A 1,153,433-nucleotide genomic window follows, 5' to 3' on the forward strand; every position below is an offset into this window, starting at 1 on the left:
ACAAAATAAGGAATCTCTTCATAAAAGCCCCATAATGCATAATAATATCAACTATGTTCAAATTAATATATTTTTTTTAAAAAAAATAAATTATATGAGTACTACTGCTCCCCATCCCCAAATATGCATTTTTAGGATTTTTTAAAATCTAATAAGTTTGGTTCGAAATATAATTCTGGTGGGAGATGATTTAAAAAAAAAACAGTTTCATCACCTACTAACAACAAAGCAAGCAGATGATACCACAGCTGATTGGCAACAATAGTGCAGACTAAATGAGTGATTGGGCTGGTGACAATTGGTTATCATGTTAGTTAGTTAGTTAGTTAGTTTATTAAATTTCTATACTGCCCTTCTCCCGAAGGACTCAGGGCGATGTACAGCCATGTTGAAACACACATAAACTCACAAAATTTAAAAACAATTTAAAACAAATATATTAAATTTGGCCCACAAAGTTAAAAATTGACAAACAACCCAATTTAAAATTCATATTCTAAGCCAGCCCGGCCTGTTGGAACAACAGGGTCTTAAGGGCACGGCGAAAGGTACGAAGGTCGGGGATCATACGAACCTCCAGGGGCAGGTCATTTCAGAGAGCAGGTGCCCCACAGAGAAGGCTCTCCCACTGGGTGTCGTCAGTCGGCATTGTTTGGCCGACGGCACCCTGAGGAGTCCCTCTCTGTGGGAGCGTATTGGCCGGTGGGAGGCTACCAGTGGCAGAAGGCGATCTCGTACATACCCAGGTCCTAAGCCATGGAGCGATTGGATGTGATCCAATCCTAAGGATAACAGTGTCCAGTTATTACAGTAGAAGAAACCGTAACCATTCCCTACAAGAAAACAGTTTATTGATGCATATTGTATGTCCTTGTGATCCCTACATTTTAGAAGTCCTTCTACTTTTTCATTCAGTTCCTATTATGTATTTCATTAACAATAAAGAAAAGATAACCATGGTTATCTTTATCTGAGAACACAGTTGGTTTGTGTTCTCATGAAGTTGGTAATATGATAAATGTCTTGAAAGTGGCATCAACCTTTGACTGGTTTCAATTTAGTATAACATGAATTTAACAGCTATAGTTGGGATTAAGGCTTCAGGTTATCTTTGAATTTAGTAACCATGGGTGATTCAATAATCCGCAGCTTTGCATGCTGTAGGCATCCAATCTTAGTTGTCTCTGAGCAACATATGAACATAACAACACAATTGTAAATTGTATCTTTAAAAGATCTACTGATGTTTTTTTAACTTGGGCAGCATTAAATACAAAATACCAGCACAAAAGGCAGACAACCTTTAGAAAATAGAAACTATTTGTTTTTCTCGTTTTTTTACTTTTTTAAATTTAGATTTATCTTTTATTATATGAAAATTCTTAATAAATATAAATAATAATTAAAAAGAAAAATTAAATGATTAAACCCAGTTTGATGGAGAGAAGTTTAAATAACATTGGCCATAATTATAACTGAAATTTATGATGTTATTACTTTTTCATGTGTAACAATTAGATTGCTTCCATTGATAGACACATAGTGAATAATATTAAGAATTAGTACTATCATGATAATTATGAATTCTGTCACCAAATCCAGAGCTATTTACTGGTATGATTATGTAACAGCTGTTACAACAGGCTTCATGAAAGTTCTATTGTGAAAATTTAAATCACAGCTAAAGGTCTATCATTTTTTTTTAAAAAAAAAATCAATATAATGCAGTGACAATCTAGATCTAGGATAGAAATTTCAAATGACACTTTGAAAACAGCAGAACAATAAGTATACATTATAAATAAACATAAGCATAAGCAAAATTCAGTAAAGTACCTCAAGCAAAAATAGCAAAGAGTATGAACTTACTTTTCTAATTTACATCAACAAGATTATGACATGTCTTAAACTTCAGCACTTGCAATCTTATTCACCCAAAGGATTGATCCTTTTCAATATATCAAAATAGTGATTTTGTATCTCATTCTCTAGTACCAACATAGCAATAAATCATTCTTTCTGTCAAATTATTAGATGTTCGACATTTACTTCTTCTCTGACACACAACATTCTGTTCTCTAATTGGATCCTCAAGGCCAGTCATTGACATCTGACATTATTTTACAAAGCTTCTACTCTTTGGAGACCTTCCTTTCCACATCATCTTTACATAATTTGATTTTTTTTAAATAGATGGCCAAAGTTTAGGAGACAAAGAAGTTGATTTGTTACTCTCTCTCTCTCTCCCCCCACTCCCCTGAATTGTTTAAAAAAATATCTAGACTTCATCCAGTTTTTCCTTAAATGAGTGATGTAGAACCTGAAGGTCTAGAGTAGACACTGGGCTTGTTTAAAAATTGGTATTATTTTATTATAGTTAGTGTGAAATCTTTGGGAAGCAATCACATTAACTGTATTTATCTGCAGATGAATTTCTTACTTTAAATTAAATTAAAAATAGGGATCTTTTTCCCAATATTATGACCCCACCTACATTTCAGAGTGCAGACCTTAACACATCCCACAAAGGCCAACTATAGCCCTTCCTCCTTCAAAAGCATCTGAATATCCTTGCCTTAAATCATTGAAGATTTTCTTACGCTTTGCTTTCTTTGTCTTTTCTATTCCCATTGAAGCAATCAATACATATATATTTCAAAATGATCGCTTTCTCTACAAAATATTTTCTTGTTCTCTTTGACTTAGTTAACAATTGCTGTAAGAGAATTTTATTTGTCTAAACCATTGTTCCTACCATTATAAAGACTATGAATACCACAAAAGAAATAGCTTGGTCATTGGAGATTTTACATTTAATTTTTCTCTCTTTATGTATTAATGGGCTTAACTTTCCTTCTCTCTTTTGTGCCTCTAATGATATATAAAATCCTATGATATTATTTCCAAGCCTTAAAAGAAAAGTCTGTCTTTGATATAGCTTTTGCTCCCAATGCCGTTTTCTATGGCTTTCCCGATCATGGAATGTTACATATTAGTAACAAAAAGCTGGGATGCAATTATTATCTTCTGAATATGTTCCAGCTTTGATGATATTCTCAAGATAAAATGATATACAGAGATAACATTCTCTGCCTCCTACAGTCCTACTCCCCCTTTAACCAATGCCCAAGTGACTGAGCATTGACTGGGCATTGACGTGGCTGTGACTTTGTGTCCAAAGGCTAAAGCATAATAAAACAAAGCTTTTTTTTTTTTTGAAGGTCAAAACACACTCCAAATACATTTCAGTCTGGATTTTTATTTCTTTTTGTAATCAGCTATGATCAACAGATTTTTTACTCTAAGTAAAAATGTGTGTGTCTGTGTATGTGAGTGAATATACACATACATACACACATACATATGATTTTATTAGCTGTCAGGTTTCATAGAGGGCCATTTTACTTTCAGATTTCATACACTTATATTTTGCCATTACAATAGCTTATATCAGGGGTGAAATTCAGCAGGTTCTGACAGGTTCTGGAGAACCCATAGCAGAAATTTTGAGTAGTTCAGAGATTCGGCAAATACCACCTCTGGCTGGCCCCAGAGTGGGGTGGGAATGGAGATTTTGCAATATCCTTCCCCCAGGAGTAGGGAGGGAATGGGGACTTTGCAGTATCCTTCCTCTGGAGTGGGGTGGAAATGGAGATTTTGCAGTATCCTTCCCCTGCCACCCCCACCAAGCCAGCCCACCAAGCCACACCATGCCTACCAAGCCATGCTCACAGAACCGATAGTAAAAAAATTTCAATTCCACCACTGGCTTATATATATATATAAGATGTATATCTGGATGATTCCTAGTTATTATGATTATGAGATCCTTTTTGTTTCCAGAGAAGCCATTGCAAAGTATATTCTGATTGATCAAGTGGCACAACCTTTACATTGATCCACCACATGATTGAGTCTTAATTTTGTGATCCTGGCAGAATTTAATGCTAAATATCCAATTACGAGCAGCTTTGAATGTCATGCCTCCCTATTGACTAAATACCTGTTTTAATTTGTATATATGGTCCGACACAATTAGTTGGCCACATGCTAAATATGGATCATATTTGGCCAGACTGGTGCTTGCAAGGTGGCAGAGTTGTGTGTGACTGTTTTCATGAACAGATCACTCTCCAGTTGGCTTTAGATTAGCAGTTCATATAAACACTCATCCAGATATCTGCCTATGGAGATTCTCTGTCATCTGGAATGTTAAACATCTTGGATGAGAAACAAAATGTTTTCAAGCAAAACAAGAAAGTCCAGTTGCCTTTTGAAAGAAAGTTTTGAGAACGTTGACAAACTAGAGAGTAACCAGAGGCAGGGCAACTAAAGTATCCAGAGGCAGGTAGGATGTTGAGGAGCCTGTAGAGAAAAATATATGAGGAAATTTTGGAGGTACTACTGAATATGTTTTTCCTGAGGAAAGAAAGTCTATGGAGAAAGAGTAATATCTGAACAGCTATTATGTAGAAAAACAGACAGAATTATTCAGAGTTGTTAAGGTTATTGTTGTTGTGTTACCAACCAGCAGAGTAGATTGCACAGAGAAACGTTGCTGAGAGCAATGAATAAGAGATAAGCAAACTGGTTTATCAAAAGCTTGCTTTTTAGTGGAAAAACAGTTTCATAGTCTTTAAACAAATTCCAAGTCTTTGCCAGTAAATCAGTCCAGTAGTTACAGAATCTTCTTACCCAACAAACAGTAGTTGGTTAGAATAACAAACTCACTCTGGTTCACAAACCGCGATGGTTGCAGATCCATCCAATGATAATTACAGATAGCACCTCCTCTCAATGATAGCTTATCATCACAGCTTCATCATCTCATCATCTTCATAGCAGCTTCATCATCAACAACAGAAGACAGGGAATGGAACAAGCACGATTAAAATGTTCATGAAGTCTCTAAGAATTGCTTTGTGATAAAGTAGAAACAGGACTGATCAAGGAGCCTGAGATGCTGTAAATGAGAAGAGCAGTTAAGATAACATTTCAGGTGATTATGATGATTCCATCTTTGTGCATCGAAAGAATTCAGATCAATGTAGAGACAAAGAACCCAAAAAAATATATATGAAAAAAGATCCATAGTGTCCAGAGTGCATTTTTTTTCCAGAAAGTACTCAATAAATACCTGAAGATTGGAAGAAATCTAAAACTACATATAAAGGATACCATGTTAACTTTAGAGAGAAAGAAACGAGGGTTGTCTTTTTATAAATTAATTGCCTAGAAGTTACCAAGATCAGGGATATGCAATAAAAATGAAAAAGGAAGTAGATATAAATTTTAAATAAATAAATATTTTTATCTGGTGAAAATGAAACTTGCTTTGAAAGTAGGTAAGAAAGATAAGCAAGACAACCTCCAGCAGAGTTAAAAGCAGTGATGAAATTATTTGAGATGAAACTGAAATGGATGCTGGAAGAAATATTTTAGGATTGAATAAATAATATTAATATTACTGTCCAAGAAAAGATTAATAAAAAGGCATAAATGGTAGGAGAATATTGAAAACAGTTAGATCTACAAAAATAAATGGTGTAATTGGAGAACTATATAAATATAAATGCAGTTTGTCGCAGTGTGGCACAGTGTGAGTACTGTAACTGTGCCCTATTCATCAGAAAAATGTTGCTAATATTCTTCTGTATAAAGGGAGGTTAGTAAGAATAAATACATAAACCACAGAGAATTAATTTGTTAAATATGCAAAGGAAGAAGTTTCTGGAATTCCATGATAATGAGCAAATTTGGGAAGCTATGTTGGAACAGTAAGAAATAGTAAGCACAATGGTTAGAATGCAGTACTGCAGGCTACTTCTGCTGACTGCTAGTAGTCCAACAGTTTGATTATTACCGGCTCAAGGTTGACTCAGCCATCTTTCCAAGGTCAGTAACAGGAAGACTCAGATTGTTGGGGCAATATGCTGACTCTGTAAACTGCATAGAGAGGGCTGTAAAGCACTGTGAAGCGATATATAAGTCTAAGTGCTTTGCTATTGCTTTTCTGTACTTTGCATAAGGGAATAATATCAATGGGGCTAGCATGATGGGTGCATCTTTATGCATGCAGATAAATACCTGCAGTCTTGCCAAAATGAAATAGCAATGCTAAATGGTATGCTGCTATGATAACATCAGAATATTTCATTATAATTAAAAAATTAATACTTCATTAAGAATTAAAAAAGAACTTTTGAATCTAAATCCTAATCCACTGTCTGTTGTTGTCCACCAGCAGCCTGCGGAGCTGGCAGCGGAGTCGGACAGTGAGGAGGCTGGGGAGGACAATGGGCCAGTCCTGGAGTCTGGGGAAGACCCGGATGAGGGCTCTGCATCGGAGGCAGAGATGGGGCCAGGGCTATCTGGGAGTGATGCACGGACTCTGGAGCTTCCAGAGTTGGACAGCAGAGAGACAGAGGAACAGGAGGAGCCTGTTCCTAGTCCACGCATGTGCAGAGCTGCCAGAAGGCAAGAACAGCTAAAGCAAAAGGGATGACTCGGGAGTAAGGCCAGGAGATGATTGGCCCCTCCCATAAGGCTTAAAAGAGCAGCAAAGGCTCTTGGGCTCTTTATAGGAAAGCAACATTGCTAAATCTGTTTCCAGTCAGCGTCTCTTGTTTCTGAACTTTGTGGGGTTTTGCCAAGAAAGGCCTTTGGCAGGGTACCAAAGAAGATAAAGGTTTGTGATAAGCCTGAAGGACTTATTCTGAAAGACTTGGTTTGCAATTAATTTGGACTAAGCTGAGAATGAAGTAATTCTCAGCTGTTATAATAAAATAGGTTTGGGACTAATTGTGTCATTGTGTTGGAGCCTTGGTGACACAGCGGACTAAAGTGCTGTTAAGTAGCACTTAGCTGCCAGCTGCCTGCAATTACTGCGAGTTCAAATCTCACCAGGCTCAAGGTTGACTCAGCCTTCCATCCTTCCGAGGTAGGTAAAATGAGGACCTGGATTGTGGGGGCAATAAGCTGACTTTGTAAAAAAAAAAAAAAGAATACCGCTTGGGGGGGCCGAAAGCCCTACTAAGCAGGTATATACAAAAGTATGAAGGCTATTGCTTAATGCATTGTAAGCTGCCCTGAGTCTCCGGAGAAGGGCGGCATATAAATCAAACCAATAAATAAATAAATAAATAAATTGTAATTTGGTACAATTAAAGTGCAGGTATAGGAAAACACAAATCCATATTTGCATTTACTTCTAATTTCCTATCATGATATGGCAGATGTACATGATATGGCAATGTACACAAACAAAATCTCTCTCTCCCTCTCCCTCCCACTCCCTCTCTCTCTCTCTCTCTCTCTCTCACTCACACACACACACACCTGGTGTCCAAAATACTGGCATTCTGCAAACATTAAAATTCATGACCTATAGCTAAGAAAGGTTTGCCTGAATAATCACATTTTTGGGAGAATTGGTGTATATAATGCATTGCCATCTTCCTAAAGACTAGTCATGTGATACCCAAACAATGGACAATTTGAAGATCACATGACTGTATCACCAGCCCAGCAGTTCAGCAGCCACTAATAGCACTGAAACAGCCACAACTTTCCCAGATTTTGGACATATTTTGTAAGTTAGCCAATTTGAGGTACCATGGTTTAAAAATGATTGTCCTATGATATATCATTTCACCCAGTTAAAGGTCATGACAAGTTAACAGTTTAGTAGTAGGTAGATAACCTCTTCCAACCTCTTCCAAAGCTACTAGAAACATAACTTGCAATATCATTAGGGAAGGGAAATCATGGGAGAGGCTAATATTGGTGTGATGCAGGTCAAGGATTTGGATCAAGAGTATCCCTACTGTATTATCAAAAAGGACAAAATGGTAGCCTCAATGATAGAATGAAAGATCCAGCGAATTTAATGTGTATTACATTCTCTCTCTCTCCCTCCCTCCCTCCCTCCCTCCCTCCCTCCCTCCCTCTCTCTCTCTCTCCCCCTCCCTCCCTCCGTGTGAATGAGCAAGAGAAACAGAAAGAAAGAGACAGAGAACCCTAAACATGCTTAGACATTTTAAAGAGAATTCCAGGCATGTGACAGGCTAAATAAAAGCAGCTGATTCCTTCAATGAATGTCATGTGGAATGGAAATTATTATAATTCACAATACTTTTTTAGAAAAGAAAAGGAAATAATATAATTCTCCAAATTAGCAGTGTAATGTTATCCACAGGTGCTGGCTGTAGCCTCTATCTGCAAATATCCAGGCTTTTAAATGCATAGGATTTCCATGCATTCTGGGACCCTACATTACATATCGGGGTCAGGACCATAAGTAAGGCATCACAATCCCATTCTGTATGCTTCAGTTCACACAACGTACACAAGGTGAAGACCAAAGACAACATGTTTGTAGCAAATCAATGTTTGAAGAGTTAAAGTATGTAAGAGTTTATTTGATTTTTTTTAAAAAAAATACTGGTATATATATGCAGTGACAGGTAGATTAAAAAGAGAAAAGTGGAAAAAAGAATATTCTATGCATTCTACCATAAAGCTGAGCAGACTTCAGGAGCAGCAATATCAGTGGGAAACCTATGGTTCTTCTGGGGTTTGATACCTTTGTTCTAGTGAGGCAAAAGAATTTTCCTGAACTCATGATAATAATAAAAAAATACAACAGATTCAGCATGCAGGGATGGGAAGAGCAGTCGGTCACAGGAAATCACAGGCTTTTCCAGAAATAAAAGATCTCCAGTACAATAAGGAATAACAACCCTATTCTTCTCTGATTCTATCAGAAATGACTCCAACATTCACACCACCAAATGAAATTTCTGTTTCTTCCATGTCTCTGACTTCAAGTGGTCATAGTCCAACTGGGCCAGGTGGGAACTGGATCAGAGCAGTGGTGGAATTCAAATTTTCTAACTACTGGTTCTGTGGAGGTGGCTTGGTGGGCATGGTGTGGCTTGGTGGGCATGGCTTGGTGGGCATGGCAGGGGAAGGATACTGCAAAATCTCCATTCCCATCCTACTCCAGGGGAATCTCCATTCCCACCCCACTCTGAGGCCAGCCAGAGGTGGTATTTGCTGGTTCTCCAAACTACTCAAAATTTCCACTACCGGTTCTCCAGAATCTGTCAGAACCTGCTGAATAGAACCTCCTGGATCAGAGACATGGTATCTTGTTAGGTTTCTCCAGCAGATATCATGGAGAGTCTTCGGCACATCAAAAGCTGTTATAACAAGGGTCTTTATAATTCATTCAGATGACTGGGCTTCTGGATGGCAGCAAATGTGAGAATGGCAGGGAAGGTCAACATGAGACTGGGCAGTTTCTGCAGCTTGTGCAATTATGGAAAGTGAAGCTTAGAGCCAATTATCTTCTCCTACCAGTGTAATATTTATTTGGAGAAGCAAAAGTCATGCCAGTCACTTCCTCAACGGCAAACTTTCCTGGTAGTGCTTATGCTCTTATATTCCCCAGGTTGAGGCTGTAAGTACTTTATAGATGATTAGCATTGCTTGCAGTTTCCTGGTTTGTTTTTGTGCCTTGCAGAAGCCTGTAACCAGTCCATGAGGGTATAAGAAGAGCTGTTAAGCAGAAGGGAAACAAAGCAGAAATTGGCCAATTAGCTAACCTGCTAAACTGACATGTAGTCTCCTTTGCTGTCTTGGGGACCTACTCATTCAACTGATTAGGAAAACTGGAGTAAGGATCTTACCTTGTAACTACATAGGAGGATTGCGATAGCAACAATGTCAATAAAGTAGAATACAAAATTTCTCAGTTCAGAAAGTCACTCGGCACAGAGCTCTTCAGATGCAGGTTCAGCTACAACAGTAAATTCTCTTGTCATAGTAAAATATAAATTATGCCCTTTTCTGTTTTCTCATGCAACCAAGCTAGAAGTGATATCCAAACAAGGGTTATGGCTTTACAAATAACTGCTACACTGGTCAACTAATTTCAATCAAGGACACTTTTTTCATTTTTTATCCCTCCCTCTCCGATATACTGAGTCACCATTGTGAATACTTTAAATGTATTTTCATACCAGTCCTTTTCATATGAAACCTTATAGACCTCTTTCAACGCAGTTGCTAATAGAGACTGATCAAGGCACTTCAGCTGTCTCATTTTTAATTTAACTACAGGTAGTTTCTCGACTTATGACCACAATTGAGCCCAAAATTTATGTTGTTAAGTGTGACATTTGTTAGGTGAGTTTTGCCCCATTTTATGACTTTTCTTACCACAGTTGTTAAGTGAATTACTGCACTCGCTAAGTTAGTAACCTGGTTATTAAGTGAATATGGCTTCCCCATTGATTTTGCTTGTCAGAAGGTCGCAAAAGAGATCATATGATCTTTGGAAACAGCACTGGTCATAAATATATGACCATCATAAGACACCAGTTGCCAAGTGTCTAAATTTTGATCATATGATTATGGAGATGCTACGAAGGTCGTAAGTGTGAAAAATTGTTGCAAGTCACTTTTTCCAGTGCTGTTATAACTTTGAACAGTCACTAAATGTACTGTTGTAAGTTGAAGACTACCTGTATTTTAATATTTGCTTAGAAAGTTACAGAAAAATCCTACGCATAAAAAAATAAACATAGCATCTGCTTGTGTCTGAATAACTGAACAGTATATAAATTGGATTACATATTTTGTTTTTTATTTTCTTAACTTTTTTAAAAAAGACTTCTTTCCTAAGAAATTTAAGTTAGGAATATATTGGAAGATTAATGTCTGGGGTCTTTTGGTATTATTTTATTATTTTGCAGGGTATTTTAAATGAAGCATGTGGTGGATATTTATGATCCTAGTATCAGGAGAGGTGCATAAGATATTAAATTGGAATAATGCCAGAGTGCAAGAGAAGGTCTGAAAATGCAATATACTGAGTATTGACTCAGAAATAAGAGAAATTTCTTTTCCATGCAGTGTTGTGAAAGGACCATTTACTCTTGCTCAAATTCCTTTTTTCAATCTACATAATAAGGATATCAACAAAATTCAGTATTGTATTAGAATAAATGCTGCAGGAGGCCTCATCTGAGGCTCATAGGACTGTAGCCTTAATAAACCTAGCTGGTTTGGGTATGCTTTGGCTTTTTAACTTATGGAAGACAAACAAAATATGAGTGCCCTAAGTACCTTATACCAGTGAAATTCAATTTTTTTTACTACTGGTTCTGTGGGCGTGGCTTGGTGGGCGTGGTGTGGCTTGGTGGGCGTGGCTTGGTGGGCATGGCAGGGGAAGAATACTGCAAAATCTCCATTCCCTCCCCACTCCAGGGGGAAGGATATTGCAAAATCTCCATTCCCACCCCACTCTGGGGCCAGCCAGAGGTGGTATTTGCTGGTTCTCTGAACTACTCAAAATTTCCGCTACCGGTTCTCCAGAACCTGTCAGAATCTGCTGGATTTCACCCCTGCCTTATACTGAATGAATGACCCTGAGTTGGGAGTTGCTAAGGTTTTGTCCTACAAAACATGCTGTACTACAGGGGTGTCACACTGGTGGCCCACGGGCCAGATGCATCACACACAAGCCACGCCCACCCCAGCTCCACAAAGGGAAAAAACATCATGAAACATCATGTGAAGGCAATGTGACACCGCAAGTTTGACACCCATGCTATAGAAATATACTTGCGGTAGTATGGAGTCTTCCATTTCAGTTTGTAAAATCTATTTGGCAGCAATGTGCAATATTGTAAGAAAAAAAAAACATATCTTTTCCTATCATTGGTTTTTTTTCATAGTAGACATTTGAGAAAGCTGAGTAGGCAGGCATCAAGTTTGACCTCTGTATAACCTCTGCTTTTACTATTTACATAAAGTATTTATTTATATTTATTGATATATCACATTTAGAAACATCCCATTTTTTTCACCTTTTAAATTATTCCTTTGTAATTAATCCCAATATACAAGAGATCCCTAACATGGCATTCGTGGCATTCCAATACAGCTGTGGATATCGCCCCCTTTTGCCTGAATGATCCTAACTCATTCACTGTTATCATTTCCTTTTGATTTAAAGGAGGTAAATGAAAAATAAATCTGCTGCAGTGCAATGTTACCAAGCTCCATGCAGGACATTTTTAGTAGATGTAGCTATAAACATATCTTAAATATGACAGATAAATAAGAGAAAAAGAAAAAAGAAAAAAGAAAGGCATTTTGAGAGAATAGGTCTGCTCACAGTCATGCCTTAGTCACTTCCCATTTAGATTGTTGTAATAAAGCTCTGGAGCTGTCTTTGAAAAGGATTTGGAAGCTTCAGGTAGTACAAAATGCAGCACTGTGGCAAGTTACAGGTGCAGGTCATTTGGCACATGTGACAACACTGCTCTGGGAGCTGCAATGGCTTTAGTATGCTTCCAGGTGCAATTCAGGGTGCTGGTAATTACCTTTAAAACCTTTCATGGCTTCAGTCCAAGTTACTTAGGGGACTGTCGTTAGATCCAGCAGGAGAGCATGCTCCGAGTCCTGTCCACTAGAGAATTCCATGTACTGGGACCCAGGAAGGTGATCTTTTCTAGCATGGTAGTTGCCCTCTGGAATAGCATCCCTCCTGAGATTAAATCTATATTGCCCCTGCTGGGCTTTCACCAGGCATTTGAAAACCTGGCTTTGCTTTCCATCCAGAGCAGAGGTGACTTTCACCAGGTTCTGACCAGTTCTGGAGAACCGGAAGTGGAAATTTTGAGTAGTTCGGAGAACTGGTAGTAAAAATTCTGACTGGCCCCGTCCCCATCTATTCTCTGCCTCCCGGGTCCCAGCTGATCGGGAGGAAATGGGGATTTTGCAGTAACCTTCCCCTGGAGTGGGAAGGGAATGGAGTTTTTACAGTATCCTTCCCCTGTCACACCCACCAAGCCAAGCCATGCCCACAAAGCCATGCCACGCCCACCAAGCCACACCCACAGAACCGGTAGTAGAAAAATTTGAAACCTACCACTGATCCAGAGGCCGTGGCAGTATTGGAGAGCCTGCTTTATGGCTGATTTGGATTAAGATATGAATGTGCTTGGCAGGTATTCTATGTCATTGATATTGTTCCCCCCTAAATTTATTAGTTTTATCCCAATTTTATTTTGTTTGCAGTTGTTAGCCTTCTAGACCCATGCATATGGGATGGGCAGCCATATAAATTTACTAAATAAATATTTATTACTTTTTGAATTGAAGCATCTAAAGCCTGGGAACATCTATGTAATATATCAGTGGCCCCTACCTTTTGGGCACCAGGAACCGGTTCCATGGAGGGCAGTTTTTCTGCAGGCCTCTGTGTGTGTGTGTGGTTTTGCATGCTTCTCTGGATCCTGTGGAGTTGGGGGGAGGGGCTTTGTTCACTTGCACAGCCTGGTTCCAGGCAAGCTGCAGACCAGGGATTGGGGTTATCATGTACATATCAGCAAAACAACTTGAATTCCTGTCCCTGTTCCTAGCATATTTTTGTTTGTCACTCAGCAGTGAGGGTCCAGGGTCTTCTGGGAAGGGGAAGCTGCCTCAGTTATCCTGACATATGGGGTGTGAAAATAGTTACTTAATTTCTGATATTGTTCATAATAATACTCATTATATCTATCCAAACCTAAAATCGAGACTGACTTTATGTGTTTCTTCACTTGAACAGTTCTTGGTTTTTCATTTAAAATCTCAGTGTTGTTTACAATGTGAACTCAAAACAATACAAATTAAAGTCACTGCCAAGAAACCAAGAAGCAAACCAATAAAAGCAGCAGAAATTGAATTAAACAAACAAAATGAGTAACCAGACAGTTTTCTGCAAAAAAAAATTCAACCAGGGGTATGTGCAGAGTGCTTTCAGTTGACTGTTAAGTCCTTACCATAGCCAGTCCTTATTTTGTAAGGCAAGGGTTTTCCAAATCAGAAAGCATATTTATTTAGTAGGCTTGAAGGCTCCCTTTTAAGAACAAAATAAACAGTAAAAAATTGAATGCTGTATATTGAGTGGAATGTACCATATATTTCAGCTGATGTCTTAAGTCCTTTGACCATAGCTTGCTTGGAATGGAAATAAAATTGAAGTATCAGTTTGCATTGTGCCTTCTACACTGGGAAAGTGAGATGTATCATTGTATTATTTATTGTGCTGGAAAAAATACATGTTAATACAGAAGTCACTCCAGTGCATAGCTTATTAATCATGTGTGTGTGTGTGGGGGGGGGTTGCATGGTTGTGGCCTTTTATGAAAACTTTTACCAAAGGCAGAGGAAAATTACACTTCAGCATTTAAGTCGATTGAGAGACAAAATAAATTCCACAAATTTTAATACTGATGCCATGATTTATACGTTGATATTACCCATTTGATAGGTTGGGCTGATTTCAGCTACAGGAAAGAAATCATAATGAGGACAATGAAAGAAGTCATTTTTCTCTTGGGAAAATTACTAATTCCAGTTGTGGAGTGTCAAGCCATCATTTTTAAATTATGAGTGGGGGGGTGAACCCACTATTCCTTGATGATGGCCAAAAATTATTTTCAGGCTCAGATACTTAAGCTTCAAATACTTGTAATGTTTATTCCAGATTTAAAGCTAACCAAAAACTTTTCTACTTCTGTCCAAATTTACTATGTTATTTATCTATTAAAGATCTCTTAAAGTTACCCTTTCTTTCTCAGCATTGCTAAGGGGCAGGTTCTCCAAGAAAAAATACAAGAGGAAGGAATTTATCTTGCAATGACCTACCGCTTTCAGTATTAGAGGATGACTAGCACTAAAGTTACAGTAGTGATGGTGAACTATTGGGAGAGCTAAAAAATCGGGTTAAGGATAGGTCGGCAGGGAGAAAATCTGATCTATTACTACTGATCTATTACTATTAAGTCTACTAAGAGTTGACTTAATTGCACATAATCGGTCAATGAAGAAAGCAGATGGATTAGAAAAATTGTGTTTTCCTAAGGGCTATTGTGGATGTCATTTACCACATTTTCCAATATAAATAGTTGCTGACTAGTTGCTGGGGAAGAGTTAAACCACTTCCCTTCTTCTTTCTTCTTTCTGACTCTCCTGTTATAATTGTTAGAGAAATTCAAATGAGAGGGAAAGACTTGGGCAAGGACTTAGAGTTGCATAAAAAGGAAAAAAGGCCAAAGCTGGTCACAACTCCTCCCAGGCAGGTAGGGCAGCTGTTTGCCTTCAGATAAAGCATTTCAGCTGGAGAATTTCACTTCCATTGCCATTTAGCAACAGTGAGCAAGCATACTCAGTGTGCCTTGGGCTTTTATAGCATTTATCCTTTGCTGCTATAATAGTCTTCCTTATGCCTCTCCTATGTTCAGTATGAATCACCTTATTTCTCCTGGCCGGTGATTTATAACATTTTACAGTTCCAGCAGTCAGAGAAGGTGAAATTAAAGGCCTAAGCACGTTTTATGGTATTTTCATAGCGGCTTTTGTTCCAACCGCCTAATATTTTAAATACAACAAAATTAAGGAAAGTAGAAGAACGGCAAATTCCTCTTCAAGGGAGATTTCATTCATCTCAAACAGCCAGCCGGTTACCGCCACCAGTAAAATTGAAGATATATATATTTTTTTTCTCAATGGCCGGCTCTTCTCCAGCTCAAGCCTTCCCGATCGATCTTTTGCTCATTTGCATAATGAATTCTTCCGAGGCGGCCATTGGCTGCCGCGAGCCGCGCTCGTGCGTGATGTCAGCACTCGCAGGGTATTGCTCGGGTTGTGGCGGGTAGTTGGAGCCTGTCAAAAATCTTCGCGCAGCGGCGGTCGCGGCCGAAGAGGGAGAAGAAGCGAGGCTGAATCGCCCAGCAAAACCCGCCTGTAGAGCGGCAAGAAGGGAAGGGAGGGGGGGAAGAGTCGCGCCTAGCTGGCCGAGACTCCTCGCTTATGGCTTGTGGGTCACCTAAAAGAGCTTCTCCGTCACCTGCTCCAAGCGAAGGAGAAAGCCCGGCGCAGAAGGAGAAGCAACACGGCTAAAGAAGTCACCTCGCTAGCCGGAGTTGGTTCCCGCTAAAACAAGGTCGCCAGAGGCCGCCTCAGACCACCCTCTCTTTGGGGGCTACCTTCGTTTCAGTCCCCCTAGTAGAAGCCCCGAGAGCGCCCGCTTCGCTTAGGACAGATACGGAGCCAAACGTGAAAAGGGGGCAGCCCGCGGCTTCCTGAGCCGGCTCGCCTGGAGACCAGAGGACGCCGGACGTTAAGGGACGATCCGATAAACGCCCCTCGCCCCTCTTTTCTACAACTCTCATTTCTGGGCAGGGGCTGGAAGATCCCGGAGGAAAAGCTTTAGCCTGCCCCCCGTGGACCCGGCCAAAGGTTCTTTCCGAGGTGGAAAAAGGCCGAACGGGGTTGCTGGCTGCCCCTCTTCCCGAGCATCTGGCCAGCCGGCGTGCAGGAGTTCTTCGGTCCGCTGAAAGAGGCTGGGGCGAGATCGAAGCGAAGAGAGACCCCGCTTCCCCTCCGAGTCCGCTCCTTCCAAGGCAGAGCGCGTCTCGGGGAATAGGACGAGACCTTTAGACGCGCGGCTTGCGAAAGGGGTCCCCGAGTGGCTCTACCGGCGAACCTGGCTTAAAAGGAGGACTGAACTCGGGGGATCGCTGGGACAGGCTGGGGCGGGCGGAAGATCATTTTTTTTTGGTCACCTAGCCCCCCCGCCCCCCCCCCAGTAGCCGCCTGATAATATGAAAGGCGCTGGTTTCCCGCCGTTCCTTCTGGCTCCTCTCCTTATCTTTGCCACGCAAGTGGGGACTGTGGATGCGGGCAGCCCCTTCTCAGGCTCTCGCGCTGGCGGCCAGCCCCGAGATGCCCCGAGTTTCTCCCGGCAGCAGAGAAAGAGCTTAGCGATGGATTTCATCGTGCCGTCGCTGTTCCGGACCTACCTGAGGGAGCTGGTGCTGGGCGACGGGGGCAGAGGCGAAGCCTTGGGCGGGTTCAAGGCGCACTGCAGCCTGGTGCTGGACTGCCCGCCGCTTTTGCGCGCCGCCAGCTCTTGGCAGCCGAGGAGCGGAGCCTCGGAGCCCGCCGGCCGCGCCAGAGCCCAGTCCAAGGTGCTGAAAGGCGGTGCGGTGCGAAAGCTGCGCCGCGCCAAGCAGCTGGTGCTGGAAGTGGGCGAAGCCAACCTAAGGGACGACTGTGCGTGGCGTTCCGAGGAAGGAGTCGTGGCGACGGCGAGCCGGCTCGAGTTTACCCTCACCGAGGAATTCAGCTGGTGGATCCGCTCCGGGGAAGGCAGGCTGAGAGTTCGGTTGATGCCCGAAAAGAAGGCATCGTTCTTGGGCAGGGAAGGCAGCTTATCAGCGGCCATCAGGGCATCCCGGCCCCGCCTATTTTTCCAGATGGCCACCAGAGGTGAGAGAATAGTTGGCGACTTCCGCAACCTAGATAAAGTCAGCTTCCTTGAGGTTTGGATAAGGGGGTTGCCTACTCTGTCTCTGAGGAAAGTTTGGGAAACCTAGCGGGAGTGAAAATAACAGAGTGGGATTTATCCTCTTTTATGTTAGGAGGATTTCTAGGGTGGATTTCTTAATCTCTGCTCTCATTTATCCCAGATAAAGCGAGCCTTTCCAAATTACTCTAGTTCTTGTAGTATTATTTCAGAAACATCCTTTGGAAAGAGTTTGTGATTTGCTGACATTTTCAAATAGAATCTATTTTTTTTATTTAAAAAAAATCCATTATACTTTTAATTTTCTGCATCCTACATAGTGATGCTTATCCTGAAAGGGAATTACATAATGAGTATGTAAACTAAATAAAAATTAATTTTCCCGTCCCAGTTCAGAGTGTTTAAATGCCTCTTCCTCTCCGGTATGTAGCTCTTAGGGGTTTGTTGGAGAGTAATGCAAGAAGTTAATGTGCTGGTTAATGACTGCAATAAAGTTATTGTAAATTTTAACATGTCAAACAGTACACTATCAATAAACTTTTGTGTTGAGTTAATTGTAAAAAATTGACCACATATAACATTTCTTTCTTCTCTATCATGAAGGAGATTTTCTCCAAGAAGGAACAATAATCTGGAGAAATTCAGTGGAGTTTGGTGGGATTCCTGTAATGTAAATTAAGACATGAATAATGTTACTTCTAAGTCAACCTTGGTAACACTCTGATGACCTTTAGATGTGGACTAATCCCCATGTTTCCCAGCCATCACCCATAGGCCATCTTACACATTTGGAGAACATAAGTCTGTTCTAGATGCAGAAACATGCCACACTGAATTCAGTGAAGCTTATACCCAACTTACTGTCCATAATAAAAATAAATTATTTAAACAGAATACTCATATAGAGACTGGTAAGGTCTTGAATGCATTTAGCCTGGAAAATGAGATGTGCAGGTTGAGAAAAAAAAAACTTATTAACATCCCCTTGAAAAATTATATGTACTTTTCATTTTTTTTAAAAAATACCCAAGAACTATTTTAGACAATGACTCATTAGTAGCAAGTATCATTTCTTTTTAACTGAAATGTAAAAGTTATTCATTCAGAATAATATAACTGAGATTCATAATTGCAAAAGCCACCCACTGATTAAATTAAAATTAAGATTTGTCATTGGTCATAAACTGTTCCCATTAATTAACCGATCATAATTAGTATCTTAATATTTTAGTGCAAATAGCTTAAACACATTGCCTACATCAGGAGATTTCTGCAGACTAATAGCCCATTTTTTTTAAAAAAATTACAATATGGTTCACTGGAATAGACTTCAGTTTTCAAAACTGATATTATAAAATATTATATTTCAAATTTATGTAATTCTGTGAATTACAAACTAAACTGCTAAAAAAGTACAAGCACTGAGACATAACTAGACTTCATGTAGCATAGCCAGATTTCATTCCTCAGTCTACCATAGTGAGGTTTTTTAGAACCATACTATTCAATATTGTTTTTCCTTTCTACATATTGCCAGTGTTTTACCACCTCACCCCAAAGCATTTATATTACCTAATGCTAGGCTGTAAATCTGTTGTGGAGCATGTGATCTTCAGTAATTAGTATTAGGATGGGTACCTCTTGAGGCGTTTGATTAAGGAGAAGGAAACTCGTTGGATAAAGTTTTGCTGGCGAGAGTTAGAATTTACCTGCAGTATACTAGCTTCCAATATACTAGCCATGCAACCTGTGAATAAACTTAAATCATAGGGAATTGACCTTTCTGGATGGAACTTCACTCCTCTTTTAAGGAATTGACAAACCGTCTCATATAAAGATTCAGTCTCATTACACTTCAGCAATATTAGACTAATACAAACAACTATTAAACTGGGTATCTTCTTGCTGTAATTTTTTTAGATGGACTTCCTAATCTCCACTTCTTCAGCACTGATATTATCTGCATTATCTCTATAATTTTATGTACTCTTTATAATATCCCATAGGTATATAAACTAGTCATTAGAAAACAAACTCTGATTCTATGAAAGTTCCAAAATAGAGTGCTAGAATCTTTATGTTTATAGCTGCTAATTTTTGTAAATATTTCAAAAGAAATCTAGTTTGAAATTATAGAGTGAAATCTGAAGCATTCAGATTCAATCTTATGTAGGGATGAACAGGTCAGAAGTTTAATATTACTGAAATTACTTGTAGCTGAAACTACACTTGGACAAAGAGAACTCCTACTCATGATTGGTGACCTCCAAGTAGATTCCTTAATAATATGCCATTGATTCTCTGACCTCAATTCCAGGAACATCAAGAATAGGATTTTAAGAAAGTACAGTTCAGACCTGGATATTTTTCTCCTTATTACTTATAGCAGATATAAATAATATTCTGATTTTGGGCCATCCACTATTGGTCCTAAATAACAAACTATGGCTACATATGTATACATGTGTGTGAGTATATGTGTATCATTGTATATATTTCTATGTTTTCTATCACTATCATCCACAGCAAACCAAGCCATTATGTTAACAACTCTATTTAATTTATTATTATGTACAGCCATGCATTCTAATGCTGCCAGATCTAGGCTGCAAAATATGGATGATCACTCGGTGGTAGAGAAGTGTTAAGGTGTTCTGTACTTCTTTGCTGCCATCTAGGAATTGCCTGACATTTTGCAGCCAGTTCTATACATTGTCAGTGTGTTTCTTCAATGTACTGCCAACACCACTATCCACAGGTAGAAACCTATCTATATATGGACTTTCAATATTGCTAGTACCAGCCAAGCTGTTGCAAGAATAGCAAAGCAACATCTTTCTCTAAAGTGAGCTTCACAATTGTTCTATTGCTAAAATTGATTGGAAACATGCTGCAAACAATGAGATCGGCACTGCAAAGCTTTTACATGGTGTTTGACAAGATTTCCCTCACTTTCTTTGTAGTGAGTAGTTCATGACTGCCACCAACATGTTATTTTATTTATTTAGTAAGCAAAGTTATTGTTGGTCTAAGACAATATTAAAATATTGTGTAAGGAATGAAGAATTCATCTGAACTATGCTTAGGTTTCAAATGAACAAGTAAATGTCCTTGCTGCTATATCCTACCACACATAGAAGCTCATAAAAAATGCTTAACTGAAGTTGTCTGTTCAATAAATCACTGTTCTATGAAGGGTGACCCTCAGTGTGTAAGCGCTGTATTTTTAAACAGACAGTGAAATATTGTAAGAAAAGTAATCTTAAAGGATGATGAGCAATGCTCTATGAAACATGGCAGTAGAATATTATTTCTTCAGAAATTGATGGTAGAAAGCTAAGCAAGCACAATTTACACTAATATTTTTAACATGTTTTTCATGGCAAATATAAGTTTTACACAATTTAAAATCATGTGAAGCAAGGACACACATAATTTAAAGTAGAAACATGGCTGTTATTTATCAAGGTTTAAAGTACCAGCATAAAGTGCTGTTCTTTAATGACAGAGGAGTGGGCTATCTTGAACCCTCCAACATGCAAATAATAGATTGTGCAGGCAACATATTCCATAGGCCATTCATTTATATGGATATTGGATTAACCTTTTCCCCCCTTTTGAGGGAAGCAAAATGTTTAAAAGAGACCTTTGTGTTTATTATTTATGTGAGAAGAAATCTAATTTGAAGGTGGATATAGAAGACATTCCACAGCTCAATAAAAGTATGAACTTGGGTCAAGATCTATAAATCAATGGTCCATGGATTTCAGCTCTTAGTAGATCTTCTGACATAGTGCTAAAAACAATGCCATTTGCTAATTCACGCACATAATTTGGCAAGAAATCTATAGGTAGTAATCTATGGATAGTAATAAAGCTTTAACTCCTATACCAGTAAATTCTCATATATATAAAAGTGTATGGGTTTGGAGATACCTGATAAAGGTTATGCATATGGAGTGTGTGTTAATATAGTATAGGTATCTCCCAGTAGGTGGGACACAGGAAAGTATATATCCTTGCAAGACAAACTTTGTACTAGAGTTCCTAGATTGGGAATGGGAGCAAGTTCAGGGTAAAACTGGATTTTTTAATATATATTTTTTGCTTGTGATATACTGGCTGAAATGAATTTTAAAAGATTGTTTATGATGAAAGGCAAAATTCATGAAAGATACAAGATGACAAGAGATTCTGAATGGGCCATTATTTTGGTAGTGCCAAGATCTTTTCAAAAGTGGATCTTGTGAAAAAATGGTCATGAAAGAAAAAAGGAGAAAAAAACTAATATGAAAGAACAATTGCAGGAAAAGGTGTGAAGAGTTATGCTAATAGAGAATACGAAATAGCATGCTTAGTGGAATGATGAAGTGAAAGAGGCTATGGATGAAAAAAAAATATGTAACACAATGCTGCATAAATTAAGATGATTGAAAGATATTATGGAAACCAGAGAAATAAATCTGTTTTAGTAGAAATTAAAAAAAATGTTTTGGTAGTCAGTGAAACAAACTAAAGAGGAAGCTTCCAGCCGAGTTAATGGAATTAAAAATAAAAGGCATGAAATTATTTCTGCAAAATTAAGCTGAAGGAGTGCTGAAAGGAGTAGAGATTTCTATAAGAATGGTAATGATATCTTGAAGTGTGGAATTAATATAAATACAAATGCTATAAATGTTTGTGTCCATTGTTGAATAAAAAGTCATAAATGCTATGAAAGTATTAATACGTCTGGAGATATGCATGATATAACTGGAGAAATGTTAAGGTATTTATGTGGTTTGCTTATGGAATTGCTCTGTGGCTAGATCTGGTAATTGGAAGAATGCTTTTACGGTGTTCATGGGCCTTTTTTAAACAACCTCCAACTTCTGGCATCTCGTTTCCCATCTGTTTTGGATGATCTTAAACATTATTTTGCTAACATGTGACATTAAGGACATTATGCAATACTTTGCACATTGTGTTAAGTTTCTTCTCCTTGGTATTGGAATGTATATTAACCTTTTTCAGTCATTGGCCATTGTTTTCCTCCTCAGATGTGCAGGTTTAGCTTGATGAGAACTTTTACTGATTTTTCTTCTATTGCTTACCATTTTTCTGTAGAAATTCTATCACTTCCTGTAGCCTTGACAATGACCAAGATGCTGATCTAAATTCATCTTCTAGTTTAGAGATTCTTGTAAGTAGGGAATATTTTCTAAGGGATTATGAATGTTGACACTTCTCCTGTCTCCTCTACAGAATTTCAGAATACTCCTTCCATCTTTGCTTGACCATCACTGAATACTGTATGTTATAATCTGTCAATTCATTTGTCATAACTGCTGGAGGTTAGGCCCTCCTTTTGAGTATCTTTTGGAAGACTGAGGGTGGAGGTTCATTCTCCGAGCTTGTGGGTTGGTAATGTTCCATTACCAGTCTAGGTAACATCTTCAGCAGAGTTTAGGGAATGTCTGTGTCTGTGGGGTTTTTTTTGCTTTTAGTTATGGGAGATAAACTGAATGGTGCTGGTAAAAACTAAATTGAGCTACTTTATTTTATGTTATAGCAATAGCAATAGCACTTAGACTTATTCATCACTCCATAGTGCTTTACAGCACCCTCTGGGTGATTTATAATGTCAGCATATTGCCCCAACAATGTGGGTCCCCATTTTACCACCCTCGGAAGGATGGAAATGGTATGATGGATATTCTTGTATTAAAGCACTGATAAGGCTATATAGTTAGATTATTCGGAAGGTCATGACACTTGGCTTTGTAAGACAAATTGAGATGTCAAAGTCTTCCCAAAAGTAATGAAATGAATGTAACAATTCAATTTTATTCTTCAGAGAGCATTTCCCCCTGATCTATGGCACACTTGTGGACTAATACTAGTTTAACTTGAGGGCTATGGAAGAAGCTATTCAAGTACCATGGGTTTGTCACTGCCTTTTTTTTCTAGATTTATTGTCATGCTGACATCTTAAAACCAGCTGGATGCTTAGTAACAGTTCTGAAAGGTTCCCTCAGCGAAGATTTGGTTTCATTTAAACTCTATATGGACTTAGAGTGGCAAAGACTTCTTTGGTTTTATGCATGCAAAGTTCTGGCCCGCAAATTTGTTAAAAGAGAAATGAGGTATGTGACAGTATGAAAAGGTGTTCATTTGTGTGTAATTTGTAACCTACTTTTGACGATAACATTATCGCAAAACAGAAATTACAAGAAAGAAAACTGAAAATTCACTGGAAACCTTCTATAAATTAGGTTTTCAACTAAAATACAAACTACACATAAGTTGGGATCAAATGTTTTATGAATTAGACATGGGATCTTTTCAAGTCCCTTCACTTCCATAGTTTTGGTCTTTAAAGAGTTTCTGAATGAGATTCAGCAGAGGCTGTTTTTATTCTGGAAAAGTCTGGAAGTTTGAGATATAAAAGAAGTAGTGAAACACTTTACCTGGCTATATTGTCTGGGCATATTTTCTTCTCTGCATGTCTGAAATGGATTGCCAAAGTTATTTGGACAGCAATATGGGTGGCATATAAATTTAATAACATAAATAAGTGTATTTATTGTATTCTAAGGTGGAGACAGGAAATATTTAATATCACTCATTGGCCATGAAGTTGGAAGAAAAATATGTGTTTATTTAGCCTGATATATATGGCAATATGAATATTTCTCATATGAATACATAGGAAAACATATATTTAAACCCTATTAACAAACATTTCTGTACAGAATATCATATTAATTTTAAAATGTATGTTTAATGCAAGTACTTCAAATATACCCTGCGAAATACAAGAATTAGTTGTATGAATGTATGCAGTATTTTCATGATGTATCTATGATAATGTTATAGGACTTTTCATATTTAAGTGCTAAATGAAGAGTAAATGAAGAGTTTACCCTCTGTGCAAAGGCTTTCATAGTGTGCAGGAATATGTAAAAAGGACATTGAATCAAGAAAACAGCTGAATTTTTTAAAGGCTCATGTAGCGGCTTCATTAGATGTTCCCAGTTTTCTGTGCATTGGAGTGTATGCACAGCCCCTTTCATTCATTGAGAAAAAAGAAGGGCAAAATGACCATATATGCACAGGCATGCCCAAATAACTGTGAGTAGCTTCTGAAACAGCTGGGTGAGCCTGGAAAAAGATGTTATTACTTTATTGATTCAAAGAGAGGTGCTTCTTATGTGCTCATGCAAAAAGTGAATCTCTCCTTTGAAAAATTTGCTCAGATTTATTTATTTATTTGAGTTGTATGCTACCCATCTCACTTAGACTGGCCTTCTTACTGATAAGATGTAGAATATGAAAGATAATACTTCTTTACTATCTCTATTTTGTTACTTGGAATCAAAAGAGGAGAAGGTACAGTAATTAGGTTCTATAATTAGAATGCACTGTAGTTCACTGACTTCAAAATATACAAAAATTCCCTTTGGCTGGGTGCTCCCCTAGACAGCTCCAGTCAAAGATATTAATTTTTTTTTTCATATGCCCCATTTAGCTGTGTCAAGGGTGATGTCAAACGTGAAAGCCAAGTGAGGAAGGAATAATTTTAACCTAAACTTGACCTGCTTTGGACGAAATTACCTTTCCGTAATAAGCTGCATTGTGCAAAACTAGGCAAAGAATGCTGGGAGACAAATTATGTCCCTTTCTTCTAGACAAATGTACAAAAGCTTAAAGCAGGCCCACAAATACAGAGCTTGTTGAGGCAGTCCTATCTATTGTTCCTTCTTCTTGGGGAAAAAGGAACAGAAGGAAAGAATTCCTTCAGAATTAATGTTTTTCTATATGAAAGGTTTAGATTCTGGGGAAGTCTCTCTTAAGTCTTTTGATTTTAAATAAGTAAGAGCAAGCTCCCAACAGTGTTACTTTTCATTTCCTACCTGCAAGATATCCAGGAAGCACATCACTGGCAATGGAACTATGGATCTGTTGCTTCAGAAGGTTTATCCAGCCACCAGTCTGGGTAGTTGGAACAGCATGTCTGTCTCTGCCAGCCATAATGCTATTTCCTTAACAGTCCCTCATCTGCTCTTTCGTGCTGTTGCCTTGGTTTTCTAGTGGCCAGTGGGATGCTGGAATTTTTCCCTTGGCTTCTATTGTTCCATATTAGAGACAGCCTCTTAAAACATTCTGCTTAATTGTTCTAGGACTATAGAGCCTTTGATCTTGTTAATGATTTTTATGATACTAAGATTAATTCTCCATATTATGTATGCTGTGATATAAAGGGGCAAATGAGTATAATAACAGAGTATATCTGTTTCCAGAGGGGAATATCTCCTGAGTAGAAAAGTAGGATATAACTAGAATAATAATAAATCAGCATGTTGTTTTTTCTGCAAAGGACTAATTGAATTCAATGGCAAAATAAAGACAATCCATTTAGTATCACATAGAATTTTGTGGCTCACACTCTACCTACTTTGTTAATACAGCGAGTACAGTTCTGAGAAAAGAATGTGATATAGAACCACGGACTCTCAGAGTTAGAAACTTTTGTCCAATCCCTTGCTCAGCATAGGAATCCCAATTAAAGCATCTTTGACAGATGTCTACCCAGCCTTCTCTAACTAAAGAGAACCATATCAATAATTAGTTTGACTGTTGAACTGCTCTGACCACTAAGACATTTCTCCTAATATTCCGACAGAATTTGCCTTGCTGCATCTTCAAATCATTTTGGAAAGTAGAATCAGGTCAAGGCTTTCTTTTAGGTGACCCTTCTTCAAGCATTTGAAGTCTTCCTATCTAAGACATGGCTAACCCAGTGATCCTTTCTAATGTCAGCTGCAAAATTTCAAAGAGGTTTAATTTAATGTGATTTAATTCAATGAAATTCCCATCAAATCACCTCTTTGAAACAAAATTGGAAACCCCCATTCAAATGTGGTGAATTGATTATATGGTTATGAAGTGCTTCACAGATTCAGCCCCCACCCCCATGTTTTTTGGGTTGTTATAGTATTCCAATGACATTCCCAACACCTGGAAAATACTGTGGGAAGGAGGATTGAATTTTGTGATAGAATATTGACATTGTAATTGAATAAAGTCACGGATGATGTTAGCTCCCATTGGTGAGAGAAGCCAGCTTAAATGTAGAGACTCTTATTCTGAAGCTGGAAGTTCCACCTGCCATACACTGGTAGCCAAAGCTGCTTCAGATGCTGCTGATCTGCAAATCCCAGCATCCTTCATCATTGGCCAGGCAATCTTGCTTTGGAAACTTGCAGGAATGGTCTCAGGATAGTGTAGAAAAAAGACAGTATAATCTTGAATGAATGGATGAATTAATAGATGGATGAATGGGTGAATAAAAGTAAGATCCAAATATATATAGTAATGAAAACATGTGTTATGTAACAGTATTTAGTAACTACAGCTTAATTCTGTTAGAGCCTTTTAGTCCCCTACAATTTTCAGTGCTTGGACAGAAGAAATTACTAGAACACAGAACACAGATTAATAGAAATGGAAGGGACCCCAGAGGTCTTCTAGTATAACCCCTTGCTGGTTGTCCAGTCTCTTTTTGAAAGCCTTCAGTGATGGAGCACCCTCATTGATATACAAGAGAGTCCTTGACATACAATTGTAAAGAAGCCTGCCCATTACTCTCATATGTCATAATGGTCATAAAATGAGTAACACATGTGACTAACCCAATTTCATGACCCTTTTTTGCCACTGTCATTAAGTGAACCATGACCCAAAGGTGCTTTTCCAAAAGGCAAAAGGTCTTTCTTGGCTTTTTTCCTTGAAAACATTTCGCTTCTCATCCAAGGAGCGTCTTCATTTCTGATCTGCTTACAACATATGAAAATAATATTTAGTGGCTCCAGTGAAGAATTCATTGTATTTAATGACTTAATACAAAAATCATAATCTTAATAGTAGCAAATAGGGTGTTAGACCGAAAAACAGAAACTTTTTTAGTGAATGTTGGAACAAATCAATTATTTTGTTAGGAATTTTTCAAAAATCAATTTGCAGCAATTATTTGGTAGCCATTTTTATTGTGATTTAATACTGGTACCATGTGTGATATTTCTGTGGTCATATTTTGTGAAATATTTCATCTTTACTATCACCGCTCTGTGTTCTGCCCCATTCCTCATTATGGCGGTGGTATGGAATGTGTTTCCAGAATAAATAAATGAAGAATGTTGGAATTGTATTACAGGTGTATATATTCCCAGCAGGATCTCCCAAGGTTTGAAGGTCTGGTTAAAGAAAACAGGCACCTACATTGGGCACAGCAATATAGGAAGATGCTAGAGGGAGAGGATTACTTTAGTGACAATCACAAGTTACACGGAAAATAAGGAAAATTCTTCAAAAAAATTCTGAACTCAGAAGGAGATTCCAATCTCAAATTGGTATGCTAAAGGATGCCAATCAATTAACTTTTAAGGCTGAAAATTTCCAATTGGGTTAAATAATAGTTACATGCACATACACAGGTGAGTCACTTCAATTCCTCTTAAATCTCATTAATTTTCATGAGAATTTAGAGTACATAAATATGTGTAAGTGCAATATTCTAAACCACACAGGGCAGTTCTGAGGGACCATCCTATTCCACTCAGATTCAAATTTATGATCTTAATTAAAGCTTACCATAATTCCAGTGATCCCCCTGGTTCTGTGTGGAACCAGGGTTCAAAAAACCAATTTAAACACAAAGAAAACATAAACAGCAGTTTCTGCTTATCTTAAATTAATTCAGAATGTCATATTGCAATCTCTTCTCCATTAGCCCTGTTAGTGTGGTTGACAGCTACCTCAACACTGACATAAGCTGTCTACCTGTTTAATACTGTAAATAAATTCAGTTATTTTTTTTCCTTTACTAATGGGGAAAGGTGGCAGAAAATCCTTGAAAGCTTTTCTAGAGACAAATCAGCATGAAAAAGAGGTTCCCTAGAGGGCATCTTGACTATTGAACTATCTCCTATAAACTCAATATTTTTCAGAAGCAGAGCTGCTAATATGTTGTTTCAGATGCTCTAATTTGCTGAAACATCACCAGTTCCACATAATGTTCTGACTTGAAGGTTTCATCAATGATTCATATAGGACTGAACTTTCTTTATACAAAAAGGCTGGCTTCGGAAATCCTAACTCATTTAAATTTTTCTTGTTTGGAAGAGAAGTTCCCGTTGGGAAGCACCGTAAGCGTCTTTCTCCATTTAGTTAAAAGCCCAAATATTTCAGCAGCCAGGAAATGTAGATTCTCTTGGAACTGCCAAGTAAAATATTTTAAATGTTATTAGTTACTTCTCTCTTCCTTTTTATAAACAATTTTCAAGAACAATAATTTATTTGACAATCTGTAGTTTTAAATCATGTTTGTAATCTGTCTATATATAATTTATGAATGGCTCTGACATATTGGAGTTATTTGCCACATAATTTAGAAAATAATTTTTTAAAATCTTTATGGGAAGACCACTGTGTAAATTTATATTCAAAGTTCAAGATTTATAATAGTATGTGTTTGTTTTTGTTTACTGAATCATGTATTTAGAAACATATATCAATGATTCCAAAATTAGCATTCCTGAAATACAATTTTATAGTGGCCCAAATTTAATTCATTGTTAAACTTCCCAGCAACCATCTAATTTGCTATAATTTTGGTAGATAATAACATATTATGCAATATAATAGCCAAGCTGGAGCTATGTTTAATATAAGAAAATTAAGGCATGGTTTCTTTAAAAGTGATTACTTTAGCTTTGGCTATTTTGTACATCTGTTTCTGAAACTTGGCAGGCTCTCTTGAGACTGTTTTATGTAAATATTTAGTAGAAATATAATTATAGATGAACATCAGCAAATGATGTACTGTATACTGAGAAAGTGTTTAGAGAATCGGAAAGTTGGGATCAATTTGTTTTAGTCTAAACTAGTTATCACATTCAGAAATTGAAATCTATGTTCTTTTGTCTAATGCAAGTTGGATACACTCCAGGGGTGGGTTCTAAATTTTTTTACTACTGGTTCTGTGGGCATGACTTATTTTGTGGGTGTGGCTTGGAGATCATGTGACTAGGTGGGCGTGGCTAGCTGGTCAGAGTAATTTCTGGGAGGTCCTCGCACTTACGACCAGTCCTCGCACTTACGACCCGACTCATTTGTTTGCTTTTAACACTGATCAGCTGTAGGACGGTCCTTTGAAGCCCCGCGGCAAGAGTTTAAACAGTTTTTTTCTCTCTAGCCATCATCTGGGACTCAGGAGGCAGCAATAGATTGGGGATGGGACCAAATAAAAGGTAAGAATAACATGGGTGGGGGTGGGGAGAACCGGTTCGGTGACATCATATCATCACCGAACCGGACCGGGAGGAACCCACCACTGATACACTCCAATATAACAATATTCACCAATATGGTGCTTTGTGGAAGTGTGGGACCATTCATTTCATTTGTTATTCTACAATATAATGTGAAGATAGTAAGCTAGACAAGCTACTATATGCAAGCCAAGGTATGTGTATATGTGTGCGTACACATACACCTTTGAATCACAGTTCATTTCTGGTAAATGCTCAGACAAATTCTTGCAAGTTTTTTGCCAAGTTTTTTCAGAAGTGGTTACCATTGCCTGCTTCCTATGACTAAGAGAGAGGGACTAGCCCAAGGTCACCCAGGCTTTGGGCTTAAGGTGAGACTAAAATTCATGGTCTCCCAATTTCGAACATGGTGCACGAACCATTACACCAAACCTAGAAGTATCTTCCCCTAAATTCAGGGTGACTCAAGTTTGACCAGAGATATGTAGAATTACACTAACAAGCAAGTGACAGAACTAGAACTGGAATTGGAACATTCCATTTCCTCAAAGACTCTCTCAGCTTTCTTTTTAATATATTGAAGAGTTTTGTTTTATATAAAGGAAATTCAGGGGGGAAAAGTATTATATCACAGGTAGTCATGCAAAGATGAAAAGGATCCGTTCTGAAATGAGCCACATTTGTCTTTTCTCTGTAATTCAGAGAAATTTGGTGGGAGAAAAATGTCAGGGAAGCATAAATGCAGATTTCATAAGTCTGACCTTTTTTCTTTTCAGAACAATAAATGTCAGAAAACTTAAAATGACAAGGTGGAATAGTGGAGTTATTTATATGTTTTAATAATTTAGGGAGGAAATACATACTGATATGATGCTTTTGCTAAATTTGGTATCTAGAAATACCAGTCTCATAGTCACAATTAAATACAGTTCTATTATAAAACAAAATAATAACACACAGTACTTTAGTATTAATTATAACTTTATGAATGAGCAACATTGTTATGTAACAAATGGAAGGAATCAGTAAAGACATCATAAAAAAGTAGACCTACATACTGTAGATGGCATAATTCTCATCTCCTCCTTCTATCCAGAATGCACAAATACGTTGTCCAGAAATATTCAGGAAGATAGAACTGATAATCAAACATAGCCAATCATAGCTTTCAAAAATGCATTCAACATGGATAACTTGGATATAGATAGGAATGGCTCAGAATAAGATAGGAATTATATGGAAAAATATGTTTCAGTAGAAGGGTCTCATTTTGTGACCTGGGTCCTTATTTCCCCAATATAAACATATTTCTACAATGACTGAATGATGTTAAAATACAGTACCATAAAATTACATTAACAGATTAACAGAGTTGGAAGGGACCTTGTAGGTCATCTAGTCCAACCCCCCACCCCTACACCATTTCTGACAAATGGCAGCCCAGTTTCTTCTTGAAAGTTTCCAGTGACGAACTCCCATGACTTCCAAAGGCAAGTTGTTCTGTTGGTTGATTGTTCTCACTGTCAGAAAATTTCTTCTTATTTCCAAGTTAAATCTCTCCTTAATCAGTTTCCATCCATTATTCCTTCTTTGGCCTTCAGGTGCTTTGGAAAATAGCTTGACCCCTTCCTCTCTGTGGCAGCCCCTCAAATATTGGAACACTGCTATCATGTCTCCCCTGGTCCTTCTCTTCACTAGCCTAGCCATGCCTAGTTTCTGTAATTTAGCTGTAGAATATTATTTGATTTATAAGAGTGGAGGTTCATTTTCTGAGCTTGCAGGTTGATTTCCAAAAGTTTTGGTGCCAGACTAGGTAACATCTTCATTGGAATTCCACTGAAGATTTACCTAGCCTGGTAACGAAATGCTTGGAAACCAACCCACAAGCTTGGAGAACGAACCTCCACCCTCATTTTACATCTGAGCTACAGATATTTGCCACTATCACAAATTGTTTCATTTATATCCAGTCTGTCTTTAATATATTTTAGAGCAACATTTATACATTTCTCAAGAGATTTCCCATTCAGACAATAATACAGAGCCATACTTTGCTGTACTGATTATATCACAGCATACACTTCACAGGAAGCGAATCTTTGCTAAGGAAAGATTCTAATCTAGTTTTAATATAGTTGAAGGATGACAGTATGTAGATGGCTAGCCTATGCATTTTTCACGTGGATGACAACCAATAATTTTATTATTTTTATGGACAAATTAATATTTTGAATGCCCTCATGCATCTTCATAATATGCAGCAGCATGCAATCTTATATGTTTACCATTTTATTTTGTCTGCAGTTGTCAGTGAAATTTTTTTTTTAAGTTTCAAAACAAAATAAGCATCCATTTTTGCTTTGATGCAAAAGGATGTGGGCGCCTGTTTTGTATATGCGTTTTAGAAAGCTTCTTCCTAGAAGTGATGAAGATCCCTTCTTCATTCAAAAGGAATATCTGATTAATGTTAGAAATCATTTTTTAAAATTCAGGTTTGATAATGTAAATAGGTTTGTAAGATGTTATTTATCATTTGTTCTCTTAGCCCTTCGTTAAGTGACCAGTTGATTCCTTATAGTCCTGTATTGCATAACTGTTTTTCTTGCTCCAACAAAGCTTAGCTGTTGCACACTAGTCTTTATTACAACTATTTCCAGCTTAGATCATTAGGAAAGCAGTGGCCTTGCAATTCTGCATCCACATAAAATGCAGTGATTATATTTCAATGGGAATCTTGGTTGAGAATGCTTGATCCTCTTTAGACACTTATACTAAGAATCATCAGCTCCCCTGGTTTTCTTGAATTATTCAACAGGTCCTGATAACTTCACCCATGACACTTTCATGAACTGCCTTTTTAGGTTTTAATCTTAAAGAATCTAGCCAGTAATGTTCTGGGTCCTTTCTGATGAGGAAGGTTAAATAGAACAGGTGCTGGAATGAGTGCTGTAACAACACTTTTACAACACTTTTGAAAGAGCAATTCCATTGCCTGGGAATGCTTTTAAACTGCTTTAGATGCTGGCTGTGGCAAAGGAGCATATTTGTTCAGTTATGTCTAATTTACTAGGTACAACTATGCCTGAGCCACTCAGATTTAGCAATAATTATACCCCAAAGGTGCTTTTTCAAAAGGCAACTGGACTTTCTTTGGTTTTCCTTGAAGAGGTGTTTTTTTTTTTTTTTTTTGCTTCTCATCCAAGAAGCTTCTTCAGTTCTGACTGATTGGCAGAAAATAGAAATATTTATACTCCTTGCAGTCATCTGGCCATTAGCACTCTCTCTGAGAGTTGTTGAGATATGTGCCCTTGAGATCATCTGAATAGTGCAAATGGGTGTGGAACCTTCTTGGAACTGCTGAAAGGATTGTGTTGTAAACAGGAGATAGGTGGTGTAGTATCCTTCCCTCTCTATTGAGAGAGGACTGTTTAATTTTAATGCAGATGTTCTCTTTGAGTCCTCTTTCAAACCAGGAGTCCTTTCTGTTCAGAATGTGGACTTGGCTGTCTTTTGTTGAACTCTTCACTAGTTCAGCATTGTTTTGAACAGAAATGAAGAAATTGATATTAAGCTTTAAAACTTTAGAGGGCATATGGCCAGATAATCAGTGGGATGATTATCTCTCTTGTTGCAGTTATTAAGATCTGCAGAAGAGGCTTTTCTGAAGATAGTCTTACTTTATGAGGCCTTATGAAGCATTCTTCTCTGTTATTCCTAGTCAAGGGAGGAGTTATTTTGAATCCACTTCCCTCTTCCTTTTTGAAACAATTAAGGTACAGTTTTACAACCAGACATATGGTGCTATTTTTAAGAATGATTTTAGTAATTTTGCTTTAGTTTTTAATTATGTTTTTACTAAATTGTTTTTTTTTTCTATTTGTGCTTACTGAACAGGCTTATTCACAGAACATTGAAACTGCAATATCTATTAAAAACAACCCTGAGAGGTGGGTTGGCCTGAGAAAGAGTGGCTGGCCCAAAGTCAGCTTCTAAAGCAGTAGTAGAGAGCACAATCCCCTCCCTTTGACATCTCCATGTTTCCTTCTATTTGACTTTAATTTTCAAATCCTTTCACATATAGAGAAAAGCAACAGAAGCAACAAAAATGGAAAGCTAGCCTATTTAGAAAAAAAAAGACAAATGAAAGCTGGAAGTTGTAGCTGGAATCATTTTTATGCAGCTTGAAGAGATGATGGGGAATTGGGGAGAACTGCTTGTATCCTGGCAAATGTATGTTATGAATTGTCACACTCAAAAAGGCAAGCATCTTTCCCACAGAAGCCATTATGTGACATGCTCATGACATGGTGTCAAAGTTCTAGAAATAACTGCTGGTATTTCAGAGAGGCTTGAAGGCTTGCCTCTTTGCCCAAGCCTTTGGTGAGAGTAAATTGAAGCCCCTTTTGGATAATTTGGTTTGCTTTGCTTGTGGCCCAATTTGTGCTATCTTTTGTTTCTTGTTTTAATCATTGTATTATTTCATTGTTCTCAGTATTTTTTATCAGTGAACTGCCCAGAGTCAGTTTTATTGTAACGTAATGAAATAAATAAATACCCACCAGCCACAAAAAAAGGCTACCACTATATTTGTGAATCAAGTTATTATTGCTATTGGTACAATGCCATTTGTCTAATGGTAATAAAAGTATACTGCCCTAATCTTTGCAGTGACCCAAGTTCATGGATCACAAAATTGCATGTTCCCTCTTCCTCAAATCTGGTGTTTTCCAGATGTATTAGGTCTGCAATTTCTCAGTACATCTGAATGTGCCAGGATGTGCCTGGATGTGCCAGGAAAAGTTATTTAGAAAAAATATATATGAACCTATATTTCAAAGTAAATAACCAAGAGGAATATAATCCCTAAAGTACTTTGGAATGTGTCTTTGTCAGGTAACAGGCATAAGGGATTAAAATTTCCAACTAAAAACACAGATTAGATGATTCAGCTAAAGAGTGATCATCTTCCATTGTCTTCCACTTTCAGCCATGTTTCCTCACTCAGCAGATATGAAAGTGTTAATTGAAGAAAAAAATGCTTACAATGTATATTATTCATTTCTGCAACATTTATGAAAGGCAGGATCATATCCATAATCAGAAGTGCCATGTTTTTCTCTCTGTTGACTCAGGTGTTTGAATTAAATAGCTATTAACACCACGAAATAAACAAGCATCTTACACAGCCTGCATAAAATATTATTCTACAAATTAACCAGATGTTCCTTTGGGGAAAGTAAAAAGCCTTGCAGAGCTTTTTTAAAAATTCAGTGTAATGACTATATCTTTTTTGAAATTTGATGGATGTCTTTTTTTGTTATATCTTAATTACTCAAAAACTTTGATCACAGAATAACAAACAAGTCCATTATTTTTCAGTGGGATATAGCACCAAGTGGTGAAATTAGTTTTTTACATTTGATCGACAATCCAACTAGATTTTAAAACTAGCCCAGAGTTGCTTTTTAGAGTGAGATGAGCAGCATATACATTTAATAAAATAAAATCTATATAAATAAAAATGTAAATGTTCGTTTGTTCAAAATTGTAAATCTCTGAAAGTTCTTGACCGATTGCTTTGAAATTTTGACACGTTGCATTTGAATACGTGCATTCGAATATGTGCATGTTTCTATATTACATAGATGTCACAGCTGTGACAGGTAAAAACATGCTTTTTTGAAAAACAGTGCCATCTGTTGGACCTAAAAGCAACACACGCTATACTATCTTTTTGGACTTTAACGTCGCAGCACCACAATGGCAGGCGCGAGCTGGGACTTTCCCCCTCAGTGCCGCCGCTGCCAAACCCACAAGCAAAATGGCGGGAAATGTCAACTGCCGCCAAGCATCCTCCCGACTAATGGAGTATGCCGTATCTTTGGCAGGGACCCCAATGCTGCCTGTGGTGCGGAGAGCTGCGAAGGTGAAGGCGGTTATACCGGCAAGCTGGGAAACCAGCTCTTACACCCGCGGCAAACTGGGACGGAGGCAAAGTAGGCATGACCTGACCTACAGAGGGACATTATTGGCACTCGGTCAAAAATATTGTATACCCACAAGACTGGGCCACGGCAATGCATGGCCGGGTACAGCTAGTAATAAAAAATAAAATAAAATAAAATAAAATAAAATAAAATAAAATAATAAAATAAAATAAAATAAAATAAAATAAAATAAAATAAAATAAAATAAAATAAAATAAAATAAAATAAAATAAAATAAAATAATAAAATAAATCTGACTCAGTTTTTCCTAATAATTAGTGATCCACTGTCAGGAGAACCATAAGCATTTGTCTGTTTTTTTCACTGACATTATTTTAATTAAGATGAAACAGAGGACAAATCAGGGTTTAATCAGGGTTTTACATCAGTGATATAACCATTTTTTTAAATTTCCAACATTTTTTCTTTCACTGATGTAGTGTTTCAACTTCGTCCCATTTGAGATATCCCATTTCCCCCCTCTTTCTCTTCCTGAAAAATAAGTACTAGCATAAATACTATGGTACACATATTAGTAATAAAAGAAAATACAAGCAGAATAACAAAACTTTTATAGTATGCATCTGTTAACCAAGAGGAAGACATGAAAAGCATGGACATTAAATGTAGCCTTCTCCAAGTCTCTTATGTCTCTCTTTGAGACATAAAAATAAGATCAGAGAAAGTTATAACACAGAAGTGTTGAGGATGTGGGAGACGTTAGGACAAAGAGTACCTCAACATCCAAATTTATATCTATCCTTAAACTGTTTTTTTCCTGTGGATTTTGTTTGTGTGGAATGGATAACTATGGGAGTGATTTACACAATTTTTAAATGATAGTCTTGATTAATGAGCTAGTAATCAATTTAGCACCGATTTTATTGTTATTTTACTGAATGAAAAACAGCTTGAGGAACTATCTGTGCATTTAAGCTTTAATTTAGTCTTCAGTTCTATGTTCCATTATCTTCAATGGAGCTATTGTATTTAGGATTGCAATATTAAAGCAACATGTGTATATTTGTTTGTTTATTCTAAGAGCCTGTATATCATTTGTTTCTCTGAGAGGGACCTCAAGATGGAAAATAAAGAGAATCTCTATATTTAAAACAATAACTTTCAACTTCTTATTTGTACAATTATTTAAAAATTAAAACAATTTTTGATAAAGTAAAAGTTAATTATTAAGGCTTTTCCTTGGATTTGATTCCCCAAAAAATTGCTTTAGAGCACTTGAGGCATAAACACAGAACTTGAACTTGCTTGAAATTCCCTAGAGCAATCACAGGATTTGTGTGGCAATGAAAGTAACCCTATGATCACAGGAAGAGGGAAAAAACTTTTTTTTAAGAAGTTGCAGACAGGTGCTTCTCCCAACTCTATGACCTTTGGAGCATCATTCTGGAACAGAATCCAAAGCATTACATGAACCCATTAACTAAAAATGAGAAAAAGCACATGGGTTACTAAAATATTTAACCAACCCTCCCCCAAAAGAAAATGGTATTACACTTGACAAATTTCTGTCTGAAGAACATTTTATGGTTGTATGCAAAGAGGATGGTAAGTATTGGGCCAAGGCAGCTCATCCTTTAGGGCTCCAGACATCAACACTATGTCAAGCTATTTGTTTAACTGTCAGATTGGGATCAGAATTTTATCTTGCTTTCAAAGTACATCACTACTATATAGTCATTTTAAAAAAATACTATATTTTTCAATGGAATAAGACCTCTACATGCAGACTCATTGATGAATCAGTGTGCATTCCATCAGCTGTTTTGAAGAACACCAATTACCAAGCTGATGCAGCAGAATGTTGACACCCATCCAAGTGTTAGAAGAAATATCCTTCTGGGTTTAGATCCAAGTGGGGAAAAAGACACTGGAAACATGGAGACTGCTTGGAAAGATGGTTTAATGGTGGACAGGATCACATGGTTTGAATTCCTGAACAGAAAAAAGGGCCGAGATGCTGCAAGTCCCTGGGTTTTATGTCCTCTCTGGCTTTGAACTTCCTGGGGCCCCGAAAGAGTATCCTGATTGGTTGTCAGACTCCCAGGGGGTGAGGGTCTTAGCTGGCCTTGCTGTCTGATGTAATCTTCCCAGGTGCCATGTGGTGAGTTTCTATTGCTAGATGGGTCCTATTGTGTTGCATATGATGGTCCTTTGACAAAGGATTGGGTTTCTGCCTCTGGCCCATTGACAAAAGGGAGGGAGGCAGGAAGGTGGGAGCTGCTTTGTCTTTAAAACATGTTTCTCCATTTCTCATCCAGGGAAATATATCTGCCTTTTTAATATTTTCTAAAATATTTCATTCTTCTAGGAAAGGGGTGGGTGCTAACTTCCTACACAAGTTAAACATGTTCTTAAGCACATATAAACATGAGTCTTAAGCACATACAAATACATTATATCTCTCTATTCTTATTTTTTTAAAAGTCCTTGGAATGTATAAAGGTTTGTGACTGCTGTGGAAACTTTTCTACTACCAGTTTAAAATCCTCTCATTTTGAAGTGTAATGAAAATAGCATTAAGTTATAAAATCTGAATCAATAACACTTTATTGATTGTTATGGGCAGATCTGAACCCTGCAAACTGTCTTGTGAATGACTTATAAGTACTGAATTTTGTTACCAATTCAGATAATTTAAGTTTTGTTTTTGGAAGGATTGCAAAACAATAGTTGACATACAGATTCTAAAGAGAATTATCATTAGAAAACATAACCCTAGGAGGGACCTTCAATAAACAAACATGTAGAAAATATTTTATGCCCTGAGGCATAACTGTTATGCCAAGTATGGATGAGATAACTGTCACCCATCAACTCTAGCATGCAACTTTTGTGTTCCTTTGTTTTTGAGAAGTAGTTGTGATTTCTAGCCTATAAAACAATCCTATTTCTGTATCACTTCCCTCTTGTAAACCTGATGGTGCTTTATTTTTATTTTTTTATTTTTTTATTTATTTTTCATATTTGTATACCGCCCTACTCCTGAAGGACTCAGGGCGGTGAACAGCCATAATAAATACAAATACATATAGAAGTTAAAAACTATTAAGAAACAGATTAAGTAATTTAGGCTCAAAGATTAAAAACATCCATTATGACAGAACAATGCAATAAATTAACAGTAGCTTAAAAACAGTATGACAATAGCATAGTTATTTAAAAGGTGTGGGGATTGAAAGACAAAAGCAGAATAAAATCATTTAACTAATATTAATCCTGGAAAGACCTGCCAGAAAGACATTGAAGGACATTAATTGTGGTTGAAGTGTTTTGTGGGTTTGTGTTCTCTCTCTCCTGAGAGCAGGAATCTAACCTGAGCAAGGATTAGTGAAGCAGGTTTCATAACAATAACAGAAAAGGGGATTTATTTCCAGAAAATACGTGCTAGGAATAAGCAGAGACTAACACCAAGCTAACTATATCCTTCCATGAAATATTCAGATAGCATGGGCTCTGTGGTGCATGTGCCTGGAAAGCAAGATTAGTAATGCTTTGGACAAAGAGCAGCCAGAGTGAAAGACCACAATGGGACACAGAGTTAAACCTTAATTCCCCTATCACTAACAATTAGATCACAAGGCACTAAAAAGTTAGTCTTGTTGGATTTGTTACCTCCAATAGAAAAGGAATCTATGCAATTGAAGGAAAATGGGAATAACCCCCTTTCTCCAATACTTCTCAGAGAACCCTGAAAGAAATATTTCACATATGTTTTCCATCAATAAAAAGTATATCAGGATAATGGCTTTGCACAGAACACAATTGATGCTACAGTTTGGATTTAGGCAGCCATTGATTAAAATAAACCTGTGTTTTCAACCTTGGGAACTTTAAGACATATAATTTTCAACTCTGGCTGTCTGGGGAATTATGGCCATTGAAGAACACACCTCTTAAATTTGCCAAGGTTTATTGGAATGAATTGTTCTAGGTGGAAATCTAGCTCCTATTAGCTGGCCCTATCCTAAGGCATCTTAATAAGGAATGGCATTTTTACTGGTATGTTCTGGAATTATAACTAATAAAAAATGTGGTTTCATTTCAAATGTAATGCCTAAAATTCTCTTAATAGTGCTGGGTATGTGTTTTTTTGGGGAGAAGATTTTTTTTTTGGGGGGGGGAGTTTGCATGTCCATCACATATGGCAGATTATTTCCTTAACTTTCATGTTAAGGAACATGAAAGTTCACTATTTTGGCAATTATTATTATTTTTTTATTAAAAAGTTTTAACAAGTATTACAACAATTTTTCCCATCCCTCTTCCCCCACTTCCCTCCTCCACGAAATTATTATCTTCGTTTTCCCTGCATTTATTTTAGATCCAGATACTTGTCCATATTGATTAATTATGTCCATTAAACCTACAACCAACTGTAATGGTTGGGTTAAAGTAACAACCAAGTCGTCTGCAAATGCTCGTAATCTGTAGTCATACTGCCTAATTTTAATTCCATTTATTTTGTCCGACCCACATATCTTACTTAACAAAAATTCCAAGGTCAAGATAAACAATAATGGAGACAAAGGACATCTTTGTCTTGTTCCTTTTTCTATATTAAAAGTATCTGTTAAACTACCATTAATTATTATTTGCACTGTTTGTTTCTGATATATTGCCTTAATAGATTGTGTAAAATATTCTCCAAACTGCATCTTTTCTATTATTTTCAATAAGAATTGCCAATTCAATCGATCAAATGCTTTCTCTGCATCAAGAAATATCAGCACCGCAGGGATTTGGTTGTTCTTCCCCAAATACTCCAATAGGTTAACAACTTGCCTTACATTACTCTTCATTTGTCTACCATTTATAAAACCAGTTTGATCATTATGAATCATTTGTTGCATGACTGTTATTAACCTATTTGCTAGTATTTTAGCAAAAATCTTGTAATCTATATTTAAAAGTGATATAGGCCTATAATTTTTTGGCTGGGTGTGGTCTTGCTCCTCCTTTGGAATCAGAGAGATATAAACTGTCCTCCAGGATGGGGGTACATCTCCTCCAGATTGTATGTTAGTAAATAATTCTTTGAGTGGTCCCACCATTTCTAACTGCAAGTGTTTATAATAAGCAGCTGTCAAACAATCCGTCCCAGGAGCTTTACCCACTTTCAATTGCTTAATTGCAAACATAATCTCCTCGGAAGTTGATTTAAACCCTCCCTTTGCTCTTTTGTAATTGTAGGAATATTCTCTTTCTGTAAGTATCTATCTATATCTATACTTTGAGTTTATATTCCTTTATATTCTATTTTTTCTATGGTCCTTGACTTTTGTTTTTTCCTTAACAAATATGCTAACCATCTCCCTGATTTATTAGCATTGTAAAAAGTATTATGTTTAGCATATTGCAAATTAGTTGCGACCTGATCTGCCATTAACATATTAAATTGCCCTCGCAATATGTTAATTGCCTCTTTTATTTTCTTGTCTGCTGGGTTCAATATCAAAGCCTGTTCTTTTTTTAAAAATTTCCTCTTCTAAGTCCTTCCTTTTTTTCCCCTGTTTACGTCTATGTTTATTATTCAAATATATCAAAATACCTCTCATATATGCTTTACTTGCATTCCAAACCATTTCCATAGATGTACCCTTATGCATATTTATAATGAAAAATTCTTTCATAAATTTTTTACATTCTTTTATATTTTACTCATATCTAAACAGATTTTCATTTAACCTCCAAGACCTCTTAGATCCCATTCCATACTCTAATTCCATCCAAACTGGACTATGATCCGTTAAAACTCTTGGACAGATCTTTATCTTCTTCACCCTAGAAAAAAGATCATTTGTAATTAATATAAAATCAATCCTAGAGAAAGATTGATGTCTATCAGAAAAAAAGGTAAAGTCTTTTTCTTCGGGGTTCCTCTCAACTCCATATCATCCATCATTTCAAAAACGATTTTGGCAATCTGGCACACATTCAAATATTCTGCAAGAGGACCTTCTTATTTTTTTTTAGTGTTATTTTGGCAATTATTGATGACTTTTTACCATCATTATATATTCCTATTTCACAAGGGTGTTTTGGATGGATGGATGGATGGATGGATGGATGGATGGATGGATGGGAGGAAGGAATGAGTTCTATATGGAAGAATAATTAAACCTTTCAGGGAATTCAGAGTTTTGTTTTTCTAAATAAATGCCCTCTCACTGTTCAAAATAACTAGTTATGTAGAATGATATTTGCATATCTGCCATGGAATGCTATAAAAGAATCTGATATTGCATTCTAGAATGTATTCTATATATTACATTCTAGAGTACAAAAAATTATGGCCATTAACCATGTACAAAGAGCTCTCAAAATATAATTCTTTATTGGCCAAGTGTGATTGGACACACAAGGAATGTGTGTCTTAGTGTACATATGAGCAACAAGTGATAAATCATTATCATAATCATAAAATATGATCATCATAAATCATAAGATAAAAACTCAATGATGGTCATAGGATACTAAATAAGCATACAACATAAATCATAATAGGATACTAAATAAAGACAAAACATAAATCATGAGATACAAACAACAAAGTTATAGTCATAAGAAGCTAAGGAAATAGGCAATAGGAAAGATGAAAAGGATAATAGGTAACACAGCCTTACTAGGTAGTTTGACATCCTAGGGCATAAACAGTATTGTGGGAATTAGTTGTTTAGCAGAGCGATAGCATTGGGGGTGGGGGGGAATGGTCTTTGTGTCTGATTGTTTTGGTGTGGAAAACCTTGTAGCATTGTCTTGAGGGAAGAAGTTGAAACAGTTTATATCTAGGATGTGAGGGGTCTGTAGATATTTTCACAGCTTGTGCAGTATACAGGTCCTCAATGGAAGGCGGCTAGTTGCAATTATTTTTTCTGCAGTTCTAACTATCTGTTAAAGTCTGTGTCTGTCTTGTTTGGTTGCAGTGCCAAACCAGACAGTTATAGAGGTGCAAATGACAGATTCAATAATTCATTTGTAGAATTGTATCATCAGCTCCTTGGGCAGTGTGAGCTTTCTGGGTTGGTGCAGGAAGAACATTCTTTGTTATGCATTTTTGATGACATTTTTGATGGTAGGTGTTCATTTTAAGACTTGAGATATTATAGAACATAGAACTTGAAGATCTTGACTGTTGATACTGTGGTGTCTAGTATTGTAAGAGGTGGTAGAATAGGAGGGCTTCTCCTAAAATTTACTATAATTTCTACAGTTTTGAGTGTGTTCAGTTCAAGATTGTTCCAGCCGCACCACAGGCCGATTGTTCGACTTCCCATCTGTACGCAGATTCATTGTTGTGTCTCTGAATCTAAAGTGAGTGAATAAATAATAAAATAGTAAACTCATATCAATTAATATAGATATGTAAATTGGGCATTCTGAATTAAAAAATCTTACTATCATAAGATTATGTTATTTAGACATTCAGGATCAATGATTTATTTACTCATGATTCTAAGTAGCTGCCTGTGAACAAGTTATATCGACTGTATTTAACACAATTGTTCTGTGAATAAATTAGAATGTTCCTGTGCTCTTAGAATAAAAAAGTTAAGTCAAAACATAGCAATTGAAATAAGGATTAAAAATATCATGTACATCAGTCATAAAGGCAATGCTATCATTCAAACGCCATTCTAAGATTGAAGAGGTTTAGTTTTGAAATCTCACTCAGTTATAAAACTCACAGATTTGGGGCTAGTGATGCCCCCCCCAACAGAAAGATGGACAGCAGACATCACCTGTCTATCTATCTGTCTGTCTGTACATGAAAATTAAATCTAGACTACATCAAGCATCAGGTTTAAACTTTTAATTACATTAGAAGTTTGTGTGCATTTTTGTTTCCCTGAAGGCATGTGGAGAAATAATTTACCATTCAAATGGTGAAAACTAAAAAGATTTTTTGCTTCAGTTTCCATCACAATATTGCTTATAATATAAATTATTCTGCACTATTACAGTTCACAGTGCACTAATTTTGAACTGATTGGTAGATAAATAAAGCCCAATTCATTTTGGCTAGACAACACACTTCAGGAATCATAGGATAGGTTCCTATTTTTAATTCTGTGGCAGTGACTGATATAATAGAGTAGTGAAAGCTGTCAGCAAATATGCAAAAAATATTTCAAGATTGTAAGCAGGAGCTTTGCTAGCAAGAAGAAAAGCAGGGTGGTAATCAGATGTGGAATTCCTTATCTTGAAGAAGCACAGCTTAAATGATGGCAGTAGTGGGAGATAAAGCAAAAGAGGCGATGAAGGTAAGGATGAACAGAGAAATATCTTCTAAAGAATTGGAGCAGAAGACCCATGTGAAAAAGCTATTGCTGAGGAAAGATTCCTGCACTGCCAAAAGTGAGTCTCTGCCAGGTTCTGGACAGGAGTGATAGGAAAGATAAATTAAAAAGAATGGCTGTATGCCGACTTCAAGGCTCTTCATCTTAATATGAAAATATACAGTATATTCAGAAGTGCCAAATCCATCCTGGAAAGTTCAGATTTGAAGAGGCAGAGTTTGCCACATTACACTGTTTTGGCAAGTTGAAATTCTTTCCTTTGTTCAAACTGATGAATTTCAAGTTTAATTTGAGAGTTGTACAAGTGATCCAAAAACTAGTTGCAGCTAGAAGCTAATTGAACCTTGGATTTGTTCTCCATGTTTCTCACTCCCCCACCCCAACAGTAGTTCTCAGAATCTGTTTACTGCAATAACTTTTCCTCCAGACTACAATCTCCATAATTCTTAGCCAGCAAAGCTAAAAAGAGGACAGAGACTGGGCAATACTGCTTGAAAGGTTACTAGTGGTATTCATTTTTTAAAACATGTAAATCCATGTATTTACATTAAAAATTTTCAGAAAAGAATGCAAATATGGAAAAAGTAATACAGGCGTCCTTGACTTATGACCAGTCACTTAGGAACTATTTGAAGTTACGACAGATCCCCAAAAGCTCATTATAACCCAGATTTGAAGTTTCAATGTCCACCCATAGTGATGTGATCATTTTTTAGATGCTTGGTCACTGGCCCATATTTATGACTGTTTGCAGCACTCCATGGTCATGTGACTGCAATTTATGATGTTTTCGCCAGAAACTGAATTTTATTTCCAGTTTGGCAAAAACTGCCCCATAATAAACAATGGGCTCACTTAATGACCATAGCATTCACTTAATGGGACTTAATTGTTTACTTAATAACTACCACAAAAGAGATAGTAAAATCAGGTCTGGTCATGTGGTGAGCTGCTGCTTTATGACCATCACAACTTAATTGTGGATTCAGTTATGATCATAAATTAAGGACAATCTGTACAGTACAAACTTGGGCAGCACTGTTAGTGCATCATCTTTACAATTTTAGATTTCCATTACTTCAGTCATCTCCCTTAAGACACCTCAACACATTTTACATGATTTATACTGATTAAAGAGTGTATGGGATTAAATTAAATATTTAAATACTAAATATTAAAGATTGAATGGGATAATAATGTCTGCTATTTGTATTTCATTGCCAATTTTTTTCTTAGCATTAATTGTCCCACTTCAGAGTCTTATCATAGTTACAATAACATGACAAATTGTAAGTTGTGTATCATTTGGATAAACACTTCACTGTTCCTTTAATCCAAGCTATTAGTAACAGTCCAGTTGGTTTCAGTGGTCAGAAGGGCCAGATTGAATTCCCTCAGTGCTTAGTTGAGAGAAAGGGATTGTAAATCCCTGCTGTGGGCACGGCCCACATGAAAATGATCTCTCCCCAGAGCTACTAAAATCCACTGGTGAAATCTTTAATCAGCATTAATCAATCAATCAATTAATTACATTAGATGTTTATTTCACCTTTATTACTTTTAAGTAATTCAAGGTGGAGAACATACTTAATACAAAGGTGGGTTTCAGCAGGATCTGACCAGTTCTGGAGAACCGGTAGCGGAAATTTTGAGTAGTTCAGAGAACCAGTAGTAAAAATTCTGACTGGTCCCACCCCCATCTATTCTCTGCCTCCCAAGTCCCAGCTGATCGGGAGGAAATGGGGATTTTGCACTAACCTTCTCCTGGAGTGGGGTGGGAATGGAGATTTTACAGTATCCTTTCCCTGCCATGCCCACCAAGCCACACCCACAGAACTGGTAATAAAAATTTTTGAAACCCACCACTGACTTAATATTAATTATACTAAACATCCCAAATGCTGATCATAATTTTAATAGAAACTTTAGGAAATCTAGGGTTAACACATCATGTTGAGGAAGGGAATTTTACTGGACAGAATGAGAAAAATGCTTGCTCTAGTTTCTATCATTACAATTCCAGTTCCAAGAAAACATATTTTTGCATATGCTTTTACACATACTGTTTATGACTAGTAATTGTAACCGGATTAACATCTTGCCTTGTTAGTCTGCTCTGTGTTTATGAGCATGGGTATGCCTTTGGCAAAACTCAGTCTATGCATTGATGCAGTTATTCAGTAGTATTTCCATAAAGTCCTTTTTCTGCTTTCTTCTATCCTATTCAGTTCTATCTACATTTTACAGGCATTCTCCTTAGGAGCTTTTCTGTCCAGTTCTTCAGATTTTGAAGAGTGTATAAAAGGACCTCACATTTGACTCTGCATTTCTTTTTGCAACTTCTTATAGCAAATAACATCTGCTCACAATAAATGGGAAGATTAAATGCATTAAGTATATTTTATGGAGACACAAATTATATTTTATTGTATAAATAAATTTAATGTTTTAAATGGAGCAAGCTGGTGCTGCTACAGTGAGAAGTGTCACTATCCAAGATTCATTTCAAGAACATCATTTATAAAATTATACATAATATAAATATGCGATGTAATGAAAATTATACACAAAAAGTGATGTAATGAAGTTCAGGCTAGAAAGAAACCAACTTAGAATTTGTTAAGGAAGAAAAGGTAACTTGGGATTTTTAGCCAACTGGAGACCTTTTCAAGCTGTGCTCTTGACAAGATTGAAAAAAATATTATAGTAGTTTATAAACATTCAACTGAAAGTCAGAGGTGACAGTCAAGGCTCTTGTAAAGGTGAAAAATAAGAGAGACTCATTTATGTCCCAATATACTTCAACAGCCAGACAGTTAGAATGCTAGTTGAGTAAAAGAATCAAAAATGAGTTTGTGAAAAAGGATGAACTTTTGTGAAGTGCAAGTGATAAGGTGCTTGAATAAATGATGTTCGCTTTTTCATTCCAGGCAATACTGGACAAGTATAATCAAATTTGACTTCACTTGACTTTCTCTAACCTTCATTGATTTCCAAAAGCCATTTGTGGATTTGCTGATATAACACTGCTATGCTTTGGATTATCCAAACAAAACTAGAGAGGTACAAGTCCTTTTTATTTTTCTGTAATTGACCCAGATACAATTTATATATTTCTTACTCATGTCCCTTATTAGTTATATGCATCAATCATAGCAAGCAGCAAGTCAGCTTCAAGTTGAAAGAATGAACGGTTCTGAATTGTCTTTGTTTGCCCTGATATATTAGAATGAAAATCTGAAATTAGCAATAGAGTTGAGAGAAATAGAATTATTCCTGTAAAGATATAGCCTGAGTGACTCCATATTTACCCTTCATATAACCTAATCTAACCCTAAACTATTAAGCTGAGTAAGACATTTAGAAAAGGGAAGTGTGTATGATGCCTGTTCCGAGGAAATAATGTGTAAGTACATTCTGAGCTGGGTCAGGCTGACCCAAGCTCAATTGGAAGGAAGGAAGATACCCTATTCCAATTAATTGTCGTAGTTAGGACATATTGAAAGGGTATTTTTGGAGGGGAAATGCCCTTTCAAAGGGGAATTCTAAGGTGGAACAAATGTTGCTGAGAAAGCTAAAATGTTATGTAACATCCAAAAAACAATGACAAGTGGGGGCGTTTTAATTGTTTTGCTGATTGCCTGAAAATGTATTTAAACCATGTATTTGGAGCAGTAAGACGTTCTCTCTCTTTCATGGGAGAACCCTTTTGCAAAAGCTTATCACACACACACACACACACACACACACACACACACACACACACACAAAATCTGCTTTCTACTTATTCATGGTCTCTGCCTTATTTTCTATGTGGTTTGTCATTTTGAATCTCACAAGTGTTAAAGTTAGTAAATAGATAATTAATAAGAAGAACCTGCCCCTAGTATTCAAACTGTGTTACACAACTACTTCCTTTATTTAGAAAGGATTTCTTTATTTTCTGCTCTTATTCTGTAACCTTGTGATGGACAATAGCTAATTGCTCATCCTTCTCAGGAATGGTTCCCAATGAGCCAACATAGTAGGAATTGGGAGAGGGGGAATCTGAAAGGTACCAAGTTATTATTGTTATTGCTATTATTTGAAAAAAAAAATAGAATGAAAAGTTATTCTAAAAATGAAAAAGAAAAAAATAGCCAACAAATCTAAAGAGCATATTTGAAAAATACCTATAATCTTTCAAACATTCTAAAGATACTGTATGTCTGTCCAAACCGAACTGGAAGTAATTTGTTAATCAAACATTATCTACTGTATATAGCTAATAAATAATGGCCCAATTTCATTGTTTTAAAAAACTCTTTGTTATGTTAATTTTGCAACCAGTGCAGCTTCCCAATTTTTTTAAAAATACCATAGAGCCATCAGACAATTTTCTTTAGTTTTCTAATATTTTGCAATAAAAACAGCAGCCAGTACTAAAGCAACGTCATTATTGTCTGTTCATTCAATGAATATCACCATCTGAGTATTTTCAATTTTCCAATGATTTAGGTTCTAATCAAGAGCTAAGAAATCATGGAGGTATCTTTACTGTATGTAGGACGATCCAAACAGGGTGGTTGTTGTTTTTATAAAGTCAGTGGTGTTCATCTACTAAATTTAAAGTGTCCAAATATTTGATGAACACACTTCCAAAATGTTAGTGGTAGCGATTTTTATTTTTTTATTTTTCACTATTATTTTGATGACTTGATTTATATTCATTAGGAAATATAGACAGTAAAGTAACTAAATAATTTGATATTTGTTGGAATGATTTTATTCACAAAGACTTCTTTTACTTTTGACCACAACCAATGGTCAACTAATTCATAGTTGTTGCAAAACCTTAGTTTCAGGAAACAGAACATTAGGGAATACACGACTGTGCCATTTTTTTCTTCAGAATACATCAAAGTACAAATTCAATATGTGATACTTTTCTGGAAAAGTAAATGTTTTTTAGAATGTAAAGTAATTCATCATGTTCTGGCCATGGTAGTTAAGACTTTCAAGAGAGCTTGTCATAGTACAATAGTTTTATATAACTTTAGTAAGATTTTCTATTATTGAATAAAGTAGATATATAGCGTTCTTCAAATATTGTTAGTAGTCTTGACTGCTGTGATCTATATATTTTAGAAAGAAATCATTAAACTTGACTCATTTGAAACATGATCAGCATTTATGTCTCTGCCTTTTGCAAAATGTAAGTTGAAAATGGAAGAAGTCATAAGCACACCCATATCAGTCTGAATTGTGAGGAATATTCAATCCTCATGATTGCCTAAGAATTAACTTTATCCTTTTTGTTTGTCATCTTTTTCTGCCACATCAAATTTGGTCCTGTTTTTTTAGCTTTTGCACATTATCTTATTGATAAATAGATTGACAGATAGATGGAGTCCTAATTCCTTGATTTTTTTCTGTTGGGTTGAAAATAATAAAAATCACTTGCTAATATTTATTTCTCTGTTAAATAATTTGCTTAATCAATTCATTTCTCAATTTTGTTCACTCCAACTGAATCTCAAATTTTATCCTCTTTTGCTACATTCACTGAACAATGTAGAGAATGTCAATATTCATTTTTTCTGCTTCCCTGATTTTCATGGGATTGATCTTCTGAACAAGTATTTATACAATATTCAGTTTAATCTAGATTTAACTATAAATGTCCTGGTCAACCACTGGAGGAAAAGGTTACAAAACCCCCAATGCATGCTTTTGCTAATGCATTTTATTCTTCCGAATGCTTCTATGAAGAGCAATTCAAGCATTTTCGCTGGAGGGAGATGTAAAACTGTGCTGCATGCTTTCTTGTGAGTAATTATGTGAATTCAGTTCTCTGCTTGCACTTCATCTGTAATTACAAAAACAGGTCAGATGTGAGTAGTCCAGCTGTTTATGTAATACTTTATGTAATCTACAATGCCTGGAATAATCTCCATTAAAATTCTTGCTGCTTTCAACAATTTAAACACCAAAATTGGTTTCCTTTGCATCTGTAAGTGATAATTTTATCTATGAGTGGATGAGAGGAGTGGCAGATGTGGTGAGGATTTCAATGTAATTATATATGGTATAATATACTTCTCCTGCTTGGTAGTATTATAATCATTGCTTGTCCAAATAGTACCGAGGTGACAGAAAAATACAATTTTGTATTATTTCATTTTTTATGAAAATACCTGCCTAAGGAAAACTATCATGCTGTGCTTCCTCTTTGATTATAAATGTATGACAAATCATTGAGTGAAAAGAGTACAGCAGTCATGTAACAGGCTGTTAACCTGTGGCTCTCCATAAGGAAATGACAATTCTGGAAGCACTTGATTTCTGTTAGATGAACTTCAGAGCCCCGAAGAAACAAGCCTCAATAGCAGAAAAGAAAAGAAAAAGATTGCTGAAATTGCTGAACTAGTTCAGAGAAATAATTAGCCATTAAAAATATTAGACTAATGCTGATTGTTTTTGATATTTGATATGTTTGCACACTGCAAAGTGTTATTTTTCATTTTCAAAAATCCTGAAGCAGGATCACAGCCATAGAGTTATCAAGCTAGAAAAATACAGAAATGGTTCAGCAACCTTGGTTGGGTCAGAATGCTCCGTGTCCAACCAGCTTAGGTAAACATGACCCAATTATGTGTATTCCACAAATAATTATGATTCATCAGCTACATGTGTCAAAGACTACCTTTGAGAAAGGGAAAGTACAGACTGAGCAATCTCTCCAACCTAGGTTCTATTGAACTACAATAGCTTTAGCCAGAATGATTAATGGGAAAGAATAGCACAAGCTGCAGTTCTATAATATCTATAAAGCAACAGATTTTCTACTCATAGAAAAGAGTTTTGTATTCTCCATGCAATGTATCATTACAAAACCACTATATTCTATCATTGTTAGTCCCCAAATCCCCTTTGCGTCTGCTTTTTCCCTTATGCAAATAGGACTGATCCTTCTAGATAAGATTCATCTTTAATTTTACATTGCAATATTTACTGTAATTTTTCTCTGAGTTTCTTTCAGACAACTAGCACTTATCTCCATGTCCCTTCAATGACTCAAAGAAGGGGGCACTACCACTTCTCCTGGAATAACTGAGTCAGCTATATTGATTCCAGTTGGAAAAATCTGGTTCTGAAAGTATCTAGATGCAAATAATATGAACCTTTATAGTCATAAGCCAGTCCTTTGAATTGTACTCATTACTCATGTATTAAAAAGCTCATGCATGGCCCATACCACAAGAATAATATGCTTCAACTAATAAATATAATGTTGTATTTTTCATAAAGTGAAGTTTCCATATAATCTCCAGAGAAAGCCACATCTAAAGCACATCTTCATTTATCTAGGCTGGTAAAGAGGAGGGCATGAATTATTGTGACTAGGTCATACTTTCCCAGATAGGACCACAAATGGCACAAAAACTGGAATAGAACAAAGCTCCCTCTGCCAGCTGTTTCCTCCACTTGTCCAGGAAACAGTACTTATGAGTCAAGGTGACAAGTCCTGGACTTTCAAAGGTTTGGAGAAGACCTCTATTTAGAGAAAACACAGGAGCAGACAGAAAGATGCACGAACAGCCATACACTTTTGCTAGGGTTCAGTTTTAGCCTGCTTTCTCCCATCCAATCCTTGAAGGTTTCCAGACACCTGGACAAGACTTTAATAGCAACTCTAGCCTTGCCTAGGGTATCAATTGACAACTGTGCATCATAATGAAGAATGAATCCCAAAAAGATTTTTTGCTTTTTTTTTTTTTTTGTTAAAGAGTGTACAGCAATGACTTAAAATTGGTTAGGCATTGAAATGATGCCATATAGAAATGATAGAAGAAAACGATTATCTTTACTTGATATTGAATGTTCACCATATTTAAAGTAAGGAACCATATGTCAGCCCCACTAGATAAATCAGATCAAGGGATCAAGTTCACTGAAAGGTTAAAATACTTTTATTGAGATTGGCTGTAATAATAGAACCTTGCATGTCTGATTGTCTCCAATATTCTTGGGAATTAGGAAGGCATCTGTCTCCCTAATCTGGGCTGTTTACAAACATTATCGGCCTAAGGTATTATTTTTTCCTTCTCCTGGTAATAGAGTACTCATATCTCAATAAAGGACAAAGAAGTGAATATCTTGTGATCAGTGGCATCTTCAAGGGGGTCAAAATTGGCAAGTTGGTAATTGTGGCTGCACAACCCAAGCCCCACTTTTTTTTTGTCAATACACTGATGTTGCACAAACATATACTAAAAGATGGAGTTTTTATCACACTGTTGTAACTGCTATCTTACCCATGTAGGCTGCCCTGAAGATGCTGCTGCTTGTAATAGTTTTATTTTCCTCTTTTTCTTTACTAATTTAATCCCTACAAGCACAAAACGAAATGCAGGGTTGTTCAAAGAGCAGGTTTTTATGTGAATCTTTTTCTGTTTTTCCCTTTTTCTTCCATGGTAAGTTTATATTCCTCAAGCATCAAGTATCATATTCTGTGCACAAAATCACAATGCTGGTAAAATTTTATGCTTCCCACATTCAGTTTAAATTATACTGTAAGGAATTTGGTTTACCATAAAATTGTTTTTATCTATAAGATGATTCATCAAGTTGTAATTTCTTCTACATATTTTAAAACATTTTTGCAAGTAGTATTCCCTAGTAAAATGCTACTTATATGAATGCTTTTCCCAATGTATTAGTATTAAAAAAATTTGCAATGCTTTGCAAAACTAAGGAAATGTGGATATTTTGACATTTTACAGTTTGTGCATAGGTTCAATAAAAATAGGTATCTTTGCATGTGAACCAAATACATGTCTTCTCCATTTCTAATTGGTATCATGCTGGGATGAGTATAGAGGTGTTTCTCCTTAGGAATAAGAATTCAAAGAAATGTTATGGGTTATTAAAATGAAAGGGAGTAGAAAAAGTTATAGATTCATATACCCTTTTGCCTTGCAGTCAAATCTGATGATGGGTTCTTTTTTGTTCTTTTATATGTATTGCTATACTGGATGCATAGCCGTACATTTACTTATTTGCTTTCAAATGTATAATGAAATTTGAATAACTACAATGCAGTCTGAGAGAGAGAGAGCTAGCTTTTGTAATAGTTAAAGGAACCAGGCTGGAAATCAGGAGACCATGAGTTGTAGTCTCACCTTAGGTACAAAACTAGCTGAGTGACTTTAGACCAGACACTTCTCAGCCTAGGAAGGAAGCAAGGGCAAACCACTCCTGAAAAACCTTGCAAGAAAACTGCAGAGATTTTTCCAGGGAATCTCCAAGAATCAACCCTTAGTCGAAGGCAGTAAATAAATGAATAAAAACCAGAGAGAATATTGGAAAACAGCTGTGAGGAATATGGTCGGACAGGGAAAGGGTTACAGAGACTAGCTTGATTGGCCCATCCAGGTGACAGGAAAGAGAAAACCCAACCTCAGGAATACTCAAAATGTTGAGGAACCAATCAGATGTTTGTGTTTCTTCTCTCAGGCATGTTTTTAAAAGGAGAGGGAAGTGCTATTTTGTCTTGGGGAGAGGGTTGTGTTTTCTTTGGCTAAAAGCAAGATAATGGATGTAATTAATTTGGAGAGAAAACTGGGATCAATGAAGCTAGGTTTTGGGAAGATGCCACAGAGCTGCTTCTTCTGGGAAGCAGTGGAATTCAAACCTCTACATCCATTATATGTGCCCATTACATATTAGTAAATGGAGACATGCCCAATTCCAGCATTCCATATTATTATGCAACCAGATTAACCTCAGTCATTGCAATTAATAACCTTGGATAATTGGGTAATGAAGATATTTTCCACTGATTTTTATCAAGCTGCTCCTCAGTAAAGGGAAATGAAATTGTTCCATCCTTAAAATATTTCAAAATGCAAATCATTTGGGATTATAGAATTTTTCTTCTTAAAAGAGGATTGTTTGGTAGTTGGCATAAAGTACTATACATAATTTATATGAACAGCCCCCTGGGTTCCATACTCTTTCCATTAACAATATCTGAATTATTTCAAACTGAGACTTTGGAAAGCGGCTGCCAATCAGAAGAGACAATACTGGCCTGAATGCGCATTGATTCTTCTCAGGAATTTCTCTTCCATGTATTTATGATTAAATTGCAAGAACAAAACAGAAACATTGTACTTTAAGATATTGTGGTGTCATATAATAAGTAGAAACATCCTAGGATTCTTCTGCAACTAAGGCTTCTGCTTTTAATGAATTTTGCTGTGTAGTGGAATTAGAAGTTACACACACATTTCTGCTATTGCATGAAAGGCCCCAATTGCTGCAGGTTACAATGTAATTAAGACCACAGTTCTCCTTTACTGGCTATACTTTTGCAGACCTTGCAATCTGTTCCTTTCAACCTAGAATAAGAAGTATTGTTGTACATTACTGTAATATAATGTCTTCCCACAGAAGGTAAAAAGGACACAATACAATTTCCAGCTCCACTGAAGAGAGTAATAACTCTAGGCTTTGTGGCTTCCCATAAAGTTATTCAGCTTCATTCCCAGGATAGAAAATGTGAAAATCTGCTTCTTGTGGTGCATTCCTATCTTTAATGCCACTGTCCTTCCCCCCCTTTTTTTGTAGCCAATCTCATTCAAAACCCTCTACCATGTGATTGCAATGCTCAGATTCATTGTGCCCTGTACTCACAACTGCTTTTCATGCAGGTCAGCAGGATAAAATGACAATCAAAGCCAAGGACTTGTAAAAGTTAATCGTGGAAGGTTCTTGACAAGATAATTGAACTCTGAGTCACATATGAGCTTTCTTGGAGTTCTTGAAGGATTGTATCAACCGCTGAACAAAAATAAGCAAATTTGCAAAGGGAACAATTTGGGTGCCTTGCTTTCGCTGAGTATTTATTTCAGTTTCTATGGTCGTCCGTCTTTCATGACTAGGCAGATAATAATTAGCAGTAGGTAGTGCTCCCTCTCACTCACTTTTGCCACACACATTCAGTTTTTAATATTTATTATATGTATAAATTGAAAATCAGATTTTCATAATTGAACTGCAAACTTTACAGTGCTGTTTACATATGCCTAAGAGGTAAGCCCCCACATGTTTATACAGTGGGACTTATTTCCAATTGCCATGCCTGAATTCCTTTCTTAACTCATTGGGTTAAATGAATGTAAATTTTTTGATTAATCTAAAAATCAACTGCATTATTGAAAAAAAAATACAAGGGTATTTCAACCGATAATGCTATCATCTCAGACTTAGAAAATAAAGTTCCTCCTTTGTTTCACAGCATGACAATCTTTTAAAAGTATAGCTCATACTTCAGCATGATTGTACGTCAATTAAAAAGAAAAATTATATTCACTTTTTTTCTTTTAGAGTTATTGTTTTTAATTAGTTTGGATTTATCAAAACAAACATAGAATACGTATGTTCTTTCAACAGTTTCCTTTGGCCCTCTTTCTTCTTGGTTATAAAAATGTAAGATCAACCCTGGCTTAGTTTAAGGGTTGATCCAATTCAACACTGACCTTGTCAACAAAACCCAATGCATTTAGAAAGTTCAGAAGTATTCTTCTACTGATGCTTCCTAGAAGTGAGTAGGTCTTTAAAATATACTGCTTGAGCTTCAGGAAATAGGAAATAGGCATCCAGTCAAGCAGCCATTGAATGTAAAGTCTCCTTTTCAAATAATCTAAATTGGTAGCTATTTCTATATAGAAAAAGCAATGAATTCTTCAGGTTAATGATGTGTTTTATAAAGATGTACTTTGCTTTAGTGGTTCTGAATCTCTCCACATTATATTATTTGATCTATACCTTTCTACCCTGGAAAGCACTCAGTTAACAAGCAATACATTTAGCTTCAATGGATTACCAAAAGCTCTAATGTGTGAAAGAAATAAAAGCTTATCTTATACATACAGACACACGTAAACTGTATTTCAGATACAATCTCATATATTTAAAAAAAGGAGATGCCCATCAAATGGTTTTGAGTGCCTTATATTCCTGTATGTTTTCAATTTGTTTAGTCCAGAAAATCAGACCATTTTCATTCAGATTTATTCCCTTCCCTTCCCATGTACTTTTATTTCTTTTATATTCTTTTATATTTGAGTATCAAATATCATGGCTTTGATCCATTGAGGTTTTAACAGAATGCTTTTTAGTGACAGTGAGAAGATTACTATCTTTAGTTACCAGATAGGTTTTTTAAAATTATTTTGACCTGTATCCCATTGTAGAGGAGTTAAGAGATAATCTTGAACAGGGGTATCAAACTGGCGGCCTGTGGACAGGATGCATCGTGTGCAGGCCACATTCACCCCAGCTGCACTAAGGGAAAAATGTCACAAAATATATGATGCAGTGGTGGGTTTCAAAATATTTTACTACTGGTTCTGTGGGTGTGACTTGGTGGGCATGACAGGGGAAGAATCTCCATTTCCTCCCAATCAGCTGGGACTTGGGAGGCAGAGAATAGATGGGGGCTGGGCCAGTCAGAATTTTTTACTACCGGTTCTCCGAACTATTCAAAATTTCCGCTACCGGTTCTCCAGAACTGGTCAGAACCTGCTGAAACCCACCTCTGATGTGATGGCAACGTGATGTCGCAAATTTGACACCTGCAAATTTGAACAACAGATACAGCAATTAGAAAAGCATGAATTGGAATGATAAGGAGTGAGGATGGAATGCCAGATTGTCAAATTTTGACTTTCATTGGTATAATAGGGAAAGAAAGCACAATGCTGTGAGACTTTCAAGATTCTGTTGTTACAGCCTGTATAAATACAGTTCTAGTATTTCATGTGATATCTGTTTCCTGACCTGCTCTACCTCAGAGGGTTGACAACCACAAAGCTTTGTTTTAAACATGTTCACCCTATTTTACTGTACACATCAATTCATATATTGCTAATTACTATTCGAATGTAGCTCAGGATAGTTATGGGGATGAAGATGTAATTTCTTTGCAACCAGTATTAGCGTTGGAAGCCATATTAGGCCGGAAGCTTCCATGCTGCCACCTTCTCATGTGTGGGAAAGTAGGAGGAGGGATTTAGTAGAGGGGTTGTTTGTAGACATAATAGCATTCTTCCTGTCGGTCAAGGTCAGGGCGATCCGGCATCTGGAGAAGGAGTGGTCAGAGTACTGAGTTAAGATGGGATGGACATTGATTGGAGCATGTGATTGACTGAGGAGTGAGGGGATGGAGGGAAAACCTGGACTTTTCAGATTCGGGTTTTCCCAGATGTGCCAGTTTACCTATTCTAGAACTTTGGAAAATGCTTGCTTCCACGTCTTTACTCAGAGTTGGGGTTTTCTGGAACGCTGACAGTCAGGGCATTAGAATATATGCAGAATAGTGACAAACCATTGGTATTCTCCATGCTATGAAGAAAAAGAGTTTAGAAGCCTTTAGAAAATTATGAATTTTCTTGAATCTTTATGATTTCTTATTTTAAAATGTTTTAAACATCAGAGAACACCTTAAACAATGTTTAAGAGTTTAAAAATTCTGAAGTGTAAGTGGTTCAGAATCTACGTGCAGATAAACAGAAATCAACATTGAAGATAAACTAGCATGTCCATGGTTAATAATAATCTCAAGAATATGGGTTGCTAATCCAAAATTTGTTTCTTCTGATTTCTGTGAATCCAGTTATGAATACCAGAATGATTCAACCTATATATCTTTTATTTCAGCTTCTTATTATATGGAAGAGAAATCCAACTTAGAATTAAGGAGAAATTTCCTGTAGGGAGAACAATTCAGTGGAACAACTTGCCTCCAGAAGCTGTGGGTTCTCCATCACTGGAGGTTTTTAAGAAGAGATTGGACAACCATTTGTCTAGAATGGTACAGCATCTCCTGTTTAAGCAGGAGGTTGGACTAGAAGACCTCCAAGATCCCTTCCAAGTCTGTTATTCTAACCTGAAACTGAGATAGATTAGAGCCTTGCAATCATCTTCAGAGAAGCCACTCATAATATATAATATATACTGCTCAAAAAAATAAAGGGAACACAAGCAGAAGACATCCGAGATCTGAATGAATGAAATAGCCTTATTAAATACTTTGTTCTTTACATACAGTAGTTTATACACTGCTCAAACAACTAAAGGGAACACAAAATTACTCTACGTAATGAACAAAGTATTTAATAAGGCTATTTCATTCATTCAGATCTCGGATGTCTTCTGCTTATGTTCCCTTTATTTTTTTGAGCAGTGTATTTAATATAATTTAATTCTTATGCATGTGATAAAAAGTCAACAGGATAGCCTAGAAGAGTGTTCTTTAACTAAAAGTTTTGCTTACAGAGAATTTTCAAATTTAAGGAACTACTGATAAGGAATAGGAACTTCCAGGGAGCTGAATGTCCTCAAGGAAAGTCTGCAAGGACAGTGTTGCAACACAGATTGGTGACCAGACCATCTCTTTGAAAAATGGAGTTTGTCAGGTTACCCAATGCACTCTGGACAGCTGCTCCTCATGAACAGACTGCAGGTATCAAGGTTTTTGCTGACAGCTAATGAGTGAAGTGGCTACAAGTAACTTCCTCCAAGCTCCTAGCCATTAATATAACCTATATTTATGGACAAAAAGCTCAGTTGAGCTTTATTTCTTAATTACTTTTAAAATGGCTTTTTAATTGCTTTTTAACTATTAAGAATCTTTGGATTTGCAAGTTTTATAACATTCACTGGGTGAGTCTCCTTCAATCCTTGGAGAAAGAAGTTTTAAGTATAAGATTAAGAACTTTTTAAAAATGGAGGGGGGGAATAAACAGCAAAAGTGTGAATAGAATCTTGATTTCAGAAAGGTAGAAATAGTTTGAGGATTGAGAGAGATTTGAAATAATTTTGAAATTAACTATAAAAATATTCCCATGGGGAAATGCTGTTGCTTAGAAAAAAGAACAATAAAATAGTTTAGACACTAGAGGGAAAAAAGAAAGAACTTAGATTATATTTAAAGAAAAACACTTAATTTCAATTTATTAACATAGAATGAAGCAAAATACTTTAAATTTGGATGATATTTGGGATCAATGGATTCAGAAGTTAATTATACTGCTTGCTATCATAGATAAATGGGATTTAAAAGAGGTAATAGAAGAGGAACAGGTTTTACTGGTTGAGACTGAAATTCAGGCTGACTTGAATGTGAATTTAAAAATGACAAGTTATAATAATGATATGAAAAAAGATGTAAAACTGGCTGATGACATAATAATTACTTAACAATTAAAATTATAAATCCAAAGAATAGTTTGGATAATTTCCTTACTTTGGATTTGCCAAAGAGGCTTGTTAAAGTTTTAAAGGATTTTCTGAGAAGAGACAAAGAGAAAATGAAAAATCAAATTCATTTAGAATTGTTTTTGTTTTTTTGAGATAAAATAATAAATTACTATGTTAAAGTAAAGAGTAGTAAAGCTGGCTTATTTCATAGAAGATTAAAATATGTATGTTGTTTTCTGGTAACCCCAATGGAATTTTGCTGACTAGAACTGAATGATGAGGCTTTAAGAATTTATTTATAAATAAGAAATGAGATATGGGAAGAAGGTATCTTTTGTTGTATTCTTAGAGAAAGTGATATTAGTGAAATTGTTTGCACTTGTTGGAATGAAGGGGGAAATGGTCTATTTATATATTTCTTTTCTTATTCTTTACTATATACTTATTTTTACTTTTATATTTTTCTTTATATTTTCTTTTCTGCACTTTCTATTCTTTTTTCATTCTTTTATATTTTTTACTTTTTATTGGCCTCTTTGCAGCTACAAATTTTAATTTTATATATAAGCTTTGTGGATGAAACTATTAAATACTGTGGATACTTGAATATAATCAGTTTCCAATATCAAAAGCCACAAAGAACAAATATCCGTCAAAGCATACAATATTTTTTGTTATTTCCAGTATAATCAGAGTTGGAGAAGAGACATAGTTTTATGAAAGTATGCAAAGAACACTAAGCCAAAAAAAAAAAAGGCATTTAAAAATCAGGCAGCACTTCTATCATCAAACAACTTGTCTCTAGAGCAGTTACAGAAATTGGTATTCAGATCAGTTAATAAGCATGTCGCTTTAAAGAGATTTGTGAGTTGGCCCAGCAGTGCAGTGGCATTGTTTTTTATGGCCAGTTGGGAGTCAAGAGCTTAGATCTCATTTCCTTCTATGATATCAGACAACACAAACGTTTGTTCTTTCAGCAAATATTGGCATTGTAGAAGGATTAGAAAGAGCTTTCAGTTTGGAACATTTCCTTCCAGAAATTGCTGAATAGTCCCCTGGGATAGCATAATCTGGGTTAGAGGTTGCTGACTGGCATATTTTAGAATTAGGTCCATTCTCCAAGCTTGTGGGTTGCTTTCCAAACATTCCAAACACAGGCCTAGGTAACATCTTCAGCAGACTTTAGGGGATGTCAGTGTTAGTGTTCTTCTGTTTATAAGGACTTCAGATGTGGGTGTGTCAAGCGAGGATCTTCTGATGGGTCAGCTGTGAATCATCAGTGAGTCTTGTGATGGGTCTTGTGATAAAGAGATTACATCACGTATTCACCACTATTGCAAATATTTTAGAATTCTCCAAAATTGCCTACTTTTAGTTTGGTAAATCTTACATAATATCTATCTAGTGCTCCTACACTGGGATTTAAAATATTGACCAGAAATTCAAACAGAATTGTTTGCAATAACTATTAACATTAATGGAATTATAGGAAAGGGGGAAGGGTAGCATAAAGATACATTGAGTATAACACATTTATGAACAAACCACATTTTGAAAACATTCCTAATTGTATTTATTTAATGCATGAGTTTTCTGTCCTAACTGTTAACTTTAAAATTTTTGCATATATCAGATTTGCTGCCATTGGATCATAGCAGTAGGTTATAAATGCATTAAGAGTGGCAGTTTTAAGTTACATTTTGACTCTCATTCATTTTGATATAAGAATTTCTAGGAAACCTCCTAGTAAATTTGAACTTTGCTTTCATGCAAATGGGTAAACATCTAAATAGATGTTTAAAATTCTGAGAGTACTTGGGAATAAGACCACTGTTTACAGATTTACAGATTAACAGAGTTGGAAGGGACAAAAGGTCATCTAATCCAACTCCCCACCCAAGCAGGAGACCATACACCATTTCAGACAAATGGCTATCCAATCTCTTTTTGAAAGCCTCCAATGATGAAGCTTCCACAACTTCTGATGGCAAGCTGTTCCATTGGTTGATTGCTCTCAATGTCAGAAATTTCTCCTTATTTCTAGGTTGAATCTGTCCTTGATCAGTTTCCATTTATTACTCCTTGTCTGGCCTTCAGATGCCTTTGAAAATAGCTTGAGCCCTTCCTCTCTGTGGCAGCCCCTCAAATATTGGAATACTGCTATCATGTCTCCTGGTCCTTCTCTTCACTAGACTAGCCATGCCCAGTTCGTATAATTGTTCTTCATATGCTTTAGGCTCCAGTCCCCTAATCATCCTGGTTGCTCTTCTCTGCACTTTTTCTAGAGTCTTTAACTACAAGGCAGATTTACATTTTCAGAGCCTTTCTTATATTTAATTCCATCACATTCAATTAAACAAAGTCAAGGCTATTAAATACATTCTTATAAATATTTCAGAAGACACTAGTGAACTCCATATTTTATTTATGACATTAGCATGTCCAACTACCTAACAATGGCCATGTCAAAAAAAGGGACTCCTGCATTTTTCTAGATGCATCTTTTTGTTGCCTTGCTCACCTTTTTTAAGGAGCTTATTTTTCTAATGTAGGGAATAGATCCATTTAAGACATCTTAATTGTGGGTTTCCCTTTTTATAGAACCCTGGACAATCTAAGGTACTGCAGGACAGATACTCATGTATAAGAAGCTTCTGGCAGAGCAGTGCTGGGTTAAGCAAGTGTCGGTTTACTTTCAATTATTTATACCACCTTCCTCTTTTCTTATTTTGTTGCTGTCCATTCTCACCTCTGGGTGAGTTTAAAACAGGCATTACCGGTAAAATAAATAGATAAAATGCCATGTATAGCAAGATTGAGCAATTTGTGTCTCTGGAAGCTCTTCTAAATATTTATTCAGATGAAAATGTATACAGAAAAGGTTATTTGCTGAGCTGATTTACTCCATCATACCAACTCTTCAGATGGCTTAAATAGAAGAAACCGAATCAGCTCTGGAAGTTGAAAGCAATCCATACAAACTACCTTATTACTAAGCTTTGTGGCTTAGAAGTGATCTAGATGGATGATGGTGAATCTTCAAGTATCTACTTTACCTTATGCATTTTTCATAAATGTTCTTGTACTTAAAGTCTCCTTGACTAGTGACCAATTGTGTTAGTAGCTTCTTTCATTTCTGACTGCTCAGGGAATATGATCTCTTTAAAATATATAACTCATGCATTATTGGATGGGAATGTGATGACATATAGGGCAGGGGTGAAATGCTACCAGTTCAGACTGGTTTGGCAGAACCGGTAGCAATGGCAGTGGGTGGTTCAGAGAACCGGTAGCGATGTAGCGCAAGGTTCCGCCCACCTGCCCAGTTGTCGTTACTTCCTGGTTTTAACCAGGAAGTAACCTGTTTTTTACCCTCTGCGTATGCGCAGAGGATCTACACGTGCACTTCTGAACCGGAAGGGAAGGGAAGTAGATTTCACCCCTGATATAGGAGCATGGACATAACATTTATTATAATTTTGATTCATATTGATTCATTAATTCCTAGTCTTTTAAAAGATCCCTAAAGACCTTACAATAAACATTTTATTTATATACATGTTATCCTGCTCTTGCTTCCAAGTCAAAGCAGTAAAATTGGTTTTCTAAATTTTCTATCTAGAATAAACTGAAAGTAAATTATGGTAAATTGAGAAACTGTGACTGGTATAGCCTTGTTAAACCAATTGGTATAGTCATAGCTCAGTGAAATTTCAATTGTCTATATTTTCCAGAAAATATAGAAATTATGATTAACAGACCAAACACAATGCAATAGGTCAAAACCAAGCAAAACCCATTAGTCTCATTGAAACAATATACACAGACAGGGATGTACAACTTTGGGTAGCTCAATGGTCATGCTGTTTTTCTACAACACACCGAGTGCAACATTCCAGAAATTGGGAGGTCAATGTTTGCTTTTGCTCCTTCATTAGTACTATACTTTACGTTAGTAGTATACTTTTAAATTCTCCCATTTTGTAAGTATGATGGCTATAGAAATCCATTAATAAATAAACTATTTTGTTTCCTCATGACAGACTTAGATGTATTTGCTTTAAACAACAGGCATCCACCTAGAAGAGGGGAAATACCAGAGAAGGGGTCATGGGTCTAATTTTTGCAGAATATTTTTGTATTGGGAGGTTTTAAAACCCTGAAATGTTTTTGGTCCAAATTGGTTCATTTTGCCAAAATTCTCAAAAGGGGAAATCATCCCAATGTTTAAGGGACCCCAAAGCTGAATATTTTATACACAACAGTTTAATATGAAATGAACCCAGTCATAGTTGATGGTGTGTGGCATGTGTGGTGTAGCATATCATAAGCATAGCATAGTGTAGCACAGCATGGCACAGCACAGCATAGTCGGGTATTTGAAGTTTAAAGTACAAACTAAGTCAGTAAATGATAAATTTAGCAGGATGAGTGAATCTCATCCTATCTCAAAGGTTTAGTGTAGTGTCTTTCAAACTTAGCAACTTTAAGATTCCTGGACTTCAGCATTCTGGCTGGAGAATTCTGGAAGTTAAAGTCCACACATTAAACTTATCAACTTTGAAAACACTGGATTAGAGCAAAGCATAAATCCACCTAGTAAGTAATTAATAGGCACAAAGCCATCTTGGTAAACTTGGGCCAGTCACACTCTCTCAGCCCTAGGAAGGAGGCAATGGCAAACCACTTCTGAGAAAAAACATGTAAGAAAACTGCAGGGACTTGTCCAAATAGCCACCAGGAGTCTCATTGACTTCAAGGCAATAATAATAGTAATAATAATAATAATAATAATAATAATAATAATAATAATAATAATATAATAATAAAATAGAGGAGAAGTGAAGAAAAATAATTATATAATATTAATACCGAATTAGATCAATCCATCAACTAATATGCATTCTTGTGTCTAGAAGAAACCTTTAGAATGTTCCCATATTTAGCATCTGCACACTGGCTATGTTTGAACCTTTGCAGTTGTGTGTTGTAAACCTTCCCCTTACCTGAAAGCTATAAGGAAAGCGTAAGGATGAATATTGGCATCTAAAGATAAAAATAATTTTGCTAGGTTAAAGTGGTAGAAATAACATAATGAATACTGTGGTAGAAGTAAAAATGTCTTTGTTTGAAGGCATTTTCTGGCATAAAGTTCTAAAATGTGGCTTCCTTTCATCCAGAGCTGCTGGGAATTGTATAGATATTATCTTTGAAATTGAATTCAGTGGAGTTATGTCAGCAGCACATAATATTTTATCACATGGGAACTACAAAACTGTTTTGGGGCCCTGCTGTGACATTATGGCTTCAGTCCTCTCTATGCTTGTTCTATGAATTAGTCCCATTCAAGACAGTGGCAGTAAACATGTGAGTTTGGATGCAATACAATTTTTAAAAAAACTGCCCCCATGGGTCCAGAGATTTGATTTACCACAAAATTTTTCTGCAAGAAGGATATAGTATAAAACTAAATTTTGCTGATGGAGCTGTTCCAGGAACTGTTTATATGGAAAAGGAATTGCAACATAATTTGTTCTGAGATCTTGAGGTTTAGAGGTCCATAATTTTTTTAGCCACATGGAAGTTAAATAAGTCTTGATTTGGATAGTTTATGGAAATACAGATATCCCATACTTTGACCGCTGACATTTTCCAAGATGGCTTTGTCACTTTGTTATGAAATAACAGTAGTCAGCTTTTCCTAAGAGTTTTATTCTTTTTTAATCACATACCAAAAAAAATAAAAAAAATCAAAAAAATCTCTGTTTTTGTTTAGAGATCATAACACTTTCATAAACAATATATTCTCTTTTCATAGGAAGTTTAAGAAATATGGTGTTGTTATGCTTAGCTTCGTATCAGTTAGGGGTAGGAGAAGAAATGGCAGAACTGGGGAGTGGAATTAAAAGAGGGATGAGCCTAGAATCCTTATGTAACATCTGAAAGACTAAGTTGAACACCCCCCCCTTGAATTCTGTTGACCCTTATCTAATTCCAACCAGTAGTTAACTGTTAGTTGAGAAGATTCCTGTGCACAAGGTTTTTAGCAATAAATCAGTTTAATTGGACCTTTTTGTGTAGACTTGGTTTTGCCTGACATTAGGCCAGCTTTTTATTTCTTATCTATGCTATTGATATATTCTTAGAGTTAAATTGCAAGACAGCATCAATGTGTTTCTTAAAATAATAATTTAATTTGCACTAATATGCCTTTTGATCTATACTTTTAAAAACAATAGACCTTTCTCTGAAGGGGCCTAATTTACTTGTACAAAGCCATATTAGGTTGTTTTTTTAAAAGATAAAACTCTTTTTTTTAAAATGGTAACACAAAGACCTAATGTCAACAATAGTCACAAAGTGACAAAAATCTGTGGTTATGCAAAAGATAAATAATAAATTATTTAACTACCTATGTTCTGATAGATCCAGAATATCTAGAATGATAACAAAAGCCGATTATCTAAATAAATTCATCGATAACTTTTTAAATAATATAAATATAGTAAATAATCTATTAAATTGTTTGGAACCCTTTCAATTTCTTACTGAATAATGTTTTCTAAAACAAACAGGTAATAATTTCACTTCTGTAACTTTATAGAACTTTATAGAACCAGTCATGTTTAAAGAGCTACATCTTTCTCACCACTTATCTGCTTAATGATAATGCATGAAGCTTTCAATAAATGTAACATTACAGTTGTAATCTAATCACACTATTTCTTCTATACATACATATTTCTGTACACAGCTTGGAGTTAAAGCCTGTTTTCATCCTGCATTTTTTTCCCAGTTTCCATTCCAGCCAAAGTAACCTGATTTATGCTTTAGGGTTTTTTTTGGCTTGACCTCCTATATCTGAAAAAAGTGCAAAGGGCCCTGCATGTGAATGGCTTTACATTTCTCTTGACATTAAGCCATTTAGTACTGTAATCAATGAGATAGGCTTTCCTAGGACCACAATGGAGTGTTAATTAGCTTCCAATTTAGAAAACAGTGTGAATTCACAGTTGTTGTCACAAGGGAAAAGAGCAAAACTAGAGCAATCTAACAAAATGCTGAAAGATGCCAAGTAGTTAGAAAATGCAGGTCTGACAGTGGAGTGGCAGGTATCCAACGTGTTTGTATTGTAATCTGAATGTCATGACATCTGTCAAACTAATCTTGCTTGCATTCCTAATTAGAAAAGCATAATTGGAGCAAAATTGTGGGGGAAATGTTGTTTTTGTATTCCATATCCTTAAAAGATTGATTTGATTTGAAAATATTAATATATGGTGATGAAGTTATTCAAAAAGTTCCAATCTAAATGCAAGTTCAATAAAAATGCATATATGCAACCTATATTGCTATACTAATGTCAATACAAAATGCAGTTGCATATATATTTGTATGCATGTATATTTAGGCATTAGTTAAACTGATGGCCACCTGATGTTTTTAACTGTAGCTATAAGCACATTTAATGTTGCCCATTCTGGGTTGCCTTATGAGAATTTCAGTCCAAAATATATACTTGGTCCAGGTTCTGTTTTAAAGTTGCATGCTTATGGTTCCATTCTGCCATCATTTTTCATTATTGTAGATGTGATAACCTATGACCTTGTTGCATTATTGCTATTTGGTCTACATGGAACATTGGAAAGCAATTTGGAAACTAGAACTTGCACAAAATACTAAATCAATACTAACACTGGAATCCAGGCAATGAAACTATAATCCTATTTCTTGTCTGACTTTTACAATTGTTTCTAAATAATTTTATATCCATTATCAAAGGATAAGATTTACAAAAGGGCCAGTCGAGCCAGATACATAATGATACATATTTATTCCTCTGGTAGATTTCTTTATAATATTTTAATGAGATGGACCTCATTGATTTGTTTACATGCAAAAACCTGATTATACATTTCTAGGCATATAGATTGTGAAATTCATTTTAATGAAAACAAACCCTATGGGTGTGGTGGTGGTGGGGGAAAGAACCTACTTGCTCTTAATTTTGAACAATACTATTTCTACCCTTTTATTGCTCTGCATAGATACAGTACTTGCACATATATTTTCCAACTAAAACCTCTCATGCTGAAACTCAGAAGACAGCCCACATGCTTTCATTGCAGATCTAGACAATCAATGTAAGGGATCTGAGACAGTTTAATAGGAAATATCCAAACATGGGTGGGGTGACAATATGAAAGGTGCATATTTGCTCAGTGACAGTTGAATTTTTAGTGACAAAGAAAAGCCACTGATTTTTATTTAGTTGTCTCCCTTAATTCTGTTGTACATGAGCAACTGATGCTAAAATGTCTACAGGTGGCTGCACAGCATTCTCTGAAATTAGGCTTGAGGTAATGAGCAATTTCTTGCTTAATTCCTACAATGCAGTTTAGAAATACAGAAACCATATGAAATCACAAAAGGTCAGAACTTCTTCAGAACATGACACTTTAGCTGTAAAGAAAAGCAACGAGATGGTACTTTGTAAGGCACCATCCAGAGTAATACCTTCTATTTATATATTTTTCCCTTTTGCAATATTATTTAACAACACTGATATAATGAAGTATAGTAACAATTATCTAAATTTTCAGCATGCATGTAAACAATTAAATTTCTTCATTTTTTAAATACTATTTCAATTTCAGAAGTTCTATCACAACACATTATGAATTTCTTACCAGTCAACAAAGCAAAACAAGCAAACATTTTTCTATTACTTGTTTTATTGAAACTTCTAGATGTGAGCCTGCAAGACTTAGTCAATACTCTCTATCCAAGCTAATCCAGTAATAATACAATATTGCAGATATTCAATGATATCAGTAATTAATTATGTTACAAAACATAAAATTGTGATACTGCCTCATTAAATCAAATGCCTTTATATCATCATGAAATAGCATGCTAGAATAACATGCTTAAGGGGAAAATCAATTGCAAGCGTCCGAATTCTGATGAACAAAGAAATATTTGTTTGAGTTAGGATGATGATTTATCTACTGACAGAATTGTGACCTTGGAAAGAAGATTTATGAAGATCATTGACTAGAGAATCATTGTAGGATTCATAAAACGAAGGCTTCACAACTCAGTTTCAGGTAGAGGTAAAATCATTTTATTCATTTTTAATAAAGTTCTTAATGTGCCATTCTCTTGGATTTTAATTCTGGTTTTAGTTCTATATTTAATTCTGAACCTCTATTTAAAAATATGTTAATAACCAAATGTGTATTTAATAAATAAAATCATAAAGCTCCACCTAAGCTCACAAAATGAAAAGAAGAAAAAAAGCCCTCCATCTCTCTAGGTCAGGGGTGTCATACTGGCAGCCTACGGGCCAGATGCATCATGTGCTGGCCTATGTCCACACTGGTCCCACAAAGGCAAAAAACATTGCGGTACATCATGATACATCACATGAAGCAATTGAGTTTGACACCCATGCTCTAGTTAAATGGTCCTAGTATATCAGCAGAAGATTCAGGTAGGATGAAAGCATATATATGTGTGTATGTGTGTGTGTGTGTGTGTGTGTGTGTGTGTGTGTGTGTAATGTATGTATATATGTATGTACGTATGTATGAATTTGAATAGAATAGAATAAATACTTTATTAAGGTCATCGACCAGCAAATTGTCAGTGTTTACTTCTATGAACCATAGAGCTATAGAGTTCCTTTCATGGCTTTAAAATAAGGATTTGACCAATGCATGGAAGAGAAGTGTAACCATTATTATTAGTTATATATTTCTTCTAGGTCCGGAGGAACATGCCACCATATACCAGTTGCTAGTAAATACCGAATGCAGAGGTACTAATGTATTTATTTCCTGCTACTTCTTTACTGCTCAATTCATATATTCCCTTTTCCTTATTCAGGGATCAGCAATCTTCCTTCAGGTTAATTTCAGATATCTCTATGATAGACCCATTTACCCAGGTAGAATGGTGTTATATATAATAATAATTGTTTTTGCTCTTGGCTGCCATTTCTTTTTTGAATTATATCTTTTGAACTATATCATTGAATAATATAATTCAATGTTTATTTATACTGTTGTTCTTGTTAAACTCTGTTTACTATCCCAAGTTGCTTTGGTAAGATGGGGGCCATCTAAGTAAATAAATAAAATCAGACAGCCAGTAAAAAAACTATATATATTCCCCCATTTTAGGACCTTTCTTGCCACAATTGTTAATTGAATCATTAAAGTTGTTAAATTAATAACATGGTTGTTAAGTGAATCTGGCTTTCCCATTGACTTTGCTTGTCAGAAGTTGCAAAGGGTGATCCCAGGACACTGTGACCGTCATAAATATGGACCAGTTGCCAACCATCTGAATTTTGATCACATGACAATGGGGATGCTGCAATGGTCATAAGTGTGAAAAATGGTCATAAGTCACTTTTTTTGGTGGTGGTGTAACTTTGAACGGTCACGAAATTAACTGTTTTAAGTCAAGGACTACCTGCACTGAATTACCAAAGATGCCTTAGAACACAAAGTACTGTACGTTCACAAGGTTCACAACTCGGTATTGCAACGAGAATTGAGTTGTATTTATGGCAGGAATCTTCTCTGACAACTGCCTGATAGGAATAAGTGAAAAATTCTGTATCGTCCAAGGGAGCCAAAAAACCAAAGTCCTAACTATGGGATGACAATTTTTTCTTTAAAAGCAGGCTTGAAGTCAAAATAATATAGATCTCAACATTCAGGTAAAACTTGAACAGCACTCAAACCAGTGGTGGGTTGCTCCCGGTTCTGTCCGGTTCTATAGAACCAGTAATAAAACCAGTGGGAAGCTCCGCCCACCCACCACGACATCATCATGGGTGATCTGCGCATGCTCAGAAGCTTCTGCGCATGCGCAGAAGCACGTGTGCGCGCTCCCGCTGCGAACTGGTAGTAAAGGTAAGTAGAACCCACCCCTGAGTCAAACTTGTTAATATTCCTTACTCAGGAGTGGAATGTTAAGTTTTTCATATTATACATCCAGATTAGATTTCTTCAGGAAAGGCCTGTTCATCACCTTTTTAACATAGGCCTTTGAAAATATAGATTTCCAACCATTAATGAACACTTACTTGAGAAATGACTTAAGAAGATAATTTTAAAATCTCATTAGGCCGGAAATTTATCTTCTAGGTTTGCAAAACAACAGTAGATAGTTAATCTGTATTAGTTGTTTGATTAATGTTTGTTCAACTAGTGAAACATTCAGTCACATGCAGAACTATTTTGAATTAGTTTTCATTACCATATATTGACTATAATTAAAATTGTATTTATCTTTTTAAATTTGGCAGCTTAGTTGAGAAGGAGCTTAGTTAAGGTGGTAGATGAGGCAAATATTACTCCTTGTTGTTTTGCTATTATGAACATTTAATTTTTTTTTAGCTGTACAGTACATTCCCTCCTATTCTCTTTTTTCTTGACTGTTTATTAAGTTGCAGCTTTTATTCTCATTTAAAATTTGTTTTTATCTAGATTTGTAGTTTGTTTTGTTCCAATGTCTGACTTAAACACAATAAATCCTACAAGCCCCTGCATCTAAGATACCTCACCATTGTACTTGTAAAGGAGCATTGAAGAAGGAATGCAAGGATGCTTAAATAAACATCAATTTAATTTTGGAGAGGATGAATGGGTAACAAACTCTATCAGGCTTTCAATATTCAACTATTATTCCTTATATCAAGAAAGTAGAGTTCCACTGGCCTTTGTGTTATATGTTTTCTTTTTTAAGTTTTTTCTTTTTATACATCTCATTGCGTGAATGGTTAGATACCTGGGTATTATACATTTCAATACAAATAAACATAACAATATTATTCCTAATACTTACATTTCATTTTCATTTTCAGTTTTACTGACACATACTAACACATGAATTCTACCATCATCCTTCAATTCTAAACCTTCTCATAATTCTTCCTTTCATTGTATCATCTTAATATCTGTTTGTACTATTCTTCCCCTCTTATTTCTACCTCTATTTTAGCACTCTTTTTCCCCCCTTCACCTATCATTCTGGTAATCAAAGACGTGGTGTTAAGACGTGGAGGGGATTGAGGGGTTTTCTAACAAAATTTTTAGTCAAATTTTTAAGGGGTCCTAGGGAGGGGGAGGGTCAGATTGGAATTCGGGCTGTGGGTATGGGGGATAATCCACAAGGGGGAGGGTCGGGTCTGGCAGTGAAGCGTGGCATGGGGGATGGGGGACCCGGGATCGAGGGGGGGGGTTAGAGCTTGTCCGGATAGTTTTTTGAACATCAGTACTGTAGGTGGGAGGGGTAGATATGGCGGGAGCAGGGGGCCATATCGTGTTAGGGGAGTGCGCACTCGCTGTCTACGAGCGGTGGCGTGCTCCGGCCCCCAAGGCTCTACTCGCTCCTCAGGTTGCATAGACCCTCAGGACCCAGGCCTTCGGCTGATGCTGTGCAATGCCAGGTCCGTAGTAAATAAAGCCCCCCTCATCTGTGATCTTGTTCAGGAGGGGAGTGCGGACCTGGCAGGTATTACGGAGACCTGGTTGGGCCAGGAGGGGGGGTTCCCCTCGTTGAAATGTGCCCGCCAGGTTTCCAAGCATTCCATCAGCCGAGGTCACAGGGGAGGGGCGGGGGGGGTAGCGGTTATCATTAAAGAAGGTCTGAGACCGAGGGAGGCCACTGTTCCTCAGACGGTTGGCTGTGAATCCCTTTTTGTGAAATGGGGTCATGGGGTTCAGATGGGTTTGCTGATCACGTACCTGGCTCCCTGCCATGTGGCAACAGCCCTGCCCGAGCTACTCAACGTCATCGCCGCGGTGGCGGTTGATACCCCTAAGCTTATGGTCATGGGGGATTTCAACCTGCCGTCCGTGGGTGAGACATCAGAGATGGCTCGGGAGTTCATGGCTTCCATGACAGCTATGGACCTGACCCAGTTAATTCATGGCCCTACCCACACAGGGGGAAACACGCTGGATCTGGTTTTTGTCTCTGGACAGTGGTTGAGGGATCTTGATATAGGGGATATAGTTACTGAACCCTTGTCATGGTCAGATCACTCTCTCCTTCGTCTCGACTTTCGAACCGCTGCACCCCGCCGCAGGGAGGCGGAGCCGGTCAGATGGTTCCGCCCCAGGCGCCTGATGGAACCTGACAGATTCCAGACGGAGCTTGGGCCATTTCCTGAGGTTCTGGCACACGCCTCGACTGGAGACCTGGTGGCCGCCTGGGATAGGGCGGCTGCTGGTGCTCTGGATCGGGTCGTGCCTTTGCGGCCTCTGACCCGGCGCCGATCTCAATTGGCTCCTTGGTTTACCGAGGAGCTGAGGGAGTTGAAGCGCCGGAAAAGACGCCTAGAGAGTAGTTGGAGGGCCAGTCTTCTTGAATCTGACCGGACACTAGTAAGATCCCACATTAGGAATTACTTAGTGGCGATAAAAGCAGCGAAATGTAGTTATTTTGCTGCTTTTATTGCATCATCAGATAATCGCCCGGCCGCCCTCTTTAGGGTGAACCGCTCCCTGCTCCACCAGGAAGCGCGGGAGGACCCCTTGGAGGGTAGAGCCGAGGATTTTGTTCAGTATCTGTATGACAAAATCACTCAGATTCGGGAAGATTTGGACTCCGACTGGGTAGTCTCGGGGGGAGAGACAGGGGCAGGTCTTGAGAATGTTATCTGGGATGAGTTTGATCCTGTGACCCCTAAGGACGTGGACAGGATTCTGGGTAGACTGAACGCGACCACTTGTTTATTGGACCCGTGTCCTTCCTGGTTAGTACTGGCTTCCCGGGAAGTGACACGAGGCTGGCTCCAGGGGATTATAAACGCTTCGCTGAGTGAGGGTGACTTTCCCACCGCCTTGAAAGAGGCGGTGGTGAGGCCTCTCCTCAAGAAGCCTTCCCTGGACCCGGCAATGTTGGTAAATTATCATCCGGTCTCCAATCTTCGCTTTGTTGCGAAGGTTGTTGAGAGTGTGGTCGCGCAACAGCTCCCCCAGCACCTGGATGAAACGACGTATCTGGATCCGTTCCAGTCGGGCTTCAGGCCCGGGTACAGCACGGAAACGGCATTGGTCGCGTTGGTTGATGATCTCTGGAGGGCTCGGGACAGGGGGTGCTCCTCTGTCCTGGTCCTGTTAGATCTCTCAGCGGCTTTTGATACCATCGACCATGGTATCATGCTGCACCGGTTGGAAGAGTTGGGGGTGGGAGGCACTGTGTTGCGGTGGTTCTCCTCCTTTCTCTCTGACCGGTCACAGTCTGTGTTGACAGGGGGACAGAGGTCGACCCCGAGGCCCCTCATATGTGGGGTGCCGCAAGGGTCGGTCCTCTCGCCTCTCCTGTTCAACATTTATGTGAAGCCGCTGGGTGAGATCATCCGTGGTTTTGGGGTGGAGTACCATCAGTACGCTGACGACACCCAGCTGTACATCTCCACCCCGGATCACCCCAACGATGCCCTTGAAGTGATGTCCCAGTGCCTGGAGGCCGTACGGATCTGGATGGGGAGGAACAGGCTCAGGCTCAACCCATCCAAGACTGAGTGGCTGTGGTTTCCGACGTCCCGATATAGTCAGTTGACGCCATCACTGACTATTGGGGGCGAATCATTGGCCCCCACGGAGAGGGCTCGCAACTTGGGCGTCCTCCTGGATTCACGGCTGTCTTTAGAAGAGCACTTGACGGCCGTGACCGGGAGGATTTTTCATCAGGTTCGCCTGATTCGCCAGTTGCGTCCCTTTCTGGATCGGGACTCTTTACGCACGGTCACTCATGCCCTTGTCACCTCCCGCCTGGACTATTGCAACGCTCTCTACATGGGGCTCCCCTTGAGGAGCACCCGGAGGCTCCAAATGGCGCAGAGTGCAGCCGCGCGGGTGGTAATGGGAGCGACATGGCGTTCCCATGTAACACCTCTCCTGCGCGAGCTGCACTGGCTCCCGGTGGTCTTCCGGGTGCGCTTCAAGGTTTTGGTTACCACCTTTAAAGCGCTCCATGGCTTAGGACCCGGGTACTTGCGGGACCGCCTACTACCACCAATAGCCTCCCACCGGCCGGTACGCTCCCATAGAGAGGGGCTCCTCCGGGTGCCGTCAGCCAAACAATGCCGACTGGCGGCCCCCAGGGGGAGAGCCTTCTCTGTGGGGGCACCTACTATCTGGAACGAGCTCCCCCCAGAGATACGGAGGATCCCGGATCTGCGCACCTTCCGCCGCACCTTAAAGACCTTACTATTTCACCAGGCCGGCCTGGCCTAATTTTCCCCCTCTTTTATAAAAGATTTTTAAAATTTTAAATATCTTTTAGTATTTATATATTCAATTTTAAATTGGTTTTAAAAGTTTGGGGTTTTAAATTTGTCGGGGCCAAAATTATTTAATTTGATTTTATTCTATTTTTTAAATTTTGTATTGTATGTGTTTTTATTGTTTGGCTGTGCACCGCCCTGAGTCCTTCGGGAGTAGGGCGGTATAGAAATCTAATAAATAATAATAATAATAATAATAATAATAATAATAATAATAATAATAATAATAATAATAATAATAATTTTCCAATCCTTCAATCCTAGTAATTCTACTATTAATACACTTGTTTTCATTAAAATATATCCTGCCTTTATCTATTCTCAAATTACTTAGTTCTAGTTTTTCACTATTACTCACATTTTATACATACTTAGAAATTCTATTTATCTAATTTACAAAATAATTTTCCAATCTATATCATTCTGATATTAGTATACATTACATTACTACATTACTGATATATATCCAAAAATAATTTTCATTTCTTACACTACATACAATGTAGTTATCCAACTTATATAGTTCTAATATTCATACACATTATTAAAATACTTTCATGAAATGTTTGCTTTACAATTATTTTCTTTTTCCTTTATCCCACATCTTTCACCCACATCCAATTTTTTAGTCTCCTTTTTTTGGAGGGGGTTGTCTCCCATACCCTTCTTTTAAATCTTTTATTTCATCTACTCTTAAATCTCTGTTTTAACTATACCCTCTAGCTTTCTCTCTCCTCACCATTTTTCTCCACCATCTAGTTCTACAGCTATCTGTTCCATCCCCTTTTCCTCCTCCCCAGCTGTCTCCCTGTTCCCACCCCTTTTTCTTTTCACATCTTTTAAAATATTTTCCTTCTGTTCTGATCTCTTATTCACTATCAATTTTAATTATACCTTCTAGTTGTTGTCTTCCTCTTGTTGATTTCTCAATTTTGCTGTCTCCTCCACTCCTAGTAGTTCCATTCTTCCCTCTTTGTCCTGGTCTTTGCTTGTTGTTCCTTGTATTATACTTTCCAATTTTTGATTTTTACGATCTATGCATCCAAATATTTCCTTCATCTACTTGCGTTGTTCTTTTATGGAATCCTTAATGTCTTGGTATATCAGCTCCATTTCATTATCTCCACTTACTTCCATTTTACAGTCAGTTCAATTTAAGAAAAGGAATCGAGGTTATCTACGCCTTTTCCAGTCACTTTTATTTGCTCAGCAATATTCAGGGGTCACTTGGCTAAGGGTCTTGTTTATTGTATAAATCTCCAATAATTTTAAAGTCCAGCAAATGTGGAAGATCCCAAAGTTGCACACTTTTCCTTTTAGCAGCAGATGGCGCTCAAACTTCAATTTGCTGATAGTCTGATTTTAATTGTTTAAATTATAAATCCAATAAATGTGCAAAATTAATAATAATGAAAAACAAGCTCCAGATTGAATTCCAGTATTTTTAAAATACCTTTTCAATCCCACATCTTCACTTTGAGAGTTCAATTTTCTTTTCCTTAATTTTCTTTAAAAAGTTTCTCTTAGATACTCTGGTTTTATTTTTTTTAAATGTGCTTATTTCACCGCTAGCAAATAGTTCAAAAATGCTTTCCCCTTGAATTTCTTGGGGTCATTTTTCAATGGAAAATATTTTCTTACCCAGATCACACACCACTCACTTTCTCCGCTCCTGCACAGTCTTTTGTATTCAGGATGTATTCGGCTTCATAGCAGCCATATTTGTTGCCGCTGCTCCTTGTCGTCAACTGAGGGGGCTTTCCTAGTCAGGGAAGGGAGATGTGGCTCCCCTCTATTTTCTAGGTGGTCCCCCTTTACTTCGCCACCCCTCCAGGGTGGCTATGATCCCAATTTGGACCCTCCAATAAGGAGAAGTTGGAGCCACGGAGGTCGCGGTCCAGGCTTCCGAAGGTGCCGGAAGTACAACCGGAAGTCCGTGTTATCTGTTTTCTGATCAGGTCTAAGTTAAAGGACTGACAGCCAGACACTGTTCATCTAAACCCCCAAATACATGAATTCAAATATTCAGTAAAAGAATACACAAAATGAATAGGTCTTCTATTTTGCTCTTTATATGCTTATGTTGATGGAATCTGATGATAGAACTTCCCTCTTGTATGGGCCAACAATTCTTCATAAAATGTAAAGACTGGAGGGGCACAAAAGTCCACAAATAATTGGGGGACTTTGCAGTCTTGATGGAGTTGTATCCCAGCAAATGTCTAGATAGTTAAAAGTCTTATCAATTATTATTACATTTCTCTTTCTTGAATATTCTGAAGTCTGGTCCAGGAGTGGATTACCCAATCTTCCTGATTTGGCAATCTGCAGTACAATTCTCATAATTTCCTTATTTTCTTGTTGCCCAAATGTTCTTCACTGAACATTCATGCTAAAAATCCTGAATTTTAATAAATATGCTCATTTCCTTCATGTATTATGTCACTCCTTGCCTTTCATCTGACTTAATCTTTTTGAATATTTTTTAATCTTCAATTCTTGCACTATGCTCAGATTTCCTCCTATCATGTTTCAATAATGACAAATCATATTTGTCTTCCTACATTAAAACTTTTATTTATTTTTTATTTGTTACCCATACTCTGTGCATTATATATAGGCATTGGAATTTTTGGATCACCTTGATCTATTCCTTCCTGTATTTCCATGTTCATTACTGGCACCTTCATATCCTGTGTCTTCTTAGAGCTACTTGGCATTGTGCAATTATTTGGGTTCTCTTCTCTATCCTCCACAGGGTTCGGTGTAAAGCCTCTTCCAATCACATTCTTCCTAGTTCTTATAAGGTGTAATTTCCATCTCTTGGCAGGAAATCTCCATGTCAGAAATATGTCCCATTGTCAAAAAATCCAAACCATTCTCATTGACACTTCAGATAGCCAATTCTTTCCTTCCAGTATTATTATCTCTTCCTGGGAAAAGTGTAACAGGAAGGAGTAAAGAAAACATTATCTGGGTCCCCAGCTCTTTTACCCTTTGATCTAGTGCAGAGGTGTCAAACTCACATCCTCACGTTGTTGTCACATCGACATATCACAACTTTTCCCCCCTTTGCTAAACTGGGTGTGGGCGTGGCCATCATGTGACGCATCTGGCCTATGGGCCACGAGTTTGAGACCATTGATTTTTATTTTATTTATTTATTTATTTCGAATTTATATACTGCCCTTCTCCCGAAGGACTCAGGGCGGTGTACAACCACAAATAAGAAACATAAAATACAAACATTAAAAACAATTAAAAGAATATATATCTATTTGGCCCCATAATTTAAAAATGACAAACCAATTAAAAACATTTAAAAAATTTTTTAAGCCAGCCCGGCTTGCTGGAAAAGGAAAGTTTTAAGGGCACGGAGGAAGGCACCGAGGTCTTGGATTCTCCTTATCTCTGGTGGCAGCTGATTCCAGAGGGTAGGTGCCCCCACAGAGAAGGCCCTCCCCCTGGGGGTCACCAGCCTACATTGTTTGGCTGATGGCATCTGTGGGAGCGCACAGGTCAATGTGAGACCATCGGTAGCAGCAGGTGGTCTCGTAGATAACTAGGTCCTATGCCATGGAGCGCTTTAAAGGTGATAACCAACACCTTGAAGCGCACTCAGAAGACCACTGGGAACCAGTGCAGGTCACGCAGGAGAGGTGTTGTATGGGAGTGCAATGCGGCTCCCGTGACTACTCGCGTGGCCGCATTCTAGACCATTTGGAGCTTCCGGGTGCTCTTCAAGGGGAGCCCCATGTAGAGAGCATTACAGTAGTCCAGGCGAGAGGTGACGAGGGCGTGAGTGACTGTGCACAGGGAATCCCAATCAAGAAAGGGCCGCAACTGGTGGATCAGGTGAACCTGACAAAAGGTCCCCCTGGCTACAGCCGTCAGATGTTCCTCCAAGAACAGCTGTGTATCCAGGAGGACTCCCAGATTGCGCGCCCTCTCCGCGGGGGCCAAAGACTCGCCCCCAATAGTCAGTGATGGAGTCAACTGACTATATCGGGATGCCGGGAACCACAGCCACTCAGTCTTGGAAGGGTTGAGCTTGAGCCTGTTCCTCCCCATCCAGACCCGCACAGCCTCCAGCCACTGGGATATCACTTCAAGGGCATCGTTGGGGTGGCCTGGGGTGGAGATGTACAGCTGGGTGTCATCAGCGTACTGGTGGTACTTCACCCAAAAGCCACGGATGATCTCACCTAGTGGCTTCACATAAATGTTGAACAGAGGAGCGAGAAGATCGACCGCTGAGGCACTCCACAAATGAGAGGCCTTGAGGTCGACCTCTGCCCCCCTGCCAACACGAACTGTGACCGGTCTGAGAGAAAGGAGGAGAACCACGGTAACACGGTGCCCCCCATCCCCAACTCTTCCAACCGGTGCAGCATGATACCATGGTTGATGGTATCAAAAGCCGCTGAGAGGTCTAACAGGGCCAGAACAGAGGAGCAACCCCTGTCCCGAGCCCTCCAGAGATCATCTACCAACGCGACCAATGCCGTTTCTGTGCTGTGCCCAGACCTAGTGCTTCATGGTCCCTTGTAATGATGTCAAGTCTGTCTAGCTACATCATGAATACCTATGTGAATCACTAAGGGCTTAAAGTCCTATGGGAATCTCTATGACACAACCTGAATGTGTGCACCAGGAAAGCCACTTAGCTCATTTAATAAGCTATCCAATTGACAGTATTGCAAACTCAGTCTCTCTCAGTACACTGATTTTCAAGTCAAAAGCATACCATTCCTTTTTACTTACTCTTTTCATGTATTCAAATTATGTTTATACTTTTACCTGTTATCTTATATATGCTTGACAAATAAACTTATCTTATCCTATCCTATCCTTTGTAGGATTTCTAGAATTCACTTAGGATAGAGGCAGTGGTACTTTATCCAGAACTCCAGAAATGTAATCAAAATGAGCCTTTTCTTTTTTCTTTTTACTTTGCTTTACCTTTCCCTAACTAACCCCCCCCCTTTTTTTTTTTTTACTATTTATATCTAGGATAACTGAGTATCACTTTTATTTCTTTTTTGCAAATTTTGTATTCCTGTGAGCCTTTCAGCAGATCTGTGCTTTGTTTATATAGCAGCTATTGTTTTATTATTATTGATTGCTCCCTCAGCCAGATGTTTAGACTGAATTTGGAATTTTGTCTATTAATATTAATAATAATATTAGTAATAGTAGTAGTAGTATTGACAGCAGTAGTGGTAGTTATCAAACAGTACATGCCACTAATTTGTAAATAGTTTCTCCATCACAGATTACTAAATCATTAGGGTCTAATGATACTGCGACAATTTTGTAGAAAAAGGCAAAAAAAGATTTGGCAAGTATTTGCTTTTCAGAAGAATTTGCTTTATGGGAAGCAAAATTATATCTTGGATCAAGATCATTGTCAAATCATTACATTTACTGAGAAACAAATATATTGAATAACGTAACAGAGATGTTAAGGTGTAATAATCTTAAATATTCTTAAATTACTTTCTATGTCTCCTCAGTGGTTTTTTAAAAAAATATTACTGTAATTGTATTTTTAAAAATCATTTTATTTATTCAACTGGAGATTAAACAGCCATCTATTAGGAATGTGTTAATATTTTGCCTGCATTGTGCAAGGATTATGCTCAATGGCCTAAGTAGCTCCTTCAAACTTTGTAATTGTATAATAATGTAACTACTTTGGAACTAAAAGTACTTGTGTTTCATTTACAAAATAGTGTTTGTATTTCAAGTCCTACTTAATGTATGAGTAGTGATTTGCAAAGGATCCAAAAGAGGTATTTTAGAACAAACTAAGCATTTGGGCATTGACTGCTCACAATTTGCTGATTTCCATACATTGGTTAACCAGTGACTCCTCAATTATAGGATGTTACCCAGGAGGTAATATCAAAGGTGGGCTGTGATAATGGATGTACATACAAAATAATAGTAGTAATAATAATAATAATAATAATAATAATAATAATAATAATAATAATAATAAATAATTATATATATATAAGCAGGTATATACAAAAGTATGAAGGCTATTGCTTAATGCATTGTAAGCTGCCCTGAGTCTTTGGAAAAGGGCGGCATATAAATCGAACCAATAAATAAATAATAAATAAATATATACTTTTTTCTACCTGCTTGTTCAAGAATCAGATCGGATCATTAATTTCTATAGTTTACATTATCAACTATTATCATAAGGGAGAATAAAATCATCAATCTCACCTAACATTTTGGCTTGTATGATTTTATTCAAATATTGCATACTCTGCAAATGAGGGCTTTTTTTGTGAGCCATTATTAGTGCATTTCCCATTTCAGATAAAGTGAGCTCTCTGGAGATTCTAAAGGAGCAAATAATCAGTACTATAATTTTTAATTGAGTGACAGTAAAGATGGCTGAGTTTTTTTCACCTTCTCTTCATGACTTTTTCCTATCTGATTTTCACATACATAAATGAATTAGTCCAGTTTGGCAATTTATTTTTTTATTTTAAATACTTATATAGCCACTCGTAACAAGTTCTGGTCAGTCTACCCTTTTGCTTAATGCAGGATAACACCATTGACAGAAGACTCTCTAGCCCAGGCATATCAAACTCAAAGCCTATGGACTGGATCCGCTTGTGGGGTGCTTAGATATGGCCTATGGGACCACCCTGGAAACAGCAAATGATTGGCCCATGGTGCCCCTGTCAGCAAAAACAGAGCTCAGCAGGGCTCCTCTGCTTTCGCTGGCAGAGGGTTGCAGGAAACTGTTGCAGCCAAAAATGGATCTTGGGAGCCCATTTTCGCTGGCAGAGTAGTCAGGCCACCACAGGCGCCCCCAACCTGCATGATGTCAAGCTAGACATGTCCCCTGGCCATACCATGTCTCCCCAAGGTCAAACACAATCCTGATGCGGCCCTCAATGAAATTGAGTTTGACACCCGTACTCTAGCTTATGCTTAAATATCTGTAGTGAAGAAGAATAGTTCAAGTTTTTCCAAACATTAATCCATATTCTATATAATTTTCAGATGTTTGAGGACCCCAAGCAAGTCTTCCCTTAATCTTCTGTTTTGATTAAAATAACAATATATTTCAACCATGGATGTGTTTCCCTAATTTAAAAGAAAAAAAATGCTATTTTAATACTTCCAGATCATATTTCATTTTGCATTTGGAATGCAATTTCAGGAAGACTTTGAAAGACAGCTGTGCTCTCTATCAAGGATTATTCTTGTAGGAGAGGAAAGAAATGATTCCAAGTAGCTTGCCTCTCATCTCAGGCCGCTGGGTATAAAGCAAGAAAATTTCCTTCTAGGTTTTCTGACCCAAAGTATTCTCTTTTGTAAAAACAAATTAAAAGATTCATTAAATCATGATAAAGAAAATAATCTGAAAGTCAGATTTTTGTACTTAATTTACCATAAACGATGGCCCTGTCAGAGAGCAAATGAGTAGCTGTGAGCACAAAACCAGCAAACATGTTTTAAGCAGTAATACTGATTGGACCTCATTGTTGGTAGGGAAGAAGAGGTCAAGCCTTAGGCCCTTGCAATGTGGGTTGCACCAGAGCTCAACCTTTTCACTGCTTCTTTTTAACACCTTTATCAGGGGTGTCAAACTCGCGCCATCACAGCATTGTCACATGATGTATTGGGACTTTTTTCCCCTTCGCCAAACCAGGCATGGGTGTGGTCAGTGCATGACGCATCCGGTCTGCTGGCCGGGGGTTTGACAGCTCTGACCTCTATGAAACTGCTAGGGGAGGTCATCTGTCAGTATGGGATTCAGTATCATCAGTATGTTGATGATACCCAATTATATATCTCTGCCTCTAGCCACAATTTGTTTTCACAAAAGAGAATATTTTTGGTCAGAAAACCTAGAAGGAAATTTTCTTACTTTATACCCAGGGGCCTGAGATAAGATGCAAGCTACTTGGAATCATTTATTTTCCCTCTTACAAGAGTAATCCTTGCTAGGGAGCACAGCAGTCTGGATTAGAATAAAAAAACTGGAGGACAGCTTATTTTATAGATCATTCAGTCTAGCCCTTTGCTTAATGCAGGATAAAGCTACAACATCATTGACAGAAGTCTCTCTTGCCTATGCTTAAATATCTGTAGTGAAGAAGAATAGTCCCAAGTTTTTCCAAAGATTATTTCATACTCTATATAACTTTCAGATGTTTGAGGACTCCTAGCAAGTTTTCCTTTAATCTTCTTTTTGATTAAAATAACGATCTATTTCAACAATGGATGTGTTTCAGTTTTTCTTTCAATGTCTTCCTGAAATTGCACTCCAAATGCAAAATGAAATATGATCTGGAAGTATTAAAATAGCATTTTTTTAAAAAAAAAGATAGGGTTTTCTTTATTAATTGCATTGCAGTTTCGGACCATATATGGTTTACAATCTGTCAAGACACCTGCACTCTTTTAATACATGCCCAAGCCTACTATTTCTCATTTTAAGTTTATCCCCCCCACATATATACATGGCATAGTATATACAGTATATAGATATACTACTTAAATGGAAAGTTTTGATCTCCAGTGAAGTTTATTTTAATTCAGTCCTACATTTCAGTTGTAAATATCATCCAACATACGAGAATATGTGTAGCTCAAGTTTGAGCTGTGCAGTTTCTGGTGTTCTCTGAGCATAGTTATTTCCTTGCAGACATTTCATTACCTGACTAGGTAACATCATCAATGCTAAAGATTATAGGGTTTGGTCCCTGTTTATATACAGTAGCTTGCCCTGTATATTTTTCAAGGGTATGGTTTTCTCCTTGGTAGTTCCTTGATTGGGATAATGTATTCTGCTTGATTGTTTGTCTCGTGTTAATTTTTGCTTATGTGGATGTAGGCTCCTGGAGAAGTGTCCTTTCTTTTGTTTCTTTATTTTTTGTTTCTCTTTTGAATATTGTTTAAAAACAGTTTATGTCTATGCATATATTGATGGTTAATTTTTCTGAATACCATGCTTCCAGGAATTCACTAGCATTTTTTGGATTTAACTAGGATGTTCACAATTTCTCAGTTGGAATCGTGTTCTCTAAGATTAAGGGGGTTTCATCATGTCTTCTGATTGCTAGTTAATGTTTATGGATGTGTTCTGCTCATCTTCTATCTATCTTACATAGTAGCTGTTACAATCCTTACACTGTACTTTCTAAATGACTGCTGTTTTTTTCTTCTTCTTGGGCTACTGGTTCTTGAGTTTACTTAAGATTTTGGATGACTTGTATGTTATGATGATGCCACGTGGCTGTAATAATCTGTGAATTGTTTTTGAAATGTTTTTGATGTGTGGTAATGTTATCTTTTTCATAATTTATGTTGCTTGTGCTTTAGTAGATTGAGTGGTCAAGCACGTTTTGATAAAGCTGTGTGTATAATATGTTTGAAGATGTGTCTTTTTCCTTTTTTCTGGTGTCCTGATTTTCTGCAGTGCATTTGTACTCATAAAGGAAACTATGTATAACTCAGGTTTGAACCGAGGGGGCTTTTTTTTTGTGGGAGGTTGAGCTGTTACTTTGGTCATCGAGTACTGGGTTGTTTTTCAATAGACTTGCATTTCTAATTTGCCATTGTTTCTTCTGCTGATTTGGCTATCTAGGAAGAGTAGTGTGTTGTTTACTTCTTCTCTTGTGAATTTTATTCTTTTGAAGATGTTGATTATTTTGTGTGTTCTTTAGCTGTTTCTTTTTTATTAAAAGTGTCATCTACTGTACATACTGGATCCATACTGTGATTATATGTGTGGGAGGGTAGTCCTCTGACTTATTGGTATATTTGTCCATCAGACTGAAAGTAGGTAGTGAGGTAAGGTCCATGATTCAGGGTGTTTTGATCTCAGAGTATTTAGCTAGGTTGGTTGTGTTGTATAATACTTCTACCATGGATTCTCAACGTTTTTAGGAAATTTAAAAATAATTGCTGCTAAAATTAATTACAGTAATGTGTGTGCATGTGTGCCCATAAATTTTAAGTCAAAAGTAAACTAAATTATATTACTGATAAAGTTCCTGTAGAATTCTTCACTCCAATGACAACATATTTTCCTGAAAGTTTGAATATTCTAGCAAAGACTGGACTAAGTGATAGGATAATATAATTGGAACAAATATTTCCAGAGTTTAATTGTCAGCTTACTAAATTCATCAAGGTCAAATTGAAGGCCAGAAAATAGCTTTAAAATGTTAATATAAAATGAAGTCTCAGCTGCAGCCTCCTTGTATCAATGTTACTTGAAGAGAGCACTGATAATGTCTTGTTCCCTCTTCAAGCTCCACTTCTATCTGCACATACTCTTGTCATGCTTGATTTTGATATATGGTAATTAATTTCTTGGGGCTCTTTATACTAATTCACCCGAAAGTGCAAGGATATTATCTTAGGATATCAGCTAATTAATCAAAGGTTACATGTAGGTAATTAATCAACAATCTCTTGTGGAAAAAACATTTTTATAGTACTTAGGCAGATAAGGATGCATAAGTAAATATATTTGCATGTTAAATAAACATTCTCTTAAGAATACAGGATAATATGTACACAGAGTCTTCGCCTTTGGTAGAAATGTTAAATAAAACATGGGTTCTAAAACACCATGTTACAACTAAAACAATGTATTTGTAATGCTTTGCTTCTTTTCAAATATTTCGATTTTGTATGAGAGCTCACAGACAATACACACAAACATTTTTGATTCTCCCAAGGTAGATCAGAATTTCCTAGCTAAATATGCTACAGTTAAGAAAAGGATAATATTCAGTACATTTTTACTGCATGGGAGATTCTTGTACTTTGAAGTGTCAGATAAACATTACTACTGTATATTGTAACTGTGGATCGATAACCACCCAGAAGTATCCCAACATATTGAGCTAAATTTTTAAGCCACACAGAGTTTAGTAGAGCACAGGTAAACTCCTAGAATAATTTTACAATATTAGTAATTGATGTTAAACTTTTATAATACCAAAACCCTTTGTGACACAGTGCTTAGAATGCAGTATTGCAGGCTTATTCTGACGACTGCCAGCAGTTCGATCCTGACTAGCTAATGAGAAGTGGGATTGTTGGGGGTTATATGCTGACATTGTAAACTGCCCAGAGAGCACTATGGGGCAATATATAAATTTAATTGCTATTGCTATTGTTATAATAGGGATACAAATTTTTAGATAGGCAGACCTACTTCCTAATGTCATCCCTTAGAACACCCAATTATTGTCTCAGCATTGCAGCTATGCACTAGATGCAGTCACAGCATAAAGGAATACAGTATTTTCTATCCACCAATCATTGCATAATGTGATTAGCAAGCACATAAACAGACAGGTCAAGGCAATCTTTCCTACTTTAGTCAAATGTGTTAGTTTATTTAATTTCCCAAACTTATTTAAATAAACTAGATCTCAATTTATACAGGCTTCAGAAGTCTTGAATCTCTATCTATTTATTTCATACCCACTGTATAAAAGTATAGTGTTGCTTTTAACATTTCGTTCAGCAGCAAATTAACTGTCCAAATGATGATTTATGACGAGGATTTGGGGAAACAACTTACATATCAGTTTTTCTGCCACAGATATATAAAACTGCATCCAAATCAAGTTTATATTTTATAACATTCAATTAACTGTAAAAAGTGAAATTTAAAATGATTGATTTGTTGATAGAAAGTAGGATATGATATATTTTTAACATATTAATTCTGCATCAGGACCTGAGTTCCTGAAATTCAGAAAAAGAATAACTTGCTGTATCAGGCCAGACTCCTCTTATCTAGCCTATTTTTAACAATTCTGACTGAACTATCCATAACAGGAGAGGATCTCAGACCATGAGGCCATTGCTATCTTGACTACCTGATGCTTATAAAAAGATGTCAGGGGCTGCCTATAGAAGGGTCAGGTTCAAAATAGGTCCTTATCTTCTGCAAACTGGCTGGCAAGATGAGGAAAATTATTTTTTTAGTTCTGATTATTTTATTACAATTATATGCTGGTGAAACATTCAGACTCCCGATGGCTTACAACAGGACAAAATACAATAAATAGTTCATACTAAAAAAACCCCAAAAACAATACAACATGTTCAAAGTAAGAAAAATAAACCTCAATAATCCTCCAAACACAACACAACTGATAACAATTCAAAACCAAGAATGTTTATTTTCTGTCAGTAGGTTGCTCTCCTGAAATACTAAAGAAGGCAGTCCCCTGGTCTGTAGGTATTTCCATATATTATTACCCACTTATTTTCTATCTAGTTATATTTTATATCATGCTTATTTATAGTGTATAACAGATTTTGTATTTGGCCATAAATAAACTAAACTAAAAATAAAAAAAGCACTTTGAGATACAATCCTCATCCTGTTTCTCTCCAGTCAAGGATTCGGCGGTTTTGGAGCCAATGGACACAACACCAAATGATTGCCATACTAGCGAGCCTTCTTCCTGCTTCTTTTCCATCCTAAAATGGCATCTTCCACCCCTACCCTCTACTGTTCCTTCAAACGCTATCCCTTTCTGGCTGTTATCTTCCTTGTAGTTTCCTGTTCCTCTTCTGAAGGAAATAATCCAAGGGGGGGAGGGAATCTTCCTTTTACTTCCTTCCCCTTTGTGAGATAGCTGATAGTGATTCAAAATGAAGCAACTGCTTCCTACTTCTTATCCCTTTTACTTTTTAGAAATATTTGCCTGCTCATGGGAGCCAATAGCATTAGTCTGAAAGCGCAGCTGAAGGGCTTTACTTTATTTGTCCACAGGAAGAATTTTATTTTTATTTCTTAAAAAAAACCAAAAACCCACCCTGGAGAAGTCAGGTGCCTTGCGCAAGTACTTGAGCATTCAATTACTTTGTGATCATATTAAAAGCAACTGTGTTCTCTTCGCTGATGATGTTAAACTATTCAACACCACCGACAATGCAACTACCCTTCAAAAAGACCTTGACTATGTGTCAGATTGGTCTAAGAGGGTTAAGACCCTCTTATTCCAGCAAGCTGGCCTGGCCTAATTTTTCTCCCCTTTCTTTTAAATTTTAAATTGAAATTTTAATTTGTTTTAAATTTATTGGGATTTTAATTGTCGTGGGCTAAATTATTTAATTTGGTTTTAAATTGTTTTTAACTTTTGTATTTCTGTATTTTATCCTGTGCCTGTTCACTGCCCTGAGTCCTTCGGGAGTAGGGCGGTATACAAATTTAATAAAACTAAAACTAAACTAACAAGTGGCAACTTCAAATATCAACCAACAAATGCTCTGTCTTTCATATTGGCAAAAAAAATCAAAACATAAAATACAAATTAGATGGACATGACCTTGTAGATGACCCTCACTCTGTCAAGGACCTTGGAGTACTCATTTCTAAAGACCTAAGTGCCTGAGCTCACTATAACAACATTGCCAAAAAAGCATTAAGAGTTGTTAACCTAATCTTGCGTAGCTTCTTCTCTGGTAATGTTGTACTACTAACTAGAGCATACAAAACATTTGCTAGTCTAATTCTTGAACATAGCTCATCTGTCTGGAACCCGCACTGCATATCGGACATAAATACAATCGAGAGAGCCCAGAGATATTTTATGAGAAGAGTCCTCCATTCCTCTAACTGCAATAAAATACCTTATGCCACCAGACTTCAAATTTTGGGCTTAGACAACTTAGAACTATGCCGATTTCAGTCTGACCTAAGCATAGTACATAAAATTATCTACCACAATGTCCTTCCTGTCAATGACTACTTCAGCTTCAACCACAACAATACATGAGCAAATAATAGATACAAATTCAAGGTAAACCACTCCAAACTCGATTGCAGAAAATATGACTTCAGTAACAGAGTGCTCAATGCCTGGAATGGACTACCTGACTCTGTAGTTTCTTCCCCAAGCCCCCAAAACTTTAACCTTAAACTGTCTGCTGTTGACCTCACCCCATTCCTAAGAGGTAAGGGCGTGCATAAATGCACCAGCGTGCCTACCATCCCTGTCCTAATATTCCTTTTTACTTACTCTTTTCATGTATTCAAATTATGTTTATACTTTTACCTGTTATCTTATATATGCTTGACAAAAATAAACTTATGACTTATTCAGGGGTGAGAAATTGACATCTCAAGCTACCAAGTTATTTCCCCAGTCTTAGATCATCCTATATTTAGGTGCTGAATCTTTTGCCAATGGTTGATCTCAGATGTCATTCTGGGCCACAGTTTCCTTTGCAAATCTCACCTGTTAAATCCATATTTGTAAAGCTGCAGAACTCTTAAATTCACAATATCTTGGCTATCAATGCTTTGTAGCAGTGAACATTGCAAGCCATGACACAACAAATCAGCTACCTAATTAGGACAAGGGGGAAATATCTAAAGGCCACTTTAAAATTACACAGATAAATGTTTCTGTATTTTTTTGCTAAATTCAAATAACACTACCTGTTTGTATTAATATTAATTTGAAATTCCTGGGTACATTTTCTTTTTCATTGCTTTTCTATAAAATTCTATCTATTGATATAATACTAATTTTTAAATATTATTAATAACATTACTAATACATAATAACTTTATAGATATTTATTTATTTTAAATTAATCAATTTATATAGCCACCCTGCTTATTTTATGAATCAGATAATAAAAGAGAAATAAAAACCAAAACAACAAATGTTCGGGTGTCTAAAAACCACAAATCAACAGGAGGAAATTATAGAAACTGGATTTACAAAGGAAAATACTTAAAGGCACAGGAAACTGTGACTTATTGTAATAATATAACGTCAGAAATTGTAAAGAGAGAAGAAGACAAAGATTGCTTAGAAAATATTGCAGTGGAACTATTTTTTTTCTTTAAAAAAGAAAGAAAAATGAAGGAACAAAGAATTACAATTTCAGAGAAAAAATATTAATTTGGAAGCCTCCATGGATTCTTTCAGTTACTGTAAGTCGTTATAACAGGATCATTTTATTAATAACAGCATTATTAAACAGTTAAGTATCATTATCTCTAGATGAGAAGGAATATTACATATTATTTTACTGACCAAATAATCATCAGAAGGCATGAAGCTCTTTTATGATTATCGTCTTCATCATTTATTTCAATGTATGAACCAATCTTGCATGACTAAATGGAACTTTCCTTGAAAATGAGTGGGAAAATTGAGTCCATGGAAATGAGGTCAGTATTCTGGACTTGTGTTTTGAAACAGCTCTGAAATTTGTCATAAGAATAATTTTATGAAGTATTTTAAAAAGATTTTCTTTCTTTTTTTAAAAAAAAAAGTTAGAGTATTTGGAGTATTTAAAAAAGATTCTGAGTATCTTTTGGAGATTTGGAGTGTTTAAAAGGATTTGGAAAACACTATTTGCGCACCTAAAAATAAAGTAACTGCAAAATGTATGGAATAGAAGAGGAAGAACTACATTAGGCACAATGTCAACTTTCTCCACTAATAAGCAGAATATCTATTCATTTCATAAATGAAAAAGGCTATTGTTATTGCTGTGTTCTTGTCATGTACAGCAAGCAAATATTTATATGAGAACAAACCAGATGGACTATTTGCTGTTTGTGTTGGTCAGCAGCCTATTGGCAACAGCTCTAAATTACCAATACAATTAACTGCAAAACAGAATAACTACAGTCCAAATCTGAAGGTATCATGTCTAAGGTGGGTTATGCTGAAAAAAATATATAAGAAGAATCATTATAAATATTCACAAACAATTAAATATTACTTCTGTTAAGTAATAATTGTGTATAACATACATCTTAGGGGTGGGTTCTAAAATTTTTTACTACCGGTTCTGTGGGCATGGCTTATTTTGTGGGCGTGGCTTGATGGTTATGTGACAATTCTTTAGGATTTAGCAGAGGTTCTGGTCTACCAGGCTTTTAACTGCTTACAGAGCTGTACTGGTCTACCCATTTATTTTTGCAGGCACTGGTCTACTCATGTATTTTTGCAGGCACTGGTCTACCCATTTATTTTTGCAGGCACTGGTCTACTCATGTATTTTTGCAGGCACCGGTCTACTCATTTGTTTTTGGAGGCACCGGTCTACCACCAAACTGCCTTTTACAAGTGATCAGCTGTAGGGCGGCCCTTTGAAGCCCTGTGGAAAGAGTTTAAACAGTTTTTTCCCAGTTTTTTTCCCTTTTTCAGCTGGGACTCAGGAGGCAGCAATAGATTGGGGCCAAATAAAAGGTAAGAATAATGTACAGGGGGCGGGGGGGGCAGAACCGGTCACCGCTACTGGCTCGGTGGAACCGGGCGGAACTGGGAGGAACCCACCACTGATCTTAGAAAACTTATTTTGGGAATAGTGTTTTATATTCATATTAACTAGGTAAATATTTTCTTTGCCAAACATATAAAAAATAAGACAATATATGAGAATAAGACGATTATTTTGAAACATTTAATATCTGGTTTTCTTAACATCATGACAGCTTGCAATACTATTTGCATATTTTTCCATTATTCAACAAAATTAAAGTTGTTGAATAATAATTTTGGATTAATATATCATGTCAATCATTAAAAGACTTTAAAAAGAGGTCAGCACATATAAAAATCCAAAAGTAAGGATAAAACATCAACAAAAGAATGAAAAGATGTGATTAAATTGATGGGGTTGAACAGAATAAAATTGAATCTAAACAAATAATATCTGTTTTGGAGAGTCCTTGATGCTCACCAAGTTTGGTTGTTTGCTTGGATCTATTACTTGGAACCCTGCTTCATTACCTGACTAGGTAACTTCATCAGCTGCTTTGTAGTCAATGGGTTATGAGGAGCTGAAGAGTCAATGGTTTGGATTCATACCTCTGACAAGCATTATATGAATTTTAGAGGAAAGTATTCCAGAGTAAAGGTACTATCCTACAGAAGGCCTATTTATGGTTAAATTATAAATTAATGTGTCATTCTTGATTTGGGGCCTGACATCTTATAACTCTTCATAGCTAATGAAGGTTTTCAGATGGAAATATCAGGTCACTATGGGCTAATTGAACAGAAAATATTTCCAATCTTAAATGCAAATCCCTCAAGCTGGTAATGGAATTAAAAGGTGTCAGAGGCACAGAATACAATATTAATGTCTCAAAACAGCTCCGGTATGGATACAGACCAGGGATATGAAAAGGAGCTATAAACATTTAGAGAACTCTTGAGTTTGCAGTCATAGCAGCTCTCTGAGGTAATCTCTTTTGCACATGAAAACAGTCTTCATCAAAGATGGCTCTGCTAGAGAGTGGGTAAACTGGCAGTGGTTAAAGACCTTCCTTAACATTTTGCAGGCAGTTAAACCAAGAAAGTGGGAAGGGAGCCATCTTTTTTTCTGTGTGCAGGATGTTTATTTTAGTGTTCACTTCAAAATAGTCAGAAAATGCTCTCAATTTTCAGTAGCCATAACTAGAAAGTACTCTGAGAGGTTACAAAAAGGGAAACTTGTGACCACAAGTCACCTATTTCTCCACAAAGCCATAAGTTTGGATTTGACTAATTATAAACTGCAAATTTACCCACTACTTAATTGTATAATTTGTCTGATCCCCAACTGATCATGGTTTATATTCATCAACCATATTTAATCAGGGTATAGCACAATGTGTAAATCTAGCAGCAGTGTGTGTAAGAGGTAAGAAAAAGTCAGGATGATGGTCATGGCAGTGTAACTGAACCTCCACCCCTTTATACAAATATGAAATGTTGATTACATACAAAAGAAATGGAGCTTTTTGCCCATCCCCCATCCCTAATCCCTGGATGCTACTGGAACATAATCTGATAGTGAGAAAGCAGAGCTTTCATGAGCTTTTAAATTAATTATCTTAGTACCAGTCCTGATTTCATCAACCAAGTTGCCTGCAGATATGCTATATTAGTTCACTTATTATGTACCACCTTGTATGATGACAGATCTACCAGGCAACAGATTGGGGAAGAGGGGCTTAACCAATATGGCAGAGAATATGTATTATTTTTTTTTAGAGAGAGTTGGAACTCAAATAACATTGTATGATGTCTTTAAAACCTGATCATGTTCTTTAAAATGTATTTTTATCTTTGCGTTCTCATTCAAATACAAGATAGCCAAAGGGCATCTGCTAATGGGTATAAAATTCATCTTTGTAATGTGTTATTTCCAGGACATGATGAAGTGCACAGTGACAATAACTGAGTATGCTAATCATATTGAATATTCCAAATACATTCTTCCGGCATAATTAAATTGTAGCCTAAATTAATGATGTTTAATTTAAGCGTTAACCAGGAAAAACATTATAAAAATAACTAATGCCCAGACAAATGCTTTATGAGTTCCAGTTTATTTGTTTCTACTTAGTAATTATGTTGTCCAGACTGCTAGTAATACAGATAAACTATGTTGTTATTTAGAAGAGTTATTATTAAATGGGACACTTTAACAGGAAATGCATTACTTTCTGATTGTCTTCAGAGAAAATGCAACCATTAGAATCCAGAATATCTAATGCATCTATATGGGTATATTAAAAATAAAAAAGTACACCTATCCAGTCTGTATATCTACAGTTTGGGAATCGGAACTCCATTTAACTATGATTGAATTTCTTCACTGCTCTAGGCCATAACATGGTCTGCTTGGTGTTAGCTTAGTCCTAAACAACCCGGGACCTATTGGGTTATCCTTTCAAAGATATTTCTTACCTAAACAGAGAAACAGAATGATCATGAGCTAATTGCTATTGTTTTGGTTTTAAAATTAGAAGAAAACATTTTATTAAAGAAAGATGTGTAGCAAGACAAATATAGAAGTTTTTCATTTAACAAAGGACACTTTTAATGACATTTGTGGTTCATCTTTTTTAAAGAATACTCTAATGTTTTCAACTCTTTTGCCTCAGTTCAGAGTGACATATTTGACTAAGCCGGAATACTGGTTTTTTTGGATAAATCAGTGCTTTGTGCTTCATGTATAGTGAGAGCAAAGCAAGACTGCTTTGGGAACTGACTGCTGAAAAGAGATATCATCTTCTGACACATTGAACATAATTTGTGGAATTATGACAATGTCATTTTTGAATACACCAATGTTTATCTTTGATAAAATGAGATTCTTGTGGAGTTTTCCCATGACCATTTGTGTTCCATGAAAAGCCTCAGAAGATCCAAGTTCCTCATTAAAATGATGGGAGATCCTGTGTTCGGTTCTAATTTCTGTGGTGGCAGTCCAGAAAGTTCAACTAGATTGAGGAATTCTGTTGGAGAATAAGTAATGTTAGCTCCTTTACTGACAATATTAAAGGCAACGTTCTTTTATGATTCCAGATAAGTGGCTACTACGTATAGAATTTATTTTATCATTTCATTGAAGCAAACCAAGATAGAGTTCTGTGAAAACAGTTCTGCAGGATTATCATATGTTGGGTAGATGCAATGTATACATTCTTCCTAAACATAGTTCTTGCTGGCAGAACCATACCTTCATATTTAATTCTATTTTATCATTTCATTTTTTCTAGATTTTGTCTTCTCTAACATCCAGTAAGAACTCAGAATATCTTCTTCAACTCAATTAGGACCATTGATAGTTCTCTCAATTTGGAGAAAATCTTCAGACATTGCATTTTTGAACAGGTTCCACAATTGTGGATTGTTGACATCAGTGCTTGTTAGCATGATGACAAATCTTTTATTAATCTGGAGATTCTTGTTCTTTTGGTGTCTTCTATGGTTTGTTGCAAATAATCAGCTTGCAACAATCCTCTCTTTCTATAGACATCTTTTAGTGAGGGAAAAATATGTCCATTATGTATCTTCAATGATTTGAAAAATACTGGCTCCTTTATGTGACAAATAGATGAAATAGTAGATGTTACCTACAGTATACAACAGAATATTGGCTTCAAAATTTTATTATTCTAATTACTATGTGAGATAGGTGAAACTATCTCACAAGAATTGATATTTGGCCCAAGGGCCCAAATTAAATTTTTATGGCTACTAAAGATGTGAATCTGGATTTCCCAAATCATAGGAGACCATTCTAGCTGCTTTGTAGCATTACAATTCCACAGACATTTGGTTTCATTTCATAAAACTGTCAACAATTCTAGGCATTCTTTTGACTGGGAGGACTTTCAGGGAGAGTAAGGGTCCCTCCTCTTCTATTTCAATAATCTTGTTCAGGGACCAGGCTGGTAACTTGTCCAGAATGTGCATGTGCATGTGCGTGCGCACACACACACACACACACACTTCCTGAGCACAAACAACAGAAATTTGGAGGTAATTTCCAAGCTGTCTGGGCTCAAAAGACCCCTTTGTTACCATTGCCAAGTGGGCAGAATATGGGAACAGTACCCTTAGACAAAAAAACAAAAATGACTGACACGCAGGGACAACACTTACTGGGCTGAGTCCACTGGGTTAGGTTAGTCTTATGTCCCATCTGGGGTACCAATTGTTAGAAGAATAATTTGGGAGTTCCATGAGCCAGTATGGCACAAGAGCAGATCAAAAATGAAATCTAGACATATTGTGGAAAAGAAGATTCATTTATTCCCAAGAACAAAGAGATTTACTCTTGAGGGTAGGTTTGAGTAGTATCTCCAAAGTGTCTTTTAATTTTTATTAAGCTCAATATCTGTTTAAGGATTTGCATGTAAACACCACAAATATCATTGGTCATGTTGAAACACTTGTACCTTGCTTTGAAATTCTTCAGTTGCTTTGCCTGAACAAATATCTTAAAAGTCACCTCAAAAATGTTTTTCAGATGAAACAAAGGACAACTCAGTTCTGTTACTCATTAAGCAATGAAATAGATAAGCTTCTTAAGCTTGCTTGGCTGTAATATTTAAATCTCATCAATGAGCAATGAGTTATGAAAAGAAGTGTTTTGGATGATATAACTTGATATATTATGAAACATCTACTACTAAATTCTTTCCACATTAATCTAAGAGGAAGAAACATGAATATTGATGTGTGCTATCGATTCTCCAGTAAGTTTGGTGATTAAAATTAAGTTATTTTTGTGGAAGTTTGTGTTACCAAAGCCATTATGAATTTTGTCATTATGTGGGGGGAAAGATGACTCTGGCTACAATCTTCTAGTTGTTTCTCTCATGTATCAGAATATACATGTGTGAATAGAACCAAATCCATCAGCAGTATCTAGATAGATGTTTAAAGACTCCCCAGTAAAGTTTATTAAGCAAATTACATGCTATGATAGAAATCCTACATTTCTGAACTTTCTGTCCTCACAGTGAGAAGGAGGTACTCCCTTGAAGAGATATGTAAGCTTCAAGCTCAGAAATAGCTTATGTATCTCCCCAGAGGAAAAAGTGACAAGCCCTCTTTTGATGCATGCCAGCAGGAAGAAAAAGAATTCAAGTTTCTTCTGTGCCTGGGAAAAAAAACTGGTGATATGCTAGATCATTTTCAGTGTAGCAACAAATTATATTAAAAGAGAAAACCATTCTTGAAATAAAAGGGTACCCTCTGCCCCGATGGATATACTGACATACTAAAGAAGTTTCAAAATTTAGTGGCAAAAGGCAGTATCGTTACAGCAAAAGCTGAGCTAAATGCTTTGGGATTTATTGCAGTAATTAATCAGGAGCTGGCTTAGAAGCCAACTTCAAATACACTGCAGTAGTTTGATCATGAGGTTCTACTCCTTTCCATTTACTATCATGTTGCTGTTCAGTTCTGTTGCAATTGCAAGCACAGAAAGATTTTACAAAGTATTTTAACATTGCATAAGCTATATTTATCATGAAAACATTAAATCAAAACCTTCGATGGACAAATCAGGATGTTTTTCCTGCCATGTAAGCAGAGGTGGTATTCAGCAGGTTCTGACCAGTTCTGGAGAACCGGTAGCAGAAATTTTGAGTAGTTCGGAGAACTGGTGAATACCACCTCTGACTGGCCCTGCCCTATCTATTCTCTGCCTCCCGAGCCCCAGCAGATGAGGAGGAAATGGGGATTTTGCAGTAAACTTCCCCTGGAGTGGGGAGGGAATGGAGATTTTACAGTATCCTTCCTCTGCCACGCCCACCAAGCCATGCTCACAGAACCTGTCGTAAAAAAATTTGAATCCCACCACTGGATATAAGATTTTGACTGCTACATGTCAATTTCCAATACTAATTTAGGAGAATGTGGTGACTTCTCCATCACAAATCTGTTGAGAAGAAAGAAAAGAGCTTCAAAGTTCTTTAGTCAGAAAACCTTCCCATTTAGGTACAACCATCTTTGGCATTATTAGTGTAAATGCAATTAATACACTTTTAAAATAACATAAACAGCAATCTGGGGATGCCGAACAGTTTGGGGACAAAGTGGACTTGGAAAAGTGTTTGTAATCGTCTTTTACCTCTGACATGAACTAGAAAAGTATTTTGCTTCTGAAGTTATTTCTCCATGTTAATGTGGTCTCCCTTGAAATGAAAATAGCAATATTGGAGGAAAAATGTTCTTTCAGAATGTATTTTCCTGAAATAAATTAGAAGTTCATGTATCCAAAGCCATGGTAGTACTGATGTTTCTCAGGCTTGCTTTTTGCTGCTATTTAAATGAATTTTTAATTCAGATATCTGCCACTTATCATTATTCTTTTCCTGTCTAAATACAGTATGGTTGAAGCAGTAGAATAGAAAAGAGACTGAAAAAGGAAAGTAGATTCTTCCATTTTTGTTTGTGTTGTGTTCCAGGAAAATCTGATCTTGGTCAGGGGGAATGTCAGCTGGGAAAAAAAAACTACAGGAAAAGGTAAAATGCAACCAATATGATGCAGGAAATATGGTGGGAGGGCTATAAGTTCTTTTTCTAATTGTTTTCTCTCCATATTATAACTCATTTGGGGCGGTATTGCTATTTTTGTGTCTGCATCAGGGGTGGGTTCTACTTAGCTTTACTACCGGTTCACAATGGGAGCGCCCGCCCGCGTGCATGCACAGATTGTCAATTATGATGTCCAGGTGGGCAGGCAGAGCCTCCTGCCGCTTTACTACTGGTTCTATAGAACCAGACAGAACCGGGAGCAGCCCACCACTGGTCTGCATTGTCCAAATATTACTGCACTTAGCAAATGCAAGAACAGAGACTTAGTCTAATGGCATTCTAAATTAATCTCACTTTTTAATATTATGTGGTTATTGTCTTTAGAAATTCTGAAGTTCTGCCAATATTTATTTAAATTCATGAATAAAGTTGCATATTTGAAATGCTTGAATTGCCCATATATCTGGCATTGTTCCAGAAGCCCATTCTATACCAGATGTATAGACTATCTGCAGAAACTGCAATGCAGATAATCATAATTATTGGTGCAACTCCAGCATTTTTGTCTAGGGTTGCCAGGTCTGCTTCCAAAAAATAGCGGACAAGCGGGGGGTGGGGTTAAGTAGTAAAAAAATAAAAACAAATTTTTTACAATTAAATTATATATTTTCTTACAAACATTTTAACACGTATTAAAATAATCACTTCAAAACTTTACTTAAAATTCAAAACATCAAATATATTATAATAATATGTAAAATATTAAATTACATTTTACTTTGCTGTTGTGTGTATTTTTTATTTGACTGCGCAGCTTTGATCAATTCTTTGTGTTTAAGGAATAATTCTTTAATTTCAGTACAACGTTGAGAAATATTTAAAAATATACAAAGTTCACTTCGAACTGATGGTACAAGCAGTCGGTTACGTTCGTCAGTCCACAAATTTCCCATGACGCTGAAAATTCGTTCAACATTTGCATTTGATACAGGAATTGATGCACAATACTGGAACAGTTTCAGTAAACTCGGAGCTGGCTCTTTCATTCTAACTTATGAAAAAAAAGACAAAACGCGATTCTCCTATCCTTATTCTCTTAGACTGTACAGCTTTAGATTATGTACCATTTCATCATAAAGTTTTTGAATAAAGAAAATGTCCACTATTTTATGAAAAAAAATAGTGAACATAATGTGAAAAAAGCGGACTGTCCACTCAAATAGTGGACACCTGGCAACTCTATTTTTGTCTGCCATGCCACATCACTGTTACAAGAATTATATTTTGGGTTGGGACATTTCATCTTGTTAGTATACCATCACAGCTGCAGATATAGGCTCACAACATTTCTCCAGGCCTACTGAAATAGTCTCATTGATTATCTTGCGAGGTGAATGAAATTACTGACAAGTCATGTTATTAGCTTCAGGCAAACAGATGGTTTCCCCAGAAAATATGTAGCAATCAGTTAAGTGACACAGCAAAACTCTGGGGCAGAGTATAAATCTTCCATTTCACTCTAAATCTTGGTACTCCTCAAATTCAAAAAAATGGAATATTACTATAAATATGCACCAAGGATACATAAACAGCCTTGTACTACAAAAATGCTCTTTCATTGATCTCATGTATAAGTTCACAAAAACATGCAACTCAGATTTTTTTTTGTCTCCCAGTATGTATTGATACAAAAGAGACTTGTTGCACATTGCTTGGTCTCCATTCACATTCCTAGTCACACAGGGTGAATTGGGAGACTGCATTTTGCCAGTGTTGAGGCTAGGGAGTTAAATTTGTGTATTATTTCTGTGGGGAAACTTAGTTTTATTACCTTAACTGCATGACTGAAGTTTCTCTATTCTTCTCTTCCTTGATTAAGATGTGTATAGTGCAAGAATTGATCTACTAGCCTTGCAGGATGTGGAATAATCTTAAAACCAGTTATTACTCCTTCTCACTCTCCCTGGACAAAGATAAAGCAGCTTTGTCACTTGGTTGCAATTAAAAAAAAAAAGGCAGCCTTTCTTTTTCTTCTTCTTCACAAACTTAGAAAATGTTCAATCACACCTAAGAGGATATTTAGTCCATTCATGCTGTGGCTCAACCAGGCTCATTTAATGATTCCAGAGAATGACATGCAGTTCCCTTTGGAACTAATATGACTATTTTTGTTTCCAACAGAAATGGACATTTCATAATTGCTACTACACTCTCCTTTATCCTTCCCTCCCCCCCATTTTTAAGCACTTGAGTAGCAGGGACTTGACTGCACCACTTAGTGGTAGCAATACTGCAGTGACAGTTGCCTTTGTAACCCCAAGACCTGAGGGCATTAAGCAGGAAGAGACAGGAATCCCAGACAAGGTGGGATTCAGTGGTTTGCAAATGCCATGGGAGGGAGCAGGGATGCATCATGGACAGATGCTACATGGCATAGGCAGATGCACAGGTTCTTCAGGCAGCACTATGGAGAATGAGTGGGTGAAAAACTGATGGAAATGGGATAGACTTCATACTTCCTACCAGCTTCTGCATTGATTTTTGGAAGGCCATTAGGGAACATCAGAATCATGATCACATGACTGCGGCTCACTGCAATGTTGTGGTTATGAACCTGGTACTGTTGTGGCCCGCCAGCAGCCTGCGCGGATCATGGCTGATCCCAACAACGAGGAGGCTGGTGTGGGGTCGCGCCAGCAGCCTGCGCAGCCGGCGCTCGTGTCGGACAGCGAGGACGCTGAAGAGGATGTGGTGTCAGAGGCAGAGACTCAGCCAGGGCCTTCAGAACCTCCAGAGGCTCCTTCAAGTGGAGAAGCGAAGTGGAGGAGCCTCTCCTCAATGCTTGAGCACACAGGGCTGCCAAAAGGCAGGACTGGCTACTCAGGAGGAGAAGGTCTCCTTGAGAGTAAGGTTTGAGGATAATTGGCCACTCCCTTAGCCTATTTAAGTCACACTCAGTAATTTTTTGCTGGAAATTATTACAGAGCATTTTGGAGAGTGAGTGTCTTATCGTATCTTGTTTTCTGGGCTAGTTGCCAACCTTTGCCAGACTTTGTTTATTCTTGGTACGTTATAACTTTGATAAGGACCGTTGGTGTGTGTCACAATCCTTGGGAATCCAAAGCTGGGGCAGAACAGGTACTGAGTGCCTGGATCATAATCATGTGACTTTTTAATACTAGGGACCGGTTTTGTGAAAGACAATTTCCCCACAGATTGGGAAGGGGAAAGGAAGAGCGTGCAACCTAGATCTGTTGGATATGCAATTTACAGTAAGGTTTGCATTCCTTATGAATCTAATGCCTGATGATATGAGTTGGAGCTGAGTGACACTAGCACTAGGGAGTGGTTGCAAATACAAATGAAGTTTCGCTTGCTCGCCCACCCCTCACCTCCATCTATGAAGCCCAGTTCCTAACAGCCACGGACTGGTACCTGTCCATGGCCCAGGGGTTGGGGACCCCTGCTCTACATGGAGCAGAACTAACTTAGGGACAAATTGGTTTATATCAGAAAGTCCAAAGTGCTGCCTTATCGTGGATTTTAAATAATTCATAAAATCAGCTGGGTCTTCTCCTTTTTCTTGCATCCATTTCTGACTTCCATGCCAATCTGTATTAAGGGGATAGATGATCAAAATCTGATTTCAGATAGAATTTCTAAATTCAGCCATGCCATCTGTGCCAGGATTTGCCTTTGGCCAATTTGCCTTTCTGACTAATTGATCTTTGATATCATGGGGCATAATTATTCTGAATAATTGGCTTACATCTTTCCGTATTGGCTCATAGAATTGGAAGACTATGTTTGGTTCTTCTTTGAATGTTCCTAGTCAAAGCAATTAATTTAACAGGATTTCAGGGGTGATGCACACTTATAATATCATGGGATCCTGGAACCTGTCTCATGGAGCATTGCAGTCAATTCCTGTTCCAATTTTGCTTGAGACTTGGTAGATATAATATTTGGCCTTTTAAGTATAAGACTTCCAATTTCCTTTTTTTTTTTTTTTTTGAGTAGGTTTTATTAAAGATTATAATTACAACAGTAAAAAAAGATTAATACAAACTAGAAAAAGAAGACTAGACGGTGAAGGGGGAAAAAGGAAAAAAGAAATAGGAAAGAAAGAAAAGTAAGAATATATAATAGTAATGAAAAAGAAAAGAAATATATAAAGAAGTGACTTCATCATAACCATTAAGGATAGTGCTAGACACAAGGTTTCCATAGGCAGTTAACAAAAACCTTGAGAAACATGAGCAGGAAGAATTTCAAACAATGTATGCTTGTGATCAGATAAAGGTGAGCCTTAGTTGAATTCTATCTAAGAAACTCAATTTCTCTAATGCCAGAGAAGAATCCAGTTAAGTTAGGGGTGCTTTGAAATAACAGTGGAAGAGCAGGGATGAAAATTCAAGAAGGAATAAAGAATAGTAAGGAAGATTTGTGTTTTTCTAAATCTCAGGGTGGCCATAAATACATTAAGGGGAAATGAGCTTCTCTTTTTAATTTTTTTTCTAAATGGGAGCACACTACACTGAAGTAAGCCTTTCCCATTTTGGAACCATATAGTTACGACCACAATTGAGCCCAAAATTTCTGTTGTTAAAAGTGAGTTTTGCCCCATTCTTGCCACAGTTATTAAATGAATCCCTGCAGTTGATAAATGAGTGACCCAGTTGTTAAGTGAATCTGGCTTTCTCATTGACTTTGCTGGTCAGAAGGTCATAAAAAGTGAAGACATGAACTTGGGACATAGCAACCGTAATAAATATGAACCAGCTGCCAAGCATTTTGATTACATGATCATGGAGATACTGCAAAGGTCATAACTGTGAAAAATGGTCATAAGTCACTTTTTTCAGTGCCATTGTAACTTTGAACAGTTACTAAGTGAACTTTTGTAAGTCAAAGACTATTTGTATTACACAAATGCTTCAATGGACAGCATCATATAAGCTGTGTTGTGGTCTATATAGTCAAAAGCTATAAAAAGTATAAAGTAAAAAGATGTATTTTTTTGAATTGCCTTGTCTTTTCCATTATCCATTAAATGTTAGCAATGAGATCTTCAGTACTTTGCCAGTCCTACATTCTGTGTACAGTAATGTTGACATGTGGATTGAAAAATCCTACTTGCATGTGAAATAAGATCAGTTTGACCACTCTCTAGCACTGGTTTATTTTAGTCAGAATAGTCAGAATAACAGAGATGGAAGGGACCTTGGAGATCTTCTAGGCTGGGTGTCGGCAATTCTTGGCTCCAGAGCTGCATGTGGCTCTTTGACCCCTCTCCTGCAGCTCGCTGCCAACCCGGTAACATGACCTGCTCTCTGCCCGAAGACACTGGCCTGGCCCGGTCGCACAACCTGCTCTCTGCCCCAAGAAGGCATGAGCCTCTCTGCAGAGACATGCAGCTGAAGCGCCCCTAGCATTTTTTCCGCCCTGCCCATGACTGGCTGCTTTTTGTGATTCCATGTCCTTCATGGGCAGCTCAGCCCCAGCCGCAGTCCCCTTCATGTTGGCTCAGGAAGGAAGGGAATGTGGAGAAGTAGCCACTGCCACCAGATGCAGGGAGGGAAGAGCTCTGGCTCTCCTGCACAGCGTGGTTGGCTACTCACCATCAATGGGAGAAGTCACCATTGCCACCACCATGATCGTGGCCCAGGAGGGTATCCCACTTATGCATGCGCACAGTGAGAGAGAAAGAGAGATTAGAGAGAGAAAGGGGGAGAAAAAGAGAGAAAGAAAGAGAGAAATGAGAAAATGATGGTGGGAGAGAATTAGAGAGAGGAAAGAGAGAAATGAGAGAGAGAGAAGGGGGAGAGAGGGAGAGGGAGAGAGAAATGAGAGAGAGCTGGAGGGAGAAAAAGAGAGAGGGAAAAGAGAAGGAAACAAATGAGAGAGAAGGGGAGAGAAAGAAAAGAAAGAAAAGAAAGAAAGAGGGAGAGGAAAAAGAGAGAAAAACAAAAATCAGAGGGAGAGAGAGAGAGAGAAATGAGAGAAAAAAGGGGACAATAAGAGAGAGAGAGAAATGGGAAAATGATGGTAGGAGAGAATGAGAGAGAAGAAAAAAGAGAAACAATTGAGAGAGAAGGGGAGAATGAGAGGGAGAGAGAAATGAGAGAGAGCTGGAGGGAGAGAATGAGAGAGAGGGAAAAGAGGAAAGAAATGAGAGAGAAGGAGCAGAGAAAGAAAGAAGAAAGAAAGAAAGAGGAAAAAGAGAAAAATGAGAGAAGAGAAAGAGAAATGAGAGACAGAAAAGGGGAGAGAGAGAGAAATGAGAAAATGATGAAGGCAGAGAAAGAGAGAGGACAAAGAAAGAAACAAATGAAAGATAGAGAAGGGGAAGAGGGAGTTGGGGAGAGAATGAGAGAGAGGGAAACAAATGAGAGAGAGAGAGAGAGAGAGAGAGACAGAGAGACAGAGAGAGAGAGACAGAGACAGAGACAGAGACAGAGAGACAGAGACAGAGAGAGAAAGACCCATTCCCCAAAGAAAACACTGGGAGCCACAAAATCTGGGTAGGTGTGGCTGGGTGGGTCATATGACTTGGTGGCAGTGACATTGAGATGGCCACGTCCACCCAGGTTTTGTGGCTCCTAGTGTTTTCTTTTCTGTGGGAAACAGGTCCAAATAATCCTTTGAGTGTTTAAGGTTGCAGACCCCTGTTCTAGGCCAACCCCCTGCTTAAGCCCCTATACCTTTTCAGACAAGTGATTGTCCAGTCTCTTCTTAAAAGCCTCCATTGATGGAGCATCAACAACTTCTGAAGCAGTGGTGGGTTGCTACCGGTTCACCCCGGTTCGGGCGAACTGGTAGTAGTGGCAGTGGGAGGCTCCACCCACCCAGACATCATCTCCACCCACCCAGACGTCATCAAATGCGTTCTGCGCATGTGAAGAAATGGCGCACGCATGATCAAAGTGAGTGCGCGTGCACGAGCGATCCAGTAGCAAAGGTAAGTGAAACCCACCGCTGTTCTGAAGGCAAGTCAATCCACTGGTTAATTGTTTTCCATGTTACGAAATTCCTCCTTAGTTCTAGGTTGCTTTCTCCTTGATTAGTTTCCAACCATTGTTATTTGTCTTGCCTTCTGGTGCTTTGAAAAATAGGTTGACCCTCTCTTTTTGACCCTTCAAATATTAGAGCACTGCTATCATGTCACCCTTCGTCCTTTTCACTAGACAAATCCAATTCCTGGAACCATTCTTATGTGCTTTAGTCTCCCTAATTACTTCTGTTGCTCTTTTCTGCACTCTTTCTAGAATATTTTGTAGTATTGTTTTCCATTCTGCTGGTCTGTGTTATCTTTTTCATACTCCCTCACAAACTGCAAGGAACATTTTATCTATATAATCTTGTAAGATTTTAAATAGTTATATTGGTATTTCATTAATTTTTTCTTTTGCTATTTCTCCAGGTTCTGTTTTATGTCACTTCCTCAAATGATTGGTTCTACTTCAGTGACCAAAACCTTGCACATAACATTAATTTTCATCTGTATTTTGTTTTTGTGCCATTTCATATATTTGTATCATCTCTCCTTCCCTACACATATATAGCAGATAGCAATCAATTATATGGTAAGTGTATAAATCCTGGACTGAACTAATTTATTGATTTTTAAATTATTCTTAACAGTGAAACATAAACAACTACAATACCAAGAGATTAAAAAAATCAGTGGTGGTTATACAGTGAAAAAAAAATTTTATTACAAAAATTGTAATAAAATAAATTAGACACTATAAGAAAAAAAGGAAAAAATATTTTAAAAAGTAAAAAGTCTAAGTAATATCCATTTAGCATCAATATAGAATTAATTCATTTCTTTGTCTTGTCATGAAATCTTATGCAAATATATCACTTCATCTTCTCATGTTTTGAACACAGAAACATTTCAAAAATAGGTAACAGACTCATGTCCTGCTTCCATTCCTTGGTATCAGGAGAATAACTAAATAACAATTTCTGAACTTTAGGAATATAGTTTAAAATCATGCATATACCTCCAAGTGCCATTGCTTAGTGCTGTTTATCTATTATATTTCTCTCTACAGCATTATTAACATATATTATGATCCAAAATGAAAACAAAGCTCTGCTGTACAAGGTCAAATCCTGTAAATTGAATAATCCTGTAATTTGGTATATTGCTAGTATACATATAAATAAAAAAAAGCTGATATCCAACTGTTTAAAACATTTTCTGAGGCATCCAATGGACATGAAATAATATTTTCTGAAGAACTGTTTTCTTTAAAATTTGGACCCATTGCTTTTCTAAGATTGGGTATATGTATTTTTCATTCTACAGTTCAATAATCAATGTCATCTTTCATTCTGATTTTTTAAAAATTTTCTTATAAAATTGAATGATTGGTTTTATTTCAAGTTTTTCATCTCTTAAGAATACCAATCTTGATGAAATACTATTTTAATTACAATAATCTTACTCCTGAGATTTAGTGGAAGTTTTTGCCATCAAATTATTTCTTTTGAAATTGCATATATAAATTTACATGCATTTAATTCAACATACTGTGATGGATGTCTCCCTTAATATCCAGATGACCCATCCTACTGTTGTTTAGAAGACCTGTGAAGACCTGGATCTTTATCCAGGACTTTGGCAAGGGAGTGTGAGACCCCTTACTTTTATCACACCTACCACCTTTTAGCAGTGGTGAAATGAAAAATTTGTTACTACAGGTTCTGTGGACATGGCTTGGGGGGGGGGGGTAATGTGGGTGGGCGTGGCCAACTTTTTTTTTTTAACTTTTAAAAGCATTTTTTCTACAATCTCTTCAGATGAAGAGGTTGTAAAAAATGCTTTTAAAAGCTTCTGACGATCAGGGAACTCAGCTGGGATCGTTAGATGCTTTTAAAAGCATTTTTTTTCTACAACCTCTTCAGCCGAAGAGGTTGTAGAAAAAATGCTTTTAAAAACCTCTGACGATCCCAGCTGAGCCACACGATCATCAGAGGTTTTTTTTTTTTTTTACTTTTAAAAGCATTCTTTCGGCCAAAGAGGTTGTAGAAAAAATGCTTTTAAAAGTAAAAAAAAACCTCTGATGATCGCATGGCTCAGCTGGGCATTGGGGGGGGCCGCAGGGATTTTTGTTACCATTTCTCTGAACCACTCGCCACCATCGCTACCAGATCGGGCGATTTGGTCCAAACTGGGAGCATTTCACCCCTGCCTTTTAGCCTTTTCTTTTATTGATTTTATTGTAATTTCTTTGTTTGATTGCTGTGAACCACTCAGAGTCCTTCAGAGTCAAATGACATATAAGTAATATTTCCATCTGACTGAGATCCTTCAATGAAATTAAAATTTGCAGCATACATTACATGTTGAAAATGTGCTTTACATAGTTTAAGGAAACACTTATGAAATATTTCAGGAGTATTCTTTGTAGGACTGTAAGAACTAATCAGAGAAAAAGCTAATCATGATATTAGCTAATATTACTATCAATAAAATAAATATCCTTCATTATCTTAATTCTCATGCTTTAAGATTGCTGTTAAACATAATACTACCCCACATACTTTATTTGAGCATCCCCTAATATGAGTTTGTCCAAGCTTGTAGGCATCAAGAAAAGTCTTTAATTAACTAGAATATGTGTTTTTTGCAACATAATTATATATGCTTATAACTTTCCAGGTTATTAAAAAAGGTTCCCATATTTTTTTTTTTAGTTCATTTATATTCCAGCTAATTACTTTAAGAGCCATGCCTTCATATAGATAAAATATTTTTCCAGGGCAGTTTTCAAGCATTACAGCCCTCTCACACTTCATAGATACATAGAGAGAAAACTTTAAAATAATGAATATGGATTTAAGTTTAAAAATAAATTAAAATAAATTAAACATAATACAAACATATGATAAAAAGAGAAATACCATTTCAATTGCACTAATATATATAAAAAAAACCAGCCACCTCCATTTAAACCTCTAGCTTGAGTTAAATTATTACCAATACCCTCTCTGAGTCTAGGAATAAAAAATCAACTTTCTGTACTCATATAGTAACAATGATAGAAGGAGAATGTTGCAACTTATCTGAGGAGTACAGAGTATACTAGAATCTCACCAGCAGATGAGATACCAGTACTTCTTAATATCTCCTTTCCAAGAGAATAAATAGTTTACTTTGTAGATTTGTATGAAGTTATTGTAGGTCTTAATTCTGATTTCATGACAAGTAATAATTCTTTTCAATCCCTCCAAACTTTAGCAAATTTAAATCATTAGTTTTCCTCATTTTAAAGTCTCCATGAATCCCAGATATACCATTGAAATTTCACCATGAATTCAAGACTTGTTTCTTTTTCCTGGAATAGGAAACTATTCCTGGAATAGTGATACATTGTGGGTTAACACACTTCTAAGTATGTTAGGGAGGTAGGAAGTTGGGAAGGGGTAGAGGGTAGGGAGGTAATCATTATCCCTTCTCCTCTTTTCAGGAGACCTGTATAAGCTTACTCTTCCTCTCCATTATCTAGCGTAGAGCTCTTGCTTGAAATTACAGTGAGGAAATCTTATTCTGGATTTTATCAGACATACTGTTATCCAAATTGTTAATGCAAATAGTGAGAGTTTGAACATTGTACCTGCTCTTTAGAACAGCATCCCCTAGAGATCTCCATGTCATTCACCTTGCCTACCTTCAGGCTATCTTTGAAAAATTGGTTGTGTCCCCAGATCTGGGGCTATGTGGTTTGGTCCCCTGTTAATGGTGGGTATTGTGGAGGTATGTTGTGTTTATGGAAGGTTTTCCTCCATATGCTGGTTATGTTTTATGTTTTGTTGCATTTTGTTTTATACCTTAACTGTGTTTTAGACTGTGAAATGCCCAGAGTTGTCTGGGAATATTATTAAAGAAATAAGTAATCAAAGAGAAAGTCCTTTATTTGAATCTTTATATCAAGCGATACAAAATTTCACATTGTTAGGGAGCTCCCACAGTAGGTCTTCCTCCTTATTATATTTCCATCATTGTCTTTCTTCTGCCTAAGAAGACAATAATAGACTATTGTCCATATTGCAAAATGTATCTGGATCCTTCTTTACCTATACTTAGTGTATTTAATGCTTAGGCTGCTCAATTACTAGAACTGCCAGATCCTTGATGTTGTTGTTATTTTATGTTGAACTAAATACAACATCTGAAATTCCAAGCAGAACTGTGCAGTTCCAAGATCACCAATATAGTATAAAATTCAAGTAAGGTAACCTTTTTATTAGAGTAGCTGACAAAAAAATGTCAATCAACAAATTTTGTGAAAATTTTGTGAAAGCAAAATGAGCTTCAAAACCCAGCAATATGAGCTCTGTCTTCTTTATCTACAGAGCAAAAGCCTTTCCTTAAAGATTCTATTGTTACCATTTAGAAAATGTTTAGTAATCTTTCCAGAATTAAGGGAAGAGCTCTGGTTTGCCTGCAGAAGTCTTAGATTTCATTTCAGCTTTCCCTACAGGGATAGCAGAGGCTCCAATTTGTAGCTCTGGAGTACTGCTACAAGAAACAGCAATAGGCTGACATGATATTAGGAAGGTTCCTATTGCTAGAATAGGAGAACATTTTTGAGCAAATCATGTGAAGTGATCAAGCTTATTAAAAAGACTGCCTTGCCAAGAAAATCCAATACATTTAAAGTACTATTTTAATGTTATCAAGCCACCCTTAGCTAGATACTCATTGATATTCTCATTGAAAAACAATGTGCCAAGAATGGTTTGGCAGACCATGTTGCTTGGCATGCAGATTCCCCCCCCTTTATATTCTTTATAGTTTTATCCTCAATAACATGTTCTGTCAAGTTGCAAAGCACAGTCAGTAGGCTAACCAATTAGTAATTTTTGTCCCCACCACTCTCTTTTTTTAAAGGATATTATGTGATTTGTTACTTTTTTTTACAGGACTTAACCTCATGTCATTCTATGTGCCTCAATTTTGCAGAGTCGCTTCATTAAATTATCCGATTTCAAGCATGCTTATCTTCTGAGGTGAAATAATTCAGATAATTAATTCAGGTTTTCTTTTGAGTCACAACTTTTCATTTCAAGATCGTTTTTAACCAGTTCTCTACTTCTTTGGTAGAAATTTCTTTTTTAAAAATCACATGTGATTTTTTCTTTCCTATTTAGATATGTAATAACTCCAGATCAGTTAAACGTTTATTTTTCACATTATATTTTGGGTATATTCTATTTATTTTTAGCATATATCTTCTACAATCTTATAATTATTTTTTAAATTGGGTCTTGAGTGATTTTTCTTGTTTTGATGTATTTAAGTTGTTGAACTTAATATTAGTAATACCAATAGCACTTACTTATATACCACTCGATTAGTGCTTTACAGCACTCTCTGGGCAAATATTGCCCCCAACAATCTGGGTCCTCATTTTACTGACCTCAGAAGGATAGAAGGCTGAGTCAACATTGAGCCGGTAAGGATCGAAATCCTGGCTATGGGCAGAGTTTGCCTGCAATGCTGCATTCTAATGCTTGCACCACCATGGCTCCTAAAAATACATTCTTGTAATAATATTACTGGTCTAGGGAATGATGAAAGTATGATACAAACTTTCTAAATTATCAGTTATGATTTTTGCAATTGAATTTTTCACACAATGATGGATAATCAAGCCAGTTCCATATAGTGACACAAATATCCCCACAGAACGAAGGGATGTTCAACCCTGACACAAATTAAAAATGGATCAGACTGTCAGAGCAAGGCTTGCTAAAGTGCTTTAATAAATAATAGGGATCTTTTAAAAATCCAATTGTGCTTTTTCTATAATTTACACCAGTTCATTTAACAATAGCATTGGATCTGTGACAGGTAGAATAATGTTTCGGTATCCTTTTCCAAGTAATATGAAAATAAGAATAAATTACTTTGTATCATTTTCAATACAGGGGAGGAATAATGGAAACAAATTTGCTTGATGTGTTTGTTTTTTTTTACACTGTTTATTTCCATTAAGTATCTCTCTCCTTTCCAATATATCCCTTTTAATTCATGAGAGGAGTTTGGTACTTCTTTTGAATAGAAGATCTTTGACTGGGGAGTGTGTGTGTGTGTGTGTGTGTGTGTGTGTGAGGAGAGATCTAATAGTAGTTATTGAACTAAGTTTGTGATACTCTACCAGGTCTGGTACATATAAAGTTGTGTTCCTAAACTCGAGGTTGGATATTGGTAATGTCATATTACATTTCCAACCAAAATGTAAGGAAAGCTGAAACTATTTTTCCAAACTCTTGCTGAAGAATTATTAAGGTACCCTATTTTTCGAAGTATGACACACTTTTTTCCCTCCTAAAAGAGGCTGAAAATTTGGGTGCATCTTATACTCAGAATGTAACCCCGCGCGGTGCCCAAAATGGCTACCTGGAACAGCTGCTGCCTTCTCTTACCCCTTCTGAGCTTTGCCTGCTTTAGTCACTGGAGCTCCCTCCGAGGATCAGATGTGCTTTTGAAGCTGTTTTTTAGCCCCAACCAGCCCCAACCTCAAAACCAGCGAGCGAACCAATGTGCTGAAACTGACCAGGCTAAGGACTAGACAGATGAATACCTGGTAGGCAGAATTTTCCCCCCTATTTTCCTCCCCAAAAACTAAAGGTGCTTCTTGTACTCCGGTGCATCTTATACTCCAAAAAATACGGTATTTCTTTCTACAAACAAAGTTTGCAAGATATGTAGACCTGAGCAGCTGCAGTGTGTGTGTGTGTGTGTGTGTGTGTGTGTGTGTGTGTGTGTGCATGCATGTATGTACATATGTTTGTTGTATGCCATCTTACCTACCAAACTGAGGTGACTTTTGGCAGCACAAAGAATAGAAATTGTTCAGTTATTGCACCTTTTGGTACAGTTTTCAGGAGCACAAGCTCCCTATTTGTCACTGTTTTATGAAAACTATTTGGTACAGGCATTTTATATTCAGGCTTTCATTATTGATATGAGTCACCGTTTTTGATGGACTGGATCCAATTTTCTAAAACTATTAGCTTTGGCTATGAATTATAGAGGTGCATCTAAGATTAAGTAGCTTTGGGGGCTGACAAATACTAGCTATTAAAAATAAACTACCAAAGGTTAAATTGCTACCGAAGTGATGAGGTGTCTATATACATAGCTACATGAAGAATAGGAGCACATGCTATGGCTAGTGTTTTTTTATATTATACTCTATTCTGTGAAGAAGCTGTTCTGAAGAAGGTTTATTGAAATATATGAACAGCTAATAAATCCAGGAAATATTAAGCTCAAACTATATATGACATATAGCTGCATAGTACATATTTCCTCTTCATTTTAAGCAACCAGAAACAGCTGTCAAAAACTAGTTTTGAGCAGAGCAGGAATGGAGGTAAGTAACTGCTTAACCCTCTACTTATTTATTCCTATAAAATGTTTCTCCAACTGTTTTTTTTTCTAAAATAAAATTCAGTAGCTTTGGCCTCAGTATTGCTCCTCCATCAGATCCTGCAGCTTTTTTTCTTTTTCTTTTTTGGAACCTGTAATGTTGACACTTCTAGTGATGTCATAATCACTTCTCTAGATATTGGTTTTTAATAGAAACTAATAACTATTATCTATTCACTTGCCTTGGTATATTTTGGTAGTGGCAGAGATGGGAGAAAAACAAAACAACAATAACAATTTCCCTCAAGTTAGTTATTGAGCTAAATATCATGAATCTGGTACAACGTAATTAAAGACTGTACTTTAAGAAAAGAAGATCTTATTACCTAGATTAGTGTCTCAACTTCAGCAACTTAACAATGTGTAGCATTCAACTCTCATGTTGACTGGGGAATTCTGAGAACTGAAATCCATGCATTTTAAAGATTAAGATTGAGAAATACTGGCATACAGGAAGCCAATGGGATGGGAGAGGCGGATTTCTTCCTACTCAAGTTTCTGTGAGTAAAATCACTTTTTTAGGGATTGTGAGATGGTGAAGCCTAATTTATGTTAAAACTGAATTTATTTTAGGCAAAATGTATGGTTTGTGGAGCACAAATAAATAGTTAAGATTAATAGTCAAGATTTATGCCTGAGTAGGTGGCTCAGCAGCTAAGAAACTGAGCTTGTCGATCAGAAAAGTTGGCAGTTTGGCGGTTCGAATCCCTAGTACAGATCTCCTGCCTGAGCAGGAGGTTGGACTAGATGACCTCCAAGGTCCCTTCCAACTGTTACTGTTAGAACCTCTCTTTGTTTTTTCTTATCTGTGAAATATTTCAGTTTTCTCTCTCACTATCTACAGTCCATTATTTTATCCATCCTTTCCCTTTGGTATGTAGACCTAAATTTGTGCTGCCATATAATTATAATCATTTCTTTTGAGTCCTAAATAATTTCATATGTTCAAGCTTTGTATCTGCTTTGGTATGAATATGCATCTATTTGCTCTTAGTAAGGAGAAAATATGAAATATTCTTTCCTCTTTAATGAAATATTGAGATCTGTATGACACATAAGTGGCAGTTTTGTTCTGTGGAGAGATACAAAAGCAGATATACAAATACAAGAGAGAGTTGGAGATACAGGAAACTAATAACTTGTACAAGAAATCAGAAAGAATATTGTGATTCATTTAATATTGTTCACTGTATAGGAACACATTACTTACCATCTCCTTATGTGAGAGGATGGCTATGGAGGCAGAACCACCTAGAACTTTCTCTTTCATCTATGTCACATTCAGATCTTTTTAAAAGGTCTGGATGAAGCTGAAGATAGGCATTAGTGGCAGATGAGCAAGCCCTTAAAAATAGAGGCATGTGGTTGTCTCAGGAAAAGACATTCAGTAATCATCTTGGTGGCAGAGTTGTATCTGAAGAAGAAGAAAAAAAAAGAAGAAAAAGAGTACAGGAAAAAAAGAAAGTATTCAAAATCCAAGGAGAAGGGAAGAGCAATAAGGAGAACAGTTGCAGTGGCTGGTTTAATTGCACTATCTCAATTGCCGTCTTAACTTTTTAATCCAATAAAATCCACCTGCGACTTTAACACAAACAAATGGGAACAGTTTTAATCACTAATAAGTGTGGAAATATAAAGTAGGAGAAAAGTAGAGCAGGTAATGATGGAATAATTGAGAAATAGAGACTTGAGCATAGTTAGAAATGTTATAGAAATTAGAAAAAGTTGTAAGAAATCAACGAATAAAGTATAATTCAGAAGAATAAGTAAAGCACAACTTTATTTTTGTTCAATACATATTTGAAGATAGATAAATTTCTTCTTTTGCCTGAGGTCTGTACCATCCTTCCCAACTTCCCAACTTTAAATTGCACTGGACCAACAACAGACTGATAGTAAACAATACAGGTTAAAAATTCACACAGTTAATATATTGTCAGAGTACTTTGTGACACCCTGAAGACTTACTAAGTTATTATAACATAAGATTTGGAGGGACTGTAATCTATTCCATCAAATTTATTTTACAACCAGTGGGGATAAAAAGACAGAGAGGTTAAAGAGAAATGAAATGCAGAAGGAACAGGCAATTATAATTAATATAATGCTCAGAATTATTTGATCTGGGAATGAATTGTTCCTGAGAACTCCAGAACATTCTGTATCACTTCTGTATCACTGTATCACTGATCAATTATTCAGAGAAATAATTTCTCTGAAACATATGATGTATGGTGTTGTGAGGATAGAACTGCTCTGAAATAGACCTCTTTTGTCCAGAATGTTATGTGTGGAACATTACCCATTTTGAAGACTTACTCTCTAAAAATTGCCAGATCACTCCCTTAAATGTGAGACATGGTTTTCATGGGGGGGAGCAGATGCAAAGTGCTACAGTGAGACAGCAATTTCCCAGGAAGGAAGAAACACATTTTGGGGGTGGGGGCAGGAAAACAACAGGTTTCACAGTTCAGAGATGGGTAGGAGACAGAGAAAGAGAATTCAGATAGCCACTCTCTAGAACAGGAGTCTGCAACCTTAAACACTCAAAGAGCCATTTGGACCCATTTCCGACAGAAAAGAAAACACCAGGAGCCATAAAACCTGGGTGGGCGTGGCCAACTCAATGTCACTCCTACCCAGTCACATGACCTCCCCCCAGTCATGCCTACCCAGGTTTTATGGCTCTCGGTGTTTTCTGTGGGAAATGGGTCTCTCTCTCTCTCTCTCTCCTCCCTCCCTCCCTCCCTCCCTCCCTCCCTCTCTCTCTTTCTCTCTCTCTCTCTCTCTCTCTCTCTCTCTCTCTCTCTCTCATTTGTTTCTCTCTCTTTTTCCTCTCTTTCATTCTCTCCCTCCATCATTTTCTCATCCCTCCCTCTCTCTCTCTCACTGTCTCTTCTCTCTCTCGGAAAGCCAAGGCTGGGCCAACCCGGCAAGCTCTCCTTGGTGCTCTTTGCTACTCCTTTTCTTTCTTCTTGGCAGCTTTTCTGAAGTCCGGGCTGGCTGAGGAGCGAGCATGAGGCACGGTGGCGGCTTCGCCAAAGATGACCCTCCTTCCCATGCAACCCCCTGGCTGGCTCTTGCGGGGCCGGGAGAGTGCACATGAGTGGGGATACACAGCTCAAGAATGTGGACTGGTGCCAATGGTGGCTTGATTGAAAAGCATCCTCTAGGCAGCTTTAAATCTTGCACAGGGGACTTTTACTGCCCAGAGGATGCTTTTCAATCAACGCCACTGACAGCACTGCTCAGCTGGAGAAGTAAAGAAGCTCAGGGCAGCAGGAAAAGGGGGCTGGCCCTACTGAACCTCACATGCCCACCCCAGGGATCAGACTCAGAGAAAGCCAGAGCATCCTTGCCAAAGATGCTCATCTGTCAGCCGGTCAACCCACCCGCTCTGCACTCCTTCGCTGTGCTTTGGCTGAACCCAGCCACTCCCTTGAGAAAGATATCCCCACTCGTGCACGCCCTCCTGGTCCCACAACAGCTGGCCAGGGAGTCACATGAGGAGAAGGAGGAGAGTCATCTTTGGTGAAGCTGCCACTTCAGCTCATGTTCGCTCCTCAGCTGTGGACCTGTCTCCCTTTCCATTGTACCCTTCTCCCAGATCCCATTACCAACTCACCAGTCCTCATGTTAGAGAGGTTGGAATTGGTCAGGGCCGGGTTTGGCCAGTGTCTTGGGTGAAGAGCAGGTTGCAGGACCAGGTTGACAGGGAGCCACAGGAGAGGGGTCAAAGAGCCACATGTGTCTCAGGAGCTGCGGGTTGCCAACACCCTCCCTAGAATCTCCCAGGGTATATTTATTAGATTGTGGGAAGTAAGGGTATAGTCTGGCAGGATTTTGTCTGTTATGTGTAAACAAGGAACTGAATTCTAGCTGAATTGTTCCATGTCATTCTTGGGTTTAACTTGACATGGAATAAAACAATATGAAGGGGGATTGGCATAGTCAGGACATAACAGACCATGTAGGAATTGTTCAGAATGATCTTTCATGGATCAACTAATTTTGTATGCATCTCATAATTAAATATGATTGATGGTTAGTCCAGTAATAATAGGGAAAACTTTTTGGATATTTTTTTTAAATAAAATAGATGACAATAATTCTAGTAAAATATGTGAACGATAGTAAATTCTACTAAAATGTATGGACAATATGTCACATGACTGAATGGAGGAACAGTGATTAACTTTGGGGAGGGAGGTTAATTATTTGAAGGATTCTTACCATAGTTATCACAACAGAGTACTTTGATTAATGCTTTGATTCTAAGCAGAAAAAGGCCACATATATTGAAAAATCGCATAAGCCTTTCAGCCTAATTCACCTGCTAAAAGTAATAACAGAATTCTTCTTTTTACATCATCACAAAAGACTCACTGTTTAATATGCTTTTGCAGAAGGATATGAGGGAATGATTTGAACATATCAGAAATGGTTTTGTATTATTTTGTATTATTAATTAAAGATTGTTCAACCATAGAGCATTGTACAAAATAATGCGAAATAATGATGCTTTTAAGACTTGGTTCAGAAAGGTCATGTGGAGCAAGACAATTTCATTAGTTGTAGACAGGCTGTGTAGCTATAATAATGGAAAACAAAAATATGAAACATGGGAGAAGAATAGAGGTAAAGTAATTGCAGCCACAAGGATAGCTTGCTTGTCATGTGCCTAATAGCATATAGGAATGTGATCAGAGTTAGATTTTAAGGAAAGGAAGAATTATGTTGGTGTAGTAATTAGGATGATAGGGGGATTTAGTAGAAAGACTTATGGCAATAGCATTTTCTTTTACTCATGGGTCAATAGAATCATGTGTATCTCCTGCTATTTTTCTTGGAGTAGAAGCCAAGAAAAAGAATTTAAAAAGAAGAAAGAAAAGAAAGAATTAACAGTTGAGTCCTATTTGGAGGCTTTTACTGATAGATACAGTAAATCAGTAAATAAACATAACATTAGTACTCATAGTTATGCTTCTTGTCTGGGCTACCTCAAAGGGTATTAGAGGCATATTCTTGGCTTCATCTTTGAAAGAAAAATGATGTTGATTTGTTGATCTGTTCACTTCAGGATCTATATCTTTACCCATTTGTATCGGAGTATATGGAATTTTCACACACACACACACAAACACAATTGTTTCAGACAATACCAATTTTCATAACTGATATGCCATTTAAACAGTAGCAAAATAATAAATTTTAGATTTGTATGGCAAGGGAAAAAGCTACAAAGTAAATATCAGGTATTACAAGATGCAAAGGAAAGAGGAGGATTGGGTTTACTGATTTGAAATTGTATTTTGCAGCTTGCTGTTTGGTTTGGTTTGGTTTGGATGAATGAGCGAGTGTTGCCAAGAAATAGAAAAAATTTAGAGTTAGAAGAACATGACCTGAGATTTGGGTAGCATCGATATTTGTAGTACAATAAAATCAAAGTCAATGCAGATTTGAAAAGTCACTAAGTTAGACATACCATATTGAGAATATGGGATAGATACAAATCCAAGTTTTGCCTACAAACACTTTTGTGGCACTCAGCATAAGAAGCATTTTATAGAAAAACAGAAATGGTTAACATACTGTGAGATACTAGAATTCTTTCAAGGGGAATATAAAATAAAATCAGAACAAACTGATGGTGAAGGGTCATAGATTGTCAGTGGTTTTGTTTTTTCTATTTACAGTTATCGGAAAGTTTCAAAGTAGACAAAAATATGATCTTGAATACTCTAAGACTGACTTTGAAACAGAATTGTGTACAAATAGTGAATATGTGATTGCTAAAATGGATAAACCTTTATTAAACTTTGAAAGAAATAAAATAATGTATGATAAAGTGGGCTAAAAATGTATAATATACGGATGGAACAATGAGAAAATATGTGGTTGAAAGGATTTAAATTTACACTATACTCTTAAAGAGAATCTTTATAAAATGATGTACCATTGGTTTATGACACCAGAAGAATTATCTAGAATATATAAAGGCACATCAAATGTATATTACTTGGGCCTTGAAGTGGATCCTGCCATGTCCTGTCAACCTGAGAGAGATTGTCATCTGGCATAATTAATGCCCTTAGTTAACTCTAAGTAGAATGGCTATAAATATAGCTACACAGTTAGAAAGATAAATTTAATTAGAAGTTTTATTTTACCAGTAAAGAAATAGTTTACCTAGTGCTATTTGATCAGGCATGCATAAATGAAGTCTCTGATGTTTTGCCACTGCTTATGAGAATTATTACAGGAAAGTGCGAGAAAGGATATTTTAGCAGAGACAAATGCCTCAGGTATTGCTATTTTACATTAAGAATCTGCATTACTAACAGAAATGCTTCTCATTTTGCTTATGTTGAAATGAAAGAGAAAATTCAAAGGCTGGACTTAGGGTGTCTTTTGTGTTGAATCACTTCCTGTAAATCTACAGACAAGACACTACCACATAAATCCCAATTTATCTTCATTTTAAAGTCTTCTGAGGGTCTTAAAGAAAAAATGATCACATTGTGTTCATTGCCGTGGAAGCAAGTGAAGGAACATTTGCTCAGTTGTTGATCTAACTTACGGATGACACAAAGACCAAAGCTAAAAGATAGGAAAGGAATATATTCAGTTGTTTATTCCAAAAGTCTGAGCTCTGACCTGAAAAAGCTTCTGAACTCTGACCTGAAGAAGCTTCTTGGATGAGAAGCGAAATGCCTTCAAAGAAAAAACAGAAAGTCCAGTTGCCTCTTGAAAATGCACCTTAGGGACAACCATGACCTCAATGACTCAATCTCCATAGATGTTTAGCTATTCAGTAGCTTAATATATTATGTACTCCTTCCTGCCCTTTTCCAATGCTATAATCCACAGCATAGGAAGAAAAAAATGATTGTGGTCACAATGGATGTATATATTCACCCACTGAAGAATTGAAAGAAAGAGAAAAAACTGGATAGAGGAAAAGTCAAACCGTTAATGTGGAAAATATTTTTCCTCCCACAATAACCATCTATCTAAGATAGAGGTGAAATGTCAATCTGTAAAGACTGACTTAATTCAATTTTTTATTTAAGTAGCAAAGCTCCTAATGATGTTGAAATTCTTTTTTAATAGGGCTGTGCGAAGCTTTGAATTGGGTAAGTTGACTTGATGAAGCTTCAATCAAATTACCCCATTAAAGCAAGTTTGCAAAGTGAAGCAGAGACTTGCTTTGAAGTAATGGATTGAATCAGGTGGCTCTGAAGCGCTTCAGAGATTCAATGGCTTTTTTGGTGTTTGGGGATTTTTTTTACAGACAATATATAATGCAAATTTAGTTCCATACATGGACAATGCTGGTGCAGGGAGTTGAGCACTGTGAAAAGCTCTTTGAGATGGATGTGAGCAGCTGGCCTTTATCACCTCATTAAAAGCTGTGCATATCAGAGGGGGTTTTTTGGCTAGCAAAGTTAGCATTACTGGGTATTTTATGCATTTTCTCAGCTCTCAATTTCCTTCATGGGTCAGCTGATATATCTCAGGTAGCACTGTGTGACCTTTTGTTTTAAAATTTGTTTTAAAATAGTACAGGCTTCCATGTGTAAATATATATTAATTATTTAAGATCTTATAGAACATAATTCACAAAAGATCTGAATAAACATTTAGACAGTGCCTTCAACTAGAAGACTTCTCAATTTAACATATTCAAACAGGATTTTCGAATATCTACATATTGTAAAAAAAAAAAAAAAAGAAAGCTGTTTTTTACATTTATCATCATGTCATGTTTAAGTGGTAAACACGCTAGCTTGTTATGTTTGCCTGAGAATTTGATGTATGCACTTACAGAGTGATACAACATGTGTTTCTGATCCCATGATGGCTTTTCCATAGTCATTAGCAAACCACATTTGGTAGCATGCCAAGCAGATAAAATTAGAAAAAAGATATGGAGCATGTAACTGCTAGAAAAAAGTTCCAGCAAAGTTTACTTAAAAAACAAAACATTGATCTCATTCTCGCACTCAAAAGAAGAAATGCTAAAAAAATAAATCACTATCTCATTGAGGATCAGTAATGTGGAGTTTTTGAACTAGTTATTAATGTTAACTGGTCATTTCTGTCATCTGGAAATTTGGAGTGGACCATTTTGATACTTTTTTATGGCCTTTCAGCTATTGAGTTGGGCCTTCCCAACTCTTCCTCTACCATAGAAAACACAGATTATGTGTGATATTTACTGCTAGACTTTGAATCTTCAAACCAAATAAATAAGTAAATAAACCCAGCATTGTTACCCTCTGAAGTACATTATCTATTACAAAAACCGAAAATGGTGAGATGTGATCCTAAATTGTTCCTAAGTTCTAAATTATGTATCAGTGGATGTATGATTGAAAGGATGGCCACTTAATGACTGATTGCTGTGAACCCAACTAAGGCCTTTGACACTGGGATGTGTAGGGTGGTTGTAGAGCAAGGGTGATACAAAAGATGGAACAACTGAAATAGTTTGTTGAGTACATTAGCCCTCAACTGCATGGAGACCTACATATTAATGACCATTATGTAAACTAGGAGAAACAAATCAAAGCATACATTTTTTTTAAGGAATACTGTACTTGACTGCAGCTTTATTACTGTAAAAGTAGGGACATGAAGATACAGGGACCAAAATAAATTCTTCCTATGTTATGAACCAGTTTGAAACGATTGGGTTTCAAATGTTCTCTTGTTTCCTTTGCTCTGTTTCCCTGTATAGCAGTGTTGGCGAACCTTTTAGGCACCAAGTGCCAAAATGGGAGCGCATGCGGGCACGGGGGGGGATGCCGGAAACCAGAAAAACAGTTCTCTGGCGCACCCATGCAGGAGTGCTGGAAACTGGAAGAGCTGAACTTCTGGTTTCCTGCGTGCCTAGTCTTCCGGTTTCTGGTGCTCCTGTGCACATGAAGACACATGGCTGGCATGTATGTGTGCCCCGGAACCCAGAAGAGCAACGGGCAATGACTAACGTGCCCGGAGAGATGGCTCTGCGTGCCACTTCCGGTAGGCATGCCATCATGGCTGTATGCTTTTCATACAAAGCTTTTTTCTTTGGCCCGATGTAAATCTGCTACTGTTAAGTATATACAGTTCTTGTTCTTGCATTTCCATATGGATGAAGCAAGCTTGACAAGGAATGTATGATATGTGTCTGTTAACAGAATGAAGGGCATTAAATCTTTGAATCGTTGTAAATATAAAGAATTCTCAGTCCAAGTGTCTAAACCAAAAGTATTTAAAATTTACTGTTTCAACAATGTTTTTTTTTTTTGCTACTGAACAAATAGGGAAAAAAAGGTATGAATCACCCATCATAGCAGGTTTATCTTAAAATATAAATGCATTTTCATGAGCACTTTTTGCGTTGTAAGGCAAGAATTTCAGGTATATACAATACAACTATAAATCTCATGGAGACAAGAGCATTGTTAAACAATACTTCCAATTGTGAACCATATGAATATCTAGGCTTTCTGATCACAATGTTAATTAGGACATGAAGACAACAAAGAGAAATGAAAGCAGCATCCACATTGTACCTCTCTACTTTCCTTCCCTTGTAACTTTTATCATATATTAATTACTTAAGAAAAAGAAGAGCAAAATTTTTAGATCAAACTTAATTTTTATCTAAACTATGGTTATTAAATAAAAAATAGTTTTTATTAGTGTTACTCTTGATAACACACTTATAACTGAAAACAATATCACTGTACATTTTATTTGAAGGTTTTGATCAGATTCATTATTTCAAGTCCTTCTTATTCAGTTGTAAGTGTGTACAGTACTAAAAAGGTTTGTTAAAAGCATTTGGTTTTTGGTTTCTTGTTTTTATTTCAGAGATGAGCTTTGGAGAAATATTGTTTTGGTGATAAGCTATTAAAATTGTCTTTACTTGTTGGGATAAAGGGGGAAGTTACTTTTTCATTCTTTTTCTCACACTTTTTTCTTCACACTTTTTAATTTTGTATTTTTCTTTTTTAAAATTAGATTTTTATTAAACTTTTCAAAGTATAAAATATAAATGAAAATGAAAGTTGTGGGAAAATGAGGGAGAGAAAAGGGGAAAGAAAAAAGTGTAGGGTACACAGGAAAATAATAAGAAAAGCATTGACTTGTGATTCCTTTTAGTGTAGTAGAATAGTAATAGCACCTAGTCTTATATACCACTTCATAGTGCTTTTACAGCCCTCTCTAAGCAGTTTACAGGGTCAGCATATTGCCCCCAACAATCTGGGTCCGCATTTTACCCACCTCGGAAGGATAGAAGTCTGAGTCAACCTGGAACCAGTGAGAATCAAACTGCCGAACTATAGCTAGCAGTCAGCTGAAGTAGCCTGCAGTGCTGCACTCTAACCACTGCGCCACCTCAGCTCTTTACTACTAGTGTAGGAGAATAAGATAATAACTGAGCCATGGTAGTGCAGTGGTTAGAATGCAGTACTGCAAGCTACTTCTGCTGATCGCTGGCTGCCAGCAGTTTGGCAGATCAAATCTCACCAGGCTCAAGGTTGACTCAGCCTTCCATCCTTCTGAGATTGGTAAAATGAAGATCCAGATTGTTGGGGGCAATATGCTGACTCTGTAAACCGCTTAGAGAGGGCTGTAAAGCACTGTGAAATGGTATATAAGTCTAAGTGCTATAGCTATTGCTGTAATATTATAGACCCAACATTTTACTTTTACATAATTAATATGGGCTAGCCATTTCTACAACAACAATCTTACCTAATCAGAAAAACCCAAAGTTTCATTTTTCCCATCTCAAGCATAAAATCCAAAAGCAGTTTCCAAGCAGAAACAAAGCTGGATGTTCTTTTCTTTGATAAGAGCAGTTAATTTAGTCATCTCTGCTAATTATATTAGTTTTTCTTTTGTATTTTTCTGTTTGTATTATTCATAATCTATATTGGCTTTTGTTCTTTTCATATATAATTCTTAACAAAAATTGCTTTAAAAATAAAAGTTTTATTCTTTGACCTGCCAAATGTCCATTTTTTAATAGTTTCAGTTAAGAAAAATAATTAATTATACCTTTTGTCCATAAAATACTCTCTCTACATCCAAATGAAGAGCTTATCCATTGATGAGAAAGATAAAACTAATGGGAATATTACAGTGGAATACTTCTACTTAAAAAGGGCCCTTGGTAAAGATCCAAAATCCACTCCTTCAGCCAGGGGTGGTATTCAGCCGATTCATACTGGTTCCAGCGAACTGGTAGTTCTCACCCACCATGGCGCTATGCTGTCCTATTTAGCTGCATTTTTAAAGCCGTGTGCATGTGTGCAAACACGCACAAGAAAAGTGCCTGCGCAGAAGGCTGTGCACATGTACGGAAGGTGCACACACGCAAAATGAGCTCCCATTTTCGGTGTTGGGGCAAACCTGTTATTAAACTATGTGAAGCCCACCTCTGGAATCAGCCTCTTTCTATGTGAATATAACTTTATGGTTGGTCACACAGCCAGCCAGATGTTTTGGCACTTTTGTCCACTTATCAACTCCAATGATCTGGAATAGGCAGATGTTGTTTGATGTTGTTAAAATCATTTTTCCTGTTAAAGAATGCAAACTGTTCCATGTAAAGAGGCTTTTGCCATTGACTGATGGTGATTTTGTCATTGCCAATCGTGATCAAGTGGTGCTCCCATGTATTTCTGAATTGCTCTCAATGCACCTGTTACAATTGTTACTCTCATTACTTTCTTTCACTATAGTTCTTATCTATTTCTTGCTGGAATTGATTTAGAATAAGAGATCATCATTTCTTTATTTTTCAGTCTACCTATATTTGTGATGGGTAAACAACTTTTCTTTCTTTTTGCTGACCCTGGTTGCTCAGCAAAGAATCCTGAATCCTTTAGCCCATTTGTCACCAGATGTTCAGGAACTCCAACTTTTCATTAACTCTAGCAATGACCAGTTCAGTATATGGGTTTCTGTAAATTACATCTCATCATATTTTTTATGGGAGAGGCCGTCTTCATCTGGCTTGTCTGATGTATGAAGCACTACTTTGATGTGGTTCTGGGGCTTGCATGCTCTGAGATTACGAGCATTATTAATACTATTTTCTACAATACAATTCAAGCTTTGATTCAATGATTTAGAAAATAACTATCATCGTAGACTGATTTAAAATCTTAACCTCAGTTTTGGCAATCTTAGATGTGATATCTTAATATATCTTAATTATTTTTGCTAATTATTAGGGGGAAAGTAAGAGGCTTTTATTCTGTCTGATAGAATTGAGTGATTTTTTTAAAAAAAAATAGAAACAATACATTATGGGATAATGTAAATTTCACACAGACTTCAGTTTTTTCTCAGCTTCTTGTAATTTTTGGAAAACTTGTAAGTTTTTAGAATTGATCAGTCCAAATGTAGCAAGTTTTTCTCATGAACTGTTCTAATTTTTTTCTATGCTTAACATAACAAGGGTAAAAAGGTATTTGTTTTTTGAAAGATTAATGTTTCCAGTCTGATAACTAAACAAGCAGATTTCAGGTAAATTTTATGCAAATGAATCTATACGTCTCTTTCCCCTCCTGTGTCAGCCTACAAAGCAATAAATTACTTTATTATCTAACAGCTGTATACATTTTGATTCTCACCATCCACTGGAGCACAAAATGGGAGTGATTAGAACCCTACACCACTGGTCTGAAGTTTTGCCTACCAGCAAAGAGGGAAAATAAAAAGAACTAAAACACATCAAGGAAGCCATCAGAACTTGTGGCTATCCCAACTGGGCCTTCATGAAATAAAAAAGATAAATAAATAAATAAATAAATAAATAAATAAATAAATAAATAAATAAAGAAGGAAAGAAAGAAAGAGAGAGAAAAAAGAAAAGTGACCCAGCTGTTCCATAACAGACAAAAAAGAGAACAACAAATGAAGCAACATTGTTATTCCATTCATTGCAGGAATATCTGACAAGCTCAGGAGGATTTTTCAACACAACATGCACGCACATTTTAAACCCAAAAATACACTAAGGCAGAAGCTTGTCCACCCCAAGGGTAAAACACCCAGACACAAACTGAGCAATGTGATATGTGCAGTACAATGCAGTGAGACATGTGCAGATCTAGATCTGTACATTGGAAAAACAAAACAAACACTTCACAAACACATGGCACAACATAGGACAACAAACCCATAAGGACAAGATTCCGCAGTCCATCTGCATTTGAAAGACAAAGAAGATCACTCTTTTTAAGACAGCAAAGTCCACATTCTGTACAGAGAAGACCACTGGCTTGAAAGAGGGGTAAAAGAGGCCATCTACATTAAAATTGATCAGTCCTTTCTCAACAATGGGGGAAAGGATACTACACCTCCTGTGTACAAAACAGTCCTTTTAGCAATTGCAAGAAGATTCCACACCCCTTTGCACTCTGATTCAGGTGATCCTAAAGGTACAGATAAACCCAAAGTGGCCTCAACAACTCTCAGAGAGCCAACAACCAACCTTCAACCAAGTGCTTATGACCAGATGACTACAAAGAATATAAATCCTTTCATTCCCCACCATTCAGTTGTAACTGAAGAAACTTCTTGGATGAAAACTGAAACATCTTCAAGGAAAAAACAAAGTAAGTCCAATTGCCTTTTGGAAAGCACTTTTGAGACAACTATGACCTGGATGACTGAGAATCTCATAAACATCTAACAGCTCTATTGTTCAGAGATTGATTCTCTCTCTAATGGAACTATTATTAGCATCTATTACAATGCTAATTAGAATGACCTAAATGCTACTCAAATGGCTACAAAACTCCTTATAGAGTTAATCAAAGGCTTCAGTTAAACTTAATGACTGCCTCTTATGGTGAGCAACTCTTGACTCTTCTTTCTGAACTTTTCAGTTCTTCTTCTCTCCTTTGGATACATGTAAAGTAGACAGAACCCCAAATGTGTTGTCCCATTTGCAAGTGAAACCAAACTATTAGAAAGTGCAAAAGAAGGTGGATGCATAAAGATTTAGAATCCATAGGGGCTTGAAACAATCTTATAGCGTTATAGAACTCTTATAGGGTTAAGATTTGTGTACTGTTAGACCGACATTGAATTGTACAACTATCATGGACGTATTTTCGTTACAGATGTGTTTCTATTAGTATTTTAATATTTTAAATTTTAATAAAGGTTTTCTGAAAATTAAGAAAAAAAATGAAATAATCTTATAAATCACTTGTTCATACCACTATTCAATGTACACATCTACAGAATCATTCTCATAGGTTACCGTTCAGATGTAAGACTTTACATATCATCTTTTAGAAAGTTCAGGCTTTTAAAAATAATTTTAAATTGTGATTTTTGTTCTCTAAAATTGCAATTCTCTATCATTGCAAATTTGTTTACTAATGTTCCATTAATTAACCAACTTTAATTATTATGTTGAATAAACCTAGGGAATCCCACTCAATATTTCCCTCTAGGATAATGAAGAAGCATTTACAAGCACCCTTTAGGTCCTCTTTCTCAGCCGATTGCAAATCCATTAAATCTAAGACCCATTTAGCTCCTATTTATTAAACTTGTCCATAAGAGATCTTGCAAGATCTTCCCACATTCTTCATTCAATTTAGGGAAATCTACATTCCTACCATCCACTTGTCTACCAAAATGATCACTTCATCATTCAAAGACCTGAATATCCAATGTTTTCTAACCAAACAACCAGGACAATTCCTTTTCTGATCTCATAGACACCTTCAAAATTGTTTCATTTTTAAACTTCTCCAGGATCAGATGAATAAAGGACATTTAACATTGATACAGTTCCACACTATATTATTTCATCATCTTTAGAACTCTGATAAGGAACCCTGGAAATCATTCACTCACTTTACAAAAATACTACTGGCCTCCCTTCTGTCATCCTGGAATTTTCCAGTTTAGAAAGATATATATCAGTTTGTGTGTATATTTCCTATGTCTCTGTTTTTCTCTTCTGGGTTATTAATGAAGTTTGAGGACTGCTTATATTATTAAAATTGTTCCAGTAGAACTTCCTATAATGGTATGCGGAAATGCCCACTGGAGATAAAAGGCAAAACTGCCATGGGACAAGATGTACCGGTAAATGATATCTCAGCTCAAAGAAGAGGGAATGGGATGGGAAATGTTTCAGAAGGGATCCTCTCTAGTTTTCTAAAGAGTAAAAAAAAGGAGAGAAGAATACTTTCGGTCTTACAAGATTTGGCTGATGAAACCTTACAATAAAGATTGAGCTAATATTCCAGGTTACGCTTCTTATCCAACTACCTCTCAGAGCTAACACTTCATTTGATTTGGATATACCTAAAATATCTATGAAGCACTCCAATATGGTTTAAGATTCATAAATCACAAGCATCTGTTGTACATATTTTGTGAAAATTAGTTTCCGGTTCACAAATTAGTTCTAAAAGGCAAATTAGTGCAGTTTATAGAAACATGGGAAGAAAACAAATATTGCTCCAAATTCTATCAGTAGGGTCTTACTACTGGATTTACTTGAGAAGGTTAATTCCACACCTTGTAACTTGACTTCTTTCACTTTTAATTGTCAACAAGTTCCAAACCAATTCAGATAATTCAGATAATATTTAATATATAATATTTATCAATATTTTAATTCCTGATTCCAGCATGGGCAGTATTATGCTCAATCCTATTTAAGCACTGAATCAGAAATCAACATTTTTGGATACCCACATCCTCTCAAATGGGATATTGGTATCAAATTATTGCAATTAAAGTGAATAAGGAGAAGAAACCCCAGTTTACATTCACCATCTTCCATTTGGAAGATTTGGATGATAAAGAAAGGGCAACTGAATGTCAAATTATTCAGTTTTGATTAATATTTGGATATTACCATAGTTTCATAATTATAGAAAAATTCATCCATTGTTAAGCAGAGATGGTGTTATGCAAATACTGTGGAGTTAGCAAACTTCACTCATGTACATAGTACACTAACCCTACTACATTCTATTTTAAGAAAGAAAATCCTTTGAAAATGAACTTTAATTATTGCTTGATTTATCAAACAGGCAAATCCTAAAATTATTATGAAGAAATTACTTTACTTTGGAAATGTTGAGTTTAAAACACCCATCCAACTTACCAGCTTCTGATGCTCAAACTTTAATTTCACCTTGTACATGAAAGGATTTTAGAGAACAAAGCATTGTATTAGAATCACAAATACGGTAGACATCAAGGTCTAATTATAAAATAATGAGATTTGAAAGAACCACAAAAATGAATATTTGCCTAAGAAAGAGAGTATATAGTATTTTATAATAGCTAGGAATGCTTTCTTGTATAGCAGACCATAGAATTCAGGGCATCCATTCTAACTTGATTCCTCATTCATTGTTGAGGAAAAAGCATATCTATCTTTGTTTGATCCAGGACTGATTATTTCCTTTTTGTTGTCCATAAGACACCTAGTAATCATTTCCAAATCTGTAGTTCAAATGTGTTTCTCTGGAGTTAGGTTCCAGTGCCATGCACAAGAAAAAACGTTGCTTTAAATATTCTGATCTTTGTTATTGAAATGTCCTTATTTTTCATGATCAGTTTCTCTTTTTATTTTTACCTTAATAATAAGCTCTTCTGAGAAACAGTTTGATATAGTGATTAAGGTACCAGGATAGAAACTGGGAGTCTATGAGTTTTAGTCATGTCTTAGGCAGAAAGCCAGCTGGGTGACCTTGGGCCATTGGAAGAAAGCAATGGCAAAAATCTCCTGCAATTCTTGCTAAGAAAACTGCAGAGACTATTCAAAAAAGTCACAGCCCCCCTCCAAATTTTCCATCCTTTGAGTTAACAAAGTAGTGTTAACACATCTTTAATTGATAGCCTCCAATTTGGATATTAATTCTTCATCTATTCCTGTCTTTCTTATAAGGTGCATACTATAAAACTAATACAGGGACAACCTGGAATTTTATCTCTTTCCTCTTCTGAACCATTATTTTTTTCCACATTTCTTATTTGCTTCTTGTTTTTATTAAGGTTCTTCAGAAGAATAAGCACATATTTTGGCCTTCCCTAAATGATCTCCAATGTGTCTTCAGTTGTGTGATTATATTTTATAAAGTAAGAAAATCTGAAAAGTCAGATTGCAGCTGGCATTATTTCCTGGGCAGAACTAGCTTAACATCAAATAGGAGTTACCCTATATATCAGAAGAGGCAACCTAGTGTTGGTCAGATTTTTGGATATAGCTTCTATAATTCCAAATAATTAAGCATGGCAGCTGGGCTTTATGAGAAATACAGTCCAAAATTTCTGGAGGGTAATCAGCTTTCTTCCTCTGTGTTACGATATATGATGAGACTTGGGGTGGGAGATGTTTCTTTCTTTCTTAAATTAATACACCAGATGAATCCTATTTATTTAATGTTATAAACAGGTAGTATTATGTACTAATTAATATACCCCCAAACGGGCAAATTATTAATAAGTAATCATAATCATAAAAAATTCTAGAAAGTGGATGGTTTTGGATGTGGGTTGATGTGAGTTTAATATCTCTGGAGATTGCGTGGCAGAGAAAACTGAATATCATAGAGAAGAAGCTGGCAGTACAGTGCTTTAATAATGATTCAAAGATGATATTATGTATTAAAGAAAATGAAGGCAGTAGGAAAGCCTTGCCTAAGGGGGCATTTTATTCTTTAATACTCACTTAATTTGTACTTCTGCTTTTGATTTTCCAGGGTCTCCATCTCTTTCTAGGCTGTGAGCCCTTTTGCATGTTTATCCATTGATTCATTCCATCTTGTTTCTGTATTAAACCACAGGAGTTGTGTGTTTGTTTTTTTGGGGGGATCCCCAGCCCTTGCATTTAAATGAAAGATTTTAAGGTCCAACTCAAACCTCAGACCACTACTGATTTTTACTTTAAAAAACCTTCATAACATGATAGTAGAAAGGATTTATGGGCTATAAGTATGATGGTCTTTCTTCTGTGATGCTTTTTGCAAAAAGATGCCAGCTTCCGAGATAGAATGTGAGTGGTAAAGAGATGGAATTTTCAATAATGGCTTTCTGGCTTTGCAATTTTCCTTGAGAAGATAGTCTGGGGCTTCCCTGATATCTTTCAAGCACTCAGCAATGGACTTTTCTTCTTTCTAGGCTTTTGCACTGAAATCAAACTGTTTTTTTCTTGATTGTTTCAGTATGATTTTTGTGTTGACTATTTCCTATTTTTACTACATGATTTATTATAAATGTAAGGTGCTCTTCATGTTATCACTATTTCAATAATCTTATTTATTTATGTATTTTAATCTCACCATTATAGTTTTAATAAATAATTCAAGGCAGTGAACATATTTAATACTCCTTCTTTCCCTTATTTTTCTGACAACAACCCAGTGAGATGAGTTGTACAGTTGAGATTAATGGGTCCAAAATCACCTGGCTAGCTTTTAATTGAAGAATGGGCATTGTATAACAAGTTTGAAATAATAGAATTTATTAAATATTATTATTTGAATCCCATCATAAGGCTTAGAACCTACCTAAAATCTAAGAGTGTCATCTCTCTCTCTCCCTCCCTCCCTCCTAGAATAAGATATGTAGGTGCTGTTCAGCAGTTCAGCTCAAGAAAAAAGGGGAGATTCTTAGTGCTTTCTGAGTTTAGGTGTTTGCTTGAAGACATTTCATTATCCACCTAGGTAACATCATCAGTGACATTGTGAACATTGGGTAATGAAATGTCTGCAAACAAACAACCAAGCTCGGAAAGTCCAGTCTTTACAGATTTGCTGGGAACTAGACATATTTTTTTCTATAAAAACAAAAAAAACGGTATTTGGATAGTGGGTAGGAAGATTCCTAGGAGGCAGTCAGAATACTGTTAGTAGTGAATGTTGGAGGTATTTTGTCTCCCTCCCCTCTCTCTCCCTCCCTCCCTCCCCCCCCTCCCTCTCATCATTTGGACTCAATGCTTTTTAGCATTGTTCCTTGTGGCAGTAATTTGAATGCATCTATAATATTCTCTCGTGTTCCATAACTCTTTTTCTCTTGAAATATGAACTACATTAGTATTTTTTTTACTATTTTTGCTGTATTACACATTTAGATGTGCACATATGTATTTGCTATTATTTCTATTTAATTCAGTCTAATTTCACCAAGGTTTTCTTTCTCTCTTTTTTCCCCCTTGTGAGATGCCTCTGTGCCATTAATGGAACTCCTGTCAGAATTAAGATAATATATACATAGCAGTTTACAGTCTACATTGTTGAAAAATAATCTTTTAAAAGCTTATTTACATTTCTTTCATTAAATTAAATTATTCAAGAAAGCCCAAACACAATAAATAATGTTATTCCTCTCACCTACACATAGTACTTCTGTTTTATTTAATACTGTTTTTTGCTGTTTATTAAACTGATCTCATGCTCTCTGTTTGGCCTGAGCTCAGAAGTAGCAGCAAAGAAAATTTCCCAAATGGTTTCTAACTTGCTTGCATAGGCAACTGACTAATATTGAAACATCAACCCATAAAACTTATCTAAAAATTGACTGGTCAGTCCCTTACATTTCAAAGCAGGAATTGTCATGAACCCTAACTGAAGATGGTAGAAATAATCATTTAAATCTTTTGCATGCAAAATTTATACTGTCCTATATAAATCTCTGAGGTTCATGGGAAGTTTATTTAGTTTTCTTCAGCATCTTGTTATAATCTGATTCATTGAACAACTACAGTTGGCTGGATCATCCATTTATGTTACATTACAATCAATAGCCTATAAATCACAACAGCTAAGTTTAAGCTATGCTTAACAGCCACTGTGGTGCAGTGGTTAAGTCATCAAGCTAGAAAGTGGGAGATCATGAGTTCTAGTGTCACCCAAAGCTAGCTGGGTGACCTTGGGCCAGTCACTCTCTCTCAGCCCTAGAAAGGAGACAATGGTAAATCATTTTTGAAAAAAACATGCCAAGAAAACTGCAGAGACTTGTCCAGGCAGTTGTCAGCAGTCAACACTTACTTGACCCCCCCCAAAAAAAATAAACAAAAAACAACAACAAACAAACCACATTCTATTTTAGTATGATGTATGAACCAATCAGCAACAGTGATGTATGAAAAACTTTCTTGAATGATTGTTGAACACTCTAGGCTACTCTTCCTCTGCAATGTGCAGCTTCAGAAGAATTTCATGTCTTTTGGTGCACATACAAAAGCAATGAGCTTTTTCTAAGGATTGCATAACTACTTGACCCAATTGTTATATGAGCTCAAGAAAAGATGCAGCTACTTTAAGGTATTGCAAACAGGTGCTAGGATTACTACCTTATGTTCCAAAGCTGATTTTGAAGATTTAACTGCTATATAACTCTGGTATTGACTACATATTTCTTTTTTTTTCCCCTTAACAAACTGAATCAGGAGTTTTATTTGTCAACAAATGTGTTAATTCTACTGAATACTGCAAATAAGGAATTCATTATATACCATATACTTTGGGGAACAATAATAATGCTTTTACTTTGCAGACATCAACTGATTTTTAAAAAGAGCAGCTGAACATTTGCTTAAAAATGCAGGTGCAGGACTTCTTTCTGTCACTTTTGGATTAGCTCAGAAAATTACCTGGCTAGTTTTCAAACACTGAGAAATCATTGGCTTATTTCTGACAGACTTTAAACACAGATTGTCTCCTCCAAGCCCTCTCTAACCTTCTAATATTGTCAAACTCTCATTTCCTATCAAATATACTGACCTTAATTATTGGTAGTGTCAATACCGTAATGGAACTTAAAGGGAAGGAAATAAGGAAAATCTCTGAAGCTACAGCAGGGAAGGAAGTATTCTCCCCTTTAAAGGAATGCCTGGAAAGACTATTATAATGCTAATCGTCTTGGGGGCAAAACCCACACTATTTTCAGGAGCTACTATTACTTCTCTGATGTAACTTACCGTTCAAGCATGATCATTGGGGGCACCGACGATCTGGAATGAGCTCCCCCCAGAGATACGGAGGATTCCGGATCTGCGCACCTTCCGCCGCGAGTTGAAGACGCTTTTATTTCATCAAGCTGGCCTTGCCTAAATCTTCTCCCTTTTAAGTGTAAATTTTAAATTTTTAATGTATTTTAAAATTATGGGTATTTTAAATTATGGGTATTAATTCAGCCAAATTTATTTAATTCATTTTATTCGATTTTAAATTTTGTATATCTATGTGTTTTATTTCATGGCTGTGCACCGCCCTGAGTCCTTCGGGAGTAGGGCGGTATAGAAATTCAATAAATAAATAAATAAATAAATAAATTGATGGCAGAAAGGTGATCTAAAATGATGCTTCCTTCATTCTTGTTCTACTTGCTGCCACTTTCTTGGTAAGATGTTTGGGAAGGAGATATACAATTTGTGTCTGGCTGGGTATGTGAAAAAGGATTTTTTTTCCTGGAACTCCAAGTCATAAAGAACCGAATAGGTGGTTAGCCTAATCATCCAAAAATGTGTTAGTCTAGTCTAGGAGAATGTTTGTTTTGGTGTGGGGAGAGCACCAGGAAATTAACCAACCCTAGAGGAAAGTACAGAATCAGCAGCATAAGGATGGCAATGGATTCAATCAAACCATTTTGATGTGATCTCAAGATTGTTTTATAGCTGCCCATCCCACACTGTGACTCTGGGTAGAATACACAGTAAAAAAAACACACAAATATTAAAAAAAAATTAACAAAGGCATTAAAAATTCAATTCAAACAGTTAAAATACTAAAACACATGGGAGAGGGCATTCTAAATTTCAGCACACTGGAACCATTCAATGGACTCCACATTTTCATGAAACTCTTAGACCAGATATCAAAAGCAAGTTTTAAGAGCCTTCCAAAAGGCCAGCAGCGTAGGAGCACTCTAACTTTGTAGGGAATGATATTCCAAAGGCCAGGTGCCCAGTTGAAAAGGGCTCCTGTCAAATGAAGCTCATAGGACCATAATAGATGTAACTGGAATACTGCCATTGTCTTTCAAGGAGGCAGTGGTTCTCCCAACTCTAAAACTATTCTTACTAGGACTAGAGAATTATATCAGCTATCACACATTTGCAAATATCCCTTTTAGGGACAGGTGTGGTGCTTGAAAAAGTGGTATTTCTGTAGTTTGCACATGTTCTTGAGAAGGCTGCTAATTCTTTTCATCTCATAATTTTTCGGTCTAGATTCACACTTGGTTTTCCAGCCCAGAATCTAAGAGACTGTGATTTCTATTGATAGTCTTATGGGCCATCTCCAAAAGATGGGTTGAGGAGCTGCATGATATTTCATTCCTAACTGCAGTGTCAGAGAGTTGGGGGACTGTGTTTCTATACAGATATCTTGTGAGATGATATAGCACACTGTGGGTGACAGTTTGTCTCCAGGGCTTTTTAAACATCTATATGATGTTGTTGGGAGAAGTTACCAGAAGTCTGGAGATGTGGTGTTATCAATATGCAAATATAGCTCTAATCAAAATCCATTTGAAACTAGGTATAGCTTTCCAACCTTTTTAAAAACTGCAATTGTAAAACCTTTTGGAGAAGATTTGTTTTAAAATACAGAAGGCAAAAGCTGCTGTCCTTGGTACTTAATAGTCTCATCTTAATGCATTAGGGTCTCCCATACTTAAAGAAAGCACAGAGATGTTATTTTGTTATAGATAGTTATGTAAATAATTTATTTTAATAATATGTTTCAACCATTTTGTGCAGTTAACTTTTATAATTTCAGAGTCTTTTGAGCATTTTGGAATATGCTATTTAGAAGGAAGTATTGCAACTCAATTGTTGAGCACATAATTACATTCAGAAGATTATGTATTTCATTACCTGCTTCTTAGGAAATAATAAATAGTACAACAGGAAATATATCTCTGGCTGAGACCATTGAGAATACCTAGCAGATGATACAGGCACAAATAGCCCAGGTTAGAGAATCCTGTCTAAGGCAATTTCATAATGTTCACATACATAAAACTATATAGACAGCTTTGTGAACCATGAAGTTATGCTGAACAACCTGTGAATCCTGAAGTATTCTGACAACATCCTGTTATGTATTTCTGGCCAAGTGATGGCATGTGATGCTGTGAAGGTTCTTCCTTAATATCTGGAGGCTGTGGGGACCTGAAGAAATAAGAAAAGGCTCTGGCTCAATACCAGCAAGACAAAGTTCTTGTGGGGTTTAAGTAAAGGTAAAGGTTCCCCTTGCATGTATGTGCTAGTCGTTCCTGACTGTAGGGGGAAGTGCTCATCTCCATTTCAAAGCTGAAGAGCCAGCGCTGTCTGAAGGCGTCTCCACGGTCATGTGGCCGGCATGACTAAACACCAAAGGCGCATGGAACACTATTACCTTCCCACCAAAGGTGGTCCCTATTTTTCTACTTGCATTTTTTACGTGCTTTCGAACTGCTAGCTTGGCAGAAGCTGGGACAAGTAACGGGAGCTCATCCTGTTACACGGCATTAGGGATTTGAACCGCTAAACTGCCAACCTGTCAATCGACAAGCTCAGCGTCTTAGCCACTGAGCCATCATGTCCCTCTTGTGAGGTTTAGAGGCCCTCAGATCTTGAAGAATTCCAACATTAGTTGTGGATTAATTCCTCCAGATGCAAAACTGATGCAGAATTTGGAGTACTTCTCAGTCCTGCTCAAATGAGAACCTTTACACAAATCCAGCTTAATTGTATTTGTGTTGTATTGTATGCCAATTGCACCCATTCCTGGACTGGAAACTTTCCTTGTGATCATTTATGACTTAGATACCTACCGTTTTTCCTGTGGAGGGAAAAATATCCTAGTCTGAATAATTTAAAGTGGACATTTAAACAAATTAACAGAGGTGAAATGTTTCTCTAACAACGGATATGTCTATGATTCTGAGGTATATAAGTATTGCTTTAATAGCAAGACTAGCTGACATTTAATGAAATTCCTTTTGATTTGTTGGTAACATGTTGAAAGCCATTTGGAGAACATCTTTTTTCTTTTCTGAGCACAATGGTAGAAAAAATTAACTAAGACAATTACTAAAATGGAATAGATATTTAAGAGTAGTTTATTCTGTTTCATTCAGTCTGATATTGACAAAAGTGCATGGCAGGCCCAACATTTGAGAAGGAAATCAATAGAAAAAGTGGAACTGTACTGTCAACATTCATTTTTATGGAGTAAAGCAAATTGCCTGAGTTAATTTTAATGTAGCAGTATCACTTTCCTACTTGAAAGATTAAAAAAAAAGTCTATACATCTCTAAAAGTCACAAGGGCAGCCTCTTAACAAACTTCACAGATGAAAAAAGACTAGTCCAATGTATAGGCCATTCTTTCAAAACAAAAGTGTTTCAAAGCATCTTGCGTAGAAACCTTTGAAAGAAGCTCTTTATTTTGCTTGATTTCTCTTAATTCTGAATGAATTTAATAGCATAGCAACATTAGTTCTGAAATATTGCTCTGTTATGGTGACCTTACAATGAAAAAAAATTCTAAAACACATAAACAAATGCAACAATAGCAGCTATAAATCTTGAATAATATTTAAGACAATCAACATAATATTTAAAGGCATTGTAAAATTCATAAATCTTTTTCTTAAAAAGTCTAACCTAAACTAAAATCTCACAGAGTAAGGTTTTCGTGTTTGCTCATGGCCATCATTGACTATTTTGGGGACCAACTCAACATGTTTCTTCCTCCATTTCCTCCATTTCACTCCATTGAAAGAAAACTTGACATAAATTTGCAGTGCTCAGACTTTTCAGCCTATTTTTATTTGTGATTTATTCTGAGCTCCTAAGAGCAAGCAAGTCCTTGCTTAGCATTTACTACAACATAACTGTGCTAGATTTAAAAAAAATGATGAATCTTAGAATCTACTACTACTATAATCCTTCTAATCAGTTTCTAGTTAGTTTCACAATATCTGATGAGGCAACTACTTTTGCTTCATCCACCGTGCTTCTGGGCTCAAGCCATTGCTTTCTCATGGATCTGAAATTTGTTGTTGTCAAAAGTGCTTAGCTGGAAAGCTTTCTGTTAGAAACTGGAGGAATTTTTCCTTCACTGCTGCAAGGACTTTCCCATGACAATTGTTTTTTTAACTCCTTTTATGCAGACATGTGGGCAAACGCATATAGTGTACTGAAGAAATGGGGGGAAAGCATCAGCAATTTCTCCTCTTTTTCTTCTGCGTGAATTGTCAGCAGAGATTTTTGCTACTCAAGGAGCTATGACAGTTCTGGGGATTAGACTGTTTGCTTTTCTTTGTTTTATTTAACTTTTCTTTCATCACCTGGACATAAAGGAGGATCTGAAATGCTTCTTAACTTTTCTTAGTATTGCAAAGCCAACAAAAGTGAATTATTGGAAAATTATCTTAAAACTCATTTATTAGGGACTGAGAAATTATAAAAAAATAAATAAAATGAACATTTTTGCTTTTAAATGGAAAGAAGAAAACAAGATAAAACCCTACAAAAATTGTAGTTAAAACAAAAATTATCCAGGACACAGGTGAAATGAAAAAGGGAAGGATAAAACTTCAGGAGTATATACACATATAAATGAATACATGTGCAATCTTAAGGAGAAATACAACTTTTTAATCATTTGTATTCAATATTTATATGAACAGTAACATTTGAATTTGCAAACATAACTAGGAAAACATTGTTATTATTAATAAATTGTGACTTTTTTTTGTTAGTTGCGAAGTCATGTCCGACCCATCGTGACCCCATGGACAACATTCCTCCAGGCCTTCCTGTCCTCTACCATACTCTGGAGTCCATTTAAGCTCACACCTACTGCTTCAGTGACTCCATCCAGCCACCTCATTCTTTGTCGTCCCCTTCTTCTTTTGCCCTCAATCTTTCCCAGCATTAGGCTCTTCTCCAGTGAATCCTTCCTTTTCATTAGGTGGCCAACTTATTTGAGTTTCATCTTCAGGACCTGGCCTTCTAAAGAGCAGTCAGGGTTGATCTCCTCAAGGACTCACCGTTTGATCACCTTGCAGTCCAAGGGACTCGTAGGAGTCTTCTCCAGCACCATAGTTCAAAGGCCTCAATTCTTTGGTGCTCAGCCTTTCTTATGGTCCAACTTTCACAGCCATACATTGCAACTGGGAAAACCATAGCCTTGACTATACGCACTTTTGTTGGCAGGGTGATGTCTCTGCTTTTTAGTATGCTGTCTAGATTTGCCATAGCTTTCCTCCCCAGGATCAAGCATCTTTTAATTTCTTGGCTACAGTCTCCATCTTCAGTGATCTTGGAGCCCAGGAAAATAAAACCTGTCACTACCTCCATTTCTTCCCCATCTATTTGCCAGGAATTGAGAAGCCCAGATGCCATGATCTTAGTTTTCTTAATGTTGAGTTTCAAGCCAACTTTTGCACTCTCCTTCTTCACCCGCATCAAGAGGCTCTTTAGTTCCTCTTCACTTTCTGCCATTAGAGTGGTATCATCTGCATATCTGAGGTTGTTGATATTTCTCCCGGCAATCTTAATTCCAACTTTTGATACATCTAACCCCGCCTTTGTCATGATGTGCTATGCATTTAAGTTAAATAGGCAGGGTGATAGTATACAGCCTTGCTGGACTCCTTTCCCAATTTTAAGCCAATCAGTGGTTCCGTGTCCAGTTCTCACTGTTGCCTCTTGACCTGCATATAGGTTTCTCAAGAGACAAATAAGATGGTCTGGTACTCCCGTCTCGTTAAGAACATGCCACAATTTGTTGTGATCTACACAATCAAAGGCTTTAGCATAGTCAATGAAGCAGAAGTAGATGTTTTTCTGGAACTCCCTTGCTTTCTCCATGATCCAGCATATGTTGGCAATTTGATCTCTAGTTCCTCTGCCTCTTCAAAATCCTGCTTGTACTTCTGGTAGTTCTCAATCCACATACTGCTGGAGCCTAGTTTGTAGGATTTTAAGCATAACTTTACTAGCATGTGAAATGAGTGCAATGGTGCTATAGTTTGAACATTCTTTGGCATTGCCTTTCTTTGGAATTGGAATGTAAACTGACCTTTTTCAATCCTGTGGCCACTGTTGAGTTTTCCAAATTTGCTGGCAAATTGAGTGTAGCACTTCTACTGCATCGCTTTTAAGATTTTCAATAGCTCAACTGGAATACTGTCATCTCCACTAGTTTTGTTGTTGCTCAGATTTCATAAGGCCTATTTGACTTCACATTCTAGGATTTCTGGCTCAAGGTCAGTGACTACCTCATTGTGGTTATCAGGGATGTTAAGCTCGTTCTTGTATAGTTCTTCTGTGTAATGTTGCCACCTTTCTGAATGTCCTTTCAGCTTTGGCCCAGTCGCTTCACTCTCTCTGGCACTACTAGTACTAGCCCTCTGCTCTTCCCCAGTAGCATATTGGACACCTTCTGACCTGAGGGGCTCATCTTCCAGTGTCATATCTTTATGCCTTTTGGTACTGTCCATGGGGTTTTCATGGCAAAGATACTGGAGTGGGTTGCCATTTCCTTCTCCAGTGGATCACGTTTTGTCAGAGCTCTCTGCTATGACCTGTCCATCTTGGGTGGCCCTGCATGGCATAGCTCATAGCTTCACTGAGCTACACAAGCCCCTTTGCCATGAGAAGGCAGTAGTGAAGGGAAAACAATGACTAGAGTATAAATATATCCTTCACTGTAGGTTTTTCAGCCTTTTGATATCTTATTTTTTTTTCAGCAAAACAATTTCTGACATTTTGAAATATCACTGATTCAGTGAAAATGTATTTAGTTTTCCAGAATTTGGTGATAATTAATCTAATAGCCAATGAAACTGTTTATATTGCTTAGAAAACCTGGATAATAAATCAATGGCATGATTCATTGTGAAAGAGTATATAGGCAACTTTATTTATTTGTCAAATTTATGTAGTCACTCTTCTCACTAAGGGCAAACCTGGGCAGAGTGATCTTGGAGTCCTAGTGGACAATCAATTAAACATCAGCCAGTAGTGTTTTGAAGCTGTTAAAAAAGCAATACAATCTTAGGCTGCATCAATAGAGGGATAGAATCAAGATCACATGAAGTGTTGGTACCTCTTTATAATGCCTTGGTAAGGCTGCACTTGAAGCATTGCATCCAGTTTTGGTCACCATAATATAAAAAGATGTTGACAGTCTGTCTGGAAAGAGTTGCAGAGAAGAGCAACAAAGATGATTAGGGGGCTGGAGGCTAAAACATATGAAGAACGTTTGCAGGAATTGGGTATGTCTAGTCTAATGAAAAGAAGGAGTAGGGGTGACATTATAGCAGTGTTCCAATATTTAAAGGGCTACCACAAAGAAGAAGGGATCAAGGAGAGAATCAACATGGAACTGTGGAGACATTTCCTGACAGAACAATTAACCAGTGGAATGGGTTGCCTTCAGAAGTTGTGGATGCTTCATCACTTGAGGCTTTTAAGAAGAAATTGGACAACCATTTTTCTGAAATGGTATAGGCATCCTGCTTGAGCAGGAAATTGAATTAGAAGACCTCCAAGGTCCTTCCCAACTCTGTTGTTCTGCTAATAACATTTGCTAATATTTCATGCAATTTCCTTGATTTATTTTTTGACCCCATGTGTACTTTCTAAGCAGAGAAGAAATGTCTTGTATAATGCTGTTAAATCTACCTGCTTGTTGATGGGTTAGAAATTTCAGCAATGGAGCCGTATTGAAGAATGATCAGTGGATAATTGACTGTCAAACAGATGGGCAAAGCTAAGGTCAATTATTGCTGAGAATAGCATGTTCCCAAAGGAACATTACTGCTAATAATAGAACAACAATATCTTCAACTTCTTGGAATTATTCAACATTGCCAGTAGGTAGAGGGAGGAAGATTCAGCTTCAGAAAGTGATATTTTGTTTTCCTCTAGCAAGACATTCTGAGTCATTTTTCCCTTGAGATATCTGAAGTATAAAGTTGTGGAGAAATATTCTTAAGTGCAAGTTTGATAGTGATATGGCTTTATCCCATTCACAATTATTGTCACTGTCAATTGATGTTGAATATCTGATATGATTTTGAATTAATATACTCAAACATAATTTTGACATAAAGAGATGGATTGAGTAGACATTACTAACTTTGCAAAATTGCTTCAGTGGTCATTTTTCAGACACTGTGCTTTCAGAAAACTAGTTTTATATTCTGTTCCAGCAAACCTTAGAAATACAGAGGATTCCAAGTGTTCATTGGAAGCTTTAGCTAAGCTAATGTCTAAAAATGCTTCAAATGAGAATGCTTTCTGAAACACAGCCTGCATTTTCCATACTGCTATATCTTGACCAGAAAAATCAATAATGGTGGGCAAGATTTCTGACTAGAGGACAAATAATGATGGGTGCATCTGATTTACAATGGTTCACTGCCATTGATCATGGCATCTATGTTCCTCATTGATCAAAGCAACTAGATGGCTACTATGCTGTTAAAAGCTGTAGATAAAAATTCAAGAATAGAGAGGCCTTTCATTTCTAAATAAAGTTACATAAAAAGTCAGTGCATTCAATATTGCCAAGTTAGTATCTGAGGCAGTAGAGTTAAGGATGAAGCTTTTATTCTATTAACTTATATTTTATGGTATTATAGAACATGGTTTAATATAAGTATGAATGAAAGGATGCTCATATGCATTCTCCTATACCACAGAATTTACATTTCCAAAATTAATGGCAGAATGGTTTTGACTCATGCTTCTTCAGCTTTAAAAAGGGATTTGTTACCAGGAGGTCCCATGCCCACCCTCACCATTAACAGACACAAAAATAGAGAAGAAAATTGGTTTGAAATTGAAATGATGACATAACAACATAACATAGCAACATAACATAACAGCTTGAAACGTTTAAAACAAACGTGTGAAAATATACCTTTACACCTTTTTCAGATGAGAACTATATTGCAAAATTAAGAAAAGTATATATTCTGAAAAGCAGTCTTCCAGTTCAAATATTAGAAACCTTGGAATTAGAAAAAAAATATTTTGGAAGAAGGCAATAGCAAATAACTTCCATAATATAGTTAGGTAATGAATAGGCATGAGAAGAAACAAATGGTATTTATTTTCATAATTAATATTTGTACGCTATTATTTGATTGTATACGCTATGTTTGGAAACAATAAAATCTCTAGCTATATCATTCAAGAATAAATGAGGACAATGCAACATAGAATATTGGTATGCCAGTTCATATCCATAATAGTTATGTTTCTACTGGGATCTGTAGAGGCATAGTTACTTAACACCATTTCAATTGACTGGAAAATCAGGAGGTTGTCAATTTTAGAGATCACCTCTATATTATATATACACATTTCACAAGCATAGTTTCCCTCAGAGAATCTTTGAGCTGCAGTTCCCTAAGGGAGCTTCAGATTCTCTACTTGCTATGGATAAATATTAGATTATGGATGTTAAAGAAAGTTAAAGAAAAGTTTGGATTAACCAATGTTTAATGGTTAAAGTGCTTTAAAATCAGTTCAAATTTGAAAAGAACTCATCCCCTATGTATTTTCCCAATTTTTATTTGAAATTAAAGTTTCCTTGGCAAATTTTTGAGAGGTTTGTTGTTTGTTTTGCTGGGTTTACCCTCAGGAATCACTGTAGATTTTTATCATTTCTTAATTAATTTTTAATTAATTTTTTTTAACATGACATCTGCCCAGAGTCACACTCACCAGATGAATGGCCATGTAAAATAAATAGTATCTGTGTGGTAATCTAAAGTACTATTTGATAAATGAATTTGACCATTTTATTAACATTTGAAATACATTTTGAAATCAAGTAAAATGATTTAGACTTTCTGTAAAATATATAATCCAGGTGGATATTCAATTTCTGTGTTGTCTGGAAAACCATATCTAGCTATAGTAAAATGTTTATGTGTTCAGTTTCATGGCCACTCATATGTCAAGTGTTAGGTTATTTGGAGAATTTAAGGATCTTGTTCTTATGGTAGTTCAGATCTCCAAGATCTTTTCTTTACGGTAGAAGCACAAGAACATAAAGCTCTTCTCCTACCCACTGGTATCAGAGTCAATAATGTTATGTCATGAGCATAGCGTAACACTGACAGATGTCTGTTTGGAAGCCTTGTTGAATGACTGATGGTGAGCAAGCCTGCTGAGGTATGGAATCAATTAATTTATAGTTGAAAAGTGGATGGATCAATACAGTACATATTGCCCTGTGTACTGCCCTCTAGTTTCTTTTGGGAAGTGACCTAAAACACTTTTGGCTGTGAACCTTCACAGTGTCTAAGGAGAAGTAATAATAGATTGTCAGTAGAGGGGTTTTTAGATTTATTCCACAGTTTTTTAGTTGAAATTGAGTCAAATGCAGATCATTATAAGATAAATATAGTTAATAATAAATAGTAGGACTTGACAGTAACTTTCTCAGCTGAGTGTTGTGGCATAATAGCCAAGGGAGGACAACCTGTCCTGAAGCCTGTTTTTTCTTCCTCCTGGTTAATTTAATACCAATTGAGTAATTTCTCTTCTAGATGTTTGATGTATGTATTTTACTAATTATTCATTTGAGCTGCTTTTTACCAGAGAAGGATTTCAGCAGGTTCTGACCAGTTCTGGAGAACCAGTAGCGGAAATTTTGAGTAGTTCAGAGAACTAGTAAATACCACTTCTGATTGGCCCCGCCCTCATCTATTCTCTGCCTCCCAAGTCCCAGCTGATCAGGAGGAAATGGGGATTTTGCAGTAACCTTCCCCTGGAGTGGGGAGGGAATGGAGATTTTACAGTATCTTTCCCAGGGGTGAAATGCTCCCGGTTCGGACCGGCTCGGGCGAGTAGGTAGCAATGTCGGCGGGTAGTTTGGAGAACTGGTAGCAAAAATCCCTGCCCTGGCCCCCCCATGCCCAGCTGAGCTGCGCGATCATCAGAGCTTTTTTTTCTTTTAAATGGCTCTGACGATCCAAGCTCTGACAATTCCAGCTGAGTTGCCTGCTAATCAGGCAACTCAGTTTGGATTGTCAGACTCATTTAAAAGAAAAAAAGTTTCTTTTTTTCTACTGCCTCCCAGCCTCCAGCTTGCTTACCTTAGCTGCTGCGCTTGCTGTAATACCTGTAATCCATTGCATCAGGAAGCAACTGAATCTCCCTGCCTGCAATCAAGCTCATCGGTGAGCAGCTCTATCTGCACTTGTGGACTTCAACTCCCAGCAAAGCTGGCTGAGGAATTCTAGGAGTTGAAGTCCACAAGTCTTAAAGTTGCCAAGGTTGGAGACCCCTGTTCTATTGGGTAAGTTTTTTTCCCCTTTGGGAGCTTTAAAAAAAATAGTTAATTGGGTTTTTTTTTAGTTGTTCTTTTTTTAGACCTAGCCATTTAAAGTTTAGGAAGTTTTAAATTTAGCTGCTTTTATATAAAAATAAAAATAAATTAAAATAAAATAATATTTGTGCAGCTTTCTGAGATTTAGTGTGTTTCTGTAGTGTTTCACTCTAACTACACAAACACACAAAATCTCACAAAGCTGTATGTGGAATTTTATGTGTGTAAAGTATGAAAGTTGTTGGGTTTTTTTTTGGCTTTTTGTGGCTGTGTGAGGTTCCTGCTTGTTGCAGGGGCCATTTTGAGTCTAGTACAGCTGCTTTTACATTGTGGGCGAGCCAGTTGTGTTGTGTTGTGTTGTGTGTGTGTAAAGTGTGAAAGTTGGTTTTTTTGGCTTTTTGTGGCTGTGTGAGATTCCTGCTTGTTGCAGGGGCCATTTTGAGTCTAGCACAGCTGCTTTTACATTGTGGGTGAGCCAGTTGTGTTGTGTTGTGTTGTGTGTGTGTAAAGTGTAAAAGTTGTTTTTTGGGGCTTTTTGTGGCTGTGTGAGATTCCTGCTTGTTGCAGGGGCCATTTTTGGTCTAGCACAGCTGCTTTTACATTGTGGGTGAGCCAGTTGTGTTGTGTTGTGTTTTGTAGGTTAAAAAAGGGCAAAGAAGTGACATTGACTTGGCCATGCCCACCCAGTCACCTTACCACCAAGCCCCGCCCACTAATTAAGCCCCACCCACAGAACCGGTAGCAAAAAAATTTAGATTTCACCCCTGATCTTTCCCCTGCCACACCCACCAAGCCACACCCACAGAACCGGTAGTAAAAAATTTTGAAACCCACCACTGCTTTTAACCATGTGTGAAAGTATAGCCAAAGCCTTACTGAAAGTATTTGTTACAAATGAACAAAATCTATTAAAAGGAGATTACACTGTTAAACTGTTTTGTGTTCAGAATATTAATAAGCTTTGGTTCATTTTTGTAATCATTTTATTTACAAAAAAGGAAGACAAATATCAATGTGCAAAAACATACTGGACACAGTAAATAAATCTGATAGATTCATGTGGAATGACAAGGAACAATAAAGCTTTCTTAGAGACTAAGAAATTCCCCATTTCTCCTGAATATGAAAGCATCTTGCAAATAAAACTTCCCAGAATTTCCAGCTGGAAAAATACCTATAATGCCCATTATATACACCCACATCTCAATTTCTTAGCATTGTTTAGGCTATTTTTGAATTTCTTACGCTTCATTGGCTTTGAATTATGCAGCTAATCAATCTAGTTTCACTGTCTGATGCCTACTGCCCTACTGGACTAGCTTGAGTGGAAATGCTTGGCTGCATAGAAGGGTAAAACCTGACTATTGACGGTAAGGGGAAAATTCATTCACTCTCTCCCTTAGTAATATATAAAAATGTGTCCATTATCATCACCCTTACTACTATTACAGATTTCTGTTGACTATTTTTCCATTTAAAAAATAATCCTCAAAATAAGCCTTCTTTATTTCTAGCACAGTCGACCTGATTGATCCCTTCCCTCCGTATAGAAAAATTTCTTACACCAGGCCCACTGCAAACTGGAGCTGCACAGAAATAGTCATATATTTTCCATAACAGTCACACAGAAAAGCAACAAATTTAGGTCTATTCTAGCAAAGAAAATAGCTGTGTACAGTCTGGAATATAGCCTGAATATTTTATCAATTATGTAGATTTCAACTTGCATGTAATTCAACTTGCTCACAATATGTATCAGCATATACAGAAATGCTATTTTAAATTTCCTGCAGAGGACTCCTATATCTGCAAGATATCTATAAACTTCATGTATTAATAAGCCACTTCTGCAAATTCCGACAGTGGGATTAGCATGTTAGGGCAAATTATTTATCCTTGTGTTTTGTAATGTTATTTGCTTTTGCTGTATGTTTAAATATATATAAGAAATCAGTGAATTAAAATAAGTTGATTTTACAAGGTGAAAAATGTTCACAAGGACTATCTTTCCTGGTGAGGAATAATAAAAATAGAATAATGCATTTGATAGATGTTTCTAAAACTACTTTTAAGACTAGAGAATACATTGGAGAAACACTCATAAATAATGCATCTGTGAACCAAGGGAGGTAAAAACTATCCAGTTTTCATATTGTTATCTCAGCTGATATTATTAGTGCTGATTTGTGCAGAGGGAGATAGCAGGACATCATCTAAGCATAAATGCAATGATTATTGCAATGGTACTGTTGACTGTTTGGTTGAATACATGCAGTATCTTGGTAACAGAGCAGTAATAAAAAGATAATTCCACATGTTGACTGCACAATCCATCAGACTGTGCACAAGGGGAGGGGGAGTGTAATAATGGAATGTCAGGACCAAATTAAAGAATATGGAACCATACACTGAGCTCCATACCATTTTTCTCTCACTAGCAGCATCTGTATGGAGAAGGTGGAACACTCAATTGCAGATACAAGGTCCTCACAAATACACAAACCCCTTGTTGTGAAATTGTAATGGCTGAGAATCCCAGTATTCCAACACTGAAAATAGCTTGCATAAGGCTACTAGTGAGTTCATAGCAGAAACAAGAGCCTGTATTGGAAATTTCCCAATACAAAACTGAAGTTTCTTTTGTAAATCTAGAAAAGCAACAAATGTACCATCCATAATAGAAGATTAATGAAGGTAACAATGGCCTGTTAGTCATAAGGCAATAAAAAATTATGTTCATTTGTAGAGTTGCTCAAATACTGTATGTAGAACTGTACATCATGTCTTTCAATGTTCTTTTATAGAGCTCCAAACTTTACTGCAGATTGAAAATTTAAAAGCAAAGGAGAGAGAAGAGAGCTTGGCTTCAAATAATTTTTCTAGCAGTATTTTATTAGTAATCTGAAAGAAAATCAAATGGGGTTTCTGTTAGGTAATCAAGATCACCATAAATCATGCATTAACAAATAGTAATCTAGTTATATATGAGGATTAGCACTATGTGCAAATCAAATTGACCTTTGCCAAATAAGTTAAATCAAGTAATAGTTTAGTTCTACCTGTCACTAAAACAAAAATAATTCCTACTTTGGAGAAAGGATACTAATCGTATTATTAACTTATTTACTCTCATTTGCCCCATTATAGTTATTGATGTGAAGTATGTGAAGTTATATGTTAATTATGTGTGATAAAGAGTGAAATTTTCAGCGAACAGCGACGTATCTAAAATGCATGTTGGATTACTGCCTTCCAATTGTTCTTTTTTAAAAAAAAAAAATCTAAGTGTCTTAGTATGGAAAGCCAGTTGGACACTGCATGGTCTATGCCTTATTCAGAAAAAAAAAAATCACATCTGCAGATTAAAGTTTTTCTTAAAAAATCACATCAAATGATGGATGGAGGCTGTGACATATTCTTTAAAACCAATTTTCAGTGTAGATTTCCAGAATTACTTTGAACCATTAAGCCTGTCATTTTGAAGAGCAGATTTTGGTTGTTCTGTATGCCTCTTACATACTTATACTAGCAAACTGATGGCCCTTGAATATTTCTGCCTTTGTTTGTCTGTTTCATATTCTCATATGAAAGTGAATGAATTTAGCCACAGTAGCCTTAATTATTAAACCATTTTCCTTTTTACATTCCATGATTACTCTCTATAATAAGCCTGCACAACTGATGGAGAGGGGAACCGGCCATATTGATAGAATCATTAAAAATAATTACAGGCCATAAAAGAATAGCTGCAGTATCAATCAGCTGTTTAGTGGCTAGTGGGGCATTGTGATGGCAGCAATGGACCTGGAGGTGAGGGCAGGAAGTGCTTGGCAGAATTTCTTTTGAGGCACAGTTGTGAAAAACAATGGATCCTTCTTAGTGGTGATGTTTTTGGTACTGCATTTGTTAACTTTTTAGAAAAATGTTGGTGACTATACAAGGCCTGACAAGACACTGTATGTCTTGGGGTTGTAACTTTGTTATATTAATGAATGGCCTTGGATCCAGGAGTTTTAAATCTCCATGATCTGCAGCATTCTCAAGCATATTTATTTGTTTGTTTGAGAATTTTATATGGCTGTCCCTCTTAAGCAATTCTGGGAAGCTCATAACAACAGTAAAATCAATGACTATCAAACAATCATAAAAATGGTAAAACAATGCACTTGCACCTTAACTGTCATTTTAGGATTCCCCACAGTGGGCTCCAGTTGCCTTCATTCAATACTATCTGTCAATCTAGGCAATCCTATCCCAATTCCTTGATTAAAAAAAAAGCAGATCTTAATGGCCTCCCAGAAAACTGAAAGGCCTGCCAGATTGCTGGGGAAGGGAGTCCACACAAAAGGCATGTTTCTGAAGTGCCACTGGGTGATAGGATTTCAGGGAAAGAAAGTGCCTGCTGCATCCTATTGGTGGGATGGAGAGATATTCTTATGGAGAGGTGATTCTGCAAATAACCAGGTCCCATGTCATGTAGCATTTTAAAGGTGATAACCAGCATTTTGAATTGTACCCAGAAGAAAATTGGGGGACTAGCTGAATGCCAGTTGAATGATTCTATCATTCCTGGAGCTAATAAGAAGCATGAGAAGATGATTTTTTTGTCTCCTCATTAAGAATTCTTATAGAATATGTGGGATGGTGTCAGTGAAAACTTTTGAGTTCTTGTATCCAGGCATTTCTCTGTGTCGCATTATAGGGCAGGGGGAAAGTTTAAAGAGGAGAGAGGTAATAGTTCAATAAGTGATACTCAGAGTTGAAATTCAAGAGTGTGTAAGGAGTGCAGTTGACACATTGTAAATTATCTTAATTTTCTGGTTAGCAGTGAGAAAACCTGAAAAGAGACAAGCAGAATGAAACTACATAATCAAGTACATCATTGATCTAAACTTAATCTGCTCTAGCAGCCTTTGTAAATGCTATGAGGGGTCTTTTCCTTGCAGTCGATAAGTCAAACAAAGGTCTCTGCCAATATCTGTGTAGAGCTATAGGCCTCTGGCCCTGTAGCCTTGTCTAGATCAAATGAAAGCTATTTACTCATTATTGTTTAAAATTAAGCTCCAGTTGGAGAAATAGTCTTGAGGTTTGTTTTTCTCAATTTGGTCTGATAGAAAAGAAAATGAGCCCAGCCAAATCTTTTATTAAGGAAGCTCTCTCAGTTGCTTGTCCTGAAAAATGAACACACTGTATTGTATTTCTCCAAGCTAATCTGGAAACTTTCGAGCCAATATAAAATCATGAAATGTTCATTTAGAAAGAATATCTCGCTTTATTGATAGATATAGAAATTATGTAGAGTAGAATGTTAAGTGATATAGAAAGCCCCTGGAAAGTTGGACAACTTTTAAGAAAAACAATATAAAGTTTTTGTAGTTATTAGTACACAATTCTGAGCCTCATTTACTTACAAAGAAATAGTACATGCAGCCAGATTGATCAAATGCCTGTGCTCACTTTTTGTAATTTGCCTTTTCTTTCCCAACAATGAATGCTTCCAGAATGCTAGCTTAACTTGCATCAAAACTGGCATTATTTTGGATCATGCTGAATATTTTAATTTAGTTGTTTTGCCTGTGCAGATTGAGGGGATGAACTATAGACAACAGTATGAACTGCAGAATAGTCAAGGTGAGATGATAAAAAAGAAATAAAATAAAAGATAGATCTTGCTTTTCAAGCAAGGAATCCAGAAATCTCAGAAAGAGGATTTGATTTAGATAAGTGATCTTGGCAAAGTTGGAAGGGATGAGACTAGATAGAAGGAACCAGTCATTCCCAAGGCTGAAGAGGGATATTTAACCATGTTTCAAGGGCAGGAAGAATTCAAAAGTTTGGAATTTGGGGAATTTATATAACTTTCTTTTCTTGGTTCTGCAGTGGGGAAGCTTTCTTCCTTGTCAGTGATAAAAAAAAATAGAAACCCAAACTCATCTAGCCAAGGGATAAGTATCTGGAAATTTGCAACTTGCTACCAGGCCCAAGGGTGAAGTTGATTTAGACATGTGGATCCAGGTGAACAATTTGACAAAGATCAGCCTAGGGAAGTAGACAAAGGACAGAACTGGAAAGTTACTTTCCAAGGTGGCTTAGTTATGTACCATATTACAGTGTGTACACATTGATGTAAGTGTGCATAGTGCTATAAAATGTTAATTAATACTAGAGAAATCAAAGCCTGCTCTTCCTCCCACTGCTTTGCTACCTGTCAAATTAACAAGGACATCTTTTCTTTTATTGAAGAGAACATGAAACAAGTGTTCCTATTAGATTGGCAAAAACCAGCATAACTGATAACTGGATTTCCAATCTAACCTTAATAACCTTTCAATAAAAATTAATGCCATAAGTTTTAAGTTTTAAAATCAACCAGACTCCCTAGCCTCTGACAGGTGAGAAAATACAGGTGTCAGGGTTCCAAGTAACACTCCCAATGAAATTAAACTCCGAAGCTTGAATTTCCTCAAAGCTAACTTTTATTAGATATGTCATATTGGAATCTGAGAGCTTCCGGGTTTTCGACACTCAAAAAAAAGTTCAAGACCTTCTCTCTCTCCCACATGTCCACCACACATCCAATCAATTACTGTCCAGAACAGGCGATACCTCCTCCTTCTTCTCCACACAGCTGCAGTGCCCCATGGCCTTGACTTTCTATAAATAATTTTATTGTGACTACGTATCTTCTTCTCTCTATGCAATCCCCCCTCCCAATTTCCCACAGTAGGATTTGTGGCAGGCCTGAAGCCTGAAGGCACAAAAGTAGAAATATGGCTTCCACTTTCAGGAACAAAGCACTATCCTAGTGAGTCCAAAAGACTGGTAGTTCTTGTTTAGCAACCACATTTGGAACAGGAAATTCAGTCATTAAGTGATATAGTTGTTCAGTGAAACCTTGACTTATAAGACTTATAAGTTTAGTTTAAGGTCTTATGTCAGCTTTCCACTTTACAGACATGAGAAGGTTGCAAATGCAAGGACTGGTTATAAAGTTTCTTTTCCTCACTGTTGTAACTGTGAAAAATCACTAAACAAAACAGTTGCTAAATGAAGACTACCTGTAGAATAGGACAGGAGGGGAGGGGAGGGGAAGGAGGGAAGGGAGGAGAAGAGAAGAGAAGAGAAGAGAAGAGAAGAGAAGAGAAGAGAAGAGAAGAGAAGAGAAGAGAAGTTGGAAGGGACCTTGGAAGTCTTCTAGTCTAACCCCCTGCTTAGGCAGTAAACCCTATACCATTAAATATAGCAGTTCTGCTTATGTTCCTCTCACCAGATAACGCAAAGAGATGAAAGTTCATTAGAAAGAACCCAATTCAGATCTGATTCTACTGCCTATTATTACCATTCTTAGAATTTGGATTACAGCCAGAATCCTCAAAGAAATCTAAGAGAAGCTAATTTGAAGTACGTGAATAACATTACACTGCAAATGTTTTTTATATTATAATGTAGATTATACTGTATAATGTAAAACTGAATGTGGAATTTGTGCTATACTTAAGGTATTGCAAGAACTCCTATAATATTCCAAAGAGCTGTGATGGTGCAGCGGTTAGAATGCAGTATCACAGGCTAATTCTGCTGACTGCCGGTTGCCAGCAGTTCGGCAGTTCGATTCTTACTGGTTCAAGGTTAATTCAGCCTGCCATCCTTCTGAGGTTGGTAAAATGAGGACCCAGATTGTTGGGGGGGCCAATATGCTGACTCTGTAGATCACTTAGAGGGGGCTGTAAAGCACTGTGAAATGGTATATAAGTCTAAGTGCTATTGCTATTTGTATTATTAATATCCCCTTCCCACTTTATTTCTTTAAAAACACCTAACATTCTGAAGATGATTTGAAAATCACAGTTGTAAGATTACTCTGTGTTGAACCAGCATTATCCTCTTGTTGTTAAATGATGGCAGAGTCAGTCGTGGAATGACAAGACTATGAATTCTTAGACTATTGCTAGCAGAGCAATCATCTTTATTAGTAATACTCCCTAAGCTAATATGAGTGAACATAAGTGCCAAACGTGCGGGATGCCAGATTCCCAGTTGAGTCCTTAGAAAAGAGAACACTGACTATGACTAAAAATTAAATTGGGTATAATGTAGTTTCCTGGAGCTTCTGGCATTTTATTTATACCTGTGCATTAAGCATATTTAATTTACAGCTGCCTAACTACTGTTTGGCTGCACTGCTTATTGGATAATGCTAATGCAGAGACTTAATCAAAAATAAGGGTAAGAGTGTCAAGAGAAACACCTAGCAGCAGCCATGTTAGAAGCTGTCCACCAGTTGAACAATGTATTAATGCTGCAGTACTTGAGTGAATTTTAAGAAGGAAGTTGCTACTAGGAGTGCAAGGCCTGGTTTACATAGCATGGGAATGCTGTAGAGCAAAAGAATGTCCAGTGATAAATAAAACAAACAAACCCTAATTCATTCTCAAATGAACTTCCTACATCTACTCTCATGACAGACAACTGATACTGTGTTGTGTGTGCATGTGCATGCACATTTGAATCAACCTTGACTCCTGGGAGCTTCCTGGACTAGACTCTGCAGTTTTCTTGACAAATTTTTTGAAGGGTTTTTTTTTTTTTTTTTTGCCATTGCCTCTGTCTTTGGATGATTCTGACTTTATGCCCAAGACAGGGTTAGAACACTGCTGGACCATACTTTTCTCCAACCTTTCTCTTCCTTTGCCCATGATATAAAAAAGAATGCCGGTCTGCCTTTACTGGTTATATTACATCTTTTTGTTCTGCAACTGTGAGAAAAGCAGTCTGCTGAAATGACCTGATGAATGTAACACAACCCTTTGGATATTGCAGTCCTATTTCAAACATAAAGTATGTGACATTTTTGAGACCTACAGCAATACCTGTTTTACTTTGTGAGAAGGAAGTTGAGGAACAGTTCTGAGTTTTTCAGTAAGTGAAATTTTAAAGGATGGAGAGCTTTAAGGAATATAAAAATCTGTTTTTTTTTCTTACTGTTGTTAATTTTGTTTAACTTTACTAGATCTAACCAGAACCTGGAGTTTGAAAGTCAATACAGAATATAAAAGCTATCCTTTTGTGAATCAGTTAGGAGATGAAAGTATTGGAATATAACTATGTAATATGATTTTTAATATATTTCATCAATATTGCCTGGAACCCAGCCACTGATATTATGTTGGCAGAAATATGATTTAAATTACTGAAAGTTTTATTTATTTATTTAGCAAAGCATCTTCCTGAAATTTTGCCAAACCATTAAGCCTTTTATTCATTAGAATGACTTCTGGCTTGATTCCTTTTAGTTGCTCTAGCAGTAATTTTGGGTATTATGATTGATTGGTTTAACACAATCAGGAAGGTGGACTCCTTACGCTGTAGCACTTCAAGGTACTTATTGCACATAATGATTTTGTTACCCTGTTTGGTCTGCTCTGCGATTTATTGATGTAGGACCATGATGGCGAACCTATGGCATGCATGCCAGAGGTGGCACGCAGAGCCCTCTCTATGGGCAGCTGCTCTTCGCGGGTGCCAGAGCACTGGAAAACAGCCTGAAAATAGCCCAAAACACAAGCCGTTTTTCAGGCTGTTTTCTGGGCCATTTTCAGGCCATTTTTCAGGCTGTTTTCAGGCCGTTTTCCAGGCCATTTTCAAGCCATTTTTTTGGCCATTTTCAGACCATTTTAGGGCCTTTTTTGGGCCTGAAAACAGTCTGAGAAATTGCCTGAAAAGCAGGCAAAAAACAGGCATGTGCACACCGGCCAGCTGGTCTTCAGGTTTCCGGTGCTCTGACGTACACAAAGATCAGCTGATCAGTGTGCATGCACACTCCAGCGCATGCACATGCATTCACATGCACGCACGTTCCGGTTTGGGAACTCGGTGCCGAAAAGGTTCACCATCACTGATGTAAAATGTAATTTGCTACTCTGGTCTTGATGAAAGAAGAATAGGCTACTTCTTTTCAATTGGAATTATGTCATAAGATAAACATTTTGGGGGTTTTGATCAACCAAATGTGTCCCATCCCATGGAAGGCCAACTGTTAGCCCGAAAGTCGATAATGAATTGGATGACAAGACAGTACCAGAAAAGCTCCACAAGTGCTGGGAATAGATGAAAACAACAACAACAAAAACCTTTGAGGGTACACTTACGGAAGGGAGCCATAGTGCAGTACTACTGACTAACTGCCCACAGCCAGGAGTTCGATCTTGACCAGCTCAAGATTGACTCAGCCTTCTATCCTTCTGAGGTTGGTAAAATGAGGACCCAGATTGTTGAAGGCAATATGCTGACATTTGTAAACTGCTCAGAGAATGTTGTAAAGCAATATATAATTCTAAGTGCTATTGCTATGTAAGGGATCATGGTGTACATTTTCTCATCTCCTCTCATCTGTTAAGCATCACTACAATCTCTTAAAAGATTTCCTGAAAAATCCACAAAGTTACTCAGAGCGGAAATGTTTTGCCTTCACTCATTTTTTTTTTTCATTCAAAAGTTTAGGATCAAGTTTCCTTGGGGTGCATTTTAGAGAATGCCAGAGAAAGAGGTTGTTTCTCTGATTTATGATGCTCTGCCAAGAAAAATCAAGAAAGTAGCCTTATGATGGGAAACTAATCGATGCTACTGCAACGATTGACATGAGGAAGAAATTTTTGATCTGCAAGGAGGAATTAGTAAGAGACACTGATTTCCCATCCCCTGAGTGGGGTCTATTCTTGGTGACTCACCATACCACCCATTGCCCATAATCACATTACCCTCTCTTCCTTGAAGCTCACACCATCTCTACATCAGGAAAGACCCCACTATCACCATCACCCATCTCTAAATTACCTATTCTCCCATTTCCCATCTACACAACCAATCTATTCCTGATTCTGTTCTCACTAGAAATGCAGGGAATTATATGCAAAGTTCCATCCCAGAAGGCACCCCTCCCACACACCCAAGTATTCTCCTACAAGGCTTGTTAATTTTGCATTCCATTCCATTATTGTCTTATTTGAAATCTGTTCATACATGCTGCAGATTTTATTACAATCAATAGATCAGAGCTAAGAGCAAAGTAAATATATTATATGGCCTCAAGAACTAATAATATAGACATAAATACAATACAACCCATGCTGTGAAACCATTTTTCTGTCAAGAAGTTTGTTCTTCATTTTAATAAGCATTGACAAAAATTTAGCCACTAATAAAGCCACCCTTAGAATTTTATCTTCCAATTAATATTTAACTCAAAACTGACTAGCAATGCAGTCAATATATTTGCAATCAGTTATTGGTAGATCCCCTTACAAAGACTGCAGAAGATAAAATGTTTCCCAGATTTACTTCCTATTCATTATATTAACACATTCTCAAAGATAGAGCAGTCCCAGCATCCCTTTCCTGCAGCGTTTATGAGGGGACTATATTCAGTCTTGTCCAACTAGTTTGAAAATGAATTTTACAAAAATTAACAGTATAACCAGCTGGCTAATAAGCATTATTTTTTAAAAAAACAAAATCCTATTAGATGAATAGGATTACCAAACCAGTATGGGAATCATAAAGGGAAATATCCCAGAGGCTTTTCTTTATTAGAGCAATTGCAGAATTGCCTCATTTTATAGAAAAAGGAAGAAGGATAGAAGAGAGTCTGCTTGGGATAGTAATTAAGGCACTGGGCTAGAATCTGAGAGAGTTTCTGTTCTTACCTTAGGCACAAAGCTAGCCGAGTGACCTTGGGCCAGTTATTCTCTCTAACCTAGGCAGGAGCAGAGGTAGGTTTCAGCAGGTTCTGACCAGTTCTGGAGAACTGGTAGTGGATAGTTTGAGTAGTTCGGAGAACTGGTAAATACCACCTCTGGCTGGCCCTGCCCCCATCTATTCTCTGTCTCCCGAGTCCCAGCTGATCGGGAGGAAATGGGGATTTTGCAGTAACCTTCTCCTGGAATGGGGAGAGAATAGAGATTTTACAGTATCCTTCCCCTGCCATGTGCACCAAGCCATGCCCACCAAGTCATGCCATACCCACCAAGCCACACCCACAGAACCGGTAATAAAAAATTATGAAAACCACCACTAGGCAGGAGGTGTTGGAAGGAAAATCCATCTGGTTCATTTCCAAGCTGGGAGAAAGATTCCGGAAACAACATGGAGGCTGATTGGAAAGAAAGTTTATTGATGAACAGAACCACCAGGGTTTGTGGTTCTGGGTCAGCTGAACAATTGGTTTCATGAGAACATGATTTTTTATAAGTTTCAGAGATGCTGCTGGGGGGGTTGTGCAATATCTGAAATGCCTTTAGGAGATTGTGCAATATAGTGAGCTCTGTGTCTTCTGCTAAATGGTAATGGGTTAATTCTATTATGTTCTGTAGGGTCATGTCCTGTTCTTCTTAATCCCATCACTGAAGCTGAAGGTCTTTTGTTTTGTAGATAGGCTGGTCCAATCTTTCTTAATGGGCAAAAATTTCTCGGGGGGGGGGAGCTATTAAGAAAGACTGAGTCTGCTTTCTTCTTTAAGAGCATGTTTCTACATTTCTCCCTTTGGGGAAATATAATATTCTGCCTTTTTAATATTTCCCAAAATATTTCATTCTTCTAGGGGTGGGGTGGCGGGTTTCCCACAGAGGCAAAGGCAAACCCCTTCGGAAAGCTTGCTAAGAAATCTGCAGGAACTTGTCCAGGGCTTAATGCTGACTCAAAAGTAGAAAGCAGGCAGGCAAGAAAATGCAATGACCTCATCAGGCAAATGCTTTTATTATTTACTTGTATCATGACATCAGTTGTAAGTTCATAAGATGTAGTTTTTGTGTGATGACATCATATGCATGTTCTTATTACTCCCGTCTCTCCTCTTACCTATGTTTATGATGTAATGTATACATAGGGAAGCATTGGAGAGGAGTCTTGGCAACATAGAGCTTTCCCAGGGGGCTGAGGGAGGCCCACATTAAAAGCCTGTGTAATTCAGAACTGGATGGGTGGGTTCAGGGTAGCCACACCCTAGAGTGTGGATATATCTAATAGATTAGAAGGTTATAGATCAGTGATGGGTTCTAAACAGTTCGCTTCGCGCACACGCTTTGCGCGCAATTGGCGTTTATGTGCTTGCTTCGCTCTCATGCACACCAAACTTGCGCTTTGCGCAAATGCATTGTATTTCAAAACAGGTGAGGCATGGTAATCCCATCTGCCGTACCTTTTAGCTGGTCTAAAAACAAAGGAATAAAGGTAGGTATAGCGCGGGGGGCAGGCGGGAGGGTCCAGCTGACGTTCGGAGCAAGCCAGTTTGCTCTCACATCAACATTTCTGGCTCTTGCGAACCGGGGAGAACAGGGAGCAGCCCACCACTGTTATAAATTTAGTGTGGCCAAGATTCTGCCTACTAGATAGAAGGTTTGGACTCAGTTGGATTTTGCTGTGTCGTCCTTGGCTTTGGATCTGACAGTGATGTATCCCACTGCTTGGCAGTCGTTTCTTGTAAATCAGCAGAAAACTGTGGACTTTCTAAAACATTTTCAGGAAGATTTTCTACTCTGAGTGGAAAGATTAATGTAAATATGTATTGGTGGCTCTGAGTGTGCAAAAGTCAGGGTACCCTACAGAGAGTAAAATAGTGTTTTGAATGTACAGACATGCTGAGATGCTATTACATCTATTGTAGTCCCTTTAATTCTACTTCTGCTATAGCAGCAGTGTAAAGACAGACACTCTGTCTCTGCCTCCTGTGGTCAGGTGGATTGAGCCTGGAGAACTAGTTCAGGAAATGTGCTAGTGAGAGCAATTTAGCTTTGCTTCATTTTCTATATACTTTCTCATTCCATCTTCATTTGCTGGCAGGCAACTTGGGAAACACATGAAAACAAGTTTAAGATAACACTGGAGTCTGGATTCAGACATAAGGTCAAGGCAAGGATTTAGTTAGTTATGGTTTATAAAATTGTGGGTTATTGTTTAAATAGGGCACAATTAGTTTAGAGTTAGGTGCGAAGATGTTTGATAGCCCTGATTTGTAACATCTTCTTCCAGATGGTCTGACGTTTGTGAAGTGTGAAAGTTTTACTTCGAATTAGAACAAGGTTCCTCAAACCTGTCAGATTAATTTGGAACATTTAGAATTTTTTTTCCTCCAAGGCATTTCTTCATAATTTTGGCATGAAATGTGGGCACAACTATGATGACCACAACTGTATGACCAGTCATAAGTGTACATTTTTAAGAACTATGTTTTTAGACAGTATTAGACTTATTTAATTTTATTATAAATACAGTATTAATTGAGTGTGAAAGCACTATTTTGGATACAGAAGCTTTGGCTTTCTGTCTGACCAGACCAGGTTCATATATGCTATTAAGCAGGAGTGAAATCCAGCAGGTTCTGACAGGTTCTGGAGAACCGGTAGCAGAAATTGTGAGCAGTTCGGAAAACTGGTAGCAGAAACTGGGAAATACCACCTTTGGCTGGCCCCAGATTGGGGAGGGAATGGAGATTTTGCAGTATCATTCCCCTGCCACGGCCACCAAGCCATGCCCACTAAGCCACGTCCACAGAACCGGTAGTAAAAAAAAATTGGATTTCACCACTGCTACTAAGTCATATGTGATTTGCCTTTTTAGCTTAGGTATTGTATTGTACCCAGCCATTGCGGTTTGGAAATTATATAGTTTATGCTTAAATAGGCTGGATGAAACCAGTTATTTGTAATATATTTAAGAACTGTTATTAAGCAAAATGACTTAGGTCAATATATGTTCAGATCAAAATTTTCAGAGCCCTCCTTTCAAGATTCTATTTCCTTCATTTATGTCAAGCTAGAATGATGCCTATATTATGTCTTCCCAAATGGTACACTTTAAACAGATAAACACTATACTGCTACAGTTTCTCTTAGTTAGATTTTTTTTCTGTAAAAATGTTGGGGGGGGCTGTGGACTGTGCCCTTCAGACCACAGATGTGCAAACATATTTTATTTGCTCATTGACATTCTACATTTTATTCATTTTGATTGAGAAGAGGGCTGCACTAAACCTGTCTTGCTGGTATACTAGTTTTCTACATGCACTAAATCTTGCTGTTATTTTGTGGAGAGCTATTCAGAAATGCAGTCATGGTCCTTTAAAAGATGATTGACTGATTTCTTTATTGCCTTCCAGAAGAATGGGTTTCAGGAGGAGATCTGAAAGCAGGGAAGGAAATGGTTTAGAAATAGAATTATAGATTGGAAGGGAGTACGGTAAGATCACTTTCTTAACATGATAGTTGTGCCCTAATAATTTTTCATGGACAGATCTTGTCATCTTGTAAACTAAGAGTTTCGGTATCTATTGAGGTATCTTGAAGTTCACCTTGTGCAACTTTTTGTAAAAGAGTTTTTTTTCCCCAAAGAGATGTTTATATTTCATTTTTATTCAAAACATCTGTATACCTTTCTCATTAATGCATAAAGACATAATAATTAAACCTCAGAGCAGCAGTTTCCAAATGTATTAGATTACAAGTCTCAGAATTCCCAACCATTGATTAAGCTGCTGGGAATTCTAAGAATTATAGTTCTGATATATATATGTAGATTACAAGACTGGAAATGGCTATTATAAAACATTCAATAATGTGCTTCCTGAGATATCAGGAGGCAAAATGCATTGATTTCAGAAAGTACTTTCAATATGTATTTTGGAATTGGACTAGTTGTCATCTAATTTTTTGGACAGGGGTGAGGGGAGAAATGTGATCCTTTGCCTAACACACACAGATTAGAAGAACTAGACAGAAATGGGAAAGCAAATATGAATGACTGTGGGATTAAGTTCTAATTTAATCTAACTTTCAAAACAAGTGGTTAGCAACTGATAATAAGGTATATTCTTAAGACTGCTGAACTGAATTTTTGAGCAAAATATCCCTTGACAGCAGGTGTGTTTCTAAGATAGTAACACATATCTGCACACACACAAACACACACATACACAGGCAATAAGATAAAGGAAGAAATTGGAATAGCCCTCAGTACTGTTGTTGATAGTACTGAAGTTATTCATCCTGGGGTTACATCCAGGGAGAAAGAAAGGTATATTTTTATTCTTTCTCATGAATCAATTTTTTCCTGATTTGCTCACTATTGTACTGTTTGAAATTAAAGGCTTTCATTTCTGAAATGCATCTTTCAACTTCAAATTGAATTTAAAAGACATTTTAAAATGGTGGTTGTTGGAAAGTGTGTGGCAAACTATAATGTATGATGTGATGCCTAAGAAAATGTATATATTGTAGAATAGATGATTGGAAGGAAAGGCTTATATTCTGATGAAATAATTCAGTGTTCCTCTGTCTTTAGTATGGATCAGGAAGAATGGGTAGGTTCAACCCATCTGTCATAGACTTTAAAAAAAATAAAAAAAGCATTCCCAATTAGATAGACCCAGACTGAAGATGAGGAGTAACATTTACAAATATGTCTCAGGACTTCCTATTACTTCTGTCCTATATTCTGTTCTGTTATTATGGCAATTACAATGAACTTTATACTATGAATCTTACAATTACTTCTATACTTTATTACTATTGCTTCTATATTATTACTGTCCTCTATACTATTACTATTATACATCAATGTTTTATTTTTCCACAGCCTGTTCTGTCTTAATTTTTTCCCTGGGGTGTGTACATGTACATGTTTGGTGAAGAAGAGTGAATTTCCTCACTTCATAACAGTTGCCATCACTTTTATGTTGTATTGATTTTATTATAATTTCTTTGATTGTTGTGAGCTTCTAGAGTCCTTGAGAATCTGATAGCATACAAGGTTAATAAATTATACTCCTCTTCCTCCTCATTGATGAGTTTTTCATCCTGAAATTGATTGAAACATTGTACCATCATATGCTACCATAATATAGTGTTAACAACATCTGTAAAGACTATATATGAGCATGACACTAAGTTTTTTTCTGTATTTTCCCCCTTTATTGAAAGACTTCCATCATGCTTCTTTCTGAAAACAAAGTTCATTATAATATATCTCATTATATATTTGATCCAATGATATCTCAGTTAATAAATGCCTTATTTAAGGTATTAAACTTCTTTTCTTTTTCCCACACTTGATCTTAGCCAAAAGGCCGAGAAGCAATCGCTTCTTTTCTTTTTCAGCAGCAAAGTGAATTACAAAAACTTTAAAGAATTTTATTACTTTATATTCATTTATTTTAAGTATAGGTTTTAGATTTTAAACAAATATGTTTAGAGTTTTTATATCTTGTAAGTTATTCAAATTATCCCCTCAGCAGGTATATAATGGCTTCCAATTCCAATATCATGCCATGTAACAAATTGTATTATCTTATTTCATGCCAATATACAAATTAGAATTGACAGAATAAATGCTTATTAACTAGATAATTGGGAGAAAATGTTGACTAGCCCTAGAGGATATAGTCTAAAGAGCAGCGAGAGTAACCACTTGCTAGAACAATGTAAACTAAAAGTTGATCATATGGTTTTGCTACATATTGTAAGATCTTTCTAAGATAGATTGATATATGCAAGAGATGACAGTTGCATAGTAAATTATTAACATTGCATAATGGGTTGGCAATACAGGTTTTGAATACTGACAAAGATACTCTCAAGAATCTTTGGAAATTAAAAAAAAATATTGTGGTGTGGGAATTGGGCTGGGATTTTCACTTTTCAGTTCACAGTGATTTTTCATGAAAGCAAACATTAAATGTTGGTTTATATTTATAGCTTCTTCCTTTTAAAGACTTACAACTCAGGTGAATTTGGGACATATTTGTAATTATGGAGGGGGTAATATGGTTCGAAAATGGTTACAAATGTTATTTATGAAACCATTATAAAAATGATATGCATGTTTTTAATCTTATCTTTTAATACCAGCTATTCCCTGATAGTTTTGTCTACTCTATCAGTTATTGCTCTAGTATACTTACCTTTGAGCAGAAGAAATAACTAATTGAGTATTACATTCAGTTATACTAAATTCTCTATAGAAATTATTATGCCTGCTATTTACTGGACGTCTGGCTACAAGCCAAATTATGACCTATCTTTAACTTTCCCCTATTTTATAAGAGTTAACCACGACAGCATACTAATTAACTAATTAATATGTTTAATAGATTGTCCAATGAGGACAGATTTGATTTGAAGATGTGTGATTTAAAAATGGTGTAATGCAAACTGAGTTTGAGATAGCAAATATTGAGCTGCTTTGATTCTCTTTTTCAAAAAAAATCATTCATAGGCTATACCGAGAAAACATTAAAATGCTATACCGAGAAAACATTAACATCCTCCTCCTCCCAATAAAATCAAAATGGAATGAAAATCTAAACTCTTCATAAATTACTAATCCCTGGCTTGGTCTGTAATAGTTAAATTAGCAGAAGCAGATTGGTTTATTGAAAATTGGTGTTGCAAATAAAGATTGGCCATGTAGGAGAATGGCACAGAACAAGTGGCTTCATAGCCTTGTCCACCCTTGGTTTAAAAACATGAAAACATTTAGGCTTCATTCATTGTGAAGACTTAAATACACCACTCTCATGCAGAATGTGAAATTAAAGTTTGACCCCAAGTAGTAGTGGACCATTCAAATATGAGAGTCCTATTGGGAGTGCTATGAGCTCGCCTGATTGTGTTGACAAGGGTAGCACATAGGTATCTCATTTTATTAAGCAAGTTAAGTTGAGTCTCATACCTGTATACATTAAAAATACGAGAACTGGGATAGTAAATAAAGAGCAAATGATCCTTACCACTCCAAAATAACTCTGATAGGCAGAAAGTTTAATGAGATGATAAAACACTTTGGCCAACTACTCTAGATTAGCGACATAAATTTAGCAACATAAATTTGCTTTAGTAGGGTGATTTGGCTAAAGCTTCATTGACTCAACATACCCTTTCAAAGCATTCTACAGCCCTAATTTTTAATAATATTGTCACAAAATGGAAGTATAAAAAATGGCCTTTGCCATAAATTATGCTCTTTCTTGATTTCTGCTTGACTAAATGCTGCCTACGCCTGTCTGCTTAGGCTCTGAAAAAATAGTGGTTCAGAAGTGTCATGGGAGGAGGAGGAGAAAGGGAAAAGGGCCAGTTATGTGAATAAGCTTCCACATTGCCACCTACACAGCAGCTTAACACAGCAGCCGTATCCATATATATATATATATATATATATATATATATATATATATATATATATATATATATATATATATATATGTATATATATAATTTGATTTATATGCCACCCTTCTCCGGAGACTCAGGGTGGCTTACAATGCGTTAAGCAATAGCCTTCATTGTTTTGTATATTTTATACAAAGTCAGCTTATTGCCCCCACAAACTGGGTCCTCAGTTTACCTACCTTAGAAAGGATGGAAGGCTGAGTCAACCTTGAGCCTTGGAGAGATTCGAACCAGCAGAAATTGCAGGCAGCTGTGTTAATAACAGGGTGCATTAAACCACTGTACTATCAAGGCTCTATTTGAATTTGTGGATAAACCTGGGATTCTTTTTTAAAAAATAAGGTTCTTGAAATTTGGGTAATATTATCTTAGAGGAGTAAGATACTCAAAGGAGTATCCCCTAACTTGTAACACAAAATGAATGGTCACTATGGTATCTTTCAAGTTCTTGCCCCCCCCTCCCCAGGCGCCCCAAAAGGTAACAGCTGGTAAGAAAGAATCCTATATCTATCAGTGTACCATAAATGCAACATCTTTATGGGGTAACATTGAAAGTACCTTCAGTTGTGCAATTGGTGAAAGAAAAGGTGGTAATTTATGATTTAATATAAAAAAAAAGAACAAGAATATTTATTTATTTATTTATTTGTTAGTTCGATTTATATATGCCGCCCTTCTCTGGAGACTCAGGGCGGCTTACAATGGATTAAGCAATAGCCTTCATACTTTTGTATATACCTGCTTAGTAGGGCTTTTTAAACCACCTACCCCCCAGCGGTGTTCTATTTTATACAAAGTCAGCTTATTGCCTCCACAAACCGGGTCCTCATTTTACCTACCTCGAAAAGATGGAAGGCTGAGTCAACCTTGAGCCTGGTGAGAATTGAACTCGCAGTAATTGCAGGCAGCTGGCAGCTAAGTACTACTTTAACAGCAGCAGTTTAGTCCACTGCGCCACCAAGGCTCTAAAATAATAACATATAGTTGCCTAATAATTATACAAATGTCTACACCTATAGATGCATATTTAGAATTTACAAAGATATTTTAATAGAAACATTTACTGAGTACTACTGTATTGTGATTGGGTAGTCTGTGCGTGTGTTAGCATTTTTGTGTTTTAATGACTTTAAAGCAATTTGAAGTTTTCTCCTTTTTTTTTTTATTGTTCTTTATCCTGAAGTTAGTTTTGGTAGGTCATTCAAACCGAGAATGCTTTTAAATGGATGATAATTCTCTAGTCACCTTTAAAATAGAAGACAACCACTAAAATGTAAGGGACATCTAGTCATGTGAAAAATAAATGAATAAAGTATAAGAATTGAATGTCCAACTCAGGCCACTTTTTCTCTTTTGAGGGATGCAACCACAAATTGGGAAAAAGAATGTTATGGATGAAATTCCAGTATATCTAAGAGAGATCTTCTTATCCTTCTAGCTCTTTCCTCTAACCTCTTTTTCAGTCTGTAGACAAAGTGTTGAGGTATCATAATTTTCATATCTACAATTTCTATTTGCAGCCAGTTTGCAGGTGGCTAACTAGGTAAAGATAAGAACTTTTTCTGTGTTACTCAGGTATTTTATGGGATTCATTTCAGGAACATTTACAACACTTTCAGGAGAAATGCTTCTATGTATTTAAATTTCCCACAGCTGGAGTCAGAGAAAGTATCCTTTAAGCAAATCAGAAATATTGCAGTGAAAATAGACAATTTAAATACGCTGGAATCTTTCCCAGTCAAGGGAATTTGAACACAATTTTATTGTTGCTGCCAGGACAGCTGGATTTTAGATAGAAAGAAATCTCATTCTTTTCCTCTTCTTGGGGTAATATAATTTTTCTGCAGAAAAGAAATGGCTAGTATTCCTTCTGCATCTTGTGAGTTCATTATCTTTTTTTGCATAGTATTTCTTAGCTTCAAGGCTACTAATAAATGGTATTAAACACACAAAAGGCATAAAATTCACAAGTACAGTATCCTACAGCCATTATAATTAGTTTCCATTGTGCAAAGGTAATGCTTCAGAGCATTCTGTATTATTAGCTTTAATAGGCTAAACTTTTTCAGTTTCTAGAAATTAAACAGGTCAGAGAGAGCATTGTAGGCATCCTGTCTTAACCAAGTAAAATTTTGGTGGCTATATTTGGTAGCTCAGTCATTCATAGAAAATACAACAAATACTCATTTTGTTGGCTATTAAGCCACCATTTCAGGCTTCTGGCTATATCTCATTCTCATGCCAATATGGGAGGCTTAATAAAACTGCTATGACCAGCAAGGTTGCAGGGGCTGTTGCTGTAATCTGGCCAAAGAAAGCAGATATGTGTTTGGAACTTGCATGAAAAAAGATGTAAGAGGTTGAAGTCTTTATCAAACAGGGAGAGTTGTGATGTAATCCAATAACTGTGCTAATATTTTATTCTGCATAATTATAGTATCCCATTATGGGATAGGCAAATTTCTTAAAATCTATTAGGTTCAATCCCATTTTTGTACTATTTTGTAATTTTTAAAACAAAAGGGTTAGATCACTCATTTACATAGTTGCCAAACTTGTGAAATGTTTTAGATCATGAAATGTACTTTTCTCCCAGAACAACCCTAGAAAACTAGTGCAAAAATCTCCTATTCATATAGCCTGTATTTCAAGATTCAGAATACAATTAAGGATGAATCCTTTTGTTGCTTCTTCTGTACCACGTGCAAATCCATCAACGGTTTCTGACCACCTATCCATCCTGATATAAGAAGTGTCTCATCTTCCCTCATTTTTCTTCCAAGTTTATAGAGCAAAGCAAAACTAATACTTACTTAGGTATGAAACAAAACATATTATGAAATATAATGCACGCTGACATGATTATCTATATTATTTCACTTTAATTCTCATTTAGTTTATATATTTGTTTTCTTTCCTTTTCATAGACTTTATGTGTATTTCTCTTTAGCCAGGTTCTTCCTATGTAAACCAAGATTTTTATGCAGCCCTAGTTCAGTGAAATCACAATCCACTAGTTTCTAGGCATTTAAGTAGCGATTGTGTGTGTTTTTTTCTGGTAGATGGTGTGTCCTAGGGAGCCGTTGGGTTTTTTGTAGATTAGGACGTCCAGAAAGGGGAGTTGGTTGTTAGCTTCTATTTCCATAGTAAATTGTATTTTGGGGTATAGGCTGTTGAGATGTGTGAGGAAGTTGTCCAGTTTTTCCTTTCCGTGTGGCCAAATTCCGAAAGTGTCATCTACATATCTAAGCCAGAGTTTGGGTTTGTGTTCAGATTTATCTAAAGCGCTGGTTTCAAAGTGTTCCATGTATAGGTTTGCAATGACGGGTGAGAGGGGTGATCCCATAGGTGCTCCTTCTATCTGTTTCTATCTTTGTCCATTGTGGATGAAGTATGTGTTGGTTAGGCAGTGGTTGGTCAGATCTAGGATATGCTTAGGGGGGTTGTATTTGTTTCGGATAGCTGTCAAGGCTTCTTTAATAGGTATTTGGGTGAAGAGGGATATGACACCGAAGCTCATGAGTAGGTCGCTGGGTTGTAGGTTTTGTTTCTTTATTGTTTCTATGAAGTGGAATGAGTTTTGTACGTGTGAGGTGATGGATTCTGTGTAAGGCTGAAGTTGTTTGGCGAGAAATTTGGCAAGATTCTGTAGAGGTGAGCCTATGGAGCTGACTATGGGTCTGAGTGGTGTTCCTTCTTTGTGTATCTTGGGGAGGCCATAGAGCTTGGGGCATCTGGATGATTTCTCTCTGGGGATGATTCTTTGCTGGATATCTTCACTGATGGGAGAGGCTTTTATTTTGAATTTGGTGGTTTTTTCCAGGTAGGTGGTGGGGTCTGTGTTTAGAGGTTTGTAAGTGGGGTCTTGGAGTAGGTTGGATGTTCATAAATGATGTCTCTTTTTCTGTTCCTTTGTTTCCATTGAATGCCTGTATGCAAACAATGGTTAAGGCAATTCTGATCTAGTTTCTGATAATCCAGTGGTCAATTTCTTTTCCATCAGTAGCCACCATTTTGTTTAAAAGTATGAATGAATTATTCAGCAATTGTTGCCACAGAATCTGGGGCTGCTAATGTGTGTCTTAAAAAAAAACATGCATGCAATACTTGAAATATTCCATATTGCATGAAACTACATGTTGTTTCAGACTGAACATATTCAATCAATATTATCAGTCATTTTTCCAAAGCATGTTCCATTTAAAAAGTGTCACATCATCTGATTTCAGGTATTAACTGCTATTCATATGGGCTTTCTTTTCAACAACAGTTTAATACAATTTTTCTGACACTCATAAAACCGTTTATTTGGACTCCATGAAGCTTTCTGAATTTGACATAAAATCATTCTAACATACTTTATTTAACATGTTTTCTGGCCAGAAAAAAATGAAAAGGTTTTGTGATGGATAGTAACTAAACATTTTGAGGAAGAAAATGTAAAGAAGGATATTTGAATCAAAGCTGGGCAGTGATGGGTATGGCCAAACTATATGACTTTAAAATTATCAGAAAAATTTGGGCACTTTTCTGCTCATTCATTACAAATGAAAATAAAAATAGGTTTAATTCTGATATCAGTAATGTTTTAGAATATTTAATTTAAGTTTAATTTTATTTGAATAACAAATGTTGGGTTTTTCTTTGTTTTGTCAGTTAATGCCAAATTTATACTGAACCCAACAGGCAGCTAATATGTTTATCAGAGAAGAAACTACAGACAGATACAATAAGTAATGTCAGGAAGCCCTAGGATTTTCTTTCTTTCTTTCTTTTTTACACAGATCATTGCATCAACACAAATCTTGATGAACCATTGTGAGATTCAGGGGTTGGGCAACACAGTACCTACCAAGACCAAAGCCTATTTGACATCCTCAATAGCTGTGGGATTCTAAAATTAAATTATTTTTTTTAAATATTTAAACAATAATATCATATTGCATAATTTCCAAATTCTGCAAGGGTTTTTTGTGTTGTTTTCTCTTGACAATTGAGAAAATAGCATCTTATAAGATTTTAGTCTTTTTTAAAGTATAGTAATTAGGGTCTTGGACTTTGGTTAAAAGCTTTGGAGAAAAATAGTGTTTGCAGAAGACTGATTGCCAGAACATTAGGACTAAACTAGTGGTCTGCTGTGAAGTGAAACCAATTCCAGCCCTTTTCTGTCAACAGTCCCATGATGCTATTACCTAAATGTTCTAGAGCTCTGAAGCATTTATTTTGATTATGAAAGTTCACTTATTCAATTTGTACCTTGCTCAGTCAGACTAGACTCTTGACAGTTCATACAAGCAAAAGTATATTCAACAATATAACTCAAATACCCATGAAAAATAAAATGAGAAAAATAGAAGCATTTATTTATGTTGCAAAATTTATATGGCTACTCATCTTAGTCAAATAGCTCTGGGTGGTTAACAAAACATAGCAATAATATATTAAAAATTAATATAAACTGTAATCTCATCCCTGGGTGGCATGTGCTCACTCTTGGTAAGCTTCTGGAAGAGTTTGATATTTAAGAGCTTTCAGAAAATTAATAACAGTTTCTGTCTCTATCAGTCCCACAAGGTAGTTTTCATAGGGACAAAATGAAGAGATATTTTTGTGAGTCCGCCTGCCTGCCTGCCTGCCTGCCTGCCTGCTATCTATCTATCTATCTATCTATCTATCTATCTATCTATCTATCTATCTATCTATCTACCTATCTATCTCAAATGAAGACAAATATACGTGTCCCAGGATAATGTTACACGAGCCTGGGTTGGTCTGAGTTTACTTATAGACATTTACTTATAGACATATACACATCTAGGTTGAACAGTCTTTTGTCAGTTGTATGAAGAAAGATGCTCAATTGTAGTAATGTGCATTTCCAGAAAGGAAGGACAGAATTAAATTCAATGTAGAGTTTTCCTGAGGCGAAAAAAAGGTGTTCAGAGCAGTCCTGTTCTTCATAACTATCAGAACCACACCTCATTCTTTTAAGCAGGCTGTTCAGCACCTCTCAGCAGCAATGAATCAGGAATCATTTGCACAGTACTTCAGCGAAAAGGTCTCAGCGATGGATTTGTACAGCATACTAAGGAAGTAGATCTGGGTCAGGCAAAATCATAGTGAAACCAAATGAAATATGGCCCATGGATACTATTAAAGATCCATATGGAAATTAGGGGTTTTCATTTCTGTTACACAAGCAAAAAATCTGGATCTCTGACCTAATAAAAAGATACTTGTAATTCAGCTTTTTTTGAAACATATTGTATCTGCAGAAGTTCTACAGTTCTATTTCTACAGCCATTCTTGGAATCATCTATGTGGAAATTGAATATAGAAATACAGAAATATTTCTAATACAGATCTGTGGCTTTTATTTAAACAACTATGTGACAGTAATTTTATTATATATTTTATGGATGGATCAGAATTCCTATAAAGCAACAGCACTTAGACTTAGAATATATATTGCCCCATAGTGCTTCACAGCACTCTCTGGGTAGTTTACAGTGTCAGCATATTGCCTCCCATAATCTGAGTCCTCATTTTACTAACCTACAAACGATAGAAAGCTGACTCAACATTGACCCCATCAGGATTGAACTTCAGGATGTGGGCAGAATTAACCTGCAATACTGAATTCTAACCACTGGGCCACCAGGGCTCCTAAATACCCTATTAATGTGATAAAAAAATTATAGTCCAATACTTTGAAGTATGCCAGACTGGGGAAGATTGATCCAGAACTTTTAGGTCTTCATTCTATTAAGACTGAGGCAAGATGCTAGATCTGATTTGCACATAGTTGATTGACTGTTTAATTGATTATGTGTTATTAATCTGTCCTCCATGATGATCTGTCCCCAACCTTGCCCTTCATATCTTCCAAGGGTGCCACCATCATCACTGTAATTGAATTCAGCTACTTGCTTCTGGTTGTCATCTTTTATTTTTCCTTCCTTCCTTTTGTTCCTTCCCAGATTGTAGACTTCTCAAGGGAATTGGTCTTTGTATAATGTGTCCAAAGTATGATAATTTGAGCTTGCTTATTTTTGCCTTGAGTTGGAATTCTGGATTGCTTTATTTAGTGATTCATTTGCTCATTTTCTTGGTTATCCATCAGTCTTAAACACCAAAATTCAAAAACACCAACTCTCTTTTTATCCTGCTTCTTCTATAGAGTATCATTGGGAAAAATCATTATCTCATAATTCTGATCTTTGTATGTATAGATATATCACTTTATCTGAATATCTTTCCCAAGGCGTTTAGTGCTACCCTGCCAACTACTACACTGTGACATATATTTTACTGCTGTTACCTTTCTTGTTCACAGCCAGGCCTAAAAGGTATATGCTATCCTATAAGACATGATTAATATCCTGATCTATTTTACAGGAAAGTTGTAGAAAGTGCTAAGAAAATCAACCATTACTAAAAGCCAGAAAAATACCATGTGGATCATAGGACAAAGATATGATTGCATATGTCCGTTTTGTATCTTCATAAAGGCTAGAATTCCATTGTCAATGAAAGACATAGCTAATAATTTGTTCATTTATTAGACTTTTTGTCTCACCTTTATTATTTTAAAATAACTCAAAGCACTGAACATACATAATACTCCTTCCTCCTCCTATTTTTCCTCAAAGCAGCAACCTAGTGAGGTACATGGGCTGAAAGTTGCTCAGCTAGCTTGCTGGAAGAAACTAATGGAGGAACCCTCCATATGAGACAAATAGTTTAATCCATTTTCCTCTTTGAGAAATAGAAAATTAATCAAAATTAAAGTAGATATATAAAGATCAGTATAAATCTTGTATATCAATACTCCAAGCTACTTTGTTTTTTAAAATTATTGTTATTTACAAAAATTACAAAAGATGAACATCCATTGAAATCTGCCAAAACAGTTTCAATATCTACCAAAAGATTTAGTAGATGTCACATCACTTTCACAGAAATCGAAAATTTTATTTTACATTCATTGATATCCTTCCTTCTATAAATTACAAAACTCCCATTTTTTATTGATCTGAGAAGCAGTGGGGAGAGCAAAACCAAAACGTTTTCATGCTTGTTTTAGCTCTTCTGGCATTCAAGCCTGGGAGAAGAAGGCACATATCACAGAGAAAAACAGAAACTGTTAATAGTACATGGATACAACCAACCAAAAACTTATAAAGCCTGTAGATTGAATAGTTGAAGTTACATAGCAATTTAATCATGCTAACAAGAAGTTTTCAATGCTTTCCGAAGCTAGTCTTTGAATATTTAAAAACAGGATTGACTCTTATTTTTACTTATAACAAAAATTATATTGCTATACAAAATTAATTTAAATTTATAGAGAATTTACATATTGTCTCCAAGATTTACTATGACTTAGCCAACTCTTGACTGTTAAAAAGTGTGCTCTCATTCTATGGAAATGAAAGCAATTGGCAACTGTTTTTCTGGAACTGAACAGTGAGAGACACCGCAACAGGAGAATAGTCAAATGGAAAGGCACAAGGTAGCTTGCAGCTGAGGGGGAATATTTTGCCAGCTATTGCCAATATTTCTTATGAGTGAAATTTATTTGCATATTCGAAGTATGTTTCTCCTTTAATTTTCAAGCCCATTAGATCTGGGAAGTGGTGTGTGTGTGAGAGAGAGAGTGGGGGGAGGCAGTGTTTAGCTTTCTCTTTGGCCATTGCCATTTGAAGGAATATTTATTTATTTATTTATTGGTTTGATTTATATGCCACCCTTCTCCGGAGACTCAGGGTGGTTTACAATGCGTTAAGCAATAGCCTTCATACTTTTGTATATACCTGCTTAGTAGGGCTTTCGGGCCCCCCAAGTGGTGTTCTTTTTTATACAAAGTCAGCTTATTGCCCCCACAATCCGGATCGTCATTTTACCTACCTCGAAAGGATGGAAGGCTGAGTCAACCTTGAGCCTGGTGAGATTTGAATTTGCAGTAATTTCAGGCAGCTGGTGCTATTTAACAGCACTTTAGTCTGCTGCGCCACCGAGGCTCTTTACATATAAACATGTTCATAGGAAAAATAATTTGTTTTCCGTACTTGCAAGGCTGCTCACAGCTTCTGTTTCCTCTATTTGGTACTACTTGGGAGAAGCACTTCCCTGTTGCAAAGCAATCAAGACTATGATCTCACATACCGGATATATTATGTCAAAAAATGTGCGGGCCTGAAAATAGCATAATGAAAGGATTTTGAATACAAATGTTCCTATTTTTCATTCAATGATAATGGGTTTTAAAATATATACCATACTGTGAGGGAGTGTCAACCTACTTTTCTGACAAGTTGCAGTCCTACCTCTATTTGCCTCTATGCAAGCAGTTTCACCTTTTTTTTCATGAAAGAACATAAAATACTGTCAAAAGCTGTGGATAAAAATTTAGACGAGCATAATCTGGGAAGATGACTGAAGTAGACCTAAACATAAATCTCTCCATAATCTTTTCTATCTAATTGTTCACATTTAGTTCTGGATCATTAATATTTCACTGAGATATCTCACTGCTAGGGCAGCAAATATCAGCATTTTGTCAAGTATCTTTTTCAGTATCACCCTCTTTTGAATACTTTTGAATACTGTTAAAATTAAATAATAAATTGGTTAAGCCACATAAATCTTTGAGTAGATTTTATCCAATTATGAATTGCTCTGTTTATTGTGTTTCTGTAGCAGTGAAACTATTGCTTCGGTTAGCTCCATGAATCCCATTTTATTTATTTATATATTTATACATCAAATATCCATCTCACTGAACAAACTCACTCCACTCAATCTGTTGTTACAGGATATATTGTATAGGACAGTGATGGCTGACCTTTTCCGGACTGAGTGCCCAAAGCGTGCACACCCGAACCCCCAAAATGTGATGTGTGCGCGAGCCCCGTGCATGTGCCCTGCCTCCATGCATGCGCCCTGCCCCCGCACATGCACGCATGGCCCCCCTGCATGCTCCCACCTACCACGCATGCATGCCCTGCCCCCTGCATGTGTCCCACCCCCACCCCCTGTGCATGTGCTGCAGAGACCCGACAACCAGCTGTCCAGCGGGAGGTACGCGCAAATGCATGGCAGAGTTGAATGGGGGTGATGGCTTGCATGCCCACAGAGGGGGCGCTGCGTGCCACCTGTGCCACATGTGCCATAGGTTTGCCATCACCGGTATAGGAGCTCTGAAGACATAAGTCTGAAGAAGTATCTTATATGCAATCTCACGTGGGCCATAAAGTAGTCTTTTTAGAATTTAGCCTTTCTCCACCCACATATGCACTTTACTTTTTTATAAAATTTATTTATTAATTTTCTATTGTTTAAGTTTTTTAGTGCTTAATAAACATCATGTTGTCTGGGTTACTTTATTTGCTTAGCAGTACAGATTACATTCTTAATCTCCACCCCTTTTTTCCACCCACTGGTAATAAGAATAGAAAGGAATAGGGAATAGGGAATAGGGAATAGGGAGTAGAGTAGAGTAGAGTAGAGTAGAGTAGGATAGGATAGGATAGGATAGGATAGGATAGAATAGAATAGAATAGAATAGAATAGAATAGAATAGAATAGAATAGAATAGAATTCTTTATTGGCCAAGTGTGATTGGACACACAAGGAATTTGTCTTTGGTGCATATTATGTACTCTCAGGGTACATAAAAGGAAAAAAAGCATTCATCAAGAATTGGATTGCATGGAAATGATTGGAATATTCATGTTCATATTGATTAATATACAAAATATTAACTATATATTAATATTAATATAACTAATTGATTTATATTAAAATGTTGAATTTGTATTAAACAACTGTAATATTACATAATTAACCAATGTGAGGATGGATATAAAAATAGATGACAATGGGAAGGGGTATAATATAGAATAGAAGGGAAAAATTGAATTTGATTAAGATTAGAGATGAGGATGAAGGATAGTATAAGGAGAAGGGCGGCATATAAGTATAAGGAAAATAAATAAATAATATTGGTTTTTTTAAAAAACAGATGAGGAATAAATATGGCAAAAAGGAAATATAGAAATTGTAAATTTAATTGAAATGGCTAAACACTGTTTAAATTTGTGAACCAGCCAAATACTCTGTTCAAAGAAAATACATTGTATGTTTGTATGTGTGTTTGTCTAAAAAATAAAAAAAAAACTTTTTATAAAAGTTTTTGTTATAAAAAAAACAAAACAAAAAAGGTAGGTGCGTCTTATACTCCAAAAATTATGGTATGTATTTTTGCCCAAAATTTGTTTGCTTTAACACAGGTCCATCACATGGTAATATGTGCCCATTTTTTGGTTACATTTCCAACATTTGCTAGACATATTTTTAAACATTTTAGCTAACCTAGCAGGTGGTAAGTGCCATCTATAAAACATTTTATATAAGTTTTCTTTAAAGAGGTTGCCATTGTTAATTTATAGTTTCTTTCCCATAAGTTTTGCCATTTCTCTAATTCTACATTATATCCAAAGTTTTTTGCCCACTGTATCATTGTGTCTTTTACTTGTTCATCCTCCATTTTCCAAATTAGTAAGAAATTATACATTTTCTTAATTAGTTTTTCATCAGAATTCAACAATATCTGATCAAAGGCTGTTTGTCCTTTATAAAAGCTGTACATTTTCATGTCTTTATCATATTTAGATTGTATTTACAATTGAGGCTACCATGATAATTTAATACCGTGGTCTTCAAGCTCTTGCTTAGATTTTAATCTCCCTTCAGTGTCCAAAATGTCTTTATATGTCACAATTTTTTCAAACTTCACCAGATTTGGATATGTAAATGCTTCCATCATTGAGAGCCATTCTGGGATTCTCAAATAGATCTTAGCTTTTATTTTTTCCCATACAGATAATAGTGAGTTTCTTATGTAGTGATTTTGAAAGTATCTGTAAATTTTATTCTTCTCATACCATAAGAAGGCATGCCATCCCAGTTGTAAATCATGTCCTTCTAAATATAGCAGTCTCTTATGTCTGAGGCAGTGGTGAGTTGCTCCCGGTTCGGTCCAGTTCTATAGAATGGGTAGTAAAACCGGCAGGAAGCTCTGCCCACCCGCCATGACGTCATCATGGGTGATCAGAAGCAAATGCAACAATGGTTGGGCCTACATTGTGATAATAAGGACGGCAAAACTTGTTCATTTTTTCCTCACTGTGTCAGCAGACTATTGTTTAACAGTTTTATTTAAAGTAACTAACTCTCTTTTGTGGACGAAATGACATAAAAGTCTTCCATCTGGCCACTTCCATTCAATAAAGTTGCTCAAATTCACCAAATGCTATTGGGTTACCTGGGATAAACAAACAAACAAATATTGAGCAGATGAATACAGATTCTACAACCAATGAGAGAGCATTGTCAAAGGATAATCTGCTTTTTCTTAACTTGGTGTTCTTCAGCTCTTTTGGGAGTATATAACCTAATCATTTGTAGAGTTGTAGTCTCTACATAGCTGGGAGACACCAAGCTGAGGTATTCCCTAAAGGCTTGTATGGCAAATGTAAGGCACTGAAATGCACTACAGTATGAAGAAATCTGCTTTATGTGCCAGATCTCAAAGAATAACAAGTAAGCAAGAAGTAAAAAATGTTCTGAAGTCAAATTTTATTCCTTGAAGGTACAATTTCAGCTACAGAGATACTGCTCACAGTTTTGTAAACTCCATTAAAAGTAACTTATATTTTGTGCTCTATATTCCTGAATGTGTATGTGGAGAGCAAGAATATTATTTCTGATACTGGCAGTTATATTGCATTCTCCAGATTGATGCATATTTATATCTATTAACTATGCTGACATAAATATATTCGAATTATATCTGGGTTTTGTATATTTCATTAATTGGTATGAATGAAAGTTTCCTACTGAGAATTTTATTTGTCGCTGAATATCTGAACAAATGTTTCTATATGCATGCAAGATTAATTGATGCATCCATCTCATACTCTACACTGGCATGAAACTGGCATTTTAGTATTTTATAGATTTCAATTTTTATCAGATTAAAATGAATAAGATGATTTGCATTGTCTGCAATGCTAATGCTTAAATGATGCTTGAGAACAAAGTTTGTAATATATAATCAATATATTCTGTCAAAATATATAGGGAAAACATTACTGCAGTATATCAACACTAAGACTCAAACTACATAATATGCTAATTGATTTAATATTTAATTAGAATATTATTCTTAACTGAGTTTAATTAGACTAAGGGCACTTCTACCACCCTCAGAACATGCTCTGATGGAAGTGTCTTCTCTATGTCCATTCACACAACATTTAATACTCAGTCAATCAGCATGTCCTTTAACTGAACAATTGGGCAGTACACAAATCAGCCAGCCAGTCCTCTGCCCCCATTCTAATTATTACCTTACTGCCTTTATTTTGAATTATTTAAAACAGAAATAAAGATTACTGGGGGCAAGACCAGGGGTGAAATCCAGCAGGTTGTGACAGGTTCTGAAGAACTGGTAGCGGAAATTTTGAGTAGTTCGGAGAACAGGTAGCGAAAATTTTGAGTAGATCAGAGAACTGGCAAATGCCACTTCTGGCTGGCCCTAGAGTAGGGTGGGAATGGAGATTTTGCAATATCCTTTCCCCAGGAATGAGGAAGGAATGGGGATTTTGTAGTATCCTTCCTCTGGAGTGGGGTGGGAATGGAGATTTTGCAGTATCCTACCCCTGCTACGTCCACTAAGCCACGCCCACAGAACTGGTAATAAAAAAAATTGAATTTCACCACTGGGCAGGACATTAAGAAATCAACCCCCTGCTCAGTTTGATAATGAAGCAAGATTTCTCAGCAAAGGGGAAGATGCCTTCCATGCAACTCCAGCAAAGTGCTGCCGGATTAACTTCACTGCATTTCCTTTTATACTAGAACTGAGCCAAAAATCCATTAGTGTAGTTCTAGGAAGTCTGTGGAAAGGCATCCTAAGAACTCAAGATTATAGCTCAGCACAAACAAGGGAAATGAAAGGGATCTTTTTACCAGCAAGAAAGCATGATGCAGCGATTAAAAATGGGTTTCAAATAAACCATGTGAAAAAAAAACCCCAATGAAACAAAAACAGCTATTTAATTCTACTGATGTTGGCAGTCCTAAAAATGTTTGATTAGTGAATGAAGTCAATGACTTTTTTGGTCGATTTAAGGTGTTTATGACTCTGCATTCATAATGATATAGCATATAGATCTTGTAGAGTTAAATCAGGTATATTCAATCACCATGCCATATACAATATATAGGCATTTCCACTGAGGCCAACTACAGAAACGTGGTTGCTACGTTTTCTGCCTTTCCATAGCTTTGATGTGTGTATAGAAGGAGTTCATCTAAAATGCTTACAATTAATATTATCATATAAGAAAGCTGTGTAGCCAATCAGGCTTAGCTATGTGTTCCTGTTATAAAGGACAATAAGTCAATTTTCCTATTTGGTCTGTTTATATAGATAGTCTTCAGTCGGTTGAAAAGCTGAAGGAAATTAATCTTATTCAGAATAATGCTTGTGAATAGGACACAAAAACAGGAAAGAAAAAAGGCATTTCAGTCCTTATTCCAATTTACTGAGATGATTGTATCATGAAGTCATTAGATGGTAGTGCTTCTAGTTTTGAAGGGTTTTTTCGTTTATCTTTAAGAGCAGTGACTTTAAAAAAACTTGGTTGCTTTTTTTCAAAACTTTCATATATTTGTGGATTGAACCAGTAAATGGACTACAATCACTATGCCTGCTACCTGTTCATTTCTGGAGACCACATCTATATCTTCTTAAGAACTTTGAATGCATAGGAAAATTAGGATTAGGTAATTAATAGCTATCGCTCAATATGCTGAAGATTTTTTGCTTATATATGCACATGCTGATGATCAGTTGAATGTTTTTATTGGTGCTATCACTTCACTGCTTAGCCTTAATGCTGTTCACATGAATAATTTGTTCAAACAAGTAGAAGAGAAACTGTGTTACACAACTGTATATAAGAAATTTTGGATTAAACTACTGAATAATGTCAATTAATCAATATTAATAGTTACTTTAGGTAGATACTTAATCCATAAGGTATATTTACATCCATAAAGCTGAAACAAGCTTTCCCTGTATTATTTTTTGCATCACAATCTTCTGGTTTTACTGGCAGATATCAGCATTCCAGAATCGCCAACAAACAGTCCCCCACATTCTTTGGATTTCACTGCCTGGAACTTGTCCTGGGTAATGAAAGATTCCTCCCCTTCCTTCATTCCAAGAGGGCGGCACTGTAAGTACATCATTCTATTTTCCTATTTATTTATTTGATTGATTGATTGATTGATTGAGTGAGTGATTGATTGGTTCAATTTATATGCCGCCCTTCTCCGGAGACTCAGGGCGGCTTACAATGGGTTAAGCAATAGCCTTCATACTTTTGTATATACCTGCTTAGTAGGGCTTTTGCGCCCCCCCCCCCCCCAGCGGTGTTCTTTTTTATACAAAGTCAGCTTATTGCCCCCACAATCCGGGTCCTCATTTTACCTACCTCAGAAGGATGGAAGGCTGAGTCAACCTTGGGCCTGGTGAGATTCGAACTTGCAGTAATTGCAGGCAGCTGGCAGCTAAGTGCTATTTAACAGCGCTTTAGTCCACTGCTCCACCAGTCTCCTATTTATTCATATGCTACCCATCTCACTTTGCAAAGCTGACTCCTTGAAACTGATATGAATATAATAAATGGCCAGAGGTGAAGAATCCAATGATAAAGGTGATTTTTCCCTCCCAAAAAAGTTTCGCAGAAACATTAATGGTTTTAGGTGAGTATACTTTTTATAGTTTTGGTATATACTTTTTATATACCATTTTATTTGGTTTTAATGGCTTTTTTCAGTCACTTTCTTAAAGCCATGGAAAGATAATGATAGATCAAACATTAAGTTCTGGGAATCCTCAAAGTTCATCATTTGCAAGAAAGTGGCCTATTCTGATAACAACAACAATAAAAATATAGAGCAAAATATCAGTTGGGTTCCATTTACAGTTCTTAATACAGCTGCACAAAGCACTGAAAGCAAAGAAGTTGCCTATGCATATGAGGCAACCTAGCAATTGAACTTGCAGAAGCTACTTGTGATAGCTCTGTAACATCATTTGGAACCTTTCAAAGGGTGTGGCTGCTTCAGGCCTACAAAAAAATATACTTCTCAAACCATCCTTCACCTACTTTGCACAGGCCTAGTTCTTAAGGCCCTGAAAAATGGATATTACACAAGTGTCACTGTTTTTTCATCATGTTGGAAGAAACATCCTTCTGGGTTCTGCTCCAAATGGGGAAACAGACACTGGAAACATGGAGACTGCTTGGAAAGATGGTTTAATGGTGGACAGGATTACATGGCTTGAGTTCCTGAACAGAAAAGGGCAGATACAGAAAATCCTCGGGTTTTTATGCTCTCCCTGGCTCTGCATTTCTTGGGGCCCCAAAAGAGTATCCTGATTGGTTGTCAGACTCCCAGGGGGTGGGGGCCTTGCTGGCTGATGGTCACATGTGCTTCCCAGGTCACATGTGGTGAGTTTCTGCTGCTATTGTGTAGAGGGCTAATCCTATCTTTGGCAATTCCTACTATGGCTCTGCCTGAAGGAGGCAGATCTTTGTTATGTAGAATAGACTGGCCCAGGTCTTAATGGCCCATTGACAAAGGGTGGGGGGCAGGAAGGTGGGAGCTGCTTTGTCTGTAAAATATGCTTCTCATATTTCTCAACCAGGGAAATATAATATTCTGCCTTTTTCATATTTCCTAAAATATTTCACTCTTCCAGGAAAGGGGTGGGTGCTAACTTCCTACAATCATAAAACATGTGAGTTGAGTAAGCTTTTAGTAAGTATTAGCTATTGTCAATGATTCTGGCTACTTTACTTGAATGTATATGTGTCAGGAAAAGTGATAGTAGCAAACTTGTTATAGTTTTCTGACATGCTACCAAATGTATGAGTCATAGAACTACTGAACATAGTGATTCATTTTACTACATTTGCTAGATGCAAACCAGGTGATTTCAGGAGTTATTTCTCTCTTCAAAAAAGGTGGGGGGGAGAGGGAGATACTTGATGGAGACAGGAGATCACCTTATTTTGATTGGTAATGGGGCCAATGCTTGGTATATGGTGTTTTCTTAAAAAAAAAAAAAACCAGCCAATATTTTAAACAGCCTCTTTACTCTTTGGAAAAAGAAAAAATGGAGGAAGGAAAAAACCATCTGCCAGTTAATAATAGAAGTGAAATTGAGGGCAGAGGGCAGAAATTGAAAAAACAGAATCCTAAATTCAAAAAATCAGGAGCGGCTACTTAGGCTTCTGTATCCAATTCAGTCTGACTAAGTCCTGTTCAGTGCAGAAATTCAAATGAAACATCCCAATCACATCTAGCTTGTGTTTGAATACAACCATAAAATCCACACATTCCCCTCAAATTCCGAACAAAATGAAGGAGTCCTGCCCTCATTGGGTCTCCTTTAAAATCACCCTACCTCCATAAACAGGATGAATTTAGAGAAAGGCTAAAAGTAATATATGGCACACTATGACTTTCTACTGGGAAAAGAATATAGCAAAAGGGACCCCTAGTTTTTGCTACATATGAACACAGGTATTTTATTTTTATACTGTAACATATTTACATAGCCACACATCTCACAGATTTATGACTCTGGGTGGCATACAATAAAAAAGAGAATAATAAAAACTAAGTTAAAACACAAAGTTAATAATGGAATAGCAGAGAGAGTTATTGTAATGATAAATAAAGCCATATCATGAATTCATCACCACCTTGAGATGCCCAAGCCTATTGATACAACCACACAAAACCATATTTTAAAAAACTTCCTAAAGTATATTGGGGATGGAACCAGTTCTCCTCAGGAGGAATGATGTGGGGGCATGGGGGGGGCTGCCATAACAGAAAAGATGTCTTCTTGGTCCTCCCAGATTAACTTCTTTAGTGGATGGGACCTGCAGCACACCAAATCTGTTGGGCTTACTAGGATGGGCAGATATAATTGAGTGAAGGTGATCTCTCTCAAATAATTCATGAAGATGTAAAAAGGAAGGTAAAAAGCACTGACCTCTGCAAAACTCACCAAGTAGGGGGCAAGAGTGGATTCTCTGTCCTCTTCAGTTACCACCAAAGGCAGCTGATGCCGGAGAAAGGAAGAGAGCCAGTACAATACACTACACTCCATCCCTAATCCCCAGAGCTAGTCCATCCTGCTCCTACCAGAGATCATCTAAAAGTGCAACTAATGCAATTTTCATCTCACATTCAGGGCTGAATCCTAACTGAAAGAGATCTGGATAATCCACTTCATCCAGAGCTCTCTGAATCTGCTACATGAATACTTTCTCAAACACCTACATCCAAAAAGGGAGCTGAATAGTTGATTAATATTGCCCAATATGGTAGGATCCAATGATTGTTTCCTGAGGAGGGAGGTGAACCAAAAAGCAGAGGAACAATTTCTTCACTCAAGGAAGAATTCACCATCTCTAGAATCCACCCACATGAACCTCCCCCCCCAACCAGCTTTAACCAACCATAAAAAAACCCTCCCTTTTTGCAACCCTGTAATCCCTTAATTTGGGGTAGGGTTGTGATGACTGGATGAAACTGAGCATTTACTGGCCGGTTGCCTTTCCTGATGCCACACAGAGGTTGCAGCAGATATTTTTTCCTTGCACCCTAAGAGAGTAACATCTGCCTCTTGAACTCTCAACTTTCCAGTTGGGAGGTGAGCATTTTCCTACCACACCACTCAATAAGCTTTAAGTAACCATGATCATCTGTACCTGCTTAAGAATTTAGGCGGCTTTGACAGATGCTGAGAAATTTCCTCCACAGAATCCTGTAAGAGGATCTCAAAGTTCCTTCTGACCATTAGGCATATGTGGGGCAGCTATTTGCAGATGTAATAAGGTTGGAGAAGCATTGCCTCTTTGCTGGCCTTATCACCATGAGGTAGGCCTTTAAAATAGCTCTAACTCTATTCACTCAGGTTCTTCTGTCATTGTGTGCTAGACATTTTTTTTTTATTTAATCTCCCTCAATTCATCTGTGAATCACAGAGAATGATAGAATCCATTAAAAGGAAGAGATTGCACAGGCAGGATCTGATCCAATGTCTCTGCAGTCCTCCAAATTCAAGGTTTTAGATGGATTGGGCAGCAGACCAACAGAGGAACAACTCCCAGCTATTGTTCCATCAGTCACTGGGTGGGGTGGGGTGGGGGGCATAAGGCTCGTCATCAGACACCAACAGTCACTGGGAGAGGAATACTCTAATCTGTCTTGCATAACTGCAGAGGTTACTGGCATCAGTTACGGGCCATGATCTGCTTATGACAAGGGAGATTATAAAAGTTCATGTTCCCACTGCTCCAACAGGTAAACCTGGTATGTGGCCATTGTCCCAGGTCAGACCCTGGATAACATGGGATAATCCTATAATCATCATGATAGCTATGAACTCCTGAGCTGTTTCATACCGCATACTTATTGAAAGAAATGTACATATAAAGGGTACGTGCATATGATCAGCCAAGAACGAACTTAATATGATTAGCCAAGTGCAACATGCATTTAACACATTTATATAGAGCTGAATTCACTATCTAGGGAAATAGTTATTTCTTGCTTACTAATTTGGGGAAATTAGCTAAAAGTTGCAATCAAATTCACAAACAATAGGGAATAAAATTAGCTCACTAAGCCCTATTGGACCATAAACAAAAGGAAATAATTCATTTGAGAAAGAACATTAAAGGAGATTTACAAATTTATTTTACTCATAACAAAATAAATATGAAAGCATGTGAAAAGCAAAAGACTTGGTTAGCATGCCCATGTCAAAACATGGGCATAGCACATTTCTTCTAGGATTTAAAAATACAGAGATGGAAGAGGTAGCATTAAATAGGAAAGCACTAAATAAATAGAAGAGTGACATAATTTCATGGGTGCAGAAGTTTAATCCCTGGAAACCTTTTAGAGTATGGGGATAAACTTGAGAGATTTAAAAATCTCTCAAAAAATTAAAACAAGCAAGAAAAAAAAAATTAAACAAGCAAGAACAAATTATAGCATTAATCTTCTCAAAATGATAGAATACAATAATGACTCAACCCGCTGTTCATAAATCTACACTATAGAATTTCAAATTTATTTCAAACTTACATGAGGCGAAATTTCCAATCCCATGTGGGTATAAATCAGAAACTTATTAAGATGTTTTTAATAACTCTGCGGCAGTCATGATGTAGAGTCTAAATGAAGAATTGTAGTAATCCATTATTAGGTACTCTGAAGCTGCAAACTGTATGATTAAAATTAGATTTGAAAATATACAACCATCATAATTAGTCCAAAATTTTAGGTAACAATTTGGCCTGTGATCACTGAAACTAAGATCTGAAAATAATTAAGATCGTTGGACATACTCTCCTTCAGAAACTTCATTGAGTAGAGAGGAAAGTGACATGCTAAAGATAGTACCATTCTACGGATAAAGCAAATGTTATTTTGGGGTGGTGGTGAAGGGGGAAGGAATGATGCTCTGTGTTGGGTAGTAACATAGTTAAACTTTCAAGAAAAAAACAACAACAGAGACTGTTTAGGGAAGTATAGGTTAAGTAATGAAATAAAAAACAGATAGCACTAATGATTTCTTAAGCCAACTCAATGAGTTTTGGCAGAGAATATGTACAAAATTCAAAAATTGACAGCTGAATAGATTTAAGGATAGATGCAGGTTTTCAGATCAAATTAGAAAAGCTTAATAGGTTTAGATAATGTGAAGAAAAGTCCCCAGAAAATAATAATCATGTCTTGACTGGAACTTTTTTGTCATTGCCTGTGTATCTGAATAGACTTGGAGTCTAGAAACAGACTTGGAGTTTAGCACTTTCTGCTAATAGTGTTGTTCTGTCATTAACCTCACTGATAGGAACCATTTAAGTCTGGCTATTTTCTGGCCAAGGATCAAGACTTGACAATGTAAGTGTTCACCTTTTTGCATAATTTTATTCCAGAACTTATTGTTTTGGAAAAAAATTCCTGAATCATAATAGCTGTAGTACTATCAGTGGTGGGTTGCTCCTGGTTCTGTCCGGTTCTACAGAACTGGTAGTAAAACTGGCGGGAGGCTCCGCCCACCTGCCACAATGTCATCATGGGTCATCTGTGCATGCGCAGAAGCGCATGTGTGCATGAGCGAAGTGAGCACACACACACGCTCCCACTGTGAACCGGTAGTAAAGGCAAGTAGAACTCATCCCTGAGTACTACCCCTTAATTATTCTCAAAGCTGTATGGTTAAGAGCAATGACAACTTTTCTTGTTTTTTCCTGACTAGGCTATCTATGACTGGACCAAAATAGAAACTAAACACAAATCCTGAGCAAAATTAGGAAATATCAGCTATTGTAAATATCCAGAAAGCCAGAATATCTGTACTGCATCATCATTGTGAAATATTTTGATAAAAATACTGCAGTGTTATTTGTAATGCTATCTTAAATTCAGCTATATAAAGATGCTCCCCAAATTAAAGACTTAAATAAAATCAAGAGCCAATGCGATTCCGATACTTATTTGATAGCACTGTCTTTAATCTAGATTGAGCTACTACATGGAACTTAATACAGGTACTCCTCGATTTACAACAGTTCATTTAGTGACTGTTCAAAGTTACAATGGCACTGGAAAGAGTGACTTATGATAACTTTTCACACTTACGACCTTTGTAGCTTCCACATGATCATGTGATCAAAATGCAGATGCTTGGCAACTAGTTTTCATTCTTATGAATTCATACTTATGACCCTTGCTGTGTCCCAAGGTCACGTGATCACCTTTCATGACCTTCTGACAAGCAAAGTCAATGGGGAAGCCATATTCATTTAACAACCAGGTTACTAACTTATCAACTGCAGTGATTTTGCTTAACAACTGTGGCAAGAAAAGTCATAAAATGGGGCAAAACTCCTTAACAAATGTCCCACTTAACAACAGAAATGTAGGGGTCAATTATAATTGTAAGTGGAGGACTACCTGTATACCGTTAGTAGTGGTCAATGAGATTTTAATCCTTTTCATGACTTTTTGACTCATTATTTTAAGAATTGTGTTGATTTGCTACATATTAACATTTGGAGTAAATATTTTATTTAGCTGTACACAAAGCCTTATCAATGTCCAGTATCTGAAATATATATATATATATTATTTTGCACTGATTTTCATCCATCTTGATAACCCGATGTCAAGCAGAGAGATAACATTGGATCAACCTGTTATTTCAAAGTAGGCAATGGATATTTCTCATATTTCTCTTGGTACCTGTTCAGCTGCACCTCATTTGAATTCCTTTCAGATCATTAAAAAAATAAATACCATATTTTTTCGGAGTATAAGACGCACCAGAGTATAAGATGCAGTTTAGTTTTTGGGGAGGAAAATAGGAAAAAAAAATCTCCCTACCAGGTATTCATCTGGCTAGTGTCCTTAGTCTGGTCAGCTTCAGCACATTAGTTTGCTGGTTTTGAGTGTGCGAGCATGCTTTTTATGCCCTGCTTGGGGATAAAAAAACAGCTTCTAAAGCACAGCTGATCTTTGGAGAGAGAAGCAATGAGAAAAGCAGGCGAAGCTCAGAAGATTGCTTCACTCACTAGCACCTTGTTAGGGCTGAAAAACAGCTTCTAAAGCACAGCTGAGAGGGAGCAGCAATGAGAAAAGCCAGCAAAGCATGGAGATCATTTCACTTGCTAGCGCCTTGTTAGGTCTGAAAAAAAACTTCTAAAGCACAGCTGAGAGTCGGAGGGAGCAGGCAAAGCACGGAGATCGCTTCATTCACTAGCGCCTAATTAGGGCTGAAAAAAAGCTTCGAAAAAGCAACATTCAGAGTATAAGACACACCCAAATTTTCAGCCTCCTTTAGGGGGAAAAAAGTGCGTCTTATACTCCGAAAAGTACGGTAAGTGAAAAGATGGCATGTGGCAAAGCAAAGCACTGATTTCTAGAAGCTAGACTCTAGAAAGATGTATAAGAACACATGTGGGCTCCACATGGCCTCATAGACATTCACAAAAAACAAAGATGGTGGCTTTTATCCCACCTTTGTTTCCAATGTATCCAACTTTGTGCCTTTAGATCAGTTTTAATTCTTTGCAACTGACTGGAGTAGTTTCCTTGGCAAGTTTTTTTTTTTCAAAAATGGGTTTGCCATTGCCTTCTTCCTAGGGTTGAGAGAAAGTAACTGATCCAAAGTGACTCAGCTGGCTTTGTGCTTAAGGTGGGACTAGAACTCACAATCTCCTGATTTCTAGCTTGGTGTCTCTAACCACTAACAACCCACAAAAAGAGAAAGGTAAAATGGTGGGATTTTGGAGCACATCCTGGAAGGTTTGGGGAGGTGGGGACATGGGAAGCACCACCACAGACTTGCCTTCTGGTAAATGTAGTTTTCTGACAGCCAAATTTTGAATGAGCTTGCCTTATCTCCCGGCAGTCTTCTTCATTCATAACTAGCTCTCCCAATTGCAAATCTGTTCTCTAGCCAAAAGGGTTCCTCATACTTATCTTCCTCCTAGCACTTAACTGATATAACCCCAATGTAAATAACAAAATTGACATGGTTATGTATCTTTTTTCTATTTTTCCCACCTCCTTTGCCTTCTTTCTTCCTCTTCCTCTTCTTCTTTCTTCTTTTTCTTTTCTCTGTTATTGTTCTTTCAGAGTAGCTTTTCCCAACTTGTTGCCATCCAAATGGATTAGGGTAGAGCGGTCAGCAATTTTACCCAGCAAAGTTATTTTGGTTGAGAATTTAGGGAGTTGTTCTTGCAGGATGCCAGATTAGGGAATGTTGTTTTAGATTCGGGACTATTTTATATTTTAAACCTGAGTTTTTATAAATGCCTTTTATAAAGAAGATATTCTGTTGTGTTCTATCAATGCCTAGTGCACTATCTTGTCTTTCGGAGTACAAAGATTTGCTCGTTTAAATACTTGTGTAGTGAAGAGCTTGGCTTCCTGGAGAATTCCTCTTCTTTGGATTGTGTCTATTATCATACCGAAAGCAGGAAGGAAAGTTAGTCATTCCAAATAATAGTATTATATATAATTATTGTATAATTATTGCACTTGTCGTGATGTAGAAAACAGGATCTGTTTCTGACAAAGAGCCACAAAAAGCCAGATGAATCACTGGTGCTATCCTCAGTTCCCCTGCAGTAGCTGAATTCATAAGCGAGATAAAATAAACTATTTCAATATAGATCAGCCATCCTACTGGCTGGGAAATAGACTTTTGTGCAATGGGATTATTTCGGCATTCCTCTTGGAACATCAAGGTAGATGAATCTTCTGCTAGCCTCTTGTGAGAAAAGATAAGGTGAAAAAAAGGCTAATAAGATTTACTCAGCCCAAACCTTTAGTTATCTGCTTGAGGAAAAAAGGTTGACCTATCTATATGGAAGCATCACCTGTTTTTCAAAATTTACGCCTTTTTAAAAAAATATGGTACAATACAGGTTCTTTAAAAGAATGCAAAGTATTTGTTCCTTGCTTTTGTATCTGCTGGAATGATGTAGAAATGTTACTTTAATCCCAAAATAACAGTTTTTCTTCTATTTCTGTCAGCTCTTAAGCTAGTTTTTAATCTCTCTCTCTCTCTCTTTGTTATCTGCCATCAAATGCTTCCTCTTTCTCAAAAGCAGATGGGGGGAAAAACATGAAACATGGCTCAGAAGCTTAGAAGAGAATATCACATACCTTCATTTGAATAATGCAGCATCAACAAGCAGTTTTTTAAGATGAATTGTTTTCTTATTAGCATATGCCTTTATTTGATGCCATTTTATAGAAAGTCTTTCTGAATGTTTATTTGGGATCTATAGTTTTAGTTCTAAAATTATGTTGGTCAGTGACCACAATAAAGGCTATTCATATGGATATTAAAACTGAGGCATATGTGGTTAAAAGATCTGCTCAAGGTCTTGTGAACCAGACTATTTCTCTTATACCAGAGATATATCTTCATTTTCATATGAGACTCAACAAAATTGTTTTCTAACCTATCAGAGCCCTCTTGCCTGATTATATTTATAAGTGAGGGTTTAATAAAACTTTTATTAAAATTTTGTTTACCTAATAATCTGATGGGACTCTTTTTATTAAGTGACTGGATTGCTGAATTAAGGAAATATTAGCCCTTTAATTGCTTTTTTCCCTTGTTCTAGTAATTGATCAATGTCATGGATTGAAAGACAGAGTAAATTTAATTTTTTTTTTTACAAGATCTGTCTCTCCTTAAATTAATTTCTACAAGACAGAGTGTGAATATTCAGTGCGTAAAACCTTGCTCACATTTCTAGAACCACATATTATGGTCCCAGAGAAAGTCATTAGTTTTCATTTAGGCTGCAGAAGGGAATACTTTAATACTATCTCTCATTGTTCATGTTCTCATTGCACTATGACAGTGTCACCCGTTTTATTCTTAGCTATGCCAGTAACAGTTGTACCCTACGTATTCAGAGATAGTGTAAGACCTCCCTAAAGCAAAACCTTAGTGGTCTCTTGCCATCCATTTGTAAATGAAGAAGTGCATTGCAAAAACTTGGACTGCTCTTGAACAGCTAAGCAGAATTGGATCTGGTTAATGCTTGGATGATTGACCAGCAGTAAATCCTAGGACTGGGACCCTGAGAAAACATCCTCAAAAAAGGAAATGCCAAACCATCTCCATATTTTCCCCAACAATCTACAAAGATATGTCCACGTTATCACAGGAGTAAGTCTTGAACTAAGACGGTAGGAGACTGTACTTATCTAGGTCTGTAGAAATACAGTGCATAGATTTGGAAGTTAACAACATGTATCCCAAACAACATCTTAATATTAATTTGGTCTCTAATCATAAATCAATAAGGCAAAGCAAAGCAAATTAATATGAATATATGCTTCATTGTTTTTGGAATATCCTGAATGATCAGTAAAACCTGGGGGAATAAAAGTTCATTGTAGAGAAATTTCAACAGAAAGTATTTTGGAAGAGAGAAGGAACTGATCTATGTGAGTCCCTCATAGTTTTAATTCCCTGGAATGCTGGTTCAGGAAATTACATCCTATATGCATTTTAACAACTAGCCTAGAACTGCAGCTTTTAAATTTTGGAAGTAAGAGATAGGAGGAAGCAGAATAATTTTCAGGAAAAGGAAAAGATAAAGGACAATGTTTGGTTTCCTCATGCCAGAAGGCCCTTCTCCCAGTTGCTTTATAACTCAAGGGCTCAGAATTACAATTGGGAGTCAAAGAAGAGCACCTTTAAGCTACAATCTGACCTCATTCATAGCACAGTAGAAAGATTTCTTAGGGACATGAATCTCAGACTATTCTTGCTTCAAGCAGAGTGGCTGCTTATATACTGTATCAGAGTAATACCGTACTTCATAAAGGCAAGTAAAAATTTCAGAAGAAATACAGTACGGTCATTGTAACTTGTATGTCATCTTAATCAATTGTCCAAGTGTTAATTTTTGATTGGTCAGTCCAAGGCCTGTGCTCCTGCCCTACCTTTTTGATCCCTAATTCAGATGTAGAAAGACAGTTCAATATATTTAGAAAATGGCTTCCAATTCAATTTTGTCTCTTGTAAAATAAAATGCATCAACATTCTTTCTACTTTAAAATTGACAGATCCATAAAGAGATACAGTAGCAGCTTGCATTATTTTTTTTTAAAAAACTAAACTAAACAAGGAATGATAAAAAATCTCTAAAATTTGATCAGGAGTTTCCGAGGAAAACATTACACAGTAGAAGCAGGGCAAGTGAAAAAAGCCCTGTCCTCTAATCAGGTTCATCAAAGGATCTGCAAAAGTAATGCTAATGTTCTGTAGGAGATCCCTAGTTCCTAAACTGTTAAGAAATTAAATATTTATGTATCTATTTACTTATGGTATGTTAATGAATATTCTCCTCCTAAGTACCTTGCATCAATTAAAAGGCAGAAAAGGAAAAAGTTGCCACCAAGCTTACAAACTAAATATAAATGCCTCATGAGAGGAGTATGGGATAAAAAAAAAAATTGGCTCTCCTACACTAGCACAATTTGACATTTTACAAACCATTGAGTAAATAAGGAGAAGGCATGGTAGCCTCATAACTACAATTCTCAATAGGCAGTAATGAGAGATGCTGGGAATCTTTTAATCTTTTAATTTAGGTAATCTTCTCTTGTTTGCATCCTCACTTGAACAGTAATGGGTCCCTCTAGGGCAGAGGTGTCCAACTGAGGCAACTTTAAGACAAGTGGACTTCAACTCCTGCCAGCATGCTTTAGTCTAGTGTAAGGTGACCAGACGTCCCGCTTTTGGCGGGACAGTCCCGCTTTTGAGCAATTTGTCCCGCGTCCCGCGGCGTTTTAAAAAAGTCCCGATTTTTCATTCTGCCTCCTGAGTCCCGGCTGCCTCCTGAATCCCCGCTGATGGCTAGAGGGGAAAAAAACTGTTTAAACTCTTGCCGTGGGGCTTCAAAGGGCCGACCTACAGCTGATCAGTGTTAAAAAAAAATGAGTAGACCCATGCCTGCAAAAATAGAAAAAACAGCCCCTGTTAACAGCTTCCGCTAGGTTAATTAGCTGCAAAAAGCTGCAAAAAGTTCCTGGAGCAGATTTTTTTCCCCCTAGCTATGCTGAAAACAAAGGCGAAAGCAAAAGTAAAGCTGCAACGTGACAAAATGAGGCAGAGAGAGATTTCTTTCTTTTTCTTTTTCTTTTTCCTCACCAAAAAAGGTAGGTACAAAACTGCAAACAATGGGAAATTTTGGGCAAAAGAGGAGAGTTCAAGATTTTAAAACACAAAAGAAAAAAAGCTCTATTTAACTAGGGAATTGTAATAATTGAGATACTATTAATAATTGTATATTGTGTTGAAAGCAGAAATGGTTAAGTTGTGGTTTGGAGGAATATATGGGGGAAATTATTTGGTTTATTATTATTGGTAAATATAATTAATTGATTTGTAAGAAATTGGATTGCATGGAAATAATTGGAATATTCATGTTCATATTGATTAATATACAAAAAAGATAGTTATATAACTAATTGATTTATATTAAAATGTTGAATTTGTATTAAACAACTGTATTACATAATTACATAATTAACCAATGTGAGGATGGATATAAAAATAGATGACAATGGGAAGGGGTATAATATAGAATAGAAGGGAAAAATTGAATTTGATTAAGATTAGAGATGAGGATGAAGGGTAATATTGTTTTTTTTAAAAAATAGATGAGGAATAAATATGGCAAAAAGGAAATATAGAAATTGTAAATTTAATTGAAATGACTAAACGCTGTTTAAATTTGTGAACCAGCCAAATATTCTGTTCAAAGAAAATACATTGTATGTTTGTATGTGTGTTTCTAATTATTGCTATTTATTCATATTTGTTCTTGTTATATTGTTGCAATATATATTGAGGCACTCACGATTGTAACTGTAACTCTTTATTGCTTCACCATGTAACTGTAACTGTAACTGCTCCAGCTAGAAAATGGCAGTTGACAGCTCTTATATATGAATAGCTCAACTGCTCTAGCCAATGGCTAACAAAAGAATCTTCCGTGCTGATGACATCATCGGTTTCATCCAATAACAACACTACAACTATAACTAAACCCTGCTAGACATAACACCCCTCCCCTCCTGGATCACGCAAGTGTAATCGTTAAGGTACGCCAGGCGCCTGCGTGTTCGTCCGGACCGTCGTAGTTCAGGTTCGATAACAGGTGCAGCTGATTCCGACATGGATGGAGAAGAGAACGGTACAATTGACGAATTTTTCCCTGTAACAGACTTCCCAGCCTCGGACTCTACCTCAGGTAAGTTGAGCCACTGCTGGCTCCTCGCGGCGCCCCGCGTTAAGTTTTCATTTGCTTGTGAACTTAACGTTGGACCTGGCATGGAACTTAGCGTTGTTGTAGGTGACGGACTCACAGCCTCTGCCGGGTTTTTTTCTAACACACGTTTCCATAACTGGTCCACATGTCTCCGCCAGGTTCTGCCATCAACGAGCAAGACCCTGTAAGAACAGGGACCCGTTACTTGTATAATTTGTCCTGGCAACCAACGGGAATCACCCCCATAGTTTCGTGCAAAAACCTGGTCCCCCTCTTTAAACACCCTAGGTGGCAAATAGCCTGTTGTAGGCCGGTCTGAGTTGTATAAAGGATGCAGACGGTCAAGTGTTGTTCGTAATTGGCGGCCCATCAGCATCTCAGCAGGACTTCGATTAGTGCTTGAACAAGGTGTTGTGTGCTGAGAAAGCAAATATGTGGAAACCCTTTCTTGCCACCCCCGTGGTCCTAGTCTTGCCAGCGCTTCTTTAGTTGACCTCACAGCCCTTTCTGCCAAACCATTACTGGAGGGACAATAAGGGGCAATCTGGGCATGGCGGATTCCTAAACTGGCCAGGAACATTTGAAATGGGGCGGATGTCAGTTGTGGGCCATTATCGGACACTAGAACATCCGGAAGGCCATGTGTAGCAAATAATTTATTTAAAACACGTATGACGGCCTCTGATGTGATGGATGGCATTATTTCTACCTCGACCCACCTTGAATACGCGTCCACCACAATAAGGAACTGGTGGCCCATAAAGGGGCCAGCAAAATCCAGATGGACCCGCGACCATGGAGCCCTCGGGAATTCCCACTCCCTGGGAGGAACAGATGGTGCTGCTGGCCTCGACAGCTGACAAGTTTGGCATTTGGCTACCCAATCTGTTATATCCTGGTCGATCCCTGGCCACCACACATAACTTCGGCTAAGCCCCTTCATCCTGATTATACCAGGGTGGGCTTCGTGTAAACACTCCAAAATAGAGTTACGCAATTTTGGGGGAATAACAACCCTATGACCCCACAACAGGCAACCCCGGAGGACAGAAAGTTCGTGTTGCCTGAGCCGGAACGGCTTGAACTGCTCGGCCACTTGTCCCAATGGCCACCCCCTTGCCACCCAGTCGAGCACCTGCGCTAACAAAGGGTCAACTGCCGAGTGGGCGGCAACATCGGTTGCAGATAATGGAATGGGCAGCTCCTCTACAAGGAGGACAGAAGAGGTCGGTGCAGGGTCCTCCACGGGCAAGGGCAATGGGCAGCGGCTCAACGCATCAGCATGCGCGATCTCCTTACCCGGGCGGTATCTTAAGGTGTAATTATAAGCCGCTAAAAACTCAGTCCAACGGGACATCCTGGGGGAAAGTATCAAAGGAGTCTGACGGTCCCCAGCTAAGAGCCCCAGAAGAGGCTTATGGTCAGTGACCAAATCAAAATGGCGGCCATAAATATAATCGTGGAACTTCTTTACAGAAGCCACTGTGGCTAGGGCCTCCCTGTCTAATTGACTATACTTGCGTTCCGTGGAGGAAAGAGTACGGGAATAATAGGCAATAGGTGCTTCTATTCCATTTGAAAACCTATGGCTAAGGACGGCACCGATGCCAAAAGGGGATGCATCCGCTGTTATTACCAGAGGAAGGTGAGAACTATATTGTACCAGGACAGCAGAGGATGTTAGTAGGTCTTGGACAGCCCGGAAAGAACGGTTTTCAGCCTCGCCCCAGGACCATGGCGTATTTTTGTCCAATAAACGGTGAAGAGGCTCCGCCAAGGTGGCTTTATGGGGTAAAAATACGCTATAAAAATTGAGGAGCCCCAGAAAAGCTTGCAGGTCAGCTTTGCATGTTGGAACAGCAGCGTTTTTTATAGCTGCCACCTTTGAGGGAGTAGGGTGGATACCTGTGGCATCAATTAAATACCCCAAAAATTCAACCTGTGGCACACCAATAAAACATTTAGATTTCTTCAATTTTAGGCCGGCCTTCCTGAAGCATAGAAGGACGGCCCTAACACGGCCAATGAGCTCATCCCGCGAAGATGCGGAGATGAGCACGTCATCAAAATATGGGACTACCCCGGGAAGTCCTTGTAGGAGGCGCTCCATTAAATTTTGAAATAACCCCGGGGCTATGCTAATACCGAATTGAAGCCGTTTGTACTTAAAAGCTCCCCGGTGGGTTACAATCGTTTGGGCTTCAGCTGAGGCCTCATCCACCGGAAGCTGCTGATACGCTTGAGCTAGATCAAGCTTAGCAAAAATAGAGCCTGAACCCAGGGAGTGGAGCAAGTGTTGGACTACTGGAACAGGATAGGGGTTGGCTTGTAATGCCTGGTTCAACGTACTTTTAAAATCCGCGCAGATGCGGACTGACCCGTCCGGCTTGATAGGAATGACTATTGGGGTTTCCCACCGGGAATGGCCAGTGGGTTCTAAAACTCCCTGGGCAATCAACTTATCTAACTCGGCTTCTACTTTTGGACGGAGGGCCAAAGGTACTCTCCGGGGTTTGAGCCTAATAGGGGCAACGTTCGGGTCTAAGTTCAGTGAAATTGGGGAACCCACATATTTACCCAGAGCATCGTTGAACACATCTTTGAATTCGCTAGCCAACATATCAAAATCGCTTTCTGATGATGTTGAGTGGATGCCTGTGATGGCAAGGCCAAAGGATCCAAACCAATCTAAGCCTAACAGACTAGGAAGGGAGCCATCCACCACGATTAAGGGGAGGCGGCCAGTGAAACTATCATATTCAACTAGGAAACGACCATGCCCAATAATTGGAATCCGGTTTCCCTGATAATCTCTAAGCTTAACAGGGCTGGGGTGAAGCTGATTTTTCTGCAGGCTAGGCATCATTTCTTTGATGGTGGTCCAGGAGACAATGGATTTAGATGAGCCGGTGCCGACTTCCATCCTGCAAGGAACACCTTCGATCTTCACAGTCAGGAAAAGCTTGTTTGAACGTGTAGTGGAGTCATGGTGGGTCGTTATTTCAGTGACCCGCCGGCCGCGGAATATCGCAAAACAGTCTTCACTGATGACTGCAGCACCTTTTGGTCGAAACGTAGATTGCCTCTGGCGACCCGAGCGGCAGACACGTGCGAGGTGGCCAAGTTTGCCGCAACGTCGACATGTCACTGAATGGAACCGGCAAGTTGTTCGGGGGTGCTGATCGCCGCAGCTGAGGCAGGAGGATGGAGGAGGTTTTTTCCCGGTTGTCCGCCCACCTTTTTCAGTAAACGTCTTAATACGACTGACTTCCGGCTCTTCTTCATCGTCTTCAGAAACAACCTCCTCACTATGGACAGCCGTGGCTTGATTAGCAGAGGGATGGCACTTACGGATGTCCGCAGCGGATTTATCTGACATCTCCGCCGCCTGGGCCTCTTCCATGGCCGTTTGAAGATCTAGGGTTTTTTTCGCTAACAAACGCTTCTGTAAGTTTATGTCGCGTACCCCACAAACCAACTGTTCGACCAAAGCGTCCTCTAAATCCCGGAACTTGCAGTCGATGGCGGCTGTACGCAGACGGGCGATATAATGGTTGACAGGCTCCCCTTCCTCTTGTAGTATTTGCCTTAAATTAAACCTACGGGCTATACTAGACAGAGTTGGAGCGTAGTGAGCCCTCAATTTCTGCCTCAAAACTTCCCAGGAAGTAGTATGCACAGGCTGGGGAGCAAGTAACGCTCGGGCAGTAGCAAATACCTCAGGGCCACAAGCATTTAAAAAATGAGCCCTTTTCTTACTGCTTGAGAGGTCAGTAAAATCGTTGGCTTCTAAAAAACATTCAAACCTCTCTTCGTACGCATCCCACGTCTCAGCAGCAGCGTTGTATGGGGCGAAAGTTGGAGAAGCCATTTCGTGGATTGGTGGTTTGTGTATTGGGTGACTCACACTCTTTTAATGCTGATTCTGCTCTCAATTTGCCTCAGGAACATCCCATCCTCGTCGCCAGTGTTATATTGTTGCAATATATATTGAGGCACTCACGATTGTAACTGTAACTCTTTATTGCTTCACCATGTAACTGTAACTGTAACTGCTCCAGCTAGAAAATGGCAGTTGACAGCTCTTATATATGAATAGCTCAACTGCTCTAGCCAATGGCTAACAAAAGAATCTTCCGTGCTGATGACATCATCGGTTTCATCCAATAACAACACTACAACTATAACTAAACCCTGCTAGACATAACAGTTCTCTTTTATTCTTTAAAGTTTAACAATTCATTCTTAATCTTAATATCTTTATATTTGCTTGGGGTTGGCTTTCTTCCCTTTCATCTTTTTTATTGTACAGCAATCTTTCTCCTCAAACCTACCACCACTCTCTTTTCTTTCCTTCTTACTTTCTCTTCCCCCCACCCTCTTTTTCTCCTCCCTACTTCCTCTTCCTTTCTCCTTCTCCTCCTCTCTTCCTCCCTCTCTTACCCTCACTCCTACTCTAATTTCCATTCCTTCATCCCTCTCTATTGCTGTATCCTTTAATGCATATGGACTACTCAGAGGGCTGAAAAAGTTATTTTTGACAGTTCCTCACACTTTTGACCAATCCTCGAACTTACGACTGTCCTCACATTTTACATTTTTGCCCTATCTTGTCATCATGGTGAAGAGAAGCAGTTGTGAAATGAGTGACATGGTTGTTAAGAATGCTGCATGGGCATAAATGTGAGGATGGTCATAAGTGTGAGGACCAGTCAAAAGTGCGAGGACCTATCAGAAATGACTTTTTTCAGCCCTCTGGTTAGTCCTTTTGTGCATATGGACTACTCAGAGGGCTGAAAAAGTTATTTTTGACTGGTCCTCACACTTTTGACCAGTCCTCGAACTTATGACTGTCCTCACATTTTACGTTTTTGCCCTATCTTGTCACCATGGTGAAGAGAAGCAGTTGTGAAATGAGTGACATGGTTGTTAAGAATACTGCACGGGCATAAATGTGAGGATGGTCATAAGTGTGAGGACCAGTCAAAAGTGTGAGGACCTGTCAGAAATGACTTTTCAGCCCTCTGAGTAGTCCCTATACACATAGCCATGGCCACCCGGTCACATGACCAGCTAGCCACGCCCACCCAGTCACGTGACCAGCTAGCCACACCCACCCAGTCACATGACCAGCTAACCACGCCCACAAAATAAGCCACGCCCACAATGTCCCTCTTTACCAATGTTAAAATCTGGTCACCTTAGTCTAGTGCCTTTGGATGAGTTAGTATGTGCCGCTTTCAAGTTTTCAAGTTTTAGGATTATATCAGTAAAGTCTGAATTTTCTGTCTGGAAGGAAGATTAATTCCTTGGGACAGATGCTATATGGCACTATCTTGAGAAAAGTCCTGTAGTATCTTGGCTGGTTCACTCTACAATTAAATTCTGGACAACAGGGACCATTGGATTGAGCCATATGCCAAGATTTTACATTCTAAATATTCTGCTCCTCATTCACACTTTTTTAAGACAGTGGAACAGAACAAATTCCACTTTAGAAAAGATTGGAGAAGAGGTGGAGTTCTATCCAGTACAGTTAAAGAATCTTTAAAGGTTTGATATATAGATGTAGTTAAATAAAATTTGTGGATAATAGCATGACCTATCTGAAACTAGCTCAGGTGATTAAGCTGATTACAGCTGAAAGGCCACATGGATAGAATTTCTAAATAATAGCATATATTGTATGGTATGAGTATACTATAGTAGCATAGGTATAAACAACAGACTTATAGTAATATATTCCCTGACACACTGAGTAAAGAACAGCTTCTTCTAAGTTTAGCTCACTTTGGAATCAGATCCCAGGAACATAATAACTACAAAGAAACGTAGCTGTTTAGCTGCTTTCTGATACCTTTGCTTGTACTGACTGTCATCCATTTACCTCCTGTTGGGAAGAAAACCAGTAGAGCAGCAACAACAATAAACACAATAACAACAACATTAACAAAGCTTAACACATATTGTACTTTTTCTATATTGATTTAATGCAGCATGTCAATACCTAGTTTCCACTGCTGATAGTACTCTAATTTGAGGCTTACATGATACTCAAACCCAGTCATCTATTTTGCTTCTTGGCTCTCTTAAAATAATTATTAGACCACTCTTCTGTGAAGTTTATCATAATATGATAAATGATGTAAGATCATAGTACTGTTCAGTCTAACTAAGACAAATTGCACATTTTATATCGGTAATGTCTACATGTGAACCAATGCCCAATATTTCACAACTTTGTAGACTGAATTTTCTCGTTTTTTTCCCTCTGTGTAACTTCCTCATTTTAAAAAACATTTCCTCATCTTCTCTGTCCATGTTATGCTTGCTTGGTTAACTTTGCATTGTTATGTCACATTCTATCTGATTTGTTTTAAAGTGTATTATTAATAATGTATTATGTTTTTTCTTATGGCTTGTTTACTACTGTTATTCTTATGTCTATCAGTTAGTCAGATACAAGGCTGCCCTTGTATATTTTCCTAAAAAGTAGATTATATTAAAAATCCTGGCAGATCCCAACCCATCTACAAGCTTTTTACTACCTATATAAAGTACATATTTCCTTCCCAAACAGGAATTTCTTATTAATTAGAGCTATTTCATATTTAGGTCATGAGTTCTGTCATTACTAACGGCATCAGTCTATAGACTAAAATAATCAAGTAAATGGAAAGATTCTGGTTTATATGGTGTGAGGTTATTATTCAAGGTTGTATTGATCAAATCACACACAAGGAAATAATAATACATGAGCTGTAATAAGATGGATCAAAAATATTTACTGCTGGTTTTAAAAAACAAAAGATTTGCTTCTACCTTCAAAAATTAATTGAACAACAATTGAATATTTTTTTTCTACATTGACAACAAGACAGTGTTCACCCCTACATTAGAAAGCATCAGGCTAGTTTAAGAGAATAAGAGCATATGCCACACAAGTATTTCTTCCATTACCTTGTTGCCATATTCCAACATTTAGTGCTTTAGACTGTTTTCTTAATCTGTCTGATTAGGATAAACTCTGGTATGTGAATAGGTTCAGTTAGTGTAATAGCAGTTATGTTTATATAGGATTTCTAATGGAAAGTATATGCATCTGGGATCTGTACCATCTGCTAAGTTTGCTTTCTTGGTCCTGCTCATTTCTGAAGGCATGCATGCAGTTATTCCTTTGGAGTCTGAGTCTTAGGCACCCATGCACTCATCTAGCCACAAAAATTAGTAGTCTTTTCTTGTTATTTTTGTCTCTTGTCTGATATACATAAACATAAAAGACCTGCTGGATTAGACCAAAACCCTTTCTAGTTTTCTTCTGTTTTTGTGATGATCTCCAGATGTCTCCTGATAAAGAAAGCATTAGTACAGTAGTATCTCTTGCTCACATTTCCCAGAAGTTGAAATTCAGAGGTAATTTTCCAAACCATGTAACTGAAGTTGTTTTACTATTACAACTTTTCTCATTTCTGGTCATTGGGTGTTACTGTATCATCAATACAAATTATTTTAAGGAATTAGAATTATACCAAGACATCTACACACATATAATTTTTTATAGACATGACTAGATCCTATTTATTTTCTCCATTCCATCATATTTTTATTATGGATCAACTATATTTATATTGTTTTTGATGATTTGTCATGTACCATAACATTACCTTTCTTCAAATGACTTCTTGGCCTATTTTTATAATTTTGATAAGGAAATGATTTCTTGGGTGATTTTTAAAGAAATAACACCAGTTGGAATAATTCATACTATATTACAAATTCTTCAATTTAGAAATATGAGTTTTCTGGAGCATTTGAATCAGAAACTATTACAGGTTTTTTTTTTACTCCAAATAAGTTTTATCTTAATATTCATAATCTGGTTTCATGTAATATTAAAAGATTGATTGCTCCATCAGTCCAAAATTTTCTCAACAATTTTCCATAGCACCTCAGCTCAAAGATCTCTTTTTTTTTCTTTGTTCAGTTTTGCTGATGATCCAGCTTTGAGAGCCATATATTACTACTGGGAAAATAATGTATTGGGCAATATGTATCCTTTTTAGTGCAATGTCTCTGTGTTTTAATATTTCATCTAGATCTGTCATATTTCCCAAGTAGTATCTGCTTATTTCATAGATATAGTTACTATCTCCATGGAATGATAGAGGTATCTAAAATATTTTGGATGCTGAGAATACCAAGGAATATTTTTTTTCCATTCCTTTCTCAAATATCTAAAATTAGATATAAAGGGCCCAATTAAGCTGAAGGACAGTTAATTCAGAAGAGAAAAAAGGAGGTATTTCTTCACAAAATGTATAATTAAAATATGGGATTAACTATCTAAAAATATGTTGATAACCATGAAGCTGGCTGAGTTTTAAGTAAATTAGACAAGAGTATCAATAGAGCTACTGATGACTAATCAGAATTCTACAGATTGTCCCTGTAATGGCAGGTACAAGCCACTTGATAGCAATTGCTTGGAAAACACGAAGGGAGGGTATGATTGACCTCATATCTGGCTTGGGTGCTCCTATTGGCAGCTGATTGGCTGTTCTGGAAAATAATAATATAATATTAAGTATTTTGAACACACAACGCAAAGGCAAGTGTCACTGGAGAAGACCCTGTTGCTTGAAAAAATGTTAGAGATTTGTTTAGCTTCAACTCTTATGATGTTCTACATGTCTGGCTGTTTTTCTGGGATTTGGGATAATATTTGTAGACATCTGGGTGATTAGTTGTTAAGTTAGTCTGCCTGGATGGTTAAGTTCTTCTTTACTTTTTTTTTTTAAATGAAGTGTAGGCCATTGTGAGTGATTTTGTAGATGGGCAGCTTCTAAAGTAAATCAATAAATTAATAACCCAATGCAACAACAACGGCAAAAAAGCTGCCAGAAGGCAAGGTGGCTAGATGCTATCACTGTGGTTACAAGAACTCAAAAGGCAGTTATTAACAGAACTTCCAGTCAAAGTAATGTCCATTGAGTCATAAAAAGTTAGAAGACAATGAGCAACAGCAATCATAAGTTTCTTTGCTCAGCTTTTTTCAAAATTAAAAAAGACCAATCATTGTAACCTTTTCACCAAGTCTTTAATTGTTTTGGATGCTTTCTTCTGCAGCTTCTCAGCTCTACAATATTCTTTTAGGGTGTGATGCACATAACTTTCCATAGTGTGGAGTTGTCACAGTATTGACTTATAGCAGTACATTGCAATATTGACAGTACTGTTTTCAGGTGTGGGTTGTTGTTGTTTTTGGCTAACAATGCTCAAATGGATTTTACCTTTTTTTACTTTGTCATTGGGATTTTTTTTTCATTGAACTATCCAGTGTTTCCTGTCCCATCTCTCCATGGTTCCAGTAGTTTGGGTTTCAATTTCCCAAAGTCTTTAATTTATTTTGAATGTTCAGAGAGCTTAACCTAAAGTTACAGATGCAAAAAGGAAGAATGCAAAATACAAAATCTGTAACATATGGGATTTAATGAAAAGCCTAAAACCAGTGAGAATGCTATTCCCTTCAAACATACAATTTATCGTGCCTAATTTATTTGCCCTGTAAATTCAATAGCACTTAAGTCATCATTAACTTGCTATTTTTGTGTTTCCTAATTGTAATAAACTCCTAGACTGACATTTTTAAAACAATGAGCCAAAGAAGAGACATGTTGTCTCTTTCAGAGATGAGACAGAAAGAAAGAAAGTTGTCATCATCTTTAAAAAAAAAACACCTCTGCAGTAGTCTCTCTGAAAAAGAATGGCACACTTCATAAGATAGGCACGGGAGGATAAGAATTATATATTTTTACTTAATTGATTTTTAAGGCTGCCTAATTGTCAATGACTGAATGGTTTACAGAAGATTAAATCAGGTATTCAGCCGGTTTCGCACTGGTTCGTGCAAACCGTTGGCGGAAATTTGGTAGAACCAGTAGCAAAGGCCGGCTGGCCACACCCCCGAACTGGTCCCCCAGTCGCTGCTCGCTGACTCACCATGCCCGCCATGTTCATCGCCACCTTGTTCATCGCCACCATGTTCTTTGTGCACGCGCATCCCATTGCCTTGCAAGTCCAATGGGATGCACATGTGTGAACATGGTGGTGACGGCAGCAGCTTTTTCTGTGACCCCCGGTACTTTATGGCAGCCTATGGCCAGCTGCTGCAGCTGCAAAGTGGCTCTCAAAGAGGAGGCTTCTTTTTCAGTTGCTTTCCAGCAGCGACGGCTAGCTGGGGGCCACCAAAAACTCTGGTCAACTTGCCTTCTGGACTCTGTACCAGCTGCCATGGAAGGTAAGCAACCCAAACAAAGGCGGTGGTGGGAGAGGAAGCAGGGATAGGGCCAGGGCCACTAAAGGAGGGGAAACGCGGGCGACTGGCAAAGGGAAGGCAGGGGTAGATAGGTGGAAATTCCAAAAATTTTCCTACCTTTTCCTGTGGGTGTGGCTAGGTGGGGGGTGTCATGTGACTGAATGGGTGTGAGTGATGTCAAGTTAGCCACGCCCACTCAGTCACATGCCCCCTCACCTAGCCACACCCACCGAACTGGTACCAAAAATTTTTGAAACGCACTACTGTTCCTATCTATTAGAAAGCTTATGATCCACTTACAAGTGTGGTCAGGCACAACTAGCTGAGTCAGTTTAGTGATTTAGACTTCATTTAATACAACTTCCAACTAAGTGGAGCCCTGGTGGCTCAGCAGACTAAAGCACTGTTATTAACACCAGCTGCCTGCAATTACTGCAAGTTCAAATCTCACCAGGCTCAAGGTTGACTCAGCCTTCCATCCTTTCAAAGGTAGGTAAAATGAGGACCCAGATTGTGGGGGCAATAAGCTGACTTTGTATAAATATATACAAAAAGTATGAAGACTATTGCTTAACGCATTGTAAGCCTCCCTGAGTCTCCGGAGAAGGGCGACATATAAATCAAATAAAAAAAAAAGTGAAGGATCAACATAGAATTTCTCTCATTAATGACAGCCCAACCTCTGTTTAAACACCTCTAGTGAAGAAGAGTTACTATTTCATGTGATGGCCAGTTCCACTGACTGACAGTTTATACAGTCAAAAAGTTTGTTTGAAGGTTAGTCGAAACCTCCTTCCTTGTTGTTTGAACCTGTTGATTCTCTCTGATCCTCTGAGGAAATAGAGAATAAGTCCAGACTTCCTTCTCTTGACAACTTTTCAGATATTTGAAAATTGCTACCATATTTTCCCTCAGCCATGTTTCCCATAGGCATACCCAAATCCTTTAACCATTTCTCATAGCACTTGATTTCTGGAGTTATTCCAGTTTGTCACTGTCCAATTTGAACTATACTGCCCAGAGCTAGACCCAGTACTCTGGACGAGATCTCCCCAGGCAAAGGCGAATGGGACAATTCTTTTTCTTCATCTTCTTCAACCCTGTAAATGCACTGCAAGATAGCATTTGCCTTCAACAACTGCATCATACTGCTTGGCCATATTTAAATTGTCTACAGAGTAGATCTTCCTTTTCATTTATTTTTACCTTCCATTTTTTTTTAATGAAGGTGCAGAACTTCACATTGCTCCTTGGTCAGTTTAACTCAACAGTTTCAACTCAAACCTGTCTAAATGTTTTTGATCCTTTTCTCATATAAAATGTCAACAACTTCTCCCAGCTTTATGTCATTGATAAACCTGATTAAATTCAGCTCATTGATGAAAGAATGTATCACACACTAGGCCCACAACAGACAGCCCCATGACAGGCCTCTCAATGCTTTCTTCTGAAGTGGTGCCATTAATGAAAGTGCATTAAATGTGTGTCATTCAACTAATGATGAATCCACTAACAGGAATGTAAGCAGGTTTATATTCTATCATTTTATTCAGGTATGTATTATGAAGCACTTCCCCCGAAGCTTTAATGAGATTCAGTTATCTGATCAACTATGTTTGTTATGTTACCGTGTTTCCCCAAAAATACAACTTACCCCGAAAACAAGCCCTAGCCTGATTTTTATGCCTGAGCCTAATATAAGCCTTACCTCAAAAATAAACCCTAGGTAAACCCTGCCCACCATCTGGTTATATGAGGTGGGGCGAGGTGCAGGGATAAAAATCAAGCTACAGCAGGGGTGAGGGTTACCCTTGCCAGGTGTCCACTATTTGAGTGGACAGTCCACTTTTTTCACATTATGTTCACAATTTTTTTTCACAAAATAGTGGACATTTTTTTTATTCAAAAGCTTTATGATGAAATGGTACGTAATATAAAGCTGTACAGTCTAAGAGAATAAGGATAGGAGAATCGCGTTTTGTCTTTTTTTTCATAAGTTAGAATGAGACAAAGATCGAATATCCATTGAACTCGATTCTCCCAAAAAATTAATGAGATTAAAAAAATATATATTATAAAATTATGTACAGTTCACATTTTTAAAATGTATTGTAGCTTGTGTCAACTGACCTAAAATGGCGTTGAGTGATGAGAGTGACAGCGGCAAGATTTCGAATTCTTTAAAATGAAAGAGAGGAGTGTGCAAATACACCAAAGACTGGGAAGCTACTTTTGCATGGATTACCAACAACGAAACTGACAGAACAAATACGACGGCCTACTGTAAATTGTGTCAGAAATCATTCACAATTGAATATAATGGTATAAAAGCTGTCACACAGCATGCAAGCACAAAAAATCATTTAGATAAGGAGAAAATAGCTTCCAGCAACAAGTGAATCAATTCGTTTTTCATTGTTAAATGCTCCTCTTTCAGTGAGAAAGTGACTGTAGCTGAAATGGCTGAAACTTACCATGGGATCAAACACCATATTTCTTTCCTGGCTCAAGATTGCGGTATTAAGTTAATGAAGCAAATTTTTGATGATTCAGAAATTGTAAAAAAGATGTCTTGTGGAAGAACCAAATCATCAGCTATTGTCAATGAGGTTTTGTATCCTTTTTCTATTGAGTTGGTTCTCAATGATCTTAAAACTAGAATTCCATTTTCTCTCTCCACTGACGCATCAAACAAGGGAAATCGCAAAATGTATCCCGTTGTTGCACAATATTTTACTTGTGAAGAAGGACTGTGTGTGAAAATTTCAGCTTACTCAGCAGATAATGCATCGGTCAATTATGGAGTGAACAAATCTGTTTACCAAAAATTATTGCTGGAAAATGACAATATTGTAGCTGCTCATTGCAATAATCACATTTTACACAACAGCGCAAAAAATGCATTAAAGCAGTTATCTTTTGATATCAAAAATGTAGTGCTGAAGGTTTTTGCCGAATTTTCGAATTCTGCGAAGAAACGAGAAGAGTTGAAATCATTTTTTGAGTTTTGCAAGTCAGAATTCCATGAAGTTTTGCGCCATGTTCCAACACGTTGGTTAAGTTTGTTTAAAGCGGTCAAAAGACTTCTTTTAAACTGGATACCTCTAAAATCGTATTTTATTTCTCTTGGATCTGATGAGTGCCATAAGGTTATCTGGAACCTTATTTCGGATCAGGAAAATGAACTCGCAAAGGACGATGAACCAACAATTTCAGAATTGTATTTATATTTCATGTCAATAATGCAAGACACCCTACTGAAGCTGGAAAGCAAGAAAATTCTTGCATGTGATCTTCACATTATCATGTGTAAACTGCGTGATTCTTTGCAAAAAAAATATGATGAACAGTTTTTTGGAATGAAAGTTTTATTTGCCTTACGTAAAAAACATTTGCCTGAGAATGCCGTGCAAAAGTTCAAGAAAGAAGCCATCAACGTGTATCAAAGAGCCATTGCGTACCTAGAAAAGTGGTATAATTTCACCGATTCAGTATATGAGACACTAAGTTGTTTCAATCTAATTGATCGCAATAATCCTCCAACTTTAGAAGAAATGACGAACATCTGGTTATTATCACCAGGGCGAGAAGAACTTCCACCCAACACTCTCTTCGATAAAATTACTGCCTTAGAAGAAGTTTATGTTTATCTGCAGGGCGATTCATCCCTTGATAAGTGGACATACTTTTTCAAGAAAGAGCCAGCTCCGAGTTTACTGAAACTGTTCCAGTATTGTGCATCAATTCCGGTATCAAATGCAAATGTTGAACGAATTTTCAGCGTCATGGGAAATTTCTGGACTGACGAACGTAACCGACTGCTTGTACCATCAGTTCGAAGTGAACTTTGTATATTTTTTAATATTTCTCAACGTTGTACTGAAATTAAAGAATTATTCCTTAAACACAAAGAATTGATCAAAGCTACGCAGTCAAATAAAAAATACACGACAGCAAAGTAAAATGTAATTTAATATTTTACATATTATTATAATATATTTGATGTTTTGAATTTTAAGTAAAGTTTTGAAGTGATTATTTTAATACGTGTTAAAATGTTTGTAAGAAAATATATAATTTAATTGTAATTTTTTTTTATTTTTTTACTACTTAACCCCCCCTCCCCCCCGCTTGTCTGCTATTTTTTGGAAGCAGACCTGGCAACCCTAGTGGGGGTGGAGTTGCCCCACGTTCCCTGAACCTGCTTACCTTAGGACCACCACAGCCAGGCCTCCCATGCTCTGACACCTGTTGCACTGACTTCTTCTGCAGCTGCTTGTGGTCACTCACAGCTGGCCATCACATGGAACATTGTGCTGCTGCTGCTGCTCATGGCAGAGCACCAGTGCCACCAGTCACACATACAACAGCACAACACCCCATGCAGCCTTGTGCAGCACCAGCACGACGTGCCATGCAGCATCTGGCCACAAATGGCTGCAGAAGAAGTCGGGCAGTGGCATGACAGGTTTCAGGGCATGGGAGGCATGGCTGTGATGGTCCTAAGGTAAGCTGGTAAGACATTCCCCAAAAATAAGACCTGGTGCTTATTTTTTCTGGAAACACGGTATCAAGGATGGAATGAAGTCTGACACAGGTGGTTTGTGACAAATTCACTCTGGTTCCTGTAATTCAAGCAGGCCTATACAAGTATTTGCTGGCATGATACTGGAAAATCCTTCCAAATCCTTCCAAACATAGATGTCAAGCTGATTGTTCTGGGTTTCTCCTAATCCTTTTCCCATTTGAAGATATTTGCTCTCCTGCAATTTTTCTGAAGGCAATCACTTTTACTTTTAATTTCAGTACTTTGGGATTTAATCCATCTGGCCCAGGAGATTTGGATTAATTTTAATCAGTTAAATTCTCTCTCTCACCCTCTTCTTTTAACAAAATTCACCAGGAGTTTGCAGCCAGTTGTGGCTATTGCAGAATCTCCTTTTCACATGATGATTTACAACACTCCCTGCAAGTTTCCCATAAGCAAAATCAATGGGGAAGCTGGCAGGAATCAGAAGTGGCTCCCACTCCCAGTGCTTTTTTGCCCATATGTGATCTTTCTGTTTATCTGTTTAAGTAAGTCAATACTTTACAGGCATGTCCAGCATTGGAGCAAAAGTAATATATGGTCAGCCTAAAATTTAATGATGGTCCAATTGTCATTGGGTAGCCTAGTATACTCATATAAATAGCACAATTAGTATATCACACACACTGTGGTTATACAAAGTTGTTCAAAACATAAAAGCAGTTATATTTTATGACAGCCTTTATAGGAGCTTTTTTGGAATTGAAGTGGTTTATAAGCCTAAATAGATAGATAAATTAAAATTTTATCATCCTTATCTGTGACATTTCTTCCAAGTTCTCCCTAGATCACAGTTAAATCACACCTAGAGTTGTCAGTTGTAATTGGTAGATTTGTACAATAAAGGAATGTTCAAATCAATGTTTAATTAGTTTCTAAAATGTAACTACTTCTTCAAATATCCAAAGATCAATCCACAACAGTATTATGTTTTTAACGTGTAATCAAAATATACTACGCTGGATCATGGAAAAAGCTAGGGAGTTCCAGAAAAAACATCTACTTCTGCTTCATTGACTATGCTAAAGTGTTTGATTGTGTGGATCACAACAAATAGTGGCAAATTCTTAAAGAGATGGGAGTACCAGACCATCTTATTTGCCTCTTGAGAAACCTATATATGAGTCAAGAAAGACTGGACATGGAACCACTGATTGGTTCAAAATTGGGAAACGAGTCCGGCAAGGCTGTATACTGTCACCCTGCCTGTTTAACTTAAATGTAGAGCACATCATGAGAAAAGCGGGGCTAGATGAATCAAAAGTAGGAATTAAAATTGCCGGGAGACATATCAACAACCTCAGATATGCAGATGATACCACTCTAATGGCCGAAAGTGAAGAGGAACTAAAGAGCCTTCTGATGCAGGTGAAGGAGGAGAGTGCAAAAGTTGGCTTGAAACTCAACATTAAGAAAACTAAGATCATGGCATCTCAATTCTTGGCAAATAGATGGGGAAGAAATGGAGGTAGTGACATATTTTATTTTCCTGGGCTCCAAGATCACCACACATGGGGACTGCAGCCAAGAAATTGCCATACCTTTGCTCCCAGGGAGGAAAGCTATGGCAAATCTAGACAGCATACTAAAAAGCAGAGACATCACCCTGCCAACAAAAGTGCGTATAGTCAAGGCTATGGTTTTCCCAGTTGCAATGTATGGCTGTGAAAGTTGGACTATAAGAAAGGCTGAGTGTCAAAGAATTGAGGCCTTTGAACTATGGTGCTGGAAAAGACTCCTGCGAGTCCCTTGGACTGCAAGGCGATCAAACCGGTCAAGAGGAGATCAACCCTGATTGTTCTTTAGAAGGCCAGATCTGAAAATGAAACTCAAATACTTTGGCAACTTAATGAGAAGGAAGGACTCACTGGAAAAGAGCCTAATGCTGGGAACGATTGAGGGCAAAAAGAAAAAAGGGACGACATAGAATGAGGTAGCTGGATGGAGTCACTGAAGCAGTAGGCGTGAGCTTAAATGGACTCTGGGGGGTGGTAGAGGACAGGAAGGCCTGTAGGAATGTTGTCCATGGGGTCGCAATGGGTCGGACACAACTTCGCAACTAACAACAACAACTCAATATTTTGGCTTTTTCTTTCTGAGAAGATGACGTTGTTCCACCAGGCAATTATGGAGGGAAAGACTGAATACTGAACATGGACAGAGAAGACTTATTTATTTTCAATGAATTTAAAACTGCAAGGCCAGAAGAATTACTTCTTGTGCTACAGAAGGAATTTTCCGATGGTCTCATTTAAACTTTATGTATTCTAGTTTAGAAATACTGAAAAATGAATGAAATACCAAATGATTGGAAGAAGGCAAATGTTTTTACTATTTTCAGAAAGGGAGACAAAAAAGATCCAGGGAATTATACAACAGTCAGCCTGACGCAGGTCATAAAAAGGTTGTAGAACAAATCATGACCTGATCAGTCTGTAAGAATCTTGAACACCTTGTGATGATTATCTGAAGTTGGAATAGTCAAAAACTAATTCTGTTAGACTATTTATTTCAACATACCACTTATTTAGTAGATTTGAGATTGCTGTAAATATAACTTGCTTTCAGCAATGCATTTTCTGAAGTATCACATAAATGTGCAAATTAGAAACTAGTTAGATTTGAATTGGATGGTATGAAAGTTAAGTGGAACCCAACAGTGAATTAAGAAAAACATTATCACTGTACTACATTCCACCTATTTTATCCTGGAACTAGATTAATTTTTTATTTTTCTTTTATCTTATTGATAAGGTTGCAAAACTAATCAATTAATAATTCTGTTCTGTTCTGTTCTGTTCTGTTCTATTCTATTCATACACAAAGGCAGTTTGTGAATGATTCCTTATTAGAAGGAGGGAAATTCAATCCTGGATCCTGATTGTTCAGGATTTTTTGTTAGTGCTTAGATGAGGTTTTTAAATTTGTAAATTTGCTGAATGCTCAAAATTAAGTGGGAGACCTAATACATGAGGCCAGTCTTGCTTAGTTATAAAAATGGACTGCAAGTAACAGAATAAAGGCTTAAAGAGAAATGAATTAATGAAATACATAGGTACAGAATGGGATTTTCTAGATTGGTAACAGTACCTGTCCCAATAGACTAGATAGCTGCAGTAGTACCTGTAACAAGGAAATTGGAATAGTATTTGATTAGAAACATGAGTCAGCAATGTGATGTGACTGCAAAAGGAGTAAATCCAATTTTAAACTGCATCAATAATTTCTAAATATAGGAAGCAACAGTTCACTTTATTCTACCTGACAGTATTCTATATAGATAAACTCTGCTTTGAGTAATATGTAAAGTTTGACACCACACTGGAAATGGAATTCAGAGAAATGAATACAGGCTCAGAGAAAAGCAACAAGAATTATCAGGGGACTAGAAGCTTAAGCCTTATGAGAAGAGATGGAAGGAACTGGAAATGACTAAGATGTTATTTGGTCGCATTCTTCAAGTGCCTGAAGAGATTTCATGTAGATGAATGCAAAGACCTGTTCTTTATCATGTCAAAAGGCTGGGCCCAAATAATGAGTTTGGGTTAAAGAAATGCAAATTCCACTTGAAAGTTGGAAATAAAATGAGCCTTGGTAGTACAAGGGCTTAAGGCACCCTGTTATTAAGCTGCTTAAGACCAGCTGCCTGCAATTACTGCAGGGTTCGAATCTCGCCAAGGCTCAAGGTTGACTCAGCCTTCCATCCTTTCTAAGGTAGGTGAAATGAGGACCCAGTTTGTGGGGGAAATAAGCTGACTTTGTATAAATATACAAAAGGATGAAGGCTATTGCTGAGCACATTGTAAGCCGCCCTGAGTCTTCGGAGAAGGGCGGCATATAAATCAAATTTAAAAAAAAAAAAAAAGTTAGGAAAAATAAGGAAAAGACCTACTGGCGGCTCCTGATGCTGCAGAACACCCTGACCTCCATGCTGCCCCACCATGCTGGCCTCAACCCCCGGGCCTTCAGGATGTTGCATGTGGACTGATGCATCCTGCAGAATGCCGTCCATAACATCCTGGACTGGGAGCTGCTCAACCGCTACCTCTACTTGAGTACTATGGAGCTCAGCAAGCTGGCCAAGAAAATTGGCACCATACCATACTGGAAGATCTCCTGGAGATCGATCATGTGACTGCCCATTTCTGGGGGGGGGGAGAAATCCTCTCTTTGATGCAATGGAGGCAGTTCAACATCCCCCTCCTTCTCCCCAAGTTGCTGTATTGCTTGTATTGGTATTTGTTTTTGATTTAAAAAAAACCCTATAAATGTAAGATTTGTATAAAATGTTCAGGATTTGTAAAGAAATGACAAAGTGAAAAAAAAAAGTTAGGAAAAATGTTCTAATTTCTAACAACAAGAACAATTTGACAATAGACCAGTGGTGAAATCCAAATTTTTTACTACTAGTTCTGTGGGCATGGCGTGATGGGCATGGCGTGGCTTGGTGGGCGTGACTTGGCATGGCAGGGGAAGGATACTGCAAAAATCTCCATTCCCACCCCACTCCAGGGGAAGGATACTGCAAAATCCCCATTCCCTCCCCACTCCTGGGGAAAGGATATTGCAAAATCTCCATTCCCATACCACTATGGGGCCAGCCAGAGGTGGTATTTGCCGGTTCTCTGAACTACTCAAAATTTCCGCTACCAGTTCTCCAGAACCTGTCATAACCTACTGGATTTCACCCCTGCAATAGACCCAATTATCTCCAGAGTTGATTGAGCTATTCATTGTATGTAATCAGACAGAGATTATGATTCGTTGCACAGTCAGCCAGATGTTCAGATTGGATTTGGCATTTTTATTGAGTCCTTCCCATAGAAGTTGATGTTTGATGGTGTTACAGGTACTGTCACAGAATGTAAGCTGTTCCAAGTAAAGCTGCCCTTTGCAATTGACAGATGGTGATTTTTTCAATGCCAATAATGTTTAAGTGGTACTCCAGTTGTTTTGATATTGCACCCAATTACTATTACTATTGGTACTACCTTTGCCTATTACTATTACTATTACTATTACTATTACTATTACTATTACTATTACCTATTATTATTACTATTACTATTGGTACTACCTTTGCTTTCTTTTGCTATCCTATTTGTATTTGCAAGTCTTTGTATTTTGTTATTTTCTCCAGTTCTTTCTCTTTTATGGTCTCACCAGTTCTTGCTTGCAAACAAATAGTACTTCTTGCAGATCTTCCAATGCACCATTGTTGCTACTTTGTCATGCCATTGTTTGTAGCCAGTCCGTGAAACCTTCTTATAGCAAATGACCAGGTAATCCATTTCTTCAGCTTCTTTGCAGAGGAAGCTCTTGCTGTCTGTTGCTGTATTTTGCTCAATTTTGGCTTTGTATGCATTGTTCTTAAGGTTTGATCTTGTGCAGCTAGAATTAGTGCCTCTGTCTTCCTGCACTTAGCTATTATTAGGTCTTGTTATTATCTGCTTTGGCTGCAAAGCAGATGATAATAATAAGACCTAATTTTTTAAAGATATACTGTCCACGTAATATTTTGTCTTTCCTTGTCTCTTTTCTGTTCTTCATTTGATCTTTTTTGTACGCCAAGTTTGATCTCTCCAGTACTCAGCAAGCCTTCCTTGTATACCAGCTTTAGTGCTTTTTCTTCACTGTCATTCACATATTCCTCTAATGCCCTTTTTGCTTCTTCAACCATCATATGAACTTGCAGCATTCCACATCCACCTATTTTCCTTAGTAATTAGAGTTTGTCAATGTCACTGTGATGATGAAGAGCATGATTCATCATTATTTTTCTGGACTTCCTATCTAGGACCTTTAGTTCTGCTTGAGTCCAGTCCACTATTCCAATGCATCTAATGTATTTAATAACTGGAACTGCCCAGGTGTTGATTGCCTTGATGGTATTTCCTCCACTGAATTTGGACTTTAGGATCTTCTTCACTCTCTTGATGTATTCACTTCTAATCTTTTTCTTGACTTCAGTGTACTTGATGTTGTCAGCTTGAAGGATGTCCAGATATTTGTAATGATTTGTAATGATTGTCTTTATCCAGACTCTTTATGTTATTTTCATGGGGCATCTTGATTTTCATGACTTTTCCCTGTTTAATGGTGAGCACAACACAGTCCAATCTCTATTGCAATATCTTGGTTGTATAATATTGATGGTGTTCAGCAGCGATTCTATTTCAGATGGTGCTTTCTCATATAGCTTCAGATCATCCATGTAAAGAAGGTGGGACAGCCTAACAGAAGTTTTTGATGTTTGCTAGCAATGGTGTGAATTATTTAATATTGCTGACAGATTTTTATCCCACTTTTTAAATATATACCTCAAGACAGAAATCTACCTAATATTCCTGTCTCTTATTTCTCCTCAACCACCTTGTGAAATGGATTCATCTGAGTGAGAGTAACTGACCCAAAGTCACCTAGCTGGCTCTCATGCAGACCTAGAACTCACAGTCTCCTGATTTCTAGGCCAGCATCTCAACCACTACACAAAATTGATTGGACAGTCACCTGCAGGGACACTTTAATTTGGATTCCTACATTGAATTGATGACTAGATTCAATGCCCTTGGATACAAAGGAAATTTGGGAGCCAGTTTTCATTTTGGAATTAATAACTAAAAAAATAAATGTCACTTCTCTGTCATGAATTAAAACTTTATAGGCCTTATAAATTAAGTATATAGAGGTTAGACAGGGTTAATAGAGGTCCCAAGGCTGACTGAGCAGAGTTCTTCTCTCAAGAAAGCAATTTAACAGTATCTCCTCCCTAATGCATATCTATGGATATTTATTTAAAAGGTCATAGTTTACAAAAACTGTCTTAACATTGTCTCTCCTGCTTTAGCTATATAAGTGTACAATTCCAAGGACAATGAAAACTGCAAGTCATTGGTCCTTCTTTTAGAAGAAGATATTGGCAAACCATTTTCTTAAATGGTTACAAAACCTGCATGGAAACCCTTTTGTTGCTCCTTGCAGTAGGAACTTTGTGCTATATTTTGGCCAGGAGAATATGAATTTTTCAAGAATGACAGCACAGGCATAATCATGACCTACTAAAATTCTTTTCCTAGCATGCTTCACAAAATCCAATAAAAAAAATATCAGATACTCTATGGAAATTCAATCAGATTTTTTCAACTTTTCCAAAAATGTTGGATTTAAGCTCCTGTGGCCATTCTGACTGAAGGATTACCAGTATATAAATTTAAAACCAAAATATCTGGAAGGTATAGTAGTGGAAAAGCCTGTTTTAGAATCTAGACTTAGATTCTAAAGCATATTAGAACATGAATGTCTAGTTAAATTCAGAGACCCATCCAAAATATTCAAGATCTAGACAGAAGATTGTAATCTTTGCATTGACTTTGATCAGGAAATATGATAATTTGAGATTTCTGGACATATCATTACTGATTTGTATTTCATTTTACATAGACATATTAATTAATTTGATTAGGTGCCATCAAGTTGTTGCTGACTCGTAGTGATAACATAGATAGATGGAATTTCTCCAAGACAATCTATCTGTAACATTCACATCTCCCAATGGCACATTCATTGCCACTGTAAGTAAGACAGAGATTTATAGTACTAATTTTTATGTACTTCAGTTTTAAGAGTCTGGTTTCTAACTGTTATTGAGATATCACCCAGAAATGCTAAAAAAATTAATAATGTTATGTATTAATTTCAACAATTGTCAATAATAATCAGGAATACATTTCAACAGTTGTCAATAATAATCAGGAAGAAATTATAAACTATGGTCAGCTTATAAATTAGATTTCTGGTATATTTATATTTATAAAGTGTTGGATATTGTGATGATTTAGGGGCCCTGAAGTAAGGAAAAGCAGATTTCAGTTAAGAGGTGGGAGAGAATTATCATGGGAGGAACTAGATGGCTATTCTGTGGCTTCCGCCTCATCCCTGTTTCCAGGAAATTAGATGGCTAGTTATCTTGATCTCAAATTCTAATGGTAATCACTAAATCCATTTCTAACAAGACCATATTTATGCACATTTTGGTGATGAAATAGACTGGTTCTTCTACAAAAACATGGCTAGGTGAGGGTGGGGATCAGTGGTGGGTTTCAAAATATTTTACTACCAGTTCTGTGGGTGTGGCTTGATGGGCGCGGCATGGCTTAGTGGGCATGGCTTGGTGGGCGTGGCAGGGGAAGGATACATTAAGCAATGGCTATTGCTTAACACATTGTAAGCCACCCTGAGTCTCCGGAGAAGGGCGGCATATAAATCAAATTAAAAAAAAACAAAAAAAACCCTGTAAAATCTCCATTCCCACTGCACTCCAGTGGAAGGATACTTCAAAATCCCCATTTCCTCCTGATCAGCTGGGACTTGGGAGGCAGAGAATAGATGGGGGCAGGGCCAGTCAGAATTTTTACTACTGGTTCTCCGAACTACTCAAAATTTCCACTACCGGTTCTCCAGAACTGGTCAGAACCTACTGAAACCCACCTCTGGTGGGGATGTAGCCCTCTTAGAATTTTCTCTTTTAGGTTTTCAGTGCTTCAGCAGTCACAACACCAAGATTATAGAGAGGCAATTCAAAAATTATCAGAAGTCCTTCTTTTTGGGTTAACAAGATGTTAATGCTTATAATTGGTATTGGGCTACTACCTGGAAGGATTGTTTCCTGAGTTCCTGGGCCTAAACCTGGCTTAGGAATCTCCATGATGGTTGATGTTGGATAATTTCAAAAAGCATACCCTGCAGAGTTCAGTCGGGAGTTTGTGGACTTTTGAACTGATGTATGAGCTGAAAGTAGATTCTATGCTATTATCAAGTCATTTTCTGGTCCAAATGGGATTTGCCATTGAAAAGTAGTTGAATAATTAAGAGGCTCCACTGTAGGTTCCTGATAGATAATGATGGGTTATTAATACCTCTAGTTTTGGAAGATGAATCATCATTCTGATTATTATCTAATCAAAGAGCTACATGTAATTAATGGAAAACCTATGCAAGTATAGCAAGACATGGGAAAAAAATCTATAAAGGTTCTAGCCAAATAATATCAGCAGATCTAAAGAATGACGCAATAGCCAATGGGAAAAAGCCAATCAACATCCAGGGAATGAAATTTAACAGGTATATTAATTGTTCTATCCCAGATTTGTCATATACCCACACGCACACATACACACACAAAGCAGTGGCAGGCAGGGCATGTATGCAAATGCACATACAGTCTTAAATAGTCCCCAAATTCATTGGAAACATACAAGCAAGACCCTACTAAGAAAAAGTTCCAAGCAGCAGGCATACGCATCATCAAGGCACAATCCCAAAGTCATAAAGTTATCACAGGGTCATCAGATGGTCTTGGTATAAAAGGACAAAGATTTCATAGGCAAGTGATAGGTGCAACAGATGGAGGTTCCAGGTGCAAGCAATAACCAATCTAATTGACTCTGGGCAGTGAACAATATCACAACAATTAAAACCATAAAAACACAGAAACAGTTACAAATAATCCACATAGGCAACTGAGAATTATCATAATAATTACATAAAAATTAACCATGCAAACAGGTAACTGGGCCCCTAACATTTTCAGGACCCTAGGCTCATTCACATAGCCAGGTCTTTAGAGTCTTATGAACATGGTAGGGGTCATGCAGACCTTATTGCCTGTCACTCAACCCTACATGACATAAGACTGGGAGGAGCCTAGATCAGATCTCTCCATTTTCTGCTTCTTCCAAACTGCTCCATAGGTTCTGCAGCCAGATCAATCTGAGGTGTTTTCTTGCTGCTGTCTGAAACAAGTTGTTATTCCACATGGTCCTCTGAAGTAACCTCCTCCTCCTCTTCCTGCTCCTCCTGGTCATTAAATAACTATTGAAAAATATTCATAATTTTTCATGCTAGCTAAAAAATACCTAGGATCATCCAACATAGTTTAGAACCCTAGATGAAGAGGGAAGTGCCAGGTGTCCAAGCTGACTCTAGAACATGAAATATTGCTGATACAGTCTGGATAATTAAAAAGGTCAAAGAATGCCATAAAGGAGTAAGTTTGTCTTTCATTGATTATAGAAAGACTGTTCTTCATATATAGAGGGAAGCCAAATAGAAGAATATGAGGATGGTTTTTAAACTGGAGGAAGAAACATAAATAAGCTAAACCTTGCTGATGATGCTATTCTGATAGCCAAAATATAAAGGATTTGCAAGCTCTAGTAATAAATGTCAAGGAAAAAAATGGAACTAAAGTTAGATCAAACAAATGGCAACAGGTAAAATAATCAGCCTTAGAATTGATAATGATATTAAAATTATATTGAAGGGGTGACTGGCTTTTAGGATCAGCCATCAAAAGGAAGGAACAAGCAATCGAGAAATATGCCACAGACTAGAAGAATAGCCATCAATATTTAGATACTGTGATTATATGTATAAAGATCAGAATCAGGCAAACTATGATATTCTCTAGCCAAGGAAGCAAAAATTGGATCTGAAGAAGCAAATGGATCATTGAACAAATCAATCTAGAATTCTCACTTGAGACACAAATAAGCAGGATTAATTTATTATACTTTGGATACATTCCATGATGATTTAGTCCTCTGGAGTAATCTAGAATGTTGAAGGAAAGAAAAGAAAAAGATGACCAGCAGAAATGTTAATGAACTGGAAGATCTAAGTGCATCATGTGCACTTAGATCTTCCAGCAATGCACATGATGCACTGTTGGAAGATCTGAAGGACAGATAGTTCTGGAGAAAATTTATCTGTGAGGTCACCAAAAGTCAATCCCAATTTTGTAGATTATCAAACAAATTGTGATGCATGATTCTTCATTTGATTTTTTGGGTTATCAATGATGTGTATTTGTTCTCTCTGTTTTTAATCCATGTATTTGGAGAAATGTAAATCACCCAGTTTGATTGGAGCAGTTTATAAGACCTGCAGTCATTCAATCAATAAAATAATGTAATACAATCACACATCATGCTATCTCTCAATATGTTGAATAAATTTCTGATTAGAAAAAAGTAAATGGTGCAAAAAATAAAAAGAACATTGAGGAGTCAAGCTATATTTTGTTATAAATTCACTTTCAAACAGAGAATTAGAACAGAGGCAATGCATAGGAGATACGTAATATTTTTAGAAACTGATTAGAATGAACGTTTGAAGACAAGATTATTCTGCTGTCCTTAACTCTATATTGCAGAAGCTAATGAATTTGGTGGACACAAAGATGATGTTTCAGCAACTAGGGTTTTCATAATTAATTGCAGCCTTTCCCATTTGTACGGAGAAAGAGAGAGAGAGAGAGAGAGAGAGAGAGAGAGAGAGAGAGAGGGAGGGAGGGAGGGAGGGAGGGGGAGGGAGAGAGGGAGAGGGAGAGGGAGAGAGGGAGAGGGAGAGAGAGAGAGAGAGAGAGAGAAAGAGGGAGGGAGGGAGGGAGGGAGGGAGGGGGAGGGAGAGAGGGAGAGGGAGGGAGAGAGAGAGAGAGAGAGAGAGAGAGAGAGAGAGAGAGAGAGCGCATATGCATGTAAATGACATACAGACTTGCTACATGTACATAGCTGATGAACATGTGCACATTGGGAGAGGGAACAAGGTATATTCATCCTAAATAGTTTCTGGAAATGTGAAAGGAACTGATATTTGTCCTTCTAAATATATTTACAGGTTTGTTTTTTGTAGCCACCTGGTATGAAGAAGGAACTATGACACAGTTATGGAAAATAAAAGTATATGGGAAAGAAGAAGGAAAAATGCAAAAGCATTAATTTGCTTCAATTTAGCATTATGCAGGTGTCTTACAGTTATTGGAATTAGATCACAGAAAGGACAGGGTCATTAACTTTAGGATTAAAAGGTATGTTTTCCAAGAGAATGGAGGGAAATCATAAATGTTGACAGCCTGGAAAGAAATTAGATATTTAATAGGGAAAGTAATTGAAGTTTTTAAAATGTATTTTGCTATTGCCAATTTCAGTTTGGGAAGTTAATTTTATTCCAAAACTAGAATAATAGCTGTCAATGAAAACATCAAAGGACACATTTTCTCCTCCTACCTCCAAAACTCTGCATTTTCTGATCTAACTAAAGACTAAAAGAAAACATAAGTGAATCATCAGAGAAAGAGAAGCGAACAAGCCAGAATGTCTTCACCATTTCAAGTAAAAATTACCACAAATCTCTTGAATAAAAGCAGTAGGATGCTGCATTAAAATGACTTTGTCCTATATATTCTTTAATCTCTTCTTATGCTTTTTATTTGTTTGTTACATTAATATGGCAACCCATCTGACACCCATCTCTGAGATGAGTACAATAAAGTCTACCATAAAAATACTATAAAACTTATTAAAAGCAATTACAGCTGTAAACAAAGATTAAAAACAAAATACAAGAAGGAGGGTTTACACATTTTTGTTCTTGTGCTACTCTTTTTATTAGCCATGTCAATGAGGGAGAAGACAAGCACAAAAAGGAATTCATAGAAGTGGGGAATTAAAATTATACCATTATACTATTCACCCAGCACTTACCTTCTGGCCATCTCCTGTTGCACTTAAAAAGCAAGGAAGAGCCTTTTCTATAGTAAATCTTACTTCTAGTTATACTTAAATATTTCCATTCTCAGTAGATACCTAATTGAGATCTTTGGGGCGACACCATTATCTTTGTTTATATATCGTCCCAAAGGTGCTTTTTAAAAGGCAATTGGACTTTCTGATTTTTCTTTGAAGACGTTTCACTTCTCATCCAAGAAGCATCTTCCATTCTGACTAGATGGTGGGGAATGGAAAGATTCCATCCAGTCAGAGCTGAAGAAGCTTCTTGGATGAGAAGCAAAACCTCTTCAAAGAAAAACCAGAAAGTCCAGTTGCCTCTTGAAAAAGCACCTTTGGGAGAACCATGACCTGGATGACTGAGAATCTCCATAGACTTTGTTTATATAGTATTGATTTATTATGAAATAATACCTATACAATGCAGAAATGCAGAATGATTTTTTAAAAAAAGCAAAGAGAAAAAGGGCCATCTAAAGAAAGAAGGAAAGTCTCTTTGCCATTTTCAGATATGACATGTTCTAACTTATTATTTACTAAATCTTAACATGCTCTCTTTCCACTTTCCTTTTTTCCCCTCCAGTTTTTGATTGCAATTTTGAAACACCCTGTGATCTAGAATATTCCCCACCACTGAGGGAGAGCCATAACAGATCCTGGCATAGACTAAATGCAGATGAGCTCTCACAGCTTCATGTTCTGGATGGTCCAGAGAGAGACTACTCTGCAGGTTCTACAAAAGGTAAGAGCAACAGAATAAAATCCATGTAAAATAAAGCAAAATGATGGAAATCTTTTGGTTTTGATGGAATAAGCATTTCAACTGCTTTGGAAGAAAAGACAAAGAGCCGTTGGTGACTTTACATTCTGTTTCTCAACACAAGTTAGTGTCAATGGATTACATTTGCTATGGATAGCTTGCCAGAGACCCCTAGAATTAATTGTAATAGAAGATAGGCTAAACAGTGAAATAAATGAATTAAATTAAAATAAAGACCAATAAGAACAACAGCATGTAGCTTCATCCATAACTTTTTAAATAAGTATGTGATAAACCATCTAAACCAGTAATTTAATTTGAAGTCGGTTTGAACAATCTCTCAACAATCTGATATTATTATACAAAAATATAGTTATTGCTGGGATCTTGCAGACAGAGACGAAGTATGGCAATATTAAGCAAGCAGGATTTCATAGGATAATTACAATAATCAAACAGCATGAAAATTTGAATTTCCTTCAACACTATTTTGCGATCAATCATATATTTTTTTTGTTCTCCTGAAACATCTTAAAAATTTCAGATCATCAGCAGAATATGACATAACAATTCCAATGCTGGGATCATGCATATAGAATAGAATAACAGAGTTGGAAGGGACCTTGGAGGTCCAACCCCCTGCTTATGTAGGAAACCCTACACCAGTGGTCCCCAACCCCCGGTCCGCGGACCGGTGCCGGGCCGTGGAGTACCTGGCACCGGGCCGCGCAGCGGCCGGGGGACATGAACGCTGCAGCGCAAAGGCTCCTGGGCCGTGCGCAAAAGCTCCTGGGCCGTGCGCAATGGGCCGTGCGCAAAAGCTCCTGGGCCGTGCGCAATGGGCCGTGCGCAAAAGCTCCTGGGCCGTGCGCAATGGGCCGTGCGCAAAAGCTCCTGGGCCGTGCCCCCACCCCTGCGCGCGCTCAGCGGGCCGCGGCGATAAAAAGGTTGGGGACCACTGCCCTACACCACTTCAGACAAATGGTTATCCAATCTCTTCTTAAAAATTTCCAGTGTTGGAGCATTTACAACTTCTGGAGGCAAGTTGTTCCACTGATTAATTGTTCTGAGTGTCAGGAAATTTTTCCTTAGTTTTAGGTTGCTTCTCTCCTTGATTAGTTTCCACCCATTGCTTCTTGCCCTATCCTCAGGTGCTTTGGAGAATAGCTTGATTCCCTCTTCTTTGTGACAGCCCCTGAGATATTGGAACACTGCTATTATGTCACCCCCAGTCCTTCTTTTCATCAAACTAGACTACATGTTGAGTGCAGTTGGTCAGTCAGTTACTAATCCATCTGGTGGTGATGCTGTCTAATTCACATTTTTCTATCTTATAGTAGTAGGTTATAACGTAGTAGGTTATAGTCTACTCAAATGTCTTACTGAAGTCCAAGTAAATTGTATCACAGCATTCCTCTGGTCCACTAATTTTGTCACTTTGTCAATGAATGCAATAAGATTTATCTGGCATGATCTGTTTTTGACAAACCCATATTGGCTCTTGGTTATTACTTGGTTTGCTTCTTGGTGTTCACTTCGTTGCTTAATTATTTTTTCCAAAAGATGGTGGATGTGTTCAAAGGTTTTTCTAAATTTAATCATCATCTTAATTGCCAGAGAAGTGCTGCCACCTGGTTGTTGTCATCCCATCCCAGCCCTATATAGATTAGATTTCTTTCTTTTTAAATTTTTTTTTATCTGCCATAAATGCCATCATTTCAGGAATTAAAGGCTGGGAAACAAACAACAAACTCCCTTGCAATAATGTCATGAACCACACTTCCCTCTCTGTGAAATGGGAATAATTAGATTGGATTATTTTGCAGGACTGGCAATGCTTATCTTCCTCAGCCACCATTCTGCTTTTTGTTACAAATATGTAATGATCATGTGTCTAGCATATAAAAACTTAAAATTCATCATTTTCTTTAAAAAACAGAATTAGAAACATCAACCGTAGTCTTTCCTCCTGATTCCTATAATTTATCATAACTAAATCAAAAACTCTTTGTTTTTTCTGAATTGTTTTGTTTTGTTTAAATTTTACTATACGTGAAATATTTATTTCTCTTCAGGAGGAACAAAAATCCTTCTTCAAATTTCTTTGTTACTAAAACTGTTCATTAACTAAAAGCAATGAAAAGCAGAAACCAGGTTTTCTTGTAAAATAGACAAAAAACATAATTTTATCCAGTTCAATTATGGTTAGAGAGTAAGGGTTTTTTCTTCTTTAATGAAAGCTTGGATCTGGAAGATTACATCTCATTGGTAGGGGCTCTAAAAACACCCAAAATCAAAGGTTCTTCTTGTAAACATTCCAGTAGAAATGATAACTTCAAATACTGTCTGAAAAGAGAAACATTATTTGAAATTGCTTTGTGCAATTCAGAGCAAACTGAGAGTTTATGATTAATAATTCTTTCCCAGTGAAGTGAACTTTGACAGGGTTTCTTCAAATGAGCATCAGACTTATGATCCACCATTAGCTGTTTCCTTTTGCACCTTTTAAAGATAACTTGGATTTTTTTGTTCTTTCACCTATGACTTCTTATTCAATTTAAAATCATTTTTATTGCAATTATTCGGCAGAGAACCTTTATGTGTGGTCTGCTTTAATCTGGGATTATTAAAACACTGTAATTTTCACCCCTACTGCTTGCTTCCTGGAAATGTGATTCCAATTAGATGCCTCCTATTTAAATTTTATTCATAGATTGTGAATAAAAGATGTAAGTAAGTAGGGCATGGAGCTACCCTGGGAAAACATTGTAGGTTGCGACTGGGTGACTTTCAAGATAGTCACTGTCAATATATCAAGCAGTATCTATAGTTATTAAGATTCTATTAGAAACGGTTATTTAAATTTCCAGGTTATAATTCCTGTAACATAAAAAAAATAGGAGGACTGTTTCTTTCTTGAGATTTAATATTTTCTCACAAAATGTTATTCTTCTGAACAGTATTTTCTTGGGTCTTAATTTGTACCTGAAGTTCTCAGCTCCGAATGTATATTTGATAAGAGATGCTTCAGACTGCAGAGTGGACTTTTATAATGGCATGAATTAAAAATGTCTAAGTAGGACTCTTCTTAATTAATTGTCAGTAATCTCCAAGAGACTACAATGCCATTAAATAACACATGCACCTAAACTGTTTCTAATGGGTTTCTATATCTCAACTTTCAGCATTTATGCCTAGGAGAACAATCTTTTGTGGTTCTATCAACCATAGTCAGTAAAATATTTCCAGTAACAAGGCCTGCACTGAATTTTGTATCTCTTTCACTTGTCTCAATAAAATTAATGAACTACTTCATCAAAGGCCACTAGAAGGTTGAGGAAAATCAATCGGGAAGTGCTCCTTTGGTCTGCTTCTAGTTAAGATCATTAGGACATGGCAGGTTGCCATGTAAAGAGAGCCAGTGTGTTTGTACACACCTTCCTTGATACTTGCCAGGATCTTTTTCTTATATGAGGTTCACTTATGTAAAAGAAACTAACATGCTATTAATGCCATACTGTATTGTTTGATCATCGAGTGATTCTGGGCCAGTCATTCTCTTTCAGCCCAATTCTCTTCATAGATTTCATGGAACAGGAGAAAAGGAGAATATACTATGCTCAATTTATTACATTCCTTGAAAAAGTTATGTATAAAAATATAAATAAATATGCAACTTCAAAGTGAAAATGAAAAGGCTGAATATCTGGCATTCCAGGAAATGGGGAAATAATGTTTTTAAGTAGATTTGATCCTTATACATACACACACCAATTACTAACTCTACTTATGCCTTGTTTCTCTGGATATTGGTTGCGTATTTACTTCTCCCTTAAATTATTCATCCACTTGTAATGTCACAAATGCACTGGTAGTTTGTTTCTGCAAGCCCCCATATGTAATCCTGGATTAAAAAAAAAAAGAGTCCATGGTCTCAGACAATCTCTTTCCCTCATCAGAGCTTCTTCCCATAAAGAACCACTGTGTGCTAAGATGAGTTGGTTCTACTCTAAATTATTTCCCGAAAGAAATATTTGTTTGCTTATTTTGTTTGGCCTCCTGATGGTTTAGCAGATATTTAATGTACTAGTTTTTCTAACGCCGTCCTTAATCTTGTATTCCCAACTGGTTATCCTGCTTAGCTGTCTTTATTATAGATATTATTTATATCTCCAAGCATTTTATATAGAATTGTTTGAAGATTGGAAATGTCCTGTCTTAACCTAGATAAATGCACACAAATTCCAGAAACTCTTATTATGGTTTCTGTGATTATGAAGCAAATGGTAAAATGTACCTTTAACCATTTTAAATATATTGAGAAAAATTATAGATGATTTCATTTGGTTCCAAAACTGAATTTCAAAAAGAAAAAAAAAATCTTCCTAGGAGCAATTGAGATTATAAACTTAATTTTCACTTAGCTTCTCTTTTTCTGAGCATTAAATTCACTCCAATTTTACATTGGTCAGAATTTTTTTAAAAAAGTAAAGAAAAAGACAAACGTACCAAAGTACTGAAATTAAGCCTTAAACAAGATAGTTTCTATTCATTTGAGAACCATCTGGCTGTCTGCTAGCTGTGGACATGCTGAGAGCCGGTTAGGTCTAGTGCTTAAGGCACCATGCTTGAATGCAGGAGACTGAGTTGGTGGGAAAATTTATTAGAGATAGTCCTCATTAAATGACTGTTTCATTTAATGACTATTCACAGTTAAAAGAGTAACAAAAAAGTAATTTATGAGCAATCTTCAGATTTACTACCTTTACAAATCTATAAAACAAAGGAAAACTGAAGTAAGATCACAAGCACAGTCATGGTTTTTACTTTGCAACCACTTTGCTTAATGACCAAGTTAGCCCTAACTGTGATCACTAAACAAAGACTGTGCATCCATGTAACATCTGTAGAGGACATAGGGAAGGGCCTTGAAGGACAGGAAGAATACCCATTACCAAATAAACAGTCAGTTAAAGGTGGGCCAAGAAAATCAATTGTTAAAACTTCTCATTCGAGCCCCTTCCTGGTTCATGGTGTTAAAATGAGGAGGGGGGAAACATGTTTCCAAATGTTATCTTATAGGTCTGAATTTAAAAAGAACTTAGGCAGCCCCATTTGCCTAAGTACTGGTTCCTGCAATTTTCCATCAAGATCTTTACTTTTTATAGGTACATGCTAGCAGGAAGGCAGGTGGGCGGGCGGGCAGTGGGGTAGGCAGGCAGGCATTTTAGTGTGTTTCTTTAAAATTTTGGAAACAAGATAAAATTTGGAAAAGTGTATTTCATTTTAACTATTGTATTGGGAAATATGAATAATTAAGTAATTAAAATATAAATCAAACTAATTTGTCTAACATCCCACCTCTGTCATGTATGCAGATCAATGTTATCATTTTCACTAATTGAAGTAGTTTCTCAAGGTTTTTCTCCAAACAATGGCTATCCTTTCATTTGAAGGATATGTGTGCCCTATTAACCTTTGGATTGTAAGGATTAGTCGTCTATATCTGAAAATAAAATAAAATATAAAGAATAGCATGGTTTGCTGTTCAAATGTTTCCTTTTTGTTTCTTTTTTAGCTACTGAGATATAAAGGTCACAATGAAATGTACTCAGCAGAGAGAATATTAGCATTCAGAGACAATGACTTATTGGACTGCAAATGCTTACTGACTTTAATTTATGATCCTTTTGACAGAGAGTGATGAGGGAAACCCTACAGGATAATAAAGTGATAATCCTGAACAAAATATTATATATTCACCCAACCAGAGAGAATAAATCAAGCTACGTGCTCACACACACACACATACACACACACACACACACACACACACACACACAAGTAATGAAAAGTATCAAGCTCTCTAACATGAATATAGTGAGAAATAGCCAACTAGATAAAAATATACCTTTCCACTATAATGGAAAGAAACCCTACCAAGGTTTCTCTCTATTGTCACATTTTGGATAATTGTCATACATTTTGATGTAAGAATAGTCTCAAGACTATTCTTTCCTTTCTATGTGGCAAGAGATGTGTGTCATCTAAATAAGTAATAGGTAGCATTGCTACCTACCTACTTAGGTGTATTTACAAACAATATTCATTGTTCAGACTGGAAAGGCCTTTTAGTAATTTTTTTTTCACGGTTCCAAGGGCCATTAAAAGTTAATGACAAAGACAAGGAGGTTCATAAAAATTCAGAACAAATATCATACAGTATACTTACTTCATCAGTATTTTTTTTTCCTTCTGTTCAATTGTATCCAATTCTTGGAGACTGCCTGGACAAGTTCCCACAGTTTTCTTGGCAAGGATTTTCAGAAGTGATTTGCCTTTGTCTCCTTCCTAGGTCTGAGAAAGATTCACTAGGTTATCCAGCTGGCTTTGTGCCCAAGGTGGAACCAGTGGTCTTGGCAATTTCTAGCCTGATGCCTCAACCATTACATCAAACTCACTTTCTCAGTTATTTAAATTTAATTTGTTGATTTACTTGTTTTCCTTTCTTTCTCTAGTAGAACAGTTTTTAAAATTGCTATAAAGGTTGAAGATTTTTTCCCCCCAGTACAATCAGTGTGTGTGTGATTTGATTTTTTATCTCACACAAAAAGTTCAGAAATGCAAAAATGCTTTTCATCCCCTCTGCATTTTATACTCATTCCACAGAAAAGAACAAATCAATTGAATGAAATACATAGAATTAGCATGGCTTTCTGTTCCTTGTCAAAGTTTTCAGAAAGAGAAGAGTTAAATAGATAGTCTGTCAGTTGTTGTAGACATAAGGGACTGGATTCCGCCCCATAATGTCTACCATTCAAAATGAACAATTCTTCTAGCTGTATATCATCATGGATGTATATACTAACTTTTATCAGCAGCACAGCAAAAAAGAAAAAAGAAAGGGAAAAAAAGCTACCCAGAGAGAAATATGGAGATGCAGATTATCTGAAAGAAAGATGAAAGGATATTTGATGTCTCAATGGGGATACAGCAGAAGTGTTAACTTCAGAAGAGTGCATTTGACTTTTTAAAGGAAAGTACTGATGTAATCACAGAGTAGCATAGATAAATATTTGTTGTTGAGAGTTTTTAGGGGCATTAACTTAAATCAGTTAGAACACTTGAAACATTATTAGCGTAGTATTTGTTCTCAATCATTATCCTCCAAAAAGAAAACATTTCTTTATCATAGATTAATGTATTGTAGTGCACAGTGCAGTACGCAAGTATATATTTCATAGGCATCCATGAAGACGACAAGGGGAACAAAAGGTGTTAGCCTTCAAAGTAGACCAGGTCAAGAAAACAGACAACCTCCTCCCAAGACTACAGAAACTATATTTTATAACCCTAGGTCCTTGAATATAATAGAAATTTGAAAGCCAGATAGAGTTTTTTCTTTCTCTCCCTCTCTTTGCTCTTATGCCAAAGAGAATCAAGGCAGGATAACTCTGCCCTGCTTTCTCATTCCTTCCTCCCTTCCTCAACTAAATTCTTTTAAGTCCATCTCTGTACTTTGATATCAAAAGCTGATGTTGTGATGCACGTTTTTTCATTTTTTTCATAATGTTATTGTCTGATAAATGTATTCCTCATGTTGACTAGCTTTCCTTTTGTTATGTTTTGTTGCTTAATTAATTAAGGTAGCATACTCCTGAACTGAACATTTTTTTGTGTGAAATGCATAGTGAAAATAAATGTAGGCTGCTTTAAGAATATAAAATAAAAGCATTTGAGGAGGAGGAGAAAATCATGCAATCAATGGGACAAATAGTTAGAAGCAAAATAATGTTTTATCCCATTTCATCTCATCAGCATCACAAATTGCAGCCTTTTTATTTTCTGATGTAAAAAAGACAGTAATTGCCATAATATTCAGATCACAGTTTTTGTGTAGATAAATTTTATCCAATCTCAACTGTATTTCAAATTGGTAGTCTTCTAAACTTGTCTTGAAGAATTCAGTGGAAACTACTGGAATCTTTTAGGAATGTTAAAAGTTTTGTAAATAAGTGCACATTTGAGATTAAAGCCTAGAGCTGATCCAAGTTGATTAAGGGGAGGAGGAGAAGTTTCATGTCTAATAATTATATGTCCCCTAGTTTAATAAACTACATTTCCATAGAAATTCTTTTCATAAAAACTGAAATACAGTATAAGCGTTGCAGAGTTCCTACTAATACCAGGTTTTAAAAGTTCAGATTCTGTGTCTATTGGTAGAGCAGAGGGATTCTTCTCAGGACAAGTTCAGTGAAATTTTGACAACATTGAAAATACATTGGGAAATGAAAATTTTTGGCTGGACTTGATCCTGAAATCATACTGTCAGGGCTGCCTCTGATCACCCTAGGAAAGAAAACCCTTGACTCCACAGATTCAGAGAAAAGGTACTTTTACTAGGAAATAACTGATTGCAGCAAAAGTCAGACAAAATCTGAAGCAAACACATGCAAAAAGGCAAATTGAAAATAACCCAAAGCCCATCCCTCTCCGTTGCAGTCAGGCAACCAGAATCCAATCATCGGCCAGGAAATTGTTTTGGGAACGTCTCTGGTCCAAGCGCTCTGTGTCACCTCCGTGCATTCCATTCCCAGGATGGTTGGCCTTGAAGATGTTAAACAACCCAAGCTGGCCTCTCTGAGTCCAAGCCTCCCCATAGCTTCTCAGCAATTCTAGTCTCACATCACCTGCCCGCTTCCCCTCCCAAATATACATTGCTTTCCTCCATCCATTTCCATGGCAGCTGGCAACAAACATGAAGGAAAACAATGATGGCCAGGTTGACACATGAATTGCACTACTCTGCAATTACATTTGTACCAAAGTCTCCTCTTGAATAATATATGATGAATCCATAGATCTCATACTAAAAGCTTGATGCTGTGGCTTCTTATGCTTACATCCATTTGTTGATAGAAACATTATTCCTGTAGTTAATAATAATAATAATAATAATAATTTTATTTCTACACCGCCCTTCTCCCGAAGGACTCAGGGCGGTGTACAGCCTATTTAAAAACACAAACAAAACAATGATATAAAATTTAAAATAATTAAATAAATGGCTCAAATTTAAAACCCCAATAAATTTAAATACCCCAATTTAAAACTATTGTATTGATAGTCCGGCCTGGCGGAACAACAGGGTCTTCAATGCGCAGCGAAACACCCGGAGGTCAGATATCTTACGAATTTCCGGGGGCAGTTCATTCCACAGGGCTGGGGCTCCCACAGAGAAGGCCCTCCCCCTGGGCGTCACCAGCCGACATAACTTGGCTGACGGCACCCTGAGGAGACCCTCTCTGTGGGAACGAACTGGTCGGTGGGAGGCTATTGGTGGCAGAAGACGGTCTCGGAGGTACCCGGGTCCTATGCCATGGAGCGCTTTAAAGGTGGTAACCAACACCTTGAATCGCACCCGGAAGACCACCGGGAGCCAGTGCAGCTCGCGCAGGGGGGGTGTCACATGGGCATAACGGGTTGCGCCCATAACCACCCGCGCGGCCGCATTCTGGACCAGTTGGAGCTTCCGAGTGCTCTTCAAGGGGAGCCCCATGTAGAGAGCATTACAATAGTCCAACCGGGAAGTAACAAGGGCATGAGTGACCGTGCGCAGGGCGTCCCGATCCAGAAAGGGCTGCAACTGGCGAATCAGGCGAACCTGATAAAAGGCCCCCCTGGCCACGGCCGTCATATGCTCTTCTAAAGACAGCCGTGCATCCAGGAGGACACCCAGATTGCGAGCCCTCTCCGTGGGGGGCAGAGATTCACCCCCAATAGTCAGCGATGGCACCTGCTGACTATATCGGGGCGCCGGGAGCCACAGCCACTCGGTCTTGGAGGGGTTGAGTCTGAGCCTGTTCCTCCCCATCCAGGCCCGCACGGCCTCCAGGCAGCGGGACATCACATCAAGGGCATAGATGATCCTGTATTGTGGGAATAATCTACTGCTTAATAATCACCACATGACTTCCCAGATTTCATCAAGGTTGGGGAATTGTCAGTCCTTCAATATAGAGCAGAGTTAGGAACCAATGCCATGTACTTCTTTTACTGTAATAGCTATAGTAACAGAATTTACAAGTCTGAATATGCTTGTCCCTCCTTCTCTTTATCTTCATGTGCACTAGGGAAAAACCTTTCTGAAATGCTTTCTTGGATTACTTTTTTGACCAGGCTTAAATCCCTTTTATCTGACCATTGCCTTGGCAGTGTCTCTTCCATATAATACACATCAGAATTGAAATTATATAACCATAAATATCAACCTAGCAATTTGAGCAGAACTTGCATAGACCTACACATACATGCATACAAACACAATCATGGTTCTTATCTTTATCACAGTGCATTATCCTGTATACATTTCAGATTTCATTGAAAACTTTCACATCAACTCATAATATCAAAGTTGGAATAATGGGTATTACAATAATTTCCTACATTCCATGATATATTTTAGTTATGAAAATTGATAAAATTTACAGTGATAAATTTCTTGCAAGGCTGAAATTTCCAAAACAGAATTTATATTCTTTTCAGTTTACTATACTTTGACCCTATTAGACAACTTTCTGCAATATCTCTTCCCTCTATAGACTCCTATGCCATTACTGGACCTGCAACCCACCCCCAAGCAGGGATTTTAATGATGACTGCATTCATTGGCTACTTACCAAACAATTCCATCTCATTTCAATATTCTTCATATACATAATAATACTTTGTTTTAAACCATTAATTGTGTCCGACTCTTGGTGACTATATAGGCAAGTGCTCTCCATGCTACTCTGTCAAGCACAGATTCTTTCAACTGTTGTATGTTCAACTTTGTATCAGATTTGATGTTATCAAGCAAGCATGTTCTTTGCTTGCCCTTCTTCTTTGTCCACCAACCACTGCCTTCTCCAATGAATTTGCACACACAACATGGGCACAATAAATCATATGTAGTCTTATGATTTTAGCTTCTGGTGATTTGGATTTATATGATTTAACACCTTTCTGTTAGTTATTCTGGTTGTCCATGGTACACACAGTAATTTATGCCAGCACCACAGTTCAAAGGCATACATTCGATCAGACATTCTTAGTGTCCAAATACATAAGTAATATTGAACCATTTTGTACCATCTGCAGCCACCCAAAAAGCAATAGAAAATGATCAAATCTTCAAAATGCTTTAAAAAGCTACAAAGTACTTGCAGAAGTCACCTGATATGATTCTTCCTATCAACTCTGCCTCTGTGGGGATATTGAGGTACAATCCTCCTTCAAATCTTTGAACTATACTTCTTAATTATATGAGGTCAAGAATGTAATGTTTACCCCAAAAACGTCTAACCAAAATTGTCCTTCCTTTTGAAACAAAAAAACCCCACTGAAAGCAAATTCTTTTCCATTAATCCCAAGAAAAAAAAGGAATTTTTCTAGCCATAGTCTATGGAACACAAAACAAGGGTTTCTTAATATTCTGATACCTGCATGAAAGTTAGCAAGGAAGTATGCTATTTTTAAAGCCACTATAAAAGATATATGGCTGCTAAGTAATTGTTTACAGCCTGTACAGAAAGATAAATAGGAAATGCATTTTGAAACCATTGTATGGTTATAAAACTCTTACAGTTAAAATATCCTCAGGGGAACTGGGAAGCTTCAAGGGCTGACATCATCAAGCAAGCAGCTTTCTAATTTAAGAAAATAGGAGGCAAAACCATCCCAACATTCAATTTTGGGCTTTAATTTTTTTAAGAGCAGAAAATGATCACATTAGCTTTAATGTAGTTAAAGTGACCCACAAGAGGGTCTGCAGCTAATGACAACAAACTGTTTTAGCATAATCAAGGCATATGCATGGGTCTCTTTGGAAAACTTTATATTATATTTTGCTTTAATTCATGAATTGCATGTGGTGTTCTGCATCATTTTCATGGGATCTTAAGGGCTATAATTATCATGGCAATTATGCTTTAGAAATAGCACTGGCTGGTCTTGTTTAATAAAGCAGGAACTAATTGGAGTTATATTTAGGCAGAGGGCCAAATTCCATTTTTATTCATTTGACATTGTTAAATCAGTCTACTCTGGTGAGTTATTCATTTCATTCACTGGGATTAGATTGTGATGATTGCTCTAAATAACAGAATGTTTCACTGATTAAAAAAAGACATTATGAATTTAGGATCAGAGTAAAGATCAAAATGAACCAAGTAATTAGAAACTAAGGCTGGTACTTTAAGAAGTAGAGTACATGATCAACAATGACATTGTACAATGTCACACAAAAAGCTCTAATGATTTGTAGAACCATAACAATCTCTGAGATTGTTGAGACTTCTGATCTCTGAGACTTCTTTTCCAGTTAGATATGGATCTGAAAATTCAAGAAAAAATGTTGGTGGATGGAGACTCAGCTGTAAGGAAACACAATTTTTAACTTCACATGGTATCATTGCTAATTAGTTTTAACTTTCAATTTCTTACCTTTATAGAACGTGAGCTAAAATGAGATAGGTGTACCTCTGGTCTTAAATAGGCAAATCATTTTGATATTTTGAAAAAAATGGAACTTTATTATATTTATTTTTCCCCAACCTATTATGTTTAAACCCAAATTTTGTGCACAGAAATTTATACAATGAAAGGAAAAAGCAAATATGTTTTGTTCAGCAATATAGTACTAATATACTAAATAAATAAATAGTTGTATGCCACTGAATTAGGCTTGATTCTGGTGAGTTCATGAATAAATGCTCCCCATTTCAAAATGTTGCTGAGCTTCAAGTATAAATCAGTAACTTATTTGATGTCCCCATCTTACCTTATCCTTCTTCTTAATGTTTACCAAGGATAATCATAAACTAGAAATAATGTTTCTAGTTGATCATCTACTCAGATCACATCAAAAATGTAAATTTCTGCTTGATGATCATTGCTTTGAGAGAGAAGTCAGACTTTTTTGCTCCAAGATTGATTACCAAGAGTAAATTCTTTCTCTTAATAACCCATTCTGGTTCCATCTATTTTCTTTCCCCTGGTCTTTTCCCAGCTGTACAACTTTGTGTTAATGATTCTGTCACAGGAATATCAATCATAATTTTGTCTAATTTTGTCATTGCCTTCCTTGCTAGAATAAAACTACTTCTCCAGTATACTCTTCATGTTTTATTTCTTCACAGTGAACTTTTAATGCACTAAAGAATTCTGGCTGACTTTATTTGAGTATTCTTGTTATTTAACATACAACCATATTTTTCACTTTCCATTTTTATTTTCACCATTAACTATTCTAAATCCTTCTAATAGCACTTCTCAAACTGTTAGTATTTTGGCCTCCTATTTTTATTCCAACCGTCATCCATCGCAGTTCTGTCCTTCTTACATTTGTTGTATAAATTGAATAAATATGGGGATCATATTAATTCTTGTTTCATTCTCTTTCTTACTCAGTGACACTCTGTTTCTCCACATTTGGTTCTTATAGTAACATTTTTAAGGCTTCCTCAAAAATGAAATTAGTTCTTTAGTAATCATGCACTTTCATATATGATCTATGTTAGTATTTGTCAACCTTGGCAGCTTTTAGATGCATGGGTTCCAATATCTAGAATTTTCAACTACCACAAATTCATCTGAAAGCTGCCAAATGCTGTTCTACACAATTAAGGCTTGATGTAAGCAAAGTAATACCTCCTTCTTAGATTATTATGGTTAGTCACATAGTCAGCTAGATGTTGGGGCAGGGTTTGACATTTTTGTCCAAGGACCTCAGAGGTGGGTATTGTTTAATAATATTAAAGGTGTCACCGCAGGATGTAAGCTATTCCAAGTAAAGCTGCCATTTATAACTGACTGATGGTGATTTTTCTCAATGCTGATTTTAAGAGTTTTAAGAATGCCCCTAAGGCACCTGTTAGTATTTATACTATGTTTGCTTTCTTTTGCCACAGTCATTCTACTTCTAATTGCAGGTTTCGGTATTTGGTGATATTTCTCCAGTTCTTTCTCTTCCATTCTGCTCTCTCCAGATACTGCAATGTCCCATATTCAGACTTTTTTTTTTGTCTTTCTTATCAACAATTGTCAAGTATTACATGGCAGATGCTTCTCTATTTGAACTTTAAAGTCCCAGAGCACCTTATCATCTTCATTATCTATTACTTTGTTGATTTAGTGATCTTACAGGTGAATGTTATCTCTTGCAGATATTCTAATGCACCAATTGTTGCTACTTTGTCATGCATATTTTTTTTTGTAATCAGTCTATGTGAACTATGTGAGCAGCTAACTGGGTGGTTTACTGTTTATTCAGTTTCTTTGCAGAAGAAGCGTCTATTGTTTTCTTCTCAATTCTGGCTTTGTGTGCATTTGTTCTTAAGACTTGGTGTTGTGGAACCAGAATTAGCCCCTCTTTCTTTTTCTTATAATTTCTTACCCTTTCCAGACTTCCAGTGAAGTCTGGAGGGATTCCAGTGGGTGAGGGTTTTTTTTGGGGGGGGGGTGTGTTTTTTGGGGGGTGTCTCTTTTCTGTTCTTCATTTGGTCTACTTTGTAAGCTAATTTAGTCTTTTTGGTATTAAGTGAGGCTTTTTGGTGTAGTAGCTTCAGTGTCTTCTTTGCTGCTCTTCAGATATTCTTCTAATGCCATTTTTGTTTATTCAATTATCTGGTATACTTGCAACATTCCTACTCACCTACGCTCTTTGGTAAGTGGAGACTCAGTCAGTCTAATGTAGAAGCCCTGAATAGGAAAACAAGAAAAATAATGACTCATGCCCTTAATTTATGCAGTGGCATTGACAGACTCTATTTACTAAGGAGCATAGATGGCTGTAGAATATTGCAAGATGCCCTGAATCTATCTTACCTGAGTTCATTTGCCTTTTCTGAAACCTGACAATGTATTTATTTAATACATAAGTTTATATGCCATATAATTAACTCAATTTATAAGAAGCAAAACCACAGGTAAAAATATGTTGCCCTCCAACTGTCTATAAAAGCCACGATGAGAAAATGTACAAACAGTAGCAGCATAAAAACTAATGAAAAACAAAAAACACTAAGGCATTTATTTCATATCTTTTGCTTACCGCCTGCTTTCATTGATTTGACATAGAATTCTTACTCTTTTCCTTGACTTTGCATAACTCTCTCAACCTGCAGAGTATAGCACAATGAGTAAGTATCAGTGTACATATATGTTTATGTATGAACGGCTCTATTTATTAGAAACTCTTTAAGAAAATGTTGCTTATATGCAGAATCAATGAAGTGGTTTAATAGTTTATTGTTCTACATCTCACTTCTTTAGTATAGGTAGATACTGGTATCTTTTTTAAATTCTAAGACACACAGCCATATATGATAGGTTGAAATATCATTTTAGCTAATTGTTCTCTTGCAGCCTTTAAACAGTGAGTATTTCATCAATGCTTGATGCTTTTCTATTTGAAAGCTGGGTCTATTATATCTTTTGCATCACTTTCTATTGAAATTGGTTCCTGCATGCATTCTCTCTGTGTTAGGCTCAGCGACCACCACAGCGGATAAAAAACAAATGTTTCCATAATTGTTTAGTATTAACCAAAAATTTAAGAAATGTGCATTGTGATGTCATGACACATCTTTTTTATTTCTGTTCCAATGGTGTTTACATGACACACATTTTGCAACTCACGTCTGCCCTAGGGCAGTAGTGAAAGTTTTTATCATCTACAATTTAATTTGTAACGAGCTTCAATATATGCTGAATATATTGAATGTGGAATATATGTTTATCTGTGTAAAGATCAATGCATCAGAGCTGTATAAGGGTAGGGGTGGTTTTTATTAAATCTCTCCCATGGCTTCTCTTCAGATATCTTACCTTAGATAAGTTATTTTTCCTGTGATTTTCTATATTCTTCTAAAATTAAAAGTAATCATGTAAACATTCTGCTCTATGCAGAGAGTACATTAGTGATGTCTCATAAGTTGAGAGGAAGAGAAGATTATTGTATAAGTTTAGTTTCTCCTGTAAACACAACTTCCTGAATATTAATAAGATCAAGTGTAAGGTGGTTGTTTTTGGGAACAAATGGCTGGGCATAACTGAAGTTTGAATAGGGAAGAAACAGACTAGTTTAAGCAGTGGGTATGTGGGGGTGTGGGGTCTCTAACTCCAGTTCTCAAGATATATAATGCCAAAATCTTTTCCTCAGTAGATCCATTTTCACAGTGTGAAATTCAGATCTATGAGATTTAGCACAAGGGACTAATACTCACTCATGTGGGAATGCTAGCTTCCATCAGGCAGGACTTCTATACGTAGCTTCATGTTTTTAATGTCTGAAGAAATATAGATTTCAAGTAATACACATGTATAGATAAATGATACTAACTTCATTGACCCTCGTAGTTTCTGTGATAAGAGATACAGCTATAGCTTTGTTGTTGATGTGAGCTGATGATTCTGGCTTTTAGAGTTTTTGGACTGGGCAGACATGCTGTACCATGTCATTCTTCCAAAAGCATTTTGCCTCAAATTTTATATGCTATGGCATAGGCAATTTTGAATTTTCCATATACAGCCAACATGTTTTGGGTAACAAAGAATAATCTTGTCTGCCTTTGGTTCCAATGTAAACAAAATCACAGTAATTCACAAATTAGTGATCTGTATAATAAACTTAAAATGTCCCACCCAGGCTTGCTTTTAACATTTGTTTCAGGTTTATTTTCTAGTTGTAAAAAATTTAATAGTTTCAGTATTTGTTTATTTTGCTTTTAATGTATTCCTTTGGACTCTATAATCAGGAACGATTTTAGCAAATGAAATATGTTGCCAGATGCTTCCATTTCGAAAGTGAAGCTTCCTTAAAAATTAATTATTTGTCTTTCTGTCTTTTATAATTAAGTAAGCTTCATAAAACAAGGCCAGAATTTCTCTTTAAAAACTGATTAGTAAATGCTCATGATAAATTTATAAATTTGTACTGTCCATAACTAAATGTGAAGATTGCCAGGACAGTGGGGTTGTGTTTAAATGAAAATGAATTAAATCATTAAATCATGCAATTAAATTCATGCAATTAAATTTGCAATGATAGATTGAAATCTCGGTAATTCTAATTCCAAATTGTGTTCCTTAAAATATCTCCTTGTGGATGTTTTCCTGCAACTGGTTCTGTACTTTCCATGGACAAGGAGATCATTAGATCTTTGTGTGATAGCCCAAGAAATTAGCTTTCAATAGTGCTCCATCAAAGTTGCTCTGTAAGCAGGAAGTAGGGCTCTTTTAGATTTTTCTTAAGCTCTCTACAACAAGAAAACCAGTATATAAAAGTCATAAACTATAGTCCAGACATTTCACATTCTACTAAAGAGAGATTTTAATGTTGGAAAAGTGTTGTATGAGTTGTTTTTGTTTACCTGCCATCAGTATAGAATATTGTTAGGGAATTTGAAATGTTGTTATGGAAAACAGGAGAAAACAGGAGAAACTGTGAAGAGGTAAGCAAACATTTTCAATGTTGCCACATGGTAAAAGTGACTTGCTGAGAGCTTTGAAGACAGAAAAGCAATTTTATGCATGAAGCATATATTCATATTCCAAAAGAATATGATATAAAACATAAAGTGAAGAGACTCACAGATTTTTAGATGACAGGATGCAAAGGCATTGCTAGTAACATCCACTAATATCACTTTTGGAGTTCAGGCAGAGTGGGTGCACTTCAGGTCCTCTCAATTAAATGTTGACATCTTGTAGGATCAAAGAAGTGTACCTTCTCTGTTGCCATCCCTTCCTTCTGGAATAACATCCCCCAAATATACATACACCTACCCCTGTCCATGTAGGAAAAGAGCAAGCAGAGCTGGAGGGCAGAGTAAAGCATGTCATCAATTTAGACTTCTTGCATTGCCATAAGAGACCCAAGTCTAGCCCGCCTTGAATTCTATTGATCTTTAGTGCTAATTTAGTGCTGACCATTAGTTGACCAGATAAGTACGAACAATAAATCTTTCTGAGCTACAACTCAACTTATGGTCCTGATCCTTTGCACTTGATACTACAAGCCTTATTGAAAACCTTTAAGACCCACTTTGCTCGTAGGTTTGGGATAGAGAATTTATGTGCTTCAGTGGTATTTTTTTGAATGTTGTTGCTGTCCAGGCAGTTGTGTTTCTTATGTTGTATTTTTAATTATATACAATATTTGATATTTTGTAAGCCACTCACTTTTTGAGATCAGGCATCCTTAATAAATCTAATAAATATCATCCAATTATTATTTTATTTGGTGCATACATGTGCCTTCAATTGAGAAGTAAGCTAGGTGTCTTGTTTCCATTGTCTTTAATGACTAGTATACAGTAGATGGACACCAGAGATTATTGCAGAAATCTGTAACTGTGGTCCAATCTTCCACCCTTGTCAGAAATGCATGCAAAATTCCTTGCTAATTTGCTGAAGCAAGAGAAGGTTATATTTTTGAAGAAAAAAAATGCTATCAAGGTCTGACTTTATTAGAATGTCCATACATTCACCTCCAGCAACCAGTGGAAAGCAATTTGATATTATCTGTTCACAACCCTGCTTATTTCTGAAGTGCTCTTCACAAGCAGAACATTTTTGCCCAAGGTTCTTGTCTAAATTAGGCAAAAACCAATTCCAGTTTCTTTTTTTCCTCTCTCCATTTTGTTTGCAATAGAACTTCAACATTCATCCTAAGCACCTGCCTATTAAACAAAATCCATTTTCTCCCATTCTTTCTCTTCCTTCCATCCCAGAAAACAAACTGCAGTGTATCTTCCCTCCCTTGTCCCCCCCATTCCACACTTAACTTTATGCTTTATAACAAGCATTTGGTAATCCATTATGTATATGATTATGCCAAGCTGCACAACTGGTTTCCAATCATAAAGCATCCCTTTGGAAGCAAAGGACAGCAGGAGGCACAGTGTTTAGGCTACCTGGAGTGGGCACGCACATTCAGAATCAGGCCCCATATGGCACCCCTCCTAGTTTGAATGAATGGGACAAAACTGAATAGATAGCACCTCTACTTTTTCCTCCAAAAATCTGGAAAGTCTAATTATTAGTTATATTTGTATACTCATATCTGTGCATAATCTTTGACATTTTTCCTCATACCTTCTGAAAAATAGCCTCACCTTACTTTTCAGTAACCATTTCATGGGCTCAATATTTGTTTTTACAGTTGTTTGAATTTACAGGTTGCCCTCACTTAATAATCACCCTGTTAAGCAACCATTCAAAGTTAAGACAGTGCTGAAAAAGTGACTTATGATTAGTCCTTGTGATCACATGATCGAGATCCAGACACTTTGCAATCAGTGGGCATTTACAACTGCTATAACATCCTACAGTCACACAATTACCATTTGCATCTTTCACAGATGGTTTCCAATACTTTATTTCCAAGCTGGTAGTAAAATTCCAAATTGTGGTCATAAGATGTCAGCCCTTCCAGGTAAACCAGATAGGAAACATGACCAGATGAGCTAATTCTATTTTATTGTAAGGCTTCATTAACAGAATCTTGCTCCTTCCCCTCTTGTTTGATTGCTTTCTAGGCAGCATCTCTTGTCCCAGGCCAAGCAGACACAAGTGCATGAAGAGGTAGTTGCACACTTTACTAAATGAGGTTTGTAAGTAAGCAAATAAGCAAGTGCAAATCCACACACATGCAGTAAGGAGACAAGTTCCCCCTTAAAGTTTACAGGTTTGCCTTACAAGAGTTCCAGTTCAAAACAGTGAGCAAAAGAGCAGTCGGGCGAAGTCTGAGGGTCAAAGCTTGGTAGAAGATTTGTCAACTGGGCTGGTTTCAAAGTCAGGGTCATGAAATTCATACATCAAGAGTCAGGACACTCAGAGTGGGGATTAACAGGTAGTTGTTATCAGAGGAGGGGCTTGAGTTTGCTGTTCAGTTTTCAAAGAAGCAGCCCTGGTATTGCTAATTTAGAAGGGTGAGATTCCTTCCTCGTGAGCAGTCTTGCAGCATGCCTTTGCTCTACTCTCTTCTCAACATGACAAGCCATTGTGTTGGAAGGGGATGGCGGTTCAGCACTTTCATATTTGGAAAGTGGCGTCAGCTGTGCCTGATGGTGCTGGACAGCTCCCTCTTCTGTGCCAGCTCAGACAGCAGTCCATCTGGTAATTCTGGAGCTGGCTTCTCATTGTCAGTCTCTGAATCTCAGTCCATCATGACACTCTTTCCCTTGTCCCTCAGGGTCATGCCACACATGATGTCTTGCTTAATAACTGTGTCATTTAGTCACAAAGTTGCTGGTCCCAGTTGCAGTTGGGAAGTGTCAAGGTTCCAACTGATGAACCCAACCAAGCCAGCACTCCAACATGATCAGATCTCTATAAGAACTGTTTCATTGAATTCATCATTTCGGCATTCATGAAAGCAAAACCAACTCTAACTATTTCCCACAGTTTTCATATAAATAATAGATATTCTCCTCCCACCTTGTCACAGGTCACATTGTCCAATTAGGTGTTCTGGCATCTCCTGGGTAACTCCTTCAAGACTTTGGTCAGCCCCTGTTGAGATGACCTTGGTTCCCAAAGGATGATGAGCTGTTATTGTCTGGCCGGACATTCCAAACCTCTCCCCCCCCCAAATACTGTGTGGCAAGCTGAGAAAAATAAAAATAGCTGGCTGCGGCCGCATGGATTCATTTCTAAGTTGACAGGAAGATTACCTATACTAGAAAACAGAACTGTTTTAGAAAAAAAAAGTTAGTCCAATTTATATGTATATGAATCAATAGATTATATACACAATTAAAGAGACTATAATAGGCTTCAGAATGTGTTGGGAGTGATGACCATCTTTTAGCCTGAATGTTTTCTACTGGACAATGTCATTGAAGAAACACATTAGCATTATACACTGGATTAAATTCTATTGATTATCAGTCTACTTCTGAATGTAGTTGATTTCACTCCCTGAAGAGCAAAGACTGCAGTCACCTGAGTATATTTTTGTCCTCTCTGCAATGGAAGTAGACTAGCACTCAATTGTGGAGTTGGGTAGCAGAATAACAACAGCAGTGAACTTATTATACATGCTAATGGTATGTCCTCTAAATAATCATGCTTATTGTCCATCCTAAAGATGATCTAAGAAAGAAAGAACTAGAATCTTCTAGTTATTCAGTTAATTAAAAAAAACAAAAAAACAAAACAAAAAACAAATGCACATTATAATGAGAATGACTTGATGAGAGGGATGACTGGCAAAAATTAATTAACTTGTTGGGTAATTGATAGTAAGCCATTTTTATCAACCTAATCCCACATTTTCTTGTGACTGAGCTGAATTATTGAGCTCTGTAACTAAAATAACCTTATTAGTCACAGTATATACTGTTGTAACATAGCAGACAACAAATCACTGCTGTTCTCTTCCCTGGCTGAAACGACCTTAATACTTTCTTTCCTTCCTCTCACAATTATGCTCCCTCTGTCCTTGCAACAGCTTTGATTTCTAATAACTTAAATGTCTACCTACAATCATACAGAGATAAGCAGAAACTATAGCTTGTTAATAAGATAGAACAAAACAAAACAAAAGCCCTGATTGCCCTTTCTATGAATTCTTCAAAGTTCAGAAAAGACCAACAGGAATGAACTCCTCTGTCATCTTCAAATTGGTTGCATATTTCCCCTGATATCTGTTTTTTCAAAACTTAAAAAGCTGTAACTAGACTGGAGAAAAGAGTAGCTGATTTGCTAAAACAATAGTAAGGAGAGCTTTTATCATCTTGGAAAATATTTATTCCTGTGGTCACCATGAGTAGATATTGACTTACCAGCACATAATCAGTCAAAAGAGGGCTTGCTAAAGCTTTAGGCTATGTCTTTAAACATCTGAGTGTATTTATACTTTCTATTGTTACAAAATCAATCAGAATGTAGAAATGTAAATTATGAATACACATTTTATTTTTTCTAGTACATCAGTCACAAAACAACACTGAAAAGACAACACAGATTCTAGGCATGCTGTGATCTTCAAAATATGGAACTATGACAATTTACTTTTTTTAAAAAAATCAGGTCAATAGTAAATAAGAGTATTAAAATTATGCTCAGCAGAGTTCCTCTTCTGTTCATGCATAAGCAATTTAGAAAATACTTTAATGTTAGCCTTTTTTGTTTTTTCCAAACTCTTGGCAAGTTTATGAAAATTTCACATGCAATATATAAGAAGAAAGAGAAGCAAATAACAAAGCAAGGGATGAAGATAACAATCATATCCCAAGAAATACACTTATTCCCTTCTATGTTTTTAATCTCACAAATTCAAAATCTCAATTCCATCAAAATTCTGTTAGATTATAATGACTGAAACATAGATCCTACTGATCTCTGGTCTAAAGCAAAGCTCACTTCCTTTTCAGCTAAAGAATTTTGAAATAAATCCCCCTTCTATTTAAGGAGTCTGCAAACCACTCTTTGTAAATACTCCAAACTGAAATCAATATCTCACATTGACTAATTATGATGATAATATTTAATTTGGAAGTCTTTGCTATTATTTAGTGATTGGCATTTGATAACATTTGATCCTGGCAACTTTCATCCTTTTGTATGCGTTGGATAAATAATCTGCAATGCTTTTTTCAGATAAACCCTTGGCTAATCTTTGGTTAAAAAGATATACAGGTAGTCCTCAATTTACAATAGTACACTTAGTGACCTTTCAAAGTTACAACGGCACTGAAAAAAGTGACTTATGGCTATTTTTCACACTTATGGCTGTTGCAGCATCCTGTTCTGACCTAGATTTCCTGAGACAGTAAACAGCACACAATTAGTCCCAAAAACCCTCTTTTTATTTTAACGGCTGTGAATTATGTTCATTCACAGCCCATAATGAATCACAAATAGTTTGTAAAGAGTCCGACAGACATCTGCCACAGTCCTTCGGGATAAGGCTGATAAGCACCCACCTTTATCTCCCTTGACACTCTGCCAAAGACCTAATTGGCAATTAGCTTTGCAAGGCCACACGGAGCACAGAGTCAAAATGGAGCTTCAGAATTTAAACCGACCAGAACAAAGTTGCTTCCTGCAAAGGCTCATGTGCCTTTGCTCCTCCTTTACTTCTTATGGGAGGTGCCAATCATCTCCAAGCCTTACTCCCAAGTCATCCCTTTTGTTTTAACTGTTCTTGCCTTCTTGCAGCTCTGTGCATGCATGCACTGGGAATAGGCTCCCCTTGTTTCTCTGCCTCATTGATTTCCGGCTCTGGAGGCAGCACATAACTCCAAGATGGGCCTGGACCACTCTCTGCCTCTGATGCAGAGCCCTCATCCAAGCTTTCCCCAGACTCTAGGACTGGCCCACGTTCCTCCCCAACCTCACTGTGCGACTCTGCTGCCAGCTCCTCAGGCTGCCGGCAGACCACATACCCATGGTCACATGATTTACATTTGGATGACAACCACTTCATATTTACGAGAGTTGCACATTTACGTCCTGGGGTCATGTGATCACCCTTTGTGACTTTCTGACAAGAAAAGTCAATGGGGAAACCTGATTCACTTAATAACTGTTACTAATTTAAAAACAGCAGTGATTCATTTAACAAATGTGGCAAAAAGAGTCGTAAAATGGGACAAACTCACTTAACAAATGTTTCAGTTAGCAACATAAATTTTGGACTCAATTGTGGTCGTAACTCAATGACTACCTATATTCTACATTACTTTTATGATTTTTATTGTGCACTTTCTCAGAAAGATCATATGCTGAGCCCAGAATCCACTCTGAGGACACTTCACACTTCATGAAGTCTCAATCACAACTTTGCTGTGATTCTAATTGTGCATTTAATACATTATAATGTTTCATAGTTGACTAGAAATAATACTTCACAGTCATTTTTTTAAAAAAATATAATAGTATTTATAAGCAGACAACATGACATTGGACAAAACAAAATTGTTTCTGGAAATATGTAAAAGATCAGCACAATTCCAAGTTTCAAATCAATATAGTTGCACATTAAAATATTTTGTTTTTCAAATAACATTTTAAATGTTTATTCTTTTTTCTTTAATTATATGACCCCTGTGTATCTAAAATGTAACATGACTAATGCTTACAATAGTGATCTAATTGTAATTCACTCTTATTCATCTTTTTATACAGTAATTCTGTATGAATGCCAGATAGCAGTTTTATAAGCTATAATGTGGTATTAAACTAATTTAAAATGGATTTTGAACATTATTTCTGTGATAAAATTGAATTGATGAATTGTTTATAAAGAAGGGATGCAAGTCCTACAGATTTCAGAAATAGTCCCCTGGAATGTGGAGAAAATGAATATCTTTCCCCCCACTTACCCCAATATTCCCCTTTGGTAATGGTGAATTCCTTGATATGCTTTTATTGATGTGATAGATTTGCTTCATTTTAAGTAGTATTGCCTGAATGTTCTTGGTGATTTTTTCATTACCATAGATATAAGCTAGTATGCTGGGTTTGTTTGTTTTTAAGGTTTGGTACTTCTTTATTTTGACTGTCAACTACCTCCTTGCAATGAGTGAAAATATTCCATAGATTGGTTAGAGTTAGGGTTGGGGTTGGGGTTAACCCTACCCCTAACCCTTCAAGAGAACATGTCTGTAATATGAAGCATTTTGACTGATGCCTTTCCATCTATTGCCTGACCCACCTATCAAGTTTATTCCCTGCTTAGTTGCTCTTCTATTACATCTGATATTCCTCAATAATATTATTTACCCGTTGCTTCTTGTTCTGATAGGTAGGGCCATTAATATTCTCCCTGCCCATGCCCCAAGAGTTTTATAAATATTTTAACCTATAATTACACTCACTTTTATGGTTTATTGCAATAAGATTTAAGTGCTACTGACTGCCTCTAGGAGCCATAATTTCTGTCCATTTTTATCACCCCATCCTTTCTATTTTTATATTAAAATGCACTGAACTGTGCCAAAATACAATTTGATTATTTGACTTGCATTCCAGTCTTAATCATATATATGTGCTGATTTCAGGGGAATTGTTCCAGGAACGGTTGGTATCTTACTGTGTTGAGGTTAATAGGCTGACTAGACTGACAGAAAGATCTGATTAGTTTAAAGGTAGATAAAGCCCAAATCTCCATTGCAAATTTCATAGGCAAATTGTTTTATTGTAAAATACTAGTTTTGAGGTTCTCCAGATGGAAAGTGTTGTAAGTGCAAAGTATTATCATGCTGTGTGCAAGTGATATTGGATTACTGTCTTTCATGCCAATAAAAGGGTAGCAAGCAGAAGTTTGTATTGATGCCATCAAGTACATTTCTAATAACATTAAATCTTTATCTCTATGAAACCAAATGAGATTTCTCCAAACATAGCTACCTATCTATATGCAATGAGGACTGTGCAAAGACCAGGCTATTTTTAAAATAGTGAGCAATCACCACAAGGAGCCTAACAGACTGTGCATTCTCCATAATTACACCCAATTTTCCAATTGAATTAGTTCTTGATTTAATTCCTTTGCTTGCATCTGGAAAGTCTCAGCATCATGCAGCTGTTGCACTTTGAGAGCTAATTGTTGCTGAACAGATTATGAATAACCCAGTTACAATGCACTTCAGAAACTTGTTGAAACCTGGCCCAGTTCTGGGGTCTTAACTTTCACATCTTGTTTCTGTTTTGCTAGCTGCTGAGTAGGGTGGATGCACTTGGTACCTTTCTTGATCATCCAGAGTCATGGTAAATATGTTGATGTGACTAGAATTAAAACTGAGAGAAAGATAGGCATACTGAAGTACAAACGCTAATACAGCAATGTCAGTTAAATCCGATGTTATAAAGATTGTTGACAGGCAAGGTTAGTTGCACTGTAATTATAAATACTTGTAGCAGAGAAAAGAAGAAATGTTCTGTCAGTATCACGTAGTCCTCTGTCATTACTAGGTGATAGATGAAAGCTCATGTACCTGATTTGGATTGTCATATGAACTTTTAGCAGGTGTTTTTGTATAGGATTTATTAGTGCTAGGCAGAGAAATTCTCCTATACTTTTTCTTAACAATTCTCATTTGATTTCATTAACGAAAGTTTGCTTTAAAAAGTATTTCAGTTGAGAAGAGAATGTGCTAGTGTTCATTAGTACAGTGAAGTTACTGCATGTAACAAATGATCAAAAGATACATCCGAATGTCCTGTCTAAGGAGCAGTGGCTGTAGCTTCCCTGCCTTCCCATTTTTCAATTAAATCCCAGGAGAAGGCATCATAATTCCTACTGTTGCACTTTTTTATCACAGCAGTCTTACTATGAACACTATTGGGGATACTGTACTCTGGAGAAATGTCCACCTAAATTTCTTCACAAATTTGCTAGACAATTTTGAAAGGATGTATATGCCCAGTTCTATTGTTAATTGCATTCATATTAGTCACATTCATAATAGTCACATTAGCTCAATATATTAGTAACGCTTTATAAATATAAATATATTTATAATTTAGAAATATTAGTACTTTATAAAGTACCACTTTATAAATCCTTAGTAAGACCAGACCTGGAATACTGCATCCAGTTTTGGTCACACCACATTACAAAACAGATGTTGAAATTTTGGAAAAAATGCAAAGAAGAGCAACTAAGATGATTAAAGGACTTGAGATAAATACATATGAAGAACGGTTGCAGGAATTGGGATGGCCAGTCTAGAGAAAAGAAAGACTGAGGGGGGGGGGATATAATAGCAGTATTCCAGTATTTGAGGGGCTGCCACAAAGAAGAGGGGGTCAACTTATTTTCCAAAGCACCAAAAGGCAAGACAAGAAACACTGGATGGAAACTAATCAAGGAGAGAAGCAACTTGGAATTAAGGAGAAACTCCTAACAGCGAAGACAATTAACCAGTGGAGCAGCTTGCCTTCAGAAGTTGTAGGTGCTTCATCACTAGAGGTTTTTAAGAAGAGACTGGACAGCCACCTATCTGAAATAGTATAGGGTCTCCTGCTTGAGCAGGGGGTTGGATTAGAAGATCTCCAATGTCCCTTCCAGCTCTATTCTGATTCCGATGCTGAATATATCTAAGAAGGATTTTGTATCCAGATGAAACCACAATTGTCAGTTAACTTTTCCAAGATTGCTGTCACATGTCTCTCATTCAAATGTTTATACAAAGCTATTATGCATCGATCAGGGGTGAAATGCTCCCGGTTCGGACCGGCTCGGGCGAGTAGGAAGCGATAGCGGTGGGCAGTTCAGAGAACTGGTAGCAAAAATCCCTGCCCCCGCCGTCCATGCCCAGCTGAGCCGCGCGATCATCAGAGGCTTTTTTTCTTTTACATGCCTCTGACGATCCAAGCTCTGACGATCCCAGCTGAGTTGCCTGATCAGCAGAGGGTTTTTTTAAAACCCTCTGACGATCAGGCAACTCAGCTGGGATCATCAGAGCCTTTTGAAAGTATTTTTTTTTATATGGTTTTACATGTAAAAAATGGTTTTAAAAGTAAAAAAAAAAAATGGCCATGCCCACCCAGTCACATTGCCCCCCTCACCAAGCCATGCCCACAGAACCGGTAGTAACAAATTTTAGATTTCACCACTGGCATCGATTATGTGGAAGCTAACAATACCTTGGGCACAATATCACATACTTATGAAGTCTTATTTTACTGATTGGGAGACTAATTGTTCTAACCTCTAAATAGGAATTCATTATCTAAAAACATTGATTCCAGTTCACAGTGCAGTCTCACAAGCATTAAGGATGATTATTCTAGGTATAACAATTCAAAGCTATAAAAGCAACAAGGAATAACCCCCCAAAAAAGTGCACTCTGAATGTTATAGGATTTCAGGCAAAGATTAAGGTGTTTAACATCCCTAGAGCTGTGATTTGAATAGGGCAGAAGAGCAATAAAAAAGATAGGTATACCTGGCATAATGAAAATAAACCTCAGGGTGCTCTGTAGTTTCTTAATTGTTCTAAAAAAACCCCAGGCTGTTTTACACAAAAGAGGATGCCTGAATAACATTAAGGTACTTCTGGTGCCGCTATAAACTTTTCAAGTAGTAAGAAGAGCGATAATGCTTCAAAACTGAGCTGTTTTTCTCAGTAGGCATAGATTGGTCAATTCAGTGGTTTTCTTTGTGGGTCCACTTGCAGGGTTATAAATCTCATCAGGTCATTACTGTGAAATGCTGAAAAATACACTTCAATCTAATAACTGGAGAAGATGCATGCCTCATTTTTAAATCAGTCAATAGCTTAAGCAATAGAACAGTAATGACAATTCTTGTTACTGGCAGTTCTTCTGCCTTTTTCCTAGCTAACTTCCTTACCTTCAAAACACTGATTGGGGGAGGGGGAGGATAAAGAGTAATTTATTTTAACTATATTAATTTTATTATCATGTTTTGTATTTTTGATTGTTGTAAACCATTTTTAGTGTTTATACATACACATGTATGGGGAGAGAGAGAGAGAATGAGAAAGAGAGAAAGTTGGAGTAGAATTATTTTTTAAACAAGTGAATGAATAAATAAATAAAACACCATGTATACTGGTATATCAGAAAAATGTCTAACTCTACAGGGAAGCAAATGTGAGTACAATCCATATAAATTCTGCTAAAAATACTTTTGCTATTATTTACTCTCCCTAACCTAACTCAGGAAAATCTATGGGTACAGCTAGAGATAATGACTATGAGTTCTCGTAATCAAAAGGATTCCCCAAGTGGCTCATGGCATAAGTCATTGGGGAAGTAATATACAAGCCCCAGAATTTCTAGGGAAAACAGTGAGAAATTGTTGTCACCTTGCACAAAAAGGGATAAAACAAATATGAACTTATATATTGCAGTACAGTTATATGAAAACCTAATCATGATTTTTTATGAGTAGCAATGATTAACTACAGGACTTAGACTTAAAGTATTTCCTTTATTATACATTAATTTATTAGGAGACAAAATAGATTTGCTTGCAGTGTGATGGTAAGGATAGTCCTACTTAGACTCTTTCTAGAAGCATGCGGCTTTAGTTGGATTTAAGGAAAGTTAGATGATCTGATAATTAGCAAGTCAGATAATTATTGATAGGTCTGAAGGAAATTTAGATAGACAGACATACATATATGCATGTCTCTTTTCCTTAGTCCAGTTTTCCTCTAATTTCAATTAATAGTTTCATGAATGGTTACTTCCAATAGATATTTGAGCTATAAATCAGAGTAACATAGTAACATAGATCTTCTTGTTGATTAATCTGTATATAAACATTTACTTTAAAATGATGAAATTTGTATTGCTCCTCAGTAAGTAAATGGTTGACATTTTAACTAGGTGAATTTATGTGACTGTTAATTATGTCTTGCTAATGTTTCATAAAATTGATGGAATATAAATTTATATTTTATATGTGTTTTATGAAGTACTATGATCTTGAATGTGATTTATTTTCTTTGCAGCACCCTGTGTTATATTCCATATCCTGTCTATTACCAAGAGTTACCTTTTTATTATCATGAACTAGAGAAATTTCAGTTCTGCTAAATTAAATATTGTGAAGGATGCAGGGAATTGAATATTCATCAAGCTTGTGGCACATAAAACAGAAATGGAAAAAGAAACATGTTATTCAAAAACATGAGGAATTATATGGCAGAACAAGACAATTACTGCCACATAGCTCTTTGTATTTCAACCAAATTTGACTAAAATACTGACACACTGAAAACTGTGTATTATGGCTTAGTTGATTCACTAGCAAGGAGGAGGAAGAGAAGAAGTTGTTGCTTAAGTTGTTTTTGAAGGCTGTGATTGGCACTAGAATTGCAACATGTGGAAGTGAAGGTAGAAAGACATGTTTATCCCTATAGAAACAGTTGTTGATCAAAGATGGCATCAAAATGTTCAGCTTCATTTGAAATACAGCTGCTCTTACAAGGCAGCCTTCCTAAATTTAGGCACTTTTCAGATGTAATTCCCAAAATTCCCAGAAATAAAACTGATGTCTTTTTTGCACAGTTCTGAGAGCTCCTCTATCCACAGAGCACCAGCTCAAAAATTAACATACCAAATGTGCTTGTGTATGTGGGGGTCAGATACCCATTGCAGCAGGTCATAACAGAAGGCATGACATCCTCTGATGATTCTGACTGGCAACTTCAATTAGGCCATTGTAATAACTGGGAAAAGGAGTCCAGAATTATCCAGGACTACACATACAACCAATTCAGCTCTCATTAGGAGACTTTGTTAGAGAGGTTGGTCATAGTCATTCAAACAATTCAATTCATTCAAAATCATCAAACAATGAGATGGGATCCCTTTATATCTTGTCTGGGCTACATAATTGGCGGAAGGAATAAACCTGAAGAACAGGAGGAAGAGCCATGCTCAAGATAAAAGAATATAAAAGATTTTTATATAAAAGATATCAGATAAAAGAAATCTGAGTCTAAGGCAGAAATGTAATTTAAGAAAGCATCTCAGATATGACCCTCTCTAGTTTGAATGAAGCTAAAGGGAGAGAGGGAAAACACACACACAGATTTGCAAGGTTCTGTTACCATAACCTTATAATAAAAATAATGTTAGCTTGCTGTCTTTACTTTCCAAGTTTGGTCTATCTTGGAGGACTGACACACTACCTGCCCATCCTTCAATATCACACTGTTTTATACAGAGTAGCTGAACAGATACAGCTGGGAGAGATTAATTTCTAGTTTTCAAACTGCATCAACTCCATGGTACATGTCCTGACAATACTTTCATTCAATTTTAAATCCTGGATAATAAATGAGCTGCCAGCTACTGGCAGTGAAGTAGGTGGGGCCTCCATTGCTGTACCTTGCTTTCCTTGCTTAAGCTATACCCTGAAAGAAAAGGCTAGCCATCTCCATGACCTCATTTCCTTATGGCAATTAAGTTGTAGTCTTCCATGATATCCCCCTCTGCTAATCAGGAGCAGTCTACCTTTGGAGTTACAATGCTGATGACAACACCCCCAGAACAAATTTTCTTATATGTTTCAAGCTGAAAAGATTTTTGAAATCCTGAGCAGATTAGCTCTGCTATAAATTCATGGTCAAAGGTCTCATCCCATGAGGATTGCTGCTTTTCAAGGTGGCAAGTAGAAAGAGAGATTGTACAGCACAATCTCAGTATCTATCTGAACCAAATGATTTTTAAAAAATATTCAATCATAGGCTGAGTTGCAGAGCTAATATAGCTCAGACTATAAAGCAAGATTTGCTCCATTGTGTTTCATCCCATGCAACAATAGCTACAAGTAATCGGTCCTGACTGGCAGCTGCCATTTCTGGCAAAAATAATGACCAAAATAGAAATAATTTTGTTGCTAAATCATATAAAAGCTGTTTTTCTTCTAAATGTTGCTTTTTGACTCTAGCTTTTGGTGCTCCAATTACAGAAGCAATCCATTTTGTTAGACTTAAGACACGTTGGACTTTTAATAAATGAGACTGATATTAAAACTGATAGCTAAATTAAAGTGGGCTACAGAATAGCAATTTTTTATATGTAAAGTGAAAATGTGTGATTTGGTCCTGTACACTGAAGTATGTTATACTGAATTTAATGCAATATATGTTTGCAGCCTTAAACTACTATGATTAGAAATAATATAAAGTGGTAAGTAGAGCAAAATAGATAAAATTTGCTCATATGCAAATTGTTCTTGTTTTGCAATTAACACTCTTCCATTTGACAACATTTTTCAGCTCATTGTCTTAATGTGGATTTTGTGAGGATCACCGAATCCTTGTTTAACATATGAATGTATCAAATTTTATATTTGGAAGCATGGTAATGAAACAATTTTCTACAATCATGCAAAGAGTAGATAGAGTTGCTAGACAGAGGTTTCATGAGTGCTCCTGATACTTGATTGTTCTTTTTGAATGACCACTGCTATTGTAAGGATGACACAACATAATTCATATAAACTGTACATCAAATCCAGCAACTCCATCTTTAAATCTTCATCTCAGCCTTTTAGAATTCGGCCATAGATCTTTGATGAATCCACAATTAAAGGTTTGTTTTGCAAAATTATTATCCTCCAGAATGTGGTGGAAGAAAAAAGCATAGTCATTAGTTTTTGAATGTCTAGAACTCTGGTCATGATAGTTAGTGTTAAAGTGATTAAACAGGTCAGCTTATACAAAATGAAAGAAAAAGTTCTTTAGAATGTTAAAACATTTTTTAAATTTATTTATAGCTTTAGTTTATGATGAATGTTTTATGGTACAGTGATCATATATCCTTTAATACCCAAGATCATTTTTAAACTGTTCTTTATTAGAATATGCATTTTTGTAAAGTTTTTCTTGGGTTTGCTCTTGAGTCCCTTCGGGGAGAAGGGGAGGATATAAATTAAATTAAATTAAATTAAATTAAATTAAATTAAATTAAATTAAATTAAATTAAATTAAATTAAATTAAATTAAATTAAATTAAATTAAATTAAATTAAATTAAATTAAATTAAATTAAATTAAATTAAATTAAATTAAATTAAATTAAATAAATAAATTCTTCTTTGTAAAGCAAAGTTTTTATTCTTATGAATAAATTATTTTTCATATTTGCTCCCTTTTCAGGTTCGTCCTTTTATTTTTCAAGAAAATATTGTCACCATACCTATAAAGCACAACAATCCTGACATTCATTCCTCTTCTATGTTATTTAGAATTCAGGATTTCACTTTTTCTCAGATGAATTTCCTGTGAGAGATTTATGATGAGCACAAATTAAGCACTTGCAGCATTGAACAGCAGGGTTTATTTTCTCTTTACATGCTTATTAAAAGCACAAGACTATTATCTTTCCAAAAAATCTCTCCTCTAAATGTTACAGCTATATATCCCTAACAGCAATGTGGAATATGGTTTTTAGCTGGCAGATGATAATCTTTATCACAGTTCTATGAGAAACTTCACCTGCTGTTTTATGTTCACTTAACTTCTCATGAAAAGTATGTTCTTTTTGACCATTTAGCTACTCTATCTAGCACAAGCATGACAATATTGCTTAATATTCTCTATTGTCATTCCATGAGATCTCACCTTAAACTCTAGTAGAAGAAACCTATTTGGACACATATATCATACACGCAATTGCCACTTGTTACACTGAGATTGCTTTCTATTTACTTCATCCCAAAGAAGTCAGCGTCCTGCTGACATTGGTTATATCTAAAAAAAAAAAAAAAACTAAGAAAAGTCAGTCTGGTAAATAGAGCTGTGCAAAGTGTTCAAAAGAAGTGCTTTGAATTATTTGGGAGATAGAGGATGCACCTCTATTATTAAATTATTAAAACAGCTTGTCTGGGACAAGACTCACACAGTTGCTTTCAAGTTGTTCCTAGATGTCTCTGCATGAGAAGCAGCCATTCAAATCTTGCAATCAATGTGATTGGTTTACCTATTCAAAGGGAGGTGTTTTGTTATCATTCCGTCACTTTACAGGCCATACCATTCAAATACCTTGCCCAGCTGTACTTGTCAATATTTGGATGAGAGATCACCAAGAATTACCAGAGTTAAACTAGGTCATAAAAAAATAACCTGGAAGAAAATATTTCTGAAGTGCTTCCGTATTGTTACCAAGAAAACTACATGGTTATGTCTGTGAAGTATATGTCTCAACAGCAACTTGAAAGTAAATAACAGAAAATTGAGTAGGAACTTTTGAAAACAAAGGTAACCTTCTTTCTGTTCCTATCAGAATAGACGGTGATTCAGCATGAAAATGAGACAGAATTCCAGGAACTGCATATGCAGTGTGTGTGCATGTAATGTCATTGAACTTTTGCAAGAGGAGGAGAAAAAGAATAATTACCATATTAATTTAAAGTCTAACACCGGCCAGTTCCATATGATGTAACTTCCACATGATGTTACTCTGTAGTTATTGTTGTTTACATTGTTCTTTCCAGCAAATTGCCTAAGCAAATTATTTTACAAAAAAGACAGTGATCCAGTTTAAGAAATAACTAATATTTGATTTGTTATCTCCTGCTTCTTCTAATTTTATTCCTGAATCATTTCTCACAAAGCATTTTTGGATGTCTAAGGTCCGTTAGAGATCCCTTTCCACTGGTGCTTCTTTTAATGTTAATGTAATCCTCTGTACTGATTTGGAGTTTAGTAGAATAGTACTGGCTTGTATATTTACAGTTTATTTACAGTTTATTTAATATTTACAGTTTTTTATTACATTTACAGTTTATTTAATATTTACAGTTTTGTTTTGTTTTGTTTTTTCTGCTACAACAAAGTTGCTACAGTGGTTGGCAACATGTGGCTCATTTATTTTTCAAATTCTTATGTGAGCATCAAGTCCTTTCAGCACACTGCAACATATATAATGCTGAATAATTCTCAGAGTGTTTTTCCTTAACATAAAAATTAAACGCTGCCTTAAGTTCTGTTAGTTCTAATTATACTGAAATCTGATCTGTTGCATTATTTTTATATATAGTGCAATAAATGTATTAAAATAGACATCATTGGCATTGCCTTTATATTTTTGCCAGTTTTCTCCAGTATTGTCCCTGGTTATTGGGAAAGATATATATATAACAAAATGACTGTTTGTATAAAGTGGATATTAAAAGTGAATTTGGCTAGGGAGAAGCAAATAGAAGCAAAGGTTGCCCTCTGGGTGAGATTCAAGGTGCTGGTGATGACCTATAAAGCCCTACATGGCTTAGGTCCAGGATATTTGTCAGACCATCTGCAACCAGCAACAGCTCCCCATCGCCCGGTGCGTTCTCACAGGGAGGGCCTACTCAGGGTGCCGTCGGCTAGACAGTGTCAACTGGTGACCCCTAGAGGTAGAGCTTTCTCTGTGGGTGCTCCCACCCTCTGGAACCAACTTCCTCTGGGGCTCCGGTTGGCCTCTGACCTCTGCACCTTCCACTGTGACTTAAAGACATGGTTGTTCAGCCTGGACTCGGGGGGGGGGGGGTTAACATGTATTTTAACACGCTTTTATTCGGATATTTTATTGTTGTGAGCTGCCCTGAGTCCTACGGAGATAGGGCAGCATATAAATAAAATAAAATAAAATAAAATAAAATAAAATAAAATAAAATAAAATAAAATAAAATAAAATAAAATAAAATAATAAAATAAAATAAAATAAAATAAAATAAAATAATAAAATAAAATAAAATAAAATAAAATAAAAAATAAAATAATAAAATAAAATATAAAATAAAATAAAATAAAATAATAAAATAAAATAAAATAAAATAAAATAAAATAAAATAATAATAAAATAATAAAATAAAATAAAATAAAATAAAATAAAATAAATAAAAGATGTGTTGAAGGTTTTTTGCTTAAGGTTACAACTATTTATTTCCAAATAATTTTTGGAACTTCATCCAATTGCTTCTTTATTAATTTTATTGGCTTATAATCTTCAATTGTGGATGACTCTGATATATAGCCAAATATAGACAAGTTGAGTTAAAAACCGCAATTCATTAAAAAGCAAAATTTAAGGATATCATAATTGACATACTATATATACAACATTGAGAACATCCATCCATTAAACCAATAACTATAAGAAGAAAAACATAGTCAGTTATGCTAAGGGAATCTATTTCCTCCAATACAGTAGAAGCCAATGTATATAAGGCATAGATTTTTATTTATTAAATAATTTATATGATTGCCCATCTCATGACATTGGATAATGTACAGGGTTAAACAATGCTTAACTAAGTAAACCATGATGCCCAATATCAAAACAACTTATAAAACACAACTAGACAATTCATGACCTCCTACGTCATCTTTTCAGAAATATTTCCCTACCAAATTCTTCAATGTCTTTAACAATGGCAGTTTCTAATGCTCTGCCTTTACTGGAAAAACTGGGATATATTCAGAAATGTATCTGCCTTGGAAACAGACCATGTTAAACTGTATAATATAGTCAAACCTCAGCACAGGAAACATTTTATGACATTTTGTATTATGTCACAAACTGTTTTATGATAATTTTATGTCATTAAATGTTTTATAAAAAATTGTCAAATTTCAATTCCATAGGAGTTATAGGTCCTGGATTTTGGATGCATTTTGTATTTGAAGTACCTTGATTCAAAAAAATTTGCCTATGGTGCACTGTTTCCTCTAGTTAAGGATTACAGGAATCTGAGTTTAAGTAGTATATAGAATTATTTAAAAAATATAATATAAAAATAGCATTACTAGCACACTTAACCTTCTGGCCCAAACCCTTCAGTGTTTTACAAAAAGGTAAGGGATGGGGGCCATCTGAATTTTCAGAGGGATACTGTTTTACAAATAGGTATTGTTATAGAGAAGGCACAACTCTTGGATCCAACAAGTTGGCACAGTTTGATGGAAAAATTCAGAGCATGCCCTCTCTGATAGAGATGGTGAGCCAAGCAGAAAAAATAGGAGACAGATGATTCTACAAATAGGCTGGCATTATGCCATGTAGCACATAAATTTGGTTCATTGCCAGTTTTAAATTATATCAAAATTTTCTTCAGGGATACTAAAATGATAATGTGATGTTCCTTGTGTACTTATATTAATTCTGTTCTGACTACTATTTTTAAAATGTAGTAAATAGTAGTAAGCAAATTAATAAACAATCTAATCATTCTGATACTGATTTGGGAATGTTTTTAGATCATATCATATTACAATCTGTAAGAATTTTGAAAATCATGTCCCCAAACCATGGAAATAGTAGTTCCATCTTATTCTGTATTATTCAGACCCTGGTTTAAATACTATGTCCATTTCTGGCATCAGACTTTCAGAAGGATTCAGAGAAACTTGAGCAAAAAACAGCCATGATGACCCAAGACCAAGAAAGAAGATTGAAGGAAGTGGGGGGGGGGGAAATGACCTTCAGTATGGAGTCTTCAAGAACCTGAACAAATCACCCAGAGAAGAGTGTAAAGGAGGGCAGGATCTAAAGCAATAAATTTAATTATTGAAAGACAAATTCTACTTTGATGTCTCCCCACCACCACCAACAGAGGAGAGGAGAGGAGATTCCTGAAGTCAGAACAGTTAAAAGGAGAACCAGCAACCCAGAGAAGTGACAAGTTCCTCACTGTTGGATGTGTTCAAGCATAAATTAGTCATCTATCTGTATGGGGTACTTTAATATGGATTAAAGCAGGGGCGAAATGCTATCGGTTCTCATTGTTTCAGGCTTTGTGCTTGCGAAGAAGGTCCAAAATTGCATGTCACATGTGCACGCATGCAGAGTGCGCACTTCCGAACCAGTAGGGAATGTAAGTAGATTTCATCCATGGATTAAAGTGTTTGGATTTACATTCTTAAATATAGGAATCTGGATTTTTAAATACCTATCATTTCATTATTTACTTTTCCCTGACTAGATGGGGAATTTTAAAAAATATTTGTTAAGTCCAGGAGTTCAGCATTATGTAATTTTTCCAATCGCTTGAGGTAAAAGCATTACACAAATACTAATATAAAACTATTCATGTCCAGAAAGCTATTTCCAGAGCAAGGAAAGTGATTGGCTATTGCTTTCCTGGATCAGGAGAGTGGGAAAGCATAGCAGCAGAGAACTTGTCCAATAGTAGAATATGTAGCTTGCTATTCAGATTGAACATATGTGTTGCAATTCAGACAAAGATTTTTTAATGAAGTTTAGACTCAAAAGATTATTTAAGCTTTCTTGAACAGAAGATGGAAATAGCTTAAATGATAAGTATGTCCCTTGGAAGGGTATTGGCCTGATGTATCAAGATTTTCTTTTAATATATCTATTTTGCAGTGTTTTTAAATATTGCAACATAAATTACACATACATTGTCAAGCTAGGTATTAGAGATTAATTTTAAGTTGATATATAAATAAGATATGTAAGACCAATGCAAATGGAAATAATTCCTATCTACTCATCCTTCCAAATTTATAATAGTTCTTTTAAAAACTATTCTGTGACTTTTTCACCATCAATTAGGATTATATATTTATAATTGAACTCGGAATGCTAGGAAGAATGTGTGTGTGTGTGTGTGTGTGTGTGTGTGTGTGTATGTATATATCAGTGGTGGGTTTCAAAAATTTTTACTACCGGTTCTGTGGGTGTGGCTTGTGGGCGTGGCATGGCTTGGTGGGCGTGGCAGGGGAAGGATACTGTAAAATCTCCATTCCACCCCACTCCAGGAGAAGGATACTGCAAAATCCCCATTTCCTCCCGATCAGCTGGGTCTTGGGAGGCAGAGAATAGATGGGGGCAGGGCCAATCAGAATTTTTACTACCGGTTCTCCAAACTACTCAAAATTTCCACTACCGGTTCTTCAGAACTGGTCAGAACCTGCTATGACACAAATATACATACTTTTGCATAGATGGGAGTAAGAAAAATGGGATACAAGAGAGTTTGTCACAGTGAAATTTGTTTTTCTCCATACAAAATATCCTACTTATGACCTCAGAGCTCTAGTTTATATCACAAATAAAACACAGACAACTTTTATTCAAAAAAACAACATTTGTTTATTTCTTGTGCTACTACTAAATGATCTATTACCAGATGACAGGAAGATATATAGTTTAGCATTGCTTTTAAACAATTATCCAGATAGGTTGAGTGCTAAATATTAAGAAAACTACAAACTGATGCATTAATCCTTATCTACTGGTTTTGTTCTCTCTTCAGTATCTCTAGCAGCACTTGTTTCCCTATAACAAATAAAGCCAAACTGAATCACATCTTCCTCTCTCTCCCTCTCTCCTTCCCATTTTTGTTATCTCTGTATATTCAGATATCTACAGCAAAGAATTAATAAACTAGAATAAGTTGTACTCCATGTATCCAAAAAAATTAAATGAAATGAGGCATAATAAAGAAATAATCATCACTATTAAGCATATTTTGAAGTGATCCTAGGAAGGCCCTATTATATAACTTTCCCTAATCTGTTTTTAATATAATTTTTACTGAAGAATTTTTAACAAGATAAAAGCAGTATAAATATTAGAAAACAAAGAAAATACAGAACAGTGAATAAGCAAAAAAGAGAATAGAAAAAGAAAAAGGGATTGAAAAAGAAAGGAGTCTGGGTGGAGCAGTGGTTAAAATACAGAATTGCAGGCAAACTCTGCCCACACCCTAGAGTTCAATCCTGATGGGGTTCAAGACTGACTTTCTATCCATCTAAGGTCAGTAAAATAAGGACCGAGGTCGTTGGAGGCAATATGCTGACATTGTAAACTGCCCAGAGAGTGCTGTAAAGCACTTTGGGATGGTATATAAGTGCCATTGCTATTTGACAGTGACTATAAATGCATTTTATTTTCCTCCCTCTCTTTAGAGTTATATCATAATTTCCTTTTTCCATAAGCAATCTTTTCTAATCATCATACCCATAAATCACAAGTTCATAAGAGGTTTCCAGTCACCAACAAATGTAACAGTTGATATTTTTCTAAGCAAAAAGTTAATCTTGCTATCTCTGCTATCTTCATCATCCTCCAATCCTCCATTGTGAGTATATCAGACTCTTTCTATTTTTGTGCATACAATAGTCTTGCAACAGTGATCTTATATAAAAATAGCCTTCCATGGCTCTTTGTAGTCTTTGTATCAAAGTATGTACTTGAACCCAAAATTGTCTGGCTTTTTTTACAGACATGATAAAATGACTCTTCATGTTACCCACATTTCCAATATAAATTTGAAGTAGCCTTATACATAAATTCTGGATAATTTGTTAGAGTCACATGTCAAAGGTACACCATTTTATAAGAAATCTATTTTAGGCTATAACAATGTGGATTTCAATCCTTTTAATCACACTTTTTTCCCACTGTTCCAACAATATGTTGCAGCCAATGTTATTAGCCCATTTTTTTCATATATCCTTTCACTTGTTTGTCCTCCATTTCAAATTTCAGCAGGAGTTTGTACATTTTGGCAATTGCATGTTCAGCATTTGTACATCATTTAGCTTCAAAGTCAGTTTACAAATATGTTATCTACCTTGAATCTTTCTCTTAGTTGTGCATGAAAAACCATTGCAAACTAAATCTCTCTGCAGCCAATTGTTTTCCTGATTTCATCTTATATTCTTGCTCTAACAACTCTTGATAGGTTAACCCTTTTTCTTTCTAAATGTAAATAGATCTTCTGCCATGCCAACTCGAAGTTTATTAGTTCTATGGTTTTGCCACAGTGAGGAAATAGATTTGGACAGACAGAGTAGATGTTCAGCAGTTGCTTCCCTGCATGTCTATATTGTGTTGCCTTGTATTTTCTCAATCCATTTTTCAGCCTACTGTTAAGGAATAATCCTTGAGTATCAAGAGTGTGCACATGAAAGTGGTTGAGAGTAGTTATGAATAAGCACAGTCACCACACAGATACACTGAGTCGTGTTATAGTTTACACAATCCAATAAACAAAGTCTTCATACCAGTCGTATTAATCATACACAGTAAACAGTTCTTCTAGATTAAACAGTAAGACAGTAAGTCAGATAGAGATATCAGAGAGCAAGAACAACAAAGAGAAAAAGCCATGGTTCTAGCTCCCTCTTAAGGATGTTGGCAATAGAGCTAACCAATCAGTACACAGTATGATGCAATACAGCAGTCTTAAAGCTATACAATACAACGCAAACATACATTGATGGTTTATATATTGCCAACCCAACAAGTTAGGTAATAGTCATATTCCTAACACCTACTTTTCAGGTCTATGTAAATTATGTGTTGATGAAGCCAATCCGAAGCTAAAAATCCATTTTTATTTCACCACAGATAAGAAAGGAAATGTTCCTTTTCCAAAAAATTATCTTTTTTCATTAATTTGGCTGCTTGAAGTTATCATATTTTCATATGGAAACTGTAACAGAAACTTTTGTGTGTGTGTGTTGGCTCCTGGTGACTGTCTGGACAAGTCCCTGTAGATTTCTTGACAAGTGGAAGTGTCTTGATTTTTTCCTAGGGCTGACTGGCTCAAGGTTACCTGGCTGGCTTTAGACCTAAGATGAGATCAAAACTAATGGCTTTGGGGTTCTAACCACTACGCAAAACTGGCTCTCAACAGAATAAAAATGGGCAGAATCTTTGGCCACCAAGATTTAGGGTAGCAGGATTTCTTACTCACTCCAGAATGGAAGGGTGCATGGTAATGCAATTGTGGTGGATATTGCCTAAGACATGTTGGTAAACACCTAAGTTACATGTATTTACTGAAACATGATTGCTCCTGAAATTTGCTTCTGGTTAATTGGAGTTCAGGGTAGCCTGTGGAATGTTCAAAAAAGATTCCAAATTATGCATTATAGTATCCCTGATATATCCAGCTAGCCTGTGTTTATATACTTCTAAAATCTCCCCAGGCAACCTATTCCCCAAATGAACAGCTCTTACCATTAGGATTTTTTCCTAATGTCTTCCCCTAGATACTGGGCCACGAAATTCAGATTTTATTTTTTATTTATTTATTTTCATCAAGCATGTATTAGATAACAGATATAAGTATAAACATAATTATGAATACATGAAATGGATATGAATAAAAGAGAACATTAGGACAGGGACGGTAGGCACACTGGTGCCCTTATGCATGCCCCTAAAAGACCTCTTAGGAATGGGGTGAGGTTCACAGTAGACAGCCTAAGAGTAAAGTTTTGGGGGTTTGGGGAAGAAACCACAGAGTCAGGTAGTGCATTCCAGGCATTAACAACTCTGTTACTGAAGTCGTATTTTCTGCAATCAGGTTTGTCACGGTTTACCATAAGTTTGTATCTATTATGTGTATTATGTGTCAATAACAGACATGGAAGTGCTTTGCGAGTTGACACTCGTGTATTGTTGTGGTTGAAGCTGAAATAGTCATTGACAGGTAGGACATTGTAGCAGATAATTTTATGTACTACGCTTAGGTCGGACCAAAGATGGTGAAGTTCTAAATTGTCTAAGCCCAAAATTTCAAGTCTGGTGGCATAAAGTATTCTGTTGCAAGCAGTGGAGTGGAGGATTCTTCTCGTGAAATATCTCTGGACTCATTTGATTGTATTAATGTCTGATATGCAGTGTGGGTTCCAGACAGATGAGCTGTATTCAAGAATTTGTCTAGCAAAAATTTTGTATGCCCTAGTTTGCAGTTCAATATTACCAGAGAAGAAGCTATGCAAGATTAAGTTTACAACTCTTAATGCCTTTTTGGCAATGCTGTTACAGTGAGCTCTTGCACTTAGATCATTTCAGATGAGTACTCCAAGGTCCTTGACAGAGTGAGGGTCATCTACAAGGTTGTATCCACCCAGCTTGTATTTTGTGTTTTGAATTTTTTTTGCCAATGTGTAAAACAGAACATTTGTTGGTTGAGATTTGGAGTTGCCAATTGTTTGACCATTTTGACAGATAGTCAAGGTCTTTTTTGTAGGGTAGCTAGGATGAGCTGTTGCATGATGTGAATTGTATATCATGTCCTAAGTGCAGTATGTTTTGCCTTATTATGCCTTTTTGTTTTTGTTTTTTTGCTATTTTCCTTTGTTATTAGCTGCCCAAAATCATGTCATGACTAAGTGGCCATAAACATTGACTAAATTGCCTGACTGACTGAATGAATAGAATACCATAAGCTTTTATGCCAGTAATAAACCTCTATTTGGTCAAGTGATACTAATGCTATACATGTGATTAATATTTAAACAATGTAACATGCTCTTCCAAGTTTGTTTATTTGTTTATTTGGCCACTGAACTCACACATGGTGACTTTGGCGTGGCTTACAACATTAAAATTCCACTATGTAAAAACCCACACGCCCCTTCCATGAGAGTAACAGACATAATCACACCAGCCCCCTGTCAACCTGGGGTGTCTAGACCCACTGACAGAACCATGCCTTCAGAACCTTCCAGAAAAATATCAAGATGGAGGGGGCAATCTTACAGTTTGGGGAATGATATTCCAAAGTTGGGAAATTACCACAGAGAAGGTCCTTTTTCTGGGTCCCACTAGATATACTTCCCTGATAGAAGGGAAGTGTGATAGAAGGGAAATGTATTTTTCTGGTAGGCTGGGTAGATGTAACAGGAGAGAAGCATATAGTTTAGCTATTTATTATTTTATAACAAGACTAGATGTTTTTCATTTTTAGAAGATTGTTTCCAGTCAATTTTATGAATCATAGTTTTACTTCCTTTCCTGATTACTGTTGTCCTGTCTCATTTTTAAGCATGACCTAGGAGGATGAATGTACTGAAACTATCAAATATAAAATATTTTATAAAGTATGAAATGAATTAATGTTGACCAAAACTCTTTGTGGAGTGTCATCATATCTCTGAGTCACCCTTCCCAATGCATCATTTCATATTTAGTCCTACTGAGAAATATTTCTTTCTCAATATTTTTTTTTTCTGTTGTCCATTTTCATAACCAACTTTTTACTAGTATTTCCTTGTCTGGGTTTGCTTGTGATATATTCCCCCAATAAATTTATCCAATACAATATTTATTTTCAGCACATGGAGATTGTTATGGGAATATTCAAGCTATATGTTAGGAAGGAAGTCATTTTATATATTATGGTAGGGAGATAAATTGCAGATTACCCAACTGTTTTTAACAGTTTTGCTTTAGGACAGAGTAAGTACTTTGAAGGAGGTGATTCTGTCTCTCCCTGACACTCTCAATTTAACAGTTTAAGCTCCTAAAGACTGTAATAGGCACAGAATATCTAAATTAATGCATTTTATACAGAATTGCATCCGGTCAATAGAAAGAGAAGCCGAGTGAAAGGCCAGGCTAACAGAATTAAAACATGAATTCTTTACCCATCAAAAACACCCAATTGATTGTAGTGGACAGCTTCTGGAACCAGAGCTGCTTTCAACTGATAAAAACCTACACGTGATTGGGACCCCAGAGAGAAATGCACAGTTAATAACACAAATCAACCCCTCTTAATTTGGAAATCCCTTTTCATCTACCAAAGTGTCCCCTCTATACAACAGACATTTATTTTATTGAAAAAAGATTTGGGCTGACAATTTTTGCACAAGAAGCTTGTTATTAAAAATGGGATGGTTCCTGAAATGCTATTAATATAACTTCAGTGAGCCATCAGTAATATGAGATAATGTATGACCCTTACTCCCTTTCTGTGGTTCTTCTGAATAATATCTGTTGGAGTCTTTAGCTTTCAGTATGCTGAAATGGAAATTGAGGTAGAAAGAGAAAGGAGAGGGGGTAGAGGAGGAGGAGAAGAGGGAAAGTCAGTCTACAATGTAAGTCTGAGACTTGTTGCAAAGTCATCAAGCAGAACTGTGGGTTGGCTAATGCAGGAAGATTTAGGAGAGATCCAGAATGAACTAGATATGCTCCAAATGCATCTCTATCTGAATCCTCCAATTGTAATTCACAATTCAGAGGCACCCTGAGGCACACACTATGATCTGGGATTTTTATTTTTATTTTTATTATTTTGAAGCTATGAGGTTAGTTTGACACTGCTTAGCTTTTTGGATCAGCCAAGGTCAGCTAAGTGCTTAGCCTGGTCTATCATGTTGTACAAAGCCAGCCACAATGAATTATATTAGCAGAACTTGTCAATTACAGTTATGGTGCTTTGGGGGAAGAAAGTTGAGAAATTCATCACAGAGCTGTTCTATAGGTCAGTTCCCTTTGCTTGTTTTTTTTTTTTTCTCTCCCAGCAGCAGGAATATTAAAAGAATTTTAGTGAAGGCTGTGTGAAAAAAAGAATTTGGTGTTTGTTTGTAAAAAATTAGTTGTCCGTGTATTTTTTTCTTTTTACTGTATATTTTTCCACATCCATTATTCATCCAAATCATCATCTTTTCTTTTTCACTAACTGAGCAGAAAATGACAAAAATCTTTTCTTTCATCATAGCTCATTTTGGAACAATTTGAGGTTGTTGTTTTTGAAATTCTGTTTTGTTATCTAGGTACAAATACCAAAATGCTTCTACTTCACAAAAACACTGCATATATATTTTGGAAATTATACAGCTGTGACCTGATCTATTTTAAATATTCTTTTGATATAAAGTGTCTCACAAAAAGATATATTTTTATTCTTAATTCTTTTGCTTTATATGGCTTCCATCTCAGTGATTCTGAGCAGTTTACAATGGACAAAAAACAATACAAAGCATAATAGAAACCACAACAATATATGCAAGAGCCAAGAGATCAAATCAATCTCAACAATATAGTAAAACACAGGTTCTGACCTGTGCTTGAGAATATAACCATGTTTTAAGGCCTAGCAAAAGACTGACAGGATTGGGGCCAATCTAATCTCAGGGGGAACAGCATTCGTAGGCCACAACAATAACTCAAAAGGTCAGGTTTTTTATTCTTGCAAGACAACATCCTTTGATCAATAGGACCCTCAGTATATTTGGCCTGATAGACCTAATGGGATGGGGGTAGAAACAACTGGGGAGACACATTCCTGCAGGTAACTTCTCCCTATGCAATGAAGGGTAATCAACATTTGAATTGCACCCAGATGCATACTGACAATCAGTGCAGTTCAAGGAGCAGAGGGGTAATATTCACAAATGGAGGTGCATTCTTGATTGCCCATGTTTCTGCATTCTGTGCCAGCTATGGCTTCTGGATATTTATCAAGGGCATCTCCATGTCAAGCACATTGCACATATCCATTATGGAGATGGATAAACAAAGTAGATCTTCCAGATCCAGGAAAGAGTGTAACTGATGCACAAGACAATGTTGTGCAAAAGCCCTCCTGACCACTGTTGCTACTTGTTCCTCCCCATGTTGAAAGACCCAAGGTTATGCACCAATTCAGTTTGAGATAGTATTATCCCAGCCAGACAAGATGGATTTTTCTTGTATTCAGCCAGCTCTGAAACCAAGAGCCACTCAGTTTTGCTGAAGTTAAACTGAAGTTTGTTCATCTCAGTCCAAACCATCAGTATCTTCACACACTGAAACAGAACCTTTACTGTAGAACAGCTCTGTGATGAATTTCTCAACTTTCTTGGTTTTGATCATCCACTGGCATGGGTGAGGTATCATTAGCTGATGCTTTACCTTTATCCCCTGGTTGACCAAGTGACTGTAAGGTGCTATAGTGCTGAAACATATACTCATGACAATAATAACTACAAAGCTACAAGAGGTTGAAAGGGGATTATATTAGGGGATTATATTATTTCTTTCCTCATTGAAAGACCTTCAATGTAAATTTAATGGTACTGTGAATTTAAAGTTGCTCTATCAATTAAAATAGTGTTTGGTATGACATTTACAGTACTTCGTGTAAGTATAGCAACCTTTTCCACATGTATATTTTAATCTGAGGAGTGTAGAGTACATTAGCGAAGAAATAAAAAAAACTTATTTACACATTACATCAGCTACATTGAAAGGCAATCAATTATATAAATGAAAAAACATAACAATAAATCAGTAGAAATAAACACTAGAGTAGACTGTTTGGGCAATTTTTTCCCACATCTTTTTCGGGAAGTTAGAAGATTAAAGCAGAGTATTTATCAAACTGATGGTCTGATCTTCTGATTGTGTATTTAAAATGTCCAATGAATTCAGCCTTTGTGATTTGTTACCCAAAATTATCTGATCTGTAGAACACATAAACTATCCACTTAAGATTACAAACCAGTTAAAATGTTTCAAAAAGCTAGTCTCATCTCTGAATAAATCTTGACTCCTAAAGATTATTGTACAAGTACACATCCTAGTAGTTCTTTTGGCAGCAATAAAAGAGGGGAGCATGTATACATGCACACACACACAATGCACACACAAACACAAGCATAATTAATAATATTAATAATATGTTGAGACTGAATTTTCTAGGGGAAGAATCCAAAAATAATACCAACCAAAGATTTGCAGATTTGCCTGCCTCTACTGTGGCCCGTTTGCTCCTCAGTTTAGTGCACTATAACAATGAATACAGGCTGTTACATCTCATCAAAAGATGACATATCATCAAGAAGGAAATATAACCTGTTCCACCCTGAGATCTTGCAGTTACTTTAAAGTATCACTCTCAACGTTTTCAGGCAGCATGGGAGTAATAGTAGAAAATATTTGAGAAAATATCAAGTTGAAGAAGGAAGAATACTATGAAAGTCAAATGAAAAAGAAGCATCCAAATTTCAAACTAATGAAATTTGAAATTGCTTTATACACTATACCAATTCATATGTAACTAAGTCGTAATAGAATAGTTTATTTTATTTACACTATATATTCTATCTGTTGCTTCAGTTCAAACAGACCATCAGTGGAAACCTAATTTTGATTATAAAATAATAAGATGACAATCAACAATACAGACAGAATCACCATCAGATGGATTCATAATTGGCTGACTGACCACACTCAACATGTAGTCCTTAATAGAACTGCATCTACATGGAGGGAAATATGCAATGGGGGGGGTGTACCCTAAAGCTCTGTCTTAGACCCAATACTCTTCAATATCTTCATCAATGATTTGGATCAGAGGTTGAAGGGGAACTCATCAAATTTGCAGACAACACCAAGCTGGTAGGAATAGCCAACTATCCAGAAGGTAGGCTCAAGAAACAGAAGGATTTTGACAGACTGAAAGATTGGGGCCTATCTAACAAAATGAAATTCAATGGTGAGAAAAGTAAGGTTCTACATTTAGGCAAGAAAGACCAAATGTACAAGTATAGAATAGATGGTACCTGGCTCAATAGTAGTAACTGCAAGAGGCATCTTGGAGTCCTAGTGGACAATCACTTAAATATGAGCCAGCAGTATGTTGCAGCTCCAAAAAAGCCAACACAGTCCTAGGCTGCATTAATAGAGGGATAGAATCAAAATCACATGAAATGATAATACCAATTTATAATGTGTTGATAAGACCAACTTGGAATATTGCATCCAGTTTTGGTCACCATGATATAAAAATATGTTGAGATTCTAGAAAGGGTGCAAAGAGCAACAAAGATGATTAGGGGACTGGAGGCTAAAATATATGAAAATGGTTGCAGAAATAGGGCATATCTGGCTTAATAAAAAGAAGGACTAGAATTACATGATAGTACAGTATTCCAATACTTAGTATTCTAAGGGGCTGATAGATAGAACCCATAATATGCCTTTTCTGCTAGATCTGGTAGGATAGACAGATGAAATCTGGGAGAGGCAAGACCTGGCAGCCTTGAAAGGTCAACATCAAAACCTTGAATTGGACCCAGAAAAGACTGGTAACCAATGAAACTTAAAAAGCAGAGGTGTGTTCTACCAGAGACGAAAATAAGTGCTTGCACAATTGCATTTTGCATCAGCTGAAGTTTCAGAGTATTCCTTAAGGACAGCTCCATGTAGAGTGCGTTACAGTAGTTCAATATGGAGGTGACCAGCGCATAAGTGACCATGAGTACAGTCCTCAATCTAGGAATGGGACAACTGGAGCATAATACAAAAATCCTCCTTTGTACTACAACTGTCACCTGCACATCAAACAGGATTTGTAACTCCAGGAGAATCACTAACTTTGCTCTGGTTCTGTCTGGGGTAGTACAATCCAATCAAGTACCAAAGATGGTATAGTTACAAAACACGAGGGCCTCAATACCCAAAGCTGCTCATTCTGACTAGGATTCAGTTGAACTCTGTTGTTCTCCATCTAGACTTTCACAGCCTTTACCAGGATAAAAATGTCCACAGCACTGCTTAACTCACCAGGAGCAAAGATGTACAACTGGGTATCAGCAGCATATCATGGTGATAGATGAGCTCACCCAGAGGTCTCATGTAGATGTTATATAGGAGAGGAGAGAGCATCAACCCCTGTGGTACTCCCCACAGTAGGGGGCCAAGGGTGGGACCTCTCCTCCCTAATGATCGCCAACTATAATCAATCCCAGAGAAAGGAGGCAAACCAGCACAATACTGTGCCACTTATCCCCAGGCCTCTGACTCTAATTCCATGGTTAATGGAAACAGCAACTGAGAGATCAAGTAAAGCAAGGAAGGCCACATGTCCACCGTCCCATCCATGCCTGAAATCATCCAAAAATGTGACCAATACTGTTTCCATTCGCAAAGGGAAGTAGGCCAGATATAAATCCTCTGTAGAGTATCTGTTTTATAATAATTTTGAGCCAGAGTATCTAATGGCATGGAATTAACAACCTGAACCCACAAGAACCCACATTATCCTAGGCATGTTTTCTTAGACAATACATTATGTTTAATCAATTAAACTTTACATTTATGCATGGGACTAAAGTTTTAATTAAGATGAATATGTGAAAAGAATTCTGTGTTAGCTATGTCAAATATTTAAACACCATACACCAGGAATTACACACACACACACACACACACCCCACATACACAACGAGAGAGAGAGAGAGAGAGAGAGAGAGAGAGAGAGAGAGAGAGAGAGAGAGAGAGAACTCTTCTAGGGGTATTGAGACTCATTAGGTTTAACTCTCAATCAAATAATTCTTTGACCAAAACTTCAGACATTAAGAAATCACTATCTTGAATGCAGATACAATAGAACTTTCTAATACTTTGACCTAAGTTTCCTCAAGGAATAAGCTATAGTTTCCACTAACTACTGCAGCTTCTTCTGATACATGCATCCATGTATCCTATAACTTATAACCAACGCCCCACATTATTCTGCCATTTCTTTCAATGGAATTGAACTGATTTAAATCCAGTTTCTTGTCTAAAATATTTTGTCATTCGTAGAGGAAGGTCACAGAGAATCCCTAGCTGTAAAGCTGGTCCCTATCACCGTTTAACAACAGAGTCATCAAAATGAGTGAAAGTAGGAGCAACTATCTTCCTTTAGGGAATTACTATAATCATTTTTGTCATATAATGTTGGCTATAAGAAATAAATCAAAATCTATATTGGGACAATATTTTTATCAGGTCAGTTCAAATGTCACAAGAATGTCACATTTTCAAGATCTCCAGTTCATCAAACAAAAGATGATGGAAGTGGAAGGGAAGAGTTGATTTAATACTGAAATCTTAAATTGCTTACAGCTACAAAATGGGAATTGGCTGTGTATATATTTTTGAATAAAAATTAAAAAAACAATTTCCTTTGGTATCTGTTCATAAGAAGAAAATGATAATGCCTCTTGGCTTCTTAAAGTCTCATGGGAGCAACTAGCTGTATTATATAAACCTTAAATTGACTCTAGAGTATTATTTTTTTAACAAGGAACAAATTTGGTCTCTTGCAAAAGAACCAAAAAAACCCCCAAAACCAGCATCTTCAACTTTGCCACAGTTTTGCTCGGCGTACAAGTTTAATTGATCCCTGGGATTTGGGGGCATGAGGAAGGGAGAGAGTAAAAAACATGTTCTGTCCTCTTGATTCAGGTGGGGTGTATGAGCAACCAGAAGAGACTTTAAGGCTACAATGAGACCTGGACAGCAAGGTGAGGGTATATTAAAACAGGTAGTTTTTCTTTCTCAACAGTTTTTCCAATTGAAAATGATGGCACAAGGTCATCAACTGGCTATGCAATTGTCATTAAGAAAAATCCAGATTCTAATGGCCTGTACTAAATACTGGGGAGGAAGTCTTTGGCAGGTATTGAACAGGATGGCATTAAACTGCAACAACAACAACAACAACAACAACAACAACAACAACAACAACAACAAAAAGGTGGGGGGAAGAATGGAAAAATAGCAACCAAGGGGCAAAAAAAGCAAAACACAAAGGGAAAATTGTAGGATGAAGACTGAGGGTTTCTGAGCCCACTAAAACAGAGAAACTAATAGGTAGTATCAAAAATATAAAAAGTTTCTACACCAATGCATAGAGTATGGAAAATAAAGAGAATAACTGAACTGAAGGAGATAAATACATGAAGGGATGGAATAATATTCATCATTGACTAAAACCTGATGGGATAATATTCATGATTGGGAAACATCACTGGAAAAAATTATCCAAACAGACTCAGCAGAAAAGTTGGAAGTCTTGCACTGCATATAAAAATATATACTTGTCCAGAAATTTGGGAAATAGAACATGGAAATCCTCTTGAAAGTATTTGGGTAACAATAAAAAGAGAGGAGGAAAACATGATATCACTATGGAAGTATGTTATAGCAAGGGTCCCCAAACCCCAGTCCTTGTATTGGCACTGGTCCACAGTATGCCAGAAACTGGGCTGCACATACAAGTGAAACCCCATTCATGGATGCAGGCAGCATATGAAACTATGCCCTTTCCGGTCCATGGAAAAACCTCTCTCCGTGGAACCAGTACCTGGTGCCCAAAAAGCTAGGGGCCACTGTGTTACAGAACACCTAGATGAGCAGAAGATACAGATAAGGCCTTTGTACATCAAATGAACTTCTAACTCTGCCAATAAGTTTTGGGAGTCAGGGAAGTGCCAGATTGAATCTCTTCCTAATACTTTCTCTTTTCCCTGGATCAAAATATATTTCTGCATATATTAGGAGTTTTTTTTTATAACAGTTTCTGAATAGTTTCATCAAAGACACTTCCATGACTCCCTACATTTGATATGCAGCATAGACCTGTAAAAATACCTGCAGAAGGCAGTTTTAAATTGTAACTTTTCTGGGGAGCCTGAAATGTATTAACTGAAATAATAAATAATATGTTAGATTGATTCAGGGCTGTCCATGCTCCCTTTACTTGGTTTCATCATCCTTCCCTTCTGTAGGTGTGAATGTAATAACTCTATGTCAGACTGGTGAAATACACTTTCTGGAGCTTTCAGAGTTTTAATTAACCACATAGGTGGCCAAAGAGCAATATATATTAACATTTTTATTAAAATCACAGATAAGAAATGGCATTAATCAGCTAGAGAATTCTTGCCTTAGCTGTCCTTAATGGAACATATTAGTCATTAGATCATTTCAATCAGCACTGTGTAAGGAATTCATTCTCTTTAGCTCACTGTTTTGTTAATATAACATCCTCATGAATTATTCCCACTTTTATTTTTATTAGAAAATAAAAAATAGACCCTTCCTTCCTTCCTTCCTTCCTTCCTTCCTTCCTTCCTTCCTTCCTTCCTTCTTTACCTCCCTCCCTCCCTTCCTCCCTCCCTTCTCTTTTTCCATGTCTTCTAAAGAAAAAAGGCCTTGTTAAGTTACTAAGAATATGGAGCAAGACACAACAAAATGAAATAACTAGGCAGAGGGATCAGCTTTGACAGTTTCTATCATGTTTTGATTTATGTTCTTGCAGTTTTGAAGTGCAAAAGAAATACTGGCTTTCAGAATATATATTTTGTCTTGTATATTCACTCCCTCCTGACATAAGCTATTTAGGCGAGGTGTAATTTAGGCATACAACTGAAACCTTCATCCAAATTCACACATTTCTTGCTTTCCAAATAAAAAAACCCCACCATTATCAACAACTGCTGCTGCTGGAAAAGGTCAGATTCAAACATATTTCTGATTATCAGTACCTCAAAAGCCTGAGCCTTTAGGATATACATGATGACATAATTTGTATATTCAAACATGCATTTTGAATTAAAAATAGTAAAGGATAGCTCATGTACTTAAAGAAGGAGGTAGGGGCTTGATTTACTGCTCTTTATCACTGGAATTTCTATAGCAATCTTCAAAAGAAATACTCGGCACCAAACAAAAACGTAAGAGCCATTGAAATACAAATAACCATCAGAAATTGCCTCTGCAAAGTAGATCCCAAACAACATATCAGGTTGGCTATATCCATTAACTATAAATAAGAAATATAAATCTAACAGTAGATAAAGAAATTGACAGTCCTCAAAAATCAAATAGGGCATGGAATTGAAGTTTGGAGGAGAAGACAAACAGACAGGCAGGCAGGCAGGCAGGCAGGCAGACAGACAGACGGACAGACAGACGCTAGAACCAGTTAATATTTTACCTATCTGAGTATCTGGGTTATAGTACTGTAATGGTGTCAGAAAAGGTTTCTTTGCTAACACCACAGATCATGAATGTGACCTGAACTGCAGTTCTTTAATTTTCACCCTGTAATTTAGGAAATTCTCTCCCTTGCTGCCCAAATACATACTTTTCAAATTAGACGGAGGAACCTCTGTTTGCGATAATGTCAGAAAATGAGGTAGATTCTATGAAGACACAGTAAATATCAAGGAAATTACATATCACTATATGCAAGTTAATTTGATTTAATCTGTTGAACTGAATTTAATCTGCTTTCAGAATGGGAAGATGATGAACAAAGAAATCATTCTTTGAAAATATTAAGCCACAATAAAATTAAATCCAACTGAGCCACACTCCAAACCAAATCAATACCACTGCTCCATGCAAAGATCCAAATTAAAGTATTCATGACAGAGGGATATCCAATATCTGCTGGAGAAGTGATATGTAAAGTTGTATTTGTCTTCTTTGCAGCCATATCACATCACTGCTATTCCAATATTTTTTTTTCAGAAATGTTCTTACTAAGCCAAAATCCGCTTTAGACATGCATTTCAATTCTACTTCTTAAATGTGTAAACTTTGTTTTTGTCCCCATTAAGTATCATTCAGTTATTTTCAACCTATTTTTCTAACTTATCAAAATCAGTTTCAATCTTGTCATCTAAGGTATTGGCTGTGACATCCCTTTTAGTGTCAGCTGCAAATTTGATAAGCATTCCTTCCACCTGTCAGTCTTCACAAGGACTGATATTGAAGCCGAAAGCCTTCAACTCCTAATGGCATATTTTTATTACAGAAACTAGAAAAGATGTTAAAGTGGAAAAAACTAGTAACTGTAATACTAAAGATGCCTATACAGCAGATCCAAGATTCAAATCATACATATTCTCCTGATCACAGGAGGTACAAGAGAAAGAAGGGAATTGCAGCCACAAAAGGACAACCATAGAGGCTTTTTCTAGCAGGCAATAAGATTTTTATCTGGCTGTGCAGTGTATCTGGAAGTGTATCCAGAGTACATTCAAAAGGGGCAAGATTTGCATCATGACACGCCATTCACTGTCTTCCTGATTTTGACACACAACCAAGGAGGTACACAAACATACACACACAGAATGCAGCTGCAGTGCTGCTGTCTTAAGCTGAGTTGAAGTCTGGAGCCTAGTCAAGCTGTGCCAAATTGAGTGTTTAGAAATTTCTCAGTAAGCATGACACAAATCAAGCGTTTAATCAGATGTATCTTCTATGTATATATGTATGTATGTATGTATGTATGTATGTATGTATGTATGTATATTGATTTATATGGCCATGTGTATAGTCATATAGTTACAATGGGAAGTCATTATCTCTTCGTTTCCTCTCAAAGAGTACCATTACACTGAAGAATATTATTGATGAGAACGGAATAAATAAATAAATCAACTCCTTAATTAAATTTATATTGTTAAGTAAATAGGTCATCTCATTAACTTAGTAAACAGAATCTGACTGAAGACAGCTTGTTGCCCTGGAGGCAAGCTTAACAATTGGCCTATTAATAATCTGTTTTGCTTCAGCAAGATTCAAAATTTATTTAGCTGTTTATTTATGTGAATGTAATTTAAAAGAAAGCAAAACAAGGTTTCTTGGGGAGAGAAGTCCATGACACGATCACAAAGTCTTGAGTCTTGGTTATTTAAATTCCAGTCATTCTTCTCACTCTTGGAACTTGTGCGAAGAAAAATGCTACTGCTAAAAATGAACTTTAAGTGTTTGAACTAACACATAATACATCATCTTGAAAAAAAGAAACCCAAAAATCAATTCAAATAATCAGGACATTTAGTTCTTATGGTGAGTGCCAGACTGGAGTTTTCTTCTCTATCTGATTGGCTTACTACATTTTCCTTTAAGGAAAAGATGAGGAAGATAATTTCTTGTACTTCTCTCTGTTCTCAATTTATCCATATTCCTTGACATTACCTCTTCAGAGAGTGCAGTGCTAGGAACAACTAAGATACTGCATGAAACCTTCAAACTTCTATGCCTCTGGTAGAGGACACAAGATTGAGGAAGACATATACCACTCATAGGATGAGAAGTGAATTTTATATATGGGATAAAATATAATAATAATAAACGCAATTAATGCATTTTGAGTAAGGTGATGTCATGAGACATTATTGAGAATGCTAATCTGATACTCATTAATACATTTAATACTTGACTACTTCAATGGCAAAGACTGACAAAATAAGCAGAATGTTCTTCTAGTGGAAAATTAAGTTATAGAGGACCCACATAGTACTGCTTTCCAGTAAACAGCTGGAAAGTCGCACCATTCTTTTGCTAGGTAAACTAATAGGATTGAGAAAAGAGATGGGGAAAAAAACTAAGAGAGAGAAAAAATGCTGTGCTTGATGAAGAGAGTCTACTAATTAGAGACTGGCTACATAAGTGTGATTGGCTGGAGGGGATGCTGGGGAATCTCCTCATTAGTCTTTGTTGTTTGGAATCCAAGGTTGTTAACTAGGGTTTGACTAAATAGAAGGCTAGCAGAACTCCAGGCTCATTTTTAAAGGGCTTTATGGAAAGAAACAAGATTAAAATCTCTGAATGCAAAATATTTGAGTAACCAGCATGAAAACCCTTATTTATTTTCCCTCCAGTTGTTCCTCATATGTGTTTTTCTCTTATTAATTCCAAGCTGAAATTCAAATTATTGCAATATGCTTTCCAGCTTTTCAAGTGCAGAAATAGGTGTTAAGGATTCCTCCCCTCCCCACCCCTCACAAAATTGTACAGCATTATTTTACACCAGTGGTGGGTTGCTACCAGTTCGCCCCGGTTTGGTCAAACCGGTAGTAGCGGAGGCGGAATGCTCTGCCCACCCACCCGGATGTCATCAAATACGCTCTGTGTGCACGAGTGAACCGGTAAGTAAAACCCACCCCTGTCTTACACATATCTATATCAAATAAATCCCTTGCTATTTTAAATATATATAGAGTAGCAACCTTAATTTACATTGTACAAGAGCACTGCGAAGGCATAGCATTTCTTTTAATAATTGTTTTATTTATAATTATATAAGCAGAGAAATATAAACATGATCATATACAGAATAGCAATCTTAATTTCTTTTGTATGAGAGCATTGCGAAGGCATAGCATTTCTTTTAATGGCTGTTCTATTTATAATTATATAAGCAGAGAAATATAAACAGGCTTTTGCATGTGTAGTTCCACATAACATTCTCACAAAAACAAATACTTATTTTTTAGACAGTAACTGATGCTTTTTAATATTTTTTTCTTTCATATTTTTTGAATGTGACACCTCCTTCCAGTTGCCAAAAAGAAGCAAATGAATGGATGTAAAAGGTCTAATCCTCTAGAAGAAAGTAAAAAAGTGTCATTTTTAGCCATCAAGTAGTGTGACCCTAGTAAATTTCTGGTGCTCTACAGGTAATTTTTTTTAGTAAAAAGAGTCTTAACTAATGAAAACAGCTCACTCACATTACTAAAATATCACGTTGTCTAGTAGACTATTTTATTCTTAATAAATGATCATTCAGATAGTCAGAATTATTCTTGGTCTACATAGAGTCCTCCAATAGACTGAAAACTAGGCTTAGAATTAAAATGACATGGTAAAGGGCTCCAGAATACAAAAAGTCAATATGACCACCACAACACTACCATGGAAAAACTAGTATCTGTGTTGCGCATTAAACACAGGCAGAACTTTTATCACACCATTGCAGTTGCCATCTTGTTTTTTTTGATCCTGCAGACACTTCTGGCCACCACTAAAATTCATTTGCTAAACAAAAAGCAATAAACAACACAGGAATGGCCAGAGGTATTTGGGGTGGGGGGATCTTGTTCAAAATGACAAAAGAATGTAGTGCCACAGCTACCACCACTTCGTACAGTATGTGCAAATAATGTCAAGAAAAGGAAAGCTTGCATGATGGCACAATCAGTGGTGGGATTCAGCCAATTCGCACCACTTCGGGAGAACCGGTTGTTAACTTTCTGAGCAGTTTGGCAAAGTTGTTGTTGGAAGAAATCATTAGGGCAGAGAACCGGTTGTTAAATTACTTGAATCCCACCACTGGGCACAATGCTGTGTACATCATGTTGCTTCCCTGCCCTGCTGGCACCAGAGAGATGCAGAGGTATGAAAAAGGTAAAGTTACAGGTCAACAAGAGAAAAATTGAAAAACTTCAATCGCTATTGTTGAGTTCTGTCCATCCATCTTTGTATCTGCAGAAAACTGTCCTGAGGAAAAGATTGCTGCCTCTCTTTCCCCTCCCTATCCTGCTTCTGTTCCTTGTGTTCCCAGTTATTGCTAGTCAATTTATTTCCTTTAAAGGTTTTATATACCTTGAGGCTCTTCTAGTGTTGGAATAAGAGGGGACTTGCTTGCATAATCCTGATACAACTAAGAAATATGTAAAGCAGTGTCACACATGGGCTGTAATCCAGATGAAGGCCATCTCATGGGCACTTAGCAGGGGGGAAAAAGATGTAGCTCAGGTATGTTTATGAAGATATAAGCTTATGTGCCTTTGAAGAGCATCACGTATAATAACTTCTGCAGAGCATTTTGTGGCGCTAAATGAATGTTAATGATTGGCAGGAGAATGTGCCTATGAACATTTGCATCCCCTTCCCATTTGCCTATAATAGCAGCCGAACATGCTGAATTATAGTAACTGAAGCTTTTTTTTTTTCCTGTGGTGAAATAAAATGACGAGGACAGCTGGCTGCATCTGCATATTTCACTGCAATGGCAATGTTTCCAAAGTTTCTTTTTTCTTCCTTTAATTTTATTTAGAAATCAGAAATGTTTCGCCATATGCTATCCTTTGTCTCCTAATTCCCAATTAGCATTGCCTAGCGCACAGCTTGCCTTCTTTTTCCTCCCCATAGTGATTATCATAATAGTGTTATAATTCTGCTTACAATCAAAGTTTTAGAAGAACTTATTAGATTTGAGGTGGCTTCTATGGAAAAAAAAAAGAGCAGCATATCCAAGCTGTTAAAAGAGACACTTGTAATTTCTAAGATGGTCTTCATTCTCCTTCTTTCATGCATTAAACAGATACTAGTATGGGTTTAATAACCAAGACTGTGTAGACTTGCTTGGGGACTTCTTATTTTAAGCATTAGCATCTGTGCTTGATTAGATGGAGTCTAATTTTGCAAAAAGATGGTTCTTTTTTCCCCTAGACTTGGATAATCAGCTTGTTATCTAGATAGCACAAAATAATTGCCTGCCGACATTTGTGCAGCAGAAACAATGAGATAATGGGAGCTAGTTGCAAGACAAAAGCTTTTCCTTAATAAACAGAGAGAGAGAGAGAGAGAGAGAGAGAGAGAGAGAGAGAGAGAGAGAGAGAGACTGTAAGAAACAAAAGGAGAGATAAATCTTTGTAATGGTTGATATAGGAGCAGGGGATACACTGGAATGGATCGATGGTTTCTAAAAAACAGCATTCATGTGATTTTTAAAAGAATAAGTGAACAACGGTTTGAGTGTTTGTAATCAGGTCAGTTCATTTATAACATGATTTTATATTATTTTTACTCTGAGGTTTGCACGTACAACAACCACAGAATCCAAATGTAACTTAAACCAATGAAGCATTTCAAAGGCATGTCTTAGACTGAGTCAAATTAATTTCAGAAGGCTTCTAAAAACAATGAATTTTTTGATGCTTTTTGAGCCCATCTATTCTTAGTTTTACATTTGATGAGCTCCTGTAAGTCTATAATGATGAAAGATTACCAGCTCTGCCTGGACTTTGATTATTTCAGTCCATTCATTCTCCAGAGCAACTTGAAGATATGTGCATTAAATTCCCAAAATGCTAGGTGGGGAATTCTGGGAATTGAAGTTCACGTATCTTAAAGATATTGAGGTTAAGAAATGCTGCTCTACAGCCTAGGTACTGTTACTGTTCCATTACCATAAGGCCTGCCAAAAATGTCTTGAATTTAAACAGACTGTATTTTTCTACCTTAATTCTGCAATGTTGTACAGTGAGATCCAATATAAGAATCAACATTTACCTGTATGAATGGAAAACATGGATCAGGAGAAAAACTGCATTCTGATAAGATGAGATGAGAAGAGATGAGATAAGATATAACATTTATTTTTTACTGTAAACACACTGGCACAAATTAAAAATGAAAATCTATTGCCTACTCTCAAAAGAAAATATATAATCTACCCATACATATACACATGCTATATACATATATGTATGTATACCTACACCCCCACCCCCCACTATATATATATGGTTTTCTCAGTTCACAAATGTCTTTAAATTGAGAATGCAGGCACACACAAGCCAAATATTTTATAGATGTCACAAAGGCACTAATAATCTGGCTGCAATCTTAGTGTTCCCCATGCTGAGAAAGTAGCAAAGGCAGAAACTGAAAAACAAGAAGGAGGAGGGGAAGGAGAAGGAGGAGAGGAGGAGGAGGAGAAGAAAGAAAGAAAGAAAGAAAGAAAGAGAGAGAGAGAGAGAGAGAGAGAGAGAGAGAGAGAGAGAGAGAGAGAGAAAGAAAGAAAGAAAGAAAGAAAGAAAGAAAGAAAGAAAGAAAGAAAGAAAGAAAGAAAGAAAGAAAGAAAACGCAAGCAAGCAAACAATTGGAGACAAGCTCTCCTCCATTTAATACAGAAATCATCCAGATTGCAGATGGAAACTGCATCTACAAAGCTGCTTCTAAATAACTAGTAATACCACTATACTATAAGACAAGAAAGGACATTTAAATGGACAGATGATAGTATGAAGTGATACTGCCTTGTGGGCAATACCAGCAGAAAATTGATTAATTGTTCTTACTGCCAGGAAATTCCTCCTCATTTCCAGGTTGAATCTCCCTGTGACAAGCTTCTACCCATTGCTTCTTGTCCTGCCCTAAGGTGCTATGGAAAATAAATCAATGCCCTCTTCCCTGTGATAGTCCTTCAAGTATGGAAAGACTGCTATCATGTATCCCCTGAGCCTTCTCTTCATTAGGCTAAACATACCTAGTTCCCTTATCCATTCATCACATGATTTAGATTTGAGACCCTTTATCACCTTTGTTGCTCTTCTTTGCACTCTCTCTAGGACATCAGCATATTTTTTGAATAAAGGTGACCAGAACGAGACATGGTATTCCAAGTATGATCTCACCAGTGAATATAAAGCAGTATTATCCAGGGGTGGGTTCTACTTACCTTTACTACCAGTTTGCAATGGGAGCATGCACGCGCACTTCTGCGCGTGCACAGAAGCTTCTGTGCATACGCAGGTCGTCAATTATGATGTCTGGTTGGGTAGGTGGAGCCTCCCGCCGCTTTTACTACCGGTTCTAAAGAACCTGACAAAACCGGGAGCAACCCACCATTGGTACTATCCCTTCCCATGAACTTGATGCTATCCCTCTGTTGATGCAGCCTGGAACTGCCTTGGCTCTTTTGGCAGCTGCAGCACACTGCTGGCTCATACTTAAGTGGTTATCCACCAAGAGACTTACATCCCTCTCACATTTAGTACTGTTGAGTTAGGTACCTCCTATTCTATACCTATGCATTTGGTTTTTCCTGCAGGTCCTTACTTTTCTCACCAGAACTTGTTGGATAGGATGCTGATTCCTCAAGGACACAATAGGAAAGACAACATTAGTATGTTTTAGCAGTACACATTCCTGATAAAGTTGTAGCTCACCAGAATAAACATTTGCTGGATATATAAAGTTTCAATTGATTTTTTTAAGAGCTAAGCATCCAAGCCTTCCTGCATGAATGGGTGAATCTGTCAACATTGCTTTCCCCCACATTCAGTTTTTAAATCAAATTATTTTCATTTTGTTTATGAAGAAATATTGTCACAAACAAAATTATCTCCCATTCTCTCACACAGGCAACCTTTACAAAATCGGTTCCCATAATAAACTGTGATGCTGTGGTTGTAATTGAACATAAGGGAAGCTACTAATGGACAATTGAGGTAAACCTCATGAGGCTGAATGTCTCCAGAAATAGGAGAAGCCAATATTTACAATTCATTGCTGCATTATAGTTCAGATCCCTGCTGCTTTTGTTCATTTATTTTTAAAAGAGTTTATTTTCCTCCCATAAATTGTTGCTGTCACTTCAATTTAGTCCCAGAAATTAGGCTTTGTGAAAATGCTGAGGTTTTTCTTTTTTTCTTTTTCTTTCTTTTTTTTTGGTGAATCTGGGGATTCTTTCATTGGAGGACAATTTAAAAAAGGGGGCAGGATAGTCCTAATTATCACATTCTTCCCCAGACTGTGCTAAGATATCCAAATAAGGAAGACAAACATTTGGGAGGAAAACAAATTGCAAAAAGGTGAAATAACAGAAGATGTCATTCTTTGTCACACGCACATTGCATGGGAAACCTGCAAGATAAGCAAAATTGTACCATATCGTCTGTTGGTTTAGGATTCAGCTAGGACTGAAGTCAAAGGAAAATCACGGGCATAGAATAAACACCTGTAAGTCAATGGGGGTATTCACGTGCTAAGATAGATCAGAACTCTGATTTACTGGAACAAGCAATGTACTCTTCAATCAATTTGACTTCTCCTGCTGCTTCTCCTGCCAAGTGGCATGGCTCCAGCTGTAGTTTGTTTATTATGATGTAAAGCTCAGATCTCCAGTTTGATCTTTTCCAGAAGCCAGGATCAGAAGGCGTGAACAAGTCATGACTTCTATGTCAGGAGTAGCCTACATTATGCAGTCTTTCAATCACAATCCTTCCTATAATCCTTTATTTATATTTAGCACAGACTACGTATTAAAAAAAATTAAATAAAAATTTAAAAAATCCAAAACTCCAAAAATAAGAGCCTTGGTAGTACAGGGGTTTAAGGCACCCTGTTATTAAGCTGGTTATTAAGACCAGCTGCCTGCAATTACTGCAGGGTTCGAATCTCGCCAAGGCTCAAGGTTGACTCAGCCTTCCATCCTTTCAAAGGTAGGTGAAATGAGGACCCAGTTTGTGGGGGCAATAAGCTGACTTTGTATAAATATACAAAAGGATGAAGGCTATTGCTGAGCACATTGTAAGCCGCCCTGAGTCTTCGGAGAAGGGCGGCATATAAATCAAATTAAAAAAAAAAAACAGTTGGGGTCAAACAAATTACAGGTTGTATTGGACAATTATTTTCTGTTTTTGAGCAATGGTTAAAAAAATTGTCAGTTTTGGAAAGATTATATTTGTGCTTTGGCATCTTTTAATTTATTTCTCAAGGTTCACAAATGCATTATCTCTAACCACTAAGCTATGATATAATGGATAAAGGACTTTTTTTAACCTGTCCCGATTTATATACATTGGTATTTTCAGGGAGTAATTTCACTCATAACTCCTTCATATCAGTGCCCTGAGTATGTATGTTTATTCAAATAAAAAAAGTCATGTATATTCCATCAAAAATTCTAGCATAGCATTGGTTGCCTAAGTGAATGGTCAGCACCAACTGACAGATAATCTTGCCTCTTTCACAGTAGAAAATATAGTGCACTTATTCATCCCACTATTCATGTATCATTTAAACCAGGGAATCCACAAGGACACTCTACACTTTGAAGCCTCTCTTTCATTTAATTACTTAACATCTGCATAAGGGAGAAGGAGAAAAGATATCAGTAGAACCTCTACATGTTTGTATATTCAAGCTCTGTTTCATGACCCATCTTTTGCCAGTCAGAGAGGGGAGGTAATGTTTTCTCTGGTCATCAAAAGGCTTCAAGTAATGTAGGAAGTGGAGACCCAGCACTTAAAAGTGGACAAATCTACTTAAGCATGTCTAAAAAAACATAGCTGCAAATAGATAGATAGATAGATAGATAGATAGATAACCTTTATTGTTATTTTTTTTTTACTGTGGGCACACTGGCACACATTAAAAATGGAATTCTGTTGCCTGTTCTCAAAAGTGTACACATACATAACACACATATACACATGCTATACACACACACACGCTCATATACTGTACATACATATCTCTATCTCTATATCTCTATCTCTATCTCTGTCTATCATCTATCTATCTATCTATCTATCTATCTATCTATCTATCTATCTATCTATCTATCTATATCTCACTGTCCATCTTGAATACATATTGGAAAGAGGAAGCTTGAGAGTTCACAAGGTCAATACTATATGGAACAAAACTGTGACTGAATCTGGATGTTCTGCTTCGATACCATGAAACCTCCTTCCAGAAGGTAACAAGGAAAAGAGGTCATGAAGAGGATGTGTAGTGTCCTAGACAATACTGCGGACTCTGCCACCGCAGCCCCAATACTCCCATGATTAAACCAGTAGAATATTAAGTCATGTTAAGAAATCCTTTTCCAGATTTTAATTCGACCCTTGCTTTGACCATGGTTTTGGCCTAGTGTTCTGTTTAGACTGTGTTTATCAATCATTGTTTAATAGATTACCCAGCTTCTTTATACTTCCCAATACACTGGAAAAACAAGTTCCAATCCCTTTCTTTTTTCACAGGTGAATCTTTGACAATGTGATTTCCACAGATCTTTTGCACCATTTCTCCCTGTTTATTTCCCCTGGAATCTGACACTTTCCCATCTGATTTGTCCCAAATTATACTGTTAAAACCTTAAAAAAGGAAAACATCATAGGTTTACCTTTACATGTCACTTAGGTTAGTGTAAGCAAATGGCAGAATTCTTTCCGATTATACTTAATATAAAAGCAAAAAGTAAAGAAAGGTCAAGTACATTTTTCCACTGTTCCATCACTGAACTTGCTAAACAGAAAAAAATCACCATATTCATTCACCATATTCATGAAAAGATGCAAACAGTGACCCAAAAGGGAAGAGTAGGCAATTGAAATAAAGGTGTCTGCTTTTAATGAAATAAAATGCAGATGGAGAACTGGACACCAGAACTTGCATTGCCATATGTCAGAAAAGAGCATCCAGCAAGATTCAATAGTTGTATATATCTACAGTATTTTGTTTTGCCACCCGTTATGTTAAATGTTCTCACCCACTGCTGGCAAAACTTTCCATCAAGTTTTTGTCATCTTGGCTATTTTTTGTTCCTTTATTTTATTACTCTATTTTTTCTTGTTTTAATGTTTTGTTAACTTATGAACCACCCAGAGCCATTGGGAGTAATGTGGAAAACAAAGTACATACATACATACATACATCTGGACATAGCATCTGTTATCTTCATAAAGCAAGCAAAGTAGAAGATAATTTCAAATAAACGTGATATATGTTCCTTTTGATTCCATTGTTTTCCTGTTTTCAATTTAGACTTGATTAATATGGTGTAGGAAGAGAGGCTCAGAAAGAAACCTAGAGATGATATTGTTTTACAGTTAGATACTTTTATTGTGTACTTATTGTACCAGTGTGACTGGTATATAATATGTTTGGATATAATAATGATGTGCTGCAGGAGGGTAGCAAAGGCAGCAAAAACAACTACTTGCTTTGTTTTTCATAGGCTCCACCCACATAATCAGTATAGTCCCATTTGGTATTGACTTCAGAATACACGCAGTAGGAAGAAGCTGGAATTTCACACCAGTATAGTTTTCAAGACAAGGGTAGGTAGATTGCACTGTAACTCAGCAGCAAGGAAAAATCTTGAATGTGGTTTCTGAATAACAGGTCATTAGATATCATAGTTCATTTTCATTCCTTTCAGATGTCCAATCAACGCTTTTGTCAGTTTGGATATATATTGCTAGTTACATTAATGGTGTTGGGGAATGCAATACAAATGACTCGCAGCATTGCCTTTAAATAAGATAGCACTTCTTGCTATCATGAAGCAGCTCAGAACAAATTGAATTGTATTTCCTCATTTATGTTATATCGTATGGATGGTTGAAATGGAGGCAAGAATAATTGTAGCCAAGCAAGATAAATATTATAAATCAAAAACTACCTTGTGCAATTCTCTTTCACTCTGGCAAATTACAATGTCAGTGAAGTAAAGATAATTTGCTCAGAGAGCTGGTGGAATGATGAGAAGTCAGAGTATTCCAATCCATCTCTTACGGGGATAATTTAAGGAAGATTGGAAAGTGACTGAAGATTGTTAGAAAAGTTAGTTGCGGTACACCAAGAAAGTGCTGCGCTCTCCTTCTTTATTCATACTGAGAAATGGGAATTTTACTTTGATAATGTAAAGACTTCTAGAATGAGATATTTTAAGATATTTTAAAATCTTTTTTGGATTTTAAAATCACACAGAATTATTACAGTGCTGTTTTTCTAATAGGTTAACCACCTTTTTCTATACTGATTAGCTGTCCATAATTACATTAAATACATTATTTTAAAAACTGAAAATAACCTTGGAATTGCTTTAGAACAGGAATCCAAAGGCCAGAACGAGAGAACACATTGAGAACTAATTTCTGCTATACTTGTCATAAAAATGCAACAACTTTCCTTTGCAACTTGAGGCAAGGAAAAGCCCTTGTCTTCTTTATATCAGTTCAATACAAAGATACACAGGCAGCATTTATTATTCTGTGTTGATGATGAGGTCAGATCTACCAGCAGTTTTTTCACACATAAAAACTGTAGTAGAAATGGACACTTTAGGTGAATGGCTAGAAAAAAACAAATTAACACAGAGGAGGAAAACAAATTTCCCATAGTTTTAAAAGGTTATTAAAAGGAAAGGATTTCAAAATGTGCAGCTTTTTCCATGAACTGCATCTTGTTTATGCAAGTGCTCAACATACCAAACCCTCCTAATAGGGGGAATAAAACTCAAAAGCTGCACATCACTGCCAACAACCAAACCAATCAACCACTTTTTATTCTAGCATGTTGTGGGAAGTCAGCCTCTGTAGGACATCTGTAGATGTTGTTAATGGACAACATCTTACACAAGCCAAGAGCAATGGAGTTGGTAAGTTATAAACTAAGATAAAGTAGATTTCAAGTACAGCTTGATGTCTATTTCATGGATACAGCCATGTAGCATTTTTTGGCAAGAGTATAGAATGTTTTGCCTTTTTTTTTTTTGACCTCCCATTCTAGCCAATAGTCTTTGTTTTCTTTGAAGATCTCTCATCAAAATACTAAGCAGGCTTACCCTGTTTAGTTTCCAAGCCCACACAAGATCAATCTGATGCTGCTGCCTATCATAAATTAACCTTGAGTAAATATGCCGTACAAACATAGCCCAAATGAGTTGGTATAAACTGATTTAGAATTCTAGTAACTCAGCAAGGAATGCTGTGAACTAGTCTAATTTGCTTTTTATCAGAAAATGTTCCTTTTTCAAATAATTCCATTTTCTAATTATAAATGATTCACCATTACCAAGCATAAAAACTAGTGCAGAAGTGAGATTAAAGTTTGACATGCAGGAAATTTGTCCTGGTTGTTATCTTCTATTTGATTTTGGAAATTAATTTTGTGTTTGGCTTGCCTTTAAAAAGACTAAATAAACAACTAGAAATTCTTATTGCTAGCAAGCTTGATACCAGTTGCCACTCATAAAATGTATATTAAATTGTAAAATGCAAGGCAAACATGAAATTAAATCACCAGATCAGATGAATGTACTCTGCAATATCACCAGAAGTCTATAGTGAACTAGAGAAAGAGAGATAAATAAAATATGTAAAAAGAAGATCCAGGGTAAAGGCAATTAGTTAGATTGGTCTTGTAGTGATTATGTATTTTTGAAGGATTGTGGGAATCACTTTGGCAGTAGAGTTTTTAAATTAGAGGTTTGCAAGCCCATCTTCCATTCCAAATCACTTTTCAAGAATTTGAGCAGAGCTAGAGGCATAAAAAGAGGAATGTTCTTACAGAAAGATAAGTAAATATTGGAGAAGTAAATTCTGTAAAATAAATTAGATCAATGCATATTCTACTGTTTCTACTTCATCAGAATTACAAGGACTTTCCTATTAATATCTCTTTTTAAAATCTCCCATTCAGAACTGCTGAAAGTAGGCTATAAAATGGGCAATTTTAAATTGCCCAAAGATGTTTAGACTCTGGGTAAATAAGCTTGTAAACTACACCTAAGAAAAGAGATCTCTCTCCTTCATATCTTGGGGGGGGAGGGTGTCATATAATTAAAAATAATTTCTTGCTCAAGTAGGGATGAGCAATCAATAGGTTAGATTTTAGCATCATAATCTTGCCTTAGAGTCAGGACTTCTTGCTTATCTTTTGACTTTTCCTTTTCTCTCCTTCATGCATTGGCCACTGCACTGCATATATATTTGGTTAACACAAAATGAAAAAATAAGTTTTTTTTTAAAGTCAAATCACTTCCCATTTCTGATGTAAAAGAAAACGGTTATATTAGCACTGTTCTACATTTCTTTTACATTTCTGACGTAAAAGAAAATGGTTAGATTAGCTGAACGGCAAAACTACAGAAGACACTGTGACATCAAAGAGTTAGGCTTCTTTATCTCTTTCCTGCCATCTTATAGCCACTCAGATTCTTTTTCAGACTAGATATTGTGGCCTTAATTTACGCTGAAGGCAACAAAGCACTAAAACCAACCTGCACATTTGATGGCGCCCTTACATGACCCCTTCGGAGAAGGGGGTGGAAGAGCAGAAGATAGTGAAAGAGCGTGACAAGTTTCTCCAAAATCAGGACTTAGCTCACAAACTTTCCCAGAAGCACCTCTTTCTGGTCCTGACTGTAAGCCTGAACCTGATATAGAAACCTAGCCTCCAAGTCTATAGGAATGCATTGCCACTATATTTAGAGTGACAGAGATTTCTGGGGAATAGAAGCTTACATAGTGAAATTACTCATGTAGCAGATTTTGCAACAGCTTTGCTTTGCTCTGACTGTTTTTGGATAGAGTCCGGGAACTTCTGAAATATAAGCTTCTGGTGGAGAAAAGTCACACGTTGGAACAGCTGTAGCTGGTGTGGAAAGCTCAGAACTTCATACATCTGCCTGCTGCGGGGATTTCAATTCCTCCAATTCTCTACCAGAACCTAGTTCAATTTCTTCTGCTTCAACCAGTAAAATCAACTGTCTAAATCTTATGCACTTGGACCCTAGACTTGTTTCTATTGATTATTGTGTTTAATTTCAGTTGTTTGCATCCTCCTCTTCTATGCACACAATATAGGGATGGCACACATGAAAATGTGGAACGAACCCAACATGAAAAAGAGGAAGGCATGCATGCCTGATGCTCCTTCTTAGCTTTTATAATTATAAAAAATTATAAATTCCCCACTAGCAAGCTATAGATGCTGAGGCTCTAGAAAGAGTGCAAAGAAGAGCAACAAAGATGATTAGGGGACTGGAGGCTAAAACGTATAAAAAACAGTTGCTGGAATGGTATATGTCTAGTCTGATGAAAAGAAGAACTAGGGGAAATATGATAGCAGTGTTTCAATATCTGAGGGGCTGCCACAAAGAAGAGGGAGTCAAGCTACAGTATTCTCCAAAGCACCTGAGGGCAAGACAAGAAGCAATGGATGGAAACTAATCAAAGAGATAAACAACTTAGAACTAAGGAGAAATTTCCTGACAGTCAGTCAGAAGTTGTAAATGCTCCAACACTGGAAGTTTTTAAGAAGAGATTGGATAACCATTTGTCTGAAGGGGTGTAGGACTTCCTGCCTAAGAAGGAGGTTGAACTAGAAGACCTCCAAGATTCCTTCCACCCTGATTTCTATTCTATTCTATTCTATTCTATTCTATTCTATTCTATTCTATTCTATTCTATTCTATTCTATTCTATTCCATTCCATTCCATTCCATTCCATTCCATTCCATTCCATTCCATTCCATGTTCTGGTCAGTGGTGGGTTTCAAATTTTTTTACTACCGGTTCTGTGGGCTTGGCTTGGTGGGCGTGGCATGGCATGGCTTGGCGGGTGTAGCTTGGCTTGGCAGGCGTGGCAGGGGAAGGAAAATCCCCATTCCCACCCCACTCCAGGGGAAGGATACTGCAAAATCCCCATTTCCTCCCGATCAGCTGGGACTCGGGAGGCAGAGAATAGATGGAGGCAGGGCCAATCAGAAGTTTTACTACTGGTTCTCTGAACTACTCAAAATTTCCGCTACCGGTTCTCCAGAACTGGTCAGAACCTGCTGAAACCCACCTCTGATTCTGGTGCCATATAGCTATAATTCTGCTAAAAATAAAAGTAATCACTTTGCCAGTAATTGTCTTAATTACCGTTGTTTTGACATAAAATATTATTATTTACCTACAAGTCATGAATGGGGAAATAACCTCTACGTCTCCATTAAACCATACCATTAATATTCTACCGCTACAGTGCTAAAGTAGAGATGATGTACTTGCCAAATTCTCTCCTGTCACAATATAATAGACACCAGAAGATTCCCAGTTGTTTTTTTAACCTGACAACTCTGCCTTGAGGTCTCAACTATTCTCTGTCTCCAGTCAAGCTGCTGCACACATGGTGGATTAATTCTAATACAGTGTTAAGAGGCTATTAACTGGAATCAGAAAATTAATAGAGGACATAGCATGTAAACAGATAGTCAGGATTTCCATAATAGGGGAACTCACTTAAAAAGAAATTAGTGCACACAGCTTTTCTAAATCAAATACTTAACCAGGAAAATGGCATATAGGTTTATATACACTGCTCAAAAAAATAAACGAAACACAAGCAGAAAACATCCGAGATCTGAATGAATGAAATACCCTTATTAAATACTTTGTTCATTACATACAGTAGTTTTGTGCTCCCTTTTTTCTTCATAGCTCAGTGAAATGGCTGCAATTTGAGAAACTTGGTTTACGTAGGAAAATACCCGGTTGAAGAAAAATACATACAAAAACCTACAATAATTACTATATATATAGATAAAAACATATATATATAGTAATTTTATTAAAAATTACAATTAAAAGGGCAAATACTAATACAAACTAAAAAAAAGAAAAGAGAAAAAAATAATGCAGAAAAGAAAAACATAGAAAAAAAATAAGAATATAGTAAAAAGAGAGAAATATATAAATAAATGACTTCTTCCTTCAACACAACTATGAACAATTGTAGAGATTTGTCATCTTTTCTTAAAGTACAATAAATGATCTTTTCTTCCCATATTTCTTATCTATAAACAGATCTTTTAAGCCTGTTGTTCAATCTTACCTAATCAGCAAAAATCTGTTAAGAGTTATCAGGGATAATGTATCTATTTTAGCATTGCTCAAAAGAAACTGACTTTATATTCCTTCCTTTTACTTTTAGGAATTACATTTTTTAATCCCTTCAAATAATGTCTTACAACTTCATTTTTTTTTGTTTTTCTTCATCCTTTCTCACAAAATTATTTAAGGCTTTATTATATCTCTTTTTGTAAATCCAATATAGGAAAGTTATTGAGAGTTGGCTATTTATGTCCCTTTTAATTGTTAAGACATCACCTGGTTTCATTTTTGTGTCTGGTATAGCATTCCCCCCCCCTCCCATATAATTATTGTTGCCTGTCATTTTTTAAACCCATTTGCAAATTAGTCTTGTCTGGTAAAATATATTTTTCTTCCATAATATCTTTTTAAGATTATCTATCTATAGAGGTAGGCACTCTTAAAATTTGAACTTCTAGTTTATAATGGTTCATAAAATACCCTTCAATATATCCAATCTTAAAATATTTTCTCCATTCTGTATTAGTTAGTCAAATTTAAGTACAGTTCTCCTTTAATTTCAATCTTTAGTTCCTTCTGTTTCCCTCCAATGTCCAGTCTTCTAAATCTCCTTCTATCATGTTTTTTAAATTCTTACAATTAATTCCAAAATCTTGTTTCAAATCCAATCAAACCCTTTGTCTGTTTATAACTTTCCAAAATTAAAGTTCTAATCCCCCTTTTGCTGTTTATTTTTTTTTAAAGTACTTCAAAGGATTGAAGAAAACTAATCTGTTGCTGTAAAACCTGTTGATCCAATGGTTCCTGATAGTTGAAAAATAGTTAACAAGCAATTTCCAAAAGTGATTAGAAAAAGAAAGGATAAAATATTGTGTCCTTCTTGAAGGTGCTGACTGCAATCTGAACAAAAGGTGTATATTCCTTCTTCTCCCAGAGCTCTAAACCCACCAGAGACTATTGTCATGTGGTTTCCTCTTAAGGAGCAACTGTGGGTTATCTCAAGTTCTCTCCTTATCTAAAGAGGAATTATGAAGAGCTGAGTCTTCTTGCTGCGTCTTCATGCTGCAGTTGTTGGCTTTGCTTTTAGTCAAGCCATATTCAGTTTGGCATTTCTTCCCTGGAAGTCCATTAGCACATAGGTTGCTAATGAGTTCAAAAACAATTAACAATATGTATTGACAAATGTAAAAATATTTATTTTGGCTTTCAACATGATATGGTAAATTGGGTTTTTATGGTGACTCATATCTGGGTCCCCATTATTTAAACTATGTAGCAAGTCTTTTCTGTATTTATGCTCTCAGAAACTCCCAGGAATTGTTGTGGCACTTAATTTATTATAAGAAAAACTTTGGGGATCATGGTTCTACTTCATCAGATACATAACTCATAGAATCACAGAATTTTGGAGTTGAACAGATCACAATGATCATATAATTTAACCCTTTGCAGTGTGCAGGAAAACCAATCAAACCATCTTTGAGAGAGATAATTGTCCAGTCTCTTCTTAAAACCCACCAGGGATGGAGAACATACAACCTCCATAGCAGTAGTGTTCACAATGTGTGTGTTATAAAGGCCACATGGCAATCGGAGAATTGCACTCAAAGCCCCACCTCTTGCTATATATGTATATCATTAACACCTTTACAACAGGGTTAAGCCTTGAATCACAATGCCACAATAACAATGTTGCCTGTTTTGATCTCCTGAAGATACTCCATGCCCCAGAACACACTAAAAACAAAATTTCTCATTCAAGCAGTCACCTAATTTGAATCTGTAACTGGTTCTTTCTATCTTATTCTTTACTGCTGCCTTTTCTAACTGGGTCCTTGCTGAGAATTCAGGAACCTGCTGTCCATTACATCCATCCCATCTGGAAGGAATTTGGTTTGGTAATTGCTGCATTATTTTTTTTTAATCAATGGAGGACATACAGGTAATGCACAAACCACCAACTAAACAGTGAAGCAGAGATGCTTCCATTTAGTCAGGTTTTTACAGCAGAACAAAATGGTGGTTCCAATAGAAGAGAATATATGTAGTTTAGGGTTGAGTCCCTGATATTCTCTGAGTTTACAGACATTTAATTAGACAACTAGGTAAAATAGCAGTGTGTGTGGGAGGGGAGGTGTGTGCTTCCTTTTTGTTTCCTCCTTAGCTTTATTATCTCTTTTGAATGACATAAAAATATTGTTTCATTCTATGTGTCTATTGATGGCTGATTTGTCTGATGCCAAGCTTCCAGGAGTATCATGAAGGATTCGATATTAGTCAGATTACCAGTCCTGTTTTTATCACTATGCTATTAACTAGAAACCAAGTAGAATTGTGTAGTTACGGAATGACATCAACACCTATTATTTATGAATGTTGAATCCAATTGAAAAAGCAACTGATAAAACCAATAATTAAATACTAGTGGAAGACACAATGTTGTTAAAGTATTTTTTTAAGACACTGACTAATCAACTGTAAAGTTGGATTCTTTAGATTCATAGGGAACATTTTTATTTCACTGGTGAATTTGAAGTTTTAATTAACTGCAGTTCAATGATTATCAACTGGGTTGTAATTCATTAGCAAGTCATTTAGGAATGGAGTTATGAGTAAACTCTCTGAGGCTATGAAAAAATGGGAGTGTTTCAAAATATGACAAAGGGAAAAAGAAGGATGGACTTTTCAGTCTTATCTGGCTAAAGGGCTGTTAGCCCTTCATTTAAGTAATTCTGGGAAAAAGAAGTTCAAATTATTCACAGAGCATCTACTTTAATGAATTCAATAATAAATGAGGGCTGGAGTTTACTTATTATTTAACATCCCTTTTCCTGGCATTAAACATGATTAAGGGAAATGAATCTTGCTTTCTTGAATGCATGCTGTGGTTGGCAACTTTGAAAGAACTTTTTTTTAAAAAAGAGAAAGGTAATAAGTAGTGAGTTAAGAAACACTGGATAAGAAGAGAATACCCGATATTCAGATTTGGTCCATGTAGAAGAGACAGGAGTGAGAAAAACTTGCTTAGAGAAATGTAATTTGCATCTAAAGTGCAATTTTGAAATGGGTATGAGGATTCTACCTAAAGAACATTTATAAGGATTTATGAGGAAAACAAAAAGCTTGACAAATTTATTTCCATCTCCATTTAGAATCTACAAAACCTGTTAATAGTTTGATATTCATGTTGTGCTCTGGATTTTATTCTAATTGCACAAATAGGGGCAACCTCACTGGGTTTAGCTGTAAAGTTATATTTTAAAAATGAGTAATAGACCAATTTGCAGATAAATTGATTTAATTTTTACAAAATAAACAGAATGGAGCCAGACTCTTCCTTTCACTTTGTGAAACAGCACAAACAGGCAGTCCAAAGAAAACAGTGTTAAAAAGTGTATTAAGGAAAACTACATGCTGACAATATAAACACATGTTCATGTCTTTATTCCAGAAAATTTACACACTAATGTGGAAATTGGATAGAATTGTTGAATACAATGTATATCTGAAATGGACCCCCCCCCAAAAAAAGGTTGAAATTTGAGGTGAGGGTAAACCAAGCAGATCCTCAAAAGAGAAAGAACAATTTCGAAGAAATTTTTTTTTTTCAAATATTTTTAGTTATAAAGAGTGACTATCCTTTATATTTCTTATTTATGGATTTGTGGTAGAGATAACTATCCAGTTAGTGTCTTCCCGCAGCCATTTTTTCCCCTGTAGTTTGCTAGATCATGACAAATGTCAAACAAGTGTTTTGCAAAATGGAGGAAGGAAGCTGAGATGTTATCTACCAAAATTAACTGCTATTTTTCTCCACTAAGGCATTATTGTTACACTGCTATATCATGAAGAAATTGTGTTACTCCAGCATACTGGGCAGCATATTACAGCCACCATTTATTAGGAACAAGGTTAATTTTTCCAAAGTTTAGAAAAAAGAAATCTAGATACTTTTTTTAAAAAACCATGCTTCTAAAAGATTAATGAAAAAAACTTCCCAACTGCCAGCCTTTTCACTCGCTTTCATCATGAGCACTGAATTTGAAGTGGGCCATTCCATTGCAGCCTTTATGTCTCAGCTTTCTGGGATTTTAAAGGGCCTACCCAATGGCATTATTCTGGCCTCATTAACAGTTTTGGAATTAGGCATTTTAAGGAGGAATATTGTGGCAGAAGACCTTTTAAAGCTACTCCAACTACAGTTTTGCTGCTGCTTTACATAATTTTAATACTGATAATTTTGTTTTCTTTATTATCGTGACTGTGAATCTCATGCCATTAGCTAACTTGAACTTCTGTGTGAAAGTAAGGCAAGAAACAAAATGTTAAAATAAATATAACAGTAGGGCTTCAGTGGTTAGCAATAGATTGATCAACAATGAAAGATAAACTACACATGGCACTAATTGCATTCTGTTTATTATGCCCTTTGCACAGAGTTAATTTCATTCTTGCCTACTGTCTTTTAAGACAATGAGTATGCTATCAGCTGGGTACTTCTCCTGTGCGCTAGATTAATTAGTTGCTGACATGTTAGCTATCCTTTCCTGCAAACTGTTTACATTATGATAGGGAGTCAGTGGTTGAGTATGATTATAGCAATGCAGTAGTGATTAAGATTATTTATTTATCTGTCGTATTTAGAAACCACCCATCTCCCTCATAGTGCAATTCTGGATGATATACAAATAGATGTAAAAACACAAAAGACTCAGCAGTTTTTTTGTTTGTTTGTTCTTTGTTTTAGCATGTGGCACATGTTAGCCAGGTATCTACCCAGGTGGCTGCCTGCCTCTGTGAAAGGATTTTTTTCAGGGGGTGTTATCTTTTACCTACGGGATGCCTGAATGCCAGTAGGCAATCGGGAGAGGCTCTTTTCTTGTCCCTATGTGGGTTTCTTTTTTTTACAAAAGTTTTTTTTTTTTTTTTTTAGACAAACACACATACAAACATATAATGTATTTTCTTTGAACAGAGTATTTGGCCGGTTCACAAATTTAAACAATATTTAGTCATTTCAATTAAATTTACAATTTCTATATTTCCTTTTTGCCATAGGTATTCCTTATCTATTTTAAAAAAAAAAAAAAACCAATAATATCCTTTATTCTCATCTCTATTTTTTTTTTTTTTTTGCTTTAATTTATATGCCGCCCTTCTCCAGAGACTCAGGGTGTCTTACAATGTGTTAAGCAATAGCCTTCATACTTTTGTATATTTATACAAAGTCAGCTAATTGCCCCCCACAATCTGGGTCCTCATTTAACTACCTTTGAAAAGATGGAAGGCTGAGTCAACCTTGAGCCTGGTGAGATTTGAACTTGCAGTAATTGCAAGAAGCAGATGTTAATAACAGTGCTTTAGTCCATTGTATACAGGCTCTTAATCTTAATCCTAATCAAATTCTATTTTCCGTTCTATCTATATTATACCCCTTCCCATTGTCATCTATTTTTATATCTATCCTCGCATTGATTGGTTATGTAACATTACAATTGTTTAATATAAATCCAACATTTTAGTATAAATCAGTTAATTATATAACTATCTTTTTTTTGTATATTAATCAGTATGAACATAAATCTTCCAATTATTTTCATGCAATCCAATTTCTTACAAGTCAATTAGTTATATTTACCAATAGTAATAAACCAAATAATCCCCTCCCCTATGTTACTCATTAAACTCTCCCAATAAACCCCTATGCAGTTTATGTGCTTACGGGAATTGAGCTGCCGACCTCTGTGGTGTGCAGCTCAGCATCTTACCACCTGAGCCACCGTGCCCCCTACTCAGCAGGTAATCTGAGCCCATGCCCCTGAGGACTTTGAAGGTAATAAGCAACAGCTTGATTTGGACCAGGAAGTGACAGTAATCATGCCTTGTTGCTCTTACCACTACAAGGTAGGCCTTAATAGCACCCGTACATCATATTCAGTCAGATTTGTCCTTTATTTTCCTCCTCTAGATGTCTCTTGATCCTTTTCAACTCCATCAATTCCGATTCCTCTGCAGAACTGTATTTCTCCCAACTCCCTTTAAAACCTAGTTGTGTCCATCAGTCGCTGGGGGCAAATCAATTGAATAGGTCCAGCCTCGCTACAGAAGGGGTAGCATAAGAGAATCCAAAGCCACCAGGGCATCATCTGACTATGACCAAGGGACCAATAAAAGCTCCTCTCTCAGATCACATTGCCACTGCCCTAACAAGAAAACCATAGGAGACATCCATGGCCATCATGGGGGCCATGAACTCTCGAGCTGCTTCAGAGACCCACCCCATGTTGAAATCCCCCAAGACCATGAGTCTGGAGATCTCTGCAGCCAATCCTGAGATGGTATCCAACCCCTCAGGCACGAAGGCTGTTATGCAGCAGGGAGCTGGTATAATAGGAACAATCCCAAATGCTCTGGTGAGCTCAACTTCAGAAACAGATCTCACAACCAACAACTTGTGGAGTAGGATTGCTGACAGCTGCCAGAAAACATATTCCCCACCTTTTCATTTTATAAAAGCTGTAAAACCTTGGTTTTCTAATTCCATTCAGCAAAGTGTCTAGATGTTTATCGTTCTTCAGTGGCAACGGGTTTTTTTTGTAATTTTATTTGCTACTGTTAGAGGGTTTTCCCCCCTGTAATATTACTTTGTTATTTTAATATTCTTACTGAAAGAAGGAAATGTAAGCTGTTCAGAGTCCCCCTGGACTGAGCAACATATAAACCCCAGTAAATCAATCAATCCCTATGTGTATAATAGTGATGCAAGTCAACCAGTATTCATGTACAATAACATACAGTATATGAGTGTTTATGATCCACATAAAACACAGTGTGACATTTAAATTTTGAAATAAGTCCAACTGTCACCATTTAATCAAATAAAAATATTCATGCTGATATGATTGCAATAAAACTTAGAGAATTATTAACATTTCTATTTAGACATGTAGTAGAAGAATAGCATTTTTTGTTGGTTTTGCCTAAAATATCAACCACCTTTGAAATTCTTCAAAGAGTTACATCAGTGGTGGGTTTCAAATTTTTTACTATCGGTTCTGTGGGTGTGGTTTGGTGGGCGGGGCATGGCATGGCTTGGTGGGCGTGGCTTGGTGGGCATGGCAGAGGAAGGATACTGTAAAATCTCCATTCCCCCCCACTCCAGGGGAAGGATACTGTAAAACCTCCATTCCCTCCCCACTCCAGGGGAAGGATACTATAAAATCTCCATTCCGTCCCCAATCCAGGGGAAGGTTACTGCAAAATCCCCATTTCCTCCCAATCAGATGGAACTTGGGAGGCAGAGAATAGATGGGGGCAGGGCCAGTCAGAATTTTTACTACCGGTTCTCCGAACTACTCAAAATTTCTGCTACCGGTTCTCCAGAACTGGTCAGAATCTTCTGAAACCCACCTCTGACTTACATGTATATTATAGCATAGTCCACAAAGATGTATGTCATAAAACATGTGCTAACTTTTAGGTTGCTATTGCACTTTTAATTTTATGTAAAAATATTAAACACACATCACTATTAGTACTTCATACTCATTTGTATTTACCAAATTATATAATGATCCATCCCTTACTTATTTGTAAAAGAATACCACATTCATATAACACATATTTTTACTCCTTGTAGTACATGTTAACAAACGACTATTAAATCTAAAACTGTGGCTTCTCTGTAACTTCCTATTTCATGTTTCTAATGAAAATACTTTTCTATGTTCACTCCAGTTCACCAAAGTCAACAACATAAAATATTTTGCTTTAATTTTCCTTAAGGCTCCCAATGGGTATTGCCTTTTTAAACTCTAATCCATTTATTTTCTAATAAAAAGTATGTTGTTATAACACTTCAAAAAAAGTTTCACTTAATTAGAGGCAAGAAAGCCAAAACAAGAAAAACAGGGATGAATATATGTCTGGGTTTGCCTTGAGGGTTCATTTGATTCAGCCAAATACCATCTCTTGAGGCAGAGTTAGGAATCCAGAGTGAATTTTTATTTCCTCAGGATATAACCAACATACTGAATTTACTTCATTCTCTTTCTGGATTTCAACAAAGCTCTATTACTGTGGTGGCAGTCCTTTGAAGCACCAGGTTTAGCAAAAGATGCCTCCATGCAGCTAGGGAAACAAACCTTTTATCTTTTATATGAAGCACCATGGTACTAGATTCAGGGACTGACAAATCCACTGTCAAATCAGATTGATTCTTGCAAGCAGATCATAACTGATCACCCCGACTGCTGTGCCTTTGCAGAAAGCCACAGAGGTGACCTTGGAGAAATTATGCTGCAGCAGTTACAAAAAAAAAAAAAGGGGGGGGGGGAATGAAGAAAGCATGAAAAAAGATACTTACAGTGGCTGTGCCCAAACTCCTGGAGATATAAGAAAGAAGGAAGGCAAAACACAGTTAAGGTGTCAGGATTTGTGACTATAGCCCACATCAATATTGTTTCAATCAAATTGGTGGAGCCTGTTTCCTGACTTGGACTTCCACAAAGGGCCTACAGTGCTAGGGATTGAAATGTATAGATCTTAGCTTTAAGTTCAGCAGTGTGATTCCATGTAAATCTACTTGTCACTACCAATTTCTCTTCTTGAACTGATATGTTTTGTGAGGTTCCCAATGATGTTTTCCTTACTCCAGTCTTGGAACCACTGTAGTCCAAGTAGTATCTCTACATTCAATTACAACCATTTCAGGCATGGTAGCTGCTTGGTATGGGATTATTTTAGAGATAGCAGCATATACCAATTGTGCATGTTTTTTTTTTATTGCAAAAATATATGAGAAGCAGTCAAAATACTACAATATTGTCTACTGATGGATCTTAAAAAGTCTCAGGAGTTTCTACTGTTTGTGAAAAAGACGGAGGAAACAGAGAACAAACAAAAGAACAGGTGCATAGAACAGAAGAAAGAATATGTCTTGCACTATCAAATCAAATCTGCCTTCTAGTTAATATCAGAGTGGAAACTTCATTGGCTGGTTAGGGTTAAGCTGGTCAATTTTCAATGTTACTTGCTTCCCATTGCCTACTTTGGTATTATCCAAATATACAAGGATTCAGTGCTACCTTGTTGGTGTCTGTTTTTGGCAGTCTCATAAACATAACTTCTACAGAATTATCTGTCCCCAAACTGGTTTTTCATGGTTTCTAACAATGTTGTCCCACTGTTGCAGTTGAATCCAGCCACCTTATTGCTGATTGTCTTAGTTTTCTATTTTCTTCTACCTTTCCCAGCATTATGCACTTGTCAGGAGAGCTAGGGCTTCACATAACGTGTCCAAAATATCATAATTTGTTAGTAGTCATTTGTGCTTCAAGTGAGAACTCTATTGACTTGTTCTATGATCCATTTGTTTGTTTTCTTGGCTGTCTGAGGTATTCTAAAGAGTCTTCTCCAACAACAGAATTCAAATGCATCCATACCCTTTCTATCTTGTTTAGCCCTTTCTAATACAAATTTCAACATCTGACATTTCCTTTCCAAGTAGGACTCTAATCTGTGTTGGATGATTCTAAGCATTAATTTCCTAGCATGTGCAAATGAGTATGATAGTTTGCACTGTTAAATTTCCATTTTTGATACAGGTACACAATCTCTTCCAGTCTGTTAGCCACTATGTCATTCTCCAGATTTACTGGCATAGCTTTTGTTTAAAATCCTTACTGATTCTTTTTTTATTGCTTGCCCCATTTTAATAAATATTCCATCAGGTCACAGCAAACAAATGGGCAGCAAACAAATATTATAATAAATGAAATAAATAAATAAATAATTCCTGTAGCCTTCTGAATAAGTAATGACTGCAGTGATAATCTGACTTCACCCTCTAATACTAAAGCTTCTAATAAGTAGTTAATGTCTTCTAAGATATCTTGGATGTTTAAAATCTTTTTTGCATATCTTTGGAGATCATTTCTCTAATGGCAAGAGGAAAAATATTAAACAGTCTAACCACACAGTAAAGTTGCAGCAGCCAACCTGAACAATGACCAAGAGGTAACAGATTTAGGTAGCTGCAGGATTGCATCTGCCAACTCAGCCTCCTGCCACAACCACAGGTTGCTAACTTCTGCAGCAGTGTGAGGCAAACTCCAGCCAATGTGGGTTCTAAACGACTCTGGTACACAACCAACAAGTCCTTCCCATCAGGAAAATGAAGAAGAGATGTTGTTATCACTGGCTAGAGCCCCGCCCATGATGGCAGTACACTCTTGGGAGGATCAAGGAATTGTCTTACTCTAAGGACCCACCCACCCCCAAAGTACTGGTCTAAGGAGATAGCATGCCAACTCTTCAGCATGATGCCTTCAGTCCCACTGCATCTATCTCTGCTTACTTTCCCAACCAGCATTCTCCTCTCACCATTCCTTGTTGCTGCCAGCAAGCTTCATTATTTTAATGCCTTTCTATTACCTTTCCCAATCAATTTGCTTAATAAAACAATAATGTATTTTTAAAGGCAAATAGCCTAAACAGACTTTGACATAATATGAGTGATCTTGCTTGATCACTCATCTTCTGAAATGTCCATTTCCTATCATAGCAATAATTTTGAAATGCTGCCAACAAGCTGGCAACTCTAAGGGGGGGAAAATGAAAGTGCATTTATCTCCTAGTGAATACTACTGAAATTAGGAACTACTAAGTATATTTTAATGTCAGCTATATTAATTCCTTTGAGCTTTTGATTAAAGATTTCTCTGCATCAGGCTTAAAATGACCACATTAATAAACAACAATGTAGCAAAAAAAAAACCTTATTAATGAAAAAAGCTACTAGGAGCCAGTTGTAATATATTTGGAGGGAAATATTTAAACATTAGGGGCCCAGGAGAAGATTATTTAGGATTTTCATTATTTGTTTAGAGAGAAATTAAGAGCTAGCTTATAGATAAAGGGCACTGTTGTTTAAAACACAAACAAATTAAAATAAACCGCCTACTGTGGAGCGTTGCAAGCAAATATATGCCCTTTTGCTTCAACTCTGTAGGTGGGTGTATTAAAGCAGAACATTAATGATCCAACAATGTGCAAAATCTATACATTCAGTTTAGAATCTGGTTAAGCAAATTAAAAATGCAAGTAGCAATAGAATGAAAAAGTACATGCATACACACACATATACACACAGAGTGGTGGTGCAGTGCTGAAAGACAGAAGGATTTATTCCACTATACTTTCTTGCAGAACTTAATACCAATTTGCCTGAAGTTTTCTACCTTTTGAAGGCACATCAAGGAATATAAAAGAAGTATACCTCTGAAGTAATGCTATCACTCTATATCAAAATGCATATAAGCATTCTCAGCAATGACATAGAATAAGCAAGATATAATACCAATTATCACTTTTACATCTTTATCTTTAATATCGTAACATAGAATCAACACATCATGAAAGACGTGTCAAATAGAGAGAAGTATTAAAATTGATACTTAGTCAAGTAAATATGAACTGACTTGATCTGCGTATGTGTATGAAGTCAAATGTTTACCTATCAGTGTGATCCCTTCCCAAATATTCCTGAACAATTTTGAAGTGTTTATTTTGAGAGTAAAATATATTTAATAATTCATCATGTGAGGAAATACTTTTAAAATTGAATGCAAATTTTCATGAATGTTTTGAAAATGCAGATCAATGCAAAAACTGGATGATTCAAAATGATACTGAGCCTATGTATATGTGTTTTTTTTTAAAAAATATATAGTAAAGGCTACTGTGTAAAAATGCTAAAATATTAATATTTAAAATATTAAAACTACTTAAAAATAAATAAAAACAGATTGTATTTGCTCTCTTACATTATGGGTTTTCCAATCCAATCCAGTCTCCCAGTTATTTCTGCATTAATCTATTCAATACTCAAGTAATGTCTAATTGGCCCTTCTAAAACTACTATTCAGGCATAATGTAGGCACTTGTATTAACACTTTTCTAGAAGTATGCTAGACAGTTTTTAAAACACAAGATTAGCAATCTTTTGAAACAGCCAGACCTGTAAAAAAGGCAAATCAATCAATCAATCAATCAATCAAGTCTGGTGCTCTAATTGATTTAAAGAGAGCCAATTCTGCCAGCTTTTCAGTTTTTTCAATGACTCCATTACACATCTTGTATCGTTTTTGCCAAAAAGGAGTTTGAGGTAGCTGTACTTCATATGATTTCTACAAATGTCATTTTACAACTTCATTGCCATTTTGCATACTCTCTCGGTTACTTCCAATGATGCTGGCTGTGGCCATTTGCAGTCAAACTGTTATTTCTTTGCAGAACTTCTTCATCTGAGTGTTTGGGACCTGGGTTGAACTTGACAAGGGGTCTAACTTTTCACCTAAGTACACAGCACAGCAGAGGGGCATCATGTGAAGTCGGAAAGAGATCATGCATTCTAGAAAAGCATTAATGCTTTGTCCATAAACAGCTTAGCTGATAGGTTGGTGAAACTGAAGAGAGCACAGAATGAAGAGAGATAAAGCTTTTCCAGTGTAGTGGGTGGGTTTCCTTTCTATTTCATCCCTATTCTCCCACTACAGGCCAGTTAGCTACATTTTTTGGAGATCTGTAGAGTACAAAAATAACCTGTAAGGTCATCAGTGTGTAGACATTCAATGCCAGCAACCTAGCCCTTGGGCAAATTGAAAGTTGCCCAAAGCTTTTGCTCTTCATTTATCCAAAGCTATGGCACCACAGGTTAAGCACTCTGATTAGAAGTTTTTTTTTTTCTTCCATTAGGATATGACACCAAGTGGAAACAGAAACAGACAGGAGAATTCTCCAATCACTGTTGTTACATTATCTCATGTTAAAACTACAGTGCCCAAAACTACAGTTTTAATGCGGGATAATTTAACAGCAGGTCAGTGCTAGTTGCCAGCCTAATTAAAATGCAGAATAGATATCAGCCATCAAGTCAGCACAGTTACTCCTGAGTCAAGGGTTAGAAGAATTCATCTGATTCAGCCATGAGGAAGAGCCCTCAGGCTCTCAGTTTAGCCAATTACCAACTCTAACCTTAAAAGAAAAATTTATCGAGGGCTCCTCTTAAACTCATATGTCAAATTCTATTGACAAACTTTTGTTTGCTCTCTTTGTTCATTTGCTTAATGAGTTCATTAGTTGGAACTTGGCTGCCTTATATGCCCCATAAAGTCTCTGCTTACTTAGCAGCAACAGCTCTTCAAGAGATGACCTTTCATGTCTTCACAGCAGGGTGCATACTCTCTCCCAGAAGACATAGCTACTCAGACTTCACCTCCCGTGGGAATACACTGGTAAACTTTTATTTGTTCTTCTATCCAACTGGACACAGTTGACAGAGAATAGAATAAGGGACCTAAATCGATCATAAATTTTATCCCCAATAGCAAATTCTATGTTTTTAAGAATTTTGTTAACTTGGCTTCCAAAAGGTCTGAATAATAACTGCAAAGTACATCGTAATGATATATTTCTTACCATACTGATAGCATAATTTATAATAATTTCTTGCATTCATCTCTTTCACACTGATATGATGGAGGCAGGACCTTTTTTTAATAGCCACTTTAATTAAAGAGGTGATGATGGCAAAAAGAGTGCTTGAGATTGTAAAGGTTCTTTCTGTGATAAATGATTCAATGTGTTAATCAGATTCACCAAGTACATGTTCTGACTTTCTTTGGGATATTTCCCATGGTCCTGCAGGGTCCCAGGACTTGCATTTTATTTAAGCGCATGGCCAAAACATGATGCCAACAACATGCTTGATAAAACATGAGGTGGCTTTCCTCTAAGGTTTAATTCTCAAGGTACTTGAATGCCAGGAGAAAATTTGTTTGAAGCTGCAGTGGTCTTTCTGTTATTCTTTCACCCAGGATCATCCCCCAAGAGCCTCATTAACACAATATTCACTTTAAAAATCTAAGGAAATTAAATAAGACTTGTTAAAAATAAAATATGTATAGGTTTACATGACTATCCCCCAGGTATCTTTTCACAGCAGCTGTATTTCTGGAAGAAAACCAAAAGCTATTGAAGACATTAGGAGCCAGTTTCCAATTTAAACCTATACCCTAGTGAAAAATAAATTAATCATATTTTATATGCTGCTAAATGCTGAAATTCCGTATTGAGCTTTGCAAAACCAATGCATCTAATTTTTGCCTATTCTGGACACATTAAAACAAACTATTCATTGTAAGGTGTTTGATTATTTGATAATTAAGATATGAATGGTAATTTGTATTATTAAGATGCAGATAAAATCACTTGGATTCATTCCCAGTTGGATATCGGCATGGAGGCTGGCCCAATGGAGCTGGTCCAATGGTAGGTTCTTGCACAGTTAATTGGGAATGGTCTAATCCTGCTGCTCTTAAGGAAGCGGACAGGATCCTAGGGAATGTGATCTTGGTCACCTCTGTTTAGATCCATGTCCCCCCAGCTGGTAAAAGCCTCTGGGGAGATGACATTTGGGTGGATACTGGGGTGATCAGTGTATTTTTGGATGAGGGGGTAGTGCCTAAACCTTTTAAGGGGGATATGGTTCACCCCCTTCTTAAGAAGCAATCATTAGATCCCACCCTGATGGACAATTTTCATCCTGTTTCTAATCTTCTGGGGAAGGTTACTAAGAAGGTGGTTGTGCTGCAGGTCCAGAGAATCCTGTATGAAATGGATTATCTGGAGCCTTTTCATTTCTAAAACTTGTTTAATAGATATAGCTTTATTAATTTGTAAACTGCTTTATAAAATATAAAAATAGTATAACAAATAGCTTTAAGAATTCATGTTCCGAATCAGTGGTGGGTTGCTACCGGTTCACCTCGGATTGGGCAAACTGGTAGTGGCGGTGGCAGGAGGCTCTGCCCATCCGCACAGACGTCTCTGTGCATGCGCAGAAGTGTCATGCGCCCATGACCAAACCAGTAGCGGCCGAAATTGAAACCCACTACTGTTCTGAATGTAAAAGTTTCAAGTCCAAATGCTATGATTTAGTTACAAGGCTCCTGGAAAAGTCGCACCTCAGTCTCTCTTGAGATTTGCTGCTGATAGTATGATGTATATTGAGCTGATTCATACAATAAGCTCAATTATAATAGGTGGCTTGGGTTGAGTTTAATGTGCCATTGTCCAATCATTATCTGAGTAAAAGAACTAGTTGTTTCACTCAGTAGCGCTTAGCTGAACTGCTTATACAGATACTTCATTTCCATGCATAAAGACACTATCAACTCCAGACTCAGTGAGACTTCCTAAGAGTAAGCATGCATAAGCTTCTTGATGATTACAACATAGCACAAAGGATTCTTTTGAACTCTTTGCTTTTGACTAAAAAAACAAAAATCAATATCTTAATATGCCAAGGATCTCTTCCACAGTTTCCTCAGTCTATGTATACAGTACTTTTCCAATTATAAGAGTCCTTGACCCCAATAAGACTTACTACAGAATAGGTATGTAGAAGTTTATGTCGAAATCTCTCTGTAGGCTAACACTTATTATTCATGGGAATTGTGGAAGAGTTTTTTGTAAGAGAAAAAAATGTTGGATTGTGCATATGTTGGTGGGGGATCAACTAAGTTTACCAATTGACACCTTATTTTACTGGCAGTTTTAAAAAGTGATCATTCATTAATAATCACCTATTTTGTCTGCTTGTTTTGAAAGGCACATACAGAGAGATTTCTATGCACATATACAAATGTGTTAGTGGCTCACATTTATTATAGGAGAAAAAAAAACCTCCTCAGAATTTATTCCAGTTGAAGTTGGTAATCGTAATCATCAAAGTACAGATGGTGAATAGTGTTCAAGAATTATTTTCTTTGCTGGTAACCCTTTTTCTCTCTAGTATTTTTTGGGGGTGCCTTAAGTTCAGATTCATCTTCCTATGATGTTTAAAATATTAGTTCCACAGGAGAGAAGTCCTGTGTATGATTTCATAATAGTAAATATTTAAAATATATTATTGAAATGATTCATATCCCTGAAATATCTGAAGAGTTTGGATATTTGGGCAAATTCTAATTTCTAGATTCTAGCTCAGAGTTCCCCGACCTTTCTGGCTTTGCGGACTGGTAGGAGGGTAAGATAAGGGATGGTTCTGTGCGAGTGGCATACAAGTATGCAGGTGCAGGGGTGCAGTTCCATTTGCATCAGTGGTGTGCGTGCATGCATATCACTTATGCAAAGGAAGTGCATGCACAAACACTTATCAGCTGCTGACACAAGTGGGGATGCACGCATGCTCACTCGCCACTTCCACGTCCCAGTTCCGAATGGTTCACAGCAGTGATGGGATTCAAAAAATTTTACTACCGGTTCTGTGGGCATGGCTTGGTGGATGTGGCAGGGAAAGGATACTGTAAAATCTCAATTCCCACCCCACTCCAGGAAAAGGTTACTGCAAAATCCCCATTTCCTCCTGATCAGCTGGGACTCAAGAGGCAGAGAATAGATGGGGGTGGGGCCAGTCAGAAGTAGTATTTACCAGTTTTCTGAACTACTCAAAATTTCTAATACCGGTTCTCCAGAACTGGTCAGAGCCTGCTGAATACCACCTCCAGTTCACGGCCTAATAGCCGGCTGCAACCCAGGGGCTGGGGATCCCTGATCTAGTTCATGTGGTGAGGTGGAACTTCTTGAACAGATGAGTTGTTTACCACTGGAACCAACTGCTCAGGAAGCGGTGAATTTATTCACTACAATTTACTAGAATTCAAACAGAGAATGATGAATGAATGATCATCTGTCAGAGATGCTGTAGTGGACCCCCCACTGAGCAGAAAAGATTGCACTAGATGACCTCTAATGGCCTTTTGAACTCTGTGATCCTACAATTCCTTTAGCTTTTGTAGAAACAATTCATATCTTCCCATACTCTTTTCAAACGCAGAAAAGAGAAAGACTATATTAAAATGTTGTTTTCAGCTATATCTTCAGTGACATATTGTTGTTTTCCCAATAAGAACATGAAATTCTGATGTATTAAAGTGTATCTATTTTTAACAGGATCTGCAATTATCTTGAATGAAATATTTTAGAGAAAGACAAGTGTTTTGTTTGCTTTTTAATGTACACCTCCTTTCAGTTAATATTGCAGGAAATAAATTGCATTTGATATGTAAAAAAAATTCCCATGGATTTCTACTGTAGAAAAACAAGGAGAGAATCAACCTAGAAATAAGGAGAAATTTCTTGACAGTTAGAACAATTAATCAATGGGACGACTTGCCTTTAGAAATTGTGGATGCTCTACTATAAAAATCTGAGTCTCTTTTACCCTTGATCAGTTTTGTAAGTCTGTCGGACTCCGCACATTTCATAATTTTATAGATTATTTTTGAGTCCGTTGGTAAGTCCTCATTCTTCCATTCTTGTGCGAATGACAGTCTCCCTGCAGTGATTATGTGCAGCATCAGATACCATTTAGTCAATCCCATATTTGCGGGTCTAACCCCCAACAGAAAGGTTTCAGGTTTCAGGTTGGTATGATTGGATCCAGAAACGATGGAAGAGAGATAAAGGATAAGGTTGGATTATAATTATAGATGATGGTATAATTATGGTAATCAATAAGTATTAGAAATGTAAATTTGTATATAAGAATATGTAAATAATTTCTATTTTTACTTTCTGATTATTGGTGTGTGTATGTATATATATATATGGATACTTTGGTGATGTTACACTGTGATAGGAAAACTATTGCACATTTGTTTTTGTTTTTGTCTTTGTTTTTTTTTAACTATAATAAAAAAAATAAAAAAAGAAAAAAAGAAATTGTGGATGCTCCATTACTGGCGGTTTTTAAAAAGAGATTGGATAACCATTTGTCTGAAATGCTATAGGGTCTCCTGACTGAGCAGGGGGTTGGACTAAATGATCTCCAAAGTCCCTTTCAACTCTTTTATTTTGAAACAGGAATTCCTAATATATATCATCTAAAGTAGTAAGATTCAGAATTGAAATAGAGAATGTTGCCTAAAATATGCACACAAGTCTTTATTCTAATATTGCATTCCATTGATGAAGAGAGATACTACATTATGGTTTTTTTTTTAATTTCCCAGCACACTTGAAAAGGGATGTAAGCTGAAGCATGGCTTAACTGAAATATAGATTTGTGCTGTAAATCTGTGTATTGAATTTCATTATAATGCAGTTATGCCTACTAGAAGAGAATACATGTAGTTCAGTATTGAGCAGCAAGACTCCACAGTATGCCTATTCTGAGCTGCTCTGAGAAAAATGCAACTGCAATGCTATGAAATAAATATTAAAACAGAATGATAAAAATGAATGACTCAAATAAAGAATCTCTCTTAACTCAACAAAATTATTATGCATGTATTCTAGACTCTTTATATGCTTAATTCCTTAATTTTTAGGGGGTTTTTTTTGCACCATTTGTTAACAGAAATATAGCTTCAGATCTAGTAAGAGTAACCTTACTAAAGTCAGGGAATTTAAGTTTGATTGATTGTGTGCCATCAAGCTGATATCAACTCTTACTGACCACATACATTTTCTCCATGACAATTGGTCTCTAACTTGATTCTCAGTTCTTCTGCTGCTACTGTAAACCATCTACTTTGCTACCCTCTTTGTCACTGTCTTCTTCCCTTTCCTCCCAGAATTAAACTTAATCCATTTTATTTTCTCTTTTTTACAATGTGTGTAAATATCCTAATTAGTTGTATTTCTACTAAATAACAGTGGCATATGGTATTCTGCTTCTAATGTCAAGCCAAATCACCATCATACAATATACAATGGAGCTGGACCAGAAGAGGATTATTAAGCAAAACGTAGAATTCAAAAATGATGAGCCAAGTTTCACTCTCCAAATTGGCTCCTAGGTTGGAGTCTACTATCTGGTAATACTGAAACTGTGTGAGTTTGCTGCTGAATAACTAGAACTGATACCATTTACCTATGTACCAGAATTTTAAAAAGAAAATATTAGCTACCTTGGGTAAATAGGATCTTGTGTACACCAAATGATCCAATTCACAATTGAGACCAGCATTTTAGTGGGTCAGATTTATTTTGTGCATTTTCATACATTAACTTGACCTATCCAGAAAACAACTGATAATCAATGCTATCCTACACATTTTTAAAGTGTTCATTATTAGATATCAATGAAGAGGGTTCTATGGTTCAGCAGTTAAAAATGCTGAGCTTGTCAGCTGGACCAGTGCACAATAGGGTGAGCTTCTATTGTTTGCCCCAGCTCTTAGGATGTCAAAAGCATGCAAATGTGAATAGATAAATAGGTACCACTTCAGTGGGAAGGTAACAGCATTCCATGTGCCTTGGTATATAGTCATGCTGATCACATGACCATAGAAATGTATTCAGACAACGCTGGCTCTCTCGGCTAAGATATGGAGATGAGCACCGCCCCCCCTAGAGTCAGATATGACTGAACAGGGTAAAACTTTACCTTTGCCTTTATTAGACACCAATATGATCAAGGAACTTTTGAATCAGGTAACTTATAATCATCAATTATTCCAGCCTTTGGAGTGTATCTGCTAGCAACTGAAGTTAATTTTTTTTTTTTTTGCAATAGCTATTCATCACGTATTTGCTCTTGTGAAAGAAACAGTCAGAAATACTTGTTAGCTAATTATTTCCAAGTGCTAATTGTGTGTCAAGTTCCCTTCATTACTTTTTGACTATCTCTGAAGCAGCATAGTGAGGAACTTCTTTGATGTGAGCTTTTTGATGTGTTGCTTCCTTATCTATAGCTATTTTTGCTTCTTTGTACAAATATGTGTTCCTCACAAAAAGCCACTACTGATTACCTTTTTTCCAGTATTTGAATGTCTTAAAATTTTTCCACCTTTTTTTCCTATTATAGTAAATATTCTATGAAAGCACACAAATGTATCTATTTGCTGTAGCATTTTACAATTCACATACAACTTGCACTTGGTCTAGTGTTCTAGCTTCAAGGTCAATAACAATTAGCAGATTCTAACAGCCAAAAGATTTTCACTAGTTTTGTATTAATTGACTACTGAGTGGAAATCAGATCATCCTGACTACATCTGCTTGCTTGATTAAGCATCTTCAAGTCAATGTCAGCTCTTAGTGACCACCCATATAGATTCACTCGTGAATGATCTTTCTTCAAGGTCTGTCAGTGATGCATTAACTGCTGTCAGAATTGAATCCATCCATCTTGCCACTGGTGGTTCTCCATTTGTTTTTAATTCAACTTTTTCAAGCATCATGGACTTTTGAAAGGAGCAGGATGTCCATGTGATGTATATTTAATAGCGAGGGCCTGGACAGTTGGCTAGAGAGAAGTTCCCTGAAGATGGGCTCCAGCATGAATCCAAAAGCTTGGAAGACAAAACCTCTGGTCCCAATGACTGACCTAGATTGAATCCTAGACAATTGTGTTTACATGAGAATTCTAGTTTGATTTCTTCTCTGATTTCTTTGTTTTCCTGGCTGTCCATGGGATCCTTAAAAATCTTTTCATTTAGGTTTGCTTTTCTGCCGATTTTTCACAGTGATAGTTGTCCATATATTTTCTTTTTATGATTTTCCTGTAATTACATGAATTAAAAACTCTTCTGCATTTTTCTGCATTTTAGCAGTTTTATGGTGAGGTAGGTTTCTGTAGCCAAAAGTGTATTTCATCTAAAAATGCATGAAGAATATCTACCTTTAGTCTCCTTATTTGTTGAATTTGTTTAGAAACTTTCCCCCTAAATTAACGCTGTTTTTATTCCTTCATTCACAGCAACTGATACAGAGAAATATATTGTTTCTGATACTGGAGATAATTAAGCCTTACAAGTAGTAACTATTGATAGCCTTATCCTCTATCGATTTGCTCACAATTTTAATATTCCCAAGAATATTTGAATGCAAATCAAATCAAATCAAATCTTTACTATGGTCATAACTAGTATAAATATTAGGATGAGTAAAATTTCATAGGACCCTATGTTTCTCCATGCTTGTGTATGTCTGAAAGAATAAGTATTTAACTGTGAGTGTGTATGAGAGAAGTAGAGTTGGTGGGGTCTGCCTGTATGAGTAATATATCATGTTGAATTGAAGCGCCAGTCAAAACTAAAACATTTAAATTAGTACAAATAATAGTAAATGCATTTATTTCTACCCCTTTCTATACCTCTCTGTCAACTTATTTAAATAGGACACTGCCAAGAGAATTGGTGTATCAAGTAATAACAAAACTATTTATTGTGGATTAGTTGCATTTAAAAGGAGAATGCCAGAAACTGATATGTCAATAAAAATATTTTTTTTAATCTCAGGTCAGCATTAATTAAAAATAAAATAAATGTTATTGTCAGAGAGAAGGGGAGGGGGGAGAGAGAGGGGGAGGGAGAGGGAGAGAATTCCAGCCCCTTTTAAAGTACATACTGGTAGTTTCTTTCCAATATCCCAATTGATTGTAATGAATAATCCAGGGAGGTGCAGAATAGGGCCACTGGATTTTTTTCCCAGCCACTTAAAAATAACCCTGCTCTATGTCACTTTACTACAAGGGAGGAGAAAAGAGTCTTCAGATTGAACTGTGAACAAATTCTAAGAAGCTATCCAACTGCTCTTCTCACTGCACTGTAGATTTTATTGTCTGGATTCTTTCTCCTACAATCTCTTGTTGGTTCTAATCCAGTGGTGGGTTTCAATTTTTTTTTACTACCAGTTCTGTGGGTGTGGCTTGGTGGGCATGGCAGAGAAAGGATACTCCCCTGCCACATCTGCCATTCCCACCCCACTCCAGGGGAAGGTTAATGCAAAATCCCCATTTCCTCCTGATCAGCTGGGACTCGGGAGGCAGATGGGGGCGGGGCCAGTCAGAAGTGTGGTATTTACTGGTTCTCCGAACTACTCAAAATTTCTGCTACTGGTTCTCCAAAACTGGTCAAAACCTGCTGAAGCCCACCTCTGTTCTAATCCACATTCAATCTCACTCCTTTTTTGCCATTTTGTTTAGTACACAAATTTGGTTCTATCCTGGTCTGTTTTTGGAAAGTTAAAATTATCCCACTGACAGCTAGATAGACAGTACAACTCAAGGCTTATAGGTTTGCCACAGATGAGTGTACTGATGGGAGAATCAGAGTGGATACAATAAAGCTTTAAGAAAACAAAGTCACTGTATGGACTCCTGATGGAAACCAGGAGACTCTGAGTTCTAGGCCTCCCTTAGGCACGAAAACCTGCTGGGTGATTTTAGGCCAGTCACTCTCTCTCAGCCCAACCTAATTTATAGGATTGTTGTGGGGAAATAGGAGGCAGGAGAATTTGGTCTGTTCTCTCTCTCTCTTTCATAAAAATCTAATAATATTACAGTCATCAAGATTCTGGACAGAGAAATATGAATAAGGCTGTCTCAGCAGGATGCAGAAGCATTCTGAGGCCTTCTGAGGGCTCTCCATATTGGTCCTGCTGCCAACTCTCCTCCATCTATTAGCAGCAGTCTGTATGCTGTTCATCCACTGTTGACTTCTGCAATAAATGGGGAAAGACACCTTCAGCACAATGTGATTGCGGGGCCCCTCGACAGACTATCCAACATATAGTGAGGGAATGCCCTAAAGGAAGGTATCCAGGAGATTCTAGGGACTTCCTCTGCATAACAATGGCAGCTACTGACTGGATCTCCAAACTTGACATTAAACTTTGAAATGTTATTTCTGTTTTTCCTTTTAGGTTTTCTTACTGCTTTTTTATTGTTTTAATTGTTTTTAACCTGTAAAAATGAAGTGTTTTAATACTGTGTGTGACCAACCATACGCTAAATAAATAAAATAAATAAATTCTGCAATAAGGAGCCCGTTATTTTGACACAGTGGAGATGCCACTGAAGTTTGAGGAATCTAATGATTTAGCATCTTACAATGTTTTTATGGGAGGTGGGAGTGGGTGAGGGCCTATTAATTGTGAAGAGGCATTGTTTTTTATTGTTTTTTATTGTTTTTTATTTTTTATTTTTTTAATTTGATTTATATGCCGCCCTTCTCCGGAGACTCAGGGCGGCTTACAGTGCATTAAGCAATAGCCTTCATACTTTTGTATATTTATACAAAGTCAGCTTATTGCCCCCACAAACTGGGTCCTCATTTAACCTACCTTAGAAAGGATGGAAGGCTGAGTCAACCTTGAGCCTGGTAAGATTCGAACCTGCAGAAATTGCAGGCAGCTGTGTTAATAACAGGGTGCATTAAACCACTGTACTACCAAGTCTCAGTTTCTCTCTGAGTTCAGGAGAGGGAAGTGACTATTTGGAAACATTGCAGGATCCATGTACAGGCTATTCATAAAAACCAGCAAATATAAAATAATATTGTGAGGTGATAATAAACAAGTCCATGATGTGTGCTTTTTTTTTTTTTTTTTAGTAATTAGACTTTTTGTGTTCTCTTTTTCTGCAGGTTCATTCTTGTATCTTAATACATCAGAAAATATGAACTTCCTCCTTTTGAGTCCATGGCTGAGAAGCAGCAGTGAAAACTGCATGGTGCAAGTGGCTGTCTACAAATACTTCCAACCAAATGGGAAGTATGTTGCTCAGGTCCTCCATGCTAATGAAAGCCACATCAAAGCCCCATTGATTCCTGGCAGAGAAAAATATGGGTAAGTCTCTTTCTTTCTCTCTTCCCTCCACTTTCCAATACTACAATTTTGCTTTGAAGCATTAAAATTGAGCTAAATACTTTTATCTGTAGAGTACTTTCTAGTTTCATCTTTTATCAGGGAACTCTTTTGGTCCAGATTATTTAAGAGAGAAGAGAGAGGCTATTGCATGGATCTGTCACTGGGAGATGTTATTACTATGTCTACTCTCATTAATCTATTTGGATATATTAATACTTGACCATACTAATTCACACACATGCGCGGACACACAAAATGAGTAATTACAGCCCATTCCGCTCTCAGATACACCACTTTGCTTTTTATTCATGAATATACTGCATTTTTTTTTTCCTGATTAGCAGAGTTCTTTCTTCTTTCATGCTGTTCTGCCAACTGGTATGTAATAACTGAACTCAGTATAATTTAATTTCTTAAACCTCAAACATTAGCATAGGAAAAATACAAGTTCTACTTTATAAAGCTAATTCTTGCCTGCATACACCAAGACAAATCAATGTTTGAAAAAGGTAATGCATCATTTGCTAATATACAGGATGAATTCATACCTTGCATTGAACATTATAGATTGATATGCTCCATAAACCCTAAAGTTTGTAAATCTTTGTTTATAGCTTAACATTATTCAGAAACCCAGATACAATGTCTTATTTCACAAACCTTTGTTAAAATAAACCATGGCTTACTGCAGTTTGTGAATTTGGACCTATTAGATATTATAGCGGTGCTTAGTAGGTATTTACATAATCTGGCAGATAAACTAATTCTTTCATATGAAACCACAGGGTTTTTTGTTTGTTTGTTTGTTTTTACATTGACAAAACTGGAAAGTAGCCATTATTTCTTCATCCTCTAAAGCACGGATGTCAAACTCAATCATATCACGTGACATCACGTGACATATCATGACTTTTTTTGCCTTTGTGGAGCCGGGGTGGGCGTGGCCTGCATGTGATGCATATGGCCTATGGGCTGCCAGTTTGATACCCCTGTCAAAGCAATGGCTAGTAATAATCAATGTATTCAGTTTGCAGACTCCATACTGAGGCTAACTTTAAGAACCAAAGGTCCGCAGGATTCACATATACAGCCTGATTTCAGAGTTGTACTATGTTTTCCACATGTTTTTCTTTTAATCTCTTCTTAATATTATTTCAATACTATCTGAAGTATTTTGAAGGTTGAATACACTTCTGTGTCACTTTAGTTGTGCTAATTAAGATGTTCTCCAACTTTGTGAATCAATGGGACTTTGTTTTTTATGGTTTCTATGCTGTAAAAATATGAATGCATTCATAAAATATGTTTTGACTATTACTATTCACTGATCTGCACAGTGTAGTGGATAGTGTGGTGGTGTGGTGCAGTGGTGGGTTGCCCCCCGGTTCGGACTGGTTCTATAGAACCGGTAGTAAAACCGGCAGGAGGTTCCGCCCACTGACCCTGATGTGAGCCGATAAGAGCCGAGGTGGCGCAGTGATTAGAGTGTAGTACTGCAGCTACTTCAGCTGACTGCTAGTTCAGAAAATCAGCGGATCAAATCTCATCGGCTCAAGGTTGACTCAGCCTTCCATCCTTCCGAGGTGGGTAAAATGAGGACCCAGATTGTTGGGGGCAATATGCTATTTAGTATACTGTCTTTGGTGTAAGTTGCCCAGAGTCCTCGGAGAGTGGGCGGCATAGAAATATGAATAATAAAATAAATTGGTAGTACAGTGGTCTAAAGCACTAAAGTTATTAAGACCAGCTGCCTGCAATTACTGCAGGTTCGAATCTCGCCAGGCTCAAGGTTGACTCAGCCTTCCATCCTTTCTAAGGTAGGTAAATTGAGGACCCAGTTGTGGGGGCAATAAGCTGACTTTGTATAAATATACAAAAGGATGAAGGCTATTGCTTAACGCACTGTAAGCCGCCTGAGTCTTCGGAGAAGGGTGGCATATAAATCAAATTAAAAAAAAAATTAAAAATAATTAAAAAAATAATTAAAAAAGTGTCATGAGAAGTGATCTGTGCATGTGCAGAAGCTTCTGCGCATGTGCAGAAGCAAGGTGCGGGCGCAAGCAAAGCAAGAGTGTGCGTGCGATCCCGTTGTGAACTGGTAGTAAAGGTAAGTAGAACCCACTCCTGGTGTGGTGGTGGTAGAGATAGGGATCAATACATATACAGTACAGTAGTACAGTAGTACAATAGTACAGCATGTGCTTCTTTTCACTTCTTTAAGTCTCCACACCTTGTGCAGGGGCCAAGCTAGCTGGAGGCAGTAATTTCAGAAAGTGTTTTTTTGTTTTTTTTTAACCACACAGCCTTTCTTATCTCCTTATACATTCATTCTGTGCAGGAGAAGGTATCTACAAGAAAATTGTAACCTGAAGGTGGTTTCAAAAACAAATCTATTTCCTGGGCTTGGGCTTGTATAAAATTTTGCATTATTTCCAGGTTGGCCAAGCAAAGAAAAGAAGCCAGAATTCTGTCTGGCAGAAGATCAAATTCAACTGTAGGGACAGAGGTCAGCCAAGTGGCTCAGCTGAACAACTTCAGTGTCTTCTGTTGGAGAAAATCTAAAGCACTGTTTCTCAACCTTGTCAACTTTAAGATGTTAAACTCATGCCCTAGTTACCTCCCGTATGGACTACTGTAATGCTCTCTACATGGGGCTCCCCTTGAAAAGCACCCGGAGGCTCCAACTGGTCCAGAACGTAGCCGCGTGGGTGATTATGGGCGCAGCTCATTACGCCCATGTAACACCTCTCCTACGCGAGCTGCACTGGCTCCCGGTGGTCTTCCGGGTGCGATTCAAGGTGTTAGTTATCACCTTTAAAGCGCTCCATGGCTTAGGACCTGGGTACCTACAAGACCGTCTTTTGCCACCAATAGCCTCCCACCGACCAGTTTGTTCTCACAGGGAGGGACTACTCAGGGTACCGTCAGTCAAATTATGTCGACTGGCGACTCCCAGGGGGAGGGCCTTCTCTATGGGGGCTCCAACCTTTTGGAATGAACTGCCCCCGGAGATACGGAATATCCCTGATCTCCGTGCTTTCCGCCGTGCCCTCAAGACCCTGATGTTCCAACAGGCAGGGCTAAACATACAAACATGCAAATGATTTTTTAAATGTTATCTAATTCTGGGTTTTATTTAATTGACCAAACTAAGTAACAATTTTAATTAGCAATTTTATGATGTTTGTGTGTCTATATTTTTCTTGACTGTACACCGCCTTGAGTCCTACGGGAGAAAGGCGGTATAGAAATATAATAAATAAATAAATAAATAAATAAATAAATAAATAAATAAATAAATAAATGTGTGGACTTCAATTCCCAGAATTCGCCAGGCAGCACACTTCTTAAAATTGACAAAGTAGAGAAATGTTGATACTAAAGCAAATATCCTGTTAGTAACTATATAGAGATTGGCCACAAAAGAGTCTTCCTCCCCCTCTTTTTTCACTTCTTAATATTCATATATTTAGAAATGTAGCAAATGGCAATGGCATATTCCATTTAGGGCAGAACTGTTCTTTCAAATTTTGTGGCCAAAAAGATACCCCAAAGGACATTTTTCTTTTTCCCAACTAATGCAGAGATGTTTAAAGTAGCAATTGCTTGCATACAAATGCTTCAGAAGACAGCTGTGATGGAATGAAGCAAGCCTAGAACATTAGTTTATGTCCTTTGCATTAATTTGTTAACCAACTGAGAAATCAAGGTACTATTTGTATCATGCCCCCTTGTCCCAAGGTTGAAAAAGTAGCTTTTTTAAATATAACCTAGTAGTGTAAAAGTTAAATACACGAGAGACCTGTTTGTCAACATAGCTGAACATTTTAACCCCTCTTAATCCATAAATGATTTTGTATGCTTGTAATGTTTAAATAAAGTATTTAGGGTGATGGTATTTTTTTAATTTAATTGAACTCAGGCTTTCTATTAAGTAATTTGCTCTTTCTGGCCTATGGCCAGCTAAAATATCTTATTCCAGTTGTGTAATTAAGATTAATTGCCAGTGATGCCTCAATTTGTCAGCCTTTCTCTCTGTGTGTTTTTTTTTTAGATTGAGGTTGTGGTGGGGGGGGCAAAACAGCAGGAGCCTATTTTGAGGAAGCTGATTTTGGATACTTTGAAGTGATGTTCTTTGTTTAATTTAGAATTTAATTTGAATATATGAATAGTGTGCACCCTTGATATTCTGATTAAAAAGTTTACCTTCATAGTTGCAGAATACCTATTGCAAAGAACAATTTAAAACAACTGTCATAGTTTTGTTTGCTTAGCATGGAAAACTGCTGAGAGAATTATTGTTAGCTTATTCTAGGAAGGAAGGAAGGAAGGAAGGAAGGAAGGAAGGAAGGAAGGAAGGAAGGAAGGAAGGAAGGAAGGAAGGATTTTTAAAAAGTAGTTGATTCATAGAGCAAATTTACCTTGAATTCTAAAAGGTTTATAAAAATTAGGTACAAGGTTTTTTTTTTTTTTTAATTAAAAACATAGATGCTAGTAAGGGGTACCAAGATTGGGATCATAGCATCCTGGATGAGAATCATAATCCTTTGCAAGAATCAAAATAAAACAATTTCCCTGTGCTACTCTTAGTCCAAATTATGAACAACTCTCTCCTATTGGTGTATGCCGACCTTGTTCATTTATCAGCCAGAAGACTCAAATCCAAGAAGCTCCCACTGGTACTTACCCAACTTTAACATTGATTCCCAATGGAAATCCCAATGGTTCATTGAACACCCAGATATAGGAAGACATATAAATGACCCCAAAAAGGGTGCCAGGCTTTGAACTAGCAATGAACTATCCTGAATAATCCGCACCTGACACAGCGTCTGCAGGGACTCTGTATAAATGGGGCATAGTATCCTCAGTGTGATTGTAGATCAAACTGTAGATCACAATTGTGATCAAGTGTAAGCTGAGGGCATATACCAGTCCAGGATCTGATTTTTTAAAATAAAAATGATGCTGCGCTTCAATAGCTAGACATTGGCGTTTGAACATAGATCTTTTTAACATTTATATTGTATTATGTTTTACTAATCTAGGTGAAATCTTAATATATATTGCAAGTCCATGTATGATATGCCATTTGCTAAATAAATAAATAAATTGATTTTAGTTAAGAATTGATTCCAGTTAGAGAATCCAATATTGTTATAATCATACAACCAAACTGACTTGTTAATCAATTCTCCTACAGACTGTTTAGAAATGGAATTGGGGCAGGTTTTCTTCTCTCTTATGAATGTTACAGGTACAGAAAATTTGTACTCGTCAGATTCTGATAATTATGTAACTAATAAGTGCTCAGAAAAATGCTACAGAATTGCAATAAGTCTATGGACTCTAAACAAACTGGCCTCCTGAAAATTCAGGAGGCCAGTGTAGCCCCAGTTTGTACACCATCGTCCTAAAATAGTTTGCATTGTTATAACTATACTTCTTTCATGGTGCAAATCCCTACTTGCTAAAAATAATTGTTTATACCTGGGTTCCTCAGCCTAGTACTCTAGGGCAACTGAATTATCCTCTTAGGAGTGTATGAGATTTATACTCTAACAATATCACTTTTTGATGTGATATTGATGTGTGTTTGAACCACAGGGTAAATGAAGTCAATCTTAACTTGAAATAAAAATCCCATTTCTCCTGTGTTATGGATAAGAATTTATCACACAAGGGAAAGTCCACTCAATTGTCTTCAAATCAACAGAACGCCTAAACTTGTATTAGAACAGAAATGCCTCAATAAGCAGAATAAAAAGATAGTTGGTAAACTTAAATGAAACCCCAGTTAGTAGTGGATGAAGTGAAATGAAATGAGTGAAGACATAGAAAATTTTTCTTCCTTTATTCCAGTCAATTTTAAGTCCCCCAGTCCCCTCCACCAGTCTTTTGGGAACGGAGGATAGTTAAATTACCTTAGTTGCATTATGCTTTGTTGATCATTTTACTTGATGAATCAATTTTTGGCAAACCACTTTGAGTTTCTTAGGAAGTTAGTTTATCTGTAATAACTTTATAAATAAAGATTATCAGGACACAAAGATAAGCTTTCTCTACAGATTTAGTTTACTTTTCTGTGTCTTGAGCTAGTTTTTCTAACAAATCAAAATGAAAAACAAACCAAGAACAGACACCCAGCACACTCTCCCCCCCACCCCCATGTGTGTGTGTGTGTGTGTACACATACACACACATATATACAGAGAGAGGGAGAGAGATGGATCTCTGTTCTTGGTTTGTTTTTTATTTTACAGCATTCCAACTGTAATGAATAATAGGAAATAACCAGTTATCAAGCACATATCTTAAGTTTCTTCAATGTTGAAATGATGTCCTTGCCAGAGAACAGGTGACTGTGATCCTTGCCTGATATTCCAGACATATTTGTATAAATGACCTCCTTTATCCTTGCCTCTTCCCCTTGCCTCTAAACATATTCAGGGACCCTGGTATATATTCAGAGGCAGCGATAACTCTTATTTGCATTGCAGATTTAGGAAAGTAACCAAAGGGAGCAGATGTGGAACATTATTCTCATTCAAAATGACATAAGGTTCGCATCTTTCCTGAGCTTTGAAAAAGGTGATCCACATTTTCCCCTATTTGAGCATTCATTCCGTTTCCTGTATTAGTTTCCTCTCCCCATTGACTGTCCCTACCTGTCAAATCACTGCATGGCTATTTATTTGGAACATCTGACAAATGTCTGCATTTTGGTTCCTATAATAGATGTAAGAAATAGAATTCAAGAGAACGATCCATTGTAAAGCAGGAAATTTAAGTCAATATATTCGGGAAAGAAAATCTCCCAAATCAGAATTGAGCATTGTGTAGGTCACAAAGAAGTTCTCACTGAAATCTTTAGGGCTGCATTTATCTGATTTATCAGATTTCTAGTTGTATAGGTTAGGAACAACAAAATAATCCAACATAATTGCCTTCCTGCTTCCACTGAGTATTAAAAAAGAAATAGACTTGTGTGATTTAAGTGAAGTCAATAACTGATTTAGTAGAGTAACGGGTGGTGGGAAGAAATGTCACTTCTTCTCCTAAAACTCTTATTAAAGTTGAACCAAGCCTTGCATGGATGTTCAATTTGGTAGATTAATGACAGTTTGTCTGACTATACCAGCTGAAGGTATAAGCAGGTATCAAGTATTTATCATGTGTACCTACTGTTATTTATAGGACAGAAAATAGATGGCCTTTTGGCATCCACAGTGAAGAGTTGGTTTCTTTTTTTCAGGAGGATTAATTTTGATTGATGAGCAGATTTGCTGTTATAAAAAGTCTCAGAGCAAATAACAGCTAGTGTGAACCTTGATCCTTTGGAATTAATGTTCATGAGAAACTGTAAATAGTTTAGTGGAGAATAGCGGCTTTGAAAGACTAATTAATTCACCTGTAGAAAAAGACTTGTGGGGCATTACCCTGTATTAGATTTTTTTTTAAAGATTTCTTCAAAAATTCTAGAGGCCATTATTATTTTTTATTTCCATGCCAAAAAGGAAAGGAAAACCATCCTTCCCCAGCTATATTGACTACAAAATTAGTCATTGGTCTGCTATTCTTTTCATGTGTGTAATAGTCAGTGTACATTTGGAATATATTCAGGATTGCCACATTTTAAGAAGAAAAGGAAGAATGAAAGATTAGAGTATGTTTGATAATTGCCAGGTTTGAATATTTTAAGATAAAGCGGACTTGTTGTTTTGGATGGCAGGACAAAAACTAATGACTGGAAATTGCAAGAAAGCAGACTTGTAGCTAAAACATTAGGAGAACCATCCTAACAATAAGAACTGCTCATCCACAAAAAGGAATGCTTTGGAAAGTAATTGGTTGGTTCTCCTTTATTACCGTAGAAGAGGTAAGCGGAGACTGGATAACCATCTGTCAAGATTGCTATTGCTGTATCATGCATTGAACAGGGATGATTTCCAATTAAACTTTCTTTTCATAGATTCTCAGAACATTAGAGGTGGTTCTGCAATGTTCACTGATTCTAAAACAAAAAGGTATCTCAAAAATGGTAGCATTTCCTGATAAATGGAATGAATGGAATAAAGTTATTTGATTGTACAGTATATGTGTGTGTATATATACATATAAAAGGGAGACTAGTATAGATCTATTTCAAGCTATTTAGCTCTTCTGGGATTCGAACCTGGAAAGGAAGCAGTATGCTCCTTATTTGGGTAGACCAGGTTGTTTTGGTAGAAAACCCCTGTGTGTGTGTGTGTACATACATATATCAAATTTATATTTCGCTGATAAAGAAATAAAGGGAGACTAGTATAGATCTATTTCAACCAATTTAGCTCTCATCAGCTAGCCATACCCTTACTTGGATTCAAACTTGGGCTGCCTGCATGCTAGGCAGTTGTATTAACCTCTGAGCCACAAGTTCTCCTCCCTTCATCAGCTTGAGTTGATACATATCTATATCTATATCTATATCTATATCTATATCTATATCTATATCTATATCTATATCTATATCTATATCTATATCTATATCTATATATATCTATCTATAAATATGAGAGAGAGAGAGAGAGAGAGAGAGAGAGAGAGAGAGAGAGAGAATGTGTCTGTCTGTATGTATATGCATATTTATATGTATATATACATACCATTTTAAATAACATTTTGTGTAAATAAAGAGCACAGTAGAGCATCAGCATATGTTGTCAGACTCTTATCCTCAGATAAAAGTTCTCCTGGATTCATTGAAATGTACCTTCTCAATACTCTCTTATCTAGATCCGTTCCAGTCGGGTTTCAGGTCTGGGCACAGCACGGAAACGGCATTGGTCGCGTTGGTTGATGATCTCTGGAGGGCTCGGGACAGGGGTTGCTCCTCTGTTCTGGTCCTGTTAGACCTCTCAGCGGCTTTTGATACCACTGACCATGGTATCATGCTGCACCGGCTGGAAGAGTTGGGGGTGGGAGGCACCGTATTGCGGTGGTTCTCCTCCTTTCTCTCCGACCGGTCGCAGTTTGTGTTGGCAGGGGGGCAGAGGTCGACCTCAAGGCCTCTCGTCTGTGGAGTGCCGCAGGGATCGGTCCTCTCGCCCCTTCTGTTCAACATTTATGTGAAGCCGCTGGGCGAGATCATCTGTGGCTTCGGGGTGAGATACCATCAGTACGCTGATGACACCCAGCTGTACATCTCCACCCCAGGCCACCCCAATGATGCCCTTGAAGTGATGTCTCAGTGCCTGGAGGCTGTGCGGATCTGGATGGGGAGGAACAGGCTCAAGCTCAACCCTTCCAAGACTGAGTGGCTGTGGCTCCCGGCATCCCGATATAGTCAGTTGACTCTATCACTGACTATTGGGGGTGAGTCCTTGGCCCCCACAGAAAGGGCTCGCAATCTGGGAGTCCTCCTGGATATGCAGCTGTCCTTGGAGGAACATCTGACGGCTGTAACCAGGGGGACCTTTTATCAGGTTCGCCTGATTCTCCAGTTGCGGCCCTTTCTTGATCGGGATTCCCTGTGCACAGTCACTCACGCCCTGGTCACCTCTCGCCTTGACTACTGCAATGCTCTCTACATGGGGCTCCCCTTGAGGGGCACCCAGAGGCTCCAGCTGGTCCAGAACGCAGCAGCACGGGTAGTGATGGGAGCAGCATGGCGCTCCCATGTAACACCGCTCCTGCGCGAGCTGCACTGGCTCCCGGTGGTTTTCCGGGTGCGCTTCAAGGTGTTGGTTATCACCTTTAAAGCGCTCCATGGCATAGGGCCTAGCTATCTTCGAGACCGCCTGCTGCTACCGACGACCTCCCAGCGACCCGTGCGCTCCCACAGAGAGGGCCTCCTCAGGGTGCCATCAGCCAAACAATGTAGGCTGGTGACCCCCAGGGGGAGAGCCTTCTCTGTGGGGGCACCTACCCTCTGGAATCAGCTGCCCCCAGAGATAAGGAGAATCCAAGACCTCAGTGCCTTCCGCTGTGCCCTTAAAACCTACTTTTTCCAGCAAGCCGGGCTGGCTTAGGAAGAAATTTTTTAAAATTTTTAAATGTTTAATTGGTTTGTGGTTTTTTTAAATTTTGGGCCAAATTTATATAGATTTTAATTGTTTTTAATATTTGTATTTCATGTTTTTAATTCTGGCTGTGCACCGCCCTGAGTCCTCAGGGAGAAGGGCGGTATATAAATTGAAAATAAATAAATAAATAAAATAAAAATACAGCCTCACCATTAAGCAGACTGAGATAGCTACTTTAATTTCACCCTTCTTTCTTTCTGAGTGCTTTGGCTATTCCTTATTCCTGTTCAGGGAAAACTAAACTTTGTTGGCCAAACTGTCTGAGCTGCATTCATTAAACTAGAGGATATTATCCTAACAGGAACAGTGACATCAATGCAGATGTCACTTGAAGAGGAGTAGGTTCTCATGCTTTGCTTCAAGCAGCTCCGCCTTAAAGATCTAGTTTATACAGTATTTGCTCTTTCAGGGATAGTTAATATGGTAAATGTCAAGATCAGTGTGCCATGGAGATCTCCCTTGGTATTTACTAGGCTCTCACCTCTAGTAACTAAATCTACCTTTATTAACAAAAAAAGTTGCATTAATTTTTAAAAGAGGGTAAGGAATATTGTAGAGTGCAATCCTGTAAGACAACACTTTTGTTTACCAAAATGTTTATGAACCACACGTAACTCAGTCATTTTGTGTAAATAAAAATAAGAAGCAGCTACTGCCCAATGGTTTGTTGGGAATGTGCCAGTGGTGGGTTCCTCCTGGTTCAGCCTGATTCCACCGAGCCGGTAGAGGTGACGATATGATGTCACCAAATCGGTTCTGCCCCCACTGGAGGTTTTTAAGAAGAGATTGGACAACAATTTATGTGAAATGGTATAGGGTCTCCTGCTTGAGTGAGCAGAAGTTGGACTAGATGACCTCCAAAGTCCTTTCCAACTGCGTTATTCTGTTATTGGAATCATGAGCAGCACCGTGAATTAGTGTTTTATGGCTGGCTATATTTATTATGGCAATCATTTTGTAAGCATAACCCCAACACTGCCTAAAATTCAAACAGTATTCACTGATCTGAACAGGATTCCTATACATTTGGTACAGCTCATCTTTCATAAATATAAGCTACACTTGAGATACATTTAACTACTTCTATCATCTTGGGACAGGATGCTCATTTCTTGGCATGAATAAGTTTTCACTCTGTCAAGCTTCCGGAGGCAAGCCCATTCCAACTAAACCAAAAGAAGAGAATAATGGGGTTTATATTGTAGGACTAGTGAAACAGACATCTTGAAAAAGAAGTATATCAAAGGAATGTTTGTTTGTCTCCAATGTGCATTCCAGCAGGGCTATTTTCAGAAGAGAGGAGCAATTTCAGGTTTCCTGATTTCAAAAGGAAGAGGTGACTCCTTGACATCTCTGTCAATCAGGCCCCATAATACAAGGAGAAAATGTGTTTCACTGAAATTAATGCACTTGAAAAGCAGTGTGGCGATAAATTAATTTTAGGTCAGAATTTCTCACAACTCGAGTTGTTCATTGTGTCAGCAAGTGTCTTTTTCTCCCCTGTTAGCCTGAATTACACATTAATATCTGATAAGGTCTTCACAGTTCATATCCATTTACAGGAGGGAGAAAAAGAAGTGTTGTCAGATCTTATTATTTGATTGGGGTTAAGCCAACCAAGCAAAGATTTTTGCAGGGATTTTGTACAGGAGGGATTAAACAGTAATGTGGCAGAGGAAGAAACTGTTTAAAAATAATACTAGGAGGAATTGCTCTCTTTGCTTCATGAATGGCACTCTAAAAATTGTTTGCCGCTCCCATGGAACTGATAAAAACATTCTGCCTACGCACAGATAAAAAATGTTCAAAGTGTGCCTAGTTTTAAAACATCTGATCCCTTTACCAACAGGTATATTCTGCACCTTTGTTTTAAATATTTTTTTTTGGAAAATTAGATGTTATGGAGAAAAAGTGAATGCATTTAACAGCATTACTTTTTCCTCTATATCTGATAATGTCATATTGGAACAGTATTTATGTAAAAGCACAGATAGTCCTCATTTAGTTACTGCCTCATTTAGTGACCTTTCGGTCATGGTGGTGATGAAAAAAGTAACTTTTTGTTACTTTTAATAAGTAATACAACCAATTCTTGTATTAATGACTTTCGCAGATCTGTAAAACAAAGGAAGATGAAGTAAGGTATTATAACCACAATCATGGTGGTTTCAGTAACACCTTAATTTAATAACCAAGTTGTCAATCCCAATTCTGGTTGGTAAAGACAATTGTAGTACATGTAAATGTAGTATGAACTGAAATCTACTCATTAGATGATTTTTGAATTGCTGGAATATTAGGGGGAGAAATTGCAAAAACAATTTGGCAAAATGATTCAGGTGCTGAACTGGGACAACTGAAGCTCAAGTTTATTGTTAGCCATGGAAACAGACTGGAAAACTTTGGGCCAAACATGCTCCCTAAGCCAAATCAACCTGACATAGTTGTTGTAGATAGTAGAATAACAGAAAAGCAGATCTCCATATATGAAGGGCACGGATTTGTGAACATGAAGGATATGGATCCTCATATATGAAGGTTATGAAAGAATTACATAGTTCTGAGAAACAGGACATATGAGAAAGTTACTCAAAAAAACCTGCTCTGACTTGATTTTGTTTGGTATAAGATGGGGCAATGAGAAACTCTGACAATTTTTCAAGCTTTTATATCCCACATTAATAAAAAAGCATTTCTGGAACTTCTGCCATATCTATTCCTTGACCTTGTTCCTTACCTTCAATTTTGAAGTTTCTTTCTCATGCTTCTTTCCTGTACAGAAACTGCTCATCTTTTCTGATGGAGTTTAGTGTAGCAACTCACCTCATAAACCCTTCCCTTTCTCCTCCAAGAGGGAAACAAGCTTTAATTTGCAGCAAATGATGTTTTAGGCATTCTTCAGAGAAAAAGACTCACATTGCAGATCATAGCAATGCTTCTCTCACTGTCCATGTTGCTTAGAGTTTTCCTTATGAACTCTTCTCACTAAAATTCCATGCAAATCATCTATAGCTATTTGCTCTGGTTGTGAACCTCATCTCATCTCCTTTGGGGATGAGGACCAACCCAGACTGAAACAAAAAGATTGGGAGAGGGAGAACAATAGGGGAGGGGTGGGAGAGAGAAGGGAAGGCCTTCCTACTTGCTTTCCATGTTTCTTTTCTCTGAGTAGGAAAAGCTACAGTTGATGATAGGTAGGCCTGTACTCATATTAATGATATATTTGTCACCATTATCATCCCAAATCAACCCATTAAGATAAAGACCTCTTAATTAAAGATTATGGACTATTATCTACCATGATAGTCCATGTAGATTAGTAGAAGGATGTTTCCCTCATTGCTTAACTATTACACAAAGCTGGTTCTCATATTGTAGATAGATAGATAGATTCTGTAGATAGATGATAGATAGATAGATAGATAGATAGATAGATAGATAGATAGATAATAGATAGGTAGATGTAAAACATTAATATGAGTATCTAATACTGTAAAATTATTCCTTATTGCTACCATGTTGTATCTGTATTATCTTTGGTTTTTTTTTTTTGTTATCTTTTATTGTCTTAAAAATACTTTGAGCAGTCTGTTTATACAGACTAAGGAGTTCGAAGGACTTCTTTTTAATAAAGATTGCAGACAAAAAAAAACAATTATATTTTCATAATCTAGGAATGTAACTGCAATTATACAGTAAAAATACTGTCTCGGAGGCAGAAATAAAGGAATAGCACACATATATACTATCCAATTGACATGGATTGCCAAATTGTTTACCAAATTAGTCCAGTTTGCTTCTCTTTCCACAAAGGTAATCATTTTTTGATCTCATGAGAAAAAAGAAGTTCTCTAGACTTCAGTTGAGAACTAGTTTTTTCGTGTTAATTATTGGATACAGATTCTAAAGAGTTTTCCCTGTTGGTAACATTTCTGTATTAACCATTTTTGGAAATTTATACTTTTTGAACATTTATTCAACTAGTCAACATTAGTTTCTCTTTCAGTTTACAAATATGTCCTAGTGCATTTTCCCACTAACTTTGCTCCCCAGACTTTATAATGACACGGATGCTAGTCTTTGTTTTTTCCTGATAAAAAAACTGGGGAAAATATTTGGAAATTAGTTGCATGCATGCGAACATCACAATTAAAAAATCCTGAAATGTACCAATATAAACTTAAAACATGAAATTATTTTTATACAATAGAACTTAATGTTATGTAAACTTGGGATGGGTGGAGACAAAACTTCCATATTTTATAAAAGTTTGTCAAAATAAGCAATTTTAATATTTGTCTCAGGATAATGTTGCAGGATCCAATCTAGGTCAGTCACTGGGACCAGAGATTTTGTCTTCTGAGTTTTTAGATTCCTACTGAAGCCCCTTTCAGGGAACTTCCCTGTAGCCCTAGAGAGAAGTTTCCTAGCTAGAGAAATGTTCCCTGAAGATGGTTTCCAGCACGAGTTTGAAAATTCAGAAGACAAAACTTCTGGTCCCCATGACCAACACAGATTTGATCCTGCAATTTTAATATTTGTATATTTTAAATATATAGGAAAAACGCTGTATGTGAATGCTACCTTACTATTCCAAGAAACAAACTAAATGATTTTTTTTTAGCCATAAACATATCTCTGTTCTTCAGAGATATGCATGCTATTGATTTGCGATATAAAATCTATAGCTTCAAGGAACAAGTAATGTAATTTTCTCCAAGAAAAACTGCATATGTTCAGAGGTGGATATCAGCAGGTTCTGATCAGTTCTGGAGAACCGATTGTGGAAATTTTGAGTAGTTCGGAGAACCAGTAGTAAAAATTCTGACTGACCCCACCCCCATCTATTGTCTGCCTCCCAAGTCCCAGCTGATTGGGAGGAAATGGGGATTTTGCAGTATCCTTCCCCTGGAGTGGGATGGGAATGGAGATTTTACAGTATCCTTCCCTTGCCACACCCACCAAGCCATGCCCACCAAGTCACACCCACCAAGCCATGCCACACCCACCAAGCCACACCCACAGAACCGGTAGTAAAAAGTTTTGAACCCACCACTGATATGTTTGTATTGGAAGTGTAAATTTATAACATAAAACTATTGGAGATACAATAAAGGAAGCTGCTTCTCTTGTCCTCTTTTTCTGATAGCTGTTACTAGCTTAGATGTCTGTTGCGGGGGTGGGTGGAGATTTTGAATATTATATGCAGTTGTGTATGACTTTGGATGGACTGGACAATATATTGTTGTGGTAATGCAGTGGTTAGACTGCTGTATTGAAGGCTAAATATGCCTATAGTCAGGAGTTCAATCCTGACTGGCTCAAAGTTGACTCAGCCTTCCTTCCTTCCAAGGTCAGTAAAATAAGGATCCAGACTGTTGGGGGCAATATGCTGACATTTGTAAACGGCTCAGAGAGTGCTATAAAGCACCATAGAGCAGTATTATAAGTCTAAGTGCTATTGCTATCTTACTTATCAAATTAGCTATGTGATATTTGCATATGTGGTGCACTTGCATCTGCATTAGTGGCCGTCAGAAGTTATTTTCTTACAGGCACATGTTTGGATAGTGAAGTGAAGAAGGCATGCTAGAGGGATGACTGGGACTATTTTTATCTCTTTACCAGATAGGATGGATAAAAGGAAGGATCTGTTCTGATCTAATGTCAAGGATCTTATTTAATTCTGGTCATAATTTGCCCTTAGTGCCAACCAGCCAACTTGCAATTAGATTACTGATCACCAAGACAAGCATGTACCTGTATATGAGCCCAAGAGGTACAGGGATTATACATTCAGGCTACTTGGAAAGAATACACATGTTCAGTAGCAGAGACCAGTGTGATATCCCTCAGCAAGAAGCTCAGGAAGAGCCAATAATAAGAACAATAAAACAGCAGCATCTGGTTCACACCAACTGGATTGAGCCAACTAGATAACATTCTTGCAGTCTTCAAAAGAATTATACTTTACATTCCAAGTTGTAGAATTGACCACTGTTTCATACTAAAACCACTTCCCTTTTTCCAAGTAATTTTATTATTAAATTATATAATCTTTATTAAAGATTATAATTATAGTATTAAATTTAGTTTGTAAAAATGAATACAAACTAAAAGAATGATGGGAAATAGAATGGAGTAAAATGTGCAAAGGGGAAAACTAGGAAAGACGTAAAGAATAGAAAGAAAAATGAAAAAAGAAAATAAGAATATAGTAACTAAAAATAAAAGAAATATATAAAGGAATGACTCCCAACTTTCATCATAACAAATATAAACCCTTTTAATAACTTTTTACCTCCTCTTAAATTATAACAAATTATCTTTCCACATCCCATCTCTTATTTATAAACAAATCCATCAAATATCTTTTAGTCCTGGTGTCAGCAAAAGTCCATTAAAGGTTACCAGAAATAACAACATATTTATTTTAATCTTAATCAAATAAACCAATATTGTTTTCCTTCCTCTTATCTGTAGCAATTCTTATAAGCCTCTTCAAGATAGTAGCAGTACTTTTATTTTTCGCTCAAGGAAGAGAGCTTAGATAGTACTTGGATCTGGTGCCCTAGAGCAGAAAAGTAAGTTCAAAACTCAGAGTACCTGAACAAAAATATGCTAGCTAAAGGGCAGGCTGAAAATGAAATAGAAAATAAAATACCTCCAGGATTCATGTTTATTGGCTACCCAAGCCATTCTGTAGTCAGCATGTTAAACAGCAAAACGGTTGATGAATTTTGAAGGTTAGGGAAAGAGGTGCTTTTAATTTGACTTAACTTGATTGTACTAACAGATGGCAATAAATAAGCAAATGGCCCTCTGCCAGCTAGGATAACATACATGAAGGCTGAAAACTGCTTTCTTAAAATAAGTTTTCTCAATAGTTTTAACTTTAATATTACTGTTAAATGACAGTTCCAAATTAGAAACTAGATGAACCCTTTGTGAGTTCAACTCAAAACCTTGCCTGCTATGATCGTCTATCCTATTTTTAATCCCTTACAAAGTAGGAAATGGACGTAGGGCTGGAAAGAAAAGAGATACACCCTGCATCAAAGGTTTCTTTTGTCTTGAAAGGCTTCTTCCTGTGGTAACAAGGAATTTTCAGTTACTAAGAACATTCAGTGGGTCTAAGGCTGATGGCATTCTTAGAAAGGCTGAGTCCAATTGTTACTAAAGGGTGTGCGTTTCTCTCAAGATATCTCGAGAAAATGGACTACAAACATACTTACCTCTGAAGAACTTGTAGAGATCACATGAAGACATTTGATTAAAATGGAACACACATCACTACATTCTGAGATCCATTCATTCAAGTAACAGAATTAACTAATATTTATATTTCTAGTTTTTTGGCACACTACTATTTGAATGAAAAAATATTGGTTTTGATGCAGTACAGTGAGGTATTCCCAACTGATAAAATTTTTTATGCCTTATTCAAGTATATGTTTAAGTCAAAACTATAAAATGGCTTTCATCTGTAACTGTATGATCTAGTTTCTAAGAAACTGTCTTAAGTAGTTAATGCTTCTGTTCTGATAGAGATAGATGATGAGAGAGAGAGAGAGACAGACAGATAGATGGATGATAGCTAGCTAGCTAGATGATAGCTAGCTAAATGATAGATAGATGATAGATAGATAGATAGATAGATAGATAGATAGATAGATAGATAGATAGATAGATAGATAGATATTTATTTATTTATTGCGATTTATATGCCGCCTTTCTCCCTAGGGACTCAAGGCGGCTTACAAAATGACAGCTTCAATACAAATCACAATACAATACCAAATTAAAATCAGTAACCCAATTAAAAACGATTTAAAATTATACCAGTGTACCCCCAAACGGATCAGTTTAATTGGCGGAAGAGCCACGTCTTCAGCTCGCGACGGAAGGAAAGAAGGTCGGGGGCTGTCCTGAGCTCAGTGGGCAATCCATTCCAGAGGGTCGGGGCTCCCACAGAGAACGCCCTCCCCCTGGGGGTCGTCAGCCGACATTGTTTGGCCGACGGCACCCTGAGGAGGCCGACTCTGTGAGAGCGCACAGGACGATGGGAGAACGGCTGGAGATGGTCCTGCAAGTACCCCGGGCCTAAGCCATGAAGGGCTTTATAGGTGAGCACCAGCACCTTGAAATGTATCCGGAGTGCCACCGCCAGCCAGTGCAGCTCACGCAGGAGAGGTGTTACACGGGAGTATCTAGACGCCCCCGTAACTACCCGCGCGGCTGCATTTTGGACTAGCTGAAGCCTCCGGACACATCCCAAGGGCAGCCCCATGTAGAGGGTGTTACAGTAGTCCAACCTAGAGGTAACAAGGGCGTGAGTGACCGTGGCGAGGGCATCCCGGTCTAGGAACGGGCGCAACTGGCGCACAAGACGGACCTGTGCGAAGGCCCCCCTGGTTACGGCCGTCAGATGGTCATCTAAAGACAGCCGAGAATCCAGGAGGACACCCAAGTTGCGGACCCTGTCGGAGGGAGCAAGGATTTCACCTCCGATCATTAAGGATGGAACCTCCAGATCCCGGGATGCCGGCATCCACAGCCACTCAGTCTTGGAAGGGTTGAGTCTAAGCCTGTTCCTCCCCATCCAAACCCGCACCGCTTCCAGGCAGTGGGACATCACGGAAAGGGCATCCCTAGGGTGGTCAGGGGTGGAGATGTAAAGCTGGGTATCATCAGCATATTGATGATACCTCACCCCAAAACCACGGATGATCTCACCCAGCGGTTTCATATAGATATTAAAGAGCAGAGGGGAGAGAACCGATCCCTGAGGCACCCCACAAGTGAGAGGCCTCCGGGAGGATCCCTGACCCCCCGCCCAAACAGACTGCAGACGGCCCGAGAGATAGGAGGAGAACCACTGTAAAACAGTGCCTCCTAACCCTATCCCCCTGAGCCGCTGCAGCAGGATACCATGGTCGATGGTATCGAATGCCGCTGAGAGGTCAAGAAGGACCAGGATGGAGGAGCAACCCCCATCCCTGGCCCGCCAGAGATCATTTACTAGGGCGACCAATGCCGTTTCCGTGCTGTGGCCACGCCTGAAACCAGATTGGTAAGGATCCAGGTAGTCAGTTTCCTCCAGGAATTGAGGGAATTGCTGTGCCACCACGGACTCAACAACCTTCGCTAAAAAGCGAAGGTTGGAGACTGGACGGTAGTTGTTAAGTACGTCAGGATCCAGGTTAGGCTTCTTAAGGAGGGGTCGAACCACCGCCTCTTTAAGCGCAGCGGGAAAGACCCCTTCCTTTAGTGAAGCGTTGACAATAGCCTGGATCCAGTCTCCAGTCACCTCCCTGGCTGCCGAAACAAGCCAGGAGGGACAAGGGTCCAGTAAACATGTGGAAGACCCCAACCTACCCATAATCCTGTCCACGTCATCCAATGAAACAGGCTCAAACTCAACCCAGATGTCTCCACCGAGACTAGGCCCTGTCACCTCAACGGACTCTGTCCAGTCGGAGTCCAACCCAGTCCGAATCTGAGTGATTTTATCTTGCAGAAACTGTGCAAAATCCTCAGCACGGCCCTGTAAAGGGTCCTCCCTCGCTCCCTGATTAAGGAGGGAGCGGGTCACTCTAAACAGGGCTGCTGGGCGATTTTCTGCAGATGCAATGAGAGTGGCGAAATAGTTACGTTTCGCCACTTCCATCGCCACAAGATAAGACCTAATATGGGTTCTTAGTTGTGTTCGGTCGGACTCGGATCGGGAGGATCTCCAACCACCCTCCAGGCGTCTTTTCCGACGCTTCATTTCCCTGAGCTCCACGGTAAACCAAGGAGCCGCCCGGGATCTGCGTCGGATCAGAGGCCGCAAAGGCGCGATTCGATCCAAGGCCCCCACCGCAGCCTGTTCCCAGGCCGCGACAAGGGACTCAGATGAATCGTGGGCTAAGGAGGCGGGAAATGACCCAAGCTCCATCAGGAAACTTTCAGGTTCCATCAGGCGCCTGGGGCGGAACCATCTTACTGGTTCCACACCCCTGCGACGGGGGGTGGCGGAGGAAAAGTCGAGTCTAAGGAGGGAATGATCGGTCCATGACAGAGGGTCAATAGATAGAGTCCCCTCCCCACGATCATTTATCCACTGTCCAGAGAGAAAAATAAGGTCGAGTGTGTGTCCTCCAATATGAGTTGGGCCCTGTACAATCTGAGTCAGGTCCATGGCCGTCATGGAGGTCATGAACTCCCGCACCAACTCAGATGACTCACCGGCCGATGGCAGATTGAAATCTCCCACAACCAAAAGGTTGGGAAGTTCCACCGTCAATTTGGCTAAGACATCTAGTAGTGCGGGCAGGGCTGAGGCCACGCAGCTGGGGGAGAGGTACATGATCAACAGCCCAGACTGAACTCCAGGGTCCCATTTCAAAAGGAGGGATTCACACCCGCCAACCTGAGGAACAGTGACCTCCCTAGGCCTAAGACTTTCCTTAATAACTACCGCCACTCCTCCGCCCCTCCCCTGGAGTCATGGCTGGTGTAGTATCCGGAAACCTGGGGGACACAAATCCACGAGAGGGACACCGCCCTCCGGCCCCAGCCAGGTCTCAGTGATACAAGCCAGGTCCGCGTCCTCCTCGTCTATCAGATCTCGGACGAGGAGTGTCTTGTTCACCACGGACCTGGCATTTAAGTACACCAGTCGGAGTCCAGGGCTCCGCACTCTGTCGCCGTCGGGGGAGCAGGATGAGCTGAGGGGGCAGGAGGGCACCACCGCTTGAACGAAGCGGCGGCGCCCTCCTAGCCCCCCCCTCTCCCGACCTCTGCGTCTCCCAACTGTCACAAGGATTGGAAGACCCTCTCTCCGCTGAGCCTCTTTGTTCCCTCCTCCTCCCTCCCTCCCCCCACAACCATCCAACGGGCCCAATTGCTGAACCGTAGGAGCCGCCCCCGGCTCAACCCTTACCACCCGCCTCCCGGGTCCCCTTAAAATTTGATTAAAAACATTAATTAAAAACCCCTCAAACCACGCTTAGAAGCATGCCACCACTCGGGGTTCCAAAACCCGTCCTTGAGGTAGGCCTTCGATAAATTCGAAGGCCATGTCTGCGAGAGGGGGGCATCTCGCAGAGCAAGGAGGGTCGCCGAAGTGTAAGCCATAATAAATATGAGAAGTGGATGGAAAATAGCAACAGGAAACCGAGATGAGAAACAAGAGGGATAATGATGGTAAAATAGGAGTCAACCCAGGCCGGCATAACCACCGCTCTCTCACAGCGGTGGAGAATCCAAGGCTGCAATGAATGAGTCCCGCGGAACCAGCCGCAGCCACCCTCTCACGGTGACTAGGTGGGGAACATCCACCGGCGGAGTCATAGAGCAGTTCCTAGGAACATGATGCAGCAGCAGTCCACCAGGATTCATAGTTCATCAGTCTGTAACTCCATAACTCTGACCAATACAACGAGACCAATAAGGCAGTAATAGGGGTGAAAAGATAAGATGTAACACTTTACGGTGTGAGAGGAGCCAGGAGTCAGATAGCAGTTCAAATAGGGGAGATGACAAAAGTCCCAACAGACAGCTGAAGATGAGTAAAACAAACAGGCCGAACCAGGCAGGCAACAGTCTGGGGGGGGGCAAAAAAATGGGGGAGGGAGAGACCCCAGGGAAGAGCAAGATGGATGGATAATTATCACTTCCCCTCCAGCCAACTCCCCGCCCCCCAGATCTTCTTCAGGACCACCCGCCCCGCAGTCATAGTCTGTCCTCGCTGGGCAGTTACAGCCCAGATCTTCCCGGCCTCTCATCTCCAGTGTGACATTCACCGCCATCAACAAGGCTGCCACAGTACCCGCTGCCTTAATCTCAGCAGATTCATCGGGGGGGGGCTAACGATCTTACAGCAGCCTTAGCGCCTGTAGCCTCCCCCAATTAGATGTAAAATCGCCGAGTGTCTGCAGCGTTTAATAGCGCCGATCCAGCCGGTAAAACTCCAACGGCCTCAGCGCGGTTGCAGGGGCCGACACCGCCCTCCCAGCGGCGCCCAGCTGATGCAATCCTCTCATCGCCGTCCCTGGGTCATCCGAGAGCCGTCTTCTGTCGGAGACGGCTCATTTGAACTGTCAAAGGCTCAGCATATCGGGCAGGGGGCCGACGAGTGGAAAAACGGCCTTCCCCCGGTTTCCTGTCGCAACTCCTTCATCCCGATCTCAGCCGGCACTTCGGGGAACCGCCATCTCGCGCATGCGTAGCTAGGCAAAAAAAAAAAAATAGATAGATACCCTGTTTCCCCCAAAATAAGACATCCCTGATAATAAGCCCAATCAGCCTTTTGGGCTTTTGCTTATTTCAGGGTTCAAAAATATAAGACAGGACCTTATTTTCGGGGAAACACGGTAGATAGATGATAGAATAATATTCAAGTATATGACACCTCAGAAAATAAAGGTATTTTTAAAAAATAATAAATTCTATTTTACATTGAAAGATTATCTTGTACTTGTTTGGAAAATAATACTCTAAGTTATTTAATATTATCATGACTGGTATAATCAGTAAAATCATACTGGAGATAAATATTATCATAGAAATTATGATAGATTTAGACCATAAGATATTTAGAAGAAATGTTAATCAATTCAGAACTATGTTAGTTTTACTATATGAGGGGAAATCTAATAATGACTTTCAAATATTTAACAGAGAATAAACTGTTGGCTGGCATTCCTTTTAAATGTACACATTCAAAGAAGGTTGGACCAGAACTTAATAATATTTAGAGTACAGTCATTGAAATAAATTGTTTTATCTGATTAATGTAAGTCTCATTAATTTTACTGAGCTTATCTCTAAACATAATTAAATCAGGATTTATCTCATTATGATATATGGTGCATAGATATATACAATATTCTCAGCTACTTAATTTTAGGTATTTCATAGAGTAATGGTTGGATCTAATGGTTCTGAAAATCATTGACTCAAATATATTTTGTTGAACTGTGAAATAATGAGCCCTGGAATTGAAATAAGCAAGCAGGTATACCTATCAGAAATTTCATTTACTATGGATTCAGTTCTATTCTTGACTGAACACAAGGTCAGAATTTTGATAAGATCAGTGCTTAAAACACATACACTGTGATGAACAATGAGGTTTTCTATTGCAAAAGTGGATAGATCCATCAGCCATGCCCAAGTTGTTCAAATGCTGGGGGGGGGTGTTATATTGTTTTTCAAGTGAGGTTCACTTTCTAACATTTTCTCTCAATGGCTAGTAGTATGAAAAGTGATTCACCTAGTCAGTTTTTAGAAATTCCAAGTTTATAAAATAGTTTTAAACTATTCAATTATAAAGTTTTTAGATATGCTTTGGAAAATTAAAAGGATATTTCAAAGCATTCTGAGTCATTTGCACTGATATAGGATTGATGCTGCATCATGTTTTTTTCACAGTTGCTGAACTCTTCCTTAACCACATTGATTAACCTATTTTTTAAAGCTGTAACACAGGAGGGAAAACTACAAAGGTATCTTGACAGCATCAACAGTGGAACTAAGGCAGAACTTTCACCATATACAAGGGCATTAACAGAAAGGCCAAAAAAATAAACATGTAGTAGGCTATGCCCATGTAGTGGAAGACCCACATGGTCATAAAGGCACATCTTTCTCCCTCCGTCCTGGCCACTTTTTATAGAGGCACGACTGAGATGCATTTAACAAATGCATCACTGTTTGGTTTGGTGGCAGCAGTGCCTCAGATAGAAGGTCCATATAGAGAGTGGTAAGGACAGCTGAGAAGATTATAGGAAGCCCAATTATTCAGGACCCTGCTTATAAGCACTATAGGCATTTAGAGCTCGAAGTATTGTTAGAAACCTCACATAACCCATTTCATGGTCTGTTTTTGTTGCTCCCCTCTGAGGGGGGGAGGTTTCGAAATATCTATAGCAAGACTACTAAATTCTGTAACAGCTTTGTTCCTTATACCATCCATCTCAAGATACAGAAGGATCTTGACAGACTTGAACATTGGCCTATCTAACAAAATGAAATTCAACAGTGAAAAAAGCAAGGTTCTACATTTAGGGAAGAAAAACAAAATGCACAGGTACCGTATATGTGGTACTTTTCTCAATAGTAGTAACTGTGAGAGGGATCTTGGAGTCCTAGTGGACAACCATTTAGATATGAGCCAGCAGTGTGCAGCAGCTGCCAAAAAAGCCAACACAGTTCTGGGCTGCATAAACAGAGGGATAGAATCAAGATCACGTGAAGTGTTAATTTTATTTTTATGCAATTTATAATGCCTTGGTAAGGCCGCACTTGGAATATTGCATTCAGTTTTGGTCGCCACGGTGTAAAAAAGATGTTGAGATTCTAGAAAGAGTGCAGAGAAGAGCAACAAAGATGATTAGGGTACTGGAGGCTAAAGCATATGAAGAACGGTTGCAGGAACTGGGTATGTCTAGTTTAATGAAGAGAAGGACTAGGGGAGACATGATAGCAGTGTTCCAATATCTCAGGGGTTGCCACAAAGAAGAGGGAGTCAACTATTCTTCAAAGCACCTGAGGGTAGAACAAGAAGCAATGGATGGAAACTAATCAAGGAGAGAAGCAATTTAGAACTAAGGAGAAATTTCCTGACAGTTAGAACAATTAATAAGTGAACAACTTGCCTCCAGAAGTTGTGAATGCTCCAACACTGGAAATTTTTAAGATGTTGGATAACCATTTGTCTGAAGTGGTGTAGGGTTTCCTACCTAGGCAGTGGGTTGGACTAGAAGACCTCCAAGGTCCTTTCCAACTCTGTTATTCTCTTCTATCTTGTAAATCACAGGATTCTTTTTATTCTGCCATGTATATGTTTATGTTCAAACTAGACTGTGATGTTTTTCTGTGTCATATATGTGTATGCATGTGGGTATATGCATAATGGTTATCCTTTGAGAGTTGAATGCCACAAAATTTCATTTTAATATATGCTGATTAATGCACATTTTAAGTGACAATACAGTTCTACTCTACTCTACTCTACTCTACTCTACTCTACTCTACTCTACTCTACTCTACTCATCACATAGACATGGACCTCATCGCACCTTCCAATCAAGTCATCATGGTGTCTCATTGCTTTTCTGTTGTAAAATCAGGGCCCCTCCCCTTTTCCTTGCTGATGTCAAGCACTGCAGCACCCTATACCACCATTTCAAGATGTGTTTTAAATAGGATGGTTGAGTTTCCTCCCCACTCCCATTTAAAAACAAGTCCTGAGAAATGACAAGGAAGCCAGGAGGCCAAGCACTGAATAGATGTCCATGTTTGTAATTACTCCTCGGTGATTTGAACAATTTTAAAGAGCATGGTAAGGGCAGCGTGAAAATGTTCTGATGAGTTGGAGCAAGGAACCAGTGTCTTGTGAACATGCCCCCAATCATTCACTGTTCTCTCTATCCATTACTCTTGCTCTCAAATTGCAGCTGTTCTTCTGGAAAATCAGGGGAGGCCTGAAAACAGTTTACCCAGTCTTCCCCTCAAATCTAGCCTGTTGCCTCTTTTTCCATGATGCTTTTCATTCAACAGCTTGCTTAGTGTGTTCTTATAAAACAATGATTAGTCTCACAACTTTTTCCCCCCATTTCATTTGAAGTTATTTTGAAGTTTATTTTATTTTAAAAGGAAAGGAAAAGAACAGACTCATGAACCATTCAAGGTCTCTTATTTCTCTTCTAGCAGCGTGGGAGAATCATTTGTGACCTCTTTTCTATATCATTTAATTCTCTGAGTCACTGAGCATAATACTAATTATTTACAAAAGAAAAATAGGAAAAAAAGCATCTAGTAGCCACAAGATTGTAAAAAACAAAAACTAAACAAAAAGGAGAACAATCAAACAGCCTTTTCCTTGGCCCTTGTTTAATGGATTTACCAAACCTAATTTTCCAGCTGAAATAACAGCAGTAAAGGTTGACTCTGCTAAGAATAAGTAGAATTCTGCCTGGTTTTGCTGGTTTGGAGACTCTCAGTCATGCAAAGGAATGAAAATGCAAGAGAGACACAAAATACAATACGTTACAAATCAGATTTCTTGGTTAGAATGGCTTTTTCTACCCATTCTAAGCAATTGGTACATCTCAATTCCCACCTACATTTTAGGGATGTAGAATAACACTGGTAATAAAACCAATACATTTTATGACTTAAGTGTTTGCTGATATATAAATTATCTGATTAAAATTTTGGTCAACATAGTTTAAATGCTAATCCAAATGCAGTCCTCTCACCTATTGAGGCTTCCTAGGGGTAGTTTTATTTATTTAATTAATTTACTTAATCACTCACAGGCTGCCAGGGAAAACAGGGAAAAGGACTTGGGTCTGAAGTAAAGTGCTATACAGTATATGCCTGTTGTGTTGTGTTAATCTTGGTGGCAGGGCCGGATTTAGATGAAAAGAGGCCCTAGGCTATTCCACTTATGAGGCCCTTTCACCTATAGTGAAAGTGTAATTTTAATTTTGCTAACAATTTGAATGTAGGCCCCTCTTGATCTTGAGGCCCTAGGCTGAAGCCTAGTTAGCCTATAGGAAAATCCGGCCCTGCTTGGTGGTTACAGATTATGGAGACTGGCATTACACAGATCCTTGGTTGAGGACAAATAGAAAAGAAACTAAAACTTGCTGCTACAGAAAGTAACAGATATAGCAGGATCTGTTACAAATCACTTTTTAGATAATTGCCAATGTGGTGGTGGTGGTGGTGGTGGTGGTGGTGGTGTGTGTGTGTGTGTGTGTGTGTGTGTGTGTGTGTGTGTGTGTGTGTGAGAGAGAGAGAGAGAGAGAGAGAGAGAGAGAGAGAGAGAGAGAGATTATGAGTGTTTTGTTTCTTCAAGTCAGTCTTGACTTGTGGCAACTACCCAGACAACTTCCTACAGTTTTTTTCGGCAAGATTTTCGGAAGTGCCTCATTTCTAGGACTGAGAGGAAGTCACTGGCTCAAAGTCACCTAGCTGGCTTCTCTGCCTAAGGTAGTCCTACTACGCAGTTTTTTTTTCCCAGTACAGTACTAATTTAGAGTGTTATGTTCATCAATTAAATTCAGAATGTACCGAGCACAGTTAGCAGCTTTTCTTTATGTAGGAGGAGAGCCATGTTAGTCTGAGGTAGCAATTCTTCTTAAGCTTTTTATATTTTTTATTTATTTATTTGATTTATATCACTGCTTTCCTGCAAAAGTTCAATGAAGCATATATGGAGATTGTTCTTTATGTGATCCCAACAGCAGGTTAGGCTAGGAGAAAATGACTAGCCAAAATCACCCTGCGAATTTACAAGGCTAAGTGTGGATTTGAACCTGTTGGTTCAACCAACATCTTAATCGCTAGATCACACTGGCTGTCCCATGAGCTCTTTAATCATCTTTATATCCTGCAGTACAAACTGCAGCTCTTGTACTAAACTGAAATCATTATGTTTTCTGCATCATATCCAAGTCACTTTGCTGCCTGCATTCACCCCAGCTAAGAGGCATTCATTATTCATTGAATCTCAAAGTGGTAAAGTTATTTTGCTCTTTGAGGCACCACATGCACAAGTCTCTGCTCAACGTGGCAGTAATAAGAATCAGTAATAATATACTGAATAATAATGTTATGCAAATTTAATGAAACCTAAAATCAAATGTCTGAGATAACCACCTATTTCCCTAGGATTAACAGCAGAGCTGACCTGGCCTCATGTTCGCAAAAAACAAAAATTGAGATCTGCAGCAAAAGAATTCTACAATAAAGATTGTAATACTAGCCACCCTAAAGTGAGTGCTGCTAAATATCAGGAATAGCTGGTGAAGTGTTTCGGCAAAAATCTTTCCTCACTACTGTATTAAATTGCTATCTGCTTATCCTTGGTTTGTCAGAAAACAAAAGGAGCATGAAAATTCCTATCCGCTTGTCTGTCCCTGTCCTGCCTTTATTGTATCTGTTCTGGGTGACTTGTAAAGTGGCTCTGTCCTGATTATATGTGCACAGTTCATGATAGGCAAAGCGATTGCTTGAATCTCCTATTTTGCTGGCCTCCATCTTCAGCAGATTCCCAGCCAGGGAGGAATACATCTGCCAATCACTACATCGCAACAAAAGTAGGTATGTTGACAGGAGCCTCAAGGATCCATTATCTGCCCTTCATCCTAGATCCCATTCTGTCATAAGGCAAGTTGATTACAAAGTGTGGAAAATGAAATGAGAATCCCACATGTAGCTTTTTGTACGGAAGCAGTTTTCATTTAGAATCTCTCCCTTCTTCTTTTCCTTTTTGTATACAGTCAGCAACTGCTGACCTGAATTCCTCTTCTGTGTTGAAAAGTGGGACAGGGTGGCTCAAGATATCACTGTTATGCCATTTTACTATTGCTATGTTTCTTTGTTATACTGTTTTTAGCCCTGGGTAATATCATGTGCCATTATCCCCAGGCTGCTTATTAAAGAGCAGGTATAATGGAAATGGAAAAAGCTGACTAGAGCCAGAGGGCCATGCCTACATCAGCCTGAAATATGCAATTTTGTTGTTGTTAGCTGTGAAGTTGTGTCCGATCTATCGCAACCCCATGGACAACATTTCTCCAGGCCTTCCTGTCCTCTACTATCCTCTCGAGTCCATTTAAACTCATGCCTACTGCTTCAGTGACTCCATCCATTCACCTCATTCTCTGTCGTCCCGTTCTTCTTTTGCCCTCAATCTTTCCCAGCATTAGGTTCTTCTCCAGTGAGTCCTTCCTTCTCATTAGGTGGCCAAAGTATTTGACTTTCATCTTCAGGATCTAGCCTTCTAAAGAGCAGTCAGGGTTGATCTCTTCTAGGACTGACAGGTTTGATCACCTTGCAGTGAAATACACAATGCCACTTCTCAATTTACTTCAGCTCCTGTCACCTGACTTCACTCCAACGAGAGGGATGACAAAGAGTAAAATATTGTACTTGCCTTATAACTGCTGCTGTTCAGTTGAAATAAGGTGAAAACCATCACTTTAACAGCAGTACAGCTAAGGGTGATTCAAACCTTACATACTCATGAGCTGGGAAAGAGATAAAGATAATGTTAGCACATTAGGAAATATTGCTGTGCTTAAGTTTGGTAAAACCAATGACATTTGTTGCATAGCACCGAAGAAGAGAAAATTTTATTATTATTTTTTAAGCATCAGGAAAAAATTGCTGATGGGATGGGGAGTTTGCAGTGATTAGCAAGCATACAGCTCCCCCTGGTTATCCGTATCTCATTTCATTGGTTGATTGGGTGGCTAATATATATATATTCCACACTTTTATTGTGATGACAGTGCTCATTGCAGCTTTCAGAAAATTAAAAATAGGTCATAAAAGATAATAAAGCAATAAAAAATTAAACAAAATGGATAAGAGAGACAACAGACCAAAACAATAGCAACTTAAAATCAGGTGTGTTAATTTCCTTCTGCCCAGCAGTTCCAGTTTTTGATAGAATAAGATCTTAGCAAGGAAGTGGAAAATGAGAAGAGAAGGGATGGCAAGACATATCAAGCCTTCCTTCCTTAATAGTATGAAAAGGGGGTCATAGGGGTCTTCTCCCCATAATCCAGTGAGCCAATGCCAATGTTCTACCATAGCAAGCCATTTGATCAGCCATAACAATTCTTCCTTAAATGTAGAACTCAGAATGGTACTGTTTGTCATGCTCATATTCTTTTTACAATGCAAATATTTAGAATTTTATCATGCAGTTATCTGACTATGAAATAGTTTGGGTAAATCCAGAAAATTTTCCTTATGTGTAGGGAAACCCACACATTCATTTTCTCATTGTCTTGATCATTGAGTTGCTTCTCTGTTTTATGTCCATATCCTCGATAATACAATAGCTTTCTTGTAAGTATATCCTACTTCTCTCTCTAAATAAATTCATGTTATGCTCTAATTGAATTATAAACATTTCTGTTTTTAAATGAATCTTTACCCATCCCTCAATTCCTTGTGATGGATGCAGACTTTTGATGTCTGCATTTAATTGGCTTTAAACAGGAAGCTTCACTAAACAAAGAAATTAAAACCTGGTGGCATTTTTTTCCCTAGATCCTTGCCTTAATATATTTAACTGAAATTAAATATTGTATTAATTAATTAAATATTGCTTTAATTAATGATTGGGATAATGGATCTGGGCTGCGGAATGACCACTAAAATATTACTAGTCTGAAAAACATTATTAAGATTTTACAGGGACTTGCCCATGAATCAAACTTGATGTGAAGGCATAAATTAGGTTATGGTAGCCAACTTTGTTTCAGCAACAAGGATAATACGTATTTAAGAAAAAATATAAGCTGACTTTTAAGACTTTAAGCATTTCCTACCTTCCAAAGTTACTGTAAAACTAACGTGGTAATTTTTTCTTATTATATGATTGTTAAATCATAATAATTATTCCAGGAAAAAAACATGGGATCCTATAACTTTTCAGGATAAGATATATTTTTAAAAACAAAAGGACAAGCTCTGGTGCTTTGATGGTAAGGAGAGATTCCGTATGTGTACATATATTTGTATGTATGTATTTTGGGAGGCTTATACATTTAAACTTAAGTTCAACAGTAATACCAATAGTATCATTATTTATTATTAGTTACAAAAAGTTAAAAAAAGAACATTTGGTTAACATTTCTGATTCCTTTGATCTACATAATAATTGTTAAAGAAAATCCCTTTAGCTATGCTTATGTTTGTGATCTCATGGATAAATTAATGTTCTAAAAAATCTGCTAGTGTATTAGTTTTAATGAAATGGAATGGAGAGCGGATTTAGAAAGCCCTTAGGCTTTCACTGTTTTCAATTAGTTACAACTGTGTAACTATTCAAATTGGAAATGATAATTTAATATCAGTGTCTGAATGTAAACATCTAGTTCTTTATAGCATACCATGGAGTTAAAAAATACCTCATGTACAAGAGCTGTAGACAGATGCAAAAAAGTAATCCTGAAATCAGTAGTTGCACATTCAGAAACACATTAGTATATTACGCCAGCAATAATTGACCAGAATTTGTGGTCTCAAGGTTATATGTATGTATCAGTAATTTAAATGGACTATTCCACCAAGCCTGAGTACAGATCCATTCCCATCCTTCTTCACTTACTTGTGTCAGGAAGCAGATTCAGAAGTATAATCTTATTTAAAGTAAACCATAGATCCTTTTTGCATATCTACCATTGGATTGTTTATCAATGAAAGGCAAGTCATAAGTGTATTAATAAATTAACTGTAGTTTAATATAGTTTAAGGCATTATCATATGTAATGAAGATCCATTGTTTGATGTCTATGGAGATTCTCAGTCATCCAGGTCATGTTTGTCCCAAAAGTGCTTTTTCAAGAGGCAACTGGACTTTCTGGTTTTTCTCTGAAGAAGTTTCGCTTCTCAATCAAGAAGCTTCTTCAGTTCTGGATGGTGAAGAAGCTTCTTGGATGAGAAGCAAAACGTCTTCAAAGAAAAACCAGAAAGTCCAGTTGCCTCTTGAAAAAGCACCTTTGGGACATCCATTGTTTGATTTACACAGGATCATAGCACTAAATGGTACATTTAGTAGAGACCTTGTCCAGTGATCTTTTATGGATAACCAATCCTGAGATCATTTCCCCATTATTTGTTTAAATCAAAAAGGTTGTTTTTATATATTTGTTAGCTAGATCATCTACTCTACCATTGCTCTGTGATGCCAAATGGCCCTGTGTCATTGAAGGCTGTATATCTAATTTGATGAAAATCTCTCTCTCTCTCTCTTCCCCTTTCCCTCTCTCCCTCCCTCTCTCTAATTTGTAACCCACCCATCTATCCAGTAAAACTCTGGGTGGTAAACATACCATATAAAACAGCAACAATAAAGCAAACAAACAATAAAAACCAAGTTAAAGTGCTCTCACTAAAAACACCAAATTCTTATGATATACATTCATAATAGAACTGGGTTCTTGGTTCTGCAAAAGCCAGGGTTTTTTCCCTTTCGTGAAAAATATTATTAGCAGCAATATCCTAGAACAGGGGTCGGCAACCTTAAACACTCAAAGAGCCACAAAGGTTCTAACTGGAAGCCCCCCATTCAATTCTGGAGCCAACCGGAAGTCTGGTTCCCCCACCATAGAGTTTCCTCCTAGCGCAGCGTCCTTTTTCTTCTACCTGTCCTAACCAAAAGCCCTATCAATTGTGGAGCTGATTGGCAACAAGGAGCCACAGCAGAGGGATGAAAGAGCCACATGCGGCTCCAGAGCTGCGGGTTGCTGACCCCTGTCCTAGAAAGAGGTGGAAAAATTTTAGGATTCAGGTCTCTAATATAGGAAGACCATGCCATTTATATTTTGTTTGATTCTGCAGTAAAAAAAACAACATTATTAAAAAAAAAAAAAGAAAACAACATTGCTTTCCTATAATGGGCTTAGAAAAAGAAAAGTTCTAACATTATTTAAAACATGTCATTCTTAAATGGAAAATAGTATTTCTCTACATCTGAGATCATTACATGTAATAAATTATAGGTCTTTCAAGCTGTTAAAAGATTTTGCAAATGGTTTAATTGTGTTGTTTTAAGGCACAAGACTATTCAATTAATGGATTAAGAAGCAGAGACAGGATAACATCACAGCACCTTTTCAAAAACTGTTTTATTCAGACCAAGATATCCATCCGGTGGTGGGTTTTGTGTTTTTGTTTCTGTGCATTTGCTTTGAACCTCTAGGTATGGATTCTTTATACATAGAATGGAGCTGACACCATATTATGTCATGCTATTCAGAGAACAATTTTTAAATTAGCTGATGTTGCAACATAATCCTCTGATTCTCTGCTTCAAGTGTGGCTAACTCAAAGCCTGGCCACCATTAACCTCCAGTTACAAAAATGACTCAATTTGGAACAATTTTAGATTTGAAGCAGGGGTGAAATGTAAAATTTGTTACTACCGGTTCTGTGGGCATGGCTTGGTGTGTGTGTGGGGTAATGTGACTGGGTGGGCGTGGCCAACTTTTTTTTTTTTTTTTAACTTTTCAAAGCATTTTTTCTAATGCTTTGAAAAGCCTCTGCCGCTCAGGAAACTCAGCTGGGATCGTCAGAGACTTTTCAAAGCATTTTTTTAACCACCTCACCGCCAAGAGGTTGCAGAAAAAAAATGCTTTGAAAAAAAAAGAAAAGACTCTGACTATCCCAGCTGAGCTGCGCGATCATCAGAGGCTTTTTTTTTTTTTTTACTTTTAAAAGCATTTTTTTGTCGGAAGTGGTTGTAGAAAAAATGCTTTTAAAAGTTTTTTAAAAAAAGCCTCTGATGATCCTGTGGCTCAGCTGGGCATGGTGGGGAGGGGGCAGGGATTTTTGCTACTGGTTCTCCGAACCACCCGCCTCCATCGCTACCGGATCGGGCGATCGAGTCCGAACCAGGAGCATTTCACCCCTGGTTTGAAGAATAGGAATGTTACCAATTTGATTTACAAGGGCTTTCTGCTCTGGTTCCCAGTCTAACCCCACAGTTAAAACTCAGAAATTTAGCCTGATGGGATCATAAGTGGCTGAGGTTAGGAATGCAAATAGTTTACCTACCAGAGATTTCTTGATCTCATTCCAAATTTTAAATTCCTCAAATGGATGATGAAAACAATATGATTGCTTCCATTTAATCTCCTTCGGCACTTGTCTCTTGTAATGGTTGCAAGTTTATCAGAAACTGAACAGACACGGACGTCAACTGTTTCCCAGTTCTGTGGAAAATGCTCAAAAGCCAATGTAATGCTTTATTTTCTTCCTTGTGAAATATCCCAGGCTATTTCCCCCCCAAGATCCATTCCTGATTCTATTAAAAAAAAGAATTGCTCTATATTCTCTCAGTCTTTCTTAATTAATGATCAGATCAAACATGCCTTTAGATGCATTACATTGCCATGTATATATTTGGGTCAGCTTTAGCTTAAACTTTGTACACTAAAGAAACAGTATCTCCACTTCCTGTACTGTTTTATCTCATTGTCATCCTTTTATTCATGTCATCAAATAGTATTACTTTTTTCCATTTGAGTCACATTCATTCACGATGTTGGACAATTTCCCCCCCAACTCATCTTTAATTCTATTATCACCGTTCACTTGAGTATCAGTGCAACTATTTCCAACTCCCTACAGAACTTTGATATGCTGCCAAAATATATTGCTGTTGCTGTGTGGTCATTTCCACTTCTGTGTGACTTAGCTACTTTTTCAAATGCTTTTGATTTTTCTTGGCATCAGGGCTTTCTCTAATAAGACTTTTGATCATGCATTTAAAATATTTAAGATCTAGTTTATTAGCGCTTCCAGTGAAGAGTCAGGTTTTCTTTCCTTTATTGAATTAATATATTTCTTCTTGCAGACCAGTCAACAATTTTCTCCGGGACTACAGTTCAAAGGCAACAATTTTTCTTTGTTCAGCCTTTCTGATGATCTAGTTTTCACAGATATATATATATATTATAACTCAGAAAATGATTGCTTTGACAATGCTGTATATATCTTTGTTGTCAGTATGACATTTCTACAGTTTAGAACTTGCTCATCCAAATAGCAAATATCCCTTTATTCCATCAGGGTGATCACCATCCTTGTGACTTTTTGAGCCTAAGAAGATAACATCAGTTACCACTTCAATTTATTCTCTGCATAGTTTGTATTTGGTTAACTGATTGTGTGCTATCGATTTGGTGCTAATTATTAGTGACAAAACTGGTAAACATACCTTTCCCAGAATTACAGAATTCTCAGGAGAACTGGATCTTCATGTAATATGTAGAATATAAGACAATTTTGTCATATTGGATTGATTTTTTTTTCTAGATACATTTGTATATTTACTTGCCTATCCATGATATTCTCAGGAGTTTTCTCCAACACCAAATTTCAAAAACAATCTTTGATTTCCAAAATCAGCTAGTAGCTTTCACCCTTTAGTATACCAATTCATGGTTGGAACCACCTTCTGAGTTTAGAGATCTTTTGTAAAAAAAATTCCTTATTTTTCAGGTGAGTCATCTGACCATGGCAATGGACTAATAATAGTGTCCTGTAAAATCAGTTCATGTTGTAACTACTCCAAGACAAAAACTAAATCTAAAGAGTAACTCCTGGTACACATCAATAATTTGGGACAGATCCATGATTGCCATGGAAGCCATGAACCCTTGAGATGCCCTGGACTCGGTGTCACCTATTATAAGATGGCAAAGCAAAACTCTTGGCTGTCAAGATTGCTTACTTAATTCTGTGGTCATTCTTGAGAGCTCTGAATTGAAATATCCATCTGACATGCAGTTGATCAACTGTAAACTCTCAGTTTACTTACACTACATTGCCTACAACACACATCTTTGAGGAAAGTTAAGCAGGATGCCTTTGCAAACTCTAAACAACATGATTCATGAGTCACTTTGCTGTCTTTAGATCTGAAGTTAGTAGCATGTATGAAGAAGTATGGCAGTTATATCAAGCAGTTTATGCAAATAATTTTTTACATGAATGCTGTAATCACAGGTAACATTGTGGATTAATTCATGGAAAACTATAGCTATTTTCTTTTTTCAGACTATTCTTCTCATGGAAGAAAAGCTACAAACATGGGCTTATACCACTTAAAGAACTAGGTCCAGGCACATCTAGAGTGTGGAAGTACTAGGACAAATCAATACTACATAAAATGTTGACAAATATTTTCAAGTTGGGCTACAGGATTTAGGGATTTTTCTTTTTCTCAGTGTTACCGTATGACTGTCACTGGGTGTTGTGCCTTGTGATTCTTGATGAGTGTATCTTGTCTTTTTATGTACCCTGAGAGCACATGCACCAAAGACAAATTCCTTGTGTGTCCAATCACACTTAGCCAATAAAGAATTCTATTCTATTCTATTCTATTCTATTCTATTCTATTCTATTCTATTCTATTCTATTCTATTCTATTCTAAAAAAGAATGTTCATTGTTTTGGGGATAAAGATCTTTAATGTCTAACAGAACATGGTTCATATCACCAAACACCAAAAAGAAAGCTTGATGTTGCCACATTGATCTCTTGGACTGATATATGCTATAAGGTAAACTTTGTTGAAGCTTTCTGAAAATAAATTCCTGCCAGGCTCTCCTTTAGAACTACTGTTCTAGCATCTATACTTCTGCCTGACAGTTAGACATGCCAAAAGATTTCTGTCAGTAGACCCTGTTCTGGTATGATGTTCACAGGTGGAATTGAAGAAGTGAACAGTAGTTAGTAGCCCTTTCCTTCTCTAAATTGCCCTTAGAATTACTTAAAAGCTTATTTGGGAAGAATCTTTCACATTTATTCCTTTAGGCTACACAGTGGTATACTTTCCACTCAGACCGTCAACTGAATCAACATCCTCTGGAAGGAAAATGAGTAAAATCTTTCTCAGAATTGGAACACCACAAAACAATTTCTTGTTGTGAACCTTGGATGGGGCACTGAGAAATCAGGCTTTGAAGATTGGAGTTTCAGGTTGCTGAACAATGGAATAATATCTGTTTATTCTGTTTGTTGTTCTTGTTTGACCAAATTGTTCGTTATCATCCACTCCCTGTACTTTACTCAGATTTTTATTTATTTATTTTTTATTTATTTTTCATATTTGTATACCGCCCTACTCCCGAAGGACTCAGGGCGGTGAACAGCCATAATAAATACAAATACATATAGAAGTTAAAAACTATTAAGAAACAGATTAAGTAATTTAGGCTCAAAGATTAAAAAACATCCAAATTTATCTAAAGAGGTTTAAAACCCAATTTAAAAGCCAGTTTAAAAGCCAATTAAAAAGGGAGAGTTAGGCCAGACCAGCTTGTTGGAATAGAAATGTTTTCAGGGCACGGCGGAATATGCGTAAGTCTTGGATGTTTCGTAACTCCGGGGGAAGCCCGTTCCAGATGGTAGGTGCCCCCACAGAAAAGGCTCTCCCCCTGGGAGCCATCAGTCAACATTGTTTGGCCGACGGCACCCTGAGGAGTCCCTCTCTATGGGAGCGAACTGGTCGGTGAGAGGCTATTGGTGGCAGGAGGCGGTCTCGTAAGTACCCTGGTCCTGAGCCATGGAGCGCTCTAAAGATAGTAACCAAAACCTTGAAGCGCACCCGGAAGACCACTGGGAGCCAGTGCAGCTCACGCAGGAGGGGGGTTACATGAGAGCGCCACATTGCTCCCATTACCACCCGTGCGGCCGCATTCTGGACCAGTTGGAGCCTTCGGGTGCTTCTCAAGGGGAGCCCCATGTAGAGAGCATTACAATAATCCAGGCATGAGGTGACAAGGGCGTGAGTGACCGTGCGTAACGAGTCCCGATCCAGAAAGGGATGCAACTGGCGAATCAGGCGAACCTGATAAAAAGTCCTCCTGGCTACGGCCGTCATATGCTCTTCAAAAGACAGCCGTGAGTCCAGGAGGATGCCCAAGTTGCGAACCCCATCTATGGGGGCCAACGACTCGCCCCCAATAGTCAGAGATGGCGCCAACTGACTATATCGGGACGATGGAAACCACAGCCACTCGGTCTTGGATGGGTTGAGTCTGAGTTTGTTCCTCCCCATCCAGATCCGTACGGCCTCCAGGCACCGGGACATCACCTCGAGGGCATCATTGGGGTGGTCTGAGGTGGAGATGTACAGCTGGGTGTCATCAGCGTACTGATGGTACTTCACCCCAAAACCACGGATGATCTCACCCAGCGGCTTCACATAAATGTTGAATAGAAGGGGCGAGAGGACCGATCCTTGTGGCACCCCACATATAAGGGGCCTCGGGGTCGACCTCTGCCCCCCTGTCAACACAGACTGCGACCGGTCAGAGAGAAAGGAGGAGAACCACTGTAGAACAGTGCCCCCCACCCCCAACCCTTCCAACCGGTGCAGCATGATATCATGATCGATGGTATCAAAAGCCGCTGAGAGGTCTAATAGGACAAGGACTGAGGAGCAACCCCTGTCTCGAGCCCTCCAGAGATCATCAACCAATGCGACCAATGCTGTCTCTGTGCTGTACCCGGGCCTGAATCCCAACTGGAACGGATCTAGATAATTCGATTCATCCAGGTACTGAGGCAGTTGTCGTGCAACCACACTCTCAACAACCTTTGCAACAAAGCGAAGGTTGGAGACAGGACGATAATGTCAGATGTAAATGCCTTATTCTCTAATGTGTAAATAGTATATGAATGGGGTATCAGGGGTTAACTTATTCTTCACTTCTTAATGTATTCATAATTCACCACTCCCACTTATAGCTCCACCCATTGTATATATAAGGAGCCACCTACACCCTTTTCCTTGCTTCTATCTGTGAATATTCAGTGAATATAGAATGCCTATTGTAAATAAAAGGAAGTATATTTAAACCTTTAACTCTCACTAATTTTATTGAGTCTGATCCTGAAAATATTGCAACAAGCTGGTAGCAGAGGATGGTTAATTGACTCAATAAAAAAACTTAAAAAATGTCTAAGAAAGATAGGCCCAACACCAGGGCCTACAGCAAAGAAATGGAAACAGAACAAGAAATAATCAACGAATACACAAACGCAATTTCGAGAGAATCCGAAGAATACACCACTGAAGACGAAGAAATAATAGACGAAAATGATGACCAGGAGGAAATCGAAATAGAGAATAACGAACTCAGGTCAAAGATATTAAAACTATTAAAAAGCCAGAAGAATGATGAAAGCCTCATCGCGAACCTCCAAGAAATGCTGAAGAACAGCGGAGCAGCGAGAGAGAAAAACATCACTAATGAGAAGTCTAAAGACCCAAAAATAGTGAGTGATATGACTGCAGAGAAAGTCATTACGAAGAAGAAAAACAGTGATCCCGCGCGAAATTTTGAATGGCAGCCATCTTGGTTTCAACAGGCCTCCAAGGTGAGCGAAGCAGAGCCAATCAAAATGCCCAATTCAAAATTTCTGGAGCGAAAAACGTTATCAGACAACGAAAATGAAAAAGAAGATTCGAACTCCTCAGAAGAATCAGAATCAGAAAGTGAAGATGACTCAACAAAATCCCAAATAAAATCAGCAATGAAAACACTTTTTGCTGCATTTGGGCCAAAACTAAAAATTACCAAAGAGCCACCGAAGAAGCGAGCGAGCAAGCCGATACCTCAAGACCTGCCCGCTCCCATCCTGACTTCGAAAGCGACGACGCCCGAACCCAGAGAGCCTTGTCGATTCCGCCCTACACCACAGACCGAAGCAAGTGCCAACGCCCCCAAAAGAAAAAGAAGAGCAGCCGCCGTCGTCAGAACTCCCAAGGTCGAACCAGAGACCGACTCGTCTGAAGCAGAGCAGAGCGAGCGAGCCGCAATGGAGAGAACCTTCCACGACGACTCCAAAGAAGAAATGGACAACGCGCATGCGCGAAACTACGCAGACGGTCCGGGAAGACATGAACTGGTGAGAGAACCACGCAGACTCGTTGCGAGCATCCCCATGCCGTTTTGCAATTTTCTACACTTGCGAGACCACGGACTACCTCAGGTAGTAAGTAATGGACAAAATAATGTCGGAAATTTACCCAGTGACTTCCCAAAACTAAGGGTTGATGGCATTAATTTGCAAGAATGGTATCAACAGCTCCAGGTTGTCTTTATGAAGGAAAATTTACTATTTTTTATCACTAGTCCCCCAAAAAGACCTTGGACTTTAAAAATAGATTGTTTACACCATAGAGCATTTTTCTTAATAATATCTAGTGTGTCTCCTGCAATGTATCATAGCATCAAACCTAATCTGACTGTTTCAGAAATTATTCAATGCATTATTCAATTTGTTTCACAGCGATAGTGTGGCTACCACCACAAGAATGTCTAAGGATTTCTTTTCATCTAGAGTGAAACCAGGGGTTTCCATAAGTGAGCATTTAATATCTTTAAACAAAATAAGAGCTGAGCTGCATTTGAGGGGGGAGGTGATTTCAGACCAAACAATGAAAAGTGTTATTATCAACTCACTTGATTCATCATGGGACAGTTTTATGTCACATTTAGACACTATCAATCTAGGATATTTATCCATAGAAAGTCTATCCAATAAATTGATAGCAGAAGACAATTCAAGAAGAAATCGTTCTAGCAATCACACAGAACACAAACCTTATAGGAAAGTAGCTTTCCAAGAAAAATATAATGAAACATTCAAATGTCACAATTGTGGATCCAGGGAACACAATAGAAGAGATTGTCCCAAAATTTCAAAGGAAAGACATAGGTCAGAATATAGGAACAAATACAATTATAGACAGTCTTCCATAGATAGACATAGATATAGAAGCCCACCAAATTACAAAGAGAATAGAGGGGGCAGAGATAATTCAAAGGATAGAAAATCTGGTTCACTGAATGGATTAAATAAACAAGACAACACTAAAATACAGCAAAATGAGAACAATAATTGGCTTATTGATTCTGGAGCAACTAATCACACCACTAATAACAAAAATATATTGTCTTCATTTACAGAAGATAAATTTGTAATAAAGGTAGCTAACCAAGAAAAGGTTCAAGTATTAGGCAGAGGAAATGTAACCTTGCCTGGTCTAGGAAAAATAGAGGGGGTATTGTTAATACCTGAAATACCTCATAACATACTAAGTGCCATAAAACTAAGTAGAGATTCTGACATTAATATAGTTTTCTCAAAGGGAAAAGCGACTTTGGAGAAGAATAAAATAAATATAGGCACTGTGATGATTAAAGGAGGCCTACCTTATCTGATAACGAAGGAAAAATGGTTGCATAACATTGATTCAAATATGGAAGATTGTATTGAAGCAGATGATGAAAATATTAGTAACAGTGACAATGATGAATGTAAAATATCTCATGATCACGCAGATGCACACAATGAAAAAAAACCAAAAATAGGTAAACCAATTCATGATGAGTGTGCTCACATCTTACATAGGAAGTTAGGACATGCCAGTTTTCCTGTAGTACAAAAAATGACTGAACACGCAGAAGGTGTCAAAATAAAAAATTGTGAAAACTATTTGGAATGCTCAGTATGTAAATCTACAAAACTAAAAACTAGTCCCAGACCAAGAAAATCTACTAGATCAACTAACAAAATTTTTGACTTAGTACACATGGACTTAGTTGGCCCATTAACTCCATCAATCACCTATAGAAAACGTTACTTCCTGACAATAGTAGACGATTATAGCCGTTATGGGTTTGTTTATACATTAAAACACAAAGATGAAACCTTTCAAAAATTTAAGGAATTTTACAAACGCATAGAAACACAACACAATATCAGAATAAAACAAATTATGACAGATAGGGGATGTGAATTCATGTCTAAAGAATTCTCCCAATGGTTAAAGGATAGAGGAATGCTACATTACACATCTAGTCCATTTTCTGCGTTTCAGAACGGGATTGCAGAGAGAAAGAATTCCACATTACAAACCATGATTAGATGCACATTGGAGGATGCTGGCTTAAGCAAACAATTTTGGTCAGAAGCCTTACATTATTCAAATTACACACAAAATAGAACCTGGTCCAGTATTGTAAATAAGACACCATATGAAGTAATGTATAATAGGAAACCAAAATTAGCACACATGCACATATTTGGAGTCACTGCAGATGTACACATACCTAAGCAGTTGAGAAGAAAGGGAGAAAACGTATCCAGAAGACTCAGATTTATGGGATATGAAACTGGCACCAAAGGGTACAGATTCATTGATAATAATAACAAATTTATAGTTTCCAGAACAGCTGTGTTCCATGAACAGGCCAACTGGTCTAAATTACATCTTAATGAAATATTTCCAAATAAATGTAAAGATACAAAATCTCATGAGAAAGGGACCATAGAAAAACAGGATATCAACAAATATAAAAGCAAAACCAAAACTTGGACAAATAGCCAACACAAAATAAAGACAGACACACTAACAAAAAAAGAAGCAAGATATTTGCATGATAACAATAGCAAACCTGAAAGAGTCATTAGAAACAACAGAAATCAAATGCCAAATAAATACAGAGATTACATAATGCATATGGATGGTGAGCCAATAACACCTAATACTTATGAGGAAGTGTTAAAACTCCCTCGTGAAGAAAAAGAAAAATGGGAATTAGCTATGAAAAAAGAGATGGAAAGTTTACAAGGATTAAATGTATTTACACCTGCAATTGCACCTAAAGATAAAACAATTATTGGTACCAGGTGGATATATAAAATTAAGAACTTAGAAGGAGGCAATACTCTATATAAAGCTAGATTAGTTGCACAAGGTTATGCACAGAAATATCCGGAGGACTATACTGACACGTATTCCCCCACTGTAAGAACAGAGAGTGTCAAAACAGCTCTAGTGGTAGCATCAGCACTCAATCTTGATGTATTTCAATATGACATACAGACTGCGTATCTACACGCAAAACTAGATAAGGAAATATACGTAAGAGCACCTCACAGTCAATACACCAACAAAAATGAAATTTGGCTGTTGAACAAGAGTTTATACGGATTAAAACAATCTGGTAAAAGATGGTATGATTGTCTAGTAAAAGTACTTAAGACCATGGATTTCAACGCTACCACTGCTGATAACTGTTTCTTTGTCAAAAAGGGTGATGATCACATTGAATTTGTGTTGATTTATGTAGATGACATTTTATATATAGGAAAACACAAAGAGAGAAGAGAAACTTTTGTAAATAAGTTAAATGAACATTTCTCGTTGAAATCTCTAGGTAAAGTGAACAAATATCTTGGTGTTCAAATTAATAAGACTAGAAGGGGATTCAAACTTACTCAGAGAGATAAGATTATAGAACTTTTAAATAAATGCAATTTAAACAATGCCAAACCCTGTGATACTCCTATGCAAACTGATTTTCTTAGAAATACTGATGAATCTTCCCCTGAATTCAAGGATAACACGTTTTATAGATCAATCATAGGTTCACTTCTTTATATATCTAATTGGACTAGACCAGATATCGCCTTACCACTCAATTTATTATCCAGACACGTCAGCAAACCAACAATGTATCACTGGGAAGCTGTTAAAAGAATTTTAAGATATCTGAAAAGTACACTAGATTTTTGCTTAGTATTAGAACCTAGTGATAATAAAGAACCAAAGCTTGCATGTTATGCAGATGCGGACTGGGCTGGAGACACATCATGCAGAAAAAGTACATCTGGTTATATTTTTCTCTTAAATGACTGTCCAGTTTACTGGTATACTGGTAAACAAGAACTAGTAGCCACTTCAACGACAGAAGCGGAATATGTTTGTTTATCCAAAGCTGCAAATAACCTTGTATGGTTTAATGATTTAATTTCAGATGTTTGGAAAAAACCTGCTTTGCCTTTTGTTATGGATGAAGACAATAAAGCAGCCATTGAAATATCTAGATCTGATGCCATTGGACAAAGGTCCAGGCATATAGATATAAAATTTAAACATGTGAGGCAATTATCTCAGGATGGATTTATTAAAGCAGTGCATTGTGATACTTCAGAACAATTAGCTGACATATTGACAAAGCCTTTACCTTCTAAGCAACACAAATATTTAACATCTAAATTGTATGTCTTGTATTGTCCTGAATCTGAATGTAATTGGTGTTGTATAACGAATCGGCATTTAGAGGGGGATTTGTCAGATGTAAATGCCTTATTCTCTAATGTGTAAATAGTATATGAATGGGGTATCAGGGGTTAACTTATTCTTCACTTCTTAATGTATTCATAATTCACCACTCCCACTTATAGCTCCACCCATTGTATATATAAGGAGCCACCTACACCCTTTTCCTTGCTTCTATCTGTGAATATTCAGTGAATATAGAATGCCTATTGTAAATAAAAGGAAGTATATTTAAACCTTTAACTCTCACTAATTTTATTGAGTCTGATCCTGAAAATATTGCAACAGATAATTTGCTAATACAGCTGGATCCAGGGAGGGCTTCTTGAGGAGGGGCCTCAGCACCGCCTCTTTCAAGATGGTGGGAAAGACACCCTCACTCAAAGAAGCATTTATAATCTCCTGGAGCCAGCCTCGTGTCACCTCCCGGGAGGCCAGTACCAACCAGGATGGACACGGGTCCAATAAACATGTGGTCGCCTTTAGTCTGTTCAGTATCCTGTCCACGCTTTCGGGAGTCACAGGATCAAACTCTTCCCAAATAATATTCTCAGGACCTGCCCCTGTCATCTCCTCTGGATCAATCCAGTCAGAGTCTAGCTGTTCACGAATCTGAGCAATTTTGTCATACAGATATTGTACAAAATCCTCAGCTCTACCCTCCAAGGGGTCTTCCCGCGTCTCTTGATGGAGCAGAGAGCGGGTCACCCTAAACAGGGCGGCTGGGCGATTATCTGATGATGCAATAAGAGTAGAAAAGTAGTTACTCTTCTCTACTCTTATCGCCACTAGGTAATTCTTAATATGAGATCTTACCAGTGTTTGGTCGGATTCAGAACGACTAGCCCTCCAACTGCTCTCTAGGCGTCTTTTCCGGCGCTTCATCTCCCTCAGCTCCTCAGTATACCAAGGAGCCAGGTGAGACCGGTGCCGGGTCAGAGGCCGCAAAGGCACGACTCGGTCTAAAGCATCAGCCGCCGCCCTATCCCAAGCGGCCACTAAGTCCTCAGCCGAGTCGTGTGCTAGAACCTCAGGAAATGGCCCAAGCTCCATCTGGAATCTCTCAGGAATAAAAATCTCTCTTTTTATGAAGACAAAATAGAGAAGACAAAATGGAGGTGCATGGTGCAAAATAATTGGTGCTTTGTAGTAGGATAGAAATTCAAGAATGTTTTGCCAGGCTGAGAAAAAATTCTAAACACCACATGGTGACTATTGAAAATTTATTTTTCCATTTCAGTGCTTCACTCAGCACGCATAAGGTCTTTTATCCATTTCACTACCCTAATCACACATGCTGATAAGGGGCATCAGTGAAGAAAGTATTATGTAACTTTGATATCCATAGTAAAAAAAAAAAAAAAAATTAGGCAAGCTCATATAATTTCTTTAAAAACAAGATATTCATCATTCTACTTATTTCTCCATTTGATCCAGGACAATATTCCTATAAATATGACTATTGCTAAATTGCATAAAAACTAGAATTAGCCAACCTCTGTATGCAAGAACAGTTACCCAGAAATGAAAACCATAATGTGCAAAGCATGCCAAAAGAATATTGGAGAAGTATGGATCAAAACTGTTTTCATTGGCCTTATTATCATTCTACCAAGTCTTCAAATTTCCTTTGGGGATAGATTTTATTAGCTGTAATGAATCTTATTCAAGCAAGTAGCCCTGTGTATCTAAAATACATGTATATGATCCTTTCTTCCTGGGGTAGGTTGTTCTGATATTGTACATCTGGCTATTTCAGCCTTCATGAGCTAGGGACTCCATATTGCCATGGTATTCTGCCAGTTCCATAGTACTGGTGTAATCTGCATTATTTTAGCAACTGGCTTTCTGCTAGCATCCAGCTGGGTGTAGTGGCAGCTGCCTTGCTGAATGCACTAGCTATATTGAGAGCATGTTAGGAGCTATCAAAGCCATGAAATGAAAGGGGATAAAGGAACTACTAATTTATTTCTTCAATCATCCCAGTCTCTCTCTCTCTCTCTCTCTCTCTCTCTCTCTCTCTCTCTCTCTCTCTCTCTCCCTCCTCCATCTCTCTCTCCCCCCCTCTCTCTCTCTCCCTCCCTCCCTCCCTCCTCCATCTCTCTCCCCCCCTCCTCTCTCTCTCTCTCTCACACACACACACACTTATAATCTGCAGGCCTGCTTCCTTCCTGTTAAAAGCAACAGGAGTCAATAGACATTGGGTCTGGTCCTGAGCTGCCAACCCAAGGGGAAGTCATCCTTTCAGATAGTTCATTTTCCTAATGTGCTGTAAAGCATGTGAAACTAAGGACTGTGTGGGCTGAGAGTTTTCACATCCTGCAGCTTTAATGTGAACAGCATGTGGCAGATGGAGAACTCCATGCTGAAACTGTTGTAGAGCTATTCTATCTAATGCAACTCCCTTTTGTTCCCTTCTTGTCTGAAAGAATGACAATCCTATGATGTCCATCTCCCCAGGCTAAGTGCAATTTCTATTCAGCAAAAAGGACATTTTATCATGTAGAATTTTAGCAGCGTTCCTGAAATTGCTAACTCATAGCAGATGTAATCTTTTAATAGGCCTTCTGGCTTCAAATAGATGGACTAGTAATAAACATACCTATAGCCCATTGCTTTTCATAGGGAATTTGGAGGAAATCCTGGCACATTCAACAGTTTAATCCCATGTAAACAAGGATAATATTGTATCTCTAGCCCTTCAATTCCCTATACTCCCTGATTTTAATTAAGCCCACTGTCAAAACTTCAATAATTTCAATAATAGCAGAATAGCCATTTCAGATATCCAAAATAATATGTTTAACTCAGTGGTGAAATCTAAAATTTGTTACTACCGGTTCTGTGGGCGTGGCTTGGTGGTGGTGGAATATTGTGACTGGGTGGGTGTGGCCAACTTTTTTTTTTACTTTTAAAACCATTTTTTCTACAACCTCTTCAGCGAAGAGGTTGTTAAAAAATGCTTTTAAAAGCCTCTGACAATCCCAGCTGAGTTGCCTGATCAGCAGAGGCTTTTTTTCTTTTAAAAGCCTCTGGCGATCAGGCAACTCAGCTGGGATCGTTAGAGGCTTTTAAAAGCATTTTTCTACAACCTCTTTGGCCAAAGAGGTTGTAGAAAAAATGTTTTTAAAGGAAAAAAGAGCCTCTGCCAATCAGGCAACTCAGCTGGGATCATCAGAGCCTTTTAAAAGCATTTTTCTACAACCTCTTCAGCCAAAGAAATTGTAGAAAAAATCCTTTTAAAAGCCTCTGACGATCCCAGCTAAGCCGCGTGATCATCAAAGGCTTTTTTTTTTACTTTTAAAAGCATTTTTTCTGCCAAAGAGGTTGTAGAAAAAATGCTTTTAAAAATAAAAAAAGCCTCTGATGATCGCGCGGCTCAGCTGGGCATGGGGGGGAAGGGATTTTTGCTACCGGTTCTCCGAACCACCTGCCTCCATCGCTACTGGATCGGGCGATCCGGTCCAAATCGGGAGCATTTCACCCCTGGTTTAACTGGAATACATTCTATTTCAGTTCACACACTGATGTCTTCATTTTAGGAATAACAGAATTGGAAGGGACCCCTTCTCCAAAGCACCTGAAGGCAGGACAAAAAGCAATGGATGGAAACTAATCAAGGAAAAAAGTAACCTAGAACTAAGGAGAAATTTCCTGGCGGAACAATTAATCAGTGGAACAACCTGCCTTCAGAAGTTGTGAATGCTCCAACACTAGAAGTTTTTAAGAAGAGATTGGACAACCATTTGTCTGAAATAGTATAGGGTTTCCTGCCTAAACAGGGGGTTGGACTAGAAAAGTCCTTTCCAACTCTGTTATTCAAGCAGGAGACCCTATACAATTTCTGACAAGTGGCTGTCCAGTCTCTTCTTGAGTGATGAAGCACCCACAACTTCTGAAGGCAAGTTGTTCCATTGGTTAATTGTACTGTCAGAAAACTTCTCCTTATTTCTAGGTTAAATCTCTCCTTGATTAGTTTCCATCCATTATTCCTTGTCTGGTCTTCAAGAACTTTGGAAAATAGGTTGTCCCCCTCCTCTCTGTGACAGTCCCTCAAATATTGGATCATTGCTATCATGTCACCTCTGATCCTTTTCTTCACTAGACTAGCCATGCCCAGTTCTTGCAATTCTTCATATGTCTTAGCTTCCAGGCCACTAATCATCTTTGTTGCTCTTCTCTGCATTCTTTCTAGAGTCTCAACATCTTTTTTTATAGTGGTGACCAAAACTGGGTGCAGTATTCTAGGTGTGGCGTGGCCTACTAAGGTTTTATAAATACTAATACATCACATAATCTTGATACATAGTCTCTCTGTTAATGGAATTTTGGATTGCACTGGCATTTTTGGCAGTGGCTGCACACTGCTGGCTCATATTTAATTGATTGTCCATTAGGAATCCAAGATCCCTCTCACAATTACTGCTATTAAGCCAAATTTCACCGAATTTATCTTAATAGTGGAATGTGAAAAAGTTCATTGGATTCAGAAAATCTCCTTATCCTGACTTAACTTATAGTAGCTAATATTTTGACCAATAAGGCCTAAACTGCCTGTGGCTGAAAGTCTTGATTATCAAAAATGGGTTGAATAAAGTCAAGTGGGAGAAGAGAAGCTTTTATTGCTTCACTGAATTTCAATTTCTGCAAAAATGTACTTTTTATTGCATTTATCTCCAAAGAACTAAATATAGTATTATTTCCTTCTTATATTTTTCATCACACGGTTACCCTGTTGGATAGGTTATTTTTAGAAACAGTTATTGGTCTAAAGTCATGGTGTAACTGTCATAACAGAGTGAGAATTTGAATTCACATTTTGTAATTTATCTGTTGTTTACTTTTTTGAATATTTGTTTACAAAAAACAAAAAAGAGTAAGAAAAAAGAACATTTAAAACATACTATATATAAGAAATAGTTCAGCCTAATTTAAAATAAGTCACTACATGAAATAAACATTCATCTCTCTTATGCCAAAACAAAGCCAATCCAAAAAGTGAGCTCATCTATATTTTAAAATAATATCAAGATAGTTTTGTCTTTCCAATATTAAATAGTAATGTCTTTCACTGCCTGCCATATTCAAAAATCTATTTTATATAATTTTGTAATCTTCATATAATGATATATTCTTATATTTTGCTACTTGGGGGTTTTGGGGGGCAGGGGAATTATAATCTAAAAGTAAATTCTCACTTTTAAACTGTGTTAAATTTTGGAAGACCATATTCACAATTTTATAGATACCAAGCCAAAACACAGTAATAATACGACAACCCCACCAGGGGTGGCTTCTACTTACCTTTACTACCGGTTTGCAACGGATCGTGTGCGCACTATCGCTTTGCTCATGCACACACCTTACTTCTGTGCATGCACAGATAGCTTCTGATGATGTCAGGGACAGAGCTTCCCGCCGGTTTTACTATCGGTTCTATAGAACCGGTCCGAACCAGGGGCAACCCACCACTGAAGCCCACATCATATTATTAAGTACCCCCTCATCTGTTTTACACTTCATATATAATAAAGTTAAAAGCCAGCCTTGTTTAAACATTATCTGTAATGTCCAATACAATGGAAAATAATCCTTAGATCAGGGGTGTCAAACTGGCGGCCCACAGGCCGGATGCGTCATGTGCAGGCCACACCCACCCCAGCGTGAATGGAAAAAAACATCTTGAAATGTCACATGATGGCAATATGATGCCACAAGTTTGATACCCGTGCTTTAGATGAATTAATTCATTTGAGATTTTAGCACACTTAATATTAAGAACATAACCATTTATTTGTTCTGTAGTATTCCAACTCTGTATTCAACAGTTCTTGCAAATAACTAGTTTCCACTATATTCTTTGTTTATAGAAAAGTATGGTGGATTTAACAGCCTCTATGGCTTGTTCCAGTATGGAGACCAATTGGGAAGTTTTTCTGTAAATCAAAACTAACATATTTTAGTGGATTATGCTGCTATTTTGGGTTTTGTGAGGTTTTGGGGCAATCCAAACATTTCTTACAATAAAATGTTTTTAAAAGTTTATTGGCGATAAGTAGACCACAGGTAATAAAAAATTTGTCCATGATAAAACAGTGACAACAATTCAAATTAGGAATATTCCAAACTGTAAATTTGTTATGTGATAATCCTTCACCTGTAACTGATAAACTACATTAGGTTTTACAAGTTAGATTTTTTTCACCAGATCCCAGAACCGAAACAATATTTCACATTGGACAAAATCCATTCATAGGTTTGTAGTTTATATTTATAGCCACTGAAATGAGCCCTAAGAAAAGCAAGTAATGTTTCCTCATGTTTTTCACACCGCTCTCTTCTTTATGTTCATTAGCCCCTTATATTTTTTCCCATAAAAAACATTTTATGAAAATTTGCTAATTAAAAGCATGGTTCTCATTTTGCCAACTTTTAATTTCTTATGTACTTTTTTTAAATCACACATTGATTCAGCTTGCCCTCATCAGGGGTCACCTGATGAGGCCTGGGATCACATCATCGCAATGATTAATGGACAGCTATATCTTCAAAGTCAGCTGGCTTTTAATTGACTGATGTTTTGTTTTACTAATTTAATGTCTCTTCAGGCAGAGACAGGAGAGGATGTCAGATGAATAGTTATGGCCATTGTCACTGATATATGCAAAATGTGTGTGTATAATCTCTGTCATATCTTTCCTGTTCTCTAAATCTGTGAGAAGTACAGATTTTTAATTTTCACACTCTTTTCCTTCAAGTGTTTATCCAGGCTTAATTTACAATGGGTTAAAATCCTTTTTAATTTAAAATATTTTTTCAAGCCGCTTGTTTTTTTCTGCTGTTTCTATATTTTATGCAAGGCACTGTATTTATCTTATTTTTCCAATAAGAAGAGGTTATTGATGTTTCCAGGTAGATTTTTCTGCCCGTTTCAATCAAAGGCATTACATAACTACATCTTCCCTTCTTTTATTGTTTTATCTCTGCGTAAGGAATATATGGGTAATATCATCCTCATTTTAACCATTGTCTATTCACTGCTGAAGGCCTCATCTGTATGTTTCCAACCAATAAGCTCCTGAGCTTTCTTTTGCCAATTGGGCCCACAAAACATGCTAATGTCGTCAATCCATCCTGTTTTAAGTCTCTTTTATGGACGCTTTTTATCAAGTGGGATCCATTCTATGACTGCCTTGGTCCATCTGCCATCAGTTCTTCTTGCTATGTGACCAGCCCATTTCCATTTCAATTCTTTTACTCTCTTGATGATATGGCATACTTTTGTTTGTTCGGGCAGGTCTTTCTATCTAGCCTTGTAATGCTGAGCATGTATCTTTCCATGGCTCTTTGCACCACTCATAGCTTTTATATTGATTGTGAGGTTAGTGTTCATAGTTCATTGGCATATGTTAGAGCAGGTAGCACATACCGATCAAAAAATTTTCAGGCACAGGGGGAGGTTGTGCTTGAAAATTATGCTTAGCTTGCCAAATGCCTGCCAACCACATTTAACATGCTGTTCAATTTCCTTTATTGTATCACCTTCCATTGAAATCCATTGGCTAAGGCAGGGGTCAGCAACCTACGGCTCCGGAGCAGCATTTGGCTCTTTGGGCCCTCTGCTGTGGCTCCCTGTCAGGTGATCCCAACACTGGCTGGCCCCGCCCCTCACCCTCCCCTCCCAGTCACTCGTTGCCTGGCCTGAGAAGGTAAAGGCAATGGAGCGGGATGGAGAAGCGGCCAGGGCAGAGGCAGAGAGATACAGAGAGAGGGGGGAAGAGAGAGACATAGAGAGATACAGAGAGAGAAGGAGAGAGGCGGGCAGAGAGGGAGGGAGGGAGGGGAGAGAGAGATATGTCAAAAGGATTTTGGTTCTCTACCCTAATGAGCGGCTGGGTAAGCATGGCTGGGGGGGGGTTCATGTGACCAGTGGAAATAAGTGACATCAAGTTGGCCCACCCAGATTTTGTGGCCCCCAGTGTTTTCTTTTCTGTGGGAAATGGGTCCAAATGGCTCTTTGAGTATTTAAGGTTACAGACCCCTGGGCTAAGGTATATGTAGTGGTCTACTATGTCTAGTTCTAATTCAGATATTTTTTAAAAAAATCTTTGATGAATTTATTGAACATAACCTGGCTCTTTTTCAGGTTTATTTTAAAACTAAATGGTTCTCTTGCTTTGTGCAGCTATTATATGTGTCTTTGTCTGGGTCTTATGAGAAGAGAACAACATCATCTGCAATTCTTAAGTGATTTAAATAGGAGGCACCATTGATTTTTATTCCATCTAGTTTGCTAAATACTTCTTCATGGCAGGCTGAGAAAAGGATAGGTGATACTGTATTGCCTTGTTGTATACCTCATTCCATGTTGATTTCCACTTTATGATCTTAAGCAAATTGTCGCCATTGCTTTTTCATATATTGATTGTAGTAACTTTAAGTGTAAGGAGTATCTATGCCTTGGTTGAGCAATGCATTAATTATTGCTTGCTGGAATAGTGAGTCAAATGCCTTTTCGTAGTCAATGAAAGCCATGCACAGAGACATAGTGTATTCACTATGCCTTCCAATGACTTGATGAACAACCTGGATGTTATCCAATATGCTGTAGCCACTTCTGAACCCTGCCTGCTCCTTTGGCTGTGCATCATTTAAAGTTCTCACATTCGTTTTGCTTATACCTTTCATATATTACTATTATGGGTAATATATGATCCAGTGGTGAAATCTAAAATTTGTTACTACTGGTTCTGTGGGCGTGGCTTGGTGGGTGGATGGGGTAATGTGACTGGATGGGCGTGGCCAATTTTTTTTTTACTTTTAAAACCATTTAAAAACATTACTTTTACTTTTAAAACCATTTTTTCTACAACCTCTTCAGCGAGGTTCAAAAGGCTCTGACGATCCCAGCTGAGTTGCCTGATCGGCAGAGGCTTTTTTTTCTTTTAAATGCCTCTGACGATCAGGCAACTCAGCTTGGATCATCAGAGGCTTTTAAAAGAAAAAAAGGGTTTTTTTCTTTTAAATGTCTCTGACGATCCAAGCTGAGTTGCCTGATCGGCAGAGGCTTTTTTTTTTTTTTACTTTTAAAAGCATTTTTTCGGCCGAAGAAGTTGTAGAAAAAATGCTTTTAAAAGTAAAATGATTGTGTGGCTCAGCTGGGCATGGGGAGGGGGGGCAGGGATTTTTGTTACTGGTTCTCTGAACCACCCTCTTCCATCGAACCGGGAGCATTTCACCCTTGATATGATTCCATATTAATTTGGTTATTTGATTCAAATAGAAAAATGCTTTCTAGATATATTCTAGATCCTCTAATTGTCTGTCCTCCATTGTTGTTAGAGCCCTTATGTTCATTAACGTTAGCATAACCAAATTCTTCATAATAGCAGTGGTCTCTCTGTGAGGCACTGTCTGTGTCATGATTAATTTGTTAACAGCTGTATCACTTCATATCTCAGGAGGAAATGTTAATTCCCCAAATCTTCATTCTATGTTTTTGTCTGTGCATGTTTTACACATTGGATTATATTCAGCTATATTTTCTACCTTGTTACTAATACTTTATTAGTTGACTGAAAACTTCTAGGCTTTTCTTGCTGTTTACAAACCAGAGAAAAACGACAGCCAATTGTAAACGAATGTCTTCAAGTCCTCTTCTTGGCTACACTATTCTATGGGGCTTTAAGAAACATGTGAACTGATATTAATGGTACCTTTTTTTCTTGATCAGATCTTTCTGGTAAAGCCTATCTCATAGTAATATCCATTTTATTAATAATGAGGGCTGTGTCCTGATGTGACATGAGGACACAGCCCTCATTATTAGCCCTCTGGCAAGAAATGGAGAAAGTCTGAGTAGTGTTTAACTAACTCAGGTAAGGATAAAATAATTGTACTTCTGCCCCAGGATGTTTTTTTTTTTCCTCTAAATGTCAAGGCCGTAATGGCGTGAATCGAAGCTCCACCTGTCTTTCCCCTATCATCATCTTCTTTTACCAACCCCATAATGCCTTGCGGGGGTGGAGTCTGTGCAACTGAATGGAGCTTGCAGAGTATTTACTGGCCAGATGTCCTTCCTGTTGCCAATGTGGAGTTTTGTTCAGCAGATATATTCTCATTCTGCCCAGAGAGCTTGTCTTTCCCCATGTCTTCTGCTTATAAGCAGTATTTGTACCTGATCCCAGCTTGGTTTCTACTGATAATGTGTGAGAGAGAAAGAGAGGAAAATGATGGGACCTCTTCCCTCATGATTTTGCCTTAGTCTGTTGAAATTTTACAGATCCTGTTAGACATTGTAATTCGGGTAATGTTGTACTACTAACTAGAGTACAAAACATTTGCTAGACCAATTCTTGAATACTGCTCATCTGTCTGGAACCCATATTTATTGGACATAAATACAATTGAGAGAGTCCAGAGATATTTTACGAGAAGAGTCCTCCATTCCTCTAACCGCAATAAAATACCTTATGCCACCCGACTTCAAATTTTGGGCTTAGACAACTTAGAACTACGCCGACCTCAGTCTGAACTAAGCATAGTACATAAAATTATCTACCACAATGTCCTTCCTGTCAATGACTACTTCAGCTTCAACCACAACAATACACGAGAAAATAATAGATACAAATTCAAGGTAAACCGTTCCAAACTCGATTGCAGAAAATATGACTTCAGTAACAGAGTGGTCAATGCCTGGAATGCACTAACTGACTCTGTAGTTTCTTCCCCAAACCCCCAAAACTTTAACCTTAAACTATCTACTGTTGACCTCACCCCATTCCTAAGAGGTCTGTAAGGGGCGTGCATAAGTGCACCAGCGTGCCTACTGTCCCTGTCCTAATATTCCTTTTTACTCTTTTCATATATTCAAATTATGTTTATACTGTTACCTGTTATCTTATATATGCTTGATAAATAAACTTATGATTATGATTTTAAGGGTTTCCCGCATTAAATAGCCAGAAGGAAGAACTCTGGTTTTTGAGATTCCCACATGCCAGATCAACACAAGGTGGATTGGGTTTTTCCAAAGCCAAGTTTCTCACTATAAACTATGTTAGTTTGTCTTCACACAAACTAACACAATAATCCTTTTTTGGATGTCCTGGTGTACATTCCTTCCCCCCCAATGTAGCTTAAAGTAGGTGTTGTGCTTATTTGTGGAAAGTGTGTATAAAATAGCTGGCTGGGTAAATGTATATGATGAAACATTCAGCAAAATGCACCATTCAGCAAAATGCACCATGAGCATTTCCCATTCCTGCTCATGGTGAAGCAAATGCAAAATTAAAAGCAGACATCCCTGTGTTTCTCAGGTACTGGCCTGAGGTACTATACTGACTAATTTTTATAGCATACAGATATAATTCTTAGATTAAAATATGATTTACGTTCCCAGTTGACAATTCCTACTATCCTGTATTTTTTTTTTATCTTAATATAAGAAGTATGAGCTGACTATTAAGGCATTCTATAACTGGAACATTGAATGTGTTAGATTTTTGGATAATCCTTCATCATTTAAATGATGCTCATAGATGAAGGCAGTTGTGCATCCAACTAATGCAAGATCCTGGTTTATAAGGAAGGCAATACACATATTTGCCTTGTATGAGAAAGCTTAACTGTGAGACATTTGGATTCAAGTTGTGAGTGTCTGCAGTGTCTGACATCATTAAAATAATGTTAAATTGGGATTACTTGGAGTGCAGTACAGAGGTCTAAATGAATGAAGCCCTCAGTAATCCAGGGTTCCTGCCTATCTCTTATGATGTCAATGGACAATTAATATATAAATTGTGGTTCAGAGTGGCAACCATTCCCATTAATTTCTTCCCACGATGCTGTGATCTATCAAAATTAGGACATTCCTCATAGCTAGCCAGACCCCCCAGGTAATTTAAGCCCCCTGCTCTCCCAACTACCAGCATCACATTGTCCTTCAATGTCCTTGTTTCCAGGCTATCATCATCCCTCTGCATTTGTCACTTTGCATTTGTCTACTATAAATCAATAGCACTGATTATTGTTGTTTATTTTGTTTTTAATTAAAAAGTACAGAAAAAGAAAAAGAAAAGAAAAAGGAACAAGAAAGCAAAATAACAGCATCCATGTACACACGCAAAGGGACTTCTCATCCATGTATGATATATAATTTTCATTGTAAGCAATTCATTCATAATTCACAAGTGACATCAAGTCTTCAATCCACTGAGTAATGGAAGTGACAAATATCTTTCCAGTGTTGAAGGATATCTCTATTAGCAATAATAAGGGTATGGAGAATCCATTTTCATTGTCCAGCTGTCAATACCTCTTACACCAATTGACAACTGGTGTTACTGGCTATCTTTCCTCAGCTTCTTTATTCCCTTTTGCCTTTTTCTGCCACCAATATAGTTTCAACTTTTGCTCCCTCATTTCTCCTTCTCTACATACATTTCCTTCTGATTTTCCTACCCTCCAGCTCTTCCTTTGTGGTAGTCCAAATGTTGTTGTTTTCCTCTACCTCTCATCATTCTAGACATTCACTCTAACTATTTTCCATTTCTTTTTCACATAAACAGTGCTGGGAAAGAGCATCAGGAGGGTCTCCACAGTGACTGGTGAGACAAATGATGCTTCAGGCCACCTTATTTTATGTCAAATTTAACACAGGCCCAGATTTATGTATTTATTTAGAAAATTAGTATTCTACATTTTAAATTATTTTAACTAGACCAAAGTGAGGCTGAAATAAAACTTAAAAAGCACTTAGCAAAAACCATACTTCATTAAAAATCCTTATAATTAAAAATGAATGATTTGTTAAAAATATGCTTTAAACCATGAAATATTTAAAACTCAATTAAGCTAAGATTACAGTACTATCCAGAAACTGTAAATTGAAACACACAGTCTTTCAGGGTTGAAGTGAAGGGTCCTTGGTGCTCTCTTGCTTGGTTGTTTGGCTGCAGATGTTCATTACCCTAATTAGGTAACATCATCTGTGCTAGACCTGCACTGATCTAGCACTGATGATTTTACCTAGTTTGAGCAATCTGCAGGAAAACAATCACGCTTAGAGAGCACCAATGACCCTTCACAATAGTTCCATCCATCAAAAGTACTAAATAAACAGGTATACATGGAAGAAGCTCAAGAGCAAAGCAAGTTAATAAGTGAATTAGTCATTGGTCTTTTGGGACTGTAACAAAGGATAAAATGACATTTTTATATGAAAGAACAGAACAGGATAAAGATGATGTGGTGGAACCACTGACTGGAAGGAGGACACCTCTATGTGGACTAAAGCGACATTCCATCTTAGAATCTATTTGGGGGAGAAAAAGTCTAAAGTTAGATTCTTAGGTCTGTATTTACTGTTTGTCAAGGGAAGGCAGACAAGACAGTTCAGTGTGATTCTTGTAATATAGGTGATCAAGAATAAAGTATCTACTTGGCCTATCTACAAATGGTTCTGGTTGTTTGCACCTGATAGGACTTTGAAATGACTGCAGAGAGTTTTGTGCATTTCTGGAAGATCATAAGGCTAAACACTAGGCCAGTGTAGAATCACTCAGTTTTGCTTCAACAAAGACCTTGATGGAGACGTTATGCTTGTCATTTACAAAAGCCACAAACTGCTTCTGCCCAGATATCTCTTAAAACTTTTGTGAATGCTACTGGAGAAAGTAAGAAGAAAGAATTATTTTACAGCTCCTCTCAGAGTTCCCCATCCTCATTAACAAAAGCCAAAATTGACGTCTGTAGTTCCTGTATTGAAAAGGGTGGGGTGGAACAAAACAAAGCAACTTTATGGAGCAATTAGAAGCAAAAGGATCACTCTTTCACAAAGAAAGAGATTGTTTCATCAAAGTAAAGTGCACCTATAGTACCAGGATTTGCAAATCCCTAGTAATTATATACCATGCTCAATATATTGCATGCAACTACCCTTGAGCTTTTAGGTATACCAGGCATTTGTTACCTTGATTTAGATTAAAACTATTACATGTATGGGAGGAAGTTTAATATACTTGCCCTCTTTGGCTCTTCTTTCAAAAGTGATCATCCAAGTGGATGTGCAAGGATTCTTTTAAAAAATTCCACTGGTATCATAAGACATATGAAAAGAAATACAGAACAATATATGCTATATGATAGCAAATTATTTACACACACACACACACACACACACACAGAGAGAGAGAGAGAGAGAGAGAGAGAGAGAGAGAGAGAGAGAGAGAGAGAGAGAGAGAGAGGCCCCCTTCCAAAAGAGAGGTGAGAATTATCCCTCTCACATCTCTGTTTATATCAATCTGATTATGACCAGGGTATACTATGTTTTAGTCTAAGGCAAACAAACAGAAGGGGAACTTCACTCTACATATTGTGCAATTTTCCCATTGACTGTAATTCTAAAAATGCTTCTGTTTCAATATTCCAATTATTTGAGTAGCAAATTTCAGTACTGAGTGGATTGTTCATTTCCACTCTGTTTCTACTGTAGTTGGAACAAATTGAAGACATATCTTTTCACTTTGGGAGATTAGAAATAAAATTCCAATTTGGTATCATTATCCCTCTCTTAACCTTGCTTAATCATTATATTTTTTATTTCTAGATGTCAGTTCCCCAAGGCAACTTAACAGATGATCTATGTTGTTATTTAAAACATATTTTGAGATGCCTTGCAGATGCAATGCAGGTTTTTGTTCATATTTATTTACTGCATTGTTTGGACTCTTCCATGCATTAAGAGCTGGGATGATGGAAATTAGCGCTCTAAGGTTAGTCAGTGAGCCTATTTTATGTATGCCCATTTTCCTCATAATTTAATAACATTACCTTTCTGAAAAGATATATAACTAGAAATACAAATGTCCTAAATTTAATCTAGGCCTTAATAGTACTTCTATTCCAATTTACCTAAAGTTAAAGCTTTGTTATATGTCAGTTTTATTATTCCACTTTCAGCTGCTGATTTATTTTTTTTTTGATGGAGTTAAAATTATTTCCCTATTTTGATTAAGAATTGTTTTTCTTTTGTGCTACATACTAATAGTTAATCAGATTCAAAAGTTGTAGTCATTTAGATATTATATGTTCTGGTGATTTTTATCCAACTGCAATTTGCAAATATTAGTACTACTGTTATGTAAATGATCCCAGCAAGTAAAAATTCACCTGTATGATAATTAAATTAAAAATGATTAGCTGAGAATGTTAATGAAAGCCCTGTAACACTTAATTCATACTCTCAGCAAATTTTAGAAAATTAGCATTGTGAAATCACATTTCCATTTCTTTTTAACTTTCTTGTTTTCCTCTTTACCTTAGATTATTATTCAATTTCTCTGTGAAGGCATGACCGGGATAAGGGCACATATGTATCAATCAATCAGTTCTGCTTTCTTTCAAAGTCAATTTTGAAATCTCAAGTTCTTTCCATTTTTGGTTGCTAAATAAAATAAATAAGTCTCATGCCTACAGGAACTATTATCCAAATTTCAATAAATGAAGCTATTCCCCACGTGGAGAATAGAGCACCATATTGTCATATGGCTATTGGAACTGACTGTTGTAATTAAAGACATGGCATCCTTAAGTCAGTACCACAAGCATAGTTGAAAACACACATTTACAAGTAGACTAAGCCCTTAATGCTATCTTCTCAGGTTTGACATAATTTAGTTTTCTCCCACATGTTTTTCGTCTCCAGTCACCTAATCCTCTTGGTTGTTCTTCTCTGCACTCTAAAAAGTCTCAACATCTTTTTTTATAGTGTGGTGACCAAAACTGGGTGGAGTATTCTAGGTGTGGTCTTACTAGGGCTTTATATAGTGGAATTAGTACCTCACTTGATCTTGATTGTATCCCTCTGTTAATGCAATTTAGGATTGCACTGGCTATTTTAGCTGCCGCTGCACACTGCTGGCTCATATTTAGCTGGTTGTCCACTAAGACTCCAAGATCCCTCTCACAGTCACTGCTATTAAGCCTGGTTTCCCCCAGTTTATATGTGTGCTTTTGGTTTTTCTTACCTAAGAAAATTTGGAAGCCTGGAATTTATTTTGTTAGATATGGCCCAGTGTTCAAGTCTATCAAGATCCATCTGGATCTTAAGCCTATCTTCTAGGGTGTTAGCTATTCCTGCCAGCTTAGTATCATCTGCAAATTTGATGAGTTCCCCTTCTATTCCCTCAGTTGTTTATGAAGATATTGAAGAGTTCTGGGCCTAAGACGGAACTTTGTGGCATCCCACTGCTTACTTCTCTCCATGTAGACTTAGACCTATTAAGGACTACTCGTTGAGTACGGTTTGTCAGCCAGTTGCAAATCCATCTGGTGGTGAAGCTATCTATTCTACTTTTTTTCTAGTTTACGAAGAAGTAGTTGTGGTCTACTTTGTCAAATGCCTCGCTGAAGTCTAAGTATATTATGTCCACAGTATTTCGTTGGTCTACTAATTTAGTCACTATATTGAAGAATGAAATAAGATTGGTTTGGCATGATCTGTTTTTAACAAACCCGTGCTGACTGCTAGTAGACTTCCTCAATCTTACCAAGAACCCTTCTGTTGTAGGCTTTGGCATATACACAATACATTCATATCTGGGCAAATGAGACCTTATCCATCACTAAGGTCTCTTCATGTCATATCTCATTTAGTTAGTCTTCTTGATCCTAATAAGCTATTAAAGAGAAAGTAGTTCTACATAATTATTTATTCAATTTATATGCCCCTCATCTCACTCTGCAAAGTGACTCTTTATTATATGACAGAAAGCAAACAAGAGATAATTGTTCCTAAAGGTTTTCAGAAGAGGTGGATCCTAATTAAAAACCCTCAAACACAGTAGTTGTTCATTCACGAGATGTGAAGAATATTACATCTCTTTCTTGTTCTACTGAAATCATTTTTATTAACTCAGCGGTTAACTAGGATTTCTAGAAATTCACAACTTTTATGTACTCTAATTTGTATACAAAAGTCTCCTCCAGACTTCTTTATTCTAATGCTGTCATGTCTTTGCTTGAAGTAGCCTTGCACTATTCTACCAATGGCATGATGTCATCCATGAGATGGAAACTAATGGATATCTTTAATGTTCTTGAATTGAGGAGTTAACATTCAAAGAGGTATACAAAAGCAAGGAATCTGAATGACCACTGCCCCGTCTTCTGTGAACTTGTCATAAAACATAGACAAGCAATTAGGCTACTTTTCTAGTCAGATATGGCTCTTGCCTCTTTAATATGAGGAAACTGAGAAGCCAACCCTGAATTAGCATGAAGTACCATGAAGGCAAATTGTATGCCATCTGAAGCCAAGGGTTGCTCAGAGGGGGAAGAATGGATTGTCCTGGCTTTTTCATGATGCTGCTATCTGTTGGGAAAGAAAAGTTCTATACAACTTCAACAGGCACAAAATAAACATAACCAGAATTTTGAAAGTTCGAAAGTTTCCTTAGAAATCCTATTGGGTTCAGTAGGACATGCTCCTAATAAGAACACATGCAATTTCAGGTTGCATTTTAGGTTTTTAATCACAATTCTATGCACATCTATTTAAAAATAAACCCCTTTCTTTTCAAAGGAGTTTGCTTGCAACCCAGATAAGTGATTCCAGGTGATCCAAGTGTTCACAAGATCTTATTAAGTTGCGGGGAACCTGTGGCTTTCGTAATGTTTCCCCCAACATTAGTAGGACCTTAAACTTCTTGATCAAAATTATTAGAAGTTAAATATCACATCCTGGAGACTGCTAGTATAAAAATGTTTCTTCAGATAAGGAATACCAACATGTACTGTATATCCATGCAAAGGTTCAGTGTTTATTTATTAATTGTTGTCTTCCATCCCTTCCTAAATAAAAATTAGCTTTGGTGGCAGGGGAAATGTTGAGAATTTGCCATGTAAGCTATCCTATAGGTTGAAGAAATAAGTTGATCAAAGCAACAGTCTCAAAGATGAGCTATAGAATGGCAAAGCAGATGGAAGGGAAATAAAGACAAGCATGCTATTAATCCTCAAATAATTTCCAAGGGGCACAAAGCATGTTCTAATTTTCGTTGTTAGTTATTGATCTTTACATAATGGCTTTTTTTTTTCTTCCTTCAGTTTTAAATCTGTCCCAGCAGCAGTTACTATTGCTCAATGTGCACATTTGAATCTGAGGTTAATTGGCATTGGGATTTTGTAAAAGGTAATGGGCCTAGGTTGTTTTGCTTTGCTAAAACAATTTTTTAAATAAATTAGTTACTTGTGTTCTGCAGTCAGTGGCAACACCAGTTCCGATAAAGTAAGAGACTTCTCAGTGTCGTGATTCAGAATTGACAGTTGTTTCATGCATTGTGAGAACTTTTGGAAAAAGTTATTTTCTTGTCTCATGCTTCCTTTCTTTCTCTGCCCTCGCATGAGAAGAGGAATGTGAAAAGAAAATCAAAACACTTGAGGGCCAAGAAAACCTCTGCAACTCTTCTATATTTTTTCCAAAACCTTTAATAACTTTTTATCACTTTTAAATGTGTAGAAGACGGAAATACTTATTGGTAGAACTATGAATTGTCCATCTCTGCACAAGCAAATTTAGTTATTATTAAATTTCTTGGATTCAAATAACTTTTCTGGATAGCTGTTTCTAGCAGATGTTTGGATTTGGGTAAGTAAAGCATATCATGTTTCATCATCCTGGGCAGCAAAATGTAATCAACAATCTTTGCAATCAGATGATCTAAGTGCATTTCAAAATTCAGAAATGCCTTGCTGCTTGCAGAAGAATTAAGCTGAACGGTAAAGACTTCTAAGACTTCTTTCTATTCAGAAAATTTCAGTAGCCTGGTTATACTAATACTTTAGTGTCAGATACTAAACTATATAGCTAGTTTCCCAGTTGATGTCAGGTTAGTTAAAGTCCCCCCATTACTACAGTGGTGTGTTTCCTACATATCTCAATTAACTGAATAGCAGAAAACTGGTCTATTTCCTCCGGTTGGTGGGGTGCCTGGTAATACACACCAGTGGTGGGATTAAAAAATTTTTACTACTGGTTCTGCGGGCGTGGCTTGGTGAGCGTGGCATGGCTTGGTGGGCGTGGCTTGGTGGGCATGGCAGGGGAATGATACTTTAAAATCTCCATTCCCTCTCCAGGGGAAGGTTACTGCAAAATCCCTATTTCCTCCCGATCAGCTGAGACTCGGGAGGCAGAGAATAAGTCAGAGGTGGTATTTACTGGTTCTCCGAACTACTCAAAATTTCCGCTATCAGTTCTCCAGAACTGGTCAGAACCTGCTGAATACCACCTTTGATACACACCTATAGCAAAATCATTTCTTTTATCTCTAATGCTTACCCAAATTTCAGGAAGGCTTTCATCCCTAGTATTGTGAATTTCTGTGGAGACGTAGTAATTCTTTATATTCAATGCAACCCCTCACCCTCTTTTGTTGGGTCTAATCCTTTTGAACAATTTATAACCTTCTAGTTGTGTGTTCCAGTCATTGGTTCCATTCCACCAAGTTTCAGTGGTAGCTACAGTATCATACTTTCCCTCATATACTAGACTTTTAAGCTTTTCCTGTTTGTTCCCCATACTATGGACATTGGTATACAGGCATTTGAGTCCTTTATAATTCTCCCTATAGTTTTGTTTCCTGTATCTCCTGATCTGTACTTGTGAGCCCCTTTTTCACCATTCCCCAAATCATCATTTGATTTGTGGTTAAGTCTTATAAATTTGTCATTCACCCCCACTAGTTTTAATTTAAATCCCTTCAGATGATGAGCTAAACTAGACGTTTCCCAAACACATTCCTATCTATCTTCATGAATGCAGCCCATCTCTTACCAGAAGCCCTTCCTCTAGGTAGTGTAATCCATGGTCTAGAAAGCCAAAGTTCTCACATGACACCATTCTTTGAGTGAGTGATTTACTTCTATAATCCTCTGCTCCCTCCATAGTTCTTGATCTTCAATTGGGAGTATAGATGAAATCACCACCTGTGCTCCAACCTCTTGGTAACCTGCCTAGTTGCTCATAATCCATTGACATTACTCTCCTTAAAGTATCTTGCCCTCTGAAGAGGATTTTGTCTTTAAACTTTGTTCTAAAGGAACTGAAGAATATGCAATATGCTTGGAAAGCAACAAATTATTAATGTATAAATAGAATACAGTCCTTCTCCTGGGACCTTGTCTTATCTAGAAGCTGGAATCATTTTTTGCTTCCAACAAATCAGCTATCTATGTCAAAGATCAACATAGCTGTAGTATATAAAATATTTTGCCACAGAAATAGAAAAGAGACATGTCTTATAGAGGACAAATGTGGTTTTCTGTATTGATAGTGCTTGCTCTGCATTTCACAAACAAAATCGAAAGGACACGTACCATATTCCATGTTCAATTGATTTTAAGTTTCATTTCTGTACAGAAATATATGAAGTTTATTGTGTGGTCCTTGAAAAAAAGCTCTTGACTTTCTAATTAAATGACAGAGTCTGTTATGCCTTACTATATCATGCTTTTAATATCTGGAGTATAATTTTGGTCCACAAACTGCTGACCTGTATTATGTTCAGTAAATATTCCTTGCAGTTATAAACATAGTGTTAAATGCATTTATTTGGGTGCATTTATAGATTCTTGCCTAGTAGTTTTAATATGAAATTGGGGTCATTCACCAGTGAAACTATCTAGTATTTTCACATTTCACTATTAAATAGTTTCTGCTATTTCCCTTGAAGCAACATAGATAGCTTGCAATTCTAATAGGTTTATATATAATTGAATTAGAAAAATAGATAAATAATTATTGTAATCTACACCTTTAATATTAACACCCTAAGGGTGGAAAGAATCAGAAAAGCACCTTGTCCCCATCACTATATAAACATTACCTAATCTGGTCCCCTCCAGATCTGGCAGAACCCCCACCAAGACTGGCAGGGCAAGGTATAGAACTGTATAGAAATAGGGAGCAAATCCCATACTCACTAGCACTGATTTTGTAACTTAGTCAAGTAATGAAATGTCTGCAAGCAAACAAACAAACAAGTTCAGCGAGTACCAAAGACTCCAAGTGAATAGTGATTTTAAAACTGAAAGAAATATGAGAGAGGAAAAAGAAGTAAATTAATTTATTAAAAAACATGGATGAGCTTTAAGAAAAAATGTTGTTTTTCTTTGTAAATTCTGTTCTATCCTCATTCACTGTCTTCTCTCCCCTCCACCCAACTAGCACATTGGGGATTAGAGAAGTACATTTATGATGTAGTACAAGAATATGTAATGACTTCTAGAATTAGAGTTAACGTAAGCAGGGCCAGGATGAAAACTAAATGTGATTTAATTTAATTTGAATTACATGTTACATGAATTTCAGTTTAATTAATTACTGATATAATTATTGTTGTGTTGTTTTTAAAGAGTTCTTAACAGAGATTCCTGTAACCCATAAGTTTTACATATAACATTTCCATTGTATTCCCCTTGTCTCCTTCCCCAATCCATTCCCAAGTTGTTCATCTTCCTATCTGTGGCAATGTCTGCTGGGACTTATAGTACTGAATTGCAATTACTCTCCCTGTGTTTAATAATGTTTCTTCTGTGTCACGTTAAAGATTACAATTTCATTTGGAAGAACTGATAGCAATAGCAATAGCAGTCGTATATACCACTTCAAAGGGCTTAGGCCCAGGATATTTGGCAGACCATCTGCAGCCAGCAACAGCTTCCCATCGCCCGGTGCGTTCCCACAGGGAGGGCCTACTCAAGGTGCCGTCAGCCAGACAGGGTCGGCTGTCTACCCCCAGGGAGAGGGCTTTTTCTGTGGGCGCACCTACCCTTTGGAATCAACTCCCTCTGGGGCTCCGGGTGGCCCCTGACTTTCGCTCTTTCCGCCATGGCCTGAAAACATGGCTATTTCACCTGGCCACCCTGGACTGATGGGGGTTTTAATAGAATTTTAACTGGGTTTTTATTGAATTTTTGTTAATTTTAATCTGGATTTTTGTTTTAATGGTTTGTTTGTTTTGTTTTAATTGTTGTGAGCCGCCCTGAGTCCATTGGAGATAGGGCGACATACAAGTTCCATTAATAAATAAATAAATAATAAATAAATTGCTTTACAGCCCTCTCTAAGTGGTTTACAGAGTCAGCATATTGCCCCCAACAATCTGGGTCCTCATTTTACGGACCTTGGAAGGATGGAAGTCTGAGTCAACCTTGAGCTGGTGAGAATCGAACTGCCAAACTGCTGGCAGCCGGCAATCAGCAGAAGTAACCTTCAGTACTGCATTCTAACCACTGCGCCACCTGCGGTTCTTCTGATGGGCTACCATTTAAGTATGAGTCAGCAGTGTGCTGCACCTGCCAAAAAACCCAATACAGTCCCGGTCTGCATCAATAGATGGATAGTATCAAGATTGAGGAACGTGATAATGCCACTCTGTACTGCACTAGTGAGGCCACATTTGGAATATTGTGTCCGATTCTTATTGCCACAATACAAAAAAGAGTGCCTAGAAAGAGTGTAGAGAAGAGTAACCAAGCTGATAAGGGATCTGATACTATCTGGAACGACCTCCCCCCGGAGATACGTTCCTATTTCATCAAGCTGGCCTGACCTAAATTTTCCTCTTTTAAATGGGAATTTTAAATTTGGTTTTAAATTATTGAGGTTTTAAAATTTGGTCAGCCAAATTTATTTAATCAGTTTTATCTTTGTTTTAAATTTTGTATCTATATGTTTTATTTTATGGCTGTTCACTGCCCTGAGTCCTTCGGGAGTAGGGCGGTATACAAATTTAATTAATTAAATAAATAAATAAATAAATCTGGAGGCTAAAACCTTTGAACTATGGCTATAGGAACTAAGTATGTTTAGCTTAATGAAGAGAAGGCTGAAGAGAGCCATAAAAACAGTATTAATAATACTTGAAGGACTGCCCCAAGGAAGAGGGTATCAATTTATTCTCCATAGCACCTAAAGATAGGACAAGAAGCAATAGATGGAACTTCGTCAGAGGGAGACCCAACCAGGAAATTTCCTGACAGTAAGAACTGCTAGGTTGTGGAACAGCTTGCCTTTAGGAGTTGTGTGTGCTCCATCCCATTGATTGTTTCCTAGTATGATTTGATTGTGTATTGTACCATATGACTGTCACTAAGTGTTATGCCATGTGATTCTTGACAAGTGTATCTTGTCTTTTTATGTACACTGAGAGCATATGAACCAAAGACAAATTCCTTGTGTGTCCAATCACACTTGACCAATAAAGAATTCTGTTCTGTTCTGTTCTGTTCTGTTCTGTTCTGTTCTGTTCTATTCGTTTTCAAGATTGCTATGAGGACACACACCTTGGGTAGGTGGTTGAACTAGAAGACCTCAAAGGTCCCTTCCAATGTTATGATTCTATATTCTAACTCTGGGAATGACATCTATTTTTTTAATGTTATAACAGCAGCAGGGGGCTGTGACATTAAGTAATATAGTAAATGTCTGAAAGTGTAATTCTAAACCCACCCCTGTAGCACTTTGAATAGCATCATGATATAATTATTGTCCCCTTTCACAGCCTCTCATTAGGTAATGAGGTGAAATGGGGAGCTTTAATATCACCAACAAGGGGTTTCATTGGAATCTCCTTTCGTCTTAAGTGAATGTGTGAGAGTAGAATTGGATCCTATTGATAGGCTCTGTCCCATCTCCTTAATAAAAATTAACCAGCCAACTAAATATTTGGATATACATAAACCTGAGGGAGTTTCTGATTAAACTTTTCAGTCTTCAACAAGTTATTCATGTCATATTGATCTTTCAGTTTCGGATAGCGGTAGAGAAAATAGGTCCACATTTGGATGAACGTGGTTTATAATGCATTGCACAATTTAACTCTCAGATTTTGCAGACTTCTGAGTCATAGAATTATATTTAGCTAATTACTTCTGCATGCAGATTATAAAGAATTCAGAATGAAAATCATATAAAAATAAATGAAAACACTATGAGCAGTTATTATTAACAAGGCCTACACCAGCTTTAAATTCCTTTAAATGGCTAATCCCAGCTTCTGATAATTTGTTTCTGTGAAACAACTGTTGTGTGTCAATTTCTATTGTAGTACATACAGTACCACTGCAAAGCCAAAGGTAAGGGAAAAGGAAATTGGTGCACAGTTCGATATATGCTCTATATACAGGTGGATTCCAACAACAGAGAATATACCCAGGATTGAACTGCTGGTGTTCTCTCAATTTATTTGTTTTCCTGCAGACTCCCCAGGCTATGTAACTTCATCAGTGCATGGGAGAGCGGAGTCTGCATGTCAACCAAGGATCCAACAATAAATAGATTGCCAGAGTTGATATTGATTGTGCAATAGATATCAGAGAACTCATTATATCTCTGAAATTTCATTACCATTAACCTTACACTTTTAAAAAAATTGCAAATGTAGATAGCTCTGCAGTAATTCTGATAAGGAACATAAAAAGTCCTTGGTCATCTCACAATTGGATTATTATAATGTGCTCTACAAGGGGCTACCCTTGAAGAGCATTCAGAAGCTACATCTAGTGCAGAGTGTGGTGGTACAGGGTGTTTTGGGGACCCCAAAAATAGCCGCTGTAACATCACTGTTCCATGAGCTACATTGGCTGCCAATCTGCTTCCGGGTCAATTCAAAATGTTGGTGATCACCTTTAAAGCCTTTTATGATTGGGGACAATCTCACGCCACTGAAATTGGCCCATACTAGTTGTGTTGGGAGAGACAGCACACTGCAGGACCTGTCAGACCAATTATTCCAGCTGGTGGAGTCCATAAAGAGGTCCTTCTCTGCGGTGGCTCCTGCCCTCTGGAACATCTTGGCTCACGATGTGAAGTTGGCCCTCCTATCCTTTAGTAAGGGCCTAAAAATGTGTCTCTGCCAGTTGACTGGGGTCCCAATGAGGGAACAGCACAGTGGAGGTGGTTGATCAAATAACAACAGATCCCACCTCCCCCTCACTCCATCCCTACCCTCTCCACTTGTCCTTAGATTTTAATTTTTAATTTTAATTTATTTATATTTTAATAGATATGTATAGAGATATTTTAATGACTGTAAGCCTCCCAGAGTTACTCTATGGTAAGATGGATTGTCAATAAATTTTATAAATTAATAGATCAAATTATGAATACATTCATTAAGCAAAAAAGGTATATAATTCTTGAAATTTGAAATGTGATCCATAAATAATTCAGTTTGGATGAATTGGTCAATAGAAACTTGCTCCTTACTTTTCTGTATGTGGGGCTACATTTAGCTATGGTGATGCAGTGGTTAGAATGCAGTACTGCAGGCTAACTCACTGCTCACTCCAGGAGTTCAATTTTGAGTGGCTCAAGATTGACTCAGCTTTCGTTCCTTCTGAGGTCAGTAAAATGAGGACCCAGATTGTTGGGGGCAATATGCTGACTCTGTAAACCACTAAGAGCGGCTGTAAACCACTGTGAAGTGGTATATAAGTCTAAATGCTATTGTTATTCCTATATTTATCTCAAACTTTCTAGTACCAGCAATTGTGGAGCCTGTTAAGTTAGCTCATATGCCTTATTGATTTCCTTGAGCATGCAAAACATTTAAATAGAAATCTCAAATAAACATTATTATTCTTCACAGGGAACAATAATAAGAATGAAATGTGGAACCCACAACATACTGTCTAACTGTACTCTCTCTAGATATCACATTGGCTGAGATGTAGATTGTCACTTATATTCTGCCAGTAACTGGGGGTTTCTTGCCCTGAAGTCACAGGAAATGTGACTTCATTACTGCAAACTAAGTAATACATTACATTGAGAAATAGAATCTCATTTCAGCTCCTTCTTGGTTGTGACTTTCAATTAGTAAATTGAATTTTTTTCCAGCAGTCTAAATATTCATGAACTATTCCAAATATCTGCTGTTGTTAGACCTAATATGTTATTGAAGGGACATGATAAACAAGAGACAGCATGACCCATTGTATCCTGCAAAATGAGAAAACTGGTCTCTTGTCATAATAGGTATCCAAGAAAGAATAGCAATATTTATTATTCTGTTGTATATATTATGTATTTCTATAATCAGACTCAATCAAACTTTTCACCATAGAATCACGAATTTACAGAGTCAGAAGGGGGCATTTAGGTTGCTGAACCCAATCTCTGACTTAGTGTGGGAATCCAAATTAAAGCATGGTTGCCCAGTGATTGCTTTAACTTTTCTGGTGAAGGGTAGCCTACAACCTTGCTAGGTAATTGATTTCATATCAAACTGCTCTTACTTTTAGGATGTTTTTTTCCAGTATTCACATGGAGTCTATAATTTAAAAATATTTTCCATGTCTCAGATTCTTGGTGACAGAAAATAAGTCTTAACTGTCTGTATATGACAACCTTTCAAGTATGTGAATAGCTTTATTGTACCTCTCCTCCTTTCAATCTTCTCTCCTCAAAGCTAAACATACCTAATTTCTTCAGTATCCTTTCATAGGACTGATGAAAAGGAAGCCATCTATGCTACGAGAGTGTTGAACAATGGTAAGACTGCAAGTGTAAACAGTGTAACTGGAGATATGGAAAATATGGTTGTGTTTTGCTTATGGGGTGACTGCAGTTTGTTTCACTGACATGTTGTATCTGTCCCTGATGATTGGAAGAAATCAATTTAATGTTTCCACATATAAAGGAAAAGTTGGCAAGACTGAAAGCAAAATAATAATAATAATAATAATAATAATAATAATAATAATAATAATAATAATAATAATAATAATATTTTTTGTTGGGTAGAATTTTCATTCAAAGGATATAAAAGGTAACAATGAGCAAAATTTGGGAGCTGCAATGTGTCTTTATGCTGGGCAGGATATGTACAAACCAGGATTGTTCCATGCACAAATTAAGATGTTGATGTTAATTTTTAAAGCCTTAACTAACTTTGGACCTCATTACTTGTTGGACACCTTTTCTTGTTTTGAATATGTAAGGATACTCAGATCAGCAGGACAGATGCTTTTGAAAATGCAGTCAGAAGCTTTTTGTTTTTAATTGTTTCAAAATTCTCATTTTTATATACTGTTCTTATTGCTATAAATCATATTGAATTTGGGCATATCCAGAAAGGTGGAGTATCAATTTAATATTTTTTTTTTGAAAAAAATAGTTGCTTTCCTGGATACAATGCACTGGCCAAAGTGATTCATGCAATAGTAAAGGTTGATTTCTGTATTGTATTATACATATATTATACATTATAATTATACATATATCGTTGCGCCCATGTAACACCTCTCCTACATGAGCTGCACTGGCTCCCGGTGGTCTTCTGGGTGCAATTCAAGGTGTTAGTTATCACCTTTAAAGCGCTCCATGGCTTACAACCTGGGTACCTACGAGACCGTATTTTGCCACCAATAGCCTCCCACCGACCAGTTCGTTCTCACAGGGAGGGACTACTCAGGGTACCATCAGTCAAATTATGCCGACTGGCGACTCCCAGGGGGAGGGCCTTCTCTGTGAGGGCTCCAACCCTTTGGAATGAACTGCCCCCTGAGATATGAAATATCCTTGATCTCCGTGCTTTTCACTGTGCCCTCAAAACCCTGATGTTCCAACAGGCAGGGCTAAACATATGAACATGTGAATGTTTTTAAAATGTTATCTAATTTTAGATTCTATTTAATTGGGTCAAACTATTTTATAATAATAATTTTAATTAGCAATTTTATGATATTTTGTGTATCTATATTTTTCTTGACTGTACACCGCCTTGAGTCCTATGGGAGAAAGGCGGTATAGAAATATAATAAATAAATAAATTAATTAAATAAATAAATAAATAAATAAATAAATAAATAAATAAATGTTTAATATATTTGGAGCTGGCTTGGAAGTTTCTAGCAAAGAAATACACAAATCAATAGGCATGGACTACAACTGTTCAACAAAGCAAAACATTGGTGTTTTGCACACTATTATTCAGAACAAATGTAAGAGATTCAGGGACATATGGAGCCAGGCTAAAAGCAATATCTGGAAGACTTTTACTTATGCTATAAAGAAAGGCAATATTTCTTTCTTTCTTTCTTTCTTTCTTTCTTTCTTTCTTTCTTTCTTTCTTTCTTTCTTTCATGTTCATGTTCATGTTCATGTTCATGTTCAAGGGCATGGTCTGATACATAATACAACCATATTTTGCAAGCTAAGATAGTCTGAGTTTAAGTTAGGGTATGGGTAGGGAATATCCTGATTTTATAAAATGAAGGTAGATATAGAACAAAAAAATAAGATGAGTGATTAACCAGAAAAACCAGAAATGCATAGAACATATGATAGATGCAGTTGTATATGTTGGATTTCTGTTCCCATTACAGAACTTGAAATAGAAGATATGAGAGAGCATAAAGTTTAGAGAAAAAAAATGATTCAGCAAATTGTTTGGACTGAAACCAAAGTATTGCTAAACCCCAGCTTGGGCAAATTTCTGTTATTAAGTATATTCATCCGTTATGGATTTGGATTCAGGTTTATGAGAGAATTTGCTTCCTTTATATATAGAGTCCCAACTGGTACCACACTAAACAGTAGAACGTTTTGGCAATGATATTGCAGAATGGAGTTTGAAGCTACTGCTAATTTTGGCTGTGAGAAAGTCCAGGGAAATTCTTTTTTCATTTCTACCATTTCATTTCATTTCATTTTATTAGATTTCTATACCGCCCTACTCCCGAAGGACTCAGGGCGGTGCACAGCCAAACAATAAAAACAACATACAATACAAAATTTAAAAATAGAATAAAATCATACTTGTATGGCTTATACCTCGGCAGATTTGCTCGCGCTGCGAGATGCCCCCCTCTCGCGGCGATGGCCTTCCACTCTATCGAAGGCCTACCTTAAGGACGGGCTTTGGAGCCCCGAGAGGTGGCATGTTTTAAAGCGGGGATTGAGGGGTTTTTTAATTAGGGTTTTTAATAATCTTTTAAGGGGAACTGGGAGGGCGACCAAAGGGGATGGGGGGGGGGTAATCCACCTAGGTCAGGGCCTAGCCTGGCACAGGGTAACGGTCTGGAGGGCGCAGGACGAGGGATTGGGGATGTCATCAGCACGGTGGATGGGAGGGGCAGATATGGCGGGAGCAGAGGACCTTATCTTGTGTCGGGGGTGCGCACTCGCTACTTGAGAGTGATTGCGCGCCCCGGTCCTCAAGGCTCCCCTCGGATACTAGGTGGCTTAGATACTCAGGACCTGGGCCTCCGGCTGATGCTGTGCAACGCCAGGTCCGTGGTAAATAAGGCCCCCCTCATTTACAATCTTATTCAAGAGGGGGGAGCGGACCTGGCGGGTATTACGGAGACCTGGTTGGGCCCGGAGGGAGGGGTCCCTCTGGTTGAGATGTGTCCACCAGGCTTCAGAGCATTCCATCAGCCGAGGGCCCAGGGGAGGGGCGGGGGGGGTGGCGGTTATTATTAACGAAGGTCTGGGTCCGAGGGAGACCACTGTGCCACAGATTGCCGGGTGTGAGTCCCTCTTTGTGAGATGGGGTCATAGGGTTCAGATGGGCTTGCTGCTTACGTACCTGGCTCCCTGCCGCGTGGCAACGGCCCTGCCCGAGCTACTCGACGTGATAGCCACGGTGGCAGTTGATACACCCAGGCTTATGGTCATGGGTGATTTCAATCTGCCGTCCGTTGGTGAAACGTCAGAGATGGCTCGGGAGTTCATGGCTTCCATGACGGCCATGGACCTGACCCAGTTAGTTCATGGCCCCACTCACAGGGGGGGACACACGCTGGACCTGATTTTTGTCTCTGGCCAGTGGTTGAGTGGTCTTATTATAGGGGATATAGACATGAAACCCTTGTCATGGTCAGATCACTCACTCCTTCGTCTGGACCTTCGAACCGCTACACCCCGCCGCAGGGAGGCGGACCCAATTAGATGGATCCGCCCCAGGCGCCTGATGGATCCTGATAGGTTCCAGACGGAGCTTGGGCCAATTCCTGAAGATCTGGCACACGACTCGGCCGAGGACCTGGTAGCTGCCTGGGATCGGGCGGCTGGTGGGGCCTTGGATCGAGTCGTGCCTTTGCGGCCTCTGACCCGGTGTCGATCCCTCGCGGCTCCTTGGTTCACCGCGGAGCTGAGGGAGATGAAACGCCGGAAAAGACGCCTAGAGAGCCGTTGGAGGGCCAGTCTCGCTGAATCTGACCGAACACTGGTAAGGTCGCATATTAAGACCTACCTAGTGGCGATAAAGACGGCAAAGTTTAACTACTTTTCCGCCTCTATTGCGTCATCAGGGAATCGTCCGGCCGCCCTGTTCAGGGTAACCCGCTCCCTGCTCCATCCGGGAGCGCGGGAGGATCCCTTGGAAGGCAGGGCGGAGGATTTCGGACAATACCTGTATGACAAAATCGCTCAGATCCGGGGGGATTTGGACTCTGACTGGGTAGATCAGGGCAGGGTGACGAGGAATAGTCTTGAGAATGTTACCTGGGAGGAGTTTGATGCTGTGACTCCGGATGATGTGGACAGGATTTTGGGGAGACTTAGTGCGGCCACATGTTTACTGGACCCGTGTCCCTCCTGGTTGGTACTGGCCTCCCGGGAGGTTACACGAGGCTGGCTCCAGGGTGTTATCAACGCTTCGTTGAGTGAGGGTCACTTCCCCGCCGCCTTGAAAGAAGCGGTGGTGAGGCCTCTCCTCAAGAAGCCGTCCCTGGATCCGGCAATATTGGCCAACTATTGTCCTGTCTCCAACCTTCGCTTCCTGGCGAAGGTTGTTGAGAGTGTGGTTGCGCGACAGTTTCCACAATTCTTGGAGGAAACATCCTATCTAGATCCGTTCCAGTCGGGTTTCAGGCCTGGACACAGCACGGAAACGGCATTGGTCGCGTTGGTTGATGATCTCTGGAGGGCTCGGGACAGGGGTTGTTCCTCTGTTCTGGTCCTGTTAGACCTCTCAGCAGCTTTTGATACCATCGACCATGGTATCATGCTGCACCGGTTGGAAGAGTTGGGGATGGGGGGCACCGTATTACGGTGGTTCTCCTCCTTTCTCTCCGACCGGTCGCAGTTCGTGTTGGCAGGGGGGCAGAGGTCGACCTCAAGGCCTCTTATATGTGGAGTGCCTCAGGGGTCGGTCCTCTCGCCCCTCCTGTTCAACATTTATGTGAAGCCGCTGGGCGAGATCATCCATGACTTTGGGGTGAGATACCACCAGTACGCTGATGACACCCAGCTGTACATCTCCACCCCAGGCCACCCCAACGATGCCCTTGAAGTGATGTCCCAGTGCCTGGAGGCTGTGCGGATCTGGATGGGGAGGAACAGGCTCAGGCTCAACCCTTCCAAGACTGAGTGGCTGTGGCTCCCGGCATCCCGATATAGTCAGTTGACTCCATCACTGACTATTGGGGGCGAGTCGTTGGCCCCCACAGAGAGGGCTCGCAATCTGGGAGTCCTCCTGGATAGGCAGCTGTCCTTGGAGGAACATCTGACGGCTGTAACCAGGGGGACCTTTTGTCACGTTCGCCTGATCCGCCAGTTGCGGCCCTTTCTTGATCGGGATTCCCTGTGCACAGTCACTCATGCCCTCGTCACCTCTCGCCTTGACTACTGCAACGCTCTCTACATGGGGCTCCCCTTGAGAAGCACCCGGAGGCTCCAACTGGTCCAGAATGCAGCAGCGCGGGTAGTGACGGGAGCAGCCTGGCGCTCCCATGTAACACCGCTCCTGCGCGAGCTGCACTGGCTCCCAGTGGTCTTCCGGGTGCGCTTCAAGGTGTTGGTTATCACCTTTAAAGCGCTCCATGGCATAGGGCCTAGCTATCTTCGAGACCGCCTGCTGCCACCGACGATCTCCCATCGACCTGTGCGCTCCCACAGATAGGGCCTCCTCGGGGTGCCATCAGCCAAACAGTGCAGGCTGGTGACCCCCAGGGGGAGGGCCTTCTCTGTGGGGGCACCTACCCTCTGGAATCAATTGCCTCCAGAGATAAGGAGAATCCAAGACCTCGGTGCCTTCCGCCGTGCCCTTAAAACCTTCCTTTTCCAGCAAGCCGGGCTGGCCTAATTTTTTAAGTGTTTTTAAGTGTTTTGTTTATTGTTTTTAATTAATGGGGCCAAATTTATATAGGTATATTTTAACTGTATTTTAATATTTGTACTTGATGTTTTTACTTGGCTGTTCACCGCCCTGAGTCCTCAGGGAGAAGGGCGGTATACAAATTCAAAATAAAATAAAAATAAATAAAAAATAATAATTTTGGCCCCGACAAATTTAAAACCCCAAACTTTTAAAACCAATTTAAAATTGAATATATAAATACTAAAAAATATTTAAAATTTTAAAAATCTTTTATAAAAGAGGGGGAAATTTAGGCCAGGCCGGCCTGGTGAAATAGTAAGGTCTTTAAGGCGCGGCGGAAGGTGCGCAGATCCGGGATCCTCCGTATCTCTGGGGGGAGCTCGTTCCAGATAGCAGGTGCCCCCACAGAGAAGGCTCTCCCCCTGGGGGCCGCCAGTCAGCATTGTTTGGCTGACGGCACCCGGAGGAGCCCCTCTCTATGGGAGCGTACCGGCCGGTGGGAGGCTATTGGTGGTAGTAGGCGGTCCCGCAAGTACCAAATATACACATCTCAGTGAACAACAAGTGAAAGAGAGGAATAAAAGTTACTGCCTAGTTCAGTGCAGCTTAGGCCCTGATTTCAGTGAAGTGACCTTGAACTACTCATCAATGCTGCTGTATCTAAGATGTCTCCACCTAAGAAATAGGAATAATAATTCTTCCCTCTGAGGGACCCAGCAAGAATTCATTAAGACTGATTAAGCAAATTGCACAGCACAAAGCTTGAGCTGACTCCAGAATTATCTGTCTTTGCCATAATATTCTACAAAACGTGAAGGAGGAATGAATTGAACTGAGCACTTTAGCCAACTTCATTTTTCCCCCACTTTGAGACTCAGGGGACTGAATTGTTTGAGGCAGAGAAATATGCAAGCTGCCTTCTAATTAAGCCAATGCTTAATATACAAAAGCTTTCAATGCTGAAACTTTTGGGTACAATAATTATTCCCAAGGCAAAGCTGATATAATTTTTCAGTGCAAAAACTATATGCTTTACTGAACTGGACCTACTATGTATAAGACTTAGAAGTGCAGTAGTTTTAATTGCTCCATAGAGACTGTGGTCTTAATTTTCAAACATCTTGGCATACAAGAGCCATTAATAAACAAAAGATTGGGCCAAGCTATTTAACTTAGGAATTGGACGAGTTAAGCTCCAAAATTATATGGAACCACTGAATAGAAATTTTCAGAATAGAAGATTTGCATTTCAATATCTATGTTGTTTTCAGATAGCTTTCACAAAGCATTGCACTCCAGGCCCCACCGTCAGTGTATTCAGGATCTACAACAAATCTAGGAATTCACCCAAACTCTGAACTGTTTACTTCTCTCCAAAACAGTCTGGAAGCCTTCCCCAATACTGCCAGATTGCAACTATACATTTGTCATACCTAAATTAGATTTCAATTTGCTCGTTCATTCATTTAGAATTGTAAGTCACCCAGAGTCATTGAGATAGGTTGAGATGGGTGGCTATAGAAATTGAATAAATAAATAATGCCCCCCACTCCCACCAGTTGAAAATTTTCACAGCCTCCTCAGATTTGTTGATGGATAGAAATTATATAAGTCCATAGTCATAGGATAATATAAATCAGTTGTTTTATGATCATTTCACTGAAATGCAGAATATACATTTAAGACAATTGTTATTTCCTGTATATAGCTGATAATTTAAGACAATTATTTCATTTAGTATGTAACTGATAATGTGTTTGGACATGGAGTAGAATTAAACCAATAGTGTGATTGATTGATTGATTGATTGATTGATTGATTGATTGATTGATTATGTGTCATCAGGTTGGTATCAACTCTTAGCAACCACATAGATACACTTTATCATAAGGTAAAATAAGTTTACCTTACTCCAGGATGATCTGTCCCAAATTTGTCCCTACGAGGGCATCCATCACCTTTCTTTGAGTCCATTCATCCTACTGCTGGTTATTCTCTTTTCTTCCACCTTCTACAGCTTTGCAGAATTATAGAGAGAGCTGTGTCTTTGCATAATAGATCTAAAATATGATAATTTAAAGATGGGCATTTGTACTCATAGCAATAGCAATAGCATTTATATACCTCTTCATAGTGCCTTCCTATAGCCCTTTCTAAATGGTTTACAGAGTCAGCATATTCTGCTCAACAATCTGGGTCCTCATTTTACTGACCTCAGAAGGAAGGAAGGCTGAGTCAACCTTGAGCTAGTCAGAATTGAACTCCTGGCAGCGAGCAGTGAGTTACCCTGCAATGCTGCATTCTAACCACTGCGCCACCACAACTCTTACGTATTCATCTGCAAACCCTGTCATGATTTATTTTATAATCCATTTTTGTTTGTTTTATTAGCTATCCATGGTATTCTGAGGAATCTTCTCCAACACCCAAAGCTCAAAAGAGTCAATATGCTTTCTATTCTGCTTCTTCTAAATCTAACTCTTGCTTCCATAGTGTGTCAAAGAGAAAACCATTGCCTATTCAATTCTAAACTTTGAGAAATGTATTCAGATGTTATAATCTGACTTTTCCAAAGCTTTGATTGCTATTCTAACATATGCCATTCTTCAACAGACTTGACTACTGATTCATTGAATGTTGATCGTCAATCTTGATTGCAGACACTATCAGTCATTTCAGTATCTTCTTTGTCATTTCTTAAGTTATTCCACCTGTTGTCAGTAGTTTGGTTTTCTTTATATTAAATCTCAGTATCAAACTTTTCATAGTGTTCACTGATTTTATTATGAAAGTTTACAGATATTTGCATTTTCAGCTTTCAGGATAGTGTCATCAGCATATCAGAGTTTATTGATATTTGCTTCTCCAATTGTAAAACTACACTCCTATTTTTCAATCCAGCCTACCTCAGTATACATCCAGCAAACAGTTTGAATAAATAAGGGGAGATTATATAGTCTTGCTTCTTTGCCAGGGTCAAGCTGTTTCATCATGTTTATTTTGGATTGTGGCTTCCTCACATATGTATAGATTTCACATGAAGATAATGAGATAGTTTGGGATCACTATGAGAAGGCCTTTCTATAATCAATGAAGCACATATTGATTTCTTTGGGATAGTTTTTGGCTTTCTCAGCTATCCAGCATGCATCATCAATAATATTTTTTGGTGTTTTCTAAATCTAACTTGACCATCTGGGATATCCCGTTCCATTTAGGGTCCTCTATAGACTGTTAAGTCTTTGGTGCTGGTATGTAGGTTGATCTCTTTCAATCTGTTGACATTTGTCAGATTTGTTGGTATAGTTTGGTTAATTCTTCCTCTATTGCTTGCCATATTTCTGTAGATGTTTCATATGCTCCTGTAGCCTTCCAATATGGTAATGACTGGAATGCTGATCTAACTTCTGGTGCTAAAAGTTCTTGCAAATAGGGAATATCTTCTAAGCAGGGGTGAAATCCAGCTGGTTCTGACAGGTTCTGCAGAACCAATAGTGGAAATTTTGAGTAGTTCGGAGAACCGGCAAATAACACCTCTGGTACCACCTCTGGTACCAGAGTGGGGTGGGAATGGAGATTTTGCAATATTCTTCCCCTGCCATGCCCACCAAGCGAAGTGAAGCCAAGCCACGCCCACCAAGCCACACCCACAGAACCGGTAGAAAAAAAATTGGATTTCACCACTGCATCTAAGGTATCTTGGATGTTGACATTCTGTATTACATTACTAGCAGAAGTTCTGAATACACCTTCCATCTTTTTTTAATTTTTGTTTTGTCTTCTAGCATACTGATCAAAGGTTGGAACCTCCTGCTCAGTTTTGAGATACTTTTGGAGTACTTTTCTTGTTTTTCCATGAGTTGTTTTTCCATCTTGAACATCTTTGGATATCTTAAATGCCTTCACAGATGTTGTTCAGAGATGTTCTTAGATCAATGCAATTGGAGGGGGTTTCTTCAGATATCATATTATCTTCCAGAAATCCCCACCATAATGTGATTCTGCTCTAAAGAGGGTAGCTTGACCAATCAGCCTTACTTCAGTAATGGTTTATAAGGCTCTTTATGAAAGTCATTTGCATTTAACCTTCAATCCATAATTTATTCAGCTCTGTATCTCTGCAATGAGAATGCAGAAAGTTATCTAAACTCTTACAGCCTCAGTGTGGTTTAGAATTCAGTAAGCCTTGATCTTTACCCATAACCTACAGGACTTCTAAAAAAACAACTTGTTTTTCTATACAAGTTATCATTAATCACAGGTCATACAACATTGAAGTTTCATAATGGAAATAATTGAAGTGATGCTACCTGGCTGAGGTGTGCTTAATGTCAAATCAAATTCAGAGATCTGTGCACTAACAATTACCAGAATACACAAAAGTGGGAGGCTGGAAGGTTGGAAGACTGAGTTTTGTTGATCCCAACAGCATGATGAAAGTCCCTAATTTCTGCAAAGGGGTTAAGACCAACTGAAGGTTATGTAATCCCCTCATGCCCCTCATCTTCACATGAATGCCAGAACTTCTTTCATCTGATGTTTTCAATCCTCCAACTCCACACAGGTACTGCATTAGTAGGTGATGCATCTTTTCCTTCTTCTTTCCTAGAATCTCTTATGGTTGCCAGAAGTTCTGTCCAGTAACTCACAATTTACTGGAAGAGTATATGTCTTCATAGAGATGGTTCCAGGTTACAATGCAAGCATTTCCAGGTAAATTCAAAAGACAGGAAACCTTTCCAGAATCAAGGAGGTCTAGGAAAATGTTGCCAGTCAAAGTAGGCAGAGCTATGATAGATTAACTGGCTTTGTGGTTAATAGCAATGCTAATACTTCTCTTCAAGTAGGAAATAAGCAAAGGAGTGAAGTGACTGAGCTAGAATCTTCCAGCCTGAGAAAAAGAAAATATATCTTACAGCAAGATTTTTCTTTCCATTCTTGTTCATTTATGAGGATGCAATGACACAAAGACGAACTGATAGAATTCATTAAGGTCAGCTTGGACCCAACTCTAACCTGGAACAAAAAGGAACGTAATACATTGCAAAGGATACACAATTACAACCTGTAACATGAGTTGGTTCAATTTTTAGTTTTTTAAAAAAACTTTCTCCCATTCTTTCTAAATAAAATAACTTTTCGGTCAACATTCAACATTGTTCAATTAGTCTGTTTAGCTTCTTAGTTACACATCTGCTCCATGTAGCTTGCATTGTAGCATCTGTGGATACTTTGCTTCTTGCAGAAGGATTATAAAGTTGCAAAATAGGTGCTGTACTTAGAGTATTCTTCATGTAATTTAGGTCCTTGTCACATGCTGAAGCCCACACCAGATGGCATATTTGCAAAGTAAGGTCTTCTAATTTATGATGTGGGCAGCCAGATTAGGAATTAGTTTCAAGACATGATTTATGATTTCCAAAATTCTCTGAATCTCTTTCTGGCATATCAGTTTTGGCATATCTACAATTGTCTTAATGTAGCTAGGTCTGGTTTAATCCCATGCTATTATTAATACATTTGCAAGATTCTACATTTCTTTAACATTAGAACAATATTTGCTTTACTTCACTTTCATATTTTAGGACTGGGCTGTTTCTAGAACCACTTTTAACTGATGATCTTTTTTTTTTTTTTGGTACCCAAATATGTCATTTATATATTCCATGTTTCCTGAAAAGCCTGCAACCAGTTTTTGTGTGATATGACAAAGCACTTCAAGAGCAGAAAAAACCCTGAATGGTGTGTATTTATACTTGTGTTGACCATATGGAGCTACATTATATCTGCCCAAAATTTATTTGACACTTCCAACCTGGAAAATATCTTTGTACCTGCCCAGTTTTGCTAGGGGTTCCACTCGTGATAATGCTTCCTTTGAGCTCCAGGTAACTTCTCAAACATCCATTTTTCTGATGAACTACTCTATATCCGTAGATATAGTTAGTTCTTCAGCAGGATGAATAAGTTCTTCTGGCTCCATTCTGTCCAATTCTTCTTCCAGTTTTGTTCTCAGTGCTACTGATATATTTCTCATAGCTTGTACTAACTGGTTATACATCTTTATTAAGAGTAATGTGTTAAATTGTGACATCCAATTTCATAAAAGGCGTATTCATGTCTGCTTACTCACGGAAATATTTTTCCTGTAATATTTCTATGTTGACTAAATTACCTTGATATTACAACTATTGTATTATTGTACAATTGTATTGTATTAATAGTACTATTAGTACCATTGTATTATTGTGAATAGTATACATTTGTCTAGGTTAGGATGAGTTTTTTATATAAATTTGGTATTATTGAAGTGTTTATATCTTTTCACTTTACTACTTTACCACCACTTAGTAGGGTCATTGGGTCTTCATTATATTACATTATATTACATTAGATGTCTGATTACTAGGTTCAAGCCTGATTTAGCCACATTCATTATTGGACTGACTTGGTACCAGTATTAATATTATAAGCAATGGGGATTCCATCAGTGCAGTGCATATTATTTAATTCTGCCTTCCTTCTAGTGTCTCATTCAGTCCTTAGAGATTGAGCCTATGAAAAATGTCACATTTTTTAGATTAATATTCCTATGGCCATTCTGTGTATACTTCTCATAGTTCTGCATATTTTAGCTATGTTATACTTTACACACTCATGATGCTATTATGCTGGATTCTATCTACAAGCAAAAATCATATTGTACTTGTTGCATTGCTTACATACACTTTGCTCTGTTTTTTTTGGTTGTTGTTGGTTCCTTTGTTAGAGCCAAAGTCACACTCCTGACTTGAAGTTGTTAGTGTCCTTTCATTCTGTACCCTTTTATCCTGAGTGCTAGCCAAACATATTACTGGAATATTGGAATATTATCATTATTTTGTGTTATATTTTCAGTTCTGATGACCAGCTTCTACTACTTAGCATATATGAATAGCATGTACTAGGGACAAGTTGATTTCTTTATGTAAGCATCCTTATCCTTTCTTGTTTCTTATGTTCAGAACAATTTCACCTTCAAAGATTCAACCAATGTACCAAAGTCACAAGACTAACTCTTTAGTTTCAGATAAGTTACAAGTCCTATAACTCTCCTTTTGTAGGCAACAAGTGAAGATATTCCACCACCACCCCAGCAACACACAATAGACTTCAGATTTATGAAGTAAAGTTTTTAATATATTTCTTCCTTCTTCCCTGAATGTAAATATATTTACAAACATCAAAGGCATCTGCTCCAGCCAAGTCATCACTGCATAGGAATTTAGCTTCACTTAGGTGATGTTCATTTTATGATGAGGCAACAACAGAAGAGATGAACAGTCTGGATTTATTACAATCAATTTGGTCTCCGCTCTAACTTGGAATAAAAAGTAGCTTAACATATTTAAATAAACATATTATTACACCCTCATAAGGGTGTAATGTAGTAATACAATCTGTAGTAATACATTTCTTCATTTCAAGAAGGCAGCTACCACTTTTGAGACAACTCAAGACAACTTTTGAGAATCTAATAGTCTACATGACTAAAATAATTCTGGATAAACCATATTAGTTGACTTTACTGTCCAGTTCAGTCCAAAGTGCTGTTTTAAGTTTTGAAATATTTTAAAAATTATGATCTGGTGATTTCAGTTAAGATATTTTTGGGTTGCTGTTTGGTCCTTTCATGGTTCTGTTCTCAGGTCTATTGTTTAGAATAACCCAGTTTGTGGTTCATTGGATTCTCATAATATTTCTTTAGATGCATGATTACTGGGTACAACTCTGACCTTTTTGTGGGTGGCACCACCAGCTTAGATTACATGGATTGGACAATCACACTGAGGTACAATGTCTGCATCCCCAATTCTGTCAGCGACAGCCTAGCTACCATTTATGACAGAGTATCAGAAAACAATGGGCATTCCAAAGAAGTTAAATTTGGAAAGCCAAATTAATGAATTGTTTAAGAAAGAGAAGGAAAGGGCAATAAGAGAAGTTAAAGAGAGAAATAGAGTGATGATGATATTAAGGCAACACTAAAGTTGGAAACCCAATCCCTGTCTTAACAAGTTCTATGAATCAGGCCACCATATGAATCAGCATTATGGTTAATTCTATTTGCATAGAATGTTATATGAATATGGCAGTTCTGATTTGCTCACACAGCATATGTTAGCAGGGCAGAACTGCATTGTTGAAGGCCCCATGACTAAACTCCCAGGCTAAGAGTTAGGTCCCCCAAATTCCCAGCCAGCTTGCATGCTGGATATTCCAGAAGTTATAGCCCAAAAACACTGTGGGTTAGAAAACACTGATCCATATGGCTGCTCAGCCTCTTGCTTCTCTTACAAATGCAACCTTTTCTTTCCATTATTGCCCCAGGTTAGAAAAAGGCTTCCTGACCTGTATCAATTATTGAACTTTTAACATTTTTAGTGTTTTATTTTTAATATATTTTAGCATGCAATTTCATCTCATCTCCTGTCATTTCTATATAGTTAACAAGAGCCCAGGCCAACAATTGTAGCCTATGTAGACTTAGACTTAGAATAACTTTATTGCCACTTTGAATGTACACTAACCGGCGTACATTAAAATGAAATTTCATTGCATACAGCTCTCAAAGTATCATCATCTCCAATATATACTACATTAACAAGACCAATAAATAAATAAATAAGGCTGAATGAAATAAAATGTTCTGGGTTTTGTTTTAAAAGATATATCACACAGTTTTGTTTTTAAAGGAAAGTGACTGAGAAGCAATTGGGGAAGGGGGTGCAACTATTTTTAAGACATAAAGACTACCGGGGAGTATAAAAATACTTTTAGAAATATAATATTTTAAGGCATTGGCCTATTTTTTTTTATATAAATTATGCATAAAACAAACAAGAATATTCACCTTTAAAGATGTTCAATAACGGCAGCACAAACAAAAATACATTAAGCATTTCTTACAACAATTTTTATTTGTTATCTTTCTGACCTGATATCTTTCCACCCAAACATTCAAAGCTGATTTTATTTGCAGCTGAGTTCCATTCAGAATAAAGAACAAACAAATATGCAGAATGGATTGATTCTGGAGTGCATCAGAAACCATAAAACAATTTGGCAGAATTCTCTACTTTGATAGGAATTAGCTTCACTATTGTTATTATTTATCTAAGTCATCAAATGGAGCAAGCCAGTGTTTTTAACAGAGTGTAATGAGTCAGAATGATGCACAGCTGAACAATTGACTTGAGGGTTATACCACCAACATGGTACATTATTCCAGAATAAACAAGAAATATAGTTATTTCAGCCTTGAATGGATGGCAAAATCATTTGTGATGATTTCAAGCTCTTACTCTTTTTTTGTTTTCATTTGGCTGAGGGATTGTTTGAATCCATTTTAGACAAGTAAGGATGCAAACCAATTCGAGCGTTATTCTCACTGCTAGCTTAATGTGTTTTGAACAAAGAACTGTTGTTTCCTTAGAAGAGAAGTTGGAATATTATCCTTATTTGGTTTAGAAATTGGGGAAGGGCCATAGTTCAGTGATAAGCACATGCTTTATATATCAAAAACCCCTAACATAATTCTACATTCAATATTAAGCTGAAAAGAACATGGAAAATCCCTCCCCAAATGATTGTCTTCAAAATGAGAGGGTAGCCTTACATGATAAAAGAAATGGGCAATAAAGATCTGAGGAGAATGTAGAAGCACGCTAATAAAAGCAATTATCTGGCACTGAGGACCAAAAAAGAGAGGGGGGAACCTCAGATTGTTCAAAGCTACCTTGCAAATTAAGCTGAAGCAGCTGTAACTTTGATGTGCAAACTTAGGGGGAAAGTTGTTTCTTCAATACCGCTTTCCACCAACTTCTTGTGGAGTAACATAAACTAAACAGATTGCTCCTCATAGAGTAGCATCTGGTGTCATTGAATTCAATGGGCTCACTATGGAGCAGTGCATCAATTTATGACTGCTGGATTCAATTGTCTTTATAGTCCCTCTTTCTCTCTATTAGTATGTGCATGGACGTATGCGAAAGAGATAATAGTTTCTGAGAGAGACATTATTGTATATATATTTGCTGCTGGGGAAACCGTTTTGCATTAGGAGTGCTCTATTTTAAAAGAAAACAACTTTAATCAAATATAATTATATCAATTTATATCAATTATAAGTGCAGTAAGTATTGGTGGACTTTTTTGCTCTGCCTTTGCCTTGTTTTTGAAAGTGGCTTCTGGCCAGCATGTTTGTGTTTATACAAGAGTATCACACACACACACACACACACACACACACACACACAAAATTTGCTAGGAGGAAAAATGTGACTTTTTTTTAATCATACCCTGAAGACAGTCATGACTAAGGTTATTGATTAGATTAGAAAGTTTTCTTTAAAAAGTCACCAAAGACAGTGGCAAACCATTTTCACAGTATTGCCCCAATAATTGCCAAGATGCATCCATATGGACACCAGGAACCATCCTCAACTTCCAAGCATCTTTAATTTTTCATTCAGCCATTACCTGCCTTTTAAACTAAGGAACCTAATTTTACTCTTCTTTGAGAAATTAATTTGTTGTCTATCTCACTATGGAGTTACTCTAGGCAGCTTACAAAAAAAGAAAATCAAAGGAGCGTAAACAGAACAAAAGCAAAATCAACAATGAGAAAGGAATGCAACGAGAATAATACTTCAATATGATAACCAAAAAGATGGATGGGTGGAGAGCAGGGAGCATGGGGTGGAGGGGGAGTCTGCCATTAGTCTAGCAACCATATGCTAGATTGATTTCTAGCAGAAATTTCAGGATAAATAGAAATTAAAGGTGTAAGGTGATTCTAAGGAAATGTTTACCAAGTCTTCCAGGAGCAACTACATCCCATTTTCAATCCTGTTTTGTTTTTAAATGATGCCTGGGATTAAAATGTTGTCACAATGCTACCTGAGGGTTTTGGTACAATCTAAAAATGTCAGCAATTTGACAATTTTGCATTTGCCTTTTTTTTTTTTTTTTTTTTGCAGAAGGTCATGCAAATAGATTTAACCTTTTATTTCATAAGGTCACAAGCTGGAAGAGTTGTTCCCCAGGATGACCAGAGGGTTATGTTGTTTCGTCTGATTTCTACACAATTTGGCCCAAAACATTGTACTACCCATTAAGACACAACACCTGCTTTTAAACCTATTATGGTAGCTTTCTCACTGTTTCCAGCCTGTGTTCTTCTGAGCAAAACACATGGAGCGTTGGCTTTCTTGTACAATCTAATGAGGGAAATAATTGCATTAATGTTGCTATTAAACTATTTAAAGAGTTTTGAGTGGCACTTATGTGTAAAAGAAAAAAGATATTTTTTTATGATTTATTTTGCAATCTGTGGCCTCGGGGGAAAATGAGCAGAGAAGAACTCTGAACATTAGGTGTGATTCTATATTTATTGGCATATCTGCAATCAGAAACAAATACACTCCATTTGTTTCTGCAAAAAGAATCTGTCATTACCTCCTTGCCCTCTTAATTCAGCAATTTGGAATGAAGACACAAGATACCCCTAAATCAATTTGAATGCCTTATTATATATGATTTGAAATGAACATGATCTACATATATTTGGGGGAGGGGGGGACAAAGGTTCGGTGATGCATTGAACAGTATTTACACAGTAGATCTTGTTAAGAGCAACAATTCAAGCTACTTCAGAAGCCACCAACCCAGGTAATCCTTGATTTACAACCATAATTGAACTCAAAATTTCCGTTGTTAAGCAAGACAGTTCTGAAGTGAGTCGTGCCCCATTTTACGACCTTTCTTGCCACAGTTGTTAATTGAATCACTGAAGTGATTAAGTTAGTAACACAATTGTTAAATGGATCTGGCTTCCCCATTGAGTTTTGCTTGCCAGAAGGTCACAAAAGGGATCACATGACCCCAGGACATTGCAACCGTCATAAATATGAACCAGTTACCAAGCACCTGAATTTTGATCATGTGACCATGGGGTTGCTGTAACAGTCAAAAGTGTGAAAAATGGTCATAAGTCACTTTTTTCGGTGCCATTGTAACTTTGAACAGTCACTAAATAAATTGTTGTAAGTTGAGTATCTGTATACAAATTGCAACCTTAAGCTCAGGACTACTTAACTCTCAGTCAATAATTTATTTTTTAGATCTAGACATGTACCATTATTAGGACATGAATGTGGCCCCTAAATGTACATTTTGTTGGAGGAGAGGCTTGTTAATTCCTGATGGCAAAAAAAAGTCATCTAAGGGACTATCGGTGTTTTTTTTAAAGGGAGTTGATAATTAGGCATGCTGATGTTACACCAGTGAACAGATTAAAATTCAGTGCTGTTGAAAATCAAAACATCAGTGACCTACAGTATGTAGTAGATACTAAAAGATATTTTTCTATTCCTACATTGCCTTAGTTGGAAACTGAAAGTGGTCAGAGCTATTTTTTTAATGATTGCATATGACAGTGATGGCTAACATTGTGTGCCAGGAGGGAGAGGCGGGGGAGGTTCATGGGCGCGTGTGCCCACACCCATAATTCTATGCGCCCCGCCCTGCACATGTGCACGCAACCCCCCTCCCCCCTGCTCATGGCACGCAATGGCCCGGTAGGCCCGTTTTTCTTTCTCACCTGGCTCCAGATCCTCTCTATGTATCTGGGGAGGGCGAAAACAGCCTTCCCCACCCCCTACCCCCATCCAGGCCCTCCGGAGTCAGGAAACAGCCTGTTTTGCTACTTCTGGTGGGCCTAGAAGGCCCGAAAATCAGCTGGTCAGCGCACGCATGTGCGCCAGAGCTGAGCTAGTGTGCCCACTGATATGGCTACACGTGCCACCTGTGGCATGCATGCCATAGGTTTGCCATCACGGGCATATGATTTTCAATTTGCCCTTGCCCTTAAATTTAAGCCTATCCTAATTAAAAGGCTTTTGATTCATTAAGGAAAAGATAAAGTCCCATATCTTCTTTCTCAACTCCAGATTTATTTTTATTACCGTTAATTGATTTTGTTTGTCAGAAGGTCACAAAAGAGGAATCACATGACCCCAGGACATTACAACCATCATAAATATGAACCAGTTGCCAAGGGTCTGAATTTTGATCATGAGGCTGCAACAGTCGTAAGTGTGAAAAATAGTCCTAAATCCTTTTTTTTAGTGCTGTAGTAAGTTTGAATGGCCGCTAAATAAATGGATGTATTATTATTTATTTATTATTTATTATTTATTAATCAAATTTCTATACCGCCCTACTCCCGAAGGACTCAGGGCGGTGAACAGCCAAGATAAAATACAGACAATACAAATATTAAAAATCCCTTAAAATTATTAAATATTTCGGATTAAAACACCCAATTTATAAAATCACGAATTCAAAAATTTAAAATTTAAGAATTTAAAAGAGGGGAGTTAGGCCAGGCCAGCTTGCTGAAATAGAAAAGTTTTGAGTAAGTCAAGGACTAGCTGTATTCACTTCTATATCTTCCCAACAGAATTTAGCCCTACGATTATGTGAAGAGCCAGAGATGGGTCCTCCATAGCCTTTGTTGTCTCTTGGCCATGTAAAGATACCACTTGGCCTTCTTAAAAAGTGGAGTCTGTATGAAGTAACAGCGGAGATGCTGAAGCAATGTAAAGCAATGGCCTCTTCTACCACACTTTTTTCTTTCACAATGATTTAAGGTGTCTTTATCCTTTTTTAATTGTATGGTTTTAGTTGAGCTTCCTAGAAATAGAAGGTCAATGTAAATTTTAGACAGAAAGCAAGAAAATAACATCCCCATAAATTCTTCAGTAGAGTTTCCAAGGTCCAGTTATTTCTTCATTATGTCAAATTTTAGATGCAACATTTTCCATGAATACTGGAGTCATAAGAGTCATTTAGAAAGGCAATAGAGACTTTTTGTAATACACACCCCTTAAAATATTCAACCAAGCCAGGGCACTTCCAACTGTGCAGACTTCTAAATTATTGTTTTCCATTGTATTCGTGTAGCTGCATCATAATATTGAATGTTAATCCTAGAGTTGATAATAATTTCCAACATAGTTTCTAATGGGCTGGTCAAGCTGAAGCTTTTAAGATGATGGAAACCAACTGAAGCATCCCCAACATGAATTTGAGTAAACTTTCCTGCATTCAACCTCTCTCCCATATCCTATACCACTGATGGCTAACCTTTTTGCCATCGCATGCCAGGAAGGGGGGGGTGGGGGAGGTTCACACGCGTGTGTGCCCACACCTAAAATTCTATGCGGGCCATTTTGGGCCTCTGGAGGATCTCTGAGGAGGTGGGGAAGGCTGTTTTCGCCCTCCCCAGATGCATAGAGTAGATCTGGATCCAGGTGAGAAAGAAAAACAGGCTTTCCCCACCCACCCCAGGCCATTCGGAGCCAGGAAACAGCCTGTTTCCCTACTTCTGGTGGACCCAGAAGGCCCAAAAATCAGCTGGCATGTGCGCCGGAGCTGAGCTGGGGTGCCCACTGATATGGCTACGTGTGCCACCTGTGGCATGCGTGCCATAGGTTCGCCATCATGGTCCTATATGGTTTGCCTGCAAGTTAAGATCAATTAGAATGAAGTCCAAAATGTTTTGGAATGACTGTTGATGGCCTATAAGACATTTTCCCTTTGAATGTAGAATGACTTTGCATTTTGTTTGTTCCCCCCTCCCCAAATCCCTTTTCAGCTAAGTTTCTAAGGTTTCTTCACTGTTCATAGAATTTCATTTTAACTGGATGTTTGATCTCTATTTGCAGAAGTAATAACAGTAAGAATTTTATGGTGGTTTTCATGAAACCTTAGGTCTGAAAAAGACATAAAACTGCCTTCATAGTTTTATTACTTTTTTTTCTTAATTCAAGTCCAGTTTACAGAACCTGAAGAAAATCATCCAACATTTCATCACTCATAATTGAATTCGTATGTATAGCTAAATTGAGGAACTCTATTTGAATCAGCACCAATTAGACTGATCTTTATATTTGTCTTTGAAATTAAAGGGAAGACACAATAAACAGGGGAAGTCTGAATTAGTTTAGCTTAAGTCCAGCTAGTGTTCAAAGTCATTCAGTCAGTGTCTGTCTGTCTGTCTGTCTGTCTGTCTGTCTGTCTGTCTGTCTACCTACCTACCTACCTACCTATCTATCTATCTATCTATCTATCATCTCTAGGCTACCTATAAATCCAATTGACTTGTTTCAAAAATAATCTTTCCTCATCTCTTAAAGAAAAAAGATAATGTAACAGATGCCTTGTGTTTCCTATATTGTGTACAGACAAAAATAAATAAATAAATCCCTTAACAGTGCTACATTATTGCTAGCCCACAGAAAGATGAATGCTTGAATTTGCCCTGTATGCATTTTAGTAACACAACTAAAAGAACAAGAAAATCAATACAAGCAGGAGGAAATGCTGAAATAATGAGTGATCTTTTAAATGTAAAGCCTCTCAAAGTGAATCAGAGCTGTCCCTGTTTAAGCATTGTAATCAACACATGGATCGCCTCCTTTTTAAACAAAATGAACTCTCAGTTTGGCTCTCTCCTTTGCTGTCCCGAATGCAATTAGCATTCACGGACCGTCCTGAGGCAGCTGACTGTTAGGTCCTCTAAAGGGGGAGGGCACGCTCTCTTATTTTTATTTTTTTCCCCCAAGGACTTCTGGAAGCACAGCTTAAGGTGCTAATATCATCAGAGAGGAGAAGGAGCATGGGGGCTCATGTGGTTAGGATGTCAGGTTGGAGGTTAACAATGCTGTGTCTTCGAGATCCGAGTGCTGCCATGGAGTGGAATGAGTTCTCATCCTTCATTCCAGCTCCTAGCTGGGACATGAAAGGAGCTCCCAAATAGTGATGTCACTGACTAATCCTTTCAACCTGGAAGCGCCTTGATGTATGATGTGATCAGAGAGGAACATTTTGAGGTCCTTTTTTGAGACATTTTAGATTAAGAGCAGCGGTGAAATCCGGCCGAATCTAACCGGCTCGCGCGAACCAGTAGCGCCAGCGGTGAGAGGCTCTGCCCACCTGCTGGGATGTCATTATGTCCCATTTTTTTACCCTCTACACATGCGCAGAAGCTCTGCACATGTGCAGAAAAGGCGCACGCTCACACTCGCTAACCGGTAGTGAAGGTCAGTGAAGGTTCAATGCTGATTAAGAGCATTTTAAAGAAATGAAATTAATGTAGGACACTCTGTTTTCTTCTTATTATTATTTTTTAAAAGCTTGGGGAAAAAATACACCACTGAATTTTGGTGGTTAGCTGTTTGAATTTGGTGCCATGATCTCAAGAGTTTCTGGTGCCTCATCTGGGAATTACCAGCACAAATGTTCAGACTTCTTCAGTCTCTCATGCAAAACATTACTTATGTTACATGATAGTGCAGAGTATCATTCCATTAATTGAGCTAACTAAGCATTGAATGTCAGCACAATCAGGTTCTGGATGTAGAATGATACGGGCCAGCTGCCCTCTTTCTTTCTCCTGGACAAACTCAAAGAGCTACGTTATCTCAGCAACTATCCCTGTACAGAGGCATCAGGGAAAGGTATAGAATAGCGTTTCTCAATCTTGGCAACTTTAAGTTGTGTGGACTTCAACTTCCAGAATTCCCTAGCCAGCATAGTGGCTGGGAAACGTTGGGAGTTGAAGTCCCCACAGCTTAAAGTTGCCATTGCCAAGGTTGAGAAATAACTGCTGTAGAATTCATGTGAATTTGGGAGAACCAAAATGTTGTGCCAACAGCCAAATGAAATGAGGCAGCAGAGTTGCAGTATTGCCAGACTTAGAGCAGTTAGATCATCATTACCTCTCCCTGCCAGGTTTGGTTTTTAAAAATGTGCTAAAATGATTGATGTGACAAGGCCTGGCAAGATACATTAGAACCATGCAATAATTTCTAGTAAAATAGAAGGCTTTTTATATAGGGAAACACTTGGGAGATTACATAAATAATTTAGACATATGAATTTTAAATACTGGGATTGACAAATTGGTAGGTATTGTGAGTTCTCCTTGTAAGGAACATTTCTTGCAATGAAAACTTCCTCCTTGGAATCTGCTACTTGTTCTGCCTTGGGCTCCATATGATCAGGAACCATTGTCGTGAAGCAAATTTCCATTAACCTGGCTTCTGAATAATCTATTATAGCCAGTCAGGGTCAACCCTGGATAAAACTGAACTTTTTTTCAGTTACTGTATAGGGTCATATAGAAATAATACTGCTTTTTAAAAGATTCAAAGAAGCTGTAAGAAGAGGGAACAGGAATATGCATTAATAGTCTTTTTAGTCTTTTCCTTTACAATTTAGCCCAGCAAAATGCCGCGGCTTTGCCCAATCTTCTATCCAGCTTCCTTTCCAAATCAGATAGCATTGATTTGGAGTGGGGCTAACAGGTAACAGGTCAAAGATTTAAAGTATATCAGCAGAGTGTAGATGGTCATCTGTAGAGATGCTTTAGTGAATTCTGTACTGAGCAGGGTTGGACCAGATGGCCTCTGGGTTATTTTCCAATCTATGATTCAATGAAGTAAATACATCCAACCTCCACAAGAGGAGTTGTGTGAGAACATTATTCAGATGAGTACAAATGTTCTGAAACCCTGAACATCAGAAAAAGGAAACAGACTACTTATGCAACATCTTCCAACAAAAGGGATATTCATACAACTTTATCAGAAAGTGCCCTACCCAATACAGCACAACCAATACAAGCTATAAAAAGGATAACACTACCGTACACCAAAAACATCTCAGAAAGAACAGACTATTGCAACCACAAGACATCACCATAGCACACAACTACCTAAAGCCCTACAAAATATATCAAAAAGAGCCCAAGAAATAAAACAGAAGACACCTACAACATACAATGTAACAAGTATAACATTCACTATGTAGGACAGACAGACAGAAAACTAGCAGAGCACATCTATGAACACCAACAAGTGTCAGAAGGTATGATGAAAACTCCTTAATCTCACTAAACATGGACACACTCAACCATAGTTTCAACTGGAAGACACTGAACGTCCTAGATAAGCTAAATCCAAACATGCTAGCCATTTCCTGGAAGCTTGGCATTCAGACAAATCAGTCATCCATGCACACATAAAGATAAACCAGAATTAAAATCATTCAAAAGAGACAATAGAAAAGCTAAGAAGAAAACAGAGTCCAGAAGACATCCTCTCCAGCAGCCAACATCCAGATTAGCAGGAATTAACATAAATCAAGTAGAAAACAATACCCTAAACAAGGAACCACCAAGGAGAAAACCATATCTCCACCAACATTGGCAGGGCAATCTACTATACATAAATAGGGAGTATTTCCTACACTCATTAGTCTGGTAATGAAAAGTCTGAAAACAAATAGCCAAGCTCAGAGAGCACCAAGGATTCCACAATTCAGTCCTGAGCTACATATATTCTCCTCTATTGTAGTAATACAGCCAAGGCAGAGGTGGCAGACCACAGGGACAAGGCTGAGCTTTCAGTCTTTAAAAGGAAAAAAAATCCTTGCTGTGGTCTTCTGCAGGACCACCAAGTACCAATGGGTAGGAGTAAAAGAGCAGACAAAAGCAGGCTATGACAGATAGCTTCGATAGCTAGTCACTAAAGTGGTCACTAGATGGCAGCAAAGAGATCCAAAAAGTTTTGGTTGCTTTCTCCAATCATCAAAGTTCTAGAAGCCTTATTGAGTGACCCAGTAGTGATACTTGCCCTACTGCATTTCCAAAATCCTGTTATTCTTCTTTGCCAAGAGCAGCTTCTGGGCACAAGCCACAAATTCTGTAATTCGATCTCTTTTACTGATGGCTAATATTATGGTGGTGGTATGGCTATATATTATATATATAGCTTTCCATTACCATGGTCCCCAATCTTTCTGGCTTGGCAGCCTGTTTTTTTGGGGGGGTGGGGAATAGTTCCCTGTGAGTGGAAGCGAAAAGAAAAGATCAGTTCTGAGAGTGTGAAGTCTACTTTTTTTATTCACTGCAAAACTTTTGCTCATGGGTATAATGAATGAGATTTTGGTATGCCAACTGTTCCACAGTTCAAAAGAATCTCTACTTTCCCTTCTTTTCTCCCCTTCCTTTTGTTCCTCTTTTCTAAAGGTCTTTTTTTTCCCTCCCATAGATCAGGGTCATTTGGACAGGAAATGTATTATTGTTAAATTTCATTTCTGCAGATAGTACTTTTTCAGGTACTTTATAACAATTACTTAGTGTTCAATGGTACCTTTGCACTAGCAGATGTGAAAACATGATTTTTTAAAAAATCTCCTATAAACTTCCACACCAAATCCTATCACATCAGTCCACATTTCCAACCTCCAAGAATATCTTTTTTTAAGAACCAAAGAGTGTAATGATTGGTAGAATTATAAAACTATTAGTGTCCCAACCAACATGAGCAAAATTACTATTGATAGAGACCTATAAGACATACCAATACCTTAATCTGCTTCTGTTTTCTCCATTGATGTTTGCCATGATCAAATTCAGAAGGAATGCAGATTTAAACACACCATCCTTTCCATACATTTTACAGGCATAAAATGAGTTAACTTCTCATTTTGATTCAGCCCACCTCTGTTTGAAATAGATACTGTAAGATTAAACATTCTGAGCATCTTTGCAATTTGTAGCTTTTGTAAAAAGATGCTTTTGCCAAGCTGGGACCATTCTGCTGTGAGAAATTGGATACAAGTTTATAGCACAATAAATGATTTTGAGACAATAATAACCACATGTTCTAAATATGCTTGCCATGTGAAAAACAGACATAGATTTAAATTTAACCTGCTGAAAGTGCTGGGAACTGTCATAATTTATGCACAAAAAAATGTCATTCTTTCTACACTATAGGAAAAAACTGTCACACATCAACCTTTCTACTAATAGCATTTTCTAGAGTTTCCATTCCTACCGCCTTCAACTAATATACTTGAAGTTGTGGCTAGATAAGTTTTTTTCTAAACATGTGTAATAGATATACCTCCTTGATGTAATTTTACTCAGCATGTATTCTGATCATCCCTATGTAATCTTTTTATGATTCTCTGCACCTTTGCCTATTTTTTTTTCTTAACACATTAAGGAGGAAAAAAACAGCACAATCTCTATAGAGATATAAATAAAAAAAACCACACAACTCAGCACAGTGCAACAATTTCTCTAGATAAAGGGCTCTGGTATTGGGCTGGCATGGATAATGCATTGAAAATGTCTTCTTTCTATAGCCAATTCAAACCCACCCACCCCCTATGATAAATTATTTAAAGAACATCTCTTCCTTTGTAATATTTTGCCTTGCTTTTTTTATTCCATATTTTTCCAATTTATCCCCGCCCCATAAAAGGGTATTGGAAATTGTTCAGTGTGACCTAAGCAACTCACTCAGGTACCTCTAATTTTCAATAGGTCCTTATTTCTTTATGCTTTGCTCTCCCTTGGAACAGCTAAGTTGTCCTAACACTACGCCCTCTGCAATTATTTAGTTAATTAGGGGGATTCTAGCTGTTCTCATTGTTTCTTACAAATCTAACAAAATGCAAACATTGAATTTTAGTATCTGTAACAATGGTGGCAGACTGCAAAAGAGGCGAGGAAGGAGCTAATGCTATTAGTTGGTGACTCTGCTGAGTACTTTTTTTAGGCAAAAGTCAAGGAAATGTGCTAGCGTAGGGATATTGGCCAACTCTTTCTCTCATTAAACTAGTGGAAGAAAAGACAGAAACACTGCTAAAGGTAGAGTTACCAGACACCGTTAGCAAGCTGCAAACAATTAGATAGTTAATCTAGAATTTTGCAGTAGGTAGTCCTTCAGAGAAGGTACTCAAAATTAAAATGGAAAGCTCTTGTAATAGAAGGTTATGAAGAATGGGTCCTTGGTGGTGAAGAAAGTTCTTCTGGCAACATACATAATATGTACATAACAGGATCATCCAATGAAGCCAGTTGGTGGGAGATTCAAGACAGACAAAAGACAGTTCCATTTTACACAGTGCAGTGCACAATTAAAATATATCAACAGGATACAGAAAGTACCACAAATTAAATAGCTTTAACAGTGACTTACACAAATTCATAAAAGATAAAGCTATCCATGGCTACAAAGCACAATAGCATACTCTAGGATGCCTTGTGTCTGTGCATTTCCCAAAATCATGAGTTAGTCATTATAGGGATAGAATGCTAGAGGAGAGAGGTCTTTGACCTGATCCAACACAGGTGCAAGAACCTCTAGCATGATATTTAGAAGCAACTACTTCAAAATATCAGGAAGAAGTAATCATACATTGGTAGGGAATGCACTACAGCTGAGCTGGAAACACATCAGCACTGCTGACATTTTAAGGACACACAAAATGTCTGGAGTTATTTTCAAAACTGCTACAGAATGGAGGTGCTCTAGATGTTCAATATATGTTGTGGAAAGAAAGATAAAAATTCTGGCATCTCTCTTAAATATTATTTTGTAATTCATTTCCTAAGGAGCTTTTCTATTCAAAGAAAGGAATCCAAGTTCTTTTTTTTTTAAAGGTGTAAAGTTTCAATCCTGAATAAATTTACAAGGTAGTAATGCAGAACAATTTTTTTAAGTAAGCATACAATTGTACTGCATAATATGATAATCCCATAACTGCTGTTATTTTTAATATATGTATTACTAATTAAATATAGAATATGAAGTTCTGGGAAATTCAGAAAATTGCCTTCTTTCTTGAGATTATAATGACCTGATTATTCTAGGGGTGGTTCTGAGTTTTGAGCATTGACCATCTCTGGCCCTTTTTGATGTACCTTTTGACTGGAACACCATGAGCTCTTTCCAGTCTGGAATGTTAACCTCTGGGAAGTTGGAGGACTTCCTTTGGAACAGCCAAATCGGTGTGGTCCAGAAGTGGAATAGAATGTTACATACCCAGAATTGTAGAATTTGGAGACCCCTATTATTCTATGATAAAATACAAAAAGGATCTTGATAAATCAGGAAAACACTTCACTTGGCATTCTATTCCCACTAAATGTCCATTGAAAGGTCATAAAACAGGATATAATGGCATTTGCCTTCTTATGTACTTATTTATCTGATTTACATCAGCCTTTTATCTAGGTGGTTTTATCTAAGCTGGTTTTGTGGGTATAGCCCTCATTCTCACAGCAATCATTCCATGTAATAGGTTGTGTGTAAACTCTAGTCTTCCCATTAAGAAATGAAAATAATTTAGGAACTTAATAATCTTTCTGGTCCAGTTGAATAGGTAACTATATTTTAAGGAAAAATGCTCTTGCCTGAAAATTGTGATTGATTCCACACATTAGATACTAATCTAGGTGGTTACATTTGCTTAGCCTTAATATATTATATCAACCTTAATATAGCCATAATCCATTCTGCTGTAAACATGCCTGAGAAAACTCAGCATTTGACAATTTCATTTTCCATAACATTTCCCCAAAATTGTTGTTCTTAAAATGCAAATTTACACCAAGCTGTTCTTTCCCCCTTCTCTAGTAATTTCATTTTGATGTAAGTATCACTTGAACTTCTCTACAAGCATGCCTAGTCTCCATAGGCCCAGGGGAAGGAAATCAACAAAGGATTTGATAATTTGCATTGATGCTTTGTCGGGCATGGGACTCTGCTACTTGAATCACTCTCCCCAACAGGTGGCCTCCTTCCTGATGTGATAAGAAATTGTTAATTTTTCTTCCACAGGGAATGTTTATATTCATCTACAATTGCAGATGTTGCAGAACCCAAGGCTAGATCTAGAGAACTTTGAAGTGGCTCTTTTACAATGACTTAAATGATTAGAATAATGAGAGTAAACCAGCTTCAGATGAGGAATTGGACATCTGCTGCTCAATTAGACCTAATTTAGTTTGTTTAGATGTGATTTGTGTCAGTGACATGCAGTATTACTCAAGAGTTATTTTGCTGTCTCTTAACTTTTGATTTGCAGCTCAAGGGACCCAACAGATTTAACAGAGGCCCCCATTATAAATGTTATTAGTCAAGCTTGAATATGGTTATGAAAAAATAAGCACATTGCAATCCTTTTAAAAGATCCTAAAATTTAGCCTTTTCTTTCCTGATTTGTTTTATATATGTGTAGAACTTTTAGGTCCCTAAACTCTTAGTTCTCATATGGAGAATTTTGAAAAATGAGTTCCAACTCTGGAAGGTCAAAAAGAAAAAGATAGCACTGACAACGATATGATCAAAACCATGTTCACCGGGGTAGCACTTTTTTTTTTACAAAGTTGGAATGATGCAGAAATTAGTGTGGCCCCTTCACAGGGTTAACTTGCAAATTTGTGAAATGTTCCATTTCAAGAAAAAGAAAAAACCCAATGTGATCAAAGCCCACATCTTTTTATATGTAGTACCTGAATAATGCACATAAAAGAGGGATAAGACCAGGGATGAAATGCTCCCGGTTCGGACCGGATCACTCAATCTGGTAGTGATGGCGGCAGGTGGCTCAGAGAACCGGTAGCAAAAATCCCTCCCCCCACAATGCCCAGCTGAGCTGCGCGATCATCAGAGGCTTTTTTTTTTTTACTTTTAAAAGCATTTTTTTCTGCAACCTCTTCAGCCGAAGAGGTTGTAGGGAAAAAAAATGCCTTTAAAAGCCTCTGGCGATCCCAGCTAAATTGCCTGATCGTCAGAGGCTTCTAAAAGCATTTTTTTCTGCAACCTCTTCAGCCAATGAGGTTGTAGAAAAAATGCTTTTAAAAGTTTTTTTTTAAAAAAAATGGCCACACCCACCCAGTCACATTAACCCCCCCCCCACCAAGCCACGCCTACAGAACGGGTAGTAATAAATTTTAGATTTCACCCCTGGATGGGACTTGACTGCATGGCTGTGGTTGCCATCTTTGTTGTTTTACAGTTCCCCAGGGACACCCCTGATCTAAAATATTTTTTAATCAAATCCATATAGGCAAGTGATTTCATTTACAGTAATAGGGCATTGGCATACTGTATATTTCTTCCTTTCCTGTCTTCCTTCTTAAGGTTGCTGAAAAATAATTCTGTGAATGAGCTTCAGATCTTCCTTTTCTGAATAGAATGTGGACTGGGTGGTGGCATTCCAATAGATTTTCTTGGATGAAGCTGAGTATTTAGATTCTTTACCATCATAGCAGATGATCAGTACTAGATACTGGGTTTCAGGGGTGGGTTCTACTTACCTTTACTACCGGTTTGCATCATGCCCGCGTGCATGCGCATATCACCTATGTTGACATCCAGGTCAGTGGGCGGAGCCTCCCGCCAGTTTTACTACCGGTTCTTGCGAACCGGTCCGAACAGAGGGCAACCCACTACTGCTGGATTTGCCTTAATTCTGCTTTAAGCCTAAGCCAATTTTGGATGACAGGTTTCAAGGACATAATTATAAAAAGGTCAGTGAAGGAAAGCTGGTTTTAAAATTCCAATTCCTGTGAATGTAAGTTAAAAGAATGCTGTTTGGTTTAGTTTGAAGAAAAACATACCAGGGAGCAACATGATAGCCTGCTACAAATAGCTGAAGGTTTGTGATGCACAGAAGATGGAACAGACTTATTTTCTGCTCTTCAGTCTAATCGTGGTTGCCATAAAACTAATTACTGGAAATTGCAGGGAAGCAGCTTTCAGCCTAATATGAAAGGAAACTTAATAGAAAAATATTCCCTTAGGAAGTGAAGGGTGCTTCCTAGTAGAATTAAAGCAGAAGTCTAACAACCACCTTTCTGGAATGTTTTAGTTGCATTCACACTATAAATTTTGCATTGGAATGGAGATGGACTGGACACTTTTCCGAAGTTTTTTCATGTCTACATTTTTATTTTAATGTAAACACAAGAAAAATATAAACATTCCTTTTCAACAGAAGGGCATTAACAGAGAGATCAAATCAAGATCATGTGAAGCTGTTGATGCCTTGGTAAGACCACACTTGGAATATTGCATTCACGATATAAAAGAAATGTTGGGACTCTAGAAAGAGTGTAGAGAAGAGCAACAAAGATAATTAGGGAACTGGAGGTTAAAACATACAAAGAACAGTTGCAGGAATTGGGTATATCTAGTTTAATGAAAAGAAGGACTAGGGGTGACATGATAGCAGTGTACCAATATCTAAGGAGCTGCCACAAAGAAGAGGGAGTCAACCTATTTTACAAAGAACCCGAAGGCAGGACAAGAAACAATGGATGGAAACTAATAAAGGAGAGAACCAACCTAGAACAAAGGAGAAATTTCCTGATAGTTAGAACAATTAACCAGTGGAATGGCTTGCCTCCAGAGGTTTTAAAGAAGAATTTGGACAACCATTTGTCTGAAATGGTATCGAGTTTCCTGCTGGAGCAGGGGGTTGGATTAGAATACTTCCAACATCCCTTCCAACTCTGTTATTGTTATATAATATGCAACGATCATCCAAAGTAAAATTTAATTTAGCAACTGTCTAAGAGTTTGTGTTTGTACGTAACTATGCAGTCCATTAAAAATGACTGTTTAGACCACTTTCGTTGTCTACTTTTAAGGTAGAATTTAATATTCAGTACTAAACTTAGATGAATGCAATCCCTCATATTTTAAGTGGTATCTTGATAAATGCCTATTTTGGATGTTTAATCATGTTTTCCGCCAGCTTTTTGCAAACTTTAAAGGCTAAAACTGCTTTGTTATTACTTCCTCCATGATTTAGAGCCAAGCAACAAGACAGGTCATAAACATCCATATTTGTAATATTTATGATGCATTAGTTTGATACTGCTTTCAAGTCATTCATATTTTTCTATACACTCCCTAGGAAAGAAAACACCTTGCAAGTACACTTCAAATGATAAGCATTCTTATTTTTCTGCCTATTAAACAATTTATTAGAAGTACAATCAATATTAATTTTCCTTTGTAGGGTTGAAAATATGAGAATGCCCCTGAACGAGATCTATTTTAATACACTGTAACTTGTTAACTACTATTTGCTCCATTTATTTTCTCTTCTCTTGAAATTTCAACTTACTTTATCTCCTCCCTTTAATTAAACATGGGTAAACATTTTATCAATCTTACCAAATATTGAATTCAATTATTTTCTGTATTGATAGTCATCAACAAATATGCATGTTTTGTTTAGACATTATATTCAAAATTTAGCATCAATGCCACTTGGAGGAACCACAGGAACTTCAATAATGTATGCTATGTATAGACAGCCATTGTTGAGTAAGTATACAGAGAGAGAGGCCAAGAGAGAGAGAGGCTGAGATAGAGACTGAGAGAGGTAGAGAGGCAGGAAGAGAGGGAGGGGGAGAGAGGGGGGGTTCTTTTGGACTGCCACATAGGGTAAAAAGCTGAACATATTCCAAGACATCAAGGGGGTGCTTGACTGGCCAATTTTAGAGGCATGACATTCTAAGTCAAGTAAACATCTCTGTAATTACTGACCAGACATACTAGGGCTTTTAAAAAGAAATAGAATAGAATAGAATAGAATTTTTATTGGCCAAGTGTGATTGGACACACAAGGAATTTGTCTTGCATATGCTCTCAGTCTACATGCAGGCCTGGGGCAGTTGATCTCGCTGTTGCGATCTTGTGAGATCTGGCCATGAATGGTGTGAATGGACTTTAATGTTTTAATTTTTAAATGATTTTATAATGGTTGTTGTTTTTTTAAAAAAAATGCATTGTAAACTGCCCTGAGTCTCCGGAGAAGGGCAGCATATAAATTGAATAAATAAATAAATAAATAATAAATAAAAGATACGTTCATCAAGAATCATAAGGTACAACACTTAACGATAGTCATAGGGTACAAATAAGCAATCAAATCATATTAGGAAACAGTCAATATAAATCGTAAGGATACAAGCAACAAAGTTACAGTCATAAAGTCATAAGTGGAAGGAGATGGCTGATAGGAACGATGAGAACATTAATAGTAGTGCAGACTTAGTAAATAGTTTGACAGTGTTGAGGGAACTATTTGTTTAGCAGAGTGATGGCGTTCAGGGAAAAAACTGTTCTTGTGTCTAGTTGTTCTGGTGTGCAGTTCTCTATAGCGTCGTTTTGAGGGTAGGAGTTGAAACAGTTTATATCCAGGTGTGAGGGGTCTGTAAATATTTTCACAGCCCTCTTTTTGACTCGTGCAGTATACAGGTCCTCAATGGAAGGCAAATGCTTTGGACTTCATGACCATAGCACTTTTGCTATTTGTTAAAGCAACCTGTTCTTTTTAGACTTCTACATAGGCTTTAAAGATGCAATTGTTTTGATCAGTCAATTCCTATGACACTTAAAACAGCTACACTTTTTTTTTCAAGCTGCTGTGCTCACAGAAGATCGAAAGCAATTTTTCTATACCATTTTTGTAATGTGTACAGCCCTAGAATGGATTTTTGGATTAAAATGATCAAGATTGTCTCTTTTATAGTGTTACTGCAACTCTAAAAACACTTGATATTAGAACAATGTCTAAACTTGGCCATAAAAGGAGTACTGACTGATGAAAAATACACCAAGACCCACTTAACCTGAAATTTTTGTACTGTCAGATGCAACATATTGTATGAAAATGAGGTCTGAATGAAAGATAATGCTTCTACTTCAATAACTTTAATTTAAATAGAGTATTTTAGAAAATAAAGCAGAAAAATAATATTTCACAAAAACTCTTTTGTTATTTGTAGAACAATTTTTTTAATTCATTATTTTGATTGTTTTTAAATACTAAAAAATATGTATTTCCAAATATATAAATAAAATTAACAGAAGTAGCTGTCTGTTGAAGTGGTAAGAGGAGCAGTAAAAAAGTGGAAGATGAGGATTAGAAGATAGGAAAATTAGCAAATTATTATTAAGTTAATTTAGCATGTCTCAGCATTCATACAAAGTTTGTAAAATATTTGCTTAACAGAACTATCTACAAAATATTCCAGTAGGAAGGAATTCAGCTCAAGTGCTTTTAGCCTTACCTTTGCTGACAGACTTCTCATAATCTAATATTTGCCTAATCATTCACCTGTCATGCCTCAGAGATATTTATAGACAGGTAACCTGGGATATCACAATTTTCCCTCCTGAGTCATAAAATACAATATTCTTATGACAAGGCTCTTTCTCACTGTACATTTCCCCAAGATAGACTTACAAAGGTAAAATCAATATTTGTGCAGCATCTTCTTTAACAACTCTTTCTAGTGATCTGCCTGACTAAGAATCAAGGGAAGTATTTATAACTCTGTCATGCCTCATCTTTTCTGACTGATTTTCACCTGTACAATATCATTAAATATCAGGATCAGAATTAGGAATCTAGAACCCTACCTATTGATTTATTCTTTTCCCTTCATTGGCTTTTTAATGGAATGTTTTTCTTGGAGATTCTCTATATTGGATTCACCAATATTCTCACTTCTACTGTACAAGTCATGCTTTGGTCATTAGTGAAAGAATTGATGCAAGATAAACACAAGTCCTTTCTTGTTTTTAAGACTGCACAGTGTTAAAGCAATAGTCCCCAAACATATGTTCCACATTAGCATTTACTGTCTGGTTACCCTAGTAATTCAAGGAAAGATAATTTGGAATGGTATCAGTGCTCTCAAAACAGGGTTTTAGGAGTGGCCTAAGTACTTCATTTAATGGACTGAAGAATGATTTCGTCTTTATACTGTATTTCTGAATAGAAATGCATCGCTCCAAATTTGACATTCATTCAGCTTATTCGGTTTTGCCACTTTTGGGTGGAGCCCTCTTTGAAAGTCTCCTAATTTCGTATTATGACTTTGGGAAAGAATAATTATAAAAAGCTATCTAGACAATATTTTATTCTCAAGGTGGCATATAAGATGTAAAAATCGTTTAAAAATTATCATTCTTGTCCCATATTGCTTTTCTCTCTCTCTCTCTTTTTTAAAAAATCTTTATTATTTTTTTAAATGATAAAGTATAAACCAACATAAAAGGAAAAAAAGAAGGGAATAAAAAGGTAAAGTTAAAAACTGACATAAAAAGAAATACATAAAACAAATATATAAAAAGATGACCTCTGACTTTTTCCAGTACAGAAACAATAATAAAATACAACATTTCTCTAAGTTTAAATGAGTAATATCAATACAGAACAATCTTTAAAATACTAATGATCAACATTCAAAAAAGCAAATATTCATATATTCTTAATTTTAACTTTAAAATATAATCACCTATTAAGTATGAACAAATTATACCCTTATATTTAACAATCCAAAATATTTCTCTAATTGGATCAGGTCTAATCTTCAAATCCCAAAGATAAAACTACATTTTCCTCCTTTCCTTGTAGGAAATCTAACAGTAGTCTCCAAGCCAGAAGGAATTTAGTCAAATCAAAGCAGTCAATTTCACCATCGCAGTTAGCTTCACTAAGTTTTTAAATCCATTTTTAAAGCAGAAAATATCCCACATATAATGGTATTTGCCTTTTAAGATGCTTTTACATATTGAATTAATGTTTGCGAATCAGTTACTTCCCCTTTTGGGTTAAATTTAGTAAATAAATAAATAAAACATGAATAACATGAATGATAGAGTAGTCTTCCTTGTAGTTTGTTTACACTGGTTTACCTCCATGCTTACAGTAAAGAGTTATACAGCCCTCCGCATCCAACATTTGACCTGATAGCTTTATTCATTGTGATGTGGCTTTTTAGATTCCCAAGTGCTATTTGCTAAATGAAAAGTGACACCAGGCTCCAGATCTAGATTCACAAGGGAATCAAGGGATCTTTGGAACTGTGTGGTAAAGAAAGCTAGAAGCAAATAAAAGTTGGTAAGAGAAGATTAAACCAAAGAAATTTGTTTCTTTATGTCTGTCAATATGCCTTGGTCTCATTTGGACTTCTTTGCCCTTTTAGCTTTCTGGTAATAAAATACTGATTAGAATTTTACTTTGTAGACATAATGTGATTATCCCCATCCCTAAGAGACAGGTAATAGCTATTATTTCCCCCTAACAGATGTGGTCTCATGCACATGAAAAATAAGCTGCTCATTGGGAGGCTGGAGGCTGGAGGCCATGGACTATGAGCAGTAGCTTAGGAGCTCCATTTTCTTCTTGAAGAAGAATTATTAGCTTTTTTGGCTGCTGCCACAGACTGCTGACTCATATTGAACAATGGGCCCTATCCAACAAAATGAAATTTAATGTAGAGAAAAGCAAGGTTTTACACTTAGGCAGGAAAAACCAAAGGTACAAATACAGATTAGGCAAAGATGTTGAGACTTTGGAAAAAGTGCAGAGAAGAGCAACTAGGATGATTAAAGGTTTGGAGACTAAAATATATGAAGAACAGTTTCAGGAACTGGTTTGGCTAGTCTAGAGAAAAGAAGGACTAGGGGTGACATGATAGCAGTATTCCAGTATTTGAGGGGCTGCCACAATCTTTGTGGATCAAGTTATTTTCCAAAGCACCAGAAGGGAAGACAAGAAACAATGGATGGAAACTAATCAAGGAGAGAAGCAGTCTGGAATTAAGGAGAAACTTCCTAACAGTGAGGACAATTAACCAGTGGAACAGCTTGCCTTCAGAAAGTTGTGGGTACTTCATCACTGGAAGTTTTTCAAAAGAGACTGGACAGCCACTTATCTCAAATTGTATAGGATCTCCTGAATGAGCAAGGAATTGGATTAGAAGACCCTCCAAGTTCCTTTCCAGCTCTAGTCTAATTGATTGAAAGCATGTTTATGTATCTGAAAGCTTTGGAGGCAAAGGTGGACTTCTTTTTTCAAAGTTGTAGTTTGGGTGAACTTTGCAACTATCAAGGACTAAATATCAAGCAACTCATACCACTTTTAATCTAAAAACAATTTTGTTTTTAATCTAAAAACAAAAAATGAACAATTCATTTTTCCCCATACTGTTTTTACTGAAAAGAAGGTCTGTGTTTTCTTCAAAATGTAACTTTAAAATAAATTATTGTATACAGTACAGTATAGTAATGGAGTCAGTTGCCTCCTCCCCCACTCCTCAAGTTTTTGTACAAAGGAATTGACTTTAATAACTTTAATTTGCAGTCCTTTTTCTTGGGGGTAAATGTAATCTTTTTATTTATTTATTTTTTTAAATTTGATTTATATGCTGCCCTTCTCCGGAGACTCAGGGCGGCTTACAATGCGTTAAGTAATCTTGACTGAAAAATGGCGTACTCCTTCAGTTTAGGATGGTTGTCCCTTTCCATTGAGAGGGGAGGGCTACCTACCTAGCAGTGGTGAAATGTAAAATTTGTTACTACCGGTTCTGTGGGCATGGCTTGGGGTCAAAGGCTTTTTTTTTTTACTTTTAAAAGCATATTTTCGGCCAAGAGGTTATAGAAAAAATGCTTTTAAAAATTAAAAAAAAAAAGCCTCTGATGATTGCGCGGCTCAGCTGGAGGGGGGCAGGGATTTTTGCTACCAGTTCTCCGAACCATCCACTGCCATTGCTACCAGATTGGGCAATCTGGTCCGAACCGGGAGCATTTCACCCCTGCTACCTAGTCAGCCAGATCAGCTGAATCAACCCTAGAAATTAATGGGCTGATAGATTTTTCAGCCAGGTCACTCTCACATCCAGAGTAATATAATCATTGTCAAAACTGTCACTTGAATTAGGCTGTTAGTATAAATGGAAAGGTACGAGACGGAAACATATTAGCATACTTGTTCCATAAGCGATCACCTAGAGTATGACTATGAATCCATTAATAAATCTGAGTGCTTATCCACTAAGCAACTCCATTTCTGAGTAGGTTCTCTCTCAATGAACAATTGAGAGCACACATTTATGCTAAGGATGTAAGTATTTTTCTGCACTAAGATGGTTATCTTCCACTGCATTGAACAGATGAATGTTTTTAATGCAGTCAAGTATATTGCTGAATTGCATCCAGTTTTTATATTCACACATGAAGGAAGGGCTCTTTCCATCCATGACTTTTGATGCCACAGAGGAACATCATTTTTTTTAAAAGAATTTTGATTTATATGCCGCCCTTCTCCGGAGACTCAGGGCAGTTTACAAGGCGTTAAGCAATTTTAACAACATGGAAGGCAGTCTATTAATTTCCCCTTTTCTGGCAGTTGTTTCTCCCTTATGAATATCTGCTTTGGCTACAAGAGGAGGACATTGGCTAAAATTGACTCTCTCATTAGTTATTCTCTATAGCTGCTTGCACCTGGAACTGGAAGAGGATCTAAATCTCAGCCCTGCTGCAATGTGATCTAACAATTATATGCCTGTAGAGCCTCTCTAAATGTGCTACTAGGCTCAGCTCCCTTCACTAATAGGTAATGTGTACAATAGCTGCAACCAAATATAAATATCCCATGGAGAAAAATGACAAACAGTTACGTAAACAGTTTACAACAGTTTCGTGCTTCTTGGTCTCAGAATCTGACATCTGAGCACCAAATTCACAAGAAACAAAAAAAGTTCTCTCAAAGATAGTATCCAAACCATTTTTCTGTTCCCCCTTTCCTTGAAATAAATGCTGTATTTAAGGAAGGGAAATATGCAAGTGTATACCCATCTTCAGCACCAAAATTTCATTGGTAGATGGGTGGCTATTAGCCATTCTAGATAGACTAGACCAGTGATGGCTAACCTTTTTGCCATCGCGTGCCAAAAGCAGGGATCGCATGGGGGGGTGGCATGCTTGCGTGCCCACATCCATAATTCAATGCACCCTGCCCCCCCCGCACATACCACCCCCCTCCCCATGTTCCCCCTGCTTTTGGCATGTGATGGCACAGTGGGCCCATTTCTCACCCTCCCCAGGCTCCAGAGGCTTTCTAGGAGCCTGGGGAGGGCAAAAACGGCCTACCCCAATCACCCGGAGGCTGGAAATGGCCTGTTTCCTGACTTCCGGTGGGCCCAGAAGGCCCGAAAACCAGCTGACCAGCACGCGCATGCACACATTTATAGTACATTTTTTTAGTTATCCCAGATAGTAACTACCAACCATTTCTATAGCAGTTACACATTTAATTGTTAAAACTCTAAGTCAAAATTTCATTTTTTCCCCTTACAAACAGAAAGCCTAGAAACAGATTTCAAGTAACCACAAAACTATTTCCATTCTTGTCCCTCATTAATACAGTCAACTTTGCCATCTTCACTAGTTCCATCTACTTTTCAGTCCATTCCTCCATTACGTAAGTTAATGCTTCTTTTCATTTCTGAGCACATAGAATTCCTGCAGCCATCAATATGTACAGGGACAAAGTTCCATTTCCCACCCCCACATAAATTTCCAGAATTTGGAACTTGGTTCTTGCATATTTCTATCAAGTTCATCTTCCTTATTCTCCTTTATAATGCCTGCATCAGTTTGTTTAATTCATAAAGAATCAATACCGGAGCAAGTAAAATAGGAATATCTAAAGTCTAATGCTAGGATTTTGCCTAGCAACAATAGCAATAGCATTAGACTTATATATCACTTCACAGCGCTTTACTCCCTAAGAAGTTTTACAGAGTCAGTATATTGCCCCCAACAATCCTCATTTTACTGATCTCAGAGGATGGAAGGCTGAGTCAAGCTTGAGTTGGTGAAAATCGAACTGCCAAAATGCAGGCAGACAGCAATCAGCAGAACTAGCCTGAAGTACTGCATTCTAACTACTGCGCAGCCAACAAACTGAATTAACCCTGATTCAAAACTACAACAATGTGCATACACACCAACAGAAGCTATGACTAGAGAGGAGACAGCAAGTAAGGATGCAGGGAGCGAGATCAGAGGACTTCACAGCCCAGGCCTGCTGTTGGAGAAAGGAAGTTCTCTGCTCAAGCTGAATTTAATGGACATCTGTCTCTTCCTCAGAGAAAGAAGACTTGAACAATTGGACCAAACCAAGATGTAAATGATATATCTGTTGTAGCTCTTGAAGTTCAAACTGTGTATTTTATATATCAGTTGCTGGAGCATAATAGTGAAAAATGACTTCTTCCTTTATACAACCATTTGTTTAGGGAGCCTTCAAAGTTATAAAAACACTGAAAAAAGTTACTTATAATCGGTCCTTGCACTTACGGCCTTTGCAGAATCCACATGATCATATGATCAAAATTTGAACACTTTGTCAACCAGTGCATGTTTACAATGGTTGCATTGTCCCAGATCACCATTTGCAACCTTCTCAGATGACTTCCAACAAGCAAAGTCAATGGGGAAAGCTGGATTCGCTTAACAACTGCATGATGGACTTAATAACTGCTGTGATTTCCTTAACAACCATGGCAAAAAAAGGGTCATAAAATTGGGTTGGACTCAATAATCGCATTGCTTAACAATGGAAATTCTGGTCCCAACTATGGCCATAAGTCAAGAACTTCCAGCGCTACATGTGGGCTTCTTGTATTCTTCTGGTTGGCCACTCTAAACCAAGAGGATTGACCAATGATATCAGAAGGATGCTTATGTTGGAAGGAAAGAATGCAATCTTCTTGGATCTCCTAGCTCTCATAACAGTTTAAGTTGAAGGGTTTTTATACTTTCAGATTATTGCAAGTTTCAGTTTAATAGATCAAATGGAGTGTGGAACATTATTTTTAACCAGTGCTGCTAGGTTTTTTTTTTTTTTTTTTTGTAATTATAATTAGATTGCTTTTATGAAACTGTTTAATTATCCTGGTTGCTTGAAATGATATTATCTTCATTACAATTATAGTGGGTCACTGTGTGAAAGGTTAAGCACTGAGGTATGAGAATGTAAATAAACAATTGTTTTCAGTGAGAGGTACTAAAATGGCAGGTGCTCATTGCAAATAAACACCGTCTAAACCCTTTAATGGTTTTTTTAACATTCTTTATTGTATTTGTTGTTTTCTTCCATTTGTATTTAGTTAACCTATATTACTTCAGAAGACCACAAATTAAGTATAAGATAAGACAACCACATCATTTCTGGACGACATGTGGCACTGAGGAAATTCTTAGGGATTCCAAATATTTTATTTAGGTTTTTTTCCCCCATTTTGTCAATGAGTGCATCATACAGCAAGGATTTAAACAATCCTTAAGGCTGAACACCCTATGGGGCAGTTAGATGGAACAATCATTATGTGTTGTGGCCCGTCAATGGCCTGTGCAGCTAGTAGCTGATTCTGACAGCGAGGAGACTGGTGTGGTGCTGCGCCAGTAGCCTGTGCAGCTGGCACTCGAGTCAGACAATGAGGAGGCTGGAGAAGATGTGGTGCCAGAGGCGGGGATTCAGCCAGAGCCTTCAGAACCTTCAGAAGCTCCTATAAATGAAGAGGAAGAAGAGGAGGAGCCTCTTCTCGATGCACGGGTGCGCAGAGCTGCCAAAAGGCAGGAGTGGCTCCTCAGGAGGAGGTCTCCTCGAGAGTAAGGCTTAGGGTTAATTGGCCACTCCCTTAGCTTATTTAAGGAAGGACGACGACTGAAGCAATTTGCAGGAAACAACTTCATTCACTCTCCTTCACGTCTGGATCTTAATTCTCTTATCAGTTTCCTGCAAATTGCTTCTGGCCTTTCTGCCAACCATAGTAAGATTATGATTATTTATTCTTTGGCTTCTTGTAGGCTGTTAAGAAAGTTAATTAACAGCCTTTGTTTGAAAAAGACTGCTTTAATTTAGTAAACTAAGGCTTGTGTGTGCTGCGTTCTTTAAGGTCCGTAGCTAGGGCAGAACATTATGCATTTATATTGTGTGCATAGGGGACATGGTTTATGACTGAAGTTCCTGAGAGATGAAGCAATAATAAATATAATAAAAACTGGCCTGAAGCTGTAGCCAACAGCTATACCATACTGTGTTGGAAGGAACCAAATGACTGTTCGAGAAGAGATCTATGTCACAAATTCTTTTAAACTATGACCGATTTGATTGATTCAAGCTCCAAAGACCCATCAAAAGTACTGGGCTGTAGACAATTGCATTTTGATATATTCCTATAAGGTTTGGGGAAATGTTTTATTTTGGAAAAATACAAAAGTGAAACATACAAATATGTGAGTTGTATGTTTATGTCTTCTTGTATACTCTATTTCTAGTAACACTTTATAAGGTTCTCTATACTATATTCTGCTAGTAATATATATGTTTGTGTGTGTGTATATATCTATATCTATATGTATATCTAAATCTATATGTATGTGTACCTGCCCTGGGCCTCTCAAGGCCTCCCCCATCCCAAGATATCCCATATACCACTTCCAGCACCTCAAATTCCCCTTAGAACTTGGGCTTGCTTTCCCTTCCCGTCAGGTTCTTGCTGGATTTGGCCCTGTTGGTCCCCACACCCTCCTTCCCACCCTTCATCACCCATTATGAACTTTCAAAGATCTCTGGAGCTCTGGATTTTATATCCCTGGGCTGCATGACTGCATCCAAGTAGCCACTATTTTCTGAGTGACTGCAAGGAATTCTGGGATGCAGCTGTGCAGTCCTGGGATAAAATAGTCTAATGAAGTCTGTGCAGAATTTTGAAGCCTGCAGGGACTGGGCGGGGGAGGTAACTGTGGGGTCCAATAGAGTGGATTGGAGACATAAAACACAAAACACCATTTTTGCAGTTGGGAAGAATTCTCTTTCATTCATGGAACAGTGCGGGAAAAGTGGCAAGAGATTTCTAGCCTTTGGAATGATTGCATTTGCTAACTTTCCAGCCCTCTTTCCATGAAAAGCCACCATTCAGAAAGCTGGAAAGATTACTATCCTTCAGAATGATGGTGTTTGCTGGTTTTGTAGCCCCTGAAAGGCTTGCAAATGCCACTGTTTTGAAGGCTAAAAGATTTGTAGCCTTCAGAATGATCATATTCGTTAGCTTTCTAGCCTTCCTAAATTAGGAAAGTTAGTAAACACAATCAATCTCACAGTAGTTTTGAGGGCCTCTTTCCCAAAGTCTGTGATTTGGAGAAGGAGTGTTCCAACAATTATGGGAATAGGACCCACCTGCAGGATGGTGTGAGGCAACATTGCTGGGGGGACATCACCTTCCATCAGCTGGGTACACTTGCAACTGCAGAAAAAGACAAAGGTAACTGGAAATGGGTAAGGAGAGGACCTCTCCTTGGTGCTCCACTTAATAACCCATGTAATCACTTAATGATTGCAACCTGGAGTGCAAGGATTGCAGCCCCTGAATGAAGCACTCATTCGGGTTCCATTCTAGTAAATCGAGGACTACCTCTATATTTTTTTGATTTGTGTTATTTTTTTTAACTTGCAAGATACCTACAAGCAAAACTAACTTTAAAGGGATAAGATCAGGGGTGAAATCCAGCATGTTCTGACAGGTTCTGGAGAACCGGTAGCAAAAATTATGAGCAGTTCGGAGAACCAGTAGTGAAAATTTTGAGTAGTTCGGAGAACCAGCAAATATCACCTCTGGCTGGCCAGAAAGTGGGGTGGGAATGGAGATTTTGCAATATCCTTTCCCCAGGAGTGGGGTGGGAATGGGGATTTTGCAGTATCCTTCCCCTGCCACACTCACCAAGCCACACCACGCCCACCAAGCCACACCCAGAGAACCGGTAGTAAAAAAATTTGGATTTCACCACTGGATAAAATACACAGTTATGTCAAGCACTCACACCCAATGCTATAGTGCTCAGACTTGTGGATATTTCCTCACAGCTGGGGGGACCAGAAGGAAAGCCAGGAAAGCCAGAAAGCAAGCCAATCAACATGGCTATAACAACTGTCATTGTCACAAATGTAGACAACAGAGTTCAGCAGGGAGGCATAGTAGACGCAACAGAAGCAAGATGGGTTGGCAAAGCAGACACCAATTTGTATTTTGTGTCAACACAAGTTAGGGAAGGTAGCACAAAAAAACAGCAGTAGTAAGAAATGGCTGGTAACTATGTGACTGTTTAAATGTGGCATATAGTTGTTTTATGTTCACTTATCTCTCCGGGAGGCAGTCTTCTCTGTGAGAGGATTGCATATTTAAAAACTCCTTTCTGAGTTCTCCATAAGAACTCTGCCAAAGACACCACTGGGATAATTATTCCCATTAGCATTCACCAACTAAGGACATGTTCATCCAACATTACTAACAAAATTAGCATCTGGTCTAAAACTTTGTAAGAAAAAAGAGCAGCTTTGTGGACCTAGCCTACAGATGATAGTTTCTGCTTCTTTAAAGGTAAGAAAGAAATATAGATATTATATAGATATGTGTTGACAATAGGACATCCTAAGACTATTATCTTGTGCTGTGGCCCTTTAAAAAAATAGTATAAAATGATTCAATAGCTCCATTGGGTCTCCCAAAAACTATTTTAGAAGGACATTTTGATTGATGGTCATTCTAACCTCCTAAGAGTGATTGGCTGAGGCTTTGTTTCATCGGCAAATGTCATCCCAAGTGCAGTCAGCATACAATCTCATGTTGTTGTTTAGCAAATTTACTGACCAAGCCATAATGCCCAATTCCCATAGCCTAAGTCATGTATCACAATCTACAAATGAAAGCAGCTGGGTTTCCATAATACATTAATTAAGCTACAAAAAACATATTCTAAACCCAGAATTTGAGATAAGAAAGAAAATCACAGATGTCAGGAAGATATTCAGACTATACATGGAAAACTAAAAGGAATCAATTAAAAATTAAATTATATGTTTAACTTGCCACCATCGTGCAGTCCAGGCACTAACATTGGAACTACTCAGGGAGCTTCTATTCTGGTGAAAATTGGAAAGTGGATTTTGGCTTCAAGAAGACCAGCAAGATAGCATCTTATTTTCTTTTTTCTTGGCATACTTGGGTTGATTGTGGCTTTCAGAACTCAAACTGTGTCAAAGTGTAAATCCTTGTATGGGGAACCTTTAACTATACTATACTTTAACCTGAGAGATGATTAGTATATAAATTCAATAAACAAATGATACTCACTTTCTTCCCCATACCAGATGCCCTCTAGATTTATTGAAGTTTTTAAATTCTAGGCCAGGCTGACTATTAGTTCTGAAGATGAGATGACATGGAAAAGCATATATGTTCATGCATAAAAAACCTTTTGCAATTGCCTTTTTTTATAATACTTAATAGTGGATGCTAATGAGATAAAATTGTGCACTTCCTTTAAAGAGCCAAGTGGCAAAATGGAAATAAGCTTAATTACAATTGGAGCACATAATGTAATGTCTAGGTATACATACTGTTTCTTACATTAGTAGCTCCAATATATCAAAGCAATGCAAAGGAAGAATGTTTTTTTCTTATCCCTGTGCCCAAATAATCCATAATAATAGTATTCAGTTAGTTCTGTAAGCAGTGCAGTATTCAAGTAACTTGGCTCACTTCTGACTTCTATTAACAATAAAATATGAGGTTCAAAATTTTTTTGATGAGAAATAGTGGCTTCATAAAATCTATTTGATTTATAATGTACATATTTTCATTGTTTCAGAGCTAGGTAGGATTAGCTTCTGTCTTCTAGAAATGGCCCATTTTTTATCAAAAGTTCATGTGAATTAATTACTACCATTCTAAAAGAGGTATTTCCCAAAACAGTAGCTTATATCTACAATAGTGTTTCAAAAAGGTCTGAAATGGATAGGTGCTAACTCTTCTCTGGGGGAAAAAATTAAATAGTAAAGGGTTATTTTATTTACAGAGAGCTATTACTTGCCCATAAATGCAAATCTAATTTGATATTTACATCCCTCTTCAGCATCACTGGGAATCCACACCTCTGCAAAGCAATTTATTTTGAATGGTCTCCTGGACAATGCTATCAAACAGTTCAATTAATTCAAAACATCCCCTTCTTCAGACTTAGTAAGGGCTGCAAAATAATACAATAATTTCCTCCTTTGTTGTTAATGTCACTATGGTTATTTTCTTCACTTCAAACAGTGTGCCCCTGCTGAGAGCTATCAAGCTTAGACTGAAGTAAGCATGCCTAAAACTGTAGCCTTAACATTTCTTGATATATATGGAAAATATTTCATGGATCGTATTTATTTTATTTTATTTTATTTATTGAATTTATATACCGCCCTACTCCTGAAGGATACAGGGCGGTAAACAGCCAAAAGATAAAATACATACAATACAAATGTTAAAAAAAATCATTAAAATACAATTAAATAATTTGGCCCAGAAAACAAAATTTAAAAAACCCAATTATAAGACAAATTTAATATTTAAAAAAATTAAAAACAATTTAAAAAAGAGGTTAGGCCAGGCCGGCCTGCTGGAATAGAAATGTTTTAAGGGCACGGCGGAAAGCGCGCAGATCAGTGATCCTCCGTATCTCCGGGGGAGCTCATTCCAGATGGCAGTATCTTGCATGTACTATGCAATTTCAGTTTCTTGTGCAAAAATGTAAGGATTGATTGATTTAATCTATCCATCTGCCATTATTTAAATGATTTATTTCCTCTACTAAACAAAAAACCCCTTCATAATGTAGCTAACAATAACATCAAATAGTATTAAAATAGCAAGATAAAATATTGCAACATAAATATATACTGTAATATAAAGAATACAAAGAATACAAAGAACTTAAGTACATTTGGAGACAGCCACTCAAAGCACTGCATAAAAATGCCGTAATAACACAACATACCAAATATACCAACAAAGCAGCGACTCAGGCAGAATTCCATTCACCTGGGGATACACATACATTACACACATGCATGAGCATAAAAGCTTTTCTAGGTTTAGAGCATTAAATGGATAATAGTAATATGACTTAATTCTGGGAAAAGCTTTCCTGAGCCTTAACATCATTATTGAAAGGGATAAGTCTTGGGAAACTATATATCAGATTTCAGATGAATAGATTTGGAACTGGAACAACTCCAAAGAAAATTTTAAAATACTGGGTTTTTGTTTTTTTTTAATATGCAGTTTCTAATCTAAAATTTATGACTTAGTGTGAACTGCGAAGCCAGACTCGTAATGGCTTCTCCAACAAACCATCGTTTAATGTGATAATTGACTGAATTCTATGAATTAGTAGGTAAGATATGAGATGGATTTCAATTGAGAATTTACATATTCAGGAGAAGAGGATCCAGTTTTTACTATGGTTAGGCTTAGGCTTAGTCTTCAATCTTCTACATAGTTGTGTCACAGAATTAACTTGGATATATCTAAGATTCTTTCTTTGATAGATGTATATCACATCTTTCTGCCACAACTCTAGTCCCTAGTCCAGGGGTGAAATGCTCCCAGTTTGGACCAGATCGCCCGATCCAGTAGCGATGGCGGCAGGTAGTTCGGAGAACCGGTAGCAAAAATCCCTGCCCCCCCATGCCCAGCTGAGCTGCGCGATCATCAGAGCCTTTTTTTTGTTTACTTTTAAAAGCATTTTTTCTACAACTTTTTTTTAAAAGTTAAAAAAAAAAGCCTTTGATGATCGCGCAGCTCAGCTGGGATTGTCAGAGGCTTTTAAAAGCATTTCTTCTACAACCTCTTCGGCGGAAGAGGTTGTAGAAAAAAAATGCCTTTAAAAGCCTCTGACAATCCCAGCTGAGTTGCCTGATTGTCAGAGGCTTTTAAAAGTATTTTTTTCTGCAACCTCTTCAGCCGAAGTGCTTGTAGAAAAAATGCTTTTAAAAGTTAAAAAAAAAAAAAGTTGGCCACACCCACCCGGTCACATTACCCCCCACCAAGCCACGCCCACAGAACCGGTAGTAACAAATTTTACATTTCACCACTTTACTATGTTCACTGGCTTTTCTAATCCAGATCTGATTCTTGTACATTTTCAAATCAGGAAATCAGTTCTTAGCACCAAATGATGTTCATTTTGTAGAATTATAGAATTGGAACCCACATAGGCCGTATAGTCCAAAAATCTGTTCAAGGCAATAATTCAAATATACAATGCATCCAAAAATACATGAATTTTAGCTTTGGTGCCTCCAATTTCTCTTGATTGTTGCTGACATGTTTCTACACCTTGACTGGAGTCCACTTGTGGTAAATTAAAATGATTGGACATGATTTGGAAAGGCACATACCTCTTTATAGAAGGTGTCACATCTGACTATGCATACTATAGCAGAGCAAAAGCCATGAGGTCAAAGGAACTACATACATAGCTCAAAGATAGGATTATTGAAAGGCACAGATCTGGGGAAGGCTACAATAAAATTTCTGCTGCACTGAAGGCTTCTAAGAGCACAGTGGCCTCCATAATTCTCATATAGAAGAAGTTTGGCACAATCAGGATTCTTCTAAGAGCTGATCACCTGGTCAAACTGAGCAATTGGGGGAGAAGGGCCTTCGTACAAGAGGTGACCAAAAACCCGATAGTCACTCTACTGTGTTGAGATGGGACAGAATTCCAGAAGGACAACTATCACTGCAGCCCTTCACCGATTTGGGCTTTATGGCAGAGTGGCTAGACAGAAGCCTCTCCTCAGTGCAAAACATATGAAAGCCCACTTGGAGTTTGCAAAAAAAAAACAAAAAAAAACCCACCTGAAGGACTCTCAGACTGTGAGGAACAAGATTCTCTGGTCTGATGAAATCAAGATTGAACTGTTTGGCCTCAATTCTAAATGTTATGTCAGAAGGAAACCATCACCTGCCCAATATCATCCCAGCAGTCAAGCATGGTAGTAGCATCATGCTGTGGGGGTGTTTTTCAGCAGCAGGGACTAGGAGACTGGTCAGGGTTGAAGTAAACTGAATGGAGCAAAGTACTGGAATATCCTCAATGAAAACATGTTCCATGGCACTCAGGACCTCAGACTGGGCTGAAGGTTTCGAACATGACAACTTTCCAACATGACAACGATCCTAAGCACACCACCAAGACAACACAGGAGTTGTTTAGGGACAACTCTGTGAATGTCCTAGAGTGGTCCAGCCAGAGCCCTGACTTAAACTCTATTGAACATCTCAGGAGGGACTTGAAAATAGCTGTCCACTGGTCGCCATCCAGCCTGACTGAGCTTGAGAGGATTTGCAAGGAAGAATGGCAGAAAATTCCCCAATCCAGGTGTGCAAAGCTTGCCGCATCATGTCCAAAAAGGCTGTAATTGCTGCCAAAGGTGCTTCATAAAAGTACTGAGTGAAGGGGCTGAATACTTATGCCAATGTGATATTTCTGTTTTTTACTTTGTAATAAATTTACAGACATTTCTAAAATTCTGTCATTATGGGGTACTGAGTGTAGATTAATGAGAAAAAAAATGAATTGCAATAACTGTAGAATCAGGCTGCAGTACAACAAATTGACAAAAGTGAAGGGGATCTTGATACTTTCTGAATGCATTGTACAGTAACTAATGAGTGAAAGAGAATCCACCATCTTTTTGGAAAATCATTTTATTATTGATCTGCTCTTACTGTTAGAAATAAAATTCATCATGCTCAGTTGGAATCTGCCTTCCTATAACTGAAATTCTTTATTCCTTCTCTTGTCCCTTTGAACAAGAGAAAATAAGTCTTTACCTTTTTTCTGTGTGGCTGTCTTTAGGGCATTTGAATTGTATTGTCATATGATGTAAGTTATAGCTCATATTCAGTTTGCAATCAGCTATTATTTCTTGTTCATGACTATCATTATCAAGCCAATTGGTCGATTTTTATTTGCTAAGTCCTTCTTGCTTAAGAAGTTAGCACTTGTCTGTTATACTTCATTCCATTAAGTTCGGCTTATTTTTTCTACTCTGTTGAGATTTTAGTTTTGAATATGTATTCATGTTTTCTGGGTATTACCTATATTTTCTGGGGTATTACTCTAAACCTCAATAATACTTAAAATTAATCTGGTAAGATTTGATTTTGACAAACTTTACCATATTGCTTACAAACTGATCAATTTATAATGTTTTCTAGAATCTTAATAAATATCAGTGTCAGATTAGACCCTAATTTACTGGATTTTCCTTTTCTCCATCTTGAGGATAAGGACATTTGTTTATACTCAGTCCCCTGGCAGTTCTCAGATTTTTCATAATTTCTCAAAAAGATCACATAAGGAATCATCCAGGAACCAAGGAATTCAATTTAGGAAGCAATTAATCTGGTTCTGGAAATCAGAACTCACTTAAGTGTTCTGTCAATTGAAATTTCAGTCATGCCTTTTCATCCTGTTATTCACAACTTCCTAGCAAAACATAATTTTTGTGGGAGAAAACGTAACCAAAATAAGAGTAAGTAGTTCTGATTTTTCTTTATCACCTGTTAGCATCTTTCCATCTTTATTGGGAAGCTGGCATACTGACTGATTCTGTTATCTTCCCTTTATTTTGAAGATAACTTAATAAATTATTTTTGTTACTCTCTGCATTCTTTGCTAACCCTAGCTTATTCTAAGTTTTCACTTTCTAAATACCAGCCGCACAGTTCTAGGCTATCTGTTTGTGATATTCTTTTGTGACCAGACTGACTTTGCATCTTCTGTAAATAAAGATTCTTTTCTGGTTGTCAGATTTGCCCTAACTTTTTGTGTGGCCACATTGTCATCTTCTTCTTATGCTTCTCTCCACCCCACCATTGGAATTGTCTGTAATCTCTTTCTTTAGAACTCTTGCTCAGCTTGAGCTCTTTTTCCTATGACTTTCATCTGCCATGCAGCCCTACTCGGGCCGTGATTACATGGTGAATCACAACTCTCCAAGAATTTGTCAGCTTTTATTCCAGTTCCTTTTGAAAAGTGTTTTGGTGCGGGAAGATCCCTTGCAGGGTCGAGCTGAGGATTTTGTGCAATTCCTGCATGATAAAGTCGCTCAGATTCGGGAAGGCTTGGACTCCGACTGGGTGAGTCCGGGGGAGGAGACGAGGGTAGGTCTTGAGAACATTATCTGGGAGGAGTTTGATCCTGTGGCTCCCGAAGATGTGGACAGGGTTCTGGGTAAGATTAGTGCCGCCACATGTTTATTGGACCCGTGTCTCTCCTGGTTGGTACTGGCCTCCTGGGAGGTTACATGAGGCTGGCTCCAGGGGATTATAAGTGCTTCTCTGAGTGAGGGTGCCTTTCCTGCTGCCTTGAAAGAGGCGGTGGTGAGGCCCCTCCTCAAGAAGCCTTCCCTGGACCCGGCTGAATTAGCAAATTATCGTCCGGTCTCCAACCTTCGTTTTGTGGCGAAGGTTGTTGAGAGTGTGGTGGCATGACAACTGCCCAGGCACCTGGATGAAGCTATCTATCTGGACCTGTACCAGTCGGGCTTCAGGCAGGGGTACAGCACAGAAACGGCATTGGTCGCGTTGGTGGATGATCTCTGGAGGGCTCAGGACAGGGGTTGTTCCTCTGTCCTGGTCCTGTTAGATCTCTCAGCGGCTTTTGATACCATCGACCATGGTATCAAACTGCAGCGGTTGAGGGGGTTAGGAATAGGGGGCACCATTTTGCGGTGGTTCTCCTCCTTCTCCTCCTTCTGGAGTGCCACAGGGGTCGGTCCTCTCGCCCCTTCTGTTCAACATTTATGTGAAGCCGCTGGGCGAGATCATCCGTGGTTTTGGGGTGAGAGTCCACCTGTACGCTGATGATACTCAGCTGTACATCTCCATCCCAGACCACCCCAATGATGCCCTTGATGTGATGTCTCGCTGTCTGGAGGCCGTGCGGATCTGGATGGGGAGAAATAGGCTCAGACTCAACCCCTCCAAGACTGAGTGGCTGTGGTTCCTGGCGTCGCGATATAGTCAGCTGGTGCCATCGCTGACTATTGGGGGTGAGTCTTTGCCCCCCACAGAGAGGGCTCGCAATCTGGGCCTCCTCCTGGACGCACGGCTGTCTTTAGAAGAACATATGACGGCTGTGGCCAGGGGGGCTTTCTATCAGGTTCGCCTGATTCACCAGTTGCAGCCCTTTCTGGATCGTGATGCCTTGCGCACGGTCACTCACACCCTTGTCACCTCCCGACTGGACTACTGTAATGCTCTCTACATGGGGCTCCCCTTGAAAAGCACCCGGAGGCTCCAACTGGTCCAGAATGTGGCTGCGCGGGTGGTTATGGGCACAACTCATTGTGCCCACGTGACACCCCTCCTGCACAAGCTGCACTGGCTCCCAATGGTCTTCCGGGTGTGATTCAAGGTGTTGGTTACCACCTTTAAAGTGCTCCATGGCATTGGACCTGGGTACCTTCGAGACCGTCTTCTGCCACCAGTAGCCTCCCACCGGCCAGTCCGCTCCCACAGAGAGGGTCTCCTCAGGGTGCCACCGGCCAAATTATGTTGGCTGGCGACACCCAGGGGGAGGGCCTTCTCTGTGGGAGCCCCTGCCCTTTGGAATGAACTGCCCCCAGAAATGCGTAAGATCTCCGACCTCCATATATTTCGCTGTGCCCTCAAAACCTTGTTGTTCCACCAGGCTGGGCTATCAATGTAAAGATTTTAATTGGTTTTAAATGTGGGATTTTAAATTTGGGAGTTTTATAGTTGAGCCAATTATTTAATAATTTTAATAATTTTAAATTTTGTTTGTCTTTGTGCTTTTAATTAGGCTGTACACTGCCCTGAGTCCTTCGGGAGAAGGGCAGTATAGAAATAAAATTATTATTATTATTATTATTATTATTATTATTATTATTATTATTATTATTATTATTATTATTATTATTAATAATGCTTCTATGGATTAGCGCTAAACCCTTTGCAGACTTTTTCTAGACTAGTAAATCTATGTCCAAAAAAGAGCCATTCCTTTTCACTAAATAACACAACCTGGAAGGAAGCATCCACCAAACAGTCTACTTAAAGCAGATGCAGATGGAAGAGGCAATTTTTGATAGGTAAGTAGATTGGCAGCTTTAGTCACCTATCAAAATGTTTTTGCAACCAATATCCTTAGGACCAAATCCCCCACCAACCATTTGCCCAAAGCAAAATGGCTCTGAAAGTCAGGGCCCAGAGATTGAAGGAGAAAGCCATGCTTCCATCAGCATAAAATGGCAATAGATGTTGGGTTAATCTTACTTTCAAGGGCTTGACTGCAAAGCCAACAGAACAGTCAATGAAGTCAGATGATTCTAAAACTAAAATTTTGGTGTTATTTCATCTAGCTCTACAGACTTAAGATAAACCTTGGGTTTAAGTTGGGAGTCACATGAAGCCAATGTCATGAGAACACAGTAGAAAATAGGTTCCGAGACTAAGCTGACCCATAACATAAGTAGACTCATTTTAGGTTAATATGATATTGTAGTGTACAGGTAGTCTTTGACTTACCACCACAGCTGAGCCCAAGATTTCCATTGTTAAGCAAGACAGTTGTTAAGTGAGTTTTGTTACATTTTACAACCTTTTTTGCCACAATTGTTAAGTGAATCATTGCTGTTGTTAAGTTAGTAACATGTAAAGTTGTAAAATGAATCTTCCTTCCCCATCAATTTTGCTTGTCAGAAAGGTGATCATATGACCCCAGGATACTGCAATCATTATAAATACATGCCAGTTGCCAAGTGTTTGAATTTTGATCATGTGAAGATGGGGATGCTCCAATGGTCGTAAGCATGAAAAACAGGTCATAAGCCACTTTTTTCAGTGCCGTTGTAACTTTGAATAGTCACTATATGAACTGTTGTAAGTCAAGGACTACTTATATATGAAAACCTTAATTAAAATAAACCATAGCTTAGCTTGATACATGAACCTATTTGTTTAATTCCAGTCCTCCGCTTAAAAACATTAGAATGAAGTATTAATTACCTTAGATTATCATATTTGATTTAGGCTTGAAAACACTCTGGGAATAATGGTTTTATTTAGCATTCTTCTGACACTTGACTCCTTCTTGGTTCATGGAGTACAATTTCATTTCTAGTAAAGCTCACTTCATAAAATCAAGTGTAATCAAGCTCATGTATACAAGAAGAACAGGGGTCTGAATAAGGTAAAACTGAAAAACAACCAAGCATTAAGACTCTATTATTTAAAAAAAACTAATTTATTTGCACTTCAGTTATGCAGCCCCACCTATGGCATAATTACTAAAGTATGTTATAATTGTGTGAACTGCATAGTTCATTTTCTTCAAGAGAAGTTGAAAAAAATGATTTTTATTTATCCTATACAGTTTTAAATCTGAAGGACAAAGAGAGTATCTGGTGCCACAAATTCTTCAGTGCAGGAAGTGTATACAATTAGATGGAGGTCATTTTTCATATATCCTTAAGAAATATTCTTCAAAACAGTTTAGCAAAATTGACATTGAATACTCAAGTTATGATCCTCAACTTGTTTTATATGGGGCTTGGGAATGTATGTATTTTTGCCTCTTTCTCTTGGGGTGAAGGTTTCATGAGATGGTAGCATGGATACTGTCTTCTGTATCCTGCCTGTAAGGAATAATTAAGAGGGAAAGGTTGAGACTAAATCAGAGGAGCCTGAAGGAAGTAATTGCCCTTGTGGGTGGGACAGAGAATTTTCAGAGAGGAAAATCCAGGGCATTTATCCATTTCTTTCCCCCCCACACCCCCAGAATTTTGAAGGAATACAGCAGAGGTGGTATTCAACAGGTTCTGACCAATTCTGGAGAACCAGTAGCAGAAATTTTGAGTAGTTCGGAGAACTGGTAAATACCACTTCTGACTGGCCCCACCCCCATCTATTCTCTGCTTCCCAGTCCCAGCTGATCGGGAGGAAATGGGGATTTTGCAGTAACCTTTCCCTGGAGTGGGATGGGAATGGAGATTTTTACAGTATCCTTCCCCTACCACGCCCACCAAGCCATTCCATGCCCACCAAGCCACGCCCACAGAACCGATAGTAAAAGTTTTTGAATCCCACCACTGGAATACAGGCAGTGAATGAAAAAGTTACTTTCCCAAGAATATCATTATCTGCACTTATAACCCACTGGCTACTTTAAATCCTAAATTGCCACTTTTTCAAATTACACTTGTGATTCCCATTGTTTTACATGGATTTCTCTCTCTAATTCATGTGTGTGTCTGTGTGTATGTGTGTTTCTTACCCATTCTCTAAAGATTCTGGATAAGGGTAACTCAGTATAAAATATATCACAGCATATTATACTAGCAGTGTTAGAATATAAAAATATAAACCTAGAATATAAAAGTAAAAGAAAATGAACTATGCAGCTAAGTGAGACCAATTGTAGATTTGTCACAGCTGGCACAGATATGCTTCTTCCAACCCCTAGAACAGGGATGTCAAACTGGTGGCCTGTGGGCTGGGTGCATCATGTGCAGGCTACACCCACCCCGGCTCCTCAAAGGCAAAAAACATTGCAATACGTCGCGATACGTTACATGATGCAGTCAAGTTTGACCCCTGTGCCCTAGAATAAAAAAATATTATTGTGGAATGTGGGGTGATAGTTTTTGTCTCAGAACATCCATTCCTCAATTTTATACAAAAATATTAATTTTAAATAATTGTTATGTTCCAGTTTATCAGAGAAATTAGTTTACAAAGAACTTTTCTCATGTATTTTTGGAATGAAAATATCTCCACAAATCCTCTACAGCAGAGGTGGGCAACTATGGCCCTTTTATGACTTGTGGACTTCAATTCCCAGAATTCCTGAGCTAACATGGCTGGCTCAGGAATTCTGGGAGTTGAAGTCCACAAGTCATAAAAGGGCCATAGTTTGCCCACCCTGCTCTATAGAGAAATTCTAAGATGACTGGACTTTAATAGCATCATACTGACTACCAAGCAACAGCAGCAGCAGCAGCAACAAGGACAACCTTGACAATAAAAAAGCAGATGAGATAATCCTATTTGAAAATTTCAGCCAAAACAGTAGCTGGAAAAAAAAGTTCCTACAGAGTTTCATGTCAGCTAAGTTCGAAAATAAGGGTTCAGTAGATCTTGGACTTCTAACCATTATGGTGGCCAAGAGTACCTTTACACAGCTGTGCCCTTTCCTAAAAGAAAAAAAAAGTTGGCCACAATACATATGCTTTAATCACATACCAGATGGATTACTGCAACTTGTTCTAGGTGATTGATCTAGGCAAAAGCGATGACACTTCCATCTACAATATCAGTATAAAAAACAAACAAAGGAACCCCAAAGCACCATCAAACGTTGCCCCCACACCAAAACTATAAAATCTTGGCTGGGATATCCAAACATTTTTATTTGTTGCATAAACAGAATTTGGCTTGGCTAATCCATGAACCATAGTTAACAAATTACAAAAACTTAAGTCGCAAAACAGCATGAGTCTCAAATATACAACCATCAGATTAGGACTGAAAAAATGCTGCCCAATATTTGTAGTCCTGGTCAGATGATCTTACCAAAATAAGGAAATCTCATATGGTTAACTGTGATATGTAAACCATTATTCCAGTTTGAATCATTTAAACTAACAGGTATTGATACAAATTGTTTTTGACACACTTCTGTTTTATTTAATACTCTTAGTTCATTGCAGGTTATTGTTCTGTCAAGCTGATTTTGTTATATATATTTGTGCTTGTTGTTAATTGCAATAAGAGGCCTTGAGGGCTGTTATTTTAAAAAAGGCAGGGCAGGAAGTAAACCTTTGAAACATAATTCATTCAACAGATTGCATTTTCAAAGAGATTACAAATTAACTCAAGTGATTGATTCATTCACCTTTAAATTGCAAAAGAGACTGCTCAGCATTTTTCTATTCATTTTCATAATGAGCTTTTCAGAAAGACTATGCTAAATATGTGTTTTGGATCTCAAAGGATTGGAAACAAATGTGATTTCTTTATATTTAGTTACAGTGTTCAGGTGATTTACTGCCATTAGACTAGAGGAAGAGCTGGACTTTTTTTGTTATTGTTACGGTAAAGAAGATGATATTGGAATATATTGACATTTTTGGGTCAGCATAAAGTAATATCTATGAAGCTGTGGCATATGAAAAAACATTTGTTTTGAAGGGTTGTAGCATAAGAGATATGAATTTTATTTTTAGAGAATAGAAAAGTGTTTTAAAGTAAAATCTTTCTGAACCTTGAACAAAAACAAAGTAATTTTAAGATTAAGAACCTTGTAAACATATAGCCTTTTATGTGTGTGTGTGTGAGAGAGAGAGAATCTGAACATCATCTGCTTATGGCCATTAAATCCTTTAGCATAAATCCATTCAAAATCTCAGATTTTTGAAAATTGTTTCCACATAGGCACTACTCACTCAAGATTTCAAGTAAATATAAATCAACCATCTTATATTTCAAAACACTAATAAATATGCCAAGCAACAAGGACAAAAAGAAGGAGAGCAAATGGATGCTGAAAGAGTTGTATCTCCCCCAGGGGTGGGTTTCACTTACCTTTGCTACCGGTTCGCTTGCGTGTGTGCCACTTCTGCAAATGTGCAGAAGCTTCTGCACGTGCGCAGAGCATATTTGATGACGTCCAGATGAGTGGGCGGAGCCTCCCGCCACCGCTGCTACCAATTTGCCTGAACCAGGGCAAACCGGTAGCAACCCACCACTGATCTCCCTATGCCAGAACATGGTGTTTCCACTTCTAATGAAAATAAGTTAAAAATGCGAATTATTTAGATCTAAATAATCATCAGCTGGAGAGGTGTGTGCTAATATACCATGGCAGAGCATATATATTTACTTTCTCAAATATGTATATGCTATCAAATGTCATCTTACATATATAAGAGTAAAAAAAATGCCTCAAAGAATAAAAAATAATGTCAGACCAAATGAAAATGAGGAAAGTCTATGATGGTAGAATTTTAGTATGTCCAACGTGTCCAGCATGTAAACTGGTCATGATGCTTAAATGAATGTTTGTTTTGCAAACATGAATGCATTGATAGGACAACTGAACTCCCCCCCCCCATTTTGTACTATTTCCTTGACCTGAAGTAATATAAATGACAACCTTTATGTCTCCATAATTCTTTACAGCCTGCAGATTTTTGATAGTATACTTTTAATTTTGCTAGTAATTTATTGACATGGTGCCAGATTTTGTTTGAGTCACTTATTCACAGTCTACTAGTAAGCAACACAGTGATGGATGATGCTTCCAACCAGGGGTGGGTTCTACTTACCTTTACTACTGGTTCGCAACGGGATCGTGCACCTTGCTTCTGTGCAACAACAGTATTTGGGCAAGTTGACAGGAAAAATATGCAGGAATTTGCAACCATTCAAAATTGTCCACAGAATTGAGAAAATAAATAAATAAACTAAGCTACAAGTGGGCAAAACTAGACATCCCCCAGGTTAATATCCATCTTTTAAAAGATGAAGAGAATACAGTGAACTATTTTGTGATGTTTAAAGGAACAGCCAAAAATGGCCAAAAGACAGGTGGCTGACAATATTAGCATCTGTGTTTACTGGGAAAGCTTTAAGAGTATACAGCAGCATTCCAGCAGGAAATGCAAAAATGGGAAGGCACTGGAAAACTTGTAATTCTGCAACAATATATTGTAATTCCAGCTTCATATTGGCAGAGTTTCAAAGGATTATGATGTTGAGGAAAGCATTTGAGAATTACCAGCTAGGTTTCCATTTATGTGAAGAATGGGTATAACCCAAAGTTCAGACTTGTAAAGAAATATTAGAGGAATAATCTGTGATCAGGTTTCCATTATTGTAAGATAAAACTGTATGTGTGAGAGAGAAAGACAGACAGACAAACAGAAGGCACATGGGTAAGGCACAGCTGCAGTAACCTTTTCTCTGTGAAACTTCAAGCAGTGCATCTTAACAATTCTCCCATCTCAGGGACTGAACAAAATGTGTACTCCACAAGGCCCTTACTCTGTGGCATTTCTTCCAAAAGAACTATAGAAAAACATGGCAATTAGTGGTATATTTTTTCTTTGGGGACTTTGTCAGAGAGGCGGGCATCTGCTTTGTAGAAATTGGCCTCAGAGCATATATTCTTTGTGTGAGGATCAGTCACTTCTGAAGGCACATGTGCTGCAGTTTTTTTAAATGAATTGGGCTCCCACCGGGCCTTTTACTGCCATGAATTTCAGCAGCATAAAATACCTGCCTGGCATTACCTCTGAAAGTTTAATATAGTTTTGATGGTAAACTATGGGTGTCTAAAATTTTTAAAAGTAAAGTTTATTGCACCAGTAATTCAGGAAAAACAATTTCTAAAACTCTTGACATATTTAGCCAGAGGGTTAGTGGTGGCAAAGAAATAGAAATTTTTGTTGAGAGCCACCATGTACCTGGAATTAAAATCCATCTGTCTTGGAAAGGGTAAAGGATGTTTTGCATGACACACAGATGCTCCAGCATTTCACTATAAATCATCTCTAAAACTAACTTTGTCCTTACTTCTGAAAGAATAATTCTCTATTAGGATTTCCAGGTGGCAAATCAAGCTACTTTTGTTGTCAGTTTTTAAAGAGAACTAGCCAAGGGTAATATTTGGATAAGTCTGAGGCTCCTGTCACTTTGACCCTTAAATCACATTCTTATTTTTACCCACAGAGAGAAAGACAGTGGCACTCACCTTGTAAAAATGGGAATTATTTCCTACTTTGTTACTGTTTTTTTAAAACCAATTTTATTAAGCTTCAAAGAAAGATAAGGAATACAAATAAGGAAACTGTAAAAGATTTAAAAAGGGGAGGAGGGATCAAAGAGGGAAGAAGTTAAAAAGTGACAAGAAAAAAGAAAAAATACGCAAAAAAATGACTTCCAACTTTCTTCAGTAAAGATACAAATATGTAATAAAATAGCCTCTTACTCTAAATTAAAACAAAACCATAAACAATATACAAACTAAACCAGAGATGGGTTTCAGCAGGTTCTGACCAGTTCTGGAGAACTGGTAGTGGAAATTTTGAGTAGTTCTGACTGGCCCCACCCCCATCTATTCTCTCAAGTCCCAGCTGATCGGGAAGAAATGGGGATTTTGCAGTAACCTTCCCCTGGATTGGGGAGGAAATGGAGATTTTACAGTATCCTTTCCCTGGAGTGGGGTGGGAATGGGGATTTATAGTATCCTTCCCCTGCCACACCCACCAGGTCACACCCACCAAGCCACACCCACAGAACCGGTAGTAAAAAATGTTGAAACCCACCACTGAACTAAACAATAAAAAATTGTATAGCAAAATAACCACTTATTCTAAGTGTAAACATAAATCTTAACAACATACATACATACATATATATAATTTATATTTTGCTTAAAAAGAAATAAAGGGTGACTAGTATCGATATATTTCAAGCTATTTAGCTCTCATCAGCTAGCCATACCCTTACTTGGATTTGAATTTGGGCTGCCTGCATGTTAGGCACTTGTATTAACCTCTGAGCCACAAGTTCTCCTCCCTTTGTCAGCTTGAGCCAGGGGAGAGATTAAATGTTTTTCTATCGAAGCACCTGGTCCACCACAACATCCTCCCTCCCACATGTTGGGATAGACCAGGTGCCTCGATAGAATATACACACGCACACACACGCACATGCACACATACATGTGTATGTGTGTATATATATATATAGATATAATACAATATTTTGTAATGATAACAAATTAGAAACCTAATCATCAAACCCTAAAACCAAAACTACATTTTTATCTTTCTCAGTTAAGAAGTTCACATATGGTCTCCATATAGAAACAAAGTCAAATAAACTTTTATCTTTGGGCTTTCATCAAAGTAGTCAATTTTGCTATCTCTGCCAGTTCCATTAATTTCACTATCCAGTATTCATTTGTGGGAATTTATATCTTTCCCCTGCTGCCCATATAAAAGTCTTGCTGCAATTGTCATATACAAAACTATTTTGTTATTGCAAATAAATCAAGGGAATCCATAGGGAGAGGGTCAGAAAGTCAAGAAAACTTCTAAAACCACACAACTGAATTGTGAAACATGTAGAAAAGGACCAGGACTTCAACTACATGGTTGTGGCTGCCATCCTAATTTTTAGACATCTCCCACATCTCTCCCTCATATGAATTACCACCTTTCTCCTGCTTTCATTTTTCACTGCAGATTCAGTCACTTTCAAAGTCACCTTGTTAATATATCAAAATATTTATTTTAAAAATCACATTAAAAAAAATGTTTGTTTGTTTTTTGCTTTCTTTACTTCCTCTGTACACCCTGATATTATTTTCAAAAGCATCTTTAGCATTTGTTAATTCTGTTTGTGATGGGGTGAGTGTTTTGGAAAATTTTACAGAACTCAAATGACATTTGTATTTTGGACTGCAGTTTTCCCAGTCTGACACATTTTAATTCAGAATCAGGTGAGATGAAATCCAGTACAACTAGAAGGCACCAGCTTGAGGGAAAAAATATTTTAAAAATGTTAAACCTAAACAGAACCAGTATCATGAAGTGGTTAAGGTGCTGGAGTAGGAGTGGGGAGCTCTAGATTCTAGCCCCCTCACCCCCCCCTTAGGTATGGAAGCCAGCTTGGCAGTCTTGACCAATCACTTCTTCTCCACCCTAATCTGTATCAGGCTCTGCAACAAGCCAAATGCAAAATATACTCCTTTGTTGTATTATGCATTGTGTAAACTAAGCAAACAAAACAAATAGATCTTGCATCTAGTAAGACTAATACAAAGAACAATAAAAACAATGATCACAAACTAACAATAATAACAATAAAAGTTTACCATTTCAATCCAAACTTCAACTAATTTGAGCAGTATTCTAACCAAAAAAGCAGCTTTTTCTGCATTTGTAATAAAGCACTTCATCAATTTTTTTTTGAGAAAGCATGCAGTGGATTATTTCAAGGAGAAGCATTGGCCTCATATATCTTTTATCATATAAGTGTATGCATATGTGTGTGTGTGTGTGTGTGTGTGTGTGTGTGTGTGTGTGTGTGTGTGTGTAGGTCTTTGGTTATTCTGGTTTTCTCCTACGTAAAATTGGAAGTATCTTGGCGACATTTCGACGAAGTCTCATTCGTCATCTTCATGCTGGTGTTTTTGGCGTCGTGCTTCTAGGAGAAAGCTTCTCATTGCTCCTAGAAGCACGAAGCCGAAAACAACAGCCTGAAGATGACGAATGAGACTTCGTCGAAACATCGCCAAGATACTTCCAATTTTATGTGGGAGAAAACCCGAATAACCAAAGACCTACATACAAACACCCATGAAAACCTTAGAAAACATATATATATATATATATATATATATATATATATATATATATATATATATATATATATATATATATATATATATATATACATGCATACATACATATATACACATACACACAACAGCAGTGGTGGGTTTCAAAAATTTTTACTACCGGTTCTGTGGGTGTGGCTTGGTGGCGTGCCACAGCTTGGTGGGCGTGGCAGGGGAAGGATACTGTAAAATCTCCATTCCCTCCCCACTCCAGGGGAAGGTTACTGCAAAATCCCCATTTCCTCCCAATCAACTGGGACTCGGGAGGCAGAGAATAGATGGGGGTAGGGCCAGCCAGAGGTGGTATTTGCCGGTTCTCTGAACTACTCAAAATTTCCACTACCGGTTCTCCAGAACTGGTCAGAACCTGCTGAAACCCACCTCTGACACACAGTCTAAGCAAGCCTTTAAAAACACTGTTTGAACCTTTTCTGTAAGGTAGTAGTAATACTGATCATAAAATTATTGTTATTGAAATGACAGGTGCCTTATTCTGATTGCTGGAAAAAGAAACAAGAGAAAGCAATGCATTAATTATTATAGCTGGAGTTAGTCTGCAATTTTTTCTAGCACTGCTTTTTATTGTTTTGTTTGTTTACAGATGAGCAACTGCAGTAACTCAAGCAAGAAAACTTATTATTTGTTTTTATGAAGTTTTCTCAATTTGGTGACCCAAAGGAATCCATGAAACAAAAGTAATGATCTCAAAGAATAGATCCTGGGAGGAAGGGAAAAACAACTCCAGAACTTTCTACTTTCAGTTGTCTCTCATTGATCCTTAAGTAACTCTCCAGCCTGTATATTGCCAAATAGAGTAAAATGCTAAGCAAAGCAGATGCTGGGTTGTAGTTCTGGAATTCTGTAAACCATGAACTTGGAAGAAACATATTCAAGGCACTGAAGGAAAAAAGAAGTTGATTATGGCACTGTGTCTCCCTTTATGGATGGCGACAACTCTGCCAATATTGAAGCCAAAAATGACAAAATTAGAAACAGAAGCAGTGTAGTGGTTATCTCTAGATAGTAACTATAGAGATAACCATTATGCTACTTCTGTTTTTAATTATTCATATTTTTGCTCTCTGTGGTCCAAACCTTTCTTTAAAAAAAAGATCCTCACTAAGAAAATATCTGCCCTTCATTATATATGTAATTAATAAAGAAGTGTTAGGTTTTAGTCCTAAAATTTCTTAGTACTAGAATTAGGTTGAGATGAAGCAAGCTTCCTCAAAAGGGAGAGAAAAGATTAATGGAGCATTAACTCTCTCGTCCTGCTGCTAGCACAGAAAATCTTAGCGGCCACAAAATAGGGTTAGTCTAGGAACTCCCTCTTATTGCTTTTTTTGCTATTCAAACCCCTGCATCTATATAGTCTGTTATGCATCAAACTGATTAACTCATCATAGCATTTTTTTTAAAAGGGGGGTCAAAAATGGGGGAAAATGAAAGACATTACATCCATTTAGTGACACTTGTGATTGCTGGAAATCTTTCAAGAACTGTTTCTTTCCATTTGGCCAGATACTCATGATTGTCCATTGACATCATACAAGTGGATACTGTGAGGATAGTAGCTGAATAGGCCATTGTGCTCTGGAAATACAGACATGAAGAAAAATAATAGTGACTTCCACCAGTTTGTTGAACATGCCGATATTTATTTTATTTCACTGAAATTGATAGATGAACTTTTTCTCTGGTATATGTAGCTTACATTATTATTACTTTGTTCATGGATCTTGTTATTCAGGTTCATAAGCTCTGACTTACAATGGCTAATTTTAATTTTAAAGATAATAGCAGTGGTTGGAATAAGATGCCATTTGTCTGAGTGAGAAAAACACTCTAGAGGTGTAATGTTGGAAATTACTCCTGGGACTACAAAACAAAGTAGTAGAAAATGAAGAAGGTAAAGTGCTCTGGGATTTTAGAATTCAAACAGACAAGCATCTGACACATAACACCTCTGATTTAACAGTTGTTGGTAAGAACGACAAAAAAGCCTGGCTGGTGAGCATTGCAATACATGGGGACAATTCCATTTGCAAAGACCTGCAAATGGAAGTAGAATGAATGTTGCAAAAGAAAGCAAAGGTAGTATCAATAATAATAGGCAATTTGAATGTAATCCCAAAAAATTTGGATACAATCGGCATTGACAAAATCACCATCAGTCAATTGCAAAAGGCAGCTTTACTTGGAACAGCCTACATCCTACAAAATTATCTTTAATATAATTAAACAACATCATCTGCCTATCCCAGTCTTTGGGAAGGATTCAATAGGTAGACAAAAATGCCGGATCCTGTCTAAACATCTGATTGACTCTGCAACCAAACATCACTTACTAAATTTATATGCTGCTCAATTCTTAGCGAGTAGTGCAATAGGAATTTCAAGTATTCTCAGGTGTTCTACAGCTTATAGTTCCATTCATGAGGAAGCCACAGAGAGACAAAGTTCTGCTGATTTTAAGGTGCTCAAGAAAGCCTGCAAGGTATTTCTAATTATAGTAGTGTGATAGACCATGGTGATAAAAGGATCCGTAGCTGGTAGAATCCATTCTTAGTAATATCTCAAGTCCTCACAAAGCTTTATTCTGTTTTTCTCTCTTTAAAAAAAGCCACAAAGCAACTAGGGTTCTTTTTTTAAGGGATTTCAGTAGAAATGAGACCTTGCTGGACTGGATGATGGGGCAGCTGTGGAATAGCTACTTCTGCAAATATGCTTTTTCCACTATATGTTTCCTTACCACGTTTGCCCTCTTTTCTTTCTTCTTGTTGTGTCGTGAAAACAGTTGGGTGCTTCTTCAACAAAGGGTTGGATATCTAGAAAAGCCTTTTCGGATCTCCTTGGAGTATACTGCTAATGGAAACAGGAGTGTAGCTGCTGTTGATGCATTTGCAATGAAGAACTGCAGCACAGGTAAATATGAATCTTTTTTTCTCTTCTATGTTGGGGTATTTTGGCTTATTTGATATTACTGGAAAAGGAGATATTTCTTTATGGTATAAGATTTTGACTTTAGAAATAATTGAAGTTTTTTTTCCAGTGGCTTTGTCCTAAACATAAAGCCCAGTACTTAATGTTATAACTGGAGAGTTTGGAAGCCTTGGTGGTACAGCAGACTAAAGTGCTGTTAAGTAGCACTTAGCTGCCAGCTGCCTGCAATTACTGTGAGTTCAAATCTCACTAGGCTCAAGGTTGACTCAGCCTTCCATCCTTCCGAGGTAGGTAAAATGAGGACCCGGATTGTGGGGGCAATAAGCTGACTTTGTGTAAAAAAGAACACCGCTTAGAGGGGGCCAAAAGCCCTACTAAGCAGGTATATACAAAAGTATGAAGGCTATTGCTTAATGCATTGTAAGCCGCCCTGAGTCTCCGGAGAAAGGTGGCATATAAATTAAACCAATAAATAAATAAATAAATAAATAAATAAATAAATAAATAAATAAATAAATAAATAGTTAGTAATATTACTCAGGCCACTACGTTTTGTTCTCATTTTATTTATATGCAGTGTGCTTTATGACTGTATGGTAATATATCTTGATATAAATCATTGCTGAAAGGCAAAAGAGAAATAACAGAAATAAACCATGTCCTCCCCCATGCTGATATAGATGTTGTAATTGTGAATAATAAAATGTCTTGTTTCTTCAAGTTTCTGAAATACCCCCATCTATACTCTTTTAATACTAAACTTTTTAGTTCTATCATGAAGATTTTGAAATTCTCAGCCTCGGCATATAAATATTTTTGACACTGGATTCTTTTGTTATATGCAAGACTGCACTGGCTCTTGTTAAGCAACCATGTTTTATGTCTCCTCTCTTATTGTCTGTACTTTGAGGATTTGAAGAATTCCTGTAGCAATCTGCTTTAAATCCAAGACTCCCCAGTCCATGTTGACAGAATATAGTTAAGACAATTTTTCTCCTTTTGTATTCTCAAGAGGTATTGTGTTTTAACATCTACATTCCCCAACCCATCATGGCTATACTTGTTACTATTTATGTTTGACTCATCTGGAGGGTACAAGATGGCGAAAACTCAGATTCAAAATTACAAAACATATTAGCAGAGAATTCAATCTAATAACTAACTGTAGACTAAGGTTTTCTCTGTATGTACAACAGTTCAGGGTTTGGAAGTGTCTGTAAACCTCAAGTTCTATCACCTGGTGATGATAATTGTGAAAGGGAAAAGGTCTTCTCTGACCATGCTATTTCCTTTACTCCTTTCTCTCTCCAAATCCTCTAAATCCTGTTGATTTGATCAAGATGATTTGGGCTGATTTAGATTAGGGAACGCTGGAAAGCTAGAGATAGAGGGATATACTTCTGGAAGTAGAGGGATAAAATCCTCTCTTTATGCCACACAAGACAAAAATTGAGGAGAGAGGTAGTGAAAATGAACAGCAAATAAGAGCTTGTCAGTTTTGAGAGCTTCCAGTGGCATTGCTCAATATCTTCCCCATGCGGATACTTATTGGATATGCCCTCTTTCATTCTTCTTTCTGTTTTACAGATTTCTAATATTTTGTATTGTATTGTTCTAGCAGTGAGCACAGCTTTAACCCAACTAGAAGTTATCTTTTCCCTGTCCTCATGACTGCCTTCAAAATAGCATTGCTTACTCAAGGTATACTGAGGTATATGGCAATTGATTGCAACAACAAGCTTCTAGTTGCAATGGCACTTTATCATCAGGATGCCATCTTGAGTTAAGACCCTGAGCTTTTTTCTTTCTTTTGAAAGTTCCTCAATCTTACATTATTTCAACCATTTACCACAGAATTCTTTTCCCATTCCATTCTGGTCATTTCTCCTCTCGTGACTTAGAGTCACACAACCCTTCTTGTGCCAAAATAAACATGATGAGGTCAGGCTTCATAACACTTTAATGATGTGGGGCCTCAATTTTGGAAAGCTTTTATGAAAATGTCTAGAGCACTGTTTCTCAGCCTTGGTAACTTTAAGATATTTGGACTTCAACTCCAAGAATTCCTCAGCCAGCATGAGAATGAAAATTGAAGTCTACATGTTTTGAAGTCGCTAAGATTGAAAAAAAAAAAACCTGGTCTAGGCATGTACATTATTAAATTTAGTTGTTCATATTTTTGCTCACAGAGGAAAGGAGAGGAGGAGGGGAGGGAAGGGGAGGAGAGGAGAGGAAAAGGTATGCTGTGACATGGTTTTTAAGCCAGTTTATTGGAAACAAGGTTTCATCCAAGGCTTCATGGAGACAGCTATCTCCAATGTTCTCATAGAATAAACTAAATAAAGACTAAAGCAATAGGGCTATTGAAGGACAATTAGTTTTAATTAAGCCCCTTCAAAGTTCTTTCACAAAAAAATCCCTGCTACAAAGAGTAAAATGAAGCTGCACACATAGACACCATTTTTTTGGCTAATGCCAGAAGAGGCCTGTGAAATTTCACCAAATCCCTTGTTGTGGCCAATTGCATCATCTTTGAGCATCAACAATGCAAATAGTGTCAATTTCCTGTATCAAAGCACCACATTGAGGCAAAGCATGGGTTTTTTTTCATATAGTCCTATAAACTAATCAGTGCAATAAAAATGATATCAAATCTACACATTAATGTAGGAACAGTGAGTTACCTAAAAGCTATTGCAGCACACCCAGCTAAGATAGAAATGTAAATGTAAAATCCCTGAGCAAATAAATAACACGTAAATAAAGGTCTCCCAAAAGGTTCCATTCAATATAATCTTAATTTGGGAGCATACACTGTTACATTATACTGACAATCCTGTCTTGAAAAGAATAAAGATGGAAATGTGATTATTTCTGAGCTGAGCTAGTGTCTCGTAGGATTTTACTGTGATCTAATGGCTTTTTGTCAGGTTGATCAGAAGTCCATAAAATCCCTTTTTAAACTACCCTGAACTTTTGCTTATGAATTATCATTACAGGCATAAATCTAATCTTCTCTTCTGTTGAACCAAATCTTTCCTAGCTAGGGAACTTCAGTTTAGCTTACATTCTGCAGTGTTGGCACAATGTCTTGCTGGGACAAAAATACAGTGTCCTGAATGGCAAACAAAACATACTGTCTTCATTAATGGGGAAAGGCGGCAGGATCTGCATCAGAATATTTCAAAAATATGGAGTAGGGTTCAGGTGAAAGCCAATATTATGTGATCCAGGGGGACCATTGATTTGCTATGGTCCTCCAGTGTTGATATACATAGCAAATAAGAAACAGACTCTGTTTGGTTTTTAGAGATTAAAGTGAGAAGTTTGTTGAATTATATGTGTATTTCATGCCCGGAATAATTGCATTTCTGAGTTCTTGTGTTCCAGTGGGTCTTTCAGATGCTGAGAAAAATGGGTATGAAATGGAACATTTTGCTTTTCTCCAATATAAAGTTTCTGCTGAATCCTCCTTCCAACAACAGTAGAACTCCGACCTGGCACATTTTAATTAAATGTGTAATGAATTCACAGTAGATGGCAGTCTATAGCCAACCTTGGCTAAGCTTGCAAAGACTAAACAGAGATGGTCAGTATTCGAATAGGAGACAACCAGGAAATTCCATTATCTGTAGGCTAGAGGGAGAAATCAATAAAATATCCCAGAAGAAGAAAATGACAAATGTGAAGAAGGCAGTGTCAAAGAAATTGCATTGTTGCCAAAGAAAATATGTCTTTATAATCACCAAGACTAAATATGTTCTTGTTATCACCAAAACTAAAGGACAGCTGTCTTTTCAGTATAAATGTTCAGGCATGCAAGAATGTTTGACAAACAGAATGAAAAAGGACAAGATGGATCCAAATTCCAAGAACTCGTAGCTGCCTTTTTCGTTAATTCATTAACTGCTCTTTTTTTTTCTGTTTAAAAATATGTTTTCATCCTTTTCCACATGGAAGCAATGTTCTGGTAGAAGGAATTGCATCACCAAATAGCAAATTTCTCACTAATAAGCGACCCCAGAATTTATTAACCACTTTTCTACCACTGAACTCCTTAACTGGTTTTATTAATATCCAGCCAATAATTTTAATTTGTTCATTCACAACTACAATAATTGGTATAGCAATATTTAGTAATTGATGGCAATTTCTAATAATAAAAGCTGAGTTCATTTCCTAAGAAATGTATTGACTTATTAATGGCATGTAATGATTTTCATAGAAATACTTTCTTTCATTTTGAGTAATTTACTGAAACATTGTATTCTCCCTCAAACACTCCAATTCCAATTAAAATAAAGTGCTTGGTAGTAACCACTAAATGATAAGTAATTGATTTTCTTCAACCCCAGCCAATTGGACATAGCAAAAGGGGTGGGGGGGCATCTTTTCTTTGAACAGATTTTTAGATGGGTTTTTTTTTTTACCCTGCCTGTATTATTTTTATAAATAACTCAAAGGAGTGAACAAACTGAATATTCCTTTCTCCTCCTATTTTCCCCACAACAACAATCCTGTGAGGTGGGTTGAGAGACAGCAACTGGCCCAAAGTCACCCAGCCAGCTTTCATGCCTAAAGTGAGACTAGGAATAGGAGAAAAGGTATATCTGTAAAATGTATGTGGCACTTATATGGAATATCTTCTAAGGAAATCATCCTTTCCTCCTTTTCTGAAGGTTCCTGTCACTCCCACTGTAGCATGAAAATACCTTCCTAACCATACTTAAGGGTTATATGGGATATATTCCTTAAGTATAGTTAGCAATATTACCTGCATGTCATTTACAACTCACCAGAAATGCAGATACATTTAGCCGTTCCAGTTTAAGAGAAGTCATTTTTCTCATTTTGTGAAACAAATCTTGTACAAACAATCTATGGTGCCTGATCATCCCTGTTGATGATGAGTTATTTAAGGGGTGGACCTTTAACTCTGCCTTAATTCTTGCAGAATGGACTGGCCACTCCCATCTGGTCACTTTTTAGCAATGGCAATAGCACTTATATATACCACTTCACAGTGCTTTACAGCCCTCTATAAGAGGTCTACAGAGTCAGCATATTGCCCCCAACAATCTGGGTCCTCATTTTATCGACCTCACAAGGATGAAAGGATTTTTTTTAAAAAAATATTTATATATTTTCTCTTTGTATACAATAAGTGCTTTGTGGACAGCATGCTGTCTGGGTCATTTTGTTTACATGGCAATATTAAACTCCTAATTTCTACCTCTATTATCCAACCATTGATAAAATAAATTCCAAATTTGAAAATATTTTGTGTCTTTCTTTTCTTTTAACTTTATTGTTAGTCTGTCCATTTCTGTACAGTCTAATATTTTTTAAATTATTTCTTCTTCTGTGGATGTTTCCTCATTTTTCCAGTATTGTGCAAATACAATTCTTGCTGCTTTAATGTAATATTAATGTAATATTAAATATACATTCCCTTTATCATGTTTTTCAGATATTATGCCTAACAAAAATAATTCTGGTTTGTAGTCTGTATGCTATCTTAACATTTTTTCCAACCATGTATGTATTTTTGTCCAAAGAGCTGGTCAGGATTGAACTGCTGGCAGTCAGCAGAATTAGCCTACAATGCTGCATTCTAACCACTACGCCACCATGGCTCCTTTTACCAATTTAGCTTGTGCTGATTTATTCCAACAGGAATAAATAATCCTGGATTCAAAATAGATCAATAAACTTTATCCTTAAAAATGGAAAATAATCCTTGTTAAAAGTAATCCTTATAGAGGTCACAGGAAGAGAAGGAATTTATATCTCTTTTACTTCAAACAAAAGCAAATATTAAGGAACTGGAAAGGAAAGAGAAAGAATGTGTGTATGTCTGATCTACCTTTCTTCACATCACAGATTTAAAGGTAATCTCCTTTTCAGGCTTAAAAGTCTGGCTACAGTTTGAAAAAGACCTGGTGCAATTGAATTTCACCTTTTTATATTAACTTGCACAGGGAAAGGAAGGGGTGGTGGGGTGGAGAAAAAAATAGGCTCTCCTAGACAGATATTTTAGATAAGACAGGAGCATTTCCTGGGATTTCAAGCCTGGTGGCCCTGGTAGGAAAATTTGGAAAGCGGCAATGTGGCAGGGGGAAAGCTTGACTACCAGCTATAAATACAATACATAGTCCAAGAATATCTTCAACGTGTTTTGTTTGAGTGTCTTCCAAGGGAGCCTGAGTATGCTGGTGCAAAACACATAAAAGCAGTGATTAAGTGCTCTTTTCTGGGCAGCTGTCAAAACGCACCTCCCTTTCAGTTCTATTCCATCTCAAGAGGAATTGGTCGGTGTTATTTGTGCTAGCCGGCAATGTTCAGTAGGAGGGCAGATGAATCCAAGGGAACCTACCAAGCACTTTTCTTGAGCCTGTCCCATCCTTGGCCTTGTTACTGAGGCAAAACAGGATGGAGGGCAGTTCAAAGCCACCCTTTTCTGCTTTTTAGGACAGTTGTGAGGAAGAGATTGAGAGGAAAGGAAACTCTTCGCTTCATAAACTCAAGTTTATAAATATTGCTGGAAGGCTGTATTGTGAAAATGCTACTTTATAGAGTTAGCACTGAAGTCCTTTGACAGCAATGCTCTTAAATGTAATTCTGCTTTTTTTAAGTAGCTGCAAGCAACCAAAGCCATTTCTAGCTTTTAGGCTAGCATTTGAAGAGATAGCACCGAGAAGCCTATTACCTAGCGGTCATCGATTCACACTCCACACAGTGCAGCGTGATTTCCCCATAGTATGGCATGGCATGGGGAGCATCTTAGCTAAACCAATTATAGCTCAGGCAAGTACTTAAAGGCAAGTCACACAGCAGCCAGGCTGGGAACTATAGCCAACTTTCACAACCTGCCATCCTCCAGAAGGAATATCCCATTTGATGGACACTTCAAGTAAAAATGCTTTATGCAGATTTGGATAAGGACAACCAAAAATAGAGCATTGTGTCAGAAAAAGTCACATGAAATATATCACCTGAGTCTTTCTTGCAGGGAATAACTGTAAGAAATGGAATTTTTAATTCATAAACTTCCATGCATAACTGAAATTTTATTATTGATGTAGAATAATACAGGTAGTCCTTGACTTATGACCACAGTGAAGCCCAACATTTCTGTTGTTAAGCAAGACAGTTGCGAAGTGAGTCTTGCCCCATTTTATGATCTTTCTTGCCACAGTTGTTAATTGAATCACTGAAGTTATTAAGTTAGTAACACAATTGTTGAGTGGATTTGGCTTCCCCATTGACTTTGCTTGCCAGAAGGTCCACAAAAGGAGATCACATGACCCCAGGACATTGCAACCGTCATAAATATGAAACAGTTACCAAGCACCTGAATTTTGATCATGTGACCATGGGGATGCTGTAACAGTCATAAGTGTGAAAAATGGTCATAAATCACTTTTTTTGATGCCATTGTAACAGTCACTAAATAAACTGTTGTAAGTTGAGTATTTGTATATAAACCCTTACATTGCAGCCTTAAACTCAGGACTACTTATCTCTCAGTCAATAATTTATTTTTTAGATCTAGACATGTACCATTATTAGGACATGAATGTGGCCCCTAAATGTACATTTTGTTGGAGGAGAGGCTTGTTAATTCCTGATGGCAAAAAAAAGTCATCTAAGGGACTATCTGTGTTTTTTTTAAAGGGAGATGATAATTAGTCATGCTGATGTTACACCAGTGAACAGATTAAAATTCAGTGCTGTTAAAAATCAAAACATCAATGACCTACAGTATGTAGTAGATACTGAAAGATATTTTTCTATTCCTACATTGCCTCAGCTGGAAACTGAAAGTGATCAGAGCTATTTTTTTAATGATTGCATATGATTTTCAGTTTGTTCTTGCCCTTAAATTTAAGCCTATCCCAATTGAAAGGCTTTTGATTCAGTAAGGAAAAGATAAAGTCCCTTATCTTCTTTCTCAACTCCACATTTATTTTTATTACCATTAATTGCGGCCATTTAGTTTCAGTGGCATTTTAACTGTGTGGGTCTACTGAGTTGATAGAGAATGATTCTTCACTGAGAAAGAGGCTATTTCAAATCCCAAATGCAGTTTCACATTAATGAGAGAATTGTGCAAATCAGCCAATTTGAAGGTAGATTGTAGTCTGGTTTCATAATTTAAAAAAAGATTCTGGAAATATTAGTTTTAACTTGATAGTACCCTGGGAATGAAATTACAACAATCCTGAATGCCTGCTCATGTGAAAGGTGAGTCCAGTGAGTTTTAGTATTCCTATCTGGGAATAGTGAATTCAGTTCTAGGCTGAATCCAATACTTGTTCCTAGAGCTGGAGGCAAACTGTGGTTCTCTCAGCCTTGTGTGAATTACATTCAAGGAAAAATGGTTTTGTGAAATGGTATCTTTTGCAGCTTTCTATCACTGAGTCCACATGCATCTCTTTGCAGTAAAGTCCCATTCATTCAGGATTGCATTGTTAATACCTAACTGAATCTGTCCCAGTTTCTCCCTGTCATACATTACCCTAAATAAAATCAAGGCAGGGCTATTTTGAGCTTCTCGCTCACGCTTCCCTCTTTCTTGAGGCTAAGTAATCCTCAAGTCCCTCCTTTCATTCTTCTCTAAGGTCATCTTTAAAATCCTTTATATTCTGCCATGCAGAAACTGTTGTTTATGTCAACAGTTTTCTGTTTGTATTTCTCTTGCAAATTTAAATGCACTTTATACATTCAGTTCTGTCCTTCCCTCAGGTCTTGCCCTTAAACCTTGCCTTGCTCTTAATTGGTCACATGAAATTAATGACAACTGAGAAAGGGGGATTTAGTAGAGGGAGGTCTCTATTTTCTTTCAGTCCTCATCTTTAGTAACATCACCTGATTCATTCTGATAGGGAGAGATTGACTTTAATTCCTGGTCTAGATCGAATTCCCTAACTCTAGTATATACTATTTTATTAATGGAGAGGTACCCTCATGTTCCTATTTGATCCAAGTTGCTGTTTTCTAACATGATTTGTATGTGTAAGAGATGGACCTCTCATTTTCCCACATGCTTCCTTAGATGAAAACATAATAAAATATAACCTCAGAGTAAGACTTCATTAGCAAAATGCTTGACTAGATAAATTGAGTTCCATAACAGAACATGACAAATTTTACTAATTTCAGAAGGCATTAAGCTCAAGTCAAATTATCTTCCTTGGTTGGGCTTATTTTACCTTCATAATGATACTGACCTTTCTTTGAATTACCAGTACCAGTTAATTGCTTCACTGACAGTAGACATCATTCCAAATTAGGCATGGATGGTACAAAAGATGGGATGAGGCCATCTAGAAATGCAGGACTAACCTCCTCCCATCAGATGGTCTACCAGAGACTCTGTCTCTGCCCCTGATTTTGTTTCCATTTCTTTAAAGAACTGTTATGTTCATTATTTGGCATGGTGTCCATAAGTCAAAGTATTAACTAGATGACCTGATTCCCCAAATAATTTGGAGCTGACAATCTTCTCCTTCTCTAGAATTTTGCTTGGCTTTGAATCATGCACTCTTGGCCTTTAGTTCACTTATTTGAAATGGCTAAACAGTTTCTTCTCCATAGCTATACTAATCTAACAGCTTGTCTTTCATGTCTTCTAATGTCTAACACCATATGGCAGCAATGATACAATATGGCTGTCTTTGATTTCTATTCTGTGAAGCTGTCCTACATTTTTCTTGCTTGCCCAGTGTACAATTTACACCACAGGTCCAGTTTTTTTTAAAAAAAATGTGTTACCGCACACTCTGAAACATTGTTTTGGACTTCTAGTTATACATTGTTTTAAGATGTGAAGAAGCCTGTCAAGGTTCTGAATAATGAACCCAACCAATTCAGCACTCTGAGACTTTCAGCTTTCTCAAAGCTGTTTTATTGAGTACATCATTTTGGCACAAATGAAAATAAAACCAGCTCTAAATATTTCCCGTGGTTTCAGTATAATGAAAGAAAAGATCATTCCTTCTCTCATAGTCACAGATCACATTGTCCAATTAGGTGTTCTGGCATCTCCTTGGCAACTCCCCTCAGTCTCTGGCCAGTACCTATTGGGATGACTTTGGTTCCCACGAGATTAGGGGCGAAATCCAGCAGGTTCTGACAGGTTCTGGAGAACTGGTAGCAGAAATTTTGAGCAGTTCAAAGAACTGGCAAATGCCATCTCTGGCTGGCCCCAGAGTGGGGTGGGAATGGAGATTTTGCAATATCCTTCCCCCAGGAGTGGGGAGGAATGGGGATTTTGAAGTATCCTTCCCCTGGAGTGGGATGGGAATGAAGATTTTGCAGCATCCTTCCCCTGGAGTGGGGCGAGAATGGAGATTTTGCAGTATTCTTCCCCTGGAGTGGGGCGAGAATGGAGATTTTGCAGTATTCTTCCCCTGGAGTGGGGTGGGAATGGAGATTTTGCAGTATCCTTCCCCTGCCATGCCCACCAAGCCACGCCTATAGAACCAGTAGTAAAAAAAATTGGATTTCACCACTGCACGAGATTGTTTGTTGTTGTCGTCTGGGCTGACATTCCTCTCTCCCACACTGTGTGGCAAACTGAGAAACAGAAAGACGGCTGGATCAGGCCTTAACCTTTTTGAAGTTGACAGAGCCATCTTCCATAAGGAAGTTGTTAATTGCTTGTGATATTTGTTCTTGTACAATTTGCTGAAACTTTTCAGAGATCATAGCCAGCATGGCCCATATCTGCCTTGAATTTCCAGTGGGGGTTGTTTCCATTGTTTAGCTTTCTTCTCCTCAGCTTTACTGCTGATTGGTTTACCATCCATTTCAGGCATCATTACTATGAAGTTTTTTTTCCTCACATTTGGCCAAATAAAAGGAGCAAGCAGACAAAAGTTAGTGGATTAAGAACATGATAGACTTTGATTTCCAACTAAACTCAACAAAATCAAAGCAAAACTGATTAAAAGATACTATTCTTAGGCTCAGTATAGAACCAAAGCAGCGCATTAGATAATCAAACCCCTCAACATTCTTCTTTTGACTTAATTTGTTGATGGGCAACATGACTCCAGGGACCTTAATGTAGAATTGTACTTTGGGTGATACTTTAAAAATATTTTTTTAAGTTTCTAAGAGAAATTTATCCTTATCTTGTCCTTTAGGATGGTCTATCATCACTGTTCTCATTTTATTAAGTGGGCACATTTATTTTTTGGAAGTAGTACTGCCAGAAATTTGAAAATATGGTAGAGATTGAAAAGTGTTTATGTTAACAGATCAAAAATTATGTTTTTGAGTTATACTGTAGAACATTAGAAATTTTATATTCTTGTTTTTTATTCCTATTCTCTTTCTGATAATGCTTCATAATTCATGCCTTGGCATTTTTTCACTGCTACACACCTTAACAATAACCACAACAAACACAGAGTGTATATAATGGGAGACAACACAAATATTGAAGAAAAATGTCTAAAAATATGGGTATATACTTAAGTTGCATATTTTATAGTTTTAGTTACTGTTTAGTAGAGTCACTCCTAGATAATAAATGAGAAATGTGCAGTGTGGACTGGAAATGATGAAGGTAGCTAAACAGAATAAGGGGGGATATAAAATCAAATCAACATGCTTGGAAAATTGAGAATTAAAAATAAAACAAATATAGAATGAAAGGGAAGACAACCAAAATAAAAATGAGTTATGAGAATCAAATAACTGTGGAGTGGTTAGATATGAAAGGTATTTGATAAGTTAGTAGGTTTCCAGACAGGCAATTATTTATTTAAGAAGAAATTTAAACTGATCCAAAGTAACAAAATAGTCACATCTGAAAAGCAATTTGCAAGCAACAGTTGCATAGTCAATGGTTAACTGACTGAGAGCCCATACAAATGAATAGTTTATATTTCAGTTAATTAAATGAAAAGAATAAATACAAAAGCAATCAGTTCATAAAAGTGATTAATTAAAAGGCCAAATAGAAAGGAGGAGTAATGAGATTATCAGATGGCCAATTACATTTGGAAGAATTATCTGACATCAGAACAAAGTAAGCATTATAGTAAAGAAAAGAAAGTTTGAGTGGGACCCTATAATGGTGGGAACAAACTAGATTGTAATGAATAATGTGGGAACAAACCCTCTCAGATGCAGAACAAAGAGATAATAACTAAACTACTCCTCCCCACAACTTTTGCCCCAGAAAACAGGGAGTGTTTTCTAAACCTGTTATGTTAGTATATAAAAGTTAGAACTAGAGTAATAGGTCAGATACAAGAAATATATTTGTTTTGCCCTTTCCCCTCTTGCAGAGCAGAGAAATTGGAGAAAAGGGGATCACAAGAGAGTAAGCAGTCACATAATGGGGAATACATTGAGCTGTCTGTACAGTGCACTCACAGCTGAAGGCTCCAGCACATTGTTTTTGATGTGTATTTCCCATTGTGTGCCTGCTGACTGACTTGTAGTCCTTTCCTCTCCAATTTCTATCTGCAAGGGAAGAAAACAAGAAAAACAAAATAAGTATATTGACTATAATAGTCAACACTTGGCTGAGATGCTGCAAAGGTTGTAAATGGTTATAAATTGGCCATGCATTTATTTTTAAGTACCATTGCAACTTCAATTGGTCACTGAAAAGGCAGCCCAGTGAGCAAGGATTTCTGTAACAGCTTCAGAAATGCTAATTAAATAAACTAATTCATTTTATAAGCATCAAGAAAGTTAGGATATAAATTTCAGTAATATTAATCCTGCATGGTGGTCTAGTTCCCCAAAATGGAGTTTAAATGTTTAACTTCTGTAACCCCCTTCTTCTTCCATCTTTCCCTATGATATTTATGGTTACTTTCAGTGATTCTGCCAATCTTACTGTGTAGATAAATGAATATAAATACAATGTGCAAGTTCATTATCCAATCATTACCAATACAGCTATTATTGATTTATATGGAACCATTGAAAACCCTAAGGCTTCAAATAATACATGTAATACATTAATAATACATTAAATTCATGCACTTTCATTAGTGAAACAATGAAGCAGAGAATTGAACTCTGAAAGATTTTTTTTAAAAAAGCTATATTTTGATTACAAACAACATATCCTATATATATAATCTTTAATGGCACATTGGAATTTAGTAGCTTCTATTAAAACAAACCCATTGTCAAGTGCTTTCACAAAAATGGGATTCTTTTGTTCAACTAGAAATAGTATAGTGGTGATGAAGGTCCTTGCTGTTGTTGTTATGGAGTTGGTATCATATTTCTACTTTGCTACTTATTCTATTTCATTACTTCCCAACCCCTACTTTAATTAATATGCTATTGCTAACATGAGTGCTGCCTCCTATGTATTGTCAGTCTCTGATACTTACCTTTTTTTTTTATCCATGCTACTTTATTACATATTGTGACATATGGAGAAAAAAATATGGCATACATATGCTTTATTGTAAGTTAAGTCCAATGTGTTTTGAGGGGAAACTTTTCCTGACATACGATTAGGCATGATTTGCAATAAAATACATCCATTTTTTGCATTTACTTAGTTTGTTGTATATCCTTCTATTTTCACACATCTCAAAGTTATAGAAGATCTTAACCAAGGGAGTTCCAGTTGTTATTTCTAATAATAATGAATACAGAAAATATATTTTGATCATGTTGAAGCTCAGATATCATTTGGATGATTATTTCCTGCTAGCAATCCAGTTAACAGAATACAACTGAAAGGGAAGGAGAATTCACTACTCATTCTCAAAATATTCAGAGGCAGATAAAGGACCACTCAATTTGTTATCTCAGCACATACAGATGCTGATATGAACATGGATAATGATATGATTTTACCCTCCCACTGATTTCTGACATTCCAGAACCATACAATGTCTAATATGATTCAATTCCTGTGGATTAAAGAGAATTTGAGAGTATTTTCCATTGAGACAGACTTGCTCTATTTCCTCTGGCTGCAAACTGTCAGTCTTAAATGGCTAAGGCAGAGAACCTCTAATTTTTTCAGTAGTGAAAAGGCTTAGAGAAAGAACTGTCCTATTTGTAATTGCTACTGGACTAAGACAAATAACTAGATGCTACAAAACTAAGCTAAGTGCTGGTCCTAAAAATTAATATCCTATATCTGAACAAAGGCAATATGCATTACTTTTTTGTCCCTTAACAGTATTTGAATAATACTTCTTGACAGGGGTGAAATCCAGCAGGTTCTGACAGGTTCTGGAGAACCGGTAGCAAAAATTTTGAGCAGTTCGGAGAACTGGTAGCAGAAATTATGAATAGTTCAGAGAACCGGCAAATACCACCTCTGGCTGGCCCGAGAATGGGGTGGGAATGGAGATTTTGCAATATCCTTCCCCCAGGAGTGGGAGAAAATGGGAATTTTGCAGTATCCGTCCCCTGGAGTGGAATGGGAATGAAGATTTTGCAGTATCCTTTCTCTGGAGTGGGGTGGGAATGGAGATTTTGCAGTATCCTTTCCCTGGAGAGGGGTGGGAATGGAGATTTTGCAGTATCCTTTCCCTGGAGTGGGGTGGGAATGGAGATTTTGCAGTATCCTTCCCCTGCCACGCCCACCAAGCCATGCCCACCAAGCCACACCACGCCCACCAAGCCATGCTCACAGAACCGGTAGTAAAAAAAAAATTGGATTTCACCACTACTTCTTGACATATTTCAAGCATATATGTAGCAAAGGAGCATGCACATAATATTTGATGACTTGCTAAAAGTTAAAAATCTTTTTGGTGCATTAGAATGATCAAACATTAGATTTAGGAGAGAATGAAGTCCCCTTCAGAAACAAAAACATCTATCCAAAATGAACAAAACTTAACAGCCACAGAATGTGGGAATGAAGTTTCCAAAGTGGTATTCTTCTTTCCAACCAATTAACAAGAAATAAAACATAATATTAAAGGACTGGAATCTTGTAAAAGCAAGGATGAGTCTTTCAATCTCATGATTAGCATCACCTTTCCCCCTCCAAATTCCCCCCTCCAAGGACAATGGAGGAGGAGGAGTAATTGCATATACCAACATGACATATCTAGATTCAGAAAACAAATTAAAAGACAAAACAGGAATTGCTGAACAAAGAAAGCAGTTCACCATGGTAAATATATCTGTAAGTAACTGAAAAAATAAAAGGCAATTTTTAAAAAGTTAGAAGGACCTTGAGCAAAATGACAGAATTTCAAATGCTTATAGAAAAATCAATATCATTTATTAGGACATAATTCTAAATTATTGAAATATGATCCAGGGGCAAAACAAATTAAAAATGGCACAATAATCTCAAAACTTTGAGAAAATAACTTAGAATGAATCAATGGGAGAAATAATGGGGGGGGGGGGGAATTAATACAATTTATTCCAAGCTGGAATTTAAGGGAAAATTGCTACAAAATGTTTACAAATGTGCATAATAATTCTGTCAACCATTGCCAGCATGTATAAAACATTGAACAATAAATGTTGGAAACGCCATAACAAGGTAGGAATGTTTTACCAAATGTGGTAATTATGCAAAATATTTTTAAAGTATTCAAAAGAAATACATCAAAAGATTCAAAAGATCTTAAAAATAAATCTGAACTGAAACCACAGGTATTTTTATTAGTTACAATTCCAGAAAACATAAATGAAAAACATCATTATAAAATAAGATACATGTTGATGGCAGCAAGAACAGCCCGCAGGTAATCCCAGTTCAGACTGCAATGTTGGTAACTTCAGCATCAAGGGTGGGGCATTTGCAGTATCAAAGGTGGGGCATCGGAGCAGGAGCGAGGCAACAATGTGGCATCAGGGGAAGGGGTGGGGTCAGCAGAGGGCAGGGCATCCAGTGGTGGGATTCAAGTAATTTAACAACCGGTTCTCTGCCCTAATGATTTCTTCCAACAACCACTTTGCCAAACTGCTCAGAAAGTTAACAACCGGTTCTCCCAAAGTGGTGCGAACTGGCTGAATCCCACTACTGGGGGCATCAATGCAGGCATCGGAGGCAGGGTGACAGCTTTAGTTTCTTATGTGCCCCCTTGGGAAAATTAACTGCCCACAATTAAGCAAGAACAAACATGATCCAATATTAGAAAAGTGATATCCTGCCCATGTTATCTGATTGGGAAGAAAAAAATGGGAGAATATGCTGCAATTGAAAGTATATATTTATAATAGAAGTTTAATATCCTGTGATCTTCAAACACAGCCTGAAAAATCATCTTTCCCAAATGTTTTAGCAAAGTGAGCATGGGGTTGTACTAGACATGCTGTGTGATTCCTTCCAATTCCTTCCAATTCTGTGATTCTATGAATGTCTATTTTCTTGACTCAAAAAATGAATGTGATGATGTAATCAACCACACTATCCCTACAAAGATAGAGGACCAAACACAAACTGTCATGGTGTGGATCCAATAATCACAGGAAAAAAATTGGTTATAAGAACAAAATACTAAGTAATATTAGATCTCACCTCCAAGAAATTCCAGTTGTTTCCATAAAACTCTCTACATCAGGCCTAGGTTTATTACAAACTGGCATATATTTTCAAAAACAAAGGAATTGTTGACACAAAGGCATTTTAATCAATTTACAAGTTAAAGCACTACACCAATAAGGAAAAAAATGCAAAATATTATTAAAATTCTTACAACACCCTTTTTTCCTAATGTTGGAAGAAATGTCTTTCTGGGTTCAATTCCAAATGGGGAAAAAGATACTGGAAACATGGTGGCTGCTTGGAAATAATGGTTTTAATGGTGAACAGGATCACATGCCTTGAAGAACTTGGGTGAAGAGGAAAAAAAGGGCAGAGATGCTGAGAGTGCCTGAGTTTTATACCCTCTCTGGGCTTTTGAATTTGAGCTTGTATTCTGATTGGTTGTCAGACTCCCATGGGGCCATGCTGGGATAACTTTGTAGGTTGTGTTTTTGAGTCCCAAGCTTGGTTGAGCCTTGCTGGGTGATGCAATCTCCCCAGGTGCCATGTGGTGAGTTCTGTTGCTAGATGGGTAGAGGGCTAATCCTATCTTTGTTGGATCTTGGGTGAGGGCATTTGCTTATGAATAGACCTAGCTATCTCTTTATCTCTTAAGTGCTGACATCTGCTGTGGGCTATTGAGGAGGGTGGGGGCCAGAGGTGGTATTCAGCAGGTTCTGACCAGTTCTGGAGAACTGGTAGCAGAAATTTTGAGTGGTTCGGAGAACCGGTAAATACCACCTCTGACTGGCCCCAGAGTGGGGTGGGAATGGAAATTTTGCAATATCCTTTCCCCAGGAGTGGGGAGGAAATGGGGATTTTGCACTATCCTTCCCCTGGAGTGAGGTGGGAATGGAGATTTTACAGTATCCTTCCCCTGCCACACCCACCAAGCTATGCCCACTAAGCCATGCCATGCCACACCTACCAAGCCACACTCACAGAACCAGTAGTAAAAAAATTTGCATCCCACCACTGATGGGGGCTATTAAGAGTTAGTCTGCTTCCTGCCTAAAAAACATGTTTCTCCACTTTTCATCCAGGGAAATATGTAATATTCTGCCTTTTTAATATTTCCTAGAATATTTCATTCTTCTAGGAGAGGGGTGGGTGCTCACTTCCTACATTAACATTCTCCAATATCAAAAAGAATGTCGATCATCCTGCATAAGTTATTGTAGTCTAAATTTTTATTCAAAAGTTTCCCGGTTCTGCATTTAAGCTTTCTGTTACTCAACAATGTTTGATCCTTAGCAGTGTAACAATAGAGATGTTCAGATTTGATTACCATTACTGATGTACGCTTCTGTTGCCTGTTCTGCCTCACCATCAAGCTAGTTAATGACTGATGAGGAAAAGTTAATTTCCCACCACTGCAACCTCAAAGATGATTAGTGCTAGCTTTTCTGGTGTAGTGAAGCTAATAACCACTACAGATTTCAGGTAAGGAGTGAGGAATAAGTAACTCTCCAGAAATATCAGATCCAATTAAAAAGCTGTAATCTTAACCATCTATCCTTAATCCACACAAACCAATTATGCACAACACTTGTGGTCTTGGAATTGATTTTAGTTCTTTTTGAGTCTAAATGAATGGAAGGGTTTGTCCCCTTTATTAATTTCTAAAAAAAAAAAAAAAAAAAAAAAAAACTGGAGTACCTTGCAATCTCCCCATCCTTTCTTTAATTCCTGAGTTGGCTCTGAGAGTCCTGTGTAGTTTGTATGGGTTTACTGGTTTATTACTTTTGGCAGAGATGGGCTCTTGATCCTTTCATCTTAGCCAGGTCAGGCAATTTTCCTGGCTCATGATGGCTATCCTTCCTTTTTGTTTTTAGCCATAAAACTCTATTGACTATCTTAATCGCATCACAGGAGCCTCAAGGCAGTTGTATATTCCAACAAAATAGCCGTGCTCTCTCTCTCTCTTATTTATTGGCTTCTGATGTTCTCACCACATAATCAAATACCTTTAAAATATCAAATTGGATAGATGTGCTCTTCTTTTTTTCCCTGTAAAAAGAAAATGGCAGCTTAAGTAGCAGCGAAAAAGAACAATTTCACATATTAAATGTCTGCTTCAGTCTTCAGGGTTGCTGAAACATTGTTGGGAGTGAGATTAATCCTTTGGTCTCTACCCTGAATATGAACTCTTCATGCAACAAGGTTTTTCATTCCTACATTCTTTTCACAAGGCTCTTCTTTTGCCAAACCTTTTCTGAAGTGTTCCCCAAATTCTTATAACATGCTTTAAAAGTGCTCCAGAAAGTAATGGCAGAAACCACACCATAAGTAATTCCATTGTATTGTTACACTGACAGGATTGGGTAAAACCTGTTTTACTTACACTTTTATGTTTCCTAGCTCAGTAGTTTTGCTTGTTGTATTTGTACAGATAGTCCTCGACTCACAAGCATTTTTAGCAGACATTTGCATTTACAAGGGCACTATAAAAAAGTGACTTACAACCAGTTCTTACACTTACAACCATCACAGCATCACCAAGGTCACATGATTCAAATTTTGGATGCAACCAATATGTCTTTACAATGGGTGCAGCATCTTGGGGTCATTGAGGCTGATTTCTAATGTTTGATGGAGAAATTAATTGGGGGAAAGGTTTTTACAAGACCCACTAACAAGGAGAGGCCTACGTCGTTATTTTCTAGTTTTAATAAATCAGGGTTCATTCTCATGTCCCCCAAATCATGTCATGAATATCTCTAGTAGCTGTTCTTTTTAAATGTCATGTTGTTATGTTCTTACCTTCATCTCTTGCCAACCCACAGATGGGGCAGTTTAAAGTTGGATTTAGCTGTTATATAATCTAGCATGTTTCATTGACAACATGATTAATGATGAAAGTAGGGACTGGGATCTTCCTATCTCATCTTGGCCACTTTAAGCTGCTGTGTACACACATAAACACCTCTGATCACTGGGCAGGACTCTCTTTGCCATTTTGGCTTGGTTTTCAGGAAGGTCTGGATGTCTGTTTACCCCCCAAATGCCTGATAAGGGTTTTCTGACATCCTTATTTGGCCTTAGAAGGGTTTCTTTATGATACGTGGGCATATGTTCTTTTGAAAAAGTGCTGGACCCGTGTTGTAAACATTCTTCACAGAAGGTTGATTTAAACTAGGCAAGAAGGATAATTTCTACCATCAAAAAGTGTATTACACAGCAGCCCCTGCCATGTGGAATACCTTTCTCTCCGGATCTGGCCATTCCCAATTATTTTAGCCTTCCAGAAAGTCATAAAGGGCTGGCTTTTGGAATAGAGTGAAATTGGAGCCTGGGTATGTATTGCTAGATGGATGAAGAAATGTTGGATACGATACCAGGGTTTTGATTTTACTCTTTCTTTGATTTGTATTATTATTGCGAGCCACCCAGAGTAAGGTTTCTTAAGATCAGTGGCCAATTAAATCTTGAAAATTTAAACAAAATAAATTAAAGGTTTTCTGTTGTTTCTGCCAACAAGGTTTTGTGTCACCGTACGTATTACTGTATATTAGGTTGAGGAGAAAGTGCCATTGTACCAGCTCCACTGGCTACTTCTAGGAGTTGTTGGTCACAAACATGTGCTACTAGCATTGATATTGCTTTACACCAGGGGTGAAATCCAGCAGTTTCTGACAGGTTCTGGAGAACCAGTAGCGGAAATTTTGAATAGTTTGGAGAACCGTCAAATACCACCTCTGACTGACTCTGCCTCCTGAGTCTCAGCTGATTGAGAAGAAATAGGGATTTTGCAGTAACCTTCCCCTGGATTGGGGTGAGAATGGGAATTTTGCAATACCCTTCCCCCAGGAATGGGGAGGGAATGGAGATTTTGCAATATCCTTCCTCCAGGAGTCGGGAGGGAATGGGGATTTTATTTTATTTATTTATTTATTTTATTCAATTTGTATACCGCCCTTCTCCTAGTGGACTCAGGACGGTGCACAGCCAAAACTAAAACACATACCAATAAAAAATTTAAATTTTTTTAAAAAGAATTTCATGACTTTGGCCCTAAAATTTAAAACATTCAAACTAAAACCCATTGACAATTTAAAAAACTAAAAAAAAAGCTAGAAAGGGGGGGGTCAAGCCAGCCCTGCTTGATGGAAAAGAAAAGTTTTTAGGGCACGGCGAAAGACCCGGAGATCCGATATCCTTCGTATCTCCGGGGGCAAATAGTTCCAGAGGGCAGGAGCTGCCACAGAGAAGGCTCTCCCCCTGGGGATTGCCAGCCGACATTGCCTGGCTGACGGCACCCTGAGGAGTCCCTCTCTATGGGAGCGTACTGGTCGGTGGGAGGCTATTGGCGGCAGAAGGCAGTCCTGCAAATACCCAGGTCCTATACCATATTTTGCAATATCCTTCTCCCAGGAGTGGGGTGGGAAAGGGGATTTTGCAATATCCTTCCCCCAGGAGTCAGGAGGGAATGGGGATTTTGCAGTATCCTTCCCCTGCCATGCCCACCAACAACACCATGCCCACCAAGCCATGCCCACAGAACTGGTAGTAAAAAAAAATGGATTTCACCACTGCTTAACACTACTAGTTAAGGGCAGAGTTCTCATTATTGAATATGCCTTCCCTTTCAGAAGACCCATGTAAAGAAATAGCTCAAAAGACACCTCCTATACATGTCCATTCCATCTCACTCCTCTACACATTGAGAAGAGGGATTTGTGGTTGCTTTTTCCACTGGTAGAAGAAATTTGGTGGAGAAGAAACAGGGCCATCGGTCACTCTTCTCAATTTGTCCCCCATTAAAGCAGTTAGGATAGGACCACTCAGCACTCTTCTGAGTGCATCTGACAGAGTTGCATCTGGTAGTGGTGACAGTTCAGTCTATGAATTTATTTATTTTTCTGCTACCTCATGGACTGAAGGATAACAGTTTCAGGTGGCCAAATGTTGTATCCCAAATCTTTGAAAAGGTTAGAGGGCAAATAAGAAAATACTGGAATGCAGTCATTCACACAAGTGGTTTAATTTGCCATTGAACAAGATTGAATATCTCACTGATAAAGAAATGGGTTTAGCAAGAGAGATTACAAACATTATGACAGTATAGTGTTCTGCAGACTGAAGACTGTGTAGAAACCACTATAGTTCAGTAACAATGTAAGATCCTAAGAGAGTTCTCTGTAATTTAACAGCTCAGAAACCCTGAATATCAACTCTTTAGGGAATGGAAAATTGCAGAGCAGTGCCATTACCTTCATATCTTCCCTGTAATTTTCCCATGGGAAAACAGGATATATTGCATCACACAGAGGGAAACATATTCCATTATCAACTGGATGACATCCATTTCAAGGATGGTAATGTGAATCTTCAGCATAACTCTGACAAACATAAGTCTTGAACTGATGGAAAGGATTGAGTATCAATCATGTAGGTACTAATATATTCCTTTTCTTAATCAAGTTCCATCATTGGAGGAAAATTAAGAGAAGAGGGAGAGATGATATGAATTGTGAGTTTGGAATGGGATTCTGTAATCATGTTTACAGAAAGGCAGCTTGTCATTTAAATTAGTCAAAATCTTCAGTTCTATATTGAAAAGAAAGCATTATTCTGTGCTAATTTTGTTTCACCCCTACATGCTATGGAAAAGCTTTTTTTTTCTTATTCTCTTGACTGAAACTATCATGCACCAACATTTTCTCTAATAAGGAATAAGTCATAGCAATAAGAGTCTTGCTGAAGATGCTTCTTGGGTTTTGTGGAAATGCTCATTACTTATTTGCAGAATCACCATGGTCTCCTGTTCTAAATATGTTCCCTAGAGACCTAGAGCTTTCTCTGTTGTAAGATGGGAGCAATAACTATTAAAATGGAGAACAAAGTAGATCAGCTGTCCTGACAATAAAATATAGTGGTGCTAGATAGAAGGGACTGTCTTCAAAAAATGCCTAACTTTTGGAAAAGAGAAGTAGATCACTTCTCAATGTTAAACACATTACAAAATGAGCCTTGCGGGTGTTTTGGGTTGCTAACCAGTCCAAATTATAATTGTGACATGTAGGAAGGAATGGGATTTAAACTTTTTGTTGTCATTTTGGATTTAATCCAGGAAAGTGTTATTTGACAGGTGAATGCTACCCATTGTCTCCAATGGGATTTTTCCTCCTGAAATAAACACTAGGTGGGTTATACCAAATTGATTAATGAGGGTAAACTTACCTCCCCACTCATAGTACTAAGTTTAATGTTATTTTAGTGGTAAAACAAATCTGAAAAAGTAAATCATTTGCTTAATGATAAATCAAGGTTCTAGTTAGACAGAGGGACACAGACTGACAGAATTTGCATCTGCTACTGAACAGGTCAAAACTCTTTTATAAGAATTGATAAGTAGCTTTTTTTCTTTGCAAATATTTAATATACATTTCAGATGCATGTTTAACTAGATTAGTATTCACTAACAATCTTTAATTCTATTTTCAGAGAAGATTCCAGATTTTTTTCTGAATGTAAAGGCATTTTTACCTGCTTCTCTATAGACCATGTTTACATGTCAGGAAACATACATAGACAAATCTTTGGTAACTTTCCTTAGATCATTTTATTCATTTTTACTTATGTGCTTTTGACAAAAAAGTTGATCTGTAGTTATTATCCATGATTAATATATTTTGCCAGTGTCATGAATGACTATATAGTAGATCTGGTTTTGTATTGGATATCTTCCTTGTAATTTAAATAGAGACTTAACATCTAGTCTTCACATTCTCTAAGCATTTAAATAATTTAGATTATTTTTATTTTAGGGAAGATTCTTCAGCAAAGTTTTATGACAAGAGAAAGTAACCAGCATAAATTGAATTTCTTGTAAATGTTAAATTCCACTTTCCTGTTAGAGTTGTATTGAACAGCTATGTCACAATTTCATTATCCCCCCTAATAGATATGAATCACACATTAATCTTACTTAATTGTTTTTCAGCCTGATGTATGAGGTAGATAATTTGTTAAATCACTGTAACCACAACTTACAGTAACAATGGACATTATCCATCAGAATGTCTGTTAAACTTGATGAAATTAACACCACTGTACCGTACTGATGGGCTGCATTAAATGTAGGATGGAAATAGAGTAAAGATTTATAGTAATTCCAGCTTTCGGTCTGGACTTTAATTTGTGCCTGTGGTATCCATCTGCTGTTAATTCTCATTCCAAATCTGATTTAAAATCATCCAATGTAGTGTCAGTTCCAACATAAGAAGCCATTAAGAGAAGCAGCAAATTATATTTCTTTACATTATGTAAGTCAATATGTCATCTTTATTAGAAGTGGTTAATACTAAATGTTGTTTACCTAAAAATAAAGTCAGCCCAAGTTTCTTGGTTATAAGGCTTGTCATGCTTTAATAATTTTAAACAGCTTGGAGAAATGCTGCTGGAATCTACTATGCACATTTTTCAATATGTCTGATTTTAATTAGAAATAGCCCTAACTTTCCGATGAACTAATTTACAGTGGATTCATTGGTTATACTATTTGTTAGCTAATTGGAATTATCATATGATACTTTGAACTTCTGAAATTGCTATAAACTGTTTACAGGTTGGGAATTATCATGGTTAATATCTGATGCTATAAAAGTTGCTTTTATAGCATCAGACATTTTTCATCTCTGAGGACCAAAGTGAGAACGATAAACCTTCTAATGCATAGATATTTTCTAACTATGTCTAACAACATATAACAGCAAAACACAGATGGAAGACAGTAGAGCACTAAGATTATAATTAGCTCATTAACCCTAATAAAATTTTACAAATTGTAGAGCAAAATTCTGCAGAAGCATAGGGGAATGGATATATTTTGTCAGAGAATAAATAATCCAGATAAACTAAATCTTAATACCCTGATAATTTCATTATTAAAATTATTACATGATGAGAGCAGATATCCCTGCAATGTCAAAAATATATCAGAATATTGGCTATGATTTCAATAGCTCAAACAACACAAGGAAAAAATTTAATTGTACAAGGAATTTTCTTCAATTTTCCCTCCATGAATACCAGTAGGACCACACTAAAGTTAGCAAAGGGTAAAGCCCATCTGAATGTATCAATTGATCTAAATATTGAGCTGGTCCTAAGCACTTTCCCCAGCTCCTGCCCACCTAGTAGTTTGAAAGCATGCAAATGCAAGTAGATTAATAGGTACCACTTCAGTGGGAAGGCAACAGGGTTCTACACATCTTTGCATATAGCCATGTTGGCCACATGACCATAGAAATTGTCTTCCAACAGTGCTGGCTTCCTCTGCCAAGAAACAGAGATGAGCACCATGCCCTAGAGTGAAACACAACTGACAAACACAACTTACCTTTTACCTAAGCATATAGATTGATGGTTCACAAAAATATCTCTTGGCAGGGAGGTGTAATCAGTTTGTCCTTACATACTGCATCTAATACCAGTACATGTGCACTTTCTTGGCATTTTTGAACTCTGGCATGTATTGCTAAAAAAAAAACAACCAACCCATAGTATTTCAGTTCCTGGAGGAGTAATCATCTCCAATTTGAGTTATAATTCTCAATTAATGTTAAGGAGTTCAGAACTACTTGTTGAGAGGATAACCTCTCCCAAAATATAAATATGTTTAGAGATGGATTTGCACTTGAATAATGCCAGCTTCTTGACAGAGTGCTACATTTAGTACCTAGCAGGCAACCTTGAAAAATGTCATGCAAAAATTTGGATTGCCTGCCCTCTAAAGTTGTTCTGTTCTTATGTAGCCCCAACTGAGTCCCATATAGGAACTGCACTCAAGCTCCAGCTATGAATAAATTTAGTGCAGCAGGTATATGCTCCGTGTCTCTGTTGAAATAACAGGATTTTGTAACTGATGCTGATATTGAAGCATTTTGAATTACTGAGTCCAAATGAACACATCCTTCTCCTGCTGTTGAAATAAAAACATTCCTAAATACTTAGAGATTTTAACTTCCTCTTTTAGATGCTGCCCTATAATAACTGCTGTGTTCCAACTTTGGGCATGTAAAGAATGAAATAATTTTTGCCTTGGAATAATTCATCTCTAAAGCATCCTCTCTGCATTAACCAACAAGTGAATCTGGGATCTTTTCATCACAGCTGAGATCAGTGAAATTATTAGCATGTCATCTGTGTACAGTAAAATAGAATTATGTTTGTTTGCTAGCTAACAAGATGGTAATCAAGCTTATTTAAGTGGGCTGCCAAAGAGTTCATGTAATGTTGAAAATGGAAAGGTACCAAGATACAGCTTTGTATGATGCTTTGTATGATGAATAAGGGACATGGTGGCTCAGTGGCTAAGATGCTGCGCTTGTTGATCAGAAGGTCGGCAGTTCAGTGGTTTGAATCCCTAGTGCTGCGTAATGGGGTGAGCTCCCGTTACTTGTCCCAGCTTCTGCCAATCTAGCAGTTCGAAAGCACATAAAAAATGCAAGTAGAAAAAATAGGGACCACCTTTGGTGGGAAGGTAACAGTGTTCCGTGTAACAGAGATGAGCACCGCCCCCTAGAGTCGGGAACGACTAGCACATATGTGCGAGGGGAACCTTTACCTTTATCTTTATACATGAAATTGTTTTGTAAGATGAGTAAACACACTGCTCCAAACTTTGGGTCATAGATTCCCAATAATAGAAACAAGAGATATTTCCGTTTGAAAAGTAGAGCCTTGCAATGTCCCCTCTGATACAAGAATGTTCAATTTGCATTATAGCTTACTGAATGAAAACCAGACCTGAAGTCAATAAATGCAATAAAGTGTAGAACAGGTCTCGTGATATATTTCTCAACTAAATGTTACAGAAACATAGCTTGATCCAAGGGGAACATTCAGTAAATGTTCAGATTCCAGCCAGTCATTTACCTTCTAGATGCATTGCATACATTTTGCCAAATTGGATACTGGTAGAGCAATAATTCACCAGATCTTCTCTTTGGAGAGAAGACTTGGATAATAATAGCTAGATCTTGCTTTCTTGGGATCTGAGTAGTCTGGTTAAATGGTGGCAAACAGTGAAGCCACTATGGCTTTCTCTCCTACAAGTTCCTATAATTTCAACAGAAAATAAAATCTGGGCTTTCCATATTTTAGCTGCATGGCTATTTCATAGCACATTTCAGGGGCCATTGTGATGAGGAATTGGTTAAAACAAAAATCAGATGTTCCACTCTGATAAATTTTGATAAAATAAATTTTCCAGATTTATGCTGGGATTTGGAAGAGGTGGCTGATAGTATTGAAGATAATATTAGGGGACAATGAAACTATGAGTTATTGAACTGAGGCAAGGCTTTAGGGAATCCAAAAAGTGTGTGTGTGTGTGTGTGTGTGTGTGTGTGTGTGTGTGTTAATGTTAGTCAGTTTATATTGTTTCTTCACTTTTAACCATATCTGAGGAGAAAATAATGTTAGGTTTGTATATCTCCTTTATACATGTGTTCTACCAAAGGTTTCTCTGCCCTTGGGTATTTATAGTCAAACAATTGACAAGAATAAGAGAACTATTATTTTAGTATCAATTGTTTTGATAGCAAATGATGGTGATTGGAGTAGGTTGATATGTTGGAGGAAATTGTTCAAGATGCTACTACTTGAAGGTCCGCTCACAATTCCATAATAAATATTGTGATTAAATTTATGTCGACAAACAACACTCTTGGGATGCCTTAAGGATTAACTCATTTGTTACAATGTAAGTTTTTGTGTGAACTATAGGTCACTTCAGGAGATGCATAAATTTATGAAAAAAACAAATATATGTATATACACACATCTACGAATACATTTGTTTTGGGGTGAACTGTAAACTGCAACATCTAATAGAAATGAAATGGAGAATATGTATACAATATGCACTATGTATCATACTGGAATTGCTTTCTGAACAGCATCCACTCACAAAACAATTGCATAGCATAGAAATATTGATTATTTATTTATTCATCACCTTTCTATACCATCCATCTTGCCTTAGCAACTTAGGGCAGCTTACAATAAAACATGTCACAAAATATAAAAACATGAATAAGAACAAAATTAAAAATAGAATGAAACAATAGGATTACAGTATTAAAAATTAAAAAGGTGGAGAGCTCAGCCTCACTACAACAACCATCGCCAAGACTAACAGATATAACTATAGAGGCAGAATTGAATATCTCGATGCACTACTCTATGAACCAATTCCACTTTGTAATTCTCTTGGTCATCACTGACAGAGTGTTCTGGGAAAGTGAAATGCTTCTACTAGAGACTGGCATGAAAAATGATACTCAATTTTGTACTGGAAAGCTGAACAGAAGTATGAGTTCCTGATATAATGAATATGATCATTAGAGCTTGAAATGATGCAAACAGATATGTTGCCTCAGTTTCAAACAGTATCTGGCCCATGCTTCCTTTTGTTGATATCTTTGCAGTGTTGGCTGCTGTTTTAATGGGACAGATGGCTACAAGCAGAGGGCCACATAAAAAGGCGCTGTATTGAATCAGACCATTGGTCCATTTCATCCAGTATTCCCCACACTGAAAGGCAGTGGCTTTCTCTAAGTCAAGAATTTTTATTAGTCTTGCCTGGAAGATGGCAGATATTGAACTGAGTGTTCTTGCCTATACAAGTTTTGTGCCCAGATTCATTATTAATGGTATCTTGATTAGTTGTTGTTTAGATGGCAACAAGGAGTATTGCATTATTTTCTTCCTTATGATCTATTATTTCTGAATTTATTTCATGGGTCATAATCTGGCACATGCGTGACTTTAAATATTAACTATGAATTTCTGTTGGGCTTATCTGAATAATGAAGTTATGGCTTTATTTGCTCACTTAATTTGTTCAAAACTGTGAGCTAACTTAAGGAGCCTTTAGTAGCAGTTAACTGCAGAAAAATCCTACCATGGTTTTAGTGAACTGGACAACAAAATGCAAGATTGGGCCACACTAGGAAATAAAAGAATCTTACAACTGGAAGGGTATGATTTGCAGAAAGGCTGGCACGCCTATCTTTGGGATAAAGGAAAAGGGGCAGGGGTATATTTCCACCAACATAAAATTAGAGACGTATTAATGAGGACATGGAAGGAAATTAGGCGTATACATTATACAAAAATCCCAAAATGGACCTCCATAATGGAGGCAATGATCCATCCAAATACGTTAAGCAAGGAAAAAATGTTCACCTATCAAGATATCCTAGATAATAGCGGCAACCTTAAAACAAATGAGACCTTAAAGGAGCAAGGGATTCACATTGATTGGTGGCCCTACTTACAAATTAAATCCCGATACAGGAAGGACAAGCAGGAAGATGGTATAGAAATGGGGACAAATAGCTTTGACAAGATATGGATGGGCGGTGAGAACAAATTATTAGCTAAATTATATTCATACCTGCTTGAATATGATAGAGAAGGGGAAATACTTAAAGATCAGATGATTGCTTGGGGGAGAAATATCGGATCAAAAATAAACCTAGACGATTGGAAAGAAGTGTGGAACAACAACCTGAAACTGACAAGAGCGGTAACTTACAAGGAGAATCAGTATAAAATGCTGTATAGGTGGCATCTAGCACCATCTAGGACTGCAAAGATATATCCAAACGCAAACCCCAAGTGTTGGAAATGCGGTCATTGGCAAGGAACCTTCTATCATATGTGGTGGACGTGTCCTGAAGCGAGGAAATTCTGGAAATTGATACAAAAATGGATCCAAGAAATAATAGAGGAGGATATTACCTTCATACCAGAAATCTACCTCCTGGGAGTACTAAAACGAGCAAATGGGAAGAAGAAGAAATATCTAATTATCCACATCGTTACAGCTGCGAGCCTCTCTTATGCACAACATTGGAAGGAGAAAAGTTGTCCAACTGAGGAACACATAGTCAACAAAATATTGGAATGCACAGAAATGTGCAGATTAACATATGTATTAAATGAGAAGGAGGATTCAGAGTTTTATATGGTATGGGATTTGTGATATAGGTGGTTGGGAAATAAATGCAAAAGTTAACTACTAAGCGGGACAACGCTTAACTACCAATTTAACTTATGTATTATTATATTATAATTTATAATGTATTAATTTCATAAATATCCTATGTTTTAATTGTAAATCATTTATATAACCTATTAGCTACCACATTTATAAGCATATAGTATGACTACACGTTGCCAAACCGAAAAGGTTGAATTGTAATATATTTGTCTATTCAATAAAATTTATAAAAAAAAAAGAAAAGAAAAGAAAATGGTTAAGCAGTAATTTCTCTTCAGCTTAGATCCTTTCATGATCCTGTGCTGACTATCTGTAGCCAGTGGTTGTTAACACTGGGCATTTATTACTCCAACAAAGTGAACAAATCTAGTCATTTAACAGACTGTCATTTAATAAAAACAAAGGGAGAAACATGTTTTTTAAAAAGTGCTTCTTGGGATCAGATAACTACTAAGGTGAATAACCACCCTAAAGTTTCATATTAAAGATGTACCTGAAAACTGTGCACCATGTACATAAACAGAATTACGTGTCAAAAAAAAAATGCAATTAGAAATAAAGATATGCCAAATTGCCAGAATTCCCATGTTTGATTAATCACTTACTAAAACCAGGGATAACACACACACTCACACACACAAGTTCTGTCTAAATACTATTAAAATTTTTATGTCTGTAATCTTTCACAGTGGGCAAAACATCACATCATATGTCAGCAAGTTTTCAACCAAATAAGCTCAAATAGGCTAACTTACAAAGTGCTTCCAAAATCTAGAACACATAAATTCCATGAGATTGAAATTTGGGAAATTTGTAGTCACTTCAGTGCTGCTGAATGACCACCAGAGGTTTAGTAGAGCCATCGTACCCTAGCTTTCCAGAGACCATGTAGACTGGCCCTTCCTTCAACTGCTAGAGATCAGGTAGACTGGTCATGCCCTAGCCCTCCAGAGGTCTGGTAGACTTATCCCACCATCAACTGATGGAAAATGGCCAGCTATGGTCAAGCTGGCAGGAAATTGGAAGTTGCTCCCACTGCCATACCTTTTTTGCCCTTGGTCATTCTGTGTTTCTGTTTAGGTAAGAAAATGTATCTGAAACAATGTTTCAGTGGATCACTGGCTGTCTAATATGAACTAATACTGAAATGAGATCCAAATGAGCATATATACTGTGTAGAATATATTAACCATTCTAAGCTTCAAAATGCCTGTTTCTCACAACTGGAGCCAGAATATATTTTGCAAGACAAAGAAAATCTGCTATGAGATCAAATGAAATAAATAGCCAAACCTAGTTTCAGATATGTACCTACTCAATATCTATTTATCACATTAGGAAGGAAAGAGTGGCCTGCTGTTTTCTCCAAACCAATAATTCCCAAGTCTTACCTAAAGTGTGTAGCAGATTCATTAGTTCAATAATTGAGAAATTAAATAGGCACTTGGTTTGGAGGGTTTTTGTTTTTTTTTAACTAAATGTCTATTAGAGTTTACTGCAATGCTATTTAGCAATGTATCTTTAACCATAGTTGCTTTTGGCTGTTTCTGCTTAAAAATTATTACAACGTTCAACTTCAGAAAGTGGTTTCAACCACCAGATAATATTTTGATTTACAGCTAGAGCATAACATCAAAGATGCAACAATTTGATTGACAGGAAAACATAACAGATGGTCTCTCTAAAGATGCAGGTTTTCATTTCTGCTCTTTCCATGAGTTCTGAAAATTCCCAAATCTTATTCAAGCAAATATATAACTAGTTCAGCTAGGCTGACTATATTGATTTTATTTAGAATTCTACATGAGTGATTGAGATTTGTGCTTGCTTTATTTACAGGTAAAGTATCTACAGATTTAACTTAATTTCTCTTTTTGAAACAACTATCATGAAAACCTTTCCTACATACATTGCATGGTTGCATAGGTACCCTTGTGTTCGCTATATGTTCACAAGGGATTATTGTTTTTAATGTTCTGAACTGTTGCACTTTGGACACAATCCAAAATACCTTCTTTCTGAGTTTTCCCCATAATGCCGAGCTGAAATATATCATTGATAAAAGAATCGAGAATTGCCCAGTCACACAGAAACATCTAGGATAAATTCCGTTGCTTCTTTTTTACTTCCTCTTTTTACTGCTTTGGGTGTCAATGAAGATACAATGTTCTAGTTCTTGCTCTTCTGGTGGCCTCAACCATTGTTAATTGATGCTGTTGTAGTGTGTCTTTGATGTTCTCTTTCCATTTTCTTCTGTGTCTGTGTTGTGGCTCCATTACCTGAGCCTGTGTCATCAGCAGGAGAGGACTCCGAGAGTGAAAGAGAGGAGTTGGCAAGGCCTCCCTCTCCTGGACCCTCCTCTCTGGCAATGCCTTCGGTGTCCGCCAAAGGGCAAGAGATAGAGCCGGGGCCAAGCATGTCCACGCAGCCACAGGTGGACAGTGATGAGGGTAATGAGTCTTGGCTGGATCCTCGGCAGCGTCGCAGAGATAAGCGCACGCAACAGAAGAAAAGGCGTGCCAGAGATTAGGCTGAGTCACTGGATCACAGCCCACAGAGTATAAAAGGGGGTGAGGTGGCCATTCAACTCTGTGATGGACAAAACTAACTACTATCGAGTCACATTGCATCTTTGGAAACAACATTATCGGCCTTGGATTTATTTTACGAAATGGACAATTCTTGACTGTGTGTATTTTGTTTATTGAGTAAAAGTTCTTGGCAAGCAGCTACTGGGTTGCTGCCAAGCATCTTATCGGAAGAATTGGTTGTCTGCCAGTTTATTTAACCCCCGGCTGTCTGTTTGTGTGCGTGTGTGAGACGGGGACAGAACAGTCTGCCTCATGTTTGTTGATCTTCTTCCCTTTCTGTACAGTATATGCCTAACATATCAAGAACAGTTGCTGGAATTGGGTATACCTAGTCTAAAGAAGAGAAGGACTAGGGGGTGACATGATAGCACTGTTCCAATATCTAAAGGGTTGCCACAATGAAAAGGGAGTCAAGCTAAAGCCAAAGCACCTGAAGGCAGGACAAGAAGCAATGGATGGAAACTAACCAAGGAGAGAAGCAACCTAGAACTAAGGAGAAATTTCCTGACAGTTAGAACAATTAATCAGTGGAACAACCTGCCTCCAAAAGTTGTGGATGCTCCAACACTGGAAGTTTTTAAGAAGAGATTGGACAACCATTATTCTGAAATGATATAGGGTTTCCTGCCTGAGCAGAGGGTTGGACTAGAAGACCTTCAAGGTCCCTTCCACTGTTCTGTTGTACAGTAGAACACAACAACAACTATAACCTTCTATTTCAATTATCCCTATAACCCTTGGAAAAAAGAGGTCTGCTAATGAGGTTTCAGTGAGAAGATGTCTAATAACAGTAGCAGGGGAGGGGGGGATGGAGAAAAGAATCTAGTAAATTGATAGCACTCACTAGAAAAAAAGAATTTGGAACCCAGACAATTTTATATTTGTGTGTTTGTGTCTTCAAGTCACCATTGACTCTTGGTAACAACCTGGCCAACAACAGCTAGTATTTGCCGTTTTTTTGGCAAGATTTTTGGAAGTGATTTGCTGTTGCCTCTTTTCTGGGGCTGAGAGAAAAAGACTGTGCCTAGTGCAGGACTAGAACTCTTGGTCTCCCTTAACATACACACAGCTCTCCACCTTAATATACACACAGAGCAAACATGCACACATCTCAGGGCGCTGGGTCTTCTACGAGGAGACGGTGTGTGGGCGAGTCCCTCTGATGCTGTGAGATATGTGTGTGTGTTTGCTCTGTGTGTACGTTTGGACGAAGAAAGAAGCAGTTGTTGGGGAAGAAGCGGGGAGAGTGAATAAGGGGCCTCTGAAGGAGGGGAAATGGGACAGAGGTGTTGTGACTCCGACCCCCAAGTCCATCTTATCAGAGGGAGAAGACTCCGAAAATGAAGGAGAGGAGTTGGCAAGGCCTCCCTCTCCAGGACCCTCCTCTCTGGCAATGCCTCAGGTGTCTTCCGAAGGAGAAGAGATAGGCCAGGAGCCAGGCACTTCCAAGCAGCTGCAGTTAGACAGCGATGAAGATAAGTCTTGGCTGGATCCTCGACAGTGTCAGAAAGACAAGCGCGTGCAGCAGAGAAGGAGGCGTGCCAGAGATTAAGCTGAGTCACTGGACCACACCCCACAGGGGATAAAAGTGGGTGTGGTGGCCATTCAGGCTTTGTGATGGAGAAAACTGAAAGCTAGGAAGTCATTCTGCATTTCTGGAACTTTGTTATATGCTCTGCTTGGACTGATTTTTTGGACTGGACTTGACTATTCTTTGGCTTTTGTGGACTTTGATGTTTTCGGTCGGAGGAGATAAACCTCTCTTTCTAAGTGAAGACTGTTGGCAAGCAGCCACTGTGTTGCTGCCAATTCTCTTATCAAAGGAAATTCTTGTCTACTGGTTTATTTTAACTCTTGGTCGACTGCTGGTGTGCATGTGTGAGATGGGGACAGAACAAGAGGTAAGCAAGCTGAGCCGGCGAGTTCATAGTGGAAGCAAGCAGGGTGTTGTGTGGGGGTTTAGAAAGGCAGGAGCTGGACGCATGGTCTGAACACCGTGGCTTGTTTTGTAGGATCTGGAGCTTAGCAGGATCTTCTGCTTTAGAAAGCAGGTTGCGCCCCTTGCCCTGAAGCAAACTTTTCTTTGAAGACTGGATGGCTGAGTGCTGCGCCATCTCTCCAGTTGGCCTTTGTATTCCCTGCCGCCGCTGCCCTCGTTCAGATTCCCTCCCTCCCTCTGGCAGCCCTTGGCCGAGGGTGGCTGCCCCACCAACCAACACCAACTTCAGCAACACCACTACCACCTGCACCCAAAATATTTCATCTTGAAATGTTTCTTGAAAATCACCCCAAAGGGGTGAGCAAAGTAAGCTCCTTATCCTACATTCTCCTTAAGGGTAGTCTTCGATTTATGACCACAACTGAGCCAAAATTTCCATTGCTAAGCAAAAAAATGAGTTTTGCTCCATTTTGTGATTTTCCTTGCCACCGTTAAGTGATGTTCAGTAGTAGTAAATAATTGTATCTTGTTGAGTCCGGGAGGTGGGGCTAGACATGGTGAGTGATGTCGAGTTGGCCATGCCCAGCCAGCCACGCCCAGCCAGCCAGTCATTAGTGCAGAGAACCAGTTGTTAAAAAAATTGCAGCCCACCACTGAACCATAGGTATCTTTATGTGTTTATATATTTGTGTCTCTACATACACACACACACACGCACACACACAACTTGTAATATTATCTGATTACACAAGGAATATTTATAATTAAGTTTTACTCATTCTGAAATTGGCTGTTTTGTTTCAATAAACAAAGCAAATTTATGAGCAAAAAAGACGTTGCAGAATGAGCATCATTTTTCCTTCAGAAAGCCCTATTGAGAATACTTGAAAGTGTGGAATTTCAGCTAGCTGTTCTTTTCACAGATGTTTCCTTCTTTGTGATTCACTTGGAGTCCATATTTTTAGTAGGCAACAGTGGAATCTCTAATGAAAAATAATTACTTTTACTGACCTGTTTTTATCTAAGGGGTGCAATGCTGAGCATACAATAGTTGTCAAAAATAGGCAGTGTTTGAATCAGCTTCTTAAAATATAAAGATATAGTGTACCATTCACAAATCCTATATTTCAGTCTGAGATTTACTTATCCATCCGTTCATCCATCCATCCATCAATCCATCTATCCATCTTTCTATTCTATAAAATATCCAACCCAAAGATACCCCATCTGAAACCAGACCTAAAGGATTAAAAAAAAACATTCTGTAATGAGGTGTAAAAAGTCAACTAATAACATGACAATATCTGAAAAGGAGCTAATGATAATTTTATTAAAACTAGCAGATAATTATTGAATGCTGTTCAGAGAAAATGCACAAACCAAATTCTTACCCAGGGATAGAGAAACTGAAGATAAGAAGTACACAGATGATAAGAATGTACATTTGATGATTGACATAGTATTGCTTTTAACTGATTATTTACAAAAAGGGATACAGAGCAATCTCAATGCTCTTTTGTACAGAAAGAGAATATTTTATAATTCAGGGTATTTAGCTTTTGAGAATTGTGAATGACAGTTAAACCAGTTTAACCTTCTATCCCAAATTGAGTAGGGTGAGCTATAAACAGAGCCATTACCAGTGTCTTTGAGAATGTTGCTATTAATGGAAACACAGTTTGTAAATCAAAAGCCACTTGTTGATGTAACAGAAGTTACCAACTCCAGAAGCATATGTGTCATGAGAGAAGCATTGTGGTATGTAGATATGGAAGGTGGTTTAGCAATTAAGACTGCTATGCTATTGATTTTTACAATAAACAGGAAACAAAGGAAGTTATTCAGGAGACCCTTAATGATTTAGGTTCAGTATATAGAACATTAAAATTTCCTTCCAAATGTACTAATACTTTTGGAAGAATTGAAGTCTTAGAAATTAACAAGTGTTCATTATGTAGACAGATCAGTGAAATGATCCAAGATCAAGTTAAGAGAGAGACAGTTGTGCACAATCTTTTTTTTTTCTTGAATTATGGGATCAATTTGGCAACATTTACTTATCCATAACTTTAATACTTGCATTAAGTATAGTATTGGGTGTTATGTGAATTTCATTGTATGGGTATACTGTGTATATACGTACAATGACAATAAAGTTATAATAATATAATATAATAATAATAAAGAGAAGGAGAATACCAAAGCCTCATTTTGTATTTTTGTTGTTTGAATTTTGTAGTTATTTTAGCATGGAACGTTTAACACTACATGGTGAATAACTCTAAGCTCTGTGGTAAAGTCACTCAGTAGTGGCATATGTGTTCACTGTGTTCACTGGAATAAAAGCATATAAACATATAAAAAATTGAGAATTGTTTTCTCTTAGAAAGCAGATGATTGCAGACCTTTGTACCATATTTCTATCAATTTTATAACAATTTATGTGACTGAGCACCTAGGAGAGGAGCCATCTAATCTATATGTTATTTCAGACTATTCCAGGAATACATGACAGGCTGCTAGTGAGTTATGAGTGTGAAGGTATGTATAAGTGTGTGTGTGTGTGTGAGAGAGAGAGAGAGAGAGAGGGAGGGAGGGTGGGAGGGGGAGGAGGAGGGGAGGGAGGGAGAGAGTCACAGAATCATGAATAAGATTTTTTGGGAAATTTGGAGGGAGGAAACAAGAGGAAACATCATAATTCAAAGCTGCAACATCTGCATGATGCCCAGTTTCTCTCCTACTGGATTGTTAGTCATTCAGTCTGAATAAGATTGTTGGAAAACTCAGAAATGATTGTGTGACATTTTAGTTGCTCCTAAGGTAGATATGTGTGTGAGGCACGAGGTTTTGGAAACATTTTTCCCCCTCAAGAACCAACATTTATTTCAAAATAACCCAATTTCATTGTCATCATTGATGAATTTTGCTTTACATTTCACCATAATTTGTGTAAATCAATTTGTAGGAGAACTCTGTCCTGAAGATCCAACTCCTTTTACAGGATATTTAGAAGAACGGTCTTGGGAGATAAAGAAAGGACAACCTTATCGTGACATGACTGGTAAAATGGGTTGCTAGTACCTCAGTCGAGTTCTTTTTTGAAGATGGTGCAAAAGAGATGGCTTGCATTATAGGGAAATGTCATGGAACTGATAATGTTGTTTTACTCCTGTTTTATTGTTTACAATATTGTGCACCCCGGTGCACCCTAGAGCTGGTGATTATACCATAGCTCTACTTCTTGAGCTGTGCCCATCCTGCTATCCCATTTTATTTTTGTAATACTGTTAAATTAATTTTCTAGCTATTGCTTTTAAAATGAAAATATTATTAAATGGTTGTAGTAGTATACAGTGTGTTATGGTGCTTAATGAAGCTCTGTAGCACTATGTTCACTTAAACTTACTGATAGTTGTAGACTACAAAGTCTATCAAATGAATGCTAATTTGAATGTCTACCCCAAGGGTATGGACTTACTCCTTGCCCACAGCAGCCAAGTTGCATAAACCCACTTGTATTGACAGTACTGTGAATCCACCAGAAATATTGTATGGAAAATCAATTACAATTTTTTCTGGATTTTACAATGGGAAGGCAATGCTTATTTCTGCTAGGAATACCCTTTTGAAAGTAGACATGTGGTAAATAAATACCATATAAGAGGGAACAGAATAAATTATAGTATGAATTATGGATTTTTGTTGTGAAAAAAACCTAACAATGCCATAACACGATACTCTATTTAGAATGATGTAACTAGTGTGGATTATTTAAAATGGTTGGTTATAAATCTAACCAACCATTGGAAAGATTCTGCCTTATCAAGGATGAGTCCTGAACATAATAATGGAAGTTCTAGGTATTAATCTTGAATCTGGGAAAGTCTTTCACTTAAACTGGAAAGGTGAGATGAAATGATTTCAAAAAACAAACAAAGCAATAGAAATATGGACAAATACTAGATATTTGACACAGGTTAGCAGTTGTCATGGCCCTTGCTCCTTGGTGTTTTCTGAAGCCAAATTGAAAATTTTCATTTCTCTTTCTATGTAAAGCTCTAATCTGCATTGGCTGATTCTGAGAGTTATATTGTTAGTATGTGAAATTAAGGGTATTGTACAGTAGTTAAGTCTCCTTTCCATCCTCTTCCAATCTGTTGGCTATTGTATTGTTCTCCTGTTAATATCTAGTTCAGATTTTGTCTTGAGATTCTCTTCCACATGAAGTCTGAAAATGTAAAAGTTCTGAGTACTAATTCATTCAACACTGCAGTCTAAAATGGTACCCACTACTGACAGAGTTTTGTGATTTATATTGTCACCCATGGGATTTGTAAGCATCTAATTTACTACATTAATCAGTGAGCATCAAATCAGTTTGCAAAATGCAAGTAAATCAGATTAATTTGTCAGCTTAATAGTCAATGTAATTTTTAATGTAAACTTGACATTAAGTTTAATTTCCATACCATTAGCAGTTGAGAAAGCATCATCAGCTTAATATTTAAGCAAACATTAAGCTTATAGACTACTGCAGAATGCAGGACAAGGGCTTTTTAAAAGATATTGTAAAAAATCAAATGTTAGAGGATACAAACTCATAATATCCTCAGAGCTTGGGGGGTGTAAGTGCTTAAGTCTGATTTTATCATAACTTAGAAATATAAATGTTGTTCAAGCTTTTGATTTATGTCACAAAAAAAATGCCTAGGGAAGCACTCCCTAACTTTGTGGCTTTATTGTATGCAACTCCCAGAAATCCTAGTCACTCTAGCCAATTGTGCAAAAGGGGAGCTAACCCTGACTGTTAGCAGGACATCAGAAGTGCAGATGGAAGCTTAGAGACAAGTAAATTGATGTATTTCTAGTTTGTGGCATATTCATATATGCTCACTCACAAATCCATTCTATCATCTTTATCTATTCAAACATTACCTTAAAAATATGACAAACATTCATGGACAATTGCATGTATTTTTTATGTTATTTTACTCCTTAGCTAAAAGCTCTTTTGGAACATTCAGGAACTCTGTGTGAGCTGCTCATTAAGACAGACAATGCAGGTCTGGTATGCAAGAATATTATTATTCCTAGAATCTTTCCCCATTCGCTCTGGAATTACCCAATATTGCAATTTGAACCCTTTGTGTGAGAAGCATGTGGCCTGTCCCAGAATTATAGCCTTCCTTAACAATTGTTTCTCTGCCCATGAAAGTCCCTGATGTGCTTATTTCCTCCTTGTTGAAGGCAAAGATGAAGCAATAAATGACTGAGTTATGACCCAAGTTTTTTTTGGAGTGTTTTGTGAAGTAGAGATCCTTTTGAGTATAGGAGAACTACTGCACAAGCTTTCCAACTATGCATGCAATGCCTTTGTACACAGATTTTAAAAGACAGTGAAACTATCACGCATGTAAAAGTAAAGTATTCTTTGAGTCAAGTTTGCTTCCTGTTGGCAATATGGATATACCTATGCAGTTTTCTTAGCAATAATATGAAAGTATCTTGCCATTGCTGCTCTATGATTTTTTTTTCTTGTTTGACTTTCCAGCTTAACCTTCAACCTTGGCATTTTCTGAAGGTCACTCATCAAAATACTGAGTATAATCCAAATTTGCTCTTTGGATTATACCCAAGTTCAGCTAGGAGTTGTCACAAGCTTGTCTCTGTATATGTAAGGCTATTCATTCATCTGCAATGGATTCCTGATGCTTGTTCTGGTGTTTAACATTTCCTTGTCCCTTGTCTGTCTGTTTGTCTTGCAAAGATCACTTTTGCTAACATCTGGTAGCTATTATCTACAAAGCATTTTTTAAAATGAATCTCCAGAGCTCCCACACCTTACAATGTGTTGCTTCCCTTGAGATAGGGACTCATTGATTTCACCCTTGACAGATGCGGAGGAAAGACATTTCTGTCATTTTTGTAATATTTCAGTGGCAGACCCTTTAAAATTATGCAGGTTATTAAAAAGTAGTAGGAATTATCCTTGGAGGAAGTAGGTTAGGAAATATGCCATCAAACAGGATTACCAATGTAAGAGTCATTCCTTTAGTGCCAACAGAGATTTCAGGTGATTCATTTTGATGTTGCAATGACTTCCTTAATGTAAATTTTCTATTCATTGTGGATAAAATTCTACAATATAGAGATGTAGCAAATATGTTAATATTGGTCTAGAGATGTTCATTAAACTTAGAGCAGGGCTTCCCGTTTTTATTAAATGAGCATTGTACTCATTGTACTCATTGTGAAAGAATGAGTCAATAGGAGGCTCTGGGTCCGTGATGGCGAACCTATGGCAAGCGTGCCAGAGGTGGCATGCAGAGCTCTCTCTGTGGGCACGCATGCTGTCGCCAGCTGCTCTTCTGGTTTCCAGAACACTCATGTGCACCGGCTAGCTGGTTTTCTTGTTTTTGGCGCTCAGGCACATGTGTGTTCCAGTTTGGTCACTCAGTGCCAAAAAGGTTCGCCATCCCTACTCTAAGTCAAGAAGTAAACCCTGTCAATCTCAGTTTTATCTTACTTTATAGAGTAAGATATACTTTTGTTTTATTACTAAATTTTTGGGGGGTCCAATTTTGGTGGAAAGAACCATTTTAGCTTTTAAGAATATTCCTTTTAGCATCAGTTAACTGAGGGCATTTCCAAATGGTTACCTTTCCCATTTTCTAACTCTTCTGATTTCATTTTTAAAAGGTTTCAGAATTGATCCAGATTTACTGACTGCCTCTGGTGTGGAACAGGAGATCTAGGCAGGGCTGACCTAGCCTAGAAAAAATAGTTTTCAGTCCCATATCAAGATATTCCAGCAATGTTGCTGAGTGCCACCATCCACCATCATTTTGTTCACATCTACAACATTGGATGTTCTCTCCAGTGGTGAAATCTAAAATTTGTTACTACCGGTTCTGTAGGCATGGCTTGGTGTGTGTGTGTGTGGGGGGGGTAATGTGACTGGGTGGGCATGGCCAATTTGTGTTTTGTTTTTTTTTTACTTTTAAAACCATTTTTTCTACAACCTCTTCGGTGAAGAGGTTGTAAAAAAATGCTTTCAAAAGGCTCTGACGATCTCAGCTGAGTTGCCTGATCGGCAGAGGCTTTTTTTCTTTTTAAAGCCTCTGCCGATCAGGCAACTCATCTGGGATCATCAGAGGCTTTTAAAAGAAAAAAAGCCTCTGCCGATCAGGCAACTCAGCTTGGATCGTCAGAGGCTCTTAAAAGCATTTTTTTTACAACCTCTGAAGAGGTTGTAGAAAAAAATGCTTTTAAAAGCCTTTGACGATCCCAGCTGAGCTGCACAATCATCTGAGGCTTTTTTTTTTTTACTTTTAAAAGCATTTTTTCAGCCGAAGAGGTTGTAGAAAAAATGCTTTTAAAAACTAAAAAAAAAAAAGGCTCTGATGATTGCGCGGCTCAGCTGGGCATGGGGGGTTGGGCAGGGATTTTTGCTACCAGTTCTCCGAACCACCCACCTCCATTGCTACCGGATTGTATTGTAATGCATTGTAAGCCGCCCTGAGTCTCTGGAGAAGGGCGGCATATAAATCGAACTAATAAATAATAAATTGGGTGATCTGGTCTGAACCAGGAGCATTTCACCCCTGGTTCTCTCCCTCACTTCCATTTCTCCTCCCTTCCTAAGCTGTTCCCATTCAATGAAACAACTGAGATGTACTAGAATTGGTTTCAGTGGCAAGCGCTAAAGAAACAATTGTGCCAAGGTGGTAATACATTAGCTAAAGTGTTTTTGCACACTCGCCCTGCAAAATGTGAAGTTTTAAAATGTGTTGAGATGTCCCAGAAAAGTATTTTAGAAATCTTAAAGCCAACAAGTGGGACTCCAGAGTTGTACTGCCACCAATCAGCTAAGAGCTGGTTTTAGGGAAATCAAATAAAAGCAAATAGAAGCTAAGAGTATATGGACCAAATGTAAATCATCACAGGTGCAGCAGAAGCAGATACATTGATTTATAAATCTCCGGGGGGAGGGGGATCAAAGAAGAATATCACACTATGTAATTAAGTAAAAATATCTTTACAGAAAAGCACTTTGCAAGTGTCTGTTGATAGTAATTTTATTGATGCTTATATCTACAATGATTCAGTCTTGGAAACCTATCCCACTTAGAGTTGCCCAAATCCTATTTTCTTCCGCACAAGTTTTGTCTTGTTTGCATTTCTTTCTTTTCTGTCTTTTTCTTGCCAGAGTTCTTCTCATATTTCTTGCCTAGCAAGTTTGCTTGCTCCCTTTCTTCTTATTCCTTGCTTCCTCCTTGCAAAAGGAGCTTCCCCCTTCAGCAAAAGCCTCAGAGCAGGAGTCCACACTACTTCCTCCTTCTTTCCCTTTATTAGTCAGATCTAGCCTCTAAACCCATTTTAAGTTTAAGTTGACTTTATTGTCATTGCACCTCGTACTATGAAATTAAATTTGTGTACAGTGTACATCAGACATAAGAAAACTATTTAAAAAACCACATCCTTCACATTCTACACAATTGAATTGAAAACCCGATACTGCATTAATACTGCACTATACAGTAGAATTCAACATAGTTACTGCTCTGGGATAGAAGCTGTTTTTCAGCCTATTTGCCCTTGTTTTTATTGTCCTGTACCATCTGCCAGGTGGCAATAGTTCAAAAAAAGGGTGCCCAGGATGAGATGGATCTTCCTTGTATGATCTTCCTTGTATTACTAAGATCTTCCTTGTATTATCATTCCTTGTATGTCTTCCTTGTATTACTAAAAGAAACAACATATAAGATGAAATTTTCTTATTTAAAGCAATAGAGCTGTCAATGTTTATCACCACCTGTCTTCTTATCATCTTCCGTTCTACTAAAAGCACTATTAAATTCAATGGCAATTATTTCTGAATAGATGGTGGGTACTGGGTAGGTGTGCACTGTTATTTGCTGAACATTATCTATTTAGTTGGAGGCTGCTTTTTAACAATAACAATAAAGGCTAAAGTTTGTAATAAGAGCTGGATCTAGGAAGACATTCGAGCATCTTAAATTTGGAAAAATGCAATTTGTAGGCCGGTACACTGAAAATCTAATTTCTGACAATAAAGATCTGTATCTTTTCATCAAACAGATCTAGTTTATACACAAAGTTCCCTGCGCTGATTGTATCGGTAACCTTTCTCTCCAAATAGGCTTGTTCAGTAAGATAATGTCTAAAAAAAAAGCAATTGTGTTCCCTACCTTTAAAACAATAAAAGTGGTATGATAGAGAAATTGTTATTAGTTGTTAGTTGTAACACTATCACTTCAATAAAAAGGTTTTTGTTATATTTTGTAATGCTTTAAAATCCTGCAAAATCAATTTAATCAAATGGAGTAACACCTAGGGCAGTGATGTCTCTTCAAGTATCTTACAAATTGTTAGATATGCGATCATTTTAAAAATCAAATTACAATGTATGCAACTGAACTCTGCCAGAATCATTCCATTAATGCTTACTATTTTCCCTCTTCAACTTTTATGAAAAGGTGCTTTTGATATTCATATGTGCATTCACATCTCAAAGAACATTATTTTTATAGCTGAAAAACAGAATTATGTTATTTTAGGCTGAATTAAAAATACATACCAGAAGTTATAGTTCAGTTTATTCTCCATTAGGCACTCATCATCAGGATGCCTTTTTTAAAAATGCTATAAACACACTGAAAAAAATTTAGAGTAGTTAAATGATCAGTAGTGTAGAAAAATAGAAGAATCTCTAGCCTAAAGAAAAGTAAAAGCATGTTTATATATAGTTGCATTTCGCACATATAAGATCAAGCCAAATGGGCCTTAAGTTGTAGAAGGGTAAATTCTGATAGAACACTGAAAACCTGTTGATTGAAGCTTCAGAATATTGGTACGTAAGAACATACTGCTGTAACTGACTTGCTTGCTTAACCAGATTCAACAGGTACATTTTCACAATATGATAATCATGGTCAATTTTGAACTTGTTTAGATTTGGCCTATTGTACAGATACAAGTCTTTGATTTTTGGTTCATTATTATTTACACTGTTGAGGATGAATTCTTGTCCAGGGAAGGTTGGACTTCCCTTTTGGTCAGGACTGGAAGTAATTTTGTAGATGTCAGACCAAATTTCTTCAACTCTACATGGGGATGTTGAGGTCTAAATCTAGGATTACCTACAGGCAAAAATCTGTGATCTTGAACAATAAAATCAATGACCCAGGAATGTTTTAGCCTCTTGTAGAAGCTTCTGGCAAAAGCTGGGCAGCTAGCTGTTATAGATGCTTCAGTTACTACTTCTCTGTCCACCGCTGGCAGAACAAGGACAAGGGAGATCAACAAGTGATCCAGTGACAATTATATCCTCCTCTATAATATCATCGTCTATGAAGTCTATGTGGTCACCAGTAATTTGCCACATCAAGGCAGATAATATGCATTACTAATCTAAAACAGTTTTGTAGAGATATTGAGATGTAGCTGTTATAATAAACACATACAATATGTATTTTTCCTTGATTTCTTCCTTGAGAAGAAAATGGATATAATCCGCAAATAGGTTAAGATTGCAAATAGGTGCACATGGATAAGTAACTAGAAAAAAGAAATGTAAATTTGTTTTTATATATGATAACTGGATGCTCAAAATTGGAAAAAAATGATAATACTCACATTGGAGGAATTGTTGGTAAAGATAATGAATCTTACAGAGATGATTAAATTAACTTCTTTTCTTATAGAGAAAAAAAAAACATAGTTGGCTGGAAAACCCTTATAGACTTTTTGCAAAAATGGGGGGAAATGCACTTATGATTTGTGAGTTTGATGATTAGAAGAAAAAAATGAATAATGGAAAGATTGAGCTTTTTCTTTCTTTTTTCTGCCTTTCCTTTTTGTTAATTTGTGATTGTTGTGTTCTTTGTAAAACTTTCAGTAAAAGTTATTTTAAAAAACTATACATGATACATGCATATATGATTTTCTTAAAATTTCAGATTAAGTGCTTGACGATTCTTGGTGCTCATTAATTGTATCTATTTCCTGTCATTCATTTGCACTTCACTTCTAACTATGTTGTTTCTCATCTGAGGAGACACCATGTTCACTAAGTTCATACTGCAGGATGTCTCAGCAGACAACTGATCTTAAAATGATGGATCAGGTCACTGAAACTCAACAACCTTGCTTCTGGGTTGCTTGAGATCAACAACAATAAAACCTTGGAGCTCAGTATGGTGGCTAAACATCACTCTTCTGGAGCATAAAGGCTTAATCAATGCTCCAGGCATTCAATTAGAAACATAAATATTGCACAGTTATGTCCACCAACAGCAGCTTTCCCTGAAACAAGAATAGGCACTGATTTCCATTCACCCCAGAAATCAAGTCAAAAGGTGGACATTCTGCAATAACAGCCATAAATCCTTTCAGCAGAAAACCTGCCACGCATGACTGATGCAGATCTTTTTATCTATTTGAAAATATTTCTGAGCAATTTCATTCTACTCAACTTTGATTCTCTTTGGTAGCCATCACTTCATTTTATGTGACATAGAAATTGGGTCCAGGAAGGAAGCGATTTGTTCTAGTCACCTGTGCTCATGTGACCATAGAATTAAGTGCAACCACTCTGAAGTGGGTGATCACACAAAGAAATTTTAATCCAACCATTAAAAGCTTCAACTGATTTATGCATATCACATATAACAAAGTTGAGATGAGGCAGCATGATGTGTGTTCACCAAGCTGTAGGATACACACTAGGGGAACAGGGGAGGGTTAACTTTAACTCAGAATTGGACTGAGTTGTGTGCTCTTTGAGCCAATCATAAGAAAATATGATGGGTTACTCATAATCAATGGATCAGGTTTCTATACAAAGCCTGCTTTCAGCCATAGATAGCATTGTATGTATCCGTGCAGTAGACCAAACAAATGTCTATACTAGATTTGCTGGTACATAGTTGTGAACAATAGTTTAGATTCTTATAAATAAGCTCTAATAGAAAAGGAGGGACTATAAGTAGGCTGGTATCAAATGCCACATTTGCTTGTAAATGGAAGTGATGGTTGTCAGCTAAGGGGGAAGCAGACAGCAGCTGATTGTAGAAGCAGAGTTGTTGGTTTACTAAAACCCAATATAGGCGGGTAAACATGAGTTGGATTAGTTCATGGGCAAGCAGGAAGGTTGCTGAAAAGAGCTGTTTGGACAGTACCAGGAGAAGCCTGCTGAAGAAGGAAGTGGCCCAAAAACACCATTCTACTCAGCACAAAATATTCTTGGTGTACAGGATTTTAGCCATAATCTCTCCATGTTTGACTTAGTGATTTGTTAAAAAAAAAAAAAAGACAACTAGTGCTACAAGTGATAAAGTCCATATGAAATAGAAAGAGGCTAAGAGCATTAGCATAATAACATGTATTACTCAAAAATCCATATAGGCAATTGAAATGTTGCAACTAAAAATTATGAGTGAAGTTTTCCTGGAATAGTACCTGTACCATCACTGGGAGAGTAACAGCCCATCCAGGAACTCCAGGTCTGTCTGAAAGTGACTACTAGCAAAAAGCTATAGAGCTAAAAGAAGAACTAACCACATGAAATAAAAAGTGTCTACTTACAAGAATTGGGGAACATGCTTTCTTTTCTGTGCATTCATTTCTTCTAAGGTGAGTTTTCTCCCTAATATAAATTAAGCACATTTTTACTAGATAAAAATAAGAGATATAATATTCAAGTTTTCCTTGGCAAGAAATGATGCTTCTGATAATGTCTTTGCTAGGGCTGCTCCCCCTTCTAGTAGTCATTCCTCCAGGTATTATTTTAATACTTTCACCAAATCCATAAGAAATAAATCATACCTGCAATATCCAGTATGATATGCCTTGGCTCCCCTTCCCTGCTCATCTCTTCTATATCTCACTTTTTATGCAGACATAGGTGGAATTTGAAATGTTATTCATGACTGCTTAAGTACGTTGCATTCACTCGAAAAACTGTGAGTTAGCAGAAGCCAAATTCAACATTATTGTGGGATGCTGACTCTGATTTCCTTTAGACTGAAAACAAATATGCCAACTGTAAAAACAAATTACCCCTAATGCTTTGTTGTAAAAATATCTGATCTTTTTTGACAGATCTACTTCCAAAAAGATCACTCAGAAACCCATGCTATACATAGATACATAAAAAGGCAACATTTCTCTCTGTTCAGCCTCCCTGCCACAACTCAAAAATGTCTATGTGGGTTTCCCTGCAGCACTACAGTACAAAAGTGGTTTACCATTTCCTTCATTCAGAATACTTTAAAGAAAATCCAGTGCAATCTATAGCCCTGGCTTTAAAATAAATAATGAAGAGTGACTCTCCCTCGTTTGTCCTAACAACCCCATTTTGCACAATTTAGGAAAAAAACATAATTATTCCAAAACCAACTCTGAGTTTATTTTAAACTCAGTTGCAAACCAAAACATCTCTAGGATTACAATTCCCCAAACATCCCGTGGATATTGGACTATTCACCTGCTTGCCTTTCTCTAAGCCCTTTATTGTTGCTCTGCAACAGCAATGCCTGCAGGGGAAAAGATAAAGTTATAATATCTGGCATGTTGTATTTTTTTTTATAAATCAGTAATAGCGAATGAAATATTTTTGCCAGCAATCTCTGTTTCTTCACATACAGCTATGGAGTAGGAGGAGGAAGATTACAATCCCCTTTCTTCTATTCTTCCCCTGTTAGAAGAGCAAAAGAATTGAAATGCAAGCCACAAGAATTCTTTGAGAGGCTGCGGTACCCTATTGGTTGTTTCGATTTCTGTAACCAAGGGATGATTGGCTTAGGGATGTCTAAGGATAAGCAGACAATTGGAATTGGGAAGAACGAAAGCGGAAACACTTCCATTACTCTCTGTCTTTGATTTTATTATGAACCAGAATCAAATTTTATTTTCAAGGTAATCTATATAACTTGAATTGGTCTCTTTCCTGAGAATATCAAGGGAGCCAAGACACATATGCCATGCTGTGATATGTGAAAATGAGAACAAGAAGTCATATATCTTAAAGTACTACTGTATGTGATGTCCCAGAGGTGCTTTTCCAAGAGGCAACTGGACTATGGTTTTTCTTTGAAAACGTTTCACTTTTCATCCAAGAAGCTTCTTCAGCTCTGACTGCATGGTGGGGAATGGAAGGATTTATTCTCCTTGCAGATAGCTGGTCATTTGCATTCTTTTAGCGAGTTGTTAAGGTCATCAGGGTCACCTACGTGGTGCAAATGGGCATGGAGCCGTTTTAGAACTGTTGAAAAGACTGTGTTGTAAACTGGAGATAGATGGTGTCATATCCTCCCCCTCTGCTGGGAGAGGGTTGTTCAGTTTTGACATAGATGGCCTCTTTGACCCCTCTTTCAAACCAGCAATCATAGTGTAGGGTTCTCATGAGTCCCACTTTGCGCTCCAGTGGGTGGTGGAAATTAAAATGTAAATATTGATCTGTGTGAATGAGTTTTCTGTAAACTTCAATGTTAAGGCTTCTGTCTTTCTTAATGTGTACTGGACAGTCCAGGAAGGCTAGACTATTTTCCTTAACATCTTCCCATGTGAATTTGATGTATCTGTCCACAGAGTTGATATATTTGGTGAACGCTTCCAATTCCTGTGCTTTGATTTTGACCCAAGTATTGTCCACATACCTATACCAGTGAGTGGGTGAAATTCCTGTGAAGGAATCTAGGGCTTTGGTTTCTACCTTTTCCATGTAGAGATTGGTCACAGTGGAGGACTCAAGTGAATCCACAGCGCAGCCATGTTTTTGTTTGTAGAAAACTTCGTTGTATTTAAAATAGGTAGTGGTCAAGTAGAGGTCCAGCACTACACGTATATGGTCTGGGATGAGGTTGGTTCTGTCACTTAAGGTGCTGTCTTGTAGAAGTCTTTTTTTTTTTTTTACTACCATGACAGCTTTAGTATTTAGAATGCAGGTGAAGAGGGAAGTCAAAGAGTCCATCTATGTCAAAATTGAACAGCCCTCTCTCAACAGATAGGGAAGGATTTGACATTATCTATCTTCAGTCTACAACACAGTCCCTTCAACAGTTCCAAGAAGGCTCCACACCCATTTGCACCACTCAAGTGACCCTGACAACACAGATAAACTTCCAGGTGGCCCCAACGACTAGCTAAAAGAATGCAAATGACCAAGAGCATAAATCCTTCCATTCCCCACCATCCAGTCAGAGCTGAAGAAGCTCCTTGGATGAGAAGTGAAACATCTTCAAAGAAAAACCAGAAAGTCCAGTTGCTTCTTGAAAAAACACCTTTGGGGACAACCATGACCTGCATGACTGAGAATCTCCATAGATATTTACTGTATGTGATACCAGTCAAATCATCTAGCAGAAATAGAAGAGTTGAAAATTAGCAAGTGGAGGGAAAAGGTGGGTGGACTAAACATTAGGAAACCAAGTTTCATAATATTGATGGCTTACAATTACTGCTATTTACATTATATGAAATCTGTTTCACAACTACATTGAAGCCCCTTCAAAGCACACAAGAGCCCTGTTCTCACAACACACAATCTAATCAGCCATTCAAGTCTTCTTACCAATTCTGGCAGCGCACATACTAATTTGATCAAATGTCACTAATCTGAGGATACAGATTTTTCTCACCAGTCTGCTGTTTTTCAGAAACAGCAGAAATCTTTGCCCCAATGTGCAAAACTTCATCCCTTTCCCCATTAGTCAGTCAAACAACAGTCAAAATGGAAGGGAAAGGGAAATGGTAGTCCTTCAACCCTATTTTATACAAATCCTGTAGTTCCTGGATCCTGGCTTCCTAGATGAGGCTCCCTTCCAGCAAATCCTACATTACAACATACATTTTGTCAATTCCTGCCCAGTTTCACCCTCTCCCCATCATGGTCAGAGAGCCAAACATGAGTTCAATAATTTCACACTCAGTGAAAGTAAATCAAAAGCTTTAGTGAGTTTTTTTTTTTAAAAAAAAGCCACAGCAAAAGCGATGCCTGTTCCTCCCCAAAGGTCCCCCCAAAGAACATAAAGGAGAGAAAGTCGAAGCAACAGTAATACATGCATGTGGCTTGGTGTCTGTTTATACCATCCAGTATGCAGTGAGGATTTTCAGCCCTGGAAAGCTGAACAGCAGGCAGCCAATTTCTTTCTCACCATCTACGTCAGGCATGCAAACAGTGAATTCAAGTAGTATTGTTTAAGACACCATTGTTTACTTAGATTAAGGACCATACATATTTATGTTTCCATAGTTTAGGCATAAGAGGGCCTCCTGAGGGCCTTCTCGTTTGTAGTTATTGCTGGCTGTAAATGCTTGCAACAGAAATGTCAGCAAACAGCCTGCCAAAGCAGTGGTGGCTTGGTGGGCCCCATAGCCAGTCACTAATAGGGAGAGATGTTTACTTGCTGCTAGCAACCTAGCAATACATTCCCTAATGCCTTTTCCAGCATCCCTATGCAAACAACAAACACAATGTAATGTATAATGTACCTCTTGATGGAATATAATTCAACCACATCAAAAAATTATCAAATAAGAACTAAACAGTTGATAAAAGTACACAGCGGTATAAAATCATTATGTACCATAAAGCTCTTATCACTGCAATGTAAACAAGGCTAAACAATTATAAAAATTTAATCCTACCATCTCACTTTATTAAGATTTCCAGTAAAGCACCCCCACCAACATCTACATCTCAGGCAGAATTCCCCATATTCACAAGGTGCAGAAGAAGCAGGGATTTATAGACCCACTTCTTTCCATTATGTAAGTTTACTCGTAAGAGAAATTGGCAAAAGATTTATACGATCTGGAGGGAAACCAGAGTTTATGTTGTAGCACTGGAAAGATAAATGTATGGTTCCATTTATTCAATGGATTGAAGAACTGATTGTACTTGCCACTGATGAGCAGACTGCCTATAGATGTAGACCTTGTATAGACAAGTATAATGAAATATGGGATCCATTTATACAGAATACAGCAGGTTAAAAAAAGATAGACATATATACATATTTGAATAATATTTGCATTAGACAAGTATAGATTTAGAATAGAATAGCGCTGGAAGGGACCTTGGAGGTCTTCTATTCCAGCCCCCTGCTCAAGCAGAAGAACCTATATAATTTCAGATAAATGGCTATCTAGTCTCTTCTTAAAAACCTCCAGTGATGGAGCACCCACAATTTCTGAAGGCAAGCTGTTCCACTGGTTAATTGTCCTCACTGTTAGGAAGTTTCTCCTTAATTCCAGGTTGCTTCTCTCTTTGGTTAGGTTCCAACCATTGTTTCTTGTCCTGCCCTCTGGTGCTTTGTAGAATAATTGCCTCTTCTTTCTGGCAGCCCCTCAAATACTGGAATACTACCGCTATCATGTCACCCCTATTCTTTTTCTCTTTAGACTAACCAAACCCAAATCCTGCAGCTGTTCTTCATATGTTTTAGTCTCCAGGCCTTTGATTGTCTTAGTTGCTCTTCTCTGAACTTTTTCCAAGGTCTCAACATCTTTTTTATATTATGGTGACCAAAATTAGTTGCAATATTCCAGGTGTGGTCTTAATAGGGTTTTATAACTAATATTTCATGTGATCTTGATTCTATGCCACTGTTTATACAACCCAGGATTATATTAGTTTTTTTGGCGGCTGCTGCACACTGCTGGCTCATATTCAAGTGATTATCTACTAGGACTCCAAGGTCCCTCTCAGAGTTACTGTTTTTGAGCCGGGTCTCGCCTAATCTGTACCTATACCTTTGATTTTTACTGCCTAAATATAAAACTTTGCTTTTCTCTACATTGACATTCATTTTGTTGGATAGGGTCCATTGTTCAAGGTTGTCAAGATCTTTTTTGATCCTGAGCTTGTCTTCTGGGGTGTTGGCTATTCCTGCCAGTTTAGTGTCATCTGAAATTTGAAGAGTTCCCTTTTTATTCCCTCATCTAAGTCATTTATGAAGATATTGAAGAGTACTGGGCCTAAGATGGAGCCTTGTGGTACCCCACTACTTACTTCTCTCCATGTGAATGTAGTACCATTAAGGACTACTCATTGAGTACTGTTTGTCGGCCAGTTACAAATCCATCTGGTGGTAATGTTGTCTATTCCACATTTTTCTAGTTTACCAAGAAGTAGATTATGATATTTGTGACTGTTAATTCATATAATGGCATATATTTCCTTTTTTCTTTGTCATATTTTATCACTGTTTTTGTTAAAGTGCTTTTTGTGTGTGTGTTTTCTCCCTTTGGTAATATACATATATATATATATATGTATTATTTTTCTTTAGCTTTTTTTCTTTTTGGTATTAATTAAATATATATAAATACACACACACACACACACACAGAGAGAGAGAGAGAGAGAGAGAGAGAGAGAGATACACACACACACGCACACAGAGACAAAAACCAGTCCAGCGTTTAAGATACATAAGTATATAAAACTTATCAAAATAAGCTACAAAAAAGGGAAAACATCCAGTTGACAGCAAAGAGTTAGAATTGTATTTGTCTGTTTGCTATCTTTGACTGGTCATCTCAATTTCTAGAGTCCACATCTGGTAGCTCTACAGGAGCAGTACATTCAGATGCTTGAGGATCAAGGCTTGATCTAGGTGGTAAAAAATGAAGGGACTTACAAGACTAGGTTTACACTCAGGATGTAAAACAAAATTGTTATTGATATTGGCTATCTGCTAGGTAAAGGCTTTGGAAGACAAAGCTTTCTAGATGATACTAGTTACTCTAAAAGCAGATTTCCTGGAGAAGAGCTCCAAATTCTTGAGTAAACTGACTTTAAAGCTCAATTATTTGCCCTTTCATTCTCAATTCCAGATCTGTCACTGTTCTAGTATGTGTGGTGGAAATAGAGACTCAATCATGGTCACAGTCCTGGACAACATTTTCTATTGTGTGCCACCCATGGTTGCTCAGGATTCAGGCATTAAAATCAGATTAAATCAAATTAACAAACAAGGTTGAAAGTTTTGATGGTCAGGTCTGCCATCTGATCTAAATTTGATCCATCTGATCTGGCTCTTTGGGATTAACTTCTTTAAATTTTTTGGCCTTTTGCTCTTTTTGCTCCTGTAAGGAGACATCTGGGGAGATTAGAAGATAATCATACAATTCTCTCTCCTTGACTTTCCTCCATTCATTTCTTCCACAATCTGTGCAATCAGGATAAAATATGGAGTAGATGATAAAGTCCTAGATAGTGTAGATAATCACCTGAAGATGAAATTCCTGATTTGTATGTTCTGTTTTCCTGATGTAAAGGTCAGGGTGGAAGGAAAAGAATATTTCTTCAGATTTGCAGTTTATGTAGGTGGTTTGTAATGCCAGTATGTTTCTCTTGTTTTCAATGCAGCACTCTCTCTTTGCTGCTGATTGCTATTAATTCAACAATGTGTTGTTGGAGGTGTTCATTGATTACAGGAGCAAATCACAGAAGAAATGACACATTTATGGGTATTCTAACAAACAACATATATACACAGTAAAAGCCAACTTTTTAGGTGCCAGATTAATGGAACGATTGTTCAAGGTTGCTTGTTGTAACTAAACACTTTTTTTTCCCGCTGTGGAACAATGGAGATAAATATTAATCTGTAGCTGCTTCTACAACTGGGAAAAAAAGGCATGTATGACATTCAGGCAGTTTATTGCTCTCAGTCTCTAATTATACTTTTATGGGAGCTTTCTGTAGAGTAATATGCTGTCAGCAGCTTCCAATTCTTTTAGGAGGTACATTTGCAAAATATTTTGAATTTTTTAGCGGTTCTCAATGAAGGATTTGATTTAGATCCACATTTTAAAAACTAAAGGTTTTGAATGAATCTCCATTTCAAAAGCAATATTTTGCTGGATTTTTCAGCTATGGATTAATTTACATAGTATTGTGAGTCATCCTCTGTGTTCTTGGAATCTGCTCAGGAGTCCACCAGTCGTTTATTGGAGAGACAAAAACTAATCAAATGCCAGAAATCAGATTGAAATGTCTCCAGTTCAGTGGTATTCATTAGTGTTTGAGCCGCACACCCATCTTTTATTTGGGAATGTTGCTGTACTAGGTTGGTAGTTTGCGTAGCATAAATGGGGGAAAGCAGTTAATTATATACTTTGGTGTGTTGTCTGACAGTGCTCAGTCTAACATCGCTTTTGGAACCATCCTACACTGTCCCAATCTGCTTAAAGAAAACCTTTTGCCTTTTAACCACAAGGTGGCAATGATACAAAGATATATTTCTGTGCGAATAATAGGTTTGTAAGCAGCTACAATTCGAGGCAAAGTGGTTCACCTCACTAAGGTGCCCTAACTATGCGATTCACCTTTTCAGTGCTTCAACGGCACCCTCTAGCCATTGCAACCACTCACCGGAACAGCTAAAGGAAGCATTCAGAAGGTGCAGATTCATCATCTTAATGTTAGAACATGTGCCAGGAGAAGTTGTGAAAGCTTTGCTCTTTGGAAACAGAAAATGCTCTGCTTGAAGCATGGTAGAAACAAAAAAAAAGCCCTTGATTGACCCAGAATCATCAGTGATACCCTCTAAACCAGGGTCCCCAAACTTTGTGATACCAGGGACCAGTTTCATGGAAGACGATTTCTCCATGGATGGGGGGAGTGGGGGAGAGAGTAGCTTGCAACCTAGATACTCTGCATGTGCAGTTTCATTTGCTCACCTCACAACTCCAGATGTGCGGCCTGGATCCTAACAGGCCACAGACTGGTACCTGTCTGAATTATGGGAGTTGGGGACCCTTGCTCTAAGCTAACTCCAGGTTCTCCCACTAGCAATGTTCAAGGGCCTTTCTTCTTCTGGGATATTTCCTTCTATGAGTACCATTCCCAGTTGCTTCTGGGCATTGTTCTAGAAAAGAAAGTCTTGGCTATTTTCTTGAAGCAGATTTTAACCATATGCCTAATAAGAGACATTCTTCTTCCCTCCTGTCTTTTCACCCTTCTTCAGTATTTTGAGATTGTTTTTACTTGTTGGAGTGTAAATCAGGCCAATCAATACGCTGCTAGGATTTTTTGGGTGGGGTGGTTTTTTTGTTTTGTTTTTTTTGAAAATCATTTGGATCTATCCGCTCTCATAGTCACCCATTGTAATTAAATCACCATCATTACAGCTGACACAAGATTAAATCTTATAAATAAATTATGAGACTGCAATAATGGAATAAAAATTAACACACACATACTCATTGTTGCATCACCATTTCAATGAATAAAATATGACTTGTTAGGAAAGCAGAACCCCAAATGTCAACAAAATAATAAAGGTCTGAACTTTCCCCAACATGATAGCCTTATTATAAATGTCGAGGTGTTCCAAAATATTTAATCTAAAAAAATCTTATACACCAGTCGACCAATTAAGTAAGGAAGATATTAGATCATTCAGTAGTTGATCTAAGTATCAAAATCCTTGGTCTAAGAATAATAGTGGATCATCATAACTCAGATATATGTCTTACTTAGACATGGATTTGACTATGTGCCAAGCTGAACCAAAATGTTTGTTAAATCATATTTAGGGGGCAAGGAAAGAGAAATCGTTTACATCTGAAAGGCAGTATATGGAAAAGGTTGATCTTATGTTTGCACTGCAATATGAGCTTTTGCTGAGTTAGATTTCCTACATGATAGCAGTTCTTGGTGTAGTTTCCGTTCACAGCTATGAGCCATTTTCTCTTATAAAACCAAGAAATGCTTGATTTTATAAATGATGCAGGAATGTTTACAATTTTTTAGAGACCAAAGATAATGAACATTCTGGAGAGGAGGGGAGGAGGGGACAGTTCGCCTCAGTGCAGTATGAATGAATTATCTATTCCAAGCCCAAAACAGAAATGGGCAAACAAGACCTTTCTTCTATTATTTCTATTTATATGCCTCTACATTTCCTTCTATGGTGCATAAGGCCCAGACACATCAGCTAAAAACAGAAAGAGCCTCAACAGAAGCATAATTAGCCTCCATGGTGGCATTAGTATGCCTGAAAATAGAATTTTAATTTTATTTGTACACAAGGAACCATTGGAAATAGCTGTTCATGAAGTCCTATCTCATAAGCCCTCTACACATCCTTTCAAAGTAATTAATTAAAAAACACTGAAGCTTGGTATCGTGCCTACTTTCCATTGCTTTTGGCAAAAACACGGCATTAAAAAAAAAATAACACACAGGAAAATCCACAATCTAGTTAAGTGAAGTCCTCCTTGGGTTTTCTAGCTGACTTTTTAAAAATTTGTTCTATTTTGACATAAGGTTCCAGAGGTCTCCGAATCAGAGATACTTAAAGACTGATTACAGAATGATTAGGTAAAGGTAAAGGTTCCCCTCGCACATATGTGCTAGTTGTTCCCGACTCTAGGTGATGGTGCTCATCTCTGTTTCAAAGCCAAAGAGCCAGCGCTGTCCGAAGACATCTCTGTGGTCATATGGCCGGCGTGACTAAATGCCAAAGGTGCATGGAACTGTTACCTTCCCCCCAAAGGTGGTCCCTATTTTTCCACTTGCTTTTTTTTTTTTTTTTGACGTGCTTTCAAACTGCTAGGTTGGCAGAAGCTGGGACAAGTAACGGGAGCTCATCCCGTTACGCAGCACTATGGATTCAAATCGCTGAACTGCTCACCTTTTGATCGACAAGCTCAGTGCCTTAGCCACTGAGCCACCGCGTCCCCTACAAAATGATTACACTGATTCAATTAAACACAACATTTAGGGTGACTTGGTATTATGGTTCTTTTTTTAAAAAAAAATATTATCATTACCAGGTTATGCTATTGACTTTCTTGCATTTTTATTTGTTTGTTTTTTTTGTTTATTTTACCACCTGTATTATTTTTATAGGTGGCAAACATTGCCACCTATTTTCAAGGTGGCAAACATTGCTCCTCTTATTTTTTTTGTAAAAACAACTCTGTAAGGTGGGCTGGGCTGAGGAAGGGTGGACTAGCCCTAAATCACCCAGCTGGTTTTTCTTGGTTAAGAACTCAAATCTCCCAAGTTTGTAGCCTAATGTGTGAACCACTAGAGCAGTGGTTCTCAACCTTCCTAATGCTGCAACCCTTTAATACTGTACCTCATGTTGTGGTGACCCCCAACTATAAAATTATTCCTAAAACCATTGAAAATATGTGTTTTCCGATGGTCTTAGGCGACCCCTGTGAAAGGGTCGTTCGACCCCCAAAGGGGTCCCGACCCACAGGTTGAGAACACTGCACTAGAGCAAACTAGAATCTATCCCTTTTTGTTTTCCATTCCTCACATCTTTTCAGCAGGATGATAAAAAGAAAAAGAAAAAAAGATTAGGGTAACCAGAAGCTAAGCATTGTCAATGATAGTTCTTATAAAAGTGAAAAGGAGAAATAAAAATGATCAAAAGCATTTCATTTCATTGCATCTTCTAAGCAATCAGGTAAATTGTTGTTACTAAATGTATTTCACTCTTCTTTGACATGTTACCCTGTAGATGAATTGAATAGCAAACCTCATAATCTTGAGGATACATAATCAAAATTCATGACAGGAGAGCGTTAGATAATAGAAGTTAGCGTCAAATGTATCCAGAGGGCACCAAGCTCACAGGTTCATGTTCATGAGTCAAGTTCAACTCAAAAGACATCTCATTTCCTTGGTAATAACCTGCTTTCTGTTAACTTTTACAAAAATGCCACAGTAGTTTCCTTTTTTTATTACAAAACTTAATCTTGCAATAGATTTGCTTTTATAGTGATATTTATTCATGTAATATCTCTGATTGTACTGTTTACTAGTTGAGTCCAAAAGTAACAATCATACCATGTCAGTGATAGTTAAGAAACCCAATCTTAGCTCTGGCATTGGGGGTGGGGCAGGGTTGCTATTCAGCAGGTTCTGACAGGTTCTGGAGAACTGGTAGCCAAAATTTTGAGTAGTTTGGAAAACCGGCAAATACCATCTCTGGCTGGCCCCAGAGTGGGGTGGGAATGGAGATTTTGCAGTATCCTTTCCCTAGAGTGGGGTGGGAATGGAGATTTTGCAATATCCTTCCCCTGCCACACCCACCAAGCCAGTAGTAAAAAAAAATTGAATTCCACCACTGGGGTGGGGGTGGGGGGCACATACAGTAGGATCTGGAACCTCTTTATCTACTTTTGTTTCCAATTGGAGGTGTTGGAAGCTGCAGAAATGGGGTGGGGGCAGGAAAGAGAAAAATAAGCTCTTTCATTCTTCCACTACTGTGAGCTACCAAGTGGAAGTTAGCTCAACAAAGGAGACATAGACAAAATAAAATCAGGATTCAAACATCTGCTGTATTCATGTAGCACCAGGCTACTGAATTAACCTATTTTCCGACTGGGTCCAATTTGGCATGCTTTGCATATAAAACTACTGGTAACTAAACTAGTTAAATGTGTTCTGTGAGTAGTGCCATTGTATCTGTGATGGAATTGTACCTGGAGAAGCTAGGGAGGGGGATCTTGGCAGCACAGAGCGTACTCAGGGAGGAGATAGTACATTACAGAGAAAGCCCAGATTAAGAAACTGCACAGTCCCAAACTGGATGGGGAAGAGAAGAAGAGGTTCAGGGTAGTCATACCCTAAAATCTCTCAAGACATATCTATCAGGGTTATAGCTTTAGTTTGGCAAGATTCTGTCCATTGGGGGTAAACAAATACAGGATTGGATTTTGCTGTGACATCTTTGGGTTTGGGCCTGATAGTAACTGAAAGAGAGAAACGTGCATCTTACTTCCAGCCTCCAAATTAATATCCTAGTTTCTACTTCTGAAGCTCCTGTTGCTCTTCAACTGGTACAAACACCAGGAATCCTTCTTCTTTCTGATCCTGACTCACTTATTTTGGGAGAAAATACTAAATAAATCATCAACCCTCATATATACATGCAAGACAGAGAAGGGAAAAATCAGGCCAATCAGTGTGCCAGAATGTAAATCAGAGTATATCTTTAAATTTAAAATCAATGGCAGTACTACATTGCTTTTTCATGGGATGCACAAAGATATATCTATAAGATATTATAGATGCTCTTTGAAGTGCACAAAGTTTTAAATAACTTAGCATAGCTAGCTGGTCATAGATGTGTGATCACAGTCTTCGGGAATGGATCCCTAACTCCAAACAACAGTACCTATCCTCTGTCAAGTTGAAGTTTGAAATGGAATTCGCTTAATGCATTTAAATAATAATTTATCCAACTGCTAGCCAGTCATGCTACAATTTAATGACAAGAGAAATTTATGGATGCCTCAGGCTACATAGTTGCAGCTGTAAATATGTCTCTCTTTTTTTTTACTTTCAATTTATTCAAAATCATTTATCTTTCCTATCTGCTTTTCTAGTTATCTGCAAGACATGATCTAGACAAGGTCCAATAATTTTGTCTCCTGGTTTGTAGTGAGAGCAACAATACAGAAAAATGAAAAGCCAAATGATATGTCCATATTTAACATTAAACAAATAGTTCCAATTAAAAGATCAGCCAGTCACTGAGCTTGGATGAAAATCCTTTTATTTGTCTTTAAGTGAAAATAACAAAGGATTTGTACTGAGCTTTTTCGTTCAATACCTATTTTAGCTTTTTCTTGTGCCTGAATCATCCATCCCCTTTGCATACATGTTCTGAATATATCAAGAGAGCAGAATAACAATTTATTGGACGAAATAAATCCTTATAACTCAAAGTGTATGTTGCTGCTGTTTGTGTATACTAAAACTATATTACAAGTGCGTTATCTATGTGTAATGCATACCTAAGCTCATTCAACCAACCACCTTGTCAACTGTGATAAACGAGCAGACAAATGCTGTGTGCTGTTTCACAACAGTAGCTGTAGAAATTTTCTGATGGCTGATTGAGAATGATGGTTTTTAAATTATTGCACTCAGTGGTCACTGGGACTCCATCCAATGCTGAGTTTGCCCAGAATAAATCAATGTGAAGCATCTTGCTTAATCCCAGTGTTGCTTTACAGATATTCTTTCTTCTGTGAAACGCCATTTTTGTTTTGTTTTCATCCAACCACATTTTAGCCTTTTCTTTCCAAAAATTTCTGTTCATCAGATTTATGCAGTGGACAATGTCTCAAAATCACTGTAACCTTCAAGCATGAAGCACTAAAAATGCTCTGCTTCCTGTCTTGTAAATTTTAAATTACAACTGCTTAGTAATTTTCTGATTCTGATCAAAACACAAAGACAAAGTCAAGAATAATGCCGACTATCCTGTTTAGAGAGTAAGCCCTTTATTAAGACAGGTTTGTTGACAAGGGATTTTTTTTTTCCTTTCCCAAATTGATTTGCAGTGTAAAATCATCTCTGGGAAAAAAAGTGGCTGTTTTTCTACATGCTTCATTAACTTTTAGTTTTGTCAGGCAATATAAATAACAATATCAAAAGCACATCTAATTGAATCACCAGTGAGTTCTAAATCCCTGTAGTAGAAAAGAACATGTGTTGTTAACCTTGCTTAACTGTGTTGTTAAGCAAGGTTGGCTGAGTCAGACAAACAATGGCTCATTTTGCCAACAGGGTTCAAATGCTGTATTTTTTATATATAAAGTTGGCTTTGTCAACATGAAGGATTTGCAGCCGTGATGTGTTTTGGATGTGGAATCATTCAAACATGGTTCCATTTCTTTTGGGAACACAGAAAGAAACTGAAAGCAAAATGAGGCATCAGCTCTCTCAGAAATATACAATGGCTAGAACTCTTGTGTCTGTTTCTTTGTAACCTTCATTTAGGTTAATTGGAAAATATACGGCAACAATTTTTGAATCAAGATAAGTCAAATGGACTAATTTGCAGGATGCTGGGACCCAATGCACTCATGGGAATGAAACTTGGGGAAGTTGTGGCCATGTCACCACAGTTTCCCACTACACTTCCCAGAAACCTGTAGGTTGCATGATTCAAGGGAAAATGGGAAAGGCATCCCCCTCTTTCCAACCAGTCTCTGACCTCTGCACCCAATCCATTGCCAGCAAGGCCCAATAGGCATGTAGCCATTGGCCACTTTGGAATATAGGTTCAAAATATGACATCTCTTAATAGTGATGACCAGTGAGGGAAAGGCGAGGGAGCAACTGGAATGCCTGCTGGCAAGGTAGGTCTGGCTGGGGGGGAGGGGGTGCTAGCAATTGACAGTTGATCCTACTTTCTCCCTGAAGGGAGGGGGTCTTTGGGGACATCCCAGAATGGAGGTGGGAGTACAGTTTTCCTCATGGTCTATCACTCTCTTTGTTCCTCCTCTACTCAGCAAAGTGGCAGGCAGTTCTGCAGGTCAGCCAAGGAGAAGGAGGAGGCAGCAGCAGCAGCACTGGGACTCTCCTGAGGGTCAGGAGAGAAAGGGGTAACAGTGGAAGCCTGTATTATATGTGGAAAGAAGAATTACCCAAAGGATCACAGCTTGTCTAGTACTTGATTCTGGATCCAAGATGGCAGTGCACATAGACGTTGCAGCTTTGAGCACCTGGTGTCATTGTGGAGTGAGTAGGCAAAAACTAGTCTATACCCATGGGGAGTTACTAAAGATTGGATTTTCTAGTCGACTAGATATCACCAGCAACTTCCAGCAGTCTCATAATATACAGAGTGATATAGTAAGACTGCCAAACTCTCCCTAGATCGTTGTTGGGCCTGGGAGGCGGCGTCAACAGCAAACAGAGAGGAAGCAGAAGTGGGGATGCAGAGCTGGTCTGCTAGCTCAGTTACGGAAGCAGCCTCACAGACCAGCATTACCAAGTATTTTTCTAACCAACACTAGATCCTTTGTCAACAAAACCGATGAACTAGAGCTATGGATGGATGGTGGCAAATAAACTAATTCATGATGAGCTTATTTGATGATTATCACAGAGACCTGGCTTCATCCACTTGTACTGGATGCATCAGTGGAGCTATCTAACCACATCACACACCGCTTTGACAGAAACAGCAATTCCGGTAAAAGCAAAGGTGGAGGGCTTTGTATTTGCACACATAATGACTGGTATACTAACAGTAGAGTTACGTATACACACTGTTCTCCAGATGTGGAATTCTTAACTGTCATTTGTCGGCCATTTTATTTACCTAGAGAGATTTCTGTTATAGTTATCACCGCTGTCTATATTCCAACTGATGCAAATATTAGCACAGCGCTTTCTAAGTTACATGATGCCATCGAGAGGCAGCAGCAAACTTACCCTAAGGGAGCTTTTGTCATGGCTGGGGATTTTAATCAAGCCTGTCTACAGTCAGTTATTCTTAGGTCTGTGAAGTATGTGCAGTGTACCACCAGAGGTAAGAACACTTTAGACTGTTGTGTTGGCGCGTTACCATAGCGATGGAAATGCCTGCACCTGATTGGTTGGGTTGGGGTGGTGTTAAGCGCAGGAGGTTACTCGTTTCCTGATCTGTTAATGATGTTCTGTTTGCTGGGTATAAAAAGGCGAGCTGTCAGATAGATTGACAATTCAGTGTTCTAATGTTTTGCTGTTGCCTGAAATAAACCGATATCCTCGCCTCAGTTAATGGCTAAAACCCAAACTCAACAAATGGTGACGAAGGTGGGATTTTGAGGCGACGGAGAAGTGAATGTTATTCTGAGCAGCCGCACTGAGGTAACGTGAATATGGTCACCGTGCCAACGTTAAAGTAAAAAACAAACGAACCTGACAGGAATATGGCCCCTCCTATGTTTGCCCCATTTAACACAGCTGCAGAGACGTGGCAGGCGTACAAGGAAAGATTCGAGTGTTACTTAGAAGCTAATGAATTCACTGAACTTTCTAGCAGCCGAAAGCGCGCTCATTTTCTAAATGCTTGTGGGCCAGAAGTATTTGCAACGGCAAGGGCATTAGTCGCTCCTCTTCCAGTACACACGGCTCCCTGGGAGGTGTTACGAGAGAAACTGAGGAGTCATTACTCGCCCATTCCCTCCCGCATAGCCCGCCGTTTTAACCTGAGACAGATAGTGCAAGAGGAAGGGGAGTCCATTAACCAATACATGGCTTGCCTCCGAACGGCAGCTTTAGACTGCGAGTTCAGGGACTTGGATGATGCCCTTGTAGAACAGTTAGTTTGTGGCATCAGGGACATCCGACTTCAAAGGAGGCTGCTAGCAAGGAAGGAATTGGACCTCCCAATGGCACTTGAGGAGGCCCAAGCTGCCGAGATGTCCCATAAATCTGTAACGGATATAAGAAAATTTCAACCACATGCTGGTTTAGCCACCGCTGTTCATTATGAGGACGAGGCTACAGATGAGGAAAATGAAGGGGACATCAGTCTTTTAAAGGCATCTACAACTGTAAAAAGGGGCCCAATGGGACAACCAAGATCCTCAAAATCATTTTGCCTCATTTGCGGTGAAAATCACCTTCGGGTGAATTGCCGTTTCCGATCCGCCACATGTCGCTGATGTGGGAAACAGGGCCATATTGCTCGCGTTTGCCAGTCTGGTAAACAGTCCCCATGAGCTTCCAAATACAAGCAGCCCGAATCCAAAACGTATTCCACCAGTGAAGATTGCTATGCCATCTACCGAGGCAACCGAGTCACCGAGGTGACCACCAACAAACACAGACCTGAAATGAGCAAGCTGTTCCTGACGGTCAAGATTGAGGGAGTGGCCTGCCAGATGGAAGTCGATACCAGATCCGCTAAATCAATTGTCTCCTGGACCACCATCAAGAAGCTATTGCCCAACATCCGCAAAAGCCAACTCCATACTTGCCCCATCAAATTACGCGATTATCAGGGCAATCACATTCCTATTATAAGCCAGGGCCGGTTTTTAGTTGAAAACAATAATTTTACGGGCCGCCTCCCTTTAATTGTAGTGGGTGGTTCCCTTCCCAGCCTTCTGGGTTTAGATTGGTTCACCTCTCTGGGTCTTGGCATTTCTGGCATACACTCCATGTCGGCAGGAGATTGTGATGCTCTGTATACGGAATTCACTTATGTCTTCAGCAGATCTTTGGGTAAATATGTTGGTTCCCCTATTTCCCTAAATTTGGACCCTCAAGTAGCTCCTATTCGCCTCAAACCGAGGCGAGTTCCCCTGGCTCTCTGCCCAAAAGTAGATGCGGAGCTGGATAAACTCATCTCTCAGGGTGTATTAGAGCCCACAGATCATTCTAAGTGGGAAACTCCAATTGTAATTCCAATCAAACTTGATGGGTCTATTCGTATTTGTGCCGATTTTAAAAGTACCCTAAATAAGGCTTTACAATCTAACCCATATCCTCTTCCCGTAGTCCAACAATTACTGCACACTCTGGGTCCTGGGTCCATTTTTGCCAAGTTATATTTAGCTCAGGCGTATCAGCAGCTCCCGGTGGATGATGCCTCTGCTGAGGCTCAGACCATCGTGACCCACCATGGAGCATTTAAGTGCCTGCGTCTACAATTCAGCATTAGCATCACCCCTTTTCAAAATTTAATGGAACGTCTGTTATTTGGGTTACCTGGAGTTGTCCCATACTTTGATGATGTTCTCATCTCCACTTCTTCTCGGAGTGAGCTCATCAAACGTGTGCGGATGGTTTTACTATGGTTCCGAAGTGCTGGACTCAAGTTGAAGAAAAACAAATGTATCATTGGCGTGCCTAAGGTTGAGTTTTTAGGGTATCTCATAGATGCCTCGGGCATTCACCCCACCCCTTCAAAGGTGGCGGCCATCAAACATGCCCCCGTCCCCACCAGTAAATCCGAGTTACAAGCTTTTTTGGGGCTATTAAATTTCTACAGTGTATTTCTTCCCCATAAAGCTAGCATGGCTGAATCTCTCCACTGGCTCCTAGACAGGAACTCACAGTGGGTTTGGACCCCGGCTGAGAATCGCTCGTTCCAAGCTGTAAAGGATCTACTCACGTCCTCGGCTGTTCTGGTCCAGTACACACCAGACCTTCCCCTTACCTTGACCGCCGACGCTTCCCCATATGGCATAGGGGTTGTATTGATCCATAAGCTTCCCGACGGTCGGGAAGCCCCCATCGCGTACTATACTAGGACATTGTCCTCCACTGAGTGCCAGTATAGCCAACTTGATCGCGAAGCATTGGCTGCTGTGGCCTCTGTTAAGCGTTTTCATGGCTACATATATGGCTGTCCATTTGAACTAGTCACGGACCATAAGCCACTCTTGGGTCTGTTAGCTGGGGATAGGCAAACCCCCCCAAATTCTGTCTCCCCGGATGTCTCGTTGGGCAGTGTTTTTGTCAGCTTATAATTATACCTTGCGCTATCGGCCGGGCAAATTGATAGCCCATGCCGACGCTTTGAGTCGCTGCCCATTACCAGTTTCCGTCCAGGACCCTGCCCCCGCCTTGTCTGTCCTCCTCATTGAAGAGTTACAAACCCCTATTTCCACGAGAGATATAGCAACTCATTCAGCAAAGGATCGCACCCTTTCACAGGTCCTTGATTGGGTAAAGAGGGGATGGCCAGATGGCCAAATTCCTGAGGTTTTCCTGCCTTTCTGATTATGACAACAGGAGTTGTCTGTCCAAAGGGGGTGTTTGTTGTGGGGACATAGGGTGGTGATTCCGGACACATTGCAAAACCCGGTTCTAGAATGCTTGCATGAGAGCCACCCTGGTATTGTTAGAATGAAGGGCCTTAGTCGGAGTTATGTGTCGTGGCCCAAAATAGATCGAGACATTACAGTGTGGGTTACCAATTGCCAGAAATGCCAGCAGTCTAGACCTTTTGAACCAGCTTCCCCCCCTCCCCAGGAATAGGAATCCCTGAGGGGCCCTTGGTTGTGCATTCACCTGGACTTTGCCGAGCCGTACATGGGACACACCTTTCTTGTCATGGTGGACGCCTATTCGAAATGGGTAGAGCTGGTGAGCATGAGGTCCACCACCACGGAGGCCCTGATCCAGGTGTTGCACGGAATGTTTGCCATCCATGGTATTCCTGATATTTTAGTTTCGGACAATGGCCTGCAACTAACGTCCACCACCTTCCAGCTGTTTTTAGCATCATTAGGGATTCATCATGCTCGGGTTGCTCCGTTCCATCCGGCGGGGAATGGCCTGGCTGAAAGGGCTGTGAGATCCACCAAGGAGGCTTTGGCCAGGCTAAGTCCAGGCGGGTGGCAGCCTATCTGCTGTCCCAACATCGACACCGTGCCCTTCCACAAACCAAAGCCTAGCCAAAATGCTGATGGGCTGTCATCTGAGAACAACTTTGGACAGAATGCATCCTGATTACTCACCTGAATTCCCCATTAAGGGTCCCGGACCATCTAGAACTTTCAAGGAGGGAAGCCCTGTCTATGCGCGGAATTATGGGGCGAGCTGCATTGGTTACCAGGCCAGGTAATCAAAGTAACAGGTCCCTGTTCTTACAGGGTCCAGCTCGAAGACGGCCAAACGTGGCGGTGCCACATGGATCAGCTGCACAGAAAGGTGTTGGGTGAACTGTTGGAGGAGGAAGGAGTCTCCCCACAGACTTTTTCCGATGCGGCACCCCCAGACATAACGACAAGAAGTTCCGTAACCCCATCTCCATTAACCAGGGCAAACAATGATGGAGACCACAATTCCGAAGTGGCTAGCCCACCGCCAGACTCACCTGAAGGAGCAGTTCCAGCCAAAGTTCTGAATGAGCTGTCATTCCAATGCCCGGTGGAGCACTGAGCACTGTCTCAGCATTGGACAGTCACTCATGCCCTCGTCACCTCCCGCCTGGACTATTGTAACGCTCTCTACATGGGGCTCCCCTTGAGGAACATCCAGAGGCTCCAAGTGGTGCAGAGTGCGGCCGCGCAGCTGGTAATGGGAGCGACATGGCCTACTACCTACTACCACCAATAGCCTCCCACCAGCCGGTATGCTCTCATAGAGAGGGGCTCCTCCAGGTGCTGTCGGCCAAACAATGTCAACTGGTGGCCCCCAGAGGGAGAGCCTTCTCTGTGGGGGCACCTACTATCTGGAACGAGCTCCCCCTGGAGATACGGAGGATCCCGGATCTGTGCACCTTCGGCTGCGCTCTAAAGACCTTTTTATTTCACCAGGCGGGCCTGGCCTAACTTTCTCCCTCTTTTTAAACAATTTTTAAACAATTTTAATATTTTAATATTTTCAATATCTTTTAATTTTCAAAGTTTAAATCTGTTTTAAATTGATTGGGGTTTTAATCTGTCTGGGCCAAATTATTTAATTCGATTTTAGTTCTGTTTTTTAAATTTTGTATGTATGTATTTTATTGTTGGCTGTTCACCGCCCTGAGTCCTTTGGGAGAAGGGCAGTATATAAATTAAATAAAAGTAAAAGTAAGCCACATTCCGAAGGGCAGGCCACCGACCCCGAATTGCAACATTTGGGGTGAATACACAGGTGTCTGGCGTACCTTGCAGACTACGCATGTGCCATCCAGGGGAAAAGAGGTGTTGTGTCGGCGCGTTACCATAGCGATGGAAATGCCTGCACCTGATTGATTGGGTTGGGGTGGTGTTAAGCATGGGAGGTTACTCGTTTCCTGATCGGTTAATGATGTTCCGTTTGCCGGGTATAAAAAGGTGAGCTGTCAGATAGACTGACAATTCAGTGTTCTAATGTTTTGCTGTTGCCTGAAATAAACCGATATTACGTTGACATCCTCGCCTCAGTTAATGGCTATAACACAAACTCAACATAGACCATATGTATTCAAACTTAAGACAGGCATATAGAGCAATCCCCCTCTCCCATCTGGGTACGTCTGACCACATCTCTCTGCTATTGTGCCCAAAGGAAAAGAATACAGCTGGTCAGGAAAACTGTTAAAATCTGGCCAGAGGAAGCACTCTGCCAGTTGCAAGTCTGCATTGAGACTACTGAGTGGAGTATATTTGAACATTTGGAGCTGCAAGAATTCACTGATGCTGTACTCTCTTACATTAAAAGATGCACAACAGATAATGTAACAGTGAATAAGTGTGTTAGAGTTTACAGTAATCGTAAACCCTGGATATCAGCAGAGGTACAATCACTTCAAAGAGCCCAAAACTCCACCTTCAAGGCAGGAAATAAAGACAAATACAATGCGGCCGGGGCAAACTTGAGGAGAGGCATTAAGGCGGCTAAACAGGAATACAAACAAAAAGTAGAGAAGCATCTGGCAGATAATAACCCAAGACAGGTGTTGCAACATCTAACCAATTATAAGGGAAATACAATGAAAACAGCCAATGCTGATGCCCTGCTGGTGGAGAAGCTGAATAGCTTCTTCACCCTCTTTGAGGTTAAAAGACCTGTCTCTGTGGCTCTAGCTCAAAGGCCCTCTAAACTCCAGCCACTCACCCTGCATGAAAATCAAGTGAGAGCGGTGCTGATGGTCGTAAATCCCAACAAGATCCAGATGGAGTGCTGGGGAAAGTGGTAAAAACCTGTACTGACCAATTAACAGGGGTCCTGACAAGGATTTTTAACATCTCCCTGCAATTGGCTAGAATTCCATCTTGCCTGAAAACAGCCACAATCATTCCAGTTCCAAAGAAAGCAACCATAAACAGCCTGAATGACTATAGACCCTTTGCACTGACATCTATAGTGATGAAGTGCTTTGAGAGACTGGTTCTACAACACTTCAGGTCCTGTCTTGATCAACACCAGTTTGCTTATAGAAGCAACAGGTTGACAGAAGACGCCATCACCACTGCTTTACATACTGCATTGAGACACCTTGAGAAATCTGGGAACTATGTCAGAATGCTTTTTATAGACTATAGCTCAGCCTTTAATACCATCTTACCAGGCATTCTCATTGAAAAGCTGACTGACCTGAATTTCCCTCCCCTCATTTATGACTGGGTCAAAGATTTCCTGATGGACTGTCCACAAACAGTAAGGGTTGGGTCTCTGACATCTTCCACCCTGAAGCTCAGTACAGGGTCCCCTCAGGGTTGCATGCTTAGCCCCTTCCTGTACTCGCTATATACATATGACTGCATCTCAAATCCATCTAACACCATAATAAAGTTTGCACACAATACAACGGTTTTGGGGTTTATAACTGGAGGGGATGAATCAGCATATAGGGAAGAAGTCCAGAAGGTATCCATATAGTGTTAAAAAAAAAACTTACATCTAAATACTAGCAAAACAAAGGAGATGGTGCTAGATTTCCAGAAGCACAGAGAGGAACCTGCCCCAGTGTACATCAAGGGGGACTGTATGTAGAGGGTTTCCTCTTTTAAATTCTTGGGAGTGCTCATTAGTCAAGATCTCGGCTGGAAAAACAACATGTCCCTGTGTTGTGGTCTGCCAGCAGCCCACGGAGCTAGCAGCAGAGTCAGACAGTGAGGAGGCTGGGGAGGAACATGGGCCAGTCCTGGAGTCTGGGGAAGGCCTGAACGAGGGCTCTGTGTCAGAGGCAGAGATGGGGCCAGGGCCATCTGGGAGTGATGCGCAGACTCCGGAGCCTCCAGAGTTGGACAGCAGAGAGGCAGAGGAACAGGATGAACCTGTTCCTAGTGCACGCATGCACAGAGCTGTCAGAAGGCAAGAGCAGCTAAAGCAAAAAGGATGGCTTGGGAGTAAGGCCGGAAGATGATTGGCCCCTCCCATAAGACTTAAAAGAGCAGCAAAGGCTTTTGGGCTCTTTGTAGGAAAGCAAGGTTGCTAAATCTGTTTCCAGTCAGCATCTCTTGTTTCTGAACTTTGTGGGGCTTTGCCAAGAAAGGCCTTTGGCAGGGTGCCAAAGAAGATAAAGGTTTGTGATAAGCCCAAAGGCCTTTTTCTGAAGGACTTGTTTTGGAGTTAATTTGGACTAAACTGGGAATGAAGTAATTCTCAGCTGTTATAATAAAATAGTTTTTGTTTGGGACTAATTGTGTCTTGTAATGCCTAATTGAGCCTAGGTCACAACACCCTGGTGGTTAGTAAGGCTCAACAGAGACTTCATTTCCTTAGAGTCCTGCAGAAAAATCAGGTGGAACAATGGCTGATGACTTCTTTCTATCTGTCTATGATAGAAAGTGTCCTAACATACTGTATAACAGTATTGTATGCTGTCTAACAGCTGCGGAAGGCACTACATAGATTGATCAATTTGGCACAAGAAACCATCAGTTGCCCTCTAACACCACTAGATGACATTGCCAGGTCTTGCTGTTTCAGCAAAGTAAGGAAGATACTTAGGGATGATTCACACCCTGACCAGTGTCTCTTTTCACTTCTACCATCGGGCAGAAGACATCGAAACATATTCAGCTGGACAAACAGGTTTAAAAACAACTTCTACCCATGAGCTGTCAGACTCTTAAACACAATCACAATCACTCCACACACATACGGAAATGTATGACTAGGGTTTTTTTCCCAATTACTTCTATAGGAATTATTCTCTATACTATTTACGTTGTTTTGTATTTTCTGTTATGGATTGCACCAGAGAGGCTAAACCAATTTTGTTGTATATATGATGTACAATGACAATAAAGGCTATACTATATTAAATCTGGCAGAGTAATATATTGGTAGCACAATAGCAATAGCAATGGCACTTAGACTTATGTACCACTTCACAGGGTGCTTTACAGCCTTGTCTAAGCAGTTTACAGAGTCAGCATTTTGCCCCCAACAATCTGGGTCCTCATTTTATTTATTTATTATTATTTATTTATTTATTTTATTTCTATACTGCCCTTCTCCCGAAGGACTCAGGGTGGTGTACAGCTTATTTAAAAACACAAAGACAGACAATATTTAAAAATAATTAAAATTATTAAATAGTAGGCCCAATTTATAAAACCCCGAATTTAAAAACCCAATTTAAAACCAATTAAAATCTTTATATTGATAGGCCAGCCTGGCAGAACAACATGGTTTTGAGGACACAGCGAAATACACGGAGATCAGAGATTTTGCGAATTTCTGGGGGGAGTTCATTCCAAAGGGCAGGGGCTCCCACAGAGAAGGCCCTCCCCCTGGGTGTCGCCAGTCGACATAATTTGGCCGATGGCACTCTGAGGAGACCCTCTCTGTGGGAACGGACTGGCCGGTGGGAGGCTACTGTTGGCAGAAGACGGTCTCAAAGGTACCCAGGTCCAATGCCATGGAGCGCTTTAAAGGTGGTAACCAACACCTTGAATCACACCCGGAAGACCACTGGGAGCCAGTGCAGCTCGCGCAGGAAGGATGTCATGTGGGCACAACGAGTTGCACCCAAAACCACCCGTGCGGCCGCATTCTGGACCAGTGGAGCCTCCGGGTGCTTTTCAAGGGGAGCCCCATGTAGAGAGCATTACAGTAGTCCAGTCGGAAGGTGACAAGGGCATGAGTGACTGTGCGCAAGGCGTCACGATCCAGAAAGGGCCGCAACTGGCGGATCAGGTGAACCTGATAAAAAGCCCCCCTGGCCACGGCCGTCATATGTTCTTCTAAAGACAGCCGTGCGTCCAGGAGGATGCCCAGATTGTGGGGCCTCTCTGTGGGGGGCAAAGACTCACCCCCAATAGTCAGTGATGGTACCAGCTGACTATATCGCGGCTCTGGGAACCACAGCCACTCGGTCTTGGAGGGGTTGAGTCTGAGCCTATTTCTCCCCATCCAGACCCGCACGGCCTCCAGGAAGTGAGACATCACATCAAGGGCATCGTTGGAGTGGTCTGGGGTGGAGATGTACAGCTGAGTATCATCAGCGTACAGATGGACTCTCACCCCAAAACCACGGATGATCTCTCCCAGCAGCTTCACATAAATGTTGAACAGAAGGGGCGAGAGGACCGACCCCTGTGGCACTCAGGAAGGAGGAGAAGGAGGAGAACCACCACAAAATGGTGCCCCCTATTCCTAACCCCCTCAACCGCTGCAGCATGATACCATGGTCGATGGTATCAAAAGCCGCTGAGAGATCTAACAGGACCAGGACAGAGGAGCAGCCCCTGTCCCGAGCCCTCCGGAGATCATCCACCAACGCGACCAATGCCGTTTCTGTGCTGTACCCCTGCCTGAAGCCCGACTGGTACGGGTCCAGATAGATAGCTTCATCCAGGTGCCCAGGCAGTTGTCGTGCCACCACACTCTCAACAACCTTCGCCACAAAATGAAGGTTGGAGACCAGATGGTAGTTGGCAAATTCAGCCAGGTCCAGGGAAGGCTTCTTGAGGAGAGGGCCTCACCACTGCTTCTTTCAAGGTAGCGGGAAAGGCACCCTCACTCAGAGAAGCACTTGTAATCCCCTGGAGCCAGCCTCGTGTAACCTCCCGGGAGGCCAGTACCAACCAGGAGGGACACGGATCCAATAAACATGTTGCGGCACTAATCCTACCCAGAACCCTGTCCACATCCTTGGGAGCCACAGGATCAAACTCCTCCCAGATAATATTCTCAAGACCTGCCCTCGTCTCCTCCCCTGGACTCACCCAGTCGGAGTCCAAGCCTTCCCGAATCCGAGCGACTTTATCATGCAGGAATTGCACAAAATCCTCAGCTTGACCCTGCAAGGGATCTTCCCGCACTCCCCCCCCGAAGAAGGGAGTGGGTCACCCTAAACAAAGCGGCTGGGCGGTTCTCTGCAGATGCGATAAGAGCGAAGAAATAATTAGATTTTGCCGCTTTTATCGCCACTAGGTAGGTCTTGATATAAGACCTCACCAGTGTCCGGTGGGAATAGGATTGACTAGTCCTCCAAATGCTCCCTAGGCATCTTTTCCGACACTTCATCTCTCTCAGCTCCTCGGAGAACCAAGGAGCCAATTGAGGTCAGCATCGGGTCAGAGGCCGCAAAGGCACGACGCGGTCCAAAGCCCCGGCAGCCACCCTCTCCCAGGTGGCCACCAGGTCTTCAGTCGAGTCATATGCCAAGGTCTCAGGAAATGGCCCAAGCTCCATCAGGAACCTTTCAGGATCCATCAGGCGCCTGGGATGGAACCATTTAACTGGTTCCGTCTCCCTGCGGCGGGGGAAAACGGCAGGAAAGTCCAAGCGAAGAAGAGAATGATCTGTCCATGACAAGGGTTTAATGTCTAAGTCCCCGCTACCAAGATCATTCAACCACTGAGCAGAGACAAAAATCAAGTCCAGAGTGTGTCCCCCTGTGTGAGTAGGGCCTTGAACTAACTGGGTCAGGTCCATGGCCGCCATGGAAGCCATGAACTCCCGAGCCACTTCTTTTTTTTTTTTATTTAAAAAGTTTTACAGATACATTTTCTCCCCAATTTCCCCCCCCCAAACCCCCCATGCCCTCCCTAACCCTCCCCTTTCCCCCCCAGGACTTCCACAGTATAAAATCCTAATTGAAAAATACATTTTATAAAACTTATAAAACTTAAACCCCTCCACCCCCTATATACCGTTAATACCTTCATAGAACTCAATTAATTTAACCCTACATAATACATTCATTCAACTAAATGCTATCTGAACTCCCGAGCCACTTCTGACGCCTCACCTGCAGATGGCAGGTTGAAATCCCCCATGACAATAAGTCTGGGGGTATCAACCGCCACCCTGGCAATAACGTCGAGCAGCTCGGGCAGGGTTGCCACCACGTGGCAGGGAGCCAGGTACATAGTCAGCAAACCCATCTGCCTCCCACGCCCCCACTTCACGAGGAGGGACTTACATCCGGCTATCTGAGGAACAGTGGTTTCTCTCGGACTAAGACTTTCCCGAATAATCGCTGCCACTCCCCCACCCCTCCCCTGGGCCCTTGGCTGGTGAAATGCACAGAAACCTGGTGGACACATTTCAATGAGGGGAACCCCGCCCTCGTGGCCCAACCAGGTCTCTGTAATACCTGCCAGGTCTGCACCCCCCTCCAAAATAAGATCACAAACGAGGGGGGCTTTGTTAACAACTGACCTGGCATTACATAACATCAGCCGCAGACCCAGGGCCTGAGGCTCTGTGCAACCCAGGACCCGAGTCGCGCATTGGGGGCCGGAGTGTGCAATCGCTCGTAGACAGCGTATGCGCACCACCGGAACATGATGTGGTCCCCTGCGCCCGTCATATCTGCCCCTCCCACTCACTATTTCAATTACACTGCCCTTCCCGATACCTCATTGTTCCCCAGACCAATTTTCTTCCGTAATCCCTCTGCTGCGCCCAAGCGACCCATCATCCCACCCAGTGGCTATATGAACCCCCCCAGGTTCATCTCTACAACCCTCTCCCCTCCTCCCGGGTCCCCTTAAAATTTTCCTTAAAAAACCCAATAAAAAACCCCTCAACCCCCTCTTCGCTGCATGCCATCTCTCGGGGTTCCAAAGCCCATTATCAAGATAGGCCCTCGATAATGTGGAGGGCCAGGCCTGCTAGAGGGGGGAGTCTCGCAGCACAAGAAGGTCAGTTTTTTGGAGCATCAACTGAACCAAAGATGGGCAAGGAAGGCCAGTCCGGGAGTCTATCATAGTCCAAAGGGATAACTGAGCATAAAAGGTTACAAAATATCCATTTATAGGGCTGGACTCCACTGTCCTTTCACGACAGGGAGAAGGTCCAATGTTCTTTTTCTCCAACGGAGGCTAATAGCCAATGATCCTCTCACGACGGCCGGTCCTGTTACAGAAAGTTATCGGGAACAATGTTCTGTCCTCTCCGTTGGGATATAGAGAATCCCTCAGCTCCCTCACATGGTACTCAGTCTCTCCTACCAGCGAGGGCGTGAGTGGAACATGGTAAGGGGTCCAAAGTCTCCAGAGTGTAGCAGTTCGTAGACCCCTCCCCCCATAAAGGAGGGGGGGAAGGCGGGGAGAGGGAGGGGGGAAACAGTATCCCCAGAGGAGGGTAACATCTCCTCCTCTGCCGATCTATGAGTCCAGGCCTCCTCACCTCAGCTTCTTCTCTTCACCCTCAGCAAACTACCATTGCAGTATTCTGCGGCAGACGCCATCAACGGCGCCAGTGCCACCCCCCCCAGCACCATAAACAGATGCATCTGTGGGGGGGGCAACCAACGCCGCTAACTAGCCTCCATCGCCAGCACCGCCTTGGCTCTGTTGCTTTGAGTGTGGGGGGAGGAGGGGGGCATCGCCCCACGGCTGTTTGTACTACCGCCGGAATCACCATCCCCCTCCAACCCCTCTTCTTTGATGAAAAATAAGGACCGCAGCCAGATGATTCCCTGTGGCCACGCCAAGCTGCCACCACCATCGCTGCTACCCGCCGCTGCCGCTGCCGCTGCTGCCACCACCACCACCGCCATTGCCTTCTCGGCGCTCTATGATGGTCTACGGCGCCGCTATCACCGCCATGTCCTTGCGGTGCTCCAAGGCAGTTCCGCAGTGCCCAGGGTGGTTCCACAACTTCGCCGCCGCTATCAACTCTGTGGCGCTCCACGGCATTCCGCAGCATCCTCAGCGCTTCCAGGGCCTCTCCCAAAACGCTAGCCCCTCGCTCCAACCATGATGTCACGGAGGGAATAAGAATCCTCCCCAGGTTGGGCAAGGGCTCTCCTCACTGGGGCTCAAGGTCGCAGATGGATTTAGCGACCCTACGCCCTCCGAAAAGACCAAACAGCCCTCATCGTCAGATCGGGAGCTAACCCGACACCGCCATCTTCGAGCATGCGCAGAGATCATTGCATATAAGACCTCAGAAGGATATTTTACCGACCTCAGAAGGATCATGGAAGGCTGAGACAACCTTGAGCCTTGTGAGATTTGAAGGTAGGCAGCCGGCAGCCAGCAGAAGTAGCTTGCAGTACTACATTCTAACCACTGAGCCACCATGGCTCCTATGTGTGTATGTTGTGTGTGCGTGGTCACACACACCATCAAGTCAATATTGACTTTTAGTGGCTTCCTGGATTAATCCCTGAAGTTTTTTTGGCATGATTCAGAAGTGGTTTGCCATTGCCTTCTTCCTACGGCTGAGAGAGAAAGAGACCAGCCCAAGATGACCCAGCTGGTTTTATGCCTAAAATGACACTACTACTTAGTTTCTAGTCTGGTATCTTAACCCTGACATCCAAACAGGTTCTCACTGATATTTACTCAGAAGGAAATTCCATTCTGCTGCATTTAACTTAGAAAAAGATATCATTGGGATCACCGATGCCATTGAGTCCAATCAGGGACTCCAGAAAAATCCATAAGAGAGATCTTCTTAGAGGTAATTAGTTCAACTGTTGAAATGCTTTTACTGTTAGACTTTGTAAAACATTCTTCTGAAACGGCTTATTTAAAAGATCTTTATTCTATAATTTACTATCTGCCCTTGATCTTCCTGTGGGATATAGTCTTTCAGATACTTGAAGATTGTCCCATCTCCCCTTATCTCCTAAAAATTAAACACTCCCAGTTGTTTTTATAGGATTTATTTGGTTTAAATATGGCTTATCATTTGTCTGGGGAAATGGATATCTGTGCTTTCAGATCTGCTTGAATATTCTATTATCATAATCTTCTAGCTCTGACTCATAAAATTTCAGATGATTTTGTTGCTTCACCAGACTGAAAGTCTATAACAAACCAGTGGCTTTTTTAAAATCACAGTGAACTCTGAAGCTTGATATTTTAATTTGTCCCTCTGTCCCATGAAGAGACATAACACCAATAAACTAATTGCATTTCAGCATGTTTGCCTATTCAGTTAGACAATGTTCTAAGGAAGAAATATTTAAGTTATTTATCTGAGAATTGATAAGATAGATAGATAGTTGTGACAAAATAAGCATTTCACCCAATGAGAATTTCTGCATCAATTGTTTTTTCTCATTCCTTATTCCTTTAAAATTGCTTCTTTAATATTCAGCAAACACTGCACTTTTGCTGATAAACAAACATTATTGCTTTAAAAAAAAAACATGTGGAAACCTGATGTCACAGTCCTTAAATGTCCTTTGGGGACATTTCCCAATCCATTTAATTATATTATTATAGAAGACTAACATTTCTCCCATATTTTGAAAAGAGAAGGAAGAAGAACATGAGAGAAAAATAAAATTCTTACTACTGGTTAATCTAATAGATTTTTTCTTTCACTCGCTCCTGTCCCTTATTATTCAAATCCAATTGCATATTTTTCTTCCCAATGACACAGAATCATTCATCCCATGTAGTTTTTAAAAAATGGTTAGATTAGCAAAGTTTGTAATACACACGTATAGTTAGTTACTTAATATAATCTCATATATCTGTTGGTACACCACATAATTAGTTTTGAAAAAGTCAAAATGAAAACTACTCCTGGGATGGCAGTATGGAATGTAAAATATGAATTCATTTTTTATAAAATCTCTCACTATTTGTGCAATGCATGTATCTTCTCTTTGGGGACTCAGCCTGCCTGAAAAACCTTTAAGGTATACCTAAGTAAATAAGGACTTGTTAAGATGCAGTAACATGAAAGTAAAATCAAACAATGTGGTTTAATCACACAAATTTGCCTCAGGTCTCTATGGATACTAAATTTAGTTAGTGTTGCTATATGGCAGTTAAGCAGAGATGAAAACATATCATGTAGTCAATGAAGAGTCAATAGGTATCACAAGCCAAAATTTCCCTTGCCTGTTTGACCATTGACCTAAAATTAAAGTTAGCATATTAATTGTGGAACATCAAATAATGAGTTGCAGCTATGAATGGATCATATAAAACCTGGTTTCATAGAACAAATGATCATACTACTTCATATATAATTCACCAAATGATTTAATTCAAAGAAACTAAGAAGAGCTGTCTGTACAAAGTTTTTCCATAAATTTTTTTTGTTTTTTAGTATTAACCATCCACCCTAAAGATAATATTTAATTTCCCCAGTTAAGCAGGGTCAATTAGCTTTTGGCAGTAGTTTTCTCTTCAAGCTTGTTTCAATTTAATTTCTGAACGTTTTGTTACCAGACTATGTAACATCATCTATCACAGAGGTGTCAAACTCAAGGCCTGGGGGCCAGATCTGGCCTGTGGGGTGCTTATATCTGGCCCGTAGAGTCACCCTGTAAACAGTGAAGGATCAGCCCATGGTGCCTTTGCCAGCAAAAATGGAGCAGCCCTCCCAAGCTCTGTTTTTGCTGGCAGGAGGTTGCAGGAGACCATCACAGCCGAAAACAGAGCTTGAGAGCCCATTTTCGCTGGCAGAGCGCTCAGGCCACCACAGACACCCGCAACAAGAGTGACGTCAAGCTGGCCACGCCCACCCTGGCCATGCCCTGAGGTCAAGCACAACCCTGATGCGGCCCTTAATGAAATCAGGTTTGACACCTCTGATCTATCATCTTTGATGATGTTACCTAGTCTGGTAATGAAATGTTCAGAAACTAATTTGAAACAAGCTTGGAAAGCAAACCACTGCCAAAATCTAAAACCTGCGCTACAAGTATTTTCTATTATTTCAAGGATCAATTAGCATTTGAATAAAGGATAACCTGGGAATTACAGAATTGTTGGCTATGTCGAGAATCTGCAAAGTCATGCCTAAAGAAGGTAATGACAAATCACATCTGTACTATTGCAAAGAAAATTGAGTGCCTACACCCAGGGCTGTATCCAATGTGGCATTAAAAATGACTGTTCAGACATTCTGAGCTTCAATTGCATTACATAGGTGGAAGAGTTGTTTAGTCTGCACATTAAATGACCCCTCCTGACCCTTGATATCTACTCTATTAGAGAATACCTTTCTGTCATACGAGAGAGAAATGATAGCTCATTCTAACATAAAAAGAACTCAGCAATAAAATAATTAAAGGTAGACAAATGGAGGGATGAGCATGCAGATGTGAACTCATATCTCATATTCTATACCATTTCAAGAGATAATTTTATCATTTGCCTTTGCTCTGTTCTGTGCTGTTTACAACAATCAGAAAGGTTGCATTTCTTTTAGTTTTCTGAAAACCAAGCACTTGCAGTAATGTGCTAAAGCTTTGGAGAAGAGCTAGACTAAATCTATCAAAAAGTCCAGATTTTATTTGCTGTCTTCTGAGAGATCATAACTACACACAGAGAAAAAGCTGGAATAAACAAGTAAAATTAAAGCTATAAAAATTATTGGACAGTTTTTACTTTTATACCTCCACAGAATCCATAGTTCACTTTTGACATTTCCAGTTTTTGTTTTATTTTATTTTGCAGTGCTATTAGTTTCAAAAGTTCTTAAGCAACTAACATAAAGAGTCGCTACTACATTGTGGTCTGAACTCAATTCATCCAAATTAACAAGGAAAGAAAACACGCTTATTTTCTAAAAGAATGAGTTCCCTTCATAATGCAAGTATTATGACAGCGGGAAAGAAATGCATAATCAAACTGTCAAGTTCAAGAGCAAAACACATCCCCCTTATCCCCCTGATTATTGCAACAAGCGGAAAAAGTTAAAACAGCTAACTCTTAACTGAATATCTGGGAAAGGGCACTGATTTGTAGAGCACATCCAAACTGCTTTTTGTGAGGCAAGACCAGCAGCCATCAGTTATCAGTCAATTGTACTAGAATGAATAACCCAGTATCCTCCAGATGTTGTGGGCTATAGCTTCACAGTCCTTTATTCTTGACATAGCCAGTGGGGAGGACAAATGGGAAAGTTTCCCTTCAGTCCTGATGATTTCATGAACACGGCGACAATTTGGAAGCAGTTTGCCTTCTGTATTTTTACCCGAAGTTCCCAGTCTAGCCCACAGCCAAAATATTCTCTAGCTTTGGCCCTGCTCCGTTTTCAGCATCAGCCAAAGTTGGTTAGTTGTGCCAGGCTAATTAAGCTGAAATTCAAAATATCTGGATGGCATGACATTGCTTGTCCCTGATCTACACAAACCAGGCTATCAAAACATGTGTTGCAGACTCTTCCAGGTGACTGAACTCTCACAAAGCAAGGGAAAATAAAAGACATGAAGCATAAATCATGATGGTGGCATTTCTCCATTGTTCACTCTCCATGTCAACATCAAGCAAAATAGGAAGATTGGGAGTGGAAAATGAGACTTACTTACTTACTTACTTACTTACTTACTTACTTACTTATTTACTTATTTAATTGAATTTATATAGCTGCCTATTCGCCCATGGCAACTCAAGGCAGCTTACAGAATATAAAACCACATTTAAAACAATACAACAAATAAAAAAGAATCAAATAAATTAATATAGTATAATATAATAAAAATCACACCCCCGCCCCAGCAACAGCAGATGACATGAGCCATTTAATGGGCTCCCTCCCACTCTGGGTACCCAGGCCCGCTGGCAGATAGTAGATAATCAATAAATCAATCAGCAAAAGGAAATTGAATTGAAACCTTATCTACTATCAGAGTCAGACAGGTTCACAGAAATAACATTTATTCCTACTGATTTAACTATGATCTGAATGTGCAACTGTTTTACAACAACAAATATGTAATGATCAGTGGTGGGTTTCAAAAAATTTTTACTACCAGTTCTGTGGGTGTGGCTTGGAGGGCGTGGCATGGCTTGGTGGGTGTGGCTTGGGCATGGCAGGGGGAGGATAGTGTAAAATCTCCATTTCCACCCCACTCCAGGGGAAGGTTACTGCATAATCCCCATTTCCTCATATTCAGCTGGGACTGGGGAGGCAAAGAATAGATGGGGGCGGGGTCAGACAGAGGTGGCATTTACCGGTTCTCTGAACTACTCAAAATTTCCACTACCGGTTCTCCAGAACTGGTCAGAACCTGCTGAAACCCACCTCTGGTAATGATGTTCCTTCTTGAGTTTTTGGAGGGGAAACAGAATACAAATCTACAAATCAATGACAGTGGTACCAATGAGAGTTTTCTACTTTATACAAATGTAATCAAGCTGAGAAATAAATTTTACCTATGGAATGAACATGTTAGGTTCCTTCCCTGTTTATGTGTTTGATCTCAGTAATATCAGCTTTTTCTCTTAAACTGTTTGGGCTTTTTTTATTGCTAATCTGAAATCCTATGCATTCATTCTTGAGTCAGTAGAAAATGATGCCTCCATGAAATCAGTATCATCATTGTTAATCTCTGTCTGGTCTCTATTCCACATCACTTCTATTACATGTCTTTCCACCAAGGAACAAAGCCTCACAGCCTTTACTTGCCTTGAGGCCAACATTGGATGCTATAAAAATAAAAGGAAAGCTACCATTCTGACAACAATTTAGTTAACCTTTTCCCCATGGTGGAGAAAGTCCTAAGGGCAACAGCAAGACATCTCAAGAGAAAATATATATACATTGCAGGATATGCATTTCCCAAAGTTAGGTAAAAATGGGGACTTGTCTAGAGTGCAGTTCATAAATACCAGTCAATATGAAAGGGAAGTTTGTTTGTTTGTTTGGAGTTGTTTCTTCCCTCGCTTCATCTTTCAAAATTTTTGACCATTTGTAAACCACGAGGTTTGCTTTGTTGCCAGTAACTTTGAGACCCAACAGTAAAATCTCATATACACCACAGGTTTTAAGGAAGAAGGCAAATCCAATGCCATAAAACCTTTCCATTGTCTCAGTGAGACAATGCCTTTCCCTTTTCCATTGTCTCAGTGAGACAATTTTGGTTAAGTGAAGATGGGAATATTAGTGCACACACATGCCTTAGTTTTTGAGAGTCAAGAATTTAGCAGGAGAAAAGGAGGAAAAAATACAGGGGGATTGGAAAGCCAGGCTGACTAAATGTTAACAGAAAAAAACCTCGTACAAGGCAAAATGAGAAAGTCTCTAATCAGGTAGATTTCAATTTAACAAAATTATTTAGGAAATAAGTTCAATAAGATGGCTCTTTAACTTTCAAAGGCAAATCTATTAGTGTTGTGAAGCCATCTTGCCTTGAAAATATTCCAGAAAGCAAGCTGCTCTTTCAAGATGTTCAGATCAGCATCTTTTCTTAGCTCCAAGCAGGAGCACGTAGGGGCCACAAGGCAATTCTCCCAAAGCCTTCCTTTATTGTAGAGAAAAAGGTTTTCTGTATTTAAAATCAGGCAGATGTTGAATAAGAGGTTGGAAAGAATGGGATTTGCCATTTCCCTTCAGTCTCAGATTTAAATTGGTATTTGTAGGAAACAGGATTTTCTAGTAACAAATTAACAGAGAAATAACATCTGTTCCAAGGCTAGTTTGGTCTTTAGAGAAATAGGGAAAATTTACCTAAGAAATGTGCTAAATTTAATTTATTCTGTGCTTCTGGTACGTAATATTTATGTATTGTGTCTCTGGTATTTATGTTCTCTGTACATGCTCAGTAAATTGTGGTATTTTTATGCATCTTGGAACCTCTTTAGCAGAGTTCCTTTAAGTTAGGGGGCAATCAATAATATAATGCATCTGCTCAGAGGCTCAGATTTCTGATCTAAAAAAAAAAATACTTTTTACTTCCCTTGACACTGAAGGGATACTTAAAGCTAAAAAGGAACTACATTTTTCCTCTTTTCTTTTTAATAAAATTTGATTCTGTTTTATTTTGTAAGATTGATCTGGCTCTCAAAGGAGATGGAGCTGATTTCCCTAGCCACACACGTTCACACCCCAGATTCAGGGAGTGCTGGAGTAGAATTTATTTCATTTTTGCTATGAGGGAAAAAGCAAAGGGAAGGGGAGGGAAGGGAAGAAAAAGGGAAAGGAAAGGAAAGGAAAGGAAAGGAAAGGAAAGGAAAGGAAAGGAAAGGAAAGGAAAGGAAAGGAAAGGAAAGGAAAGGAAAGGAAAGATACCTAGATTATTCCCATGGAAATGTGAAGCAAAAAAAATTAATCTCATATCATGAATACAGTGAGAGACGTTTCAACTGTGAATCACTCTGTATCAACCAGTAGTCAAGCTTTGTGATCCTTAGTGGAATAGTTGCCTTTGAGTTGTGATGATGATTATGATCCTTTGGTGGGGAATGAAAGCTAGCTAAGTATACTGTACAAACTCTGATGAAGAGATTTAAATAATATTCTTCTTCCTTTTTCATAGGACCTCCATCTGTCTCTAAAATGGCTCTTCAGAGTTATTTCAGCTGCTGGAATGGAACAGTGATCAAGCTGAGACGGGTGTGTGACTTCATCAAAGATTGTGCAGATGGAGAAGATGAAGGACAGATATGCAGTAAGTCAAATCAGCTCTAAAATTTCAGAACACTGCCTTGCTCTACAGCCATGAAAATTATCCCAGTTCTGCAAAGGAACCTAAATTGGTTCTTTGAACTCAACACTAAATATGCATTGGGGAGCCACTTCAGTCTCCTAGCAAAAAAACAGATTTTTTTAATTTTTCTGACCAAAGAAGGAAACTGCAAATGCTGCGCCCATCTCACTTCCCATAAAACACAGAAGTTGTAAGGAACTTAGATCTCTAGTATAGGTTCTCCCTGTTCTCCCAGATTAGATGACTACAGCATCTAATCTGTAGTCAGGAGGAGGCACCAAGGAGGAGCCCACCAAGATGGGGAAGCCCATATTCTAAATAATATACAGAACACTTTTTGGTGGTGGTTGTTCAGTCTCTATGTCATGTCTAATTCTTTGTAACCCCATGGACCATAGCAACCCTGTTCCCCCCCCCCCGTCCTCCACTGTCTCCTGAGTCTGCCCAAAGACATTATCTAACCATCTCATTCTCCTCCATCCCCTTTTCCTTTTGTCTTCAACCTTTCCTAACAGGATCTTTTCCAGTGAGTCCTCTCTTCTCATTTGGTGGCCAAAGTATTTGAGCTTCAGCTTCAGTATATAGTTAAGGTCTATTTAATAGACTTTAAATAGGAGAAGGCAACTGAGCCAAACCTGAAGACAAGGATAGGGTAGAACACACAAAGCAGTCCACTTCCATTGTGTTCATAAGAAGCATAGGAAAGGAATATAAGCATCAGGATATTTTGATTTTAAAATATTGTTAAGTAACAAGAGATGTCTGAAGGCTTAAAATGGAACCAACATGGAATTTATAAAGTTTAAATTTATAAAGTAACAACAGGAGAAGGAAAAAAAGGCAGGAAGGATAAGCAGACATCAGTTATTACATAAATCCTGAATTATGTCTCTGAAGCAGAGTGAATCATGATGATTTAGTTTCTTACTATATGTGGGAGGCAGAAGTGTGTGAAATAAGATTAGAGAATGACTTTTCCCCACACATCCTCTTGTTGAGAAAGGAAATTAGTTACATGCATTTTAGATGAAACATGAGCGAGTAACTGTAATGTCTTGAGAATTCTATTGAGGGTTTTTTTTGTGATGAAAAGGGGGCAGTTTATTTGAAATGTGCTGGTAGGTGTGATTCAGCCCAAATTACCCACAAAGGAAACAGTAGGAGGTAATTTTTATAATGTTACAGCACTCTTCCTTCATAAACTACTAACTATAGCTGTCTATAAATTGAGAAGTTACCTGCACAGTCATTTCTGAACGGCTAGGCATGCTGAATATATTCTTTCTCCCTATAGAAATACCACTTTGACTTACTAGATAGCCTCATTTCATACCAAAACAGTGTTCCAACAGTGCAAAAGACAGGTCTTGTGTATTAACAGCTAAGGAAAGCAGTTTGCTCCATTTTAATATATTTTATTGAGGGAAACTAATCAACATATACAAATACATACAACAGCATTAAGAAGTCAACAGAACCTCAAAACAAATAAACACAGCAATACAAAAAGGAAAAAGGTATAGAAATTATATTCTGAACAGAGCAACCTATTCTTGTTACTATGAAGTTAATCTTAATATATGGTTACTAAGTTTTAATTCTATTTGATCTTGGTTTTGAATTGTTGGAGTATTGTTAGTCAACTTGATCATACTTTCAAATAGAAATAAGGGGTGTAAATATTTATATGAATAGAATGATATATCATTATAGAAGCTATAATGATGTTGGAAAATTTGATTCCAGTCTATTGTTTTTCAATCTTCAGAGAGATAATTACATCTTGGTATGCATAGAAGATGAGATTAGGTGTTTGCAATTATTTTACAATGGCAAGCATGCACATGGTATCCAGAGTCATCAGGAGTTAGGTGGCATACAAATTTATAATAATAATAATAACTTGAATTATTAAGTTTCTATTAGTCTTAGACTGTGTATCTAACTATAGATTACCCACACATAATAAGTATACAGAGGGGTATCCCAAGTCTCTGTCTTAGAACCAGTATTTTTCAATATCTTCATCAGTGATTTAGAAACAGAACTCATCAAATTTGTAGGCGACACCAAGCTGGCAGGAATAGCCAACACTCCAGTAGTTAGACTTAAGGTACAGAAGGATCTTGAAGTTAGACTTAAGGTACAGAAGGATCTAGGAACACTTGGTCCTAATTAACAAAATGAAATTCAATGATGAGAAAAGTAAGGTTCTACATTTAGGCAAGAAAAAACAAATGCACAAGTATGGAATAGTTAGTACCTTGATCAATAGTAGTAACTGTGAGAGTCTTGGAGTCCTAGTGAGAAATCATTTAAATATGAGCCAGCAGAGTGCTGCACTGCCAAAAAAAAGCCAACACAGCCCTAGGCTGCATTGACAGAGGGATAGAATCAAGATCACATGAAGTGTTAATACTACTATATAATGCCTTGTAAGATCAGGCTTGGAATATTGCATCCAGTTTTGATCGTCATGAATATATATATATATATATATATATATATATATATATATATATATATATATATATATATAATATCTATATATCTATATATTATATATCTATATCTATATCTAATATATCTATATATCTATATATCTATATATCTATCTATATATATATATGTATATATGTATATATATATTTGTCTATGTAAGTTTTCACGGGTATATATGTGTGTATAGTTAATATTTCGGGTTTCTTCCCGTGTAATTGTGGATATATCCCTAAAATATAGAAGCGACGTTTCGACAGAATCTCATCTGCCATCATCAGGCTTATGTGAGGAGTCTTTTGCAGTAACTGCCGTTACTATTTCAAATCTGGTGCTGGTAGTCTGGGATGGCTCCACCTTTTCATTCTGATTGGTTGGGAGTCCCAGTATGTGTTTATTGGCTTGGCTTCGGGTGTATGGTCGGTTTTTCTCCACTAGGTGGCAGGGCTTCATCTTTGTGGCTGGTTTGAATATGATTTGGTTGCGATTTGTTTTTTGATTAATGTTTGATCTATGTTTTATATTTGGTGTTAAGATTCGTCTATCTATGAGAGCAGGTTTCTAAATAGTAGGCAGACGTGAAGTGTCATCCCGTTTATTCATGCAATATGGTCTTTTTTCTATTTCAATTGCTTCTCTGATTATTCTGCCATTGAGATGTTCTATTTTTGCAACTGTTTTTGTGTTATTAAAATTAATATTGTGTCCTGTTGTATGTTTGTGTTGAACTAATGATGATGTGTGTTCTTGCTTTTGTATTGAGTTTTTGTGTTTCTTGATGCCAGACTACCAGCACCAGATTTGAAATAGTAATGGCAGTTACTGCAAAAGACTCCTCACATAAGCCTGATGATGGCAGATGAGATTCTGTCGAAACGTCGCTTCTACCCTTTTAGGGATATATCCACAATTACATGGGAAGAAACCCGAAATATTAACTATACATACATACATACATACATACATACATACATATATATATATATATATATATATATATATATATATATATGATGTTGAGACTCTAGAAAGAGTGCAGAGAAGAGCAACAAAGATGATTAGGAGACTAGGATATACAAAGAACAGTTGCAGGAATTGGGTATGTTTAGTTTAATGAAAAAAGGAATAGGGGTGACATGATAGCAGAGTTTCAATGTCTAAGGAGCTACCACAAAAAAGAAGGGGTCAACCTATTCTCCAAAGCATCTGAAGGCAGGACAAGAAGCAGTGGGTGGAAACTAATCAAGGAGAGAAGCAATCTAGAACTAAGGAGAAATTTCCTGATAGTTAGGACAATTAAATTGGTGAAATGACTTACCTACAGAAGTTGTGGATGCTCCATCACTGGAGGTTGTTAAGAAGAGATTGGGCAACCATTTTATCTGAAATGATATAGGGTCTTCTTCTTGAGCAGGGATTTGGACTAGAATACCTCCAAGGTCCCTTCCAACATTATTATTCTGTTATTCTGCTATTAGACATGTATATTTGCAGTCATTGGCTATGGCAGGGGGGATAGGAAGGGAAAAATGATGGTATAATATTCAAATATAGCCAGGAAGCCCCTAGCTCTATGATTACATAGAGCTTGATAGTCAATGATTGTTACAATGTAATTGTCAGCATTCCAGTGCTGACATATGAAAAGAGAGGAGAAGCTTGAACCTTTGCCTACTTAATTCCTTTGAAGATTCTGTTTCCTCGGAGATGGGAGGAGGAGGGACATTCCTGTGATCTGACGGAGATGGGATGACGAAAGTGGCTTGGAAGATAGCCAATGAGACGCAGAGAATTGGGGATCTGAAAGGAAGGGCTTGGGGGACAAAGGTCAGTGCTGACTGCGAAAGAGCCAGGGACAGATCACTATGCTCAATAAAGAGAAAATTTCCTCAAAGATCGGCAGTTTGGAAATTCATTTATTTTGAGATAGCATCGAAACCTGACAGACGGTCAAGGGGAAGTAGATTGACATTTCCACTCATTCATGAAACTCATTGAATGACATTGGCTTAACCTAACTAAAAAGGTTTTATGTGGATAAATTTCAAGAAGAATCATATGCAGCTGTTTGGAGACTATGGAGAAAGGGCAAATGAGAAAGAGTTGCTCATTTTAATCATTACGTTACTGAGGAATATTTTAAATTACTATCCAATTATAGTTTTTTGAGGAGAAATATGTTGTATTATTATATAACAACAATCTCTTTTTTATTTAAAATTATATAGAAACCTTTTAACTAAAAAAAAAAAAAGCAAGGAGTGAAGAGCCATCAGTTATGATTCAATAGATTCGTGGTGGGTTTATTGATTAAAATGTTATTCACCATATTCCAGAATGAATTTAACAATATACTGGCAAGGAGAACTTAATTCTTGTCTGAGAAGGTATATTATATCCACGGCGTTTGGTTTATCATAATGCATTTGACAGGTCTGCTTCGGTATATGAAGCCACCTAAATCTACAAATGAGAACCTCAGAAAGATACTTGGAGCACATGAGATCTGTGCAAATCTTTTTTTTTTAATTTTTTTTTTTTTTTTTTTAATTTGATTTATATGCCGCCCTTCTCCGGAGACTCAGGGCGGCTTACAGTGCGTTTTTTTTTTCTCCTTTCAATTACACTTATTAAAGTCTGATCTGTGCAAACTGAAAAATAATCATGGCAATTTTGCCTAACACACAAGTTAGATATGTTAAATCTTGCCATGGAACTGGGGTAAATGGTTGTCAGTAGTTCACTACATACAGGAAACATTACAGTAAATGAAGAAGTCTGTGTTTTCTTAGCACCAAACAATCAGAGTTTCATAAAGTTACATTTATGAGAAACAGAAGTCTGGGCTAGCAGTCGCGCTGCTAATACATCTTCATTTATAGTTCAACACTCAGTTTCCCTGTCATTTTCCCCGATATTCTAGACCCTAGGCAGTATTTAATGCTTAGACATTTCCCTCAAATGTTCTACTTCATTACACCATTCTATATACTATACTTTGGCAACAAAGTGAATTAAACTGAATGGCAAGCAGGGCTGTTTCAAGAAGAATTCAAGGTGCATCTAGCTTGACAGTCTATTCTGATTTAGCCTGAGGCTGCATCAGAGTCTCCTGCTGATTTGAAGAATGGAATCCAATTAAAGAACAATGAATGTGGCATTCTGTTTAAAAGGGAGAAATTGGTAGAATTTTATAATCAAATATTTTTCTGAATTTTTCCAAAACATAGCCCCAAAGGGGGCAGAAAAGGGTAGAGGGGATGTAATCCTCACGTTGTCTCTGTCATAAATGAGCAGTCCCCCCTTTTGTCTGCTGGCTACATGACCTCAGTCAGTTGCAGAGCATATCATACAGCCAATGTCATGGTACCTCTTGAAGAACAACACTTGGTATCACAGAGTAAGTTTGTATGATCATCACGTTCAGTACTGATGAAAAGAAGTATAGTAATATAGCCATGGTGAAATCCAATTTTTTTTACTACCGGTTCTGTTGGCGTGGCTTGGTGGGCGTGGCAAGGGAAGGATACTGCAAAATCTCCATTCCCTCCCCACTCTGGGGCCAGCCAGAGGTGGTATTTGCCAGTTCTCTGAACTATTCAAAATTTCCGCTACCGGTTCTCTGAACTGATCACAATTTCCGCTACCGGTTCTCCAGAACCTGTTAGAACCTGCTGGATTTCACCCCTGTAAATAGGTACAGTAAGGCGGGCTGGAAAACTGCAACTTGAAAACCAATCAGCACTAGAGAGATTTAGTGTAAAGTCACTTCCTATGTTTTTACTATAAAATAGTTGGATTAGTATTCACTGTCATCACCGCAAATGATGGTTTAACTGTGATTATTTATTTGCTTTAAAAAATGTTCAGGTTAGTGTACAGCAGTGAAAACAATCATGCTCCAAATCATAAATATCTGCCATTTCCTGGGGTTCTGTGCTCCTGGGAGTGTTTAACACGATTGATATCTTCATTTAGTTTTATGACGAAGATCATGTGTATGTATATGTCTTTATATATGCAGATTACTTGCCTCTGCTGAACAATTGTTCAAGAGATTTGTGTCTATGGCTCAGCAGTAACAAAAGTCTAGCTTAAACTATATGACACCTATTTATTAAGCTTTGCCCTGAGAAGTTGGGATAGATGGATGAGTGTATGTTTTGTTTGGCTTGCATTTGGAAGTGTATTGCTAATCTAAACCGAATCTCCCAGATGATGTATGGACTATAACAGTCATCCTTCAGAGTTCATATCAGAATGGTATATATAATCCATGTTCCCTTAAACTCTCAAAGCAGAAAGATACATTTCTGAAATACGTACATAAATTTAAAATGTTCATTTAAAATTTAAAAACAATATATAATAAATTAATAGGTACAAACTAGAAATAGCCAAACCCATCCATACCTGTAGATAAATGGAAGAACAGTAAGGTAAAACTCCTTTATTTTTATGTCTGTATGTACCATTTAATACATGGCTATTGTAGCATTATAGAATTTTGACATATGCTTTATTTCTATCAGTGTCTTCAAAGTGGAAAAAATGAAATAACAACAGCCTCACACTAGCATTTTAGTTGGTACATTTTCTTCCTCTATAGAATTGACCTTGGGCATCTTGGTATTAAATCAAAAAATAAATGTTTTAAGTATATAAACAATGTATCATGTTTTTGCAGGTGAATGAGTTTTTGAAATCTGGTTGTCCACTATGAAGTTTAAGAAAAGGGCAAGCTGGAATGTTGTTTTTATTTTAGCAACACCTTACTAGGAATAAAAAGAACAAAATAAAATAAGAATGAACAAAAAGAGTTCTGCAGAACTACTGTCCCCTATATGCACATTAACGTTAATGTTGATTCAGTTATTGTTTGGAATGCAGTAGGTTATAAATTCATCTTTTAGGCACAAAAACTTTCTTAAAACGGAAAATTGTTACTGAATAAATATGAATTTTAACTGGAAAATTTCCAAAATGTTCAAGTCAAATTAAGATGCAGTGTGTAAGAAATGATTGCACAAGTTAAATTTAGCAGTAATTGGAGGGGAGGTGTCTACATTATAACTAAAAAAGCAATCCTTGTAGATCTGGTCCTTCTTTGATCCCTCTGGCAAATGATTCACTTAAAATTCACAGACTCATCTCAGTTATCAAATGCAATCTACATTAAAGGTACCTCTTCAGTAAAAAGAAAAAACTAGAAAATAGGAAAATTCTAATTTTCCTATTTTTACTAATGCAGCTTATTGCTACTGATTGTTTAATTAATATAACAACTGAAGTTAAGGAATTATTTGAAAGTTGAACCTGAAGATATAGTTAATGACTGATGATATATTATAATTAAGACCATAAAATATATAAACTATGTATTGCCAATCCAAACTTCTTCATCAGTTCATGTAGTAGTCTTAGAAAAAGAACTATTTTTAGGCTGCACCCATATATACATGTTGAAATATGAAAATAATCCTGATCCTATTTTACACAGTTCCCATAAGGTCATGATTTGTTTCCTTTGATCTCCAGTAATTGTGGAACTGCAACTTTCATCTTCCTCAGCCAGCATGGCCAAAATGCCAATATTCAAGAATGATAGGAATTGTAAACCAGCACTACCTGTATCAATTGCTTTGATAATGTTTGATGCTTAATCTCAACCATGGAGGGAGTGGGTGAAAATGTTTGTGTAGGTTTATTATTTATTTATCTATTTTTGTGTTGCCAAAATCTGAAATATGCTTTCCATCTTTAGGGAAATTATTGTATACTAAACCACTCATATGTTTCAGAAACATTCAGACTGACCATGGGTGGCCAAAAGATCAGTGGTAGCAGATGTGACTTCTAACTTTCTAACTTTCATTGAGTTTCATGGTGGGAAGCTGTCAGTGAGGATCAGAAACCCTCCCTCCCTCTTCTTTCCTTCCTTTTTTCCTTCCTCTTCCTTCCTCTATCCTCTTTATTCTCTTTGCAAGAACCAAAGAGAAAAGTCCATGTTTTGAAAAACAAATACTGAATGTACTTTCTACTTTGTTCTTAGGAATTATTGATCGGTTCTCTATCTCTTGCCATTCTTCCCCATGCAGAAAACCTCCCTACCGGTTTCTATTGCTCCTTTGAGGATGGAGAGTGTGGCTGGACTCAGAGCTCATCAACGTCATCAAAGGCCCAACTGTGGCATATTGGGAATCCAGAATATCAACACTTTTGTTCACTGAAAGGTAGATTACAGTAATGTTATACAGCTGGGTAAATGAAGCAGTATGTCAAAGGAATTATGATGCGATGGGAATTCTTCATTTTTTTTTCAACCATTATCATTTACTTTGATAGTTGGGGTGTTTTGTTGTTGTTTTTATAACAAGAAGAATATTTTGTGAGAAACCAGAAAATACTTTTCTGATAAAGCATTAGTAAGTAGAGTCCATATACAACAGAAATGTATGATATATTTTTTAAAAAAAGAACTAAATAGGACTCATAGAAAATCCTCTTGTTTGAGATTAGTAGCTTTGGTAGATTGGCAACTCTTAATTTGGTTATTAATGACGTACACCAGCAGAAGCAATGCCTTATCAACTTGATTGCTAAACCTAAGCAGGCTTTTCCCTAGTTAGTACTTGGAGAAGGCATTAGCTGGGAATTCCAGGACTATTCCAGATTGGGAACTCTAAATAAACAAAGAACTAAAATAAAAGTGAACCATTTCTGTAACCTGCAAGGAAAACTGAATACAGTAGATGAGGTCTTCAAAAATTGAGATCAAAAGTGTCACTGCAGGTAGTCCTCAACTTATGACTGATCATATAGCAACTGTTCAAAGTTACAACAGACATCCCCAAAAGTTACTTACAACCCAGTTTCAACGTTATGGCTGCTGCAGCACCCCGTAGTCATTTACCCTTATGATCTAGTTCTCCCACCCAACCCAGTCACTCAGGTACCCAAGGGACTCTCAAACCAACTCCATTACAATTTTAACTCAAGGTCTACCTGTACTTTTTTAAACTAGTCAATGATATTAAATAACTGGAGGAAAAAAGGTTGTTAATTTTCAACATTCAGTAACTGAGAGCATTGAATTACCATTCTTTTAGTGCTTTCTCCCAACCAGGTACCCTCCAGATATGCTAGACTACTATTCTTATCATAATCCACCCCACCAATTAACTGTAGTTTAACAGATCTTGAGTCTGCCCTGTTGAAAATGAATGCTTTATAAACATAGAAATGACCCTCGGCTTCTAGCTTTGGTGAGATAAGCATTTCTTCCTCATTTATAGTAGAAATAGTTCACTTTATGATTCATTCAGAATCATAAAAAATAGATGTCTTTTGATACAAATCACAAGGCTATACATTGCATGTGATTGAAAGAGAGATCTTGGAAAATAAATGAAATTGCATTATTACATCTTAAGAATGTTGAAAATGTCTAGCATGATATAAGACCACCCGTGATTTACATGTGCATGAAGGGTGATTCCACAGCTCTTGCAACACAGAGATCCTAGCAGATTGCATTGCTATACAAATGTTCCATGAAAACATTAACTAATTTCCCTCTAATAATGTATGTATCTTTCGTCCCTTTTTCTCTGCAGAATGTGCCCTTTTGCTTAACACCAGTGAGAGTCCCAATGCAGAGACAGTTATGGTGACTAGTGCTGTATTTCCAGCTCCAATGAAGAATTCTCCCTGTGAGGCAAGTATGTTTAGATAAGTTTAAAAAAAAAAAGATGCAAAAAGTGTCCCTTGCAATTTTATGAATATCTATGTCATTCTTTATTTTGAAAAAACTTGAATATAATGGAAAAAACTCATTCTTCAGAATCACAAGATAGCCAAGACCTTTGTCTATCTGCATTCCAGCTTTTGCCCATGCTGTGATTTACAAATGTTTGTAAACATACATAATGGAATCTTGGATCGATCATGGTTCTCAGATATATACTCAAAAAGTTATTAATATATGTGCATGGATATATGTCGTTGCTGTATGAGTTAGTATTTTTTTAAAAAAAGAGTATAACATTTAGCATTTATTGCTCTCATTCAGTTTAATGATAGCTGCCAGCTTAGATGATCACTTTAAATGTGGACTAGATAAATTGATAGAGCATAGGTCTATCACTAATAGCTGAACTTGATTGCAGCAATTGAAGTGGTTCCTAATAACAACATCCATTTCTTAGGTATGAGGTGCTAGGGATCAACTGCAAAAAACTGTCCTCCAATCCATGGTTTGAGTTTCCTCAATGCCTCTGTTGACTATGGTATGGTACATAATTCTAGACTGGAGCAGTGTATATCAAGCAAAGCAACTTTAAGTTGTGTAGATGTCAGTTTCCCAGCCAGCCAGCTGGTGAGCAATGTTGAGAAATACTGAACTAGAGGGTGAACACTGATAAATCCCTGATAAATCCCACCATTTTCACTATCATCTTAGTATCAGAAATCAATCATTAATTGAAGAAGGTACCCGTCATAGTGGTAGGAATGTTGCTGGTCATAAAAAACTTGTTTTGAAATGGGAAATTGTCAGTCAGTCTGTCTGTCTGTCTGTCATATTTGTATAACTATGTGAAACTAAGTTTAAACGAGAGAGATTAGTAAACTAACATGGTTTTATGGCCAAACCAGCAATATTGAGTTAAATCTTTAGTTTCCCCTTTGATCCCCAGCTGTGGTGATTTTCTCAGATTATTGCTTTATTGTCTGATTGTATTTGTGTCCAGCTTCTTTCAGATAATGAGATACTTACTACCTCCATCCAATTGACATGTTGACACAGATACTCTCGCTTGTTCCCCTGTTGTGTCTTGCCTTTATCCTTTTTCTTTTTAAGAGCCTCTCTTTTTCTTTCCCCCAGCTGAGGTTCTAAATATTTAAAAACTTCATTTTGTCACACCCCAGCAAGTGTGACTGTTTCTCATAATTTGCCTGCTGTCAATAGATGGATGAATCATTTCCCAAGATGTGTTTTAATATATCCATAAACAAGGTGAATAATTAAATTTTCATTTAAAAGGAGATGAAGAAAAAAAGGAGATCTACTACTGTTTTACCTCTTTAATTTTTCCATGATGCTATTGAAAATGTGCTCATACAGAGCCAGCACTGCAGCTGTACTAAAGAGTCAACAGACAAGAGAGAGAGAGAGGGAGGGAGGGAAAGAGGGAGGGAGGGAAAGAGAGGGAGGGAGAGAGAAAAAGAGGGAGGGAGAGAGAGAGAAAGAGGGGGAGGGAAAGAGGGAGGGAGAGAGGGAAGGAGAGAGAAAGGGGGGAGGGAGAGAGGGAGGGAGAGAAAGAGGGGGAAGGAAAGAGGGAGGGAGGGAAATGGGGCAGAGAGAGAGAGATATATATTGTGCAAAATTCTTCATTCCGAACAGGTTCTTGCTTGCAGCTTCATATACCTTTTTATTTGAGCAGCCAATGTGACTGGAATAATTCAGTAGCATTATTGAGCCAATTGCAAGGAGAGATCAAGTCTTTGACCCTTCATCATTCCTGAGGAGGGATACAAGTGATCAAGTTTTTTACAGAATAATAGTTGTGACTGTGAAATTATAATTTTGCTTCTCCAGATATCTTTTTTTGCTATCATTTCCTTTTCGCAGTCAGTCTGCCTTAAATTCAGGCTCAAATTTCTATTTGTCTGCATACAAGTTTATTTGTTTGTTTGTTTTATCATTGACTGTTTAAATGAGTTTTTTAAAATCAGGGCATATTTTTGAGCAAATGGAATTTTCCTGAACCTGGTATTTCATTAAGAAAAATACATCTTACTGTTAAATCTATTTACCTTTCTCATGAAAAAAAATCAAAAGGAAAAACTTAGGTCTTTACTCTCAGTAAAGCTCTCAGAAAATCTGTTTCTGTAAATTTCCAGGAATATATGGTGGGACCATATTAAAGTATTTGTTCCAAACTGGATAGCACCATAAGATAAGATATGTTGACATGCTAATCAGAAGTCTCTGCAGATAGCATTTGCTTCTTATTTGGCTCCTATCAAAACAATACATTTGAGATGGGAAAAGGAACATTGTCCTAAATCCTAATATTGGATGATAAGTGTAAAATGACATCTGATACTTCTATCAGATCTAGAATAGGACACAAAGGAGGTCACCTTTTGCTAGGAAAAATTGTTTATATAGAGTAGCTCATGATGGTCTACACTAATTGTCAACATCTTTCTAGAAACTCAGGTGGGGGCTTGTTTTGAATTCTAAACAGCTGCCCCAATCTTGCCAGGAGAGTCCCAATACTACTCTCATTATAGAAGTGTTCTGAGTTTCAAATGACTTCATTTTGAGTTCAAAACACTTAAGAGATGGTCAGAACAATCTTGTAAAATTGGAACAACCTATTTTAAACTAGATTCTTTTTTAAGCTTGAAATATTTAGCATACTCCTAAAACCAACTTAAAAAGAGTCAGTCAGTCAGATAGATAGATAGATAGATAGATAGATAGATAGATAGATAGATATAGAGATATAGAGATATAGAGATATAGAGATATAGAGATATAGAGATATAGAGATATAGAGTTATAGAGATATAGAGATATAGAAATAGAAATATAGATAGATATAAAACCTATGGTAGGACCTGCAAATATGGAGCAACCATTTGAAAATAAACTTTCTTTTTGTCCATTACTAACAAATCTTACTCTGAAGCTGACAACTGTTCTAATGCATAAAAGATTCATACCTAGCTGGATTAGTTTATTCTAAGCCATTTTGGACATTAGAGATGAATGCCTACACTCAGTTTCATGCTCGGTTTATCTAGTTCTTGCAAACATCTAGGAACTGAATCCTGAATGAGTTAAAGTTTCCAAGACATTTTTAATAGGCAATTCTGTGAAAGGATTAGAATCACTTATCACTTAGAACCAAAATGGTCTAAGATCTCCCCTCTCTGGATATGAGCATTGCTAATAAAAGCACCTTTGACAACTGTTATTTGTGAAGCATTCATAGGTGGCACTATGTGCTATCCATGATCACTTGATACATTGTAGCATCAAGCAGCACATTTTGTCTTCCTGGATGCAATCACGTTCAACAACAATTTCACTTTTTCATCCATGTCAGTAAACATCCTAACTACTCCTCTTAATCTGAATTAAACTACAACTTGTTTCCTTTCATCCATCTGAACAGTACCTTGAGAAGTTTGTTAAAGATGGAGAAAATGTGATGTGGTAATGAAAAAGTCAGCAAGCATAGAATAAATCAGCAGTTCTTGGTATCAGCAAGTTGCTACCCTGTAGCACAAATGTCACAGGATATAATAGATCCTTGCAGTTCTAGGCAAAAATGTTTAGGAACTGAACCTAAACAGTTAAAGCTTCCAAGAGATTTTTAACAGGCAATTCCAAGAAAGGATTATAATCCCAAAATGGCTTAAGATCTCTTCTAACTTTGTCCACAATGGATAGACATTTATCCAGAATGGTACAGTCTCCTGCGTTAGAAGATTGGACTAGGTTTCTTCAAGCCCCTTTTTTCCTCTTCTATTGGTGAAGCTACAATAAGTGACAGAAACGATGTATTTGTTGGCAGGCATTAGAAACACAGTCTTTTTACTCTGAACATATACAGTATTTATGTTCCATCTTAGACAGATTCATATTTCACTGAAAGACTAGATCTGCTTTTGTGATTCATTTTGCCTCAATATAGAATAGAATAGAATAGAATAGGATAGAATAGAATAGAATAGAATAGAATAGAATAGAATAGAATAGAATAGAATAGAATAGAATAGAATAGAATAGAATAGAATAGAATAGAATTCTTTATTGGCCAAGTGTGATTGGACACACAAGGAATTTGTCTTTGGTGCATATGCTCTCAGTGTACATAAAAGAAAAGATATATTTGTCAAGAATCATAAGGTACAATACTTAATGATAGTTATAAGGTACAAATAAGCAATCAAATCATATTAGAAAACAGTCAATATAAATCGTAAGGATACAAGCAACAAGGTTACAGTCATACAGTCATAAGTGGGAGGAGATGGGTGATAGGAACGATGAGAAGATTAATAGTAGTGCAGACTTAGTAAATAGTTTGACAGTGTTGAGGGAACTATTTGTTTAGCAGACTGATGGCGTTCGGGAAAAAACTGTTTTTGTGTCTAGTTGTTCTGGTGTGCAGTGCTCTATAGTGTTGCTTTGAGGGTAGGTGTTGAAACAGTTTATGTCCAGGATGTGAGGGGTCTGTAAATATTTTCACAACCCTCTTTTTGACTCATGCAATATTCAGGTCCTCAATGGAAGGCAGGTTGGTAGTAATTGTTTTTTCTGCATATACAAGGCTTGACCAAAACCAAAACCTTAAAATGCTGCTCTTATGATATTGTCATGCCTTTCCAGAAATAAAATGCTGAAAGGAATTTCATTTCAATATGAACAAAGGTGTGAATAGATCAGAGAAAGAGTTTCCTGCATGTCAAATCATCATATATCTCATTTTGAGAGACTCCATCAGGCAAAAATGGTTTCCATTGGAAAGTGACAGTAAAATATGTGCTCCTTATGATGTGTTCATCCTTCTTACCATAAAACATGTTCTGACCTTGCTGTCCCATGGGAAATTGAATGATCTAAATTTATGTTAGGTCAGTGTCAAATATATTCTGTTGCAGGTGCTATTTCACCTTCCATATATCTATCAAATGATTAAAGTTCCCCAAAAGTTTTATGAACAAGGAACTGTCATCACTGAATCAGGATATTATTGTTAGAAGGCAGACTTCAGAGTTCTTTGGTCACTAATCTCTTTGCCAACAGATAATGGAGGTGGCTTCAGCCTCTAGCAGGATAGAGTAGAATTATAAGTAGAATTATGAATCAACAAATATAGTCTTCCTTTCTATGTATGGTTCTACCTCTGCTAGAGGAGAGAGGGAAAAACCATTGCTCTTTTGCATATATGAAGCACATGGGGTGCTGTTTTTAAATCAAGCATGGCTTTAGTGCAGAGATAAAAATGAACTCTTCAGAGAATCTGAATTCCGTTCAGGTGGAAACTCTAATCTTATCAACTGTATGAAGTATTGTTGATGCTGCATATTTTCTTCCTCTGGTATTACTTCTACCAATAGTACTAATAGACAGAATTATAATGCATCCATCCAAGATAATTCTTAATTTCCTATCTTCTAAGGAAAGAAGACAGGAAAATTTGTTTGTTTATTTTTTCCCGCTTAGTAAAGTACAGGGCTCTTTCAGAAACATTGTTCCTGAAAGCAGTCTTCTTAGGGGCAAGGTAAGTAGGTTCAAAAATATAGTAGATTATATCTACTATCAGTAGATTATATCTACTATCATATATAGTATAGATCAGGGGTGAAATCCAGCAGGTTCTGACAGGTTCTGGAGAATTGGTAGTGGAAATTTTGAGTAGTTCGGAGAACCAGCAAATATCACGTCTGGCTGGACCCAGAGTGGATTGGGAATGGAGATTTTCAGTATCCTTCCCCTGGAGTGGGGTGGGAATGGAGATTTTGCAATATCCTTCCCCCAGGAGTGGGGAGGAAATGGGGATTTTGCAGTATCCTTCCCCTGCCATGCCCACCAAGCCACACCCACCAAGCCACACCATGCCCACCAAGCCACGCCCACAGAATCGGTAGTAAAAAAAATTGGATTTCACCACTGGTATAGATCGTAACCATCTGCAATAGAAGATATTCCAAAGGTATAAAATGTCCTAATTTGGATTTTTTTTAAGAAGCCAAAAACTTGTATCCATTTACTATATAATAATTTCTATATTATGTAGAAATTAACTTTCTGGCTATACTATACATTTTCTAAGGATGTTATACAATCAAGAATCTATCTGATTTCATAGCTTATAACTGCTATAGATGTTAAGGAACATCTTGTGTCTGGTTTATTCCAAGGGCTTCAGTGTAAATATTGGTGCTATTGAAATTATGCTTCAGTGTGATTTATTTTAACTCTGGACTCAAACAATGAATTCAATTCCTAATTCATTATGCAGCTTCCTATTTAGTGAATCAGTTAAGCTGTCAAAGCATTGATGAGTCAATGTCCATTCAGGATGGGTAATTACATTCCTAATAGAATTTCTGGCTTTCATTTTATGAAAATTCCTGGCAAGGGAGCTGTATTGTAGTAAAGGGAAAAGCTAGAAATAGTGGCGTTATTTTATCAGTTATTTTAAAACATAGTACAAGTTGCTTTCAGGTCTATCACACAGAGAGTGCCATCTACCATCGCTGAAGATTTCATACATAAAAGGAATGCCAGTCCTATTGGACATCAGGATTCAAGGCAGGCAGATGACTGCCTGCTCTTGTTTGGTTCAGCTGGACTCAGCATGTCCTACTGCCTCAGAATGTCCTACTGCAGAGCTCAGGAGCTGAGAAATAAAAGTGAAAGGCATTCATTCAGGAAGCATGCCAGCTAATTCAATCTGAGCCAGTTCATTATAGTCTCATATATTGCTTTTTGCAAATATGTTGAACTCCCATATAGGATGCCAATAGTTTCTTTCATCCAAGCAGCTGACATGAGCAAACTAAAACATCCTTTCCAATTTACCAAAGGCTTTAGGTCTCTATCTAGTCTTTTGGATAATAAGGTGAGGAAAGAATGCTGCCTCAGGATTTTCAGATACGACAGAACTCTCTGCCACTTTTTGTTTCAGTTGTGACTCCAATATACCTGAGGGCATAGTTGTCTGGATTGTCACTCTGAGCGGCACCCTCAGACCTGTCTCCAACTCAGATTAAGGATTGCCTGGAAGACTTGGCTGCCCAGCAACCATAAAGACAGTGGTGCTGGAAACTTGCATTCTTCAATATTGTGTTTGGGTTACAACTAGAACATACTGGGTCAGAGGCTTCTGAATAAGAAGCCTAAAAAGTGAAATCAAAAAATTAATATTCTTTGAGCTTTCAACTGTTTCTCTTCTGAGGAACTCACCTGTTCCATGCTGGAACTCAAGGATCCACATTTTTGTCTCAGGCCATTGTTGCAAACCATAAGGAAAGAACTGGCCAAGAGGGAAAAAAAGGATTGATCATCAACCAGAGATTTTGCATAGCTTAAGGAAAGAAAGCACGTTAAGACATTAACACATTTGTTGACTCAAGAAGTTTATGGTCCTTTCTTACTCAAACATGCCATATGTACTTCTTGTCAAGGTCAGAGCAGGACATACCATGGGGAACGGAGGCCTGTAATATAGAGTAGCAAATTTGTCAGTCTCTGAAAAAGTCTGAGAAGGGATATCACTATGCTATACTAGCTTACAGTTCTTCCTGTTGGCAGAGTTGGGTGCTAGCCAGAAGCTGCCCTGAATCCTTGCCAAAATTCTCTCAAGTTGTCTGTTCAACACTGGAAATCTTGCAACAACAGAAAAATCCACCCCAATTGGCTCTGTGGATTTAACCTAGCAGTCCTTCCTTCTTTGAATTGCCACAAAAAGGGTAGGGAGGAAAAAGCCCACAAAATGCTCATTTGGTATTCAGTGGGTAATGATAATCCAGAGAAGCAAAAAGGCAACGAACAATAGGAAGTTGGCATGATTTGCTTTTAGTATTGTCAGCCAACATAATTTGAGAGACATACAGCACCAACATTGCTCTGAATTGGCAGGAGAATATCACTCTCTGCTTTCTGGCACACTGAAAAGAAAAAAAATACACAGTTTAGTCTCCCTTCATAAATGCCTGTATTTCATGATTAATTTAAATAATATTGAAATGTAAGTTTCATTCACATCAAACTAGCTGATCTTGAATGTTAAATAGGGTTGGACTTGGTTAATATTGGGGTGTATTGCCACCAGGAAATATTAGAAATATAGACTAGGCAGTGAGAAAACTAGGTTTTTTTCCAGAAAATTATTCTTTAAAAAGGTAATGACAAACCATTGCTGAATAAACTAGATGGTCTACTGAACTGAGCTCAACTTGAAGGAGAAATCCACATTATATATTTTGTATATCAGGTGAGTTGTGAATGCCTATGCTTCAGGTTGATCTGTAGAGGGATCCAGCTTCTGTGATTAGAAATGGAAGATGTAATTACTTCTTTACCATAATGGCTTCCTAAACTGAATAAAGTTTGTTGCCACAGGGGACCTCCACTATATTTATTTATTTATTAAATCCATGGGCCGCTCATCTTAAATATATAACAATTCATAGAAAATGATCAATTTTATATATAGAGAGAGGGGGTGGGAGAGAGAGAGAGAGAGAGGGAGGGAGGGAGGGAGGGAGAGAGAGAGAGAGAGAGAGAGAGAGAGAGAGAGAGAGAGAGAGAGAGAGAGAGAGAGATTTCCCAGACCAAAATTAAAAATGATTTATTACCAAAAAAAAGTCACTATGTCATTATTTTACAAAACAAACATGCATTCATTGGTCTCCCTTGACATCCTGGTCCTAACACTTGGGAAATCAAAAAGTCTTAACAACCTTCCAGAAGGCAAAAAGGGTCAGGGCTCTAGCTTAGAAAGGTTTGATTCACAGATATCTTCTGAACTATTTCCGTCTAGTAGAACCAACAGTACTGATCTAGATGGAGATATCTAAGATTCCCAACACAGATGAAGTTACTGGATGAGGGTCATGAGGTAGTAATATTTTTACTCTTGTCCCACTCTTTATAAAATCCTAGTAAGACCACACCTGGAATACTGCAACCAATTTCAGTCACTACACAACAAAAAAGATATTGCTTCTCTGTTCTGGTCCTGTTAGACCTCTCAGCGGCTTTTGATACCATCGACCTTGGTATCATGCTGCACCGGCTGGAAGAGTTGGGGGTGGGAGGCACCGTGTTATGGTGGTTCTCCTCCTTTCTCTCCGACCGGTCGCAGTTTGTGTTGGCAGGGGGGCAGAGGTCGACCTCGAGGCCTCTCATTTGTGGAGTGCAGCAGGGATCGGTCCTCTCACCCCTTCTGTTCAACATTTATGTGAAGCCGCTGGGCGAGATCATCCGTGGCTTTGGGGTGAGATACCACCAGTACGCTGATGACACCCAGCTGTACATCTCCACCCCAGGCCACCCCAACGATGCCCTTGAAGTGATGTCCCAGTACCTGGAGGCTGTGCAGGTCTGGATGGGGAGGAACAGGCTCAAGCTCAACCCTTCCAAGACTGAGTGGCTGTGACTCCCGGCATCCCGATATAGTCAGTTGACTCCATCACTGACTATTGGGGGCGAGTCGTTGGCCCCCACAGAGAGGGCTCGCAATCTGGGAGTCCTCCTGGATATGCAGCTGTCTTTGGAGGAACATCTGATGGCTGTAACCAGGGGGACCTTTTATCAGGTTCGCCTGATTCGCCAGTTGCGGCCCTTTCTTGATCGGGATTCCCTGTGCACAGTCACTCACGCCCTCGTCACCTCTTGCCTTGACTACTGCAACGCTCTCTACATGGGGCTCCCCTTGAGGAGCACCCGGAGGCTCCAGCTGGTCCAGAACGCAGCAGCGTGGGTAGTGACGGGAGCAGCATGGCGCTCCCATGTAACACTGCTCCTGCGCGAGCTGCACTGGTTCCCGGTGGTCTTCCGGGTGTGCTTCAAGGTGCTGGTTATCACCTTCAAAGCGCTCCATGGCATAGGGCCTAGCTATCTTCAAGACCGCCTGCTGCTACCGACGACCTCCCATCGACCCGTGCGCTCCCACAGAGAGGGCCTCCTCTGGGTGCCATCAGCCAAACAGTGTAGGCTGGTGACCCCCAGGGGGAGGGCCTTCTCTGTGGGGGCACCTACCCTCTGTAATCAGCTGCCCCCAGAGATAAGGAGAATCCAGGACCTCAGTGCCTTCCGTCGTGCCCTTAAAACCCATTTTTTCAAGCAAGCCGGGCTGGCTTAAGAAGAAATTTTTAAATGTTTTTAAATGTTTTAAATGTTTTAATTGGTAGTGAGTTTTAATTGGGCCAAATTTATATATCTTTTAATTGTTTTTTAATATTTGTCCTGTATGTTTTTTAATTCTGGCTGTACACCGCCCTGAGTCCTCAGGGAGAAGGGCGGTATAGAAATTCAATAATAAATAAATAAATAAATAAATAAATAAATAAATAAATAAATATTCAGACTTTGGAAAAAGTTCAGAGAAGAGCAACTAAGATGATCAAAGGCCTGGAGGCTAAAACATGATGAACAGTTGCAGGATTTGGTTTGGCTAGTCTAGAGAAAAGAAGAACTGGGGTGACATGATAGCAGTATTCCAATATTTGAAGGGCTGCCACAAAGAAAGGGGGGGTCAAATTATTCTCCAAAACCAGACAGGAGGAGAAACAATGGTTGGAAACTAACCAAAGAGAGAAGCAACCTAGAATTAAGGAGAAACTTCCCAAACAGTGAAAACAATTAACCAGTGCAACAGCTTGCCTTCAGAAATCATGGGTGCTTCATCACTGGAATTTTTTAAGAAAAGGCTGGACAGCCACTTGTCTGAAATGGTATAGGGTCTCCTGCTTGAGCAGGGGGCTGGACTAGAAGACCTCCAAGGTCCCTTCCAGCTTATTCAGTTCTACATTCTTATATATAGCAGGCTATGCCTGGACAGCTTTACACAACTTGCATCAGTTTTGACGTTCCTCCTGTCACTTATGTCAGAAGAAAAACTTTCCCTTTCATCTGGAAAAGAGGAAATAGTCATATTTCATTGACCTAGTGGGGAATCTGTTAAAAGAAAAAATATAATGTTTTGTAAGTCCACTACTGTTCCTCTCTGACCAGTTTCTATTCTTAACAATGGCTACACATAGGACAGAGTCGGTGAACTTGTTTTTCAGAGCACAATTTGTCAAACATAGACCCACATACCATCCCACATAATGCCTCAGTCCTGTCTTGCCTGATACAGCAAAAGCTGTGGATTTAAGGACATGTCCCTTTTCTCACATGTAAACATTTGGGGAATAGATGTGAAGTACAGAAACCCACAATCAGAAGGGAGAGAATATTTTGGCAACTCTGTATATCAACAAATAAAAGTTCAGACATTGCCTGGATTGAATTAAAGCACAGCAGAGAAAACACATACCTGGACTCATGCTGGTGCAAGGTCAAAAAATACCATTTTAAAAGCAAAGCCCAAGAGCATCATTGCAGGCTGCCTCCTCAACGGGATAGAGGAGAGCTGAAGATGGCATCATAAATGACCACTGAAGTGATGCTTGCCTGCAGTTAGCAGGTCACCCAGAAGAGCCCTAAGACTGGCTAAATGAATATATGGAGATGTGGGTTTGTCATTTCCTCAGCAGGCTCCTTGTTCAAGCTGTGCATGTTAATGTGACTTGCCATATTTCGTTTCTAAAGTTTAATGTTTTAATGAGCATACTTAGCTGGGGAAGTAATCCATTTCTACAGTGGAACTCTATGCTCTGCTAAGTAATTCAGCTATAATGCCAGAAAAAGTGAAAAGCACGTCATGGAATGCTTCTGTGGAAATAGGCAAAAACAGCTTATCTTTTAATGCAGAGGTGGGACATATGTGGCCTTCTAGATAATGCTGTATTACAACTCTTAGCAATTCCAGCCAATACAAGGATTGCAAATTTTAATTTATCCACACTAGGAGAATTATATATCCCACATCCCTGTTCTAATTAATAGGTTGCTTGTGAAACCATGAAAAATAAAGTAGGACTAAAAGTAAACTTTATATGGGAGAAATGTCTTCCAGGCCAGGCAAAGCTATAGATGGATTTAGGGTAACTATTAGGATTAGATAAAGGATTAGATAATTTTCAAGATCCAACTCCAAATGTATGTATGTATGTATGTATGTATGTATGTATGTATGTATGTATATACCTATGTATGTATGTATGTATGTGTATACATACATACATACATACATACATATAAAACACACACAGAGCATTAGATAAATTATTATTATTAAACATAATTTCAATACTGATAATAATAATAAACCTCTCTGTATTCTAATATTGTCCAGGGTTGTTGTTTTTGTTTTGTTTTGTTTTTTTATTTATTTATTTAAAAAGTTTTAACAGTCATTACAACAATTTTTCTCTTGTACTTTTTCCAGACACACAATAGAGCATTCCTTAATATATGACTTTTAAAAGTCTTGTCCACTTTCTTATCATATAATAAATAAGCATGCCACCCCTAAACCAAATCGTATCCCTCAATATTCAGTATTCTTTCTTCTGTTGAGTTCATCCAATCACTCATTGCTGATAGGGCAGCTGCCTCATAATATAGTCTTAAATTGGGCATTTTGAGACCTCCTCTTTCATGTGTATCCTGCATTATTTTTTGTTTTATTCTCGGTCTCTTCCCTGCCCAAACAAAATTATTAATACCCTTCTGCCATATCTTCAAATTCTCATCTTTTTTAAGTATTGGTATCATTTGAAAAAGAAACAAAAACTTAGGCAAAACATTTATTTTTACTGCTGCTATTCTTCCTAGCAAGGATAATTGTAATTTTTTCCAGTTTTCCATCTCTCTCTGTATTTTTTGCCACAATGGATCATAATTATACTTAAATAATTTTGCATTTGATGTCATAATATAAACCCCTAAATACTTAACTTTTTTTACAATTTCAAGTCCTGTTAGTCTTTCTAATTCATCTTTTTGATTTATAGTCATATTTTTAGTTATTATCTTCGTTTTCCCTGCATTTATTTTAAATCCAGATACTTGTCCATATTGATTAATTATATCCATTAGACCTACAACCGACTGTAATGGTTGGGTTAAGGTAACAACCAAATCGTCTGCGAATGCTCGTAATTTATAGTCATACTGCCTAATCTTACTTCCACTTATTTTGTCTGACCCACGTATCTTACTTAACAAAAATTCCAAAGTCAAAATAAACAATAATGGAAACAAAGGACATCCTTGTCTTGTTCCTTTTTCTATATTAAAAGTATCTGTTGAACTACCATTAATTATTATTTGCGCTGTTTGTTTCTGATATATTGCCTTAATAGATTTTGTGAAATGTTCCCCAAACTGCATCTTTTCTATTATTTTCGATAAAAATTGCCAATTCAATCGATCAAATGCTTTCTCTGCATCAAGAAATATCAGCACCACAGGGATTTGATTGTTCTTCCCCAAATACTCCAATAGGTTAACAACTTGCCTTACATTACTCTTCATTTGTCTACCATTTATAAAACCAGTTTGATCATTATGAATCATTTGTTGCATGACTGTCATTAACCTATTTGCTAATATTTTAGCAAAAATCTTGTAATCTGTATTTAAAAGTGATATGGGCCTATAATTTTTTGGCTGGGTGTGGTCTTGCTCCTCCTTTGGAATCAAAGAAATATAAGCTGACCTCCAAGATGGGGGTACATCTCCTCCAGATTGTATATTAATAAATAATTCTTTAAACGGACCCACCATTTCTAACTGCAAATGTTTATAATAAGCAGCTGTCAATCCATCCGTCCCAGAAGCTTTACCCACTTTCAACTGCTTAATTGCAGACATAATCTCCTCAGTGGTTATTGGTTGATTTAAACCCTCCCTTTGCTCTTTTGTAATTGTAGGAATACTCTCTTTCTGTAGATATCTATCTATATCTGTACCTTGAATTTTATCACCAGCATATAACCTCGTATAAAATTCTAAAAATGCTTTAAATCTAATTTTAATACTTTGCTGATAAACCTCTTTACCTTTATATTCTATTTTCTCTATGGTCCATGACTTTTGTTTTTTCCTTAACAAATATGCTAACCACCTCCTTGGTTTATTAGCATTACAAAAAGTATTATGTTTAGCATATTGCAAATTAGTTGCGACCTGATCAGCCATTAACATATTAAATTGCCCTCGCAATAAATTAATTGCCTCTTTTATTTTCTTATCTGCTGGATTCAATATCAAAGCTTGTTCTTTTTTTCTAATTTCGTCTTCTAAATCCTTCCTTTTTTTTTTCCTGTTTGCGTCTATATTTATTATTCAAATATATCAGAATGCCTCTCATATATGCTTTGCTTGCATCCCAAACCATTTCCATAGATGTACCCTTCTGCATATTTTTAATAAAAAATTCTTTCATAAATTTTTTACATTCTTTTACATTTTCCTCATATCTAAACAGATTTTCATTTAACCTCCAAGACCTCTTAGATCTCCTTCCATACTCTAATTCCATCCAGACTGGACTATGATCCATTAAAACTCTTGGACAAATCTTCGTCTTCTTCACTCTGGAAAAGAAATCATTTGTAATTGGTATAAAATCAATCCTTGAGAGAGATTGATGTCTATCAGAAAAAAAGGTTAAGTCTTTTTCTTCGGGGTTTCTCTCTCGCCAAATATCTCTCAGTTCCATATCCTCTATCATTTCAAAAAACGATTTTGGCAATCTGGCATGTGTTGAAATGTTCTGCAAGAGCCCCTTCTTATCTTTTTTAGTGTCCAAAACTCCATTCCAATCACCCAATAAAATACATGATTTATAGTCCCATTGTAATAACTTGGAATGTAAAAGCTTATAAAATTTTTCCTGTTGTTGGTTCGGTGCGTAGACTCCAATTAAAAGTATTTTTTCTCCTTTTATTAAAAGTTCAATTGCTATAAATCTTTCTTGATCATCTGCTTCAATTAATTTAGCAATTAAGTCTTTTTTTAGGTATATAACTATACCATTCTTCTTCTCAGGAGCAGATGCAACAAAATGTATACCTAACCTTGCATTTATTAAGTATTTTTGATCTTTACTTCTGATATGAGTCTCTTATAAACAAATTACATCATTTTTAAACTGTTTCAAATAATGAAATATTTTTCTCCTCTTTTGTGGTAAATTTAGGCCATTAACATCCCAGGTCAAAAATCTAGTTGCCATTCTTGGCCCTCTGAAGCACTTGGAGCATCTGCTGGAAATCTCCATGCATTTTACTTTTTGGTCTTGCTCCTCCCACTGCTTCTGTTTTGGTAGTATCTTGAATCATTTGAAGTTGCTACACTCTTAATTCCTCTTGTCGCTTGGCTGCCACTCGAGTTTGTCTTTGATCCTTAGGTTCTTCTATCTCCAAAGCTTGAACAGTAGTCGAAAATTGTATTAATTCTTCTTGAATAATCAAATCACCCTTTTGGGCCTGTGCCAACAATTCTTTCTTGCCCCCTCTATTTCCATCTTCCTTCTAGCTTCCTGGGGCTGAGGGCATTCAGCCTTTAATACATTGGTATAGAAATCTCTTGCCTTCCACACTGAATTGAGACGGTATCTTTCTCCTGAATAATTCACCACTAGACCAGCTGGAACTTCCCATCTATACTGTATCTGATGGTTTCTCAGTTCTTCCACCAGAAAGGTATAATCCTTTCTGGCTCTCAACATTTTGGGGGGAATTTCTTTCAGTGTTAAAACCTCCTGCCCCTGCACTTGAAGCTTATTTTTAAAAGTGACTTGTAGGATTTCATTGCGTAATCTCCTTGTTGTAAAATAAACTACAATGTCTCTTGGTAGATGTTTCTGTCTGGCCACCCATGAATTGACACGATAAATTTTGTCAATTTGCCATTCAAAATTTGCTTTTTGATCTTCCATTATCTGTGCAAATGCTTCTGAAAAGATCTCTCTCAAATTCTCTTGCTTGTTTTCCTTGAGGCCTCTTATTCTCAAAGCAAATTCCATGTCTCTATATTGTATCATTATCACATCTGCCTCTGCTCTTTCCATCTTGTCCTGGACCTCCCCCATTTTATTTTCCAAATTCTCATTAGACTGCTTAATTTCTTCCACTTTTTCATCTATTGCTTCAATGTGTCCTGCCAATCCTTGTACTGCCATAATAATATCTTCTCTAATTTCTTGGTTTCGTTTTTGAATAGTCTCTTTAACCTGAGCAATTTCTTCAGCAACTTCTCGAATTTGCTCCTGAAATATTGAAGCAATTTTTTTTTCCGTAACAGAGGCTTGTGTTTTGAGGGCTTCCTGCAACATTTCAAATGTTAATATTGTTGGTTCCGTTGGAACAGAGAGAGATTGCAGTCTGGACATTTGAGCTGGCAAAGTCCCAGCATTTTTGGGGACAATAGCCTTAATTTGTTTTGAAGCCATTTTTAGTTTCCAATTTAAATTTAATCAGCTGCCAGAATAATAGATCCACCAAATCCAGAAATCAGTTTTTAAATAATATCAATCCTTTTTTTAAAAAATCACTGCTGTTATCTTTAATCTTCTCTTTTTTTTTTTAAACACAAATCTCTAATTTTGAACAGAGTCTGCGAACACTAAAAGAAACTTTCTTTTTTTAACTTTCGCTTTCACGCCCCATTAAAGCTCAATCGCCATCTTGGTTTCACTTTCTCCCCTTAATAAGTCAGAAGGAAGTAATACACATTTGGAGTTAAAGTTCAGTACTTGCAGATCGAATCTCTCCTGAGTTTGCTCAGCCTGCTTCCGAATGATGTTTATTCAAGCGTTGTTTGCAGGGGTGGTCGCAGTGTCTTCTTCTGCTTGAAGCAGAAACATCCCGGATCCAGAGCTCTGTCGGGCTTCCAGGGAGCTCTCACCCTTCGAGCCCCAGAATTGTTACTGGGGCTCCTTGGGGAGCTCTACCTACACCTGTCTGCTCTCTTCCTCCCCTTTTCCTGGGGAGAAAGTTTTCAAGCCGCTAGACAGCTGATTTGTGCTGTTCTAGCGGCTTTACGAGATCACAGGGCTTGCGCTCAAGAAAAGAGCGTCCTCGGCACCTGCGGTGCCACTGGAAGTCATTTTTGTTTTGTTTTTTGAATGTTTGTACTTTCCTGAATTTTCAGAACTTTAATTTTGTAAATTCCTTGTCCTTTTCCTATTTCCTATTTCTATAAGCACATGCAAATTCATACTGCACTTTATTGAGACTTACCAAAATTGCAAAAGTTTTATAGTCATTGTTTTATAGTCATAGTCATTGTTATGACTATGTTTAGTCATAACAATGTGACGAACCCAATTTTAAATGGCAAATAGCAGCATTAGGAAGGGATTTTATATATAGGAATAAAAGGATCACAGAGGTACTTGGTTACTCTAAACCTAAGTGAAATCAGTTAGACTACTTTGGTGTATGGTATTTTAATTAATAGAAATCCAAATACTATCAGAGCATAATTGAAAAATTTATAATAACCTTCAGAGGAAAAGATAAAACCAATTTTTCTAATATCAAGAGACATAACTATATAATTGTTGGCAATACCTTCTTACTGCATTCTTTGTACTTCTCTCTGCCACTGCTTGAATACAAAATTATTCATTATAGAAAACAATCCTCTGTGTATTTTAACATGTAGTTGTTAAACCATATCTAGAGAGAGGGGGGATTTGCTATTTAAAAATCATATTAATATTAATGTACATATTTAGGCATATTTAAATGCTAAGCTGAGCTGGGAACTCTTCCAGCGTAGTAAGTGCCCTGTGTTTAATGACAGAGATTTCACAGAGGCCTTGGATGTAGTATCTGGTACCAAAACTAAACAAAGCCTGTCCAACAACTAAAATGCATAACAGAAAATTAGAGATGAACTATGTGAAAGTAATATTAATATAAGAGATTTATCTAGTACAGTTACAGACACAGACATAAACAAAATTCCTGGGTTAGAAACGCTAGAATGATCTAAAAAGTACCTAGAAAGATGCTATGAAGAAGAGAAAAACAATGAATGCTATGAATGGAAACATTTAGAATTCCATATTACCTTTCCTGCTTTTTAAAGTCTCTATGAAATGAATGGAAAATGACATACAAAGTTAGGCATCATTGCTATGCAAATAACAGTTAGTACTGTTTTGGTTTTTTTACCTTTTTATCATATCAGATCAGTCTAAATCAAATGGAACTAATTGTAGTGCTAGACAGTTGCTTATTCAAGATCCAGTCCACCCTTCTAAAAGGAGCCATGTTTAGGGATGCACCTGAGCCCAACCTATCCCTAGATTCTTGGTTGACGGTACAGTTTATTTTTAGCATTTGTCTACAAGGTTTATCTTCTAAATTAAACTTCTAAACTGGCCAGTTTATCTTCCAAATTAGTCTATTATAATGCAGTCTACACAGGTAGACTGAAGACAGTACAGAAAATTCAATTACTGCAGGATATGATGGATTTCTTATTCTAGTCCATCACTTGGTTAGAAGTATCATCATTAAACAATCATATACTTCTCAGGCAAAGACAAAGCATTCAGTCTTGCCAGTAAATATGTACCATAAGTGGTTTCTCTTGGGGAAGTCTCAACATGCCCCCTTTTAGCAGATCTTTTGATAAGACTTTTTTCCAACTCAAGGGGAGCTAGGGAAGATAACCTCAATATTAACAAACTCATTTTATAGTGAATATTCAGCCAAGTCCTTCTTTTTTACTCCTATATACAAGTGAATATCCTTTTCTTTCAATGTTCATTATGTTCACTTTTTCTGCTTTATTTTGAATTGTGCTGTTGAACTCTGTCCTTACTTTTTGTTGGTGGTGGGTTTATTTCTTTTCTTAGAAGTGAATTAATGTAATGTTGGAAATCACTATAAAGCTTGCTATTGAAATATTCTTAGTAAATGTGGAAAGGGGCTCTAAGATCAGCTGAAGTGAGACAAGTAAACCCTTATACTGTCTAGAAAGAAATGCAGTGCTCTTTGATCTCCAAACCAGCCAGATTATATAGAAGCTACAAAGTGTGACGCTGATGCTTATTTCCCACAATATGGCATATAGAAGGAATAAGAATGGAGCTCAAGGCTAAAGCATTATAACTGTATCTCTTGAGTGGCTGAGAAAGTATTGAAACCAGCATAAGCCATCTCTGAAATGATTACCAAAATAGTTATTCCATCTTACTGCATCTCTGTTGTGTAAAATAAGGTATATAAGAAAAGGAAGTGGCATTTATATTCCAGGAAATGAGAAACTTTTATAGAAATTCAACTTTAGATTATTCTGGGTGGAGGGAAGATTGAGCAGAGATTGGAGCGAGTCACATGCAACCACTGGAGAAGTATTTTCAGCAGTTCTTCATAGTATATGAAGAGAAAAGAAGAGAGGAAAGGAGAGGGAGGAGGATGAGGAGGAGGGGAAGGGAGAGGGAGGAGGAGGAGAGGAGAGGAGAAGGAGAAGGAGAAGGAGAAGGAGAAGAGAGGAGAGGAGAGGAGAGGAGAGGAGAGGAGAGGAGAGGAGAGGAGAGGAGAGGAGAGGAGAGGAGAGGAGAGGAGAGGAGAGGAGAGGAGAGAATAAACAGAGTTGGAAGGGACCCATAATTTCTGGAGGCAAATTGTTCCAGTGATTAATTGTTCTACTGTAACTGTTAGGAAATTTCTCCTTAGTTCTAAGTTGCTTCCGTTCTTGATTAAATGAATGGTGAATATGATTAATTTGACATCATTCAGATTGTTGCTATTTCTTAGCATGCTGTTTTAATTGATTTTGCATACATTTTTCTCTCTTAGCTTCAGATATCATGGCTAATCCAAGGCACATTGCTTGGAGATGTCTCCCTTGTCCTTGTTGAGAACAAGACTGGAAAAGAGCAGAGCAGAAAGCTCTGGCACTTGAATGACCAGAAAGGATTGGGAATATGGCAAAAGATGATCAGACCTCTCCCTGATGTTTTTGACAGGTAGGATATATCATGCTTCTTCATATGTCATTTAGCAATGAATTCTTGAATGAGTGTTGAATGACTGAAACTGCTGATAAGCAATTAAGACCAGTTAAGCTTTTCTCATTTAAATTCAGATTTAAGCTTTTTATTTGAAAGCAGTGTGGTTTTTTTAAAAAATGAATTCCATCTACTTGGGCTTGGTTGTCCAATACTTAATGGGATCAACACAGTCATAGACAGAAAATATAACTTTTTCTCTATTGCCATTGTTCTGAGAACAATTCCTTTTCCTCTCTCTTTGCGTGGAGAAGAGCATCAGACATGCTTGCCCATAGCTCATTCTTTATTTGTTCTTGCTGCCTGCTGATGATGAATGCAGGGAGGTTCTTTTTGAGCCAGTGACTGGTTTCATGATGATTCAGTTCAAAACTGCTTCTTTGACCCGAGACATAATATAGGCAGTCACTTCAGGAGATAGGCTTAGTATCTTTCTAGCATACAATGCACCTTTGGAGGGTCTTACAAAAGGTAGGTTTTCTGCTGCCTTGCACAGGTTTTTCAATGGATTGAAATCATAGACACACTGTAGCAGAAATGAAGTAGATATTATTTTGATCACAGAACGAATACAAGAGACTTAAAAGCTTTAGCTATTGGGGTCTCCACTAAATACGGCCCTAGAGAACCCCCAAGGCACATGTCTAGTCACACAATTCACCAGTCTCTCAATACTCAAATCTACACAAATGCATCCTATTTTATAAAATAAAGACAAAAGCTCTTAATTGTTAATCAGAAAATATTGCTGCTCTAAAATAATAAGTAATAAGAATTTGCTATTAACTCTTGGGAATCCAAAACAGCTAACTCTGTATCTTGTTCAAGATACAAAAGTTTCCCACAAACACCACCACTAAATGAAAATCAAATCCCAATCTACTTTTTAAAAAATCTGATGTTCTCCTCATCTGTCATCTTTGGGACATTTACATCTCCCCTCCTCAAGTGGCTGAAGAGAGGGAAAGCTTGGCTGAAATTTTCAACCCTGCTGTTGTGCCTTATTTTTTAAGTAGTTTAGTATTCCATGACTCTTTCAATGAGAAAATGTGGAGATCTAAGGCTTTAATGTCTGCTTTATTTGTAAATTGTAAATTGAGTGGCTGAGCAGAAATGGCTGGAAAGAAATATCTTTCAAACCAGTTTGTAAGGACTAAAGCTGAAGAGATGGGGACTAATAGTTCTCATGCTAGAAAGAACTACCAGTGTATATAATTTCCACTGAAGGCCAAAAATGTAAACTAAAATAGAAGATAGATAGATGACAGACTGGAGAAGAGAGAGAGAGAGAGAGAGAGAGAGAGGGAGGGAGGGAGGGAGGGAGGGAGGGAGGGAGGGAGGGAGGGAGAGGGAGAGGGAAAGAGAGGAATGATTGTGTGTTTGTGATTTGTAGGAGACACATATTGCACAGCTTCTATTTTGTCTGCATTAAAACCACTTATCTAGTTGTCTTGCATCTGTGAACTTCTCTTGCAGCAAATTCCTGAATACTAGATGAAATATCTGAGAATCAAGATGTATTGCCTAGCCTGTCACAAAGTCTAATACAGATTTACTGGCTGTGTACCCCATGGGATTGCACTTTCAGTAGATTCATGGCTATTTTGGTCTCTTTATGCTTCATGCTGTTTCTCCCAAATTTGCATTTCTCCCTCCCTTTCCTTCCCATTTTCTGTCTTACTAACGTATGAATGCCCAGTAAGATTTGACAGATAACTCAAACATTAGATTCTTCCAACCAGTCAGGTATCTTTCCCCTTCCATCTCTCACTGATGATAGTAATCAACGTGGGTGATGTAGTAATTAAGATATAGCAGTAGGACAAAGTCTACTTTCAGCCATTGAAGTGTATTGGATTACAAAGTGCCAGTCATTTTCTCTGTACCCTTACAAGATTATTATGAGGAAAAATCAGAGAAAATAATATTATATCCACCAATGAGCTAATTGAACAATCTGATAATGTGCCATCAAGTTCGTTCAAACTCTTAGTGACAAAATAGATAGACCTTCCCTAGGATTACCTCTCCCCATTCTGGCCCTTCATTATGTACTAATGTCATTGTAATTGGGTCCATTCACTTTGCTGCTTTTTTTCTCTTTTCTTTCACCTTTCTCAGCATTATAAGCTCCTCAAAAGAGCAGGTCTTCACATAATATGTCCAGAATATGACAATATGAGCCTGGTCATTTATGCCTCAAGTGAAAGTTGAAGAAGATGGGATAGAAATCTAATAAATAAATAATATTCACCACTTTCTCTATAAAAGAAAAGGTTTTTTAGAGATCACAGAGGGATTTATTTGTCTCAGGAACATCTCTATATTCCTAGCTGTCTTCCCCAATGCTAACCTAAAAACATGAGAAAGTTCTGAGTGCTTAAGCCTTTGTTGCAAATAATATATTTATTGTTTGTGTCTCAGCCTTAACTCTTTTGTTCATGTTAAAACCAATGCATATAATTTTAAGGGCACCTTGGTGGAGATACTATGCCGAAAATGTATTTCATCTTCCTGACTCTTAACATAGCATAGCATAGTGTGGGTTAATACAAAAAGCATTCTGTTGTGGATATGAAATTAATGTACGATATAAAACTATCAGCATTGCCTCCTTTGGTGTTCTTTGTTGCCTCTGCCCTCCATAGTAAGATGTAGTGGCTTCATTTCTTTTAGTTATCTTCCATTTTTCAGTAGCTTTTTAAAATTCATTTGTCTAGCATCATTTATGTGTTGCCAAGGTAACAATTTCCCCCTAAACCCTATCCATTCTCATATACTTCACTTGTGAGGCTCCATTCTGACTCTCATATTCTGTGCTGCTTTTCTTCCAAGTGTCTGCATGGTCAAATGCAAATTTATTCATCTTTATCATATTATCATATAGAAGCTGTTTCATATTCATCTTTTTCTTAGAGACTTAATATGGTCTATGGAGAGCTCTAAAACAATCTTCAGCATTCAAAACAAGATTTTTGAAAGAATTCTGGAATTTGGGAAGTAATCAACACAACTATTTTATCAGGAACAATATAAACATGGTGTTAAGATGCCTGCAAAAATAAAATTGAGAAGTCCTACAGTAAAACTATTGGGTTTTTTCCCTTTCCTCCTCCACTTAATTACACCTGCATAGGTGCATAAATTTATTTATATTTATTTGGACAATTTTTTAACAGCGTCTATTTTCATGGACTCTCATGACTGAGAAACAGATTATAAAATTATCAATATAGATTTACACCCATACAGTACTGTAAATCTTTTTCCAAATCAATCTCAGTTAGGAGTAATTTCAGAGAATATCCATGCAATTTTCTTGCAATGATTTGCCAATACTTTTGCTGTATTTGTGGATTTTTAGATGGATTCCCCATCTAACCTGCAACCTAGATCTCCCATCCAGATACAAATTTTGTGGAAAAGAATTCCTCTTCTTAGATTTCTTCAGGTTTTGCATATATTTGTCACAAAAAGTTATTAGAATTTAGTCTAATATACAGTCAGTCAGTTCAATTAAACTAGGGGTAGTTGTAGGAATATTCCATTCATCAATAGAGGCTGATTTTGGCCAGACCTGCCCTATATATACTGTATTTCATAAATATTGGGTCCCTTTTCACAGTTCTCACCATAACAATACAAGAAAGATCTCTTTTTCTCAACATAATTTTCCAGAGACTTGAAGTCATTGCTGGCTATAATTCTAGACAAAGGTTCAAAATCATTTCTAAAGTTTTGGATCTTCACCAGCCCACCATCTGAGTCATAGTCTTGAAATGGAGATTTAGAAGAGTTGCAATTATCTTGTCAAAATCACTCCAAAAGAACAAGTTAAAATTATTCAAGAGGTTGCAAAATATTTTAACATTGGCCATATTGAAGGATATTTTTGAACAATAGACTCAGAAGTTAATTTTAAGAGTATCTGCCTCTACAGATTGTGTTAAGAAGATGTTATGGAAGTGGAACTGATTTTACATGACAAGGTTGAGACTGAATTGAAAGTGAATTTAAAAATAACAGACAACAAGAATGACATGGAAAAAGATGTTACAGTGAACATACAAAAGAAACTGGCTGATGTCTTAATAATTAAAAGGGATATACAAATAACATACTAAGTGAGTGACCTGGATAATTTCCCTTTATTGGATTTACAAAAGAGGTATATTGAAGTTTTGAAGAATTTTGAGAGAAGGGACAAAGAAAAAGTCAAAAGAAATCAAGTTCTAGGATATTATTTGGACTAAAGATCAAAATTGTTAGAAACAAAGGGAAGAAATATTAAGTTGTTTACCTGATCAAGGTTAAAATACATATGTTGTTATCTCTGTTAACCACTAATGAACTTTTGCTGACATCAGGATTGAAATGGAGGCTTTAAGGATTTGTTTATAAATAAAAGATGGGAAATAGGAAGAAGAGATTATTTCTTTTATTTTAAGGGAAGATGATAAATTACTAAAATTGTTTAAACTTATGATGAATGGGAAAGCCATTTCTTTATATATATATTCTTTACTCTGTTGTTATTTTTTCTTTCTATTTTGTTGATCAACTGAAGTTGAAATAGAATAGGTCATGTAGTAAGATAGTGATACCATGTACGCAAGTTAGTGATGAAAACAAAGGATAAAGAAGTGCAATTTAATCATTTTGATTGACCAAATGAAAGTCTAGATCTAAAGTCCATAAAACCATTGCAGCATGTCTTGAAACAAGTATTTCATTCTAAAAAAAAAAACCTTAAATATTATTGAGTTAAAACCGTGGAAATATGAGCCAAAATTCCTGTAAAGTTATGAGTGAGATGGATAATAATTGGTTGTAGCTATGGAAGTCAAAATAGTACACCCAGTTACTAAATCTAAGGGGAGCAATTTCTTTTCCATGATGACACATCACACTGGGCTTATTTATTTATGAAATAAATTAAAGAAGCACCAAACGGTAGTGTTCTTTGTTCACTCAAGCTCCTGACATGAACGTTTAGTGGCAAAAATAAACAAGGCAAAACAATGTGAAAAAAACCTCACATTTTTTCCACAGAATTATGCTAAACAGGCCTGACCCTGCTGAGCTTCCAAACTAGGCCAAGTTAGCAATGTTCCCGTTGTCAGATATTTTCTTAAAGGTTTCTTTATGTTTTCAGTTTCATCAGGTATCTGAACAGAATAAGTGATCCCCTCCCTTTACAGGATCACTGACCTTTTTCAGAGTGCTTTCAAAAGTATTCTATTCTTTATTTGTATATTTAAAAACAAATAACATGGTTCTTGATTGATCCATGATCTAACAGAAATTAAACCTTTCCATATTGTCCTAGTCTTGAGTGCTTAGACAAGTGGGAATAAATACGATTATAGAACTAGGGATATGTAATTATTCCTGATTATATTCTAACATGGGATAAACAGTTATAATAGATAGAGAGAACCAGCATTTCATTATTATTATAGCCATGTTTTAAGTCAGGCTGTACTGTACTTTCGCTTTTTTTAAAATATGTTTTTACAATCTCGATTACATATTTTATACATTCACATTTGTGAACTTCTCGCATGGCTGCTCTGAAGCCAACAGTTATTAAGAACACAACAAAGTTGCCTGACTACTCCTCAGCTGTTAGAGGGATTCAAAACACTAAAGGAACCATTTCTACTTGTACTATCCATCAGAATAGTTGTATTATCCGTTTAATCATAAAATCTTTAACTTATTTAGTTTCTGAATCATATTTCATCCAGCAAGTGCTCTGAGTTTCATACAAGATTTTCAAATTCAACCAGGTCTCTAAATATTCCACCTTGTTTACACAGTTCCTTGATACCATGTTACTTATTTCAAGCTATTGAAAGTTATTGAAACCAGGTGATTCAGACCATTATGAAGAAAAAGTATCACAGATTTAATCTTTTTTATTATTAATAATCAAACCTTGCAATCTATATGAGTTATTTTCTCTCCATTGAATGTGGCTTTTATGTATTTTCCTCACCACAAAACATGCAGAAGGGATGAATCTGGACTATTTATTTTTCTGAATTTATTTCAAACTATCAGTATGCTACTTATTATTGCACAATCTCTTACTGATTCAACATTTCCTGCTACCTGGTGATCTTAATTCTCCAAACAATAAAGAGAAGACACTCATAGCTTGGGAGACAAACAATGGGCAAACTAAAAGTGACATTCAGTCATATGCAGGTTTTTTTGAAGTATTTATTTCTAAAGGCAGCCATGGACTCTGGAGTCTGAAGTAGGAAACTCACATATGGTGGAATGTTTCTTAATCTTTTCTCCTGTAGTGAGTAGTTCCTCACTTGTTTTTCTTTCAAGGGGAAAGAAAACATGAAATGTAGGGAAGATATCTCTGGCAATCTCTGCTCAATGTAGTTTCAGTTCATGTTATCAGGCAGTGATGATACAATCAGGGAATGGATATATTAAGAAACAAGAATGGTGGACTAATGATTTCTGATCGTATGTCACATTTCTATTTTGCTATACAGAACAATAATCCTATGGTGCAATTCCCCTAAGCATCATGAATCGAAAATATTTTCCCTGTACCTTGCCCCAAATAATTTTCTTTACAAATAATTAACTCCCACAGCAATTTATTTTCCCCAAACTGTTATTTTCTTTCAAACCTCTAGAAATGATTTCTTCTTCAATCAAGGAATATCCAATTTGTTGTGGTAGCTGTCTTTCAATGAAGTCCAATCCTATCTGCAACGTACTCAGTGCAGCCAGGTTCTCTGTACTTCTTCCTCCAATTTAAATTGAAATGACTGCAGGAATAATGACATTTAAATTAGTTAGCTTGCCCACCATATACTTTGTGACTATGTCAAGTTTACATTATCTGCCAAACTTTATTGTTGTGTTTATTCATATTTCTAAGTAGCCATAATAAAAATACTACAATATAATTATCTATCTATCTATCTATCTATCTATCTATCTATCTATCTATCTAATGCCATCCAACTCTTCATTAAAAATAAAGGTCAGCAGAACACAAAAAGAACAAAACTAGAAACTGAGAAAAGGAATAAAATGGCAAATCCAGCGAACAACTAAAAAACTTTTGCCACATTTAATATCCAACAAAGTGGGCTCCACCCACCCAAATCCAAGGAAAACAACCAGACTTTATGGTACTTTGAAATGTAAACAGGGTAGGAGCCATCTGGACTTCTGGGCCACCTCTTTCCAGAGATAAGTGCTGTGAGGGAGAAGGCACAATTCCTGGTTCTGATACATTTGATCGAATTAACATGCCAGCCTTATCAGCATGAATTGACTGGGGATAGGCAAACATCAAGACCCTCTGCCATGATGGGTTTTATAGATCATAATCAGCACCTTGACTGGACTCAGAAACAAACTACAACCTGTATAGCTTGCAGAAGCGTCACATGAATATGCCAATTACCATCCGTGCCTTTGCATTCTGGACTAGTCTAAGATTTTGAGTGGTCTTCAAGGGCACTCTGTACTTCAATGTATGGCATATTGCAATAGTCAAGCCATGAGATAACTAGGGCAGGAGTGACTGTCTGAAGTCTGTTTCAATTGAGGAAATAGTGCAACTAGTGCACTGGATAAAGCAGGGCAAAGCCCTTCCTGGCCACAGTTGCCACCTGCTCATTTAACAGAAGCTGCAGGTCTTCTGAATTGTGTTAATGTGACATTCTGAGATTGAAGATGGGTTGTATTTTTTACTGCTGCCACCACTATTCTATTCCAGTTTGCCATTTTGAGGGTAAAAAAAATTGAGTGAACCAAATGTCTTAAAAGCAAAAAAAAAAAAAAAAATTAAAACCTGAAGATGATAGTTGGACAGAAAACAAATGGGAGGATAATGGCCTTTAAGACTGAACTAGAATGGAACTTTCACCTCAATTTAGTTTTAAAAAATCCAGACAAGTGGCTGTCTGGCCTTTGTCTGGACACATCAGGGTAATTGGTCCCATCATCAAACTGCTCTTATTGTTAACAAATTTCTTTCTATCACGCAATTGGAATCTGCCTTCCTGGAACTGAATATGTTATTTTATATTCTGTACCTTGAAACTAGGAAAACTATTGTTAGCCTTCCTGATCACATCTCACATTTCTATTTTGCTGCATAGAAGGGCAAAGCTCTATTGCTTTGACCAACATGAACTGAAAATATTTTCAGACTTAACACCATACCTTTCGTATATCATAGGCCTTTGAAGAGATGTATTATATTTCCCAGTATTATATTTCCCCTCAGATGATGGTTCAGCATGTGATGAGGACAGTTTACAAGGAGTGCAAAATGCCTCATTTTAATATGGTCTGACATCTTATCAGTTTCCCCTTACTTTCAGTGAATATTTACTTGTGACTGTAGTCTTGGTTTGAAGTGCTGAGGTTTTCCATTTCAGTGGCATCTCATTTTGAGACAGCCCACAATCCTTGGGAAAGAGCAGATAAGGTAGTTTTCAGATAGATTGGACAAATGGTCTTCTTTTTATAAACAATTAAAGAAGGGCTCATAGTCAAAACAGCATAGCCATCAATCTTTTAGAAATACAAGGTAGCAGCACTACAAAGAAAAATTCTACTGATTGATCAAACAACTGCTGAAAGGAATCTTCCCCAATTCATTTTATTTTAGGACTCTAATGAAAATGTTTCCAGCTTAGTGCTGGGAGATATATTGGGTAGATATAGCTGGGTTCCCAAAGAGCAAAATCACCCAGTGCAATATCAGCATCCTTCTTTTTAAATCAAAGATAGAAATAGTTATGTGACCAAAATCGAAAGGCTTGTTTTCTTTTAATGGGCTTATTTGGCCATACCAATCCCACCATTTCAGTTGGAATTAACTCCATTGCATTCAGATGCATTGATCGCATTCACTTGCTTTTGCTTTTTGTGAGCAACAGAAGAGCAGTTTCTGCTTTCATCTGGCCCCACATTTTACTCAGAAGTGAGGAGAAATAAAAGTCATTGTTTAATGCTTTCCATTAATAATCCAGAATAGCATGAAACTAGCAAGAGCTGGGGCATATCACCACTCATTACCTGTAAGGCAAGTGGAATTCAAATGGGATCATTTCCAATGGAAAGAACTGAAGAAAGTCTATAAAAATTAGAAGCGGTTTTGAACCACAATATTCCCATATGGCTTGTCTCTGCAAACTCTTGCATTATTCTTATCACAAGAATTTCTATGCTAATTGCTAATTACAGTACTGTGATATTGAGGTTCACCGTTCAGTATGTTTGGTTTCACAATGTCCAGGTCTTTGCTGTATTGCAAAAGTAATGTGACTTGGTCTCTGGATGCAGAGAAACTAAGGAAAGAAATGCTGACTAATGACATTCTCATGTGTTCTTATTTTGGTTAGAAACCAAATCTGTACAAAGTAGTTTATACTGTAATTAGATTTTAAAACAGAGATCTTGCTCTCTGGGTGTCCTGGCTTCTTGAGATTTCAACTAGGATTGTTCATCAATGATAAACCTATCATCTCAATAATAAGAGCTGGAACGTGCTTATATTTTCAAAATGAAAGGTGAATTTTTCAACAGATAAGGCAAATCATTTTCCAGTATTAGTCATATTCAGTTCCTCATCTGTGAAATAGGATTAACAGAATAAGCTTACTTCTTAAGGCTGTTCTGAGTGAAAGCACAATAAAGATATTAACGCATTTTATGCCACTAACAAAAATACTATACTCTTTATAGCTGGATACCTGGCAGGCAGCTCCTGACTAGTATGATTAGTAGAATTGCACCATTTTTCTATGGATTACAGTTCAAGGAAGAATATTTTCTTGCCATGCCTTTCTTATCTTTTCTTAGCACTGTTTTTGAAAAATTAACTACTACCTTTTTCACAGCTCAGTAGCTTCAACAGCACTTGTGGTTCCCCTGAGAAAATCCAAGTCACTTAAAATCACACTGGCAACCTGAGCGCACATTTGTATTCAACCAATCACCTTGGACTATTAGTTGAAGTTACAAGCCAAATCAGAATGAAGGTAGTCAGAGCTACATGAGGGGAGAGGGGGTTATTTCAAATAAAATTAGGTTTGACTGAATTATATCTGTTGAAATTGGATTCTTTTAATTTGCCAGAAGAAAGGCATTAAATCTCATCCCATTTTGATTCCTATAATCTGCCCTTTCTCTGAAACAGCATTTTTATTCTATCATGAAATACAGTACTTTTTCCCAGTTACAGAAACTGGAAGTTGCATGTATGTTATTTGGGAAGAGGAAATCCAAACTGACTGGAGCCAGAGTTTACAAAGTTTTTTGTTCAACCTGAGCCAGAACCTGGGTGGACAGGTCTTGTTACTTGAGGAAACACCATTTTTAAAAAAAGGAAGACATGTGCATGCTCTCTATTTATCTCTGTAGGTCTGTTTCACTTTTGATTGTCTTACTTTGAGTGTATATGAGACTTTTATGGCTCTATTTAGACAGCCATCCTTAACTTTAATGGAATTTTGATTGTAATGATTATGGAGCAGTTCCTGGATTCAGAAAAGCTGCGTGATCCTGACTGAAGTGCCTGCAAACTAATATTAAATTGCTCAGATATCTAAAGCATTATGGCACAAAGCGTTATTAAAGGAAAGGCGGTGAAAGAGCTAAATACAATAGCTACCAGCTCAATTCTTGGAGGGATGGGTTCCTGTAGGCCAAAGCTACAGGAAGGTAAATGATTAGGACAAAGTACAAATAGTGATTATAAAATATCATTCATTTAAGTGCTTCCTGAAATGCACTGTGTATCATCCACAACCCTCTGTGATCCTAGAGACTAATATATACATTAGCATGTATTTATTCGGTAAAACTTTACTTAAAGTTTTAATCTTTCTTTCATTGTAGGTCAGTAGGATGGAAAGTATAAATGACACTATGAAAATTGAAATTGAATAGCAAAAATGCAGTATGAAACAAATAGAAATGCAGTATAAACTTACAAAGGCAGCATTATAGGAAAAGCATAACAAAACAGCAAATTAAATCAGCTACCAAATACTATGCCAGGAACCAAAGAACTGTGAAACTGTTTTTATAGTGCCTTTCCCCATACTATACATTCATGTGAGAACACAAGTGAGAAGCATAATGTAGTTGTTCAAAGGGAGGAGAGAATAAGAAATGAACCATTTCATCCAGCCTAGTTCGTATAAAGAAATTAAGAACTGAATTGACTCCAAAAACGCTGGAAAAGCTGTCTACTTCTTAGGCTGCACTTTTTTCTGCTTTTCCCTCCACTGAAATAGACAAGTGAGTCAATACAATTGAAAAAGATTTAACAAAAAACTCAGAATATTTGTTGGGTCATATTTACAAGTTTTTCTTGAAATACAATCTCAAACCCGTTCAAACTGCATTCAATATATCCAGCAGTAAAAAGCTAAGCCTACTCAGTATAGACACTGAAGTGAAGGACAAGAAGTTATAAAGTTAAGATTTAGTTTTGTTATTGACTATAATTGAGATTGTGTTATGAAGGCTTATCCTTGAATACCAACTTCTGTTCTTATGTTTTTATGAATTGTCCACATTCTGTGAACAAAAGTAGATGTAACAATCTTTGTTTGCCATCATTCATCATTCATTACATTGATTGGCATTGTTATTTTATTATTTTTCAACATATACATTTCTTTCCTAAATTAACCATTCACCTGAAAAATTGAAAGTATTTTGATAAATGTACATAACGTCTGTTAATATGTAGAATGTTAATAATTTAATAGAACTCATAACAATGTTGTCCCATGTGAGTTGTTTCCTTTGTTATTATTATTCTCTAGACTCCTTCTGAGCAATCATCGGAACGTGATTTGTGTTGCCTTCAACAAGTTTTTCTTACCCGTAGTTAGTCTCATTATCATGACTCAATGCTTTGAGAATTATTTCATGCTTTTGAATAGCATTTTTAAGTAGAAATGAAATAAATATGGATGTTGTGGGGCGTTGTTCTAAATCCGATGGGGATGTTTCATTGATAAAAGTGGCTTTCTGTTTTGAGAGGCATCTTTTACATATGAAGCAGAAAGGAAGAAAACAGCAATAATCTAAGTAGAGGATGCATAAATTGTCTTTGCTGTCTTGCCTCAAATGTAGAGGTTACAGGTTTTAAGATGCCCTTCCAGAGAAGGCTTAATATTTTTGAGAAACTAATGGCACCATTTTTGCCTCCTTGAACCAATCCTTAGAATGTTTTCTTTGTAGTAATCTATCAAGAAGACAAACTTATTTCTACTGCATTTAGAAGTAGGATACTTGAAATGCCAATTTAATTTTTCATCCCTAATGGATTGCTTGGCATTTTCAAATAAAGGAATGAAGATTTTCCATTTGATGGCTGCTATTGTAATATAACTTAGATTGGCACCTACCTCCTGGCTTTAGGAAGTGCTCGACTTGGCTGTGACGTTGTGTCTGGGGGTTCAGCAATAGTGATGAGCCTTGGCAATGACTATATTATAGGGGGTATTATTTATATTTGGCAGGTGACTGTGATTATGTTTTATTGAATTTTTAATTGTGGTTTTAAAATAGCCGTAGTTGTGCTTTTTTTTTTTTTTACTATTTCTGTTGAGAAATAATGAAAGAAAGATCTTGATGGTATGGCATTTTATATACATTTCACTCTTACTAATATAAAATGCACTCTGGCCCTTATTAGAATGGGATTATGTATCACACTTTTCACTTTTTAGTTTTTCTCTATTTAAGAAAATTAAAAAAAAAACATATGAGTTAGAACACAACTATCTTTGATTGACACAAGAATCTATCCTTATATAAATCATTACCCTCACCAATGGGCCTTTATGTTGTATTAATATGATTAAATTATAAAGTCAATAATATGCTCTTAATTTATTTAACTTAAATCAGATCAATAGAACATTCATCTGATAGAAATCCAGGTTGATAATTTAACTATTAAAATTCAAGTGAACTCATATGTGGAATAGAATAAAAGGTGACCTTATCAGGAAATTGCAATGCAGCTATGAGTATGAAGACCTGAACTCTATAGGGAGTATTTCAGAGGAAATGAGGATTAAAGCAGGAGGCATTTTGTAAAGGGAGAAGTGGATATTTTCAAGTATTGTCTGTTTCTCAAATATTCATTATTAAAGATAACGCTTTAATAACTATTTTCACCAGGGAATCTATTTCATCCTGGTGTTTATATCTATATATGCATGGACATGACTGTGTACATGGATTCACACACATGTTTGCATAAGAATGTGTGTACTGTGTGTGTGTGTTTGTGTGTGTACATATACATGTATTCATTCATATCTAAATATTCCTACTAATCCAGCATAAAATATACTAGTATAAAATATTATTAAATAAGCCATGTAGCTTAAAAGTTAAGTGCAAGGATACTTCCTTGTGTCTACCAGTTTGAAGTATTTTAAGGACAAAACAATTTAAAAACATTTTCTTCCAAGATGTTTTTTTCAGCCTTCCAGTCTGGCCTACAGCTCTGGGATTTCTGTCGATCTTCCATTGTGATACATCAGAAATAAATATTTCTGAGCATTTCTGATTAACACTGCTGAAAATCACATTTATGTGAAAATAGATACCAAGTGTAAGAGCAAAGCTCCTTTTTATAGATGTAGCAAAGACCTTTCCTTTATCTAACAAACTATGCCAAGGGCCTCTAAAGAAAAGGAGGCAGCATCACACATTGTACCACAGATGATCCCAAGTGGGCCAGAATCAATGAGTAATCCCAGAAATTAGACAATTTGTTCTTGCCCCGGTGGCTGTCCACCCATTTGAAGATGGCTTCATAGTTAAGGTGACCAGACGTCCCGCTTTTGGCGGGACAGTCCCGATTTTTAGCAATTTGTCCCGCGTCCCGTGGCGTTTCAAAAAAGTCCCGATTTTTCATTCTGCCCCTTGAGTCCCGCTGCCTCTTGAGCCCCAGCTGATGGCTAGAAGAAAAAAAAATTGTTTAAACTCTTGCCCGGGGCTTCAAAGGGCCGCCCTACAGGCAATCAGTGTAAAGAGTTCCTGAAGCAGTTTTTTTTTCCCCTAGCTAAGCTGCAGAAACGAAACCGAAACCAGGATCTTTGGTGCAACGTGACAAAATGAGGCAGAGAGATATTTATTTTTATTTTTCCTCCCCCAAAAAAGTAGGTGAAAAACTGCAAACAATGGGAAATTTAGGAGGAGAGTTCAAGATTTTAAAACACAAAAGAAAAAAAAGCTGTATTTAACTAGGGAATTGTAATAATTGAGATACTATTAATTGTATATTGTGTTGAAAGCAGAAATGGTTAAGTTGTGGTTCAGAGGAATATATGGGGGAAATTATTTGGTTTATTATTATTGGTAAATATAATTAATTGATTTGTAAGAAATTGGATTGCATGGAAATAATTGGAATATTCATGTTCATATTGATTAATATACAAAAAAGATAGTTTTATAACTAATTGATTTATATTAAAATGTTGAATTTGTATTAAACAACTGTATTACATAATTACATAATTAAACAATGTGAGGATGGATATAAAAATAGATGACAATGGAAAGGGGTATAATATAGAATAGAAGGGAAAAATTGAATTTGATTAAGATTAGAGATGAGGATGAAGGGTAATATTGGTTTTTTAAAAAAAATAGATGAGGAATAAATATGGCAAAAAGGAAATATAGAAATTGTAAATTTAATTGAAGTGACTAAACACTGTTTAAATTTGTGAACCGGCCAAATACTCTGTTCAAAGAAAATAAATCGTATGTTTGTATGTGTGTTTCTAATTACTGCTATTTATTCATATTTGTTCTCTTTTATTCTTTAAAGTTTAACCATTCATTCTTTATCTTAATATCTTTATATTTGTTTGGGGTTGGCTTTCTTCCCTTTCATCTTTTTTATTGTACAGCAATCTTTCTCCTCAAACCTACCACCTCTCTCTTTTCTTTCCTTCTTACTTTCTCTTCCCCCCCTCTTCTTCTCCTCCCTACTTCCTCTTCCTTTCTCCTTCTCCTCCTCCCTTCCTCCCCCTCTTACCCTCACTCCTACTCTAATTTCCCTTCCCTTCCTTCACCCCTCTCTATTGCTGTAATCCTTTAATGCATATGGACTACTCAGAGGGCTGAAAAAGTTATTTTTGACTGGTCCTCGCACTTTTGACCAGTCCTCGAACTTACGACTGTCCTCACATTTTACATTTTTGCCCTATCTTGTCACCATGGTGAAGAGAAGCAGTTGTGAAATGAGTGACATGGTTGTTAAGAATGCTGCACGGGCATAAATGTGAGGATGGTCATAAGTGTGATGACCAGTCAAAAGTGCGAGGACCTGTCAGAAATGACTTTTTTCAGCCCTCTGGTTAGTCCTTTTGTGCATATGGACTACTCAGAGGGCTGAAAAAGTTATTTTTGACTGGTCCTCGCACTTTTGACCAGTCCTCGAACTTACGACTGTCCTCACATTTTACATTTTTGCCCTATCTTGTCATCATGGTGAAGAGAAGCAGTTGTGAAATGAGTGACATGGTTGTTAAGAATGCTGCACGGGCATAAATGTGAGGATGGTCATAAGTGTGAGGACCAGTCAAAAGTGCGAGGACCTGTCAGAAATGACTTTTTTCAGCCCTCTGGTTAGTCCTTTTGTGCATATGGACTACTCAGAGGGCTGAAAAAGTTATTTTTGACTGGTCCTCGCACTTTTGACCAGTCCTCGAACTTACGACTGTCCTCACATTTTACATTTTTGCCCTATCTTGTCATCATGGTGAAGAGAAGCAGTTGTGAAATGAGTGACATGGTTGTTAAGAATGCTGCACGGACATAAATGTGAGGATGGTCATAAGTGTGAGGACCAGTCAAAAGTGCGAGGACCTGTCAGAAATGACTTTTTTCAGCCCTCTGGTTAGTCCTTTTGTGCATATGGACTACTCAGAGGGCTGAAAAAGTTATTTTTGACTGGTCCTCGCACTTTTGACCAGTCCTCGAACTTACGACTGTCCTCACATTTTACGTTTTTTGCCCTATCTTGTCACCATGGTGAAGAGAAGCAGTTGTGAAATGAGTGACATGGTTGTTAAGAATGCTGCACAGGCATAAATGTGAGGATGGTCATAAGTGTGAGGACCAGTCAAAAGTGTGAGGACCTGTCAGAAATGACTTTCCAGCCCTCTGAGTAGTCCCTATACACATAGCCATGGCCACCCGGTCACATGACCAGCTAGCCACGCCCACCCAGTCACATGGCCTCCAAGCCACGCCCACACAATAAGCCACGCCCACAATGGTGTCCCTCTTACCAATGTTAAAATCTGTTCACCTTACCCTATACACAGCCACGCCCACCCAGTCACATGACCAGCTAGCCACGCCCACAAAATAAGCCACGCCCACAATGTCCCTCTTTACCAATGTTAAAATCTGGTCACCTTATTCATAGTGAAGTCTTATGTGTATCAGCATATATAATTTCACATGTATCTAAACTAAATACTTGCTTTTATCTTGTTAAAACAAATGATTTGCCAGATTCCAGGAGTGCGTTTTATCTGTCCTCCAGAACCCAATACTTTGCAAATATGTGGGCTACAATTCCCATCATTCTCAGTCTGTATAGTTGACACAACCAGAGGGCCCCAATTGGAGAAGGTGATGCTTTTTAGTTTAAGGCTAGGTTGAGAGTATCAAGAGCAAAGTGGTTTTATTATGAGTTGGTTGCCTTGACTGACATTGTCTGATCTCTTCCATTATTCTTTTACAGATTTTGGCTTCAGATTATTGCATCCTGGAAAGCTGGATCAGAAGCCATCATTGCCTTTGATAATGTGTCTCTCAGCCTGGACTGTTATCTGACAAGTGAGCAAGTCTATGATTAGCTTTTAGATTGGTAGAATGCCCATATGTCTTGCCAAAGACTAAATGCTTTCCATTACACTTAGAATGTAGGTGTAACGTATATTTCCTGCTTTGGTGCTTCCCCATATCTTGAAAAGAAAAGATAAGGTGTCAGTTCTTTAAGTTAGATTGCACTAGGAAATCGGAGTTATGAATGCTAATGCTATTTATATTCTAAATTTTGGGTAAGACAATCTTACAAATCTGAATGTGTTTTTTCCCTCTGTCCTTCATGAGAATTAGGGAAGGTCATGCATCAGATGCTTTGTCAAATTGCATTTCTGCCTCAGATGCATATTTCCTTTATCTGAACATTGTCTTGGCTGGGATTCTTTCTCTGTTCCTCAAAATTATTCCTTCTGCCCATTACATGGCGAACCCAGTATTGCTGTGGTTTTATGTCACAAAGCTTTCTGCATTTATTGTGTTGAATATGGACAAGAAATTCAGTGATTTTCTAGACAGAAAACATTAAAAGTCCCATTATGCTATCATATTGTATTTCCTAGAGTTTGTTAGTTTGTTTGTTTCATTCAATTTCTGTAGCTGCCCATTACAGTGAATAACTCTGAGCAGCTTATAGTTCAGAAAATACATTACAATTAAAAACACCAAAAACATTTTAACACAGTAAAAAGGATTTCAGGATTCTGTGTAAGTCTTTTAAGACAGGTCATAAATCACTTTTTCCAAAGCCATTGTAATTTTGAATTATTGTTAAATGAATGGTCACTAAGTCTAGGACTACCTATATTTTTTGCTTAGCTATTTTACAACCATGCTCCATAGCATTCCAAAAGAAACCTCTTCTTTCTTTTTAATGAATTTCATTAGTGCACTTTTTGTGCACTAATGCAAATAATGTTCAATTTTAGCATCTACAATTATGAAGAAATATAAAGAAAGAATATAAAGAAATGAAAATTATATAAATTTTCTGTGACTGCGTGGTTATACAGCATCTATTGGAATTTTTCAATTATGATAAATATCTCCTTTCCCCTTCTTAGTATCTTTCTCTTTCTTTCTTTCTTTCTTTCTTTCTTTCTTTCTTTCTTTCTTTCTTTCTTTCTTTCCTCTTGTTTTCTCCTTCTATTTATTTCAAATCATATTAAAGCGATAATAGATGCCTGGCTACCTTTCCTTTTAACGCTATGTATATTTTGATTGCAATCAGTTGGCCTGGTTTGATTCACCAGCTGTTGCTCTCCTAACTATTTCAGGCCTACACACTTAGCCCTACACAATCCAAAACCAGACTGCTTTTTATGTTTCAGTCAATGAAGAGAAGACATATCGACATAACAGACCAGATGCAGGCAATCTGCTCTATGAAAGAGGTAGGGGAGAAGGACATTTTGAAGAAAAACCAACACAATTTACTGTTCCAGCTGGCTTTGGAGGTAGGATATTTGGCTTCTTGACAATGATTTCAGAATGATTGGCGCACTTACAAGAGTGCAGGTTTCCAGTGTAGTGTTGGCTAGAAGGCAATCAAACAACAAAAAGAGAAATATTGATACCAGATAACTATCACCAGTATCAATCAATAAGAATTAAAGGTAATACTAGCCTGTGTACACACTTTAAAGATTAAAGGTACCGATCAATATAAATAATTAATGTATTCAACTGTTCAAAAACATCAATAAAAGAAAAATATTCTGAACTAAAAATGGAATTCAGGAAGAACTGAGGGGTTACTTTATAGCTTACAATATGTAGGAAAAATTGAGATAACCATGAATGGAATTCTCCAGTTCACTCCCCCAGTTTTATCTAGGAGATCCTATTGTTGTTGTTATTATATAGAAAAAATTGTGAAATCATAGCTGCCAGTTCTTTAGCTAATATTGCTCTTCATATGCATTGCCTTCTTTCCAACAACCTACCGTATGTGTGCTAATAATCATATTATGATAATATAGACAGAAATGTGAAATAACAGCTGTCAGTTCTTTAGCTGTTCTTGGCTTTCATACACATCGAGTTCTTCCCAACAACCTACTGTATGTGTGCTAATAACCACGGAAATTACCATGGTTGGTTTATGCCATAATCTTTCAGTTTCAATTTTCAGATCACAATACTTTGCGATCTTCTCCAATTCTTTGCCTATTCTACTATCTCCTAGTATTGCCACATCAAGTATCCACACTTTTTTCTTTTCAGCCAATTAAATCTGATGTGCTATATGCCAACACTATCAGTTTCTATTTGGAAATCCCATGATATTTTAACCTGTTTATTTTTAACTACTTTTACAACACTTAAGTTCCCAACAATTTTTCATTACGGATAATTTTTACTGATGTTCCAGTGAATCATGTTGGTGACTGTGTTATATAATTTATAATCAGTTTGTGTGATCATCTTGCATGAGCTCAGTATATGATCTACTGTTTCTTCTGTCTCTTTGCACAATCTGCATTTTGATTCATTAGACAATTTCTCAATTCTGACCTTGATTGCATTAGTTCAAATAGCTTGCTCTTGAACAGCCAAAATTAAGCCTAGAGAATCATTTTGTAATGTTCCAGTTATAAGCTATTGCCAGGATTTATTTTTATCCACTTTTCACTTAGTCTTTCTAGAAATTGGACATGTTTTTTTATTGTCAGCATTCTGTGTGTGTTTTGATTATGTTACTTCAATATTCATATTCCGATGCATGCTTTTCTTCTTTGACAGTTTGTTGGACTTGAGGTAAACCTCTACCTCCATTACTGCAGCACAGGTATCATTACAGAGATGTAATGCAAAATGAATAGTTATTAGTTTTTTAGTTTTTGGGCTCAGACAGTCCAGTTCAGCCTGTGTCCAGTTAATAAAGCCAGCTGCCCAATGTCCAGGCGTTGATGGCTTTGATGGTGATTCCCCATTCAATTTTTTCTTTAGTACTTTTCTTACTCTTTTAATGTATTCTTTATTAATCACATTTTCAACTTGTCCATGCTTGTTGTTATCCAACTATAAAATGCCCAAACATAAATTTTATTTTTATTTATACACTTTATATTTTATAATTACAAGTTGTCCTCACTTAATGACCATTTATTCAGCAATCATTCAAAATTATAACGGCAACCTGTTTGTACTTATCCTTTATATTTCAGAATGACAAAACACTTGTAAATGCAAAGCTGCTTTATGGGAATTATAGCATACTCTAAGCAGTTGCATTGCAGCTTGGAAAAGCCAAGATTCCTAAATTCGGGCCTCTTCCCACTTCTCACTCTACCCATCCCTGTGCTCTACCAGCCACAGCAACAGTCCCCTGCCAATCTCCTAAACTTCCCCTCCTTCATTCCTGGCCAAGCCACCAATATCTATCTCCTGCCTATTTCTTGAATATACTGTATGAAGTGAAGCAGGTAACAGAGGAGGTGCAGGAAGTGGGAAATGATAACAATGATGCAGGGGCTGAATGGCAGCCACTGGCTGTCACCAGGTGAGGCAGAGAAAGTGTTCTCCTGTCTGCTTGGTCACCTAATGCCCCTGAAGCTCAAGACTCTCCCATACAAGCTGTTGGGAGAATATTTTTTCTCAGGATCTGATACGGAGGCGGAAGGGATGATATATTTAGGCTGCATTCCTGGTGGCTATTAAGTGGTCACAAAGCAATGCAGAAAACTCTTCACTTGTCTCCCTTTTTACAGCCCAGATCTGATAGCTCTTGTGAAAAAAAGGGTATGAGTAAAATGAGAAAACCAAGGAATGTGCCTACGAGAAAAATGTGAGAGAGGTAGAGATTACAAACCAAGACTGTGATTTTTATCAAAGAGAGATGTTGCTTACTTACGTAGATATATGCCTAGTACATATTTATCATGCTATTTCTTTGAGGGTAAGCAAACTATTCAGAGTTCAGAAAGGTAGCAAGAATAGATAACAATAAAAAGCCAAAAAGATTAAAAGCATGAGATATTCTCTTCAGGGAGATTGATCTAACTTCTACAAGTCTAGTTTACTTTCTCTGCCTGCGGCCATTCTACATTTATTGTAGATTTCGCTCTTCTTTCTTTTTTCTCCTTCTATGACTATTTTCCTCCCAATCCTCTTTTGACAGTACCAGAAATGGTCTGTCCCACCCTTATGTCATTCTTGTCTCTTTCCCTAATTGTCAACTTATTCTTGTAAATAATGAAATTGATCACGTTTTAGATTTTCTGCATTCCTGCTCCAGTTGTACAAATCAATACAAATGTTTAAGATTTGTATATGAATCATATAAGAATCTCAAAGTTTCTCTTGTAAAAGGCAATTGGATTTTCTTGTTTTTCTTTGAAGACCTTTTGCTTCTCATCCAAGAAGCTTCTTCAGTTTGTGAGAAAGTCCAGTTGCCCTTTGAAAGAACCCTTTGGGACGATCATGACCTGGATGACTGAGAATCTCCATAGACACGAATCATATGAGAACTTCTTTGAAGCAGGTGCTCACCAAACAGTTTGCATTTCCATTCCTCCTGGCCAAAATATATCCAAACTGACAGTATTATATGTTTCAAGTGTACTAACCCAAGCCCAGTTTCATTCCAAATATTTTCTTTTCAAAGTAAGATCTTTAATCTGGAGAGTAGCTTGCAAGCCAACATGAATGGGTTGCCAGCACCTCATGAATGCAGAGCTACATCAGCATGCTGAGAACACATTTAGCACACATGATTGGGTATTTTCTCTTATTTGTGATAGCTTTTTTCTTGATGGTTGCATGTCCCTCATCATAAAAGTGACAGTCTAGCATTCCTGCTGGAAACTAAAATTGATTTGGCTACAGCTCTGCAGGAGCTATCTGCTTTCAGTTTGAAAATAAAGCTAAAAGGCACAGCAGGGATGGAGGAGAAGATAAGTTCTCCAGCACAGCAAAATCATCTATTTACTTCCCTAGAACAGCCTAATTACTTGTCCACAGGATAAAATTAGATGTCGGCAACAAGAAGGAGTAAGCAGCAAAATAACATCAAGAGTTACAGATAAGGTGCTTATTTATTTATAACTTATATACTAGTTACTCTTCAGCAAAAGCTCCTAGAACAGTTTGCAAGAATTAAAAAAGGTCAACAAATATCAAACAATAAAACATGCCCTAAATTTCAGCATAAAAATAAGCTAAGTGCAAATAAACAACTCTGAAAGCAAATATTATATTGTGATTTACATTGACAACAGTGCAAGTTCACGCAGAAGAAACACCTGACCAGATGTTCTCTAAAGTCACTATTTCCTGCCCAGATGTTCCTTAAAGTCTCAAGGTCTATTCTGAATCCTTCCTTAATGTGAAGTCAAGTGATTGTCTCAGGCTGATAACAGAGAAATTTTCTATAGTTTTTAGATCAATTTTCATTCAGTTTGAGAAGAGAACATTTCAGAAGAATTTCCCCGGTACAAGTGAATTCATGGGTAAAGTAGACTATACTATTCTTGTGTTTGTTTTGTTATGAGATGACCAAGATATATGTGTAATTCTCTCATTTTTGATCGCACAATACTTTATTCAGTCATCCACAGGTTCGAAAGAAGTCATTGTGAGAGAACTTCTGGACTTTTTCGGTAGTGGTGCTGCTACCTTATTATCATTAAGCTAGAGTCTTGCCCTTAAGAAATTGTCAGAGTTTTTTTGTGAAATATTTTGAAAAACCACTTGTGACCAGCTCTAGTTTTTAGAACCTCCAGTCACAGTGAGCATTTGGATCTATGCTCACCAGAGATGTCTGCAAAATTTGATAATAAAATCATAAAAAGTCAAGATGGTGGCACCAACAGTGTGTTTGAAGTTCCTCCTGATGTACATAAGAACATTGATTGCACCATCATGACACCGCTAATGCTGAGATGTAGAAAAGCAACCATCAAAATAAGATGCTTTTATCATGCTATTACAATTGTGCAAGCTAACGGGTCAGTCTTGAAATATGCCAGCTATTAAAAATAAAGAAAAAAACAAGTAAATCACCAGAACCTGATATTTTAATATTTCTGCTACATTAATTTTCCTTTTGGATTATGTTTGAGGAACCTTGTGACAAAGTCTGTATCTGCCATGTAGAAAAGGTTTATAGAAACTGACTAACAGTTACCTTTTCCATAAATGAAAAATAAATGTAAAAATTGATTCTTAAAAGAGAAAGGTGTTCATGGTTGTCTGAGGTAGCATGGAGGTCTTTTCCTCTCAGCTTTTTGGAAGTCTGACACAATTAAATGATAATAAATGAAAGCACTTCAGGAAGAAAAAATATCAAGCCTACTTTATTGCTCCTGGGAAGAATGATACTTCAAGTACAGACTATCCTGCTGTTCTATGGCAGCAGTATAATGTGACATAATACAGAATCCATTTTGCATAAGATATATATTGCAAATGCAAGCAAATGCTTAAGAAGCCATATTGTCCTATCTTGCTAGATCTGATGCCATTGATCCATGAAGCAGCATTTCAGATGGTCTTTTTTATTTTGAAAGTCCTTGACAAACACTTTTACTCATGAAGTCAGCAGGTAGCATCTATCTTTGGAGCCTTTATCATGGCATTTACAAATTTCATCAGATATAATAAATCTACTTTGAAAAAAAAGACAGAGAGAGCAGCAGTTTTTTTTTTCTTTTTAAACATAATCAATATTCACAGCTTTATTCCACCTTACAGCAAACATTTTGCAATGCCATGCGGGTTAGAATATGAAATAATGGTGCAACTGCAGCTGCACTTCAACTTCAAAGAAAACAGAACAACAAAACTACCATTACATGACTGCACTTTTTCTTTATTTATCTATTTATTTAATCCTGACATTTCAGTGTCACTCCAATCTAAAGGCCTCTGACTGTAGAAGCAGAGATTAATAACAACACAACAAACAGAAAATAATGTAATGTAAACCAAACTGCAATGGTGTCACCACACAGGAGCCGATCCCAAATTTATCATTCCCCCAAATACTTTTTCTCAATTTTTTAACTTTCCACAAAAACTACACAAGGAAGCTGAACAGGGTCCTATATTTCTGTGAGCAAATTATTCCTAAAGAATAGGTTATTTCTAGAAATAATAACTTAAATTTCCAGTTATTCCTACCCTTAGTTTCCTATCCTAACCAGTAACCTGGCTAAGATTACCTGAAAGTTTAACCCACTCCTCCTACTCTTAAACAAAGGACTTTGCTGAAAATCTTCATTAAGAGCTTTGTGGACAACTAAATATAAGCATTGTGTAGGGATGAAGTGCATTACAAATCAAATAAACAGAACATCAACTGAGTTACTTCTGTCTACATGTCTATACATTCTTAAATAACACCAATAATTTCCAGCCTTTTTCTCCCTCTCCAGGATGGCAGGTAGGAAGTGGGGTTGGATGGGCTTGTAATAACCATCTTGAGCCCAGGGTAATGGTAAATCCTCCACAGCCCCAATCAGTGAGATAGAGAGGGGTTTGGTCTTACCACTGGCTAGCCATTAAAATATCCTAACAAAAGTAGGTATGTGTGGGCCTTCAAGTCCCACTCCTGGACAAATCCTTGCATTTTTCTTGACAAGAAGTGGCCTGTCATTACCTGTTTCCTAGGGCTGGAAGAGAATGACTGGCCCAAGGCTCTCAACTGACTTTGTGCCTAAGACTTATAGCTTCCTAATTTTTAGCCTAGTACCTTAACCGAGGTACATACCACATACCTTGGTTTAATTTACATGAAAGCTGGGACATGATCATTGAAGTAAAGACAAGGATAGAGAAAGCTTGAACAGCACTCTTCAAAATGAAAAAGGTCACGACATAAGCCTAAGACTGAAAATCAGGCTTGTCAGATGTTACATCTTTTCTATCCCGCTCTACGGAGTAGACAGTTGGTCTCTGACAGAAAACCACTTGAAGAAACTAGAAGCATTTGAAATGTGGATTTACGGATGGTTGTTATGTATAAACTGGGTTAACAAAATCACAAAAGAGGAGGTGATAAGCCACCTGGGAAAGCAAAGGGAAATCATCAAAGCCATTAAAAAGCTAGTTAGAATATTTTGGACATGTGATGCGACACCCAGAAAAATATGGCATCCTTCACTTAATCCTCCAGGGAAAGATTGAAGGCAAATGAGGACCAGGAAAAAAAAGAACATCATGGCTTCAAAAGGGACCAGTTTGGACAAAATTCAGCAGCACTTTTTCATACGGCTGTTGACAAAAATAGGATTGCCAACATGATCACCAACATCCAATGACAGATATGGCACAAGAATAATAATAATAATACCTTAACCTCTACACCAAACTAGCTACATCATTATACAAAACTGCCCTCCAAGAAGACATAATGAAAGGAAAACCACATGAAAAGAGGACAATGGTAAGGAATGAGGGATTTTTTTAAAACAATTAAATATACTCCAACTAAACTGTACAGTGAAAAAGAATATTAGATATGTGTTCACTAAATCTATATAAATTGATTTTGATACATATGCCCTTTCTTAGTACTGTCTAGCAGCTTTCTATTGTCTAGCAAAATTTTGAAGAGTGCCCTTTCCCCTTCACTAATGTTCACATCACAGTGATACAGGATGTAGGTTACATGAAAGTCGTGCCTTTCATAGATCATAATAAACATGCCTTTTGACTATTCTGTTTTGACATTTAGATAAACTAGTTAACTAATATCCTTTTTTAGAAATACTTGCTCATAGGTCTTTGAGGAAAATACTAAAATAATTTCGGATAAAATTGAAGTGAGAGAAAACTGGAAGAAATACTCTAGATATTTGCACATGATAATCAAAGAGCAGAATTAAAAAGATTGTTATGAAGGTTAGTGCATAGGAAAAATGATAAAAAGAGTCACAGCTACTGGGGGAATATTGAAAATATTCAATATTTTGCAATATTGCAAATATTGCAATATCCAATAAGGCTGCAGATGTAAATGGTATAATTGGGAAAAAAGTGAAAATATGGATTGATTCAGTGGTGGGTTGCCCCCAGTTCAGACCAGTTCACAAGAACTGGTAGTAAAACCAGCGGGAGGCTCCGCCCATTGACCCGGATGTCATCATAGGTGATCTGCGCATGTGCAGAAGCGTGTGCTCTCCCGATGCAAACCGGTAGTAAAGGTAAGTAGAACCCACCCCTGGATTGATTGATTTACATATGGAGTGGCTGTGGGACTTGTTTATCATGTGTGTGAAAACTACATCTCTGTCTGACAATAGGAAGAAAGCTGATACTGTTCCCCCTATTCAAAGGTCAAGATAATAAGATTGAATGGAAACACTACTGTATAGATTTAGTAGACACACATTGAAAGGTGTTCATTTCAGTTTTCCAAAGGTCACAGAGACACAGCGTGATACCAGATTTGTCTGCCAACAGAACAACAGACACATAGAAGCCATTCCTCCTGGCCATTATTTTTCCTATGGGTGGAAGAAAATAGCACAATCATTTAAGCCCCGAGACACTATAAATAGGGCTTGCATTTATTAATTACAGATTAGTCACTGGAATACTGTCATAATGGCTTCATTCAGTTTTCTACAGTAAATGCAGCCCTTGATATTCCTGCTTATGTGTTTCCGCTCCAGCTTCCTTAGAGAAGTCTAACAAAAGGTCTTTTGATCAGAATTCTGATCAAAACAGTACAAGCATAAAATCCAAGCAATTCAGGGTGCTTTTATGCCTCGTGGGGGTTGTGCAAACAATTTTTTGTCCCTTCAGTAGCTGATTGATAAATGCATGAACGTGAGAAGAAATATTTACTTTATCGTTGCAGAGAAAGTGCATGCTTAAGTGAATCAGCTTGAATAATAGAATGTTTTGCTTGCTGAGTGCAGTAAGAGCAATATGATGGAAATAAAGCATGCATGAGAATAAACAACTTTCTTAGCAAATGGTTCAACAGCAAGAGGAAATAAGTGAAGGATATGTAACATCCACATGGTTGTCTAATAATAAGGAACATTGTCATCCTGTGTTGGTTGGGGAGGTAAAAGTATGCAGATGATATTTTAGTATGCGGGTGATGTTGTGCTGTTGGCTGAGGACCTGAATGATTTGAAACAAATGTGAGACAGATTGTATTTTGTATTGAAGTGCAGCTGAACATTTATATATCAAAGACCAAGATGGTTGTGTTTGACAGGGAAAACAGAGTCAACATTTGCCAACAAAAATGGTAAAAAAAAAAATCTAGAATAAGTAGATGAACCTGTGTGAATGCTTACTAAAGATGGAATGACATATGGAGAAATTTTAATATAAGTAAATTCTGGTAGAAAGATAATGGGTATTATGTGGTCTGATGCAGGGATTAAATCTTTACTGCAAGAAATGAAAAAAAAACTTATGTTTATAAGAATCTGCTTCTTCCCACTTTATTATATGGAACTAGAGTTGGGGATGTCAAATAGACATAGGAATAAGTTATCCATCCTCTTATTTATGTTGTTAATTGGATAACATACTAAGAGAAATGATAAAAATATTACAACTGAGTTGTAGAGGCCTAGAATGTGCATGAGGCCTGGAATTTGTAACCATATCTTTTCTACATCGTATTTTCCATTCAGAAATAATTATTGCTGTGCTCTAATATGTGTTACTTTATCAACTGTGCCTCATGCTCTTTTTTAATATGACTTCTTATAAATAATTCCCTATCATCTTCTCATCTCCTGATTGAGTAGCAAGGTAGTCTATATCGGTATTTTTACTGTTAGGGCACATCCACATCGGTGGTGGGTTGCCCCCGGTTCGGACTGATTCGCAAGAACCGGTAGTAAAACTGGCAGGAGGCCCCGCCCACCACCCCAGATGTCATCATCAGCGATCTCTCAATTTTCCATCTGCTTCTAACTAAGGTGACCAATCGTCCTTCTTTTGTCAGTTCTGTCCTCTCTCGAAAAGTGTCCTCCTACATGTCCTCCTTTTTGATATTTGAAGACTAATCTGTAAATCTCCGTATTCGATCGATGCTGTTCCGATCCGTTGTGTGTGATGTGATGTATTTATTTATTATTTATTTATTTATTAAATTTATATACCGCCCTATTCCTGAGGGACTCAGGGCGGTGAACAACGAACGATAAAAATACATGTAATACAAACGTTAAAAAACCAATTAAAATATACTAAACACTCTGGTCCTAGATAATTGAAGACACCCCAGTTTAAAACAACATCCCAGTTTAATTTGTATTTGACATAACGATTCATCAAGGCTCGGTGAGATGCAATTATGAGACACATGCTCCACACAGGAGAATTGTTTTGAGAGAGTGTGCCATACGCAAGAGTGCGCCACATGCAAGAGTACGCCGTGCACAAGTGGCTTTGTTTACGTCTTACCGAAACACGACACAGCACACACGCATGTCTCCTCCTTCTCATTGTAAAAAAGTTGGTCACCTTATTCTAACCGAAGTTTCATTTCTTTGCACAATGTGTGGCACTTTGGTCACAAACAAGCTAAAGTGGCAGGAGTAGCTGGAACCTAGTTTCAACTGTGTAAGTATGCCAACTCCCCTAAGGGGGCCAATGGTTGTGGCTGGCAGGCAGCTCGTCTGTACCATCTGCAGGCCATGTATTTGTCAACAATACCATTACTTCTAGCAATTTTGGTGTCTTTGAATTCATATTTATTCTTCTCAGCCATATCCTCCATATATAGCACTGAAATTGCTAGAGGTAATGTTATTCCAAATGCATGCCATTCAAGCTGTCATAAAGGGGTCTGGGAAGGAAGAATGAATGTGACTTCAAAGATACTGAAATTGCCTGAAATAATTTTATACTTAGCACTATATATAATTAGTGTTATATCTGTGCTGGATATTAAAACCTTGGCAACTGTTAACAGCCAAAAGTAAGATTTTCATAAAGTCTTTTTTAACCAGATTAATGGATAGAGAAATGGTCAAATCAATACGTGTAGCGCCTAATTTAACTCTAGATAAATTGGGCAGAATTTTCTTTGACTTCGGCCTGCCGCACATAGATGCAGTAAATCATAACTGTTTTCCCAATAAAGCAAGGATGTAAAGATATTCTGACACTTAAAATCCCCCAAACCCTTAAGAATCATTTTCTTTTTTTTTTCTTGTTGTATAGATATTGGTTTGAGGTGCCTTTTTTCCTCTTAAGCTGTCTCAGACTTTAAAATATTTTTTTAAAAAAGTTGGCCTTTTGCTCCTCTTACACTAACAACTTTCCTTTCCAGAGCCATTATTATGGCATTAAAAGTTGAAGACACTGAAAAATGATTCTCAGCATTTATATTGATGAACTATATTCATTTCCACTTTATGTTGATTCTTTTTGTTTGCATCTTTTTTCTTTTTGGGGGTATGCCTGAACGCTTTTGACTAGGTCTTGACTCTTGGTGATATTTGCAGAACTTTTTTTGCCATTGCCTCCTTCTTAGGGCTAAGAAGGAATGACTGGCTCCAAGTCACCCAACTGGCTTCATGTCTATGACAGAATTAGAATTTACTATCTTCTAGTTTCTAGCTTGCTACTTTAATCATTCCGCTAATCATTTATCCTGCTTAAATGCTAGGCTTTACAATTAAATATGTAGTAATTAGAACAGGCCTTTTTTCTACTATTTACTTCCAATCTATTGAAAACTTGTCAAATTCTGTGTCTTTGGTTAATGATTATAAGTTTCATTTATCACCTGTGACCAACATCAGTTCTGATGTCCATGAGTTTGTGAATGTAATATTATGTATGTATAACATATACATATATATATGTATATACATATACATATACATATACATATACATGACATACATACATAATATTACACACACAAACACATATATATATCTCTCTGTGTGTAATATTATTGTTACTTCTTTTTCTTTCTCCTTGCTAACTTTTCCCTTCCAGCTTCTGCCAGCAGAATGGCTCCCACAGAGTCTATCAGAAAGTAGATCCTTTTTCAGGCAAATGGCATTTCCTGGGAAAGATTGTGAGTCACATGAGTTAATCAGATGAAGGAGCTGAAAGGAACAGCAGAGCAAATATTAATTACAATAAAATTGCATTTGTTGGCTCTTTGCATGTAATTATGCTAACTGAACTGTTGGCATAATGCAATAAAGATGTCTGCAGAATTGGATTTCTATATAAAGTGGCAGTTAACTCAGTCAGTGACCAGTTTTAATCCAAAAAGCATTTGTGGTGGAAGTGTTAGATGCATTAGTCTTAGATGTGACTTCAGCTGTCTAAGTGTTTTTCTCCACGACCATATTACAATGCTACCCATCCATCTTGAATTGGCAACAAACTATATAGGCATAAAATTTGCTGTTCACATTGATGATTCTACTCCATCTTTATTGCCTTGGTTCCCACTCCCTGCCAGTCTGCTGACTTCCCTCCAAAATACTGGAATGGAAATACTATCAGATTTTGCAACTCTTAAAGCGGCTTTTGGATGGTGATAGAATAAGAAGGAAATGCTATTCTGATTCAATTCAGCTAACAGTGACTCAATACTATCTCGATTATGGTCTAGGGACAAAATGAAAATAAAATCATGGAGGCATTGGTGAAAAATCATTTTGCCCAATGATGATTATACAATAGCTAACTGGCCTAAAAATACTGGGTGGTTAAAGGAGAATGATAGAGATATTAGGAAATGCACAAAAAGTCAGCTCTTACTACAGAACCTCTATGATGAACAGCCTGGCTTTCTATAGACACTACATGAAGTCAAGATTCTATGTATTTCCCATTTCATCCAGGATCAGGAATGCAGGTTTTGCTCTTAATGAAACAATAATCTCCAAAACTATAGTAATATTCATAACAACATGCATAACAACCATTAACATATATTGAAATGTAATGAGGAATATGGTCAGGATGGATTCTGCCTGCTGATAATTCATTAATTGTAGATAAGAATACTGACCTGGCCTGTATCATTGAAACCTGTTTGGGCAATGGGGGGGGGAAGTGTTCCCCTCTCTGAAATGTGCCCTTTGGGGTTTCATGTGTGGCCCAATTCCAACTCCATGGCAGGGATGGGGGAGTGGCTGTTGTCTTTTGGGAGTCTCTAGTGGCCACTGGGGGCTCTGTCTCAGACATTGCCAGATGTGAGACCCTTTTTGTGAGGTTGGGCCATAGGGATCAATGGAGATGATTGCTCACTTACCTTCCTTCCAGTAGTGTAAAAGCATCACTGTCCATGCTCCTGGACTCTGTGTGGACTGGCAGTGAAGTTTGCCAGTTTTATGATTCTGGGGTTGCTGCCTTTCCTCTCAGTCTGGGCTCTGAGGTAGTATGGGAATTCAGGGACACCATGGCAGCCATGGATCTGGCCAACTTGTCCATGACTCTACTCACACAGGGTCACACATTAGCTCTGATTTTTGTCTCCAGGTAGCATCATGATCTTGGTTTGGGGGAGACTGCCATCAGGCCTCTATCATGGACATATCATGGACATATCTCAGCCCCAACTCAATCCTGGCAAGATAGAGCGCTATGGGTTGTTACCCCCTCCAGGCCCAGATGAGGTAGCACTTCCATGGACAAAGTTAGTGTACAGTTTGGGCGGTTCTCCTGGATCCTTGGATCCTGCTTTGAGAAACAGGGGGTAGCCATGGCAGGGGGGCAGGGGCTTTGAACAAATTAATCTGAAGCAGCAGTTGAGCTCTGTCTCGAACCAGGAAGCCTTGCACACAGTCCCTCATGCTTTGATCATTTCCCATTAGGATTACTGCAAAGGTGCAATGGAGTTGTCCTTAAAGACTACTTGGAAGCTATAACTGTCCAGAATGCAGGAGCATGCACAGTGATGGGTACCCCTAGGTTTACCCATATAACACTCTGCTGTGCAAGCTGCACTGCCTCCTAGTTTCATTCCAGGTGTAATTCAAGGCACTGATTATTACTTTTAAAGCTCTATAAGGAACAGGGTCAAATTATCTGAGGGATTGCCTCTCCCTAAGGACAGCTACCCATCCTACCAGATCAGATAGGGTGGGAATGTTCCTTTGTAATGTTTCACTTGAACATTGCCATCTCACAGGACCTAGGAAGCCCCTGTCCTATGAAGTCCTATGATCCTTTCCTTTGAAATTTACCTCTACCCTCCTAGTCTTCCATAAAGCACTTAAGTCCTGGCTTTTCCCCTAAACCAGGAGTCTCCAAACTTGGCAACTTAAATACTTGTGGACTTCAATTCCCAGAATTCCTCAGCCAGCTTTGCTTTGCTGGCAAGTTTGGAGACTCCTGCCCTAAACATTGGAATGGGATGAAGCAGATAAGAGAACTTAATGAGGAGTTTGGAAGTTTAACTTCGATGCCATGTTTTCAGCATTAATGGTTTTAACAGTTTTATGTTTTACTTTTTTTTTTCAACTAATGTTTTAATTGTTGACTGGAAGCTGCCCAGAGTTCAACATAAGATTGGCAGCTATATACAAGTAAGAAAGAAAAGGGAGGGAGGGGAGAGGCGGCGGCGGCTGGATGAGAAATTAGAGCCAGGTTACAGAGGAATCAGAGGAGAGAACAGCACAGTGGAAAAAGGAAGAGCAAAAACACTCTTGAAAGCAATTAGCACAGCTCCTTTGATTCAACAGCACAGATCAAAATGGCATTAGTTTAAAATAGTGAGTGCCTTCCCAGCAGATAAGCAAAATATACATCACAAAGAAATAAAAAACACAACCAGACAGTTCACTGCCTCTGTTTGACTGGCATGCTCCTGTGCCTTCACTCCTGTGCCTCTTTGCTTTTGCTTTTTCTATTTGTCGGCTCAAATGGTCTTTCTCACTTCTAATTAACAGAGGTCAGTTCTTTATTTAATCATTGTTCATGGCCACCCAACTTGCAAATTAAGAATTCTTCAGATTACATTCCCCCACCACCACCAAGGTCTGGGGTGTGGATGTTTCTAATATCCTGTGCAATGAGGGTTGACATACATGACTCATTTAACTTCTCTGCAATTTCCTTCACTGCCTTTGGTCTTCTTTTGCTCAACTAACAAAACCATTTAATTTCCACAGAGTAGAAAGACCCATTATATTCTTCATTATTGTGTTTCTTCCCAGTCTCTCCATTTGACTATTTATTGCTGTGTAACAATATATTATATAGATATAGATATCTTCAGCCTTCCTGCAGATCCATCGCAAGCTTGAAGGCCATCTTCCGTGTTTCCTTCCATCATTAACCTTTTTCCAACTTATTGAGGAAAAAAGTTAATGTGCTAGGTCCCACTCCATTGCACACAGAGATGCCATTAACCAGGAACAACACAAATGAAAAGTTTCTTCTTTACTGTGTTAGACGGTTGTTGTAAATTATTGGGATATATTTTGTCTAGCTATTTGTCTGGGACACAATGTTCATCCTTTTTTCCAGGAATTAAATGGCACGTCTTTTTATTATTATGACGTCTCTAGCAACAAAATTGGAATTAAGAAAATACACATAGAAAACAAATAATAAGTAATTTAATTGCATAGACCTACAATTACTTATTTATTACTTCTCAGCACTTTACTGGGATTGAGGTTGGGAATAAAGTATAAAACCTCCTTTCCTAAATATTGGTTTATGTGCAAAGGCATTAATATAACAAAATATGCTCAGCTAAAATTTTCTTACATTTCCTAAATTCATTAAAAAAGCTAGGTGGAGTTTTACAGGTACATCTAAAGCATCTTCATATCCTACTCATCCCCCGTGTGATCTGCATATGGCTGTATTATACATTGGTAGAAGCTGAAGTAGAGCACATCTGACTCAACACACACAATCTTTCTTTTTCTTTTTCCTGCAACCTTGGCCTTCAACCGCTCTCACATTCCACATAGACCCTGGAAGTTCACTGAGCACAAATTCTTGGTTTGCCATTTGTGATGATGTTAAATTCATCTCCCCCTACATTTCCAGGGGGAGATGTATATATAATCTGATGCAGTGGTGAAATCCAAATTTTTTTACTACTGGTTCTGTGGTGTGGCTTGGTGGGCATGGTGTGGCTTGGTGGGTGTGGCAGGGGAAGGATACTGCAAAACCTCCATTCCCACTCCACTCCAGGGGAAGGATACTGCAAAATCCCCATTCCCTCTCCACTCCTGGGGGAAGGATATTGCAAAATCTTCATTCCCAGCCCACTCTGGGGCCAGCCAGAGGTGGTATTGCCGGTTCTCAGAACTACTCAAAATTTCCACTACCGGTTTTCCAGAACCTGTAAGAACCTGCTGGATTTCACCCCTGATCTGATGCCTTTTTTATGGGCTGCCCCATTTCATGTTGAGACCAATAAGTGTGAGATCATCCAGTTTGAATGTTAATAGGAAGAGGCTGGATCAGATTAGTATCTTTTGGCTACTGTATTGGAAAAAAGGTATAATGTGTCTAAGAAAGTTTATGCCACCAAGAAAAGGCATACTAAGTAATAACGTTTCAAAGTTATATTATGTTTTTTCCTGGGATGGGGAAAGTCTGTTAGAGAATGATTTTTGCCAGGTAATATTAGGTTCAAGCAATATGTAATTACGTAATGCATTTTCTAATCTTAATAAAGCTTTCCTTGAATAAATCTCCTTAATTAACTGTTGACTCAGAAGTACTTATGTTAATGTACTTAGACCTATGAAGCACAGTTAAGATGCCTGTTGCTGTTCTCCTTATAGTAGCACGCTCACATTTTTGAGCAGCGAAATTACTTTCTACTCCCGCTGAATATATGTTGTTTCTCCCTGTAGGTCAGATTAAGTTTTCTAAAATTAATCTTAAAATACTTACAGTTGTTTAAGCAACTCTGTACATTAACCATGCTCTATTTTGCAAGTTATGGTAGATGTTGAGCAGGACTGCCAGATAGTTATTGTTAACTCTGATAGCTCCATGGAAGTCCTGATGCTGAGAGGCAATCTGGTAGGGGGGGTACTGTTGTGGGTCACCATATGGGTCAGGCACTGCTTTAAAGTTTGGCTTACTACTTTTGTTAAAGAATCTGATAAGCCCTATGGGAGGCAGTTGGGTTTTGCTGGTCTCAGGTGTGGCTTGGTAGAAATAAAGACAGAGTCCAGATATTTGCCTCAATAAGTGGTACACATTTTTTTCAGCTAAATAAAGATGGGCCCCTCAAAGTAGGAGGGAACCCTAAAGTGTCACATAACTGTGACACGTATATGTATATGCTTGCTAAATTGTTTACTTCATTATACAGAGAAGCCGGCACTCTATAGATAAGATAAAGAAGCACAGAAATAGTCAACCACCTCCCTTGATGGCATTCCAAGGATATTGGGTGGTACCTCAGAGATATTGGGTGTTTCCTGTGGAAATTTCCACGTCCCTGAAGGCCTGCTGAGGTAACAGTGCCAACTGCACATAGGTTCTCTCAAGGCTGTCGTTAGAATTATTAGATTCCTGATCAATGGCTGGGCTGGGTACAACTTGATTTGTTCCAATACATATAATTGTGCTTTTACATTGCCTCTCTTAAGTCTCTGCAAGTGACTTTTTGACAGCTGAGAATTACATGAATAGATTCCAAGTGGGGACTGCTATTGCAATATCTTGTAACTTTGATTCTTGGCTACTTGCTTTTTCAATATGTTGAGGTGAGAGGGGAGTTGTTAACCAGCTGCTTTTCATCAGCAACATGTTCCTGGGCTTTCTTTAATTCCAGGACATATTTCTTCCAGATGTTTGGTGATATCTACAATATAAATCATGTGAAGCTGGTTAAGAAATTTAGGGTGCAGTGTTAATTCTTAAAGCCTATAAGTGATGTAAATTATGATATTGACTTCAAGGGACAAATCATTTTAACATCTACCTGAAATTGAAATTCATTTTAAGCCACTTCATGGGAAAGAGTATTTTTCTCTTGCAGACATGCATGAATACATATATCAACTTAATAATTTTAAGTTGGGGTATTTTAAATTTTTGGGGTTTTAAATCGGCCAAATCTATTTAATTATTTTAATTTTTAATTATTGTTGTGTCTTGTGTTTTTAAATTGGCTGTACACCGTCCTGAGTCCTTCGGGAGAAGGGCGGTATAGAAATAAAATTATTATTATTATTATTATTATTATTATTATTATTATTATTATTATTATTATTATTATTATTATTAATCAATTCCATTTGTATAAAGCTGATTATCTGAAATTTCTTGATATTTATAAAAACCCAACAGTTAAAACATCAACAATAATACAGTTACAAGTTAAAATATCTATGGTATACGTTGAATAATTTATAATTATAAATGGCCTAATCCTAATAATCTTGATGGAAGCATTGTCATCTAATCCAGCAAAAATAATAAAACAACAATTGCAATAACAATTATTGATGTGAGTAATTAGTTTCCAATTGTGTTTCAGATGAGTTCGGTTTTTACTGTCCTCTGGAATGTTGTTAAACATGGGATAAATCTAATTTCTGAGAATTGGGACCATAACAAAAAAAAAAATAGCACTTGATCCTTCTTACTTCGCAAAAGTAGAAATCACAGAACATAGAATAATAGTGCTGGAAGGGACCTTGAAGGTTTTCTAGTCCAACCCCCTGAACATAGTTGGAGATCCTATACCATTCCAGATAAATGGCTGTTTCAGTCTCTTCTTGAACTTCCAGTGATGGAGCACTTACAACTTTTGGAGGCAAGCCATTCCACTAATTAATTGTTCTCACTGTCAGGAAATTTCTTCTTAGTTCTAGGTTGGATCTCTCTTTAATAATCTTCCATCTGTTATTTCTTGTCCTTGTTCCTCAGGTGCTTTGAAGTCCCTCAAATATTGGAAGAATGCTATCATATCTCCCCTAACCTTTCTCTTTCTTAGAATAGACTTACTACTTCCCTCAGTCATTCATCATATAGTTTAACCTCTAGACCCCTTATTATTTTTGTTGTTTTTCTCTGAACTCTTTCTAGGGTCTCAATTTTTCTTTTTTCTTTTTGTATTGTGGTAAACAGAATTGGACACAGTATTCTAAGTGAGGTCTCACCAGTACAGCATAAAGTGGTACAATCACTTTATGTGATCTTGAAACTATCCCTCTGTTGAAAATAAGATCCTCTTATTTTCACCTATCATGATTTGCAGTTTCCTGGGAGGCAATGCTTTGTTCTATAATTATTCCATCATGCCTGCATTGGCAGCATTACATAAAGGGGCTCTATACAAAATTGTGGTATCTGAAGATATGCTGCTATAGTGGACATACAAGGATGTTTTCAGCAATAAAAAGGAAGAATTTGAGTTTTGGTGCAAGATAAAATAGTCTTTGTACAGCAAATGAACCCAAAATGAGACTTTTTTTGTGTGTTCAATATTAACAAGGAAGGATAAAGTGTGATATATTTTATCAGTTGCTGTAAACATGAAAGCGAGTGAAAATGCTTGTTTCAATGGACTCTTACATCCTCAAATATCAGAAAATTGTTTTAATTGTGAGATTGGATGACTTGGATGATAGAAAAACTCATCACCTAGAAGTCTCCTGACATCACAATCCACTGAGGACTTTGCAGAGGTGGAATGAATATAGTTTAGCTGGCTGCAATATTTCTTTGGCTGAAATCTACCATTTCTAAGTGATAAATTGCATCAGCTTTAATCCCTTTAAAAAGTACATGTTGCCAGGGCTGATTATAGGGGGCAAACCACTGAAATGCTGGGCTAAGTTCTATTCAGCTCTTCAGCTTTCTGTTCAACAGATGATACAAATAATCCAAATAATTTGTCTTTTTTTTCATGCTGCCAAGGTCTGTAGTGAGATAGTGTTTCTGCGTGTAGATATCATGAGATAATATGCAAACTTTTTGCCCAGTGGACAAATAATGTCCTATGACTGCTTAGGGTAAAATGAATGAATAAAAAAATATCATCTTATATAGCAGGAATCATATATACAAATCATGCCTGAAGCCATAAAAAGAGCAACAGATCCAAACAAAGTGACAGAAGAAAATCCTTACTTGAAGTGTATTTTTGTTGGAGGCTAATTTGCACCTGGATTTTTCAGAATTATGCTTAACTTCAAGACAACCCCGCCCCCTTTGCTATATCAGTATTTCTTCTGAACAGTTGAGCAATTGATTATATATCCAGCAACTTGGCTTAAATTTAGCTGGATTTTACAATTTGCAGGCATGCTTCAGATAACAGGATTATCCAATTGATGTATCTCTCTGTTCTGCAATACAGAACAAAGGGAAACACATTCATTTGCCAATGCAATGCAGAACAGCATTATGTTGTCTGCAGATGGAAAATGCTACACCAGGGTCTCTAGTTAAAGGGGTTCCATTTCACCATGGCTTCTTTCATCTATGGAGATCAAAAGCTGTGCTGAGAATTACCCCCAAACATGTAGCAACCTATAGAAACTATTCTGTATGATGTTTTAATGGCTTGTGCGTGAACACCCTGCAAATTTCTTTTCCTCGGTTCTTGGAGGAATGAGTGAAAAAAAAATCAATAATACACAAAAGAGAAATATTGATTTTTACTGGAAATGACTTCTTCCTTCTCCAAAGTATCATAGGCTGTGTTTAAAGAAGCATTGGATGTTTGATATGCTTAAAGCTTCAGGCAAATGCTACATTTAATAAAGCTTTTAGATCAGTGTGGGTTCTATGTAAATTTCTTGGTAGAGGGAAAGTGAATTAAACCAATCTGTGGCAAAAGCCTTTCCTTCACACTTGTATTCAGACTAAGATATAAACTTCATATACATATTAATAGTTATGTATGGGGATGGGGCACATACCTTTCCAAAACTGGAAAAGAGAAATGGTAATCTATTTCAGTTTTAATTTGGATGTATTTTTATTTTCCAACTGCTCGATAACCACATTTACCTAGGCTAAGTACAGTATAGCATATAAAATGAAAGTTACAATAAAAGTCTGATGTTGTTAGCTCCTGAGGTTATTTATTTTCCTTTGCCCAATGTAGGACTGGCCCTGTTCCCACCAAGTCTCTAATTCTTTATACTGGTCAGTGTCCGCATTGGCATATTCTTGGAGATGTTTCACAAGGCAAGGTAGAAGAACACATATTTTATGAGGGAAAGGCTCCAGATGTTCTTCCCAGGATCTTGGATAGTAAGGACATCTTAAGTTCTGAGAAGCTGCTGTCTGCCAAGAGAGGTCAAAACTGGATTGAGGGAATCAGGGACCTATCAGCCTCTTCATATAGGTGGATCCTATTTAGCATTTCAAAAAGAAAAGAAAATTTAGATGTGTTTGAATTATACCACAGCCCCTGCTGGATATTACTTCCCGACCCCCTGTTGAAGATACTTGAATACAAATCTACAAAAACAAGTATGAAAAGTAATTTTTAAAGGTAGTATATGAAATGATGGGGATGATAGTGGTCCTTAGAGGTAGATAAGAGACCCTCACAAAATTGTCATCTGACCAACATCTTGTGGCCACAGGTCCTGTTCAGAATAAGGTGGATATTTGAGCCAACATTAAACATAAGAAAGAAAAATAGGAAATTCAGTTTGAAATAATACTAAAGGTATTATGAAGCAATGCTTCTCCAGAATTGTTTTTCAATAAAGGATTCAATAAAATTATTAACAGAAGAAGAAATATTTCTTTGGCATCATTATCAGGTGATTTTGTAACAGCACAAAAAAGATAGAAATTATCTTATAATTTCTTATAATATTTTTGTCAATGGCCCAGTACTGTCTAATGGTTGCTATTTACATCAAGCAATGACCATTACTAGTAGTTCAAAATAATTAGTACGAATAATTGGATATAGTGCCTAACTTTTTTATATACATTACATTATTTATGTCTGATTAGCTGTCTTAATGATATGTCTGGCATAAAAAGTGTTGCAAGTTCTTTCAGGCTTGAAGGTCACGAATATTTAGGAGTACAGGTTTGTGAATACGAAATGGTGTCACGCATCTTTTAGCACATTCTTACTTTATGTTTGGGCACCAATTAGCAGTGTCAGAAAAAATGTAAAGAATTAAGCAATGTCAGACTTAGAATGTAAAGGATAAGCTCATGATATAGGAAACTCATTAAACAACAATTAAACTGTCCTTATTTCTTAATGAGACATGGGGATAAATCTTCACAGTTCAATTTTTCTTGTTTAATCTTCTCTCTTGCTGTATGATTTTTCTCTTTTCTTAAAAAAAATCTTTTTTCAAGGTCACTTGCTACCACTTGAGGGAACATGTTTAATTTTTCACCAGAGATAACGCAACTGTTTCTTAATATTCCTGATATAAACTTTTGCTTGCTCATTTTATTTAACATATGCTCTGTTACAGCTGGTCCAAACCTACTGGGACAGAAAAGTGTTAAGACTTTGAGATTGCTGGCAGGATATCCCTCTGTTTTTCTGATTTGCAGTTAAACAGAGGAACATCAATTTCTGTGAGAGTGCAATACTTTCCAAAAAAGATTAAGTTGGCTAGGGAAAGGTTCAAGTAAGAAATGTAGCTTGCATTCTACTTCAGAATCTTTACTCCATTAATATGAAAATCTTGGATTCTTCCACATGGTTTCTCATTCTTTCTCTTGAGGCATTATGAAACTAGGGACATCAGGAGTGCCTTTGACATCTCACTGAAGGTAATGCAAAGCTTCATTTATATTACAGTTCAGGATTACATCCTTTATAGCCTGATGCTATAAGCAATCTTGCCACAGCATAAGGCTATCACATAGAAAGTATATGACAAATTGTCCCCTTCAGCTCTAACACTTATTTGAGAAATTATTAATCACCATATTAACACTGCCCCATGGCATCAGAGTCATGAAATCCTGGCTTCTGGATCTTCAAAATACGGACAGTTTAGTTTTGTTGGATAAAAGAATGGATTCAATGTTAAGAAAAGCACAGAGGATGCAATAATTAGAATATATAGAGCATGTACTGTCATTGTAGGAGCTTCTAAGATCCATTGGCTCCATCTTGAATGTGCTAAAATTATTTCACTGGTATATCATAATGAGTCACTGTATAGGACAGGCCTATCTCAGTGCAATAAAAATCTCAGCCTAAGAATGGAATTCTAAAAGTTACAAATTCTTCTCATTTTTCTGTCTCATGGGCTTTATTTCCCATTTCTGGAAGCAGATGTGTGGACAAGAAAGTTCTAAGCCTTCACATTAAGATACTCTTTCTAAAAGTGGTTAATTTATTACCATTATATCAGTTCTCCAAGAAGGGCAAAATAATAAACATATAGTTATCACATAATTTTCATTGTGATTTAAGTTCCTGAAAAATTTAGGGCGCCCATTTTGTCCATTATTCTTTCATGTATATTTGTTTAAGTGTGGCATGTAAAATTTGATATATCCATTGGTATAGGCTCTGTGGATTGAAAAAGATGTGTAGTTCTTTTTCAAGTTGTGCATTTCTCATCCTTGATTTTGGAGTTTTTTATCATACCCTTTTATTATGTTTAAGAGAATAGCAAAATCAATAAAATAGTATAACACTATCAAAGTAATACAAAAACCCTCAATAAAGCACAGTCCAGTCCTAAATTCAGGTTTTCTAAAAGTAAATTCTACTGAATTTAATTTGGAATGAACACTTTAAAGGCCTCTTCAGGTGTTGGAAGTCTGTATACTGAGCCCACCAATCATTCTTTGGGCTTTGGAGATCTGACATGGAACTGTTCTTACTTGAATGTAAATACCGCTTTCCCCACAATCAGGAAACCTGCTTTATTTGGGGCTCAGATCACAGGGAATGCTGCATTTGCATTCAAATAAATACAATTATAATTCCTTTTCAGAATTTGTACCTGAACACCTGAAAGTCTGGGAGAAAAAAGGACATTCTCAAGCCATTTTCAAGCATTCAGCTGAACTTTAAAAAATTAAAATGCGAGTCACAATGGAGGGGGAACCCAAATCACACAAATATAGCTAAAAGCAATTGCAATTAAGTTTTAATTGCTTCATGGTATCATTTTTCTCCATCAGTGTAAATTAGGAGCTAATAATTTGTTATCTGTAGATTTTACATTAACTGGGGAGCATTAAGGGATGATTCTTGCGTTATGAAGGGTTGGCTTAAGCTATATTAGAATTGAGTCTGTTGTATACCTCTACTCCATTCCGTTTTCCTTCAGTTTTCTCTCTGTGATTTTTTTCTACTCTATATCTATTGAAGATACTCAGACCTTATTGAGTTCCTTTGGGATTATCTCTCATTTTTGTTTCTTTCCTACAATTTTTTTTTCTCCTTCAAATCTCAAGGTTCCCCCAAGTTTGCTCCTACCAGCAGATCTATTCTGCTTGTGCTTTGCAAGAGAGGGGGGATTCTTTGTTTGATTCTTTTCTGACAATAAGAGTACATGGCATATTGGAACAATTGAATGTGAAGTTTATTTCTTTAAAGAGGGTCATATGGATTCTTTGTTTGTTGGCATGCAGTTGAGGATATTAAATGCCACCTATTTAATACTGAGGATATACTTGCACGTGTCTCTTTCAGATAATTGGGTGTTTAATACCTGTGGTGCCACTGGATCACAAGGGCCTACTCAGACCCAGTGCAATGATGCCTATAGGATCTCTAATTTCAGTGTACTGGTAGGAACAGAGGAACATTTTCCTGGTGTACAGATATGGAGAGTTCCTGCAGACAATATATACAGGTGAGCTTTCTTTTACTTATTCATTGAAACATTGATATCCTATTCTTCAGCCCTAAAATGTTCCCAGACTGATTTACAGAATAATATGAGCAAGACAGTTGCTACTCTAAGACTGCTATATATATATACACCGGTATACAGTATATATTTAAAAAGTGATATGGAAAGACAAGAGGAAAGAAAACTGAAAGGTACTCAGTCATAATCTATTTGTTTCTTACAATAGTTACTATGTTAAAAAAATGAGCTGGCAGCTGGCAGAAAATCTGCAGAACTTGATCTCTAAAATCTGCAGAGCTTTATCTCTAAAATCTATTTTCCCTCAACTTTGCTAAGCCTTGAAACGTGAAAAAATGAAGAGACTAAGAAATTTCCCCATTGCCTTCAAAGGGCAGAACTGGACTTTATCAATTATTTCAGGGACTAGAAAGAAAGAAAAAATCCTTACTCTGGAAAAATATAGGGTGAACTAATGACCCTAGATTTTATCCTTGGCCAGTTCCATTTAAAAGAGCTTAATTAGCCTGTTGTGCAGATGAGCCCATGTCTAAGAGCTGTGATTAGCATTTACAATTATAGCAGGTATGAAATGGCATAAGGAACTCTCACATCCGTGCTGTAGTACGAGTAGAGCAGTAAACCTTCTATCATAGTTTAAGGAGAGAATTGTGCAGTTAAATTTGAAACATCTAGTCTTATGGGAGTGGTAGCACAGTATCCAAGGATACCATAACACTTCTGGCAATTCCAAGAAATCTTTTTCATCCCATTATAATTAAATAAATATTAAAAGTTTATGGTGTAATCCAGAGCAAGGAGTTAGGAAATGATCAAAATCTTGCAACAAATTGAGAACTCTCCAAGGTTTTCTTTTGTAATATCTTTGTAGTTTTCTGTAATTTTCTCCTTTTCTATATGTGTATTTATGGGGCAGGGGAATTGTCAGATTCGTTATTTCACAACAGTTGATGACTTCTGGATTAGAATTTCTAGATATCAGTGAATAGTGAAACTACCAAAGGGCTGCCAACTTGACTCAATCCAAAGTGCTGGCCAGAATCCAATATGAAGTGTATAATTGTTATACTGTTTAGAAGCACAATTACAATGCTACTAAGTTCAACCCATTTGTAGGTAAAAAAAATTGCCAAGAGAATCACATTCGGCTGGGTTTTTTTAAAAAAAAATGAAAGCACTGCATTATTTTAAAAAAATCGGAAAATTTAAAAGATTGGGGTAGGCATGTGTGATTCAGTTTATTTTCTAAACTGTGCCATTTCCACATGAGTTAATATAGTTGATCCCACCTGAGATATTTTAACTCTGGTTTTCTTCTTCCAAAATATACGTATCTGTTTTATGCATATAATACAAAACATATTTTGAAAATACATTCTAAGTTACAATGTACTTTCCATAGCCATATGATGTATTTTTGAACTTCGAATTGTATTACCAAATTCTGAATTTTTAAACCAAACTGTACAGAAAATGGAATCTTGTCTAACATCAAGGTCACCAAGGAGTACCACATGTTGCAAAGGGATCTGCACTGGGATGGAAGGAGTAAGACAATATTTTAATGACATGATTTTACTTTTGTCATTAATTAAATATAATTTTTATTAACAATTTTAATTACAATAGTAAAATTAATACAAACTAAACATAGAGAAAGAGAAGAGAATGGAAAAAAGAGTGAAAGTGCAGGAAAAAAGAATAAGGAAGAAAAAGAAAAGAATATAGAAAAAGAAAAGAATATATAAAGAAGTGACTTCCAACCTTCGCAACAGGTATAAACAAATCTACCGTGTTTCCCCCAAAATAAGCCCTATTCTGAAAATAAGCCCTAGCTTGCTCCCAATATAAGCCCTACCCCCAAAATAAGCCCTAGTTAAGATCCCACCCACTCCATTGCACCTGGTTGCATAAGGTGGGGTGAGGCGCATGGGTAAAAATCAAGCTAGGGCAGAGATGGGGGGGTGGAGCTGCCCCACATGCCCCACACCCTCTTACCTTAGGATAGTTGCACCTAGGCCTCCCACTCCCCGACACCTGCCTCGCCTTGCTGGGCCACTTCTTCTATGGCCGCTTGCCACACTTGCGCATGTTGCCCCCCAGTCTCCGTTTCACCCTGCAGCTAAGAAATGAGCTCCAGATTGATGTGTGCAGCATCCCCCCCCAGCCTCCATTTTGCCATCAGGAAAGGCCTCGGATGGTAAAACAGAGGCTGGGAGTGCCACACGCAAGTGGTGACAATTGCCCGCAGAAGAAGTGGGTTGGCAGTGGCCACATTGGCTCCTACTAGAGAGGGCTGTTGGTACCAACACTGCAAGATAAAACAGTGGAAAAGAATTCCCCTGAAAATAAGACCTAATGCCTCTTTTGGAGGCACACAAAAATTAGATCGGGTCTTATTTTGGGGAAAACACAGGTAATAACTCTTCATACCCTAACAGGTTACAAACAAATATCTTTTCATCCTGTATACATCCCTTATTTATAAGCAATTCCTTAAAACATTAACTTTTCCATTTTTATGTCAAAATAAAGGATTATTATGCCTTTGCAGAAAATGCCTTTAATTTTGATCAACTAAACTAACTTTATATTCCTTAACAGTCTTAAGTTTCAATCAAATATTGTTGTTATTTTTTAAATCACAGTATTAACTGATATCAAAATAGGTTTGTATTTTGTTTTCTGCTTAGAACCTCTAGCATCCAGTTTCTAATATTATCACTTATCTTTGTTCCGACCTTGGATAGCCAAAATAAATCTCAGTAGAAATTGTTTATTTTTTAATAGTTAATTCCAAAATCTGATAATAAAAATCAATGTTCCATATTTATCTGGACCATTAATCCATATATAACTTTCTTAGATCAAAATGCTACTTAGTTATTTGCTATTTATTTCAAATTCTTTTTCTTAAGACTATATTTAATTTTTCTTTTGTTCAGAGTTGAAAATAAACTTACCTGATAAAGACTTTTCCAATATGTTATTTCAAAAGACTCTAATAGCTTTAAGTTGATGGTAAGTAATTTTAGAAATGATTAGAAAGTAAGGCTTCCAAATGAATTGTCATTTAAAGATGCTGCCATATTTACGAGGAAGATGGCTGATTATTTCATTTCCCAGCACTCAAAATGTCTTGTGGTCTTCTCATGAAGAGCAGTTGTCTAGAGTACACATGGGTGATCTTTAATCCTCTTCTTATCCAGAGAGGTTCTAAAGAACTGCTCTATTCATTGGAAATTCCTATGATTTTGCTTTTGTCATTTTGATGAAAACCTTCCATCTTCCTGATTATTCTGAAGGGCTATTTCTGCATATTCTATGATAGGATGGATGGATGGATGGATGGATGGATGGATGGATGGATGGATAGATAGATAGATAGATCATAGATAAAGCTCCCTGCAGTGCCCAAATTAGCCCATAGTAGTTTAAACAGCTGAGACACAACTTGGTGAAATTGAATTGAAAAAGTACCCAAATCTGCTCACCTGCCCATTTTTAGGAAAATTGCTGCTAATGAAAAAAAAAAACCTAATAATGTTTCATTCAGCCATTTAGAAAAGAATGACTTGCCTGTGGGAGAACAGGTGGGAAGAATTTTTCAAGGTTGGCATGTAGTATGAGTATATATAAAATATTGCCCTGATGTAAAAGAGAAGAGTACTAAATTATATGTACAGAGGTCTCATTTATTTAATGTTAATGCTGTGGGAAGAAACAACATTTAATAGTATCCCAAGGCTGATTGTATTCTTTAATACACTAGCAAGTAGATTGTTTTGACTCAACATGTCTCTAAAATAAGCAGAATTAAAGCATTAAAACATGAAAGACAAAATGCACAACATCCCATTAAAAAAGCTAGACACTATATTGATGACTTGTAAGTTTTGTTCTCTATATTGCAAGATATTTTAGCCTGTTGCACAATACCAGATATAGAAGTTTATTTAGGATATCATGGAAGCACTTTCCTTTGATTGAGATCTCTGGCTAAGAGAAATTACTGCAATTGGCTTAGCTAAGTTGATCAGAACATTCCTTTGGGTCAATTTCCCTAGCAATTTATATTGTTTCTGTTGTTAGATCTTCGGTATTGCTGGCCCTGGTTCCTTGCATGATATCAGCTGAAGCTCTTTGGGCCTTAAAATACATCAAGACATGATGGGGTGTGGGGTATGACATTGGAGAAAAGGATGAATTTCATTTTTGGCTAAAATATGACAAAATGAATGAGCTTTTTTTTAAAAGAGGGGGGTATCCCTTACAAAGGAGCAAAAAAAGTGAACAATTAAATGAATATGAAATAAATTGTCCATGTGGAGCATTTTATTGGTGGTTTCCTCTAAGATTAAGAGTCTAGTATATCTTTAAGTAGAATGAGCTCAGTTAGATTCCATATAGAATCTAGTCTGATAGAAAAGTCTGATACTTGATTTATCTACTGGCAATAAGCACCATGCTTTTGAACACCAATTAATCCATTCCTACAATAGTGTTTCTCAGTCTTGCCAACTTTAAGATATGTGGCCTTCAATTCCCAGAAATTCCCCAGACACATGCTATACTTATAGGCTACTTGTGATATTAACATTTTCAAAGGGGTGTGTGTGAGAGAGGGGGGGAGAGAGAGGGGAGAGAGAGAGAGAGAGAGATGCATTTCAGTAGGCATTTGTACTTGCTGCCTACTCCTTGATTTTTCTTTATTCTATTATTGCCATGGAATAAAAGCAGATTTAATTTCTACAAAGTTAGTGGAGGAAGAGGATTATTTTTTTAACTACAACCATTTAGGGTTTTAGTGGTGTGGTGTGGTGTGGTGTGGTGTGGTGTGGTGTGGTGTGGTGTGGTGTGTGGTTTAGGCCAAGAAAAGCCCATCGCCAATGACTCCTTGCAAACCAGAGACATTTTCCCCAGTTTCCAGCTCAATCACATCTTTCATTTCATTTCTTAAGCCAGAGTAAGACTGATTCAAAGTGTTAAGAAAGGGCAAGAAAGCATTATTTTTAAGGCCATTGTTGGAAGCAAAATGCTTGGAAGTTTTTCTACCTGACATGCAAAATAACATAATCAGCTATGGGTCATGTGCATTCTGATGTATTTTGGAGTGAAGACATCACTGGTGCCATCCACCATCACAGCATGCATGTGTTGCCCTTATTATATAATCTATGTCTGTCTAAAAACAATGGAGTAGTTCTCATTGCTGATAGAGGTTTTCATCTCTAACTGAACTAGGGGGAGATGAGTAGACATCAACACCAACTGCAGGAACATTATGATTTTCAGTATTGTGAAGGGTCTTGAGCTCCATGGGGTTCCTTAATTATAATGGTTTCCTTCTTAGTTTGGGGCAATGTTTCCTTTTTTAGTCAGGCAAACTGACAATATGCCTTCATCTAGCTGGTGACTTCTGACAAGTAAAGAGTCTGATCTTCTCTTTCATTGTCCTCAACCTTACCAAGGGTCCTCTGAAACTAGTTCCATGTTGGTTCTCTTCCTCTTTAAGTCACTTTATAGGTATAATACTGTTTATAAACTAGGAAGCTTTCAATGGTGCAAGAAATACCTAATCCATTTTAGAATCACTCTCTACAGTAGTCTTTCTCTAGACTGAAACCAGCAACCCATCTATAACAACCACTAGAGTTCTCTGGCTGAAAGCCATCACCTCTGTTTTGAAGCTGCTTCTTCTCACAGGTTTTCCTGGGTGATGTTTAAAATGTGTCCCTTTGCCTGTCCATATCTATTGCCCCCCCTCTCTCTCCCCCCCCCAAATCTAAACTTTTTCTTAAATATAACTTTTTTTGATTGAGTGGCCACATGGATGCCTGAAGAGCCAAAAGGAAACTAATTCTGAGGACAGACATCATAAGAAGGCTCCATAGAATTCTCCTAGCATCTGCAGATTTATATACTACTTTTAAAATATATATTCTTTTCCAGAATAATTCATGTCCAGTTCATGTCCTCACAGGCTTAAGCACTTTCTCTTGGGACTGGTGCCCACCTCAATTTCTTTTTTCTGTCATTTGGCTGATTGATTATTAGTGAAGTGTCATGGCACAGATGATTCATTCTGTCAGCAACAACAAAAGTAAAAATTAGATATATTCAGATCCAACTCCTTATCATCTTAGGGAAGAGCCTGAAGGCTGTTCCTTAGCAGCAAATTCTCACTTTTGAAATGCATCATTGCCAAAGAAGATACTGTGCACCTGGGATCCATTCTTGTTTTATTTTTTACATCAGGATAGGATTTTTTTTTTATATTTCCAGATTTGTTAACTTTTAATTTTAATTTTAGTACCACAGCCTGTTCTGTTACTAATTTTATTCCTGCTATTTAATGGTGACAATAGAATAGAATTACATTTTTAATATGTATTTTTAAACAGCTTTTTTTTTTTTTTTTTTTTGCTCTTTGTTGCTCTGGTGAGTGCTTTATAGGAAAGAGAAAATTAAATAGAACTCAAGGAAATATATGCAATCAATCCAAGAGAAAAAAAGGTTAAGATCTCAATTTGTTAGTATTCTTTATCTACATTTTTCAGAGCCCCTCCCCCCAAAAAATTCTATAGCAGTCAGTCCATGCCCCAAGTCAAACAAATTGCTTTGACATAGAAAAGACCATCAATTGGCTTCTTACGCCATGATTTAGTGTCCCTCAAAATAATAATAATGCAGCAAGCATGGATTTCTTTTGCAAAACAAGTCCCCATTTTTGTATCTCCAGATATTGTCAAAAACACCATTGTATACATTCTTGTTGCTTCAACTACTGTCATTCATCCCAACAAGATGATAATTGGCACTATAGGAGCCGTGCAAATTTGCCATGCGTTATCGATGGCAGAACAAATGCCCTCTTTGTAGCTATAGGCTTTGACAAATGTGTAGCGTTGTAACCTGAAGCTAACTGTTCTTCTTTCACAGCTGGTGAATGAGGCACTAAGAGCGTCTCTCTGGGTTCCTGACTTTATTGCTTATATGCAAAACCTACTCTTACACAGAAAAATATGGCCCCTAATTGCTGCCAATTAGCCCTGCCAGCTTGCCTTGCTGAATAGTGCACCTCATTAGCCATTACAGTTTCCTGCTGAAAATCAGCTCAATGCCTCCTGCTCCTCCTAGCATCTGTTCAGGAGCTCCTATCTCATGGCCATCATGTCCTCTCATGTGTCAGTTGCTGCCTTATTAAAGAATGATAGCTTGCATTATGGAAAGTGACACATGAGCATAATCGGATCAGATTCCAAGAACACCCCCCCCACACACACACACACACTTACTTTATGAGCTATTTGGAGCTAGGGAGCCAATGTTTTCAGCAAATCCTTTGGCAACTTCTAATCATCTTGAAGGAGTTTAGATTCTGGGCTACTTAAACCTGTGACCAAGATATAGCAAAGAAGTATCACTTAGTTGTCAAGCAAATGTAAAGTTTAGAAAATGACAAACCCAGGAAACAAAATCTGTACTAGGTTATTCTGTGGTCAGAATAAATAATTCTGGTTGTATTTCTCTTATGACTTTTTGCCTTTTTTTCTGTTTTGTTATTCTTTTACCTGCAGCATCTCAGGCTATGGAGCAGCTGGTGGCAAAGGGAAAAACAGTATGATGAGATCACATGGTGTGAATGTTGTGGGAATATTTCCACTCGAGAAGAATGATACTTTATATATCTTGGTGGGACAACAAGGAGAAGATGCTTGCCCCAGTGTAAGTGATTATCCTTCCACCATTTATTATAATGATGTTTCTTCTCATTTCTGTGCAGCTGCTAAAATCTTGGCATCCTGAGCTTCCCAGACTTTGTCCTATTGATTGTAGCCTATTCTTATAGGTTTCCCATCATCCAACAAAAGTATCTGGCCCAGGAAAAATGGCCTGTTCTGATCCAATTGTACCCCCACATACAAACATTTCCTCTGCTCTATGCCAAATGCCACTGTAGATCAATCACTCCATCTGCCATCCTGACTGCACACAGCCTATCGTTACATCAGGCAATGCATTTTCAGAGATTTCAAATGATGTCCACCTTTTGCCAAGTCTGTTCTTCTGAATGGGAATTTGATTTCTAGTATAAAATGCTGCTGCGGCATCTGGGTAAACTGTCTAGTGGAGAAGGGGACAGGATGGATGTGACTGCTGATGAGTTGGGTATTAAGCAAGAAGCTGGTACTAACCATTGCTCTGGCTCTTTACTTACCCAGTAAATAAAACTCATCTATCTTAAGAATTATTGTGGATGAAGCATCTTAGTGTACAAACTGGAAGCCTGCTTGGTTCTAGAGCACCAGGTATGACAGCTGGATTCCTGCAGGCAATTGTGGGGGACGGCGGGGAGGACGACAGATGATAGGACAATGATTTAACTGAGTTATGAGTATGATGGATTCAGGCACATTTTTTTCAATTTTGATTTATTTTTCTCATGGGAACGCCAAGATGCAGAAAATATTCAGTGGTATCTTTTGAAAATGCCCAGCTTTTTGTTCTTTGTATTTTTAAGGAATCTTGTCTTGAGCATCTTTTGGATGGCTAAGATCCAAACAGTCATTCTTTATGCTCTACCTGAACAAATGAAATGGGGGGTTCTGTCTCCATGACAAGGGTTAATTGCACAATATTAGAAAAATAGCTATCTAACAAAATGAAATCCAATGGTGAAAAAAGTAAGGTTCTACATTTAGGCAAGGAAAACCAAATGATATGTGTAGTATAGGTGGTACCTTGCTCAATAGTAGTCACTGTGAGAGGGATCTTGGAGTCTGGTGGACAATCACTTAAATATGAGCCAGCAGTGTGCTGCAGCTGCCAAAAAAGTCAGAAGAGTCCTAGGCTGCATTAAGAGAGGGATAGAATCAAGATCATGTGAAGTGTTAATACCACTTTATACCACTTGGTAAGTACCACACTTGAGATACTGCATCCAGTTTTGGTTACCACAATATAAAAAAAGATGTTGAGTCTCTAGAAAAAAAACAGAGAAGAGCACAAAGATTATTAGGGGATTGAAGGCTAAAACATATGAAGAACTGTTGCAGGAATTGGGTATGTCTAGTGTAATGAAAAGGACTAGTGCTTGACATGATAGCAGTGCTCCAATATCTAAGGGCTGACTCAAAGAAGAGGGTGATCAACCTATTCTCCAATACATCTGAAGGCAGGACAAGAAGCAATGGATGGAAACTAATTGAGGAAAGAAACAATCTAGAACTAAGGAGAAATTTCCTGACAGTTAGAAGAATTAATGAGTAGAACAATTTGAATCCAGAAATTGTGGGTGCACCAATATTGAAGATTTTTAAGAAGAAATTGGACAACTATTTGTCTAAAATGATATAGGGTTTCCTGCCTGCACAAGGGGTTGGATTAGAAGACCCCCAGCATTCTTTCCAACTCTGTTATTCTGTTATTCAGATTTCCCTGATGCTTCTTATAAATGAATACAAGAGGTTGATTGTCCTTTCAGAACCAGACAATTTTGCTTATTTTTTATCTGTGATCTGGGCATTGCGGCGTACTCTAATATATGAAGTCATTAAATTACAGGCCACTGTAATCTTTACAAGAATTTATTGAGTGGTAATGTAATCGAGGCAAAGATATTGCATTGACTTTGTGAAAGTAGTAGCAGTAGTTTTAACTTGATTGGATTGTAATCAGTTATGTGTTTGCTGTGAAGTGTGTTTCATATGCATAGTATTTATACATAAAATACTGTGTGTGTGTGTGTGTGTGTGTGTGTAGAAACCCAACTATGATGTTACAATTGGAGAAGAGATGGCTAATCAAACAACTTTGAGTCATGTTGTTAGATTAGCCATCCCTCCTCCAGTTGTGAATTGGATGGAGCTAGTAGATGTTTTCTTATGACACCAAATGGCCCTTGAAGGACCAATTCTAGTCAAGCTCCTAATGATCAACAAATTAAATTTAAAAGTTATATTTATTTAGTAAGTTAGTACAGTTCTCTTTTTCTTCTTGTAAAGGTTAAATTATTGTAACTGGTTAATAATGTATATAAGCTACAGAGTAAGAATAATGCATGTTTTTCTGTCTTTGGTCTGAAATTCTTATTGTGAAGCATGAAGCATGACCAAAGGTGCTTTTCTTCTTTTTAGAGATTATAGATTAAATTGATCTAAACAACATGGCATTGCCTGATGTATTCAAACAATACATCTGAAGCAGAGACCAAGTCCTGCCTGTGTATTATTTGATAACCATAAGAGAGAGATGTTTGGATAAACAAAGAACAGTATGAAGTCATGGACATAGTTCATTGTAATGATTTTCAAGGAATTAAATTTCTCAGTCATTTGGCAGCCATCAAGTATCTACAGCAGCATCTGCAGTAGGGGTGAAAGTCTGCATAAACACAATTGCAGTATCACAATCCAAGTTCTCTCCCTTTTGTATGTATGATGTTGTGGCATGGGATAGGGTTTGGCTCACCATGCTATGCCTGTCATCTTACAGATTTTGAAAATGCTACAAAATACCTTGGGGTGCAATCAATCAGTTGCAAAAGAGTCACCTCCAGGTGAGATGGGCAGCATATAAGATGGATGGAACATTCAAGAAAGTATATAAATATACTGTGGCTATTTGATCACTGTTCAGAGGCTGAATAATGGATTATAATGAATAAATGATCCAATTTGATTGATTGATTTAAATGTTTATGGTTGCCTATTACAAATTCATGACTCTGGGAAGCTAACAGCAATTTAAAACTATATAATAAAATACAACAATTTAAAAAACAGCACAAATACAATCAGCTTCTACCTGCATGGCCAGTTCAAAAATTAGGCAAGCAGTAGTTCAAAACATCTAGAGGAAATTGGGTTCACTATCCTTAGAGTGGGATTAATCTAATCCCTCAAACATGAAAAATCAGGTTTGTATGTCACTTTAAGATTCATGAAAAAAAGCTGGAATATAAGTAAGCATTTTAGCAATGTTAAACAGGTTTGGTTCTAATCCCTGAATAGGCTCTGGAGTGAATGCATCCAGTCACAGGTAATTTCTTATCTGTATGTTAGAAGTTCCCTAGAAACAGAATATATCCTTATTTGCACTGTGTCTATTCTGGCAATAAAAGTTTATTAACAATATTTGTAAGACATCCCCATCCACATGGACTGTGAGCCAATCTAAAGTATCCAATTTTTAATTAGTACTTCTCCACACACAGCATATGCCTCAGTGTGCAAGCCTACTTTTAGAAAAGAATATACTGAACTTCTAAGTCTCACAACAGATAGCATGCCAACATAAAATTAAAATCTGTGCTGTTTCCCAATACAGCCAGGATGGAGGCAAGATCTTCTTGCTGGGCCAAGGAGCAGAATGACAGACCCAACATTTATAACTCTGCCACTTATGTCCTCTCTGAGCTCAGTAGAGCAATGTGGTGCATTAGGAAATAAATTTCTAATAATTAAGCTTTGATGAAAAATCTCTTGAAATATTCAGGAAGACCAAATGGCTACTGGCAGGAAGATGGGGTTGTTTTTCAGTCATCTCTTTGCAAATAAAAATACACCATTGCCTGAGGGAATTGCCTAGCACTTTTATCATTACATTAAACAGCGAATTAGCACAGTTAAAAGCCAGGCAAGAACCTAATTTCTATTTCATAATGCCTGTAACCTACTATCAGTTTCATGCCAATTGGCTTGGGCCTGTTCTAGACATGCCTCAGAATGAATTGATGCTGTACATCCCATGGTGACTCCTCAGTCTTCTGCTGCAGAATGTCTTATTTCATTGCTTTCTAGTGTATCATGCTATATTTCCTGTAATAAAGTCAACAGATCAAAACCTATCAGGAAGTAAAAGTCTCTAGCACACTCCTTTTCATACTAAGTTCATTGCAAACTGTTCCTTATGCAAAGGAGGATTCAGCCACAGTCTGAAAGAGCCAGATGGTAAATTTGATAACAAAGGTTGAATATTCCAGAATTTAATGTTCCAGTACAACTGAGGACAACTGGATTAGAGAAGACAGCTCTTTCACTTTGGAACTCTTTTCATTCTACTCCAGGTGTAATCTAAGAATTAGGCTAGGGATAATACAGGTTCAATAGCTCTGGTTTCCACGGAGGGGGCCAAGAAGAGATTTCTCGATATGAATTTGTTTACCTGGTTATATATGCAGATCCATCATGCCATACAGAAAGTCTGCCGTGGAGAGAATAATGTGGTTGAAGATGAAATTAAAGCAAATGGAAGCATCCAAGAATGGGCAGGAGGAGGAGGTGGAGGAGGAGGTGCAACGTACATATTTAAGGTATTATTATGTTAAGGGGTACTTTATATTCTGATTATTGTCTCTTCTTTTGGAGGCAGAGGATTGAATTTGAGATTTTTTTCCAAACAAAATATTTCTTTAACACTAGGTTGTATTTAAAGAAAAAGTAAGCAGAAAAATTGAGGGTGTCAAAAACAGAATGAGTAGCTCTTTAGGAATCTGGCTTTGGGGAACTACAACTGAAAGAATATAAACCCTGAAGCAAAGCCCTGGTTCCTATATTTTCCACACCTTCCTTCTTCTATCACAGCCTCAAGAAAGTCATTGTTTCTATTTTTTCTTAATAATTTCAGTTTAGTACTGTGCCCAAAACCTTAACTCTTTTTAGAGGTTTTGGGTTATTGCAGTTCCTTCATAGGAATACATAGGAATTCATCATAGAGGGGGAAAAGTAGGGCTGTCTTAAGTGTCATGGTCCATATTTAAAATTTATGCAAGGTAAAAAGCTGCAAAGAAAACTATACATGAACAGGTTTGAGTTTTTAAGGGTTGCCTGCCTCTTTTTTATTCCAAGATATACCTGTGTCACAGTTTGCATTACAGCTTTTCTATGTTTTCAACTCAAAATGGTAGAAAACTGTCACAGGTTTTCAGCAAACATAGCCAGCCAAGTCAGTTTATAATCTTAGCAAATTAGTAATGCTTATTGTTTTTAACTGAAATGAAAAATAGCATTTTTAAATTAATTTTAAATCCTGCAATTCTGCAAGTACAGAGAGACTTATCCTAACAGCTATAGCTTATTATTGTCTGTTATGCTATAGATCAGTGTTTCTCAACCTTGGAAGTGCTGGCTGGGGGATTCTGGGAGTTGAAGTCCACCCATCTTCAAGCTACCAAGGTTGAGAAACACTGCTATAGATCATTGTTCTCATAATGGATAATTACAAAAAAGGTTGCTAAGTCAAGGTAGTGATTCTCAGTACAATATAGTTCTCTAAAGAGTGATTGTGTTTTACCATAAACATCTGGAACAGTCTGTAGGCCACCAACATACTACCTAGAAGACTTCTCCATTAGCCTTATAATCATGGATACATATCACTTCCTCAAGTTCATGTGGGCTAATTGGAGTCACCAACTCCAAAGGGAGACTAGGCTGATTAAAGCAGCCTGCTCAAAATGTCTGATGTATCTGGCAACTTGTTTTTGTCCTGAACTTGATTTTCATCTACTTGAAGCTGTCAACTATTGGCACATGGCAGGGTATTATCAATACACTGATGACATCCAAGTACATCTCTCTCCACTGAGCTAAGAGATGTGATAGAAGTCCTGATCCAATGCTTAGACACTGTCAGGGCCTAAACAATGAGAGGCAGATTCAGTCCAAGCAAGACCGGATGGCTGTTTGTTCAAATTCTGAGGTGACACTAATTTCAGTATTTATTTGTTTGTTTGTTTGTTTGTTTGTTTGCCAACAAATAAGAAAACAAGTAACAAAGTAGACACAGACATGGACACATGAAAAAATTTTGGCACAAAAAAAAAGGATATAAATTGGCAAAACCTAGCGATAAACACATAGAATTATTACATATAATTGGGAACAGTAGGACAGGGACGGTAGGCACGTTGGTGCGCTTATGCACGTCCCTTAAGAAACATGGAAAGGTATGTTAAAAGAAAGGGTGTGTGTATTGAAGGGTGTGTTAAAAAGAAAAGACTTGTAACCAAATAACTACCTGGTTACATCACTTCTACTGAAAAAGCAGTAGAGACTGTGACCAGGAGGGGTTTTGGCCAGGTGGACATAATAAAGGCACACCTTTGACATTTCACAGTTGGATTGCTGAAATGTTATTTCTTGCCTTTGAAGACTCCCTGGAAACTTCAGCTGGTGCAAAATGTGGGTGCCCATGTGCTTACAAGACAAGACATGACAATATAGTCATGTGATACTATTTTTATGGGATCTACATAGGTTACAATTCATTTCTGAGCATAATTCAAGGCACTGGTTATCATCTACATGACTCTGGGTATCTTCGCAGCCACTTATCCTTCATAAATTCTGAACAGAGACTGCTTGCAGAAAGTACCTTCTTATCAATAGGTACAACTGAAGGGAGCATTGAAGAGGCATTTGTAATGGCTGCTTCCATCCTTTGGAATAGCTTAGCCATCAGGGCAAGGACCTTATAGCCATCTGGAGAATGATTAAGCCTGGCTAGTCCAGAAGGCCACAGCTGAAATCAGATCTGTGGCCACCAGTGACACTGCGATTGTTATTATGTTGTAGTTTTATCATGTATCGTTGAATTTTTATCCGTATTGCATTATGCATTGTTTGCAGAGGAGTGAGGCAGTTTATAAATTGATCAACTAGGGAACTGACTAATACATTCTAAAATTGCATTTTTTTCTGCCCACCATTGGATTCTTTGAAGCCTTTAAAGCCACAGTAGCAGCACTTCAAAATTAAAGCCAGAAGACCTAAAACAACAAATACCAGCCCATCAAGATTGCCAGTACAGGCACAGAAGCAACTGCTGTCTGGTTTATTTTGAAAAAGAAAATAAACATCTGTAAATTGTGGGTGGCATCCAAAAACAAAATTTGCTTGTAGCATCCAAAATCTATTAAGCCAAGATTTGTTAAATTAAGGGTTCACTGTGCATAAAAATGCAACAGTAATTTAGATCAATCTACAGCCCTGTGGGGGTTGTGAAGTACAACTTACACATAAGGGACACATTTATTATTTGCACACCTGATACCATTAAACTCTCATTTTATTTCTACCTTTGAAGATCGAGAACGGAAAGCCAGTGCCCTTGATCATTGCAGCAGGAGGAGGTGGCAGGGCCTACAGGGCCAAAGCCTATGTATTAAGCCATGAAAGGCTGGAGAATGATATGTCTATTCCGGGGTTCAATGGGAAAACTGGAGCCGCAGGTAAGAAATTGTTCCAACCTCTTTGCCGGGCTTAACAAAAGACATGGTGTAAAAGCCATGGCTTGTGATCCACAAAGGAATTTCCAAGCAGTCAGAACACACATTTGGCATCAGCTGATCTATTTCTGCTGCCTGAAAAACAAGGGCTGTCTGTTGGAAAAGCAGCGGTCGGTGTCCTCAGACTGCTGCAGTGACAATTCATCAGACTAGGTTCCCACTATCCATATGGTTCTCTCTTGTACATTCATAAAATTATTTGGATCACAGCCATTAACATTAGTGAAGAAGGATTGCTGGAGCACTATTGGTGGGAACGTAGAATCTACAGCTGTCGTTTTCTTCCCATATCGTTTTGCAGAATTATTCATGTTACTTTGCCCAAATTATAAATATTCATGAGATTTGTTCGAAGAACATGATATGCTTCTGAATATATACAGTGCTTGAGAAGCAGAAAAAGTATAAATTATATTTTGACCAATTAATCAGAGTGATATCAGAATTTGAAAATAAATAAACTCAGAGTGAAGATTATTCAGTACAGATTAGCCATCTTTTATCCTTACAGCATATAGCAGCAGTTTGTATTTGCAGTTTAATAGATTTAAAATCATTTTAATATATATGTATCCTGTTCTGTTATTGATGAAAAAATATCTTTTTCAAATCAATCCACCTCTAAATGTTTTTTTTAATTATCCTTATATAGATTAAAATTTTAAAAAGCTTCTGCAAAAATGTATACCTTAAAAGGGGATCTTTTGCCCTGTTATTCTTTCAGAGTCCTAATGTAGCTTCCTAATACTAGAGCAAGATTTAAGGGCAATTTATCTTTAAAAATAATAAAATAATCCCTGTTGCTGATTATGGGGGTAAATTAAGGTGACCAATCATCCCCCTTTAGGGAGGACAGTCCTTCTTTTGTAAGTTCTGACCTCTCTCGAAAAGTGTCCTCCTACATGTCCTCCTTTTTGATATTTGAAGACTAATCTGTAAATCTCCGTATTCGATCAATGCCGAGCCAATCCGTTGCGTGTGATGTGACGTGTTTGTATTTGACATGACGATTCATCAAGGCTCGGTACAGTGCAGTAAGACGCAATTATGAGACGCATGCGTTCCGCACAGGAGAATTGTTTTGAGAGAGTGCACCATGCACAAGAGTGCGCCACATGCAGGTGGCTTTGTTTACTTCTTACCGAAACACGACATGGCACACACGCATGCATTAGACTCACTTCTTTCTCGGTGAATATTTCTTTTATTTATGATATTTTTTTCTTCAATTTATTTGTGTCCTTCTCATTGTAAAAAAATTGGTAACCTTAGGGTAAAGGCAATATATGCTATTTATTCTGTGGCTCTGTGCTGAGTTAGAATGATCTTACAAACAATTCAGGTATCCACACTAGCTTGGTTTCATGGTCTTTATTTCTAGTATAACAACCATTTTTAATGTAATAGATATTCTATTCAATCCAGGCTTCTTTCCTGACTCTTCCTTTCTAATTGCCAAACTCCTTCAAAATATGAATTTAAAAGGTGCTCAGACTGTGTAACATTCTGTCTCTGGTAATGCAAAAACTCTCTGAGACTTATCTGGCTTCTGATAACAGTTGCCTACCGCTTCTCTGAGCACATGTTGTTTGGAAGACAGATGGGCCCACAGGGTATGATCAAAAAAAGTCATGATAGCAGCTCTAACAATGCAAGTTCCTTCCTTCCTCCTTTCTTTTTCTTTCTTTCTTTCTTTCTTTCTTTCTTTCTTTCTTTCTTTCTTTCTTTCTTTCTTTCTTCCATTGTATGTTAAAAACAGGTAGAGCTTTGATCGCAACTGTCACAGCCATCACCTTGACCATAGTAGCAGACACCTATTTTGGGAAAGAAAAAGCAGGGTATGAGAAAGAGTAAATGGAAGTTTTAATGACTTTGGACACATTCCTTCCCATCACCAGCATGTCGCCACCAATACATTGTCACAAGGATATGCAGGTTCTGACAGTTCAAAAGCAAATGAAGACATTTCAATGATCTTGTGTACTGGATGTAAATGTAGACAATAAAATGCTTACATAATGTGTTGCACAGAGACAAAGAAAAATAATTGTCAGTATGTTATGTCTAGCTGACTATGTGACCAACAATAGCAAAATAGAAAATTGGAAATATAAATAAAACAGCTGATATGAACTACAGATATGAAAAGTTAGAAAAAGTAATAACAATCAAACCAGTAATGGCCAGCACTGAAACAAACTGACATACGGACATACCAAAGAATTAAAATAAGAAAATTGTGGCATATGCAGAATGATCAGAAGAAAAACTGGCAGCATTGAAGTTTGAGTTCAAAAAAGATCTGTTACTTATAATGCAGGAATTGTAATCCTTATAATAACACCCTTGTAAGGATTAAAATATCTATTGAATAGATCAATCACCTTGCCTACAGTATGGCAATGGTGGTTACAGTTTCAGAATTAGAAAACCAAAAGCAAGCTCATATTCAATGGATTTTAGTCGGGAGGTTTTAAATTTTGGGCCACATTTGTTTAATTCTTTTAAAATTTTAAATTTTGTATTGGGATGTTTATTTTATTCTTGGCTGTGCACCGCCCTGAGTCCAGCAGGAGAAGGGCGGTATAAAAATTTAATAAAATAAATAAATAAATAAATCCCAAAGTCGAAGATCAGATTGGAGGCCAAGATAAAGAAATTAAGACCAGATGCAAGTAATAAAAGGACCTTAAAGAGAAAAAAGTAAAACAAAATGTAAGGATGAAGACCAACCTAATCAGAAAATATTGTTTTAGCATCAGAAAAAAATGAAGAAGCTTTGGAAATCATAAAGCAAGAAATGATAGCAATAGCTATGAAAATGGAACACGATGAGGCACAAATCAACCAATTTAAACAAAATCAGCTATTTCGATCAGAGCAGAGCAAATTCTACCAAAGTATAAATGGTAATAAAAATTCTGAAAATGGAAAACCAAACAAAGAGGAGGCAATATTATTTTTGAAAGACCTATGGCAAACTCAAAAAGACTAATAAAAATGCTGGATGGATAAAAAAAATTTGAGGATGAATTTAGTAAAAAAAAAAAAATCAAATGGAAGAACAAATAATAACAGGATAAAAGTGTAAAAATCAAATAAAAGGATTAAAAACTGGACATCTCAGGGAAACGTTTAATTGGATGCTTTTGTCTTAAATATCTGACTTAAATTACATCCAATCCAGTGGTGGGCTGCTGCCGGTTCAGACCGATACGGGAGAACCGGTAGTTGCAACCTGCTATCCTGGCCTATATTGCTTTGTATTTGACACTGCACGCATAAGTGGAAGACACGTGCGAGCGAATTGCCATGTTTAGTGACACCACACACATGTGCGGACAATGTGCACTTACATTTCCAGTGTTGGGCGAACCAGTTGTTACAGTATGTGACGTCCACCTCTGATCAAATTATACCTAAACAACTTAATGAAGTATTGCATAAAGAAAACATAGACGACTAATTAATAACTGGCAAAACCTGTCTGATTCAAAAAGAGCTAGTGAAAGGGATAACACCAGGAAACCACAGGCTGATAACATGCCTGCCTAAAATGTTTACGCTACTCATAAACATAATAGCAGACAATATCCAATTATTTAGAAGAAAATAACATCCAACCAGTAGGACAGAATGAAAATAAAAGGAAAAGCAATCAATCAATCCACTTCCGATTGATAAAATGGTTTCGGAGAATTGCAAAATCCAAAAAACTGATTTACATACATACATGGTCTAGATTGATTATAAAAAGATTATTATTCTGTGAATAATAACAGAGTTGGAAAGGACCTTAGAGATCTTCTAGTCCACCCCCCTGGTTGAACATGAGACTCTATATCATTTCAAACAAATGGTTGCCCAGTCTCTTTTTGAGAGCCTTCAGTGATGGAGCACCCACAACTTCTGAAGACAAGCTATTCCGTTGGTTAATTGCTCTCACCATTAGGAAATTTCTCTTTAGTTCTAGATTGCTTTTCTCCTCAGTTAGTTTCCAACCAGTGTTTCTTGCCTTGCCTTTTGGAGCTTTGGAAAATAGTTTGACCCCCTTGTCTTTGTAGGAGCCCCTCAAATATTGGAACAGTGCTATCATGTCCCTCCCCCAGTCCTTCTTTTCATTAGACTAGACATACCCAGTTCCTGTAACCATTCTTCATATGTTTTAACCTCCATCCCCTAATCATTTTTATTGCTCTTCTCTGCACTCTTTCCAGAGTCTGAACATCATTTTTGTATTGTAGTGACCAGAACTGGATGCAGTATTCCAAGTGTGGTCTTACTAGAACTTTGTAAAGTGGTATTAGAACTTCACATTATCTTGATTCTATTCCTCTATTAATGCAGTTTAGGTTTGCATTGGCCTTTTTGGCTGCTGCTGCACACTGTTAGCTCGTATTTAAATGATTATCCATTAGAACTCTAAGATCCCTCTTGCAGTTACTGGCATTAAGCCAAGTTTCATCTATATACCTATACAGTTGGTTTTTATTACCTAAGTGTAGAACCTTACTTTTATCTACATTGGATTTTATTTTGTTACATAGGGCTCGGTGTTCAAGTTTGTCAAGATCTGTTTGGCTCTTGAGCTTGTCTTCTGGGGCATTGACTAGTCCTCCCAGCTTTGTGTCATCTGCAAATTTGATGAGTTCCCTTTCAATCCTCTCATGTAGAGCATTTATGAAGATATTGAAGAGTACTGGGCCTAATTTATTATTTTATTTATATTTATTAGTCCAATTTATATGCTGCCCTTCTCCATAGACTTGGGGTGGTTTACAATGCATTATAGAAATAGCCTGCATACTTTTTTGTATATACCTGCTTATTAGGGCTTTTGGGGCTCCCCTAAGCGGTGTTATTCTATACAAAGTTGGCTTATTGCCCCCACAATCCGGGTCCTCAATTTATCTACCTCGAAAGGATGGAAGGCTGAGTCAACCTTGAGCCTGGTGAGATTCGAACTTGCACTAATTGCAGGCAGCTGGCAGCTAAGTGCTAGCACTTTAGTCCGCTGCACCACTGAAGCTCTTCGGTGGTGCATTCAGTAATACAGAACCAGTGGGGTACCTCACTGATTACTTCTCTCCGAGTGGATGTAGTTCCATTGAGTACAATTTTTCAACCAGTTGCAAACCCACTGGGTGGTGGTGCTGTCTATCCCACATTTTACTACCTTGCCAAGAAGTAGGTTCTTCAAAAGAAAGAACCTTCAAACCAACATCTTCTGTTTTTCTAATCAAAAGTAGACATTTGATTCATTACCACATTGTTGGATCATCAAATGTTTGAAAACAACTATTATCAATAAAAAACATTAGAATGTTTATAGAAAAAAATAATGAAACAATGGAAGACAAATTGGTAGCTGGAAATGAAAAATATGGGTTTGTCAATATTAGTGGAGGCATCTTCCAGTCTTATTATATCTTTCTTATTATATGGCATTTCTATGATCCCACTTTCAATGATTTTGAAAAAACAGATCTTGGATACCACACAGCAAAAATGCTAATAAAACCTCACATTTGCTTTGTACTGATGGTTTGAAACTTTGTGGAAAATCAGAAATTGAAATCCTTCATTGACAAAAACTGTAAAAGATTTCAGCACAGCTATAGCCATGGACTTTGGCCTAGAAAAATGTGCTGCCGTAGCAATAAATAGGGCTAAAATCACAAAAAGTAATGGAATTGAAATGCCAAATGGCTAAACCATCAGAAGCCATCAGGATGAAATCTACAAGTGCCTGAGCTTTTTATAATTGGACAACATCAAGCATGGCCAAGTGTAAAAATGATTAGTAAAGATATACATCCAAAGAGTGACAAAATTGAATGGAAGAAACATCAAGGCCATGAATACCTGGACCATAACTGTGATACAATAAACTGCTAGAATTATTAACTGAACGTAAGCTGAGCAGGACAGTTTGGACCAAAACACAAGAAAACCTAGACTATTCACTATGCATTATATCCCCATAGTGCTACTGATAGATTATACCTGCCCTGCAGCAATGGAGGCAGATATTTATTTCAAGGCCAACGAACTGTCAAAGAAGAAAAGTATATATCAGCTGACTATGTGAAAGACAGCCAAGAACAAGCATTGATGCAAGTTAAAAATTGGAACTTGCTGAATATGCAAAACCAAAACATGAATATTGAAATAATGTAATAAAAATATTCACAGATTGCTGGCAAGGGAAAACATTGCATAGTCAATCTCTACAAAAGACAGAGAGCAAAGTGGATAAAAGATAAAATGAAGCACGTGCAAAGCGCATATATGAAGCGAACCAATAGCAACACCGTTGAAACCCACCACTGGTCAATAGGTGGACAAAATTGCCAAATGCAATCTGAACGTCTGGCTGACTGTGTGACAAACCACAGTAACAGCAGAATAAAAGAGAAAGAACTAGAGAAAATCACAAGATATAAAGATCTACAAATAGAAGTAGCAAAACCATGGCAAAAGAGCCGAGGTGGCGCAGTGGTTAGGGTGCAGTACTGCAGCTACTTCAGCTGACTGCTAGTTCAGCAGATCAGCGGATCAAATCTCACCTGCTCAAGGTTGACTCAGCCTTCCATCCTTCCGAGGTGAGTAAAATGAGGACCCAGATTGTTGGGGGCAATATGTTGTTCATGTTGTCTTTGTTGTAAGCCACCCAGAGTCCTCGGAGAGTGGGCGGCATAGAAATACGAAAAATAAATAAATAAATAAATAAATAAATAAATAAATAAATAAATAAATAAATATGAAAGAAAGAAAGAAAGAAAGAAAGAAAGAAAGAAAGAAAGAAAGAAAGAAAGAAAGAAAGAAAGAAAGAAAAGATAGTACAAATAGTAGTGGCAGCTGGGGTGCGGTCCAAAACATCTAGAGCAGGAGTGTCAAACTCGCATTGTCACAGCAGCATCACGTGACGTATCGTGACTTTTCCCCCTTTGCTAAACCGGCCGTGGGCGTGGCCAGCATGTGACGCATCCAGCCCGCAGGCTGCGAGCTTGACAGCCCTGATCTAAAGCATCACTTGAACACCATCAACATTGAAATCACCATCAGTCAATTGCAAAAAGTAACAGTACTTGGAGCAGATCATATCCTGCAATGATACCTTTAACACCATCAAACAACAACATCTTGAGAAGGGCTCTATAGGTGGACCAAAATGCCAAATCCAGTGTAAAATTCTGGCTGACTTTGCAACATAACAACAACAACAATGACTTGTTCAGTTCAGTTGACTGAGTGTCATGTTTAATGAATAAAGATATTATTATTATTATTATTATTATTATTATTATTATTATTATTATTATTATTATTATTATTTCACAAACTGACTACCTACAACGCCATGACCGTGTTGCTAAAATCATTCACTGGAAATTGTGCCAGAAGTTTGGATTTGAGTACAGCAAAAACCACTGGGAACATCAGGTTGAGAAAGTTTTAGAGAATGAGAAACTCAAGATCTTGTGGGACTTTAGGATTCAGACTGACAGGCACTTGGTCCACAACACACCTGACATAACAATAGTTGAAAAGAAAAAAGTATGGTTCATTGACATTGCAATACCTGGTGATGCACGAATTGAAGATAAGCAGCAAGAAAAAATCACAAAGTACCGGGACTTACAAATTGAAGTTGAGCGACTGTGGAAAAAGAAATCGTGTGTTGTCCCGATTGTAATTGGAGCCCTTGGAGCAATACCCAAAGGGCTACCCCGCTATTTAGAAATTCTAAATTTGCCTGACTTGAACATTTTGACTCTACAAAAAACCACCTTACTCAGAACAGCTTACATCCTCCGACGATACCTTAACAGTTCCTAGGTCCTTGGTTAGGACTCGAGCTGCTGAGCTATTAACCAGCCTCAAAGGCTGTGAATCTCACTAAAGATTAACCAATAAATAATAATAATAATATAATTACAAAAGGCAGCTTTACTCACAATAACATCTTACATCTTGTGATGATACCTTTAACACCCTCAAACCTCAACATCTGCCTATTCCAGGTCCTTAGGAAGGACTCGATAGGTTGATAAAAATGCCAAATCCAGTCTGAACATCTGACTGACTGTGCCATGAACCATAATAATAATAGCAACCCCAAAGAGAAAAGGTTGAAAAAATATAAGCATGGTATTGCTAGGAAAATGGGGGGAAATTTGTTATGCAGTTTCTGTTCCTTGTTAAGCAGACTTTTAAAAAAAAAACTGCAATGCTATTTATGACATTTATGTTCTGCATCTCTTGTCAAAGTTACTGCTGAATGGCATATAATTATTTCATGGGAATATAGTTAGAAACAGGTTTTACGCCTTTAAGTCTGCTTTGTACTAATCTAGTGCCCCCCCCCCATGTATTTAATTGTATTTCCAGAATACCTCAAGCCCAAGGGTTTGCCTTTTTATAAATATCAAGACAGCTGCTCCTATGAGCATAGACAGATCAGATTGTGATAATGTTGCAGAGCACCAGTGTGTGATATTTTGTTACTTATTTTAATTTCTAATGCCATATTTCGCATTATTTGTTTTTCCAATGACAGCTTGCATAAACATTTTAAAAACAACGTGTAAAATATAATTTCTAAATCATTTGCATAAAAATACATCGAAATGGAAACAAATGAAATGGGCTAAAAATAAGTAAAGGGATAACAACAAAGAATAATAAAACAGCAGGAGTTAACAGACTCAAATGTGTAATTAAAAACCCATAATGCGGGACTAAGTAGCAAAAAACAGAAACTAAGTTACACGGCTCAGAAGCATTAAAATGTACTATATTTATCACGAAAGGAAAACAAATCCAAATGTCAGGAAAAGTAGATAAAAAACGATAACTCTGCACAATGCTCATTTTCCCATTTTGTTAGGATTACAATTGCTTGTTGACACTGTTCCTTGCAATTTTCTCTTCTGTGTGTATATGAGAAAAAGGAACAGACTGGTATTTATAGGTGTCTACTTTAGCCAACAGGAAAAAAGAATACAAAAATACCATTCAGTGTTCTCTAGATAAACCATACGACTGATCATTCATTTTAGGGGAATGAAAAATCCTTCCATTTCTTAATTTCTCAACCCCTCTTCAGCAGCGACCATAGTGAAAAAGTTCACTAGAAAAAGTTGCTGTATGATCATTTGCTTTGGGAGTTGAGTGAAGCAGACCTCCTGGAAATTTCAGGACCCTGGAGACATCCCCACATAACCCTTAACCACCTTAACAACAAAAGAAGTCCAAAAAAAATCACACTTGGCTCATGAGCATTTCTCCCAAATTCTCTTCTCCTTTGAAACCATTTCTATAGGAAATTCTCTTTTATTATCTTGAATAAGACCCATAGAGGAACAAAAAATGATATCATCACCCATTCACCTTAGGCAGGAGGAAATATAAAGAGCAAGGGGAAAGCATCAAATTATTACAGAAAGATCATTTGTTCTGAGCTCCCTCTAATCTATACCATGCTTAATTCTATTGTACAATTTAGGGACAAGGAATGTACACCAGATATTAGAGCATTAGGTTATTTGTCAAAATTGTCTAGGGGACAGCAATTTGAGTTCCTACATTCCTACATGTCATCCATCCCGTCACCCCCACCCCTGTCACCCCCACCCCTCAGTTTTTTGTTGTTGTTGTTTTTGGCAACACTCAGTTTTGTAGCTGAAAATTGGTGGCATCATAATTCTGAAATAAAAACCATTCAGAAACTTTGCTATAAACTTAAAATCCTACGGTTACTTCATTTCTTAAACTTAGTATAGTCCTAGAGCTCAAGACATAGATTCTCAGACAATTTGTGTTTTCATCATGCCCATTACACCCTAAGGTAAACAAAGATTTGGTCCAATCTGTTCAGTGATGGCTTTCAAGAATTTCCCATTAATGATTTATCTGCACTTTTATTTGGGAAGTAGCAAGAACTGAATCTTGGTTCATCTGAATGGCAAACCTGAATTTTGGCACCCTGTTTTTTCTCCCTTGAAAGTCCTATTTCCAAATGCACCAACTATACATGTGTGCGGGGAACAGGAGATGTTATAAGTTTCCTCATATTAATTATTTCAGTACCAAGCAGTGGTGGTTTTATTACCGGTTCTGTGGATGTGACTTGGTGGGCGTGGCATGGTTGGTGGGTGTGGCTTGGTGGGCATGGCAGGGGAAGGGTACTGTAAAATCTCCATTCCCGCCCCACTCCAGGGGAAGGTTACTGCAAAATCCCAATTTCCTCCCGATCAGCTGGGACTCGAGAGGCAGAGAATAGATGGGGGTGAGGCCAGTCAGAGGTGGTATTTACCGGTTCTCCAAACTACTCAGAATTTCCATTACCGGTTCTCCAGAACTTGTCAGAACCTGCTGAAACCCACCTCTGGTACCAAGGAACACCCCCCCCACACACACACACACACACAAACTAACAGTAGACTTGGTCTAAGAAATTCAATTCCTGAAACAGGCAAATGTGTTTTACTCAGATTTAATATTTTACATGTACTTATACACTAATTAGAGGGCATTTATCTCTCACATACCAATGAGATATAAATTATTTGAATGGATATATTTATAGACAGGGCCATACTCCATGAATCTAACTGGTTCAGTAACATCATATAGATTTCTTCCAGTATGTGTATATCCTAGGACTGCTGTGTAATCTGTACTGTAGATGACCAGAATTAGGTTTAAGAATTTAGGTTTTGTTGCCTTGAGAGAATTGTTGAATGTGTATGTACAACCGTGCATACCATACTACAAAGCCCAAGGAAATGTTTAGTCTTTCTTAGGAAACCTGTACAAACTCTTGATCTCATTCTGATGGTCTGTGCCTTCTAGGGCACTGCAACAAATACTTATGCAAGTTATTTTTCCTTCTGTTGAACTGCAGGTGGTGGAGGCGGCTGGAATGATAACACTTCCTTCCTCTGGTCGGGAAAATCCTTGCTGGAAGGCGCTACCGGAGGAAAATCCTGCCCCCAGGCCATGAAGAAGTGGGGGTGGGAGACAAGAGGGGGTTTCGGAGGGGGTGGAGGGGGGTGCTCCTCAGGTGGAGGAGGCGGAGGATATATAGGTAAAGTGGCTTTGTGTTCAAGGTGTCCCTTTCCCTCCCTTAGTGCTAATACTCAGCAAAATCTTGAAATATTTTTTTCCTATAATTGATATATCTATATTTACCCTGACATCTATCTGTATATTCAATTTTTCATAATGCTGCATATTTATACAGGGTGTCCAAGAATCTGCATGGTTGTATTATAGCAATTTATCCATTGCTAGATTTTAAATTCTGTAGATAACCTTGGCTAAAAGGGAAGGAAGGACAGCTGTGAGGAACTTCTGTTTTTCCAAAGGCAAAAAAAAAGCACGTCACTTTTCACAGCTTGACACTAAGATGTGTCTGGAAAGTGATCCTCAATGTTCTTTGCTTTCCGATTTCAAATTGTCTAATGTCCACTGTGCAAAAAATGGAAATCTACAATTATACAATTATACCTGATTGATTTCAACTATACGTTTTTAGGCTCTTTATTGACAAACAATGAGTTGGAAAAATCGTATGCAGAATTCTTGACCCCTGTGTATATATATATATTGCTAGATGAATATTGTCAAATATATTTTAATGAAAAAAACCCAGAAAAAAATCAACTTTTATGTGTGTGTTATGAAGGCTGGTGTATATCCCCATGGTTTGGATTGAGAGAGAGACATTTATTTGGTATTACTTTGTGGCATTAAATCTCTGCAAATTACACTAGTATCTCTGTCAAATTGCTAAAATACCCCTTGGCATTAGTGCAAGTCCAAATCTGTGGCATAGCCAATATGGCAGAACGTTTGACAAAAGTATTCAAATGCATCCTATTTGGTGAAAAGAAAATGCTCATGAGGACATGCCATCAACCTTCAAGATTCTGCTGCAAATGTTTAAAAGATGGTGATGTTTGCTTTTTGTTCCTTAACATTACAAAAGAGCAAATCACACAAACCATTGGGTGGTATGGATGTGGTGGTGTCAAAGAACTGTTTTCATTAATTTTTTTTTTTTTTACCATGAATATCCTCAGTCCAAAGTTCAAGAGATTAAGCAAATAAATCAGGCCTCTTATCTTCCTTGCAAGTAGATTGCCAAGAAATTTAACAGTGCCACCAGAATAGAAGACTTACAAGAATAGGTCTTAGTACTTATTGGCTGTTAGACACTGCCTAGCTTAAAATGGCCTTCTCAAGGAAAACAAAAATTTTGCCAAAAAAAATTATCTTCAATCACTTTGAGCATCCTGAATCCCACTTTTTCTCACTTATAGGTAAATTATGATACCTTACGTTACTAACACCTTTGACTACAAGTGAGGTAGATGTGGTGACTACCATGTTTGTATTAGATAAATGTTTTAAGTTGATTGTTTGTATACCAGAATGTGAGGACCAGTTCAGGTCCATATCAAAAACATAGCAATCTATGCTGTTCAGAAGAATTTATAGAAAATCCTGTTCTTGGCACATTGTTGAGTGATGCAAATGGTACAGATGACCTTTTACACCAAACTAAAAGCACATTATAGTAACTCTATCATGGTAATCAGCTCTTCAAAAATATATTTGAGAATCTCAGGGGAAACTAATAAATATTTACAGCATTTAATTTAACTGCATACATAAATTACATAAATACATCTAGCACTCTCAAAAGATATTTTGGATTATAATTGCCAATAATCAGGAGAGATGTTATAACCCAAAAGATTTATCAACACTCTCTCATATGTACATACTTTCTCTTGGAAAAAATAGAATGATGTCTCCTCTATGAATATTTAAATTTACCAATGATTTAGTTATGTATTCTACTCTTGAAAAAGCAACTGGGATTGGTTGAATGATTGGTTGGTAGATTGATTGGCTTGAACAAAAATTAGAATAGAGTAGAGTAGAGTAGAGTAGAGTAGAGTAGAGTAGAACAGAACAGAACAGAACAGAACAGAACAGAACAGAACAGAACAACAGAGTTGGAAGGGACCTTGGAGGTCTTTTAGTTCAACCCCCTTCTTAGTCAGGAAACCCTAACCATAAGGTTAAATAAATAAACAATAAGAAATGAATGTACAGTTTCATAACCCAGTTTAACATTGGCTGCCATTTCAGAATGACCATATTTATCCATAAATTTCCATACTGGAGAGGTTGTTGTAGACTAAATAAGCTAATAAAGGAATAGTTACCTAATTATTACTACTTGGTGTGTATAGTTTAACTTTTGCATATCATGATATTTTCAGTCTTTCACTCAAATGGCTGTACGAAGATTATGTTATGCCTTTTTTCCCTAATTTGTCATCTTTTTGGCTAGGACTTTGCCATAATGTTCATCTACTTCATTAATAACCCAAAAGTCTTGTTAAACTGAGATTCTGAATGTTAGAAGCTTAAAAAACCATTAAGCTGCAACCATATGGAATTGATTGGATATTTTGCCAGACGTATGCTTTTTTCTCTGTTAGATGCTTTTTATTTTGTAGTGTTGATCATTGGCATAATTTATTTACCTGCATTTGACAAATACCAAAAAGGTAGCCATGTTGCATGAAAAAATGTTTTGTGTCACCAGAAAGATATATTGTGGCATAAACTTTAGAAGGTCAGACTACTTAATCAGATCTATTCCCACTGGTGATGAATAGATAAAGCATGTTTGAAGTATAAAAAATTCTTGAAAATGAATAAGTACTTTCTAGTGCTCCAAAGTTGAGTTTATACATGTATTCCAATAGGCCAAATGTATGTGTATTAAGTACAAGAATTTTATAAATCTATGGTAGACTAAAATATTCCTTCTTTGATTGTTCAGAGTGAACAATCAAAAGAAAAAGTTACTTAGAGGCCTTGACCTTATTGCTTTGTTATTGGAGAGGGAACTCACAAACCTTCATGTACTTGGAGTTCCTGATCACAAGAGGTTTCTTAAGATGGTCACTTTAATTGAAGTTGGAATACCCAAAGTGAATTATCAAAACATCCCGTGATTTTTGTTCTAAGTGATATCATTTTTAATATGTGGTAACTTATGGTATCTAGTGATCTGTTATCACTATGCCAATAGACCATTATATCTATTGGATTTAATTCTATATTCATTTGTATTCAAAATATAATTTTATCTCTTACACTAATTGGCCTTTTGGCCTCATAATCCCGAAAGATGGTGAGTTATATTTTTTCAACATTCATGAAGATGTATTTATATCAGATTACTCACATAAAGCTCACACACCAAATTATGCTACAATGGATTATTTAGTCTTAAGGTGCCACAAGAGATTTTGTTGCTCTTTGATGTGCATTAGTGGAATCCATATAAAAATTATTTAAGATGTTTTTCAATTCCATAGGGGGCAATGCAGCAGAACAAAATGACCCAGAAATGGATGGAGAGGATGGTGTATCCTTTATTAACAGCCAGTATGGTTCACTCTTTACTCCTGCGTTAAAAGGTATTATTTATTTTATCACATGTACAGATAGAATATCAGCAGTATGTCTTCTGAAACAGCTTAAAAACATTCCATGTTAAATTAGGCATTGTAAAAACCTCTTAGGAAGGTATTAAGTTCTACATTCCTAGAGAACAATCTTTTCTAAGATGATGTTCTCCAGATGTTTTGACTACTATTCCCCTAATACTGAATTATTATTGCCCAGCAAATATTCTGGTTAAGAACTATAGTTCTAACATGACTGGGGCAATACCGTGTTGGGGGAGTGATCTCCAACAGAGATGGGTAGAATCTGGAGCAATTCAAACCAAGTATCTTCCAGTAAAGGTAGAAAAGGGAGTGGGAGTAATTTTGCATCTCCTCTTCTGCATATGTGCATTTGTAGTAAAATCCGTAGATAAAAAGAATCATGTGAAAATATAATTTGGGCATAAATCATATGTGCAAGCAGCAATATTATACTACAACTGAAAATACAGGGCAGCTATTCCTGCTTACCACCCCCGCCCTGCCCCTTCCAATAACCAAAGCTATATGACCATATCAGTTTTGCTGGTAGTTTCACAATTATCCTACTTACTGGTTTTTTATTTAGGGTGAATCTTTGACCTACTACAGGTATTATCCAAATCAATAATTCTTTCATCTACTCTCTAGTGACAGAGGGGCATGGTGAAGTCAGCATTAAGCTATATTTGAACTGCAGTCATTGTGATCATGATATGTGCCACGGAGATTTGAAGACTCAGGAAATTGTCTGCATTTGTGGCTATGGATATGTGTTGGCTAATGATGGTGTCTCTTGCATAGGTAAGACATTGCATAACAAACATTAATTCGTTTGCTCTCTGACTATGTTGGATTACCTTCAATCAGACTCCATTGCTGATTTTGGATTCTGATTACAGCGGCAAAAACAAATTTTTAGGGCAGCTCATTGTGGAAGTTTAATTGATAATTTGTGCAATTGTACTAATTCTAGCTCTCTTGCAAATATTTAGATACTACCTCCACGTGGCACTACATTTTTAAATGTGTGCATCCAAGACATCTTTTTTACTAGTCCAAAAATATGTGGGTCCGTGGTTTTCTACAGATACAGATTTATTTATTTTTTTTTGAATGGGAAAGTAACAGGAAGAGAAGTTGAAAACAACTAATGTGTTGTCATTTTTGTATTTCAGATGAACTGATCCTGCCCACTAAGAATCCTCCTCTTTCTTTGGTCTTGTCAGTAGTGACTTCAGCTCTGGTTGCTGGTCTTATTCTAGCCTTTTCAGCAGTTATGATAGGTGAGTTCTTTGTTCACACCCAATGTATAAATTATCCACACAACTCATTGACTGACTGACTGACCGACTGATTAATTGATTGATTGATTGATTATGTGCCATCAAGTTGGTGTTGACTCTTAGTGACAACGATCTTCTCCAGGATGATCTGTCCCCAAATAGGATCTTCAGAACACCCAATGGTGTATCTATTGCCACTGTAATAGAGCCCATCCATCTTTCTGCTGGACATCAACTTCTCTTTCCTTCCTCTTTTCCCAAGATTATGGGCTACTCGAGGAAGTCTTGGCATAGCACATTCACAATATGTAATTTGAGACTGGTCATTTGTATCTCAAGTGAGGATTCTACATTGATTTTTTCTATGGTTTGTTTGTTTGTTTCCTTTGCTATCTGTGATATTTTCAAGTGTCTTCTCCAACATCAAAATTCAAAAGTGTCGATGCTCTTTGCATTCTACTTTCACACAGTTCAGTTTTGTGGAATATTATACAATAGTCTGCAGTCTGTTAAGTCTCCTTTCTCTGGTATTGTATATAGACTGACCTCTTCCAATCTGTTGACTACTATGTCATTCTCCGCATTTGGCCGCATAAGTTAGAACCTTTACTGATTTTTCTTCCATTGTTTGCCATATTTTTATAGATATTGTATCAATTCCTTTAGCCTTTCACCTTGTTAATGACTGGGATACTGATCTAACATCATCTTTTAGTGCTAGAGGTAAAAAAAAGGAATATATTCTAAGATATCTTGCATATTGATATCTTTACTGTCCAGAATTTTAGTAAACACCTTCCATCTTTGTTTGATCTAATTTAAAGCAATTACTATCTGTCCATTGGCATCCTTTAGTGTACCAATTCCAAGTTGGAACTTTCTCCCTGAGTTTGGAGATCTTTTGGAAGACTCTCCTTGTTTTTTCATGTCTGTTTCCATCTTGAATGTCTTTACAGATGACATTGTACTACTGTTTCTTACCTCTTCTAACAGCACTCTGAAATTCTTTTTTCTTTTTAAGATTTTTGTCTTTCTTGGCTTTGGCTTCTTTTTTTCTCCTTGGCAATTCCCATTGTCTGTTCTGACATGCTGTATGCTTTCTTCTGTTTCTTGATCTTTGGCAGTCTCTCATTCATCCTTAATAACTGCTTTGATTTCATTCCATAGTTCCTATCAATGAGGTTTCCTATCAATGAGATTCAGGACTACAAAACGATTCCTGTTGTTCTTCTTGAAAATGGTGAGTATCTAGTCAAGATCCTATCGTGGAAACTGTCTGGCTTTGTTCTACTACTTTATCTTGACTTGGAACATCCACATGTTTCTCAATTAGTCCCTAGGCACAACATTGCTATTATAACTGAGACTTTCTATCTCTAGATAATCAGGTTTTTGTATAATCCATCTGGTGACTTCCATATATGTAACCATTATTTTGGTTGTTTCAAGAAGTGTTAGCCATACAGAAACAAATCAGTCAGACTGATGAGTCATTCTCCTACTTTTTTCTGTTTCCTAGGCTATATAGACCTATTTTTCCTCCTTACTATTTCTAACTTTGGATTTCAGTCTCTCCAACCACAAGGAGACATCTTGCTTGCATATGTTCTGTTGATTCTAGCTTAAACTTGACCATAAAATTCATCAACCACCTCTTCTTCTGCATCAGTGGTTGGGACATAAACTTGAATAATCAATATGCCAAATCTAATTGATATCATTTGGGCATTGACTGCATTGTACCATGTACTGTCTTTGTTATATCTTTCTGGACCATGAAAGCGGTGCTGATTCTTCTTTGTTTTTCACATCCTGAGTAATAAACAATATGGACTTCTGACTGAAAGTATCCAATTCCAATCCATTTCAATTAGTTCACACCTAAGATGACAGTCTCTGGTAGATACACTTCATCTTCCATTGTGCAGAGTTTTCACATGGTCAAGTTTCTTACATTCCACATTTCCACTGTGATTTTGCAATTGTAACATCAGATATTTTTCTGCATGCAACATCAGCAACTAGACATCCCTAAAGCTTTACTATAACTGCATAAGCACCATTATTACTCTGAAAAATCCTCAGTTGTTCCTCAGTAATATGGTGAATACCAGCTGACTCAAGGACCATCATTTGGCACTATACTGTCAGTTATTTTATTTTGTATATCTGTATGGTTTACAGGAGTGTATTTATAATTGCCTTCTCCCATCCTGTATGCAATGGATGCCTTTGCAATTGTTACTAAATAATCATTTGTCTTCCTGCTTACTTTAACTAGTCACCTGGAATGATGTTCATAGCTTGGGTGACCCTATTGGGAGTCTATATTCTTGGCATACATTCCTGGTGTTCTTTACTTATCCCTTCCTGGAACATATACTTACCCCTGCCACAATAAGGCAGCAAAGCAGGATTTAAGGAGGCAGAGACGTTTCCTCCTATGTATCAACTGTGTAACCTGGTGCCCTCAAGGCAAACTAGGAATATGGCTAGGCTTGGTAATATTTCTGTGATCCCAATGCATTTCAATGGCACAAGGTTGGTAGAGCTGCTTCATTGACTAAATGACATGAAAAAGTATTTATTTCAATTATTTTAAATATTGATGCAAGTTAGATGCCATTGCATCTGCCCTTTGGAACATCTTAACACCCCCGCCCCCAAATAAGGTCATCTCCAGCCCTCCTCATCTTCCATGAGAGCTTAAGGAACTTGTCTAGGGGCTCTAATGGAAGGATTTCATATTGGGGGTGGCCGATAGATTAGCATCTTTTTAGCTAGGTTGATTTTTGTATAATATTGTATTTATATTATTCAGTTTTATACAAGTCTATATTTTAATATTGTAAGATGCTCAGAGTTAGGGTGCAGTAAGATAGGTGGCCAATGAATTTTATAAATAAATAATTAGAAGCAGATTGTTTTCAGGAAGATTCAACCTTGATTGCCATTTATTCTAGGATGCTGCCTTATGCCGAAACAAATCAGTACAATGCATATGTTCTACCACTGAGCCATGGCTCTTCTGGTTTCACATATAGAAAATTCAATAGTCAGCAGGCTTTTAAATGAGATTGATAACATATGCATTGTTTCTTTGGCGGGCACCATATTATTCATGCAGTACATTCAGTAAGCTATTTGATGTGTTTATGTATGAGCTATGTTCATGATTTCATGTCAGCTACCTTTAGGAATGTATGATAGAAGCAGCAGCATCGTTGGAAGTAAAATTGTGAATAATTGTCTTAAAACCTTTCAGATATATTCTTCACTGCGATCCTTATAACATTATGCAGAACAGGCCAGCTCTTTGATTCTTATTATTGTGGCTGGGAAGGTGAGAATAAGCAATAAAGATTTGATTAGGATCATTTTATGAATTCATTAGAGAGGCAAGATTCAAACCTGGAAAAATATGGTCTTGTTATTTTGAACCCCAGAATATGATTCCAGGACTAGATCGTGCCTGCGACCTGATAGACAGTCATTTCTTCTCCAAACAGCCAATATATTAGATGTAAATTTCTGGAGTCAGAGCAAATACAATAATTAATAGATACGCTTTAATTACCTTTTTAGAAATTAAAAAAACCCACTATATGTGTGTGTACAGATTGCTATATTTTCTAGCTGCTCCCCACCCCCTTCTCCATCCCAAAGACATTAGCTTCTTATACTCTCATTACAAGATTTTGAATGAATATTTTATTTGACTTTTAAAAGCCATCATCCCTGTATTGGGAGAAATTATAATTGGTTTCTCAAATCCTGTCCTACATCTTGCACACAGCCTAGTAATTTATCTGTTGAAACAGAAATAATGTCACTGCAGCAAAATCTACAACACAGCACAGGGTTAAACTTCTCAGAATCAAGAACGTGCTGTGGGAAATTTTGTGCCCAGTTCCAATTACTCTTTTAAAGTAACTTTTTACATGTCCAATTAATTTTGATCTACACTCTACCTCTCCACCATTCCCACCCACCCCATACAGCATGTATTGCTCCCACAGGATTTTGAAAGGTTAGAACAGAGACTAGCTGAAGTCTGAAGTCCATATAAAGTTATTTATTTCCTTTTTTAAAAAAAACTTTAAGGGCTTTGCAAAGGCAAAATAATATTGGAAAACTAGCAATGAAGATAGGCTCTAAAATATATATTTTTAAAAAATACTGACATTATTTACACGTATGTCCTTATTTTGTGTTTTGTATGAATCATCTCAAAGTTCAGATGAGAAAATATGAAAATTGTAGAAGGGGGTTCAATTCAAACCTTGCAGGTATTGTCTGTTCTCACAAAGCAGAAATACCATTTCAGTTTTGCTAGCAGGGGAGAATGCTTTTTAGCGAAGGACATGGTTTATTCATCCTGCAACAGATTTGCATCATTTTAAGGCTGTTTTATTATTCAGAAGAGACCAAGTTTATAATGTTAGTGATAGTTAATATCTCCTATTAACCTGATAAACATATAAAGGTATCTAGGGCCCAATACAATTTTGAGACTATCTTGGGAACAATCGTTAAATAATGGGAATGATAAGCATTAAAAATTTTAACTGCACTGCAAGACAGACAGACAGCATCATCTTATCCTAAGTACTCCAGGACTGTATATACCGTATTTTTCAGAGTATAAGACGCACCCTTTTTCCCCCTAAAAGAGGCTGAAAATTTGGGTGGTTCTTATACTCCAAATGTAGCTTTTTCAAAGTTTTCTTTCAGCCCTAGCGAGGCACTAGCGAGGCGCTAGCGATCTTCCCAGCTTTGCCTGCTCCCTCGACTCTCCGCTGTGTTCCACTGTGCTCTAACGAGGTGCTAGCAAGTGAAGCGATCTCCATGCTTTGCTCCGACTCTCTTTAGAAGCTTTTTTTCAGCCCTAACGAGGCGCTAGCCGAGTGAAGCAATCTCCCCGTGCTTTGCCTGCTTTTCTCATTGCTGCTTCCTCTCAGCTGTGCCTTAGAAGCACAGGGGATCCCCAAGCAGGAGATAAAAAACCAGCAAACTAATGTGCTGAAGCTGACCAGACTAAGGACAATAGCCAGATGAATACCTGGTAGGCAGATTTTTTTTTCCTAGTTTTCTCCCCAAAAACTAAGCTGCGTCGTATACTCTGAAAAATACAGTAGATACTCCTCGATGTAGGACCACAATTGAGCCCAAAATTTATGTTGTTAACTGAGACATTTGTTAAGTCAGCTTTACCCCATTTTATGACCTTTCTTGCCACTGTTGTTAAGTGAATCATTACAGTTCATAAGTTAGTAACCCAGTTGTTAAATGATTCTGACTTTGCTTGTCAGAAGGTTGCAAAAGGTGATTTCATGATCTTGGGACACAGCAACTGTCATAAAAATGAACCAGTTGCCAAGCATCTGAATTTTGATCACATGGTCATAGAGAGGCTACAAAGGTTGTAACTGTGGAAAAACAGTCATGAGTCACATTTTTCAGTGCTGTTGTAACTAAATGAACTGTTGTAAGTCAAGAACTATCTGTACAGTAAGTACCATATTTTTCAGAGTATATGACACATCTTTTTCCCCCAAAAAAGAGGGTGAAAATCTGGGTGCGTCTTATACTCTGAATGTAGCACCACCCAGCCTCTCAAACGGAGGTTTCAGAGGCTGAAAAAAGCCTCTAAAACAAAACTTCAGAAAAAAAGCCTCCACACAGAGCTTCAGAAAAAAAGCCTCTGAAATGAAGCTTCAAAAAAAAAGCCTCCAAACAGAGCTTCAGAAAAAAAGCCTCTGAAACGAAGCTTCAAAAAAAAGCCTCCGAAACAAAGTTTCAGAAAAAAAGCTTCTGAAATTTCATTTTGGAGGCTTTCAGAGGCAGAAAAAAAAGTTTTTTCTGAAACAGAGTTTCAGAAGTTTCAGAGGCTGAAAAAAAAGCAAGGCACAGAGCTCACAACCAACGAACCTGTTGCTAAAATTCACGTCTGGAACAGCTGATTGGGGGGTATTCCGTGAGGCCAATCCACCCACCAATCAGCTTTTTTCTTATTTTCCTCTCCAAAAACTAAGGTGTATCTTATACTCCGGTGTGTCTTATACTCCAAAAAATACAGTAATTATTAAAGAAGGTAAATGAGTCTCCCATTTCCCAGGTTTGGGGCTGCTGACAGCAGTAGACTCCTTTGGAGAATAAAAACCAAAACTAAAGTTCAAATCATATCATTGAAAACAGTTTTCAGGCCCTCATAGAAAAAGAAACCAAAATAGAACAGAACACTAGATCATATTTAAAAGGAAATGACCAACCGGACCTCTGAGGATCAGAGGAATAACAAGGAAAAGAATTGTAGTAGTTGGTAGATACCATATGTAATTTGATATGGACCAACTAGACAGGCTGACTTACATGAAATATGCTGTCTTTTGGGCGCATGAATCAGAACAATTGCAAACATACTTCAAGATAATTTTAAGGTACCCCTTCCTGCTGTACCTTCTGGGGTCAGGCAATGTGAATTTCTATCACTCTCTGACTTTAGAATGTTGGAAAGAAAGCTGAATCTGACAATTCGTGGTTCCCCATTACTACTCATTGAACTGGACATACCACAACATAGCAAATCTGTCCATAAAAGCTTTATTGCAACATACTTCTTTTCCACCAACAGGCTCTTGCTCTGGGTCAACCTCCTAGACCAGGGGTCCCCAACCTTGGCAACTTTAAGCCTGACGGACTTCAGCTCCCATGCCTGGGGCATTCTGGGAATTGAAGTCCTCCAGGCTTAAAGTTACCAAGGTTGGAGACCCCTGTTCTAGACAAGGTGATGTTGCCATAAAAATATGCATTTAATATTCAGTCCTTTACACTCAGTCTTTTAATACCCAATTCAAACAAAAATCTCAAACCCTACAAAGTAGCATACAATGTTTGACTTTTCCCAAAAGTTCTTGTACTATTTGGGATGAAGTACTGTTTCACTTACTGTTATGGTTACTCCTTTTCTAGTTGCTACCAAGCTCTTGGCAAAATTCCAAGCTCCAGGCAGGACTCCTACCAGAATGTCCTGTTCATCATAGCATATGATCCAGGCAATTGAATGAGTCCTCTTGACTGCTTGTAACAGCTGCCAGTCTCCAGACATTGCCTCCATTTCTCAACTTTGGAGATAACCAATCACTTTGCTCATCATTTTTCCTCCTACATCCACCCCACTGTCCATACTCTGTTTTGGCATTTGCTTTTGTAAGCTAAAGGCTTGGATTCAGTGGGGCTGCCTCTGGACATCAGAACATCCTTGAAAAAAATCAAGGAGTACTGCTCATTTATCACAGGCAGCTGCAAAACCAGTTTGGGTGCTTGGGAGTAACTAGTTATGTTATGAGTGAAGGTATGAATGCAACAGGGAAGCGTTTTTGCGCAAATGCAGCTAGTTTCCAAAAGAGGAAACAGCAACTCCAAGTTGACTCCCTCACAGAGAAGGAGAATTTGACAATGGGGTCCGTAAAGGGCAGCAAAGGTAATAAGGGGAATTATAAAGGGAGACTGTAGTAACAGGAAATATTTAGCCTTGACTAAATATGAAGACTATGGATTATGAAATGTACTCTTCGAATAGCTGAAGATATCATACGAAGATCTATTTATCATATTTATTTATTTCCAGACAGAGATCTCTATCAGATCTGTCATCTCAGAGTATAAAACAAAAAATAATAGTTTTAAGTTATACGAAGGTATGTTCCAGTTACTGTAAATGTCAAAAATACTCCATATAGTAAGAGCAGTTTGACTGTAAGAACTATTACTAAGATACAGGTTATGAATTCCTCTACATAGGAGGCATTCCAAAGAAATTGGACAGCCATTTGGTCAGAGATGCTTTAATTTGAATTTCTACACCAAGCAGGGGGTAAGACTGAACCACATAAATTTTCCCATATAACTCCATGTTGTTGTTGCAACATCTCAACCAGAGCACAACTGCTTTGGGTGTCCTTGCAGATAACTGTTGGATCCAAGTTTGAGATAAACATTCCCCTAAAATAATACTTTTAGCAAGTTGTCAGTCTTTCCCAGTAGTGTTTTCAAGAAATTTCAATACTGTTTCCTCTAGCACCTCATCATTCTGAGCTGGTGACAAAGAAGCCTTCCAACTTTCCTGTTTCTGGGAAGGCTGTAGCTAAAAGATAGCATCTGGTATCTGAAGCATTAGCTATTCTGATTGCTAAGAAATTCTGAAGCACCTTGGACCTCTTTCTCCCATTTGATTAGATACATTGAGGGGCTGGCAATAAAGGCAGTTTTTATTTCCATTATAATCATGATAGGTTGGTAGCTCACTGGTGAATGTTGATAGCAAACTGTTGAAGATTGCTTGCCTTCAGAAGTTGTGGGAGCTTCACCACTGGAAGCTTTCTAGAAGAGACTGGACTGCCATCTGTCAGAAACAGTGAAGGGTTTTCTGCTTGGGTGGGGGGCTGGACTAGATGACCTACAAGGTCGCTTCCCACTCTGTTATTCTGTTAAGATCTCAAATCTTCACCCTTGCAGAAATCACGTGCCAATTCTGGATTAGTTCTCTCTGTATAAATTGGTTACAATCCTGTAATAATGCCAAACCCATTATTTCACTGGACAGTGCTCCACATAAAACCTTTTTCTTCATCCTCAATATCTTACAAATAGTTATTGGTGAGTACATAGCCTTATTCTATTAACCTCACTCTTGTTGTCACTCTTGCAGTCAATCTGCACAACACAATCCCCGTATATCTTTGTGTGCTTTTAACCTTATGGCATTTCTCAATCCCATTCCTGATTCTCTTACTTTTTCTAGTGTATCGGCAGAAACACCATCAAGAGCTGCAAGCTGTGCAGATGGAGTTACAGAGCCCCGAGTACAAGCTGAGCAAGCTGCGCACTTCCACAATTATGACAGACTATAACCCCAATTACTGCTTTGCAGGAAAAACTACTTCCATTAGTGACCTCAAAGAAGTGCCCCGGAAAAATATTTCTTTGATAAGGTAAACCAATCTGCCTGGCTTCTTTATGCTCACATTCTAGTCTGTTAGAAAAGTGGACACATCAATTCACATGTGCACCTTTTGCTTGGTCTCAGAAGTCTCAAATGAAGTGGAGAATGTAATTGAAATCTGAATTTCTAGTCTGATCTAGCAGTTCTTAAGTTTGACAGTTAAATCTTTTTCCCATGATTGATTGAAAAGGTCATCTTTTCTAGGAGTTGAAGTCCACTTATTTTAAAGACAATGAAGTTCAGAAACACAGTTTCAGTTTCATACATTATTGGTAGCTGCAAGGTCATTTTGACTTGCAAATGTACAGGGTAATAATGCCTAATTGCTGGTATTGCCATGTGGTCCTAATTCGCTAAGAAAGCAAAATATCAACAACCAAACTCTAAACCTTAATCAAATAGAAAGTCTAGAAAGTGTAATATAATTCAAGCACCACTCCTAATGTATCTAGGGGCATGAAGGACAAAGCAAAACCTTTACCATATGGCTTATTTGATTCTCGATGGAGAAGCTTACATAGTAAAATATACAGATACTGTATAAAAAGAACCCTACTGGCAGAGTCCAGCCATTTCTTCCCACAAAGCCTGTTAGAGGTCTGTGAATTTCACAAGCAAGACATACATCCAATAGGACTCTGGCAATTGTGTTCCACAGCAAATAATATATAGATAATTTATAGCCACATCACTATGTTTTACAAAGACAAACCACACAATGCTTCCTCTCTAAAGATATCCTGCGGAGACTGATCTTGACTACAGTTGCTAACTTTTCCAGAGGAGGGTTAATGTTTTTCTCTCTGTCATTTTTACCATTTAATTTTCCACCTGAAATTCCTAGTATTTGTTCTAAGGGCACAATTCAGATATTTATCATTTAAATGTGCAGTTACCGGTACCTTCTACCCAATCAGATCACTTGACTATTTAGTTCAGTATTGAATATCTGGTAGCTAGGGACATGGACAGATTTTTTTCCTCAGAAAACCTATCCAAGTCACTTTCCACTGAAGCTGGTAGTGTCACATCCATCCGCATTCAGGACACTTTCTCTGCCACTAACTAACCTGGACTTCTTTCAAAGCAGGTGAGAAGTCTGAAGGAATTTCTATTGGGAAAATATAGAAAGGTGAAAAGAGCTTTTACAAAAATAACCCTCTTCAATACTAGGATAATAGGAATTCCATTTGGACTCCTCGGAAGATGCTATAACATTTGTAAAAATCTGGGAGAAAATGTCTATAACACACATACACACACACATTGATACACATAAACACATACATAGATGTACGATGGGGAAGAATCACAGGTCAACTTGTTTCTTTTGCTTTTCAGGGTAACTTCCTAATGAAGACAGGTGCTACCCTGCTTTCTGCCAGTGATATCCTAAATTAAATATTGTTAGTAAATGTCATAGGATAGTACAAAATTGTAAAACTTCTGCTGCTTCCATTTGAACTGTGCTTAGCTTCCCATCCTTTCAGACCTCTGACCTTAACAATGATCCTTCTTATTTTGTTCTATAGCCACCATGCACAAAGTATGTGGATAGTTTTCTTAGGAAAAACTACAGCACTTTTCACTTTGTGAGAAATTGCATTCTGAAAGTATGCAATATACTAGGAACAAAAGTATCACTATTTAAACATAAACCTAAATCAAACATTGAAAAGAACTGAAGAAGGAAGCCTTTTGATAACCTCATCATTCTACTATTGGGTATTGATTTTATAAGTTCTAGTTATAAAATTCTGCAAGATCAGTTTTTCAAGATAACGGAGGCTCAGAAAAACCCTCCTCTTCTTCTCCTCTCTTTATATTAGTTTGTGGAATAAAAATTGAATTTCATTTTTTTTATGTGTTTTCCCACAGTTGCTTTTCTTGGAAGGGAGCTATCTGTGGTGATCTGTTTTTTCGATTTCTTGCTGTTTCCTGCAGTTTTAAAGAGTGATTTTTATTCCCTCCTATCTATATAAAACCGCCCAAGTTTTACAATTCCTACACAAGAGAAAATAACTTGCTTTCCCCTTTAATACTCTACAAGCAGCCCCACATACTTTAAAAAATGTCTTTAAAAAGTTTGCAAATGTTTCAACTCAACAATCCCTCAGCCAGGTAACCCTAAGTACCTCTTGGGATTTGGTTGTTGCTGCACATACATTTTTTTTTTTTTACATCTTTATTAATTGCATCCTGGAATGAACAGTGACAGAAAATCTGTATAATGAGCACACGGGAGAAAATATATAATAGAAAAGTGTATGAGTTATTTATTAGTTCATTTTTTTCAATTTCCTTAAATAATTAACCCTCCAATCCTCTTTATGAAACTTGCACAGTGTCTACAGCAATCATGTTTAGGCCCAGAGTTAATCTACAGTGAATCTTACATCTAATATAAAATTATTTCTTTCCACTTTAAGGGTCTCAAAGGCCAATATTACAACCAGAAGACTGTAGTTAGCAATTGCAAGAGCAGTTGACACAGAGATCAATGTGGTCATTTGGATGGATGACATATGTCAGGAGAGAGACAGGAGGAATTATATTTGGTTCATGTTTCTGTGCCACTCAGCATCATTTTTAATACAAGCAACAGTAGTTTCATTCTGAATATCTGGGTTGAGAATTAATGGCACCAGATGAAATGACTGTATAATACAGTTTCATCTGATCCAAACTTCTTCCATATCTTCCCCTTGATCTTTAATATGAATGCCATATTAAGGATCAAGGCTGAACAGAAGATAACACTTTGAGACATCTCTTTGCCCTTGTAGCTATTATCCTATAAAGTCCCTCCTATCTGGTTCCATCTACTTTTTAAGATATTCTTGAAGCTGGTGAGGTTCAAATTTAGGTTAAACATGTAGCAACAGCAATAGCATTTAGGCTTACATATCACTCCATAGCACTTTCCAGCACTTTTACATGAAAAAGCATTATTTGCAGATTGCCCCCAATCATTTGGGCCCTCATTTTGCTGACCACAAAAGGATGGAAGGTTGAGTCTACCTTGAGCTCTGTCAGGATTAAATTCTAGGTTTTGGGCAAAGTTTGCCTGCAATGCTGCACTTAACCACTTAATCACAGTGCCACCAGGGATCCTGCATGTAGGATTCCTTTTTTCAATTCTAAAATAAGCAAAGTAACGATCAACATAGGCATTGTCTACAATGCAAAGAAAGATTTTAATGCTTCTAATGAGCTGCTTGCTTCCTGAAAACTAACCCTGTATATGGAGGTGGGGTGGCGTTTCCATTGGTGCCAACATTAATAAGTTCAACTGCATTCTACTCATTTATTATATTGTTGAAATGGTTCCTGGATGGCACTATTGAAGAGAGATGTTGTCATGAAGCAATCACAATGTACATATTATAATAAAAAAGAATCAGGTTTTAGATCAGAGGTGGTATTCAGCAGGTTTTGACCAGTTCTGGAGAACCGGTTGTTCGGAGAACTGGTAAATACCACCTCTGACTGGCCCCGCCCCCATCTATTCTCTGCCTCCCAAGTCCCAGCTGATCAGGAGGAAATGGGGATTTTGCAGTATCCTTCCCCTGTCACGTCCACCAAGCCATGCCCACCAAGCCATGCCACGCCCATCAAGCCATGCCACGCCCACCAAGCCACACCCACAGAACCGGTAGTAAAAAAAATTGAATCCCACCACTGTTTTAGATGTCACAAGATTTGGGGGTCAGGTGATTGACAGTGCTGACATTGCTTGCTGGTTTGTTTTTCTTGGGTTGTAAAAAAGCAAGCACACCTACCTCTTCTTTTGGAAACTATGGGATTCTAGTACTCCTTTTTCCACCTAATTCACTGGAGGCAGTAAAAAATAATGAACTAGAACTGGAATGTAATTATTGACTATGTGAGAGCCAATAAAGTGGCACTCACAGTTTCATGATATTTTTAGGCATTTCCAAGAGCGCTTTCTAACTAGCCTTGGCTGGCATGCCAACTCGTATCACTTGCATTTGTAATGGAGCTTTTATTACCCTGATTTGCTAATTTCTAAATTTTAGAATAATACACTATACAGTAATATATTATCCATGGGGCTTCTTTTACAGATAATGTGAAAACTGAAATTATTTCAGATAACTGGGAAATAGGCAGCTCTCCTGTGCTTAAATATATGTGCTGTCTTGGTTCCTATTTATTTCAGGATCCAGAATATGGGTTCTTAATATTTCAAGGTCTATATAACTTGAAAGAATAACAAGATCTAGCATTTCGGGGGGAAAGATTCTAACATAGTTGACATCCTGCTGTGCTTGGATTTCTTCAACTTGCAATGATGCTTTTTCTTCATTGAATATTTAAAAATTGAACTCCCTTCTAGGCATCTGAATGAAATCCATTCTAGCATAGAAAACAGTGACTGAGTCTCATCCATTTTAAACCTGAAAAATGCAAACCTATATATTTTGTACTTGGTAAGATTTACATGAATCTTGTTTTCTGTCATCAAAAATTATTGTTCTTTTATATATAATAGCTGCTGGTGACAGAAGAAAGACTGGCAGTGGTATGACTATGTTGGCGTAGTGAAATTGGTTCCTTTTTTTAAAATATCTCTTAGAGTAGCTCTTTTTTTAAATCTCTCCCTTGAATAGCTCCTACATCCAATAGTAAGACTGCATTAAGAAACCTCTCACTAGGGGGGAGGTGGGATGGGAAAATATTTGTAAAATTCTCTAAAACTTTTCAATAAAAAAAAAAGAAAGAAACCTCTCACTATTTACATAATAGTCCAATGCAATTAATAAAACACCAAGATTTTTCCGTTTGAACATCCTAGTACCGGTATATACAGTATTTGAGAATGTATATTGTAAGAATTGTGCCTTTGTGTTATGTTAAAATCATCTTCTCTTTTCTGGTCTTGTCAGGGGTCTAGGCCATGGAGCTTTTGGGGAAGTGTATGAAGGCCAGGTGATTGGGATCCCCACTGACCCCACTCCTCTTCAAGTGGCTGTAAAAGTAAGTTTCGGTGAGACAAATTTGCCTTATGGGACATATCACATCAAGGAAAGGCTATGATTGAGTTCAGTTTCTCTGAGGGGAAAAGGGTGAATGTATTCCTGATTGTAGATATTTGGAGGCATTAAGAGTCCAGAACTGCCACTCAGATGATTATTGCTGAAGTTCATAAAAGTTATTAATTTTAATTCATAGGCATGTTTTTGAAACTCTGGTTCTTTCAAATATTACTTATCCCAAGCAGGAAATACTTTTGATTGTGTTCCCTTTCTAGTATTGTCATTGTGACTCTCATAACTTCTATATCAGTAGCTATTGTCCATGCTAGTTGGAAATTAGAAACATTTAATCTAGCACCTATAGATTGGGATTCCTTTGGGAATTTAGCTCAGACTTTTCCTATTCAACATCCTTATCCTGTCACAGTTCACCACCCTATGTTGTTATTGATGTGCTAACAGAAAACTGAAGTTTTCTCAAAGTAGTTGAGTGATGGAAGAAAATGTTTGCGGTTATAATTGTCTGAGACATACGTATTAAATCCAGATTTTTTTTCCTGATGATATACCATCTTTCTCAACTTGGAGTTTGCAGATAGTGTTGAACTACATTTCTCATCATTCCACCCAGAAAGCTAAATAGTTGAGTTTCTATATGGAGTTTCTGTAGAAAATTTCTAATAGGAAGTTTCTAAAGATTTAGGTATCTTTTAAATGGCTTAGAATAGTCTTTGGAAAGGTGGTATCTAAAACACTTTCCACATGAAAGAAATTTCACTTCCCCTCTCTTCTTTCTTGACTAGACATTGCCAGAGGTTTGCTCAGAGCAAGATGAGTTGGATTTCCTGATGGAAGCTCTTATAATAAGGTGTGTTCATTCAAATTGGTCGCCTGCTTTTCTACCTCAAATACATTCTATCAGTATTAAAAGCGCTGGTCATTTTTACTCTCCAGCTTTTATACAGATGAATCACATATAATGCAGTAAAATTGTCCAAAACAATTGTGTTTCCCTTATTTTCCTCAAACTTTACAATCTGCCTATAAAACAATCCTCTATCAGGACTATCATTCATAAGAGATGGGATTAGTTTAAAATCACCACAGAAGACAGATAAATGTAGGATTATCTCCTAAACATAACACTGGGGTTAGCTTAACATCTCAGATTTTCTGGTTTGTTAAAGAGTCTCTTAAAATTATAAGAATACTTGAAATTCACATAGTAGTAAGGAATAACATTTTTGCATAGTGAATGTTGGCTTTCAGGGATAGTAATAATTTTGTAGTTACCATAAGACTAATTTTGTACTTATCATAAGACTAACGTTATTCACTATTGCCCCAAAATCTGAGGAGGGAAAGAAGGAACAAAGTAGCTGAAAATTATAGATACGTTGTTAAACTTTTCATTTTTTTTTCTTTTTTGGAGGGGGGGGAGGAAAAAGTTGTTTTATTTTATTATTATTTTCCATATAAAAATTCACTGACCAAATTACTATTTTTTGACTTGCAATATTCTTCTATAATCCAATCCAACAGCAGATTTCTTTTGACCACCAGTCTACATTGATCTGGCTTAACACAAATATTGATCTGCAATTTTATAATGTCCAGTGTGGCCAAACGAAGTCCAATGCTCCAGGAGAGCAAGAGAGCTTTTAAAAAAAAGGCTTGGTTAAATGAACAAATCGCAAGGTTCAATCTGTGTCTTTTTGCATTAAAGGTTTTTTTTCCCCTCAATCTTCCTTGCAGCAAGTTCAATCACCAGAATATTGTACGCTGCATTGGAGTGAGCTTACAGGCTCTGCCTCGCTTTATTTTGCTGGAGCTTATGGCTGGAGGAGACTTGAAATCTTTCCTGAGGGAGACACGGCCAAAGCCGGTAAGAGAAAAATAATAGTTCAGTGTAATCTCAGCTTCCAGATCACCTTGAAAGTTTTACCTAATTTAAATATAGCCTAGTTCTTTTTGCTAATGTTCCAATATTTGCTTTTAAAATATTGCAGTGCATTACAAGGATTTTTAGTACTTTGACAGATTAAATTGAGCAGGTCTTATGTTGCTGATTAGGGAACTGAACAATAGATTGATTAAGTGAACAATTCACCAGCAATTACTCTGAAGGAAAGTTGATTTAGCATATTATTTAGGAGCAACAGTTCACACTTAAAGTGAACCAACTCTAACTCTGCTACTGATTCAAAGAATAGAATAGAATAGAATTCTTTATTGGCCAAGTGTGATTGGACACACAAGGAATTTGTCTTAGTGCATATGCTCTCAGTGTATATAAAATAAAAGATACATTCATCAAGAATCATAAGGTACAACACTTAATGATAGTCATAGGTTACAAATAAGCAATATCAATATAAATCGTAAGGATACCAGCAACAAGGTTACAGTCATACAGTCATAAGAGGGAGGAGATGGGTGATAGGAATGATGAGAAGATTACTAGTAATGCAGATTTAGTAACTAGTTTGACGGTATTGAGGGAATTATTTGTTTAGCAGAGTGATAGCATTTGGGAAAAAACTGTTCTTGTGTCTAGTTGTTCTGGTGTGCAGTGCTCTATAGCGTCGTTTTGAGGGTAGGAGTTGAAACAGTCTATGTCCAGGATATGAGAGGTCTGTAAATATTTTCACAACCCTCTTTTTGACTCGGGCAGTATACAGATCCTCAATGGAAGCCAGGTTGGTAGCAATTGTTTTTTCTGCAGTTCTAATGATCCTCTGAAGTCTATGTCTGTCTTGTAGGGTTGCAGAACCAAACCAGACAGTTATAGAGGTGCAGATGACAGACTCAATAATTCCTCTTTAGACCTGGATCAGCAGCTCCTTGAGCAGTTTGAGCTTTCTGAGTTGGCACAGAACATACTTTGTTATGCTTTTTTGATGACGTTTTTGATGTTAGCTGTCCATTTTAGATCTTGCGATATGGTAGAACCTAGAAATTTGAGGGTCTCTACTGTTGATACTGTGTTGTCTAGTATTGTGAGAGGTGGAAGTATGGAAGAATAGCCTGCACTAAAAGAGAGGGCACTATTACTCCTCTATAAGAGCAACATTATATAATTTCAGGGACTATTCTTCACTTGTGCAACTCTATAAGAATTCTACAGGTTCCAGAATGTTTAACCAACATGGGGGGGCAAATTCAACATTGACAAAGGGAATTCTGGGAAGTAATAATCTGGAGGGCAGTAGGTTAGTGAAGGTTATTATATCAGTTGTCTCAATTAGGCATTATTTCCATGTTTGCCAAGTAAGATGAAAGACTACTTGGAGTGGACTACCGCTGGTGATTCCAAAGAAATAATCCTATGTACCTTGAACATTCAAGGTACTGTACATAGGATTATTTCTCATGCATAACAAACAGCATTGCTGAAATAAGATCAAGATGATATAATTCCATTATTATGGTTGAATTGTCATCTTACCATCTGTGTTGATGTTCCCTCACCTCCACTGAAAAATGTACTATAAAATGCCAAGATATCTGAAGATTTGTTGTCTATGTTAATAACATAGTAACTTGAGATTTTTAAGCTATTATACTGTAGAGCAGGGGTGTCAAACTGGTGGCCCATGGGCCGGATGCATCACGCACAGGTCATAGCCATCCCAGCTCTGTGAAGGGGGAAAATGTCATGTGATGGTAACATGATGCCGCGAGTTTGACACCTGTGCTGTAGAGTCTTTCCCACTATTAACCAGCACCTTCTACGTATAAGTAATTTTGGTTTTCCATTGAAAACCAACTCTTCCATAAGACTTTGAAGAATTCTACCATTGGTTAATTGTTTTGCTGCTGCTGTTGCTGCTGTTAGTGATGGTGGTGATATTTTTACTTTATTCAACATTACTTTACATATTATGTTGAGGGATATATATTTTTGTACCATGACATTTTATTATAGTGTACGCTGTGTGGTTAAATCAGTAGCATAGCCTCTCTTTGAAAACTCAGGGTAAAGGCGCAAACACAACTATGTAGGTAATTAGTTCCCATGTCTAACATTCAATTTGACTCTACTTCCTGTAACTTAAATCCACTGTTTTGGTGATAAAAAAGAGGTCTTGACCTTCTGTGCATCACCCTTTCAGGTATTGACGTGTGCTATTACATCCAGCTCAGTCATTTTTTTCTCAAGGCTAAACATTCCCGGTTCTTTTAGTTCATAGTTTCTAGTTTTTCAGAGCATTCTCTAGTTTTGCTAGTTCACAAGAGGGAAAAAAACAAAGAAAACATACTCATTTCATTGTGAATGAAACATTATTTAAACAATCACTTTCACATCTAGATGACCTCCAAGGTCCCTTCCAACTCTGTTATTGTTACATCAAACTTGGCCTATGAACAAGAAAAGCAGAAAAAATGAATTCTCACACACACACGAGTTTTAAAAACATCACAAAATGTCACATGACAGCAACGTGACACGGCGAGTTTGACACCCGTGCATTAGAAAATTGATGTGTCTTGGAATGATAGTACCGGGCAGAAAAGGCTGAGATGTGTTAGGCACTGGGAAACTTTTTGGCACAAATCAAATCTCTCAAAGAGACATACTTCCACATGAATCAAAATAAAACCAAACTGCTCATACAGTGACATCAGAAAGATGCTAAAGCAGATTTTATATACATCTCTGGGGAAAGGTTAACAGATGATGGATAAGATCTAGTTCAAAAAGGTGGAAATGTTTCAGAAAATATTTTAAAGGTGTAGAATCAATACTGAACATAAGTTAATAGATGGATGTGACAGGAGATGAAATGATGACCAAAAGGATAATAGCACATTTGGAAAAGAAGATGGTATATAGATGTCCACATCAATGCTAGAAGCCTCTGAACCAAAGGCAAATTATGTAATGTTAAGAAAATGTGCTGGTTAAGATGCTCATATGTAAAGCTAGAATTCGAATGTTGATATATGACCATTGGCATTGTTTTACTTTTAGGAGATTGGGAGCTTTTTAAAAATAAAATAAAAAATTTAAGACTATTTTTCCTTCCATTTAATCAAGTCCAGTTTTTGAAGACTACCTGGACAAACTTCTTGGCAAAGGTTTTCAGAAGTGATTTGCCGTTGCGTCCTTCCTAGGGCTAAGAGAAAGTGATTTGCCCAAGGTCATCCAACTGATTTTGTACCAAGGCAGGACTAGAATTTAGTCTCCTAGCTTACAATATGATGCCTTACCCACTGCACTACCCTTTATTATACAGAACATATAATTTCCCTTTAAACAAAGATTTTCCTTCTAAATGCTGGAGGCACCGTTTTCAATAGCTCTCATGGCTACAAAAGAAGCTGAATGCTGCCTACTCTTATGATAAACTGAAAACTTACTCAAACCATGCTCTATTTGGTTTTTGTTTTGTTTTTTTAGCTAGAGTTACTATTTTTCTTTCAGCTCCTCCAAGTCGATTTCAATTTAATTCAGAATGTTTTTAATGGTAACATCTTATTGCTGCAAGAATATGATGCTAATAGAGGTAGAAATACAAGACTGTTCATATTCTCGGAACTGAAATGAGCAGAAGCTAGGAACATAAAACTATCTCCTAAGCAATTAAAAGCTTTTTGTGCATTAGAAAAGCAATTGGGAGAAGTTTGGGGAAGAAAAGCATTAATTTCCCTCTGTTGTGTCGTACAGCTTGGTGCTCAGAGCAGTGATTATGCTGAGCAATGGAACCAATTTGTTTTGCAGTCACCTTTTACAAAGTTTGACCTAACAAGGGAAGGTGTTACTTTAACTCTTCCCAACCTGTTCTTGCAAATGGCAGCTACATCCTTTCTAGCTGGCTGCCTCATTCTTTCATCTGGGTGAAGAGCAGCCAAGAACTGGAAAATGAATTTCCCCTGCACTCTGCCTCTCTCTACAAAATGGGTGCAAACGTTTCACATCTCAAACAAATTACTCTGTTAAATCGCCCTTGGTAGAGAAAGAGTTTCTACTTCAACAGACATAAAATAAAAGGCAGTACACGAGGTTTTCTTTTTTCCATTAAACCAAACTGTGACAAAAGCTTTGCATAAAATTTTACATAAAACGTATATAGTCTATTTTCTATCATCCCCGGCCCCCAAAGGTCAGCTGTGCTGCCTCATCATGGCAAGGGAAGGGGGTGTCCCTGGGACAGGTGAGCAAAGAACATTTGAGAGGGTATGTCAAATATATACTTCTCAGCAAGATCACCCAAAGCATCAAGGTCATCCCATTTGTCCAATTAAAGCAAGCAGGTACCTATACTGGACAGTAGCATATAGAAAGATGCAGGAGGTAGAGGATCACTTTAGTGACAATGGAAAGGCATCAAATCATACTGCACAGGTATAAACCATGGTGAATCACTCCTATACCTTTAACCAAGAAAACTGCAGTGATAGAAAATATGAAATGATTGACAATATAGTGTCAAATTAAGGGGGGCAGGTCAGATGGCACTCAACCTGCTACTGAGGAAGAGCTGAGGTTCTTTTAAAATACGAATTGTGTTTATGACACAGCTGGATTAAAGCCTTTCAGATGTCTAGTTCTTGATGTGGCCCTACAGAAGATGAAAATCCAAAGCATCTTTTTTTGGAGATAGAACAATTTCCCAAGCAATAAATAAAGTTACCTTATCTTTTTAAACAGTAAAAAAAAGAAAGAAAATGCAAAAAAAAAAATTATTTATTTTTTTGCTGCTTTAAGTAATCATTGGTAAACTAATCAGCAGCAAAGGAGAAAAAAATATAGAGATGTTCAAAACAGAGAAAGTGTTTTGAAAAGAATCTCCCTCCCTCCCTCTCTCTCTCTCTCTCTTTCGAAAAGGATAATGCAGGATTGGAGCAGATAACAAATTGGGATAGATTTGTTCCTAATATAAGGGACTTGCCCCAACATGTATCAAACATAGAGTACTGAACCTCCAGAACAGGGGTGAAATGCTCCCAGTTCGGACTGGATCACCTCATCAGGTAGCGATGGAGGCGGGTGGTTCGGAGAATAGGTTGCAAAAATCCCTGCCCCCTCCCCCCATGCCCAGCTGAGCCGCACAATCATCAGAGGCTTTTTTTTTTTTTTTTTACTTTTAAAAGCATTTTTTCTACAACCTCTTTGGCCAAAAAAATGCTTTTAAAAATAAAAAAAAAAAAGCCTCTGATGATCGCGTGGCTCAGCTGGGATGTCACAGGCATTTAAAAGAAAAAAAACCCTTTTTTTCTTTTAAATGCCTGTGATGATCCAAACTGAGTTGCCTGATCGGCAGAGGTTTTTTAAAAAGCCTCTGCCGATCAGGCAACTCAGCTTGGATCGTCAGAGCCTTTTGAAAGCATTTTTTAACAACGTCTTCACTGAAGAGGTTGTAGAAAAAATGGTTTTAAAAGTTTTTTAAAAAATTGGCCACGCCCACCCAGTCACATTACCCCCCCCCACTGAGCCACGCCCACAGAACCGGTAGTAACAAATTTTAGATTTCACCACTGCTCCAGAACAATAATAGATATACTGCAATAGACAGTGCAAACATCTTAAAAGCACATTTATATCCCTAGTGTAATGCTAAGTAGACATTTACTACTTGTTGACTCAGAACTCCCTGCATGATTGACTTTATCCTAGGCTTTCTCTATGACAGAGGTCTTCAAACTTGGCAGCTTTAAGGCTTGTGGACTTCAACTCCCAGAAACTATGCTGGCTGGAGAATTCTGGGAGTTGAAGTCCACAAGTCTTAAAGCTGCCAAGTTTGGGGAGCCCTGCTCTGTGGTTTTCTACAAATTCTTACCTTTAATTGGGGATGAGGGTTGCTTTTAAAGCCAACTCCTTTAGCTCCTCTGGGGATTCTGTTCTTAGCTATTTTTCTTTTTAGCAGAAGTAGGGAAGGGAATGGGAGTAGCTTTGCAGAGGGAGATGGGCAGCATATAAATTTAATAAATAAATACATGAACTGGAGCATTTCACTCTCCTGTGTATTGGCCATTTAGGATGAGAATCAACAATCTGGAGCATTCAGTGAACATGAACATGGATGTGCTTGTCTGACAATTTTCTACAATCCTGAAATACTTACTGGTACATGATTTGACCCTTCACTTTCTCATTCATTCTCAATTCTATCAGACTGGCGGAGATTGTTTTATTGCAATATTTTCCTCCATGTAGTTTTTCAGGTTTCCTAAAAAGATCACCTGCCTGGTAATGAGAGCATATGCACCAAGACAAATCCCTTGTATGTCCAGTCACACTTGGCCAATAAAATATTCTAATTCTAATTCTAAATACTAATTATTTTACTCAATGCCGGATTTGTAAATGCAAATATTTTGCGAAGGAACATAGAGACATCATGTTTCTATCTGTCCAATGAAAAATATTTTTTGTTTATAATCTCCTTTGATAGTCCCTGGACTATCAAAATCTAGAAATGCTGCGTATCGTGCCAGAAATAATTTTCTTGGCGGTCTCGATTGGTCTATATCTGTACAGGATCTGATTTGGAGGAAATCTGTCTTTCAAAACAGAATACATTCTCATTCTGTCAAATAATTTCCTGGATTCTTGAAATTTGGGGAAAATATTTGAGAACTGTTCTTTTTATTATATAGTTTCATGCTTCCTCTTCAGGAATTTAGGTTCTGCAGTAAAAAAAAAGGGGGGGGGAAGCTAATCTGAGCACTAGAAATTAACATTGGAGATGCAATACCATATATTTAGTTGGAAGTGACTTCAAAGATTGTTCAATCAAGCTTCTGTTGATTAGAAAATTTGTCCCTTTATTCATGCTTACTTTGCATAGAATTGTTTATTAGCAACAAAGAAAGTAGAGAAAATGGGATGCCCAGAAAACAAGATTTGTCCCTGTGAAATGCAGAGATCAAGACCTTAGGAAGAAGTGTTTAGAATTGCAATAATGTAACCTAAAATGTGTTGGTTTTTTTTGAAAAAAAATATATATACACTTAGCTTTATACTGTTAGCAACACTAATTCTAACAGATTCTGTGATTGCCTATTTTTTTTAAAAAAAATCCTTTTCAGCCCTTTTTTGATTGTTTAAATTCATATTCCTGAAATAATTCTTTGATTCTTCCTTTTAGACCCATCCCTCCTCACTAACCATGCTGGATTTGCTACACGTAGCTCGTGATATTGCTTGTGGTTGTCAGTATTTGGAAGAAAATCACTTCATTCACAGGTCAGTAGGAGAAGCTATTATTGCAGAAGGACCATTCTCTTTGTGTGTGTGGGGGGGGGGGTGTCTGTGGCTGACTTGCATCAGGTTAATATACAAGCCACTGACAACAATGGTTGTGTACTACCACCCTCTAGAGGTCTGCTGCTTTGAACATAAAAAAGAAGAAGGAACTGAGGCATTATTTATTTTTTAAAATTTCTTTAACAGATTTATATTCTGCCTTTCCTTCAGGAGCTCAAAATGTCCTATATAGAAATTATTCTTTTTCAAAGCAAGTTTGAAGTTTTCTACTTCTGCATTTTTTTTATTTTGGCTTTTCTATTTGGAAAATGTGTGTGCTCAATTATTTTAACAATAATAGCTTTATCTTTAGTTTTCCAGTAATTAACAGCTGGTCTGTCTAGGTTACCACACAAATTTAATTTTATTAATTATTTTTTAAAACAGCCAATTGTTCTTTCTCTAGAGACATTGCTGCTCGAAATTGCCTCCTTACTTGTAAAGGTCCTGGAAGAATAGCTAAAATTGGAGATTTTGGGATGGCCAGGGACATATATAGGTGAGAAATATTGGTTATTATTTCTTATTATAACGTCTACAAGGGAATATATAACATTCCTTTATATAATATATTTCTCTCTCTCTCTCTCTCTCTCTCTCTCTCTCTCTCCCTCCCTCCCTCCCTCCCTCCCTCCTTCCCACCTCCCCCCCTCTCTCTCATGAGTGAATGTAGGCTTCCACAAGATTTATTTCATTGTATGCATTGGTCTTTTTCAGATATTTATATTTTGCAGTACTCAGGAGGATATGTATGCTCTCTTCACTAAAATTCTATGTTCATTCTGTGGAATTTCCTTGGCTTACTTTTATTATTATTTTATCAGCCACTTTCGGTATTGTGTTGAAACAGAATCCTCTCCAACCTTGTTTTCTCTACTTTCCTCATACCGAGTGGCAGGACCTTATCCTGAAGCTTTATCCCTTTTTGTGCTGACCAGACGCATACATACTCTTGCACTACTGTCTCTGTTTATCGCATATAAAAGTAGGGAAGAAGGGTCAGGAGAATGTAATTACTGACTCTGGAATTTCTCCAAGGCACCAGGATTAATGATTCTGCGGTTGTTAAATAAGAAGACTTTAATAATCTACTATAATACAGTAGATCTTATTGATAATGTACTGTTACTGTCCTCACAGTGCCCTCTAATGTCATCCTGGAGAATTACTTCACCACATATTTCTGTACAGTATTGATTCTGGCAACAAACCAAAAGCTTGGACTATTTATAAGCAGGGTTGGATAAGGGGATTTTCTTGACATTTTGCAGGCTTCCCTTTGAGAATGCATTCTTTGTAGTAAATGTGCAAGACATAAAAGAAGTGAATTGTTTGGATTATTCATTCCAGGACAATAGCAATAGCACTTAGACTTATATACTGCTTTATAGTGCTTTACAGCCCTCTCTAAGCGGGTTTTACAGAGTCATCATATTGCCCCCAACAATCTAGGTCCTCATTTTACCTACCTCGGAAGGCTGGAAGGCTGAGTCAACCTTGAGCCTGCTGGGATTTCAACTGCCAAATTGCAGGCAGCCGGTAATCAGCAGACGTGGCCTGCAGTACTGCACTCTAACCACTGTGCCACCAAGACTCTGAGGCTTATGGGCATATTGAATGTCAAGCAACGAAAATGAATCTACAGTTCCTATTATTATTTTTGGCAGAAATGGCAAAACCCATCACTCCAATGCAGTTGGAGAATTCCAGCTTCAGGAGGCTGGTTTATAAAGCCATATCACTTATAATACCATGGCTCAAATCAGCTCAAGTTGCAAATGAGATAACCTCATTTCTGCCTATCCTTTGTCAGATGAGGCCAAAGCAAGGGCAGTTTTGTCAAAAGACCCCCGAAAGACAAGTACAAGATGGCAGGAGCCATAATCGGAGCTACTGTCCTGTGAAAATAAAGAAAAATTAAGGAACCCAGTTCCAGACTAAAGTATTCATGTAAGGGGACACAGCTTTGTCCAGCCTTGAATGGCACTGTATGTTAGAGTGGGTGAAGCCAGGAAGAAAACTAAATTTGCTTTGATTCTTCTGAATTAAAACTGAATTAAAACTTTATATGGTTAATATCATGACTCTCCAATTACAGTATGTATTTACATATTTACCAGATAGGAAGACAAATTTTCTCCAAGATGTAAATTAATGGGAGACCTTGTATTTTTTTTTTTAATTTGATTTATATGCCGCCCTTCTCCGGAGACTCAGGGCGGCTTACAGTGCATTAAGCAATAGCCTTCATACTTTTGTATATTTTTACAAAGTCATCTTATTGCCCCCACAAACTGGGTCCTCATTTTACCTACCTTAGAAAGGATGGAAGGCTGAGTCAACCTTGAGTCTGGCAAGATTCGAACTTACTAATTGCAGACAGCTGGAGTTAAATTACAATGTATTAGTCTGCTGAGCTATTCAGGCTCAGTATTTTCTGATTGAGAATACTAAAAGCTAAAATAATATTTTTTTTGGAAACCAAGGTTTGCTAGAGAAGTGCAGATGGCCACGGGCTTTCTACTAGGAAGGAGATCATTTTGAAGAAGAGCAGGAAGCTTACGTCTTGCTTGGAAGAACCCTTGGAAGGGTTCTTTGTAACCCTAATTGGAGTTTCTCCGTTTTCCTTTTCTGTTGCATTATTCCATGCTTTGCTTCTGTCCAGTTTTTTTTTTAAGTCTTCTTTGCCCTTTTCATTCAGTCACCACTTTACTTTCTCTCTCTTTCTCTTTTATTCTCAACTTTTGCCATTTTTACTGGAAGAAAGGAGGTCAGTCTGTGTGTTTCATGTGTAGGTTGCGTTGTGTGATTTTTATGTGAATAGTGCACTTGTCTCTGAGAAGGAAGGGCACAACAGAAAATTCATTGGCTTGCAAATGGAGTACATTGTTTTACAGACTGTTCAATTCATTAATAATTAATTAATGCAATATTATTTGGGTGGAATGTGTTCCATACAAACATTTGTTTATTTATTGGGTAGGCAATTTCCAGCAATGGATTCATGTAGAGTTGACATATCTAGATGGACAAAGTAGGAAAAGCATTGGACAGCATTTTGCTTTTCGGTCTCTTATTTCTTATTTATGGGGATCTCCTGAGATCTAAGGCCATCTTCCTTTTGGGTAAATGCCTTAAAATGTAACCTCCTCTTCTATATTTTATAAATTTCTAGGCCAAATTCTAAGACTTGTGTTTTATAGTTTACCTGAAAGAATAAAGATTCCAACCCTCCTTCTCCACTTACTATTCTGTCAAACGCCGGGGAAATCAGGAGATTCAGGCAGTTCAAATGAGTGTAAAGATTTATTGCAAGCTTAAATTCTCTACAAGAATCTGAGCTACTAACAGTCAAGGGAAATGAGCAGAATTAAGAAAGCATTCAAGGTGGGCTGGGCTTAGATCTCTTTTGGGGGCGTGTAGAGACTATGACTGATGACGCATTTGACTTCTCCCTCGGGCTAAGCCTGGTTGTCTCCTCCATATTCCTGATTAAGGTCTACCTCTACTCCCAAAGTCTCAATTTGCTCTGTGGGAGAAAGCATTGAACTCGCACATGACAGAAATGCCCCTCTGGCCTTCTGAAAGCAGGTACATCTCTGAAATTCTCACCTGATCCCACATTGCAATTTATAATCACAATTTGGTTCCTCATACTCAAATTGTTTGCCATCGAAGAATGGAACTATTGCTTCAAGCAGATTTAAGGATGTAATTATATATAACAAATCAATGCCATTTCTCTTGTTTAGAAAAGTAAAAGATGGATATTCCCCTTTTTTCTTATAAAAGGGAGAATTTGTTTCAGAAAGAAAAAAGTCTCATGACTGCCATCAGCAGAGCTCTCAGAGCCACCCACTTCAATCAACTGCTGAAGGAGCCAATACTTAACTCTTGTTAATATTCTTGCCTCGACTGCAGAGCCAGCTACTACAGAAAAGGAGGGTGTGCAATGCTGCCTGTCAAATGGATGCCACCTGAAGCCTTCATGGAAGGGATATTTACATCCAAAACAGATACCTGGTAGGCTTGCTCAGAATTTTTTTTCCGTTTGGCAAGCCAACAGCGGCTCAGGGGTTTAAAATATCCCTGCCCACATTTTTTTTTGTGCGATAGAAGCCGAAAAGTTCTTTATGCATGCCTTTTTCTTCTGCCAAATAATGTAGCTTGTCAAACAGGTGCCACAGTTCCTTGACACACTATAGAAACAAGTTAGATCCAAAGCCACTGACAGAGAATAGTTAGAAAGCATGCAACCTAAAGGACTTTGCAAGAATTTTCCTACTTGTTTAGATAATTTTGCTCAGATTTCTGCAAATAAAGCTGTGATTTTCTTTCTTGCTTTTCTGTGTCCAGGTCATTTGGAGTGTTGCTGTGGGAAATATTCTCGCTTGGATATATGCCCTATCCCAGCAAAAGTAACCAGGAGGTCTTGGAATTTGTCACAAGTGGAGGAAGGATGGATCCACCCAAAAACTGCCCTGGCCCTGTGTATGAAAATTTACGTGCTCCATAAGTGCATGCCAAAGATTAAATAGCTTTAGTTTCTGATTTTTTTTCTGGCTATGTGTATATAGTCAGTCAGACCCGTATGCAGGACATCTGTCAGATAAAACAAGCAATGTTAAAAGCAAAGGACTGTGATGTAGATCAGGGGTCTCCAACCTTGGCAACTTTAAGACTTGTGGACTTCAACTAGCAGAATTCTGGGAGTTGAAGTCCACAAGTCTTAAAGTTGCCAAGGTTGGAGACCCTTGATATAGAGAACTTTTTCCATGGTACTAAGCATTCAGAGAGCATTGAAAATAAGCTGTTTAGGGAGTTTCTTATTGTAGAAATTTGTGGTAATTCTGCATTGCTTGAGTTCTCCCAAACTTAAAATGCTATTTTTGTCTCAGAATCAGCATCTGTAATAACAGATTCATTATTCATTAGGACACAGGATGGCTGTTCTTGCTTGGTTTTTGATGAATAGTCCCTGCCTAATCAATAGATACTCTGTTATTCAAAGTTCTTATTCTCTAGTATTAATTAAATACCTTTTCTTGTAAATAATGTAGATTTAATTTATTTAATTACAGATAACTGAATAGATGTATAAATAAGTTCATGCTTCTAAGAAATTGCTAATCAAAGATTCCACATTTTTTGCTTATATAAATAGATGTTAGAGACCTAGTTTGTGTAGCGATTAAGTGTCAGCCTAGAAACCAGGAGATTGTGAGTTCTAGTCCAACTTTTGGTACAAAGCTAGGTGGGTGACCTTGGCCCATTCATTTTCTAAGAAAATGGCAACGGAAAGCTATTTCTGAAAATCTTGCCAGAAAATGTCAGCAATTGACCCAGGCAATTGCCAGAAGTCAGCAGTGACTCAAAGCCACACACACACACACACACACACACACATGTTATTTGGGCAATATCCCAAAATATAGCTTAGTCTAGATTAAGCATATAGTTTTAGCCCAGTTTTAGCCAAGCAATGGCTGAATGCCATTCTATTGTTATCATTCAAATTGCAGCTATGATGCTAGTTGACAAAGATCAAAAATTCACTTTTGAATGGTAATATAAAAAAAATGCCATTATGATACTGTTTCCTCTTATGCTGTGACAAACTGAATGTCAACCTAAATCTGTCCTTTAGTGCCATTTTCTTGTGGACTTCATTTTCTTCTTCTACTGTTGTAGATATCGAATAATGACCCAATGCTGGCAACACCAGCCAGAAGACAGGCCAGACTTTGCCATTGTTCTGGAGAGGATTGAATACTGCACCCAGGTAAGCATTGCTCTCAGGCTCCATCACTGTTTGTAAACATGGTGCAGGAAAAGACAAAAGGGAAACATGCCAAGTGTACCGAATATAGTATACTGATAATGTCTTTTTCTCAACTTTTTGGGCTCGTAGCCCTCCCTTAGCAAGGCAAATGGGGAATGCAAACAATTATTGAAAGAATAGTTCAACCATCTCACAACCACATAAAGAATAGACCATCCATATCTAAAAGGGATGGTTAGCTTTGATAGATACTTGTCTATGGCCTTTATTGTCCTTCTTAAATAGACCATATTTGCACAGATCTGTAAGTCTTCAGCACACCTGGAGTTAATTGTATTTGGTTTCCCTAAACTAGAGTGATGTTTTTTGGCTGCTAGTATAGGCACAACTTGAAGTAATTGTACTAGAAAAGGCTACATTCTAGAAATATACTCCAGGTTCACATATACATCATTTTCACATCCCACATCGTTTTCTCTTACATGTTTAATACACCCAAAATGGGTAAAGGTTTTAAAAAACAGAACTCAACATAATCAGTGTAGTTATATCCCCAGCATATGTTCCAAAGACAGTCTTATCTTCTTTTAAATGTATTTGGTGGTCCTCATGGCGCTGCAAATCAGAAGTACAGGGAAGAGTCTGTCTCTTAAATACCGTATTTCTTCCACCCAATCCTAATACTGTAAATCTGAAAAAAGTTTTGTTTTGTTTTAATCAGTTCCTATTGTTTCAATATTCCATTAAATAAAATATGCTGTTTAGCAGTGGGGTTGATTAACCACAGTGAGCTTGTGCACACTTCAAAAATTATTTGAAAAAAGTTCTTTGGATCATGCATCTTCTTAAGAGAAGAGCAGGCTTTTTCTGCTCTTCCTTTGTTGTTGTTGTTATTGTTGTTGTTGTTATTGTTGTTGTTGTTAGTCGCGAAGTCATGTTCAACCCATGGCGACCTCATTGACAACGTTTCTCCAGGCCTTCCTGTCTCTATCATCCCCTGGAGTCCATTTAAGCTCAAGCCGACTGCTTCAATGACTCCATCTAGCCACCTCATTCTCTGTCATCCCCTTCTTCTTTTGCCCTCAATCGTTCCCAGCATTAGGCTGTTCTCCAGTGAGTCCTTCTCATTAGGTAGCCAAAGAATTTGAATTTCATCTTCAGGATCTGGCCTTCTAAAGAGCAGTCAGGATTGATCTCCTCTAGGACTGACCGGTTTGATCACCTTGCAGTCCAAGGGACTCGCAGGAGTCTTCTCCAGCACCATAGTTCAAAGGCCTCAATTCTTTGGCATTCAGCCTTCCTTATGGTCCAACTTTCACAGCCATACATTGCAACTGGAAAAACCATAACCTTGTCTATACGCACTTTTGTTGGCAGGTGATGTTTCTGCTTTTTAGTAGCAGTAGCTCTTCTTAAAGCAATTTAACTAGTTTCATGAGCATAGGAAAAAGGTGCCGGTGTCTTAAGGAGTCCACTCATAAATATGACTTCCACACCGAAGACATGGAATCCATACATTTTTTTTACTCATGTGAAAGAATAGTTTATCAGTGTTATTTTCTGCCTGGCATATTTATTGTGTAATTGTGAATTTTAATATTGTTAGGAAAATGAGGGAGAGAATATCTCTGTTTATGAACAAAAATATATTATTCCACTACTATTTTAGTCATAACTAGAAGATAAATACATGTTGAACTACTGTCTCTCCTTCCCTATAGGATCCTGATGTCATCAATACGGTTCTGCCTGTGGAGTATGGTCCATGCATTGAAGAAGAAGAAAAGGTTCCTGTGCGTCCTGAAGATCCTGAAGCAATTCCTCCTCTGTTAGTGCTGCCGCAGCGAGAGAAAAAGGGTGCTGAGCAGCTCCTGCCTTCCGCATCCTCTCTCCCTTTCATCATTCCAGCAGGCAAAGCTCTCATGAAAGCAGCTTCTGTTGAGCCAATTACCCAGGCTAACATCCAGACTGCCCTAGAAGGGGGACATGTCAACATGGCATACACTCAATCAATTCCTGCAACAGAGCTCCACAAAACCCGGGGATCCAGAAACAAGCCTACCAACCTCTGGAACCCAACATATGGCTCTTGGTTTTCAGAGAAGCCAGTTGTCAAAAAGACTTCTCAGCTGGAAAAAGAGGCAACAGAGCAGGAAGATTCAAGGCATGAAGGCAGCTGTACTTTGGGGCCCAGCATAATGGCTGGAAGGCTGCCAAGCTCCTCCCTTCTTCTAGAACCATCTTCACTTACAGCCAGTGTTAAGGAAGTGCCTCTCTTCAGGCTTCGCCATTTTCCTTGTGGCAATGTTAACTATGGATACCAACAGCAAGGCCTTCCCTTGGAAACCTCAGCCCCACCTCTGTGCCAGCAGTTACGAGGACCTTCACCTTAGGAACCAGCTCAATCAACCTCTAATCTTCTTGACTTTCTTCCCATGTGACTCGTGAGCCTTGGCACAAACTTCAGTGTCAACCATATAGCAAGCACGAGAACAGAACAAAATTCCCTTCTGTTATGTGCCAATCTGCTCTGAAGTGCCATCACCCCTGAAGCTTGTTTTTTTTTTAAATCTCTTAATAAGTTTCAATTTATCAGTGCTCCTTTATATACACACCTACACAATCATACCTTTAAAAACACATAATTCTCTGAGATAATAATCACTATTACAAGCAAGGCCCTGCCCTCAATTGCATAATATCACTTGCATGGTTGTTTGCTATGGCCTTTCCTGTGTGTTGCTTCCTCTTAGTTGTTTATATGCCATTTCAAAACTCGCTGGCCAAGTGTTTAATGTTTAGGGATTTTCTATACTGCCAAACAATATTTTGGATGTCCTCATGATTTCAGAGAAGGTAGGGAAATGTCGTCTTGTCAAAGGCAAAGTCACATAACATGGACTCTGAAAGAGCTCATACTCAAATAGCATCATAGCTACCACATGCATGCAAAACTATGGAGACCTAGCAACAGAATAGCTAAATGTGTCAATGTCACTCCTTTTATTCTAAGGTGGAAATTGCAGAAAGTCAAAGAACACGACGAAATGAAAATGGATTACCTTGGCAAGGCAGTAAAAACGCTCTCCTTTTCCCATCTATTGTGATTGTTGGTTGGCAACTGTTGAGCAGTTAAATCTAACACTTATCCTTCAGCATGTATTCATGTCATTGATGGATCTGCCAAAATGTGGCAGATGAGCAAAGGATTATCAAGATAGTAAAGGCCAGATTGCATACTACTGAAACTCTCATTATGTCACTGTCATTATATCATTGCTGAGGGCAAAGCTTGGCAATCAGAGGAAGAGAGTCCTTTGGTATGAATATCAATTCTTCCAGGGTGTGAAGATACTAATTATTATAATATGCGTAGTAGTCTAGGAACCAAGCCAAAAGCTTTTATAGAACAAGAATTTAGGAGAAAGGGATGTTAAAAAATCCTCACTGCCCATTTTTCAAAGCATATATAACCGTGATGGCGAACCTATAGTACACATGCACGAGGTGGCATGCAGATCCATCTTTCCGGGCACATGAACTGTCACCCAACTCACCTGCAGCTGCGCATGCACGCGCACCCCAGCTGATGTTCGGGCCTCCAGTGTGCTTGCACGCCATTCAGGAGACCCAGCTGATCTTCAGAGCTCTGCTGTGCATGTGTGCGCATTTGCACATGTACATGAGAGTACTTCGGCGCAGTGCATGCATGTGTAAATGGCATTCATGTGCATGCATTGCAGGTGTGAAAACCACACACATGAACAGATGGTGCGATTGCATGCACAGCGCATGGGCACGCAAAATCTGTGTGCATGCACAGATGGTGCGATTGCGTGTGCAGCGCATGGGGGAGCCACATGAAAGCCATGCACATTTGCATATGGTGTGGTTGCGGGCACAGCGCAAGGGGGCCTGCACAAAAGCCATGTGCTTGTGCAGATAGTGTGGTTGCACACGCAGCTCACAGGGGACGCACATGAAATCTGTGCGCATGCACAGATGGTGTTGCAAACGCAGTGCATGGGGAAGGAGCTGTGCGTCAGTGCGGATAGCACGTGCGCACAAAGTGCACGAAGCAGATACCTGTTTGGCACTCGGTGAGTAAAAGCTTCACCACCACTGATATACAATATAATATATACATATACTGATAAATTAGGACTTAAAACAACAATTATATTAAAATTCAGCAAGCCGTAGAGCCACAAGCCAACATGCTTGTTAAAAACAACCATTAATTTGACTTGAATTGAAAAGGTTTATTAAAATATCTTACTTTGTGATTAGTTGCCAAAATTGTACCTACACAGTAATACCTACTGGGTGAAAAAATTAAAGAGATGGTGATGCCTGTGGTATGAGAATATTGATACAAATGAAGATATTAGCATTGTTCCAAGCAAGTAAACTAGCACATTGAACCAAAGTTGCTACTCAGGTGTGCAACTTTCAACCAATTTTCTAGCTTAAGTGAAAAAAGTAGTATATTATGTGGTACTAATAGTATCTTACACTGACCCAACCTTTGCATCACTGTAAAGATAAATGAAGACCAATTTGTGCCTCCTGTCTTTGTTTTAAGATCCTAATAAACGCAGCTATAGTTCTGTGCAATTTGCATTGCATAAGATCATTAATTTCATTAGGCCTTATATGTAAATGAAGATGAGCGATCTTCCTCAATGAAAGCAAATGTTATTGACTGTCAGTGGCTCTTGGCTTGCTGTAATAACAGTCAATAGAAATTGCTCTGTAAATTAGGCAAATAGAACATTTATGAACCCATCCCAGTGAAAGAATATCATGGTCCTGCCAGGAAATAACCAAGAACCTTAAAATATGAAGTGAGGCTGGCTTTCTCTCTGCTCTGAACAACCACTTATCACTTTTACATAGGCAGCCCCATGTTCTGTAGTTGTGTCAGGGAGCTTAAATTAGGAAGTATGTGGGTTTCCTGCTTGACATTTCTACTTGCATACAGCAAAAATCACATTCTTTGTGAGAATTGTTCCTTATGCTGATAAGACCAGCAATTACCAAACCAATCAACAGTTACGTTCCGTCCTGCCTTCACAAGAGGGGAACAGCCGGCCCCCTTAATTGCAAGAGTATGAGAAACTGGACAAGAGATTTTACCATACAATAATTGCTTCTACATAACAGTATCATCTGAAAGAAAGAAATTTACTGGAATAAGTATGAAGCTTCTCTCCTGAAAGTTTGGGCAAGAAACAGTTAATCCAAAGAACATGTTTTTCAAATCCAGTAGTATGTTAAATTACAAGGAAATTTAAGGTTGCAACAGAAGAATTCTAGCAAGTACCTTACTTTCAAATAACATGCTTATATATAAGCAATTATGGTGGCAAAATTGTTACCTATTTTCTCACGCGCTTATTGTTTAAGAAGCAGTTTGTTTTCGTGAAGATGGGACAGAATGTACCAGATGATCATTTTGGTTTATGCTAATTTTATCACTGTGGTTTGTGTTTGATTCAGTTCAGGATAATTAAAAGCAGAGTTCTGGATTCTGTAAAATACAGAATACAATACTGAAGCAGGTTGTGATGTTGCAGTGACTATACCAAACCTCATGTCATAGCTAATTTGTGTACATTATGTAGCTGTGTGTGTGCTGTACCCTTGTTTTGCCTCTTCCATTAGCCAAAGACAGCACTGGCCAAGAATTTCTCTGGAATGTTAATTATAGTCTTAGTATATGCCAGAATTCATAAAAAGCTCCACAAACCAGTAGCCATTCTTACCTTCTCAGCAAAAGGCCCTCAGTGGTGTGTAATTTTGCGCCCTTGAAAATCATTGTACTGAGTTGTGGTTGCTTAAGATTATTGTGTATAAGATGGTAAGCCATATAATTCTCTAAAGCAGGGCTGTCAAACTTCCGGCCCGTGGGCGGATGCATCACGTGCTGGCCATACCTATGCCCATTTTAATGAAAGGGGGGGGAGTCCTGATACATCACATGACACCTCTGTGACGATGTGAGTTTGACACCCCTGCTCTAAAGAAATAAATTTATCTTGATGCTTGCAAAACTTACAAACCTCATTATGAAGAGAATCTTGAGTCTTTCCACAGCAGTTATTTATCGAGGACAAGCCTGTTAAGTATCTAGCACAAGTGCATCATCAAGCATTTAAGTTACACTACAGAATAACATCAAATTCTATGCCAGGGACAGCAAACAGACCACAACTGAAGCTGTCAGACCATCACATATACATGGGAATCATGCTAATCTATAAAGGAGTGTGTTCCCCAAGAATAACCCCCACCTGGGCAGAAGTCACTTTCAATAATTTATATGGTCAACGTGGCAAGTTTAGGGAAGAGCTGAAGGAATATATCACACAATTTGCCTTTTAGCTGATCAGCGATGCAAATCTCTTTCTGAGGCATGAGCTCTGAAGCTATATGGAAAACATACATTCATGCTTCCCTACCTTGAAGTCTTAACAGGGAAAAGCAATGAGCAAAAAATGAATGTGGTTGATGCAGTCTTGAAGTTTATACACACACTATAGTTGCACTGCAGCAGAAGAGAAGCACCACAGAGAGAGAGAGAGAGAGAGAGAGGAGTTCCCCCATGATTACAGTTGGGAGAAAAGTATAGAGTTATAGGAAAATCAATGACGCAGAGGCAAGGAGAAACTACCATTTCCCCCATAATAAGACATCCCCTGATAATAAGCCCAATCGGGCTTTTGAGCACGTGGCAATAAGGCCAAGCACTTATTTCAGGGTTCAAAAAAATATAAGACAGGATCTTATTTTCAGGGAAACACGATGATTCCTAATCTACTGTATTTATGGTATGAGTCAGTTCTCCAACTATTTTCCTTCAACATCTGTCTTGATGGCTGCCTCCAAAACATTGTCAATTTCTTTGCCTTGAGTAATAAATTTAATTAAATGGTACTAGAACACCATCGGAAGGCTCCTTCTTTCGGAACTATCCTATATGAGCAGGATAAAATGAATTACAGATCAACTGCCGATTTATCATAATACAGCCGGTCAACCTCCTAGTTTTTATCCTATGTGAGCCCGGAGTAAAATTAAGATAGAATTGGAATTTGCTTTGTTTTGCAATATAGCAACTTTAAAAATAATAATAGGTATACAGCAAACTTGGTGAGCACCGTGAGAAGTGTCTGGCTCAGTGAAACCCCAGTATCACACTAGAAAGGCCAACCTTGAACTGTAGCTTCCATTCATTTGTAAGTTTATTAGCTTTGAACAACATATTAGGAGAACAAGAAGTTAAATATGGTAGAATGGGGTCATGTTCGTGGGTAAGACTAATAGAAGATATGCTCCTAGATCCACAGCTATACCACATTTGTACAGCCCTTTTTCAGGTTCTGAAATTCAGGAAGAGTATTCTCTTTGTGGGAAAGGGAGTGGAATTCTAACAAAGATGCAAGGGATGCTTCAAAAAAGGATGGTACATTCAAATAGAACACCTTTTTTCTCCATTTTGTCTGGAATGACACTGCTGTAGGTATAACTTTTACATTCCGTCTCTCCTCTGGTATTAGATGCATGAGAAGTCAGATAGAAAGCATATTGCAAAACTTGGCCTGTTTTTCATGGGATGTACTCTTGAAGTGGACATACATAGAAGTGCCGCAACACACAACAGAACATACAGAAAATGTATTTATTTCCTTTCATTCTGAATCTACAAATTTAGGCCAGGGGAATGGAGTTTTGCTGGGCTCATTCTGCAGTGCACAATAGCTGCTGCTGTTTTAAGAATTTTCTTTCAGAAATCTGCTTCAGTAAGTGAAGCCATCAAGCTATGCCCAAACTTTGAATAAGTACTACCATTTCAAAGGCCTTTTGCAGTTACACCTGGATGTCTCAACCCTCTGTGCCTCTCTTTGTCTGTACTAGAGCTTTGTCATTAGGAATGTGATTCATGTTTGTACAGAAGCTTGTGCAACACTATTCATAAACCAAGGGCCTATGCATTTCAGGGATCCTTCTCAAAAATCAAATACTAATATATGGTCATTACATATTTTCTATTGTATTTGTATTGTAATCTAGTGTAGTGAACCTAAAGGCATGAAAATAAAATGACTGTAAAGGAAGGCATGTGTTCAATGGTGTATTATCTTCACAACTCAAAAATTACTGTTACTGGAATATGAAATACATTTGGACAGTATATAAAAGTCATGCAAAGGTTAAATACCTAACAATAATGCTAACAAGGAATGAAAATTTGAATAGAAAGTTTGCTATTAAGAAATGCTAAATTGATTGAACTAGATTAGCAGTAATTCAGGCTATGAGGGCCAGAGGTTACAATCTGTGCTGGTTAGAGGGGACCTATTCATTTTAAATGAGAGCCAGTTTGGTATAGTGGTGAAGGAATCGAGTTAGAAACTGGGAGAGTGCGAGTTTTAGTTCCACCTTTAGACCAGTTGTTTTCTAAGCCCTAGGAAGGAGGCAATGGCAAATCACTTTTGAAAAAACTTGGCAGAAAACTGCAGGGAATTGTCCAGGCAATCTCCAAGAATCAGGAGAAGAAACAAAATCATTTAAATAGGACTGGACAACTGTTCTAAATACACTACGTAAAAAAACTTGCAAAACCTTTAGTTTTTATTTAGGCTTACTAGAATAATGGACAGACAAAATCATTACCACTCTTTCGTTGCGGTATTATTTCTTGATGATTATACTTGGCTGTCATAGTAGATCCATTTTCCCTTCTAAGCTGCATTTAAGATTAACATGATTCCAACAGAACTGAAGTTACAAAGGCATTGTGGGTGATTATTTGAATGATTAAAAAAAACCACTAACTCTCCAAAGGGAAAAAGTGGTCACTTGTGTTTAGCCAAATATCACACCAGAGTATTTTTTCGTTGTTGTTGAAATGTGATCAGTTATATTTTTGACAGTTGCTGAAATATTTTGATCAAGTGTACTTTTATGTATTACAATCAGTGACCTGAATTATCAATGTTTTACTACCTTACTTTACAAATATTCTGTTTGGCATCAAAAGTAATTACAATCTAGAAAGTAAAATTACATTTTAATGTCATTCATTCATTTATACAGTATATTTCCACACAATGCCCCAAAGGCAGCTTAGTCTTACACGTTTCAATTTTATACTTACTTTCAACAATTGGAATTATTGCTGATACAGTGTAAAACATGAACATCTAAAGCAGCTCCACGCTACTTATGATTAGAGAGTTTGCTCTAGAAATTAAGATGCTGGACTAGGAGCAGGGAAACCTGAGTCTTTATCCTGATTTAAGCATGGAAGTTGACTGGACAGCCTTGGACCATTCACTTTCTCTAAGCCCTTGGAAGTAATGTTAAAACACTTCCAAAAATATTGCCTAGACCAGTGGTTCTCGACTTGTGGGTTACAGAACCCTGGGGAGTCACTATGTCGTCACAGCTTGATATTCTTCAAGCGAAGGCTTGAAGAAATGTTATGATTTAAATAGTAAGTTTTGGGGGTCCTTGACCATGGTCCATGGCCACAAAAGGTATTTAAAGGGGATCCATGATGAAGAAAAGATTGAGAACCACTGGCCTAGATTGCATGTACTTGCAACTGTAGTTGCCAGGAGTCAAGAGTAAGTTGAAAGCAAGCAAGCAAAAAATAATAATACATGGCTTCAAGAAACACTCAAAATATCTAAGGGATTCCACAAAACTCCAGTTTGAGAGTTTCTGATGTAACAGGCTCTATTTTTCTGAAATTATATATCAATCGAACTGAATTATGAAATCTTCAATCCTGGATTGAATTATCAGGGGTAAACCCAATGGAAATAAGTAGGCATTGTTAGTCTTCTGAAATTCTTTCTGCATGGCTTAGCAATCATTTTCAGAAGTATCATAGTGGCAACATTTAACTTTGTGGTTATGATTCAGTCTCAGTTTTTAGCATGCATTTTATTAATTTAATTTAGCTTCCTAGTACACCCACACTGATTTGATATTAGTTGGCAAATAAGAAACTATACTTAATCTAATTTGGATCAAACAAGTAATAACAAAGTTACCACTTCAGAGTTGAGCCAAGTTATAAGCCAAGGAAAGTAATATATTGTATTATAAAGCCATGGTTTCTGATTTTATCTGATGAAAACATAAACTAGCTGCTACAATCTATTAAGTATACATACCAGGGCTGTTTATATGCTTTGAAAATAATTTGGAAAAAATGCTTAAGGTCTGGCACAGGCACAAGCTCAAGCCTTTTCTACTATTCATTAATGCAAGTCAACTTTTCCAGGGTTCTGCGTAAGTCTGGAAAAAAAGTTGCAGTTGTTCGTGAAAGTCTGAAATACTTTTTTCAAATTATTGCCCCAAAGTGTTCATCTCTAGTACAAGGTATGTATACTTGCATAGTAATTATGTAGACATTTTTGTGTAATAAGTTTGTCTGAAAATATATGGTGCAATCTTATACTAAACTGGGAATAAGTTACACTAAACTCAGCAGGGTTTGTTATTATGTAGAAAATTGCACTCATTAACATTCTGTGAAACTGAATAATATGATTGAAGCGAACTATTATTTCAATCACCAGAGTAACGATAATAATTGAGGGATATAAATGTAACAAATGACAATGATAATCTGTAAATACTGCAAAAATACACTAATAATTGATTACAGAACTGTTGCACCAAAAAGTATCAATACATTTTTACTCTTTAATTATATTAAGCATTTCCCTGGAGGCTTCATTAATCAAACACGAAGAGGGTGAAAGAGAAATATAATGCAAAAGATACAGTATACAGTACAAGGAATATATAACACTTTTATGTTCAATATAAAGGTATCTATGGACCAATTAAATTATTAACAAGGTTTTTTCATTGAGTGGGGTGCTCAATGAGAACTTTGGAACGTGGAACTTTGAGAGCATGTTTTGGGCAATATTATAAAACAGATGTGACCATGGGACTGGTCATGATGAAGACTTTACCTGAAGGCAAATGAAGCCTTCAACTATGCTGGATCTCTGTGGAGCCCAAAGGCACTGTTGGAAATACAGATAATGTATGAGGCTGGTGTTTTGTGGCATGTTAGATTGCCATTTATTGTGCTTGACTAAAAGAATCTTTGAATTCAAGTGGGGTGAATTGCCTAATGAGCACCAAGGAGCATATCAGTGATTACATTGTTACTCTCGAGTTTCTTTTGAGATTTCAGGTTTTACAGACATAAATGGAATTTTTAAACATCTGCTTTATTTTGTATTACTGGTGGCAGCACCGCTTTTGGAATTATAAGACAGCTGTTTTTTTTCCTAGGCTTTATGATTAATATAGTAACTTGTTTCAAACACATGTACATGTACAACTCTTGAACCTCAAAAAGCATATGAGCTCCATGAGCTTTGAAAAGGATTTAGCTGATTAGAAGAGAGAAGCTTTGCACACACTCCGATGTACACTATACACTTCTTTCAAAGGTTTTGCACAACCATGCTTAGTAACAACCCTTTCTATCAATATAAATAACAAAATAAAATTTAACTATTAAGAAAGCTAATTTTGGATTAGGAAATAGCAAGCATCAAGGTGCAACTTCATCCTTAAATTTATTAACTACTTTTTGCATGATCTTACAACTAAAAATAAGCTTATAGCCATATTATGTAACTATTCTCCTTAGTCAAAAGTATTCATTAACGAGAGTAACAGTGTTGCTAGATCATGAGAAATATAGATCAGGAAAATTTCTTCTAGCAAAGCTGAAAAAACCATTTTATCATTAAACATTTTATGCAGAGTAAATAAATCTTGCCAAAAGTCCTTAATGATGCTTTAAATTGTTGCGGTTTTAAGTGCAGTTTGACAAGATACTTCATTTAGAAGAAATAAACCATTTGCTGGTTTCTTTGGCTTTTCATTTATATATATAATACTTTTTAAAAATGTATTTTGGATGCAGGTAGCAAACTATAGGTTTGCACATAATTTTTCGGCATCCATGTTGGCTTCTATTGGCCTGCAAGCTAAGTACTCAACTTTTGTTCAGCTGAACTCTCCTCTGGCTTGATGTATTGGCTGTGAAACAGCCTAGCGCCTGCAACAGTCAAAGAAACACATGAAAATACAGCAAAACATCCACAGAGTTTCTGCAATTTCAGTTCTCAAAAGGCAATCATGATCAAATCATCCTGGAGAGTTGAAGATGAGAATGATATCACACACCAAGTGACTTTGTTCCCACCTGCCATAGGAAGAAGGTGCATGTTTTCTGAAGCAGGAGGGGTTGTACATCCAAGCACATATTTCTCCAGGATCTTAACACTTATTGATCTCCTAGCCCCTTCTGGATACAGTGCTTGGGACATGTATAACTGGTGCAATGCTACAGGCTACAGTCTCAACTTACCAAATGGCTTATCCAAACGATCATAGAAAATACTTTGGGAGAAATAAAAGTGCACATTAAATGTCCCAAAGGCTTTTTTTTTTAAAGTGCTTCTGGCATACTTTTTTTTTTAAGTGTCCGCGCACGCACACAGTTTAAAAGTGCTTTTGCTGGAAACCTGAAAATATCCATTTTTGTAGCTTTCATGTCATGTCAAATAAGCAAATTCTACTTTTCAGGGTTTTTTTCAACTGATCATTTTGTGCTTTCAGGGAACTGTCTAAAGCTAACAGCTTCCCAGAGTTCTTTCTCCGTCGCTTTTCTACCTTACTGTTTTTTTCTAGAGAAAGAATTTTAAACAGTTATTTAACAAACTGTATGATCTCTTGATGCATTACAGCTTCACTAAAATACAGGATGAAAAGCTCATTTTGAAGAGACAAAGCCTGTCAAAATGGAGTTAGTTCGAATAATGGTTATTATTGGAGTAACAGAGCAGCTCAAATCCAAGATGTTTCTAATACAAGAAGTATTCAAGCAAGAAATGTTTTACAGTGAAAGCTACTAAGATCTCATTCTTCAGTCACTGCACACTTCCAAACTGTGAACATCTTAGAGCCATGAAGCTTTAGGATGTTAGGTAAAGACAGGGTTCCATGCAGGTAAAAGTCAGGTTTTCCTCATCTGTTTTTGTGAGAGCCTCATCTTAACTGAAACGATGTTCTTCAACAGATGTCATCAACAAGTTTCACTCCATTAATCCCACGATAAGTTACTCGACTTGGACGCACCAAGACTCCATATTTTGGCTTGCAAGTGAAATATCGCTTTTCACCCACAGAGCCATCATTCTTGCCCTTGGCACTCCGAAGTTCCAAGCCAAGCCAAATGCCTGGAGCAAAATTGGTGGGCCCAATGTAGCGAATTGTGCCCATCTCACTGGAGCTGGTCAGGAGGACCTGAGAGCCTTCATGTAATTTCACTGGGGCATCTGTGCTTGTAGTAGTAGTGTTGCTCCAACTACGACGCAAAGAAGAATTTTTTGATCTGGACAGAGAAAAAGAGGCAACAACATTTATTTCTAATTGAAAATTTTTAAAAAAGTAAAATAAAAATACAACATTGCACAGCAAAAGGGAATTGGCCTCCAACGTATCAAATTAAGCCCAAAGACCTCTTTCTACTAAATGATTCTAATTCAATTTCCAAAGCAAAACATGTATCCATTTGACTTATTCTTTGATCAGTTTACTATATTTCTATTCTATCAATGTTATGCAAGAAGAAAATTTTTAAATAATCTTCTTCATTCACATTAAACTGAAAGTCAACAAGATTTTACAGCCCTTTCCTCTAGTCTAAATGATCTTATTAGCTGTGAAAGAGCTAAATATGCCAAAATTCTGTATAAGAAGGAAAAAAATACATGGCTTTCCTGTTGCAATCCCAATAGTTTATCAGTTTGTCATGTGACAAATACACTCCCTATATTTTAAAAACAAGAATGTTAAAATCAAGTTAAGTATTTAATGTTACTTCCAGTGCAGTCTAAGCAAGGTTCCAATAAAAAGCAACACAAAGTATGGAAGATGAGAGAGGCAAGCATTTAAAAAATGTTAGTCATTTAGTCTAGCATGAGCTGACAGGAATGTGGCAATATAGACCTAGATTTTTTACCATCTTGAGTTATTCACTTCAGAATAGATTACTGCTTGTTTTTAACAACTATCAACCACTGCTGCATGACAATTCATAGATATGCAGAACATCATTGGCATTGTTTTTCTTACAGACATTCAGAAATAGATATGGGATTTGCATGCATATACCAAAATGATTCCTTACTCATGAAGATTCATGCCTCCTCAGATAAAAGGGGATTTTAAATCTTCTAACCTCAGAAAATTAGGAATATATACATTCTGTTCTTTCTTCTATAAAGTCACTTACTTGACAAAGAAATTTCTCCTGTTTATCTCTTTTTGTGAAGCTGCAGAGGTTGTGCTAAAACTTCGTTGGAAACCTGAATGAAAAAAAAAGCAAAATAAGCTTTTAATTGAACATGCAATACATTTCTATGGTGATCTTGTAACTATGAATCTTCAGGTATTTTGGATGATGAGAAAAAACTGAGGTCAGCAGAAAAAGCCAATGAAGAAGGCTACACAAAAAGCCAATGAAGATCTGTAAACAAAGAAAGTATACTGAGAACGGAAAGCAGGATGGGTCACAAGAAGCTAATTGATAAATAGCTCTAGCAGTAGACAGGATGTTGAAGAAGCTAACGCTCAGAATAAATTGAGGTTGTCAAAAGATACTAAAGAAATCAAAATGGTTTATTAAGATAAACTCAAAATAATAGGGGAAAAAGAAGTTTGCTAACTGCTTGATAAACACAGCAAAATCTAACAAATAACAAAGGAAATCTACTCTGAATCTTTTTTTATCATTCCATGGAGAGGAAGCTTCAACATGGTCATGGAATATTCTCCATTAATATGTTTAAATCTCCAGATTAGCTGCTTCCTCTGGGGTAATGAAAGAACTCGCCACCAATGTGGTCAAGTGTTTATCTGTAAGTAATACTGGGGAACTGGTAAAGTGTCAGTTAACTAGAAGAGAACTAAATCTCCATCTACCAAAAGGAGAAAAAAGAGGAACCAGGGAACTACAACCTGGCCAGTCTGACACTTAAGCCTGGGAAGAGACAGAACAAATTGTAAAGGTTTGCACCTTGAAAATAATGCACTAAGAAGCAGGTGTTAGTATGGACTTGTCAAGAACAAGCCCAATCACCTTTTGATGTAGTAACTTCTTTAGTACTTTGTAATTATATAGATGTAATTACAGCAAAGATTTTTATAAAATCCCCTCTCCTGTGATATTTTGATTAACGTTGGCCACAGTTGGTCAACTGTGGGCTGGTTAGCATCACAATTATATGACAACACAGTTGGCTCAAAAGTGCACTTATCAATGAATCATATCAAGATGAAGAAAGGTATCAATTGAAGTGCTGCACAAACTGGAAAGAGCTATTATGTCCCACGATGTGTGTTAGTCAAACTTCACCTTAAGCAATCTATCTAATTCTGAGAACTCTAAAAAGGATTCATAGAAAAATTCAGAGGAGAACAATGAAGATGATGTAGGGATAGAAATTAAGAAACTATGTTAACTTAATCCTGAGAAGACTGAAGCAGGATATGATAGCATTCTTTAAAATAGGTGAAAATATGTCAAAGCAAAAGAATTGTTCTCCATTCAGGTTCCAAGTATAAGACATGGATTCATGAATTTGAGATGCAAGAAGGCAGATTCCAATTTAATGCTAAAGGGAAAATGAGAGCAATTCAAAAATGGAGCTAATTTGCAGAAGTGAAGTCTCAATTGCTCAGTGTATTAAAATGGAAACTAGACAGCCATCTTTCACAGATGATTCAATTTGCATTTCGGCATTAAGTTGGGTATTGGTTTTGAAAGCGTATATGGCCCCTTTCACTTCCAACATTCCCAGCCACTTAACTAGTTACTAGTTAATATTTATGAATATATTGATATACACACTTTTAAAAAACACAGCACAAAAAAACTAAAGTAGTTAATTTCTAATTTGCTATCCCTAATGATTCAGTCTGTGTTGAAAATATAATTGTTTTTTCTAACATGAAACTTTCAACTTAATCTCTGAACTGAAATACTTAAAATAACGGACACTTGTGGATTGATCTTCAATAGATACCTCAGAATTAGAGTACTAACTCTAAATCTATTATTAATATTAGAAAACTAATAATAAACCACACACTTTGGATTTTATACAAAAAAATGTACGATAAGCTTTTAACTGCATTTCACAAAGATATATGTCATAGATCTCTGGAATCTAGGAATATAATCAATAGATCTCTGGAATCTCACAAAAAAATCCACTCTTCTTAAAAAACCATATTTAAATCCAGAAATGCATTGAAAACAAAAGAAAGAAAAAGGACATAACACTTGTATTTTCCTATTCTTTCTCACTTTACATCATCTACAGCAAATATATTTTGTTCAAGAAACTACAATTTCTGTAATTTACATAGGTAACCAAAAACAAAAACAGATTCATGTTGTATTCTTACCAGGGAAAGAATGATTCATTTTACTTGAAGTATCTGTGAGAGATTCTAGTGATCCTGTTAACCTGCAAATGAAATCATGTATTTTTTTTTCTCACTCAAGATAACAAAAGAAAAATAAAAGCAGTGTAATTCTTCCTTTATTCTACTACTGGTAAATATCTTTCAGCATATAACAAAATACTACAGATTGATTTTTCTGAAATCAGAATACAATCTTCCCGAAACTACAGGTAGTCCTTGATTTATGACCATAATTGAGCTCAAAAATTATGTTGTTAAGTGAGACATTTATCAAATTAGTTTTGCCCCATTATATGATCTTTCTTGCCACAGCTGTTAAGTGAATCACTGCAGTTGATAACTTAGGATCCAGTTATTAAGTGAATCTGGCTTTCCCAATGACTTTGTTTGTCAGAAGGCTGCAAAAGGTGATCACATGACCTTGGGACACAGCGACAGTCATAAATATGAACCAGTTGTCAAAAAAAATGTATCATATGATCATGGGGGTGCTGCAAAGTTCATAACTGTGAAAAATGGTTGTAAGTCATATTTTTCAGTGCCGTTATGATTTTGAATGGTCACTAAACAAACTGTTGTAAGTCAAGGACTATCTATAATGCCCTGAAGATGGATTCGCCCTATAGTACTCATAATCCTGAATCAAGATTCCTTTACTAGTTGAAGAAAATTGATCTAACATAATCAAGAAAGGAGTGCTGGGATATCACTGCAGAAAAACTGGTAATGGAAGGCCCAACTGGAAATGGGTCTTTAGAACAGATAAATAGTTTCCCCTTGATTCACACTATCCCCATTATTTTCATTCTCCAGAATGAAAATTCTGGAGAAAATTCAAGAGGGACAGAATAAATATCTATCTATTCCTTAAATGAATAAAGCATTTCAGGGATCAAAAACTCTGTAGCAGCATATGCAGCAACAAAGTATGTATCCTGTAAATCAGCTTTTAGGAGCCCCGTACCAGAATTCTGTTTCTCATCTCTTATGGTTAAGTAGCTATGAATCCCCAACAGCAACCACAGCTAGGAGAATCTCAATTCCAAGATGTGGAAAATATGTAACTTAGACATAAAATTTCTGACACTAGTGGAAGATTATCATGGTTCCAAATCCAACTTCTTGTCAAGCTAGCGGCTAATACAGACTTTTTAACTGACGCTTCTTTGTTTTCTTTTTTCTCTATAAAGAAATCTATTGTTTCTGCTGAATCCAGGTCATTCTTTTATGCTGTCTGTGTCAGTGTTAATTTCAATTTTCCACTGCACGTTCTCCAAGATACTCCTCAACCTAACCATCCTTTAGCCTCATTTGCCAATATTTCCCCTTCTTTTCCCACCATGATATTTTCTCTTCTACTCTCCATGCCACGTCAAAGTCCCTCTCATTCACAACACTGAATAGTGTTTGCTAGGGTACATCACAATTTAGCTAATGGTAACCAAAGTGCCACCAAAGCAGTGTCAGCTCTGAATGCCCACATAGATAGATCTGTTTCCAACCTGTCTCCCCAATCATTTAATTCTGCTTTATGGCACTAGAGGTTAAAGGAAGATTTCAGAAATCTTTCTTTCAATTATGAGATTGCATATACTGACATTAGATGCAACTACTTCTATTTAAAAAATTTCAAAATACAACTCAGCTTTATTGACTATCTCACATTAGTCTTAAAGACTTGTTAGTTTCTTTGGCCAAGCTTATATAAGAATAAGGATAATAAAAATTGAATAGATGAGAATATTGCACTGATGATGTTATCTAGTTTGATAATGAAATCTCTACAAGAAACCACCAAGCTCAGAGAGCACCAAGGACCTACAGTTTGGCAAGAGTGACACCTAGGCTTCTCTCCAACTGGAAAAGGTTTCTGAATGAAAGTAATACAATAAAAATAATTGCTGCTGAAACCACAGTCTATGGCACTTACTTTTGCACTCTAGATGGTGGTGCAAAAACACCATATCTGGGGAGACATCTGAAGTACTGTATTCCTGCAACTGAGCCATCATTCTTGCCACGAGGTTTATCCAGTTCTATGCCATACCAAAGCCCTGCAACAAGAAATACTGTATTTTTTGGACTGTAAGACGCACTGGAGTATAAAGACGCACCAAGATTTCGAAGAGGTAAACAAGAAAAAAAAACCTGTTTTTGCCCTCCCCGATCCCCAGGAGCAGGTTGAAGGCCTCCCAAACCCTCTGTGCATCCCGTTTTTGTGAAAAATGGGCCGGTTTGGGAGGCCTGCAGAGTGCTCCTGGAGGCTGGGAAGGGAAAAAACACACCCATTTTTGCAAAAAACAGGCCCATTTTTTGCAAAAAAAATGACCCCTTTTTGGCCTCCCAAACCCCCCACGTGTTGTGTTTTTGCCCTCCCCAACTCCCAGGAGCACTCTGCAGGCCTCCCAAACCCTCTGCGTGCCCCGTTTTTGTGAAAAAACAGGCCTATTTTCACAAAAATGGGACGTGCTGGGTAGGGTTTCGGGAGGCCAAAAATGGCTGTATTTGGTGTATAAAACACACCAACATTTCCACCCTCTGTTGGGGGGGGGGGGGTAGTGTGTCTTATACTCCGAAAAGTACAGTACCTTTTTTCCCCCCAAAACGGGGTATTATTGTCCATTAAAAAGTTTCATTTGAAAAGAAATGCTCCTTGCATTTTGAATCTGCAGAACCAAAGGAGGGGGAAAGCTGTTTCAAATAAATAAATCAGCTTCAGTAAACTATCCAGACAATGGTGTTCTCTCATAATTTGTTTCAGCTTGTATTTTAGCATTTAACTCCACTACATATACAAAGAAGCTGATGGAATAAGGAGAGGAAAGTAGGGTATCAATTGCTAAATACTGCAATTCAATCTAGGGAAGAACAATAAAGCTTTAAAATCAGACTTTTCAATTTACAATCAGTGCTTCAGAGGCAACAGTTACATCTGCAAGTTTATCAGTAACTACGCATTTAAATAAGTTTTAGGAAACTGTACTTTAAATTCTCTCAGCTGGAGTGAAATATTACGGAGTGCAATCTTTTGAAAAAAGAGAAGACATGCTCAATTATTGTTGCTGACTAGCAACTTGACTTCTTCAGCCTTTTTGTTAGGACAGTCATTTTTTTCTATTAATTTTTCCAATATGTAACCAATCAGGTGAAAAAATAATGTCTCTAGGTGTTCTGTTATCTACTCTGGTAAAGTAGGTACAGAATAAACTCTAATAACAAACAGACTCTTTACCCTATCTACCACTTTCAATATGTTCTTTCATCTATTAAAAAAATAGAAGTCAATTTATTTATTCGTTCATTTCTTCCTTAATGTAATAAAATAGCAGCTTATGTAGAATATAAAATAAGTGAAAACATCCAAGGCTTAACTAAAATCCGAAGAGGAACTATCCAAAACAACATAAAAAAGAGATAACAATAAATAGCTAACCAAGCTAAAAGTCAGAATTCCAGATGATAACCATTTATCAACCATGATGACTGATAGCATTTTAACTTAACATTTCATGGATTTTTCAAAATAAAATAAGCAGGAAGCTAAATGTTCTGCTTTCTATAAAGGCAGTAATTTACACTCAACACAAAATTAAAATGATTTTTTTACTTACTATACAAGATGCCTGTGATTAAAATATTGCATACAAAGTACCTTATTAGTATATATAGATTGACTAATAGGATTGTCATCATCTTACTTTTTTTTTTTTTCAAGAGGATAAGGACTTTCCAATAAGACAATCTGGCCAGTTATTCATATTCCAGAAATGCACATATTAAATTACTACAATGTACATAAAAAACTATTTTGAAAATTTTAAAAATTATAACATGAAATCATTTTAATCAGTTAGGTCCTCTCCAATGTATCTCTACTGTGTTCCATCCTGATATATTTCTGGACACAATTTAAATGCTTGAGAAATTCCTTCATCATTTCCAACAGGAAAACAAAAGTTTATTCTACACTAATGTATTTGTTACCAATTAATAATTTGAGTTTTAACTAGTAACTTAATTTATAATACAATTAGCTAATTAATAAAACTAATTGTTACTATTGGTTTTTAGTGTGATTTCTATTGGTTTTTACTGTAAATCTTCATTTAATTAATATTCTATTTTTTTTATGGAAATCACATTACATATTTTAATGGCAACTGTAAAGCAAACATGATAAACAGTAAAGTTACCTGGTGCAAACTTGGTTGTCCCATAGAATCTAACTATTCCAGTTCTTTGTCCTACCACCAATACTCTTTCTCCAATCTGAATTTCCCCTTCATCAAATGCATTTTGCTTTGCAGATAGAAAAGTATTATTTCCTTCTGTACAGTTGGGTTCATAAAATGCAAGAGATATACAAATTACATTAAATAAGAAAATACCTATGAACTCATTATTCGCATACAGGCTCATCACAGTTATGCTCTAACAGAATTAAACAGAATTACAGTATAAGAACTAATATATTATATCTGTATGATTTTTAAATTTAGCAAAGACAATTGCCTACAAATATAGGAAATTAAGATTGGTACTATATGAGAGGCTTATATCATATTACTTTACAATTCACTTCAAATATGTGAAATCTAAACAATTTCAGCCAAAGAAATTCTTAGCTCCGGCTACCATTTGTGATAATCTGTTTTCTTCCACAGATGTCCTAATGATTTTTAGATAAGATATAGTTATTTCCCAGGGTTGCATAAAGCAGCCAGAACCATCTGTCCTCAAAGCAACAAAGCAGCTGCCTCCTGTGAAAAGCTAAGATAGCTGCTTTGAAAATTAAGCTTAGTTATCTATGCATGCAGAGAGACCACAATTGGAGCACTCTCTGATATTTGGAGAACATAAGAAAAGTTGGGAAAATTGCTTTTTTCTCTTTAAGTATAAACTAGATAAATGAAGTTTACACACAGTTTACATAAGGCCCATAGCTGGGCTGCTGATTTGAGGTCAACTGCACTTACCAAATATTCCCTTGCCACTTCACTCACACTTCTTAGGAATAACAAAATTTACCAGGAAGATCTCAAGAATTATAGAATGTAATAGCTGCATTAGAGTTTAGATATGTAATCTTCCCATATCTCTATCCTTATAATGGTCTATTACAACAAGTAATTGAGCAGAAATTATACCAGCCATAGATTTGGATGAATTTGGGTGGTCTTTCATGTTTTCCTTCTTCTTATTACTTGTGGAATTACATTTCTTGGGACAATTCACCTTGCTATCTAATGATACAGTTGAGGATGAAGAGCTACTGAATCCAAGGTAATTTGCTAAAAATAATAAAACAAAGTTATTCAGCTAGAAAGCAGATAAACACATGAAAGAAGTGTCTATTTGTCACATTTTTCATTCCTTGTGAGCATAAAACTAACTGATCATGATGGACACCACTTAGTTTTTCAAGTCTATGTTACTAGTATGTAATACTTGTTAAGCCTAGAGCATAAATGTAAAAATAATGCAGCCTTAAGTAATAAAAAATCTCGGTTCTTTGCTTTTGATAGCTAGTCTATTAAATCTTTGATGAGAAACAGGGGGAATGACATTTTGTGGATGAATTATGAAGTGCATGGACTAGTGCCTACAGCATGCTGTTATGCATCATATTAATATTAAAATCCTGTCTATAAAGTAAGATTGGAAGGTAAATCACTTTCATTTCAATTTGTGAAATGTTGATGTACAAGCTCCTTATCAAGATTTATGTCTATCTGTCTCTTCTTTTTATAACTTCCTCTTCTGGCACTTTTCACCTGACAGTAAAGATTTTGATGATTAGGCCTGAGGTAATTCATCCATAGACCTGGAGATAATGCAAGTTTTTCTTTTAGTTACAAACAGAATGTGGGCTTTAGGATGTACAAGTACCAAATATGGAAAACATCACAAAGAGCTTTCAAGTAGCTGCAGCTGCTTGTAACATGTACCCTTGCAGTATGTACCCTTAATCACAATCTATATAATATTAGGTCCTTGAACTAGTATTTTGTTAAACATCCTGAAATCTTCAGGAAGGTTCACAATCTTTACAAGAGAATGTCCTATTTCATGAACAATGTAGAACATAATGAAAAATTACAGTGCAATGAAAGGGATGGAGCATATCCAACAAGAGGGAGCTCAAATCACCAGGCATTTTACCAGTCACACCCCATTCTATTCCATTAGACCTCAATAAATGCTGCTGTCTTGGTATTAAAAGGGTATATTATAAGGATAACTTCAGAAACATTAAAATAATGAAATATGGAGGTCCTGAGCCCTTTTTGACTCCCAATGAGGAAGAAATCTGACAGAGACATAAAGTTTAGCACTCCATCAGTGATGGCCAAAGTGTATATGTTAACCATGTAAAACTCATGTTTCCTCCTTTTTTAAGTATTCAGTTCATTTCTCTGTGGGGTTTAATTTAGTCTCTTGTTTGATTTAATATGGTGAATTTATTCAGATTTATTTATTTATATTTTATCAATGTATTTATTTTGTTGCATTTCACTGCATTAGTTGTATGGATTGCCTTGAGATCCATAGCATTCACTTATTTATGAACACTGTGACTATAATTATCTGTGCATTTAAAATTATTATTTATACTGTCAATTAATAATCTTATTCACAGCTCCATTGATCTCCTTTCCTCTTGCACTTTTCTGAGGCAAAACTAAAGTATTCCATTTTGAAAACCGTTGCTTCTCTTTTGCCCTGCCTCAGGAATAAGGTCAATAAAGTTACTGCCCTCACATGAAGACAGCAATTGCTGCTGTGGTTGGGTGCAGCAGCTGTAATCTCCAGCAAACTCTGTGGTCAGAGGCCAACTCAGCCTTGGTGCAGTATTTGAATCACAGAATGAGAAGAATGGGCAAAGGCCACTAGACATGACTTGCAGCCTCTCAACCAAAGTATCAGAAGGTGGACTCAGCACTAAGCAATAGGCAACCTGCTCTGCCTTGAAACATCACATTCATCTCTGCCCATGTGCAGACTGCCCACACCCAGCTCCACTTCCATCATCACCTCCCATCTTTCCTCTCCCTGTGGGCAAATAGAGCAGCCACCAACTAGGAATTCTAGGAACCAATTCTAGGAACCAATGAAACTGTGCATGCTCTTCCGAGCTTCTGGGAGAGTTTGGATTAATAGCACCTACATAATTTAGAAAGTTTAGCTTGGTGAGGGCTAAGGAACTACCCAAAGTAGAGGACTCCCTAAAGCCATTGGCCACTTTTCCAAGACATTTTTGCTAGGAGCTTACCAATGGGAAAAGTGAAATTTGGCCTTCTACAAAGTTAATATTCCCTTCACCAAATAAGCTAAAAATAAATCAGTTTAGCTTTAGCTGTTCTCTGCACAGCTAAACAGAAATAGCACGGGAGCATAAAGCCCAGCAGCGTTTGAGACAAAATAACCCTCCAGTGGACCAACTAAGGTCCAACACATTACTGACTTCTGAACACTCTTCCTCCATATGCATAAGAATATCCATTTGATTCAAAAGCAGTTTATGGCTGAAATAATGATGAATTATGATTCTATGTTTTACCTCATTAGGCTTCCAGCCAAGCACTCCTATATATAAATAAGTGCCACTGAAAAAGAATTATATATCCTGGCATAAGCAAACACGATTTTCAAGGTATGAAGAACTTTATCTAAAATTACTAAAACAGTATCATTATAGATTTCCCTTATCTAGACCAAATATAACAGCCAAAAATATCTGGAAGACACATTACCTTGTTTACCTGATACAGTTTTCTTTACTTCTTCACTGACTACAAATGTGGAATTGGAAATACCATCTTTTCTTGATAAGCCTGTAAGCCAAACCAAACCTATGAAGCCACCACAGTCTAAGTAACATATCCAAACATCTTTATACATATAACAATTAAACATGTAAACAGATATTTATACATATCCTTTATTTTCCTCTAAAGGATAATGGAATATTGAAAGACTCAAGGGTAAACTCACCTATAGGTGCATGAAGCCCTTTCTTACATTTCACAAGCCAATAAAATCAATATTACATCAACATGCCTTCTTCAATTTTCAGTTAAAGAGATCTCAAGAGATACAGTAGCAACTAGATCATCCATGACCCTTGGGTAAACATTTTAGAGATACTGCCTTAACAGATTCCTCAATGCCTTCACAAATGGCAGAGCTTCTAATATACTTGAAAAGTTCTTAAAACTTCAAAGAGAGATTAAGAAAAATATCTGCCTTGAAAACAGCTCATGTTGAACTACTGTATAGTTCAGTTGAACATTATGAGTTGATTACAGGAGATTTTTTAAAGATACTTTTATTATGTTATAAATGCTTTATGTTTTATTAAATTCACCAAATTTCAATTCTAAGGAAGTCATCCCGGATTTTTGTGAGTTACCCATTTGAGGTACCTTGGTCTAAAAACTGTTGCCCTATGATGCACTATATTGCCCTATATTGCCCAGTTAAAGGTTAAGGGAACAAGTATTTTAGTAGTACATAAATAGATGGGTCTGCTTTTAAATCAACTATAGAAGATTTTAAGCAAAGCTCTTTCACATTATAACAATTGTAACCTGTCATTTGTATAAGCTAGCCCAAAACATATTTGAAATACCGAAGCCTATTTTTTAAACAGGAATTTAAAAGCATTGTACAACATAAGCAATTATTTGCCAAAAGAATATGCATGTAAAGTATACAACCTTCCATGCAAACAAAACAACAATGCTTAGCAATATTTCACTTAGCCTCTAAAAATATACATGATTGAATATTAATAACATGCTTTAATTTTTTAAAAGAAAGTGAAAATTCCTTTAAAAAATTCAGAAAAAAATCCAAAACACAAAGAAAAGATCAGAGAACTTGTCCAGTGCATTGAGCACATATTTTGCATTAAAAGTTTTGAGCTTTAGGGCTGGGAAAGACTCTTATCTAAATTCTAAAACAGCTACAGATGGGTAATGTCTGTTAAATATGCCAAGGAAGCAAAGTAATTAAAATAGGAGAAAACACTCATTAGTACTGAATATCAATGCATGTTGGATTTGTTCCTAATTAATCTTTGTCAACCTAATATTATAATACATTTTATTGCTTAAGTCTCTGAAAACAAAGGCTACCTACAAACTATGAATTTTGATTTTAGTCTGTAAATTGTTACACTTTCTGAAGTGTTTTTTTTACTTCAAAATAAAATGTCCCCATGCTTACCAGAATTCACTTTAGAGGTTATGTGGGTTACATCAATTTTCTTGGATTTGATTATAGACGATGGTCGTGAGGAAGAAGCTTTTGTACTTTTTTTGTGTCCAGAAATTTTACTTATTTTAGAGAGTGGTGCAAAGATACCTGGCAGAAAAGATACATGATAAGGTACTAATCCTTTTTTAAAGAGGCTTGTACAGTACATTTTCATGTGTAAAGAAAACTTGAAAGTAATATAAGGAAAGAGGCAATCAAACAAAACATTGCAAGTAGTCTTTGATTTATGACCGCAATTGAGATTGGAATTTCCAATGTGGTAGTAAAGCAAGACAACACATGACTCCATCAGTTAGTGATGGCAATCCCAATACTCCTCATTAACATTGTTAAACAAACTCCAGTGGTTCTTAGCCAAGGATTCAAGTCAAGCCATTCTGAGCTTGGTTCCTTCCAGCCACGTGCCTCAATAAGACAAGAGACTGCCTCCAACTCTCCCCACTTGCCTATGTCCCACCATTTCTGACCTTCTGGCTGCCCTGTACCCTGCCTAGTGGGATGGCAAGCAGCTCCATAAATACACAGCTCTGGGGCTGCTTGCTATGTTGTAGTTCTGGGCTGCAACTGCCTCAGCCTGGTCCAACAATATGGTACAAATCTGAAACACCTGGGAAGCCCCAGCATTCACCCAGCTGCCTTCTCTCCCAATTCCCCACACCAACCTTTCATCTTTTGCATTCAGCTGTTGTGAGGCTGGGAACCACATGTAGGAAATGTGAGCCAACCCTAAACCAAAGCCTGGTGCCTTCCCATTGGGGGAAATCACTTCCAACCTTCCTCATTGCCTGGCATTCTAATTTGCACTACACTGCAGGACTGGGTTTGGGGGTGGGGGGGGTATGTTTAGGAAGCATTTGCCAGAGTGGCTGGAGCAGTTGGGGTGAAGCAGTTGCAGGTCCGAAAAGAAACAGCAAAGGCAGCAAGGTGCTTGTACTTCAGCTGAAAGCTCAATGTGGGGAACTGGGAAAGGCGGCTGTTGGGCAAAGGAATATTTGCCAGCCCTTCCCAGGCACTGCAGATTGTTGCACCACTTGCTAGTGGTTGCTGGGAGCAGTTGCAACTTGGTGCTGTGCTATAGTTAAGGGGATTCTTGCAGCCCCACTGCCGCTCCCAACGCCGACTTTCCTGTCAAAGCTCCGTACGTTGAAAGGTTCAGGGCGGAATAAGAACTCGACTACCAGCTCCTGGTTGCTTGAATCTTTTAATCCATCCACATCGCAACGGTATCGGCAAGTGACTTCAGTGCTAAACATACACAAAGTCGGCGTTGGGAGCGGCTGCCTCCCAACGCTTTTTCAATACTCGCGCCAGTGAATTATATGCCCTTCCGGGTATCGTGGCTACAGTGCATGCGCGCAATGCAGGCTCCTCGCTATGGCGCCGGAGTCGGGCGGATAGTGTCAAAATCAAGTCCCTATCCCGGCCGCTGCGTGACCGGCCGCCTATTGTTAGCCCTAGCACCCCCCTTCACCAGTGTGCACTTGCATTGCCACCCAGCCCCCCATTCTTTGCCGCTGACGTTTGGCGAGACCCAGCTGCGAACTTCAGGAGGCATAGGCCAGGACTGCCGCTACGGGGTGAGTTGTCGAGGGGCTCTCGACACCAAGAGCCACAGCGCACCAAGAAGCCCCTGAGCCACACCAGTTATGGGGTTGCTTGCCACTTCCCAAGGCAGGGTATAGGTAAATACAACAATTAATTAAATATCAATTTTAGATAACCTACATAAATTTGGGTATATCACTGGTAACCAAAGTACATAGCAGTATTAGAAATAGGAATAAGAAATATCAATCTGAATTACAACACTGACATGCAGAGTAAGCAAACTAAAGTACTTAGTTGGATAATTTTCAATGACAGACTCAAATAATATTAGACAAATGAAAAAATGGCTTAATATGAGAGAAATATGAAGAAGTTTAAAAATTAAAAGCAATACCATGTTTTGGAGTGCACTTGAAGTACTGCACTTTTCCAACAGTACCATTGTTTTTGCCATCAGGTTCATCCAATTCTATACCAGCCCATTGCCCACTGGCAAATTCTGTCATGCCACAAAATCGTAATATGCCAATCTGGAAAAAATATATATATTTTCAACTAGGTTGAAAGCTGAAGTGACAACAGCTGAAAGTGATAACAGAATATTATGTTCTGAAATTATTCTTTGAAATTATTCAAAGAAAAAGCTGAATGTGTTATTCTCCATTGTTCTTTACTCCTACACAGGAACTGAAGGCTCCTTCACTGAAGACTATATAGGCAGAGGAAAAGTCCCAATCTTATATAAAGTATTATATATGAGCTCTTCCACACATCACATTGATAGAATAGATTTCCTTTTGAACAGGAGAAACTTCTTGAAAGGAAGTGTGGCTCGACGATGAAACCATCACCCAGAGGAATGGTATTTTATTTATCGTATTTTTCGGAGTATAAAACGCACTTTTCCTCCCCTAAAAGTGGGTAAAAATGTGGGTGCGTCTTATACTCTAAATGTAGCCCCGCCCACCCACCGGCCCCCACTGTTTGGCCTCTGCCTCCCAGCAATTTACCTCCTTGCAGCAAACAACAAACAGCAAAACAGCCCATTTCAGCTTCAGCACAACCTGATTAGCACAAGCGGTTGATTGTCAGTTGGATCGGCCTCCCGACCCTCAGCTGTTTCAGGCTGCTGGGATTGCCATTGCCTATTTCCACGCAGGCCTCCGCTGCTTGCTGCAAGCAGGCAAATTGCTGGGAGGCAGATTTTTTTTTCTTGTGCTGAAAATGAAAATGAAACTAAAGCAGGCTGTTTGCTGCAATGAGGCAAACTGGGAGGCAGAGGCAGAGTTATTTATGGACTTATTTTCTCCTTTGTGTTCTTTTGTTGTAAAATTTCTGTCTAGAATCAACAATTAGTTGGAATTTAAAAAGCATTTCACTAACTTAATTAAAATGTTACCTGAAGGAAAATAAAGAGAGGGGGAAAAAAGCTTTACAGCTAACAGATTGCGTGCTGAACAACTTATTGATTCGGATTACAATACCAATCTATGCAAAGAAAAAAACTTAAAACAGTTCCAAACTGGTAAAATTTCATATTATTTCCCATATCCATGTACTAGCGTATATCTTCTTTTCCTCCCTAAAAAAGGTAGGTGTGTCTTATAGTCCTGAGCATCTTATACTCCAAAAAATACAGTATTTTATTTTATTATTTTATTTTATTTTTAGCAGTTCTTAAGCAGAGATGAGAAAATATTATGGGATTTTTTTTTATTTTTGTCTTTTACATTTTATACAACTATACTATGACATTTTATTCTAATGCACCTCTAAGAACAAAAAATCTCTTTTTATATTCTCTTGTTTTACTCATGGCCAATTTGGGATTTAGAAAAGGACAAGTATGTCTCCATATTTTCTTTCTTCTTGTCCCTCTATTATTTCCTTCTCTGCTTTTTTTACTGTTAGGTCCACAGCATGCTCACCAAGTTGTTCCCTCTGTCTTTGTTTCTATTCCTTCCACCCCCTTCTTGCATTGTCCTCTTGATTTTAAAGCTTACCTACATCCATTATGTTTAAAGCTTGTATCAAAATACTGTAAAGAGAAAAAGCGATGTAACAAGGCAAAAGAGTCATGCCTGTGCTGCTCTTCTCCCAATTCCAGAATTTAAAATGAAAGCACCATTTCCTTCTGCCCTGCCTGCAAGTGCTGCTAATTTTCTTAAGAAAAACCTTCAAGTGGGAATCTCTCCATGCTCCATTTCCTTCAACCAGCAGCTATTCCAAAAGCAACTTCTTTCATTTTAAAGCCCGAGTGAATAAAGTTCCATCCTCCTGAAGGCTGTACAGTAATTACCAGGCTGTGAGGGCCTCTGAAACAGCAGGTAAAGTATCTTTTCCAGGCCCAAAGCAGGTGGTCGATTGACTTCTGCAGAACTGAGAGTGCAATGTGCGGAAAGCCTCTTCGAGTCAGAATGTGGTTAAATGCCACTTTTATTACCTCCTCTGCTGCTTAGTTTTATGAATCTGAGATAGTCTTCTCCTAATGCCATAGAAGGGAGGAGGTCCCCAACTAAGGGCTATTATGGGTCCAGGGAAGTGTAGCTCTTGGAAATAACAACCAAAGAACGGAATTGAATACCTGACTTTTTTACAGGGATTCTGGTTCTCCCCATTCAAAGTATGGTAACCATACTGCACCATCCTCTGGCCTGCAGTGCAGGTGCAATTCTTAAATGGTGGATCGGTGAATAAGATCTCTCTCATTGGTTATTTAATTATGAATAAGGTTCAATCTGGTTTGTACCATTTTAACTTGGATCAGACAGCTGTTCTGCACATGTCTGGGATAGCCTTAGTCCTTATTGCAGCCCCAAATAGATCAGAGATGAGAAGAAGGAGCAATTAAAGGATAAAGAAATATTCTTGTTTCAGACTTGCTGCTTGTGCAGTGCCAATCTAGAGTATCTGACTGAATATTATGTACTAAGGATAGTACAGGAATTGTGTCAGAGAACCACCTACTTTGCTACTCAGCACTCTCCCCAACTAAACAGACAGATATGGTTTTGGACTTGATCTTGAGGTCTTCCAGAATAACAGTTCTGGAGGAATTCATTATCCAAGACAGCCATGATTGCAGCTCCTCAAGATTTTGTGATAGCCATAATAGACATGGTTCTGCCCAACTTATCACTGTTTAACCCAGGTAATAGATGCTCAGATGTATTGGACAGAACAATGGTCTGAACCAGGGGGATTTAAATCTGTTCCTTGTCATGGTGAGAACATTTCTAATTTATGCTTGCAATCACTTCCTCTCTGCAGAGCTGAAGTACTAATTAGAATTATCCAAACTGAGAAATAATTGTTTATGATGGATTCTAGAAAAGGGTAGAATAGTGATGGATGCTCTTTTTAAAATCTTAGTTTACCCTTTGGTTAGCATGACTTGGGTAGTTCACATGATCACTTGTGGATATCCTCTACCATTATGCAGCACCCCATTTAGGCTTATTACACATTTCAGCTGAAGACTATGAAAGAAGTGGAAGACAACTAGAACACAGATGGCAGAAAACTAATATTAAATTTGATCCAATATCCATCATGCCTTTTAATGACAATGATGAAGAAGCAATCTCTTCTCCTCCATTACCAAGTCCTCTCAATGATGGCCATTAGAGCCTTTCCAAATGATTCAGAGTCTTCTGGAATCTGGTTCAGAACAAGCTGAAATCTGTTTAGACACTTCGAGGAGAAAAAAACATATTTGCCACAAAATCTAACTATGGACTAGAGGCACAAGTATCTTCAGTGGAATGAAATTTCTTATTACTTGAGATTGTGCACCCATTACAAGCCTACTTGGACAGAGCTTGCTACCTCAATCCACATCCTGGTAATTTGTCAGTTTGATTATTTGAATGCATTCATACATATGATTATCCTTGAAGACAGTTCAGAAACTTCAGTTAATTACTGCAGTGAGAATGCTGACTGGATTTAAGTATAATGAACATAGTATGCCAATTGCATACAATCTTCACTGGCTCTCAATTTCATTTTTAATTCTAGAAAGCTCTTCACTTAGAAAAACCTTTCAGAACTTGCAATTACAGTAATTGAAATAATGTCTCTTCCAGCTTGTGTCCTATTTATATCTTAATTATCATATTTAATTTTACAGACAGAAATTCAGGATATAGGCAGACTAAATAAATAAATACAGAGCGTTGGTAAGTGGGACTGGCCTTTTCAATGGTTCCTGCCCAACTCTGGGTTACCTTCCCTAGGGATGAAACCAATATTGTCTTCTCAACAACTAAGAAATACATTTTTATTCTCCCACATTTTAATGAATTGATGTTTTAATATTAAACAGGTATAACAAATGCAAACACTTTTCTGTGTTGTTTTTAATTGTCAGTGTTTATATCATCATGCATTTTATTAGTATAGCTTGTGCAATTTAATTACTATTTCAACTTTAATTTTATTATTTAAATGTGTTGCAAGTCACCTTGGAAAAATGATTTTGAAGGTTAACATACATATTCTTCAGAACGAACACACAGTTAAACTATTCCAATTTTATGACCCTATAACTAAACTATACAATATCTAATAGTATCATACATACATACATACATACATACATACATACATACATACATTGTATCTGATATCAAACTACATTGATAATAAACAACACCTGTTCGATTGGGAAGGAACAAAAATCATTGACCATGCCAACACCTGCCACATACATAAACTTATTGATGCCTGGTATTCTACAAAAGGAGCAATTAACAAGCATATTGATCTAGATCCAGCATATGAATACGTAAGAAACCAGACCATTCGAACAACCAATCAACAAGAGAACCAATCAGCTATTCGGAATTTAAATATAGCTACAAACGAACAACCAATCAATCACACGACCAACTGACCACACTGGAACACAAGACATTTATAAGCTAGAAGAATAGGACAAGAAAATCCTACTGATGATGTTACCTAGTCTGATAACGAAATGTTCAGAAACTAAATTGAAACAAGCTTGGAGAGCAAACCATTGCCAAAATATTTTTTTTTATGTTTGAAGCAAATATTAAAATTCTCAAAATGCTAACTTTGGCTCAGATAAACGTATCTGCTTAATACAGCATATTTATACAAAATTTTAACATGTAAACTACCAATTTCAAATTATTTGTTGGTCACTAAATAAAATTGCATTACTATCAAACATGCTAAATTATAACATTTAACCAAAACTTCCTATTATCTTATTGATTAAAAAATTGAGTTTTAATTCAGTTCTACTTAAAAAAATTAACTTGTTTCAAAACTTTTATTTAAACCATTGTGCTTTATGCTTTACACTTTATTAAAAGCTAAGAATTAATTTGCTTTGAGCAGTGTCTAGAAATAGCAACTAGGGTAGCTATGAGATATCTAATCTTCTAATACATCAGAAAACTGACAGTTCTATGAAGTTACAGATACTGTATTTCTATTCATAGCTGTTTGCTTTCCAAACTATATTTGTATCAATTCTTTTGATGAAGACATTATTTACATTTGCCATAATAAAGCACAATTTACATTTATTAAAAATTAAAATGGATCAAGTTAATAGAAGCAACATATGGATCAATAAAAGTTTGCAACATTTATTTTAAAGTGCAAAGTGTAGTGCAGTTTTATGAAACTGGCAATCAACCTGGTACTATGTTTGCTAGTTCAGGACAGAGAACAGGTGCATATTCCTTAGGTGGGCAAGGATGATACAATTTTTGCATAATGTATCCAAGTGAGCCAGTTACAGATCTCCTTTAAAAAAATTAAATGTTACTATCTGATGTGACAGAATTACAAGGAGAATCATTCAGCTCATTGTGATTAACAGCCCTACATATCAACCCAGAAACATTTTCAATCCAGTTAATTTTTTTTTCACAATTTGCTTATTAAACATACCTTCTGTCCTGCAATGACAACTCGATCTCCCAGTTTTAGACCAAGGGATTCAAGCATGTCTTTTCCAGTGATATTATCATAATTTGGAAGCATTATATTGGAAAGATTGCAAACCAGAGGTACCGCATCTAAAAGCATCTGTTTGATTTCTTTAGCGCTGGCTGCTGCATCAGCCATTTCCAATGGCATATCTACTGGATCAGGAACTACATCAGCGGGTGTCTGCCCTTTGTCATTCTGTGAAATAACCACCAAAACAAAACAGTGAATTCAGACACAGTATTGATCCAAATCAAAACAGAGCTATTAGCACATTAACAACTATTAAATAACTAAATACGCCATCATCATCATCAAACACAACTAATCTTAAACTTCCATTGCCAGGATCAACAAATTTCAAATAATTTACAAAAAGATCTAAAGATAAACAGAAGTACCAATATAATTTACACATATTTTCCTGTGCATTTTTTATGTTTCCAGTATAAAAATAAACTGCAAAGCATTTTTAAACGATCATTGTAATTCAGATTTAGTTAGATAAAATAAATATTTGGTAAAATCAACATCTCACCCTAAAAGCAGGGTTAGCGCCGTGTTCCAGTAGACACTTTGCAGCTCCAGTACATAGGTTGAAGGCAGCAATATGCAAGGCAGTTCCAAAATCAAAGTCACTGCAAGTGGCATCAACATCTACAAGTAAGAACCAAGTTGATATGTGGATATATAGGAAAATATCAATGCTGTTTTTATCTTTAATGACATACTATGGGCAAATACAATTCCTAAGTCAACATTAAATAAAGCCAATAGAATTCAAAATCAAGATAGAGAGGTCAAACAGTCAGTCACCCACTAAACAAAGCCAATAGTATTTTTTTATTTATTAAATTTATATGCAACTATTGCTTTCCAAATTGACTTTTTAGCAATAAGAGAGGCAATATCAATTTGCTTGAATACAATTCATGTGTCAGATTAATAAATAGCAACTTTTAGACGATCTAAAAACACTGGGACATGAGAAGCTGGGATATGAGAATTCAACACCAGCAATAGTAACAAGTGAGAGCAAGAAAAACGGCAAAAGAAAGGTCAAGTTGAAGGGGAAATTTTAGCAGAACCTTTGAGGGAAGGAAGCCCTGTTAAACTCCATCTCCCCTCCCATTGCTATTTTTCTAAAAGCAAAGTAAGAATTGATCCTTAAAAATACCTGAGAACTCTTTATTGGCCCTGTTCCCACATTATGTTTAATTAGGCCAGGGAATAAGTGTGAAGAGGCTGAAAAATTAACAAATCAGACAAGAAATTGAATAAATCACAGAATCAAGTCAATTCCTTACTCTATACAGGAATCCAAATTCAAGCATCTATCAAAAAGAGAAATCTAGGCTCTACCAAAACACAACCAATGGAAGGGAGCTCAAGACATCTCAGGATAATTCCTTTTATTGCCAAACTGTACTTCCTTTAGAAAACTTTTCTTTCAATTGGAAACTGCTTTCTTGGAAGTAAAAACTTTGTATCCATGCCATGTCTCCAGGTATGGCAGTAAATAGGCCTTAGATTTCATCAACATGACATCTATGCTTGGACTTGACAAATGGTACATTTCCTCATCTGATTGTCAAACAAAATATCCATCCATTTAATTGTTATCCCATTCAGTATATTCTTAACTGGCTGGCAATCAAACTGTCATAGAAAACTTTGTCAAATGGTTTAAAGAATCAACATTTATTATAACTACAGCACTAGTATGGAAATTGCACAGTTAAAAATAGAGGTTAATTGACAATCATGTTGATTTCTAATAATCATATTTTCCAATATTTTATTTTGATTGCTTTATTTACCATATATTTGCTCCTTTTTAATTATGTCAAAAGAGCTCTTATTACATTACTTGGATTTATACAGATTTATGGGGGATGGAAATATTGTATATGGACATTTAACATTTTTTAAAACAACCCCTCTCCTAAAATATTAAAAATATATCCTACCAAATTCTTTTGTTTTATTTTGTTTTGGTGTGGCTTGCTTTCTCATTTTTAGTGTTAATGATTTGTTCATCACTTTATATTTATGTACGTATATTTTAAAAGACTGGTCTACACCAGACTTAAAGTTGTCCTGGGAATAATCAGAATTTTTAGTATTTCTACCTATTAAGTCTATACAGAACATTAGAAAGGGATTTTTTACAAAGTGATCGATATAAGCAAAACATTCCTCCTCAAAGTGTCAGATCAGTTCTGATCTCCAGAAAACTAGGCAGAAGTACTTTGAAATCTTTCTCCATTTGTCTGTGTGCATATTTGTACTTCAAGTTCACATTGGTCAATCCACACAAAGTGTTATCTGTGCATACATAAGCTGTTTAAATTCACAATTTTTGTTAAAGGCAGATACAAATTCTTTCCTGATTGTTTGGATAATTTAACTCTGAAAATTAAACATAAAGTCTATAAAGGAAGCTCTCTGTTGCACATGTATCCTCTCTATTTAAAGACAGAATAAACACGAATAAAAGGGAGCAAAGCTAGTTTTAACACCTCATGGGTAAAACTAAACATACATTTGAAACAACTGAAAGAAGGTTTTAAGGGTGAATCTGCACAATGCAGCAACTGCCAAATTATAATTATTAAATTTCTAATATGATAGGGTGAATTTGCACAATACAGCAACTGCAGTATTATAATGATTAAACTTCTAATACGGGTGAGCAATTTAGTTTGCTTCTGCCACTATTCAACTTCCAAATTTTGTTGACAATATTTGAGACTGCAAAACAGCAAGAATATGGCAAAGGAATCCAAGGATTATTTCTCTATATTTTCAAATGTCAACTCTCACATCTGCAACCTGCCTTCCAAGCTATATGCCATTATGAAAGCATTTTTTAAAAATGCAAGACATCTGAATAAACTTTATTCTGATGACATTTATCAGACATTCTGCACAGTTAAAACTTATAAATGTGTAAGGAAACTAAAGGTAGTTCTTGACCTACGACCACAATTGAGCCCAAAATTTCTGTTGATAAGCAAGGCAGTTGGTTAAGTTAGTTTTGCCCAATTTTACAACCTTTCCCGCCACAGTTGTTAAATGAATCAATGCAGTTGTTAAGTTAGTAATTTGGTTATTAAATGAATCTGGCTTCCCCACTGACTTTGTCAGAGGGTTGCAAAAGGTGGATCACATGACCCTGGGACACTGTAACTGTCATAAATACATGCCAGTTGCCACATGTCTGAATTTTGATCACATGACCACGAGGATGCTGCAACGGTTGCATTAAAAAAATGGCCATAAATGACTTCCGGTTTGGCGTCGCTATGGCACAGTCATAGGGAGTGGGGCTCTGCGAACCTAGGCTGAACTCTCATGGGGGGGGGCTTAAAGGGCTAGTTACCTCGTAGGGGGAGACGAAGAAAAGAGGGACGCCTTGCAGATCGCGGAGAATGGCAACTCTCCTGCTTGATCCAAAGCTCACTCTCCTATCCAACAATGAGGAAAGAGAGGCGGCCATTATGGCCACCAGGAAGCTGGGACAACCAAAGAAAGAAATGTGCTGGAGCAGTGTTTGAATAGTAGACTGGAGCTGGGTGAGATGATTGTCAACTTCTTTAATAGAGATTAACCCTAAATAAAAGAAACTCCAAAAAGATAACTCTCCAAAACGTTTAAAGCAGCTAATAATTACTTAAAGATTACAGACTCGAAAGAAAATGAAACTTAAGAGAGGATATAATTTTTAAACTACAGAAGGACTGGATTTGAACATTTTATTGGCAACATTTTGAAAAGCCATTTAAGAATGCTGGAAGCATCAGGCTGAAAATTGGGGGGAAGTGAAAGAAATTTATTTGAAGAAATTAAGGCTGTCAGATTGGATGCTACATTGAAATCTTAGGCGATGATGCCATCTATTGGTGAAAGAAAGGAAATACACTATATTTTTACAAGGCTGGGATGTCCTTGGAATAATCTATACTGAGTGGAGATAAACACACCTGGAGACTGTGTTTTTTTTTTCTTTTGCTGTACATGGTCTGACACCTATTTGTTTCATGACTAAGGAGGAAAAAAAATTGAGATTTTTGAAGATTGCTAAACAGAGTGATTCACAAACACTTGGAACTATTATTGGAATCAAAGAGTTGGTTAGGTGGCAGATGAAAACAAGGAAAAATCTGGAAGGAGTAAACTGACTGGTAGAGGACTATAAAAAATTATAAATACTGCATACTTCGAGGAATGACTCTGAGACTGAGTGAATAGTTTTAAGATTGGCTTTTTGATGTTACAGACAATTAAGAGTGTGGGATTTTGATAGATTTGTAACTGGATTTATTAAAATAAGATAAAATGCCTCAACAGGAAATAACAAGCATGTTTCAAAAAGTAATGCCGTTGATGTTTCAAAGTATCTATGAAACTATAACAAAGTGTCAAGCCTAGAAGCCATCTTTTGCATTGGGCCTTCAGGCCTGCCACATTTACTACTGTGGGAAACTGGGAGGGGTATTGTATGGCGCATGGGTGATATATAGGATTTGATGTATAATATAGATGTAAGACTAGAAAATGTTCAGCAAATAACAATGAAAAATGAACAGGAAACCCAGGAAACAGAGGAGAGAATAGAAAAAACAGAGTAAGGAAAAGAGCAGACAAAACAACAAATGAACCCAAAAGGTAAGGAGAAGGAAGAGATAATCAAAACGGATGAAACAGATCAAGCTGACAATATATTTAAAGACTTGAAAAAAGAATTGGATAAGCGGAAAGACACCCTTGAAGTGAGGATAGAGACACTCATAGGCATAGTGAAGATCTGGCAGCGAGAGGCAGAGGTAGAAGAGAGACTACTTAAACCAAGAAAGAACGATATAGGGAGACACAAAGCTTTAAAGGAGGAGTATGGAAAGCATGCCAAAAATCAATAAGAATTGAAATACTAAAACGAATGAGAGATGACGGGTAGAAATAGAATATTCACCAATATAAGATATGTGTTATCAAGATTTAGAATAGAGGTAGGAATTAGAAAGAGGGAAAATATTTATACTACTATATATTTTAAAATTAGTATGTAGACGAAAGGATCAGAAGCTGAAAGATGATTGTATTATATATCTTTAAACAATATTATTAAGGTTACCATGGTTATTAGCACTGAGTAATATAATATAATATTAAAGAATTAAATGATGAGGGATTAAATACAAGGTGGAGCAAATATTACAATGTTAACAACTTTAATTGCAAGTATATAATGTTATGATAACGACATGAGTATGTTTAATGTAATTAATATAATTAAAATGGATATGAGATGAAAGATAGAAATAGAAAACTTATTAATATAAGATTGGTGTCATCAAGATATGAAATAAAGGTAGAAATTAGAAAGGGGGAAATACTACAATAAATATTGTTATATAACATGTTAAAATCAGCAGGTAGATGAAAGGATAAGAAATTGGAAAAATGACTGTATTATGAATAATGTTACTAGAAAGATGCGAGCATGATTAATGCAAGGTAATCAAAATTGTCAATTTTATTATTATTTGGTATCAAAATTAACACCCAGAAACCACACTGTTCATGTATTGAACACTTGTATACATTTAAAAATAAAAAACTTGAATAAAAAAGATGGCCATAAGTAACTTTTTTCAGTGCTGTTGTAATTTCAAACTATTACTAAATGAATGGCTGTCAGTTGAGGACTACCTGTATAAGAACTCTAGGTTTCTGGATCAACTTGAGTTCCAACAAATGCACTTCAATGGTTTGATTAGAAAAGAGAAATGCTACTTCACAAGCTTAATTGCATTCTATTTATAGATAAAACATTTGGATTAATTCAAATGAATGCCGGGAGCCAAATAAAACAGATTGTTGAAATTTCTTCCAGATTTTATTTTCCTTCGTTAAATCTTTTGGAAACCAAACAAGTAAACCTCTCTTTCAATGTTACATAAATATGTCTCCTTTTCTTTAGACAAAAGAAAAATATCTGGAATAAAGTGCAGCAAATATTTTAGCATCAGAGAAAACACTACCTGTTACTGGAAGCCCTCATGGCTGTTAACTTTATGTAACAACCATGTTGTTTCAAAGTGCTGACATCAGTTAAGAATCTGCTCAAAGCCATCCTCTATGAACCAACCCTCCCTTCCAAGAAAACACGAAGGCTTTATAAAAAAAATTAATCTTATCAAACACCATGAACCTGGGCTCACAGGGAATATACTGTTTCATGTGATTGCCATCATGTAACTTATTCACACTCTCTGCCTCTTACAATATAGCTAATCTTATGCTGTCAACTGATATGTTTGAGGAGAGAGAAAGAAATTCTAATGATTTGCTGGACAAGTGAAGAGCTTACTCCTTATCATCTACATCACTAAAAAAAATAAATGTGCTACAAGAAACTGGTAATATAAATCATTGCACTATTGAAAAGAAGAACCTAGATTTATCAGTATGCTAGAAATTCTGAGAAATTTTGAAGGAGAAAAATACATTTGGGAATAAAAGAAACAGAAATAAAAAAGTAGAAAGGAGTAGCCTGTTCCATCTGTTCTAATTCACACTGCATCAAGCTGAAACCCAAAGTAAAAAATTATGAATATATTAATTTTTCATAATGTTAAGTGATGAAAAAAACAAAATTGACATGAAACCTCATAAGATGATCAGAAAGCAGTCATTAATTCCTATTTTCCACAAACCATTATCATTATGAAAATAAAAAGGGGTGTGGAGGATGATTGAGCTTCTTAAAGAAAATGTTTTAAATAAATAAATAAACTAAAAATATGTGATATCAGCATGTTCTACATCACCTGCCTATGACAACTCCATAGAGCATAAGCATTAAAAACAGACATCTTGAGGAAGGGAAGATGAGTTGTCATTTGTTATTAAGAAATAAAGATGGATATAATTTTCAAAACAATAATATATTGCACATAATTAGATCCATTTCAAATTTTATTTTATTTTATTTTATTTTTGATTTATATGCCGCCCTTCTCCGGAGACTCAGGGCGGCTTACAATGCGTTAAGCAATAGCCTTCATATTTTTGTATATTTTATACAAATTCAGCTTATTGCCCCCACAAACCGGGTCCTCATTTTACCTATCTTAGAAAGGATGGAAGGCTGAGTCAACCTTGAGCCTGGTGAGAATTGAACTCGCAGTAATTGCAGGCAGCTGGAAGCTAAATGCTACCTTTAACAGTAGCATTAGTCTGCTGCGCCACTCAGGCTCTCTCTGAAGAATCTACATCAGAGGAAGGCCACATACTATCTTCCATCTTTTCTAACTAATGAATGTTCAGAGCCATAATTTCTGAAATAAATACCATTTTAGTCCAGTTGCTTTGTTATTGATTGATCTCATAACCTACAATGTAATATATATGTATAACACAAAAAAATTCAAGTATATGGCAATTCAAAGTTTCCACTAAAATAGTTGCAATTGATATGGAATTTTAGGAAAACAGAAATTCAGAACTTCAGTATGGAAAATGTGTGTGCAATTTATAGGTATTGATAATATATATATATATATATATAATTTCTACTATTACTTTCCATACGTATTGTAGGATATACTGTATATTTTAGAGTTAAATTACATCATTTTTAAAAAATCATAGATCTTTTCAGGTGGACACAACGATGGTAAATATTAGTGCTGTGGCTGTCTATCTAAACACTATAGGGGCAAAACATTTCTCTTTACCTTTCTACATCCTCCAATTGCCAGTAACAACATAGACGGAAACCATGAATACAAGGTAGGTAGGTAGGTAGGTAGTCAGGCAGGCAGGCAGGCAGGCAGACAGACAGACAGACAGACAGACAGACAGATAGGCTGGCAGGCAGGCAGGCAGGCAGGCAGGCAGGCAGACAAATAATTAATACATACTGCAGCTAAAATGAGTAATTAATTGTGTGATTATTTGGAGTCTTTAGCCAACATTGTTATCACATTACAGTATGTATCTTTGTCCATGTTTTTAAATAGTCCTCATATTCAGGGAAACATCAACTTGGGAATAGTCTTACTGATAATGGAAAGGAACGTTTTGTTTATTGGTATTACATCTGGTGAAATTTACCTTTTGGTTTTGCATTTTTCAAAATGATAGTAATGAGTTCTGGAACATCAAAATAGGAAGCATAGTGGAGAGCATTCATATTTGTCCAGCGACTCCTCAAATTGATATCTGCACCCAACTCAATAAGTTGAGAGGCAAATTTTGCTGCTGTTTTCACATCTCCTGCAAAGCAAATAGTTTGAAAACATAGCTTATATGTAGTTTAGTTGGTTCTTGATAGATTTTCACAACATACTAGCTAACAGAAGACTATGTCCAAAAGACATTGGCAAGTTTCCATATAGCCAGTCCTTATAAAATGTTTCCTTACCAGAGTTTGAAGGTTAGCCAGACTATAACTACATCAACAATGAAGAAAAAACTCAGAAAAGTTTCCTAGTACTTTGTATATAGCCTTTTTCTCTGGATACTCAGAGCAATAGCATGAAAACTGCTATCTCAATACATCTGGAGAGAATCAAATTGGGGAAACTTGTTCTACAGATACATGCAGCAAAAAGATGCTTGAGTTTTGTCTTATTTTCTGTAGAAAAATATATTTTATGATATGCCATGCAACTTTCAATGTCTGGATTTGAGTTAAATTGTGTTGACTGTTTCTGTTTTAGGACAGCAGAAATACTGCAGGATCCTCTGCATCTCATACAAGAGGAATAAGATGTTCAAGTAACAACAGTTCCTTCCTTGCACAAATGCTGAAATAACGGTGGTGGTGGTAGTGGTTGTTGTTGTTGCTGTTGCTGCTGATAATGATAGCTTAAACATCACATGTTATTATTCTAGATCATGAGGACAGAGAGCTAATGGATAACTTAACCAATGGTAGAGTGAGTTCCATAATTAATACAGCAATGCTAAAAGAAATCTGACCAAAATATTAGTGAAATTATACCTATGATATGACTTCAGTGGAATAATACTATTGTTTTATTTATACATAGCAATTAGGACTAAAACTATTTAATTCAACTGTTAAATTATTTTACATTATTTCATCTGTACCATGTACTAACATGTAAATTCTATTAGTTCCTAGGATTTTCAAATGATAAAGTATAAAGTTTCTGTCTGTTTCCACCCCATTAATTTTAAATTGTTGCTGTATTGGAGGTTACAAGGCTACAGAACAATAGGAAAATAGAAAAGGTAATACAATTATTTCAGTTTAGCAACAATTCCATTTAGAAAGTTTGGAGAAAAAGGGCAGCATACAAATTTGGTGATTACGTATAGTAAACACGGCCACTCCATGAGTTTTAAAGTGCTATTTGAGGTATCAGAACAACCTAACTTATCATCTATACAAAGTTTTACAGGAAGTGATGTTATGTTACCAAGGGGCATCACTTTGGCCGGTGGGAGGAAAGATTCAGAAATTCAGTAAAATGATTTTTGGGGTGCTCAGGAAGATATGTAGCTTGTGAATAGAATTCACTGAAGGTGAGGAAACTGCTGCAGAAGTTCCAAACTGTTCAAGTTGGTAGAATTTTGGACACAGAGGGATATGGAATTTCTAATATATTAGAATATTACAGGTAGATGATTTGAAAAGGAATGACACTTCATTCCTCTCTCTATTGGCATAACCAATATACCTGGAGAAAGTTTGGAAGGACAACTACTATTCCTCCTGGCAAAACTAGCCACAGAAAATTTCCAATTCCTTTTCTTACCAATTCCATGAGCTCCTGACTTGCAAGTATAGTGCAAGAGAGTCATGTCAGTCAAGCCATCTCTGTCATTCACGTTACAGCCTCTCTTAATGACCTGTTTTTGAAAAATATATCATTTATGATTCTGATGCAGCAACTCCTATTTCCTGGAAGGTAAAATATATATCACTCTTATAGTGATACCTGGTAACAAATTATTTTTACTGCCAAAGGAATTAGCTGATACATTTCACAGCAACGATGACATAAATATCTGGGATCATGTGATTACCAATTTGCATTTCATCAGTTCACTTAGTATTATAGTTACTTAAATAAAAAAAACTTGCCAAAATCATGTAAACCCCAAAAGATATATAGCACTTAATGCACTTTTTACGAAGGATTTTGCTCTTAGCAGATCATGAAAATTTACTTAAATTTCTACTTAATAAGAATGCAGATGTAAAGACATATTTGTTAACAATGAATTATAAACAAAAATTAAACAAATATTCCCATATATTAAATGAGGGCATAACATAAAAATTTATAGATAAATCCAGGAAATCAATAAATGCCTCACCTCATTTCCTATCACATCAATGTTTTGCTGAACTTGAGGAACCCACTGTCTTAAGATAGCAAATAATTCAGATACAGAAGTTTTGGGATTGAAAAGAATTTCCTGGCATGCTGTATCATTTGGATCGAAAAAAGAGAATTCTACAGGAATGAAAAAATGAAAGAAAAATTTAGTTGCTAAAAATATTCAGAAAGATTTTAAAAAACACTATTAGTCAAGTTTCATACAACTTAACAAACCTTCACCACCTAGTGCCCTGAAAATGCTAGCTAAACATACAGTGTTCAAATGTAAAGCATGTAAAGCATGTAAAGATGGTTACCATCTTTAGAGCGCTCCATGGCTTAGGACCTGGGTACTTACGAGATCACCTTCTGCTACCAATAGCCTCCCACCGGCCAGTACGCTCCCATAGAGAGGGACTCCTCAGGGTACCGTTGGTCAAACAATGTCGACTGGCAACCCTCAGGGGGAGAGCCTTCTCTGTGGGGGCACCCGCCCTCTGGAATGAATTGCCCCTGGAGATACGGATGATCCCTGACCTACGCACCTTTCGCCGTGCCCTCAAGACGTTATTGTTTCAACAAGCTGGGCTGGCCTAAACATTAATTTTAATGGGTTGCTTTTGTTTTTGAATGATGTTGGGGCCAAATTATTTAATACGTTTTTAAATTGTTTTTAAATTTTATATATGTGTTTGTTTTATCTTTGGCTGTGCACCGCCCTGAGTCCTTCGGGAGAAGGGCGGTATAAAAATTAGATTAAATAAATAAATAAATAAATAAATAAATAAATAAATAAATAAATAAATAAATAAATAAATTTGGACAATCCAAGATTGGAAAATATTTTACTATGTAATCAATAAGGGATTCTCTAATTTGATGAGATTGAATATTCCACATAGAGTATTTTTTTACAATTTTCATGTTTCATTTACAATTTTATTATTTATTTAAATGTGGCAGTCTCAGGGTACTACCCTTTCATATTTTGCTATAGAAAATCTTCCTTCTTAACCCAGAAATACTATTAAGGAGTAACATATTTTATTTGACGAGATGGCACTTAAAGTAGATATACAAATGACAGGTTATGAGAATGACATGATAAAGGATGTTTTGCTGCATATATATAAGAAATGGGTTGATATTTAAAAATCAAAAGAGAAATACAAATAATAAACCATAAGTTACTTGGATAATTCTTTTATATTGGATTTACAAAAGAAGCTTCTTAAAGCTTTGAAGAATCTCATCAGAAGGGAAAAAGAAAAAATGAAAAGAGAGTAAATTCTATGGCATTTCAAAGGATTAAAGATTAAGATTATCAAAATTAAAAGCAATGAATATAAACTTGGTTTATTTGATCAAGGTTAAAATAAAATAAGTTATTATTTCTGGTAATGGATTTTCTGCTGACATGATAAAAAGATTATGTTTTATGGACTTCTCTGTAAGAGATATTGGATCAAGAGATCATTGTTTGTAAACTAGGAGGGGTTGAAGAGTTACAAAAATAGATTATATTTATTATGATGATTGGAAGCCATTTCTTTATATATGGCTTTTGTCTTTCATTGCTATATTTTTATTTTCTATGTTTTTTCTTCTCCTTTGCACCATTTATTTTCTATTTTACTTCCTTTTAGTTTACATTAGATTTTTCCATTGCCAAGTAAAATTCTTAATACAAATTAAATATACAAAAAAAAAAAACCATTTAGGAGTATAAGATTAAACGCATGCACTAGAATTTTCCGGGAAATGCCTGTTATAGTTTTATTGATATTCAAAAATATCACTAGAATTTTATTGAGATTCAAATAAAATCCCTAAAGAATCGTCAGTGTTTGCAGACTGTAGTGGAATTCTTTAGGTGGTGACATAGACTTCAGAGTGCAAAATAGAAAAATACTGGTAAGTTACTGTGCAGTAGGAAAATACTTTTGACCAAATTACTATTGTGAAAAGTTCCCCCCTAAAGAGGATGAATGTGAGGGAGGAGTGTTTTAAACTAAAGAACAATAACTGTACCTGAGATATCATTTATCTGAAGTAGGATAAATTACTCTCTTCAAACAATTTTAACTATGCAGAAAGAAAAATAGGAGAAGAGATTTTAGAAGAGCATTTTAGATTCCTTCACTCTTGGATTCAATGGCAAGCACTTGTTTTTTTCATTTTTAAGCATGAATCTATTAATAGGAAGCATCTATGGAACTGGCTGTCTTGGCATTCTATATATTAAGCCCATAAATATTGAAATAAAGACTGCAAAACAGAGTCAAAGTCACATTTCTGCAGGTTGAGTGCTATATAAATTTTAAAATAAATAAAATGTCCCTGCAATGATCAGTTAGCTAAACCACTACTGAATGGCTTTAAACAACCGAATCTCTAATATTTTTAAAGTAGACTATTAATACTGGAAGCTTTCAGAGCACTGATAAAAAATACTAGACCATATTTAATCCTCTCTGACAACAAAAGAATTCTCTGTTGTTTTGGAATTCATGGTTCAAAAAAAGAACCTCATATAAAAGAGACAAGCTCTTCTGCTAGACAAGATGGGTAACTGGTTTTTTTTTTAAAAAAAAATACAACATGAAGCTATTTCAGAATTAGTTATGGACTGCATTTGTACTTAAAAAAAACAAACTGAGTTCTGGAAAATACTTTATCAGAACAGTAACAATTGTTTCCTAGAACAAAGTGATGTGTCATTTTAAATCTATCTTTAACAGAAGGACAAATAAAAGTATCCTCTGAAATTTACTCCACACTCACTTGGTATCCTGTTACAGATAACGAATTATTAGCTGTTCTTACCACTTTACCTTCTGCTAAAGTTCAGATACTAATTATATGGCAAATAATACAAAATAAACCTGGATTTGTAGTGCCATTTTTTGTAAAATCTTTTATAATAAAAATTGACTGATCATATGCCCACTGGATGGAAACTTAAGCATATGGAACTTAAAAGCATGCATACAAAAATGTAAGATTTTTTTAAAGTGGGAGTAGGTAATTGCCATTAATTAAAGAACAATTACTTTGATACAGATTGTGGCTGAGATATATATGCAATTTCTTTTAATAAAATTAGAGATCTTGGCATAATTTATTTTCAGAACAGCAAGCAAAACCTGTAGTAGGTGTTCATGTACTCTATTGTTAATAAAGCTTTTATTTTAAATCATTTATTTAATAAATATGCAGAGATCGGGAGGAGCAATTTATTTGCTTTCTTTGTGGATGTTGGTATTCAATACAATTTATACTTAATTTTATCTTATTTTTAATTTTATTTTTTTCCTTCACCATCTATATCTTGTCCACGCCTTATATTTTAGGGAATCCTCATATTATCCTCTCTAAACAAACAGAGATGCGAAATAAGATTGTGATTTGGCACCTTCCCTTTTTAATTAGTCAATGAACTAATTACCTGTTTCACGTTTACTCTGTGCAGATAATAACAATTTTACTTTAAATTTATTTTATTTCATATATCCAAAGTCTTAAAAACCACAACTTACCAGGATAACCACTTGACAATTTATTATAAGTCTAAGCATCTAAATTTAATAGCCAAAATAGAGAGAAATCTTATTCTAGATATTACTGTCAACAGAAAAGAGTTGTCTATTCTCAAGCTGTTAGACATGGAGACCAAAACATGCAACTTACAAATTTTCAGACTTATTTCAAAAATGTAGCTTCTCTGAGTCATATTTCTCATAATGTGAACAAGTGCAGATAAAGGAAGACTTCATACAGAGAGATAAGCATTCTTACAGAAATTTATCCTCATGGAGTAAAATCAAGAAAGCTTTCTGTTTAACTAAGTTAAAACAGAAACCATGGGCTATAGCTGTGATGGCGAACCTATGGCCATATCGGTGGGCACGCGAGCGTTGCTCTAGCTCAGCTCCAGCATGCATGCATGTGCTGGCCAGCTGATTTTCGGGTCTTCCGGTCCTACCGGAAGCTGGGAATGGGCCTTTTCCAGCCTCCGGGGGGGGTGGGGGGTGGAGAAGGCTGTTTTCACCCTCCCCAGGCTCCAAGAAAGCCTCTGGCGCCTGGGGAGGGTGAAAAACAGGCCTACCATGCCATCGTGTGCCAAAAGTGGGGGGAGCGCAAGTGGGGTCACACGCACATGCGCGGGGTGCAATGAATTATGGGTGTGGGCACGCACACGCACGACCGCCCCGCATTCCCTTTTTTGGCACGCGACGGCAAAAAGGTTAGCCATCACTGGGCTATAGCATACCTTGTTGCATTGTATACAACATTGTAAATGTTGTTGCCATTTGCTTCAGTGCAAGGAAATATTCAAAAGCTTTTCATCACTTACATTTTATTGTTGTAATTATAACCTTTCAAACAATAATCTGCATTATCTATTTGATCTTTTGAATAAGTTAATAATCAGAAGCAGGTGCTTCCAACATAGTCTGAAGCTGTGCATAAATTGGTCTTCACTAAAACTATATTTTAGTCACTCCTATTCTTAAAATTATTAGACAAGTGGATACAATTCATTTTGTTCTTCCTTAATTTGTCAATTTCATTTTTAAATTTAGTTCAGTTTACAAATATGTGAATAGAATAGAATAGAATAGAATAGAATAGAATAGAATAGAATAGAATAGAATAGAATAGAATAGAATAGAATAGAATAGAATAGAATAGAATTTTTTATTGGCCAAGTGTGATTGGATACACAAGGAATTTGTCTTGGTGCATACACTCTTGGTGTACATAAAAGAAAATGAACGTTGACGTACCTGAACATTCCTTTTCGGAACGCTGCGACTCCAATCCATAGTACGGGATCTTCTTCCTTCCTGTTACTAGGGAACTGAGTGCAGATCTCTTCCAACGTTTCTTTTGGCCACGCCCACACTGCCTCTCCTACGCCAGTCTTTCTCACGAAGGCGCAGGAACTGCAAAATCTTAAATAATGTAACATAAACATAGACAATAGAATTCTTAAACAGGGGCAGGAAGCCCAACTGGGTGGGCATGGATTGGAGTCGCAGCGTTCCGAAAAGGAACGTTCAGGTACGTCAACGTTCATTTTCCATAACGCTGCTCCTCCAATCCATAGTACGGGATGTACCCAAGCTCACAAATCCCGGGCGGGAGGCTGACTGCTCCCTGATTCCGGTATTGAAACTACTTGTTGTAAAACTCTACGTCCAAATGAAGCATCAGCTGATGCAAAAGAATCAATTTTATAATGAGTAATAAACGAAGAGGGCGATGCCCAAGTGGCAGCTCGGCAAATGTCTAAAATAGATGCTTGAGTTGCCCACGCGGCCGTGGTCGCCGCACTACGTGTTGAATGTGCATAAATTCCACTCGGCAAAGGTTTATCTGCTTTGTCATACACTGTGGATATACAAGCTTTTATCCATCTTCCGACCATAGCTGTGGACACTCTCTTTCCCATTGTCGATGGATGGAATGATACCAGCAAAGCCTCAGATAATCTAAATGACTCAGTTCTCTTAATATAACGTCTCAGAGAACGTCTTACATCCAACGTGTGCCAATTTTGCTCACGCCTATTTCTCGGATTGGGACAAAAATTTGGGAGTATGATCTCCTGTGTTCGATGAAATGTAGAATTGACTTTAGGTATAAACGTAGGGTCTAGTCTCATGACTACCCTGTCCTGATAAAAAATACATAAATCTTTACGAATTGATAAAGCCGCCAGCTCGGAAATGCGTCTTGCAGATGTTATGGCAAGCAAAAAGGTAAGTTTAAAAGAAAGAAACTTTATAGGAATAGAACCCAGCGGTTCAAACGGTGGAACAGTAAGTGCCTGGAGTACAAACGGTAAGTCCCAAGATGGGTATCTATGAATTACAGGAGGAGACCTAATAGCTGCTCCTCGTAAAAAGCTGCGAATCCTGGGATTCTGAGACAAAGATCTGTGAGGTTCACAATTAATTACCGTAGACAATGCAGCTACTTGACGACGTAAAGTTGTTCCCTTAAGACCTTTGGACAAACCTTCCAACAAAAACTCCAACACATCAGGTATATCGGCCGATGTAGGGTCCACATGGTGAGCCACACACCAGTTTGCAAAAGCTTTCCATGAAGCTTGGTAAATGCGCTTCGTGGATGGACATCTCGCTGATTGTATAATTTCAATTGCTTTATCAGAAATTCTATCCTTCTTCAGCAGGACCCTCTCAAGTGCCAGACGGTCAACTTGAGCCATTGAGGGTCTGGATGGTCGATGACCCCCTGGCTGAGAGAGAGACCTGCTGAAGCGGAATGGTCCACGGAGGAGACACAGATAGGCCTACTAAGTCTGCGTACCATGGTCTTCTTGGCCACAGAGGTGCCACTAATAGAAGTTCCGCTCGTTCTCTGATCATTTTCCAAATTACATGAGGAATCAACGGGAGCGGCGGAAAGGCATAAAGTAGCCCGGGAGGCCACTGACATCTTAAGGCATTGATTCCTTCCGCTCCTTTGCACTGGTATCTCGTATAGTAACGAGGGAGATGCGCATTCTGTGGCGTTGCAAACAAGTCCACCAGAGGCTGGCCGAACCTCTGAACTATATCCTGGAAATTGTCTGGGTGAAGACGCCACTCTGCTGGATCCAGCTGTTCCCGGCTGAGCCAGTCTGCTTGTACATTCGTTATTCCGGAAATATGTTCTGCTCTTAGAGATGCCGTGTGTCTCTCTGCCCATGCCAGTAGACGTTCTGCTTCGATCATAAGGGGTTGAGAATGAGTACCTCCCTCCCGATTGATATGAGCTTTGGTTGTTATATTGTCCGTCCTTATCAATACATGTTGACCCTTCAGCAAGTGACAAAAGTGTCGTAATGCAAGGCGAACTGCTTTTAGTTCCAGCCAGTTTATGCTGTTTGTTGCTTCTATAGGAGACCATCGACCCTGTACCACTTGATCCAACAGATGGGCTCCCCATCCTACTAGACTTGCATCCGATGTTATCACAAGACGGTTTACTTCGAGAAACACACAACCTTTTTGAAGTGCCGGAGAAGCCCACCACTTGAGAGACAAGCGCACTTGAGGTGGTAGTAGAATCTGAGACTGTGTCGTACTGCGTCCCGATTTTTGAAATGGGAACAGAAACCACTGTAGTGGTCTCATGTGTCTCCGAGCCCACGGTACTATGGCAATACATGACACCATCTTCCCTAACAACTGGGATAGTTGGAGAAGAGGAACTTTCCGTTGGGATCGTATTTGTATTATTAATGCTTTGATGTTTTGTACCCTTTCCGGTGATAAAAACACCTGACCTAATTCCGTATCTATCACCGCTCCTAAATGCAGAAGCCGTGTCGTGGGAACTAGATGGCTCTTTTTGTAATTTATGGTAAAACCGTGGTTCTGAAACACACGGATCACCTGTTCCATGTCTTTTGTGGCTTGAATTGTCGATGATGAAAGGACTAGAACATCGTCCAAGTAGCATAAGAGACAAATTGGGATGGAACGAAGCTTCGCTGCTACAACTGCTACTAACTTGGTAAACGTTCTGGGCGCTGAGGAAAGCCCGAATGGCATCGCGCAGTACTGGTAATGATGTGAATTGTACTCAAACCTCAGATATCTGTGATGCGCCGGATGTATCGGAATGTGGAGATATGTGGAGATTGAAGTAGATCGTGCTGTCTGATGCATGTCAAGATTGAGCTTAGGGACTGCATCTTGAATCTTCGATATAAAATTGACTTGTTCAGGTGTTTTAAATTCAAGATGGCCCTGTGTCCCCCTGATGTTTTGGTCACCAGAAACAGGGTGGAGTAGAAACCTGTCATTTCTTGATGCACGGGGACCCGTTCTATTGCTCTTATTGCCAACAGATGAGCTATTTCCTGGTTCATCAATTGACGATGATGAGGCAGCGGTGATATCGGACAGCGTACAAAACGACTGGGAGGCAAGTCTATAAATTCCAAACAAAGTCCGTGGCGCACTGTACGTCTGATCCACTCCTCGGAAGTGGACAATTCCCATTGGTGGCAAAATTTTTGAAGACGTCCACCAATGGCATCTGGGGCGTTCGAGTCATTTGCCCCTTTTTGTGGATCGGAAACCTCCACCTCTAAACGGTCTTTTGACAGAGGATTGATTGCGTTGACGGTCTCTAAACCCTTGTCTATCAGGCCCCCGGTCAGAAGACGGGAAATAGGATCTTTGGTTATAGGACCCACTGGGCCCGGAACTGGTCCGAAATGGCTGCCTCTGAGTATATGGTACATACCGGCGTTCCGGTCTACGATAAGATGATGGTAAAATTTTTCGTTTCTCCTTGTCTTCCACTGATAGAGGTTCGAGCGCCTTGCCAAAGAGAGAAGGCGCCTTGAAAGCAGATGAAGCCAACTTCCACTTGGCCTTTGTATCAGCTTTCCAATTTCTTAACCAGAAGAGCCTGCGATTGGTTACTGTCGATGCCAAAGCCCGAGCTGCGAACTTCGCTGCATTCAGCGAAGCGTCCGCTGAATACTCGGTTGCAGCAACCAACTTATTGATGTCTTGGTGAACGCGTTTTTCAGCATCAGGCAAGCGCTCTTGTAACTGACGAAGCCATATTAACGAAGCCCTGTTGAAAAATGAAGTAGCAGTTGCTGCTTTTATTGCCCAGGCAGCCGCCTGATGTGCCTTTCTGAATCCCAACTCGAATTTCTTATCTTCAGATTTCAGGCCATCTAATGCATCTGTTGTGACAGAAGAAGTTGCTGAAAGATTGGCTACTGGTTCATCCACAGATGGTAAAGCTAACAGATCTTCCATCTCTGACTCCGCACAGTAAAGCTTTTTATCTAAACCACTTGGAGCTGTCAACGATCCAGGTTGACCAAAGGCACTTTGAATCACATCCGCAAATAATGGTGGGCATGGAATAGCATCTTTTTCGGGTTTGGACACCTGAAATAAGGCATCATGTGTCGCTGAAGACTGTTTGGTCGTATCAGGTGCTTTGGGTGTCATACCAAATTGTGTAGTTACCTTTGCTTTATGCAAAAGTGACTTAAAAACAGAAGGCCTGAATAGACCGGTGAAGACTGGTTTCTCTGGTGGCAGATCTTCATCTTCAGAAAACTCAATATCTTCTGGACAATCTGCTACCTGGTCAGATTCATCTGAAGACACATATTCAACGTGCTCTTTGGCAGTCTGATTAGAAGATGTAGAAGGATGCAACTGCGATCGTTGATTGAGCGCTTACATTTGAGAATTGCCAGCTCCATGCTACAATCCAGCAGAAATAATTTTTGCCAGAGCATCGGACAAAAGATATTGAAAGTCCATCTGGCTGGCAGAATCATCCGGGCGAAGCCCGGCTGCAGTCGGGGTAAATGTAGCAGAAGGTTCACCTCTGGTCTGCAAATGTTGGTCTGGTTGTGGTGCCAAAGACACACCAGAAGGGCCAGAATCCTGGTTAGGAACAAATTCAATTTCAGCTGACTGCTGGAGACCACAATCTTTTTGTAATTGCAGAGAAGCAGAAGTGGAAGGAACTGGTTCAGTAGATAGTACAGAACTAGATGTCGTCTTTTTGGCACGACTAGCCCTTTCAAACTGCTTCTCTAGTGCTTTGTGGCGCCTCATTTCTTCCTTATTGTGGGAAGATTTAGAGGCTGTTTCACTTGATTTGTGTCTTTTTGACCTAGTCTGCTTTTTAGATTGCGCAGGCATAAGACTGGCCTCTTGTTCTGATTCAGAAGAAAGATTATAGTCATCCATCCTGAAATGATGGTATTTAGACAGTTATTTGATAGAATAATAAAGAATCTGTCAATTTAAATAACAGAAGAGTCCAGAGGTTTATAAATTCAGGACTGCTGGCCAAACAATCAGGTCAGAACTGCCTATGAAGACTGTCAGCTGAATAGGGTTAAACTAAATCCAGGTCTGTGGCCAGGCCAATTGGAAAAGCCTTAAAAGCCGCCTCCAAGCTCCTGAATAGTCACCCTCAATGAGCCACACAGCTCAAACGACGTTTGAAAACACGTTAAGGGCATATAAAAGGGGCGTTCAAGATGGCGGCCGTCCTAATTTGCTGTTAAAATGGCGGCCGCGGCTGCATTTAGTGTCCAGATAAACGCCCGTTACCTTTGAAATCTCTTCGGAGCTTTGATTAAGAGCCGGAGCGCATCCAAAATGGCGGCCGCCCACAACAACGATCCAAAATGGCGGCCGCGGCAGCGACGATCGTCCACGAGCGCTGATTTCAAATTTTTTAATATCCGGCTGAATAGGAGGCAATGCCTGGACGTCAGAGTATGCCTAGGATCATTGGCATTAACTCCGGAGCCGCAGAAAGGGCGGAGCTGAGGCAATCGTGACTATGCCAGCTCACCAGTCAGTCAACGATACGCCCGCGGCTGAAACAACACGGATCTGCCCAGCTGGGACAAAATCCGGCTTGCTGACAGTTAATAGAGGAAACAGAGCGATCTGGCGCCCCAGACACGCTACCGCCCCTCCACAGCAATCAAAATCCCTTGTAGCAGCTCCTTCTAATAATGATTGAGAGAAAAATAAAAAACTAAAATAAAAGATCTAATTAAGGCTATTAAATGCAGAGCTAGAAAAAATAGAAGTTCCCTCAGCAACTGAGTGAGAAAGACTGGCGTAGGAGAGGCAGTGTGGGCGTGGCCAAAAGAAATGTTGAAAGAGATCTGCACTCAGTTCCCTAGTAACAGGAAGGAAGAAGATCCCGTACTATGGATTGGAGGAGCAGCGTTATGGAAAAGATACTTTCGTCAAGAATCATAAGGTACAACACTTAATGATAGTCATAGTGAAACAGTCAATATAAATCTTAAGGATACCAGCAACAAGGTTACAGTCATAAAGTCAGAAGTGGGAGGAGATGGGTGATAGGAACGATGAGAAGATTAATAGTAATACAGACTTAGTAACTAGTTTGACAGTGTTGAGGGAATTTGTTTAGCAGAGTGATAGTGTTGGGGAAAAAACTGTTCTTGTGTCTAGTTGTTCTGGTGTGCAGTGCTCTATAGCGTCATTTTGAGAGTAAGAGTTGTAACAGTTTATGTCCAGGATGCGATGGGTCTGTAAATATTTTCACAGCCCTCTTTTTGACTCGTGCATTATACAAGTCCTCAGTGGAAGGCAGGTTGGTAGTAATTGTTTTTTCTGCAGTTCTAATTATCTTCTGAAGTCTGTGTCTATCTTGTTGGGTTGCAGAACCAAATTATTTGTTATTCATTAACAATTTATTTAGCTTTGTATTAAATTATACATTTTATTTATTGAGCCCTTTCTGCGGCTCCGGAGTTAATGCCAATGATCCTAGGCATACTCTGACGTCCAGGCATTTTATTTATTAAATTATACATTTTATTTATTTATTTATTTAATTGCAATATGATTTAATTAATTACAATATATGCAAATCTGAAATAATTTGTTTTTGTGAGAGGTTATTTGGTAAGAGGTTATTCACCTGCTTGCTTCTAGTCTTGCACCAAGAAAAGATGTCCAAAGAGGAAAGAAGTTCTAATATATTACACAATATCAGTTTTTCACATGATTAGCATATAAAATATTGTACAACAGCTTCCATGACACTTGGACAATTTTTTCTCATAGCACTCAAAATTGCTCTTGATACCCTGGGAAAACAATTTTATATAGTTCATACCAAACTACTTTTTTCTGCTGGAAACCAAATGATTTTCCAAGATGTGTGTTGTGCACTGTTTATACTGTATAATAAAGCTATTCTGAGAAAGATAATTCACTACATCTAGCATACAGCACATTTTAAGAAAAGAATTGTAATATTTCCCACATAATGTTGATTAGTTTTATTTTAAGTTCCGAGCATCCCTTTGGAATCAATCTCCACTCATTCAAGATTCTGAAAACAGCTCTGCAAAGTTATCTCCTTCTATAAATAGTCTTACCATATTCTGAAGGCATTGGTGCAGCAGAGACTGAATGTGTAATTGAATCTTCGGAGCCAGAGATAAAATACTGGTGTCTTCTACTTAACGAAACTTCTTCTTCAGAAGGGTCAGGAAGTTCTTCTATGGTCATCTTTTAGAAAGCCACCTTTGGCTAAAAAGGATTTTTTTCAAAAATATCTCATCAATTGACAAATGACCTGAAATATTATTTGCTCATGTAATTTGTATTTCTGTTACTTACTAAAATATACTAATAATTAAGAGATTCCAAATATTTTGAACATCGTGTGAATTCATAGGTCATTGCATCATCAATCGCTCCTAAATATTAGAATTTTATAACAAGGTTGAGATGAAACTAAGGCAGAATGAAATCTTACTTAGCAAGGCATTATTAATTGACAATATGGTATAGGATTAGCAGGTCTCCTTATCTAAATTGAAATATAATATTGCATATGATCTTAAATCCAAAAATTATTTTCTTGCAATTTTCTAGATAAAATTTGGTCCTCACATTGCTTGAAAATCATGGAGTATAAGGCCAAGAACCTACTTGTTACAGACATAAAGTTATGACACATGTGATTAAATATCCATTCTTTGAAAATCTTAATTTTTTGTTTACATATTCTATTTCTTTTAATAGTTCTGTCAAATCTTTTTGACAGAATTCTGTCTGAAATTTCTGAACTGAAATTTAGAATGAATAGTTCCTAAATCTAAAATTTAGGAACTATTTCTAGAGAACTGAGGAGCAAAATGTAGGAAAGATTTCTCAAAGGATATTATTTTTTCTGTCTCACAAAGACTTGCTAACAGTAACAGCATTGCATCTTTAATTTTTAATTAAATATTTACTTTTCAACAGAAATAACTTTAAGGTCACTTCTAAGTAAGGTAGATAATAAAATACTTTCCCCAAATATGAAGTTATAGAAATAAAAACCTGTTTGTTCACTGTTTTTAATGCAATGAAGCATTTAAAAAGAATATAAAAGGTTTGTCATTGAACAGCATTTTGTGTTCTTTATAGTAGTATATAATCTAGTATAATAATCTATAATACAGATTAAAGAAGAGTAATCTGTAATCTAGTATTATAGATTAATAGTAAGGGATGGTTTTAAATAGAATGAAGGATTGCAGGATGACTATTATCCGTATGTAAATATAAAGCTATTGCTGATCACCTGAATTCATTACAGGATTCTTTGTAAACATACATCAACTATTCTGTGGGAAATTAATGTATGAGCCAATGTATAGCACTCAAGATAAAAAAAGCTATAAATATAATTAAAGTCAGACTTGCATAGATTTCACCAAGTCAAAAGAGAAGTGTTTCTCATTCATGGGATAAGAAAAATACTTATACTTTAAATGCATGAGAGTCAATTTTGTGGAATGGTTAAGACATCAGGCTAGAAGCCAGGAGACTATCACTTCTAATCCTGCCTTAGGCACGAAGTCACAGGATTTATTTAGCTTAAGATGATGGTACATTAGCTAGGAGACTACATATAGTGTTACTATATAGTTGTTTGCCTGCCTAAGACTGCTAGTCCATTCGGTTCACGCTCATACGCAATCTAAAAGTGCACCACAGGGGGTGAGCTAGGATGCACTCAGAATGGCTAACAGCATTCAGCAGCAGCATCCAGGGCTTTTTCCCTCTACCAATGTCACCTCGCATTCGAACATTGCCCTCGTGCAGATCTAGCATCGATTGCATTCGTACTTCCACATGAATTGCCATTATTTTTCCCACTGAAGTGGTACTTATTTATCTACTTGCATGTAGCAGGCTCTCAAACTTGGCAGAAGTCAAGGCAAGTGCAGGAGCTCACCCCGTCACATAGTTCTAGGACTTGAACTACCAGAGCACAGACTTTTTCCAGCGTCTTTAAGCCACTGCCTCACCAAGCTTCCAGCCACTGGGTGGCCTTGGGCCACTCACTTCCTCTCACCCAAGGGAAGAAGGCAATGGCAAATCTCTTCTGAAAATCTTGTCAAGAAAACTGCAGGAACTCATCCAGACATTTCTAGGATTCACACTAATTTGAAGACTTCCCCACCCCAAAAAATGCACTAAAGGAAACATACCATTATTCATATACTACTTTGACATTATATTACTATTCAGCTGCTATTAGCTTCAAAATTGCCAAGTTATTTCACAGTATAATTCATAAAACATGAATACTTCTATGATTTACAACTAATCCTTGATTAACATTAATGGGGATCAGAAATTCTCATAAAGCATGAGGTCACATGTACTGCATCATTTTGCTACAGGAATCTGGGTACTCCTCATTGCTGTCATTAAGCATATTAAGCGAGTTCCAGGTGACAAGCAGGCCAGCAGGCAAGTATGTAGGTAGGGCCAGTTGTTACCAGGTGGAGTGACCAGCACAGGAACAAGAGTGGCTGCTGCTGGGCAGGGGGATGGTACATGAGTAGCCCATGAAGTATAGTACAAGCATAATGGAGTTGGGGTTGGCTGCTGCTAGGCAGTGGATGCTGCAAGCAACTTACTATCTTTCCTGCCAGGTTCCTCATTGACCTTCCTTGTAGGAAGCTAGCAGGGAAAATTGATTGTGTGACCACTGAATACTGCACCAATCATAAGTACAAGCTGGTTGCCAAGCACCCAGATTACAATCATGTGACCACAAGGGTGCTGTAATGGCCAGAATTCAAAGGACTGGTTTTAAGTCTCCTTTGTCAGCACTGTTGTAGCTTTGACTGGCCACTGAACAAGAGGTCGATACTTTAGGCTACTAAAGTAAAGCAAAACTCTGAAGTGAAGTTTATGTAAATACTTACGAAAAATGGGAAAGAGGGAATGTAAGACTCAGAATCCATTTTTTTTCGAATGAAATGTTTTCTTAACAGCCTTCTGTTATCATTTGCATGGACTTAAGTAAAACCCTTCACTTGTTTCTTAGATTTGGCAGAAATATATCTAAATTCATGTCAATTTGTTTCACTAATATTTTTGTATTTTATGAAAAGAAATTAGGTAAAGCAGAAAAACACTCCCTTTTCTTTCCAGGTATCTTAGAATGTATACGTTCTGTTTTAGAACTGCTATCCCATGATCTACTGATTATTCCAAGTTAAATATAGAAAAATATATTAGGACAACTTCTGAAAAGTACTGTTTTTCTGCATTTCTAGAGGACAGTTCTAATTAGCTTGATTCATTGCAATCCGCTACCTTAGGTACATCTGGGTCAATAACTGTAAATTATCTGAGAATTATATTCTGCAGACTTCTGAAGACAATGAGCCAATTTTAGTGCACTGCAACAATACATAAAACAAAAGTTACCAAAATACATAAAAGTTTTAATATTCCTTAAACATAATTACAACTGGTCGATTCGCTTTTATGCTTTCATATACTTGGGGATGTCTGTTATTTTAAGAAATAGATTGGTGAAACGATATATAAAATAAGACAGCAACCATCATTTCTTTTTTTGACCTATTGTTTTTATAGATTCCAATTCCACTAGTATTTTGAAGGAATTTTTTTCAGGATTCTATCCAATAAATTTTAATTTATATTTATAAATTTATTTATTTCATATGTTTATGAATCCAGCTATTTCTCTGATAGAGCATATTATAATACAATGTTTTACTTCAGGATATATCTGGCTGCTCTCTGAGCTTAGCTGTTTTCTGGCAGATGTTTCATTACCAAACAAGATAACATCAGTGCTACAAAGGTGTAGGGCAGTGGTTCCCAACCTTTTTTTGGCCATGCCCCACCTAAACATCTCTAAAATCCTGATGCCCCCCTCGGACATATAATTCTTACTATTCAAAAAGTGAACTCCTACTCACAAGGAAGCCTAAAAGGCCATTAACTTGGTTTAAACAAGGTTCCAAATTGCCCCCATTAAAAATCAAATTGCCCCCCTGTGGGCCATGGGCCCACCTTGGGAACCACTGGTGTAGGGTTTGTTCTCTTTTTATATACTAGTGGCTTGCCCTGACAGTGTTCTTGGCGGTTTTTTGATTAGGCTGTTTACTATTAGTTTGTCTGAGTTGATAGTTTCTTATTGGGATATTGTAAACGAACGAAACAAGTAAACAATTGCTGTTCTTGTATTAATCTTGGTGTTTATCTGGGTGTTGAGTGCTGGTAGGGTGGTGTTTTGGTTTTTCTTTCATTTTTGGCTTTTTGACTTTGGAATGTGGTGTGTGTGTGTGTGTGTGTGTGTGTGTGTGTGTGTTGTTTACTTCTATGTGCCTGTTGGTGGCTGTTTTGTCCGAGTGCCAGGTTTCCAGGAATTCTCTAGTGTTTTTAGACTTGGCCAAAAACCAGTATCTGGGTATTGTGAACTATGTAATTAAATCAGGTATCATAAAAGGATATGATATAGCATATTGCACATATTCTACCGTAAAGTCTTAGCACTCAGAGCTGACTAGAAAGTATATTTGGCAAATTATTGACTTTGAAAACTATTTTTCTCTGAATTATACATAAGTTCAGGACATGATCTTATTGTTGTTTACTTTCAGTCTACTCCTTACATTTCAAAATGTAATCCTGTAAATTGTGGAAGAGTATTCTCATGTGTAATTCTGAGTATATTGGAATTCATTAGAGTAATTAATTCTTTCCAGATAAATTCAGGAATGATAAAGACCTCTTTGGTGGCCATTTTTCAATCCACTTTTATAGTACTGTACACTCTCCAGAATATTTGAACTGGTTAAATCTACTATTTTAGTAGATTATAAGATACATTTAAGAATATAAAATAATTTATATTATTTTAAATTGTAAATTAGATATTATTTCTACTTTAATTAATAGGCTGTCTACTCATCAATAATTCTGGGTGACTTACAGAAATATTTAAAGTTACAGATCTTATGTTTTGTAAATTGTGAATATAGTAAGCATTATTTATTAGCAAAACAATTCTCCAATAATACTTAATAAGAGCTTTGTAAGAAAAGAAAAGGCAAATATATCTTTGACGGACTTGGCTATGAATCACATCTTCCTTCAAAACAAGTTTTGCTTTTCAGCTCACCAGCTGCATGTAGGTTATCTGAAGGAAGCCAAGCCACCCGTAACTAGGCTCAGATTCATCACACACTGGATATCTTTCAGTGAGTTTGTTCACTCCTCAGAGGATGGTACAACAGATTCCACATCTTAAATGTGCTAGCCCTAAATCTACTTGATTTCATTTAGTGAATAACTAAAGAATTCAAAATCTACTGGAGAAAAAGTCTACATTTTAGTTGTGCATAGTTTAGGCTGCAAATAGCATTAAACACCATTAGGTCTTATCCTGCTACTAAATATAGCACAAGCTTCATCAACTACCACCAACAGTTCTGTTAAAAAGTTTCAGCAAGTTGCAGAGCCTTTAAAATTAATATTCTATATTGTGATAACTGCACAGAAATCAGAAGGGTTTTTTGTTACAATTGGATATAAATATAATACATAAATAATAAACCTAACCACAGAAACATTTCTAATTTGACATGGAAGGCATTTATTAATCTTCATAAATTAAGGGGCGTTTCCTGTTCTACCAATAAATGACTGTGCTTCTGAATGTTCAAACATAAACATGATTATTAAAATAATGTTATACTATCTGTTCATTTAATAGAGGGATACTGGCAGAAAATTATTAAACAGAAATGATGTCACAAAAAGTTTGGTATGTCAAAGAAGTAGCCAGGCTAGTTCCTCAAAATAGAAAAAAAAAAAAAGTACTAGGACTGAAAGCTGTTCTATCTGGCTGCTTTACACATAGGACAATACTTCCATTAGCTCAAATTAAATCCGACTTCAATTAATCAGTAGCAAATGGACAGAAGAGTAACTTCAATGTCAATCTACCTTAGCCTGCCGTTTTACCTTAAATACCTCCACTTTAAAGACATGACACCTATTAAAGCTGTATTAGTGAAATTGTTCCTTCTTGGCATACCTTAGGCGGACCAGGGGGCGAGAAAATCAAGTCTGACTTAAAAAGTCTTGGGCCTTAGTAAAAAACAAGAAAGAAAGAAAGAAAAAAGAGGCTATTTGTACTACGGGTTTGATAAAGATGCAGCTGATCGTGGGAAATGGGGAAGGGCTCCTTCAGAGGATACCACAGCAGTCCCACCCCTCCTCCCTTCGTAAGAACCTCAGTTGCATAACCCTTTTATACATTCAGAAACACATCCTGGGTGCCACTCCAGCTGTCTTGGCTTCGGCTCCCGGTTCTGCCCGCAAACATCGCCACTGTTTCATCTCTCGCCCCCACCTTGCCACAAACCCCAAGACGCGCTCCCGAAATCAGCGGTTATAACAAGCGCACGCAAACCGGCTTCCCACCGCGCCACCGGGTGCACGTGCAGCCAAACGGCAGGTTTCCTTTCAGACGTTGGGGGTCCCACGTGACATCACTCCTTTCTCCCCCCACCCACCCACTCGCCCACCTCTCACACCACAAAACTGGGCATATCCTCGAACCCCCCCCCAGTGCGTCATTCTGCCTCCCCCCCCCGTCTACACCCACGCCACGCCTCCGATTTAGGGAATGAGGACCAACCCTTCGGCACGCTCTGTCCCGAAGTCTTTCCAGATAACCCGCACGAAGAAAGCAGCAGCAGCAATTCCCACCCCCCCTCCGCGGCCGCCCTCACCTGCTGTCCCCTCCGAAACTGCGGCTCCCGAAGCTCAAGAGAACCGAGGGGAAAGTTCCCGCCCACCAATCTGGGGCCCCGCCCACCGCCCAGACGTCGGAGATGGAAGATCAGGTAGTCCCGCTAAGCTTCCTACGCCCCGCCCCCGACCACCCCCATGCAGCAATGTATCTGCAACAAGATTCTCCCCGTCACTAACCTTCACTCCCACTCCAGCACGCTGCTGTCCGGCCTAGCCAATCCGTATCGTTAACTCCGCCCCTTATCTGAGATCTTTTGCATATCCATGATTCCTTCTTCCCTGGCCTTCGCCGTCCGATGAGCCTCTTGAGTGGTTTAGCTCTGGTGGAGTGGGGGGAGCACCTGAAGCCACGCCCACATCCGATGGCCAGCGTTCGTTCTTCAGTTTTATAAAGACGAAGAAGAAAGAGGTGCGCATGTGCAGACCTCGATGGGAAAGCAACTCGAACGGCTTCATCGGGTCTCAAGCAATTTGGGTCTGGTTTCAAAGCTGATGGAGGGGGAGGACTTTCGCAGCGTCGTAAACATTGCAGAGCGTAGGCTCGTAAAAGCATATATATAGGATAGGCGACCTAAAAGCACTTTGTTTTTGTAACTTTATCTGTCTACTTTGATTACTACATCCCCAACACTTATTTTTGTCCTTTTTTTTAGGAACTTACACTATCATTAAATGATAATAGGATATAGTAATATGTTCTCTTTCTCAAAAATAACTTATTGCTTCGTATAATATCAAAATAGGCATTTTACAGTGCTGCCAAGTAGGCATATACTAAGGAGGTAAACCCTTTAGATTGGAATTTTGAATAAACTTGCGTAGCATTGTGCTAATAGGTTATAAATTTGTACTGGCTTTTTTATTGGAATTAAACTACAGTATTCTTATTTTTAGATGGAATAAAACTATTCTTATCCTTATCTCCCATTAGATGGAATTAAGTAGCTGTGGCCGCAAGCAAGCGCATTTAAAGAGGAGCAAAAGAATATCCTTTTCCCCCTTGAATAAGAAACTATGATTCTGATAGTAAATACTCTAATAAAATAAGCAAGCAGAGGAATATAATGGAACTCAGCCAGTCAGCTGACTGTCAGCTGAGAGCCAATTTATGACAGTCTTAGACTAGTATAAGCAATGTGTTCTTCGACTATTTATAAATCTTAGTAAATAGTAAATAAAATTTAAGACCAGTTAAATTTATAAAACAACCTAACTAGATCAGAAGGAGCAATCTACATCTATACAGTGGATATAAAGTTACACAGTAGACTCTAAAATTATGTAAAGTGTGATAACATCTAAAATTACAAAAAATAATATTTAAAATTTAAATATGGTTATATTATACGTAAAATTGCAGGAAAAAATCTAAGATTACATAGTAGAGTACATTTATAAAGCAGGTAATTGATCCATCAGGATTCAGCAGCTCTTCCATGCTGCTTCATGAAACCTACCCAATTCCATTCGTTGCTCCTTTTAAAGATATAATGAATGACAGACACATTTTGACATGCACAAATGTTATTGGTGTACTGTCAATGAATCCTGCAAAGCACCCTTTATGGCCCACTACACAGCCCTGTGAAGGTTTTAGTTTTTCAAAAAATGCAGCATTTAATAGCCAATATTTATGTTAAAGTGTATGTGCAAAAGGGGAAGGAGCCAAATGCACTTGCTTTGTTTATAGCTTCTTGCCTTTTCTTGCTCTGATTTAGAACACTACATTTAATTGGGCAAATTTTCCAGGGTGTCTCTTGCTTTCCATTTTGGAATGAAATGAAGCGGCTGGTATGTGCATTTAAAACTCTGTTAACTTGAACCTTTAGGCAAATTATCTAATTTCTCTAGTAAGTGGAAAGTAAAAGCAGAGGAACATTTTATATTGAGAAACATGGAGATAATTATGTGGTGTGCTATGTTAAAGAAGAAAAATCACTAAAGCCAATTTGAACAATATCTCATAGTTGGAGGGAGTATACCTTCAAAGAATAAAGTTTCAGCTTCAAGTGGCATAAAATTCTTCTAATGTAGGATTTTTCTATTGGAGTGACTAAATTTTATATTCTTGGAATCACACAAAAAACAACCAGTTGAACTAGTTATAAAGAAAGAAGCCATGCTACAGCCAGTTCTTGGTCTTTCTGACTTCTAGGTAACCTATTAGGAACTAAAAATATTATAATTTCTCTGCATTTCTGGTTCTTGATTATATAATTAATTATGGTCAAGGACTAATCATAAAAAGAAATGTAGGATGATTATCTAAGGATATAATTTTAAAGGATAAAATTATATAAAAATCCTGAAACAATAACCAGAAGTGGTGAGTTCTAAACCATACAACTATTAATGAAAAATTTGCAACCTAATAGGTTTCTGGTGATTGATCAAATTAAAAAGAGTGATAACCTCATAGCCACAGAAGCACCTGAATTTATCTGTTTTGATCACCATTAGAAATATAAGGAAATTTGTAAAAGCATAATGGTACAGTTTCAAGCTCTGTATTTAAGCATAAGCAAACGTGACTGACTAATTGTCCAGGTAGTCCTCTATGTAAACCACAACTGAGCCTGGAATTTTAGTCATTGAGTGACACGATTGTTAAGTAAGACACTACAACCACCATCCTGGGTCTCCCAGTTCAAGTTGTTAAACAACCATTTGGTCATTAAGTGGGATACTAGGGAGAGGATGCCAGCCTTCCAGGTGTGGTGGGTGCAGTGGTGGGCTGCTGCTAGTTTAACAACCAGTTTGCCCAGCACCGAAAATATGAGCATGTGTGCAGCCTTCCGTGCACGCGTGCGGCCTTCTGCACACGTGCACGGCTTCAAAAACACATCGATATAGGACGGGATAGCGCCAGGGTGGGTGGGCTGGCCCTCCTGCAGGTCGCAACTACCGGTTTGCCCAAACCAGTCTGAACCAGCAGCAGCCCACCTCTGGGTGGGTGTGGGGAAAGGGACGGCCATGAAAACGATGGCCTTTGTCACTGGAAAATCTCTCAGCACACTAGAGGTACACACTTCAAAACTGGCAAAAACGCTAGCAAATTCCATTGTTCTAGAAAACTCAGAACACTAGCATTGGTAAGCATTTTCCCCCTCTGGAGGGGCAGAGATGATGGTGTTTGTTAAAATGCTAGCAATTGCCAACATTCTGGAAGGCTGAGAATGATGGAGTTCGGTAGTGTTTTTACCAGATTTGAGGTCCCTACCTCCAGCACATGGGAGGATTTCCCCTCCGTGCATGGGGAAGAGGGGAGTTCCTTCAGTGATCTGGGGAAAACGGACCTCAAATCAACATCCCCTCTGCTTACAATCTTACTGGGTGGTTTCTCTTTTGACTCTCTGGGGAAATGGGTGGAGAAGATTACAAATGGAAATTATATGGTGTCAGGGCACTTGACAATCAGTCGTTAATGTGAATAGATTACCAAGTGCCCAAAATGCAATTGTGACAGGAGAGCGGGCAGCGTAACTGGAAGTGCTTTGTGAACCATATAGCACCCATTCTGAGACCATTATGATTGCAAATGGTTGTTAGATGAGCAGTCATAAATTGAAGACTACTTATATGTAGCATCCCATTTGTGCTAGGGTAAAGAATTCTGTTAGTCCAGGTGGCAAAAAAAAAATCAGTCTGGTGACAGCTTTTTTAACAAATTTTACTAAAGGCATACAGTAAGCTTTGGACAGGTTTTTAGATAGATCATTACCTTTTTAATTAACAAGTCTAATATATTGAACACTCATTGTGTTGGTTGAGATCAATGAGATTGCTTGAAACCTTTTGATGTATTTGAGTTCAGCAACTTCTCATTCAAAAATGGCATTTAGTCCCATTTTCCCATTTTAAGGTCTGCCATTGAGTGTCCTTTGTCAAATTTGTCAATTTTAATATATAAGTGCAAAATATCTGCTTTAAATTCAGTCAGCATCTTATGAAGGTCAAGGGTAGATACTATAGTGCTAGCAAGGAAAGGCCACAGTATACCAAATCATTATTGATTTGACTGCTTTTGATAGATCTAAACCTACCTAACAAAGTATCTGGGACCAAGGAAGTTCCCCCAAATATTTGCTACAGTGAGAATTTTAGTTGGCAGAATCATACTCTGAGTCCTTTTGAGCAACTTGAATTCAAAGAATTGAAAAAAAGGTAATTAATAATGTGGGTTTCTCTGATAGTCTCAAACATTATTTAATTTTACCACCTACTTTTTGAGTAGGAAGCACTAACCCCAGGTTTTTCTTGCTGGCTCTGCATCCAGGATTTTTATCACTTGTCATTAAAGTGAAGAAAGGCACAATCAGGTTGGCAACTTGCATAGCTGGTTAGAGCAGGCATTGCCTTCTATGACTGTAGTTTGCAGGAAAAACAAGGGCTGGGCCCACATATATAGCAACCCTAACCGCTAATTCTGGAAATACATGTCTTATTGGATTCTAAAACAAGAGCAGGCCTGTCTATTTTGAAACTAAGCATGGAGTAATTTTTCTCTATGTTTAGTTTCATGGCTTTAGCAACATGTACCAGCACATTCACCATATGGAGTCACCTGTGTCTTATAGTGTACCAATACATCATTTCTTATAATTTTATCAAGTAAGATAGAGGCAAGATAGGACTTTTCCAAATCCCTATCGCAGTCAGACATGCTCTTAGTTTGGTGCTGGTCCTATCTAGTAATAAAAACTCTTGGGTATATGAGAAAGCTGTTACCCTTCAAAACTAACCATTGTATTCAAAGCACAATTGGATAATGTTTATCCCATTTGTTATAAGCTATCAGCCAGTCCATGTAAAAACACCTGTATGCTACATGGATTCTGTATTTCACTTGGCACAGAGCATCTGGGGAATTATAACCACAATTGAGACCAAAATTTCTGTTGCTTAGCGAGACATTTGTTAAGTGAGTTTTGCTCCATTTTACGACCTTCCTTAAGGAAGGAAGTTGTTAAGTGAATCATTGCAGTTGTTAAGTTAGTAGCCCGAGTCTTAAGTGAATCTGCCTTCCCCATTGTCTTTGTCAGAAGGTTGCAAAAGGTGATCACGTGACCCTGGGACACTGTAACTGTCATAAATATGAATCAGTTGCCAAGCGTCTGAATTTTGATTACATGACCATAGGGATGTTACAATGGTGGTAAGTGTGGAAAATGGTCCTAAGTCACTTTTTTCAGTGCCGATATAAATTTGAACAATCACTAAATGAACTGTTATAAGTCCTATAGTGATGAAATACTGTATTTTGATTAATACAAATTTTTAAAATCCTTCGAACAATTCATTTGACAGCTGTCTTTTTTTGGTTAAATTTGCCGTAGTGATAAAGTACTCTATGGCATATTTTATTTTTGTACTGTAAGCTTAAAGAATCAGCTACTATAATATTTAGGATTTTCTTCATCGCATTTCAAGTCTCTTGGGAATTTAAGGCAATGTATAGGGGAATCTTCCTTCATTTTCTTCCACTGCAGCAATTCTTTTCATTAGGTTGGGCTGAGAATACAATGTTTACCTTAAAGGGAACTCCAGATTTCACTGGAATTTAAATCTCAGTCTTCCCAAGCTTATACTTGCACTACCCAAACTTATAACTACACCATATCATTGCAATGTTTGTAAAGGAAAGGTATGTTGCCCTTGAAAATAGCAAAAGAAGCTAGAGTTAGGATTGGAATTGGTCTCAGAGTTAAGGTTAGGTCTCCTTGGAATCTTGGCTGAAAACTGATATCTGAATCATTTTTCAAAGGAAAAAAATGGTTGCAGGTTTTTGTTTGGAGTTGTTTGTGGTTCATACTAAAACACTTGGGAAAATCCCTTTGCCATTGAAAATGAAACTACTGTATGGTAAGAGTTAAGGTTAGCCCCTTTTGGAGTCGGGGCCAAAAATTGATATCAGGGATAGATTCTTAGATGTTTGTAAAGGGAAGAGACATTGACAGCTTCTGGTTAGCATTGTTCGTAGTCCACGGTGAAATACATGGGAGATCCCATTGCCATTGAAAATGAAACTAGTTAGGGTTAGGTCTCTTTGGATTCAGAGCCAAAAATGGATAGGAGGGGTAGATTCGGAATCATTTTCTCAAGAAAGCGGCATTTTAGCTTTTGGTGGGGGGTGGGGTAGTTGTTTGTAGTCCACAGTAAAATATTTTTTATTTATTTTTTTTTAATTGATTTATATGCCGCCCTTCTCCAAAGACTCAGGGCGGCTTACAATGCGGGTTAAGCAATAGCCTTCATACTTTTGTATATTTATACAAAGTCAGCTTATTGCCCCCACAAACTGGGTCCTCAAAATATTGCCATTGAAAATGAAATTGGAGTTAGAGTTAGGGTTAAATCTCCTTGAAATCAGAGTCAAAATCAAGAATAGATTCTGAATCGCTTTCTAACCAAGCAACCATTACAGCGTTTCATTCACAGTAAAGTATATTACACTTCCTTTTACTTTGTCTATGTTGATGCTGTTAATACTAACAGAATCAAGAGTAATAAATTATATATTCTAATGTACTATCTATTACATATTCAGTTTGGATCCTGGCAAAATCCCTTGGCACATACGTAGCTCTGCTTTTGGTTTCTCTGCTGCTAATGAAAAATCACAAAATACAGTTTATGTAACTTTAAAACACATCAAAATTAGCATTCAAGATATTGCTACATTTTCTTTCCTATCCAACTTCTTTAAATTTCAAGTTATAGGTCAGTCAGGAATAGAAGGTCCAGACACATAAGAAATAAGGAGGAAACAATTAATATTTAAAACATTAATACCGGTTTTCTGCAGGAGCACCAGCTTTTGTGTGTGAGCTTGAGGTTGATAAGTTATGTGAACTCTTTTGTGTGTGTTGTGTACTAAAGTCAGCTACAGATTGAAAAACTGCTTCACAATTAAACATTTTTTTTGAAAGTTCAAAACATTCTTAAAGATCCATCTCATCCTGGACACCCTTTTTTTGAACTTTTACCATCTGGCAGACAGTACAGGATAATAAAAACCAGGACAAATAGGCTGAAAAACAGCTTCTATCCCAGGGCAGTAAGTATATTGAATTCTACTGTATAGTGCAGTACTAATGCAGTATCGGATTTTCAAATAAATTGTATAGAATGTGAAAGATGTGTGTTTGTGTTTTATTTTTATAGTTATAATGTACACTGAAGATGGCATTTAATTTTGTATGAGGTGCAATGACAATAAAGTAAAGTTAACTTAACTTTAATATGCTTTCTTCACTTCTGTGTATTTAAAGACTAGCATTGCAGGATCCAATCTGGGTCAGTAACCGGGACCAGAGGTTTAGTCTCCTGAGCTTTTGAACTCTTGTTGGAGCCCATCCTCAAGGAACTTCTCTCTAGGGGAATGTGTGCTTTGGACTATTCCAAGGGTGGTATTTATGTGGTGCCTGGTTGGGTGTGGCTTATTGGTTGATTGAGGTGTTGATGGCCAGCTATTAAGTCATTGGCTGTTGTTTCCTTGTGCTGCCAAGTCCTCCAGTCTTAAGTACCTGATAAAATTAGTGTTGCAGACGATTACTGACATGCAGAAAGAGGATCCAACTATTTTCAGCATACTTCATATTCCTTTTCTCAGAATTTCCCATAGAGCATTCAAGATACTTGAATTTCATCAAATTTCAGTTTCCACTGCAGGTAAGACTCAAGTACCCGTAAAGTGGGAGTGGAATAGTTCTATCAGCATTTTTCATTATCTTGGCAAGCAGGGAACAGACAGATCAATTGAAAATAAATTATATTTCAAAATCTCTAGTGGTTATCCCAAGAAAGTACAATACCATTTCAGAACAGTATATTGTGGAGAACTTAGAATGTTGTTTTAGATGCAGATGGATTCATCTTATGAAACATGAAACTGTTATTAATATTCAAATACATTTCAACTTCTTGGGTGTCTTTGATAATCCATATCTCTTGCAATATTAATGTAACAATAAGATGTATATTGACTGACTCAGAAGCCTGTTGCAACTTTTATCTCTTAACAAGGAAATGGCATGAAAAAATAGCTAACATAAATAGCCATTAATAGTACAATACTCCATCAATTATGTCTATATCTTCTTTTAAAGCCTTCCAAGTATATAGTTATCTCTGTCTCTTGCTAACACTACACGTTACATAGATTATAAAGCATGTGATGTAATTCATTACTAATAACACACATGTTCCAATGCTGAGTTTCATTCAATGACCTGAGTTCTAGCATTACGACAGGGGAAACAAACTTCTCCTTTAATTTTCTCCATTTCATGATTGGCTTAAGCTTATTGCTCTAGAAATAATATTAAGTCCCCAGTATTGAATTCTTTCTGAGGTTTAATGTAATCTACAGCAGATCTGTGAAGTAAGCACTGTAAATCAATCAAGACCCTGGAAAAATAAAGATTATTCATAATAATCAAAGCATTTACGTTAGAATAGATCTACCATGACTGTGAGGTATTTCACTAGCTCGTTCTTGATCAAGAATCTGATCTGTATTCAGACTGACAACATCTCTTATTTGTACTGGCTGTAAAATGATTGGGAACCCTCCAAGATCATATAAAGGGCATTTTCATTAGACTAATCAACTGCACCTGGTTGCGTTAATCCAGCCTTTGGGCAAGAGAAGATTACTGAGCACTCTTTTGATGCTGAGAGACATCACTCTGGTGAATAATTCATAGCCTCCCATGAACTGCTGCAGGTGCTCTTGCACTTGAAGAAATCAAAGCAGAGCTGGGGGAAAAAGTGCATGCTGAATTGGGATCATTATTTAACTCTGAAAAATAGAATTATGCAAAACGGCTTTATCATTTTGGAAAGTTAAAAGGGAGGAGAGCTAAAACTATTCAACGCATTTTTGGAGAAAGTCCTCAAGGAAATGAATGCTTGCTCATGCTGTTCTTGAGATCGGATAAGACTGAACAGCTTAATAAGCTTTTTAATGCTGTTTTCTTTGGCTTTGTAAATTGTGTTTCTTCCTAATTGGCATTAGTCATCCAAGGTCACGTTCAGTCCTTTTAGGTGACCGTGTGGTAGTATTTTGCCTTGCAGACAGTGTTCTTGGAACTGAATTACAACTGCATCTGTCTTTGGAATTTCAGAGCCCAAAGAAAGTTTAGAAATGAAATACAATGAGAACCCATTGCAGTGGACCAAAAGCCAATTTGTAAAATGCAGTGTGTAACAGGAATTGTCCTGTTACAAGGGCAACAAACTAGCTGTGGGCTTCTTATCCTAATTAGCTTAAATCCTTCTTTCTGGTTGACATCTGTTAAGGCAGAAGCAAGATACATAAGCTCTCTTAATCCCCTAGCTCAGTCGAAAATGCCACAGATATTTTTCATAGGGGAAATTGTTAAAGGGGAGAATACACGAACCAAGCTGGGACTGAAGTTTCTTAACAACTGGGCAATCTGCAAAGCACTGGTTCTTCAAGATGAAGCTTTCCTCAAAAAATGCCAGCTCCCAACATCAGCTAAACTTGTAAGTTTTCATTCTTTTTTCATCTTTGCTTCATCTATTGACTATCTTTCAATGGTAAAGAAACTTAGGAAGGCAGAGCACAATGGGTTGTACTCCTTCACGTAGTGATATTGTTAAAAATCCTGAAACAAAGTTGATGGATGAAAGAATTACATTAGTTGACCGAGGAGGTGAAGGTTTTTCATTTCCTTTGCTGATCAAAGGCTCCTCTTCTTGTGATACTGAAGGAATAAGAGAGGAGGAGGCTCAAGTTAAAGATCACTTCTTCAAAAATTTATCAAATGAAGAGAAGGATGTTAATTTCTATTCCTCATCTGAGGATCCTTTGCTGTCTGAGCTGGACCAGGAAGAGAAAGAAATTGAAAAGATAGTCTCAAAGACTGAGATAGCTATTTCTGAATCGATGAAGTTAAACAAAGGTAAACATATGGCAGAAGCAATTATGATAAAAAAACAACAAAGTTCTGAGTCAGAAAAGGTTGATGCTACCATGGGAGATAAAAGTGAAAACAACAAAAATCAAAAACACAAAAATGGAAAGAAGCAAAGGAACAGGCAGGGAAAATCAGGGCGTCCTTGCAAAATTAAAGAGAAATCCAATCCTTCTGTATGTCAGCCGGAGAAAAAGGTAGATTTCCCAGACGCTCTTGTTAAGGCCCATCAAAACGCATATGCATATCTCAATCCTAATATTGCCAAATATAAGGCTATCTTATGCATGACAGATCAGGTTACTGAAACGCAATTAATTGTGCAACAATTGGTGAACTTTTTGCTTTTTCGTTTTGATGGAATCAACCACCTTTTAGAAGAAATTATTGAAGATGGAGAAAACCTGCTGAAAGAAGTGGGAGGGACCCTGGTTTGGCCAGCTGGCAAAGAAAATCCAAAAGAGCAGCCAGATCTTTTGCAACAATTACTACAATACACTGTCAACAAAATGCAATTGTTAAATGGAACTGTGGCCTCTTTAGCCTCTGATGTCCTGCAGGAGTCTTGCAGCTTTTTGCAGTCTGCAAGTACCAGTTTAGAAGAAAAAATGAAAGCAAAGCAACATCTTGATGAACACTTGGTCAGGATAATAAAGAACCTTGAAGAATCTGCAGTTGGATCTTCCAATCATTACCTTGATGATATGACTCTTTATTCTGAAGACAGTGGAATAGGCATTGACAGTGAATCAGTGAAAGATTTGAATATTATTGATCGGCATGGAATGGAAACAAATTGTGAGGGCATTCACAAAAGTCCATGCAACTCCAGGAATGGTGTAAGCATGTCCCAAGACTGTGTGCTGGAAAAACCGTTTAAGAATATATCTTACTCACCTCCACAGACAAGGAGTTCAATATCATCATCTGAGGTAGTATCAAAAATTAGATCCACTTTTCTCCAACATCAAAATATCTTGAAAACTTTTAACTCTGGGCACTCTGATATAACCCATGAAAGTAATAGCTTCAAACAGAGTGAATTGGGCAGCATTTCCTCCACAAATGAAGACAATAGTGCCAACAGTTTATCTGAGGAAGAATGTGACTCTATAAGTCTGTCTGAAAAAGAAAAAAATCCTTTATCTAAAAGATCTATATCTTTTCCTGCAGCGCAAGAGAATAGACAGAAGCCTTCCACCAAACAAATAGATAGCACAGATAATGAGATAATTCTCAAAATGAAAGATGCCATTAGTGAAAAGATAAAATTTGTTCCAGCTAAATGTCGGCAAAGGGCATGGATGGAAGATGAAAATGGAAAAGAATTTCTGAGACCTAGTACAGCCTCTGGGGGCCAGAAGACACGGATTAAACAGAAACGGTCTAGGTCTGAGGTGTCTCTCAAAAGTCATGCTGAGGACCCAACTCTTTTGGAACTTCAAAGAACTCAAAAAGATCTTGACAGAAGATTAGAATTATTTTATCAATTAAATGGGAAAGAGGAAATCATTGATACATTGGAAATATTGAATCCAAAAGAATTGTCTGACTCAGAATATTTTGAGCCTATTGCTCACAGAACTTCCACTAATAAACTGAAAGCATCTCTTGCTAAAAATTTCAATATACTGCCTGATTCTTCATGTAGATACAATGAAAATGTAAAATGTAAAAAATCGGCCACAACTGGCATGTCTTCAGAAGATCTGATATCTATAAAAGAAAATTATTCTGGGACCGCCAAACCGAACACTCTACCATGTAAATCTGTGAAAAAATTAATTGAAACATTTAGCCCATCTGAAAGTCTGGTGAAACACTCAAACTTAAGAACGTTGGGCCCAATAAAATGTGTCAGAAAGTTTGGACTTCAAAGCATTTCTCCCAACCTTCCACTTTCCAAAGGATTTGTGCCCTTAAATCATAAACATCAAGTTTCACCATTAGAAGATACCAGTTGCAAAAACATCAGAACTAGACATTGTACTCTTAGTGACAATAGTTCAATGGAATTTGCAAGTAGTCTTGATACAAATGAGGATTCTGGTGAGATTGATATGGAAAACCTACCTCCTCCACCACCTGAAATGTTAATGGAAATGTTACTTGAATCGACTGAATGTTCAGGAGATCTAAAAATGGAAGAAAACTATTTGGAAGTGGTTGATAAGACTACCAGAGCAAATGAACAGTGCACCACCAAGAAAATTACTCAGATTTCTCCACGGAGGAAACTTTCTATCTGTTCACTTGATTTGTTACCAAATAAGAAACTCAGCAATTCCCCAGCTGTCAACAAAACACCAAATAACGAGGTAGATACCATACCAAATAAATATTTCTTGGAGTTGAGTGCAACTCATATGTCTGATTGCCGCAAAAGGGATGATGAAATGGAAAAGGTTGCAGATCTATACAAACAGTCTTGTAAAATAATACCTCTTCCAAATCCTAAAGAAGCATCAGAACCAAATGGGAGCAATCCAGGAAACACGATTAACAATGAAGTTCCTTTACCTGAAAAGCAAAGTTCTCCTGATTTATTAAAGAAAAATGAGAAAATGTCAGGTTTTATCAGCCGAATATCACCAGTAAGAATACCACCTACCTCACCTCCTAATCAGAAGAGGTTTCCAAGTCCACCACTGTATCACAGAGCTATTCATCAAGTTTCTTCTCCCATTCTACATCAGCAACCTAGTCCCTCAACTCACTCCAGGTCAGCAAGTCCCCCAGTACAGAGAAAAGTGATTTCCCCACCACCCCAGCAAAATCTCTCTAATCCTCCAGTAATACGCAAACAACAAAGTTCCCAGAATCAAAAAGTGTCCAGCCTACCATCCCATGACCAAGAAGCAAACCCACCTCCTTTTGGAACTACTCCATCTATTTCCCCATTTCAGTTTCATAGATGTTTACAAAACAATATGGACTCCAAGGACGAGCCACATTCTGCCTCCCCAAAGTTTGTTAGCAATGTTCACTCAATATTTTGCCCAGCTACTTCTTCTTTATTTGAAGCCAAGCCAGTGGTGTCATCAAACATCAACCCAATGGGAGGGGCTATGGCCCACCCTGAAGCCTCAACATCTGTAAGGAGAAATAGCAACAGGCAACTTGTGGGTCAACAGAGGACGATCAACAGTGCCACTAGTCCTCAGCCTTGCCTCAGAAGGAGCTTCTCTGATCACAGGCCTGAATTCCAGCTTCCACTGCCAGTTTTTGTTACAGCAGAAAGTGACCCTGTGCTTAATCAAGCAAGGTAAGAAGCCTTAATTTCAAAACTTTTCACTGCCTTTAGATGTATAGCCTGATTGTCAGGATCAGCATGGTTTATAATTCAATATAGTAGCTCTTTTCTGACAAGCCATTGTTTCCATGAGTAAAGACTTGTAGAAAAGGGGCACATCTCCTTGTGGCACATTTGCACATTGGTTTTAATAGTACATAATCATCCTGCTCTAATTTCTGACATAGTCTGAGAACACAGGCAGGCTAACATCAGCATCAGCCAGGCTGCTTCCTTATCAGGTTTCTTATTGTGAGAAAGGATTTCAAATTTCCCATCTCTGAAACTAACTAGCTGGCTATAGGCTTTTTCTGGTAACTACATTTCACAAAGTTGTGCTGAAGCTAACCTCTTGAAGAAAGGGTAGTGCGCTGATATAATAAACACAGGACCAAAAATAGAGAAATTTTGCTTATTACTTGAGAATGTTCTTCTTTTACTCAAGTTATCTCTACTGGCCTAGGTGTTTTACATATACCATATTTGACAGTCTAAATTCCTCTTGGTAGTGTTACTGTTTTACCATGGCTGATACAGTGTGATGAGTTTTCTTATTGTTTCTTTACTCATCAGCAATCATTATTGCTGATTGTTCTGGAATCTCTTCATGTGAAGAGTAAGTTCCAATGTTTAAAAATGTAAGAATACTAATAGACCTCCAATTGAAATTGAGCAAAGAGTGTAATGCAGCTGCTAAGAAGACCAGCACAGTCCTTGGCTGCACCAGTAGAAGCATTAAATGCAGATTATGAAAGGTAACTGTTCTGTTTTTCTTTGTAGGGTTAGGCCACACTTAGAATATGATGACCAGAATAGTTAAGGACTTGGGAAGCTTTATCTTACAAAGGAGAAATCTAAGAGGATATATGATAGTTGTCCCAGAATAACTTAAAGTTTGTCACCTGCAGAAAAGAGCAAAATTATTCTCTGTTGCAACTGAGAAAATATGGACTAGCAGATTGAAATTAAAAGAAAGATATATTTATGCTCAACAACAGTAGGAATTTCCTAACGATCATTGCGGGACAATGGAAGAGTCTATCAAGAATTGTGGTAGCCCCCTTCTTAATTGGAGGCTTTCAAACAGGAGGTGAAGAAGAGGATACTTTAGTGAAGCCTGAATTAAAGAGGAGGTTAGGCTAGATCAGTGTTTCTCAACCTCAAGAACTTTAAGATGTGTGGACTTCACTTCTCAAAATTCCCCAGGATACCGGCTGGGAAATTCTGGTATTTCAAGTCTGTATACCTTAAAGTTGCTGATATTGAGAAATGCTGTACTAAATGATGTACAGTAGCCTCTTCCAACCTATACATTATATGTTTGTATGCATTTTATTTACCAATCACGTTAATGAATGTGACAAAACAGGCAACCAGTTATTAGGGGAAGTCTACTTGGCAAGCCTGTAGTTACTGCTTCTATCTTATTATGGCCATTTATTTTTTTTATTTATTTTTTAAAGAGGACAGAGGCCTTAGGTTTTTTGTTTTTTTTTTAATCAGCTATCTTCAAGCCTGGATTCAGCTTGACAACTTGAAAGCAAATAAATAGGGGAAAAAATGTTTGACAGATTATTACATCAACAAGCTGGGTAGCAGTTTTCTATGGAACATTTATTCTCTCATCAGATTCTGCAGTATAACAAACAAATGTGTCAATGGTCCCAAATTAGAACTGTACAGTACAGTAATGTCCATTAACAGTTTCCTGACAGTTTCGTTTCCCTGAATAACAAGGGAATAGAGACTGTCAGACTTTGAAGCTAAGGGAGCTAGCAAACCACTGTAATGGTATGGAAAGAAGAGGTAGATTACTTTAGTCTTCATTTGGTCGTTAGTTAAAATCAGACACAACATGAAAAAACACTACAAAACCATATAGTATTTGAGCATGTATCATGAGGGGGGAAAGCTTTTATTTTAAGCTAATGAATACCAGATTAAAATCTTCCACTTGTATAATGGTTCGGCTGGGAGCTGAAAAGGGATGCTAATCAAATATTTCACTTAATGTTAAGGCATCATATCCAAACGTAGTAAATTACTTCATTATTGTTGTTTACAAATTCTCAAGAAACCAGTCTTTAAACTCAGGAAATAGGCTTCTAAATCACAAATCATAAAAGTATGCTGTAAAACTCTCTTATGTTATTACAAAATATTATTTTAAGGTTAAATCTCTCAATAAAAATCATTCATATTATAAAACAGATTGCTGTAAATAAAATGCATGATATTTTGATTTATGTACAAAACCTGGAGGTAGATATATGTCCATACTAAGTTTCTCTTTATTATTGGAGTTTAAGAAACTGTTCTATCTGACATAATTCAATTTTTTAAAGTTTCCTATCAATATTTTACAATAGTCCAACCTGTATTATTATGATTTATTTTACTATATGTTAGAATCAACATACATAGGCATTTTGCTCTATAAATAGTATAAAATATTAGACTTTCCCTAATAAAATTAACCTACCTTGTTGATAAGGATTTAAAACAATTTTTAGGAAGTGTATATTTGTAGAAGGAAACATTGGGTAATTGTGATAATACATAATTGCAGGAAGAGGAAATGCTAGAAGCAATTCTGATTGGAGGACATGAGTTTTGTATCTAAATCATTACTTGTCTCTGAATTTTACATTGTGATGCAGCCATTCAGGTTCTAAAGGTTTTTCATCAGGTTTTGTCCATCTGCCCTTTGATTTTTCTGTTTTATTGTTACATTTTGGACAACTGGCTATGTAGGTTTTGAAACTGTGGCTGGCTTTTTTCATATAGTTTCTCTGCCTAGTTTATCCCTTGAAGGGGAAAAAAATATTCCACGACCATTTAATTTCAAGGCTGTCCTTGAAATTAAATGCACCGCTCCCCTCCCCCCCCCACACACACACCATCAAAGTAATAAAAACAATGAAAAGTATGGCCATAAGAATCCTTTATGGTACAGGCCGGAAAAGCCTATCATGTAACCAATGGTAACAGGATAGCAATGCAGCTGGCCAAACTTGGTGCTATCACTTTGTTTTAATGTCTGATCTCTCCTGTGTCCCTGTCAAAACAGACATGGAAGATGGATCCCAGAAGCTGGAAGGAACATGCCCACGGCATTTAAGGTGTTTAACAGGAATTGGACTGATCCTTCTCTTGAATGTATTAATAATCTCATTATTGTTAAAGCATGTTTGGTTGTATTGACAGACAAAGTTGTGTAAGAAGAGGATATGTGTTACTCTAAAATGGAATGCTTGAGACAATTTTAGGCTGCCTCAAATATGTATTGAGGATGAGAGGAAAGCAACAACATAAGGACTGGCATAAAAATGTGGTTCCTGGGGAATGTTCATGTTGTGAGGATGCAATGGTGAGATCTTAATGATTGTCATTTTATGGTTCTAATAAAGATAATATTCAACTAAGGATTTGGATTATTTTTCTCCATCAACCATCATAACTCATTGTAGTTTTTACTGAAGATGTTGTGGTAAATTCCCTTTTTCATTGCCCCTAAAATTTTTAACAGAAACATATATGTCAGATGTGTCATTCAGCACTGGTAACTAGTGCTGAATGTAACTAGGTAACATTACCTAGTTTGGGTAGGGAAATGTCTGCAATAAAAACAACCAAGTTCAGAGAGCACCAAGGACCCCTCATTTCAACCTTGAGCTGCAAATATTCTCCTTCATTGGTAGTATGTATGCCAGTATTAAGTAGGATGTTGATATGTATCCTATGGTTCCACCAAAATTCAGGAAAATTGAATGACAGATGTAAAAATTCAACATCTTGATAATCTCAACTTGCCAAGTTATGATAGAATTCTTGAAAAAAGTTATATTATCTGTTAACGTAGATCACATGTTTCTTCCAGAAGTTCATACATATCAATTTCTCTTACCATTTTTTTCCACAACAGCCCTATGAAGCAGGCTGGGATGAGAGTATGATTGATCAAAAATCAATCAATAAGCTTTCATGATTGTAAATAAACTTGAACTTGGATCTTTCCAGACCTAATCCAACATCTGATCTACTACCTATTAAACATTTGTGGGCATAAACTAATGGGCATGTTGGGCAATTAATAATAATTCTAACACAATTGTAATTTCAGTGCCTTTCAGACCTTCCTGCTTTTTACATAAAAACAATACTGTATATTTTAAAAATCCATTCTATTAATATGTGTTTAATGTGTGCATGTTTTATGCAGGTCACTGAAATATGATATTTAGAATGCAAAATATTTGCACTAGGAATTCTTGTATTCCAGGGATAATTTTATTGTTTTCTTCAAAGAAATTGGAATTAAAAATGAACTGATAATTTTCTTCCTTTCTTAGATTAACACACCTTCTCTTGTTATTTTATTTGAAATATTAAATTTCACTAGGCTTTTTTTTTTCTTTTGCAGCATGGAAAATGGCCTTTTAAAGGAAGAAGATTCTTGGAAAAGCAAATATTTCTCTGAGGGAAAGGGAATAGGCAAGTCATCTTCTTATCCTGAACTCTTCATTGTGGGTCAAGGACTCCAGAAGGCCTAAGTGAAATTAGTAAGATTGGAAGAAGTCAGAACCCAGACTGAAGATATCTAATGTTGTCCTATGGAACCTACATTCCTTTTACTATCTATATCCGAGAAGACAAGATATTGGGTAGAATTTGACAGCTGAACACTGTGAGGCTCTAAAATACATTTGTACTGCATTCTAAGCTGTAGAGCTCACAGCTTAGAAAATAAGAGTGTCTATTCAAAATATGCAAAAATATGTAGTGTTGTGAGCCACAGAAAGCATGTAAAATGCCAGACATCTACACAACCTAATTTTAGATAACTCTAGTAAAGGGGTAAAGTCTACATAGTTTAGGGAATGACAAGGGAAAGCAGCCGATGAAAACATCTGGTGTAGGAGTCTCCTTTATCACTTATATTTTTATGAAAGTTTGTTGTTAAACTAAGAAAAAAGACTACCATTGGAAGTGGGTATGCCTATTTAACAAAAGGATCCCATAGTAGGCACAGTCAGTTGCAAATAACTATTTCATTAGGCAACAGAGTGGTTGTTCCTTGCCATCCATTATTTACACATTAAGAACAACTATAAAAGAATTAAGAGTTTCTGGAAGTCTAGTTAACACCAAGGAGATGCCCATAGCCACACTAATGCTCATGGTCACTTTCCAGTAGTAGCTTCTGCTGGACTACAGAAAGCTTAATAGAAAAGCAGCAATATCTGTTAAAAAAAACCTGGAAGCACAATTCAATAGTGCACATAACTCTTTCTTGGACAAAGATAGATGATAGAGATAGATTGATAGATAGATAGATTATAGAGATGATATCTATTAGGAAGAGCACTGAGTTCTGTCTGTAAGTGAAGTAAGCAGATGATATAGTATAAATAACTGGGATGAACTATGTATTGGAATAGTAACCCCAAAGGAGATTTTTGGCCATCTTTGGTCAGTCCACACATACTGCAAAACTAGGTTGTATATCACCTAGTTTTTGACTGTATATCCATGTATTCTAGTTAGCTATGCATCTTTGTCTTGTATTATTCTGAAGTGCCATCATTAATGTATAAGGGAATAAAAATTAAGTAGCCAATACACAAGAGTATCAATTTAGTATTTGTATTTAATAATGATTTCTTTAAAACTCTGTTTTGTCAGAGGTAACCTCAGTCATTGTATAATCTCACTGCTTCCATGTTTCAGGCTTCATCTTGATTAGAAAAAAAATGTCACACAATTATAGCAGCTCTTAAGATGTAGATTTGACTGAAGAGATGAAGGCACAATAAACCAAATCTTTCTTATATTCCATTCAATTTTATTTGATTCACAGTGTAGAATTGCAGAAAGAGTAGAGTCCCATTGCATTAATAATGTTGATGAAGTTGTTCGATGGGATACTAAATCATGTATCGTGATTTAAAGCATCCTTTCCCAATGTAGCATACACCAGATGGATTGGACATCTGGACATCTAGATTATTCCATTCCAGTAATCCCAAAACAGTATAAAATCAAACAAATTTAGAGGGCATCAGCCTGGGAAGGTTCCTTTAAAACAGAAAATAGTCTATATTGTGAAACGTGAAAGCCATAGATTATTTTTTTAAGAAGAATTTCTGTATGTAAGCACATTCATTTGTTACTAACCTGTTTTATGAGGATGATTTTTCTAAAAAAAAATCTGTAAAAGTATTTTAAAATTTTATTTTATAGTTATGCATATTTTTGTAAATTTCACCACGGGTTTTCTCCACATGTATATGATTATGAACATGACTTAATAACTCAACTATAAATATAACTTGGTAATTATTTTAAATGTATATTTGGGTTGTTGTTTTTTTGTTTTTTATTTAACTCTACTTTAAGAAACCAATGTTTGTGTTTTAGACTGTGTTTGTGTGATTTTAAATCAAGGACTGATTAATACAAATATTAGGATGAAACTAAAAATTTGTTGTATAGGCAAATGTTCAAACCTTACCTAATAAAATCGTGCCATCAGAGAGGAACTTACTGTAGCTTCAGAGGCATGCGCAAACATTCCCTGCTTTTCTTAGGAAGAAAAAAGCTGTCCAGTATGTTGCACTGCAAGGTCAGCCCCTTTGGTGCATGCACATAACATCATGATGCATGAAGAAGAGGGGCTGGACTTGCAACATGATGCTTTGTCATTGACTCAGGCAGCCTATACAGTAAATTGTATGAATTAATGTCACACTTCTGTGCAGATGCCACACTATGGCTCCTTAAGTTCACATTTCAAAGAACAGAACAATTAATCAGTGGAATGATTTGCCTCCAGAAGTTGTGGATGATCCAACTCTGGAGGTTTTTAAGAAGAGATTAGGCAACTATTTGTCTGAAATGGTACAGGGTTTCCTGCCTGAGCAGAAGGTTAGACTAGAAGACCTCCAAGGTCCCTTCCAACTCTATTATTCTCTTATTCTTTGCAATTCATTATTTTGGATCTGCTATCAAATATATCAGCTGTTTGCTGTGGAATCAGCAGAGAAATTTGGACAATTTCAAGAAGGCAATGGAAAAAGTACCGCTGTTGTTGTGCTAAGAAAACTGCATGGATGGGTTCATGAAGTCACCAGAAGTCACATTCAACTCAGTGACTTGATTTGACTTACAACCCGGAATGCTAGTAACCCTGTTTCTGTTCATATTACATATATTCATGTGGACAACAGATAGTAGAGTTGTAACAGATTGGGACAGCCTATACATTTCATAAAATAGGTATTTAGTTTCAGCATTTTTTTTTTTTTTTTTTTTTTTGCAAAAATATAAGTGGCATTGTGGAGTATGGAAGAATTCTCTTTTTTATAGTGTTTATCCAGTATAGTATTTTTAGTTAGAATAACGTGATAAATTCCAATAGGAGCAAAATAGTCACGCTGGTCAATGAAACTAAAAACACCACACAGAATATAAAACAGAGAATTCTCCCTTCCCTCAAGAGGGGGAATGGAAGTTCCGTAAAACCTAGTACATGCAGTGATGACATATTATAGCATCTGTATCTCTCTGCTTTGAGTGCTTAAGGAAAGGTAAATTATATATAACATGATTTGATCATTTTTTCCAATAGTGAAGCAATGGTGATGTAATCAGAAATGAAAGAGCCATAATATTAATCTTTGGAAAGTAGTATATTTTTTACAATTAGTATTTAAAAATGTGTTACTCCTACTGGAAGCTTAATTCCTATTCCTCTCATTTCCTATCAGCATAATTGAATATTTTTTAATGAACTGGGAAGAGCTTAGGTCTGCAGGTTATCTACCATTTCATTACATTATTCCAAGAAGCCACTCAAATATACAGATTTATTTAATTCATCATTCTGATATTCCCCTTTTCTTTTCCAACTAAATGCACATCCAAGCAGACTGTTTAATGGGTTTTCTTCCAGCCTGGGAGGATACACAAAGGTATGCCACTATAATTTGCCCCATTATCAAAGCATATCTCTATTCTGTCTCGGTAACAAGGCCAGCAAGTGAAGCTTTCCTGACAGTTTAGTGCCAGGTAAATAAAGTGTGGTGATTGATCCGTTTCCTGCCAGCAAAGACATACCCACTAATCACTCTTTGTAAAGTGAAGTAGGGCTGGGAGAGGAGACGACTTTAAACCAGAGGGATCCAACCTTATTTATTTTTATTTTATTTATTTTATTTGTCAAGAACGTATTTGATAATAAGTATAAGCATGGATTGGATACATAAAATAGATACAAATAGAAGAAACATTAGGACAGGAATGGTAGGCACACTTGTCAACATTAAGACTTGTGGACCTGAACTCCCAGAATTCCCCAGAACTCCCAGAACTCCATGCTGACTAAGGAATTCTGGGAACAGAGTCCACAAGTCTTAAAGTTGCTGAAGTTGGACAAAATAATAATAATAATAATTACAGGTGAGGTGGGCTCCTCTGCCTCCCCTACCTTCCTGGGAAGCTTCCATTCACTGTGCAAATAAACTGTAAATTATCTCCCACTCATTCTCTCACTATCTAGCTTACTCAATTTATTCCTTGTGCTTTCTCTGACTCTCTTGTTCTCAGTTCTGCTTGTATTGTTTCATCACTGTTCTGTCTCTTGCTCCCTTGCTTGTATTTCTTGATTACTCACTCATTCCTTGCCGTCTTTCACACTTTTTCTTGCTCTATACATCACTCCTCCTTGGTTATTCATAGGATCTCTTTTGGGAGTGGGGATCTTTTTACTGGTTGTCACTGCCATGTGAGCTGCTTGACAGTCCCTACCTGTTAGATTTTTGTTAGAGATATAAGAAGTAAAACACTAGAGTACTATTGCAAAACCTGTTTCTCCTTCTGACAGTGTTTCTCAATTTCTTCAGAGTTCTTTTAAATTATGTGCTGCTTCTTTTTGCAAGAAGTATTATCCTTCTCATCTTTCCTATTACCTACTCCTATTGGTATCTTAACACTATCATTTTGTTGGTTGTATCTTTATGATTTATCACTTTTTTACTTGTAGATACAGTGAGAGCTTATGCCCTGCAGACAAATTCCTTGTATATCCTATCAAACTTGACCAATAAAGAATATTCTATTCTATTCTTTAAAAAAAAAAAGTATAGAAAAATCGACCACAAATTCATATCTCCAAATTTAATGAAGAATTGTGGCATGGAAATAAGAGAAGTACTAATATGGATATGTTTTGCTATCCAGTTCCAGAAATAAGAGAAGAAGCAAATAAGCAAGAAAGTACTGAATTATTAATGGGAATAGAAAAAGGAAACTGATGGATCTAAATAAGGAATGATCATCAACAAACATGTTTTGAGATATAGAATATCAGGGAAGAAAGACATGTTTGCTAGATGAAGGAGTCGAAAAGAAGTCAGTATAAGTCAGGGCAGCATAAGCCGAGAACAATGAGGCAAAAGACAATTTTGACAGCACAATGATGAATAAAGAATGGAAGTATGGGAGAAGATCAGAAAGAAGAAAAAAAAGAAAGAAAGAAACAACCACCAGAGAAAACAGTAGTAGCTAAGGAAAATTTAGAGGAAAACTATAGAACTCAATGAAAAATTTGTGAAATAAATTTTATACCAAATTCCCCAGACTGCTTCTGCAATTGTAATAAAATGGAAGGGGTGGGTTGCCAGCTTGCAGGGTTAACTCACTCCTGAATTTCACTGAGAACTCAAAAGGCAAGAAAAAAAATGTTGGGTTGGCTTTTCTCTCTTTTTCTTTCATGTTCTAGATTAAAAATACATTTGCAATCTTTTTCTTTTTATATTACTCCCATTACTAATATTTCTTTCAAAATTATCCTTTTCAATACAATATCCACACATCCTGTATCCATTGTATCCGCCCAATATCCATTTTAAACCTGAAAAGTATGAGCCTTTGCAGCCTACTCATTTGGGAAGCAATTAGGAATTTCTTTTCTTTTTAATGGGCGATAGCGGGCCTATGGTTTGTGCTGCTGACATCTTCAGCATTTGAAAATGGAATGAAAAATGTGTGTTTTTGCCTACCCTGTGGAGAATTAGCCTACCAATTTACAACATGATCTAGGGTACCCTTTTACAGACAAGGAAAATTATTCATCTATATTAGCGGTGTCAAACTCAAGCCCAGGGGCCAGATCTGGCCCACAGGGTGCTTAGATCTGGCCTACGGAGCTGCCCTGGAAATAGCAAAGGATTGGTCCGCGGTGCCTCTACCAGTGAAAATGAAGCTCTGTTTTCACTGGCAGAGGGTTGCAGGAAGTCATCACAGCCAAAAAATGGAGCTCGGGAGCCCGTTTTTGCTGGCAGAGCACTCGAGCCACCAAAGGCACCCCACCACGAGTGACGTTGAACTGACCACGCCCACCATGGCCATGCCCACCCTGGCCCCCAAGGTGAAACACAACCCCTATGCAGCCCTCAATGAAATCGAGTTTGACACCCCTGATCTATATACCACTAAAACTCTCTTTTTGATACTTTGTGACCTTCAATTGAGTGAAACACTGCATCTTGGAACAAAATTTTATCAACAAAGATGCTTCAAACAGCTGAGTTACAGAATGCCGGGATTCTTTACTCCAGAGGAATTGAAATTTTGGACCTTTTTTTTGCTGTTTCATTTTTTTCCCCCTGCTGTTCAGTTCTACTGCTGTGCTGCCATAGTCACCCACAGTCACATGATCACATTTGTTCCTTCATTTTCAACATTCCCAGAGCTTCCCACAAGTTGTGGGGAACCTGGAAGGAACTTATATGATTGCTGAAGCTCTTTGCCACCTTCCCCCTAGCAAAGTTGTGGGAAGCTTGCAGGAAGAAAGTCAGTAGAGAAATGGTGCATCCATCCCATAGAAGAACAGTCCCTCTGTATTTGCCCCACACTGGCCAGCCATGAATTCTTTGCTCCCTCTTCCATATAGCAGCAGCTGTTACCTGTGGGTTGGGCTGGGAAAAGAAGGGAAGGGAAGGGAAGGGAAGGGAAGGGAAGGGAAGGGAAGGGAAGGGAAGGGAAGGGAAGGGAAGGGAAGGGAAGGGAAGGGAAGATTTCCAGTGGTCACTGCCAGCTTTCCACAGAGAACTTCAATGGGGAAGCTGACAAGAAGTTGATACTTTGCCTGCCTGTGATCATTCTGTTTCTTTGTTTAGGTAAACAATGGCTCAATAGGTCATGGCTGGTCTAGTTTTGACTTAAAATAATAGGTTTTAACAATTAAGGGGTCATCTATCTTTCATATTTTGATTTGAGATGAATATATAACTTTACCATTTGGGGTCCAACAGATGTGAAATCTGCAGACATACTTCTATTCTCCATGAAGTCAAGCTATTCTCCAAAGCACCTAAAGGCAGGACAAGAAGCAATAGATGGAAACTAATCAAGGAAAGAAACAATCTAGAATTAAGGAGACATTTCTTGACAATTAATCAATGGAACAACTTGCCTCCAGAAGTTGTGAATGCTCCAACATTGTAAGTTTTTAAGAAGAGATTGGACAGTCATTTGTCTGAAATGGTATAGGTTTTCTGCCTGAGCAGGGGGTTGGACTAGAAGACCTCCAAGGTCCCTTCCAACTCTGTTATTCTATTATTCCTTGAGAATATCTTTTGAGATTTTTTTTGGATAATTTTTTGAGAATTTTATCTTTTGAGAATTCTTTGAGAATGCTGTACATACAGAAATCACACCTTTTAAAAATTATTTTACAGGCATTCCAGTACTCCCTTTGGAGTAAAAGGGAGTAGAAAAACAACCCTAAATGAACTAGTTCAAAGACTGTTTATAATGGAAGCAAAAAGCAAGCATCGAAATCACTTAGGCTTTCCCGCTTTCTTTCTCCTAACCTTCCTCTTAAAACTGACCTTAGATGCTGATTTTGGCAATTTTAAACTCATTTTGGGATGAATCTATGTATATGCTATGCAATCTCTGAAATGAAGCAGTTTGAAAAATGCTCATTTTCACAATAAGGCAAAGCAATAAAGTGTCTATGGTTGTCACCAAATCTCAACATTTATACAAAAATTGTAAGCAAAGCACTTTAACTATAACTTTATCATTATTTCCTATGATCATTATTTGATCATTAATTCAGATCAAACAGATCATGTATAAAACCATGCTACCAATATCTCTTCTACAGACTACAAAACCCAGCCTTGCTTATCATGATTGAATGGTTTCTGGAAAAAAGTAAGGACTGGGTGAACGTTAGAGATATCTGTTACTTTCAGAGCCAATTTATCACTGACTTCTTAAAGCAGTTCCTTCAAGTTTTCTCCAGTTGCCAAGGAGCAGTATTATGCAACATGAAGTTCAGACTAGCAACATTGATTTGAATGAAGAATGTGATTTTTTTTTTTAAAAAAAAATGTGGATTTATTTTTAACTTATGAAATCTAAATTAAAATAGGAATATACATTTCTTTATTTGGGATAAAACCAGTGGTGGGTTGCCCCCAGTTCACACCGGTTCTATAGAACCAGTAGTAAAACCGGTGGGAGGCCCCGCCCACCACCCTGACATCTTCAAAACTCTTCTGCGCATGTGCAGGAGAGCACGTGCACGAGTGAAGCGAGCTAAGCCAGCACGCATGCGCGGCCCCGGCTGCAAAACTGTAGTAAAGATAAGTAGAACCCACCCCTGAATAAAACATATCCACAGTTCTAAAGCTACCGTACATTGAAGCCACTTTCCAAAGAATGAGTAACATTCAGTATCATTTTATGCTTGTTCTTATTCTAGAACTAAAAAACCGGTTTGGTTCATTTTATTAACTGTTGTTTCCAAAATGTTCAGGAGTGAAAGTCTTCAGCTTTATTGTTAGCCAAAAGGTATATTTGATTTTCACAATAAACAGAAACACTTTGCAGATTTAACTGCTTTAATGTGTATATATATATAGACAAGTATTATAGCAGAATACTGAATAGAACTTGACACACAGTGAGGCTGTTCATTGGCTTCTCATCACATTTCAATACATTGTATGAAAGTTTATGGGGTGTCACCTCCTCAGCCAGAAGCTAAAAGTTGGCAAGGACACAAAATAAAGATTTCATAAAGCATTTTTTCTGTAAAGCTTTACCTGTACAATACCTTTCTTGGCCACAGAGGTCATATATGCCTTGTTTAAATCATGAAGCTTGGACAACATAAAATTCACTTTGCTGAGATCTAAATCAGACATAAGTAGCCACAATGTTTTTATTTCCTATCAATTCAGGGTATGAGAGCCCTACCTTTTTTTTTTTTTACATCTGACCAGAACCATGGTTCAAGAAAGTGGGATCCTAAATAGGATCCTAAGATAATCCCATATAATGCAACATCCTGATTTTGAATTGATTGATTAGGTGCTATCAAGTTGGTGTTAACATTTAGTGACCACATCGATGGATTTTCTTTGGGACAATCTGCACCTAACTCAGTTTTTTCAGATTTTCCAAAAGTGCCCAATGCCACAGTAACTGACTCCATCCACCCTGCTACTGATCATTCTCTTCTTCTCTTCCCTTCTGTAAACTTTTTAAAGGAGCTAGATCTTCACATAATGTGTCCATAATATGATAATTTGAGTCCGGTAAAACTCTATTTATTTGGCTATCCATGGTATTCTCAGGACTACTTACTTTAAGTATAATTTCTTTAAATGAATATATTTTCCCATCTTACTTAAGATTACAAGACAAAAAAATTAATGACGGTAAGGTGATCAAGCAATCCCATGTTTTGGACAATAACTGGGTACCTCGGGACACATTGCAACAGAAATCTTCCATGGAAGACAGATCTTCTGATCTATTGAACTTTTTCCCTCTTCTGGTTTTTTTCTTCTTTAATATTAAAAATGGCACCATAGTACTGCCTTCACTTTACTCTACAGGGGAATATTTGATATATCTGTATAGTTTTCTTTTCTTCAATAACAGAAAAGGAAGAGGTAGAAAGGAATTAAAAATTTATCTCCTCCCAATTTCTTACTGTTTTCCAGGTTAACTTGTAGTTTGCAGCCTTTGCAATTGCTTTTTTTAAAGGGAAGAAACTGACAGAGAAAACTGGATGCCACCAAACATATTCTCCAGTTTGACCTTGGGGAGAGCATGCTTGCTGATGCCATATCTGGCTAATGGTTAAAAATGTTCTTGCCTGCACAACTGTTCCAGGTTTGGAAAACGTATTTTTCTTCTCTGTCTATACACATTCTAAACCAAGAGCAGCTCTAAGTTCAGCAACAGGTGGAAAAGGATTGTTCAGATCTATTTATAACTGCCTCCTTCTCCGGTAGCTGCTTAGTCAGCCCTACAGGGATTGCTAAATTCCTCATTCTGTTCCTGGTCATCTCTGTCAGCCACATTGAGGGATCACCTTTGTATCTGGCCCCTAATACTAATAAGACTCACACAACACTAATAATATGTGTTCATCCAGATTCCAACATTTGATTTTACATCTCGGTCTTAAAAATAGCATCCAAGCAGATCCTATTGGCATTTCTGAATAGGGAAATTATTTCTTTATTCTCTCTCTCGCTTGTGTATACACGCAGGAGGCTTTAAGCTAACTGCTCAGCTTAATTATCATGCCTGCGAATGAAGGCAGACCCGCTGTGAACAACAATTGCTCATAAAGAAAGTCGGCAGAAGGGTGGGAAGGGTTCAGAGACAACCAAGAGAAAAATCTTTGTTGCATCGCCCACACAAAACATAGGCCATAAATTAAATATCTACAAACTACACGTAAACAAGTTTCAATCTTTTTCTCAGGTTATGGCAGGTTAGAAAATATCAGGAAGCATAAGACCCTGCACATTTGTAGACTTGCACTTTTTGGTATCTGTGTGGGTTTGCTTTATCTTAGCATTGCGAGAAAAAAGACTCCAAGGTGTTTAATATCCAAAGCAGGCAGACCCAGCCTTTCAAAGAGGTAGAGTAGGTGCATTAATTAAAACTTTCTCAAACTAAAATGGAACAAAGCTGGATTACATAATGTCAAACCTCTTTACTGAAGAGACCAAGGATCAAATCTTACAAAATATTCCCCTTTCCTGTTATTTTTACATTTAAAGTCGTCCTTTCTAGACTCTTGCCCTTGAATTCCCATCATTGTTGTCTGCATTTATTCTGATTTATTCTAATTGGCTTTGGAAGAGGATTTATACCTCCAACAAAGGCACTTGATTCGGAAATTCTATCCCCATATACGGACCAGTAGTGGGTTGCTCCCAGTTTGGTCTGGTTCTTGCAAACCAGGAGTAATGGCAATGGGAGGCTCCGCCCACCCACCCGGATGTCATCATGGACATGATCATGGACGATGTACACATGTGCAGAAGCGCGCACACACTCCCATTGTGAACCGGTAGTGGAGGTAAGTAGAACTCACCTGTGATACGCACCCACACATGCACACACTTTTAGAAAAACTACTAAGCAGGATATTCACAGGGTCCTCTGGATTGGATGCTATGGAAATAACTAAGATCTTCTTCTTAAAACTTCCTATTGTAGACTTTTCCATACAACAAATTTTCTTTCCATGAAGTTGTGTATGAAATGGCATGGCAAGATTTAAGACTGCCTGCAAATTTGTTGTCTCAAATTTCAGTTTGGATAGCCTGAATGTCTTTGGAGAATAGAGAAGATGGCTCCTAAGTCAAGTCTACAGAATCAGACTCATTTTCCATCTAGCCCAATATGGACTATTCTGATATCAGGATGATTTCCATAATCTCCAGAAAAGCTCTCCCAAGTCATTTGTCATCTGTTCCTTCTTCCCCATTCATTCTTCCCCAAATGAGGGTCTCACCTAACATATTTTATGCATATACAAACTGCACGTACATAAATTTTGAACATGGACTTGGAACCTCTGTTTCAATGCTCTGAATAGTGTAACTTTTTCACAGAGAAGTGCCTCAAAAATTGCATTTCTTGGATGCAATTTAAAAAATTGTATTTTTCCTTAATATATAAAATGTTAATATTGCCTGTTTGGGGCCCAAGAATTCTTATCAATATGCTTATTTGATATTTCAAGCATTATTTGATCTTTCAAGTATTAAGGGCTGTCTGCTACTATTAGCAGCATGAGGTGTTTCTCTTCCTATTCTTCAAGCCTTCCTCCTCCTGATTATTATTCATTTTATTATTCCCTTTATATCTGCTTTCCACTGGAGGCTCAAGGTAATCTTGAGGGATTTTCTATTTTATCCTCATAACAGTCCTCTGAAATAGGTTGGAGTGAGAGATATTGACTGTCTCAAAATCATCCAAGGTGCCATTTCAAAGTTAAAAGGCCATTTCAAAATTAATCTATAGGAATGGAACAAATAATTGAGAGCCCGGTTTGAAATTTTCAGTTCTGTTTTAATACACATTCATTGTAAGAAAAATACTACATTTATGCTCTTATATATTGCTCTTTGTCTCGTTCAGAAAAAATGGGATGTAGCAGCATAATAACAAGACAATCTAAAACTGGCTAACCAAAAAAAGTTTCTACATTTCCACACTGTGAATTATATCCTTATGTGTGCTCTGTGTGAGTTGAATTGCACTCTTCTGTACTGTGTGTAACTGCATGTATCTGTGTGTTTACATCCATGTGAGTATGCATCTCTGTGTATATATGTCTAATGCTGCTTGCTGTGTCCTTGTGAAGGTTAAACAAGAAAATTGGAGTAGAAACTGGCACACTCTGTCAACAGGATAAATCTAGCAGAGGCTGATGAAACCTAAGCCTTTGCACAACTCTTGCCAACTAAACTGACCTGACACTTACTGATCCTTTTGTGGTGGGTGTTAGGTAAGTGTGATTGTGATTCATAATGCCTCTTCAAAAAGAAAGCTTCAGATTGTAACGGTTCTATGTTTTCAGGCATCCTGAGAATGAGGCAGCAGTACAGGATCCCTTTTAAGTAAATAATAAAACTTTAGAAATTGCAAGGCAGGTTTCAGGATAGCAAAAGGTGAAATAACAAACTAATAAATAAATAAATAAAACAAATGCTTCTCCCTCCCTCCCACCCTCTCTCTCTCTCTCTCTCTCTCCCCCCCCCACCTGTCTTACCAGCATTATGGGCCCTGGGCAAAGCAGTGTACAACTACTCATAGGGATAAAAATGTAAATGGATGATAAAATTAAACATATATTAACATTAATTTAAAAAGTGCAGTAAAATGTAATAAATATGTTGCTGTATTTATTTGATACAAGGCAGGGTGGATTTGATTTAAATCAAGTTGATTTAAATCACAATTTAAATCATGATTTAAATCACTAGTAAAAAGGCTTGATTTAAATCAACTCAATTTAAATCATAATTTTTAAAGAGCAACTGTCATCTCTGCTACTCCTTTGACCCACTGTTGACTCACCGATAGTCCCAGCGTTGCAGAATATACAGCCTCATGCTACATAACTAAGCTCCATTTCATGCTGAATAAACTAAATTATTTATGTATCTTAAATAGAAAACTATCTTACGATAGATTTTTACCCCAAAAGTTTTTTATTAAAATAAATTCGATAAAAATCAAAAAAATCCAATTTAAATCAAAAAAATCCGATTTAAATCAAAAAAATCTGATTTTTTTATCCACCCTGATACAAGGTGATTGGAGAGTTAACATACGCAGATTAGTATAGGTGCTCAATGCTCGTGGGGCCCACAAGCAAGGGCCCATCAGGCCCATGCGTTAGACAGCCCTGCTCTCTCTCTCTCTCTCTCTCTCTCTCTCTCTCTCTCTCTCTCTCTCTCTCTCTCTCTCATATATATAGTGTTGATGGGTCGGTGAATGGGGTGTCTGTGCCTCATCCTATGTTTTTTCCTATGTTCACTTATTTTATGAAGAACTATTTTAGAAGAGAATCAAGGGCAGGAGGAAGCATTTACCAATTCTCTTTTGCAAATCCTGGCACTCCATCTAATCCCATCTGTTTCCTACCCTTAACCCTCAGCAGTCTTTTTATTGCCAGAAAACATTCCAATCCAAAGGAGAGAGGCTGTTTCCTGGTATTGTCTTCTCCTTCTGCCTTCTCAGTTACACCTTGCATGTTTTTTCAGACCATTAAAAAAGGAAATACTGTTAGTAAAACTGACTTCTGTCTATTTTCATTAGCAGGAGTATCCCCTACTTAAGGGGGATTGGGATCCAAACGGGGGTTGTTTTCCTCATATATGCATAGTCAACTCATAAGCCACACAATGTGAATTTAGAGAGAAAGGAAAATTTAACCTAGTCTTGGAAAAATACATGGGATTTTGAGAAGATCCAAAACTGCTATTCACCTAGAAGTTGCCAAGAGTCTTTGTACATGCACCTAACAAGTTTACAGAGTAAAAACTTGCTTTCCCCTTTATGACTTTAAAGTGAACACACTAAGGAAAGAGTTGCTCTACTGTATAATTGTGCCAAATTCTCACTGTTGCAATTCCACATTAGCATTATTTCATGTATAGATTGTTTAACTCACACCAGTCCAGAGAATGTGGGTGGCCTAGTCACATACAAACAGCATTTCAAATTAATTTACTCACTCAATGGTGGATGCCATTGAACAATCAGCATGTTAGAATAGGATTGTTTTATCTGCCTCACAGAACATGAGGAGGGAGGGGATTTCTCAAAACACATCAAAAAATAGAACCCCTTCCTCAGAAAATGCTGTCACCTAGTGAGGGGTGGGCAAATGTGGCTCTTTTACAACCTGTGGACTTCAACTCCCAGAATTCCTGAGACAGCCAAGCTGTCCACCTAATTTCTCAAAAATGGAAGACTTTCAGCAAATCTTCTTGAGATGTTCTTAGATGTGCAGACTCAGTTGATTTGGGAAACCTACTGGTACCCTGGGCAAAAATATTAGAAGCAGTGTTGCCCTGCAATAGTAGGACTGATTCACCAGCAGCACATCTTGGATCATTGCAGCTTCTGTAGAGCTTGATGGAAATATGCAAGAACTGTTATCTAAGCAAAAATATCTGAAACATTTTAAAGTCCAAAACAGCCAGATAACATTCATAATCAGCTCAGATAGACATCTCCCTAACTCGCTTAACTTTAAGAAATAGGACATGCAGCACCATAAGACTTGAAAATTCTGTGATTATATCAATCTCAATAAAAGTGATTTTAGACATTCTGTGAAGTTGATTTGCTCCACATAGTGGGGCTAGCAACTTCTTTCTTCAAATATTGCAAATATTATTCCAAATAAAGCATGTTACAGTAATCCAGATATATTGAGATTATGGCATCAATTACCAGGGATCTGGGTCCAGGTAGGCCTTTGGCACACCAGTTAAAGTTGGGCGAAGCCCCCACCACCAGCAGCCACAGCTCCACCTGTTGTTTAGGCAGTATCCAAGAGTCCAAGAGAAGCTCCAGACACCAATTTATGGTGTGGGTTTAACCTTATTCAGAATAACTACTGGGACTGATGTCTTCAGATGTTTATTGACATACAGCAATTAATTCTGGAGATAAGTATACCATGGGTTTATTTTACCTGAGACTTCAGATATTGATTCAAGCTTTCCACAATATTCCTGACATGGCTTGATGTGGTGAGGTACAGCTGAATATCTTCAATGTGCTTATAACAATTCACACCAAACTGACACATTCCTTTCCCCCTTGGCTTCGTAAATCTCTTAAAATGTCACAAGAAAGAACACCAATATCACTTGAGTTTTTCTTTAAATACTTTTGCTCTTAACTTGTCAAAGATTTTAATAAGGAACTTGATTACAATTAGAATTGCATTCAATTTCCACTTATGCTCTCCCCCTCCCTATCCCAAAGGATCTATGGGGCCATTCTCAAAATAGTTCAGGAATATATAGGCTTTGGGTCTGATTTGAGGGAACACTTCATTTGGCTTTACATTTAGGCTAAGGCAGTAAACTTTTTGTTTTTCAGACATTCATGAGAGTCAACCCATAGCAGTATAAGGGCATTTACAAACCTCTGGTGCTAATTACTTCTGATTACTGCTAACCCATGTTAGCTGCCCTTAGACTGCTATTTTCTTTCAAATAATCCTTCCCACCTCACTCTCAGGTTAATGTAGAGACAACAGGGAATGGCTTTGAAGGATAAAGGAAAGATCCATTTCCAAGGCAATGATCAGATAAGTGCAGCTTAAATCCATTCCAAGAAATTAATCTAAGAAAATGCTTCAGATAGGCCCATCCCTAATTCACATGGAGATAAAATGAGAGAGTGGGAAGCACATTCAGACTTGCAAGATCCTGTTATTATAGCTGTTCTGATAAAAATAGTTTTTTTTACCGATATGGCATTGATTTCTTGACTTATCCTTTGGGGCTGACACTCAATGCTTTTTGAACACAGAGGATCAAAGTGGAAATGCAAATAAAGGAAGTCTAAAATGTATTTTTAATAATTAAAACATTTTACTTTAAAAAAAATATTGCTCTAATGATGATGGACATTCATGCCATGTTAGCAAATGACAGCTGTCCATATAGAAATGCTGCAGGGATTAATTTTGACTTCTAGTATTTCAGAATGAATGTGGAAATCATTGCCAAAGGCTAGTGCTTCTAGTCCTGGAGTACAACCAGACAATTCCAGATGTTCCAAACCACTCTACTGTATTATATTACTAAAGGAAGGGCTGTATAGATACTTTGCTAATTAAGTGAGGAGAGGCAGATTCAAAAACAATGAATGGAAAGTAGTGACAAGTTATATCATCTCCAGTCCAGTTCCTAACACATTAAGGAATTGAGATAAATGAGATTTTCTTGGTTCTTCCAAACAGCAACCAAACCAATCTGATAAGTATGGTATTCCATTTTTTTCCTCCTTGATGGCTTTTTAAACAAAAATTTAAAAATGAGAATATACTATGCCAGTACTAAGTAGAAAAACTGTGTATCATCGCCTCTATAACAAGTTAACTGAATGGAAGAAAAATATTGTTTGGAATATTTCTTACGCATTTTGTGCCCAGTATTTATATTTCAGATTTCCTCTTCTTCCCTTCACAATTTTTTCCAGTTACCACCTAAGGAATAACTTTAGTGGGCAGTTTACATGACAGTACAGTAGTGACCAAAATTGTGGAAACCTTTTGAGAAAAAGTGTATCTTCTAAAACTAGCTAATAACATCACTTTTTCTGGGAGTAGTATTATAAAATTATATATCAATGGAAAGATAATTTAATCAAGAATGTAATGCAATAACTTTTATGAATGAGTTGCTATTAGAATAGCAGTGACAGTATAAAGAAGAAAAGTGAAACGTGGAAAAAATGAGATATATAAAAATTATCATGTCAGTTTACTTAGCTGGGTAACCTTTAGTATGAATTATGGTCTTAAGTCTTCCCATGGAATGAACCAAATCTTTTAGTTCTGCAGCTGTTATAATGTGAAACCAAGATTGAATGATTGCTTCTATTAACTGGGTTTTATTGCTGGGTCGCTTCTGACTAACAAGTTTCTTTAATTGGCTCCATAGATTTTCAATTGGGTTAAGGTCTGGACTATTCCCAGGCCATTCCAGCAGTGGAATATGATTATCTTGAAACTCAAAAAAAAAAGTGGTGTTATTAGCCATCAAACCTCAAAAATACACTTTTCCCTAAAGGTTTCTACAATTTTGGCCACTACTGTACCACTAATTGGTATTTGCTTAGTCTGGCATCTTTTTATGGTCATGTAATCCATCTTCTCTAACTGACAATCCATAGAGATAGAGGAAGTATTGTGGTTTAAAGTTTACCTCTATCACTTTATCACACAATATTGATATATATTACATAAATAATTTTCTCTTTTTATACATATAAAAGTTACAGCTGTGCCTTTTATGCATTATTATCATTGATGAAATCTCTATGGGTCAAAAGTGGTAGAGTTTAAACCTTAAAAAAATAGATGATTTAATTCTACAGCAAAATACATTATATACATTTTCCATTATAGGGTTATTACTAAAAGCTTTCAACAGGAGACTCTTACACTTCAAAAATAAAAAGGTTAAGTAATGGCAAGTTCTGTATCATTATCCATTTTTGCTTCTCTTTGAAATGTCCCACTATAATTGTTCCAGAAATAGTAACAGGCTTTTTTTCATTGAAGATCCATATCTAGAAGATCTTGAAAAAGTTTGATCACATGTTGTGGTTGGTTGCAAACATATTCCTCAAGTTTCAGCCCCATTTGTTTGTGCAAGCTTTTAGCCAGTTTAGAGACCACGGTTCTCACGTTTCCACTCTTCCCAGGTAATACCCCATTACCAATCATGTTATTCAGGAAATACCAGAGAACAGGAAGGATGTAACGTTCCACAACTAGAGGCTTCCGTGGATAAGCAACAGCCACAAGACCTGAAAGCAAAAGATTGCAGATCTGTAAATAACAAGATTGATGTTTCTCAACCTTGGCTGGTTGGGGAATTCTGGGAATTAAAGTCCATATAACTTCAAGTGGTCAAGGTTGAGAAATAGTGAACTAGATAGCTGCTCACTTTTTTGATTGCAGATGTAGCACTGAAACTTGAAAAACTGTTAAGACAATTTCCTTTTCAATGAACAACTGCTTACTTAGTTATGTTTGTATTACAGTGGTATCTTGGTATTCATCGTTAATTGGTTCTGGAAAGTGCAATGAGTACCAAAAACAATGAGTACCAAACATTTTTTTCCCATAAGGAATAATGTAGTGAGTCACAAGGCAGCCGACACTGACAAATTCTAGCTTGTGCATTGAGTACCAAACAAACGATGAGTACCGGGGCAAAATTTTCATATCCAAATGCATTGAGTACCAAATTCAATAAGTTTCAAAGCAGTTGAATACCAAGTTACCACTGTACTCTCCTTAAATAAGCATTAAAAGTATTGTGCAATTAAATAGATAAAAATAACAGTCATTTATTTAAATTATAGCCTGGTATTTTCATATGTTGTTGTTAGGTATACATCAGTACTTTTTATAAAAGGGAAATCTTTCTGGATAATAATCTGCTCTCTGCTTTAGTAATAGAGGCAGTTTTTTTTCCTTATTGCTGTATTTCCTCCATTCCTTGATTGCTTACATAGGCAATCTTTGCCAATTGGACTGTATCAATGGACAATAGCAATAGAGTCATAACATGGTTTGAAGGGAGAGAGTGAACATGGGGTCATCTTTTCTAATAAAGTTGTCAACAGATTTATAACAGAACAAGTAATCTTGCAGAATTGCTAAAATTCTTGAAATTAGTCCCCATGGAAATATCCATGGAAACGTCTTGCAAGTAATGGAACATAAGGTATGACTGTTTAAACAAACTTTTCAGTGCTTTAGGCTAGTATAATGCCAGTATTATTGCTATTTATCTGAGAATTTGACTACTGACAGGGTGCCACAATCTGATGTGCAAATGCCACAGCAGCACATTGCATGAGGGGCAGGCACTAGCTCCAAAAATCATTAGGAAAAAAAAACCATTCAAGTGAAACCTAGCTAAATAGAAAACAGTGCTCTGTGCTAAGAAGGACACACATCTCATCTGACCAGTGTCTGGTCTCATCCAGTTTGCCTCAAAAGCCACATGGCATAGTTACATAGAAGGAGATCATCCAAAAAAGAGGAGATCTAATATCAATAACATAGGAACACAGGCTTCATGTATGTACAGTCAGCTGCAGAGACCAGTGACAGAACACATACCTATGACTAATAAAGAAATGTACAAACTTAAAAGCTAGGAAAGTCAAAATACAGTAGGTTGGAAACAAAAACTGTATATAAATGTGATTTGAATTTTTTTTTTTTTTGTCAATTCCTTCTGTTATGTAAATATACCTAAAATATATTTTGAATATTTGAAAATGGTTTGGGGGCACTAAGTGGAATTCTGCACATGGGTACCTTGTCAGCAGCAGTTCTGAATATGATATTTGGTTATTATTTTAAAACAAAAAAACATAAATGAATTAAGAAATTAGTTTTGTTCTTAATCTTAAGGCCAAGTTGCCATAGGACAACTCACCTCAGGACAATTTTAACAATTCAATTTAATTATTTTAAATAAATAAAAACGTATTTTAATTTTTGTCATTCACGTTTCATTTGGTCTCCCCTTTTGCATCCATTCTTTAATGATTCTATTCCACCATTTCTTTGATATTAGTGTAACTCTTGTCACTCACTGAGTTGTCTCTTGGTGAGTTGGCTATGGCAAGTTGGCCATGGTGAATTGGCTGTGGCGAGTTCGCTGTGGCGAGTTGGCCGTTGGATAAGGGAAAGGCTAAATTTTGAATGTTAATTTTGTTGTGGCTTCTCACTGCAACTATGGGCCTGATGGTGACTTTAAAGGAATTACTGTTAATTCCTTTGCAGCCTGAAATGTGAAATAATAATGACCCACCCTATATGTTTGATGTTAGAATTATGAAACAATGTACATTAAATTTATTGCTCATTGTAAAAGCTATAGTAATAATAATTTCTAAATAATAATTTGTACAACATCATCTGGATATTTTTTGCAAGTTACCATTATTGTTCTGGTCTGTGGCTAAGGATGCTTATGGCATAATGGTTCATATATGTTTTCAAGAAATTAATTATTCATTATTCATTCAAATATTTGGGAGGACAGTTTACTACATCAAATCTAAAGCTCTGTGTATTCAAAATTTAAACTGTGAAAAATATAGCTATTAATTTAAAAAAGTAGATATGCACAGTCCATACAGATTTTTAAAAGAACGTTATTTTCATCCAAAACATTTCATAAGCAGTAAAAAAAACTGAGAAAGTGTACCTCAATAACAAATCTGTGCTGTCATTCTTGTGCCACTTCATTTATAGAGTATAAAACTGGATTTAGAGGAGTAGGGTAAGTACTTAACTGTTTTATTATAAAGACATTTGGTAATTTTACTAAATGGAAGTTCTTCTGATCTTAAATGATTATTATTGCAGTTTTGTGGCTTCAGTGCTTTTTTCCCCCAGGAAAAATTATAGCTCTTGAATGCTGTTTGATTTTAGTGATTGATTTACAGCATAATAGATGGCTTGGTTATCTATTTCAAATAGAGACTTATTCAAAATGTCCATATCAAATTTCTAAACTGCAACACTAAGTTAAAGTGTACTCCATGGGTCAAACACCAGTGACGCCAGTGACCTTTTAGTGATATCTGATGAGGATATCTTGAGTCCAGTTACATCTCAGTGGCCAATGAAAAATGATCATGATAAGCTTTAGGATGCATATATTGAAGGAACTAGTTTCAATTTTGGGGTTCTGCTATAAGGAGTTTGTGATCTGTTCTCTAGATCACAGCTGTGGATTGGACCTCTGGCAAACGTTTGCTTCCATTGCCCAATAGATTAAAGAGATCATAGCAATTGGTTTGCAGCAGGGGGAAAAACCATTTTTCAGAAATAATTCCTGAGTCATCCAAATGCCTGGAAAGGACATGACAACTTTGGTCCAAGAAACAAAATCAATAAACCAGTTTATTTTACTGAGAATGTTCTAGCCACATCTCTCTTCTTCCTCTCATTCCTTCTTAAGAAAAAAAAATCAGAGTTTCTTAAATCATGGTTGTATACCTTTATATTATATTTTAATTTAGACTTCTTGTCAAAGCTTATATCAATTTCTTTGTTCAATGGTTTCTTCACTGTTTTCCAATTACTATAAACCAGAACTGTTATACTATATTTAAAAATTCAAAGAATAAAGGGGAAAGAAAATGCAAGTATTTATTGGTTTGTATCTAAAATGCAACTGAAGTGGAATATTTGGTTTATCCAGTATTCATAAACCTGACACAGAAATTTCCAGAAAAACAATTTTGTATCTTTATTAGGAAATAAACTCAGCTGAATACCCTCAACAAACAGAATGGGACAACATTTAAATCTCTGTGGAATAAATCATGTACTGTATATATTTTTTGCAAACTATTCTTCTCTATTTTGGAGACATGAGCCCAACTGATTCAACTTATTGTGATACCAATCTTTTCAAAGTGACTGTCCTGCCAGTGTGTTGCTAGAAACAACACCTCTAAGACTGAGATATGCCTGTGCTAATAAGTCAGAGATCCTCCAGAGAAAGAGTTGGCCCATATACTCAATAAGCAGTCATTTCTCATTTCAAGTTTGAAAAGTTGTAAATAGAAATATACTGTCTTGAGCTGTGAATAAAGGAGCTCTTTGCCTCCTACTGTTATCAGAAATATTGTTCAGAAGAAACTCCACACCACACATAGTCTTTTCTAACCTGCCAGACGATCCGTGATGTCCTGCAGAGCTCGGCCAGTGAGAAAACGCACCCTGCTGGCAAATATTTGAAGCAGCAACAGGTTGTCTGAAAGGGACAAACATATTATTTGGATGCAAACTACTGTGGACCAATCAAAATGGTTGTGGGACGTTACATAAATCACCACATAATAAACAATGAACAATGTCATGTCATGCTGTATTTGAATTGAGAATAAGATGTTTTTGCAAATTTAGATTTTGTTCCTACAAGCTACTATCCTTCAAAAACATGCCAATCTTCCCCAATTTGCACTCTTCCAATGTGTTAGGAACACAATAACCAGAATCCCCAGTAACTAATTCAATTGAATTGAAGGCTTGGGGAAGTATTGAGCTTGAAACAATATGACTAATGCATGAACATTCTGTCTCACTGCTTCTGTGAAATCAACAAACAGAAATAACAAAACAGTTAGCATCATAGCATTGACGTTCATATGATTTGCTTTTGCTTGCAAATAATCAAATGAGGCATCAATGGATCCTGCTTGGCCAGACATTCTTTCCCAATGCATCCAGATGTAATCAACACTCCTTGCAATAATCCATTTCGCACTATTAAAAATGCAAGCTATTTTAAATAATGATATATAAAAAGCATAGTGAAGAAACATTGTTTGTTCAGTATGCCTTTACTGAACAAACTATATTTTATTGAACAATGTACTAATGTACTCAAGCCAGCATCTACAACTCTTCAAAATGGAGTATTGCCTTTTTGTTAAAGTTCTTTCAGCAATTATGCAAGTGTTTGATGCAAAGGATATATGATCTCTGGTTCTTCCATGCCAATTTATAAAGAAATATGAAGTGGTGGATTGATTTAGGACTATGGAATTCCTGCTTCAGTTAACAACCAATACCATTAAGTCATTTGGGGGGAGGGATTATAAAGCATGTGTATGTTAGGTGGCTTTTGACAATCCAGGATCAGGAATTTAACAATGGTTCAGGTTTCAGCCTTTAGTGAATAGGTAGCATGCCTACTTGATTTTAAATGGAATCTATTCCAAACTATCATAATGGAGGAAAATGGTACAGCAAATAAATACAGATTAATTAAATGTGACAAATGTTGATTTGTTGGCTGGTTATTTTTTTAAAAAGAATATTTTCCTAACTTGTTCCTTCTCAGGTTATGCAGCCAAGAAGAATCAAAGAGAAGAAAACAGCAAGGAGCAAAAAAATTCATATTCTGATCAATGCCATCCATTGTGATAGATGGAAGCGGAATGATGTGTGTGCTGAGGAAGGCAACTCTTGTCCTTTTAGCGATTAATGGAAAGTATAACCATTTGCTGCAGCAAGAAGAACACTTGCTTTGAAATGCTAATATCGAATGTGGAGAGTGGGTGTTAATTATTGATGATCATTGCCCTCTTATTAATATCTTTAAAGTTTTTAGTTCACTTGTAAAACCGACTTTCAAAACTCATTCTAAAATAAAGCATGGTACATTTCTCCATTTTTTTGTCTTCCAGAAAAATGTGCTGTACATTTCAAAAATCTGAAAATCATGAAAGCCCCAATAAGCTATTGGTAGGAGATTAATTTAGAGCTGCTTTTCCAGAAGGTCAAGAAATGGGGAGATGTGATGTTTGACAGCAATGTTTTTTTTTAATCATCTGCAGCCAGCCTTCACAAAGTGAAGAATCAGGTACCAGATGAAAAAACTCAGATCCTGAAACACAGTCAGAGGACACATCCTTTTCAATAAGTGTTGTTCTTGCATCCATGCAAACAGGACCATTCTGCAAATGTAAAGCAAATTGTATATCTTCAAAAAGAATTGATGTTGATTATTATATTAAGCAATTTTTCTTGCTGCTATGACAGAAATGGGAGAGTTTCTCTATCTCCATCTGATATTCTGATTCAAATAGACTTTTCATAAAATCAGTGTAAGGAAGGTTTCGGTATGTTTTATATGTTACTGCACGGAAAATAGTACCAAGAAAGAAAATGAATATAAAAAGTAATGAAAATCAAAACCAGGAAGGAAAAGGTATCTTAGGAAATATCCATATCATGATATTACAATCAGTAACCACATTTATGAAGCCAGTTCTTTTTTAAGAGTTTTATTAAATTTCAAAAACAAAAAAAAATTAAGAGCTCATTATATTTTTCAAATCCAAACATTTCTGTCCAGTAACATCTAGAACCTGTGATTTCCAAGATCATATGAGCCCCATACTTATAAATGACAATCATACATTCCCTGGAAGTCAAAGAAATGTATACACATACTGTCCTCTTGTGGTGGAAGCTCCTAAAGCATCCATAGATAAGGTAAATGGTTCCCAGTCCAGTCAAGGAAGGAAAATAATGTTATTCCAAACTCAAAATTTACACAAAGAATGATAATTTCCAGACTGTCCATTATCCTGATCCATAGAAGTATTTTTAATTCCAGTATCAGGGTTATTTTTGTCAGAAACAGTCCACTGGGATCCAGTGTAAAAGAAGCAAAGGATCTGGATAAAAGGAGAATACTCTCTGTGCATACTCAAGTCTCTAGCCAAGTATAGGCAACTCGTGCACATGTTGCTAAATACAACTAATAGCTTCTCTCAGCATTGACTGTGTTTCCTATAGAAGCTGGGAGCTGTACACATCAGCTATGTCTCAGAATTACAACACAGTAAAATTAATGTCTGATTCTAAATTCAGTGCTTGTGTTCTTCAATATAGGCAGAAATATGACATGGTTTGGATATAAGTAAATCTACTAGGACATCTGTATGTTAGTACTAACTTCAGTCGTGATTCATAAAATCCTATAATACATCTGGCCTATTCACCCAGTACAGTATTTTCATATCGATATAAATCTATGTGGTATGAAATTTACAACAGTCCTTGGTTTTGTAGTTATTGGCAATTGCAATTTCTGTCTTTGGAGAACAATGTTTGAAAGAAGCCGTCATTTAGACATGGATTTATGTTTGTTTGTTCTTCAGAAATGAGCTCGGTAAACTATAAATTTCCTTTGAAGAAGAAGAGTACGCATTGGAAATATTTATGGATTAGAGATAGGAGAATGAGCTGGATGAAGCTCATAAGTTAGGGCTTCTATAAAGCCAGCACAGAAGAAGCTTATTTGGGAGATTGTCCTCAAATCAAGAGCAAAATAACTCATGGACTATATTCACACAACACACATAACCTTGTCCCTGAAATTTGTAGATTTACACAATACATGGAGCCATACACTAACCAAACACCCCCCCCCCCCATCCCCATCTTAACATCATACAGTAAGCAATGAAAAAGCAAACCAGGATTCAAATTTACCAAACTTATTTTTTAAAAAAATATGACAATTTATAAGGCTGCCTAGTCAAGATGTGACTATGGGTAGATAACTATCAATCATACAACCACATTAATAATTAAAAACAAAAAGCAAGCACTATGCACAAGGATAAAAATCCAACCAAAAAACCAGTCATTGAATTAAATGGGTCTAGCTAACACCCATGTCCAATGCTTATTGGAAGAGTCAAGTCTTTAACATCTTTTAGAAGGTCCTCAAGGCCATTGAAATTCTAGGGGAAATTCTAGGGGCCACTGGCCCATTGGTTAGGCCAGTGGCCCCCAACATTTTGGGCACCAGGAACCTGTTCCATGGTGAGAAGTTTTTCCATGGACTGAAGGGAGTGTGGTTGCCTGCATCCAATGGATGGGGCTCCACTTGTTTGCGTGACCTGGTTTCTGACATGCCACGGCCTAGTGTTGGTTCACAAACCAGGGGTTGGGGACCCCTGGGTTAGCCAATATAAGAGAGATAGGTCCCATTACAGGTAATTCTCGATTTATAGCCAGAATTGACCCTGCAATTATGCTAGTAAATTGTGCCAGTCATTAAGCTTGTCATCATGTGACCATATCCAATTTTACCTTTTTTTGTGCTGGTCATAAAGCAAACATGGCAGTCATTAAGTGAATGCCACAGTCAGTAGGCAAATACTGTTGTCCTTAAGTGAGCCCATTGTTTGCCATAGATATTTTTTTCTGGAAACCAGAAGTATGTCCATGTTTCCGGCAAAAAAAATCATATTTACAATCACATGGCCACGGAATGCTGTTTACAGCCATAAATATGGGGGTAGTTGCCAAGGGCCCACAATGCAATCACATGACTAGGGCAGAGACAGCCATCACCACTTTGAATCCAGGACACAAGTACCTTTTAAAGGGTTTGCCATAAGCTAGAACAGTGGTGGCTAACCTTTTTGCCATTGCATGCCAAAAAATGGGGGAATGCAGGGTGGTCGCGCACGCGCCCATGTCCACACCCATAATTCTATGTGCCCTGCCCTCCTCCCCCATGCTCCCCCTGCTTTTGACATGTGATGGCCTGGTGGGCCCGGTAGGCCTGTTTTTTTGCCCTCCCCAGGCTCCAGGGGCTTTCTAGGAGCCTGGGGAAGGGGGAAAAGCCTTCCCCACACCCTCCCAGAGGCCCTCTGGAGGCCAGAAACAGCCTGTTTGCCGATTTCCAGTGGGCCCAGAAGGCCCAAAAATCAGTTGGCTGGCGCACGCATGCGTGCTAGAGCTGAGCTAGGGCAACACTGGTGTGCCCACCAAAATGGCTCCATGCCATAGGTTCGCCATCACGGAGCTAGAATGTCAGTAAGCAACCAGTCATAAATCGAGGAGTACCTGTAGATGGCCTTGTTTAATGCAGAGGATCCATAGCATGCCCATGTTTAATCTATATCTATATTCATGCTGCCAACTGAGAAATGGAGTGGAAGAATCGAGTAGAAATTACGGTACAACAAATTGCATGTAGGAACTTTTTGTTAATTCTCTTCAGTTAAAAAATAATCATAAAAAAGAAATGGCTTAGTCTTCTACCAGCACTGAATTTTACATGGTGGAGCATCAAAGTGCAGGTCCACTTTTGCAATCTAAAATTATATTATTAGCTTCTCGTGATTCTACTGCCTAGTTCTAAGGCATATACAGATCTGGCCTCTCAAGCAAATTTGAGATTCCAGATTGCCCTACAAAGAACAATATAGGGATAGTTCCGTAACTCTAACACCCAGATCATTGGGGTAGGATGTATTTTCACTGCAGAATCAACTTTTAATGGGACATAATTTTCCACCAATCTTCAATAATTGACTGCAAAGGCCTTTGTTATTTCAAATCCAATACTGCGTCCCTCCATCCCATATATGTACAATTTCATTTTCATTTAGAGGAAGTAATAGATGGCAGTTTTTATAGAACCCGAGATGAGTTTATTTTATATCTAGTAAACTGAAGTCTAATGGTTAAGGTTCCTAGGTAATAATAATAATAATAATAATAATAATAATAATAATAATAATAATAATAATAATTAATAATTAATAATTAATAATAATAATAATAATTATTATTATTATTATTATTATTATTATTATTATTTTATTTCTATACCGCCCTTCTCCCGAAGGTCTCAGGACAGTGTACAGCCTATTAAAAGCACAAAGACAAACAACAATTAAAATAATTTAAAATTATTAAATAATTTCAGCTCAATATTAAAACCCCCCAAAATTTAAAACATCCAATATAAAATCATTACATTGATAGCCCGGCCTGGCGGAACAGCAGGGTCTTAAGGGCACAGCAAAATACCCTGAGGTCAGAGATCTTATGCATTTCCGGGCCCAGTTCATTCTACAGAGAAGGCCGTGTGCACACCCCCGACACATGATATGGCCCCCTGCGCCTGTCATACCTGTCCCTCCCACTCATCATTTCAATTACACTGCCCTTCCTGTCGCCCCCCTGCTCCCTGGTTAAATTTCCTTCCACGACCCCTCTGCTGCAGCCAATCGACCCATCACCCCGCTCAGTGGGGGCGACCCCCCCCAGGTCCACCTTTACAACCCCCTCCCTTCCTCCCAGGTCCCCTTAAAATTTTCATTAAAAAATTAGATAAAAAACCCCTCAACCCCCTCTTCGCTACATGCCATCTCTCGGGGTTCCAAAACCCGTCATCAAGATAGGCCCTCGATAACATGGAGGGCCAGGCCTGTGAGAGGGGGGGAGTCTCGCAGCACGAAGAGCTCAGCCAGTGAATAAATCCTAAAGTCTGTCTGGGGAAGATGAACGAGTACAAGGATTCAATGGTGATGGTTAGAAAAAGGTCCGGGAGAGAAAGTTCACCATTCCGGCGCGGGTCAACCGGGCTCCACTGTCCTCTCACAACAGTGGAGAGGGGTCTCAGGCCACTGTCCCGGGAAAGCAGTGACCAAGCCACCCTCTCACAGTGGCTGGTAACAGCAGATCTTATTCGGTGACAGCTGCAACAGAAATGACTCCCTCGATGCCTGCGCCCAGGCTTAAACCTCTCCTCGCAGCAAGGCATTACAGATGTCGATAGTACTGATGGTGTAGCTGGAACCGGGGGTCAACTATAGTCATTTTAAGAGCTAATGAGTCCAAGTGCAGGAAGGGTCCAGGCAGGATGATAGTGATCTCAGCCAACGCCCACAACCCGGCCGCGGTGGGAAGAGGGGGGGGTAGAGACAGACCAGGGCGGTAGGCCAATCCATGCCAGCTCTTCCAGAGCCCAGCTCTTCCCAAACCCTCTAGTTTCCACAAGATCTTCTAATCCCCCCTTAAATCCCAAGCCTTCAGAGGGGTCACCAACCGGGCAGCTCCAAATCAATCCGCCAGGAATCCAAGATAGCTCCTACATTGCCCCAAGACATTGGAGCCTCACCCGCGAACCGCCACCTTGGAGCATGGGCAAAAAGGTAGTGGAAGACTCTTGAGTTCTAGTCCTGCCTTCAGCTAGTTGGGTGTCCTTGGGCCAGTTATTCTCTTTCAACCCTAGGCAATGGCAAATTACCTCTAAAGAACATTGCCAAAAAAAATTGCAGGGACTTGTCCAGGCAGTCATCAGGAGTCAACACTGATTTGAAGACACACACTCACAAACACACACACACACACACACACACACACACACACACAATAATCAAGCTATTCTACCACTGCTAACTAGAACTGTGAGGGGAGATTTGCTCTAAATCACATATTCTAAACTTATATGTGAAAGTAAATGCACATATACTGAGATCTACAATTGGGGAAACTTTGGATGTAATTTGTAACTCAAATGAAATATGTTCTCAAAAGTATGCATTAAGTTAGCACATTCACAGTCTACCTTCTTTAAAATTCTATAATTCTTTTTCTCTGGTGGGGGAGGGGGGAAGATATGATATAACAGCAAACACAAAAATACACATATCTTGCAAGTAGATAACCATTACCTAAGTAAGTAATCATTGTGTCCAGAATCTTTACTGCCGCACTGTAAATCCCAGAATTCTTTGAATTTAAGTTGTCCATCACTATCGTCACCACAGAGAACAGGACTGGATTAAAGCCATTTTTAAGCACTGGAATCATGGAGACAACTGATTCTAATGCATACTGGTTCACCTTCTTGTTGGAATCCTGAAGCCTCAGGGCAAAAGTATCAAAAATCTGTTAACATTAAGAAAATAAGCAAATAAATTCTACCATAAATATCATACATAGAAATGTGGGAAATTTTCCAACAAGTTATGAGCCAGTACATGAAAATTTTGCTTTAATATATTGTGCCAGTCAAATATCTCTAGTATTCACCCTCATTTATCAAGTGTTAATAGAGGTCATTTGCAACAAATCAAACCATCTTCCAGTTCATTCACCAAGGCATATTTAGCATAAGATTTTACAACTGTAAAAGTAAAATTGTTAATCTTTAAGGTATAATAGAATAACTTGTTAATTAAGGAATGGCAGGGGTGTCAAACTCGCAACCCGGGGTGTCAAACTCCCATGCCCAGTTTAGTGAAGGGGAAAAGAATCGCAATACGTCACGTGACGCCGCCGTGATGACGCAAGTTTGACACCCCTGTTATATGGTATGAAAGAAAGCTCCCTTTCTAAGTTGTATACCTTCAAGGTGGGAAACAAGAGGTAAAGGAAATATGCTAATGTTCCTATGGGAAGCAGTTTTAAATTGAGGGGCTAATAGTATCTCTCTCTCAATGAGATGAAAGCAGAACTGTTTCTACTCCTGATGTTTTAACAATTAACAAGATAAAGCAGAAGTGGATCTCCAACAAGGAGAATCCATGTGCCCCAACTATTATAAATAATTCTTCATAAGAAATAGTAAATTGGAGAAATGTTTTTTTAAAAAAGAGTACAATTAATTCATCTGGCTGTTTGCTAGGATGGTACTGCCCTTGCAACTTTAATAAATATTTATGTTTTAATTAAGGATACTGGTATTCATAATGGATACCTGCACAATATTTGAAGAGACAAAGTGTGGGTTCTTCTTGCAATGGTCCATTAGTAAGGCTATTCCATCTATTCGTATCTGAAATTCCTTGGCCACAAGCAGTTTGTTCAGCTCCTTCAGCTGTTCCATTACTTCTCTGCTGCGAAGTGAAGAGCAACGAGCTGCAGGTTGCGAAAAATTAAGAACATCTGAGGTAGACCTGGAGTTGAAAAGTGAAAAGCTTTTCACATATTTGCCAACCATATTATAATACAGTAAATAATTTTATCAAGCCCTGAAAGGAAGCACAATTTGCAGTATGCCAAATATATCGTGCAAGTTAAACAATGTTCACTTAACCTTCATGACTCATTCCAGATGCAATATGCACAACTCTGAATCAACTTCAGAATAGTACAGTAAATTAGACAAAGCTGGAGATGGGATTCTTTTAATTTATTTCCTTGAGTTTACAAGTGCATGGCCACCCATTCCTCATTGATTCTGAATAGCATATAAGAGATCAAGCTAACTAATTATATGATATTACAAAAACACATGCAATTAAAAACAGTGCAGTACAATTAGTAGCATTAAAAAAAAATCTTTGAACACTCTAAATAGGCCAATGGTGTCTTGTTAAAAGCCTCCTCTCCCAGACAATTGTTGATATTTGACAGATCTCCAATGGGATCTGCAAAAGTCCTGAGGGTGTGGGGCAGATAATAGAGAAGCAGGCAGTGCTATAGGTTTTATGAATTTAAACTGTGTGAGATTTTCTACAGCAAATTAAGAATTGTAATTAGTCTTGGAAATAAATTGACACTAAGGGTAGGTACTTCAATGTAGGGATGATTTTTGAGAAGCTTCAACCTCCCCACCATATTCACGGCTAAATGCAATTTCCAAAATGCCCCACAAAAATGAATTACTCTAAATCAAATGAGATCATTATGTAACCGATGCACATCTTTCTTCCCCAGATAGGGACACAACTGGTTTATCAACCAAAGCTGATAGAATAGCGCCTTTGGCACAGATTTTGTGTGATTTTTAATGTGCACACTGGATTTAAGAGGATCTAATCTGATTTATGCCTTGCAGAGGGAAACGTGCTGCAACAGCCCAATCTTCACCACATAGTGACCAATCAAGAGCAAAAATAAATCTCCTTCAAACATATCTGGTTGTCCCCTTGACTTAATATAAGATCAGGCATGCTATTCTTTTTGTTAGAGACCAAAATAGCATTAAAAAAAAAAGAAGGAGAAGAAGTATCAAGAGTTGTAGATGCTCAGTCCGAGTCTTCAGATAAACTTAATGGATATAAAAGCTAGAGACAGAAGTTATTATGACTGAATGGGTTCTACCTCCCCTCACAGGACTGCCTCTTCTTTGTCCATTATATGTCCCTTTGCTCATACTTCTTTGATGAAGTATCCTTTTAGTCTTCCGGAAGAGGCTAAAGAACTCATATGCAGCCCACAACAACAATAGGAGTATGAACTATACAAAGGAAAGGGGGGTAAGAAGAGCAGGAGTCCACAGACAAAAAGAACAATTTGTAAATTTGAACAGTAAGTCTGGAGAATTAAGACTCTACTTTTGGTTTTGCAAATGATTTCAAATGATTAAAAACACAGAATCTTTTAAAAAAAATCTTAAATTCTTCCTCAGTTGTGAATTAGCAGTTTCCTTCTCTCTTTCTGTAAAACATATCCTGTTTTTCTTTATTCCTTGCTGCTCTGTTATTGCTGCTAGTCCTGCTAATTACTAAAATGTGTAATTTCATGCTCCAGGCAATGCCATCCAAAGGATGTCGCTCACTCAGTGCCAAGAGAGATGGCTTCCACCAGGTGTGGAGCTATGCAGCAAAGGGCAAGCAGGCAGTGTGTATTTCCAAAACATTCTCCCTAAGCCATCAAGCTCTCTCTGCAGCTAGAGTGGGAAGACAAATAGTAAATTCAGCTGGAAAGTTGCTTCTCTGAGATGGCAGACTTAGAAGAAAACTTACAGTATACGCATTCTAAAGAAGAGAGAAGAGGATTAGCTCTCTATATACAGTAAGGGTGCTTATCATAAGGCAACAAAGAGACACCGCCAAATAATGCTTCACTGACATCTAAGAGCTACTTGAAAGTGTGCTGCCTGGATGCAGAAACTCTGTTCTAGGGCAGGGGTCTCCAGACATGGAAGCTTTAAAGTTGTGGACTTCAACTCCCAGAATTCCTTGGCCAGCCATGCTTAAGTCTTAAAGTTGCCACATTTGAAGACTCCTGTTCTAGAGGACAGACAAAAGTTTTCACAAGTAAGTCTTCTCTCCTAAATTAAGGGTTTTCAGCAGTGGCATAAACTATGTGTCAACTTCAAAACAGATCGGGCTTGTCGCAGCCATTTTCTCTGTTTCTCATCTTGACACACTTGTGGGGGGGGGGAGCTCTGGAATGTCAGACCAGACATCAAGAACTTACTATCTTGTGGGAACCAAGGTCATCCTAACAGGTGCTGGCCAGAGACTGGAAGAGGTTACCAAGGAGATGCCAGAACACCTAACTGGACAATGTGACCTGTGACAAGGAGGGAGGGAACTGTCTAATCTTTCATTATACTGAAAGTGCAGGAAATAGCCAGAGCTGGTTTGTTTTTTCAACTGTGATGAAATGATGTACTCAATAAAGGAGTTCTTTGAGAAAGCTAAAAGTCTCAAGAGTTGCTGAATTGGTGGGCTCATTACTCAGAACTTTGACATTATGAGGAAAACATCAAGCATCTCAAGCCAATGAATTATGCTTAAAGCAACCACAAAAGAAAGGCTCCAGAAAGGGAACAAGCTTTTCCTTTGTAGTTTCTCAACATGCATGTAGAATGTAACGGGCACCTGAGCTTTTTTAAAAAAAATAAAAAAATAAAATACAGCATGTCTCCCAGTGACATGCTCTGTGTCTTTCCAAAATCCAGCTAATCACCGAAACAATGATGCTTCCCACCATACCCTTCGCCTGAAGATAGGCTGTCCAGTGAGATTGTCAAACTGCCAGTCTTTGATCCTCTGTAACTTTTGGCAGAAGAAGCTTGGGAGGCTGAATCTTCTGTCCCCTATACAGATAAAGTCACACAGTTATTTTAACATTCTGGTCAATTACACACGCCTCCACATTTTCATGTTAAATCATTTGGCTGATTTGGACTAAGAATGTAATGCAAAATGAGCCATTGTGGCTTGGAAACCATGGTGAATGTATTAAGCTGTGTGAACTCTGCTAATTGGGGTGTATTTAATAAAGCAGAGTTAAGAAAATGATGGTTTTACTGCTATAAGTGAATGCAACTGGTATATTAGTGCTTTACGTCATTTCTGAAAAATACTCAATTGTGCAGTCAATGCCCATGTACAAAATCAGATATTCTGTTAATTTATGCATTTCCAAGATTGTCCCTGGGCTTCCATACTTACTTTTTGTTTAATTGTAGCCATGACATCCCGCAGGTCATGTGATGGTACATTTTGTTTCAAATACCCATCAAATTTTGAATGACACATAAGCATGTTCAGCATCTTCCGGCCATAACATCTAATGGAGGAAAGGGAAATCTTTTAAGGTCACCAGAGAACAAAATTCCATCTTCATTGAGGAAATGGCATTTCCTGCTGTTACCTTGTGTCTTGATGGCAGTCCTGAGCCATCTTCACTAATGTCTGCACTAACAACTCCGTACTTTCCCGATTGCCCGAGAGCAGTTTCTCAGCCCCAATTTGTTCCATGACTGTCAGTAAATGTCCAGCAGCACATTTTCGAATGAGAGGGTTTCGGTGGCTGCAACAAAATGATCAGCGTTGTCAGACACAGGGTACGTTTTGTCTCCATGCCAAAGTAGAAACCTGCCAAGGTGTAGGCTGATAGCAACAATTCTTCTAGCTCACCTTCATTTATCCTACAGTGTATGCTTCTCTTAGAGTATGAATGGGAAAACACACTCCTGTGCAAAAGAAAGGAGTCACAATCTACCATGATGGGCAAACACAATTTCCAGCTTAATTTACACGGTTGCTTAGTGTTCTTTCTGTTTCTCTCTGCCACTCTATTTCATGGACAAACAGTTTTAGGTCCAAAGAGCTGCAATGCTAAGCCAAATTTCTGGTTTCCACTTGTAGACTCATACAGAAAAATTCAGCCATCCTCTGGCAGAGATAAGGAAAATTTTGCACCCTAAGTGCTGCTAAACTAAAACACTTCGTGCCTGCCTCCTTTATGTTCAATAGTGAGGAGTGCTAGGAGCTGTCGTCAGCTACCTCTGAAGGGTTACACATTTCCCCAAATTCAGAAGTATGGAATTCTCTCCTACAACAATTTTCTTTTTTGTAAATGCTAGCACTTACTGCTCATGTCCATAGACCAGCAAGGATTGAGATTGCAGATGAAAAGGTAATGTACATACGTCACTCCATTGGCCATGAGGGCTGTCATTGCTCGCGAAGGAGTCACACTCTGTGCCATGATCCCCAAGGACTGGTCAGCTGCTTTCTGGATGAATTCACTAGTATCACCTGCCTTTTGAAGCAGGACTCGAGAAATCTCCTCAACCTCTTGATCCATGTGCTTCTTCATAGCTTTGAACAATTCAGCGAGTGTCCCAATAGCAAACCTAGATACTTTAGATCGTAAGTTGCTAACCTGATAAAAGAAAGTCATATGATCTTATATAATTTTGCAAATTGTAAAGAACAACAGCCAGAGAATCAATACAGAGCCATTTTCTTATCCAAATAAAGTCTCCAAAATTCAGCAAAGTGCAAAATCCCTTAGATGTCTAAGGGATTAGATGTCTAAAACTAGTATCTCTTATTTTATTTACTTATTAGATTTTTATCCCAACTTTATTACTTTATAAGTAACTCAAGGCAGCAAAAATATATATATAGTACCTTTTTCCTCCTATTTTCCCCATAAAAAGCAACTCTGTGAGCTGAATTGGGCTGAGAAAGAGTAACTAAGCCAAGGTCACTTAGCTGGGTTTCATGTGTAAAACAGGACTAGAACTCACAATCTCCTAATTTCTAGCCAGCTCTAAAACCACTACAGCAAACTGGCTCTTATTTTTCTCTGACTTCTGAATATTACTTCTACATACAGAAATTTATTGTACAAATTTTTACAATATATTTTCCAAGTTCCATGAGAACTTGTACCAAGAGATTATATGTACTTGCCCAAAAAGCTATTATAAGCTCCCAGGTCTACAGTATTTCTTGATAGAAGAAATAGAAAACCTTTATTGCTATATTCCATGTGACAACCAAATTTTGCTTTGCCTTTATCTTGACTAACACTTTTTAAACTCCAGAACAGAGTCTGAGTTTATTATAATTTTAGAGAAAAATGGGAGACCAAAATTATGCCAATGGTTTCCTAATATTTGCCTAAAGAGGAAGCATGATGGCCTTTGAAAACTCTGCTGATAGCAGCCTATCAGCTGTTCAAACAATGAACAAGTGTGGAGTTGGCTTGTGACTTTGCTTAGCTCTTGCTTTTTATTAGAAGGGTTTAAAATGAGAGCAATAAAACCTCTCCGTTAAGCGTTCAGATACAGTAAACAGAAAGTCCGCCGTAAGCAGGTCCAGGAAATTAACTCCCAGGAACGCAAGAACTAGCTAACTCCCAACATCCAATATGAGTTTTATAAGGCCAAACAGTATTTAGGTCTGGGAAAATGGAAAATATAAGTACTGGATTGGTCATGCAATTTTGGTATTATTTCCCTTTTCCTTGGTAAAATGTTAAGAATCAGTGAAATTCCATTGGTAGAATAGAGAGAATCAAGACGCTTATAGTTAAGGAACAGTAGTCTGTCCTTCAGAAAGCCTGGAACTCTATGACTGTATACAAAAATGTCATTCATTCATTCATTCACTCACTCACTCACTCACTCACTCACTCACTCATTCATTTAGTTTAGAGATTGCCCAATTCTAAATTACTCTGGGTGGCAACAACAAAGAAACAACCACTATCCTATAGTAAGATCTAAGAGGAAACTCAAGTTTTTAATGACTTTCTGAATACCATTAGGGTGGGAGCCATATGGATCTTGGGGAAATGCTATTCAAATAGCAGCTGCTGAGACAGAAAAGGCATCTTCCTAGGTCCTGAGAGATGGCATTGTTTAATCAAATTCATTAGTGTCTTAATACTAAGCCATAATAAATGAGTTCATATATCACTCTAAGCATGAGCTTCTACCAGAATGAAAGGAGAGGGGCAAATAAGATAATTTGCATCACAACATTGCTTTGCAAATTATATTATTTAAATATTTCTGGCAATGTCTGGATGTAAATATGAAAAACCGGGCTTTACATCATGATGGCCCAAGACATATCATTTTCATATCACTGTAGCATACTATGATTCCAAGCAAAAAAACCCAAATAAATTCCATTATCCTTCAGCATTCTGCACAAGCCATGTTGATGAAGGAATGGTTTGATGGTAACCATGGATAACTTTCAATAGCAAGGCATTTGACAAGACAACTTGAGAATTTTCCATTACTTTTGATTAAACTGTAGTTTTGATATGCAATAGGTTAGTTTCCAGAACACATGCAGAATGTAACTATACAACGTGACATATATATATATAGTATATGTAAGAATAGATTTATTTAATACATAAGAATTTATGATTTGACACATTTGGTGGTGTATAGATACAAGTAAATATAAAATTTGTTCCTCATTCAATTTCAAATACATGTAAGCAGAAGACTTCCCCTTTTCCTGAGTATTGTTTTATATTCTTCATAATCAACATGAATGAGCCAGACATCCAGATTCTTGCATTTTATTTATTATTTATTTTGGTATCTTCATGTCAATGTTGACTCCTGGCAACTGCTTGGACAAGTCCCTGCACTTATCTTGGCAACATTTTCAGAAGGGGTTTGCCTTTGCATCCTTCCTAAAGCTGACAGACAGCCCCAAGCGTCAAACAGGTTCAAGGTCCTCCAGCTGCCTTCATACTTAAACAGGACTATAACTCACAGTCACCTAGTTTCTAGCCTAGTACCTTAACCACTGCACCAAACTGACTCTTAGTTATTCCTAAATACTAAAACTAAAATGTTCAATTTCATTCTCTTTTCTGACCTAACTTGCCAGTTTTATTTTACATACAGAATGTATTTCTTATACAAAACTGTCACAGTGTCTTTGTCATATATCTTACACAGAAGAAGTCATAACTCAGTGGAGAACATATACTCTCTATGCAGAAAAATACCTGTCACTGCATTTCTAAACCTGTTTCCATTAGACTTGACGAAAGATATATGTTTCCACAGTAAGGCATGTTTCTTAAGCTTATACTTTGATGTCTAAGGTCTGGGAAATTTGTCACGAGTAAGCTACCCAAACAAGCATATCTCAGTCTGCAGAATACAATGATAGTCCTTTTCTACTACTGTCTAAAGCACAATTGAATACTGTATACAGCATATGTTCACAGATGCAAGAACCGAATTTACATCTCAAAACGCAAAATGATTGGTGACAATAGAGACCTTTCTAAAGACAGGCCTCTCTCATTTTATTCACAGGCACCTCCCCTGAATCAACCAGCCAGTAAAACAACACAATTGAATGTACCCTGGCTATCTGAAGGACTCCCTTGACCATAGGAAGGTGAGGTGAGGTGAGGAGAGGCCAGCCAGTCAGCCATTTTTGTCCTCCTGAAAACAATTGTATTCTGGGAAGTTTACAAGAATTTTACGAAGAAAATAAAAAGTACATTAAAATTAAGGTGACCATATTTTTTTACAATGAGAAGGAGGACATGTGCATGTGTGCCGTGTTGTGTTTCGGTAAGAAGTAAAGCCACTTGCGTGCAGCACTCACTTGCGTGCGGTGCACCATCTCAAAACAATTCTCCTGTGCGGAGTGCATGCGTCTCATAATCGCATCTCACCGCACTGTACCGAGCCTTGACGAATCGTCATGTCAAATACAAATACGTCACATCACACGCAACGGATCGGATCGGCATCGATCGAATACGGAGATTTACAGATGAGTCTTCAAATATCGAAAAGGAGGACATGTAGGAGGACACTTTTCGAGAGAGGACAGAACTTACAAAAGAAGGACTGTCCTCCCTAAAGGAGGACGATTGGTCACCTTATTAAAATCAAAACTGTCACAACCTTCAATCAACATATTGTTCTCAGGTGTTATTTCAGGCCCCTATAAGCCTTTTGACATCGTGTGGTTTTTAGCAGCTTCCAAAAAGCTAACCATGAGTGGGAAGTCTTATTTGTAAAGCACAGGTATGGGCACTGTGAACTGTACCTCTGAGTTCCAGTCCAGCCCCTGTCACTTTGCAATGATAGAGGCGGGGCCCTGGTATCTTCTGCTGGAAACTATGGACTTTCACACTTCATTCTGCTCCATTCTCTCCATCTTTTGCTCCCCTATCCTTCTCCTCATCATAATAAATTATGCATTATCTTAAAGCATGTTTTTCAAAACAATTTTATACAAATACAGATATGAACACATTTGTATACCTTGTTTCCCTGTAATTTTATTCCCACCCTGAAGATAATAAAAAGTTTATTAACTTTTTTCTAGTATAAATAAGCATAAATAGCACATTGGGCAGACACACAGGTGCACAAAAGTATAAAAGCTGCTTGGAGATATACTGACTGAATAGAAACAGATTGGAAAGCATCAGGTAATCCACCAGAGAAGATTGATTGGACATATGTTAAATATCCGTTTCCCACCTCCTTTGTAGCTGCCAAGGAAACATCATGAAGTCTACCCTGCAGAACTTCTGAATGGCAGGTAGCCAAGCATATGATGTTGAAGAGTCCTTTCTCCTTCAGGTGCCTGAGAGGCAGTTATCAGAAAGATGGAAAAAGAGAAGAGAAATCATTAGTCACACCTGGCATTTTGCAGAAACCTCATTTCTCATACTTGGTAAGACTGTGTGTGAAAATGAGATATGTCACAAAAGTAACTTGGTAGAACTATAGAAAAGTAAAGACTCAGAAGTTCTCATACACAGTGGATTTTAGAACTACTGTGGAAACACATTTTATCACCTGTGTATATAGTGTATATACCATACAGAATCCCCTGCGAATTAAGCTGAATAAGAGGGGGTGATTTATCTACTAGTTCTGCATAACAGGCTCCATTCTTGGAAATGGCTGAGCAGCAGAGTGGCTCCCCTCCAGAAAAGAAAGCTTTTATTCTTTGTACCTTCACCACCACTTTGTTCTTATTATACTATGCTCCCCAGCACCATCTTACTACATTAACAACTTTGCCTGTTGGTGACCAAACAAAAATGAAGATAGGTAATAAATTTCAAAGTAAATTATTGGATTCCTTTAACTTCCTTGTTCATCCGACATATTTCTATAATTTTTTGCTTCTCGTGTACTTAAAGATGTTTCACTCTTGGTCTTAGACTTATTAGCAATATGCAATATCCTCTACCAAAATGCTGCTTTTATACCTATTTGCATTTCTGTGTTCCATTTCATGCTCTTCATTTGGGCAATGCTTCAGTTTTCTGAAGGAATTTTTATTCTCCCAGATAACTTGATGGGGATTCCCTCTATGGGGATTCTCAGTCATCCATGTCATGGTTGTCCCAAAGCAGTGGTGGGTTGCTACATGTTTGCCCCGGATTGCTACCGGTTTGCCCACCCACCCGGACGTTTCTGGACATGCGCAGAAGCGTTGTGTGAGCACACAAGTGCGCCCGTGAGTGAACCGGTAGCGACAGGATTTGAAACCCACTATTGTCCCAAAGGTGCTTTTTCAAGAGGCAACTGGACTTTCTGGGGTTTTTTTAAGATATTTCACTTCTCATCCAAGAAGCTTCTTCAGCTCTGACTGGATGGTGGGGAATGGAAGGATTTATATTCCTTCCTGACAGCTGGTCATTTGCATTCTTTTAGCGAGCCGTTGAGGCCACCTGGAGGTTTATTTGTATTATCAGGATCACCTGACCCCAAAGTGCTTTTTCAAGAGGCAACTGGACTTTCTGATATATTTTTTTCTTCAAAGACGTTTTGCTTCTCATCCAAGAAGTTTCTTCAGTTTCTTGGATGAGAAGTGAAACGTCTTCAAAGAAAAAAACCCAAAAAGTCCAGGTGCCTCTTGAAAAAGCACCTTTGGGACAACCATCACCTGGATGACTGAGAATCCCCATAGACATTCAGGGTCACCTGAGTAGTTCAAAGGGATGTGGAGCCTTCTTGGAACTGTTGAAAGGACTGTGTTGTAGACTGGATATAAATGATATTGTATCCCCTTTCCCTCTATTGAGAAAGGGATGTTCAATTTTGACACAGATGGCCTCTTTGACCCCTCTTTCAAACCAGCGGTCCTCTCTGCCCAAAATGTGGACATTTTGTCTAGCTTCAAAAGAGTGGCCTGTGTCTTTTAAATGCAGATGGAATACTGAATCTAGTCCTGATGGGTGATGGGTCCCAGATAGCTTGTCTGATGTTATTCATTACCTATACTTATAGTTGGACCTGGCCTTCCAAACTTAGTTGCATGTACATGTTATATGACACATTGTGGGTATCCTCAGGAGGAGCATGGTGGAGGACAAGAGAAGTGCAACTGTGCCATTTAACCCTACCTCCTTTTAAATATGCCAGGGGTGAAATCCAGCAAGTAGCGGAAATTTTGAGTAGTTTGGAGAACCAGCAAATATCATACCCACCAAGCCACACCACACCCACCAAGCCACGCCCACAGACCCAGTAGTAAAAAAAATGGATTTCAGCACTGAAATATGCATTACAAATGCAACATTTGGCAAAAACAGGGCAGGGCCCTTGCCACTCAGTGGTGGCACCAACTTGACTTTTTTGATACCTTCTATAGGTGTCTCCGCCTCAGCTTCTTCTTCCCCTAAACTGGCCAGTCCCACCAGCTGCTCTGGAAGGGAACGCTAAAAATTACAATGACATAAACCCCATCCCTCTTCCTTATTTTTTGCAAAAGCATTGGCTTTTTGTGATCAGGAAAAAAAAAGCTAGCCACACAACATCAGCTGGCCCTAGTGCATGGCAAAGTAAAATCTGAGAAGAGCCATAGAGTTATGGGGAGCCAATGTAAAGAACCACCATGGAAAGGAAATCATAAGAGGTGAAATGAGGCACGAATTCCTGCCATTCAGGACCTACTTGTTTTCCCCCTACAGGGGGGAAAAAAGTAGTAAATCTGCCTTTCTTCCTGAGTGCAGGATGTAAGATTGCAGGCCCCATAGCATTCTCATCATGCAGATATTATAATTGTGTTGGGGAAACCAACATATCTGAGAATATTGCCACCTTTTCCCATTGTCTTTTATCCATTTCCCCCCACTTTGAAGACATGTTTTTCAAAATGATACATGATTGTATTACACTTCCTAGTTCCTACCCAACTTACCTTTAATGCATGAATTACTAATATTAATATTTTGGTGGCCACCTGCAGCACAATGTACATCCTGCACCAAATCTTGACATCACAGACTTTCATGCAGCATAGAAAGTAGTATTCTTCCTTTCCTTACCAATCATTGCTACTGAGCCACTTGAGAGCATCAATTAATTCATGTTCTGGATGAGACAAGGGTCTTATCTCAAAAGCATCCCTATTTACAAGGTCTTCTTCCCATTCTGGAGAGTGTTGGAGATTTGCTGGCAGGGAATTAGCTGTAAACATAAAATTACACTCAAATGTTATTTTATTTATATATCGGTATCAGTGGTGGGTTGCCCCCAGTTCGTACCGGTTCTATAGAACCAGTAGTAAAACTGGCGGGAGGCTCCACCCACTGACCTCAACATCATCAAAATGCTTCTGCGCATGTGCAGAAGAGTGCGCGCACCAGCACAAGCAAAGCAAGCACACACACGTGGCCCTGTTGCGAACCGGTAGTAAAGGCTGTCACCCTGTGAGAGACAGCACTGATGTCATTAAGTCATCTAACATTATAATGCATAGTGCAAGGACCTTCTTTATATCTTTTTCCTACAAAACAACCGGTAAGAATGTGTGTGTGTGTGTGTGTGTGTGTGTGTGTGTGTGTGTGTGTGTCACATCCTACTGAAAAAAATATCTATCTATATCTATGTCTATCTGTCTGTCTGTATATCTATATCTATATACCTATATATAGATATATATAGATATCTAATCTATGTCTGTCTATCTTTCTGTCTATCTATAACTATACCTATCTATCTATAAATCACATCCTACTGAAAACGTGATGGTTTTGCTGGGTTCTGGAAGAAGAAGACTCAGAAGTAGAGTCAGAAAATGCACATCTTTTCCTTCCAGGTCCTTCCTTCCTAATTGTTTATTGTTTAAGAGGTGTGAAAGAAACCACTTAAGACTCAAAAAATGGAGTTGCCATTGTCTGGCAAAGCAGCCATCATATTTCAGCAACTCAGGCTACAGGTACATCCTCACAATGGCTCTGGTCACCCTGTGAGAGACAGCACTGATGTCATGAAGTCATTTAAAATTATAATGTATAGTGCAAGGACCTTCCGTATAACTTTTTCCTACAAAATAACTGTATGAAGTCCATGAAGTCCTTTCCCATTCATATAATAGCAAAAGCAAAAGGGGTACGTATAAAAAGCTGGCAGAATTTTTATGTCACACCTGACGCATGTCTCAAGAAATTGCTCTCTTGGCTGATAACTGGGATGCTGGGCAATGAGGGCCTGTTCACTCGTTTCCTTAAGGCCACCCCAACAGAAGCTCTGCAAGGGTTGCTCAGGTTGAGGGTAACAGGGGTGGCTCCATTGTGATTAAGCCAACTGGATCCTGCAGAAAGCAATTTAAGGAGGTCAGTGAAGGATGGAGGAAGAAACATCTGACAGAACATACAATGGAAGGGGAAAACAATTCATCTACTGCACTGTTGGACCAATGGACGTTCACATTAATAAATGATCAAGACTATTTTACTATCCTCATTAGTATTCCAGTCTTATGAATTTTTATTTTAAAAAAATCCCTAAAAAATTCAACTGCTTATGACCGTATCAAATTCTGACACACCCAGCTACACATTAATCTTTACTGTATGTACTTGTTAATGTAAACTGATCAAGAAAGTGGAGATTTTTAAAATACGTATCACATTGATTCCATTTTTTGGACAAGGAATTTGCTTCAATGTCAGCATTTAAAATACAATTTCCCATGTAAGCTCTTTTAAAAAGATTCTAATCACCATTCTCTGCCTGTAACTCTGAATTGTGTGCTTTTTTTCCTTTCCTTTTTGGTGAGTTGACCAAAGATTTAGTTTGATAACATTTCTGTTCTATGCCTTAGAACAGGGGTTTCTAAACTTTTTTCCATCAGACCTCCCTTTGGTGTAATATTAATGCACACACTTCTCCTAAAAATCCAAACACCAAAATGAACACAAATCAAAACAAGAAGGAAACAAGGAAACTTGGAGAAAGATGGATTTATTGTAACAATGCAACTAAAATGTTCTTCACATATTCCATGGTCTTTGTCTGCACTTCCCCAAAACAGCTAACCCTTAGATATGGAAAATCCTGCCTTGGAGCATTTCACTTTCTTTTCTTTCATTTCCATTTCTAGAGATAAATCTAAATTGTAACCTTGTTTGTAGTTCTCATTGGTTATCTTTTTAATGCAAACCAAGTCCCATTTAGAAGGGGAAGTGGGGGGGGAACTATTGGGGAGGGAGATCAGTAATGGAGCTGAGCTGAGCTGAGCTAGATCAGGACTGTCTAACCTTGGCAAGACTTGTAGACTTAAGCTCCCAGAATTCCCCAGCCATGCAAAAGGGTGTGTGGAATTCTGGAAGTTGAAATCCACAAGTCTTAAAGTTGCCAGGGCTGGACACCCCTGATCTAGACAATCAAGTAAGGCAACTTCCAGCCATCTTTTGCTTTCTTTCCCCAGTCCAAGGGGTAAGTCTAGTTTGCCTTGCTTCATGTCATTGTAGCAAATGGGTCCACTCCTTCCTACCTGTCCCATTCTGAAAGAACTTCAACAATAATTCAACATTCACACACAAAATAGCTCAATAGTTTTAAATTATATGCATACATATATTACTCTGGCATCCTTTCTCATGTGAATCAAAAAGTGAAATGTTTCAGGTTTTGAAGAAAGGAAATACAAAAGCTGCTACCTAATTAATCAGGGATGCTATCAAGGATGAAATCCAGCAGGTTCTGACAGGTTCTGAAGAACCGGTAGCGGAAATTTTGAGCAGTTCGGAGAACCAGCAAATACCACCTCTGGCTGACCCCAGGAGTGGGGAGGGAATGAAGATTTTGCAGTATCCTTCCTCTGGAGTGGGGTGGGAATGGAGATTTTGCAGTATCCTTCCCCTGCTATGCCCACCAAGTCACACCATGCCCACCAAGCCACGCCCACAGAACCAGAGTAAAAAAAATTGGATTTCACCACTGGATGCTATCTTAATCAAGTACAACTTTTTTTTTACAAAAAGTTGAATTAATCAGTGTATCAACTAAAGATGATAGCATTTTGAGCTCAATGGGATAATCTTCATTCCACGTACACTGGTTGGTCTCAAAGGTCCACTTTAAAAAGCATCACTGGGCAATTGTCCTCCAAAAGACCACCTTTTCTCCCTAATTCTGAAAGGATAGTCTCTCAGCAAAAAAAAGCAAAGTAAAAAAAAAAATAACCAGGCATAAGGGTCTGGATTTGGCAGAATGCAGACTAATATCTTTCCCTGCTGCAGCAGAGAGCATTGCCAAAATTTATTTAAAATGCCTCCAAACCACCAAAATTATAATGTGCTTGAAGGGACAAACCACTAAATCCATGGAAAGTGATCGTGTTACTATATTTAACTGATTTGATATAATTTTAATTCAGATAAAATTAAAATTAGCTTTTATCCTAGACCCTAATAATTTTTCATGCGCAAGTCCCGTTATGTTACACAAAAGCCAAAGGTAGCCTTCAATCTGAAATTGTTCTGTACTCTGGGTTTCTGGGAAAATAATAATACAGGACAGACAGTTGCTGTTGCTTTTTTAAAATATGTGGTTTGGACAAAACATTATGTCAGATCCAACAGACCCTGTTAGGGAATCTCTAGTTTTAAAACATAAAACCCGTAGAAATTCACCTGATGTCAGCATAAATGGGGCCAATACTGGCATATAGATATTTTTAATTAAAAAAAAACTTTTAAAAATTCATTTTAGTTGGCACTATTTTAAAAAAAGTGGTGTAAAGCACCAGAATTTTAATTTGCCAATATAACGTCCAACTAATCTTCTGTTGGATGCTGCAGCTTCAAACCAATCAGACAATGTCCTTACTAACAGAGCTGGATTGTTTAACCTACTTTTCCTACTGCTGTCTAGGGCTCCATTTTAATCCACTTTAAGTTCACCAGAGGACACCATGAGTGCAGGGGGGCAGGGAGTAGGTAGGCTCCTTAAAGCTGGAACTAGACCATTTCTAATGTGAATGGACAAAATGAATCCAAAAATAAATTTCCCCCTTCTTTTACATTAATCACATACCGTCCAGAACATTTCTTGACTGTTGTTCCTGGATTTTTGTGGATCTTTCCTTTTCTCTTCCTTTCTCCTTTTCCTTTTCTTTGCGCAAGAACTCTATCTCCTTTAGCTGCTTCTGACGCATTTTCTCCTGAGCTGACTTGGATATTGTGACATGAATCTGGATGCAATAGAAGCATACACACTTGATACAACTATATATGGGTATGGGTGCAGATGCATATATGTAGACAGAATAACTTGTACAGAATAGTCAAGAGACAGATTAATTGATTACATTACTATTAATAATTTATTATAACCCAAAATAAAAATTTTATCAATGTGAATTATGGTTTCATGCTCTTCATTTTTCATTGCAGTCAACCTGACTAGATAGGCATGGAAAATTCCATCAATTTAGCATGTGTAATTCAGATTGGCCAAATACTTTGGCCACCTAATGAGAAGGAAGGACTCACTGGAGAAGAGCCTAATGCTGGGAACGATTGAGGGCAAAAGAAGAAGGGGACGGCAGAGAATGAGGTGGCTGGATGGAGTCACTGAAACAATCGGCGTGAGCTTAAATAGTCTCCGGGAGATGATAGAGGACAGGAAGGCCTGGAGGAACATTGTCCATGAGGTCACAATAGGTCGGACACGACTTCACAACTAACAACAAATTCAGATTGGGCTTTTAAAAAGTGAGATTCAAGCCATATTAGACACAAATCATGACATGGCAGATTCTCTCACTAGATCTCTGAGCATCTTTACAAGTATCTATAAAGATGGAAGAAGGAGCAGCGCTGTTAGAAGAGACTTGAATGCCAGCCATTTAATTCTTGATTTAAGTCTGAAACTAATTGCAAGCAGAGAGGGAAAATGCACCATATGTAACATAGGTACCTGCTGAAGTTTCTTTCATGCTTAACAGCAGCTTTGAGACCAGGAGCCCAATTTACATTAGTGAAATGGTGCAGGAGAAAAAGCATTAAAGCCCAGTTCTTAATGATACAGAATCAATCCAATTTGTTATACTCATACAAACACACCAGCTGCTTTTCAAAGGAAAACATAAGGAATTCTAATCCTGTATTCCCCTTACCTCATATTATTTGTCACCCAAAGTTGGAATTACTAGACAAAGCTTAATCTGAGGCAGATACTGAATCAGAAAAAAATATCAAGGGATGTTGTACAACATCAGAAAAAATAAAGCAAGAAAAAAAAGACCTGCAGCAATTTTTTTTATATAGGCAATCTCTTATGAAATCATGTAGACATATTGCTAGTTTGGGGCTGATGTTAAGCCCATACTGACCCTAAAGCTGTTCAGCCTCCCAGATAGAAAAGCTTAAGAAGCACAATGCTGAATTGATTAGAAAGAATCTGATCTGGGACAACTAAAATGGAAGTGGTAGATTGCAGTGTATCAGAATATACCCTTCCTAATCAGTTTAACATTGTGTTGAACATAAATTGCTCGTATCAAAGGCCAATTCACTACTTCACATTATAATTCTCACACATTTTCAATATGACATTTATTCTTTTGCATTCCATAAAATGCAATGCTTTTACTTAAATTATGTATTCATTTTGATGGCTGCTGCTGTTTGTGGAGTGTGAGTCTGCGGATATCATACAGACTTTATTGATATTCCACAATAATTAATAACGAATGACTCAAATTTATTCCTACCACTTTATTACCTACCTACCTATGCATTGGGAGTCAAGCTATTTATAAGCTTATTATAAGCTTATAAAAGCTTATCTTTAAGTAAATCTTTGAAAAGACCAATATAGTGTAGTACCTAAAATGCTGGAATGGAATGGAAAAACCTACCTCTTAGGCTAGCTTCTGCACTGAATACACACTGGTTGATTTTGAGCCAGGGGCTCTTTTTCTGCACAATCTATCTCAAGGAGCTATTTGTGGAGAGAAAAGATAGAGCAGATAGAACTGCCTTGAGCTCTTGAAGAAAAGCCCTTTACAGAAGGGAAGGAGGATGGATGGATAAATGGATGGATGAACAGATGGATGGAATTCCAGCCTAGGCCAGCCTATCATTGGGCAAAATGAAGTGTGGGGAAGCCACTAAGGTTTTCATTATTTAATTCATCATCACTGCCTTTCTGTTGGAGAGGGAAGCATTCATGTTGATGGCTGAGCTCCTGGGTTGTTGATCCTGCCAGTATCATTCCCTCTCTCTCCTCTGTTCTTCTCCTCCAGAAATTCCTTTCCAAAGCTTGAGGATTGTATCTCAGAGGAAATTCATCATTCATTGCTTGATAATGCCAGCTTTGCAAATGGCAGAGCAGAGCCTAACAAGCTCAGCTTTGATGCCCGCCTTCCAAATAGCATTCCCAGTATCCCTTTGTGCCAGTTTGAGTCCTTCTTGTAATGATTTCTTTACTTCTTCCTGCTAAATGCCAAGCTTAAAATTCACCTTGGCCTTCATGCCAAAGGATGCAAAAGATGGAAACAGAAACATACCCTTCCATTGCTCTCTTTCCATTCATCATCTTTTAACAGGTGAGGATTTGAAAGCAAGTCTTCCTTGGCCAGACAGAGGGAGGAGGTGGCTGGTAGCAGTAAGGATGCCAGTGATCCCCCAACAACCTTCCAAGGTGCAGGAAAGCCATTCTGGAAAGCAGGTTCAGACAATCCAGTTTCTGACAAGCCAATTAAAAAAAAAAGGAATATATTAATGTGGACTGTAACTACTGTATTTGTGAAGACAGCAAGAGCAAAGAAAAGAATCAAGGGGCATTCCAACAAATTGAATCATCCACTGTAGATGGAGTTAAAGGGCTCTTGTTCATAGAAAGGTTAAAGCATTGTACCAGTATAAAATTTACTGTCCCCATTGATGATCCTCATCCTGCCACAAACACAATGTCAGTAAATGGTGCTATTGTTATTTATGGAATTTGGGAAACATTAAGGTTGGAGATTGGTGTTGCCTCTGACTTTCTTTCCATCTTCTCTTATCAAACTGCACCCCAGGATGAAAATACCCATAAATCACTTTCCTTAAACATGGAATAGGCTGCACTAAGAAAAAAGTGAGTTAAGACAGAAGGCTAAACTGGCAGGTTAATCACCTGAGAAAACTCAATCTGCCTTGTGCAAGTATTTTGTATGATTGTATTCACAGAGAAACCAGCTGATAGACTCCTTTCAGACCCAGATGAAAGGATACAGTTCCAGAAGAGCATTAAATCCATCTTCAAAGGAGCCCAAATAACAGCTCACAGGTCTGGAAAAGGTTCTCAATGACTCTCAGCCATTGATGAGAGAATTATTAAGCATCCTTCCATCTCTACTCTTTCACTTGCAAATATCTACAAGCATGAAACCATTTAACTGACACAGAGGTGTGTTACCATATATGTTTACTCTAATTTTATTACTAAATTGACATTAACTTCTTTCTGTTGCTTTACCTGGGATTTAAAAATGTACAGGTGCCAACCATCAACTCCATGGGAAGGTTGAAATAAACTGCTTACTTCTTTCTTTGGCACAGAGTGACCTGTTTCTACACTTTCTAACTGTGTTAGTTCCAGTGGATAATCATTCCTGTCAATATTCTCTCTCTCTCTCTCTCTCTGTCTCTCCCTCCCTCCCATCAGCTCCTGAAATAAAGAATAGATATTGTAGCCCCTTTCCTTCTTTCTTATTCTTCTGTCAAGAACTGGCAGGATGAATTATATGAGGAAAGTTTTGATCTTGGCAGTACAGTAATTATTTATTCCCTGGATTGATCCTTACAACCTAAGTTAGAATAGGAAGTGCCCTCTCCAAGTTAGGCAGAGCTCAAGTGCAAAATATATGTGTTCTCAAGTTCCAGGCTCAATTCCAAGGCAACTCATCTGAAATCTTGGAAGGAGCTGCAATCAGGGAGCACCGACCCTATTGAGCTAGAAAGATCAATATTCTGATCCTATAATAGGCACAAATAAGTCAAAGAGGGACAACATTGGGTTGGAGAATAAGTAAACATTAATAAATGGTGTTAATAAGTGTTATGTGGCAGGAGCTTGTCTGTTTTAATTCTATTATTATTATTATATACACAAAAATATGAAATCACAGCTGCCGTTGGTCATCATACACACGGAGTTCTTTCCAAAAAACTAGGATGCTTCACTGTATCGGCATAGTATGTGTGCCGATCCAAGCTGCGGGGCTTTTTGTAATTGACAGGTGGAAATTTTGTCAATGTGCAGATTTTCTAAGTGCCGTCCAAGATTTTCTGGTATTATTATGTTATAGTCTGAACAGGGATTGAACAATGACCTAAATGGCCTTTATAGTTATATGCTATTTACTTATAAAATTATAAATATTTTTTTATTTTATTTTTATTTTATTTTTTTATTTATATGCCACCCGTTCTCTGGAGACTCAGGGCAGTTTACAAGGCGTTAAGCAATAGCCTTCATACTTTTGTATATTTTATACAAAGTCAGCTTATTGCCCCCACAAACCGGGTCCTCATTTTACCTACCTTAGAAAGGATGGAAGGCTGAGTCAACCTTGAGCCTGGTGAGAATTGAACTCGCAGTAATTGCAGGCAGCTGGAAGTTAAATACTACCTTTAACAGTAGCATTAGTCTGCTGCGCCACTCAGGCTCCTAATTTATACTCTATTCTATTTCTATTTATCCTAAGATCAGGATCAGGATAGAAGCAGAGAAAAAAGTCAAAGGAGCCTGGATAGCTCTGCAGACAAAGGCACTGTAATTTAACATCAGCTGTCTGCAATTAAAGTAAGTTCAAATCTTGCCAGGCTCAAGGTTGACTCAGCCTTCCATCCTTTCTAAGGTAGGTAAATTGAGGACCCAGTTTGTGGGGGCAATAAGCTGACTTTGTATAAAATATACAAAAGTATGAAGGCTATTGCTTAACGCACTGTAAGCCGCCCTGAGTCTCCGGAGAAGGACGGCATATAAATCAAATTAAATTAAAAAAATAAAAATAAATAAATAAATAAATAAAAATGAATATGAGCCACAGAAAATTGTAAAGACCTCAGACAAAAATAACAAGAAGGTTGCTTTGCTATATTACTGTATCCCATATACAGTATATATTCCATTCATATATACTATATGAATGGTTTAGCAAAAGCAGCAAAAATATTAGATATGCATTCTAACATCTTTGACTGCTAGATACTGGATCTAAACTCCAAATTTTGGATCCAGATGAAATACCTGTTCTTGTCTGAAAAGAAATTTAACTGCATCATAAAAGAATACAGCTAGTTTAAAGTAGTTATCGCAATAAATTTGTTTTCCAGCTATCTCTGCTGTGGAATAATTATCAAGGCAAGCAGCTTTACCCTTTGAAATTAACACCTTTGACCAGGCAGTCACCCCAGAATAAAATGTGACATTTCATTTTAACACACCACAAGGAATGACTTTCCAGCTGAGCTTTTTGTACCAGTGAGAATTAAAAAGGATCTGCTTTAAAAAACAATGAACTCAAACTATAAACCAATCATAATTTATACAACAATGTTGTTTAAAAATCAAGAAGTCTTTGTGTGTTTTATTCATTCCAGCTGAACATTCTGTTCAGCAGATCAGTAATATAGTTTCATGATTGTTTGTGGAATAACAGAATGCCCCGCATTTCTATGACAATAGAAATAGGTTCTTTCAGCTTCATTAATTTTTATTTATTACATTTACATTTATCTACTGCCTTTCTCCATAGTGCTCAAAGTAGCATATATGATATATTCTCATAAAATCCTGTCAGGTAGCTCAGACAGAGAAATATAAAATTAAGATATTACACAAAAAATTCCTAGCGTTCATCTTAATAAAATGAAGATGGGAACACACAGCCAATCTTGGTTAATCTTGGAAAAACGAGGCAAGGTCCAACCTGGCTATAACATAATTAGAAAAGTATCCAAAAATTCCAAGAATATCAGTTGTATCACTTCCACATTGTTATTAAGAAAACTACTGCATGGATATTTCCAAGAAGTCACCAAAAGTTATATAAAATCATTTTCATTTTTAATTTCCTTTTATTAAGGTACAGTTGAATGTTTTCATACAGTCTGTTCTGACTGACCCTACCAACCAGAAGGAATTTGAGAGTTGTCCATCCTTCCCACATGAGGAGGAAAAATGAGAGAATTAGCTACTCACTGCCCAGCAGAATTCCATGAATGAGACAAGGCATCTCCACTGCAAAAGGCTTACTTTGAACCACATTTAACTTATCCTGAAATGTCCAACCATTGCTCAAATAAATTACTATATGTACCTACCCAGTGTTTTTTGGCTGTTGTCTTCACCATTTCCAGACTTTGATAATGATCTTAAAGGCAATTGGGTCGGGGGAAGTGAAGAGAGAGAGAGAGAGAGAGAGAGAGAGAGAGAGAGAGAGAGAGAGAGAGAGAGAGAGAGAGAGAGAGAGAGAGAGAGAGAGAGAGAGAGAGAGAGAGAGAGAGATTAAACTGTCTTTCAGCAAAAAAAAGGCAACTATAATAACTTAGGGAACTCTTAGTTGATAGAGTCATGGTGATGCAGTGGTTAGAATGCAGTACTGCAGGCTAATTCTACTGCCTGCTGGTTGCCAGCAGTTCAGCAGGTCGATTCTCACCAGCTAAAGGTTGACTCAGCCTTCCATCCTTCTGAGGTAGGTAAAATGAGGAACCCAGATTGTTGGCTCTCTATGCTGATTCTGTAAACCACTTAGAGAGGGCTGTAAAGCACTATGAAGCAGTATATAAGTCTAAATGCTATTGCTATAGAAGGAACTTTAAGTACAATAACTTGTTGGAACTCTCCTTTTGCAGGGAGTGTCTGGAGTGGGCCAAAAAAGTGTGTCTAATCAAGACAATGAAATGCTTAACTCATAACTAGCTTACAAACACAAGCAAAACAGAGATCTGAACCAAGAATTTCCCAACCCATTGTTCAGTTATTGCACAATGCCATAAGCATCAAATCCCTCTTCACAAGCTGCTACATGCAAGAACAAGAGAGGACAACAGCCTTGTGGGATTTGTAAAGACATTTGGTTTCTTTAAAAGCAACTTTAAGAAAGATTTTGGTCTCATTCAGCAAAACTCTCTTTTTATTCAGAATCTTAGAAATTTACTTAGTTGTACAGCACTGCAGTGTAATGCACGTTTCTATTTGAACAAGTGAGATTTAAGATGGTCTATTACTTAATGAAATTGAGAAAGTTTACATAAGACAATGAATAACCTATTGGAGAAACCTTCTCCAAAATAACATCAGTGTGACCCAGATGTATGGAAAGCGTAACTCCCAGGATTCCCCAGCTAATATATCAAAACATTGCTGGGAATTGGAATCTAGCCTATCTGGAAGGTGCCGTTTGGTGAAGGCTGCCTTAAAACCTACTAATGAGGCTTTTTAGATGCAACTTTGGGAAAAAAGGAACAAGAACAACAGAAAAGGCTTACCTTGTTTTGGAACACTCATCTATAGTAAATGAGACACAGTCTGCCTGTGGCAAGCTTGGAAAGAGTTCTGCAGCCTTCTGCGAATTTTCTTCACATGCCTTTGCTAACTTGGGGATGGGTGGGATCAAAGCAGCACCTAAAGACTTTTTTGGATTCTCATCAGGACCATGCACGATCTACAGGGATGGATAGGAGAAAAAAATAACTTTAGAACTCTGCTGAAAGTCACTGGGGTATGAGAACCAGCTTATTTGAGCAACCGCCTCTTCCCATTTCATCTACCTGTTTTTAACTGTTTGTTTTATTGTATGCTGCCTAGAATCATATTTGTTTATCTAGATCAGGGGTCTGCAACCTTAAACACCTTAAGAGCCATTTGGACCTGTTTCCCGCAAAAAAGAAAACACAGGGAGTCACAATACCTTCCCTTGCCTGACTATTTCTTGAGCGGCCACCAAACTAGCATATGTAGTTGAATTAAACGTTCTGCTTTCTTCTGAAACTTTTCTTTTCTTGGATTTATCCATGGTTGGCCTACCAGGGGTTGAAAAGCTCAATAAATTGCGTACCAGTGGGTGTCACACATTGGCAGTTGTGACACATATTTTAAGTGACAGGGAGCCGCAGCAGAGGGGTGAAAGAGCCATAAGCTGTTCCATAGCCGCAGGTTGCTGACCCCTGATCTAGATATTTATCAAATTTATTTGCCACCTATCTATTTGTAAGATGTGCAGCTCTATTAATTAATTAAAGCAGTTCTTAAGTGTATATTGACTTATTGCAGTATGAGTAGTCTTTGCTTTCCGACTGCTTCATTTAGCAATTGTTTGAAGTTATGACAGTGTAAAAAAAAAAAAAGCTTCAAAACCAAACTACACATTTGCAACCAGAACAGAGTCCCATGCTATGTAATTGCTATTCAGCCGCTTTCTAACTGGCTTGTGACAATAGCAATAGCACTTAGACTTATATACCACTTCACAGTGCTTTACAGCCCACTCTAAGCAGTTTAAAGAGTCAGCATATTGCCCCCAACAATCTGGGTCCTCATTTTACTCACCTCAGAAGGATGGAAGGCTGAGTCAACCATGAGCCTGGTGAGACTCGTACTGCCAAACTGCTGGCAGCCAGCAGACAGCAGAAGTAGCCTGCAGTACTGCATTCTAACCACTGCATCACCACGGCTCACGACAAGCAGAGTTAATGGTGAACACAGAAGTAAAAATCCTAAATCATGGTCATGTGATGTTTTATTTAATGACTGTGTTGATCCACTTAATGACTGAATGGGAACCCAGGTCATAATCCCATCACAGTCCTGTGATTTCCCACTTATGATTGTTGCTCTTAGTGAAGGAGTTGCCAGTCTCAATTGTGGTTGCTAAACAAGGACTACCTACACAGCCACCCTCGACTTTTTGAACCCAGTTGAGACCACAATTTCTGTTACTAAGCAAGGTGGTTGTTAAGTGAGTTGTAGCCAATTTTACAACTTTTTATCACAATTGTTAAGTGAACCACTGCAGTTTTTAAGTGAATAACATAGTCTTTAAGCAAATCCAGCTTCCTCCATTTATTTTGCTTGTCAGAAGCCAACTGGGGAGATCGCATGTCCCCCAGGACACTGCCAGTGTCATAAATACGTACCAGTTGCCAAATGCCTGAATTTTTATCACATGACCATGGAGATGCTGTAACCATCGTAAGTGTGAGGACCGGTCATAAGTCATTTTTTTCAGTGCCCTTGGAACTTTGAATAGTCACTAAACAAAGGGTTGTAAGTCAAGGGCTACCTGTATTTATTGATTTTCTTGCAGTATGCTCAGTTATCTTCTCTCTAGCTGAGAAAGAATGACTGATCCAAAGTCACCTAGAAATGTTGGGAGCTTATTAGGATTTGAACCCTGATCTCTACTTAATGGGATACTTGGTCAGAAGTTTACACCCCTATGAGCTTCATGACTCCAAACAATGATTGAAATATAGACCTGTGACCTAAGAGAAGCTTGAAAGGGGATAGAATTATAGAGATCATTTGAGTTGAGGAGATTTAAATATTCCGTTTGGAGCAAACCTATGTCAAATCTATGACAGATAACAGTTCAGCAAGGACCATAAAATCAGTAGCTCATAACAAAACTATCAACTCAAGCCACCTGAGGGACCACATACAGAAGACTGAAATGGAACTGAACTAAACATTCAGAAGAAATTTCAGCTAAGGCAGTAATTCTAATTAGATGGAGAGGCTTCAGGAAAGTTTCTGCACTTATTTCACCCTGCTGTAGAAAGTGAGTGATTTGCTTGAGAGCTGTCCCAAAGCCTGACAATCCTGCTCTAAGTTCCCTGCTGCCTTAAGCTTTCTTTTGTCTGAGTCGAACTTTCTCCAGGGCTTCACCTTGTCAAACAAGCTTCAACTAGTAGGTTATTTTGATAGGCAAGGGATACTTTTAATGCAAGAATCAGCAATTGATTTGACACCTCACTTGTCAATACCACATAAGCAGAAGTTCTTGCAATTTATTTTGACTTGTTGGTAGGAATATGTTTTCAGGCACAGGTATCAAGAACTGAATAATTCTTCTTTAAAACACTAATCTATACTGGCATAGCTAAGAGTCAATTGGACCTTTCAGAAAACTCATGTAGAATATAAAACTCCATAATGGAAATCAGAGGTCACATTATGTTCCCATATACAGTATAGAACTTCTTTGCCCTTAGGAGGTGGTACAGTGGAAAAGAAAAGGCCAGGATAATTGGACTATTCTTACTGAAAACAAATAAATCAAGGGGAAAATAAGATGCCCCTCAACTCCAGCTAAACCAAGCTCTGCTTCAGAAAGTAGCAACACTTGGCCAACATTGTCAAGTTGAAAAACTACGCAGAATCAGGTCTGAGAAAATTGAAAATTTATTTGTTTATTAGTCATATTTCTATGCCGCCCACTCTCCGAGGACTCTGGGCGGCTTACACCAAAGACAGTATATTAAATAGCATATTGCCCCCAACAATCTGGGTCCTCATTTTACCCACCTCGGAAGGATGGAAGGCTGAGTCAACCTTGAGCCGGTGAGATTTGATCCGCTGATCTGCTGAACTAGCAGTCAGCTGAAGCAGCTGCAGTACTGCACTCTAACCACTGAGCCACCTCAGCTCATATAAACATAGAAAACTTGAGTGAGAGACCATCAGAGCTGTAGGTTACACTGGAAAATCAAAAATCATTCCAAAATAAGGCACTGGAAAGCCACTTCTGTTACATTGCCAAGAAAACTACAGGAATGTGTTCAGAAAATCAGCAGGACTTAAGCTCAACTTCAAAGGGTCAAAAAAAACTAATCTCTTGTTTATGCAGAATATACATTTTTCAGTTGTACAGAAATCTTCAGGAAGCAAAAAGATGGGAGAAAAAAATCCACATCGCATGAAAGCTGAAGTATTTCCTTGTTTTCTGGCTTTTCACTCTATTAATGTTAGCTGTGGAATAAGAGCTCCCTCTACTTGTTTTTCCTTCTTTTCTTCTTTTTTCCCCTCAGAGTTTCAGCTCTTGATTCCTTTTAAATTCTTATCTTTAAAAAACTTTACTGGAATAAATTTAGCTCTCACTCTCCAGGATATATATGTATTATTCCTAGCCTTGAGTTCTGGCCAATTTTGCAACTCTTTTGACCTTCCACCAAAGTCTGCTTTTCAGAAGAGAAGCCTATTACTTTTTTGCATTAGTGCTCCTCCTGCTGGCCCTCAACAACTTCTCAACCTAAATGATAAGATAAAATCACAGGACCCTTGGTCCTCTTCAAATGCCATTTAATAATTGTCATATCTAAGTTACTGCAAGTTATTAATTTTAGAAGAGTATCATATCACATTGAGTGTGCTATAGGAAATATATAGTCTTCCTTAGCAATTATTCCCACATCAGGAATGAATTTTTAATGCAGTGCAGCTCACCTTGCTGATTCCTTATATAGGCTGGTTTAACTTCTTCCAATGATACCAAAGGAAAAGAACAAGAAGGAGATCTGTTGAAAAACTCCCAACCCAAAAGTCCCCAGGAATATTACTCTAATATTCCCAATGGCTACATCAATTTCCTGAAGCTGGTAGCCACCTCCCAATGAGTTACCAGGCTGGGAATGATGGGAGTTGTAGGGCAAAGTTGAGCTGTGCCTTCTCTGGAAACAATAATTTACAATGTGAATCAACAATCCTTAGATGCAAGCTTATTTTGTCTATTCTTATACTGCATGCTCTCAATCTATAGGTTAGTTCTCAGTGGTCTGTTAAGGTCTTTCATTTGACACAAAAGCAAACAAGGGTAGCTTATTTTTGTTTCATATTAACAAGAAGTCATTTTGGTAGTATAGAGCCAAGAAAAATAGAATAGTACCCTGTTTCTCCCAAAATAAGACATCCCCTGATAATAAACCCAATCAGGCTTTTGAGCACATGGCAATAAGGCCAAGCGCTTATTTCAGGGTTCAAAAAATATAAGATTGGGTCTTATTTTGGGGAAAACATGGTAACACGAGTATCCATATTGTACAAGGATTTAATGATAAATGAAGGAAGTGGAGTTAAGCAAGGACTGCTTGGCTTGGGTTATTAAAAGATCAAAGCATGGTCCTAATGAAGAGTTTAAGGGCTGCAGTGGCTATTAAATAAAGCAAGATTAATTCAGTACTAGGTAAAATAATAAGCCTTCCTGAAGATAAGAGTAGTTTATTTGTATACGCAACTACTGGGAGAGATGGTAAGCTTCCTTTTAAAAGAAGTTTCAGATCAGTGGTCTAAACTGCCCCTTCTATGACTCTATGATTATTTTTTTTTCCCTAATCTTGGATCTCACTAGAACCTGCTCATTTTTTCCCCTTGAATATACATTTTTTGCTATTTTTTGGAACAATGCAACTTGAATTTATAAAACCCATGCATTCAAATCCTCATTTTTAATAGCAGATATATAAAGGAAAGGAAGTTATTCTAAAAACAGAATAACAGAGCTGGAACATAACTTAGTCCAACCCCCGGCTCAAGCTTCCATTTCTTAGGCACAGGCAACATATATTTTATACCTGCTGGATGGATGTTAATTCTGGATTAATCCCTTCAACCTGTAAAGAGCCTGAACCATTCTCTCTAACTTGTTGCTCTGTTTCTTGAGGTCTGTTGGTCTCTGGGGTGTTTGGTATGCTCTGAATAGGAGGCATAGGCTTGGAAGTGACCAGCAGTCTTTGAGAAGCAGATCTAGAAATGGCTGGTTTCAGGGCAGGCTCCTTGGGAACAGCTTTGTCCAGCAAGCCTGCAAACATAAAAGATAAAAAAACATGGCCGTGGGAATATTTGCAGGCTAACGTCAAACTTCAAGACAGTGTCCCTCAGCAACACCAAACTGATTGCATAAGGAATTATCACTCGTTTTCTAGATCAGGTTTGCCTACAGTGGGTTATTTTCAATACCAGGAGATGCCCTGAATAAGGGTACGAAGCATTCTTATCCTCCAATCATCTCTATGCATACAGAGATCAAGGTGCCAGGTTAATCCAACCCCTACAATAATTATGAGCTTCCAGAAATGAATCCAAGAAACAGCTATATCCTATTTCTGAATAAGTAGTAACTGGGCCTTCCTCCTAGCTGAAATGTGGAAATAAAGATCATTATCTCACAATTAATTCAAAGACACAAGATCTAATGGTATCATCATCTTCATTTAATGACCCCTTAATCCCTTGTGGGGTGGAATCTGGGCAACTGATTAGAACTGAGTGTTTACTGGCCGGGTGCCCTTCCTATCGCCAATGCAGAGTTATATTCAGCAGATATATTCTCATCGTGCCCAGAGAGAGAAATATCTGCCCCTATCTAGGATCGAACTCACAGTCTCCTGATTGTGAGGCGAGAGCTCCACCTCTAGGCCACCGCACTACACAAGATCTATTGGTATGCTATACCTAAAAAAATTAAAAGGGATCCAGTAAACTGGGCCTTTTTAAAAAAAAAAAAACTGCATCAGGTGTATACAACAAACTCACACAAGGCCGGACACACGAGTAACATGCAAGAAAGAACCCAAATTGGTAATTCTATCTACTGCATGAATTTGGCAAGCTTTACTCTCATTTCAGTTGAAGCAGCATTCAGGTTGATTTGAAAATAGTTGGTGTGCAAAATGGTTTTCAGTTGCTTTTATATTGAGGTCAGTAAATCAAATCAAATCTTTATTGCAATCACAAACCAGCATAATGAAGTCAGTATATTTGTGGCATCACCTACTAGACTATGGGAGAAGAAACCTGCACTACACAAGCACGTGTTATCCAACACCGGTCTTTAAACTTTAAATAAATACTTTGTCATTTTGGTCCAGTTGCCTTGCAGATATGTGTTGCCAGATTGATTGATAATTGTATTACTAATGGCAGATTTTAATTACTCTGTATTTCTTCTCTCTAATGATGTAGTTTAACTGAGCTTTAGACCACGGAGCCAATGATTCAAGAATTATGGTTTCACTGGGTACGCTATTCTGGCTCAGCCTCCAGCCATAAAATTAGAATAATGACAACTTATCCAAACAAGGTTGAAAGCTATACTTGATTTATAGCAATTATATATAAAGGTTACAGATAATGTTTTCTTACCAGAATTCATCATACCTTTTTTTGATGCAAGTAGACCTTCGGACATTCTTCTTTTTTTGAGCTTATCCTTGATTTGAGCAGTCTCCATGGCTGCACTGTTTATCTCCAATTCACTGAGACTGTACTTTGGCTGGGCATTAGGCGGCTGTGAAGAGCCATTCATGATTGTGCTATCCGTATTCTTCTGAAGGCTGTTTCTATTGTCCCAGGTCTCCAGAGAAGAAACATCCGGAGGTTCTCCTTTGCTTCCCCATAAACATGATTGTGTTTTTAAAACTGATGCTGTGGAACAATTTAAGCAGGGCAGCTTGGTTATTCAGAATGAATTTTACTTCTCCAGAGAACTAAACATCTGCAGAGATTCTCAGTCATCCAGGTCACACTTCAAGGTATTGGTTACCATCTTTAGAGTGCTCCATGGCTTAGGACCTGAGTATCTACGACACCGCCTTCTGCCACCAGTAGCCTCCCACCGGCCAGTATGTTCCCACAGAGAGGGGTTCCTCAGGCTGCCGTCAGTCAAACAATGTTGACTGGCAGCCCCCAGGGGGAGACCCATCTCTGTGGGGGCACCTGCCCTTTGGAACAAACTGCCCCCAGAGATACGAAGGATCCCGGATCTACGCACCTTCCGCCGTGCCCTCAAAACTTTTCTATTCCAGCAAGCCGGACTTGCTTTTGTTTTTAATTCATTTTTTTTAAAAAAGGGGTTTTTTTAATCAATATGGGCCAAATTTGTTTAATATACTTTTAAATTATTTTAAATTTTATATTTCTATGTTTTTATTTTTGGCTGTACACCACCCTGAATTCTTCGGGAGAAGGGCGGTATATAAATTTAAATAATAAATAAATAAATGGTTGTCCCAAAGGTGCTTTTTCAGGAGGCAACTGGACTTTCTTGTTTTTTCTTTGAAGACGTTTCGCTTCTCATCCAAGAAGCTTCTTCAGTTCTGACAGGATAGTGGGGAATGGAAGGATTGCAAATGACCAGCTATCTGCAAGGAATATAAATCCTTCCATTCCCCACTATCCTTTCAGAGCTGAAGAAGCTTCTTGGATGAGAAGCAAAACGTCTTCAAAGAAAAAACAAGGAAGTCCAGTTGTCTCCTGAAAAAGCACCTTTGGGATTCCAGAGAAGTAGGAAGTCAGGAAATTGATTAAGAACATCAGATGCAAGGATAGTCAGACAGTCAGATGCAAAGTAAGATGTGGCTTCTCTTCCTTCTGCAAAATCCTGCATACAGTAATAAAATGTTCTGAAAAAAATTAGCTTACCGTGCAGGGATGGGGAAAAGAGAGTTACTGAAAGGTCTTAGAATTTGCAAGACTATTGAATGGGATAAAATGAATACTATCTAGAAATCAAAACAGCAATATCATGATGCCAATATCTCTATATAAAATTCAAATTTCTTTGTGTTTGTAATTTATTCCTGGTTTGGGAGCAGATCAGCATTATGCAGTATATTGTTGAACTGCTTCTCACAGGTTTTCCATGAGCTAGACTTAAATTTGCAACACCACTATGAAAGGCTGACTATTTCTGTTTCCAGTCTAATATATTCTTCTTTCAAATTGTCTCAATACTTGCAAGTTCCCGTAAGATTTCACCCATATTATGCTGATAATAGCACTGTTTTCTGGCTTTAGCTAATCCCAAGATTACTGCTCAAGCTGTAGCACCTTGGAGATCTGTGTGTACATAAAAGTCACTGAAATGTGTGTGAACATTTGAACATTTGTGTCAACATGTGTGTGAACAAATTGATCAATAAAAATCATATACAGCTCTACTGGACATCAGAGAAAGTCAGTTTAAGTCTCATTTCCTATTTATTGGGGTCCACCAACCACCACCATATCTAGGCTGCCAATTATACCCAGGGCAGTGTCCTCACCCTCATCTGTGGTCCTCCATCCATTTCCTTGGAGCTGCAAAGTAGAATCAATGCTTCCACCTCTAGGTGACTTGCATCCAGATTTTAGTTTGGGAATGCTGCCACAATATATTGCAACCTGAGCTTGATACTTTCCTATAAAATAAATTAAAAATGAATAATAGAAGGGAGAAAAGAGAACCGCCATTTGTTAATCCTTCAATCTTGCATATCCCTTGCTTTGCCTCAGGTTAGCTCCACTCGGGACAGAATTTTCAGGGGGGGATAGGGAAACCCAATATGTAAGCAGACTTCCATTCTGAGAATTTACAAAAAAAAAAAAAGGAAGGAAGGAAGGAAGGAAGGAAGGAAGGAAGGAAGGAAGGAAGGAAGGAAGGAAGGTCTTTACCTGCCATAAAATCATCATGTGTTGCCATGCGCCTCGAAGAGTCTGAGGTACCTGCACAGCTAAGGAGCTGCAACTTCTACTCCATTTTTCTGGACCCAGAACAGTTGTTGCTTCTTTCCCAGAATATCTCAGTTTCTGCACGAAAGGACAGTATAAACATCACAATGTATGGCATAATCTTTATGACTATTACATTCTCACCTGCCAGATAAATTTTTAAATACATAATTGTTGCTATCAACTATTTTGATTTAGCTATAAACTGTTACCACCATTAAACATTTTAATAGAAAGTAGTGCATAAATTTATGACAGATAAATAAAATAAAGAACCGAGAACTGCTTCATACATTTAAAAAATCCTACACAAAAATAATCTTTCTATTTAAAAATCATGCAATTGCCATGTTGAGTGACATAGTCATATGAATTATTAATCAAGTTGCAAATACAGAATGGGAAGTTAGTCTTTAGTATGGCTGACAATAGTTCTCTGGTGGTGGCAGGATATGGAATTCTGTGGTAAGTAGACTGTGGATGTGATACCGAACGTTGGATGGGTTGCTTGCAATGGAGACATTTTATGTTGCCTTGTGGCACCTGATAGATCAGAAACTCTTCAGGTTGGTGCTTCTCAGGGATAACAACTAAGACGTTTGCCTGTTCTTGGCTGAGAAGTCTGATGATGGTGGAGTATGTAAAACCTCAGAAAGAGCAGATTTATAATTTGTGGTACTCCTAAATTCGTAAATGTTTATAAAGGACTAAGACAAAAATAATATCTTCAATTGATACTGTACAGCAGATATGACAACAGGAACGTTGTACAAAGGTACATGCACTGATAACCTCACATTGGGTGTTGGGTTACTCTAGTGTTGGGTACTCTAGGTGGAGTCACCTTTGCTCTTTGCCTGAGGTTGTAGCTGAGCAGAACATAATAGTCAATGTGTTGAATGGGACACCGGTAGATTAGTTTTAGATTATGGCTATTAGTAATTGAGTCAAAGTTTTTGTTTTTTACCTATACTGCCTGGTGCAATCTGGAACCATAAGAAACTGTAGATGGCCTTTCTTCCCATAGAACCAGATGGTCACTAAGATCAACTGAAGAGGCCATACTGCATCTACCTATCCATCTGACTGTTTAAAACAAACAGGCCTTTTCTGCAGTGGCTCTTCCTCCTTGTCATTCAGGAGACACCATATTTCTTAACTACTTTGTTAAAGATTACTATATGAATCAGAGGTGGGTTTCAGCAGGTTCTGACCAGTTCTGGAGAACCGGTAGGGGAAATTTTGAGTAGTTTGGAGAACCGGTAGTAAAAATTCTGACTGGCCCCACCCCCATCTATTCTCTGCCTCCCAAGTCCCAGCTGATCGGGAGGAAATGGGGATTTTGCAGTATCCTTCCCCTGGATTGGGGAGGGAATGGAGATTTTGCAGTGTCCTTCCCCTGGAGTGGGGTGGGAATGGAGATTTTACAGTATCCTTCTCCTGCCACACCCACCAAGCCACGCCCACCAAGCCACACCCACAGAACCGGTAGTAAAAAAATTTGAAACCCACCACTGGTATGAATCCAGTTTTTTCTTTCCCTTCCATATTTTTAATGGTTTTATGCTTAGTAACCTATTAGTTTGTGTTATTATGCTTCATATTTATTTTTAACTGAATACAATGTTTACAGTTGTTGACATAAAGGATATAAAATCTGCAAATAAATATTACTTTAATACACCTTCTTACAAAGTTTTCAGTTAAAAACCATTGCATCATGAATTTCACAAAAATGCAAAGTCCACAAGATCACTACATCACAATCATCGCATTTCTGTCAGCGATGCAAATCAGGTCAATTTATGTTCATTTTCAGAAAAATCAAACGTGTGGGGTCCTCTCTGAGCTTGATTATTTTCTTGCAGACATTTCATTACCCAACTAGGTAGGATCATCAATGCTAGCAGTGGGTGTTGTTCTTTCTCACAGGATGTGGTTTTCCCTGTCAGTGTTGGTAGGAGTGTTCTTGGTACTGTAGGTCCTTGATTAGGATGTTGTTTATTGTTTGTTTCTCTGAGTTGGTTATTCCTTGATTGGAGCATTTTTACTGCTTGATTGTCGGTCTGATATTAGTAGCAATAGCACTTATATACCGCTTCATAGTGTTTACAACCCTCTCTAAGCGGCTTTCACATTGTCCACAACAATCTGGGTCCTCATTTTCCTGACCTCAGAAGGATGAAGGCTGGGTCAACCTTGAACCAGTGAGAATCGAACTGCCAAACTGCTGGCAGCCAGCAGTCAGCAGAATTGTCCTGCAGTACTGTGTTCTAACTACTGTGCCTGGTGTTTATCTCTGCTTATCTGAGTATTGATTGCTGATGAAGAAATGTTTTAGGTTTTTTGTTTCCTTTTTTTAGCTTTTCGATTGTCTCACTTGAATGGATGTGTTTACCTCCATGTGCCTCTTGATGGCTTCTTTGTATAAGTCCCAGGCTTCCAGGAATTTTCTAGCATTTTGGACTTAAATGTAACTTGGTGTAGGATGCTCAGTTCAAACTATGATGAAGTCTGTCTCTGTACTATACAATTAAGGAGTTTTCATGATGTCTCTTGGCTCTTGGTTCACTCCTTCATAGTGCTATTACAGCCCTTATACAGTAGATTGTAGATAACTCCTGTTTTTCTTTTCTTTTAGGGCTACTGGGTCTTTTGGTTTACTTAAGATGTTTTGGAAAGTTTTAGTTGGTTTGTATACTATGGTGATAGTTGTAATAATCTGTTGGTTGTTTCTGAGATGTTTTTAATGTATGGAAGCATTACCCTTTTTCATAGCTTGTGTGAGTTATGTAGTAATGGGTTGAATGGTCAGACACTTTTTGCTAAAGTTGCCTGGGTATCCATTTTGCTGGAAGATGTTGTAGAGGTGATCTATTTCCTTTTCCTGATGTTCAGGGTTGCTATTGTGGGCCTGGGCTGATCTAAAAATTGTTCTTAGATAGCCTCTCAGGTGGGAAGTTGGGCTGTTACTTTGGTAGTGGAACATTTGGTTAGTGTGGGTGGTTTTATAATAAACTTTACTAAACAGCCCTTACTTATGTTGATAAAGATATCCAGGAAGGTCAATGTATTGCTTTTTTCTTCTCTTGTGAATTGCATTCCTTTGAAGATGATGTTGTTTGTTTCAGGTGTCTTTACCTTTAGTTGTTCCTATTTTATTATGATGAAGGTGCTGTTTCATCATATTGATCCATACTTTTGATTGTATGTGTGAGACTGTTACAGTTTCTACATACTGTATTATGGTTTCTGCTACGAGTCCTGAGAGCAGTGATCCCATGGGTGTTCCTCTGATTTATTGGTATATTTGTCTGTCAAATTGGAAGTAGGTAGTAAGGCAAAGGCCCATGATTCATGATCCATAAAATTTATTAGTACACAATATTGCACACATCAAGACTACTCCAAAACATTTTTCTGTCTGAAGAAAACAACAAGATATCTTTACCATTCATCCTACAGATAAGTAGTTGAATTTTATTACTGACTCTTGTCTGGAAAGAACACCCTTTTGCAACTGAGGGCAGCAAAATAGCTTGGGGAATATTAGACAAAGTGCCTGAAAAGTACATGATTCTGCCTTCAAAATGAGGGTGCTATCTGGGAGCTATTGCCACCATTCTCCAGCATCTTTCATTTAAACCAACCAATTCACTCTATCTAATGACCCAGATATAAATCATGCTTTCTTTAAGAATGGGTAACTAAGAGCATCAAGAAAATAATTATTTCATGACGGGATTATACTATTATTCCATTATTTCTCCCAAGTCAGATTTACTATAACGAGTTTGCCTGATCTGAGCCCCAGGTTTGCATTTAGGTTATGAAACTCCTAACACAGACGAACCCACTAAAGATTGCCACCAAACTAATTGGCAATTGGCAGGAAAGAAACATCATTAAATGCCCAAGGAATCATCAGAAATCAGTATTGAATTGACTTGAATGCAACTTAAATTAATTCATGTTTAGTTGTAGTTGTATGACTCTTCCACTTTATAAAAAAAAACAATAGATGACAATAGATGGTGGAAGAACCCTGGAGAACCCAAAACAGTCACATGGCAAAAATAACATGTGGTGATTTCAGAATAAATGCCAAAGATTCCCTGTGAAACTGGTCCACACACAGCATTTGCTTAAAGAGAGTAAATTCTTTGAATATTAGAGTATGTTAAGAGCCTATAATGTATATTTCAATGATGGATAAGCTTGATTATTAAAAGAAGTATCTTAATTCCACAGTAAAAAGAAGAGGCATTTCCACAACAAATCAACCTGATCAATCATTGCAAGGGGATTGGCTTGTGAAGACAAAATCTGGAAAGACAAATTGAGTGCTTTATGCTTGCTTAAACTGTGACAATAGAATAGGAACCTGGGATGGAACAATCAGTATTGATTCATTCTTCCAATAAAAATGAAATATTGAGAATGCTTCTATGTATGCCTCAACGTGAAGTCAGCCAATTAACTATGAATTTGGATATAATTTATTTCTACATTTATCATGCTATAACCTGACAGCCATTGCTTAGCCATCTTCCCTGTGCAAGATTTCTTCTCTTTAGCACTCTGCTCTGTGAATCACTAAATTTGATCATATGAAGGATTAAATAAGATTAAATAAGATAGTGTCAAATGCCAAGACAAATTGAATGTTTCATGCTTAAAAAAAAATCCTGCACATTTTATAAAGGAAACTTCTGCAATGGAAAGTTTCTAAATGATCAAAGTTCCCATATCTCTTCTGTAGTCTTAAGGATAATGGTCACACTTCCAAGCAAATTATTCAACTCTAAGTGGCTCACCTTTTTTTTTAATTCTTTAAAGAAGGTTATGAAGCTTTTTAGGGGTCAGTGGCATTCTCAAAAATAAAGGTAATTCTAGCACCTGTGCTTTGCAGCATGCTTTTGATTGATTGATTGATTGATTGATTGATTGATTGATTGATTGATTGATTAAATGTTAATCTAAAGATCCAAGTGGCACAGAAAACCTTTAAGTACAAAAAGAGATGTCCATGTTGGGAACTGGATGTAGGAGATGACCAGGCTGAGCCTGAAGGAAGGGTCAAACGTATCATAAGTCATGAGTCCCTGCGTGCCCACAAGAGAGCTAACTCCATCCACCTTGAATGCCTCTCTTATCTCCTGCTCATTTCCCTTGACCATTAGTTGGTCAGATTATTGTAGAAAGCTTAAGCTTGCAATAAATCTTTATACTCATTTGAACTGCCTGAATCTCCTGATTTCTCCACGCTTAACTCTGGGTTCACCAAAAAGTACTAAAGATGGTTAAGAGAAGGTAAGAATTAAATCTACACACCATGTATCCTTACATATAAGCCCATCCTCAGATAAATCAATCCTTGAATTTGTGTATGTTTTAATTTTCACAATTGGCTTATCCAATTGTGGGTAATTCAAGGATTATCTATTTTTTTAATTTTTAATTTTTTTGTACCATTTTGGTTAAAATTTCCAGGGTCAACTTAACCGCAGATGGATTTATATACAAGTATGTACAGAATGTAATGATACTTTTGAAAACGATTATCATACATACTTGCAGATAAGCCCATCCATCGATAAGACAAACCCAATCTTTTGGGTGTATTTTGGCCCTTATAATTCTTCACTTATTCATGAACACATATGGTATGTTCAGCCTGGAGAAAAAGAAAACAAAGAGAGAAAGAGACATTCTTGAATGACCCTCACTCAGACAAGGGAAAAGGTAGATTCTTTGGAAGCAAAAGAGAACTTATTTTTAAAAATTTACAATATAGAATAGATTTTGGTGAAATGTAAATATCTTCTTGATTGTAAGAGTCTTGTGACATACAGAGCTACCAGGAACAGACTGAATGGGAGACTAAACGCCGCACACTCAACATTGGAAGCAAAGTTATTCAGCACAACCCTCTTTTCAAGTTGTGTATAATTGTGTATAATTGTAACTATCTTTTGAAATGCCCAGCTAGAGTTTTCATGACTTACCATTCTTAAAAAAAATCAAAGCATAGAATTATTAAAATGCAAACTCAGCCACAAAAATCCATTATACCTAAAATCTTATACTAGCATTGAAGTACAGTAGAATCCAGTAATAAGTTACTTATTCAAAGCTTTCCCAAAAAGGAAACTGTAACCTTGTTTATATTCTTAATTCTTCCAGAGCTCCCAGAAAAAATGATTCTTTAAAAAGGTTGCTACACTAAGACATTGCATAAAGTAAGTTAATCACAGAGTAACTATTCTTGAGACTGATTATAAGCAGAAGCCTGAATTTGAATAAGGGAGGGGAGAGGCTGAATGGTTTGGAATCCAAACTCTAGCTGTAATTTGACACGTCTATGGAGTGGCAACTTTAGGACATTGCAAATTATTTAAACACCTTGCCCAATGTTTTCAGAGTACATATTGTTACTGTCTCCATTAGAGCTGTGGCTAAGACAAACGGATTTTTGAAAGGTGGCTGATGGATTGTGCAACAAGCTTTCACAGTTAAACAAAGAGGCAAGGACAGAGAGTATATTCTCATTCATTCTTCTTAGGGACCGTGCAGTCAATGACATGCTTCTTTTCACTTCAATGACTTTTAGATCAGAATCTTGTCATGAAGACGCTCATGATGGAAACAACTTCCATTTCCTCTCACTGCCCATTTCAAAATTAAATCCGTCTATGAGTTGGGGCTATTTTTCTTCGTGAGAAAGAGGACTGGTTCAAACACATACATTCTTTCATTATTTCAGTATTTAGTGATGATATACAGGAATGTTCACCACAAATACAGGCCCACCATATGCTGAATATCAGGTCTCTCTATTCACTTTCTGTTTTCCTTAAAGCCGCTCCCATTGTATTGAATATGTATTTAATATATTTTCTCAAAGCCAGGCATATCAGTAAATAGGGAACTAGTTCAAGTATAGGCTAGATACAGTTACAGATTATATATTATTTTTATTTATTTAATTTCTATTGCCATCCATCCCAACCAAGTGACCCTGCGTGCCAAACAGTTCTAAAATAATTAAAACCAGTGCAAAATAATTATCGATTTTGAGTAGAGAAAAAGGGAGAGATTCGGCCATTAATATCAAAAGTGTGAAGAAATGTTTACATTTTAAGTCTGGCTGGAAAACCTTTCATATTCTAAATTTTCATACTTGAATTTACCACTGAAACACTGAAAGCAGTGAGTTCTTAGTGCTTTGCATTTTGACATCTGCATGAGTGAAGAACTTTTTGTTCTGAGCTAAACTGTACAATCAAAGTCAGCACAAAAAGCTTCTGAACCTGATTTCATCACTTTGTCTATCAATACTGGGACATAGGTCTTTTGGCATTCAGCCCACCATTTACTTGAGGAATCACAGCATGCTTTAGTATGTCACTTCTCTGAGTTTTTAATTGCCTCTCTAGAGTGGACTCGGAAGGAAGGGCAAAAATCAAGTTCCCACCTAATTACCTTTTCATTGCAAAAATTAGGCCATTTGTATATTACCTTCATGATTTGACTTTCCTACTTATTCCTTTCTGCATGACTCCACAAGCTAAAACCTCACTTTCCATGCCTCATAAATTCATGTCCATTAAATAATTTCTGCAATGGGCTAAGTAGAGTTCACCTAAAAATATATTTCAACTAACAATGAAAACTGCAGCAAAATCTCTTATTTCAACATTTAATCTCTCCTGATTATTTTATACTGAATGTTCTTGCATTGTACATAGGAGAATAAGATTTCAATTTTGGACATAGCGATTATAATCCAAGATAATAATAGGGAGACAGCTGCTTGCTGCTTAATGGATAAAGAGACCATCTGGCTACTAACTTTGCTTTGCAGATATGAATGGTCTGTAGAGCTGTGAACTCACTGAAAAGATAAGGAAAAAAAAGGGGGGGGACTGAAATAAAATTACATAACTTTCCAGCTGGTTAAGTCCTATGAGTAGGCACCATCTCATATGTGTAATGCTGCTGCTAAAATAAATGTTAAGTAAGCAAAATACTAGCCAGAATGTTGGTCAAGCCATCCTAATCAATATAGCCATTTCATTTATCTAGCAGAATGACTGCTTTAGGGTTAACCTATAACACATTTGAATGTAAAACTTTACTTAATCTAAAGGAAGGAAATGAGGAATACACGTAAAAAGGAAAGATATGGAGATAGAACAGTCAAGAAAGAAGCAGAAAGAAACAGTTGAGCATTTTGAAACCGTATGTGTTCTGGAAAAACAATAGTCTATGATTCTACAAAAGCAGACCACTGATCTTGACTCTCCTAAAATGCAAATTGTATAATTCTAATGTTACAAGAAAGCCAAGTTCCAACAGGAAGAGGTACTGGTGCCATTCAGAGGGGCAAGGATATAAGCTCAGTCTACGTAGGATCTAAAGGCAGGATGTATCATTCTTTGTTCCTCCCATTAACTAATAAAAGCCAAATATATTATGCTAAATGAATATATAGATATGTTTTACATTAAAAGGAAGAAGAAAAATGAAATCCATACTGAGTAATATACATATATTAGGACAAATGACATCCAAACCAAGTTTTTTTCAATATTTCTTAACACAGAGATTTAGATTAACATGATAAAGAATCAAAAATCTTTTTTATTTATTTTAGTTTATTTTTCCATAACCAGGAAAGGGAAAACCTGTTCCAACTTCTTGTCATAACCTATAAATGTGCAGACAGAAGTAATAATGCAGCTTTTGGGTCAAAGGAATACAAGAGTCAAGATTATGGATCGATAGTTCTGTTTTACAATTCAGAAGTAAGACTTGACACGGTCCATTCAGGCATCCTGGAAGAATTATTGAATGATTATGTTCTAATAACTCTAAAATATATATAGCCAAACTCTAAAGCTCAGCTCTGCCACTTCGGTTTAACTAGACTACAAGAAAGAAAAAAGGTTGCCTGAGAAATTTTTAGTTGGTCTTTTATCAGGGAAGTGTGACTATGTCACACTTATTAAGTGAGTGAGCCAAGAATGATTTGAACATCTCTCAAGTCTATAACTGCTGATTTTCACACATTTCGTGAAGCCAGAAGAGATCATTACAGAATGGTCAACTGCCTAGAAACAACTAACCGGACTCACACTATTCATGAAAGATAGTTTGATTAGTTGATTAAAAAGCTTGCCAATCTTAAATTGCTCAGATATTTTGTTGCTTCCCTCTTACCATCAAAGAGAAGATCAGTAGGCTTAGGTCTGTTTTACTTTTTTGCCCACTTCGGCTTCTTATTTGCTTTTTGTACTTGGGGACAAGAGATTCTAGGCTAGAAAAGGTTGCCATCTTCCCCTCTCCATGTTCTAAAACAATTTCTAGCATCAGAGCTGAGACACACTCTGCTGCGGTAGTATCAAGCAGCAAAGCAGTAATCCAGAGGGAGAGAGAGTACCAGCAAACATCTCTAATAATGTGCTGTGGGAGCGTCTGCTTCATACCCCATGGGGAACTGAAAATCTTGAAGCTTTCTTGTCAATGGCAAGAAAATGGCCAGAAATTTAAAAACTTTCTCAGGAATTTCCAGAAGGAAAGAACAAGTGTTGCCTCACGGATCTTGCAGCCTGTATCTATGGATCGTATCTATGGATCAAATCAGTTTCTGCAAAGAGGGCCTGGGTTTTACTATCTTTACTAGGGAGATGCACAGAATAATACTTCAGCCTTCATTCAGTTCACTTGTTATACTTATGCAGCACTGACACAACAGGGATTTCCAGAGAAACCTGGACCTACCATTCAAGAGAGAGAAATAGCACAGGAAGTAGAGATGGATGGGAAGTAGAAGAGTCTGGAGTTCCTTCATACACTTAGAATTCCTCAAGACATCAGGTACAATAAGGCCATGTTTATCAATTTCAGCAACTTTAAGATATGTGGAATTCAATTTAAAGAATTCCCAGCAAGTTCTATGGCTGACAAATTTTGGAAGTTGAAATCCTCACATCTTAAAGTTGCTAAAGTTGAGAAAAACTGCAGTAAAGTATGAGAAAAAGCTTGAAGGATATAAGAATGGTGGGATTCAGTGGTGGGTACTATCTGGTTCTATAGAACCAGATAGTAAAACCGGCAGGAGATCCTGCCAACTGACCCTGACATCATGAAACTGCTTTTGCGCGGCCCCAATGCGAACCGGTAGTAAAGGTAAGTAGAACCCACCCCTAGTGGGGTTAGAGAGATATTCAGTGAAATCATTCCCAGGTTTAGACACAATAAGAAAGACTTGAATCTTTTGAACAAGCAGAAAACATCATGTCTTTACATTGCCAAAGTCAACAAACTATATCAGATGAATGGCATCTCTGCCAGTTTTTCAAACTTCCCAGTAAAAAACCAAAAACATTGATCCATATTGTTGGACTATCAGAAATTCCAAAATATTTTAGTAACACAGCCATCAAAACATTATTCAAATTTCTAGCAAAAATTGGAAGCTTATGAGGTTTTTGGTAGAGCTTCATAGTTCAAAGCAATATAACTTAAATTATCCTTATTTGTTTAAATTTTAGATTGCTTGAATTCTAATAGAAAGGAATTTGAGATTATCTACTTTAGGAATTTTGGTACCATGGGCTGTGTTCTCTCTTTTTCCAGAAAAAATGCCACAAATCATCTATAATGCAAGGTATCTTGCAAATAAACTAGCTTTCCAGAGAGTTGCTGGGTTTCTACTTTTCACACATTTGATGAAAGCAATTGGACATATTTAAACAGATTTGGTTTATTGAACATACCAAAGTAATTCATGCATAATATTAATCCACTGTTGGTAAATTTGTGCATTACATTAAGACAAGAACAAACGCTGCCTAATATAACTTATGAATATTAAATGGAGGTTGCACTGGAGCAAGCCCAGCATCCTGGATGCTGTAAATCTGTTTTGGGATGGTTATGGACTTCAGCTTCCATAACTCTCAGCCGCAGTGGATAAGCCCATACATGCACATTTCTACCTGATGATTTTTCCCTCCAGTATTCCACCTCACCATTTACAAAAAGATAAAACTATTGGATGGCTGGTAAATTACTCTGAGATTATTTTCTGCCCTATGAACTACTATATTATCACTCTTTTTCACAGAGGCCATTGCAAATTTCCAGCTATTTCATCGGCCACCAGAAGTAAGAACTTGTCATGTCCTCCTCGGCTTCAGTCCTAAATTATACTCTTACAGTACTCCTTATAAGGATCTTGTGGAGGGCCTTTTTTTCACTTTTCCAGAAATAGCTACTCCTCTCTTTGGAGGGTTTGAATAGCCTCTCCACCTAGGAAACCTCATACCAGATCTGGAACAGAATTTATCCCTTAATTAAAAAATAAATACCAAATAGCTTAGGGGCTGCATGACAGGTTCTACAGGCTGTGTGCTTGTGGCAAAGTAAACAGCCTTAGAGGAAAGGGCTGATCCCTCAAATAGCAGTGAAGTCCGTTCTTGTCACTCACCTGCTCTAGGCTTTTATGTCAGGATCCTGAACAAATGGGCTGCGTGTGGCAGAGCCTCAGAAGGTGGGTACAAGTGCTTTCCTTTCTCCTTAATAATTTTGTCCTTCCTCGGCAGCTTTCAAAAGCTGTGGGTATCTCTTCATGGCCAACCCTCTTCAGCACTAGGCTAATAAGCTTGCACTTGCAGGTTACACATGCAGGGCAGCAAACAGTGTCACCTACCGTGAACAAACAAGGCTGCATAGCAACCATATTTTCTAAGGAGTCTTGAGATGCCGGTGGCGTGAGGAAGAGATTTTGCTGGCCTGTCTCTCCTGGGGTTTGCATGACAAGCACTGGAGTGACCTGGCGGCACCTTATTTCTGAAAAACTCTCAACGATAATAGGAAAGAGGATTGTGTGCGCTGGGCCTTTGTTTCCAGGAGCCAATAACATGATCAAACATACATTGCAAAGATGCACTAAATTCTCTAGGGTGTGTGTGTGTGTGAGTGTGTGTGTGTGTGTGTGTGTGAGTGAGTGAGTGAGAAAGAGAGGGGGGAGGGAGGGAGATGGAAAGAGAGAGAGAGAGAGATGCACCTTCTGCTTACTGAGGGGACAAAATTACCACCTCACAGCCTTTCCTCATTCATGCTTTCTTTTAGATAACAATTACTGACTGGATTAAAGTATTACTGAGGGAACAAATTGTTTTGCAATTCTCTTGTCATATATCTCACAAATAATCCTGTGAAGTAGATAATATGACAGATTGATGATTATGCCTCATTGAATCAGTGCTTACCACTTTTGCATAAAAATTTAGAATTGGAGAGTTGGAAGGGGTAGTAGAAGTTATCTAAGCTGGCCCCCTGCTCAGTTCAGTATATCTCTGGAAGATATCTATCCTGGCTCTGTTGGAAGACCTCTAGCAAACTGACCTCTCTACCTTCTGTGGCACTGGTTCCTCCTTGCATCTAACCTGAGCATACTTACTTGTAATTTTAACCCATAGGTTCTGGTCCTGCCCTTTGGGATAGTAAGTCCACTCTTTCTTCTATGAGACAAACCTCCTGCTATTTGAAGATTACTATCATATCCTATCTATCTATCATCCCCCCCCCCCCCCCCGTCATCTCTTCTGGGGACAAAATGTAGCTAGTTATTTCATTTCCCTCTGAAATCATACAATCACTGAGAATGCATATTGTATTGTATATTATTTTTTTGTGAAAAACTCGGTTCATTGACTAAGTCACAACTAACTGGATTCTCACATAATTATGTTATGATTAGTGCAATTTCTGAATGGGAATGGAATGGATTTGGAAGACCAAACCCATTTCTTTTCAGGTAACCTATAACTATTCTAGATCTTTGTGTACTATTTGTTGATATCATTTTAGCACTTAGACTTTTATACCGCTTTACAGTGCTTTACGGACCTCTCTAAGCAGTTTACAGAGTCAGCATATTGCCCCCAACAATTTGGGTCCTCATTTTACCCATTTTACCTCGGAAGTATGAGCCAACCCTGAGATTTGAACTCCCAAATTGCAGGCAGCCAGCAGGCAGCAAAATTAGCCTGCTGTACTGCACTCTAACCACTGCACCAAAATCTGCTGAGCTAAAAAAAACTCACGTTTTTAATCATGGCAAGAAATGTGTTGCCCTGAATAGGCCTATAAGCCAAAGATTCTCCATTTTGTGGCATGAGATACAAAGCTTTTTCAGTCTTGGCATCATTGTTCTAGAATCTGTCCCTAAAAAAGTTCATCCCAGCCAGACTCATTTGCTTGTTTTTAAAGTTTATACCTTTCAAATATATTATGTGAGAAAAAAATGTAACTATCCTACACAAATACACATGTGGGTATTTGTGCCTCTCTGAAATTAGTTCCTAGTCAATTGTTAGTATTTGGTTGCTAGACTGATTAATTCTACTCAGAGAAATATATCAGAACTAACAACTAAAGAGAGGAATGTCATATAGTAGCTCTGTGTTCAGATAAGTCGTAGTAAGAATTCTTCTCTCATCCTGCCTCTCTACACCCAGCTCCAACTGATACCGTAGTATTCAGCTATGGGTCCTTAAAAGGGACCAGGTGGCTTGATGGTTTTACAGATTTACATAGCAACACTGCTGACTTCACTTTAAAATACACCTGGCATTGATCTGAGCTATTTTGGCTCTATGCAAATTCTTGCAACATTCCCCCAGTGCCCAGGACTATAGCTAAAGCAAGAGAAACAGTGAGAAGTTAAAATGGATTATGCCTGATTCCCTCCTGTCTTCTAGCAGGAACCAGTTGCTGCCAAGCACCTGGATCTTTTAAGCAACTGCTTTTGTGGTGAAAATAAATTTCTGTTGCTGCTGTTGTTATAAGGCAACTATCAATACCCTGTTCCTGACATAGTCAATTCTCATTATTCGTTGTAGTTATGTTCTATTAGGTCACCACAAATATTGAATTAGTGAGTTTAAAACCACCTGGCAATGTATGCATCTGGCAACTCAAATGTTCTGTGTGTCTGCAAATAACCAAAAAAGCACCATGGGTATTGATTTTGCAGGTACAAATCTATTTTAACAAAGAAATGAATTCACAAATACAGAATCTGCAAATAACAAGGATTGCTTGTACCTGTTTCTAGAGATACATGTCTACTGTATACATTTTGGGTATGTAGTGAAGAAAAAGAAATCTAACAAACAAAATGGAGATTGCACTCTTTTTCTTCCCTGTGTTTTGGATATGATCAGGGTGAAACTCAACTCGTCCGTTTGTCTAATCCACTCAGACCCAAATTGACCCTTCCTGATCTCTGCAATCCCATCTAAACCAAAGAACAGAAGCCTCAAAGGGCAGCCAAGGGCAGCCTAATAAGGGAGTTGCAACATAGCATTGTAAACTAAAGAAAACCCAATTTATGTGGTTGCCTCAAGACCCATCTCAATAACAATGGGCTTCCTCAGCAGGTACAGGGACACGGCCCTGCTTAGCTCTCTCAAAAGTTTCCAGAAAATCGGATCCCTAGGATTTCCCACCTTGTAACCCTCAATTTCTATAAAAAATTTGCTTTTCTATCCAGCCCTGACTGTACTCCTTATTAAGGGATTAAAGGGTTGTAAAAAGGGAGTCATTGTGCAACCTCCCTCTTTTTTTGTAAAGCAGTCACCTGACATTCAATGCAGTGCAATTATCAGCACAATAAACATGGCGCTTTTCCTCAGTGTTATGCTCTGTACTTCTGAATTTCCCATGACAAGTATCATCCCTTCCTCCACTGTAGCTGCCAAAGCAACTTGAATGATTATAGCTACTGGCAAAAGCATCAGCTTGCCAAAAATGTTAGCATATCTTTTACCACCACAGGTAGCAAAAGGCTTTAAATGTAACACAGGGATGGGGCTTTGACAGCTTTATACAAAATGTTCCCTTCCCCCACACACTACTACACACATACACCACGCCCAGATAAATGTACAGAAACCCAGACTGGATAGAGTAGTTTATTATATTTATTTTGCATGTGGAGTAGAGAGTAAGAGGATGTTTGTTGTTTTACAGTCTGTAGTTGGTTGGAACAAGGTAGTGATTTAATAAATTTTTACACTCTGATTGCTCAGCTAGAGGGAGAGCACAGATTAACTCCATTTTCCTCGCCTGCTCTCTGGGCTCCAGCTTCAGAATGACTTGGAGGGACTGAAGAGCGAGAATCCTGCTGTCAGAAAAATGCCTTCAGTGATCAGTGGCACTGATTACTTTTTAATTACCTTGCTGCTGGTTATAGGAATTGTTTTGTTTGTTCTGGTAGAGTGCTACTTCTGGTTATTGGGAGGTTCCTCCAACCTCCCAGTGTTTACTGTTATTTTAGATATGCATTTCATAGCCACTTAGCTTCTTTTAGTAGAACTAAGGCTGCGATCTTATGTGCGTAGGTATGCATCAAGTGTTCTTGAAATCAGTTAAGGCTGACTTGGAAACAGACACACAGAGAAATTCACTCCTAATTAAAAGAAATAAACAGTACCAGGAGGGAAGAATATTCATTCAATTTCTCATACCACACACCCGTTTAATAAACCTGGAGCAACAAAAAACAATAACATACCATCGAAAGCCAAATGGAGTCCTGCAGGGGAGATTGGGAAATGGCTGTGCCATCTTATTATGTAGCAAAGCAGGAGTTGAACTTTTGACAGAAAGAACCATTCTGGAATAACAGATTAGAAATATAATTTCTAATATTTACTACAGGGCTAATAAGGAAAAAGTCTTAATCATCTTTAATTCCTCTATATTCTACCCTCACAACCAATATTTCCCTGCTATAATAAAAAGTATGAACAGCTGGCTGAAATATCTGCAGATATTTGGTCAGTGATGGAGTAGAACAAAAGAATTACTATACAGGTAGTCCTCGATTTACAACCACAACGGAGTCCAAAATTTCTGTTGCTAAGTGAAACATTTCTTAAGTGAACTTTGCCCAGTGGTGGGATTCAGTCTTTTTAACAACCGGTTCTGTGGGCGTGGCTTATTTGAGGGCATGGCTAGCTGGTCATGTGACTGGGTGGCCGTGGCTATGTGCATAGGGACTACTCAGAGGGCTGCAAAAAGTCATTTCTGACCAGTCCTAGCACTTTTGACTGGTCCTCACACTTATGACCACTCATCATTTATGCCCGTTGCAGCATTCTTAACAACCATGTCACTCATTTCACAACTGTGGTGCTTCATGTGACCGGATGGACATGGCCAGGTGGTCATGTGGTATCACTTCTTTGCCCTAATGACAATTTGCTGCAATGGTCATAAGTCACTTTTTTTCAGTGCCATTGTAACTGTTGTAAATCAATGTTTACCTGTCCAAAAATACAAAAAGCTTCTTTGCTTGCAAAAAGCTGCCCTAAATACTAATCATTAGATTAGAAATACCTGCAAACTGGAGTTACAAATCAGGCAGGGTGGCAGAGCACCTTGAGGAATTAAAATGGTTAAAATGCAATGATAACTATCAGCAGCCAACTCTTGCTCATAAAGTGAAACCCTTTAGCAGAGAGGTCATTTAAGCTCTCCAGAATGAAGCAAAAGAGCAAACAGAGTATCTGTTGCTTGTTAAACCAATTACCAGAACAAATAGACACAGGAACTAGTCAGATTTCAGAAGCTGCTTCTTTTCAGGAACAGAGATTAACATTTTTCCTTCCAAACAAAGCTGAATAGGGAAAATTATCTCATCACTAAACACAGGATTAAATTTCACCAAGCACAGAATTAAACTTCACCAAGAACCGGTTTTAGACCAAAAGTCAGAAAGGGTATGTAAACTCACATCTGAATATCAATCTTTCTAGCTAGCCAAGAAGCCTTGCTGAATGTCACTCATCTTGGTTCCTTGTCATTAAAAGATTCTGCTTTGTTATTCAATTATTTCTTCAAAGTGCTGATCATTGCATCCTGGCTGGAAGAACTCTAACAGTATTTCCTCCCAATAGTGGTGTAAAAAGCTTAGAACAACCCTTCCCCTTTAAGAAAGTCAAGAAAAAAAAAAAGAAAACCCTCCGAGAAGCTCCAGAACTGGAAGCAACAGTAAGACTAGGTACTGCCAAGAATGTAATAAGGTTAATTGAGAGGCAGTGTCTGTAAGCAGGGCAATAAAGATTAGGCTAGGAAACAACAATTCCTTACAGGATTAACCCTGTAAAGTGGAAAAAACAAAAGGAGATTTCTTCTAACAACCGGTTCTCCGAATTGTGTAACTACTTAACCACCGGTTCTACTGAACCGGTGCGAACCTGTAGAATCCCACCACTAATCTTGCCCCATTTTACAATCTTTCTGGCTACAGTTGTTAAGTGAATAATTGCAGTTGTTAAATTAGTAACAGGGTTGTTATGTGAATCTGGCTTCCCCATTGACTTTGTCAGAAAGTCACAGAAGCTGATCACATGACCCCAGGACATGCAAACATCATAAATATGAGTCAGTTGCCAAGCATCTGAATTTTGATCACATGACCATGGAGAGGCTGCAACGGTTATAAGTGTGAAAAATAATCATGTCACTTTTTTCAATGCTACAACTTTGAACGTCACTAAATAGCAATAGCACTTAGACTTATATACCACTTCATAGTGCTTTTACAGCCCTCTCTAAGCGGTTTACAGAGTCAGCATATTGCCCCCAACAATCTGGGTCCTCATTTTACCCACCTCGGAAGGATGGAAGGCTGAGTCAACCTTGAGCCAGTGAGATTTGAACTGCCGAACTGCAGTTAGCAGTCAGCTGAAGTAGTCTGCAGTACTGCACTCTAACCACTGTGCCACCTCGGCTCAAAGTTCTGAACTGTATTCTGAACCTAGTCTAATACTGCCTGTATTAGACTAGGCAGCATCTAGCTGATCTTAGCTAAAAGCTAAGTAAGAGTGGACCTGACGAGCACTTAAATAGGAAAGAACCAGGCTGGGAAGTGGAAAATAAATATTCAGAAGTTGTTAGTGGGATATCACCCCACTAATTTTATTGTTGCCAAATAATATTAAATGAAAGCATTCATGAATCACCAGCAGTAGAATGGAAAAGATTTTACTATTCTCCAAATACAATCTGCAGATCCAGAGGGATCAAAAGATGAACACTGAAGGTTAATTTACACTGCAAGAATGATAGTACAATCCATGTTTATTAAAAAGTGTGGGAAAGTAAATTCATTCCTCTTCTCCTTCAGAGTCTTATTCCAATTTAATCTCAGTTTTCTTTGTTTATGCTATGCTTTAGATAGCTAAAATACACACCTAAATTGTTCAGGGAAAATAGAATTCCGATCCATGCATATGTTTGCATTATCTGTTCATTCCCAATTCACAGAAGCCAGAATTCTGTATGATCCAGCTTTTGATGTATTATCACAAATATCCTTCTCCAATTAAATTTGTATAACATAACCATGGTGTACTAAATGCTAAACAGAACTGCAACTGTTTTTCATTCATGCTTAAATGTACCTATGTTTTTATTGATTGATTCAACTCTTGCACTAATTTGAAATGTACTGTAACTGCTATTCTTTAAAACTGGAGTCGATACCCATATCTTTTACATAAATAATCCTATATTTGGCAGAAAATGACCATAGGTGTTGCTAGACTTTCTCCTATAGCCAAGCAGTTGTGAGAACAGGTGCCTATTCTTTATGTAAGAACATGTCTGCTTGAGATACAACTGAAGGACATTCTTTGTTAAGGCGCTAATATCAATGATCTTGAGAGATGGGCAGGAAAATAACATATTACTTGAAATATCAAGCAGAGTCCACAGGTATCATTGTAGAAAACATTCCACAAAAAATCAGTGTTCTTCCACTTCAGATCAGGGCTGAGGTAAGTCAAGAGGGTATCCATGACTACGTGATCCAAGCCATCATCTTGATCCCCTGCCTCCCATGGATATCCCTGGTTTAGCGATCTTTAATTTGAGCAAGGGCAATTTTTCATCAAGGGTAATCTGTGTGGCAGCAATATAATCAGAGCCGAAGTCAGTAACCATGTGTTGCCAGACGTTTGAATTAACCTTTGGAAAAGGGCTTTTTGCAACTCTGAAGATGTTCATTTAAAGCTGCAGCTTTAATAATGCCTTTTCCCAAAAGAACACATAGGAAAGAAAAACAAGAAAGCTTTACACTGAGTTGACGAGCTAACAAAGCCACCAAATATGTGAACAAAAAGAACGGGAGGAGGAGAGAAGAAATAACAGGAACATTATAAATTCCGCTCAGGAAGCAAGCAGCAGCTCAAGGAAGAAACGCCTCGCAAAAAGGGGCAAAAGCTGTGATGTGATTGATTCCTTACAACCATAAGAGTGAGAGGAAATTTTACCTTTGCCCCTTCCCTTTTGCTTCCCCCACCTTGATTTTTCTGATTCTTCCCCATCCCCATGCCCCTGTACAGAGGGTCACCCAAACCGTGGAAAATGTTGGCAGGGACAGGAGTGGAAAGAAGAAGGACCTGTTAAACTGTATTGGATTTACATTTTACACTGGATTCATCTACTGGCAGAATGAGCTTGCCGTGTCTTTATTCTACACAGATCATTGACCAAACTCTAAACTGAGTAAATACAGCAAGTTCAGTGATGGGAGATAACTGGAAAGACAGGGGCTATATAAGACATTCAAGGGTACCTTTCCCACCAGCTATGCTTTAATCCAGGTGTCCAACCTTGGCAACTTTAAGACTTGTAGACTTCAACTCCCAGAATTCCTTAGCCAGTTTAGCTAAACTGGTGGAGGAATTCTGGGAGTTGAAGTCCACAAGTCTTAAAGTTGCCAAGGTTGGAGACCCCTGCTTTAATTGGCTTGCTACTTGATTAGTTTATGGGCATAGAAATCATATGATCTGGAGAGAGCCTCATTAGGCTTCTTCTGTCATTAATCCAGTTAATTGTACGTATTGTCTTAAATGCATGGCTAGCTTAGCTTTGTAGCCAATTGCACAGTGTCCAATTTCTCTTGGAAAGAATGTGTTCGCTCTGGCTAAGACAGAAGAGGCAAGGGAGAAAATAGACTTTTAATCCGTTCTAAAAAGAGTTAAGCTTGGAACATTAATAAACATTAAGAAATGATTCCCAGTTGTTGTTTTGAGATGTTGCTAGGACATGGCCTAAGCTAGCCTTTTATATCCAATATTTATTATGCGGAACATGAGGCACTTTTTGTTTACAAAGCAATGCTTAAAATTAGGGGATATGAAAAATGAGATTTCTGAATCATTAAGGATCTATTCATGTAAATTTGACCCCTACAGACTGGACATTAAATCATATGAAGTCCTTCTTAGTTAGGAAACCTAATATTGGAAAATATTTGTTCTTTAATCCTTCTTCAAACTAGCTCTAATCCTTCATATCTTCCCTGATTTAATTGCTGATCAACAACACTCCATTCCAAATAGTTAGTAATTTTGCATTGTCAAATTTTGTAAATTTAGGAAAGAGCAGGAAATATGGACCCTGAACTACCATTTTAAATATATAGCTGTTTTGATGGCCTTTGCCAAGCTTTCTCCACATTGCTCCCAGCACTACAAGTCTGACTGCACAAAAAATTAACAGCACATAAACAAAAGCACCATTTCTGTCCTGCACCACCACCTGAAAACCAAGAAGAAAATTAGCCTCATCTGCTCTTTTGGCTAACTTCAGAAGTGTGGACTCCCCCAGTTGGGAAAATCAGACAGAACAAACTTCATTAATACTAATTAAGGAGTGGTGTAGTATATTTCTGGAGATTCAGGAGCCAATAGAAAAATCTAATTTGGACTGGCTTAGAAATAGAGTATACTTAACAACGAGGAGTTTGATGCTGATATCTGTATTAGAGTAGATAGTAGAGAGTTCCTAGTTTTTCTACCATTCTAGAAGGATCATGAACTGAACCTTTATAATACATATAAAATATCTTTAGAGCATCATAATAGACCTGCATCTTAGAAATATTTTTGGCACATAAATTCATGCTATTGCCCTAATAGGGGTTATCATGTGATTAATATGAATGTCTATAGATTGGAGGAGAATCTTGTTCACCTTATATCTCTTGTCAGATATAAACAGTATCCTATAACATGGATCCAGTCACTATAGTGTTGTTCCAATTAAGCTATTGAGAAGTGGAATTGTAAATCACATTGAATATGATTAGACTAAGATAGTAAGAACCCTTATGAAAGTTTTGGCTGTATTTAAAATAGCTTTTCAAAATGTGATTTTACCCAATAGCATAAGGATACCTTTTATCCCTGGCCAGCAGAATGACTGGCTATGTTAGCTGCTGCAGCAAGATGAAACTCAACACCACTGCAATACAAAACCAATTTGGAAAGTTTATTTATATTCAACTATATAGTCCATAAAAAATAATCTTTGGCTTACCAGTGGGCATTCAGTTTCCAATTTCACTTTGTACTCCTAAAACCCACGAATGTGGAATTATCTGCACCCTGTAAACTGGACAGACTATGTTCCATCTTGTTTGCAACTGTTGTCTTCAAGGTCGAATCCATACTCAACAATTTGCCTTAGTCTTTCAGATTAACTTGGGCCATCAACCACTGTACATACCAATAGAGTAAAAAAAGCTGCTGCCAAACTCCAAGCTTAAAACTATCATAGAAGTTAAGAAAGACAAAAAGTACTGTAGATGATCGAACCAAAATATTTTTAAATATATGCAAAGACAGCAACCCAGGCCTCTGCAATTATTTGTTACCTAGCCTGGTAACGAAATGTTCAGAATCCAACCTACAAGCTCAAAGAATGAACCTTCACCCTCATCTTACACCTGAGCTATTCACCACTATTGCAATTATCCATTTGCTGATAGATTTATATGGAATTTGGGGATAAACTGCTGAAAAGATAGAGAATAATAGCTGGCATTTTGCCTCTAGCAGGACAGCCACAGTGGGACAAGAAGAAAAATCTATTTGGTTTGCAAACGGCTCTTTTCTGCAGAAATATTTTATAATGAGATGAAGGATAGGAAGAGAGTGAGCCAAGATCTCACACCGCTGTCCCTTCCTAGTAGCTAGCTAGTTAAAACTAATCCTTTTTACCATTTCAGTGGCAATTCTGCAAATTAATGGCATCCTTACAAATACAAATCTGACTCATGGTGCTTCAGTTGCTAAATCCCTACTATTGAGAGTTTCAACAGGGAAAATTACATGAATTTCATAAAGGCTGGTCGTTCCTTGTATCGATTCCACCACAGAAAATCTGACATTGAGTCTTACTCTCTTGCCTAATATTTCTGCCTGTAAGACAAAGAGATTTCCTCCAAATGCATAGTAAAATATATTGATATCTGTGTGTATACATGAAGAAACTTTTGTCAGGCCTGGAAGCCATCTTTTGCATTGGGCCTTCAGACCTGCCACATTTAGTGCTGTGGGAAACTGGGAGGGGGGAATTGTATGGAGCAGGAGTGATATATAGTCATAATAACATTCCTTTCTCAGAGAGTCAAGGACATCTTGCCCTGCACCTGGAGGGGTGTGACTGGGAGGCATCTCCAGTTGGGACAGTGCATTGATTGGACCTCGTGATGGACATGTGGGTGCTGGGCAGGGACCTGGACTTTCCTTTGGGTGGAGAAAACCTGGAAGCTTTCAGATTAGAGTTTTCCCAGATGTGCAAATATGACATCTCTAATAAAATGGAACTTTGAGGAACTTCAAGCCTTGGAATCTTTTTTCGTTGGGGGTGTTACTTGGAACCCTGACAACTTTCTCATTACTATTGTACTATCATGCTTAGGCTTCTGAGAATCTGAAAAATTCACTGGCGGGCCGGTCAGTTTATTATAATGCAAACAGATAAGGTCCATTTTATTTTTTGCCAAACTGGTATCTTCCAGATATTTTGGGATGATAATGCCACCATCCCACAATACCCAAATGGTGTTCCCAAGTCATCAAGGGAGGCATCTTGATCAGTTCGATTCCTATGGAGCATTAACTTTCTGATCTGAATTGCTGCTTGATATCTTTGCTATAGACTTTTCTGTCTGATTGTATTTAAGTGCTTTCAGGAACTGAAAGGAAAAATTGGCTGCCCACTCTTTCGATCTCTATTCTACTTTAGCAACAAAGCAGAATGAAAACTCTGCTTTCATTAGAAGAAGGGGGGGAACGTGGTGGGATGGAGAATGTCTCTATGGGTTCCAGTCAGGGGTGAAATGCTCCTGGTTCGGACAGGATCGCCCGATCCGGTAGCAATGGAGGTGGGTGGTTTGGAGAACCGGTAGCAAAAATCCCTGCCCGCCCACCTCCTCCCTGTGCCCAGCTGAGCACACAATCTTCAGAGGCTTTTTTTTTACTTTTAAAAGCATTTTTTTTACAACCTCTTCAGCTGAAAAAAATGCTTTTAAAAGTAAAAAAAAAAAGCCTCTGATGATCACGTGGCTCAGCTGGGATTGTCAAAAGCTTTTAAAAGAAAAAAAAACTTTTTTTCTTTTAAATGCCTCTGACGATCCAAGTTGAGTTGCCTGATTGCCATTTAAAAGAAAAAAAGCCTCTGCCAATCAGGCAACTCAGCTGGGACCATGAGAGCCTTTTGAAAGCATTTTTTTACAACCTCTTTGCCGAAGAGGTTGTAGAAAAAATGGTTTTAAAAATAAAAATAAAAAAGGCCACGCCCACCCAGTCACATTACCCCCACCACCAAGCCATGCCCACAGAACCGGTAGTAACACATTTTAGATTTCAGCACTGGTTCCAGTTACTGGGAGGACAAGATCTGAAGACCTGTTCTGCTGTGGTTCTCCAATTCCATGAAGGGAATGCTCTGCTGGATCAAGGAACTAGCATCTTCCTCCAGGCAGGAAAGAAGTATAGGGAGAGTAACTACTTTGCTGCATATTCTCTGATCCCATAGGGTCATCACTTCTGTAGGATCTGAGGATTCAGGCTGGCTGAGGAATTCTAGGAATTGATGACTATACTTCTTAAAGTTGCCAAGGTAGAAACATGGTGGTTTATGCCATCATCAGGTGACCAATATGGAACATGTCAGGTCATTGCCTCTAACCTTTCTTCAGTAGGAGGCACCTCAAATGTCCATTCCAGCTTGTTCTGGGAGAAACTGGAAAATAACTTTTTAGAAGTGGAAGTATAAACCCAAGTACAGGCTGCTCTTAAGCCCACACAACTGAGCAAGATCAAGAGAGCAAGAACTATGTAGTTCCATTATGGTACTTTAATGCAGGTCTTGGGGTAAATATCAAATCTTGGAAATTGCAAAAAGGTTTTCTATCCCGCTCCACTGAAAATGAGTTCATGAAGGTGAAATATCTCTGAGTGATTTGGAATAGTTGTTTCTAGGTTTCTGAGTTGCCTTTTATATAAAAAAGTAGCTATGATAAATTGCCTAGGTAATTTCCTTTTATTTCATGATTGTTTAAGTTTATTCTGCCTTTTATTACATTTCCAGTCCCTTTAGTTTCTCTCTTAGTTGCCTCCATGATGGGTCTGAGGCAAGTTGAAGGTGGTATCCATTTGTGTTAGTGCTTTTCAAACTAGGAACTTTAAGACAGGGGTGAAATGCTCCCAGTTCGGACCAGATCACCCGATCCGGTAGCGATGGCAGCGGGTGGTTCAGAGAACCAGTAGCAAAAATCCCTGCCTCCCTCCCCCCATGCCCAGCTGAGCCATGCGATCATCAGAGGCTTTTTTTTTTTAACTTTTAAAAGCATTTTTTCTTCAGCCGAAAAAATGCTTTTAAAAGTAAAAAAAAAAAGGTTCTGATGATCGCATGGCTCAGCTGGGATCATCAGAGCCTTTTAAAAGCATTTTTTCTACAACCTCTTCGGCTTAAAGTTGCCAAATTTGAAAAACACTGACTTATGCCTTCTAAACATGGATGCTAAAGCACCTCCAATCCAATGTAAACAATTTATATAGACTTTTGTATCATTTTTACTATGATGGGTCCAATATTGATTATTTCAAATTCAGAGTTTTCTTTCCTTTTAAGCTGCTAAACTGCATTTTACAGTGGCCATGTTAAGATTATTCAAGTTCTTATATAGTTCCAGGACCGCATAAACAGCTCACTTGCAACACTTAGCTGTAACAGAGAGAAAAACATTAATGATAAAGATAAATAATGAGGGGAAAAAATGTAATGATTAGGTCACAACCTTAACTTGCTCAGCCTGTCTTTTTTGGTAATACAAAAGCAAATAAGCGTAAAATGTAAAGCCAATGTACTAATTAACATAATGCACACACATTAGGAAATAGGCAATCAAGATTGCCTAGAGCCGTGATGGCAAACCTATGGCATGCGTGCCGGAAGTGGCCATTGCCGATTGTTCTTCTGGGCTCCGGCGTGCCAGCCAGCTGGTCTTCACATGCGCGGGAGCACCGGAAACCAGAAGAGCAGTCGCCTGGTGCGCATGCGCATGCCGGGAAGATGATCTTCCAGTTTCCAGTACTCACATGCACACCAGCCAGCTGATCTTCACATGTGCATGCATGCCAGAAACCGGAAGACCAGGTGGCCTGCGTGCATGCATACGCAGGAAACTGGAAGATCATTTTCCCAGCGTGTGCATGAGCACCGGGCAGCTGCTCTTCCAGTTTCTGGTATACACATGCGCGCTCCCGTTTCGGCACTCAATGCTGAAAATGTTTGCCAACACTGGCCTAGAGTCACCTAAAATGAGTGGCTATATACTATATATAATGAAGAAATCAAATGAAGAAATAAAAAAAAACACTTTGATTTCTGAGGAAGAAATGGCTGACTGAAGATGGCTCTATGTTTCATAGGGCTGAAAACTGCAGTTAAGGAGACAGATCCTTTGACCATCTCTGGAGAAAGAGAAAATGCCAGATTGCCCATGTTGAACTCTGTACAGTTGCTCCTTCTGAGGAGACTGCAAAGCAGCAGTCTCCAGAGGGTGGAAGGATCAAGATACAAAGGAATCTGCCATCCGTGCTCCCATTGCAGTCAGAGCATTTAAAGGACATTAAGTTTGTACTTCCTTGTTAACCAACTTCTGAAATTGCCTATTAACTAAGTTCTTTAAAGAAGTTAGACACCTTCAAAACCACAAGGCTAAAAACACTGAGTGAGTGCCATCAATCCTTAATAGAAGACAATAAAACTGTATCTTTAAAAGCTTTATGAATTCAAAATAAACAGCAAAAAGCAAGACAAGATTAAGGGCTCAGGAAAAGTTAGAATATTTGATTTTGAACATTACAGCTTTAAAGAATAAATGCATCTTCATAGGAAAGAAAATTATTTTCAATATTTGGAGACTTAATAGAATAAGTAATTTATAACAGTGTTCAGAAGTATTGTTAAAGAATGGCAATGGGATTTTGAACTGACTTCATCAACTATATTGTGTGTTTATATTCCCAGAAGAAACTGTTAAACTAGAAGAAGCTGTTATAGAAAGAGATGTGGAACAAAACCTGTCTGAAATGATTATAGAGAACAACATGAACAAGCATTTATCACTGGATATTTAAAAAAATAGAATCAGGCTCTAAAAAGAAAGAAATCAAAATGCCAATTCAACAGAGTAATTGGAATTTATTTTTCATGCTATACTTACAGAACAGTCTTCTTAAAGTTTTGAAGGAATTTGAGACAAAGAATCTTTTTTGGTTCATTTTTGCTTTCTTGAACCTTTTGTTCTTTCTTTCTATTTACTTTTTAAAAATTTTATTATCTTTTTTATTACCGGTATTATAATTAAAACTATTAATATTTTTCCCACCAGGCAGAAAAAAATAGAAAAAAATAAGAATACAGTAAAGAAATTAAATATGTAAAGAAATTATTTCCCCTTCATTACTAATATAAACAACTTTAGTAATTATCATCTTTTCTTAAATTACAAAAATGATCTCTTCTTCCCATATCCTATCTCTTATGTATAAACAAATCCCTAAAGCCTCATCATTTCAGTCCTTATGTCAGCAAAAGTCCATTAAGGATTACCAGTGATAACAACATATCTGTTAAACCTTGGTCAAATAAACCACTTTTATATTCCCACCTACTTCTAACAATCTTGATTTTTAGTCCCTTCAAATATTGTCCCAAAACTTGTTTCATTTTCATTTTTATTCCTTTTTGCAAATTTCCTCAAAGCTTTAAAAAGCTTCTTTTGCAATATAGGAACATTATCCAGGTCATTTTCTTGGTTTACTATTGGTATATCCCTTTTAATTAATAAAACATCAGCCTCTGTGTGTTTCTGTGTGTGTGTGTGTGTGTGTGTGTGTGCATCATCTTTTCCATGTAAACCATAATTTTTAAATCCACTTTCAGATCAGTCTCAATCTTTTCAGGTAAAACTTGTTCCTCTTCCATAATAGCTTCTAAACATTATCTGTAGAGGAAGGCACTCTTAAAATTAACTGCTGAGTCTATTGTTCAAAAATATCCTTTACTATATCCAATGTTAAAATACCCTGCTTTATTTTGTATTTATGAATTGAGTTTGTGTGTTTTCCTAATAAACAAGTTAAATAACTAATTAAGTTCAGGAACTGTAAGTATTTCTGCCTTCTATGCATATCTGCTACATGTTCATGAATATATTAATTATATTTAGAATATTCTGTTAAATGTAGCAGTAATATGGGAAATTTTCACCATCTATTTGTAGCAGAAGCATCATCATCTTGTAGTCTGTCTGGAACATTGCACTACAATCGTTCTATGTTTTCAGCTTAAAAAAGTGATATGATAACAATAGTTGCATTTTAATATTTAAGACTTAAAGCAGACTTTACATTTTGTATTTTTAAATAGTTTAGTATTGTCTATTTCTCAAGTTGTTGAGGTTGGTTTGTCTCCCAAGAGATGACTGAATCCATTAGCCATGTGCCTCTATTTAATATAGCCATGAAATGGCGCTATTGAAATTATTTTACTTTTGGCATTTTTAATTTACTCATTACCAGAAAGGCTGCACTGGTTGTGACAGTCCTACTTTTATCATACACAGGGTTACAGAAGAAAGCCAGCAGGGGTGTCACCTGGAAATAGGAGTCAAGCTAAGCTAAGAATGATGTAGAACAATTTGGCCAGAGTTCAGTTCTTTATTTGCTGACACATAATAGACAGAATCTTGCCTGACTAAACTCTTAGTACTCTCAACCTAATGGATATACCCAGGAGATTCTAAGGAGTGTCTATCCTTATTCTGTTCATTTGTCTTCTATCTAGCTTTGGGTTGACTTGCCTTCTTTCTCCCCACTTCCTTTCTGGAATGTGCTCCCTCCTTCCTGGGAAACTACCAGTTCACTGTAATCCATCACACCAGTTTCCCCTCCATGGACACATTTTTCACAACAGTGATGGTAGCTGTGCCCTTACACAAAATGGAGCTAGGGTATGAAGATTTAATGGATTTCTGAAAAGAAGTTTGAGATTTTCAGCCACTTTCACTACAGTTAGTTACAATGCTGGACAAGGTTTTTAGAATGAAGGCAAATATATGTGTCCCTGGATTTATTCACAGAAATTTAGGCCCACCATATCTGATCTTAACTAAATTAATTCCTGGCACACTCAATTAAAAGTTTATGCTTTAGTTACTGCAGTCTCCCTCTTTGACAAATCTCTCACTAAATTCCTTCTTGCTGAACATGCAGTTACTTCTGGCTTTGTAATCAATAACATTTAATTTCACCAGGTTTCATAAACAAGGCTGACAAAATACAGCAACTCTATAATCAGATAAACACCCCAAAGGCAAAGCTGGGTAGATACTAATCCGAACTGTAATGGCAATCAGTAATCTACCTTGCATCATGACACAATCAACCATGTGTAACCAAAAATTAGATAGAGTGGGTCCACAAATCATGACACCTTCAGAGTTATAAAAACCCAAGTGTCGGGCACAGTCTATTCAAGGATTAATTGGAAAGGGAGAAAGGAAAGGAGTTTTACAAAGCTTTTTCAAAATGATTATTTCCTATGGTGCTAATTTCCCCTCAAAGAAAACATTCCTTGTAGGCCCAAAGAATATCCAGTCAAAGTGGAGACTTTAAACTGTAATGCATGGGGATGTTTGCTGAGCATTGTTTGCTATACAATCCAACAGTAAAAATCTGTAGTTCGGTTTACAAGGAGACTTGATTGTGTTCAAGATCAGAATAGGGTGCATACTCTATGCTAACAAAGAAATTTGTTATCTATCTATCTATCTATCTATCTATCTATCTATCTATCTATCATCAATCATATTTAGAAATCAGCCATCTCCTTTATAGAATGTCTATATAATATATAATAAAAAAACAGTTAAAGCAAGGATAACATAATCAAAAAGAAAAAAGGTGAGGGAAGGGCTGCAGAAGGCTAACTAGCCTTCTGTGTGCTATATTTTACAGGCCCCAAGTGAATTGGCAAAGCCAGATCTTCAAACATTTGTGAAGGGACAGGAGACCGGGGAATTGCCTCATGTCTAAGAGAAAAAGCTCTTTCTACTTCATTCTCAGTTGCTTCAGATATTAACCTTTCCTTTACAGCCGAGAACATCATTTTAACGGCCAAAATTGTAGCTCAGAATCGTGCTTCATATACAAGGTTCAATCCTTGGCTAATCTAAAGAGGGCTGGGACATCTCCTGTCTCAGGCTGTAGAGCAGTGATTCTCAACTCCAGCAACTCTAAGATGTGCGAACTGGCTGGGGAAATCAGAGAGTTGAAGTCCACACATCTTAAAGTTGCTGAGAGAAACTTTGCTCTAGAGAACTGCTCTTAACAACATGGAAGGGAGTGTGGCAAGTGGGATAGCTGTTCTGCATAACAATCCAATATTAATATTATTAATATATTAATAGTAATATTGCTAACAACCAGCAAGAACATATGAGTATCTGCTCTGTTTGCCCACAAATCAGTGGCATCCCAATGAGTAAGACTTCCTTTCCCTAAAACATCACCTCTGATATCATTAAAGCTGACATGGTAAGTCTGGAACTAGAATCAGACCATCATCATCATCGCGATCACTATCCAATCCTCCAGTAGAGACAGCCTGAGGTTTAGGGATTCTAATTCAGGGTTTGTGCTAGATGATTTCCCAAATCCTTCCCAACCTAATGAACCTAATTTTCTTCAATAGTCCTCCATACTTCTGCAATGAATCTCTTCTATGTTATAAAATCACAGGAAGAATGCTGAGAAAGCCTCCACCATTTTTTCAGTTTTAAAATAAATCCAAGGCATTTCCATGCCTCAGAGTAATATGTTGACCTTAAATTCATGACCTCAGATAATGATTACATAAAACAGGTGCATTTGAAAAGTCCTCCTTGTCCTGAACTTGGATCTAACTGGAGAAGTAACTGTTTTCTCTCTGCAAGTGCAACCACTGAAACAACCCAATTTCCCTTACCCTTATGGTGAAGAAAGCAAGGGGGTCAAGAAGCCTCATGGAATATACAACTCTAATGCAGTCACAAAGCCTCTGCCCCAAGAAAGTTATTTAGGGAGTGTGTGCCTGACCGTTTCAATAGAACTTACCTTGATAAAAATGTAAAAGTGGCACACATGAGCTTTCCAGCTGGATAGAAGAGCTCTTTATCCCAAACTCATTGATGCAGGCATGAAAGAGATCCTTGTTGATCCCTGTCTCTCACAGCAACTGTTGTCATGGTTATAAATCATTTCTTATTGCCCTCCCTGGTCAGTAACAGAATATTAAGAATGGATTTACTGGGTGAGCACACTCAGGTTGGCTCTTCTCTCTGAGTGAAAGTTGATAGTAATAGACTCTAGTCACTTTTATTGCCAGTAAAAAAAAATGTTAATGGAAACTAAAGCAACTTATCAGCATCTACAGACATATGAATAAAGAAACGTATGTACTATAGTTGTTGTTCCATGAAAGAAACAACACAATTAGTGAGGGAAATGGGAGAAAAAGAATGCATATATTCTATGAGACACATAAAATAAGTTTTTATTTTACTACAGGTAGTAAATTGGCAGCTGCCTAATTTGATTACATGCGAAGGAATACTTTAACCCTGGGACATGTAGTCTTGAAAGTAAATAGAATTAAACAATAACAACAAAGGACATGTACAAATTGGAGGTATTGGGGTTGGTTAAATAGAAAACATGAAGATAATCCTGTATTTGCTGACGCTAAGGAAATCTAGAATTTCAGGGAGGCCTATCAGTATTTGTACTGTGCTCTACTCCTTTGGAAGGAAGGGGACCTCAAGCCACCACTAGTGAGCTGTGTACATTCTGTGTACCTTATTAAATAATTGCACCTGCAAGTCTAGGTTTACAATAAAGGGAAAGGTGGAGATGGTCATTTGAGTGAATTCCAACTGCAAGGAGAAAAAAGTTGGATGGGAAGCAGGGACGACTATAGGAGAGGGTCAAAAAAATTGTGGTAGATGATGGATGTACATAAAGCCCTGGCTCTTTGAATGTGCATCAAATCTGCTGTGTTGCATTTTGTTTTAGTTTTACTAGCCTGATTAATTTCTTGGACTTTTTAAAAATTATCTTTTTAAAATGTTTCCGCTACTACATTTTCTTAAAGTAACATCATGCTAAGAAATGTTTCTGCTATTACATTTTCTTAAAGTAACAGCATTGTACCAAGAAAAGGAGGGTGAAGCAATTCCTAAAATAATTTCAATTTTACTACCAAGTTCAGGCATACTTGAAAGGAAGTTGAAATTCACACACTCCATATGAGAATCCTTGTGGATTTTGCACTGGCAGAACCACCTGATAATGTGAATGTAGTGCAGTGCAGACTCTAAATAATGTTTCTAAAAACATCACACTGGTCATCAAGGAAACATCACATATAAGCAAACATTTTTTAGATCCCAAAGGAATCTGTTCATCTTCCCTAATCTCACCTGCTGAGTTTCTACAATAACCAGAATGATTTCCTGACCAATTAAGCTAAGAAGTATAAATATGAATTAATCAGTAGGATCATTTTAAAATGAAAGCACTTGTAGTCGGTCTCAATGTAGGTTGCATCCATAAAAATGTGATTTGCACACAAATACAATGATGGATGAATGCAGGAGAATTCAAGGGAAGATTAATTTACCCTGCTACACCACCACCCCACCCCCCAAAAGAAAGTTAAGGTCCTTGCTTTTTCATTCTTGGATGGCTTGTGATTTCAGGTTATGCAGTTATAAAATCAGTGGGACAGTCTCTGCTTCTGACCAGAGGTTCCATTGCATTTGTCTCTCCCATGTGATACACACCCAGGAGTCCCATTTATTCAGCTAGAATGGTGCTATTCAGATGAGAAGCACCAGGGAATTAGGCACTTACATAAAACAAATATCAATTCCAAGGTAAGGAAAAAAGGCAAAATCTATTAGGCAGAGTACTGTGTTCCTTATTGTTTCTTTCTTTTATCTGATGCCTTTAGATTATGAGGAATAGCAAAACAAAAACAAAAAAAATCACACAACACAATATTTGTAGAGCAGAAGAGTATTAAATTGAGCAAAAGATAAACCAGTTATGGAAGATTAGAGTTCCCTGAAGGTAGTACACAAAGGACCTAGTTGGTAAGAGAGAACATGTGATTGTTTGTACAGGTGCACATAGAAGGTAAGCGGTGCTCTAAAAGCACTGGAACATTTTCCCTCAGCTGCAAAGAACGAGAAAAAGTATGCCTTTGAATTGAACATTTATGAGTAAAAAAGGCTCTTGCAATTTTGAAGTTTGTGCAGCCCACAAGATTCTTTAATTCCAGGTTGACATCTACTTCCCTTGTTCTTTGTACACGCAATATATGTAGAGAAAGCCTTGGTTGACAGGTAAAAATAACAGAAAAACTCAGATGGCTTGTTTTACTTGTGAAGATATTGACATTTGCAAATTAAGCTAAAATAGTTCAGAAGAATGACATTTGGCTTCTGATTTAGATTCTATAGCAGCGTAGTTTTCTTGTTGGGGTTCAATCTCTGTCCTGTTCTAATAACCAAACAAGTGCAGGTATTCACAACTTTGAGTAGTTATAGAAAAGTAAGTCAATATATTCCATGGGTTTCAATTATTACCAGTTACAGAAGCCAAATATATATTTTTCTATTCATTCATTCATTCATGAGTCGCGGTAGCGCAGTGATTAGAATGCAGTACTACAGGCTACTTCTGCTGATCACCAGCTGCCAGCAGTTTGGCAGATCGAATCTCATCAGGCTCAAGGTTGACTCAGCCTTCCATCCTTCTGAGGTCAGTAAAATGAGGACCCAAATTGTTGGGGGCAATATGTCAACCTGTAAACCGCTTAGAGAGGGCTGTTAAAGCACTATGAAGCAGTATATAAGGCTACATGCTATTGCTATTGCTATTAATCTTCAGAGCAGGCAGATCCTAAATTAAGATCCAGGATCCCTGCCATCACCTGAAAAGTCCATGTAGAGATTTTGTCTTGGTAAAGAATTTTGCTTCTTTTATTCTAAATATTATGCATTGCCTCTATCCTATTTCTATATAGGAAGTTATAAAAGTATGTCTGAGTTTGATTTTAACACTTTAATGCCCTGCATTTCTATGTTAATATGTTACTCAGTAGAGAGCCAAAATCTGAAATCCAATTTAGATAAAGCAATTTTTAAAAAAGATATTTTAAACAATAAGGGGAAAAAATAAAAGAGCTAAAATTATCTGCACTACAGATCAAATACTTTTCAAAATAAGAGCTATCCAACTATAGCCGATTCAACAAAAAAACTCAGCTTAAAACAACGTGTGAATTTAGTCATAGTCTTGACCTGGGGTGGGTTCTACTTACCTTTACTACCAGTTTGCAACAGCTTCTGCGCATGCACAGATCACCCATGATGATGTCGGGGCGGGTGGGCAGAGCCTCCCGCCAGTTTTACTACCGGTTCTATAGGACCGGACTGAACCGGGAGCAACCCACCATTGGTCTTGACTAAGCAAAGGAAAAGCAAACATAACAGAACAAGGACCTGATAGATTCTTAGCATAAAGTTAGAATGAAGTTTTAGTCTGATTCTGGAGATTGAATTGAAATATTGGATTCCCAGCCAGTTCTTGCATTCCACCTAATAAAAAACCATGCTTCTGACAGATCTTTAGGAAGACGTATTTGGAACACAAGGGTATGCTGAAATATAACCCAAAGCCAAAAAGCAAACTTACTAAATTATTAAGTGGCAAGAATGCTTTAAACATTAGATCTCATTTTCCACCATCATTTTGTCTGATCAGTTTAAAGGCAGCTTCATGGGACGAAGCTCAAGATACATGAGAAGATAGATTTCCCAAACTTTGTGTACTTCAGAAGAAAACCCATCCAGCTCAATTAGGAAAAGAACATAACACTCCTACACTCAGTTACATATGGGTAAAGCCTAAAATACAATCTCCAAATCCTCTTGCTTTCAGCTGCTCTGTGACCCTTGCTTTGCAGCCTTTCCCAAAACAAAAGACGATAAATCCAGATGCCAGATGATAGATGGCACTAACAAAAGCAAAAGCATTTCTTTATAATAAATATCTAAAGAAATATTAGCCCTATTATGACCAGTAGGATATACTTTGAGGCAGTTACTTGCAAAAGGTAGACTTCAGTTTGGTTACCATAAATTGGGTAAATGAGGAGGGTGGTGGGAAGAAGGAGAATGGAGGAGAAAACAGGAAAAGGCAACAGAAATACCAGGGTTGGTGATGTCTATGAATGCCTACACTGTTGTGAAATAGTTCTGATCAGATAGAAAGAGCTTTCAATGCCCAGTGGAAAGTAAAATGGGAAAAGCTAAGACCAAAAAAGGAGACAAGGAGATCCAGTTTGGTACAGGGGTGAAATTCAAATTTTTTCCCTACCGGTTCTGTGGGTGTGACTTGGCGGGCGTGGCAGGGGAAGGATATTGCAAAATCTCCATTCCCCCCCCCCTCTGGGGCCAGCCAGAGGTGGTATTTGCCGGTTCTCCGAACTACTCAAAATTTCCGCTACCAGAACCTGTTAGAACCTGCTGGATTTCACCCCTAATTTGGTATGGTGGTGAAGGCACCCAACTAGAAAACAGAAGTTCTACTCCTGACTTGAGCACAAAGTCAGTCAGGCGATCTGGGGCCAGTCCCTCTCTCTCAGCCCTAGGAAGCAGTCAAGGGCAAACCACTTCTGCAACCTTGCCAAGAAAACTGCAGGGATTTGTCCAGGCAGGTGTCAGGAGTCAAAACTGACTCAAAGACAATATGCGCACACACATGCATCACAAAAACAAAGCCAAGAAAAATGTCTGACCCCATGGCCAGTGAAATTCCCAAGTTCATATGGAGATGAACTGGGGAATCTGTGGATGCCCAAGTTAAGTACAAAAGGTTGCAGCCAATTGTTTACAATATAGAAAATAACTGCTGTGCCCTGATCCTGATCTTGTTTTGCTCAGAGTATGCAAGCAGGAAGTCATGGAGAAGCTAATTCTTTTGGTTTTGAATGTACCAGCCTCTGAAACTATAAATCTTGTTAAGCTGGGGTTATTCTCTGTGGAGAAAAGCAGTATGCTGGCCCTTAAAGAAAGAGCTAAATTTTAAATCCTGTTATGGAACATGGACCGTAAACGAATAAAGAAAAAGCCAAATCAAAAACAATGTTTCCACTCTGTTTTATAGATGAACAGTCTTGTTTTGTTTTTCCCCATGGAACACACATCGCTCAAATATTTGGACCATAATGCTCTTAAATGTAAAATTCTTCCCATAGTGATGGCAATATTAACAGGATAACATTTTAATTAGATCAGGTATCCCTTGTGATTCAACTTACAGCAGTCTCAGGTCCTCTTATGGGCTTAGGACCACCACAATGCATTCTGAAAGCAATCAAGAAGCAGTAATATAAAACAGAATATATTAATGTTGCAAGAACCAATTCAATGTACATCATGTTACTGGCACCTTGTATCATTTGCCAATTATTTACTATTATTCTGCAGCACATATGTGCCACCCAATGGCCACTTTTAGAATTATATTTCTAATACATTAATAAGATTTTGGAGCCCTCATTGGGCATCAATGAACCTGAATGTTAAAAAACTAATTCCCTAAAAGTCAACAAGTGGAAAAACACCTCCCAAAAGGAAAAACCACACAACACAATGTGTCATAATGTATTCAAAATAAACAGATTTCTATACCATATGTATGTATTAAAAAGCAAGATACATTATGCAAATGTGTGAATGCAACCAAATGTTTTCTCTCATTACCTCCTTATTAGATTTATGGATAAACCCCATTTGTTACAATGCTGGATGTGAATCTGTGACCATTTCTGAAATCAAATTATTATATTTCATCTTAGGTGGGTTTGTTTTGTTTTGTTTTGAAGATAAAGATTTTTCTTAAGTTCAACTCTTATCTACCACAGAACACATCAATGTACCATAATTTTTATATCAGCAGTTATAAATGGTTGGACATTGTCTTCAAGTTTTACTTTTCCATTCTGGTTGATCACCCTGGGAATTCAAGTTGTCTCCCATCTAAATACTTAGTATTTACTAATTAAATACTAACTAAATTAGTATTTATTTAAATAATTAAATTAGTATTAATTTAAACCTCCTGAAATTTTCAACTTCTACCGCAGCCAACCTAGTACTGCCACCTGCTTGGATTAGATTTATGTCTTATAAATTTATAAAGAAACTGAATTCCCTAAGTTTATATGGGTTAGGGAGAGACCCAAAGTCACTCAAGATCCTTGTTATGTGGCGATTTGCAAGGAGACTCTGAAGCAACATTCAGGAGCAGGTGAGTCATCCATAAAATGGGAAGATTAAAAGAGCATCACTTTAATTTTCAAATTGACAGTAAGTTGTGCTTTTCATTTCTTAAACACTTTACAGGTAAAGTAACTTGAATTGTAAGTGTTCATTTAGTGACTGTTCAAAGTTACAACAGCACTGAAAAAGATGAATTGATTTTCACACCTACAACCGTTGCAGTATCCCCATGGTCATGTAATCAAAATTCAGGAGCTTGGAAACTGACGCATATGGTAGCAGTCCCAGGGCCATTGCGATCACCTTTTGCGACCTTCTGATAAGCAAAGTCAATGGGAAACCAGATTCACTTAACAACTGTTACTAATTTAACAGTTAGTTAAATGATTCACTGCAATGATTCACTTTAACAACTGTGGCAAGAAAAGCCATACGTCTCACTTAGCCACAGAAACTTTGGCTCAATTGTGGTCATAAGTCAAGGACTACCTGTATTTATTGTTTTTACTAAGCTAAAAGAGTCTTTTCGATCACAGCCTGTTACTCCTTTTAAAAATTAGCGCTATTTTGGAGATATTGTTGGAAGGATGAAGGTGTTCGTTAGAGGTGAGCTAAAATAAAGCAGTGTGGAGTACTTTTTTCTTTCATCGTTTTCACGAATTTGCCACCTTTATTTGACATTGTTATAATTTCTGCTTTTGGATTGTTTGTTGTGGGAGGCTGACATCTTCTGATCTTAATGGGTTTTGATTGACAAGGATATACCAGCTTATCTATAAACAGGTTTTTTTAAAAAAAATTATACTTTGACCACAAGAGGGAACTAAAGAACAGACGATGAAGCAACATAGACACCATCGAAGCCAGATATAGTAAAAATTATTTTGGAGTATTTAAACAAAAAAAAGTCACTTCAACTACATTCCAAAGAAGTCATGAAAGAGGAGCAAGGATGTTAAAAAGATTAATTAGAATTCATTTAAATTATAGATGAAATATATATTCTTAAAATGAATATAAAAATGTTAGATTTGAATGTGTGTAACGATTTTTGTTAATATGTTTAGAAAGACTAATAAGTGTAAACAGAAATATAGTATATATCACTTCCCATAATGGGGGGGAAAAGAAAAAATGGATTTGGTTAAGAATGTAATGTAAACAGCTTTAAACAAAGAATTTATTTGATCTTGTTCCTGTTGGGGTAGTTTCTGGTTTTCATGCTTGAAATAGAACAAAAATGAAAACTACAATTTAGTTTGAAAATTTAATAATTATGTAGATGTAGAACTGGATTATAGTAATTATCGGTAATATATAAAAAAGTGTTAAGAATCCAAAGTCAACACCTTTTTTCAACTCTTTTTAATCTTTTTAAATCTTCATTTTCATTGTGTTTTATGCTATAATAAACATTAATAGAATTTTCAAAGTAGTTGAAGCTCTTTGAACTATAGTCTTCCTAGTTTGAATGGCATGGAATGAATACAGGATATTGGGGGACATCATTTTGTGGCATTGCAGTGGTATAAGATGGCTTGACATGGAAGTTTCCATGATATATCTCAGGGGTTTCCAAACTTGGCAACTTTAATAGTTCTGGACTTCAATTCCCAGAATTCTTCAGCCAGCCATGCTGATATATTTGTAAAGTATCTCCACCTTATTCAGTTAAAACTATATGTGTATAGAGGTTCTTTGGTTTTACTTGGTACTACATGGGAACCCATCCAACCCGTGTTACAGCTCAGACAAACAATATGAACAAATGTAAGTTACAGAAAAAGAACAAAATACAAGTAGTCTGTTTATTGTCCACTTGTTCAGTAACTGAAGTTGTGATGGCGTTGAACAAGGGATACTTACAACAGGTCCTCAAAGTTGCAGCAGCTGCAACATCCCCATGGTCATGTGATTGCAATTCAGGATGCTTGGCAACTGGCTCACAATTATGTCACACACAGCATCCCATGTACATAGCCAGCATTTGCAACTTTCACAACTGACTTCCGGACAACAAAATCAGCGAGGAAACCAGCTCAAGGTCAAAAATGGCCATCACATGACTTGTGAGATGCTGCAGCCGCATGGGATTCACCCAACAACGGCAATAGCAACTACCAGAACTGTTGTTAAGTTGGTGCAGCCAAGTGACATTGTGCCTTACCACTGCGTTACTTAACAATGGGGTTCCCAGTTCCAATTACCGTTGGTAAGTGACAACTAACCTTTACAATGTAACAAAGGCAGCTCGAAAAAACTAGAATTTATTCCAAACTTGCTCCATGATAGCAAAAAAGGGCTTGGTGCATCTTCAGTACAAAATTCCAGTTACAAGCATTTCATTATGTTCCATATATCACAGACTAATACTTCATAAAGACAATGTATATTTATTCACTTTACAAAGGAGAGCAGCATTAAGTTGCAAACAGCTCCAATTATAGACAAATTAAACTGTACATTATACTGGTGAATGGCTCAAAAACTTTACCCAATTGTTTATATTCAGCTTAATTGAGCTAATAGCAACCCCATTCTTCCCACGATTAAAAATTCATAATAAATGTATAAGTTTTGTGTAACGTTATTCACAAGTCTCTGCCCTCCCCATTTTTCATTATTTTTCTCCCTCCAAAGAACTCTCCCTGGGTCAGCCAGTAAACTTATATACAAGCGCAAAAAACCAAAAAGTTAGGATTATGCACAAGTCTTTTTTTTTTAAGTACATGAAAAATGACTGATTTACACACACATATAAAAAAAAAAGTCAGTTTAGTCTTAAAACCTGGTTTGCAATGTATCATTGCTAAGGTATGAATAATTCTCTTATGAGAATGGATGTTGTTGTGGAGGAAAGAGGAAGAACTACCAAGAAATTCAAAGTAATGTTTTTGAGTCTTACAAAAATATTTATTTTCTTCCAAAAAATTGCCAACTAGGAAAGTATTTAACTAAAGCAAATTAAGAAGATAGAGTGGTCTTCAATCCATCAAAACTTAAAACAAAGCTGCAATAGGGTCATCACCCAATGGGGATCGATAAAACTATTAGCTTGAGCTGTAAAATGAATATCCAAATAAAAAAGATAATTTGCTTGCTATGTGGAAGAAAGTTGTTTCACTGTAATCCCTAGAAATATAGAACTGAAGAATGATGGCATCATTGTGCACTCCAGATTTGGAAACAAGAGTTTTCCAATATGCCATCAGATATATTAGGAATCAAGTGTGCCTTCCTTGCGTGATCCAAGTAGCTTCCAGCATGGCAATCCAGAAGTGACACATTTTGGTAGCCAGCTCCAACAAGCTTTCTTTCTTTAAACAGTGTGCTATTCTTCTTCACTTTCATTTTCTGGATCCAAATCTGACTCTCCATTGATTTCTTTTTCTATTGCCATCTCCTCATCATCGTCTGACTGTTCATCTCTCTCATTGTTCTCCTCATCTTCTTTCTCTTCATCTTCATCCCAATTTTCCTGAAGGAGAGAGAGAGCATCACAAAATATGCATTCACCATAATCACTTTTAACTTAAGTAGGTGAAGAAAGACACTGAACTTTACTTACATCTGAATCTCTCTCTGCAGCCATCTCATCATCTGAACCATCGTCTGATGATTCTGTCGATAAAGAACACCAATGTATGATATTTGTAACTAAAGAAAATAAACATAGCCCACCAAATGAAGAAAATGGCAACCAAAAATGTGTTTGATAACTTCTTGTCAATATATCTTTGAGTGCATCTCATCAGTATACCTACAGGTAGACCTTGCTTAATACAGGTAATCCTTGACTTGCAACAGTTCATTTACTAACCGTTCAAAGTTGCAACAGCATTGAAAAAGGTAACTTATGACCATTTTTCATACTTATGACCATTGCAGCATCCCCGGAGTCATGTGATCAAAATTCAGAAGCTTGGCAGGGTCATGTAACCTTTTGTAACCTTCTGACAAGCCAAGTCAATGGGGAAACCAGATTCACTTAACAACATTCACCGGCTTAACAACTGCAGTGATTCACTTAACAACTATGGCAAGAAAGATCATAAAATGGCCCAAAATTTACTTAACAAATGTCTCACTTAGCAACAGAAATGTTGGGCTCAAGCAAAGACTTCTTGTAATCAATCACCTGCTGTACTGGAGGGGAGGGGGAGTTCAAAGTCAACAACATCTGCAAGGTTAGCTACTCTCGGTCCTACAAGGTTCATGCTTATTTTTTCTCTACATGTTCAGGCTGTGCACAGAAAATTTGTGTCTACTGCCCACATGCCAAAAATCTGTACTTTCCATGAAACATCTGCTAAACATCCCTTTTAAGACATCCCACTGAGGGCGTGGAAACCAGGACAGGAAATGTAGAATGGAAAGCAGGGACAAAAAAAAGACAAACAAAGCATCTAAAGAAATCTTCTAATTGTTTTCCTACTAAATTCAATTTAAAAAATCGGACAAACTTCTCCATTCCCCAAGCATTCAATTTTAAGTGAGAAGACACTCAACTAAAAAATAGAGCCAGAAAGTAAAAAAGAATACACTATCTTGAAGGGGCCTGGGTGCTCTCTGATGTTACTTAGTTTGGGTAATGAAACATTGCAAGAAAACAACCAACCTCAGAGAGCGCCAAGGACCCCCTCATTTCAACCCTGAGCTACAAATATTCTCCTTTATTAATACACTTTTCTAATTGATCCAAATTGATTAGTACTGAATTTCTTTTGCTTACCTTCTTCATATACTAGTTTTGCAGTCTGATCAATATCAGGCACATCCTGAACCTGTTCTAATGCAGCCACCTAAAAAAAAAGTATTTGGTATCAACAGAGATTGTAGCTAGGCCATACAGCTTGTGTTGAATTCAAGTTACATTACATCAAATAGAAATGATTAACTATGTATGATTTTTGAAAAGTGCTATTCTGTACACTATTGCTAATTTGTCAAATAATGAAAAATTTTAATTCCAATAAAATAAAATGATTTTTTAAATTACATTTTCACAAGTTTAGTAATACCTGATTCTGCCTTTTTAAATTGTTAACATTGTAAAAGCAACATTTGTATGTTTTGAGTAAAAATATTATTATACACTATTGTATCAAACATACCTTTCCAAAAACTCAAAATATATATTAGTCTGTAGCAATGTAATGAAGGCATTTTACAAACTAATGATGTCACTCGACATAAACTTTTTAATGTCTATGACTAGAATCCACATTATCTTCTATACAAAACAGGCTCTAACTAACTAAAGCTTCTTATCTAGATGCAACTGAAAGTGACGGCGTAACCACTCTGTCCAGTGCTGTTATATGCTTAGGATGGTAACTAAGTAAATATCGCAGGGGAAAAATATCTAGAGAGAAAGATAACTGAAGCTCCAACCCAAATATTAAAAGTGATTGCTTTTTGCTGGCATTAACAGATTGCTTCTCTACTCAAAAAATCGGATTGTTTCTGCATTAATAGGATTCCACAACATCTGTAACCAACTACAAGTTTTATATTTCACTACAAGAGCTGAACTGAATCAATTTTGGCATCAAGAAAAGAAACGGCAGCTGCTACTAAATTACAGCAAACAATGGCCATTGAAGATAAAAATGTTTTAATCTATTTATTTTCCAATGAAATGTCATTATAGGCTTGTTCTGTTTAATTTATTAGATTTATGTTCTGCCTATCAATAAATATATAATTAGGTAGCCTTATGAAAACATGAATACATATGTTCTTGTGCTTTAACATCCACCTGAAAAGAAGATAACTCTAAATTTATTGTAACCCCATCCCTGAAGATTAGGACAAATAAATTTTATGCACCTTCATCACTGTATTCTCAGTGGATCTGTAAAACTCCTCTACTGAAACAAAATTATACAGGTCTCTAGTGGGATAAAAGGCTTCTTGATGCAATACCTTCAATTAAGATTGGCAGTTCCCTGGATGACTTAACATAAATGTTTTCTTTTGCCAAAACTGGTTTTCCATTTATGAGAATTGTTGAATTATGAAGCGCACAGAAATTCTGCAGCTTCAAATGATCAACATAAAGCTACCTTTAATGTTGGGGATCACCTTCTATATTTGAAATTATGCATGATAACTGCACTATTCCAAAGAAAATTATCATACACGAAAAGCTTTCTAAGTAAGACTGCTACAGCACTGATCATGTGTAGCTTCATTTCCCCCAAAATCACTCTGAAAGGGATCATCAGAATTCTTTCGTGTCATAAATTCTGGCGCACTGGCAAACCCTCCCACATTTTATAGAAGACCTCATTGTTATTAGTAACATATGCTCATGGAGCAAGATGATCAACTTTAACTTACTTGAGTAATAATAAGATATAGTTTTCCATGCAAGCGAGACAGCTTTTGCAAAGTTTTTACTCTGCTTTCCATTAACTCATATAATGTTCCAAGCTGGGAGGCTAGATCTGGCAACTGTGATGGGGATAGGGAAAAAAGAGAATAGTCAACAGAGAACTTATTTCCCGAAAATAAGACCCTGTCTTATATTTTTTTTGAACTCTGAAATAAGCGCTTGGCCTTATTGCCATGCACTCAAAAGCCCGATTGGGCTTATTATTAGGGATGGCTTATTCTGGGGAAAACAGGGTATGAAGACATATGCAAATGTAGTCCTAGGCCATTTCTATATTAAACATACAGAATATTTATTTATATTTATATATAACCCTTGCTTAGACTGCCCTGTTTAGTGATCGCCTATCTTACTGCATAATTTTTAAATGTGTTATCTGAGCAATTAAACAGCTTACCTTATCCTATTTCAAATTTGTCAATTTTTTCATCTTAGAGGCAAACATTATACTGCCATGTTATGCACTTAACATGAGGTTCACTTAGTATTAGTGAACTGGGAAAGTAATTAACTTTAAACAAAAGAATTCAACAAGCATAAATTCAACATGAGAAGGGGAGAGAAAATTGTACACAATGACTACAGAAGCAAAAGGCAATTCATGAAATCTAATTTCCTTTCCTCTGTGTTTTTGGCCCTCCTAGCAGATTTGAATCAATTCTTCTTTACTTTAACAAGCCTATGCAATATAGTCAAACTAGTAAGCAGACAAGAAGTAGTGGATGGTCTGAAAATTATTAGGAAGCCTTGTGGTGCTCTCTGACCTTGGTTGTTTTCTTGCAAACATTTCATTACCTAAACTAGATAACATCATCAATGCTAGACTGATATTATCTAATTTGGGTAATGAAACATCTGCAAGAAAACAACCAATCTTAGAGAGCACTGAGGACTTTTCATTTCTACCCTGAGCTACAAATATTCTCCTTTATTAGTCTGGAAATGCCTTCCCTTCATGCACCCACCAGATGAAACCAAAATGATAAAAAGCCCTGTGTTTCAGAGTACTTACTGTTGAAAGGTAGGAGGCATGCATAGTTAGAACAGGTTTTAACCATCGAACCATTTGTGAAGCACTAGAAAATAACAGCAAAATCTTTCATTTATTACAGAGGGTCAGAAAAAAATAAAAATCGTATTTCAAGGTGATAAATTTAAACTGCATCTATAAAGATACAAAGATGGATCAAGTCTCACGCATTAATGATAAGTAATATTACAGATAAAAGTATCCATGAAATAACTTTTATCAGCTATACAATTCACAGGCAGCAACAAAAAGAGAATTAGGGTCCCCCTTTTTTTTCTATAACAGATGAATGTACAACATAGGACTATATGAACTTTTATAACTTTTTAGAATCTCAGGTATATAGCTAATGTTGTAGCTCTAATCTGTAGTTATATACAGATTTACATTTTAAGAAATCCACTTTTTAAAATAAATGTGTCTCTTTAAACACTACCATGTTTTCTTTTTAGGCTCCTGCAAAAGTCTGGTTTAATGAACAGCATTAATCTGGTTTAATGAACAGCAAGTGCTGCATTTCCAGAACTTCTGAGGATTTTTTTCCAAGCTATCTTTGAACCATGTACTAGTTAAAATTAAACAAGCAAATCAGATATACAAAGAGCGCCCCATTCCACATGGCTTTCAAATGAATAACCCAGCTCAATATTTTAAACAGTGCCTGCTACAACCAACCCCCCTCTCCCACTATTTATTATTATCAGAGAGAATATTAGATAATTTAGGCTTACTTGTATGGATGCCCTTGTAGCCTTTTTGTGAGCTGAAACAGAAGTGGAAAATGTAAAGACTGAGATGCATTTAGATTTTTATATAAATTACGGTATATTCTTCAACCAAATGCAGATATATGAATTCTCAAACAGTCTAAACTATTTCAAAATATTTGTAGTGACTAAATTTCATTGTGAATGCCGTTGTGTTCTGCAGCATTTGCAGCATAAACTGAAATCTACCAGAACCAATCCATCTGCCTCTATGGTCAGTGTTAAGATTTTTTTCTTCTATTTTTTCATATATAACCATGAAGATTTTTACACAGATACATGGCCAAAGGTACACAATATATACAGGAATCACATGGCTAAAAATTAATATATATAGCAAATATATAAGAGTGGATAATAATGTAGTGATAATAATTCTAATATAAGTTAAAAATTTAAAAATATGTAAACTAAATAAATTCTGCAAATAAATGAAGTTTTTTTCTCCCACAATGACTCTTAATTCACTTAAGTACTACATCAGACTAGAGAAATGTTTACCTTGTGATAAACAAAAAGTCCATAAAAGTTGAGTTTCAAATCTGACTTAAAACAAGACAGGGCAAGCCAAAACTTTGGAAAATCAAAGCTGATCTCTTTTCATCCATTGGATTACAAATGTATCAGTTTTATTTATTATGTAATTAGAACAATAAATTTAAATTTTACTATAGGTACACTAGAAAATCTAGAATTACAGTAGTTAATATTAAATCTTTTACCTCACGCAGTAGTGGAATAACAGAATATACCGGAATTCTGGCTACTGTTTTCTTTATTACTGCTTCCTTCTTGGTTTGAAGCACTTTCTGTTAAAAAAAAGGGGGGGTCAATGATGGAATTGTTATCAGTAAACACCCAAACTACCAAGGCCCCATGGATCTCAGAGGAGACAACTTTTTAATCCTAACATAGATATAAAATTTAATTTGTTTTCCTTCAAAAAGTTTTCCTTCAAAAAGTGGAAATATAGTTGAGCTGGAAAACTTAAAAGTTTAATTTAGGTCATTTAGATAAGAAAGAAGTAAAATCCTTCAAAATTCTTTTATTAAAAGATTTCTGTATCATTATTCTATAGTATATACTACATTGGCATGAAGACACAAAATACTGCAACACTCCAAATATAATGAAGTTTCACGTTTTGATAATTTTGCGATGTTATAGAGATCCTCCCCAGCCATCGTATTACTTTAATACTTACATTTAAAATCATAGGATCACTGCTTTCCAAACCCTGAACCAAAAGCACTGCAAAATTATCAGTTTGTGGAAGGCTTCCAGATGGCTGTTTTACTTTCATCACATCAATATCCATAGCACTAAGGCGATCTTCAATACTCTCCTAGATATTAAAAAAAAATACACAAGTTAGCATTTTTGTGCTACCTGTGGTGAGCATCTTTCCTTTATAATACTCTAACTGCATGTAACAAAATTAATAGCTCATTGTGCTTCCAGGTTTAAGGGCATGGTAAAATCCAGAGTCAGAGATAATTGAGATTAAATGTATGAATTTAGAAAACCGATCCTCAAAACCAAGAGCAATGGTAAATGTTTAACAATTTTATCCAGTCTTCACTCTAGCTATAGGTAGTGGGACTTGTAATCCAATACATACAAAGGAAAGAGGTTTGGTCAAGCTTTGCTGCCCCAAATCTCATTTCCATCACACAGCACATTTCCATCACTTAACAGAAAAATCAGTTTTGACTCTTCAGTTATTGATCTACATAGCACCTTTATGTTATGTTGTATTTTGAATTTCTTACTCTAAACAATGCCTGGATCTAGAGCCAGACTTACTCTATTATTCTCCTTCCATTAACAGAAGAGAAAAAAAGGAGTAATGACCTTCTTCCCACTGGAGAAAGGGATGGCATTGACTTAACAGGTACAGACGTTTATCTCAATATTTTGGGCCACCTACTTTGTTCATGTGAAATTACATCCTTGGACTTTGCCTCTGCCTACATGAAAAAAACACAATGTTTAGAATGCACCTAATATTCTCCAGTGGTGGGAATACTTTCTTTCAGGAAAATCAATGTGTTGTAAAGTCTGTATTTCCTTTCTGAGGAAAATAAAAATTCTCTCAATCCAGCCTGAAAATTATACTAAAAAAAATCAGTAAGTTCTAATTCAGAGTATGAAGCATAACAAAGCAGATGATTAATATTCAACAATTGGCTTGGGTTAAATACAGAATACTGAATGGAGAACAATTACCTCTTTGCCATCTGTCTTCCTTTTATTTTTATCCCTGCATACTGAAGATTTCACAGCTGAACTATGACCAGGAATCCCAGGCGCTAATGTTTTGACCTCTGAGTTGATTACAGGAGTTTTCACCTAATTTTAAAGGGAAGATATTTATATGTATCCAAGTACCACTATGTTCTGTATTTAATATTTTTGATTAAACTCAACACCTGAACAAATAATTTAATTAAAACTCAAAACTTTTCTTTAGTAAAAATTGCATTGAATAGCTAGTTCATATATATGACAATTTACAATCCTAGAGAAATTCCCCAAAAATTCTCCTACCAGAGTGCATATTTCTTCATAATCATAAACTTGAGAGCTCAATTAAGGCATCCATAAATACCAAACTGCTATCAATTCTTCATCAATTGATACACTTTTTTTTTTTAATTTGATTTATATGCTGCCCTTCTCCGGAGACTCAGGGCGGCTTACAATGCGTATACTTATGCACTTACACTTACACACACGTATGAACTAATTAATAATTATCATAAAGATTGAGAATGCAATTGTACATTTTCCAAAACACACGGTCAATATTTTATAATTCAAATAATGGTTTTGTTCCAATAAGAAGAAAAAAGATAAATAAACTTTGATGGAATTCTTTACATGTATATTGATTAAATGGGTGAAAATCTGATGAAAATATGCTTCACCTTTCCAAATGTTTTTATGCCTTTTGTAGCAAAATTCATAGGGCCTTCCATTATTTTCCTGTATTTATGATCACAATAGAAATTTCTGTGCTAAGTGAGACATTTGTTAAATGAATTTTGCCAATTTTATGACCTTTCTTGCCACAATTAAGTGAATCACTGCAATTATTAAGTAACAGTTACCGTATTTTTTTGCACTATAAGACGCACTTCCCCCTCCTCCAAAAGTGTGTGGAAATGTCTGTGTGTCTTATAGAGCGAATATTGCGGCAAGGAGAGGGGGGGGGTTAGTGCCTTTGCTGCCGAGCAGCTGATTGGCAGTTGGATCGGCCTCCTGGAATACTGCCGATCCGCTGTTCTAGGCGGCGGGGATTGCCACTGCCACCACCTATCGTCGGCCATCACCCGATTGTCGCCCACCTGTTCACCAATGGGCAACAGTGAACAGTTGGCGATAGGCTCCAGTGTTCCCCGCCGCCGCCGGCAGCTCAGCTCAGTTTACCAGTGGTGGGCAGAATGGAGTGGAACCCTGACAAGCCATGTGTTGTGGCTGCGATAACATGCTCAAGCTGAACAGGCTGTTTGCTGTAAGGACTCTAGCCAGATGGATCTGAGAGGCAGAGACAGATTTTTTTTTCTTCTTTTCCTCCTCTAAAGCTAATGTGCATCTTATACGCCGGAGCGTCTTATTGTGCGAAAAATACAGTAAGTGAATCTACATTCCCCATTGACTTTGCTGGTCAGAATTTTGCTAATGGTAATCACATGATCCCTGCAATCATCATAAACATGAGTCAGTTACCAAGCATCTTCATTATGTGACCATGGGGATGCTGCAACAGTCATAAGTGTGAAAAATGGTCATAAATTCCTTTTGTCAGTGCTGTCGAACTGTTTAAGTCGAGGACTATCTGTATTTAATCTCACCGAAACATTATGGAAAAATAAATTCCCTGGAATTTACATGCTTTTTCTTTTATTCTCAAAGAAACATAACACATTTATATTTATCACTTATGGAATTCAATTAGGAGCCCACAGTAGCTATTTTACAATACACATAAAACTGCTGATTCCCACTGCTGGACACAATTTATGTACTATGTATATTACAGAAAATATTTTCAAAATATAGCCTATGAATCTAAATGAGCATAATTTTCATAAGAAATAAATGTTCCTAAAATTCCATCTTTACTATCTAATTGCTGAGGACCTGCATCCTATTTTCTTTAGAAATGACCAGTGTTATGTGTATTATTAAAGATGCTACAAGTTATTTGCAGAATAACCAAGTACATAAAATCATGATTTATGGATTATATTTAAGAGACATCAGACAAAACCAACAAAACTGACTTTGGACTTCACCCTTAAATAACTAACAGAATAGTCAGACGTTGACAAATCAGTCCAAACACTGAATGCACATTTTTAATTCAAGAGATACAAATAATTCAGAGAGATACTTCCACAAAATAATCTGTTGAAGTTTTGTTATACAGTCAGAAAATTGTGAAAAAAGATAATTATGTTCTCTAATAGCAAGCCAAAGTGCTTTAGACAGCAATTCCTTTCTACCCATTATTCTATCCAATCGATGTGCTCAGCCAGCCAAGAGAAGGTGTCATCAGAGAAATTCAGTGATGAGTGAAACCAATAAGGAAGTCATCACAGCACATCCAAGGATCAGTAAGCATTCTGTTCCATGGATTAGCATATCATAAGCCATGTAGCTAACTTGTAGCACTGGTATGTTCATCCACGTAAGCATGCAGGTAAACAAAATACGAGTAAAGCAAGCATGAAACTATCTTGTATGCATTAAATGCAATACAGATGTTTAACTGGATTAACTCAACCAAGCACAGAATATGCTGGATATCACTGAAATAAAGGAGGCAAACTGGTTTAAATTTTATTCATTTACAAAACATCTATACTTTTAAAGAACTGGGATACTGTTATATTTTAATTCTGTTGAAGTCCATCTCATTTCATAATAATTGATATATCTAAATAGGGATCAAATATTGATTTCAAATCTCACCTTTGTTACAGCCATTTCTGTTTTCAGGGTCAGGGTCTTCTGAATGTCCCTTACAAAGCAGATGTGTCTTTCTGTAGTATTCAAAGTCTATTAAATGAGGGTGACAAAAAAACAACTTTAATACTTTTGTGGGTGTTTTTTTTTTCCAAAGCACATTTAAGTTGTTTAAATATTAATTTATGCCCTAATAGTTCTAGCAAAATATCATTACTGAACAGCATGTACATAGTGTGCAGAGTTAAGAATATAGATTTACTGGGATTTTACTAGATTTCATTCTGAAATCATTATTTCTTGAAGAAAACGCATAAAATATAGAATTTTATTTAAAATGCATGTTACTTAGAAAAAATGAATTTAATCTAGAACTTCAAACAAAAAATTTACATTATTAAAATACCAATTTGGAATTTAAGAAACCCATACATACCACTTTCTCAATAACAGGATATAAGGAATTTCCATACACAAGTAGCAATGACTCTTTATCTGAACAAAACGCAGCTGCTAAGATAGGGACTGGCTTTGATGTGGAATCATTTTCTTCTCCAGGTGTTGCTATCTGGATTGTACATTTGGATGTCAAGGGCTTTTTGCAATAGCTACAGAAAAACAATTTGTTGAACATATAAACATCATTTATACTGTATATCTTAATGGTTTCACTTACTATGAAATAATTTGAGTTATCATATATTTAATAAACACAGTATGATTAGCTTGGATACAAGTTTATGTAAATTCAGTTAAGTGGGTAAACAATATTGTATGATGCAATAAGTTATATAAAGTATTTGTAGGGGGACTTGGTTAAGATATACACACGCATACACACACGTCTTGTGGAAAATTAAGCTAAGATCACATTATAACTAAGAATATTGTTTGGACTCCATATTACTAACAACACCCTGAGAATCGTAACTGGACCTGGAAGTCAACATGGACTGACTGAAACTAGAAGTACTCTACACAGGAATCTTAGAGGAACATGATGCCTACTATTTTCTAATATGTTAATAAAAAGTCATTGGGCCAAAATAATAAGGCCAATTGGGCCAATTTACTAAGATCTGAGATCTGGAGCTGGAATCTATTGAGAAAAAATATGCCTTTTTTTCTGTGCTTTGTTTTACTCTTTTCACACACACTCCCCTCCAAAATAACCTGATATAGAGTGTCCAGAATTTCTGGTACAGCTATGGGAGGGACACTTATTGAATGCAATGGGGAAAGAGAGAAAGAAAAGATCCTTATGTGAATGGAGTTCCACACTTGATTTATAAAGAATGGAACCCATAGGTCACCTGCTTTAACTTGGAAAACATTTAGATATACCAGTGAAAGGTTATTATTATTGGATAAATTTTTATTACTATTGAAACTTGTCCCAGTAATTCTTTCTACAGGCTTGTTTGTTTTTAAAAACAGATTAAAACATGATTCTTTAATCCTAACTTACCCATTCAAAACTTGCTCAAATAAATGCAGTTGTCCATCCCTGCATACCACTGCTATCTTCACAGGCTGAAAAAAACATAATTTCACCATCATTAAAAAATGCCATAATCCAGTGTATCCAACTATCCATTTATCTTAAACAGAATGAGACTTAAAATAGATCAGCTTAAATATATGATTTATTACTGATTTAAATCAAAACTTCCCCTTTTCAAATTCATAGACATGGAAACGTTTGTCAAGCCCTAAAAGAGCTGAGTATTTTCATTTTCAGCTCAGTAACAACTTCATGCAATCCAAGAGCATAAACTAATGCTATATTATTCAATGCAATACTTGTAGCTACCAACACAGATACCTCTCTTGGGTCTAGCAGATTCTCCATCTCACATTAAATTAAATGGGAAACTTTTCATGTTGCAAAGCAGAGCAGCCAACCTTCAGCATTTTCTAGTTCCATGAATGCCACTGGCCTACACCTCTCTGGCATTTTTCAAGATTTGTGACTGGAGCTCTGTTTGGGAGTAGAGAAAGAAGCTGGCACTATAGCATTTTGGGGGGTGAGGTGGAAGATGCCTTCCACTTAACAGTGTTATGGAAGTGTTATGACTTGATTTCTACATGTTGTTTACATATTTAAGGCACTGCATGTTGAATCTGACTAACCTACAACATACACCTGGTAATATATGCAATTAAAACATGCACCAATTTAAACAGTAAAATGTGGATGGACCAGCAGCCTCCAAGATACTTGCAATTTTAGCTTCTTTTAGTGATACAGGCTTGAACAGAAGCAAATAATTTTATGAAATATTTTTAAAAATGACAAAGAGAATCAATATTATACAGTATATCTCAACTGTGGAATGAAAAATGTGAATATTCCATTTTGGAGAATCAATGGATTCAGGTCGTATTTTAAAAAATGTGAAATATACTTACAATTTAAAAATGAACATCATTAATCATAACAGTTTTTATGTTTACTGACCCCACAAATAATGTTTAGAAAATGCAAAACAATTTTTTTATGCAAGCGATATAAGAAATTTGAAATTTTTTTAACTCATATTATTTGGATTTGTTCTATCATAGTCTTTGTTTCTCATTTCTATAAATATTAATAAAATTTTGGAAAAAATAGCCTAGTTAAGGATATTGATGTGATCCAATATTCCTAAAATATGGAATTTGCTATGTAGTCCAGATTTAATTATAAGCTTGGCAATTGAATTAGCTGTTTTCATATTAAATACTATGAATTATTATTCATGTAAATAATGTTGTGCGTGTATGTTTGTGTGTGTGTGTGTGTGTGTGTGTGTGTGTGTATATAAAATTGTAATAAATATATTTTTCATATTATAATCACTATTTTTTAATTTGCTCTCCTGGTTACTTTTTGACCCACTGCAAGAATTTAAAAAATGGGATTAAATGGTTTTAGTTTTTATCCAATAAATGCTATCTATACACTGTACATGTGTGTATAGCAAGCTCAATAGTTAACAAAATGTATGGCAATAAGATGAAAAATGCTTGCCGTATTTTTCGGAGTATAAGACACACCTTTTTCCCGCAAAAGAGGGTGAAAATCTGGGTGCATTTTATACTCCGAATGTAGCCCTGCCCAGCTTCTCAAATGGAGGTTTCAGAGGCTGAAAAAAGCATCAGAAACGAAGCTTCAGAAAAGCCCCCAAACAGAGCTTCAGAGGCTTTTTTTCTGAAGCTCTGTTTAGGAGGCTTTCAGAGGCAGGAAAAAAACATTTTTTCTGAAAGTTTCAGAGGCAGAAAAAAAAGCAAAAAAAAAAAAAAAAAAAGCAAGGCACAGAGCTCACAACCAAGGAACCTGTTGCTAAAATTCACCTCTGGGAACAGCTGATTGGGGGTATTTGGGGAGGCTGATCCACCTGCCAATCAGCTTTTTTCTTATTTTCCTCCCCAAAAACTAAGGTGCATCTTATACTCCGGTGTGTCTTATACTCCAAAAAATACAGTATATCTCATTTTAAGAGGACATGTCTATCTCAAAATGTTACAAGACTTAAAACAGACATTTTGAATATTCTTAAGAAACAAAACGCACTTCAAGACTTTTGTTGTCAACAAATGAAACAAAACATGTTGAGAGCTTTGCTGTGATTATAAAAAAACATTTTTTATGCTCATGAAACAAAACACAATTTCATGCATATCTATAAAAGTTACATTCAAGTACTTTTCTTTACAATTCATTTCAACGAAAATACCAGTTTAGATGGATATATGTAAAGCCAAGTAAAGAATTTTTATAGCTACAAATTCTTTGGGCAACTGTTGGTTAACTTCCTTTTCATTCTTCCTGGCATTGTTTAAATTTTGGACAACGTACATAAGATAACAGAAATAAACCATTAGTCCCTTTCAGATATAAAAAGCTGGAGTTTATAAACTGACTATAACTATGATTGTGTGTTATTAAAAAAAGGACTATGGATTCTTTTCTGGGATGATTTATTTATCACACCAAGCCAGAAAGTCACCAACCACATTGCCATGACATTATGTGTGATCTAAATCATGTGTTTAGGAAAGATAATGATTCATTCTTTTCATTTCCACCATTTTAAAAATGTATTTTAAAAATTTAAATAAATTTGAAAAAAAGTAAAAAAATATAAAAAGAAAAAAGAAAGCAAAAGATAAGGTATAGATGTTGTCCATATTGAACTTTAAATTGAATATACCAGTTAACATAGTAGAAACCATTAACAGAACTACAAACAGAAACCATTACAGGTAGTCTTCGACTTACAAACAACTTAACAATGGAAGTGATTCAGTAACAACTATAGGAAGCAAGGTCGTAAAATGGGGGAAATTCATTTTAATAAATGAATTCCGCTTAGCAGTGGAAATTTTGGGCTCAATTGTGGTCATAAATCAAGGATTACCTGTATATAAAATCAATACCAAAAATTATGGATCATCTAGAAATATGGTTCTATGGAAAAGAAAAGCAAATCTACAGGTGGCAAAAAGCAGAGATCATTAATTCATTTTCATTTGCTGTTAAACCAGTTTTTTAAAAAATCACCAGCTTTTAATTTACCCCCATAGATATCAAAAGTGGTTTCAATTGTTGCACTAGAATATCGATATTGAAAAAATAAGCTCTATTTCTTACCTGCTCTTTGCTTTCTGATATTGTCAAATCAATATGGATTGGCTCATCTGTTACTGTGAAACTCATCACAGCATTCTTTTCTTTCCTGTCTGATCTCACCTGCCTTGAGAAAAACAGGACAGGTTTTAAAAAATGAAAAGACATAAATAAAAAGGATTTTGGAGAGCATAAGAACATAAGTAATGCCCTGTTGGAGTGGACCTCTAGCTGATCTAGTACAGCAGTTTGTTCACAGCGGCCTGCTAACTGCATGAAAAGCACACTGATCTCCATGTAGATGGCCTTAAGAGGCAAGAGGCGATCATACTGCATTTAGGATTGCCAAAAAAATTTGAAAGCTAGACAAGTGGTAGTCAAGACTATATTTTGTGGTAATTAATTGTATGAACAAATAATGAATTACGTAAAGCATTGTTTTCTTTTGTCTGTCCTGATTCTTGCGTGATCTCTGGCTCTAGCATTTTAGGAAGGGGAAAGTAGCTTCTCCTTGCCTATTTTATCCACACCATATATAGAGTTCAACTTCTCAAAGAAGCTTTCATGGTTGCTATGAATAATCAGAAAGCAGTATGTAGAATATTCACAAAATATCTGAGAAATTCTCTTCTACAATGATATGCAAAGGTCTATGAATTAATTTTATATTATATGCATGCACTGCAGTGATCCACAAACCTCATTTATTTTGTGTATTTCTTACTTTGGGACTAAAGATGATCAAACAGTGATTGTTAAAGTTTGAAAAAAATACATACCACACACTGAGTAACCGGTCATGCATTGCTCCAGATAAGAAATAGAGACCTGTAATTCCATCAAAAGGTTGATTTTCAGCTGGAGGCCACATTGTGATGAACCTAAGCATTGAGACTGCTGTAGCATGTCCTGTGAAATGCTGAACAAGAAATGTCATTTAGACTGATCAGGAAGATAGTGTTTAAAATGCATAGAAAAATCCGAAGTTGAGATACTGTATCCCAACAAGAATCCATTAGCCCCAAAATGGTTTCACACAAGGAACTCATTTTTCCTAAAGTAGGGAATGAATTTAGCTTCAGAGTAGAAGCAGTGTGAATGAAAGGGAACTCTTTTTAAATATAATCACAATCAGGAATTTAAGTTTTCTGTTGAGCTAAATGAAGAGTGAAAAATTGATATTGTCAACTTCAAAACGGATCAGGCCTGCTGCAGCCATCTTTCCATTTCTCAGTTTGCCACACAGTGTGGGAGGGAGGAAGTCTGGAATCTCAGACCAGCCAACAGATCATCCTGTGGGAACCAAGATCATCTCAACAGGTGCTGACCAGAGACTGAGGGGAGATGCCAGAACACCTAATTGTACAATGTGAGACCTGTGACCATGAGGGAGGAAATTATCTATTCTTTAATTATACTGAAACCACAGGAAACATTTAGAGCTGGTTTTGTTTTCATTCCTGCCAAAATGATATACTCAGTAACAGTTCTTTGAGATAGTTGAAAGTCTCAGAGTACTCTAATTGGTTGGGTTCATTAGTTGGAACCTTGACAGATAATTAATTTTCTACCACAAATTTTCAAATTCAATGTTTGAAAGTCTTTTGCAGCCCAGGAGAATTAATTGCAGTTACCTCTCCTGAGCTGCAACAAGACTTTCAAACACTGAATTTCAGTAGACCCAGTCTTTAGCGCTCAATAATGTGATAAATTGATTCTAACAATTATTCCTTCAGATTTCCATGGAAGGAAACATGTACAGCAGTGTTTACAGGAACTCAGATTAATGTTGTCAAATACTGCTGTTGGCAGTGCTCAGACACAGCCAAGGAATTACATGTCCTCATTCAACTGTCAGCCAGCTGAAACCACCTTTTAAAAGCGTCATCACAGCAAACTGTCCAGCAGTTTTCAACTATGCTAATGATATTATTAAAAAGATGAAGTAAAGCAATTGATTAAGGAGTTAAGCTCATTTAGGTTCACTGTGTCCCTGAATACATACTCTATACACTTCTTTGGTCTCCAAGTCCCACAGTTTGATAGTTCGACCTGCTGAAAGTAGTACTTTTCCATCTGGACTGATGCACAATGAGCTCACACTGCCGTTATCTCCTTTCCATTTACTAGGGAATTTAAGAAAAACAAATTAAAAATTACTGTAATAGAGACTTATTTAACAAAGGGTAAAAGAATATACACGCACATTAGTGCATATGTGTGTGTAACTCTGTAAGTTGGAAAACAGGACTTTAAATGTCTTAAATCACTAAGACTTTGATTTAGAATCTAAACCCAAAATATTCCTTGAATTGGCAACTTCTGAGCAGCCAGAAAAATTCAACCAAAGAGTGAAGGTACAGATTAAACTGCTTTTCCATGACAAAAGCTATTTGGGTAAGGACCCAAATTTTGACAGCACGTACACACAATATGACTGCCTTGGAAACACTGCTTATTCACAATATGACTCTTACACCTTTAGTCATTTAACTAAAGGTGATATTCTTCTCAATGAGAACTTTGTAGGGCCCCAAGACATTTCTGGAAATACATGTGATACAAAGTCTGGTAATTGGATTTCTAACATCTAGGAACGTTTTAATTCCATTTGTGTTATAGTTTATATCCAGAGATGTTTAGAAAATATTATGATGTGTCTACTTTCACTACCTTTAAAAAATATTCTGTCCAACTAGCTTTTATTTTAACATTGAGAAATCGAAGAAAAAAACGTGTTTAATTCTGGACTTTTCCAACTATGTACTTACCATGCTATTTGATAAGCTTTAACGTTCTCTACCTTATCAACATACTCAAAAGTTATTAAATTTTGACTTGAAGACAGCCTGCTCAGACAGCCAAGAGAAAATTATCCTCACTTGGTATCAGAAGTGAGTGAAACCAATTGGGAATCATCACAGCAGGGTATTTTTTGTTGTTGTTGGAAATTACTTGAAGACTGTACTTAATAATAAAGATTGTACTTTCATTAATAAATGAAATAGGCCAGCTTGTTTATGCAAGATATTTATTGTTTTATTTCTCATATATAACCAGTAGTTAGAAGAATAGGTTTTATATAATTTTCCCCCTTTACTGCTTACAAAAAGTAAAGATCATAAACAGATGGTTTATATACCTAACAAAGGGTCCAAGTTTCAGTCCTGGATTTTACATCAAAGATGTTATCTGTAACGTGGTTTTTCTCTCTTGCAAATTTAAGATATTTTCCCCTCACAAGGTAAACTATGAGCAAATATTTATTACACCTTGATTTAAAAATCAAGTATTAGATATATTCTAATAGCCCACAAGGTAATATTTGCATATCATATTATAATGCAAGCTGTGTTACAGTTAATTGTTCCATTGGATTGAAAACATTTCTAAATTTAAATAAAGGAATTGGGCTGCTGAGTAAAAATTAAGTTAGGATTTAAGCACTTTAAATGAAAAAGCAATCAAGTTTTACTAATTCAGAAACTTCCATAAGAATGTGTATGGGATTATTCATGATGACTGGATATTTATCTGAAAAGTGAACTATACAGGAATTTTCTTTAGTGATTGCAAATGTCATAAATTGTTTCTTTCCTGATTTTATTTCTTTCAACAATCCTGAGATTCTCAGGGACTACCTGTCACCTATAGTATACGCTGATCCTGTTTATCCAACAGTTGGCATGCTTCGGGGTCTTCAATTAAGCTTTATTATCTGATGGGACTTAGGAAGCCTGCCTCTATGACAGCATCCCTCCCCAGAAATTTGTACTACCGCTAACCTGGCCTCGTTCAAATGAGCCCTTAAAACCTGATTTTTAATCTAGGCCTTGGGTTAGCTTTAGAGGCAGTCTCTTAATGGGATTGCTATGTTTGAGACCATGCTTCTTAATAAGGTCCGTAATGTTATTTTCTCACTGTTTTGTAAATTTACTTTTAATATTATTAAATAAGCAAATAATATTCAGTTTAGTATTTGGAGATGAAAAAAAACATCTTACCCTTTCTTTACACATTACTCAATCCTAAAATAAACTGATCTGATGATAGCAAAACAGAAATTTCAAGACACTTATATACTAGGCCAGACTCACCATTTCACTTTACATGACTGCACATTCCACTCCACAATATGTTTGTCATCTGAACAGCTATATAAACAACCATTGTCCTGATGCCACCGTATGCAGTTTATTTTATTGTCATGCCCATTCTAGATAAAAAGAAAAGTTATCAGCAAGTATGATACTTTCATCAAACCAGTTGTGACCAAAATGCTTTACAGGTGGTCCTTGACTTACAACCATCTTTAAATCCCCTAAAATTGCCCTCCCAAACTAGCCCATTTGTACCACATAGAAAGATTTTAAGAGGCAAAGTCATCATCTTAAGCTGCTTTGTTTCTGAAAGCACCAGTTTTATTTACACCTTATGTCTAACTTCCCCCAGACAGAAAAATATTTTTGACTATCTATTTTACATTGTTAATACTCCTAGCTCATTGGGGGGACTAAATAAATAACTCTAACCATTTTGCTAGTGTTACCACCACTCTGTAGCCTTAGATTTTTTTAAAAAAACACTGGTATCCCAAACTGATAAAACATTGCACACCTAAGCTTTTCTTTAACAACTTTAAGTCAATTGTCTCTTAACAGAAAAATAATGTTGCTATACATCATACTTACTAGTTTACTCTGTAATTCTCCTTTGACTGTGCTGTATAATAAAATGCCACCAACAGCAGTACCAATAGCCAAAAGATCTAACTGTTCGGCTGCTTCTACAATTTCAGATTTCCTCTTCTTCCTTTGAGGACCTTCCTGTAAAACAGGTAAAAAACCTGGATATTAAATAACAATTTTACAAGAGATATAAAATAAAAGCATATTCAAAATTGTCAGGGAGTATAAACACAGAATCCTCATGCCTTTGCACACTTTGAAAAAGTGCTGAATTGCTCTATCAATATAATCCAAGTTCAAACCTAATAGTCATCTTTAGCTAATATAAAGAACCTTCAATTCTGCTGAGCAAACATGAACATTCATCACGCATGGTGATCAGAGACCATAAATATTGATTTAATCTGATATAATATCCTTAATAGTATTTAGTCACAGTTCAAAATACTCCAATCCAGTTTTGTTCCAACCAAGAAAGGTGCCTTGCTTTAGTAATAGAAGCAACCTATTTCTGCAACATTAACTGTCTAATGAGTTTTTAAATGACTTCCTTTTTCTTCTTCTATATCTAACTGAATCATCACTTCTCTTTCAGAATCTATTAATTCTCCAAGTATATCTTTCATAGACACTGCTTCCTCTTGCTACTGTTCACCACAGATCTACAAGGCCCCTTTATTTCTGTGTCCCTCTGCATTGATCACTGCAAGTATACTTACCTCCTGTATGTTTCAAATTAAAATTATTTCTCTCTGAGTTGCAGTTCCAGCTCTTTAACTCCTATATGGTTTACTGTACGTTTGGAATTAAAAACTATGGAAACCACAAGAATTCTACTTTGTAATTTCTCCAACCCCTATAATATCTGATTTCAGAGATCATAAACATGTATAAAAGTTCATACACATTGCTTCAAATATACAAAGACTTCAAATCTCATTCAAAATTTTACCTCTAAGCTAAAATGCATAATAACATTAATCTGTTTCAAATGTATTTCCCACTCAGTTTGACTGTTACAAACATAATTCCGTCTTCTGATTTCACATCTTGCTCATTTCAATGGCTTCTCTACTTTAGTTTACTTCCATATCAGAATTGGAATCCACAACTTGAAATACATTTTCAAATGTGATTTTAAAAAATGCCCAAAATGTTGTTTCACAATTTCATCCTTCCAAGGTCAGTAAAATGAGGACCCAGATTGTTGGGGGCAATATGCTGACTCTGTAAACTGCTTAGAGAAGACTATAAAGCACTGTGAAGTCTATATAAGTCTAAATGCTATTGCTATAGGTAGCCCATATGATCTCTTCCTCAAGGATGGCAGGTAACCCTTCATGTAGTCCATTTTAAGCCGTTTACATCGCTCATCCCAGTAAACTTCATTATCCTTCCTTGCTGCCCTCTGGAAAACTGTATTTATTCTTACTTCTTCCCATTTGCCTGCTGCCTTAGCTGGTTTTCTTTGCTCGGCTGTTTTGATGGTTTCATCTGGGAGCCACTTGCACTTTTTCTCTGACTTCTTGAGTGGTATACGTTCTGCAATTCCAATAATGGTCGATTGAATTTCCTGCCATAGTTCAGGTGTCTTCTCAGCAGTGTCCAATAGATCAAACCTATTTTTCACCTCAATTGTTTATGTAGTAGAAATTTTGGAGACATCAATCTTCTTTGGAGGAACTGCCTTTTTGATGCTGTTGACTAATCTTTGCCATCAACAGTTCATGATCTGAGCTGCAATCAGCACGTGGATATGGCATAGGACATAGTCAATCCAATTATGGTGAAGTCCATTTGGTGAGGTCCAAGTGTATAAGTGGCAATTGTGCTGCTTGAACCATACATTCGTAATCCTAAATTTGACAATTCTTGGCAAAATTGTACAAATCAATCACCTGCATCATTCCTTTCACCTAGTATAAAACAACCAGTGATGCCCGTCTCCGCTTGTTTGCCAATTTTTGCATTAAAGTCATCCAGGTTGTAAACAATGTCTTTTTTGAACACTTGTTTCATTGTTCAACGTCCGACCTGAGTAACTCACTAACACCAAGGAGATCAATTTCCAATCTGATCATCTCACGTTTGACAATATTTAATTTACCGACTCACTCCTCTGATGTTCCACATGGATACCCGATGTATCTCTGTACAACACAGATATTTGTTTTCACAACTGGCTGCCTCAGCAACTGGGATTCCTCTTTTCTATCGTTGAGCACTTTAGTTTTTTGACACTCTTTCCATAGAATTTTCTTGGTAAGTGTTTTGCAGAGTAGGTCGCCAGGTCTTTCTCCATTAAAATGTTAAAATTTACAGTATATCCTAGTTTTGATAGCTGTAAGAAGTACAATCCAACAGTAAATGAAGGCCAATCTATTGACTATTTGAGACTTAAGTATAATGAAAATTGTATTGAATTGTGAATATGAAATTAAAATTTTGGATTTTAATATTTGCAAAAGGATGAAATTTTTTCCGCAAGTAGCATAAACTTTGCACGCCTGGAATAACGCAGTAATTGGATAAATGTTAAGATCTGCAACACTTTTTTAAAAAGTGCTAATACACAGGTAAAGTTCAAGTGAAAAAAAATGAGATACAGGAACATGCAAGCTTTTCTTTCCATTACAATCCTTTCCTTTTCAGGAATGTTTACTCAGCAAATGCTCCTTTTCATTTACATGTTTAAATCCCCTTTGATAAACCAGCAAGCTTCTCTCATCAGTAACTATCTACACATTTTCATTCATTTTCAAGCAACCTATATAGGATTGCAACCTCAACATAGCAGCTGTACTCCCACATTCTCACTCTATTAACAAATACTTTATTTTGCCACTTTACTTATATCTATTGAAATAAAAACAGATGTATAAGGTTCTTGAAAAACTAAAGCGTCTTGTGATTAATAAGCTTTAAAAATATTCAAAAGCATTTTAATTGCCTGAATTTATAAATTACTTTTAAATGATTTTTAGCAATTAACTCTACAGACTTTTCAAGCCTGATGGAGTGGAGAAATGTAAAATCCTTTTCAAAGGCCCATATATTTTATGAAAAAATAAAAGAGCACAAAAGATGTTTATATAGAGGTGCACACGCACACACGTGTATCACAAGGAGTCAGATAGCCAACTCAAAATAATATATAGGCTTTACACTCTAAATCTCCCCATCTAAATTGGAGTAACTGAAGAGGTCACTTAGGATTACAGCTGGAATGGAGATCAAACCTAAAAAGATGCCTTTAGGACAGGGGTGGGCAACTGTGGCCCTTTTAACAACCTGTGGACTTCAACTCCCAGATTTCCTGACACAGCTTGGCTTTCTCAGGAATTCTGGGAGTTGAAGTCCACAGGTTGTAAAAGGGCCATAGTTGCCCACCCCTGCTTTAGGAACCCACTCTAAAACCAAAACCCACTTCTGGCTACACATTCCCGGAAGACACTAAAACCGCACATAAATAATGCTGCAAAAATTGGGTGCAACGTATGTTGCAAAGAGTCCGGTGCCAATCCAAAGTTATGAACAAACTGGGGAAGAACAGAGGTGGCTCCCAAATCGGAAGCACAGCACGTGCTTGGCCATGCTCAAATAACTTAGACCCACAGTAGGTTTCGACGTGGCTTTCCTTTTCCCAAGATCGATGCTTTTATCTTCCGAATTTTGTACGAAAACGGAAGGAGAAGGAGGAGGAGGAGGAGGAAGAGAAAGAGAACTAAATCCCTTTTTTTTTAAAGACAGGGGTGAGGCCTCCAAGTCACGGGTGGCGTGAACCCCTGACGCATTTCAAAGCAGCAGCAGCGGCGGCGGCGGCTTCTTTTCTGCTCTTCAAGCCTCCATGCGTCGGGGAGGGGCGGAGTCAGGAGAGCAGACACATGTGCTGCTTCTGACCCTGAAGAATCCTGGCGGGTGGGGGGGGGGGGGATTGAGGAGAGGCCTGACCCCCCCCACACACACAGAAAAGTGACGCAATGGGAGGGGAGGGGGAAGAGTAGCCGACAGATCCGTCTTCGGGCGCTTCACCGCCCGTTAAGAAAAAGCAGAGCGCTGCGGAGGTCCCAATGGCACGTGGCTCCAATTTGCACGTTAAGGGAGGGAGGGGGGGATTGTGATTTTATCCCAATTAGGAGAATTGGTTTCAAACCCCCCCACACACACCGTCTTTTCTCCCACCCCCTTTGCCCTCAGTGACAGGCCCGCCTCGCTGCTGGGGATGGGCGCTTCCACATGGCCCGGGAACGGAGGCCCAGGCCCAGCAAACGCAACCCAGGATATGTTCGTTCTTTGTCGACGGTGCCGCCGCCGGGCAAGCCCACCCTTGGAATACCTTGTTGGGAGGCGGTCGGCCTCCTCCGACGCCCGGCGGTGCCCAGGCCAGGCAGGTACAAGCGGCGCTGAGGTGGGCAGAGGGCACGTACTCGTGGTGGAGGCGGCTGCTGGCCGTCTCCCACACGCGAAGCCGCCCGTCAGGCCCAGAGAGAGCCAACAAGCGCCGCTCGTGAGGAGAAAAGGCACAGGGGCTTCCTGTCACGTAGATGGGGCTCTCGAAGGCGGCCGCCGCCCGCTCGCCCGCCGAAGCGCCTTCTCCTCTCGCTCCGGCTGCTGCCGCCATGGCGCTCGCTGCAGGCCCGGCCCTCTCTGCTCCCAGCAGGCAGGCGCGCAGCCACGTGGTCGGCCTTCTTCCCCCCGCCCCTCCGAGCATGCGCACTCGCAACCTCCGACGCGCTGCCCTCCGTCATCTCCACGCTTCAAAGACGTCGGGGGGATGTTTGTGTAGCCTTCGGCCGATGAACCCGTCGCCTTTCTTCCAAATGAAGCAGCCCAGGAATGGAGCAGCGCAGCTGGGAGCCGAGTTAGAAATCAGGGACAAGCATCAGGAATTTCCAACCTTGGCAACTTTAAGACTTGTGGACTTCAACTCCCAGAGTTCGCAAAGCTGACTGAGGAACTCTGGGACTTGAAGTCCGCAAGTCTTAAAGTTGCCAAGGTTGGATACCCCTGGTCTAATAAAAGAGACTTATATGTAGCTCCAGGTTGAACTGTTTTAGTCCTTGGTGCTCTCTGAGTTTGGTTCTGCAAACCAAACATCTGCAAGAAGAGAATCAAGCTCGGAGAGCATGAAAGACTTAAAAGCACTGTTCTAAAAAGCATCAGCAATCTGGAGAAATAAAGATGTGAAGGAAAACATTGCAAATGGCTTGACGGTTCCACAAACCAGCCACATTTCTCCGTATTGCCTATTTTTGTTACAGCCCTAAATTCATTTGTTTGAAACAAGTGTGTAAATCCCAATTGGTGGGATGCATATGAGTAGATGCTGATAGGGATGTGCTTTTAATTCCATGTTCACGGTATCATAGTGGAACTGTTCATCCTCTAGAAGATATCCTTTCACATATTTAAAATGTGCTATCAATGTTATTTCAAACTCCTTATAACTCATTTACGCTTTCTGCATTTAAAAACATTATTTTTAAAGAACCTTAAAGAGTTAAAAGCTAAAAAAAGAATGAATAAAAAGAAAAATGCATTAAGATTTACAAAATATAGAATTACATAAAGAATTCTAGACTTTTCTCAGAAATAGATAAAGCTTATGTTGTATTTATTAATTGGAAATTAAGTATTATGGACCCAGTCCTTTAAAAGGACAGCAGGCAGGAGCCTGCCAAATACCATCCAATTAGCCTTTTGGATATTTCTTCTAAACTTTATGGTCTACATCTCTTGAGTAAATGATTGGAATAAAAAAAAATTCTACCCAGAACAGGTAATTCATAAAGCACAGTGGAGCATTGTGCCACTCCTTTTATCCAGAAATATACCAACAGACCAGGGGTGAAATTCAAAATGTTTCCCTACTGTGGGCGTGGCAGGGGAAGGATTCCCTCCCCACTCCTGGGGGAAGGATATTGCAAAATCTCCATTCCCACTCCACTGCTGGGGGAAGGGTATTGCAAAATATCCATTCCCACCCCACTCGGGGGCCAGCCAGAGGTGGTATTTGCCAGTTCTCCGAACTACTCAAAATTTCCATTACTGGTTCTCCAGAACAGACATAGAAAGCAACTCTGTCTCATTCATCAATTTTACTTCTGCCTTTGTCTCAATTGACAATCCCAATTTTTAAAAAATTGCAAAGACAGACATCAATAGGAATCTTAATCTTTTCACAATTGAATTACATACTGATACTGTGGCTAGAGCCATGATGGCGAATCTATGGCACACGTCCCACAGGTGGCACGCGGAGCCATATCGGTGGGCACGTGAGCTCAGCTCCAGCGCACATGTGCATGCTGGCTGGCCAATTTTTGGGCCTTCTGGGCCCACCAGAAGTAGGGAAACAGACTGTTTCCGGCCTCTCAGGGGTGGTGGGGAAGGCTGTTTTCACCCTCCCCAGGCTCCTAGAAAGCCTCTGGAGCCTGGGGAGGGCAAAAAACCGGGCCTACCGGGCCCACTGTGCCATCGTGTGCCAAAAGCAGGGGGATAACGCACATGCAGCAGGGGCGGGGCACATAGAATTATGGGTGTGGGCATGTGCGCACGCAACCCTCCCATGCTCCCCCCACTTTTGGCACGCGTTGGCAAAAAGGTTAGCCATCCCTGGGCTAGAGTAAGAATAAGAGCTGCAAGGCTGTCACATTTCGTTTCAATGCAGTGGAGTCAATCAGCTGTTTACTTCTTCCTTTTTTATTCAACAATTAAATCAATTCACTGGAGATGATAGATGATAGATAGATAGATAGATAGATAGATAGATAGATAGATAGATAGATAGATAGATAGATAGATAGATAGATTAGAGATAGATAATTTCTAATTAGCAAATAGATTAGCTTTATCGCGAGGCCAATGGTGTCTCGGCACAAAAAGTATCAAATTCCCTTTATGCAATCAATAGTTGCACTACACACAAGAAGCAGAGAAGGGCGACTATAATTAGCTCCTAAATAAACAATAAATCAATCAAGGGAAAAGCTCTAAAGAAAATGGGACGAGAGGCAAGCCCAAAGATAATTTATTACAGTGGAAGAATCAAAACACATCCCAACACTTCTGCAGAGAGCCACGTGAGACTCAGCCGGCGCAGGGCATATGCATCATCTTGTCTCCCCACAGGGCTAAGATCCAAAGGTTTTATACCCTAACATCCGGATCTCAATTGCAGTTAACAAGTCTCCATATGCGGGCAAGACCACTATACATACGTAGAATTTAAGGTAAAAAGATAACATGCTTAACGTTTAGTTGTTGGTTAGGTCTAAAAGCAGAAGCCAGATACCGCCACTCCGGCAGATTATGCATAGGTTAAGTTCAAACGAAATAAAACGTTGAGTTGTGTTTCTTACATTCTGAGGATCCGCGTACTGCAATTTATATTCGTTCTTGAGAAATACTGGAACACGGTTCTTAGATTATTATTGTGTGAAATTCAGCAGGCAGATTTTCCCGTCACAGGGATACAGATAGTAGTGAAGAAAGCAAAGCCAGTTAAATCTCTACTTCTCTTGGAAAAGGATAAGAGGGGCAGAATTCAAGGGGTACTGAGAGAATCTGTCTCTTAGAGAAGAGCCTCATTTGTTCCAAACCTCGTAGCGAACGACATCCTTTCATCCGCCTCCTTTCGCTTAGTATTTCTATACCCTCGCTGCCTTTAGCCCCCCCCGGCCCGCCCCCATTGAGGAGTCCATTCATAACCGGAAGCTGAAGTGGAAACCTACGGTAGTTCTTCGGAAAGGCCCCTTTGACTGGATTGCGATTGGCTCCGCAGCTCGCCCGGGAAGAAAAACTCCCGTCTGCGTCCTGTTTGCCTTGCAACCAGCATGGTACCTTTGACAGAGTTGTAGAACGGCGGGTTCCATTAAGCCAAGCGTAAACGATTGGTGAGTTGGCGGCATCTGCTCTCCTCGAAGGACCGAAGCCATGATGGCCTGCTGCTGGCAAAGGCTGGCTCTGGGGGCATCGCAAGGGTGGACTTGGGCATCGCTCCGGACCAAGATGAGAGAGGATCGATCCTTACGCGACGCTGGGAGAAAAGGACTGCACCTCCGCGCTGGAGTGCCAGCGGTGGTCCTCGGTCATTCCAAAGCGCACCGGCACCAGCTGCAAGGAAAGCCCGCAGTCGATTCCCAAGGCGTTAGTCGCCGGGTATCTTCTACCTCGGCGGGGGGCGGAGACGAAGGGGACGAGGTCCCAGAACGGGTTAGCCCTAAATCTCAGCCGGACTCCTTTAGGTTGAGGGAGACGAGCAGAGCTTGGAGAGGGTCGCTATCGCCCTTAGAAAGGCTGAGCCGGATGCTTAGAAAGGCTGAGCCGCCCGTGCTTCTCTCTGCGGAGATCAGAGCTCTGAGAAGCGCCGAGGTGAAGGAATCCAAGTCTCAGGAATGCGAAACGGGCGTCGCAGAGGAGGGAGTCTTTCCTGGAGCAGATTCCCAGCTGGATCGAGGCTCCCTGGCTGAGAAAATTAAAAATGCGTCTTCAAGGAACTGCCCCTTCCGAGTTGGGGAACTGATTCTAATAGAGGGTCATCGAAAACACGGCTTGAAATGGAAGATCCAATGCCTGCTCACTGATACCGGAATGTGTAATACTAATTCGGGTTTCATTAGATTCTCTGAGATCGTAGGCAGACTTCCCGGACAGCTGTTCCAAACGTCCCAGGGTAAAATCTTGTTGATTCGGAGGCCATCCTTAGAAGAATATGTGCTGCTAATGGATCGAAAACCTTCCATCATCTCTCCGAAGGTATATATTAATTGTTCGGCACTCCCCAATTCCAATTCTGGGGACTGGTAAGTATGTTACCGTTCCCTTTGTTTCAACGGGCTCCACTGAGATCTTGTGGGCTCATTTTGAACACAAAATTAGTAAAATAGGCATTTGGCTTTTTAGGACCCAACATGAGTCCCCACCTAATCTTTTATGCCTCGTGTATATATTTCATATTTCTTTCCTTGGCTACCACATCAGACTTTCCCCATATTTTTAGCCCCCCTCTTGTATGATTCCCTTTGTAGCCCAATGATCCTTTCTGGGCTGGGGAATTATGGGAGTTAAATCCAGACACATTAAGGTTGCTGAGGTTGAGAAACACTGCAATAGTAAGCCCAAAACAGAGAGAAAACAAAGCACCTTTACTGCTTCATCTTATCATTAAGGCATCCTTCCCCAACTTGGATACTCTTTGGACATTTGGACTTTCCTTCCTCCCAGAACTGTCCAGCCAGCATAGCAATTGCTGAGAATTCAGAGTTGATCTATTTATTTGGAAAGTACCTGGGCTAATTATAGACTACAAGGTTGACTCAGCCTTCCATCTATCCGAGTTTGGTAAAATGAGAACCCAGATTGTTGGGGGCAATATGCTGACTCTGTTAACAGTTTAGAGAGGGCTGTAAAGCACTGTGAAGCAGTATATAAGTTCTTTTTATTGCTATAAAAAGAAATTGTAGTGGGACCTCCAGATTCTGGTTGGAATTACTTCTGTTGTTATACATATAAAATTATACTCAATCCTGTTCTCTACAGGAATTGCGTGCAAACATCTACTACAGCTGCTGTTCAGTTATGCTGAATATTTGATCTGTATTGAAACTGGATAGACTAAAGAAACATCCCACTCAATACTATTTGAATAGTAGCTTTGAAATATCTGTCATCTTTGTTCTATTAACCTATAGGATGCCAATACAATGCTGCTGTTAATGGATATCACTCAAGGGGACACAGTATTGGAAGCTGGTTCTGGTTCTGGCAGTATGAGTTTATTTCTATCAAAAGCAGGTAAAATGACAGATTTTGGACAGGGTTTTCATTATTGGTGTCGGCTGACAGAGTTTCCATCTTTTATTGTTTCTTTATACTAAATCAGACTTTTTGACATCTTTATACAATTGCTCCTCTTTTGCCAGGCTTCAGGCAGAAAAAAAAATGTATTTCATTCTTGCCACTTTATCATTTTAGTAGGAGGAAGCCGGGGTTAAGACCAGGATTTCAAGCATAGATTCCATTCCTCATAGCTATCAAATAATTCTTATAATGCAGTACAGGTTGTTGGGTTATGCCTTAGATATTTTGATACTTAATCCATCGTTCATATTTAGTATGTTGTCTGAACATGCCACTATCATGCTGCCTGAAATAAGTAAAAAATTATGCACCTTTTGGTGGTAAAGCCACATTTGAGATGAAATACGAAGATGCTTTTCAGATAATACTGTCATGCAATTATTGCATTCTATTTATAGGATATTTCTAAGGTGTTTCCTATTGTTTATTTGTCATCTTTTTTACCAGTGCTACAGTTTGGTGAAATACAGCAGCTCCTTAAGGCTGAAGAAGACTGAATGACAATTTCAAGGGTAGTCACCTATTGCTGACATCCCTGGAAAAACTTGTCATCTTGCAGCTTTTATGCTGATGGGTTATTTTACTATATATCACCATAAGGACTCCTTAAATCAACAACTAAGAGTTGTTGAGTAGTAGCTAGTCAAAGGTGAATGGTAGGGCAGCTAAAATTAGGAAAGGCAGGTATGGGAGGGAATATAAGTCAAACAGGAAAAGAGTGGTGGTAAATCTTGGGTTTTCCCTGCAGGAGGCTTTAAAGTATTTTCTGTATCATTTATGAAATTGTTTATATAAAAATAAATCAACTTGTTTATATTATTTTCAGTTGGGTCACAAGGTCGTGTTATAAGTTATGAAATCATAAAACAACATCACAAATTGGCAGAGAAGAATTTTTGGCAGTGGCGTAATGCATGGAAAATAGGACATGGTAAAGAGTGGCCAAATAATGTGGATTTCATTAATCAAGATATTTTGACTGTAGCTGAGGATTTGAAATCTGTAACACTTGATGCTGTAAGTACTGTATTTGTTTTCTTGAAGTCAGAATTTCCTGTTCAAAGTGGCTTGGAGACTTACAACAGATAATACCATTAGCACTATAAGCAAACACTTTGTTTTATCATCATTAACTCATAATCTTGCCAGTCTGATCTTATGGTTTGTGAGTGTGTGCTGCTAAAAACATTGATATACTTTATGCTAAAAACAGATACACAGTCACAAGTCTTATAGTACAATAAGTACTTCTAATACAAGTACTCATTAAAATCAAACCCTGTTGTGTTTTACTTCAATATTAATATTTTTCTTTCCCCTTTGTTAGGTAGTTCTGGACATGCTTTCCCCTCAGAATGCTTTGCCTGCAATTTTCCCAAGTCTTAAACAAGGGGGGGTCTGTGTTGTATACTTTGCAAAGTAAGTATTCATTCCTTAAATCTCCAGGTTTTGATTTCAATGCTTAGAGAGTACAATTGTGCAAAACATTTGAAACTTTATTACATGCATGAATGAAGCACCCTTTTCAAACTTTTCAAGCAGACAAATATTTTCCCAGACTAATATTCCTGCCTTAAAGCCGCATCTTGTTGCTTCATGTATATGTACATGCAGGGCCATTTCAACTTTGCAGGAAAGAATACAACGAAGCGGCTGTGGCACATGTGTATATGAAATCAAATAGGAACAGAAATTGCATGAAACTTTTTCGTTAGGCTAATTATACCCAGTTCTTTTAACAAATCTTCATAGGATTTAACCTTCAATCCCGTTGCCATCTTGGTGGATCTTTTTTTCACTCTTTTAAGACCTTTTTTTTAATTTCCCTCTTTTTCAGTCTGTATATTAACTCAATATTCAAGCGGTCATGTCTCATGTTATTAACCTCCAATGTTAGCAGATTGTGCAATTGCAGCTTTGTAAAATGCAGACAATATGAACTTTTATCTGTTTCCCAGGTGAGAATGAGAGGGGGGGGGTTGTTTTTGCTTCCGTTTATGTAAATATAAAAATATTCTTACAATACTATAGGATGTGTGTATGACAATTAATGAGATTCCAACAGAGCAGACATATACTACAAATATCTTGGAGTGAAATAGTCAGATTTTCAGAAATTTTCAGATACTGTTTCAGATCAACTTGGCTGAAAAGCGCTAATAGCAAACCTGTCCTTAGGTCTCTTTTGAGAGCTCTGCCCATCAGTTCTCCTCATGCTATTTGGAGAATGACACCCTCAGGAAGAAGGCCTGGACATGGCCAGCAACTGTCTCGCATAGAGCCAGACCTGGCGTGTCAAGCTAGGGTATAAGATAGCAAAAGTCAGCAGGAAGTAGCAAGGCCTATGGAACATAGGGTGTAGGGGCAGCTGGGGCTTTGCACTGTGGCACTAGGGTGGCTAGCTATGACACAGAGCTTGAGGCAGTGCTCCTTGGTAACATTGGGAGTGAAAGAGAGGACCTGGGGTGGTAGTAGCCTGCTGAAGCCCCAGCACCACCATCTCTCCACTGCGTAGGACAGCCAAAAGGTTGAAGGGAGAGCTAGGCAAACGAGAGGACTTGGAAAGGAGACAAAGAAGGTAGACCCTTAACTCACCAAGGATTAGGGCTGGGAAGACCAAACTGAGAATTGCTTGAATTGGGTTGGTCTTCACCTAATAACCAATAGGTTTGGTTAGCAGCCGCAATGGGGACTGCCGGGATTATTTATGGCCATATCACTTAGTAATAGAAATTCCAGTTCCAATTACTGCCATAACTCAAGGACTACCTATAGAAAAAAAATCAGTATGATAAGATCTAATAATGGAACAATCTACTATATATAAGTTGTGGATTCTCCATCTGGTTAGACACCTCTCAAGTCTGGTTTAATTAGTTTTTTGTACATTTCAGTTTGGAATGGATGATGCTTATGGTTCCTTCCAATTCTGTAATTCTGCCTTTAATCAAAGTGACACGGTTGAAACATCATGCTAAAATGTGATTTAACCATTGTTTAGCAAACCATAATGACTGAATTTACATGATAGTCTAAGCAAAAGCAAATAATTCACATTATGTCTTAACATGTTATATGTCTATAGTTGTATAAACATTACTGAAAAATGAATGTCACTAATAACAGTGATACCAGATTGAATAAATATGCATTAAAATTGGGCTAGAAAATAAATAATAAAATACATTTTTAGAAATTCATTTGCAATATATATAATTGTTTCTACAAGTATCACTCAGGTTATTGAATTGATGGAAGCTATCCGGATCAGAAAATTAGCCCTTTTTTGTGAAAAGGTTTTGGAAGTTACACATAGAGATTGGCTAATATGCCCAGCTACATGGGAAAAGAGAAATGTTCTTAAAAACATAGCATCTGAACTAAACATGAATGATGGAAATGATGTTTCTGCTGAAAAGAGAGGAAATGAAGGTAGGAAATGGGTGGGTTCTAAAATTTTTTTACTACCGGTTCTGTGGGCGTGGCTTATTTTGTGGGTGTGGCTTATGGGTAATGTGACGATGGGCGTGGCCAACTTTTTTTTTTTTTACTTTTAAAAGCATTTTTTTCTACAACCTTAAGAAGTTGCAGAAAAAAATGCTTTTAAAAGCCTCTGACAATCCCAGCTGAGCCACGTGATCATCAGAAGCTTTTTTTTTTTACTTTTAAAAGCATTTTTTCGGCCGAAGAGGTTGTAGGAAAAATGCTTTTAAAAGTAAAAAAAAAAGCCTCTGATAATCACGCGGCTCAGCTGGGCACGGGGGGGGGGCAGGGATTTTTGCTACCGGTTCTCTGAATCACCTGCCGCCATCGCTACCAGATCGGGCGATCTGGTCCAAACCGGGAGCATTTTACTCCTGGTTCTGCCCCTTTTGTTTCCATCCTAGCTTTTGGTTGTCTCTTTTGAATAGTGTGTAAATATGGCTTATTTCTCTGTGTATATTGATGATTGATTTGTCTAAATACCAATGTCTGATATTGCTTTCCTTCAAGGATGACAATATGAAATAAAATTCATGTCCTCCTCTTATGGGAAAGGAAAGAAATGGGGAAAGCTGCTAAAGTTCCCAAGGCTACAGGGAGGGTAGCGGATGAGAATTGACACAGGGATGAGAAGTTCGATAGCAGATTTGTTACAAGAACAAATTTGAATTAAAGAATTTTGGTCATTTACATATTTTATTTTATCTCAACAGCTTTTGCTTCTTCCAATATAAGAATACCTTATGTTGCTAAACCTTTCCCATTTCTAGTTGGTCACACAGGTAAGAATAACTTAGCAAAAATGTTATAAGCTATACATTTCATTATTACTATGTTTTTCATAAGCACTGTGAAAGTATTTTTAGAAATGAATAATAAAACAAAATGCTAATGACTGTTAAAACATTAGTTTTTCTCCCCTTTCATATAGTATTCCTTGTCAAGCTGAGGAAATTTAATTCATTATATTCAAACACTGCTCCAGATGGTATGTGCCAATTTGAAGACTGTACTTCATCAGAAATAACACATTAGAAGAAATTTTCTTTGATATGAGTATGATTTGGGAAACAACTGATGTGTTTATATTGACTAAGATACAGTATGTTTCAATATACTAATGTGTTTAACAAATAAAAGAAATAAAAGAAATTTAGATAACAAATATTTTGATATGTATTTTGTGTTTAATTTGCTATTCATTTTGAAACTTGTTAAGTTTTGTTATTCTTCATTTCCAGTAAACCAGTCCATGGATTTATCTCGACTACTTTTTTTCCCATTCCTAGGCCGGTCATCTGTCAAAAAAATGGAAGTATTTGGGTGCTTAGAGTGTCATTATGGATAAGCAAGCATGCTTTTGTATTCAGGTAGTCCTCGATTTACAACAGTTCATTTAGTGACCATTCAAAGTTGCATCACTGAAAAAAGTGATTTATGGCCGTTTTTCACACGACTGTTGCAACATCTCCATGGTCATGTGATTTACATTCGGATGCTTGACAACTGACTCACATTTTTGACAGTTGCAGTGTCCCGGAGTCATGTGATCGCCTTTTGTGACTTTCTGACAAGCAAACTCAATAAGGAAACCAGATTCACTTAACAACCGTGTTACTAATTTAACTAATTTAGCTTCAAGGTGTTGGTGATCACCTTTAAAGCACTCCATGGCTTAGGGCCAGGGTACTTACGGGACCGCCTTCTGCCACCAATAGCCTCCCACCGGCCAGTTCGCTCCCACAGAGAGGGCCTCCTCAGGGTGCCATCGGCTAGACAATGCCGGCTGGCGACCTCCAGGAGGAGAGCCTTCTCTGTGGTGGCACCTACCCTTTGGAACAATCTACCCCCAGAGATACGAGTGATCTCCGACCTCCAGACTTTTCGTTGGGCCCTAAAAACTCATCTCTTTCAGTTAGCCGGTCTCTCTTGATTTTATGATTTTATGGTTGATTTTAAATTTTGATATGGATTTTAAATTGATAAATTTTAAACTATGGGCCAAATTTAATTATTTTAAATCTATTTTTAATCGTACTTTATGTATAAATGTTTTATTTTGGCTGTTCACTGCCCTGAGTCCGAAAGGAGAAGGGCGGTATAGAAATTTGAATAATAAAATAAATAAATAAATAGCTGCAGTGATTCACTTAAGAAATTGGCAAGAAAAGTCATAAAAAGGGGCAAAACTCACTTAACAAATTTCTCACGTAACAACATAAATTTTGGGCTCAATTGTGGGCTCATAAATTGAGAACTACCTGTAATTCAGAACAGATTACATAAATAGGAATAATAGAGTGAAAAACCAGCTAGCAAAATAAAGTTTTTACTTTAAAGGCTTTCCAGTGAACTGTATAGTTGCTTTGAACTTAAATGGACTCCAGAGGATGGTAGAGAACAGGAAGTGGAGTGTTCCTGGAGGAACACTGTTCATGGGGTCACGATGGGTCGGACACAACTTCGCAACTAACAACAACAAATATAGTTGCTTAGACTACTTTCTATTGTTATTGCCTTCAGCTCATTAATTCTAATTTCTTGGTGCATTAGATGTTCTTTCATTAAGTTTAAACCCACTCTATAGTTTTCATGTAGACACAAAACATTGCCAGCAAGAGAGACATACTGTATTTTTCAGAGTATAAGACGCTCCGGACTATAAGACAAACCTACCTTTTTTGGTGAGGAAAACAAGAAAATGAAATCTGCCTCTGCCTCCCAGCAATTTTGCCTAGTTGCAACAGAGCAAATAGCCTGCTTTACTTTCATTTTCGTTTTCAGCATAGCTTGATTAGCACAAGAAAAAAAAAATCTGCTCCCAGCAATTTACCTCCTTGCAACAAGCAGCAGAGCTGCTGCTTTGAGCAGGCCTGCACAAAACAGCTGAGAGTCGGGAGGCATCTACCTGACAATCAACTTATGCTAATTAGGCTGTGCTGAAGCTGAAATGGGCTGTTTCTTCTTGCTGCTTGCTGCAAGGAGGTAAGTTGCTGGGAGGCAGAGGCCAAAGGGTGGGGGCCAGTGGATGGGAGGGGCTACATTTGGTGTATAAGACGCACCTAAATTTTCGCCCCCTTTTAGGGGGGAAAAGGGTGCATCTTATACTCCGAAAAATACGGTATATGAGATCTTTAAACATACAGCCCTTTTGACTTCTTGATTATTGTTAGACTAGAAGTTTAAGTATTACAGCAATATTTTATTTCTATGTTCACTTAACTTACCTTGGGAGTGACACTGATAAGATGGATCAAGGAGCATTTTATCTGTTGGATCAAGCAAACCAGGAATGACATGTTGCTCCATCATTTCCAGAGTGTCAGTGGAGGAGGAAGATGATAATCCCAGCCTTATATATCGTGTTTTTTTCCCACAAAGTGAACAGTCTACAGGTGTGGCATTGGGTCCTCGAGGTAACTGTACTTTGTTTCTGCAACTGTTTCTTATAGCTCCACTATGGTAAAGAGACCGTTCCCGCTGCCATACATAATGTGTTGAAGCAATTGCCATTACCTGTATCAAAGACACTTATCTAAGAAAGGACTGCATCAGAACTATCATATAGCAGTGCACAGAAATTATAAAGGCTAGTGGACATGATTCATTTTCTTAATTAACAAGAACATAATTATAAAACATCAAAAAATTGCTATTCATTAGCAAAATTGGTCTAATAAGTATAGAGCAAGAGAAAGTGAAAGGGCAGATACCACTTTCAAATGAATGCTACATCTATGTTCAGAAAAATCTGAACTAAAGAGTCAAAAGTGCAGAAAAGAGGTTGCATGGAGCAGTGAGGGCAATCCTGACAGCTTCATTCCATACCCCTCTATCTATGACATCTTCACCAGCATCTGAATAAAAGGTGGTCACTTTTGTGCCACATGGGGCAGCCTGTTCTGGAACTCTGGAGATCTTCAAAAGATAAGTGAATGATCGGTAATGGGGTGGGGTGGAGCAAATGGAATCTGGTGGGCTGGGAAACTGGCCCAGTGCGCCTGTGGAGACCTGGCGGGACAGGATGGGGAGAGGAAGCAACTATGGGTACCCCAGGGGATTGTAAGCAGAGCATGAGATATCTCAGTGGGCGGGGGAGACCTTGGGTGGTTGAAAGTAAGTGGCCTGTTCCAGCACTATGCCCCAATTCTGGGATACCTCATGTGCACTTAACGACCTGTGCATTCGATTAATGAATGTGTTGTGGAAAGCAGGATGGAATCACATTCATTTAATGTGATCCAATTAACGAATCCTCCGGTTATGAATGTAATTGGCAGGCTCTATTACATTTGTAACCTGAGGATTACCTGTCGGCAAAATAGCACATTTCCCAAGGGTATTTTTTTTTTTTTTTTTTTTTTTAGCATTAGATCTTCCTGTGCTGTGTAGCATATAGGGAAGCAAGGGATCTCCAGCAATTTCGGGCTTGGGCAAGTACTTCAGTCTCTTCCCATGTGATGTTTAGAGTCTTTTAAGTTTTCCATGAATGTTCTTCACCAGGTCATAATCTCTGCATGGAAAACAAGACCTGCAAGTTGGAGTGTTTTTCATCCTGAAACATTTTTGGAGCACTTCTTCATTAGTAATATGGTCAAAATAATGAATCTTTATTAGGAAGTAATAGGAACAGTAAAAAATAGAGTCATTTGGCAGAAGCAGTGGAAAACTTAATGCAATTATTACTGTCCAGTTGCACTTACATCCATCATTATGAAATGTTTTGAGAGGCTGATAAAGGACATTATTTTATCCAGCCTCCCTGCAGCATTTGACTCGCTTCAGTTTGCTTACCGTCCAAATCGCTCTGCTATTTCTTCTGTTCTCCATCTAAGCTTGGCGCACTTTGAGGAAAGAAACACTCATTTGCGAATGCTGTTTGTCAACTTCAGTTCAGCATTTAATTCAATCATTCCTCACCATCTATTAGACAAATTGGGCCTTTTAGGATTTGTGCAACTGGATTCCTGATTTTCTTATTGATAGGCCCCAGTATGTACAAGTTGGGACTAATATTTCTAACACCATTTTCTTGAGCACAGGTTCTCCTCAGAGCTGTGTCCTAAGTCCGCTGTTGTTCATCCTGTTGACCCATGACTGTTGTGCTAGGTTTGCCACCAAATATATTGTGAAGTATGAGGATGATACAAGTGTAGCGGGCCTTATTCAATATGACTGAGGATGCTTACCGCAAAGAAGTAGGTTTGGTGAACTGGTGTAACAAAAACAGCTAGTATCTAATTATATAATGTACACTGTATCCATAGGTTATTTCATATTTTCCAATACGTGCTAGTATCATGTTTTTTTAAAACATATACCCACTCTAATAAAGGTCAATTATTCATTAGAGTGCATTGAAAACATGGTATCAACTAGCAATTAAAGTGAGTAAAGATAATTTTGACAGTATTTTAAAAAAAATTCTAGAGTCTTGAAAACAAGGAAAGGTGCTGTTTTAGAAAACAGATTTACCTATCCTCTTTCTTAATAATATGAAACATATTTTTCTTACCTCTTCACAGCAACGTCTGCTTACTATAGCTCTATAACCCATTTTACTCCACAGTTCATCCCTCAGAGATAAGAAATCTGGGAAGAGTTTTCTCCAAGTTTTTCCTAAAGCCCATGGGAAAATCTCATATTTTGACTCTTCATCGTCTTCTTCAACTGTATTTGCAAGGTATCTACAATAATATGTATATGACAATTAAACATAACTTTAATCAAATGTTTACCACTGTCTCCCATCTTTTTTCCTTACCCCCATTCCCATGTCATTGCAGATTGCTCAAAACAATTTAGTTTGGACAAACATCCCTAAGCTTATATTTCATATTAGAAAAATAGATTATCATTTCTGACATTTGCTTATCTTAACTTAATATTCAGAGTACCAAACTCAGAACTATATGCGCAAAGAAAATCAAAAGCCAAAATACAGAAATAGAAATTCAGGCATCCTGAAAATCTCAGCTTTTTAAAGAAATGAAAGTTTTGCAGTTTCAGAATATAGAAACAATGCTGAATGCAAATCAAGTTAAAATATCTGGCTTTGATATTTCTAATTGATATTTCTCTTATATATGCATTGAAAAGATTTCTATTGCTGCTATCTTCAAATATAACCCTAGGAGACTAGAAACAATCAGAACAATATAAATATGTAGAAACACAAATACAAAATTAAAAACCATTCTACTCTAATAAAGATATCATAACAACCAGCTACCCACACTAGTTGAGTTCACATCCTGGCCCAGCACCTGGTGGAAAGAGTCAGGTCTTTATGACCTTATGGAAAACCAAGAGAGTGGAAGCTCTTCAGATTTCAGGCAAGAGACTGTTCCATAGGACAGGTGCCGCTACAGAGAAGGAACACCTCCAAAGTCTTACCAGATGACATTGTTTAATAGAGGGGATCTGGAGCACATACACTCTTTTAGATTTGGTAAGCAGGATAGACAGCCTCAAGGAGAAGTAGATCCTCAAATAAACTGTCCTGTACCATTCAGGACTTTAATGGTGATAATCAGCACTTTGAATTGTACTTGAAAGGTGACTGGGAGCCACTACAGTGCATACAAAATTGGGAAACTCTGGAGTACCAGAACTGAGCCTGCCAGTGCATGCTGGACCAGCTAAACCTTCAGGCTAGGGAAGGGGGGGGTCTTCAAGAGCAGTCTTGCATTGCAACAGTAAAATTAAGAGATTACTGTATGACCATGAATAGGGCATCATAGTTTTGGGATAAACTAGTGGATTATATAAATATGATGTGTTAACAAAAGCTAACATTTTCAGAGGAAAATATTCACTTGAATTACATATCTACTACAAGGAATTTGACAATCTGACAACTAAATAGAGTCCCTGTGCCCTTACTATGGCTAAAAGATTGACACTGCAGCATTGAAAAAACAGTATAGCAAAGAGAAAATTGAAGCAGGCAGAACAAAAACAGGAGACTACATAATTGCAAGTACTTACACTTTAATTCCTTTGAACATCGTTTCTTTTTGAGCCTATATGAGCGGAGCTGGAGTGGAAAGGGAGGGGAAGATGGCGCTGGCTCGTTAAGACAAAGAGACGAAAGTGAAACTTAAGAAGAAAGTTGTTACAGGCTTGTTAACTCATTAATGCCTACCAGTTAACAACTCCGCTTAAAAAATTTTTTGGATTTAATCCTATATCCTGGACTTTGGGAATTAAAATTTAAAGATCTTAAAGATTTTCTGATTTTTTCTCGCTGGCTATAAGAACTGTTCCTGAGACTGTGTAATTTTAAAATGGCTTCAAAGCAGACAAAATTGGTGTTGCCTAAAGCAGCGAGTGCGGGAAGTTCCCCAGCTCAAACTAGTAGGTTGCAAACCTTCTTGCCTCCGGCAGATACACAAGCTCAATTACAACCACAGCTACAACCACAAGCACAAATGTTAACACTTGAGATGTTTCAGGCAGCCATGAAAGAAATCAAAGAAGGTTTTAAAGAGGACATTGCATTTGCATTTAAAGGAGTCTCAGATCAAATGGAAGAAATGAAGGACATAATTAAGACAAGAAATCAACATATAAGGGAAGATATAGTCTTTGCACTCCAGGGACTGGCAAAACATGTTAGTTATGTAGAAGATAGAATTGATGAGGTTGCTCAAGCTAATGAGATTTTAGATGGTAAAGTTGAGGAATCACAAATTAAGATTGACAAAACAGAAGCTGAAATGTTGTTGACACAATATAAGATGATGGAATTTGCCGTGAGAATAAGAGGCTTGAAAGAAAACCCGAAGGAAAATCTGAAAGAGATCTTTGAAGATGCTCTGGCACAATTTATAGGAGTGTCCAGAGGTGAACTCGAATGGCAAATGGATCGGATCTATCGTGTTAATTCATGGGTAGCTAGACAAAGGAAATTACCAAGAGATGTTGTGATTTATTTTGTTACTAGAAGGATTAGAAATGAGATTTTACAAGCTGCCTACAAAAATAAGTTGCAAGTGGCAGGACAAGAAGTTGCAGTATTTAAAGAAATACCACCCAAAATGCTGAAATCCAAGAAAGAATATGCTTTTCTGGCAGATGAGCTGAGGAACCGACAGGTACAATACAGATGGGAAGTCCCAGTCGGATTATCAGTGGATTATGCAGGAGAGAGATATCGCCTTAATACAATTTACAAAGCAAGAGATTTTTATAGTAATATATTAAAGGCTGGACAACCACCAGTGCCAGGAGGCAAAAAAGCAAGAGAGGCGACAGAGGGAAGAAAAGAGGATCTGCAGAAGCAATCGGAAGGTGGAGCTATGAGTATGCAGGAGGAAGTACTGCAACTTTCAAGTGCTGTCCAAGCATGGGATATAGTTGAAAAACAAGAAGAAGGCAAAGATCAAAGACAAACCAGAGCAGCTACTAAACGTAAAGTTGAAGAGTTAAAAAAGTTACAAGAGCAGGCTTTATCACAAGAAGTGAATGCTGGTGTAGAAGCTGTGGGAGGGGCGAGACCTAAAAGAAAATTCCAAGAGGATTATCAAGCGGTTCTCGCCAAGCTTCGAGATTCTGAGGATGGCTTCTAGGTTCTTAACCTGGAATGTTAACGGTTTAAACTCACCACAAAAAAGGAAGAAAATATTTCACCATTTGAGACAATTTAAAAATGAAATAATATGCCTGCAGGAAACACATATAAGGACAACTGACCAAAAATATTTAATAAATACAAAATTGGGAACACATTTTGTTGCATCAGCCCCGGAAAAAAAGAATGGAATAGTGATTTACTTGAAAAGAGATTTGACGGCTAAATTAGTTGAGGCAGATCAACAAGGAAGATTTCTGGCAATTGAGATAATGATAGAAGGGAAGAAAACACTCTTATTGGGGATATATGCTCCCAATCAACAGCAAGAGAAATTTTATAAGTTGATACATACAAAATTATTACATTGGGATTATAATTCATGTATACTGATGGGAGATTGGAACGGAGTGTTAGACCCTAGTATTGATAAGAAAAGAATAGTACAATCTACAAAATTGCGATCTAGACTGCCTAAGACTTTTTTTGATATGATGGAGGATATGGAATTAAGAGACATCTGGCGTGAAAGGAATTATAGAGAACAAGATTTTACATTTTTTTCAGATAGACATCAATCCTTTTCAAGAATTGATTTTATATTAATTACAAATGATTTTTTTTCCAGGGTAAAGAAGATAAAGATTTGTCCCAGAATTTTAACTGATCACAGCCCAGTTTGGATGGAACTGGAGTGTGGGGAAAGAGTTAGGAGATCTTGGCGGTTAAATGAAAACCTTTTCAGATATGAGAAAAATGTAATAGAATGTAAAAAACTAATGAAGGAATTTTTTGTTTTTAATATGAACAAGGGAACATCTATGGATATGGTATGGGATGCTAGTAAAGCATATATGAGAGGAGTTCTGATAAATATGAATAATGCTTATAGGCGTAAACAAGTGGAGAAAAGGAGGGAATTAGAAGAAGAGATTAAGAAAAAAGAAAGGGTGTTAATTGATAACCCAGGGGATAAGAAAATTAAAGAAGAGATCAGTTTATTACGTGGGCAATTTAATATGATGCTTTCAGACCAAGTGGCAACCAATCTACAATATGCTAAACATAATACTTTTTGTAATGCAAATAAACCAGGTAGATGGTTGGCATACATGCTGAGGAAAAAACAAAAATCTCGTACCATAGAGAAAATAGAGTATAAAGGTAGAGAGCTGTATCACCAAAATATGATTAAAAAGGCATTTTTAGAATTTTATGCAAGATTGTATACTGCAGATAAAATACAAGGTGTAGAGGTAGAGACATATTTGGATAGACAGAATATTCCAATAGTTACAGAGGAACAAAGAGAACGGTTAAACCAATTAATAACAGAGGAGGAGATCCTCTCAACAATTAAACAGTTAAAAACTGGTAAGGCTCCTGGTACGGATGGATTAACAGCTGTGTACTATAAATATTTACAATTGGAGATGGTTTTACCTCTTAAAGAATTATTCAATAGAATTCAGCTGGGTGAAGGGGTACCACCTTCATGGAAAACAGCTTTTATTTCGTTAATTCCAAAAGAAGATCAAGATTTGACACAACCCAAAAATTATAGACCTATATCCTTATTGAACACAGATTATAAAATATTTGCTAAGATATTGGCAAATAGGTTAATGTTAGTAATGCAGAAGACGATTCATGCTGACCAAACTGGTTTTATACAAGGTAGACAAATGAAAAATAATGTAAGACAAATTGTTGACATATTGGAACATTTGGAAAGGAATAACCAAATCCCTGCGGTGCTTATATTTCTGGATGCGGAAAAAGCTTTTGATCGATTAGATTGGCAATTTTTATTGAGAGTGGTCAATAGGATGCAATTTGGGAATTGCTTTATGCAGTCTATAAAAGCAATATATTAGGAACAGACAGCTCAGATAATTATTAATGGCAGTTTGACAGAAACTTTTAAAATTGAAAAAGGCACGAGGCAGGGATGTCCCTTATCGCCATTATTATTTATATTAACTTTGGAGTTGCTGTTAAATAAAATACGTAATGCAGATGGGATAAAGGGAATCAAAGTTAGAGATTATGAATATAAGATACGGGCATTTGCAGATGATTTGGTTATGACCTTAACTCATCCAGTGGAATCAGCAAAGGTTTTGATTGATATAATAAAACAGTATGGTCAAGTATCTGGGTTTAAGATAAACATTGGAAAAACAAAGATGATAGTTAAAAATATGACAGCTAATCAAAAAGAGGAGTTACAAAGGGTAACGGGATGTGAAATAGTTAAAAAAGTCAAGTATTTAGGAGTTTATATTGCATCTTCTAATGGTAAATTGTATAAGTATAATTATGAATTGATATGGCATAAAATACAAGTTGAAATGGATAATTGGAAAAAACTACAATTGTCCTTGTTGGGTAGAATAGCAGTTATAAAAATGAATGTGTTGCCTAGGTTTTTGTTCCTCTTTCAAATGATACCAATACTAAAAAAGGATGCCAACCTGGAAGAGTGGCAGAAAGGTATTAATAAGTTCGTATGGCAAGGTAAGAAACCAAGGATAAAATTGAAAATAATGCAGGACATACGAGAAAGAGGAGGACTGAAAATGCCAAATTTAAAATTGTACTATGAAGCAGCTGTTTTATCAGCAATTAGTGATTGGATTAATTTAACAAATGGAAGGATATTGAATATTGAAGGGTATGATCTGGTCTATGGTTGGCATGCTTATTTAGTGTATGAAAAAAGGGTGGACAGAGCATTTAAGAGTCATATACTGAGAAATGCTTTATTGCGTGTCTGGAAGAAATATCAATATAAGTTAAATGAAAAAATATCTATATGGACAGCACCCAGGCACGCAATAGAGAATACAAGTATAGAATGTAGACAGGATGTAATTACGTATAAAGATATTCTCATTATGGAGGGAGGTATATTAAAATTAAAATCTGTGAATGTGTTGAAAGAGGAGAAAATAATTCAAACATGGTTTCAATATGTACAATTACAAGCCAGATGGAGAAAAGACCAGAAAACTGGTGTTATACAAAGTGATGAAAATTTAATTAAACAAATTAGAGATCAAAGCCCAATGCATATAAAAAGATTGTATAATATACTGATAGAGATGGACTCGGAAACAGAGCTAGTTAAGGACTGTATGATAAAATGGGCGCAGAATTTTGAACAGCCAATAATGATGGAAACGTGGGAGAAAATATGGGTAACAAATGTGAAATTTACCAAAGCGCAAAATTTAAGGGAGAACTTTTATAAAATGTTTTATAGATGGCATCTAGATCCAAAAAAGTTATCTCGTATGTATCCGAATGTACAACCAAAATGTTGGAGATGTAATTGTGAGGATGCTACTTATTTTCACATTTGGTGGACATGTAAAAAGGTTAAAGCGTTTTGGATTAAAATCTGGTGGATTTTACAAAATATTCTTAAAAAGAGGTTGAAATTTACACCACAGCTGTTTCTTTTGGGTATAGTTACGGACTGTACAGTTATAGAGACTAAATTGATTTTGAATTTAATAACTGCAGCAAGACTGTTGGTGGCACAATATTGGAAGAAGCAAGATTTACCTACAATCCAAGAGTGGACAATGAAAGTTATAAATCTAGCGGAAATGGCAAAAATCTCGGCGTACCTGAAGAATCATTCAAATGAAAGATATTTAAGAGATTGGAGAAGGTGGATAGATTATATTCAAAACAAATATCGGAATAAGAAATTGCAGATAGGTTATGAATGATTATATAGATATTTAGTGTGTCTTTAAGTAATAAAGCTAGGCGGGTAATTAGGGAATTGAAGAAACAAGAGATGTGAAATGTCATAATTGTTTAGATTAGGATTGATTATGATTGTTGAAGTTTATATCCTGTAATTTGTTCTGGGAAGGGGAGGGGGGGAGGGGGGAGGTTGAGGTAGGGAAGGGGGGGGGGAATATGTAAACTTTTTGTAAAACTTTTCAATAAAAAGAAAAAACAGTATAGCCCCATTTACTCATAGCATTGAAGACCTGATTACACTTGTCGCCTATGAGAAGATTATACAGTAGATACAGACTTTATATGGACATGTGAAACTCATTTATACAAAATATAGTATGTTAAAAAAGAATGATAGTTATATATTAGAAATAAAAATATAAACACTTGAATTGTGTTTACATTAAGTACATATAGAATTGTACCTGTTATTTTTTCTAATGATATATTTTGTTTCTTTTTTCTGTTGTATTTTTCACCTTTTTAAAACATCTTTTATGCATTTTTTTCCTTTGAGAATGTACCCATTATAATTATCTTTGTGTTTTGTTCTTTTTCTGTTACTCTTTTAAAAGTAAAAAATTAAATTTAGAAACACCACTCCACCTTCATACATTGTATACTACCCATTCTTCCAGACTCTCACAGTAACCCCTCCAGACGTTCACAATCTCCAGTTGCCTCAACCACATCACTAATCCAGCCTGTGGTAGAGATGTACATCTGAATATCATCAGTATACTTATGATACTACACTCCATACTAATTTTGACCTCATCCAATAGCTTGATGTAAAACCCTGAGGCACCCCTCATAAAAAGGGCAAAGGGCTAAGTCTGTCTCCCAAGCACTGACCAGAGCTGACCATAGGATATGATGTGATATAGCCAGGAGATCACTAAGATTAACTGGCTGCCATATCTTCAAGGCTTCAGATGTTTCACCTTGAAGTGACTGTTTCTTTAGCACCATCCAGGGGGTACATGTGAATGTCACAGATGTGAACAGTCATCCTGCACTGAACTTGGTTTATTCAGCAGCAGAGTATTGTGCCACAGCATGGCTTAATAGCCCCACACAAATAGGATTGATGCACAATTGCATGAGTCAATGTGCATTGTTATTGGGACAATCAGAAGTATTCCCACATGGGCTTCTGGTTGGCACCACCGGCGTCGCGGATGGTCTTTTTGGACCGCCAGCCCCGCGATTCCGTGGAGCCGTTCTGACAGCGCTAATCAGCTGTCAGACGGCTTAAAAACCTCTCCTTCGGGAGAAGAAGGAGAGGAGAGCCGGTGGGCGAGGGTAGAGCTCCCCGGAAGCCCCTGGAGTAATTCCAGGGGCTTGGAGGGTGAGAGCTCCCTGCTCAGCCCACTGAAGCTCCGGATCCGTAGCGACTCCGTTTAAATGGAGCCAGACACCGGTGACCGACTCTGCTGTCAAAAAGAAGATTAACTGATTTCAAAAGCAGACAGAACGGAAGCAGGAGAACAAGCTTTTGCAAGTATATGCTTAACTCCTGGGATACATTGTTTCTACTTGATTTTGCTGAGCTGGAGGTGGAAATGGAGTCTTCGTTGTGGGAAGTCAGAAATGAAAGTGCTTGTTAACAGATTTGTGTTCAGAGACTGGATTTAAACTGCTGGGATTTGAGAGCTGGGTGTAGAAAAGACTATCTTGCTTGATAAATTACAAATAAATCTGAGAAAGCTGTTCAAGAGATTTTATGGCTGTGAAAAGAAAAATTCTTTTAAAATAATATGGCTTACAAGCAAGGAGTTCCTGAAAGTGGTGGAGGCTCTCTAATGGTGTCAGAAATGACACAGAGAACTGAGTCACAGAGCCAAGAGGTTTTTTTTAGAGACCTTACAGAATTTATAAAGGAAGCCATGAATAACCAAATTATAATTATTAATAACCTAACAGCAATCATAGAACAAAAATTTATAGAACCGGTGGAGGATATAAAAGCAACTGAGGATGTTTTTGAAGGAAAGCACAATGACAATGTAGGAGACATTTTGACTAAAACAGAGAAGCTGGAACTGGCTGGCTCTCAAGAATCTTCAAACTTTCTTTCTGCCCTTTTGGAACTAACTGACAGAACTTTTCAAAAATATAATTTGGAGCAGAAAGAAGAAGAAACTGACCAGCCCTATGAGGTTTCGGAGGATAAAGAAGATTTGGCAGAGGCTTTCACACAATTAATTGAAATGCAACAACTGGACTTTTCTTTGCAAACTGATCGAGTTAATTCTTCGTTCTATGAACTGACTGATTATATAAGCAAGAAGAGTCGATATGGGGGCTCTAAATCAGAGGAAATGGTTCCAAGAAAGGGACAAGTTTTAAAGATACATCAATCCCCAGTTAAAATTCAAAACCTCCTCAAAATAAAAGTAGGAGGGAGGAAGAAAGACTGGAAAAAATACAGAAAGAAAGAAAGAATGGAAGATTAACTTTCTCTGGTCTAACTATTGATGTATTAATGATTAATTATAATAATTAAGTAAATGAATTAAGAGTTTAATTAATGATTAATTAAAGTTTAATTATTGTTGTATTAAGATTTTTAAAAATATTTGAATTTTGAGAACAAAAGTAGGAGGAAGAGTAAAATGATTAAGTAAATGAACTAAGAATATTTTACAGATGTATTATGAGATTTTTAGGTTTTGAATGATTTATTAGTGTTTGTTAATGGTTTTTAAAACTCTTAGGGCTAAAGGATTATATGTTATTTTGAGTTTAAAGGGAGGTTGATGAATAATCTGTAGAAGGGGAGTTAAGGGGTCTAGGGAGTTTTAAGTCTTGCATTAATTTAGCATATTTTAGCGTATGTTTGGTAAAATTTATACCCTGTTTTTCTTCTGGGAAGTCGGGGGAGGGGGGTGGGAAGTGGGGGTTGAAGGTTGGGTTTACAAATGTTTAAATAGATAAGTGAAAATGTTATTTGTTTGAATTTAAAAAAATAATAAAAACTTTTTGTTCAAAACAGAAGTACTCCCACATATTGGCTACCTCTTTTGAGCCACATACAACTCCCAGAAGTAAGATGAAAAAATGTGGCCCTCTTGTCATGGTCCCGTTGGAACCTGGTTCCAAGGAGGAGGATAAAACGAAGCTAGAGCCAATGGAGGAAGATGGTGCAGCCTCTCTGGCTCCAGAGGCATGACCGGAGGAGCAGGACGAGGCAGTCCTGGGTCCCTTGGACTTGAGAAGTATTGCCAGCGAAGGAGAGAGGGTGCAGGAGGACCAAGTGAAGGGGGAGGAGAGGGCAGGCAGTGGAGCAGAGGAGCGATGGAGCTCCAACAACGACCAATTACCTTCCCCACTGATCCCCAAGCATGGAGAATGGAAAGGAGGAAGGATCAGCACAGGGTGACCCAACGACTCGGGAGGAGGGTGCCCCGCCCCTCTTAACAAGGCTCAGTAAAGGGAGTTAAGCCCTTGTTCTGGCTGTGTTGCTTCCATGCCCAGTCCTCACAAATCACAAATATCTGAAGATTACTTATAACTCTCAGCTACCAATACTGAAAGATGTAGCCTGCCTGGAGCCAAACAGGTTGAGATCCAGCTATCCAGCTATTTCTATTGCTAAAGTACTTGTAGAAGATGATTTTGATATATACAATATGTAAAATAAAATTGCTCCCCATAATGTTGAAGTTTGCCTTGCATTTTGAAAAAAACACCTGGATGTGCTAAACCCCATGCAATATGGACAACACTGAACTGAATTTGCACAGTGGCCATGGTAGATGACTGACGTCCTCCATACCTGGGGAAAAATACCATCATTAAATTGTGCCTGTGGGGCCAAAAACCAATCTAGTCAACATATACTGACAATGCCAAAATACAGGCTATAATGGAGACTGTTGATTTCCTGGCTGTGACAAATGAAGTAAAAATTATATCTGTAATCTAGACATACATATATAATATTTTAGATTTTTTATTTCATATTTTATCTCTTTTTATCAAAATATGATATGAATGTGCATAAATAAATAAATTAAATAAATGTTTCAACAATACAGGCAGAGTTAGAAACTGGAATTCATGAAACAGCCAAGGAAACCTGGAAAAAGATGTTTCTGTTTTACTGATTCAAATACCCCTGAGTATTGCAAAGCATCTCTTTTGACAGATTTGCAGAGCCCTATGATATGGCTACATAGTACTTTTCTGGATTTGTCTTAGAAATATTCATCTTAAATCCAAAGCAATTGGGGTAATAGTGAATTTTGCTAGTCCCTCAGAAAGAGTTCCACTTTTTTAACCAATGCATTGTAAATCTTCTGCCGAAGTTTCTATAACTTGCCTAACTATTTTAATGGGTTGTTTTATTAGAGTTTTTGGCCAATTTATTTAATTGTTTTAATTGCTTTTAATTCTTACATTGTTATGGTTTTATTTCTGGCTGTACACTGCCCTGAGTCCTTCGGGAGAAGGGCGGTATAGAAATTAAATAAAATATAAAATATAAAATAAATATAAATATAAATGGAAACTGGCAAATGTAAACAGGAGGAGTGGGTACTTATTTGACAGCTACACCATCCAGTCAAAGAATGACTTTATGGGTTCTTCAATTACAGGGGTTTGGGAAAGACATAGAATAACATTAAAACCTGTTCCTGAAATTTCTATCATTTGTGGCTGTCAGGAAAGGGCCCATGCACCTATATTCTGTGAAAGTTGGGGGAAATGTATTTATTTATATAGATTTTTTCAACCCTTTTTATGATATTTACTATGTGATTAGAGAATAATCATAATAACAGTGGTTAATTTAAATTCAGTTCAGTTCAAATAAACTGGATCCTCACCTAAACCAATACTTTCTTGACAACATTTCTCAACTAAGAAACATTTATTTACCAGATACCCTCAATGCAAGAATAATTAAATAACTAAGATATGGGAGTAGGTTTTGACATTTAGAATAATTTAATGTCTTAAAAGTCAACCTGATAACACTGTTAATTGAATTGTTCATGGTTTATAATTCTGCTTGATGGTTATTGATATACCGGTACATTCTTAGCCTACAGCTTAATAGTGATTTTTAGTCTTTTAAAGCAATATTTTCAGAGATTCTTTTTTTTTAACGGTACCAAATTGACTTAACCCAGACTCAGGATCCTGGACAAACAGGTTCTTTGTATCTCCCCGTAAGGGTTGGGAAGCTGTTGTATTTTGTGGGCAGCTGTTGTATTTTGTAAAAACCAAACATATACCAATGTTAAATTTCTTCTTTGTCTTTTAATAGCCAGCATGTAGAGCTCTTGAACCTTTTTTACATGGTGCTTTGTCTTGCTGGGGTTCTATACTTCTTTTCCTCCTTTTGGATCATCCTCTGCTTCTAAAGGAGAAACACTTTTTTTCATTTGGCTGCTGTACTCTGTTTAGTATTGGTTGCAGAGCTTCAAAACTCCCATACCTCTGCCAAGGTGCAGCTTTATTGGCAATTCTTGCTGTGTTGGTGTTAAGGGAAAACTCAGATGGGAAGGAAAGAAAGCAGTATAGATGCCTGCAATTCTTTCCAATAGCTTACTTGTGCACATACCCCATCTCTTTTGAAAGGAAAAAAAATAGAGTCTTTGATTTTTTTCTTTTCTTTTCATGAGGTTAGTGTAATCTCAACATCTTTACCATTGAGTGATAAGAAGTCAGTAATGAAGTTTGGCTACCCCTTGATGTACAATATTACATTTGATATGGTTGTAGCGTCAGATACCATCTGGTCAGATATGAATTGGTATCTTTCATTTGTTGCAGCCCATGTGGGTAAATATATAGAAATATATAAGTGAATAAATCCACAAATATATTTAGTTATTTATAATTAATGATATACTAGAAATCATAAGGTCCAAGACATATTATTTGTTGATTCTTCTGTATTTTACATTTTATCCCTTTTTCTTGACTATTTTGTTTTATGATTGTGTGTACACACACATACCACACACAATTTTCTGAACTAAAGTTATCTGGATAATTCAGCTTATAATTACTGCCAAAATCTGACTTCATAGCTTTTCACTTAGATTGAAGCAAATTGAGCAAAATTACTACTTGGTCCAAATAGCAGACCAAATAGAAAATAAGTACATTAGGCAATTATATACTGTATTTAAAACACAAATAGTGGGTTTTAAATATATAATTGCCTAATGTACTTATTTTCCTAAAATTTTAGTAGTCTCTAGTTTTGGGATAGGAACAATTTTCATTAAGTTTGTTTTTGAATTGTAAACATTTATTAATTTTTCCCACTGAAGAAGTCATCTAAAGATTTAGAATATTAAATGAAGTTTTCACCTTATACGGTACTTAAGGTGAAATGTGAAGCCTATTCAAATCAGGAAGTTTAAGCACCTCATTGGACTATAGAACCCCAAAAATATATATTGAAAAAGAAATTGAAAGTTAGATAACCACTCTGGGTAGAGAATTAATAGGGCTCTATTGTCCCTGGTCTTTTTTTTTTTTTTTTTTTTTTTTACATGACAAGATTACACAGCACGACTATATATTTTTTGGGTTTTTTCTATGAACATAAAATATAAATTTCCATTCTTAACTTTCATTTTAAAATATTAGAAATCTGCAGAAATCAGTCACACTTCTACTTAGTTTTGACAAGCAAGCTGGGTTCATACACCATTTTGCAAATTAAATTTCTTTCAGCCTATCAGTCCAAGGTGCTTCAAGATATAAATATTATAAATATAATTATAAATATTTGTAAATGTATAAATATAAATTTCTATTTACTGGAGCCAGTAAGGCTTTGTTATATCTACTCTTCTCTCAAATAATAAATTCTCTCTCTTGCACTTTCATCACAACTATAAAGTTTAGAGTTACTTACAGAGCAACAAAGAAATTAAGCCTGGTGTGTTCGTTTATACTATAGCCAGCCCTCTTGAAATAAACAAAAGTCATTGCCAAAAGATACTGTTGAAAGAAAGTAGAATATTAATGTTCCTCTTTTCCCTTTGGTCTAAAAATGACAAAAGTCATTTGATAAAATCAATAGAAAAAAATTATCAACAAAAAAAAGCATTATTTTTAATTAATTGCCAAGCACAGAATGGTTTTAAAATTCAGGTGAATCACACCTCAAATTGGATTTTTCAGTCATGCTCTGTCACAGAAACTTGACTCATGTTCTCACTGTCTTAACCTCATTAATAGGACATAAAGCAGGGCCAGAGATATTGCTCCTAACCAACAGATTAAGGATCAGGTAATTTTTCAGTTATACTGGAAATTTAGAAAACAGGAAACCGATGTAAAACTGATATAGAGAAAAATAGGCCAATAAATTGCAGCTACTGGCCTTGTGCTGCAGAGTAAAGTGCTGCTAATTACATAATAGCCTGTCACATAAATTGTTAGTATGCCATGCAGTGTGTCACTTTCTGCACAATCCTGTGGTGTTGTATTGGATACCAATACCTACAGCCGCTGCTCTCAAATTCTTTGCTGTCCAGTATGCGTATATTAAGAATTAGGGCCATGTTCTCATTTATATCTCAATAAGAGGTATAAATACATTATTTTTATTTAGATTTATAAAATGTTGATTTGTATTATTAAAATATTGATCTATGTGAGTCAATCACATCTAAAGACGTGGCTTTTTAAACAAATCGCCTGACCTGCGGGGTGTTTTTAGTTTGGTTTTAATATGGGTTTTAATTGTTGTATTTTTAATTAATCTAAATTAATTTATTTTTACTGTTCTATGGGTTTAATCCTTTGTGAGCTGCCCCAAGTCCTTCGGAAAAAGAGCGGCATATAAATTTGACCAATAAATAAATAAAATCTAATCACAATATTTTTAAATTTTATGTTATTTAAAACAATAATTGAATTATTAAGTTGAAATTAGCATGAAACAATAGGGTTTGGTAGATGACAACAGAATATACAGTAAATCCTCTGATTTTTAAAGTTATACTGATTTAAAAGCAATAAGTCTACCTTGTCTGCAATTTTACAGCAACAGTCCATCCACAAGAAATCTTGTATCAAATCATCATCTGTAAAATAAGGCAGCAACGACAAACTAATTATAATCTCAGGACACATTCTTTGAAAACAGCCTTTTACCAATAAAATTATATTTTTCATAAGTTCTGATTTGACTATAAAGTCACCAGCTATTGGGGGGGGGTGGGGGGGAAGAAATGTTGTCTTTAAAGAAAACCAAAACCAAGGGAAAAATGGTATGAGCACAAAGCAAACTTCTTTACAGTACATAGATTTATGAGCCTTATCTAATTTCCAACTTCTACACATATGAAGGCTGAAGAAACAGTCATTACTATCAGTTAATTCTATAAGCCCAGGAATTTTTTATTTATATTTTGGTTTCCATGAGAATAAAATCAGAGTGCTGAAGAGTTTTAAGTTTGTGAGATTTTCTGAGTTACTTCTCATGCACATACAATCAGTTTGCATATTTTATTGAAATAGGAAATATTAGGTATCTATTTTCATATAAGCGTGTATAAATGGCTTGATAGCACATAATCAATATACATATTGTATATTGAGATATATAGAACTATGTACTATATGCATGTGTGAGTGTATGCATAGATATAACATACTATTAATGTACAAAAAAACCTACCAAATAGTTTAAAGAAAGCTGTCATTTCCTGACGCTGAATAATTAAACATGAACCTTTTGACTGTTTTGGCTTAATATTATGATTAATGTTTTTTCCAGAGGTCTCCCGGCAGTCTTTAAATTTTGGGCGCTTAAGGGCAAGTGTCTTTTTTTGCTGATATGATTTAGATTCACTTGGTTTTACATGGATGGTAATAGTGGGAGGTGTTCGACAGCAGCTCTGGTTATGTTTCATTTTCCTAAATGAAGTCACCTGTTGAAATAAAAATAAATTCTTAGCTGAAATTAAAGTTATAGAAAGGATATCATGAAAAATACACTATGCATACATGCTATATCTTTATTCATATGCTATGAGCAATTGTTATATCTTTTCCATATTTTTCTACATAAAGTACAATATAATTGAAGTTAATAGAATAACAGAGTTGGAAGGGACCTTGGAGGTCTTCTAGTCCAACCCCCTGCTTAGGCAGGAAACCCTACACCACTTCAAACAAATGAATTTTATATATACAGTGTTCTTGGTGGTGGTAATTCTACATGATTATATTTCAAAGCCATCTGGTGCTTTTGAAAATAAATTGACCCCCACTTTTTTGTGGCAGCCCCTCAAATACTGGAATACTACTATCATGTAACCCCTAATTCTTCTTTTCTTTAGACTAGCCAGACCCCAAACCTGCAGCCGTTCTTCATATCATTTAATCTCCAGGCCTTTGATCATCTTAGTTGCTCTTTCCTGAATTATTTCCAAAGACTCAACATCTTTTTTGTAGTATGGTGACCAAAACTGGTTGCAGTATTCCATGTGTGGTCTTATAACAGTTTTGTAAACCAGCACTAATACTTCACGAGATCTTGAATCTATGCCTCTGTTTATACAACCCAGGATGGTATTAGTTTTTCTGGCTGCTGAGATTTTTAATCAAATGGGAGTTTCCCCTGTATTTTATTGTGGTCCACCAAACAACTCCGAACTAAAAGCTGTCATTTTTCCTTCCCTTCAAAAACCTTGAGGAATCTATTCCTAGCATTAGTTTTTGGTCATGACAGCATGTATACCTAACCCTAACCCTAACCCTAAATTCATTTTTAATTCAAATGGGATTTTCCCATGTATTTTACTATGGTTCACAAACAACTCTAAATTCCTAGAAGTTTTGGAAGTAAAGGAAAGTTTGTTTTTCTTTCAGAGTTTTTCATGGACCACAATAAAATACATGGGAAAATCTCCTTTGAACAAAAAATGGATTTGCAGTTAGGACTAGGGTTAGATCTATCAGGTGTCATGGCCAAAAAATAATGCTAGGGATATATTCCTAGAGATTTTGGAAGGAAAGTTGACAGCTTTTCGTTCGGAGTTGTTTATGGACCACAGAAAAATACACGGGAAAATCCCATTTGAATTAAAAATGAATTTAGGGTAAGGGCTAGGGTTAGTGTTAGTTCTACATGGTGTCATGGCCAAAAAGTAATGCTCAGGATAGATTCCTTGAGGTTTTTGAAGGAAGGGAAAATTGACAGCTTTTTGTTCGGAGTTGTTTGTGGACCACAATAAATTACATGGGAAAATCCCTTTTTAAACTAAAAATGAACCTAGGGTTAGGGCTAGGGTGATGATTAAGTCTACATGTTGTCATGGCCCAAAACTAATGCTTGGGATAGATTCTTAGTGGTTTTGGAAGGAAAAGAAAGTTGACAGATTTTTGTTCTGAGATATCTATTGACCAAAGTAAAATACATGGGGAAATCACATTAAGGAAATCACATAACTAATCTCTTGTCTTTTTTACCAGAAAATCCTTTAAATCATAGCATGTAAAACTTTTAATTCTGTTCTTGAATTACTTCCTTATGTCTTAATTTCTGAGGTGAAATGAAAATAGTAGGTATTTAGGAATATTTTATCTAGAATCAAATGAATAACACCAGGGTGTGCTGCTTACCTCATATCCTGACAATGAAACTGTACCACTGGGTAATTGAAAGCCTACAGATTAAAAACATGATAAATATGTAAATGTTTCTTATCCAGTAAAAAGCAAAAACTTCTCCTTTTATACCCTCTCTTTCTCTCTTCCTTTTCTAATTTGAGGTCTTTCATACTGCAGTAAACTTTTCTGTACCTTAATTTCAGAAAAAGAACAGGTAACTTCCCTAACGTGATTTGGAACTAAAAACTGGGAAGTGTAGTTTATTAACTTTCTAAAAGGCAAAGGTTCTCATTTCTGTGTTAATATTAATTAAACAAAATTTAGAAGCAAAAAGATAGCAAAAAGGCTATCAACAGTATTAAAATGACATTACTAAGTCAGAAATGCACTCCCCAAAGTAAGACCTTGCCTTTATTACAGAACACTTTTGTTCTATTCCAACTAAATCCCATGTGAATGAAATAAGACATTCTCAGTGACAATTTATTTTTCTAATCATCTTTCTAGCTCCATTTAAATCCTTCAGCAGAAAAAAAAAGTGCGAGGAAAGTGTATTTGCCTGGGATATATATCATGAAAATATACTACAAAGTAATGTATCCTCATAGGATTGATAAAAAAAGAATTTCACCCTGTACCATTTTTATGGCTGCTGATTTGAAAAACCATTGTTTGCCTTTTCAAGTGGGTTTCAAAGTATTGGACTAATAACTAGTTATTTAAAAAAAAAACTAACTGTAAAATGTATTAACTTGTATCTTTTAGGCTTTTGAGGGCCTCTGGGGATGCAGCTTGCTGCTTGTGGTTATTTCCTAAACGCATACAGATTATTTCAAAAGATGGCCTAACACACATGCAAAGGGACCTAATCCTTTTTTATTATTTATTATTATTTATTTTGTATTATTTATAAATATGACATCCTAGAATTCCCCTTACCTCAAATACCTTAAGGGGATTTAAAAAAAACAGGCTCTCTTTAATTTTTTACAGAGGAAAATATATTCATACTTGGTATTCACCCTGTAGAAAATAAAAGTGTTGAAAGCAGCAGAAATATTTAGAAATGGCACCTTCCTCCCTAAAAATACACATTAAATGGCAGCCTTCCTCAAATAATAAAGATATTTGTCACAGTAAAGAGCTTGAAATACTCAAATCAGGCCTGTGATTTTTAGTTTTATTTTATTTTTTTCCTCCAGAGGGTCTTTGAGCCAAAGACTAACAAAGATTCATATTTAGCAGCATGTAGTTATTAAGAAAACAGGAAACTTCCTGCATGCTACATTTACCTCAGACTTAAGTACCCTACATGGGAAAGGGAAAACAAGAGGGGGTCACCGCCTTTTTTAGCCAATCAAAAATCTCCTCCTCAGACTGACTTCTTCCTTCAGTGTGGAGCACAATGTTTTCTGGGGAGGAGCTATTAACACCCTTCCTTCCCCCATTAAATTTTCATCCAATCAGGACCCAGGCATTAAAATTCTCAGCCAATTGAAACAGAAGGAATTCATCAATCCAGACTAAGAATGGCTTAGTTTTAAGAGAGTGGGTCAAAGCAGAACATAATTAGAGTATTAAATAATGAGCTAAAACAGTTCTTGTTTCTAGGATGGGTAGAAATGGAATTGTTTCCCAGTCTTAGGTCTTCACTTAGGCAGTGAAAATGTGCTAATGTATGTTAATACTATTAACCATTAAATAAGGGTGGCAAACTTGTTATCTACACAATTATGACAAAATATTAAAATAGACCACAGCTGCGATATAAGGATATCTGCAAGAGGGATCTAAAGGCATTGGGAATGGACATTAATGACTGGGAAACCTTGACCTCTGATCGTTCAGCTTGGAGGCTAAAGACGCAGCATGGCCTTTTCCAATTGGAAGAGACACTTGTTCGGCAGGCTGAGGCAAAGAGACAGTCCTGGAACCAGCGAACTCTGGGAGCTGGGCAGGGGACAGAATGTATCTGCCCTCAGTGTGGAAGGGATTGCCATTCTCGAATTGGCCTTTTTAGTCACACCAGATGCTGTTTTAGGACCTCTTTCCAGAGCATGATACCATAGTCTTTTGAGACTGAAGATTGCCAATGAATCAAAATAGCAATAGAATATAAAATGCTCAGATTGTGATTTAAACAGATTTATGGAAGACAATACTTTTCTTTCTTTCTTTTGCAAAGTATATTTATTTATTTATTTATTTATTAATCAAATTTCTATACCGCCCTACTCCCGAAGGACTCAGGGCGGTGAACAGCCAAGATAAAATACAGACAATACAAATATTAAAAATCCCTTAAAATTATTAAATATTTCGGCCGAAACACAGATTAAAACACCCAATTTATAAAATCACGAATTCAAATATTTAAAATTTAAGAATTTAAAAGAGGGGAGTTAGGCCAGGCCAGCTTGCTGAAATAGAAAAGTTTTGAGAGCACGGCGAAACGTGCGCAGGTCCGGGATCTTCCGTATCTCTGGGGGGAGCTCGTTCCAGATGGTAGGTGCCCCCACAGAGAAGACTCTCCCCCTGGGGGCCGCCAGTCGACACTGTTTGGCCGACGGCACCCTGAGGAGCCCCTCTCTATGGGAGCGTACTGGTCGGTGAGAGGCTATTGGTAGCAGAAGGCGGTCTCGTAGATACCCCGGTCCGATGCCATGGAGCGCTCTAAAGGTGGTAACCAAAACCTTGAAGCGCACCCGGAAGACCACCGGGAGCCAGTGCAGCTCGCGCAGGAGGGGGGTCACATGGGAGCGCCACGTCGCTCCCATAACCACCCGCGCGGCCGCATTCTGGACCAGCTGGAGCCTCCGGGTGCTCCTCAAGGGGAGCCCCATGTAGAGAGCATTGCAGTAGTCCAAGCGGGAAGTAACAAGAGCATGAGTGACCGTATTTAACGAGTCCCGATCCAGAAAGGGACGCAACTGGCGAATCAGGCGGACCTGATAAAAAGTCCCCCTGGCCACGGCCGTCATATGCTCTTCTAAAGACAGCCGTGAGTCCAGGAGGACACCCAAGTTGCGAGCCCTCTCCGTGGGGGGCAATGACTCGCCCCCAATAGTCAGTGATGGCGCCAACTGACTATATCGGGATGTCGGAAACCACAGCCACTCGGTCTTGGATGGGTTGAGCCTGAGCCTGTTCCTCCCCATCCAGATCCGCACGGCCTCCAGGCACCGGGACATCACTTCAAGGGCATCATTGGGGTGGTCCGGGGTGGAGATGTACAGCTGAGTATCGTCAGCGTACTGGTGGTACTTCACCCCGAAACCACGGATGATCTCACCCAGCGGCTTCACATAAATGTTGAACAGAAGGGGCGAGAGGACCGACCCTTGTGGCACCCCACATACAAAGGGCCTCGGGGTCGACCTCTGCCCCCCTGTCAACACAGACTGCGACCGGTCAGAGAGAAAGGAGGAGAACCACCGTAGGACGGTGCCCCCCACCCCTAACTCCTCTAGCCGGTGCAGCATGATACCATGGTCGATGGTATCAAAAGCCACTGAGAGGTCTAATAGGACCAGGACAGAGGAACAACCCCTGTCCCGAGCCCTCCAGAGATCATCAACCAACGCGACCAATGCCGTTTCCGTGCTGTACCCAGGCCTGAAGCCCGACTGGAACGGATCCAGATACGACGATTCATCCAGGTACTGGGGGAGCTGTCGCACTACCACACTCTCAACAACCTTCGCAATGAAGCGAAGGTTGGAGACTGGACGATAATTTGCCAACACTGCCGGGTCCAGGGAAGGTTTCTTGAGGAGAGGCCTCACCACCGCCTCTTTCAAGGCGGCAGGGAAGACACCCTCACTCAAGGAAGCATTTATAATCCCCTGGAGCCAGCCTCGTGTAACCTCCCGAGAGGCCAGCACCAACCAGGAGGGACACGGGTCCAGTAAACATGTGGCTGCGCTCAGTCTGCCCAGTATCCTGTCCACGTCTTCGGGCGTCACAGAATCAAACTCTTCCCAGATAATACTCACAAGACCTGCCTCTGTCCTCCCCGCTGAATCTACCCAGTCAGAGTCCAGATGTTCCCGAATCTGAGCGATTTTGTCATACAGATACTGTACAAAATCCTCGGCTCTACCCTCCAAGGGGTCCTCCCGCGCTTCCTGGTGGAGCAGGGAGCGGGTCACCCTAAACAGGGCAGCCGGGCAATTATCTGATGACGCAATAAGAGTGGCAAAATAGTTATACTTCGCCACTTTTATCGCCACCAGGTAGGTCCTAATATGAGACCTTACCAGTGTTCGGTCAGATTCAGAATGGCTGGCCCTCCAACCACTCTCCAGGCGTCTTTTCCGGCGCTTCATCTCCCTCAGCTCCTCGGTGAACCAAGGAGCCAGGCGAGATCGACGCCAGGTCAGAGGCCGCAAAGGCACGACCCGATCCAAAGCTCCAGCGGCCGCCCTATCCCAGGCGGCCACCAGCTCCTCAGTCGAGCCGTGTGCCAGAGCCTCAGGAAATGGTCCAAGCTCCATCTGGAACCTATCAGGATCCATCAGGCGCCTGGGGCGGTACCACCTCAGTGGTTCCGCCTCCCTGCGGCGGGGTGCGGCGGTTCGAAGGTCAAAGCGAAGGAGGGAGTGATCTGACCATGACAAGGGCTCGATCACTATATCCCCTATCTCAAGATCACTCAACCACTGACCAGAGACAAAAACCAGGTCTAGTGTGTTTCCCCCCGTGTGAGTAGGGCCATGAACTAACTGGGTCAGGTCCATGGCCGTCATGGAAGCCATGAACTCCCGAGCCACCTCAGACGCCTCACCGATGGATGGCAGGTTAAAATCCCCCATGACCATAAGCCTGGGGGTGTCAACCGCCACCGCGGCTATAACGTTGAGCAGCTCGGGCAGGGCTGCCGTCACGTGGCAGGGAGCCAGGTACGTAACCAGCACACCCATCTGCACCCCATGACCCCACTTCACAAGGAGGGACTCACAACCAGCCGTCTGAGGAACAGTGACCTCCCTCAGACCAAGACCTTCTCTAATGACAACCGCCACCCCCCCCGCCCCTCCCCTGTGTCCTCGGCTGATGGAATGCGCGGAAACCGGGTGGGCACATCTCAACGAGGGGAACCCCCCCCTCCTGGCCCAACCAGGTCTCCGTAATACCCGCCAGGTCCGCTCCCCCCTCCTGAACAAGATCACAAATGAGGGGGGCTTTATTTACCACGGACCGGGCGTTGCACAGCATCAGCCGAAGGCCCAGGGCCTGAGGGTCTGTGCAACCTGGGGAACGAGAGGAGCATTGGAGGCTGGAGCGCGCCACCGCTTGGAGCCAGCGGGCGCGTGCTCCCACAACCTGATGTGGCCCCCTGCTCCCGCCATATCTGCCCCTCCCACCCACAGTACTGATGTAATGACCATCCATAACACAAGCTCTAACCCCCACCTTGACCCCGGTTCCCGCATCTCTAGTGCCGTGCTCTTCAGCCGGCTCTGGCCTCCTCCCCAACAGGTTCTCCCCCAAACCCACCAAACCCAACCCCCTCCCAGAAACCTTTAAAACCTTATCCTAAAACCGTATAGATTAAAAAGTAATGGTTTAAGTACATATCCTTGTTTCACCACTTTAAAAGCCTTGATATCTTTCAGGTGCCCTACTGGGGTGAATCTAAACTGAATTTGAGTATTTGTATATATTAGCTTTCTATCCAAATTCAGCTGATCTAGCTCAATCCATGGTTTAATTCTATCAATAGAATTAAAAGCTGCATGAAAATCCAAAAGGAAACATACAATCTCTGGGTGTGTTTTATATTCTTATTTATCAGATACTCCAATATAAAATAATAATCAATTGTAGAATAACTCGCTCTAAACCCGTTATCGCACTTCGTTATCAAAGATCCAATCCTCTAATTTATTAGCTAAATATTTTACATAAATTTTAGCTATGATGTCAGTCAGACTAATTGGTTTATACTTCTCCAGGGAAGGTACCATTCTTCCATTTTGGTATATTGGGATCACTATCCTTGTATTCCAGGCCTAGGAAAGTAGGCCACAAGAATTATTGCTATTAAGTAGTTTAACCAAAATAGGCTTCCATGAGACAATAACACCTTTTAATAAATCATCAGAGATATATTCTTCTCTGGAGACTTTGCCTAATGGCAATGCCAGGATCAGATATTCAATTTCTTTTAAAGAGCAGGGAGCAGTGGTGGGTTGCCCCCGGTTCGGACCGGTTCTATAGAACTGGTAGTAAACCAGCGGGAGGCTCCACCCACTGACTCGGATGTCATCAGAAGCGATCTGCATATGTGCAGAAGAGTGCATAAGCGAAGTGAGCACATGCGTGTGGGCACGATGGGAACCGATAGTAAAGGTAAGTAGAACCCACCCCTGGCAGGAAGCCAGGGTATGGTTTCACAAAGTTGTAGGTTAATTGAAGGATTAACTGGGGTAGGATAGGGAGTAGGATTTGGTTTCAGTAGGATTCAGATCTCTGCATTGTTCTTAGCCTCATCCAAATTGGCATTTACCAATTTCCAATGCCAAAGAGACATTTGATATAATGTGTTGTGGCCCGCCAGCGGCCTGCGCGAATCATGGCTGATCCCGACGATGAGGAGGCTGGTATGGTGTCACGCCAACAGCCTGCGTAGCCGGCGCCTCGCGTTGGACAGCAAGGAGGCTGAAGAGGATGTGGTGCCAGAGGCAGAGACTCAACCAGGGCCTTCAGAACCTCCAGAGGCTCCTTCAAGTGGAAATAGCGAAGTGGAGGAGCCTCTCCTCAATGCCCGAGCACGCAGGGCTGCCAAAAGGCAGGAATGGCTACTCAGGAGGAGGAGGTCTCCTGGAGAGTAAGGCTTGAGGATAATTGGCCACTCCCTTAGCCTACTTAAGTCACACGCAGTTAGTAAGTTTCTTGCTAGAAACAACTTGTAATTATCATCAGAGCATTTTTGGAAAAGTCTTCTCGTATCTTGCTTTCTGGGCTGGTTGCCAATCTTTGCCGGACTTTGGTTTATTTTTGCTACTTAATAAACTTGATAAGGACCATTGGTGTATGTCAATATCCTCGGGAATCCGGAGCTGGGGCAGAACATAATGTCTTCTTGTGTTTTAGGATACATTTATACACAATTTTCTTTCTAAGCAATTGTATTGCTCATGAGGCACAACTATCTTTTGTTCTCCTTGCCAAATTCCTATCTAGGCAACATGCTGTTCCACATGCCATATCAAACCAAAGACTACGTTATTGGTGAATTGAACTTTATTTAGAAGTGTCCTGCCTTGATTTTTTATTTTCAGCATACCACCATCTTCAAAGCCAGTATATTGGAATGTGATAGGCTGCTGATCACTACAGTCTTGTGGAATAACACCTGTGGTTTTAAATGTTCCTATTATGCCAGAAGGGATACATACATAGCTGTATAGTTGTTAATTCCCCATTAGGATGGATAGCTACATATAGATCACTGGTTTAGTTGTCATTTATTATGTTCAGTCCTCTTGTTGTTTACAAAGGTAGGACATGTCTCATTTATAATCTGTGCATTTAATATTAGTTTGATTTAACCCATGTTATAGGTCTTACTTTTGGTCCCCTTCTTTTACATTTGTCATTGTCTGATAAATTGATCCCTCTTTTTCAAAGCTTTTAAGGTTAGAAGGGCATGAAGTTATCGATGGTGATGTTACCTGTTTATTAACTCTTCTTTTAAGCAGGATAATTTTAACTATGATAGGATTTTGTTCCATGTTGAAAGTATTGTCCATATTGTGCCAAATGCAGCTCATGTTTGCTACCAGCTTCTACCCACTGCAAACAGATCTGCAGGTAAAGATGGCAGGCCTTCCCAACAGATTCTTTTTTTATGGGTATGGCAGCTGAGCACGCAGAAAACAACCTAAGAATTCCCTAAATGTAAGTGCTTCTCCAACTACATGTAATTTGCCACACTACTTTTGCAGTGATGTTCTGAACGACATTGTAATTAAAAGGTCCTGTAAGATTTGCTGTAGGAATAAGTTCACTACTCCTAATTCTCCACTATTATTTCAAGGAATGCAACATTACTTTTTCCTAATCAAGACAGATTTCTCATAAACTGGGTAGGTGAATGAGAAAAACTAGCTATATATTATCAAAGGGTGATAAGATGCTTCTTTGTGATGTCATTGCTGCCATAGAAACTATGTGTGCACACAAATGAAAGTGCCACATCTGGCAGCAGAAGAGCATGGAAAGTTGAGAGAGGAGGCAACATTTTCAGCTTGGCAGGGTCATCAAAACAGTTCATCTGATAAGGAACAACCTTACACTCTTAGGTACATTTCCACTTCCAAGCCTCAGAAGATGTCTCAGGAAGTTGATTGGTTACACAGCCAAGCAGGTGTGGGTAAGGGCAATCTATATAATCCTGGAGGATGAAATGACCATGAATGCAAAGTGATTTGTTTTGTCGATGTTTCCAGCCTGAACATTAAGCAAACAGATGATACAGATAAAGATGCTGCTGGTCAGTCTAAATCTGCTGAATCTGCCACAGAACTTGATCTGGGGAAAATGCAGGACAAAGAGGTCATAGTAATAAAGGACAGTGACACACCAGAAGAGTCTTAAGACAGAAGGAGCAGTTTGTCTGTTCAAACAAGGTTCAACCGAAGAGCTTAATGTTATGTCCTGTCTTTTTGATGACCTGCAAAAATATGTATGTGGATTTCAGCATGCACTATCCCCTTCAACTGCCCCTCCTGCACAAAAGCCATTGGCAGCGGACAAGATGTCCCAGAATAACAATAGAGCTTTCAAAACTTTGGAAGGTCAACAAACGCTATCAGATGAAGTAGCAAGCACTGTCCAAAACCTGTGTACTTTGGTTATGCAGATGGCAAGTAAAGAGATCTCTGAAAATTTGGAAGATGCCCCCAGCAAATGTATACACCAGGCAATCTATGCTACTAAAGACAGGAAAGCTCTTAATCCCTCTGGTTTGGTAAGTAAGGTTACATCCAAGATGGTGAATGAGATGATGGAAAACGCTCAGGATTCCAATAAAGATAAGAAAGAGGAGGGTAAAGGACTCCCCAAGAAAACATCACTTTTTTAAAAAAATGGTGAATTTATAATCTCTATTTCTTCAAGTAAGAAATATGCAAAATATAAGGAAATCTTTTTTTTTCTTGAAAAATACATATCAGATTAAGAACTAGCAACATGATTATGGAAAATAATAATCTTAGCCAAATATAATTTTGGTCACTAAAATGCCTCTATCTAGTTTATGTCTCATTCCAAATAAGTACCGGTATTTTCTGTAAATTTCAGTTTTCATAATTAGCTGGACAGCAGGGGGCAGCAGACATCCACTGCCAAAATCAAACTGTTAATTCCCTTGCAAAATCAGTTTGCAAGTACTATACACATTACAGAAATTAAATTTATAAAGATTATGGGGTCATATCCATTTGGTATGGTACAGTGCATGAAACTGGTCATTGTGACTCATGTAAATTGTTGTATCTTAATGTTACATAAGAACCAAATGCAATACTTATTTTTATTTGTATATTGTCTATCAGGATTCTTGTTAAGGTTTACAGTTAAAAATAAATTCCCAGAAACCTTGCTGGACAGCTTCTAAACAATTTGGGAGGCAGTTTTTGTGAATTTAAGAGAAACAAGGAAGATCAAACAGGACTTGCTTTTTGCATGATGGATTTTGGCAAATGTGCTTTATTCTGAAGGTTTATGTATTGAATTAAAGCACTGTGGATTTGGCATATGAAACTGAACCAAGTGAATACTTGAGAAAAACAATAACCAAGCTTTTTCAGCTGCTGATGCCAATCCAATCCAATGCAAATAGAATTTCAAGTAGGAACAAGCTTTTATTCTAAAAGTTTATTATTGTAACCATGCAATACTGTACAGATGTTTGTTACATGGGGAGAAATGACAAATCTTTGCAAAAAATATATATGTAGAAACAATCGCAATGCCAAAGATATAAGATGGCAAGATATATATTATCATGGATTTTCTACATGTAATGTATGGCTATAAAAACTGAATGAAAAAGGGGGAAAACCAGAAAAGCTGAGAAAAAATCAGTGCCTTTGAATGGTGATGGTACAGACTGTTGAAAATGCCTTGAACAGTAAGACCGAATAATTCAATACACCTTGAAATGAAATAAGAAAACTCACTGGAAACACTAATAAAAATTATTAACATCCAAGTTTATGTATTAGTAGATACCCAGTGTGGAAATAGAGTCTTTGGAGATGATTCTGCCTGGAAAAACTAAAGTAATAGCAAGAGGCCAGCAGAAAATAAATAGGTTGTTTTCCTCCTATCCTTGGCCTGTTCCTTGCATTGTATTTCATTATACTTACATGATTTCCCCTCAAAATAATTTAATGAAAGCTGCAAGCATTGTAGCCTTTGACAGTCTTAATCTTTCCACCAGATAATGTAGATTAAAAAAAAAAAAGGAAATGATAATAGTCCTTTATTGTTATTCTTTGAGAAATTTAGAGTATTTCTGTAGATAGCTGTCCCTTTCCAAGAAATAACACTCAAATTTCAGATGTGTCCATGGGGCAGGGCTGTTGGACTCATATTTCATAATATAAAATGAAGAAATGGTAGGGATTACATCAATGATCTATAGCTTATTATTTTTGCAAAAGTTCAGATAGATTACTTAAGTAACTTTGGGAAAGACAAGGCTTTATGTTTGAGAGGAGAAAAAAGTTATCTCCCCATCCCATAGATATTTTAGCAATTTATACAAAAGTGATATTCTTCACCAATTTTTATGACCAAAACATGAACTCAGGAATAATTAACAAAAATATTTGAATTTTTTTTATTTTGTCACTGATAAATTGAATATCCTGCATTTTCCAAGTAAACACCCAATGTTAATCTTATCCCAGATCCCATAGATCAGTTCTACCCCATGAAGACGGAATTATATAGCATTAAAAACTGGCACTTCCTTGCAATATGTTGGTTCGCCATCTTTGAGCACAGGGATTGATGAGTTCTGGTAAATCCATTTAAAATGCTCAGAAATTAAAGCTGCAAGTCCAATTTTGTGTGAACATTTTGAATCTTTCTAAAACTGTTGAATTTTAGATTCTGAATTTAGCTAAATTTGATGCACATTTGTAATTAGCAGTAATATTTTGTTTGAAAAAACATGGTTAGGATCAAGAAAACCAGGGTTATACTTGCATATACTGCTAGATTTCACTGAAGTCAGGGACTTAAAAGACATGTCGACTCAGCCCCTTCTTGCTTCTGTACAATGCTCTTGATGCAAGTATCCATTGGTTGCCATCATTTGATCCAAATAAAACATGCTGGGTTGCAAGGTGATCATTTTCCTAATCACAACCCAGCTGAAAGCTGCTTGAGACATGAACAGATTTCCAAGAGATAGTTCATAAGTTTAAGTTGATGTTTGACTAACAGCAGGATTGGATTGTCAGCAAGCAGAAAGAAGTTACTTCTTAGTATGAACACATATTGTATATGAGAGTATGGGTTATTCTGATTTGAATTTATCCTAGGTTTCACAAATAAATGTGTGTACCCTCTTAATGCATGCAATTTCCAATACACTATGGCAAGACGGAGATTTCAGGGAAATTTCATCATCTGTTCAATGCTTATTTCTTTTTATTGGCCTATTATACATTTGAATTCAAAGATGTGCAATAGTATTGGACCTAAAGTTTTGACTAAATTCTATGGTCAGAATCCAAATAATTGGTAGGTTGTGTCTTGAACAAGCATTAAGAATTTTAGATTATCATCCCAGTACATAATCAGGTACTTGTTCAAGGGAAAACAGACAAGGAAAGCTTCATTGTTAAAAGCTGAATTTTGAGACGTCTGTAATGCCAGGAAAAGTGGAAAACAGACAATTCAATGGCATATAATCAATCCATCTAAATGATAAATATATCCAACAGCTGCTGATATTGCTCATTAGGAGGAGAGGGAAAAAATATAGTTCATCACCCCAGTATTTTTTTTCAGTTGGAAACTACCCAGAATCTTGTTTGAAAACGCTACTAAGAATTAATGGAGTGTTTAGGTATGCTTAACATTTATTTCTAGTTTCACTGAAGAAACTGATAAAATAATCCAGTATGCCTTTTTTGCCTATTGCTGTGAAACAAATTAATTTTTTTTAACCAGCAAGTCATTAATAGGAAAATTATTTTTTAAGATCACTAAGGTTACTTGGTGCTGACCTGAATTGGTTATACAAGTGCTATAAAATTTTAAAATCTATATTTTTATAAGTTGCATCTTATTTGTGTATTGTTTGCTTCCCATTATAGTTAAAGGTTTTTAGTAATAAGAGACAATAAGATAGCTTATTTTAAGTTATGGTTTGTTCAAAGTTTGAATAGTCCACAATTGGCTGAATTTACATTGAACAAAAACTGTAATGGCTTGTATTGCATAGTAAGGGTACCTCATTCCTCTCAAGTTTTAAATTACACGTGATGGATGAACCTGAACTGTGTATTCCGCTATGCTTTTAAAACAAGGTAGGAAAAACAGGCAGGTCAGTTTCGAAGGCTTATCACTTTACTTTAGCAGTGGTCACATTTTTGTGTGAATATGCAGCTGAAAAATCGGGGCAGGCTGCATACACTCTTTCTAGAGAAGTGAACAGCTTAAATTGTAGTAGTTGCCAATATTTTGAATAGCTTTCCAGCTGCTTCTTCCATACTGATGCACTGGGGGATTTTTTTTTCAATATTTATTTTCTCCCATCTCATATTCTTAACCCTGGATGACTTACAATTAATTAATTACAATTTTACAGTTATTGGTCTGATCTGGTCCTTTTTTATCTTTCTTCTCCACCTAAAATACAAAATTAATACCGCTATGTAGTAAGTAAATAACAAAAATCAGAGCAGTCTCTCAAATATGCATATTTGAAACTGGTAGCTTGCACATACTTTAGTGTCTTCCAAATCAAGAAGTAACAATATTAATGACTTAACAGATGTTACTTACCAGTAATTCCACAATTTTAATTTTCACTCCACCTTTCTAAATATTGATATTGGCAATCCCAACAAATCTATATTTGTGGGGGCAAAGGAAACGTCTGACAAAATGTGGGGATTCTACTAGACTTGCAGAAAAATAATTGAATCATTAGATGAGGGTTAGATGAGACTCTGGATGTCTTCAAGTCCTGGCAGGAAATGTCATACCATCACAGCTTCTTAATCACTATAGCAACCAAAAATGTTTATGTCCATTCTCTTAACACATTTGTGAGTAAGTGTAAAGTAAAAGAAAATTCTGCAACAGAGAAATGAATCTGATTCATATATAAACAATATGAAATCATGTTCAAGGATGGAAAGCCTTGTTTTATTTTCCAAAGTATTTGGTTAATTACAGAAACATATATTAGATTATAACTACTAGAAGTATTGCAAACAAAATTTCCCCAATCTTTTGTGTCTACGTAAGATGGATATCTACAAAATAATTTAGGATTTCTTAAATCTGCAATGTGTATATATTTTAATATTTCTATAAAGTTTCTATCTGCAGGGGAGGGTAATTTGTACATTTCATGTTCTTTTGCTCACACCAAAGATAGTGTACTTTTGTGTGTGTCCACGTTTCTTAAATGTTGTGTGTTAGCATCTGTTCTGCATGGAAACACTTTTTTCTTCTGCCTTTTTAATTGTCTAAGTTTATCTCCACAATACTGACCACTATGAAATAGGGATATTGGTTAGTACGTAGTTCTAGACATTTCCCAAAATTCAGCAGATATTGGGATGCTGCACAGAAAGCTAACCCAATCCATTCTAGCGAAGCAAGAACTTAACTGGAATTTAACTGGATTCTACAGATTATCTTGCCTTTGGGATTAACAAGGTTAGTGGCATTTAAAGAGGTGTTCTTCCTTTTCAAAACATCACATCTGCAACAGATTTAACAGCAAATACATCTTGAGACAATGTGTACAACTGAAATGTGTTAACGTGCAAATAAGAGACATGAATACAGTATCAAGAGGTTTAGTTGTATTTATTCCTAAAACTCAATATTCCTCCAAGTTGGCAGGACACAACCAGCTTGGATATGATATTTTGCATCCACAAGATGGGTTTTAAACAATGTCCATTCACACATGTGGAAAGAAGTCTTTTATACAGTTTGTTCAAAAACTATCCTGTGATCTACTTTCATATCGGAATCTTCCAGCAGTCCATCCACATTGCACAAGATTGTCTTTAAGCAAATTGCTTATGACAGTTTGATGGAACAATGGCAGGAAAGAAAACTCCACACAGTAAGAAGTACTTAGAAATAAAACTGTGAAAAAATGCTACTAGAAAGTGACATCAGCTTTACAGAAAGATTGCAGAAAAAGGAACTGTGTTCCTTTTACGCAAGCAATGAATGGAGGGGGTGGGAAGACAGACAATAAAATAAGATTTAAAATCATGCTTAATACATTACAACTTCCATTCTGGTTATACAGAAAGGATATGCACCCATGGCCAAAATATTTTTAAAGGAACTGCAAATGACACATTACTGATTTTTAAACTGAATTTATGGCATGCCAGAGCTCATATATCAATGGGGATTTCGTATTCATGGACCAGTTCTAAGGACTGAACATGATTTGCCCTTAAACACTTGAAATAAACTATTCTTTCAGAAATGTTTATAAGAAAAAGATGACAAGTGGTGATTTTAGTGACTATATTATTTGTTGCACAGATACTAGAATTCTGCTGTTACCAGATATTAAGAAATGACAAGAGAGATATCAGTTACAGGATACTGATAAGTAAAAAGTTACTGTCTTTCAATAAGGTTTTGCATGCTTAGATAAGCAGTGATGTAACAGCATTTTTTTTTTCAAAATGTTAAACTCAGATGTACAAATTAATGCTCTTAAACACTTAAATAAGTGTTCACTTGTAAAAAAAAAGGATCATTATTTGACCAGCAGCTTTATAAGCTTTGCTTCCATTTTCCCAATTCCTAATGTGGTTATTGGCATGAATTCCTCATCTATCTAATGACTCAAGTTCACCTGTCAGATGAGAACTTTTTATCACTGTGCTGGATAACAGCAACTGAAAATTAGTCATTGTTCTGGAAGTGACATTTGTTCAGCAACTTGGCACTGCACCATTCTTATTACTGAGTTCTGTGATTTTAAAACAGGAAAATAACACTGTTTTTAAATACCCTTATTGAATGTTTATATTAGTATCAACCTTTTACCCACATAGCAATTAATGCATGCCATTAAGAGCTAATGAATTTTAAAAAAGGATTGGAATAAACAGTCAGACTTCAAATGAATTAAACAACTTTACTAAATGAAAAAAAAAACTACATTTAATGTTTAAAACAAAATGGAATTAGAAAAGGCTTCAATTTAAAGAACTTCACTTAGCAGAAATCACTTGCATAATATGTGCTATTTATAAAATGCAAGTTTCAAATCCTCAGGGTAACATTTGCAAAGGCAAAATTAAAGTTTTACATTTATTGTTGCACACAGAATGGTACAAACTGTAACCTTACCTCTTAAATCTTACAAGTTTGTCAGTGTCCAATAAAAGTTTGTAATCCTATTCAATGAAATCTTTGTCTTTCAATTTTTATTGTCTTACAAACTTTACACATGACCTTACACTTATCATTAATATGAATCCTTAAAAAAGGAAAGCAGGAAAAGAAATACTGCATCAGCTCTTGATCATGTACAGAAATTATTGCTACTATACGTACACTACAAAGCAGAAATCTCTACATGAATATGAATTTTGATCATGAAAATCCAGAAGATATCATTCTTTGTGACATAAGCCTTACAATCATGTAGTTATTAGACAATTCAACCACCATTAGTTTTAGTTACCCTACTGTTTATTTATCAATATACATTTAAATAACCCTCCTGGAGTGTTGGCAGGGAAGAAAAGGGAAGAGAAATAGCACTTCCAAGGCTGTCAGAGAAGAATCTTCACGTCTTCTGAGAAATGCAGAATACACTTTAATGCAAGTATGGCATTATCAAGAAGCTAAGCATGCTGAAAAATGTTTCATGCTAATAAAATCTAATGCAAGATATTCCATGACCAACAAAGAAGAAATACAACTTTTGATCTATTTTAGTTGAATGAAGTGCTGTTGTGAGTATAATGTTAGTTTAAAATGGTGCAGTGCACGAAGTGGCAGACTAAGTAACAAGTTTTGTTTCATGAAAAAACACTGATTTCTAGTCTCTTTGGAAAAGGAACATTACTGTAGGAACTAGCTTGAGCTTGGTTTGTCTTTAATCACCAGACTCCTATTAGAGGGGCAAACACTTAGTCAGCAAGATTACTGGAAGAGAAAGAACAGCAACAGCTGGCTATTCAAATCCCTTCCACAGTTCATTTTTAGCCAGGGAACATTACTAAGATACCTTGCCATCATTCTAGCTACAAAATAGAAATAAAAGCAATTAAGCAACAGTAAGACCACATTACACAAATGAAACATCATGCTCTCATCTGATTTAACTATTACATTAAGCTTAAATTGGGATGTTGGTCAACTTTAAAACTGACATGTATGCAACCAAAATAATTTGTTTAGATCTGATTTACTTTATGTTGATTACTGGAACTTGGTGTATACTTATTACAATACAGTGTTGCACATCTGTCAACTAGAAAATATTAAGGATCCTTTACCCGTCTCTTTTAAGTTAAAGATGTGACATCATAAAGGTTGTCAAATGGCTGGATGGTTTTACAGTGCACACTTATTATATACTGTATATATGGAGTTTTGTCCTTTACAGATCTGATGATGTTCTACTGTATACCTTTCTTCACCTCTTCTTCGGTGGATTAGCTGTGCGAGGTGGAGTGACTGGACGTCCAGAATTCAGTCCACCATACTGGTACTTTGCTTTCTTTTCAGAAGGTTTGAGAATCTTAAAGAGAAAAAAGAGTTCAGTCTTTATGAGCTGGGAAATACTTTGCATGTCAAAAAAGCATTTTATGTCACTATAAAATGGCTGCCAGGCCTGAACTAGCTATACGAATCTTCACTTAGGGAAATTGAAAAGAATAGAAAACAAATAACTTGCCCAAGATCACAAATCCATAGCAAAAAGGAGGACAGATGACCTGAATATAAACCCATTATTTTGAATCTATATGCCCTTAATTGGGATTATATAATCTTAAACAGTTTTCTCTTACCTTGTACAGCCATAAGTCTTGCAAAATTATGACTACCAGATCTGCAACAATTATTTGTTCTATTATGCAGAAGTCATTTTGCAGACAGTGGTGCTCAGAAACACATATAATCAATCCTTTCAAAATACTACAGGTAATCCTTTGGTAACGCCATAATTGGGAATAGAATTTTCAGTGCTATGTAAGGTCATAAAGCACTATTGATGTTACATGACCACATTCAGTGACATTAATCCCATTGCTGTCATTAAGTCAGGACCACCTCATGAATTCCTGCTTGTTTTCAACAATCAAAGTCAATGGAGAAAATGGCAGGAACTTGCAAATCCTGGGCACTTGCAAGCAGGTCAGCAGAGAAGCATGGGACTGCTGCAGCCTGGCAGGAGTGCAGCTGGGTCAGGGCCAGTTGCTGTTTGGAGGCAGAAGGTGCACAAGCGGGCCAGGGCTGGCTGCAGTGGGGATAGCAAGAGAACACAGGGTAGCCAAAAGAACAGGGATGGGAAGAGATAAAAGGGGCAAGAGAGTTGAAATGTACTCCCTGATCATAAAAATCATCATGTGACCAACAGCCTTTTTTCTTAAAATCTGTAAATCATCCAGTGTCATTTTGATATTGAGTTGTGCAATATCTAAATTTGACAAATAAAAACTTTCAGGGCTGGCATAAGCATTATTCATTCTGCACCATTGCAATTTTAAACAGTCACTGAATGAATGATTGTTAAGTGAAGACTAACTGTAGACCGATTCCCTCAATGAAGAAAATTTCATAAAAACAAGGAGCTGGGCTGGTATATTCACAAGTTCTGAGATGTTACAAAACTTGTTACATGTTCTTATTTCCTTGTCCATTAGATATACAATTAAAGAAACACCAAACAAGAATTCCAGTTCTGCTTAAAAGGATTTTGGAGTTGTCATTATCCACAAACTATTATTTAAGAATATTTCCGATTTGCTAAACAAAACAGGACAATTTCTGGGTGCTATGTTTTTGACTGTAGAAAAAACATCGCACGTTTTGGAAATTTATCTGGAGTTCAGAACAAATCAGGCTGACTAGCATGGAAGTAGTGTATTTTTTGCTCTTATACATGAGATGCATCCAATAAAACTGTAGATGTGGGTAAAAATTTTGTTATAGTGAGGTTTACAAATACCCATTCATTCAATTTCTATAACCACCCATGTTACTGCTAAATTGAAATTTTAAAAAATCAGTGCATTTGTTGATTGCTGTGGTATCAGAAAGGGGTGGGAGCGCAGAGTTTTGTAAATGACATCTCAACAAAACACCAAATCCCGCTTGTGCTTTGCACTAATTGGGTATTATTTTACCTACATTATCAAAAGATTCCATTGACAGAGCTCAAGTTTGGATTCACACCTTCAGGCCTTTTATTTTGATTTGATATAATGGACATAATAATTAGTGCTTTCCAACAGAGAGCTTAGCCTTTACAATCCAAAGTCCTAATCTTCAATCAAGATTCAAAATAAATTTTATCTTAAGTGATTCCAATTAATTTTTACTATTTTGGTTTTAGGCATATACTAATGTTTGTAAATTTATGATATGGTTAATATCTTAAGACAAAAATACCTACCTGAAAAGAACACATTAACGTTTCATCCACACTCATCATGCCACCAGCATTGTCAAATTCTCCACAGTAATTAGGAGCAGAAAATAGAGTAACCAGCTGTCGTTTAGCAAAGAATTCATAGCCATCTTCAACCACCTGTCAGTGAGGAAAACAGAAAGCCATGTTCAATATATCATAATTGTAAATATATCTATAATTTTAGATTGCTTGTTAAGGAGTAAATATTTTGTCTAAAAATAGCCAAAATCATATTAAAAACCAGGATTTTTAATTTTAAAATTTAGATAGCAAAACAATGAAGTGTATGTATGTATGTATGTACACACACACACACACACGAGAGTGGGTGTATTAGTAAGCAAGACTGCCTATACAAAAGCTCTATATTTTTATAGTACATTTTAAAATGAAGGTGTATATGAGCATATAGTGTGACAATGGTCCTGTACAGTAATTTCACAGGAACGATTTGGGTGCAACAGGGTATTTGTATTAACAGAAGTGATAGTCATCTGCAATCCAATTTACACTGGCTAAGCTACATGAATCTACATCTACAGAATACACTGAATGCAAAAATAAAAATAAAAGAAATTGCCAAAGCATAACTTCTGAGAATAAAAAATAAAATCTAAATTTTAGCAGTAATGTTTTCATACCTGATGAGCTCGACAAATCAAGTCCAAATCATGCCTGTTCAAGAATTTGCTGACCACATCAGCTCCAAAAGTAAAAGAAACTCCACGGTCATTTTCACCCCAGCCTTGCACATCCTTGTCAGGATCAGACCACAACAGATCACAGAGCAAGCCTTAAAAAGGAAGAAAGTATACATTCATTAAGACTTATAAACAACATTACATATACAACAATATGAACTCATAGCTGCCATTTCTTTAGTTGGTGTTGGCTTTCATTTGCATTGAGTTCTTCCCAAGAACCTACGATATTCTAATGCAGGGGTGTCAAACTCAAGCCCTGGGGGCAGGATCTGGTCCGCGGGACTGCCCTGGAAACCGCGAAGGACCAGCCTGGGGTGCCTCTGCCAGTGAAAACGGAGCTTGGGAGGGCAAGCTGTTTTCCCTGGCAGAGGGTTGCAGGAGGTCATTGCAGCTGAAAATGGAGCTTGGGAGCCCATTTTCACTGGCAGAGCACTTGGGCCGCCACCGGCGCCCCCAACCCAAGTAACGAGCTGGCCACACCCACCCCAGCCCCCTGAAGTCAAACACAACCATGATGCGGCCCTCAATGAAACAGAGTTTGACATCCTGTTCTAATGTATTGGTATGTATGTGTGGATCAGCGTTTGTAATTGACAGATGGAAATTTTGACAATATTCTAAGTGTTATGCAATTTTTGATTATTGCTGTTAGTGTATTTAAATTTATTTATATATATGTAGCATAAATATATATATTTAATTTCCAAAGCTACAATCACTAAGCACTAGTTTACAATTCACTGGTTTCATGTTCTAAAAAGTAATACAATTTAATAACTTACTTAAGACACAAACAACCCTGAGACCCAAATTGATAAACAATAATGTTTGACTAGTTTTCATATACAAAGAGCCTACCTCAACTTCTTTAAAATCTAAAAAGCAATTTAATATATAAAGTGGGACTAAGTCATAATTAGTACTCACTAAACCCAGTGGGACAAAATTCCCATTGTCAAGCCACAGCATTAATAACTAGAAAATGTCTACAGTGCATTTTCTATAATTAACTTTACAGAAGTTAAAGCTTTAACTTTAATAACACATTTTTTAGTCCCCTTCCCACGAGATTCTAGGTGGTGTATGTTAATTTCTAAGTATTAGTTTCAGGGCCAGACTATAAAGTATTTTGAGAATATGCTACTAAAACGACAGTTGCAGAAGCACATACTTAAATCCTTAAAAAAGTTTCACCTGTGTCAGGAACATCTGTGGGTCTCATAATTCTTCGGATCTGTTCCATTGACTGCAGATCTGGTGACAATCCTATAACAAGAAGAGATTTTAAGTTTACTGTAAAAAAAAAAAAAGATCAACAGCATTTATTCTCTATACTTTTCAGTTAAATACAGTCAAGTTAATCAGCCTTATAGCATTTTTGTAACTTGTGTTACTAATGCTGATATTACACTTTTAAATAGAGCACCACTACCATTTTTTACATGTCTGAATAACAGGAAAGGAATTCTTAACTGACCCATACTTTACAGATAAATATAAGACAAAACTCTTGATAGCGAACAGTTGTAGTTCAATGATCTGGCATAAGAGTAGGAATTTGATTATTTTTTTTGATAAGCATATATAAAACCATTCAACATTTTTAAACTCAGAACATGTAAGTATTCCATGCTCAAAACCAAAGAGCAGGCATTTTAAGAACTCTGTTTTTGGCTAACACTTTTAATAACCGCAGCCTTTTTGAACTGTACAGTTAAGTGTTCTGTGCATTGGGACCAGAATGCTATCTTAAATTTCTTTCTGTGCCACTATACAGCAGCAAGGTTATTTTCTGCTACTATCTGCTTACATTGTGTGAGGTGATCTTGAGGAAACAGAGTTAAGCTGCAGGCGGCATTCTGGATCTCAGAAAGGACTTGTATTGCTGCAAGGAACTGCTGTGACTAGACACGAGTTATTGCCACCATTCAAACTTCACTAGTAAGTAAAAGGTTGCCTCTGATGGTTTTAGTTCTGGTATGCAGCTGTAGCAGCATCATTTTAAAACAGTATAGAAAAACAAGTAAGTAATTCAAGGGAGGGAGTACAAATAGTAAGCAAGCATAGGGTTAGACTACACATATTTTATTTCATTTCAAGTTTTTCTGACTTTGGTATGTCTTGAAATAGGGAGGACAAAGGTGGATATGTTTCCGCCTTGAGTTATTTGTAAAAATAATAAAGGTATGATACAAATAAATAAAACATTTTGTTATCCAGAAAATGCACGGATCAACCTAAAACATACAATTTTCTAAAATCAAAGTGATTAAGAACAGGAATCAATAAAGAAAAAGTTAAAACATTACAGGAATCTAGCATCCCTACGAATATACTTATGGAGGGAAATGCAGTAATGGATTGTATGACTTCTACTTTTAAAAACCATCACTATTTCTAAATCACCCTGAATAGTACTTAGGATACAAAACACTGCTTCCCAATTATCAAAAGACAAATCCTAACTCTTTTTAAAATAACTAGCCTAGTCCCAATTAACATACTACATACATAGATTTATAGAACAAAATTTACTAGAATAGTAAATTAGCAGATAAAATATTCATTGGACATACTATGATATAGGGAGAATTTGCACAAGGAATTGATCAAACTCAATGAGTGCTGTTTCTGAAAAGCTTTAAAAGGATTACATGATTTTTAGAAATCAAGCCTGTCAATTCAAACTCTAAGATTTATAAAAGCAATACGTATACTTTAGTGCAGCTACTAGAGACTCTTATGACAAATTAACAAGACTTGAAATACAATAATTATCTTTTCACAGTTGAGTGAAAAGAAGCAAAATAACCACAAGTAAGCCATATTAAAAGTCAGTACAAAGTTTTCTACAGAAAGCTAAATCTAATGTTATGCTAATAGACTTCCTCAAGTACAAAGCAAATATGCACGGACCTAGTTCTAGGGAATTTCTTAATTATGTAGCATGGGACTGAAGGATAGAGAGGGTGTACAAGATGAAGAATTTGATCTGTTTACATTCCACTCATGAAATAAGACCACTGTACACAATTCTGTGCCTACACAAATACATGTTCTAGATCAGATAAAATCCATTGATAATGAACTGAGAAAATAGTTCAGTCTAGAGACTAATCCAATATTTTCATTTTATAAACGAATACTGTCTTCCATATATTTATTCCAAATTCAGTTATTTAACATAAAAATAACTCTATGGTATCTTAGATAGTTTTTATCTTCCTGAGTACATGTGCAAGCTTTTTTCTTTAGATAGGAAAGTGTAGATGGGTAGAACAAATACTAAACTAAGTGCTTGCTGCGGTACCACTTAACCCAGGACCAGTTTTCTAAGTTATCCCATTAACACTTCATAAAACTGTATTGGCATTATCATGATCACACTTTCCCACTCTTTTGTTGTTACTGTAAGCTAGTATGAGTGTCCTATGGATAGACAGAAAGAAAACAGCTATTTCAAATATCTACTAGTCGCTGTTTATCACCAGAAGCTGAATGGAACTTTGTAGACTGGGTATAGGCTCATTATGATAGATGTTCCAATAACCCTCCATTTGGTATATTAACACATCCTTTGAAAAAACAGTCCATAGATTTCCAGTTGGTCTTGCAGGATGACAATTCACTGAGACCTTTAAGTTCCTGAACTAAGTGCAAGACACTAGGAACTTTTCCCATTATGTATGAAATCTGATTTTTCTCCAACAAACTATCTTTAACAAAAATATTGTTAAACAAATGCTTCCTTGTAAGTGTGTTTTAATAATCATTTTAATCCCAGAGAAAAATTTAGTTTTTTAAAGAAGTGTTCATAAGATCTTTGAAAATCTAGGATTTTGTTCTTTTAACTAATTTATATTGTGTGAAATGTTTCAATCGTATCAATACTTGGTTATTTTTTTTTAAGATTGCATCTTTTATGAAATTGTTATTATACAGTATATTAGTTGCATGTTCACATATATGAACTTCATCTACAATTTCCTACCCAGTTAAGGCCAGTGTTAAGAAATGTAGTAGTTAAAGCTCATTTGCTGGGCCCCTACCCTGAGACAAATTCACATCAAGCAACTTAAGTATCAGAAGCTGTAATTCTCATCAAGCTATTTTAAGGATAAGCTTATTTGGAACACACTTGCTTTAATTTAAAATATTAGGTTATGATCTATTCATTTCAGATTCATTTCCCTCAGAGCCAAGTGCTTTAACAGACTTCTACTGTGAATGGCTCGAAGAAATGTGCTTACCATCCCATTAGAAATATGGATGGTTCTTTCTGGAGGTTCATAGTCTCCCTGCTGAGGTCCACCTCCCCTTCCAGAAAGATTTTAGGCATTTTATCTGTATTCTTCAAGGAGTCAAAAAGTTGAACAAATAGGTTATCTCAGCATACCAGACTTGCTTTGGCCTAGCAAATGCTCCTCCTCCTTGAATTACAGCAGCATTCAATAAAACTGGCAATATCATCAAAATATGCCAGTTTTTGAGATGGGACTGGATAATTTAAATTTCAGCTCACACCCAGTTATGTTGTCCTAGGATTTCTAGCTCATCACAACTGACATATACACTCTGGTGGTCTCTGAAACAAAGCCAATATACATACCCTTTTGCCTCATAAGTCCTAGCTACAATATTTGCAGTGGCTTAAAGGATAATAAAAGAACAAATAGTAAATGATACAGCAAAAATTAAGTGTGCAAGCTTATAGTTCAACATATCTATTTGGTTCTTCAAATTTATAACCTCTGTCTTTCTTCACGACTGAGAAAATGAATTAAACTGCCATGCCCTATTTGCAAGCTTTATGTTCCCTCCTGAGGGAGCTGAATTTCTGATTTATCACATATTCTTGGACATGTTCTTGGAAAATGTTGGTATTCTAGGGGGTATGGTGATCATATAGTTCACACTTTGTTTGAAAAGAAATCAAACATTTATGTATATTTTTGTATTGAACTTTTAACAAAGAAATAATTTTATCAATATAAAAATTGGTTTTTCCTTACCTCCGTGGCAGCAGAAAATCTTCTCATCTACTATTGCTGCAATAGGCAGACAATTAAAGCAGTCTGTAAATGTCTTCCAGAGTTTGATATTAAATCTTCGTTTACCTAATAAAATTGGAAGAATATTTACACTGTAATATAATCATTCAAAGTTATATGACATGAATTGCTCAATTATTTCACTAACTTCTTGTTGCAAGAGGATGTATCACAAACTTAAAGAACTATAAATGTATCAAGCATTTCAAAATATTGCAATCATTTCATAAAACAATCATTTACAGAAAATTTTACTTACATTCATCATAGAATCCGTAGATGCGATTTATACTAGCACACTCATGATTTCCTCTCAAGAGAAAAAAATTCTCAGGGTATTTTATTTTATAGGCAAGTAACAAGCAGATAGTTTCCAAGGATTGTTTGCCTCTGTCCACATAATCTCCCAGAAAAAGATAGTTAGCTTCTGGTGGAAATCCTCCATATTCAAATAATCGAAGTAAATCTGTATACTGGCCATGAATGTCACCTAAAATAATTAAGAAAAGTTGTATTGCAAGTATCATGAGACTTGTATCAGTTTACAATTATCTAAACAACTGGAAATAAAAAACAGAATCTTGCTTCTCAAGTTCTCCAATAATTAATATAATAAGCTTAAAGAACGATTCAAGATTCTACCTATCTGAATTTTAATCTTGAAAATAATTTCTAAATTGTTTTGCTCATTAAACTGGATATGGAATGAGGCTCCCCCAAGATATGGATGGCCCCACTCCGTTGCTGTTTAGAACAGTTGTAAAGACCTGGCTTTTTACCAAGCCCTTTAGTGAGGGAAAGCGAGACTCCTTGCTTCAACTGAACTTCCCATCTTTTATCATTATTTGATGTCTTATTGGTTTTATTATAATTTGTTGTGAACCTCTCAGTGTCTTGAGAGCTGGGCACCATACAAGTTTACTAAATTATTAAAATAGAACATCTTCCTTGCCCCTTTTTTGGAAGCTTTCATAAGAGTATTAAATGTTCAGTTGTTTATAATTGCTAATCAGTTAACATCAACCATATGCATAAGATATGTGCCAATTTGCCCTTACCAGTACTAGCACATAATCAAATCTATGTAATCAAAACTGTGATATTATCACACATGTAAATTATAAATAGAATCTATTTATGGACATGAGCAAACCATAATTGATTTTGAATTTGATGCATCTCCCACCTTCATATCATATTCTTCAGATAACAATTATAGGCAGTTCTTTTGCTAAGGTATTTTCAGGTTTCACTGAGCATTTGACCTGTTATAATTGTTCTTAATTACAACATAAGGAAATACTAACTTTGATATTTTATATTCTTGTATACAGCTGCCCATATTTTTATGGGTAGCTGGATACAAGTATATAAAATAATATTTTTTATTTATGTATGTATGCTTTGAAAGTATTTTATTTTTTTTACTCAACTACAATTTACTACTATAACAGAACTTGGACAACGTACTGTATGTTGAACTACGATGTGTTGAAGCACATCAGCTTCACACTATGGTTCACATCCTTGATGGTTAAGATAACCCATTTAAAAATCATAATTTAGTTTGGACATGGTTGTGTGGAAATGAAAGCAAATTCTTCTCATTTTGTTTCTCATAAGAGAATGAAAAAATAGGGGAGGCCAGCAGATGGCCGTAAATACTAAGGACAGTAGAATTTCATCTAAATTGGATCCATCCTTCAATCTTCCTCAGCAGCAATGATTATGATGCCATTATACTGGCATTACAACTTCATTCTGCAAACAAAATAAATTTCATCCTTCCTTTTTTATTTGTGCCTTTGGGTCAGAGTGGACTCCTTGTGATTATTTACCTGCCTTTACTACTTTATAAGTAATTCAAGGTGGCTGTCCTGTGCCTAAACTGCTTTTTTGTTGAAAAAGATTCTCCCATTCCCAGACTCTCCTCTCTTGCAGGGGACAGAGATTGCTTGGAGAAGCTCTTGCTTTCTAAACTGCTTTTCTTTGCCGGACAGGCTGCACTTCCTGAAAGGTACTAACAGAAAGTTAGCTCAGCTCTGCAACCTTGATTAGCACTCAGGTCGCTATGGTCTTAATCAATTTCACCCCAAAGCTTCCTTTTATATCCTAAGCAGCCAAAAGCAAGGTATCAAGGCATTTATTACAATGTTTATTTCCCATTGTGTGTATGCTTACTTTAATTTCTTCCTTTCAAATACAAACATTGATTTACACTTACTAATTATCCCAGAACAGAGGTAGATTCCAAAAGGTGTAAGAGTAGGGAAAAGGGCTATAAGATTTGCTCCCTTTTTCCAGCTTCCTTGTGAGTCAAGTCCTGGAATATGAACTTTTACTGTTAAGAGCTCACCCAACTGATTGGGACCGGTCTCTCTTGATTTTATGATTTTATGGTTGATTTTAAATTTTGATATGGATTTTAAATTGATAAATTTTAAACTATGGGCCAAATTTAATTATTTTAAATCTATTTTTAATCGTACTTTATGTATAAATGTTTTATTTTGGCTGTTCACCGCCCTGAGTCCGAAAGGAGAAGGGCGGTATAGAAATTTGAAAAAATAAATAAATAAATAAATAAATAAATAAATAAATAAATAAATATCCTCTTGATGTTATAAGTTTATTTTTAAAAAATCCTTAATATACTTTTTAAAAGGTTTATTGAAAGTCCTGAGGCCTCCCTAACTTTCATTAAGTAGTAGTAGTTGTTTTTTTTAAAAAAAAGGAATGCAGATTTAAAGATCTGATTATATTTAAGGGACCTCTTTTTTCCAAGTTTTGTTTCCTAAACTCTACATTTTTTTAATATAGTAAATACATAACAGACGTTTTAAAATTAATATTACATAATACAAGCAAGATAATAAATCTCTTTTTATTTTATTAGCATTTGGTTACACCTAACAAAAATACAAGCCCAGTAAACCCAATACATCTTAAATTTAAGATTACGTATTTTCTACTTTCTATTTTTATTTGTACCATGTCAGTCTACATGACAATCATTCCGACCACTTGAAAAGATGAATGTAAATAACAGATTTCTCTGTACTACGTATTAATTTAGGAAAATGAAGGTTATTGTGAGGTATTATAATGACATTCTGCTACTCCTTCAAAGTCTCAAAACCATCTGCCATTCTTGGATATTTAGATCAAAAAACAAAGAGCTTCTTTAGAGAAGGGTATTCAGAAGATCCCAAACATATAGATGCAAAATAACTGCCCAAAATGCTACACATTTTAGTTCTTAGTTTACCCTTTAATTCCAATGATTGCATTTAATTTTAAAACTAAGTGATTACTTAGCCAATCATCCCTTCAGATTGGAATATTTTGCTGTGTTTATTCTTTATATAACTTAAATCCATCATCAACATTGAGAAATTTTGTCATCCAATTTAAAGTTTTTTTTAAAAAATGAAAGAAATCAGCACATACCACAGATCTTCAGTGGTGCCTCTAGCTCCAAGAGAATGGGCTGGCTAAGAAAAATTTCTCGTGATTTTATACACAAACCCCGAACTTCGGCTTCTGTCATCTGCACAATCTTTCCAGGGCGACATCCTCGCACTGCAAGTTGAAGTATTAAAATATTAAAATTCTGAATCTCTTAAAATGTCAAGGAAAAAAGACAGTTCCCGGGTTAAGAATTATTTGTTTCCTGTTTTTAACCTAAAATTGGTTAAGTTGGAACTTGTATTTACAAACACTACCTATTATTAAAAAAGGTGGAACACACTGACTTCCCTTAAGTTGATGAAGCACTGAAGACACACAATTGTTTTTGGGAACTGTTGAAAACAGGCTATGGGTAAAAAAACCCATAACTCAGGGGTGAAATGCTACTGGTTCGCAAGAACCGATAGCAATGATTGCCATTAGTTTGCCGAACCAGTAGCAATAATCCCTGGTGGCACCGCCCCCACCTGGTCACCGCTCACTGCTTCCGGCTTGCTCTGGGCGCTTCCGGCCCACCCATCCCATCCCATATAAGGAGGCTCAGCCGCGGCAGTGTTTCCCGCCAGTGAAGAAACGAAGCGAGAAGCCGCCAGTGGCCAACCAGGCGGCAGGCCCCCCATGAGGAGAGAGTGCCAGGCCCAGCCGCACCACCGCAGAGCCTTCCCTTCAGCCTGGGCAGCAGCGCTTACCCGGGCAGGCCAGTGCGGGTAGCCCTTCATTTTTGCAAAGACCAGGTCACCGCACTTGTAGTCACACGGCCAGTCGGAGTGGGACATGGCGCGGGTGGAGAGGCTAATGCAGCCCTCCAATATCTAAACAAAATGTGTCTTATGCAAAATGGCAGAAGAAATAGGATCCATAGTGTTTTCCATTTTGGAACTCATACCCTTCTCTGCTTCACATTAAACACTTAGACAATATTTTTCTTTAAATCTTACCAACCTATAAACTGGAAAACTGCTTTGGGAAAGATTCTTTATGCAGAACACAAGAGCAGATATTTATGAGAGCATCCAAGATATATCAAAAATTTTAAATACGGCTATTGCCTCATGGGAGTCTGAACTAATATAAAAGTAATTTGTTTCCATCCTTTTTATATTTTGAGAAACAGTTCTCAGATGTCATAAGTAAACAGCCTAATACATGGTTTATAGGGAGGTTTCCCCACCTCCAAATCTTCCAGTGGTCATAGTTACTAATAATGATATATTTTTGCAGACAGATAGAAATTTGACCTTGATAAATTATCAAGAGAGATATGTTAAAAACTACTCTGCCCATGAAGTTAAATGTGATAGCAGAATTTAAGAACTTCACACTTCTGAGAAAAACAGACATTTGTCAGATGAAATGTTTACTACACAGTAGAAGTAACTTATAAGTGGTCCTCGCACTTGCAACCATTGCAGCATCCCTACGGTCACATAGTTAAAATTCGGATGCTTGGCAACAGTTATAGCATCACCATTTTCAACCTTCCCAGGCAGCCTCAGTCAGTCTTACGAGTCTTCGCCAAAGCTGGGTCTGCCCGGCAACAGGGGCGGGACTTGAAATTATTGGCTGGCTCAGTCCTTCAATCTGATTGGATGAGTGGTACCCACACTGGCTGCTGTCTCCACTCAACGAGAAGGAGCGTATCAGGTAGGACCAACGCCCCTTTTCAACCTTCCCAGGCAGCCTCAGACAAGCAAAGACAATGGGGGAAGTCTGACTCGCCTAATCACTGCATGATTCATTTAACAAGTAGTGATTAGCTTAACAGCCCTGGCAAATAAAGTTGCAAAATTAGGTGTGACTCACTTAACATCTTGCTTAGTAATGAAAATTCTGGTCCCAATCGTGGTCTTAAGTCAAGGACTACGTCTATTCTTTAAAAACTAATAGCCAACAAAAAAAATGTTTGGATACCTATGTGACTGATGATTTCATTGGCTAAATAACCCCAGAAGTAAACAAACTATTCCATACTTATTTTTATTTATGTATTTCTTAGATTTTTGTCCTAACTTTCCTCCCAGAGGTTAAGGCAGCTTTTACATGAGGATCTTATTTATTTTATACTTTATTCATTTCCAACATCAAATTTATGAAAAAGGTTAGGCTGGGAGAAAATAACTGGTCCAAAATTAACAAATAAATTTCATGGTTCTCCCTGATCCTAGTCAAACATATCATGCTAGTCCTATACTGTATCTTAACATGAAAATAATACATAAGTGACCTATTTTAAAGTTTAAAATCTAATTACAAAAGCAAAAAAAAAAAAAAAAGGCTTCAACAACTATTCTTCAACCTCCAGGAGAAAAATCTGTTGTGGCCCACCGGTGGCCAGCACAGCTGGCAGCAAAGTCAGACAGTGAGGAGGTTGGGGAGGAACATGAACCAGTCCTGGGGGCTCGGGAAAGCTCGGACGAGGGCTCTGCATTGGAGACACAGAGGGAGATAGACAGCAGCAAGGCAGAGGAACAGCTGAAGCCTGTTCCCAGTGTGTGCATGCGCAGAGCTGCCAGAAGACAAGAACAACTCAGAAAGCAGGGTCGACTTGGGAGTAAAGCCACACCTTGGAGATGATTGGTCCCTTCCATAGGAAACAAAAGAGGAGAGAATGGGGAGGGGGCTTTTGCAGGAAACAATTTGTTCAAGAGTTTCAAGAGTGGAAAGTTATGTTTGTGATTCTAAGAGACTCTATGCCAAGTTTTGCTTTACTCTGTGTTTAGAAACAAATTATGTGGCAGCTTGCCAAACGAGGTAAGGTGTGTTGATAAATATTCCTTTGAAAAACTGTTTGGACAAACCTTGCTGACTGTGAATGAAAGTAATTCACAGTCGTGTAAATAAAAGAGGTTTTGCGAAGACCAATTCCTGCTTCCTACTTTATAAGGGAGCCTAGGTCAGAACAAAATCTTTAAAATTATTTCTATAACTCTCTGGAATCCAATTGGATTAAGAGGAGCATACAAAAATATTACCGTACTTATATAAACATAAAGACATCATAGGGTTATCAGAAAACTTCTCTTAATTTAATTGGACTTATTTTGTAAGTTTTACATGAATGCAATCTTGCCCATCGAAATAAAGTTTGCAGCAGTCAACAGAAAAATCATCTTATTTATACAATGGTTGAAATAAAGAAGTTATACTCAAATATAAGTTTTATATCTATGAACTATCATTACTTAGTATCTCCAACTCACCCTTCCAATCTCCCTAAGAAAAACTACTTCAGCAAAAGCTGTCATTATTAATGTATTATAGAACACTCAGAATAAAGTTCTTGTTGCTAAATAATACCTAGCCCTTTCTGTAAATACTTATACTGATGGATTATTTTATTGCCATTCATAATTGCAATTTAATACAGTGGTTTAATTCTTTTGTTTCAGATACAGCACAAAGACTAATTTTTGAATTGGAACTATTACCTATAGAGAAAAATGAAAATAAGCCAAAAATCTGCTTCATAAGCAACGTTCTGTTCACTAGTTCTAAAATAAAAACCTAAACTATGTCCAAAATTAATATATTCTGAAGGGGGAATAAAGAAAAAATTTAAACATCTCAGGGGAGCACAGCAAGATGAGGGTCCTGCACAATGTGGCGTTAAGGATGATAGCGTTTTTATCAGAAGCTTAAATATTAAGTTTCAGGGAGGCAACAAGAGTTCCATAAAAACAAATTTGAAGGGAAACTCTCAAGTGTAATTTCTCAAACTGGATTCTATCTGACAACAGAAACAAAAACACAATGTAAAATAGTTTTTAGAAACAATTCACAGAAAGTGCTCCTTTTAAGTAATTCTCTCTTAAAACTACATATTCAACATGAAATTATCTTTCTTTTTTTAAAAAAAAGCTTCTTTGGGTGAGTTCAGCTTTTGAGATGAAATTTATTATTATTGTTTTTGTTGTTCATTGAAGACAATTTCTAAATAGTTTTAATATGATTTAAAAATCTTGTTTAATGATGGTACTTCTCCAGCATGACAAATATATCCCCCGAACACCCATAATTAACTATAGTTCATTTCCCTTCTAATAATTTTACAACAATGTACCTGTATTAACACTATTTTATATGACAATCAACAATGTGTATTCTTTTACTTAAAGGATTAAGTAGAATATTTCAAGCATATATTTAAATAATTAAAATTAAGTTTTCTTTAATCATAACTTTAAATTCTACATTGCAGTTAATGCTGATAAGAAATGTCCATAACACCTGGAAAGCAGCAACACACTTTTATAGTATCAGAAATTGAAAGACACCTTGGAAATCATTAAATCCTGCCTTTTTGTAGACTTTAGTTCAATACCATCATTCCAGACACTCTTCTAATTAAGCTAAACCAGGACCTGTATACTGCACAAGTCAAAAAGAGGGCTGTGAAAATATTTACAGACCCCTCACATCCTGGACATAAACTGTTTCAACTCCTACCCTCAAAACAACGCTGTAGAGCATTGCACACCAGAACAACTGGACACAAGAGGAGTTTTTCCCCAAACGCCATCGCTCTACTAAACAAATAATTCCCTCAACACTGTCGAACTATTTACTAAATCTACACTATTAATCTTCTCATCGTACCCATCACCCATCTCCTTCCACTTATGACTGTAACTTTGTTGCTTGTATTCTTACGATTTATATTGACTGTTTCCTAATATTTGATTGCTTATTTGTACCCTATGACTATCATTGTTCTGGATTGAGAACGGCGGATAAGAGACCAAGATAAGCAACATGGTTTATTCACAGCAAGAAGCACAAGGGTTAAAATGTAACCTGACATCGGTCGTGCGCAGCCGCTATTTATATTGCAGCTGGGCTCGCACGGCCAATAAAACACTTTAAAACATTCACACCTCCCGCCAGCCAAGCTATCAGCTCAGCTGATCAGGAAGCGTCCGTTGCTGGGCGGCCGCTCATCAGATCGTAACACTCTTCCCCCTTTAGATAGTACAATAATTGTCCAGATAACCCGGGCGCCTACATATATGCCCGGACCGGTGCAAATCGCCGTCCAAGCGATCAGGGGTGACGCCGTCTCCAGTACTTCCTGAGATGTCATAGACAGAGGTAGCTGGTCTGAAGACGGTGGAATATTTGATGATCGTGCAAGAACATCTACGGGTACCTCTGGCAATGAAGGAGCTGTAATTACAACAGGTGAACGTGAAGACCCCCAACGACGGAGCCTCTAGAGTACTATCGTCCACCGGGTCAGCCGTTGGAAGTGCACCAAACATATCCGGCTCCTCGTTACCCAGGGTCCGAGCTGTAATGCGACTCCTTAGCTGGTCTATATGGCGCCGCCAGGTCCGGCCATCCTCAAGTTCGACCCTGTAAGAACGGGGTCCCGTGACTAAAATAATACGTCCAGGAAGCCACAAAGGATTACCCCCATAATTCCTGGCATAAACGCCATCACCAACCCCGAACACCCGGGACCGGCTAGAGGAATCCACGGGTGCCTCAGGTGTATAGTCCAGATGTAGCCTATCTAACACAGTCCTTAGTTGCCGGCCCATAAGAAGTTCGGCTGGGCTACGATTGGATACCGGGCACGGGGTCGAGTGCTGCGCCAAAAGGTACCGCTCCACCTTCTCTTACCAATCACCGGGGCCGAAACGGGCCAAAGCGTCCTTGGCCGAGCGGACGGCCCTCTCCGCCTGGCCGTTACTGGACGGATGATATGGTGCCACTAAGGCATGACGAATACCCAACCCTATCAAAAACATCTGAAACGCTGCCGAAACAAATTGGGGTCCATTGTCCGAGACAATTACATCGGGAAGTCCATGTGTGGCAAGTATGTTACGGAGAGCCTTGCTCACAGCGTCCGACATGGTTGATGCCATACGAACAACCTCCACCCATTTAGAATACGCATCAACCACGATTAGAAAAGTCTGGCCCTGAACCGGCCCCGCTAGATCTATATGCAGCCTGGACCACGGATTCCTGGGTATCTCCCATTCCCTAGGTGTGGCAGCCAGGGGCCCTGGCCGGGATGACTGACAAACTTGACACCTTGCTACCCAATCTATAATGGCCTGATCAAGCTTAGGCCACCAAACATAACTACGGCCTAAAGCCTTCATTCTCTCGATGCCGGGATGGCTATCGTGCAGCCGTTTCAGAATAGTTGGCCGCAATACAGGGGGAACCACCACTCGGCAGCCCCACAAAAGCACCCCTGGGAAATAGAAAGCTCGTGTTGGCGGATGGAATATTGCTTAACCTCCCTGGGTAACGGCCCACGCAGCCATCCCCTACACACCCAATCCATGACCTGTACAAGGGTAGGGTCCTTAGCGGAGTGTTTAGCTACATCCGCAGCCGTCACAAGGGAAGGAACATCATCTATCAAAAGAACCAGCTGGTCCGGAACGGGATCCTCTATGGCCAAAGGAAGGGGGCAGCGGCTAAGGCCGTCCGCATTTCCCAAGGCGCTCCCGGGGCGATAAATTAACTGATAGTTATAGGCGGCCAAGAAAACAGACCACCGCGCCAAACGCGGGGAGATAATCTGGGGCGTAGGCTTATCTCCGGCCAGCAAGCCCAAAAGTGGCTTGTAGTCCGTAACTAATTGAAAGGAACGGCCGTAAATATAATCGTGGAACCGCTTTACGGCGGCCACGAGTGCCAACGCTTCTTTATCCAGTTGACTATAATTCCTCTCTGTCATCGACAGAGTTCTGGAATAGGCAACTAGAGCTTCGGACCCATTGGGTAAAACATGATTCAGCACAGCGCCGATGCCATATGGGGAGGCATCGCAAACCACAGTGAGGGGTATATGGTCACTATTCTGGACCAGCACGGCATCAGAAGTAAGTAAATCTTTAACAGCCCTGAAAGCAGTAGCTTGGGCTTGCCCCCACTTCCAGGGGGCCGTTCTGTCCAATAGCCGATGGAGTGGTTCCGCCACAGACGCCTTATGCGGCAAAAATATGCTATAGAAATTAAGCAGGCCCAGAAAAGCCTGAAGCTCAGCCCTACATGATGGCGATGGAGCATTCTTTATGGCATTGACCTTAGAAGGTGTAGGATGAATGCCAAATTTATCAACAAGGAACCCTAAAAATTCAACCTGGGGAACGCCAAACTTACACTTAGATTTTTTAAGTTTCAGGCCCTTTTGTTGAAATCTGTGTAGCACCTGGCGAACATGTTCGACGAGGTCGTGTTTGGTGGTAGCCGAGATCAAAACATCATCGAAATAAGGAACGACGCCAGGGATTCCCCGGAGCAACCGCTCCATAAGGCTCTGAAAAATGCCGGGAGCTACGCAGACCCCAAATTGTAATCGGCAGCACTTAAAAGCGCCCCGATGCGTGACAATTGTTTGGGCAGCGGCCGTGGCGTCATCAACAGGAAGCTGCTGATACGCCTGGGACATATCCAATTTAGCAAAAATAGACCCTTGACCCAAAGAATGTAAGAGGTGTTGAACTACCGGGACCGGATACGGGTGGGCCTGCAAGGCCCGATTAAGGGTACACTTAAAGTCACCACAAATACGGATGGAACCATCCGGCTTAGTGGGGATAACAATAGGGGTCTCCCATCGAGAATGATCCGTAGGCTCAAGTACACCCTGAGCCAGCAACTTATCTATCTCCACATCCACCTTAGGGCGAAGGGCAAAAGGGACCTGTCGGGGCTTAAGGCGTATAGGTGGCACCTGGGGGTCTAAATTAAGAGATATGGGGGTACCCTTATATTTATCTAATGTGCCGTTGAAAACCTCAGCGAACTCTGTTGTCAAGGTTTCGAAATCATCACTAGACGTGGTATGGATGCCGGCAATAGAAAGCCCCAACGCCCCAAACCAGTCTAAACCCAAAAGGCTAGGGAGCCTGCCCTTGACTACCAAAAGTGGGAGGGGACCTGCAAACTCCCCCCACTCCACCATAAACTGGCTGCAACCCAAAATGGGAATGCCATTTCCTTGGTAGTCATGGAGACGAGTAGAACAGGGTTGCAAACGGTCACAAGCGAAGGACGGCACCAGCTCTTTAAGGGTCTGCCAGGCGATGATGGACTTAGATGAACCAGTATCCACTTCCACCCTGCACTGTTTTCCTTCAATACGAACAGTCAGAAAGATCTTCTTGTGACCCGAGACAGCATGGTTGCCAGACGAGAGAAGATCACAGCGGGAAATAGCAAAACAAGAGTCCTGAGGACCATTGAACCCTTCCCGGCCTGATTTAATGGAAGATGGTACGCCCGTGACGTCCGCGGAGGATCTCAAACGGCAAACCTTTGCCAGGTGGCCTTTCTTTCCACGGTGGCGGCAAACGGCATTTCGAAAACAGCAAAAAGCACGAGGATGTGAATCCCCACAACTCAAACAAAACGCTGGAGCCCGTCCTTTGGAGGGTGGGCGTCGATTGAAGACCGACGCCTTGAGGCGGTCCACCTCCTCTTCGCTATCAGCAACGGTATCAGAGCGTTCGTAAGATTCCCCTAGCTGTATGGCTGCACAACGAGAGGCTGGTGGAACATGCGGGAAGTTTCGAATTTCCGCCGCAGACCGGTCAGACATCTCAAACGCAGCCGCTTCCTCAACAGCAGTCTCCAAATTGATGACAGATTTGGCCAAAAGGCGGCGCTGCAACCGCAAATCGCACACGCCACAAACTAGTTGCTCGAGGAGGGAGTCATCAAGGTTTTCAAACTCACAATTTATCACCTCAGTCCGAAGGGCAGCGAGATAGTCATTAATGGACTCCCCTTCCTTTTGCACCCGTTGTCGAAACATGAAACAGCAAAAAATGCGAGAAGGTGCGGGTGCATAATGGCCCTTCAATTTAGCCAGCAAAGTAGGCCAAGAAACGGTGGACAGCTGTTGGGGCGCTACAAGCACCCGCGCTGTTGCAAAAATCTGCAGCCCACACGCGTTGAGAAAATGGGCTCGCTTCCGGTCATTGGAAAAGTCAGTATAGTCATTTGCCTGCAAAAAACACTCGAAACGCTCAATATAAGCATCCCAAGTTTCTGCGCTGGGCACAAAAGGCGTAAAGATAGCCAAATTACTCATTAGAAAGAGTTGCAGACCCACAAGGAATGAGAGAGAAGAGGAAAAAAAATGTTTGCCTCACGTAGCTACCTTCTGAAATGCCAACAACAAAACAATTCTTCTCTCGTGGCCGTACTCAGTGGGAGTCATCCATCCTTGTCGCCAGTGTTCTGGATTGAGAATGGCGGATAAGAGACCAAGATAAGCAACACGGTTTATTCACAGCAACAAGCACAAGGGTTAAAATGTAACCTGACATTGGTCATGCGCAGCGGCTATTTATATTGCAGCTGGGCTCGCACGGCCAATAAAACACTTTAAAACATTCACACCTCCCGCCGGCCAAGCTATCAGCTCAGCCGATCAGGAAGCCTCCGTTGCTGGGCGGCCGCTCATCAGATCGTAACAATCATTAAGTGTTGTACCTTTTGATTCTTGATGAATGTATCTTTTCTTTTATGTACACTGAGAGCATATGCAACAAGACAAATTCCTTGTGTATTCAATCACCCTTGGCCAATAAAAAATTCTATTCTATTCTATTCTATTCTATTCTATTCTATTCTATTCTATTCTATTCTATTCTATTCTATTCTATTCTATTCTCAGTTCAATAAGTCGTTACTATGGCTTTCTGACAAACTACCATCCAATCTTTAAACACCTCTAATGAAAGAGAAACCACCACTATCCTATTCCCTAATAGTTTTTCCATTACATTTTTTCCTGACATTCAATTAAAAAAAATTTATTTGCAATTCAAACCAAGTGTTTCTCGTCTGCTTTCTGAATTCACACTCACAAAGTCCACCTCTTCTATCATGTTTCAGTCTTATCTCTTGCAGGCTAAAAATATCCAATGCTTTCTACTATTCTGTTACTTGTCCCTCATCATCTTGATCTCTGAACATTCTAGTATTAATGGCCTTCCTAAAATACAGTAGCCAGAACTGTATGCAATATTCTAGGTGTGATAGGACCAACATCGAAGAGAATGGATAGTCATTTGTCCAGAATGGTATAGTCTCTCCTACTTGAGCAGGGAGTTGGACAACAAGACCTCCAAGGTTTCTTCCAACTCTGTTATCCTGTAAAAAACTATTATCTCCTTTGGCTCTTCTGGAGTTTGTATTGAAAACCCAGTTCTTAAAGATGGCAAAGACAAATGATTAGCCCTTTTCCATGTAGACTTAAAGAATTATTCCATGAAAATTCAGGGCAATATGTTATGTTCAAAATTAAATTGTTATTGAATTTTAAATGAAAACCTATATTAACTTCTTTGTGGTATAGTGAAGATATACCTTTCTTGAGCATTTAGTGAAATTCTGCTCAATGCATATTGTTGGTTTTCTGCTAGATTTTTTTTTGGGGGGGGGGTTGCTAGTTAAACTGCCATTTGTTTCTGTATTCTTGAGAAAGTCATGATCTAAAAATAGTCTATTTCAGTATTGAATATGACATATATGTAGATTTTGAATGAGCAACTATTTTAAGTGTTAGTTAAAAATCAGAATAGCATGGACAGAACATGGAATAGGAGTCACTATACTGACAACAAATATGCATACAGTGGAGTGCAAACTGAATATGAGCTATGTGTTGACCATGAAAATGTTCCAAAACGAGTATAGTTCCTATCTCTTCTTAAAACCCTCCAGTGATGGAGCACCCATAACTTCTGGACGCAAGCAGTTCTACTGGTTTAATTATTATGTCAGGAAATTTTTCCTTAGTTTTAAGCTGGTTCTCTCTTTAATAAGCTTCTATCCTTTACTTTATGTCCTGCCCTCAGGTGCTTTGAGGGATAGGTTGAACCTCCTCTTCTCTGCAACATCTGCTCAGACATTGGAAGACTGCTATCATGTCACCCATAATCAGAGGTGGAATTCACTTACCTTCCCTATCGGTTCGCAAATGTGAGCATGCACATGCCACCTCTGCACATGTGCATTGCCTTCTGCGCATGCGCAGTAGTCGCACATTACGTCTGGACGGAGCCTCCCACAGTCGCTGCTACTGATTCGTGTGATCCGGAGAGAACTGGCTGAATCCCACCATTGCCCATAATCCTTCTCTTTGTTAGACTAGGATACCCAGTTCCTGCAACCATTCATATATTTTAACCTCCTGCCCCCTAATCATCTTTGTTGCAATTCTCTGTACTCTTGAGTCTCAACATACGTTTTGTATCATGGTGACTAAAACTGGATTCTTGTGACCTTAATACTGTAATTCTATGGTTGCACCTAGGAGAGTATTACATTTTTTTTCTTCTCCCACTAGTGACAGCATGATTGTAATTTTGTTGCTTGTATCCTTGCAATTTATATTGCTATTGATTGTTTCCTAGTATGATTGATTGCTTATTGTACCATATGACTGTCACTGGGTGTTGTGCCTTGTGATTCTTGACGAGTGTATCTTCTCTTTTTATGTACACTGAGAGCATATGCACCTAAGACAAATTCCTTGTGTGTCCAATCACACTTGGCCAATAAAGAATTGAATTCTATTCTATTCTATTCTGGCAGCTGGAGCATACTGCTGGCTCATATTTAAATGGCTGTCTATCAGGACACATAGATTCCTGTTTCTGCTGTTGAGCCAGGTACCACCTATTCTTCACCTATGCATTTGGTTTTTCTTGCTTAAGTGTAAAACCTTACTTTTCTCACCACTGATTGCATTTTGATGGATGGAGCCCAGTGTTCAAATCTGTCAAGATCCTTCTAGGCCTTGAACCTATTTCCCCCAGCTTGATATCACTCACAAATTTGATGAGTTCCCTTTCTATACTCTCATTTGTTTATGAAAATTTAAAGAGTGCTGGGCCTAAGACAGAACCTTGGGGTACTCCACTGCATGCTTTTCTCCATGAAGATGTAATTCCATTGAGGACTACAGAGTGAGTGCAATTGATCATCCAATTACGAATCCATCTGGTGGCAATATCCCATATTTTTCTAACTCACCAAGAAGTAGGTTATGGTCTACTTTGTTAAATGCCTTACTGAAATCCACATATACTATGTCTATAGCATTTCACCGGTCCACTAATTCAGTCACTTTGTCAAAGAATGCAATAAGGCATGATTTGTTTGGACAAACCCATGTTGGCTCCTAATAATAGCTCTGCTTGTTTCTAGATATTTGGAGAACAATTACTTATCTTTTCCAAATGTTAATTATTCTACTTTATGGAACTCATGCAGGTAGTGAATTGTTTTGTTAGGCTGGTCCTATATAGGTGGAATTTTTAAAACTAATACATAGTCTTAAATTTCAGCAAAATTGATATTAAAATGTGAAAAACATGCATACTACTCAATACTTTTACATACTTCGGAGTATTTCCAATATCTAAGCTAAGTGCAAGATCCTGCTTCATCCCACCCACAAGACTACGAAGAAAACACAAAACCTTAGATATTCTGAAGGACATCTCTCTTTTCAGAACACACTTCTGAGAATACAGTGCAAAGCAAAGTATCAAAGTCTTGCACCAGTATAACAGGGCCGGACACTTTGGGTAGGAATAGTCAGATACGATAATAGAATATTGGTTCTTCTGCAGATTAAAAGAACCCACCAATTGGCTTCTTTAAAAAAAGATTCAGTGTACTCTATATGTTCACTTTTATAAGTATCAGTTATTTTATTACAAATCCAGTATTTCAGAAGAGTTAAGACAAAGGCAACACTTGTTAAGTACCATTAAGAGAATTTATAGGGACAGGAAGTCTGAACTAGCAACTGCCTTGCCCACAAGTATGCTAGTTTAAGACAGAATACTGTGTGTAATAACTTCCAGATGCTCCTAAATATCATTCTAACCCTTTCCACTGACCATGCCAGATGAGAATGGAAAACGGAGTCCAAAGCACTCGGAAAACATCATAACACTACTCTTCCCTTAATACAACATGGGATTTTCCTTTTTTAAAATGCTGAATCAATTATATTATGAAGACATAGCAAAAATGGTCCTAAATATTTCTAAACTAGAATCCAGCACTTTTGATTAATTTTAGTTTATGCATAAAAACAGATTTGTTTTTTATGCACAGCATTTAAATATTTACAATATTACAAACTATAGAGGACATAAGTTATGAAGTGTATCCTTGAAAGTATAAACAATTTTATTAAATACAAATTACTTTCAAAGCCAATTTCTCACATATCAGAAAAAACATGCAAATGTTGATGAAAACAGATTTCAGATTAAGTTTACAAACCTATGTATTAGAATGTTTCAGATAATCACTGGATTTGTATAAAACAATTAGCCATGTCTTTTCTGCAAAAAAGCATGTTTTATTTCCTCTTAATAGTGGGAATAATGAATATAATGAAAGCTAAAAAACTAGACTTAGGAAATTATGTTGCATTTGGAGTCCCACAGTAACTATTGCTTTCTAGAAACTTCAATGAACTGCCCTTGTTGATACTCAGTTCTTAAATTAGCTCAATAGATTGTACAAACTTTACCACTTATTAGAAATAGGATTTTAGTTCTTAACAAAGTGGCAATAAAGCTTTCAAAAAGTCCAGTAGTCACTATGAAATAATTTATAACTATAATTTTAGAAGTCAGAATTACAGTTAATTTGAACCCTAACCAATGTTCTTAACTATTTGCTGATATCAAATTGAAATACATTTCTGAAAGTAGAAAGACTAGCTTTTAAAAAATGCCAGCATAGTCTAACCACTAATATTAAACCTGAAAGCAAAATTGCTCTTTTGCTTTCTGTATAAAATATACAGCCAGCTACACCAACTCAAGGAAGGCACCATTCCTTCTATTTCCCCTCACATGAACCAAAATCTAAACACCACAATGTTCTGACTTAGAAAAGCAACATAATATACCTGAGCTATTTAGCCTATAACATATAATGAACGGTTTTTTTCCCTATTTCCCTTGAACACAATTATTGTAGTTATGTCTAGAACTATTTAAAAAAAAAAAAAAAGCTGCTAGAGGACAGTGCATATGTTGCATCTGGCACATATTTAAAAATAACCCTGCTGAATCAAACCAGAAATCTCTCTAGCTCAGCATGTGGTGTTTTATGGTTATCAATTAAATGGGTCTGGGAAGACCACAATCAAGTAATAGCTTTGTCTTATTATGATGGCCAAAAGAACACCGCCTGTGAAAAGAAAAACTACTATACCAATTATAGTTAATAGCTGTTTTAAAAAAACTACCCTCTAGGAATTTAACTCTTTTAAGTCATTACCAACATGTATTGTGAACACAAACTTCTATGAAGCAGGTTTCCCCCTTTTTCTTTTAACAATTCCACGGTATTTCAGGTTTAAAATTATGAGAGAATTCCCTCTGGATATGCTTATTATGCTCCTCCCTATTACCTACATGCTTTTTTTTTTTTTTCAATTATAACACTCCATTCTTCAGTTACCCTCAGACAAGTGGTTCTTCAGTCTCTCATACATTTTGATTGTCCTATTTTGGAAGAGCAGAAAAAGGTAATCTACACTTTATTTTAAATATAGACAAATTATCTTTCATCCAAAAATATAACTAGTATCCTAAATACAAGTTTTGTTGCATCAATCCAAAATCCTTATGCTGCATGCCTGATAACAGTCACTTTTCTCTCACAGCTGTGGAAAGCTAGCATGGCTTCTGTGTTTCTGCTTTCCTTAGCCTACTCATGTCTAAATCATGTGCTATGTGATGCCTGTCCTCAGTAGATGGCATCTTATCCCTATCTATAACCCCAGAACAGCTGAATAAGCTTCTAAGCAACACTATTTAGAATAACAAAATATAGGTGGTGCTAAAGTTACCTCCTCCTCAATATCAAATAGTTCACTCACAGAGCATAGAAAATTGCATCTGCAAAGGAGGCTGCTAACCTTCTATTATAGCAGACTCATGCATTGAAGCCTTTTCTGACAGGCTGTGCTCATCACTACCAGCTGGGAGAGAACAAAGATTAACTAGAAATGCACCAAAATTCTAAAGTATAGATATGCTATGCTTTAAATTGCACTAAAGTTTCCAGTATATCATGCAATAAATTAAAGCGAATATCGTAAAGTTTTTTCTACTGAAATGGAAATTTTTTTACTGTACAAATAAACGTTTTGGTTGAAATTCAAATGATCCAGTTTTATTCTATGTTGTACAATCCTGTAAGTATTTTATCCAACGAAAAAGCATCTAAGCAAAAAGCAGAAATTTTAGGTGAATTACGAAGAAATAAGGGAAATTTCCAGGATGACAAAACTAGAAAAATGCATGCCTGGCATGTGAAAAAGGGTCAGAGATATTTCTAAATATATTCAATAACTGTAAAGTGGAAAAAAGTTAATACAAATTCTCAGCACAGTAAAATATTGAATAACCACAGAAACTCTTAGAGGTTACACACTACCAACAGAAAAAAAGTATAATTAATAATGTTACCAATACTGTATTCCAGAGCTGTAATGGTATTGTAGTAGTATATATATATGGCACTATATAGCACCTGAGATTATAGCCTCAGCTTTCATGCACTGAGGTCCATTTCACGTGCTGGATGCCAGATAATACCACCTATTCTTTGGGGGATTAGTGTATAGCAGTCTGAATTATATTAAAGGGTAACTCCCCTCTACCACGGCCTACATATTATTTAAGGTCGGCAGCCGCTAACGGGGTGTGGTGAGATAGAAGCGGGCGATTTTCTTTTTATTTTTTTTTAAAAAATAAAAGCAGCAGCTCCTACTTTCACCTACATTGCGCTTTTCTAATCGACTCGTCGTTGTAATTGAAGAACCGAGAGGTAGTAGCGGTTGGAGGAGAGAGCGCGAAGGCTGCTACCCAGAAAGCTGGCTGAGGAGGTGGGGAATCTTGCCTATTTGGGAGGTTCTGCACCCCCAGCCTCGCTTCGGGAGAGGCGGCGGGTGGGCGATAAAGGCCCCTCCGAGGTCAGGCAGAGCTATGCTCCCATCCGCGCTCGAGCAAAGCGGCGGAAGGTTTTAGGGAGGCTTCCACCCGAGCGCATTCACAAGAAGGAACAAGGCCACCCGACCATCTTCTCGGCCACCTCCCCCCCCCCGTCCCCGCAGGCAGAGTACATGTGTCCGCTTACAAGCATACCGCACCCGCACCCCCACTGCCCTTCGCCAGGCTCCCCCGCCTCGCTTCCACCCTCGAGGAAGAACTTCGCTCCCCGCGTTTCAAAAAAAAAAAAAAAAAATGCCCCTTCGCCTTTCGAAGTCAGAGAACCGGCTCCCCGCCCACCCTTCGGCGTTCCCTCCGACACTCACCTTCTAGAAGCCTGGTGATAAGGCTGTCCACATTCAGCTCCCCGTCCGCCATTTTGTAACCAATGGACTCGTCCCGGGCGGAAACACAGAAGGCGCTTCACCGAGGAGGAGGAGGAGGAGGCGTCGGCGAAAGCAACAACTCCTTCTCAGATCCCTCCCTCCCGGCCGCGGCTCCAGCCCTCCCAAGCGCAGCCCCGAAAGCGCCCAGCCCAACGGGGACCCCCGTCCTACTTTCTCCTTCCCTAGCGCCGCTGAGTAGGGAGGAGGGAGCAAAGAAAGCGACGAGAGCGAGACCGCCGCTCCTCCTCCCCACCCTCCTGCCTGGTTTTTTTAGGCCTCTCCGCGCAAGCGCCTTTCGTTTCTTTCCACAAGCGCGCGCCTGTTGTCAACAACTGCGCGGGAGTATCGGGTTCGGCTCAGAAAGGCTGAAGCGGCTTTTAGGCCACCTCCCCCAGGAGAGCCTGCGCAAGCGCAACAGGCTGAAGGGCCGCCGCGCATGGAGGCGGCTTGTTTCGGACTGCCTTTCCCCCTTCTTGCTATCGGCTTTAGTATCCTAGTAACGGGAAGGTCGGGTCTTTTAAAACATCTAGACACTGGAGGTGTAGTTGGCTCCTACAATGCTTACTTGGTGCAGTGGACCTTATAGCTTTCCTTGCTCTAAATCCAAAATCTTTCGGAAGGAGCCGAAGGCTTAATCTCGGTAGAGGCAGAATCGCAGCTGTTGATTCCAAGCTCATGTTGTTTTTTGTGGGGTTTTTTCCCACCCCAGTAACTAATATTCCTTACCCTTAATGCATTTTCAGAGATAAAGAGTTTTGAACAAGAGTCTTGTTTTCTGGCGCTCGGGATTAAATAATCCGAGATTCTCTGGAGAATGGCTCAGTAGTTGGGGCACTCTCACATAGGCGCAAACTTAACTGATAATGCTTTGGAAGAAACGTTGGTTAAGTAGAAAAACGCTCTTCATGTGTTCAATACAAAATCTTAGACGTTTGGAGTTAAAAAGCGGAAACTTTATTTGCTTTATTAGTAAAATGCCACATGCTCTTTTTACTCGGGTACCAAGCAAAGCTTCATGCCAAAATTTCCAGTTCTGCAACAACTTTGGTTGGGGCTACTGTGCACAATGGGGATAGGTACCTGCTTGTGTTCTTCCCTATAAGCTTTGAAAATATATCTAGTGTTAGGTAATGCCACTCCTGCACATGATACGAGCCAATTTATACATTTGAAGGTTTTCCATCATTCTTAGGTAGCAAATCTGACACACACTTCCTCCCCACTCCACTTTTTTTCATGGATTTAAATACAGATGAAGAGTTTCTGACTGTTCTATTGCAAAAAAGTAATAAGAGTGAGCATATAAGAAATCTTTACTTTTAAGAAAAAAACAGGTACAAATTATTTCAATCAGAAATTTTGGAGAGTTTAAGAAAACCCATTTTACAGAAAAGTAATATTAAAAGATGCTCTTCTAGATTCCTCTAGAATCCTAGAAAGAGGCCATTTAGTCCATGAGTCCACTCATTGTCCAATAACAATTGTTATTCTGATGAATTTATGATTCCAGAGATGCATTTGGCTTTTTTTGTCAATAAAACAAGTAGTTTGTCTTTGCTTTCCTGTTTAGCGCTAAATACCAAGTTTTTTTAAAAAAATCCCCAATTGATGCTTTAAGAAAAATCTGGCAATAACCTGGCAAACAATTAATGTTTCTAACACAAAAGAAATGAGCAATAGACCAAATGACTAAAAGAAGTAAGGAATTCAGAACCTCTGGGCTTTGGTAATAGATGTGAATAGTTCAGTTGATCTCTGAGAACTAAATTCTCTTATTCTCATGAAGCCCATTGGGCAAAATACAATTATTCTTAACAATACAACTAGGTGAAACACAAGAACTCTGGACAGAGACAAGCACTACTTTGAAAGTTGAATTATCCACACACATTGTTATGCTGCTCTTATTTCTCCTCCAAGTATTTATCTTAAATAAGAAAACATTGTGTACAAAATATTTGATGCATATTTAGATCTTCCAACATCTTTTTCTTTTCCTTACCCAGATTTATTACCTGGTAGCCCCTTTTAATTGCAGATGGAAAAACTTACAAGACAAGATAGTTCCTGTAAAACATTGTCAACAAAAGAGCCAAAGCATGACTGAAGAAGACAAGAAACAATAGAAAGAATTTTATTAATCTGTATTATTCTCAAAGTAAATGCTAAAACTTTGGGCTGCAAAAACTCAGACATCCATTGAATGGGAGTAAAGAAGTAGAATTACAGAAAAGTAATTTCTTGTTGCTGTCCAGCAATTTTTCAGATTTTGTAGTTTAGATCTAATAATCCTATAACATGCCTGCAAAAGAGAAGACAGCCCTACCACTTTGAAGCAAATAGATCTGATTCTGTAACTTGAATTTATTTATTTATTTATTTTATTTTATTGAATTTGTATACCGCCCTACTCCCGAAGGACTCAGGGCAGTGAACAGCCATAGAATAAAACATATAAATACAAAATTTAAAATAGACTAAAATGAATTAAATAATTTGGCTGAACAAATTTAAAACCCCAATAATTTAAAACCAAATTTAAAATTTCCATTTAAAAGGGGAAAGACTTAGGTCAGGCCAGCTTGATGAAATAGGAAAGTCTTGAGCGCGCGACGGAAGGTACGCAGATCCGGGATCCTCCGTATCTCTGGGGGAGCTCGTTCCAGATCGTCGGTGCCCCCACAGAGAAGGCTCTCCCCCTGGGGGCCGCCAGTCGACATTGTTTGGCCGATGGCACCCGGAGGAGCCCCTCTCTATGGGAGCGTACTGGTCGGTGGGAGGCTATTGGTGCTAGTAGGCAGTCCCGTAAATAACCAGGTCCTAAGCCATGGAGCACTCTAAAGGTGATAACCAAAACCTTGAAGCGCACTTGGAAGACCATCAGGAGCCAGTGCAGCTCGTGCAGGAGAGGTGTTACATGGGAGCGCCACATCGCTCCCGTCACCACCCGCGCGGCCGCACTCTGAATTGACTTCTTGACTCAACTGCCAAGCAATCTGTTCCATAATTTGAATTCTGAAAGATAGGGAGAGTCCATACACACTTGACTTCAAAATAATCTTTGTCATTTTGCAATATAAGGAAATGTTTCCATTTAACATTTATTTCACTGTATCTTTACAAGGAATGCTGGATAAGATTGTAGAAATGGAGTCTGCAGGATATAAACTCTTTGCTTCATGATACCTCTACACATAATCCAAGACCATGAGAAGCACAGCTAACTTTATTGGTGAATATAAAGCACTCCATTTATTGCCACAGCTAGTCAAGACTCATTTATCCTTGCACAACCAAAGCCAACAGTGCACATGTATCAGATAAACAAAGACTACAGGATAGACAGAGGCTCCTTATGTGTGCACTGATCAAATGAACACATGTTAGGGGCTGGACCCACCAGAAATTACAATGGCTCCACTGTAAATCTGCACAATTACAATGACAAAAGGATCATTGGGGATCCTGTGAGCATTATTGTTGATGTTGCTACATTGGTGTTTGTTTTTTTTAATCCCAGTGTTGTTATAAGGTTGCTGATGATGATTGAGAGTAAGAATTGTGATAGGCACTGAAAAGCACTGAAAGTATGCCAACATTTAGAAGGACTATATGCTTGCTTGTTAGGGCACAGAACCTAGAAGGGTAAGAATAACACTCAAATTTCAATATTTCTCTTCCTTCCAAAGAAATACTGATATACACTGTATTCTTACAATGGCATTATCCAAGTTCCTTGTGAGAGCTATTCTTAAAAAGACAATTTTATGTTAATATTGGAGTTCTGAATTAATGTATTTTGAATATAGTATTCTGAACAGTTCTCACATTAATTCCGAATGAGGACTGAAAAGATTGATTTACATATTTGAGTTTCCTTGTCTTACTTATGTTGTAACAGCATAAATAGAGTTGTGTTTCTGCAGGGAAATCAGTTTCATTTTTAAACTACAGGAATTCATATTAATCTTAGTAGACATACATAAATACATGAAAGTTTGCGGCAGAGTTTATAGATATGGACTAGTCTGAAACATACTTTGTTCACTAATTTTGTAAATAACATGAATGATAAAAGAGAAATCAAAAGAAAATAAATTACTAGAGAAAGAATAAGATGGCCACAGGTTTTACTATTTCAATGCCTATGAATAGGTGATAATAGTAGATACAGAATACAAAATAACAGTTGAAAGTATTCTATAGCTGATAGTTGACACATCTATAAGGGCATAAATAAGTTAGTTTATAGTTAGTTATAACTATAGTTGACTGATAAATTGGGATGTGACTAAAGTAATGTAAATGAGTAAGAAATTTTGATTAGTACAAATAATTGAATAAAAAATATTTATTGGAATGATTTTTCTCATTACTATTAAAACAGTAAGTATAACTAATGTTCTTTTTTACATAAACTTTAAGATGCTCTTATCTTTTTCTTACTTTTGTGTGCCAACTTTTGTATTGCTTATCACTTTTGAGACATTTATTTATTTATTTATTTTGTGCATTTGTGTGTTTAAAATTCTTATAGTCTCCTCTTCTTCATCTAATGCAGTTTCTATTGAAATAGTCATCCTTCAACTCAGGAGAAAAGTAAATGCTGTTTTTCATTCTGTTTTTTAGAGACTTGAGCCTAATTGGCATTAAGGAAAGAGCCTTATTTGAGGCAACTTGATTTCTAATGACTTCACAAGCATGCCCATACAGTTTTGATAGCATCAAAAGTAGTCTGCCAATATCTTCCTCTAGGACAGGGGACAATGACTTGATTTCATTGAGGACTGCATCAGGGTTGTGTTTGACTTCTGGGGGGCCTGGGGTGGGTGTGGCTGGGTGGGCGTGGCCAGCTCAACATCACTTGTGTCAGGGATGCCTTTGGTGGCCTGAGTGCTCTGCCAGCGAAAACGGAACTCAGCGAGCTTCATTTTCGCTGGCAGAAGCACCACGGGCCAGTCTTTCGCTTTTCTAGGGTGGCCCCGCAGGCTAGATTAAGCACAATCCGGCCCGTGGGCCTTGAGTTTGACACCCCCGCTCTAGGATGTTCTTTGTACTTACCAGAATACTCTAATGTTGCAGGGGTTCTTGGTCATCTCTCATCGAAGTGATAATAGGGTTCAACCGTACTTAACTTTCTGAGATCAGCCACTGTCTAAAGGATTAGGTGAAAAACGCCCAGAAGCCTTTCAGTGCCAATGCCTAGAATTGCAGACTTAGAATAATGATAGTTGAAAAAAACACAAAATATCTCCAAGCAAACTCTCTGCAATGTGCACAAAATGAATCAAACCATTCTCAAGTGGTATCTGTCCAGTTTTAAAAACTCCAGAGATAGAGAACACAAACTCTGGGCTATTACTGGGCCCATGAGAGATCCCTGTATGGATACTATTTTCCAATTTGATATAGACCCATTAACCGGCCATCTGTGGATCAAGCTTATCAAAATGTCATGATGAAGTTTTTTTTATTAGGTATAAAAGATCTCTTTGACCAGTTTGTATTGTTGCCTTGAGCAGAAGTTTCAAACTTTTTCAAGCCATATAACCTGTTAGATAATAAACAAAAACAAATTCCCAGAATCTCTGATCCAAAGACAAAATTCTAATGGTAGAAAATTGGCTATGTTTGGTAGGATTTTTACAGGTACCAGTAGTCTTTGATTTACAACCATAATTGAATCCAAAATTTCTGTTGCTAAGCGAGACATTTGTTCAGTGAGTTTTGCCCCATTTTACAACCTTTCTTGCCACAATTGTTAAGTGAATCACTGCAGTTGCTAAATTAGTAATACAATTGTTAAGTGAACCTGGCTTCCTCATTAACTTTGTTTGATAGAAGGTTGCAAACGATGATCATGTGACCTGGGACACTGCAATTGTAAATATGAACCAGTTGCCAAGCATCTGAATTTTGATCACGTGACCATGGAGATGCTGCACCAGTTGTAAGTGTGAAAAATGGTCTTAAGTCACTTTTTTCAGTGCTGTTGTAACTTCGAAAGATCACTAAATGATCTTATTTTGTTGAGGATTAAGTTGAGGATTACTTGTACTTTTTTTTAACAAATTGTATGTTACGCTTTTTAATAATAGAATCTTAATAATTTTTAATCATATAAATATTGCTGTATTAAAGTCTGAGTTGAAATCAAATGTATCAAGCAATACAATAAAAGACAGGAACATAAAATTTGCTGCAATCAAGTGAACTTTTTTTTTAGTCTCATGGAACCCTATCAAGTTCTCACAGAACCGTAAGTTTTACAAATACTTGTAAAACTGCCTAGGCAAGCAGCTTCAACTAAAGTTCTGTTTCTTTGGTTTTCATTGTTATGAAAGGTCTATAGACCAAAATTTAATTAAAATTCTGAATTCCAAACACCTGTTCCATCAGTAATTTCCATAAGTAACCAGAGGAGAAAGGCAGGAAATTGGGTATGTTCCCTTGGGTTATTTGGAGAAAAGTCTGAAAATAAATAAGGCAGAAGACAGTTACAATATATGCTCATATAATTATGTTAGGTAGGGGGCTCACTGGAGAAGAGCCTAATGCTCAGAAAGATTGAGCGCAAAAGAAGAATGGGACGACAGAGAATGAAGTGACTGGATGGAGCCACTGAAGCAGTAGGCATGAGCTTAAATGGACTCCAGAGGATGGTAGAGGACAGGAAAGTCTGGAGGAACGTTGTCCATGGGGTTGCGATGGATTGGACATGACTTCGCAACTAACAACAACAACAAAAGAGATAAATGAAAACCAGTTTAGTGTAGCAGTGAAGCCTCAGGCTAGAAACTGGGAGACTGAATTCTAGTCCTGTTTTTGACATGAATCCTGCCAATTGGCTTTGGGCCAGTTACTCATTCTCAGCCATAGAAAGGCTGAGGCAATAGCAAATCTCTTCCAAAAAAAAAAAAACCTTGTCAAGAAAACTTCACAGACCTGTCCAGGCAGTCATCAGGAATCAACATTGACTGAAAGGCACAAATAAAAAAGAGGATGAAGTTGATTTCAATTTTTTCATTTTTTCCCTACCCAGGGATTGAGAATTGGGTGGTGTGCAAGTTTAATAAACTCTTATTTGATTTTTTGTTGATGTGGAAATATAGGATTAAAGTGAATCATCCAGTTATAGCCTGTATTTCAGAAAGCTCAGCTCATATTAGCTGAGCTATGGGATTTCAGTTTCTGTTTCTAATAAAAACTTATATTTAATATTTCTTTACTTAAAAAGCAAACATGACTTGTGGAGCTATAAAGCAGTTTAGCAGCAGTGTATACATTTCACATCCCAGTCATGTGAGGTTTATGCTTCAGTTGTGTAAGTTGCAACATTGCAAGCAACTATGGTATATCATTTGTCTCTCACTGACTGAGAGTTTCTGGATTCGTATATTCCTTTTTTCCTTCCTGACAAATAATACATCTCTGTTGAACAGAATGAGATCATCACATTATTCTGGTTCATTGTTATTGGCTCATTGGTCCCCAGTAAGTCAATATTGATTTGAAAATTGCACCATGAATCAATTCTTAATGGCTGTCATGATTAATCCTGAGTTAAAATAAATGAAGGAAGACTTCACATCATCTTACTTTGCAAATAGTTTTTTTGCAGGATTATTTGTATTGTGATAAAAAATATTAATATATTAAAATTAGCAAATATTAATCATATATTAAATATATTACAAACCAACAATTTGATCAAGCTTGAAAGGTACAATATATGACAATTCTTTTGTGTTTTCTATAATGACATCATCAACCAATTTGGTTTCAAGCTTCCTAGAGCATAATCATCATTAATTAAAAAATGTTAAAAGGAAGCACGTTACTTTCCACATTTCAGTGAACAAGATGTTCTTTAAACGACTAGCTATTATCTATCCAAGTATCAATAGTAGAAAAAAAGGAATGTACAAATCCAGAAAAACTCAGTGATTCATACCAATGTATTTTCTAAACTAGCCTGACCTAACACAAGATCTTTTGAACTTCAACACCAATAAGTACTACTTAAGGATTAGGAAAGTTTAGATTTGAATTATCCAGAAACATCTAATTGAGAAAGATTCCCCTAAATATTTCTATAGTGTTACAGACAAATTCATCAAATAATGACTGAAAGAGAAGTGAAGATATGCTAACATACTCTGGTTATGATTATTAATGTTGATTGATTATACATTAATATGGTTGGTTGCACAGTCAGCCAGATTTGGCATTTTTATCCATTTATTTCTCTTTCTGTTAGGGTTAATGAAACATGAAATCATGCACACAACCATGTAAAATGGAAACTGGTTAATACCCCTCTCTGATTACCAATATCTGCTTAAGACTTCCATTCCCTATTAGTAGAACTTACATAATTATAGGCTATGATATCACTTTTGAGTTCAGCATTCATATTTCCCCATACCACTAGATTTTCTATTATCAACATTAATAGCTCTGGTTTGTTAAAGAATAGTGCTTCAATTAACATTAAGCAGATAGTTCTGTGGGTTTACAAGCTGGCAACTTATTTCAATCATGCATCTGAATCTACAGTCAACAAAGTGTGAAATGTGATTATTTAAACACTGCAGAGTGTGAAACGGAAAGACTATGCTGCTCTGAAACAGGATGCCTACAGTGCTGCAAGTGAGCATCTTGGCAGGTTATTTTAACTCAGACTAAACTTTTATAATAGTAAATCATATAAACATTTTTATTTCATGAATTTATTCCCAATTAAGACACTGAGGGTATTTTATTACATATTTCAATTATGTTGGTAAATATTACACGTAGCTCTCAGCTTATGATTATTCATTTAGCAACCATTTGATGTCATAATGCTAAAAAAAAGTGACTTATGATGGTCCTCATATTTATGACCATTACAGTCTCTCTATAGTCATATGATTAAAATTCGATCATTTGCAGTGGTGAAATGCAGCCGGTTCTATCCAGCTCGGATGAACCGGTAGCGGCGGGAGATTCTGCCCAACCGTCTGGATGTCATCACGTCCTGTTTTTGACACTGCGCATGTGCAGAAGGTCCTGTGCATGCACAGAGGTGTTGCTCGCAAGCACGCGCTCCCATTTGCAAACTGGTAGCAAAGGTAAGTGGATTTCACCCCTGGGTCATTTGGCAAGTGGCATGGAATACAACATCCTGGGGTCAGGTGATTGCCATTTGCAATTTTCCCAGCTGGTTTCTGACAAATGATGTCAATGGGGGAAGCTGGATTCTCTTAATAATTACATGATTAATATAATGATCACAGTGAAAAATATTGTAAAATTGAGCATGAGTCACTTCTCTACCATCTCACTTGGTATCTCACTACCGCTTCCAGTTCCAGTTGTTTTTGTAAGTCGAAGACTACCTGTATAATACTTCAGGAACATTTACATTACTCCGACTTGGAATAGTGCGTAATCAGACTAAAAGAATGACAGCATGTGAAGACATTAACCCGTGTAAATGTTTAAGTTCCCATCCTGAGACTTACACCAAGGTAAAACTCTTTCATGATCAGGCAACAAGATGGAATGGGACTTAACACTGAACCCTTACAATCTGCTAAATTAATAGCTTAATTCCTGCAGTTTCCTAAAGCAGTTCACTTAACCAAGGTTTAGCTAGTTGGTTAGACCTGCATTTAAACTACCCATTAGACAGGAATCTACAAAATGTGCTCACGCATTTACTAGCCTATCTTCAGACAATGTATACGGCAGCTTGATCTTTCAACTGAATTTATTTGAAAATTTCCAGGATTCTGTATGTTCTTTATAAACATGACTATTCCCTAGATCTGTTTTACATTGCTGGAAGGATACAATTAATTCAGTTTTATCCATTTTCTGGCTTTTGGTCTTGACAAGTAGATGCTTGTGAGCTCTTGCTAGCCATGCACAAATCAAATGCCAATTGCTGATTTCCAGAGCTGGAATAATGGAAACTCCTGACTGCTATTATAAATAATAGGACTGGCTGACACATTCTGGGAATTGAAGTCCACAGGTCTTAAAGTTGCCACGGTTGGACACCTCTGAATTCTAGGCCAGGATGGAAAAGCCACTACTAGTGTGTGTATAACAAATGATAAACCAGATAGGACCAATAGTCTGATTTAATATATATTTGCCGCTCATGCTAAAAAGCCATTTCTGTCACTGGATTAAGTCAACCCCTTTAAAATAATCCAAGTGTAGTGGATTTCAATGACTGATTAAGAGAGTTCCTAGTTTTCCAGGTTCTCATTTAGGAAATTTTGGAGAAGATTGTGGGGCAACAGCATGTTAAATGTGTGTGTGTGGGGAATCTAGTAAAATTGTAATGAACTCCATTTTAGAATTTAAAATGTACTATACTATATTTTTATTGCCACAATAGATTTATTAGAAAAATAGTAATATTGCTAGAAATCTCAACAAGAATGAACTAAGGTAATACCCATACCAACAGTTTTAAAATTTCTTTTGAATGATAACACATCAGAAAGGGAAGCATTAATTGAAAATGGGCTATTAAACTAACAACTAATTATTTCTTGCTTAATCGTGACTTCATGCAAAATCTTTATTATAGCCATTATCTGCTCAATACATGATAATACAATGCTGGGATAAAAATTGTAGAAACAGGAGGATACTTAGAGCTCTGAAGAAGTCCAGGTCTTTATTTTTAAATTTCTTCTCATAGCTTTGTCACCAGAGGTTCAATCCTTCTTCTGATGGATTGGAAGAAACAGGTTGCAGGTCACAACTGCTGACTTTTCAGCTAATTGGAACTCAAATCACAACAGAGGCTACAATGTCTGGGATTATAAAAAGCCTCAACTATAGTGAGTGTGGCACTTTACTAGTTAATTCTAGTTCTGCCAGCTTATCATTGATCACAATACAAGTTTTACCTCAGGCATGGCTGTTTTTATTACTGTAAGTGAACTTAGTACAGCTGGGTTAGCCTGTGACAAAACCAAAAACAATTCAAATACAGTGAAATATAAGCTTCATTTCAGGGCTCAAAGGAAGTTAATAAAGCTAAATGTTCATCCTCAAAGTAATCTTCAAAAGCTGTTTCTATTAAGAAATGAAAACATGCAGGTGGTGAGGTTGGCATAAACATTAGATTAGAACAAAGGCACTTAACTGTATTCATCATGTCACAATTTGCTTTAAGGCTGTCATGATGCTAGGCTTTTTATGCTAACAAATTGCATGGACCAATTTTTATCTGAAATTCTCTCCAGAATGATTAAGCAAGTAGCTTCCTACATTGGAGTAGTCACTCCTTTGCTTAGGCTGTAATTTTAACAAGAGAAACTAAAAGGTGGCCTTCTCAATATACAGAAAAGCTGTAATATGTGTATGGAAAATCTGCATAGCAGTACCACTATTTGAAAACAATTTTGCAGACTCTAAAATTCATGTTTTGCTTCTTTAATTACTGTAATACACAACTTCTAATCTATTTGAACTGTTTAGATAAAATCATAACGTATTCAGAATTACAGATTATACAGATGCATCACAAAACATTCAAAGATCTGTTAAGAGTTCCTGATATTTTTATTTACTTATTAAATATATATACAACCCATCTCACTGTTTGGAGCAATTCTAGGCAACTTTTCAGGCTGTCTCTAAATTTTATACTGCCAATCACAGTCATAGTGGTTCGGCTTCTTTCTGGAGGAAGGTTCCTCAAATTATTTTTCAAAGGAGAATCAAAGAAAGATTTATTTTCCTTCACCCATAATAGAATCCACATACTATTGTTAATACTCTGCATTATGCAAAATCAGTTTGAGGCCAGTCTCTGGTCATCGTCACTACTATTAACTACAAAATACTGAGCCAATAAATTCTTCCTAACAGGAGCATAAGGAACAGCATTCAATTGGTGCCTCATCAACATTTATGCTTCTTGCTGTATGTATTTGTCAGCTGGTTCCTGTTCTTCTCAAATGAGCAGTTCCTACTTTATGAAGGGGATATACAAAGCTCCAAAGGCAGGCACTCTGAAGCTGAATTTCTCAAGTAGCAGGATAGGAACAATGTAAAGCAAGTACTTAACTAATGGGAAAAGGACTTTCAATACTCACAAACACTGCAGAGATTTGGTATTGTAAATGGGTCGTTTTTTTAGTGTGATTCTGAAAACGTAGTTGAGGCCAAAATAAACTAGTTCAGCTGTTGAAGGAAGACAAAGGCATAGGATCACAGAGGTGTGAAGCAGTAGTGGGTTGCCCCCGGTTCGGACCGGTTCATAAGAACCGGTAGTAAAACGGCAGGAGGCCCTGCCCACCGCCCCAGATGTCATCATCAGCGATCTGCGCATGCGCAGAAGCAAGGCGCATGCACAGAAACAAGGCGCGTGTGCGAGCGAAGTCAGCGCATGTGAGCGATCCCGTTGTGAACCGATAACAAAGGTAAGTAGAACCCACCCCTGGTGTGAAGAGCTGATTTTGGATGACTGCAGAGAGACTGTATGAAAATACCTTTCCCCAACTGACTTTCCCTTTCAATATATATTTCAGGTGAGGTTTAAGTTGCCAATTTTCAATAGGAATGCATAATATTATCGTGCTATTATTCAGTGTTTTGCTTCCATTCACATTATATAGAAAGGAATTTACTCTCTCTGATGATGATCCAATTCTTTACAAAAAAAGTTTATAATGGCGGAGGGCACTAATGGAACACACTACCCACCCAGGAGGCGTATGTTGAGCCTCTCAGCTAATAGCCATGAATAGCCCATTATTTCATGATTTTTTGCTTTCTCTCTTGCTTTTGAAAGTTTGCATGTTCTGTCACGATCAAAGGTATTTTGTACAAGTTGGATGAAATGATATGTTAATTTATATATTGTTTGAATGTCCTTGAACACTATAATTATATGAAACACAAATTACTAACTTTTTCTTAGACATTCATAATTTCAATTTATTAATGGGAAAGGAGCTTGGCTAAGCTATCTGATATAATTCATCTGAAGTATTCCATTGGCAATTAGCAAATATGGCTATGCAGTGCTATGGATTCAAAAGAGAAAAGGTAATTTAGAGTCTGCTTGGGTATGTAGATTGCATCTATTGGCATGTCTTTAAACCAAATGTGTCTTTTCCTGGGATTACATGAAAGAAAAGATGCAACTCCTTTAAGAAATGGCAACAGGTGTGGCATGAGGGCCTGTGTATTGGGATTCACTGTCTACACAGTCTTTTAGTAAATATTTTTTATTTATTAATAAGTAATCTTATATAATTTTTTATGGCACCAGTTTTCTTGAATCTGTGTCACTATATTGCATATACCTCCTAGCTAGGGACAAATAGACTTCCAATTATCAACAATATCCCAGATGCTTTCATGTAGACGTTAGTTGAAAAGAGAGAACAAAACACAATACCCAATCTCCCAATCACCTAGAATCTGCTTAGGAAGATGGGAAACCAGGAGAAAACAGTGGCCCAAATCCCAATGCTCACGAGTGGTCTACAAAGATATTTTTGCAATATACTCAAGACTCCTAACCTTTTCTTTTTCTTTAGAATTCAAGGCCCTTTTAGGTTTATCTAATTATTTTTTAATTATTTCACTTTTTCCCCCTTCTGGCATATGAAACCATAGGAGCAGTTTGATAACTATTTTTTTTAATCTGGTGGTAGACCTCAGCAAAGGAGTCTGGTTGAACCCATATATCTTCTCATTTTATTGGAAAAACCTTTCATATAAAGGCTTTTTCAAAAAAGATTTACTTTTTATTATACTTGATGTCATATTAGCCAAGAACATCTTCTAATCGAAATAATGCTCTATTGCGCCATCTTAGGTATAAAAATTGATTATGTGCTATGAAGTTGTTTTTTATTTCTAGCAATCAGATTGATATATTATCTCCATGATAATCTGTCTCCAACCTGTTCTTTCAAATCTCCCAATGGTGCAGCTATTGCCACTGCAACTGGTTCCATGTGATGGAATGTGCACCTGCAGTAGCAGAGAGGGAATATTTTGCCAACTCTGAGCCTTTCCAGAAAAAGGCCTGGATGTAACCCTGAACCTCTTCTCCCCTCTCCATCCAGCTCAGGATTTGCACAATATTGTTGGAAGAAATATCCACCTGGTTCAATTCCAAGCCGGGAGAAAGACACTGGAAACATGGAGGCTGATTGGAAAGATGGTTTATTGAAGAAGCAGAACCACATGGATTTGTGGTTCTGGGCAGCTGACAAAATGGAGTTGAGAATGGGTGGCTTTTATACCTTCTTTTGGGCTTTGCACTGAGCTTCCTGTTCCTGTGCAAGAACATGTATTCTATTGCCTGTTGTCAGATTCCTATGGGGTCATGTAGGGGTTATGTATGATTCATAGCTAGCTCTATATGCCAGGGGTGTCAAACTCACGTCATCACGGCAGTGTCACGTGACATATTGGGACTTTTTTTCCCTTTGCTAAGCCGGGCATGGGCATGGCCAGCGCATGACGCATCTGGCCCACAGGCCGGGTGTTTGACAACCCTGCTATAGGTAAAAAATGATATGCAAACCCTAGGTGTTTGTCTGAGTTAATTTGGTTGAAGTTTGGACTGCTCTGGGATGATGCAATGAAGGGGTTTGTGCTCTGAAAGGGTATTGGCAATTCCTATTGTGGCTTAATGGCTTTGTCCTGGTTTGGATCTTGAATGAGGAGCTAATCCTACCATTCTGCCTTTGTTCAGACTTTTCTGCTTGAGGGACAGGGAGATTGGGGCTGCTTTCTGAATATGCTGGCCCAATCTTTCTTAATGGGCACAAAATATCTGCTGGGGGCTATTAAGAAAGACTTGGGGGCTGCTTTCTGTCTCCAAGAGCATGTTTCTCCATTTCTCCTTTAGGGAAATATAATATTCTGCCTTTTTAATATTTTCAAAAATATTTCATTCTTCTGGGGGTGGGTGCTAACTTTCTACAATATGTTATTCCAAGCTTCTTTCTGGGAAGTCCCTAAATTGGCAAAGTCACATTCTATCACAGACTATCCATTTTGCTGCTCCTCGTCCTCTTCTTTTCTTCCACTGTTTCCAGCATTAGAGCCTTTTCTATAGAACTGGGATTTTGAATGATGTGTCCGAAGTAGGATGATTTGAGCCTTATCATTTGTGCCTTGAATGAGAATTCTGGGTGGCTTTGTTTGATAAATCATTGGGGGTGGGGAATCTAGATATAAAAAACAGGGTTTTTTTCCCAGCTGCTTAATAACAGTCACCATGTGGAAAGAACTAAATAAGCAGATACATTGTCATAGATAGTTTTTCCAACTAAGGTAAGAATGCAATTATTGATAATTCTGTTTAAATCTCAGCAATGAACATATTACCTTGCTTTTGAAAATTACACAAGCCCATTTAAGCTCTTTTTGTTGCCTCTCCTTTTTGGTAATTTGCTAATGAATAGGTAATTTAATAAAGGCTTTGTAATATGTTAGTGGGTTACCTTAGAAGAGTCGTTTAATAGATATTTTAATTTTGGATTAAACTCTTCCTATGTGTGCACACAGGGACACCTGAATTATATATGCCATTAAAATATGACTCAAGTATAGCATTATTTTCCAAGCCTCTCATATAAAAAGTAATCCTACAGTGTTTTAGAAAAGTAATAATTCTTTCTATTGTTTGGCAATATATACATAATTAGCATAATAACCAGCTTGTTGATAAATGAAGCAAGCATATTAAGCTTTCACCAGGCAAGTTTTGACATGCAGATAATCACAATAGTATTTTCCCCTATTCAGTCTGTGAAGAAGGAAAAATTACTGTAATTAATTAAAGTACAATTAAAAGTTAAAATGAATAGGTAATTTACTAAAGGCATGATTCATTAAACTGCGAATCACTGAACTTATTCAAAATCTGAACACAAATATAAAGGCACCTCATCTTATGGGAGTGAATTATATTAGAAAATAATTGTCGGTTGTTTAAAAAACTGCTTTTGTCATCTGAATCTGCTACCAAATCAGTTTAATTGGGCACTCTCAAATTGTAGGTCCAAGGGCAAAAGAAAAAATGTTACCAACTTTTTTACATTTTTGTGGTGAAATATGAGTTTTTAATTTTTTTCCCTAGACAAACGGGATTTATAGAATTTGGGGGTGTTTTCAACAGTCATCTTCTAACCTCTGCAGAGCTAAATTAAATGCTCATTTGAGAAATGAGGCTGAAATAATTTGTAGTTGAGTTTACCGTTCCTCTGCTGTTCTTCATTCAGGATTCAGCATAACAAACAGTCACTGATGGTCAAATTTCTACATCACCTCCATTTTTTACTCTTCAATGTATTGCAAATAATTGCAACAAAAAACTGCAACCATCGGCTTATCTGCCATCTTTGAAAAGCTGAAAAAACTCAGGCAACATCATGAACCTTAGAGTTCATGTTTAGAAAAAGTATCTCTCCCTTCCCACCACCAGATGATGTGCAACCATGGTTACAGCTATTGAGGAAAGTATCTTGTCTGCAAAACTACAAACAGGCTATAGCTTCTCCTTCAGTGATTTAAAGGTGCTTCTGACTAAAACAGAGGAGGTTTGTCTAGCTTCTCCTCATAGAAACCAGTCATATCCAGGGGTGAAATGCTCCTGGTTCGGACTGGATCAATTGATCCGGTAGCGATGGAGGCGGGTGGTTCGGAGAACCGGTAGCAAAAATCCCTGCCACCCCCCCCATGCCCAGCTGAGCCAGACAATCATCAGAGGCTTTTTTTTTTTTAACGTTTAAATGCATTTTTTCTACAACTTCTTTGGCTAAAAAATGCTTTTAAAAGTAAAAAAAAAGGCCTCTGATGATTGTGCGGCTCAGCTGGGATCGTCAAAGGCTTTTAAAAGAAAAAAACTCTTTTTTCTTTTAAATGCCTCTGACGATCCCAGCTGAGTTGCCTTAATGGTAGAGACTTTTTTAAAAAGCCTCTGCCGATCAGGCAACTCAGCTGGGATCGTCAGAGCCTTTTGAGAACATTGTTTTACAACCTTCGCTGAAGAGGTGGTAGAAAAAATGATTTTAAAAGTAAAAAAAAAAAAAATTGGCCATGCCCACCCAGTCACATTACCCCCCACACACACCAAGCCACAGCCACAGAACCGGTAGTAACAAATTTTAGATTTCACCACTGGTCATATCCCCTTATCAATAATCAGAAAAATGTCCAGTTTATTAAAAGCATGGTTGGGGCAAGGGGCTGCCACTTTATTTTACTTCTTTATTGCATGATGTTGGGCTTAAGGATAATTTTGTTGGTCCAAGAACTATGGCAGGTTGACATTTTTGTCTTCACATATTACCGTAATCAGTTATGGTTACTGTGGTTCTTAATTAACTCATAGTGTGTATATTGCAAGTTGAAGAGGGACTGATTCAAAAGTCAGTCAGCTTTTCCAACTTGCTTGTTTCAGTTGTGTGGAATTCAGACTCCCAGAATTCTTAGAAATATCCATTCTAGATAGAAAATTCTGGGAGTCTGAAGTCCATATATCAAAGAATTTCCAAAAACTTTAATATGCTTACAGATGCCATGTGGTAAATGATCACAAGAAGAAGGATCTTTATAATGGTAGCTTCTTATTGATAGCTTCTTATTCACTAGAAAGGCTTACTTGCTACTGATAGAAATTCACTGTTTTTGAAACGTGTGTGGCAGAGAGAGAGAGACTGACTTTGGGATTATTACTTTAGTTTGTAATCTTTAGATTAGGCTTGTTTTAATGGTTTACACCAGCCTGAGTTTCATACAGCTACTAGGAAGACATGTACTCTTACCTGAATTTATGTTTTGAAATTCATTAATATTCATTAATATTTTTATATAATTGGAAAATAGCTGTCTTTGATCATGAATAAAATGAAGAAACTTTTTTAAAAAAAATTGTATTGAATAATATTTCAATGTTGCTTTTATTGTATTATTGCTGGTGTTCAATTATTACACACCTATTATTGCAGTTTGTCATTTTACTTTAGTTCTAATTCTTGGAAATACGTAGTTTTACCAAAATCATTTTGGTACAGTGGTTTAAAAACATTAGGCTAGAATTTGGCAGACTCTGAATGTCTGTAGACTCTAGAGATTCTCAGTCATCCAGGTCATGGTTGTCCCAAAGGTGCTTTTTCAAGAGGCAACTAGACTTTCTTGCTTTTTTCTTTGAAGACGTTTCGCTTCTCATCCAAGAAACTTCTTCAGCTCTGACAGGATAGTGGGGAATGGAACTCTGAATGCTAATCCTGGTTTAGGCATAAAGCCAGCTGTGTGACTTTGGGTTAGTCACTTATTCTCAGCCCCAGAAAATAGGCTGTGGCTAACCAGTTTTGAAAACATTGCCACAAAATCTACATGGGATTGTCCTGGCATCCCCAAAAAAAAACCACCAACCCCAATACCACTTTATTAAAGGTGCATTAGGAAATATAATCTATGGCAGGACCTGGGTAGGGATTGTATTTGTAATGTTTTAATCTCAGGTATTGAGGAGTTGTATGCTGCCTCAGATTGAAATGGCACAGCTGATTGAAGGGGTCCAAGTGTTTTATAAATGAATAACATTTTAATACATTCACGATATATTTCTCTCTTTACAAACATGCATTGGGTAGATTAGCCAAATCACAATTGATCCAAGATTATTTAGGGAACACTTTGGGTGACTAGAGATTTTTACCTGTTCTCTAATCCCAGATTTTCTTTAATTGATAAAAGGACAAATTTGGGAGTGGAAAGAGTTTAATTATGGAGAACTAATCATGAGATATAATTATGATGTAAATATCAGTAAAGAATGGGGAAAATTGAATAGAGCATAATCTGATGGATTTTTTTTTCTGGGCCAGATAATTAATTCTTATATTTTGTTTTGTTAGGAAGCTCCTTCAGAAGCAGTTCTCATTTATAAAAATATAAAATTAATGTCCAATGTTCTATTTTCCCCATTCTCTCTCCTCCCCACCCCGTTTCCCTTCAGCTTCAGATATCATTACGAAGAAATTGTGGATTGCAACTGTGAGATGTAAATGCCTTATTCCCTAATGTGTAAATAATGTATATATGGGACATCGGGGGTTAACTTATTCTTTGGTTCCTAATGTATTCATAATTCACCACTCCCATTCTTGGCTCCACCCCTTGTATATATAAGGAGCCACCTTCACCATTTTCCTTGCTTCTATCTGTGAATATTCAGTGAATATAGAATGCCTGTTATAATTAAAGAGAAATATATTTAAACCTCTAACTCTTATTATCATTATTGAGTCTGATCCTGAAAATATTGCAACAAGCTGGTAGCAGAGGATGGTTAATTGACTCAATAAATACTTAAAGATGTCTAAGAAAGATAGGCCCAACACCAGGGCCTACAGCAAAGAAATAGAAACTGAACAAGAAATAATCAACGAATCCACAAACGCGATTTCGAGAGAATCCGAAGAATACACCACTGAAGAAGAAGAACTAATAAATGAAAATAATGACCAGGAGGAAATCGAAATAGAAAATAACGAACTCAGGTCAGAGATATTAAAACTATTAAAAAGCCAGAAGAATGATGAAAGCCTCATCGCGAATCTCCAAGAAATGCTGAAAAACAGCGGAGCAGCGAGAGAGAAAAACATTGCTAAAGAGAAACCCAAAGACCAAAAAACTGTGAGTGATATGACTACAGAGAAAGTCGTTATGAAAAAGAAAAGATGTGATCCCGCGCGAAATTTTGAATGGCAGCCATCTTGGTTCCAACAAGCCTCCAAAGTGAGCGAAGCAGAGCCAATCAAAATGCTCAGTTCAAAATTTCTGGCGCGAAAAACGTTATCAGACAACGAAAGCGAAAAGGAAGATTCAAACTCTTCAGAAGAACCAGAATCAGAAAGCGAAGACGACTTAACGAAATCCCAAGTAAAGTCAGCAATGAAGACGCTTTTTGCTGCATTTGGGCCAAAATTAAAAATTTCCAAAGCGACAACGAAGAAGCTAGAGAACAAGCCGATACCTCAAGACCTGCGCGCTCCCATCCTGACTTCGAGAGCGACGACGCCCGAGCCCAGAGAGCCATGTCGATTCCGCCCTACACCGCAGACCGGATCAAGTACCAACGCACACAAAAGAAAGAAAAGAGCAGTCGCCGCCATCAAAACTCCTAAAACCGAGCCAGAAACCGACTCGTCTGAAGAGGAGCGGAGCGAGCGAGCTGCAATGGAGAGAACCTTCCACGACGACGCCAAAGAAGAAATGAGCAACGCGCATGTGCGAAACTACGTAGACGGTCCGGAAAGACTTGAACTGGCCAGAGAACCGCGCAGACTCGTTGCGAGCATCCCCATGCCGTTTTGCAATTTCCTGCACTTGCGAGACCACGGACTACCTCAGGTTGTAAGTAATGAACAAAATAATGTGGGAAACTTACCCAGTGACTTCCCAAAACTTAGAGTTGATGGCATTAATTTGCAAGAATGGTATCAACAGCTCCAGGTTGTCTTTATGAAAGAAAATTTACTATTCTTTATCACTAGTCCTCCAAGAAGACCTTGGACTTTAAAAATAGATTGTTTACATCATAGAGCATTTTTCTTAATAATATCCAGCGTGTCTCCTGCAATGTATCATAGCATCAAACCAAACCTAACTGTTTCAGAAATAATTCAATGCATGTTTAATCTGTTTCACAGCGATAGTGTAGCTACCACTACAAGAATGTCTAAGGATTTCTTTTCTTCCAGAGTAAAACCAGGGGTTTCCATAAGTGAGCATTTGATATCTCTAAACAAAATAAGAGCTGAGCTGCATTTGAGGGGGGAAGTGATTTCAGATCAAACAATGAAAAGTGTTATTATCAATTCACTTGATTCATCATGGGATAGTTTTATGTCACACTTAGACACCATCAATCTAGGATATTTATCCATAGAAAGTCTATCTAACAAATTGATAGCAGAAGACAATTCAAGAAAAAATCGTTCCAGCAATCACACAGAACACAAATCTTTTAAGAAGGTAGCTTTCCAGGAAAAATACAATGAAGCTTTTAAATGCCATAATTGTGGGTCCAGGGAACACAATAGAAGAGACTGTCCCAAAATCTCAAAGGAGAGACATAGGTCAGAGTATAGGAGCAAATACAATTATAGACAGTCTTCCACAGATAGACATAAATATAGAAGCCCACCAAATTACAGAGATAGTAGAGGGGGTAGAGAAAATTCAAAAGAGAGAAAATCTGGTTCACTGAATGGACTAAATAAACAAGACAGCACTAAAACACAACTAAATGAGAACAATAATTGGCTTATTGATTCTGGGGCAACCAACCACACCACTAATAACAAAAATATATTGTCTTCATTTACAGAAGATAAATTTGTAATAAAGGTAGCTAATCAAGAAAAGGTTCAAGTATTAGGCAGAGGAAATGTGACCTTGCCTGGCCTAGGAAAAATAGAGGGGGTATTGTTAATTCCAGAAATACCTCATAACATACTAAGTGCCATAAAACTAAGCAGAGATTCTGACATCAATATAGTTTTCTCAAAGGGGAAAGCAACTTTAGAGAAGGACAAAACAAATGTAGGCACTGTGATGATTAAAGGAGGCCTACCCTATCTAATAACAAAAGAAAGATGGTTACATAACATTGATTCAAATATGGAAGATTGTATTGAGGCAGATGATGAAAATGTTAGTAACAGTGACAATGATGAATGTAAAATATCTCATGATCACGCAAATACACACAATGAGAAGAAACCAAGAATAGGTAAACCAATTCATGATGAGTGTGCTCACATCTTGCATAGGAAGTTAGGACATGCAAGTTTTCCTGTAGTACAAAAAATGACTGAACACGCAGAAGGTGTCAAAATAAAAAATTGTGAAAATTATTTGGAATGCTCAGTATGTAAATCCACTAAACTAAAAACTAGTCCCAGACCAAAAAAATCCAACAGATCAACTAACAAAATTTTTGACTTAGTACATATGGACCTAGTTGGTCCATTAACTCCATCAATCACTTATAGAAAACGTTACTTCCTAACAATAGTAGACGATTACAGTCGCTATGGTTTTGTTTACACATTAAAACACAAGGATGAAACCTTTCAGAAATTTAAGGAATTCTACAAACGCATAGAAACACAACATAATATCAGAATAAAACAAATTATGACAGATAGGGGATGTGAATTCATGTCTAAAGAATTCTCCCAATGGTTAAAGGATAGAGGAATGCTACATTTCACGTCTAGTCCATTTTCTGCGTTCCAAAACGGGATTGCAGAGAGAAAGAATTCCACACTACAAACCATGATTAGGTGCACATTAGAGGATGCTGGTTTAGGCAAACAATTTTGGTCAGAGGCCTTACATTATTCAAATTACACTCAAAATAGAACCTGGTCCAGTATTGTGAATAAAACACCATATGAGGTGATGTATAATAGGAAACCCAAATTAGCACACATGCACATATTTGGAGTCACTGCAGACGTACACATACCTAAGCAGTTGAGAAGAAAGGGAGAAAACGTATCCAGAAGATTAAGATTTATGGGATATGAAACTGGCACCAAAGGGTACAGATTCATTGATAATAATAACAAATTTATAGTCTCCAGAACAGCTGTGTTCCATGAACAGGCCAATTGGTCTAAATTACATCTTAATGAAATATTTCCAAATAAATGCAAAGATACAAAATCTTGTGAGGAAGGGACAATAGAAAATCAAAATATCAACAAAAATAAAAACAAAACCAAAACTTGGACAAATAGTCAGCACAAAATAAAGACAGACACATTAACAAAAAAGGAAGCAAGATATTTGCATGATAACCATAGCAAACCCGAAAGAGCTATTAGAAACAATAGAAATCAAGTACCAAATAAATACAGAGATTACATAATGCATATGGATGGTGAACAAATGACACCTAATACATATGAGGAAGTATTAAAACTCCCTCGTGAAGAAAAGGAAAAATGGGAACTAGCTATGAAAAAAGAGATGGAAAGTTTGCAAGGATTAAATGTGTTTACACCTGCGATTGCACCTAAAGATAAGACGATTATAGGTACCAGGTGGATTTATAAAATTAAGAATCTAGAAGGAGGCAATACTCTATACAAAGCTAGATTGGTTGCACAAGGTTATGCACAAAAATATCCGGAGGACTACACTGACACATACTCCCCCACAGTGAGAACAGAGAGTGTTAAAACAGCTCTAGTAGTGGCATCTGCACTCAATCTTGATGTATTTCAATATGACATACAGACTGCGTATTTACACGCAAAACTAGATAAGGAAATATATGTAAGAGCACCACACAGTCAATACACTAATAAGAATGAAATTTGGCTATTGAACAAGAGTCTATACGGATTAAAGCAATCTGGCAAAAGATGGTACGATTGCTTGGTAAAAGTACTTAAGACCATGGATTTCAACGCTACCACTGCTGATAACTGTTTCTTTGTAAAAAAGAGTGATGATCATATTGAATTTGTATTAATTTATGTAGATGATATTTTATATATAGGAAAACACAAGGAGAGAAGAGAAACCTTTGTAAATAAGCTAAACGAACATTTCTCGTTGAAATCTCTAGGTAAGGTAAACAAATACCTTGGTGTACAAATTAACAAAACTAGAAGGGGATTCAAACTTACTCAGAAAGATAAAATCATTGAACTTCTGAACAAATGCAATTTAAACAATGCCAAACCCTGTGACACTCCTATGCAAACTGATTTCCTTAGAAACACTGATGAATCTTCCCCTGAATTCAAGGATAATACATTTTATAGATCAGTCATAGGTTCACTTCTTTATATATCTAATTGGACCAGGCCAGATATTGCATTACCACTCAACTTATTGTCAAGATATGTTAGCAAACCAACAATGTATCATTGGGAAGCAGTCAAAAGAATTCTAAGATATCTGAAAAGTACATTAGACTTTTGCTTAGTATTAGAACCTAGTAATGGTAAAGAACCAAAACTTACATGTTACGCAGATGCGGATTGGGCTGGAGATATATCATGCAGAAAGAGCACTTCTGGTTATATTTTTCTATTAAATGACTGTCCAGTTTACTGGTACACTGGTAAACAAGAACTGGTAGCCACTTCGACCACAGAAGCGGAATATGTTTGTTTGTCCAAAGCTGCAAATAACCTTGTATGGTTTAATGATTTGATTTCAGATGTTTGGAAAAAACCTGCTTTGCCTTTTGTTATGCATGAAGATAATAAAGCAGCCATTGAAATATCCAGATCCGATGCCATTGGACAAAGGTCCAGGCATATAGATATAAAATTTAAGCATGTGAGACAATTGTCTCAAGATGGATTTATCAAAGCAGTGCATTGTGATACCTCTGAACAATTAGCTGACATATTGACGAAGCCTTTACCTTCTAAACAGCACAAATATTTAACATCAAAATTATATGTCTTATATTGTCCTGAATCTGAATGTAATTGGTGTTGTATAGCGAACCGGCATTTAGAGGGGGATTTGTGAGATGTAAATGCCTTATTCCCTAATGTGTAAATAATGTATATATGGGACATCGGGGGTTAACTTATTCTTTGGTTCCTAATGTATTCATAATTCACCACTCCCATTCTTGGCTCCACCCCTTGTATATATAAGGAGCCACCTTCACCATTTTCCTTGCTTCTATCTGTGAATATTCAGTGAATATAGAATGCCTGTTATAATTAAAGAGAAATATATTTAAACCTCTAACTCTTATTATCATTATTGAGTCTGATCCTGAAAATATTGCAACAGCAACCTTGTTGTTATCTGTCTTGATTTAATAAGCTTGACCAACCTTCCCTTATTCTTAAATAGTTTATAACAGAATAACAGGGTTGGAAAGGATTTTGGAAGTCTTCTAGTCCAACCTCCTGCTATATACAATTTCAGACCAATGGCTGTCCAATCTCTTCTTAAAAACCTCCAGTGTTGGATCGAGCCACAACTTCTGGAGGCAAATCATTCCACTGATTAATTGTTCTGTCAGAAATTCCTGCATAGTTCTAGGTTGGATCTCTCCTTGATTAGTTTCCATCCATTGCTTCTTGTCCTGCCTTCTGGTGCTTTGGAAAATAGCTTGACTCCCTCTTATTTGTAGCAACCCCCATTGGTGGAATTCAAGTAATTTAACAACCGGTTCTCTTCCCTAATGATTTCTTCCAACAACCAATTTCTTTGCCAAACTGCTCAGAAAGTTAACAACCGGTTCTCCCGAAGTGGTGCAAACTGGTTGAATCCCACCACTGGCAACCCCTTACATATTGAAACATTGCTACCCTTAGTATTTTTCATTAAACTAAAGATAAAGGTTTGCTTCCTAGTGTCCAACTCTAGGATGCGATGCTCATGTCCATGATCTTGATTCTATCCCTCTGTTAATGAGACTAGGATTGCATTAGCTTTTTTGGCAGCTCCAGCACACTGCTGGCTCATGTTTAAGTGATTGTCCACTAGGACTCCAAGATCCCTCTCACACTTTCTGCTACTGAGCCAGGTATTACCTATTCTGTACTTGTGCATTTTGTTTTTCTTGTCTAAATATAGAACCATATTTTTCTCACCATTGAATTTCATTTTGTTAGATAGAGCACAGTATTCAAGTCTCTGGAGATTCTTCAGTATCTTGAGCCTATCTTCTGGAGTGTTTGCTATTTCTGCTAGCTTGGTGTGGTCTACAAATTTGATGAGCTCTCCTTCTATTCCCCTTGTCTAAATCATTGATGAAGACATTGAAAAGTACTGGGCCTAAGACAGAACCTTGGAATACTTTCAAGTTCAGATGAATTAACATTGTAAATATTTTTTACAAATCTTTTTTACAATACGGTCAAAGTGGGTATTTAATAATAGAGGCAATACAAAAAGAATTTAATTCAGTACCATCTGACCTGATCAGAATACCTGGATGGAGCAGAAATTTAGGAAAGTGAGAAGTAGCCTCAAATCAAAATTGTGCAACCCTAATAATGGGTAGGCAATCTTTCTGGCCAAAAGTCCTGTTGAAATTGTCAGGATATTTTTGATGGTTGCACTTGAAAAATGGCTGTTTTGGGGAAACTTGGCTGTTTGCAGAATGGCTTCCATGGTGGGCATAACTAGTCACAAAGCATCCATTTACGAAAAGTAAAATATCCTCAGTATACCTCTTGCTTTCGCAGAGTTTTGAGACATCCATAGGAACTGCTGCATATAAATCTGATTCTAGAAGCTAGTGCTTTCCTCTAAAGCATCCTGGCTTCCTGTTTTCATTTAATTAAAATCGTAATTTAAATAGAAATAGAGCAGGGAGCTTGGTAGACATCAAGGGAGGGACCTGATGGGCAGCGTATTGTCTACTTCTGGTTTATAGCATTGCTTCAGCTGTTGGAAGAATAGTGGGCATCTGATTCTGGTGCAGATTAAATGCTGCTGTTGGTCTCTGCTGTACGAAGTGCACTTTAATGCACGTGCCCTTTCTCAGTAGTCTGCTGTGAAAATCTGTGGAGAAAGATACCAGTAGCTGTGTTCAGGTGCACAACCAGAGAACCGTCAGCATAAATAGCCTGGTTGTAAGACTTTCAAATTGGACACTGTCCCAAAAGAAAAGACATAGAAGGCAAGGGAGTTGAGTCAAGACAGAAAATCAGGAAAAGGTTCTAGTTAAGGTTTTCAAAAAAACCACTTTGAAATTTTAGTTAGGATGTGTGTTGATTCTTACGTGTATGTGATTTGGTGCATTTATACTTACAATAATTATATAAAGGAGACTGAATAAGCATAACATTTCCTCTCAAATTGTTCTCTTAGACCTTTCTGTCATCCTTTGTTTATTTTATGTTAGTGTATGAACTTTAAATGAACGCTATTACAGTTGTAGTTGCTATGAACATTAAGTAATATATATATATATATATATATATATATATATATATATATATATATATATATATATATTATAATGATACTTTCCCATCAGTTCCATTTCTATCTCCCTCTTGCATCTTTCTTGCATCATTGCATTCATAGCAATATCCTTGAACTGGCAGGAAGCTTTGCCAGCATCAATCTTTTTTTAAGGGCTCCTCATTAATGCAAGAGGGCATGCATAATGGGTCTGCCTAACCAACAGTTGTGGCTCAAGAAGCAGAAAGGATCTATTATTTGATCTTCCCAAATAGGGGGCAAAAGAGGAGTAATCCAGACATTCTTTCATCTTTATCCCAAGGTGCACATTTATCAGGCTCTGTCATGCCCCTGTTGGAGTCTGACTCTGAGATGGAAGAAGAACAGCTGACAGAGAGTGAGAGTGACTCCGTTGGCTTTGGAGGAAACTGAGGAAGGGCAAAGTCAGGCTGGGCAGAGCAGGGGAGAGTTAGAACAAGGGAGAGGGGGATCTGATGAAGACCAAAGCCCACCCCCTCCTCATCCTAGGGCACACAGGGAGCAACATGGGTTGAGTGACTTACAAGGGAGGAAAGGGCCCTGATCCCCTTCACAAGATACACCTGGAGCTGGAGTTTAAAAGGGGAGGCAAATGGGAGGGGCGGTTGTCGGGAACAAACACCGAGTTCATGTTTGTATTGACTGCTTTATCTAAGTGCCTGGCATCCTCCCAACTGGTTTGATTTATGGCCATGCTACTTCAATTCTGGAATTCCTTATCTTGCTTGCCCTGCCGGATGAATTACTTTATCTTGCCTTGTTGGAATTATGGTTGGAAGTTTTGTCTGCTTACTGGTTTGTGGAAGGTTTTTCTCCAGACTGGAGAGTAAAGGGACGTTGGGGGCAAAGTTTGGAACTAATAAAGGGACTTGTACTTATTTTCTGGCTGTGTTGCCTTTGTGTCATGCCCCGGGTCATCGCAGGCTCTTTCCCATATATCTTTTTTGGCAATCTAGTGAGAGAGGTAGATCATGTGTTAAGCTAATGCCCAAACTTTCTTCAAACACTGCAGGATTAAAGGATTTCTTTAAATTGGGTAAATCAACTACCAAATGTGGTTCAATTTAAGTTGGTGAATGGTGCTGCATATTGTGGCAACCTTCTCTTAAATTCCCAGATATATCAATGGATCCGGGGCTGTCAGTAATTAAGGAAGGAAATATCTGCAGACATCAGTGATGATGTCAACTCAGTGAACAGATCAATGAAAATATCAATTCAGGCAGTTGAGAAAAATGACAAATTCCATGGTAGTGATAAACAGCAAAGATACTGAAAATGCCAACATTGTAATACCTTTATGCAAATCCCGATACTTGAGAATGAATGAATGAATGAATGAATGTGTGTTCATTCATTCATTCAATCAGTCATTCATTCATTCTCAAGTACGGGGACTGAAGCTGCATGTGGATTTACATAAATTATAGAAAAGGGCAACTAAAAGTATCAAGGTGTCAGGGTGTCTGATTCTTTAGATAAAAGATCCAAACAAGGTTTCAACACATTTAGCTTGAAAAGGGGGAAACTGAAGGGGAGATTTGATTATGGATAAGATTATGGATGGTATGGAGAATGTAGAAAGGAAAATACATTGTTCTTCTCTCAAAAGACTAGGATCAGGAACCATTCAGTGAAGCTGATTGGAAGGAAATTTAGAAGATGCACTTCTGCAGTGCATAACTAGCCTGTCAAATTTGTTACCACAAAAATGTGATGTACACTAAATTGGATGGTCTAAAAACAGGATTGGATAAATTCATGATTTATTTAAAAGCTCTTAGTCTTGAGATTCAATGTTACTTCCAGGTTGAACTTTCTCTCTAAATATTACGTGCAGGGGAACAGTAGAAGAAGTAGGGTCTTTCTCCGTCTTCTGCTGGCCTACAATCCAGAGGCATGCAGTTGGCTAGTCCTTATGAGAAACATAGTGTTGTACAAAGATGGGTCCTCTGGTCTGATGTAACAGAGTTATTTTTTTAATGTTATTTTATTTATATCTGTCTTTTCCTGGAGGAGCTCAAAAGATACCCCACTATCTGTAAGATTATTTGGACTAAGAGAAAATGACTGGTCCAAAGTCATCCACTGAACACCCATGTTTTAGGATGGATTTGAACATGGTCCTCAGTCCTAGTTTGACACCTGGTTCTTAGGTACTTCTGTTCAATCTCTCTCCCTCTCTCTCTCTCTCTCTCTCTCTCTCTCTCTCTCTCTCTCTCTCTCTCACACACACACACACACACACACACACACACACACACACACACACAGAGTAAAAAAAGTTGGAACAATATAAATAATGATTTCTCCCTACTGAGGATTGTCCTTTCTGTTTTCTAAAGTATTTATCTAGCTTAGAATAACTAGGAAAGGATGACAATGATGATTATGGCAATAATTCAGTGGATAATAATTTGTGGATACCTCATAAGAAGAAGTGAACAGAGCAGACAGAGCACTTGCATATAATATGGATTGGAACTATTTTATTTCTTTTTCTTCTCCCCCCCCCCCCGTATCCTTTTTAATGATGGGGATTAAATAATGTATTTTATGCATTTCTGAACCTGGAACATTTTGCAGACTAAGATTGTACTTGATGGTCTCATTCTGTATAGCTCAACCCCAGGAATAGTTTTACCACATAATTTACTGTTCATATAAACCAGCTGTTATTCTTCCAAGCAGTCCTACAGAATGTACAATTTAGCACAAAAAAACAACAAAGTGAGTGACCTCTGTGAATAAAATAACAACCCTGCTTTATTGTGTCCAATACTCATTTTTTCAGACCCACAGTCCTCTTCTCTGTCCTTGGCTGTCATTTCTCTTGCTCTAAACAAATTCTGAAATTGTCATCTTAACTATCATCCATTTGCTTTTCTGGATTATTTATCTTGGGCAATGGGAGGCAGGGAAGAGGGGGAAGGGAGGAGGATTTTAACAGCTGCCAAATATCCTGAACCAGTTGAATGAGACAAATGCTTTTATTAAACTCAGGGGCAGCATGCCAAACACAAGGAGTTTGGGAAAAATACAAGGGCAAAGCAGCTTTTTAGTGAAGCAGAAAGAAATAGAACTGGAACATGAAGAGATGTTGTGTATCAAACTAGGCTTGGGAGATGTTGCTATAGCTAAATATCCATTGCCCTTTTCTTGTACAGTTCACAAGCATATTCATTGGTCACAATTGCTACTGATCTGCTGTATGTGCTGATTCTATTTGATCTGACAGATGGTGATCTTTTGGTTCTCTCAACAAAAGCAATCTCTTCCTGACTGATTAGTGATATCTTTGAAGTCCATGTTTTTTTGATCTACCATTCAGAAACAGCCCCCCTCCTTTTCTTCCTTTTTCCATAGCTGGCTATACTGATGCCAATTTTGAGTAGCTACCATAGTAGTAGACTATTATGTACTGTTACTTGGAAGTAAGCACCATCCAATTCAACATTTTTTTGGGATAGACGGTGAAGGTGCATAATGTAGTGCATCAGACTCATATATGGCTCCATAAGACTTTAATGCTACCTCCAGATATTGTTGTCAATTTGTAATGTTTCATGTCACAGAAGAGGAAGTTATGCAGGATGATGCTGTGAAGATAATTCATTTTTCAAGTTACACAGCATTTATACATTGAAATGAAATTAAATCAGATGAATTATTTTTTACCAACATTGACTTATTTCTGTATGATATTTGGGTCTCTTTGGCAAAGTCCAAAAGAAGTGAAAATTATCAGCGTTTTGCCCTTACGGTACTTTCAGTGATTCCATTCAATTAGGTGAATAGAAAGAACAAGAGGAGCCTCAGGCAGAGAAAGCTTGACACATTGTGATGAAAGGATACCACCTAAAAGATCTCAGTATATAAGGACAAAGCCTAACATCACCTACTGTTTTCACTTTGCCATCGTTTATTCTACGTACAACAATGTATTTGTGTAAGGAAAGGTGCACTGCAAGTTTTCTAACTGCCTGTCTCCTGAGCATTTAGCAACATCCTGACATCCAAGAATTAAATGAAAAAAAAAACATTGTAATGACATGGTGGGGAAAAAAATGATGGGGAATCATTGGCATAGGCAATACAAAAACGAGCACACTTTGAAAGAAAACTTTCAGAAATAGTCTAGAAGGGTTAAGACACTTTTAGACAAAAAATTGATTCATATGAAAGTTGGCTTTTATTTTGCAAGCCCGGGTTTTGTTTACCCACAATAACCAAGAACAGCAAGATCTTGGTTAGTTTTAGCTATTTTGGGTTGAAGGATAATTCTGGGTATTTACCAGGTTGTTGCCTCACATAAGAACAAAATACAGCATAATACTGTAAAATTTTGACTGAAAATATTGGGGTACTTTTCGGCAGCCTGCGGCCAGCTGCCGCCTCTTTGCCAGCTGCTTTCCAGCAGTGGTGGCTGGCTGGGGGCCACCGAAAACTCCGGTCAACTTGCCATCTGGACTTTGGACAGCCACCACTGAAGTAAGCAGCCCAAACAAAGAGGCAGTGGTGGGGAAGGAAGCGGGGCTAGGGCTGCTAAAGGAAGGGAAACGGGGGCGAAGGGAAGGCGGGGTAGTTAGGTGGAAATTCCCAAAATTTCCCTATCTTTTCCTGTGGGCATGGCTAGGTGGGGGGGTGTCATGTGATGAGTGGGTGTGGGCATGAATGATGTCAAGTTGGCCACGCCCACTCAGTCACATACTCCCCACCTAGCCACACCCACTGAACCGGTAGTAAAAAATTTTGAAACCCATCACTGCCATACACCTTTGTAGCATAACATATCTCATATTTCATGCCAATAATTTGTATTTGAAACAAACAACATGCATGCTCATGTTCATAACCAATACACATCTAATGTTACCATAAATGCTGCATATCCATTTATATGGATGAGTCTTTGGAGTTTTCAGGCTCTAAGGTAAGTATTTGTGTCCTATATTTATTAATTCATTATTTATTAATTCAATTTGTATGCCGCCCTGAGTCTTCGGAGAGGGGTGGCATACAAATTGAATTAATAAATAATGAATTAAAAATATAGGACACAAATACTTGCCTTAGAGCCTGATTAGTGTTGAACCATTTTATAACCATGCCAATATTTTCATCTGTCTGTCTGTCTGTCTGTCTGTCTGTCTGTCTGTCTGTCTGTGTGCCTGTCTGTCTGTCTATCTATCTATCTATCTATCTATCTATCTATCTATCTATCTATCTATCATCTATAGAGTATTCTATAATTTGATTTATCACATGGTTTATCTACCGCAGGGGTTCCCAAGTTGCCCAAATGGCGGGTGACTGCGCGTGCACAGCTCTACTTGCCTGAGTGGCGGGTGCACTTGCTCACGCACAAAGCTCCATTTGTGAGTGGCGGGCAAGCGTGCCTGCCATTTAGACAAATGGAGCTGCTCATGTGCTCACTTGCCACTCATATACAATCATCTCTTCCTCCTTCTCACCAGGTCACAAGCAGTATATCAACATATGCACATTAAACTTTGTTTCTCATGTTCTTGTAATTCTCAATATAAAAATCTGGACTATACCTAGAAAAATATTAAATCAGTCTGTACCTCTGCTTGGCATAAAGCTAAATTTCATTTTCCAAATACTGCCTGTTGCCAACTCTTGTACCTTTTCAATCATTTTTCTCTCAAATATTTTTAGGCAAACTAATGACTCTGTATAATAGTTTATGAATTGACTGCTGTTAACTATTTTCTTGTATAAGGGAGTAACAGGATTCTTTTCAATCATCAGACACAAATGCATATTAAACAAGTTGCTTAACCCTTCTATAAGGAAATCATATCCATAATTTAATATTTCTGCAATGATACCACCTATAACTACCTACATTTTTTCCAATAATCTGGTGGTGTTTATCAGATCCTGATAATCACTATTTTTGGACACTAATGTTTATAGCTTTCATGTTAATTCTACACTGTAAAATTGGGACATACTATCTCTTTCTGCAGCCATTCAACTTTCATTCTTTCTTTATCTTCTATAGCCACCAAAACTCCACTCTTGACATTACCAAAAATTACTTGCCCTACATTCATAGTTCTCATCATTCTTGTATCTTTAATTATCTGAATCTTATATCCTGAACAATCATATCAATCATTTTTATTTATATCCATTCTTTTGACACCTCTATGTATGAATGACATGTTTAAACAGTGTGCTTGAAACAAACAGAACCATTCTAAGCAGTTGTTCACAAAATAGTTACAAATTTTATTTATTTTTGGATCTCCAAGTATCCCATTTTTTTCTGTCCTCTCTAGTCTCACTCCCACTCTATAAGTGAGACACATTTCAATTGTTCTTTGCTATGCCAGTGTTAAAGCAGTATTTTCACAGGAGTGCCCTTAAAATATATATAATGTGCTAGCCTTTGCCATTCATTACCTTGGAGAGGCAATGAGGCTGGATAGGAATTGGCAATTATATAAAGAAATTTCATACCATTCTAGTTTCCTGTCATTTCAAGAATACTCGGTTCTTATCCTACCTTTTAGGATGATTTTCCCCATTCTGCAGCTCATGAAAAAAAACAATGTGTTCTTACTATGAAACAAAGCTTGCCATAACCCTATGATGCATTGTATTTTAAAGTCAACAGTAAATTATGGGCTTAAGCACTAGTGGTCCTTCCATTAATTACTTGCCTTACTACATTTATTGATTGCAGTAGCACAGGTTTTGAAGAAAGTTATTACTCATCGGGAGAAACTGTATCAGAATGTAGTTCCAAGGAATACAAAATAGCTGCAAAATTATAGAAAAATAAATTACAAGTTTTCTTGCAAACATACTAGTTTTTTCAGCCAGACTGAACAAGAGAGGTTGACCATAGTGTGGGGTGCTATTTTCAGAAGGACAAAGAGATTATGAACCACAAACCTGAAAGCACAACTACACCTTCCACGTATTAAATAAGATCCTGAAATATACACATGTCTTATAATCTCCATATTTTGGACTGTCTGCATAGAGAAGTAGCCTTTGAGTTGATTTGACATTACCAGCTATTTTATTTAGACAGGAAAAATTGGACGTATCTACACAATATGAATCTAAGGCCAATAATTCATGATATTGCACATCCCTTGCATCTAGAAAGTCGCAAGTTCAAATCCAAGGATCTAGAGTGAAAAAGGGACTCTTCTTGTAAATTATGGAGGGCAACTGCCATTCTTTGTAAATAATAGATTCTCCAATAGTCCATCTCAGCATAAGTCACCTTCCTACATTTCTCTATATACAACAGAAATAGTTTCAGTCCTCACCTATTCCATCCCAGATTCATAAGAGCTACGATATCCATTTGTTTTCCCATTTCATATTGACACTCCTGCTGGATGAGAATCAGTATAAACAAGCTCCTTGGGTGGTTGTGTAAATAGCTCCCAAAAGTTCATTTAGCATTTTATTATCAGTCTTATTCAAATCACATGGAGGTAATGCAGACATTAGGCATTGGCCTTTGTACTTGTCTAAACTGACGGATAACAATCAAGGTTACAGTTTTCCTTTCTTGTGTTTCTTTACTATGGCTGGCATTAATCTTGAATATTGAAGAAAGATTCATACACTGCTTTACTGAAGGTGGAAGAAAGACACCACCACCAAGAAGCAGCTGTTCTCTTCTCTGTTGGCCAAGTTAAGCAATATCTGGGGAGTAATTTCAACATTTGAAAGCATATCTAAACACTAAATATTGTTGGTTATTACCAGGTGTCACTTATTCTTTTATTAGACAATCCTGAAACAAAGAAGGCTGCCTTTAATCCCTGGGCAAATATTTGGATTCACAGTTGGTTTCTCTGAGAACTTCCTGATGTCTTTCAATGAAAGTATTTCCTGGAGAACCTTGGTCTTGTTTACAGTGACTTTTCACTGGTTTATAGCAACTCAAATAGTTGTTCCTTTTATTCATAGAAGAAGCTTTGTTTCCCAACAACTGAAAAACAAGCTGAATTCCTGCAGCATTCCTTTGCCCTGGAAGGCATAGCTACAGCAAAATTGTTGCATTCTGATCTAACCATGTGAACTCAATATATTTTGCCCCAGCTGCAAAGGACAAAATTATGCTTCCCTTTCTCAGTTCGGTAAAGAGAAACCAAGAACACGAGCAGTGAAAATCTTACAATACAGAATGAGACAACATTCTCCATTATCCTGGATAGCAAGATTAAAAAGGTAAAGGTTCCCCTCGCACAAATGTGCTAGTCGTTCCTGACTCTAGGGGGCGGTGCTCATCTCCATTTCAAAGCCAAAGAGCCAGCGCTGTCCGAAGACGTCTCCATGGTCATGTGGCCGGCATGACTAAATGCCAGAGGCACATGGAACACTGTTACTTTCCCACCAAAGATGGTCCCTATTTTTCTGCTTGCATTTTTTACATGCTTTCAAACTGCTAGGTTGGCAGAAGCTGGGACAAATAACGGGAGCTCACCCAATTATGTGGCACTAGGGATTTGAACCACTGAACTGCCAACCTTTTTATCGACAAACTCAGTGTCTTAACCACTGAGCCACCACATGTCCCCCATATTAGATTAGATTAGATTAGACCAATTGGTCCTACTATAGGCATATGGCTTTGTCCTACTATAGTTTGAGACAGAGTGTCACGTAAAATGAAATTAATTATCAAAGCCCTTTTCAAAGAGATAGATAAAAGTTTTAAGCCTTTTTCTCACTTGCCATTTATTTTTTATAAATAAAAAAGGAGCCTGAGTGGCATAGGAGGCTAATGCCTCCTACTAAGGCAGCATTTAACATCCAGCTGCCTGCAATTACTGCGAGTTCAATTCTCACCAGGCTCAAGGTCGACTCAGCCTTCCATCCTTTCTAAGGTGGGTAAAATGAGGACCCGGTTTGTGGGGGCAATAAGCTGACTTTGTATAAAATATACAAAAGTATGAAGGCTATTGCTTAACGCATTGTAAGCCACCCTGAGTCTCCGGAGAAGGGCGGCATATAAAAATAAATAAAAATAAAATTAAAAAAATAAAATTAAATATGCTGTTTCACAGTTAGGTCAGATGGCCCCTTTACTGGGTATAGCTACTAATTTAGGTGTATCCAAAGATAAATTTATCCAGTGTTGTCTCTGAACATGGCTGACATGTTTAGGGATTGCCTCTTCCTAATTATATCTACATATCCCATGAGGTCCAACAAGAGGGATATTTGGTGGGTTTCATCTGCTAAAGAGATCAGTGAGACAGGACCTGTAAAATATGCCTTTTCAGTGGGGTCTCCCTCCCTCTGGAATCATTCTTCCCAAGGTGAGGTTAGCTTCACCCTGTTAGCCTTTTGGAAAGACCTTGACATCCAATGACCCTTGGACGTTGCAACCGTCATAAATCTGAGTCATTGCCAAGCACCTGAATTTTGATCATATGACTATGGGGATGCTACAACAGTTGTATAAATGTGAAAAACTATCATGTCACTTTTTTCAGTGCGATTGTAACTTCGAACAGTCATAAATGACCTGTGTAAGTCGAGGGCTACCTGTATGGAAGAATGCCATGCTTTGTTCTTATGCCTGTTTTAGGTATAATATTGTACTTTTAATCTTGTAAAACCACCCAGACTCACTCTAGAGTTAGGCAGCCTAGAAATTTGACAAAATAAATATATAAATTAGACTTAGTGGCACAGAATGCTCATCACTTTTCCCACATATCTTGTCCACCCCTGTAGAAAAATGTAACACACCCACCTGCCAAAAAAAGAGAAAAAGATGACATATAATATCTCATCACTTATAGACATGGAGAATTGATGTACCCAGAAAATAAAAGAGAAATAGGTCAAAACAACAAATACTTTTTTCAGGAGCTTTCTCCATAGTTTGTAGTCAATTTCACCTTTCTGCCAAACACCCAAGACTTTTAGCTCCATATAAAGGACTACAACCATCTAAAAAGAGGAAAAAGAGAGAGGATTCAGTATAAATATACTGAAATATTGCAAAGGTGAACCAGTGCTGTTTTAGAATGGTGTCAGTATAAAACAGCAGTTCTTTTCTTCCTTGCTACAATTATGATCTATGTAAATGATATTGATCAGGTGGTAAAACTGACAAAGGGGAAAGTAATAATTCCAGCAGACCCAGTTTGATAATGGTGTTTAAGATATCAGGCTGTTGTGGTCTGCCAGCAGCCTGAGGAGCTGGCAGCAGAGTCGGATAGTGAAGGGGTTGGGGAGGAACATGGACCAGTTCTGGAGTCTGGGGAAGGCTCGGACGAGAGCTCTGCATCGGAGGCAGAAAGGGGGCCAGGGCCATCTGGGAGTTATGTGCTGCCTCTGGAGCCTCCAGAGTCGGGCATCAGCGAGGCACAGGAACAGGGGGAGCCTGTTCCCAGTGTGCGCATGCGCAGAGCTTCCAGAAGGCAAGAACAGTTAAGACAAAAGGGATGACTTGGGAGTAGGGCTTGGAGATGATTGGCCCCTTCCATAAGACATAAAGGAGGAGCAAAGGTACATGAGCCTTTGCAGGAAGCAACTTTGTTCGTTCTGGTCAGTTTAAATTCTGAAGCTCCATTTTGACTCTGTGCTCCGTGTGGCCTTGCAAAGTTAATTGCCAATTAGGTCTTTGGCAGCGTGTCAAAGGAGATAAAGGTGGGTGCCTATCAGCCTTATCCTGAAGGACTGTGGCAGACTTCTGTCGGACTCTTTACAAACTATTTGTGACTCATTATGGGCTGTGAATTAACATAATTCACAGCTGTTGAAATAAAAAGAGGGTTTTTGGGACTAATCTTGTGCTTTTTACTGTCTCAGGAAGTCTAGGTCAGAACATAGACTAGAAACTGGAAGATGATGAGTCCTAGTGCCAGCTTAGGCACAAAGCCAGCTTGGTGACCTTAGACCATTACTTTCTGTCAACCAGAGGTGAGTTTCAGCAGGTTCTGACCAGTTCTGGAGAACCAGTAGCAGAAATTTTGAGTAGTTTGGAGAACCAGTAGTAAAAATTCTGACTGGCCCCACCCCCATCGATTCTCTGCCTTCCAAGTCCCAGCTGATTGGGAGGGAATGGGGATTTTGCAGTAACCTTCCCCTGGACTGGGGTGGGAATGGAGATTTTACAATATCCTTCCCCTGCCATGCCCACCAAGCCACACCTACCAAGCTATGCCCTTGAAGCCACGCCCACAGAACCAGTAGTAAAGAAATTTGAAACCCAACCACTGCTGTCAACCCTAGGAAGGAGGCAAATCTTGCCAAAAAACTGCAGGGATTTGGCAAGAGTCAACATTGACTCGAAGGTATACATATATAAATACGTATATAATTCCAGAAGGAAGGGGATGTTTGGTGAGATACAGAGTGTATTGGCATATCTGACAGTTAGAACATAACAACTGAACACATGTATAGACACTACTCAACTAGGATAGAATTGACAATCTGGAAAATTTAATTTATGATGGTGAGGGGTTTTTGTTGCTGTTTTTGCAAACTTGAGGGGAGGATGGTTATTAAGGAAAAGCTGTAGAGCAGTTTATTAAAAAGGAATGAACTATATAGAAAAGAATTCTAAAGCAATTGTTTCTATATTGGAACAATGCTGGCCAAAATAAACTGTTGAACAGCTGTGTGCTGCATCACCTATGTTTTATGGAGATATTTGTGTAGCTATTCTAGTCCAATAGAAAAGAATATGGATGTCCTAGGGTGTGGAGGATTTTTTTTAGATCCAAGGAAAATTTAAAAAAATTGTAATAAGGTAGATTGTATATGGAATATATGTTGGAAATATAGATGTGTTAATTGTCAAAAGTCATACATCTGCATCTTTAAACTATCACATAGTTCTGTGAATATTTGCGTGGCATATATTATGCTGGCAAAAGAGATCACTAAACCTGATGATGTATTTGAATAGGTCAGGATGGAAAATATGACACATCGTCCTGCAAAAACATCAGGTGTCCTGTGTCCCATATGCAACAACAACAAAAAAGAAAGAAAGAAAAGAAAAATAACAATTCAAGGTCCAATTTTGAGCTACTAATCCTGAGATACAGAATTCAAACAATCACAAGGTACCAACAAAGGGAAATTTGACAAGGGCAGCCTTGTTTAATTCTTGGAATAAGGATTGCACATCTCTCTGTGTGGAACACATATCACATATACCTTTCTTTTAAAAAATTAGAGATATTTTAATATAAAATACAAATGGAAATAAAGATCAGATGGGAGAGGGAAAAGAAGGGGAAAGGGGAAAAAGAGTAAAGAAACAGAAAAAAGTGGCTACTGGCTCTTTTTGGTGCAGTAGAATACAAAGTATAGTAACAGCCTCAACCTTTTGCTTTACGTTTCTGATAGATACAAGCCACTTCTGTAACAACAAAATTAATCATCACAATCTAAGATAAAATTTTCAATTTTTTTTCTGTTTCAAGCATTGGGTATGAAGCACTAACTCCAGAAGTGGTTTCCAAATCCTATCACAGTGGTGAAATCCAATTTTTTTAAACTAACTGTTCTGTGGGCGTGGCTTGGTGGGCGTGGTGTGACTTGGTGGGCGTGGCAGGGAAAGATACTACAAAATCCCCATTCCCTCCCCACTCCTGGGGAAGGATATTGCAAAATCTCCGTTCCAACCCCACTCTGGGGCCAGCCAGAGGTGGCATTTGCCAGTTCTCCGAACTACTCAAAATTTCCACTACCGGTTCTCTGAACTACTCAAAATTTCTGCTACCAGTTCTCCAGAACCTGTCAGAATCTGCTGGATTTCACCCCTGTCCTATCACATATATCTTGATGGGTCTTTGCTGACCCCACTCTCAGTTTATCTGTAGTAGTATACTGAATGTGTCTATGATGGAGTTGTGTACATCTTTTTATTACTGGTTTGCTTGCATCTGGATTTTCAGCAATTAAATGTTCCTCAAGTAAATAGCAGAAGCTGTTTGCAAGGAAATGAATTCATATTTGTGGAAATAAGGTTTTATCCTCCTCCTTTTTCAAGAAACCAATTCATACATGCCTTCCATTTCAAAAGTGATAAACAATTTCTGCAGAGGCATGTTTTGGGGTTGTTTTAGGTTGCTTATGTTTTATCTGTTCCCAAACATTTGATTCCCCCACTATCTTTTCAAATTGTTATTCTAAAATAAAGCCTTACTGGTTGAGGAATCCTGGGAGTTGAAAGCTGAAATGAAAGTTGCCAGTGTTGAGAAACTCAGGTCTAAGACAATTATAAAGACTGTTTTGCTATGCATTTTACTTATAGCCACAAGATCTTTTTTTCCAAGAAAAAATCTTCTTGCAGTAAAACATGTAATTGTGTAGGTGGGTTTTGTATTGTAATGTAACTCAACTGTTCTAATTCATAAATTATGATTAATAATTAGTGATTTATATGAACCTGGTCCCTGTAGTACATTAACTTTGTATTAATCTGACTTCATCTAGTATAAATCTTTGAGGAACATGTCAAAAAGTCTTAAATTGATCTTCTGTGTCCAGATGCCTCTGTATACATTGAATATTGTAGGACCGAACTGATTTATGTTGTAGCCTAATCTATTTTAAGTACACCCTGACGGAGAAGGAAATCAGATAGAAACATAAAAATAGGACTGAATATGGGGATAAATGAAACAAGATGAAAGAAATCCATATCTCTCTCCAGGTTGAAACAAATTACTGAAACATGACACTGGTGTGAAAAGTCTAACTTAAATGCATTTCTGTCCAAAATTGGCAATAGCAAAGCTTCTTCTGTTCAGGTTCAGTTAGCAAAACATTTACAGGATATAACAGAAAGCATATGTTAACATCGACTTTGTTAAATGAGCCATGCAAACCTTTTTGCCTTTTTACGTAGTAGGATTTTATATAGCATTTAAAACTTGCATGAGTCCTACTTTGTAAGTAAGTGGATTTTTTTAATATAGGCATTCTCCCCCCTCCAAAAAAAAAAAAAATGTGGAGGCAGACTAAGCCAGCCTTCTGTCTAAATGAGCAAACACAGCCAAAAGCCACCAAGTAGGGAAGGCCATCCTGAATAAATAGATTATAGAAGTTAGAGTTCATTCAGCCAAACCTCGTATTCCAAGCACGTGGGTTGCCTTACACCAAACATGTGGCTTAATGAGGCAAAAAGAAATTGCCTTAAAGTAACCAAAAGTTAAACAAAGAGACTTTTCAGTAATTTGATGCTTAGGTCTGCTGCAGAAATTTGGATTCTCTCTCTACAAAAAAAGAAGAAAAAAAAGAACATAACATAACACTCTAACCCTAACATTTTTGGATTTTAAATGTTATTAGCCCCACTGATTGTTTGTCAGATCAGAAAGATTATACAATAAATAAAATCAACCATAACTTCAGCTATATTGCTCTTTGAGAAAAAGGACTGACCTTTTGCAGATCTAGGACAACTCGGCCTAGCCAACTCAGCCCGGCCAGTTCACTGCTGCCAGCTCATTGCCTCTGTCAACTCATGCCGCTTAGTCATTACAGGACAACTCAACACAGCCAATTTGCCACAGGGATAACTCGCTGCTGGCAGCTGGATGGAGAGCCGGGTGGGCAGGGAACAGGTGGGCAGAGTGCAGAGCAGCAGAGGCTGTGGGCTTCCCACTGGAGGGAAAGCAAGGCAAGCGAGCGGGAGTGTAGAGTGCATAGCAGCAGTGACTTCTGGCGGCTTCCCATTTTCACACACAAACACTGCTGTCACTGCCACCACTGCTGTTGCACCAAGCTCTGGGCTGTTTGGAGATTGGGCCATTTGGCAGTGTGTGGGGTGACAGGCAGTGGTAGCTGGGTGCATCCCATGGTCATGCCCCCCCCTCCACTTCTGTTGCTAGGCTGAGTTCCAGGAGCTCAGAACAGCAGCGGTTCAGTGGCAGAGGTGTGAAAATGGGATGCACCTGACTTCCACCACCTCCGCGCCCTGCCCACCACCACTACCAAACAGCCTGAACACTGCCGCTGCTGAATGGCCTGTAATGGTGGCAGAGGCAGGGGTGTGTGTGAAAAGGGAATGGTCCTGGCCTCTGCCGCCTCCTGCTGCCCATCCTGCCCTCTGTGGCCAACTCCAAATGGCCTGGAGTTCGGCATAGCAGCAGCAGTGATGGGATATATAAATATGGGAAGCCACTGGCTGCAGGTGCCATCACTTTGAGCTCTGCCCACCTGCTCACTCTTCTGTCCACCCAGCTTTCCCTCCACTGAGAAAGCCCCTGGCTGCTGATGCTCTGTGCTCTGCCCACCCACTCACCTGTCCACCTGGATCTACCTCCAACTGAGTTGTTCTCATAGCGAATTGGCCATGTTGAGTTGCCTGCAATGACTTGGTGACTGTGAGTTGGCCGAAGCAACTTGGTGGTGGCAAGCTGGCGGCGGCGAACTGGCCAAATCAAGTATACCATTTGGTTAAACTGCAAAACAAATATTTATAGCATTCCCCCAGTAAGGGCTGTCAGTTACAACCCTTACTTCCTATACATCCCATAAATTAGATAGGCAATCCCTATAATTGGATCTTTGCCCTACTAGTGATCCATTTTTGAGTCTTTAGTAACTACAGTACATTAGCAGGGCATTTGAATGTGTTAAATTTCCCCAGGCATTTTAGGGCCAAATTAGAAGCAACAACAAGCTGCTATGTGATTGGGTATGGCTGTTTTTCAAGAGAATTATAATTTCAGGGACAATAACCTGCAGGGAACAGAAAACAAAATATAATTTTATACAGATAATCCATTCCCACAGCTACTATTTAGATGAAGGGAAAAAATCCCAGCAGTATATCTTCCTGCTTTAAATGTACTATAACAGCTGTCATCCTTCGGTTCAAACACAAGTCCAACCACAATTTCATAGTAAATATAACCGATGAGAATGTTTAAATGGATGATGGACATTGTAATCTAATGTACCACATTGGCTGATATAATTCTGCTGTAAGAAGGAAGCATTATTCTCTGTTCATTCTCTGAGATTTTACTTCTTCAGATCTTCATTGAATTACATTTCCCAGTAGGACCAATCTGATGAGAGTTGAAACCTAATATATGTTAAGACAGAGATGAATCTAGAAAACAACTTAGAATTAAGAATCGGAGCATCTCTGTGCACTTAGTAGTCTAACCCGTAAAGAAAAGGATGTGTGAGATACAAGGACACAATGAGCAGTAGCAGCCCCAGCCAATGCAAGGGAGGGATATGAATTTAAATTCACCCCTATCTAAATGGGGTGATTTCACTTTTAATTTTACTTGAATTTCATTATCAGCTATACAAGGCATTAACAATAACTTGGCTACTTGTTTTAATGTCACACAACAGGACTATCTTTGCAAAACCCTTCTGGAACTGCAGATCTTCATGGCAGTTGGCATCTGTGTCCCAAGGCGCAGATTACACCAACCAAAGTTATGGAGATGACTTTCCTACTTGACAGAATCCTAGAAGTGGCAGTCTCAGGAAAGGCAATGGAGTCTGATTAGAACAACCCAGAGAAGCATTTGGCTGAGGTAGCAACCGAGAAAACAACTCACTTTCTGTATCGGGCTGCCTCACCAGAACAGCTGACAGGCTCAACTGAGAGCATTTACGTCAGCTGTAGTCCGCTTGCAATTACTGTCACCTTTAGTATTGATCTCCTGTTCCTGCCCTCTGGTGTATTTCAGGACGTGCACGATAGAGCAATCTCTGGGCTCTGTTGAAAATAAAACCCAGTGTGTTCCAAACTCAGATCTTTCCCTCTTCTGGATGAATAAATGCAAAGTACATCCAGACCTGCGACTAAGGCACAGTGCCACAAGGTCAGGAGAGTTCCTCATTTGTTTAGAAGGAAGCAGCAAAACAAACGAAGTGACAAGGGATAAAACCTGAAAAAGGACAAAGAACAGTTCTTGTATTTTTAAAAATAACTCCTAAACCCGTTGGATAAATTGTGGCTCATAAATATATAAAATGCTAAATGGGCAAGCTCAGTTATAATAATTATTGTTATAATTGCTGTTTTGCTGGATGGTACTAAATCATAGGCCGCCAGCTATCTGGATGAAATTGCAATGCTGATAACCCAAATTATCACACACACACATACACCCTTACACACCCTTGTCTTTAAATCAACTGGTGTGGCTTCTAAGGTATTGTGTAAAGTAATCCTTTGCTATTACTGGTAAGCTTTAGTTGGCTGGACAAATATCTTTGCAGTCCTGGCTGATGTCTAAAGGGAAGATTTGCCAGCCATACTTTGCATGATCAAAAGGTTTTTCAGATATATGATCCAGGGATCCTGACACTGATGGTGGCTATGGAAAGCTATCATCAGCTGTGACTTGGCCTTGATGTTTCAGCCATTTGTCTTCTTCAACCGTGCCGTAGCACTGAACTCTCACCAAACATAATTAAGTAAAGCTTTCAGATATAAAGTGGCATTTTAGTTATACTCTATAACCTTTTTCTTTGTGGCTTCACTGGCTAGTATGGCACTCTTACTACTTCCCATCAGCAGAACTGAAAAGCTAAAATCAATTACCATTGGAATATCCTCTGTAGCGACACCCATTTGGATGGGGTTTATATACGTATGGCAGATAATTCAGATAAGCAATATCATATGGTATTATGTTCAGCTGGATATTCTACTCTGTTGGAATATCTTTAGATTAGCCCAATCCTCAAAAAGTCATGCATTGCCAAGAATATTTGCTTTGCATGAAGAGGGATTACGCTTCAGCACTTGGTATTTTCAGTAGAATTTGAAGAGATAACTATCTGAAACCCAGGAAAACAGCTTATTCATGTTCCACAGTTGAGAAACTGTGCCTCTTAGTGTATTGTTGAATTACAACCCCCAGTCTCCTCATTGCTATCTGCCCAGCAAAAATTGAGGGGCATAGCTCCCTACTTGAAATGAGCTAAAATAAACACATTATAAGGCTGCTTTCTGTGTTCAGTTCTTTTTTTCAGAGGAAAAATCTCTACAGCTGTTGACTGCTTTGCTTTTAGGCAGAAAAGAAAAAGGGAAAAAATATTTGTGTCCATTTAATTATGGAATAGAAAGAGAGAATGCCTGCCCTTTTCTTCCTCTTTTCCTTTTTATGGGTTAGCTTCACCTACTGTTAAATGTATGTTTAGCACATTGAGACAAAATGAATTTTTAGGCCAGTAAGTCCGAATATTTTAGGAACGTTCACAGCTGATTATTATAGTTTTGATTCTGTGGAAAAAAATGTCCTTCTGTTTATAGTCTCCTGCACTCCCATGCTAGAGTACAGAAAATGTCTAAGTAAGGGTAAAGGACTGAAAAACCTTTCTGCAATGATGAAAATGCTGGTTCATAGGAGCTGATGTCAGCACACGCTCCTGGAACGGAAGTGTTCTTGTTTATCCTTCCCTTTTTTGTGTTTCTTCTGGATGTATTCCAAGAAGGAAGGAGGGAGCGTAGGAGGAGATGAGCTAATGCATTTCCAATCCCTTTTGGATACCCCTGGTTTTATACAAACAAACTGTCCAGAGTGATCTGACTTTCAATTAGCCATTTCAGTTAAGTGGGAACCAGTGACAACCCTCCGTGCTCAGTCAAGCTAACCACTTACATAATTAGAATTTACTGTAATAATGAATAGCAGTGTGGTACCTCTCCAGAAATGACTATAGGAAAGGACACTGGCAGTAACCAGTGCCTGGGGATTTAATCATTTGAACAAACAACAGGGAATCCAGTGAACCAGATTCCCAGAAACCAATATTTCCTGTAAATATTAATAACAGCACCAGCAATCTATGGCTCTCCGGATGTAGTTGAACCCCAATTCCCATCAGCCGTAGCTAAGTTCACTTATAAAGAGGGAAGTCTATCGGGTGGACAGTAGGTTGCCCACTCTAGAATTGAGATTTATCTAAGAAGGGCCCATAACAAAACATTGCAAAGTGAAAAGCTTGTTGCTCAAAATTCCCATCAGCCAATCACAATGTCGTCTTATATGACACTCTGTTCTGTTTCTCTCTCCCTTTGTTTACAGTTCCAGATCTCCCAAGTCATCCAGCCATTCTCAATTTTCATTGGACTATTTAGATGACTCACCTCCTTTTTTAGATTTTTATGGGATTTACATCTCATTTTTCAGAACATTTAGGCTATATAGGCTAGAGCAGGGGTCACCAACCTTTTGGACCCCAGGGACCACTAAATTCATAATTTTAAATCCCGCAGACAACTAATACGATCTGCCTAATGACTGGCTGGGTGGGTGTGGCTAGGTGGTCATGTGACTGGGTAGGCATGGTCAACTCAATGTCACTCACGTTGAAGGGCGCCTCGTCAGCTTCTACTACGTCCCAGCCCCTCCTCACCTGCCCGTCCAGGCTCCTTAGTGCTCCAACAGGAAGCAGTTGTTGGAGCTAAGCAGCCAGCATAAGAAAGAGTTGGCAAAAGAGCTCAGTTCAAATTGGATCTGACTGAGAAGGAGGCTCAGGAGAAGCACCTCACTGAGGACATAGGAGCATAGGCTTTCCAACAGGGAAGACCTGCGGGAGTGCAAGGTCAGGTACCGGCACCTGGAGGTTCAGCAGGCTGAGATGGTCAGCCAGTTCCAGGCATGATGCATTCCCACTGGAACGAGGCCTTCCAGCTCTTTGCCACCAGCGGCACTTCCCTCCAGCCTTCACCCAAAGCCCTGCACCAGGAGGCTGAAGCAGACCCCAAATTGGAATTTCTACCCCTCTCTGACCCACACAAAAAGACCACAAAGGGACTCTCTGCAGCAACACAACCATTCATTACACATATCCGGCCGAGGGGCCATTGTTTGAGGACCCCTGATTTAGTGCAATATAAAAAATGCAAATAATTTTTCTGCAGACCACCAAAATTTTTTCATGGACACCAGTGGTCCACGGACCACTAGTTGGTGACTGCTGGGCTAGAGTGTAGTGCAGATGAATTTAGAAAAACCAAGGCAGGATGCCTGGGGGAAGCTTGTTATTAGTTAAAAGAGATTTCAGGTTAGCCGTGACAGTTCCTGTGTGTAAACAATGCATGTTTCTGCCATGATCCTGGTTTACCTTCTAATAGTTCTTCTAAGCAGATCATGTTGAGAAGTTGATCAGAAGTGCTGGAGTGCCTTTTAAGGAGATGTTCATGGGATTTGGAGACTTTTTTTTCCAGTTATCCCATTTTCCCATCATCCAGCATTCTCTCTGCCCAACTCTGCCCCAAAACTAAAATAAAAAAATACCAAAGGGTTCCCTTTCAAAAGCTTCCCTTGAGGTTTAGGAAAAGTGTGGGAAGTAAGAAAAGCTTCAGATGGCAATGAAAGAGGAAAGATAGGACATTCATGCATTGTTTAGCCACATTTTATTGTAGATGAGTCCAAGAACTCCACTTTCAGCAATGAAAATATGGTGAACAGTATTTCCCAAAGGGGGGAGGGACCAACTATTTTCTGTCATATTGAATAAGAATGGTGATTATGTTTGGCATGGCATTGAAACCATCAATTCAGCATAATAAAATTGATCTCTAGTTGGATTTCACAGAGAGATATTAAGACTCTGAGAAGATGGCAGGATCATTAGCAATTGCAACAATCCTGCCTTTGACTCTATAGAATTAAAAATGTGGACATTCCATAACTGCCCATCTACATTACTTGGGGGAAATTATGATTGAAGTCTGTGACATTGTTGAATTATACAGATCTAAGAGAAGTTGGTCAATCAAAATAATTGGTTGTTGTTTCAAAATGAATAATAGGAACAAATAATCCCTAGAATTAAAAATTGAAGGCAGAATACTTAGTTTGAAATATTTAGGCATTACTATTTTATTAGCCCAAAGTAAAATGATGGAAGACAGTGATTTTATTTTCTTGGATTCAAGAATAAATGAAGATGGACAGTGGGCTGGAGATATAAACAGGAAATAAAAGGAAAACACTGCTAAACTTAGACGAGAGCATGAAAATAAGAACGTTTTACAAAGATTTGCGTTTAGAGTGAGATGGGCATATAAATTTAATAAATATTTCAGTGACAACAAGGATCAGAACAGTTAAAGCAAATACTGCAAATGGAAATATACCATTGAGAAGAAGTAACAGATGGAAAATAGATACCTCCAAATAGTAGGTTTGGGAACAGCTACTGAGAATACCATGGACTATAAGAATGAATCAAAATAATCTGAAACTTTAGGGTAATAAACAAGTAGATAACCATTTAAAGCATGTGGTAAACAGATGATGGATTGGAATGTGGGGTCCTTGGTGCTTTCTGAGCTTGGTGGCTTTCTTTGTAGACATTTCATTACCAAACTAGGTAACATCATCAGATGGATTAGAAAAAAATACTTATGCTTGTCAAGGCTGAGGGAAATAGAAGAAGGAGAAGAGATAGATGGATGGATAGAAGGAATCTAAGAAATTACTGATACATCCTTGGAAAAGTTATAAGTTATTCCTGAGGATAGGTCAAGACCATAGCGTCACATGGAGCTAAACTTAACTTAATAAATTAACTGCCCTCTGTGGTGTGGCTTCCCCTCCTCCAATAGGGGACCCAATAGGGAAGTACATCACTGGAGGTGGCTGCTGGACTAATTGGCTGACTCCACCCTCCCTCCTGAACTTCCTGCTCCCTCTATGCTCCTCTTTTTAATTTCATATCATTGTGCTTCCATTACTTTTTATTCTTTTGTTTCTTTACTATTTAATTTTTACATTTTTTATCTTTTTTCCTTTTTATTGTTGTAAACCACCCAGAGTAGCCCCAAGCTGAAAAGGGTGGCCAATAAATTTAACAAACTGAACTAACTTACCTAAGACAAAGCCTCTCTCCTGATGACTACATGGACACATCTGTAGAGTCATTTTAGCAATTACATGAAGGTGGATCACTATCACTGTCTTCTGGAGCACGTTTTTAAAAATTGCCCCTCCTGCTTACAGCCCTAGGGCATCTTGATGGTCTGTATTACTAACGTCATGCCCCATCAGAGCCCATCAGTTTGGAAGAGGAGGAGGAGTTGGAAGTGGGACCGTCCAACAGGGAAGGCACGTCTCCCTTTGGATGTTTGGAGAGGCCAGGGGCTGAGGATAATGCTATCTCGGGACCCTCAGGCATTTGGAGAAGTGGTCGACGAGACAGAGAGCTGCCTGCCTGCACAGACACAGAGGAGGATTGGCTGCTGATCGGCAGTGGTGCTGATAGGTAGCAAATCCCCTCTGATGAGGAACAGCTGTCTACTTCACTCATTCAAGGGCAAGGAGAGTGGAGAGTAGGCAAGCCCAGAGAAGGCTACTGGGGAGGAGGTCACCCCACCCCTCCTCACAAGGAACACCGGGAAGGGAGTAACTTAAGGAGAAGCCATAAGAAGTTAGCCTTTGCCAACAATTGTTTGCTTTGGCCTACACTCCTCCAGCTTTGACTCGTGCCTGTTGCTCTTTGCCTTGCCTCGCTTGGAAGATTGTTTTTTGCGTTTGTTTTGGATTCAGCCCTTGTCTTGTGGCCTGTGTTTGGCCTTTGCTTCACTGTGCCTTTGAAACAGTGCATGGGCCTGGGATCTGTTCCTTGTCCTGAGGACTGCCATTGTCTTGTGGATTGGACTTGAACCTTAGACCTTGCCCTGTGAGCATGCTTCTACTCTGTTGGCTTTCTTTATACTAAGGGGGATTTTTGGAAGATTGAGGGTGGCTGCCTTCAGGGTAGTGTGGGTGTGGAGCCTTATCAGTTGTTGGGGGGCTATTGGCTAGAACATTTATTGAGAGAAATAAAGAACTCTCTAGTGCCCTGCCTTGCCTTGACCACCTGGGTCATAACAACTAATTAGGCCTAATCCAAACAATTGCCAAGATCAGCAAGAATCATGTTTTGCCAGCTACTGGATGAGTAATGATATCCAACTGCTGAGTGCTATTAGCGACACTTAAAATATCTCTGAATGAGCCCGTGCGTTGGAATTTGGAATGGGATAAGCTATTTAAACAGTTGTGAAGGTCTGTAATAAACAGCTCTAGGTATGTTTACTTAAAATGACATTGTATTGTGCTCAGTTGTCTTCCTCCTAGGTAAATACTTAAGCAGATAGCCACCAGAGTTTTAGAAGTCTTTTTCAGGTTAATATTTCTACCTCATATACAGTATCTAGCTTTTGGTACAAGAAAAGGGATTTCTGCCACATCTCTTTTCTACCTTGCCAATTTATTATAATTCTCTTTCAATCAACTTAAGCTGGGAGTTGGCTGGAAACATAAGCATTATAAAGGCACAAATACAGGCAATTAAACATAGAAAACTAGATGGAGCAGTGACTTCTCCCAACTGCTTTTTCTAAATGGCACCCCTGCTGAATATGTTTAACATACAGTAAACCCAAGGACAGGTGGGAGAGAGGATCAGAATTAGGACAGCTTTAAGTGCTTTCCCAGTTCTTTTGGACCAACTTATGAAAATATATTTATGTGAAGGGGCTGAATAAAAAGCCCTCCCCTATCATAACTTCAGTTTCAATAGGGATTATTTTAATAAAGGAAACATTAATCAAAAACATTTTAGCTCTATAAACTGTAGTTCCAGTCACCTCATGGGCTGTTGGTAAGTTCCAGGTATTATTCAAAAGTACTGGTTTTAACATATATAGCTTGGCTCTTTGATATTTTTGGACTGCCTCCTTCAAGTAGAACCACTCCGTAATTTATACTTCTGCCAGCAAGTGGAAAGTCCTACCATGAAAGACATTGATACCATGAAAGTCCAGAGGCAGAACTTCTCAGTTTCTCTTCCTTGACATTTGAAATAGCCTCTTCAGAAGTTTATTTTATTTATTTTATTTATTTATTTATTTTGTCAAGCATGTATTTTATGACAGATACAAGTGTAAACATAATTATGAATACATGAAAAGGATACGAATAAAAGAAAACATTAGAACAGGGATGGTAGGCATGCTGGTGCGCTTATGCACACCCCTTATTTTTGGCTGGCAACCTCTTTGCTTCCATTTAGAAAAGCCTTTAAAAACCATATTGTTCAATACACCCTTCCTCACCACTGGGTGCAGGTGGGTGAGTGGGTGGGTGAGGGTATTGGCCTTATTATTACTTGGCAAACTTAGGTCTCTCTTTACTCTTATTTGTAAACTGCCAGGAGTCATGCTGAATTCATTCATTCATTGAGGGTGGGAAATGGAGTATGCATGCTACTACACAAACAGCAACTGCAAGAAAAGGAGGCAGTTCCCTCCCCTTTCAAAGAATCTTGCCTCCCCCTCCAGGTGAATAAAGTAAATCCCTCCTAAAGCAAACTCATTACAATAGGCAGTGGGGCATACTTGCAAAGAGTAAGGGCTGCTTCTGCTGATCTAAGGTTGACATTCTTTCTTACTTTGTATGCTAGAAAGAAGGCAAAATAGCGAGAAGCCCCAGCAGAAAGGTCAACAACATTTGCAAAAGTGTTTTGGAGACCAACTGACAAAGACTGGATAGAAAAGCCAAAAGCAATTATATTGTTAATTGTTGACTGTAAACAAAGACAGCCCGTGAAATGCAGCTCGGCTACGCAGTCTAATTGGCAGCCTCACTCATGACATTATTTTTCCTTAACGATGACTGCAGAGGGAAGGCATCAGACTCAAGGATCCCTGGCCACCCACCAGCCGGGGCTGCCTGGAAAAGCTGAATCTATTTTGGGGTAAATTGTCACCTTTCCATCAATCGAATGCTGCATTCTATTTATTGCCTCATTTTTTAACATGCCATTTGGGGCGAGATATAAGTATTTATTAAATAACCAGGCTTCTGTGTTTTTTGTAAAATTTTATGAGCCAGATGGAAAGAGACTTGATCAACTGCCAGAATAAAGATGATGATGATAATAATAGAGATAATGCAAACTCTCCTTGGGATTGTGCTTTGCTCCTATTGACTTCAAGGGCATATCCATCTCCTTTTCCTGGCTGTAGTACAGAAGTTGACTGTTTCTGCCTTCTTTCTGGATGCTTTTTTAATGTCCCAGTCTCAGCTATAGCTCTAGAATTTCCTGATGATCTCCCATCCAGATAATACCCAAATTTAACCCTGTTTATTTTTTTGAGATCAATAGAAGTCCACCTGATATTGCCTCCTAGCAGTATTTCCAGAATGAGAGGCTGCAAAGCCAAGGCAGGGTGTGTGTGTGTGTGTGTGTGTGTGTGTGTGTGTTAGGACGAGAGAAAAATGCACTCAAGATTAGCAGGATTTTTTGTTTAGTACTCACATATGAGCTGATTTTATATCTGCTCATGGACAACCATGTACTGGCACTTGGTATGTACTATAGGAGGCATATCTGTTTGGTATATGGAGCCAGGCTATTTTAGAGGAATAGATTCTCTAGCCCAGTAATCTGGAACAAATTAAAACCTCTTCCCAAATTCATGATGCTGTCTAGATGTTTGTTGCTCTGTAATTGATGCATGAAGATGGTTGGTGTGTTGGATTGTGAATCTAAGCACTGCTGCAGTTAAATCTCTCTTTCATGATAAGAGAAAAGACAAGTGCAAATTTGTCTATGGTTTTAGAATATATAACTTAATCCTGTTCTGCCTCCTGCATTCTAAGATTAGAATCTAAAGTTATTCAGCAGTGAATAATCAGAGTTGCAGGAGGTTAAAAGAAAGTGCTTTACCTAGTACACAGTAAAGATGGAGACTAAGTTTTGAAGTATTTTCAAATATTTTTTACAAAATTTTTGTTCCCCCTATTCCCTAATTATTTTAGCATGTGTAACTTATTTTTCATCCTGAAAACATTCATTCTATCTTCTAAACATTCCAAGTTAAGTTCAATGTCCGAAGACTCGTTTTCTCGGCAAAAAAATGTGGAAGAGATTTCTCATGGCCTTTTTTCGATTTCCCAGTCTAACCTACAACTTGGGATTTCTGGTAACTCCCCATCCTAGGTCCACTGTGCATAACTTTTCTAGATCAACCAAAATTGGATAGTTGCTGTCTCCTGGCTAGCTATAACATGTAATTGAATGCTAATCTCCAATCAGCACAGTGCATCTCTACTGCTGAATTTCTATAAATCCAAGTTTAGAGAATACATTTATATTTTTACACTGTTTTTCCTTCTATAATCTAAGTGTAGCACATGCTTTTGCAAGGCAAATTAAGATGGGAATAAGTTGCTAAAAACAATTAGCTGCATTTATAGCCCAGTTGTGAAATTGAGTATTACATACACAAATAGAGCACTCAAGCGGTTAGTTTTTAATCTATGCCAGATTAAAAACATCACCAACTCTTTGTGATCTTACCATATTAATGGTGTTAAGATTTATTTGCATCAACTGCATGACCTCATTTTCATTGAAATTATTGTTAGTCTTGTATTTTTGGATTAATTTTATTTTATTATTATTGGCCACCGTTCCTTCGAACTTAATTTAACTTTTGTATTTGTTGAATTGTCCTATACAAGTTGTCCCGTGATGAGCTGGCCATGGCAAGTTGTCCCATGGCAAGTTGACCACAGTGAGTTGGCCACAGCAAGTTGGCCTATTCCAGCTCAGTTTACTATATCTTCTCTAGATACTCTAGTATTACCTTTCAAGGGAAAAGGTAGCCTGTTTTGCAACATGTTGGTTTCTCCAGCAAGAAATCCTGTGCCAGTCTAAGAAAGATGGCTACTAATATATATTTAGCCCTTTCCTTATCTCTAACATAGGATGTAAATGGGAGCTGAGGTGGCACAGTGATCAGAGTGCAGCACTGCAGGCTACTTTAGCTGACTGCTAGCTGCAGTTCGGCAGTTCAAATCTCACCAGCTCAAGGTTGACTCAGCCTTCCATCCTTCTGAGGTGGGTAAAATGAGGACCCAGATCATTGGGGGCAATATGCTGACTCTGTAAATCACCTAGCGAGGGCTGTAAAAGCGCTATGAAGCAGTTTATAAGTCTAAGTGCTAGTGCTAAATACAGAATAAAGCAATTAGAAATAACCATGTCGGTAAACATGTTACAGCAAAACTGTAGCTTTCAAATACATAATCAGATCATGAAACCTTAGACTTGGGTGTCAAACTCGAGTTGTCATGTTGTGTATCGCAACTTTCCTCCACCCCTTCGTTAAACTGGGGGTGGGCGTGGCCAATGCATGATACATCTGCTGTGAGTTTGACACCCTTGCCTTAGATGATGGTATTCAAGAGAAGAAGGGAAAATGTTTTCTCTTGAAGGCAGTTTAGAAAGGCAAGCAGCAGCATTATCAACAGGTGAAGAAATGAAAGTGAGCATTGGAGTGCCATTATCCAATTGGGAATTTTGCTAATAGAGCGAGGCTGGAGAAAACAAAATGAAATGATGCTGCTAGCTATATCCGTAATAAATGACCAAGGGAGGGAGAATCCAGAAGGGTTCCATGATAGCATTTATTGAATCTTATGAATCCAGTGGAAGACCCTATCACATTGGACAAATTATTAACACTGGCAATTTGGCATCTCCATTAAACTAACAAAATATATAGATGCTTCCATGCTGAGAGCACCTGTGAACTACCATTCCAAATCCATTGTGCAATTATTTCAGGTCTACCTTCTGAACTAAGAGAAGAGATGGAGAGGATTACAACTAGAGAGATGGCAAGAGGATCACAAAGGGGAGCCAATGTGATCTAGACACATGATAATAATTATCCAGACCTGGATAATTACAATGTTATGAAAAGGTGTTAATACCATATTTATCAGAAAAGGAGATTACATATAATTATTTTTATTTGCCAGGTAAAATCTCTTTATATTTCTGTTTAATAATTGCTAAAGCATTAGCTTTCACTAGGCCTGGCTATTCAAGATGGGATGAGGTCATTTCTTCCACTTTTAGATGGAAAACTTTAGTTAAAAATAGCATGTGCAAAGCTTCCATGTTGCTTTTTTCATGTCACTAGAGGTAGCATATGTTAAACCTCTTTGGCTCAGATGCACATTTAAAATGTTGTCTTCTCTTCAGCTGCTGCATTTCTTGCCCTTGGGTATTTGTTGATTTTATGAGTCATCAGACCCCAAACAATCAGGGATCCTGCCAAGATTCCAGTTGCGGCCGCTATAATCACAGTCCAGTAAGGCACTCTGTCTCCATTGGACTTTGTTGCAAGTCCTGAATCGTACATTTGGCTGTTTCTCGATGTGAAAAAATATGGGTATTCCTGTAGCAGAAAGAAAACATTTCAGAACCTTTTGAGAATGATCTATTTACTACAGGTTGCTCTATTCTGAGGGTATGAGAGAGTAAACATTTCTTCTCAATAGAGAAGCAATAAAATGGGGATGGAACTTCTCCTATCCAGGTGAGACTTATGCAAATTTAAGTAAACACCATTGCAAATTTAAATAAACTTCATTGCAAATTTAAGTAAACATCATTGCAAATTTAAGTAAACAACATTAACGCTATTAAGAAAAGGATTTTAGAACAAAACAGTGGTTAATGTAATTATTCTCAATCCCTGTACTTATGTCAACATAACAGTATACAGAATTCCTTAAATCCTTTCAGTTCCAAGAGATCTATTCTTCATTTGCCCTTCAGCTGTCATCCTTCATTCCTTATTTTAGCAGATTTCCCTTTCTCTACCAGGTCCTACTGGTATCCTGCTTACAAGTAAATCCCAGGCCCTTTTTCATTAATGCTTCCCAGCTCTGTAGCATCTTTCCTTTCCTGATGTTTTATTTCTGAAAAGAAGATCTATCTGTGGCTCCATTAGAAGTGGGACAAGTATGACTTGAAGAAGTTATACTAGTCTTGATACTATCTAATTTTTTTAGACAATTAGATTGTTTATATACTGCATAAATCTCAAGATAGTTGGCACTTTTTAATACATTTACAATTTACTTTAACCCAAATGAAATACAGGTAAGGAGAGTTTTTATTACTGATGCTTGGAGATGGTCCACTCTTTTCACTACTGTCTTAACTCTGCTTACTGTCATTATTCTCTCCTTCATGCTTTACTCATGCTAAAAGGCTTCACTTTTTGCACAGGCTTCTTTTCCCATTTTGTTATACATTGTTATACCCATTTCCTTGAAATATATTTTTGACATCTGTTTTTAGACTATTTGCTGTAATCTGTGAACTCAGTCTGTCTCTTCCTCTCTCATTCAGAAAGATTTACAACTTTAGGGAAATTTTATAGTATGTCATTCTTCTATATGGGATAGAAACATTCTAAAGACCAGGCATGATAATATTAATTGGGAAAATATGACTGGAAAGTGTTAATAATTTGTCCCAATTTAATAATTGCTGGAGGCTGTTAAAAAATGAAAAAAAATCGTATTTTTTAAAATTATGATTTGATCTGGAGGGGTGTCTGGTTATTTCCAATTTTGTGCTATCACAATTCTACTTGCCGTTAGTATGTGTAATATGAAATATTGTATACTTTTCTGCATTTTCCCTTCCAGAATACCCAGGAGAAGCAGTTCTGGCTTTCTTTCTATCTTCTGCTCTGTTATTTCATCCAGCCATTTTTTAAACTTGTCCCAAAATTTCCTAATCTTACGACAGGTCCATCACATGTGGTAGAATGTCCCTTGTTTGTGTCCACACCTCCAACAATTCAGAGACCTATTCAAGAACATCCTGGCCAATCTCGCTGGTGGCAAATGCCATCGGTAGAACATTTTGTAAAGATTTTCTTTATAAGTAGCTGACATCGTTAGTTTGTAATTTCTCTCCCATAATCTATCCCATTGATCCAATGAATATTATATCCAAATTTTTTTGCCCAACTAATTATTGTTTCTTTCACGGTTTCCTCTTCCATTTTAAATTTCAACAAAAAATTATACATTTTTGTGATCATTCCCCCCCCCCCCTCCCGGATCCTAATAATATCTTATCAAGTTCCAATTGTTCTCTGAATATGCCAAATTGTTCCTTATCTTTTTTATATTTTGTTTTAATCTGTAAGTATGGCCACCAGTCAATTTTTATTCCTTGTTTTATTAGATCCTGTTCTGACTTTAAATTTCCAATTTCATCTAATAAGTCCAAATATCTTACTATTTTATTTAAATCCAATACATTGGGATAGATTATAATAATAATAATAATAATAATAATTTTATTTCTATACCGCCCTTCTCCCGAAGGACTCAGGGCGGTGTACAGCCTATTTAAAAACACAAACAAAACAATGATATAAAATTTAAAATAATTAAATAAATGGCTCAAATTTAAAACCCCAATAAATTTAAATACCCCAATTTAAAACTATTGTATTGATAGTCCGGCCTGGCGGAACAACAGGGTCTTCAATGCGCAGCGAAACACCCGGAGGTCAGATATCTTACGAATTTCCGGGGGCAGTTCATTCCACAGGGCTGGGGCTCCCACAGAGAAGGCCCTCCCCCTGGGCGTCGCCAGCCGACATAACTTGGCTGACGGCACCCTGAGGAGACCCTCTCTGTGGGAACGAACTGGTCGGTGGGAGGCTATTGGTGGCAGAAGACGGTCTCGGAGGTACCCGGGTCCTATGCCATGGAGCGCTTTAAAGGTGGTAACCAACACCTTGAATCGCACCCGGAAGACCACCGGGAGCCAGTGCAGCTCGCGCAGGAGGGGTGTCACATGGGCATAACGGGTTGCGCCCATAACCACCCGCGCGGCCGCATTCTGGACCAGCTGGAGCTTCCGAGTGCTCTTCAAGGGGAGCCCCATGTAGAGAGCATTACAATAGTCCAACCGGGAAGTAACAAGGGCATGAGTGACCGTGCGCAGGGCGTCCCGATCCAGAAAGGGCTGCAACTGGCGAATCAGGCGAACCTGATAAAAGGCCCCCCTGGCCACGGCCGTCATATGCTCTTCTAAAGACAGCCGTGCATCCAGGAGGACACCCAGATTGCGAGCCCTCTCCGTGGGGGGCAAAGATTCACCCCCAATAGTCAGCGATGGCACCTGCTGACTATATCGGGGCGCCGGGAGCCACAGCCACTCGGTCTTGGAGGGGTTGAGTCTGAGCCTGTTCCTCCCCATCCAGGCCCGCACGGCCTCCAGGCAGCGGGACATCACATCAAGGGCATCGTTGGGGTGGTCTGGGGTGGAGATGTACAGCTGGGTATCGTCAGCGTACAGATGACACTTCACTCCAAAACCACGGATGATCTCACCCAGCGGCTTCACATAAATGTTGAACAGGAGGGGCGAGAGGACCGACCCTTGCGGCACTCCCCATGCGAGACGCCTCGAGGTCGACCTCTGCCCCCCTGCCAACACGAACTGCGAGCGGTCGGAGAGGAAGGAGGAGAACCACCGCAAAACGGTGCCCCCTATTCCTAACCCCCTCAACCGCTGCAGCATGATACCATGGTCGATGGTATCAAAAGCCGCTGAGAGATCTAATAGGACTAGGACAGAGGAACAACCCCTGTCCCGAGCCCTCCAGAGATCATCCACCAACGCGACCAATGCCGTTTCTGTGCTGTACCCCTGCCTGAAGCCCGACTGGTACGGGTCTAGATAGATAGCTTCATCCAGGTGCCGGGGAAGTTGTCGTGCCACCACGCTCTCAACAACCTTCGCCACAAAACGAAGGTTGGAGACTGGACGATAGTTGGCTAATTCAGCCGGGTCCAGGGAAGGCTTCTTGAGGAGGGGCCTCACTACCGCCTCTTTCAAGGCAGCAGGAAAGGCACCCTCACCCAAAGAAGCACCTATAATCCCCTGGAGCCAGCCTCGTGTAACCTCCCGGGAGGCCAGTACCAACCAGGAGGGACACGGGTCCAATAAACACGTGGCGGCACTAATCTTACCCAGAACCCTGTCCACATCCTCGGGAGTCACAGGATCAAACTCCTCCCAGATAACATTCTCAAGGCCTGCCCCGGTCTCCTCCCGTGGACTCATCCAATCGGAGTCCAAGCCATCCCGAATCCGAGCGACTTTATCGTGCAGGAATTGCACAAAATCCTCAGCACGACCCTGCAAGGGATCTTCCCGCACTCCCCCCCGAAGAAGGGAGTGGGTCACCCTAAACAGGGCGGCTGGGCGGTTCTCTGCAGATGCGATAAGAGCGGAAAAATGGTTGGATTTTGCCGCTTTTATCGCCACTAGGTAGGTCTTGATATAGGACCTCACCTGTGTCCGGTCGGAATCGGATTGACTAGTCCTCCAAATGCTCTCTAGGCGTCTTTTCCGACGCTTCATCTCTCTCAGCTCCTCAGAGAACCAAGGAGCTAATTGAGATCGGCATCGGGTCAGAGGCCGCAAAGGCACGACGCGATCCAAAGCTCCGGCGGCCGCCCTTTCCCAGGCGGCCACCAGCTCTTCAGTCGAGTCGTGTGTTAGAGTCTCAGGAAACGGCCCAAGCTCCGTCAGGAACCTTTCGGGATCCATCAGGCGCCTGGGACGGAACCATCTGGTCGGTTCCGTCTCCCTGCGGTGGGGGCAGGCGGTAGGAAAGTCTAGTTGAAGGAGTGAATGATCTGTCCATGACAAGGGTTTAATATCTAGTTCCCCTCTACCAAGATCATTCAACCACTGACCAGAGATAAAAATCAGGTCCAGAGTGTGTCCCCCTATGTGAGTGGGGCCTTGAACTAACTGGGTCAGGTCCAAGGCCGTCATGGAAGCCATGAACTCCCGAGCCACCTCTGACGCCTCACCTGCGGATGGGAGGTTGAAATCCCCCATGACAATAAGTCTGGGGGTATCGACCGCCACCCCGGCAATGACATCGAGTAGCTCGGGCAGGGTCGCTGCCACGTGGCAGGGAGCCAGGTACGTAGTCAGCAAACCCATCTGCACCGCACGGCCCCACTTCACACAAAGGGACTCACATCCGGCTATCTGAGGAACAGTGGTCTCCCTCGGACAAAGACTCTCCCTAATGATCACCGCCACTCCCCCACCCCTCCCCTGGGCCCTTGGCTGATGAAATGCACGGAAACCTGGCGGGCACATCTCTACGAGGGGGACCCCCCCCTCTTGGCCCAACCAGGTCTCCGTAATACCTGCCAGGTCTGCACCCCCCTCCGAAATAAGATCACAGATGAGGGGGGCCTTATTAACCACCGACCTGGCATTACATAACATCAGCCGCGGACCCTGGGCCTGAGGCTCTACACAACCCAGGACACGAGTCACGCATTGGGGGCCGGAGTGCGCAATCGCTCGGAGACAGCGCGTGCGCACCCCCGACACTTGATATGACCCCCTGCGCCCGTCGTACCTGCCCCTCCCACTCATGATTTCAATTACACAGCCCTTTCTATCGTCCCCCTGCCCCCCAGTTAAATTTCCTGTCACGACCCCTCTGCTGCAGCTAATCAACCCCTCATCCCGCACAGTCGCTATCTGGACCCCCCCAGGTCCACTTTTACAACTCCCACCCATCCTCCCGGGTCCCCTTAAAATTTTCCTTAAAAATTTAGCTAAAAAACCCCTCAGCCCCCTCTTTGCTGCATGCCATCTCTCGGGGTCCCAAAGCCCGTCATCAAGATAGGCCCTCGATAACGTGGAGGGCCAGGCCTGTGAGAGGGGGGAGTCTCGCAGCGCAAGAAGGTCGGTTTTTTGGAGCATCAACCGAGCCAAAGATGGGAGAAGAAAAGCCAGTCCGGGAATCTATCATAGTCCAAGGGATAACTGAGCATAAAGGTCACAAAATATCCATTTATAGGGCTGGACTCCACTGTCCTCTCACGACAGGGAGAGGGTCCAATGTTCTTTTTCTCCAACAGAGAAAAAGATGGCTTCCATCGTTGATATCCAAACTAGAACTTTCATATAATGATTTTTCTTTATAATATTCCAAATATCGATCAAAGCATTTCGCACTAGATGTCTCTGGAAGAATGTATGTGTCTTAATTTTCCCTCCCCAAAAGAACGCATGCCATCCCAATTGGAGGTCACGGCCTTCCAATATTAATATTCTCTTATTTCTTAATTGGACCCAAACTTTTAACCAAGTTATTGCAGCTGCCTGATAATATAATTCCCAGTCGGGTAGGCCGATCCTCCTTTGGTTCTGAAGTCCTGCAGAAGTTTAGATTTTATTCGGGCTTTTTTCCCAAAAAATAAATATGTAAGTTTAAGATAGAAATATTTAGAAGTAGAATTTGTGTAAAGAGGTTAAATAGGTTAGAGATACTGATGCAGAAAAGTTGTTATTAGTATTGAAATTTTGATATGTTTGTTTTTGGTTGTTTATATTTTTTGTTTTGTGTGTGGGGGGGTTCTTGCTTTTTTTGTGTATTATGTTTCTTTTTCTACTGTGTAGTTTAATCTTTAGAAATTTAATAATTTTTTTTTTAAAAAAAATGAAAAAATATGAATGGATTAAGATGATTGGCTTTGCCACTTGTGGTTTTACCATGGATTGCCTATGAACAGATGGCGCCTCTGACCCGGTGCCGATCTCACTTGGCTCCTTGGTTTACCGAGGAGCTGAGGGAGATGAAGCGCCGGAAAAGATGCCTGGAGAGCGATTGCAGGGCCAGCCAGTCTGAATGTGACCGAACACTGGTTAGGTCTCATATTAAGACTTACCTAGTGGTGATAAAAGCGGCAAAATGTAACTTTTTCTGCTCTTATTGCGTCATCAGATAATTGCCCGGCCGCCCTGTTTAGGGTGACCCGCTCCCTGCTCCTTCAGGAAGTGCGGGAGGACCCCTTGGAGGGCAGAGCCGAGGACTTTGTACAGTATCTGTATGATAAAATCACTCAGATTCGGGAACACCTGGACTCCGATGGGGTAGATCCAGGGGGGAGGATGGAGGCTGGTCTTGAGAATATTATCTGGGAAGAGTTTGATTCTGTGACTCCTGAAGACGTGGACAGGATACTGAGTAGACTGAATGCTACCATATGTTTATTGGACCCGTGTCCCTCCTGGTTGGTGTTGGCCTCTCGGGAGGTTACACGAGGCTGGCTCCAGGGATTATAAATGCTTCTTTGAGTGAGGGTGTCTTTGCCGCCGCCTTGAAAGAGGCAGTGGTGAGACCTCACCTCAAGAAGCCTTTCCTGGACCCGGCAGTGTTGGCTACTTACCATCCAGTCTCCAACCTTCACTTTGTTGCGAAGGTTGTTGAGAGTGTGGTAGCTCCCTCAGTACCTGGATGAATCGGTTTATCTGGATCCGTTCCAGTCGGGCTTCAGGCCTGGGTACAGCACGGAAATGGCATTGGTCGCATTAGTTAATGATCTCTGGAGGGCTCGGAACAGGGGTTGTTCCTCTGTCCTGGTCCTATTAGACCTCTCAGCGGCTTTTGATACCATCGACCATGGTATCATGCAGCACTGGCTGGAAGAGTTAGGGGTGGGGGGCACCGTGTTGCAGTGGTTCTCCTCCTTTCTCTCCAACCTGTCGCAGTCTGTGTTGGCAAGGGGGCAGAGGTCGACCCCAAGGCCCCTTGTATGTGGGGTGCCAGAAGGGTCAGTCCTCTCGCCCCTTCTGTTCAACATTTATGTGAAGCCGCTGGGTGAGATCATCCGTGGTTTCGGGGTGAAGTACCACCAGTACGCTGATGACACTCAGCTGTACATCTCCACCCTGGACCACCCCAATGATGCCCTTGAAGTGATGTCCCGGTGCCTGGAGGCTGTACGGATCTGGATGGGGAGAAACAGACTCAGGCTCAACCCATCCAAGACTGAGTGGCTGTGGTTTCCAACATCTCGATATAGTCAGTTGGTGCCATCACTGACTGTTGGGGGCGAGTCGTTGGCCCCCACGGAGAGGGTCCACAACTTGGGTGTCCTCCTGGACTCACAGCTGTCTTTAGAAGGGCATCTGAGGGCTGTGGCCGGGAGGGCATTTTATCAGGTTCGCCTGATTCACCAGTTGTGTCCCTTTCTGGATCGGGACTCGTTAAATACGGTCACTCATGCCCTCGTCACTTCCCGTCTGGACTACTGCAATGCTCTCTACATGGGGCTCCCCTTGAGGAGCACCCGGAGGCTCCAGCTGGTCCAGAATGCAGCCGCGAGGGTGGTTATGGGAGCGACGTGGCGCTCCCATGTGACCCCCCTCCTGCGCGAGCTGCACTGGCTCCCAGTCTTCCGGGTGTGCTTCAAGGTTTTGGTTACCACCTTTAGAGCGCTCCATGGCCTAGGACCGGGGTATCTACGAGACCGCCTTCTGCCACCAGTAGCCTCTCACCAACCAGTACGCTCCCATAGAGAGGGGCTTCTTAGGGTGCCGTCGGTCAAACAATGTCGACTGGTGGCCCCCAGGGGGAGAGCCTTCTCTGTGGGAACACCTGCCATCTGAAACGAGCTCCCCCCGGAGATACGGAGGATCACTGATCTGTGCGCTTTCTGCCGTGCCCTCAAAACATGCCTATTCCAGCAGGCTGGCCTGGCCTAACCTCTTTTTTAAACTGTTCTTAAATTTTTTAAATTTTAAATCTGTCCTATAAAATTGGGGTTTTTAAATTTTGTTTTCTGGGCCGAATTATTTAATTGTATTTTAATGATTTTTTAACATTTGTATTATATGTATTTTATTTTTTAGGCTGTTCACCACCCTGAGTCCTTCGGGAGTAGGGCGATATACAAATTCAATTAATAATAATAATAATAATAATAATAATAATAATAATAATAATAATAATAATATGGACAAGTATAATGAAATCTGGGAGTCATTTATACATTATACAATAGGTTAAAAAAGAAGTTACATAAATTAAAATATATACATATTGTACTTGAATATCTGCATTAGATAAGTATATATAGAATTGCAACTGTTTCTTATAATGACATATATTGTTTTTTTCCTGACATATTTCTTTTACTTTTTTGTTAAAAGCACTTTTTATATGTGTTTTTGTTCTTTTCTTTGACAATGTATGTATTTCTATCATCATTTTTTGTGTGTGTGTTTTGTTCTTTTTTCTTTCTCTTGTTTATTAAAAACAATAAAAATGGAAATTTTTTTTTAAAATGAGAGATTTGGTCTGGATGAACCTTCAGCAAATATCCTTGGCATTTTAAGGAGGAGGAGGAGGAAAAAGAAAAAACAGCCTGATTTGGCTGTTTAAAATCCTGCACAGCAGTGCTCCCATAGAAGAAACATCAGATCTACTTTATCATTTAGAAAGTTTTCAACAGGGGAATGTTGGGCAGATTCAAACTGTGAGGTGAAAACATAGTTACTGAGTCTAATAGTTGCCAGGATATGGTAAATATGTACTACCTTTGGAATTAATGGCTCCATGTGGGAAAAAGGCTTAAATCCTGCTTATCAGCTTCCAAGAAGCATCTGGAATTGGACCAGATCAGTGGTGGATTTCAATTTTTTTTTACTACCGGTTCTGTGGGTGTGGCTTGGTGGGCGTGGCATTGCTTGGTGGGCGTGGCTTGGTGTACATGGCAGGGGAAGGATACTGTAAAATCTCCATTCTGTCCCCACTCCAGGGGAAGGTTAGTGCAAAATCCCCATTTCCTCCCGATCAGCTGGGACTTGGGAGGCAGAGAATAGATGGGGACGGGGCCAGTCAGAATTTTTACTGCCGGTTCTCTGAACTACTCAAAATTTCCACTACTGGTTCTCCAGAACTGGTCAGAACCTGCTGAAATCCACCTCTGGACCAGATGATTTTTAGTTTTCACCCAGAAGGACTTTTCTTGTGCTTTTATGTTACAGAGTTAGAGCTTTGTAGAGCTAACTTGCTACTTACTGAGGTTGGACATTTGAGCTTCAGCCTTTCCTTTGTGAAATGTTTATATGACTGCTTATAGCCAACTGGCTCCAGCTGAAAGAGAGACAAAGAGTTTCCAAGTGAAACTGAATCCTATAATCTTTATATGGGCACATACTAACACTGTAAAGTCACATTTAAAAAATAATACATTGCTCCTTTATAATGCAACACTCAGTTATTCTTGCTTTGGCCTTTCTGGAATTCTTAATTCTTAAGAATTCTTAATTGGAATTAACTGTACTTACATAATTATGAGATTAAAATGTTAGCAAGGCTCCCTGTTATGGATAAAGGCAAAACTTTTTATACTTGAGTAATCGTACAAACCCCCTGAAAGCAGGACACTAAAAGCTTACAGAAGAGAAATCTACATCAAAGGAATAAAAATAGCTTGTTACAAGCAACTGTGAAGCTCATGTTAAGTAGCAAATTAACAAGGCGAAATAATAAATGAATGTGGGAGGGCTAGAATATATGTCCCCTATAACACTATGACAAGAAGTATCTATAGTTGAGCCTCTTTGGCTAGAGATGAATGGAAAGAAGTCAAACCTGTGAAACCTGACCCTTATTTTAATGGATTCACTTGAGGATAAGTGAGCATAAGTTGCCAGGGTAGTATTCTAGCTTCCCAAAGATAGCCAGAAATACAGGAATTAGCTGGCTGCTAGCCAAAACGTGATTCAGCACCCGTCTTCAAAAGCAGTGCAACATAAAGGAGGAATGAAATTGGCAACGCCTACAGGCAATAAATACTGCTTTATTGTTGTTGTTTCAGTTTTATTTAGATGGAATCCCAGCTACCTGATTAGAATCCCTGACAGGGATGAGAGCAAGAAAAATGATAAGGCCTTTAGGTAGTCTACAGCCCACTCTTATTTCCATCTCCCTACTGATCTGGAGAGAGCTTAATTGCTTCTTCCTCTTAAAGAGAGAACAATCCTAGCACACATTTATCAACAACCCTACAGGCTAGACCTTAGCTTCAATGGGCTGCAGCATCAAAAGAAGCTATGAAATCATGGAAATTTTGCTTTGCTTGTGTGATGCAGAGTCAATCCATTTCTTGGTTCTTATTGTCACAATGAACTTAAAATCAGGGAACTCCACTGTGATCAGGCATATATCCTCATTTCTTTTCAGCAAAATAGTTTTTATATGGTCAAATTGCTATGATGTCTATGGAGATTCTCAGCCATCCAGGTCATGGTTATCTCAAAAGTGCTTTTTCAAAAGGCAACTGGACTTTATTTTTCCTTGAAGACATTTTGCTTCTCATCCAAGAAGCTTCTTCAGTACCCACAGAAGTCAGTCAGTTCTTGGATGAGAAGCAAAATGTCTTCAAGGAAGCTTCTTGGATGAGAAGCGAAACATCTTCAAGGAAAAACGAAGTCCTGTTGCCTTTTGAAAAAGCACTTTTGAGATATGGCTATGATGTTTTACTCTAATTTTCTTAATCCTCATTTGTCACTGGTTGGCTATAAAGATTGAAGAACAGGTTATTAATAACTTATTTTTTTTATTAACTTTGTTTTCCTCCCACTCAGCTTGGGCTATGATTCATATTGTATAGGAGACAGACAGAAGTATAGCCCCTAGCCCCAAACTACTGATCCCTTAAGGTGTTTATCCTAAACTCCATACTCAGTAATAGAATGCATCCTTTCCATTAAAAAAAACCACCACTCCCCTAATTCCATTCTTGCAAGAGTCTTACAAAATATTGGAAGTAAAAGTAGGCAGTATCTAATTAAATGCAATAACATAAGGCATACTAATCTACGTTATATCATCTCTCTATTGGGTCATGCTGATTCTCATCATTATTGTGGAAGTTAACAAACAAAAGAATTGTGCAATGCTTTGGACTGCATGGGAAACAGTAGTGAATGCAAAACCTCATTAAAGGCTGCCTCTTTAATGACTCATAGATAGATGATGCATTTGTGCTCCCAAACACTACAAAAGACCTTTCCATAATGAAATTCAAAGTATTTCCCAGCCCTACTAATCAACATAAACTGAAGGAATATAAACCTGGTTTATCTGATCTGGGTTAAAATAGATATATTGTCTTTGTAATTCTTAATTCATTTTTGCTGATCAGAACTGAACAAGGAGGCTGTTTGAAGGATTGTTTATAGATAAGAGATGAAATATGGGAAGAAGAGATTATTTGCTGTATTTTAAAAGAAAGTGTTAAGTTACTACAATTATGATGAAATGGGAAATCATTTATATATTTCTTTGTCTTCTCATTTTTTATTTTCCTTTTCTTTTATATTATTTGCATTTTGTATTTTTGTATTTTTTTTAACATTTGTATTAGTTTTTATCTTTTATTGTAATATTTAATACAATTACTATGCAATTATTATCCCTTTGTTTTTGCTTCAGGGAACTTGTAGGGAACAAGTCACAATCATTGACACAGACCAGAGCAACTTTTTAAAAAAAATCATGGGAAGCTTACAAAAATGGCTGGCAAAAGCAGCTGAGAATGTGCTGATTTGGCATACTCCTTCTGCAGTCTTTACTGGAAGGACTTCAGAGAGAATTCCATCAGATATTCTAACGTTGCCTGACCCAGAAAAACCTTGAGAGGGAATAATTATTTTAAAAAGAACTTCTGTTCTTTCTTCTTGCACAAAATTAGGAAAGTCACTAGCCAAAGAAATGTATAACACTCTAGTAATTAAAGAAAACGTAACAACTTTAAATAGGGGTTTTCTAACCAAAGGACAAAAGTTCATAAATTTCTGAATGACGGCATTTTTAATCCTACAAATTATCATTCTGGGTCACTCATCATTAATGATTTGAGTTGGTAGAAAACTATACTGACATTTCTTATTTACATTTGCTGTCTTCATCACTGATTCACATCCTCCATCTCTTTCCAGTTACTGGAGATGGTTTACTTGTCTCCAGAATAATGGGTGTTAAACAAGGGTGGTATTGACTTCCCTTCGCTACCAGTTCGCAAATATGAGAACGTGCTCGACACCTCTGCACATGTGCAGGACCTTCTGTGCATAACATCAAAATGGGACGTGATGACGCCTGGGTGGGTGGGCGGAGTCTCCCGCAGCTGCCGCTACAGGTTCGCCTCAGCCTCATAGAACTGGCTGAATACCACCACTGGTGTCAAAGTCTAACAGATACTACACACTTTGAAGTTGTCATTGGATGGTATCAGAATAAGAGGGAAATTTTGCTCCTAAGGATGACTGTCTCACTCACTTCAGTGGAACAACTTGCCTCCAGAGGTTGGAGGTGCTCCAACACAGGAGGTTTTTAAGAAGAGGTTGGACAACTATTTGTCTGAAATGGTATAGGGTTTTCTGTTTGAGCAGGGGGTTGGATTAGAAGACCTCCAAGGTCCCTTTCAACTTTGTTATTCTGTTATTCGTTGGCTGAGGACAAAGCAGAAACAAGATCTCGGGGCATGTTGGTATTGTGGTTAGGTAGAAAAGAGAAATGTTTCTCTGCCTGAGTTGTCCTTAGATGAGCTCGGAAAATAACAGTTTCTTGGATCATAACATCCTCTAAAAGCAAAGAAAAGCACCTTGGGCCATTCCTGTAATCTGGTCATGGCTTCTTATATTATAAACATATTATATAATATACAGTAATTATATAATATAATCGTATTACTGGGACTTTTTTTAAAATGAGACTTAAAGCCTTCCAAAAATTATTGACATTCTTAATTATTCTCTGAAGGTATATTCTGACTTTTTTACAGCTGGAGTAGGCAATCATTTGTGCTGACCAAGGACTACATTTAACATACTTGTGAGGCTGAAGGCCAAAACAAATGAATGATGCCACATCAATGAGCAAAAGTATTTCTCATTCTTTCTCTCTTGGGTTCTTTTTTTTTTTTTACAAAAATATTTTCATGTGTTTCCTGTCTCAGAATGGTGGGAAACTATGCTGTCACAGTTTCAGCAATTTCAGAAGAGGTTGCAAGGAAGATCATCTTTTCGGTATTGGCAGGTCTTGCAAAGAAAAAAATGTAATGGCCTACTTCCAGGGATGTTCATGAAAAGGACTACACTTGTAGCTGAATGCTATGTTGTCTAGAGATAATGGGTACTAAAGAGAAGCACATCCAAACAACACCATGTTGGTGAAGGCTGACACTAATTTATATTAAAGGATTGGTATTTGAGGATAGGACAGGACACGACAGGACAGGACAGGACAGGACAGGACAGGACAGGACAGGACAGGATTGGATTTCTTCATTGGCCAAGTGTGATTAGACACAAGGAATTTGCCCCTGTGCATAGGTTCTCAGTATACATACAAGCAACAAGCAACAAGTGATAAATCATGATCATAATCATAAAATACAATCATCATAAATTGCAAGATACAACACTCAGTGATCATCATAGTCATATTGATATTCTAACTTTCATATTATATTTCTTTCATAGTCATACTGATGTTCTAACTTTATTTATCTCAATATTACCACTGAAATTTAAGAAAATTCTTCTGGAATATATTGTTTTCAAAACTTCTAGCCAGAAATTCAATCAGATCAATATTCCTATGACTTGAACTTTTAATCCATCATGATATGTCCCCAAAGGAATGGAAGCAATTATTACATCAAAGCCATCCCTTTTTGTGATTGGCCAGTGGGAATGGTGGGGAAACTCTCCAGATATGGAGCTGTTTTTTCCAGCCCAGACTTGGGAAAGGAGAAGACATGTGGAAAGGCAGGTCACCCATTCCCCAGATGAAATGTGGGTCCCATCCATTCAGAATATTTTTTGGCAAAATTAAAGATCAACCAGATGCTTGGTGGAAGGGAAAAGAATGATAGGGATTCCATTAATCCCTGTTCCAAAACAACCCCCACTGAATTGTGTAAGAGCAGCAACACTGAGCAGGCTCATTGTTGAGGTGCAATAATATAAGGCTATTAGGAAGCAATATAGTCTCTTCCAATGTCAAGGACAGGAGGCAAACACATTAAGATGGCTGTGAGGCCATTAGATGAGTTCTGAGGTCCCTTTGAATTCAGGGATTCTATGATTCACTTACCATATTATTCCAGAGTGCCACAGCCATTTCAGCATGAGCTCTCTCAGAGAAATGAAAGCAATCCACTGCAAAGAAACTCAGGTCTGGTTTTCCTTCCTATAGTTTAATACAAAACATTATTCCATTTCAGATAATCATTTATTCCTGGTTAGCAAGTCTCTGGCATTTCTCATGTACATTTTGGCTCCTTGTCTTCTGTTTCTGAGCCAAGATTTGCTAGTCAAATCTTACCTACCAAGAGAAATTACAGGATTATAAATATAGATGTTCCAGCAACCACCAGTTATCAATTGGCTTTTTTCATTTATACTGGTGAGGAGTATACACATACACCTCACCGTCTGAAATTTGTAGGGCTATAACACTTCAAGTCCAGGGGGACTATCTTTTCCAATTGGTAATTTTGATAAATATTTACCTTTAATAGAATGCAACTAAACTACAATGCTTTTTCTTATTTTGAAAAAAAGGAGGAAATATCTATATTAAGATAGAGAGTATTTTCCCTCCAGCTCCTAACACAGGATTAAAATCCATATCCGGTCCCCTGCATTTATCTTACTTATAACTGAAAATTTAGCACTGACATTTGATTGATTGCGTGCTGCCAAGTTAGCATCAATTCTCACAAATTACATATAGACCTTCATGAGTAGGATAAAGCACTGGTATAGCTGTCTCTAAAGCTGACTAGAATTTAGTCATAGGCTTTTGAAATATTGTCTCATTTTGTATGATTCCCACTCCCAGCAGACACAAACATACACACAGTCATTAGAGGTGCATTGAAGAATTGTCCCTCCTGTTATAGTAAGCTTTTCAGATGAAGGGGGTCAAATTCTTTGGAATGCACTCCTTGCTGAATAAATAGGTCTAACTCCTTTGTTCACTTCTAAAAAGCTTTTAATATAAACTTTTAACTGTGGTTTAAATACGTTTTCAATATTTTTGGTTTTAATTAAAATGTTTTGCCCTATTTTAATCCACTGGGACACTTTGGTAATCAGAGGCTCTCAGTGCCTAAGGATAGAAAGCAAATAAAGTACATGTTCAAAAAATGAAAAGATGAGAGAAAATTTAAAATTGTGTGAAATAATATTTTTGAAGCTAATAAATTCTTGTTTTAAATCCGGTGGACTTAGCAATAGCAATAGCACTTAGACTTATATACCGCTTCACAGTGCTTTACAGCCGTCTCTAAGCGGTTTACAGAGTCAGCATATTGCCCCCAACAATCTGGGTCCTCATTTTACTGACCTCAGAAGGATGGAAGGCTGACTCAACCATGAGCTGGTGAGAATCAAACTGCCGAACTGCAGTCAGCCAGCAGTCAGCAGAAGTAGTCTGCAGCACTGCATTCTAACCACTGTGCCATCACAGCTCTTAAATCCACAAAAAAATTATATCATAATGAAGATGTTAAATAGATACAGTGACAAGGCTCAATTATTTTACTGGATAATTTCTGAGGCCTAATAAATTGTTAATTTTTAGAATTCCTTCCAATTACTGCAACATGAAGTGAATATTAGTAGAGAAACTTGTTATCACATGCTAATTACCAACACTAAGGTTTCCTGTCACCTGACATCTTCTTATAACCTATTTCAGCAGTTCAGCTTTCCAGTTCCAATTCATCAACTGAGAAATGATGGAATAATAGTGAAGAGATACAAAGCAGGGCTAAACTGATGTGATGCTAAAACTGGAAAGAGTTATTTTAGATAGCTAATTGCATGCACTTGGATAAAAAATGTATGTCTTAAACCCAGTTATCATTTTCATGGGCCTGTTAAAATATTGTAATATGCATTGCCCTAATTCTTCACACACAAGTCCTTGCATATTAGGTCAGTATTTTTTTTTATTTTTAAATATTTTTTTAATATTTCCTTTAATTCAAATTATATTTCAGGCTACCTAGTTAATTCTTATAATTAAACATGGTAGTTTCTGTGTGCACGCGCATGCGCGCCCCTGCAAAATGTAGCATTATCTTTAGACATTGTTCTTTGTGTCTGAAATCCAGAATCAGTTAACTCCTGCCTTCTAGAATCTATAAAGTTAATTGATGCAGATTTTCTGTGACCTCAAACCTGATAAACAGAATTAAAATGTATTGTTGCTGGGACAATGGTGGGAAATGATGGTTTTGCTTACTTGCTCCTCTGTTTTGCAGTTTCCCTTGCAGACAAGGCAGATAATGTGGTTATAAAGAAGATGTAAACCTCACCCTTTGTATCTGTCTTGTACACAGTAAAACAAATTCGGATGTAATAAGGAAGGCTTCAGCAACACACAGTAACTTACACTGTCTAGTGATAGGAAGGTGTTTCGGAAAAATGGTTGCACAACAATGGCAAAATCGTCCCGTTGATCATAATGGCCACTGTTGAACATCATTGCACTTTTAATCTGTTTGGAAATGAACTGTAGTAAATTTCAAGGCCATTTTTTTTCTCCAGTTTACAAATGCTAACTCAAACATTCTGCCTTCTAGAAACTATACACTTAAACTCAGTTCATACAGATTCTCTGATCAACAGAAATAAATTGTACTATTTCTGAGACGTTGGTTGGAAATGATGGTTCTACTTACTTGCTCCTCTGTTTTGCAGCTTCTCAGAAAAGAAAAAAAAAAAAACCCGGTGGTGTAAACAGGGTAGTATCATAAAAAACTACCCAACTTGATTCCTGAAATATGTATTTTTTTAAAAAAAAAAAATGCTTTGCCTGGTCGCCACCAGACGATCCCTCGGGACCGCCAGCCCCATTGCCTGTAAAGAGCCGCCTTCACAACGGAATGGCGGCTCGAAAAAACTCCGTTTCCACGAGGAAATGGAGATAGAGCCGGCGAGGGCAGGTAGAGCTCTCTGCGTAGCCCCAAAAGTTTTTTTTTTACTTTTGGGGACGAAGCAGATGAGACTCCCCATTTCCCTAGCCGCCGCTCCGGACTTTGGGAGACCTCTGCTTATGCAGAGCTAGGCGACAAGAACAAGCCTACAAATTTAACAGATTAATTAAAGAGGACGTGAGTTGGACCTGTGATCCTGAATCGCAAGTATTTCATTTATTTTATAAAAGTTATTCAAGAAGGGAAGAAGGAAAAAAGAATTTTTAAAAATGGCGACTGCCGAGGCTTGAGAAGGGGCTGAAAGGGAAAGTCCTTCCGTTTTCTATTACTACAAAGTAGCGGAATAAATACTCTTGGCTACAATTGAAGATAAAACTCCACTTTTGTGTTTTCTTTCTCCTGGAGATTTGATATTGATCTTGGTTGGAAAGAAGCTTTTTTTTTCTCTGCTTTTCTTTTCTTTTCTAAAAAAGTTTGTCTGGGCGGAAACATGGCATTAAGACTTACAAAGGCGGACAAACAAGCAGTGGGGGGGATTCCCCCATTAACAAACTACATGAACAAGTTCTAAATCTCCAGAGTCAGAAACCTGATTTTAACATAATTGAATTTCTCTTGGAGGAGATTGTAAGAAGGGATGAGATTGTGAATCAGAACTTTGAAAAATTTAAGCAGGAAATTAAAGAATTGGTGCAATTAAAGTTTGATATTTTGGAACGAAAGATTATAAAAATGGCTAATGGTTTTACAGAATTTATGATCCAGTTGGATGCAAATACTAATTTATTAGAGTCTAAAATGGAAGAAATTGAGGACAATTTGGACAATAGAATACAAAAAATTGAAAATGACTTGACAAATACTCAAGATAATAGCTTAGAAGAAAAACCTAAAATGGAGGCTGATCAAAAGACCTGTAATGCAGAAAATATACAACAACGGATTGAAAGAGAAGTTTTAATGATGCAATATAATTTCACTGAATATACGATTAGACTGAGAGGACTGCAGGAAAATAACAGAGATGATTTAAGGAAAATACCTTCTGAAATTCTGGCTGGGATTTTAAAGGTCCAACCTGAGGAAATATTTTGTAGGATCGATAGAGTTTATAGAATAAATTCCTGGACTGCAAAGCAAAGGCAATTGCCTAGAGATGTGGTGATTTATTTTACAGATAAGGAGATAAGAAATAATATTGTGCAAAATTCTTACAACTCTACTTTGCAATGGTTTGGAAGAAAGATTTGGATATACAAAGAGCTCCCGCCCAAGATGTTATTGGAAAGAAAGAAATTTGGTTTTCTGGTGACTGAACTTAAAAAAAGAAATATTCTATTCAGGTGGGATGCTCCAGTTGGTATTATATTGAGATATCAAGGAGAAAGATATCAATTAAATACTGTTGAAAAAGCGGAAGAATTTTATCAAAAAATTTTGAAAATGAATTCAACGTCTTTATGCACAATATAGGATAAGCAGAAGGAATTGGAAATAAAGGGAAAACATCGAATTATAGAGGTTTCTGTAGACAAATTGCCTTCGGATTCTTTAGACACCTCAGCTGGATTATTTACAAATAAAAGAGAAGCGGCATCGGATTCTAACGTGATGATGATTCATCAAGTCACAGACAAGCATGGAAATCAATTAGCTGATATACAATTGATAGAAAAGAAATATGAGTTACAAAAGCAAAACCAACAAGATCAAGTCATAAAGCATAATGAAAATCGACCAGTCGATATACAACTTGTAGAAAGGAAATTAGGATGGAGATCAAACCCACAAAAGGAAAAGAAAAAAAGGAATAGGTCTCACAAAAATAAAAATTTCTAAATTAAGCAACAGTGAAGCCAGTTTTTTTTTTTTTAAAAAAAATATGATTGAATATATGAAAAGACAGTTGAGGCGAAGTATTGGTTAACATTATCCTGAGGAGAGTGACAGACCTCTGCAATGCCGTAATTTTGGGATGTGAAAAGAGCCTTAAATTGGTTAGATTGGAATTATCTCTTTTGGATTTCTTTTTATTGATAAATGTATTATATTTATGTTGAGCTATAAGGCAAGAGAGCTACGCTGGGGCACGCAGAAGATCTGGTTGTTACCCATTATGATGATGGGAATTAATAATCCTGAAGAAAACCACAGTTACAGATATTATATGGAATATAATTATAATGTCACTCGGGTGGTTGTTTTCCTTTTTTATATATATATGAGGAGATTTATTACTGATGGGGGCAGATGATAACTGAGGATTTTGAACAATCTGTTGCAACTAGGATGCTATGTTACCCTAATATGGATGATGTACTCAACAATCTAGTGGAAAGACATCAAAGAAGATATTATATGGATTATAAATTTAAAGTTATTGATTTTTTCTATATAACGGAATATTTTTTTTAGTAGGGCGGGCAGTAGATTAAAGATATTAAGAATTGTTGTGTATGGCAATTTTGTAGGAAAATGGGTGGAGATAGGTTAGTTTACTGATTGTCTAGTTTAAGAAAAGGGATGCTTAAGTGATATATTTATGGGAGTGGAGCAAATGGATGGAGCTGAATAAATGCTAAATTAGGATTTATGGGGAAGGCTGCTTTGAAATGTTATATTAATATACACAAAAGATTAAATGTTAAAGCAGGACTTATTATATAGTTTTAAAGTGGAAGGTTGTTATGAAATGTTGTATTAATATACAGATATAAGTACGGGGGAGGAGAAAAAGGGCAGATTACTGTTAAATTGGGAGTTATAATAATATTATTATGCTAAATTAGAAGTTATTATGCAATGTTATAGTAGAATGATATTTTGAAATGTATGGTAAAAGGGGGAAGTAATAATATTAATAATATTATTAGTAAGTAAGGGTCAGTATTTAGAGGAGGGAGTAAGGGGATGGTAAAATATTATATAATCTGTTATGAATTAGGTTTTTGTTGTGAAGAAGTCACGGGGGGATGGGTGGTGAGGGGGGGTTAGGGAGGAGGGGGGGAGAAAAATGCGGGAAAAAATTTGTATTTGAAAACTTTTTCAATAAAAAAAAAATGCTTTGCCTAATTACTGTATTTTCATCTCTGTTCAGTTGCTGTCTTTTCACTTATAATCCTGAATATCAAAGGTCGTCTTTCCTTATAATTCTTTGACAAATGGAAAGACACTGCTTTTGATGTTGTCAAAGTAAGACTTTCCATAACTGTGTTATCAGATGCCATGTCACAATAAATTTCTGGCATAAATCATACTGCAAGTTGAGAGTTTAGAAAAATTAAAAATATAGAAATTGGTACACAAAATAAAGATAATGGGAAAAAGAGACCCGGGGTTTGATATGAGTCACGAGTGAATGTATGTGGAAGAAGAATGCAACTGCTGAAACAAGACACCTTGGCTGATCATCACTCTTGAGAATTTCCAAGTTCAAGCTACAGACGGAACCTGAAACAATACATGCATTGCAAAGTGCTTCTATTGCAACCACACCTTGCCTTTTCCCAGGATTGTCTGTTTTGTGCTCCTGGTTAAATGTCTATGGAGATTCTCAGTCATCCAAGTTATGGTTTCAAAGAAAATTTCAAAGAAAAAGCAGAAAGTCCAGTTGCCTTTTGAAAAAGCATCTTTGGATCAGTGGTAAAATCCAATTTTTTTTATTACGGTTTTGTGGGCATGGCTTGGTGGGTGTGGTGTGGCTTGGTGGGTATGGGTATGGATACTGCAAAATCTCCATTCTCACCCCACTCCAGGGGAAGGATACTGCAAAATCCCCATTCCCTCCCCACTCCTGGGGGAAGGATATTGCAAAATCTCCATTCCCACCCCACTCGGGGGCCAGCCAGAGGTGGTATTTGCCAGTTCTCTGAACTACTCAAAATTTCCACTACCAGTTCTTCGAACTGCTCAAAATTTCTGCTACCAGTTCTCCAGAACCTGTCAGAACCTGCTGGATTTCACCCCTGCTTTGGATCTTCCTGGTTAGTTTTCTTAAAGCAGTGGATCAGTATTCAGTGCATGTTCAGTGGTAATTAGGTTATTTATGTTTCTTTCTAAAGTGTGGTTTTTTGTTTGTTTGTTTTGATGAACTTAAGATTTTCCAGAGTCATTCATATATAAATGGTGCCTTTTTGCTTTCTAGTATCCACATTCGATTGGAGCAACACAAAAATCATCAGCCACGCTACCACCCACCATGCTCATGAATTCATCGAAGCCTGGCACTCCACAAGCAATTCTGTCAATAGACATATTGACCTACAACCAGCCTATAAACCCCTCCAAATCCAAACCAACCACACAGCCAACCCACGCAACCCCCCCCAGTTCACTTCTCAATGACCCTGATATAATCTCCTTATCACAAGACCAATCAGAAGACTCACTGAAGACTCACAGCTGACCCATCACAAGATCCTCACTTGACACATCCACACCTCAAGCTCTTATAAACAGAAGAACATTGACACTGACATCCCCTAAACTCCACTGAAGATGTTACCTAAGCTGGTAACGAAACGTTCAGAAACCAACTGACAAGCTTGGAGAACGAATCGTCACCCACAGTCTAAACCCATTCCATATGAGTACCACTTTGAAATACTACTTTGTTCTATCAAATGTTCTACATTTTCTTAGATTGCAAATAAAGCCAACACACACACAATTGTCTGTAAAGTCAACATTCCCAAATTCACTCCTCCCCCATGTAATATTTCCAGATATACACCGGTTTGCAGTGCATTATTGATCTGAGAAATTCTTTAATAATCTCATTCTCTGTGAATTTTATTTACATCTGGCTATGACAAGTTTTATTTTGGTAGACCACACTTATCACTTTTTAAAAAGTCCATAACAGAGTTTTTTTCATCCCTATGATGTTTGCTTAAAAGAATGCATGGCTGAAGTCTTGGAATCAAGTAAATAAGAACTTTTTTACCTGAAAATCTCTGTTAATTATCTCCATTTCTTGCAGATCAGAAGAGTTATTCCAAGCATTTAGAAAACATGGACAAAGGCTCCTAAAAGTGAGCAACATTGAAAGTGAAGATAAATATGAACCAATCTAAATTTAAAGAGTTTAGAAAAAAAATACTAACATATGCTGATCCATGTCAGTTTCAATGTCACTTTCTGTGTTTCGATGACAATGACCAGAATAATATGCTTCTATTCTAGGCTAAAGATAGCACATTGTTACTATAACTAAGGATGCCAGTTTACATGTAGCAAATTTAGCACATAAATCTATTGTTGTCTGATATGAATTTTATGTGACTTATTGAATTGGAGTTTGAGGCTAACTAGCATATGGCCCTTTAACTGTTGCTGAACTACAGTTCCCAGAATCCTTCATTATTGGATAGATTGGTTAATGCTATTTAGAGTCATCAATTTATGGAAAACCATTGATCCCTCTCTTAGAAGGTCCAAATCTCAGGCATGTTTCCAAGAAAAATATTGAAATTCCACATTGTTCTTACCTTGGAGAATGAAACTAACAATATAAACAAAACACTTCACTGCACCAAGCAAAAATAATGAGTTTGTTGTGACATGGTTACTGAGATAAGAAGTAGAAAATATCTTAAGATGCTTTTAAAGTCTATGTTTTGGTGCTGTTCTGATTTTGTGGATTGTGTTCAGTTTTGTTATTATCTGAACAAAAAACCTGGAACTCAAAGTTATCTCTCTGAAGTAGCTGTATCTCTAAAGGAAATCAATAGAAGCTGCTCCCATGTGAGTTACAGAAAAACTGAACAGAGTGTTATATTTGTAGCATCTGCTGCTTCACAGGTCCCAAATCCAATAGTATCTGACAGAGCACAGATTTTAAAGTTCTTTGTGGCTGCTTTATGAATGAAGACGATACAGATTAGCCCTAAAAATAGAATTCAGTACAGACTGCTATGCATGATCTGCTTACTTACACCCCCGGAAGGATGCATTTGGATTCTTCCCTTTCTATCTGGTGCAGTCCAGTGAGTTCCATTATTTCCACCATGTTGACAAAGGCCCGAGGGAGCTGCAGGAATTACAATAACTAGCTTTATTGATTCCCCAAAGCACAAGCTAGTCAACAAACAGCACAGAAAGGTTATACACAGATTAGTTCTGAACGTACCTGGCCTTTGTGTAACCCACAGACCAGGAAGTAGGAAAAAATGAACAGCAGGGAGCTATTGCACTTCACTAATATGTTATGCATGATATTTACATTATAGCTAAAACTGAGTAAAACCAGAACGTAAGTTCTGCTAAGATACAATGCTTTTTCTACAGGCATTAATGATGACTGTATAATTTTGGCAACTCAAAGCTTTTTTTAATAGACATAACAGACCACACATTTAAGCCACCTACTTTGGCTAAGGAAAGGGAAAGAGAAAACAGAAATAAGCTGGGAAATAAGCTGCATGGTGCCTCCTTTCAGGCTGACCTAGACCTGTATGCTTTGATGTTCTTTTTTTGCTCACAATTTTAAGTTGAATTAAAAGATAACAACAGATGAAATTGGAGAATTTCAGACTGACCATGACCTCAGGATTACTGAGCAAACTCTACTTCATCCTTTCCTGAATTATTTCACCAATATAACTCGGTATCAGTAAAGAACCTGGGATACTGAAAATTCACAAAACCAGCACGACAACTTGCCATCTGCTGTCTCAAGCAGAAGGTCTTCATTTTTACAGTACACTTTAAGGAACCAGTTCCATGTTAACTGAGGTGAATAAAATATAGTAACATGGTGTCATTTTCCTCATATTACAATTCCACCCGTGTTCTTGACCATTCGTTTTCATATTCACCGGATGACCCTTTGTACTGATGCCAGCTACTTGGATAGAATGATGGGAATGAAAAATAATCATGGAAATGCCAAGGGAAGTAAGCAACATTTAATAGAGGTGGCAAGAATTCAGCCGTCTAGAGTGTCTCAAACTCTTACCTCCTTGTAAAGGATATCAAGAGCTTCCTGGAGGTGGTTTACATATTTTTCCACTGAATATGCCTCCTGCAGAAAATAGAATACCAGATTATTCGTGCTATCTTTGACAATCCCTAATGCTCACCCATATGGAATGTCCATGAAACAGCTTGATTTGCCTGAGTTCTATATATTTTATATTCACAAAAGTGTCATGTATTTATGAGGCATTATTATAATTATCACAGATCATAACAATCTGAGATTCTGGTTTTTACCTATTTCCTTAAAAATGGAATCAATTCAAGATAAGGCATTCTTTTCACAATAATTCTTCCTTTTAAAACTCCTTCCTAAAGGAATGTACTCTAATACACAATACGCTGTATTGTAGCCCTATCCTTTCTAGGCAGAGTGAAAAATATTATTTAATTTGAATTTCAGTAGTGCTCAATAGGAATATTGACAGTGTAATTTTGCTGCTCCATTCATTTTTAATTTTTGCTCTTATTCTTTTCTTCAATATTGGTTATATAGTTTGTTTAATTGGTTTCATGCAGCCTTAGCCAACCAGCAAAACACATCTGGAGGGAACAGAGATGGGAAGAATATTTTAATGCTTTATAAAATTGCTAGAAATTAGTTTAGTTGTCTCAACCAATTAAAAGGAATGTAAGCTAATTTAGAGTCTTTATATGAAAACAAAATCAGGTTTGTGTAAGTCAGGAAAGAAAGTATAATTTGCAATAATATTCATGATCTGAAATATGGTTTCACAATTATTCAGAAATGTGCAAAAATATATTTTACAAATTTAAAATAAAGTTCACCAGCAGAAATTTTAAGTATTATTATCTGAATCTCTGCTGGTCTTTTCCGATATGATCTTTGTTAAAATAAATGATTTTTGTTAAAATCATCTTTATTAAAATAAATCTGTAAATTTGTACTTTCATTCTATAGAATCTCAATATCCCATGGTATATGTACAAAAATGATTAATCCAAATTGGTTTTCAACATTGTAGAAGATTCTTCTGTTTTGTAGCAGAACTGCTACTTCTCTTCATATTTTTCAGAGAATTTTTTTTAAAAAAATATTCCATATGTTTTGATTTCTCAATTCTCTCTCTTTTCAAATTTTGCATTTCTGGTGAATGTCTGAAAACAACTAAATCAGTTTGGTGTAGTGATTAGTGTGCTGGCCTAGAAACCAGGGTACTGAGTTCTAGTCCCACTTTAGGCATGAAAAGCCAGCTGGGTGACTTCGGGCCAGTCATTCTCCCTCAGCCCATCCTAACTCACAGGGTAGTTGTTGCAAGGAAAATAGGAGGGAGTATTATCCATATTATCCATTATCACTCCAACAAATATGGAGTGATTTATAAAGTAATAAAAGTGAGATTTAAAAACCTAATAAATAAAATAATAAATTATCTGTTCTCTCACAAAGTGAATTTTAACAGTCATTTTATTTAATAGCTAGAACTTGAAGAATGATGCTATTGTAGGATTAATAAGGCTCAGTTTTAATAGGTTTAACTACGAGTATTCTGCTTGCATACCTTATCTAAACAGTGTTGACAGAGGTCATTGACTCCGATGAAGATGGTGATTAACTTCCAGTCCTCCTTATAGTTGAGGTTCTAATAAAGAATAAAAGAAATGGGATTCAATATTATAAATGTCAGAGTTTCTTTGGGGATAATAAGAGATAAGTGCTTTTGTCCTGGTGCTCTCAAATCTGTTCCTTGGAACTATAGAAATTGTTATTGGTAAAGTTTAGAACTTGTGGCCTCAAGTCTATTCTAAGGAAATAGGAATTATTTCAAGGGGATTCTAAAGCTTATGTTTCACTTTATTAATTTTATTTATCAGTAACACATATTGCTTTCAAGCCTTCGACTCTCTCAAACATCCATTAACAGAACAGAACAGAATAACAGAGTTGGAAGGGATCTTGGAGGTCTTTGCAGCAAGCTTTGCTGGCTGGGGAATTCTGGGAGTTGAAGTCCTCCAGGCTTAAAGTTGCCAAGATTGGAGACCCCTGGACTAGTCCAACCTCAAATATTTTCATTTAGTCAAATGAACCCTTCAATTGTTCCCAATTGGCTGACTACATTTCTCTTTCTGGGAAACCCTCCATATGAAATGGAATCAATGCATGTGGAACAGGATGGATTGAATTTATTTATTTATTTATTTATTTATTTATTTATTTAATGAGATTTATATGCCACCCTATCTCCAGCCGGACTCAGGGTGGCTCACAACAGTATGAAACTGCAACGTTTCCCTAAACTTATACAAATTGATATAGATTAGCAAAATATATGAAATAGGAATTATAAGCATGGGAGAAGGGGGAAATCATGAGTTCTGGCTATAAACACAACAACATCTCTGTCACTGGCTATTGTAAAATCCATGAAATGAACATGCTTTGATTGGATCTTATAGAAATAAACAGGCTGAAATCTGTTCTTTTGTCTGGAGGAGGGTGGTCTGCTTGAACATTGGAGACAGCAGCCAAGAGTCACCAAAGAAGAAATAATGCCAGATTTGTTTTCTTTATATTTGACAAATGGCAATGCATTTGAAAGAAGAAAAAAACCCGGACAACTTCTCTGGTTTCCTCCATACTAGAAGCTTCAATTCACAATGGATATGAGAGATTGGGTTTGTAAAGACTGTCATACTTTCATGTTAGCCTACAAATAAAGAAGGAGAGGCAGAAACATTTCTTCAGTAATGAAAACTGAGAATTCTTGCCAGGAATGCTAAAAAAAAGGAAGGGGAATGCTTTGTGGTGTAGGGTACATTTGTATTCCTGTGATTGGGGCTTAGCCTACGCCAACTATTGGAAACGCTGAGGGCTTTAATTCTGTGGAAAACATTTTGTAATATGCAAGACAAAAAGGAATGGACAGAGCTATTTTTAGAGCAACAAGTTTATATCACAAGCAGTGCTGGAGAATCTGTCCTGGCCTGGAAATCACTAATGTTGCTGATTTCTTGTCTCATTAATTGAATTTCTTTCCTTGGCCTGTTACTTTGTCTCGCATTTACTTCAAAGGATGCCTGCAGTGTTTGACATCACTTCTTTCTGTTTTGTAATCAGGGATCATGATCTCTGGGAACCCAGCAGTTATTCTGACTTTTGTTCAAATGTCAATGTTTCCACTCAGCTGCTCCCAGGAATAATCAGACACAGAGGGGGAAGAAAGGGAGGTGGAGTGAGAGATGAAAGGAGACATGGAAATGAAAAAAGGAAAATTATTTCCCTTTTTCTACATATCTTTGCTAGTCCAAAAGTCATGCTAAAGCCTCCTTCCAATCAGCTCAACTCCTTCTGACAACATAGACATTGCATGTACTTTTTGGGAGGGAGGCGCATAACAATATGGAAATGATTTGTTATTGCCTTCCTCTGGGAATATTTTTTCATCATTCCACTCTTGCCTAATATTTTCCACCTAGGTGCAATCCCAAACTGACCCTGCTCAGCTTTTTGAGCTCAGCCCAGGTGGGATAGATGCTGCCGTAGATAACCAAAGGTACAATTATGTAGAAAGCTCTCAACTTCTGTTAACCAAGTGCTGAGTTTTGAAATGCTCTGCTTTTTGTTTCAGAGCTGCACAAAATGATGTGCCAATAGAGTGATGGCATTAGGCCCCAAGCCCAGATGCCTTTCTCAAAAGTGGCGTTTGGGTGGACCGGTATCCTTTACAGGCTCTGCTTAAGTTTGTCAGCTTGATCTTTCTTCCTTGGCTCCTGGCACTCTATTCATGAAGTACCTGGAGATTTCCTTAGGAGGAATTGCCTTCCAGAACACGCATGGGATTTTCTCCAACTTCCCCTTGTCCAGAAAAGCTCTGCTGATCCAGGCTCACCATCCAGTCCCAGTTCTCTATTTTAGCATCAACACACACACCCTTTTTTTTTTTTTTTTGAGAGGCATCTAAATGGCATTCTCAGCCATTTTCCTCTCCTGGAAGCCTTCCCAGGTTCCTTCTTCAAAGTAAAAGGATGAGGGGCAGACTCAACTCTTCCTCTTTCTCCAATCAGCCCTAAATAGTTTGTATTAAAAAACAAATCTGGCAATGCCTCTGACATTCAGAGATCTAGGGAAAACAAGTTGTATGAATTTTGGACAACCAACATAAGAGCATGTTTCTTATCTCTGCTTCGTGTTCTCATTTAATGCATGCATAATAGAATTAAGAAGTTTCTAAATTTGAGAAATCAAGGTTGAGGTAATTCCATGCTCAAGGTGAATTAGTTATGGGGGGGGGGGGTTGCATTAAAACATTGCTTTTACCATGCTAGTGGTGCCCTATGTCCCTTGTAACTCAGCTGCCTCATTGATAAGTACTGAAACTACTTATCCAGGCAGAGTTGAAAGTCGTGTTACTGCACTGCAAATCTTGAAGGAGTCAACTTTACAAAGCAGACTCCCTCACGGATTCCAGCACAATGTCAGACATTTTAAAGTGCCACTTTTTTGTCCCCATTTCTTAATATCTCTATACTAAGAATAGATTTGTAGCACCCTTTATCTGCAGATACTATTTAGCACATGTGTGTTCTGTTCAGATAGGATTAATCTTCACAAGGACAAATTAAGATGGAATTCTTAAGTGCAAATTTTAAATTTTAATGTATTTTAAAATATGGGTATTTTAAATTATGGGTATTAATTCAGCCAAATTTATTTAATTCATTTTATTCGATTTTAAATTCTGTATATGTATGTGTTTTATTTTATGGCTGTTCACCGCCCTGAGTCCTTCGGGAGTAGGGCGGTATAGAAATTCAATAAAATAAAATAAAATAAAATAAAATAAAATAAAATAAAATAAAATAAAATAAAATAAATAAAATAAAATAAAATAAAATAAAATAAAATAAAATAAAATAAAATAAAATAAAATAAAATAAATAATAATTCAAATTACACGCAGAAAATAAAAATCAATCAACTGCACCTTCCCCAACTGTCAGACTTACAGCAAAGCTTCCAGCAGTCCTGTAGTTTTTTTTTTCCTCCCTTTCTGTTACATTTGCTAAGTGTCTGATATTAGCCAGAAAGGAAGCCAGGCCTAATCTAAATTTAAAGACTTGTTCAGAAGTTTTGACCAGGTTCTAAGACCTCTGAGTGTAATGGATACGTGTGAAATGTACAGAGTGTAAAAGATTGGTATGTGGATAACAACAGGCAGAATGGCTGAAGTAAGTAAGATTTCAAAGAAGCACAGAGAATAAGCAACAGCATGAAAAGCAAGATAAACCACTGTCTTCCCCTGCTGAATACTGTAGAGAGGGGGCATGTTTCTACAGTAAGCAAATTCAGGTTGCACCTGGTTTACATAAAACAATATTATTACTTCAGTTTCTGATGTGCCTGCAGCTGGATTATTACTTTTCCATAATGTAAAACTGCAATCAGACACAAGCAGGAAGGCAGTGCTTATGATGATTGACAAGGATCCTGCCATGTCACGCACTAAGAACCGAAGTTAGAAGGATGGGCCAGAATTTTCCCTCTTCTCCCCCACCCCCCCCCTTTTTTTTTTTTTTTTTGGCCTTTTTACATGTTGCCATTAAAAACTCTCATGATTAGAGATTCAGGTTTGGATCCAAAGAGCAAAAGTAAATTTTTGATGTTCATTTTCATTGATCCATTGGCATCCCGGCTGCTTTCCACAGCCAAACCACATCTAGAGATCCCACCACACCATTTTTGGGAGTGCAGTAGGAATAAATATATTTTGCACTTTTGTAATGTGTTAAATTGACGTACATGATATGCTTTATTTTCATTCAGAAACATATTCTAATATCTGGGTTAAGAAAGGCATTCTTCCTTGTCTCTTTCCATCTTACATTAGGAGACAGGATTCTTCCGATAAATCAAGTTTGGTCTAGTGTTTAAGGCACCAGTCTAGAAACTATATTATTATGTAGTATTAATTTTTAAACACCTATTGTGTATTTGTTGTGTAAAAAAAGGTAGAGTTCAAAAAATAAAACTTGGAAAAAAGAAACGCCTTAAATGTAATCAGATTTTGCTTAGGACTCGTGTATAGTATAATAAAAATAAATAAGTAGCAGATATATTAACTTGGGACAGTCAGTTTGGTAAGCTGCTAGCCTAGAAACAACAGACTTTGCATCCTGCCTTAGCCATGAAAGTCAGCTGAGTGACTTTGGTTCAGTCAATCTCTCAGCCCAACTCACCGCACAGGTTTGTTGTGAGGAAAATAGGAGAAAGAAAGAGTATTAGGTATATTTTCCTCTTGAATTATTTATAAAAATAATAAAAGTAGGATAACATTAAATAAAAATAAATAAGATAATGTTGCCCATTTGTTACCATCTTCTAGGACAGGGGTCGGCAACCTTAAACACTCAAAGAGCCACAAAGTTCCTAACCGGAAGCTCCCCCATTCAATTCTGGAGCCAACCAGAAGTCCAGTTCCCCCGCCATAGAGTCTCTTCCTAGCGCAGCATCCTTTTTCCTCTACCTGCCCTAACTGAAAGCCCTATCAATTGTGGAGCCGACCAACAATAGGGAGCCGCAGCAGAGGGATGAAAGAGCCACATGCGGCCCAAGAGCCACGGGTTGCTGACCCCTGTTCTAGGACTATTTGCTCTGTGGATATTTTCAGCAGCAAATTTATTTATTTAATTTGTATATTTATTTATTTAATTTGTATACTGCCCTTCTCCAACAGGACTCAGATAATAAAAATAAATAAAATAAATAAATAAAAATAAAATCTTAGAATCATAATGTAGGATAATCTGCTGATATTGATCATGCAATAATTAATTTATATTACATAAAAAGGGAATTATAACCTTTTTATAATGATTTCAAAATCTTGACCATAACTATTATCTTGAACTGTGCAATGATGTGGAAGACTACTTAACATCGAAGATTCTAGATTTTTCTTCAGGCTTCCAAAATGCATAGACTTACTGGGTTCTTTTTCATTAGCTCTACCAGTTCATGTGCTTGGGCTGAAATATTCCTAGAGAAACAAAGAAGAAAAAATGTCTAACACACATTCTGAAATTGCAGCCTCCATGAAACCAATAAACTGTGAGTGAGCTTTATCATGAGAATGAACTGGGATTTCCCAAAGGAAGTTCATAGTGTGACCTGAAGATTTACTTCTAATCATTCTCCAGCTGTCAACAGTCATTACCAAAACAACAAAGATGAAAATAAATCACCTTCTTGTGCAACCAACATACTGAAATAAGCAAGGTATCTGGGGAGTCTGTAATTCATGAAAGTTGTGAGTCCTCTTGCATGAAATGAAAAATGGCAGAAAGCTGTTTTTCACTTAACAAAATAGGAGCTTTACTTTTGCATGATTTATCTGTTTTAACATATATTACTTATGCATTTGAATGATCAGATTTATGTAATTTTCCATCAATGATTAAAATTGGCCCTGAGGTCTATTGCAGCCCTGGTTGAAAACTGAATCTAGCTCTGCTTCAGATTCCAAACTCTGAAATATACTTTCAGGATGCTTTTCTTCTCCAACTTTTATCTTTATAATATATCCATGAAGTACAAAGCAAGGGTTTCAAACTATGGTTTGTTGAACCAGATATTGGGTTTTTACATACAGAAATGCCATAACAGATGCATTACTTTTGTGCTAAGCTATAAACAAATAAAACACATTAATGTTTAGCATTATCTGTGAACCAGGCTAAGGATATAGGTAGGCACGGTAGAGTGACTACAATGAATGTATGTCTGTTATAGTGCTCTAACTGGCTGTGTGAAAACCATCACTAACAATTGATAATAGAAAAAGCAATGAGTGCCCCCATTCTTTTAAGTAATGATATTATATGATATTTTAAAGGTATATTTTATTTAAAAGATGATATGTAAACTGTTGAAGAAGTGTATTACAACATTAAGAGAGGTTAAAAGGTAATTCCATTTTGAGTGCCACAGAGGGCTTTGGGAAACTTTGGACTAAACACTTTTTCAGACCAATCTGGAGAAAAAGAGCAGGATGATATATCACCTTAATTTCCTAAAGGAAAGCCAGGAAATAAATTTAATGAATCAATGGGACCAGATCATTTTGTATACTGGGAATTTGCAAAAATCAAGTTCCTCAAAGGTCATTCACTTTGGTGGTTTCACTTCTTCCCTTTATTTTATGAACTATCATCCCAAGAGCAATATTCGTCTGTGTGTATACGGAAAGAAACACTTCATGAACAAAACCAGCAACCAATATATATTCCCTGAAACAGTGGATGCCACGGTGAACAGTCATATTGCAAGACAGCAGCCACCTGCCAACCAGCCTTCCTTCTTGTCAAAGAGCAGAGAAGCTTTGATCAATTATTCTGTGGAAGGATTGGCTCTGACAGCCTGCACAGAAATTTAAAGCTTTACATTCTCAAGGGTGTACCTGGCAGCAATGACTTTTTCACAGTCATGCTGTCTAACCTCTAACTCCCTCTGCAGTCAATTTAGTGTTTGGCAAAAAGTGATCAAATGGGGACCTCATTGTCTAGGGTTGCCAAATGCATGCGAACAGGTATAATACTGTAAAAGATTGAACAGTATAAGATTATGGTTAGATTTTTACATCAGACTAATATCATAGGAGATGAAATGCAGAAAAAGTATGGGGGAATAATTTAGTTAAATTGTCTATGAAAAACACATGCAGTTATGGACTTAATGAGGTAAGACTCACATCTTAAAACTGCAGTGCTATACCAACAGAATATAGGTTCATGAGTCTGCCAAGAATTAATTCCACTTTGTTGGCTTTCAGCCCAGCAATGCATGACTGCTTAGAAGACCTGAACTGGCATCTACTGGCTCAAATGTTTCCAAGGCAGACAGAATTATAGAAATCAGTTGATTTTGGACAGGATTCAGCTTTTACCAAATGAAGTGGTTAAGAAATCAACAGAGAATAGAAATACATTTGGGACAACACAGAGCTGCCTCAAGGATGGGAATCATAAGATTGGAAAAATCTGAGGAACTGTTGGCCCATAGCTTGAGATCATAGACACTAGCAATAGGGAAGACAAGAAAGCAAATGATCAAACATATGTATTTGCTTTATACATCAAAACAATAACTGTGATATTTGTATGATGATGTTGCCTTCTGCATAGTCATTTTGGTATCATCAGATCTCTTAAAAAAATAAAAACAAGAAGACCGCAACTACTGTTGTGTTCCTTATGGAAAAACTTTCGAAAGAACTGGGCTAATGGAAGTCAGTTTGTTGCACAATCTGGTAACGTATCTTCCAAGTATGTTATATAAGAGTTTTAAAAATGTATTAAGACTTTTATTCTGCATTCTTCAAAGTTTTCAGGATGATTTACTAAATAGTGTCAGAGGTACTGTAGGTACAGAACTCTGATGAAGAACAGAGAATAGGAGTCTAAATGAATTTTAAATCACTTTGTTATATAATATATTCGGACATTATTTCATCAGTTTGTTAAATGAGTTCATGCTGTGGGTAACTGGCTCCCTGGACTTTTGCAATCTTTTAATTCCCCAGCAAGCTCATCCAAAATCTTATTCGGGTGATACTTTTGCACGCCAAATTCTGGAGACTGGATTATAACCAACAACTAGTATGATGATTAATCTTAAGAAAAGCCCTCAGCTTTGGAATATGCTTTGGTTTAGTGAGTTTAAATATTCCAGTACTATTTCAGTCATGGACTTCCTTGACCAAATATCTCCCACAGGAACTTACCAGGTTGTGGCTTCTCCCACAGCTACATTGAACCCAGCAGTTTCCTTCTGGGTGCCAGTGGAGAAACCAAATAGGCCTGGATTAAATTTCTTCAAAATATCTGACAGAGAAGGAGAAATTCAATATCAGTGTTTCTGCAGTAAATAAGAATCAGCATCTCATTCCCAGTGTTGGTTTTTAAAGCTTTTAAGGCTTCTGAATCCTTACAATAATTGAAAGTTAGTTCACATTTGACAAAAGTTTTCCTAATTATTCTGGACAATTATTAGAAAAAAATATAGCTATGGGGTTCTTAATGCTCTCTAAACTTGGTTGATTTCTTGCAGATGTTTCATTACTAAATTAGGTATCATTATCAATGCTGGAAAGGAGTGGGATTTGTTCTCTATTTATATACTAGTGGCTTCCCTGTCAGTGTCGGTGGTAGTATTCTTGATAGTTCCTTGTCAGGTTATTGTTTTCTGTTTGTATGAGTTAGTAGTTTCTTGATTGGGGTATTATTTGCTTCTTGATTGTTGGTCTAATGTTAATCTGGGTGTTCATCTCTGTTTAGTTGGCTATTGATTACTAATAAGGTGGTGTTTTAGTTTCCTTTTTTTCCTTTTTGCTTGTCTCTTTTGAATGGTGTGTAGATCTTGTTCATCTCTATGTGCCTGTTGATGACTGATTTGTCCAAAGGCCAGGTTTCTAGGAATTTTCTAGCGGTTTTGGACTTGACTTGGTCTAGGAGGTTCACAATTTCCCAGTTGAAACTATGGTGAAACCTGCCCATGTATTGTGAAATTAAGGACTTTCATCATGTCTTTTGACTGCTAGTTGATGTTAGATAGCTATGAATACTTAGTTTGTAAAATTCTGTTTGAATTGCTATGTCTTTATCCACCACTACGCTACTAAATGAGAAGGGTTACCTCTGTTTCAGATAGGCAATTCATTTGAATGGCTACATGGTAAACAGATAGAACATGGTCTCTTCATGTTACAAATAATGGTATCTATTAAATTTGACTGGTAAAAATGGGTGAGAATTCATAAACATCCTCACAGATAGAGAAAAATAGGATTGGAATTATTAGAATGTGAGAGACAGCCATGTATCTCCACCAAATTGCCTAGAATCATGGGGCTGAAAGAGGTCTTCTATTCTAGTCCCTTGCCCAAGGCAAGTGATCTTTTTTTGATCCTGAACAAATAGCTGTCCAATCTTTTATTGAAGACCTCTTTGAGTTGATTAGTTTTGAAAGTCCAAAAATACAAAATATAAAATTCTAAGGGATACTTGTGAGATAGTTTCTTCAAAATTTTACTGTAGTAAAATAGTATCAATTCCTCCATCTTTGTCCTGAAAGTTACAGCTCTCAGAATTCCTACAGAGTGAGACATTGTGATTATATGGAAGGGAGAACAATTTGGTTTTAAATTATTGGGGTTTTAAATTTGTTCAGCCAAATTTTTTAATTCGTTTTAGTTTATTTTAAATTTTGTATCTATATGTTTTATTCTATGGCTGTTCACCACCCTGAGTCCTTCGGGAGTACGGCGGTATACAAATTCAATAAAATAAAATAAAATAAAATAAATAAGTAACAAGAGAAGTGGGCAGCAACAATTCACACAAATGCAATGCAACCACAGAGGGAAATAGATAGCCTACCATAAGAACAGAACAGGTTCCCCAGGTCCTGTCAATCTTTCCCTCCCAAATTGCCCATGAAGACAGAAACATACTTATACTCTGCATGGAAAATAAATCTTTCCACGAGGAAGAAAAATAACAGCAAAGGATACAGCCTTACACGGCCTGTGCTAACCTAAGTGAGGGAGGGGGAAAGACAAATACAAGTGACAAGCCCATGACATGACATAAAACAACTTGGCAGGTAGAGAATGAGGAGTAACATTGGGAAGTAACTCAGAGTATATCCTGGAAGTCAGGACACAACCAGGAAGCCTTTAGAAACAGGACAGCAAACATCAAACCCCATCTTACATACAGTATCTGCTATATAAACTGGCTACCAAATAGCATTGCATGGAGTTTATTTATATTTGGAAGTGTAGGAAAGTATGTTAATTTTTTGGCACTGACTGGGTTTCTCCCCTTCCTCATTTGGACTCACTGCTGGGTGTACATGCTTACAGAAAGAATCTTTTTGACGACACTAACCTAATTTGTAAGGGATTAGTTTCCTTTGTAACCAAGGGAGCAAATGACTGCAGTATGTTCTACCAAGCAGAGACCTTATCTTTTCTACCCACATAATAGATCCAGCTCTATATTTTGGAACTGAGTAGGCAGGGCAGGGCAGCTGTTCTACTGACTGGAATATGTTGTTCCCCTGATGGCTGACCAGAGAAGGCATTTTATTTCCAAACAATCACTAGTCTGTAAACCTATTCTTCCCTAACCTTACAACTGATTAATTCCACTCACTATCCAGTTCAGTGTGCCATGGGAATACAGCTGACATAACTCTTCATATGGTGAAATTATGTTTTCTTTACATTTGGAATTAAATCACAACTATTAGCCAACTATATTATAAATCTTGCTTTTCAAACCATTATCAAATCATACATAGAGAGATCACTTTAATAATAATGTCTTTGAATGGCATGTTGAACATTGGTTTGACTAAAGAAGAGGAGGATTAAAAAGTGAAAAAATGTGGAAAGCAATAATTCACAATTCAAATACATTTCAGATTTAATTATGTCTATTCCTATTTTGTATTTTGATGTATTTCAGGCTACTTACTAGGTAATGTTGTGTGAGTCTCTAAGCTTCCATCACTTCCAATGCTTGAAAAATAATAATAAAAATTGGTCAGTAGTGTTAATACTACATCCAGCACATACTATCTGTCAGAGAGAACAACTGTGGAAAGGGGAGGATAGATTTTGAAAAAAACAAATATCTTCCAAAATAAACTATTAGGCATATATGAATTCTGTTTTCAAAGTTTTCAGATTTTAAATAACAAATATTTGCCATAATTTCTGAGGAAACAATTGGAGAACACATACAACTAAACAGCAAAATATAGCCCTGTTTATTTTTGTGTATTTGGTGTACCAAGATATATCAAGGTACCAATTTAATGAAAGGCTTTATTTCATTGTATTTTTATTCCAAATGCCAGCATAATAATAATCATTCTCTTAAGAATTGAGCTTTTTTGACAAAATGATCAGCATTCCACAAAGATATGCAAGGAAGAAAATCTGTAGATGAGAATTGGTGATAATATTCCTAATGTAATCATTGTTACATACATATAAGCATTAGGCAAGCTTCCTATCATTGCTTTGTGCCACTCCTAGTGGAGGCTTAATGACTTAGGAATTATCTCAAATCTTGATCAGGAGCTATTTATTCAGTTTGTGATAGAAATGTAAGCCACACTAAAGACTGCCAGATGGTAGCACATTGTTAAAAGATCCTTAATAAGTGGTTGAGGAAGATCAAACTGCATGTTTGGGCATGAAAATATGATGTAGGAAGAACTATCCCATAATGCAGCCTTTTTTCATTTCTTTCATATCTATAATTACCTGAACTTTTCAACCATGAATCTTTAGTTATATATTCTACTTCTGTTTTATCTAACTTTACTCTCCAGATAATAGGACCATCAGTTGGGAATTCTAGGCCTTGCTGTCCTAACACACCTGAGAGGTGCAGTGTTGGAGAAGACTTTTAATAGAACGTGGATGAAATTTGGGGAAAAAAAACACTTACCCCCAAGAAAGTCCCCTCCAAGCTGTTTTGATATCATTCAAACCAATTGCTTTAGCACCTTCAGCAATCTGTTAAAAATAGAAAAAAATAAAATGCAATCAACACGAATTTATTATTTCTTACAGAATCAAAATGTTCACATCTGGCTAATGGCTGCTGCTGAGGTCATACTATCAATCTACCAAAAGCAACATGGAGGAATATTCTAGAAAACCTTCATTTACTAAAGAAAGTAGGCAGGTATTCACCATTTGACCTGGATACTGAAAGAATCTGTTTTGTGAACTTGCACACAACATTTCATAGCTCCAGCTATAATGGCCAATTATAAAATTTCATTTAATAAACATTCAGGATTAACATTCTGCTTGATGTCATTTTAATAACTGACATTCTCAGATTCTTAGGAATAACAGCATTACTGAAAATGTGGACATACTTACCATCATTGAATCACCAAGTGCTGCTATCACTCGAATGTCAGCTGGCTGCAGCTTGTGCACTAAAAAAATAGAAATAAAATTGAGGCAGAATATCATAAACAAAATTGGAAGCGACCTTGAAAATCTTCTAGTCCAACCCCTTGCTGAAGCAGGAGACTCTCTACTATTTCAAACAAATGACTTTCCAATCTCTTCTTTAAAATCTCCAGTAATGGAGCACTCACAACTTCCGGAGGCAAACCATTTGACTGATTAATTGTTCTCACTGTCAGGAAATTTGGATTAGATTGGATCTCTTTTTTATGAGTTTCCATCCATTACTTCTTGTCCTGCCCTCAGGTACTTTGGAGAAATACCTGAGGGCAGGACAGGGCAGGACAGTGCCCTGGAAAATGTCTTCTTTGTGACAGCCTCTCAAATATTAGAAGACTGCTATCATGTCACCTTTAGTTCTTCTCTCTGTTAGACTAGACATATCCAGTTTGATATCCTGATAGGCTTAACACGTTGTAGCAATAGGTATAACTTAAAAGGTAAGTTAAGCACTTCTAAAGCTTATGAGCTCCAATATCTTTATCGGGGCATACGTTTTACTAAACAGAATTTGGGCCTATCTCCATTTAATCTTGCATAGGACTGAGTTGTAAAAAAAGAGAAGAATATAACAGGTAGATCAACAATACTGAGCACTGGCCTAGTTTGCTAAACTATAACCTAAATATGCCTTACGTTCTCCAGATTCATTATCTTTGTTGCCCAATTTGGCAATTAATTTTCTCTTTGGGGACCATCCTGCATATTATTAGGCAGCTGAAATTCCACAGTCAATGGGATTTAAGGAGTCTCATTGTATGCTCTACTTTCACCCATACCAACTCTGAACATACAGTATTACTATACAGCTAAGATAAAATAAGTTTTAAACATTCGTTGATAGCTAAATATGAGCTGAAAAATACAGTCACTAGATTGCTTAAGACTATAAAAATAGAAATAGAAAATAGAAAACTACAGGTGTTGGTTGTCATTTTCTCCCCAAACCCCAGCATTTTACATAAATGTGCACTGAGAGAGGAGGAAAATACATTATTTTTTATTATTATTTTTGCTGCACGAGCAGTTATTTCTCACCTGATGTGGGGACTTCTCTGGATTCAGTCTGTATGGAACATGGCAGATTGCTACCCCAGTTCTTAAAAACAAAATGCAGTCAGCATATCACTGGAAATTGTTCCTATAGGTTGTAACATATTGAACCTACAAGAAATCTAGAAGCAACTTGTGTTTCAAAGGGACGTCTACATCCTATTTCTATGCTTCAAGAGAGCAACTTGAAATTACTGATTCATCCTTGGGGTGTCAGGAACAGAATTATATCCAGCACTGTTCATTACTATTGCCCACAATTGAAAAACAGTTTGGTGTATTGGTTAAAGATGCTGAAATAAGAGCTTGGCAACCTGAAGTCTAGGCCCCTGTTAGGCATAAAGCCAGCTAAATTACTTTTGAGATGCTGGCCTACCACTTCCAAAAATGTTATTACAAAACAATATGGATGTGAAAGCATCCCGTGGATACCAGAAAACATGAATATGCTAAGAGAAATAATGCACAGTAAATAATAAAGGGTTTACCTGGTCTGGCAACTTGGTAGGGTTTTCTGATGGATTTGTGACATTGCTGTTTTTGAAGGTACCCAGGAAAGGATGTTGCTAAATAGAAGAACATGAATGCCAAGCTTCAAAATTTCAATACAGAAAAACAGAAGCATAGATTCAAGCCACTAGATCAGCCCCTTGACTGCAGCTAAGTCTGTAAGTCTAGCAATGGAAATGCTGCAAATAATGGTTCTCTCACACAAAAGGGGATCATTTTGGAACCAGCCTATTTGTATAATGGAGGCAAACTGGAAATGTTGAACTGAGATAAGCTTCCATAATGAGACTACTTCAAATAAGTATTAAGATGCAGAATGCAATTGTCTGGAATCTTGTGTGTGAAAAAATGTGTATATCTTTTCATCATATCGCTTGTCAGCCAATCCAACATATTGCACAATGCTGCAAGTTGGCTGTTTGGTGACAGAAAGGGATAATGCACAAATAATGCAAAAGAGTGATAGCTGGCTTATTTGACACATAAAATTGGGCAGAGAGGAAAATTAGAATTACAGGCAGTTTAATAATCCAAATTCTAATAATATTTTGCAGTCTATGTTAGAACTTCTTACATGCTATAACAGGCCTTAAATTTCCCATTAATTTCTCAACAGAAAAATCTGTGTCCCAAGCTATGCTCACTTTCTGCTGCTACCAGTGTGGAGAATCCCATTTCCCTAAACACTTATCAAAGGTCACATATGAGTATTTGCTCAGAACAATTTGCTGCTCTGTGCATGAAGTATTTTAAACAACGTCTCCCACGGCTCCTTCCAAAGTTCAGATGTAGGCACTGCACAGATGCAAACAAATCTGTAAATCTCACTCGAACACTCTTGCCTTGTAAAGACTATAGAGACACTTTTCAGATTATCCTACTCCACGAAATGTTGTAATCCAAAAAGTGCTATTCCCCCACCCATTTTTTTAAAAAAAGAAATACAGTACAAACCAGTTTATCTTCATGGTTTTACTGTGTTGTTTTATAAACTGTACAGTATGTCTCAGAGAAAAAAACCTACATCACAAATTTTAACAGATGTAGAACTAATTGCATTTACACCTAACATGCAGATAGATAGAAAAAATATTGCTTGGTCCATTTGCCTCATGTTGTGTAGGAGGCTATTTATTATTTGTTGGCTTCGTTATATCTCCAAGAGCTCAATACATCATGAATAGTATTTTGCCCTCTATTTTTATTTCCTGACAGCAACACCTGGAGAAGTAGTGTGAGGCTGAGAGGTAGTGTGGGCTGAGAGGTAGTGTGAGGCTCAAAGGCATCCAGCCATCTTTCATGACTCAGAATGAAGCTAATTCTCTACAGTTCTAGTCCAATGCTTCTCAACCTTGGTAACTTTAAGATGAATTTCCCCATCTGTTTTGGGAATTTTGGGAGTATGAGTCCATGTATGTTAAAACTGCCAACATTGAGAAACACTGTGATATTTAACCATTATGTTGCTCAACCATAAAGTGTTTGGCCATCTTGCATATAGTTTGGCTAGAAAATTCAAGGATATTTTCCATTGTCATTAAGCAGAGCTGCTTTATCCCACAAAGGTCCACAGCAGATCCTCATAATTTTACATGTATTTTCCAGTTCTGATCATGAAATCCCATAGATTAAAGAAGACGAGCAAATTCCATAAATTAGCTGGTAAGATCAAGTAAAATAAAAACTCTAATTTTAAATATCTATATTATGCTGCAGTTATGCCTATTTACTATGAATAAGATACGATGGACCTTTTTTCCTGAATAAACTTGAGCAGGATAGTGATGTTAATCTGTATAATTATGCCACTAAAGTATATGTGTGAGGTAAGAATTTTCCAGAACTAAAACCAATAGTTTCTCCTAGGAGATGTGAAACAAATAAGAATTGGCAGACCCATATGAAATCTGTAAGCTTATTTTGGAAAGACTTCTATTTTATCTAGTACATGGACCAGAGATACAGGATATAAATTTATTTATAGATTAACAGTGCAATCCTATACATGCTATTTAGATTCAGAACTAAACTGCATTACATTTTATGGTAAAATTGTCTAGAATTTCAGTTGAGGAATAGGACCAAGAGTTTCCACCTTCAACAGAAAAGTTACTTGGAAATTTGCTTGGTCCTCAAAAATCAAGATCATCAAAGGACATCTGTTCATAATTAAGCATGAACTGTTAAGCTGCTGGCATTCAAACATTATTGGATGTTGATTTGATATCCAAATTGTTTGTTCCCAGAAAACCCTTGCACTAGAAGAAGATAGTATTATGTTTACCGGTGTTGGGCAACTCAGTGTTATGTTATCCATAAAATTGAAGGAAACATCTTTTTTCCCAACAGGTTGAAGCTAGAGAGTAAAAGAAAGATATGATTATATGGCTATTTTATTTAAGATCTCATGCAACTATTTGATTTACTGCTTTCACAGATTTTGTGTAATAAGAAAAAGAGATTTTAAAAAAGCAATGGGCAAATATAAAGGTTATAAATAGAATATCTTCTTGCAGGATATCCTATAAAATTCTGAGAACAAAATACAGCAGTTACCTAATTCAAGATTCAGCTAAGACTGGAGTAGAAAAAGAAGTCCAGACATAATGGGATGGAGAGAAAATTATAGTCCTTAGCATTGACATTCAGTCGGATTCACTAGTCTTGATAGTAAGTTATCAGCTTACTATCAGAAATAAAACTAGGGGTTTTGGTAGGAATGTCCAAATAAAACAATACAGCCATTTCAAAACCAAATTATTCCCTGAAGTAAGTGCCTCACCATATTGTTCCAGAGAGCTCTAGATAGTTGGGAATGTGATTTTTGGCTAAAATGAAAACAGTCCGGTGCAAAGAAGGAGGTATCTACTCGCCCATCCTGAAAATGAGGAAAATATCATTATTATTATGCTTTTAAAGATGCAAAAATAACAAAGCCAAATATAACCTATATTTATTTTTTTCAAAGAGAACTAGAATTTTAACATAAATACTTTATTCCACCTGTGTCATAAATCAGAGTCATTCAATGAAGTGGACAATGAGAGATTCAGACAGATTGACAAAAGTTTACACTGTACAGAATCAAACTGTGAAATTCCTCATCAAAAGGTGCGTGGTGATGGACCCCAACTCAAGCAACTTTAATAGAGGATTAGGCAAACTGATGGAAAATTCTGGCTAATCTGAGGAAATGTTAGACAGTATGCTCTGAGTACCAGTGTTTATATGAGTAAAGATACAATCATGTTCTGCTTTGTGGGTTTTCAGTAGGTGCTGGAATGACCACTATGGATACAATATTGGATAAATCATTAATCTGATCCATTACAATTTGAAAGGTGAAAAGACTTCAGGTCACGAAGCACTAAAGACGCTCAATTTGTTCTAAATATAATTCTCTTAGACCTAATATAAATCTTGCAATACAGTTTTTATAGCCAAGATTGATTACATTCCCTAATATACATTATGAAATGAGTTTTAATGTGAACTCTTTCAAGCATGTTTGAATTTTAACTTTGGCAGAATAGATTTCTTTTTTTATTTTATAAAAACTAAATATGGAAAAAGCAATCACTTACAGTAAAGTCTTTAAAAATAGCATGAATGACATCATATGTATAAATTGTTAAAACACATGATGCAAGCATGAACATTTTTAGATAAAATTAAAAAATTATTGTTGTAATTTTTTGAAATATGAAAGTAATACATATAAGAATGTGCCTGTCAAACTCATAACGGGATATATTTTTATTCCTATTGATATGCTTTCAGTCTTCTTTGTCCAGTGTTGATATATCTAATCTCAATTCTATGTAAGAAACACAGAATCCAGCCTAATATAACTGATGCTAAGAATCTAGGCTGTGAATTTCAGTCCATAAATAAGTAATATAATATATAATTAATATATCTTATATAATTAAATATAATGCAAAGAAAAACAGGAAATTGATTCAAAACACACCAGCTATTCAATATTTTAGAAAACAGTTATGTGATTCTGCTCAGATTATATTATGAATGATCTATGAGTTTGTACTGTAGCAATGGCTGAAATTTAGGCAATGCTTCTACAGATCAGATTTGTTTCTACAGGCTATTTTATATTTATGGTTGAACGATTTCATAAAGCATGTTTCCCAGAGTCTGTAACTCAGTCCGAACATATCAAAATAATATTACTTTTGCATTTTCAGGATCTCATAGATATATGCATCGACATTAAATTTACTCTGATTCTGTGAATACTTGTAGAAAAATAGGGAATGGGAACATTATGTACAACACCTTAAATTGTACAAAATGAAGATATTATTATTGCTTTGTTGCTGGTATTATGGTTTTGTACCTACCTTGGGAGAATTGTTCTTTTACAGAAGAGCAATAAAATAAAATAAAATAAAATAAGTAAATGGGAATTTGGAACATACCTGTAAAACAGGTAATGAAATATTTCGGAGGAATGGCTGTAGTACAACTGTAAAATCTTCTCGAGTATCATACTTGTGACTCTTAATTAGTGTCTGTATTTTGCTCTGGGAAAGAAATATAAAAATATAAAGATCCATCCTTCAATTCCTTGGCTAATTCCCATTAATCAAGCAAGAGGAGATCAATCTTTTGCTTTTGAATCAAAACAATTCATGATCTAAAATAAGGGTGTCAAACTTGATTTCATTGAGGGTTGTGTTTGACCTTTGGGGGGCCAGGGGCTAGGCGTGGTCAGGGTGGGATTGGCTGGAGTGGCTGTGGCCAGCTCGACGTCACTCATTGAGGCTCCATTTTCACTGGCAGAGGGCTGCAGGAGGCTGTCACGGCTGAAAACGGAGCCAGGGAGGTTGCATGCAGTCCCCCCAAGCTCCATTTTCGCTGGCAGAGGCACCACGGGCCAGTCCTTTGCTGTTTCAAGGGCAGCCCCATGGGCCAGATCTAAGCGCCCCGCGGGCCTTGAGTTTGACATCCCTGATATAAAAGATAAACTGGATTTTTGGATTATAACACAGCATATTGAGGGACATGGTAGCTTTACATTATGTAGTATAACCTTCAAATGTAATGTATAATGTTATATTAGGAACAACATGACAAGTGTATAATAGACAATCCACAAAATGGCAGTATTGATTCATGGCACTCCTACCTGATAAACTTTGATTGCTTCCTCCATCATCAGGAGATCTAATGAGCCTTCTTTAATGGAAAGAAGGCAACTGCATTGATCTCTGCATATGAAAATATAGGAAGAAAAGGCACATATGGAACAAACATACAAAAAAAGACTGATACAGTCATGAAGTAAACAGTTTCTCTAGTAAGGAAGCAGATATCTATATACTTCATTTCTTCAAAGAAATATGAGGTTTTTAGTTGTGGTCTCTCCTTAACGATGAACGTGGATAAAATGTTATTAAAAATGCAGAAGGTTTCGATTCTAGCCATTTTTATTTCTGGGCTTATCCTTTTATGAAGCAAGAGTTGCCAGGAAAGCAATATGCTCACAGAATAAGTACACAATCCACCTTCCCTCTCTTTCCCAACACATTGAAGACCTTGTTGTGTGATAGTTATTTTCTAGAGGCAAGATGTGGGGAAAGCCAGGGAGTGTCATGCTGCAAACACAGACAATTCCCCACAAGATTATCCCTGCCTTTGGTTCAACAAAAGTATCTGAATATCTGTTATTTAGCTGTAGGTCAGCCTCTTATTCTGGAACAAGGCTGCAATTTCTATAATTTACATAGCAAAAGCTCAAGAGGAGGCATCAGCAGATCTGTGGCAATCTAAAATCACCCCCCCCCCCAATTCTTTAGAACAGTGTTTCTCAACCTCAGCAACACTTTAAGCTGTGTCGGCTTCAACTCTGGCTGGGGAATTGTCAGAGTTGAAGTCCACGCAGCTTAAAATTGCTGAGGTTGAGAAATAACAATCTAACGGAGAGGATCTCAAATCAATTTAATGAGAACCAGATGTGTTCAGTGGCCATTGAATGCTAAGGAGAAATAAAGCCAGAAGAAAAATGGGGAAGAGGGAGAACATAAAGTAATGAAATGCAAAACAGCAACACTTAGCATGCAGGTGTCACTTATACTGTATACAAGAGAAATCTGAATGAGTGAATGACCAGATTGTATTGGATCCAAAATAGCCAGTTTAATCACAGGGAAGACCAAGCGCTGTAATATCTCAAGTTTATTTTTAAAGAAAATAAATCATGATTTAGCAGAGAAAATACATCAGCAAAATGAGATGTCTTTGAATTTTAATGTAATCTTATGTGGGATATTTTTCTGTGTTATATTGGTCGTAAAGTCTACATGTAAACCTTAGTATGTTTCAATTCTCTTTTAATCATTAAATTTCAGAACTAATCATTGGATACTTAGTAGTCTTTATATAAATTAATAGCTTGGATGCAAGAGGGCCTTACTCTGCTAAGTGCACAGCACATGGTAATCTGCTATCTAGAAACAGTTGTCTTAAAGGGAGAAGATCCATCACCTCCACCAGGTTAACCAGAACTTTAGGTACCTGAAAAGGAAAGGAGTTAATTATCCAAATTGCATTACATGTAACACAGAGCTTGCATCTGTTATATATTAATTTCAAAGCTCCTGTCAAATTTAATTTGCCTCCTATCAGGTTTCACCAGATTCCCTCTGCATTCCCTTCACATTCCCATCTCTGCACGGACATGTTTTTTATTCCATTATATCACAGATAATGGAGTTACAGCCCAATTTATCTAGATGGATCTGGTCAGGAAAGATTGGGACCAGAAAGTAATTATTCAGTTCAAAGAGAATATGCTTAAATTCACTTCTGTTGATTTTAGTGAATGACAGTATTCACTAAAAAAAAAATTGTCTCCCTATTTACATTTAATTACATTCCATTAAACACTGAAACATATGATTCCTTGGCTTTGTATTTTTTGCCTATATGCAAGATATCCTTTTTTTTATTGCAACTGCAAAACCACATTTCCAAATCCTCTCCAATTTGCAGGATACTCCATAAAAATACCATAGGGTAACCCAGTATAAAGGAGACTGTAAAAATAAAACATTAGGATTTTTATACTAGGTTTGAAAAGATCCTGTGATACATGTATAAGTGTATTTGTAATATTCATTTTGCAGTTGACAATACAAGGAAGAAGAATTGCCTTATTTTATTAACAACAATAAAATAATGCCCCTTGAGTATTGAGAAAATGCAGTCCCCTTGCAGATGGAGTGAGATGTGACCTCAATTGAAAGTGTGCGACATATGGCTTTTGAATGAGAATCAGCAAAAAGTGGACAATTGTGCAAGACAAAATGAACAGATGTTCTCTGAGCAACAGCCCCCTACCTACCTCTGTATGAAGCAAGTCAAGCGCTTCTTGAACATGATTTGAAAAGTTTACCGCTGAATAGTGGTTCTAATTGGGAGGAGACATAGAAAGAGGCTGTTACTGATTATAGAAAAGGAAAGGTTAAGTGAATTGTTGTAGATTCTATGAATTAAAATATGTGATTGTTCTTGAAATTTGGATCTCTACTGGAAAACATAACATGGGATTCATGTACAGTACTATGGTGTAACTAAATCAGACAATGATGCAGGCGAAAATGAACTAGTATGACCTAACTACAAGCTGTGCTAGAAAGACAATGCACAATCTTAGTCATCTGGATATCTCAATAAAGTCCACAACTTACAACAGTTCATTTCATAACCATTCACAGTTACAATGGCACTGAAAAGAGTGATTTATGACCGTTTTTCACACTTATGCAGCATCACTATGGTCACGTGATCAAAATGCAGATGCTCAGCAACTGACTCATATTTATGACGGCTGCAGTGTCCCAAAGTCATGTGATCATCTTTTGCAACCTTCTGACAAGCAAAGTCAATAAGGAAGCCAGATTCACTTAACAGCCGTGTTATTAACTTAACAACTGCAGTGATTCATTTAACAATCATGGTCGTAAAGTGGCGCAAAACTCACTTAACATATGTCTCACTTAGCAATAGAAATTTTGGGCCCAATTGTGGTCATAAGTCGAGGACTACCTGTAGGCTTATTAAGTGCCCTCAAGCATTTAAATGCTAGATTTGCCCATCCAAAATTTTTGAAAGAAAAATTATAACTACTTTCAACAGAATATTTTCCATAAGAGGGCACCTGATTGTACAGGTTTTCATATTGAGGAGTGGGGGATGTAACTGCATTCAGTTTAGCAGGGTTAAAATGTTGTATTAGATCTTCAGCCAGGGAATGGAAAGAGTAAATCACTTAAACTAATATCTACTCAATCCTCACAGTTTAGAACTGTTGCTACTTTTTGTAAGGTCAGAGACTTCAGTTTACAGAAAGAGTTGTATACCAGATATACCAACTTGGCAGTTCCTAACTAAGAGAGAAAAACTGAGTCAAAGGCTAGGCAATTTTTTTTTAACTGACTTCAACCAACATACTTTTAGAGATTAATTATCTACATTTAAAAAAAAAATACTCAGTTTGTATATTTGTAAGCAAAAATACATTTACTATATTTCCTAACAAGGAAACAGATACTATAAAGTTGTTGTTGAAATTTTCCAAAGTTTAAAGAAGAAAATGTCAGTTACTCTCTTTTCAGCATGGTAAATGAATACAAGCGTCAGAAACATTAGCTTGATACCAGGAGCTACATTATGCAACTTCTGAAAATCTATACGATTCCCTAATTTTCTTTTCTTGTTCTAATATTTCTGGAACTAATCTGAGATAGCATACTAAGGACAGCTGTCCTCATTTTTTTTCCCCCTATGCAAATCTGGCACTTTTGAAGCATCAAATTAGCCCAGGAGAATTACAGAGTGAAGAGAGAGTTTATCAGTTAATTGCCATGAGTTTATAAAAAAATTACAATCAAACCATGGACGGAATAAAGTAGGTAGGAGAAAAAAGTGATCACCTTTCAGTTTACACCTGAAGCTTTATCCTCACTCCAGAAAATTATTTCAGATTACATAACTAATCTCTCTGGGATTAATATGCAAATATTGTCACAACTTCCAATTGAGCTCTATAGTTGTCAATAGGTTGTTCAGTTATGGAATATTGTCTTTCTAGTACAAAGTTGCAATGTTAATAATTCCCCAGAACTAAAATATTGGCTTATAAACATTCCAAAAACTTACAATATCCTTGCAATAGTTACAGAGATCTTGGATTCCAATAAATATTGTTATGACCTTCCAGTCAGTGTCGAATTTGGCTTTCTGAATGAAAAGAATAAAATAATACAGTATATCATTTCTGGTTTATCCATGCAAATATAAGGGTATCATCCTACACATTTAAAATGTAATTTATTGTGATTCTGAATAAATCACAAAATTGTTATGATTTTGACTGCTCACCAAAATTTGGACTACTTGCTAAGCATATAATCCACAGCCTCATGAGAGACAGATACTACCTCTTTGACATGTACTTTTGATATGTGTGATTTGAATCCTAATCCTATTTCTTTGTAGTTGTCTCTTTAGGTAGCCTTATTGAAATTATTTCTTTTTGACCTTTTAATTTCCAGAAAGGCAGCATAGATTGTGAGAGTCCTTTCACGTATACACCCCAGGTGAATGCCAGGCAAGGAGTCTCTGATAGGTGAAAATAGCAGAGTCTACCAACCTAAAAACTTAAATAGGAAGTGGAACGAGGTGTGAAAAGCCAGAAAGTTTATGGAACTACTTGATACTCCACTTTCCACCATATGGGCTTAGCCATTGCACAACAGTGACAAATAAATGAGTTCCTTGAATGTTGCCAACCTACCAAATAATTTTTCATGATTTTTACAAGGTGCCTTACTTGATCTGGTAGATCCCTATGGAAAAAAAATAAGAAAAAAAGATGAATAAAGTTGATAGAGAACTGATGCCTGAAAACATACCTAAAAAAAACAACTCTGTTAAAAAGCAACAGTAAAATCAGAAATACAAGTTCCACTGTGGCCTCCACCAATAAAGCATTGTGAAAAGACTAGGGTAATTGCACAATACAAGTATTGTCTGGAAGTCCCCCAGGGAACACTTTAATATCGTATATTGCTTTTGTTTACAGTGGGATAAGTAAAATAGTACTTAGAAAAAGGGAGTGATTCATCAGTAAAAGTGGTTGATGACTCATGTCTAACAGCTAGGAGCTTCAGAATCTATCCAATCAGATCTGCCTCTGCAGGAATATACATGGTAGCATTTTGCTTTCAGTTGTGCATAAAATAGAATAGAATAGAATTAGAATAGAATAGAATTTTATTGGCCAAGTGTGATTGGACACACAAGGAATTTGTCTTGGTGCATATGCTCTCAGTGTACATAAAAGAAAAGATACATTTGTCAAGAATCATAAGATAATTTAATAGTATTAGAAATTACTGTATTTTGGGGAGGGAGGGAGGGAGGGAGGGAAGGAGGGAGGAAGGAAGGGAGGAAGGAAGGAAGGAAGGAAGGAAGGAAGGAAGGAAGGAAGGAAGGAAGGAAGGAAGGAAGGAAGGAAGGAAGGCACCATACCACGCCATTCTTGAATTATTAGTTACTGCCTGAAGCTATTATATAGAAGCATCTTAATAGTGATGAAAAATAGTGATGAAAAATATATAGAGGAGTTAACCCTTGGTCTCAGAATCTGAAGTGAGTTGTTGGTCTGTTCCTTTATTTGTTCTGTTTCATAGATTTCCCATACATAAGGATGTCCTGATATTTCCTGAAACAGCTTCATATCAGTGGAGATAAATAATTAACTTTGATAAGATAATTCCTTGATTTATATGGCTATTGGGTGAAAATCCAGGATATATATATCCATTTGTCCTTTATCCTTAGTAGATAACCTAGAAATAACTTATAGGAAAAGTATTTAAGAGTTCATAGACACTGTAATAATATCAGTGAACATAATGGCAGCTTTTGGAAAAAGGGGAAAGAGAGAATACTTATTTTTCTCTACTTCTTTCTCAAGTGAACACATTTAAAGGAAGCCAAGAGATGTCAAAGGAACAAACCTATAATTCCAAGATAAAAGTGTTGGATAATATTGATGTGCTATTCCTTTCATGTCTTTTTGTACTGTCCCAAGGCAATTTCCACCCCGAAGTGGATGAACAGCACCCAAAACTGAAGGGATATGAAGCAGAATTTTCTGCAAACACCTCTCATAATCCCTAGCATTAAGAATACATTTTAATAAAAATAATTTTCTGACATTTCATGACATCTGTCTGGAACCTGCACTACATATCGGACATTAATACAGTTGAGCGAGTCCAGAGATATTTCACAAGAAGAGTCCTCCACTCCTCTGCTTGCAACAGAATATCTTATGCAATCAGGCTTGAAATTTTGGGCTTAGACATCCTAGAACCACGCCGCCTTCGGTCTGACATAAATGTAGTACATAAAATTGTCTGCTCCAATGTCCTACCTGTCAATGACTACTTCAGCTTCAACTACAACAATACATGAGCACACAATAACTACAAACTTAAAGTGAACCACTCCAAACTTGATTGCAGAAAATATGACTTCAGCAACAGAGTGGTCAATGCCTGGAATACACTACCTGACTCTGTGGTTTCATCCCCAAACCCCCATAAACTTAACCTTAGACTCTCTACTGTTGACCTCACCCCATTCCTAAGAGGTCTGTAAGGGGTGTGCATAAGCACACCAACATGCCTACCGTCCCTGTCCTACTGTTCCCATTTATTCATATCCATTTCATGTATTCATAATCATGTTTATATCTGTTATCTTATACATGCTTGACAAAATAAATAAATAAATAAAATAAAATAAACATTTTCAATCTGTCACTTTGGCTACTTCGCCTAGGTGAAGTAATCCTGCAAAGGTGAGCTATCAGTGTGTCAGGGATCCACAAGGAGTTTCACCTATTTTTCTTACTAGAAAGCTGATCAAGATAAACAGATCATTGATTTTCTATCATTAGCAGCAGGAACAGCACATTCTGTTCTTCTCTGATCAACAGAGAAATCAATGAGGAAATAAGCAACCTTAAGCAGAATTACTGGAAATGAAAATGAGTATGAGTGCTCTGCAGGACCTACCAGCCTTTCTAAACAGTGCTAGAATAAAAGCCATAAATTAAACAGAAGCATTGGACAGAGAGTGCCTTATTCCCAGTAAATCTCTCAGGAACACTGCGAGAGAAGAAAATAGATTTAATGTATATGTGCAGTACATGGATTTGTATGTCAACTGCAGCATAATGGATAAATAAAAAATAAATATGCAGTTTCAAAATTTAACTCAGCCCTTGGGGCCACAGAGGTTGCCAATTTCTGGCTAATGAAACAGCCATCCATGTTAGAAGTGCGTAGATTGTATCAAGAACATCGTGAACTATTAGCTGTTTTGGAAAATTTGCTGCTGGAAAACTGCTGGGCCAGAATGCTTAAATCAAACAATCTTGAAGAATATATAAACATTCTAGAATGCACCATTTTGCAAATTTTGTGTGTGTGCAATTTAAAAAAAAAACAAAACCATACCTAGCCTGTGCTCCTGGAACTGCCTGATTGAGAATGGCATTTGTCTCAGTAAATTCACCAATACCAATTGAATAGCCTGTGAGGTTAGCATTGAATTCATGAAGGATATCTGGAAGAAATGGCAAATTATGGAAGAAAGAAAGAAAATCAAAGGATCTCTTTAGAGGAAAATTTACTCAACAGTTACTAGATGTAATTGTTGTAACGTAGCGAAGCATGGGTATCCAGCTAGTTAACTATAAATTAGCTCACTATGAAGTTCTTGACCTAAACATCTTGTCATAAGTCCTCAAAGTCTTTTCAAGAATATACTGGTAAGAGGGACAAGGCCATTGTCCTTCTTACCAGTATATGACTTGTAGCACCTCTTGGGGTATGTCTGAACATCAGAAAACTTTAGAGATCACTGATCAGCAGGAATACTCCAGTTCTTTCCCAATTTTACTGGACATGCCAGAGATTGAATCTGAGGTTGTTTCCATATAAAACGTGTGCTGCACTATTGAATTATAGCTATTTTTCTATGTTTCGTAAAGCGAACAACAGGATTACTGGGCAGCAAAACATGGATATATGGAGGCTGAAACGTGAGATGCTGATGCAAAGAAAGGCCAATGGGTATCTCATATGCCTTCAACTGCAATTTTAGAAAAATTGTATATTTGGAAAGGCTTCCTGGCATTTGCTTCTCTTATTTTGCTGTTCATGTTGGAAGGAGAAAGGGATTATGTATGTGTGTGTGTAGAGGGTTTCCATGTGTGAGTGTGGTGTGTATGTGAAAGGAAGAATAATAGACGGGAAATTAATGCCTTTTATAAATTAAAGCATTGTATTTTCATTTTAAAGGCTATAAATGCATACAGCTCTACCTGGTTTTGGTGTATCTTCTAGCAGATACATATACAAAGCATATGCATACACATATATTACACACACATTATTGATATGGAGATTACAGGATTGACTTAACCTGGAACTGGTAATCTGAGTTTGCCAAAGTAGAGAAGCTGATATTGCACAGGATTTTAATTTGTTTTCATTTTTTTTATTTATTCTTCTTGTTGAAGCATCACTCTAAATTCAAAAATGGCTTTGTTTTAAGCAATAATTATAGGCTTTTTAATATTACCCATCTTATTCAGTACTTTTGGAAATATACTATATATTATTACATTCAGTGGGAATTCAGATATTTTGTAGGGTAACAAAGCAGGACAAATATTGGAGGATTTCAATTTACTAAGAAATTATTTGTTCATTATAATTTATTATTAAATTCAAATCAAATTCAAATCCTCTAAATAAATTGACCATCTATAATAAAAACCCAAAATTGTCTTATTCCTATCTACAGATAAGATGATATTTTGATTAAAATATCAAACATTCAAGTTAGGAAGCAATACCTAATTTTAAGAATAACTCTGATATCAACTGCAATATTGAGTTCTGTGCTGCATTGTGTCATGGATTCCATCCTTACTGAATTACTCATTCTTAATAACAACACACAGAGGGAGCAACTGCTATTTTCTCATAGCACAATTGCAGGAGCAGGTTTGACTTACTTGGTAAAGTTGTTACATTCTTTAATGAAGCATCTCCTCCAATGCTGCAATGAGAAAAACAAGAAGAAAGACACCAAGCCCCTGTTAGTATAAAAGAGAATTTCTTTTTCAGGAAAAATGCAATTTAAGTAGAACAATAACTGGAACCAAGACATGCTGATATAAATAGCAGAGAAAGGAAAGGATGGACAGGACAAGGTGTATTAATGTCAGACACAAACAACCAGACCCACATGTAAAGTATTTACATTAGTTACTTTATTGCTCATTGCCTATTTCACAGCAATCTTCCCAGACTGACAGTTTGCACCTGAGCTAGACTAGATAAGGTTCAACAGCATTTGGAGGGCTGGACCTTGCCATCTAGTGCCTACATAATGATTCCAGTCTAATTCCCCACTTGAGTCTTCCTCCTGGCATGGCCAATCTCTCTGACAATAAATGAATAAGTGTTTATAGGATATTAATGCTTGTATGATCTGAGCAAGAACTGAACTTGCTAATGACCAATAGAAACCTTCATATAACATGGCCAGTGTTTCTTATTCTAAATATACCCTGATTTCTATAGAACAAAGGCAACCTTTATTTTCAAGGAATGGGCAAGTTTTAAACTTTCCTTTGCATAGCAGATCCACCATAGCAATTATAAAGAGATTCAGGAGTTAGACCTCAAAAAAATCTGAAAACTGTAACCCTACAGGGAAAGGAATATGGACCCATAGTATTCTTAGCATATCAGCAAATAACAGCTCTCTAGATTTTTGAAGTGTCATTTCAGGTAAACCCTTTAAAACTGGTATTATTTTGCCCCATAGATATAGAACACATGGTGAAACTTTAAAAATGCAGAATGAATAAAAATGGCCTTCCTGCTGAATGGTTTGATGCTTTTTTTACAAAATGTTCAGAAATAGCGTAATTGAGTGTACTTTGGTCTTCTGAAACAGCGCTCAACCTATGTCCAGCAACAATTCCTTTGATAGGTCACAGGCACATAGAAGCAGCACAGAGGGGAATGGCACACGGCTCTTGTTCTTGCTCTGCATCTGTTGCCTGACGGGCTATTTCTAAACATGGGTGCAAAGCTCTTCTAAAAGAATGTGAATCCAGCTGACAGGTAACATTCATAGAAGGGAATATGGGGTTGAAAGGAAATGGAGTCTAGTTCATAAGTAACACACAGCCTGACAGTTGCAACGGCCTCAGACGTGTCCTGGCAGTGATCTGATCAAGGCCATACTGTAGTTTTAGCACTCATCTGTGAATCTATTGCAATAATAAAAGTTATAAAACCAGGATGAAGGCAGTGTTACAAGAAGCATTGGGAGAACTTTCTCCCATTATACTCTGGGTCTCTCTTAGGTGCTACCATCTGTTGGCTGGGTAACTTGACAGGTGGATAAACCTACTGTTCTAAGCATTTATCTAAACTGGCCCCAGTCCAGAAAGAGAGAAGGACAAGTGCTTGTTTTCTCCACCAGCTGTGAAATTAACCCAAAGGACTCCATCAGCTCCTAAACTGGCAGTAAGCAAGCAAGGACAGCGCCATCTGCTGTGCTTGTTATTATAGCAGAATATTATAGCAGAATATTGTAGCAGACTTTTCTGCTGACTCAAGGACGGATGAATAACACTTTAACCAGCCATGACTTGAGCCCAAAGACAGCAGACTTACCTCCAAGCCAGACCCCGATATTGTGTATGCATATCCCACATATCATTTGGTGCTGATCCTATTCCAATACCAGCCTATCTCAGAAAGAACAGAAAGAACAATTTCATTTATGTGTTTTGTGTTTTCTTTTCCTTTTTTATTGTTCAAATAAAACTATCCCCTTAAGTCTTTGGCACTTACAACATAATAATAATAATAGCCTTTATTGTCATTGTCATGTATACAACGAAATTGGTTTAGCCTCTACTGGTGCAATCCATAACAGAAAATACAAGATAATACAGTTCCCATGGGCATCTGACCCTTTTTAGTCATTATTATTTAATTATATACCTAAAAATGTGAGATCACAGATGCCAGCTCTTTAACTATTGTTAGCCTTCATATCATCACGTTCTTCCCAAGAATCTAGTCTGTCGTAATGTATCCACATAGTACATATGAGAATCCAAGCAGTGTGGCCTTTTGTAAATGAGATGGAAATTTTGTAAAACACACTATTTTCTAAGTGCAGCCCAAAATTTATTTTTATAATTGGTCACACAGTCGGCCAGATGTTTAGCTGGATTTGGCATTTTTATCCACCCATCATTATTATAACCTTCCCTTGCACGGCATTTTGAAAGGTTTGAAATAGGGGAGGCATACATCATGCCCCATCAACAAGATTTATGGATGCACAAAGTGGTGTTTTGAACTCTTATGAGCAGGAGGCAAGATTAATGGAGCAATATAGTGAGAAATTCATCGAGAAATGATACACTATCAGTTCACTGAGCTCCTGTACTGCTGTTGTCCCATTATTTATTCAAGTGAAGCTGAATGGAGGGAAGTCAGAATGAGGTTGATGCTTATGTGTAAAGGTGAAACAAAAACAGAATACTGCTTGGTAGTCCATAAAATGCAACAAAGAGACAAAATGAAGATGACTGGGGGGAGCAATGGCACAATTTAGATATGGGTGCCCCTCATTTAGGCGACACCAGGACATCTTCTGCACTGTGTTTCCCTCCCATTCTGGAACAATCAAGGAATCCTGCCACCTTAATTCTCCCTCCCATTCCACCTACACAAAATGAGCACTTAGAATGCATCCAAAACAACTGAGCTACACCTGTTCATAAAGCTTTAATACCTGACATTCTAAGGGCCATGATCCTTCATCTGAAATCCCAACTCTTGCTATGAACTTTTAAAGTTGGTGCATTTGCAAAAAAACAAGCAAACCCTTCCCCAAAACCAACAACTTGATTTTGGTTTTTTCTCACTGTCAGCCTCTGTCATGCTTTATATTAAAATAACAGTAACTTAGAAGTCTTTTGCCACTCATACCAATAGCCCAACTTTGCTCAAGTTCAGGCAGTCAGGAATAAACTAACAAGAATGATGAAGTTTTCCTTTAGAACTCAAAACAGCTGCTATCAATGCCTGATTAAATTACTTAATGACGTTATTAAGGCAGTCAGGTTTGTTGAAAAAGCCAGGCTGGATTTACATGAAAATTTGAGCCATAATGATTTGATTCATACTGAGAGGGAGGGGGAGAATCTCATTAGGGGTGAGAATTATGATGAACCTAGACTATATTTCCATAGTGGGAGCAGCCAGCACATGGACCTCTACTCTGTATTTAAATAAACAAAGGGAACTGCAGCTTTCCTAGGAAAAGAATGGCAAAAGAAGCAGGCTTCTTACAGTCAGGGAATCTCCCAAGGCAGCTATTACTTGCACATCAGCTGGTTTTAGGCTATGCACTGGGAAACAAAAAGAACAAAGAACAAAGAAAATAAACGTTGTAATTAAACATCTTGCAGGAAGCAGAATCCAATTCTTGCTAAGTTCAGCATAAAAAAGGCCTTACTCATAATTTTTGTAAGACATGTCTTCACAATGTCACCTTTGTTTCACCCCCAATTCTCTACAGAGGAGCATACCTTTCTCCTCCTATTATCCCCTCAACAACAACCCTGTGAGGTGGGTTGGGGTGAGAGAGCATAACTGGTCCAAAGTCACCCAACTGGCTTTGTGCTTAAGGGAGGATAAGAATTCACACTCTCCTGCTTCCTAGGCTGGTGCCTTCACCACTAGATCAAATTGGCTCTCTATAATATCTTAGGCATGTTAATGGTCATTGCCATGGATCATAGCTGCAACTTTATCTAATAAAAAGTATGGGTGACTGCTGAAAATACAGCAAAATATGTTCAGAAATTGACACTTTATATTATCTTTTGGCAGGAGAAGCAACATCTAAATTCATCCTTAGTGATTTCTCTTGATGATCTGGTGTCAAACAGCTAAGATTACCTGAAGTAGGATATTCAATGGATGGTGCTTTATCCTTGCACAGCATCTGGCTTCCATAAACTGGAGTATTTTCCTTGTGGTAAGTATAGTTGCTGTTTTTGTATGTCATTAAATATGGCTGGTCCTACAGAACAGGGATAGCCAAGTCAAAGTGAAAAGATGATCCCAAAGCGCCCTCCAGAGGCAAGTCTTGTCTTACAAATAACACAGATCCTGTAGTCCTCTGTACCTCTGATTAGGGACCAACCAGATGAGATAGGAGGAGATTATGAGATCTCAGCAATTTTAACAGGATAAAAGCAGGCGGTGTTTCTCAAGCAGAAGTCAACTGCCCTCATATTGGTCTTTATATCTAAATCTCTCTCACATTTACCCCTACCATCTCAATTACTGTTGATCTTTAGAAGAAAATACACAGGTATTTGGTGGGATGAATAACTGCTTAAGTATGGGATTCAAAGGGGTTACCTGCCCTTCAAAATCACAAACTGATTTGATTAGTCTGATAAGAGGAGCTTCTGTTAAACACACACACACACACACACAATCCAGAAAACATATCACACAGCTCCTGATATCTTGTTTTATTAACCCAAGAACTCTGGGTGGTACTTTCTTCTAGAAATCATCATGATTGCCTAGACCAGTATATTTTCCAAGAGCCAATATAGAAAGCCACCAATTTTAGGCAGTCAATGCTGTGCAACACCTAAAGAAGACCAACATGAGACTATCTTCTCATCAGTGGTGGGTTTCTACCAGTTCGCCCCGATTTGGGTAAACCGGTAGTGGCGGCGGCGGGAGGCTCCACCCATCCACCTGGATGTCATCACGGATGCTCTACACACGTGCAGAAGCTTCTGCGCATGCGCAGAAGTGCCATGCACGAGCAAAGCAAGCGTTCCAAACCGGTAACGAAGGTAAGTGGAACCCACTACTGCTTCTCATCCATCTGCCTTCCAGGTGTTCAGACATCACAATGGTAGACACTAGTGAAATATTAGGTCCTTGGAGTGAGTAAGGGATTCTAGTGAATTCAGATGGAGCCACATCAACACTTCCCCTCAAGTCATCTCTCACTTTCCAGATATATATACCTTTTCTGATGTCTCATTTTATGCACAGAAGTTCCTCACTGAGGTTAGTGAAGTTATAGGACAATTCTCACTTCTATTACATATGTTAGTGTCAGCATCCAGTCAAGGCTAACCCAGATAATTTTGCAATTGAATATTTCTTTCTATTTTGTAAGATTTATACAGTTCACAGAAAAGAAACAGGATGGGGGTGGCAATATTAATCTCACATGCACAGCAAGGATGGGAAAGAAAATAATACTGGAAATTACACAGAGTCCTAAGAAAATTAATTTACCTGGTTTGGACATTTGAGTGTTATCTCAGCTTCAATTCTTTGCAATATTGTCTTTTCTGCAATGGGCTCCAACTATAACAAATAATTAGAAAATGTAAAGGGCATGGAAGAGGAGATGAAAAACAAAAGATGCAGGAATGTATGCCATAAACCATTACAAAGTGCAATCCACAGAGCCTTCAGAGAATTAGATAATCAATACATAATTGATGTTTGAACTATAATTATCTAATTCTGCAATTTTTAGTATATTAAAGATATAATGCACAGGGGAAATAATATTGCAGCAGAAAGTCTGGCTCAGATCTTTTTTAGGTAAAAGGATTGTGTTGATACAGATGCTGCACCCCGTAGGTAAAACTTAACAAAGTGGGACAATTGATTTTCAAATTAAATAGCTGAACTATTACTCTAGAAGAAATATTGCAAATATTTTGCTGTATTTCCCCTGGTATTGTAGTGCAACCAGTTACCCATTCGTGCAAAGTTCACCTCATTCACCTCTTGGAACCATTACCATGTTTCCCCGAAAATAAGACCCTGTCTTATTTTGTTGAACCCTGAAATAAGCGCTTGGCCTTATTGCCATGCGCTCAAAAGCCCAATTGGGGTTTTATCAGGAAATGTCTTATTTTGGGGGGAAACAGGGTAGATAGAGTGTTAATTTTTATACTCTGCAATTTACTAGCTGGGGAAGAGGAAAGAGGATCTATGACAACTCACCCCAGCAAACTTGTTGTAGCCAACTCACCATGGTCAACTAGCCACAGCTAATTCACCACAGCCAATTTGCCACAGCCAACTCACTGTGGAACAACTTGCCATAGCTAACTCTCCGCAGGACAACTTGCCTTGGGACAAGAGTTACACTTCCGTGTTTCCCCAAAAATAAGACCGGGTCTTATTTTCTTTTGACCCCTGAAATAAGTGCTTGGCCTTATTTTCGGGGAGGTCTTATTTTTTCCCCATGTACCGGGTGGGGCGGGGGGAAGCTGCCCCTCTTACCAGCAGCTTGGTCTGTGGAACAGCTGATCAGCGGGTGACCTGCCACCGCCTCAAAGAATCCCGATCGCTCTTGAGCCGATTGAGGTTGCAAAAGCAGCAGGAGGCCCCACGTGCCTTATGCCCCCTTCAAGAACAGTCTTACCTCAATCAGCTGCAATGGCCTAAGTTCTTGGTGCACTCCAATCCCATCTGCCCTGCTTGCTGGCCCTGCTGCTCCTGGGACATTTTTGGCTGCTGGCCGCTGAGCGGCTGCCTGTATTGCTGCTGGCCTTGTGGGGGCTTTTCTCCTTCCTGGCAGCACTGCTTTCAGCCGTCCTGCTTGGCTGCTACCTGGTATGACCCAATAGGGCCAGGGTCTGAAGAGTAGCTCATAGCCCAGCGCAAGCAGCACCAAGTAGACTTGCAGGAAGGTGCTCAGCAGCCTGAAGGCGGTGGCAGGTGAGGCGGCATGGCTCTACCAGTGGCCTCTGATGAAGGGGCCCTAGCAGGCCAGTGGGGTGGGAGGGCGCTCAAAAGATTGTAGATCTCAGCTGACTTCACCCCATGCCAGGCAGGAGCAGCCCAAAGCAGTTCTGCCAGGAGGGCGAAGAGCTTCCACAAGGCCAGCAGCAGCACAAACAGTTGCTCATGCCAGTTGCTGCAAGCAAGTGGCGACCACGTCAAAAGTGAAAAGTAGGATTCGGCTCTTTCTTGAAATGTGCTTGCAGCAGCTCCTGGACATGGAGTGGGTGGCCCCATGCCTCTGACTGCTGCCAGTGCCTTCTCCCTTCCTAAACACGCCAGGATTTAATCTGAATACTCTAACACGGGCAGTAGTGAATGCTTCCTGAAAGGGGGGCAACAAACGGGAAGGGCGCCTGGACTTGCAGCGCTTTGTTTGATTCAGGCACTGCTGCTGACTTGGTAGGAGCTCTTCCTTGTGTTCGGGTAACCTCCTTTCCTTGGGGCTCCCTGCACAAATGCACATCCATGGTTTTGGCATAAATCACCCCCAAGGAAAGTAGGATCGGCAGGAAAATGGGGGAGGAGGGATTTTCCTGCCGATCCTCCTTTCCTTGGGGGTGATTTATCTTCAAGGAAAGGAGAACAAAGCAAATCCATTCATTCTAACTGCATATCTACATGCTGGCGGAAAGTTGGTTGGGTGAGCTACTGCTTCGGTGGGCAACAGCTCCATGGCAGCCCTACACATCCCTGTAGGAGTCCCTGCACAGGGACAGACAAATGGAAGAGGGAGGGGAGATCACCCCTTCCCTCCTCCATCCCACTGTAGGGCCACCACTGAGCTCTTGCCCACTAAAGTTGCAGGGCAGCCAAGAGCAGCACAGCCAGGAGTGTGAAGACATTCGGTCTCAGTGTTGTGGCCAGGCTGACAGCATGGTGCAGAGCCCTGGGAAGCATGGCTGGAAGCATGTGCATGGTTGTAGGGATGAACAGCTGACAAGAAGTTGTGTTGTGCCAGAAGTACTGTCGCCGCCATCGCCTCCCTGTTCTTTGCACCAGCTGCGTACCTCGTTGCCTGCTGGTGCCACTCATGGCCAGACCCGGCCAGGAGAGTGGCCTGCTAACAAGTGCCTGGCCGGCACTGTCCTGACGTGTCCTGCCGCTGCCATAGCCTTGCTTGTCATTGGACTCACCAGCTTCGATGGTTGCAGCTCTATGCCCCCACCACCACCTCCAGGTATGGCAAGACCCAGATCTGGACTCAACAAGGGACCCTCAGTTGCAAGGTTGCCTGGTGCCGCGGCAGGGCTGGGGCTGGCAAGAGTGTGCAAGAAATACCTCCAGCACCCAGAGAGATAGAACAAGAGGCAGCTCCCAATCAACTCAGCTGATCCACAAGTCATGATTAAGGGGCCCAGCTGCCATTAGCTGACTGGGGAAGGGAAGGGCTGCCTCCTGTGCTGATCACGCCCACCCCTTCACTATGGCTTATTTTTGGGATAGGACATATATTAGGCTCACCCCAAAAAATCAAGCTAGGACTTATTTTCTGAATAGGTTGTATTTTCAGGGAAACATGATAATATCGAAGAAATAATCCAATAGATTCATTAAAGAAAGGATGCCAAATGAAGAACAAAATAAAATGTGATAAAATATTTTTTAAATTATTATAAATAATTAAATTGAATTGTTGAATTGTCCCACAGTGAGTTGGTCAAGGTAATGACGATTTAATAGCTGACCAACTGCTGTAATGTTGAAATGCTTTAACAGTGATGCAATGGAAGCAATGAGTCAGCAGGATTATTTGACTACTACCACTTTAAGAGGCTGTAATGTAAGAGAGGCCCTGTGAGGGTGTATCTCTCTCTCCGTGTGTGCTTCTGTGCTGTAGTTGATGATTGATTGCCTTACTTTGCCTAGAACGTGTATGTATATATTCCTTGTAGATAAACCATTATTTGAAAGACAAACCTGTTTACTGTATTTTGCTCCTGGGTTGTCTCAAAATAGTCACACTGTGTGCAGAATTGTCCCATGGCGAGTTGTCCTGTGGTGAGTTGGCCATGGGTAGTTGACCATGGCAAGTTGGCTGTGATGAATTGGCTGTGGAGAGTTATCACATTCCAGAGGGAAGCACCTAATTTAAGAGGATTCTTGGCAGCTCACCATCTCACAATGGTGGTATACATGCAATTAGGAGGGTTTGGGTGGCAATAACAATGGCTGTCAAAAGTAGCATGGAAGCATCTCAACAAAGGCTTCCTAAATCTTATGTTCCTAATAATCTGCAAATGGACAGCCAGTTAAAAATCCATTGTGACACTACCTATGCAATGAATGTGATTCACTAACATCTTTCCATAATCAGAAAACAATGATTTTCAGGATGGGTAACTCCTGTTAGGTTTTGTATTGTATGTTGTTAATACAAAATGTCCACATTCTGAGATTTATGAATGGGACTAAGAGAAAAACATCTAGCGCAATCTCTTACCATGTTGTTCCACAGCCCCCGAGCAGCCTGGGTGTGGCTCTTCTGGTGGAAATGAAAACAGTCTGGGGCAAAATATGAAGCATCTGGCAGCCCATCCTAAAGTAAGAATCAGACATTATTATTTCCATAAGGGTAACTCTGCTGACTTGTTCCAGCAAAGCAAAAATGTGTTGCTGAAAATATTTTCAAGAACTAGAGCCCATTTCACTTGAGGGACAGAAAAAAACCAGTAAAAATGGAAACAAATGACTATCCAGTTCAAGATATTCCATCTATATATATACAGAATAAATATATGCTGTACATGACAAGCTTTGAATAATTTGATTGTTAGATTACATAACAACAACAACAAATTAACAAAGTTGGAAGAGACCTTGTCATCTAGTCCAGTCCCCCGCCCAAGCAGGAGACCCTACACAATTTCTGACAGATGCCAGTCTAGTCTCTTCTTGAAAGCTTCCAGTGATGAAGCTCCCACAACTTCTGATGGCAAGCTGTTCCATTGGTTGAAATGGAAATGGAAACTTCTGATGGCAAGCTGTTCCACTGTCAGAAAATTACTCCTTATTTCCAGGTTGAATCTCTCCTTGTTCAGTTTCCATCCATTATTTGTTGTCTGGCCTTCAGGTGTTTTGGAAAATAGCTTGACCCCCTCTTCTCTGTGGCAGTCCCTCAAATATTGGAACACTGCTATTATGTCTTCCCTGATCCTTCTTTTCACTAGACTAGCCATGCCTTGTTCCTGTAACTGTTCATCATATGTTTTAGCCTCCAGTCTCCTAAGAATCTTGGTTGCTCTTCTCTGCACTCTTTCTAGAATCTCATTATCTTTTTTCTAGTGTAGCGACCAAAACTGGATTCAGTATTCTAGTATATCCCATCTTTCTTCTTGAAGCTGAAGGTGATATATTGTGCTCCCTTTTCCACTTTCATCTCTACAACTAGGGATAAAGAGATTGGCCTGACAGTGTGACTTTCCCAAAGTCACTTAATTATCTTTGATGTTTGAAGATAAATTTGAATCAGAATTTTCATGGTCAGGTCCTATATTTTAACCACTATATCCTACCGGTTATCTATATATACCCTGTTTTCCCAAAAATAAGACATTCCCTGATAATAAGCCCAATCGGGTTTTTGAGCGCATGCGCTGAAATAAGCCTCCCACCCCCCGAAAATAAGCCCTCCCTGAAAATATTTAAACGCAGAACTGGAAATCAGGTAAGACAGCATGAGGAGCCCCATCTCGCTCCACGCGCACCAAAATAATAAGACCTCCCCAAAAATAAGGCCAAGCGCTTATTTCGGGGTTCAAAAAAATATAAAACAGGGTCTTCTTTTTGGGAAAACACAGTAGCAAATTGAAATCCAGTCCATACATGCCAAGAAATGTATGCATTTAAAAATAAAATATGCTTAATGTGACTAATTTTATTTTGAAGAGATGGAAAGCAGTATAGTGATCTTTGAGAGAAAGCTGGCAGAGTCCTGCAATACATATAACACCATATTTTATAAGAAAATCTTTAAACTTTTTAAGTGGCTAGTTTGTGCATTTTAATGAAAAGTCTATTTCTTATAAAGTTTGGCTTAGGGTGAAAATAGGGCAAACAAATTTACTCAAAAGAGAAATAATTTCTATCTGAACATTACTAAAGAACCTCTTCAAAGTTTGGTAATTCCAAACTGAAGGTATCGTCCATGCCTAATTGAATTGATTTAGGAGCAATTTGTAGCCTGTTCAGGTGAATACGTTTCCATGCCAAATTCAATACTTAAGTAGATATCATTGAAAAACCAGTGTCAATGGATATAACATGATTATCTTCAGTCAGGACTCTCTGTGGTCATACATTAGTTTCCATATGAACTAGAAGACAATGTTCCTTATGTGTTGATTATGGAATCATATCATCCAAAGAACAGTAATACCTCACGGCCACAACTGAGTTGATGTGAACACTCTGTGCTTGGTGGATTTATTTCATAACAATAGATGGATGAATGCTGTAAGTTTCTATTGTAAAAATCCTGAGCAACTCTTGCCCTAGAATAAAAGCAAGGACTACTGGAGAAATCCAGTATAGTATTGTAATGTTCAGATGAATAAGTGAAAATATTTCAGAAAAGAAATCTCAGATTGTTTTTACATGCTTTAAAACAGGAGTGGACAATGGGATGCATGCAGTCCTTTAGGACCTTGAGATCAAGCTGCCAGAATTCACTTCCAAATAGACAAATGCAATAGCAATCTCAGGCCAATCTGGTGAGTTTTCTAGGGTGAAAGGAAACTCACCCTAGTGGGAGTTGGGTTCCTGGTAGGAAAGGTGGAAAGCACTGTACTGTATTTTCTTTCCAGTTGGTTCCTGGTTTTATTCCCATCCTTAACTGCCCGAAAGCAGGTCAGAATATTTTCCCATGTTCCTTCTCATGAATATCAAAGCATCATCAGATAGCCTCCTGCAGCCTTCCAAAAACTTAAGATGCTGGGTGGCAGTTTTTGTTATGTCAGAAGTTGCTTCCCTTACTTTGAAAGGAGATGACTGAACGGTTGTAATTTGTACTTACCATTTGTACATAGGGAAAACTGTCCTCTTCAGGTTTTCAATTTACAGTTCACATCAGAAGTGCTACATTGGCCCAAATAATCTTCCCTTGATGTCGCTAATAATCTGGAGAACTCATTGTTAGGCATACCACGTGCTATCTCTGTTGGAATTACTTTCAATCTGTTCATTCATTCATTACTCAAAATATAGTCCCTTATTTTTCCTTATTTGACCCATGAGAGTTGACTATCTCATATTAAAGGGAAAAAACAAGATAAATAATTTCATAGGACTATAACTTAATTTACCTGAGTGTTAGCTAATTAAGGTTATGCTTTAGTCTGCTGACCACTAAGTCATAGTTACTTGCAACCATCACTGCTTTGCTATCCTTCTCCTGCCTAAGTAATTCCCAATCTCACTATACTATGAGTTGGATTCAGACACAGTCAAATATAAAGGAAATCATTGAACTCAATGGCATTTAAGTTAGCTAGGCCCCATCTATGATTTACAGTTCTCAAAAATGTAGTACATGTATACATTTGCAATTACCGGAGTCACAGGCATCTCTGCTTTTTCGAGCAGTGGCTGTACAACCACAGTGAAATCTTCTCTTGTGTCATACCTTCCACTCTCGACCAAGCGATGAGTATCTTCCTAGCAAAACAAAACCCCATTATAATGCTCCTTTTAGAGCTGCTAAACAGTGAAATGACAAGCTGATATATCTGTCAAATACAGGAATAATGTTCAACCATTTCTTTGGTTTATGGGGGGGGGGAATGTCAATTTTTCAGAGCATCTGAATCTGATCCCTAATTGTCTACACTCTTATGGATCTTGAAACTCAGAACTACACAATAAACAGCACAAGCCCATTAGTGCTTTTCCCCCCCTCCAGCTGACCTATAAGCATGGTTACCTACCCATTGAACTACCAAAGGTCATGGAGTAAAAATTAATCCTTTTCCATCCCACAATTGGGATGCGCTTCAAGGTGTTGGTTACCACCTTTAAAGCGCTCCATGGCATAGGGCCTGGGTATTTGCGGGACCGCCTTCTGCCGCCGATAGCCTCCCACCGGCCAGTACGCTCCCACAGAGAGGGACTCCTCAGGGTGCCATCAGCCAGGCAGTGTCGCCTGGTGACCCCCAGGGGGAGGGCCTTCTCTGTGGCAGCACCTGCCCTCTGGAACGATTTGCCCCTGGAGATATGCATGATACCAGATCTCCGGGCTTTTTGTTGTGCCCTAAAAAATTTTCTTTTCCACCAAGCAGGGCTGGCGTAAACACCCCCCCCCCCCTTTGAGATGTTAGATTTTTAATTGTCTATGGGTTTTAGTTGGGATGTTTTAAATTTTGGGCCAAAGTTGTGTAATTCTTTTAACAAATTTTAAATTTTGTATTGGGGTGAGTCCAGCAGGAGAAGGGCGGTATACAAATTTAATAAAATAAATAATAAATAACAATTAATCTGATCCATGGTTTTTCAGTACATGCGTATTATATACATTTAGTGATTTACAATTTGTCTTTCTCTTGCACGCTCATGCATAGACACACATAAAAGTTGCTAAGATGAGAAGCTATCTATGGGTTCATTTGAAGTCCTCCAGATGATCCCCAATCTGTCATTTCATTATCGCCTATGACTTGAGATGAATTCCAAACATACATCCATGAAAAACCAAAAATTCAAAAGTAGAATTTTATTTGAGATTAAATGAAAGGAGCTCTGAGATGAAAGGAAAGGACAGTATTGGCAGCGTTGAAAGTAGAAGCCAGGAGGAAGAAGGAAGCAAGAGTTTGTTCCAATAGAAAATAGTCAAGGCCTATGGAATTGCAGGAGTTCAAAGGGAGAAAAAAAAAAGACCTCTGACTGGCCACACCCCCATCTATTCTCTGCCTCCCGAGTCCCAGCTGATTGGGAGAGAATGGGGATTTTCCAATAATCTTCCCCTGGAGTGGGGTGGGAATGGAGATTTTACAGTATCCTTCCCCTGCCATGGCCACCAAGCCACGCCCACCAAGCCATGCCACACCCACCAAGTCATGCCCACAGAATCCATAGTAAAAATGTTTGAATCCAACCACTGCTGATATGGTCTTGAGACTCTACTTTTCACAACTTCAATTTCTCATTTCTGTTACAGGATCTTTTCCTCAGATTCCCAATAATAAATGAAATTGTACCTTAAAACAGTACTCCACTGCATTTTTGCCTCCATTTTTGTAGACAACTTTTCTTTGCTGTATGTCAAACTGAGTCACATTTCAAAGCCCAAGTCACTGGGCTTTGCTTCTAACGAGGCATCTGATATTTATTGAGCACACAGCAGCCTTTTCAAGTCTATTTGTTCTATCTAACATTGGATGAATTGTTGCATTATTCTTTGTTTTCAATATGTAATGTACCCAAATGAAGCAGTGGACTTACAGGCTTTAAAACAGGTTAAGATAATTTCAGTTAGAAAAACACAGTCTCTCTTTTCTCAAGTGAGCCAGTATTTTATTGGCCAATTATATAACACAAAGTATTTTTAAACAAGTTTGATGGAGCCTATTTCCATGTTAAGTGTATAATTGCAACTTTCAGGCACTTGCACTTAATGGAATTATGATGTATTTCCATTTATATCAAACCTTTTTGAACTTTTACTTACAACCTGCATAGGATTGGGCTGTGTGTTTCATTGATAAAAATTAGCTTACGTGATTATTATCTAAAGTTGGCCCAGGAATGCAAAGAAGCTTTTAAATGAAGGTGTGAAAAAGACCAAATGTAATTTTGATATTTTAAGTCACTACTTATTATTTTTAAATTAACTTGCTTTTCATTGTTAAAACCAAATCCAGAAGCAGAGTTAGTAAAATGGCAAAAATACCTAATATGTTCATGCTTGGTTTTTAAAAGGATGAGGTGTAGAACACTGCTGTATATTATTTATAATGCATTTTCCTTACCTGATACCTTCGATTTAAAAACGCCAAGTTCTCAATTTCAGAGGAATTATCCTTAGGTTTGAAAATGCATGGACAGATTGACCTAGAGGGGAAAAATGGCACATGTTGACCATATTCTCTTATCTCAGACATTTTTAAAAATGGAAAACTTTTCACTTTTCATGTCCCATAACTATGTTTCATGTGACACATGCTGTGAAAAGCATGTTATGCTCAAACAATATTTCTATAGAGATTCTCAATCATGCAAGTCATGGTTGTCCCAAAGGCAGTTTTTCAAAAAGCAACTAGACTTTGTTTTTCCTTGAAGACATTTCACTTTTCATCCAAGAAGCTTCTTCAGTTCTGATGGAGGATGGAAGGATTTATATTGCTTGCAGTCATCTGCTTGTTAGCATTCTTTCTGAGAGTTATTGAGGCCACTTGAATGTTTATCTGTGCCCTCAGGGTCACCTGAATAATGCAAATGGGTGTGGAATCTTCTTGGAATGGCTGAAAGTACTGCAGTACAATGCAGTGAGACATGTACAGATCTGTACACTGGAGAAACAAAACAACCACTTTACAAATGCATGCCACAACAGAACAAATCAATCAGTACAAGATTCAGCAATCCATCTGCATTTGAAAGACACTCTTTTGAAGATAGCAAAGACCACATTCTTGACAGAAAGGACCACTGGCTTGAAAGAGGGGTCAAAGAGACTATCTACATCTCTTTCAATTAAGATTGAACAGCCCTCTCCCAAGAAAGGGGGAGAAATGAAACACTACCTATCTCCTGTCTACAGCATATTCCTTTCAGCAGTTCCAAGAATGTTCCAAACCCATTTACATTACAGATAAACTTTCAAGTGGCCTCCATGACTCTCAGAAAGAATTCTGATGAGTAGACAACTGCAAGAAATATAAATCTTTCCATCCTCCACCATTCAGTCAGAGCTGAAGAAGCTTCTTGGATGTTAAGTGAAATGTCTTCAAGAAAAAACAAAGTCCAGTTGCCTTTTGAAAAAGCACCTTTGAGTCAAACAATATTGACTCCTCCAGTTGAATTGCTTAAGTATAACACATGATTTCATGGAGAATGGTTTTTCTGTAATACTCTGTACTTCTTGGATTTGAATCATTGTTCTTTTCTATGAATAGAAGCCTCACAGTGGATTGTTCAGCATATACCTGCCACCAGAAAAAGAATGGGGAAATGCATTTTTTATCTTTCTCTCTTCCACTGCAAACCTTTGTATCTTCTATGGCAGGGGTATCAAACATGTGGTGTCATGTCATCATGTGACGTATCATGATGTTTTCCCCCTTCACTAAAATTGGGGTGGGCATGGCCAGCGCATGAGGTATCCAGCCCATGGGCCACGAGTTTGACAACCCTGCTCTATGAAGCAGATTTGATGGCAAACCACCCCATAATCTATGACCCTTCCAAGACTATTTCTATACATTTAGATAAATAGTGTGTACTTGGTTTATATTTCCATATTGCAACAATCAGAATTAGTAAAAAGCAATTGCTTAAGTTTATAAGGAGCCACAATCAGCACAGATACTGGAGATTTTTCCCAGTTCCAGCACAACATCAATTCATTTCAAACCTCATAATCAATCTTGGGCAGTCAATGCTCTTCTCCTGATACAGTTTCCTCACAGGTATCACATCAAGTATTGTTACCAGGTTCACAAATGTATGAGGGACCTGCAAAGAGGTACATGTAAAACAGAATAGGTGGTAGCAATTTAGAAGCCAGGTGGTTTCTAAATTGCCAGTTCTTATGGGAAAAGTAACTATAACCAGGCAGAAACACTTCTCATCCCCATTTCCCCCATCCATTCATTCATTAACTCACAACTTTACTTACAAGCATCCAAACTGGTGTTTGCAGCTGATTGTGATAACTGAGCCACACCCTGAAATTTTCTCCACTCAGACCCTTAGCTTACAAAAGCAAATGCTAAGACAAAGTGTTGGAATAGAGATTTGGAGGTCTTCTAATCCAAGCCCCTGCCCACAGCAGGAGATTCTATAAGGTTCTGGACAAATGGCTGTCCAGTCTCTTCTTAAAAACTTATGGTGATGAAAGGATTTGTGGAGCTAAGCTATCCCATTATTTATTGTTCTCATTGTCAGAAAATTTCTTCTTAGTTCTAGGTTGGATCTTGGGCAATATCTGGAGATTGGCAGCTATTACAAGCAGGCAAGGGTACTCTAATTCAACTATCTGGACCATAAGCTACAGGGAATAGTATATCCTCGTGGTAGTCTCACTTGGACCTTTGCCAGGAGTTTGGCAGCAACTAGAAGGGGAGCAACCACACTGAAACAGCCCCTGATCTTTAACTATCAGTAACTTATCCTAACTTTCAGAAGAACTTTTGGAAAAAGGCAAAAGTTATATACTATTATATACTAATAGGCTGTACACCACCCTGAGTCCTTCGGGAGAAGGGTGGTATAAAAATAAAATTATTCTTATTCTTATTTTATAGAATTTGGGGCATTTGTCTGAACTGAACATGACTGAGTGTAAAGGACTGAGTGTTAAAGATACATTTACGTAGCAACAGCAACTTGGAAGTCCAAGTCCAAGAAGGACGAAGTTTACCCAGAGCAATAGCTTGTTGTTGGGGGAAGTTGTCTTCTATACCGCCCTTAAGCATTCTGTATTGATTTGCTATGCTATGGTGTGTCCAATCCTTGGAAAGCAAAAAACCCTTCTAAACCTAATCTTAATAGTGAAGATTGAGGCTCAGTATTTTCTTTTTCAGTGGACAAAGTTCAGCTGACAAAATTTGAAGCAAAAGATCCCCTGGAAAACAGCAAGTTATAAATATAATTGTCTCTCCCTGGCTGATTTTATTAAGACGTCTAAGGAAAGTTCTCCAGATTAATGATTTCAGTTGGCAATCATGTATACCCATGAGTGCTGATCTGAATCATGCTTATCCATAAGTGCAATTAAAGATTGAGAGGCAGGGCATACTGAAAAGTATGTGACAGCCATAGATAGAGCCCATGGCTGCAATGAAGACTATACATCACAATCAGAAAACTCAGATCAAATCCAAAGTACTCTGTCTAATTTGTAGGACTCATGGCTCAGGAACTCTGCATCTGAGGGCTTGCCTACCCTCTCACAGGTTTATAACAATACCAAGATTTTAAACATACATTCCTTTTGGAAAATCTCCACCATTTAAGTTTTGCTCTTTTTAGATCTGCTGTGAAATACTCTCTCCAAAGGTGCTCATTCACCTGCTCTCTATTTTAATTAGCTTTAAGCCATTTAAAATGTTGGCAGTCCTCAAAAGCTTTTGAGAAGCCTTTCAAAAATAGGAGTCAATAATGCAAATGAATTGAGTATATTTAAAATTATGGAAATAAAGAATGCCAAAATTTCACCATACTTTGGGGACTTTTTTTTTTTTTTTTTTTTTTTGCAATATTTGATGACCTTATGAGATCTGGGCCCCTTTATTTTATTTTTTTTAATTATGTTTGCAGTTACAATACAGTTACAATATTCCCCTGAAGTATTCTTGCAGGCAACCCTTGCTATTCATAACTGGAAACCATCGCCTTAAAGAAACTATTGATTCTAATAATTCACCCAATCATTTCCCCTTTTAGCAGAGACTCCTTGGATACCTCTTTATGAAGTATATCCAGAGCTGATTGTATATTCCATATGTAGTACTCCGGAGAATTATGTATCTATGAAAGAAAAGGATAACGAATGATGAATTTTGTGCAAAATAAGCTGCTCGTAGCTCTTTCTTATCACGTCATTATTTATGCACATTTGGCAATTGAAAGTTGCAATTTATACTAATGTGCACCTTTCACAAATGACATAATGGCTGCCTTTCCACGATATTTTTGACATAATCCAGTTGTTTTGAAGCACCCAAACATAGTAATTGGATCAAAAGTAGTAATGAGCTTCAATCTGAATATGAACCATGGCAGAGAATGGGAGCAGTTCAAAGTGTTTTGAACATAACATTCCAAACGAAACTTGTTTACAACTGAAGCATCCCTGGAACACTTCACACCACTTTCATTTCAGAGGGTTTACCTCAGGAAACCATTAAACTGCACCCTCAGAAAAGAATGGTCTGAAAAACAATATGGTCTGGAGACAAACAGAATTTTCTAAATAGTAAGTCAAACATTTCTATTTTGTAAATAGAGAATCCCTGCACAGATTGTTTCTTATGTTCAACGAGCTTTTCTGCCTAGAAACTTTAGAAAAGTGTCCATGGCATCACCATGGTTCTTTTTTTTTAATGTCTCAGGCTGACAGCAGTGAGTATGGAAAAGAAAGAGAGGGGAGAGAAAAGAAAAACTGGTACAGCTGTAAGCTAACCTGTGAGTCTCACACATCTCTCACTCACTTAGGCTTCTCTGTATTTTCTTTGTCCTTCCATTCAGCCATTCTATGGCTGCCATATCTGGATTATAAAAATATGGATGACCATTAGATGGCAGAAAACTGAAGTGTCCATATCTCTTTGTCATCTAGCGGTCAGCCACATTTTTGAAGCCCAGATATAACAACTGCACTACATCTGCTTTGCTATTTCCTGCCCAGCATCACCTGCCTCTCTTCTGTCCACCTCCCTCAAAGAGGACAAAGATCAAACTGTGAGGGAAAGAACTGAAAAGGCTTTTGCATCCTTCACCTGACTGTTCATGCCTGACTAACTCTTGACACCATTTCAGCAAAAAGGAAAACCAATGCTAGCTACAAGTCCTGAAAGGAGAAGAGAAGGTACACCAGCCAGCTCCAAAAACAGACCCCTTTCCATGTCATTTATACCAGATGTGCAATTTTCAAAGCATGACATGGAACTTATGAGAACTACTCAAAATTTACTATTCAAGGAAACTAGGTATGGGACAGTTTGGGCTGAATTTCCAGTATACCAGATCAAAATATGATCTACTATAGTATTTATGATGTATATTTAGAATATAATCATTATTGGGTTGTTGTTATTAAAATAAGATTATTTTATTTACTTCATTTTACTTGGCCTTTTGGCTACGATTAAGTGTAGTACTTATTCTTATTTATTTAATTCACTTATCCTGAAACGAATGCATAAAAATACTCAAAAATTAGAAGCTGAGCAAAACTTTCATATAAATATGTACTGTACCACCAATCTTGCTGCAGTTTGCACATGCCATGGATCATGACCAAAATAGAATTAAACCTCTAACCCAAGCGAGACTGAAAGGTTGGAGAAATCAGGAGGCCTAAATAAACATAAAATCTCTTTCATGTAGGAGCTCCAAAAAAATTATTAAAAATAATAATTAGAAGTAACATTTAAATGCTATCTAACCATTACAAAAGTAGACCTGTAAAACCCAACCCAGAAATACATATTTAATTACATTTTTCAGTATGTTGATAAGAGCCAAAAGAAAGAAAGTTTATCACTTGGAGGCATTCATAAATAAGCACTTTACTACCATCTTATCATGATTAACTATAAAAAAGGGAAAATAATGTCAGTGTTTTGATCTAAGTTACACAAATGGCAGATTTTCTAGAGATCCAAACTGTCATTAAGTAAGAAAAGTACAAACCTTGCCTGTTTATTATCAGCTCTGTTGGCATCTGCCTTTATCAACAGAAAATTATCTATAAAATGAAGTAGCACTGATATTCTAATCAGTGGAAGTTCTCAAAGATATGAAATTACAAGAGATAAAAAACACCTTCAGGTTGAATGACCTCAAGGCCCTGCATGGAGACATAATACTTGTTTTTGTTTAAAATACTGATCCAGCAATGACTCACTATCACCCTCTCTAAAATGCCCATGGTGCCAGGGGACAATGGCTGCCATTGAAGGTAGTGTTTTCACTGAATTAGCTACAAAGGATATAAGAAAGGGTCAGTAGCAGGTTTTGAGTCAATCCCAGTGTAATTCTTCTTGAGTGGAAATGCAATGTCTAAGCCTCAATTTCTTATTAGGACAGAGAGTTTGCCTATTCGTGATCTTGTGGGAATCAAGCCAAGTTAGTCTATGGCAGGGGTCTCCAATCTTGGCAACTTTAAGCCTGGCAGACTTCAACTCCCAGAAGCTGGCTGGGGAATTCTGGGAGTTGAAGTCCGCCAGGCTTAAAGTTGCCAATGTTGGAGACCCCTGGTCTATGGTAGCTCATGAAAATTCATGCCATTTAATAAAAGTTGGAAAAGATACTACCAGAATCTTTCTGATTTCTTTTTGCCATGTTTGCAATAGCTTCCTGCGAAATGAATGAATATCTCCTATTGTCAATGTGAATGTTATTCAGCATTCAGATATAACATGGAACAATTCTAATATTAAATGAAGCCACGTGAAGGACAGATTCTATGCATATCATATTCTTACATATATCACTGAGCACTTGGAAAATTCCTACTTGCATATCTAGAGATAAGCATTTAGATCACATACATTTTTAAAAAAAAAATGGGGGAGGGGAAAATGAGAAAATATATTAGAAATAACTGTAAAATATATGGAAACTTACAGGATCATCACAATTATCACAAAGGTCATTTCCTCCTATAAAAAGGGTTATGAGCTTCCAATCTTCTTGGAAATTTATATTCTGTATAAGGAGGAAAAGGAAGAGAATAGACATAAAGAAAATAAAGAAAAATACTTGAGTTAACATCTTAGAAAGAGTTAATAACATAATTATTAGGGGGACAGTCAGTTTGTTTTTTTTAGACCAGCATGTAGGTAGGAAACCAAGGCAGCAATCTTAAATGTAGTTTTAATATACTAAATCAGTTATGTAAAATGAAAAATCACAGATTTCTTTTACAGAAGCCTCTTTGAAATCCAATTGCTACGAAGCACTGCTGCTCTAAGAATGTTGCCACAGTGCCTGGTTCATTAGGATGCTATTTCCTTATGAAATTGGTTCTACATCACCAGACTTAAGTGCATTGAATTGATTTGATGGCAATTAGTATATCAGTGTATTGCACCAACATTGTAATATCAAAGGTTAGTTTTTGCCTATGAAAATCTAGGGCTCACTTTTCAGTATTGCCTGTTCAATGGTCAGAGGGGACAAAACTACTAAGGGGAGCGGGGACTTTATGTATGTTTTCAAATCTAATTAGGGTTCCTGCAGTCTACTATAAGACAGATAACCAGAAGGAGTAGCAAGTACCTCTAATTCAATAAATATTAACAAATTAGTTTTGTTTATCTATCTCTATATGATAATATCATATAGAGATAGATAGATGAGAGAGAGAGAGATTATAGATAATTTGAAAATTTACAATAAAAAGGAAAGTATACTTTGCTTCTATGTGTTAGAAGGAACACTTTCTTTTGTACAAGAGCAAAAGTGGGGTACTTCTTGTGAGATGGCATCTAGTGACCTCCTGTAGTTTTCCTACCTTACATAATTTTGCAAAAATATATGTTGCCTGGTTAATTGGGAATTCCAAAAGATCATGAAGCATATTTAAATCTATTTCAAATAAATGTTCTTTCAAACCAAACTCTGCTCCTGATGAGTTAATGGACACATCTCATAATTTATGGCAGGTTTTTGCCATTGTTTTTATTTAGAATAGGGTTTTTTATTCTGTAATTTTCTTATGAGTTTAGGATCTCCTACAGTCTGCCATTCAAGTCCAACTTTTATTAGCTTTTTGAGATCAGTCAAAGTTGGTAAGATGTTGCTACCAATAAGACCTTAAATTGTTAAACAGGATCAAATATATTTCTTTTCTCAGTAAAACAATTAAAAATAGCAACCAATAATTAGATACAAAAGGACAGAACCTCATCTTCCCTGTTTGTCAATAGTAAAAAGTCACAATTGCTTGTTGAAAAAGATGTTCATATCAGCAGAAACTCACAGAATCTTTCTTCATCAAATTTATAAGCCTTCTGATCTGTTGTGTGATATCACTAAAAAAGAAAATAAAGAAGGCAAACAAATATTAGGAGCAACACAGCAGTTCAGACTATCATTCTGAAAACACAAAGCAGAAATAATAATTCAAGTGACATAGAGCCTATTTCACAGATGAATTTTGCAAACAAACAATGAAGCAATTTGGAATGTATGGACAAGAATGAATAATGGCAAGGAGACCCATACAAATGACCCATAAAAGGTTACTTCATTCAGCATAAATTTATGTAGCCAGATTTTTGATTGAGCAACATGGTAACTGACACCTTGCATGCAAAGCACCTACAGATTGGATCTCTCAGAGTACAGAGAATTAGTCTGGTGTATAGCCCTTATGTGTTTCTACATACAGAATAAAGAGCAATGAGTCTGCTCTTTGTTACTATATGAGAGATTGCAACAGGATTCTGTAAAATGTCTCTGCCAAATAAAGTAGATTTATTGTATCCTGTGTTTTGCTTGTAGTGCTATACACAAAAGAAAAAAGAGAAAGGAAAAAGAATCCAAATGCCAGAGTAAATATGTTATGGTTCAAAATGTGATGTGTTTCAGACATGATTCTTTGTCAAGGATACTGTACATACTGGCTAAAACATGTTCATGGAACTTTTTTAAAAAGGGGGTATTTATTTTGTTTTCAAAAACAGTTAATCCTTGCTATGATAGCCGATATTTAATAATGCACACCAGAAGCTGCCCATTATTATATGCAGAAACAGTGATTGTAGAGTGATAGTATCACTAGAGCATTCAAAATATAAATTTTCTCGCATTAACATGATGCACAAATGAAAAAAATATATGATTGAATACTGCTTAAGACAGTCATAAAAACTGACTTGCTCATATCCATGGTTCACATATCTCTTGACAGTTTCTCTCCAATATTGTAGCTACTTCTTCTTATTACTATCACATCTATTATATACTTATGTCTTCACCTATCTCCCCCCATCTACCCTTCAAATACATTCTGTTAGAAATACCAGCACTTTACTTTTTTTAAAAAAATGCAGAACTTCACATGTAGATAATGCTGCAAATAATTAAAATCAGCTTGTACTCTATTCTATACATGTGTCTTTTGTATAAACTTTGGATCTGATCAGCACTGTGCTAATTCCTTCTAGTAACCAGTTAGAAGCATACAGTCTGTATGCATAGTGTTTAACTGTTAGAGATACATTTTCTGGCTGAGCTTCAAAGAGAAGGCCCTGAGTTTGTTAGCATCTGGAAGGCCACATGTTTCCCATTCCTAAATTAGAATATAATGTATGATTGGGGAGATATGATTCATATCCCCACTTTGCTTCAAATCTCATTGGTGGTTTTAGTCATTAGGATTACCTACCAGATATGAGCTTCAAAAATCTAGCATTCCACTAGATGGCAGCAAAGAGGTAAAGAAAATTCTTATTGCTACCATCTAGTAGCCACCTGGATTTTTACTACTTACTTACTACTTACTACTTACTAATACCTAGTTTTGGTTCATATTCTATATCTCCCATTCTGATCAAAAGTTGTTGCGATGGTAAATTGCTGGAGGATGAATACTTATATGCTGTCTTAGTTCTCTATGGGAAGGACAGGATATGAATGAATGAACAGGTCAGTCAATAAGTAAGTAATACTATTACAAACTGTAAGAAAATCTGCTTTAGTACAATATTTGTTATATTTTGCCACTGGCTAAAACAGTTACGTTTATTTGAGACCAAATTTTCCACAAACTATATGACAATCATATAAATTGGGTTTCTCATATTTACCTGTGCAAAATGTCACATAAAATTCAGCTAAAAAGCACTGGTAATGCCAATATTATATGTTATTCCAAAATTGGACACAGCTGGTTTAAGATGATGTATTCTTAATAGTTGTAGGGAGACATAAAGACCCTTCTTCATTAACTGTAACTGGACAGGTCGCATACAAGAAACCAGGGAATTAAATTAGTAGGCATATCAGGATATTCTAGGATAGGGAAGTGACCACTCAGTCTTTTAAAGAATGAATAGGAAACAAAGTGCCTTTATACAAAAACTGTAAAGCTTAACTACATAAGGCAAAAGCATGCTTTAAACCAGTAAGAAATGTATCCATGGAATTATGCATTTTTAAAAGTTTTATAATCATCTCAGTATTGATATCTCCTCCTATAGGACAGATCCAACAATCACTTTTGAAGAAGTTCTCTTTACATATTGCCTCCTGTACTTATCAGGCATAGAACTGGTATTCCACAACACAATTCTGTGATAAATGTTAATTATCCCATATACTCCAAGATGCTTATGGACTGATTGTGGCACTACTCCCAAGGGCAGAATGTAACTAAAGGAGCTATAATTTGGACAGACTACTGGGACCTTGCTTTCCTCAAAGAAGATCTGAAATAGAACTGTTATCTGACCAAATATATTTTAGAATATTAATTGTTTAAACTTTGGCAACCAGTTAAATTTGAATTAATTTTCAGTTGAATGATGCACGTGTTCTAAACTTTCCCCCCTCCTTCTTATGCCCTGTTTAAATATTGTGTGGTGTATCCACAAGGAAGCTAATGCTTTCCTTTCACTACATGTTGTTGTGATCCAGTTGTAAGAGGAAATTATGAGGGTTTTTTTTGTCTTGTTATAAACCATGATAGACTAAAGGCTCCAATGCCCTTCTACTCTGACATCCTCATTTCTGCTTCAGTAGAGATTAAAAACCTCTTTTAAACAAACCATGGTTTTGGAATTAATGTTTATTTTAATCTGAATTGAATTCTGATCTTCCCACTAGCTTTTAGCCAGCAGATCTTGGTTTAGAGCTATTCTAAAGGATTGGTCACTTTGATATCTCCAACAGCAGCTTAAATAGCATAAAGGAAGGCATATTCACAATAGATCTACATCCTGGTTGTTTCTAATCACCCTTTCTGGAGATAAAGTAAGGTAAAAAGAAATGACAATCTCCATGTCTCACTATGGCTCAGTTCCTAAAGTAGGAAATCTATGTTCCCTCTCAGAACTGAATCCACAGACACCATAATACAACTTCTGCTTGATCTTCTAAATGGCACTAGACAACTGGAAGTTGAAATATAAGTATTAAAATAGCTAATAACACTTGGGTTTGAAATTTATTGTTACATTAATTAGGAGCAACTTGAGAACTGATTCATCTAATCATCTAAAAACCTTTTGATCAAGTGGTATGGCAGCACTGGTCCCATTGCTCCTTAAGCCTAGGGTTTTAAAGTTTGCTGGGGGCTTTTTTTTTTTTTTTTTCACACACATATCTCCAATCTGGCTAAAACAGCTCAGGGAGTCTCTAGTGTGGTGGAATAAGAAGATGGGAGAAACAGAATTACATGTTGTAAAGGTACTGGGAATGAAACTTTGTTATGTTTATCTGCAGAAATAGTAAAGCAAATTTAAAAGGTAGAAATGTAAAGCTCTTCATTGAAATATCCTGGTGCTAAGCAAATAGGTTTCATAGAGCAGTTCTACACATTTAGTAGCCTCCCTGCAATGGTTTCGTGTCACTAAACAAGTGATTCCCTGCCACATGACTGGCTCAGTGGTGGGTTTTAAAATTTTTTACTACCGGTTCTGAGGGTGCGGCTTGGTGGGTGTGGCAGGGGAAGGATACTATAAAATCTCCATTCCCACCTGTTGTGACCCCGACTCCTGAGCCTGTCCTAACAGAGGAAGAGAACTCAGAAGGTGATGGGGAGGAACTGATAAGGCCTCCCTCTCCAGGACCCTCCTCTCTGGCAATGCCTCAGGTTCCATCCGAAGGCCAAGAGGAACAGCCTGGGATATGCCAGGAGGAAAGCATATCGGAACAACAGCAGATAGGGAGCCAGGATGATGAATCCTGGCTTGATCCCAAGCAGCGTCAGAGGGAGAAGCGTGTGCAACAACAAAAGAGGCGTGGGAGGGCCAGAGATTGAGCTGAGTCACTGAGCCATACCCCACAAGGAATAAAAGTGGGTGCGATTGCTCTTCAGGCTTTGTGATGGTCAAAGTTAAAAACCTGAGAGTCACATCGCGTTACCTGAAATCTGGCTTGTGCCTATTTGGGCTGGACCTTGGCTAATTCTTGCTTCGTGGATTACTTTTTGCTACTGAACCAGACTGAGGATAAACTCTCTCTTGCGAACTGTGAGTGGAAACTGACTTGGCAGGCATTTCACAGTTTACTGCCAAAACTCTTATCTGCAAGAGTTTCTAGTCTGATTGTTTAATAAAAATCTTGGCAGGCATGCCTGGTTGTGTGTTTGCCTGTGTGGGGAAGGGGGACAGAACACCACCCCACTCTAGGGGAAAGTTACTGCAAAATCCACATTTCCTCCCAATCAGCTGGGACTCGGGAGGCAGAGAATAGATGGGGGCGGGGCCAGTCAGAGGTGGTATTTACCGGTTCTCCGAACTACTCAAAATTTCCACTACCAGTTCTCCAGAACTGGTCAGAACCTACTGAAACCCACCTCTGGACTGGCTAATCAAGTGCCTAGAAATAACAGTAGAAACATCAGAAGTTTTCTGCAAAGATCAATGGCACAATGGAAGGTATAGTTGCTAGTCAATGGTGATGGACTATGACAGATTAATATCAAAAGATAAATCTTTCAAGGAGACTGACTATCACCATTACTGTTTGTCATTGCACTGATTCCTCTGTCAACAATACTGAACAAGTCAGCCCATGGCTGTCATACATCAAAATCATATACCAAGCTACCCTGCCTCTTTTACATGGACAGTCTAAAGCTGTATGGAAAAACACCCCCCTGAAATAGAATAGCTGCTTAACACTGCTCACATATATAGGCAAGATATTGCAATGGAGTTGGACTGAACAAATGTTCCACTTTCACCATCAACAGGAGTAAAATAGTGAAAACTGAAAGAATCGTGGTGCCCTATGGAAATGACATCAAGAGTCTAGATGAAGAAGATCACTGCAAATACCTGGACCTCCTTCAGGCTGAAAACATCAAGCAGCCAGAAGTCAAGAAGTTTAGAAATTAATATATCATGAGAGTAAAGATCTTAAAATCCAAACTCAGTGAAGGAAATACCATCAAGGCAATTAACACCTGGACAATTCCAGTCATTATATATACAGCTAGAATAGTGGACTGAACTCAAGCAGAACTAAAAGTCCTGGATAGGAAGATGAGGAAAATAATGATAATGAATCATACTCTTCATCCACACAGCAATGGTAAAAGACTCTACTTATCAAGGAAAATAGGTCTGTGTGGAATTTTGCAAGTGCAGTAGAGGGTTGAAGAAGAAATAAGGGCATTAGAAGAATAACTGAAGGATAGTGAAGAAGGTGCACTGTAGATAGTATACCAGGAATGTTTAATGAGTACTGGAGAGACTAAATTGATTAAGTTTTGAAACTAAACAAGTCTTGGGAAGGGCTCAATTGTTGTTGTTCAGTCCATGCGATCTCATGGATATGCAGATGCCACTGAGAGGGGCACAGGTCGCTTTAGCTAATATAACTGTTCTGATGACAGGTCAAGAGTCCGAAATCAAAATGCAGGGTAAGAAGAAATTGGCCCAGAACAATAACTGTGCTGGAAATATATATCTTTGCAACACAAGTCCTAGGAAAGAATGGTAGGTTGATGAAAAAGTTCTTCAAAAGAAATGATTTGCCCTGGCACAGCCGTGAAATGCATTTATTTATTTATTTATTTATTTATTTATTTATTTATTTATTTATTTATTTATTTATTTATTTATTTATTTATTTATTGTTTATATTTATATACCGCCTTTCTCCTGAAGGACTCGGGGCAGTGAACAGCCAACAGATAAAACACAAGAAATACAAAATTTAAAAACAGTATTAAAATCCGATTAAATTAATTTGGCCCACAATTAAAAGCACCCCTGTATTAAAACCCATAATTAAACAGTTTAAAAATTAAAACAATTTAAAAGAGTTTAGGTCAGCCCGGCTTGTTGGAATAAAAAAGTCTTTAGGGCACGGCGAAAGGTGCGTAGATCTGGGATCCGCCGTATCTCTGGGGGCAGCTCATTCCAGAGGGTAGGTGCCCCCACAGAGAAGGCTCTCCCCCTGGTGGCCGCCAGTCAGCTTTGTTTGACCGATGGCACCCTGAGGACCCCCTCTCTGTGGGAGCGTACTGGTCGGTGGGAGGCTATCGGTGGCAGAAGGCGGTCTCATAAATACCCGGGTCCTAAGCCATGGAGCGCTCTAAGGGTGGTAACCAATACTTTGAAGCGCACCCGGAAGACCACCAGGAGCCAATGCAGCTCGCGCAGGAGGGGGGTCACATGGGAGTGCCACATCACTTCCATAACCAGCCGCACGGCCGCATTCTGGACCAGTTGGAGCTTCCGGGTGCTCTTCAAGGGGAGCCCCATGTAGAGAGCATTACAGTAGTCCAGGCGGGATGTGACGAGAGCATGAGTGACTGTGCGTAAGGCATCCCTTATGCATTTATCTTCTCTACCGGTTTGGAAATGTGAGCACGTGCCTCTTCTGTGCATGCGCAGAGGGTCAAAAATGGAACATAATGATGTCCCGCCAGGTGGGCGGAGCCTCTCGCTACCGGCCCTACCAGTTTGCGTGAGCCGGATATATCCAGCTGGATTTCACCGCTGCCCTGGCAGAAAAATTACAGTGATAATTTAGAGCTAACTGTAACATTAAAAGTAGCTAAACTACCCTTTCCTGGGTTGTAAACCTGACACTCACTAATCTGCCCCAACTCTTCAAAAATGGACAATTATTTAATAAAATAATAAAGTAATAAAAACAAAGTTTTAGTAAAAACAAAGTTCTATCTCTGCTTATTCAGTTGTTTTTAAAATAGTATTTTTGGTTTTAAAATAATAAATTACTCTCACAAGACACACAGATAAACTGATCCCCCCAACACCTTTCTGGTCCCTTACTCAGAGCGTGCTCCTGCCACAGCCTGGTTCAAGTAAGAGTTGGGTTTGTCCTCATTTCCTTTGCCAATGGAAAAGCCCACTAGAGAAGGATTGAACTCACGAATAATGTCTAGGAAAGAATGAAAGGCAAATGTATATGTTACTTTTTCACTTGGATGCAACAACAGCAACAACAAACACCCCCAAAACTAGTCTGGTGATACACTCTAGCTGGATGCATGTCAGTTTGGGTTTAGCCTGGTTTGGGTGCAAAAAAGTTTATGGACATAGAGGAATATATCTCAATTTTCATGATGTCTTGCAGTATCAATTCTGAAGATTTCAACTACTGTACATCATTATATAATTATTGTGATCAGACATTTGCTGAAAATAGCACTGGGAATTTTCTGCTTGACTCTGTCATTTGTAGGCTCCTAAAAGTCTTTGTCTTATCCATCATGCTTTTGGGTATTTTTATGAAACTGGTGGTAAAGGCTATCAAGGAATGATAAGAGGATCTATTAAAAAGCTGTTAATATTCAAATCCATATCTGCTCATTATCTGGTTACATAGCCATGCAGGTGCTGCATTAGTGTCTGGATTCAGTAATGGATTAGATCAGGGGTGTCAAACTCACGTCATCACGGTGGCATCACGTGACGTATCAGAACTTTTTTCCCCTTCGCTAAGCCGGGCGTGGGCATGGCCAGTGCGTGACACATCCGGCCCATGGGCTGGGAGTTGACAGCCCTGAATTAGATGAACAAATAAAGATGGGAGCTAGATGGCTCTCATCACTGGAAATTGGGCATGCAATTTATTTTAGATAGGGATGAGTGGCCTATGGGTTTTAGTGTTCTCTCATGTCTGCTGTTCTGCTATTGGAGGGAAGAAAAAGAGAAGAGAGCAATTCATTTCTGGTCTTGAAGGGCAGTTGCTCTAACAGGCCTAATGGGCTGACCTGGGCTGGCAGCCAGGGCTGGCATGGGGAGATTAGGAGCCCATTGGTGCAAATAAATATGTAAGTGGGGACTAGAGCCCTAGGGGAATACCCACTTCCTCAATTGCTGTGGGGCATACTGCTGATCTAACCAAAAATGGGAGGGGGGAGGGAGGAGTGGAGAGAAGAAGAAAAAAGTATAGTGTAGTAAAAGACTGTAAGTGAATGGAAGAGCTGGAGGAAGTTGAAGAGAAAAGATAAGCATGCAGATCAGTTATCAGTTCTTTTTGGGGACGGGAAGGTTCGGGGGGGGGAATGTTTCCTGGAAGAAAGGAAATGAAGACCCAGAGGGCCAAGAACTCCATGCAAAGTCCAAGAATGGGAAGAAGCGTCCCATCTGGCTGCAGATGGCAACTTCTCCAAAGATGAGGTGGGGTGGGATGGAAAAAGATGGTTGCTGGCAAAGAGGCCCTGGTTTTGGGGAAAGAAACTGGACCAAAGAACCTGAGACGTTCTTCCTTCAACAGAGAAGCATTAGGTATTTTGGCTGAGATGGAGAAAATGAAGCCACACTGAGCACACTACAATAATTCCCAGTCCTTTCCTTACTTTTCACTTTCTCTCTTGTCAAGGCCAGAAATGGGGAGGAAGAAAAAGAGAAAGGGAAGGAAGCAGGAGGGATAGAGAGAGAGAGCCTTGGAGGGAGATGTGGAAGGAAACCTTGACACCAGGACTGCATTGTTTAGCCCTGTTATAAATACCTGTTGTAAATCACCTTATATAGTAAAATATACCTGCTGTGCTTCTGTGTCTGTTGCCACCTTTGCAAAGAAACACATTTCCTGTTCAGAAACTCTGACACAGTTACAGTGTGTTATGGTGACAGGTTGCAATCCCTTTAAAAAGACTGCTCCTAGTCTAACATATTCCTGGAGGCCTAAGTGGCATTGGTCATTAGGGGTACCTTCTTTGCAGGTTTCTCTGGAATAATCATATAGAACCTACTAAGAACCTATGAAATGATAAATGCAAACACGACAGCAAATTAGAGCATTAGATTCAGCAACATTCTGCTTCCTATATTCCTACTGGTCCTGGATCCTGGAATGCAAAGTGGTTTCATCTGACAACCTGCTAAACATTTTCTCAAGTCTGCTCCCTAAATTATGAAAGAGTTTTGCAAATAGACCAACCTCTAAGAAAGAGATACTTACTTGCTAACGTTGTGACTGTTGTTAGGTTTTCATCTCCACCAATGCTGCAGAGTTGGGATGGGGTAAGAAAAACAAGAAAAAGAAAGCAAACAAGAAGGATTTATTTGCATTCAGTCTCGTGATATTTCAAACATTTAACAATCTCTTTTTATTTGAACTGTGGAATTGGACCTGAGACTCAACTCCCCACCACCAATCTATCTAAGGCATTTCTTGGTTCTTGGCTCCAGACTAAAACCAAGAATTCTTGACTGATTCAGTTTCAGCACAGCTACAGCATCAGATGCTTTCAGCCAGCACTTTCCCAGAATCTGAAGACCCAAGGCTGTTCAATTTTCAGTTTTATGTTGCTGCCTTATTTAGAATCCCCATCCAAATAAAATGGAAAGTGACTGTCAGGCTTCAGTAAAAGACTGCTGGGGGTTTGGAACTCATAAACTATATCAATCTGCAATATAGGACATGATGAAAAATCTGGCATCTTTACGGTAAGTAATATCTGACTGTTTTCCCTTAAAAACACTATGTAATTGCTTCATTTATCTGTGTATCTACTATGCCAAGATGAAGAAGGGTACCACCTTTGAAGATCATCCAAATCAGAAGCTTGAAGTGTTCTACAGAAGAATGGGGAGTTGAGCAGGATTGTTTTCCATCAATTACTTTTGATTTTTTGAGTATATTATACATCCCTCTTTGAAGAATTCTGCCTTTTGCTAGCTTATATATCCATATTTCTTTTATTTCATCCCAGTAGCTTGCCACTTTTGACTCCCATCTTGGATATCAGCCTTAAGACTTTGGTACTCATGAGAAAGCGGGTGGGAGAGGAAAGCAGAGGGGAAAACAGTTCTTCCACTTTCCTCCTCCTTTTCACTTGTCCCCTAAATATTGATTCAATCTAAAATTACATTTCCTCTGATATAAAATGTGCTAACCATTTTTGTTTTCAAAGGCAAACTTGATAAGCCATGACCAATTGGGTCATTGTTTCAGAGATATTTCCTAACCTAAACAGGGAACTGAATGATCACAGGCAGGGAAAAAAGCAGTAGGAACAGGAGTGACTTCCAACTTCTTGTTGGCTTCCCTGTTGAATTTCCTTGTGGAAAGCGGGCAAAGAGCACAGAAAACTTCCCTACCCTTTCCCTCCCCTCCCCTCTTCTCCCCAGGTAGATACGTGACTGCTGCTGGTGGGAGGGAGGGAGGGATTACACAAATGACCAGAAACTGTCTGGAATTCTTGAAAATGAGGATCATGTGACTGCAGCAGTGTGGCAGTGTTGAAGCACCCACAAATTTCAAATTTCATTTCCTTGGAAATAATGGGTTCCAGCGTTCTATAAGTTAGCCTATTTGAGGTACCTTGGTTGAAAACATTTTATCTTATTTATTTTATTTATTTATTTTTAAATTTATAATCTTATGATGCAATGATCTGTTCAGTCAAAGGTTACAGATACAGGAGTTTTATTAGTATATAGATTATAGCAAATCACCCAAATCATCTCATATGAAGCTTAATCATAAGGCTCCCATATGCAGAGGAATAGAAATAGCAGCTGGGGGGATCCAAGGGACAGCTCTGCGAAGTTGTACGTTAAAAACTAGTACTTATTTTACAATTTCAATCTATAACCCATAGCAACTTTTCTGAACAGTTGCTACTGATATTGCCAGTAGACCTATGCTGACCTATTATTATGAACACTACTAAATTATTACTGAAGAGATTAACCCAAATTGTAAGCATAACAATTTGAGGATTACTCCAAAACAGATTAGTAACGTACTTCTGATAGTTTATATGAACAGGTGGCAAACTGATTTTTAACACCCATGGAAACAAAACAGATGGCAGATTTTGGATAATCAAAGGTATTTAGGTTAGAGCACTCACCTCCATGAAAGACCTCGATATTGTATCAGCACATCAATAATACTATTTAGTGAAGATCCAGCCCCATTTGCTGACTGATAACCAAGAGAAAAAATAGAATTAATGATTTGAGAGTGACCTAGTATGATCCCAAGAACGCGTTCCCAATGTTTGCTTTTCAGAAATCCGAAAGTATTTTGCTTCTTCATAATAGGATGAAGCAGAATGACAAACAAATTGGCTCAATATAAGAATCCTTAGTTAAAATAAAATAAGTGAAGAGATGGTTATGAATCAGACAAATCAGAAATAAATCCTTCAAGAAATACAATAGTACTCCACTCTCAAGAATACTGATTGCACAGAAATGCAAAATTGTAACCTATTTTGATCCAACTAATAAATGCTTCCACTAGCATAAAATTAATGGATGCAAGGTGAAATTAGTGAATTTAAAGAAAAAAACCCATAATGTGGTTTTAAGTATTGTACTAATACTACAAAGATTTTTTTTTTAAATTTGATTTATATGCCGCCCTTCTCCGGAGACTCAGGGCGGCTTACAATGCGTTAAGCAAGATCCAAACTCAGTCCAAAATTGACATAATGTCCAGGTTCATAGTCCCATCAATGATAAAGCTAAATAACTTACTGTTGATTTACCATCTCTTTAAGTGTAATCTCTGGCATTAGATTGGGAGTAATCCTATAGACTACTCTAAGCTCCCTAGAGGCAGTGGTGGGATTCAGCCAGTTTGCAACACTTCGGGAGAACTGGTTGTTAACTTTCTGAGCAGTTGGAAGAAATCATTAGGGCAGAGAACCGATTGTTAAATTATTTGAATCCCACCACTGCCTAGAGAGATGGTGAAATAGAAGAAATAATAAGGGTTATATTCAACACCCATACACTGGCATTGCTACTGTCTGAATTACACAATAAGTGTAATAAGTATCTGGGCTGGCTCATGTCAGACTTTTTTAATGTTATGACATACACACAGAGCTTTCACAGGTAAGATCTGTACTGCATACAAATGTAGCAGCACATCTAAACTGACCTTCACAGGGCTTTTCAGCAAAATACAGGTAGTCCTTGATGTACAACAGTTTGTTTAGTGACTGTTCAAAGTTACAACGGCACTGAAAAACAGCACCATTGTAACACCCCCATGGTCACATGACATACATTCAGATGCTTGACAATTGACTCACATTTATGACGGTTGCAGTGTCCTGGGATCATGTGATCGCCTTTTGCAACCTGACAAGCAAAGTCAATGGGGAAACCAGATTCACTTAACAATGGTGTAACTAATTTAAAAATTGCAGTGATTCGCTTAACAAATGTGTCAAGGAAAGTCGTAAAATGGGGCCAAACTTGCTTAACAAATTTCTCACTTAACAACATAAAATTTGGGTTCAATTGTGGTTGTAAATTGAGGACTACCTGCATGTGTCTGTTTATTGCTTGCAGAGTTGCCACTTACTGAGGATAAAATTATACTAGACAGGTTATTTACTACACAGTCAGTATGCTTATTTTTCATTGCTAGAAAAATGTTTGCCGTGTCCATTATGCTATATTAGCTACCACATGGAAATAGGAAACAATGCCAAGAGAGATGGCATTTCTAGTTTGAAAGTAATTAATAACCCAGTATCATTGGGATTACAGCAGAAGGAAACATCGAAAATTCAATTGGCCTTGAAGATAATTTGTTCTTCCTTTTTCAAATTAGAATTCAAAAATGCTTTTTATATTGCTCAGTCTGATAGACATTTGTTGATCCACACTTACTGTTAATGAGTCCCCAAGAGCACCTATAACTTTTATGTCTCCTGGCCTCAAATTATGAACTATAAAAAAGAAAGAGAATGGTATAAGTTTTAGAAAATCTTTAGGATTTGGAATATACTTATTTGGAGAATTTGTAAGAACTTAAAAGTCATGTTCAACTAAACTTTGAAATTCAGCCCTCTAATCAGAACACCATATTCTCCCCAATTCTTCTTCCAAAGAAATTAATGCAACATTATTTCCTAGTTATTTCTCAAGAAACAATTTGCATGTTGTTGTTGTTTTCCAAAACAAGTAAATTAAATGGTTTTAGTTTCTAGCAGTTCTCTTTTTCTATATAAAAATAATTGGAAAACCAATATATAACATAAAGCAAGGAACACGTTTGAATAATTAGCAATTCAACAAGTAAAGAATGAGTGAACTGGAAGGGAAAATTTCTATAAATGCTTAGATTCCTAAAATATATCAAAGGAAGCCATCTTATATGCCTTAGATGATTAGGGGACTGGAGGCTAAAACATGAGGAATGGTTGCAGGAACTGGGTATGTCTAGTTTAATGAAAAGAAGGACCAGGGGAGACATGATAGCAGTGTTCCAATATCTCAGGGGCTGCCACAAGGAAGAGGGAGTCAAGCTATTCTCCAAAGCATCTGAGGATAGGACAAGAAGCAATGGGTGGAAAGTAATCAAGGAGAGAAACAACCTAGAACTAAGGAGAAATTTCCTGACAGTTAGAACAATTAATCAGTGGAACAACTTGCCTCCAGAAGTTGTAAATGCTCCAACACTGGAAGTTTTTAAGAAGAGATTGGATAACCATTTGTCTGAAATGGTATAGATTTCCTGCCTAAACAGGGGGTTGGACTAGAAGACCTCCAAGGTCCTTTCCAACTCTGTTATTCTATTTTAATACTTTGCAGTACAGGATTCCCACAATGAGTCAGATTCCCTACCCCCAATAGTTGCAAGGGGTCACCTAATTTTGAAGCTGCTCATCTCTTTGCAGTGATCCCTGGTTAACTCTTTCCAAAATCAGAACACAGAAATCTTCCTATGCAACATGATAAATGTATGATATGGGGGGGGGGAATCTTGAGCTGAACATCTATTTGACCTTGGATCAATCTCCATCCTTGGCAACCTCACCCTCGTTCCATGCAAAAAAAGAAAGAAAGAAAGAAAGAAAGAAAGAAAGAAAGAAAGAAAGAAAGAAAGAAAGAAAGAAAGAAAGAAAGAAAGAAAGAAAATAAATGGCTTGCACTCTCCCATGCCTGGACATGTATGTATCAGTGGTGGGTTCTAATCAGTTTTACCACCGGTTCACATCGCGCATGTGCTTTGCGCGCAATCACCGCATGTATGCTTGCTTCACTCGCACTCGTGCCAAACCTGTGCTTTGCGCAAGCACATTGAGTAAAAAACCACCTGAGGCATGGCAATTCACTCTGCCGCGCCTTACAGCTGACCAAAAAACAAAAGAAATAAAGGTAGGTATAGCCCGTGGCGGTGGGGGGAGGGCCCAACTGAAGTTCAGAGTGAACCGGTTCACTCTCCTATGAAGATTTCCACTATCGGCTCTCCCAAACCAGGGAGAACCGGTAGCAACCCATTACTGGTATGTATGTATACAGTCATGGCCATAAATGTTGGCACCCCTGAAATTTTTCCAGAAAATAAGTATTTCTCACAGAAAAGTATTGCAGTAATACATGTTTTCCTATACACATGTTTATTCCCTTTGTGTGTATTGGAACAAAACCAAAAAAGGGAGGAATAAAAGCAAATTGGACATAATGTCACACAAAACTCCAAAAATGGGCTGGACAAAATCATTGGCACCCTTTCAAAATTGTGGATAAATAAGATTGTTTCAAGCACGTGATGCTCCTTTAAACTCACCTGGGGCAAGTAACAGGTGTGGGCAATATAAAACTCACACCTGAAAGCAGATAAAAAGGAGAGAAGTTCACTTAGTCTTTGCATTGTGTGTCTGTGTGTGCCACACTAAGCATGGACAACAGAAAGAGGAGAAGAGAACTGTCTGAGGACTTGAGAACCAAAATTGTGGAAAAATATCACCAATCTCAAGGTTACAAGTCCATCTCCAGAGATCTAGATTTGCCTTTGTCCACAGTGCGCAACATTATCAAGAAGTTTGCAACCCATGGCACTGTAGCTAATCTCCCTGGGCATGGACAGAAGAGAAAAATTGATGAAAGGTGCCAACGCGGGATAGTCCAGATGGTGGATAAGCAGCCCCAAACAAATTCCAAAGCAATTCAAGCTGTCCTGCAGGCTCAGGGAGCATCAGTGTCAGCGTGAACTATCCATCGATAGATCATTTAAATGAAATGAAACGCTATAGCAGAGACCCAGGAGGACCCCACTGCTGACACAGAGACATAAAAAAGCCAGACTACAGTTTGCCAACATGTACTTGAGTAAGCCAAAATCCTTCTGGGCAAACGTCTTGTGGACAGATGAGACCAAGATAGAGCTTTTTGGTAAAGCACATCATTCTACTGTTTACCGCAAATGGAATGAGGCCTACAAAGAAAAGAACACAGTACCTACAGTGAAATATGGTGGAGGTTCACTGATGTTTTGGGGTTGTTTTGCTGCCTCTGGCACTGGGTGCCTTGAATGTGTGCAAGGCATCATGAAATCTACCAACGGATTTTGGGTTGCACTGTAGAGCCCAGTGTCAGAAAGCTGGGTTTGTGTCAGAGATCTTGGGTCTTCCAGCAGGACAATGACCTCAAACATATGTCAAAAAGCACCCAGAAATGGATGGCAACAAAGCGCTGGAGAGTTCTGAAGTGGCCAGCAATGAGTCCAGATCTCAATCCCATTGAACACCTGTGGAGAGATCTTAAAATTGCTGTTGGGAAGAGGCACCCTTCCAATAAGAGAGACCTGGAGCAGTTTGCAAAGGAAGAGTGGTCCAAAATTCCGGGTGAGAGGTGTAAGAAGCTTATTGATGGTTATCGGAAGCGACTGATTTCAGTTATTTATTCCAAAGGGTGTGCAACCAAATATTAAGTAAAGGGTGCCAATGATTTTGTCCAGCCCATTTTTAGAGTTTTGTGTGACATTATGTCCAATTTGCTTTTTTTCCTCCCTTCTTTGGTTTTGTTCCAATACACACAAAGGGAATAAACATGTGTATAGCAAAACGTGTTACTGCAATACTTTTCTGTGAGAAATACATCATTTTCTGGAAAAATTTCAGGGGTGCCAACATTTACGGCCATGACTGTATATTCCTGCCGTTACTTGCAATCCCTGCAAAAAATCAGCCCCAAAGTCTTCCAGCTACTTTGAAAGGCCTGAAATCACTACTGCTTGTCTTAAAAATTGAACCTTATTAGCTTTATTGTGCTTTCAAATGTTCCACAGATAGCAAAAAAAAAATAAAAAAAATCATTGACTCTGTCTTGACTCTATTCAATTTATTCATTTATTCAATTTCCACAGCCACTCTACTCAATCATGTGACTCTGTCTGGTACAATGTTGTGGTATCAAAGAAGTCTAGAAATGCATCAACCTGATAGTATCTTCACCAAGTGAAAGTTCTTTTTCACCAAGAACAAAACTAGAAGAGCAGTTAATGCTGTTCCTTCTTCCTTCTGACCCATTGTTCAGCACAGAACTACTATTTTAGTATAATATTGTAGAAAAACATTTATATCTACCATATACTGTTCTATGTGAACTGAAGTATTATAATTGATCATTCTCTTTTTAATAAAGAAACCTTCCCTAATGTGCTATCTCTGGACTACAACTCCCATTATCTTTCGCCATCAAGGATTTATCTTCATACTTGATGGTCTGGTCTACTGTGATAATGTTAGACATAAATACTTTTATTAGATTCACACAACTATAAATCTATCCTACAAATAGATTTATGGAAGGCATTTCTCAACCTTGGCAACTTTAAGAAGTGTGGATTTCAACTCCCAGAACTAAAGAACATGGCTAGAATTCTGGGAGTTGAAGTCCACACATCTTAAAGTTGCCCCAGGGTTGAAAAACACCAATGTAACTCAGGCTGATAATCCTCTGTATGCCTTTTCTACAGGAATCACCTATGATTATGCTCTTAAAATGTGAGCCTCAATGCTCAGTAAACTCATTGCAATATTAAATGTGATCTGTAATGATATTATGCACTCAATTTTCTATCCTCCTTGTTCCATCAGGAGCAGAGATTTATCTGAATGTAGTATTAAATTTTAAGCATATATATATATATATTCATATCCTTGTTCTCATATTAAATATCAAGTTTTGATGAGTGCCCTATGCTGGAGATCACATTTTCTCAATGAGCATTTGATAAAGAAAAAAGATAATCCAATTGTTGGACGGATGGAGATCCAACATGTCTATTTCAATGAAACTCAAATCATCATTATATATTTTCAGGTTATTTAAGGGCCAATAGATTTTATGTTAAAATACAGATATTTACTACTGATTGCAGTGGGAATATAAATGAAATAAACATTTTTTAAAAATCTCCCATCCTCAGTACAACTATTCTTTATTATAGAAAGTATTCATATTCATTCCTCTGTACGCTGAATAAGTTCCATCTTATAAAGTCTATCAAAAGACCTTGTATTTTTGCTTATAATTCTGCTAAGTTTGATTTCCGAGGAAGAGGTACAAACCTACCTGGAGAAATCTGACTTAATTAAAATATCAGAACAATATAAAGAAATGCTAGAAGAAAGAATAACAGTGATGGAACTAACTAAGATCCCCATCTTTGTCTTAATAAATATTGAGAAATTCCCGACCTTGCAGACTAAAATAATTGCATAAACAGAATATGTACCTGAGACAGGAACTGTGTTAGAGGGGTTACGGTCAGAACATGGAATAATAGTTCCAAGGTTCATTTTCTGAAAAGAGACACAGAACAATGAATTGTACACAGTCTCCAGTATTCCAGTACTGGGAAAGATGAATGTGTTGAACAGATAGGAGAAGTAGAGTTCCTTCTTAGGAAAGAATGAGGCATGAAACATGTTGTGCCAAACCTCCTTTCATCTCCAATCAGTAATAATAAAATATTGTGCAACCAATGTTTTCCATACTTGAGGCTGTGCTTCAGTCCTTGACACCACAGGAAAAGGTGAGTAATTACTATTCCTGTATGTGAAGATGTACGGGTACTTCTGAAAAGATAAGATAGGGAAAGCAGTTAAAATAAGTACGGTAATCATTTGGCACCAGAGATGAAGTCATGAGAACAATCTTTTCAACTGATGGAAAATCTCTATGGTCAATCCACAGAGAGAGGTTCAAGTACTAGAAGTATATTACAATCTGACTCCTCCATGGATGACCAAGATCTTTGAGAAAGTCAGGGCTACTGGTCAGTAAGAGGAACCCAGACACAGAAGAGATGCACTTTGGAAGGGACAGGGCATGCCATATAAAACTCAGATGGGTATAATATAACACAGAGAATTCTTCTCTTAACATGTAACTCCCCAAACCACAATTCTTTGCCTTACCTGTGAAATAGAGTAGTTCATATAGATTAGGAAAAATTGCTAAATTGTAATCAAAATGCAATTGTAACTGAAATTACCCTTGTGGACTTTTTATGCAAGATGTATTGTCAACTAAACTTTCTTGAATGAAATGGAGTTTCTTCTTGAATCTGGCTATAAAAGAGGCTGGTTACCCTATTACAGGATTATTATTTCTCAGAAAGAGACTGAAAGTGCAGCTGCTGATTTCTTTGACTTGTCAGCAGGCTTTGTACACAAGGCTATAGTAGGAATATTTTGTCAGTTTGTTTATCAAATTACGTATTGCCCATCTCTTTCTCAGAATAAGTAGGAATTATGGCTAACGCAACAAACAAAATGTTAAAAAGTTATGATATTTATGTAGTTACTTACCAAGCACATCTAAATTATATTAAAGTAACCAAAATATATTTACAATCCCCAAGGCATGTCTCAACTTTTGAGCATCCCAAATGTTTGGAAATTGAAAGCTGACAAATTTGACCTGCCCCTAAGAATGCAGAATCTGATAGCAAGATTTTAACTGGCATCAAGTGCTCTATCATAATATCCACTGTGACTTGTAGTGTCACTTGGTTTATTTCCAAGCATTGCCTAAGTGGTAGTTTAGATCTCTAAAGCTCTTTATGGGTTAGATTTCAGTACAGATAGTCCTTGACTTATAACCATTCGTTTGTTGACCAAAGTTACAAAGGCACAGAAAAAAAATGTTACTAATTTAACAACTGCAGTGATCCACTTAACAACTGTGGCAAGAAAGGTTGCAAAATGGGGCAAAACTCACTTAACAGCTGTCTTACTTAGCAATAGAAATGTTGGGCTCAATTGTGGCAGTAAGTCAAAAACTACCCGTATGTGCTTCTTGTGCATGCTGAAGCACAACAGTCATGCAAGGAGGTAATTTCTCAGGTGACCTCCTTCATTTCAAAGCTCAGAGGGAAGACTTTTAGAGAAAATGCTTCTTGCTCATGGTCCTGTGATTGTGGAACCCTTCCCACCGGGAAATTCAAGGTGTGTTTTGACAAGCTAAGCTTATCATTTCAGCTCTTTGCCATTTAATCTACCATTAGTGGCTTAATTGCTATTTTATTCCATGTCTGAGCTTAGAGCTTCATATTTAATACTTTGACTCAGCCTTTCATTTTTATCATGTGGAATCTCGAATTTGTAATTTTATTGTGCTAATAAAATTGTGTAAGTTTGTTTCTATTTTATTGCGTTATTATTCTATTTTTTTAAAGAAGAACACCATCCCTAGAAGACACATTTGCTAAAACAAACAACTATAATAAATTTTCAGACACAATCAGGCTACAGTTTTGTTCTTCCTTGAATTGATTAGCAAATGTAAAATATACATTAACCGGGAAGCACAGCTGAGCTTAAAAGATCTTTCTTCCATTTTCAATGGCACACTAATACCATGAAGAAGTGATGCCTGTTGATGAATAAATGTCCTTGAAAGCCCACCATTTGAAAGCCCACCGATATGAGTCTGGAACATGCTTTTCCTGTCTATTCAGTTGCTGCCATTCTGACCATAATGACTGGAGAGAAGCAAAGCTCAATTGTAAAGTATATGGTCTGCACAGGAAGAACTCAGGATCTCTTTGGAAGCTGGAAAAGTTCTGACTGAAACACTGAAGAATCCTGCCAGTTATTGTAGATACTTTTTACCTGTACTTTTTACCTGTAATCTTATATATGCTTGACAAATAAATAAACTTAAAATCTGGGGAAGGCAGGCTATTGCCTAACTTCCTATGTTCTCATACAAAATGTTTTTTGTTTAAATGAAATTGCTACAACCTCGGGTGCCAAAATTTGGGTTCTTGCAGTGTTTAATGACACGACATTAAAGTTCAGTTGTCCTGAATTAGACTTTGGAATTCATTGCTCCTCTTCTGGAAGGTTTGTTCATCACAACACTTAGTAATGATTGCCACCCTGTTTCATTAGCTATTTACAACATGACTAGAATAACCAAACAGCCCCAATTCTACCCCATGCCCCAGAGATGCTGGCCTTGTCTCACCTTCAGGTCATGATTAACCAACCCTACCTGGGTTTTTTTCTGTAGTGTAAAACATCAGCCTGACACAAAACAGAACAAAGTGCAAAGACAGAGGGGACCTGGCATTGTTGTATCACTGCTGGTAGTCTTCAGCTTACAACCATGGCTTTAGTGACTGTTTGAAGTATCAATGGCACTGATTTATAATCACTTTTCACACTCAAGACCCTTGCAGCATGCCCATGGCCGCATGATCAAAATTCAGATACTGATTGGCAACTGATTCATATTTATGACAGCTGAAATGAGATGGGGTCATGTGGTCACCTTTTGTGACCTTCTGACAAGCAAGTCAATGGGAAAGCCACTTAACAACTGTGTTACTAACTTGACAACTTAACAGTGATTCACTTAAAAACTGTGGCAAGAAAGATCGTAAAATGGGCCAAAACGCACTTGACAACTATCTCTCTTAGCAACAGAAATTTTGGCTCAATTGTGGTTGTAAATTGAGGACTATCTGGAGAGGATTGTTAGTCCAAAATGGCTCCAGAACTGTTATGCTCAAAATGGTTGCTATGGGTTTTTTTCACAGAACAAGGCAGCATCGTATCACCACAGTGATACGATGGCCAATCAGATGTTTCTGAAAAAAATGGGATCAAGATTTAAACATAACGCCTTTCTCTTGTTATTGCTCCCCAACAAGGGGTATATTTCTTGAAAATTATTGCTTTTCTTGAACCCTTAGGATTAATTATAACTGTTTATTAGCTTTTGGACTATACTGCAGAGTTATTAAGTCATGCTGGTCAAAGGATGCAATGTACCAATTTATTTGTTCCAAAAAGGAAATTATGTTACAGAATAGGTACTCATAATTTAGAGATGCATCTCTCTTTGAGGGGGGTTGTGTTTTGTCCATTTTGTTCTGTTTTTGTCTTAACCTAGATTTTTATTTAAAAAGTGCACTAAAATGCACTAAAATTACATGCAAATCTATTCAGATTTACCTTTTTTTAAGCCTCTAAATATACATTTATAACACATTTTGCTACATGTTTTATGAGCGCATTGTGATACTTTTTAGTGAATAGTGTACTGTGAAATGGGGAAAGAAACAAAATCTTATCTGTATATCACTTTGGGTATACATATTGGGCCTACAGAAATTTACAGATAATAAATTCTTCTAACATTTTATTTTTATTTTATTTATTTGTAAAATATATTGGCCACCCATCTTACTACAGGGTAACCCTGGGCAATCTGACATTATCTGCAATATGTAAAAATAATGCAGATTTTAAAGCCTGCATTAAATTTCTTTAACCAGCTTTCCTGAACTTATGGCTATCAGGTGGGTTGGAGAATAATTTCTATTATCCACAATCTGGGAGATATTAGATATAAATCTTGATTTGAAGCAAGGGTGGAAACCAATCTTGTAAGTGCTGCTGAAACAGAAACATCAAATAGCCTTTCCAATAGTCATCTTAGTTGGAGTTACAAGACATTGTAGTTTACCAACAACCAGAGAGCCACACATTTTGCCCACTTCAGTGAGAGAAAGTATTTCTCTGGAAAAAGAGATAATATTAAAGGTGTGTGTAGAAAATATTGTTCTCCTACCTCAGAAGGACACTTTGGATCAGGTACTTCTCTGAAGTAATAGGGCTTCTTCTGACCAGCTGGAGTCAACTAAAATTTAAAAAAATAGAAAGAAAACCATAGGTGAGGTTTGCTCAGTTGATCAGTCCTCCAGTTATTCCTTTGCAGGATTGACTTGTAAGCCTACTACAAGGGCAATAGTCTTGCTTCTGAGTGCAGAAGTTACAAGCAATAGGTGTTTCTTAGTTGAAGCACTTGACTAAACTGGTCCTAACATGAATGAATGTTAACCCCAGTTTAAGAACCACTAATATAGAGAGATATAAAATAATTTCCTTTTTTTCCCCTCTATTATATTCATAGAACAAGACATTTGTCCCTCGGGGCTGGTGGTGTAAAAATGTAATAAATAAGTAAATGAAATTTAATAAATAACTAAGGAAAAACAAGCTGCCTACAAGGATTTACAAGGATTCAGTTTTTCTGTTATTTTTATTTCTTATGGAGTATTTTCTCTGCAGCATCAAGCCTCCTTGTTAGAGATGCTGACCTGATAAGCTCATCTTTCTTATGGTTTTTTTCCTTCTTTTAATTCTGGCAGTATCAGACATTTCACTTGTATGGATTACACCCTTGCAAACTACAGTACATAAAAGTGGGGGGAGGGAGAACCCTCTGATCATTTCTTCTGGTAATAAGAGAACCTGGATAGTGAAGCACAACAGTTGTTAGGCCATGTTAAAGTAGCGTTCTGCCTCTTGTTTCAGAATTGTTCAAGGCTAGCCTCAAGACCTGTAAAATTTGCCTCATTTGTAGCATGTTGTGGACAATGTCTTCATCTAGCAACTGCTTTCCTTATTTCCATACTGCTTCCCTGGCTTTTCTCCTTCTTCTTCTTCTTGTGCCATGTCAATCATCAGACGTTGGCGATCATGTTGGCAATCCTATTTTTGTCAACAGCCGTATGAAAAAGTGCTGCTGAGTTTTGTCCAAACCAGTCCCTTAGGTTTTGAAGCCATGATGTTCTTCTTCTGCCTGGGCCTCGTTTGCCTTCAATTTTTCCCTGGAGGATTAAGTGAAGGATGCTTATTTTTCTGGGTGTCGTATCACCTGTCCAAAATACTCTAACTTTCACTTTTTAATGGCTTTATTTCCCTTTGCTTTGCCAGGCAGCTTATCACCTCCTCATTTGTGATTTTGTTAACCCAGTTTATACGTAACAGCCGTCTGTAAATCCACATTTCAAATGCTTCTAGTTTCTTCAAGTGGTTTTCTGTCAGAGACCAACTCTCTACTCCATATAGCAGGATAGGAAAGATGTAACATCTGACAAGCCTGATTTTCAGTCTTAGGCTTATGTTGTGACTGCAGAAGATCTTTTTCATTTTGAAGAATGCTGTTCAAGCTTTCTCTATCCTTGTCTTTACTTCACTGATCATGTCCCAGCTTTCATGTAAATTAAAACTGAGGTACGTGATCCTTTCAACTTTTTCTAATGGTATTCCTTCCAAATTTATCAGTGGTAAATTAATGGGTTGTTTGCTGATGACCATGATCTTGGTTTTTGAGGTGTTAAGCTTCAAGCCATATTTTTCAGATATTTCTGAAACTCTGTTGATGGCTTTTCTCCTACCACAATAATTGTGTTAACAACAGATGGGACAGCTGTGCAGTATCTTTTGAATAATACCATTTGCAGCCATTAATACAGAAACACCCAGAGAGATGCTCATTGGGAAACTTTGCAGAATTGTGAAAAGAAGAATGGGACGTGGCTTAAAAGGGAAAGTTGAGCAAAAGATGGAAATTTTCCCACTTGGGAAATGTGGAGTTTATAGTTTAGCAATAAAGCCTTTCTTTTAAAATACTGGAACAGGTAGATTGCAAACTTTTTAATTGGGCTTTAAAAAAGGGGAGAGGGAGATTTTGTTTTCCAGCTCAAGTAATACAGGTATGTAAGTCAGATTTTAAATTAGAATTCAAGTGTCATGATTTTTATTTTTTTTTAAAAAAGCAAATCAAATTTAATAATCTAGGATACCACCCTTTGTTCCCTTATCAGGGCATCTGACTTGCAATAAATGGAGGGCTGAGACAAGAACTTTGACATCATTATGTGTGTTTATGGATAAAAGAGAGATCGATCAAGATAACTAAGTGCAGCTCTTGTCATCCAAGATTGCAACCTTGATTCAAGGATTTAACTTTTGTCCTACCATATCAGATAAATGGGGTCATTAAAGTGAAGGACGTCCACATCCAAAAGAAAGTTAGAGCTCATCGTTTATAGCAGAAGTCACTGATATCTGTTTTATGAGGCTGTTGAACTGAAAGTCAATGCATTGCAAAGAAGCCAGGCTGAAGAAGTTTTACCTAAGGAGGTAGTCAGAATGACAGATTTGCTTTATGGTCATCTGAATTCAAATTCTTGCTTAGTCATGACGATATGCCTCTGATTAGTCACTATCTCAAAGCCTCATCATGAAAAAAGGGCTATACCCATTCCTACTGCAGCTTTTCCTTAGAATGAAAAACACTGTAAAGTCTTCCATATATTTTCATGCCTCTTACCATATTGTTCCAAAGTTCTATTCCTACAGCAGCAATTTCTTCCCCTGAGTTTTTCAGTAGTGCCTCCTTTTTTGAATAATCAATATCATGATTGACCTGCAACATAATTAAGAATGAAGAGAACTGAATAATATTTTTGCATTTAAATTTTAAAACAACCCAACTACTTGATGTACATTTTGCTTGTATAATTATATATTAAACACACATTTAAAAAAAATATCACAAACATGTCATATGTATTACATAACTACATAAATTATACACTTATCCTATACATATCCTATATGTGTTTTGCATTGTACAATTAAATTACTAACATGTAAATTATCTTTCTTAACAATAGAAAAATAGGAAAATGACTATGTTTAATTTATAAACAATCCTCCAATGAAAATTCCATGTATCTGCATAATTGTTTATGTGGAAAAGGGAAGCTTTTCAGTCCATCATATGGAGAATCAATGTCACTTTTAGCTTTTTAGTTGTTAATTTTTTTGCAGTGATAAAAGGTTTCAATATTCATGTCTATTCTGCTCCCAGCGAAGTTTTGACAACTTGACACCTAGAATTCATGATCTTCTTTCCAAATCTTCTTGTAGGTGAGTGCTATAGCTCCTAAAACTATGTATAGAGTTCTCTATAAATGATCCTGACCAACTCAATGTTGACTCACCTTTCCATCCTTCTGAGGTCAATAAAATGAGGACCCAGATTATTAGGGACAATATGCTGACACTTAGAGGGCTGTAAAGCACTATGAAGTGGTATATAAGTTTAAGTGCCTATTGCTATTGCTCTAAAAGGCAAAGGTCCAAGAACTCAATTCCTAGGGTTGAGGAATTGGACCCTATAGAATAACATTTGACTATCCATGTCTGACAAATTCCAAAGTCTGTCCTGATGGTAAATCTAACTTTCCAACCCTAAGTCCTCTGACCTGAAACAAGAATAGATGTTCATAAGTAGTACAGTTGGTCTGCAGAAGACCAGGACCATAGTGTCTTCAAGCAGTAGTAGCAGTATAACTGCACTGGTTGCTAGAAAAGGGAGGCTTGGTAGAGGCCCTCTCCACACTACCCCTTCCCTGTGCTCTGCCAATCAGCTGCTAGCCCAGAGGTGGGTTTCAGCAGGTTCCGACCAGTTCTGGAGAACCGGTAGTGGAAATTTTGAGTAGTTTGGAGAACCGGTAAATACCACCTCTGACTGCCCCTGACCCCATCTATTCTCTGCCTCCCGAGTCCCAGCTGATCAGGAGGAAATGGGGATTTTCCAGTAACCTTCCCCTGGATTGGGGAGGGAAAACAGATTTTATAGTATCCTTTCCCTGCCAAGCCCACCAAGCCATGCCACGCCCATCAAGCTATGGCCACAGAACCAGTAGTTAACATTTTTTAATCCCACCACTGTGCTAGCCATACTGTTTCTTAATGCCTGCTCCACTCACTTTCTTCCTAGATGAGCCTAGCCTCCTGAACAGGAGCTGTGGCAAGACCAGGCAGGCAGCAGAAAGGTGCAAGGCAGGGCACTAAATGTAAAGATGGCAGCTACTGCAGAGATAGAGGAAAGGGAGAGAAAACCCTCACCTTTTATACCCCATTTGCTGACTGCTGTGCTCACACAGAGAGAGGGAGATAGGAGGAATGGTTTAGGGTTAAGATATAGTGATTAATGCACCAGGCTTGAAACTGGGAGATTGTGAGTTCTAGTCAGTGGTGGGATTCAAATTTTTTTACTACTGGTTCTGTGGGTGTGGCTTGGTGGGCGTGGCATGTCATGGCTTAGTGGGCATGGCAGGGGAAGGATACTGTAAAATCTCCATTCCCTCCCCACTCCAGGGGAAGGTTACTGCAAAATCCCCATTCCCTCCCAATCAGCTGGGACTCGGGAGGCAGAGAATAGATGGGGGTGGGGCCAATCAGAGGTGGTATTTACCAGTTCTCTGAACTACTGAAAATTTCCACTACCGGTTCTCCAGAACTGGTCAGAACCTGCTGAATACCACCACTGGCTCTAGTCTAACCTTAGGTACAACGCCTGCTGGATGACCTTGGGCCAGTCCTACTCTCTCAGCCCTAGAAAGTGGCAATGGCAAATCACTTCTGAAATCCTACCAAGAAAACTGCAGTTGCCAGGAATCAATGCCTGATTCAAACACAGAGAGAGAGGGAGGGAGGGAGGGAGGGAGGGAGGGAGGGAGGGAGAGAACAAGGAAGAAAATGAAGAAAAGAAGAAAAAGAAAGAAAAAGAAAAAGGCCCAGAAACAGGTGAAATGCTCCCGGTTCGGACCGGCTCGGACAAGTAGGTAGCGATGGCGGCGGCAGTTCGGAGAACCGTTAGCAAAAATCCCTGCCCCCGCCCCCCATGCCCAGCTGAGCCCCACGATCATCAGAGCCTTTTTTTCCTTTTAAATGGCTCTGACCAGCCAAGCTCTGACATCCCTGCTGAGTTGCCTGCTAATCAGGCAACTCAGCTTGGATCGCCAGAGCCATGTAAAAGAAAAAAAGTTTCTTTTTTTCTCTCCCCCCCCCCAGCCTCCAGCTTGCTTACCTTAGCTGCTGATCGCATGATGATCGCAATCCATGCATCAGCAAGCAACTGAATCTTACTGCCTGCAATCAAGCTCATAGGTGAGCAGCTCTTCCTGCCTGCCTAGACTTGTAGACTTCAACTCCCAGCAAAGCTGGCTGAGGAATTCTGGGAGCTGAAGTCCACAAGTCCTAAAGTTGCCAAGGTTGGAGACCCCTGTTCTATTGGATAAGTTTTTTTCCCCTTTGGGAGCTTTAAAATTAAATAGTTAATTGCGGTTTTTTTTAGTTGTTCCTTTTTCAGACCTAGCCATTTAAAGTTTAGGAAGTTTTAAATTTAGCTGCTTTTATATAAAAATAAATTAAAATAAAATAATATTTGTGCAGCTTTCTGAGATTTAGTGTGTTTCTGTAGTGTTTCATTCTAACTACACAAATACACAAAATCTCACAAAGCTTATGTGGAATTTTGTGTGTGTAAAGTGTGAAAGTTGGTTTTTTGGGTTTTTTGTGGCTGTGTGAGGTTCCTGCTTGTTGCAGGGGCCATTTTGGGTCTAGCACAGCTGTTTTTACATTGTGGGTGAGCCAGTTGTGTTGTGTTATGTTGTGTGTGTGTAAAGTGTGAAAGTTGTTTTTTTGGGCTTTTTGTGGCTGTGTGAGGTTCCTGCTTGTTGCGGGGCCATTTTGAGTCTAGCACAGCTGCTTTTATATTATGGATGAGCCAGTTGTGTTGTGTTGTGTTTTGTAGGTTAAAAAAGGGCAAAGAAGTGACATTGACTTGGCCACGCCCACCCAGTCACCTTACCACCAAGCCTCGCCCACTAATTAAGCCACGCCCACAGAACCGGTAGCAAAAAATTTTAGATTTCACCCCTGCCCAGAAAGAATAAGAAACTTGCAATTCTTACTGTTGTGAGTGGCATATTTACTTCTTCAAATGAAATTTGGAGACCTGCAGTGAAATCTCTCCTCAGGTCATACTTTTTAGATGCCAGTAGCTTTTCCAAAGCATCCTATAGGAAGGGATAAAAAGAGCTTTTTTTAAAACTACAGAGAATTGAGTGCAATATACACATTTCTCCCCAATTTAAATAAAACCTATTTATCGTGCCTAATAAATCTGAATAATAAAACTACATAGTTAAAATATAAATGAAAGAGGGAAAATATTCTATTCCTTAATAACCATTAAAAATGCCCTAGTAGCTATGAAACGTTTCACATAAATCCATTTTCTTAAGAAAAACATAAGCCTAATAAAACCATTGGATTTCACACTAGACTTTCCGTATCCTGGAGGCATTTCAGAAATGAGGACATCCCAGTGATGTTCTTCCAACTCTAATTAATCAGACATATTTAGCAGCAGATTTCATCATTTCATCAGTTTGGCAACTGATGGTGATCTGGTGACAATCTTATTCCAAACACTCTCAAACTGGTCATGATAGACTCCTTGGTATAAGTGGATGATACCATGAGAAAGGGATATGAAAACAGGTTGTTTATTTGTAATATACAATGGGAGGCACATTCTCTTTTCACTAAACCTGGTAAGTTACTCACCTGATACACCCATTTCTGTACAGACTCATCCAATTTGGAACACTCTTTGAAACAAATGCATGAATTAGGAGCTATATTCCTAGAATATATCAATAGGAAAGCAAAGTAAAAATATGGAAGGCCATAAAATATCCATTTAAAACATAAAATCTCTTGAAATCTAGCAAAGGTAGAATGGGTATTTTCAATAGACAGTTTCTTGGCATAATCAGCTAGTCTATCTTTTCCTTTGGAGTGTGCAAAATGTTTTGAATTTAAACTATCTCTTGCTCAAAATTGGATGATGTGTTCTTCTTGGAAATATTCCAGTGCTGTTTCATTGATTCCAATCAATTATTCAAAGAGCTGTTCAATTTGGAATACTTCCAGGGTTCGGGAACAGAATGGGAACACATCCAAGAAGTTCTGAATAACTGTTTTTAACTTAAAATAGGAAGCTTCAAGCTCAAAACATTTCAGATTCAAAATATTTTGCATATACTTTTCCTCTTTTAAAAATTGATATTATTTTCTGACATGATAACTACTTAATAAAAGTTCATTTGTTAGTATTATCTCCTATGTAGGTATTTATTTACAGATAAAGTTCTGAGATTCCCAAATGCCAAGATGCTCAAAATTGATAAAAATGTTCCAATGTGCTATATTAAGTACACACAAGAAATGGCATCGTCATGCACAACCAATGTCAATTTATAGGTTCTAGGGCTCATTTTTGCTTAGAAGAAAATATGTTATAGGGGTTCATGTTTTGTTGCTTTTGTTTCAGTCATTTTAAAATGTTTAAAGTGAAACAATCTTTCACAAATACATGTGTGTTCCATTTACATTCCATTTCATTCCATTCCATTTATGTATGCTACTTTAAGCAGGAACTTAAAGTAGCAAAATAGTTCTCTTCCCTTTCATTTTCCTTCAGCACAAGAATATTCCTCTGCAGAGAAAGCGACTGGCTTTAACTTGATGGAGAAGCTTCCATGGCTGTGAGCAGCTTTGAACCTGCACCTACTCAATCCTAGTCCGATATCTGATACCACAGAGCAAAGTGTCCAGAGGGACAGAAGGAGGGAAATGACATTTATTAAATATGTTTCCATCATGCTGTAATCAAACAGACTTTCAGCAGCTTACAGAAAATCATCCGTTATCATGCAAACTGTATAAGTTGTCATTTATGCAATATCATGATTCACAGTAAGCCATTGTGGTTTCTACTGGATGCCTACAATTACACGTGTTTGGCATGTGTTTGGCACGTGTTTGGCATGTCTAAGAAAGTAGAATAAACATCCCTAACCTGGGAATTCCTCAACTGCCTGGAAATTCTAGAAAGGCACCACACTAGGGAAGACTCCACTACCACCAGGTGCTAATCAACATGCACACATGGTACATGTTCAAATAATACAGAAATGGGCAAAATGGCCCCGAGGGAAAACTTTTACGAGCAAATCCTAAATGACTAGTGAATTGCCAAATCATATAGAGCATTTTTGGAACAAACCTCTAGGAAAAAAAATAAAGAAAACAACAATACATATCTAAAATGTTTAAGATGTTTAAAAATATAAATATTTCCCCCAAAAAATACATATCTAAAATGGAAGAGGAAAAATGTCTCAATTTATAAATAGAAGAAATTTGGGTTACCTGACATAATTCTGATCTATGTATGAAAGAGTTGGGATTGGGAGCAATGTAAAATCCACCACATTTATAAAGACTTTAGGAACCTGCAGTGATAGAAGAATAACCAAATGAATTACTTGAATAGTTTCCTATTACAGAAAAGGATTTCTACCAACAATCTTTTCTATAAACTTTTGTAGCCTTGCACCTTTGCTCACTATTTCAGGATGGAAGAGAATGTTAAAAGAAGTTTCACTGAGACAATGGATACTGATTTAGTCTATGAAAGAACTCAATATTTATACAATTTATTTAAATCAGTTGAAAACCTACCAAATAAATTCACCCCAATCCACAGGTTGTTTGGTATTATTCTTGGTTAGGTTTCTGAGCAGATTGCATACAGCCAACCTATTTGATTAGTGTGAGTTTAGTGTATTGTGGACCAAGCGAGTATCTAGGTTAAACATGTCATTTATGTATGGGCATAACTGTACATAACTGAAACTAAGCTTTTTGGATTGTAAAATAATATTAATAGTAATTATCTGTAGGCAAAACTAGATACAACAGAGGTGATGTACAGTATGAGTATAATGAGAAAGGTGTGTGAGATCGAGCTGGAATTTATTAAGGGAAGGTCCTTTGATTGAAAGTTATAGACCATATTCTATTTTGCTAGCCCAAAATAGATAAGTATTTTTCAACTTTTCAATCTAGGGTTGAAAGAAGGAGAATTATTGGCCCAAAATCACCCAGCTGCCTTCCATGCCTATAAGAACTGGGTTTTCATATTCCCTTAACTTCTATATTACACTGGCTGTCACAGATACAGCCATATGCCTATGCTATACATAAGTCTATATGAATAACTTCAGTGTTTCAAAATTATTGAATCTGGGAAAATGTTCATACTTCTCTGTATAAAAAATCCAATACTCTTTCAAGTTTCTTTATGCTGTTGAGGCGGGAAATATCCTGTTCAAAATAAAGCAATTTATATAAGAAAATGGTCAACAACGCATTTTTTTTTCACTTCAAATCAAACATTTCAGAATAATGTCTGCCTCTCGTATCTGTCATTTCACCAGCGTGGAAAGGAATCTCAAGTAAATATGTCTTGAAAAGAGTGGGAATTCTCCATCTCTTAATTTAATCAATAAAAAGATGGTTATGGATTAAACATCTCCTTTCCTGCATTAAATAATCTATATTCAATAATTTTAGAATTGAATCTTAATTCCAACTGGGGCAAAAGATTCTGTTAGATTTTTCTTGTGCTAAAATTATCATATTTTGAAAATATTTTTAATCTGTATTTGTGAAGACAAAAACTGTATATCTTTTCCAAGGCTTATGATTGAATTTACATAATGTCCTGTAAAGTCTTACTTGTTAAATTAGGCAGAGGGGCAATCTATTCATGATTTGGCACAATTTTTTAAAAAATTAAAAATGTACTTTAGAGGCCATGACAACAATGCAATGAGAACATCAGAAGTGGGCCAACATGAATAATGTAAAAGAATTTAGGGCCAAGTAGGCATAAGTTTAAATATATTTTACATATCATTTATACATCATTATTCATTTTTTTGAAATGAAAAAGGCAAAAACCCCAAATATACTGCTGAAAATCATTTGTTGCTGAATTTCAACTGTGACATCAGTGCTACTTATCTGCTACTTTATCTGACTGCAAGAGTAAATAAAATGATTTTTCCATATTAAGTGATTAACTATGGTATTCCTAGAATTTTCTAAAATGTGGGAGATGAGTGTTACTATACACATATTTAAGAATGTTTACTACATTTTGATTTATAGATACTTGATTAAATCTTCAAGAAGAGAAAATTTACCTCTCAGAAAAATGACTTATTTTTAATAATACAAATTATTATGTGTAATATACCACTAAAGGAAAATTAAAATGTAATTTGGGAAGGAAAATTAGTCTGACAGCATTGCAATACAGCCAAACCCATTTTTACAACTATTGCAATTTTATATGAGCAGTGCAGCATTTATCATTCAGACAAAAGCAGCGAGATCCTGAAGATGCCACTGCCTAGATCAGGGGTGGGCAAATGTGGCTCTTTTACAACCTGAGGTCTTCAACTCCCAGAATTCCTGAGACAGCTGTCTCAGGAATTCTGGGAGTTGAAGTCCACAGGTTGTAAAAGAGCCACATTTGCCCACCCCTGCCTAGATGAAAGGCCATTTGTAGGAGTGGTCAAAAAGTCAATATAGCAGCCATGACCATGTAATCAAAACTCCAGCCTTTTTTCAGGCATTGTGGGGCTTTGACTACATAGTCATGACTGCCAACCTGTTTTTTTTTGCCCACTGCAGGATGGCTTATATATTCTAAAGAAAGCTGGCATCATCCAAGAAACATCAAAATCCACTATTTGTTTATTCTTTAATCCAATTTCCTGGTCTATTTTCCAAGTATCATGCCTTTTATTTACCTATAAGTCATAATAAGTCATTCCTCTTATTTACCTGGGAGTCAGAGTTCTGCAAAGAACACAGGTGAAAAACTGTGATTAGCTTCCAGTCATTTTGATAGTCAAACAACTAAAGGGGAAAGAACACAAGCCATCACAAGGAAGCTGAAGAGGTTAAAGGGAACAACTGATACACTTGTCCTCAATATTTCTGAATGGCCAGATCACAATAACCATCCTAAGCAGTTTGTTTCATTTTTTAAAATATTTTTAATCCCACTATTATTATTTTTATAAATAAGTGAGTGTGGTGAACATACCTAATACTCTTTCCTCAACCTATTTTTTCCTCAACAATAATCCTGTGAGTGAGTTGGGCTAAATTGGCCGAAAGTCACCTAGTTGGCTTTCATGCCCAAGGTGTTACTAGAGCTCAGTCTCCTGGATTCTAGCCTGGTGCCTTAACCACTAAACCAGGTGTATGCCAGCTTTTGGCTTGCTTGGACTACATTGAGTGAAGAGGAATTGTCTTGGGCCGCATAGCTAATTTCCTTTATTTTATTACATTTGTTACAATCTTGTGAGGCCACATTACCAGCTGAACTAAACTAGGATAAAGGTTTCAAGTTATAATAACAAAGACGGGCTGTACTGCGTCCTCTTCACAATTTTACCAAAATCTGTTTGGAGAACCAACACAGAAAAAAATAGATTCATCATAGTATGAACTTTGTAAAGATAGCACCTGTTCCAATGTAAGGAAAAAAACCTCTAATCTGAAACTCTATGGAGATTCTCAGTCATCCAGGTCATGGTTGTCCAAAATGTGCTTTTTCAAGAGGCAACTGGACTTTCTGTTTTTTCTTTGAAGAAGTTTCGCTTCTTACCCAGAGCTGAAGAAGCTTCTTGGATAAGAAGCAAAACGTCTTCAAAGAAAAACCAGAAAGTCCGGTTGCCTCTTGAAAAAGCACCTTTTGGACTCTAATCTGAAAGTTCCAGTCATGAAAAAAGTTGAATGATGCCCCAATAAGAGGGGAGTACCTAGAGTGGGGTTTCTCATAAAAAGTACTTCTATGATATGAATGGCTTCCACCAAGCTAGGGGTCTTCAGAATTCCCCGTCATCTGAGAACTGGATATTAATACATCTAATACTTTTTTTTTAATCCATTTTTATCCTAGTACATTTTAGGTAGTCTTTTGGCTTGCTTGATAATTGACAAATAAAGCTGGCCTTTAAAAAATCAAAACAATTTTCAGAATTAAAAAGGAAAATATGAATGTGTCTCATAGGACCAAGGATTAAATGCTGCTATTTTGTATAAATCTATTAATTTTTAAGGTTTGACCATCACAATATTATAAGCAAGACAAAGGAAAAGACAACAGGATATTATTATAAACTTAACTGGTGGTCTTCAATGTCTTTGTGTCTTTAGCATTTTGGTGTCCTAACTCAAACTTAAAATGTCAGTGTCTCCATCCAGAGAATCCAAAGCAGAACTACAATTAGTTAGGGTTAATCCTATCACACAAGTATGACATGAAAAATCAACAAATGTTGGTAGAACCATTGCCTGAATGCACAGGAAAGATGTCAGCTTTTATAGATGTATATGCTGCAAGGATGAAAATGCTTTTGGCCAGCATTGAATATTCAAGAGATTATAAATATAAGTAGATTGCACTATAACATGTTACAATATACATACCTGGATCTCTCTCATGCTCTCCACAAGTTCTTTTGCTTGATCCAAAAGATTACTGTGTCACAAATCAAAGAGAGAAATGGCTAAGCAGGTAAATATTCTTTTTCTGGAGCTAGAAAGATTAATTTTAATCTACAGAATCCAGGCTATTCCAAAGTACAAAATGGCCCTTTCTTAAGTGAGGTTTTCAGAAGCCAAGAGAAGAGAGAATGAGTAGGGTGTGCAGTATTTAGAAAGTCTAAAGGACGTTACTAAAGGGGATGGTGAGATATTTGTAGTTTAAGACTTGTGAGACTGATGTAAGCCTTCCCAGGTAGAGCAGATAGGAAATATGACCAGATGAGATGATTCCACTTTATTGTAATGCTACCTTAACAGAATCTACAAAAATACAAATATCCCACCATTTCCTTTACAGACTGAGAACTAAAGAGGGATACTTTATGAGTCTCTTTCTCTACCTATTATGCAGCTGTGATTTCCCTTCCCACATTCCCAAGGTCATTCCTACATAACATTACAGGTAGTCCTCAGTTTATGACCACAACTGGGATTGGAATTTGGGTTGTAAATTGTGACAGTTACAAATTGGGGCAGCCACCTTATCTGACCTAATTTTACAAGTTTTTTTACGGCAATCATTAAGCAAATCACACAGCTGTAAGTATGAATCCATTCTCCTGAATATTTTTTGTTTGCCAAATCACAAATTATGATCACATGACTGTGGGCAACCAGCCAAAAATGTAAGCCCATTGCCAAGCTTCTGAAAAGACAGTAATTGGATAGGAGGGACCAACAGCATGATATTTTACGACAGCCAGAAGTGCTTTAAAGCATCTTTTCCTAGGCCAGGGGTCTCCAACCTTGGCAACTTTAAGCCTGGAGAACTTCAACTCCCAGAATTCCCCAGCCAGCTTTGCTTTGCTGTCTGGAGAATTCTGGGAGTTTAAGTCCGCCAGGCTTAAAGTTGCCAAGATTGGAGACTCCTGGCCTAGGCAGTTGTAACTCCAAACGGTTGCTAAATGACTAGTTGTAAATCAAGGGCTTTCTGTACAATTTCCTTTTTATTAACAGTCCTAATTATGAAAATAATAATAATTAACAGTTAACATCTTAGCATCTTAATGATTTTAACCACTTCTTTGCTTTTCTGGTTTTCCTGTTCAATTAGCTTCCCTGTGATTATTTTTTAATATAGAATGCTTCTGATAATATTCCAAAAGAAAAGCTAGCAAAAACATTTCAGAGAAATGCAGCAATTAAATAAATAGGTAATTACTCCAATTTCAAAAACATGCCCTTCATTTCTTGCATAATTTTCATCTACAGCATCATTCATCAATGCAACAATGACACCCAGGTGAACAAGAAGCAACCCAGTACATAAAAAATGAACTTACATAGTTCCATTTCTTGATAAAATCTCACTGTTTCCCAAGGGAGAGTAATATTGCACAGAAGGATTATACTTCCTAATAAGAGCTGAAAGACATAAACTTGGTTCAGTTAATTCATAGGCTCTGGAACTGCTTGTGCACACATGACAATGAAACTACTAGGCAACAAATTAGGGAAATGTTTTTTTTAAAAAAAAGGATACAGAAGGAAGACTAGAATGGGAAATTCATCATGGCTAGTTATAATCTAGTGATAATTTCGGTCGCCACGATGTAACAAAGATGTAGAGACACTAGAAAGAGTGCAGAGAAGAGCAACCAAGAAAATTTCTACAAATGCTTAGATTCCTAAAATATATCAAAGGAAGCCATCTTATATTCCTTAGATGATTAGGGGACTGGAGGCTAAAACATGAGGAACGGTTGCAGGAACTGGGTATGTCTAGTTTAATGAAAAGAAGGACCAGGGGAGACATGATAGCAGTGTTCCAATATCTCAGGGGCTGCCACAAGGAAGAGGGAGTCAAGCTATTCTCCAAAGCATCTGAGGATAGGACAAGAAGCAATGGGTGGAAAGTAATCAAGGAGAGAAACAACCTAGAACTAAGGAGAAATTTCCTGACAGTTAGAACAGTTAGGGGGTTGGACTAGAAGACCTCCAAGGTCCCTTCCAACTCTGTTTATAGTATAGTATAGTATAGTATAGTATAGTATAGTATAGTATAGTATAGTGTAGTGTAGTGTAGTGTAGTGTAGTGTAGTGTAGCGTAGTGTAGCGTAGCGTAGCGTAGCGTAGCGTAGTGTAGCGTAGCGTAGCGTAGCGTAACGTAACGTAGCATAGCACAGTAATTGTAATATAATGAAGGAACATTTCCTTTGAGTTGAATTTGAACCCTGAAGACTTCATGGCCACTACCTTGTAATTTTCCATGAAACTATTCTGGAAATAGTTTGTCATCCTTTCCTTCTTAGTCTGCAACCATTTAATTTTCAAATAACCTCTCATTTTAGTATTAACCAAATTTAACTAAGCATAGCTTTTTGACATTGGCTTAACACCGAGACTTATATTATTTAATGATGCTAAAAGAAAAAGATTGCACAATAGACAAAATAAGTATAATTGGTTCATATTCACAGTGCTAATTATTGATTCTTCATCATATTAAAGTAAAGCAGATGAAATTTAGCTGTATCTTGGGCACAATTTTTCAGTAGGAGGAGTTGTTGGAAATTGAGTTCACAACTAAAGGACCAAAGTTTTCCTACAAGAAATGGTGGTTCAGTGGCTAAGACTTGTCGATCAGAAAGGTGGGCAGTTCAGTGGTTCGAATCCCTAGTATAGGATTCCTGCGTGAACAGGGGGTTGGACTAGATGACCTCCAAGGTCCCTTCCAACTCTGTTACTGTTACCTGACAAACAACACAAAATTGGGGGATGGGGTGGTAGTGTGTGATTCATCAGTACTTCCAAGGATATAAATGAAAATGTTGATGAATTTGACAGAAAGTAAAGGTGAGCAAAAATTAATAAAATAAAAACAATTATGAGGGAAAATTAAAAGGTACAGACAAATTCAGCTGGGAGAAAAAGAAGATTTAATGGCAGATAATGTCAGGTGTGAAAGATCGGGTTATATTTGAAGGTCCAATTAAACTGATTTATTGCTTATCATATTTATGCATCAGAACCTTCTCAACTAACAGGTCATACTTGCTTGGGTTTAAATAAGGGTCAATGGAATTCAAGGGAGGTTGGACTTAGTTGCTTGTGACTATGAAAGGATTCTAGGCTGACCCCTCTTTTAACTTTGGCCTCAGGTTCTGCCACTCTTCCTACAGACATGATGGCATGCTTCTTATACCTCTTCAAATGTCACTTAAAAATAAGCAAAGACTTGTTCTCCATGACCCCTGATATCAGGACTGGATCAAATGGGCTTGAACCAGGGGTGAAATGCTCTTGTTTCGGACCAGATCGCCTGATCCGGTAGCGATGGAGGCGGGTGGTTCGGAAAACCGGTAGCAAAAATCCCTGCCCCCCCCATGCCCAGCTGAGCTGCACAATCATCAGAGGCTTTTTTTTTACTTTTAAAAGCATTTTTTCTACAACCTCTTCGGCGGAAAAAATGCTTTTAAAAGTAAAAAAAAAAGCCTCTGAAGATCGTGCGGTTCAGCTGGGATCGTCAGAGGCATTTAAAAGAAAAAAACCCTATTTTTCTTTTAAATGCCTCTGATGATCCAAGCTGAGTTTTTTAAAAAGCCTCTGCCGATCAGGCAACTCAGCTTGGATCGTCAGAGGCATTTAAAAGCATTTTTTTACAACCTCTTAGCCGAAGAGGTTGTAGAAAAAATGGTTTTAAAAGTAAAAAAAAAAAAAAGGCCACACCCACCCAGTCACATTACCCCCACCACCAAGCCACACCCACAGAACCAGTAGTAACAAATTTTTGATTTCATCACTGGCTTGAACATAGAAAGTACACTTCAGCAAAACTATTTCTCTAGGGAGACTATGACTCTTCCATACTGAAGGTCTGGAAACAAAGACTAGAGAGATATTTGTTTGAAGTGCTCAACCTCAGGCACTCAGCCTTTTCCATTATATAATCTATTCATTGTCATCAAAAGCTTCTACAAACCACCACATAAATAATGGTAAACATTTAAGGTTTCATATCCATTGATCTCTGTTTTGATCCCCACCCTTTAACCACACACGTGCAATTGATTTACCTCTATTTAAATTCACAGAATACCACACAACGAATTACACCATAATTAATCTAACTCTGAGAATAATGTAAAAGTAATGCATGGGATTACTTTTGGTAATTCTGTGTATTAGTTATGATATAAAATGGCATATTATTATTGCATTGTTATTTTGCTCCCTACAGACCATCTTCAATATGCTCATGGATTATAGTTGAATTATTGATCTTGTTCTAAATTTTCTGCACACAATAAAGGAATGGGTTAGATTATCTACAAGACTGGCATCAGCTTTAACTATCTAACACCATGAGGCTAAACAAGATCAAGGCTAAACAAGGAGGGAAAACCATTTCTTCTTTGAGGGTAAACAATTCTTAAAAATTTCTAACCATTGAAAAACAAAATAATTCTGCCAAGAATTTGAGACATACCTGTAAGTACTCTCATGCTTCCCTGAATAAAGTCTTGTTCTGAGCTAAAAATAAAAATATCAATTAATTATTCCTTCATATAGAATAATAGATCCCAGGGTATATTAGCTTCGTATTGGGCCTTGTCTTTTTCCCTCCCCTCCATTTAATGTCTATGTTATCTATATTGTGGGGTGTTTAGGAAAGAATCATATTTCCTAAAAGGGTTATTTTTGAGTCCGGCAATCATCTACTCTTCTTATCACTATTAAAATCTTAATTGCTATTATTCAATGTAGAAATGGAGGACAAATTAAATGTTACATAAAATATGTCAGATAACCCTAACCTTTTGATCATCCAATGTGCTCTCAGGATGAGAAAATGTAACTTCCAATGAAGGATCAAAGAAATTCTCACTGACGTGCTTCAAATTTCAGCACGCATGCTCTCTTGGGACATTATCAATTTTGCAGAGTTATCAAAGGAGTAAAAGAGTATCAACAAAGCAAAGTTGGTTTTGAAACAGGAACATTCAGAAGAATCATCCAAAATTGTGTCCAAGTTTCAAAGCTCGGTGTCAAGGTTGTCAGCCAGTCCAAGGGTCGGAAGTTCAAGAACAGAATTCACACACAAGCCAAAAGTCAGACATTGCTTCCAGCAAACAGAAGAGAGGCAGAGCAGATTCTTATATAAGCTGCAGCCAGCTATCCCGAAGGTCTACTTCTTTGTTTGGTGAGAAGAACGCTAATAGACCTTGGGTGCTCTGCTCTCCTCTCAAAACATCAGGTATATCAGTTGGGAGGTCTCATATCACTTCACATGACTCTTCCAGCTGCTCAGGTGTTGCCTGTGTTTGATCAGCCTCATGTGATTCTTTCTGAGGCTAACATACCACACGTTCAGTTGGAACTCAAGAATCTGAATCCTGAACCTGGGCCATGACACTTCTTTTCCTACTAGTTAATCCACTTAGGACTGGTGGTAAATTTTAAAAAAACAAACAAACAAACAACCCATTGTCAGAAATAAATCCAATATGCCAATGTATCCAATATATCCATTAGTATCCCTGTTGAGTATTGGAAATACTGAATGAATACAGAAATGAAGGAAATATGATCCTAATATTATGGTATATATTTGACTATTTAGATATCCTCTATTGGAACAGTTCACCAGTTGGACTGGTCATATATTGCTCCATTTACTGGGTCTGCCGAAAGTGTTGATGGTCCCTTCTGTTTTAATATTGTGTTCCTTCTATTTATACTGATTCCTGCCTCAGGCAGTTATTTCTGTTATTATTAAAGGAAAGATCTGAAACTCTGCAGAGCACATGAATGGAAAATAACATGTCTTCAGAACCTAATAAAAGGTACTACCTTTGGAAGAGACCTCCTTCCTCCTTTCCAGAATCTCCGACCTGGAAATAAAGACAAAAAGGAAGATGACAACATATTTTTTAACTATTACCAGGAAAGAAAGGGTGAGGAAAAGGAGAGAGATCTGGGTCCCTAGGTCTACAGTTGAAGGAGAATTCAATGATGGTAATGAATTCTGTTCCTGATCCACTACTGTGATCTGTAACCCCAAGAACAGAAATGAAGAACAAAAAGCAGGCAGAAGAAATGCAAAGAGAATGCCCATATGCATCAGAAAAACTGCTGAGATGAAGGAACAAAAGTTGGTCCCTACTTTTTTTTAAAAAAAAAAATGCCTAATGAAAAGACTTTGTAAATTGAATAGGAGAATTAAAGCAGAATACATACTAGATGGTGGAGTTAAGATTTTCTGCCACTTTAGTATATGACAATATTAAAAGTAGAAAATGTATGAAGAAAGGAAAGTATGGGAGAAAGGCAGAGTTTTATAAATCTATTTAGATGTACGGAGCTTGAGATGTCAGTAATTCACTCAAGAAAAAATATCAGATTGATAGGTAGGGAAAAGTTAGGAATGTTGCAGATCAAGTAGTTGGTAAGAGCATGGCTGCAGGAGCCAACTCATAAGTTGGCAACTTTGCTTTGATACAATTGACTAACAGTTTTTCTATCTGATTAAAGACTACTGTACGTCTGCATAATGCCACAATCCCTTTCCAAGAGAATTCACTGCTATACTCACATTTCCAAAACTTCCTATAGCAACAGCTACTTGAATGTCTGATGGTCGTAGTGTGTGAACTAAAGAAATAAAGCATAGGCTACCAGTTAACCAAATACGATAATAGTTTTCCTTATCTCTATTTATTTAAATTAAAATAAAGGCAAATCCAAAACATTACAATTACTTTTACACATGCATATTGCTTTATTCTAAAAGTAGATATATGTATATGTTGTGTTTGTGTACTCCTATACACAGGCACTTAAATGCTATGTGCAAAGCAGATAACATTTGATTGAAATAATTCTAAATAATAAGGATGAAATATTATATCCTAACTAATAAAACAAAATATAATTAAGGAATAACAATCCATTATTTCACTCATTTTCATTTGATCTGAATTGTATTTTTCCCCTGGTGATTTATCTAGGACTTGGATAGCATAAGTAAACCTGACTCCCACATTCTTATGCTCAATAAGGTATCTTTTACTTTGAATATGCTCCTTGGGACAAATACCTGAAGATGAAGTTTGATGAGAACTTTGTAACTTGTACTTCCTTAGAGGCTGTAGGAAAAACAATATGATTGAAAAGACGCTCAGTATGCTATAACGAACAATCAGATCCACAACACTAAAATAAGAAAGCTCATCGTCTCTTCCAGGAAATATTTTTTATCACTTAGATCACATCACTTAAAACATTAAAAGACTGTTTCTGCAAGGACATGTCAGTACAGTGGCTGTCTACATTCTTTATTAAATATAGCAATAGCACTTAAGACTTCTGTACCACTTCATAGTGCTTTATAGCACTCTCTAAGCAGTTTGCAAATTTACAATCTGGGTCCTCATTTTACCAACCTCGGAAGGCTGGAAGGTTGAGTCAGCCTTGAGCCAGTCAGGATCGAGTTACTTGCAGTGGGCAGAGTTAGCCTGCAATATTGCACTTTGCCTGATAGCACAGTGTTCATCATCAATATCCTGATACTTTCCAAATAATTTCATTGCTTTTAGTTTAATGTTTCATTGTTTACTTTACAAGGGATTTTTTGGGCTTTTACTTTCTAATCCATATTTTGTTTATGCTAATGTGTTCTGGTACCAGACAGCATGTAGTAATCTTAACCACCCTTTAGAAGAGTTTGGAGACTCCTTCGGGAAAAAAGAAAATCTGAAGTCTTAAAATCAGAATCCATAATTCCCTAATCAATGTGGGGACCCCTGTTAAGTATTCAAGAACAGCTGCAGCATGGAGTTGATATTCTAAGCACAGTGAAAACTCTGATTTTCTTCACCAATCAAGATCTTGCATTGGAGCCTAGATAGGTAAGGTCCACCTAAACCATTTTGAAATCTGAGATGAGAAAGACAATTGTGGCTCTCTTGATTTCATATACTAAGCTAGCTGGACTAGCAACTGTATCTGTCTTTAACACAGAGAGCTGGCTACTATCTTCCATCATTGCTGAACTACCAACAGCAAACTACAGTATTTTTCGGAGTATAAAACGCACCTTTTTCCCCCAAAAAAGAGGATGAAAATCTGGGTGCATTTTATACTCTGAATGTAGCCCCACCCAGCTTCTCAAACGGAGGTTTCAGAGGCTGAAAAAAGCATCAGAAACGAAGCTTCAGAAAAGAAGCCCTCAAATAGAGCTTCAGAGGCTTTTTTTCTGAAGCACTGTTTCGGAGGCTTTCAGAGGCAGGAAAAAACGTTTTTCCTGAAACAGAGATTCAGAAGTTTCAGAGGCAGAAAAAAACGTTTTAAAAAAGCAAGGCACAGAGCTCACAACCATGGGACCTGTTGCTAAAATTCACCTCTGGGAACAGCTGATTGGGGGTATTCCAGGAGCCGATCCACCTGCCAATCAGCTTTTTTCTTATTTTCCTCCCCACAAACTAAGGTGTGTCTTATACTCCGGTGTGTCTTATACTCTGAAAATTTTTTGCCTCAGACATGTTGGCTGTGTACTTAATTAAACAAAGCAGGGCAACCAGAACATTCAAAATCAAATATGAATAACATCCCTCCCCATTGCCTCCCATTACTTTTTTATTTATTGATTACATAATTTTTATTTAATCATTACATGTAATGATTTTATTTATATCATTACATAATGATGTACCTGCTTTGAGTGGAGAAACTATGGTATATGTACCTGTCTTACAAGCCTAAACTAGGTTGTTCTGCTTAATTAGCAGAGGCTAATAAATAGAAATTAAATTTATCTGCTGGACAAGTCAGATTCAATAACTGGAAAGTTAGAGGCCTGAGTACACTGTCTTTTCTAGCTTTCTATGCCTGTGCTCAAAAATAGCCACATCTGAATGACGGATCATGTTTGAGAGGTGTCACACATCCTTTTTCATCTTGCAATCGTGCAGAAACATTGACTTACGTCCAGTTCAATTTCTTCTTTCATTTTATCCTTGGTTGTCATAATATCAGCTGCAATCCCTTTAAGAAAAAATGTATTTGCTTGTTTAATTTATTTCCTTGTTCCACCGACTTTCTTTTGATTCATACTGATTAAGTCATATGATTGCTTTGTGTTTGTTAATGTTTCTGCACAAATAATAGCACAGGTTTCAACAGATACACTTGCTAATGACTAGATTGTGGATTCTTAAAAATACTTCCAATAACATCATTTAATTAAAATATCAAACAGTTACATAAAAAGTATCAGTGGAACTGGCATTTAATCTTGTTGCTCTTTCTCATAGGGGAGGGCACAACTGCACAGGATGTGTAAAAATAGAGATCGCCTACAACAAAAATGTTGAAATTCAATTATTATGAACTTTCTCAAACTCTTAATTACAGAACTATATACAGCTATTACTAGGACTGGGATCTGCCAGTCTTAGTATTTACCCAGTACAATTAAAAAAAAAAAACTTTGAAGAGAAACATCAGTTTTAATGTTAAGTACACAGATGCAGCATTTGGTAGTACCGGAACTCAACCAGCAATAAGGACTTGCTTTATTTTAGTCAGATGAAAGCTTGCCTGCTTTTTCATTCTGCTAATAATGTAGATAAATTAAACAATGCTATATGACCTGGGCATTTTCTCCATTTTATTCCAACAGTGGTTGGCGATCCAAAATCATGATGGGGAAAACATCCCTCTCAGGAAGCTGCACCTCATAACTATCACTCCAATGTTCCTACGTTTGTCATCAGCACAAAACACAACACACACCTATCTTGGCATTATAAATTTATAATACAAAGTAGCTCCTTTCAAAAATATTACCTATTTCACTACCTTAGGTTAGCTTTAGTTATGTTTTCTCTGCTTCAGCATGTAAACCATCAGAGATGTTCTTATCAGCCTTGACTTTCAGATGAGTTGTTGAAATGAGTTGCTGCTTGAGGTATGTCTGGAAAGTTTATAAAGGAAAAGTGCCTTACCTAAGAAAAAGGGTAGCCAGAGGAAGAACACCAGCTTCTTCATGCTTTGCTCCTTTTTGAATGAATGCATCTGGAAAGATGTCAGCTTTGTTTTACCAAATGCAAATCCAAATGATTCTATGGTCAAGAAATTGCCTTCTGCCAGTTTTTATAACTTGGTGATCAGATAATTCAGCTGTCATAAAATTTATTGCCCTTTTCTCATTTGAAAATGCAACTTTAAAAAGCGACGTGATAAAATATTAACATTTTGATGCCCCTGGGTAAGAAGAGTCTCATGTACTTCATAATCATTTCTTAAAGAAAGAATAAAAAGGAGCAATTGCTCTTTAAACAAGCAACCTTTGCAATTCCCCATTATATAAAAATGGGAAATGTTTATTATGGGAAATCAGATCGAAGCAGACCTGCTTCCTCGGTGTATGTTTCCTTGGTCATTTTTTTTTTTAATTTGATTTATATGCCGCCTTTCTCCGGAGACTCAGGGCGGCTTACAATGCGTTAAGCAATTTGTATTTACAATCTTCTGCTTTATAATGTCATGTAATTACAAAACTGGGAATTACATTTCTATGTCTCCTGAGAATTTAAAGACAAGGAAAACCTGTATGATAACTGTAGATACCAAGTTACAGATTTCTGTAGATTTACAGCTAAGTTCTTGCAAAGTTTGCACTGTTTATGTGAATTATGGATGGAATCTAAGTTCTTAGACATAGTCACTCCAGACTTCCAGAGTAAACCTTGCTTCCTATGTTATCTTCCATGCAATTATTAACTCCCAGTTTTTGAGATCGGTCAAAGTTGGCTATGTTTTTTCATCTAGTTGGGAAACAGGTTTTTTTTTTTTCTGTTTCTTAGAGAAATGGTAATAGCTTTGCTCCTTGGGGGTTGCCTTTCTAGTCTTAAATTTAAAAAAGGAGGGGAGATATTTTACAACTACATCATAAAGTGAATATTGATGATATGCATATGGCATCAGTATACTAAATAAATGATATGTAAGTGTAATTATTGCAAACTATAAATCTGTGCAAACATATCAGCTATGTGGAACATATGGGTAAAATTATTTTTTATAATTAGCATACTTATTTCTTGTATGCTAAATTGGATTAATAGTCATGGTTGATTTTGTTTTCCAGTGCCAGATATCAGTCTTTCAGATTGGCATATTAAAGAAAATATATGATGAATTTACAGTATATATAGAAAATACATTAAGTTGAGAAGATAAGATAAAGATTTGGGGGGTAAGTTATCTTAATATATTTTTTTAAATAAGGTACATAAATAATCTCAAAAGACTAGTTTTTCCTGGATGTAACTGCTCTACAGCTTTCCTTAGTCTGGTAGGTGTTGTAAGTATTGGCATTTTCCTATTTTTTACCTCCACAATGAAGAGCACAAAACATCTCATGCACTCACCAGACATCTATGTAATACATTTTCCTAAATGCAAGAGCCATTTCTTATAAACCATCATAAAACAAGACTCACCTGCACTTCCTAGTTGTAGGAAGAGAGTCAATATATTCAGGGGAAGTGGGAGAAAGTAGCTGTTCTTCTGTCAATAATTTTTGTCAGGAAATTGGTGCTTTTTAAAGCAAGTGTTTTGAGATTAGTTACTATACATATTTTAATTTATTAATGACAATTTTGCAAAAGCCTGGCTATTGAAGTATTTCATAGATGAGAAGAAAATCAAGTATACAAAAATATGCCAAAGTAGTCAAGTTAGTGGCTACAAGCATAGGTTTAAAGTCCCTTCCCCATTTTTTATATACACCGTGGCTGCCATGTTATTTTTGTAGACTTTTCTTTACAGAAATCCTTGCAGGCAGCTAATTTGGGGCATTAGAAGAGGTCAGCAAATTTAATTCATCATTTTTCAGTATTTTTTTTTTCCTGAGGGCTTCCATTCAACTTTGCTTAAACAGCAGCCAAACATGCCCACTAAATTAATTGGTTTATTACTTAATGCTCAATGCTTAAGTACAGCTTCTTCTCAACAGTCACCTGAAATTTGTATAAGTTCCACTGTATATTTGACAACAGGCAGAGGAAAGGTCAGGAGCTGAGGAACACAAAAATGGCACAATAATAGTTTGGATATTTCCTACTTCATGGTTTCAAGAAACAGCACTTCTGACAAAAAAAAACCACCTAAGAAATAGAAAAGATTCTAGTAAGGTAATATTTCAAAGCATGGAGTTTAAAGCCTAACAGAATTCAATGATAACATTAGAATATAGCCTTCATAGGGGCTTAAATATAACATACTCAAAGAAAGTTGAGCCTTTGCAGTATTCACTCCCTTAATTCTTTTTAAAAAAGAAAATCCCATTTATTAGAGAGGAGTTACTGTTACAGGTACTCCTTGACTTATGACCACAATTGAGCCCAAAATTTCTATTGCTAAGCAAGACATTTATTAACTGAATTTTGCCCCGTTTTACAATCTGTCTTGACACAGTTGTTAAGTAAATCATTGCAGCTGTTAAGTTAGTAGCACAGTTGTTAACTGAAGTTGGCTTCTCTGTTGACTTTGCTTACCAGAATGTCGCAAAAGTTGATCACATGACCCTGAGACACTGCAACCATCGTAAGTGTGAGTTAGTTGCCAAGTGTTTGTATTTTGATCATGTGACCAAGGGGATGCGGCAATGGTCGCATATATGAAAAATGATCATAACTCACTTTTTTCAGTGGTGGTGTAACTTTGAATGGTCACTAAACAAACTGTTGTAAGTCAAGGACTACCTGTACTTGACTGAAAGGGCAATCTTACAATCTTGAAAATATGAATTTAAGTGGTCCAAATCTCAGAGTGGTCCATGCTTTCAAATCTGGAATACAATAGAAGCACCTTCTTTTTAACAAAACTTTTTACTGATATTGGCCTTATGTTCCTATTTCCTTACTCCCTCTATTCCCACTATTTCTTTCCTTTTCCATTCGTGGGCTTAAATGCAGGGGTGAAATGCTCCCAGTTTGGACCAGATCACCTGATCCAGTAGCAATGGAGGTGGGTGGTTCGGAGAATCAGTAGCAAAAATCCCTGCCCCCCACCATTGCCCAGCTGAGCCGCGCAATCATCAGAGGCTTTTTTTTTTATCCTTAAAAGCATTTTTTCTACAACCTCTTCAGCCAAAGAGATTATAGAAAAAATGTTTTTAAAAGGAAAAAAAGCCTCTGCCAATCAGGCAAGTCAGCTGGGATCGTCAGAAGCTTTAAAAAAAAAAAAAAAGAAAGCCTCTGCCGTCAGAGGCTTTAAAAGCATTTTTTTACAACCTCTTCAGCTGAAGAGGTTTTGGAAAAAATGGTTTTAAAAGTAAAAAAAAAAAAAAGTTGGCCACACCCACTCAGTCATATTACCCTCCCTCCATCAAGTCACACCCACAGAACCGGTAGTAACAAATTTTACATTTCACCCCTGCTTACATGGTTTAGTAGAGTGGGTGAAGAATGAGGGTGGAGGAGATGGCGGCTCCCTCTTGGTTCCTGAGAGCCTGTTTTGGCTATTAGAGCAAATGGTGGGACGGATAAGGGAGCTTCACTCAATACCAGGAGTCTGTTTGCAAAAGGTGAATCTGTTTCTCACCTCACCAGTTCTCCCCATGCCATCTCTTCCTTCTCTCTTTTTCTTTTCAAGATGTAGCTTAGATTGAATTGAAACTCTCCAGTTCTGTGGTATTTCTTAATACATTTATTTTTTATTTGGAAAATAATGGAGATACACAAGAATGCTGTGACATACTTTGCATCCAAAACAACTGTGACCACCCACCTTTTTCTACTTATAAAGGACGTACTGTTACTTAATTACTCACTATTCTTTTAGCACTCCATATATGCTCCAAACATGCTGTATTCTAATTTCCGACAATCAAGAAAACTAAGAAACCAAAAGGAAAACAGGGTTAAAAATATGTCATATTAAAACATCAACAGTTCTTGTGACCCTGTAAATTTACTTATAAAAATGAGGTCTACTAAAGAGGTACCCGTTGGCATAGTCGTCTGATAGGAATCAAGAACAGCCAAATCCAGCTGAATACTGAATCCAGTGTCAAACTGCTTTGGGGGGGGGGGAAATCACTTGGTGACCAAAGAAAAACAGGAATCTCTCCAAAGAAATCTGAACAAAATCTGGGTTTCTCCAGTGCCTCAGGAGGATTTTGAAATGTTATAGGGCTACACAACACCTACCCTGTAAAGCATTCTTTCAAGTGAAATTATACTCTTCTCCTTCCTCTCCTTCTTCCGATCATCACAATCATCTATTTGCTTTCAGATGTGACACTCCAGAGCTTTGGCGCAATGATTTTAAATCTAACATCCAAACAAGGGGGAAACATGCAGTGTTAAAACTGCCATTTTAGGGCTGTGTTTTCACAGCACAAATCAAAAAGACCTTGTGGATGCCAAAATGTCCTTGGAGACTGCAGCTTGCTTATCCTAGTTCAGTAGGTGGAATATCCTATAAAACAAATTCAAAGGTTGACATTCCCTCTCCATAAATTCTCTCTCTCTCTTCCTCCCACTCAGTTTCAAAAGCAGTGAATAATGGTAACCGTGTTGTGCTACAATGACCCAAGCTCTGATATTTTTGCATGTGCTTCATAATGTCACTCACATGCACAAAAGGGAGGGGCTTGTGTCACAACAGCACAACACTGCTTTTGTCAGTTTAACAAATGCTTTGGATGTGGTGGACAGTTGGCTTGATGCCTGAATTGCTTATGGTTTCCCAGTCTTCAAGAATCTGGCAGGTGCCTGGAGAAACTGCTATCAATGAGGGAACAATGGACTCGGGTCACCCAATCTGCCACTATTCTTATACCCAAAATGCTGGTGGCAGAAGATCATAGCTGTCTTGATCAAAGAGAGAATAGCTTTCTAGGACATCTTGCCAGGCAACTTCTTTCAAACTTATAAAAATTGAGGTCAACCACTCACCACTCTACTTCCAGGCAACTGAATACAACATATATATGACCCCCTCCCATTCTAGCTCCCACAACAGTCTTGGTGAACTTCATGGCTGAGGGAAGATATAAACCAGTGTTTTCATGTAAATGCAGTGAAATCAGGTCCCAAAATGAAGGACATGTAATGATTCTTCTAAGTAAATGTATTTATTGTTCCCTACCTAAAGACAGAATCTTGTCAAACTATAGCTGTTATCTACACAAGAGTGTATTCAAAGCACCTGAAGGCAGGACAACAGACAACAGATGGAGGCTTATTAAAGAGAGATCCAACCTACTGTAGAACTAAGAAGAAAGTTCCTGACAGTGAGAACAATTGATCAGTGGAATGGCTTGCCTTCAGAAATTGTGGGTGCTTCATTCCTGGAGGTTTTTAAGAAGAAGTTGGACAAATATTTGTCTGACATGGTATAGAGTCTCCTGAATGTGCCTTCCAGCTCCTTTATTGTTTTAACTATAAGGGAGGAACTGTTTTCACCATTTTTCTCTCACACAAACTACCTGAACTGTCTCTTACTCTTCTAGAATGTACCACCTTCCTCCTGGGAATGCAGCCCACTACTTTCCATCAGAAGCACACAGTCAGACCTGCCTCAGCTTGACCGATCCTTGACTCCATTTGTTGAGAAAGGTATGATTTACTAAAGGTCAAGTGATATACAATAAAGCAAAACCAGAACTGAAATTCATGCACCAAATTCTCCAACTGTAAACTTTCCCCCTCTTAGGTACTTTCCATTTCTGGTCCCCCATCAACTCTGCCTCAGGAAGATACAATGAAAAGTAAAGTCTTCTCCCCTCACATCCAGCTCTTCCCCCCACCTCAGAGTTCATGGCAGACTGGTACCCAGTGATAGCAGAGTGCAGACAAGAAATGGCAGTTCTGACATTCTGACAGACTTGGAAAAAAGGGCTAAGCCTGACACACACACAGCACAACTTAAGTCTTTCTTACAGGATGTTAACTGTAAGGTTTGTTGGATCCCAAGTGCATCATATTTGGGTATTTTAGAGCAATATATCCTAATTGCCACATCATGAATTTCTAAAGTAGATTTATTTTCTTGTTTGTCTTCCACTGTCAAAAAAAAAAAAAAATCATCCCTTCTTCAAACAAAAGGGAATATTTAAAGTGCTCTGCTGCCACCTGCTGGTCCTAATAAAAAGTACAAGAATCTCAAAAAGTTAAATGCATTCATTATGAGAGTGCTTTGCAATTCCTTATTGCATCCTCTGCAATAAGTTATTGAGAAAAGAAGAGGAGCATTAATAAGTAATTAATAATACTAATGGATAAATATGATGATGATGATGATGATGATGATGATGATGATGATGATGATGAAGAAGAAGAAGAAGAAGAAGAAGAAGAAGAAGAAGAAGAAGAAGAAGAAGAAGAAGAAGAAGAAGAAGAAGTTTGGTAAAACAAAAGCTGAACTGAATTTATTAATTGAAAACACAAAAGAATTCAGCCAAGACATTGGTATGCAGTTTGGAATTGACAAATGTGCAACAATAGCAACCAAAGCAGGCAAGATCATAGAAGAGGATGGAATAGAACTAGAGAATGAAGAAATGATAAAGGCAGTAAAATCAGAAGAAGGCTACAAGTACTTGGGGATTTTAGAAACCTCTGACTTAATGCATAATAAAGTCAAGGAATTAATTTCAGCCAAGTACATTCGGCGAATTCGTAAGATATTAATGTCCAAATTGAGTGGAGGAAACATCATAAAAGCCATAAATACCTGGGCTATACCTGTGATTAGATATTCTGCAGGAATAATTGACTGGACCCAGATGGAGTTAGACAATTTGGACAGAAAAACAAGGAAGCTTATGACAATGAATCATGCCTTGCACCCTAAAAGTGATGTTGACCGATTATATTTACCAAGAGCAGAGGGTGGTCGAGGACTCCTACAAGTAAAGCAGATTGTGGAAGAAGAAAAATGCAGCTTGAATGATTACATCCAGAAAAGTGAAGAACCAATGATTAAGGAAGTAAATAAAGGAGGCCTTTTAATGACAACTAAAACAAAAGCAGAATATAAGAAAGAAGTAATTGAGCAGCAAGCTGAAAATTGGAAACACAAAGCTCTGCATGGCCAATACTTGAAAAGTATTGAAGGCAAAGCTGACCAGAAACTAACTTGGAACTGGTTAAGATCAGGAGTAATGAAAAAAGAAACTGAAAGCTTTATTTTGGCAGCTCAAGAACAAGCCCTAGCCACAAACTGCATGAAGGCAAAAATTCAACATGTTACCACCAACAGCAAATGCCGCCTCTGCAATGAGAAAGATGAGACAGTCGACCACCTGATCAGTGGGTGCAGCAAAATTTCACAAACTGACTACCTACAACGCCATAACCGTGTTGCTAAGATCATTCACTGGAAATTGTGCCAGAAGTTTGAATTTGAGTACAGCAAAAACCACTGGGAACATCAGGTTGAGAAAGTTTTAGAGAATGAGAAACTCAAGATCTTGTGGGACTTTAGGATTCAGACTGACAGGCACCTGGTCCACAACACACCTGACATAACAATACTTGAAAAGAAAAAAGTATGGTTCATTGACATTGCAATACCTGGTGATGCACGGATTGAAGATAAGCAGCAAGAAAAAATCACAAAGTACTGGGATTTGCAAATTGAAGTTGAGCGACTGTGGAAAAAGAAATCGTGTGTTTTCCCGATTGTAATTGGAGCCCTTGGAGCAATACCCAAAGGGCTACCCTGCTATTTAGAAATTCTAAATTTGCCGGACTTGAACATTTTGACTCTCCAAAAAACCACCTTACTCGGAACAGCTTACATCCTCCGACGATACCTTAACAGTTGCTAGGTCCTTGGTTAGGACTCAAGTTGCTGAGCTATTAACCAGCCTCAAAGGCTGTGAATCTCACTAAAGATTAAATAATAATAATAATAATAATAATAATAATAATAATAATAATAGGAGCTCTACCTTGTCGTGGTGGAGGGGCTTGCGTGCTCTAGTGATCCTAAGGGCTATGCTGAACAGGTGCAACCATATCAGACAGACCTTAGGTGAAGGGCCAGACAAAATCTGCTCCACAACCCATTCAAACATGGTGAATACAGAAAAAATAAAATTTATGCCGGCTGAACCGTCGCCCGGATTAACAAGGGTTCCGTTGGATGCTATGGCTCCTGGGCATTCTACGCAAAATGAGTTACAGGGCTCAACTCCCTCTGCTAGGCAACCAGGGCATGGAGCTGACAAGCTACTGGAAGAAAAACCCAAAAAGCGAAAAATCTGGACCAGGGAAGAAAACACCTCTATTATGAAAGCTTACTATCAGTCTGAGCCAGCAAAACATGGATTTCAAAAAAGAATGTATCAGATTTGGAAGATGAACCATACGGACTGTGACACCAGTGAACAAAGGTTAATGGACCAACGACGTGTAATCCTAAACCACAAATTTTTCACTACAGAAGAATTAGTAGCAATAGAAGAGAAAGCAATTAATGGTCTGAGTACAACAACAAAGAGGAGTAACATCAAGAATGATTTCCAGACTCAAAAGCAAATTGAGGAAGAAAGGGAAGAAGAGGATACTGAAATGGATGAAGATAAAGAACAAGGAAGCACTAAAGAACAAACACCAACAGATAGTGCTCAATTAGCTGGAAAATAAAGCACCAAATGGAAGATGCTGAAAGAACACGTTTGCCAAAGCTGAACCAAGTGAACCGGAAAGAATTGAGAAATGTACTAAAAAAGGTCAATGAGGCTGTGCAAACTATTCGAACCACTACATTAGCCGAAACTAACCATCTGATGTATGCAGCAGCTGTCATAACCACCAAAGAACTGGGGTTGAAAATACAAAAGAACCAAAGAGGCAAGAAGGGGAAGCCTAAGTGGAAAATTTGGTTAGAATTGAAGATCAAAAAAGTACGTGGAGATTTGAGCAACTTGAAGAACCTAAGGCAAGGTCAGCTAAAGAACAAGCAGGTCAAAAGCAGCCTGGAAGCAAGATACGATCTAAGGAATAAGGAGATTGCAGTAGTAATTGAAGAGCTGAAGCAGAGGGTTGTTGCCATCGCTGAAAAGATTAAAAGGTATGAAAACCGAGTAACTCAGTTCAAGGAAAATTCACAGTTCAGAGCAAATCAGCACCAGTTTTATAAGAATTTAGAAAATGAAAACGGAGTAACAATAAATGAAAAGCCTGATAAAGAGAAAGCTCTGAAATTCTGGAAGAATTTGTGGGAAAACAACAAGAAGCACAACAGAAATGCAAAATGGATCAAACAGGTTGAGGACTCTATTAAAGTGCATAAAATGGAAGACGTGAAAATAACAAAAGCAATGGTGCAAAGACAGTCAAGAAAAGTGAAGAACTGGAGTGCACCTGGACCGGATGAGCTGCATGGCTTCTGGTTAAAGGCACTTACAGGTCTGTACAAAAGATTGGCAACCCAGATGAACCAGATCCTAAAAACACCTGAAAATGATGGATGGATGACAACTGGAAGGACATTTTTGATCCAAAAAGATAAAGAAAAAGGAAAGGACCCTGGAAACTATAGGCCAATCACCTGCTTGCCAACAACATACAAGCTTCTTACTGGTATCATTGCAAACCAAATCTATGGATACCTGGAAAGAAATAACTTGCTTCCTGTAGAACAGAAAGGATGCTGCAAAAACTCAAGAGGAACAAAAGATCAATTGCTGATCGACAAGCTAATCCTAAAGAACTCAAAGAAAAGACGAACCAACCTGTTCATGGCTTGGATAGACTATAAGAAAGCATTTGATTCAGTTCCCCATAGCTGGATCAAGAAATGCCTGGAAATATTAGGCGTCAGCAGCAACATACAAAAATTCATGGAATCTTCAATGAACCTCTGGAAAACAAAACTTATGGCTAATGAAGAAGAACTGGGTGAAGTTGAAATTAAACGAGGCATTTTCCAGGGCGATTCCCTTTCACCCCTACTTTTTGTACTCTCAATGCTACCACTGACAATCATTTTGAAGAAGATGAACTGTGGATACGAACTTGCAAAGAAAGGACTGAAAATCTCGCACTTGATGTACATGGATGATTTGAAGCTGTTTGGTAAAACAAAAGCTGAACTGAATTTATTAATTGAAAACACAAAAGAATTCAGCCAAGACATTGGTATGCAGTTTGGAATTGACAAATGTGCAACAATAGCAACCAAAGCAGGCAAGATCATAGAAGAGGATGGAATAGAACTAGAGAATGAAGAAATGATAAAGGCAGTAAAATCAGAAGAAGGCTACAAGTACTTGGGGATTTTAGAAGCCTCTGACTTAATGCATAATAAAGTCAAGGAATTAATTTCAGCCAAGTACATTCGGCGAATTCGTAAGATATTAATGTCCAAATTGAGTGGAGGAAACATCATAAAAGCCATAAATACCTGGGCTATACCTGTGATTAGATACTCTGCAGGAATAATTGACTGGACCCAGATGGAGTTAGACAATTTGGACAGAAAAACAAGGAAGCTTATGACAATGAATCATGCCTTGCACCCTAAAAGTGATGTTGACCGATTATATTTACCAAGAGCAGAGGGTGGTCGAGGACTCTTACAAGTAAAGCAGACTGTGGAAGAAGAAAAATGCAGCTTGAATGATTACATCCAGAAAAGTGAAGAACCAATGATTAAGGAAGTAAATAAAGGAGGCCTTTTAAAGACAACTAAAACAAAAGCAGAATATAAGAAAGAAGTAATTGAGCAGCGAGCTGAAAATTGGAAACACAAAGCTCTGCATGGCCAATACTTGAAAAGTATTGAAGGCAAAGCTGACCAGAAACTAACTTGGAACTGGTTAAGATCAGGAGTACTGAAAAAAGAAACTGAAAGCTTTATTTTGGCAGCTCAAGAACAAGCCCTAGCCACAAACTATATGAAGGCAAAAATTCAACATGTTACCACCAACAGCAAATGCCGCCTCTGCAATGAGAAAGATGAGACAGTCGACCACCTGATCAGTGGGTGCAGCAAAATTTCACAAGCTGACTACCTACAACGCCATGACCGTGTTGCTAAAATCATTCACTGGAAATTGTGCCAGAAGTTTGGATTTGAGTACAGGAAAAACCACTAGGAACATCAGGTTGAGAAAGTTTTAGAGAATGAGAAACTCAAGATCTTGTGGGACTTTAGGATTCAGACTGACAGGCACTTGGTCCACAACACACCTGACATAACAATACTTGAAAAGAAAAAAGTATGGTTCATTGACATTGCAATACCTGGTGATGCACGAATTGAAGATAAGCAGCAAGAAAAAATCACAAAGTACCGGGACTTACAAATTGAAGTTGAGCGACTGTGGAAAAAGAAATCGTGTGTTGTCCCGATTGTAATTGGAGCCCTCGGAGCAATACCCAAAGGGCTACCCTGCTATTTAGAAATTCTAAATTTGCCGGACTTGAACATTTTGACTCTCCAAAAAACCACCTTACTCGGAACAGCTTACATCCTCCGACGATACCTTAACAGTTGCTAGGTCCTTGGTTAGGACTCAAGCTGCTGAGCTATTAACCAGCCTCAAAGGCTGTGAATCTCACTAAAGATTAAATAATAATAATAATAATAATAATAATAATAATAATAATAATAATAATAATAATAATAATAATAATTTGATACCTAGGATGCTGGCAGCAACCCGTATCAACCATTAGCACCAGTCAATGGTATTTGTAATGCATTTTTGAATGTTCAGTTGACTGAATTTCATGTTTAATTAATAAAGTAAATAATAATAGTAATAAATAGTTCATTGAGTTGGCCAATGTGATCAATGTGGAGACAGAAAAATCAGCCACCGCCTTTCGCTCCCCCACTTGCTATTTTCTTGCGGCATTTGCTTTCATGCCTTCTATTGTTCCTACCTAAGAAATGGAGGCTGGCAAGACACAGCAGTGCTTCCCTATCTAAAAAGACGGGGAGATCACAAGAATAGGATATGAATATTCAAGGAGATAGATATTGCTTGTCAACAGGAAACTGTCCCACCCCACTGTTCCAAATGAGATACCATAGCGCAGAGCTTAGATTTAACCAGTTCTACCTGCAGAGCCCTAGGAAGATCTATGGCATCCTGGTTAATGTAAATGAGTACTTCTAATGTCTCCTTCACATATAAATGCATATCCAATCCTAATTGCTTATTATGTGCCATCAAGTCAATATTGATTCCAGAGTCTGAATGGATAGATTTTTTTTCTTCATGATGATCAGACCCTAATCTGATCCATCAGCTGTACCCATGGTGCTTCCTGGCTATTATAACTGAGCCTGTCCATGCTGCTGATAGTCACATTCTTCTTCTCTTTGCGTATATGCATTTAAGGCATCCAAATTATTTTTGAAACCATTTTGCCCAAGAAATAGTCTTCTCCCATTGCTGAGCTGTAGTGATCATTACCCATCCTTGCATCAGCAAAAAAACCTACACCAGGATACAATTATTCAATCCCTCCCCTGCTTCTGTTGCCCGTTTCCAATCATTGCATGTTGCCCTGAACCATAACAAGAGGGAAAATACTATTTTAACTCCAATATGCAGCTAAGATTTGAACTCATATAGTAGGGAGGAAGTAATGTCATGGGGCCTGGCCAAAATAAGATGCTGCCCAGGCATCTTTTGCTTTGGTGGTTTGAGTTTAGGACTTGGGCTACACTTCTGATATGCAGTTTTATAATTCAAGCAAGTTTCCAAAGGCTTGTTCCATCTTTAAGGATTCTAAGAAGGAAGGAAGGAAGGAAGGAAGGAAGGAAGGAAGGAAGGAAGGAAGGAAGGAAGGAAGGAAGGAAGGAAGGAAACATATTATAGTACACATTTAAGATATTCACCTAAATTGGCAAGAATGTTCCCCAACACTTCTCCAACTTGCTGGAAATGTAAATTTTATAAAGGAACTTATCACATGTGGTGGACCTGTCCAAAAACAAAACAATACTGGCAAATGATTAGAACACAAGTAGAAGAAATCACACAACAAAGATTAGAAATGAGACCGGAAACCTTTCTTCTAGGTATAATAAATGGACAATATGAAAAGGAAATAAAATATTTAATCATCCATATAATAACAGCAGCACGAGTAATTTTTGCACAAAATTGGAAGAGTAGTGACAGACTGACAGAAGATAGAGTAATTAATAAGATTATGGAATGTGCAGAAATGGACAGACTTACAAAAGAATTACAAGATAAAGAGGTACATGATTATTATCTAGTATGGGAAAAGTGGTATACCTGGTTGAAAAATAGAAAAAGGAAAAAAGAATAGGGAGTAATTGGAGTTACAGAAACAGGAACATAAATCACTAACATAAATTAACAATGAATCATAAAGATAGATATATGAGTAAGATCAAACAAGGAAGAGTCAAAACACAAATAAGAACATACATTACTGTTGTTTTTTTGACAATATATATTTGACAAAATGTATATTTGAAATCTTTGTTTACATGTTTTGTTCTGTATGTTTTGTTGTCACTAGTTCTGTTTTGTTTGTACTTTTAAACAAATAAAAATTTATTTAATTAAAAAAATAAAAAAAATAAAATAACTCATTAAACAGTAACACATGAAATATTAATCAGTCTTTCCACTGCATTGACAGAATACTCATTCATAAACAGGAAGTCAATATATACTTTTAACTCCACATTAACTATCTTTCCAGCTCTAAGTACGTATCCATAATTCTCCATATCGTGATCTAGTCTATACTTTTGATATAGAATTCAAAAACATAATTGCATCTTTAAGCAAACAGTGATCTCTATAGTATCATATTCTAAATGTTGTAAATACCAAAGCAAAATGATATTAATTGAACAAACTCACGTTATATCTGCACGTGTTCCTCATCCATATTGCGTTCAACCTAAAGGGGTCGGTAATCAGCTTTTTGTAATGTTTTCTGTGGAATATAATAGACACAGAAAAGAAGTTTGTGTTGAATTAGTTTCATTGTATGATCAAAGGAGATATATTTAATAGATGTTAAGAATCATTGTTATTGAAGGCAAGAGGTGAAGGGGACAACAGAAGATGAGTTGGCTAGATATTGTCGTTGATGCAGTGGACATGAGTTTGGGTGGACTTAAGGAGACAATGGAAGATGCGGGAGGCTGGCGTGCTATGGGGTCACAAAGAATCAGACATGACTTGGCAACTAAACAATAACAATAACAACAAAACCTTTGCTACTAAATCATTAGTATAGAATATTCTACTTCTTTGTTCCATAGTTCTTAAAAATAATGAATTTCTAGCTTATGAATAAACTTCAGTTGTTTTTATTGAAATACGATGTAAGGTTAAATATAACTACAACACATTCCAGTAATATTGTAATTATAATTCAGGAAATGCATCTGATCCAAGCTGCAAATACAACTGGTGTTTTAACTGAATATTTTGGCCCATTTCCATTTAAACTCATCTTGTAAAAAAAAAAAAAGCATGTGATTAAAAAAATATTAAAAAGAGAGGAGAGTGGTGTAGTGGTTAAGGCATCAGGCTAGAAATCCTGTGCGTTCTAACCCCGGTTTAGGCACAAAGCCAGTGGGGTAGCCTTAAACCAGTCACTTTCTCTCAATCCCAGGAAGGAGGCAAGGGCAAACCACTGTTCAAAACATTATTGCCAAGAAAATTTCAGGGACTTTGTCCAGGCAGGGTCCAAGGATCAGACCCAATTCAATGGAAGGAAAACAAAATATTTTAAACAAAAAATAATAGAGTCATATGCTTGAAAAAGACCTTAGATGTCATCTAGCCCAATCCCCTGCCCATAGCAAGATCCTCTCAACCCCTCAAACCATTTTGACAGATGGCCATTGATCCTCTAACATCTCCCCCCCCCCAAAAAAAAATAATCAAAAGAGAACTCACCACTTCATGTGACAGCCTGTTCCACTGGCTTATAGCTTGTGCAGCCAGGGAGCTCCTCCTGATTTCTAACCTGCACCTACTTCCTTGATGTTTGAGCCTATTGATTCTGGCCCTGCCCCCTGGGGCCACAAACAAGATCACTCCCTATTCTTTCTGAAATCCCTTCTGACCTTTGAAGACTGCTATTATAGCTTCTGTAGGCTAAAGAACCCTAAATAACCCTTTGTACCCTTCCTGTGAATCTTTGTTTCTTTCTTATTTATTTGTTTGACTTATTTGCCATCCATCTCACCTCGAGGTGACTCGGGACCAGTGGTGGGTTCCTCCAGGTTCTGTCCGGTTCTTTAGAACCAGTAGTAAAAGCGGCGGGAGGCTCCACCCACCCGCCTGGACGTCATAATTGACGATCTGTGCATACGCAGAAGCGTGTGCGCTCCCATTGTGAACTGGTAGTAAAGGTAAGTAGAACCCACCCCTGCTCGGGACAGCTTACAAACATTAAAAGCCAATAAAACATTGCAACAATAAATACTCATAATAACAATAATAAATGATGATTAGAAAGATGGGGAGGAAGAGAGCAGGATGCATACAGGGAAAAGTGAATCCATCTTAATCCACCATCCACTTCCAGTGTGATGCATCCTGTTGGGGTCCCAAGCCAACTGGCAGAGCCAGGTCTTCAGGCCCTTATAGAAGGTCAGAAAGATGGGAAAGCGGATCTCACCTTTGGGGGGCAAAATATTCCAAAGGGGAGGAGCCATGGCAGAAAAGGCTCTTCTCCTGGAGTCCATCAGCTGAAATTCCTTGACCAACAGTCAGTAGTATGCTCCTTCTGCCAGTACAGGCGGGGTGGGCCAATCCTATTTGAGATGGTTCCTCAGGTAGCTTAGACCCATGCCATGCAGGACTTTAAAGACAATAACCAACATCTTGAATTGCACCTGGAAGCAAAACAGTAACCAGTGCAGCTTGCAAAACAGCACTTAACAGAGTGCCTTAGGGGTCCCAAGAATGGTCCATGCCATTGCACTCTGCACCAGTCGTATCTTCGGAATGCTTCCCCAAGTGCACCCCATGTAGAGTGCATTGTGATAGTTCAAGTGTGAGATGACCAGAGCTTGAGCGACTGAACGTGGGGATTAGAATCTTGTCTGATTCATCAATATCCTTTTGGTATTGTGATGCTCAGAACTGGGTTGTCTCCCAATCAGGATCTGATAACAGTAGAATAGAACAATTAGTTCCTAACAATTAATAATCTTATTTTCTTAATATCTGAACTCTATGTTCCTGTTAGTGCACTCATTTACCTTCTTAGCAGCTGCATCCCACTGCTTGTTCAAGGTTGACAAAGACATCCAGATCTTTTTTCTCATGTACAACTTCCAGGCCAGATTTTTCCCATCCTATACTTGTGCCTTAGGATTTTTTTTCTCAGTCAGATGCGAGGACTTCACCTTTCTCCGTTTGATGTCATCCCACAGATAGTCCTTGAGTCACAATGGCAACTCAGACTGGAATTTTCTTAGCTGAGTGATGTAGTCATAAACCATGATGTCATGTGACTGCGTTGCGTACTGACAGCAATCCCACCAGTCCCTGTTGCAATTGTTAACTGAATTCCAACAGTTGTTAGCCAAGGACCTAACCAATCCAAGCTATTCCCGCCCAGCCCCATTGCTGCTCACAGGAGTCCATAACCACCCCAGCCCAGCAGCATTGCATGGAACCTCAGCCATAGCCACTTTTGTTGCTCTGCGCTTTAAGGTTCCTGCTGCCCTATGTATTTTGCTTCCACTGATGATGATGCATGCCTGGCCTGGCCAGGGGTCAGCAGCAGGAGCAAAAAGATGAGGCAAAGGGCAAGACGGGGGTCTTTGTGCAGGACAGCAGTGACCTTGGAGTGCAGGGGCCAAAATGGCAGAGATGGGAGGGGGAGAATAGGCAGGTGAGGGGAGTCGAGGAACCCTGCAGTCTTAAGTATAGGCAGGCTGCCCAACACCCAAGTTTTGATTTTGTGATTTCAGGGGTACTGCAATGGCCATAACTTCAGGGACCAAGCATAAGTACCTACCCATTCAGCACCACTGTAAACTTCGAACAGTAACTGAACGAACGGTCATGGCTCAAGGGCTGTATTCAGTGGTGAAATGTAAAATTTGTTACTACCGGTTCTGTGGGTGTGGCTTGGTGGGTGGGGGGGTTAATGTGACTAGGTGGGGGTGATCAACTTTTTTTTTTAACTTTTAAAAGCATTTTTTCTACAACCTTAAGAGGTTGCAGAAAAAAATGCATTTAAAAGCCTCTGACGACCAGGCAACTCAGCTGGGATCGTCAGAGGCTTTTAAAGGCATTTTTTTTCTACAACCTCTTCAGACGAAGAGGTTGTAGAAAAAATGCTTTCAAAAGCCTCTGACGATCCCAGCTGAGCCGCGCGATCATCAGAGACTTTTTTTTTTTTTACTTTTAAAAGCATTTTTTCGGCCGAAGAGGTTGTAGAAAAAATGCTTTTAAAACTAAAAAAAAAAAAAAAAAGCCTCTGATGATCACACAGCTCAGCTGGGCATGGGGGGGGCAGGGATTTTTGCTACCGGTTCTCCGAACCACCCGCCACCATCGCTACTGGATCGGGCAATCTGGTCCAAATCGGGAGCATTTCAGCCCTGGCTGTATTCATTTCAGCCCACTGCCCAAGCCTGGATAAATTTTATTTTATTTTTTTGCAATACTTTCTCTCTTTCTCTGAAGTGTCAGCACTTGTTCCTCCTTTGTATTAACTGAAAATTCATTAAATACTTTTCAAGTCACTGGTAAAATTTCAAACCTGCCAGGACCCAAATTGTAGCCCCATGACCCTCCACTGGATGTTTCCTCTAAGCTGAAATAGAGCCATTAATGAGCACTCTTTGGATGTCATCATTCAGCCAAGTATGAGTCCATCTTGGAGTAGTATCACCTAATCCTTATTTTACCATGAGAAACTCCGGTAATAGCTTTGGTGATGTCCAGCTATACTATGCCTGTAGGATTTCTACAATCTACTAAGATAGAAACTCTAATGGATAAGGCGATAAGGCATGATTTGCTTATTATAGACTCATACTGGCTTCTGTTAATTGTAGCCTGCCTAAATGCTCACAAACATTCTATTTAATAATATGAAGCCTTGCCTAGAATACATATCAAGTTGACAGGTCTATAATCATCTTACTTCCCTTTTCTGGAGAAGGAGATAACATTTACTCTCTAGTCTTCTGAAATCTTGCTGGCCCTCCAGGAACAATCTGAGATTACAAAGAACAGTTAGGCAGTCATTTCTAGTTTCTTCAAAAACCCAGGATATAGTTCATCTGGCCCTGGAGACCTACGTTTGTTTAAATCAGCTAAAATCTTTTTTTCAATCTTCTCTAGTCTAAATTGTGGTTTTCCCTTTCCCCTGAGGCATCTTGATGACGAGCTAGGGCTCTGTTCTCCCCTCTGAGTGAATACAGATGCAAAACAGTTCTGCTTTCTCACCCTTTTGTCCATCCAGTGCAGGGGTCTCCAACCTCGGCAACTTTAAGACTTGTGGACTTCAACTCCCAGAGTTCCTCAGCCAGCAAAGCAAAGCTGGCTGAGGAACTCTGGGAGTTGAAGTCCACAAGTCTTAAAGTTGCCAAAGTTGGAGACCCTTGATCCAGTGGATCTTCTTTGCCCTTCCTTTGGCTTCTAATCTGCCCATAGAACCCATTTTCTACCCTGTTTCCCCAAAAATAAGACCTCCCCAAATAATAAGACCAATCAGCATTTTGAGCACATGCACTAAAATAAGCCTTTCCCCAAAATAAGCCCCCCCCCCCGGAAAATAACCCCTCCCCAAAAATATTTAAGCGCATACACAGCCGGTCCCTGCCATTTCCTCTGGTTAGGGAGACAGAGGTAGAAATCACGTATGACAGCAAGAGGAGCCCCGTCTTCTCCACGTGGCCCAAAATTATAAGACCTCCTCCCAAAATAAGGCCAAGCACTTATTTCAGGGTTCAAAAAAATATAAAACAGGGTCTTATTTTCAAGGAAACATGGTATGTTTCTGGAATTTCTTTTGAGATACAGCTTATTCCAAGTTTTTAACCTTTCTGACAATTTCCACAATATTTGGAGACTACATTGTATGGCTCTATTCTCTTCCTTGTACAGTATATAACACATTTTCAGCATTCCACACACTGACATCTTTAGACTTCTCCCATTTCTCCTTCTTATATGAATTGTTTGCAACACACCCAGCCATAATCTTGATTCACTTTCACCGTTGCCATTTTGACCTTTCTCACCCCCATGTCCCACTGCTACTCCTGAATCAGAAAATAAGTGTTTCATTGGGCTTATAATCAACACATTTTCCCTATCCATTTCCATATAACTTTGATGTAGGCAACACTCTAGATTTGAGGGTATTAGAGAAAACAAGTACACTTCAGAATTTAAGTCGATATAAGTTATCTTTTTACTTAGGAGCAGGAAGTGGCAAACCTATCAGTATTAGCTTCTCTAACAATTAACCAGTGGAACAACTTGCCTTCAGAAGTTGTGGATGCTCCAACACTGGAAGTTTTTAAGAAGAGATTGGATAACCATTTGTCTGAAATGATATAGGGTTTCCTCCTGCCAGAGCAGGCTGTTGGACTAGAAGACCTCCAAGGTCCCTTTCAACTCTTTTTATTCTATTCTATTCTATTCTATTCTATTCTATTCTATTCTATTCTATTCTATTCTATTCTATTCTAATTTTTTCCATTCATTATGTTCAGTTCATTCTCCTATTACAGGTTGTCCTTGCTTAACAACCAGTCATTTAGTGACTGGTTGAAGTTACAACAGACTAACCCAGGGCTACTTAAGAACAATTTTCAAAGTTCCAATGGCTGCCTCCCTCCTCTGTGGTCAAATGATCTCATTTTGGGCATTTAGTGGTTTCTAAAGGTGTATACATTATTGTAATGACCACACAGATGAATTACTGTGCTAAATTCGGTGGTACTGAATTTACAGATCTTCAGCAAACCCTCTTTAGATGCTTAGGCCAGATGAAGAGAACCATACTTGGCAAGCAAGTCCCTCCCATCTCCCCCCAAAAGTGATAAATTATTACACTGTAAAAGTACAACTCATTCCATGGAAAATAAAAGATTAATTTCATTTTAATCTATTTTCAGTAAGAGGTTACTAGTTGTCTATGTGATAAAAACTTGGGCAGTTTTATTCTCATCTTCATAACATCTTTAATAAGTAATGGATGTTTTATTTAAAATGTCAGAACGTACAGGGAGTCTTTAGGTTACAGCCATTCATTTGAAGTCATAATGGCACTGAATGGTACTTATTATGGATACTTTGAGTTCCAGCCATGATAACATCCTGGTGATCACATTATCACAATTTGCAATGTCTCCCTGCTGCCTTCCTGCAAGCAAAGACAACAGGGAAACCAGCAGGAAATTGAAACTCAGAGTCACATAAGGTCCTCACTTAACACCTCAGAGATTCCTTACTTAATGACAACAACCAGGGCCACCAGAATTGTAGTCACTAAAGAATATGATCATGTGACATCATGCTTTATGACCGCGTTGTTTAGGTGTAGCCTTTCTGGTCCAATTGCCATTGTGAACTGAGGAGTACCTGCATTGTAAATTCAAATCCACTTGTACCCACTAGAGGTCACTGATGTATTGTTTTGTATTGTTTTCAAACTTTTCTTCTGTGACCTGGTTTGAACTTGAATGGGAAGCCACCAGGAAATCTCAAGGCAATGGGATAGACTGAAGAGTCAAAAGTATTTCAGAAGGATACAGTGGCAAATCACTTTCATGCTGTGGTTAAGACAACAACATGGATTTTTTCCCTGAAGTTTCCAAGAGCTAAGCTCAGCTCCAGAAAGAATTTACTTTGAAGCAGCTGCAGCAATGGCTGGAACAGATTGCTTTTTAAACAAGCAATGTTAACTTATTCACTAAGGTTCATTCTCATCATTTTCACCATTCTGTGAAGCAGGATGCAAACTTCTGGTTAGCTCATTGTCCCCTGGTCTTTAAAATCAAGGTCCCAAGCTGAGGTATGTTTGTATACCGGTATTTGCAAACTCCCGAAGTCTGATGGGAACCACAAAATGGTGTGACAGAACCAAACCTGAAAGTGGGTTGAAGCCAGATTTATCCATAAGGGGTATCTTTTTGGAAAGGGTTTCAGGCAGTGGTGGGTTGCCCCTGATTCGGACCGGTCGGCAAGAATCAGTAGTAAAACTGGCAGGAGGCCCCGCCCACCACCCCGGATGTCATCATCAGCGATCTGCACATGCACGATCCTGTTGCGAACTGGTAGTAAAGGTAAGTAGAACCCACCCCTGGTTTCAGGGATGGGGAACAATTTTGGAAAAGTGGGGAGGGGCTCTCCTTCCACATGTTTTCATGTGTTTGAGGTCACATAGGCTTTACTAGAGCTGGATGGTCCTTATTCCAGTTTTTAAAAAATGGTCAGAAGAATGATCAATTTTCATGGTATGATTGATAGGCAGGCTTGCATTAATATGAATGTAAGAAAATTTCTGGAATGGGGGGGGGAGGAAATTTCCTCCTTTCCCTCTTCTACCAACAGGCTGCTTGTCTGGATACAAAAGTTTATGTAAATGGAAAGTTGAACTATTTTTTTATGTATCAAATTTAAAAACCACCTCCTATCTCACTCACAGAATGACCCTGGCTGGCTGGAATACAATTAAAACATAAAAACCGTATATAATTATATTAGGTGGCAAATTAAAACAAGACTAGAATAATTAAAATTCAAAGCTAAATTAAGGACCCAAAGCTAATTTCTGAACATGTTCTACTACAGAAATTCTGTGTCATGCCATATTTTCTCCTTGCCCCTAAATTCTAACAAAGATTTCCATAGCTTTTCAAGTTGGAGAGCACAGCTGGAAGGCAAACAGAATAAATAATTTTGAGGGCTGTCACTATCTAAGTGGATTAGTAGAGAAGGGAAGAGAGACAAAGAGAGATTAAATCTCTCAAATTGTGCATGTATTTAGAACTGACCTCTTAATCTGAGCAGGATGCAAATATTTATCTAAACTTCTGATGGGTGTCAGGAACACTCTGCATTAGTTCAAGTTATTAGGCAATTTCAGAAGCAGCCCCATGAAAACCACATCCCAGTACTGTAATGAGATCTGGAAGTTACAGGAGAACAGATCAGTGATAAGATGGAAAAGGAGCTAAGAATGGGGAAAGTCTTACTCCACTTTGTGATACAAGCTCAAGCTCTTGGTGAAGGGAGGGACTCTTAAATTCCACCCAGGCACAGAAAATTGATTAATTTTCACCAACCCATGGCCATTCTGATATTATGACCTTGTCCTGGTTAAGCTGCAGCTAATTCTTCTTAACTTACTTGACTACAGTAGCTAAACTTTGGAAAATTCTAGAGACATTGTAGAAAATGCATATTGAAACACAAATGAATCTGTAAGTGATTTCTGTCATTTGCTTCATGCTTATAGTATGATAAACTAGGAGGGAATAGACTTCATTGGCAGATTCCTTCTTCCAAAGGTTTCTTGGTAAAAATTACTTAACAGATTATCCCAGTTGAGTTGAATCTCCCACATTTGTCCATTTGGAATGTTCTTCACCTTATTCATTTCAGCTCAATTCTATGGGAAAATAGAAACGAGGAATGTCTTTCTTCTATTTTTCTAAGCACTGTGTTCAATAGATAATTGAAAGTCAGTCTCTTTAGCAAACTGTTAATTTGCCCAGTTGAGTAACCTGCTATCTTTCTATGTCTTGTGACTAGCCAGCAAATCAGAAATTACTGAGTACCTAATTCTACCTTCTCAACAAATTCTACATTCTTGACAGAATGACAAAAACCTAATTTACTTTTTTAAAAAAATCAACGGGCCTTGTATAAATGGAATTATATAGGAGAGCTTTTGAGAGGGACACAGTCTGAATCCATTTATTCAGGCTCTCATCAGTTTATTAGAATGATTGAGGGTGTACTGTTATGCCATTTCCAGAATTAAGGTCACATTAATATAACATAATATGTAATATATCACATAAATGACAGAGTTACACTGAATCTTGTAAAATAAGTACCAGGAATCTGACGTAGCCTGTCAGACAGAACAGGCTAAATCAAGGAGAGTTCTTTCTGAAATATTCTTGCAGCCATGCCCTGCAGTCAGAAAACTTGTCACTCTGCTACATCAAAACTGGTTCAAATGAAAAAACAAGGAAGAATTGTGCCTCCAGAGTTATCAAAATAACCTACTGTTAACCGCAGAAAATTCTGCTTTTGCAAATGTAAATATCATTAACAGGACACTTGGTTATCTCTAACCGTGGGTGGGAAGCACAATGTATTCTAGATCCTGAGCCAAGACTGGCAAATTAAATACACATATTAAAGTTCACTAGATTTTAAAGTTATATATTTCCCTCCTTCTGAAAAGTTGGCAAACCTCCTTTTCTGTGGCATGTGGAAGCAAAAGCCGATGCAATTTCAGCCAAAAGTCTACTTAGCTGCATTTGAGCAAATCTGAGAAGCCACCATATTGAGCCGAGGAACAGAATTCCATTGGCTAGCATCACCTTTATTTCTAATAATGCATTTAGGCATTCTTTAAAAAATAAAAATGCTAAATAGCTTCAGCCCTGGGTTGTGGACGATTTCTGGACGTGGCCTCACCCTATGTGGAAAATGACACAGGCAACCTTGGGATGGCAGTAAGCAAGATTGCTTATTTCCCCACAATGGTGACTTGGTGGTTCATAAGGCAACTGCTTTGCCAGGATATCCACAGTATGCTCTCAGATTCCAAATCTGCCTCTTGGACCAAAAAATGTGAAGTGGGGGAAAGCTCCTCATATAGTTGGACTTTAAAACATGGTTTGATTCTTACCATGATCATGGACTCAAGGTCTTTTATAAATAAATATTAAATATTATTTGATATTTAAATATTTAATTACTAAATATTATTTATTTAGATTTCTCTTTATCTCACCTTTATTACTTTATAAGTAACTGAAGGAGGCAAACATACACAATACTCCTTCCTTCTCCTATTTTCCCCACAACAGTCCTTTGAGGTGGGTTGGGCTGAGAGAAAGTCAATCAGCCATCTTTCATGCCTAAGGGAGGACTAGAACTCACAATCTCCTGGTTTCTAGGCTAGCACCTTACCAACTACACCAAACTGGTTCTCATACCTACACTGAAAGAGTTAGACTGGTTCTTCAAAGGTAGTGCAGAATCTTTGCCGTTTGGACATACCCAATGGCACTGATAATTATTTTTGTCTGAAGTTAAATTGGATGCACTTCACAAAAGTGATTCTACTTTATGAATGAATTCCTATTCATTTTTTTCCCCTACAATTACTTCTAATCTGCCCTCTGTTTATTGAGTCACCCAAAGATTCCTGTTCAGCAGGTCACTCTTGTCTTTCCCTTTGTGTTCAGACTTCCGGTAATCTCTGGAACACCCTGAACCAAATTACAGTATGTGGATGAATCTTTAGAAAGCATACTTAAATGTCATGATTGTTGACAGGCAGAAAGGAAAAGGTTAATATCTCTTCATCACAGAGATAAAGGAAGGGAAAATAATAATAAGATTGATTCATTTTCTGTCAAGTCTGTAAGTTTGTAGCCATTGGGAAGTCTTGCTGCTCCCTACTAAAATTTAATATATAATTATATTGTTTCTTTAAAGGCTGTTCTCTTTTCTCTGCCTGCTTCATTTACCAGGAAATCCAGGATTCTGACAAAACCACCTGAGACTGCAACCTGGATTTGTGTGCCACAATAGGCCATTTAGACATTGAAGGGAATCAAGTTATGCAATAATAATTTTTGCAAATATACAGAATGAGTTTGACACAATTTGGCCTTATGGTCTTCTGGTACCTTCCTGGAGTTTTCCATGTTCAAAACCATTGATTTTTATGAAACAAACTTGAGGCAATTATTTCTATATCATCATCATTTCCTCCTCATACAAGCAAGATAGAAAGGCATGGCTTAGTAATAAGCAAATAAAACACTTGATGAATATTTTCAGAAGCCAGTTATAAAATCAGTAAGTACTACTTTACCTAAAAGTATGTAATGATTTAGATATAGCTATCCCCAATCTTGGGCTGGTCTCTGAATCCTCTTTCTTGATTAAATTGTTGCTTTTCTTCTTTACAAAGGAAGGAACTTTGAAATACATTGATTCCCATAGCAAAATATCGCAGTGTGGCGTATTCAGCTAAATCTAGTTTTCTTGGTCCATATCCTGTAGTTACTGACCACATTATTTCTTACTTGGGCTGCTTTGAGGAGATTTTCCTTATTTTAGTTTAATTTTCTCATTTTGCTATAGTAGAGAATGACTAGATTTTTATATACAAGCCAGAGTTCTCACTCAAGCCATAAATGACCAGGCTCAAATTATTCTACTTTGGACACAAAAGACCTTAACTCGCTGGAGAAGGTTGTAATGCAGGGAAAGATAAAAAGCAAAGAAGAAGAGGATGACCAGCAGCAAGGTGGATGGACACAGGTACAGTGGTAATGAGGATACTGTTGGAAAACTGAGAGGATCGAGGTCAGATCGTCATGAAGAAAATTTAATTACTAAATTTAGCTTTGTTCCTACCATTTTCTTTAAGTTTTCTTGGTGGGTTTGGCCCACAAACATTATCTCAAGTCTGTTCATAACCATTTTCTTTTACATTTCAGCTACTTTTATGCGGAGATAGGAATATCTGAATTAAAATTGAAGGGAATTTCCAAAGAGCATTTTTTTGGGGGGGGTAAGAAAGACACAAATGCAGTCTGCATTAATTTTGGTTGGATGACTTATTTTCTAAAGTGCTAGAGGACTGCTTTATTGCAAAAGGCTAACGTGCCTTCCCCTCTGAAAAAGGAATGTCAACATGTTTTTTAAAAAAATAATCTTTCCAATTTTATGTGAAGCTAGGTCATGGAGAGTAAGTGGGAAACAGGAAACAATATGGAAAAATTAGCAAAGAGAATCACGTAAAGTAGAATGCCCTTCTCTTGCACTCTGGCAATTGTCTTTCATGATATCCCAAGGTGCTGTGCCAGTTTCACTTAGTGTAGGATGCTAAAAGCATCTTTTCGTCTCAATCTAGCTTTCACATCTCTATAGTGGGAGGGGGAGAATCCTTCACATGACTGCATAATTGTTGAAAGCCTGTTATTAATATGACATGACACAAAATGACAGCCTGACACTATACTGTCAGATCACGGATGGTCAAGCAGATATAACCTCACGCATGGTACCCAAGTTGGAATGTAGACACAGAAGATGCTATTTGAACTACATTCCAGATAATGATTTAGGTTTCACGTGACATCAAAAGATCATTGGATGGGTGAGAAGTGTGTCTATTCACATTAAAACCGTGGTTCATGTTAAAGAATGGGATGGGTGGCATATTTTCTTGTTTCTTACTTCATCTGTTTTAAAAACTGGAGAGTCACCATGCTTTGGAGAAGAGGAGATTGTAATTTGTCTGACATTTGTCTAGGGTTGCCATCCAGCAAAGCAATTAGGCATATGTGCACATCACAGTGAAGCCCTTCAGTACACGTTTCAGCATTAAACCCACTAAAATGAATTAGACATAAACATGGGCTCATATTCAGTGCAAATGCATTTATTCCAACAGTCGGGGGGAAATGCTTAGATACTCACACATTCAGTGTAACAAAAATTTATGTTTAATCATAATACTCTGTAAGTCTCAATACTTGCAATAGGAGTTCAGTTAACAACATAGTAATAGGAATGCACATTTTAAGGTGAACACAGATTAAATTAATCCTATTGATGATGTGTATTATTGCCTATCCCAGTCAAGGAGATATGGATGGTGTTTTCCAAAAACAAACTGCAGCTTTTCAGAGAGGAAGGAAGTAGTAGTAGTATTGGGGTAATCTAATCATCCCATTTTTTTAAGAATACAAATTCTGTCCTTCCTGCCTTGCTTTGCTGATAATTTCTTCCTTTCAGAAACTAGAGGAAGGAGCAGGAGCATTAGCTGTACTAATTTGATACTAATCTATTATTTAGGGTTGGAGAGGGTACTTTTGTTTTGTTTGGCATTTACATACATACAAGCACAGTACAAGATCTATGTCTTTCCACAATCACCCTGTGAAGTAGATTGACTGAGAGAGGATGGCTTGCAGTAGGGGAGGTTTAATCAGGAATCTCCTTATTAAGCCAAATCTCTAGAACTAAGGAGTTAATTGGGAAAAAAAAGAAATATAGAAAAAGGAGGTAAGGTAACAAGCACATACAGAATTCCAATAAAATCATTGGATCTTAATCTCTTTAGCTAATGATCGATTGCCTCCTTGAATAACATTTTGGATTTTAGTACATGTTCAGGGTTCCATACAGAAAGTGAAGTTGGAGAGACATCCTGGAGGCCTCCTAATAGACAAGTTTTTACTCGTTTCTCTCTTCCTTTTTACAACATTGAGTTCAATTTCATAGAATATAGAAGATAATTGAAAACCAGATTTTTGGGCAGTCCCCCTATTGCTTTATTCTTTACACCTCTTTTCCTAAGGATCCATAGTGAAATGATAGAGGTTCATTCACTCTCATACCACCATCGGTTATATCATTGAATAAATAGGATTGCATGGCAGAATGTTTTCTTCCTGGAAAACAGAAAACAAACAGAATTCTGTTTAGTCAAGCTTCTTACCATGAAAACAATTGATGAGTAGCTTTGTGGGCGCTTTTATGCCATACCAAAAACTAGCAGTTTGTTGCCAGAATTAAATATGGTAGTGTGTTACAAAGCACAGTTGTGAGATTTGTGTATTTCAATACATTTATTGATTCTCAGAGTGAAGAACTGGGGCCAATGCTTATTGGATTTGGAGATGACACAAAATTGGATGGGATAGCATATTAATGTCCTGAAAATAAAATTCAAAATGATCTATATACTAATTTCCTAAAAGACAGAATCTAATTTTCACCTACCTTGACTCTGTAAAGAAACAAGACAAGATTGAAAAACAAGATAATGAAACTTAACAATCCGTTTAAACTTAATGTAGATGTTATGTATGTAGATTTTGGGCGGGCAGTTTGAATTAACTGACTGTCAGCTGATTGGCTGACCACCACAGCTGCAAGGTATATAAAGGGAGCTGTTTCCCCTGGTCAGTTGCTGGGTTCTCACCCTACAATAAAGAGTTGTTGTCACTCACTGCCTGGCTTGCTGCGTCCTCATTCACCCAACTTAACAGTAGACAAATGCAAAGTTCTTCATTTAGGAGACAGAAACAAAACAAACAGGCATAGAATGGCAGACACATAAACAGAAGATATTTGCTAGTAGTACTTGTGAAAAAGTTCTTGAAATAGTCCTTCGAAGAAAAGTTGAAGAAATTGACAATATTTTATCATCAAAGAGAGGACCAGGGTGGGGCATGGTGTGGTGGGGGTGGAAATCTTCAAATATCTGAAAGGAAGTTACACATTTAAAGATAAAAGATTAGGGTGTTTTTTTTAACTATTTCAGAATGTGGGGTTCAGAATAATGAATAAAAGTATGAATTCTAATAAAATGTTAGGAAAATCATTTCAACAGTAAGAGCTACTGGAAAGTGGAATCAATTATCCAAGTAAAAGATCATTATTTGTGTCTGAGTAAAAGTCAGACAGTACTCTATCAGGTATGTTTAGGTTATTTCACTGAGCAGAATATTGCACCTAATGGTTAAATGCTCCTTTCCAACTCTTATGATTCTATGAAGATTTCTACTCAACCTTAAGCAACTACTATCTGAGGAACACCATAAAAGGGAATATTTTGAATCTCAAAAAGGACATGATTGAATTTCTACCACTGATAGGGATCAGTGAGATTTGCTGAAGAGCAACTGTGAAGTTATCCCATTCCCCTTCACACACATATCCCTAGTATCGCTCTAGTATCTCATTAGGGCTGAGATCAATGCCTGGAGTACAATCTGTCATAGTCTGTGAAAGAAATAATCAGTGCTTGACAAGGCCAACCTTTAGCAATGCACACTAAGCAGAGACACTATCTAAGGCCTGTTTCCAAGGTCAGATAAGATATGATGCTATAGTGCATGTTTTCCCAAGAGTATTTTCTTGGTTGTTTTCCTGAAGGTGGATGCAGGAAGTTGCAGTTTGTGGATCAGAAGTTCCCCAATTCCCTCCCCACCAAAACTGCTTCATATTTTCATATTTTCCCACAGATTTTTCATACTGCATCTTATCTGGTTCTTTGGTCTGAGTGAGAGAGAGGTTAGTAATA

At 37.7% G+C, this 1,153,433-nt stretch overlaps 9 protein-coding genes and 3 non-coding genes across 15 annotated transcripts; 3 read left to right on the forward strand and 9 right to left on the reverse strand.

Annotated features, from left to right (window-relative positions):
- The first annotated feature begins 16,664 nt into the window (after window positions 1-16,664).
- ALK (ALK receptor tyrosine kinase) lies at window positions 16,665-667,639 on the forward strand. Its single transcript, XM_070957560.1, has 29 exons — window positions 16,665-17,346; window positions 178,580-178,684; window positions 220,408-220,566; window positions 314,209-314,410; window positions 449,125-449,252; window positions 532,159-532,290; window positions 540,927-541,061; window positions 542,445-542,545; window positions 562,297-562,466; window positions 579,307-579,401; window positions 580,718-580,843; window positions 604,924-605,086; window positions 612,685-612,832; window positions 617,289-617,420; window positions 620,195-620,339; window positions 631,309-631,491; window positions 634,811-634,912; window positions 635,573-635,725; window positions 636,100-636,207; window positions 645,011-645,200; window positions 650,122-650,212; window positions 651,015-651,079; window positions 651,967-652,096; window positions 659,307-659,404; window positions 659,871-659,963; window positions 663,386-663,487; window positions 663,821-663,955; window positions 665,156-665,246; window positions 666,968-667,639. The coding sequence occupies exons 1-29, from the start codon at window positions 16,665-16,667 to the stop codon at window positions 667,637-667,639; spliced, it is 4,836 nt and encodes a 1,611-aa protein (XP_070813661.1).
- A 9,303-nt stretch (window positions 667,640-676,942) lies between these two features.
- Window positions 676,943-727,665, reverse strand: CLIP4 (CAP-Gly domain containing linker protein family member 4). 3 transcript variants are annotated; one of them, XM_070932440.1, is made up of 16 exons: window positions 727,593-727,665; window positions 720,906-721,059; window positions 708,957-709,096; window positions 708,392-708,485; window positions 706,719-706,880; window positions 699,133-699,251; window positions 698,556-698,792; window positions 693,019-693,154; window positions 691,026-691,163; window positions 689,549-689,629; window positions 686,942-687,085; window positions 685,988-686,122; window positions 683,725-683,848; window positions 681,774-681,835; window positions 679,597-679,669; window positions 676,943-678,693 (listed from the first exon to the last, which is right to left on the reverse strand). In XM_070932440.1, exons 2-16 carry the CDS (start codon window positions 721,036-721,038, stop codon window positions 678,372-678,374), a joined length of 2,100 nt encoding a protein of 699 aa, XP_070788541.1. In that variant the 5' UTR covers window positions 721,039-721,059; window positions 727,593-727,665; the 3' UTR covers window positions 676,943-678,371. The 3 variants fall into 3 exon arrangements, with proteins under 3 accessions (XP_070788541.1, XP_070788542.1, XP_070788543.1); XM_070932441.1 differs by lacking the exon at window positions 727,593-727,665 and adding an exon at window positions 727,499-727,530; XM_070932442.1 differs by lacking the exon at window positions 727,593-727,665 and adding an exon at window positions 726,802-726,884.
- Window positions 727,666-737,206: 9,541 nt separating this feature from the next.
- Window positions 737,207-745,400, forward strand: PCARE (photoreceptor cilium actin regulator). The gene is made up of 2 exons (XM_070949660.1): window positions 737,207-740,820; window positions 745,271-745,400. Exons 1-2 carry the CDS (start codon window positions 737,207-737,209, stop codon window positions 745,398-745,400), a joined length of 3,744 nt encoding a protein of 1,247 aa, XP_070805761.1.
- Window positions 745,401-762,988: 17,588 nt separating this feature from the next.
- Window positions 762,989-807,483, reverse strand: TOGARAM2 (TOG array regulator of axonemal microtubules 2). The gene is made up of 19 exons (XM_070949673.1): window positions 807,456-807,483; window positions 807,068-807,202; window positions 805,182-805,448; window positions 803,597-803,823; window positions 798,518-798,693; window positions 797,351-797,400; window positions 793,546-793,724; window positions 791,067-791,223; window positions 788,173-788,337; window positions 787,070-787,211; window positions 784,266-784,371; window positions 779,919-780,154; window positions 779,138-779,296; window positions 778,936-779,053; window positions 778,474-778,577; window positions 775,503-775,701; window positions 774,475-774,691; window positions 767,145-767,231; window positions 762,989-763,245 (listed from the first exon to the last, which is right to left on the reverse strand). Exons 1-19 carry the CDS (start codon window positions 807,481-807,483, stop codon window positions 762,989-762,991), a joined length of 3,009 nt encoding a protein of 1,002 aa, XP_070805774.1.
- A 39,061-nt stretch (window positions 807,484-846,544) lies between these two features.
- On the reverse strand, window positions 846,545-871,394 carry WDR43 (WD repeat domain 43). The gene is made up of 18 exons (XM_070949684.1): window positions 871,101-871,394; window positions 866,768-866,902; window positions 866,174-866,292; window positions 864,082-864,202; window positions 862,856-862,995; window positions 862,101-862,203; window positions 858,933-858,997; window positions 857,901-858,072; window positions 857,471-857,557; window positions 854,720-854,842; window positions 853,695-853,835; window positions 853,213-853,299; window positions 852,455-852,486; window positions 851,706-851,769; window positions 850,639-850,752; window positions 849,026-849,095; window positions 847,862-847,914; window positions 846,545-847,771 (listed from the first exon to the last, which is right to left on the reverse strand). The coding sequence occupies exons 1-18, from the start codon at window positions 871,383-871,385 to the stop codon at window positions 847,625-847,627; spliced, it is 2,058 nt and encodes a 685-aa protein (XP_070805785.1). The 5' UTR covers window positions 871,386-871,394; the 3' UTR covers window positions 846,545-847,624.
- On the reverse strand, window positions 857,023-857,100 carry LOC139309138 (small nucleolar RNA SNORD53/SNORD92). Its single transcript, XR_011599796.1, has one exon. It is a non-coding gene; the product is annotated as a small nucleolar RNA SNORD53/SNORD92 (small nucleolar RNA).
- LOC139309139 (small nucleolar RNA SNORD53/SNORD92) lies at window positions 863,888-863,972 on the reverse strand. The gene has a single exon (XR_011599797.1). It is a non-coding gene; the product is annotated as a small nucleolar RNA SNORD53/SNORD92 (small nucleolar RNA).
- LOC139309137 (small nucleolar RNA SNORD53/SNORD92) lies at window positions 864,926-865,003 on the reverse strand. The gene has a single exon (XR_011599795.1). It is a non-coding gene; the product is annotated as a small nucleolar RNA SNORD53/SNORD92 (small nucleolar RNA).
- A 3,259-nt stretch (window positions 871,395-874,653) lies between the features above and the next one.
- Window positions 874,654-881,169, forward strand: TRMT61B (tRNA methyltransferase 61B). The gene is made up of 7 exons (XM_070949695.1): window positions 874,654-875,521; window positions 876,457-876,559; window positions 877,452-877,642; window positions 877,953-878,044; window positions 879,855-880,057; window positions 880,822-880,890; window positions 881,040-881,169. Exons 1-7 carry the CDS (start codon window positions 874,700-874,702, stop codon window positions 881,141-881,143), a joined length of 1,584 nt encoding a protein of 527 aa, XP_070805796.1. The 5' UTR covers window positions 874,654-874,699; the 3' UTR covers window positions 881,144-881,169.
- A 130-nt stretch (window positions 881,170-881,299) lies between these two features.
- Window positions 881,300-901,339, reverse strand: SPDYA (speedy/RINGO cell cycle regulator family member A). Its single transcript, XM_070949706.1, has 6 exons — window positions 901,105-901,339; window positions 900,450-900,508; window positions 899,332-899,417; window positions 885,624-885,795; window positions 883,336-883,624; window positions 881,300-881,406 (listed from the first exon to the last, which is right to left on the reverse strand). The coding sequence occupies exons 1-6, from the start codon at window positions 901,337-901,339 to the stop codon at window positions 881,333-881,335; spliced, it is 915 nt and encodes a 304-aa protein (XP_070805807.1). The 3' UTR covers window positions 881,300-881,332.
- A 15,756-nt stretch (window positions 901,340-917,095) lies between these two features.
- Window positions 917,096-989,056, reverse strand: PPP1CB (protein phosphatase 1 catalytic subunit beta). Of its 2 annotated transcripts, none has more exons than XM_070932444.1 (8): window positions 988,977-989,056; window positions 931,139-931,270; window positions 927,948-928,178; window positions 927,650-927,754; window positions 923,832-923,903; window positions 922,575-922,726; window positions 921,916-922,050; window positions 917,096-920,037 (listed from the first exon to the last, which is right to left on the reverse strand). In XM_070932444.1, the coding sequence occupies exons 2-8, from the start codon at window positions 931,236-931,238 to the stop codon at window positions 919,933-919,935; spliced, it is 900 nt and encodes a 299-aa protein (XP_070788545.1). In that variant the 5' UTR covers window positions 931,239-931,270; window positions 988,977-989,056; the 3' UTR covers window positions 917,096-919,932. The 2 variants fall into 2 exon arrangements, with proteins under 2 accessions (XP_070788545.1, XP_070788544.1); XM_070932443.1 differs by lacking the exon at window positions 988,977-989,056 and adding an exon at window positions 947,496-947,889.
- A 13,490-nt stretch (window positions 989,057-1,002,546) lies between these two features.
- PLB1 (phospholipase B1) lies at window positions 1,002,547-1,123,126 on the reverse strand. The gene is made up of 56 exons (XM_070949718.1): window positions 1,123,103-1,123,126; window positions 1,121,216-1,121,264; window positions 1,120,712-1,120,770; window positions 1,119,970-1,120,010; window positions 1,118,606-1,118,649; window positions 1,115,460-1,115,541; window positions 1,114,060-1,114,111; window positions 1,112,404-1,112,478; window positions 1,110,811-1,110,873; window positions 1,109,917-1,109,999; window positions 1,108,267-1,108,345; window positions 1,107,609-1,107,713; window positions 1,104,173-1,104,268; window positions 1,101,623-1,101,691; window positions 1,097,533-1,097,613; window positions 1,097,271-1,097,337; window positions 1,092,416-1,092,474; window positions 1,090,636-1,090,709; window positions 1,088,736-1,088,779; window positions 1,086,599-1,086,707; window positions 1,079,605-1,079,656; window positions 1,078,248-1,078,328; window positions 1,075,359-1,075,424; window positions 1,073,308-1,073,408; window positions 1,071,704-1,071,785; window positions 1,069,293-1,069,397; window positions 1,066,186-1,066,281; window positions 1,062,237-1,062,308; window positions 1,060,863-1,060,986; window positions 1,060,251-1,060,309; window positions 1,058,556-1,058,629; window positions 1,056,878-1,056,921; window positions 1,055,310-1,055,418; window positions 1,052,573-1,052,624; window positions 1,051,936-1,052,016; window positions 1,050,119-1,050,184; window positions 1,049,189-1,049,289; window positions 1,047,902-1,047,983; window positions 1,047,192-1,047,296; window positions 1,045,535-1,045,630; window positions 1,045,037-1,045,108; window positions 1,042,731-1,042,808; window positions 1,042,228-1,042,288; window positions 1,041,097-1,041,155; window positions 1,040,654-1,040,721; window positions 1,039,670-1,039,713; window positions 1,036,912-1,037,011; window positions 1,034,118-1,034,169; window positions 1,028,695-1,028,775; window positions 1,027,152-1,027,217; window positions 1,026,130-1,026,224; window positions 1,025,139-1,025,220; window positions 1,019,650-1,019,754; window positions 1,017,340-1,017,435; window positions 1,012,252-1,012,326; window positions 1,002,547-1,002,765 (listed from the first exon to the last, which is right to left on the reverse strand). Exons 1-56 carry the CDS (start codon window positions 1,123,124-1,123,126, stop codon window positions 1,002,547-1,002,549), a joined length of 4,356 nt encoding a protein of 1,451 aa, XP_070805819.1.
- Between the last annotated feature and the right edge of the window lie 30,307 nt (window positions 1,123,127-1,153,433).

This window comes from Pituophis catenifer, unplaced genomic scaffold (assembly GCF_029215685.1).
Source record: "Pituophis catenifer annectens isolate HBS135680 unplaced genomic scaffold, rPitCat1.0.hap2 SCAF_1, whole genome shotgun sequence".
Classification (NCBI taxonomy): domain Eukaryota; kingdom Metazoa; phylum Chordata; class Lepidosauria; order Squamata; family Colubridae; genus Pituophis; species Pituophis catenifer.

Bases quoted from the DNA above. Each gene is read 5' to 3' on its own strand.
- ALK (XM_070957560.1), top strand. From the start codon at position 16,665: ATGAAAGGCGCTGGTTTCCCGCCGTTCCTTCTGGCTCCTCTCCTTATC. The intron at 636,208-645,010 runs GTGAGTTCTTTG...TACTTTTTCTAG, and splicing joins CTTTTCAGCAGTTATGATAG to TGTATCGGCAGAAACACCAT. The intron at 652,097-659,306 runs GTAAGAGAAAAA...TCTTCCTTTTAG, and splicing joins GGGAGACACGGCCAAAGCCG to ACCCATCCCTCCTCACTAAC.
- CLIP4 (XM_070932440.1), bottom strand. From the start codon at position 721,038: ATGACCATAGAAGAACTTCCTGACCCTTCTGAAGAAGAAGTTTCGTTA. The intron at 681,836-683,724 runs GTAAGTGCCATA...TTTCATTTGCAG, and splicing joins CCACCATCTAGAGTGCAAAA to GTTAACAGGATCACTAGAAT. The intron at 678,694-679,596 runs GTAAGTGACTTT...TTCTCTGTCCAG, and splicing joins AGGAGAAATTTCTTTGTCAA to ATCAAAAAATTCTTCTTTGC.
- PCARE (XM_070949660.1), top strand. From the start codon at position 737,207: ATGGGTTGTACTCCTTCACGTAGTGATATTGTTAAAAATCCTGAAACA. The intron at 740,821-745,270 runs GTAAGAAGCCTT...TTTCTTTTGCAG, and splicing joins CCTGTGCTTAATCAAGCAAG to CATGGAAAATGGCCTTTTAA.
- TOGARAM2 (XM_070949673.1), bottom strand. From the start codon at position 807,483: ATGGCAACACATGATGATTTTATGGCAG. The intron at 780,155-784,265 runs GTGGGAAACGGA...TTCTTTTATCAG, and splicing joins CCTTGGCAGCTACAAAGGAG to GTTAGCAACTTACGATCTAA. The intron at 779,054-779,137 runs GTAACAGCAGGA...TTCCTCCATTAG, and splicing joins GACTGCCATCAAGACACAAG to ATGTTATGGCCGGAAGATGC.
- WDR43 (XM_070949684.1), bottom strand. From the start codon at position 871,385: ATGGCGGCAGCAGCCGGAGCGAGAGGAGAAGGCGCTTCGGCGGGCGAG. The intron at 858,073-858,932 runs GTAAGTTAGGAT...GTTTTTCTGTAG, and splicing joins TTTGAGCAAGTTTTGAATGG to CTATTGCAAAAAGCCCTTGA. The intron at 850,753-851,705 runs GTAAGTACTCTG...TCCCCATCACAG, and splicing joins ATGCCTCCTACCTTTCAACA to TTGCCAGATCTAGCCTCCCA.
- TRMT61B (XM_070949695.1), top strand. From the start codon at position 874,700: ATGATGGCCTGCTGCTGGCAAAGGCTGGCTCTGGGGGCATCGCAAGGG. The intron at 877,643-877,952 runs GTAAGTACTGTA...CCCCTTTGTTAG, and splicing joins AATCTGTAACACTTGATGCT to GTAGTTCTGGACATGCTTTC. The intron at 880,058-880,821 runs GTAGGAAATGGG...TTATCTCAACAG, and splicing joins TGAAAAGAGAGGAAATGAAG to CTTTTGCTTCTTCCAATATA.
- SPDYA (XM_070949706.1), bottom strand. From the start codon at position 901,339: ATGAAACATAACCAGAGCTGCTGTCGAACACCTCCCACTATTACCATC. The intron at 885,796-899,331 runs GTAAGTAACTCT...ATATTATTGTAG, and splicing joins CTTAATTTCTTTGTTGCTCT to ATACCTTGCAAATACAGTTG. The intron at 883,625-885,623 runs GTAAGAAAAATA...TCTTTGATACAG, and splicing joins GCAGACGTTGCTGTGAAGAG to GTAATGGCAATTGCTTCAAC.
- PPP1CB (XM_070932443.1), bottom strand. From the start codon at position 947,547: ATGGCGGACGGGGAGCTGAATGTGGACAGCCTTATCACCAGGCTTCTA. The intron at 927,755-927,947 runs GTAAGTAAAATT...CAATTTTATTAG, and splicing joins CTACGGATTCTATGATGAAT to GTAAACGAAGATTTAATATC. The intron at 922,727-923,831 runs GTGAAACTTTTT...TTCCTTTTTAAG, and splicing joins CACAGATGTTCCTGACACAG to GCTTGCTCTGTGATCTGTTG.
- PLB1 (XM_070949718.1), bottom strand. From the start codon at position 1,123,126: ATGAAAGAAGAAATTGAACTGGAC. The intron at 1,058,630-1,060,250 runs GTAAGAAGCCTG...TTTCTGAGATAG, and splicing joins CCTTGGGAGATTCCCTGACT to GCTGGTATTGGAATAGGATC. The intron at 1,045,631-1,047,191 runs GTATGTTCCAAA...CCTCATTTTCAG, and splicing joins TTTCATTACCTGTTTTACAG to GATGGGCGAGTAGATACCTC.